Raw genomic sequence first — 1,013,442 nt, 5'->3', positions numbered from 1 at the left:
TAGGCTAGATGAAGGCTACATGTTTGAGCTAGAGTGGAGATACATTGAGGTGCTGGGTATCCACCCCTCAGGTGGAGCCTGGAAATTCTTGTGGTAGTGAACACGTTGTTCAAGAGGTCGGAGGGCAGTGACAGAGACCAGGAAGGGCAGGTACAGTTTCGTGGATGGTCAGGGCCGGGGGCATCTGCAAGGGAAGGAGGCCACCTGGGTTCAATAACGCCCGGGCAGGGAGTGGGGCAGGCTGCCCATCAGGATGCAGCGGAGAGGAAGAACAGAACGGCAGTCAGAGGCGCAGTGATAGACAGACTGGGTATTCTAGATCCTGGACCACCGGTGGGTTAGCGCCCAGGGCTAGCCAGGATGTAGCTCTTCTGTGGCGCAGGATTGCAGAGGCAAAGACAAGGTGGAACCAATTCCCAGGTTCCTTGGCTCATGTCCAGGGCAGGATCTGCTCATGGGTCAGCAATAGATGTGACAGGAAAAGGGTCAGGTGTCCTCCTGTCATGTCTCTCTTGTGGATTTTTCCCAAGGAGGAACAACAGGGAAGGTGAGTGTCTGGAGAGACAGAAGGTTGGGGTTTTCAGCTATGAGAAGAGAGGATGAGGTCATAGAAGGTCAACAGGAGAGCTGGAGCCAGGCCAGAGCCAGGCCAGAGCCAGGCTGCTCTGCCTGGGGCTGAGGAGAAGCGTGTGTAACCCATAGGAAGGTGCAAACCACTGGGACACATGAGGTGTTTGTCCTGTTGCTGGTAACCCCAGGGGGGTGTCTGGTTGGAGGGGGCAATGGTCCCAGCACCCCGAATCAGCTAAGCCTGGGGTAGAATAAATGCCACATACCCCCCCAAACAAACTAACCTTTTCACTCTCTTTTCTATTTGTGGCCAATAATAAGTACCTTCCTCCTGCTTCACCAATGACCACCCAGCTGGAATGGTGGTGGTATTGTGTAGTCATGGCAACAGCAGGCAGCCTGTGTCAGCAAGGGGTGGGTGGACCAAGCATTCGCCTTTAGTTCCCATAATCCTGCACGGCAGGCATCTCAGCTGCCTCCTCCCCAGGCTCTGAACTCTGAGGTCAGAAAGGCCATTCCTGCCCTGGACAACCAACCCGCTCCTCCACCCTCACACCCCTTCTGCCATCTCCCTCCCCATTCCCCTGTCCTCCATGTGGCCTTCAGCGAATAAGGTAGCAGCAGAACCAGAAAGTTCTAGCTCTCTGCAACTGACCAGAGGAGGTCTGGCTTTTCCACTCCGGGTGGAAGGCCCAGGGGTAGCTAGCGGTCTAGCTGACTGTCTAGCTGACTCCATAATAAGCCTAGCGGAATGAATGTCGTGGGCTGTGCTCATCCAGGCCTCAGACCATCTCTGCGCGTTCTGGCATCACTCCTGGCGAAGCCGCTCAGTGGCTGGCCACCACGAGTGGGCAGCTTGCTCCCCTGGCTTTGGCCCCCCACAAAGAGGTTGAGGGGCATTTCTTCCTGTCAGTGTGTGTCACTGAAGAACAACCTCTTCTGGGGAGCTCACTGGCTCTGTGTTGACCCCCACCTGGAGAAGGTGGCCTAAGTGGCTTGTTCCCAGGCTGCTTGGCTCCTGAGGCAGTTCTCCCCAAGGGCCTGGGGCCTGCCAGTGTGGCTCCTTATTTACGAGGGAGGGAGGCCTGCTCTGACTCCTTCCGGCCTTCCTTCCTTTCGCATTCTTCTGCTTAGGTGATGGCACTGGATGCACAACTCATTGACATTTGCACGTGGGTGCTTCCCTGCAGATGCCAGCCTGGGGAACGCACAAAGGCTGCAGCCAGATCTCTCTGAGTTCCACTGTCCCTTTTCTGGAAGGTTCTCAGCATAGACTATGAAGAATGTTTATTGAATCCCTACTATGTGCTGACTGTGGGACTCTACTGTTTTCTGCAGTACAGAGGGGAAGAAACCTGCCAGACCCTGGGGTCAGACCCTGGGGTCAACAGCCTGGGGTCAGACCCTGGGGTCAACAGCCTGGGGTCAACAGCCTGGGGTTAGACTCTGGGGTCACAGCCTGGGGTCACTATGTGATTCCTGAGGCTCCCATAGTCAACTTTCTTCATCAGAGCCATCCAGGAAGACAGGTCACTCTGAGGGACAGGGTGGGGTCTGCTGTACCCTTTCCCACCCTATTTCCAGTGGCTGCTTCTATTCCCAAGGGGCCACCTCTCCTTCCCTGTGTTTAGGTCTGGCATCCCGGTAGGAGCCAGGGGCTAAAAATACTCTCCCATGTGTTTAGATGATTCTTGGAGAATAAACTTCCCCATCTTGGCACACTTGCTGATCCTGCTTCCTGTGGTTCTGATCTGACAGTGTGGGAAGGGAGAGGAAGGTGGGAGTGGAGGGAGGGTCATCGCGGGTGGAAGAGCTCCCTGTGAATGTAGACTGGGGAGGCTGCTTGGTCACCTGGATGGAGACCATCATTGTGAACGGTTCTCCAGTGTGAGGCAACTTATATGTGCCAAACTTATATGTGCACTTGTTGGGAAGAGGCAGAGAAGTTCATGACCAGCTGGCAAGGTTCCAGGCTTCCTTTGCAGCCTTGAGACCATTCGCAGATGGGTCTGAGCTTGGCCCTCTTGTCTAAGTGACCTCACTGTCCCAGACTTCTGCTGCAGACCCCGGGAGGAAGGCCACGCCTATCTCTGTGTGTGGAGCACAGGTCCCTAGACCTTCTGCCCCACACACGTCTCAACTGCTTTGTTTGTTTATCTGAGTAGGGACAAAGACTTGACCTCCTATGATGAAGGAGAGGCTGAGGTGGCGCCTAGTCAGGCCCTGGGAGGGGCTTCCTTTGGAAGGGAGCTGAAGGTCAGATAAGTTCCAAGCTGGTTCCTTCCCCTGATGTTGTTTGGGGACCCAGCACACAGGAAGGGTTGTTGAGTATATATCAGAACAGTTTACTTTCAACAAGATTTAATCTCCCAACAAACACTACTGTATCTTTCAGGCTAGAGTCGGAGGAACCAGGATGAAGGAACCCCGTCCAGGCCATTCCTTTACCATTCCCAGTCATAGGCCAGATACAGTGAAGACAGTAAGGGAACAGGCTGGGAGACACACAGGCCCAGGGTAGAATCTTTTTCTACTGAGAACTGACCAGGCGCTTTGGTAATTTAAGTCACCGGAACCTCGGTTTCCTTGGTTATAAAATGGGGGTGAAGGGAACTGTGGAGAGGGTTCTGACAGCATTTACCTTAGAGTTTGCTGCAAAGATAAAGTATAACACCTGAGCGAGACAGTATGTTCAGTGCTGCAATTGTTACCGTTGTTTTTAGGGAGAGTGCTGGAGGACAGGCAGCCTCCCAGCCCTGACTTCTTCTGGGGAGCTGGACTTCTGGGGAGCGACAGGAAGCAGCAGGGGATTGCTGTCTGGTGTTCCTCTCCCTTCATGGAAGACACATCAAAGGCCTTGTGAAGCCACCCTCCCCTGAAGACAGGGACACGCGTGTCTGCTGAGGCCAGTTGTCTTCGTCCAACCTTGAACAGGGTTCACCCTGTGCCTCAGGGGATAGGAAGGGCCCCAGGGAGGACCCCACTTTGTTGGGTGTCAAGGATGGCGTCAGGCTAAGCCTACATCTCTGACAGGAAAGTGTTTGTTCCCTGGGGCCCCACCTGCTTTCTCACTGTGGGATTGGCCAGACTGGGGCCCCACTGCTGTCTTCCTTTCTGCTTTCTTGAGGAGGCACGGGGACCTTCTGTACAGCCTCCTCTCCACCCTGATGGGGTCTCACACACAGTCTGCCTCTCAGACTGGCAGCCCAAGGCCTGGGCCCATCTATGGAAACAAAGGAAGCCCAATTGCCTTTGAATTTCAGAGAAACAACTAAGAACCGTTTCAGTGTGTCCCGCACAGGGCAAAGGAAATGCTTAAATCAAAACATTGTTTCTTGTTTATCTGAAATTTAATTTTAATTAGGAACCTGGTGATTTTTTTAATTTATTTTTTGTATGTGTATGTATGTTTTCTGTATGTGTATGTATGTTCTGTATGTGTCTGCATGAGAGCTTGCCCTCTGCATATGGATGACCTTGGAGCCAGAAGAGAGAGTTGAATCTCCCAGAACTGGAGTTAGCAGGGGCTGTGAGCTGCCTGATGTAGGTGCTCTGGTTCTTTGGAAGAGCGAGCAGTACGTCCTCTCCAGAAGCCTCCTCCTGGTGCCTGGATGGATAGCATCCTTCCTGAACTTCAGGCTGTGTGATATGAACACACAGCTGAGCGTCTGGTTTGTAAATGAACTCTTGGCATCAGGCCTCTCCTCACCCTACCAAGGAGGGTAGCTAGATGCTCCCTGGGGATTCTACTACAAAGGATGGCAACTGTGATAATTTTTATTAGTGATTTTTCTAGTCAATTTTTTTTTTTGTTTTTGTTTGTTTCGTTGTTGTTGTTGTTGTTGTTGTTTTAGTTTGGTTTGGTTTTTCGAGACAGGGTTTCTCTGTAGCTTTGGAGCCTGTCCTGGAACTAGCTCTTGTAGACCAGGCTGGTCTCAAACTCACAAAGATCCATCTGCCGCTGCCTCCTGAATGCTGGGATTAAAGGCATGTGCCACCACTGCCAGGCTATTATTTATAATTTTATTAGTTAATTTTTTAGTCATTTTTATAATTTAGATGTGGTGGTCCTACCTCCATTTCTTTTTTTCTTTTTTCTTTTTAAAAATTTATTATAAAAAATATCTTTTTCTCATTTTACATGCCAAATCCATTTCACACTTCCTCCCCTCTTCCTGCTGACTCCATCTTCTCCCTACCCCCCATCTCACCCCTTATCTACTCCTCAAAGAGGGTTAGGCTTCCCATGGGGAGTCAACAAAGTCTTGAACATTCCTCTGAGGCAAGACCAAGTCCCTCCCCACTATATCTAGGCTGAGCAAGGTATCCCTCCAGAGAGAATGGGTTCCAAAAAGCCAGAACAAGCAGTAGGGGTAAATCCTGGTCTCGCTGCCAGTGGCCCAGCAGTCTGCCACAGCCATACAATTGTCACTCACATTCAGAGGGTCTAGTTTGGTCCTATGCTGGTTTCCTTGCTGTCAGGCCCAGAATTGGACGGTTTCCATTAGCTCAGGTCAACTGGTACAATGCCTACCCCATTTCTTCCCACTCCAAGTAAGCTGAGATATAGAGAAGAGGGCTGGGGGGGGAGGGGTGCACGAAATACCCGCTGGGACTCCTTCCAGTGCTCCCTGTCCCCTCTTCCGCTGGCCATGCCTTCAGGGGCAGAGTTAGGGCAGCCAGACCCAAGGGTTTTCCCTCCCGAGCAGTTCTAGAAGGAGAGGGCTGTGGGGAGGGCAGCTGGCTGTGTTGCTCCAGCGGACTGGAGCACATCTACCTGCCTGTGGGCTTCCTCCTGTAGAGTCCCGGGAACTGGGGAGAGGCCAGAACCTGGGGAATCTCTTTCTTATCCTTTGGTCTTGACCTGACTTCAGGCTAGCTGACCTGGAGGCTGCAAGGCTGCCTTCTGGCGACCCAGCATCCATCATCACTGCCACCCTCTTGTGTAATAGAACTTCTAGGCGGCACCAAGCTGCCCTCCTGGGAAGGGTGGGGAGGGACTTGGTACCAAGGGTCATTTACAAACCAAAGGGACACTCAGCTGTGTGTGTGTGTTCACACCACAGCCTGGAGTCCAGGAAGGATGCCCTCCAGGCACCAGGAGGGAGCTGAGCACCTCTGGTCCAAATTCAAAGTTCTCCTTCCAACTCCTTTCAGCTTGTAATCTTGATCGAGTTTACTGTCTCTAACTATCACTATTTATAAAGCTGCTATCTTACGCTGGGCCCTTTAGAGCTCTTATCTGACTGATGGTGACAGCAACCTTTAGAGCGGAAACCCCTGGAACAGCCTCTTCCCAGTAGCAGCTGACACCCTGTGCTTGCTACTGTTTGTGTGGTAGGCACGGTGACGTGATAGATGCGTGGCTTGATTCGAGATGATTCCAAAGGTCCTTCGCAGTCCTGGAGCTCCCCATGGGGCAGTCATTGTCACGTCAGCCCTGTGTGTCAACTCCTTCCTAGTTCCACTTCCTTCCCTTCCCTTTCACAGATGTGAGTCCAAGTGGCATTCCTTAATAAATGCCCCAGCAGCTATGGCCCAGCCGTCCCAGAACAACACAAAACACAAGTCAGGTTCGAAACGTACAGTGGCCCCGAAGAAAGTTGGGAGGACAGTAACAACAGTTAGTAAGTGCTCCAGCCAAAAGTGGAGCGCCTCAACCTAAGCACAGCAATGGGGAGCTGAGCACTTGCTTGTCTCCTTTTCAGTGAAGGTAATAAGATGCACAGGACACACAGCAAACAAGTAGCGGAGGAAGGTCTGTGCTCAAGTGTGCTTTCTAGAATACTAGGTATGTCAGTTTTCTCTGCGTCACCATGGCCACAATACTGGACAGAAGCAACTTCCGGGAGAAAGATTTGGCTTGCAGTTTTAGTCCATCATAACTTCAGAGATGTGGCCAAGATGTTCTGTCTGCAACTGCCTCTCTGTGCGGTGGGATCGGCTGGGAAACAAGAGCTACTCAGAACCAGGGCTGGTAAAACCTTCAAAGGCTGGGCTCCCAGGGGCCAGCTTCCACCAGCCGGGCCCCACCTCTGAAAGGTTTCCAGAGTCCTGAACACTGCAGCAAGCTGGGGACTGATCACTCACAAAGTGAGCCTGTGGGAGACGCTGCAGACCTGAGCTATGGCGTATGCTTCGCTACTGTCCAGAGGAAACAGACTCTTGGAGAAGCAGAGGACGCCCCCTTAGCTGGATCGGCACATGCAACGCCCACAGTCTCTGCTGCTCCCCGCAAACTGCTCCTGAAAGTCCCTCCTGGGAGCCCTCCCTTCGAGAGAAGCTGGAAAGTAGGAAGTACCCCACGTGAGATGCTCTACCCTGTCCATCCCCCCCCCCCCGTCCTCCCCCACCACCATGCTGTGATTCTAATAGTGGGGGCTGCACACCAGTCCCAACCCAGCATAAGCTCCACTTCATGATGGTTTCTGTTCTCTGCTCCTCCCACCCCGAGGACCGCGCTCAACCAACGTCATTGCCCAGGCCAACACCAGCACACAGAGCAGGGCAGGCACGGCAGAGGTTTGTGGATGAACAAGAGGGGAAAATGATAGCAGGGAATGGGATTACCGGTTGCTCGTCTTTGCTGGACTAGGACCAAATATTTACCTTGCTCATTATAAAGCCAGGGGTAAGCCTGGCTTTCTCAACTCTGTTTATTCCGCCTTGCCTTCAGTGGCAAACACAATCGGCCTGGTCGCGCTGCCGTTTGAACACCTGTTTCCACATGCGGGGCCTGGGCAAAGGAGGTGTTTGCTCTCCGGTGCCTCCCCTCTGTGTGTCCTCAGGGAATCTGCTGTGTGATCCTTGTGCCCCAGGGGACTTTGGTACTGTGTTCTGCATTCCTTGTCTGGCTACAGGTTCAACTGGAGTTTCAGTGTAGCCTAAGCCGACCATCCTCATTTGGCATGAATTAAGTTATGTGTGGGATAGGATGGACTTGCCTCAGGTTGCCTCTGATCTCCTGGGACACTCTCACGAAAGTGTAGGTTTAGATGAGTCTGTGTCACACTTCAGAATGCCGAAGAGAGGTGTGGAGTCGTGTTGTCTCTTGGATTCACCTCGGAGGTCTAAGGCAAATGGAAATCCCGTGGGTTGCTGGGGTTTGGATAGTGTGTTCTGTAAGGGTTCCTGTGTGGACCTTTAACCCCCACTGTGGGGCAGTAGGAGAGCAGGAACCTGCTGGGTTTGGTGATGCAAGCCTTTAATCCCAGCACTCAGGAGGCAGAGATAGGTAGATCTCTGTGAGTTCTAGTACATCCAGAGCAGTCACACAGAGAGACTCTGTGTCTTAGCTAGGGTTTCTATCACTGTGAAGAGACACCATGACCACAGCAACACTTATAAAGGAAAATATTTCACTGGGTATCTTATAGTTCAGAAGCTCAGGCCATTATCATCATGGCAGGACATGGCAGCCTCCAGGCAGACATGGTGTTGGAGAGGAGCCGAGAGTGCTACATCTCGCACAGGAAGTGGTCTGGCTCACTGGGTGTGGCTTGAGCGTATATGAGACCTCAAAGCCTGCCTCCACACTGACACACTTCCTCAAAAAAGGTCACACCTACTCCAATAAGGCCCCACCTCCTAATTGTGCTACTCCCTTTGGGAGCCATTTTCTTTCAAATTACCACATCCTACTCCCTGGTTCCTAAAGGCTTGTAGCCACACCATAATGCAAAAACGCATTTAGTCCAACTTCAAAGTCCCATAGTCTATAACAGTCTCAAACTTACTTAAAAGTTGAAAGTCTCTTCTGAGATTCATGCAATCTCTTAACGGTAATCCCCTATAAAATCAAAATCAAAAAGAAGGTGAGATACTACCAACATCTCATGGCACAGGATTATGCATTATTATTTCAAAACATAGGGAAGGGAGCATAGTGAGGAAACGCTGAACCAAAGCAAGACTGAAAATCAGCGGGGCAAACTCCAAACTTCACATCCGTGTCTGATGTCAAAAATGCTCTTCAGATCTCCAACTACTTGCAGCTTTGTTGACTGCAACACACTTCTCTCTCTTGGGCTGGTTCTGCTCCCTGTTAGCAGCTCTCCTAGGCAGGTACCCCACGGCTCTGGTATCTCCAGCATCTTGGGGTCTCCAAGGCAATCCAGGCTTCACCTTCACAGCTTCATGCAGTGGCCTCTTTAGGCCTCCATTCATGGACACCCCTGACACATGCCTGACCTCAGTGGCTTTCCTGAGTCATGGAGGCAAATTCCATAGCCCTTTCTTCTGTCCTTAACTCTAAAGCCAGAACCACGTGGCCAAAGCTGCCAAGTTCTGCTGCTCACTGGAAATGGAACTCGATCTCCTTATTTAATGACATCTTTACCAACTTTCTGTTTGCGATGGCTGCCTTCCCTGCCTAAACTTGGCTGTCCCTGAACTTGCTCTGTAGACCAGGCTGGCCTCAGACTCAGAGCCACCAGCCTCTGCCATCAGAGCGCTGGGGTTAAAGGAGGGCACCACCACACCTGGCTCTGAGCTGTCCTTTAATTCCTTTTCACAAACTGGGACGTTAGCTGGGTGCCCGGATGCCATCATCACTCCCTTTAGCCCATTTCTTAATCTCTTTAACTCTCTGAATACAGGATTGAGCTCCATTCCACTTCCTGGTGCCTCTTTTCTCCCCAGCTCACTCCTTTTCAAAATAAATCTTTATAAGCATGAACACTAGTAACCACCGACAGAGTTCGTACTAGGCTGCTTTGAGATTTCCTTTGCCAATGGACTTAATCCGTATCTCTTCACTTTAGTCTCAGGCAGACTATTCAGACAAGGACAAAAAGCAACCACCTTCTTCTCCATAATATCATAAGATATACCTCTAGAAAACATACTAAAATTTTTCTCCTCTGAAACCTCTTGAACCAAGCCCACAGTTTAAGTCATTCTCAGCACCAATGTCTTCCATGCTCCTACTAGCATTGCTCATTAAGTCGTGCTTAGAACAGTCCACTGCTTTCCTAACCCAAAGCACCAAAGTCCAAATTACTCCAAATATAAAGGCATGGTCAGGCCTTTCACAAAACCCCACTCCTAGTACCAATTTATGTCTTAGTTTCTATTGCTGTGAAGAGACACCATGACCACAGCAACTCTTCTAAAGGAAAACATTAAGCTGGGAGGTTTATAGTTCAGAGGTTCAGTTCATTATCATCACAGCGGGACATGGTGGCCTGCAGGCAGACATGGTGCTGGAGAGATAGTTGAGTGTATAGGCAAGTGAGTTGTCTCACTGAGCGTGGTTTGAGCATATCTGAGAGAGAGGATGAGAGAGAGCACAGGAACTTAGTCTGGTTCTGTGTTTAGAAGTGGGGCTTTTGGGGTTGCGGAGGAATAGGGTTCTGTGCTAGCTTGCCAGCCTGAGTCTCTAGATGCACTGGCATGCATCTCTAGCCCCACTGCTCCTGTGTGAGATTAGAATAGAGACAGAATGGTGTTCTGAGAAGCCGCACACCCTCCCAGAGAACCCTGCTCCACAGACAGAAGTGAGAACCGACCCTGGAAAGCTGTTCCCTGCCTTCTACACTTGTGTCATGGGGTGTGTGCTCTCTCTCACCTGTGAAATGATTAAATAAGAAATAGGATTTCGGGGGACTGAAAAGGTAGTTCAGATGGTAAAGGGATCACCATGCAAGCATGAGGACCTGAGTTCAATCCCCAGAACCCACAGAAAACATGCCAGCCTTGGTGTTGTGTTCTTGTAATCTTAGTGCTGGGAGGCAGAGACAGGAGGATCTCTGTGAGTTCAAGGTCAGCCTGGTCTACAAGAGCTAGTTCCAGGACAGGTACCAAAAGCTACAGAGAAACCTTGTCTTGAAAAAAACCAAAAAAAAAAAAAAAAGGTGGGGGGGGACTAAGACCAGAACACACACACACACACACACACACACACACACACACGTGCACGTACACTTTAGAGTTCTTCCATCACCAGGTACATCCTTTAACCTTGTCTCTCCAGAACCACTAGCTTAAATAAATTTCTTTTTAATGTAGTTTAACTCAAGCATTTCACTACCGTAGGAAGAATGAGATGTTCATGACAGTGATTTCACTATGACGGTATCGTGTGGAAACAGCAGGTTTGCTTTGTGAACACTGAAGTGGAGCAGGAGGTTCCAAGTCTCTGAGCTGTTGGGTCGGGAGCACCCCGAAGATCGTCAGGTCGTCTTGTGCAGTGGATACCACATAGCAGCTGATAGAATTACCTTTAGAGTCTGTGTGCGGGCTGAACAGTTGCTTCGGTGGTTAAGAATCCTTCTTGTGCTGGCCAGGGACCCAGGTTTGATTCCAAGCACCCTTCTGGAGGCTCACCACTTCCTTGGGCACCAGGCACATATGGGGTACAAGGTATACATGCAGGCAAAACACTCATACCCATAAAATAATAAAAGTAACTATTTCAAAAAAGAGTGTGTTTGAAATACTCTCAGGGCTGCATTCAGTTATTAGAGGGGTGTTTGCAGGATGTTTGAACACACTGTGAAGATGTGCTTCTCTGCTCCCTTGCCTGCCTAAGGCACCTTCTGATGGGTTTAATAAGCAGCTGAATGGCCAACAGCTAGGCAGGAGAGGACAGGAGGGACTTCCAGGCAGAGGTAGGGACTTTGGCAAGAAACAGAGGCACAGGGTATTTGCCAGTGAGACAAGGAGAAAGTCAGACAGACATACAGTACTGGCACAAAAAAATCCAGTTAGGTCGAATCAAACCAAATCAAAATGCCCATTGTTTTATTAATGGGCATTAATTTATTAATAAAAATTAATAAAATAATAAAATAATTAATAAAATAATAAAATAAAATGGGGAGACAGGACAGCAGGGAGCCCAAGCAGACCCAAAAACCACGTGTTTCTCCTCTAGGAGGCCATTTAAATACCCTGTGGACCCCCTCCCAGGGAGGGGTCAGGATCTGGCATGCTGGGATTTGGAGTCCAGACCAATACAACTCCCAGGCCAGGGGCTGGGACTACACTCCCGACTTAACATTCCAGACTCTTAGGAATGACAGGAAATTGAAGTAATAATTATGACAAACATTTAGGCTCTCTTTGGAAAAAGGGCATAGACTCAAGTCTGGCTACTTCCTGCTGGCACGGGGCAATGTGGGGAGGGGAGAGCTGGCTGTTGGTGGATCCACTTTAGCGGGTGGTGTGGCTGGAAAGGCATCCTGTTGGCTGTCAATCCGGAGACGCCGGGCATTTGTTTTTTGAGGGAGGCAAGAAGGCAGATGTCTAGGAGAAAAAATATTGTTATTACTGAGGCTCTATGAAGTGGGGCTAGTCTTGGAATAAGACACAATAGCAGATGAAACCAGATTTAGTTGGCAGGTGTCCATGATCCAGAAGAGTTGGTACCAATGGAACCCCAGGAGCTGGTACAGGCTCTTTTGGTGTTGTCCTGGGAGCATTTTGTAGGTTGATCTTGACTAGACAGCAGGAGTAACCTGAAAAATATGCTTAGAACTGGAAAATTAAAAACCTTGGATTTTACCAGACCTGATTTTGGTTAGCAATTGAGCTTTTTCAGGAACCTGTCAGAGAACTGGCAGAAGGCTATTAGAGGAAATTGAGAACTTAGGACCTCTGAAGGTGGAAACCTGTTAATCCTGGACTATGAAGCCTGTTAAAGAACAGTTACTTTGAATTGTTAAATGCCTTTAGACAGATCTGGGAGGAATAGATGAGCAAAAAACAAGACAGCTTTTGGCCAGCAGGCAATTCCAAGTACTCTCCTGGTCCTTGGAGAACATCAGGCTTAGAAGCAGGTTTTGCCATTAGCTGTTGAGTGCGAGAGGCCCAAAGATTTTTCCTGTGAGGGGAAGAATGTCTTGAATGTCTTACCTGGCTTGACAGATAAGCTGATCAATTCCCTGAGAAAAAAAGGCCTTTTTTTTTTTCTTTTGTGTTGTTGCTTTCCAAACCAGAGCAAGCCTGGAGATGTAGGTCTTCTGTCTTCTTGGAGGACACACATAGGATGCTGTAGAGGCAGGCTTGTCTCTATAGTAGAAGCTCTATATTTTGAAAATGCCATGGTCTCAGGTCTGTAAAGGCACTTGAGAACAAAAATCATTGTCTGGTATTTTAAACTGGGCATATAAGCTAAACATTTAAAGCTGTTGTAATCTGGAAGGACATACGTACATAACATTTATACACATTTGTATACATTTACATTTGTACACAGTTACACATTTATATAAACACATAGAGAAATAGGATAGCCTTAGAGACCTGTGTCAGCTGCCTAGGTTTTGCGAGAGAGAACAGAAAGATAGAGAAGAAACACTTTTGTAGGGTTTAGAGTGGAAGGATGGGGGGATTTGTCAGTAGGGAAGGTTTGCTGTTTGGAGCAATGCAGAGACCAGGGAAACAGCTGGAGAAAGGCAGGGTGCCCAGCGGGTGCTGGGCCCAGAAGCTGATGAGCAAATGCTGTTTTAGGAACCGGCCACTGTGTCTGTTACTGAGGAAAAGTGCGCTGTGCTTTGGGGCAAGTGCCCCTCCGCAAGCAAACTGGCCGCGTTTGGGCAAGTATATTTCTGGAATAGGCAGCCCTGAGGCTTTGTTATCTCCGAACCCAGGACAGAGGTAGAGCAGCGGCGGCGCAGTGTGCAGCTTTGGAATGGCAGCCGCTTTTTGGGCTCACAGCAGTAGAGCACTTTGGAACGAAGGGTTAGAATTTTAAAATGGCTGCTGAGGAGAGGCAGCGAGTCATGCACCAGAACATAGATTAATATAACTGGATTTATTTAAGTCTTAAGAGTTAGTTGGGAACAAACCTAAGCTAAGGTCAAGCTTTCATAATTAGTAAGAAGTCTCCATGTCATTATTTGGGAGCTGGCGGTCCAAAGGAAGTCTGACTACAGAGAGGAGTGGGCATTTGCAGAGAGCGTGGGTGGGTTCCCGGTGGCGGGACTGAAACCTGTAGCGGGGTGGGAGAGTCACAGCAACGCCCGGTGCTTGGAGTTTGGTGAGACTTCAGGGAACGAGAGCCAAATCTGAGCACATCATCGAGCCTCTGCAGGCACAAAACCCACACTGCCCTCCCTGATGGGTGGTGGGGATGCTGGCCCTGCAGTGTTGCAGCCCTGAACCCTAACATTTCTCCTCAAGTCACATAACAAATTCAAATTAACATTGGCTACTTCCCAAGAGACCAAATTAGATATGATTGGTTATTTTCGTCTTTAAATAGTAAAAATTTAAAAAGATTCTATTTTGTGTGTGTGTGTGTGTGTGTGTGTGTGTGTGTGAGTGAGGCTGTTTCACTGACAAGTATGAACACTACGTGTGCCAATCATAGTGGAGCACGCACTTGGGAGGTAGCAGCAGGCAGACTTCTGTGAGTTCCAGGACAGCTAGAGCTATCTAGTGAAACCCTGAGGGGTGGGAGTGGGGTGTACCACATACATGCTGTGCCCAAAGAGGACAGAAGAGGGTAACTGAAACCCCTGGAACAAGGCCGGCAGTGGTGGTGCATTCTTTTAATCCCAGCACTCTGGAGGCAGAGGTAGACAGATCTCTGTGAGTTCAAGGCCAGCCTGGCCTACAAATTGAGTTCCAGGACAGACAGGGCTATTACACAGAGAAACCCTGTCTCAAAAAAAAAAAAAAAAACCAAAACAAAACCACCACCACAACAAAGCAGGAAAGAGGAGAAAACCACAGTTGGACTCAATAACCTTGTGGCAGTGCTGGCTAACCCTCTGGAACTCGGCAGTTAGCCCTGAATGCATGCGGAGAGCTCGGGAATCAGCCTGATGTATGTTGGCCATGAGAGCCGGATGGACATGTGGTATTTGTGTTAAAGCCCGGCTGCTGGTGATCAAACATCTGGGGACAAGGGCTCCAACTCAATTGTTCTCCCTCCCTCCTCAGGAAGGACCAGGAAGGAAAGGGCCACAGGTGGAGAAGACTATTGTCTTCAGTGGGTATCACCAGGTAGCCTGGCTGGCAGGGGGCCAGTGAGAAGGCTCTGACAGGCACTCTAAGGTCCCACAAAGTTCACTCAAACCTCTATCTTTCCGAGCTACCTCTGAAGCTGCAGTCAATCTTTGTTAAGATACTATCAGGTGCTCCAGAGTGCAGCTGGGAACAGGTGACCTTTACTCCAGTCACAAGTCCTCCAGGCCCGCTGCCAGCCAGGCTACCTGGTGATGCTTGACCTACTGAAGACAATAGTTTCTCCTCCACCTGAGCCCTTTCCTTCCTAGCCCTTCCTGAGACTGAGACGTGGGGGAGAACAATCAAGTTGAACCCCTTTGACCCTTTTGCTCCCCACTTTCTTCTGTCTACCTCCAGAGGTCCCTGGGCCACCACAGCAAGCTACAAACCTAGGATGTCCATGCCCCTCGGGAGTCACTGCAGATTCCTGGGTCTGAGGCCTTGCTATCTTTCAGGAGTGGTGGGAGGCACTGCCATTAAGATACCCACTTCTTGCTGGGCAGTGGTGGCGCACACCTTTAATCCCAGCACTTGGGAGGCTGAGGCAGGTGGATCTCTGTGAGTTCGAGGCCAGCCTGGTCTAAAGAGCAAGTTCCAGGACAGCCAGGATTGTTAGAGAAAGCCTGTCTCAAAAAAAGAAAAAAAAAAAAAAAGGAAAGAAAGAAAAAAACCCCACTTCCTCCAGATGTCGCAATGCTGCATTTGCACAAGTGTCATTGATGGTAAAGGTGGCTCCTGGTCAGTGTTATCAGTACAGCGTGACGTGGCCAAGGTCATCATAACCTTGCCAAAGAGGAAGCCACCAAGACTCGGGTGGGCTGACCGTTCTTCCAGGAATGGGGTGGTAAAGCGACAACTGGGTTCTCCCCCTCCTCCAATCTTAGTTTGAAGTGGGCTCCAAAACATTCTGTCCCTGGGAGACCAGCATCCTGGGCAGGTGATTTAATCTTCAAATTCATCCATCAGAGGGGATGAAGTTCGTCGCTCACAAAGCTATGCGAGGTGAGTGGGGTTCAGTAATGAACACAGATCATAGGCAAAACAGAATTTCTAAATAGGACCTGGGGATGTCGCTTAGGGATGGGCACTCACCTAGGCTGCTGGAAATCCTGGGTAGACCTTCAGCACTGCATGTGCCAGACTTGGTGACCAACTTGTAATCACAACACTCCGAAGGTAGAGACAGAAAGATCAGGAGTTCAAGGCTATCCTTGGCTACCTAGCTAGTTTGAAGCTGCCTTGGGAGACAGGAGACTTGATCTCAAAACAAACTAACAACAACAACAACAACAACAAACAGAAAAAAACATCATTTGAGTCTAGGTGCCCTTCCATCTTTTGTTCCTGTCTTAGTTGATTCCTTGCTGTGATAAAAATGCTAATTAAAACCAATTTGGGGGGAGGGAAGGGATTATTTCAGCCTACCCTTTCCAGCCCATCACCAGAGGAAGCCAGGAACTCAAGCACAGACCAACGAGGATTGCTTATTGGCTTGCTTTTCAAGGCTCACACATTTGGCTTTTGTCGTAACCAAGGACCATCTGCCCAGGAGCTGGCACAGCTCACAGTTGCCTGGCCCTTCTACATCAACATTAGACTGGTGCACAGGCTAGTCTGATGAAGGCACATTCTCAACTGAACCCTCCTCTTCCCAGAGGACTCTAGCTAGTGTCAAACTGACAAAAACCTGACACTTCCTCCCAGTTCTAGGCTCAGGACTACCTCAGAGCCCAAAGTAGGTACTCAATAAACGCTTGCTGAATGGGCGATAAACTCCTCTATAGCCTTTTCCCTATCCCGTAAGGAAAACGAGATGGTGTTTATTTGCACTTCCTGGCTACAGAGAACTCTGCAAACAAGGAGTGGCAGCAGGGCCTTTCTCCAGCTGGCACAGTTGAAGGCCACAGGCCGTGGATTGGTTATTTACAGGTGCCCAGTCTCCAGGACAGCTGCCAGTTTGAATTCGCCTGGCCTTGAGCACAAAACCCCTGTGCACTTGCACAACGGTAGCTGGTTGCAAAGGATCTTACATGCTCACACTCAACCATGGTTTCACCCTGGTTGCTCAGCTTCCTTCCCTTCTCGCCCACAACTAATTGGAGTAGCAAAATGGCCTTTGCAAAACCCATTACATTGCCGAGGTGTTTGCCAGAACTCTCTTGAGAGCTTCGTGAGTTGTGTTCCTGGGAGTCATTCTAGTTCTGGGAGCTAGCTCCTTGGGGACTTCTGAAGTCCTGTACCCTTGGCTTCTTGCACGCTTAGTAGGTGGAAGGTGCTTTAAAGACATTTGGTCTTGTGCTCAGGCAGGGCCTACCTCCCAATTGAACATCAGCCTGAGCATTTCCATCCTGATCTGTCTTAGCTGTCATGATATGGAAGAAAAGGATCCAGACCTGACACTGTTTCAAAATAAAAGATAGAAGACCAATGATCCAGCACAACACCATTGTTATTTACAAGGGGACAGAAGACTCACAGGTTAGTGACCTGTCCCCTCATACAGCTCCACAAAGTACAGAGCATGGTCTGGTTTTCACAGCAAACTAGAGCTGAACCTTCAGCAGCCTCTGAAGACAAGTGTATTTCCTACTCCATTCCAGAAGGGTCCTGCTGCTCTTCAATGTGGAAGCTCTTCTCTCCTTGTCTAATCTGCAGTTTTAGTGGACACGGCAGTTTAGCAATCCAGAGAGACACTGCTGTGGAGTCGGAATGACTGGCACTGAGTGAGTCACCACAGAAGCTGAGAAGCATGGACACTCGCACCAGCCAGGCACCCTTCTTCTGGGCCACACTTGGCTGTGGCGAGACTCCTCTCCTTGGCATGCCTTCACCCTTTCTAGCTCTTCCTTCCTCTTGTCTGACCCATTTTCTCTTTGCCTCTACTTACTCAAGACTTCCTTGGAGTACTGCAAACCTAATGTTCAACCATGAGTTCCCCTTGGCCTTGTAGGAAGAGGAATTTCTAAGGCTGGATGTGTGGCTCAGTGGTGAGAGTGCTTGTGTAGCACGTGCAAAGCCATGGGCTCCATCTCCAGTACAGGAGGGAGGGGAATGGGGGGACAGAGACAGAGGCAGAGACTGACAGACAGAGAGAAACCAGCAAAAGCAGACTGTACACGAGAAAGGAAATTACAGTAAGCAGAATTTCTAATCAAGTACTCTGACCTTATGCAAATCATATGAAATATGAAACTATATCCTAGCCATTCCAAAATACTCAGCAATGTGAATCAGCTTTATTTGAACTGTCCTGTGTAGTCCGAATTTTCTTTTGGCCAACTTATTATAACTGGTATAGGGTTGGGGGTTGGGGTGGAAATTTTGTAGGCTCAGGGATCTCCTTTAATTAAAAAAAAAGGGGGAAATTGGATGGAATAATAGGTAGATTATTAGTGTGGACTTACACTAATAATAATGCAAATAATAGAGTAAATACTTGTGAGCTATTATTTATAGACAATTTACATTTGTATAGATTCATGTATACTGATACAAATTCAATTTGTTATATTGAATATGCTCCTATTTCTGTTCACAATATTTGTACACCTATGCAAAGTTATTTTGTCCTATTGTATGCATGCATGCATGCATGCATGCTTCTACCTCTGCTAAGACATTTTGTATATTGATACAGTTTTAGGATATATTTATCATATTGTACTACACATTTCTACCTCTGATCAAGATACTTATACATTGTTTACATTTCAAGGTCATTGTCCTCATTTGCTGCACAGTTGTTTAAAGACTCTTTAATATTCTAATATGAAGTCTTAGTCTTTAAGCTATATGGGTATTAAGTATTATAGGTCAACAGTCATCCATGTTTGTCATACTTACTGTTAGATTAATCAGGTTCTTTGGATACATAGAGATTGTATTCTGCATAAATAGGTAATCTTCAACCACTTCAAAGAACTGTAGAACATGTGCTTTAAATAACTTAGGGTTCTGTTGACGTGAGACATGATTGCTCCTGGTAGCACCCATCTATTCCTGAGAGAATGTTGAGCACTCCAGTTGGTGTTTGTTTTCTTCTTGGCAAATCTGGCCTTTGGGCAAGGAACTGCCCATGCCTCAATCACTGACAAAATGCACAGTGGCTGGACTGGACAAGCAGGAAACAAGAAACGACTGCCAAACCTTGTCAAGACAGGTAAGACGGTTTTAAAATTTTTTCCTGCCTCTGAAAATGGTCTGTCAGTTATTCTAGGCCTTAGCCCAAAGTTGGTTGCTCCAATGTTGCAAATGAGACTTTGACTACCCAGGCAGCCAGTTGTTTCTGTCATTTGTTGCACATTTTGGAAGTTGCTTGATTGTACTTCATGTCTACTCAAGATTGTTTTCCTTTTCAGGTCTTTGATGGAATTGAAAACTAGATAATCGTAGTTACTTTCCTCTCATGACTTAGTCAAGCCATTTCTAATACAAGATTTAGACTCCTTAAGATAAAATAATTATAAAAACATTTAGCATATGTTTCTTGCTTGATATTGTTTATGTTGGTTGTATTCCAATTTTTATACTTGATATCTGTTCTTTACGTATTTTTTAAAGATTTATTTATTAATTATGTATACAGCATCTGCCTGCATGTATCCCTGCAGGCCAGAATTGGGTACCAGATCTCATCATATAGATGGTTGTGAGCCACCATGTGGTTGCTGGGACTTGAACTCAGGACCTCTGGAAGAACAGTCAGTGCTCTTAACCTCTGAGCCATCTCTCAGCCCCTTAATGTATTTCTTGTGTGTTCTCTCTCTCTCTCTCTCTCTCTCTCTCTCTCTCTCTCTGCTGCTGGATTCAGTTCCTGTTCCCTGGCTTGTGCAGTGGACTGTGATCTGTGATGAACCCCTAAATAAAGAGACTTTTATGATACTCAGTTCTGAGCTAGTGTGGGACTACTCTATCCATGTTTCACCTACACTAACTCACAAATAATGACATGGAGACTTATTAATTATGAAAGCTTGACCTTAGCTTAGGCTTGTCTTACTAGCTCTAATAACTTAAATCAACCTGCTTCTACTAATCTATGTTTTAGCATGTGGCTTTTTATCTTTATTTCATTTTGCATGTCTGACTTCTCCATGTCTCATGGGCATCTCCCTTGCATAATTCATGAGCTTAGATTCCTCTTCCTCTCTCCTCAGAAATCCTGCCTAGCTATTGGTCATTCAGCTCTTTATTAAACCAATCTTCCCACATCTTCACACAGTGAAGATCCCACAACAGGTCTGATGTTTGAAGGCCTTCAGATCAGGGCTCCTGCTTACTGATTTACCCTCAGGTACCTTTATCTCAGTTCAAGCAGCCTATTACGTTGCCTGTACGAGTGTCTCACCGTACCAGACGTGCTCTCTGTCATTCCGATGATGTAATCCCGATCTTCCCTCACAGAAAGCTTGCTTTTCTTTTCCATTTAGTTCTCCTCTAAGTACACTGCCGACAGTCGGGTGTTCTGAGTCAACGCGTCATAGGAACCGCACCTCACCGCAGCTATTTTGTCTTGGTTAGTTACTGTCATCCCTTCTTGTAATGCACCTGTAGCGCCTCTGTCATCCTTCCCAGGGCAGAGTGGAAGTAACAACTCATTTCCTGGTTGATTTCCAAAAATGACCGATTTGCAGACTGTTGCAAACTGATTGCAAAAGATGCCCCCCTGCAGGGTGTATTTAATGTACTCTACCTTGTAAGGCTGTGAACACAGAAGGGATAGGATAGTGGTGGATGGGTCCGCGGATTTCACAGCTCCCAGTTGACTATCATGGTGCTGACGCATTGGCAGGCTGGGAACCTCTGTACCTTGTGAAGCCAGCACCAAGCTTTATAAATAGGTACTCACATGGTGTTTAACACGTTCCTCCCAACTGGTGATAAACCTGACAATCACCACGCGACTCCAGTGTTGTTCCTCTAAGAGGTGAAGGACACTTTTCATTCCACTCTATTTATACACGATTTATTCTTTTCAATAATATTTGGGGATGAAGTGATAATTAAAAAATATTTTTTTCCAAGTCTGTATGAGTGAGATATAATGAAGTGGGAATACTAAATTGATATTGTAAGGATCCGTTAAACTTGCTTAGAAAATAGTTACACAAAGCAGAATTTAGTTAAAGGAGCTCTCCAGGATGAATTAGTATACTAGCCAAACCTGTTAGAAACCCTAGGCAAGGAAAAATCTCTGTCTCTAACTTAGTTAAGTTTGTTGAGACTGTATTTCTGTTAAGATTGGTTCACTGGATGCTGGGGCTGGGCGTGGTGGTGCAAAGGCACTCCTAGCCCTGGGAGGCAAAGGCAAAAGGACAGTGAGTTCTAAGACAGCCAGGACTACATAGAGACCCTGTCTTCAAAAAACAACAACAACAAAAAACAACAACAACAAAACACAGCACAACAAAAGCGATCTGTTCACTAAGATTGCCACCAATTAGGCTCCATGCCCACAATAAAAGGAAACCACCCCTTGCTCAAGGCAGGCCATTAGGCACAGAACAGTCTTTAGAGTGCTGCACTTAACAGGCAACAGGGGGTCGTGGCCACCCTCTAAGTCCCAACGTCAGGAAGAGGACACCCAGGTAGGCAGGGTGACCTTGGACCCTGGCTGACAGCTGCCTGGCAAACGCTGTCCTAGCCTCTACTATGACAACATTCTTATGTTGTAAATCTCCCCATTTGTCCAAACAACTAAAACTTGGACTTTTTGTCTCTGTAAAACATATTTAGGGGGCTGGAGAGATGGCTCAGTGGTTAAGAGCATTGCCTGCTCTTCCAAAGGTCCTGAGTTCAATTCCCGGCAACACATGGTGGCTCACAACCATCTGTAATGAGGTCTGGTGCCCTCTTCTGGCCTGCAAACATACACACAGACAGAATATTATATACATAATAAAAAAAGATTATTTTTTAAAAAAATAAAACATTTAATTGCTTTAAGTGGAAGCTGGGTCTGTGAAAATGTAAGTTGATAGGGATTTCTGTTTAGTCTTTCACCTGTTAGTAAGGAGCACACTTTTTCCACTTTCTTCTTTTCTTTTTCTTATTGTTTTTTTTAGACAGGGTTTCTCTGTGTAGCCTGACTGTCCTGGAACTTTGTAGACCAGGCTGGCCTTGAACTCACTGAGAACCACCTGCCTCTGCCTCCCAAGTGCAGGGGTTAAAGGTGTGCGCCCACTACTGAAAGATTTACAGCTTCTCCAGGGACCTTGGTGGATCCCATGATGGGTGGGGGACCATGCAGATGGAGACTGAGTGTGAAGTTTTATTAAAGGAGGGTGTAGGGGGAGGAAGGGAAGGGAAGAGAGAAAGAGAGAGAGGAGGGAAGGGGGAGACAGAAAGTTGGGGGGGGGAGAGAGAGAGACAGAGAGAGATAGAGAGAGAGGAAAGGAGGAAGGGAGGGAGGGAGAGACTGGAAGTGGGTGGAGCTTGTCTTAAAGGGGCAGGAATCCCAGGATTCATCTGGCCAGGTGACAGGGGAGGCCAGCATAAAAATCATAACAACTACACCTCACCCAGTCAATAATACTATTATTAAAGGATTTTCCCTTTATTAACCTCTAAGTGTGTAGTAATTTCTCACTGCAAAGACATATTAATTCTGCAATAAATGTATGTCTTAGTGTACATGCAGAGGCCAGAAGAGGGAGGGTGTTGGCTCTTAGAGCTTGAAGTACAGGCATCTGTGGTTCCAGTGCAGGTACAGGTGTCATGTGGGTGCTGGGATCTAAACTCTGTCTTCATGATTTCATAGCACACTTAATCACTGAGCCACCTCTCTAGCCCCTAAAGTAAAATTCTCATGGCACTTGACCCGGAGCCTAGAGGGGACTTGTTTTAGTTTACAAGTATTCTAACAGCACAGCTAGAATTGGTACTCTTTCCTGATTGGATTAAAGTTGATAAACTGTCAAGGCAGTGGTGGTGAACACCTTTATCCCAGCACTCGGGAGGCAGAGGCAGGTGAATCTCTGTGTGAATTTGAGGCCAGCCTGGTCTACACAGCAAATTCCAGGGCAGCCAGGGCTATGTAAAGAGACCCTGTCTCACTAAACTCCCATTAGAAAAAAAAGTTGATACCCTTTCTTGATGGAGGAGGGTTATCTGTCTATTGTGTTATTTTCATTGGTCAATAAAGAGACTGCCTTGGCCCCTTGATAGGACAGAAAATTAGGTAGGCGGAGTAAACAGAACAAAATGCTGGGAAGAGGGCTATGAGCCAGAAGCCATGGAGCCAGCCACCAGGTCAGACATACTGAATCTTTCCCGGTAAGCCACACCTCATGGTGTGATACAGATTATTAGAAATGGGTTAATATCAAGATATGAGAGTTAGTCAGTAACTAACTCTCTAGAGATAATGGGCCAGGCAGTGCTTAAATGAATACAATTTGTGTGTTGTTATTTCTGGGACTAAGCTAGCCATGCAGGAGCCGGGCGGGATGAAAAGCAGGCCTGCCCGTAGCTCCTTTCTACAGATGGCGCCAACGTGGATAACTGAATCCACAGAAAGCTTGAGAAAGCTTGGGAACGAATAGAGTAAAGCATGGTTTCTTGGTAGCAGCAATTTCTCAGGTCTGCTCTGCTTGCTAGAGCAAGCAAGCACTCTTATCTAAGGGAGGCTTCCTGACTCAGCTTTAGCTGCAAAACTTTGTAGCTCATTAAGAGGTCCTGCCACGAAACACTTAAACGGTGTTGGTGAAAAACTGAACGCATGCTTTTTGGTTTTCAGCCGTAGCAGGAAAAAAAGCTGCGCTGTTTTAAAATGCTGGCTTTCTGGGCCGTCCTGCCAGGGCAATCTGTGACTCTTTCAGGCAGGCAGTCCGACTGAGTGTGGTCTGTGAGCAGAATGCTTCAGCTTGCTTGCTAGCAAGGACCTTGAAACGCCATAGAGTTGTGGCAGTGAACACAGCTCTGGCTGGTATCTCAGCCGTGAGGCTGGAAAGCTAAAAAATGAGCTGGATCTAGCCGTCAAAGCCACGGCTCTCCATATTGCTCAGTAAATTAAAGGCTTATGAAGTCAGAAAAAGAGAGATACAGTAAAGAGAGATTCAAAGATAAAAAAACCTCTAAATGGTTTACTATGTGTTAAAAATATATGCAGGCTAAAGGTTAAAGGCATTAAAAATAAAAAATAAAGAAAGGGAGAAATAGAGTGTGGTGGTACACACCTTTAATCCCAATGCCTGGGAGGCAGAGGCATATTGACCTCTGTGACTTCAAGGGACAGAGGTAGAGATTGACCTCTGTGACTTCAAGGTGTGGTAGTACACGCCTTTAATCCCAATACCTGGGAGGCAGAGACAGACAGATCTCTGTGAGTTCAAGGTGTGGTAGCACACACCTTTAATCCCAGCACTGGGGAGGTAGAGACAGGCAGACCTCTGTGAGTTCAAGGACAGCCTGGTCTACAGAGTTATTCCAGGACAAAGATATACAGAGAACCTGTCTCAAAAAGTAAAAGTAAAAATAAAAGAAATAGAGGTTAAAATAAAGATGGAAAATAAACAGAGAATTTTGATACTGTATGCTATTATGCTCTCTTTGAATTGTTTAAATGCTGAGGAAGGAGCAACAGCTGCTAAAAGACTTTTGTTTATAAATGCTGCTGAACTAATCCAAGATAGATATTTTAAAAATACCTTGATTTCAGAATTTGGGTCTAAGAATATGATGCTTTGGAAAGGAGGTTCTTCTTTTGTTTTCACAGAGGATGAGACCCTGTGGATTGCTTCTATCCCAATATGGTATGATAGACCACGCCCTCCTGAAAGGTTTCTGTGAACACCCTCAAAAAATTTCTTCACTCAACTGCTGACTGAGATGAACTTGGCAGACAGGTTATACCATGAAAGACCTGATTAACAGCGCCCCTATACAGCAGGAAGAAGTTTGGAGAGAAATAACTACGTCCATATTCCCAAATATTGTTTATAAATGTTCTTTTACATTTAAAGGGGGATATGATATAGATATGAATAATTTTATTTGTTATGGATTTTAAGGTCAATTTTGTTATATGTATATATGTTTCTGATCTTGATTGAGGTATTGTGATTGTGTAGTTTATTTAAAAATGCAATGTATAATTAAAAATATAGGTTGTTAATGGTAATACTAGCTTGTAGTAATGTTAGTCTGATTTTCTAGAAGTGCATAGATATATTTCAGATAGACATTCATATCTTTCAAAGACTACAGAACATGGCATTTAATGTTTTAATAACGTAGGACTTTTCATGACAATGAGGCACGTCTGCTCCTGGCAGCACCAATCTACTTCAAGAGGAAGAAGGGCATCGAAGAGGCTCCTTATGGAGTTGGTTAGCCATTTGGGCAAGAAACTGTTCTTGCCTGGACTGTTGTATAAACTGGACACAGAGAACCCACAGAGAGAGGACTGCTGAACTTGCCTAAAGGTGAGATGATCTTTCGGGGTTCCTGATTCATGAAGGAGTCTGCGAGACATTCTGCAGGACACAGCAGATAGTGACTGAACTGTCTTTAAAAGTTCCTGCTTCATGGAAATGTCTGCTGGATATTATGGGCCTGAAGGCCGAAAATGGATGCCCCAACGATACAGAGGAACTTTGGTCACTGTCCAGGCAGCGAGATGTCTCTGTCATTTCTAGAGTTTTGGAAGTTGCTTACTTCTTGTTTACTTAGGTAATATTATATCCTTCTGGAGTCTTTGATGGAGTTAAAGAATGGATAGTCATAGTTATAGTTTTCCATTATTATGATAAAGATAGTTATAAATATTGTGACTGTAATTCTTGCTTGATAACTGTTTTGTTATGTGTAATTTTACTATGTTAAAATGAAAGCCTTTCTTTTTTGTTTAAACAGAAAAAGGGGAAATGATGGAGGAGGGTTATCTGTCTATTGTGTTATTTTCATTGGTCAATAAAGAGACTGCCTTGGCCCCTTGATAGGACAGAAAATTAGGTAGGCGGAGTAAACAGAACAAAATGCTGGGAAGAGGGCTATGAGCCAGAAGCCATGGAGCCAGCCACCAGGTCAGACATACTGAATCTTTCCCGGTAAGCCACACCTCATGGTGTGATACAGATTATTAGAAATGGGTTAATATCAAGATATGAGAGTTAGTCAGTAACTAACTCTCTAGAGATAATGGGCCAGGCAGTGCTTAAATGAATACAATTTGTGTGTTGTTATTTCTGGGACTAAGCTAGCCATGCAGGAGCCGGGCGGGATGAAAAGCAGGCCTGCCCGTAGCTCCTTTCTACACTTTCTAATTACAAGAAGGCTTGTACCTGGCTTTTACATAAATTGCCTTTGAGATTAGGGTCTCGAACTCCAGAGCTCAAAAGATTCTCTCCATTTCAACTTTCCAAGTACTGAGCCTAGAGTTTCAGTCACCACACTGTTTTCAAGGAAGTTCTATTCATTTATTTTTGTTTTCTTCGAGGGTTTCTCTGTGTAGCCCTGGAACTCACTTTGTAGACTAAGCTGGCTTTAAACTCAGAGATCCACCTGCCTCTGCCTCCCGAGTGCTGGAATTAAGTGCATGTGCCACCACTACCCAGCTGAAAGTTTTACTTTTGTTTTTAATATTAAGTTTTGAAGATAGGATCTCACTTTGTAGTCCTGCCTGGCTGGCACTTGTGTAAACCAGACTTGTCTTAAACTCACAGGTATCTGCTTACTGTGGCCTCCTAAGTGCTGGTCAAGTACTTGGTTCTCTCCCTGTATCTTAGGCTGTCATGGAACTTGCTGTATGTAGCCTCAAACCTGTGATCCTCCTGCATCTGCCTCCTAAGTACTGGCTAGCCACCACACCTAACCTTGCACTTTAAATGGAGTATCTTGTATTGGTGTCTGAATTTCTGATTTTTTTTAAGGGAAAGATTTAACACAGGACTGTGTTCTTCAACAACAGATGGAATTTTTATACACACATATATATACAGAATTTTAAATTCCACTGCTTCTCTGGAGGCATCACAATCCCTGACTTCAAACTCTACTACAGAGCTACAGTACTGAAAACAGCCTGGTATTGGCATAAGAACAGACAGGAGGACCAATGGAACCAAATAGAAGACCCAGAGATCAACCCACACATCTTCAAACACCTGATATCTGACAAAGAAGCAAAAAATATCAAATGGAAAAAAGAAAGACAAAGAAGCAAAAAATATCAAATGGAAAAAAGAAAGCATATTTAACAAATGGAGCTGGCATAACTGGATATCAACATGTAGAAGAATGAAAATAGACCCATATCTATCACCATGCACAAAACCCAAGTCCAAATGGATCAAAGACCTCAACATAAAGCCAACCACACTGAACCTTATAGAAGAGAAAGTGGGAAATATACTATCATACTGAGTACTTACCAGGAAATTTAGGTAGTTCAGGTCATGTAAGCTTCAGTATTTATTAGATTTGAATTTTATAGGTAAACAAAATTACTGCAGCAGCAAAATAGGGTGAATGACAGTTCTAGACCTTCATTCTTTTTTTTTTTTTTTTTTTTGAGACAGGGTTTCTCTTTGGTGCCTGTCCTGGAACTAGCTCTTGTAGAGCCAGGCTGGCCTTGAACTCACAGAATGCTGGGATTAAAGGCGTGCGCCATCACCACCCAGCATTTGTTTTTGTTTTTTGTTTTTAATATTTATTTATTTATTATGTATACAATATTCTGTCTGTGTGTATGTCTGCAGGCCAGAAGAGGGCACCAGACCTTATTACAGATGGTTGTGAGCCACCTTGTGGTTGCTGGGAATTGAACTCAGGACCTTTGGAAGAGCAGGCAATACTCTTAACCACTGAGCCATCTCTCCAGCCCCGTTCTTTTTTTTTTTTTAAAAGATTTATTTACTTATTATGTTATTTATTTATTATGTGTATATCACTCCTTCCATGTGTGCCCACATGCCAGAAGGGGGCGCCAGGTCTACATTATAGATGGCTGTGAGCCACCATGTGGTTGCTGGGAATTGAACTCAGGGACTCTTGAAGAGCAGTCAGTGCTCTTAACCACTAAGCCATCTCTCCAGCCCCACTTCATTTGTTCTCAACAGTGCCTTGGAGAGCTCTCAGAAAGAAAAGAGGCACAGCTGCAGAGATAGCTCAGTGGTTAAGCATCCTAGATAGTCTTGCAGAGGACTGGTATTTGGTTCTCAGTACCAACATCAGGCAATTCCAGCTTCAGAGAATCTAATGCCCTCTTCTAGACAATATAGGCACCTGCACTCAAACATGTGCATACTCATATACACACATATAATTAAAAATAAAATAAATCTTATGGGGCTGGCATGAAGACTCAGTGGTTACAAGCACTCGCTCTTCTTTCAGGGGATTTGGGGCTTGATTTCCAGCATTTCTGCCACGGGCTCTTAAACTCCAGCTCTAGGGAAGTCAACAACCTTTTCTGACTCCTTGGACAACTAGTCATTACAGACAGACACACAGACAAAAGCAAAAACAAAATGACTTTTTTTTTCTTTTTAAGCTTTTTGGGATAGGATTTCTTTGTATAACAGTCCTGGCTGTCTTGGGACTCCTTCTGTAGAGCAGGCTGGCCTCAAATTCACAGAGATCCACCTGACTCTGCCTCCCGAGTGCTGGGATTAAAGGTGTGTCAGGTGAGAAAAAAAGACAGCCCAGGATATCCCTAGTAGCCCCCACACTTTGTCCCTACAACTAGACCCATTTCAAGGTGCTATATAAATGGAAAGTCCATCATCTTATGTTAACCAGTATCACAGGTTATCACAGGGCTCCTCTCACGAACTTTCAGTTCATACCAGCTCTCTACCCTGTGAATGTAAGCTATGTCTAAGTAAAATTCACCTAGTCAGTGCAAGTGCCTCCTTCTACCTCATCAGTTTCCACCCCTTCTAAGTTGGAACATGTTCATAAGTGGAATTGATATTATGCACCCAGAAGAATTAAAGAGGATCACAGACAGAAAGGTTGAAGAAACAGGCTCTTTGTGTTTACTTGTACAAGGAAAAACGACATGTGGACATCTGCAGTATTTAATTTGTTTGGGTAATAGTTACAGATAAACAGGTACACGCCATATACAATGACCAATACTTTTTTATACAGTTCATATTCAGTACATCAACACTATCTTATTTACACTCTATGTACAGCAATGTCTTCCTAAAGTCAGTGCATTGTCAACAAGTTTTATACAGAAATTTACAAGGTAAATGTAGTTAATAGTTAATTTAATAAATTTTCTGCTAGTTCTCGAGTTTAAAAAATTAATTACAACCAATATAACAAACACAGATCAAACAACATTAGTAGATTGTGCTACCTGCTCAACTAAAACATCTGTAAAGAAATTATTGGAAATCTTCCACTTTTTCATGGGACTTGTCCAGGTAAGAGTGGACAATCTCATATATGAAAACTTTAAATCTATGAAGTATGTACTTTGTGTGACTTCATTACATTACTCCTTTAGGCCATTCCTTCCTCTTCTGCACATCCTTCTGAAAGGACGTCAGCCTCGGCAGCTGCTTGTGACAGCTTTCCCAGTGCACTGAAACCAGTCTCAGCGCTGGGTTCAGCTGTCAGGACACTAACTGCACCATGAAGAAGAGAGGGGAATAGGATCTGACAACAATGAGAATCAGCTTCCAGGGTCTCAAATTTTTTAAAAGACGAAAAATAAGGTGAGAATTTCCTTGGACTACAAACTAAAACACAATACAGGAAAAATGATGCCAGAAAAATGATATTTACACTTTTGTTCCAGTTTTGAATAATTAGGAAAAAAGTGAGTAAAGAAAAAAAAAGCTGAAGGGCAGAAATGAAAACAACTACAGTTTGCCTCCTACACCCAGCAGTTTCTTTGCACAATACTTACAAACTATCAATGCTGGATATATTTTTGTTTTTAAATTTTACACACTGATGGAGTTAACTAATAGCCCTTAGAGCCATTAAAGTACAAGCACAACTTGTTTGCATGTGTTCTCTCTTATAAAGTGCAAAATGAGAAACAAAGAAAAAAACCCACCACTAACAGTCTGGCTTTTGCATACCTTCCTAGAAACACTTTGTGCAACATATGCATGGGACTATGGTGCAAACCCTGGCAGCAGCCACACCCAGCAGTGAGCTTGTGGGGACTCCTCTAGTATCCTAAAGAAGCCTTGGCAGAAGGGCCACCTGGGCTGGACCTCTCCTGGGTCTCTGCACTGAGACTGGGTGGAAGGCACATGGTCTCAGACCAACCACCACAACTTCTGCCACTGTCACTGTTTCAAACATAAACTTGACAACAACAAAAAGCAAAGAAAAAGGACACAGAAAGAACAGGGAAATGCTTCAAAATAGGAAGAACCTGTGTCTGCACTCTGAGAGTCATCTGCACTCCTGCATGACCTGGCTTTCTCCATTTGTCAATACAATGGAATGAAACTTCAGGAAAAAGGAGGTAGCATATCATGTCGTCCCCAGACAACATTTCAACTTTTGTTGTTTTTTTTTTACTTTGATTTCAAGGAAATCCTTAGTATATTGTTATGATTATTGGAAAACTCTATACTCATTACAAGTTTGTTCATTATCTGGACAAGCACATTAAATTCTTAATTGGTCCCAGGTGATTGGTGCCAAACCTTCTTTTTACAGGCTAATGGTGGGATCTGCCTCAAAGTCCTCCACTGGACAGCTTGCGAGAGACTTCAAACAAAATTAGTGCTATTCTTAAAGTTGACTGTTATTTTAATTAGGACTTTTTATTTTGTGCTTCAGGTCACAGGATAAAATAACTACACTTAGCCTGCTTTTCAGCGACGATTCTGCCAAATGTCACCTACAAGGAGTCACCTCCCTTGAAGCAGCCCACCTAGCGGCCAGAGCAGCAGCTTTACTGTAACACACAGTACTTCTTGTAATCGGATTCAAAGTCTTCATCCATGCTGCTTGTATCTGCCATCTTTTTGCCATCGATCTTTGGCAGAAATTGTGTACAGTCTATCCCCTGCTGCTCATAGAAAAGGATGTAGGCAGAGTCGGTGTCAATTTCATCAGGGTGAAGTTCCTAAAAGGGTAAGAAAAGCCTTTATAATTAATATATATAAGCCACTGCTGTGTTGGCTCTTAATTCTTTACCAGGAAAAACAACTCTCACTAACTCTTGAATCAACTATTTCACACCTGCACTGAAAGCGAGTCTCATATTTTCAGTCTTTGTTTTGGAGAATATTCTAACCATAGGCAAATGAATGCCCTAACCCATAATAATAATAATAATAATAATAATAATAATAATAATAATAATAAATAACAACAACAACAACAACAACAAACAATTTATTAGGTGGGTGAGAGAGAGTTTTCTTTTGGGACACAGTTTCATACAGCCCAGACTGACCTTAAACTCATTTCAGTGAGGAACATGACTTTAATCTGCTGATCCTCCTGCCACTACCTCCATCAAAGGTGTGGCCACCATATTTAACAAACGCCATCAAATTTAGCTCAAAAAAAAAATCAGCATTGGAGAGTTCAGGTCTTTAGTATAAGCCTTTCCCAACATGTGTGAGTGGGGCATGGGGAGACACACACACAGAAGACGGGACATGATCAACTCAAACCCAAAAGATTGAATTTCTCATTAACCAGCACCTTTGCTTTGTTCACTATTCATATTTTCAGTTCTTACCCAGTTTTCCCATCATACCTTTGCTTCCTTAAAACTGAACATTACTTCATACAAACACATTATTTCCTGCTCAGCAGAAAGGTTATTATTTCAATAACATTCCCCAAATTTGTTGGCATTCTGCTTCTGTCATTTAAAGATTGAGAATATTTACCTTACAGCTGCTGTCATTGTAACAGTACCACTTGCAGTTTGGGTTTTTGGCATAAGTGACATAATGGCCCCCACCCAGAATTCCTGAATGGCACTAGAGAGAGAAGAGAGTGGTGGTATGTTAGTAATTAATAGTACTTAGCCAGGGCACAGTGCTAAGATCTGAGCAGGAGAATACTGCTCTGGTAAGAATACTGGTAAGGAAAATATGTGTACAATTATCTAACTTTATCAAAAGACAAAATCTTAACACACACACACACACACACACACATGAAGTATGTGTCAGCGGGTAGTGGTGGCACACAGCTTTAATCCCAGCAGAGGCAGCTGGATCTCTGTGAATTCAAGGCCAGTTCGAGTTTCATAACAGTCACAAAGAAACCCTGTCTCGAAAAAAAAAAAAAAAAACCAAAAAAAGAATAAAGACAGTGTCTTGCTATATATCCTAGGTTGGCTTTAAACTTGAAATCGTCTTGCTTCAGGGTCTCAAATGCTAAGATTAGAGGCACTTGTCACCAAGTTTGGCCCTGTAACAGTTATTTAGAAAGCAAAATTCCCTTAGAAATACTTATTATAGCATTAATTGAACCTCTGAATCAAATTATACTTATTAAATGGCCATCTTCTAAATCATACTGTGAGCTTGGCCAGGAGGCCAAGCTTTCTTTGTTAACTGGACAACTAACAAACCACTAAAAAGTTAGACTTTTTTTTTTTTTTTTTCTGAGACAAGGTTGCTCTGTGTAGCCCCAGCTATGTCCCAGAACTTGCTCTGTAGACCAGGATAGCCTTGAACTCAGAAATCTGCCTGCCTCTGCATCTCAAGTGCTGGATTAAAAGCATGCACCACCAGGCCCAGCTTAGACTGGTTTTTAAGACCCACATAATATGTCACTTACTGAAATTGCATATAGATTATAAATAGGTTTATTATGAGTATCTTCTCTTTGGTCATCAGTACTGTCTTCTTCACTATGGTTTCCAAGCTGACCATTACTATAGCCATTGCCACATGCCTCATGCTCATAAAAGAATCCATTAGCCAAAGTGCTCTCATGATCCAGAGGAGTGACCAGCTCAGGTTGGCTGCCTCCCAACATATGTCCTCGGCTCAAGGTATCAGCCAGTTCACATGTCTGCCCAGTCCCATTCTCTTTGCTGGTATCTAAATTCTCCTTACTACTGGACAACTTATTTTTGCTGCCAATTTGAGGCAAACGGAGCCTCCCTTTGCTCCTCCCCAAAGTCCGTGGGCTGCTGTTAGGGCTGCTGTTTTTGCTGGAGGGACAGCTGGCTCCACTTTTTCTTGAAGAAGAAGGTGAACCTGTGAAAGAGACAGATGGAAAGATATTTAGGTCCAAATGCCACAAGTAAGTTCGATACCAAATATTAACTGACTTTAGCTTCCCAAATAAAGATAGGATTGCTGCTGGGTGGTGGTGGCACACACCTTTAATCCCAGCACTTGGAAGGCAGAGGCAGGTGGATCTCTGTTTTCGAGGCTAGCCTGCTCGACAGAGTGAGTTCCAGGATAGCCAAGGCTACACAAGAAAGAAAGAAAAGAAAGAAAGGAAGGAAGGAAGGAAGGAAGGAAGGAAGAAAGGAAGGAATGGAGGGAGGGAGGGACAAAAAGAAATGCTGACTGCGTACTCTCACTCCTTATTACTTCATTTTTTAATATTTATTTATTTATTTATCTACTTATCTATTTATTTATTTATCTATCTATCTATTTATTTATTAGGTATACAATGTTCTGTCTGTGTGTATGCCTGAAGGCCAGAAGAGGGCACCAGACCTCTTTACAAATGGTTGTGAGCCTCCATGTGGTTGCTGGGAATTGAACTCAGGACCTCTGGAAGAGCAGGCAATGCTCTTAACCACTGAGCCATCTCTCCAGCTCCTTCTTATTACTTTATTAAATAGCTTACGATTGCTATTCTTGGCTGTCAACGTGATTACATCTGGAATTATCTAAAATCCAAGTGGCTGAGTATACCTGGGAGGATTTTCTTAATTAAATCATTAGAAGTTATTTCTTTTTTCTTTCTTTTTTTTTTTCTTTTTTTCTTTTTTTTTTTGGTTTTTCGAGACAGGGTTTCCCTGTGGTTTTGGAGCCTGTCATGGAACTAGCTCTTGTAGACCAGGCTGGCCTCGAACTCACCTAGATCTGCCTGCCTCTGCCTCCCGAGTGCTGGGATTAAAGGCGTGGGCCACCACCGCCCGGCTTTGAAGTTATTTCTAAATCAGATCTTTTGAGAGGTGGAAAGATAAACTCTTTTAATCCATATTTTCAAGGTTTTGTTGCCATGTTTTGGTGGCACATGCCTTTAATCCCAGCACTCGGGAGGCAGAGGCAGGAGGATCTCTGTGAGTTCCAGGACAGCCTGCTCTACAAGAGCTAGTTCCAGGACAGGCTCTAAAGTTACAAAGAAACCCTGCCTCAAAACAAACAAACAAACAAACAAGCAAACAAACAAAAAACCATCAAGGTTTTTTTTTTTTTTTAAACAGCCTTGACTCTCCTGGAACTTGCTTTGTAGAGCAGGCTGGCCTCAAACTCAAAGATCCACCTGTCTCTGCTTCCTGAGGGCTGGGATTAAAGGCATGCACCACCATCACTACCTGGCATTTATTTGGGTTTTTTTTTTGGAGACAGGGTTTCTCTGTGTAGTCTTGGCTGTCCTGGAACTTGCTGTAGACCAGGCTCACCTAGAACTCTGAGATCTACCTGTCTCTGCTCCAGAGTGCTAGGATTAAAGGCATGCCCCATTACCACTGCCTCAAAATCCTGATTGTTTGAGGTAGTAAAATCCACCTAATCTGGGCCTCACCTTCTGATGGCAGCCTACACAAAGGACACAGAAAAAGAAAGTTTTCACTCTTTGCCTGCTAACTCTCGCTCTTGATGGCAAATCCACTCTTTCACTGGAATTAGAGCCTACATCTTTGGGATGCTGGTGTATACTGAAGACCAGCTGAGACGTCCAGACTTGTGAACTGAGCAACTACTGATTCTTAGACCTTTCATTGGTAGATAGCCATTATTAGACTAGTTGGATCACAGCCTGTAAGTCATTCTAATAAATACCACATATATATGTATTCATTCTATCAGTTCTGTTCCTAAAAAAAATAGGGAGCAATGAAAATGTATATATCATAGGAATCACAAAATCATAGAAAAGTGATTTATGTCATATTCAATTCAAAACAATGAATTTTATAAATATATTCTTAGACCAAGAGTGGTCTTGATACTCTGGAAACTAAAATAGAAGGATTCTGTTGAGGAAAAAAATCCTCTTGTATACTGTAAAGATTTGTCACTCAAATTGGTTTAATAAAACATTGACGGGCCAGTATCCAGGAAGGAAGTATAGGCAGGGACACCAAACTAAGGATGATGGGAAGGAGGAGAGCGGAGTCAGGAGTCAACAGACAGACATAGAGGGAGCAGGAGATGAACATGCTATGCTAATAAAGGTACTATCACATGGCAAAATATAAATAAGGAATATAGGTTAACTTAAAATGTATGAGCTAGTTAGTAATAAGCCTGAGCTATTTATAATTCATATTCAACCTCTGATTTGGTTATCTGAGAACTGGCAGGCAGGATAGTAACATCTGATTACAGGATCCTGAGTTCAAAGCCAGCCTGGACTACACAGTGAGTTCATAGCAAGATCCTGTTTCAAAAATCCAAAAACAAAACAAAGAAGAACAAATTACCAAGGACCTCTAGAACCTCTGTTTAGATGCATTTTACCTGTATGTATTTCTCATGTTAGAAATGAAAACTGAGGGTTAGGCTTGGTGGAACATGCCTATAACTCCAACTGCTCAAGAGACACAAGGAGGACTGAAAGGAGGCCAGTCTGGGCAACAGTAAACTTAAGTTCAATACAGGAAACTTAGTAAGATGCTACTTCAAAATAAGCGGTAAAGCACTGCCTCGCATGTGTGAAATCCTGGGTTATCTAGTGAAAGGAAGGGGGAAAACATAAAAATCCTGAGAAATTAAAGCCACACAATACTCAACCATCTATTTCTTTTTCTCTTCTTTCTTTCTTCCTTTTCTTTTTCTCCCAAGACAGGTTTTCTCTGTCTTGAAACCTAGCTCTTGTAGAGCAGGCTGTCCTGTAACTCACAGAGATCCTCCTGCCTCCGCCTCCCGAGTACTGAGATTAAAGGCATGCGCCACCACCACCTGGCCTCAAGCATCTATTTCATTGGTAAAAGGTTAATCTAACTTCATGAAATTTCTCTGACTGCTCTGTATATTTTTCAGAGAACAAAAGTAAAGCTCATATACAGGGCTGGCTCTATAGTTGGTGGGAACACGGTAAAAAGAATCATATATATGTAGTGTTCTTCACCTGTGGGTCCCACAAGATCCAAATAATTACAGATCAGACTTACTAAAAAATTACATTTGTACTGAAACATACAGATTTCTTTTGTATGATTTCATAAATACTATAATAACAGCTATTTACTTATTCATATACATATATATTTACATTTATATGTGTGCATCTGTGTGGGCATGCATACCACGGTGTTTATGTGTAGTCAGAGGACAACCTGTAGGAGGTCAGTTCCTTCCTACCATGTGAGATTAGGGACTGAATTTAAGCATCTTTATCCACTGAGCCATTTTGCTGGCTTTTATTTATATTTTTGAAGATAGAATGTATGTAACCTAGGCTGGCTTAAATTGTAGATGCAACCCCTAACAATATATTACTACTGCTGGTATTTCAAATCCTCTTGCCCTAATTTGGTATTCTCGCCATTTTACAAATGACAAAAGAGAATCTAGATTTAAGGAGGCTATTTTGTGCTAAAAGTCACAAAGCTAAAATACAAATTACTGGTCCAGAATAGAGGCTGCTGAAGTTACAAAGCAAGACTATGACAAGGAAGAAAGAAAGAGGGAGAAAGAGAGGTAGGGGAGGGATGGAGGGAGGGAAGAGAAAAGGAGAGAGAGGGAAGGCCCCTCCCCTTACCTTTAGGGCTACTGGTGATATTTGCACTGAGTGAAGATGGGCTCTTGCTCAGGAGCACATCCTCCTCCCCTGCTGAGTTCTGGACATCCATTTTCTTCACATCTCCTCCTGAAATCCTTAGCTCAGAGATGTCATCCCCCTGGGGTGTGAGTGGTTTATGTTGGCAAAAAGCTGGGTCTCTTGGTACTAAAAAAGCACTAGGGTCAAAACTTTCACGAGGAAATTTAACAATTTTCTGTGATTTTATCCACCGTCCATTTACAAACTGAAATCGTTTAAGGTGAATAATCTGAAGAAGAAAAGGTAGGAACAATTGCATTCAAAGGTTCTGAAGAATATGTAACATTTGCACATTGTTATAAAATCTCAAATGTAAATTTGATATTTTTTTTCCTTTTCTCTTATTTTCTTTCTTTTCTTTTCCTTTCTTTTTTCCAAGACAGGTTTCTCTGCATAGTGCTGGCTGTCCTGGAACTCACTCTGTAGACTGGACTGGCTTTGAATTCAGAGATCTACCTGCTTATGCCTGCCAAGTACTGGGACTTATGGTGAGTACCACTATGCCTGGCCAAATTTAAGTTTTAAATAAATGCTTTTATTCCTTGTTTTATAGGATGGTTATATGCATATATGCAATTGACAAAGTCATCAAACCTGACATTAAAAAAACTATGCATTTAAATGCATGTTAATCATACCTTATATTTAAAAAATTCCCTCTTTAATTCCAGCACTCAGGAGGCAGAGGCAGGTGGATCTCTGTGAGTTCGAGGCCAGCCAGCCTGGTCTACAAGAGCTAGTTCCAGGACAGGCTACAGTGAAACCCTGTCTCGAAAAACAAAAAACAAAACACAAAACAAAACAAAAATCCCTCTTCCTCACCTACCAGGTTCCCAAGCCTGCCCCTGCCCGCTTCTTCTTTTCCTTCAGTTTCATTTCTGGAGTTAGCTTCACAAATGCTATCAATTTCTTGTGTACTACTATGAGCAAGGGAAGAAAAAATCTACATTTCTTTTCTCAGAGTAGTAGGATGATGACACAAATCAAAGTTTTGCTAAAATATCCTAGTCCCGGGGCTGGAGAAATCTTGAAGAAGATCCAGATTGGTTCCCAGCGCCTACATGGTAGTTGACCTCCATAAACCATTTTCAGAGGATACAATGCCTGCTTCTGGCTTCGGGGCACTGCATGCATATGATGCAGACACACATGCAACAGGCAACAACCCCCATACATAGAAAAAAATATCCTAGTACTGGAACCAGCTGTTGTGGTGCACACTTTTGAACTTTTGATCCCAGCACTACAGAGGCCGAGAAGATAGATCTCTGTGAATTTGAGGTCAGCCTGGTCTATAATAGCAAGTTTCAGGCTAGTCAGAGTTACACAGTAAGACCCTGTATCAAAAGAAAAAAAATCCCAGCACTTAATTTAGAGATGGCTTAGTCACTAAAATGTGTGTTATGCAGGAATGAGGGTCTAGGTACAGCTCCCCAGGCTCACTGACCCAAGTCAGCCTAGCCAAATGGTTCATGTTTGATGAGAAGCTATGTTTTCAAAAAATAAAGAGGCATGTTGGTGGGTAAAAGGACTTACTATAAGGCCTGACAATCTCAGTTTAATTCCTAGAAAAGAGACCCAACTTCACAGTTCCCTTCTGACCTCCACACTGTAACGCATATGCTATGCTAGCTAGTTTTATGAAAGCTTGACTCAAGATTAGAGTCATTTGGGAAGATACATTCTCAATTGAGAAAATTGCCAGAAAATCTGGCTATAGGCAAGCTAGTAAGCAGTATTCTTCCCGTCTCAGAGCTCCTGCCCTGACTTCCCTGGATGATGGACTGTGATATGAAAGTACAAGCAAAATAAAATAAACTCTTTCATCCCCAAGTTGCTTCTGGTCATGGTATTTCATCACAGCAATAGAAACCTTATGATGTAATTTGGTACTAAGACTGGAGTATTGCTGTGACCATGTGTTCAGTCCAGCCTGGAACAAATGGTAACCGTCCTATCTCAGTCTCCCAAGCACTGATATTACAGACATGGGTCTATGTCTGGTGAGAAAATGCTTTCGTAATTAATGTCTTTATAAACTCTGCTGATAGGCAACCAGAGGCAGGAGAGACAACCAAATCTGAGAGCACAGCTCTGTGCCCTGGTATACTTGCACACACAACACACAGTAGTGTGCACAGCCATTCAACTCTTCACTGGGCGTGGAAGCTCCTGTGGTGGCTGCTTTCCTACAGCCTAAATACGGGCTAGCCTAAAACTTCCTCTTTTATGGGACTAGAAGGACTTTCATTCTCTTCTGGAATTCCAATTCACCTGGTTACAACCCATGTACAGTATTTCTCAAGTTGCACCAGTCCTCATTTACTGGCCTACATCACTTTCTCTCCTTCAAGGCTCTAAGTTCAGTTATGGGATCTAGCATATATTTTTAGAACAATTAATTTCTCTGCTCAACATACAAACCTTACACAGAAAAGCTCATCCATCCATCCATCCATCCATCCATTCTTTTTGTTTTGTTTTTTGAGATAGGGTTTCCCTGTGTAACAGTCCTAGCTGTCCTGGAACTAGCTCTTGTAGACCAGGCTGGCCTCGAACTCACAGGGATTCACCTGACTCTGCCTCCGGAGTGCTGAGAGCGCAACACCACCACGGCCTGGTCTTCATCCATTCTTTTTTAAAGAAGAGATTGCTGTTTTTGATTACAAGCAAGTGTTTGAGGGCTAGAGAGATGGCTCAGTGGTTAAGAGCACTGACTGCTCTTCCAGAGGTCTTGAGTTCAATTCCGAACAACCACATGGTGGCTCACAACCATCTACAATGAGATGTGGTGCCCCTTCTGGTGTGCAGGCACACATGGAAGGAAGGCTGTATACATAATAAATAAATAAATCTTAAAAATTTTTTTAAAAAAGCAAGTGTTTGTGCAGGTATCTGAGGAGGCTAGAGGTGTTAGATCTCCCTGGGGCTGAACACCAACTCAAGTCCACTGAACCATCTTTTCAGCTCCCAATCTCCTTTCCTCTTTTGGTTTTCCAAGACAGGGAGCAGTTCTCTGTAACAGTCCTCGCTGTCCTGGAACTTGCTCTATAGACCAGGCTGGCCTCGAATTCACAGAGATCCACCTGCCTCTGCCTTCTGAGTATTGGGATTAAAGGCATACACCACCACTGCCTGGCTCTTTTATTTTTTGAGTCAAGGTCTTATTTTGTAGTCTAGGTTGGCTTGGAACTCACTATGCTGCCTAAGCTTGCCTTAAGTTTTTGGTGACCATTCTGTCTCAGCCTCCTAAATTCTGGAACTACAGGTGTGTGTCACCACATTCAAGTACAAAAAGGTTTTAAACAAAGTTACAGAAGTATATTATACTCAAAACCAGCCCAAAAATCCCCTTAATGACTTCTCTCATTTACACTAGACTCCTCTCTAAGAGGCAAGTCTATTAACATACCAGAATTGGAGGAAGCCTCCAGAGGTCCAGCTTCTTAGTTGCCAAACAGTGAGTTTTACATTTGGAGCAATAGTACATCTCATTTTCCCCCAGCTCCTCCTCACTGGTGAAGGCACGGAGACAGCTGTCCAGGTTGATGGGCTCAGCCTGTGCTCGCCGACTCTGCTCCACACTTTCGTGCTCCTCTACAACCTACAAGAGGAGGAAACAGAATGAACCAGAATTGTGCAGTAGGCATTTAAAATAAACACTAGGTATGTACCATCTTCGCAGTCACTCACTTGCTCTTATATAGTCTGTATGAGTGGGTGGGAATACAACCCAAACTAAGAGTCTTTGAGGAGTACAACACATATACACACATACACTAACAATACCATCCTAGTTTAAATGCCTATTTATACAACTAGATTTTTCCTTTAGAAAGAGAGGTCTCAGGTAGTTCAGGCTGGCCTTGAGCACTGTGTAACTGAGAATAACCTTTAACTTCTGAGTCCTCCTTTTTTTTTTTTTTTTTTTTTTTAGACAAGGTTTCTCTGTAGCTTTGGTGCCTGTCCTGGAACTAGCTCTTGTAGACCAGGCTGGCCTCGAACTCATAGAGATCCGCCTGCCTCTACCTCCTGAGTGCTGGGATTAAAGGCGTGCACCACCACCACCCAGTCTGATCCTCCTTTTTAACCGAACAGAAATCTCCCCAGAACTGAAACATTCTCTCCATGGAGCTGAAGAGATAGCTCAGCCATTAAGAGCACTAGCTCCTCTTCCAGAAGAACTGGGTTCAATTTTCAGTATCCACATGATGTATAACAACTATCTGTTATCCAGGGGGATCTCATGCCCTCTACTGGCCTCTGCAGGCATTGTACATGTGCACACATGTGCAGACAAAACATCCTCACACATATTCCCTCTAGGAGGTGGGCAACAGGCTCATGAGATTCAGGAGGTAAACTTCACATAAAACTGAAACCTGCAAGATCATCAACTCCAAAATCTGTAGACAACCAATAAAAATTTGTCTGAGAAGACTCTGGCCACCCAAAAGTGGATAGTCAGTAGCCAGAAGATCCTCTGGAGCGGTCATGTGGGGGTACTGGGTAACTGAACCAGGGTCCTCTGGAAAAGAGCAGCACTCTTTTTTTTTTAAGACTTTTTTTTTTAGATTTATTTATTTTTATTATGTATACAACATTCTGCCTCCATGGATGACCGCGTGCCAGAAGGCGGAGTCAGATCTCATTAAAGATGATTGTGAGCCACCATGTGGTTGCTGGGAATTGAACTCAGGACCTCTGGAAGAGCAGCCTGTGCTCTTAACCACTGAGCCATCTCTCCAGCCCCCAAGAGCAGCACTCTTGAATAATAGCTCTGATACAGCTGTATAATTCAATACGTTTCTTTCTTTCTTTTTTTTTTTTTAGTTTTATAATAGATTTATTTTTAAAGGGTAAAACACTCAAACAATTTAAATACAAGTCTAACAGAACCACTGTCAGTCAGCCATGATGCAATCGGGCATTCTCAGAGTCCTCCCGATGAGGAAGAAGGCTCTGAAACTTTATTCATATACATCCTTCTTATCTGCAATGTAATCTACAATTTCTTGTGGCCATATTAACTTCTCTGCATCTATATCAAGAATTTCAAATCCAAATTTGTCTTCCATGGCCATAATAATCTCCACTTGGTTCAAACTGTCTAAGCCCAGGTCCTTCATAAAATGAAAATTTACTGAGAGCTTTTCTGGGTCAATCTTGTCATAGAGTTTCAAGACATACAGCACTTGGTCCTTAATTCCCTCTAACGTCAAAGGGGGTGCGCCACTGTACTGGCTGCACAAGTGTGTGACCCTTCCAGGTCCTGGACCTCCTCCGGGTTTCCTCAGGGAAGACAGTGGTGCTGAGTGGCCAGGCCAAGGCCCGTGTGGGAAGCCGGGGTAGTGGCGTGAAGGCTGAGGGCAGGCGCAGACACAGACAGAAAGAACATGAGCCACCAAGGTTGTGCCAACCCAGAATGCACTGCCATTCATTACCTGTTTCTATAAGTAATCTCTCACCCACACCTCTGCTAGCAACCCCAGTAAGAACTCAGGGGTTCACTAAGTTGGACTTTGGTTAACTGTTACTTTGGTCTGCAGCAGCTTCTTTTCCTGAGGTGAACAGGTGTGGGTGCATGCTGGAGAAAACAAGTGTGTGCCACCACACATGATTTTTTTTTTTTTTTTTTTGAGACGGGGTTTCTCTGTGTTACAGTCTTGGCTGTTCTGGAACTCACTTTGTAGACCAGGCCGGCCTCAAACTAACAGAAACCCACCTGCCTCTACCTCCTAGATGCTGGGATTAAAGGTGTGTGCCACCACTGCCCAGTTATAATATGTGATTTTACACTGTGCTGTGGAGGGAACCCAGGGGTAAGCACTCTGTCAACTGAATTACATGTCCAGTCCCTGACCATAGTTTCTTTGGAAAATTCTTTCTGAATCCTTCGAAATGATAAAACAAAACAAAAAATCCAAGAATTAAATTGCTTTTCTATTTCATAATTTTGAAATCCTCAAGACAGCTTAAATGTGAACTAGCTTTCAAGAAAAGAGTAAGTCAGTTCTTTAGGCAGAAAGACAGCATTAGAATGCTGCACGTGGGACAGAGGAGAAATAATATGAAAATATCTGGATGGGAAAAAAAAGGACCCAGAAAAGCTCATCCTAAGAAAACAATACAGTTGGGGGTTGGTGACGCACACCTTTAATTTCAGCACTTGAGAGTCAAAGGTAGGCAGATTTTTGTAAGTTCCTGCCTGGCCAGTCTGGTCTACAGAGTTGAGATCCCAGGACAGCCAAGGCCACATGGAGAACCCTGTCTCATCCCCACCCCAAAGAGTACAATAAACTAGGCATTAAACCCTAATATGGAACTCATTTGCATATCAACAGACTTATCAGAGCACTAGCTGTCTTTATGTTTCATGACTGTGATTTGGAGGATGGTGTAAGAGGGGAAAATGGATTAAGCCCTCATGCAAGCTGGGCGTGGTGGCGCATGCCTTTAATTCCAGCACTTGGGGGGTAGAGGCAGGTGGATCTCTGTGAGTTAGAGGCCAACCTGGTCTGCAAGAGCTAGTTCCAGGACAGACTCTAAAGCTACTGAGAAACCCTGTCTTGAAAAACCAAAAAAAAAAAAAATCCTCATGCAGACTAGGCAGGCACTTTACCACTTAGTTGCCTCAGTTACATGGAAGTACTATCTGTGATGGTAACAAAATGAAGAGTAGGCTTTGAAAGAGCATACATTTGTTGACAGAACCTCTAATTTCTGGCCAAAACTTTGGGATCCAGGTAAACAGTATGATAAGCTTTGGGACAAGAAAGAGTTAAGTCTGAGAATAGAGAGCAAAGGCTGGGAGTGTAAACCAGCAGTAGTGTTTGCCTAGGGTGTTTTGAGGCTCCAGCTTCAATCTCTAGCATCATAAAGAAAAAGACCAAGCACAAACAAAAGAGAGAACATAAAGGGAGTAGGAAGGTGTGTAGGACAGAGAAGAAGGGGAGAGGGAAGGGCCAAGAGAGCAATAGTGAAAGATTTTCTCCCCCAATCTCACTCATGTCTATAACCCAACAAGCAATCAATACAGCAGAGTTGAGATTTGTCTTTACTGTGTATGAGAAAGTAGGAAAGGCATGTCATCAGTGATATGAAGGCTATCTGAGACTTCACATATGAATAGTGATATTTTTCTTCCCAGATATAGCCTGGACTAAAATCGCAACAATTCTTGCTTCTTGCCAAAGATCCCAGTGTTTACTACCTCATTAACTACCCCTCCTCTACAGGTGAACAGCTTATTGTCACTTGAGGCAATTTCCTGCTAGCTTTTTTTGAAACTCTTGGGAACACTGGACTGCTTGGATTATGAATTGGCACATTTTAGCCCATTTCATTTACTGCAGGTTTTCAAGTGAGACCTTTTCCCTACAGAGAAGGTAGCTCAGGCATAGGTCGTCAAATAAACTATCAAAATTGGAGTTCATTAGGTTATGAAGTTTTTTGTTTGTTTGTTTGTTTTTCGAGACAGGGTTTCTCTGTAGCTTTGGAGCCTGTCCTGGAACTAGCTCTTGTAGACCAGGCCGGCCTCGAAACTCACAAATATCCGCCTGCCTCTGCCTCCAGAGTGCTGGGATTAAAGGCGTGCACCACCACCGCCCGGCTGAAGTTGGTTTTTTGTTTTGTTTTGTTTAAAAAGACAGGGTTTCTCTGTATAGTCTTGAACTAAGAGATCAGCCTGCCTCTGCCTCCTGAGTGAGCTAGGATTAAAGGTGTTCACTGCACAATTCAGCTAAAAGGGAGCTTTGTTTGGGTCACTGACTCTGAAAACAAAATCGGTAATAATAATGCATTAACAGTCTCTCTCAGTGTACCTGTTTCTTTGTGACAGGGCCTTGCTATGTAGTTCAGGTGGGCACTGACCACTCTAGGTAGTCAGGTGATCTCACACTCATGAGGCTCCTGTTTTAACTTCCTGAGTGCTGGTATTGTGGGCATGTGCCACTGACCAGCTATCTCAGAATCCTTTGAGCTGGTCACCTTAAGGAAACATGGATATACTGAGAAAACATGCTGGCTAGATGTACATACCTATAACCCTAGCACTCAGGAGATTGAGGTAGGAGGATCACTACATTAAGACCAAAATTGGCTACACAGTGAGATCAGGTCTCAACAAAACAAAAACTCTATCAGGTTGGGGAGATGGTTCAGTTAGTAAAGTGATGGCCATGTATTCACATGAGAACTTGAGTTCAATTTCTAAAAAACAAAAACCAAAACCTGAGTGTGGTGACATGTGCCTATAAGTTCAGGTGCCAGGAAGGCAGGACAGAGCTCCACAGCCAATCAGCCTAGTCTAATTGGTGAATTTCAAATCAATATATGAGACCCTGTCTCAAAGCAAACAGACAAGATAAAACCAAGGTAGACAGCTACCGAGGAATCATATGCTTGGTCTTTCATATTAATTGAAAACAAATTTCCTTGCTTTATTTGTTTATGTTTTGGTAGTAAGTGTATGTATGTGCATGTGCCACAATATGTGTGGCAGTCAGACTCGGCTGCTAAGGGTCCTTATCTGCTGAGCCGTTTCAGGGCCCTGCATCCTCAACAAAAGGAAACTATTAAGATATTGACACAGGCCTTCAATCTCAACACTTGGCAGAGGCAGATAAATCTGTGAGTTCAAGGCCAGCCTGATATACATACATAATGAGTTCCAAGACAGCTGGGACTTCAGAAAGACAGCCTGTCAAAAAAAAAAAAAAAAAAAAAAGAAAAGAAAAGAAAAGAAAACAGACAAGACACTGAAAGATTTTCTTTTCTCCCTGGCACCCTTTTAGTTTTCCAAGACATGGTTTCTTTATGTAGCCCTGGTTGTCCTGCAACTAGCTCTGTAGACCAGGATGGCCTTGAACTCAGAGAGACTCACCTGCCTCAGCATCCTTTCCTTTTTTTGAGACATGATTGTGGTGGTTTTTTTTTTCTTTTTTTTTCTTTTTGTTGTTGTTTTTCTGCCTTAGCCTCCACAGTGCTGGAATTATAGGCACTTGCCACCATGTCTGAATGTCTGATTTACATAGTGTTTGGGATCAAATCTAGGACTTAAAACATACTACACATTCTACAAATTGAGTTACATCCTCAGCCCCTATTTTGGGTATTAAAAAAAAGCCTGGATGATCCTTTGGGTTTTGGGTGTAGGTTTCAAACCCATAGCTGTTTGTCAATTGTGGTCATGCACATATTTAATTCCAGCACCTGTGAGACAGACGCAGGAAGATTTCTGAGTCTGAGGCTGGTCTAGTCTTTAGGGCAGATTTCAGAACATCCAGGGCTATACAGAGAAACCAATCAAACAAACAAAAATCACTTGATGTTAACAACAAAAATACCCAAAACTCCACCAATAAAACTTTGTGTCTTGAGTTAGTGAGATGGCTCAGTAGGTAAAAGCATTGCGCCAAATCTGATGATTTGAGTTCAATTCCCAAGAGTCACATGGTAGAAGGAGAGAACAATTCCTGAGGTTTGTCCTCTGATTTTCATATGTGTGTCATGGAATGTACACAAGCATGTACACTCGAGGGTGAATAAACATGCACACACAATAAAAATGTAAAAAGCAGGACTGAAACAGGTGTAGTGATGTATGCTTTTAACCCCAGCACTTGGGAGGTAGAGGCAGGCAAGATTTCTGTGAATTTGAGGCCAGCCTGGTCTACAAAGCAAGTTCCAGGAGAGCCAGGGCTGTCACACAGAGAAACCCTGTCTTGAAAAACCAAAACCAAAACCAAAACCAAAACCAAAACCAAACCAAATAAACAAAAGAAGGGCTGGAGAAATGGCTCAATAGCTTAGCACTGACTGCTCTTTCTAGAGGACCAGGGTTCAATTCCCAGGACCCACACAGCAGCTCACAATCGTCTGTAACTCCAATTCTAAGGAACTTCTTTTGGACGCCACGAGTACTAGGAACACAAGTGATGCACATACATACATGTAGGCAAAACATCCATACACATACCAAAATTTTAAAAAAGGAAACAGAAAGTTGAGAGAAAGATTTCTTGTAGGTCTTGAGAAGCTTGAAAGAGGGTGGATATGATAACAATAGTTGAGGGTAAATACGATAAAAATACACTGCATACATGTATGAAATTACCTGGGGTGGCATGGTCTTTCTGTATGCTATGAATGTGTTGCTTTCATTGGCTGATTAAAAAAAAAAAGCTGCTTTTGCCTAAGGCAAGGCATGATAGAGCCAGGCAAGAAAGCCAAAAGGAGATACAGGGAGGAGGGTGGAGTTAAGAGTTGCCAGGAGTCACCCAAGAAACAATATGCCAGTAGACTGGTAAAAGCCACAGCCACATGACAAAACATACAGTAATAGAAATGGGTTAATTTAAATACAAGAGCTAGTTAGTAATAATCCTGAGCCATTGGCCAAACACTTACTGGTAATATTAAGCCTCTGGGTGGTTATTCGGGAGAAAAAAAATCCTCTGATTACAATTACCAATAATAAAAAATACTAATTTTTTTAACAAAATTAAAATCTTGCTATGTAGTAAAAATCAGTAATCATTATTTTCAATGACTATGTAATATTTATGTAATAAATATACCACACTTTATTTAATCATACTTCTAATATGAGATAAACACATTTCTAATTATTTACTTTTTAAAAAAACGATATATGATGAACAGAATATTATTTCCCAAAGAAATATTCCAAGATGGGAACTCACCAAAATAAAAATTACAAAGCAAATGAGTAATAACCTCATCTGTATACACCAAGCTCCTTTTGTGACTCTCTAAGCAGGAACCACATTTATTTATTTATTTATTTATTTATTTATTTATTTATCTATCTATCTATCTATCTATCTATTTATTCCTTTTCTTTTCTTTTTTTTTAGGAACCACATTTATTAAGAGCCCAGGTTAGTCATGTTTTTTTTAAATATATTTTTATTTATTATGTATACAATATTCTGTCTGCAGGCCAGAAGAGGGCATCAGATATCAGTTCAGATGGTTGTGAGCCACCATGTGGTTGCTGGGAATTGAACTCAGGACCTTTGGAAGAGCAGGCAATGCTCTTTACTGTTGAGCCATCTCTCCAGCCCCTTAGTCATGTTTTCATTCCCCAGCATGACAATGCATCTCAACAGTTCCAGAGTTCTCACTGTGTAATGTTCAGAGAATGACTGGTTATGTGCAGGCTCTTCCTGTAAGTGAATGTCCTTCTCAGATTGCACAACAGGCTTGTTAAAAAGGGAAGAGGAACAGAAAGCTAAATAATTTCCTATCTTTGATAGGGCTGCCTTGTCAGAATAATGTTCTGTTATAATTCGTGCTGACAAAGACTTAGAAGTCTATCAATTGCTAAAATGTTCCTTCTTCAAAGAAACCATAACTGAATTTCTGAAATACTTTGCTACAGTGAGCATGACCTAGAACATCTTTTCAAATTTTCCTTAGCTTTTAGTCTAATGGCATTTTTCTTTTCTCTCTTTCTCTCTTTCTCTCTTTCTCTCTTTCTCCCTTTCTCTCCCTCCCTCCCTCCCTCCCTCCCTCCCTCCCTCCCTCCCTCCCTCCCTCCCTCCTTTCAATTTTTCAAGACAGGGTTTCTCTGTAGCTTTGGAGCCTGTCCTGGAACTAGCTCTTGTATACCTGGCTGACCTCAAACTCACAGAGATCCACCTGCCTCTGCCTCCTGAGTGCTGGGATTAAAGGTGTGCGCCACCACCGTCCAGCACCACCGTCCAGCACCACCGTCCAGCTTAATGGTATTTTTCTTTCTTTGCCTCCGTTTTGTGACAAGGTCTCATATAACCCTAGCTGACCTTGAACTTGCTGTGTATTCAATCCAGGCTTTGCACTCCTCATGCTCTTGAGTGCTAGGATTATAGGCATCTATACCATGCCCAGCCAAGCCCAGGGATCTTTTGTTTGGCAAAACACTATAGTACACTGGGTGGTGGTGGCACACACTTTTTTAGGAAAAAAAAAGATTTATTTATTTATTATATGTACAGTATTCTGTCTCCATGTATGCCTGTAGACCAGAAGAGGGTACCAGATCTCATTACAGATGGTTGTGAGCCATCATGTGGTTGCTGGGAACTGAACTCAGGACCTTTGGAAAAGCAGCCAGTGCTCTTAACCTCTGAGCCACCTCTCCAGCCCCTTTATACCTTTTCTTTAAAGGCACATACTCTTAATTCCAGAACTGGGAACTCTATGAGTTCAAGGCTAACCTGGTCTATAGAAACTAGTTCCAGGACAGGACAGCCAGGGTTACATAAAGAAACCCTGTCTCAAAAAAAGAAAGAAAGAAAGAAAGAAAGAAAGAAAGAAAGAAAGAAAGAAAGAAAGAAAGAAAGAAAACCAAAATAAAATATAAAAACAAAAAAGAGTCCCCAGTATATCCATCCATTCCTAGCTACAAACTGCTGGGTTTATAGTGGTATATTTGGGGATCCAAACAGGGAAGTAAGCCTGAAATTGGTAGTCATCCCATTTTCCAGCAGCATAAAAAGTCAGAAAAGTAAAATTGGTTCATAAAATAAGGGGGATTGCTGCCAAGGCAAAGAAACTGAGTTTGAGTCCTGAGTCTCAAATGGCCAGAGGGAGCCGCTCTCTCCAGCTGTTCTCTGAAATCTATCTCCATGTGCTCTGCCAAGAAATAAATAAATGTAATAAAAACAAAAAGCCAGCTTTGCGCAGTGGCAGTATCGTAGCCAATGAGGTTTATCCGAGGCGCGATTATTGCTAATTGAAAACTTTTCCCAATACCCCACCGTGACGACTTGCAACATAGTCAGCATTGGCAATTTTTGACAGTCTCTACGGAGACTGAATTTAAAACAAAACAAAACAAAACCAAACAAAACAACAAACAAACAAAAAGCCAGAAAAGCCAGTCACAATTATGAACTTACCTAAATGAAATGTCTGACAAATGAAGAGGCATATAACACACCTACTACAACCTGTTAGAAACTCCTTTGATTCTGTTTACTCCTCTACTAAACTCTTTCTGGGTTTTCCTTTTTCTTTCAGGTGCTGGGGATTTAATCTAGGGCCCTGAACATGCTAAGAAGTGTCTGTTATTGAAAGTTATCATAAGCCTACCAGAGTCTTTAAAAAAAAGTTTTTTGAAAAATAAAAAACCAAACCAAACCAAACCAACAACAACACAACAAAAAAGTTTTTGAGCCAGGCATGGTGGTGTATAACTTTAATTCAGCAGAGGCAGGCGGATCTATCTCTGTGACTATGAGGCCAGGTAGCTTATGAAGTGAGAACACAAACAAACACAAATCACAAAGGTTTTTCTTTGAGAGAAGGGTCATTACTATGTGGTCCCAGGCTGGCCTGGAACTTACAATAATCCTCCTTTCTTATCCTGAGTTGTGGGATTACAGATGTGCACTACCTAACAGATTCTAACAACAATAATAATAATTTAAAAAATTATCTCTTTATGGGTTAAGTGTTTCTCTGTGTGAGTTTCTGCAGAGGCCATAAAAGGGCACCAGATCCCCTGGAGTTGGAGTCACAAGAGGTTGTGAACCACCTGATGTGGGTGCTGGGAATTGAACTCAGGTTCTCTGTGAGAACTACAAATACTCTTAACTGCTGAGTCATCTCTATAACTTCCTTTTAAAATCTTAACTTTTAAAAAAAGATTGTTTATTTTTACTTTATGTATATTGATTGGTTTTTTGGATTGCACATAGGCCTCGGACTATGTGCATGCAGTGACCTTGAAGGCCAACAGAGGGCACTGGATCCTCTGAAACAGGAGCTGCAGACTGAATTAACAACCCAATACAACTGATTCTAGAAGTTGGGGGGAGGAGTCAAGCACACATGCCAATATATCAATTACCACAGGGAGTGCCACTAGTTGTTTTTAAAGAGAGTCTCACTGTGCTGCTCAGGCTGATCTCAAACTCCAGGACTCATGTGACCCTCTTCAGCCCCCTGAGTACTGTGACTACAGTCATGCACACATGGCTATTATTAGTCCTTAGAAACGTTCTTTCTAAAGTAGGAGAACAAATCTGTTACTAACCTTGCTGGTAATCTAATAATCTTTCCTGAGGTTTTTCAGATTTTAGCTTAACTGTTATGATACAGTTAAGGTGGGAAACATTTACCATATAAAAATCACATCTTTATGTCCACCCCCCATTCCCAGCACTCACTCTTTCCTGTGATGTTTGATAGCGGAGATGAAGGGCTGTAGGGTCCCAATCCACAGCAATACAGGCATTTCCAATGAAAGCTCTGTCTTCTCCACAATCAATTTTACAGCCTCTACAAAATCTAAAAGGGGAAAGCATTCACAGAGAAAAACAGTAAGGAATCAAAATTTTCTCAATTAGAAATACTCTAATATTTCTCCTGGCCTCATAATTTGTCAAATTCTAACTTTAGAACCTGATAAATGCAGTAACAAAAGTTAATAATCTCAGGAATCATGTTTATAATTTCAAGTTTTTGATCTTAAAAATGACTTAACAGTTGCTAATATACGAAAGATACAAATTTCATGGCAAATGACAGATTTGTTCTCCTACCTCAGAAAGAATGTTTGGACTAATAGCCATGTGTGCATGACTGTAGTCACAGTACTCAGGGGGCTGAAGAGGGTTACGTGAGAATGGAGTTTGAGATCAGCCTGAGCAACACAGTGAGACTCCATTTTAAAAGGACCAAAGAGGGGCTGGAGAGATGGCTGAACAGATGAGAGCACTGGCTGTTCTCCCAGAAGACCCAGGGACAATCCTGAGAACCTACATGGCAGCTCACAACTGTCTATGATTCCAGTTCCAGGGGATCTGACACCCTCACACCATTGTACATGAAATAAAAACTAAAACAAGGATTAAAAAGAAAAGAAAAGAAATTTGGAGGGGCTGGAGAGATGGCTCAGCGGTTAAGAGCATTGCCTGCTCTTCCAAAGGTCCTGAGTTCAATTCCCGGCAACCACATGGTGGCTCACGGCCATCTGTAATGAGGTCTGGTGCCCTCTTTTGGCCTGCAGACATACACACAGACAGAATATTGTATACATAAATAAATAAATAATTATTTTAAAAAAAAGAAATCTAGAATAAAAATGTTTAACACTGGTTATTAATTTGGGATAGGGTGAAATCTATAAAATCACACATTTGGAAAGCAAATTTATAGTCTGGAGTTTTTATAAAAAAGAGAGGGACAATTAACAAGTTTATTTCAATCTTCTCATTGTTCACAATTACATTCTAAATAGAAAAATCTTATACAAAAGTACTATGCTTGAAACTGAGCCTACTGAGACTGGTTTTATAAAAGGCAATTTTACCTATACCATGGGCACCAGGCACAGGAATTTCCATCTTTCTGAACAACTCGGAGGGTGAATGGATACTGATAGCCCATGCTGTCATCACTGGAAGAAGAAAACACACAAAGTCTCAGAAGCATGTCTGGTTTGAGAGCTCTTAAGGTTCACTTTCCACAGCAGTGTGCCCATGTTACAGTTCCATGCTGCTCATCCTAACTCCTCAAACACAGCCTTGAACCAGACAGGCTGGACCACGTGAATCTGGTCACAAGATGGAGTATAAACTAGACTGCCACAGGTCTTCTTTTTACTTCATTTTTTTTTCTTTTTTCTGAAACAGAGTCACATGTAGCCCAGGCTGGTCTCACACTCACAATGTGGCTGAGCATGACCCTGAACTTGTGGTCCTCCTGCAGACACCTCGCCAGTGCTGAAGTTACAGGTGTGTACCACCACACCTGGTTTAGGTAATACTGTGGCATCAATCCTGGGTCTTTTGTAGGCTAGGCAAGCCCTCTCCCAGCTGAGTTACAACCTCAACCCACACATTTATAATCAACATCGGGTTTTTTTGCTTTCGAAATAGATTTTCTCTGTGTAGCTCAGCTGTCCTGGAACTTATTGCCTGCTTAGATTTCCAGGTGTAGTACTCCTTTTTGTATCTTGACTTCTTAGAACTATACATTATCTTTAAAATTAACTTTATAAAGCTGAGAACAATTGTGCCTGTTTTTTTTTAAAAAGATTATTATGTATACAATGTTCTGCCTGTGTGTAGACCTACACTCCAGAAGAGGGCACCAGATCTCATTATAGATGGTTGTTAGTCACCATGTGGTTGTTGGGAAATGAACTCAGGACCTCAGGAAGAGCAGCCAGTGCTCTTAACCTCTGAGCCATCTCTCCAGTCCCCAATTGTTCTTTTTGAGTTCTCCAAAGTTTAACAAAATCTATTAATCATTGCCTAAACAAAAAACAAGGTAACAACTCATATCCATCAAGATATCAAAATGTATACCTTAAATATACACAAATCCTGGGCTATAGGTACAGCTCTGAAGTAGAGGTATTTAAGAAATACAAGACCCTCTAAAAAGTTCCAACAAAACAATTCCACCAGATTTTTGTTAATTATAATCATATGAAGCTGGAGGGGGGCGGAAGCAATGCAAGGGGTACATACTTAAAAGCATATTGGCAACTGGGAATGATTGCCACATCGCTGGTAAAGTTCTGGTTTCTCAGTCCTGGAACTCACTCTGTAGAGCAGGCTGGCTTTGAACTCACAAAGATCTGCCTGCCTCAACTGGGATTAAAGATGTGTGCCACCACCGCCCAACATGGCTGCTAAAGATAATTAAGCCATGCAAAGCCAAACTACAAAGACAAAAGTAAGCATTTGTCTGGCATAGGAGCTCTCCATCTATCTGTATAACCCAAATGATTACTGATGGACCTTATTGTCCACTGGCATGTTCCATAGCAAGTGAACAGCAACCAAGGCATCCAAAGAAAGGGACAGATAATAACCAATCAGTACCTAACAGAATGGAGCTAAACATAACCCTATCCTTCCTTGTTACAGTTGGATACACAGTCTTCAGTACTTTGGGATTAAACCTAGGGTGCTCTGCATGCTAGGCTGGTACTAGATCACTGAGCTGTATTCTTAGGCCTTCTTCCATTTTTCACTTGGAGGTAAGGTATCACATTAAGTTGTCTAGGCTAGCTGCAAATTCACTTTAGTAGAGGAATGTCTTAAAATTGCTATCCTATTACCTCAGCCTGGGGAGCAAGTGGGATTATGGGAATGAGTCACTAGGCTTAGTTTTAGCTGGGATGTTCAAAGCCCCCTAATGGATCACATAATGATGGCCTGGTTCCCAGGCTGTGGTACTACTGAGTGGTAGAGGAGCCTTTAGGAGTATGGGTCTAGCAGAATAAGTTAGGTCACTGGGAATATGTAGCAGAATAAGTTAGGTCACTGGGAATATGTCCCTGGAATAGATATTGGGGTCTTGGTCCTTTCTTTCCTTCTGTTTCATGGCCACCTTGAAGTAAGCAGGTTGTTCAACTGAACACTCCCAAGTAAGATACACCTTGCTGTCAGGCAGTGGTGGTGCATGCTTTTAATCCCAGTACTCAGGAGGCAGAGGCAGGTAATTCTCAGTGAATAAAAGGCCAGCCTTGTCTACAAAGCAAGTTCCAGGACTTCCAGGACTTTTACAGAGAAACTTTGTCTCAAAAAACAAACAAAAAAGATATATCTTGCCACAGGTGGTACAAAGTAGTAGGCCAATGATCATGAACTAAGACCAACCCAGAAATATGAGGCAAAATAAATGTTTCCTTTAAAATCTGGTTATCACAAGTATTTGTAGCTAAACCTCTTCAGCTCCCCTAGAACATAGTTCCATATTTTCTGTTTTTATGTATTTTCTTACATATACTTCTGAAGCACAAAACCACTCAGTCATAGCAGCACATGCCTTTAATCCCAGCACTTGGGAAGCAGAAGCAACAGATCTCTGAGTTTGAGGCCAGTTTGGTCTATATAGCTAGTTTGAGAACAATCATAGCTACATGATGAGACCCTGTCTCAATAAGGAAAAGGAAAAAAAAGTCAAAATTATACAGTATTTAACCTTCAATTTTTATTACATCTTATTAATGAGTATGTGTGTATGCATGCCATAGCATACATATGGAGGACAACTTGAGGAAGGCAGTTCTATTTTTCTACAATGTGTGTCCTGAGGATCAAACTTGTCAGTCAGGCTTTGTAGCAAGCATCAATACTGCTGAGCCATCTTATCAGTTCTGCTTACACTGTTGTGTCTGGTTTATTTTATTTAGTATATTGTTTTCAAGCTTCATCCATCATAGCACGTATCAAAGGTTGCTTACTCTTGAAGTGAGTAATATTGTACTGTATATAGTACATTTTGTTCATACATTATTTGTTGATGGACATTTGAGTTGTTTCAACCTTTTGGCCACTATGAGCCATTAAATTATTTGATGAACACCAGAGGCATTTAGTAATTTTAATTGTAAATAGTTCATTTCTAAAAGACCACCTTGGTATCTAAATTTTAACATCTGGAATATTTTTTATTTAACCTACTCTTACCTCCATGTCAATATTTATATTAACACAGACTTCACAAGGTCAACAGACTGTTTTATGAAGTGCAGGCGTGATGTAGGTGGGCCTTCTGTTATGTGTTATTTTCACTGGTTAATAAAGAGACTGCCTTGGCCCTCTGATAGGACAGAAAATTAGGTAGGCGGAGTAAACAGAACAGAATGCTGGGAAGAGGGCAATGAGGCAGACGCCATGAAGCCAGCCACCAGGTCAGACATGCTGAATCTTTCCCAGTAAGCCACCACCTCGTGGTGCTACACAGATTATTAGAAATGGGTTAATCAAGATGTTACAGTTAGCCAGTAACTAACTCTCTAGAGACAACGGGCCAGGCAGTGTTTAAATGAATACAGTTTCTGTGTTATTATTTCTGGGGCTAAGCTAGCTGTGCAGGAGCCGGGCGGGATGAAAAGCAGGCCTGCCTGCAGCACCTCACTACACAGCCGATGGACCAGCCTGACTTCATCTTAAGATCAGAAGCTATTTTATTACAAGATCAAGATAAGTTCATTCCTATTTTATGTAAAACTCAAATTTGACCAGGTTTTGATCCATTTTCTGGAGTTTGATATGTTCTACACCTTATACCTTGGACCTCTGCCCTGATAAGATGTTCTGCAAAATAATTTTGAAATGTTCATCCAAATTTCTATATAACCAAAATTCCTCTGGAAATCCCCCAACCCTTAAAAACTCCCTAGCCTTGCATTTTTGGGGTTAAAATAAACCCCATCTTCTCCTGTGTTAGAGGCTATTTTTTCTAGCCACACTTTAGGGAGATAGCTCTGTCAGGCAGAAAATAAAGCTTGCATAATTTAACTAAAAAAATTTGGGTCAGTGGTTCTTACTCTCATTCAGTGGGATTAATACATTGGGCAGTGTTAACACCTCTTCTTATTTAGTCTCTCTGATTTTAAACAATCATTTCCTTTTGCTTTTTATAATTTATAATAATAAAATATAATTTTAAAAATTCTATTTATTTTTTACAATTTCATTTTACATTCCAACCACAGTTTTCCTTACTCTTCCTTCCAAACCCCTTGGTTATTTTCTTTTGATTAACCATTCATTCCTTCTGTTTGTTTGTGACAGGGTTTCTCTGTGTAGTCTTGGTTTTCCTGAAACTCATTCTGTAGACCAGGGAAATCACAGAGATCATTTTGCCTCTGCTTCCCAAGTGCTGGCATTAAAGGTGTGTGATCATTCAGTCTTAATTGGTCAGACATTACTGGCTGCTTCTTTTCCTTCCTTTCTGAACCTCTGATGTTGAAATGCATTAGGAATTATGTCTTGGACATTTTTCTATCTAACATTTACTCTCTTAAGTAATAGTCTCTCACCTTAGGACTTTAAATATCTATTTGTTGGTGACACCTGTATCTCCAGCAAAGGACATTCAAATTCAAATTCACGTCCCACATGCACAACAGGTGTCTTGAATTTAACTTGATTCCTGTAATTCTTACCAAAACCTGTTCCTTCTCGAGTTTCTCATTTCACAAAAGAATATGATCATTCACAAACACTGCTCATATTGGAAACCTATTCTTTTTTTTCTCAAAATCCATACCTAGTTCAGTAGCAAATCCAGGGGAAAGTTCTTACTCAGTAGTCTTTTAATTTAAATTTAATACTACCCAAATATCACTTCTACTAAAACTACACATCCATTAGCTAATTTGCTTATGAATTATTTACAGGTTGAAGACTTACCTCTTATCTTAATCACCAAAAGACCCTCTAACATAAGGAACATAACTTTTTTTTACTGTTATCACAAGTTACTTTTCATTGCCACAATTGCAAGAAAACAAGCTGCAAGTCAACTTTCATAGATGACAGAAAATCTCAATAATCATAGAACAGTAGAAGGCACGCAAAGAAAACAGAAAAAAATGTTTGTTATCTCTACCTAGGTTTTTGAAATTACTTCCCTTTGAGAAAGCACAGTATGCACACAATCCAACTGAACCCTGTTATGCATGAGTCTTTTTCAGAGTTCATATCTAGATATGTACACTTACACTTCCATTCTAAATTTCAGAGGACTGAGATGATACAAATTTCCTGGTGAAGTCATACTTTTGATTTTTGCAACAAGAGAAGACAAAGACATTACTTAAAGCATTTTTAGGTGGGATTTAGGCAAGAGTAATGAATGAAAAAAAAAGGTGGCAGTGGCAGGTGGATCTCTGTGAATTTGAGGCCAGCCTGGGCTAGAGTGAGTTTCAGGACAGCCAGGACTAACCAGAGAAACTCTGTCTCGAAAAACAAACAAACATTAAAAAAAATCATTAGATACCAGGATAGTTCGTTGATATATAAAATAGATCTTCTATATCTCAATACATTCACAGAAGTTATTAGCAGAACTTGGCTTATCCTCAGAACCTACCAATCTTGTGCATGGTTACTAGCTTCTTGAGGTGGGAGAGGGCTGGCCAATCGAGATACTTGAATCCAAACTGCATCATAGAGATCTTTTTTCCGGGTATGCACAGTACAAGGAACAATCAGTGGCATTCCAAAGAGACTGGGGCGATTCTTCTGAGATGACAGGAAATACAGTTCTGTCCTCATCTACGTGTACAAACAAGAGAAGAGAGCTGACAAGAAAGGCTGCCAATTAACATGTATTAATATTCATTTTCAAATTAGTTACTACCATCTATTGAGCTCCTCTTTGGGCTAATTATTTTCCAAATGCCAGAATTGGTTTATAAAGTCATATACACACAAGAATGCACACACATTGGGGTGACGACATCCTTTTTGAGTACTCCATGCACACAGTGTAAAGAATATATACAGGCAAAATACCATACATAAAATAAAATGGAAAGAGTTAGAAAAAGAATGCATACACATATTTAGCTTTTGGGGGGGGGGTTGAGACAGGGTTTCTCTGTAGCTTTGGGGCCTGTCCCAGAACTTGCTCTATAGATCAGGCTATCCTCAAACTCACAGAGATCCTTATGTCTCTGTCTACCAAGCGCTGGGATTAAAAGTTTGCACCACCAATGCCTGACAGATTTAGCATTTTTATTGGGATTGTGCATCAAATATCTGAGTAAGTTTGCAGAGAACTGATATCTTTAAATATTCTCATTTAATCCAAGAACTTGATCTATTATTTCATCTTTTTATTTATTTATTTACTTAAATTTATTTTTTATTTTATGTTCATTGGTGTATTGCCTGCATACATGCCTGTGAGGATGTCAGATTCCCTGCAACTGGAGTTATAGACAGTTGTGAACTGCCGTGTGGGTGCTGGGAATTGAACCTGGATCCTCTGGAAAAGCAGCTAGTGTTCTTAACCTCTGAGCCATCTCTCCAGCCCCTATCTTTTTAATTACTATTGTATGTGTACATACTTGTGTGGGGGTGTGCCATGGTATGTGCATAGAGTTTAGGACAACTTTGTAGAGCTGCATCTGTCCTTTTACTTTTATTACTTAACATCTGAGTTGTTTGTGTGTGTTTGTGTGCATGCACACAGCACATATGTGTAGGTGACCAGAGGCCAAAGGTGTCAGATCTCCTAGAGTAGGAGCTATAAGCAGTTGCACACTGTCTGGCATAGGTATTGGAAATTGAACTCAGGTCCTCTGGAAGAGCAATATACACTCTTAACCACTAATCATCTCTTCAGCTCCCCACTTTCATGACTTCAAAATTTTTTTTAATGTATATTTATCTATGTGTGTTTCTGCACCTGAGAACAGGTGCCTCTTGGAGTCCCAAGAGGGCATGGGATACCTTGAAGCTTAAGTTACAGGTGCTTGTTAGCCACCTTGTATGCTAGGAAATAAACTCAGGTCCTCTGCAGGAACAAAATGTACCCCTTTTCTCTTCCCTTCTACTTCTTGAACCTCACAGAGTGATGAAAAGCCTTGCCTCTGGGCTGTCTGCCCTCTTCCTGGCAATTGAACATACATTCTAGCAATCAATGGGAGTTGAGACTAAGTTCTTCCAATAGGGAAATATCTACCATTGTTGGTGGGGGAATGTAGTCCCACTGGTCACCTAGAGGACTGGGCCCCACTAGGATATATCCTAGCAGTCCCAGGAAGCTTGGTCTGTCCCAACCCACTCTCCAGGGATAACAGGACCTCACTTCACCTCAGAATCTCTGGAAGAGCAGCAGTGCTCTTAAACTCTGAGTCACCTCTCTAGCCCCCAAAATATGCTCTTAACAGCCATGTCAATTAACAAATGTGCTCTTAACAGCCATGTCAAAAGTGGAAAGGTCCGTCCTTCCCACATTTCTGTGGTTTTGAGATGAACTAGGTCACTTGGCTTGCATGGCAAGCATCTTCATTCATGGAACCATCTGACTGATCTTATTATTTTAAGTTGTTTAACATTTCATTTATCCATTAATTAATTAATTAGTATGGGTATTTTGTCTGCATGTATGTGTGTGCACCACATGTGGGCCTGGTGACTGTAGAGGTCAGACAGGGTATCAGATCCTTTGGGATTAGAATTGCAGGCAGTGTGACCTATCATGGGGATGGTATGAATCAAACTCAGGTCCTCTGGAAGAGCAGTCAGTTCTTTTAACCATTGAGTCACCTCTCTACCCAGCCCCCCCCCCCTTTTTTTTTGTTTTGTTTTCTTTTTCAAGACAGAGTTTCTCTATATAGCTCTAGTTGGTTCTTGAAATTGCTCTGTAGTTTAAGCAGGCCTCCAGTTTTGTATGCTCCTGCCTCCCAAGTGTCAGGATTAAAGGTGTGTGCCACTACCATCTAACTTCAGCCCCTTTGTTCTTAAAAATTCCAAAATACTATGTTATGGGTATTTTGCCTACAAGTATGTCTGGGCACCACATTTGTGCCTGGTACCAGAAGATGGGGTTGCATATCCTAGATCTGGATAGTTATGAATTGTCAATTGGGTGCTGGGAATTAAACTTGGGTCTTCTGGAAGAGTGGCAGGTAGTCTTAATCACTGAGCAATTTCTCCAGTGCTAATATTTTTGTTTTAAAAAAAACAAACTCCCAACAGTATTGTTTTCTATATAGATGCCTCCTCTATGATTTCTAAAGCTTATTTGTATTGAAAAGAGTTTTTGAATACACAATTTTAAAAATGAGATAGATTAAAATATTTATAGAGGTGACTAGGGCATTATCTGCCACCAAGATCTGTTTATGTCTAAATTCTGTAACTGGTAAATTCAATCTTACAGGGCAAAGAGCTTTGGCAAATGTAATTAAGAGTCTTCCTGCCTCCCTAAATTCTTTCACTCATTTTAAAGAAAGAGTTCATATGATTTTTACTTGTGTGTATAAGCATGCCACCTATATTCAGTTACCAGTAGAGGCCAGGTACTGAATACCCTGCAGTTACATTTGCAAGAGCTTGTGAGCCACTGACATGGGTGCTAGCACCAAACTCTGGTCTTTTGGAAGAACAGCAAACACGGTTTAACTGCTGATTAAATCATCTCTCCAGCCCCAAGATGGAGGTCTTTAATATGAAATCACATGACATAAGAAACCAAGTGGAAAGAATATTTGCAAGAGAAAGGCAGAGACAGAAGGGAAAGTTTAGATGAACAGGCAGGAAATGCAGTTATGTAGCCACAAGCTAAGGGATGCTCAGACCAGAAGGGAAAGGAGCTGAGAGAGAATCCCCTAGAATCCCCCTTTGGAGGGACAACTCTGTTGGTATCTTGAGTTCAGACTTTTGGTTTCTAGACTGTAAAGGAATTTCTATTAAGTCACAGTTAATCTGTTACAGAAGTCCTTGGAAATTAACATAGTACCTTACCTATAATTACATTTTCTCTTGTTATAGAATTAATCAATGTACTTATTTTGTTAAGCACACTAATTTGTTTCTTCACAAAGCTCATTTCTTTTTACTTTCTCTTCCTTTCTGATTTTCTTTCAAACATCGTTTACAATATATAATTTATTTTTATTTTATGTTTATTAGTGTTTTGTCTGCATATAGGTCTATATGAGGGTACTGAGTTCCCTGGAACAGAAGTTACAGACAGTTATTGCTGTGGGAGCAGGGAATAGAACCTTGGTTCTCTGGAAGATCAGCCAGTGCTTTTAACTGCTGAGCCATTCTCTCCAGCTCCTGTCATTTTAAAAAAATATTTATTTATTTATTATGTATACAATATTCTGTCTGTGTGTCAGATCTCATTTCAGATGGTTGTGAGCCACCATGTGGTTGCTGGGAATTGAACTCAGGACCTTTGGAAGAGCAGGCAATGCTCTTAACTGCTGAGCCATCTCTCCAGCCCTTTTTTTTTTTTTTTTTTTTTTTTTAACAGAGTCTTACTACACTACGGTAGACCTGGAACTCAAGGTCATCCTGTTTCGGCAACTTAAGTGCTAAGATTACAGCTATGTACCGATGACTTTTATTTTCTTCTTATATGAGCAGGGCAGTACTTTTTAGCCAATAAACATAATGAGAATTTGAGATCCTGGGTTGATTATTTCTCTTCTTCTTTCTCCTCCACCCAACTTGGTGCTAGAGATTAAACCCGGACTAGTTCTTTTTCACTCTAGGCAAATACTCTACGACTAAATAATACCCTAGCCCAGAGTGAACTATGAACAGTGGCAGGGATAACTAGTGGCTCTAAGGAATTCCCTATCAAGCCAGGCAGTGGTGGCGCACGCCTTTAATCCTAGCACCTGGGAGGCAGAGACAGGTGGATCTCTGTGAGTCTGAAGCCAGCCTGGGCTACAGAGCTAGTTCTAGGACAGGTCCCAAAGCTACAGAGAAACCCTGCCTCAAAAAACCAAATGAATAAAATGCAAAAAGAAAGAAAGAAAGAAAGAAAGAAAGGAAGGAAGGAAGGAAGGAAGGAAGGAAGGAAGGAAGGAAGGAAGGAAGGAAGGAAGAGAAATTACCTATCACCCAGTGGAGGTGGTACATGCCTTTAATCCCAGCACTAAGATTTCAGCGAGTTTGAGACCAGCCTAGTCTACAAAGTGAGTTCCAGAACAGCCAGGGCTGTTATACAGAGAAACCATCTCAAAAAACCAAAGCCAATAAAAAAAGGAAAGAAAAAAAAAAGAAGAAGAAACGCCAAAAACCAAGAAAAGAAATTATCTATCAACCCAACTCTTGTATTTATTTTATTTTTATTTTTTTGAGACAAGGTCTCTAGTCACGGCTGATCTGAAATGTGCCATGTAGACCAGGCTGGTCTCAAACTCAGTAACAGATATCTATGTGCATCTGCCTCCTGAGTGCTGAATTTAAATGCATGCACCAGTCCAATTATTTTATTTTATAAAATGATGATAACAAAGCTCAAAGGGCTCAAATGGCTATTTAGTAGCAGGATTAGAACCACAATACAGGCTCTTCAGTTGCTAGCCTACTGTTCATTCTCTTTTTCTGAGTCCCCACTATGACCCAATCACTTACGGATCAGTTTTCAATTTTTTTTTCATATGTATGTGAGTGCATGTGCAGGCCCAAGGTTGATGCTGGAAAGTCATCCTTGATCACTCTCTTTTTGTTTGTGTTTTTTGAGACAGGGTTTCTCTATGTAGCTTTGGCTATCCTCTAACTAGCCCTGTAGACCTGCCTGTCTCTGTCTCTCAAATGCTGGGATTAAAGGCATGCACCACCATAGCCCAATATTCTCAATCATTCTTAAACCTGTTCACTGAGGCAGGTTCTCTTAATTAAACCTGGAATTTGCAATACAGTTAGTCTTGCTAGCCAGTTTGCCCTGGGGATTTCCTGTCTGTCTTTTGAGCTGAAATGTTTAGCTTGACCAGTGGCCAAGACCCCCATCTGCATTTACACAGGTTCTGGGAATCCAAAGTCCAACTTGTCCTGTAACCTGTAACCTGCAAGTTCTGTAACCTCCAAGCCATCTCCTTAACCTCCTCCTTTCACACCTTTTTTTATTTTATTTTATGTGTATGTATGTTTTTCCTGCATGTCTATGTGTACCACATGCATGCAGTACCCATGGAGGCCCAAAGAGGACACTGGGTCTCCTGAAACTAGAGTTAAAATAGGTCATGAACTGCCAGTGCTTTTAACCAATGAATCATCTCTCCAGTCCCACCCCCATTTATTATTATTATTTATTTATTCATTTATCTATAAAAAATTTCCACTTCCTCCCCTCCTCCCAATACCCTCCCATTCCCCCCACTCCCTCTCCTCCTCCCTCTCCAGTCCTAAGAGCAGTCAGGGCTTCCTGCCCCGTGGGAAGTCCAAGTTCCTTCCCTCCTCCCAATACCCTCCCACTCCCCCCACTCTCTCCCCTCCTCCCTCTCCAGTCCCAAGAGCAGTCAGGGCCTCCTGCCCTGCAGGAAGTCCAAGTTCCTCCCCCCTCTTTTTTTTTAATTAGGAAAAAAATAAAAAGCTTTCAATGGAAGGAGCTAGTTTAGCAAGGGAGGAATTACAAAAAAACTTGTCAAAGAACATTCTTGTGTCCTCCAAAAAAACATACAATGATAATATTTCAGTCTCTCCAGTGCTGGGATTACAGGTGTGCAAAACCTGCCTATCATTCTGCTCCTCTTAACATTCAGTAAGGAATATTATTTTATATAATGGCAGACATATATGACATGGAATCCTGGTTCTAACATATAAGCATATATGATATAATGAGAGTACATTTAAGAAGGATGTGGAAAAGACAAAATGGCTGCATTTTACCAAAGATAGCTGGCAGGACCAATAGTAATTTGCCCAACATTTAACTAACCATTTTTCGATGGACTGCAATGATGTAGCCTGTAACAGGATCATCAGAAAGAGGGGGCATATGACCATTCACCATTCCATTTGTGACGTTCTTCTCAGTTCCACATGGCACAACTGTATTTGGCATTCCATTGGGGATGAATATAGGTCGAGGCAGATCCCCATTGGTAGTCAGGGTGAACAGTCCATTTGTAGATGGAGAAGAGGAGCAATCTATAAATTCAGAGATGTGCACATATCATAACCTTGTGTCACCATCATCTTTGTTCTTTTCTCAAGTTTTATGAGTGTTTTGAACACTTGACAGTGCAGACTTTCCTAATTCAGGACAGGGACAACTCATAGACCAAGAAACAATTCTAAATTTAATGGTAAATTTAAAGCCTAGAATTTAGTTTTGTAACTCACGACTAAAGGACAAGGGAGAGAAACGTGGTAACTATTACGTAGTGCTTCTGCAGCAGTTCCATGAGTATCACGTGGCACACAAACGTTTCTATCACTCATTTTCTCTTTCCTCTTCTCTAAAATTATTCTCAAAATAGTCTATTATTCAATGTGACCTTAAGTCAATTGTTAATTTTTAAAAGAAAACAAAGATAAAAATGCACCCTTAGTGACTAAGGCTTAGTCTAAATAGCTACATTTCAAGAGCTCAATAGCCCATGCCAGTGATGGATACTATACTGGAGTACAGAGATGCTAGTTTCCATCAATGCAAAGTCCCACCAAATAGTGACATTCTAAATAAAGAACATGAGATCATCTATTAACTCACCATCAGCATAACTATTAAATACAGTTAGGAGCTTCACTTCCTATGAAATCCGTTATAGTAGGAGAATTAACCTAATAGTAATTTGTCAAGGAAGAATCCCTGGGAATAATTGCTTACACTTGTACTTGCAGCACTTGGAAGTCAGAGGTAGGAGGATCGTGAGTTCGAGGATGTCTAGGATTAAACAGTGAGATCAGGTCAAATCTGAGATACACAGTGCAAAACTGTGTCAAAAACCAAGGGCTATTTTGTATATCATTTTTCCTCCCAACTGAAATATTTTCCCAAGAGGAAAGGGGGAGGCTCAAGAGATCAGGCAATCAACAAAAAGTCACACATCTGACAAAGTGGAAAATTGCAAGATTCTTGAAGGCCTCTGTCTTATAGATAAAGTAAATAAGTGTGAGGAAGGAGACTGAGAACAGCTAGTTAAACTGCTAGGTAGAGATTTCTCAGACTGTGGGAGCTGCCTCAAGCTGTGCAGAGTGCTCCAGGGATACAGATTTCTTGAGTCTTCACTAGAGTTAGGGAGGGTTCCTTGGTGATGCAACAGCTTTTTTGAGTCATCTCTGTTCCTGTTAGTAATCTCTCTCCTATACCCCTGTAAGTAATCTCTCTCTCTATACTCCTATAAGTAATCCCTCATCTATACCCGTTAGTAATCCCTCACCTATAGTCCTGTTAGTAATCCCTCTCCTATACTCCTGTTAGTAATCTTCACCTATACTCCTGTTAGTAATCCCTCTCCTATACTCTTGTTAGTAACCTTCACCTATACTCCTGTTAATAATCCCTCTCCTATACTCCTGTTAATAATCCCTCTCCTATACTCCTGTTAGTAATCCCTCTCCTATACTCCTATTAGTAACCCCTCATCTATACTCCTGTTAGTAATCCCTCACCTACCCCTGTTAGTAGCTCCAATCCAAGCCCATTGGTTCACCAAATTGGACTTTGGTGCAGTCATTACTTTTGATCTCATGGTTTTACTTTTTGGAGTTAGTAGACATGTGTATGTAGCAACTCCTCAGAAAAATACTCTTACACAACATGCTACCAAGAAGTATAGCACTGTCCTACCATGTCTAAGATCTTAGATTAAATACTTTGTGCCTCACTAAAAGGACAAAGTATATGAAGCCCAAAAGACTAAGTGTCCAACCATATTAAAGTCTGTGTAATAACCAGACAAATTCCTATTTACTAAAATTATTGTGTCTATTTTCTGGTAGTTGAAAAGGCCTAACTTAACATCAGTGCAGTCATGACAGGTTGCAAGCTAACAATACTGACACTAGGCTTCAGCAATACAATAACCAGGAAAAGCCACAGAGCAGAACTGAGACAAGTATTAAATGCTCCAGAACATTAGGAATAGCTCCTAACTTGTACATAGGTAAGCTATTCCTTGCAGCAACACAGGTACCAATCCCTGTTTGATAAGACTTTTGTCACCTCACTCAGGAGTTCAACCCCCAGCTGAATCCTTTACTCCCCATCCTTTACTCCTTAAAAATCCTGCCATAGCTGAGCTCAGTGGTCTCCCTGATCCAGCCACTGTGTTGGAGAGGATGGAGAGCACAGGCTCAAGCTTGGAATTAATGGCTCTTTCCTTTTGCATATGAACTCAGACTCTTGGTGGTTTCTGGGGAATTCATGACACAGGCATGTAGTATGTATGTTCTTTGCATACCATCTTACCATTATGAAAAGATAACAGGTTATGCATGTTAATGGTATGCTTATGAACTAAGAATTACTTAGCTTGTTTATTTACTGGTTCTGAATTTTAGATACCTCATCAAGAAAAATCTGAGTTAAATGATTATTAGAATTCTTACAAAAATCTCCAGTCAAAGTTTTCTGCTGGGCCCAAAGAATTTTTTAGGGGACAGGAGAGGAAGGGAGGGGAGAGGAAAAAAATGTATAGCGTAATAAAAACAGTAAATTCTTTTTGGTATAACAAAAAGCTCCAGTCAAAGGTTTCTGTTGTGATTTTAATCCCAGCACTCAGATCTCTGTGATTCAAGTTCAGCCTGGTCTACAAAGAGAATTCCAGGACAGTCAGGGCTTCTTTGTGTAGCCTTGACTGTCTCAGAAAACAAAACAAACTATATATATAAAAAACTCTTAGACCAAATCTTATTACATTTATGTGTGTGTACACATATGTGTGTGCAAGCACATGTTTCAGCATGCATGTGGAAGTCAGAGAACAATTTGCAGGAGTAAGTTCTCTTCTTCCACCATGTCAGATCATCAGGCTTAGAACAATGCAAGTCCCTTTATCAAGCTGAGCTATTCTGATGGCCCTACACCAAAGTTTAACACTGAGATCCTGAAAAGGAGGTCTAGGTTACCTGTTTGTATTGGACTACATGCTGAGACTGGAGATGCAAGAACAGGAATTTCAAATGCACACAAAAATCCACTCACTGACAGTCGAACTTTTTGGTTGTCCTGAGGGAAGTTCTACAAAAAGAAAAAAGAAAAAACAGGTTTTAAATAAAATAGAAAAATTATCTGCGATGTAGAGCCATTTTATTTTTTTTAAGACAGGGTTTCACTACGTAGTTTTGTCTGGCTGTCCGGGAACTCATCTTGTAAGACAAAGATGACCTTGAGCTCACAGAGATCTGCCTGCTTCTACCTCTTCTGGGATTAAAGGTTCATTTGTGTGTTTTTCTTGTTTTGTATGTCCCTTGATTATTTAAGTGTGGTGGTTTAAATAAGAATGGTCCCCTTAGGCTTATATATTTAAATGTTTAGTTGATGTGAGATTCCCCTCTGTATGCTGCGAATACCATTAATGAATAAAGAAACTGCTTCGGACCTATAGCAAGGTAGAACTTAGTTAGGCAGGGAAAACTAAACTGAATGCTGGGAGGAAGAAGGTGAAGTCAGGGAGAAGTCATGGAGCCTCCGCGGAGACAAACAGGCTGAAACTTTGCTGATAAGCCACGACCTCGTGGTGATGCACAGATTAATGGAAATGGGTTAAATTAAGATGTAAGAGTTAGCCAGAAATATGCTTAAGCTATTGGCCAAACAGTATTGCAAATAATATAGTTTCTGTGTGATTATTTCCGGAGTCTGGGTGGTCAGAAAACAAACACGCGGCCCCACTTTCAACAAACTGGCATGTCAACGTGGCCAACTAAATCCACTTAAAAACCTGAGACAGCTTAAAAAAGGATCCGAGACACAAAAGAACAGAGTTAAGTATGGTTTGGTAGTGGCATTTTCTTGGGTGGGCTCTGTTTGCTAGAAGCAAGCAGAGGCATGGCTCCTTTAAGAGAGGTTTTCCTGATTCAGTGGTAGCAGAAAAAAAGCCACGGTTTTAAAATGTCATCTTTCTGGACCATGCTACCAGTGTAAACTATGACTCTGGAGGTCCAGCTATGGAGCATTTAAATGGGGTTTTGTGAGCAGAGTGCTACAACCTGCTTAATGGCGCAACATAGATCCGCTGTATACCTGGAAATGGGGCAATGTGGATGGTATGCAGAGGTGGTAAATAGACCTCCTCCGCCATGTTGGATTGGGTGGGGCAAGCAGTCAGTGCCGTATTTGACCTAGCAATGCAGCTGCTTAACTTTTTAAGAAGTGCTTAGCATTTTAAGAAGCGCTCCTGGCCAGGTGGTGGTGGTGCACGCCTTTAATCCCAGCACTCAGGAGGCAGAGGCAGAGGCAGGCAGATCTCTGTGAGTTCAAGTCCAGCCTGGTCTACAAGAGCTAGTTCCAGGACAGGTTCCAAAAGCTACAGAGAAACCCTGTCTCGAAAAGCAAAAACAAAAACAAAAACAAAAACAAAAAGAAGAAAAGAAGAAGAAGAAGAAGAAGAAGAAGAAGAAGAAGAAAGAAGAAGAAGAAGAAGAAGAAGAAGAAGAAGAAGAAGAAGAAGAAGAAGAAGAAGAAGAAGAAGAAGAAAGAAGAAGAAGAAGAAGAAAGAGGAGGAGAAGGAAGAGGAGGAGGAGGAGGAGGAAGAGGAGGAGGGGGAGGAGGAGAAGGAGAAGAAGAAGAAGAAGAAGAAGAAGAAGAAGAAGAAGAAGAAGAAGAAGAAGAAGAAGAAGAAGAAGAAGAAGAAGAAGACAGATTCAGACATAACAGACCTCTAAATGAGACAAGATCTCCTGAGTAAATTGGGAGCATGGGGACTTTGGAGGAGGATCGAAGGGGGGAGGGGAGAGGCAGGGAGGAGAGCAGAGAAAAATGCAGAGCTCAATAAATATCAATAAAAAATATAAACAAATTTTAAAAAATGCCAAGCCCCCCCCCATCCTCTAAATGGGTCACAGTGTTGGATAAATCTATGTAGGCTTGGGAGAGGGAGAAAAAATAATATAAACAGTTGTCTGGATTATATATATTATTGTGTTTTCTTTAATTTTTTTTCAAGACAGGGCTTCTCTGTAGCTTTGGAACCTGTACTGGAATTAGCTCTTGTAGACCAGGCTGGCCTCGAACTCTGATTCGTCTGCTTCTGCTTCCCAAGTGCTGGGATTAAAGGCGTGTACTATCACTGCCCGACCCCTTCTTTAAATTTTTTGACTGTGAAGGATCTAAGTACAGAGAGATATTTCACTGTATGTGCTGCTAAGCTAAATCAGTTTGTATATTATAAATCTTGACTTCAGAATTTGCGTCTAAGGATATGTTGCTTTGGAAAAGAGGTTCTTTTGTTTCCACAGAGGATGAGAACCTGTGGATTATTTTCAGAATAATATGGTTTGATGGACCAAGACCCCCTGAAAGGTCACCTTGAACACCCCTCAAAAAAATTACTTCACCCAATAAACAGCAAGAAGCAGTTTGGAGAAAACTATGTCCATATTCCCAAATATAGTTTATAAATGTTTGTTTACATTTAAAGGGGGATATGATATAGATATGAATAATTTGCATTGGTATGGATCTTGGTTTATTGGTACAAATTTAAGGTCAATTTTGCTATACTGTATATATATATATATTTCTGCTCTTAATTAAAGTATTGTGATTGTGCAGCTCATTAATGTAATATATAATTAAGTATAGGTTAATAGAGAGTCATCTATAATAGTCAAGCTTGTAGTCATATTAGATTTTCTAGATGGACAGATATATATTTCAGATGGATAGGCATTCTTAAAACCTTTCAAAGACTACAGAATATGGCATTTAAAACATTTAAACTTAGGACTTTTCATGACATGAGACACATCTCCTGGCAGCACCAATTACTTCAAGAGGAAGATGGGCATTGAAGAGGCTCCTTATGGAGTTTGCTAGCCACTTGGGCAAGAAACTCTTCTTGCCTAGACTGCTTGATAGTATGCTGTGTGAACTGGATATGCAGGACCCACAGAGAAATGACTGCTGAACTTGCCCTAAAGGTGAGACTGTCCTTTCAGGTTCCTGCTTCATGAACGAGACTGTCATACATTCTGCAGGATACAGAAGAAAGTGACTTTCTTGGGCAGACCTGTACTATTGGTTAATAAAGAAACTGGCTTGGTCTGACAGGGTAGAACAGAACTAGGTGGGGAAAACTAAACTGAATGCCGAGAGAAGGAAGGTGGAGTCAAAGAGAAGCCATGTAGCCCTGCCAGAGACAGATGCCAGAACTTTACTCAGTAAGCCACAGACTTGTAGGGATATACAGAATAATAGAAATGGGTTAATTTAATATGTAAGACTTAGCCAATAAGAAGCTAGAGCTAAAGGGTTAAGCAGTGATTTAATTAATATAGTTTCTGTGTGATTATTTCAGGGGCTGAGCAGCTAGGAACCAACGAGCAGTCTCCCTGCAACATTTAGTCATTAAGGAGTGGTATTACTTGGTAAGAATTAGGAGGTGTGGCCTTGGAAGAAGTGTGTCACTGGGGGTGAGTTTTTTGTTTTAATAGCCCAAGTCAGGCCCACTGTCATTCTTTCTTCCTGCTGCCTGCTGATCAAGATGTAGAACTTCTCCAGCAACATATCTGCTTGTGTGCCACCCTGCTTCCTGCTATGATGATCGTGGACTAACCCTCTAAAACTGCAAATAAGCTTCAATTCAACGCTTTCTTTATAAGAGATGCCTTGGCTATGGTGTTGCTTCACAGCAACACACTTACTAAGACAGAAGCTGGTACCAGGAGTGGGGTATTGCTGTGATGGGCCTACCACGCTGTTTGTTGGCAGAATGTGAACTTTGGATTAGGAAAGCAGTTGAATGCTTTAAGCAGGATTTAATGGGTCATTCAAGTAGGAGCTTAGAAGATAGTGGTGCTGAGGGTGATGTAGACTATGGTAGCTCAGCAATATAACAGTAAGACATTAATATAATAACTGAAATCACTGAGAAACCTATCTTTGAAGAATAGAGTCATATTTCCTAGAAAGAACAACTAATATTACCTTTATGTTGGAACTATTTACTTCTGCAAGAAGGATTTGTTCTGATTTAAGTCCACAGAGATCACTCAGCTGCTTTTTCAAACCTGTGTACTTTTCATCCATATTCAGTCTTAGTCCATATCGTATTGGGGTAGTACCATCTAATTTAATTACTAGTAAATAAAACAAAAACTTTTTATTAGTAAAATCCAGGTTACAATAAAAGTCTTACAAACCACAACAGATATATCTGACTTGCAAATAGCAAATATTTTAGCCTAGAATTTTTTTTTTGTAAATGCTAAAGTAAAACTTAGGAATAATACTGACTAAAATCAAGAATTTTTTAATATTCATCCTATAAAGAAGTCTGATTGGTTTTACAAGCTTTTCAGAGTTTCTGCTATGACTGGAATTAAGAAAAGAATCAATGAGCTCAAAAACAGGCCCATGCTCTATACCTCTGGAACATGAAATTGTGTTTTAATGTGGAGTGTTTGATTATAATGTTGACTACTCATATTTATGAGAACTCATTGCAAACAAATGACCATAAATTCAGGATGGAAAATAAAGAAAATGAACTGGTTTTTCAGAACTCTGTGACCTACCTGTTATTTCTAAATGCATATAACTGTCCATTGGAAGTGGTAAAGACAAAAAATTGAAAGGGTCAAATCGGACACTTATATGTCCACATGTCTTGCATTTGACTTGGGATCTTAGTTGACCATGAAACAAATCCACAACGATTGATCTATTTCTCCTTAGATGGTTGTCCCAGGCCTATTAAGGAAAAACAAATTTTAATTTTCAAATTTAAAAGATAAACCTTTCAACACAATCTAAAATTACTGGTTAAGTATATTGGATTTAAATAACCACAGAATATACTCTTATTCAAATTTAAATGGTGCCACATATAACTGTGGTCAGAACATCCTATTTACTGCTTTATAAGAAACTTAAAACCAAGGAAGGCATGGCTGGTGTACATCTTTAATTCTGGCACTCTGGAGGCAGAGCAAGCAGATCTCTGTAAGTTTGAGACCAGTCTGGTCAACACAGCAAGTTCTAGGACATTCAGGGCTACATAAAGAGACCCACTACACACCATATACTACCAAATAAAACCTGTAGATCCAGGAATGGGTTACATCATTTTGAATTGTTGGCCAAAGAGATCCTATAGACTTTCCCAAACAGAGCCACTGCTCTTTGTTACTCTATACAACCTGACCATAAGATTTTATTGCTGAATATACCACATACTTTTGTCATTGAACATGGAGAAATTGAGCTGGTTCTTAACTATAAGCTTCACTTTTACTGACCGAAAAGCACTAAACACACTACAGGAAGAGAAAAGGAATCATCAATCTTACTCAGCTATGAACCCTGCGAACTATAATAGTGACTTGCCTGCAAGATATACCCATTCAGGGGCTGGAGAGATGGCTCAGTGGTTAAGAGCACTGTCTGCTCTTCCAGAGGTCCTGAGTTCAATTCCCAGCAACCACATGGTGGCTCACAACCATCTGTAATGAGATCTGGAGCCCTCTTCTGGTGTGTGGGGATAAATGGAGGCAGAATGTTGTTTACATAATAAATAAATCTTAAAAAAAACATATACCCATTCATGCAATAGTGGCACAAATATTTTCAGAATAACCAACCACCTTTTGATTGGATATAAGGCCTGCTTCATGAGATTGAACCTGTATTTGATAGTTAATGAGGCCAAGAATCTGAGACTAGATAGATGATAGGCCCTATGGGAAAACCTACAGTTTTCTGCTAAAAGAATATTGCAATAAAATGACTCCTAACAACATACTACTATATCCATAGATCAGTGACTTCCTGAACTCTCATCAGAGAAGCCTCTTCTTGAAGTAGATGGGAATTAAGACAGAGATCCACAACAGAACAACATGCATAGAGTGATAACCTCTTGAGCACTCATCCCTAAATAGGATGTCTTTATCATACCCCAAGCCTCCAGGCTCAGGGATCTATGAGAAGATGGGGTAGAAAAATGAGATCTAGAGGTGGAAGATAAACTAAGGAAACAATGTTTCCCAGATGCAACAGGGCTGGATGTACATATGAACTCACAGAAACTGTGACAGCATGCATAAGACCTGCCTAAGTTCAAACCAGACAACATCTTAGACCAGACAAGGGGAAGAGAGCACAAAATCCAAGGCCAAATTAAGAAGCTATGTGCAACTGATAGCTGCTACAAGTGTCAAAACTAGTTTTCTTAAATGGAGTGACACTGGGTATGTTAACCAGGGCATGCACATGCCCAGGAATTGCTGGTCAACAAAAAAAGACTCCATGTTAACCTAGGGTCTTGGGGAATGCCTGTAAACTCAGCCCTGGGGAGATAGAGACAGGAGGATCCCTGCAGCTGCTGGCTAGCCAATCTGTCAAATCAGTGAACTACATGTTCTCAAAAATAAGATAGGACATAGATTAAGAAGACAGCCAACATAAACCTCTAACCTCTATTACTACCTGTACAAACATACTCTGGCCAGCTTATTCACCAAAAGGCATAAAAAGAAAAAAAAGTGGTGGGAGTGATGGCTCAGCGGTTAAGAGCACTGCCTGCTCTTCCAAAGGTCTTGAGTTCAATTCCCAGCAACCACACGGTGGCTCACAACCATCTGTAATGAGATCTGGTGCCCTCTTCTGGCTTGCAAGCATGCATACAGGCAGAACACTGTATACTTAATAAATAAATAAATCTTAAAAAAAAAAAAAGAAAAAAAAGTGTCCAGCTAAGTCAATAGAACACGAGACTCGTTAAAAACAACAAAAGACTTTCAAAACTAACAAACCTCTGCAGCTACTTCCCAGTCAGGTCGTCCATCACTGTCTTTTAGTTCTACATATGGCTTCTCGTGGACTCGGTTGAGATCTTCATGAAGACCATCCAAAAGGAAAGCCAGAAGCTCTTGGGAGTCTTGTTGCTGGAACCCATTAAACCTGGGAGCATATTTTGCTATTGTCCACTGTAAAAATGAGGAGGAGCAGTCATTATTTCCTATCTTATAAAATATGGAACAAGAATGTTCCATAATTCAATCATTGATAAACATCAGAAAGAAAGTAAACGGCATAATATTTGATCTTCCTCTACTTCAGCAAACACATTCTGGATAAGAATTTACTCTTTCTTTTTTTTTTTTTTTTTTTTTTAAGAATTTACTCTTTCTAACTTTAATCTCAGGTGACAAATAAATGAGAGGCATTTTGACAAGGACATTTCCTAGTTTACCATCTGTGTGGTAGTTTGAATGAAAATGGCCCCCAAGGGCCCACAGAGAGTGGCACTATTGGGGGTGTGGCCTTGTTGTTGGAAATGTGTCACTGGTAGTGGGATGTGAAGTTTCCAAAGGTCAAGCCAGGCCCAGTGTCCCTCTCTTTTCCTGCTATCTGCCTATTCAGCAGTAGAACTCTCAGCCACCTCTACAATATCACGGTATGCCACCATGTCCCACCATGATAATAATGGATAAACCTCTGAACAGTAAGCCAGCCCCAATTAAATGTTTTCTTTGTAAGTTGCCATAATCATGATGGCTCATCACAGCAACAGAACTCTAAGATACCATCAAAGCAAACAATTTTTTATTCATAGAGATGGTTAATTTATATTTATGAAAATTTTATTTATAGAAATAATAAAATGGCAACTGATCATCATGAAAAACCTAATGTATAAAAAGGTTTTCTTCTAGTTACCTATTCTGGTCTTGTTCTATCTTAGGTTTTACTGTTAGAGGCCAAAAAGCATAGTGTTTAACTATCAGGATTTACAACTGAATTATCTTATCAATGCTAAAAATTTATCAGGTATAATTAGGTGGCCTATGCTAGCAGTCAAAGAGTACTAAAAATGTTTGCTCTTCACATAAGCAAAGAAGTTGGTAAATCTGTAAAGTGAACAATGTCTCAAAGAGGTACTGTTTCTTTAGTGTTTTTTCTCTATTCACTACACATACAGCAGTATTTTGCACTTACCTGATTTTATACAAATTTGGAATTTAGGATACTTAGTAAAATAATTTAAAAATTGATTAAGAAAGCTAAATAGAGAAAATGTGCAATAAAAGTGATAAAAGAACCATTAGGGAATAATAATATTTTCATATTATTTTAGTCTGCTTACCCGAAGCTTTAATGGGGCAACATTCTTCTGAGTTCCACTCCAAAGTTCCTGCACCAAATCGCCATAGCATTTAGCCATATGGCCTTTCATACCAATGGGATTTGTCCTAGAAGTTTGAGAGGGAAATTTGTTGCCATGGATTCTCCATAATTTACAATCATGTGGGCATAAAACTATCTATCAAAAGACATATCCCTTGGCCCTTATTCATATTTGATAAGGCAACGAAATAACATTTTTTTCCTTCACATTAAAGGGAGAGGAGATTTAAGTAATATTGGATTCAGATCAAAGCCACAGAAAATAAACTGCCAATGGATCAAAAAATATTACCTGTTGAGTTCATAAAGATGTCTCCCTGAGATAAAATACTGTGTCAGTGGTTGTGTGTTACTAACACACTGGATGCTCGAGTTCATGAAGCATGTGTTTCCCAGGTTACTCAGACCTGTGGCTCCTTTTTCTGTGGGAACTGCAACAAATAATGAGACAAGAGCCTAGCTATAGCAACATGCTGTGAAATGGTCATTTGTACTCAACTTCAACTGAGTTACTCTTTTTTTTTTTTTTTAAACCTCTCTTTTTGACAGAAACTTACTTAGCATCAGAGGTTGGTCTCAAACTAAGAATCCTCCTGCATTAACCTTCCATGTACTGGCATTATAGGCATGAGTCATAGCACTGGCTTCCCAACATGATAATTTAATTTTTTTTTTTTTTTGAGACAGGGTTTCTCTGTGTAGCCCTGGCTGTGCTAGAACTCACTCTGTAGACCAGTCTGGCCTTAAACTCACAGATATTCACTTGCCTCTGCATCCTGACAGCTGAAATTAAAGGCATGTGCCATTATCGTCCTGTCAGATAAATGGAGAGTAATGGTGAGAGTTTTTTCTTTAATCTTACTTTCAATTTTTTTCTCTTTCTTTTTTTGGTGTTTTGAGACAGAGCTTCTCTACGTAGCCTTGGCTGCTGTGGAATTTGCTCTGCAGATCAGGATGGTCTCAAGTGTTGGGATTAAAGGTATGTGTCGCCAATGACCAGTTTAAAAACTTTTTTTTAATGATTTATTTATTTATTATGCATACAATATTCTGCCAGAAGAGGGCACCAATATCATTAAACCACCATGTGGCTGCTGAGAATTGAACTCAGGATCTCTTAGTCATTTCTCCAGCCCCTTACATTTTTTTAATCACGTCATTCACATCAGTTTTTCAAGGAGTTTCTTGGGCAAGCATGATGATCCTTGCTTATTTGTAACTTAGAAATAGCCAAGTGTTATTTTTAATTGTGGCTGTTGTTATCTCGTGGTAGGCATGCTTATAACCCCAATACTTGGGAGATAGAAGCAGGAGGATTAGGAACTCAATATGAGACTCTGTTTAAGACAACAAGAAAACACCACAGAATTAAATTCTCCAAAGATGACTTTATCCTGGGCATGGTTGTACACACCCATGATTCTGGCACTAGGAAGGCGGTACTGGAAAAATCATATAGTCCGGGTGACATAGTAAGATCTTAGATTTAAAGAAAAGGAAATCTAAAACAATTTATTCTTTGAGGGGTATCCAGATGGCTTAGTAGTTAAAAGCACTTGCTGCTCTTCCAGAGGACCTGGGTTTGATTCTCAGCACATGTAGAGATTCATAGTTGTCCCAAGCCCAGGGATCTAATATGCTGAACCCTAAGGGTTCCAGGCACACCTGTGGTGTACAGACATTCAAAACACCCATAAACATAAAGTAAAATATAAATTTCAAAAATTAAAAAGAATTATTTTTGAGAATTTTATATATGTATACAATGTATTTTGGTCATACCCATCCCACCACTTCCCATAAGACACTGTCTTTTAAAACAAACAAATTAACAAAAATATATTTGTGAATAATTATTTGTATGTGTATATGTGGGCATTTGAAGATCGGAAGATTATGTGGGTTTCTTCCTCTATTTTACTTTCTATGACATGGTCTCCCACTGAACCTGGAGCTCACTAATTGGCTGAGCCGCCTGGCCAGGAATCCTTCTATTTTTGTCTCCTCAGTGTGGAGATTATAGGTATGTACTGCAGTGCCTTAATTTTTACATGGGTAAAAATTAAGGGGCCCTGAACTTGGAACCTCACAGTCCTATGCTATGCACTCTACCATCTGAGTTTTTTACTTTGAGACCAGACTACTCTGGATCTCTGCTTTATCTCAAGAGTTGGGGTGACAAAAGTATATCACCATATCCAGTATATAAATTATTTAATTGCAGAGTTAGAAAGAAATCTGAAAAAAAAAACTTGAAAGAGTTTACCCAACAAGAACAAAAAATAGTTTAAAAAACTGTCTAAGTCAGGTGTGGTGGCCTCTCTTCAGAGGGGGATCAAGTTCAAGTATTCAAGTTCAGTCTAGATGACATAGTGAAAGTACCTCCAACTACAACAAAATAAGTCTGTAAAAATAACATACTGACTTACCTTTATGTCTGTCTATTTTGCTACTATTTGCTATAAAAGACATTTCCTCAGGCCAGCTCATATCTTTGTTGCGAACTGGAAAGACAGATTGGAATGTATTAACTTCTTACCCATATGATTCTATCACTCAAAAAACTATGTTAAAAAATTATTTCTATTACCAGAACTTAAAAAACAACTCAAGTAAATTTTAGTAAGTCTAAAATCATTCCAATTCTTTATATTTTGAGTGTTTCATGTAGTCCTGGCTAGCCATAGACTTGCTATATCTATATGTAGCCAACAATAATCAGACTCCACTTCCTGAGTGCTGGTATTACAACTATAGTTGGTTTTATGTGGAATAGGAATCAAATTCATACATGCTAGTCTGGGTAGTGGTGTCATACCTTAAATCTGAGCACTTGGGGGTGGTGGTGGCAGATGCAGGCAGATCTCTGTGAGTTTGAGGCCAGCCTGATCTACAGAGTTCCAGGACAGCCAGGGTCACACTGAGAAAAGCCCTGTCTTTAACAACTAAAACAAACAAAAATCAAAACAAAACAAAAAATTCTCATGTATGCCAGGCAATGAGTCTACTAACTGAATTACATCCCTACATCCTTAGCCCCTTACTGTTTTTTTGGTTCATTGATCTCTCTCTCTCTCTCTCTCTCTCTCTTTGGTTAATATACAAAACAATGGAGTTCATCGCAGAATCTTTATACATCATCATCATTATCATCATTATAGTTTGTTCAATTCTACTCTTTCTACTAGGGATTTTAAAAGTCATTTCAAATAAGATACTACTTCAAGTACTAACTTGAAGTAAAATTATATTTAAACATCTACAGAAGTAATTAAAGTTTATATAAAGTAAAATTTCCCAAACTTAAAACATCAGAAATATGCTGGGTGGTGATGGTGTACGCCTTTAACCCCAGCACTCGGGAGGTAGAGGCAGGTAAATCTCTATGAGTTCAAAGCCAGCCTGGTCTACAAAGCGAGTCCCAGGACAGCCAGGGCTGTCACAGAGAAACACTATCTTGAAAAAAACAAAAAAAATCAGAAATATGAAAATCTTTTCATCGAATTAACAATTGTTGATGTAATCCACTAATTTCATTACATGCAGTGTTTTCATGAGGCATTATGGGGAAAAACACCACAACTTCAACATGAATGCGCTATGTGTAAATCATCGGTGAGTACAAAAGTAGCACTGTTGGTGAGGGGCCAGTGCTAAATGAATACTAGAGTCTAAGAGGAGATGGGAACAAAACTTAGTGGGTAGGATGCCTCACATGCATGAGATCCTAGGTTCATTCTCCAGTATTGGGGGAGAAATGTTGGTATCTTTACTCAAACTCAAAATGGAAGTCTGAAAATTTTATAAAACTTGGTAACTTAGAACTGAATTTACCTGTTGCCACCCACATTTTCCTTCCTTGGTCAGCCTAAGGCTACATATAAACAGGCCTTTTTTTTTTTTTTGAAACAATCTAGTAGGTAAGAAACACACTAGGAGTTCAGTGGGTCTGCTTTAACATAAGGAATATAATGCTAACTATCTTGAGAAAAATTATAAAATGGGATTCCTTAGTGAGTAATTCTGTAGAGTCCTACCCTAAGCTAAAACTTAATCTATGGGAGGCAGAGGCAGCAGGATCAGAAGTCAAAAGTCTTCCTCATCTATTCAGTGAAGTTCAAGGCCAGTCTGAGCTATAAGAGATTGTCTCAAAAATACAAAACAACAATTTCCCCAAATTAACCAACACACACCAAAAACCCATTAATAAAACTAAACACGTCCCCACATACATCACCACTACCACAAATGCCCCCCAATCTAATATAGATGTGTATTTCTATTCTGTACCTTCAATTACCAGGTGCTGCTCATCCTGGATTTTCAAATATTCCAATCTATGATCCTCATCATCCAAAAGAGTCAGGTAGTTCTGTAGAGAAGAAAATGCTTCTGTTAATTTGGCTAGTAAACTAGAAACAAATGCAAAAATAAAAATAAATAACAACTACTATTCCTTTGCACTTACACGATTCATTTTACAGGTATTTAGTTGTTCAAATCTATATAGTTTAGGGGACAAAGTGAAGGAATGATGGTGTGTTCTAAAATTTTACATGTTGCTAAAACAAAATTAATATAATTTGTGGAAAGAGTAGATAAGTCACTACAGACCAAACCAAAGTTCACCAAAACAATAGAACTTGCAGAAAATAAAACTTCATTCCCCTTTACTGTGAAAACTGGGATATAGAATGTTAAGTGACTTGCCTCAGCTATACAACTAACAAATGACAGAGTAATGTAACTTTGTAACTTGTAACTGAATTTACCTACTTCCCTATTGCTACCCATATTTTCCTTCCTTGTGCACACAAACTGTGCCCTTAATTCCTATATGATTACGCCTCTTAACGGTGACTAAAGCAGGACACAAGAAAGAATGTACTAGAGAACAGAGAACTAGGAAAACTATATTTATGACCCAGCTTCAGAATATAAGCAATACTGAATATACTGGGAAAAACATACAAGCATTTAATATACTATTGCCTCCAAGGATGGTGGAAGATAAAGGTCAGGAATGGAAATAAAGAATTTTTACTATGTACTTTGCATTGTCTGTATTTTTAACGTACATAAGCAACTATAAAAGAAATCTAACAAGAAATCTATTTAGTTTTGCTTTTTTTTTTTTTTTTTAAAAAAAAAAAGACTGGGGTAGAGACAGAGCTCAGTGGTTAAGACCACCTGTTTTTCCTTACAAAGGTTCAGGGCTTCATTCCCTGTACCCTTTGTTCACAACCTTTTGTATCTCCAGTTCCAGGGAATCTGACCACTCTTCTGGTTTTCACGGGCACCAGGTATGCGTGTGGTACAGACATTACATGCAGATAAAACATAACAAAATAAAAGAAAAAAATAAGACTATTTTCTGTAACTTTATAATGCCACAGCCTATAAAAAATGGTACTGTTTTGCTCATGTTGATCAACTGTCATTATGATCTCAGGTGACAAATGTTCACGTTTGTATACAGAACTTAAAAGTCTAAAGTTTTCATTGAGAACCCAGAAATGGCTTTTAGCATAACTTCTACAGACAATTCTCATATTTACGAAACACAATTAAACTCTTTTTTTTTAAACCCAGAGTCTGGTATATATTGAACAAGTGCTTTACTATCGGACTATATCCCCAGCATGATTTAACATCAGACTTTTCATGAATCTGAGATGTTTCTTACCTCATTATTGTATAGCCATAATCGCATATCTTCCTCTTTGATGCGAAGTCTTTGAGACAGATATTCATGAATTTCCTTGATGGTTTGCATTCTACTAAAACAGCCTGTATAGGCTAATACCCGCTTTAGAGGCGCATTTGGAGAAGGTACATTTCCTATAGTTATAGTAGGTATGATAAGGAAAAAAGGAGACATTAAAAAAATAGACAAATAAAAAACACCCGTCTCAGCAATGGTGACCATGTTAATTTAGAAAACAATGATGAGAAGTAGAAGTAAATGTTTAATAATTTTATAAATGAAGAATATTATGAAAAACTTGAATATGGATGGGCAAAAAGACCAAGAGTTCATCAGAGTCATCCTCAGCTACATAAAGGTCAGTTTGAGCTACACAGGACCCTGTCTCAAAGAAACCAAAGTAGGGGGCTGCTTGAGAAAACTGGAGACCCAAGTATCTTAAAGCCTCAATTCTGGAAGAAGAAAAATAAAAGCACAGTGATCCAAATAATTGACATATTTTAATCCCAAGAATGGGAACATGATGATAAAAAACAAACTGATATCAGTATATGGTTGTTCTCAGTTCGGTCATAATACCAAGATGAAATAAAATTCTCCTTAAGAATGGCGAGAGGCTGGGTGGTGGTGGTGCACGCCTTTAATCCCAGCACTCGGGATGCAGAGGCAGGCAGATCTCTGTGAGTTCGAGGCCAGGCTGGTCTACAAGACCTAGTTCCAGGACAGGGATGTTACACAGAGAAACCATGTCTTGAAAAAAACCAAACCAAATCAAACCAAAAACAAACAGAAAGGAAGGAAAAGAGGGAGGGAGAGAAGGAGGAAAGGGAGGAGGAGAGGGAGAGAGGGAGGGAGGGATGGTGGGGGGGGGGGTTAGATATCATCTAGTGTGCCTACCCAACATGCTGGCAACACAATGACCTTGAATTCCTGAAGTGCTCAGAGTAGAAACAAAAAGACTGGTGATACAATTGTCTTTCAGGCTATTAGAGCGGTTGATCTAAGAACTTTATTATATATACATATATACTAAATATACTAAGTCTACTTACACTTAAAACATGAAGGAATAAAATGACAAGCCCCATGAAAATCAAAGACAGGTTATAAATGTGTTAAATATTGGTCAACTACTTAGTCAACAACTTAGACAAAAGCTGTAGCTTACAATAGTTATACATACCTACGAGAGGCTAGATTTTTGTTAAGATTATTGAAGGGAATAATATTTTGTTTGTTTTTCGAGACAGGGTTTCTCTATAACTTTGAAACCTGTCCTGGAACTAGCTACTGGTTGGTCTCGAACTCACAGAGATCCATCCACCTGCCTCTGCCTCCAGAGTGCTGGGAGTAAAGGCGTGTACCATTACCGCCCGGCTAAAAAAAGTAAGTTTTAGAAAAGGCTAGTGACTATTGGTAATAACTGGGTATTTGACCAAGAAGCACACCATGTATAGCATAACAAAACTCAACCATGATTTTTTTAACGTGTAGCAAAGCAAATATTTATCTATTAGCAAGCAAAAAAATAACCCTTAAAACAACAGATTTCTTCAATTATACATCAGAGGATTAGTTTTAAGATTACAGCAAGAAAGCAATTTTATAAAATTTGAAATAATTAATGATTCAATTAATTGAAATAATTAATTGAAATAATTAATGAAATAATTAATGATTTCAAACTAAGAAACAAATTTGGAGAATCAGCACTATCCCATTCTAGAATTCAGAAGCACCGGCAAGTATAATGCCCCAGCCAATCTTCACTTTCCTAGGCCACAAAAAAGAAAAATGAATTCCAGAGCCTATACAGTTTAGCTCATTAAGCAGGCAGCCACTTATATGCATAATTTTGTGCTTTTGAAGAGAACCAGCAAATCAGAAATTTACAGAAGCAGCAAAAATCTGGGATCAGCACAAGAGTTACAAATACTTACTAAAAATGCAACAACGTATCTTGCCTCTCATGTTATCTTTCAAAGAGAATCAAAAAAGACATGCTATGGGTGCCATGGAAGGTATGCTAACATTTCTATTTACCAGAAAGTTAAATAAAGAATGTTTCATAAAGATTCTATTTATTGGTCCATGATTCTAACATAAAAGCGTGAACATTGTTTTGTTCTAATTGTCATGAAACAATATGTGAAATCATCTTCATACATTATCTGAAGGTAGCCTTTTAAAAAAGATTTATATTTTCTTGAAGATTTATTTTTTAAAATAATATGCTTATTTTTATTTTATGAGCAAATGGTGTTCTTGCCTTCATGTATGCCTGTGTGAGGGTGTAGGATCCTTTGGAATTAGAATCACAGACAGTTGTAGGCTGTCATGGGAGGATGGGAATTTGAAGCTGGGTCCTCTGGAATAGCAATAAGTGTTCTTAATTATTAAGGCATTTCTCCAGCCCAGATTTATTTATTTTTATTTTATGTGTACAAGTATGCATGTACATGTGTGTCTGGTGCCTGCGGAGGTTAAAAGATGTGTCAGATCCCCGAGCACTACTGGCATTAAGGATAGTTGTGAGAAACCATGTGGGTGCTGAGAACTAAATCTGGAGCCTGTCCTGTCCCTTTAAAAGACAAGCCCCACTCCCTCCCTCCCCCATCCACTGCTGAGGCAGGCAGATCTTCCTGCCTGCCTGAAGCCTGAGTCCTTTCTTTCCATCTCAATCTCTCAATCTCTCTCCTCTTACCCCTTCTCCCCTTCCCTACTATAACCCACTAAATAAATATTCAACTTCCAACTGCACTCTGCATGGCATGCGTATCCATCAAGGTCTCTCACCCACTATGCAGCTTCCTGCCTGGGACCCTCGTGGCCCGCCGTGGTTTTAGGACCTGCAGCATTTTACTTAAACTATTACAGCCTGGGCAGGACCAACAATTGATTTTAACCACGGAATCATTTCTCCAGCCCCCCTTTAAGGAAAATTCAAGAGAGAGCTAGCATTTACACAGGGGTAGCAGTGTAGGTTTGCAGATAGTCGTAACATTCCAACAACTTAAACACAGTCCAAGACTTTGAATTGATGAATTAATTTTAAAATTTTACTTTACATTACTTAGTATCTGTGTGTGCGTGCAGGTATAGCAAGTGTGCATGAAAAGGTCAGAGAATAGGAGTCAGTTCTTTCCTTTCACCATGTGAGTCTGGGGATCAAACTCAGGATTATCAGGCTTTGTGACAAGTAACTCACTGAGTCATCTAGCCAGCTCAAATCTATTTTAAAAAGATTTATTTATTTGTTTGTTTGTTTATTAGGTCTGGGGATCAAACTCAGGATTGTCAGGCTTGGTGACAAGTAACTCACTGAGCCATCTAGCCAGCTCAAATCTATTTTAAAAAGATTTATTTATTTATTTGTTTGTTTGTTTATTTATTACGCCTGGGGATCAAACTCAGGATTGTCAGGCTTGATGACAAGTAACTCACAGAGCCATCTAGCCAGCTCAAATCTATCCCTTAAAAAGATTTATTTATTTATTTATTACGTATACAATGTTCTGCTTGCATGTATGTCTGCACGCCAGAAGAGGGCATCAGTTCTCATTACAGAGAGTTGTGAGCCACCATGTGGGTGCTGGGAATTGAACTCAGTACCTCTGGAAGAGCAGCCAGTGCTCTAAACCTCTGAGCTACCTCTCCAGCCCCTCTATTTTTTTTAAACTGAAGAGTAATTTCAAATATTTGCAAGGGAAAAATAATAAATATTCTCCATTAATAAAATTTAACTTAGTTTTGAATCAAAGGCGATAACTTTTGGAGCCATCTAGCCAGCTCAAATCTATTCCTTTTTTTTTTAAAACTGAAGAATAATTTCAAATATTTGCAACAGAAAATAGATAATATTCTCCATCAATAAAATTTAACTTAGTTTGGAATTAAAGGAGAACCTTATTCACGTTATATATTAAGATGATCATTTTGCCAGGTGGTGGCAGTGCATGCCTTTAATCCCAGGCTTAGGAATCAGAGGCAGGGAGATCTCTGTGAGTTCAAAACCAGCGTGGTCTACAGAGCAAGTTCCAGAACAGGCTCCAAAGGGATGAGAAACCTTGTCTCAACATTCTATTCACCCATCCATCCATCTACCCACCCACCTTGAGATAGGGACTCACTACCTGGCGTTGGTTGGCCTAGAAATTGCTATGCAACCAGGTTGGCCTTGAACTCAGAGAGCGCCACCTGCCTCTGATTCTAGAACACTGGGATTAAAGGTGTGTGTCATCAGAAACAGGCTGAGGACGCGTGTAAGACTGATAGATTTGTTTTTGTTTCTTTTTCCGCCCTTTGTTGAGAGATAGCTTGGCATTTCTCAAAGCCACAATATTGGGCTAGAGATGTGACTAAGTGATAGAACATCTATCTAGCACACACAGGGGCACAGGCCGAACATTTATCAACACTACCAAAAAGAAAACAACAACAAAACAAACAAAAAACCCAACCAGAATGCAACCACAAAAAAACTTTCTCAAAATCAAAGCCAATGTATTAAGTGTATTATGTCTCTTACAAAATGTTCTTAGTTAATACAATAAATGTTTTTAATTTTGTTAAAACAAAAGTAGCTCATAAGGAATTAATTATGTCAATAAATTTGAGTAAGGTTGAAAAGATTAGTCAATGACTGGTGAACTGCATCTTAGGGATAACAACAATTTACAATAACTTAACTAAAGAAATTTAAGTAAAATCTATTCTATTTGCTATTTTCATAAGCTTACAAACTATAAAAGAAAATAAACCTTAGTTTGCACCTAAGAGCTTGCTTCTGTCCCATCCAATCTTGTGCATGACCACAGATCTAAGCTCACAAGTGATTTACTGATTCTGTATGAAAGCAAAGGGCATATATTAGCACAGTGGCACCAGACTTTGAGCAATGTGATTTTTCATTTATTTTTAAGGAAATGCATGGCATTCTTGCTGCATTCTTAAGTTACCTCTAGGTAAGTGCTGAGGAAACATTCTCAGGCTCATCATACCCATATTCACCCAGATGTTAGACTGCTGTGTCCGTGTAGCGGGCTGTTGTCGAAGAAAGAGAAGATACCGAGGAAATAATTCTAGTTCGGGGATGTCCGTCTTGCTATTCTTGATTACCTATATTTTTAAAAAATAAAAAAGTAGTGATAACTCTAAAAAACAAAACCCTTTTAATCACACTTAAGGTTCTATTAAAAAGTTTTATAGATTTATTGATCTTATGAGTATGAGTGTTTTGCTTGTTTATATGTATGTGCGTCACATGTGTGCCTATTGTCTGTAGAGGACATAAGAGGGTGATGTAGGAGGGTCATCTGTCTATGTGTTATTTTCATTGGTTAATAAAGAAACTGCCTTGGCTTTTGATAGGACAGCAGCTTAGATAGGCAGAGTAGACAGAACAGAATGCTGGGAGAAAGAAGCAGAGTCAGGCAGGTGCCAAAAGCCAGCCACCAGGTCAGACATGCTGAATCTTTCCCGGTAAGCCACCACCTCGTGGTGCTACACTGATTATTAAAAATGGGTAATCAAGATGTGAGAATTAGCTAATAAGAGGCTAGAACTAATGGGCAGGCAGTGTTTAAATGAATACAGTTTCTGTGTAATTCTTTAGGATGTAAATTAGCTGGGAACGCAGCCCGCCTCTCCTTTTGCAACAAGAGGGCATTAGATCCCCTGGACCTGGAGATATAGATGACTGTTACCTGCCATGTTGGTACACAAAACCAAACCTAGGTCTTCTGAAAGAACAGTAAGTGTTCTTATAAACTCTGAACCATTTCTTTAGCCCCTCTTGGTGCATTTTTGAAAATTATTTTTACTTTATGAGAATGTTTTTTAAAAGAAATTAACATATGTACATTCCTTAAAAAAATTTTTTTAAGCTGGGCAATGGTGGCGCATGCCTTTAACACTAGCACTCAGAATGCAGAGGCAGTAGGTAGAGGATCTCTCTGAGTTAGAGGACAACCTGATCTACAAAGCCAGTTCCAGGACAGCCAGGGACACACAGAGAAACCCTGTCTAAAAAACAAAACAATTTTTTTTAAGTTGGGTGTGGTGGTACACACTTTAACCTCAGCATTCAAGAGGTCGAGGCAGGTGTATCTCTGTGAGTGAGAGGTCAATATGGTCTACAAAGTGAGTTCCAGACTAGCCAGGGCTATGTAAAAAGACTATGTCTCAGCTGGGTGGTGGTGGCGCAGTCTTTATTCCCAGGACTTGGGAGGTGGCAGGAGGCAAATCTCTTTGAGTTAGAGGCCAACTTGGTCTACAAGAACTTGTTCCAGGACAGGATCCAAAGCTACAGAGAAACCCTGTCTTGAAAAACAAGTGTATACACACCACATGTGTACCTGGTATCCACAGAGGTCAGAAGAAATTGTCAGGTCCCCTGGAACTGAAGTGTCAGATAGATGTCAGCCACCATGTGGGTGCTAGGAATCAAACCCAAGTTCTTTTGCAAGACCAGCCAGTTCTCTAACCACTAAGCAATTCTCTCTAGCCCTTAACCTAAGGTCCTCTTAAAGACAGTGTTGCTCTACATGGTAGGCTGCCCTGAACCTATGACCCTTGAGTATTGGTATACTAGTCATGTGTCACACGCCTTTAATCCCAGCACTCAGGAGGCAGAAACAGGTAAATCTCTGTGAGTTCGAGGCCAGTTTGATCTATAAGAGCTAGTTCCAGGAAAGGCTCCAAAGCTACAGAGAAACGCTGTCTCAAAAAACAAAAAACAAAACAAAACAACAACAACAAAAGGTATGTGTCACCATTCCAAGCTCTGACACTAATTTTAAAATATTCAATAAGTTCACTACCTGTATTTTCGTAGCTTACTCCTACATTCAAATTACATAGATTTGAATATGCTCAGGTTTCTGCTCCCAAATTAATCTTTCAAGATTAGATTTTATGGACATTTCTATTCCACCTTTCATTTAAAAACAAAATTAAGTAACAAAAACCAAAATAAAACCCTCCAAATCTCAGATGTAAGTTTAGTTTTAGTTTTCAACACTCAAAGCTTCTCTTCAAAACAGACAAAGAAATCACAACTGCCCAAGGAAACATCATCCATGGACTCTCAGCAGTTCAGCTGCCTGAACAAGACCTAACTAAGGACAACACCAAGGCATACTAACAGGGAAGAGGAAATACTCAAGCAGCTCCACCCCTAGGCAAAAAACTATAGGCAACAAAGAAATGCTAAGTAAGAGAGGGAGAAGTAGTCTTTCCCCATGGAAGAGGCCTCTAATTGGTTATTTAACACCCAGGTCGGTCAGCCTTGAAACCTTGCACATGCAACACTGAATGGACTTAGCAGGTAGTATATATTTGTGTGTGTGTGTGTGTGTGTGTGTGTGTGAGAGAGAGAGAGAGAGAGAGAGAGAGAGAGAGAGAGAGAGAGAACACACCTGTGCACATATACGTGTCTGTAAATAACAATTGGGGAGGAAGAGGCCAAGAGTTTGGGGTTGAGTGGAAGGTGGTGGGAGGAGTTAGAGGAAGGGAAGAAAATGGAGGGAAATAATATAATTGCATTTTAACACCTTTCCAAAACCTTAAATATTACCTAAATACTAATTGAATACATAAAATGTAAAGAAACCTAAAGTTATTTTTCAATTAATTTGGACAGGTTTCAAGTACTATGTTACCATAAGGTAAGAATTAAATTGTGACTAGGGAAATTCACACAAAAAAGTGAATATCAACCTCTGGCCTTCATATACCACGCACGCACACACAACATTCTTCTATGACTACTTCTTACATAAGGCACTATTAGCTATACTTACTGGTCGAGGGAGGGCCAGGTTTGCTCCATACCAATGATAAAGTGCTCTCCATACAGGTTCTGGGACCATTTCATAATCTCTTCCATGGATTAGCTGTGGAGTTCGTTTTAATCGTCCTCCTTCTAGTGTTAATGAAGTAGCCTTAGAATGAAATTTAAGTATTGTTTTTAATTTTATAGTCTCTTGTACATCAAAAAATGTAGACATAGAACAAATTAATATTATTTCCTAGTTTCATACAGTTGGAAATAAATTTTTTCTTCTGTGATCTTTGGTGGATCCTATCCTGTAAACAAGTTAACTGTCACTGAGTTACATCGCCAACCCAGAAAATGGGATTTGGGCAGAGATTTGTAGGTTTTAGTTTTCAGTGAACTATTTAAGAAAGGGAACTCTGGGTGGGTAGGGTGGTATAAGCATTTAGCACCAGCATTTAGGAGGCAGAGGCAGGTGAATCCTCTTGAGTTCCAGGTCAGCCTGGGCTATATAGCATATCCTCTCTCATAGAGAAGCACTATGAGATGACATTATGCCTACAACAGGCTAATTTAGATGAACTACAATGCTTTTCTTTATGCTAAAACCTTTGAAATTTAATGGCTACTTGAAAGAGAACAATTTGAAAGTCTGATGTCAAACACCTACCTTTACTGGTTCTTGAGTTACTAGTGGCTGGTTATCAATAGCTCCTGGCTTCTGAGGATTAAGGTGCAAAAGGATATTCCCATTGGCTCCTAGTAAACACTGGTTGTTATTGTCAGAAGTATTATGTTGCCTTGCAAAGCACATATCTGCCCCTGGTGTGCCAGAATACAGAAAGCCTATCAAGAAACAAAACAAAACAATAATGATAGAGTTTCTTAATTTTAGTGTGTTTAGTTTTTTGTTTTTTTGAGACAGTGTTTCTCTGTGTAACAGCTTTGGCTGTCCTGGAACTCATTCCATAGACCAGGTTGGCCTCGAACTCACAGAGATCCACCTGTCTTTGCCTCCCAAGTGCTGGGATTAAAGGCGTAAGCCACCACAGCCCAGTGAAGCTATTTTTAGTTATTTCTTCAGAAAATGACTGTACCTTTTTAAAAATTTATTTCTATTTAACTTTATTTTATGTGCATTAGTGTGAGGGTGTCAGATCCCCTGGAATTGAGGTTACAGATAGTTGTGAGTTGCCATGTGGGTGTTGGGATTTGAACCTCAGTTCTCTAAAAGAGCAGCCAGTATGCTTAACTCTCCAGACCTTATTTTTGTTTTTTTCTATATACACAGGCTTAAATATATAAACCCAAATGTCAATGTATTTTGTTAATGCTCTTATCCTGGTATGTTACTCAAGTTTTACATTTTGATACATATAGAAGATAAGAAGGACAGATGTATTCCTTTTAGATAAAAGACAATAATAGAATTAGAATATTAAGTTTTTACCAACTGAACATTTAAACATCTTCCTAAACTATACAATAATTTATAATGAGAATTAGAGGTCAAGTAGTTGTGTTTTCACACTCCCTAAAATTCTCATATTGCAAGCATTATTACAAATATTCTTGGCAAAAACAGCAATAGGAAGCCTCTAAACCTCTGTCCCTTTCCTTCTCCCTGTCTCTGAGTCAAGGTGTATATAACTCTGGCTAGCTTGGCACTCACATTATATAGATCAGGCTGGCCTTGAACTCAGATATTCACCTGCCTTCTATTCCCTTTAAAAGGGTTTGAGTGTTACCACACTCAGTGCCTGTTTTCTTAATATAGCTATTTAAAAAGAAATAGCTTTATAATAGAAAAACAGAGAAAAATGCCTAATAATAGCAGAGAGTTTGAACCTGATAGTATTTTAAGATCTTTCAACTCTCAACTACATGTCAATCTTTTGTAAACATTCTAATTATCAACTGCTTTGTAAACTTCTATTTGTGGTACTACTCATCCTATGAGTAATAACGTTATATAGTAAATTACACATCAGACCCTGGACTCAAATGGAAAAAGAAAGGGTGATGGAGAAAAATATGAGAATGAAATGTGTTGTTAAAGCAGATCACAATACTTCTAGAACCACCAAATGATTTCTGTCATGTCAGATAGAGAGGGAACTAGAAGAATGAAGGAAAAATGCTAGTTCTGCCAGTTTGCTTACTACTCCCACAGAAAAAGGGGAGAAAATGTCAGAAGAGAAAATAATGGCAGAGAAAATGTTTGAGGGTTTTACTATTTTATCACCAATTAAGAGGTGATAAATTCTCAAGTTGAATTATAGTAGTACTAAAGTATCTTCCTTGTAAGTATAGAACCATTAAGTTTCAGATAAGTATAAAGGACAGAAGGAAATTATGGTATTACTAATATATAATATTTTAACAAAATAAATCTCAAAGTTCTGGGCTGAAGTGTTAAACAATCTAATATCAAGATTCTAATCCAATGAAGGCACATTTATGATTAAGGAGTTTAGGATACGGATAATTTTATTTTCTTAAAAATTTGTATTCACTAGACTGAATTTATTGGCAAAACATATTAAATAGCAATATGGCTTAGCTAATGAAAAATGAAAGAACTTTCATAGTGAGAGATTATGTTTACTTAAAAACCAATAATACACTCAAAAATTTTATAACTATTTCATTCAAAATACATTTCTTTGAATGGAAGCCTGATACTGATACTGTACCGGTGTAGGAGTTCCTTCTGTTTGTGTGTTGCTTTCAATGGTTAGTGAATAAAGAAACTGCCTTGGCCTAGTTGATAGGGTGGAACTAAGGTAGGCGGAGAAAACAAGCAGTGAATGCTGAGAGGAAGAAGGACAGAGTTAGAGAAGCCATGGTTTCTCCGCCTGAGATGGACACCGGTTAGAATCTCTGGGAAGCCGCTGCCATGTGGCGATACACAGATTAATGGAAATGGAAATGGGTTAAACTAATATGTAAGAGTTAGCCAATAAGAAGATAGAGCTAATAGCCAAGCAGTGTTTTAATTAATAGAGTTTCTGTGTGGTTATTTCGGGTGTAAGCTAGCTGGGTGGCCAGGACAAACAAGGAACCCTCTCCTTACAACACTGAACCCACAAAAGCAGACTCAGAGAGAATGATCATGAGTGTGGTGTGGTGGTGCATGCCTGTAATCCCAGTACTTAGGAAGTAAAGGCAGGAGAAGTTCCAGGTCCTCCTTAGCTACAAAGCAAGGTCAAGGCTAGTCTGAGTTACTTGAGTACCTGTGTCAAAAACATTACTAAGTCCCATGGGAGACAAATTATATTTACCACTGCCAGTAGACTCTGAGGCTTCAGATGCAGAAGAAATGTTGTCTGAGTATTTCTCTTCTGTGGTATTCATATAACTGAGGTTGTTACTGATTCTATCTTCTCCCTGCTCCATAGGATGTGCTGCTGTTCCAAATGAAAATTTTCCCCCATTAACTGATGATGGCTCAATCACAACAGGGTTGGCATCCTAAAATCATAAAAAATAAGTCAAATATAACAGTCTACACATAACTGTAGCTTTTAAGGAATTATTCTTTTAACGTATTCTATTGCATTTTATGTACATATGATGTGGGATTCCCCTCTGTATGCTATGATTACCATTAATGAGTAAAGAAACTGCTTTGGACCTATAGCAGGGCAGAACTTGGCTAGGCAGGGAAAACTAAACTGAATGCTGGGAGGAAGAAGGGCAGAGTCACAGAGAATTCATGAAGCTGCTGCTGAAGACAGACGTGCTGAAGACAGACATGCTAAAACTTTGCTGGTAAGCCACGACCTCGTGGTGATGCACAGATTAATAGAGATGGGTTAAATTAAGATGTAAGAGTTAGCCAATAAGAAACTAGAGCTAATGGGCCAAGCAGTGACTTAATTAATACAGTTTCTGTGTGATTATTTTGGGGCTGAGTAGCTGAAATGAAACAAGTAGCCTTCTTACAACATACGTGGGTGTTTTGCCTCCATGTGTCTGTATACCAGGTGTGTGCCTGGTGCCCTCAGAGGCCAGAAGAGGGTGCTGAAACCCCTGAAACTGGAGTCACAGAAGGTTGTAAACTGCTACATGGGTCCTGGAAATTGAACCTGGGTTCTCTGGTAGAGCAATTAGAGCTCTTAACCACTGAACCATCTTTCTAGTCCTTATAAACAATTAATTCTTATCATTGTGAGCTGCTAAAACCATTTACTATATAATTAAATTTTACTTCCTTAAGGGAAGAATGAATATGTATATACATACATATATACAATGCCCATAATATATTCATATAATACATACAATATACTCAACAGTACACTGAGAAAAACTGTACTACATAAACAAGGTCTGAAAGGCACTGATTACTACATATAGCAAAACATTCAAAATTAAAGGAGAAGAACAGTTCATGCTAAAAACAAATTTAAAAAATTTATGTTCACCAAGTTAGATCTACAGAGGACACCAGAAGGAATACTTCAATCTGAAGAGAAAGTTAACCACACCAAGAGGACAGAAAGAATAATAACAGAACAGTTAATCAGAAGAGGTGGGGGAAAAAAACACCACTATTACAACAAAATGTCAGGAATTAAAAAATAATGTTCAACAATAACTCTCAATATCAACAGTCTCAATTCCCCCCCCCCAAAAAAAAGGGCCTGGAGAGATGGCTCAGTGGTTAAGAGCACTGGCTGCTCTTCCAGAGGTCCTGAGTTCAATTCCCAGCAACCACACGGTGACTCACAACCATCTGTAATGAGATCTGGTACCCTCCTCTGGCGTGCGGGCGTACATGGAGGCAGAATGTTGTATACATTATAAATAAATAAATCTTAAAAAAAAAAGGCAAAGTCTCACAGATTGGCTTAGAAAACAGGATTCATCTTTCTTCTGCCTCCAAGAAACATACCTCACCATTGAGGACAAATACTATCTTAGGGTAAAAAGGATAGAAAAGAGTATTTCAGGCAAATGAAACTAAGGAACAAGCAGGTGCTGGGCACTGGTGGTGCATGCCTTTAATCCTAGCACTTGGGAGAGATCAAGGCCAGTCTTGACTACAGAGTTGAGTTCCAGGATAGCCAAGGCTATAAAAGAGAAACCTGTCTGGAAAAAAACAAACAAAAACCAAACAAAAAGAGATTCCCATTTGTCTACTACATTCAACATTATTTGCCAATGGGTCCCTGAAGTCTATATACATTTATTCATTGAGAAACACTACACTCCATGTTTGCTGTTTATGTTTTATATTGGAAAACACATGGGCTGGGAATGTAGCCAAAAGGCAGTGTGCTTGTCTACTGTGTGTGAGGCCCTAAAGCTCAACCTTCAGAACAGCAAACTGAACTTAAATAACATCAATTTCCTGAGTGCAGACTTACAAGTGTGGATAACTATGCCCAGCTGAAATGAAGTTTCTTGAATAAGAAATTAACACTTACTAATTTCCTCAAATTTTTCTTTTCTTTTTATGAGACAAGGTTTCTCTGTGGTCGTGGAACTCCCTATGTAGACTAGACTCACAGAGATACACCTACCTCTAGCTCTCAAGCACTGGGATTAAAGGTGTGGGATATCACCACCCAGCCTCTCTCCCAAATTTTTAATGTAAAAGGTGAAGGATAATGCAAATAACATAACTGACAACACATTATTTTAGAAACCAGTTATTACACTGAATCCCAGGTCTACATTGAACAAGATAACCAGGTTTTTCTCTCAGCAACAAATTCCTCACAAGTAAAATAAATATAACACCTTCCCTCATAGAGAGAGGAGAATTAAATGGCATATAGAGTGAGTAAACAGGTACCTCCTTTTTCATTGGGTTGATGACAAGGAAGAAATTTGTGTACAAATGCATATACTGAGCCTGCCCCATATCAATTTTTACAAATACTCATTTCCTTTCCCTTTAAGTCTTGGTCCAAGTTGGCATGTTTTATTACTAGGTAATACTTCTACAGTCTGATAAGAGTTGAAAATGTTACTATAAAATGTATATAGATAGGAATTTAACTCACGTATTTGACATATTCTTTCCACTGTTGCCACCACTGCATGGAGATGATAAACCAATTGTGTCCTGGCTGCAGACCATACCTGCTTTCTCGTTCTAACCATCCTCTGTATATACAAAAGAAATTCAATGCATAAAAAAAAACTGCGTGAAATTAAAGGCAAGACTGTAATTTGTCACTAGAATTACTTTCTCTTTCATTAGAAATTTCAAAACAGAAAAACACGAAACAGAAAGATGTACTCAGCAGAGACTGCCACTACTGCAATTAGTGTAATGGAACACTGTTCTACCAGAAAGTCAATTTCAATAGTCACAGGCCACAGTGAAGCATCATTCACAAACACTGCTGGGGCTGGAAAGATGGCTAAGTGGGAAAGTGTTTAATGAACAAGTACAAGGGCCTGACTTCAGATCCAGCATTATGTAAAAGTCAGGTGTAGTACTGCATGCTTAAAATCCAAGCACAAAGGTTGTATGTAAACAGGTAGTTTCCTGGAGTTTGTTGGCCAGCAGTCTAGTCAATGGGTAACTGTGATGGTTTGAATGAGAATGGCTCTCACAGCTCATGTTTGAATGTTTGGTCTCTGGTTAATGGAATTATTTGCAAAGGATTAGGAGATGCATCTTTGTTGGTGGTGCATCACTGGGAATCAGCTTTGAGATCTGAAAAGCCTATACCAGACTCAGTCTTTTTCCTTTTCTTTACTTGCTGCCTTGGATCAGGATGTAAGGTGTCAGTTATAGCTGCTGCCAAAGCTTACTGACAAGGTGATCGTGAACTAACCCTCTGAAACTGAAAGGAAGCCCCCAGTTAACTGCTTCCACAGTTGCCTTAGTCATGGTATTTCTCCTGGTAACAGACCAGTGACTTGCAGGATAGGAAGGAAGACTCCCATAAGTAGTCCTGTGACTGCCATACATGCCCCATCACATTCCCCTCCTCACAAAAAAATAAGATGCAGTAAAAATTGTTTGAAAAAATACCATAATAAAAATTCTTTGTATGCTAGTAAAAATAAATTTAAAATAACAATTTAAAACTATCCTAGTGTTAAGAATCAGAATTTCATTGTGGCTTTGATTTTATTCCCTTAATAACTAATTATACTGTTCATCTTTACATGTGTCTGGAGACTGTCTGAATATCTCTAATTGGATGCATGTCCACTGATGTAATGAAAACATTATATAATCACTTGTAGTTCTCTATATTTTAAGTTATATCTCACACAGACATGTGTTATAAGAATAACTAACAAAACAAAAATAAATATCAAGCTCATTAACTGAAGACACACCTAAAAGTTTTATTATGATCCATTAGGTAATCTGAAAAATATAAAGATTATATTGATCAAAGTCATAAAAACCACTTGTTACATACAATTTGTTTGTTTTGTGTTATCAAAATAGAGTTTCTCTGTGTAACCCTGGCTGTGCTGGAACTTGCTTTGTAGACCAGGGTGCTCTTGAACTCAGTGTTCTCTGTCCTCTGCATGCAGGTGCTGGGATTAAAGACATGCACTAGTACTGCCCGACTACATACAGCTCTTTAAATAAAACTCCAAATTGATACCAGATAATAAAATCCAGCTACAAGGATCCTTGCTATAATTGATAATGACATGGATTCTCTTGCATTTTAAAAAATATACTCGAGAACATTCAACTACTCTAAGACAACTGAGACAAATCACCACTCTCATTTTTCTCTCCAAGGAAACTTAAAAACATCTATTATTGTGCGTGCGTGCAAGCAAGCATGAGTGTGTATGTGTGTATCCTTGCATGCACGCACGTCATTACATGCGTACAGAAACCATAGGACAAACCCAGGGCTTTAGAAATCCAGTCAGGTGATAGTGGCCAAGGGCACAGCTGTACACAGATGTCATTGCCTCATACAGTATTCCCTAGGTATTTTTTGATTGTCCCCTCTGCTGGCAACTGCTAAAGGAGATGCCTATTCTCTATATTTTAAACAGTTATCTTTTTGTTGTTGAACTGTAGCATCTCCTTATACATTCTTGCTATTGAAGGCTTATGGAAGATACAGTTTGTTAATATTGCCTTTCACTCTGCAGGTTGTTTTTCATATAAAGAAGTTTTAGATTGTGAGGAAGTCTAAGTTACTTTTTAAGAGAATGCTTTTGGAGTTACATCTAAAAATCAAATGCAAATCCAAATAATTTATTTTTCCTTTCTAATTTCAATTTATCTCCTCCCCTACCATTATCCAAATCATTTTAAAGAGAGTGTTTTATTGGATATAAATTTTTAGTTGGTTTTTTCCACCCTTCTTAATCCTGAATTCTATATTTTTTGATGGAAAAGTTGGCTGTTCTTAGTAAAATTCTCCCATTATGATTTTATCTTGCTGCTCTGAAAATTCTTTTAGTAATTACATTAGACTGTAAGTTTTCTACCACTGACTGACATCCCTGCCCCAGTACAACTTTAAAGTTAAGAGAATTTGACTTTTAAATTAATCTAGTTCCTTAGCTATGAAGAATGTCTTGGGATTAAAGATGTGGGCCACCATGTAGGCCTCTACATGTAATTTTTAAAAATAGCTTTACTTTAATAATCAATGTAACACAAATTGTTCCTTATAACTAATGTATTTCAGGCGTAGAAATTTCAACTATGTAATAAAAAACCCCACGAAACATATAAAGTTACCTAATAATTTGTCCTTCTTCTTCTGGAGTAGCTGGTCTTAACCCCAGAACTATGTGGCATACCTAGGGAAAAAGGATATTCAAATTTTACTAGTAGAACCAATGATTAGTCTGAGTAATATTTGATGTGACTTACATAAAATCTTCTTTTTAAATGGGAACTGAATTAACATTGGTTTAACTGGTGAATTATCAATTGTTACCTGAGGAACAATTGAATTTTTTTTTTAAATGGAGGCTAACTTCCAAATCTCCAGTAACAGAGTAGTGTATGTTTTAGATCTGTAACAACCAGGCATCAGCTGTCAAGAGACCAATTTCCATTTCTTCACTAATACAGGCACATGACGGAAGGCACCCTCCCAAATCTGTCATTTGCCTTAAACATACCTGGAAGAGGAGATTCAAAAACTCATTGGCAAGAACATTTTTCACACTCCAGATCTGATAGTCTTCCAGAGTAAGATGGCCCATCTGAAAGAGAGACATTTAAGCTGATCCTGTCAATAAATGTCATTTATTACAGCACTAGAAAAAAAATCATATTTTTGAAAGCAAACCAATAATATACATATGATATGGGTTCACATAAGAAGTATGACAATTAGTATCAATTTACAAGTGATTACAAGCGACAATTTTTTTTTTTAAAAAAAGCTGAAAAACTTTAATAGCATGAATTAAAAAGCATTACAGAAGATACTGGACCCATACATAAATCTATAAACATAACATGTTCACGGAAGAATATAAAATATTTAATATAAAATATAAAAAAATCTATAAATTCAATTCTCAATTTCATTAAAACACAATAAATATCCAAACAGAATTTTTTTACTGGATCTTGGCTGGTTTATTCTAAAACTTATAAAAATGAATAAAGACCCAATCTTAGCTAACATAATTCAAATAACATCAATAAGGAAAATGAGGTTGCAAAAATTTATAGGAACATAAAGCTTAGCGTTGATTAGGTATTGTCTATATTCCTCATGTTCAGTTATTTGTGTCTAATATATCTCATAACTAAACTTAAACATAACTAAAGTTCTAGAAGGAAGACAAAATTTTTAAAAATGTATAATTTTATTCAAGTAGTCAGTGGGAAAAAAGCATTTATTAACAATTTCCTTTCTCAAATATGACTTTGGAAATAACCTGCACATAGTGACATGGATCTGTAATTTCAGCACTTGGGAAGTACAAGCAGAAGGATCAGGAGTTTGAGGCCATTCTTAGATACTCAGAGAGTTTGAGACCAGCTTGGGATACAAATAGCGAAATCCTTTCTCAAAAAATAAAGAACAACAACAATAATAGATGTCTTAGAAAAACAGTGACATATCATATATACACAGTATATAGTACCAGTGAGTCAGCAAAATACCCAAGTCCTATCCTAAACTGTCACTATTTTATTATCATGGTTACATGGAGACTTGAGCAGCTAAACAATCTGCTCAATGGTCACTGAAGCCAGAAATATTAAACTTCATTTAACATAAAAATACACTACTTATGCAGGGCAGTGGCAGCATAGGCTTTTAATCCTAGCACTGGGAGGCAGAGGCAGGCAGATCACCAAATTTGAGGCCAGCTTGGTCTACAGAGAGAACTTCAGACCAGCCAGGGCTACACAGAGAAGCCTTGTCTCAAAACAACCAAAAGAAATAAAAGGTACTTATTATTATTATTATTTTTAATGTGTATGAGTGTTTTGTCTGTATGTCTGTCTGTGCACCACATGGGTGTGTAATGAAGTTGCAAGCATCATCCCTTGGTACTGGATTTGCAGTTAGTTGTGGGTCACTGGAAATCAAGTATCTTGGGAAGAGCAGCCATTGCTCTTAATTACTGAGTCATCTCTCCAACCTGCTCTTTTTAAAATTTTATTTTTAATTATATAATTTGTTTTCACCCCCCCCCGTGTGTGTGTGTACAAAGTACAGAAGAGGGGAGTAAGTAACTGAAGTATACAGGTAGTTATGAGCTAAATATGGATCCTTTGCAAGAGCAGTATATACTCTTAATTGTTGAGCCATCTTTCTGGCCATAGATAGCAATACTTGTGTGTCTGTAAGACACTAAAGGCAAGTGTTTAAACTGCATCTCTATATAAAGCAATTTCTTTTTTTCTTTTGTTTTTTCAAGAGCTGACTGTCCTAGAACTCTCATTGTAGACCAGGCTGGCCTCAACTCAGAAATCTGTCTGCCTCTGCCTCCTGAGTGCTGGGATTAAAGGTGTGTTCCACACCATTCTATCATCTTTTAATTAATGAGGTTTTACTATGTAGCCTAGAACTCTTAATCCTGCTCTTCTATGTCAGACTTCTAAGTAATGGGATCACAGGTGTGAGTCATCATAACCAAACTACAAAGCAATTTCTAATAGTTCCTTCTCTAGGTTTTTATTCTTACACATACGAAACAGAAGTGGACACCTTAGTTTAACAGAAAAGGTGAATAAACAGGGAAGATTAAATTGATAAGTAGACTTTCAGTCCTGGAAAAACAAATCATCATTTGTTTCTACAGCTAATGGGAGTATCATTTCTTCTGTGACTGAATCAAGAAAATAACTGACTTAATTATTTTTTCTAAACCTCAATTTTATAACACCATTATGGTTGATAATTTACCAGTCTGTTACTAAGTACATGTCAGTATTTGAAAAGATTCAAATCACTTCAAATGTACTTCACATATATAAATTATTTTTAATGTCACAGAAACAAATAGTTAAAATTTTAAAACAAGCTACAGAAGTAAATAAATCTGTTATGATACTACCAATAAATCTTACCAAACTAAATAATTTGAGTTATTATTTGTAAATTCATAGCCTCAGCTATCTTCATGGTTCTTCTCAGTTAATCTAATCACCCCAGAAATCAAATCTCTATGTCTATCACTGTTAGCTTTTCTTCTGTTCTTAAGTCTGACACACTAGAGCCATGCTAGATACATTGTTTAGTTTCCTTTATTCACTATAAAGCTGGCCTCTTCATAACTTATTAAATGGAAGAAATAAAAACTATAAAAAGCTATCAAGGGAAGTCTCTACTTAACACATGCATTAGCCTTCACTGAGCTGTTGTTTGAAGATGGAATGGGCTATCTTTAGCGATGATGTGAAGCTATTTTAACCACAGGGCCAGATAAGTGAGTATCTGGAATGCAGAAGAGTCATTTGACCATACATATAAATGACACATTTTGATTTAGAGCATATAGTATTTTTAGAAAAAAATGAATTACTCATAGCTAGTCTCACCTTTGTGGTATCATGTGCATTCAATATGTCTTCTACAATGTCCGACAGAGCCATATGTAATTCCTTTAAAAAGAAATCAAAGAGAGTAGTGTGTATAATTTTTAATCCCCCATATATAAAAAATGATGCTTTTTAAAAATTTCTTCTCAAACATTCACTCCATCTTCCTTGTAAACAATCAGAACTTAGCAGGACATGGAACACACTGCCTTAGTAACATTAAAACCCCGTCTCAAAAATCAATCAAACTACAAAGAGAACTTACAGGAATTTCATCAGTGCGATTATCTTTCCAGACCTCCAAAAGTGCAACCACCATGTCTTTCAGTTCAACCCTGGAGAGAACTCCATCACGGTCAACATCAAACACCTTGAAGCAAACTAATGACAAAAAACTCTTAGGAAAGGAAATAACTTTTAGATTCTGAAACATGATACATTTCATTAGAAACTACCCTCTACAATTACTTAATTTCCCAAGCCAGTATGTTCTACAGCAGTTCTCATTGGGAGTAGACTATTCTATAGCATTATTATTATTTGTTTGTTTATTTTTGTTTTGTTTTTTTGAGACAGGGTTTCTCTGTTGCTCTGGAGCCTGTCCTGGAACACACTCTGTAGACCAGGCTGGCCTCGAACTCAGAGATCCGCCTGCCTCTGCCTCCCAAGTGCTGGTATTAAAGGCGTCTGCCACCATCATCTAGCTAGCATTATTATTATGATTATTACCATTATTGTAACATACAGAATTTTGTGACTAGATCTCATGACTGTCTCTAAATCACTACACAGGTTGAAGAGACCCATCCATCAGTCAAATTGAGAGGAGCTACCATTCTTATACATCGGAAAGAAAGGGCTAAGTCATTCTGTAAGGAGCATAACCTTATAGGTTTTCAAGAGGCAAGGCAAATTTTTGAATCTTTCTTCAGCCTGGAGCTGCTCAATCAAACATGAGCCCTGGTAATTCTATGCATATGCTTTTGTTTGCACTCAGCTACACCCTCTCCCTTAGGTTAGTATTTACATTCAGTCAGTTATATCCCCTCCCTTTAGTTAGTTTCTCATATTCAAGACTGATCACTGAAGGGCTATTTCTCCTACGCTTCAACTTCCCATCTACACTGAGAATTAGACTCCTAACTTCTACTTAAGCTGTCAAAAAAATCTAATTTACATTTAATACTTTGTCAAGTATAATTTTAACTCTTTAGTAAAGTTTATATACAACAATGTAGAAGTTAGACAATTACCACATTAATTCTAAGTGAATAATTCTGGCTTGTTAACTTCTGGTTGATCGATATCAAAAAAAGAAAGAAAAAAGAAAAAGAAAATGTAAAATAAAAAATTATTTATTTATTTAACTACTAAAAGGTTTTATTTATTTAGTATACAGTGTTCTGCCAGGATGTTTGCCTTCATGCCAGAAGAGGTTGTCTTTATAGATGGTTGTCATCCACCATGTAGATGCTGGGATTTGAACTCAGGATCTCTGGAAGTGCTCTTAATCTCTGCGCCACCTCTCCAGCCCCATAAATTAGTTGTTGGGTTTTTTTTTTGTTTTTTTGTTTTTTTTTTTGAGACAGGATTTCCCTGTAGCTATCAAGCTAGCTCTTGTAGACCAGACTGGCCTCAAACTCACAGAGATTTGCTTGCCTCTGCCTCCTGAGTGCTGGGATTAAAGGTGTGTGCCACCACTGCCTGGCTCATAAAAATTATTTAAAATTGTATTTATTTACCTAGTGTGTGTATTTAAGTGCATATGTAGACGTCTGAGGACAACTTGTGGGAGACAATTTTCTCCTTTTACCAACTAGAAGGCCCCTCAGATCTAATGCTAGTTGTTTGACTTAGTGGCAAGCTTTCTTGTCCATCAAGCCACATCACTGAGTCAAAACTTAAACTCTCCTTAAAAACATTAAATTAAAATGAAAAATAACTGTTGTGTGTATTGGTACATGCCTTTAATCCTAGCATATAAGAGGCAGCAGGCAGACCTCTGTAAGTTCAAGGCTATCCTGAGCTACACATTAGAATCTTGTCTCAACATACCAACCAACAAACCAACCAACCAACCAACCAACCAACCAGATTTTAATAAGAAACAATTTGTCATAAAACCAATTTGGAATAATGAATAACAAAGAAACCTGAATTTGTAAATTTAAAAATATCCTTTTATAAACTGAGCACAGTGGCACAAACCTTTAATCCCAGCACTCAGAAGGAAGAGCAGGAAGATGTCTTTGAGGCCAGCCTGTCTACAGAGCTCCAGAACAGTCAGAGCTACACAGAAAAACCCTGTCTCAAAAAACCAAAACCAAAAACCAACCAACTAAAACAAAAATCTTTTTATAAACACTTCTAATATGTTAATAACAGTAATAAATCAATTCAGTGTATATTACTAAATAAGATTAAAAACTCAAACACAATACCAAAACAGACATTTGTAAAAAGCTCTATTTTAAGAAATCAAAAAGATAATGAACCTTCATAAATATATTCTGTGCTAAATCCCAAGTAAACTGTCACACTTCCTCAACTATGGCTAAAATTTATTAATGTAATATATTTATGCTTATAAATTATGTTTTAAGACCATTTTATATGAAAAATATTTTAGTATTTACTAAAATATGTCCAATTACAAATCTCATCTTGCAAACAGAATACTAATGTATATAAATGACAGAATGAGCTATGCTTCAAATTAAAATGCAAAATATTTTACAGAATATTTCCTAATATTTAAAACTTTCAGTTACATATGGCAGCTCACATCTGTAATTCTGCATTCAAGATGCTAAGAAAGGAAGGTCAAGCGTGCCAGGTCAGTCCAAGTTAATACCCTGTTTCAAATATTTTTTTTTACATTTATTATTGATTAATTATGAATCTCAGATTTTCTAGGAAAACTAATTCTATTAATAACAGAAAATATCCCAAACTATATCCTAGTAAGTACTAAAGAATAGGTTATTGTTGCATCCTTAGACAGAACTCACTAAATCACCAATTATGAGATTACTATTTGCCAGCATGATAGGTAAGAAACTCAATCCTTAATCCAAAAATGATGATGCATGGATGAAGGCTAATTCTGTCTTTACATAATCTGACAGTTTGCAGATACTATTTATCACACTTACACTTTTGTCTTTCAGCAAGGGGGCCCCTGCAGCAGGCTGATAATCCACAGGATATCTCTTTGAAATCTATGTGATTGTCACGATTTTCATCAAAAGCATTAAATAAACCTACAAAATAAAAAAGACACCATAAACCTCAGTCAACAAACTTCCTAATGCAACACTGATAAATTTATAAAGTTAGGAATGTTTTTTACATAAAGTGACTATATTAAAAAAAAAAGCTTCCAAGAAAATATTTTCAAAGGAAATAATTCTTTTTTTCTTTAGGAGGCACAGGCAGGTAGATCTCTTAGTTCCAGAACAGCCAGGAAAAAACCTGAGAAACTTTGTCTCCAGAAGATAGATAGATAGATAGATAGATAGATAGATAGATAGATAGATAGATAGATAGATAGATAGATACCCATACAAACAAAACAAAAACAAACAAGAAAGAATCAAGAAATGTCAAAAATTGTAATAATATCCCTTAGAAAGATAGGACAGCTGCTGGTAGTGGTGCACGCCTTTAATCCCAGCACTCAGGAGGCAGAGGCAGGTGGATCTCTGTGAGTTTGAGGCCAGCCTGGTCTACAAGAGGTCTCCAGGACAGCCTCAAAAGCTACAGCAAAACCCTGTCTTATAAATAAATATATAAAATAAAGACAGGAGAAAAGTTGAATCGCTAATAAAATGAATATTCAAATATATACCACTGCATCATCAACACACTTTCATAAACCTTTCCTGGAAAATGGAATATATTACTGTAAGAAATGACTACAGTACCTTCTTGGGAAAAATCTTTCATATGTGCGTATTTTAAATATCAAAAGAGGGCAGAAACTTAAAATTTCATCCTGTGATTTTCATTTCTTAATCAACTATGAACAATTTTAAATAAATTATGTGTGACCCTCCCAATTCTCTTTTTCTAATAGAATTTAATTTTAGTTTATTTTCGACAATTTCGTATACATGAACAATGCATCTCAATCATCTCCACTCTCAACCTTCCCCAAGAACTTCCTTCCAACAATCCTCCATACCAGTCACCTAATTCCTGAAAGGTAAAAACAGAATCACACTAGTGAACAAGAAGTCCAGGTACAGGGGGTGAGGGTGTTTGTGGCATGATGACTGAAATAGATTCCTGAAAAACGCATGGTGGAAAGAAAGAACCAGCTCTTGAAAGCTGTCCTTTAAGCTCCATGTGTGCCATGGCATGTGTACACACATGCTCAATGCAAACACAATACCTCCCTCTTCTCTCTCTCTCTCTCTCTCACACACACACACACACACACACACTAAAAAGAAAGAAAAAAAGAAATTCAGAGTGCCATGTACTCTAGCTCTACTAAGGAGTACTTCTGAAAAAAATGTAGATAATATGCTTCAAGAATTTAGCTAACTCTTTGTTTCAGTTTGAACAATAGAATACTAGACACGGTGGTACAAGCCTATAATCCCAGTACATGGGAGATAGAGACAGGGGATTGAAGAGTTGAAGATCATTCTTAGATAGATGTTGAGTTTGAAATGATCTTGGGTCACATGAGAATGGGCTGGAGAAATGGCTCAGCAGTTAAGAGCACTGACTGCACTTCCAGAAGAGTTGGGCTTGAGTTCTAGCACCCACATGGTAGCTCCAGTCCTAGGGAATTTAATGCCCTTCTTTGGCCTCTGTGGGCACCAGGTACATAAATGGTGCAAATACATGCAGACAAAATACCCTTACATTGAAAACAAAAACAAAATATTAAAATTAGAAAGTTAAGTAACTTCAAGAAAAGTTCAAAAACTGGAGCTGGAGAGATAGCTTAGCTGTTTAGGACACTTGTTGCTCTTACAGAAGACCCAGATTTGCTTCCTAGCATTCACATGGTGGGTTACAACCATCTGTAACTTCAGTTTCAGGGGATCCCATGTCTTCCTCTGACTTCTGAGGGCCTCAGGCATGCACTTGGTGCACATGCATATATTCAGGCAAAATTTATATAACACAAACAACAGAATCTAAAAAAATAAAAAACTAAAAATATTTTATAATCAGAAACAGAACCCAAATATTCAGATTCCAAATACAATGCTTATGTTGTCATCCAAAACTATATACACATTTATATATGTATATATAAATGTGTGTGTGTGTGTATGTGTGCATACAGTATATATAGATGTATATAGTTTTGTTTTGTTTTTTGAGACAGGGTTTTTCTACGTAACAGCTCTGATTCTCCTGGAACTCACTTTGTAGACCAGGCTGGCCTTGAATTCACAGAGATCCTCTCTAGCCTCCCGAGTGCTGGGATTAAAGGTATGTACCACCATTGTCCAACTTTCAGAGATGTTCTTATCTAGAAGCTTATATTCTCTTTTTCAGGAGAGGAAACAGCAGTGAAATCTATGTGAATGAAAAATAAATGGTCAAGGAAGGGATAGATCACATGAGGAAACAGTGGCCAACACCCTCAGCATGTCCTACTTGCGACACTCCTTAGCAGAGCACTGTCATATCACTGACACTTGGTAAGGACATTCAGGTACAGAGAGCTAACTGACTCGTGTAAGATCACACAAGTAAAATATGAAGCTGAAGATCACAGTCTTAATAACCTTTTCTCTTCACTATACAACTAAGCAAGGAACTATTAAATCTACAGGAATATAGTTTGTCAGAGTTAAATTTTGGTTTGGTTTGAAATAAGATGGATTCAGTCTATTTACTTACCAAATGAGCACTTGTCATGTTTTTATTTTATTTTTTATTTATTTTTATTCTTTTGAGACAGGGTTTCTTTGTGTAACAGTTCTGGGAGTTCTGGAACTTCATTTGTAGATTAGCAGGTCTGGAACTCACAGAGATCCACCTGTCTCTGCCTCCCAATTGCTGGGATTAAAGGTGTGCGCCACCACTGCCAAGCTGTTTTTTGTTTGCTTGTTTTGTTTTTTAAGAAACATTTCCTACCTTCACTCAGAGAAGGGCGAATAGGTGGTGAAACCAAAGGACCAAAGGTCTCTAAGTCAAAACGTCCAGTACGGGATTGAGCCTTCAGTAGCCAATAGCGTTTCTCCAGATCAATGATGTCTGACTCCTCCACTAAGAATCAAATTAAACAAGATTATAAACTCAGAATGTCCTTCTGAGCCATTAGTTTATCCTGATAATATGTCTTTTAAGGGCATATTTTCTCAATTCAACTACTAAAACCAATTATGCCAAAAACACAAAGTGAAAGATAAAGTTATCATATTTAAAAACTAAGAAAATAAAGTCAAAATAACAAAAGTATGAGACTGTAAAACTCATAGAAAAACAAACTCTTAATTTCCCATTAAGCAGACTTCTAAAATCTAACATATAAAATCATATATTACTAAACCATTCTAGTCATTTTCAACCTCCACTTTAGATGTAAATTTTTTTGTGCATATCTTCTCTCGTGCTTAGAAAGTAACCACCATAATGGCAGGGCCCACATTTAACTCACACAGTCAACACAATGCTCTAGGTAACAAACAGCAAAATACTGACAGGATAAATATGAACGCAGACAAACTCTAAACACGGCTACATTTTAAGTGCTTCTGCTTCCCTCCTAAGCAATTAAAATTTAGGAAGCATGTAGGTATTTTAGTCTCAGCTAAACACAGTACTCAAGAGCTATCTTACTAAAATGTAATTCTGGGCTTGTCCCTTTTGTATAATAATGAAGTATCAACTAGCGTCAGACTTACCTTCTGGTCATAAATGGTTACAAACTATTTACATAACTACACAAATCAAGCATTTCTAGAAACTAGAGAACAGATAGTGCAGGGCTTCAATCCTGAGGTCACTATCAGGTGAGTACTTCTACTGCTCAGTTATTGCCTGTGACTATTATCATCAAAGAGACAAAGGATAAGGAGTCTCATTAGAGAGATTTCACTGTGTTAACAACAGAGGGCACTGCAGGGAGGCTGAGGTAGCTGAAAATTGGAGAAAAAAGTATTAGAAACAAGTTACACAGAGAAAGAATTCCAGAAATCTGCACAGTTACATTGTTTTGGGAGCTAATTTGTGTTATACAGAGTGAAACCCACTGAAGCTTGCCTAGGAACTGAAAGCAGGAAAGTTCTCAGAGTATAGGCAAGCTGGGAGATACCACAGAACATTTACAAAGTCTAGCACTGGGGAAAAAGCAGGAAAGAGGCCAGCAGATGGCTCAGCAGGCAAAGGAGCTTATCACCAAGTTTGACAACCTGAATCTGATTCCAGAATCCACATGGTGGAAAGAGAATAAGTCCTCTGACCTTCACACACACACACACACACAACATGGCATGTACACACCATGCACACATAAAAATGTAAAGAAACATAAAAAAGTAGGAGGATGTGATACAAAACTAAGGTAAAAATTAACAAAAAGACCTAGAAATAAGAGACAATGGAATTAGACAAGGCTCGAAAACTATGAGTTATAAATATCTAAAATTAATGGTTATGGTGCACACCTTTAATTTCAGCACTAGGGAAAAAGAGACAGAGACATGTAGATCTCTGAGTTCGAAGTCAGCCAGCCTGGTCTACAATTCCAGGAGAGCCAAGCCAAGGCTACACAGAGAAACCCTGTCTTAAGAAACAAAACAAAACAAAGCAATTCAGAAATAAAGAAATATACCAAGGTAAGAAACAGCAACTATAAAACATAAACTAACTGGAACCATCTAAGATGAAAATAACATTTAAGTTCAAAAACTACCCATTAGAGAACTTAGTAACAGCTTAGGAAGGAGATAAGAGGAGAAATGAGCAAACCTGAACACAGGATAACAGAAACTATTCAAATGCCAGCACAATGAGAAAACAGAATGAACAACTCATTAGGACCAAAGTGATTATAAGATAATATAAACATAAAACTGTGAAGGAACTAAAAACAACAAAAGAAAATATTTGAGGGCTGGAGAGATGGCTCAGAGGTTAAGAGCACTGGCTGCTCTTCCAGAGATCCTGAGTTCAATTCCCAGCAACCACATGGTGGCTCACAACCATCTGTAATGAGATATGGCGCTCTCTTCTGGCATGCAAACATACATGCAGGCAGAATTTTGCATACATAATAAATAAATAAATCTTAAAAAAGAAAATATTTCAATTATTTGCGATTAAAAAATTTTCTTGGAGACAGAATTTTGGTATGTAGCTCAGGCTGGCCTCAAACTAACAATGATCCTCCTTACTCAGTCTCTCAAGTGTTTTTGTTTTGTCTTTCAGACAAGGATCTCACTAAACAGCCCAGGCTGGCCTGAAATTTATTATACAAATGAGCCTGGTCTCAAATTCATAGAGGTCTACCTGCTTCAGTCTGCCAAATGTGGGCATTACAGGTCCTATGTGGCTCTGAAAATTTTTTAAATTTGGTGAGAATTAATCCCATACCTAACCACACTAATGCAAGATATAATAAATTACTGATAATGAAAAAAAATATCATAGCTGGGATGCAGTACACATGCCTAGCAGATGTGAGGTCCCAAGTCAGATCCCTAGCACAGGAAGAGAGAGAAGGAAGAAGGAAAAGGATCTTTAAGATCAGGTAGGATGGGGTGGCGCATACTGCCAATCCCAATACTCGGGAAGCAGTTGCAGGCAGATCTATGAGTTCCAGGACAGCTGGGGCTAGAGAGAAACTCTTGGGGTTAGGGAAATAGGGGATAACAACAAGAACAGGACAAACATTATAAACAAAGGAAATAAGTATATTCAGATAAAAGGGAGCAAGAAATAAAAAAGGCAAACTACTAAAAACAAAACTGCCAATCTCAGTAATATATATACTGCCAAAACTGTACTAAAAATACAGGAAATACAAGGACTTTGTGAAGCAACACAGTATTCAACAATAACAGAATTGCATAAAAAGGAATAATGAAGACATCCTCCAAACAGAAGAAAAACAAACTAGTTGGAATCCACATCTATAGAAAATATGTAACAACAACCAAAAACAACAACAACAACAACAACAAAAACAACAACAAAAAAACCAGACAAACAAAGAACTCAGGAAACATTCAGGCTCTTACTGCCACAAAGATCTTATCAACAACCTTAAGAGATTATTTTCAGTACGAATTTGGTTGCAGCTTTCTGTTGAGAATGTCACCGAAACTGCTAGATTCTGAAACTAAGATAACTACTATGTCTTGCAATGGTGGTATTAATTTCTAGGAAATGTTCACAGGCCTCAAATTATTTACTATTGGCCTCTTCAGAAAACGCTTGGTAAATCTTTTTATTAAGTCTTTGAAACATCAAACGTTAAAAAAAAACAAAACAAAACTGTGGTTTACAAAAACAAAACAAAACAAAACACTGGGACTTTGGAATCATGAGGTAAGAGACTGTTGGACCCTAGCGTCCAAACACAGAGGAGGAGTCACACCCAGAGACCATCCCTCACACCACAGCCAATGCAAAAGCATGAGGATTTTATTAATTCTGTCACGACAGGGTCCCTCAGCATTCAGGAAGCCGAGAGACCTCGAATAGCTGGTAGAGACTACTTTTAAAGGAGAAGGCCACAGAAGCAAGGGGGGGGGGGGTTGTTCTTTGACTATTATGATTGGCTTATTCGAACGGGCTAGTACCAATAATTGGCTAAAGAGCTGTTGCCACATCAGAAGAGGTAAGAGGTCATTTTGACCCCGTTTCCCAGGGGACTGAATCAAAACATACATGTATGGGTAATTTTTCAGGAACTGAGTCAACAACTTAAAGGTTATTTTGCCCCAATTTCTGGAGAACACACGTGCATGTGTAGCTGTTAGGTCCTTGGTTCCCAGGGGAGGAGGGGAAGCACTGAGGCACAGAGGCTGAGAGGGTTCAGAATTGTCAGAAATGGCTTCAGAATTGTCTTAAAGTTTTACAAGACAGAGTTTAAGATTTGAGATTTCACAATTCTGATGTCCTGAAATGATAAGATTGCAAGGTCTTTTTCTGCTTTATAGACATTTTTTAAAAGTAGAGTAAAGGCAGCAATTTGCCACATACCCTTATCCTCATAAACTTTATGACACCTTGCACCAGAGTGGTACAGCTTATAATTGCTGAACATACACTGACACGACTTCAAATAAAGTCCATAATTACATGATTTATATTAGAGGTCATTCTTTTTTTAAAAAAAATATTTATTTATTTATTTATTTATTATGTATATAATATTCTGTCTGTGTGTCTGCCTGCAGGCCAGAAGAGGGCACCAGACCTCATTACAGATGGTTGTGAGCCACCATGTGGTTGCTGGGAATTGAACTCAGGACCTTTGGAAGAGCAGGCAATGCTCTTAACCTCTGAGCCATCTCTCCAGCCCTTAGAGGTCATTCTTGATGTTGTGTATTACTGGTCTGGGCAAATGACTTATTGTCTACTATTGTATTGTAGTATCACAAAGTAACTTCATACGCCCCTAAAAACACTTCTGTGTTCTTCCTTCCTATTCACCTTTCCTCCCCATTAGTTCCTAGCTAACTGCTGATATTTTGTTGTTCTTGTTTTTTCAAGACAGGGTGTAGCCCTAGCTATCCTGAAACTCAGAGATCTGCCTACCTCTTGAGTGCTAGAATTAAAGGTGTGTACCACCACCACCTGCTTACTGTTGATCTTTTTTACTCCCATAAGATTTTTTTTAAAGTTTTTAGAGCATTTTTAATTGAGAGACTAACTGGATAGATAAATCTTTTCATTTGGGGTTTCTTCAAATTCAAATCTGAAAAGTATTCTCTCAGCTTTATCTGATTTCTCTACTTCTACTAGCCTTACCTGAAAGCTCAGCATCTGTTATCAAGATTGAAGACATCCTATATTCCTTCACATCACCTAGGAAGAAGGGTCACTCACTCATATGGAACTCAGCTTTGCTTTCTTTTAAAGATTCTTTCATCTACATGTTGTTAGTGGTCTTAAAAGAAGAGCACAATTATTTGGTTTATGTGATTATTTTATTTTATTATACTTGACAGTAAAGGTCTTAGTTTTCTATTTCTGAGCATAAGCAGAACCTTCTCCCTTCGATTATCATTACGCATGATTTGGAAATTTTCACTAGTTCAAGAAAACAAAAATCATGGAATATAATATAGAGAAAGAAAACCAATGTTATTTGCATGTAAGTAGAACTCATAAATGAACAAACAAATATACAAAAACCCACACACCTCAACAATAGAGGCGGCAAATGTAGCTCAGTGACAGTTCGCCTAGTAAGTGAGATGCTCTGGGTTCAATCCTCACCACTGAGGAACAAGAAAGAAACAAACAAAAGCCTCAGAAGAATCTATTTACAAATTAACAGCTAAGAACCTGTGGGTTAGTGTAGCAGGTAAACGACCTCACTGACAAGCCCGATGACCCAAGTTTGATGACATAAAATCAGAAGCAGAAGGAAAAGAACTCACCCCTGCAAATTGTTCTATGACTTGTACACAACCAAATGTGCCCCACCCACCACAAATAAATAAATAAAAAATTTTAAAAAAGAAAAGAAGCCAGGCAGTGGTGGCTCACGCCTTTAATCCCAGCACTCGGGAGGCAGAGGCAGAGAGATCTCAGTGAGTTTTGAGGCCAGCCTGGTCTACAGAGCAAAGTCCAGGAGAGCCAGAGGTACATAGTGTCAACTCCCACCCCTAAACAAAACCCTGTGTCAACTCCCACCCCTAAACAAAATAAAATAAACAACAACAGCAACAACAACAAAACCTGAAATACCTGCTTCAAATAGCCAGATAATTAGACTTATTTAAAAGACAGTAGTAGTACTTTTACATTTGCCATGACAGCAGAAAGTGAGCTATCTGAACTGGGAAAGTACACAGAGACAGGGGTGGTGGTGAAGGTAGACGATAAAAAAAAATAAATGTATGAATATGCCACAATGAAACATGTTATTTCATATTCTAATTTGAAAAATTCATAGAGAAAACAATTCTAAGCCATGAACAAAAACAAATAATCTAAAATATTAGCAAATAGAAGAATTGCATCCTGATATCTAAATGAGATGTCATTTCTCTCCTCTAATCCTAAATAAGATGTCTGTTTATGATGAAATATGGTGACTATAGAAAAAAACTTTTTCTCTAGAGAAACACTAAAGTTCTAAGCTTTCTTTAAAGTAATAAAACAGCAATATAAAGTATCTCATCCTAAAAGAAGACAACAAAAGCAGAGCACCAATACACATTAAAAATAAATACATAAGCCGGGTGATGGTGACACAGGCCTTTAATCCGAGCACTTGGGAGGCAGAGGCAGGCAGGAGTTTGAGGCCAGCCTGGTCTACAAGAACTAGGTTCAGGACAAGCTCGATAGCAACAGCAAAACCTTGTCTAGGAGCGGGGGACAGGACCCAGGTTCAATTCCAAGCACCCACATGGCAGCTCACACCTATCTTTAACTTCAGTTTCAAGGGATCTGACACCCTTACACAGACATATATGCAGGCAAAACATCAATGCACACAAAATAATAAATAAGACATTTTTTAAAAAAGAAAAAAGCAACAAATTTAACATTCCTTTTATTTGTAAATGTTAAGTAAATATATAACAAAACTTGCACTCCACTGGCTAAAGAAGAATGAATCTACATCTACCTGTAAGTATAATTTTTCCTGGGACTACCAAGAATACTATATTCCCAGTATTCTCAATTATTTGGACCGACTTTGGGCCATTCTAATCAATCTCACCTTACAGAAGGCTCCATCTCTAGAAGTTCTTTAATGTCAGAATGATCCCCATGGAAAAGACCAGGCTCCATATTCAAGTATTTTATATAGTAACACAGTCCTCTAGTGTTTTGAGGAGACCACCTGCTCTCAGAAGCAATGGCTTCTGACATTTACTTAGAATGGCTATAAGTCTTATGTCATTACGGACAAGTAAAAGGATGGTGAGGAGACATGGATTTAGTTGGGGGGTCTATGGTTTTACAGTCACTGAAATATATTTCCCCTACTTAAAGAAGGCTCTAATACGAGATGTCACAAGGGACTAGAAGACACTGATGTTTAGAATCTTAAGGAGATGGATGTAGCTCAGGGGTAGAGGACTTTTCTAGCACAGTACCCTAGGCTTAGTCTCTACGTAGCAAAAAGAAGAAAAAAAAGCAAAACACAAAGGTAAGATACACAGCAATTAAAAAAGAAGTATGAGGCTTTAATTAAAAACCAAGGAAAAGGTTAACGTCTATTATTTTGTTTTGTGTGACAAGTTCTGCTATATATCCCAAGGCCGTATGCCATTGAAATAAGATAAATGACAATAATGACAAATGACCAGCGGTTTTTTGTTTGTTTGTTTGTTTTTTTAAAAAAAGACAATATAATTTTGCACTAGGGGTGGTGGTGCCACATAGCTTCAATCCCAGCACTCAGGAGGCTGAATTTGAGCCAGCCTGGTCTACAGAGTGAGTTCCAGGATAGCCAGGGCTACACTGAGTAACCCATGTCTCAAAATAAAAACAAAAACAAAACACTACAAAAAACAAAACAAAACAAAACAGAACAAATCCCAACCAACCAAACAAACAGAAACTTTAAAAAAAAGAGGAGGGTCTTGGGCATATATTTCAGTGATAAAAATGTGTGTTCTCAGCAGACAGGAAAATTTAGGTTCATACCATAGCGTTTGGCTAGGGCTATCTTTTAGCACAGAACGAGGTAAAAACAGATTGTGTGGAAAAACTTATCTTTCCACAATTTTGAATTTTAGTCAGTTTCTGCAAACTCCAAAGATATGTGTGCTAAGTAAGTATGAACAAGAGCCGGGCAGCGGTGGCAAAGGCCTTTAATCCCGGCATTCAGGAGGCAGAGGCAGGCGGATCTCTGTGAATTCGAGGCCAGCCTGGTCTACAAGAGCTAGTTCCAGGACAGGCTCTAAAAGCTACAGAGAAACCCTGTCTCGAAACTCCTCCCCCCCAAAAAAAAGTATGAACAAGAAAAGGTTACTATAAGAAATGCAAAAATGTCCAAGGTTTGGCCTTTAAGGTAGAATCATCTCCTCAGTCTTTGTTGTTTGTTATGTTTGAGATAAGATCTTAATTTATATCCCTGGTTAGCCTGGTACTCTCTATATAGACCAGGCCTGTCTCAAACTTACCACAATCTACCAGCCTCAGAGTTCTGAGTGTGGGGGTTACAGGTATGTGCCACCAATCATGGCACTCAAATTTTTTTTAAAGATTTATTTATTTACTTATTATGCATAGAACATTCTGTCTCTATGTCTACCTGCAGTTCAGAAGAGTGTACAAAATCCCATTACAGATGGATGTAAGCCATCATGTGGTTGCTGGAAATTGAACTCAGAACATCTGGAAGGGCAACCAGGGCTCTTAACCTCTGAGCCATCTCTCCAGCTTCCCAAAGTATTTTCAATGGTAAAAATTAATAATATATTTACTATTCTATTTCAAACTGTGTCTATTATCAGAATATTGACTCTATTATCAGTACACTGGCCTGGAAGAGTAAATGGCTTTAAAGATGAACTTATCCTTAGGAATCCTGTACTCATTTCGCAGATTTGTTTTTAATTTTAAACTTTAATTTATTTTAATTACACATGTGTCTGTTTAGGAGTGTGTGCACATTGAATATAGGTGCCACTGGAATCCAGAACAGGGCATCCAATCCCTGGAGCTGAAGACACAGGTGGCTGTGAGCTTCTCAACATGGGTGCTGAGAACTAAACTCAGGTCCGCCACAACTAAACTTCAGCCCCTATAATAAAGTATTTATTGTTGTTGTTGTTGTTGTTATTATTATTATTATTATTGTGTGTTTTCCATATGTGTAGGCATGTATACTACCACAAGCATGTGGAGGTCACAGGTCAGCTCTACCGGGTCACATAGGTTCTGGGTATTGAACTTAGGTCACCAGGTTTGTAGGCAAGAGCTTTAGACATCTCACTTGTCACCATTTTGATTCTGTTGTTTTGTTTTTGAAACAGGATCTCACTATATGGTTTAGGCTGACAGTGAGTTCATAATCCTCCTGTCTCAGTTTCCTAAATGCTGGGATTATAGATTTGTACCACCATGCCTGACCAACTTCCTTGCAGTCCAAAAGATAGAATCCAGGTCTTGTGCAGGGGAGGCAAGATGTCTACCATGAATTCCATCTTTAGTCCCAATCCTTCCATCCTTACGCAAATTGGCCATACTCAGTCATTTAATTAATTAGTAAGTTATCATAGAAAAATGTAACAATCTCTTCTCTTAAAAATTAATTTCTACTACCATAAAAGTACAACTTTGAATGGGTCCTAATTTCTAATTATTAACTATGTGTATCTTAACCAGGTAGTGGTGGCACACAGCTTTAGTCCCAGTACTCAGGAGGCAGAGGCAGGGTAACTCTGAGTTCAAGGCCAGTCTGGTCTCTACAGGACATCCAAGGCTACACAGAGAAACCCTGTCTAAATAAAACAAAAACAAAACAAAATTGTATCTAGTGAGAAGCAACATGGGTAGAAGTCAAAGAGAAAGAAACACATGAGCAGGTGGGAGGAAGACACTTCAAAGGAGGGAGACAGGAAAGACCACAGAGCACATTATTGTGTTAGAAAGGAGGAGGAATCAGAGAAACCCTGCCTCGACGAAATAAATAAATAAATAAATAAATAAATAAATAAATAAATAAATAAATAAATGAAATTTTTAAAAAAGGGAGGAGAAGGAACGCGAAAAGATACTCTGAGAAGTTGAGAGGCAGGTATATGAAGCAGAGGAGCAGGGGAGAGAAAAAAATTAACCAAAATAAAGTGTCTGTAAATGCAATAAGGAAACCTTTTACTTTGTAAGGCAATTAAAGTGGGGAAAAAAAAACCAAAATGCCTATAACTTTGAGTTTGAGTTCTAATTCAGTTTCTTAATTTAAGTAAAAGCAAGATAACAGTAGCTTGAAATTTACAAGTCTGAAAAATGTGCTTACCATGACAAAAATCTATTGCGCTTTTTCTTATATTTATTTACTTTGTGTATGCTTATTTCACTCACACTTCCATACAGACAGCATTCACTATTGAAGGCATACAGGGCAGGAACCTGGAAGCAGGAGCTGATGCAGAGGCTTGCTCTCTTCATGGCTTTCTCAATCTTATATCTTTATAAACTTTAGAACCATCATCCCAGGAGTATCCCCACCCACAATGAGTTTGCCCCACCCCCATCAATCATTAATTAAGAAAATGCCCTACATTCAGGTTTACCTAAAGCCCAATCGTATGAAGGTATTTTTCTCTCAGATGACTTTGGTTTTTGTCAAGCTGTCATAAAACTAGTCAGGATAGGGTCCTATGATTGAGAAGAGATGGCACAGACAACAAATAAGTTGCTTCAAATAATTATAACATAGGGTAAAATGTAAGTTCAAAAAAGAGGGACACAAAAAGTTGTTTAAAAAAACTCAGAGATGGGCTAGAGAGATAGCCCAATGGCTAAGAGCACTTACTGCTCTTGCAGAGAACCCTGGTTCAGTTCTCAGCACCCACATAGTGGCTCACATCTATCTCTAACTCCAATGCCTCTTCTGACTCTGTACATATGTGTACACATATATACACTCATACATACACACACACAAAATAAAATTGAAAATTAAGAAACTCAGAGAAAGTAGCTTTCTGATAGGACTGCAATAAAAAGTTTCATTTAAAGAAGCGGCACAGGCTAGAGATAGCTAAGTTGGTGCAAGCATGAGGACCAGAGTTCAAACCCCTGAAACCCTATTTTAAAAAGCCAGGTGGATGGTGGTGGTACACACCTTTAACCTCAGCACTTGGAAAGCAAAGGCAGGCGAGTTCAAGGTGAGCCTGGTCGACACAGAAAAAATGCTGTTCATATTAAAAAAAAAAAAAAGTAGGTGGGGAGATGTCATTTAAGTTTTCAAGATTTGATAGGCAAGAAAAAAGGGAATCTTAGTGTCAGGAAAGAGCAAGAGCAGAATGGTTTTTTCTTATTTTTGTTTCCTTTTTTGTTTTGCTTTTGGTAACTACTAAAAAGAACATATTAGAATTTAACAGTTATTGTATAACTGAATTGTGTCTCTCAAAAATTTGTGATCTCCTGGAACTTTGAATGTGGTTCTTTTTTTTTTTTTTTGGCAAAAAGGGTGCTTGAAGAAATAATGAATTTATTATCAGCTTGAAATGAAGTTATGGATTTAGCCTGGGCCTTAAATCCAATGACAGAAAGTTGGAAGTAGTGAAACATGCCTATAATTCCAACACTTGGGAAGTAGAGCTGGGAGAATAAAAAATTCAGTGTTACCCTTGGCTACATAGTAAATTTGAGGTCAGCTTATTTAGAGTATGTGAAAAAAGAAAAGAACTTAGAGACAGAGAAGGCAGATGAAAACCAAAGCAGATGTGATGCGCCTACAAGGAATACTTAGGATTACCGAAGGCAGAAAAAAGAACGAGTTCTTCCTCTAGCAGGGACAGAGCTGTATCGGAACCTTCGTTTCAGCCACTGGAGCTCCCGGAGACTAGGTTTCTCTTATTTTAGGTTATGAATTGTGGTAATCTATGACAAATAGTTAAGGAAACTAATACAGCTGTATTAAGAACAATAAGTAAAGGGCTGTATTTTCTACGTTCCACCATCTCATTCCATTATAACTGGAAGAAGAAAGCAGTGACAAAAACCTTTCCATCTTTATGAGCATATTCTGCCAGTATCAGTCAATTATATTAAAGGAGAAAGCAAACAATATAGTGTCACTACTTACAATGTGTGACTCCAGCCAGAGTTTGGTAGAAAGTAGGCGTGTCACTGTCATCAGTGAGGGTCACATATACACCCCCAGATAGCAGCCAGCGAGAAAAGGTAAAAGCATCTTTGTTTAGAAGAAGCCAATTTCTAAATTTTTCATAGTTCACCTTTTCACCCTGAAATTGAAATAAGAAAACAGGTTTAGTACAATTTTAGGTATAGTATTTAGAGCCTGAACAGCCTGGAACTTATCAGTGGCTGACATTTTCCCATCTACATCTAAACTCAGGGCTAAATATCATCAGATACAGGTATTCGTGAAGCAAACTGCTTTTTGAAAAACAAAACAGCTGCGCTTGAATTAAAATCTATGTGCTAACTGTAAATTATTATCAATTTATTAATGCAGTCAACTTACAATACTAAACATTAAAGCCGGGCATGGTGGCACTCAGGAGGCAGGCAGATATCTGAATTCAAGGCCAGCCTCGTCTACAAAGTAAGTTCCTGGAAAGTCAGGGCTACCCAGAGAAACCCTGTCTTGAGAAACCAAAACAAGAACAAAAAACAAAATAATAATAATAATAAACCCTACACTTTATTTGTTAAGGTATATCCTAAAACCAATAGGCTATATTTATATCTGTTTTGATATTTAATAAATCTAGTGCGGGAGAAATGGCACAGGCTGCTCATGCAAAGAACCCAGGATCAGTTCCAAGCACCTACATGATGGCTCACAAAATTCTTAACTCCAGTTTCAGGAAGACCAACACCTTCTAGTTCTTCAGGAACCAGGCACATATGTGGAGCACATACATGTATGGAGGCAAAGAAAGCATACACATAAAATAAAAAACATAAAAAGTTTGTTTCTTGGGCTAGAGAGATGGCTTAGTGATTAAGAGCACTGGCTGCCCTTCCTGAGGTCAATTCCCAGCAACCACATTGTGGCTCACAACTGTCTGTAGTAAGATCTGGTTTCTTCTGGCCTGCAGGCATACATGCAGACAGAACATTATACATATTAAATAAATGTCTTTTAAAAAAATTAGTTTCCCTTACTCTTAAAAATTATAATTACTCCACATTTTCACTTATCCCTTATCTTTTGCATTTTGAAATCTAAATTAGTATATATTTAACTAAAGTTGCCTAAATTAAAACACTTAAAACAATTATCTAGAAGTCATTTTTAGACTAGACAACCAGGATCTCAAAAGTCATTTAGAGTTCAAAAACAAACAAGGTAGACACACTTAATAGTGTAGGCATTTAATCCCAGCACTCAAGAGACAGAGGGAAGAGGATCTCTGTGAATTTGAGGTCAGCCTGGTCTACATAGCAAGGACGAGTCCTTGGACAGTCAAAGTTACATAATGAGACCCTATCTCAACAACGCCACCAAAAGGAACAAGTTCATTTCCACTTTTTGCTTTCCTTTTTAAAAGAACTTTTGAAAATTTCATACAAGTTATACAATGAAATATTCATCTCTACCTCCCCATCTCACCCCTCTAAGTTCCTCTAAACCCCCTCCACAATACTACTCTCAACTTCATGTCTTTTATAAGTATTTGTCTTACTAAATCTCTAAAGAAAAAAAAGTATCTAGGTTGAACAAGGCTGTGCTGAAACTGCTCTCTAGGTCAAGCCTTGCTTGGACAATAGCTCTTAAGTTTAGTAAAGACTAGATATTTCTCTGAGAAAAAGAAAAAACCTCACTGGAAATACAACAAAGACTGACATTCAGGGGCTTAGCAACTCCAATTCTAATAGAAATGCTGACGGATACAAAACAACTCCTGCACTGTTGAGTAGGATCCTCCTAAGCACAACAATATGCTTGGCCTACTAGCTTGAAAACACTTAGCATCAATGCAATGCAAACTATGGAGACAACACTGACAGTCTTGTTTCAAATTTGAGACATGGACACAAGAAGACACTGCAAACATGTTGGGGATTAAGGATTTTATCATCCTATTCTTACTCTAACCATGTGTGTCTAAAAACAAAGGAGTATAAATTCTATACTTTTTACACCATTAACTCTTAAGATACTGGGATAAATCTTAAAAGTTGTAGAATCATTTATTACAACTAGCTTTTTAAAAATGGTTATGATTTTATGAATTTATGAATTCTGTACTTATTTTTCTTTCCTTTTTCCAAACATATACCTAAAAACTCCTGAACTCTATAAAATATGTTTGTTACTAGGTTGTATGACAGCTTACAGCCACTAGGTATCTTCACTAAATAACCATTACAAGTTTGATAGTAATGATTAATTTCAAGCCCATCTGCCAAATACTGGGGAAGAAAGGAGGCTGAAGGCTGAGTTTATCACCAATGCTCATCTAGTCAATCATGGCTATATAACTAAATTTTTACAAAAACCAAAAGGGGGTGCTTGAGAGATGCTCAGAGGTTAAGAGCACACATCACTCTTCCAAAGGACCAGAGTTCAATTCCTAGCACCCACATCAGGTGGCTCACAAGTGCCTGTAACAGATCCAATGACTACAGCCTCTGAGAGCACATATGAGAGCTCTTTTCCCTCCCCTCCCCCACAAATATACACGATTAAGAATAAATCAGCTGGGCAATGGTGCTGTACGCCTTTAATCGTGGCAAACAAACAAAGTCAAGTTCAAATTCTTTGTACCTATGCCTGCTTGTTTACTGTCAATTTGACACAAGTTAGTCATTTGTGAAAAAAAACTCAATTGCAAAAATGCCTCTATAAGATTTGCCTAAGGCGAGTCCATAGTGCATTTTTTTAAATGACAACTGATACAGGTGGGTCCAGTCATTGTGGGTGGTGCAATCCTTGGGTTTGTGGTCCTGGATTCTATAAGGAAGCAGGCTAAGCAGCCAGGAGGGAGGCAGCAAGCCAGTATAAGCAGTACCCCTCCATAGCCTCTGTATCAAATCTTGCCTCCAGGTTCCTACTCTTACTTCCCTCAGTGATGAACTGTAATGTGGAACCTTAAACTGAAGTAAACCTTTCCAAGTTGCTTTTGGTCATGTTGTTTTATCACAGCAATAAAAACCCTAAGACAACAGCCAAGTAAAAAGCTGATCATGGCTGCAACTGCCTCTAACTCCAGCACTAGGGACAAAAATAGGCAGATCCCTTGAGCTCAATAAATCCCTTAAAGCTCACCTAAAAGGCAAGCTTCAGGTTCAGTGAGAGACACTGTCTTAAGACTTCCTGCTCTGCCACATGCATGTGTACAGGTATATGTGATCACATACTCACATGCACATATTATACACAACAAGAATAAAAACGATGGAACATACTTGCAGCCCCAGATATTTGAAAAACTAAAGCAGATTTAATATCGAAGATGAGATGAGAACCAACCTAGGCAACATAGGAGACCCCGTTACAAAACAAATAAAGGGCTGCAGATTGCAGCAAATTAAATCATAGCCAATTCCTCAAACTGCCTTCTCTAGCTCATAGCCATCTCCATTAACAGAAACTCTAAACATTCAAATCACGATTTTCTATTCTATGCTAGCTTCTAACCTAAACAAGAAAACATTCTGTAAGTCTACCTTCAAAACAGACTCTCAGGAGGGTTGGCAAGATGGTCAGAAAGTAAAAGCGCTGACTAAGCAAACCTGGTGGCCTGAGCTCCATTTCCAGAACCCAAGTAATGATGGAAGGAGAGAAGCAACATCATATACACACACAATAATAACTGAAATTTAAAAACATTTAAAAATAGTTAAGTATAGAACCTAATAACCTCTCCCTATCTCACTGCTATATGCCATGATCTAAATAATCACTGCCTCTTACCAGGACTCCCACCTAGGGTACATTAGATCCTGTCTCAAAAAAACGAATGCTGCCATCTTGCCAGTGTAGTAGGCATTTCTATAATCCCAGCCACTTAAAAGTTAAAGAAAAATGAAAGGGGATAGCAAGTTTGAGGCTATCCTCAATGTAAAGAAAGTTCAAAGTTAGCTTAAGTAATTTATGAAGACCCTATCTAACATAAAAATGAAAAGGGCTGTAGATGTGGCTCAATGGTAAAATGCTTGCCTAGCATATACAAGGCTCTGTGTTCAACTGCTAGCACTGTAAATCTTAAAATGAGGGGGGAAAAGGAGAAGGACCTTATGCATTACTCATCTGCCCAAAACCTCCAAGGGTCTCTATCTTACTTAAGGTAAAATCAAAGACTCACACTCTAACCTCCGATGATGGTTTGAATGAAGATAGCCTCCGTAACATATACAAGTATGAATACTTGAATACTTTGAATACTTAGTCACCAGTTGATGGAACTGTTTGGGAAAGATTAGGAGGTGTGACCTTGTAAGAAAGGGGTATCATATGGGGGTGGGCTCTGAGGCTTCAAAAGCCTCCCACCATTCTCATTCTCTCATCTAGTGTTTTGTGGATCAAGATATGAGCCTTAAACTGTTCCTGCCTCTAGCTTTTGCTACACCACCATGAACTCCAACCTCCAAAACTAAGCTCAACTAAACACTTTTTCAACAAGTTGCCTTGGTCATAATTTCTTGCTACAGCAATAAAAAAGTAACTAATAGACATCCTCAATGCCCCAATAATCCCACTTTGATTCTTACTATTCCACTGCTAATTCTATTCCAAGTAAATGGGCCTTATTGCTTCTTTGACAGAGAAAAACAACACTTCCACCTTAGAGTCTTTACTGTACTCTCTTTAGGGATAGGTATCATCATGAATATAAATCCTTGCTTGAGTTTCACTTTATCTGACAGAATTTCATAGTTATCCCATACAGAAGAGAACACTTAGCTGCTTTCTCCCCACCAGCACCTACCTCTTATTCTACTTAATTTCCTTAGAGCACTAATTACTACCTAAAGCATATGCTACTGTCAGTAATTTTAAGGGACAGGTGGCCAATCATTTTTAGTTCCCATCAGCAAAATAAGAATGTCTGAATAAGCCTTATTTAAATACAAAACTATTATCATTTTCTCTGAAAAAATGAAAAGAATATTAATACATTTGCTATCTTTGTGAAATCCATTAATTCAATTTGCAAAGACTTTTTTTCTGACCAGCAATTTTTGTTACTAGAAAGAAACAGTACAGCCTAATTTGTACTGAAGTACTAAAATACTATTACAGTAATTTCAAGTAAGTATGGCAGAACCAAAATACAGAAGTTTATTCTATAGTACTGAACACATGAAAATGTTAAACAGATCTAGTGTACACCTATAATCTCTGCAGGAGCCTGCACGTGCAACGGTGTCAGTGTACCTATGTGGGAGTGTGTAGTATTATAGTGTACGTATAAACAAGTAATTGTCTTTATAGTAGAATTGAGGATTTTTCTCTTTTTTAAAGTTTTAGTTTATTATTATTAAATTAAGATTATGCATATGAGTATGTACATATAAGGGCAGGTGCAAAGTGCCTGATTCTTTGGAGCTGTGAAGTTGTGAACCACTCAAATTGGGAATCAGGACTCAAACTAGGGTCCCTTGGAAGAGTAGCATGTATTCTTAACCACTGAGCTATCTCTTCAGTCCCAGAATCAAGGATTTTCTAGTTCACAAACACAGCAGCAATGAGAGACATAAACTTTTAGTTAGTTTGTTTATTTGGTTTGTTTTGGTCCTTCTGAGACAGGGTTTCTCTGTTTTCTCTGTTTAACAGTCCTAGCTGTCCTGGAATTCACGTTGTAGATCAGACTGGCCTCAAACTCACAGAGATCTACCTGCCTCTGCCTCCCAAGTACAGAGATTAAAGGTATGCACCATCACACCCATCTGAGACATAAACTCTTGAATTTCACTTTATCTCACAGATTTTTCTAGCTATCTTAAAAAGAGCAACACTTACTTCCACCCTATCAACATTTCTTCTCTTATTCCACTTTATTTTCCTGTAGAATTATTAGATAATACAAAAACACTCTTTATTGAGCACAGCACATAAAGGAGTTGAAACATTAATAATTGAATATAAAATTACCAAGAATCCTCTGTGCGCAAGCATCCATCATAGCCATATCTACCACAAACTAAGAGTTAACACTTCATCAACAAGAAGAAATGAAATATAAATCTTTAAGTATACCTCCGAGAAACACTTCCTAATTGTATCTGGGACTTTACCATCCACCACATGGAGCATTCTTTCCATTTCTTCCCGTACGACATAGCTCCCAGATTCACTTGAAAAAAGACTAAAAATATCTAAGAGAAAGAAAAATAAGTTAATCTTAGTATATATCAAGTACAGTTAGTAGAAGTAGGAAAAGAAGAGAAAGACACAATTAACTGCATTTTATGAGTACAACTTATTATTATTGTTGTCATCTTCGTTATCTTCTTCCTGCTCTTCTTTTTTATTTTTTAAAGATTTATTTATTTATATTGTTTACAGTGTTCTGTCTGCATGTGTGCCTGCAGGCCAGAAGAGGGCACCAGATTTCATTACAGATGGTTGTGAGCCACCATGTGGTTGCTGGGAATTGAACTCAGGACCTCTGGAAGAACAATCAGTGCTCTTAACCTCTGAGCCATCTCTCCAGCCCCCTGCTCTTCTTTTTGAGAGAGTCTTGCTCAGCAGTCTTGGCTGGGTTAGTACTATGTAGCCCAGGCTGGTCTTGAATTTATTAATACTCCTGCCTCAGCCTCTTGAGAGCTATAACTACAAGTGTGTGCCACCATGTCTGTCTGTATAAATTACTCTTCAAAATAATTGTGGTGTTTTTTTCATATATGTGATTAATGCCAAGTGCTAGCAAAGACTGGAAGAAACAGGATCGAACCACCACTCAGCCTCATTCACATATTATAAGAGATCCTGGCCTGGGGGTAGTGGTGGCACATGCCTTTAATCCCAGCACTGTGGAGGCAAAGACAAAAAAAATCAAACAACACGCAAAAAGGAAAGGAAAGGAAAGGAAAGGAAAGGAAAGGAAAGGAAAGGAAAGGAAAGGAAAGGAAAGGAAAGGAAGGAAAGAAGGAAAGAAGGAAGGAAGAAAATGGGGCCTGGTGTTGGTTCCAGGACAATCAGGACTGTTACACAAAGAAACCCTGTCCCCCAAAAATGTTAATGAGTATACAAACAAATGTAACCAATCCGGATTTGCCAAAATCTAGAAAAAGTAAAGATATAGGTCAGAAACTCTAATTCTAAACAATCCCATTTTAATTTTTAGAAATGTTGATACTTGTACACAAAATGCAGCATGTTCACTCAACTACTGCTTGTAAGAGCAAAAATTAGAAACAAACATTTATTGAGAAAACAAACTGAAATGTATGAGTACAGATAATGCAATACCATACAGCAGTTAAACAGAATAGGTACTTCAAGATGAATAAGCATGAAGTAAAATGATATTCAGAAAAAAGGCCAAACTCTTGAAGATATGTTTACAGATATAAATAAAAGACATAAAAATGTTCAAAAGGTGAAAGAGGTCATTACATTTTTTGAGAGCACTCATCTCTAAGAAAGGCAGAAATACTGGGATTTTGAAAAGATGTAAGAATTATTCATCTCATTTTCTTTTTGTTTTTAGAGAGAGGGTGTCATGCCAGCAGGGGTGCCACACACCTTTAGTCAGCACTTGGGAGGGAGGTAGATCTCTGAATTTGAGGTCAGCCTAGCCTACAGAGTTGAGTTCCAGGACAGTTAGGGATTCACAGAGAAACCTATCTCAAAAAAAAACAAAAAACAAAAAAAAACCCCAACAAAACAAAACAAAAAAGTCAGGGTGTCATATAGCCTTCCAACTTGTTATGTATCTGAGGATAACCCCGGAGTACTACTGATCCTCTTGCCTCTATCTCCCAAGTGCTGGGATTATAGGAATGTGCTGTCAAACAGAGCAAACTGTTTCCTTTCTTAAAAAAGACATCAAGATATATAACGCAGATGACAGAATCCCCTCCCCCCCAAGACAGGGTTTCTGTAACAGCTCTGACTGTCCTGGGACTAGCTCTTGTAGATTTGCCTGTCTCTGACTCCTGGAAGCTTGGATTAAAGGCATAAGCCACCACTGCCTGGCTCAAATACGTTTTAAATATATGAATATATGTTTTAAAGATATTTACGTGTGTGTGTGTGTGTGTGTGTGTGTGTGTGTGTGCATGCACACATGGCACGCATATGGGATATACCTACAAGAGGACAGAAGAGGATGTCAGATTCTCTAGGACAGAAGTTACAGGTGGTCATGAGACTCATGACATGGGTGCTGGAACCAAATTAAGGTCCTTTGGAAGAGTAATACAAGCTCTTAACTGCTGAACCAACTCTCTAACCCCTCAGTAAAATAATTTTAAGCCTTATCTATGTTTTTAGCATGGATCAATCAGCACTTGACTTCCTTTCCTTGTTAAGTAAGGCTAGATTGTACAGAAATTTACATTTTGTTTATCCATCCAGATAGGCTCTGAGTTTAATTCCCAGCACCAAAAATAAGTTAATAAAAACAAAAGCGAAAGTGGCTGCACTATCATTTTACACTCCCCAAAGCAAAGGACAGCTGTTGTGGAATATATTTTAAGATGTGTTACACTCGTTTATCCTGTGGAACATTTGTTTTAACGATGTAAAGATGTGTTGCATTCTTTTATGTTGCATCTGTTTACCTCTATGAAGCTGTGATACTATGCCTGTCTAAAAAACCTGATTGGTCTAATAAAAAACTGAACAGCTAATAGCAAGGCAGGAGAAAGGATAGGCAGGGCTGGCAGGCAAAGAGAATAATAAGTAAGAAGAGAAATCTGGAAAGAAAGGACGAAGGAGCGAGAGAACAAGGAGAGGAGGGCAACAGGGGCCAGACACCCAACCACAGAACCAGCCACACCGCAAAAGTGGAAGTGAAATATACAGAAGTAAGAAAAGGAAAAGTCTAGAAGCAAAAGGTAGATGGGATAATTTAAGTAAAGGAAAGCTAGCTAGAAATAAGCCAAGCTAAGCCCGTGGGAGTTGGGTGGTGGGCCCCATAAAAAGAGCAAAGAGTAAAAACAACCAACAACAGACTGCAATTTTTATAAATGTTGGCTCAGTAGTTTTAGTTGACTTTGATGACACTGAACAGTTTTGAAGTGCTTATTTACTGGTCAGCTGTGTGTCTTTGGAGAAATAGCCATTACAATCTTTGCCTTTCAGATTTTTCAGTAAATTATTTTGCACATGCGATACATTATCACCTAAGATAAAAGAACTTACATTTTGCTTTCTCTTCATCTTTGCCTCTTGTAAGGAGAACAAGTCCAACTATTAAGTTATTGAAGTGTAGCCCTTTGGATGTTCCACCAAAAGAACAGTAAATCACCTGAAGAAAAAAGTGATAAAGCCAACCTTAGAGATGCGTCAGTTATCAAGGACAGGAGGTATCATCATCCTTAACCTTGTCTCCATCTTCAGACAAGGCTCTGATTAGTTTTAGTGAAATGATAATGATTCTCTCTTCTTTTGTACCTTATTACAACACTCAGCTGATATGCCCACCTACTCTAACACACGCACACATTACAGGATGACACAACTGACCACTTATTTTGTTTTGGATCCTTATCAAGGTCCAAAAGGTGGAAGTGAGGGGAGGGAGATGACTTCCTTTAATAGCTGCAATAATTTGATAAAGAATTTATGCAGTTATAGAGTATCCTTTAACTTCGACTGCACTTACACATTTATTATTGTGATTACAAAGAACAATATTCCCTAATTTTCAGAATTCTAAAGAAATCACAAAAAATTAACAGAAATTTATTACATTATAATAGAATAAAATCTAGACATAAAAGGGACTTATTCAAAATTATTACAAATTACTTATTCATTATTTAAAATTTTTACTCAAAAATTATGTATTGGGGTTGGAGAGATGGCTCAGAGATTAAGAGCACTAGCTGTTCTTCCAGAGGTCCTGAGCTCAATTCCCAGCACCCACATGGTGGCTCACAATCAATTATAATGAGATCTAGTGCCCTATTCTTGGTTGAAATTATACAGAACACTGCATACTAGATAGATAGATAGATAGATAGATAGATAGATAGATAGATAGATAGATAGATAGAATACACGAGAGAGAGAGAGAGAGAGAGAGAGAAAGAGACAGAGAGACAGACAGACAGACAGAAAGACAGACAGACAGACAGACAGAGAAATAGATATTTTTAAAAAATTATGGCTGGGCAGTGATGGTGCACACCTTTAATTCCAGTACTTGAGAGGCAGAGGCAGAGGCAGGCAGATCTCTGTGAGTTTGAGGCCAGCCTGGTCTACAAGAGCTAGTTCCAGGACAGCTAGACCTGTTACTCAGAGAAACCCTGTCTCGCAAAACCAAAATACATAGACGCATACAGACAGACAGACAGACACATACACACAGTATGGGCTAGTGAGACAACTCAGTGGTTAAGGGAGCTCAGCCCTAAGTCTGACAATCTGAATTCAATCCCTTAAACCCACAAGATAAAATGAAAGAAACAATTTTTGGACTTTTGGAAGCTTTCTTGATCTTCACCATATACATCATGGCATGGACACACATGTAAAATAAACAAGGGCTAGGCATAGTGTTGCATGTCTATAATCCAAATGTACAGCAAACAGAGGCAGGTACATCTTTATGAGTTTCAAGGCTAGCCTGGTCTATAAAGTGAGTTCCAGGCCAACCAGAGCTACACAGTGAGACACTGTCTCAAAACAAAACCAAAGGAGCAAGACATGGCTTGGTGGTACAGGCCTACAATCTCAGCTATTTGGGATATAAATCCATGGCTATTGCTTCAGAAAATCCTTTTCCTGAGTAAACCTTAATATACCTTTTAAAGCACCTGACTAAAAGTCAGCAGGACTTGGTTGGGAGATATATTTTAGTTGATAAAGCACTGTTCTGGCATGTGCAAGGCTCTGAGCTCAATCCCTAATCTTGAAGAAAAAAAAAGTAAATAGTCAGTGCCATCAAGTTAATGTCTTCAAAACTTAAACTTTATGTAATATTCATAAGAACAAATATTTTCCATTTAAATTTTGGGTGAGCATGTGATCCATCAATTCATTTGTATCTACAAAAACATTTTCCAGGTAAACAATCTTTTGCAAATTTTTTTCTTTTGCAAATATTATTCTATTAAACTCAGTTTCTCAGGCAAATTTGGCAGATCTGAATTTCTTAATGAAGAAATGATTTTTCCAGGAAATATCTAATCAATAGTAAGCTTTGGGTGGACATAGTTGTATGAGGTAACCTAGGGGGAAAAAAAACACTGTTGATCCACTAAAGGAATAAACAATAATGCCTAATGACATTCTGCTACACCTATATAACAGTGTCCTCACTCAGCCATCATTAGAGAAGCCTTTTCCTACAAAAGATAAGAACTACAAAGACACACAACTGAAAAATGAGCAGAGATTGAGAGATCTTGTAACATTCAATCCTAAATGGAATGTATTCATCAAATCCCTCCCCTCATGGCTCAGGGAATTATGCAAAAGAGGAGGCTGGAAAGAATGTAAGAGCCAGAGGGGATGGATGATAAGAAGAAAACAGTATCTTCCAGACAAAACAGGACTTGTAGTAGCTTGAATATAATTGGCCCCTATAATTTCATTGGGAGTGGCACTATTAGAAGGTATAGCTCCGTTGGTATGGCCTTGTTGGACAATATGTGTCACTGTGGGGGCAGGCTTTGAGGTTTCCTATACTCAAGAGACTGCCGTGCCAAGTGTCTCAGTCAACTTCCTGTTGCCTTCAAGCCCAGATCTAGCCAGCACCATGTCTGCACACATGCCTCCACCATGCTCCCCACAATGATAATGGACTGAACCTCTAAATCTGTAAGTGAGTCATGACAATTAAAAGGATTTTTTTATTATTATTATAAGTCTTGCTGTGGTCATGATGTCTCTTCACAGCAGTAAAAAATAATAAACCCTAAGACGGGACCAAAGCACGTATGAACTCATAGATGTGGTAGCACGCCATATGGCCTGTACAGATCCTAAACAAGATGGGGGTCCCAGCACTGAAATGAGGAAGTAGACACAAGCTCCCATTCCCAACCAAGAAGCTACCTCCAATTAATGATGGCTTGCAAAGGAAAACTTTCCCAAGGTAATTTCACTGGGTATAAAAAAAAACAAAAAAACCATACTTCAGGGCAAACTCCAGGACCAGTAGTAGATGGCCAACACAAAATGAACTTAAAAGGTATTTTTGATCTCATATTTTTATTTTGTTTTGTTTTGTTTTTTGAGTCAGGGTTCCTCTGTGTAACAGTTCTGGCTGCTATGGAATGCTTTGTAGACTAGACTGGCCTTGAAGCTACAGGGATCTGCCTGCCTCTGTCCCTCTTTTGCTGGAATTAAAGGTATGAGCCGCCACCACCCAGCTTTATTTAACTTTACTGATTCTATGCTTGTATATTATGGTTTTAGATTTTATGTTTTTATAGGTTTTGTGTGTTTATGTGTGTCTGTATGCATATGCATTTCTTGTGGTCTCTGGTTTTTGTTGTTAATGTGTTCATTTCGTTTTATTCTTGCTTGTCTTTTTCATTTGCTTTCTTGTTTTCTCCAGAGAGACAAGAAAAAAGAGTGGAATTTTAAGGCTGGGAGGGATTAAGGTAAAGGGATTTAGGAGGCGATGAGGAGAGGAAACCATGATCAGAATATATTATATAAAAAAATAGCTCTATTTTCAACTAAAATAAAAGAAAGAAAACATTATCTCTTATTTTAAACTCTCTCCCCTCCCGTTTTTTTGCTTTGTTTTGTTTTGGTTTGGTTTTTGTTTTTCAAGACAGGGTTTCTCTGTGTAATACTAGAACTGGCTATACTAGAACTCGCTCTGTAGACCAGGTTGGCCTCAAAATCACAGAGACCCACCTGCCTCTACCTCTCAAGTACTGGGATTAAAGGCATGTACCACCACCAACTGGCAGCAATGACCTTTTACAAAAGAGTATTTTTCATAGTGTCTGGTTGTTTTAAAGATTTGTTTAGGTATATGTATGAGTCTATGTGTGTGTGCCATGTATATATGGGTGCCCAGAGGCCACAAAAGAAGCTGGAGTCTCTGGAGTTAAAAATAAAGGCAGTAGTGATGTGGGTGTTGGGAACTGAACTCAGGCCTTCTGGAAGAGCAGGAACACTCTTAACCACTGAGCCATTTCTCCAGTGTCTGATTTTGATAGTCACATTTCAAGAGAAAGAAGTATGCAAATAGAAAAAAAATGGTTACATAGGTATGGTTGAATTACTTTTAGGAATTTAATGGGGCAAGGAAAATAATTTCCAAGTCTATTAAATACTATCATACTATAAACAACAGATAGTTTTAATGTACACTTTACTTAGGAAGGAAAAATGTATTTTCTTATTTTTTAAATACAGACATAGAACACTCTGCAAGGTACACTTCTCTGTCCTCTTGAAGGTCAGTAGTCCTCTTTAAAGAGAAGTGACTCGCTTGAGGTCTGACTTAGCATGTGAGTCCTTCATCCTGTCCAAATGTATAGCCTCACAGAACTAACTAGATAATTCAGATTGAAATTATCTAGAAAATTCAGATTGACTGAAAATTAAGCAAGCTCTAACCTTAAGGATATTTTTAAAAATAATTCACAAATCCTTCTAGTGATTAAGAAACAAATACAGAAACTATTCCCAACTTACAAGTATATTAATCAGTCATTTATTAAAATGGCTAAAATACAGGAAACATTTTCAGTCATCTATAATCAGATTTTTCTTGGCTAACTCCAGAATTCTACTTGAATTATAATGTGACAAAAATACTGAGTAATTAACAATAATAACTATAAGATGATTTAAAAGCATACTACTAGAAAATTTTTGTATTTTCACCTATATTATGAACTAATTAAGTTTGAGGGTAAGTATAGGAATGCAATAATAAACCTGAATCAGGCATGGTGGCACACAACAGTTATCCCAACATTCAGGAGTCAGAGATGATGACATCATTCGATTTCCCTCTTGCCTCCCCAATGCTACAAGCCTATACCATCACACCAGGTCCAAAGCTCATTTTCAAGTAAACTGTTTTTGTTTGGGCTTCCTGTACCATTTGCTAACTATGCTATTTTAAGATTTGGGTTTAAGTGTTATTATCTGTTAGAAGAGAAAACTAACCACATTGGCTATTGTAACATGATGTTCTCTGAAGGCCTAAGGAGATGGTACTATAAACTTAATGAAAAGTACAGGGCTAAGAAGAGGATAGGCCCCAGTGGGGATGCTACTGCTCCTGTTTTGCTAAGTTGACATGATATGTGTATCAAACTGACTTCAAAATATTTATGTTTATGTTCACAAGTCAATACTGCCATTAGCTTTGGTCAAAAAAGCTTCTTGCTGCAGTGGGTGGCAATTACTGCAAAGTGTGTAACCCTGAGAATAAGAGACTAGTAAAATGCACAGCCATAGCAGGATATCACTACCATCCTTTCCAAGGTTCAGGGAACACTGTAAAGAAGCAAAAAGAACACATGATCCAAAGGGAGGGATAGAATGTATACATATTTTCTGGTCATGACATAGCCTAAAACTCTCTTAGAACTGCCTGTCAACATTCCATCATTGGAGATGACAAGGGATACAGAGGTCCTGCCTAACACCTCCTTGAGGATTAATATGCAATTAATCTTAATATTAATTAATAAGCAATTAATCTTGCTTAGGAGAGGAATAGTAATTTTCTTCAGCGATACAGCATCTGTTAAGTTGCCAATGCTTTTATAGGTAACCCTAATTAAACTCATTGGCTCACCAAAACCAAAAAACATTAAGATAGGAAGCTGGAGAGAGACAATTCTAAGGTTAAGAAACTTTGCTGCACTTACAGAGAATCCAAGTTCTGATGGCTCACACTGGCTGGCTCACAACTGCTTATCACTCCAGATCCGGAGCATCTGACACCCGATCCTGGCCTTTACAGGCACTAAAACGCAGACAGGTGTATATACTAACAAGCATACATATGCACATACACATAAATAAAAGATAAGTCTTTTTAAAAAAATTAAAGAATAAGAGCACAAGCTGGGCGGTAGTGGTGTACATTTTTAATCTCAGCACTTGGGAAGTGGATCTCTGTGAGTTTGAGGCTAGCCTGGTCTACAAAGTAAGTTCCAGGACAGCCAGAGCTGTCACACAGAAAAACCCATTCTCAAAAGAAAAAAACAAAAACAACAAACAACAAACAAACAAACAAAAAAAAAAACAAAGACAAAGAGGACTAGCTGGGATGCGGAAAGGGATCAGTAAGAACAGCAGGGGAATAAGAGAGGATAATGGGGAATGAATGATCAAAATACATACATTATATATGTATATGAAAATTAAGAACAAAATCTATTATTGCATATAGTTAATATATGCTGATAAAACTATTAAAAATAAACATACAGACCTAATGAGAAAATGCACCATGCTAACTTGATGAATTAGCCAGTTGGTCAGGGAAAACATCTTTAATCCCAGCACTTGGGAGGCACAGGCAGGTGGATCTCTGAGTTCGAGGCCAGCCTGGTCTACAGAGCGAGTTCCAGGATGGCGAGAACACAGAGAAACTATGCCCACACCAAAAAAAAAAAAAAAAAAAAAAAAAAGCTAACTTGATAAATTTAGTGTCACCTACGAGATACTTCTGGGCTTGTCTGTGAGAATATTTCCAAAGCGGTCTAACTGAACAGGGAAGAGCCACCCTGAAGGTGGTCTGTACATACTACAAACTAGAGACTGGTAATTATAGAAAGAAAAAGGAAAACTGAGCACCAGTATCCACGTCTCTCTGCCTACTGACTGGAGACACATGTGAATGGCACTCTCACATTCCTGCTACCATGTTTTCGCCACCCTAATGACCAGGACTTCCTCCAATTATAAACCAAGATAAAACCTGTCCTTAAGTTGCTTCTTATCAGGTACTTGGTCACATCAGCATAAAAGTAACTAATACTGTCACTAATGGCAAAGAGTTCAAGGATATTAAATGAATACCTTACTGTCCTTAAATTATATGGCTTCGTAAGAGCTTAGTATTGTTTCAAGGAATTATTACAAAAACAGTCTTGACCCTCAGAAAGTAGATGGCAAGGGGGAAATGCAATGAAAATTAGTACTAGGAATTTTACTTCAGCTAAACCAACAAAAGCCTTTCTTTCTTTTTTTACTTCTTTCCTTACTTCTTTCTTTCCACGGCCCCGCCAAACCCTTTTTAATAGAAAGCATCAGTAAAAAGAAGTTGCTACTGGTTACTCTGAGATATGAAACAAAAGGATCCTCAAACACATTTAAATGAGGGATTCAATATCCAAAACGATGTCATAAGTATTCCAATCCCAACCCAATGAGAACCAGGAACCAAAGGAACTTTGGCTGGACAGCAACAAACTATACTGCATATGATTTCAACTGTCTTATTATACCAAAAGGCATACACCTTACAGAAAACACAGGTTATCAAACCATGAAGTTCAGATGTGGACTAAGTTATAAAAACTTAATACATGCATAAAACCTAATACATGCAGACCCAGCACATGCATATGCGCACACACATGTGCACATACACACGCGCACAAGTAAAATAAAAATAGTAGTAGCTGTAGTAATAAAAGACCTCTGAAAATTTGGCATGGTAGTGTTATGCCTGAATCCCAGCACTCTGAAAATAAAGGATCAGAAGTAGTTCAAGATCACTCCTTGTTATATAGTAAGTCTGAGGCCTTGTTTCAAACAACTAAAAGCTAGCCAACCGCCACCATCAAACAAACTCCCACAGATACATATTATCTTCTTCATCCCATTAATAATGCTCCCAGTTCCAAAGGAAAATTAGGTTACTTTCTTAAGTTTCCACAAGCCCAAGACAGAAAAATACCTAACCTAATAGCATACTGTTCCCCTACCTTCTCTCTCAGTGCCAGGATGAGAAACTGGGAGGTTTTGCCAATAAGACAACCTGCTCTAATTACTAAGCCACACCCTTAGTACTCCTATTTTCTTAAATGTAAAATTCGTTGTAAGCAAGAGCCATATAGACAAAGACTGTCCCATTTAAGCAAGTATTAAGGAAACTACAGTGCACTATAATTATTACCTTGACCTGTCCTTGTAAAGCAAAAGGCAGGCAAGTTCAGACCAAGTTTTTTTTAATCCATACCAGCTCATACTGTATGTAACTTAGAATCTTCAGTACTTTGTACTGACCTACACACTGTTATCACTTAACTATTAAATAAATATGGGAAAGAGGAAAAGCAAAACTTGATAAACTCTATGACAGTACTAAACATTGTTATCAACAGTTTCACTTTGCTAACTCAAGGGCAATGATAATGCTTCACTCATCACAAAACAAAAGATAGTAAATATCTTCAGTATTAGTATTGGGATAACTTTTTCACAATAAATTTTCAAAATCATCTGAAGACTATCTCAAACTGACATTTAAGCAAATGACTAAGAACACAAATCTACCAATAGTGCTAACTTAAGAGTTTCTCTAGGGGGCTGGAGAGATGGCTCAGAGGGTAAGAGCATTGCCTGCTCTTCCAAAGGTCCTGAGTTCAATTCCCAGCAACCACATGGTGGCTCACAACCATCTGTAATGAGGTCTGGAGCCCTCTTCTGGCCTGCAGGCATACACACAGACAGAATATTGTATACATAATAAATAAATAAATAAATATTTAAAAAAAGAGTTTCTCTAATTCTATAAGAAGTAATTTCACATAGAGTAAGAAGTGATAAACTTGAATCCCTTAAACATCCCAGATTTCTAGAATTCCAGACACATTCTATATGTAACCTCCAGGAAATAGGATCTAGGAATCTTTAGAAGATATTATGTAGTTTATCACAGATACTACAGTCCCAAGAGAATGGGACAAATTTCCATTTCTTTTTTTTTAAAAATCTATTTATTTATTATGTTTACAGTATTCTCAGTATCCTGTATGCATGGATGCCTGCAGGTCAGCAGAGGGTACCAGATCTCATTACAGATGGTTGTGAGCCACCATGTAGTTGCTGGGAACTGAACTCAGGACCTTTGGAAGGGCAGACAGCGCTCTTAACGTTAACACTGAGCCATCTCTCCAGCCCTCCAAATTTCCATTTCTTCCTGACCTCTTCTGTCTTCCTTCCCCCTATATCTCCTCCTTGGATACAGACAAATTCAAGAAGTGTGTGGCACAGCAGGCATCTCTGAAAGGACTGAAAATAGGAGCTCCAGAGAAAAGGAAATTCATGTGAACACTAAGGGAAGGAAGGAGCAGGAAAACTGTTCTTTGTAACTTCTGGGTCTGCCTAACCCTAAAAGATAAACCAGTCTGAACTAAAATTGAGTCTAAGACTAGTCACTGTAGGATAAATCCAAACAGGGTTGTACAGGCTTTAAGAAGGTAACTGATATTGTAAAATAAGCAAGAGAAGACAAGTACAAAGCTATATCCGAAGTCCACTCTCATCATGATCTGATAAAATATAGTTACATCTCAAGACTCAGAGTCTCTGAACATTACAAATGTCTAGACTATAATCCAAAATTCTTCAATATAGAAGACCAAGAAAATATTTACTCAATTAGAAAATAACAACCAGTAAGTACCAAACTGTGACAAAAATATTATAGGTATTAGACAAGAACTTTAAAGACGAGCATATCATAAAATTTAATTTTATGTTATTTTATCATAAAATCATATCATACAACCATAATTTTATGATATTTTTATTATAAAATGCACAAAGAAATAAATTACTCTCAAAATAAAAAAGATGGAAAGTATCATAAAAGATATACAGGGTCATACAGAAATCCCTACAATATAAATACAGTATCTACCACCAATTTAATCTAGTAATTTAGATTTCCCAATCACCTAATTTGAAACATGCCAGGGGTTGAGGGCACTTCTCTTTTTAATGGTGGCCAGGCCTTGTAATAGCCAATTATTTATTTGTTTGTTTGTTTGTTTTTGTGTGCGTTGGTGTTTTGCCATGGGTGTCAGATTCCCCTGGAACTGGAATTACAGACAGTTGTTAGCTACCATGTGGGCGCTGGCAACTGAATGCTGGTCAGTGCTCTTAAACACTGAGCCATCTCTCCAGCCCCATTTAGTTTTTAAATTTTATTTATTTTTATTTTTTATAGTTATAGCCAATTATTAACACAGTGTTAACTATTTTAACCAGATGGCTTTTTTTCATAGCTCTACTTGATAATCACTAGAAAAGAAATGATGCTTCAACTTTGCCAAAACTTTAAAAAATGATTTATTTCTATGTGCATGGGTGTTTTGCCAGTATATATTCTGTGCAATAAGACACCGTGGAGATCAGAAAAGTGCCCTCATATCAGATAGCTGAGTTGAGTTCCAGACACTTAAGAACTCTCATATTAGTGCTGGAAATCAAGCCTGGATTCCCTGGAAAGGCAGTCAATGCTCTCAACCAATGAGCCACCATTTTAGCCCCATAGTTTTTTTTTTTTCCTTTTCCTGGCCTAGAACTAAGGATGGTGTCGAACTAAGAAAAATCTGTCTCCCTCTGCCTTCCAAGTGCTGGGATTAAAGGCTGTGCTGACTAATTTTTACATCAACTTGACACAAGCTAGAGTTATTTGAGAGGAGGGAACCTCAATTGAGAAAAATGTTTCCATAAAATCTCAGGCTGCACCAGGGAGTGGTGGCACCTGTCTTTAATCCCCAACACACGGGAGGCAGAGGCAGGCGGAGCTCCATGAGAGTTCAAGGCCAGCCTGGTCTAGATCCAGGGCAGGCTCCAAAGTTACAAAGAAACTGTAGTTTTGGAGTCTGTCCTGGAACTCGCGCTGTAGACCAGGCTGGACTTGAACTTATAGAGACCCGGCTGTCTCAGTCTCCCAAGTACTGACTATTTTCTTAATTAGTGATTGAAGCAGAAGGGCCCAGCCATTGTTGGTGGTGCCATCCCTGAGCTGGTAGTTGTGGATTCTCTAAGAAAGCAGGCTGCAAAAAAAGAAAAACAAGAAAAAAACCCAAAAAAACAAAAACAAACAAACAAAAAAAAACAACAAAAACAAAAACAAAAAAACCGGCTGCGCAGGCCACGATGAACAAGCCAGTAAGCAGCACTCCCACCATGGCCTCTGCATCTGCTCCTGCCTCTAGGTTTCTGACCTACTTGACTTCCTGTCCTGACTTCCTCTGATGTCACATAAATCCTTTCCTTCCCATCTTGCTTTTGGTCATGGTGTTTCTTCACAGAACCTAAGACAAGGTGAGTACCACCACACCAGGCTCTTTGCTATACAGCTTTAGTCACCAGTTTTCAGAACCATGCCCATAGGGGGCACTCTAAAGCTATGGGAAATAGTTAACAAAAGGGCTATAAACCAGATCTAATATTTTATAAGATGAGCTTAATGTATCTTAATACTCAAATATCCTGTTTCTTTAAAGTGAGAAGGCCTAATGTCTACATGCCCAAGTAACATTTAACTGCTTAAAACACTCTTATTAGCAGGGCCAGCAGCTGACATTTATAATCCCAGCACTGGGGAGCCTGAAGCAGGCGGACTCCTGCTTTGAGGAACAATCTGAAGAACAATCTGAGCTACAAGCAAGTTCCAGGCAACTACATGAGAAGGGGAATGGAAGGGAAAGGAGGAAAAGGAGAAAAATTAAGACATTATTCTTCACATATATATTTTTCAAAATTGGAATTACTATTTAGAATTAAAATAGAAGCTTTCCATCTATTCATAAAATAATTTAAGCAAATGCTGCCCACTAATCCTTTCAGTATTGCCAACTACAAAATAATGTTAAAATGGGATGGTTTAGCAGATAAAGGCACCTGCTGCCAAGAATGACAAATTGAGTTCCTTTCCTGAGAAACCACATGGTGTAAGTAAAGAACCAACTTCTGAAAGTTGTGCTTTGACCTCTATCACGCACAGGTATACCCTATTTAAAAACAACAACAACAACAACAAATAAATAAACTTAAAAAACCCCTTCAGGGGCTGGAAAAATGGCTCAGTAGTCAAGAGCACTTGCGCAGTTCAGTTCCCAGCCCAACATCAAGTGGTTCACAACTGCCTGTGCGTACAATTTGAGGTGATCAAACACCCTTCTGGCCTCTGCAAGCACCTGTACACATCATGTGTATATACACATAAACAAACACACAATTTTTTAAAAGTTCAGAAGACAAATTTTTAAAAAACAATCACGTAAACATTATGAGCTGTTTGATTGGTAAGTATTTGTTATATTGAAAATTATAAAACTCATCAAAGAGACATTCTAATTTCATGTTCAAAAGACATAATTGTTAAATGATAATTCTCCCAAATGAACCTACAGATTCAATATAATCCCTACCCAAGTTAACAGCCATTTTTTTCTTTCCAGAAACTGTAATCTGATCCTAAAATTCTTATGGGTATGCAAGGAATGCAGAATAGGCAAAACCATCTTGAACTAAATTACTATTGTTGAAAGAATGGTACTTTCTTCTGATTCTAAAACCTATTAAAATTACAGTTACCAAGATAATTGGGGGTGGACATGGTACAAAAATCAATGAACTATAATTCATAAATAAAAGTTTTTTATTTAGTTTTGTTTTCTGAATGTAGGTAGCCCTACCTGTCCTGGAACTCGCTTTGTAGACTAGGCTAGCCTTGAATTCAGAGCAATCCACCTGCCTTTGCCTCCTGAGTGCTCGAATTAAAGGACTGCACCACCCCACCCACTCATAAATAAAGATTTCAGTTTACACTTATTGTCAACTGATAGCAAGCGTATCAGGACAATTCAAGTGCTTTTCACCGGCCCTACGAGACAATTCAATGAAGAAAGAATAGTCTATTCAACAAGGAGGCCTGAGACTAGATATCCACATGTGTAAGAATGAACTTGGATCTAACACAATAAAAAAAAAATAATACTAGATGAATGAAAGCTAAAATTACAAAACCCTTAGGGAATACATGAGTAAATCTTTGCAATAAAAAGGAACAGCACAAGTGATAAATGGACTTTGCCAAATTTAAGTTTGTGATTTAAAAGGCACCATGAAGTAATGAGAAACCATATAAAGAGTGGGAGAAACTGTCTGCAAGTCATGTATCTTATAAAAGGGCCTATATCTAATCTTAAAAGTCAATAAAAAGACAACTCAATTTAAAAGAGAGAAATCTGCTTTTAGGTAAATAAGAATGTATACAGATAGATGTTTATATACAATTCAAGGAGATAAAATACTGTGACTTAAATTATTCCTAGCAACATGGAACAGTTCTGACTTTAAGTACAGGAGCAGAGAGGGGGAAAAAAGGCTGAACTATCTTTGAATTTGAAAGGATTTTCTATTAATCACTATGACGACCTTCATTATTTTATTTTTTGAGACAGGGCCTCACTGTGTAGGCCTGGTTGGCCTTGTCACAGTGATTCACCTGCCTCTGCCTGTCTAGTGCTAGGATTAAAGGCGTGCACCACCATACCTGGGCTATGTCCCTTTTTCTAATTGGTAGATAATATCATAGTATTAAATTGCTTGTTATACCTTGAAACAAAAAATAAATTCAACATTTTCTGTACTATAACAGCACTCAAGATAAACTTATTAAGGGAAAACAAGAATATGAGAAATAGCCAGACAGCAGTGGTGAACACCTTTAATCCCAGTACTTGGGAGGCAGAAGCAGGTGGATCTCTGTGAGTTCAAGGCCAGCTTGGTCTACAGAATGAGTTCCAGGACAGGCTCCAAAGCTACACAGAGAAACCCTGTTGGGGGGGGGGGGGAGGAATATAAATAAATACCTGCTAAAAACAATAAAAAAATAAAGTAGAGAATTAGGGCTCCATATGTAATATTAAGCTTAAAATTCCTATCATAATCTTGTTTTATAAATTTTACTTTTAGTCATACTCAGAATAACAATACATCTGTGCAGGTTACTACAAAAAATAAACATTATTTTTAGAAAGCGAATGCTTTCAAACTCAGCATATTTTATTTAAAGATTTTGGTACAATTTAAATAAGAATTTAAATTCATATAAGCTTCTATTTCATTTACAAGTTTAATTTTACAGACTCAACTCCATTCAATAAAAATTTGTAAAACATACAACATAAAAACTTAATGTCAGATGATATTTAAAATGAGGAAATCATATTAACAGTCTATAATTACATATCAGTTGCAAAAGCATTAAAAATGCAAACCTGTGGGTCTTCAGTGTTCCCATTCAAACTTTAAGAATACAGCACATCTAAACTAGAACCTGTTTCCTACTCAGCAAGAAAAACAACTGTGAGGAAGATGAAATCTTGTTTTAAATTTTTAAACTTTATTTTATGTGAATTGGTGTAAAGGTATCAGATCCCCTGGAATTGGGGTTACAGAGAGTTGTAAGCTGCCTTCTAAGTGCTAGGAATTGAACCTGGATGGATCCTCTGGAAGAATAGATAATGTCATTACCCACTGAGCCATCTCTCCAGTCCCAAGATGAAATCTTTTAAGAAGAGACTAATGCAAAATTTTAAAAGCAAATAGACAAGAACACAGGGAGGTAATCTGAAGTTTATAAACCAAGCCTTTAGGTAATGAAGACATGAGGATAAGGAGTTCAAGTCTCAGCTATACCATGAGTTGGAAGCCAGTCTGAGCTATATGACAGACCCTGTCTCAAAACAAAACATATAATAACAGAAAAAGAATTAAAACAGGGTGCTGGAGAGATGGCTCAGCAGTTAAGAGCACTGATATTCTTCCAAAGGAGCTGGGTTCAATTCTCAGCATCCACATGGTGGCTCACAACCATCTGTAATTCCAGACCTAGAGGATCCAAAACTCTTCTCTGTGTAATGCACATACATGGCGCATAGTGAACAGAAAGACAAAACATCCATACACATTAAAATAAATAAATACTAAAAAATTGAAAAAAGTACTTTGAAAAAGAAATTTAAACTGGTACAGAACTATGAGAGGAACCAAGCACCATAAAGATTACCTCAGCAACTTTAGGAGGCACTCCATCCCCAAGCACTTCCCTGATGAAGCAGTGCTGACTCATGTAATATGAGAGTCCACAGGTCCTCTTGAAGGCATCTTTGAGTCGTTTCAGCTCTACATCTGTGACTAGAATTCAGAGACAAAAGATAGGTAAGAAACCAGGAAGGAAAAGACTTTCAAAACATAGCTCCTCATAGCCAGATGAAGGCATATACTTATAACCCCAGTATTTGGAGGCTCAGAGAAGAACAGAGTCTGAAGACAACTTGAGCTACATGGCAAATTCTAGGCCATGTCTTTAAAAATAAACAAACAAAACAAAACAACGGAACAGGCATGGTGGCACATGCTTTTAATCCCAGAGGCAAAGGAATCACTGAGTTCAAAGACAGCCTGGACTACATGGTGAGTTTCAGGACAGCTACAGCTACCCAGAGAAACCAACCCTGTCTCAAAAACCAATAAATTAATAAATATAAAAATAAAGAGAGGGGCTGGGCGGTGGTAGTGTATGCCTTTCATCCCAGCATTTGGGAGGCAGACGCAGGTGGATATCTTTGAGTTCGAGGCCAGCCTGGTTCTATAAGAGCAAGTTCCAGGGCAGGCTCCAAAGCTACAGAGAAACCCTTTCACAAAAACACAAGATAGATAGATAGATAGATAGGTAGGTAGGTAGGTAGGTAGGTAGACAGACAGACAGACAGATAGATAGACAGACAGACAGACAGACAGACAGATGACCTTCTAGTTCCTAAGAACAAGCAAATAATTCTTTCAGCTAAGTAAAGGAACATAATGACATTTAGTCATAATTCTAACATTCTCAAATCTAATCTGTAAAATAAGAAATCAAAATTCCTGACCCAATGTTTTCAGAAGACAAACTCTGGGGTTGGCCTGATGGAAGTGGTGCACTGCTTTAATCCCAGGACAGAAAAAGGCAAATCCCTGAATTCGAGACCAGCCTGGTCTACAGAACAAGTTTCAGATTAGCCAGGTTACACAGAGAAATCCTGTCTTGAAAATCAAACAAAAATAAAAACCCTGGAGCTGGAGAGATGGCTTAGCAGTTAATAGTACTTGGTGCTCTTTAAGAAGACTCCAGTTCTATTCCTAGCACCTGTACTGTGTCTCACAACCATCTATAACTCCCGTCTCAGCGGATCTGACACCTTTTCTGGCCTTCTCAAGCACTGAACAAAATTGACACACAATCATACCTGCGGGCAAAACACCCATACACTTAAATTTTTATTTTAAATAAAAAGGCAAAGCGTTAATATATGTACACAAATTTCCGGTCAGGGGAAGCAAAAAGTAGCATACAGGTAAGCCAAATGGCATTAAATTCTGGCATCAATGCTTTTGGCATTAACATATTCATTTTCTTTGTATCAAAAGTACATTATTTGTACCATGAGTACAAATGTATCTTGTAGAGAACAATTTCCAAGTTTAGATTCTTGCCTGTCAGGTGACTCACAATCTTATCTGTAATTTTTGTTCCAGGGAGAGCCAATGCCTTTGGTCTCCTTGGGCAGCTGTACTCACATGCACAAACCTACACGCAATATTTTTAATCTAATTATGAGTATATATTATATCAACATATACTAATAAATATATAATGAATATATATTCAGAACCAGGCTGGAGAATTAAAAGCATTGTTACACAATTAAGAGGAAGTTCTGATCTCAGCAAACGTACAGTAAGCTAGGTGTGGTCCCATACCCTTTGTAACACTCCAGTTAGTACTGGAGTGTACAGAAAAAGAGAATCATTGGGGCTTGGGGCCAGAAAAAAATGTTGAGGTCCTGATTCAGTGAGACCCCATCGCAAAAGAATAAGGAAGGAAGTGATACAAAAAGGTATGTGACACTATTCTCTGGTCTTTGCACACACAGAGTACCCCTAAACACAAGTAGGTGTATACTACATACCCCTCTCTGTCTCTGTCTCTGTCTCTGTCTCTCTCTCTCTCTCTCTCTCTCTCTCTCTCTCTCACACACACACACACACACACACACACCAAAAGAAAATATTTTTTAAAATTACACATCCCATTACTTTAGGCATTTAAGACTTCTTTCACTTTGTACAACAACCTGTCTAAAGAGACAAAAGGGCAGGTGAGATGGCTCAGTGGGCAAAGGCACTTGCTGCAAAAGTCTGGTAACCTTAGTTTGATCTCTGTAATAATGCAAATAAAGGTAGAAGTAGAGAACTTTCCATAAAGTTGTTCTCTGACCTTGACACAAGATTTAGAACATGCCAACACATACACTGTCTTTGTTTGGTTTCTATTATTGTGATAAAAATACCCCGACCAAAAGGAACTTGAAGAAAAGGGTTCCTCTGGCTTACACTGCATCATCAAAGGAGGCCAGGACAGGAACTCAGGGCAGGAACCTGGAGACAAGACCTGACTGAGGCAGAAATCATGGGGGAGCTCAACTTACTGGCTTGTACCCATGGGTTACTCCGCCTTAATTTTTTTATATAACTCAGGACCACATGACCAGGATAACATCGTGCACACAGTCCCTCCACATCAATCATTAATCAAGAAAATCCCCTCATGCTTGCCCACAGATCAATCTAATGGGAGCATTTTCTCAACTGAATTTCTCTCTTCCCAGACGACCTTAGCATGTGTCAAGTTGACAAGAAATTAAGGCACACACAAACAGTAGTAATAAACAAATAAATAAAAGAGAAATGAATAGTCTTCAATATTAAGTGTTCAATATACAATCCCAATGGAAGCACAAGATGGTTGCTTTGGCTCATGCTAGAAGAAACAAAGAGGGTTTCTGGATTCAGAGGAGGATTACATTAATTTTTAAAGGGGAAGCCATGTAAAAGAGTCAAGAGCAAGCCAAACAGAACACTTTACTTCAAAGTGTGGGCTTCTATCATACGCTACTACAGCAAAATATGGTAGGTTTAAACAAGATGATAATAATAATGATAAAAAGAAGGATGATAGGGCTGGAGAGATGGTTCAGTGGTTAAGAACATTGCCTGCTCTTTCAAAGGTCCTGAGTTCAATTCCCAGCAACCACATGGTGGCTCACAACCATCTGTAATGAGGTCTGGTGCTCTCTTGTGGCCTGCAGGCATACACATAGACAGAATTATGTATACATAATAAATAAATAAATATTTAAAAACAAAAGGATGATAAACCTACAACTGTGAAGATTGAATTATAGTTACTCTACTCTGCCACCCAAAAGGAAAGGTACAATCAGCTACAATTTAGACAAACTCTGGGCCAATTAGAAAGAAAGCACCAAGTGCAGAACACACTCTGAAACAGAACAAAAAGGGAGTAAAAAGTGGACCACTAATACAAGAGAAAGTCCAACTAAATTTGGGATATACACAGACAGAAAAATTGGTAGACTTGGAGAATAGAAACAATCTAAAAATCACAAGGCTTCCACAATTGGAAACTTGTAGGAAGGCAAAAGTATTAAGTCAAAATAAAAGTCAACTCTATTAAAAGACCTGTGGACACTTCAGGAAATTATATTTGCTTTTTAATTTCTTGAATTAAAACTTAGAAAGGTTTGCTAGGAGTCCTAGATATAATCAAAACATTGAATAAAATAAAAATAAAACTGAAGCCGGGCAGTGGTGGCTCACGCCTTTAATCCTAGCACTTGGGAGGCAGAGGCAGGCAGATCTCTGTGAGTTCGAGGCCAGCCTGATCTACAAGAGCTAGTTCCAGGACAGGCTCCAAAGAGACAGAGAAGCCCTGTCTCAAACAAACAAAAAGCATGAAACTGAAAGAAACCAAAGTTTACAAAGTTACAATGTCTAAAACGGAAGAAAATAGAGAGAGGAAAAGAATAGTGAAGAAAATTGGTAATGAAAATACAGTAAACTGAAAATATGGTCTCCAAAGGCCAGAAAGAAGTTCCTGATAAGTAGTCACAAGTTAGAAAGGGTCAACAAGATAAAGATGGAAAGGGCTTGGCACACAGCTAATCACTCAATAAATGTTTGTCATATGTAGGGAGGGCTCCAGATTCAACAATATGTAGGACAATGATTAAAAAAGAAAAAAACCAATAAAATAATCCAAATAGTTACCAAAACATAGCTCATTAGAAACTGGACTAATAACACCTACAATATACCAACTAAGTACTTTGTTTCTAAATATGAAAACAAAAAATAGAACAAAGCTCATGTCATTAATTAAAGTAATTAGAGAGAACACTTTTCTACGAGAACTATTAATATTCCTTGAAAATCACAACTCATTAGTGGCTTTATCAAATTAAGTTGCTTCTGATCTAGTGAAGACAAAGGCAAATTGACTATTAGAATATAATATGGCAAGCTCCACTGTTGGTTATAAATTACTTGAAAACTATTCTTTTTTGTTCAGCATGTTTGGAGTGGAACTATATCTCACTAGTAGAGTTCTTGTCTATCATTCTCAAGGCCCTGGGTTAAATTCCCTATGGGCTCAATCACTATGGAATGATGACATCAAACTATGATGACATGATCAATCAATTTATTCACTAATAATGGAGGTTAAAATGCACAAGGAAACCTCTTAAAGTGTCTATAATAAGTAAAAAATGTCCATCAATAAAAAGATCAGTTACTCAACAGACTAAAAATATTTTAGACATTAAAATGTTGCCATAGGTCAAAACTTATTAAAACTTTATTTACAAAAAAAAACTTTATTTACTTAAAATATTATACAAACATTTAATCAATTAGCAGACAGAAAATGCGTAAAATGTTCATTGGTTTGCCAGGTACTGGTGGCACCAACCTTTAATCCTAGCACTCAGAAGGCAGAGGCAGGTAGATTTCTGTGAGTTTGAGAGCAGCCTGGTCTACACATTCACTTTAAGCCAGACAGGAATACAAAGCAAGATCCTGTCTCAAACAAATATTCCCTGCAGGGCTGGGAAGGTAATTTTAAGGTCTGGAATTTAGAACGACAGATCCTGTCTCTAGAGAACAAGGTGTGAAATGACACAAAAAGAAACCTGATGTCTTCCTCTGTCCTCCTTGCAGGTATACACACACGAAGAGACTGTTGTTACGTTGCAAAAAATGTATTCATCACTGCTTTAGATTTGAACATGAATGTTGTCTAAAAGCACTCACGACACTAAATGCATTCTAGCAGTCCATAAAATAATAAATTAAATTCCCCCTCAAAAAAAATAAATTTCAGCCAGGTGGTGGTGGCACTCACCTTTAATCCCAGCACTCGGAAGGCAGAGGCAGGCAGATCTCTGTGAGTTCGAAGCCAGCCTGGGCTACAAGAGCTAGTTCCAGGACAGGCTCCAAAACTACAGAAAAACCCTGCCTCGAAAAATCAAATAAATAAATAAATAAATTTATATCACAAGCAAATACGGCTCAATGTTAGAGTACCTATCTAAGACTCACAAAGGCACTGGGTTCAGTTCCCAGCACCATTAAAAAACAACAAAAAATAAAACAAAAAAATGCCACAAGCAATTAAATTAGAAGCAAGTCAGGGGCCACTGGTTTTAAAAAGATTAAAGGCCCAATCTACTGTGGCAGTTTACACTTTTATTCCCAGCACCCTGGAAGTAGAAGCAGGCACACCTACAGAGTGAGTTAGATAGTCCTGACTGTCTACACAGAGAAACCCTGTCTCAAACAAACAAACAAGATGAAACAAGCAAACAAAAAAGATTAAAGAATCAAACTAGATATGGCAGCAAATGTTTTTAATCCCAGTATTTTGGGAGGCCAAGGCAAGAGGATCTGGAGTTAGAAACCAGCTTGGGCTATATAGCAAAATTGCACATACAGATCAAAAGTTCTGGTTGGAGGAGTAGCTCAGGGGTAGAACACATACTTAGTATATATTGGGCCTCCACCCTCTCTTTAAAAAGAAAAGGGGGGAATAACACCAAAGATCAAAGGTTAATCTTGTAATTCTACCACATTTACTAAATGTTATAGGTTAATCTATACCTAGCGTTGTTTCCTATGTTAGACATATTTCCTATGTTTATAGGAATAGACTTATTTCCTATGTTTATTATAGCTATCTACAAATGAGACTTATGAATCATGGTTAGACTAAAGTCATTTAGAAGTCAATATACACAGATCTTATGAGGACTACCTTATAATAGAAGCATGAAGAATAGGGCTTCTTATATTTAATTCATTAATCAAGCACAGGACTGGTGAAGACTCCTCTTAATCCAAGACTTCTTTAGAGAGTACTTTATATTTCTTTTAAAAATACTTAGCTGGGGGAGGGAGGCTGGAAAGATGGTTCAGGGGTTAAGAGCACATGCTGTTCTTCCAGAGGACCAGGGCTCAATTCACAGACCCCACATGGCAGCTTACTACTGCATATAACTCCAAGATCTGACACCCTCACACAAACATACATGCAGGCAAAATACCAAAGCACATAAAATAAAAATAAATTTAAAAAATATATAATAGGATGTGGTGGTGTACACTATAGTCCCAGTACGCAAATGCTTACAAGTCTGAGGCCAGCCTGGTCTTCATAATGAGTTCCAGGACAGCCAGGAGCTACATAGTAAGGCCTTGTTGGATTTTTTTTTTTAAGGGACACTTGACAATTTTGTTGTCTAGTAATTTCTGCTACAAAAGTTGTCCAAGCCAGGGATGGTGGTGCATTACCTGTCATCCCAGCACTGGGGAGATAAAGGAATAGGGATTAGGAATTCAAGGTCACCCTGAGCTAGAGTGAAACCCTAAGACAAAAATAAAATAAAAATAAAGCAAAGTAGATACATTCAGAGTAACCTACACAGCTACATAAAATACCACAAAAATGAGTAGACAAAAGTATTTGTTGAATCATAATGACAACAGTATATTGAATGCTATGGGAGCTAAAAGACAAAAAAATGATTCTAGCTTTTAAAATGTCAATAATCTGAGTCTTATTTCAAGTCAGCCGCTGTTATACCTTTATTCTAGTAGTTCCCCTTTTTTAAGTATGCACACATTGTGAAATGATCACTACTATTTCACACAGCTAAAATCACCTGTTGAGTATTTAGAGAACTGATGCCCAACACCCCTCCTCCCAACCAAAGCATCAAACTCTTCAGCAGGGTGTCCACCTTTTGACATTGCAACACAATGAGGTCATCTACTCAAGAATTGCATAAGAGTTACCAAAAGCATTTTGCCCCCAAAAGAACACATAATTTTACAGTAAATTTACAAATTTATGACAGGCTTCACTCACAGCTATCCTGGGCAAAGGGCTGGACATACTTGATAGAGGAAGGATAGGGAGTTCAAATGCATGATAACACAAGTTTCTACAAAGTAGTAACAAAGGAACTTAACAGAAATAAAAAAAAAGTGCAAAGGAAATACAGATACAAAACTATTATGAAGAAATCTTAGAAAATGACAATTCACAAAAATAAAACAACAAAAACAAACAAAAAAACAGAAAAAAGCCTGGCATGGTGGTGTGCACATCTATAATCTCAGCTGTTGCTAGGGAACAAAAGGCAGGAGGATAAAAGCAAGTCTGAGACCAACAAGGACTAAGTAGCAAGATCCTGTCAAAAAACAAACAAACAAACAAACAAACAAACAGAAAGAGGCCTGAAGAACATGTCCAAAGGCAGAAAGAGAATAATCAACAGCATAGAAGATGAAGGACATTAGAAATGCTTGAATTGTGGATCAAGAAGATGAGAGGTAAAATGTGGGACTTCAAGAAAGAAAATCTAAGAGTGATAAAAAAAATATATATGCTTGTTTGGGCTCTTAAGCTATTCTTTGAATTACTCTAAGAGAAAGAATGAATGTGTAATGCAAGTAAAATTTTTTCAATGATTCAAATCAAGAAGCTACTGAAAAACTAAATCTGATTTTAAAGCTCTATTAAAATGTTTTATGTTCATAGAGACACAACATATTCCATAATGAAAAAAAAATGACATTTTGAAAAAGAAAATCTACAGAGGTAAGCAACTCATTTCTTCTCATCCTTTTCATTTCCTGGTAACAGAAGAGAAGAAAGAAAATTCAATGGGGTTTCTATTTGAGACTATGTTCCACCAAAAGAAAATAGGATTGAGGAAATCTGAGTAAGAAATTTAACAGATTCTTTAAAGGTAAACAATGCACAGAAAATATTAAGCAGAAGAAATGAAGGAAGTTAGGTCAACACACCCATAATCTCAGCACTCTGGAGCTAATGCAGACGATTCTGTTTACATAGGCCTCATTTCAAGAAAGGCATTGGGGGACCTTAGGCGAAGTAGGTAAAGTGCTTGCTGCATAAGTATAAGGGCCTAAATAAGATTCCCCAGTTCCCACTTTAAAAAGCTGAATATCACAGCACACACCTATAATGCCAGCACCAAGACAGGAGTAAGGTATGGAGACAGAGGAACCCTGAGGCGTGTTCTCAAAACCCTCTCTCAAAAACGGTGGAGGAAGGCACACACAAATAAGCACATCTGTACTCAGATGTACACAAGCCATACATAAACAAATAATAAAAGTAATATTATTTTTAAAATAAGAAAGGAGCATGAAAATGACATCAGTATACATTTCACAGTTCTCTCCAATTTAAAAAAAAAAGTCACCACTGCTAAGTCACAAAACTGTTCAAATTTTGAAATTCAAGGACCATGAGAGAAATGTCAAAGTCATGTTATAAGAAGCCTGTAGGATGAGAAATACTGTCATAGCCATCTTTTAAAAATATAATCTGGGAGCTGGAGAGATGGCTTAAGAGCATTGGCTGCTCTTCCAAAGGTCCTGGGTTCAATTCCAAGCACCCACATGGCAGCTCACAACTATCAGTAACTCTATATCCAATGGAACCAACTCCCTCACAGATATATACGCAGGCCAAAACCAACATACATAAAAATTAAATGAATAAAAATGCATAATCTGTCATATACATGAACTGTAAATATTCATATTAATAAACTATTATCATTTAATTAGGTTTTCTTTTTTCATAGGTACCTGAACAATTCATAAATTTCCTTTTACAAACCTATCATGACACCTTAGATATTTAAGTACTAAAGACAATGGTACCCTACAAAACAGGAGTGCTACTGAAGAGGTCAGCCTTTAATCCCAGCACTCAGGAAGCAGAGGCAAATGGATCTCTGTGAGTTTGAGATCAGCCTGGTCTACAGAGTGAGTCCCAGGACAGACTGTAAAGCTACACAGAGATTCCCTGTCTTGAAAAACAAATAAACAAAACACCAAAAAAAAAAAAAGTTAAATCATGCCACTATCCTTCAAGGAAGACTATTATACAGGATTAAATCTAGGCAGAGTTAGAACTAAACTAAGTACTTAAATTTCCAGTCTAACACTTTTGGAAAGTATGATACCAACTAGCAGGAAAAGACAGTGAACAAAACTATGTAAACTGTAGCCTCATCAGGAGAAATCAAATTTCTATCTGACCACACCTAAATGGCACTATTTCAGGTATAGTACCTAACCTAGACTTAAAAGGGGGTGGGGGGAATGAGCAGGGACTGTAACCTATTTCTTCAGCAAAACAAAGAAATAAAATCTTCAATATTGAAGATTTATCCAAGATCAAGAAGAGAAAACAATCAGGGAAAACATACCCAACCACAAGAATGAAAAGTGCTTAGACCAACCAGCTTTAAATGACTCCGTGATCTACAGTTCTAGGTATATTCTAAGGGATTAATGAAAAAGGAATCTTTTCCCATAGTTAATTATGGGGGACACTCAATCACACTGAGAATCCCAAGTTTGCATTTGCAATGATTAAATAAAATTAACCTTGGGTCAGGAGGCTAAGTTAGCAACTAGCTGACAGAAACTAATTATAGAGCATCAGAAGGCATCTGGGAGAAATGAAGAGACACAAAAGTAGTAGGGAAGAGTTTGGAGTGGCCGCGATGTTTTCTGGTTTGGCAGAACCCAAGCATGGGTCTTTCAGGGGCGCTAGCAAGGATAGGGTTAGTTAGCTGCTACTCAGCCTCTCTGAGCTCACAGATTTTCACCCCAGCCTTTGAACCTCAAGTCTTATTTAAAGTAGAATGATATTTAGTTAGAGTTACCTTTAGCAGCAGCCAGGGCTGGTGCCTTTGGGAATGGAATTCCCTCCAGGCTGCTGCTAAAGAAGCAGCCGGTAACTGCAGAGTCACAACTGCTGGCTGAAATAGTAGATTAAGGCATAGCCACTGTGCTGAAGATAAAACAACAGTTAACGACTTCCATAATGAAGTATACTTCTTAACAAACAAGGGAACAGACATGCTATTTGTGGGAAAGGAAAGACTAAAAAAAGAAAAAGAAAAAGTTAAAGAGTTTTCTCATATCTATTTTTCATTTTATATGTATGGGTGTTTTGCCTGCATGTATGTCTTTAATATCTATGTGCCATGTGTGTGCCTGGTACCTATGGAGGCCAGAAGGTGTCAGATCCTTGGAACATTTGTAAACCACCACACAGGTTCTAGGAGTTGAGCACGGGTCCTCTGGAAAGGCAACAAATGCTCTGAACCAACGAGTTGTCTCTAGTCCCTTGTCACAGGTTTTTATAGAAAGAGCAAAACCAAGGCCTCAAAATTAAAAATAAAATTTAAAAAATCCATTTATAAAGAAAGCTATTAGGGCTGGGAGGTGGTGGCACATACCTTTAATTCCAGCACTTGGGGGACAGAGGCAGGTGAATCTCAGTGAGTTCAAGGTCAGTCGGGACTATTACACAGAAAAACCCTGTCGTGACAAACCAAACAACAACGATGAACAAAAAAAATCCTGAAAGAAAGCAGAAAGCTATTAGGTCTATGGAGATGACTTAGTTGGTATGCAAGCATGAGGAACTGAGAACCCACTTTAAATGGGTGGGGGATGGGAAGTGAGAAATGGCTCAGGATTTAAGAGCACCCACTGGCTGTTCTTCCAGAGGATCCACGTTCAATTTAAGCCTTCATAGTTGCTCACAGTTGTCTTTAACTCCAGTCTCAGGAGATCCAACACATTTTTAAAGCCTGTATGCACCGAAAGATAGATGCAGGCAAAACACCTAAGCAAAAATAAAATAGAGCTGGGGATGTAGCTCAGTTGGTAGAGTACTTGCCTAGCATTCAATCTTCTGCACTCACATGGTGATTCATAACCATCTGTCAACTCAGTTCCAGGGGATCCAAGGCCTTCTTTGGCCTCCAAGAGCACCAGACATGCAGCTGGTACACAAACACACAAGCAAAATACCCATGCACATTGAAACTAAAAACAAATCTTAAAAGTAAATAAATAAATCTCCCATTTTTGTTTTTGAAAAGTGTACAATTGATGCACTACTATTACACTCTAGCTTACATTTCCGAGCAACTCATCTGTAACTCAAAGCAGGAATCGAAGCATAGCAGTTTCTATGGCATTTGGCCTCAATGTTCAAAGACAGTGATGACAGGATTGGGGGGGGGGGGGGGCCTCTGTGCTGGAAAACTAAAAGTAGCTCTCTTCTACGCTATATTATGAAGTTGTTCTTGGCTTTACCACAGCACCCATGGTTAGTGCAGACTGTAAATGGATTGTGGCTCCATATCTTCACCTCGCAGACCGCCAGTATCTGTAATCAAAAGGAGCCATGCCATCCTTACAAAGCATCAATATCCATCTGCCTCTGTTTCTGTTCCCAAGCAGACCGAGTTTCCCTGAATTATATAAAACATTGAACTAACCTAAAAATTGGCTTCCTTATTCCTACCACAAATTCTCTTTAATGTATAAAAATGTGAAAGAAAAAACATAGAATAGGATCTTTGTGTAGGAAAACAAAGCTACTTAGTCAATAATATAGTAATAACAACAAACTTCAGGGCACAGATGGAGAAACATTCAAGTTGTACAAGTTTTTTTTCTACAGGAGTGACAGCTCCCATTTTGAAACATGTCAAATATGCCACTATCAAGTTAACTTAAAATAATTTCTGGGGAAGATTATGTCTTTGAAAACTGTAAGAACAGAACATAAATCAAAAAAAGGCATGACTTAGTTTACAGTCAAAGGAAATTTACTATATGCTTAAATGCTACAGTAGAATTTTAAAAATATGGCTGAGAAAATGCCCTTAAGTCTTCATTAGCTCCTCCGATTGTCTTACAATATAACAAAATGACTATTTAACATACACTGATAAGCTTTCTAGTTTATTCACTTGCTTCCAGCAGTTTCTCGAACCAAACACACAATTTATCATTTTCCTGATCCATAAACCTCTGAAGCATAACTATATATATCCGCAGCATAACTATATTGATATAGATAATGTCAGCTCAGCGACATTACATGTTTCCAAGCATCCTCATCCACTCCAGCAGACAGTGAGGGAACCTTTAGTCAAAAGGCATCTAGTAGCCCAAATTCCTTTATAAACTGAACCAAAATATGAAAATAGAATGTTCTCAGTGTCTTTAACCTATTGAGCAAAGTTAATAATAATGTTTACACCTTAGCATTTTACTCTTTAAAAAGCATTTGAAAGGCAGGTTTAGGGGCCCACACCTATAAACCAGCTCTTGGAAGATGTAGGCAAGAGGATCAGAAGTTCAAAATGTACCAGTTTTGTTTGTGACACCCGTCTCCATGATCTGATCCACAGACTATGCTATGCCCCTTAATGCAATCACTCAGAGGTTTAGGTTTTAACAAATTAATTTTAGAGCAGATACCAGCATTCAGACCACAGTACTTACTAAAGCAATCATACTTAATATTCAAGAATTTATACACATTTATTTCCTCCATTCTATTCCCTTTTCTTTCTTTCTTTTCTTTTCTTTTCTTTTTTTTTTTTTTTTTTTTTTTTTTTTTTTTTTTTTGGTTTTTCAAGACAGGGTTTCCTAGTAGCTATGGAGCCAGTCCTGGAACTCACTCTGTAGACCAGGCTGGCCTCAAACTCAGAGATTTGTCTCCCTTTACCTCCCAAGTGCTGGGATTGAAGACATGTGCCACTACCCCCTGGCCTATTTCACAACATGATTAAACAAACAAACAAACAAAAAAATTCCAATATTTACCCTAAACTTCCCATTCTCATTAACTTCACTGTCAACTATGATCTTTGACAAGAAAGTACAATGGTTATAAGATCTATCATCTATATACACTCAAAATTACATAGTTTTGTAAGAAAAGCTACAAAGGACAATATAGACAAATAGTCTTGGGGAACAGGGAGACAGTATTTCACTATGTAGTTCCAGCTATCTATGACTTCCTAGTGGTGAAATTAAAGGTGTGAATCACCACATCCAGCCAGATACATATCTCCATCAATAACTATGCACAGAGGTTCTAGTCGTTTACAGTGTTCTAGCTGAACCAACAATTTTCAAACTGAAAGCTAATACCTTGTACCTAATTTTAGTTTGGCAATCATAAAATGTTTCCTATAATTCTCAGAATTCACCCAAGATCCTTCTTGAAAGCATAAGGTTCATAACTTTAGATGAGAACAAATTTATAAAATTTAAATGTAACATAATAGTATATATTAGTCATTAATATATTAATGTATTGAATTAATATATTGAAATTTTGAAGTATTCTTTCTGTGCAAAAATGGAAATAACTAGAATTTATAAGCACCCTCCTTGGCAAAATTGATAAAAAGAAAGCATAGACTGTGGTAGTGGTGCAGGCCTTTAATCCCAGCACTGTGGAGGCAGAGACTATCAAATATCAGTGAGTTTGAGGCCGCCTGCTTTATAGAGTGAGTTCCAGGACAGTCAACGCTATACAGAGAAACCCTGCCTCAAAAAATAATAGATAGATAGGTAGACAGACAGACAGATAAAAAAGAGAAAGAAGGTATATTCTGTCTCACTTAACACTACAGTATTTCAGAAGAAATAACATAGGAAAACTGATGTGTCTGCAACCACTACATCTAATATTTGACAGAAAAAAGTGGCTTATAACTATTAATGGTACTAACGTAAAACTTATAAAAACTACGCAATAACCAATATACTACTCCTTTTGATACCAAAAGCAATTTTGAAAGAATTATTTACAAGGATAGGAGTCAAGTATCAGAAAGTCTGAATGCTTTAATGAATTCACATTGACATGTCAAACTGAGCTCTTCTTGCTTAGAATGTGCTCATGTGGTAACCAAGCTTACAAATATCAAATCCACACCAGAACTTGGTGATAAATAATAACTAATCCAACCATGATTTTTAAAATATATTGCTTCCTAGCTCTAAATCTGAGTATCTAATAGCAATGCCCGCAAAATCTGGGTAGTCTATATGAGGATTCAAACAAAAGTTATGTTGAAAATAAAAATAATAAAATAAAATTCTACCTAATATAAACATGTACAAACTTTTAACTTGTCATAGAATTGTAACTATATAGCATGCATATTGTATTAGGTATTAAAAAAACCTAGAAATTATAAGTAATCAACAATTTACAGTTTACCGGAAGACCTGAGGATATGCCACAACTATGTCATCTAATATGGGGGATTTCAGTACATTTTAAGGACTGGAACATTTAGGTATTAAACAGGTGCTGTAGACCTAATATCCTACAGATCCACTGCCGTTCTATCCTAAACTCTCAAATACAGATTTCAGAAAGTTGACTCTAAAATTACTGGCAACAATCAAGCAACGGCAACATATTAACCATTCAATTACACACGTGAAAAAAGACATTATTGAACTATTCAAAGACGCAAGTAGACAAACAATAGTACTACGTTTATTTATTTATTTATTTATGGTTTGAGGAAAATAAAAAGCTATTTCAACAGTGAACGTTGGGTTTGATTTTTTTTCTTGGATATGTGAGCATGTGTCTAGTGTGCATGCATATGTGCCTATTGTCACCACAGGCATGTTGGGTGTCTTCCAATATTACTCTTTACCTGATATACTGAGGCAAGGTCACTTGCTCTGCCTATAGCTTTCCAGTTTCAGTAGTCCAGCTAGCCAGATTGCTTAGGATAAGAATCTTCTCCCCAGTGGGTGCTAGGAATTGGAACTACGATCTTCATGATTGGGCAACAAATAATTTCCCCCTGAACCATTTCTCCAGTCTTGAAAACATTTCTTTCTTTCCTTGTTTTTCATTTTTAAAAAAAAAAAAGCTGGAGAGATGGCTCAGCACTTATGATCACTTGTAATTCTTGCACAATAACTGTAAGATTCTGATATGTAAAACTAGAATGAATATTTTCTGTGTTGTTAGGAAGAGGAAATTTAATATTGTTAAGATCTGTTAACAGTCTTCTATGCGTCCTAGTTATCTACAATTCTGAAAATATAGATGTATCGGCTAGTTTTATGTCAATTTGACATAAGCATATGCATACATGCATGCATGCATATATACATGCATACATATTTAACAATAATAATGAAAAAGCTATTAACTTGAGGGAAGTGAGGAGGGGTCAGAGGAAGGGTATCTAGGAGAAACTGATGGGAAGGAAGAGAGGGAAGTGATGTAACTCTGTTTCAATTAAAAATATATTATTGCCTGGCGGTGGTGGCGCACGCCTTTAATCCCAGCACTTGGGAGGCAGAGGCAGGCGGATCTCTGTGAGTTCGAGGCCAACCTGGTCTACAAGAGCTAGTTCCAGGACAGGCTCCAAAAGCTACAGAGATACCCTATCTCGAAAAATGAATATATATATATTATATATATATTATACATATATATTATATATATATAAAATAAAAGGAAAAATGGGGGCTGGACAGATGGCTCAGAAGAGCACTTACTATACAAGCTTAAGGAACTGAGTTAGAATTTCTCAGCACCAGGGCTGGAGAGATGATGGTTCAGTAATTAAACACACTGACTGTTCTTCCAGATGACCGGGGATCAATTCCCCAGCACCCACATGGAAGCTCACACCTGTCTGTAACTTCAGTTCCAGGGTTCTGACACTCCCATGCAGGCAAAACAACAATGACCATAATATATAAATAAATAAACAAATAAACACATAATGTTAAACAGGGGGGGCTAGAGAGACTGGTTGGTCACTCATTAGGTAAGAACACTTTTATAGATAAGAGAGATAGACAGATAGACAGACAGACAGACAGGCAGGCAGGCAGGCAGGCAGGCAGACAAATGTGTGTTAAAAAGGAGAGCTGAGCCGGTCGGGGGTGGTACATGCCTTTAATCCCAGCACTGGAAGACAGAGGCAGGAGGATCTCTGTGAGTTCAAATTCAGCCTGGTTTACAAGAGCTAGTTTCAGGACAGGCTTCAAAGCTACTTGAAAGGCAGAGAATTTGCGTTCATTCTGGTCTACATGGTGAATTTGAAGCCTTCCAAGGCTACACAGTTGAGCCTCTCAAAAAAAAAAAAAAGAGCTGGGCTTGGTCACATATAGGTCTGTAACCCTAGTGCCGTGGTGGGTATAGACAAGAGGGAAGAGGGTCACATCCCCAATCTAGTCCCAGGTTCAACAGAAGGGCCATCTCAAAGGAAGAAGGCTAAGAGTGATATAAAGCAGAACACTAAACATCCTCCTGCCCGCAGTGAACACAACACAGGTGTGTGCATTTCCAAACAAGCAGATCAAAACAAGAAAGAACAAAACCACACATGGCTTAAAAAAAGAAAAAAATCAAGAACGAAATCTTGGCAACAATAAATCTAGTGATTAGCAGTCTTTGCTGCATAAGCAATTTTGTTCTTGTCAACAATTTCCTCATACCTACACACAACCTCAGGATGGCAACATTCTGAAGTTCTATTACACAAAAGCAAAAGTGTATAAACAACCTGAGAGTGATGGCACAAGTCTTTAATCCCAGCACTCAAGAGGCAGAGGCAGAAGGAGCTCTTTGAGGCTGACAAGCTCTACATAGCAAGCTCCAAGACAGTCAGTGCTACAGTTATACCATGCCTCAGAAAAAAAAAAAAAAACAATTAATTTAAATAAAGTAAAAGAGCATAATCACTTCACAAACAACCAAAGCAGAACAAAATTAAAATAAGGAAGTATGGACCTCAGGTTATGCAATGTCAAGTTTCTCTGAGAAAAACAAGCTTCTGATGCAAAACTATATATAGATAAAAACAATTTATATCTAGATCTGTGATGCCCCTCACAACAGATCTGGTGACAGACACCTATTTCACTCAATATTTTAGAGGTGGAGCAGAAAGATTAGAAATTCATAGCCTTTCTAAACCACATAAGTTCCAGGCTAGCCTGAACTATATAAGATCCTATCTCAAATAAAGAAACTAATGTCACAGAATATATGTTGGATAATGAGAACTAGTATGTAGGGGCTGGAGAGATGGCTCAGCAGTTAAAAGCACTGGCTGCTGTTCCAGAGGACCCAGGTTCAATTTCTAGCATCCACATGGCAGCTCACAACTGTAATTCCAGTTCCAAGGGATCAAACACCCTTACACAGACATACATGCAGGCTAACCACCAATACACATAAAAGTAAAAAAAGCTTTTATGGGCAGGTGTTTATTAGAGGGTTTTGGGGAGCTTTTTAGTCTTTGCTTTTGTTTTTTGAGACAAAGTCTTCTTATACAGCTTTGACTGGCCTGGAATTGGCTATGTAAACCAAGACAGCAAGAAGGTCTCAAAGTCATAGAGATCTGCCTGCCTCTAACTTCTGAAAAATGCTGGGATTCTAAATCTTAAGTAACCCACTGGGCCTGGGAACATCTGGCAGCCTCGAATCAAGGAGTCATGAGCAAGTTAACAAATTTTAAGTTTGAAAGAATGCCAAACCAAAGCAAATAAAATCACAACAAATATTAGTTCCAGGGAAAAGATGAGCTAAAAAGTAATCATTGTTTGCTACTTAACTTTGGAGTGAATCACATATACATATACCGTACACATAGTCATAAGGTAAACACTGAGACTATTTAACTACCATACCACTATTGTTAGAATGAAGTAGCAGGGAAAAGGAGAAGGGAAGAAGGACAGAGTAAAGAGAAATGAAAGCTATATTTGCATGCTTCTAAGTGATAAGTCAACAGAAAATACCTAAACCCGAAAAGAAGCAATATCAAATATCAAAGCTCAACTATGAAAATACGTAATAGTCTCCTCAGAAGGGACTGGAAAATGTCAAGGAAGATTAGAAACTGATTTTCATTTTCAAAAAAAATTAGTATTACTTTATGTGTCTGTATATGATAGAAAGGGGGCACATCCCAGGGAGCCCAAGAAGATCAAGTGACAACTTTGTGAAGTTGGTTTTCTCTTCCACTTTACATGGATTCTAGAGCTAGAACTCAGGTCACCCAGCATGCACTGCTATACTTTTAACCATAGAGCCATCTTACTAGCCCTCATTTAACAAATCTTTTGACGGGCAGTAGTGGCGCACACCTTTAATCCCAGGACTTGGGAGGCAGAGGCAGGCAGATCTCTGTGAGTTTGAGGCCAGCCTGGTCAACAAGAGCTAGTTCCAGGACACGCTCCAAAAGCTAGAGAAACCCTGTCTCGAAAAATAAAAAATAAATATAAAATCTTTTGTAATACTGAATGAAAGTACTTAGAGCCATCAAGACAGCCCTGTGGGTAAAAACATCTATGTCCAGAACCCACATGGTATAAAGCAGAGAACTGAATCCCAAACAAGTTGTCCTCTGACAGTTAAACATGTGCTATCCACAGATACACACATCCATCCACATACATGAAAGAAACAAAATGCATTTTTAAAAACAGTATTTTAGAGCATATGCTTTTAATCGCAGCATTCAGGAGACAGAGAAAGGTAAACTGAGTTCATGGCCAGACTGGTCTACAGAGCTGGTTCCAGGACTGCCAGAGCTACATTAGAGACTTTATTACAAAAAAAACTAAAACGTTTAAAAATAAACTCTCAAAAAATAAAAAAAAACTCTCTCTGACTTCTCTGAAGAATGAAGATTAGCATAGCATTTTCCAGATCTTTATGAGAATATTTAGAATTCCTTAAGGATAAGTTTAAAATACCTTACATCCTTCAGATAAATCCTTAATACACTAATGAAAGAGCTATCAAATAGTTCTACAAACTCAGATTGAAAAGAATGTTTTAAACTTTTTGAAGTTTTTGATTTATATTTAAAAATATAATTAATAAATTCACATATAAAGCATTCAATTATTAACCAGAGAAAAAGATAGCCTTAAAAATTATAAAGTTTTTTTTTTTTAAGCCTTAAAAATTCTAAGCCCGGAACTGGAGAGATGGCTCAGTGGTTAAGAGCACCGGCTGTTCTTCCTGAGGACCTGAGTTCAAATCCCAGCACCCACACGGCAGCTCACAATTGTCTGTAACTCCAAAATCTGACACCCTCACACAGACATACATGTAGGCAAAACACCAATACATATAAAATAAAATTAAACTATCTTAAAAAAAAATCTAAATCCAAGCCGGGTGGTGGTGGCGCACATCTTTAAGCCCAGCAATTGGGAGGCAGAGACAGGTGGATCTCTATGAGTTCGAGGCCAGCTGGTCTACAGAACTATAGATAAACCATATCTTGAAAAAGAAAACCAAAACCAAAAACAAAAACAAAAAACAAACAAAAATCTAAATCTAGCAGAGGTGGTGGCACACAACTTCAATCCCAGCACTCAGGAGGCAGGAGCAGGAAGATCTCTGTGAGTTAGAAGCCAGCCCAGTCTATACAGTGAGTTCCAAAACAGTCAAGGATACATAGGAGACACCGAAACAAACAAAAAAAACTAAGTCTCCATAATTTTACAAAGGTGATATAATCCCACTGAAATAACAACAAAAAACCCAAACAAATAAACCTACCAAATACACAAGTGAAAAAAATTTTTTATTTAATTTAAAAAAAAAAAAAAGGTGAGGGGAGCGGAATTCAGTCAGGAATATGATTGTCAGCAAGTATGAGGACCTGAGTTCAATTTCCAGAGCCCATGATAAAAAGCCCAGTACATGGGATGGCATAGGCTTATAAACTCACCACTGGGGAGATAAAGGCAATTCGTCAGTAAGAAACTCTACCTAAAAAATCAAAGTGGAGGGCAAGCATTAATCAGTGGGAAGTGGAAGAAAAGAACTGATTCCTGCAAGCTGTCTTCTGTATCCCATAGATGTACAGGTAGCATACACACAAATAAATATAATTTTAAAATTAAAAATAAAGAGAATAGTCCAACAAACATAAAAATGCAGCCAAGAAACTGACAGTAATCAGCTTGGATTGATTATAAAGTAGAGAGATTTGGAAAAAAAATTACTGAGCTTAAGAATGCTAAATTGCTGCCTTACAAGAGGCTGTTAGTACACAGCCAGAGGAACTTAGTGAAAGGTAATCTTGAACTAAGTGACATCTGTGGTTAGAGACGGAAGGTGAGAAAGAGAATGAAGGTGACAGAGGTGGCAATGCTGGCACAAACGACATTAAAGGAACTCTCACAAGTATTTTGCAACACTGAAAGTAAAAATAAGACAATCTAAGGAGCTTGGAACCAGAGAGATGGCTCAGTGATTAAGAGTACTGGCTGCTCTTCCAGAGGAACCGGTTTGGTTCCCAGCACACAAAACAATCTGTAACTCCAGTTCTAGGTAGGGTGTTGTTGACACCTTCTTCTAGCCTCCTCAGGTATCAGGCACACACGTGGTGCACATACACACATGCAAACAAAGCATCCATACACATAAAAACAGAAAAATTAATCTTAGAAGCTAATCCAAATACAGGAAGGTGCATGGTAATTCATTAAGACAAAAGAAAAAAAACAATACATATTATTTTAGGTTTCAAGACAAACACAAGCCAGGTATAGTAGCTCACAGTTTCAGTACTAGGGAAACTGAAAGATACTATTATGTGTTCCAGGACAGCCTAGAATATACAGTCAATTCCAGGCATGCCTAGACTACACAATGAAAACTTGCCTTTAAAAAAAAAAAAAAAAAAAAACCTAAGTACAATTTAAACTATTCAACAGATGTTTTTTAATTTTTTTAAAGATTTATTATGTACACAGTGTTCCACTTGCATGTATGCCTGCAGGCAAGAAGAGGGCGTCAGATTTCATTACAGATGGTTATGAGCTACCATGTAGTTGCTGGGAATTGAACTCAGGACCTCTGGTAGAGCAGACAGTGCTCTTAACCACTGAGCCATCTCTCCAGCCCCTCAAAAGATTTTTTTTAAGTAATAAAACATTTTTCTTATTATTTTCAAGTACAGTATACACTAAAAATTATTTTTTAAAATTAATTTTCCTATACATTTGCAACCACTCTTAATGCTTTTAAAAACTTTTAGAAGTCAATATAGGATAATAGCATTTTTCTCATTATTATAGCTTTATAATAATCACTATAATATAATCAATAAACATTATAATTATAACTATAATAACTTTATAGAAAGGCCTTATACAATACCATACTAGTATGCAAATCAATAACTGCCTATAAATATAAATAATTTTAATTACTACATTTTACTTGTTTTGTGTATTGTGTGCTATAGCAAATATGTAGAAATCAGAGGACAATTTTAGAGAGTCAGTTTTAGTTCTCTCACTCCACTGTGTGGGTCCTTGTAGTGATATTTCATTTGTATTTGAATAAATAAAGCTTGCCTGAAGACCAGAGAGTAAAACAGTCCCACTGATCGGCCTTACAGACCAGGCAGTGGCGACACACACCTTTAATCCCAGTATCCTCACTAGTTTGCCAGAGAAACCGGGCGGTAGTGGTGCATGTCTTTAATCCTAGCCCTAGAGAGGAATATAAAAAAGGAGACAGCTCTCACACACAGTCTCATTCTGAGGTTTCCTGGAGGCAGGATTGCTATTTCAGACTGAGGAAGAGGTAAGAGCCAGTGGCTGGCTGCTTCACTTTTCTGACCTTCAAGTTGAACTCCAATATCTGTCTCTGAGTTTTTAATAATCATGCTTCAGAACCAATGAACAAACTCAGATCTTCAGGCTTGGCAGTAGGTGCTTTTCCCAAAGAAGTATTTCATGGCCCCATTTTGTTGGTGGTGGTTGAGATAAGAGTCTAACTATGTGGCCCAGGCTGCCCTCAAACACTAGATCTTCCTATCTCAGCTTCCCAATACTGTAATTTCAAATACTTACCACCAAACCTGGAGAACTTCTTTTAGCCAGGCGTAGTGGTACACAGTTTTAATCCCAGCACTCAGGAGGCAGAGGCAGGCAGGTCTCTGCAAATTCAAGGCCAGCCTGGCCTAAAGAGTGAATTCCAGGACATCCAGGACTGTTACACAGAGAAACCCTATTTCAAAAAGCAAACCAAAACCAAAACCAAATTCTTTTAACTTCATATAATCTCTACAATAGTAACATATAGATCCTTACAACAAATGAATTAACAATGGCTAAATCTCAGAATTCATGAAAAATTAAAGATAAAGACTAGATGTTATCATGTGTGTGCATTCACAAAAATAAATGCAAGTCTTTTGGTTTGTTTGTTTTTCAAGACAGGGTTTCTCTATAGTTTTGGAACCTGTCCTTGAATTAGCTTTTGTAGACCAGGCTGGCCTTGAACTCACAGAGATTCACCTGCCTCTGCCTCTCAAAGCAAGGCTGTCTTCTTGGGAGAAGGGGGAGTTTTGTTTTGTTTTTTATTGGGACAGGGAATATGGTCCCAGGCAGGTCACAAAACAACAACAAAACAGCACAAAACCTTGCCTCCTGGGGTTGGAAAAATGGTTCAGAGATTAGGAACACTGGCTGCTCTTGCAGAGGACCAGGGTTCAATTCCCAGCACCCACATGGTGGCTCACAACTGTCTGTAATTCCAGTCACAGGGGATCAAACATCCTCTTTGGTTTTAATGTACACCAGGTACACACATAGCTCACAGACATACATGTAGGCAAAACATCCATACACATTAAAAACAAAAAAAGCTTTATCTTCTACACATCTTTTTTAGAAAGCTGTGAAGCTCTAGCCAGGCAGTGGTAGTGGCAAGCCTTTAATCTTAGAATTAGGGAGGCAGAAGCAGGCGAATCTCTGTAAATTCAAGGCCAGACTGGTCTAGAGTTCCAGGACTGTCAGGGCTACACAGAGAAACCATGCCTCGAAGGAAAACAAAACAAAACAAAAACTCTACCATTGAATGCATCAAGAAAGAATTAACAAATGATACACAAAACAAGAGCTCCAACTATAAAGACAGTAAAGAGAAGCTCTAGGAATTTGGTGAAGGAAGGTCCCCAGGATGGCACAGCAGCTACACTCCAAAAATAAAGATATTTGGAATACGGAATACTTGGGAGCACGCCACTGGTTACAAGAAAGGTTATTTGTCAATTTGTCACTGATGATGAACCCAGTGAACACGTGGAAAGAATGGGAATTTGGGAAGGATTGAATTATAGAAAAGAGAAACTTCAAAGGAAAAAAAAGGTTGGGCTGGAGAGATGGCTCAGCTGTTAAAGGCTAGGCTCACAACCAAAAATATAAGAGTTTGGTTCCCAGCACCCACAGCTGTCTCTCCAGCCACAAAGTTAAAAAAGTTAAAAGAAAAAGAAAAAGAAAAAACAAGGCAATTACTTAAGGAAGTATTTAAAAGGAAATTATTAGCAGCATTATTTGTAATAATCAGAACCTGGAAACAACCTAGATGCCCCTCATAAAGAAAGTGTGATACATTTACACAAGGAATACTACACAGCAGTAAAAAAAAAAGTAATAATAACATCATAAAATTTGTAGGCAAATGGATGGATCTAGAAAAAACTACGTTGAGTGAGATAACTCAAACACAGAAAGACAAATATAATATGTACTCACTCATAAATGGCTTTTAGTCATAAAGCAAATAAAAAACAGCCTACAGGCCATAATCCCAGAGAACCTAGATAACAAAGAAGGAGCCTAAGAGAGACATAGCTGGATCTACATAGGAAGGAGAAAAATACAACATCTCCTGAGTAAATTGGGAGCTTGGGAGTCACAGGGGAGGGTAGAGGGGAAGAGCAGAGGAAAGGAGGGGAGCAGAGAAAAATGTATAGCTCAATAAAAATAAAAAGGAAATTAAGTATGAAGAAAAAGTAATAATGCGTGCTAAACTGTTTAACTCTGAAGAACATTTATAAAGGACCACTTACGTAAATGAGAACACTGATCTAACAAAACTTACAATATAAAGATGACAAAAATGGGAGAATAGGAAGAATCTGAGAGAGTGATACAGTACAATGGCTGATCTTTACAATAGTTAGATACCAATAAATAAACCTTAAATAGGGAAAGGGGACAGCAGCACAATAAATATATCATTTTGAATTTCAAGGGTGGGCTAGAGAGATGGTTCAGTGGTTAAAAGCACTGACTGTTCTTTCAGAGGACCCATGTTCAATAATTCCCAACACCCATATGGCAGTTTACAACTGTCTGTAACTCCAAGATCTAACCTTCACAGACTTACATGCAGACAAAACACCAATGCACATAATAGAAAAATAAATTTTAAAAAATAAATTACAAAGGCAAAGACCAAATTAAGAAATAAAGTTGTTAAAAATATTGGTGATTCTGAGCATGGTAATGCATGCCTATAATCCTAGCACTCAGACAGCTGAGGCAGTCAGACAGCATGAGCTACACATAGCAAGAACTTGTGTCAAAAGAAGAAATGCCTGTGCTGGAAAGATGGCTCATTGATTAAGAGTACTGACTACTCATTTTCATAGGTCCTAAGTTCAATTCCCAGCACCCATATGGTGGCTGACAATCATCTATAACTGCAGTTTCATGGAATTAGATAACCGCTTCTGGTGTGCTGATGCATGTACATGCAGACATAACATTTTTATACATAAACTAAATGACCCTTTTTAATCCCAGCAGAAACAGATATATCTGAGTTCAAGCCTCAGCCTGGTCTACATAGAGAATTCCAGAACAGCTAGGGCTATATAGAAAAAAAAAATGACTGTCTCAAAGAAACAAAAATAAACAACCCAGAAGAATTCTCATTTTTTTTTTCAAAACGGGAGAGGGTGCATCAGGAGTCCAAAGGAGGCCATCTTGACTGACGTGAGGCCCTGTTTCAAAACAAACAAATAACAAATACAAAAGTAAACAGCCTTCCCTATCGGACAGTGACAAATGCAAAGGCAGCAAGCCAGAAATGTGCTCTAGGAACAAAAAGAAAGCTGAGTGATAGTGCTTATAGATGAAAGGGAAAGTAGTAGGACCAAGAGTGGCAGTGCACACCTTTACTCCCAGCACTCAGGAGGCTGAGGCAAGCAGATCTCCATGAGTTCAAGGTCAGCCTACTACAAGAGTTCCAGACCAGCCATGGCTACAAAGTGAGACTGTGGCCCAATAGATAGACAGACAGACAGACAGATAAATGGGGAAGGATATGAGTAGGTTGGAGTTTCAAGCAGAATAATTTAGGGCCTTGAAGATTATAAGGGATACAATCTTCCCCTAAAGAGGCTTTAATAAAGGGTTTATGACCTGGCATTGTGGTGCAAGACTACAATCCCAGTACTGAAGCAGAATTCAAAATGGGGATATATAGTAGGACCTATCTTAAAAAATAAAATAAAATGGCAGAATGGAAGGAATTACAAGACTTGGATTTTAAGATCACAATGGCTAGTGTGCAACTTTAGCAAGAGATAATGGCAGCTGGGACTAGAGCAGAGGTAAGAGTAGGAGAGCTGGGCAAAAATTAAACAGGACATCAAATGAGCAAGATGAGCAGGAAGTAACTAAAGATGAATGCGTCTATATTTGGCCATAAACAACAGGGTGGGGACAGTGGTGTCATTTATTGTCATGGGTTGAACTAAAAGAGGCCTATTTTAATAAAAGAATCCTTCCCAGAAAGGAAATTTCTCCAGAACCTTTCAAACTTCATTATCAAAAGTCAACCACAGTGAATATTAAAAGGCTTACTGTCAGACATCATGACACATGGTAGTAATATGATACCTAAGAAGGTTCATGCAAGAGGACAGCAATTTCAAAAGCAGCCCTAGCAACTTAGTGATAATCTGTCTCAAAAAGCAAGTGCTGGGATATAATTCAGTGGTAGAGCACTTGCCCAGATGCAAAAGGTCAAGCACAACCCTTAACACACCACAAAAAATAGAATTAAAAAGCTTTTTCACAAATATAATTGGATAACAACCTTCTTTATAGAAATGGAAAAGAAGCTATAAAGCCTCCACTGTAAAACCTCCTTTTAGTTTGTGTTTAAAAGCAATTTAGTATCCAGGATCCCAAGAAACATATTACACAAAACCACTGGTGAATTTAGAAGTTTCATGTTAGTGATTATTAAATCCTAATTTTTTTTTAAAAAAAAAAAAGGTGTTACGAGCATGGTTTGAATGTTAGTTATTTTGAATACACCAATCTTAGGACATTTATGCCTCTAACTATAATTCATACTAAAGAGCCCAGTTTTACCAGGCTTCTGCGTCAATAATTAACTACCTATCACTAACCGAAAATGCCCACACTGATTGGCACTCAGGAAAGGAATGCAATACCTCAATCTACACACAAATACCAGAGGCCTAAATGTCAAAAAGCAGAAGTATAAAGAAGTTATGCTTCTTAGATACAATATGAAAAAAAATGTTAGTCCCATTTGATCTTTTAAATACCACCATAAATCACTAAACTATTGTTGTTTGAAACAGAATCTTGCTTGTATGAGCCAAGCTTACCTTGAACTTGGTACTACCTTCTGCCCTAGCCTCCTGAGTGTTACGATTATAGGCCTGTACCACCACACCTGGTGTTCAAATGACCAACTTCTAATCTACAAGGAAAATCCCTTGACCATTGCAGCTACTTAATATTACAACTTCCAAACTGTCAGCCCTTATCTCTATTTCTAAAGTGATAGCAGATTTTTTATGGTTTCCTCAAAATAATAGTAATAAATTCTCTAACTTCTCTTGATCTTGTATATAATCAAGTGCCAAATATCTTCCTTTCTCACTGAGCAGTGGTGCACATCTTTAATTCCAGCATTCAGGAGGCAGAGGCAGGGGGATGTCTTTGAGTTCGAGGTCAGCCTGATCTACAAGAGAACTGACTCCAAAGATACAGAGAAACCCATGGCGGGGGGGGGGGGGGAGGCCTCCCCTTCTCCTTAGATACTGTCTAGCTATTGGTCAGGCATCATAGTCCAACTCTAAATTGCCCATCACTGAAAAGCAAGCCTGACTGCTTTCACTGCAAAGCTCACTAAACTCAAAGACAGACAATGAATAACAGAAAACAAACAACTGTCCAGTTTGGTAAATGGGACGTCACATTACTCTGTTCATGCTCTAAACTCCAGGATTCATCAGTGACTTTATCTCCTCTTTGTCACTCACACACCCCAAAGGTAAAGAAACTGTAAAGAGAGAAGAGTTGCCTCTGTAAGTACTTAGATAATGCATATAAGCACACAAATTTAAAATTACACTACTTTTTCTTTTACAGGTCACACAAGCACCAAAGAGTTTACTAATGAATTTAACAAGTTCAGGTGATGAAAGTTCAGTGCTCTTTTGTTTTTGTTTTTTGTCTTGGATTGTTTTTGCTTGTTTGTTTTATTTTGTTTTTGAGATAGGATTTCTCTGTAGCCCTGGCTGTCCTGGAGCTCACTCTGTAGACCAGGCTAGCCTCAAACTTACAGAGATTCACCTGCTTCTGCCTCCTCAGTGCTGGGATTAAAGGAGTGCACCATCATGCCCAACAAAGTTCTGACATTTTATTTCCACTCCTTATGGATATTTTACATATCCATTTTAGTGAAAATGACTGACCTAGGCTATTTGATCCATCAGAGAGTGACTTAGTTAGTTGCTTTCTCTATGCTTTATTTTTAGTCAGAGCTTAAGAAAAAATAAAATTGAATGAATGAGCAAAGGAACACTAAAATGTGTCCGTATTGAGCCACCTTTTTTAGATAGGTGTAGCTAACATACCTCCATCAAAGAAGCAAATGGAGACTATCACAGTAACCACAAATGAACACAATACAGGGATCAACAGATCATGGGGAGTCCAGCCCCAATACAAGCATCACAGCTCACAGCTTCTGCATCCATGGCTCAGGGACCAACAAGGAAGAGGGATGGAAAGACTGTGAGCATAAAAATACCAGCAAGTCAGCTGTGAAACAGTCTTTCCTAGAAACTAATAATTGCTGGGACAAGAATTAGCTTCTGCCAGGGATAAACCCCTTTTACTGCTTCAAAGAAGAGTGGTCAGCTCTGAAACCATACACATACAAACAACAAAAACAGATCCAGCAGGATATGCATTTATTCGTATCCATGCATATACACACCACATATACATAACAATAGTAATCAGAGACTATCAAGTTAAAAGTGAGGAGGACATGGGAGTGGCTGTAGGGAGAAAAGGGAAGGAGGAAAATGATTTAATTCTATTTCAACTAAAAACATTTAAACCAGGCAGTGGTGGTGCACACCTTTAAGTCCAGCACTTGGGAGGCAAAGGAAGGAAGATCTCTGTGAGTTCGAGGCCAACCTGGTCTACAGATAGAGTTCCAGGATAGCCAAGCAAGGCTACACAGAGAAACCTGGCAACGAAAACCCAAAAAAATAAACAATAACACCCCCCCAAAAAAATAGTCAAGTCAGGCAGTGTTGCTCATGCTTTTAATCTCAACACATCGGAAAGCAGAACCCTGAGTTCAAGGGGAGCCTGGTCTAGTGTGAGTTCTAGGACAGTCAGGGTTACAAAAAGAAACCCTGTTTCAAAAGTATTTAAAAATTAAATGACCTGGGGACTGGAGAGATGGAGAGAGGTTAAGAGCAGTGGCTGCTCTTCCAGAGGTCCTGAGTTCAATTCCCGGCAACTACATGGTGGCTCACAGCCATCTATAATGAGATCTTGTGCCCTCATACAGGTCAGAACACTGTATACTTAATAAATAAACAAATATTTAAAATGCATAAATAAATAACATTCATAAGTTGCTATTAAAAAAAAACCCTCAGCTGTGTGTTGCTGAGGGACAATGATCTTGTACCCTGTAATGATTTGTTACTTGTATTTTAGTAAAATGTTGATTGGTCAGTAGCCAGACAGAGAGTAGAGGCTGGGAAGAGGAAGGAGTTAGTCTGCAGTTGTGATCCAGATGCAGAGGAAGCAAAATGAGAAAACCTTGCTAATAAAAGGTACCGAGTCACATGGCTAACACAGACAAGAATTATTGGCTAATGTAAGTTATAAGAATTAATAAGGCCGAGCAGTGGTGGTGCACACCTTTAATCCCAGCACTCGGGAGGCAGAAGCAGGCGCATCTCTGTGAGTTCAAGGCCTAGTCTACAAGAGCTAGTTCCAGGATAGGCTGCAAAGCTACAGAGAAACCCTGTCTTCAGAAACAAACAAAAAACAAAGAGTTAATAAGAAGTCTGAGCTAATAGGTCAACCAATTTATGATAATGTAGACTTCTGTGCTTCTTTGGGACTGAAAGGCGGCAGGAACGGGAAGGACAGAAACCTCTGTCAACATGTAATGGTTCTTACCTGTAATCCCAGCACTTTAGGAGGTTGAGGCAGGAATACCAAAAGCTAAAGGCCATTGTTGGTTACATGACAAATTCAAGTCCAGCCTGCACTACATCAACTCTGTATCAAAAGAAATCCTCTTTCTACAAAGATGAAAGAAAGGAGGTACAGAGAAGAAATAATTAGTGAAAATGTTTAATTTTTCTTTGAATACTGAAATATTTGACACTCAACTTTTCTTTGAGATAGAGACTCACTTGAAGAAGCACTGGCTGGCCTAGAACGCACTATATAGATCAGTTGGCCTCAAACTCACAGAGATCTGCCTGTTTCTGCCTCCTGAGTTGAGATTAGCCATGTGCCACTATGCCAATCCTCATTCAATGAATTTTAAATGTGTTCTGAGAACTTAGAACACATTTCACCGAATATACAAGCTTCATCTTTAATCTCAGAACTTAGAAGAGGCAAGTGATTATCTGTGAGTTTGAGGCTAGCTTGGTCTATATATTAAGTTCCAGGACAGCCAGAGTTACATAGACTGTCTTTAAAAATATATGTGTGTATGTGTGTATGTGTATATACATATACATATATATGTGTATGCGCTTATATTATTATACTATTATACAAACAAAATATTAAAATGTATACATATATTTTGTGTATATACACACACACACACGTTTCAAGGGTTAGGAAGATAGCCCAGGTGGTAAAGTGCTATAGTTTTGAAGTCTGTCTTGAAACTCACTTTGTAGACCAGGCTGGCCTTGAACTCACAGAGATCTGCCTGTCTCTGCTTTCCAAGTGCTGGGATTGATTAAAAGCGTGAACCACCACCACCTGGCTCTGTTGGGACTTTTGATAACTGACCTAATCATTGAGCCCCAAACTAGTGAAAGACAGAAAAAAGTCAATGGCATCCGAGGAAGATTCACACCTGAGATTGTCCTCTACTTAGTCCATGCAAGTACAAAGATGTGCATGTTATATGTGTGCTCATGTGAGAGCAGGTGTGCATGTGCACAAAAACACACAGAATATATACAAGCTATAACCAGGCCTGTTGGTAGACACCTATAATCCCAGCACTCAGAGGCAGAAGCAGGCAATCTATGAGTTCAAGGCCAGCATGGTCTGTATAGTTCTAGGAGAACAAGGGCTACAAAATGAGATCCTGTCTAAAAAAATACACACACACACACACACACACACACACACACACACACACATACACAACACATAAAAGTTACAAACTGATAAAACATGGTAAAATAAAGAGATGTCAAACAAAGCTATTAAAATTCTCAGTATCCATGAAAACAGGCATAGTTCCCTAGACAAACATATGCATTCTTTAAGTTTAATAATAATAATTTTTCAAAAAGTCAGGTTAGGCCTGTGAAATGGATCAGAGAGTAAAGATGCTCACTGCCAACTTGATAACCTGAGTTCAATCCAGCGGATCCATAGGGTTGAATGAGAACTGACTTCTGAGTCAAAAACTTACCTGTGGCTGGGTGGTGGTGGTGGTGCACGCCTTTAACCTCAGCACTTGGGAGGCAGAGACAGGTGGATCTCTGTGAGTTCAAAGCCAGGCTGGTCTACAGGGAGACAGAGCCAGGACTGCTATATAGAGAAACCTCATCCAGGAAAAAAAAAAACAACAACAACAACAACAAAACTGTCCTATGACCTCCACATATACACTACGGCTAGCAAACACAGAAAAATAAATATAACACAAATATCTTAATAAAAAGTCAAGTCCCTTGTATATTACTCAAGGTATTCAAAATGTTTAAAGCTATATACATTCAGAAAAGTAAAAGTTAAAATAACGGTCAGTCTAACCAAAATAGGACATAAGCCCAAAAATCATCCTAATTTCTAGCGCCTCAGACATAAACTAGACCACCCTTTCACTCAGGTCCAGTGTTATCTGTCACTAACATAACATTGCTTCTTTTTTTTTTTTTTTTTTTTTTTTTTTTGAGAAAAGGTTTCTCTTTGTGGCTCTGGCTGTCCTGGATCTTGTTTTGTAGACCAGGCTGGCTTTGAACTCATAGAGATCCACCTGCCTCTGCCTGCCAAGTGCTGGGATTAAAGGTGTACGTCACCATTTCTTATCATTGTCTTTATATCACTTTTTAAATTTTAATTTTTTAGTATTTCTTCTGTATTTATATCATTTCAGCCCCTCCCTCTCTCCCTGTAACATTACATTTCAAGATCCCACTTTGCTACGTAAACTACAATTTCTTATTTGTAGTAATACATCAGACATTTTTTTTAATGCTGTGTAATTATGGATAAGCAATAGATAGTGTTCAATCATTTAAATTAAAGTCAAAGGGTCAAATAATTCTCTCAAGTTTGTTTTTTTCTTTTCTTTTTTCTGACTTTTTTGTATTGTTTCTTGTTTTTTTCCAGTTTTTCAAGACAGGGTTTCTCTTTGGAACTTGATTTGTAAAGGAGGCTGGTCTTGAATTCACAAAGATTCACTGCCTCTGCCTCTGGAGTGGTGGGATTAAAGGCTTGCACCACTACCGCCTGGCTCAAGATGGTTTTTTTTTTTAATTGTCAAATCCTATCTGATCCATCCCACCTTATACAAAGTAAACAGATAAATAAAACTAATTCAGGTATTAGCACCTATTTATTTAGGTGTCCCCCAAAAGGTTCTCAACCCATTCTGTAGTTAACTTGAAGCATAACATCGAATTTGAGTGAACAGTATCATGTTTAAAAGTTGCCTATTTTAAACATTCCCTGATTACACATAGAAACCACTTTATCAACTCGCTGCTCTTTTGGTTTAATACCAGTGTAGCAAAACTGACAAAAACAAACACATTCAAATAACCTTTACCAAGACTTTAATACCTGTTACTTTAAATATGCATTTTAAACTTTGAGACATGCTTCATAACAAATTAAATGAAAACCTTTCACCAGATCATTTTAAAATGTATCAATTTCATTTATAATTACATAGCTATATTATGTATTATTTATATTATAAAATGCACACTCTTGCTGGGTATGGAGGCCCATGCCTTCAATCCGAGCAAGTAGGAGGCAGAGGCAGGTGAATATCTGAGTTCAAGGCCAGCTTGGTCTACAAAGTGAATTCCAAGACAGTCAGGGCTACACATAGAAACAAACCCTATGTCAAAAAACAAAAAAAACAAAAAAAAGTATAATCTTAATTTGATATAAAATAAAACAGCAAGAGCTGGAATAAAATTTAATTTTAGAATTTCTTAACGCCAGGTATATCACTGGTATTCACACCCTTAAACTTAGAAACACTTCTGAACCTGTAAATCAATTCGACTGTGCCCTATTTCATGCCGTGTAAGCCACTGACTAATTGCCCCCAGACCTGTCAAGCTCAACAGCATTCAGGAAATGACTAGTCTATTAGGGTTGAAAATACATCAAGAATTTGGAATATTTCTCATATTGAAACAGGGAGAAAAAGTTCAACTAAGATTGTGCTTAAGAACAACCATCACGCTGTTGAGAGAAGAAGGCACCACTAAAAGGCACATTTTTACTATTCTGCTCAGTCCAAAATTGATGCAACTACAACTCTGTATCTTACCATCTACTTATTAGGTAGTGGGTCCAGTGAACTCATAATTTTCTTTATATATGAACTAGATCTCACTTTAAAATGTCTTTTTCGTCCTATTTTCATTTTCTATCTGAAGCTACAAAACCACCTAGCACAAGGCTGAATTTTTTTTTGAAATCTGTTAACAATATTATCTGGCCTCTAATCTGTTTAACGTTTTTCACTTCTTACCAAGAAAATCCATTAAAGGTCGAGAATAAATTACAAGCACCACACAACCACACATTCAAATCTCAGCCATGAAAAATTAAGTCACATTCCGGCCATAAACTGTGCAAGATACTTCCAGTTAGCGTATGCTTTCGTGATCAGGGACAACAGTATCAACAGTAAGTGGTAGGGGGTTGGGGCTGGTAACAACACAGTGCAAATCAGAGGCAATGGCAGCAGCAGCCTAGGACTGACAGCAAGGCCAGTGTCTGAAGGGAGATGTAACACAGTATCACAATGCTGGATTTCCGAATGCCATTTCAGGGGAGCGCCAGGGTGAGAACTGGGAAGCAAGAGCACTCAACCCGATCAATGTCCGGGGCGAGAAAACCTACGACAAGGTCTGGCAACATCAGCTGTCTAATCTCTTGTCACCTTTAAACACAACTTCATTTCAGGTCTTTCTTAAGAGGCGGCGGGAGTACACGCAAGGATGGTCATCGCCCTCGGCGGAGAGGCAAGGACCCTGGGAAAAAGCAGAGGTTTCCTAATACGAAAGGACTTCCAGGAGCAAAATGCAGCCACCTTCTCTTCTCCAGCCAACGCTGTTAGGAACCAGATCAGGACGTTGTCGGAGGCTTGGTGTTTTTTGTTTTTTTGTTTTTTAAAATGCAAGAGTGATATAAGAAAATGGCACTGAAGGATAAGGGGGCCTGGAAGGAAAGGCTGAACCATCCCAGGAGCGATGGACAGGGTTTCCCTGGACCGAGTCAAGAGAACAACGCCACCAGAGTGCATCGAATGGCCAGCCAGCGCCCGGTACCCCGTCACTGAGAAAGCTTCGCCCCCTCCCCAAGAGCCCCAATTCCCAAACACCGCTCCCCACTCCACCTCCCGGCCCTCAGTATTCCCACGCCTGCCCCCACTCCCGGTCCCTCGCCAGACACCCCACGCCCCAGCCGACCCTGCCGCCCCTCCCTCGGGCCACCCACCCTCGGGCGCCCGGCGCTGGCCTCCCCGCAGCTCGCTCGCCCGACCCCTCCCCCTCACCTCTCCTCAGCGCCTCCTCGTAGCTGAGGAATCCGATCCGTGACTCCTTGGCGCCCATGCTCCCCTCATCCCCTCGGCCGGGGGGTCGGAGCCTGGTTTCGCCCCTACCCCCTCCCGCCTTCTTAGCGGCGTCGCCGGCTGACGGTGTCGGCGTCGCCGGCCCCCTCCTCCCCCAACACTAACAAGTGCGGCTTCTGCCCCGGCGACTCCTCCCGACCGCCGCCGCCGCCTCCATGCCGAGTCACGTGACCCGCTCCCACCCCGCCCCCTTCCCCTCCCTCCTACTCCGCCCTTCTCTCCTCTCTCCTCCCTCGGCTTCTAGCCTCACTCCTCGTCTCCACCCCTCGGCCCTCCCTCCCGCCAGCCCCGCCGTGGGTCACCTGACCCGAGGCCCGAGATTGTTCCGGGTAATGGCCGCCCGGGGCCACGCTCCGCCCCACCCGACGCTAACAGCGCGCCGGAGCGCAGGGGCGGGGCGGCGCCGCCGCACGTAGCGCGTCATCCTCGCCTCCCTGCCAATCGTAGGCCTCGTATCCCGCCGAGGCGCTCGACTGGAGAGCAGGGCAGGGACTTCCGGGGCGCCCGAGGACGGTTCTGCCCGCCCCCACGTCCTGGCGTTCGACGGGCGGTACCGGAGCGCCGACGGTTGGTCCTTCGGTGGCCGAGACCCACCTTGGAAGACTCGGAATGTTAGGGAGCAGGGCTCTGAGGAAAGCGGTGCGGGAGACAAAAGAGCGGGCGGGCGGAGAATCAGGGCCCTAATGGCAGGGAACCTTCTCACAAAATTGATTATTTTCCTTTCTGCCTGTTAAGTTGGAAACTTAGGCCCCAGCCCCATGCATCTATCCTAGGCCCCTGACCCTGAGCGTTAGCACTCTGGACTCCAAAGCCCAGCCAGCCAGGTCCTGACCCCTCCGTGAGGGTGTGTGTGCTCAGGACCACTCCCGTTCCCCGGTCCCGGCCGCCTTAGTTTTCCTTTCACGGTCTTCGGCCCAGTCTCCTTCCCCCAGGACCTGCACACACAAACACACACACACCAATTTTTTAAACGCCGTTGGATATATTGCTTGGGTTGGGTTGGATTTGTTTCTGGTGCTGGGTTCTTTGTAGCCCAGGCTGGCCTCGAACTTGGCGATACGCGTGCCTCAGCCTCCCGTGTACTTACTGGTTCTACAAAGAGCGCCACCGCACCCGGCCCTGCCTCCTTCATGTACAAGTTCCTTATGTGGCTTCAGCCCAACAGTTGCCCTCCTCTAGAAATGAGACAGTTCAAGACAGAGTAGCTTGCTTAAAACAAATATATATTAATGTATCTTTTTAAGGCGTGAATTCAGTAGCATTGAGTACATTTACATGGTTCTGCAGCCTTAGCAGTTTCTTGAGGACTACATCTAGTTGAGAACTGAAACTTACTCACTCAACAGTAATACTAGTCTTTCCTCACACCAGTTCATGGCAACCTCTGTAAATCCAACCACATTTCTCCTATGACTCGCTTATTTCACTTAACGTCTCATTATGTTGTAGCATGTTAGATTTTCCCAGAAGGTCTGGCAATTCCACTTCCGAATGTGTACTCCCAAAGAATGTCTTCAAAGGGGTTTGTGAACTACTTTGTGCTCTCAAGTTTGTAACAATAGTATATACAATAGTCAAAATGTTAAAACAGCCAGGAGGTGTTGGCGCAGACCTTTAATCCCAGCACTCGGGAGGAAGAGGCAGGTGGATTTCTATGAGTTCGAAGCCAGCCTGGTCTACAGCGCAAGTTCCAGGACAATGCTACCCAGAGAAACCCTGTCCCAAAAAGACAAAAACAAAAACCAAAATGTCATGTTAGTAAACCAAAAAGAGGTGTATAAATACAATAGATTTTTTTTTTCATTTCCTTTTTGGGGAGGTGAGATATGTTCTTATGTAACTAACATAGCTGGCTGGGCTGGGACTTGGTAGCAATCCTCCTGCTTTTGCCTACAGATATGAAAAACATGTGCCAGGCATCTGATTCCCACTTCCTTTCTATTCTAGTTTGTACCTGTCTTCACCATGAAAGTCGTAATATGAAGCTTCTCCATAAGGAAACATTGAAAAATAGCTATTTGGATTAGGGAAGACTCAAGGTGCCAATTAGATAATTTAGGACCAGCAAAAGGATTTCAGTTCCTGAAGCCAGCTGATTGTCACATGCCCTGCCAGAGAAAGCTGTTTCTCTAGTTACCTTTCCTGGTGGACCAGATCAACAGCGTGGACGCTTTAATCACGGCACTGCCCTTTCCAGTTCTCTGAGGCAGTTAATTTGAGACCTCAGATTAGCTGTCTTACTAAAAGTCCATGAATCAGGAGGTTGGGGATATAGCCAAACCCTTTAATTTCCACGTCATCAGTTCAGTGTCTTCAGACACAACAATTCAGTCATCCTACAAAGTATGAGTTATGAATAATTCTAAAGGAAAAAATCTAAACCAAGATTTCAACTGTGAGAAACAGATAATTCAGATTTCAGATAATGGGGCTAGAGCAATGGCTCTGTGGTTAAGAGTATACACTGCTTCCAGAGGCCTTGAGTTCGATTCCCTGCACCCACGTCAGGTGGCTCACAACTCCATGTAACTCTGGGAGTCTGATGCCTCTGACCTCCTTAAACATCTGCACCCATGTGCATATCCCCCAACACACATAATTTAAAAGTAAATATTTTTAAAGTAGAGTTTAGATGCAAGATATAGTATGCATAGCTACTTTTCCAAATAGTGGGTAAAAATGTCACAGTATGAGTGATGGACCTGGGTATTAACTGCTCAGTTGATTTACAGTGGATTTTGAATAAATTATTTTCTCCACTTGTCGCACTGCCCCGCTTGAAACCTGGGACTGCTGTTGGAATTTGTCTCATGAGATGATTATCACAAAAGTATCAGGTGTTAAATATCAGGTGTTGGGGTTCCAACATAACACTGACCCACCCGAGTCACGACACAGACGTAATGATATGTGGCATGAGGTCACATCGGATCCTATGGTGAGGGACAAACATGCCATCATACAGAGCTTATATGGGAAGGAAGTTTATTGGGAAGGGAAAAGAGAAAGAGAGACAGCGACATGGTGACCTGCTTCAGAGAAGCGGCAGGAAGAGAGAGCGTGATTAGGCGGGGCTTGTCTATTAAAGGAAACTTTGCACCTGTGTACAGACTACATAGTAACATAGCAGCCATAGGACCCTAGGCTGGCTAGGGTGCTGCCGAAGTGCATCCTGCCAGGAGACGGGATGCCTGAATCCTAATATCAGGGAAGACTAGATTTAAAACCTATTAAAGTATTGCTGTCACAAAGGAACTTTCAAGACTGTCATTTCCTGGGAGTGGTGGCTCGCACCTATAATCTACTCAGTACCTTGGCCACAAAGCCAAGAGAATCACAAAGTTCCAGGCCAATTTGGCTTACTTAGCAATGCCCTGTCTCAAAGCAGTAATATATAAAAGAGGGTTTATTCTTATGTTTCAGGCCTGGCTTCCCCCTAGGATCATAAAAATGTTTCATTATGTCACATGGTTTCATGGATTAAATCCTCCTAAAAATTAGGAATTGAGATAGCAAAGTATCAAGTTCTATTTCTGCTTTGTCTGAGTTAAATTGTGCATATTATTGAAGAAAGCAATAAGAAGGAGAGCTGTGTGTGATGAGAATTTTAAATGATAAGCTGAGGTAAGAACCGGCCTCCGGTTTGTATCACAAGTCATGCAGTCAAATGTTAAACATCTCCCTATAACTTTAAATTGATACAATACTTATGTTTGATGATGCAGAAAATGTAAAGTCTACTTGTCATGATGCTGAAAGAATTCTATTAATCATTTAGCTTCTTCAGTTTCACTTAATCCACTGAAGAATTGGCCAGCTACCTCACTTTACACATTAGGTTGTACTTGGGAAACCATTCCTTTAGCTGTAATTACATGCCTGTGAAAAGGTTATCCATACAAAGATTTAAAGCTTGAGAGATTTTTGCTTCTCAGTGGGCAATCTAAATGACAATGTTCCTTAGTTTGTATTCCTGGAGAAATGACATAAGAAGAGGTCAGAGTCGTTTTACACTTGCCAAAGAAGCATACCTACACTAGAGATAAATTAATATAATAACAAGGGATAGACCAACACCTAATCTAGAGTAATTTGACTGCCTTAAGAAGAGGCCAGTGTTCTATGAAGTATGATTATCCAGTAAGTGAATTGATTTCAGTATTATGAACTTGTTACCTTATAATTTACACAACTTGAAGATGAAGACACTTGTATTATAATTGTATTTGCATTACATCACTTTAAGCTATTTTATGCAAATAATACATCTCTAAAAATATTTTCCACCCAGTGTAGTAGCACACACCTTTAACTCCAACACTCAAGAGGCAAAGGCATGCAGAACTCCAAGTTCCAGAACAGCCATGGCTAAATGGTGAAAACTTGTCTCCAAAAATTTTTTCAGTTGGTAGTCAAGTGTCTACAATGTAAGTTCATTGCTTCACCCAGTCTCACTCCCTAAAGGAAGGTGTTTTCCATGATTGCATACCTTCTTTTCCACATTTGTAGTATTGTACTTTTACATACTTCTTTTTTAGTCTTAAACGGAACTTCTAGAGATTTTGTTGGTTGGTTCATTGTTTTTTTAGTTTTTTGAGACAGGGCTTCTCCTGTCTGTCCTACAAAACTTGCTTTGTAGTCTAGGTTGGCCTCAAACTCACAGAGATCTGCCTGCCTCTGCCTCCTGAGGGCTGGGATCAAAGGTGTATGCCACCACTGCCCAGTGAACTTCGAGGTTTTTTTTTATTTCATCCATTCCTGCATCTCAGATTTATCTACAAAACCATCCTAATTTATTTTAAACATGCATATAATGCCAATATTTTTTGATTTTTCAAAACTGGGTTTCTCTGTGTATCTTTTTTTTTTCAAGTTTTCGAGGCAGGGTTTCTCTGTAGCTTTGGGGCCTGTCCTGGAACTAGCTCTTGTAGACTAGGCTGGCCTCAAACTCATAGAGATCTGCTTGCCTCTTCCTCCCGAGTGCTGGGATTAAAGGCATGTACCACCACCCGGCTTCTCTGTGTATCTTTTGCAGTCCTGGAACTCACTTTGTAGACTCACAGAGATCTGCCTGCCTCTGCTTCCTGAATGCTGGGATTAAAGACGTGTACCACTACCACCTGACATATTTTGTTTTTTCTAGTTATCTTTCCTTTCTAGACTCTGAATCTTGATCAGTAACTATTTTGCTGTGGCATATGCCCCACCTATAAAATTGCAGCACATGATGGGTCAAAATGTATCTACCATGAATAATAAAAACCCAGAGACAGATATTGGGAGGCCTTGATTTACTGGTTTTCGGGTTGAACCCCAATATCTGGGTTTTTATTATTCATGATGCATCAAGGTAGGAAGATCAGGAGTTCAAGGTCCATAGAACATATCCAGTTCTAGGCCTTCCTGTGGTATATGAGAATTTGTCTCAAAAAACAAACAGCAAAAAACAATTAACTATTCTGATACTCAAAACAAACCTAACAAACATTCTGGAACCTAGAGAGACGGTTCCATGGTTAAAAGCACTTCCCGCTCTTTCAGAGGATGTGAGTTCAGTTTCTATCATCCATGTTGATAGCTCGCAGCTGCCTATCACTTCAGCTCCAGGGGATTTGATCTAATCTCCACTAGCACCTATACACATATGGTGTGATTGTATACATGTATATACACATATAAAAATTCAGAGACTTATGTTCCTGCCTACAAATAGCCAGTGGTTGTGTTATAATTTGCAAACTGCCAGCTAATTCCAGTGAAAGTAGAGACAGAGAAAAATCACTGGAATCTTTAAATCTAAAAAGCTAAAAATTAGAGCATTTGGACAAAAAATAGTTTGGCAATTCTGTTTAAGTTCTAGTACTTTGGCAGAGGTAAAGGAGAGAATCAAATATGGGTTTCCCAGAAAAGGGAAGGAAGTAAATATACAAAAAGAGGATGTTGGCCGGCCCTTCTCTTGTACCTACTCAACATTTCCCCACTGCTCTAACATTTAGTGTAAGTGTTGGAAATAACACAATTTCATGTTTATAAATAAAGAAGTTTTTGAATGATAAATCAGTGAATACAAAGGACGTTTTGTGGGTTTTGTGTCTGTGTGTATGTGTAAATGTGCATGCACACATGCATTCATGTGTGCATGCTTGTGCCATGGTGCTCCCGTTGAGCTTGTTGGAGTCAGAGAACAACTTTGAGAGTCGTCAGGTCTTTCCTTCTACCATATGGATTCCTGGGATCAAATAAGTTGTCTCACTTGTTAGTAAGACCTTCCCCGATGAACCATCTCAGCAGCCCCAGAAGAAGTTTCTGTGTGTTATTGTTTTGTTTATCCTTGGGATTACTGTAACCAAGAGAAAAAATAGGGCAGTGTGGGAACCTACAGTAGTGAATGGTATTAGTTCAAACCAGAGGACTGGGGTAAGGGAGAAAAGCCTTCAGGATGCCAAAGGAGTAGGTAGGAAAGCCTAAGGGATGTGACTCTTAAGGGACAAATAAAAAAATCAGCCTTTAGCTGGGCGGTGGTAGAGTATGCTTTAATCCCGGCACTCAGGAGGCAGAGCTCAGTGAGTTTGAGAGTGGTTTACAGACCTAGTTCCAGGACAGCTGGCTGTTGCACAAAGAAACCCTGATCTGAAAACTGAACTCAAGACCTTAGGAAGAACTGCCAGTGCTCTTAGCCTCTGGACCATCTCTCCAGCCTCTTGTTTGTTGTTTGTGAGTTTGTTTTTTGAGACAGGGTTTTTCAGTAGCTAAGGAGCCAGTCTTAGGAGTGGGTGGGGCCTGTCTCTTAAAGGGACAGGGCACACCATTACATTCCCATTTCTTTTTTATAATAAAAAGGCTGGAGGTTAGGCACAACAGATGGATTTCTGTGAGTTCATAGGCCAGCCTGGTGCACATAGCTCCAGGACAACCATAGCTACATAGAGAAAGGTTTGGGGTGTTTGTTTTTGTCTGTGCAGCCTTGGCTGTCCTGGAACTCTGTGGAACAGGCTGGTGTTGTCGTCCTACTTCTTTGTCTGCCTTTTAACCCACAGCTGTCCTAGCCAGCAACTGCAGCTCAGCCGCTACCAGCAGCCGCTAGGATGCAAGAGCCTCGGCCTGAAGAAATTCTGTTCCCTCAAACTCCTACTCTTTCAAAACTACTAACAAAACTAGTCTAAATCTGTCCCACTAAAGAATTCAAGATTCAAGGATTGAGGTAGAATTCCATTTCCCAGCGAGGCTGAATAGCAAGCAGCTCACCTAGCTAGCTGACCTTCTCACCTCTCCCAAGAAAGCTTGTTCCTTTTCTTGCTCCTCTTTATAAACCCTTCTCCACCTGGCTCCTCCCTACTTCCTGTCAGCTAGTTGCTGATGCAGCCTCCAGATCACAGGTGAATTTTATTTAGTCAAACACAGCTTTGCATCATTTAACAAATATTCCAGAGCATAAACAAAAGTAACACACCTTAAAATAATATTCTACAACAGACTGGCCTCGAACTCACAGAAATCTGCCAGCCTTTGCCCCCAACAAGTTTTGGGATTTATCAGTTGGTGCCACCACCTTTTAAGATTTAGTTTCAGATGTTAGTCCAGCATCATTTCAGCTGGACATTAAAGCAGTCAAAACGTTTGCTGAGGCTCAAGGAGAGGAGAACTCATCTCCACAAATACTGTTATTAATAGTCTACCTTCTGGGCACAGCAATTTAGAACCCTCCCCCAAGCAAGAAATGTTTACCCTCTCCCAAACCTCACTAGTGCATCAAGTTTGGACTTGGGGCTTAGGAGCTATAAGCATCTAGGTTAGATCCAGGAGTGACTGAGGTGTGTCAGGTATTCTTCCTGAATGTTTTAACCAAGCACCTATTATTAGTAAATATATACTGAGTTTATTTAGGGGAAAGAGACATTGTGCAATATACCTTAAAGTAGTTCAGAAAACCCTGGCAGTGGTGGTGCACACCTCTCATCCCAGCACTCAGAAGTCAGAGGCAGGTGAATCTCTGAGAGTTCGAGGCTAGCCTGGTCTACAGAGCGAGTTCCAGGACAAGCCACAGAAAAACCTTGTCTTGGAAAATCAAGTAATAAGTAAATAAATAGTTCAGAAAAACGTTTTATACAAATATTTATACATTTCTGTGAGGATAGATTTGTAGAGATTATCTTTCACCTGGAGCATGGGTAGAATTTTGTGACTGCCTTAATCAACAGAAATCAGAAGACATATTGTGTTAGATCTTTGATTGATCATATATGTATATATATATATTCATGCATATATACATACATATAAATTATACTAAGGGAGAGCTCAAATGGTGAAATGAAGCGAAGAAAATGGCAATGGGTAAGGAATTTGGACTTGTATTCTTTGGATTTTTCTCTTCCATCCTTCCTGTAAGTCAAAATTCTTTCCAAATAAAAAATTCTTTTTAATGTGATACATATGGAAGAAGTCCTGAACATCAGTATTTCCATAGTTTTAAACCAGTGTCAAATTGTGGCTTGACTTTCAGATTATCACCAGGGACACTAGGGAAGACACTACCCTAATGTATATAAAATGTGTACAAAAAGACAGATCCCATTTTGGAGACAGTCCTTTGAGAGGAGAAATTTGACCAAATTGAAACTTAGTTTTTCAATTTTTTTTAATTACCTACAATACTAAAGACAAATTGAATCTTCCTTTACCTTATAGTGAAACTGTAGAATCAGAAGAGAAAGAAGCTTGTCATCATCCTTGTAAAGACTGGGACTAGTTTCCCAGGAACACCATGCTGATGCTCACAGAGCCAAGTTCTAAGAACAGCAGCTGCTGAGATTCAACCTCCTCAGGTTTCCAGTTTGCAAAGGTTGCTTAAATAAGTCTTTTGTTTTGTTTGTTTTTGCTTTTTTATTTTCAAGACAGGGTTTCTCTGTATAATCCTGGCTGTCCTGGAACTCATTCTGTAGACCAGGCAGGCTGGTCTCTAATTTAGAAATCTGCCTGCCTCTGCCTTCCAAGTGATGGGATTATAAGGCATACACCACCACCAACCCAATCATAAAATGAGTTTTTTAGTGGTGTTTATTCCTTGTTTGGGGATTGTAGCACTAATTAAAAAAGACTCTTGATGGGTGGTGGTGGTGCACACCTTTGATCTTAGCATTTAGGAGGGAAAGGCAGGCAGATCTCTGTGAGTTTGAGGCCAGCCTGGTCTACAGAGCTAGTTCCAGGATAGTCAGGGCTACACAGAAAAACCCTGTCTTGCAATCCAACAACAATAACCCACCTCATTTTATGAATGTTTAGTATCCTTAAAAGTCACTTGATGGCTGCTTAATGAATTTATATAATTTGTTTCTTTCAAAGCTGATTATTCTAAATGGGCATAGTAGCCCATTCCTGTAATCCTAGATCTCAGAAGACAAAGACAAGAGTATCAAAAGTTCGAGGCACCAGTTGAACTGGAGAGGCAGGGGGAGACGGGACTGATTATTCTGACATCATTACCCTTACAGCAAAGGTATTAGCACCTAAAAAAGAAAAACAATGGGAGATTTCAGGTAAAACAGCAAATCAGAAGCCAACTCTATGTGCTACCGGGAATGAGAAAACAAGATAACGAAGAACAGGCTATTCCAAAGAGAAACGAAACTCGTTGAAAACTCACAAAGGTATAGGACAGCTAAAAAGTACCAGGAAAACTGGGCGGTGGTGGCGCACACCTTTAATCCGAGCACTCTGGAGGCAGAGGCAGAAGGATCTCCATGAGTTCGAGACCAGCCTGGTCTACAGAGCTAGTTGCAGGACATTCTCCAAAGCTGCAGAGAAACCCTGTCTCAAAAAAAAAAAAAGTACCAGGAAATAACCGGGCTACTCAGCATAAAAGCATAAAGTTCCAGCTATGCAGTTCCCTGTCTAGGAAAAGAGAAACAGACCCTCACCTAAGAGGTAAGCCCAACAGCCTAGGTGAATGAATGGCAGGCCTACCCATAGGCACATCGAGCTAACCTGGGGGAGAGGAATAAGGAGCCTTCCCAAATCAAGGAACTTGAGTCAACCTTCCAAAGCCCCAGGGTAAGAAGGTAGTGTGGCTAGTGGGAGAACCACATATCGAGTTGAAAAGTTCAGGAGGCCAAAGGGTTGACTCAGAAGGTGAAGTATACAGGGAGAAGTAGCCCACCCTGGGGATAACTGGAGAGCCTAAGCTTCTGCAAAGTTCACTGTAGACAGAAGTTTCTGTCCAGCCAGTCCTGCAGTCGTTCAGTCAGACAAGGACTTGGTCAACAGTTCACTGTTGTAGAGACTGGGGACTCTGAAGCGAGCGCCAGTGGGCTCCTTTACGTCTACAGCCTTACTCGTCTGATGGAGTAGCTACAGCTTTCCAAAGTTCAGGACAGAGCTTCCTCTTCAGAATTCAGTGCTACGTTTGTTTCCTGTACTCCCAGACCCTGGCTAGATCCGAAAGTTATCCAAGGTGTACATACCGGCCAGTCTTGGGGGAGTTAGAGAATCCAGTCAGCCAGCATACAAAGCTAAGTATGATCAGCAGAGTCCCCTAGTGAAAAGGAAACTACTAAAGGGGAGACCGTCCCAGCAGAATCCGAGACTTCCCAGTATAAGCTGAGCACAAACAGCGCCGGCAAAGACTGCGAGTCCCAATCACACACACGAAGCTCCACCGCTTTCCAAGGGCCCAGAAAGCCGAAGCTTTACAATCGCGCTGTTCCTGGTGTCCTCTCACACTTTCTACGCCGTACTAGTAGCATTGTGACCTTTTTAAAGTTTACTTTTATGTCTGTGTGTGTAAATGACAGGTGCACACACGCCACAGCACGCTTGTAGAGGTCACAAGGCAACTTGCAGGAACTGGTTTTCACCTCCCTCCCCACTGAGGCAGGATCTCTTGTTTCTGCTGCTGGGCTGTGTATTCCAGGCATTCTCCTGTCTCTGACTCCCAGCTCAATATAGAACTGCTAAGATTACAGATTCGCAGCATTTACTGTGACTTTTTACTTGGGTTTTGGGGAACACATGCCAGTTGTCAGGATTGTATGACTTGTGCATTCTCCTGCACATCCCTCTGTGAAGGTCCGAGGACAGCTCACAGGAGTTTGTTCTTCCTTTCACCAGGTGGGCCCCAGGGATTAGCTCAGGCGGCTTTATCTGCTGAGCCATCTCACTGGCACTAAGATTATTTTCATAGTATTTTTGTTTATTCTTTAACAATTTTGTACATGAATACAATTTATTTTGATCATATCTATCCTCTAGGTCCCCTATTCTCCTCCTGGATCTCCCTAATACATTTCTGTTTTGCCCAAATCACAAAACAGCTAGGAGACCGAGTCCTGATATACAAGCAAAGAGCCTTTATTTCTACACAAGTCTGCAAACTCGGACTCTCCGTGTCATATTGGAGTGGTCAGAGAGCCCCGAGCTCAGTTAGGGTTGGGTTTTTATAGTAGCAAAGTTGGGGGTAAGGGATTTCTATGGTTCAGGACCCCTTATTGGCTGACATTTGTCTAGGGGTATCCTGCTGAAAAGCCATGGGTGTGTGCTAGCAGGTGATCCTATCTACAACGGTTGGAATATTAGGAATTTCCTTTGGATGGTCTGTTCCTGGGTGGTGCTTGGGTAGTGTTGTAAAAGGAGCTGTGGGCCGCTTCCTGCCACCCGACTCCCGGCTAGCTTTACCCAAAATAATTACACGGAAACTGTATTCATTTAAACACTGCCTAGCCCATTAGTTCCAACCTCTGATTGGCTAACTCTTACATATTCGTTCAACCCATTTCTAATAATCTGTACTGCCACTTGATTGTGGCTTACTGCCATGAGTCCAACCAGCATCCATCTCAGAGAGGAGAGCCATGGCATCTGCCTTACTCTGCTTTCTTTCTCCCAGCATTCTGTTCGGTCTACTCCACCTATCTAAATTCTGTCATATTAAAAAGCCAAGGCAGTTTCTTTATTTGACCAATAAAAGCAACACATAGAAAGAAGACCCTCCTACACCAGGGTAGTCTCAGTTTGTGGTCTTTCTTGAAACCAGGTATTATCTTAGGGAAAACTACTGAGACCTAGGCCTCTATTGAGCTTGTCATGGCTGGATCCTATAATTTCCCTCCCAAATTTTCATGTCCTCCTTTTTTTTATTTTATTTTTGTGTGTATGGGTGTTTGTCTACATATATGTCTGTTACTAAGTGCATACAGTGCCTAAGGAAGCCAAAAAAAAAAAAAAAAAAAAGAAAGAGGGAGTAGAATTACAGACTGTGGTGAGCCACCGTGAAGGCACTGGGAATAAAACCCAGGTCTTCTGGGACAGCAGCCAGTGCTACTCCAGTCCACACTTTGAAAAAAAATATTGTTGTCTGAGTTTTCTGCCATGCCTGGTTCCCACAGTCGTTAAGTCACAAAGAAATCACACAGAGTTCTACATTAGTTATAAACTGATTGGCCTAGTATCTCAGGCTTCTTATTAACTCTTACAACTTATATTAACCCATTGTTCTTATCTGTGTTGGCCACATGGCTCAGTACCTTATTCAGCGGGTCAGTCACATCTTGCCTTTTCTGTGGCTGGGACAGGACTACAGAGGAATGGGCTTCTTTCTTCCCAGAATTCTCCTGTTCTCCTTGACCTGCCTCTATTTCCTGTCTGGTTGTCCCACCTATACTTTCTGCCTGGCTACTGGCCAATCAGCATTTATTTAAAATATAATTGACAGAATACAGACCATTGTCCCACACCAAAATATTCCTTTGAGGCCAGTTCGTGCTACTGGAATGCAGTGGGTGTGACACCATCCACTGGAGTATAAGCAACACAGCGGAAGCCACACCCTTGAAGCCATCAACCGAAGAGCTCCTAGTTAGGAGTGGGGTCTTCTGAGCATCTACCAAATTGTAGGTGTATTTATACAGCTTGTTCAGTTTGGTGATGCTGTTGTTAGAGCAATTTGTTGTTTCCTCTGAAGGCTATTGGGGATTGAGTCCTCAAGAACATCTCTCAAATAAATCCAGAAAAGATAGCTAAGCCAATAGAAAGGCAAACCATAACACAGAAGCGTGACAATACAGGGCAATAAAACTACTGCAAAAGACCATTATTCCTCAATTACTACATTTAAAGATTCTGAGCTAGTTAAAAAGTAGTATTAAGAATTCAGATTTTAGCTGGGCGGTGGTGATGCATGCCTTTAATCCCAGCACTTGGGAGGCAGAGGCAGGCAGATCTCTGTGAGTTTATGGCCAGCCTGGCCTACAAGAGGTAGTTCCAGGACAGGCTCCAAAGCCACAGAGAAACCCTGTCTTGAAAATCCAAAAAAAAAAATGAAAGAAAGAAAGAAAAGAATTCAGATTTTTACTTGGAAAAATAGTTACTTCAAGGAAATATAAACAAGCTCATTAATGAAATAATGAGGCCAATTCAGAGTCTGGAGAAGAAAGTCAAGAGTGTAGATGGAGAAGTTAGTAATATGACTTAGAAATGTAAGTCAAAAAATGTGGATAGGAAATTCAACAATGAAACTGAGATTTGAAGAAAAGAAAAAAAAGCAACAACAATCAAAAAATGGAGAAAAAAAGCACAGGGAACTCAGGAGACAAAGGCAGGCAGATCTTTATTGAGTTCAAGGCCAGTCTAGTCTACAGGTTGTGATCCAGAACTGTTGTGAGGAGGCCACTTGTTCATTGTCCGGCTGCCCAGACTCCCAAAATAATCACACAGAAACCATATTATTTAAATCACTGCTTGGCACATAAACTCTAGCTTCTTATTTGCTAAGTTTTAAATCTTAGTTTAACCAATCTTCATCAATCTGTGTATCACCACAAGGTCATGGCTTACCAGCAAAGTTTCAGCATATCTGTCTCCAGCAGCAGCTCCATGGCTTCTCTCTAACTCCTCCTCCTTTCTCACAGCATTCAGTTTAGTTCTCCCTGCCTACCTGTATTCCCTGCACAGGTCGAAGACAGTTTCATTATTAACCAATGGTATTCACAGCATACAGAGGGGAATCCCACATCCCAGGATAGCCAGGGATACACAGAGAAACCTGTATCAAAGAAAAAACAAAACCAAAATCAAACAAATAAAAAAAACCAGGGTTGAGCCAGGTGCCCTTAAATCCCAGCATTTCAGAGGCAGAGGCAGAAGGGTCCCAGTGAGTATGAGGTCAGGCTAGTCTACAAGCTGATCTACAAAATGAGTTCCAGTACAGCCAGGACTGTTAAATGGAGAAACCCTGTCTCAAAAACAAACAAAAAAAAAACAGGATGGGAATGAAAAACTCATGAATGAGCTAATAAACCAGGCATTGTGGTAAGTACCTATAATCCTAACACCCAGGAAGTATAGATAGGATAATCAGAAATTCAAGGTAACCTTCAACTACATAGCAAGACTGAGTGCCTGGGCTATATGAGACTCTTTTACAAATACGAATACTACTAATAATGAAAGCACAACCAATAAGACCAAGCGGGACAAAGATTATCAAGGATGGAAGAAAAGATCAAGAAAATACAACAAGCAGACATCAATGAACAGCAAAAAGTGAGCATGACCACAGCTTCCAGAACTCTGAAATATAATCAAGAAACCAAACCTAAAGTCAGGCTAAGGAAGGGGGTTGCCACTGTTGGAGGCCAATCTGGGCTACAAGGTAACTTCAAGGTCAACCAGAGGTATATAGCAAGGCCCTATCTCAAAAACAACAACCAAATGATAATGTAACATTTAAATAAAAAAAAGACAAAAACCTAAAACACATAGAGTAGTAGAAGAAGCTGAAATTAAAAACTAAAGACACAGAAAAATCAATGATATTACACCAGAAAATTTTCCCAAATGTAGGGAAATAAATGGATATCTAAGTACGAGAGATACTTAGAAACCAAAAAAAGGACTTCTCCATAGTAAATAATAGTCAGGATACCCAAGAACACAATTTTTAAAGTTGTAAATATCAAAATAACATTAAACCTTTCAACTGAAATCCTAAAAACCAGGAAATCATGGAATGATGTTGCATTTCAAGTCAAAAAGTAAATGGCTGCCAACCAAGATGCTATAGCCAGCAGTTAGAATTGCATGCCCACACACACATTTTTTTTTTAATTTAAAATTTGGCCGGGCGGTGGTTGCACACGCCTATAATTCAAGCACTCAGGAGGCAGAGGCAGGGGGATCTCTGTGAGTTCGAGGCCAGCCTGATCTACAAGAGATAGTTCCAGGACAGGAACTAAAGCTACAGAGAAACCCTGTCTCGAAAAACAGAAACAAAAATTTAAAATTTGCTGTGTTGTGACACTAAAGAAACTGAATGCTGATAATCAAACCAGCATTGCAGAAAATACACAAAGAAGTCATAAACAGGAGGAAGAAAGACGGTCTTAACCATAGAGCACACAAAAGAATACATTTCATGAAAAGAATAATTGAGCTGGGTGGTAGTGGCACACACCTTTAATCCCAGCACTTGGGAGACAGAGACAGGAAAATTTCTGTGAATTCGAGGCCAGCCTGGTCCACAAAGTGAGTTCCAGAACAGCCAGGGCTGTTATACAGAGAAATTCTGTTTCAAAACAAAACAAAAGAATAAGTGAACGAAGGAGAATTAGGGAAGACTTCATCATGTCCAACATAGTAAATCATCTAACCCCTAATCCCAATAGGGTCATGTATTCTTTAGATGTTAGATGGAAATTGTTTAATTGGTACAGTTTAACTCTGAAATTCTTTTGTTGAGTTTTAGCCAATGCCTGTCTACAGATGAAACCGCTCCCTATTATTGAATTAGGAACAATATGCTCTCTTATGTCCATTGGTGTCAATTTTATCAAGTTGAAAGTTTCAATGTTTGATATACATGTATTTACAAAGTTACATTTTTAATTTTATTCTCTCCATCTCTCCTTCCCATACTCTCTTTTGACAAGATCTTACTTTGCAGTCCAGGTTGGCTGGGAACTTGGTTTCTATCCTAGGGTGGCCTTGAACTCATGGTAATCTTTCGGTCCTCAGTCTTCCAAGTGCTAGGATTATGGTTTGAGCTATTATTAAAACTTTCTAGTATCATCAGCCCATGCAACTTCCTCTAAAATAGACCATATATTAGGTCTAACAAATACAAAATTAAAATAACTTTTTATCTTCTTCAGATCACAGTGGAATAAAACTAGAAACCAATAACCAGAAAAACCACAAATACTGTGCAAGTCCTTGGATAGTGAGCTATAGTTCCTGTAAGATCATTGAAAGAAACCAAGTGGGAAGTTTTAAGAATTCCCAGAATCAGTGCAGGAGTCAGATGGCTTAGCAGATAAGACACTGTTCTTGCAGGGTACGCAAGATCAGTTCCCAGACTCCAGCTGCCTGGAAACCCAGCCCCTGGGGGATCTGATGCCTCTGGTCTCTGTTGAATACATACAGAGGCACAATTAAAATAATTTTTTTTGGTTTTTTGAGATAGGGTTTCCTCTATGTATCAGTTCTGTTTGTCCTGGAACTCACTTTGTAGACTAAGCTGACCTTGAACTCACAGAGATCATCTTGCCTCTGCCTCCCAAGTGCTGGGGTCAAAGGTATGTGCCACCACCATCCAGCATAAAATAAATATTTTTTTTAAAAAAATTTCTATAATCAAATGAAAATGAAAGCACAATTTATCAGAGCCTTTCAGGCACACACACAGTAGTTTAATCTATGCATGCTTATATTAAAAAGTTAAAAGCATGGTGGTGGATGTCTGTAATCTCAGCACTTTGGAATAGAGTTCAAGGCCAACTTCCACTACAATAAAGAGTTTGAGGCCAGCCAGCCTAGGCAGCGTGAAAGCCTGTCTCATAAGAAAAAAAAAGAAAAGAAAAAGTTAAGAGCTCAAATAAATAACTTGGTGATATAGCTTAAGATCTTAGAAAAATAAAAACAAGCCAAACCCAAAAGTACTAAACAGAAATAATAAGTTCAAGGCAAGACCTGAGCACAGTGGTTCATGTCTGTTATCTCAGCACTCAAGAGGCTGAGGCAGGCAGGTTAGCATGAGTTTGAGACCAGCCTAGCCTACATAGTTGTAAGTCAAACAGACAACAGACAGACAACAGTATAAACCCTGTCTCAATCAAACAACCAAACAAAAATAGCAAAACCTATACTCTAAGACAAGGCTATAAAGTATAGACATTCAATTGGTGTGGGAAGTCATTCTGTATATGTATTGCTTTTAATGGTTAATGAAGAATCTCCTTTCAGGGCTGGAGAGATGGCTCAGTGGTTAAGAGCACTGCCTCCTCTTCCAAAGGTTCTGAGTTCAATTTCCAGCATCCACGTGGTGGCTCACAACCATCTGTAATGAGATCTGGTGCCCTCTTCTGGCCTGCAGGCATACAAGGAGGCTGAACACTGTGTATACAATAAATAAATAAATCTTTAAAATAAATAAACAAACAAATGAAATAAAAAGAATCTGCTTTCAGACAATGGCTTAACAGAATATAGCCAGGATGGAAGATATATCTAGATAGATAGATAGAGAGAGAGAGAGAGAGTAGACATAGACAGAGTCAGAGAGAAGCCATGTAGCTGCCCGCAGATGGCCTGCTAAACACTCAATAGTGTCACAATCTACCAGATATTTAAAATAAAGCAAGAATAAAAAACTATATATGGCAAGAGTAAGACATCAACAAAACCTAAAAAGAGAGAAGTCAGTCAAAGACACAGAATTGATGGACAATATTGATAAAACTATTATAATTATATTCAGGTATATTCAGTAAGAAAAGGAAGACATAAAAAAGAAAAAAAAACTTTTAGAGTCGAAAAAATACAACATAGGACCAAGAAAATAGCTCAGTAGGTAAAGGTGCTTGCTACCAAGCCTGACAACCTGAGTTCAGTCCCCAGGTAAAAAGAAGAAGCAGGTTTTGAAGTTCTCCATTGACTGCACCGCCCTGTAGAGGATGGGATCATGTAGGTGCCGCCAGCTTCGAGCAGGTCCCCCAGGAGAGAACCAAGGTGAAGGGGAAAGCTGGGTATCTTGGCAGAGGGCTTGTGACCACCAAAAGGAGCAAAAGTCTAGTGCCTTCAGAGATGCCTGTATCCAAAAGGTATTTGAAATATCTCACCAAAAAATATGTGAAGAGCAATCTCCGAGACTGGCTGCGTGTTGTCGCCAACAGCAAAGAGAGCTATGAACTGCGTTACTTCCAGATTAACCAGGACGAAGAGGAGGAGAAGGATTAGGATATATTGCTCTGGAATGTTTTGTATTAATTCATAAATAAAATTTAGGAACAAAATAGCTTTTAGAACTAAAACCACAACACATGAAATGAAAAGTTTAGTATTGCAGTTACCCTCAACCAAAACAAGTGCCCGCAAAGAAAAAAAGATGATAAAATGTCTTATATGACATTGGTTTGTTACATTTTATTGTTTGTTTTAGTGCTGGGGATGAAACCCAGAGCCTTGGGCATGCTATTCAAACACTACCACTGAGCTACATCCCCATCCAATGCATTAGTTGTCTATTGTATGATAAATAACCACAAACTCAGTGGCTTACATCCAACAAATTTCTTATTTCCTGTAGAAGTCTGGCATGACTGTACCACTGAACAAAACAATAAATTCTATGGACAGATCAAGGTGGTGAAGACCTAAAGCCTCCAGCCAACATCTGGTACTAACTTTGCCAGGCGTATGGAAGTATCGCGTTGAAAGTGGGTACTTAGACTTTCTCCACCCTTCAGATGACTCCTCTCCTGCCCTGACTATCATCTTGATTGCAATGTCTGATAGACATTGGGTTCATTCACAAAGCAAAGTCACTGCTGGATTCTTGGCTACAGAAACTGTGAGAAAATGTTACTGTTTTAAGCTATAGAATTTTAAGTGATTTGTCTCCTAGTAGTAGATACTAATACAAGATTATCATCAACAAATGGCTCTGGGACAGATGGATAGTCATATATATGGATATGATGTATATGTGTGTATGTATTTATAAGTGAGTCCAGGCATGGTAATTCATCCGAGCCCTCAGGAGGCTGAGGCCAGACTGAGTTGTACAGAATGAGCTCCAGACCAACACAGAGCAAGGCTTGTCTCAAAATAATGATAATGTTAATAATGAAAGACAGGGGCTTGGGATCTAGCTCAGTTTTAGAAGACTGTGTACCTAGTATGCATGAGACCTCGGGTTTCATCCCCAGCACTGCGTCAAGCTGGATATTGCGGTACATTCCTATAAGCACAGCACTGGGAAGGTGGAGACAAGAATCAGGAGTTTAAGGTCATCCTTGACTACAAAGTTAGAGGCCAGCTTGGGCTACAAGAGAGCCTGAATTGAAACAAAAGCAAGCGCAGCTAAATGAACTTGCAGCAACATGGATGAATCTGAAAAACACTATGCTTAAGCCAGGTTTAGTGGGTTTTGCTTGTGATCCTCAGTGGGTTTTGCTTGAGGAGACAAAAGGATTAGAAGTTCTAAGTCAGTCTTGACTATATGGTAAGACTGAGGCCTGTCTGTACTACACGTGACCCTGTTTCAAAAGAAAAACAAAACAAAACAAATCAATCAAACAAACAACATCAACAACAACAACAAAAATAAGCAAAATGAGTTGGGGAGGGACAAGTACATTGTGTATGGTTTATCCAGCTGACATTTTATGAAAGATTAACCCAGAGTAATGAAAAGCTAAGCAAAGATTACTCAGGGCTGTGAACAGAAAGGCAGAAAGATTCAAAAACAGCAAAAGAAAACTTTGGGGAATGATGAAACTATTCTGTACTTTGATTGTGGCTTTTCAAATTATAAATATGTATTTGTTGAGACTTACTAAGCTCGATACTCAGAATCCCGAGCCAGGTGTGTCTGTAGGCATTAGTAATCTCAGTCGCTCTAGAAACAGCCTACACAACAGAAAGAAACCTTATTTCAAAAATAGAATAGATAGGATCTATGGATGTAGCTTAAACAATAGAATAGTCGGCACTGTAGAGATGGCTCAGGAGTTAAGAACACTGCTCCTCCAGAGGACCTGGATTTGGTTCCTCAGCGCCCACATGACAGCTGACAAGAGTCTGTATCTCCAGTTCAACAGGATCCATCACCCGGGGGCTCTACAAACATGTAGTACACAGAACATGCAGGCAAAACACCCATATACACACACAAAAAAGTGAATCTTAAAAAAAAAAATAAAAACCAGCAACAACACTTGGTCCAGTGTGCATGAAGCCCTGGGTTTGATTCACTGACTCAGGTAAGTTAGTTATGTCTGATGCCTGTAAAACTCCAACACTGACAGGTAGAGGGAGGAGGAGCAGAATTTCAAGGACATTCTCACTTACTTGGGTACGTGAGATCAAGACCAGCTTGTGAAATATGAAATGTGTGTATGCGTCCCCCACTGATTTCCACACTTAAAATTTTTTTAAATCTTATTTATTCTGGACATAGAATATTGCTATTGTTTGTTGTTCAGTCTAGTCTTGAACTCCTGAATGGGCTTAAGTTATCAACCTACCTCAACCTATGCAAAAGATTTTATAAAATCTGGAAAGAAAAAAAAACCAGCTAAACTCTTTTTTTAAAAATATTTATTTATTATGTATACAATATTCTGTGTGTGCCTGAAGGCCAGAAGAGGGCACCAGACCTCATTACAGATGGTTGTGAGCCACCATGTGGTTGCCGGGAATTGAACTCAGGACCCTTGGAAGAGCAGGCAATGCTCTTAACCTCTGAGCCATCTCTCCAGCCCCCCAGCTAAACTCTTAATAGGCTGAGGCAGGAAGATTATATAGCTATACAGTGAGACCCTGTTTCCAAAAAACAAAAAATAAATATTGAAAACTATCCCATGAAACAAATGTACCTATCTAGTAGTTTGCTTTAATTTTATTTTTTTTTAATTTTTTATGGTTTTTCAAGACAAGATTTCTCTGTGTAACAGTCCTCACTGTCCCAGAACTAGCTCTTACAAGACCAGACTAACCTCAAACTCACAGAGCTCCACCTGCCTTGCCTCCCGAGTCCTGGGATTAAAAGCGTGCGCCACCACTGCTCACTTTATTTTTCTAGACACGACCTTGAATTTCTATGTAGCCGAGGATGGCAAAGATGCTCTTAAGCCTCTGATCCTCCTGCTCATAAAGCCTGAATCTTTTGTTGTTTTGGAGCTGGGTTTATAGGAGTAATACTCATATTCCTTAGTTTACGTGGTATTAGGGATCACTCTACCAACTGAGCTACATCCCTTCTCATCCCTTATCTCAAATTTTGGAGCTACTTAGTCATGTCTCTCCTCCCCTCCCCCTCCAGTTTGACAGACAGCTCCCGAAGGACAAAGACTGGGTTTGTGTGCCTGTGACTGCTACTGAGATGTGAACAAACATCTATTCATTCTGGCTAAGGCACCCGTGTCAAATCAAAGAAGTGATGCTACCCAAGCCTAACTTGGTGAACCAATGACTTTATTGGGGTTACTTGTAGGAGCATGGCCAACTCAGAGGTAGATCCATTACCAGAAAGCCCACCACATCATGTGTGGTGATTGACAAGAACTGGTCCTCTCTACCCATCCTGAAGACAACTTCTCCCAGAGACTTTCCTTCCCCACAGCAGTGGCTACCTCTTATGTAACAGGGTCTCTCTGTGTAGCCCTGGCTGTCCTGGAACTGGCTCTGTAGACCAGGCTGGCCTTGAACTCAGAGATCTGCCTGCCTCTGCCTCCTGAGTGCTAAGATTAAAAGTGTGCACCACCACCACGCCTGGTCCACTTGTGAGTCTTGAAAGCTTCTTGAGCCTGTTAAGCTTCCTTATTTTCGAGTCTTGTGAGCTCCCTCCTTCCTACAAAAGGGAGAGTTGTTCTCTTTGTTCTTTTTCTTCTTTCACTTCCCTTCCTTTTCCTATATTCATTCTCTCTCTCTCTCTCTCTCTCTCTCCCTCCCTCCCTCCCTCCCTCTCTCAGCTTTCTCTCTGTGATAAGATCTCATCTAACACAGATTGGTCTTAGCCTCACTGTGCAGTTGGGGATGACCTTGAATTCCTGACCACTGTACTTCTTCCTTCCCAGTGCTAAGATTGTAGTGATGTGCCCCCCACCTGGTTTAGAGAGGAATGTTTCAGTCTGTAGGAAATAGCTCTCCAAAAGTCTACCCCCTTCCTCCAGCTCTGTCATCCTTTCTACGACCGCTGTTATGATGTTCCCTGAGCCTGGAGCAGGCGATGCAGATGTCTGAGAATTTTCCTTCATGTATGGCTTTGCATTGGGCCCTCGTGTCATAGCAACAGTCTCTTATTCACAGTAGCTTGCCTGGTTATAAGTCTCTGTAGTAACCAACTACTATGAGAATGTTTTCCTCTATGAACAACCTGATGGCGGCAGTTTTCTATGGGCATAAATGTATTTAGGCTTACCATATATGTTGAGCAAAACAACAGTAACTTCCCAACCAGGACCTATGACTTTCCTTCCCAGTTACAAGTTTTATCCTGGCTCACAGTACCTGGCTAGTTTTATGTCAGCTTGACACAAGTTAGAATCACTAGGGACAAGAGAACTTCAATTAAGAAAATTGCGCCCACCAGATTGGCCTGTCGGACAAACTTATAGTGCATTTTCTTGACTGATGATTGGTGTGGAAGGGACCAGCTCACTGTGGGCAGTGCCACCCCTGGGCTGCTGGTCCTGGGAGCTACAAGAAAGCAGGTTGAACAAACCATGGAGAACAGGCCAGTAAATAGCACCCCTCCATGGTCTCTGTATCAGCTCCTGCCTTGAGTTCCTTCCCTGACTTCCCTTCATGATGGACTGTGTTTGAGACCCAAGTAGTTTTTGGTTATGGTGTTTTATCATAGCAATAGAAACACTAATACCAAGTATGACTGTCCTCCTATGACGTGAATGAACCTTAGGCCCAGTTGGAAAAGCAGTCGGTTACACCCATAGTAGCTGTGTTACTACTCAGCCAGTAAGCACATCTTGCCTAGAAGTTTGGGAGGCTGACAGTGAAGGTCCAAAACTGAGGAGATCTATTGGTGACAAATATTCCCCAGCAGGCTGCAAAACACCTTCCAGCCTGGGAAAGCCAGCCAACAAGAAAGAGAGCTTCCCAGCTCAGTCCCAGTTTCTTTTCTGTTTTCTATAAGCAAAGGTGTCTTCAGTGATTGGGTCTAACCATCTAGGTCTGGTGTGCAGCAGCAGTGGCAATAGGTTGTACTATTTTGGGGACCTCAGGAAACTTCTTGGCAAATAGCTCACAGGAAGTTCCTCCTTTCTGGATTTTATACAATAACCTATGACTCCCTGAAGTATTTTCCCACCCAAATATGATGTCTTCTTTTAAAATCTTTGACATTTTCACAGTTTTTTTTTTAGATGTTTTTCCAAATCTGTAAGACATTCAAGGGTTAGCATTGAAGCCTTCTTATAGAGAGGAGTGTGGTCTCCCTTCAAGCTCCAAGTAAAGGGGCTGTAAGATGACTCAGCAGGCAGAGGTCTTGCCCCAAGCCCCAAGCCTGATGACCTACATTCAATTGCCAGAACGCACATGGTAGAGGGAGAGAAGCAACTAGCACAAGCTGTCCTCTGGCCACAGGCTGGCACTCTGTGACACTTGGGTGCCCATAATGCACACACAATACACAAATCTTTTAAAGCTCCGAGTAACTGCCATTGATATTGGGATTCTTCGGGAAGGGGAATTTATTTGACGCTCACAAGGCCCTCCACGAGTCACAGGCATTTTCTATTAGTCATCAGCTTCCTCACCCCGGAGCACTGCCGTGGAGCTCTTACACAGGCCCCAGACCGAATGACGTCATTAGGGCCTGCTCACGCTGCTTGGACTGGCCCAAGGCCAAAAGGGAGCAGGTCTTTATAGTTGAGGACTGTGCTTGCTAGAGCCTGCTCCGGGGTCTAACAGACTGTCTGCTTGGCGGGCTGTCGAAACGGCGCTCAGCTGGGTGAACAGTATCCGGCCCAGTACACTTTCTTGCTGGGGAGCATACAACATAGAATATTGAACTACACTGAATGGATAACTACAACATAGAATAACCTGAAATCCTTCTTTATACACCTCGGTCATTTCCTCCTTTCAGTCCTTCGGTGAACTGTTCCAACTTTAAAGCTTTCCAAGGACCTATAAGCACAGCATTTGGCTGACTGTCAGCTTTTTCTCTAGAAGCTCTGGCTCAACAGAACTCTTACCGCATTTGCCTTTGAAAGACCCAGACGTCCGTCTGTTCAGTCTTTTCCACCACTCCCTAGAACCTCTTGAATGCTTTAGCGCTCGGTGAACCCTTTTGATTCGCCCAATAAAGCACTGAGATCCATTAGAGCCTCTCATACCTCGTAAAGATCACGTCCCACCTTGGGACTCAGCAAAGCCACTGAAGCCCTATACCAGTCCCAGGGTTCACACTGGATTAAATCTCCTTAATTATCCTGTGAACACAGTCCTGCCAAGTCTGGTGGAGATCTCAAAGATTCCTACTCCTGTGTCCAGTTCTCTCACACTGCCTGCCTTTCATTGTCTTCCAGTCACACTGATAACCCCACTGACTCACTTGAGCTGGCTCATCAAAGGCTGATTTTCCTCACGCTACCTCAGATGACGTAACCTTTGTCTCCAGAAGACACTCACTCCCTGTCCTGTGTCCTACAGTCTCCCAGACCAGACAGGGATGGCCCTTTGATCTCTTGTTCCCCATTTCCTCAGAGGTAGAGCATCCCGTGATTGCTATGGTTTCTGGCGCTGGGTCATTATCCCAGGCTCCGTTTGTATGCTGAGTCACACTCTTTCCTTCCTCTGCTCTGCCTGGATCTCTCCCTCCTCACTCTCTGGTCCTTCCCATGGGTTCTAAGTCTTGGATCTCAGGAAGGACTTTGCAGCAAAGATCTAATTTGTATATTCTTTCCCTTGCTTCTGCCAGCTATGAGAAATTTCAAGCCAACATCTCCTTCCCACCCTCCCCTTTTCCCACATTTCCTGCCAAATCAGAGGCTAATGCAGATGTTAGCGTCTGTCATTTTTCCTTGCGATTCCTCCCTTACGGAGAAAAGTGCCTTCTGGGCAGTTGGGTCTCAGTTTCAGGCCTTATCACCCACAGCAAAGGCCACACAACTGCTGCCACAGTCTGCTTATGTCACTACAACAAGGACACACAAGAACATATACCATCCCACAACACACGAGGAAAGATGGCTATGGTGAAATTGCCGCACCAATCCCCTACCCCAGACGGATGTCATAGCCTCGGTTGCATGTCTTATCACCATCCTAGGGACCACGCACACGCTCCTCCACAACCCATCTTCTGTCACTCTCTGTTCAGGTGCCAGGTGTGCTGAGTGACACTTCCTGAGGAGACCTGAAAATCTTTTCCCTCTAGGAAGGACAGCAGTGTCAGACCAAAGAAACCGTTTCATTGAAATCTACCTTGACAAGCCAACACATTTACTAAGGTTTCTTACATAAACATAAACGAGGCAGTGGGTTATTTTAACATGTGTGACTCAAGGGCAGCTCTGTCACAAAAAAGTGTCACCCAGCATGGATAATAATCTGCACATGTACCATCCTGGAGCTCCCTGCTCAACTTGACCAGAGTCTCCTTTCTCCCAGCGACTGCTGAGTAGTCTATGTGGCTTTTGAGATGGTCCTGGTTGCTCTTACAACTACCCAGTCCTGTAAGGTTCATGAGCTCTCTGAGCCTGGTAGGTTCCCATTATATTTTGGAGTCTGAGAAACTAGGAGGAAAGGGTGTTGTTTCCTTGCCAATTAAGATTTCTTCAAACACTTGGCAGTGGTGGTGCACACCTTTAGTCCCAGCACTTAGGAGGTAGAAGCTGATGAAACTCTGTGAGTTCAAGGCCATCTTCACATATGATTTCCAGTTCCATCCATTTTTCTCTACATGATTTTGGCTGGGATATACTCCAGTGTGTATATTTACCCTGTCATTATCAATTCATTTGTGAGAGGTATCTAGGCTGATTTCATCATGTAGCCGTTGTGACTAGTGCTGCCGTTCACAGGAGTGTGCAGGCGTCTCTGTAAGAAGCTGGCTTTGCTTCCTTCGGCTGTTTCCCAGGATTGCTACAGCTAGATTACGTAGCATAGCTAGTTCTCATGTCCAGTTTCTTAAATTTCAAAATAACTCTAGAGTTACAAAAAGATTGATAGAGTGTCCCTATAATATACCTTAATTATTTAGTCCACTGTTAGCATATTATGTGATATAGGTGTAAAGCTGGAAATCCACACTGGCATATTATTAAGTAGCTCGGGACCGTCTCCAGATTCACAGCGTTTTCTACTGCTACCCACGTTCTGTTCCACTTGAGAGCTGCCTTAAAGCTTCAGCACACGTTTCCCTGTCTTTTCTCAGTAACAGTTCCTTCTCTTTTCCTATTTCTACAGCCTTTATTATTTCAAGTAGTGTGCTGGTCAGACCGTCTCCTAATCTGTTTTATCTGTCATTTCTCTCATAACTGCACTGGGACAGTTTCTTTTGTTTCCACTTAGTTTTTAGGGGTCTGGGGTAGAGGTTCCACCAGACAATTAGGAGAGAAGTGTCCTCCTCTCTTTTTGAATGTTATGTGAGTACAGAGTGTTCAAAAGATATGCTTGGTAACGCTGTCCGTCCTCCCTCCCTCACGCTGTCCGTCCTCCCTCCCTCACGCTGTCCGTCCTCCCTCACTCACGCTGTCCGTCCTCCCTCACTCACGCTGTCCGTCCTCCATCATGTATACTGTGTATCCTCCATCACTTGTATAATGTAGTGTTTTCCATTCCTCCATTGAAGTTTGCTGTCTTTCCCTTTTCCTGCTCTGTTCTTTGGATAGTTTTGTTGATGTTGTTTGTCTGTTTCTTTTCTTCTGCACACTCAGATCCTGTATATGCTGGACAAGTGCTCTGCCACTGAGCTGTACCTGCAGGTGTTACAGCGCACACTTTGATTGCTGTTGTTTGTTTTGCTTTGTTTTTTGTTTGTTTGTTTGTTTTTGTTTTTTTGGGTTTTTTTTGTTTTTTGGGTTTTTTTTTTTTTTTTTTTTTTTTGAGAAAGGATCTCACTACGTAGCTCTAGCTGTCCGCTGTCCTGGAACTCACTATGTAGACCAGGCTGACCTTGAACTCACAACCACCTTCCTACCTCTGGTTCTGAGTGCTGGGGTTAAATGTATGTGCCCTTATACCCAACCATAGCTCAGATTTTTGTGAGTATCAAAGGCCATTTCAAAGAAGAGAATGGTGGTTTGATACTCTGACCTTAAATTCTATGGATGGACTTAGGATACTCCTAATTTATACATGGGGTCCAGAAAGACAAAGAATTCTCTCACAGCCTGAAATTGGACATAACAGAATGAGTGAGAGTGTATTAATTAACACACACTGGTCAAGTAATGGGCCGTCACATAGCTCTGAAAATTTCAAGATAATTGAATGTAACCTTTAATTGAATGAATCCTGGGATTTCTCCAGTGCTTAAACTCTAGAGAAGTCGAGTTGGGTCTCCAATCCATAGACCACAGAAGTTTAAAATGCTTCTCAAGGCTTCCCTAAATTCTCAGGAATCTATCTCATTATTGTAGTGTCTTCCAATCACTTTCTGCCCCTCCCTGAGCTTTTTTTTTTGTTGCTGTTGTTTTGTTTTACTCTGTAGCACCACTATTTTTTGGCTGTTTTTTTGAGACAGGGTTTCTCTGTGTAGCTCTGACTATCCTAGAACTCACTCCTTAGATCAGGCTGGGCTCGAACTCACAGAGATCCTCTTGCTCTGCCTCCTGAGTGCTGGGATTAAAGGCATACGCCACCACCACCTGGCATTTGTATATCTTATATTACAACTGTATTTATAACATTCCCACCCCTCCCTCACTCCCTGTAACTTCTTTTGTATCTACCCTTACGCCCTCTCAAATTTACAACCTCCTCTTCTAAATACAGATGGATGGATGGATGGATGGATGGATGGATAGATATGGAGATGTAGATCGATATGGTCCTGCTGAGTTCATTTAGGATTGCTCATATGGACATGTCAGGGCTTTGGATTCATCTCTCAAGAAGACTGATATTTCCTCCCAGCAGCACTGACCTCATACAGCCCTTCATCTAGACATGGGGGCATATGAAATTTCCCCATTAGCATTGGCATGTCACTGTGCAGGTCTTGTTCAGACAGCCATACTGCTGAGATTTCGTGGGTACAGGTTCCCTATCATGTGTAAGAGACTATTTAATAGCGGGGGTCCTGGTCCTCTAGCTCCTACAATCATAGCTTTTCCAAACATCCCTAGTGTTGTTTATTGCTCCTTTCTCCCTTTCTCCATATTGCCCTCATTCCCTAGTTAACCCCCCAATTTTCCCATTTACCCCTTGTAGCATCTGTACCCTGCTGTGCCCTTGATAACCCCCCCTCACCTACCCACTGCCACCGCCGTTACCCTTTATCTCTTGGCTGGAAGTTAATCCATTCCATTCCAATCCAAACACATATTCAAGGCTCTCCAGTAGACTGGGGAGTAACTGACAGTTTGTGCATTGTGGTGGATGATTGTATCATGTACCACACGGCAAATACACACAACCCAAATCAGTAATGTGTTCCGCCACCTTGTCCCCAGGAATTCTTTATCCAAGCTGTCGTCTCTGTTCTAGACTTGTTCCCAGCACCCCACATCGAATTTGAAAGCTTCTATCTCTACAGAGTCCATCTAACTTCCTTTTTTGTTGGCAACTTTCCAGATTAAAAAAAAAAAAAAACCAAACCTCAGTCCAGATTCTCATTTCCCACTTGAGATTAGCCCAGTTGCCTCTCGTTGGTGATAAGCTCAGGAATCTTCTGCCTCAGCAGCTTTTGACCTTCTGTCCTTTCCTACAGGGCATTCTAGTTCTGGTGGTAATGATATTTTCTTCATAAGTGCCAGGAGAATCTATCCATCCATTCAATCATTTATTCAATTCAACAAATATTAGTTGAGCCCTGGACTAGAAACTGGGATTATGAATTGCTGATTTAAACAAGACTCTACCCTCAATGGTCTCTGGTGAAGAGGAACAAATGCTATTCAAACACTTACCATGTGTCAAACACCTTGATGGCCCTTTTCTCTGCCTGAGCTTTATTACTCCTCAGAGACACTCTGTGAGACAGGTTTTATTGTTTCATTTTTCCAATTGAGGAAACTGTGGTTCAGCGTCAGTGTCGTCCTGGAAGATGCTTAAATTTGATGGAGAGGGGAGGTCCCTGCTACAAAGCAGTGTTTGGGAATTCTGTTGGGTAAATATTGTTACCATATTTATCTAACTGGGTTATAGTTTAATTGGTAGAGTCCTTGCTTAGCTTGCACACAGCCCTGGGTTCAGTTCCCAGCCCTGTATAAAGCTGTGGTCATGTATGTCTGTAATCCTAGCTCTCAGAAGGTAGGGGCAGAAAAATCAGAGGTTTGAGATTAAGGGCTAGCCTGGGATACCTGAGGCTGTTTGGTTTGTTTGTTGAGACAGGGTTTCACTATGTAGCTAACTTCGACTGGCCTGGAACTTGCTGTGTAGACCAGACTGCCTTTGAACTCATAAAAATCCAAATGTCCCTGTTTCCAGAGTGCTAGAATTAAAGGTATGAACTACCACAATTGCCTCTCTCTCTCTCTCTCTCTTTTTTTTAAAGTGACTGACAAGATGACTCATTGGGTAAAGGTGCTTGCCACTAACTTGTCACACACACACACACACACACACACACACACACACACACACTAAGGTGTGGGATTTTCCTTTGTATGCTGTGATTACCATTAATGAATAAAGGAACTGCTTTGGACCTATAGCAGAGCTATAGAGGAACAGAGCTAGGTAGAGATAACTAAACGGAATGCTAGGAAAAAGGAGGAGGGGTCAGAGAGAAGCCATGTAGTCCCACTGGAGACAGACACCAGAACTTTACCTGGTAAGCCACAGCCACGTGGTGATACACAAATTAATAGAAATGGGTTAAATTAATATGTAAGAGTTAGCCAATAAGGAGCTAGAGCTAATGGACCAAGCAGTGATTTAATTAATACAGTATTTGTGTGTTGTTTCAGTTCTGGGCGGCCGGAACAAACAAGCGGCCCCTTACTACTGTAATACAAAAGTTAAATCAATATCCAGCTATCAAAGGTGGCATGAATGAAGGTAGAGCTGGGAGTAGGCCCAGCAGGATGTCATTAAATATTTTACCACAGAGACACAATAGACACAATTTGAAAAGCTAATGATCAGGTTGAGTGATCCAACTCTAGAAAAACACTAGAGTCTGAATTTACTCAACTGAATCCATACAAGGGATTACTGAGGACTTCAGCTCACCACACCGGTCTTTCCCAAACTTGTCGGATGACAAGAAGCATCTGTTAAAATATCTGCCATCTCTGGGGATTCCGAGGGCTACACAGAGACTGTCTTTAGCGCAGGTGGTAAAGTGCTGGCCGTGCATGGACCCATGCCCAATGCTCAGGTAACAAAGCTATACCCAGTAACCTGTGCCGGTTATTCCCCTGCGGGGGAGGTGGATCAGGCAATATTGTTGAAACTTTTTTGTTTTGTTTTGTTTTGCTTTTCAAGACAGGGTTTCTCTGTAACTTTGGAGCCTGTCCTGGAAGCTCTTGTAGACCAGGCTGGCCTCTGCCTCCCAAGTGTGTGCACCACCACCGCCTGGGGGGATTCTGACTCTAAAGGTCTGAAGCAAGGTGATTTCCCCCCCCCCCTCACAGTCTAGAAGACTGATAAAGCACTGCTCCCAGAACCACCAGCCTGGGCTTGACGGGAGGTAGACAAAGTCCAGTACCGGGGAAGACAGGAGGCAGAAGTGAGTTCCGGGGAGAAACTGTTGCAAAACTTGTAGATGAGTTTTTGCCTCTAATGTTATTCTCGGCTCACGTGTTTGCTCGCTGCATTAATTCAGACTCATCTAAAACTCATCTCAAGAAAGAAAACCTCCTGCAAGGGCAGAGTAGAAATCCCTCGGCCCCGCAGCCTGACAGTATCAGACACTCGCATATTATTAGACTGTTTAGAAATATGCTCAGAGGCTCTGAGGCTGTCATTCTGCAGGGTTATTTTGATACCTTGACGAGATATTTTTAGAGCAAGAAGCCCAAATTAAAACATTGTGACAAGAAAAGTGAGATTAAGTAAAAACTCTGTCAACTGGAAAACTGCAGCAGATATCCAGTCAAGAACAGGGGAAGTAGCTACAAAATATATCTGAGAGCTGTTTGGAGAGGAACAGGAGATAAAGAGATAGTCACAGCCTGCGTACTCGGGGGATCAGCTTCCAGTTAGGCAGGGAGGTAAGGCCTTACTTAGCCTTACAGCCTGTTTTGACAGGCCCAGAAGCCTTGGATTGGCCCAGGCAGAACTAATCCTCTGTCCACACCTCAGGGTAAGCCTGTGGCACTTGACCTTCACTGTAAGCGATCTTGAAAGCTCTGGACTTACTTTAATCCCCAGGCGCTTGATTGGGGCCTGGAATGTGGTTAGCTAGACCGCCTTATCTTTCTGTCCTTTCCTGTACCTGTACCTGTCCTCTCAAGATCAGACCTGTCTCTGACGTTTCTCCGTGCCTCTATATGAGAGCTTCCACGACTTAGATTTAAAGACCTATCTAATCCTCCAAACCACCGCTGAAGAGGTGCTCATCCCTCCATTATACCCGCTAGAGTCTGGGTCCTAAAGTCTTTAATGAGTTCTTAGGGACAGTTTGCTGCACCTTCAGAGCCTGGTTGGTTCCCTCAAGCCCTATCTTTAGTAATGATTCAGACCCTGATGACGTCGGCGCAGGCTGCCTTGGCCCCACCTGGGCGCTGTGTGCTGATAAAGCATCACAGCTGCGGTAAGAATTTGACTGTCCTTCCTTTTCTGGGGGCTTTGATATAGTTTCTGTTGCATAACTGAATAATTTGCCTTAAGATCAAAACACCTTCTTTAGCAATTCTAAGGACGCCCCTAAGTTTCTCCTCAAGGAAAGGGGTAGAGGGGAGAGGGGAGTTCTTTGGAGGAACAGAAAGTTTCTGTACAGCTCAGAGGGGGGTGGGGGAGAGAAGCAGATCTTCAGATCTGTGAGGCAAAGTTCAAGGAGATGCTGAGAACTGTTTTCCGTGCTTACTTAAGTCAGAGTACAGAACAAGAAAGTTGGGAGCTCGGTCTTGTGGACCTATGGTAGGGAGTTGACACATGATCACTAGGAGACCAGTCTGTGCGGTAACAGAGAATGCCAGGCTGCCTAAAACGGAGTGTGGGCAAACCAGGAGGCCTCCCTCCCACACCCCCTCATAGAAAACTAATAAATATGGTGAGGAGCTTTTTAAAGAAATCTTTATCTATTTGTTTATTTGTGTGTGTGTGTGTGTGTGTGTGTGTGTGCGTAGGCCAGAGGACAGGTTTTTGTTGTCTTTTTTTTGAGACAGGATTTTTCTGTGTATAACTTTGGAGTCGGTCCTGGAACTCCCTCTGTAGACTAGGCTGGCCTCGAACTCAAGAGATCCTCCTGCCTCTGCCTCCCAAGTGCTGTGATTAAAGACATGGGCCACCACTGCTTTTTTTTTTTTTTGAAGATGTCTAGCTTGGGTGTTGCCCCCCCCACTTTTTGGTGGCCCCATTCAGATCCCTTTCATACATGTGTGCTGGTTTTACAAGGGCAGGTTTCCGTAGGCCTTGAACTAACAACAGTCCTGCGGCTTCGGTCTTCCTGGACACTAGTATTACAAGGTCACTCTGCCCTGCCAGCTCACGAGTACAAAAACTAAGCAGGCTGGGAAGAAATCCCCTTTGGTATCTTGAAGTATGCATTCCACACTCTTTTCAGCGTATATCCAAAGATGGGTTTGTGATTCCCTTCCCATCTCACATCTCAGCAGGCATAGGGTGTAGAAGAACACTTGGACATGTGTGACAGATATGTGACAGAACAGTTTATTTTTCCTATTGATGATGTTTCCAGAATGGTTTCCAGAAGGTCCCTCTTGTCAAATCCCTCCTTAGGACTATCCTTAGAATGGACAGAAATAATGCATGTTTTACGTCTTCAGACACATTGACTCCCTATAGAGTGTCTAGGAGGCCTTCTTTTGCCTTCCTCTAACTAACATAATTGTCCTTAGCTGCAAAATAATCCTCAGGAAACAGACCTTCCAAAGCGAAGGCAGAGAAATAGGGACTTTGATTGTCCCGTCTCCTCCCCTATTTGCTAAACAAAATGATACAGGGAATAGTAATAGGGAATAGCCAAGGGTTTCTGGACAGAAAGGGAACTTCCCCAAACCTCAGGGCCTCCCAGCCTCCAGCTTGAAGCTGTCAGGATCTACTATGCCCTGCTTGTACGGCTAGATGGACCGAGGGAAGACTCTATTGGCCGACAGCAGCCAACAAGTTGACCCAGTGGCCAACAACGAAGAGGGAGAACGTGATCAGACTGGGTGGGGGAGAAAGTGCTCTCCAGTCGCTGAAGACACCTAAGAGGTCCTGGCGATAGAATGAATCCAGCGTTCCAGGGAAGATGTGGTTTAAGTGAGGAAACTGCAGCAGCAACGGTCTTTGCACCAGGCAGCAAGCTACACTAGCTGCCGGAGGACGCGAGGGGGCGCTGGTGCCCTGGAGCGCCTACCAACCAGGCCCATCCTTGCAGCTCCAGACTGGCCCCGGAGGCCCGCGGGCCTGCGTGAGGGAAAACACAGAGCGCTCGGGAATCCGATCAAAAGCCTTGCACCTTTTTCAGTGGCCACTGTCTTAAGGCAAGTGATAGGACCGCGGCTATACCAGGCTCAATAGGAAACACGGTTGGTACTGCCCCTCGCCCCAGGAAGGTTTAGGTGAGGATTAATGAAATATGCGTTGGCTGTACTTTTGTAAACACCCTTAAAGCAATTCAATTATCCCTCGGCACCACCAGTTTATTAACTTGGTGGCTACAGGGGCTAGCAGTGTATTTCAGTAGAGATTTATTATATTCTGTTCTCTCTTTGGTCTGAAAAAGACTGTTACAATCACCATCCCACCCTACCTCGGCCAACACACACACTCTCAAGAAGTTCCCGGTGTAGCTACGGAGGCAAGAGTGGTTTCCGTCCAGGAAAATTACTTCAAAAACTTTACCAGGGTTTAAAATCAATAAGTAGTGTCTGGCTGGAAGTGTGCCATCCGGTCCTGGTCACTGACAAAAAACCAAGTGTTAGATGTGGAGCGGGGCTGGGTACCCAGCACATCCAGTTTGCTTACTCGCTTGCTGAGTTCAGTTCCCAGCTGGAGGAGATGGTTGGTGGCTACCCTGAGGCATAGGTGGACAGGATAGAGAGAGGCCTGAGCTCTGTGTTGGCAGTTGCCATGGTTTTGCTCCGAGTTCTGGAGCCAACCTGCCCGCTACCTGGGCAGTCAGGTCCCAGCAGCAGTAAGTTAGAAGCCTGTGGGGGGCCTAGGAGTGCTGTCCTGGAGCCTGCCAGCCCAGCTGTTGAGATGGAAGCCTCCGATGGGCAAGCGAGTGAAGGAGATAAGCCACAAGAGGAGGTGAAGCGAGACTCTGATGCGAGGGAGCCAGGGAAGGGGCTGGTTTTAGGAAGCCATGAACATAAAATTCAAAGAAGACAAGATGAAAAAAAAAATGGTGCTTTATGTGAGTTAGCAAGAGCCCCCAAAAACAAGAGAACATAATTTCTCCAAACAGTTGGGCTAGAGTGTAGCTCAGTAGTAGAGAGCTTGCCCTAGTCCTGGCTTAGATTTCCCAGAACCACAAAGTGAAGGATAAGCAACATGTTTATCAGAGATGTGTTTCTGGCAAGATGACTGGATGTACCATTTTACTGTTCGTTCGAAAGGCTCACTCGTGCCTATGTGAGCACACATATGTGTGATGGTCTGTACAGTTATGTGGTTGTGTTTATGGAGTGAGCCAGAGTTCCCATTCTACAGTTGGTAGGAACCTGTCCTGCCCCTTCTCTACCTTTCCCCTAGCTTCCCTTCAGAGTGCCCTGAGTGTGGCTCTTCCCACAGACAGCAGGTGATCTGACTGTCCTGAGAGGCTGTGAAAATGGGAAGCGCAAGCAGACTTGGGTGGCGCGTGCCTTTAATCCCAGCCCTCGGGAGGCAGAGGCACCTGGTTCTCTGTGAGTTCCAGGACGGCTAGGGCTACACAGAGAAACTCTGTCTCAAATAAACAAGAAAGGAAGGAAGGAAGGAAGGAAGGAAGGAAGGAAGGAAGGAAGGAAGGAAGGAAGGAAGGAAGGAAGGAAGGAAGGGGCTGAAGAGATGGCTCAGCGGTTAAGAGCATTGCCTGCTCTTCCAAAGGTTCTGAGTTCAGTTCCCGGCAACCACATGGTGGCTCACAACCATCTGTAATGAGATCTGGTGCCCTCTTCTGGCCTGCAGGCATACACACAGACAGAATATTGCATACATAATAAATAAATATTTAAAAAGAAAGAAAGAGGAAGGAAGGAAGGAAGGAAGGAAGGAAGGAAGGAAGGAAGGAAGGAAAGAAATGTGTGGCAAGGTTCTAGTACTAATCCATGGCCACTTTGTCACCACTAATTTAATTTTTGGTTCCCTTTGCTCTACTTGTGTCACAAGACCCCTGTTATTGTCACCTTATCTATGGGGTGCCCTTCAGATGCATGCCATAATGCTAAGATTCAGAGATGAACAGATATTGAGGGCCTGGGACCTCAATAAAGTGCCAAATGAAATGAAGAGCAATTGCTGCCCATGCCCTTCAGGAGTCCCAGAATTCTTTAAATGCCCCCCTAGTCTCAGCTGTAAGCAGATAGATGAGAGCTAACCTCAAAGAATTTGTGGAAAAGAAAATGAGTTCATGGTTATCAGGAGTTTGTAAAGTTTCTTAGGATAGCCAGGAACTATTGGAAAAGAAATGGGTAAAATATTCTGGGTTTTCTAAGCAGAGGTTTTCAGAGATGGGTTTCTTTGCCCAGGCTCACTAATCTAATGATGCTTTAAGAAAGAGATCATAGGGAGAATGGAGAAGGGTTTGGCTGTCAAAGATACTTGCCAATATCTGCTCGGCATTGGGTCTGAGGCCCAAGCCCCTCACTGACTGTGCCACCTCCTTCCAGGTGGGGAGTGTTCCCTGCTTAGAGAGGAGATCCAACACCGTCCCTTCCAGAGATGCTCTGGTCCGTCATGCCAAGGGCCTGAAACAGGATACCTTCAAAATTGTAAGGGGCTATCCTGGAACCCTGTCCCCACTAGCCTGGGAGGAATCAGGAGGCTTCCGTTCCGAGTCCATCACCCGATCCGTCACACTCAGGATGGAGGTGGGGTGGGAGAGTCCATGGAGCCTTGCCACCACACAGAGCCACGACAGACTGCCAGACCTTTCCCCCCACCTCTCAGTCCCTCCCCTTACCTGTGACCTCCTCAGTGTAAAGAATACCTGAGGCCGCTGAAGAAGTTCCTGCGAAATTTGAACCTACCCAAGGACCTTCCCCAGAAGAAGCGGATGAAATACACAAAGCAGAGCCTTGAGGCCTTGGGGGACCACATCAACACCTTCCTGCAGCATTACTGCCGAGCCTGGGAGACCAAGCACTGGAAAAAGTAGGCAACCTCCTGGCCTTATCCCACTTCCAGTCACCATGACGCTATGGTCAAGATCCTCCAGTCATGGAGAGGGTCAAGATCCTGGGGGACAGCGATGTTAGAGAGCAGGTCCCTCTAGCTTTCAGGGCGGCACTGATTGTTCCTTAGTTGTGCACATAGTAGACACAGCTTGGCCAAGAGCCTCCAGGTACCTCAGTAAGTAAGGTATTTGTTACTAATCCCCCGATGACCTGCATTCTATCCCTCAGACCCGTGAGGTGGAAGAAGAGATCCACTCCTATTGCTTGTCCCCAGACCTCCACACACGCACGCACGCGCGCGCGCACACACACACACACACACACACACACACACACACGTTTCTCTCCTGAGACGAATCCTCTAGCCTACCTTGAGGTGAAGAGCTGCTGTGTGCTGGTGCTTGTTACCAGCCCGTGGCGTTTCTGTCCTGGTCTCCACCTCCATCCCCTAACCTGAACAGGAGGAAGCAACTTGCAGCCCATTTTCTCCTGGGTTCTGGTCACAAGACAGTGCGAGGGAGAGTGGGCTCCGGCAGCCGCTCTCAGCCTGGTTTCTCTCTGCAGGATGCTCTGGCGGTTTGTCTCCCTCTTCTCAGAACTGGAGTCCAAGCAGCTTCGCCGGCTTTATAAGTACACCAAAACCAACCAGACAGCCAAGTTCCTGGTGAGGCTTTCCAGAAAGCTCCTCTGAGGTCCAGCAGGAGTTTGGTCGATGTGTTCTTAGATCGGACTGAGTGGCCCTCTGATACCTGTCCCTTCTTGTCCCTCCCAGTGCTCACTGCTGAGGAAGCACCACCAGACATACCTTCCTCTACACTGGGCCCTGGGGGAGCTGACCAGGGCCACCAAGTCAAGACATTTATTCCTCCTCCATACTCGGACCATGGTTTTAGAGAACAGTTGAGCCAGCCTGGGGACATCTCCAGGGCCTGAAAGCAGAACTTGGCCTAGCTCTATCCTCACACAGGTGGCTCTCAGCTGCCCTGATCTCAGGACGTTTATTTCTTGAGATCAGTGATAGCTCCAAAGATGTGCTTATGTGGTTATAGTTGTTCATACTTACCCTATTGGAGCTCATGGATAAGAAAATTTTTTAAGTGTATTTACTAAACTATTTGAAAATTAAAGCAGGAGATATACGTAAATATCCTATGAAAATACTTATGAGAAAGTCACTTTGCTTTCACGGCAATTCAGAAGGGCGGTGGGGTTTGATCTTTTCAGCTGTCTTCAGCGTCTGGCTCAAGGGAAGCAGCTGCAATTTCAGGTTTTATTCAACTGTCTCATGATACATTGTCGGCTGAGCACACGGAAGTGCGGCCTCACACAAATAGAGATTTAGGAAAGAGCAGATATTTTTCTTGGTTGTCAAACAAAAACTGAAACAAGTAGTAATTTCTCAATTGTGTGAAGTCTGAACATATCGGCAGACTTTTAAGTTTAATAGGCAGCCATGGGGCAGTGGTGGCGCATACACGCCTTTAGTCCCAGCCCTCTGGAGGCAGGGGCAGGCGGATCTCTGTGAGTTCGAGGCCAGCCTGTTCTACAAGAGCTAGTTCCAGGACAGTCAGGACTACACAGAGAAACCTTTGTCTTGAAAAACAAAGAAACAAAACAAAAATCCACAGACTTTATTTGTTTTGAAACAAGCTCTCGGGTTTTGTTTTTGAAACAAGCTCAGTGGTTAAGAGCACCGACTGCTCTTCCAGAGGACCTGGGTTCAATTCCCAGCCCCCACATGGCAGCTCACAGCTGTCTGAAGATCCAGTTGCAGGGGATCTGACACCTTCACACCAATGCACATAAAATAAATAGACCATAAAAAATATTAAAAAAAAAAACTCTCGCTTGAACTCACTATGTAACCTAGTCTGCTCCCAGATTACAGTCTGCCTGCTTTAGCCTCCTAAGTGCTGGGATTCAGAGGGTGTGCCATTATGGTCAGCTACAAAATGAAAAGACTTTTAGCCAGGTATAGTGGTCCATGCCTTTAATTTTAGCACTGGGAGGCAGAAGCCAGCAGATCTCTGTTATCTGTGAGTTCAAGGACACCCTGGTCTACCTAGTGAGGGCCAGGGTAGACCTTGTCTCAAAAAGTAAAAATAACAATACGTTTAAAACCATTTAAATATCAGTGGAAAATTTGGGTCTAGCTGCTGCCACCCACACTTCCATGCTTCTGCAGCCATTGAAAGCGCCTTCAGGCACATTCGTCAAGACTAGTGAGACAGCACTGACTGGAGAACACCCGTGGGTCACATCCGGGGTTAGGTTTGTGGTTGCATATATTCTATTGTTTCTAATGTATTTCTAAAACTTTTTAAAGTAACATATTAATACATAAATGAGTTTTTAAATTTTCATACATGTATAAAATACGTTTTAATCATATTCATTTTCCATACACTTCTCTTACCACCCCCCCACACACACACACACTCTTACTGATCGTTTTTGGTGTGTGACCCAATAAATTTAATTAGAGTTGCTTATAGCAACATGGGGATTATTTGCAGATCATGGGCAACTGAACAGTGACACACGGGTGGAAAAAAGCATCCTCCTTCTCTGGGCATCCGTTGGCAGTCTATAGATCTGGAGCCTTGTGGCTCCTCCCCCTGATTTTTCTTTTATACTGGGTCTTGCTGCTGAGTCTCAGTTGGCCTCAAATGTCTAATCCCCTTGCCTCAACCTCACAAGTGGTGGGATTACAGGAATGCGCCACTACGTCCACTAGAGGTTTTGGTAAGTGTGTGGTGACCATCCCTACCCTTCCAGTGTCTCTCAGGATAGGTCACTCCCCCACCCCCACCCCAGGCTTCTGTGATCCACCACCCATCCTCTCCCTCTTTCCTGAGAGCGCGTGGCACACTGCTTTTCTCACTGCACTGACAGTTTTGTTTGGTTATGTCCGAGACAGCGTCTCTCTGTGAAACCCTGTCTGTCCTGGAAACTTGCTCTGTAGACCAGGCAGGCCTCGAACCCAGAGATCCACCTGCCTCTGCCTCTGGAGTACTGGGATTAAAGGCGTACACCACCACCACCACCTGGCTGCACCCAGAGTTTCACCTTCCCAGAACGACTGCTGGCTGCAGTCATATAATACACACCTTCTCAGGAATCTCTCAGTGGACTCTCCATAGTATTTTCCTTTAGAAGCCATTGGTCTGTCGTTCGCATGTTAAACAGATCTCACCTTCTGAGGATTCTCTCAAGGCTTCTAAACACATTGGAGAGCCTCTGGTTCAAAAGAACAGTCCTAGGGAACAGCAGTGGACGTTGCCTTTGTGCCAAGCACTTTCTGTTCCTGCCTGTGATCTTCACAAGTAACTCTGAGTAGCAATTAGAGTGATTACCCACAATTTGCAAATGAGGCATCCAAACGCAGGGAGGTGGACAACTGTGCCAGGCTGCACAAGGGCGAAGACAGCCAGAATGCGGTCTCCGTCTGTTTCTATGACTGCCTGCCTTAGCCTGCTCAGCGGTCCCTCCCTTCTCCGCATCTCAGCTGCTGCCCTCCAACACGAATGCTTGGATCATTTTGTTAATTCTTTTTCTTTTCCTTCTATTTATTTTGGTTTTGCAATGCTGGGGTTGAATTCGGGGCCTCACACAAGTAGGTAAATGCTCTATTGCAGATTTGTTTGTTTGCTTTCTTTTTACTACCTGGAGGGACAACCGTGGGTGCCGGGAACCAAACTCTTATATTTTTGGTTATAAGCCTAGCCTTTAACAGCTGAGCCATCCCGTTTGTGTGTTTTTTAGAGACAGGGTCTGTCTGTGTTATAGTTCTGACTGTCCTAGAATTTGCTTTGTAGACCAGGCTGGCCTCAAACTCAGAGATCCTCCTGCCTCTGTTGGGATTAAAGGCATGACACCACCAGGCTTCTACTACAGATTTATCTACACAGTCCTGTCTTATCTTTTCTTGAAGAGTAGAGGCAGGGGTCCTGTTGTATTGCCCAGATTGACTCTGACTCCTGGGTTGAGCGATCCTCCGGCCTCAGGATCCAGCCAGCTGGTGCTATCAGCTTTTGACTAGGTGTCTAACTCTAGTACTTCCTTTTCTAACTAGAAGACGTTGCCAGAAGGAGTTATAGTGACTCCTGGATTTCACTGGCTGGAAAAACTACAAAATATAACTTCAGGCTTTCAATTCAATTTTTTTTAAAGTTAAGGTTAGAAAAAGAAAATAAGCACCATTCCTCTGCTTCATTACAAAGAAGACACCATCACTCTCAAAAACTTGGAAGGTTTAACTTTGCAATTAAAGGTCACCTGGCTGGGGTCTGAGGGCAGCAGAACACTTGCTTGGCATGCGTGAGGCCCTGGTTTCCATCCTAGGCACTGCTGTAAATGAATGAAAGGAAATGCCTGGGTGCAGTAGTGCAGGCATAATCATAGCCTTCTGTAGCTGAGACAGGAGGGGACACAGTTGTCTGCCTAGCCCACCTTGGGTTTCCAGTTTTTCTGAGACTCTCACCTCATCCTTTTGACTAGGCGAATGTGAGATCCCATGGTTTCTCAGCAGCTGGGGGTGGGGCTGGGTAAGGCTGGTACTGTAGAATTTAGGCCACTCTCTTCTCCAGCCTCTCCTCAACATTGGACCCAATTTCAGGTCGCGTTCTGTCCCTTGGATGCACCAGAGAGATCCTTGCTGGCCAGCCAGGAGGATAGTCTTCCCAGGCTCTGCAGCGCCTGGGGGTTGCATGGAAATCTCAGCGGCATGAAGGAGAGGTTGTCCAAGATGCAGGCCCCTGGCCAAGTGTCTGGCCTCCTGGATGATTCAAGATCCTCAAACTGCTCAAGAGGAGGTGAGACCACGTCAGGGGATTTCTTGGCGACAGGCTGGAGCCTCCTCTCTGGGCCTGACACGCCCTCTTCCACCCTTTCTACCATCTCTTTCTTCTGTGCTGTTCCTTCTGTCCTCTCTTCCCAAGTCTTCGGTCTCTTTTCTATTTTTAGCTGCTTCCCAGATGTACCCATTATAGAATCTTTAAAGTATGTGGATAAATGCGGGAAATAGAAAACAAAGAAAATTGCCTGATACCCAGAGGCTGGTACTGTTGGCATTTAGTGTGGTTCCTTCGGTGTTCTGTGTAACACCCACTGCAGAGATCATAGTGCATATGTTTTGAATCCTGCATGTTTTAGTTAACATTGTGTGATGGCCTTTCTCATCTGACTAGAAGCAGGGTGGAAACAGTTCTAAGTGCTGAGAGCATGGGCCCTCAGGAGGTGTTGGGTAGCACGGGCAGGATGCCCACTGTGATGGCGTGGAATAAAGGGACAATTGGGAGGGATCCTTACAGTGAGCTAGATAGTATGGGAATGGCCTTCCCAGTTGCTTGGCCTCGGTGGTGACCAAAATGTCTGGTTCTCTACATGGGGTTATGGGCTTAGGAGATGACAACCTTTAAACAAAAAGAGGCCAGGTAAAGGTCGGAACCTGTGAGGGTTCCTGCTGTACACTAAGGCACAGAGAGACTTGCCATGCATCTACCTCCACACTTCTAGAACTGGCTTCTTGCCGCAGTTAGCTGTCCTTACTTGGCTCCTGTTGAGGGAGGGAAAGGCAAGCATGGTGGCCTGGAGAACCCAGAGTGTAGTCCTAACATGGACTTGAGGCTCTTCTGAAGGCACGGTTGGCTGGAGCTCGAGCAAGGGGACCTTGGGCATCTCCCCAGTAATCCCACTGGCCACGGGAGCCGCAGCAGTGAGAACAGACAGTGGTGCAAGTCTAAGCCAAACCTAGTGAGTCTCAGAACGGCCCCGAGGGCCCATGTGGCCTTGGTGCCTATTTTTATTTTATGTGCATTGGTGTTTTGCCTGCATATAGGTCTGTGTGAGGGTGTCAGATTTTGGAGTTACAGTTGTGAACTGTCTTGTGGGTGCTGGGAATTGAACCCTGGTCCTCTGGAAGAGCAGTCAGTGCTCTCAACCACTGAGTGATCTCTCCAGCTCAAACACACAATGGGACTTCAAAAAGTAAAGGCCAGGGCACCGCCATGGTGCTCAGAGACGAGCATTGGATGAGGAGAGTGAGCTCCATGTTCTTGCCACCCTGTGTCTGTGTCAGGTGCTTTGTGTCTTCCTGTTGTCCCCTGCAGCGTCCTGATGAGTAGGTGGAGTAATGGTCCCCCTTTAGAGATGAGCTCTTCAAAGACATGAAGCAAAGGGAACGTTAATCAGGATAAGTTGCATGCAGGAGGTAGGTCTGGCACAGGCTTTAAAGAAAGAAACAAGACCAGGGACTGGAGAGATGGCTCAGAGGTTAAGAGCACTGGTTGCTCTTCCAGTGGTCCTGAGTTCAGTTCCCCACAACCACATGGTGGTTCACAACCATCTGTGATGAGAACTAGTGCCCTCTTCTTGCCTGCAGGTATACATGCTGACAGAACACTGTACATATAATAAATAAATAAATCTTAAAGAAAATAATGTCTGGAGAATGAGCAGACAGGCCAGGCCCAACAGTGAGCGAAACAGACAGAGTGGAGTGGAGAGGTATAAGGCAGGCTATACTCCGGGAGAGGCCTTGGATGGAGTGAGAGGTTGGAGAGCAAACCAAGGGTGCCGTGGGTACTGAATAAGGACTATATCCCTGAACTACATCCACAGCACCTTCAAGAAAGTAATTAGAATAAGTATGTCACACATGGTGGCTTGTACTTGTAATCCCAGCTCATGGGAGGCTGAGTCAGGAGAATTGCCATGAATTTAAGATCAGCCTGCACTACACACTTTGCAGACCAGCCTGGGCTCTGGCGTGTGACACCTTGTTAGGAATCAAAAGTGGGCTGGCAAAATGACTCAGTGGATAAAGACACTTGCCACTAAGCCTGGTTGCCTGAGTTTTATTCCTGGGATGCACAGAATAGGAGAGATCCAATTTCCACAAATTGTCCTATGACCTCACATACATGTACTTTGGGCCATGTGCCTCCCCTCATAAATAAACGTAACTTTAAGAATTTAAAACAAAGCCAGGTGGTGGTGGCACACGCCTTTAATCCCAGCACTCACAGAGATCTGCCTGCCTCTGCCTCCCAAGTGCTGGGACTAAGGCATGCGCCTAGTCTATTACTCGATTCTTTATACCCCTGCATATATTACTGGGATTTCTTTCTAGTTGTTGTATCATTGGGACCCTCTACAACTTCTGTTCTTTCAGATTCTTTAAGGAGACTTTCTCAAAAATCAAAACTGAAGAAAAGGCAGATTAAAGAGAGCCCAGAATTTCCCAAGAGCTACCCATGAGAAGACCCGCAAAGATGAAGGCCAGCTCTCCCTGGCTCTCTGAGCACTTAAATGTACACTCTGGGGGGTGAGGAGGCTGAATGGGGTAAAGGAAATTTTATTTTATTAAAGGGATACTTAATTTTTAATAATGAATAAATGGGTTGGAGAAAATTCTGTTTTGCTTGACTGAAGTTTATTTATCTTTTATTTGCTTAAAAATATTTAGAGCCCCCCCCAAAAAAATATTTAGAGCCAGGCTTGGTGGTCACACCTTGAATCCCAGTACTTGCAAGGCAGAAGCAATTGGGCCTCTATGTGTTTAAGGCCAGCCAGCTCTACATAGGGAGTTTCCAGCACAGACAAAGCTACACAGTAAGACCCCCTGAGGAAAAAATGTTTGGAGACACATCCTAAGTGGCAGATAACCCACCTGTGCACAGACAGTGTGGCCACCTGTGCGGAGGGGCATCCAGGTCCAGTGGGGGAGAAAGAACAAAGAGGCTCATGCGTGTTGGCCACAGGCAAGCACAGGATGGGAGAACTGATTGAACTGGGCCACTCAATGAGAACTCTGGCAGCCTCTGAATCATCTGGACTCCATCATATGAGTAGCCTGGGGCAGGGGGTGGCAAGGGGAGAGATGCAGTGGAACAGACTGATGCTGCTTGGGGTACTGGGGAGATTTCCAGGGATAGGGGTGGAGCATAAGGAGGTGAGAGAGGCTGGAAACAGAAAACCAAAGAAGCAGCATTCAGAGTCACTCTGTTGGAATGGCGATCTAGTCCCCAGTGATGAGTTCCACTTGCCAGCATCATTTGAAAAATGCTGCTTGCCGCTATTACAGCTATATTGTTTCCCATCAAATGCAAAAATCAAAATTTTGGCTCCTCATACAGTTCACCCCATTTGGATACGCTTTTCTATGTAACAGCTAAGGAGCAGTTACAGCAGCCTCACCGATAGGCCTCCTAGTTCACAGTCTCCTCCCACCCCTAGTTCACAGTCTCCTCCCACCCCTAGTTCACAGTCTCCTCCCACCCCTAGTGGTCTTAATAATAAAATCCCAGAGTCAGATATAGGGCTTAATCCTGAAGATCAGAGAGACAGAGAGGCCAGACACTAGAGGTCTTTTACCTCTACCAATGCTGAGACCGAAGGGACGATCCTGTTCTAACACCAATTGTCTCCACTAAACCTCAGACTGGCCTGCTCCTGGCTCCTTCCACCTTCTGCTCCTCTCTCCGCCCAGCCATATCTCTCCTGTCTCGATTTCCCTCAGTCTCTGTGAGTTGGAGGCCAGCCTGGTCTGCAGAGCGGAGTTCTAGGACAAGCACCAAAAAGTTACAGAGAAACCCTGTCTTGAAAAGCAAACAAACTAACTAAAAACAAAAACAAAAAAAGCCAAAAAACAAAAACTAAAAAACAAACTAAAACCCCAAAAACCCCAACAACTTTGATATTGACAGACTGATTGGTGCATATGGTGTAGGTGTGTGTGTGTGTGTGTGTGTGTGTGTGTGTGTGTGATGTATGTGTGTGTGTGTGTGTGTGTGTGTGTGCATGCCGTGCCACAGCTTGCTTGTGGAGGTCAGAGGTTGTTGGGAATCTCTCCTCCTGCCATATAGACCCAGGACAGAACCCAGGTTGAAGATCAAAATGGATTTTATCCACTCGAGCCAACCATATCCCACTGAACCCCATCCTCAGCAGTCAGTCAGAGGGTTCAGGTGATCCCTGTGAGAGGCAGCAAAGGAAAGGAGGAAGCTAGAGGGGTGAAAAGGGCGGGCTGTCTCGAGCTCCAGAAACCTGCTGGATGATGATTCCACAAAGGGAAGCAGGCTCAGTAGGTTCTTTTCAAATGCATTTGTGTCTGTGGGACTGTATGGCGCCTGTGGGATCCTCTGGAGCTAGAGCTATGTAAATGGTTCTGAGCCAACTGGTGTGCATGCTGGGACACCCACATCTTCCTCTGGAAGGGCAAGAAGCGCACTTAACTCTGATAGCCTTCTCTCCAGCCCCCAAGGTTCAGTGAGTTTGTTTTATGAGACAGCATCTCTCTGTGTAGCCCTGGCTGTCCTCGAACTTGCTCTGAAGACCAGGCTGTCCTCGAACTCGGACCTACCTGCCTCTGCTAGGATTAAAGGCATGTGCCACCATCGCCCGACTCTTTCTTTTTCTTTCTTTCTTTTTTCTTTTTCTTTTTCTTTTTCTTTTTTTTCAAATATATATTTACTTATTTATTTATTATGCATACAATATTCTTTCTGCGTGTGTGCCTGAAGGCCAGAAGAGGGCACCAGACCTCACTGCAGATGGTTGTGAGCCACCCTGTGGTTGCTGGGAATTGAACTCAGGACCTTTGGAAGAGCAGGCAATGCTCTTAACGGCTGAGCCACCTCCCCAGTCCCCTCTTTTTTCTTTTTCTTTTCCTTTTTTTTTTTTTTTTTTTTAAAATAAGCGACAAGTTAACGAGGACCCTGCGAAAGGCAGCAGCGTAAGGAAACCAGGTAGCTTAGGCCACGGTAAATGTCTGAACCTTTTCTCTCTTCTCTCTCAATTTGTATCCAGAAGAAAATTTCAGCACAGAACTAAATGTGAAAAATGAGCATCTGCTAGATGAAATCCAAAGAGGAGGGAGACATGGTACGAGCTCAGCTCCCTCTCTTCCCTTTACCCAGTGCTTCCGGGGTGCTCAAGAAGAGACTCTGGGAGCTCCTGGCTGGCTGGTCCATGACAATTTTGACGGAACAGGAGGATTTCGGGGAGAGGGCCCGGCAAGTGAGAAGGTGCGTGATGTTGAGGGGCTCTTGGCAAAATAGAGCGCTGATCACTGTCTGTGGGGCAGCATCGCCACCTACAGGAGCTGTGGGCAGAGCCTTGCCTTCCAACCAGGCTGCGGTGCACCCAAAGAGGCCCGGGAGGAGCAGGTGGAAAACTCTCCCTAAGGCAACAAGGGCTGGCTGGGTTTGGTGTCCTCTAACTTTTGCCTCAAACCCAGGAAGCCCTTAGAATTCTAAAACAGCAGATTACAGGTTTCTCTGCTTAAAACTCCAAAGTTCCTCATTTCATCCAAAGTCAGGGTCGGCTGGACCTGGAGGTGCACACCTACAATCTGAGCGATGGGGAGATGAGGCGGGAGGTGAGGCAGGAAGATCCAGATTTCCAGGACAGCTTGGGCAGCATGATTCAAACAGTCTCAAAATAAACAAAATAAATAATAAAAATAAAGTCCAAGTCGTTGTCAGGTTCTGCTAGATCTATGATCTCACTGCTGCAATTGTTTACCTCTCTGCCCTAACCCTTGCTTTCCTCAAACTTGCCAAGCGCGTCGCTATTTCAGTTTTCTGTCATTGACAAAATACGCGATAATGAATTTACAAAGCGGATTTTAAAAATGTTTATATTTTTAGCACACACAAAAGTGTGTGGGCACACTTGTGCCATGGCCCATCACATGCGGAAACCAGAAGACAATTCTTGTTTATTGGTATATCTTAAGCAATTACAATAGTAGTCACTTAAAATTCTACTGAATTAAGTTAAAGAACATACCCGAACAGCATCTTTTCAACCACTGTCTAGAGGAGAAAAGAAAACCTCAAGAAGAAAGGTGATTGATGACCTGAAGTCTGTGTAGGAACTAGGACTCGGAGCTGATGAGCATGGGCCGCGCTGCCGCACACAGCGACCCTGCGCCTCCTGCTCTTGGGCAGCCTTCAGTTTTCATAGCGCGCAAATAACTCGCAGACTGATGTATGTTTTTTGAACATTTATTTACGTGCTTGCCTGTGTGAAAGTACGCCCACTGCATGTGTACCTGGCGCCCTCTGAGGCCAGAAGATGGCGCCAAATGCCCTGGAACTAGAATTAGGTGGCGGTGTGCGCTGCTCCATGGGAGCTGGGAACTGAACGCAGGACCTCTGCAAGAGCAACACATGCTCTTGACTGCTGAGTGCCTTCTTCAGCCCTCTAATGCGTTTGTTATTTCTAAGGTTCGCTGTTCGTTCTCAGCAAAGTCTGATGCGGTAGTGATGGGGTGGAGACAACAGTGAGCAGCTGGGGAGGCTGTGCCGAGGGGGAACTCGCTGTTACATCATACACGGATCTGTGCTCTTACGGTAAAGCTAATCCTGGGGCGAGGGGGGGGGGACAAAACCAAACAAAACCCAGGGGTCCTCCACCATCTCTCCACAGTAGCACCTCTATGCATGTCTGTGGTTCAGGTGATGAGTGAGCGCTTTATCCTTCTCATTAGATTTGTGTGTCAGACTTGTGATTCAGACTTCCCTAAGGGAAGACTTCCCCTGAGGGAAGCAGGGGTTGGCACAGCTGAGCCAGGACCCCACTGTCAAGGCCTCCTCTTGTGGATGTAGACATTTTCCATTTTTTATATAACTAAAACGTAAGGCTTTTATTTCATGGGTTTTAATGACTTTGAAAGGACTTCTGCACTTTAAAATTCTACCACGTTTTCTCCCTGCAATCCATTTCCAGCACCCACTTTAAACCACTGGGCTATCTAAGCTTATTTTGGTTGATGTCGTGTGGTAGGAAGGCAGTGTGTGTGCTTTCCAATTGGCTGAACACTTGTTTGTGGGCGTGAGAGTATGTTTATAGCCTGAAGCATTTAAGGGAAAGCCATTTTTAATATGGCCATTCTAAAATATAGGGTTTCTTTCTTTTTCTTTTTCTTTTTTTTTTCCGAGACAGGGTTTCTCTGTCTAACAGCCTTGGATGTCCTGGAACTTGCTCTGTAGACCAGGCTAACTTCAAACTCACAGAGACCCTCCTGCTTCTGCCTCCTGAGTGCTGGAATTAAAGGCGTGTGCCACCACCACCTGGTCTAGATATAGCTTTTCTATATCAAATTCCTGGTTTACTTGGGTCTATTTCCTAAACTTTATGTTGTTTTGCGGGTTAGCTCTGTTATTTCAGGCTGAAATCTAATGAAAAAGAGCAGAAACCATAACAATAAAATTGGACATAACAGGCACGGATTGGGAAAGGAACTGTTTCTTGTTATTGTGGTTGTTTTATATTTATTTTATGTATCTGTGGCTCTGACCTGAACTGATGCTCCCTATGTAGACTGAAGTGCGCAGGCACCCCTCCCTGCCCCTGCCTCTCATGTACTGGGAGTGAAGTGTGTCCCTGTACTTGGCCCTCATGGTTTTTCTTCCAAATGGATCATGGTTGGCTTAACTGCCAGGCATTTCTAAGAACAATGTTTACTGTGAGTACTAGGGATTGTACTACGGTCATCAGGTTTGGTGGCAAGTGTCTAGACCCACTGAGACATCGCTGCCAGTCCTGCCTACACAGGTTGACAACATTTCCTAAATAATTCTAACTGTACATATTATCCCCAGCCTTTCACGTGCTGCATCTTAACCATTTTTATTGTAGTTATGTTTGCACTTTCTGTGTGACCAATCTCCAGAACTTCCTTATTATGTAAAATAGAAACCATACCCACTAAGGAACCATTTCCCCTTCCCCCAAATTTCTGACAAATTCTTTCATTGTGAACATTACACTAAAATCATATAGGAATTGTATTTGGCTTTGCTTGTTTTGAGACAAGGTCTCATGTAGCCTAGGCTGGCTCCAAACCTGATATGCAGCCCAAAAGATCATGAACTGATTCTCATGCTTCTGGATCTCAAGTGCTGGGAATGCAGGTATGTGCAACCGCACTCCCATTATATGTCTACTTCCTGAGGAGTGGGAAAGGGAGGTGTGCCAATGCGCACGCTGGGGGTCAACTTGACAGTCAGTTCTTTCTCACCAGATGGGCTCCAGAGTTGAGACCTGAGCTGCCAGGTGTGGTCGCAAACACCCTTACCTGCTGAGCCATTCCTCCAGTACATACTTTCCTCTTTAAAGACTGGGTTTCATTTTGGGATGCCACATTTTATCTGTTCAACCATCAATAGATATAGATGGTTTAAGATCCTTGCAGAACTGCTGGATGACATGATAAACTTATTTAAACTTTTTTTTGAGCATCCTCCATATTGCTTTCCACAGCATCTACCACTTCATGTTTCCTGTCTGTCCTCCACATCCTCACCAATACCGCAGCACACCTATCCTTAACCGGTGTTTATATTCTCTTTGGCGGGATGTGGAGAGCAGTGCTGGGGACTGAATTCAGAGCTTTAGGCATTCCAAGTTCATGGTCTACCATTGAGCTAAGTCCCAGACCATCTTGATCTATAGTAGTGTTTGAGGTATCTGGGGTTTGCTAACATACTTAGATGTATCTGTCACAGGGTAGGTTATATATTATGCTAAACAATGTAGAAACCAGTAAAGTTTACAAGTCGGAAGCAGCCCGAATATCGCCAGCTAGGAGAATATAGGAAGTGATTTAACCAAGTTTGGAATAAAATACCCTGCTCAGAATTATAAGTGATTATTTCAAACTTTATGCAGAAAGACAAACATAGATGTAATATTGCTGAGGAAGCAAGCAGAGAAAGCAAGTTTTTGTTCAAGGTACTTGGTTTTACGTTATTCAAAATGAGGTCTGTGGCTGGCGAGATGGCTCAGTAGTGAAGCAGCTGCTCTTCCAGAGGACCTGGGTTTGACTTCCAGCATCCTCACTATCATCTGCATGGCCCAGTGTCAGGGTACCGACACCCACTCTGGCCCCTGCAGGCACCTGCACACAGGCGGCACACACTCACACACACTTTGAAATGTTTAAAATGTGCCTCATTTCCTGAAGTCCTTTAGATTGTCTCATGGTAGAGTCCTTTTTAGAGGAGCAATCTTCTTCATGTGGGGAAAAGGAGTTAGAATGATACGCTCAAATTCTTAGAGGGGCAGTTGGAACTGAATCGCACACAACGAGGGACTAGAGAACTCTCTTTCACCAAACTCCACTAGGTCTCAAGCACCCAGTAACCAGAAGCTACTGACAGCGACGGCTGCTCCCCTTTGCACCGTCATTCCTAGGGGCTCCCAGTGCTGTCCCCAGTGCCGTCTCCATGAGCCTCCCACCTTTTCTTCAACAAGAGCACTTTCGTCCTAGTGCCAAGCTCCTCCACTCGGCTCTCCAGTAAGAACAGTCTACAAAATTAGAAAGCCCCAAATTCCAACCCAAGGCAATCACAACTCAATTGGAAACATACACCATGAATGCAGGAACACTATTTATTAGGTCAATAATTCATTTAGCAATACAAGTACAGAATATATCACAATGCTGGTTACAAACATACTTAGTGTGGTTTTATAGTTACAAATAACAGTGGGTGCTACAAGTAGGTGAGAATGATATGAGAGGTTGTTCTGATTCAATGAACTGTCTTCTCCATCTATAATGACCTTAGATATCTATAGAAATCCCTGTGGCACTAGCAGTGGGGATTTTCCTGTAAAGAATGTTAGTGATTCATTTGTAATTATTCTGTTAAAGTTTTTCTTTGCGCCTATTAAACTAAAACCCCTGTTGCTTAATAAGATATAAAAATAGTACTGACCTGGTAATATTTAATAAAATGTAGCATTCATTCACATAATAAAAGTAAAACTAAATTGAAAGGTTTTTAGTCACCATGGCAACATATTTTCCCATAAAAGGAATATACAGAAATGAGTGCTGTTATACAAATGGTACCTGCGATCCAGTGATCCAACACTTTGTGCACCACAACCAAGTTTTCCAGATACCTATACACAGCATGAATTTCTAATCTCAAATTGTACTTTGTGCACTCCAGCAAACACATTAAGGCCACTCATGCTATAGATACCCAGCACCGCAGTTAACACCAGTGCTACTGAAGAGACCCTAAAACACACGCCTTCAGTCACCACCAGGGAGAAGCCTACTCTGCCTAAAACATTCCTGAGATCTGGGGACAAAGGAACGACTAATGATAAAATCTGTAGACTAATTCAAATGTTCTACACAAAATAAATCTTCCTGTCCAGGTAATCTGAAGTCCTCTAAAGCCAAGAGGTGAAAGAAGTGTTAATCTTTAAAACAAAAATAAAACTCTTAAAAAAAACCCAGTAATTATAAATAAGATTTTTTTCCAGTAGTAACTCTGCCATCCAGAAAAAGATTGGAAGCAGTAAGGCTAAAAACCCTAGGGGAAAACATATTTTAAAAAGTGGCAGTTAACACCCGTTACTTAGCAAAGCATCCTTAGGATTTGCAGTCTTGGCCAAAGCTTGCATCATCCTTAGGCTCAGCTGTCTGCATCATAAAGCTACGATCAATGGTAGGGTCAAGACATCCACGCTTGCAGCTGCTGCACTTCCATTTGCTTTCTTGAGATAGGGCCTCACTAGGTTGTCCTGGCTGATCTTAGCTTCCCGAGCAGCTGGGATAAAAGCTTGTGCCACCATATACAGCCTCCTGTACTTAATGTTCACAAGACTATGAAGTCTTTCCACGGTACAGTACAAAGGTCTTTATTTATCGTTTATTCTGACAATGCAGGAATACCTGGGCAGGGTACTGGTGAGCTGCTTTTTGAAAAAGAATGTACACTTGATGGAGAAAGGGTCCAAATCCTCAGGGCAATGTCTAGCTGGAGGACCCATAAATATTATGAACTAAAAACCCAGTTGGCGCTAATAAACTGAATGCAAGTGACCCACCTGTGGCATGAGCTCCCAATGCCCCCAATGGAGTAGCACCAAGCTTTAGGAGTAAAAAGATTCAGGGGCAGGTGAGATTATAGGCCCTTATTGAAAATTACATGCAAGTCATTGATTATTGTGAGGTAAACTTTATTTTTTCCTTGGAGATTTTTGTTTGAGGCAGAATCTGTCTGCCTCGCTCAGTGTCCTGAATACTGAGATTATAGATGTGCTAAAACACCCCACTCTATTTTTAAAAGTCAAATCATGGTGGCCTTCCTCTCCCTCATTCTAAACATTCTTGATAGAAGGCTAAGTCTTCCGCTTGACATTATTAGGGCATTGCTTTTTCAGCAGAATAAGAACATATCAAATCATATCACTTAAGATGCCAGATTATGCCACGTGGCAGCAGCCATGCCTTTAATCCCAGCACTTGGGAGGCAGGCAGGCAGACCTATGAGTTTGAGGCCAGTCTGGTCTACAGAGTGAGTTCCAGGACAGCCAGGGCTACACAGAAAAACCCTGTCTTGGAAAACAAACAAACAAACAAAAAACAAAACAACAACAAAAAAACCCAAAAAAACCAAACAAACCAAATTTAAAAAACTCAAAAAACAAAACAGATGCTAGAATGTAGCATTAGATTTTTATGAACTTACAGATAACAATATTAAAGGAATTAAGAAGGAGAACGGTGGGGGCTGGTTGTCACCTGACATTATTACCTGTGACCACAGGCTTCTAACTAGCATGTTACTTTGTCACCAAGTATGAACTAAGTTTAAACTGTGTTAAGGGGTATGAGTCTTTAAGTTATCTGATTATACAAAATGTTGTATATGCTTAACATCAAAAATTCAGATTAAATAAAAATAATGCATGTGGAAACTTAAGTTTCAAAATATTTATTGAAAAACAATTTAGCACAACATTCCTCTACCACACACATACCACAGGGCTCTAAATAGTCAATAAAAGCACACAAAGCCTATCCTGAAAATGTCTTTGGAGGTACTGAACACACAGGCCCGTGTGGTTGGAGCTGAGAAACTTAGAAATGCTGTAGTTACCAGGGAGGGACAAGCTGCATCAACTACAGGGTGCTGGTTTTATTTTTTGAAGAATTTATAAAGAAATTTAGTCAGAGGAATACATAAATTCAAATCTCTGAACCCACAGCTGTTATCTTAGGGTTTGAGCTTGCCTTACCTACTCAGGTACATCCTAGGTAGGTTCCTTCCTAAGGACTAAACGCACTGGCTTATCATTAAGACTGCAAAGAGCAGCTTCAAGCAAAGTTAAAACTGGAAAGTTAAAAAAAAAAGGTTTAAGAAAATCCTGATGTCTCTAATGTTTCTGTACTCTACATGATAACTTTGTTTCCCCCTTACCCAACAAGCATGCTAAAAGAACAGAATTTGACACACATCCACTCAACCTACACGCTACTCCAAGCATTGCCAGGAGTAGTGCATCTAATGGCCAAGTCAGGACCCCCTGAAAATAGGGGAGAAACCCAGACTCTTAACGACAGAGGCACCAGAGGGGCCACTGTGCTAAGAATTGAGGTAACAGCAAGAGACCTTTTTGTTTCTTTTTATTATATGTCACAACTTAGGAATTGAGTATTAGCTCCATGTTAAACAATCTGGCTAGCTTTAACAAATTAGAAAATCAGACATTGTAGTTGGAGGATCTTTCCACGTGACTCTGGGTTTCAGTTAAAATGACTAGCTGTACTATTATTTCCCATAAAAATGAAAGACTTTCTAAGACTTATGCATTTCTTGTGCATTCAATCTTCTTAATTCCCACAAACATAGAGTGAACCTAAAATTCTCATCTGAGCATGAGTTATTTCATGACTCTTAGCCAGTATGCAACATGGAGTTAGTTAGCAACATGGAGCATTGGACAAAGATGAAAATGGGGGTGGCCACAGCACAGTTATAGACTTGCTTATGACACTGCATCTATGTACCTTGACTAAAGATTTGCCGCTGACATTGCCTAAATCCCAGTTTGGTATCTATGATACAAACAAAACTCTTGCATTAATACTTTGCATTCTATCTAAATGAAATTATTCTATTGGAAAAGGCAAGTGCAGTGACTAAAATAATAATCTAAAGCCCCTGGTCCAAATAACCACCTTCCACAGGTGCCTGGTCCTCTTAGAGCCTCCTGGTCCTGTTAGCAAACACTGCTAGAGCATCCCACGGCTGGACCAGAAACAAAGTAAGAGCTGAGCTGCTGGTCCACCTGGTGTTGTGACTGACACAGCAGCACTGGTCCAGTCAGGTGAATCTGACGTCTTCCCTCAAACAGTTCTGGAATGGTCGTACGCACTGATCTGGGGAAGATGGCCAAACCACCTCCATCAGGATGCTCCCCTTTATAAGTACCTGTGTTACTTTTTCTATACTTCATATAAAGAGTCTTCCATAAAATTTCTTTACAATACAGTATCGAATACCTCCACATGGAAGAATTATGTTAAAAAGTTGTTAAAACCATCCTTACATAATAAGAATGCAACTCTTTTAAACTCTTAAATAGTTTTATTTAGGGGTTCTTTTTTTCTTTCAGGCTTTCTGAAAAACGAATTATTTTTTAAAAAGGGGAAAAAGGTTTCCTGTTGTTCTAATGGGGTGAGAATGTGGGACTACTTATACACGCGGCACATGCTGATATAACTCAATATATGCTTATTCTACAGGAACTGCAATACAGGACTACCCTAAATAGGGTCTTCAATGGACTGGACCAGTGTTTCAATGCAAATACCAGCCCCAAAACAACATGGTTTTGATTTCACAGTATGAATTCCCCGGAATCTGGGAAAAGGTAATTGTTAGCTGAGGCTGTCCCTCAGCAGCTTGGTCCCTCAACATTCTGAGACATTAGGAAGGACTGCACCACTTCTTCGGTGGACTGGGGGCTGCTGTTGACGTCTTCAAGGGCATCGGTCACTGAATACTGTCGATCTCGTAACCGATTCCAGTTAGACAGAACATTGTGATACTCAAATACTTTCTCGTAATTTCCAATGGAGTTGTAAAGTTTAATGAGGCCTCGGTAATCATATTCTAGTCCACTGTAGCCTTCACCAAACAGTTTCTTCCCTAAAGTAATATAAGAAAGAAACAGATCAAATAATGTACAATATTTTTTGTTTTGTTTCAATACAAGTTTAGTTCTTTAAATGAGTTGGCTTGGTTTTAGTCCTACAGAAGGAAAAAACACAGTCCTTCCATCACTGCCTCTTAAATCACTCTTTTCTAGGCAGTATCTCGAAGGAGCTACCTTCACTAGAATGCTAAAAGAAATTTCACAGGTTTAAAAAAAAGCTTGTAATTAATTCAAATGTATGGCTACTTCTGTTTTTAAATAAAATGTGCTAGCTTTTTGCTTTTGTTTTGTCAAGTTGATACAACCTAGAGTCACCTGGGAAGAAGCAACTTCAACTGAGGAATGGCCTGTGGTCACTGTGTGAAAGACGTCATGACTGATGATGTGTGGAAGACCCTGGCTACTGTGGGCAGCACCACCCTCAGGCAGGTGGTATCCTGGCCTAGGGAAGTCAGCTAAGCATGAGTCAGTGAGACAGCAAGCAGCTTTCTCCATGGTTCCTGACTTGCTCCAATGATGAGCTATGACCTGGAAGTGTAAGATGAAATGAACCATTTCCTCTCTAAGCTCCTTTTGATTATGGTTCTGGTGTCATAGCAACAGAAAAAGCAAACTAGAACATGAAGTATACAGAATATCTATAATATGCTTACTTTGTATAAGAAAGGGAAGATAAGAACATATTTATTCATTTGCCTCTGTGTAAAACAATACATAGAAGAATAAGTAAGAAATAAATGAGACTGGTCACCCAAAGCAGCTGTGTGGTAACCATGTAGAAAAAAGTGAAGGAAACTACACACCCGTGGGAAAGACTTGCCTGTGACTTTTCAGAACATTAGTATTTCACACACTCAGGGAAGATCAAGGAAGTCAATACACAAGGGCCAACACACATATATATAGATCACCATCTGTGACAGACAGACAGTAATGGGGAAAGGACAATCTGCTGAAGAACTATATGTGTGCACGGAAAAAGTGAAATTTGATTTCTCTCTTGTACCATGAACAAGTTAATTTTAGGACTCCTGTCTAAAAGTGAAGTATCCAGAGGCGATCTTCTTAGAAGAGTATTTTCATAACTGGTAGGAAAAACTCCTTCAAACTAAATACAAAAACTACTAACAATAAAAGAAAACACCAAGGAGTTCTTTGGCTGGGTATGCTAGCACATGCCTGTGATTCCAGCAGTAGGAAGAAACAAAACTGTCAGGAGTTCAATACCAGCCTGAGCTACATGAATCCCTGTATCAACAAACAAACAGAAATAAAATGAAATGAAATAAACTGTCTTTTCCAAGGTGCTCTCAGAAAAAGCACAGGATGAGAGGAGACCCTTGCATCACAGCTGACCAACATGGTTCGTAGTTACAGTACATGAAGAACTTCCTAAGTCAAAAATGCCAGACAATTCTGTATGAAAACGGGCAAGAACCATAAAACCAATTTCATACAATGAGGTAATATATTCAAATGGAAACAATTCAAATGCTAGGTGTGTTCATTAAATGTAGACTACACATAGAATGACACATAAATCCAATAAAATGTAACAGTTATAGAAATTACCAAGGGATTACTATGCAGCAACACATTACAATTAACCTACTAAGAAGGATACTTTCCACTTAATGTCGAGGTCAAAAACAGGCAAACCTAATTATGTTAAAGATGTGAGACCTCCAGATGGCAAGAGGAGCAGGGGCAGCAGCTGGACTAACACCTCAAAGTCGCGACTTTTACCTACAGCCACACGTCTCGTTAATGACGTCAATCCTGAGGAAGAGCCTTGACAGGAGTAGTCTAAATGGCTCTGTGGTCAGTTCTGTCCTCTGCAGCGCTGACTTTTTGTATTAACATTTTCCTCATGTAGCACAGAAGAATATGGAACTGTTCTCTAGACACTGAGAAAAATTTAAAGGTAACATACCAATTGCTATAGATCGCAAATATAATTTCTCAGCATTTTCATATTGATTCATGTCGTAATTATATAAAGATGCCAGATGTCCCACTGAAAGGGCTACTTCATAATCTTCTTGACCAAGAAGCTGCTCTTTAATCTGAATTGCTTTTATGTGCATTTCTTCAGCTTCCTGAAAAACAGAACAAAAGGAACATTAGATTATACTTCTTCTTAGGACAACAATTCACTGAGAAAGTTTGTTCTAAATGTCAGCCACAGCTTATGAATACCACTAGGCAGTAAGATCAAAGAATATCCTATTCCTTTTCCAAAAGCTGCACTACACAAGCTGATGACAATAACAGCCCTGAAGCCTGAAGTGATAAAGGTAAACACTAAACAAACATCCTAAGCTAGGTATGGCAACAACGGCAACACAAGTTTGTATTTCCAACAACAGGCAGGAGGAGTGTTAGTTCAAAGTCAACCTGCACTAGAAAAACCAAACCATAAAAATAAAAAAAGAGCAGTAAAGGGCCTTTTAAAACAAACACGAAGACCGTTGTGATACCACACACCTTTAAATCTAGCAGAGACAGATGGATCTCTGAGTTAGAGGCCAGCCTGATCTACATAGTGAGACCCTGTCTCAAAAAAAGAAAAAAATTTGAATAACCACATCCCCAAAATTAATTTAAACTTGTTAAGACAGTATTAAATTATGCAGACATGTGCCTGAACACGAGCATGCGTGTGCCTAGTCTTCCAAGTGTTACTCCTGGAAGGAATGTACCGCGAGTACTGACTAGAATCAAAAATTGTAAGAGAAAATTAGTGTGTATTGCTAGATTTTGTAGCTCCTAATTCTTAGTAACCATATAATTAACTCTAATGTCACTATTAGAATAATCTGATGTCTCTGAATGCTTATTACAGGCAGACATTCTGTTAAGAACTATGACTGAAGCCTAACCACAACAACAATACCAGCTTTTTGGATCTGAAATCTTGCTTTTCTTTCATGGTCTTGAATCTGAAATGTCATTTTTAATTACACTATAAGGTTTTTACACAAGTTATCATCTTAGTTCCTTTGTGGAATTAGGCAAAACTAATACAAATGTATACTTTACTATTTAAGATTACTGAAGATTTATTTTATATATGTGTATGTGTTTCTTTTTTTCCATAACAGTACCCCTGGCTGTTCTGGAACTCGCTTTGTAGACCAGGCTGGTCTCCAACTCAGAGACCCACCTACTTCTGCCTCCCAAGTTCTGAGATTAAAGGTGTGTGCCACCACCACCCCGCTATATTTATTATTTTCTATTTACTAATTACTTAGAGATAAAAGAATAGAAAACCCTCTTCACCTTAAATTTTCTCATAGACTGGTAAAGTCTTCCGAGGTTACCATAGTGTTTTGCAGTCTGTACGTTAAATTCCCCGAAAGCCTTCTTAGCCAGCTGGAGTGAAGACAAGTGCAAGTCGTGTGCTTCCTGGAGCAGCCTCTGTTCCGTCTCCTTGTTATGACAGTCAATTGCAATCTCCTCTAGGATAAGTGCTGAACAGAGAAAGCGATAAATTAGGAAACTCAAAATCCGTTTTCTAAAGGCCCAACACTGAACTGAAAACTAAAGACTGTAGTATTTACCGGTATTGACTACATAACTGACTGTGGTTCAGAACGGGCCAAGAGCAAAGTGTTCTACATTTAAGGTTTTTTATTTTTTCCTTCTGAGCTGGGCTGAGCTCTCAATATATAGCCCAAGCTATATATTTGAATTTATGGCAATCCTCCTGCTTCAACTTCTTTCTATGCTGGGATTCCAAGTGTGTGCCACTGTCCTAAGCCAAATTACGTCAACAGTACACTTTTGGAAAAGTCATTCTATTTACACAGTATATTTATTCAAATGAGGGGGAAAATGGTGATTCTTAAATTATTTTTCAGAATCAGCTTCTATTGCAATCTCCTGCTACATTTTATAAATGCCCCCCCGGGAATGGTTGTGGGTGCCTATGTGAGCAACTGGGAGGCCGAGGCAGTAGGACTGGAGTTTAAGGGCAGCCTTGGCTGCAAGACAAGTTTAAGGGCAGCCTGAAAAACATGAGACCTCACCTCAAAAACCAAACCAAAAAAAAAACAAGAAGAAAAAGAAAAGAAAAAAGTGAATGCTAGAAGTGAAAGTGAAGTTGTGCAACTAGCGAACAGTGCTAATTTAAGCACTCTGACAATTCTGAAAGCACCCTTTAGGAAACATAACCTTTAACCAAACACAACCAAAACAGCACTTGCTCCTCTTACTCCACCAACTCAACTGGGTCAAAAGACATTTCAACTTCAAAGTTCCACCCAAGGTTTCCAAATCCATATAAAACCGAGAACACAGTCACTGCCCGCTCATTTTACACGCCGGCATTGTCGGGTACAGAGGCAGTGAAAAGATAGCCACCGTAAGAAAAAGAAGCTCTAAAGCAGTTTACAGTCCAGGGGGAGAGTAAGGCACATGTGTACTGAGATGAAAACATGCTCAGGATACAGCAGGAGAAAACATAAAGATAGAAGTTATTTTCTCCGGTATTTATTTACTGTGTGGGTGGGGTGGAGGTATGTGTGGGCTGTGCCACAGCATTCAAACAGAGGGGAGAGAACAATCTGGTGGCAGTCAGTTCTCTCCTCCTGCCTCTACGGACACTAAGCTCCGAGCGTAGGCTATGGAGCTTGGCAGCAAGTCCACTCACTCCCTCAGCCACCTCACTCCTCCTTTACTATCTCACTTGAAGAAAGGAATAAAATAACCAACACAATGGTGACTCAGTATTAGTGAGGCTTTGTGTAACTGATTTTTTCTTCTTACTATCTAACTCACTGCTGGTATTAAGGAGGGTTAAGATAACCTAGGATTAGGGGAAGTCTCACCCAGGGACATATTTACCACAAGGGTGGTCCAGTCGCAATACAATCAAAGCACCAGGTGAAAGAGCACTGGTGAGGATGAGCAGAAAAGGTAAAATAAGCAAACCAAGAATTTGGCAAGAACACTTAAAAGTTGGGATAAAGCTGTAAGCTAGCCTGAACTATGTTACTGTGGACTCCTCTGCATGACTCCTGCATCTTACTCAAAGGAAAGGGGTGGAGGGAGAAGTAAAATAAACAATCAACAATGTTATTATATCAAAGAGATGACCCACAGGAGTTGAGGAACAATTTTAGACATATATCCACACAATCTAACTTTATGCCATATATCAATTTACAACCATCTGAGAATGGTGTAGGAGGGTCTTCTTTCTATGTGTTGCTTTCATTGGTTGAATAAAGAAAACTGCCTTGGCCTTTTGATAGGGCAAAATTTAAATAGGCGGGAAAAAGAGAACTGGATGCTGGGAGGAAGGAGGCAGGCAGAGAGCCACCCGCCATGAAGCTGCCAGGTCACACATGCTGAATCTTTCCGGGTAAGCCACGAGCTCATGGTGATACACAGATTTAGTAGAAATGGGTTGAATCAAGATCTGAGAGTTAGCCAATAAGAGGCTAGAACTAATGGGCCAGGCAGTGTTTAAATGAATACAGTTTCTGTGTAATTATTTCAGATGCTGGACATGCCGCGCTACTACAAATTGGCGTGAGGCCCAAACCCACAACCCTGAGATTAAGAGTCTCATGCTAAATTACAAAGGGTACCTTTCACCCTCTTTGAAGAAGCCAAAAGAAGATGATCTTCAGGTAGGATGTGGGTAATGATACCAATGGCTCTTTCTGCATGAAATCTGCAATAGACATAGATAAGAGTCTAGTGTTTCTTTTTAGTTAGAAGTGATTTAAAAACCGTAACAACATGTATTACAATAATGACAGAAAGTACTAGGAAAACTACAAAGAATAGAGTTCTGGGGCTGAGGAGATGGCTCAGCGGTTAAGAGCACTGACTGTTCTTCCACAGGACCCAAGTTCAGGTTCAAGTACTCACATCAGGTGGCTCACAAACTCTGGTTAACTCAGAGGATCTGACACCCACTTCTGGCCTGAATGGGTATCCGCATTCATGTTTTGTGTGTGTGTATGTGTACATGTATGCACATACGCGCTCTCTCTCTCTCTCTCTCTCTCTCTGATACATACACATAAATCTTTAAAAAATGAGGTCTTAAGGATCAGAGTTTCCTGTCTGATGAACTGGGAATCAAATCCAGGATCTCTTTACATGCTAGGCAAGCGCTCCGAACTTCATTTCCGGCCCTAAATTTTCAGTCTACTGTGAATAAAACTTTTAACACCCATTGTATTTTCATCTCTCTCAAAATAAAAGTCCTAATTATCATTACAAGACTGATCTCTCCCACTTCTCTCTCTGACATCATTTCCTGCCATTCTCATACCAACCCTCTTAGCCTCCAGTCACACACCTAGCAATTTTTGGTAAAAACCATGCTCTCACCCCAGCAGTGCTTTCCTTCCATGCGCGCATGGCTCACTTTCACCGAACAGAGTACATAAAGTCCCTTAAAAAAAAAAAAAAATCACTCACCTCCCTGATTTTTCCCTGTTATCCGTCCATGGTAACATCTGGTGTGTGTTCACAGCCCGGCCCACTAAACACAAGACAAACTACTTGCCTCTTAGATCTGCTACTCCCTTAAAAATCAAACTTTTTTTAAAAAAAAAAAAAAAAAAAAGATTTATTTTTATCATTTTAAATTATGTATCTGAGTGTGGGTATGTGTATGAGAAGTCCACAAAGGGAAGGTGTTACATTTCCCTTGTGCTGAAATTACAGGTTGTTCTAAAACACCAGACATGAGTACTGCAAACCAAACTCAGGTCCTCTGAAAGAACAGTGTTCATTCTTAACCACAGAGCCATCTCTTTAGCTCCCCACTCAAAATTCTTATCTCTGTGTATCTTCAAATTCACTAGTTCTCTTTAGTTTTTAACTAACATGCTGTTTGATTTCTCCACAGAGTTTTGACATCAGTAACTATACAGGTGCCTTTTCCTCAGCTCTGTTGCTTTCTTTCTTTGAGACACGGTTTCATTTGGTGGCCCAGGCTGGCCTCAAACTCCTGACAATTCGTCCGTCACACCTGAGTGATAGTGTGCCACCATGTTTTTTAGTATATTCAGAGTACATCCACCACTGCAGCCAATTTTAGGATATTTTTTAAATCACCTTAAAACAATTCCTAGAAACATCTAGCAATCCCCACGTTCCTCCAACACCCCAGGTCTAAGAACCATTCACTTTCTATCTCTAGTTGCCTATGTAATATATAAATAAAGTCACACAAATTGTGATCCCTTGTGACTAGCTTCTGTAAGTTAGTATGTTTACAAGGCTCAACCATGTTGGAGGACGTATTTTATTTAAAATTCCCAGCCTTCAAGAGGAAGCAGGTGGTGCCGGGCAGTGGTGGTGTACACCTTTAATCCTAGCACTTGGGAGGCAGAGGCAGGCGGATCTCTGTATGATTTTGAGGCCAGCATGGTCTACAGAGTGAGTTCCATGACATCCAGGGTTGCACAGAGAAATTCTGCCTTGAAAAGCCAAAAAGAAAAAGTCTCTGGGGCTGTTTTGTTTGTTTGTTTTCTGAAGAAAGGGGGTCTTGTGGGCTGGAGAGATGGCTCAGAGGTTAAGAGCACTGACTGCTCTTCCTGAGGTCCTGAGTTCAATTCCCAGCAACCATATGGTGGTTCACAACCATCTATAATAAGATCTGGTACCCTCTTTGGACCAACAGACAGACAGAACACTGTATACATAATAAATAAATAAATCTTGAAAAAAAAAAGAAAAGAAACAAAGGGGGGTCTTGCTGTGTAATGTTGGTTGGCCTGGAACTCATGGGATAGCCCAGAGATGCTCTAAAAAAATTTTGGAGGAAAAGTGATCTAGAGTCAAGTTTCTCCTTCTACCACACTGGTCTCAGGGATGAACTCAGCTTGTCACACTAGCCAGCAAGTGCCTTGAATCCTTCATCTTCGAGAACCAGCATTAGTGCTGGGATTACAGGTATGTCCTACCTGGCCTTCTTTTTGCCTTCATTGTTCTTCCAAAATATTACTGGTTTCCTCTTCTATATCAGATCTAGAGAACTTTCTTTGTAAGGAGTATACACAGTAAATACTTCGTTATGGTAGCAACAATTTTTTTTCTTTCTTTTTTTTCTTTCTTTCTTTTTGGTTTTTCGAGACAGGGTTTCTCTGTAGCTTTTGTAGCCTGTTCTGAAACTTGCTCTGTAGACCAGACTGGCCTTGAACTCACAGAGATCTACCTGCCTCTGCCTCCTAAGTGCTGGGGATTAAAGGTGTGCGTCACCAGTGCCCAGCTGGTAACAAGTTCTTTCGCAACTACTTAACTCTAGTATCATGAAATAGTCATAGGAAATAGATGAACAAATGAGCATGCCTATGACCCATGAAAATAGTTTTGCATGTAGGGCATAGTCCATGGTTGAGGATTTTAGAGACCATTCTTTGTTGATGGGAATTTTCCTCACTCTTGCAGTCTTAGATATACATTTAAAAGAAGAGCTATAGTTTACCCAGTTTATCTGTTTTCAGAAACAAGTTTGGAGGTTGTTAAATTTGTTATCAAGCCAGAGACTATTAATTACTCAAAGAAAAATCACTGAAGGAAATACTGAAAAGAGCTCATTCCATACAGAAATACACAAATTTTAATTTGAAACCAAAGGAAGCCTAAATGGATGCCTTAAAAATTGAAATGATTTTTAAATGACTTCAAACATTTTACCACCAGGAAGACAAATTTATCCACACAATACTTAAGAACTAGTACACTACAGGAGAACAGTATTATCCTTGTCGGAAAAGGGGGAACTTACAGGGCATTGTCAAACTTCCCAGAGCTGTACTGGTGAACGTAGGAAGAGTAAGCCAAATCTTCATGAGCAGTTGCTACATGAATGTTTTTGCCTCCAAACACTGACTGTCGAATGTCAAGGGCTGCCTGAAAGAACCATAGACATTTAGTAATAGTGTATACCACTTAAGTTAAATGAACTATCCTTACACTCTCTGTACCTAATCCCTTAAATTTCAAATGGGAAGTCGTGCTGGATTTAAACAAGAGCAGAACCTGCAAGTCACTCCACAACAACCTGGTTCTGTGAAGACAACACTTGCTTTGGGAATTCCATCAGTTGGTTTTCTGTAGTAAGGAAACAAAGAGTATGAACAAGGCAACGCTTCACCACAGAGCCGCAGCCTTGGCCCTAATAGCTTCTTTTACACCTTTCTTTAAAAGAGAACTGTAAAATAAGAATTATCTTTAATTCCAGCCCTGAAGAGGCAGAGGCAGGTGGATCTCTGAGTGTGAGACCAGTCTAGTCTACAGAGTGAGCTCCAGGACAGTTGTATAGAGAAACTCTGTCTCAAGGGGGAAAAAAAAAATCTGTGATAGCTTGTCTAGAGCCATTGCACAGGATATCATTTATCTGAAATAATGATTGTAAGGCCTAAAATTATAGCTATCAACCCTTGCTGGCAAAAAGGCAGGTAGACTGACCCTTGATAAATATGCCACAAAGTAAAGTCATCACCTAGGCAATAGAAAGTACTGTGGAATATGGACCCACAGTCTAATGATAATAGTCCTGGATGATTCTCTTCAATTCTTAAAACATTTGACTTTTATGTCTTTTACATAACACTTAGTAAAGCAATGGTGAGGCCTACAAGAGTAAGGAAGGGCTACACAAAGCTTTTTATTTTTAAATTATTTTTACTTTATTGGTATTTTGCCTGCATATATGCATGTATGTCTGTGTGAAGGTGTCAGATCCCCTAGGTCAGCAAATCTTTAGATTAGAAGTAAAGGGAAATAACCACCAACATACCTGATAAATTGCAACAGACTGGCAGATATTGTCTACATTGAGTAAGTAGAACCCATAATCTAGCAGCGTATCAGAGTATTTTGGGTGTTTGGATCCAAAATGATCTCTATAAAAAGATACAGAACTATTAGGATATAAAGTTGAGAAACATATTAAAACAGTATCTTTAGTAACAATCACCTACCGTGCCAAATACACTGCATGTTTAATTAATTGTTCTGCCTTCTTAAATTCACGCTTTACTACACAAGCCTAAAGACAAAAAGGGAAATTATTAAACAACTTTCAAACAGTTGATTAGTGCACTACCGTAAGTATAGCTTCAGACCACACTATAATAGCCAATTAAAAAAAATAAATCGATGATTCTGCTGGGCAATAGTGGTGCATGTCTTTAATTCCAGCACTCAGGAGACATAGGCAGGCATATCTCTGAGTTCGAGGCCAACATGTTCTGCAGAGTGAAATTCCAGGACAGTCGAAGATACAAAAAGAAATCCTGTAGCAGCAGGTGGGGTGGGGGTGTCTTTCAATTTGTAATTTCTTTCCAAGTCTCGAATACATTTTTAAAGAAATAGATCTGTAAACAACAGGGACTTCTAGTTTTTGAACTCTAAAACCATGTGCATATACAAATTTTGCATGTTGTATTACTTCCTACAAGCATATATTTAATGTTTAAATTAAGCATGCTAATATCTTTTTCTCATACGGATGCCATCTGAGTATTTATGTTGCTATCCACATTCTCTAAAGTGAATAATGGAGACTCAGGCACATTGGAACATGCCTGCAGCCCAAGTAAAATCACAATTTGAGGGTAGTCTTGACTACATAGCAAGTATAGAGCTAGCTGAAGTTACATACCAAGATCACATCTCAATAAATAACTTTTTACTATTTCACAGAAACAGTGATGTCTTCTAAACCAAAAATTTGCAGTCTTTTTTCCGATTGAAATGACTCAGATAAAAGCAACCAAAATGGAATACTCATGTTTGAGTAACTTCGATACAAGGAACATTTATTAAAGTTCATCAGTGCTTTATTTCAAGGCTTTTGTATACTAAAGCTAAGTTTGAGGTACTAATAAATAGCCTCAAAGAATTCTTATAGTTATTTACAAAAAAAGAAACTAGAGCAAAATCAAAGACAGTCTATCAGGTCCAGTATAACAAGCTTTCTCACTGAGAAACGCAATGCAGAAGGAAGGTAAATACTACAGAAGACAGCCTAGCTCTAGGTCTATGGGTCCACACGATTTCTAATGAGAAACTAAGGTTACTACACATCCTTAAGGAAGACAAAAATTCAAGCATCAAATATTACTGTGATGTGTACTTCAGTAAGCTCAAACAATTATTTTTACAGGTTTCTTTGATGATGAAAAACTTATGAGACAGTTTTTTGAGACAGGGTCTTTCTATGTAGCCCTGGTTGTCCTGGAGCTCGCTATGTAATCCAGGTTAACCTCAGACACTCACCTGCCTCTGCTTCCCAAGTGCTAGGATTAAGCTATGGGACAGTTTTGATAAGAAACTAAGCAGATAAACTCAGAACACAGATCTAGTCAGTTATCAAAGACTGTTAAAAACATTTTATTTTTAGACATCATATTCACCTTAGAAGCTTGTCTTAAAACATCCACCACAACTTTGACTGGTAAGCCTGCTGTAATTTCCTTCATCGCCTCAACGCACCACTTATACGCCTTTGAAAAAATTGAGAAGAGAAAGAACTGAAACAAAGTGACAAACTAAATGACATTATTTAATGAAATTATTGTAAATTTTTCCTACAAGATTTAAAATACTTAAACACACACAAAAAATATTTATAATTAAAATTTTCTGAGGTGATATTTTCAAAGTGCTGAGTTGATCACACTATTTCTACTCTTTTATCTATATCTTCCTCAAGTAAAGTGTGGTGGCGCACACCTGTCATTCCAGAGTTAGCAAGGCCACGGCAGCAGGAGTTTCCTGAGCTCAGTGAGCTGGAGGTGAACCTATATATGAATCCTATATCAAAACACTCCTATAGTTTTTATAAATTAAAGTATTATAGATGGGATACATGTTCAGGAAATGAGGCCTGCTCTATATTCTATGTTCCAGAAGCCATTACTGCATACAGCAGCTCCCTGACCCTGCCGTAGCAAACATTCCCCTTCTTCTAGCCCCTCAGTGAACTAAGTATATCTTTAAGGCTTTAGTCTTAGACTAGCTTTCACATAGTTTCCTTTCCCTCTGTAACATTTCATCTCCTCCCTCCACCCACTTTGTCTATCTGAGACAAGGTTCACTATATAACCTATGTAGACCAGGCTGGCCTCAAACTCAGAGAGAGTCAACCGCCTCTGTCTCAGTTGCTAGGATTAAAGGTGCACGCCATTATACCCAGCTATAATTTTCCCTATTAATTATTTGTTTAGTTGAGTGCCTACTTTATACTGGATATTATAAGCACTTCATGTTCATTGATACATTTAACTGATAACACAGCACATGGTATGTCTATTATTATGGAAAAGAAAGTTATAGAGGTCAAGTGGCAGGCAATGAGCTAGCAACTATGTAAGATGAGGCAAAACAAACAAAAAATGACCTTTTCCTAGTGATTAGCTGAAGGCAAAAAAAAGCAAAGTAAGTTACCCTGGATAGTGACAATTGCTACTATATAAAGAAAGAAGACAGCAAGATAACCCATTTTGGTAAGTTCTGAGCTTAACTGAGAGGTCTTGTCTCAAGCTGAAACAGTGATTGAGATTCCCAGTATCATTCTTCTGCACACATGCATACAAATGTATACATGCACCTATCAACATACACGCTCTCACAAGCATGTGAATAGATACATGCATACTTACACATCTACACATGCATACATATGAAAAATGGCTGGAATGATGGCTCAGTGGTTAAGAGTAGCTGCTGGCCTTACAAAGGACCCACATTCTGTTTCCAGTGTCCACATCAGATTGCTTACAACTACCCATAGTAACTGGAGTCCACCACCCTCTTCTAGCCTCCTCTGTACTCATGTACACACAGCAACACACAGACATACATGAAAACACAATCAAAAACAAATCTATTTTTACATTTAACAAATCTATTTAATAAATCTACTTTTAGATTAAAGGCACATGCCTTTAATCCCAGCACTCAGAAGGCAGACACAGATGGTCTCTGTGAGTTTGAGGCCAGCTTGGTCTACAAAGAGTTTCAGGACAGACAGGGCTACAGAGAGAAACTCCGTCTCAAACAAACAAACAAACAAACCCAAAAAGCAAATGAAGTATTTTTCCATTCTGCAATGAAACCACGACAGGAACCTAGCACGTGAAAGCTGTGAGTGGTGGTGCACACCTGTGATCTGAGCAGCACTGATCTCAGCACTCAGGAGCCTGAGCCTCAGGCTACCAAGTCTTGTTTTATCCAAAAAAACAAAACAACAACCCTAAGGATCACCCAATACCTGAAATGTAACTCAGAAGACAGGTAAGAGAAGACTGGCTTATCCTGTTCCAAAGGGAGCTACCTTGAAATGCTTACCCCACCACAGTGTGGCACAGGTCGGCAATCCCAGCACTTGATAGGGTGATAGAGGAAGACCACAAATTTAAGGGCAGCTTGGGCTACAAAGACCTTGTCTCAAAACAAGCCAACTTACCTCATCATAGTGGCTTTTTGCAAATAGAAGTGCACATAGTTCTCCATAGAGAGCAGCTCTGTTTGCTTGCTGGCCATGCTTTGATAACTTATCCATGTATGTCTGAGCTAATTTAAATGTTTCTTCACCTAAATGATATTTGCAATTTCCATTTCGCACATGAAGCAACCTGAAAAGACAAAAAAGCTTTTACTTTTGGTACTTCCAGCATAGTGACCCTGATAACTTTTTGCTGTTGTTGTTTTTCAGGACAGAGTTTCTCTGTGTAACTTTGGACCCTGTCCTAGAACTTGCTCTGTAGACCAGGCTGGCCCTGAACTCACAGCCTCCCACCATGAGCCACCACCACCTGGTCCCTGACAACCTCTTAAAATAATGGTGCAGAACCTAAATGACAAGACAGTGGACACAAGAAATGAGGCTGCACTAGAAAGAACTGTTCTATCTACAGCACTGCTGATAATGCTGAGAACTTCTTGTGATGAATCTCATTGATTCATTCTGTTCTCTAAATATTAATGTATTTTGTGTATTCAGCATGTAAAAAAAAGGAATTCTTCTTGTTCCAAATTCAAATACAATGCAGAAAATAGTGAAGAAAATAAAAAACAAATCTGACATATTACCACCTGCCATTACCGTTCTTTCTCAGTTTTTGGATGTCTGTGGATCACTTCATCAGCTGCCACTGCTCTCATCCATGCTGCTTCCTAAGTGTTCATTTTAGCTTACTGTATCACAATGATACAATGGTGATACCTATCTGTCCTATACCCTCTGTGGCAGAAAATCCTGAGTATACCATACAAAATAATGTTTAACCTGCTAACAACCTAATGAGTATGCAAGTCTATCAACATGCTTTAGAGGAGACTAAACTCTAGGCTGCAGTAGACTATACATCTACAGACTATAGGACAAGAATAGTTCTTAAGACAAATACTTATCTATTATAGTGCTGGCTGAATGCAATGTCTATTTACAAGGCCACTACATTCTAAAAATGCCTAGAACCCAGAGGCAATAAAGACATAAAAGACATTTAAAAGAAAACCAATCAGGGCATTAATATCAGTACTCTAGAGGCAGAGCTAGGCCTAAATAATAAAACTGTCAAAACCATGTGAGAAGCAGGCACAGCTAGGCAGTAGAGGCCCTCCCTACCTAATGTGTGAGGCCCTAAATTCAGTCCCTAGCACTGGAGAAGAGAAAGGGAGGGAGGGAGGGAGGGAAGGAGAATTAATCTAGATACTCTAGATGGTAGGTGAAATGACTGTATTTCTGAACAGGGCAGTCAAGGTTGAGCAGAATATGAACTTAAGAGTAAAGCATCTACAGATAAAAATATTTAAAAAGAAAAAGAAAAACAAAACCCAATCAACAGATACTTGAGTAAGGCTGGTGGCACAAGTCGTGCATATTTACAACCTGCTTGGGCTACAGAATGAGTCTGAGGCCATCTTGGGTACTGTAGAAAGACCTTGTATACAAATACAAAATAACAACAGGGCTGAGGATTGTAGTGATATTTTGTTTGTAATCTAACAAATAAAACCTGCCTGAAGATCAGAGTACAGATAAACTACTAGGAAATAGAGGTCAGGCAGCAGGGTGGCACACACCTTTAATCCCAGCACTCCCAGAGGCAGAAAGATCTCTAGGTTCAAGGTCACCTACCTTACACTTCTACTCAAGATTGATCCAGTCTCAGAGAGAAAGAAAGCCAGGTAGTGGTGGCTCACACTTTTAATCCCAGTATGAGGGCGTCATACATCTTTAATCCCAGCACTAGGGAGGTGGAGACAAGGAGGAATACGACTGGGCAGAGAGAGGAATATAAGGTAGGAGGAAACAGGAGCTGGAGGAATTCAGTTTGAGGATTCAGCCAGAGAGGCAGTCTGAGGTTCACAGTGAGAGCATTCAGTTTGGGGATTCGTGGAGACAGGATCACCCCTTCGGTCTGAGCATTGGTAGAGCTAAGAACTCTCTAGTGGCTGACTGCTCTGCTTCTCCGATCCTTCAGCTTTCACCCCTGATAGCTGACTCCTGGTTTTTATTATTAAGAACAATTAGAATTCATGCTACAGAGGATGTGGCTCAGCTGGGTAGTATGCCTATTTAGCATGCATGATACTGATGTGGGATGTCTCTCCATATGCTGTGGATATGTGTTATTACCATTGGTTAATAAAGAAGTTGTTTTGGTCAAAAGCAAGGCAGAATAGAGTCTGGTGGGAAATTCAAAGAGATTTGGAGAGAAAAAGGGAAGTCAGGGAGACACCAGCAGCTGCTGGAGAAGCAAGACATGATGTAACAAGCCACAAGCATCATGGTAAAATACAGAATAGTAGAAATGGATTGATTTAAGTTGTAACAGATAGTTAAAAATAAGCCTGAGCTAATAGGTGAAACAGTTTGTAATTAATATTAAGCCTCAGAGTGACTATTCAGGAACTGGCGGGCTGGAGAGAAACCTCCAATTACACAACACCCTAGGTTCAAACCTCAGCACCACATAAACTAGACACGGTGGTATGATCTGCCATCCCAGCATTTGGACAGTGGAGTCATGAGGATCAGACGTTAAAGGTAATTCTCAGCTGCTCAGGCAGTTCAAAGATCGCCTGGTATACATGAGACACTCTCTCTCTCTCTCTCTCTCTCTCTCTCTCTCTCTCTCTCTCTCAAGGAAATCAGGAGTTGTTAATGCCCTTTATTTACCATGAGTACTCCAGGAGGAAGATCATTTCTGGCCATTACTGAGTAACTGGCACATGAAGAGATAAGACTATTTAATGCCAGAAAGGCACTGCCTGGTGCTTCCTCCAGTCCCATTGGTGGTCTGTTCAAACATACACTAAACATACAGAGACCCATTAGGCTCTGTATATCCATCTGGGCTGAGAGCAAGCAGGATGGAAGAGCCAAGAAACTTCTGGTGCATTTCATAGGTCTGAGCAAAGGGTGTGTTGCCAAGGTTCCCATTTGCACTTTCACAATTAACAATGTGAAATCACACCTCCCTTATCAACCACTACTGCAAAAAGTAACTGATTTTATTTTTGTTGTTGTTGTTTGTTTGTTTTGAGACAGGTCTCTACATAGTCCCGGCAGTTCTAAAATTCACAGAGATCCTCCTGTCTCTGCATCTCAGGTGCTGAGATTAAAGGCATATGCCATCATGCCGGGTTAAAAAGCAACTATTGTTTACCATGTCAAACTATGTAAGTTTCAAATGAGAAAAAAGCAAACATGGTAGTCATTCAGTTTATAAATATATTTACTGCAAGACAGAAGAGCTGGACTGGCAAGATGGCTCAAAGGGCAAAGGCAGTGATTCATGTAAAACCCGATGACCTGAGTTTGGTCCCCAGGTTTTAGTGGAACAAGAAAACAGAATCCTAAAAAGTTGTCCTCTGACTCCCACACAAGAGGCAGGGCATATGTGAGCCTATGTGCACATTCACGTGCACCTGCATACCACAGAGTCAAAATAAAATGAAAACTTGCTAGAAAGATGTCTCAGTGGAGAAGGTGTTTGCCATGAAACCCAAGGGTCAGAGTTTGGATTCCCCAGAACCTACCTATATAATAAGGGGGTAGGCCTGGTGGCAATCTGTAATTTCAGTTCTTCAGAGGGAGAGACAAGAGATTCCTGGAGCAAACTCAATAGCTAGATGGGACCTTACCTCAGCAAATAAAGTGGAAAGCAGTGAAGGAAGACTTGATGACTCTACATGGATTCACATATGTATTCACACATGCGCGCAAACACATGAATATATACACAAACACTCCACAAACAAATACAAACAATTTTTTAAAAGATTTATTTATTTATTACGTATACAGTGTTCTGCCTGCATTTGCATCTGCAGGCCAGAAGAGGGCACCAGATCTCATTACAGGTGATTGTGAGCCACCATGTGGGTGCTGGGAATTGATCTTAACCTCTGAGACATCACTCCAGCCCCACAAACAATTTGTAAAAAGACTAAGGGGGGAGGGGTGCACGCCTGTAATCCTAGCACTCGGGAGGCAGAGGCAGGCGGTTCTCTGTGAGTCTGAGGTCAGTTTGGTCTACAAGAGCTAGTTCAAAGACAGGCTCTAAAACTGCAGAGAAACCCTGTCTCGAAAAAAATCAAAAATAAAATAAAATAAACAAAAAAGAGTAAGCAAATTACTAGATCCATACCAGACAGATGGGACGAAAACAAATTACATAATACCAGCTGTTGAGAAGGTTCAGAGGGTAAAAGTGGCCTAACAACCGAGTTCAATACCTACAGCCCAAATGCCGGAGGGAGAAAACTGAGTCCTGCAAGCGTCCTCTCCTCCACATGAACACTGCTGCATGTACCTCAACTCCCTGCCCCCACTTCACCAAATACAAAAGTAAATGTAATTTTTTAAAAAATTAAGGGACTAAACTGGATATGGTGGCACACACCTTTAACCCTAGCATTTGAGAGGCAGAGGCAAGCAGATCTCTGTGAGTTTGTGACCAGTTTGGTCTCATAGTGACTTCTAGGACAACCAGGATTATGTAGAAAGACTAGCTCAAAACAAGCAAGCAAGCAAACAAACAAACAAACAAAACTAAGGGACTGGAGAGATGGCTCAGCAATTAAAGAGTGCTTACTCTTCCAGGACAGGCTCCAAAGTTACACAGAGAAACCAAACCCTAACTCAAAAAACAAAACAAGAGTGATTACTAGTCTTGAAGAAGACCTGGGTTCAATTCTTAGCACCCACATGGTGGCTCACAACCACCTGTAAGTATAGTTCCAGGGGACCCCAGGCCCACTTCTCACCTTTGCAATCAATGTTCCTACATGCTACACATATATATACACACAGGCAAAAACACTCATACACATAAAATTTAAACAAATCTAAAATTTAAAAATAAATTATTTATAACTATAAATATATCATTTATAATTAGTTATAAAAATAAATTATTAAAAGAATAAATACTGCCAGGTGGCAGTTGTGCACACGTTTTATCTCAGCACTCAGAAGGCAGAGGCAGTTGGATCTCTGTGAATTCAAGGTCAGCCAGAGCTACACTCAGAGAAACCCTGTCTGGATAAACTAATCAAACAAAGACAGACAGATAAAATGAATATGGAATGATATGAATGTGATGGCACACACCTTCAATCCCAGTACCCCAGTGACAAAAGACAAGCAGATCTCTGTGAGTTCCAGGTCAATCAGGTTACATAGTGAGACAATGTCTTAAAACAGACATGGAGACAGACAGACACACGCGCGCGCGCGCACACACACACACATAAATACACAATGTGAACATCTTAACTGTCAACTTAATTGGCTTAATAAATGCCTAGGTTACTTAATAAAGCATAACCTCTGGGTTTCTAGAGACAGACCATAAGAATTGGGAACTAATCAATGGATTAATGAATGACATGATAGTGTTACGGGGACACTGTGAAAAGCAGGTAGGACCTAGGTGAAAAAGGTAGGTAGGTCACTAGGAGCACATCCTTGGGGGCTACAACTTGTCCTGATTCTTTGCACTCCTGTTCCAACCTGCTTCTGTTACCACGTTTATCTGTGAGTACAGAATGGGGTCAAGTTACCATGAACAGCATGAACCCCTGAAACGTAAGCCAGAAGAAATCTTTTCTCCTTTAAGCTGTTTCTGTCAGGTATTGAGTCAAAGTGAAAAGAACAGCACAGGCTGAAAGCAAACTGAGGAAATGAGTCTCTCTCCTTCCTATGTTTTCTAAGATCATATACCATTTTTTCTAAGATCTAATATATTTTTATAGAAATAAAAGGTTGAAGTGCTTAAGATTCATGAAGCCCTGGGTTTGATTTCTAGCACCAAAAAAAAAAAATATTTTTTTAAAATAAATGACAGATTGATTAGGGGACAAGTTAGACAGTGACACTAAGGGTTTAATTCTAGTTTTTGGATTTTAATGAAATATATAAGATGAAATTCAGTTTTCTTTTGAAACCAGTTCTCATTGTATAGTCTAGGCTGGCTTCTAATTTGGGACCTTTCTGCTTGCACTTTTCAAGTGTTGGGATTACAAGCATGTGCCATTACATCCTACCTGAACCATGCTTAAGTATATAATTAATTCAGTTCTACTAATTACATTTATCAAGCCATGCAATCATTACTCCCAACTATTGACATCCCATTCTTTCTTAACCTAGTCCTCAGTAACTTTTTACTGTTTATAAACTTACTTCTGTACTATATACTTTTATATAGTAAATAAGTATAAAATATATTATGAAATATAAAATACAAATTTACTTCTGCACTATATACTTTACTTCTATACTATATACTTTTACATGGTAAACATAAACATAAAAATCATGACGTATAAAATATAAATTTACTTCTATACTATATACTTCTGCTATAAATTTGTTTTATATACATGCATGTATATATCTACCATTTTTTTCTCACAGGGTAAAATTCTCAGGGTTCTTCCACACTGCAGCACACAGAATTGAGTATCTTTTCATCTGCAGACAGATACTTGAATTCTTTTTAGCTTCTGGCTCTGTGACATAGCATTCAAGTCTCAAGTCTCTGCTTTCTTTCATTTTTTATTACATATTTACTTGTACATGTGTATGTCTATGTATGAGGTCAGACGGGTATCAGATGTCCTGAAGCTGAAGTTACAGGCAGTTGTGAGCTACCTGATGTGGGTACTGGGAATGAAATTCATGCCCTATGTAAGAATAGTATGTATTGCAGGGAGGTGGTGGAGTATGCCTTTACTCCCAGCACTTGGGAGGCAGATAGATCTCTGAGTTCAAGGCCAACATGGTCTATAAGAGCGAGTTCCAGCACAGCCAGGGGTACACAGACCCTGTCTCAGGAAGAAAAAAAAAAGAAAAAGAAAAAGAAAATTGTGCTCTTAAACACTGAGCAGTCTCTCTGGCCCGAGTCTATGCTTTCAATGCTCTTGGATATGTACCTTAGAATGCAGCTGCTGGGCCATATGGTAATTCTATGTTTAGATTCTGAGAAACTGCTAAACTGTATACTGCACAGCTGTATCATTTTACACTCAGCACCAGTGTGCAAAGCTTGCAATTGTTCTTCATCTTCGCTACCACTTAACTTTCTGCTTGCTTTAGCATTGCTGGAAATCCATCCTAGGATATGGATGGGCAAGAGCTCATCTCTACTTCATTAGGACAAAATTTTATATGCCCTTGGTACATGTGAGGAGGTACCTTATCTGACTTGATATAGAGTTCCCTGATGATTCATACTATTAGTAATATTTTTCATATGCTCATTGGCAATTTACACCGTTTCTTTGCAAAGTGTCCACTTAAATCTCTTTCCTATTTAAAAATGTGTCATTTGGGAAGGGACCCCTCCCCTCCCCCCACTGCTGCGGGCCCTTTGTCTCCTGAGTCCTGGGAAGACCAGCTAGCCCTGTTGCCCTGCTGAGCAGTTCTTCCCAGAGAGATCCCTCATCTGGCGTTGGATGACGATACAGATGGAGGCCCGCGTTGGAGCACGGAACTGAGCCCCCCAAGATCCAAATGGAAGGAAGAAAATGACGAAGGACTGCGAGGGATACTATCACCCACTGATACAAGGGGTCGGATCTAATGAGAGTTTACCAAGGCCAGATGGACCGTGACTGAACGAGCATGTGATCCAACCAGATTCTCTGAATGTGGCCGGATTTTCTGAATGTGGCTGGCCTGCAGTCTTACTGAGAAGCCATTGACAATGACACTGGGACTGGTTTCCTCTGCATATACTGGATTTTTGGGATCCAGTCTGTTTGGATGCTCATCTTCCTGGACCTGGAGGGAGGGGGGAGGAACTTGGACTTCCCACAGGGCAGGAGACCCTGACTGCCCTTGGGGACAAAGAGGGAGGAGAAGAGGGAGGGGGGGAGTGGGAGGGCGTTGGGAGGAGGGGCGTAAATGGAAACTCTTTATAATTTAATAAAATTACTTTCAAAAAAAAAAAAAGTGTCATTTGGGCAGGGGTAAAGTGGAGTGATGCATACCTTTAATCCCAGCACTTGGGAGGTAAAGGCAGGCAGATGGATCTCTGTGAGTTTGAGGCCAGCCTGGTCTTCAAAAAGAGCTCCAGGACAGACAGGGTTACACTTAGAAACCCTGTCTCAAAGAAACAAACAAAAACAAAACAAAACAAAAAAACATTGGGTCATTTGTTGTTGAGTTGTACTCCTTGATACACTCTAAATACTAGACCCTTGCCCAATACATGATCTGTAATACTGCAGGTTGTCTTTAAGATGGGTCAATGGGAATGGTGGTGTATCCCTGTACTCCCAACACTCAGGAGGCGCAGGTAGGAGAACTCAGTTTCTGGCCAGTCTCAGGTATATAGTGAGACCCTGACTGAAAGGAAATAAATAAGGATAATATGGGTGAGGGGTAGAAAGAAAAGAGGGAGACTGATAGGATCTTGCTATGTCCCCCGAGCATTGAGAAGTAAACCATCAGAACCAGCTTCACTGTGTTGATACTGTCCTCTGATTGACAAAAGTTTCTAGGAGTTCTGGTTATTGCTCCTTTTTAAAACTTGTATGTGTGTACATGTGTATATGAGTACTAAAGTACACGTGGAGGTCAGAGGTCAAGACTGGGTGCTTTTCTCAATTGCTATCCACTTTGCATTTTGAGAATCTCTCACTAAATCTAGAGCTTATCAATTCAGACATGTGCCACCATGCCTATAACACCTACTGTAACCTAAGTGCTGGAGACTGAACTCCAGTCTCTGTGTTTGCAGGGCTAGCGCTCCCTTAACTCACTGGGTTATCTCCTCAGCGGTTTCTTTTTTTGAGACAAATCTCAATTCTGATTTCTAACTGTATTATCTGCAGCTTCCCTCTTTTTTTTTTTTTTTAATTAGTTTGCTTTAAGCTAAGGAAGAAATCACTGTGAGGGCAGTCAACACAGCTCTTTCTGTGAGCATTCTTCCTCCTCTTGCTCGATGACAAAGCCTAAGCTTATCAATAAGTTTGATCTCCAGCACAGAAAGAGGAAAGAATATTTTGAAGAAATATTGACCTGAAACATACTTTTAATTCTGAAGTACTGACAACTTTCGCACAGGAGTGAGAGGTCAGCTGTTGCTAATTTAAAGCAGTATTAAGAGAGGGGATGCCGTTCCCCTTGCCAGTGACTGACTCGGGTTATCCAAAGTCCTAGCTCTGATCTGTAGACTGACAGGAAGATCTGCTAGTATATTAGGACCCTGGGTCTTCTTGGACTTGAAAATGTTTTCCTTTGTCCTGGAAATCAGTGAGGTACACTATTTTTTTCCCCAAACACTGAGATACCACTATTTTCTTTCTTTGTTTTTCTTATTTTATTTTTTAAATTTCCGACTATCTTCCTTTAGTGTCTTTTTACTTATCTTTGGACTTCAAGGAATTAAACTACATGAGATTCATGTTCTCTTTAATCTGGGTTCAAGTTATTTCCTACCCAACAGTTCAAGAAGGTTTTTACTGTATTAAAAAACAAAATAGGTTGGGCATGGTGTTGTTCCCTTTAATTCTAGCACTTGGGAGGCAAGGCAGGAAGATCTCTGTGAGTCTGAGGGCAGCCTGGTCTACACAGAAAGACCCTATCTCCACACACACACAGTCTGTAGCAGGTTAATAACATTTTGGAGATGGAGACTGGACTACTGAAAACATGGCATAATTACCATCTAAGAGATTTAGTCAATTGTTGGGAGTATACCCAGAATTCTGAGCCCAAATCACTAACACCAAGTATCCCTATAGCTAAGTATCACCTAATCATAGGATCTACTCTAAGCTTACCTCACACAACACTCCACTGCTCGAAACCAGTGAAGCATCTCGTCATGTAGAGTACATAACTGAAGACAAGACAGAAAAACCTTCTCAGCATCGCTGTACCAGCCTGCATCGGAAAGAAATCCACCTGAAGAGCAAGAAAATCAGTAACATTAAGTGACTCAGTAAACTGTAAGCTACTAATGACATGTTTATAACAAAACACCTAACTCAAACACTCAATATTAATATGAAATAATTAATTAATAATATTAACATCTTACTTTTAACTTTGGAAAAGTTTGATCTCCAGCACAGAAAGTGGGAATAATAATTTGAAGAAATATTTGCCTAAAATGTACTTTTAATTCTGTATAATTGTGAAAACTACCTAAATTATAAAATTATCACAATATTTATATATGTAAGTAGGTATATATATAAATAAATATAAAGGGATATATGTCTATATCCCTTCCCAGAATATTTTAAAGTGATTTCTGCTTATAAAGTATTTCTACAAAAAAATAAAAATACCTAATTTTGGAAAACAAAAACAAGGCCCTAAAAAGATTTCAGCCTCATGTCACAGCATACAGTAAGCAGTTAAAGAATTTGGTGACAGCATGACACAGCAGAAAGGCGTGCTTTGGGATCACAGAGACGGGGATTCTAAACATAGCTCACTAAAAGTTATGAGCTGATCCACTTACTCAACTTCATTAAGTCTACTTCTGCATATGCAAATACTATTACTGTACTGGGCTGGAATGCCATGAGAGTTCAGGAAGACACCACTTACATGCTCAAGTTGAATAGGCGATACCTAGGTATGACAGTTGCTCACAATCTGCCTGTGCAGACTGTGGGAACTCTTGCAGGGAACCCTCGTTAGAAGGTTTAACTCAAGGTCATTATAGAATGAACACTCCTCTACTTTCCCATTACTTACCTAACACAAAGCCAACCTGGATGGCCTTCTCCTTTACTGCAGCATCTGATTCTGCTATGTAAGAGCACCGTCTACTGAATGAGTAGGCCAGAACAGAAGCAACTTTAACACCATGATCCATCAGAGCCTGAAAACAATGATGAAGCAAATGTCTGAAAGAGAAGAGAAAGGTGATTCTGGAGAGGCAAATGATTTTGCCTCTTTAGAGATAGCAGCTCCTCTATTAAATATGATACCATTGTTTTCTAAAACAAAACAAGGTAAGTGAGGCTAAGTCTGTAACCTGATGGTACCTAAGGATAGGGCTAGCTTTAAAAATCACGTATACTGGAGCTGGAGAGATGGTTCAGTGGTTAAGAGCACTGGCTGTTCTTCCAGAGGTCCAGGCATCAATTCCCAGCAACCACATGGCAGCTCACAACTGTCTGTGACTCCAGTTCCAGAGGATCCAACAACCTCACACAGAGATACATGCAAATAAAATACCAATGCATATAAAATAATTTTTTAAAAATCAAATATACTCCAAAAATAAGACAATGGGGCTGGGGTGAAGGCTCAGCACTTGCCACACAAACCTGACAACGAGTCTGCATCTTAGCATACACATAAAAGCTGGACACAGTAGTACAAGGACTAGAAATCCAGTGCAGCCCTACAGGAAGATGGGAGGCACAAATAAGAAACTTGCTAGAATCTCACAGGTCAGCTAGCCTGGCATATGTGGCAGTGAACACTAAGAAAGACACTGGCAGCCAGGTGTAGTGGCACATGCCTTTAATCCTAGCACTTGGGAGCAGAGGCAGCCAGCCTGGTCTACAGAGTGAGTGCCAGGACAGGTTCCAAAGCTACAAAAGAAACCCTATCTCAAAAAAAAAAAAGAGAGAGAGAGAGAAAGAGAGAGAATATCTCTCAGTAAGGTGTAAGGTAAAGAAAGACCAACATCTAAAGCCAGACTGGGCTACATGACACCCTGCCTTAAAAGTATCAAACCCCTTACTAAGAGCTTTATGTGTATTTATAACGTAAAAATATGTTCTTTGACCTTTTCTCAAATAAAGTATAACTCTTATTTTTGCTTTCAAAGCTTTTCACTGAGTTATCGTCCCACTCCATGGAACTTGCCACCATAGTATTCAGTAGTCTTTTGTCTACTTATAAATTTTAATGGTGAAAACATTCTGCAAATGTCTATTACTGATGTGATGCGGGAGAATTGTCTGTATTCTGTCAATCATATTTTAATAAAACGCTGATTGACCAGGCAGGCAGTATAGGCGGGAAAACCAGACAGGAAGTAGAGGTGATGCAATGAGAACAGGAGAATTCTGGGAATCAGGGAGGTTCCTCAGCGACTCCTGCGCGCAGACCACCAAAGAGGCAGCATGTAACCTGCCCAGCTGAAAAAGGTACGGAGCCATTATGGCTAACATAAGTTATAAGAGTTAACAAGAAGCCTGACCTAATGAGCCAATCAGTTTATAATCTTATGGAGTCTTGTGTGTGACTTTCCTTGGGACTTGCTGGCTTATTGGGGTACTGGGCCGGACAGAAACCCCAACAAGCCGGCCCCTCATGTTACACTGATGGCTGAACAAGGCAAGTATACTTAATATCACTGAATTATATTCTATTTTTATCATTTTATGTGTATGATGATTGTTTTGCCCGCATGTATGCCTATTGTCCTTGAAGTCCAGAAGAGGATACTGTACCCGCGAAACTAGAGTTTCATATAGGCACTGTCCTATAGGTGCTAGGAATTGTATCTGAGTCCTCTGGGAGAGCAATCAGTCTTCTTAACCACTGAACCATCTCTCCAGCCCCTGAATCATACATTTTGAAATGGTATATAAGTAACAAATTTTATGGTATATATGTTTTAGTAGTCTTTTTATTGGGGGGGGCTGTCTCCTCCAATCTGTAATTCAAGCCTCATGAAGGAGATAAAGGAGGATCAGAAGTTTAGCAAATTCAAAACTCAAGCCCATCTTGGGCCACGTAAGACTCAGAAGGAAGGAGAGACGAACGCGTGAAAGCCAGTACACATGCACACAAATTTACCTTTTATCCAAAGCTCTCAAAACTTTAGCAAAAACTTCCAATTCACAGAATTCACTGCCCAGTTGACATAAGCGGCCCTGTTGGTAAAGCTGTAATAATAATAAGAAAAATAATTATTTTTAACTTTTTAATTTAACTTTCTACTCTGTGATTTAAAAAAAGGATTTAGCCATCCTCCACCCTCCCACGCCTCTCTGCTAGGTGATTGTATCTCAAGATGTGAACTCGCAGCTACTGTTCCAGGACCATGCTGCCTGCCATGATGGTCATGAACTTTAACCCTCTAAAACGGTAAGCCCCAAATAAACTCTTCTCTAATTTAAAAAAACAAAAAACAAAAACCAGGATTCAACAGAGGATTTTAACGACTGATTTTAAGTATAAATACACAGCAATATCAGAAAAGAGGCTTGCATGAAGAAGAATGCAATGAATAAATTTCTACAACTCATAAAAATTTTAACATTGCACATCATTGTTCAGAATTAGTATTGTGAAATAGAATAGCACCTGGAACATTATAAATTACCAAGAAGTGGTATTTAACTATATGTATCATACAAAAGTCCATTACTTAAGAAACTTAAACGTTTGTTTTTTTCTTTAAACAAAACTGGATAATTTTAAGTTATCAAAATAATAGCAAAACCAGTATCTAGAAACCAGCATGTTAATCTGCTCCACTGGGGCACTTCAGCCAATCTCAAATACTCAACTTAGTTCTGCATATATTTCACAAACATTATATAGTACATCTATCTAAAGATCCAGGATGACAGGATTCATATATTTCTGACTTGTTAGAACTGTGTTGTTGTTGTTTGATTTCGGTTTTTCCAGACAAGGTGTCTTCTCCGTGTGTGTGTGTGTGTGTGTGTGTGTGTGTGTGTGTGTGTGTGTGTGCGCGTGCGCACGTGCCTGGTTATCCTAGAACTTGCTCTGTAGACTATGCTGGCCTCAAACTCAGAGATCTGCCTACCTCTGCTTCCTGAATGCTGGGATTAAAGGTGTGTACCACCACTACCCAGCAGAAACCGGTACTTTTTAAAAGAACAATTTAGGAGCTGAGTGGTGGTGGCACACACCTAAACCCTGGCACTCAAGAGGCAGAGGCAGTTGGATCTGAGTTTGAGACCAGCCTGCTGGTCCACAGGGCGAGTTCCAGGATAGCTAGGGTTACACAGAGAAACTTTGTCAAAAAAAAAAAAAAATCAAAAAAGAACAATTTAGGGACTGCCAAAATGGCTTTGTGGATAAAGGAGCTTTGCAGCTTAGCCTGCAGACTGGAGCCCAATCACAGGGATCCAAAGGGTGTAAGGACAGAACTGATTTCTCCAACTGTCTTCTGAGGTCCACATACGTACACAAATATAAAGTTTAATTAATTAATAACATGTTTTTAAAAAACAAATATGGCCAGGCAGTAGTGGCACACGTCTTTAATCTCAGCACTCAGGAGGCAAAACCAGGAGGATCTCTGTTAGTTCAGGGCCAGCCTGGTCTACAGAACTAGTTCCAGGACAGCTAGGGCTGTTACAAAGAGAAGAAACTCTGACTCGAAAAACCAAAAACAAATACAGAGAGGGGCTAGAGAGATGGCTCATCAGTTAAGAGACTGACAGCTCTTTAGGGGACCCAGGCTCAATTCCCAGCAATCACAGGGTGGCTCACAACTCCCTGTAACTTCAACTCCAGAGGATACCACACATTCTTCTGGCTTCCTTGAGCATCAGACAAACACATGATACTCAGATACACAAGCAGTCAAGGCACTCATACACAAAATAAATGAATGAAAATTTAAAAAAGAAACAAATCCAGTTTTATCATTTTTCCTGACCTCAATTTCACCAAATGCTTTTGAATGTATGTAAGCTGTAACAGAAATTTTGCTATCTTAGTTCACTTTATATTACAGCTCCTTAACACTAACTCAACTGATGACAACATTGGTTGCAAAAAAAGAGGAAAGCAGGTCACTCTGTGCAGGAAAACAAATTACAAACTCAGCATACTGTTGGGCATAAGATCATTAGTCACACAAAGATCAGATTAAATTAGGTACATACACAGCTCAGTTATAGAACGCTTACAGCATACACCCTGGGTTCCATCTCTAACATGGGAGAGAAAAAAGTATAAATACCAATGGTTTCTGCAAAGTCAACAACTGCTGCCGAGAAGAGGGACTATAAGCTCAGGAAGGTGAATAGAACTGTGATGTTCATAGAATGAAAATATTCAAATTAACATTAAAACATAGTTCATAAGGAAAGAGTCGCTAATTTTGGAAATGGCTTTCTTTTTAATTAATTAATTAATTTATAAACTTTTATGTATATGGGTATTTTGCCTATATATACATTTGCACACCAGAAGAGGACATTGGATCCCATGGGGACTACAGATATAGATGGTTGTGAGCCACCATGTGAGTGCTGGGAATTGAACACAGGACCTCTGGAAGAACTCTTAACCACTGAGCTATTCCTACAGCCCCCAGAAATGCCCTTTCTGCTACAGAAAAATAAGGAGTTTTTGAGAATGTATGCAGTAAAATACACTAGCACCGATCAGTTATACTTATTTGACAACTGGCCATTATAGAATAATAAAGGAGAAACATAGCTGAGAATTCATAACTAAATTCCGATTTGGGGACAAAATAATGCAAAGCAGAACCAAAAATGTACTAACCAAGATATTTAGATATTTCTCCAAAGCACTAAGAAAAAAATCTTAACTTCCAGAGGCTCAGTGGGTAAAACCACACCCATGCAAGCACGAGGACTTGAGTTTGAATCCCCACTTTGCAATCGCAATACTCCTATGGGGAAGAGGGAGGTGGAGACCGAAAAGCATATACAGTAGAAAAACAAAAGGGGAAGAACTGACATTCAAGGTTATCCTCAGACCTTCACACACACACACACACACACACACACACACGCGCGCGCGCGCGCGCGCGCAAGCACACACAGTGATAAGTGTGCAATGGCACATGTGCATGCACTGACAGATGTGCATGCATGTGCACACACACATACACACACACTTTGTATACACACGCATTATACATAAGCATGCCTTCCCAAACCCTTGCCAAAATGATCGATTATCATTATCAACCTTAAGGCTTAGAATTTCTTTTATAAAATAGATAAAAATGAAACAAATTATATAACCATTTTGCCTTTTCTTGCCAGTCAAATAAAGACAAATTCAGTTGCATGTGTCGTGCAGTTCATAATATCCCTTAACTAAAAACTGATATAACCTACTAAATGTAATTTGAAATACAATTTAGAGGAGCTGCTTCCTTAAGTGTAGTTAGGAAATTCCTCATTAGTTTCCCAGCCGCCCAGACCTGAATAATCACACAGAAACTATATTAATTACAACACTGCTTGGCCAATAGCTTAGACATATTCCTTGCTAACTATTATATCTTAAATTAACCCATTTCTATTCATCTTGTGTATCGGCACGAGGCTGTGGATTACTAGTAAGGTTCCAGCATCTGTCTCCTTCAGCAGCTACATGGTGTCTCTCTGATTCTGCCTACTCTCTCTATACATATCTGTTTGGATTCCAGCCTAAGCCATTGGCCGAAACAGCTTTATGCATTATTCAATAAAACCAACACATATACAGAAAGACGTCCCACATCACTTAAGATACAGTTTGAGCTGTGCAATGGTGGCGCATGCCTTTAATCCCAGTATTGAGGAGGCAGAGGCAAGCAGATCTCTGAGTTCCAAGTCAACCTGGCTTACAGAGAGAGACCAGGACAGCCCAGTCTACACAGAAAAACCCTGTCTCAAAAACAAAACAAAACAGTTTGTTAACCTGCCCTGTCACAAACAACAGTTGTTTACTATACGGAGACATTTAACTTATCTAGATAAAATGGATTCATATTTAAATTACCAGACAAGGGTAATGATTTAACAGCCCCACTCATGTTTGTTTCACCCTTAAGTATATCCCAAAATAAAGATTAATATTGTTGAAAGGACAAAGAGGGGTTAGAGATACCAACTAGAGATAAAGATAGTATATCTAATTCCTAAATATTTAAAACCTTTGTATTTTATTCAAATTACTTTGAGTTTGTGAATGCAAGCGCATGTGTGGATGAGCACAACTTTCGGGAACCAGTCTCTCCTGCAGGTTCTGGAGACTGAACTCCAGGCTTGCATAGAAAGCTTTTTGCCCACCAAGCTACCTCAACAATCCCCAATTTTTAAATGTTAAAAATTAAATCAGGGCTGGGGAGTCCCTCGGCAGTAAAGTGCTGGCTAGTGTGCATGAGGCCCTGAGTTCTAACTCCAGACCCCGTGGAAAAGAAAGGCATAGCGTTAAGGGTTTGTAACCCAGTGCTGAAGGTCAGGACAAAAAGACCCCTTCAGTCTCACAGGCTAGCTCAGTCCATCTGGCCTGCTTAGGGAACTCCAGCCTAGTGAAGAGACTCTGTCTCAACAAACAACAAAAATCCAAAGTTAAGAGTTTCTTAGCAAATGACACTCAAGACAGACCTTTGGCCTCCACACTCTGTGCACAGACATGCAACCTGCACACAAGAACACACACTCAAATCAGAATACTGAAAGTGACCTGGTAACAATGACTTTGTAACCATTATATCACAGGCAAAAGCAACAAAGAGATAAATGGTCACATAAAACTCTACAATGTAAAAGGCTTGTTGCCTTTTTAAGTGTAATCTCAGCACTAAAAAGGTTGAGGCAGGAGAATTGCTGAGTTCAAGGCTAGTCAAAACTATTCAGCGGTTCTGGGTCAAGCTGGGCTACAGTGTAAAACCCTATCTCAAGAAACAAAAATAAAACAAAAATCTAAATATTCATGAATATAAAATACTACAAAAATAAGTAAATGAGAACCTGTATCACTAATTAATAACTTTGTCCCATTTTTCTTTTGTTTTGAGAGACAGTTTATCTGTGTGTCGCCTTGGCCATCCTCAAACTAACTCTGTAGACCAGGCCGGCCTCAAACTCATAGAAATGTACCTGCCTCTGCCTCCTGAATGCTGGGATTAAAGGCGCATGCCACCACCACCCAGCTATACACGTGTAATAGTATATACACAAGAGTTAGTTTCAAGATTGTCTAATAAGCCTGACACATGTAGCCTGGAAGAAGCAGGAGTCCAGCAGCTGAGCCCTACAGCCATGGTGATGGTGAGCCATAGGTGTTGGGGTGGGGGTTTCAGCCAATAGCAGAGTTAGATGGCAGAGGCAGGCATTAGTTAGGGGACATGGGTAGAGGCATGGGAGGCATGAACATACTAGTTTCCTGACACTCAGAGTGAGACAGGGCTGACAGGGGGTAACTACAGTAGCAGCTGCCTTAAGCAATGCTCCCGCTCAGCTCAGAAATCAAAGTGAGTGACAATGGCTCATTTGGAACCATGTACCAGGCACAACTGGCAGGCACAACGGAACTCATCAACAAGGGTCCTTGGAACAAAAGGTTCAAGAACCAGTGATTAATGATTATGTTCAAGATGCACCACTGCCATAGTATGAGGCCATGGCACTTTTTCTACCTCAGTGGGGAGAAGGTAGGATCTCAGGGTATCCAGGGATGTGTGTGCTGCTCCACTCTGATTCCATGTGTTTTCCTGCCCGCCTTTCACATAAGGTCTAGTACTTCTCTCACTGTTCTCTGCAAGCCTCTGGCTCCTTTTTTCCCCCACATCTCTCCTGTGGTCTCCAGAAAGATGAGCTGTACTTAAATTTGGTGCTGGAACACATGGCTGAGACAGTGTAGTAGCCCACCATTTCATCAAAGCTGAGCAGACCATATCTAGCACTGAGGTTAAGGAGCACACACCAGTTCTAAAGCTTGGCTATATCAACTTCACTGGGTGCATCACCGTATCAGCCCCAGAAAATACTGATGGATTCCGACACTATCTCTTTAGGAAACCCAGTGTTTCCTGCATTTGTTTTTGGTACTGCTATTCTCTAGAGCTCATCTCTGGAGTCACTGATGAAACTTTGTCTATAGCATGTGGTCAATAGGTTGAATACTGGGTGAACACTGCCCTCCCTCTCCTTGGACAGCTCATCTTCCCCAGGGACAGTGGATGAATTAGTTCTTAAGAAGATGGTATTAGAAATACCCAGCAATAAATCTGTAGGATGAACCCCAATGACACAGATTCAAGTTCTCCCACATCAAGCTCCTGTTTGCACAAAGGCGTCCAAATCTCAGATGCCACCTCTGGAGCTGGAACCCCTAGAGCCCACACGTGACTCAAGGCTTTCCTTGTTAGAGACCAAGGTCCACAACTTCTTAGATGAACTGGAGTGTCTCAGAACCTAGTCCCTCAGCAAATGCTTGTTCCTCCAACCCCTTTCCAATTCCGGTTCTGGTGACTTACCATCCAACACTCAAAGCAATGCAATGTTCATCCTTCCTCACTTGAGGTATTGGGGGAATATGGACAGAATGACACACAACATGACTGCTAGCCTCATTATCTCATTTTACAAACCCAGACCAGCACAAACTGGCAGATGCCCGATGTCACTCCTACCCACACTTTTTCTCAGGGCCCCACTGGACTACCTTCCATATACATCTAGAAGTCCCAAATGGGGCTGGAAGTGGGGAGTGTATCCCATCAAGCTCCTGCCTCAGCTAGGCCCCTAGAACAAAGGGCAGAGGTAAATAAATTCTTTTTTTAAAAAAAGATTTATTTATTACGTGTACAGTGTTGTATCTGCAGGCATCCCTGCCTGCCAAAAGAGGGCACTAGATCTCATTAAAGATGGTTATGAGCCATCATGTGGTTGCTAGGAACCTACTCAGGACCTCTAGAAGAGCAGCCAGTGCTCTTAACTTCTGAGCCATCTCTCCAGCCCCGAGGTAAATGAATTTTTACCAGCCTCTAGGTCCTCTCTTAAGAGTTTCAACTCTGCAGTGGACTTTTAAAGAGAATCTAACTAGATGTGGAGAGGAAAGAAATTAAGGGCAGAGGGATGGAAACACACCTTCTATCTACTTGGTTCCTCCTTTTCTTCCAAGGCCTCAATCTCTCCAGCCACCTTGCAGCCCTTGCAAATAGATTAAAAAAAAAAAAATAGAAGCTTACACTATCTAATCTGCCCCTTCACCAGATGTGCCCTGTTTCTGGCCTTTTCTTTCAAGGCTTCTTGACTTTCTTCTCACTCTGGAGGATCCAGGAGTAGGCAGCATCCCTGGTGTTTTAGTTTGCCTATGTACAGTTACCTATTGGATAAATTATTATTCTAAAAAAATGAACTGCTCAATAAAGAGCGGATTTTTAGGACAAGGGGTGGTGAACACACCTCTGATCCCAATACTCAGGAGGTAGAGGCCAGACTGGGATAAAGAGTGAATTCCTGACAGTCAGGGCTACACAGAGAAACCCTATCTCAACCCCCACTCCCACAAAAAGAGGGAATTTTTGTTTCCTGTTGGTTTTTGAGACAAGGTTTCATGTAGCCCAGGTTGGCCTTGAACTCACTGTCTAGCTATTTGTGATCCTCTAGCCTCTTATACTGTGGCTGAGATTCAGAGTCCTAGGGATTACAAGTATGCACCACTATAGCCAGTCTAATGATCAAGGTTTTTTGTTATTTGTCCCCCACCCTCACCCCGAGACAGGGTTTCTCTGTGTAGCCCTGGCTATCCTGTTCTGGTGACCAAGCTGGTCTCAAACATGGAGATCCACCTGCCTGACTCCCAAGTGCTGGGATTAAAGGCGTGTGTCCCTACTTTCCAGTCCTCTTTGAGAATGTCACACAATGTATTTTGGTCATAGTCAATCTTGCCTTCCCCAATTCCTTCCAGGTCCAGCTCCCTTCACCACAACACAACTTTGTGCCTTTTTTAAAGTGTGTGTGTATAAAATTCAGCTTGTGTTACACATATTCTCTTGATTGTAGGGCCATCCACTGGTGCTTGGATTGGTTTCCAAGCACCACATCCTTAAAGAAAATCAACTCTTCCTCTCCCAGTGGAGACAGATGTGGGACTTCACGTCTACCTCCTCACCCCCATGCTGGTGTTTTGTTTAGCTTGAAGCAGGACTTGTGCATGCTGTCACAACTGCTCTGTTTCATTGTGATTACCTACAATCTCGGACTCTTACAGCCTTTTCAGTCCCTTACTCTACAATGAGCCATGAACCTTGTGGGGGGTGGGGTGGTATGAGCTGTGCAGTGCAGTCACCCTGTCCCTGTCCAGTTGTAGGGTCTCTTTCTTAACTGCCATATATATGTGATTTAAGTAACTTTTTTTTTTTTAAGGCAAAGTGCTAGTAGCTGATAGAGCAGCAAATTCACTTTTCTACTTAGGAGACTAGGACAAAAATGGAAAAACTGAGAACAAATTTTGAATATGGTTGCTTTAATTGATAGATAAAAATAGGTGTTTCCTATTTTAACATCAGATCAAGGAAGATTCATTTCATAAAACCCAGAGCTCTCTGTACCTGTTGTATCTTCATGGTTTTGATAGCAAATACCAAAATGCTACAACAAGGAGCATTCCAGTTATTTTTCCTTATTTTTGGTGCTGGGGATCAAACCCTTGGTTTTACACATGCTAACCAAGTACTTTACCCCAGCCCCACTTTTATTAACTCAATACGTCTCTGAATATTTTAATAAGGCACCATGCTAGTTTGAAGAACATCCCAGAGCAATACAAAAAAACAAAAAACAAAAAACCCACCATTCTCTGATCTACAAAATTAATCATCATCTATCAGAGAAAAAAAAACAATCCTAACTGATTTAGGAAGGTAGCTAAAGAAGTTTAAGAAGATAAACTAAATACTCTCCCCAAGAAATAATATGAGTTGACTTCTGCAAAAGAACGGGAATAAATAAACCTTGTGGAATTATGACAAACAGCAGTGATAGCAGTGCAGACATCCAACCCTTTTTAAACAGAGAAACTCAAGGTGAAAATATTACAACTCTTATGCAAACATCTGGGTTTGAAGCTATACAAAAGAGAAAATCTACATGGCTAAGAGAGAGTATTCTCCAAAAACAAGGTGAAGCAGGACATGGTGGCATATTCCTTTACTCAGGAGGCAGAGCAGGCACATCTCTCTCTCTTGAGTCCCTGTCTGAAACAAACAACAAAAGGACTAAGGTACACAGCTCCTGAGAAATACCCAAGGTTAACCTCTGGCTTCCACATACACACTTGACCTGCACTGCACACAGTACAACCATACTCACAAAACCAAGCAAATCGGGTATGAACCAAAAAATTTACAAAGTTCCCACAGAGACAAATGTAAGAGCATCCAGGTGGGGGGATAGTAACATTTCATATAGCAACCACTGAAATTCCAAACTAGGAAATTCTGTTTACAGGACAACACAACCCATTTCTCTAAAAAACAAAAAAGCAAGAAATGAAAAGGAGGAGAATGAGAAGGAGAAGGAGGAGGAGGAAGAGGAGGAAGAAGAGCAAGAGAAGAGAAGAGGAGGAGGAGGAGGAGGAAGAGAAGAGAAGAGGAGGAGGAGGAAGAAGAGGAGGAGGAGGAGGAAGAGGAGGAGGAGAAGGAGGAGGAGGAGAAGGAGGAAGAGGAGAAGGAGGAAGAGGAGAAGGAGGAGGAGGAGGAGGAGGAGGAGAAGAAGAAGAAGAAGAAGAAGAAGAAGAAGAAGAAGAAGAAGAAGAAGAAGAAGAAGAAGAAGAAAGTGAATTTACGGCTAAAATAAGACTTAACAGAGATATCTGGCCTGAAGAGATTGCTCAGTGGATAAGAGTACTTGCTCCCAAGCAAGAGGACCTAAATTGGGCTGGAGAGATGGCTCAGCGATTAAGAACACTGGCTGTTCTTCCAGAGGACTTGAGTTCAATTACCAGCAACCACATAGTGGCTCACAACCATCTGTAATGAGATCTGGCACCCTCTTCTAGCCTGCAGGCATACATGGAGGCAGAATGTTGTTTACATAATAAATAAATAAAATCTAAAAAAAAAAGAGGACCTAAATTCAAATATGCATCACCAATGTGATGTGAGAATAATTCCAGCACTAAGGGAGATTGACAAGAGTACCACTAGAACTTGCTGGCTAACAGAAACTCTCTCTCAAGATAAGGCAGAGTGATAAAGTAGGGCCTACAATGTCTTCTCTGATCGTGGTAGACACAGATGCAAGTGTACATACATTACACATCATTATACACTGTATACTTTCAACATTGGCACATGAAAGGTATTTTCCAGGACCACTGAAAAGAGTTGGGGCTGTAGCTCAGTTAATATTGCACTTGGCAGCACTGTATGGGGTGGTGCAGAAGAATCAGATCAGGGTTATTCTTAACCACCCTGGGCTATATGAGATTCTGTCTCCAAAAAAGAGAACCATTAAGTAGTGGGACGCAGGGTCTTGACTAAAACAAATAAACTGAAATTAGACATGCATTATATTAGAATATTAGTTACTAAAACATCACAGGTGAAGCCTAATCCTAGCACTCAGGAGACAGAGGCAGGTGGATCTCTGGGTTTGAGGCCAGTCTGGTCTACATAATGAGTTCCAGGACAGCCAGTGATACACAGACAAACCCTGTCTCAAAAATCAAAACCAAAGCCAGGCAGTGGTGGCGCATGCCTTTAATCCCAGCACTTGGAGGGCAGAGGCAGGTGGATCTCTGTGAGTTCAAGGCCAGCCTGGTCTACGAAAGCTAGTTCCAGCACAGGCTCCAAAGCTACAGTGAAACCCTGTCTGAAAAACAAAAAACAAACAAACAAAAACAACAGAAAATAAATGAAAAAAGAAAATAAAAAAAGAAAACCAAAACCAACAAAAAAGGATATGTTGATTTGTACTCCCACAAACATTGCAGTAGTTTCTATCACTTAAAATTCTTTTTTTTTCTTTAAGGGTTTTATTTTTACTGGGTGTGTACAGGTGCACAAGCTTCGGCTGTAGATACACAGTACACACAGAGGACAGTCTTGAATGCTGTTCTTCAGGAACACTGACCACCTCAGCTATTTTTTGAGGCAGGGTCTTAGACTGGCCTGAAGCTCACCCTAGGCTTGGCTGACTGGCCAGTGGGTCCCAGGGAGCCTGCCTGTCTGTTCTGACAACTAAATCCAGGTTCTCATGCTTTTTATTTAAGGCTTTTGGTTTTGAACTTAGAAAAGTCTTCTCTGTGCCAAGATGGCAGGCACTACAGTGTTGGAAAGAAGAGCAACCTTCACCTTTTGTATATATTTTTTCAAAGCAATACAAATGTTTTATTTAATAGTTGCAGGTCATCATGGGCCAAGTGGTGGACACTCAGGACTCAGCAGGAAGGTCAGTACAACCTCTGAGCCTTCCTTTATGACTCCATTAGGGAGAGCATATCTCCCTCTTGAACGGGACCTTTGACATTTAGGATGATAAAGTGGCTGGTGTCATCCATAAAATCCACACGTGCCTGCATGCACTGTCCCTGTGAACCGGTTCTGCCCAGCATCTTGGTTACCGTAGCGAGCTTGATGGGCTGCACGTGACTTGTGTCCATGATGACGGCGATCAGGCAGAGAGAGTCCTTTGTATATTTTTGTGATGCTTTTGTAATTTTTAAATTATCTTTAAAATTTCTTTAAACGATACATTTCAGTCATTTCTCCATGTAAGATGCAGACCCAATAATTTATTCTGTTAATTTCAATAGGTACACTTAAAAATTTAATGCACGGAGTTAATTTTGACACATAATCTGATATAGTGGTCTAGCTTACATACCAAACAGCCACTTATTTAAACAAAGCATTCCAAAAATCTTTTCCCATTTGATTTGAAATACAGTACTTTCATTATGGAATGAAACTTCAAATTGTTTTAGTTTCTTTCTGGGCTTCTATTTTACTTAATAACCAATCTCTCACTCTACTGTCATTGTGCCAATGTCATGGTATACTAAAATATGTAGCATTTTAATAAACCCAGCTATCTTAAAATGCACCTCTCCCAACCACTGCGCTTCAGATTTTTCTTGGTTCAGTTGAGAGAGAGAGGGAGAGAGGGAGGGAGAGAGAGAGAGAGAGAGAGAGAGAGAGAAAGGCAATTTGAGCTGGGCAGTGGTGGCATACACCTGTAATCCCAGTAATCCCAGCACTCAGGAGGAAGATGCAGGTAGAGCTGGTCTACAAAGTGAGTTCCAGGACACCCAGGGTTTTTACAGAGAAACCCTATCTCAAAAAACCAAAAATAAAAGAAAGATAATTTTATTGAAAAGAAAAGCAACAGAGCCTGGCGGTGGTGGCGCACACCTTTAATCTCAGCACTCGGGAGGCAGAAACAGGCAGATCTCTGTGAGTTCAAGGCCAGCCTGGTCTATAGAATCCAAATCTAGAAAAACCCTCTCTCTCGAAAAAAATCTAAAAACCAAACAAACAAAAGGAAAGTGGGACCAGGAACAAGATTAGTCCTTCTGGGCATTCAGTGTCTTGGTGGAGATCTTGTCATTTTCAATGAGCACAATGATACCCACGTTTGATGTGGCATCCTGGAGGTCCACAGCATTCAGCATGGCTTAGGAAATAGTTTCAAACAGATGTACTGGATCCATGTTGGGGTCCCAGAGAGAATCAAACATCCCATACATTTGTTCAGAGCAGGTACCACTAACCACAAAGTCATCACCATGGGCAGCCAATGAGGTCTAGAGAGCAAATGATGGGCTTAAAGGTATTCAGATCCAACCCAATGGCAGGCTCTGTGTAGTAGGGACCAAACTGTTTGTCACAAATAGGTTGGCCACCATGTTCATGAGGATATAAGACTCGATATGACCTTCCTTCAAGTCATACAGGTTCAGTTGGAACTTGAGGCTCTGGGCAACTGTCTTGATGTCAGTGGCCAACCACATCAGACCTATATAGAACCTGTGACCCACTGGAAAAATCTTTTGGAAATCTGTGGTCACCATCTGAGCATTCCCACCATTCCCACCATTCCCAAAAAGCCTGTCTGTACTAAAATGGCCACACAGTTCTTCTATTATATGACAAGATAGACACGACTGTGCTGTAGTAGAACTCCAACTGCCACTCCCTCAGATAATTTAGTCCTATACTAAGTAAAAAAATTAAGGAGTTGGAGAGAGATGGCTCAGCAGTTAATAGTACTGCCTGCTCTTTCTTCCAAAGGTCCTGAGTTCAAGTCCCAGCAACCACATGGTGGCTCACAACCATCTCTTCTGACCTGCAGAGATAGGTGTTGGCAGAACACTGTGCAAATAAATCTTTAAGAATCTTAATAAATTAGTTAATTAATTTTGAGAAAGAGCTTACCACTGTTGTCCTGGCTAGCCTTAAACTCTGCAATGATCCTCCTGTCTCTTCCACCTCCCTATTCCTGGAATCACAGAATGAGTCACCAAATTCAGCTCCAATTTACTTTCTAAGTTTTTGCTTTTTTGCTGTTGAGACACAGTCTCCATATGCAGGCTAGGGAGGCCCTGGATTTGTGATCTTCCTGTCTCAGGTCCTCAAATGCTAGGATTCTGACACCTAGCCTTATTAATCAATCTGTACACTGTTTTATAATTTTTCAGTATGCTCTATCCATTTCTATGCCAAAATGATTCCACCCTTGGAGAAAAACATTAGGAATAAAAGCCATTTATTTTTTAGGATATCAACTTTTATATAGCCACCTACTTACGACTGGCTGTAAATTCATTCATGTATTTAGTCAGTTTTTCCTACCACAGAATTCAGTAGCTATCTCCACCTTCTGTTTAGCTTTCCTACAAAAATCTCAGACTACTACTCCTTACCCTGAGCAAGTTTCTTAGCTCCTAATCCATGACAGTCATTCCTTGCAAACTTACCTATACAAGTACCTCAGATCACCACAACCTGTCTCATTTGTAGTTCCGGCTGTTCTGGAACTCATATAGATCCACCTGCTTCTGCCTCCCCAGTGCTGGGATTAAAATGGCTTGTGCTACACACCTGGCTAAAAATTTTATTTATTTTACCTTATATGTATGAGTGCTTTCCTTGTAAATACGTCTGTATATCATATTGCTAAGGATGGTTGTAAACTACCATGTGGGCACTGCGAAGTGAACCCCAGTCCTCTCCAAGAACAAGTGTTCTTAACCACTGAGCCATTTCTATAGCCAAATATATGCTATTTTAAAAAGCAACTTAAGCAATGTGATGGTGGCACATGTCTTTAATCCCAGCAATCAGGAGGTAGAGGCAAGTGGATGTCTAAGTCAAGGCCAGACTGAGAACAGCCAGGGCTAGGCAGAGAAAAACCCTGTCTTCAAACAAGAAAGGGGGGGGGGGGTGGGAGTGGGGGAGAAAGTTAATTCAAGGCCATACCAGGCAATTTAGTGAAACATTGTATCAAAATGAAAATTTTGTAGCCAGGGTGGTGACGTAGGCCTTTATTTCTATTTTCTTTATTTTTGAGACAGGATCCCTCAATGTAGTTCTGGCTAATTTGGAACTCCACATACATACATACATACATACATACATACATACATATATATATGTATATATATGACCTGTGCCTCAGGCTTAAATCCCAGCGAAGCAGAGCAGGTTTATCTCTGTGAGTCAGAGGCTAATCTGAGCTGGGCAGTGGTGGAGCCTTTAATCCCAGCACTTGGGAGGCAGAGGCAGGAGGATCTATGTGAGTTCGAGGCCAGCTTGGGCTACAAGAGCTAGTTCCAGGATGCTACAGAGAAACCCTGTCTCAAAAAACCAAAAAGAGGCTAATCTGGTCTACAGATACCAGAACAGACAGGGCTACAACAGTTGAAACCTTTTCTCAATACTCGACCTCCCATTTGGATGGCAAGGCTTAAACACGATAATGTTGAGAGAGGAAAGTACTTAACACTGCTCCCAGCTCAGCACCAGGGTTCACATCAAGTATCTAACATAAAATAGTACAGTGTACCCAAAAGAAGAAAACTGAACCCCATGAAGACCGGACACATGCCAAGAACGCTAACTCCTCACATTAATAATCTTCAAAGGAAAAGCTTTCCTTTTAGCGAAAATAAAAGAGACTAAAGTATTTCGACAGAATTCAAGTAGCAAAAGTATCCTTTCCTGGTTAGATTCCCAGTGATTGGCTCCAAAAGGTGTACACATCTGCATACGATTTAATAAAACCGATAGAAATAGCACACGCTGCAGCAATTTTCCAGGTTTGAGACTAGCAGACTAATTTGTCCTTGGGATAAATATGGCTTAAATGCATAAAATTAACATTAGTTACAGACGAAAGTAAATCAGTGTATCAAAACCATTTGGAAAGGAGGGAGGTTTTCTTCTAAATCCAAAATATAATACACGTTGTCAAAATGAATCTTCTCCAAATACTTAGGAGGGAAATGATTTTAAATGTTAGGAGCTGGTGCAAAGCAGCAGGATTTTATAGACTGCAGTATGTCAGTTGCTAATTCTAAAAAAATGTTCTCACGCTGGAAAAAGCAGACAATCTCTCTAATAAAGCAAACGCCCTAAAACACTACACATACATAAATGAACGTACACATCTGCTAAGTATCAAATTACACTACTGGAGACAACTTACTAATCAAGTAGTATTTAAAAATCTAAAAATAAAAATAAAACCTCTGCCGGTCATATTTTGCAAAGGTGGCTACTGCAAACTGGAGTTCTCGCTGACTCAAAGCAAGAGTCAGTGAATGAATCCAGTGTTCACACTCAAATGTGGGGAGAGGAAAAGGGAGGCTCCGAGTTCCCAAAGTTCTCCTCCCTCTCAGAACACTGCAAAAATTGTCCACGTCTAAAGACACCTACCCTTGAAACTCCTTGAAGAGCAACTTGGAAGAATTTCAGTTCAGATTTTTGAGGGGGAGCGATTTAGAAATGCTGCAAAATTGCAATTTTTACATACGTGGGCATAATTTCTACTTCTTTCCTTCGGTAATTTTCACTGCGTCCTTTCTAAAGAGTCTGTCCACACTCCCCTATTAATAAAATCCCTAACTCAATACCTAGTCTAAGCCGAAAAATCCAAACAAAACCTGAAACCACACAAAAAGCTTTCAAGAACATGCAAATGTAGCCCACAGACCGTTTCCAATAATCCCTAAGTAAATCACTTCGTTCTGAGGGAAGAAAGGAAAAAATAGACAGAACTCCGATTAGCGGAGGGAGGAAAAAATGAAAAGCAGTACGGGGGGGGGGGGGGGGGGAACGAGTGCCGGGGAGAACTGGGGGAGGATCACACACACACAAAAAAAAAAAAGTCCAGCTCAGGCTGACACTAAAGAGGACAGGGCGGAAGATACCCCAGGGACAGGAGGACCGAATGGGACCGGGCTGAGCCGGGCATTCGCCGTGGGCCTACCCGGGGCCTCTGAGAGGATGGCGGGCAGCACTCGCACAAAAACCCCCCAGGATCGCACAGCTTGGGAGGCAGACGCGGGGATGGCGGGGTATCGGAAAGCCGCCACCGCAATCGGTCTCCGAGGGGACCCTGCCTCGAGGGCTGCGGGCCCGGCCGCGGACGTGGAAGGGGGTGCGGCCCGGGGGCGGCGGCGGGGTCCGAGCGAGCAGGTCGGTCGTACCTTGTAGTAAACGTCGAACTGGATATTCTCCGGTAAGGAGCGGATGTCGCGACGCGAGCGGATGTAGTTGTCCACGACAGCGGAGATGGCGGTGTTGTAGAGCGTCTCGGGGATCCACTCGAGCTCCACGGCCGCCATCTTCCCTCGCTCCTCCTCCGCCTCCTCCCGCAGGCCCCCGCCTCCCTCCGTAGCGAACCCGTGTGCGGCCCCGGAGGCTTCCGAGGGGCGGCGACCACGCGAGCGCGCGCCTCACGGCCCCGGCCGCCCGGCCTCCGCGTGCGCGCGCGAACCGAGCACCGGCAACGACGGCAGCCGCGGGATACCGGGAAGACCGGGGCGAACGCAGTGCACCGCTGAGCCCAGAACCTCACATTCCGGGAAGGAGAGCAAGCCCGGCTCCGTCCCGGCCCCGAGCTCTGCAGGGGCGGGGCTGCGTGTGTGGCGTCATGACGTCAGCGCGCGCCGACGCGCCCGGGAAGGAATGCGGCAGGCGGAAAACTTGGGAGAAAGAGCGGGGACCGCCTGAGGGGCGGCGGGTGCGAGTTCCCGAAGGGCGGATCCCCGGAGTGGCGGGGGCCGGAGTTGTGACAGCCTTTTCCTCGGAGGCGTGCTGCGGCTCTCCAGCACAGCCTTGTCTCAGTGAGCTTTAGACGAAAGCCCTCCTGAACTTCTGGGAAAAGTATAGAATTGATTTTTTTTCTTCACAGAAGTGCACAGTTGGGCCGGGCGTGGTGCACGCCTTTTCTCTCAGCACTTAGGAGGCAGAGACAGGCAGCTCTGCTGAGTTCGAAGCCAACCTGGTCTACAAAGCGAGTTTCAGGACAGCCAGGTCTGTTACACTGAGAGACCCTGTATCAAAAAATCAAAAGAAAAAAGAAAATGACATATTCAAAGAAATCACTTCACCCTAGAAATCCTTTATTAGATCCCGGCTTTAAATTTTCTCAAACACCCTCTGTCCAGTGACTAGGAGTCACGAAGAAAGCTCGTATTTCATAGTAAAACCGTTTGTATTGTAACTTTTTAGTATGTTTATCCATTTTTTTAAGAAGCAAAAATTCTTTTACAGTAAATCAACGTTTGTCTGACATACATTCTCAGACTACTGGAAGAATTTGGTAAAAAAAAAAAAAAGTAAACCTAACAGTAAGTGAAAACCTACAATGAGTGAGTTTGTTTTTTTAAAGCTAAGCAGAGCTGGAGAGCGCTCAGTGGGTAAGAGTGCTTGCAGCTCATGAAGTGGACCCTGCTTCAGTTCCCTCCTCCCACACCACAAGTCTCCAATTCTAGGGGACTTGATGCCCTTTTTGGATTTCTTCAGGTACCTGCTCCCACGTGGTACACATACATATAAGCACAGACACACTGTGCTGGTGAGTTTTTTGTTGTCAACTTAACATAAGCTAGGGTCTTCTGAAGAGGGGGACTGCAACCGAGAAAATGCCTCCGTCGGATTGGTAGGCAGGCAAGTCTGGGGGACACTTTCTTAATTAATAATTGGTGTGTAAGGACCCAGTGCGCTCTGGCTGTGCTGTTGTAAGCAGATCCTGGAGATATAAGAAAGAAGGCTGAGCAAGCCAAGGGTCCTCAGCAATCAGCAACACTTCTCTATGGCCTCCAATTCAGTTCCAGCCTCCAAGTTCCTACCTTGAGTTCTGCTCTGACTTCCTGTCCTGCTGGCTATAAGTTGCAAGCTGAAATAAAAACTTTATTTCCTCCCCAAGTTGTTTTTGGTCATGGTGTTTTTATCACAGCAATAGAAAGCAGCCTAGTGCACATAAGTGCACATAAATCTGTCTCAAGCTTAATAGGTGGTGGCTGTGATAGGACTCAACAGAAATGGAAATTAAGTTTTCCCCTAGTTAGTCAAAGAGATGTTAGTAAATACTTCAGCGCTCTCTCTCTCTCTCTCTCTCTCTGTTTTTCAAGACAGGGTTTCTTTTTGTATCTTTGGCTGTCCTGGAACTTGCTTTATAGACCAGGTTAGCCTCGAACTCACAGAGATTCTTCTACCTCTGCCTCCCAAGTGCTGGGATTAAAGGTGTGTGCCACCATGCCTGGCGTTTTGTTGTTGTTGTTGTTTGTTTGTCTGTTTGTTTTATGGGTTTTTTGGTTTTTGTTTTGTTTTGTTTTGTTTTGAGACAGGGTTTCTCTATGTAACAGCCCTAGCTGTCCTGGAACTAGCTCCGTAGACCAGGCTGGCCTCGAACTCACAGAGATCCTCCTGCCTCTGCCGAGTACTGGGGTTGAAGGCGTGCACCACCACCGTCCAGCTCCTTTTTTATTCTAATAAACACCTGCTATTTATGTAATTTAATTGTCTCAGTCTGATTTCAAGAATTCAGTGTAGCATCTTTCTGCTCTAGGAATTTAACAACAGAGGAAGTTACCTCTATATTTGTTGATAACAGTCTCAGTTCTTTCTTGTGTTTTTGATACAAGGTCTTACTATTTACACAAGGCTGGCCTCAAACTCAGAGATCCACCTGCCTCAACCTTTGCCTCTGCCTTCAGAGTGCTGGGATTAAAGTCATGCCTCACTAGGCCAGTTTCTTCTCAATTTCTTAGGCATTCTGTAGCAACATAAATCACAAAGGCAACAATAATGTCCACTCCTGATATTCGGCACTACAGGAATTGAAACGAGCTCTTTCAATGTGTTTCACTCTGGTATTTTCACTGTGAAATGGTCAAATAATTCAGTGAGAGAAAGAAGGAAGGAAGGGAGGGAGGGAGGAAAGAAAGAAAGACAGACTGTATTTGTTAATTTTCTTATTGCTGTGATGAAATCGTTGGCAGAAACAGATGGAGGACTTATTTGGGCTCCAGTGTGAGGGTCCACTCCAGTGTTCCTACTCACACCCCCATCTCATTGCCCTTTCTTACCCCCTCCTGTTCTCTCAGCTCCCTTTTCTCCCCCCAACTGGTTCCTGTTTAGTATCATGTCCTGTCTTCTTTCTTTTTCTTTTGTGTGTGTGTATGTGTGTGTGTGTCCAGGTGATTTACACAGGTAAGAGATTCTTGACTATATATAGCAGTGTGGGCACCTGACCCGTGGCTGTCCTACTGACGAAAATGTTTCTCTCCTCCCCCACTACACATTAACTATCTATTAATCCCCAGGGTGGGGTGGGGTCAGCTAAGTCCTGCCCTTTCCATAACAGGATGTTATTGGACCCAGTCTTGTGTAGGTAATTACAGCGTTGGGATTTCAGGAATGCAATGGCCATTTCATGCCTGGAAGACAGCAGTCTATCACAACCCACGCCACTCTCTGGCTCCCACATCCCTTCTATTCTCTCCTTTGTCATGGTCTCTAAACCTTGGAGGAGGTGATAAAAATCTCCCATTTATCCCTGAGCATTCAACAGTCACTTACCCTTAGCGCTGTGACCAGTTACCACTGCACAGGACAAAAAGAATCTTCTCTGACCGAAGCTGACAGCACCAGTAATCTGTGGGGATAAACGTAATTATTTAGAAGGCAATTTTACAGGCACATCCTGTACATTTAGCAAAACAGCAGTAGCAGCATCCTCACTAAGGTTGTCCCAGTTACAGGCGTTTGAACAGGTTTACAGGAGCAGCCATGAATTCCTTCCTGTGGAGCAGGCCTCAGTTCCACTCAGGAAGTGGTTGCTCATTACGTCAATAGATGTGCTACTCCCGTCGCACCAATGGACACACCTCTCCTGGGTGGTCACCTCTCCTGGGTGGTCAGCAGTGTTGCACACAGGGTCCTCGACAACCTGCATGGCACATGCCTACGCTAGAACGCTCCAGCAGGGAGGAGTCTCCATCCCAGGTCCAACTTGATCTCGCTATGTCCTGTGACCAAACATGGTGTCTTCAGTATTAGTTCTCAAAACACCAAACCAAACTACCAGATGATGGTGGAGCATGCCTTTTGCCCCAACATTTGGGAGGTGAAGGAGCAGAACAAACTCAATTTTGAGAATGAACTTCATTTTAACTAAGGGGGGTGAATACAGTCCAGCAAAAGTCATAAAATCCCCAAGAAACTGTGCCGGCCCTGGTCAAAATGACCCACCAGGGTGTCCAAACAACATCTGCTTGCTTCAGATGTCCTCGTAGGTGTCTGACTACTGCTTAGAAATTCCTGTCTGCTGACAGTCACTGTTTTAAACTCCCCTAGACCTCAACCAACAAATCAAACGTTCTATACTTTTACCTAGTCCCAAAACACCAAGGGGACCCACCCAGCTTGCAGTTTTCCCATTTAAAATCCCTCACCCTGAAGCCTGGGGCTATTCTCCCCCACCCCCCACCCCACCCCGCTCTCTGTGTTGGAGTGTCAGAGTATGATCTGAGTTAGCTAAATCGTAATCAATAAACCCCAGTGTGTTTGCATCGGACACTGGCTCTGTGGTGGTCTTCTTTGGGGGTTCTGTGACACAGCCATAACAGGAGGCAGAGGCAGGTAGACCTCGGTGAGTTCATGGCCAGCCTGGTCTACAAATCGAGTTCCAGGACAGCCAGGGCTGTTACACACAGAAACCCTGTCTCAAAAAAGAAAAAGAGAAAAGAAAAAAGAAAAGAAAAAAAAGGAAAGGAAAGAAAACCAACCACATAGACACCTCTGCTACATTGTGAATTTGAGGCTGGCCTGGGATACTTGAGATCCCTTTTCAATGCAATACAACAATAAAAATAGCTGATGGACTAGCGTGACTCTGGGACCATTGACCACTAGGTTCACATATAGCCATCTATGTGGCTTGAGGGTTCTTAGTGTATGCAGGCCTAACCATGGTTGATCTTTTTCACTTGGTGTCAGGGAGTTGAGCAAGTCTTCCAAAGGACAAGGTGAAGGCTATATGGCTTTTTCTGATCGAAAATCAAGTGGATCAAGGAGCCTCACTTCTTTTCTGCTCCCTGAACAGCTCAGAAAGAGCCCACCCATTTTTTTCTTTTTATTGTTTTTTTGTGTATAGGTGTTTTGCCTGCATTTATGTCTATGCACCATATGCATGGTTGGTGCCTGCAGAGTTCAGAAGAGGGCACTGTATTAATTGTGAGCCAACATGTAGGTGCTGGGACTCAAACTTTGGTCCTCTGAAAGAACAACCAGTGCCCTTACAGTCATCTCTCTAGCCCCCAACCAACCCAGTTTGTTTTTTGTTTTGTTTGTTACCAGAACCTGGCTGTCCTGAAACTAGCTTTGTAGACAAGGCTGGCTATGAAATCACATCCTAGTGCTGAGATTAAAAGCGTGTGCCACCACCATCCAGTCTAACCCACCAAGTTTTAAGGCAAAGTATTTAGATGATTTCTCTCTCTCTCTCTCTCTCTCTCTCTCTCTCTCTCTCTGTGTGTGTGTGTGTGTGTGTGTGTGTGTGTGTGTGTGTCTTGGTGGCGAGAGCTCCAAATGAACCATAATTAAAAAACTCCCAGGCCAGGTGTGATAGTGCACCTTTACTCCTTTAATCCCATCACTCCACAAAGGGCAGGCAGATCTCTATGAGTTCCGAGCCAACCTGGTCTACGTAGGGAAAGTAAAAGTGATGCAGTTCATTTATAGCCTGGTAGCCTGAGCTAGACAACATTCTGTTGTTGACTCTTGCTTTTTTGAGGGGGACAGGATGCTGCTTTTCAGCAGATTCTGACCTTGAAAGCATATCCTGCTGCCCTAGCCTCACAGTTACTGAGATTCCAGGCCTGCATCAACATTCTTGATTTTGTTACACTGTTCGTAAGACTAAACTGTCTAGATATAAGAGGATGAAGCACTGCCTGCTATGTAGTAGAGGATGACTTTGAACTCCTGGCCTTAACCCTCCTTTACCTCCCCAGTGTTGAGACTAAAGTCGTGAACCACCACAGCATGCTACATTAGGGATTTGGAATAGGCAGTCAGAGATAGAAAAGCAGAACAGGGGATCACTGCTTAGTTCAGAATTTTTGAATAGTGTGATGGTAAAATCCTGGTTCAAGACTAGTCTGAGCAACAGAAGACTCTGTCTCAAACAAACAGAGCAAAGCAAACTAGATATTTAATAAAATGGAATTAATTAACATTAGTGCTTCTGTGTCTGGCTTATTAAGGTATTTTCCAGTGGAGCTGGAGAGATGGCTCAGCAGTTAAGAGCACTGCCTGATCTTCCAGAGGTCCTGAGTTCAAGTCCCAGCAACCACACGGTGGCTCAAACTACCAATAATGGGATCTGATGCCCTTTTCTGTTTGATGCCCTCTTCTGTCATGCGGTCACACATGCAAATAAAGTACTCATATACATACATAAACAAATCTCTTTTTAATGGAAGATTTTTTTCAAGTTTTGTCCATGTTATTTCATCAGACCTGCATTTTGTATGCTCATGTGCAAATGCATATGTGTACCTGTGTTGTGGACTATTATTTTAAGATGTTATATTTGTTTATACTGTGGAACATGTGTTTAATGATGCAACAATATGTTGCATCCTTTAATGTTGCTTTTGTTAACTCTGTGAAGCTGTGTTACTTTGCCTGCCTAAAACACCTGATTGGTCTAATAAAATGCTGAATAGCTAACAGCAAGGCAAGGAGAAAGGGTAGATGGGGCTGGCGGACAAAGAGGATAAATAGGAGAAAAAGAGGGAAGCAAGAGATATCAAGGAACAAGAAAAGAAGGGGCCAGCCACCCATCCACACAGTCAGACACAGAATAAGAAGGAAAGAAAAGATATACAGAAATAAAGAAAGGTAAAAGCCCAGAGGCAAAAGATAAACAGAATAATTTAAGTTTAGAAAAGCTAGCTGGAAATAAGCCAAGTTAAGGCCGGGCATTCATAAGTAATAATAAGTCCCCATGTGGATTTGTTTGGGAACTGGGTGGTAGGCCCCCCAAAGAGCAAGGAGTCCAAAGAGTGAAAAAGAGTAAAACAACCAGCTACACTCCCGTACGTGTGGAGGCCCGAAAACAACTTCCAGCGTCATTCTCAGGAACACATAGGCCTTATTTTCTGAGCCAGAGTATCTCACTGCCTGCAGCTTGCCAAGTAATTGAGACCTGCCGGCTAGTGAGCCTCAGAGGTCGGCCTCCCCAGTGCTGGGATTGAAAGCATGCGCTACCACACCTAGTCATTTTTTTGTTATTTGTTTTTCAAGACAGGTTTTCTCTGTAACTTTGGAGCCTGTCCTAGAACTTGCTCTGTAGCCCAAGCTGGCCTCCAACTCACAGAGATCCACCTACCTCTGCCTCCCAAGTGCTGGGATTAAAGGTGTGCACCACTACTGCCTGGCGTTAGTTTTGGTTTAATGTGTGTTATGGGGAATAAACTCAGGTACTTATGTTTTCAAAGTAAGCATATCTCAAATGTAGCTTTGCATTCTTTTTTAAGGCTTACTAATACTCCACTGTGTATACATACCACACTCTGTTTAGCTGTTCATTTGTTGGTAGATATTTGGGTTTATTCTTACCCTTTGGCAAATGTGAATACCGCTGCTATGAGCATTAAAGTACAAAGATCTGTTTGTACCTGTACTTTCAGTTGTTTGGGGAATACACTTAGAAGTAGAACTGCAGGACCATATGGTAATTCTATGTTTAACTTTTTGAGGAACTGCCAACCTATTTCCCACAGCATCCCTACAGGTAGTGCAGAAAGGCTCCAGTCTCTCTACATTCTGACCAGTGCTTGTTATTTTTCACATTAAAAAACAAGAATAGTATAGCCACCCTAATGTGTGTGAAGGGATATGGAAATATTTTTGTACATCACAAGAATTTACCATAGAGGAGCTGGGCATGGTGATGTATACCTTAAAACCCAGCACACAAGAGGCAGAGGCACGCAGATCTCTGAGTTCCAGGCCAGTCTTGTGTACACAGTAAGTTCCAGGTCAGCCAAGGTTATACACTGAGACCCTGTCTCAAAATTAATTAAATAAATAAAAATAAATAAATTTACCACAATTTACTAAATATAAATAAGAACAATATACTAAATATAGTGAGAGTGGAATGCACTGAGGTAAACATTTTAGGGTGCAAACTGTGCAAATTCCAGTTTGATTGATCTGTTTTTCTTTCTCTGTTCAGCTAAGTGTCCAGATAAGGACATTTACACAGTGTGTGCGTGTGTGAAGACACCAGTTTGGGTTTCAGCCTGGGACAGTGCCTGTTCAGCAGCCCCGCCACACCTACAGAGGCAGCGGCTCATGGGTTCTTCTTGTTTTGTTTATTCAAAGATTTATTCTATTATTGTTTGAATGTTTTCCTTTGCTTTTATGCATAGATGCTTTGCTTGTATGTTTGTGTGTGTATTGTGTGTGTGCATTGCCCAAGGAGATCGGAAGGTCTCAGATCCCTGGGACAAGCCGGTTGCGAGCCACTTGACCTGAGTGCTAGGGGAGCGTACGTGTTATTAACCACCCAGTCATCTCTCCAGCCCCTAACTAGTGTGGCTCTACGGTTCTCTGTTTTAAGTGAGAGAAACAAGTCGACTTTCCTTTGTTTTTTTGTGGTGGTTTGAATAGGTATGGCCTGCTTGAATACCTAGCCCATAGGGAATGGCACTATTAGGAGGTGTAATCTTGTTGGAATAGGTGTGGCCTTGTTGGAGGAAGGAGGGGGGGGCTTTGAGGTCTCACATATGCTCAAGCCACACCCAGTGTGACAGTTCACTTTTGGTGCCTGCAGATTCAGATGTAGAACTCTCAGCTTCTTCTCCAGCACCATGTCTGCCTGCACTCCACCATGTCCCACTGTGATGATAATGGACTAAACCTCTAACACCGTTAGCCAGACCCAATTAAATGTTTTCCTTTATAAGACTTGCCATGGGCACGGTGTCTCTTCACAGCAATAGAAAACCTAACTAAGACACTTTTAGTGTCTTAAAAGTGAGTGGGAACAGACAACACAGTAGACCTGGGACAGACCGGAATAGAGTTTCCCAAATCTTTTTTTCAAAGCAGCCAGTTTTCCTGCAGAGGAGAAGGGAAAAGGAGGCAAAGCCCAGCTTAGAAAATATAGAAGCTTGACTATAGAAGAAGAACGTGCATTCATCTTGTTCCCTTCTCACCACTGCTGTCTCCGTCCCAGGTGTGTGGGGGGGAGGGGGGAGTAAAAACGGGGAAAATAGAGATCTGAGAGAAGCCTGTACACACAGGGTCCACTTTCATAGTCCAGACAGTATGGTATGAAATCAGACCATAGAGCAGAGGTAGTGAGCTAGGAGGGCTTCTAGCCTTAGACAACATCCCAGAACACACTGGTTGATCCTACAGTGGAACATAGACCGTTGAAGGCAGGCAGGTAACCAGCCTCTGTGAGGTTTCTGTGACCACCTAAGAACAATAGAATGATTGTTATGATTCCTATGTCTAAGGATTTTTAGATTGGCATTCTGCTGGGCGGTGGTAGCACACACGTTTAATCCCAGCACTCGGGAGGCAAAGACAGACAGATTTCTGACGCTCGGTCAATTTTAGAGAGTCAAAGAAGCCATGAGAGAGTAGGAGGAAATCTCTTTCAGAAGTTCAGTGAGGTCTGGGGATGTGGGTCAGCTGGTACAGTGCTTGTCTAGCATCTAAGAAACACTAGTGTGGTGTTTCACACCTGTAACCAACAGGGGATTGGAGTAGCAGAAGATCACCATCATTTCTAGTTACATAATTGCTGTGGGACAATAGTCTGTACCTTTTCAATTATATTTTAAACAAATACTGATCAGTCAGTAGCCAGGCAGGAAGTATAGGCAGGGTGACCAGGCAGGAAGTAGAGAACAGGAGAATCCTGGGAAGAGGATGCAGTCTGCAGTCTGTGACCCAGTCACGGAAGAAGCAAGATGTGATTGCCTCCCCTCAAAAGGTACCAAGCCACATGGCTAACATACACAAGAATAATGGGCTAACATAAGTTATAAGAATTAATTAATAAGAGCAGCCTGAGATACTGGGCCAATCAGTTTATAATTGATGTAGACCTCTGTGTGATTCTTTGGGACTGAATGACTGCAGGATCCAGCAGGACAGAAACCTCAGTCAACAGAATGGCGCCCAATGTGGGGCCCTTTGTATGTCCCAGTTTTTATCCAAATACTTGAAAGAGATAGCAGTTTATCACTTTCAATTGCAAAAAGGTTTCATTATTCAAATTGTCCTGTGTTCCTCTGTCCTCTAGCCTATATAAACATGAAAACATGTTTGCAATCTGAAATCTTTTTACTGACTTTATCTTTTTACTGACTTAATGTTTCAACTTACCAGGGTGATGGCCCAGTGAGAAATACGTATGATGTGCAAGGCTGGTAACCTATGAACACCATATGAAGAGAGCCAAAAGTCGACACCACAATGTTGTCTTATGGTCTCCACATATCTGTCAGGCCTAGAACCTCATAATCATATCACACACACATACAACAGAAGCTTTTTTCAAATATATCTCATTGATATTACATTATCAGGCATCTATGGATAATTCCCTTAGGTAAAAATACTTCACCATAAAGTGACAAATGGATAACTAATGTGGACAGGAAGATGCATAGAACTTCAAATAATATATACATATTATTAGGACATCAAGCTATAATACCGTGAAATATGCAATTGAAGAATGATTATCCTACATTATTACATTTCTACCAGTTCGATAAAAAGGTTGCTTTAGATACACATATGAGGTACTTACTCTTTCTTATATTCTCTTCTATTAAGCATTTTAACACTAACTTTGTTAAAAGGTGTTGACAAAACAGCAAATGTTGGGGTACATCATCTACCCTTGGACTTATACTCAAGAGACCTCAACATGAGGATTATTAGTTCAAACATATTCATAAATAATTATTAACATACAAACTAGGCTAGATAGCAAACATCTCAAGGGAATTTGCAAAGATATGAAAAACGAAACCAGGAACAATAATCCTCTACCCTTTCACAGACACCCTTACTGGAAAAGCATAAGCACACACTGCCTGATATTTAAATAAACAATGTAACACTTAGAAGATGGGCATCTCATTCTAGATATTTCAGCAGAAAAGTACAAATCACTAAGTGAAAGCACAGTAGGATGCTGCAGGAGCTCCTTGGGCTAACAGCCTCCAAGATACCAGCCCACCCAGGCCCTGCCTCTCATATTATAAATGTAGCTGTAAAGCGAGCACTCACACTCCTGCTTCTGGCTGCCAGACTCGGACTCAGTTCCCGCTCCCCGCTCACGCAGAGGACTGCAGTCCAGGACAGCGGTCTGCGAGTTTCCTCCAAACAACCATTTTTTATATATAATTCTGTACAAGTGTGGGATTATTTTGTGACTGCCATCATCACACAATGAGTTTGAGGCCAGCCTGGTCTATATAGCATTTCCAGGCCAGCCAGTGATCCATAGTGAGACCCTGTCTGTGCCGGATAATTTTCTGTCGACTTGACACAAGCTAATGTCCTTTATGAGGAGGGGCACTTAAGAAAATGCCTCCAGCTCTCTCCTCCAACTGACCAGGAAGCCCAGGGGAAAGAAGGCCAAGGGGAAAAGGTGGCCATGCTGAGAAGAAAGCTGCAGGCAAAGGGGATGTCCCAGCTGGGAGACCACCTGCCCTTCGAGCAGGGGTGAGGGCTTAGGGGGTGTCAGTACAGTCAGTACCTTGATGGAGAAGAAGGCTCAGCTGGTGGCAATTGCCCACGATTGACCCCGCCTGAGTTGGTGGTCTTCCCACCTGCCCTGTGTGGGAAGATGGGGGTGCCCTACTACATCATCAAGGGAAAGGCCTGGCTGGGGCGTCTGGTCCACAGGAAGACATGCTCCACTGCTTCCTTTCCAGAGGCTAACTCGGAAGACAAGGGTGCTCTGGCTATGCTGGTGAAAGCTATTGGGACCAATTACAACAACAGATATGATGAGATCTGCCACCGTTGGGGAGGCAGCGTCCTGGGTCCTAACTCTGTGGCTTGAATTGCCAAGCTGGAAAAGACAAAGGCCAAAGAACTTGCCACTAAATGGGGTTAAATGTACTACAAAGTTTTCTGTACATAAATATAATTACAAACGCATCTTCAAAACTGCCTCCATAATATCAAGCTGAAGGCAAGCCTGTCGGCTATTTTCTTAGTGATTGATGTGGGAGGGCCCTGTCATTGTGGGTGATACCATTCCTGGACTGATGGTCCTGGGGTCTGTAAGAAAGCAGGCTGAGGGCCAGAGAGATGGCTCAGTGGCTAAGAGCACTGGCTGCTCTTCCAGAGGTCCTGAGTTCAATTCCCAGCAACCACATGGTGGCTCACAACCACCATGTAATGAGATCTGGCACCCTCTTCTGGCCATCAGGCATACATGCAGGCAGAACACTATACATAATAAAAAAAAAAATCTCTAAAAAAGTTTTAAAAAAGCAGGCTGAGCTAGCAATGAGGGTCAAGCCAGTGAACAGCACTCCCTGATCTCTGCAGCAGCTTCTGCTGCCAGGTCCCTGCCCTGTTTGAGTTTCCTACCTTGTTTTCCTTTGAAGAGTTGTGATGTGAAAGCATAAGCAAAATAAACCCTTTTCTGTAAAAGGAGCAGCGGGCTGCGTTCCCGTCCGGATCCCGGCTAGCCTACCCCGAAATAATTACATGGAAATTGTATTCTTTTAAACATTGCCTGGCCCCTTATTTGTAGCCTCTTATTGGCTAACTCTTACATATTGCTTTAACCCATATTTAGTAATCTGTGTAGCACCACTTACCGCGAGGATTCTAACCCACGTCTATCTTGGGCAGGAGAAGCATGGCGACTGACTCACTTCCCTTCTTCCCAGCATTCTGTTCTGTTTACTCCGCCTATCTAAATTCTGACCTATCAAGCCAAGGCAGTTTCTTTATTAACCAATGAAAGTAACACAATAGACGACCTTCCTCCTCCATCACTTTTCTCCCCTAGTTTCTTTGGTTATATGGTGCTTCCTCACAGCAATGGTAACTCTAAGACAAGTGGGTACCAGGATCATGGGGTATTGCTGTAACAGACCTGACCATGCTGGTTTTTGGGGAGGATTAGGGGAGGACTTTGGAACTTTGGGCTAGAAAAGGCCTTGAGTATTACAAGCTGGGTAAGCTGTTTTGTAAGCGTGTGGGAGATAAGAATGTTGAGAGTGGGGCAGACAATGGCCGCCTGGCTTCTGGGGTTTCAGAGGGAAGATTAAAGGCTATCAGGACCATCTGTTACTCTGACTTAGGAGTCTCTGGTTCTGATTAGTCAGGGCTGGGCAATCAGCTGTGGTAAACAAGATAGCAGAACTGCTAACGCGACACCTTCGCATTGCTGGGAGACTGGATGCTGGTCAGCTGGAGCTGAGCAATTAGTGGTGATGAAGAAGCAAGAGCCTGGTAGTGGTGGCACACCTCTTTAATCCCAGCACTTGGGAGGCAGAGGCAGAGGCAGAGGCAGAGGCAGAGGCAGAGGCAGAGGCAGAGGCAGAGGCAGAGGCAGAGGCAGATTGATCTCAGTGAGTTCACCTGAGTTTCAGAGTAGCCAGAGAGCCAGGGCTACAGAGAGAACTCTTGTCTTGAAAAATCAGAGAAAAGAAAGTTATATTGCAGAAGTGAGAAATGAAGGAAAAGTGAGAGAAATTCCTTAGAGTTGGGAAGGGTTTTCTGAGAGAGGGGAGGACACTATGGTGTCGAGAAGTTTTTAGAGCAATGGCAGACACTGGGCAAAGGCTGAAGTGATTTCTATGAAGATTAGTTAATTCTCTGGGCTGCCATGGGTGGACCCGGTGGAAAAGCCATATGCTCTATGCCTGTCCCCTCCTACGGAGAGATGACCAGGTGCTGCGTCTCTGTCCATCCCCACTCTAGCTTTGACCTTGACCATCTGTGAGCTGTTTCTCACTGCCCAGGGTCCCCTCCAACCTTGCAGATGTCCCATGTGCTGGTGATTACACTAACTTCTCTATCCTCACGTCTGTATGATCGGTTTGTAGCTGACAGTCAGCTCTGTCCTGGGCACCAAGAAGTGGCAGCAGTGTTTTTCAGTTCCTTCCCTTCTGGCTCCATGTCTCCAGGGTGGTCTCTTAAGTCGAAGTGTCCTATTGCAAGCCACTTTTACTTATACTTTAGTCTGTCATGGTTTCCTGAATTAGAGTCAGTACTACATCAACGGTCAGCAGTGCCGTAGGTATATTCCTCAAGGGCTTCAGCAGGCCAGCCAGGCTGCCGTCGCTGTCCCAGAGCCCTGACCCTCTTCCTGTCTAGCTCGATTATCTCATACCCAGCTGCAAGCCCTCTTACTCAGTTTCCTCAGCGTTTCAAACTCTGCAGTTTTAACCCTTAATCCTCTGTTCTCTTTACAACATATGTGGGCAGCTTCCAGTTTTTACTCTGGGCCCACCCCCTTACCAAGCAGAGAACTAACTCCCAGCTCTCTACCTCCATTCTGTTCCCACCACAATGGTCACCTGCTTGTCTGTTCTTTCTTTTTGGTGTGCTCACCCCCAGTTTCCTTAAGTGTTAGCCTTCTCTGCTTTACATCTTGCTTAAGAGGTGCGTTCTCCCCAGGCCTCCTCTGCTCATGCTAAATACCACTGCAAATGGCCACTCACTCTGAATCTTCTTTCTCTGCCTTATTTTTTCCCATTGCACACACCACGTTCTAACACTTCCCATAAACTAATCTTTGTTGTTATTATTGTAGTGCTGGGAATTGAACCCAGAATTTCATACCTAGTAGGCAAGCACTCTCTCCTATTGAGCTACAACTCCAGTTCTTATGTTTATTTTTTATCGCCTTTCCACTACTCTTACGAAGTTCCCCCCACAGTAGGAAGTTTTTGTCTGTTTTAATTTACATCTCAGAATGCAGTGAGGAGAACAGTCCTCAGTGTGGAGAGGCTCCCAGTAAATGTGTTCTGAATGGAGCGAAAGGCTGTCTGGGTACTGATACTACTGTCAAAACTACCGGTGCTATGTAAGTTCCTGGCTTCTCTGTTTGGGTACCTGAAAATGTGGGCAAGATCGGGCTTTTGTTTTTCCCAAGTAGAGGTCAACTGTGGAAAAAAAATCTCAATGCACAGCCTCCCATTTTCTCATCCCCAAATACAATGATCTCGAATGAAAAAATAAATAAAAATAAAACGACATGGCGGTGCTCACCTCTAATGCCTTTGATACTTGGGAGGCAGAAGCAGGCAGAGTTCTGTAATCAAGGTGAGCGTAGTCTACACAGTAAGTTTCAGGACGGCTAGGGCTAGGTAGAGAGACCTGTTCTCAAAAAAACAAAACAAAAACAAAAAAATCTGATTTCAACAACTGTATTTTTCCTTTGCCAAACTATACTATAGCAACAGTTGAGATTTTTGTGGTCTATTTTGTTTGTTTGTATAAATATAAATGAACAAGATTAGGGAGAGAAAAGAATGGAGCTAGGGGGGCTGGAGAGATGGCTCAGTGGTTAAGAGCATTGCCTGTTCTTCCAAAGGTCCTGAGTTCAATTCTCAGCAACCACATGGTGGCTCACAACCATCTGTAATCAGGTCTGGTGCCCTCTTCTGGTCTGCAGACATACACACAGACAGAATATTGTATACTAAATAAATAAATAAGTAAATATATAAAAAAAAAGAAAAAAAAAGAATGGAGCTAGGTGGTGGTGCACGCCTTTAATCCTAGCATTTGGGAGGCAGAGGCAGGTGGATCTCTAAGTTCGATGAGGCCAGCTTGGTCTACAGAGTGAGTTCCAGGACAGTTGGGGCTACACAGAGAAACCCTGTTTCATAAAACCAAAAATCTTTAATTTTTTAAAATGTATTTGAGTGTTTTAGCTGTGTGTATTCCTGTGTGTGGTGCTGTATGGGTGCTGGGAAACACACCTAGGTCCTCTATAAGAGCCACAGACTCACTTAACCACTGATTCAGCTCCAGCCCCATTAACTCTTCCTTTACAGTGAGTTATTTATTTATATTCTATGTGTATTTGTATGCCTGCTGTCTATAGGTTAGGAGTCAGATCCCCTGGAACTGGAGCTGCCAGAGGTGACTGAGTTGCCCCGTGGAGGAGCAAGTGAAGAACAGCGGTGTTCCTGACTGCTGAGCCATCTCTCCGGCCCTACTACTAACTGTCTTTTTGTTTTGTTTTTTTTGAGACAGAGTTTCTCTGTGTAAGAGCCTTGACTGTCCTGGAACCTGCTCTGTAGACCAGGCTGGCCTCAGACTCACAGAGATCCACCTGCCTCTGCCTCCCGAGTGCTGGGATTAAAGGCATGCACCACCACTGCCCAGCACACCAGAACTCTTCGGTTTATTTATAATTGTCTTAATAGAAAAGCACAGGCTTGGCCCTGGGGAGACGACTCAGTTGGTGAAGCTCTTGAAGACCTTGAACTCAATTCCCCCACCCACTTAAAAAGCTGGGCACAGAAACAGGCACCTGTGATCCCCAGCACTGGGGAGATGGAGGCAGAGGATCCCTGAGCCTAGCTAGCCAGCTGTTCTACCAAATCAGTGAACTCTACGTCCAGTGAGAGACCCTGTCTTCATCAGTTGAAGAAGAAACCCAGTGTTGATGTCTGACTTTTGCGCGCACATGTGCACGCACAAGCATACATACACACACACACACACACACACACACACTTAAACCAGCAATGGAAAAATAATGTTGACATGATGTGTATCACTAACCACATAAAGACCTCACTAAGCTCATTAAAAATCCTCAGGGACTGGTGACAATATGTATCTTGGGATTGGGGAAAGGAGAAACTGAAAACAGAAGGGTGGGCAGGAAAAAATAGTAGGCAGTCTGATGCCCACCCACTCACATCCTGCCAGGCAGTTATTGTTCAGATATGTGAAACACAGGGTCTCAGAGAACCAGGCTAAGTGATGAGGATTCTAGAACAAAGAGAAGAATACTCAGTGAAGCAAATTGAGATAGTCTTCTCCTGAAACCTTCTTTCTGTCTCAGTTCCTAATACGCCGACAAACAGACCTACATATTGAAAGTAACATCAAGGCTTCCTATATCCATCAACATGTAGACTCTAAAGACATCTCAGTATTAGATGGGAGTGCGCGGCCAGGCATCATCTCACATGAGATGAAGGCTTCCAGGACATAAGGAGCAAAACAAACACAGAAAGCAGTGTTTAGAAACCTGTATACCAAGAGAGAAGATTGCAAGCAAAAAGTTCCGCCTACTTTCCGTGCTGGTTCATTGTGGTAGTCTGAAAGTATTGATCCCCATAATCTCATAGGGAATGGCAAGGGAATGGCACTATTAGGAGCTGTGGCTTTGTTGAAGTGGATATGGCCTTGTTGGAGGAAGTGTGTCACTGTGGGGATGGGCTTAGGGGTTTCCTATGCTCAGGATACCACCCAGTGTCTCAGTTGAATTCCTGTTGCTTGCAAGATGTAGGATTCTCAACTCCTTCTCCAGCACCATGTTTGCCTGCACACCACCATACTCCCCACCATCATGTAACGGTCTGAACCTCTGTAACTAAGTAAGCCACCCGAATTAAAAGTTTTCATTTATCAGAGTTACTGTGGTCATGGTGCCTCTTCACAACAATAGAAACCCTAAGTCACTAGTTTTATGTCAACTTGAAACACAATCTAGAGTCATTATAGATGAGAGAGACTTGTTGAGAAAATGCCTCCGTTAAGATGGGGCTGTAGGCAAGGCTGTAGGCCCTGGCTATTCTGGAACTCACAGAGATCCACCTGCCTTCATGTACCACCACACCCAGCATTTCCTACGTTAGTGATTGATGGGGGAGGGCCAGTCTATTCTGAGTGGTGCCACCTGTAGTTTGGTTGTCCTGGATTCTATAAAAATGCAGATTGGAGCCAGGCAGTTGTGGTGCAGGCCCTTAATCCCAGCACCCAGGCGGCAGAAGCAGGTGGATCTCCGTGAGTTCGAGGCCAGCCTGGTCTACAGGAGTTAGTTCCAAGATAGGCTCCAAAGCTACAGAAAAACCCGGTCTCAGGGCGGGGAAACAAAAGAATGCAGGTTGGGCAAGCCATGACCTCTGCATCAGCTGCTGCCTCCTAGTTCTGGCCCTGTTTTAGTTCCTGTCCTGACTTACTTCATTGATGGACTGTCATGCGGAAGCGGAAGCTAAATAAACCTCCCCGACTTGTTTTTAGTCATGGTATTTCATCACAGCAATAATAACCCTAACTAAGACACTTTCAGCTATTTCTTCAACTAAATAAGAACAAGATGCAATTTCATAAGGAAACACTTAAACTTTAGAGAGCAAAGGAGCTCTTGGGATTTAAAATATGATTGATAGAGAACTGGAGATGTCACTCAGTTGTTGGAACTAGGTTTCTGGGCTTGTTAGACACGCGCTCTGCCAACTGCGCTTCATCCCCAATTCACAAAAGTTGGAAACGTTTCTTTCAAAATTATTTATAGAGTCTATACATTAGCAGTTCCACTAAGAGATGTCTTCCCAGACATTTGATGTCTTTATAACATATTCTTTGTGGTTTCTTGGGTTTGTTTTGTTTTGTACAGGGCCTCTCTATATAGACTTCACTGGTTTGGAACTTGCTGTGTAGACCAGGCTGGCTTTGAACTCACAGAGATCTTCCACCTGTTGTCTCATGTGTGCTGGAATTAAAAGCATGCTCTACCGTGCTGGGCCTCTTTGGAATCATAATTGAAAATGTCATTCCTCCCAGCCTGGTCCTTTATTTTTCCCCCCATATTTGAGACTTTGGTTCTTTTCACCTTTCTGGGAAATGTCTTAAACTTTGAAGTCTGCAAACACTACTGACGGACTGGGACTATAGTTCAGTGGGTAGAGTGCTTGCCTCTCATGTGTGAAACCTTAGGTTCAGTTCCCAGGACCCTGCCAACCAAGTGTGGTGGCGTAGATCTGAAAGACTGGAGAAAAGGAAGCAGGAAAATCAGAACTTCAAGGTCATCTTCCCTTCCGCAGGGGTCAAGGCCATCATGGCTGGGAAGCTGTATTTCTAAACCAAAATGTGTCTGGTTTACTTCCCTGCTTCAAGACTTCTGCTGATTCATTGCTGCCCCAATGGCAACGTTTGCACCTCCCAAGAGTGGCTTTTTACAGCCTTTCACAGTCAAATCATAGCCTTCTTCTCTACTTCTCCTTGTTCCCAGCCCCCTTCCTAATTTCCTTGCTTTTTTTTTGTAACCTGATCCAATTATATTAAACACAGACGTGCACCTTGTCACCGCCTAGTCTCACAGCACATGATGAATCACCTCCTATGCTTCACACACTTCCTGTCAATACTACAGTCCTTTGTACCCCGAGTTACTACTCAGGGTGTGCCCTGCCTGGGTTACTAGGTAACTCAAGGTCAGATTTGCTGTCAACTCATTCATTCTTTTTTTTTTTTTTTGTGTGTGTGTGTGTGTGTGTGTGTGTGTGTGTGTGTGTGTGTGTGTGGTTTTCTAGACAGGGTTTCTCTGTAGCTTTGGAGCGTGTCCTGAAACTCATTCTGTAGACCAGGCTGGCCTCAAACTCAGAGGTCCACCTGTCTCTGCCTCCTGAGTGCTGGGATTAAAGTCATGAGCCACCACCACCTGGCTCCCTTTGTTGTTTTTTATGACCTTCTTATTTATGTTTTTCTCCCCCACTCCCTAGTTTTCTTCCAAAATATGTAAATACTCATCTTTATCTAGGCATGGTGGTGCACACCGGAAGCAGAGGCGGACAGATCTCTGTGAGTTCAGCCTGTTCTACATAGTGAGTTCCAGGAAAGCCGGGGCTACATGGAGACACCTTGTCTCAAAACAAAACTAGATTCTTATCTTTTATCAAGTGGTCCCATGTATTTCCCCTGGGTTGTCCTTTGGAACGTGTCTCCATTTTGTGACTATTTGGGGCCTTAAAGATAGTCTTTAACTTTATATGTACAGTCTTGTTTTCAGTGTTTTCTGATATCCTTTTATATTTGAAATCAGTGGACAATTTTTTTTTTCAGAATTTGTCATATCCTGACCACTGTGTATTAGTTCTTCCAATAACCCTGTGTACCCAGTGATGATCCAGGGGAGGAAACCATGGTCCAGGACAATGAGACAAGCACGACAGCTTGTCAAGGCCATTGTGAGTGTCTCTTTGATACCAGCCTGCAAAAAGTCAAGGAGAACCCTCACGCTTTATCCATCGGCCACATTCTGTGTAAAATGGGAACTTACAGCTTCTTTGCTCAGCCACATTCTCACATTTAACTTATTAAATGCCTTGGGACAATGCCACGTCAGTTTTGTGAAAACTTAATATCTGAAATTCAGTAGTATGTTTTTCTCTTTATTCTTAAAGAGCATTCCATATTTCCTAAATGAGTCTCCACTTCTTTTTCTTCTCAAAAAAACATTATAATCCCCTCAACCTCTTCATTTCTGATTCTTCTTTCATGGGAGTGGAGCTAGAGATATTTCATTGTTCCTTCCTAGACAGTAATGACTTTGTCTTTCTCCTGATATATCTGCATTGGTTCTTCCATCTTTCCTCAGGATATTTCACCAAATTCTGCAGTTTTCCAAATTCTGAAAGGACTTAGGATACCGTGCCAGCAAAATATCTTTGCCTGAAAAGCTTCATTTCCCAAGCCGTCGTGATTTTCTGTAACGAAATGGGACAATGGAGTCCACAGGCAAGGTGCCAGTCATTGTCCGACAGTAGAAGCTGGTTGTTAGGGGAGAAGACAAAGACAGAGGCAAGTCTTTGTTCTGGGTTTGCTGGGGGTGGTACTGTTCATTCCAGCTACTGAGAGCATGTCACACAAGAAGTTAAAATTCAACTGAGACCAATGCCTGCCTGTTATCCCAGCACTTCAGTGGTGGAGGTCGGAGTATCAGGAGTTGAAAGTCAGCCTGGCCTATGCAGCAAGTTTCGGGCCTGCAGGAGCTACCACAGACTGTTCCAAAACAACTCAACTGAGAGGGAGTAAGACTATCTATTGCTTAGTTGTAGCTCTCTGGCCTGGCATGGGCAAAGTCATAGGTTCGATCGCAGCACCACAAACCTAATGGACAAATCAATTAACCATGAGAAAGTCCACGATAACCAGTGCCTCGTGATGAGAAGAGGAGACCAGACTGATAGCAAACCCCTGCTTCTTCCCCACAGCAGCACCAGGAGATTCGATGCTCCTCATGATGAGAAGAAAAAGCCTAGACTGATAGCAAACCTCCGCTTCTTCCCGACAGAAGCGCTAGGAGATTTCTCTTTCAGTGATGGAGTTCGAACACCCGACCTTGTGTGTGCTAGGCAACTTGACTACCATTAAGCTACATTCCCAGCCAGACTCAACTTTTGTGTCTTTGAAAAAATAAATTATAAATAAATTAAGAAAACTGAAAGTCGGGCAGTGGTGGCTCACAACTTAATCCTAGCACTGGGGGGAGGCAGAGGCAGGTGGATCTCTGAGTCTGAGGACCGTCTGGTCTACAGAGGATGGTCAGAGCTACACAGAGAATCCTGTCTTGAAAGGAAGGAAGGAAGGAAGGAAGGAAGGAAGGAGGGAGGGAGGGAGGGAGGGAGGGAGGGAAGGAAGGAAGGAAGGAAGGAAGGAAGGAAGGAAGAAAGAAAGAAAGAAAAAAAGAAAGAAAGAAAGAAAGAAAGAAAGAAAGAAAGAAAGAAAGAAAGAAAGAAAGAAAGAAAATTGAAAATAGTTATTCCTAAAACTCTCACACATGGGCTGTTGTTTGTTTAATGGATAAAGGCAAAAGAGAAAAGTCTTTGTTCTAGATTTGCTGGGGGTGTTATCTGTTCATTCCAACTACTGAGAGCATGCCACACAAGAAGTTAAAATTCAACTGAGACCAGTTATCCTAACACTTCAGAGCTGGAGGCTGGAAACTCGGGAGTCGACAGTCAGCCTAGGCTATGCAGTCTGACTGACAACCAGATTCAATCTGCAGGACCCACATGGTAGAACGAGAGAATCGACTCCTGAAGCTTGTTCTCTGATCTCTGATCTCTGATCTCTGTGTGTGCACGCACACACACACACACACACACACACACACACACGCACGCACTGTGCCACTTATGCACACACACATAAGTAATATAATTTAACTTTTCCTTTTTCCTTTAATTGCTTATCATTCAACCTTTTCCATGGTGAACATTCAGCACAAGTCACAGAAACCAAAACAACCAAGCTTTCTGTTCCCCCGTGCTTTCTCAGCAGCCAGAACACAGACAAACACATGGACCTCCACTGGAACCTTGGTACTGCAAAGTGTTGAAGAACGAACTACAGGTCAGAATCCATTCCCAAGAGGGGCTGCTGGGGTAAACACTTCTTGATAAAAGATAGCTGTGGAATGTGCCAGAGTGGTTGCTTGTCCTCAGAACCACCAGACCTTTAGGACCAGAGGAAGCCGCAGAGAGTACAGGGGTCCCAGGGAACTACCAAAGAGGACTGCAATCTCTCCTTCCTCATATCCAGAACCCCAAGAACACTGAGGCTACTGAGGTCACTGGCTCCCCTTCTCCCTTTCCCTACACAGCACCACATGGAACCTCCTGGAGTCAGAGGCATCAGAATTTAATCTTCTAACTCAGAGCAACAGGTCAATCCCTAAGTATCTGTTTATCTCTCATTTCGGATTATTTAAATTTTAACCTTGCATGTTTCCGATTGTTTGGCTTTTGTTTGTTTGTACATTGCTCAGTTAGATTCATGTGTTTCTGATTGTTTGGTTTTTGTTAGTTTGAACACTGCTCAGTTAGATTTTAGGATTGTTTATTTCCCCCTCAAGTTCACCAACGACATTCTTTGCTCTCGGACCACATCTCATACGCTCCCCTTACTATTCTTAGTCTCTTCTTCTTTCCCTCATCCTTATCCTTATTTTATTTCTTAATTAAACCTTCCATAGAGTTAACAATCTTCAAACTCTGCGGACCCTAGCAATATCCCAGCTCCCCTTATAGGCTCCTTTACCCACTTTGATTTTTTTCTTTTCAAAGTTGACTAATATTTAATCCTTAGCCTTACTCGCCCTACTTCCTTCCCACTCCAATCTCATTAGCTAAAATCCACATAAACCCCATAGTCTCCTTGGTTATTTATCCTCCAACAGTTGCTGAAGTCAAAGGAGCCATTGTTATTAGTTGGTTAGTATATTTGCATATACTACATGTTATACTATGATATATTTGCATAGAACTGATACCAAGCAGCTGTGGTTGCTCTTCCGGTTAATAGCTCACTTGGGGAATAACATAAAATGAACCCAGGCACTCTATGTCCCTGGGTTAAGGGATTGTTCTCCGAATTCAATGCTGCAAATACTCCAACAACTGAAAGAATATGACTGATTAAAAGAGAAAATAAGCCGGGCGGTGGTGGAGCACACCTTTAATCCCAAGATGGCACTTGGGAGGCAGAGACAGGTAGATCTTTGTGAGTTCAAACCCAGCTTGGTCTACAAAGTGAGTTCTATGACAGACTCCAAAGCTACAGAGAAACCCTGTTTCGAAAAACCAAAAATAAAAAAAAAGCAACTAAATAACATGTTTAAATCCCAATGCAGTGACATAAAAACATAAAAAAAAAGACACTAAAATTCCTCAAAAAAAAAATGAATGGGCCTACAGTAATGGAACCTAGGGAAGGTGAACTAGATAAAATCTCACAGAGAGAGCTCACGATTGGAAGTGTGCCAAAGCCACAGCTGGCTGAAATAAGGGAAGTGATGCATGAGATGGGAGAGGAATCCAACAAAGACTTGAAATAATTCCCTCTCTTCCTGCTAATCGCAGTGGAATAAGCCTGCACATCAGTGGCAAAAGAAACTCTAGAGCATACACAGACTAGTGGAAACAAGCTTTATCAAGACCCAGCAATACCACTTTTGGGTATATATCCAAAGGATGCTCAACCGTGCCACAAGATGAATGCAAAGTAGGGGGAGCTATTATATGTCCATATCTGAAAGGCATTGCATCTAGAGTATAGAAAGGCATCTGACTACTCACTAGGAAGAATCCAAAATATTTTATTTTAATCCTTTATTTTTATTACATTTTACTTATTTTGTATCTGTGCCATTCTCTCTCCTCTCCTCTCCTCTCCTCTCCTCTCCTCTCCTCTCCACTTCTCTCTCTCTCTCTCTCTCTCTCTCTCTCTCTCTCTGTGAGGGGGGGGCGGGGGGAGGTCAGAAGACAATTTGCAAAATTTGTTCTCTTCTACCATATGGGTTCTAGGAATTGAACTCAGTTTGTCAGGCTTGGTAGCAAGCCACCCCTCCAACTCAACAACCAGATTTTTGTTGTTGCTGATTGTAATACTTGTTTTGTGTGTAGGCGTGCTTTCCTTGCATGTATGTATTTGTATGCACCAAGTGTGTGCAGTACCTGTTGGGGCCAGAAGAGAAAGTCAGATCCCCTGGGACTGGAGAGACAGAGGGTTGTTAGCTAGCTGTCATGTGGGTGCTGGGAATTGCACCCGGGTCCTCTGGAAGAACAAGCTGAGCTGTCTCTCCAGCCCTGTAATTTGCATTTTTGAGATAGGGTTTCCCTTTATGTCTCAAGTTGGCCTGGAACTTACTGTGTAGACTAGGGTGGCCTTAAATTCATGGCAATTTTTTAAAAATATTTATTTATTTATTATGTATACAATATTCTGTCTACGTGTATGCCTAAAGAGGGCACAAGGCCTCATTACAGATGGTTGTGAGCCACCATGTGGTTGCTGGGAATTGAACTCAGGACCTTTGGAAGAGCAGGCAATGCTCTTAACCTCTGAGCCATCTCTCCAGCCCCCATCATGGCAATTTTTTTGCCTCGAGCTCGCAAAGTGCTAGGAGCCAAGGCGCAAGCCGCCAGAGCCCACGCGTGAGCTCTTATTTTATAAAGCTTGAAGTTTATGGTGCCCAGAAGGAAACTAGAATTCAAGAAGACCTCTGTGTTTGTGTCTGACCAATCCTTGTCCTTAGAAATGTGAAGGGCTCTGAGGTAGCTCTGGGAAGCAGTGAGCTTGCCCAGGTCTTCCTTAGGGTCTCTTGTGGGAGCAAAGGGTTTATTTAGCTTACAGTTCCTGTCATACTCCATCACTGAGGGAAGTTGGGGCAGGAACCTGGAGGCAGTAACTGAAGCAGAGGCTGTGGAGGAGGGCTGCTTACTAAGGCTTGCTTAGCCTGCTTTCTTGTACAACTCAGGACCACCCAGAACTGGCAGGACTCACAGGCTGCTGGGCCCTCCCACATCAGTTAGTAATCAAGAAAATGTCCCACAGGCCAAATGGTGGAGTGTTCTTAGCTGAGGTTCCCTTTTCTCAAATGGTTCTATCTTGTATCAGGTTGACCAAAAACCTAGCCAGCGCAGCCAGCAAGGATGACAACCTGAGGTGGATCCCTACAACCTACAGTGGAGAGACAGAACTAACTCTGGTCTCCACATGTGTGTAGCAGCATTTGTGTGTCTTGTCCCTAGTAATAAATAGCATTTAAAAATCAGAAAGTCTGAAGGTCTTGGAAGTCACTGTGAGACCTTGCAAAGGATGCCTCTGTTTTGCTGAAACTAAACAGCCACGTAACTCAGTGTACAGAATGCCAAAGGGCAACCGGTCACAAAATCATGCTTCTCTGGCTGGAAGTCTTTTCCCTCCACAGCCCCTCACTTAGGTGTAATCCTCTCCACCAAGGTTTCAGAATGTGACCTAGCTTAGGAACAGAAGTAACCAAGCCATGATAAGGTCACACAAGATTAGTGTAGGAGACCCTCCTCTAGTGACTGATCATTTGTAACTGAAAGAGAGTTATGGGGTCAGCCTGACGAGGAGAACACTGTGTGCTGACAGAGGCCAAGGCTGGGCTTTTACATCTAAACAAGGCCAGCCAAGAACTTCGGTTGTCAGCTCGGGCCAAATGGGACTGCACAGCCAGAACAGCGCCCTCAGCAGACACCGGCCTTTCGGGTGCTTGGGGGCGGGGTGGGAATTCAATTTTGGACAGGAATGTGTATTTGCTCTCCTTTGCCGTACGTGCTAGTCCGTCTCTTGCAGAGTTTTCTCACAACCTAGAATTAGTTCTGAATTTTCCATTGTTTGGGGGAACTGGGTGAAGACCGGGGCAAGCACTGTGGAATGTCTGGCATGAAAGTGGGTAAATTCTGGTTCTCACCTTCAAAAGTTGATTTATCTCAATGCCAAACATCAGTCAGCAGAAGACCAGAAAGAAAGGCCAAGACTGAGAATTTGATTTCTCTCTCTATCCCCATCCCCCCACACCAGTGGAAAAACACCAGACCCAAACACGATGCATTTTTTTTTCTTTTTCTTTTTTGTCGTTGTTTTTTATTTTTTGAGGCAGGGTTTCTTCCCAGAACTCACTCTGTAGATCAGGCTGCCCTTGAACTCACAGAGGTCCGCCTGCCTCTGCCTTCTAGAGTGCTGGGATTAAAGGTGTGTCACCACCACCCGGCTATATTTGCATTTTCAACCTGAGTTGAAATTGAATTGAATTTGTCATAAATTAGCAATACTGTTTTCCGTATCAGCATAGGAACTCAAGGCCAGACATTCAAGATTAAATTATAGAAAAGTTATATTGTGTATATATTTTCACAGGACTCCGAGAGTGAGCCCCATCACCCTTTTAAAAATACATTAAACTTCCATTTATTTATTTAAGACACACGCTTGTGCATACCATGGCACACCTGTGGAGGACAGAGGCTCACGGGTCAGAGTTGGTTCTCTTCTTCCCTCACATGATCCCGGGGATTGAACTCTGGTCCCCAGGCTTGGCAGCAGAGGCTCCATTGCCTGCTGTGCTTTCTGGCTTTCTTCCATTTAAAACATTTTTTGTTACCTTTTATCTGCTTTCTTATTGGGAGTGGGAACACTCAATGTGCCTCTGTGCCCATGTCAAGGTCAGAGGACAATTTCCAGGAGTCTGTTCTCTCCTTCCACCGTGTGGGGCCTGGCGACTGAACTCAGGTCACTAGACTTGGAGGGAAGTGCTCTTACCCTCTGAGCCATCCTGCTGGCCCCTCTCTCTGTCACTGCTCCCACCAGGTCTTCCACCCTTGCTCCTTATTTGCTGGTTACGCTGCACCTTTCCCTTGGGGGCATCCGGCTACGTCAGAAACCCTTCCAGCTACTTGACCTACTTTGTGAATTCCTGCCTAGGTCCCAGGCAGCCTCTCTGTTTTCTAAGACTATTTTTGTGGCTGTCAGATCCGTGGTTTCTGTTTATGTCCATTTCATTTCTAGGATCGCAGCCTTTCTTCCTGATAAGCCCTTTTCTCCTTCATGCTCTGAGAACTCCTAGTCTGTCCTCTGTCAATTCTGTAAAAAAAGTCCGCCATGAGCCCAGGCGACATTTTAAGCTCTTTGAGGGCTGACAATAAAAACCTCTTTTATCCAAACAACATGTGTATATGTGCATACATGCAGGTTGTATGTGTGCATACATGCAGGTTGTATGTGTACACACAACCTTGGCTGTGATCTTCAGAAACACTATCTATTTCCTTTGAAACAAGGTCTCTCATTGGCCTGGAGGTCACTAATCAGGTTAGCACTGCCTGGCTAGTGAGTTCCAGGAATCTCTTGTCTCCGTTTCCCCAGCATGAGGATCATAAGCATGTGCCACCATGCTGCTGGATTCACTACTTGTCTCATGGCTGTGACACTTCCTTAAACACAGCTTAACAAAGGCTCACACTGGCTCACAGTCCACCATGGCAGGAAAGGTACGGCGGCCGGAGTATACCTGCAGGAGCTATACGGAGCTGCCTGCTCACGTTATAGCGTGTGATGGATGCCGATCTCATCTTGCCTTCTCCTTTTGTATGTATCCCAGGACCCCAGCCCAAGGAATGGCACCACCCACATTTAGGATGGGTCTTCCCACCTCAGTTAACCTACTCTCGAAATACCATCCCTGACATGTCCATGGACCTGTCACCATGGCAACTCTAAATCCCATCTAGTTAACAGTCAAGATAAACTGTCATACCCAGGATTTTATGTGGGTTTTGGGACCTGAAGTAAGCACATTGCTGACTGAGCTATCGTTCCACTCCCTAACAAGTGTTATTAAAAGGGATGGTTTATTCATGAAGGATATACCTTGCCAAAAAACTAGACATCAATCTTGTAACTTTGGATCGTTCTCCATAGAATCTATCTTGTTTCATAATTTTATGCATTGCACTTTGGAAACGCCCCCTGGTGACCACATACAGTATTGCTTTTAATGATAACTATCAGCCACAGGACCCTCCAGCAGGGTCCGTTTTGTTAAGCAAACAAGCCATAATGTTTGCCATGATGCCACCATGTCTTTTCTGCTTCCCTACCTACAAGTTTTAATCACTATATAAAGTGTTTATCTATTTATTCTTTATCAATAAAGACTCAGGAGTCAGTTATCAAGGTAAGAACCTGAGTGATCAGAGAAACCATGGAGAAGCCACCAGTGACCTCCTCTCTCTCTTTCTCGTTCCTGTATCCTAAAGGGCTGAGACCCTCTCTCTTTGTCCTACCCTCCTACTTCTTGTCTCTCGATCTGATCTCAGTCCTCCAAAACCTCTCTGGTTAATTTTGGTCCACTAGTAACTAGTTTCACTTTCTGATTCAAAGCAAATTTTATTGTCAGTTTTGGGAGTGTCAAACTGTGATCAAAATATCACACATTTCCCTCTTTTTGTCTAAATAAAAAGAGACAGTTTTAACTCTGACACAGAAAAAACTATATACAATAAGAACAATTACCGGGTGGGAATTACATTACAATGTCCAGTCCATTTGTATTCGGCATATTTGGAGAAAGCACTCCATTATTTATTCCCTCTTGATGAGTCCAAAACTCCGGACCTAATCTACCTTCTTTCATAACTAAGGAAAACTATGATTATTTGGTCTTCAACTCCATCCAAGACCCCAGAAGGATATAGTATTACCTTAGTAAACAGGAAGCGCAGAGCAAACAACTTCCAAAACTAAAAGAAATGACAGAAACAGCTGACTGTGAATCACCCAAGGTTCCTCTGCCACGTTGGGGAATCCATCTTTAGCCTACATGTCTAGAATATCTGACAGACTTTTGTGGTGATATTGTTATGCCCAAATCCGCGAAGTCCCCCAAAAGCCAACAAGGAGACTGAGTCCCGTACGTAAAAGCAAAGAGGCTTTATTTTATACAAATTTGCAAACTTGGTTTCTTCACATGTCCAACGTATTGGAATAAATAGAGAGCCCCGAGCTCAGTTAGAATTGGGTTTTTATAGTAATAAAGGTGGGGGTGTGGGGTTTCTGAGGTTCAGGATCCCTGATTGGGATGTCCTGGTGAGTGTGCTGGCGGGTGATCCTATCTACAGTGGTTGGAATGTTAGGCATTTCCTTTGGATGGTCTGTTTTTGGGTGGTGCTCAGGTAATCTCAGCTTGTGGTTCTTCCTGCAACCAGATATTGCTTTAGGGTAAACTACTGAGACTCAGGCCTCTATTAAATTTATCAACTTGGCTGAGTCCTACTCTGGCAGGTGATAATGGTTGAAGCAAAGAATTTCCTTTGGATGATCTGTTCATATTTAGCTCATCATGACTAGCTCCTATAATATTTTGTTTGCAATCTAACAAATAAAGCTTCCCTGAAGATCCTAGTACAGAGCTAGCCACTAGTTAGCCATGGAAGCCAGGCAGTGGTGGCACACACCTTTAATCCCTGCACCTGGGAGCCAGAGGCAGATGGATTTCTTGAAATTATTCTGAGCAGTTTGTGGTCCAAAGCTGATCTCTGGCTGATGTTTGTCAGCATAATGGCATATTAACACAGTCCAAGTGGAATTGTTATTGTGGTACCCCATCATCCTTTTGGAGACTTTAAAGGTTACTGTTAAGAATGGTCAGGGTTCACTGTAGAAAACTGAAACGTTTTAAAATGTCATATACAGCAGATCTCAGAGAGGTTCAAGGACCACAATTTGTTAAGTACATTTGGAGTACACAAACTTAATTCCTAGTTGTTGCACGAGCTCTGGTTGGTATTAATCATAAAAACTTGGAGACAGATATTAGGGGTTAAAGCTGAAAGAGCAGAGAAGCAGAGCAGCCAGCCAATAGAGATCTTACCTCTATGACTCCCAGCCCCAAAAGAGACCAAGTGTCTTTTTCCACCCTGCCTCTATTACTTCCTCTCTGCCCAGCCATGATACTTCCTGTCTGTCTGTACAGACCTCCAGACATCTATGGTTAACTAATGGCTAGCCCTTCCCTCTGATCTTTATTTAGACAAGCTTTGTTTGTAGAGTACAAATAAAATATCATCACACCTAGTTACCAGATAGACACTCAAGTCTGAAATCATGTGCATGAAGCTAGATGAAGCCTTTTTCTAGAATTGGTTAATACTCTACATGACCATTAATATCAAAACAGAAAATTTAAATATAAATATATATATATATATTAATTTTATAAATTTTGAGATATTTATACCTTAAGAAAATTTTTGCCTGTAGGCACACATGCAGGCAAAACACTGTATACATATAATAAATAAATCTTTAAAAAAAGAAAAGTTTTAAAGAGTCAAAATAAAACCAAAGGATTATGAGATTAGTGACAATGGAATAGTCCCTTAATTTTGTTTTTTCTTTTGTCCCATTCCAGGTGGCTTTTCTGAATTTTCCTTTAACAAGTGTGTTTGGGTTTAGAGGAGAGAGCCACGCACCAACTCCAAAGCCAGCTTTAATTTTTATTTGAAGAGAGACTACTAAAAGATCATTTTCCTTGTATTTCTGTAGAGGACGGCAGAAACAAACATTTGGAAAGATTTATAAAATTTTATCTTGTTGGAAATGTGCTATACCGTTAGGCAAATTTACTTTTTGGGGGGGGGGGGGCGTTTTCTATGGATGATTCATCCTTTTTCTTAGATGTCCTATTCAGTAGTCTTCAGATTCCTTAGCTGGATGCCTTCATTCTCCCAGAAAGACAGAAACAAAACCCTGCCTCAAACCTAACTACGGAAAGTTTGCCTTTTTGGCAAATTATATATTATCAAATGAAAGGCATTTGTTAGTCTTATAAGTTAGTTTAGATTGCTGGGCTATGGTGGCGCTCACCTTTAACCCAGCATTCAGGAGCAGAGGTAGGCAGATCTCTGTGAGTTCAAGGACAGCCTGGTCTACAAGAGCTAGTTTCAGGATAGGCTCCAAAGCTACAGAGAAACCCTGTCTCAAAAAATGAAAACAAAACAAAAAACAAACAAACAAACAAACAAAGCCAGCCTGGTCTACAGAGCAAGTTCCAGGACAGCCCCAAAACTACAGAGAAACCCTGTCTCAAAAAACCCAAAATAATAATATAAAGCATCATGCAATCTATCTCTGGCGGTCTTTATTACCCCTTTCTGTTTATTAAGCATATCTATTAAAGTGCGATTAGATCTTTATGTTTGTCACGTAAGATTGTGTGGTATACCTGTAATATGCATTATGTTGTAGTATGCAAAAAACTATTTCACTTTACTAGAGACATATGCTGGAGCATTGTCAGTCTTAATTTGTACAGGTAACCCCAGGATGGCCATAGCTTCTAATAAATACGTAATTACAGAATCAGCTCAGTCTTCTAAAACCTCTATGCTTAATTGTGGTTAGCTAGTAGCCAGCTCATAGCCCTCTTATTCAAAGAAGAATGCTATCAAAACATCACACAACAACTATGGAGTCATTAAAAAGAGCTCATTCCTCCGATTCTTAGTTTGCTATTTGTGGTGTTTGCTGCTACTTGCAGGTTTTCTCGGGGATTAGCTGGTAGTGGTGGCACATACCTGTAATCCCAACACTTGCAGGTAGGGGCAGGAGAAGCAGAAGATCAACATTACCTTCAGTTATATAGTGAGTAGCCAGCCTGGGCATTATGAGACTCCATCTCTGATGTGGGATGCCCTGTATATGTGTTGCTTTATTGGTTGATGAATAAAGCTGTTTCAGTCAATGGTTCAGCAGGGTAAAGTCAGGCAGAAAATCTGAACAGAGATATATAGAGAGAGAGTAGGCGGAGTCAGGGAGACGCCATGTAGCTGCCAAAGGGGTAACATGCTGGCACCGGTAAAGCCACAACCTAGTGGAAATACGCAGATAATAGAAATGTGTGAATTTAAGATGTAAGAGTTAGCTAGAAATAGGCTTAAGCGATTGGCCAAATAGTATTGTAATTAATATAGTTTCTGTGTGATTATTTGGGCAGCTGGGAACAAATGAGCAGCCTCCGACTACACACCCCAAACAAATCAAAACAAGTTTTGGAAAGTATATAGAGCAAAGCAAAGTACATAGGTGCTAAACCAAGAGGGAAGACAGCGATCGATATAGCCGTTCTCTATTAACACAGAATAATTTGTCCCAACAGGAAACGTTCTAAACCAAAACCCTACAGATCACGCATGACTTTGACAGATGTTTCTATACTTGAATATGTATGTGTGTATACATAAAGCACAAACTTTATTCTCAACAAAAAAAAAGAGAATTGCTGACAGGCTTCCTCTTGTAGCAGCCTACTCAGGCACAGACACAGCCTGTTTCTTGCAGGAGTTGCCCTCAGGGACCTTGGAGACCATCTATTCCTGCAGCCACTCATGCCTCTGATTTAATGCTTTTCCTAGTCCAGGCTCCAGGCAGGTATGCAACGTGCCTCTGGGAAGTCCCAGGGCTTGGTGGCTATGGTTCACATTGGCCACGTCATCAGAGCCATCTGCACCGAGCTGTAGAAGGAGAAGCATGTGACTCACCCTGCAGAGGGCTGAATGCATCCTCCCTGGCCGCACGCGAAGTGAGGCTTGGTGGAAGTTCATTCAGACAAATCAGAAGACATGGTGGCTGATTAATTGTCTCCTTTTTGGTGGCGGTGGAGTTAAATCCTTCTGAAGTTGTGGTCCCCTAATAAAGCGGTAAGCCCCACACTCCTAAGGGCTTCATAAAGATGCTTCCTCCTTAATCATATGCACCAGGGAACTTTACTTTATCTGCAAAGGAAAAAATAGCAGTTCAGTCGTGGGACCTGAGAATGACTCAGCAGTTAGAGCACTTGCTTACCGCGCCAGCACGGTCTGGAACCACGAGTCTCGGCGGAGGGTGTCCAGGTTGAATGAAATCCACAGAGCACAAGGTTGAGGTGAAGCAGCAGCTCGTTTATTGTTCTGCTGGGGCTAGCTTTTATATTATGGCACCAAATGGGGAGGGGGCTGCGAAGGGACTGTCACCTGACCCAAGGAGGAACTCTCACCTGACCCCAGTAGGGGTCAAGGACTAATCAACTCAAACTTCCTCATCCAACTCCAGGAGCAGAGGGAAGTTAAGATTCTTTGCAGATAAGCACCTCAAATGGGGGCAGGGAAATATAACTCGGGGTAGCAATTCCCACACTTGCTGTTCTTGCATAAGACTGAATTTTGGGCCGGGTGGTGGTGGCACACGTCTTTAATCCCAGCACTTGGGAGGCAGAGGCAGACGGATCTCTATGAGTTCGAGGCCAGCCTGGTTTACAAGAGTTCGTTCCAGGACAGGCTCCAAAAAAGCTACAGAGAAACCCTGTCTTGAAAAAAAAAATACTGAACTTTGGTTCCCAGCACCCACATGGTGGTTCACAACTGTCCATAACTCCAATCCCAGGAAAGCTGATACCCTCTTCTGGAATTTCAAACATGATACACAGATATAAATAAATCTTTACAAGGTATCTGGAAATCTTGTTGTTGTTGTTGTTGTTGTTGTTTTGAGAGAGGATTTCTGTGTCTCACCACCTCCCTGTAGATTTATTTTTTATTTTAGTTTATAAGCATGTTTTTGTACTTGAGGGTATGTGTGCTACTGCATGCAGTTACCAGCACAGGCCAGAAGAGGGGATCAGGTCCCCTGGCACCGGAGTTGCAGGCATTGTGAGCAACCTTGTGGGTTCAGGGAAGTCAACGTGGAGCTGGAAGAGCAGCTCCCAGTCGCTGAACTATCCTTCCATCCCCACAGATGAAATCCTCTCATGGGAAACAGAAGAGCCAAACTGAAATCCCCATTTCCAAGCGGAGACAGAAAAGAATGATCAAATACTTGAGATTTTGAATTATCTGTGTGATTGCAGCTGTGGGATCACAAGTACAGCCTTCGCCATTGCTCCCCTTGTTCTGTCTCCAGGAACTGCACATTTGAATTTCAGCTTACAGAAGGAACACAAATAGACTGCTCTCTGACCTTATGTGGTGGGCCTGTGGTAGCTCAATGATAGAGCCCATGCTGACTATTCCTGAAGTCCTAGGTTCGAATCCCAGCAAGAAGATGAAAGTGGTGAAAAATAAAAGGCTAATTCGTAGATAATGATGCGCAATGAAAAAGTTGTTTCCATTTTGCTTCTGGGGAGCAGCTCCAGAACCCTGTGCCTCTTAGGCAAGCACACTGCCACTGGGCTACTCGTGGGGTGTGTCTTAGTCAGGGTTGCTGTTGCTGTGATAAAACACCATGGCCAAAAGCAAGCTGGGGAGGAAAGGGTTGATTTGGCTGACATTTCTACATTGTAGTCCACCATTGAAGGAAGTCAGGGCAGGAACTCAAGCAGGTCAGGAGCATGGAGGCAGGAGCTGATGTAGAAGTTGTGTGTGTGTGTGTGTGTGTGTGTGTGTGTGTGTGGTGTTACTTACTGGCTTGCTTCCCATGGCTTGCTCAGCCTGCTTTCTTATAGAACCCAGGGCCATCAGCCCAGGGATGGTACCACCCACAATGGTCCGACACTCCCACATCAATCACAAATTAGGAAACTACCCTACAGCAAGTGGTTCTCAACCTTCCTAATGCTGCGGCTCTTTAATACAGGTCCTCATGTTGTGGTGACCCCCAACCATAAAATTATTTTGTTGCTATTTCATAACTGTAATGTTGTTACTGTTATTAATCCTAATGCAAATATCTGATCTGCAGGAGATCTGGTCTGCAACCCCCAAAGGGTTGAGACCCACAGGTTGAGAACTGCTGTCTTATAGGCCAGATCTTATGGAGGCATTTTCCCCACTGAGGTTCCTTCCATCCTCTCAGATGACTGTAGCTTGTGTCAAGTTGACATGAAACTACCCAGCACAGGGGAGATTCTGGCAACATTAGAGATTGGATACAGGCTCTCAAACATGGTAGGGAAGCAGCCTAGCAACTGTGCCCTTTCTGCATTTTTAAAGTTTGTTTATTTACTTAAAATTCATTGGAGTAATGTCTCCATGAGGGTCAGAGATCAGCTTTGGGGAGTTGTTTGTCTCCTTCTACTCTGTGTCCTTCTGCTTGTGAGGGATGATACCCAGGCAGCTGGGTAGCAGGCATCTTTAGCTGATGAGTCATCCTTCCCGGGTACCGTTTTTCATTTCTCTGCTTGCCTGTTTAGCTTTCTGTTTGTGGCAGGGTCTTTTGTAGCCCAGACTGGCCTATGACTTCTTACGTCACCAATGATGACACTAAACTCTGAATTGTTCTGCTTCTATTTCCCATGTGCCAGAGTTACAAGTATGGGCTCCCACACCTCGACGAATTTTGTTTTGAGACAGGGTCTCACCAAGTTGCTTGGCCAGGCCTTGAATTTATGATCCTCCTGCCTCAGAATCCTAAGTAACTGGGATTATAGGTTTGCAACACCAGACCCAGGAAAATGTTTCAACGGTGATGAGGCAATTTAAAAAATCACGAGAAATGGATAAAGTGTGATGTACTTGGGAGACAGAAATAGGCAGCTCTGGAGTTCAAGGTCATCCCCATCTAGCTGGCAAATCTGAGGCCAGCCTGGACTCAATGAAACACTAATTCAGAAATCAGCAACAAAAAAAGTCAAGTCAGGCAGCTCATGCATACAACCAGCCTGAGGAGGCTGAGGCTGGAGGATTGCCACAATTAAGGCCAAACTGGACTGTGCAGAGACAGCTGGTACCCACAGCGGCCACAGGTGCACCCTGTATCTAGTGCATTCTGTCCAAGGACAATCTGCATGGGAACCTTTGAGATCATAGGCAGGTGCAGGTCAGGGCCACCCTCACTCAAGGAGAAGGGAGCAAGTGAGAACGTGGCTTCCTGTCCTTCGGAGGGGCCGTTCTGACGTCTCTGTTTCAGTGCTTTCTCAGGAGGCATCTGCTACTAACAGCACCAAGGTAATAACGAAACTTAAGTGATCCTTCACGCTGCGATCACCTTCCCGGTAAACCCCTTCCCCTGCTCCCCTGGTGCCAGACTCTCAGTGAACCCGATGTGTTCCTGAGAGACAAGGAAGCACGCGCTGACTGGGGCTGACTTAGTCATCTAAGAAGAATCTATTTACTTCTGTGTTCCCTGTTGTTTGATTAGCTAGAATGACATCTGTTCCCATTCTCTTCTCTTCGGTGTTCAGGAAACCGTGGACACACTGACATCGCTGTTTGTCTAACACACCGGCCAATCTGAGTAACTTCCCTCTGCCCAGAGCACATCCCTCCTCCGGTGGCTCTGTGTGACTGGCTGTGGTGATGACTGCCCTTGTGCCTTTAAAATTAAATGTGTTTGCTGGACAGTGGTGGCGCATACTTTTAATCCCAGCACTCAGGAGGCAGAGGCAGGCAGATCTTTGTGTGTTTGAGGCCAGCCAGGTCTACAGATATATAGGATCACTCAGAGAAATCCTGTCTCAAAACATCCCTCACCCCCATCTCACCCCACCCCACCCCCAAAAAAAGAAAAAGAAAAAAATTACATTTATTTTCTGTTTGTTTATTATGTGTGTGTGTAATGGCATACATACCACGCGAGGTCTGGCTCACTGGTGAAACAGTTTTAGTTTCCTTGTGGGACTGCTCTGGTTGGGGATAGGAATGGAAAAACAACCTTTGGGAGAAGAGTTACAAATCGTGTCCTTTAGCCAGGCAGTGGTGGCGCATGCCTTTAATCCCAGCACCTGGGAAGCAGAGGTAGGCGGATTTCTGCTACTTCCAGGCCAGCTTGGTCTACACAGCAAGTTTCAGGACAGCCATGGCTACACAGAGAAACCTTATCTTAAAAAAACAAAAAGAATTGTGTCCTTAGGTGCTCATTGCTTAAGAATGCTTGCTGCTCTCCCAGGGGACTTGAGCTCAGTTCCCAACACTCATGTGGGACCACTCACAGCCACGCAAACTCTGGCTCCAGGGTATCTCCCTCCAAGGGCGCCAGCACTTGAGTGCACAGTCCCCACACATAATTAAAAATGAAGCAAGTCTTTGAAAGAGAAGAGAAAAGAGCTTTGGCTTTTCTAAGATGGGCATGGTAGCTCTAAGATGGGGATGGTGGCGCATGCCCATCTAAAACAGGCACTAAAACCCCAGTACTAAAGCAGGTATCCCAGGTTGGAAACCAATCTAGGCTATGTAGAGGGATCCTGTGTGAAACACACACACACACACACACACACACACACACACACACACACGGCGGGGGGGGGGGGGGGAGAGAGAGAGAAGGTGGGGAAGACCATGGTCTGATGGGGAGATCCAGCTGCCCCTCACGCAGAAGGGTGCAGTCCCTGCATCTGATTGTCAGAGGGCTCATTTTGTGAATCGTGACAATGGTATTTTTTAAAACGTTCCTTCCTCGTGGCTAGAGGAGCTTTCCCTATGCAATTGGTGGACAGGTTGTCCTTGGAGACTTCACGGCACCCTCCTGCACCTGGTGGATAATTTTCCTCTGGCGATAAGGGACAGGTGCATTCCATACATTGTGGAGGGTGGAGTTCCCAGGCTATTGGGGAACAGGTTGTGGATTCAGGGCTTGAGAACTTGCCAGGTTTGGTTTGGATGTTTTGCTGATTGGGGGTTTTGAGTTGGTCCCTGTTTCTATTTCAGTCTGAGCTGAGTTGGTCATTCACATTTTCACAACTTCGTGTACCTGTGATCCCAGTAACCACGTCTTCTTAGGGTCATTTTTGTTTATTTTTTCCTTTCTTTCTTTTCTTCTTTTTGAGACAGTTTCTCTGTGTAGCCTAGGCTATTCTGGAATTCTTTATGTAGATCAGGCTGGCCTTGAACTCCCAGAGATCCACCAGCCTCTGCCTCCCAAGTGCTGGGATTAAAGGTGTGTGCCACTATCACCCAGTGGGGTAATTCTCATAACTAAAATCATGGCCTCTGGAGCCATGGCGGTGATGTGGCTTTATGACCAAACTTTTCCTCAGTAAGGGCCAACAGTGATGCCAGGAGCGGGTTAGATGGACCAGAGTTCCACAGTCTCTGCAACACAACCTCCTCAAAAGCTCACAACTAGATGTAGTGTATGTGTTTGTGGTGTATGTGTGTGTGTGTGTGTGAGATGTGTCTGCATGTGTGGTGTGTGTATCGTGTGTGTGTGTGGTGTGTGAGTATGTGTGTGATATGGGGGGTGTCGTGTGGTGTGCGAGCATGTATGTGTGGTGTGTGTGTGTGTAGTGTGTGTGTGTGGGGGTGTAGGGTGATGTGTGAGTGTGGTGTGTGTGTGTGGTGTGTGAACATGTGTCTGGTGTGTATGTGGTGTGTGTGTGGTGTGTGAGCATGTGTGTGTGGTGTGTGTGGGGGTGTAGGGTGGTGTGTGAGCATGTGTGTGTGTGTGTGTGTGGTGTGGTGTGTGAGCATTGTCTGGTGTGTGTGGGGTGAATATGTGTGTGTGGTATGTGTGTACCACTTGCGTGCAGGAGCCCACAGAGACCAGAAGATGGAGCTACTGAAGGTTGTGAGTCACCATATGTGACTCTCTCTAGAGAGAGTCTGCCATGTGCTCCCCCATGTCTTTCACCATGGCTTCATATTCTCTACATGTCTTTGGATTTTAAGTTTGTAGGACCCAAATCTGGGATCCTCTTGGGCATGTTCCCTCCACTGATCTTGGCCCTGTGCATGTGACAATACTTTCCAAGATATGTTTTTATTTCTTGGCACTCATTTGTTTGATGATTTCCTTCAACTAATTCTGTAGCAACCCAGTTGCTCTCTGCTTGTTATTAGTTTGTATTTGAAAGCGTGGTTATTAGCGGCCAGCCAATAGCCCTATAAAGGAGTTCCTTAATGACATGTGCTTTTCTTGTCTCTTCTTTTGTAAGAGAGCAGGCCTTCACACCTGAGACAGTTTATGAGAGCATCAGCTCACAGTTAGCAAGAAGGAAGTGTCTGGGACCTTCTCTGTTACCTAATATTTTCTGGGTATGTGCATAGCTTTGGACATTCACAAAACCATTTAGACTCTCTGGAATGTGCCAAGACTTTTACTTTTTCTTATAAACTGTCTCACTAAACATTCTCCAGTCCCAGTCTATAAGGTCTTTAGTAAGTTTCGTTATCTTCTAAGGATTGAGTAGAGATGAGGAAAAAGGCTCTCCCTCTATGAAATGGATTGAAATGATCAAAGGAAAATTGATATCAACACAAATAAAGTCTGAGATGGAGAAGAGGAGACATAGATGTATCCCAGTCAGATTTTTTGCTTGATAATTGTCACCTAGTAGCAAATGCTAAAGCAAAACACATATACAGACCTGTACTATCTACTATTTTATACAAGGACAGATCCGTGTACAGTAGTGGTTCTGTAAGATTGTGATCGAGCTGAAAAATTCTCAATGACTAAATGCTGTACCTGTCCTAATGTCAAATTATGCCTGTATCGTATGCATTGCTCATCCAAGCACAATGCTGACGTGAACAAACCTGCTGGACTGCCAGTCATATAAAAGTATAAAATGCGCAGGTATGTGCCCTCGTAATCCCTGATAATGACAATACGTGACTGTTACTAGTTTATGTAGTTTGTATGCTTTAAAATCTGTTTCCCAGGTTGGAAATTGAACCCAGAGCCCCACACAGACTAGGCAAGGTTACTTTGGTGATTTCCATCATCATTATTTTATTGTGTACTCCTCCTTGTAGAAAAATGTTTATTACAGACTAGTGCGCCACATGAAACCCACAGCCGCCTCATCCTTCAGTTTGTGCCTCATGCGTGGATTGCATCAGAAGGCTGAATCACACAGTGACAGACACGTACCTTCTAAGTGTGTGCAAACATGCTCCACGATGGTCACATGACAGAGTCACCTAACAATGCAGTTCTCACAGCCTGTCATTATGCATCATGTGATTTTATACCCGTTTCTAAGAGTGGAGTGTGGTATCTTGAAAACTAAGTGCAGGAAACCCAGGCAGAGACTCCCCAACTCCCCTCCACCCTCACCCCCTCTCCCTCGGCAATAAGCATCGATCACAGAAGCGAGCTTTCCCAGAGAAAGTTGTTATTTGGAGGGATGCAGGGCCATTTTATCTGGAATCTCTCTTAAATTAAAACTTTCAGATTCACTCATTTTATATGCATGAGTGCTTTACCTGCATGTATGTGCATGTACCTTGTGCATGCCTGGTGCCCCCAAAAGGCAGAAGACGGCATCAGGTCCACTGGAACTGGAGTTAGCATGTTTGTGAGCTACCACGTGGGACTAAGAATCAAACAGGAATCTTCTAGAAGAGCATCCGGTGCTCTTAATCTCTGAGACATTTCTCCCCGTGATCTCTCTTGATGCTGCAACAAGTCAATAGCTCCTGAAAGTTAGTAGCCACAGAGATCCAGACATGGAGGCCACAAAAGCAGAAATATGCACGGCAAAGTTCTTCCCTGACTCAACATCTCATTAGAGCAGTTAGCTTGCTAACCCTTGCAGAAGCCTCCTTATCTTAGGAATGGCTTCCATCAACTCAGTTCCAAAACACCGGGAATGACGCATAATGTTCACAATGTCTTGTACCGACATGAAGCAGAGAACACAACAAACAGAGAATCGGACTGAGAGGATGCATAAGCAGCATCACTCTAACAGCAGCAATTTAGTCTTTTTTTCCTTCCATTTTTCGAGGCGGGGTTTCTCTGTGTAACCCTAGCTGTCCTGGAACTCACTCTGTAGACCAGGCTAGCCTCACAGAGATCCGCCTATCTCTGCCTCCCTAGTGCTGGGATTAAAAGTGTGTGCCACTACTGCCCGGCTTAGTCTTATTTTTAACTATGCATATGTTCGTATGTAAATACAAAGTGGCATGTGGATATCCCAGGATCTTAGGTGTTGGTCCTTACCTCCCAGGCTAGCTGGCCCACAAGCCTCCAGAGATTCCCCAGTCTCAGTCTCCTATCTTGTTATAAAAATGCCAGGCTTATAAATGCACGTGACTGGCTTGGCTGTTTGTGGGCACTAGAGATCCGAATGCGCATCCTCACGCTTACACGACTAGAACTGTACCCAGTGAGCCATCTCCACGGCTCAATTTTTGTTGTTTATTTATTTCATTCTTTTATTGAGACTGAGTCTCCCTCTGTAGCCTAGGCAGTCCTAGAAATACATAGCCAGGCTGGCCTTGAACTCAGGGCACCCGTCTCCACCTTCTAAGTGCTGGAGCTACAGGCCTGTGAGTGTTGTTCCACCCCCACTCCCATCCGAACAAACACTGGGAAGAAGTTCACAGAGGAAGCCTTCTGGAGGAGATGCCCTATGCCTCTGGTTTCCTGGGAACTCTGTGCAGGATGCTGAATGGCTGAGCTGGTTATTACAGTTCACATAATGAAAGACTCCGGCCGCACTCAGGTACTACGGAGAGGCCTGCGGAAAACAAGCTCAGGGTATTTTTAGCTATCACACCAATCTAATCAGGAAATGGAAAAGTTTTTTTGGTTTTTTGTTTTTTTTTTTTACAAGGAAAATGGGCAGTGAGTTAAGATTTTTGTGGGTCAACAGGCACAATCAGGGTTATTACCTAGCTATCCACATGACTTCAAATGTGTTAAATTAGAAATAAATAAAAACCATCCTTAACTTGTAGGCACAAAAACTAAAGTTAAACAAACAAAAAAAGCAACAGATGCTTGGCCGGATTTGGCTTATGGGATGCTGTTTGCTGACCCACGATTTCAGCTCCATCCAATTAGGCACAAATAATGAGGATCAACTTGGGTCTGTGATTCTAAGACACAAAGGAGAAATACAGGGCCGGAGATCTAGCTGAATGGTTGAGAGCCTGCCTAACAGGCAGAAAGCCCTCTGCATGTAGTTCAGTTCCTACACCCAGAGAAGAGGGAGGAGGAGGGAGAGAGCGACAATATAAACATAGCACAGGCATTGCTGGCCTGGTGGCTCATTCCCGTAATCCCAGCACTTGGAAGGAAAACCACCACGCTTTCAAATCTGTAGTGAGTTTAAAGATACTTTGAAACCAGCCTGGGTTACATGAAACCCTGCCTGGAAAACAAAATTTAAAAGACCGTGAGCCAGACCTTATGCTGCATGCCTGCAGTCTCAGCTCTCGGGAGGCTGAGACAGGGGGATTGCGAGTGTAAGGCCTCGGCCACGGAGCAAACTCCTGTATCAAACAACATACAAAGAGACATAAACGTAGTTGTGGGAGTGGATGTGGTGGTGCATTCCTGAGGGCCCAGACTGGGAGGTAAATTGAGGTAAAATGATACGTGGAACCCGAGTTTAAGATCGGGCTGAGCAATACCACAAGATTCCATTTCCAATAGAAAAACACAGTAGCTCCTGGGTTCTCTTTCTCCAGACCCGGTGAGTCAGGATCAATGCTCAGCAGGAATCCTGAATGGGTTCAAGACCCCCAGATGATGTATAGGCACATAAAGGCTCTTCTCAGGGCCCGTCTCCTCTTATCCTTCTCTGTATTTCCTCTTCTCCCTCTTTTGGATCTTGATGAGTTCTGGGCTGGAGAGATGGCTCAGGGTGAAGGGGGCTTGCAGGCCTGAGATGGGCTCTCTCTCATCACACATGGGAGCTTACAAACAGCTGTAACTGCAACTCCAGGACGGCCTGAGGCCTTGGGGGCTCCGAGAGCACTCATGCTCACCCCCCCACATACCCACACACAAAAACACACATCTACACATTATTAAAGCCAATCTTCATTCTGTTCGCCATCAGCTGCCTTCCTCCTTTTCTCAGACAAGGGTCCGGAGCGGCCTGCCTGTGCTGGAGTCAGAGCCTCTGCGGTCACTTCCTGCAGTCCTCACTCCCTCGTGCGTGATTCATCTACACTACTGTTCCTGGAACGTCTTGGACAAAGGTAAGATACAGCCCTTTGGATACATCCAATGGATGGTATTTCTCCCTCTGCAGTGCTGGGAGCTGAAGCCAGCTTTTGTTTGGTTTTGCTTTGCTTTTTGAGAGGAGTTTTCTCTGTGTAGCCCTGGTTGTCCTGGAACTTGCTCTGTAGATCTGGCTGGCCTCAAACTCACAGAGATCTGCCTGCCTCTGCCTCTGCCTCCTGAGTACTGGGCTTAAAGGCATGCGCCACTACAACCCAACTTCCCCTGGCTTTTGAGAAGGACACTTTCCCATATTCTTTTCTGCCCCTCTAGCCACTCATAAGCAGCTTCTTCTGGCCTCACCCCTTCCATCAGGGAAGAAGGTCTGCGTTAAAAACCATTCTCTAGTCTCAGTGTTCTCTCCCTTCTGGGGGAGATTGCGCCCGCATTCAAACGTGTTCAGCAGTTATTCCAGCATCTACCCACTAGATGCCAGTAACACTTTCTCCCAACTGGGACGGCTAACACTGTTTCTAGATGTTGCTAATTGTCCCTCTGGGGAAAACACTGCCTGTGCTTGAGAACCGTGGGCTTTAAGATGTTGGTTAAGGAGGTAGCTTAGTGGTAGAGCCCTTGGCTGGCATGTGTGAGGTCCTGGATTCTATTCCCAGCACTACAGAAAAAAAGGAAGAGAAAATCCCGTGTGACTAGCTTAGTAAACACACAGGCTTGGTAAAGGTTTCTAAAAAGGTCCTTGTCTTTAGATGGAGCAGGGGGCGTCTGCTTCGGTTGTGTCACTTGACAAGCATGCAGGATTGGCATTGCTGGTGACACAGGATGAAGAAATGGATTCTGATGATGTCACTGGATCAGTGGATCTTCCAGGCCCACCCACCGTCTGTGCTTTCTCTGGATTTCATCTTCACTAATACACCTTCCTGACTTGCTTCCTTGGCGCGGCTTCTGGCTTCCTTTTCCCTATTTTGGCTGTGCCTCTTGTTCTGCTCTCTTCAGATGGACTTTGCTCACACACCGCTTCGTTTTCTGCTTCAGTTTCCCCAGAGGAGACTGACTTTAAATCTTGCCTTCTGTCACCACTGTGATGTGGGAGTCCCCTCTGCATGTTGTGACTATCATTGGTTAATAAAGGAACTGCTTTGGGCCTATAGGGAATAGAGCTGGATGTGGGGGACTAAACTGAATGCTGGGAGAAAGGAGGTGGAGTCAGGGAGAAGCCATGAAGCCCCGGCCAGAGACAGATGGAACATTACCTAGTAAGCCACAGCAATGTGGCGATACACAGATTCGTAGAGATGGATTAGTTTTGGATATGAGTTAGCCAGAAGTACGCTTAAGCTGTTGGCCAAACAGTATTGCAAATAATATGGTTTCTGTGATTATTTCAGGGCTGAGCAGCCAGAACTAACTAGTGGCCTTATTAACAACACCACTGTCAGGATGACTGAGCTCTCTGGATCCACCTGGAATCTCACAAATATCTCTGCACAGCTGAGGGCTGCCTGGAGCACAGATGTAGAGACACTGTCCTACTGGAATGTGGCAACGTTTCCCTCACCTGCACCTGGGGCTGATTATTTCTTGAAACTTGCAGCTGGTTGTAGCACTGGGCCCTCTCATTGAGAAACAGAAACAGGACACTCAGACAGGACAAGTTTTGTGATTGAAAGGTCTGGTGGAGTCAAGAGAACCAGGCGTATAATTTTTGTCCCATTCCCCCCATCTCTAATCTAAGTGCCTGGGAAAGTCCTAGCCCATGGGGAGTGCTCAGTAAATTCTTGCCAGGTGACTCAACAAGCAAGCAAAAACCTGGTCTGCTGAGAACAGCATAGTTGAGATTCTTTAGGGTCCTAGAAAAATAAAGAGAGCGACTTCCTTGGTCCCTGCACAGGAAGGGGAAGCTAGCTGAACACAAGCGCTCCTCACTCCCTGCTTCTTGCCATCAGATGCAATGTGACCAGCTGCCTCACGCTCCTGCCACCGTCCCTTTACCACAGTGATAGACTATAGCCTCGAACTGTGGGCCAGCGTAAACCCTCCATTCCTAGACTGCTTCTGTCGGGGAGTCTTACCGGAGCAACAAAAACGTAACTACCACCTGTCTTTATCTCCTGAGTGCTGGGATTAAAGGAGTGCGCCACCACCACTCGGCTCCTTTCTGTCCTAGGAATTTCTGGTCCCTGAAGAAGGAAGAAATTGGGAGCCAAACATCCTTCTACAGTTCTGTGTAGCCCTGGCTAACTCACTCTGTAGACCAGGCTGGCTTCGAATTCACAAAGATCCACCTGTCTTTATCTCCTGAGTGCTGGGACTAAAGGCATGCGCCACCACCACCCAGCTCCTTTCTGCGGTTCTAACGGTGTCTTTGCAGTGCACATTTTAATTCCTGAGCTGGTTTGTGCCTCACCAATCACTACCCAACCACTTTTAGTAGCATCAGTTGCTGTGTGTGGCTCATTGTTTTCTGATCATTGTGTCCATTTAAATTCCACATTTAGAAATGAGGCGAGGACAGCCTGTGGGAGACAGAGGCAGGCAGATTTCTGTGAGTCTGAGGCCAGCCCGATCTTCAGAGTGACAGAGTGAGTTCCAGGACAGGCTCCAAAGCTACAGAGAAACCCTGCCTTGAAAAATTAAAAAAAAAGAAAAAGAAAAGAAAGGAAAGGAAAGGAAAGAAAGAAAGAAAGAAAGAAAGAAAGAAAGAAAGAAAGAAAGAAAGAGGAGAGGAAGCCAGGTAGAGTGGCAGAGTGGCTCATGCTTGTAATCCCAGTATCTGGGAAGCTGAAGCAGGATGATCTGGGATCTGAGACTTGCCTAGGAAGGAAGGATGGAAGGAAGGAAGGCAGGAAGGGAGGGAAGCCTGGTGTGGTACAATGCTTGGAAAGTTGAAGCAGGGGGATTGCTGTGAGTCCAAAGTCAGATTGAGTTCTTTATCAAGGCCCTGTCTCAAAAAGAGAAAACAGTAGCCAGGCGTGGGGGTGCACGCCTTTAATACCAGTGCTTGGCAGGCAGAGGCAGATGGATCTCTGAGTTCTAGACCAGCAAACTGAGTTAAAGGCTAACATGGAGACTAGTCTGGGCTGCCTCATGAGATGCTATCTCAGTTAAACAAACAAATAAGTAAGCAAATTAAAGAGAAGAAATGAGAAGAGGAAAAGGGGCTGGGGTTGGTGTATCTCAGTGGCAAAATGAAAGAGACTTGACCCTCAGTACCAAAGAAAAATAAAGGCATGCCCATGGAGTGGGGCAGACAGACCCTTTACGTGTTAGGTTGCTAAGGCAGTTTTCTCTGTCTCTGAGTAACTTAGCAAAGAACTAGCGCAGCAAGAAGGAGTGATGACGTCACTAGCTGATAACACCCTAGTATTTAAATCCCGTTGTCCCCACACATCCCTCTTACATCCATGGCAACCCTTAGATCACAACCCTGCTGATGAGCGTTCCACATTCCTTCTTGTGTCCCTATACCTATGCACAGGGAAGCCTGGGGACAGAGTCTTTTCCTGCAGCATTATCCATCAAATTCCTGATGTGCCTGGCCCAGGCTTGCCTCTTCCCTGGCCCAGACTTGCCTCTTCCCTGATCCAGGCTTGCCTCTTTCTAGGGTTAGGAGCTTGGGGGGCCGCATGCATTCCTTCTCTAATGCTGTGTGAGGCTTTCTCAATAGGCTTTGCCTTGGGTTTCATGTCCTTAGCAGTTCTTCCAGCCTGTGTGTGTCAGAGAGTACAGGCTATATGTACTCTCGGAAGCTCTCCAAGGCCACTTCTCTGCAATCACAGAATTACAGGTGTGCACACCCACCGTGGGACATGGACACCCAGAGATGCCCAAGCCTGAATGCCTCCTGCTGACACTATGGCAGACTCACCTGTGAGGTCCACAGAGAATTCATGGTCACTAAATTACTACACTTCTTGAAGAATAATATCTTGTTCAGGGCTCTTAGTTTTCAGTCTTGCTACTTTTTTGTACTCTCAGGATCATTTAAATTCTCTCTAGAAAACTTACTTAGAATCCGGATAAACTACAGACACCCATGACAACCAAGGCTCTCCAGACCGATAAAGGACATTGGCTGTAAACACAGAACTGGAGAGGCTGAGACAGGAGGATTGCTGTGAGTTTGAGGCCAGCCTGGGCTGAAGCTGTCCATGAACGTTTGAATCTGCTTCCTAAGTACTGAGATTACAGGCATGAATCAATAGACAGAGCTGCCTCTGGTTTTCAGTTAGTAATTCAGAAAAAAAAGTTTATAAGGTCTTCTTCAAATCATAAAAAGTCTAAAGAAAAATACTTTTTTTTTTTTTTAATCGCAGAAGGTTGGGGAAGTGCGTAGATAGGGCTTCAGAGAGTGAGTGAGGAAGTCCTGGTCATCAGGGACCCAGGCCCAGACTCTGGTCAGTATCTGAAGGAAAAAGAGACTCAGAAGAGACCAGAGACCCTGAAGTAATGCCTGATGGGAGCTCTGCAAGTGGAAAGGCACCTTTAAAAATCAACTCAAGCCTGGTCCTGGTGCCTTTAATCCCAGCACTTTGGAGGCAGAGTAGGCGGATCTTCGTGAGTTCAAGGGCCTGCCTGGTCTACAGAGTGAGTTCCAGGATAGCCAGGACTGTTTTTACAGAGAAACCCACCTCAAAAACAAAATCAAACCAAAACTAATCAACCCCCCCAAACAAAAAATCATGGGACATGGGGGGCATGTACCTGAAATCCCAGTACTTGGGAGGAGAAGCAAGGAAGATCAGAAGTTCAAGGACCAGACCAGCCTCTGCTGAACAGCAAGGACAGCCAGAGCTATATGAGGTCCTCTAGGGTAAAGGGAGAAGGCGGGGGGGTGGGGGTGGGGGTGGGGGAGGAGAGACAGAGGCACAGAGGCACAGAGATTCACTCACCACCACGCCCAGCATCGATTCACCCAATCTGAGGAAAATGCCTGAGAGAGAATCAAGGCTTCCTAGAGCGCTGAGTTTGCAAAATCAGACCTGAAGGGATTTTTAATTTAAAGTTTGTATGTAATACCTCTGCTTTACCAAACAATGAAAAATTAATCTCAGGAAATGGGTTATTCTTTTAAATTGTTGAGATTAAGTTAATTCCTCACATGAGCTGCACAGTGACCGGGCCAGCTGTTGAGTCACCAGCCCGCTCTGGCATCCTCTGCGGTCGCCTTCTCTATCACTTCCCAGGACATGCTGTTCCCTGCAGGACCAGGACGCTGTTCAGGTTCATCCTTCAAATCCCAGAAGCACCACGTCTGTTCTGAGGCCTATGACACTGGGGAAATTAGACGGGAGGCCTAAGGACAGGCTTGCAGAACAAAATGACGTTTGCCCTTGCTGCATGGGAGCCCCACACCCTCTGGGTGAGTCCAGCCAACTCCCAGGGCCTGTTTTGTAGTCAAAGCCAAACAGAGGAGAAAACCCTTGGAAACACCATGTCTGCCTGTTTTCCAGCTCATCTGCCACACAGTCTGCATATCGTTAGGCTGTTGTTGTTTTAAATATCATTCAGAAGCTATCTTTCTGATTTTTTAAAATTTATTTACTTTTTTATTTTATGTGCATTAGTGTTTTGTCATGGGTGTCGGGTTCCCCAAAACTGGAGTCGCAGACAGTTGTGAGCTGCCATGTAGGTGTTGGGAATTGAACCTGGGTCCTCTGGAAGAGCAATCGGTGCTTTTAACCGACGAGTCATTTCTCTAGCCCCCAGAAACTATCTTCAAAATACAAATATTATTATGAAAATCATAATTCGTGTATAGTGGGATATGCCTATAACCCCTTCACTGAGAGTGTTAATCTCTTGGCCTTCGCAGGAGGGTCAAGAATAACTCAGCAGTAACCAGACTCTCCCTTACTTTTCCTGGCATTTTTGTCTGTTGTCGGCAGGGAGATTGGCTATGCCAATGCATGTGTAAAGCGAGAGGCAATGTGAGAGTTACAAATTGTCTTTATTATGGGGATCCAAAGGGAAACACAGACTCACAGAATACAGAACACGGTGGAGCCGCCCTGTCCCGCCGCTCTGCCCCAGGGAGATGTGAGCAATCACACACGCTTGCTTCTGCTCTGACCACCCAAGGGAGCCAGAGGGACCTTTCCTCTCCCATATAAGAGATCACATCCTTCCGCACACAGAAGTCACACCCTATGGCTTGTACCCCAAAAGATATTGGTGGAATGAATTCCCACAACACATGCACCTTTAGAACCTTCTGTAAACTTCTCACAGATATCACAGATCATAATTTTCCAGTGGAGTTTAAGGAAGGGGGTAGGTAGGTGGTTTCACTCAGTAGAGAAGGTCGTGAGACAGGAGTGAAGGATGCTTGATGGGTCAGCTGATGTATGTCTGCTAAACCTCCTAAAAGAACACTTCCTCTTACTCCTCTTAAGAGATGTGAATGGTTAGCCAGTTTTGGTGGCACAGACCAGTAGGATTTGCTGAAGGAGGCTAGAGGCAGGAGCATTTGGAGTTCGAGGTCAGCCTGGACGACACAATTTTTTCCTTTTTTTTTTTAATCTTGTGGTGAAGGCACACGCCTTTAATCCCAGCACCTGGGAGGCAGAGGCAGGCAGATCTCTGTGAGTTCGAGGCCAGCGTGGTTTATAAAACCTAGTTCCAGGACAGGTTCCAAAGCTACAGAGAAACCCTGTCTCAAAAAAAAAAAAAAAAGTTGTGAATGAGCACCTTTAATCTCAGAATTTGGGAAGCAGAGGCAGAACTCTGAGTTTGAGGCCAACCTGGTCTAAAGAGAGTGTTCCAGGACAGCCAGAGCTGAGAAATTCTGTTTCAAGAAACAAAGAGTTGTGAATGTACCACACTTCCCTATTGATGTTGTTGTTGTTATTACTATTGTTGTTGTTGTTGTTATTGTTATTGTTATCAGAGTCCGGAACTCATCCTGTAGACCAGGCTGACCTCGAACTCACAGAGATCTGCCTGCCTCTGCCTCCTGAGTGCTGAGATTAAAGGCATGTGCCACCACTGCCTGACTCAATTTGACTATTTTTGAAGGTTTTACTTTTATTATTTATATGGGGTCCTGTGGAGTACAGAAGGTGTTACTGGGTCTCATGAAGCTTAAATTATGTAGGTGGTTGTGATCTACCTGATGCTAGTGCTGGGAACTGAATTTAGATCCCCTGAAAGAGAAGTATGTGCTCTTAACCACTGAGCCATTCTTCTACACCTCTTTTAAGTTTTGAAGTTCAATGTGTGTGTGTGTGTGTGTTTATGTGCATGTATGAATGGAAGTCAGAATAGCGTTTCATTTTTTTTCTCCAGACAGGGTTTCTCTATATACTCTTGACTGTCCTAGAATGCACTCTAAAGACCAGGCTGGCCTTGAACACACAGAGATTCACCTGCCTCTGCCTCCCCTGTGCTGGGATTCTAGGTGTGTGCCGTGGGGCCTGGGTTTCGTCTGTCTTTTCTGGGGCGTTGGACTCAGATCCTCAGGCTTGCATGTCAGGCATGTTACCATCTGAGCCATCTCACGGGTTTATTTTTTTAAGTTTCTACTTTAAATCTTTATTTATTTATCGTGTCTGTGTGTGTGTGCACATGCTTGCGCAGGTGTGTTTGTGATTATATGAGTTTATATGCCCCACATGCTTGCGGGATCCTGTGGAGCCAAAGACGAAGGTCATCGAATTTCCTGGACCTGGAGTTACAGACAGCTGTGAGCCGCCATGTGAATGCTGGAATTGAACCTGGGTCCTCTGGAAGAGCAGCTGGTACTTTTGACCCCTGAGCCACCTCTCCAGTCACATTAATTGCTATTTTTCAAAATTTTGTTCTTTAAATTAACCCGTATCAGTTGTGCAGAATAACGGCTTCCTTGGTACTCATTCTGCAGATCACACTTTCTTTCTCTTCTCCTCTTCCCTCCACTCCCAGCCCCTTCCCTTCCGTCAGCTCATCCGCCTTCAGTTCATTGTCCTTTCCCCCAGATCACATGTGCTGAGAGAAAACATGGTAATTGTCTGCTTTTTGATTAGCATGCTAATTTACATAACAATGAGTTTCATGAAGACATTTCCATACGTGTATATAATGTGTTTACACTATATTCAACCCCCCACCCCGTTCCCTCTTCTTGCCTCCTCCCACTGTTAATCCCCTTCCTTTTCCCAGCTACTAGCTCCCTTCTACTTTTATGTTCCCCCACTTCTTGCGACTGAACGTTTTCATTAGAGTTGGATTTTTTAAACTTATTTAATTTTATTTTGTGTGCATTGATGTTTTGCCATGGGTGTCCAGTCCCCTGAAACTGGAGTTACAGACAGTTGTGAGCTGCCATGTGGGTGCCAGGAATTGAACCTCTTGGGTCCTCTAATAGTGCAGTCAGTGCCCTAAGCCACTGAGCCATTTCTTCAGCTCTCATTAGAGCTGTTTCCATATGCTCCTTACTGGTGTCTACACCATGGAAGAAAATGTCCTTCCCTTGACCAACCATTATTTTTATATAAATCTTAAGGAAAGTATGGGGTCCCACAAGCCCCTCCCCACTCTGTGGCATGATATTGACAGGCAAGATTTTATACAGACAGTCACAGCTTCTATGAGTTCAACACTTTAGTGTCAGGGTTGGAGAGATGGCCTAGCAGTTAAGAGCACTGACTGCTTGTTCAGAGGCCCTGGGTTCAGTTCCTGGCAACCACATGGTGGCTTACAACCATCTAGAATGAGATCTGGTGCCTCTTCTGGCCTGCAGGCAGAAAACTGTATACATTATAAATAATAAATCTTAAAAAAAAAAAAAAGAGTTAAATGGCCAGGCCATGCTGACAGTCAGTAAAACTGCTTTTAAGGTTCACATCTTGCTTTCCTGGTTGGCATTGCTGCAGAGTCCAGAGCAGAGTAAGCCTTGAGGAAAGTCTCTCCTCTGTAGCTGTCATGGGCCCCTGCAGCACTGTTAGGGGAAGCAGAGAGAAAGCTTTTGGCTGTCGCAGCCTGGTTTCCTATGTCTTCGTCTTAGACACTGTTCTGTTTCTGTGAAGAGACACCATAACCAAAGCAACTCTTTTATTTATTTTTTTTATTTTCTTGTTTTGACATCCTAACCAAAGCTCCCCTTCCTCCCCTCTTCTCAAAACCCCCGTCCCCACCCCATTCACTCCTCTTCCACTATTTCTGCTCAGATACAGGCAGATATCCCATGGATATCAACCAGTCATGGTATATGAAGCTGCAGTGAGACAAGGAACCCTCTTTTCCCCCAAGGTTGGATGAAGCAATCCAGCAGGAGGAATGGGTCCTTAAATCAGGCAACAGTCAGAGACATCTCCTGCTCTCACTGCTAGAAGTCCCACATTATAACTAAGTCACACAACTGTAACACATACACAGAGGTCCTAGGTCAGTCCCATGTAGGCTCCCTGGTTGTCAATTAGTCTCTGTGAGCCCCTATGAGCCCAGGTTAGGTGGTTCTGTGAGTTGTCTTGTGGTGACCCTTAATACCACTGGGTCCTACAATCCTTCCTGCTCCTCTTCTTCAGGATTTCCTGAGCTCAGCCTGATGTTGGGCTGTGGGTCTCTGCACCTGTATCCATCAGTTGCTGGGTGAAGCCTCTCTGATGACAGTTGGGCTAGGTACCCATCTATGGGTACAGCAAAATAGCCTTGGAAGCCATTTCATTGACTTTTCTTTTTGCCATTCATGTTTAGTTCTATCCCAAGACTCTGGGGTATCCTGCTTCTGGGTCCTGGCCCTCCGTGAGCTCCCTCTCAGGGGCATGGATCTCCTGCTCTGCCAGTCATCAGCTGGTCACTCCCACAATTTCTGTGCCATCTTTGCCTCAGGACATGGTGTAGGCAGGTCAAATTGTAGGGTTAAGAGTTTGTGGTTGGGTTGATATCCCAGATACTCCATTGGAAGCAACTTTTTTTGGGGGGGGGTTTGAGACATGGTTTTTTTATGTAACAGCCCTAGCTGCCCTGTACTGGAACTCACTCTGTATACCAGACTGGTCTCAAACTCAGAGATCTACCTGCCAGAACTCAAGAAATTAGACATCAAAATTCTAAATAACCCAGTTGAAAAATGGGGTACAGAACTAAACAGAGAATTCAACAGAAGAATGTCAAATGGCCAAAAGATACTTAAGGAAATGTTCAACGTCCTTAGCCATCATGCAATTGCAAATCAAAACAACTCTGAGATACCATCTTACACCTGTCAGAATGGCTAAGATCAAAAACAACAATGATAACCTATGCTGGAGAGGATGTGAAGTAAGGGGAACACTCGTCCATTGCCGATGGGAATGCAAACTTGTACAACCACTTTGGCAATCAGTATGGAAGTTTCTCAGAAAATTGGGAATCAACCTACCTCAGGATTCAGCAATACCACTCTCGGGCATATACTCAAAAGAAGCTCGATCATACTACAAAGGCATTTGTTCAACTATGTTCATAGCAGCATTATTTGTAATAGCCAGAACCTGGAAACAACCTAGATGCCCCTCAACTGAAGAATGGATAAAGAAACTGTGGCACATTTACACATTAGAGTACTACTTAGCAGAAAAAAAAAGGCATTTTGAATTTTTCAATGGATGGAATTAGTAAACACTATACTGAGTGAGGTAACCCAGACCCAAAAAGATGAATATGGTATGTACTCACTCATAAGTGGATACTAGTAATAAACAAAGGATATTGAGCCTATAGTTCATGATCCTAGAGAAGCTAAGTAGTAAGGTGAACCCTAAGAAAAACATATATAGATCCACCTAGAAAGTGGAAACAGACAAGAGATTGCCTGACAAAATTGGGAGCATGGGCGTGGGGGGAGAAGGGAGGGTTGAAGGGGAAGAGGAGGGCTGAGAAGTACTTGAGGGAACAGGATAGTCGAGAACGAGGAAAGACAGAGATGAGAGCAAGGAAAGCGATATCTTGATTGAGGGAGCCATTATAGGATTAGCAAGAAACCTGGCTCTGGAGAAATTCCCAGGAATCCACAAGGATGACTCCAGCTAAGACCCTAAGCAATAGAGGAGAGGAGGCCTGATTTTGACTTGCCCTGTAGTCAGACTGATGATTATCTTAAATATCACCATAGAACCTTCATCCAGCAACTGATGGAGACAGGCAGAGACCCACATCAGAGCACTGGACTGAGCTCCCAAAGTCCAGTTGAGGAGTGGAAGGAATGAGAATATGAACAAAGGGATCAAGACCATAATGGGTTCACCCACTGAAACAGTTTACCTGAGCTAATGGGAGCTCACCAACTCCAGCCAGACTGGGAAGGAAGAAGCATAGGACCAAACTAGTCCCTTTGAATGTGGTTGACAGTTACATGGTTGCACAGACTAGGGGACCACCGGCAATGGCACCAGGATTTATCCCTGCTGCATGTAATGACTTTTTGGTAACCTATTCTCTTTGGAGGATACCTTGCTCAGCCTATATCCAGTAGGGAGGGCCTTGGACCTTCCCCAAAGCAATGTGTGTTACCCTCTCTGAGGACTGGATGGGGGTGGGGTAGGAGGGTATGTAGAGGGAATGGAGTGGAAACTTGGATTGATATGTATAATGAAAAAAAAAACCCTTGATGTCGTTTAGGTGGGAAAAAATACTTCCAAATTAAATCTAATGAAATAAATAACTTAAACTAAAAGAGAGGGGCTGGAGAGATGACTCTTCCAAAGGACCTGAGTTCAGTTCCCAACAATCACATGGTTGCTCACAACCATCTGTAATGAGGTCTGTTACCCTCTTCTGGCCTGCAGGCAGACACAATACTGTATACATAATAAATAAATAAATCTAAAAAAAGGAGAGAGATATACCTGCCTTTGTCTCCCAAGTGCTGAAAATAAAGGTGTGCACCACCACCACCCTGAATGAGAAATTCTTATAAAAGAAAGTAATTGTGTGCTTGCTTACAGTTTCAGAAATTTAGTTCATTATCATTATGCCAGGGAGCATGGTAGCTGGCAAGCCTAGTGCTGAAGAAATAGCTGAGAACTACATCCTGATCCATAAGTAGAAAGGGAGAGAGAAAGAGAGAGAGAGAGAGAGAGAGAGAGAGAGAGAGAGAGAGAGAGAGGAAGAAGAAGAAGAAGGAAGGGAGATGGGGAGACACAAACTGGACCTGCCATGGACTTTAGAAACCTCAAAGTCACCTCCAGTGACACACTTTCTCTAACAAGGCCATACCTCCTAATCCTTCTAATCATTTTAAAGAGTTTCATCCCTGGTGAATCCACATTCAAATCTATGAGCCACCCTCATTCACACTACCACATCCTGCAAACAAGGCATAAGATCATACTAACTGATTCTGGTGGGCGGCCCAAAGCAGTACCAATTGCCGGTATTGTTTCGGAGGTTTTGGGGCCTCCTTGGCCAATCTCTTGTACTAGGAGTTTTGTTTAATAATCTACAATTTAACAGGGCAGTGGGGATGCATGCCTTCAATCCCAGCACTCAGGAGGCAGAGGCAGGTGAATCTCTGTGAGTTTGAGGCCAGCCTCCTCTACAGAGTGAGTTCTAGAACAGGCTCCAACGCTACACTGAGCTCTGTCTCGAAAACCAACCAACCAACCAACCAAAGACCAGCTTATTGATTGCCTTTAAAAAAATGGCTCTAGGGATTGAACCCAGAGCCTTGCATATTTGAGGTAAACTCTCTACCCCTGCACTATATCCCTAGCCCATCTTTCTGTGTTTGGCTTGTTTCACTTGAACAGTCCATTATTTTCTTCTTCTTTATGGCTAGATACACACCATTATGTATACACACCATGTTTTCTGAATCTGTTCATCTGAGGATGGTTCCATTGCTTGGCTATAGTGGATATTGTTGCAATGAGCATTTGCATACGTCAATGTATTCTGATTTCCTTTCTTTTGGATATTCGTGTAGGACTGGTACAGCTGAATCATATGGTGATTGTTTATTAAAATGAAGCTTCTATCCTGCTTTGCATAATGGATGCCCTGTCTTAGGTTCCCGTCAACAGCGTATAAGGGTTCCCTTTCCCCCACATCCTCTGAAGCGTTTGTCATTTGTTTATAAAAACTATTCTGACAGCTGTGAGATAGGATCACACTGTAGCTTTGATTTGCATTTCTCTGGTGGGTTAAAGGTGAGATCAAGAGTTTTGAAACAAAAAGCTGAACATTTGACATACTTTTCTTCTCACATCATTTTCCTGAGGCCTAAACACAACCAAGGAAGGGAAGGGTCATGGGGTGATAGACGTGTCTGAGTGCGTAAAACTGGTAGACACAAGAAAGAAATCAATAAAGCTGCTGGGCATGGTTTTTTATGCCTGTAATCCTAACACCTGGAAGGTTGAGGCAGGAGGATCGTCATCAGTTTGAGGTCAGCCTGACTTACATGAGTTCCAGACCAGTGTGTGAGAGAGAACGAGACCTTGTTTCAGAAAAAAACAAAAGCAACAGTAAGCAGACAAGTAGAACTTTATGCTGATGTCCATAACTCAAACTAGAATAGATCCAAACCGCCGCCTGGACTGAAAGCAGCGCTAGAGCAGGCAAACTTCTGTAATCCCAGCACTAGGGAGACAGACAGTGGTGACTGCTGCAAGTCTGAGCTAGCCTGGGCTATAGGGCGGCTACATGGCCTCCTCTTGACAGCATTTCACCTCTACTAGCTGAATGGCGGCAGGGGTGACAGTTTTCCATTGCAGGAACGCAGGGTCCTGTGAAGACTTTGCTTTGCTGTCAGTAGCTCTGCTGCTGGGATAAGTCCCCTTTCTCCATGAGCCCAGAACATGCTCGTATGCCTCTTTGGCTTCAGGTTAGGAATTCATTAATGGACCCTTTTTTTTTTTTTTTTTTTTTTTTTTTTTGAAACAGGGTTTCTCTGTAGCTTTGGAGCCTGTCCTGAAACTCACTTTGTAGACCAGGCTGGCCTTGAACTCACAGAGATCCGCCTGCCTCTGGCTCCCAAGTGCTGGGATTAAGGGTGTGCTCCACTCCTGTCTGGCCAATGGACCCATCCTTAAAGCCATGGATTGGCCTAGTGCTGTCTGAGCTGTTTTCCAAAGCTGACTCTGGGCCATTACTACTCCACCACTTGACTTCAGAGTGGGACAAGGAGTGCTCGCCCAGAAGAAAATTATTGTGTTGTTTTACTAAGGGAAAGATGAGTGGGTGTGGGACGGGAAAATAGAAGCATCCATCAGAGTAGCAGAACATACTGTGTGTAATTTTTAGTTAATTTCTGTAAGTAGGCGGAGTGAAGCATATTATTTACATCACAAATGCACTGCTGGTCATTGCCTGGGAACCATCCGATTTGTGCTGGTGTTTGTGCTGGATTTGTTGTTTGACAGCCTGTTTAGAGGTCCGAGGGGAAGCACAGATAATGGTATGCCCTCGAATGAAGACTGACCCTCCACCGTCAGGGAAGGTGGCTGTCTTGGACCCAGCACAGCTTTCAGAAGGATGAGATAGCAGTAAGGGAGGAAGGGGCCTCCGGCCTTGGGAGCCAGACCAGCTGGCTCAGCCCTGGCAATTAGTGGGGTGGCAGCCGGAGCACCTTCACCCTCTTAAAAAAAAAAAAGTCTTATGTGTCACAGGCTGGTTTTGAACCAGCTGTGTAGCTAACTAAGGATCTACTTGATCCAGCTTCTGAATGCTGGGGATTCCATGTTTAGGCCTATTTCTGGCTCTTTTTTGTTATTTAAAAAAAAACACAAGTTGTTTTTAATCAGAATATTTATTTGGGGTGTACGTGTTGGAGGGAGAGAGAGAGAGAGAGAGAGAGAGAGAAAGAAAGAGGTGCCAAGGGTATGGTTCTGCCCTTCCTCTATGTGGGTTCCGGGGATTGAATGTGGGTTGTCAGACTTGGCAGAAAATGCCATCTCATTAGCCCTCTTATCTGTTTATCTATCTATCTATCTATCTATCTATCTATCTATCTATCTATCTATCTATCTATCTATCTATCTATCCATCCATCCATCCATCTATCGATCTATCTATCTATGATTTTTCGAGACAGGGTTTCTCTGTAGCTTCGGAGTCTGTCCTGGAACTAGCTCTTGTCGACCAGGCTGACCTTGAGCTCACAGAGATCCGCCTGCCTCTGCCTCCCAAGTGCTGGGATCAAAGGCATGCACCACCACAGCCTAGCTTCACTGGCCCTCTTTTGCTTTCCTCCGTGGAAGGGCATTTGATCAGGGCTCCAGGGTCATGGGCCTGCAGGCTTCTCTCCGCTTTGACCTTACTCTTGGTTCTGAGGTTGTGTGTGCCCGTGTTTCTCGTGCCTTTTAACAGCACGGGAATGCAGCAGGCAGGCTTACAGCTGGTCAGTTTGTCCTAGTCATTCCGCAGGAGCTGGGAGAGGTGGCCCGGCGATGCCATCATGCAGGCATAGCACCAGCTGCAGTGTGGACTCTTGCTGGGGGTTGTAGTAGGACAGAGTGCAGGCGCTCTGCAGCTGCTTGCCTTGACAGTCAGCGGCTGCTGATTGGATGGGATGTTTTCCTTGTCTTGGATCTCAATCTTGACCTGCCTCGCTCCAGGGTGAAAGTCTTGCTCAGTAGGGCAAAGATAGGCTTCTTGGTGTCCCCTGGGACACCTCATTGAACCTGTGCTTTTTTTTTTTTTTTTGACACATTATCTTCTATTGTCTGGAATTCTTTGTGTTTTTGGGGGGGTAAGGTGGGGCTCTCAGGGTTGTTAAGACAGAGTCTTTCTCTGTAACCCTGGCCGTACTGGAATTTCTTGCTGTGTAGACCAGGATGGCTTAGAACTCAGTGATGTCTGCCTCTGCCTCCTGAGTACTGGGATTAAGTATCTCCAGGTTGGAGAGATGGCTCAATGGTTAAGAGGATCTAGGTTTGATCCCCAGCACTCACATGGTGACTCGCAAAGTCCTTGTAACTCTGGTTCCAGGTGATCTGATGCCCTCTTCTAACCTCCCTGGCACCAAGCACACAGGCAAAACACTCATGCACATTAAAAATAAATGAGCAAAAGGCATATGCGATCTCACCATGCTGACCTGGAATTCTTTATACAGCTCAGGCTGTCCCCGAACTCCTGTCACAGTCTGTTGAGTGTTGGGATTTCAGGTATCAATCACCATACCCAGCCTGAATCTTTTGACTTCTTCACCTCATTAGTATGTGAAGCCTGTCTGGAAGTAGTTCAATAATCCTTTCAGCCAGTCACCGCTGGGGTGATTCACCTGTTTCAACAATGCTCTCCACTGCCTCAAAAGCAGTGAAACCCAGAAAATGCTGAACCTCTGGGAGGAACTAGCTTCAGCAGAGCTATAGCCACATACTAAAGTTCCCATGTACTTGGTTAGTGTTTGTGCACAAACCAGTTTATTCTAGTTCTTCTTGTTTTAAGTGCATATTTAATTAAATGTTACATAACATGTACAATATGAGCGCAGGAAAATAAGCTGAATACTTTGAGAGACTCCAGAAAGGCATAACAATATTTTGTGTGTTTTTTGTTTTTTGAAACAGGGTTTCTCTGTGTAGCCCTGGCTCTCCTGGAACTCACTCTGTAGACCAGGCTGGCCTTGCACTCACAGAGATCTGCCTGCCTCTGCCTCCTGTGTGTTGGGATTAGAGGCATGTGCCACAATGCCTGACAGCAGAGCAATCTATTTATTCAAAAACTTTTTAGACTTTCTATCTCTCTATCTGCATTTTTGCCTGCATATGACCCCATGGAAATGGAGTTATGGGTGGTTGTGAGCCAACATGTAGGTGCTTGAACTGGGGTGCTCTATAAGAGTAACAAGTCTTCTTAACTGATAGGCCACCTCTATGGCCCCAAGGCAAATCAATTTTTAAAAATTGCAATTGAGAGCCAAGGTTGGTGGTCCAAGCCTACAATCCCACCTATTCAGGAGGCTGGGGCAGGAGAATTGCAAGTTCAAGGCCTGTCTGGGGTACAGAGTGAATCCAAGGCCAATACAGAAATCTCAGCAAGACTCCATCTTATTTTTCTTTTAAATCAAGTCTAGATTGACCTTGAACGTGTTATGGAACTGAGAAAAACTGAATTCCTGACTCTCATGCCATCTTTTCAAAAAAGGTGCCAAGCAGATAGCTCAGAAGGGAAGATTGTTTGCTTTGAAAGCATGAAGACCTGAATCCAAATTCTCAGACTTGAAAAGTAGCCATGCATGGCCACCAACATCTGTAACTTCAGAATGATAGAAAAGGCAGAGATAAAGCAGGGTGATGGTGGCACATGCTTTTAATTCCAGCACTTGGGAGGCAGAGGCAGAGGCAGGCAGATCTCTGTGAGTTCGAGGCCAGCCTGCTCTACAGAGCGAGGCCAGCCTGCTCTACAGAGCTAGTCCAGGAGGACTGGTGGAGATTGTTGGCCACCAGTCTAGTTCCAGGCCCAGTGAGAGGCACTGCCACAAGGGAGTGATGTGGAGAGTGACAGAATAGGACATGCAGCACCCTCCTCTGTACCCCCACTACACCTGCGAGTATACCGTATACATGTAACACTCGCACAGAGACATACACCACAGTGCAGTTGATTTGGCATGGGTGAGGCTACCTATAAACAATGTTGGTAAAATAGGGAAATCATAAAATCCAAAGGCTTTTGTGTTGGAAGGACTGTATATGTTTTAAAGTTCTTGTTCCAAATAAAGAAATCAAAGCTGTAACATGTAAGTAACTGTCTATAGATGTGTTTTACTGCAGGAAGAGAGTCGCTGAACACTGTTGTTTGTAACGAAGTCTCCATCCTTCTATTTTATCAATAAGGACTCGGAGCCAGAAGCTGGGGTGAAAACCTGCTGGGTTTCACCAGCAGGCAGAGAGAGTACCCACCTGCTTCCTTCTTTGCTGTCATCCCAGAAGGAGAGTTTTCTCCTACTCGGTCTCAAACAAAAACTCCTCCAACCTGATTTCACTCCCTTCTACTTCCTCTGCTTCTATCTCTGTCTTCCTGACTCCCTCTTACTCTCTGTTTTTTTTTTTCCTATCAGCTGGTATCTTGCTCCTCCTCTTGACCTATGGTTGATTTCATTTAATCCTGTTTACAATATTTAAGAAGGAAAATCTTGTATTAAAGGTGTGTGCTAGGGCTGAGCCATACCACAACTAGAAACAGTTTTTTTTTACAGTAAACAACAAAATATTGGGGTTCATAGTGTGACCAAATATCCTGCAACAAAATACCAAACATCAAACATAAGATGTATCTCAAGTAAAGATTGGCACAAGTAAATGTGTTGGTACTACAAATTAAAATACAATGAGACACCTAAAAATATGTTTGGTGAAAGTTGTCAATTGAAAAAGAGAAGGCAAAGAGTAAGAAAATTCAAACCAAGTTTGGTGAATTAGGATATAAGATCTGGTTTTTAGAACATAGGGAGTAGGAGATCTTATAGGAGAATTAAAAAACTCTTGAGAAAAATTGATTAAAAACGTTAGTAGGAAAAAATGATTACTAATGACAAAGACTGGGGCTGGAGAGACGGTTCAGTGGTTAAGAGCACTGACTGTTCTTCTGGAGAACCTGTGTTTCGCTCCCAGCACCCACATGGTGCTCACAAGTGCCTGTAACTCCAGTCTCAGGGGATCTGATAGAATTTTCTGATCTCTGTAGGCACCAGGCATACACACAGTACACAGAAATACAGGTAGATAAAACACTCATGCACATTAAAACAAACAAACAAAAAACCCGAGAAGAGTTGACACAGCTTAATGTATACAGGCACTATGGTAGGTTTGTTTATTTTTAGCCAAGGTCTCACTATGTGCCCTGGCTGGTCTATGTGGACCACACTAGCCTCCAACTCACAGACTTTGGCCTGCCTCTGCTTCCTGAGCACCTCACATGTCTCTACTGTAGGTATTCTCCCTGCATTACCTTCTCTCCTTATTGTAGCAGGATATTTGATTGCACTGCGAGACTCTGAGACTGTATTAATACAATTAACCTGGGATTGGAGGGGTGGGGAAGGTCATTGACTAGTTGACAAGAATTAGCCAGAGCAAGGATGGAGGATGGAGGACTCAGGTGTTGTTTCCATCTCGGTAGTTGAAGATGCATTTCATATGTTTATGCTGTGGAATATTTGCTTAATGACGCAAAGCTGTATGCATTATTTTATGTTGCATTTGTTTAACTTTGTGAAGCTGTGTTACTTTGCCTTTCTAAAACACCTGATTGGTCTAATAAAGAGCTGAACAGCCAATAGCTAGGCATGAGGGAGAAATAGGCGGGACAGGCAAGCAGTGTGAATAAATAGGAGAACAGAGGATTGAACGAGAAGAGGAGACAAGATGGGGTTAGTCACCAGTCACGCAGCCAGACACGGAGAAAGAAGTAAAGAAAAGATATACAGAAATTGAAAAAGGTAAAAGTCTAGAGGCAAAAGGTAGATGGGTTAATTTAAGAAAAGTTGGCTGGAAAGAAGCCAAGCTAAGGGTAGGCATTTATAAGAAAGAATAAGAAAGACAATGTGTGTTTATTTGGGAGATGGGTGCCTCCCACAAAGAACAGAGAGTAAAGAGTAAAAAATATGCAAGTTTTCTATACGTATAACATGTAAAAAAAAAAAAAAGGAAAAGAAAAAAGAGTAATGGAAAGAAAAAAATATACAAGTGCGCCCAGGGGAAGGAAGGATAGAGAGATGTATAGGGAGGAGTAGGGTGGATCTTTTTTGGTTTGGGATGATTGGAGAGGTGTTCTCTTGCTGGGTCTCTGGCCAAAAACGAAGGTCAGCTGGTTGGCTTCTCTGATCTAGCAGAGAATCTAGGTTTTCACCCCAATATCTGACTACCACGTCTTTGTTGATAAATAGAATGATACTTAGTTAAAATCTACATTTTGTGGCGTGGTTGACCATAAATCCCACCAGACTATGGTCTGAGTGGCAGGGCTGCTGATTGCAGGGCCGCTGATTGCAGGGCCATGGGATGCTAACTGTAGTCAAAGCATCAGTAGCTTCAGGTGCAGCTGCTAAGCCGGCAGAAAAACACCACCTTGTGGTCTAGGAAGTAGATACTTGGACCAGGCCACGGAGTAAGAAAGTGAAGTACCGACGGGCATAGTGGCGTGTGTCCGCAGTCTTAGCATTTGGGAGGCTGAGGCAGGAAGATGTTTAAGGCCAGCCTGGACTAAATAATAAGGCCTTGGAGAACAGAAGGAGAGGAGAGAGAGAGAGAGTGTGTGTGAATGAGCACCTGAGCCATGGTGTGTATGTAGAGATCAGAGGACGGTGTTTTGGAATTGGTTCTCTTCTTCGGCCTTTAGGTATTAACCTCAAGACTCAGGTGTATCACTCCTTTATCTGCTGAGCCATCTCACCGGTGGGTAAGTCCTTTCTTAAGTTCACTCAAGTCTCACAAATTGGATGGAAGCAGAAGAAGAAGAAAATGTGTCTCAACACAGAAGAGGCAGTGGGTATTGTAAAGTGACCTGTTTCTATAGTAGCTCAGAAACCAAAACTGCCATGTCCACACCTTAAAGTAAATGTGGTGTTTAAAATTTTACGGAAGCTAGGTGTGGTAGCGTACACCTGCAGTCGCATAGGGAGGGGGACATCAGTTTGCTAGCTTCTATTCTGAAGGTGTGTTGCTAATTTTGTAGCAAAGTTTGAAGGGCACATTACTCGGGGCTTAAAGCTTTCTCTAACAAAGGTAGAGGCAGGAGAGATGACACAACAGTCAAGAGCATTTGAGAGCGTTTGCTACTCTGGTAGGAGACCCTAGTTTGGTTCCCAGCACCCATAACAGGAAGTTTACAACATTTTGGAAATTTAGCTCCAGGGATCTGCCTCACTTTTCTGAACTTGTCAGGTGCCTACATTCACATGTAAGCTATCATATATATATATATATATATACACATATATATACATATATGTATACACACATATAATATATACAAACACATACACATTTTTCTTATTTTTCTTTTGTTTGTTTGTTTATAAGACAGGGTTTCTGTGTCTAACAGTCCTGGCTGTCCTGAAACTCACTTTGTAAACCAGGCTGGCCTTGAACTTAGAAATCTGTCTGCCTTTGCCTCCTGAGTGCTGGGATTAAAGATGTGTACTGCCACGTCCAATATATATATATATATATATATATATATATATATTGTATGTATGTATTTAAATCTATTATTATGTATACAGTGTTCTGTCCGCATGTATGCCTGAACACCAGACAAGGGCATCAGATCTCATTACAGATGGTTGTGAGCTACCATGTGGGTGCTGGGAATTGAACTCAGGACCTCTGGAAGAGGAGCTAATGTTCTTAATATCTGAACTCTCTCTCCAGCCCCTCCAAAATTTTTCAAAAGTAAAAATAATCATGTTTTTAAGAAAAAGAAATATAGTAATTACTTTAAGAAAAAAAGTACGTCTTCCTATCTACTTTTTCTGGTTTTTTTGTTTGTTTTAAAGAAATCTTTTAATTATTTTTATTTCATGTTCATTCGTGTTTTTGCCTGCATGTATGTCTGTATGAGGGTGTCAAATTCCCTGGAACTGGAGTTACAGACAGTTGTAAGCTGCCATGTGGTGCTGGGAATTGAACCCAAGTCCTCTGGAATAACAACCAGTGCTCTTAACCATTGAACCATCTCCCAAGCCCGTTTTTTTCTTTTTGAGATGGTCTTAGATAACCTAAGCAAGCTCAGGATGACCTTGAGCTCCATGGGCTCCTCTTCCCACTGTTTGAGTTATTGGCACGTACCACCAACCTTCTAACAAAATATTCAAACAAAGCTTCTTTATTTCAGTGCTGGGACCTGAATTTAGAACCCAGCACGTGCTAGTTAAGTGTGCTGCCCCTGAGGGTCACATGTGGCCCATGCTGCCTGAGAAACCCCAATCCTCAGGGTTTCACCTGCCAGGTGCTGGGATTACAGGCCTGCACCCCTATACCTGGCACTAAGATGGGGGCCCTCACTGTGTTGACTGGGCCATTTTCAGACCTTGGGCTCCTCTGATCCCCTTATCTCAGCTGCCCAGTTAGAACATAGAACAGGAGCAAAGGAGAAACTTTTCACCAAGGAAAATCAATAAATTTAGCCAGGTCTGTAATTCTAGCCCTTTGAAGGATGATGCAGGAGGACTGCTGTGAGTTGAAGGCCAGCCTGAGCTATTTATTGAGTTCCATAATAGCCTATACTACAGTGAGGTGGTGACTCAGGCCTTTAATTCTAGCCCTGGGAGCAGGAGAGCACAGTTAAAAGATCTCTGTGAGTTAGAGGCCAGACTGGTCTACAGAGGAAGTTCCAGGACAGCGAGGGCTGCACAGAGAAACCCTGTCTTAAAGACACCATTAAAGAAAAGAAAAAAGAAAAAAAGAAAGAAAGAAAAAGCCCAAAACAAATAAGGCATAATGGATGAGCCTTTAATACCAGTCTTTGGGCAACAGAGGCAGGTAGATCTTTCTGAGTTTAAAGCTAGCCAGGTCTGGTTTACATAGCACCACCCAGGCCAGCCAGTACTGCATAGTGCACCCTGTTTCAGTGAAGAAAAACCTAGACAAACCATAATGATTTCAAGAGTAGGCCACCGAGACGGGGCGGGGGTGGGGGGTGGGGGAGGAGGCAGGATATGTGTGTAAGTCAAGCTATCTGAAGAGAGAAGGCATGACTATTCTTTCCAGATTCACTAACCCAGCGATCTGTGAGAACATGACAGATTGATCTTCCCTGGCTAATTAGGAATACACACAGTGAGACAGCAGTCCTCAGATTAGGTTGATGATTTTGTTAAACATTCAGTTGCAAACCGAGCAGGGTAAAGGCAGATAGATTGACAGATTAGCCTCTTGAGACACGTTTATCTCATTTATTTTGCCGTTGTTAATATTCAAGTGGCTCTAATATATATGACTTATAGACTTATGGGAAGAAACAATAGCAAACTGGTTAGTCATTTGGTTTTTTTTTTTTTTTTTTTTGACAGGGTTTCTCTCTTATGTTGGCCTGGCTGTCCTGAAACTCAATATGTAGAATATACTGGTCTTGAACTCATAGAGAGTCACTTCTACTTCCCAAGTGCTGGGATTAAAGTTGTTCAACACCACACTCAGCTCTGGTTAGATTTTTTAAAAGATCATTTATTTATTAATTATGTGGAGCTGTGGTGGAGTATGCCTTTAATCCCAACATTCGGGAGGCAGAGGTAGGCGGATCTCTGTTAGTTCGAGGCTAGGCTGTTCCAGGACAATCAGAGCTGTTGTACAGAAAAACCCTATCTCAAAAAACAAAACAAAACAAACAAACAAACAAAACAAAACAAAACCAGAAAACAAAACGACAATAAAAGCTGAGCAAGCCGGGGGAGCAAGCCAGTAAGCAGTGCAGTCTCTGAGTTCAGCCTTTCAGGTTCAGGCCTTGAGTTCCTGCCTGGCCCTTTCCTCCCCAGATTGGTTGCTGTCAATGTCTTATCAGAGCAACAGAGAGAGACGACTGGGACTGGGCCAGATAGTAAGCCATGAATAAAGGAAGAGCTGGGAGGGGCAAGCTGGAGTTGCAGTCAGTGATTCAGAGAGGAAGTGGGGTCTCTGGAGGTGATAAGAGGTGCAGGGGATTGGTAAGAATACTGTGATCACAGTGTCTGGGACAGGAAGTTGATTCAAACATTTCCAGATGAGGCTGAGATAAAGTGGAAATGGTTGGTAGTAGAAGCTGAAACACAGGGTGACTGGGGACAGGATGTGGAAGGAAAGCCGTAGAGGTGGACTTTAGTATCCTCTAAGCTAACAGATGGCCTGGAGGCTGTGGTCTGAGACTGGGAGGAAAACTGTTGAGAGCTTTGGTGGAATTGTCTTTGGTAGTCTCTTGGGGCCAGGGCAGACACACTAAGGTGGAAATTATAAGGAGGGAATGAGCCATTCCTCTTGCAGGTCTCGTGGGATGGAAGCTGCAAGGGTGTCTCTGTTGGTATCTCACTTAGGATTTTAAAACTCAGCTAGTTTTAAATGAAATGTGGCCTATCCATTTCTGTTTATTGTTATAATTATTATTAGGTTTTGAGACTGTTATGCTCACCTGTTAAGATGAGACCTGGCTGTGGTAATAGAGCACTTAGGAAGCAGAGGTAGGAGGATCTCAGTGAGTTTGCAGCCATCTTGGTCTGCAAACTGAGTTCCAAGACAGCCATGGCTGTTATACAGAGACAAAGTGTCTCACCCCTCCCCCCCAAAAGGGGGCCAGTTGGTGTTTGCACAAGCCTTTATTAACGCCCAGAAGAGGCAGGTGTGGATCTCTGTGAGCTGGAAGACAGCCTGGCCTACAGAGCCAGTTCTAGGGCAGCTGAGGCTACACAGAGAAACCCTGTCTCAAAACACCACCAAAAAAAAAAAAAAAAAAAGTTAAGGTAAAGTTATTTCAGATTGCTGCTTCAGGGAACTGGAAAGATGGCTCATCAGTTAAGAACATCTCTACTGCTTTTAGCAAAGGACTGGAGTTTGGTTTGGAACACCAACACAGGTGGCTCACAACCACCTTTAACTGGCCTTCGCATTCACATGCACATAGCGATACACATATAATAAAAATGAAATAAATCTTTAAAAAGAATTGTTTTGGAGCCGGGCCGTGGTGGCACACGCCTTTAATCCCAGCACTTGGGAGGCAGAGGCAGATCAATCTCTGAGTTTGAGGCCGGCATGATCAACAAGAGCTAGTTCCTGGTCAGCTAGGGCTACACAGAGAAACCCTGTTTCAAAAAACAAAAACAAAACAGAACAAATCAAAACAAAACACACACACAAAAAGAAAAAGAGATTGTTTTAGTAGGTATAGGGATTGTTGCAAGGAAGGACATTGTAAAGATTTTTTTCTTCGTGTCTGCATTTCTTATTCAGCTTTGTATAAATTTCCACTACTTCTTTGTTACTACTCAATGTGAAATCTCAAAGGCACTACACAGAAAAGTGCATATAGGAACTAGTGAACTTTAAATCGATCCTTAAAAAAAAAAAAAAAAGACGACACTGAGAAAATACAAAAATGCTCATTCGGGGGCTTAATTCCGTGGAAATAAAGTGCAAGCATTTTGTTGCCCGGACTGCGCACTACCGGGCGAACCGTGTCCTTAGGGCATGGAGACTATTTGACGTAGGCTCCTTTTTCCAAATGTTAAGTTACATAGCACAGTAGTAGTTGTATTCAGGACTAGTCCGAAAAAGTATTAACAAGACTGAAAAGTGGAAAAATACGCAAAAAGAATTTTTAAAAAGTGCTGAAAAGAATCGTTAGGAATTAAATTCGCCGCTAGGTCTCTGACACAATCGTACAGTGGAAAACCGTACTGCGCAACTGGCAATGGAAAATTCCAAGTTTTCTTAATTAACCGGGGCAGCCCTCCTTAACTCCCAGTCGGACACGTCCCACCCAAGCCAGTACACGCGTACTACCCTCGTCCAGCGCGCCGATCAACGGTCTTTGAAGGGCATTTTCGCGCCATTTCGCTCGAAGGAGTAGAAGGGTAAGTCCACCCTAGTTCTCAGCAGATTTTCCACAATCGCGGGAGGCCGGAGCCTGCAAAGCTCGCTCTGGGAGGACCAAAAGGGGTAAAAGCCAGAAGTCTCACCCACAGGATCGAAGTGAGGGGAAAAAAGGTGACAGGTTAAGGCGCCTGCGGCTTAGAAACTGCGGAAACGCCCCCAGGGCGCAGAAGCTCCAGGTTAGGGGGGGGAAAACAGACCCGACCGATCCACTGAGCGCGGGCTAGCGCAGGCGGGCGGAGCGACAGCAGCAGTTGCAAAGAGACGCGGGGGTGGGCAGGAGGGCGGGGGCGAGCTCGCTCCCCTCGACTCCTGATTGGTCCGTTCCAGCGAACTGTGTGACGTCACAAGGGTTTAGAGAACGCCTGATTTGTGCGGTGGGCGCGGGCGGGCAGGGAGCGAGCGCAGTGCGCAGGCGCAGCTGCTCGGCTCCTTTCGCCGGCGACTCGACCGGCCCAGCTCTCGCGGACAAGTCCCGACATCGCGCGCCCCCCCCCCACCTCGGGGACCGCCCCCTCCTCGCTCTCCGCGTCGTCGAAGATAAACAATAGTTGGCCGGCGAGTGGCGAGTGTGTCTCCCGCCTCAGAATTCGGCGGACTGCGTGGGAACGGCGGGATCCCGGGCAGCCGGCCATGGCGGGGCTGTACTCGCTGGGAGTGAGCGTCTTCTCTGACCAGGGCGGGAGGAAGTACATGGAGGACGTAACTCAGATTGTGGTGGAGCCCGAGCCACCAGCGGAGGACAAGCCGGCGCCGGTTTCGCGGCGGGCGCTCGGGCAGCCGGCGAGCCCCGCTCTTGCCGGCATCGGGCCATCGGGAAAAGGCCCGGCGGCGGCCCGCGACCCTGCCCTGGACGCCTCGGCCTCGTCACCCGCTGGCCGCTGCTGTCGCCGCCGCTCCTCGGTGGCCTTCTTCGCCGTGTGTGACGGGCACGGCGGGCGGGAGGCGGCACAGTTTGCCCGGGAGCACTTGTGGGGTTTTATCAAGAAGCAGAAGGGCTTCACCTCGTCCGAGCCCGCTAAGGTGTGCACTGCCATTCGCAAAGGCTTCCTCGCCTGTCACCTCGCCATGTGGAAGAAACTAGGTAAGTTCCCGGGTTTGTGTGGCGCCCGCCTCATTTTTCTTTTCTTCTCTTTTGCGGGGCTTTTTATAGCATCAGTACCGCGTGGGCCTCCCCCGGTACTAAGAACGCTATCCATCAAGTGACGCCGTCCACTAAGGGATGCGAGTGAAAACTGTCAGGGTTGGAGTTCGGGGAACACCGACTGGCCTCGGAAAAGCCAGGATGGCTTGTTTCCCAGCAACCGCTCTTTGCTTTATCTCCTCCCTCCCACGATCGGGCAACAGTCTCCTTCGCCCTTCGCTAATTCACTTTGGTAGCAGCAAGCTCAGAAGTATTTGAAAGCCAGCGCCAGCTTCTAACCAAAATATAAATTTGAGAACCGTTTCTGCATGAGCCAGGTGAAGGAAGCCGGAGGTGGCAAGAACTGGAGCGTTCCCTTAGCATCTGTCATAATTTTGTTCTTGATGGGCTTGTCCCTCTTGGTTGCCTCCTACCGGTGGTGTCACTTCTTCATATTGACCCGGATGGCGCCGTGTAAGCCAATTTAGAAGGGCTGAGGTGTAACATAAGTAACTTACTTTTGGAAGCAGTTTTGTTGTGATCGAGTTTTAGGGTCGTCCCTTGAATTGCTTATGAATAAGGCGTGCAGCGTGTTAAACATTAAATTGGCCACAATATGTGTTAACTTCTGGTGTGTGTGTGTGTGTGTGTGTGTGTGTGTGTGAGAGAGAGAGAGAGAGAGAGAGAGAGATATGATAGCTAATTGCATCCAAACAATTTTCAAAAGTTCATAGTAAAAAGCACTCATATAAATTCCCATCGAAGTAACTTTTGGTAACAGATACCTTAAGTCCTAAAAGCTCGGTGTAATTGTAGTTTCAACCAAATTTTGAATGTTTGTAAGTCAGACAACACGTACGTATGCACCGTAAATGACACAGGATCGTGGTTATTTATTGCTGTGGATATGGCGCATATCTTTGTTACAAAAGAATTAACGTTCCTGCCATTAAAAACCCTTTGTTTATAGTGGTGTAAGCAAATCCGCTCTATTTTCGTTAAGGAAACAGAGACATAGAGAAAGCTGTTACAGATTTGTAAAATACACAGTATTTTTAGAAAGGCATTGTCACAGAGTGTAGACTAGATCGTTTCAAAGTCTGTTTTCCATCTGTTGGGCTTTTTGCCAAGTATTTGATTGACTCAAAGATCAGCCACTAAGCTTTTTTGGGAGGTGGTTCCCAGCCAATCCCTGGGGGCCCCTTTGATGGATTTATTTTGTTTTCTGTGGGGGCAGAGTAGAGCTGAAAGCACTGTAGTTTATTCTAGAAATACATTATATTATTGGCTGGAGAGGATACAAAAGTGGATAGCGAGACAGACACCATGAAGAGTAGACACAAAGAATTATTATAGAGTCCATTTATTTCGCAGTACACTTGGGGCACATGAATTTGCCATATGCTTTAACTTTAAAAATCAAAAGCTTTTAATATTTGAACTTTAGCCAGGTGTGGTGGTGCATGCCTTTAGTCCTAGTTCTTGAATGGCAGAGGTATACTGTTTTCATTTAGTTTGAGGCCAGCCTGGTCTACTCTACATAGTTTCAGGACAGCCGTGTAGAGAGACCCTCTCTTTAAAAAAAAAAAAAAAAAAAAAAAAGAAAGAAAGAAAAGAAAAAAAAGATTCCTATTGGAGTGTGGTGGCTGACGATGGTCATCCCAGCACCTGGGTGGCAGATCAGGGCAGATCAGCGTAAGCTCAGGACCAGGACAACAAAGTAGATTAGCTCAAAGAAAAAAAAATGGAAAAGTTTGAGCTCTAAATTTGGCTTTATTTTAATCGTTCTGTGTGCTGGTGTTGAATTGAACGTAAAACACTGAGCGCAAGCTCTGTCCTTTGTGATCCCTGAGTGTCGTTTTACTAAAGCAGAGGCCATGCTGATAATTGTGAATGCGTGCTTTTGTATGCACATACTTCAAAACATTTCATATATTAAAATTATGTGTATGTGTGTGGATGTATGTGTGGATGCCTGAAAAAAAAATCCAAGATGTCAGCTCTCGTTGGAGCTAAGGTTACAGGTGGTTATGAGATGCCTGAGGTGGGTTCTGGGAACTGAACTCAGGAATGTGGGCCCTGAAATAACAGTAACTGCTCTTCCCCTGTTTGCCAGCTCTCCAGCTCTGCATCCACATACTCTTTTTGAAATCATATTTTTATTTTTATCGAATGAAACCTTGAAGGAACTCTTTTAAACTTAAATTTAAAAAAGAATATTAAAAAGTATTTTGAGTAGATTAGAACCTTGACATTAGAAATACAAGTTAATGCCCTGTGGTGTGGCACATCCCTTTAACCTCTGCTCTCTGGAGGCAGAGCATGTGAATCTCTTGAGTTCGAGGCCAGCCTCATTTACAAAGTGAGTCCTGTGGCAGCCAAAGCTGTTACACAGAGAAGCCCTGTCTCAAAAAACAAAACAACAACAAAAAAGCATTGTTTTATGTTTTTGCAAATCTCTTTTAATGTCTGTCTTAGTACCTCAGTTTTCATGTGTTCTGCACTCAGTATTCTGTGCTATTGGTTGATGTAGTAGTGGATTATTGAATAGTCTGTGTCAAGTGGTTGTGTTTTAAGATTAGCTGAATTGTGATCTGAAATCTCACTAATGAAAATTTTATAGTCTCACGTTGAGATCCTTACTCCATGAATTTGAATGAGGGTGTGTGTGTGCACATGGGAGGGTTTGGAGGAAGGAATGGGAAGGCTGAAGAGGATGTAATTATACTGTGATCTAAAAAAAATAAAAATAAAAACGTTACTGAAAGAATGACCTCCCCTCCCAGCGTCTGCCTCTCTTCTATAGCTGCTCAGTGTGGAGTGACCCCTGGAGGTCTACTCTATTCCCCTCGTCAGACTTGGTAACTTGCATTTGGTAGGCAAGTCTGCTACTGGGTTCTCAGCCTCAGCTTCCTCTCTCCGGGCTTTGAATCAGCCTTGTGCACATGTGTGAGTTTTGACATGGTGTATCATTCATTTGGAAAATATGGCACAGTGAATTAATATCTTCTGAATATTGATGAATTTCATCTTTTAATAAAAAATAAGTTGGCTATTCTCATTGATGCTACCAGAAAAGATTTTATTGTGAAGATGTCCACTCTGCTGGATATGCATGTTCCCAAACTGAGTCTTCCAAATAACAATTAGAAGTTTATCATTCACTAACCTGCTCTTGAAAGGAAACTCACTTTGTTTTGAAGACAATATATACCAAGTGATTGAGCTTTCTGTTTTCTGATAGGATCTTACCTGTCACACAACCCTGGGGCCTTGGTTGTCCTTTCTTAGTCTTTGGAGTGCTGGGACTTGAGACACGAACCACAAACCACCTATTTTAGCCTATTCAACTTTCCTTTTTTCTCCTGAGCCATGGTTTATGCTACCACATAAGGCTATGGTATGTAGCCCAGGCTGCCTTTAAAGCGCATGTATGGGTAGGACAACCTTTGGTGTCATTTCCTCAGGTGTACTTACTGTCATCTTTTTTTTTTTTTTTTTTTTTTTTTTTTTTTTTTTTTTAAAGACTGGGTTTCTTACTGAGGTAGCACTCATCAAGTAGGCTAAACTAACTGACTAGTGACCCTAGGTATCTTTTTCTGTCTCCCTAGGGCTGGGATCACAAGGTCTTAGCACACCTGGCTTTTTATGTGGGTTCTGCAAACACTTTACCAACTGTGCTGTTTTTCCCTTGGTTGTGAAATTTTAATTCTGTTACTTCAGGCTCTTGAGAGCTAGGTTTAGAGGTATGCCTTATCAAGCCTTCCCCCAACCCAACTATGATGAATGCAGTGACAGCTAGCTCACTTGGAGGCGTCTGTCGTGACCACTGCCAAGGCACTCAGAGTTTTAGCAAGTATTGCTTTTGCATCACCCAGTGCATGAGTAACCACAACTCAAAGGACAAATGAACTCTTCGAATGATTGAGGGATTGCTCTAAAGATCCCATGAACCAGGGAATGACCAGCATGTCCGAATGTCTGCCTCTTGCTTGATCTTGAGGTTTTTGTCTGCAAAGTTACTCGCAACTAAGACTTGTAGGGTTGCCCATATAGCACATGAAGTAAAGTAGCTGCTCAGCAGTCAGTTGAAGTTAGCTGAATTTCTGTCCAGTAACAAGATGAAATAAAGGGGAACACTCCTCCATTGCTGGAGAGAGTGCAACCTTGTACAGCTTCTTTGGAAATTAGTTTGGTGGTTTCTCAGAAAATTAGGAAGCAATCTACCTCAAGACCTGGCTTTACTACTTTTGGGTATATATCCAAAGGATGCTCAATTATACCACAAGGACATGTGCTTAACTATGTTCATAGCAGCGTTATTTGTAATAGTCAGAACCTGGAAACAACCTAGATGCCCCTCAGCCGAAGAATGGATAAAGAAAATGTGATACATTTACACAATGGAGTACTACGTAGTGGTAGAAAATAATGACATCTTGAAATTCGCAGCAAATGGATGGATCTGAAAAAACCATATTGAGTGAGGTAACCCAGACCCAGAAAGACAAATATAATATGTACTCACTCATAAGTGACTTTTAGACATAAAACAAAGGAAAACCAACCTACAGTACACAACCCCAGAGAACCTAGACAACAGAGGACCCTAAGAGAAATATATATGAAACTACATGGGAAGGATAAAAAGACAAGATCTCCTGAGTAAATTGGGAGCATGGGGGCAATGGGGGAGGGTTTCTAAATTTGAACTTTGCCCGTAAGTGTGAATAGTACCTACTCTTTTTTCTCCCTTTCTCCTCTCCTTTCTTTGGCGTGGACACATATTTTTTATTTGTAAATTTCTGTATTTTAAGGAGATTATGTTTATATGTTCAATGTTAAAAAGATAGAAATGGTTAGCAAACTGTTTACAGATTACTATGGGGACTCTCAATCTGCAGTAGTCTAGTCTACCCACCTGCCTACCTGTGAATGAATGGTCCTTTAGACCTTCTAAGACACTGTGTTTGGGTTTGTGGTTTTCAAATTTCCATCCTTTTTTTTTTAACTAAAATAAAATTAGAACTAAAATAGTCTGCCTGTAAACAATGAAATAAATTGACTTTATATTTTTAAATAAATACTTTGATCAACTTGTTACTTTAATTATTATGTATGGGGTGTGGGTGTAGGTCAGAAGATAGACAATTTGTAGGAACAGATTTTTGTTTCACTGTATGAGTCCCGAAGATAAAGTTTAGGTTGCCAGGGTTGGAAGAAAGCCACCTTTACCTGTGTAACAGGCTCATCCTGCTGGGAAGTAAAGTCCAGGAGGTGTTAGAAGCAGTCTCCTAGGCTGTTCAGGACCTGTCTTGGCCTCCACATGCATATATACGTCTATTTATATGCCTGTGCACTGCCCGTGTGTGTGTATATATGCACTTAGACATATAAAACTGTGTATTGGGACAGCGAGATGACTCTAAATAGAGTCATTTGCTGCAAAACTCAGTTACCTGAGTTTGATCCCTAGAAACACATTTGGTGGAATGAGAGAACTCTCTTCAGTTGTCTGTCTTCTGATCTCCTTTATGTTATGGTTTGCATCTCCTTCTGCCCACAAAATAAATAAATATAAAAACTAAAACTGATCAGTGAAAATTTATGGAACAGACTTATGTTAACCTCCTAGGAATGCTGTATCAAATAACCAATGACTGGCTGGCTTGAAACAGTAGAAACTTATGGCTTCATGGCTTTGGATACCAAAAGTTGGAAATCAAAGAGTCACCAGAGTAGGTTCCTTCTGGAGAATCTATTCTATGCCCACTTCTGGTGGCTGCCGGCTGTCCTTGCCTTTGACTTGAAAGTGGACGCATCTCTGTATCTCAGCCTCTAATTTTGTATTTTCCTTCTCTGCATTGTCACCCCTTCTCTCTTCTAAGGGCACTGGTCTTTGAATTAGTGCTCAATCTAATCCAGGATGATCTCTTCTTAGGATTCTTAACCTGCTTACATTTGCAAAGACCCCTTTCCAAAGACTGCCAAATTTACAGGGAGATAACGAACACTAAAAACATATTTTCATCATCTCATATACCTTCTCTCCAAAATACTTAAGTCTAAAGGAAAAAGATTACAATGGAAAACATCTCTTAAATTATCAAACACAGCAGTAGTTTAATTTTTTTTTTCAAGACAGGGTTTCTCTGTGTAACAGGCCTAACTGTCCTGGAACTAGTTCTTGTAGACCAGGCTGGCCTCAAACTCACAGAGGTCCACCTGCTTCGGCCTCCTGAGTGCTGAGATTAAAGGCATGCACCACTACCTCCCATCTTAAATTTTTTTAATGGATTAATTTTTTTAGATAGGGTCTTGGTGTAGAAGGTCCTTTTGTCTGTGTGTTGCTTTCATTGGTTAATAAAAAAAAACTGCTTTGGCTTGTTGATAGGGCAGAACTTAGGTAGGCAGGGAAGATGGAACTAAATTCTGGGAGAAAGGAGGCAGAGTCAGAGAGATGCCATGGATCCATCTGCCATAGTCAGATGCAGAATCTTACCATTAAGCCATTGCCGGCCGCATGATTAATAAAATCACACATTAATAAAAATGGGTTAAATTAAGATGCAAAAATTAGCTACATGTAAAAAACTAGAGCTAAGCAATGATTTAATTAGTACAGTTTTTGTGTGGTTATTTCAGGGCTAAGCTGGGCGGCCAGGACAAACAAGCGGGCCCTCCTCCAACAGGGTCTCTCAGTATGTGGGTGGGTGTAGTGGTGCATGCCTGTAATCTCAGCACTAGGGTCACTGTAGGTTTGAGCCAGCTTGGGGTACAGTGTGATAGCCTGTCTCAAAATGAAGTGAAGTAATTAATTACCCAGTCTTAAGTATTTTGTTATGGCAACAGAAACCAGTTTTACCATTGATGGGTTGTGGTGGCACAAGTCTTTAATCTCAGCACTTGGGAGGCAGAGGCAGAGGCAGGCAGATCTCAGAGTTTGAGGCCAGTCTAGTCTACTGAGTGAGTTTGAGGACAGCCAGGGCTGTTACACAGAGAAACCCTGTCTCCCAAATAAATAAATAAATAAATAAATAAATAAAAATAAAAAATAAAAAAAATTTGATGATTAAGAATGAGAATTCTGTTTGTAGGAATTAGGTACTGTAAGTATTTACTTCCTCTTATGGTGCAGGAGAATTGTCTGTATTCTATCAATCATGATTTAAATAAACGCTGATTGGCCGGGCAGGAGGTCTAAGGGGGGGGGAACGACACGACCAGACAGGAAGTGGAGATGATGCAAGGAGAGCAGGAGAATTCTGGGGAGGAGGAAGCTGATTCCTCCCACTCCTGCCCAGATCACCGAAGCAGCAGGATGTGAGCTGCCCCACTGAAAAAGGTACTGAGCCACATGGCTAACATAGATCAGAAAAATGGGTTAATCAAGATGTGAGAGTTAGCCAGTAAGAAGCCTGACCTAACGGACCAATCAGCTTTATAACTTACAGAGATTTCAGTGTGATTTTACTTTGGAATCAAACAGCTGGGGGGCCGGGCAGGACAGAAACACAAACAAGCAGGCCAGGCCTACTCATGTTACACTCTTAGTTCAAGAAAATAAGTGGACCTTTTTCCAGATCAGAAAGGAATATACAAAACTGAAGAAACAGATCTCAGAAAGGTCAAAAGCCTGGGGAGTTGCCCAGATTCTAGGCCAGTTTTGTTAAAGTCCTTTTGATGTAATATGTAATAGGCTATACTTAATTCAATAAAGAACATGAATCAAAAGTTGCAGCTTCATTTCATTTTTTAATCATTTGATTTACAATTGTGTCATTTCATTTTCTAAGGGTGCTCAAACTTTTTTTTTATTTTTTATTTTTTTTGGGTTACCCCCTAAAAAAGACAAGCATTTGGGCTGTTCTGGAACTCACTGTGTATCTCAGGCTACCCTCAAGCTCACACAAAAATCTTTCTGCTTCAGATTCCCAGGTGCTGGGGTTACAGACTTGGGCTGCCATGCTTGACTATCTCAGGTTATTGTACAAATAAACTTTATATATGAATATATATGATTGTCAGCTCTACTCCATTTGTGTTTTACTATCTGTACTGGTTTCTGATTTTTAGAGACTTGTGATAATTGCTTTCAGTGTGTTATTGTCATCATGTCCCAAAGGCCTATGTATGGTCTGTTCTCCCCATAATAGGCTTCCTAATGTGGCAAGAGCTAGGAGGATATTCTAGACTTGTTTTGAATCTGAGCTTCTCTTATTTGTGCTGTGACCTTGCATAAGACTATTGTGCCAGTGTTTCCTTATCTTTAAGGTGGAACTTATGACAGTCCTGTTCACCTCCTAAAAATTAAAATGAGTATATTGTTAGTTGGTATATAATACATACCCTATGTTTCAAATTTGGGACAAAGTACACATACTGTTTTTGCTTATTTGTAATTTTTTAAAAATCTTTCCATTTCCTTCCTCTGTTTCATCCATCTTATGTTGCACAGACTCTTTGAACCTCTGATTATCCTGTCTCCACCCACTAAGAGCTGGGATGACAAGCATATGCCACCAATCCAAGCTTAAAAACTTTATTAATTTTTTTTTTTTGGAAGACTGAGTCTTAGCTGAGCAAGGTGATTTGGTAATAAAATCCCACCTTTCCAGACACTGAGACGGTAGGATTGTTAGGAGTTCATGGCCAGTCTGAGCTGTATAGTCAACCAGTGCTATATATAATGAAATCTTATCTCAAAACCCTAAAAACATGAGACTAGAAAGATGGTTCAGCAGTTAAGAGCTCTGGCGGCTCTTGCAGAGGACCCGGGTGTGGCTCACAACAGCTTGTAACTCCAGTTCCAGGGCATCCAGTGCTCTCTTCTGGTTGGCTCAGGTACCAACACACACGGTTCACAAACATGCAGGCAGGTATTCTCACATACACATAAAATTTTAAAAAAATTAGAAAACAAAAAAGGAGACTAGAGGTTGCTCAGTTGCCTAGGATGCACAAGACCTTGGTTTCACTCTCTAGCACCACCAAAACAAAATTTAAAAAAATAAGTAAAAGGAGAGCCATTGAGTCTTATCTGATATAGGGTAAGGTTGATATCCCAGTTCCTAGGGAGGTTGAGGCAAGATTGATGGTTGCTCCCAGTCTGGATAATAACGAAACAACAGCAACAACAGTAGTGACAAAGTGGCCTGTTGTGATGTGCAAACTGAAGGGCAGTGTTCTTCGGAGGAGCACACACTTGATCAGCACAGCATAGCACAGCCTTGAACTCACGGACTTCAGTGATTCTCCTGCCTTCGCCACTCAGTAGGTGTGAAGCTAGAAATGTTATGTGTTTATCCTGGGTCTGGTGCAGTAGTGCATAACCTATAATTCTATTGTATATGGGAGGATGAGGCAGAGGAATTGTGGTTCCCCTGTCCTGGAAAACACAGTGAGATACCCCACCTTAAAAACAACAAAACTGCTACAAAACTCCACTAAAAAACAAGTTTATAGGCTTATTTGGGAAACAGGTAATATAAAAGAATATAAAAGAAAGTGTTGGAATGCTTAAATTTGAATTATTAAATGCTATAAATAGATTAGTAGTTTAAAGTCAGAACTACAACTGAGACAAATTGTAACATGATAAAGGTGGCATTTCAAGTGAATTTCATTACTTTTAGCACACTGTAGAGTACCTATTTGTACAGTTTTCTTTTGACTAAAATCGTGGGGTACTTTTTCATTCATCTGTGTATTTATTTTGTATATGTGTGTGAATCCATGTGAAGTTCAGAGGGCAATTTGTGGGAGTTGGTTTTCTCTTCCACATGGATTCCAGGGATTTGGGGCAAGGTGCCTTTGCTCACTGAGCTTCTTTGATAATTTTTTCCTCCCTCCCTCCCTCCCTCCTTCCCTCTCTCCTTCCCTCCCTCATTTTTGGAGACATGATCTCTCTAACTAGCCCTACTGTCCTGGTAGTCTCTATGTAGACCAGAAACACACCTGTCTGTGTCTTCTAGATGAAAGGCACACACCACCATACCTGACTGTAATTTTTTTTTAAATTTTTTTATGATTTATTTATCTTTTAATTTTTTTTTTATGTGCATTGGTGTGAAGGTGTCAGATCCCCTGGAACTGTATTTTCAGACAGTTGTGAGCTGCCATGTGGGTGCTGGGGATTGAATCCGGTTCCTCTGGAAGAGCAGTCAGTGCTCTTAACCTCTGAGCCATTTCTCCAGCCCCCTGACTGTACATTTTATTTTTTAAATTGGCCTGGGATGCCGTGGAATTCTTTGTGTTGCTGAGGATGACTTTGAACTCTTGGTCCTCTCTCCTCTGCCTCCTCAGTGCTGATATTACAGGTGGATACCATCATGTCAGCTTCAGAAATGTGATTTAAATAATATTGTGGTTTCAAATGTTCTCTTATTTGCCTTCCACACCAATACCATTTTATTTTAGGTGAGTTTTGTACATGACTCAGTTACTTAAATGTCTTTATTAAATTTTTGTTTTTCTGATCTTGTCTTTTGTTTGCTTGCTTGCTTGCTTTATTTGTGTGTGTATGTATGTATGTATGTATGTATGTATTCATTCATTCCTTTTTTCTGGGCAGGGTTTCTCTGTGTAACAGTCACATCTGTCCTGGAACTCACTTGGTCAACCAGACCTGCCTTGAATTCACAGAAATTTACCTGCCTCTGCCTTCCAAGTGCTGGGTTAAAAGCGTGCGCCACCACCACCCTGCAGCTTGGTATATTTTGAGACATAGGGTCTTACTGTGAATCCCTGGCTAGCTTAGAACATGATCTGTAGACTATGCTGATCTTGAACTCAACTGTGCTGCCTCTTCCTTTAGTGTTGGGGCTACATGTGTGCCACTAAGTGTTGTCTGGATGTCAGTAGTGAATAAATAAATATATTGTCCAGTTAGGAAGAGAACATTGCTTGCATTGTATATGTGCTTGTATGTCTTCTGTGTTTGTGTGTGCTGCTGGGCATTGAATATAGAAGTTAGTTTATGTTAGCCGGGCGGTGGTGGCACACGCCTTTAATCCCAGCACTCGGGAGGCAGAGGCAGGTGGATCTCTGTGAGTTCGAGGCCAGCCTGGTCTACAAGAGCTAGTTCCAGGACAGGCTCCAAAGCTACAGAGAAACCCTGTGTAGAAAAACCAACCAACCAACCAACCAACCAAACAAAAAAGAAGTTAGTGCATGTTAAGTAAGCTCTCCTTTTTACTTTCTTGAGGATGGTCTCATGAAGTTGTCCAAGCTTGCCTTGAAGTGAACTGCATCTGTTGCACAAGCAAGCCTTGAACTGTTGATCTTTCTGCTCCAGCCTCCCGAGTAGTTGGGATTAGTTTTCTGCCACTGAGGCTTCATTTCTATCTACTTCCAAAGAGTAGCCATCACTTCAATCTTAGTTCTGTGCTGCTTGTTTATTTTTCTTAGTAGTTTCACCAAGTCTGTTGAATGCAATATATTTGCGGAAATTCACATATATACCTTCTTTTACCTCCTGCTTTTATGAGATTCTTATGCATTGCGTATAGTCAGGAGGGCGTTAGGGTTGGTGTTCATTTTTAGCCTTCATAAACAGTGTTGCTAAGCCATTTGTTTCTGTTTGTATTTCTGCAGTAACGTGGTGTATTCCTAGGGGTGGTTGGAGAGTATGCCTTTCTTCACCTCCCGCACATGATGCCCACATGTTCCTGCAGTGTGCCTGTTTGCCTTCACACTCGGCAGCAGTTGACAGGGGTCTGTGCTGCTCAGCCTGTCCAACCGTTACCTTTGCTAATCTCTATTTTAAGCAGTTTGGTACTTATGCAGAGGTATCTTGTGGTTTTTAATTATTGTTTACTAGATGACTGAAAAAAATTAAATACCTTTGCATGTTTTTTGTCTGAGTTTTCTCTGGTTCAAGGCCTATTTAGGCATAGTGTACTTTTTTCCTTTAGGTGGCCTGTCTGACTGGCTTGAGTTTAGGAACATTTTATATTGCTTTTTCCATTCTGTGAAGTATCTTTTCATTCTGTTCCTGGTAACTACTAAGTAAACTACCTAGTAGTTTACCGTCCTTGTGGGTACACAGGAGGCCAGAAGGGTATTGGAGTCCTTAGGGCTGGAGTTAAAGTGTGGGTGCTGGGATCCAGTTCTAGTCCTCATGATTGAGCAGCAAGTGCTCTTTGCTGCTGAACCATCGCTCCAGCCTTGGTTTATCACCTGTTGACTCTTGAATTTTTCAGGATGCAATAAAGAAGGAAACCAATTTATTCTTTTTCTTTCTAGCTGTTCTTTCTTAAATGAGTACTCTACAACCATTCTTTGTGTAGTTATGTTTGCCCAGACTTACAGGCATCCCTCATATTTGCTTGTGACCTTTTTCTGTGCTTCATGTCTGCTATGGGGTTATTTTTATATTCTGTCCTTTTAGTTGAGTTTTGGTGGGCAGAATATGTAAGTGAGTGATTCAGTCTACCACCATGAATTTGCAGTTATGACTTAGTATTACAGAATTGTTGACTTGTCACTAAATTTAATTAGACACTGTATAGTTTGGAATTGATCTGAGAGTTGCTACTTAATATTTTAGTTATCTTAAACATGCTTCTTGGGTCTGGAGAGATGGCTCAGAGGTTAAGAGTCCTGGTTGCTCTTCCAGAGGTCCTGAGTTCAGTTCCCAGCAACTAGATGATGGCTCACAACCATCTGTAATGAGATCTGGTGCCCTCTTTTGGCCTGCAGGCATACATGGAGTCTGAACACTGTGTACATAATAAATAAATAAATCTTAATTAAAAAAGAGTTTAAAAAATGCTTCTTAACTATTCATTCAAAGTATTGATTTTTTTCATTTATAAGATGGAATAATGGGAGTAATTTTATGTCTCAAAAGTTTATTGTTAAGTATTACCTAAAGTAATTCATGCAAGCTTCTTAGTATAGAGCCTTGTTCATGTGTTCAGTAAATGCTGATAGATGAGACATGGTTCAGCAGTTGAGAGCATGTGCTGCTCTTGCAGAGGACTTGACTTCAGTTCTCAGCACCGATGCCAAGAGATGAACAATTGCCTATAACTCTAGCTCCAGGGAATCTGATGGCCTCTTCTGGCCTGTTTTGTGCTCATAAAGGAACATGGTATATAATAGTCAATGACATACACACAAGTGAGAGAATATGGAAGGCAGCAGCAGGCAGGTCTCTTGAGTTCGCGATTAGGTTAGCTTGGTCTGTGTAGCAAGTTCCAAGCGAGCCAGGGCTGCATAGTGAGACCCTTTTCAAATATCTATCTAACTAAAAAAAAACAAAAAAAACCAAAAATTGTTAAAATTTGAGTATTTAAAAGTTGTTAAAAAAACAAGTAGCAATTTCTGGAAAGATTTAATGTGTGCTAGCTTCTGATGAAATGGTAATCATAATTGTAACATAGAGCTGGGCTAGAGTACTTGCGTGGCATGTAGGAGGCCTTGGGTTTATTTCCTAGCTAAGACAAACAAGACCAGTGTACCTTGCTTCTCCATGTAACCATGTCTGAGAGTTATCTGGAAGTAGAAAATCTGTCCTGTGATTTGTTTCAGTATTGGTTTATGGGTTATTATAGTTATTTATAGATTTTTTTTGTTTAGAGGATTAATTTAAATTCTCAAATAGTATGCTGGTTGGTTTTATGTCAACTTGACACAAGCTAGAATCATTTTGGAAGAGGGAACCTCAGCTGAGAAAATGCCCTCACCAGATTGACCTGTGGATAAGCCTGTGGTGCAGTTTCTTGATTGATGTGGGAGGACCCAGCTCACTGTATGCAGTGCCACCCCTTGGCTGATGGTCCTGTTCTGTAAGAAAGCAGGCTGAAAAGCCGCAAGGAGCAAGTCAGTAAGCATTCCTTTGTGCTCTCCGCCATCAGGCTCCTGCCCTGATTTTGATAATGAAATATGATATGGAAGTGTTAAGATGAAATAAACCCTTTTTTTTCCTGCCAAAATTGGTCATGGTCATGGTATTTTAGCAAAGCAATAGAAACCCTTACCTCAGACAAGCAGAATCTGAATGTATCGTCTCTTTCCTTCCTGTTCATTCATTCATTCTGGACTAGGAGTTGAATTTAGGACCTTGAGAATACTAGGCAGGTGCTTTGCTTCTGACTACATCTCCAGCTCAAGATGTTTTCCTTAAACTTTTTTTGTTGTACAAATTCAAGTGTTAACATGCTAATTTAAGAGGTGTTGCTTATTATATCCTAATAAGTGTGCTTATATATGTACCTGGAGAAGTAAAATATAAAATATTTTCTTTCTTATTACAGCAGAATGGCCAAAGACTATGACAGGTCTTCCCAGCACATCCGGGACAACTGCCAGTGTGGTTATCATACGGGGCATGAAGATGTATGTAGCTCATGTAGGTGACTCTGGGGTTGTCCTTGGAATTCAGGATGACCCAAAGGATGATTTTGTCAGAGCTGTGGAGGTGACACAAGACCATAAGCCAGAACTTCCCAAGGAAAGAGAAAGAATCGAAGGACTTGGTGGGAGGTAATTGTTTGTTTTGTCTGTCTTATTTTGGTTTTGTTTAGCCAGCTGTCTACATTGTCTTTTGTCTTTCTACATTTCCTCCACCACTCCCTATGTGGGCCAGCCTGCAAGTAACCCATTGTGTAACCCAGGCTGGTCTACAACTGGTGACCCTCTGCTTTAGTCTCCTCACTGCTGGGATTATACACATACCTTCCTCCCTTTCCCTCTCTTCTTTTGAGACAGACTCTTTTATAGCTGAACCTGACCTGGAACTCCTAATCTTCCTGACTCAATACTGACATATGGTTGAGAATCTGGGTAGAGCGAAACAGCTAGTCTGTGCCATGTACCTTACAGTTTATCCTTTCATAATCCTGGATTTTTACAAAAGTGCTCTCCTGTTTTAGTCTTCTGGGACCTGTGCCATAAGTACAGTGACATAAAGCACTGAGTGACAGGAATGACATTGTTTTCCATTTTTTCAGGTCTCTGTAGTATTTAGAAGGTGACAGTCTCATATCTTCGTCTTTACTTTGCCATGGAATCTTAGCTTGGTTGCAGTAGCTGGACACACACACACACACACACACACACACATTCTCTCTCTCACACATTTTTTTTTTAACCTGGAAAGTAGTTTTATTATCTATCACCAGCCACAAGGGTGTGTGACTGTGAGTTTGAGGCTGTCTTGAGCCACATAGCAAGTTACAGGTTAGCTGTGCTACATAGTAGAGATACTTTATCAAAAAAAACAAAACAAATATTGTCTATGCTCTCTCTGCCTATTCAGTCTCCATTCCCTTATCCTTGGCAACCACTGACCTGTTCACTGTTATAGTTTTGCTTATCCCAGACTATTATATGGTTAGAACTTATAGAAGCCCCCATACAAGGTTTTGTAGTAAATGAACTCATCATTTAGCTACTTATTCTCTGGGTTCTATATCATAGCCAATCATTCCTCTGCTGAAAAACTACTTGGAGACGCATGGCCTTCTCATCATGGTGAAAACACTTGCTTTGAAAGCTTTGGCACTTCCTGAGGAGTCGACAGACCATATTTTGAGAGACATTTTGCTAATGTGTACATGGCTTCACCTTTTAGATTTTAATTTTAAACTGGTATTTAAAAAGCTAAGCAATGTAGTTGAGACACAGGTTAATTTTTTCATATGGCAGCCAATAACTAGTTGGACAATTATACACCTCTTATTGAATTCTTACACTTTTATTTCATGGAAAGATTATGTTGAGTTTATCATTTCCTCCTACTTTTTCTGGTTAAGATAAACAACTGTCAGCTCTGTGGTAGGGCGGCATTTTTTATTGTGAAATGAAGCCCCTTCTGACTAGAGACTACATAGACCAGGTAGTTACAGTCCTTATTTGTGTGTATGTGTCTGAATGTATGCCACATGCATGCATGTGACCATGGAGTCCAGAAGAGGGCATTGGATCCCCTAGACCTGGAGTTAGAGGTGATGTGAGCCGCCAGTTAGGCTGCTGGAGCTGAGCTTGGGTCCTCTGTAAGAGCAGTAAGTGCTCTTTAATGCTGAACCAGCACTCTAGCACTGTAGGTAAAATCTTGTTAGAGGCTGCTGATTGTTGGGATATCTGAAACTCTCCTGACTGTGTTGAGTATTGGGGCTTATGCCTGTTATCCCAGCATTCTAGAGGATAAAGCAGAATTACCAGAAGTTGGTGGCCAGCCCAAGTTACATACTAAATTTTAGGTGGGCATGAATTACAAAGTGAGGCCCTGTCTCAAACAAATAAACAAAACCCCATCTCTCTAAAGTAAACTGTGTGGCCTTATTTATTTAAAACTTAGCTGTTAAGCCAGGCATGGTGATACATGCCTATAACCCCAGCATTTGGAGCAGAGGCAGGGAGACTGCTGCAGGTTAGAGGCCAGCCTTGTCTACAAAGCAAGTTCCTGACCAGCCAAGACCACCTAGCAACACCCTGTGTCAAAAAAGCTCTTGAGTTGTAATTTTCATGACTAGATTCCTGGGAATTCTAAGGATTGCTTTCAAGGTCCTTTGTCCTTGAAATTGCTGTCTTAAATACTTTTATTATTTTTTTTCTGTTACCTGTAGTCTTAAGTGAATCTACTTTTAGGCTATAAGGTATTTAATCTTATCAGAGATAGTGTACATATACTTGGGTCTTTTTCCATGTTTTTGTCTTTCATGTACTTATAATCTCTTGTCTCCTCTGAGTGTGAGAGAGGGAGACACACAGATGCAGAGAGATCTCATGCACTCTACTGTTTTTTTCTCTAGTCCCCACAGTATTCATTCTTTCATCTATTCATTCATTTATTTTTGAGGCAAGGTCTCACCCTAGTCCCCCACAATAGCTGTCTGTCTGCCTGCCTGCCTGCCTGCCTGCCTGTTTGTCTGTCTGTCTGTCTGTCTGTCTGTCTGTCTATCTATCTATCTATCTATCTATCTATCTATCTATCTATCTATCTATCTATCTATCTGTTTTTGAGACAGGGTCTCACTATGTAGCTCTGGCTGTCCTGGAACTTACTATGTAGACCAGGTTGGCTTGGATCTCTCAGAACTCTGCCTACTTCTGCTTACTGATTGCTGGGATCAAGCGCATGTGCCACCATACCTGGCCCCTATAATCTTTTAAATTGAATCATTATTTGATTTTTTTTTTGTCATTTCTGGAGATCAGACCCAGGTTTTCCACCTACTATGCAAATGCTCTGCCGCTGAGTTGTTACTAGTCTCTCTTGCTTTTTGTTTGTTTTGTTTTTTTGAGACAGGGTTTCTCTGTGTAGCTCTGGCTGCCCTGGAACTCAGAGATCTGCCTGCCTCCCTCCCAGGTGCTGGGACTAAAGGCTTGTGCCACCATGCCCAGCATGTCACTAGTCAGTCAGTCTCTCTCTCTTTTAAAGATTCATTTATTTATTATGTATACAGTGTTCTGCTTGCATATATGCCTGCATGTCAGATGAGGCACCAGATATCATTACAGATGGTTGTGAGCCACTATTGCTGGGAATTGAATCCAGGACCTCTGGAAGAGCAGCCAATGCTCTTAACCTCTGAGCCATCTCTCCAGGCCCATTAATTTCTTACTATACATTTTTAATATTGGTAGGCCTGATCCCTTCTAAACTCCCTGCTTAGTTTTTTTAGGAAAATATTTTTCTAGATTATATTTATTTTTAATAATTTATTTAGCTTTATTTTATGTATATTGGTGTAAAGGTGTCAGATCCCCTGGAACTGGAATTACAGACAGTTGTGAGCTGCCATGTGGGTGCTGGGGATTGAACCTGGGTCCTCTGGAAGAGCAGCCAGTGCTCTCTCTAACCTGCTGAACCATCTTCCAGCCCCTATTTTATTTTTTTTAACTTGAATTTTTAAAGTTATATTTTCTTTCGTTTTTTTTTTTTAACAGCCTTTAAAAAGAGTTTATGGTTTTTGCCTTTTCCCTTAAAAATACCATCTGGACAGTTGGACACATGCTTTTTGCCATTTGGGAACAGGTGTCTTTTTGCAAAAATTGAGCCATTTTATGATCAGTTATTTCCTGTCTTCCCTCTGTCCTGACCTAGGCAGTTGGCCAGAGCTCTTGTTTTTGCAGCCTTCTGTTGATGCACAGTCAGCTCTCTGCATGTCAGGCTGTTCTCTCCATTTGCCTCTTAATATATAACAGCAGCAGGGTATGCAGTAAAAGCAGTAGCTTGCAACATTGCTTTGGTTTTAGACTTTTTTTCTCCTTAAACAGCACATTATCTGTTGTATTTCTCAGACACCCGAAGACCATAATATCCTTGCTAATATAATTTCTAGAGAGTTCCTAATTTGTATTGAAGACAGCTGCTAAAATTGCTTTCAACTGGAGGCTCACCTTGTCAGTTGTAGTCTTTGAGAAAGAACACTGACTTTAAGATGACTTGAAGACAGAATATTGACGTCTGTTCTCATTGTATTTCTCCTGTTTCGTGTGCTTGTGAATGTCCAGTGTACCTTATTCTACCTCCAGTTGAGCCTCAGCATTGAACAAGCATAAGAAATGACTGTAAATTGAGTAAATTGGGAGCGTGGGGACTATGGAAGAGGGTAGAAGGAGAGGGGAGAGAAAGAGGAGAGTGGAGAAAAATATATAGCTCAATAAGAACAATAAAAAATTAAAAAAAATGACTGCCCTTGGTCTTCTAACTCTCCCTGTCTATAGAAATGAAAGTTGAACTTATTCTCCAAAGTGATGGTGAATGAAGGACTTTCTGGAGTTCTGCTCTGAACTGACATTTACTGCTGTGTTGATTTCTGCTTACTCTATACTTGTTTCAGTCTTTAGCTGTACTGTTGTCATACCACTGGTGACCACTGGCCACTGCTTAAGTTTAATAAAAATTATAGACTCAGTTCCTCATTTCCTACTTAGTGTTTGCTATCATTGTGGTTAGAATGAACATTTCCCACTGTTGCTCAGATCTCTTGGCTTGGTCCTATTTTTTTGTTGCTTGTTTTCTACTTTTTTCGTTTAGTCTTATATGTGATTGTATGTGTCATGGAAAGTGTGTGGAGGTCAGAGGATAATTAGGGAGTTTGTCTCTGCCTTTCACTTTATTTGAGACAGGGTTTCTTTATTCTTTTTTTTTTTTTTCCTGTCAAATACACCATGCCGGTGACCAGAAAGTTTCCTAGAATTCTCCTATCTTTCTGTGGAAATGCTGGGATTGCAGACATCCCTGCATCTGTGCCTGGCTTTTACATGAGTCCTGGAGACCTGGGTTTAGGTTTGAGACAGGGTTTTTCTGGAATAGTCCTGGCTGTCCTGGAATGTTGCAGGGAGTGGGGGCCCCTTTGTTTGTCCTGGCAGCCTGACTAGCTTACACCCGAAATAACCACACAGAAACTATATTAATTAAAACATTGCTTGGCCATTAGCTCTAACTTCTTATTGGCTAACTCTTACATATTAGTTTAACCCATCTCCATTAATCTGTGCATCACCACATACCTGTGGCTTACCAGCAAGATTCTAACCAGGGTCTTTCTGAGGCGGAGGATCCATAGCTTCTCTCACTCTGCCCTTCTTCCCAGCATTCAGTTCTGTCTTCTCCGCCTACCTAAATTCTGCCCTATCAGGCCCAAAGCAGTTTCTTTATTCATTAACCAATGAAAGCAACACATGATCAGAAGAACCTCCTACACCACTGGAACTCCCTTTGTAGACCAGGCTAGTCTCGAACTCACAGAGATCCTACCTCTGCCTCTTGAGTGCTGGAATTAAAGGTGTGCGTCTTGTGGATAGAACTGAGGTTGTCAGGCTTGGTGGCAGGCACTTTTTACCCCCAGAGCCATTTTGCTGGCCTTTCTCCTCAATTTTATTTGGAGATGAATTCTCATGTTGTCCATGTACACGTACATTTGATGATCCTCCTGCTCAGTCTCTTTAGTAGGTGAGATTACAGGCATCCACACCACCACACTTCAGGAACTGCTTTGTCTACTTGGTTTTTGAAACTGTCTCTCACTTTGGCCTGACCTTGCTGATTTGTGTAGGCTGAATGGCCAGCGAGTACCAGGTATCCTCATTTCTGCCTCCCCAGTGCTGCCTTCATCCAGTGTGTGCTACCAGCACTACCTGTCTTGATTTTATTTGGTTCCTGATGATAGAACTCAAGTTTTTCCTGTTTTTGCAGACTCTTTATTGACTCAGCTATCTTTGTAGTTCCTCTATTGTTGTTTTTTTAAAAAAAATCAGAGGGTGCTAGAGAGATGGGTTAGCAGTTGAGAGCACTGGCTGCTCTTCCAGGAATCCTAAATTCAATTCCCAACAACCACATGGTGGCTCACAACCATCTATAGCAGCAGTTCCATGGGATCAGATGCCCTCTTCTGGCACGCAGGTGTACGTGCAGCTAATAAATCTTTAAAAGATTTAGAGAATTTTTGTGTATGTGTATGTCATAGAGTATGACGCAGAGAAACCATGATTAATTTGAAATAAGTGTTAATTTTCTTTTAAGTAAATCCCATTCAGTCATACCAAGCACAGGATGAGCAACCATCTCAATAATACTTTTGGTTTTTTCCCCAAATAATTAACTATACTTATGAAAGTTTTAGGTACCCTGTGGTAACTAACTTCTTTGTATACTAATTAACAGTTTTATTGTTTTTATGGCAAAGTTGTAGGAGGATTTTCCTATTCTGTAACCCCATATGTGTATCTATAAAGCTCTTCTGTTCTCCAGGGCTAGTTTCATACTTTGAAATGTATAGGAATCATTGAATCAAGCAGACATTGAACCTTCTGCCACCACCTTCCAAGGGATTAGTCTAAGTCACTATGCCCAGCTCCTGTTAATCTGCAAGTCAGAAACATTGCAGCTGACATTCTTTTGTTTCTCTCATCCCTAAGAAACTGGAAAACCCTTTTAAGTTTATCTTATGTAAATGCTTTCCATCTATTGACTCTTTTTCACCTTCCCTGTTAAATTTGAGTCCTGTCGTCCTGGGCTTTTCTTTGTCCTGGCTCTTCATTTTCATACTATTTGCAGTTGGTTCTGTTTGGCCTGCTCTAGTCAATTTTTTTTCATGTAAATCCTACACTGTTTTGTTTGTCTTTTTATAGCCAAAACCTTGGCTTATTATATCTTTGTACTTGAAACATGTCATTTTGTGATAATGTAATCTCATTTTATTCCTTACATATCAGGCTTGGTTATATTTTAATAATTTAGACTACTTATGAACTTTATTCACTTTTTAGTGTGATGAACAAGTCTGGAGTGAATCGTGTAGTTTGGAAAAGACCTCGGCTCTCTCACAGTGGACCTGTTAGGAGGAGTACAGTCATTGATCAGATTCCTTTCCTGGCTGTAGCAAGAGCACTTGGTAAGATGGATTTATAATTGGTAAAATAATTTTCTATTTTCTGCATTATACAGGGGTAGAAGATGATATGGAGAGCTGAGGTCATCTGTGGTAAGGTTAGAGATGATGAAACTATGAAAATACTTTAAATGTGAAGATATATACTTCAGCACCAGTTGTTCTTTGCTTACAATTTATGTTTGTGGTTTTCTTAATTTTCATCTATACTTAGCGATATTTAGAGATCTGTGTGTCTGTCACTTAGATACATATATACCCGCATGCCTGTCCAGGCTTAATGGTGTAATTAAAACTATTTTTCAATATTATTGCTTACTTTGACCTTTAGTATCCTTAAGCTGCAGCAATTTGTTTTGTTTTTTAGCTAAATAAATTGTCTGTGCCAAAATAAAAATAATTTTTGTAGATATTCTGGTTTTAGAATAAAAACTAGAATTTTTTGTTTTGCTTTGTTTTTATATTATTTAGTTTTGAATATAATGAACAGATTTATTAAGGAAAATTTAGAGAACTCCCAATAGTAGGAGGGGATCAATGGAAAGAATATCCTTGTCTTATTTTTGAGACGGTCTTGCCAGGAGGTGGTGGTGCACACCTTTAATCCCAGCACTCAGGAGGCAGAGACAAGTGGATCTCTGTGGGTTCAATGTCAGCCTGGTCTTCAGCGCTAAGGTTGATCTGCTATCACTGTATGGCCCTGTGTGACCTTGTCCTCACAGTGATTCTCCTACTTCAGCCTCTCAAGTGGCTGGGCTTATAGGCGTGAGTCAAGATGCGTTGCTGAGACTAGAGAATTACAGCTAATGAAATACCTGTATTGGCTATCCTAAGATAGTTTTTCTAAAGAAAATTCTTGGGGCTGGAGAGATGGCTCAGCAATTAAGAGCAATGATTACTCTTCCAAAGAACCTGGGCTCAATGGTTCAATTCCAAGCACCAACATAGCAGCTCATAATGTTCTGTAACTAGTTCCAGAGGATCTTACACCCTCACACAGGTATATATGCAGGCAAACACCAATGCATGTAAAGTTAAAGATGAGAGAATAGCAATTTATTTCTGAAGTAGATACCTGAATACCCCAGTGTCAGGTGTTTTGGTAGGCTTTGGAGGTGTAATGCAGATAGACAGGCTGTTGTCACAGAATAACGCCATGTAGTTAGAGAGTTACAGTAGGCAGTGAAGTAGTAGATGGAGTAACTTTAGAGTAGGAAGGTGCCTTGAATGAAACAAATGGTGCTGCAATAAAGAAGAATTTAGAAAGGGAAAAGTTCTTTACACAGTGTGACTGAAATGCCACTTTTAGGGACTATTATTTTAGCTGTATCTTGAAAGTAGGGAAAGGGCTGGTTATGTGAAAAATGTTTCAGGCATGGATCCTGACCTGGGGAAGATTGTATAGTCTGTCAGGAGTTGTCAAAGTGCTGGGCTGAAATGTGGTTCAGTTGCTAGAGTGTCTGCCTAGCACATTCAAAACCCAGAGTTTACTCCCAGTACTGAGTAAACTAGGTGTTATGGTGCATACACCTCCCAGTATTTGGGAGATGGAGACAAAAGGATCAGAAGTTCAAAGTCATCTTTAATTACATAATGAGCTTGATTCAAGTCTGTTGGCATACAAGACAGACAGTCTCAAAAGTGAACAAAAAGGCTTCAGTTGGTGAGGTAGACATAAGTTGCAGTCAAAACACAGGCACACTGAAAGTATTGTGATTTTGAGACTAGATAATATAAACTATAAGAGATAGTTGACTGTTCCATGTCTCCCATGATGAGAAGGACATGGAATCCTTTATGTACTATTCTGCCCAAGAATGGGTAAGCTCAGTCTAGGTTAAAAGAGTCTAGAGAAATGATAGTCTGGTTGAAGTGGCTTGTGCCTTTAATTCCAGGAGGCAAAGTTAGGTAGAGCTCGGTGAGTTCAGGTCAGCCTGGTCTACTTGGAGTTCCATGTTGGCTGGGACCCTGCCTCACTAATAAGCAATTATGTTACAGGTAAATACTATCATGAGTATAATGTGGCTCATGCCTGTAATCCCAGTGGTCAGAAAGCAGAGGGAGGAGCATTCTTTAAGTTTGAGACTAGCCTGGTCAGTGAGCTCCTGGTTAGCTAGAACTACATAGTGAGATTCTGTCTCTAAAACCCAGAAATACCAACTAAAGGTTAAAGATGCTTTTCATTATGCCTGACAACCTGACTTTGATCTCTGGGTCCCATGTGGTTGTAGAGAGCGCCCCCTCCCTCAAGTTGTCCTCAGATCTCCATGTGCATCTCATGGCACATGTATATTCCCAACTAAATCAAATGGAGAACATGTTTATAAACAACTGACATAGTGAATATACATATGGAAAAACGTTCAACTTCACTAGTATAAGAGAAATGTGAAAAAAAACTGCATTGAGATCTCATCTTACTCTAGTCAGAATGATGGCCCTGTAGAAAATACCAAATACAGGTGAGGATGTGGACTAAATAAGCAGGGAAAAGTGTCAATATAATTGAATCTAGGCGATAGGTCTTCTTTGTCTTTTGTTTTTTTCGAGGCAGGATTTCTCTGTGTAACAGCTCTGATTGTCCTGAAACTTGCTTTATAGACCAGGCTGGTCTTACATGCACAGAGATCCGCCTGTCTCTGCCCCCTGAGTGCTGGCATTAAGGATATACGCCATCACCATCACCCACCTTTGTCTTATTTTTTAACCTTATTTTTGACAATTTTATCACTGTGTATAGTGTATTTTGTTTGTACTCATCCTCATTGTCTCCTTTTGTTCTCATCCCCCTGCTGAAGTTCTTCCTTCACATCTGTGTGTATGAGCACTGGTGCAGGTGTGTGGTACCCTGAGTTTAATTGGCATTGCTTGCATGAGCTGGGTAATTGTTACTTACTGGAGCACGCACAACTTCCCAGTAGCTGTGTCACTGAAGAAAACATTCCCCCTTTCCGGCAGCCTTTATCCGCCAGTAGAGCCTCAGAAAGGGGGGGGTTGTATTTGTGTAATTGTGTGTTTTGAGGTAGGGTCTCACTGTGTAGCCTAGTTTAGCCTCCACTTCTTGATCATTTAGCTTCTGATTTCTGAGAATTGAGATTAGGTGTGTGCTTTCAAGCCTAGACACATCTGCAACTTTTGTTTGTGTGTTGAGACAGTGTCTTTCTATGAAGCCCTAGAAAGCTGTAGAGCAGTGGTTCTCAACTTCTCTAATCTTGCAACCCATTAATACAGTTCTTCATGTTGTGGTGACCCCACCGTAAAATTATTTTCATTGTTACTTCATAATTAATTTTGCTACTGTTCTGAATCCTAATCAAACATCTGATAATCAGGATATCTGATATGCAACTGCTGTGAAAGGGTCGTGCGGGTCTAATGAGGTCAGGACTCACAAGATGAAAACCTCTGGCCTTGAATTTGCAATGTCGCCTGAACCTACATTGACTTGACTTTATTTATATTCTAGTCTTGACTTGACTCTTCCTGCCTCTTTCTTTGGGTTATACCCAACTAATTTTTGCCATTTTAGTTGATAAGTCTTGAGTTATCATATAATTAAACTGTTACGTTTGCCTTGATCATAATAATTTCAAAGTCAGGAGGTAGGTGCAATCCTTCTAGTTTCAGCATTTATGGAGGCTGAGACCAGGAGATATGTTTGAGGCCATCCCAGTGGGACTTGCTTCAAACCTTCCCCACCTTGAAAATAAGTAATGCATTGGAAACTGGAACTATATACTAGTTGTAGATTGCTCTCCTAACATGTTCCAGGCCCGAATTTGATCCCCCACACATCATCCCACCACATAGGAGGTACATCAGTTATTCCTGAGTAGTTTGTTGTTCTTTTCAGTGCTATATTAAACTTGGGGCCTTACACATACCAGACAAGTGTTCTTAACCACTGAACTATACCAATGGTTCGGAACAGGTAACTATTTAGTGCTGTGTGTGTGAAGTACAATAAGGATAAGATCTTTATCCTCATGCGCTAAGGAAGGAGAAGGACATTCATCAAGTGATTGTTTGTATGAAAAACTGGGCTGTTAACTACTTATATCTCAACTGTCCTTTTCACTAGGGAAGTATTGGCAGGAGGCTGTGAGTTCAAGACCAGTCTGGGTCTTGAACTTAGATATTATCTCAAAACCAATAAGAAACAAACCAGCAAACAAACAAACAAACAAAAAAAACTGAGGGAACACTTCCCTGACCTGACCTAGGTCTTGGGTTCAACACCTAGCACAACAAGAGACAGAAGGATATGTTGTGTACATTTACAGAGTTGTGTATCTAACACCATCCCTCAACTGTGTGCTCATGATATGTAGGGGCTGAGGGGTGAAGAGTAGGTGCACACGTGCCATAATGCTCTCAAACAGGTTAGAGAACATCTCCCAAAAGTTTCCTCCATCATGTGTGTGCTGGGAATTTAGTTCAGGAAGTCAGGCTTGGTGGCAAGTGCTTTTACCCACCAAATCATCTCATTGACTCATTTTTCTGTTTTTACCCCCCCTTTTGTTTTTAAGATTGGGTTTCATATAGTACATAAATTGGAGAACTTGCTGTGTGGCTGAGCTAGCCTAAACTCTTGATTTTCCTGCCTCCACTTCGCAAGTGCTGGTAGTATAATCATTGATTCTTCACCATGATGGGCTTCAAGATTTATGTCCTAACAAGTTACGTTGATTGTAGTTTTGAGAATAGATCACTGAAGAAGGTATTGGGAACCTCATGATAGGTCAGCCACAGGGTGGAGGACAGTTTGTGGGAAGTTGGTTGAAGGTCTAACATTTGCTGTTTCCTGTGTTCTTGCTAGCTTAGCTGGCAGGTGCCACACACAGGATCAAGCAAAGAAGCTCTCTGTAACGAGAGACTGCTCCTGGTGCCCTTTCAGCACCCTCTGCTGAGGGAAAAGGGGAAATGACCACCCAGCCAGCAATCAGCACCAATGCAGGAGGCTCCTCCTCTGAACTACAGAAATGATATTCTGTGATTCAATTAGGGAACTGGCTGGGTGACTTGTAATGAGCTTAAATTCAGACTCTAGGGGTTTTTACTAATGAATTTTAAGTAATCTGAAACCTTGTCTTCTTCATAAGAAGCCTGTCTTCTGTGTGTTGGGTGCATACTGCGCTTTTTCGTTCTTTTTTCCTTTTTTTTTTTTTTTTTCCCTGTGTAACAACCCTACCTGATCTGGAACTAGCTCTTGTAGACCAGGCTGGCCTCAAACTCAAAATCCACTTGCTTTGCCTCCCGATTGCTGGGATTAAAGGCGTGAGCCACCACAGCTTGGCTTTTTTTTTAATTTTAATTTTTATTTTTTTAATTTTTCAAGATAGAGTTTCTCAGTGTAGCCCTGGCTGTCCTGGGCCTCACTCTGTAGACCAGGCTGTCCTTGAACTCACGAGATCTGCCTGATTCTGCCTCCTGAGTGCTGGTATTAAAGGCGTGTGCCATCATGCCTGGCATGATATAGCCCAGAACAAGCCTGTTCTGTAGTCTGCTTTAAAATTTTTTTTCGTTTTAAAAATTTTGTGTGTAGGTGTTTTCCTTGCAAGTATGTCTGTGTACCATGTATACGTGCAGTGCCCTCAGAGGCCAGCTGAGGGTTCCAGATCCCATGAGACGGGAGTTACTGAAGGGTGTGACCTGCCATGTGGATACTGGGAATTGAACTATAATCCTCTGTAAGAGCAGCCAGTGTGCTCTTAACTACTGAGACAGCTCTCCAACCCCTGCTTTCTGTCTTTTAATGCTCATTCTTTTTTTAAAAAAAAAAAATTTAGCCAGGTGGTGGTAGCGCACGCCTTTAATCCCAGCACTCGAGAGGAGAGGCAGTCGGATCTCGGTGAGTTTGAGGCTAGTGTGGTCTACAGAGTGAGTTCCAGGACTGGCTCCATAGCTACTGAGAAACCCTGTCTTGAAAAACTTAGAAAAAGATTATATATGTATTTGTATATGTGCAATGCATGCCACAGCACATATGTGGAGGTCAAAGGACAACTTTTGAGAGTCAATTCTATCCTTCTACTGTGTGGGTCCTAGGGATAAAACTCAGGTTGTCATGCGTGGCAGCAGTCACCCTTAGTGATTGAACCATCTCACTGGCCTAGTGCCTATTAAATCTGTATTATCCGTTCTAAATTTCTTTTAATTAGAAAGGGAGGAAGTGGGCTGAGAAAAGATAGCCATTCATAAATAATTTATTTGGTGTTCTCAGTATAAGTGAAATTACCCATGAATAATTTTTTTCTATTCAATTCATCTGTATTTTTTATTATCCTGCTGGGCTGAGAAGGAATTCCAACATAATATTAGAAGTGACAATCAAGGCATAGTTTACTTTTTTGTTGTACTTAAAAGAGTATATACTTAATTATTTACCTCTGATTCTGGGGATCACACCTAGGTCTTTGCAAATGTGCAACAAGCTCTCTGGTTTCTGATGTATATCTTTACCCCATGGCATAGTTTTTATTTTTAAAATTTTTTCACTGGTATAGAAATTGTACCTACTGCTGGGTTACAGAAAGTCATATTTATTTGTTTGTTTGTCTGTCTGGTTTGTTTTGTTTTGTTTTGTTTTTTTGACAGGGTTTCTCAGCATAGCCCAGGTTGGTTTGGAATTTATTCTGTTTATCAGGGTGGCCTTGAACTCACAGAGATCAACCTACCTCTGCCTCCCAAATGCTGTGATATGACCACCACCACCACCACCAGGCTAAGGTTGTTTTTATTTAAGTATGCCTGTACTTTGAGCTAATTGTTTCCCATACCTTCTTATTAGCATTCTTCATGCTCCCTTTCTCTTTAGTCCCCATTGTTTTCTTCCCTAGACAGTTTCATTTCTAATTTTCTTCCATAAATACATGATCTTATGTACCTGCTTAAAACCTGGGAACCACAAAAGAAAGAAAACATGGGATATTCTGATACTGCTTAGTTCATCTTGCATTTTTCCTTAGCACTACTTTAAGGTTAAGGAAGATGTTTGCTGCAAATCCCCCTGCTAGTTCTTCAGCATGATGAGGGAATTCTCTTGTACCTAGTATGTTTACATGGGTTTTGAATATTGTCAGTGCTGTTCTGCTCCTAATGGAATAGACCTGTGGATTCTGCCGATGTGACACTCTTATCTTGAAAGTAATAATAACTACCGTCTGCTCCCTTCATCCAGGTGACTTGTGGAGCTATGATTTCTTCAGTGGTAAGTTTGTGGTGTCACCTGAACCAGACACAAGTGTTCACACTCTTGATCCCCAGAAGCACAAGTATATTATCCTGGGAAGTGATGGACTTTGGAATATGATTCCACCTCAAGATGCCATTTCCATGTGCCAAGACCAAGAGGAGAAAAAATACTTAATGGTGAGAAGTGACTCAGTGGTTTGATGCTGTCTGAAGTGTTTGGGTTATGTTGTCCATGGTGGTGAGTCTAGCTTAGGATGTTTGTCTTGTGTCTCATCATTTTTTCCTGAACAAACCTCATAACCATTTCCAGTGACTGTCCTTTTCCCATATATCTTTCAACCACTGGGCTTTTTTGTTTCTTTGTACTTGTCTACTTTGGATATTTTCTACAAGTATGGTCATATACCACAGCGCCTTTTTAATCTAGCATTTGTTTAGTATAATGTGTAGAGTGGTGTTTTGTTATGCGCACGTCATGAGCTCCCCCAGAGACCACCAGGGGTCCAAGTTTGTATGCAAAAATCAAAGAGCCTTTATTGCAAGCTTGAGCCTGGGCTCACTGTCCTCTCTGACACAGCTGGATCAGGGAGAGCACTGAGCTCAGCTATGGCAGGATTTTTAAGGAGTAAAGAATGGGGAGGGGGAAGGGATTCTGGATTCAGATGGGGTTGAACTCCTGAGTGAGGTGATAAAAGTCTTATCAAGGGGTTGGAGAGATGGCTCAGCAGTTAAGAGCATTGCCTGCTCTTCCAAAAGTCCTGAGTTCAACTCCCAGCAACCACATGATGGCTCACAATCATTGTAATGAGGTTTGGTGCCCTCTTCTGGCCTTCAGGCATACACCCAGACAGAATATTGTATACATAATAAGTAAGTAAATAAATAAGGAGAAAGAAAAAAAGAAAGAAAAAGAAAACAAGAACAAAAAAACCCAAAAGTCTTCAAAAGTCTTATCAAACAGGGATTGGTACTGATGTTGCTGCAAGGAAATTGGTAACCTCTGTACAAGTTAGGTAAGGTATTCTTAATGTTTTGGAGCATCTAGTACTTGTTTGTCTCAGTTCTGATTGGTCACCCGTAGGGTACAGTTTGTGGCTGTTCCTGGTTATTGTAACAGAGAGGTCTAGTCCCAGTATTGTTAGTTTGCAGCCTGTTATGGCTGCACTGATGTTATGTTAGGCCTCTTCAGTTTGTTCTCTGGCACTAAGGATTGAATTCAGAATGTAACAGATGCTAGGCAAATGCATTAGCCCTCCAGCGTTTTTTTTTTTTTTCCTTTTACTTTGCTGAGATAGGGTCTTTCCTAAATTGATTAGGTTGACCTAAAATTTGGCTCTAATTTTGGAATTAATCCTTCTGCCTTACCCTCCTGATAGTTAGGATTACATGCATGCACTACCATGCTTTGTGTTCAATCCTCAGCACCTAATAAGGAAATCAAAGAGACTGTATAAATCTTAATCTCATCAAATTGTGAGTTAGTTAAAGCTAAGTGTTGTTGAAATCCATTTTTATTACTCAGAGACTTAGTGTTTTGCAGTTAGTGGTTATTGGATAACAAAGATGAGATAACTTGTGGGGCAGTGCTGGTGCATGACTTTATCCCAGCAATTGGGAGACAGGCAGCCTGGTAGACATAGTGAGTTCCAGAGCTATAGAAGAGACCCTGTCTCAGAAAAGAAAAAAGCTCGTATGGAATGTTTTTCTCCATGGAGCTTTGCTGGGAAGTAGAGCAGATCTTCTGAAAAAGTGAAAGGCAAAGGAATACATCACAGTGAGTCCTTCTGATCGCTGGTGGTGCAGTGGTGAACCCTGTGTCCTGCAGAGTTTGGGAACTCAGGAGTTATTGGTGAACACTGGCACAGCCCTTAGTCAGTTTAGATGTGCACTTTCTACCTTTTGTAGACCAGGCTAGCCTTGAACTCAAACTGTGATCTGCCTCTTGATTTGCTGGAATTAAAGACATGTGCTACCACGCCCGGCCTGGTTTGGGTTTTTTGAGATAGCCTCCATTGTAGCTCAGTCTGGTTTCAGACTCAGAGCTGAGGCTGGCCTTGCACTCCTGACCCTCCTCCCTTTGTTCACAAGTGGTAGTGTTACAGGTGTGCCCTATCATGCATGTTTCTCCTTTTCACATCACTGAAATTAGAATCCTTTTCCCAAACGGTATACAGTAATTTCATAGGAGTGGTGTTTTTTATGGTTCATAAAATGTTTCTGTAACTCAAAACTCATAATAATTCCACATTAAATCCACTTCTGAGTGTAGTATTGAACATCTATAATCGTAATACCTGGGACATGAGGCAGGAAGACTGCCAGTTCCAGGCCAGCCTTGGCTACACAGTGAGATCTAGGATGTTCCGGGCTGTGAGTTATCAGTGTGGGTGCCTGTTCTTGGGCACCAGTGATCTCCCTACTGTTTTCTGAGTCTGGCACTGCTGGAATATGTCTCCATGGTGGGCTCAGAAGCTCCTTTTTTAGAAAATTGGCTCCTGTAGCATTTTTTCTACCATGCTTAATTGCCCTTTTTTTGTTTTGTTTTGATTTTCCGAGACAGGGTTTCTCTGTAGCTTTGGAGCCTATCCTGGAACTAGCTCTTGTAGACCAGGCTGTTCTCGAACTCACAGAGATCCGCCTGCCTCTGCCTCCTGAATGCTGCGATTAAAGGCATGTGCCACCATTGCCCGGTGCCTAATTATCTTATTTGTTAATTGTATTTATAATAATTTACTTGCTTTTAAGCTTTTAAAGATGACTTCTCTGTTGGAATGCTCAGTCCTTTTTTTTTTTTAAATAAAAAAAGACTTCTCTGTAACTTTCCTAAAGTTAGACAAGACCAAATTTCTTGATTAAAGAGATAAAACTACAAGAATCAACACTTGTTGCTGTTTATTTTCAGGTTGGTCTCTCTTTATATTCCAGCCTGGTAGAAATCCTCTTCTTTGGCCTCTCCAGGGCTGAGATTAGAGGCTTATACCATCACTCTGGCACATGTGTGTCAAATTTAACCACAAGAAAAGATCTTACTTTATATTATTATTATTATTATTTTAAATTTTTTAGGCTGGGTCTCTATAGCACTGGCTGTCCTGGGACCCATCAGGCTGGCTTCAAACTCAGAGATCTGCCTGTCTCTGTCTTGGAGTGCTGGAATTAAAAGTGTGCCCTGTCAACCTTATTTTATTTTTTAAATTTACAGATGCATTATTTTAACATGATTATAGAACCTTTGAATAGTGTTTGAGAATTGAATTTTATTTACTTATTTGGTCATACTTAACATTGTTTTTAGTAAAAGCATTTTTTATATTTTTTGTTGTGTTTATGCATGTTGTTATGCATGTGTATTTGTCAGAGAGCAGCTTGAAGGGGAGCCGGTCCCTCCTACCTTTGGGTCTAGGGGACTGAACTGGAGGAGTTGAGTCATTAGACTTGGTGACAGACACCTTTACCCATTGAGGCATCTCACCAGATCCACCTAGGTTTTTCATTTGATATGTATGTATTAGTAAGTTAATGAGAGTTAATGTTCTTCCTTCTTGTTCTTTTAAATATAGGGTGAGCAAGGCCAATCCTGTGCCAAAATGCTAGTGAATCGAGCGCTTGGCCGCTGGAGGCAGCGTATGCTCCGTGCAGATAACACGAGTGCCATCGTAATCTGCATCTCTCCAGGAGTAGATAATCAGGGGAACTTCACCAATGAAGATGAGCTCTTCCTGAACCTGACTGATAGCCCTACTTATAACAGCCAAGAAACCTGTGTGATGACTCCCTCCCCAAGTTCTACACCACCAGTCAAGGTATTTAGTGCTACCAGGGTATGTGTATGTTTAAATGTGTAGGCCAGAGGGCAACCTTTTGTCTTTCTTTAGATGCCATCTAGTTTTCTGAATTGAGGTCTTCCTGGGACCTTGAGTCAACCAAAAAGTTTAGACTGGCTGGTCAGCAAGTTCCAGGGTGTCTGTACCTTCTCAGCCTGGGATTACAGCCATGTGCCACCATGTCTAGCTTTTTACATGGATTCTGGGGATCAAACTCATGTCCCAATACCTAACACAAGGAACACTTTGCTGTCTGAGATTTCCCCAGTCAATTTCTACAGTTTGAAAGTTATATTAGTATTGCCTAAAATTCATGCTTAGAGTGTTTGTGTGTGTGTTACTTACTTTTCTATTGCTGATAAAACACCGTGACCAAGACAACTTATAAAAGAAGTTTATAAAGAACTTAAAAAGTATTTAATTTGACTAAGAGTTTCAGAGGGTTAGAGTCTATGTGTATGAGTGTTTTGCTTGAATGTATGTCTGTTCACCCTGTGCATGCCTGGTGCCCTCAAAGGTTAGAAGAGAGCATTGGATAGTTGTGAGCTGCTGTGTGGGTATTAAGAATTGAACCTGGGTCCTCTGGAAACACAAGTACTCTTTAAGATTTATTTATTTATTATGCATACAATGTTCTGTCTACATGTATACCTAAATGCCAGAAGAGGGCACCAGATCTCATTATAGATGTTTGCGAGTGGTTACTGGGAATTGAATTCAGGAATTCTCTGGAAAGAATAGACAGTGCTCTTAACTGCTGAGCCATTTGTCAGCCCTGAGAGCTACATCTTGATTCATAACCAAGGGAGTACTGGGAGTCTCTCAAGTCTTTTGAAACTTCAAAATCTGTCTTTGGTGACACACATCTCCTGACAAGAACATACTTCCTAATTCTTCCCAAACAGTTCTTCCAGTTGGAGACCAAGTATTCATTTTATATATTTATTTATTTGAGACAGTTTTTTTTGTGTAGCCCTAGCTGTTCTGGAACTTACTCTGTAGATCAGGCTGACCTTGAACTCGTAGAGATCTGCCTGTCTCTACTTCCTGAATGCTGGGATTAAAGGCATGCACCACCATCACCCCTTTATTTTTGGGACAAGGTCCTCTGTAGTCCTTGGTGACCTCAGACTGGTTGTATAGCTGAGGATGACCTTGAATTCTTGGTCCTCTTTCTTTTGTCTCCCAAGTGCTGGGATTACAGTTATCTACAATCATATCTGGTTAATTAAAATAGAATTTTGGATTTGAATTAAGTTCAAGAAAATGATGGATCTTTGCTATATAATTTATTTCTTGAAAGAATTCCCTTCCCTCTGCCCAGATAGACAGCCAGGGTTTGTGACTGCTGGGCACACCGCCACTAAGCGTATCTTCCGTTTTCAGAGAGCTGTCTTCTCACAGGACTAACTTGAAGCCTATTGTATGTATGTAACCTAATAGAAAAATGACTGTGGTTACTAATAAATGTTAACATGTAGAATTTATTGATCCTGTTTTGTGAATCTATGAATATTTGTAAAACTTTATAAATTTGTGAAACACTTGTATACCTAATAGTTCATTTAATCTATAATCCAGAGATATCATAATATGATCCACATTATCAATAATAACACTGAGAGATTATTTTGAGCAAAGTTGTATAAAATCAAGATTGAACTGGCCCTTAGGATATTGGACCTTAAACCTGGCTTTTTTAATTACCATGGGTAAAAAACAGAATTATCTTCTCATTTTAATTGTTTGACACATGATTTCAGGCCTCCATCGTGATCTTCCTACCTGAGTGCTGGGGTTACAGAAATATGCCACCATGCCTGACTATTCCTATTTCCTAGTGCAGATTAAAATGGAATGAGTTTAAGATGTGCTGAGATGGGGCTAGAGAAATGGCTCAGTGGTCTAGAGTGCTTAACCACTGCTCGCTCAGGGGACTTGAGTTTGGTTTCCAACAGGCAGCTCAGAACCACACCTGATCTAGCTCCAGTGGATCTGACACCCTCTTCTGAACTCCTACGGCACCCACACACATAAATAAAACTAATCGAGTATTTTAATAAAAACATATGCTGAGAAGCAAAGTTAAGTGAACACAACGTTTCTGTTTCCTGGCTTATTTAGAAGTCAGTTAACCTGGCTCTGTGAGAGTTTAGTTTTTAGGAGAATCAACCATTAACATGAGAAATAAAGCAGCATGCTGCTTTATCTATCAAGCATATTGAAAAAGTGTCAGTGAATTGGGTGTTTTTGTTTTGTTTTGTTTTGTTTTGTTTTGTTTTGTTTTCTACTCGATAGACTCTCTGTAGCCTCGGCTGGTCTGGAACTCCTGCTTCTCCTGACTCCCCCTTCCCCATGTTATTATTACAGGCCTGCTCTAGCACACAGGCTTTGGAAACACTTTTAATTTGGGTATTGTGCTCCTGCAGGTCAGTGTCTGGAGTTTATTATTACTATTTTGCTAAATTTTCACACATACGGCAAAAATATACATACAATAAGGTGAAGTGTAGTCTATCATTTGTAATGGACAATTACAAGATTTTTTTGGGGGGGGGTGGGTCTTGTTTGCTTGTGTTTTGCACTAGGGTAGATCTGAAGGCTAGTGGATGCTACATTCTGAACCATCTCACCAGCTCATAATACTTCAAAATCAAAATCTTTGTTTGTTTGATGTTAGTGTTTTGAAATAGGATCTTTTGCATCACAGGCTGCCTTCAAACTCTATATACCTGATGCTGGCTGTGAACTGATTGTCTTACCTTCATCTCCTAAGTGCTGGCATTGCAGGTGTGCACTTGTACACTTGGCTTGCTTAAAAGAAATTTCATGTTAGAGGTTTCTTTCCAAGGCAGGTACAGTTATGTGTACCTCTCAGAGAGTTGGGGTAGAAGGACCATGGGTTGAAGGAAAACTACATTACTTTCTTGATCCTTAACAGCTCATGTTGTGATGCCTCCTGTAATTCTAGAACCTAGAGGGCTTAGACAGGAGAATCACTGAGCTACAGAGTGAGATGCTGTCACAACAAACATTTCTTAGCATATGTCTTGGGTAATATTAGCAAGATCCTATCTTGGAATGGAAAAGGAGGGGCCAGAGAGATGTCTCAGTGGGTAAAATGTGTGATGTGCAAGCAGGATGCCTTGTGTCTGAATCCCCGGAATCTATGTGAAAGTTGGACATATAGTGGGAACATTTGTAATCCTAGCACCACTGTGGGGAGATGGAGTGCAGAGGACGGGGATCCCTGGAAACTCACGGGCCACGGGCCAGCTAGCCTGGTACACACAACAGGAAACAAAAACAAAGTGACCTGTCTCAAATGAAGTGGAAGTCAAGACCAACTTGCAAGGTTACTCTTTGATCTTCACACAAGCACCCACACTCACACACAGAGATGTACACACACATATACTGCATATACACATGCATATACACTTATATCTGGCATGGTGACACGCATGTGAAATTCTAGTGTTTGGGAAGCTGAGATGGGGGATTCTCAGTTTCAAGGGCCATGTAGAGAGTTTGAGATGACTCTAGGCTACATAGTGAGACTATCTCCACAAAAGGAAAAAAAAAAGTTTATTGCCATTCTTGTTAAGGTCCTTTTGTGACCCGTTTTCTCAGTTGATGGGCAAATTACTATCTATCTGAGTTTCCATTATAACATAATTGCTTTAATTTTGTACTTCACATTTTCTACACGGATTATAGTCACAAATTAAAATTTAGGAAGTTGATGTTGTTGGCTTTTTTTTTGAGACAAACTCACAGAGATCTGCCTGCCTTTGCCTCCCGAGTGCTGAGTTCGAGGCTAGCCTGATCTACAAGAGCTAGTTCCAGGACAGACTCCAAAGCTACAGAGAAACCCTGTTTTGAAAGACAAAACAAAACAAAACAAAAAACAAAAAAAGAGAAAAGTGTGTGGCATAGGTGGCACACACTTAATCTCAGCACCAGGAAGATAAAAGCAGGCAGATCTTTGAGTTTGTTCAAGGCCAACCTGGTCTACATAGTGAGATCTAGGACAGCAAGAGAGTTACAAAGAAAAACTCATTAAATAAAGTAAGCAAGTAAAGAAAGAAAATATGGAGTTTGGGTAAAGAAATTAAAATATAAATAGCAGTAATTTTGCTCTTTTCTGCATCTAGCACAGTGTGAATGGCTTGGCAAAGTGTGTGCGTTTGGCTATTTTAAGGAGTCTTGTTTTGTAGCCGTGAAGTATCTTACTTGGTCCAAAATGCATTTGAGATATACCAGTGAGCACATGAGTCTTTTCCATGTGAAGGTGGGGCTCCTCTGTTGCTACCTTTGTATTGATTACTTTCTTTGCAACACATGCCCCCTCTCCCAACTTGATGCAATAAATATATTGTGAAGGAAGTGAGTGCATTCTATGGTTTTGTTTTCTTAACAACATCATAGGAACTTAGTGTGTCATTTTATTGAACTTAAGGATAATTATTTTTCCTTTTCTTTTTCTAGTCATTGGAAGAAGATCCATGGCCAAGGCTGAACTCTAAGGACCACATACCTGCCCTTGTTCGTAGTAATGCCTTCTCAGAGAAATTTTTAGAGGTCCCAGCTGAGACAGCTCGAGGGAGTATCCAGACTGTAGTGATGACCTCAAAAGATTCAGAGGCACTTGAAGAAAACTGTCCAAAAGCCCTGACTTTAAGGATTCATGATTCTTTGACTAATGCCCTGTCAGTTGGCCTGGTGCCGACCAATTCGACAAATAACATCATGGACCAAAAAAATTTAAAGATGTCAACTCCAGGTCAGATGAAGGCTCAAGAAGTTGAAAGAACCCCTCCAGCCAATTTTAAAAGGACATTAGAAGAATCCAACTCTGGCCCCCTTATGAAGAAGCACCGACGAAATGGCTTAAGTCGAAGTACTGGGGCCCAAGCTTCGAGTCTCCCTGCAGCATCTCAGCGCAGGCACTCGGTCAAACTGACCATGCGGCGCAGACTCAGGGGTCAGAAGAAGATGGGAAATCCTCTCCTCCAGCAGCACCGGAAAACTGTGTGTGTGTGCTGAGATGGACCTGGAAAGTGGGTACTTCTACCTAGGATGTGAGGGCTTTTTAATCTTGGTGCCGAAGTTGAACTTTTTTTTAAGGGGATAAAATAAAGAGTATACCGTTTGACTTTTTGGAATTTAACAGTTTTATCCTGGCCTTGTACTTGCCTGTATTATAAATGTGAATTTTGTAGATGTAGGGAATAAGTTGCTGTAAAATGTGTGTAAATTTGTATCCTTTACACAAGTTCAGTCTCTTACTCTGACACAGAAATGTGACAACAGGGCTAATGTTGAAGAAAAATCAGAAGAATCTCTAAGATTTAAACATGGTTAAACTTTTTAAAATGCTTATTACATACTTGTATACACCATTTGTGAAGAACACATGACTTTTTAAAGACAATTAGTAAGCAAACTGGAAAAGTGATGTATTTTCATAGTGATCTGTGCTCCACTTAATGTTTCCTAGGGACCATTAGTGTCTTTTAAAAATAATATTATTTCTCATTTCATAATCCATAACTAAACATTTCATAGGAAAAGCATTGAGCCATGCCAATGTAGCTGATTTTAGTCTTCTTGTCTACTTATACTATGCAGTATCTCTTAACTTCAGTAACATTTTTCTAGAACAGTACATCTGATGTGCTTACTGAAATCTCTGGCATAGAAGGAGGTGTGTGTGCCTAAAACACCATCATTTCCCAGATCAGTGGCATTAGGACATATAGTTACCCTCTTCTAGTGTTTGCTTAAAACACGTGACTTTTTCTTTATATTTCAGTAACAGATGGTGCTGCTAATTCCCAACATTTCCTAAATTATTTTATATCCTACAGTTTTCATTGGTTATGAGTGTGTCCATCTAATAAATCAGTGAACTGTTGGTCTTTATGTTGCTGGCGTTTTGTTGGTGACTCTTCATGGTAGGTACTAACATCAGTTGTGTAAGATATCTGTGCTTTCTTGACTTAAAATACATATAATACTCATTTTTTTGCACTGAGTTCTTATTTTAATATAGAACACATAGGAACAAACTAAATATCTAACAGTTATCTATTCAGTTATAGCTTGTGAGTGTTCAGTAAAACTCTGGCCCTTTCTTTGGTAATACAATAAAACCTAAAGGGAAATACTGAAGTACCAAGAGTATACAAATGTGTGTGTGTGTAATTGTACTCTTCAACTTTGAATCTGGAATAAGAAGCCTCATTGAGGGCTGGGGATGTGGCTGAGTTGATAGAGTGCCTGCCTCACACATGAAGTCTGCTCCAGCAATGCATAAACCAGGTATGTTGGAATAGGTCTGTAATCCTTGTACTCAGGAGGTAGAAGCAGGAGGATCAGGGATTCAAAGTCATCCTCAGCTTCAAAGTTTTAGGCCAACCTGAGATATATGAGACTGTCTCAAAACAATAATGGATAAAACAAAACCAGAGAGAGAAATGTGGGTCAGGCATTGTGACCAGGAAAGGTAAAAGGATTAGGGGTTTAGTGTAATTGAGTGTTTGCCTTGTAGTTTCAAAAACATGTATATGATTATTTTGCCTGCATGTAAGTATATATACCATGTGCATGTTTAGATAGAGGCCAGAAAAGGGTGTCAGATCCCTTGGAACTGTAGTTACAGATAAGTTGTGAGCCACCAAGTGGGTGCTGGGAACCAAATCAAAGTTCTCAGGAAGAAAAGCCAGTACTCTTAACTGCTGAGCCATCTCTTCAGACACAGGGCCCTGCATTTGATACCTAACTCTAGCAAAACGAAGATTGACTTCGCTGTGCTATGCTATTTACTACATGAGGTAGGATACTGTCTCGTGGGGTGGCATTGTTGAAATACTGAAAACGCTGAGGAGGTGGGGCCAGTGGGATGTCTTTGGAAATGCTACTAAATGGAGTTGTAGGACTCTCCTGATGACTGATTGTATAGTCATTTATACACATTTATAAACTAGTAATTTATACTAGTTGTATAAATTAGCTGGCTTCACTGACATGTCTACTCACTCATGGACCCAGCACTGTTTAGGTCTACTTTTCACCTGTCCTCTTATCTGCCACTAACCACTCTTGAAGAGTCCCTGAGTGATTTATTTTGGTTGTCTGAAGCTGGATCTCTAGATTGGTATCCTTTACCAAATTTAGGAATCTTTTAGCTATTACCAACTTTTTCTAGCAACACATTGTTTTAATTTCACCTTAGTTTTCTTTGATATATCACGATAGTCTTTCAGTTCTGAAATTTTCTTTTGTTTTTTTATTCATTTGCTCATTTTGTTCTTTGAGGCAGTTTTGGTATGTAGGCCAGACTCCAACTTGCCTCCAACTGGTCTCAGCCTCTGGAATCCTGGATTATAGGCAGGCACCCTCACAGTGTGGCCTTTAGGTTTTATCTGTAGTCATTTGAAAGATAGTCTAATCTTACTCATGCCCAGCCAGTAATTTGTTAAAGTAACACTTGGTAGTAATCAGAACAAAGAGGCAATTCTCGTGCACTGAAAATGAACTTCATAGTCATTTTAAAATAATGGTTAAAAAATAATGTCTGGATGTAGTGTAATGCTTGTCTTAGCATCTGGACGTGAGAAAAGAGGATTGGGAGTTCAAGTTCATCCTCAGCTATTTAGTGAAGTCGTCACTCCCACTGGGACTAACCAAAGTCAGGTGCTACATCAGAGTATACTGCTTATCGACATTATCTCAAGCTGGTGATAAAGCAAATACCAAAAGTGGGTTGGGAGTGTCCAGTGTGGGTTTTTCCTCTCTTTTTTCCGCTTGTATTTTGAGGCAGTGGCTCACTAGATAGCACAGCTGGCTGTAAATTCATTATGTAGCCTAATGTGGCATCAGATCCAGTCAGGCCTCCGCCTCCTGAGCACAGTCATTACAGGTGTGAGCCATCAAGGCTAATCTATGATGTTTAATGAGGTTGAGTCTCACGACCAAAGGTTCAACCCCTAGCCTCTCCACCAGGAGCGCTTACCCTGTAACTCTGCTCCCAGCTCTGGCTATTCATCCCCCTCCCCCAACACCCAGGGTTCAAACCCTAGCATCTACACCACTAGCTGTCTACCCTGTAACTCTGCTCCCAGCTCTGGCTATTCCCCTCCCCCAACCCTCCACTTGTAGAACTTTGCACCCACTCTTCTCTGCCAGTTCATACCTACACATTCTCACATTAAGAATTACAGGGCAGACCTGGGAACAACTAAAAGTGATAGAGCCTTCATCTGGAAAACATTTTTTTTCAAAGTGGCCATCGGGGACCTTGGCACCATCTGGGTTCATGTCCCTTCATGTCTGCTGGGAGCACATGCTTATCTATGTCCTTTCTTCATGTCTGCTGGGAGCACATGCTTACAAATCTCATATACACACACACACGTATACGTACTTAATATTAAGGCCTTGTGTAGAATATGCTGCCTCGAATTTTCTAGTAGCAAAGGATGGCTGTCGGATTCCCTTACCTTTTCCCTGTAAGTATGATAAAGAGGAGATCCTTAAAATTTATTTTAAATCACTATTGTGTTTTTTGGGTGTGGGGGTCAGAGGACAGCTTGTTCTCATCTTCCATGTTGAGTCCTGGGGATTGAATTCAGGGAGGCTTGGCAGCAGGGGCCTTTAGCTTTCCAATCATCTTGCAGGTCCTGAGAGGAGGTCTTTGACGATGAAGGGTAAGATGAACGGAACCAGTTCATCCCATGGCTACAGCAACTGCCTATTCCTTGCCTATCTCAGGACACCCTAGAGTCCCATCCAGAGACTACTTGCTTAGTCTGAGAATTCCCAACAGGAAAAAAAAAAATCATTTCCTGCTACCACTGTGGTCAACTAAGGCTGTATGCTTCCTCTGGGTTCACGTCAAAGCTGCAAGTTGGAGGCAGACAAGCAGCATTTTCATTTATTCTCGTTCATTCCCCACTTCTTTTTGTTTCTACGTTATGAAGAGCCCACTGAGGAAAGAAGTCCCATATTTGGGGGGAATGACAAGTCATTTGACAGGAGGTCTCAGGTGATGGCACTGGACTGGCTTGGAACTTGTTATGTAGACCAAGTTGTTCTTTGCTTCTCAAGTACTGGGATTACAGGCATGTACTACCCCAATCCCTTAAAAAGAGGCTTTAAGCATGGTTTAAGCACTGGGTTAATACGTGGTCAGGGGAAAGATATGAGTGTGACTGGGGGGGTTTCTCAAGTAAGAGTTTCCGGCCCATGACTTGATGAGACTCCAGGAACCCTTACGATCTTCCCATTGCCCACCCTGCAAAGCCCCAGACATCCTCCTTAGACTCTCCATAGATCCCCTGTATTGCCTAGGGTCCCTCCAAAGTCTGGGGAGATCTCCATTTCCAGGTGTTCACTAACATCTATTTCTATGACAGTTACCGTTAAAGACCCCAACAAAATTTCTTACAGGCCCCTTATTCCAACCTTATTCAGACTCGTTCTCGGCAGTGGCTGACCAGAGACACGCTAGCCTAGACTCCCGGAAGGTAAACACATTTTCGCAGGCGGGGCGGAGGGCGGGCTGGGGCAGTCTGAGTGGCCAGGTGAAAGGGATTGGCAGCTGCCACGTCCACGTGCTTTTTGCTTCGAATCAGCTGTCGCGAGAATTCCATGTAAACACACCAGTGTCCCTGGCCTCGGGCTTCGCGCCGGAGGCACCTGGCTGAGGTGGGCAGGTATCTGCAGCACGTTGCGTTTTCTTAAAACAGAAAAGCCATCGAGGCACCTTTTCCAGGCCCGCAGACACGCCTGCCTTTTCTCCCCTACCGCCTGCATTCACAACCGAACCTGACCCGCCCGCTTCACCCGAACTTCCATACTGTTGTGTTTTCCCTCCAGCCCCAGCGGATTGGATGATTCCGGAGGCGGGTCCGCCTCTTTCCTACTTGCTGGTTGGCGAGACTGACCTCCAAGGGCGGTGCCGCGCCGAGGCCAGTTTGCTCTTGGGATTGGCTGGAGCTGTGGTTCCGTCGAGGCGTGGTAGGAAGTGGTAGCCGTCAATCACGAGGGAGACTCCAAACAGTGAGCCTGGAGCTGTAGAACAGCGTTTACCGGCGGAGCGGCCGGTGAGAAGGCTGGCTGGTCTTTGGTGTGGGGGAGGCTTGGAGAGGAAAAGGGACAGGCAGCATGAGGGGACAGGGCTGGGCTAGCCCCAGTTGACGGGATGTTGGGGAAAGATATTGAAACTGGAGGAGAGCCGGGCAAGAGGCCAGAGGGCGGCCGGGGGCAGTCGTGGCTGGGCTGGAGGTGAAGTGGGGAGTGCTGTTCCCTTGGCTTTGCGGGAGAGTGGAGCCTGAGGGGCTTGCAAGAAGCTGTCCTCAGGTGACAAGGCCCTTAGAGGACATGGACGGGGAGACTGGTTTGGATGGAAAAGGGTGGAATGGCAATCAGAGTGCTGAGGGGATCTGGTGAGGGGTACTGCCTGAGAAAGGGATACCTGGACTAGTTGGGACAAGGGTGTTTGGGTTGTATAGGAATATGGGGATCAGCAGTTTGTGAGTTTTCATAGGAAGTGGTAGAGTACAGCCTACTTCAAAGTGATGTTTTTAGGTATTTCCAGCTTATCTCCAGGCTGTGGGCTTCCTTGAACCTTGTAAGAGACCATTAGACCTGTTGTCAGTCCCCTTTTAACCTTAATCAGGTAGACTCTATGCTCTTAAAGCCACCTCAGTGATTGGGAAGCTCATTAGATAGTCAAGGACCAGGGCTTACTTAGACTGTGGGAAAGGCCAAGGGGCTCCTTACATCATATGGGTCTATATTATGAGTTTGTTTACACGCTGGTGATTCTGTTAAAACAGTTGGAGGTTGAAAAGTCCTATTTAAATGTGGCTACACAGCTTTACACTGGTCCTCAACAGACTTATTTGAAGGCAGAGTGATATCACGTCACTCTTCCATTTGGTCTTTGCCTCAAATGGGCCATCTCTCCTTCATGCCATTGGCTGTGTACTGTGTACCTGACTTTGAATTTCTGATCTTCCTGCCTGCCTTCACCTCTGGGATGATAGGCATGGATCACCACCCCCAGCCAGTTTTTTTTTCTTTAAAGCAGACTCTTAAGTACCTTGGGCTTGCGTTGCCTGCAAACTCATGGCCATTACCTTGCTTGGGCTTCCTGGGTGCTGGCCATATTGGTTTGTTCTGCCACACTAGATTCTGTATTTGATTTTGTAAGTAATTCTGTGTTAGAATTCCTGTTTATTTATTTATTTTCCTTTTTTTTTTTTTTTTTGAGAACAGGGTTTCTTTGTAGCTTGGAGCCTGTCCTGGAACTCGCTCTGTAGACCAGGCTGGCCTTGTGCTGGGACTAAAGGTGTGCACCAACACTGCCCAGCCCCATTTAGTTCTTATTCTCTTTCTAATTTTGTGCTTGTAGAAGAAATTTCCAGCAAAAGAGTAAACTGTTTTGACTTCCAGGCAGTTCAAGGCCAACTTCCTTTGCAGACTTTACCCTAGGTTAGAAAAAGAACAGAATCTTCTTGGGTGTGGTGGCACACCTTTAATCCCAGTGCTCTGGCGCGCAGGTTTCTGGGAGTTCTCTTCTCCGCCAGCTAGAGTTAAATAGTGAGTTCCTGGGAGAATTCATAGTTTGTCACAGTTTGGAAAAGGGATCTTTGGTGAATAATCATAGTGAATAATCATACAACTCCCCCTCCCAATACTGAGGATATGTCTTCTCTTTTCTTCTGGAAACAGGTCCTGTGAGCGACGCGATGGCTACGGACTCCCCTCGAAGGCCCAGCCGCTGTACCGCTGGAGTCGTGGTTCGCCCTCAGGCTGTCACGTAAGCACCTCTCAGAAAAGAACGCCCTGGACCTAAAGGAAACATTATTATATTTGGATTTTTAAGACAGGGTTTCTCTGTGTAGTTCTGGCTGTCATGGATGGCCTTGAACTCACAGAGGTTTGCCTTCCAGAGGGCATTCTAAAAAACAGCTTCCACTCAGAATATCTGTTTGGGTAGTGCTTGCTTTTACAGACAGTTTTTACTTTTTGGTTGTGCAGGTGAAGTGAATGTCATTTTCAAGGCCAATTAAAAGAACGGTTGGAGGGTGTAGCTGACTTGACACATTCAACACATTTGTATAGTATAGTACATACCAGTGACTGTGCTAACCCTGAGGAGCAGTGGGAGTGCTTGGCATGACCTTAGGGCCAGAGCCCTTGCCTGGCTTGTGGGAGGTACCGAATGTGATTCCCAGTGTCACCAAAAAGGTAAAATCAAAAAAAAAAAAAAAATCAATGTTCTTAAACTCCAGGTTCCACAAGTTAGTGCATTATTAGATTAGTTCGAGGGTCATGATCAGTATTTGAAAAAGAGAAAAATAGGAATTGGGGATGTAAGACACAGTTAAGTGTTCCAGCATTCTTAAATTCTGGGCTCCATCTTCAGCACCACAGACATACACAAACACATGCAAATGTTAATATATACATATGAAACAAAAGAAAGTTGTTTTTTGTTATTTGCAGAGGTATTTTCATTCATACCTCTATATATGATCATTAAATTGTGATATAAAATATATCTCTTGTAGGTCTCAGTATAAATGTTACAGAGGGCATTTCTATATTTTAGTTGTTCTTTGATAGGGCAGCAATGCTTTCTGGGAGTTTATGAACCAATGTGGTTTAAAGAAATAATGTAGTCGGGCAGTGGTGGTGCACCGCTTTAATCCCAGTACTAGGGAGACAGTGGCAAGTGGATCTCTGTAAGTTCGAGGCCAGCCTGGTCTACAGCGCGAGTTCCAGGACAAGCTCCAAAGCTACAGAGAAAACCTATCTTTAACCCTCCCATAGAAATATATAGTTGCAATTATTGTAATTACTACAAAGGAAAAGATGCCAGCAAAACATCATACGAGTATTTAGAGGGGATATTTTAATAGTGACGGGTTCATGAGAAGGAAACATTTTCGGGGTTGTCAGGGTGGCTCAGTGGGTAAGAGGGCTTGCCACCAATCCTGAGGATCCAAGTTTGATCCCTGTGACCCATGTGATAGAAGGAGAGAACCAACTCCTCTAAGTTGTTCTCTGACTTCCATGTGCACATGCCCCCCCATATATATATATATATATATATATATATATATATATATGTGCATACGTATATGTATGCACCTATATATACATGTGCATATATGAATTAGAATAGAATTAAAACAATTTTGGAAGAAGATAACATTTTGGAAGAGTTTATCTTTAAAGGCTAGAATTTGGACTCAGACTCAAGAGTACCTTTTTGGCAAAGAGAATAGACTAAACAGAAGGACTAGGAAAACGACTTTTTCTTTTTTGGGTTTCTGAGACAGGCTCGCGCTTGTCTCACCTTGCTGTATAGTGGAGCCGTCTGTCTTTGAACTCCTGGTTCTCTCAGCCAGTGCCGTCACTCCCCAGTTTTTTTGACTGTTTCTTTCTCTGAAACGCTGACTGGCCTGGATCATGCTGTGTAAATCATGCTGGCCTCACAGAGGTCCACCTACTTCTCCCTCTGGATTGCTGGAGTTAATGGTGTGCACCACCATATCCTGCCCTTGTTTTAGTTTTTAAAAGAAAGGGTTCTTCTATGTAGTCCTGGCTGGCTCGGCACTAACTCTGAGGCTACTTGTCCTTGGACTAGCAGCAGTCCATCCTGAGTTGTCCACGTGCTTGGATTACAGGCAGGTGTGATGACACCTGAATTTTGTTTATATTGTTTTGTGTTTTTTCAAGACCGGGTCTCACTATGTCCTTCTGACAGTCCCGGGCCTCAGTCTGCAGACCTCTGCCTCCCAGATGCTGGAACTAAGAGGATGTGCCATTGTGCTCCTCTGGCTTTTGTTTTGTAAGTGTTTCACTCTGTCGTTCACACCGTTCAGACTCACAGTACTCTCCTTTCCTCTGCATTCCTAGTACTGGGACTGCAGATGCGGACCATGTCTTATATGTGTTTTAAAATTCTCTTAGCAAGCTTGGGACAGTGGCTCAGACTTGCAATCCTAGGACCTGCGAGGCTGAGGCAGTATAGTGAATTTGAGAGCAGCTTGGACTATATAGTGTTCCAGACCAGTCTGGGCTATGTAGTAAGATGATGGCCAAGAAGATGCTTAGAGGCAGTAATCGTCTCCTTTGGGTGGTTTAGTGTATTACAAAAGACAGTCTGCTTAGACTAATAAAGGTGTGTGTATGCAGTGATATCATAATACTGCCTTTCCACCCTCTGTCTTCTCTAGAGCTGAATTTGTGATATTTGCTGTGCCATGAAGCTAAACATGTTATTAGCACTGAGTTAGGTTGCTATTTTAATCTTCCTTTATAGGTGAGGAAAACAAAGCCGAGGCAAAGCTCGTCATAGGGAATAGCCCTAGTGGGGAGCTGGCTGGAGCCCAGTTACTGGGTCTTTAGGTTATGTGTTCTCCTTTAGTATTTCCTGCTACCCCACCATGTGGTATTCAAACCACAGTAATGATTTTAGAGTTAGGGAAAATGATCTTGACAGATAATGCTTGGGTACCAACTTTGCCCTTGTACTGGTAACAGGCTCTGGATGTAGAAGGTGACTATGAGAGTTGTGGTTCTTCCTTTAAGGGCGCTTATAATCTATTGGGGAAACAGACACGGATGCCCTCTAAGCCTGGTCAGAGGACAGAAGCGAGTCTGTGTGTAAAGATGACCCGAGGAAGGTGACCACACTGACACTGAAAATGTAGGAAGGCAGGGATAGTGGAAGAAATAGAGCAGACCAGAGGACTTTGTAAGATCCTGAGTCCGGGCAGTGTGCTGTGTCCTAGGAATCGAAGCCACCTGCCAAAGAAGAGTAAGACGGTGATGAAAATGAGTCTGGCAAAGTTGGCTCAGTGATATTGTTTTTTCTTTTTTCTTGGCCTGCTTTTGTGGGTCTCTAAGGTATTTCGTTTGGTTCTGAAGGGTTAGGAAAACTCTTACTCTTTTCTTTTGAGGTGCCATCATATCCCTTCCTAGCCTTCTAGAACTTCTGACATGCACTCGGTGTGCACCATCATGCCTAGTTTGCGCAGTGTTGGGATGGAACTTAGGACCTGGTACATGCCAGCCAGGCACTCTGCCAGCTAAGCTACATGCCCAGCATTAGTTTTTTCAGATTAGTTCTTTGAAACCTGATCTCACTGTGTAGCTGAGACTGGTCTCAAACTCACATCGCTCCTTCTTTAGTGCTGGGATTATAGGTGTGAGCCACTGCAGTCAGTAGCCCCATTTTCTTCCCTGGCAATTGCTCACATCTTTCAGACATTTTTAGTATTTGGAGAAATTGTTTTTATCCACTTACTGACATCCATATCACAACTATTTCAACTATCTTCAGGCCTGGGGCTATCATTTAGTGATAGGCCATTTTCCTAGCCGGGTAATGCCTTGGTTCCATCCCTAGAACTGATAAAACAAAAACAAAATGTCATTGGATAGTGTCTTTAACAGTATTTTTCTTTTTTGGGGTGCTGGAAATTGAACCTAAGACTTCATACATGCTAAGGAAGAGCTGCGCCGTTGAGCTCTTTCCCTAACCCCTTCCCTCACTTTTATAACAGATCTCATGCTTGCTTTTGTTGTTGCTGTTGTTATTGATTTTGTTTTTGTTTTTTGAGACAGGTTTTCTCTGTGTAGTCCTGGCTGCTCTGGAACTTACTCTGTAGACAAGGCTGTCCTCGAATTCACAGAGATCCGCCTGCCTCTGTCTTTAATTGGGATTAAAGGCGTGCACCACCACTGCTGGCTTGTTTTAGTTTTTTGATGCAAGGTCCTGTTACATAGGCCAGGCTAACTCGGAACTTGTGATCGTCTTGTTTCATTTTTCCAAGTGCTAGGGCTCCAGTGTGTGTCATCACACTCACCCTTTCATACTGTCCTCCTTTTTTTGTGACACGGTTGCACTCTGCCGAAGCTCGCCAAGTAGGCTACGGTGACTGATAAGTGAGCTCCAGGGAGCCTCTGTGTCTTCCTCCCTAGTCTGGGATCATATACATGCACCTGTCCTGCCTTTTTTTTCTTTAAATATGTGTTTTGGGGATTGAAGAGGCCCAAGCACAACCTACTGAGCCATCTCCTCAGCACTGAACACTTGTTCTAATGCCTGCCTTTGTGGGAAAATGCATTCACTTTGGCCCACAAAGGTAAGTGGCAAGGTTCATAACCTATTTAAAGAGATGGTCAGGAAGTTCTGAGTCGCCAGCAACAGTTCCCTCTCTGTAGCATTATCATCCATCCTACCCTGCTGCTGCCGTCAGTAGTTAGAGTTCCCTTTATTTAGTGAGGAGATGGAGACTTTAGGGAGAGATGCTTCACAGCGATAGAAACTGCACCAGAGAGAGTGGTGCATGCAGATTCATGAACAGAGAGTATGGGAAGAAGAATCCTGAGAGGATGAGAGCCAGCCTGCTTTTCTTCCTCCTGTTTTCCTCTGCCGTGGCTGTCTGACAGTTTTATCCCTCTGTCTTTCCCAGGGAGCAGTCCTACATGGAGAGCGTCGTGACTTTTCTGCAGGATGTTGTGCCACAGGTGAGTGCGTGTTGAGTACAGAAACGGTCACTTTGCATTGGGCAGGAAGCTCCAGAGTCTTGTTCCTAAACTTGTCTAAATGAGTAGCGTAGAGTCTTGTTTTGGCGTGCTGCGGGTCAGTAGGGAAGAGCTGTGCTTGTGGTCGTGAGATGTGGCTCGCATTTGTGATGGCAGGGACCTGTTATTCCTGGGACTTCCTTTCCTGAATGGAATCCAGGGGGATTTGGACAGGGGTCAGGATTCTTTGGGGTCTTCCCAGTGGTAGGCATCAAACCCAGGCCTGGTCCAATGCGTTACCAGTGGGTTCCCTCCCTAACCCTTTCCTGAGGGCTTCAATTCCTAACTACTTTTCTTGTCTAAGGTAAGAGGTCTGGGCTTGGACTTGGGATGTTGCTGAGCCATAGACTGTTTTCTTTTTCTTTCTTTCTTTTTTTAAAGTTTTATTTATTTATTATGTATACAGTGTTCTGTCTGTATGCCTGCAGGCCAGAAGAGGGCACCAGATCTCATTTCATTTGGTTGTGAGTTGCTGGAAATTGAACTCAGGACCTCTGGAAGAGCAGTCAGTGTTCTTAACTGCTGAACCATCTCTCCAGCCCCAATAGACTATTTTCCAAGCATGTATGAGGCCCAGAGTTTGATTGCCCAACCCCACATACTTAAATACCCATATACTGTTCCTGCAGAGGTGCCTGAGTGAAGTGGGAAGGGCACTATAAATTATGTATTAACTAGATGGTAATTTTATTTATATGTTTATGTATATGTTTAGTACACATTGTCATTTCTTTCCATTTGAAAAATGTTTTATTTTTTGCAATGTGGGTACGCCCTTTTGCCCTGATTTGTCAGAGATGAAAGCCCTTATTGCTTCTTTAAATGTGATAATTTTTTTTTGAGAGCAAGCAGCTTTGCAAGAATTAGATAGTATATTACTGCTCGCATTATTTTAGTTCAATATTATTTGGCTTCTTGCTAAACATGATAGTAATTTCCAGGCCTGTCTCTCAGAGAGTAGATCTGTTAAGAGTCCTGCACCCGTACCTGTAGCAAGGCTCTCATGTTAAGAGTCCTGCACCCATGTCTGGTGTTTGCTGTGGGCTTGGATGGGATAGTTCTGTTCTGGTGGACGCACTGAAGGCAGGCTTACTTATTTTCTCATGTGGATGCCAGTCATCCCTGACTGCCGTGGTCCTTCACCTGAGCGGCTTGGAGAGGACTGCTCATGGATCCATATGCCAGTTTTACAAGCATATCCCAGAAAGGTCCAAGGTCTAGATTTTTAGTTGTGTTTAGCAAAATGTATTCAAGTAAGGAATGGTGATACTGCTTTATTATATTTAGTCAGTGTGAATGAAAACAGACCACAGCATTGAAGTCTGTGGTACACATGAGGAAAAATGCTTCCCTTTCCTGAGGCATTTGCTTAATAAGTCAAATTGGTTGAAACAAGCAAAGATTATTAATAGCAACAAATCAGCACTGTTGCCATGTAGCACACTGAATAATTGATCTGTGAGGGGATGCAGAGAGGAGGGAGAGACTTTGGAAGCATTGCTAGTTGAAATGGAGGGAACAGGGCGGCTGGCAACAAGACTCTGTTGGTAGTGGAGGATTTGATGTCTATGTTGACCAGGCGGAGGGAGCAGTGGGCACCTGAAAGCCAACTTGTTTTTCCTGTAAGCCCCGAACCTTGGCATGAAGCTGCAATTCCATGGAAAAGTGATTTTAAAAGATTTTACTTTAGTATTTTGTTTGCTGCTTACAGGGCATCTTTATCAAATGTTATATAGGCATCTCTTGTGTAGCTAGGAACCCTGTGTAGCAATGTGGTAGGATTATTATCATCATCATCATCATCATCATCATCATCATCATCATTATTATTTTGGATGGAAAAGGCTGTGGTCAGAAACTTTGAGGACTCTTCTCTCATGTGAGGTGTTGGCGTGAGACAGGAACAGGGAAAATAGCGAACTAAAACTGAACATAGCGGGGAAATGCCAGGAGTTCTAGTTTTTCTGAACATGTGTTTCAGGGAGGGGTAGCAGGTCCTGACCCACGAAACCAGCTGTGACGATGGCACAGAACAAGGACATGGAAGTAAACTTGGAGGCACTGATCTAAGAGTTAGAATACCCAGCCAGAAATTCCTGTGTTGTTTGTTCTCTGCCCAAATTGAAGGTGAAACTTGAATAAATAGCATTTACCTGGGGTCCCTGCAGGTGCCAGGCCCTGAGCTGGGCTGAAGGAACTCTCAGTCTGTGCCTCAGGCCTCTGGTCTGCTGTGCTGCTTGGCAGACCTCTTCTGTAGAGCCCTGGTTTTCTTTCCAGCTACTCAGCACTCTATATAAAGGAATGGTCATGGTTGTTGCTTCAGTAAAACTTGATTCATCAACACAGGTCTCCGTATAATTAAAACCCAGCTAAATAAAATACATGGCCAAATATAAACATCATAGTAAAAGTATAAAGTACCTTGCTGTACCGTTGGCATAGGAGGAAGAGACTCAGTTTACCCGAGACTGGAGCTGGGTGTGATCTATCACCTGCCTTTAGTCTTGTCCTTGGGGAGGCTGAGGCTTGATGCTTGCAGGTTTCAGACTAGCCTGGACTGCATAGGGAGAGAAACAACTAACAAATGGATGGAGATCTAATGAGTCAGATGCCATTTGAACTGAGGAATAAAAGAGAATGTAATGCAGCCTTAGGAAACAGGGATAGTGGGGTTGTATCAGGCTGAGAGTGTCTTAGTGGTTTAAGAGTACAGCCCTCAAGCAGCGATAGTAGCACATGCCTTTAATCCCAGCCCTTGGTAGGATGAGACAGGAGGTGCTCTGTGAGTTCGGGGACAGCCTGATCTACAAAGTGAGTTCCAGGAAAACCAGAGCTGTTAAACAGAGAAATCCTGCCTCGAAAAACCAGTGAAAAAAACAAACGGACTTGATTTTACACTTCAGCTGGACATGTCACTAGCTGTGGCAAGTCCCTGCATGACCCTGCACATCAGTGTCCTTATTTGTAACAGCTCATTGTTCTCACTGTGGGTTTTGTGTCAAGGTTTAAAGGAAGCTATGTACATAGAGCATAAAATAAAACAAATACTAAGTCGCTTCTCAGGAGACCAAAGATCCAAAGGCCGAGATAGACTTACGGCTTTCTAAGCGGCAGCAACTGAATGAGCCGATTATAGTTTCTCTTCCCTCTCCTGTCTCTCCCAGCTCTTTTTCTCCTCCCTCTCCCTTTCTGCTTCATTTCCCCTCCCCCTTTCTGACATAGTGTTTGTATTCCAGGATGGCTGCAGACTTTTAGCATCTCCCCAAACCCCCTGCAAGACTCCCAAAGGCTTGATTACAGGATCTGAGCACCGAACATCACATGTTTTTAACATTTATTCATTGCATGTATATGTTTGGGTATGCAGGGAGGACAGAGGGCAACTTTTGGGAGGTGCTTTTTTCCTTCCACCATGGTGTCCAAGGATCCTGGTGAACAATCTTACTGTCCTTTGAATATTTAATTCCTTTTCTTTTTTTTGGGGGGGGGAAAGGGTGGGTGGGTTTCAAGATGGGATTTCTTTGTAGTTGTGGAACCTGTCTTGGAGCTCGCTCTGTAGACCAGGCTGTCCTCGAACTCACAGAGATCCACCTGCCTCTGCCTCCAAAGTGCATGCAGTGCTGTGTTGCCGTTACCCGGCTCCTTTTTCTTTTTTAAGAGTAAAACTTACTTTTTTTTTTTGAGACAGGGTCTCATTATGTAAACTAGGTTGGCCTTAAATTGACAGAGATTCACCTGTCTTTGCCTCCTGAATGTTGGGATTAAAGACATGAGCTGACATTGATCTTTTAAGATTTATTATTTGTTTATGTGTATGTGTGGGGTGATATAGGTCCCTACAGAGACCTTACGATCCCCTAGTTTTGGCATTACTGGAAATCGTGAGCTGACCTGAGTGGATGCTGGGATCCAAACTTGGGTCCTCTGGAAGTGTTCTTAACTGATAAGCCATGTCTTCAGTGACAGAAATAATTAAAAAGGACATTTTCGTCAGTGCTGGCGGTGCATGCCTTTAATCCCAGCACCTGGGAGGCAGAGGCAGGCAGACCTGTGTGAGTTTGAGGCTATCTTGGTCTACAAAGTGAGTTTCAGGACAGCCAGGACTAAGTAGAGAGACCTTGTCTGTCTTGAAAAAGTTATTTATTTTATGTGTATGAGTTTTTCAGTATGTGTGCCAGCCAGGTCCTCAGAGGGATTTCCTGGGACTGGAGTTGTCTTTGTGAGCCATTTTGTGGGTGCTGGATATTGAACCCTGCTTCTCTGGAAGAGCAACCAGCACTCTTAACCACGGAGCCATCTCTCCAGCCCTGAAAGTTGTATGTTTTATATTTCTCTCCTGTTCTGGGAATCAAATTCACAGAGTCTATAAAGTTTTCTGTGGTCTGCAGATAAATGGTCCTGCACAGAGGGAGAGTGTTGCTGCCCTCGATAGTGGCTCAGAGCTGTGCTGGCTGATACCACTGCTCACTAGGAACCCGCAGATGTGCCCTTTGATCTGCTAATTTCAGTTAGGAAAACTTATTTTAAATGTAGTACAGAGAAGCACTAACTCTATTGCTGTGTGTATAAAGATGTTCAGATTTTCAGTGTAAAAATTGTAACCAGGAAAATGTCGGGCAGTTAACAGTGGTTGTACATGGGTTCTTGGCATTAAGTTTAGGCTGTCAAGATTTTGCTGCAGGCTTCCTTATCTGCTGATCCATGTCCCTGACCCTCTGTTTTACTTTTTTTTGGAGATAGTTGTCCATGTTGAAAGTGAATTCACTCTGTAGCCCAGGGAGACCTTTAACTTGGGATCTGTTTGCTTCAGCCTTGTAAGAGCTGAGTTTACAGGCCTACACCACCAGACCCGGCTTTCCCTGTGTCCTAGAGTGGTCCTGAACTCTCAGTTCTCCTTTCTCTACCTCTGGAGAAATCCTTAGCTCTAGGTTGTTTTAGTGTTTTGGTGCTAAGGGTTAATCTGGGCCTTGCACACAGTGCCCGTTCTCCTCTGAGCTAGACCCCTCCCTGTAGGTGAAAGCTGGTGTCATAGTTTTTCTTTAGCTGTGGAACAACACTGACCAAAAGCAACTTGGGAGCTGGGCTTTGGTGGCACACACCTTTGATACTGGAACTTAGGAGGCAGAGGCAGGGCGATCTCTGTGAGTTCGAGGCCAGCCTGGTCTACAGAGTGAGTGACAGGATAGCCAGGGTTACACAGGGAAACCTTTTCTCAAAAAAATAAAAAAAAAGAAAAAGAAAAAGAAAAAGCACCTTGCGGAGGAAAGGGTTTACTTAACTTACTGCTTGAAGTCTTTCACTGAGGGAAGCCAAGGCAGGAAACTGGAGGCAGAAACAGAAGCAGGAGCCGTGGAGGAAGGCTGCTTACTGGGTTGTTTCCAGGCCTACATTCAACTACCTTTCTTATATAGTGCAAGGCCACCTGCTCACAGTAGGCTGTACCCTCTTACGTCAATTAGCAATCAAGAAAATGCTTCACAGACATGCTCACAGGGCAATCTAATGGGGCAGTTGCTCAATTGAAATTTCCTCTTCCCTGATGTGTTAAGTGGATAACCGTAGCTGGGTAGCTTGTGCCAGAATCCCATCATTGGGAAACTGAGGCAGGAGGGTCTCAAGTTTGAACCAGCCTGGGCTATATAGGGAGCTCTCGCCTCCAAATCTAATTAAACTCACCATTTGAAGTTAGGGGTGTATAAAGCAATATATATTATCTTAAAATTAAAAACCAAGTCCTGGGGAAATGGCTCATTTGGTTAAAGTGCTTCTCGTGTAAGCATGAGAACCTGGGTTTGACCCCCAGACACATGATAGACAGGTAGGCACTTATAATTCCAGCACTGGGAAAGTGGAGACCTGAGGATCCAAGGGTTTGCTGGCCCAGCCTTTCCTAATTGGTGAGCTCCATGTTAATGAGAGACTGTCTCAAAAAAAAAAAGGCAAGAAAACCATTAAAAAAAAAAAAAACCAAGACCAAGGTTTCCTCTACAAATGTCTACTCACATGAACACACACACATACACGCACACAAAACTTTTTTTCTTATACTGGGGATTGAACCTAGGGTCTTGTTCTCTGGCAAGTGTTCTACCAAGTCCCATACCTAGCCATTCCCCACCTCCAATATTTTAGGCTGACTTTCTAGTTGCCTGGGTTGGCATTGCACTCCTGGCCCCAAGCCTCCTTCCTTCTCAGCCTCAGTTTTAGCTTTGGATTTAGTGACTTGGACCACACTTTATGATCTTACCAATTGTGTGTGAGAGACCAAGTTCCTATGCAGCCTGAATGACCTTGAAGATCTTCTGAATCTAACTCCAAACCCTTGGTTTATGCAGCACTGGGAATCAAGCCCAGGGCTTCCTGCTTGCTAGACAAGCGCTTCGTCTCCCGCCCTCTTGAAAATTTTAAATGAAGAGGTGTTTTACATGGAGAGCTGACCTGTTTGATGGGCACTACCAATGGTTTTTAGCCGTGCGTGTGTATCTTTTTGATTGTTGCAGGCTTGCAAGCATTAACTGATACTTTGTGTCTGTAAGCCAGATAACCCTGGAGTTTTGTTCTTCTGTAACCTTTATTGAGGTGTGAAGATGGTTGATGGAGGGTTTATTATGATCACTGTATTTAGGTTTCTGCAATTCTGTGATGAGTTAAAACCTCATCTTTGACTGATACTATCAGAGTCCCTGACAAACATTCTTTGGGAGTAATGACATTCCAAAATGTACTGGTTGCTTTATTGAGGCCGGAGAAGTTGGAGGGGTGAAATGGTTAGAATCCCCTGTTGCTTTGAACTTGTGTGGCATTGGAACCCTACAGCGTCTTAGTGAGAACACTGTGTTTGCTGTGCAGGCTTACAGCGGGACCCCCCTGACAGAAGAAAAGGAGAAAATCGTCTGGGTCAGATTCGAGAACGCAGATCTGAACGGTATGACTAACTTCTGGGGCGTGTGTATTAAGTGTGTATTAAGTGCTTTTTTGGAGTTGACCTGATTTTAGAAAGTTCACTCAGGCCATTTTGCTTCTACTAACTTTTCAGTTTTGAAAAATAATTTCATTTTTAGCTGGGAATGGTAGTGCATGCTGATAATCCCAGTGCCTATGAGGCTGAGACAGGAGGATTCTGAGTTGGAGGTGAGACTGGGGTACCTGTCCAGAAACTAAACCCTCTACAGTGTGTAACCATTATGATCTTTGATTATCGATCTATATAGCATTTTCATATTGGAAAATAAACTAGATTCGTTAAAAGTTGTCCATGTCTTCATTCCCAGTCCTTCTAACCACCATCTATCCTATCTTCTGTTGAGACAAAGTTTCTCTGTGTAGTCCTGACTGTCTTGGAACTCGCTCTGTAGACCAGGCTGATCTCGAACTCAGAGCCCCTCTTTTCTCTACCTCCTGAGTTCTGGGATTAAAGGTGTGCACTACACCATCAAACTTCTTTTTACTAAAAAGTGATTTATTTTTGTGTGTCTGCATGTTATGCCTACATGTGTGTCTATGCAGCTTGGGAGCTAGGAGAGGGAGTCCGATTCCCTGGGAGCAAAGTGACAGGTCTTGTCAGCCACCAGTGGATGCTGGGAATAAAATCACCCTTCCCTGGAAGAGTAGCCAGTACTATTAAACCCGGAGCCATCGATCCAGCCCCTTTACTTTCTTTATGGCTCTGCCTGATACAGACACCTTACAGAAATGGGTTCTTATTCAGAATTCATCTGTGTTGGAACGTGTCAGAATTTTTTTCTTTCTAAGGCTGACTAGTATCTCACTGTGTGTATGCCACCACCCATTTATTTTATTTTATTTTAAGCCAGGGTTGCTCAGGATAACCTTGAACTCTCAAACAAACCATTCTCTTTTCCCAATTCCTCAGCAACCTTAGTTACATGAGTAATACCATTTTCTTTAATGTTGGGCATTATACCGAGAGCAGTATTTATGCTGTGTAGTGCACGACACTGGACTATACTCTCGGCTCTCTTTTCAGTTATTTATTTATTTGTTATCAGTCAGTTATTTAGTGACAGGATCTCGGGTAGTTCAGGGTGACCTTGAATTCCTGAACCTCACGCCTGAACTTCACAAGTACTGGACTTTTCTTATGGCCTGGAACTCAGTATGTAGACCACGCTGGCGAGTAAAACACAGAGTCTCTTTATTGTGCCTCTGTAGTGCTGGAATTAAATGTGTGTTCCGACTGGATAAGTGCTTGTTTTTGAGGCAGGTGTGGCCCATGCTAGCCTTAAATTAGAAGATGACCTTGAACTTTTGATTCTTCTGTCACCATGGCAACTTTCTGGGGCGCTGTGGATTGAGCGTTAGGCCTCTTGTATGCCAGCCGAGTATTTTGCCCACCGAGCTACATCCTTAGCCCTGGACTGACTTTTTAATTACTAAATTGCCCTTGACCCTGAATTTACACTGTAGTCCTGGCTGGCTTATCTTGTGACAGTCATCCTTCCTCAGCTTCCTGAGAAGGTGGTAGTATAGGCCTGTCCCTCAAGGTCCCATACAGCCCAAATTCTGTGAACAACCATCACTGTCACCCTTGGTGTCTGTCTCAAGACTCTGCTTCTGTTCTTTCTGACCTATACTCAGAAGGGAAATAGCTGGGTCCCGTATGGTATCCTAGTCTAGTTTTCTGAGGACCTAAGTCTTTGCTATGTAGAGAGCTTGTACTATTCCAGGTTCCCAACCACAATGCACAAGGACGTTTTCCTGGTCCTGGGGATTGAACCCCTGGGCATAAGGCCCAGTCTGTCACTTAGCTAACTACCCCGTATCCCCAGCTCCTCAGAGTTCAGTACATTCCACATATAGTATTTTTTAATGTCAGAGTCCTCTGCACGCTGCAGTCTGTAGTAATTCATTCTTCCTTGCTGATGATATTTCATCCTCTTTGTACCATAATAGGGCTATTGTCCAGTTGGTGAACATTTGTATTGTTTCCATCTTTTGGCTGTTTACAAATGTTACTATGAATCAATCTATGCCCACCCCCAAAGCTAGCCTGGGCAATTTAGACCTTGCCTTTCTCACACCCACAAAGGAAAAGCAGGCTGGGGATATAGCTCAGCATTAACACACTTACAGAGCATGTGTGAGGGTTCAATCGCCAGTATAACAGAAAAAACAAACCTTTTATTTCTTTGAAATAAGGTGTCACTGTGTAGCTAGATTGGCTTAGAAGTTACTGTGTTACAGTTACTTAGAAGTTATTGTTGGCTTTGGTGATCTTTCCTGCTTCAGCCTCCTACCTGCTGGGGTTACTGGCCAGAGATACTGTGTGGGCCTCTGACCTTTTTCTTTTTAATAAAAAAAGATTTGTTTTTATTAATTTTGTGTTTATGTCTGTGTATAGCTAAGTGCAAATGCCCTCATTTCAGAGGTCTTGGACACTCTGGAGGTGGAATTCCAGATGCTTGTCAGCCACCTGATGTGGGTGCTCTTCCGAACTCTGGAACTTAGCCTTCCTTCCAGATCCCTGCCTTTATTGTTGTAACTGAATCTTTGCATTGATGGGGTAAATGAGTAGTTTTCTTGGTTCATGCTTTTTATTTGCTTTTTTGTTAATTCTAATACAGATACATCACGGAATTTAGAATTTCATGAACTGCATAGCACTGGAAATGAGCCCCCTCTGCTGGTTATGATCGGCTACAGTGACGGCATGCAAGTCTGGGGCATCCCTGTGAGTATGCACAAGGCATTCCTTGCTGCTCAGCATAAGCTATGCAGTTGTGTTTATACATTACTAACGCCTTGTGGAGAGCCAGTGGGAATGAGAGGCAAATAGCAAGCAGGTCCGCTAAAGGACGAGTGAGTTGAGCAGTTGTGGGACTCATGGTTTATGCAAGGTGTCAGTTTTATTTAGGGTAATACTATATTAAATGGGGGGTGTTTCTGTGTTTTCTAATTTACAGAAGAATAAACTGAGACTTGGAAAAGATTTGTAATTAGAAAATGTTAACAGTATTGTAGGTGGACTTTTCTTTCTTGCCTGCTAGTTTCTGAACAACCGAGATGGAGACTTACCATTAGTTACAAGTGCTCAGCCGATAGCTCAGGCTTGTTACTAGTTCACTCTTACATTTTAAGTTAACCCATACTTCTTATCTACCCTCTGCTATGTTGCTGTACCTTCTTTTAACACCGCACATTCATCTTGCTTCCCCCGTGTCTCTCGAGATTCTTCAGACTCTGCCCATTTTCTTTCCAGTGTCCTTAGTCTGGTTTCCCTACCTAACCTTATCCTGTCCAGCTCTTGGCCAGTCAACTTCTTTATTAAACCAGTCAGCGTAATTTACAGTGTGCAGATGGATTATTCTACAGCATAATATATCAGTTGTGTGTGTGTTAAAACATTGACATGAACCAACAAGATGGCTCAATAGCTGTTTGTTGCTAAGCCTCACAACTTGAGTTCAGAGCCCCCACTCCACTTCAGTCCCAATAGAAGCTGAGAACTAATTCTTGCAAATTGTCCCCTTTTGACAGTTACTTGATGTCACATGCACAGGCTAGCACACGTGCAGTCTTGCCTATATATATACACAAATAAAAATAGTAAATACAAGTGAACAAAGAGCCCAGCATAGTGGTCTGTGCCTTTAATCACAGATAAAGGCAGGAGGATCTCCGGGTTAAGGCTAGCCATGGCTGCATAGAGAGATGATGTCTCAAAACAATTTAAAAAATGAATAAAAATACCTCAGAAAGTAGAAATCTGATTGCCTGATGGTAAGAGAACTAGAAGACAGTTTTTACCTTTAGTATCCTCCTTTGAATTTTGTATGAGCTGAATTAAAATAAAACTTTGAGGGGCTGGAGAAATGACTCAGTGGTTAAGAGAACTGGCTGCTCTTCCAGAGGTCCTGGATTCAATTCCCAGCATCCACGACAGCTCACAACTGTCTGGAACTCTGAGAGCACCAGGCATGTATGTGGTGCACAGACATGCATGCATAAAATAATTATTAATACATGTAAAAAAAGTCATTAAAATTTTAAGTTAAGCCAGGTTGTGGTGGCACATACCTTTTATCCTAATCCTCTGGAGGCATTTCTGTGAGTTTGAGGCCAGCCTAGTCTACAGAATTATTTCTAGGACAGCCATGGCTATAACAGGGAAATTCTGTCTAGAAAAAAAAAACAACCCCCCCCAAAAAAACCCACTTTCATTTATTTTGTGAGTTATTCTTGGAGCTAGATTTGTTGCCATGAAGTTTGCTGTTTTTTTAATAGGAGAAATATACATATAGTTCAGATACATACATTTGCATACATATTTCTTACATATGTAATATATACACACTACTTGTTTCTTACCATATGCTTTTAATTGGCTGTTCAATAAATCACCTTTTTAAAAAATTGTTTTTATTGAGCTATATATTTTTCTCTGCTCCCCTTCCTTCCTCCCCACTCCCTTTCTGTCCTCTCTTATGGTCCCCAGGCTCCCAATTTACTCAGGGGATCTTGTCTTTTTCTACTTCCTGTGTTTGTCTCTCTTAGGGTCTTCTTTGTTGTCTTGGTTCTCTGGGATTGTGATTTGTAGGCTGTTTTTACTTTGCTTTATGTCTAAAAGCCCCTTGTGAGTGAGTACATATGATATTTGTCTTTCTGGGTCTGGGTTACCTCACTCAGTATGATGTTTTCTAGATCCACTCATTTGTCTGCAAATTTCAATATGTCATTTTTTTCCCACTGTTTCTTTTGTAAAGTCACTGCTCAGGGGGTCTTTTATGGACTTGAGTAGCTACATCATCTATTATTCTGATTTTTAAAATGACTACTGTTTCCTAATAGAAATACTTTAAATGTCCATAATTTTTTACAGTGTTATACTATTGGGTCACATGTTACGGGGTTGTAATCACAGTCATTTACCAGGCTGAGGCAGGAGGATGGCAAGTTCATGACCTGTCTAGGCAACGTAATATTTCAAAAAAACAATATAATGATGTAATGAACTTGAACATAGGTATACATATGTATGTATGCATGTCTATGGCATTGGTGTTTTGAGGCAGCCTTTGCCATCTGTGGCAGTCTTGGCAGTCTCTTTGGGGCTCGCCTGGCCTCAGGTTTGTGAGTTGTCCTTCTGTCCTTGTTTCAAGTTCTGGGATCACAAATGTGGGCCACTGAACCTGCCTTCAAAGGTATATTTTCTGCCTGAGTATTTGTGTAGAGACACTCTCTCCCACCTTTAAATAGGATTTTACTGTATACTTTAGGTTGGCCTTGAACTCCCTGCAATCCTGTTCCTCTGCCTGAGTGCTCTGAGCATAGATATGGGACACACTGACTTGCTTCCTGAGTGCAGGCCTGGAGGTGGTGGCGCACGCCTTTAATCCCAGCACTCCGGAGGCAGAGGCAGGTGGATCTCTTTGAGTTCAAGGCCAGCCTGGTCTACAAGAGCTAGTTCCAGGACAGGCTCCAAAGCTATAGAGAAACCCTATCTCGAAAAAGAAAAAAAAAAAAAACAGTAAAAAAAAAAGATGCTGAGTGCATTTATAGTTTCAGATTTTGTTTTTTGTTCTTGTTTTTTACTTATGTGTATGGGTGTCTGTGTGTGGGTGGGTGTTTTAGGAGGCCAGAGGAGACTTTTGGCGGTTGTAAACTGCCCAGGTGGGTGCTGGTGCTCAAACTTGTCCTAGCAGAGCAGCAAGTAGCAAGTGCTGTTAACCTCCGAGGCAAATCTCCTGCCGCGTCAATGATGGAATATGTGTGTGTGTGTGTTTCCTGTTGTTAGGTGATGCTGAGGGCTGTATCTAGATGTGTGGTAGGCAACAACGCTCCCTCTAGCCCCTTTCATATATCACAGTGATGATTGCTGTGATGTAGTAGGTGGGAAAATAGACCCGTAAGGTGAGATGAGAAGTGGCTTGGTACTACAGAGCAAGACTTGACCCTCAGCCTCCGAGCGGCTTTGTGTCACCTACACATGGAGTTTAGAAGAGTTCTGGGACTAAAGAGCCAGGCATTTTAATTTTATTTTTGTTATCGTTCCCTTGGGTAACATGATTTTTCATGAAAATATTCATTAGCAATATCTTACTTCAGATTTAATGGAAGTTGTGATCTTCTAGAGCATGATTCTCAACTGTGGGTTATGACCCATTTGGGGATTGCATAGCAGATGGCTGGGTGTCATATATTTACCCTACTGTTCTTGACAGTAGCAAAATTAGTTATGAAGTAGCAAGAAAAATAATTTTATGGTTGCGGTGTTACCATGGTGTGAGGAATGGTATCAGAGGATCGCAGCATTGGGAAGGTTGAGAACCACTCCTCTACAGAATAGAATTTGGCCTAAATGACATTATAACAAAAGCTTTACACTTGTATTTAATATTTTGACTTGAAAAATTTGTTTATGGGCCAGCAAGATGGCTCATCAGGTAAAAGCGGTTGCTGCTAAGCCTGCCAACCTGAGTTCATGGTGGAAGACGAGAACCAACTCCCACAAGTTGGCCTTTGATCTTCACACACATGCCCAACACATAAATCAAGAAATGTTATAAAAGCTTCACAGTTTTTTTTCCACAAATTGTTTATGTACTGTGGGCTGTTTTGGTCCTGTGACTGTCACAGCACACGTGTAGGGTTGAAGCTTTATTTTGCGGTTGGAGAACGCTGCTGGCTCCAGGAACAAGTAGTTTTTCTTTCACTCACCCCACCTCCTAAGTAATGAGACTAAATCCCAGAGCCTTACTCATGTGGGCCAGGTGTTCCGTGTGCAGGCGGCTCTGCTGTTGCCTTTAGTTCATGCTTCCAGGCTTTGCCCTGATATGTAGACTTGTAACCTATCAAGAGGAAGCACACAGGTTGACTTGAGGGAGCAGTTTCTTTAGCGTAACTTTTCTATACTAATGGGGCTGTGTAATATTTTCTAAACTAATGGTACTGATGTACCAGTCATACATTCTGCTCCACATGCTGTCTGTTTTCAGGCAGGTTGTGAGAGGTGGCTTTTCCGAGGTGGTTGGAAGGCTTAGGGGCGTTGGCTGGATGGAGCACATTCTTTTGATGAGACTCAGGTGGCTCTGACCGCCCACTTGTTTTGGTTATAATTAGAGGTATTACTTTGAATAGTTTCAAAGGTAGCTTGTATCTTCTTGGAATTTCTTAAAAGTATCTAATCCTTTTTTTTTCCCAGCTGTATTTGGGCAGGCAGGGGTAATCATTTCTTGCTGAACTGCCTCATGACGAGTTGCATGCTGGTGAGGTCGGTCCCTGTAGGCAGAGGGAGAAGCATATTAGCTGTGTTCTTTGGTCTGCTTTTGGAATTGTTGGGGTCCTTCTAGGATGTTGTCCTAGGTAGCACTTTCTGTGAGGCCACGGTTGCTCTCATTTAGGTGAGAAGGCTGCTGCGCTGTGAGTGTGGCTTTTTCAGTCTACCTTGTCCTGATTGCAGATCCACAGCCCAGGCTAACAGCTGTGCTTCCCAAGAAGGACAGCAGCAAATGACCATGACAGGAATTTGGTTCTTCTTTTCTTTTTTCTTTTTCTTTCTTTGTTTCTTTGTTTCTTTGTTTCTTTATTCCCTCCCTCCCTCCCTCCCTCCCTCCCTCCCTCCCTCCCTTCCTTTCTCCCCAAGACAGGGTTTCTCTGTAGTTTTGGAGCCTGTCCTGGACCTAGCTCTTGTAGACCAGGCTAGCCTTGAACTCACAGATATCCACCTGCCTCTGCCTCCCTAGTGCTAAGATTAAAGGCGTGTGCCACCATCCTAGTTCTTGTTTACATTTGTGAACTTTTTTTGACAGTCTGGAGATTGATGAGGGCCATGTCTCTGAGGCCGACACTCTAATGCTGAGCTATTTCCCCTTGTGAAAGGCTGGGGTGGACTTGCACACAGTTTCAGTGGTTACTATACCATCTCAGCTTGTACCCAGAAGGCATTTGTTCTGTCTCCCCTAGCGTAGACAGTGGGGATATGCTGCTCAAGAAACTGACTTTCACAGATCTTAGCTGATGACAGGTCACAGTGCTTTTCAATCCATATCCGGGCAGTGGACACTGCACTGCTTCTTCCATTTATTTATTTATTTGTTTTTTGTTTTGTTTTTTTTTTTTGAGGCAGGGTTTCTCTGTGTTGTTCTGGAACTTGCTTTGTAGAGCAGACTGGTTTCAAACTCACAGAGCACCACCTGCCTCTGCCTCCCATGTGCCAGAATTAAAGGCTTGGGCTACCACGCATGGCTTCCATGTGTTGTGTTTATGTTACCATCCCAAATGTGAGTCTCCGAATAAAAGTATAAATAGGCCCGAGGATTGCCTGGTGGTCGTGTGTACCTGCATAGCAAGCACAGGGCCACAGTTAACCCTTGACCCCCACCGAAAACCAGATAAATCAGGTTAAACTTCAGTTTTAAAGTGAATTTTGTGTGTAGAGGGGTTTTGTCTGCATGTATGAGTGCACCACACACAGGCTTGCTGCTGGCGGAGCCCGAAACAAAGGCTTCTGAAACTCTGGCTCTGGAGTTACAGATGGCTGTGTGCTGTGTCATGTTGGTGCTGGGAATTAAGTCCTCAGAGAGCAGCATCTCCCTAGCCCCCTAAACTGTGTGCTGGTGAGGGGATGTCTAGGGTCTAGTTGGTGAGAATCACACCATGGCAGAGCTAAGCAGTTCTGTCTCTGTGCCTGGTTTCCATTGTTTTTGTGAGTTTTATGGATCACGGTCTTACCATTTAACTCTGGCTGGTCTGGATGCCCACTTGCCTTTGCTTTCCCATGCCTCCAACCGTTTGCCATTTTGTGTGTCTCTTCAGTCCGCGTGTCTGCTGTATCATACAAAGAAATGACTGGGTATTGTGGCCCCAACTTGTAATCTAGCACTTGGGAGGTAGAGGCAGAACTCTCAGGAAGGAGTTCAAGACCAACATTGGCTAGTTGAGTACTGCCCGAGACTTCGTTTGAAAACAAAAGAAACACAGAAGAAAGAACATTTGTTTGTTGTGTTTATGATGTTGGTGTATGTGTCCTCCCTTCCTGTCTCCTCCCTGCCTTGGTTTTGAGACCGAGTCTTACTATTTAGCCCAGGCTGGCCTAGAACTATGGCAATACTCCTGCCTCTATGATATGTCACTATTCCTTGCTCCCTATCGGCTTTTTTGATATTTTTCTCCTCCTCCTAGACATTGATTGAGTTAGTGCTGTGAGCTATGAGGGCTTAAATGGTTTTACTTATGAAGTTCATGTTTGGGATACACAACACTGGGCATAACAGCTACGGTGAGTGCTTGTGGAGCTCGTAGGAGAGAGCCTTCAGTAAACACAAACCAACACGTAAAGTGTAAATCAAAGAAAAGCAGGATATATGAGTAGGAAGAGGCATGAATTCAGGAACAGGATTTTGTCAGTTAAACTGGGTAGGATGGTTCGGCCCCTGCAGGAGGATTATGAGATCTAGGTTCTCCTGGGCAATATAAAGAGGCCCTGTATCTAAATTAAATGTTATGTAAAGGCTGAGGGCCCAGATCCATTGTGTAGCATTTGCATAGCGCCCCCCCCCCCCCAACCCAAAGTTAGAGCCAGTTGAGATCAAATGATAAACTGGATCAGGGAACTCATGCCCGCAATCTTAGTGCTTGGGAGGTAGAGTCCATACCAGGACTTTCAAGTCATCCTTGATGATTTTTTGAGTTCTGTGAGTCAGCTCATGTAAGAAGCCACATGTCCCAAAATCCAGGCTTGATGGGGCACGTCTGAGATCTCAACACTCAGCAGGAGGCGGGAGAAACAGGAGTTCAAGGTCAACACAGCGAGTGTGGGGCCAGTCTCCAGAAAGTCTTTTCTTTATAGTGAAACAGCGTTTAGATTTCCAATTTTGTTGTTTTAATTTCAGGAATATTGAGATAAATATCTCTATGGTTATGTAATTTTTGGAGATCAATACAAGTAAGGCCCTTGTTAGTTTTGCCAGATTGCATTCTTGTAAAGCTGTGCCATTTATATTTCCCTACTCATTCATTAACTCATTCACTTAGCAATGATTTATTGATTGTCCATTACGCCCCAGACTGCCTTGAAAGTTCTGGGAAAACAAGACGGAGCGAAACAAAACCATTCTGATTTTGGAATTTCTATTCTTGGTAATTGGAAGATGGGGAATAGGGTTAGTGAATGTGTGTTCTGTGTTATATGGTGATCAGTGGCCGGGCAGTGGTAACGCACGCCTTTAATCCCAACACTTGGGAGACAGAGGCAGGCAGATCACTGTGTTCCAGGCCAGCCTGGTCTACACAGAGCGACCGTGCCTAAATGGTGAGTAGTGTGATGGTAGGTGGGGTGTTATAGGTGCTGTCTGACAGGCTCTCAGAGACTCATACAAGCAGACGTGTAGAGCAGTCAGACAGGTAGGTATTGAAGGAGGTGCATTCAAGGGCAGTGCAAACATGGTTGGGAATATGCTTCAGATCATGAGGAGCAGTGAGGGGTGGGGTCTTAGCTGAAGTTTTGTGGCAACGCGAGGAATGAGGAGGCTGTGAGCAGGGAGTGGTGGCACACACTTTGGATCCCACCACTCCAGAGACAGGCAGGTTGGTGAGCTCCAGGACAGCCTGTACTGTTGATGGCAGCGCCCTGTCTCAGAAGGGAGAGTGTGTTACACTTACATGGTTCGAGTGGGTTAAAGCTTTACTTCTAAAAATTTGCATATAGAGTAAAGTTGAAACGTTTTTATAGAGGAAACATGTACACCAAACATGTGTGTCAAACACCTAGATTGGCCAATTAAAAGTTACTATGCTGGGGCTCCAGAGATGGTTCATTCGTCAAAGTGCTTACTGTTCTTGACCAAGGTTTGGTCCTCAGCACCCATGTATTTTCACAACTGCTTATAACTCCAGTTCCTGGGGTTCAGAATCCAGCTTCTGGCTTCACCTGACACATGACATTATTCACGAAATTCCTTGTCCCAGATTAACTCAGGCTTCGGTCCCAGCCTGACCTGAGTTAACTCTGTCTGCCCTGCACCAGTACCCTCATGCATCCTACTGTAGCTTACATCTGCCTGCTCAAGTTTCCTGTGCCCTGATGCGTTATCTCCTGTGTGGCATTTGTTTTCCTACAGTGTTTCTGAGAAATAGTCATATTGTCCATTTCTTTTAATTCCATCAAAGTTTCTCGTTCGCTTACTAAAAAGAAAATAAACGAGGTGTTGGGGATTGAACCTAGAATCGCAGACATATCAAGCAGGTGTCCCCATTGGGCAGAACTCCCAGCTCCCTCCCTACTGGGTGTTAACTTCTGGTTTTATGAATATGTGAAGATCCTTGACTAAATCTTTTTTGTTGTTGTTGTTTTTCAAGACAAGGTTTCTCTGTAGCTTTGGAGCTTGGCCTGGAACTAGCTTTTTTTTTGTAGACCAGGCTTGGCCTCCAACTCACAGAGATCCGCCTGCCTCTGCCTCTCGAGTGCTAGGATTAAAGTCATGTGCCACCATCACCCGGCTCTAAATCTTTTTGTAAACCTATGCATCCGCCTCTCTTAGATAGCTACCTATGTGTGGGTTTGCTGATTCATTCACTTAGAATGTGGTCTGTGTAGCAAACTTGTAGGGTGACTGTACCATTTTATATTGCTTGTAACCATGTATGAATTGTTCTGCATCCTTGCCAATATTTTATGTCATCCATCTTCAAAATTTTGATATTCTGGTGGATGATAACTTGAGAATTTAATTAACTTTAATGTTTCCTTGGTGACTTACAATATTGAGCACTTTTTTGTTTGTCTTTCTTTATATGTCTTTTAGTAATGTTCTGTACAAAAGTTTTCCCTATCAAGAAATGTGTTTTTCACCTGGCAAGTGGTGATGCACGCCTTTAATCCCAGCACTCTGGAGGCAGAGACAGGCGGATCTCTGAATTAAGTTTGAGGTCAACCTACCTGGTCTACAGAGTGAGTGTCAGGACAGCCAGGGCTATGTAGAGGAACCCTGTTTTACAAAAAGTTTGAAAAACAAATAAGAAATATGTTTTTCCTCTACCACTGAGTTACATACCCAGAGGTGCCCACCTACACTGAGTCTCAGAGGATATTGCAGGATTTTGAACAGAGATAGACAATGATAATTCTAGAAGTGAAAGCTGTGTGCAGAGCAGATTTCAGTGACAGGATAGCGAGTTTGATCTTCACTCACAACAAAGTTAGATGCAGACTACAGTACCTGTACTATTTGTGAGCCTATAGCTCTTTGCCACTGTACAGCATTTAGTTATGTTTGGTTTATAGACGTTTCTTTGTTAGATAGAATAGAAAGCGTTCACATATTTGTGCTAACGTTAAATGTGTGAAAAGCATTGTAAAGAGTTTTCCAGTTAGATGGGGGCATATTTAGGACAGTAAATGTGTTTAGGCATTTTGTAATGCTTATAATGATATTTATGATTACTATTTGTGTAACCTTATTATCCTTTTAAGACATTTTTCTTTTTTTAAAGATTATATTTATTTATTTGTTTATTTATTTATTATGCGTACAGTGGTCTTCTGGCATGTATACCTACAGGGCAGAAGAGGACACCAGATCTCATTATAGATGGTTGTGAGCCACCATGTAGTTGGCTGGGAATTGAACTTAGTATTTCTGGAAGAGCAGCCAGTGCTCTTAACCTCTGAGCCATCTCTCCAGCGCCTGATTTTCTTTTCTTATTGGAAACCATTTTAGACAGGACCACATGTAGCTCAGGCTGGTTTTGTTTCTGCCGATGACCCTGGACGTCTGCCTCTCCTGCTGAGATTGTAGGCCTGCACTACTATACAGTGTCAGGGCTTTGTGCCCGCCGGGCCAGCATTCTGCTAACTAAACTATACCCCCCTCACCGTTTGTGTACTTGTGTTTGAATCCAGGACCTGGTGGATGCCTTCCATATCCTGTATTACTGAGCACATTCCTAGACACTGTCTCATTTGGTATAACACGAAGAACTCCCTTATGATTATTGAAACATATTTGCAGTTAAAAGGTAATTGTGGGCATGAGAGTAGGATGTTGAATTTTGAGTTTGGAAATGTTAATTTTGGGACTATGGACTTTATTATTAGGAACAGATTTCATGGATGTTGTGGTGCTTAGATAGAGAATGGTCCCCATAGGTTCATATTTGAGTACTTGGTCCCTAATTGGTGGAGCTATTTGGGAAGGATTAGAGGTGTGGCGTTTTGGAGGAGGTATGTCACTGACTGTGGACTCTGAGGTTCAGAAGCCCACACCATTCCCAGTTAGTTCTCTTTTCCCTGTGTGTGTGGATCACATGTAAGTTCTCAGCTATTGCTCCAGCATCATGCCTGCCTGTCGGCCTGCTTCCTGCCATGGTTTTCAAGGTCTCACCATTTGAGCTATAAGCCCTCAATTAAGTTTTCTTTTATAAGTTGTCCTGGTCATGGTGTTTTGCTATTTTTTTTCTATTGCCATAGCAATAGAAAAGTAACTAAGACATTGCCTTTAATAGAGGCTGATCTTGTAGTGTCAAGGATAACAAGTAAGGAAAAATTAAATTATTATAAGACCCGAGTTTTATGTCTCATGCATATAATCAGCACATGTGGGAGGCTGAGGAAGGAGGATTGCTGCAAGTCCAGGGCCAGCGTAGGTTACAGATGAGACTATGGCTCAGCAAACCGGAACAAACTGAACACTCCCTCACACCCCATCGGATTCTTAGCCAGTCAATAGTCTTCATTGTCCAAGCATTAGATGGGAGTTTTGTTGTCAGAGGATCTTGAAAAACCTGAGTGACAAGAGATTTAGAAGAGAAGTCAGTTGTCCACAGCGTCTTGGCTAGGGTTGGTGCTGTGTAATAGGAGACGGAATGGTGATGATGATGATGATAGTAGTAGTAATACATTTGCATATGTGTGTTGTTTGTGTGTGTGTCTGTGTGCATTAGTGTGCAGGTTCTCATGCCCGTGTCTGCATTTGGAGGCCAGAGCAGGACTTTGGGTGTCTACAGGACATCTCACTAACTGGAGCTGCCTTTTTGGGGTAGGCTGGCCAGCGAGCGTCAGATCCTCCTGTGTCTGCCCTGCTCTGCAGTCACACGCAGAATGCCTGCCTTTTTATGCCAGTGCTGGGGATAGAGCTCAGGTGCCTGTGCTTGCAGAGCGAGTCCTGCTGTCCTCCGGTCCAGCTCTCTAACTCGGGAGTGGCATTCACTTTTGAAGAAATAAAATTTAGTCCATTCACATTTATATGTAAAAAAATTGAGGGACAATTCTGTATGGTGTATTTTAACATGGTTATGAGGGGTTCTCCTTTAAAAGTTTGCTCACATGAAGTGGGTGTGAGAGTTTTGCCTGTGATCCCACTTGCCCAGGAGTCTGGGACTGGAGGGTCCAGGATTTTTTCCCCCTCCCAATGTCTTAAGACACAAGTAGGGTTGGTTGTGGAATATACCTTTAATCCAACGTATGGGTAATGTGGCAGAGGATTGCTGAGTTTGAGATCAGCATCCAGTAGTTGGCAAGAGCCTGTCTCAACAGAAACAAACAAAAACAAAAGAACAAAAAATAAAATCTCCTGAGCTTGCTGATCTAGGTCTGTTATCACAGTTCAGGACCAGCCGGGTAATTTTACCAAGTCCTGTCTGAAAACAAAGACTGCTCAAGTGTCTGGGGACACTGGCTTTGTACTTTGGCTTTTGTACCTGACCTACCCTGGTCTCAATGTCCAGAACCACACAAAACCCAAAAATCCCCAAAATACCTTTTTAAAACTCTGGATTTTTTTCTGTACCTTTTGCTCTCTGTTTAAATGGCTACTGAGATTTCTTAATGTGTTTACAAATATCTATTTTAATATAATCATGAAATAATATTCTTTATAGTACTTGGAGGTTCTGGTTGTGGGAAAATTATTTGCCATGTGCTCTGGAGCTTTGCATGTGCTTCTGATATTGGACACTAGGTGTCACTGGTACATCGAAATATGAGAAACTGGACATGTCAGCCCTAAAGCAGTTGTAGCTTTACATACCAAAATCCTGAGAGCAAACACGTGAGGGCATATTTGAGGTAAAGACCAATTAGTTCATTATTTATTAGAAGCTATATGCCAATAGACATTGCCACGTTGAGATTGTTAGCCAGGAAACATTTTTATAGGTTTCATTTGGGAATAATATTAAGTTGGTGATTTGAGTACGCTGGTAAGCAGAGAAGGTTTGGAGCCCATTCAGGATCCAGTGCCTTTGTTGAGAACAGGGCTTTTTTTGTTTCTTCTGTTCTTTTCCTTCTGGAAGGAGGAGTGATGGATGGGTCTTCATTGGGTGTCACATTGAATACAAAGCAGAAATGAAGGACCCTGTTGAAATAATTTGTTTAGTCCACCCGTATTCCTGAACTGAAACTTTCCCCCTATATTCTCAGTCACAATTTCTCAAGACTGGTCTCAAACTCTTAGCCCATGCCTCCTCGAAGCTGGCCTTATAGGCAGTTGTCACTGTGTCTGGCTCTATAATATAGTTAATTTTTATTAGTTTATTTATTTTATTGAAATTTAGGTTAGCATACAAAGTAATGGGTTTCATTTATGACACCTTCATACATTGTCCTTTTCCTTGTTCTCATTCCTTTCTTCCCCTGTAGTATGTTTCTTAGAGCAGTCTTTTAGAGAAATCCATGTGAAATCTAACTTTTCTGTGTGTTTTAGTAGCATCATGCAAATTTGGCTGGTTTGATGTAGACTGGTCAACATTTCACAAGTGAAATATACCCTACATTGGAATATTTCTTGCATGAGAACTTTTTTGCTCTCCAGGAATATGTATGTATAATTAATTTTTACATATTTATTTATTTAGTGGTGCACACCTTTATTTATTTATTTTTCATTTTTAAATTGATTTTATTGAGCTATACATTTTTCTCTTCTCCCCTCCCTTCCTCTCCCCTCCCCTTCAACCCTCTCCCAAGGTCCCCATGCTCCCAATTTACTCAGGACACCTTGTCTCTTTCTACTTCCCATGTAGATTAGATCCAGGTATGTCTCTTTTAGTGTCCTCATTGTTGTCTAGGTTCTCTGGGATTGTGATTTGTAAGCTGGTTTTCTTTGCTTTATGTTTAAAAACCACTTATGAGTGAGTACATGTGATATTTGTCTTTCTGGGTCACTCAATATGATGTTTTCTAGATCCATCTATTTGTCTGCAAATTTCGAGATGCCATTATGTTTTTATGCTGTGTAGTACTCCATTGTGTAAATGTACCACATCTTCTTTATCCATTCTTTGGTCGAGGGGCATTTATGTTGTTATCCAGGTTCTGGCTATGACAAACAATGCTGCTATGAACATAGTTGAGCACATGTCCTCTGGTACAATTGAGCATATATGTTTATTTGTATGTGGATGTGTGGTGCATGCTCTTGAGTGTGTGTGTCTCCCTGCGGGTACATGCAGAGGCCTGAGGAGAACATGGGATGTCTTTCTCAGTTGCTTCTCCACTTTATTACCTTGAGGCAGAGTCTAACTTTGAACTAGAAGCTTGATGTTTTAGCTCCACTGTCTGTCCAGGGAGGTCTACAAATCTGCATGGCTCTGCCTTTCAGTGTTGGGAGTTACATGCATGCCCAGCCATGTCTAGCTATATTTATTTACTTTTTGAGTAAGTGGAACTGAGTCGAAGTGTAGAGTTGCTATATGCTCCATGCATACACAGTGACCTGAGTTCACTTGTTATTGCTGCCCATAGCCAGGGTTCACTTCCCATGTCTACCCTGGGCATTGCTCACTCATCCTCTCACACCGTGGAAAGGGGCAGCACAGCATCTTGGGTTGGTAGTATATAACTGCATGAGGCAAATGTTGGAATCTTGAAGGAGCCATTTCAGATTGGTTTCTGTTGTGTTGTAATATGCATGTATGCGTGTAAAAGCTTCCTCTATGTCTTTTTTTCAAGGGTTGATAGTTTATAGACTTTGCTATTTGGAGTATCAGTTTCTTTTTGACATATCAATGTAAATATAGTTTGTATACTACAAGATATACAAATCTTAAGTTTATAGGAATTTTTTTTTTTGAGACAGGGTTTCTCCTTGTAGCCCTGACTTTCTGGAACTCACAGCTCACTCTGTAGACCAGGCTAGCCTTGAACTCACAGAGATACATCTGTCTCTGCCTCCCCAGTGCTGGGATCAAAGACGTGCATCTCACCGCCTGGCTCAAGTTTATAGTTTGATTCCTTTTTCCTTGTGCATGTATACACACAGGCAAGTGAAGCTTAACTGGAAGAAATTTTAAGGACTTTTTTTTTCTTTTTATGAAGTTCCCTAGTGAGTGTTCCGCCTCCCCAGCAGACAAGACAATCACTGTCCTGACCACAGATTAGCTTTGCAGTTTTTAAACATAACTTAAATTGATGTAGTATGGAATCTCTCTTGTCTGTCGTCTTCTGCTTAGTGTGTATTTTAGATTCATCCCAGTCAAGATGTAGTAAAAGAATGAATTAAAGGCCATCGCGTTTGTGTGCCTGAGTGATGGCGAAGTGTTTATGACAGCTGCTAGGCCGACACTCTCTGTAATGGTGCTACATTGACTTTTTGAGCACCTTGCAGTCCGCCTCCAGGCGCGAGTGTCGGCTTGTCTGAGTGGTTTTGCATTAACGTCTACCCCAAGGAAGATCTTTTGGCTACGGAAGTGTTAGCTGCAAATGGAAGATACCATTAGAGCAGCTTCAAAGGCCCAAGTGGTGCTTACATTGGGTGCTGCAGTCCTAGCTGGGGTTGAAGTGCCCTGTCGGGTCAGCTGCGCGTAGCCAAGGGCTGCCTCGTGCTGCTCTCCTCTCGTCTGCTCTGGAAAATCAGGCTGAAGGGGAAAGGTTGACGTTGCCACAGTGCTTCTTCGATGTGTGTGAAAATTTGGAAGTATGAAAATATAATTACAAGTTCCTTTCATTATTTATATTCTGTGGTTTTCTTACTGTTCCTGAGACTCGCTTCCTTCTTGCTTCAAGTTTTGTGTTTTGTATTTAGTATCAAGACGAAAATACAGACTGGCTTGCTGTCTCCTTCATGTGGTCAGCAAATATCTGTTCTTTAAGTTGTAAGTTCTCACAAATCCACATTTTAGGTGGTTTCTGCGGTTTGTGTTTTCTTCCTTGCTGGCAAACATTGTCTGTTATGGAGACACTGACACTTGGCATCAGCTGAATCATTTGTGGTTGCCGGCAAAAATACAACAGAAGACTTCTTCCCCTCTTGCTCCTAATTGTAGGAGCTTGCAGAAGAACTGCCCATGGCTGTTAGGAATGCATTCTTCAAACTCTTCTGTCTAAGGCTCTGAAACCATCGAGCCAGAACTGTTGTAACATGAAACACTGGCAGGGCCTGGTTAAAGCAAAATGCCTCCCAAGTTAAAGATGCTAGCTTGGTGCTCAAGGTGGCTTCTCACTGTGATGCTTTTTTGTTTGTTTTTGTTTTTTGAGACAGAGTTTCTCTGTAACTTTGGAGCCTGTCCTGGAACTAATTCTGTAGACCAGGCTGGCCTCAAACTCACAGCGAACCGCCTTCCTCTGTCTCCTGAGTGCTGGCATTAAAGGCGTGCACCTCTACTGCCTGGCTTATGCCCAGGTATCTTAAATTACTGAGCTATATGATCCTCCTGCCTCAGCATCCCTAGCTGAGTAGTACAGTTATGTACCACTATGCCTGGCTGAGGACTGTAGGAAAGGCCTGTGTCTTTTGAGGTGGGATACTTGACATCAGTCTTTCTCCTTTTTTTTTTTTAATCTTTAAAGTGGAATTATAATCCTATGATTCGTGGAAAGATTAGTTCTAAGATACCACCCTCTTCCCCAGTATATATAAAACTTGTAGATACTTTTGTCTGTCTGTCTCGCTCTCTTTTATTTTTTTGAGACAGGGTTTCACTGTAACTTTGGAGCTTGCCCTGGTACTCTCTCTGTGGACCAGGCTGGCCCCTCGAACTCACAGAGATCCACCTGCCTCTGCCTCCCGAGTGCTGGGATTAAAAGTGTGCGCCATCACAGCCAGCCCAGTTTTGTTTCTTTTTTAAAAAACTGTATAGTATTTGCATATAACCAACTATATAAGCCTGAGTACTTTTTAGTTATTTTAGGTTATGATTCATAGTACAATATCAGTCCAATATTAATAGCTGTTAGGCACAGTGTCATAGCAACAACAAAGAAGTAAAAAGCCTCTATGGTCAGTACAGATGTCCCCACACCTGCTTTGAGATGTTGTTGGAATGCAGATGACCCTGTGGACACAAAGGACTGACTGTACAGCATCAAGGTGGCTGAATTAGCCCAGGCAGAAGCTGTGGGCACCTGTTATTTTCTTTGTGGTTGCTCTGGCTGCTTAATAGCTAATTAAAATCTCCCTTCTGTCACCTCAAAAGCCTGGTCTTTCTGCCTCACACTCCTTAGAGTTGGCGTTATAGCTAAATGCCTGCTCATGGCTGGCCATGTTGGCCTTTTAACTGAGTTATTAAGCTAATATGATGCCTGCCATTGCCTTTCCCTGTAGTAATATATATCCATTTCTCCCTAATGAAAAGGGGTTTTGTTACTTTTCAAGGTAAGCACAATGTTACAGTTTTCCTTTTAAGTAGTTTTATTCAGTTCAATTAGTATATAATTAATTATTACCATTTTATATTTATATTGATACAATTGTATATTTAGATGGAGTTTCTGAGTATTTATGTTGTTTTAGGAATTGAATTAAAATATTTTTTAAGATTTATTCATTTTATGTTTATGAATGTTTTACCTGTACGTTTGTGTGTGCACTGTGTACATGCTTGGTGCCCACATAGTTGAGGAGATGTCATCCAATCCTTTGGAGCCAGAGTTGTGAGTCACCATGTGGGTGCTGGGAATGAAACCGTGTCCTCTGGAAGAACAAGCACTCTTCATCTCTGCAGCTCCAGAACTGAAGTTCTTAAATAGAAAGTGTTTCTTTACATTCCTTCAGTTTCTCTCAATTTTTTGCTTTTTCATTTCTCTGTTTCCCTTTTTGCTATTAGGAAAAACATTAATTTTGGGAATTATAATGATTTCCCATATATTCTGTATAAATTTAAATTATAGTTTTTTTCAAGTCGTTTTAGGTTTACACAGGAATTAAGGTGAAAGTAGTTTTCCCCACCCTTCCTTCCGGTTAGTAACGCCTCCAGGGGTTGTGCTGTGACTGCTACAGTGGATGAGCAGTGTTTGCTTCGTTTCCTTAGTTTTTAAAATTTTTACATTTTCGTTTTATGTGTTGACTGTTGCACCTGCATGCGTGTCTGTGCACCACTTGAGTTCCTGGTGCCAGAAGAGGCCAAAAAAGGGTGTTGGATCCAGCTTGAACTGTTGTTAACTAAAATGCTATGAGCCACCATGTAGGTGCTGGGAATTGAATCCAGGTCCCCTCAAAGAACAAACAGCCAGACACTCTTAACCACTGAGCCATCTCTCCAGCAGCAATCTTGTTCTTTGAGACAGGTCTCATTGTGTAGCCCTGATTGATAGTATACCATGCTGGACTAGAACTGATAGATCCTCCTGCCTCTGCTCCATAGTGTTGAGATAGCAGTGTGTACCAACACACCTGGCTTAGTAGTGGTCTTTTATTTTTTAAAACCAGATCTATAAAGCAAAGGTAATAACATTCTTATAGATCCTTGAATTAAGTTGTTCCATAATGTGTTCTATCATATATTTGAGCACGTCTGTAGATACTAAATATTCACAACAGGATTTAAAGAACAGCGGGCTAAAGGTGTAGCCTGCTAAACACTGAAGTAGGTGGTGCAGTCTGTTGTCAGTTATTCCCTCAACAAACACATCTCCGTATTGGTTATGTGCTCCCTGCTTTTAAACGTACACTCTTACAATAGTCACTTTGCTATCTAAGTTATTTTGCTTATTTCTAGGCGATTCTAAGGTAGCAGATTTATATATCATATAAACATAACATAATCCAGTTTATTTTCTACTAAAGTAAACTGTTAGGGTGTCGATCTTTTAGGTATGTGTTGTAGATACTCTGCTTTGTTAGTTCCCACAGTGTGTGATTTGGTCAGGAAGAATACAACTTGAAGGAACACAGATGTTAGCTGGCTTGGTGTCCAAGACTTCCCAGGTGGAGTTAGAACTGTTCACTGAAGTAGATGACTCTGAGATGAATAGAGTTTTTGATGTAAGGCAAAATGTACTTGAGAGAAACCTGAGAAATTCTTCTTGTTTTCCAAGTATCATGGCTCACTTAACAATTCAGGTTTATGGATGCCAGGGAAATAGCTCACACTACTTTCCACGCAAGCCTGAGGCCCCAAGTTAAATCCCAGACTTGATGGAAAAACTGGGTTCCTGTGCTGCGGAGACAGAGAGAGGCTCGAGGGCCAGCCTAGTACCCTCGCACCCCACCTCGGCCTCACACACTAGAGAGTCGGGCTGGGAGCTAGCTCAGTTGAGGATTTATCTAAACCCTTATCTTGTTGGAATAGAAGCTGCATTCCGTTCACTTTGAGCTCACTGTGCATTTCAGCCTGGTTTTGAGGTCAGTCCTCCTACCTCAGCTTCCAGAATACTAGGATTATAATTTATGCCACCGGTGACACCAGGAAGCCATCAGAGTTTTGAGGCTGGATCTCATTCCGTAGCCTGGGATGGCCCTGAACTCTACAACCTCCTCCATCTGCCCCTCAAGTGCTAGGTTGTAGGTAGTGACACGTCCTCCTCTCTTTCTTGAACTGGTTAGAACCTTTACAATTTTTATTGATATTTTCCCAGAACCAGCTTTTGGTTTCATTGATTCTTTCCTCCATTGATTTCCTTTTTTTCAATTTTATTGAGTTCCCCTCTAATTGATGTTTATTTGTGCCTGCTTGCTTTGATTTAGTTCTTTCTTTTATTTCATAGGTAGTTTGAGATTTTTCAATGAAAGACTCGCTTGTCAACTCTATGCATTTAGTTTGTGGTGTGATTTCACTCTGTGACTGCATACTGCAAGTTACAATGGGTTTTTGTTTTCATTTAGTTAAAAACGTCTTAAAGTTCAGCATGGTGATACACACTTGTAATCCCAACATTTTCGAGGGTCAGGAGTTCAAGGACAGTGTGGGCTACATGAGACCCTGGCTCAAATAAAAACAAAACAAACCATAAACAAAATAGTTTTTAAAAATTTTGAAACTTTCTTCTTTGAACTGTGTGTTGTTTACAATTTGGTTGCTTAATCTCGCTAGTGTTTTGTTATTTTCCAGATGTCTTGCTGTTACTAATTTCTGCTGTAGTTCCATTGTGGTGAGAGGGTAGTGTGTGGTTTCTGTTCCTTTAAGTGTGTTAGGTGTGTTTATCGTCTACAAGATGGGTTCCTCGAGTTTTCCAGTGTATCAGCACAGTGTTACTGTAATTGCTGTGTATCAGGATGGAATTAAGTTATGGATTTACCTTCTTCAGAGGTGTTGAGAGTCCGAGAGTCTCATTCGTATTCTGCACTGTGATATCTGCATCTGCATAAGAGGCGTCCTTCGGGATGGCAGTTGGCGATCCCCTGGCTCCACGGGTGCTCGGCGTATGACTGGCATATCCAGAGGTTGGCTTATGCTATCAGAGTGGCCAACATTAATGGCTGCCTAGAGTTCAACAGAAAGAACGCTTATACATTCTGGTGGAAGTGTGAATTGATATGAAGTCTTTGGAATCTTGTTAATCAGTGAAAGCTGCATGTATACCTACCTCTAATATCTTAAAAACTCTTTATTTTAATTTTTTTGTGTGTGTATGTGTTCTGCCTGCATGTGTATCTATGAACCACTTGTACAACTGGTGCCACAGGGCATTATAGACCCTGGAAATGTGGTTACATACAGTTGGTAGCCACTATATGGGTGCTGGGAATCAAACCTGGTTCCTCTGTAACAGCAGCCAGTGATCTTAACTGGAGCCTTTGTCTCCTGCTCTGTTTTTAACATGGAACTCAGTGATCCATCTACGCCTGCCCCTTGAGTGCTGGCAGTAAAGACATATGTCACCACACTCAACCTATTTTTATATTTATTCTTTTTTTATTTAAGCATCTCTCTGTTTTTATGTGCATTCTGAATGCCCACTATAGCCAGAAGAAGGGACCAGATACCCTGTTACAGGAGCTACGATATGAGTGCTGCCAATGGAACTCTGGTCCTGGGAGAGCAACAAGTGCTCTCAATTACCTTGAAGATAGAGCAAGTATGCTAATAGGTCTCCGCAAAACCAAACCAAAACAAAACGTCATACACGTATTCACTGAAGCCATCTACAGTAGGAGTCACAGCTGTATGGGCTGTGATGCTAGATATAACTGTGAAGTGGACAGGTGACCTAGATCATATTTAGTTAAGGAAAGGACAACATGAAGAACAGCTGAAGGCAGGCAGGGATGCTGGTGTGCACTCTAATAAATGCAAACCACATCAACATCCTCTTTGCAATAACAAGCGTTTGGGCTGGAAGGTAGCTTTGCTGTCCAGGACCTGACCAGAAGGGGTAGTGGGTTTGCTTTCCTACCCAGGATCGTCTCCAGTGCCCTGCCCCCTTCAAAGGTTAAGAGCATAATATAAAGTACTAAAGAGAGTTTGCTTTTGTACCTGTATCTTCCTGTGTGCACAAGATGGTTAGCTTGTGTGTAAGTGATTCTGCTCCAGCTTCCCAATTTCTGGGACTCCAGGTGTGGTCCTGTACTACTGCCTCTGGCTGGAATTATCTTTTCAAAAAGTAGATTCAGTTGTCTCTTTACCAAACTTCATTTGCTGGGCAGCAAGAAGCTGCAGAACTAGAGAGGTAGCTTGAGATAGAGTCCTTCCTGGTGTGTACAGGGCCCTAGGTTAAATTTCTACCAACTCAAAAAAAATGATTACTGTCAGTTTTGATACTTTAGAGTATTGTAAAATAGCTCAAAGAAAGTAGTGTAGACATCTGTGAAATTGATGACCATATGGTGGCATCTGGAGAGTACCTGCTAGGTAGTCTATTGAAAGAATAGTGAATTCTTTTTTTGATTTATATTTGTGTAGTGTGTATTTTGGTGAAATTGGATACTGAACCTAGTGTGGTGCCTGCACCACATGGAAATGTGGTCTGGCAAGGGTCTGGGGAGTAAAGAACACACAGAGACACAGGTCACACTTGAAGCGAGAATGCCAATTTTATTTGTTCCAGGGCAGCTTATATAGTGCTCTCCTTGACTAGTGGCCACGCCCTAGCTCTCAGGATTTCCTACTGTAAGCCCATCAGAAACCACTTCCTTGTTATCAGGAACTCATGAGGGTTTCATGCACAGAGCAGCTGTAAGCATAGAAAAACAAGTTTTTTACTCCAGCAGACAAAAGGTCATAGAAAGTTCATGGTCTGAGGGTCTGTGGCTCCCAGCAGCCTAGGGCCAGCACTGAGCTACATCCCAGCACTGCTTATTCTTAATTTTTTTTTTTTTTTGAGGTAGGGACTCCCTCAGTTGGTCTTGAACTCACTCTGTGCATCCCAGCATGCAGAGCTTGTATCTCTGATCAAGGAACTTTAGACCTGGTCCATACTAGAAATGCAGTAGAGGCCCAAGGTAGTGTGCTATGTAAAATCCTAGTGTTGTCATCCAATGGGAGTCTTTATAGCAGTAGAAAAAGAAAACCTTGCAGTCACGTGCATCAACAGGAATTAATTCTTAGCCAGTAATGTGGAAGAAATTATAGAAGAGTATACTCTATATGACCCCAATTATTCTGTGTTCAGTAATTAAAACCTTTCTGCAGACCTAGAAAGTTGTGATTATGACTAGGGAGGAATGTCGCAAGCCTTCTAAATTTCCATAATTGTTTGTCATGTATTTATTTACTAATTTTTGTGGAGACAGAGTGTCACTTTGTAGTCCTAGCCAGTGTTGAATTCCTCGTACAGGCCAGGTCGGCCTCGGAAGTTAGTGCAGACCCTCCTGCCTCTGCCTTCTGAGCACTTGCTACCAGCTTAACTGTCATTTTCTTGAGGTGTAAGTCAGTAACATAGATGCTTTATGGAACACTCATTAATCTCTACATGTAGGTAATGGTCTGTGCATTTTAAATAGATTGTTGCCTGTCAGTAAAGTTGTTCAAAGAAAAAAGGCCATTTATAAGCTATAGTGTTCTGTTTCTGCAGGCAGGGTGGTGCAGTGCGGAGGTCCACCTTCATTGTCCTTAGTGCTGGGTTGAGGTTTTCTGCTCTGTCGCTCTGTCGTCAGTGGGACACGGGTTTCAGAGCAGGCTGGTTTCTGGGGGCTGGGTTACCTTCATTTTGTTTTACAGTTCTCTGAAAGTTTTCTCCAAGCTCCAGATCTCTGTGTGTGTATTGTTGTCTCCTGAGTAGTCATTTCTCTTTCCTTAGATTGAGCTGTGAGAGTCTAAACTTGGATTCCCCCACCCCCTTCCAGTTTGGTATGTAATTTGCATATTTTCACCATGCGAAAGCTATTTTCTATGGTTGGAAAGACTTTTTTTTCCTACAGTGTGAACAAATCATTCTTTGTTCTCCTTATTGTGCCTTCAAACTGGTACGTCCGGTTTATGCCCCAAACAACAAAAGTCTGTCATCAGAAATTAAAATGCCAGCAAGAACAAAGGCAGGGAGACCGGGAGGAGCTGGGACGAGGCACCCAATGCCCTCTCCTCTTGCCTGCAGCAGCTGGGGTTCTTGGTCCACTCTCCCTGCTGTTGTCCTTGGGCTGTCAGTTAGAAGTGAGCTTGCAGCTTCTTTGAGGCCACAGGGTCCTCCTCGCTGAGGTTCCTTGTCATTTCCAGAGATCTTTTCTCTAGGAAACCCCAAATTTTCAACACTGTTTTGGTATTTATATGAAAGCAAAGTTATCCACGAACACACTGAATGACAGCGTTAGGGGCAGCGGGGAAGCATCCCTGTATGTCTCTCTATTTAGAAGGCTCTCTATCTGGATATGCCTTGCTAACACTCTCAGCCAGCGTTGTTCATGTGTCAGCTGCAAGATTCTTTCCCGGGAGGCTGATTTTTGTGACTTACATTCTGCAGTTAGAATTAAGCTTCTGGTCTCAGCAAGGCGTAATCCGGAGTCATGTAGATTCACAGCTCTCTGTACAGGTGACACGGCACTCCCTCCTTCTCTAGAACCCTAACTCAGGTCGTGAGGTGTGAACAGTGCATTTTAAATCTTTCCTCGTGGTTTGTCGTTCTCACCTGTCGCTGGACATGTGAAAACGTTTAGTTTGGAACAGGGAGTTTGGTTTATTTTGAAAGTTGTTTTATCGTAAAGCTTCATGTGTTTGGATTTTGAATTGTTTTTCTGTGTTTTTTGCTCTTGTGTATTAAATTTAGTGATACCAAACGTTTTCATTATGGCAAGACAGATTTTTAAAACAGTATTTAGTATATCTGAGTACAGAGACGCAGGGAAACGACGTTATATCTTTTAACATTCAAGTTTTGTTTGGTAGAACCAAAACTGAATCCCGGTTCTGGAACATGGAAACAATAGTACAAATGGGAGATTTTGTGTTTACTCTGTAATTTGTTATGGGTGTAAATTTCACAAGCGGAATTTTGCATTACTTTGTATTATACAGCCTTAAGTTTTATACTATTTTTATTAAAATTTTTTCTTAATTGTATGAAAGAGTAGATGTACTTATCTCTTGTCCAGCAAATACTATAATGTAATAACTTACATTAGCATTCTCTGCTTGTCTTTTTCTGTTCCAGTTTTCAAGTGGCAGTGACTTGGAACTTGTCAATAACAATCTTTAATAGAAGTAAACCCTATCAATACTCACCTGTTAGCAAAACCAAAGATGTAGTACATTTTAGATTTCAGAAAAGTGTATGATTGCTGCATTAGATGGAAAGTTTCACAAAATAATCATTCTAGTTTATTCCTGTAAACTTAATTCTGTCCTATTTCCGTAAGATGGAGACTTTGGGGCTACAGTGCTTTGCTCATGGGTTTTGTTATTGAAATGAAAGCCATGAAGGCTGTGGCACACAGGAGCACAGGAGCCTTTGCTCTGTGGGCTTCTCTGAGCCTGTGGGCAGGTGGTGCTGTTGTTGCACTGTAATTGCTGGGATGCTCATGGGACTCTGCACACCGAGTGGAGAGACAGCCGCTGCAGCCAGCCACTAGTCTGAATCACAATGGACTTCATAGGGTAGAAAAGCTCACGGCTCACAGCTCTAAAAGGTACACAGGAACGAGGCTGAAGGCACCTCTGCGTGCACAGAGTTTACTGGAAGATTTGCCAGTTTTCATGATGGATATATTCTTGCTACTTTAAATCACTCGTTGTGCCTATTAAAACATCAATATTATGTGTCTTCTATGAGTCTTTATCTTTGCTACGTCTATTAGAAGTTCTTGAATCTTTAGGGCCAATTTTATAAGGCGAACCGTTTTCTTTGCTATTAGCACAGTAAGCTGGGGACCGTATTAGTGTCACCTCCCACAGTCAGTCTAGAATGTTGTTATTCTCCAGTTCTGTTTTAATTTGCTCATCAGATCAACCAGGATTTGAAAGACTTTTTTTTTTAATTTGATATATACTAGCATACCTCCTTTTGCTTTTTGGAGAAATAGAATACTGTAGTCTTTATATCTAAGTACAGATTCTGACTTTCTTCAAGGGGGAGTGGGCATTGTTACAGTGTTTGATCTTTGTTTATAGTAAAAGTAATGACTTCCAAAGTTGCTTGCTTACAACTTTATTAACACAGAAAATTGCAGTTAGGGGTATCTCGGAGGCCTTTTTTAGCAGCCTTGTCCTATAATTGCAAAATAATGTAGTTGATAGATTTGAATGATTTTAGAAAGACAACTGACGAGTAACTGAGCTGGGATATTGCAAAGCAGTCTCATAGCTGCTTTGCTCCAGCATGGAGCGTGAGCACAGGGGCTGCACAGACTTCTCATGGGTTAATAGAAATCACAGACTTCCAGAACAGACGTTTTTAAAGATCATACCAATAATGAATTGTAATGTTTTTCTGAAAATGCTTACAAAATTTAAGATAGGGCTGTATTTGATGTGTATAACCTACCTAAAATTCTAATGTATTGTGTGGAGTCATGTATGTATGTATGCATGCATGTATGTATGTATATAAGCGTGCATGCATACATGTATGTATGTATGCTTATTTCCCAAAAATCTTGATAGAATTTAGATGTTTTCATCTGCTAGCATTGTGCCGCATATTTTAATCTACTGAGATGGTTTTTGCTTTCTCTCATGCAGATCAGCGGGGAGGCCCAGGAGCTCTTCTCTGTCCGACACGGCCCCGTCCGAGCAGCTCGAATCTTACCTGCTCCACAGTTGGGTGAGTGTCGCCCTTACGGGAAAACAAACCGTGTAGTTTCTCTTCTGTTGGTTTGGACTACAGACAGCAAGAGTGATAACCCAGGTCTGCTTTGCTGCAAAGGTCCATTCTACCTCCCTCCTCCCCCAAGACAAACCTTTAGTCCTCTCAGTTGCAATAGAAATAGGTAATCTTAACCATTTCAATATGGCTATTCACTTTCTGCTGTGGTTTTGATTTATCTCCCTCCTCTTTGATCTCGATTTGGCCTCAGCCTTTGCTTGCTCTTTCTCCAAGCTGTCTTCTCTCTTGGCTTTCTGGGCTTCCTTCTGGGCTGCCTTTGTTCTGCTGCTGGCCTGCTTTCTTCTGTGGGTATTCCCCAGGTCTCCCCTTGCCTGCCTCTCCCTTCTCAGACTTGCTGGCTCAGAGAGCTTGGTTTTCAGTATTGTGTCTGTTGTAGGTGACTCTGCACTCAGACTTCACTATGGCAGAAAGGTGTTGTGGGCTTTTAATGGAAACTGCACTTTTTTTCAGTTTTTATATTAGTGTTTGTTCATTGTGGAAGACAATGAATCATTTTGATGTCTTCATGTATACAGTGTCCTTTGAACCTTTTTGCCCTCCATTGCCTTCTCATTCATCCATGTTTCTTGCAAGTACTTCTTAGTATTGCATTTAAGTATTGTATGTTCTGTGTTTATGTATAAATGTCCAAATGTGTGTTCATATTAAGTTTTCTGATTCCTTCATATTATGGAATCAGAAATTTTTTTCCTTATTGCCTTTGTTTACTAAAATACATTTTTATGTATGCAGAAAACAATCATATTAATCACTTGAGAAACTTTAAAGTTTCTTTAAATAAAATAAGGATATCATTTGAAAGATTATCCTGAAATGAAAACTCTCGATAAGACTTCATGTAGTTGTTAATGATCTAAGTTAGTGAGAGTGGTGCTTACTAAAACTTAGGGCTTGGTTGTGCGTAAGTAATTTTAGGGATCAATGTAACAATTTTTTTAATAAAATGGAAAGGATAGCTGGGCAACAATGCCGTAAGATCATATGATTTCTCCTTGCAGTTCAGCTACGTGGCCTTCATAGCCTTCATCTGTCCTCCTCCTTCCCCCCTCCCTTCTCTCTCTCTCCCTTTCTCCCTTATTCTCTCCCCGCCCCCCATTCTGCCCTGGGGTGAGTTTGCTTGCTTTCCCTCTAGTTTCTCTCTCTCTTTTTTGTCCTGCTACATTTTTATTCTTGTGGACAGTTTTGAAGAAGAAGGCTCTAGACAGTCCTTCCCTGCTTTGGAATCGTCAGGGCTGTCCACAAGAACTTTAACAGTAACAGACTGTTTTTTCTTTCCCGTGTGATTAACAGAAGCAGAATTTTGACTTTTTCATTTTATTTATAAAACTTTTGTTTAGTCAGTTACTAACCAACATTTCTCAGCTTTTACTTGTCTCAAAGTAACTTTTAAGTTTCTTTGTTAGTCAGTAAATTATTTCTGCCACCAGTAGACTTTCGATTTAAAGTACAGTTTTACAGGATAAATGCTCCAATTGAATAATTCTAAATGTATTTGGTTAAATTTTAATATTTGTTTTTATTAAGTGTAATTCATGGGACAGAACTCATAAAATTCGTATTAGGAAATCCAGTCCTCCCTGGGGTTGTCCCCTTGCGCATTATTCCTTCATTTTGGTGGCAGGGCTCTGAAGCTTCCTGAGAACACACGGGAGAGCTCAGCCCATCCTGTGAAATGTCTTTATTCTCCTTGAACTCTTGGTTGGCCAATGACTGCTCACTTAGAACCACATTGTTTCAGAGTTTTGTAGGCATTCGGTTTGAGTTAAGTGGAAGAGTCTGAGTCCATTTTGACATCTTTTTCCTTTTATGTTTCCTGTTACTCTGTTGGGAATGTTGACTTGTTTTTTTGTGTTCTTTCTGGTTTTTCGAGACAGGGTTTCTCTGTGTCACTCTGACTGTCCTGGAACTCACTCCGTAGACCAGGCTGGTTTCGAACTCAGAGATCTTCCTGCCTCTGCCTCCCGAACTGGGATTAAAGGCCTGAGCCTTTGTTTTGTTACAAGTTATAACTATATAACTCTGGTTGGCCTACAACTTGCTATGTAGACCAGAATGTCCTCTAAGTCAGAGAATTGCCTGCTTCTGCCTCCTACGTGAAGGGATAAAAGGCATGCTCAACTATACCCAACAAGTTTTAGTTTTTAAAAACTGATGTTGTTATTGTGTGTAGTGTATGATGTCTGGGTGTGCATGCCCTAGCATGTGTGTGGAGGTTAGAGGACAATTTGTAGAGTCAGATTGAACTCCTGTTGCCGATCTTGAATTGCCCCTTTACCAGTTGAACCTTCTTGCTTGCCCCTCATTTGATCTTCTGTGAGCTGGTCCCTATACTGTGTGTGTGTATGCAACCTGCCTTCCATTTTTACCCTGTCTGTCCTACGAGTTGCCCCAGCAGTGTTCCCTTTTTTGATGGTTTGAGTTTCTTTAATTTCCTTATGATCTATTCTTTTTTTATTAGCCTTTTATACTTTTGCCTCCCCCCTCCCTCCCTTTTTCCCTTCCTCCCTTCTTCCCTCCCTCCCCCCTTCCCTCGCTTCCTTCATTTTTTCCATTCTTATTCATTCATTTGTTTGTTTGTTTGAGACAGGGTTTCATCTCTGTGTCCAGGTTGGCCTAGAACTCATTTTCTACCCCAGGCTGTCTCTTCTTGCCTTGACCTCACAAGCACTGAGTTTCCAGGTATAGTCACCATCCCCAGTGGATTTTCTTTTAGAATATTACGTCTCACTTGCCCTTCCTGTTCCTCCTCACATTGGGTGTGTGTCCTCATAGTACTTGCTGCTCTTTATTGCTGATTTGTAGTCTCTTATATTTTTAAACAACTTGTTATGTGTGTAGGTACACACATGTGATGTGTGTGCCAGAGCATGGATGTGGAGGCCAGTACTGGCTCTCTCCTTTTATCTTTTCACAGGTTCCAGGTTCTCTGGCTGTTAGGCTGTGTGGTCAGTGGCCAGTGGGTCATCTTGCCAGTACATGATACATTCAGTGCCTCATGAGAGTGTTTGCTGTCAAGTCTGATAAATATCTGTTGAATATTGTTGTATGATGTCTGCTCACAGAAGTTAAGGCCAAATTTCTGTGAAAAATCTGTCCCGTTTAAAAAAAAAAACAGAAAGATTGGCATTGTAGTGGTATAATAGTGAAAGAGTGCAATAATCGGCACCATAGTGGTGTAATGGTGTAACTGTAATGATCAGCAGTGTAGTGGTGTAACAGTGTAATGATCAGCAGTGTAGTGGTGTCATGGTGTAACAGTGTAATGATCAGCAGTGTAGTGGTGTAATGGTGTTCCCAATAAAGCATGCTTCTTTGCTTCTTCGCCACTATCAAGTACTCAGCATATTCTTCTAATGAGTTATTTACTTATTTATTTATTTGTGTGTGTGTGTGTGTGTGTGTATCCTTGTTTGTGTGAGTGTCTACAGATGCTAGAAGATAATGTCAGATTCTTGGAGCTATGAGCAGTCTGATGTAGACGCTTGGAACTGAACTCTGGCTTTGCAAGAGCAGCAAGCACTTTTAATTTAATTGAGCATCTCTCCTGCCTCCTGTGATTCAATACATTCTTAATGAATCTAAATCTTTAGAATTTGGTTTTTAAAAAATCACAAAAAGTATGATGACTGGTGATGTAGTTCAGTTGGTAGAGCACTTGCCTCTGATGGATGTGTGAGGCCCTGGCACCTGCAAAACCAGATGTGTTTTTCATGCTTCTAATCCAGCACTAGAAAATATCGTGATCATTTGTATGGGAGCCTGGAATGCATGAGATCATGTGTCTCCCGAAACGTAGAAGGCTACGACCAATCATTTGGCATGTTTATATCAATTAAAACTTGAAGTACATGGGGGAAATAAGGGAGAAAAAAATCATATTACTAAAATACAATGTGTTTGAAAAATGCTTTAATGAGGCTAGGTGGTGATGGCACATGCCTTTAAACCTCAGCATTCTGGAGGCAGAGGAAGGCGGATCTCAGTTCTGAGGCTGTCCTGGCTTACAGAATAGTTCCAGGACAACCATGGCCACACAGAGAAACTCTGTTATAAAAAAGAAAAATGCTTTAATGATTTAAGAGCTTAAGATGCTAATTTAAAACATTAAAAAGACTCTTTAAGAGTCACATAAAGGTAAATTAAAAAAAAAACTTGATGCTGATCCTCCTTGAAAATTAGTCTTGAAATCTTATTTCAAGTAAAGTCAAATTTTCTTGTAACCTAAGTAACAAGTTTAGATTTGGAAACTCACTGGTATAATACAGTGTATTCATGTGTATATTTTAACATATAAATCAGGTTTTTATATAGTTATTGTGTTTCTTCTAGTGCTCTTGGTGGCTAATACCTGTTATTCCAGCACTTTGGAGGCTGAGGCAGGAGAATTGCTAGTTTTATGGTAGTATTGGCTAAAGGGGTTGAAGCTGGCCTGGACTATATACTGAGCCCTTGTCGGAAAACAAAAGCAGCCATCAGTGGTGCTTATATTGTTTCCCAGCGGTGGGTAGGTGGAGGCCGGAGAATCGGGGCTGGAGGCAGTTTTCCTCATCACTGTGATAAAATACTGGACAAAAGCTGCTTAAGGAAGAGAAGGTTCCTCTTGGACCTTGGCTCAAGGGTTTCATCCTCAGAGTAAAGTGATGGAGGGAGGAGCTTGAAGCAGTTGGTACATTGCATCTCCAGGAGCAGAGAACACAATGTTAGTGCTCAGCTCGCCTTTTCCTTTCTGGACTGTCTGGGATCCAAGAGTAGGCCTTCTTATCTCAGTAATCTACTCTATATATTCCTTAGCAGATGTATCTCTAGGCTAGCTTGTACAGCCCTTCACGGGGATACCCACAGATGTGCCCCAAGGTAGCCTGTACAGTCCCTCACGGGCATACCTACAGATATTTCGTTAGCCTGTACAGTCCTTTACTGGCACACACATAGGACTGTTTCTTAGGCGATGCTAAACCTTGTCAGGTGACAATTGGTATTAAACATTTGGTGGCTATATGGTGAATATGAGGCCACCTTGGGTCACTTGGAGCCCCGTCTCAGAAGACAAACATGGGGGGGCAGGAAAAATGACTTCGTGATTGACGGCATCTGCTGCTCTTACATACGGACTACATGAGTTCCCAGTATTCTTTTTGGGTAGCTTATAATTCCTGTCTTTAGAAAGGAAGGGTGAGAAAGGAAGTGATTGGGTTGGAGAAATAATTCAGTGGTTAAGAACTTGTGCTGTTGTAGATGTTCCAATACTCTGAAGTGGATTCCAAATGTCTGGGATTCCAACTCTAGGGATCCAGTGTCCTTCTGGACTCCTCAGGTACTTTTAAGTAAGTACATGTGCATGTATCTATATACATATATGTTTATATGTGTGTGTATATATGTACCATATGTATATATGTATATCTAAACATGCACATTTATGTATATACGTGTACACACACACACACACACACACACACAAGCACATCCGCACATGCTTGCATGCACAAATGCTTGCACAAACACATCTTGCAAACTTAAAAAAAAAAAGCCAGAGCCATTACCAAAACCAAACAACCAGCTGCATGGATTTCATCAAGGGCAGCACAGTTATTTCTGGGGACCAGGGCATGAGGAGACAGGTGTTCAGAGCATGAGCAGATCGTGTGCGAATTCCTCAGTGTCACCTCGGGCTCACAGCTAAAGGTCATGAAAACTTAACTCCCGTAATAGAGAAATTGATGGTTCTTGTAATTCCCTCTCTCCTCCCTCAGTTACTGAGTACGTGTGTGTAAGAGCTTAGTTCTTTATATATATTGGCTGGTGTGTGTTTCTGTGTTTTTCAAAATACTTCATTTTGTGAACACTGTTCTCTCTCAAAACTCAGAATTTTTTCATTGTTTCTAAAGACTCTTATGTTTCATCTTTTGCATTACTTACTGTTTTTAACTTTTTTCTTACTGCAGTGCTCTGATCTCACAAACTTCCATATACAGCTATGTTAGCTCTGAGTTAAATCTGGTTTCTGTCATGTTCAAAGGAGAATCATTTGATTTGTTCAGCTGTATGAAGTCAGAATTTATGACTAAGTTCTTGAGAAATGTTGGTGTGATATTTTTGATGTAACATTTTGATGGCTGTGGTTAAAGAAATGAACTCTGTTACACATGAGTGCATGTGAACGCGCGCACACACACATGCACCCAGAAGTAGGCCAACTGACATTTGTTTACAGTTATCAGAAGTATGTTGCAAAGAAGAGGGAACAGGCGTACTGACATTTTAAATGGTTGAACTCTGAGATTTGGGCCTTTCTTTATGTTTTTCTGCTCTAATTACTTTTCAACATCCATCGGTATTGTGTCTTCATTCCTTACACCTCGTCCCTAGTGTGGTAGCCATGCTGATTGGGTCATTTAGGAATGATTTGTTTTCCAAGCCTATGTTTGAGGTGGCTTTGTTTTCCTGATCCTGTCCAGAGGACATAGAAAAACTATTGTCCTCCATCCAGTACTGCACTTAAACTTTAAGCTTTTGTCACAAATGTCAGGCGGCAGTGGTGAACACTATTTTCCCTTTTAAGTTCGAGGCCAGCCTGGTCAGTGCTACACTGAGAAACTCTGCCAGGAACAGCCCTTCCACCCTCAGAAAAGATAACTGTCACAAATGCAGTAGTGAATTTTGTTTTTTTTTAAATTAATAAATCTTTAAAAGAAATGTTGACTGCTTTTTTTGCAACTCGAAATAAACTCCCAGTAGTGCATTGGCCATGTGGATCGGGGTTAGGCAGACAGGTGTAAAAGGCGGCTGCTAAATCCCAGTGACCCACATAGAGATGACTATCACAGCACGCGCAATGCTTTCACTGGAGATTGGGTCTTGGCGAATGGATGAATCTTTGGTCTTAAAATCCATGTTTGTTTATTGTGACATAGGCATGAAGCCAAGAACTCAGCATTTGCTAAGTCATGGCAAACGTAAAATGAAATTTATCCTTTTTGAAGATTTTTGTCGGAAAATCAGTTAATTTTGGGGATATTGTTGACTAGGTGGCAAACAAGCCGGTGCAGTTGTGTCACCGCTGCTGCTGTCAGCGCACAGGCCGCTCCGCGTCTGCAGAAAGCCCCACTGTCAACTCTGAACGCCCGGGACACCGACAACACACAGCAGAATAGGACGAATGTGGGAAGGATGTGGAAAAATTGGAACCTTCAATCATGGTGCCTGGGAATGTATCATTAGTGTAGTTATGTTGAAAACTAGTTTGGAGTTCCTTCAATGTTATATATAGAGTTACCACATGAACCCATCAATTCTGTCCCTAGGTATACAACCAAGGAATGAAATACAATGTCCATATAAAAATAAAAATATGTCCATACAACAGTGGACATGATCTTCATAGCAGTATTATAAAAATATTGAATTAGGCCAAATATTTACCAGCTGTTAGACTGTGGTATATCCATACAGTTGACCACTATTTGGTCATTAACAGGAGCAGGTTTCTACTTTTAAAAAAATTATTTCCTTTTAATAGTGTTGAGCAGTGTCTAGATAAGCTCTCTACCAGATTCTCATTTCAGGAATAGAGTTCTCATGTGTGTTACATCCCAGTGAGTCATTTCTCCTGCTCCATCTTTCTCTTCCTTCCCTCTCCTCCACCTTCACTCCTTTCTCTTCTTTCTTTTCTCTTTCCTCTTCCTCTCCAATCCTTTAGCCTCAGTTTTTCAAGTTCTAGGATTGCGGGCATAAATGTGTGTGTGGGTGTGCTTGCACATTGGTGTGTTGATGTGCACTTCTGTGTGATGCACAGTGGCCGGAGAAGGTCGTTGGGTGTCTTTCTCTTTCATGCTCCAGCTTGCTCGTTTAAAAGAGGATTCCTTATTGAACCACAAGCTTGATATATTTTCTAGACTAACTGGTTAGTGAATTCCCAGGATTCACTTGTCCTGGCTGTTCTATTCCTTGCAAATGCTGGTATTATCTCCAGACATAGTCATGACTTTTTTTTTTTACATTTAAAAGTATTTTTAATGAGCCAATAGTAATTGTAAATAGTACATTTTAATATAGTGAGATAAATATTTTAATTTGTATACACTGTAAAATGGTAAGCTTTGGCTAATTAACATTTCGACTGTATCAGACACTACTTTTCTGTAGTGCTGCTAACTGAAATTCATTCTCTTTACTAGTTGATATAGTCAGTACATTGCCACTAAGTGCATTTCCTGTGCAGGGACCAGAGGTCACCAGCTGCATACCCCTGTGAATCTGAAGTAGGCAAGAGGAGATTTGAACTCTGGTCCTTCTGCTTTTACAAGCAAACACTCTTACTGGCTGAGCCATCTCCTCCTCCCCATGTTTCAATCCCTTTTCATTTTTGGACAGTGTTCCACTATTTGGACATGCTTTGCTTTCAACAAGGGTATTTTGTTTATTTCCAGCTTTGCTGGTATGTTTAAACTGCTCTTTCTGCTGTTAGAGGCATGTATTGATTTCTCATAAATCTTTATTTAGAAGTGGGGTTGCTGTGACATATATGTTTAATTTTATTAGGTATTGCCAAATATCTAAATTATAAATATTGCAAATTTCTACCATCAATGTTCGTTTTCTGGATGATGTTGTTTTTGGCTTTGTGATTCCAGGTAAATGCTCTGCATGTGAGCTTTACGCCCAGGCCTTACTTGGCCCTTTACCTTGTTGCTTTGAGGCAGAGTCCCCAAAAGTTGTTCACTGAGGAGCTGAGCTGGCTCTGTAGTCCACTAATCTTGTGATACTTCTGGCCAAGCCTTGGAAGCAGTTGGGATCATGGGAGGGATATGGCATTCCCATAGTTGGGGATCTTTCTTACATACATATGGGCTACATTTACACAAGTGCACCAGTAAACACGTACACTCAAAAGAAAATCAATGCTCAAAAAGTTCTAAGTCCTTGACTAATCTTTTTTTTTTTTTAAACTGTTTTCACAGTTTTGCCTTTTCTGAATGTCACATGATAGGACTCATTCAGTACACAGCATTTACACATTGGCTTCTTTTATTGACTTTGCTTAAAGTCTTCATTCCTTGATAACTTGCTAATTTCCTTCAAGTCGTGAACAGTATTTCACCGCAGTCAGGGGTGGTTTATCTGTTCATCTGCAGGAGGAGATGCTGGTTGCATCCATGCTTAGCACAGCCTGACTGTTAGAGGTAAATAAAACCACTGTTAGCAGTCACATGTGTGGATATGTGTTTGCATCGTTTAGGTAAATATATCTGGGGATCTGAGGCCATTGTATGGTGAGAGCATGTTTAGTTTCTGTGGAACTGTCAACTCTCCTCCATAGAGATGACACAATCTTTTTCGTTGGACCTGTGAGGAATGACAGTTCTGTTGTTGCCTGCCCTGCCTACCTTCTGGTGTCAGTGTTTCATAATTGGCCACTGCAGGAGCTGTTCTGTGGCATCTTACTGTTGTAATTGTCAATTCCACAGTGACCCATGCCACCAAACAGGGTCTTGCGAGGTAGCCTTGACTGGCCTAGAGTTCCCTCTTGCCTCTGTCTCCTATGTGCTAGGGTCTAGGCGTGGCCTTTCTGGGCCTTGCGCCAATTTTTAAATAGCTCTTTTTTTGTTGTTTAAAGTGTTGATTCTAGGGGCCTAGCTTTGCCATAGAAAGTGTGGTCAGTATGTGCAAAGTTCCAAACCCCAGAAAACTCAAAAACAAACTAAAGACCAAGCCAGCCGACTAAACAATAAGCCCCAGACCTCAGTTCTTGTCTGTTTTAAGCCACAGTTCTGTGGAAGCTATGTTCTCTGCATGTATTTTCTCACAGTATGGTGCTTTTACTAGTGTCCTGAACAGAACACGTTAAATCGTGGTTTCCTCACCCACATGTGACTGCTCATGTTTTGTGACTCACTAATGCTCTGCCCACTTCACACACTGCCTGTGCCGCTTTTTTCTTGCTAGGACTCCAGGCATTTAGCCTTTGTTCTTCCATGTCTGTTGTTAGCAGTCTGTACCCCCTGTGCTAGCACCCAGTCAATTGCTGTCAGTGTCCCCGTTTCTACCCTGAGTGCTGGTGCAATTTCTTACTTACATTTTTTTAATGCAGCAATAATCTTTAGCAAGTATAGCTCTCCTTGTGTGTGGTGGTTTGAAGCTTAGTTTGAGTGTTGGGCTTAAGCTATTTCTACTTCACTGTAGGTGTGAACCACCATGTCTAGCTTTAGTCTAAATTTTGACAGATGTGCACTTTATATTCCATATTTCTGTGAAGGTAGAATTCCCAGCAATCCGGAACGGTCTCGTTGTGTGCTGTTTCCCACTCACTCATATTCAGTGCCTGCTTGCTTGCTTGCTTGCTTGCTTCCTTCCTTCCTTTCTTCCTTCCTTCCTTTCTTTCCTTTCTTTTCTGATTTCTTTCACACCAGAGAAAACAGTTTTCCCTACTTTCTGGGTGGATTTAAACTCTAGGTATCTTTCTTTTCTATTGCCATGTAGTATTCCATTGAATGAATACCTTAAATATTACTTGTATTCTTTTGATATTTTTCTTTTTAATATTTTTTGATGCAACTAACTTGTAGCATGCAAATTCAGAGCTTTGTGTGTGTGGTAGTTTGAAGCTTAAATTCAAGGATGGTCTTGATAAGTTTTTATTTTAAAATTTATTTAAATTTATTTTAGGTGCATTGGTGTTTTGTCTGTGTTAAGGTGTCAGACCCCCTGGAACTGTAGTTGCAGACATTGCGAGCTGCCACGTGGGTGCTGGTCCTTGAATCTGGTCCTCTGTAAGAGCAGCCACTGAGTCATCTCTCCAGCCTCTCAACATGGTTTTAAGCTGTGAATATAGTGATTATGATTGCTGACTTACAGGTCTTAGTGCATAGGAATTAAGGTCAACAATGTAATGTGTATGGTATGTACAGGGAGGTACTGTGAAGAAATAAATCTGGGTGTGGAATAGAATGTGATGTAGGATGATGGAGAGAGGGACCTTTCTGACTACGAGATATTTTGGCCAAGTTGTAAAAGACATAAGAGCGTATTCAGCAGAGAGTAGAAAGTGCTGTGCTGTGAGCTGGAAAGCCTGGGGAAGCCCGTGTGTGCAGACGGAGTCGCGTGGATAGGGTCAAAGGGACTTTGGCACTGTGGTCAGAGCAGGAGCCAGGGCTGGCATGACACATGAGTAGATGTCCTTTGCCTGTGTCCCCCTTTCACAAGCCATAGCTGCCCTCTTTGATATATTGGTGCTTGCCCATTTCCACAATAGCAATAAGCAATTAACTAATTAGCCTTTGACAGCCGCTCTGCTGTTGGTTCCAGCAGAGTAGTCGGACAGACGCTTTTCTCCATCCTTCCCGTTTGTCCCACAGCAGCCTTTGCAGTGAGTCAGGTGTGACATGTACGTGTGCAGCAGTGTGCAGAAGCGGTCCGCCTGTCCATGACCGGTTCAGTCCCCTGCTGGTCAGCAGTGTGCAGAAGCTGTCCGCCTGTCCATGACCGGTTCAGTCCTCTGCTGGTCAGCAGTGTGCAGACGCTGTCAGTTAAGTCCTCTGCAGAACAGTGGGAGATTTTGGTGGCCTTGACCGTCTAACAGGTCTAATCTGTGAAAGAAGGCCTGGATGTCAGAGTGAATTCTCAAAAAATGTCTAGGGCCAGCATACGACCCATGATCCTGGCTTCAGCTCCTGGACATAGAAAAAAAGAAATCTCTAATTGTCTTCTGTGCTGTACTCAGTACAGTTTATGAGTTCACTGGGAACTACAGTGTATGCCTGTATTTTGAATATCAAGGGCAAATGCCAAGGTGTGCTTTGTGACCACATTTAGATTAAATAGTTGAAGGCGGTGAGATTTTTGTCCTGACTCTCTTGTGCTTGATCCAGGTTCATGAAACCTCTGTCTGGCTTCTTCCGTGTTTCAACCCCTGTCGTCTCTGTTTAAAAAAAAAAAAAAAGAGGCACTTGCTCACATTTTTCTGTTTAGATAAGAAAAAGATATTAGAAGATTATCCAATTTATGACAGGGATTATTTATGAAAAATCTGATAAAATAGAAATTGTCCCTTGTAAAAAAAATTCTGACAGCCTAAAAACTGACACAAAAATTCATTGATCATACAATCATCCGAAATTTCACCTTTGCCTGTATCTTGAGTGCTCACAATGAGGGAATCTGTAAGTAAAACACCTCAAGGTCAACTTATGACGTCTGTTTTACAGGAAATGATTTCAATTAAATCAGTTTGTGGGAGGTAGGGCATGAGGGTCCGTATTCCGGCGGCATTATCCGCTCGCTGTGCTGAGAGGACAGCCTGGGCAACATGAGACCTCGTCTCCACGAGACGAGGCAGGGAGGTTTTGGGATAGATTAGCTGAGTGGTTTAAATGAGTTTAGTTGTTCAAAGAAATCCTTCTGGAAAAGATTTTCTCAGTAAAAATTTATTAGTGAGGACATACTGTTGTGTAAAGTCTTTATATGCAGGACACTGTCTTCAACATCAAAAGGGAGAGGCGCAATATTTCATCACCAGTTGGCATTTTATTTGCCGCTGGATCTGCTTTTGGACTCAGGTAGAAACTGTTTTTAAGTTGATGTCTTGGAATCTCAAGGCTGATTTATGAGATTAAGCTCTTTGGTTCAAATGCGTTCACAATGGCGTGTGTGATGGGGATATTAGTTAGCGTTTTCTGACAGGCGAACTGTTTTGAATTTTGTTGAGTGGTGGAGGAGCTGGTGACTTGGTGAGCCGGCCCGCTTTCATTACTTTAATTGTGTGATTTATTAGGATTTTAAGCTTTTTGTAAATGTTTTAGTGTTATAGGACAGAATTAAAAGGATTTAGAATAAAAGGAGTTTAACAAAAGGACTTTGCAACAGGATTGCAGTAGTTTTTGTATTTGATGGATTTGGTTAGCTGCATTTCATTTCAATCTTCATGGTGCCTTCTGTCCAGTGCTGTGGAGCAGGTGTGTGTAACGTCATTCTCTCTATTGTACATGCGCACACACACACACACACACACACACACACACAATTTATATATAAAAAGTTAATCTGCTCCAATTTGGAGGATTACATTACCGGAGGGCGATGACTCCATTAGGCCTCAGGAAGAGTACAGGCTGCTGTTTATGTGCATAAAAAACCCAAATGAGTACTGCACTGTTTATTAGTGTGTAGAAATTATACTTTAAGAATTGTATTTATTCAGACCATCCAGAATAAAGATATTTAAATGAGTATTAAAATTTACTGGCATTGTTTTCAAACTATGAAATTGTAGTTCTTTTTTTCCAGTTTGTAGAAGGGTCTACCTCAAATGTATTTAGGGATTTTGGGGATCCTTGTTCCTTGTGGTTCAGCCATTACAATTGTCTTTTGTAGTGGGTACCCGGTGGGTGGCCCTGTGCTCGAGTTAGGGCTTCTCTTTTGCATCTTACAAACTTGGCTTTGAATATCCATAAAGAGCCTAAATCTTAGTACCCGTGTTGTGGCTAAGTCAGCTCACTGGTAGATTCTGAGAGGCCAGGGGGCACCAGTGGAATTCTTCAGCTGCAGTTCGAGAAGCGTGAAATAATCAAGCCAGTCTTGCCAGAACTGCACTTCCAAAACCCGATGTTTCTTTCATCGAATTAACGGATTGGTCTGCACAGAGCAGGTGCAAACTGCAAAGACCAGGAGCAGACTGTGTGAAGGATTGGCTCTGTGTAGATGAAGTCCAATTGTAATTAATTTTTGTACAGAAATAGTATAGGCTTTGGATCAGTTAAATTTTAACTCATGCTTGGAATTAAAAGTCAGATTATTAATTGTTAAATCGGATTTGTAGCAGAAGCAGAAATAATCCATTGTAAATTATGTCTGAACAGACATGTAATTTTTATTTCATTTAAAATTTTATATAATATCATAAAACAAAATTTGTGTATTTTTGGAGTACTGTGTAATGTTTTGATCTTGGGCAAATATTCTTTTTTGTTTATTCATTTTTTTTAAATATGGAGATGGAGTCAGGCCTTAGACTTGCTGTCATTCTCCTGCCTCAACCTCCCTAGTGCTGAAATGAGGGTACTCCTTATGCCTGGCTTTGGTTCCTTCTTGTCTCTTTCACACTGAATGTTTAAATGCAGACTTTAAAGATTTCTTGTGAATATTTAAAGTGTTTTGTAAATTTTTCTTCAGTTTATCTCTGGTACTTTTCAAGTTTTAAAATCATATCTACCATTTGAGACATTTCAGCTTTTTTTTCTCCTCACTCTTCTCCATTCTCTTCTTCCCTTCCCTTCTCTGTTTCTCTCTGATTTTGTTAAGTAGCTGAGGATGACCTTAAACTTCTGACCCTATCCCTCCTGCCTCCACTTCCTAACTGCTAAGACAGCAGCCAGGAGCTACCAAGCCTGGTTTATGCAGCGCGAGGAATAGACTCCAGGGCCTTGAGCGCTCTGGGCCAGTACTCTGCTTTCTGAGCTGCATCCAGGCCCCAGAGCTTTCCTTAATTTCATCATCCATTTCACACTGTGTTTTGTTTTATTCCATGTCTCAGTATCTTCACATTTCCTGGAAGTTAGTAAAAGTGACGTCATGATTCTTGACGTTTCCTCCTATAGAGACACTTTTCTAAACTACTGTAGATCCTTTCCTGTCCCTGTCCAATTGTCTGAACTCCCAGCTTTGCAGCTTCACCTTCACTGAGGGAGGCATTTCCCTGGTGCAGTTGGTTTGCTGAAGGCTTCTTCCAGCACTTTTCAGTCCTTCCCCAGAGGAGCCGTGGGTGATAAGGATCTGACACTAGTGTTTGGGAGGAGTCCTGGGCCTGGGAAAGGCGGCTTCGGTGTTAAGCATTAATGCTGTTATTTAATCCTCGTGTCACCTGGAGCTGCTTACTGTCCGAGGCTCTCTAGAGAGCGGCCTTTCAGGCTGTTAGGAATGGGGAGGCTGAGCTAAGTTGTCTAGAAGTAAAGTTTTTGCATCTGAGAGTTTCTCAAGTAGCCAGTGACAAGCCAGTCCCCTTTATTTGAGACCAGTTCTTTCACATCCAGTCCCAAGTGTACCTGGTGTAATCACTTACTGTGCCTTTTATAACCTTTATATAAAGTCCTTTAATCTCGGGGTGCTTTTCTACCACCGAAGCCTTTAGCTTTTACTTTGAACTGCTAAAATGGTTGATACTTATCTCTTTGTAAATTTGGTTGGGGTCATTACATATTTTAAAACTTGAATAATTGCTCTCATAGAATTTTTAGAGAGAATGAAATTAAACGCATGTTTTCATGCTCTCAGTTCGTATTCGAATTTAAAATATGCCCTGGCTCATCTCTTGGCATTTGGCTTCTTGTTTAAAGTGAACACAGACATTTTACAGTAAATTTATGTATCACATGGACTGAAAACCAGAAACAATTTCAACATTGAAAAGTTTCTTTCCACTTCTCCAGTCTTCTGACTTCCTTTGCCTCTCCTGTCAACAGTGATTAGGACTCCTATGTATCCTTGGGGAGGGTGTACAGTGGAAGAGATGCTGTGTGGGTCTGTGTCTTCCCACTCGTGTGTGTATTCCGCTTTCCCCATTATATTTGCCGCCCCTTCGTGTTTACATTCAGTGCGTTTTTTTTTGCAGCTGTGGGACACACTTGGCCCTTTCTTCCTTCACTATTTAAACAGTGCTGCAGTGAGCAATCAGGCATGTAAATTGTTTCTCATCCTTGAGTGTATGTGGAGGATAAAAATCTCAGCCATCTTATGTGTAGATTCAGGGGTTTTAAATTTATAATTTTGATTAATTTGATGAAAGTTTTATCAAAATTTGAATCCTGCGTTTGATAAATGTCAATTTATATGAACACAATTTAGATTTTAAGTGGAATGTCTCAAGAAATTAATTTTTTACTGAGAAGTTCTGAAAAGCAAAAGGCACGGTCAACAAGACATGCTTGTCCCATGGAGTTATTAGGGATCAGAGAAAACCTATTGGGAATTTGTTTTTTCCTTTTGTGGGTCCTAGAGATCTCACTCAGGTTATCAGGCTGGCCTAGCAAGCATGTGTATCTGATGAGCCATCTCACCCACCCCAGCTGAAAAGTTTCTGATTTATCTAAAGTATTTGGAATAATATATGAGATACTGCCTATCATTTGATGATCCATCTGATTTTATTACATTTTATTTCTCTTCTACCAAACCATCCTATATAAGATATTAGTTTTTTTATTTTTAATTTATTTTTGATCTAAAGAATCTTTACTAGGTGTGGTGGAACTTAGGAGACAAAGGCAGGCGTGTCTCTTTGAGTTCAAGTTTAGCCTGACCGGCCAGCCAAGGTAGATTATTCAGTCAGGGTCTTTGTCTCCAAAAGAAAAAAAGAACCACAACCAACAGCCACAAACAATCAAACAAAAGCAAATTTTAAAAGCAAAAGTTTAGCAAGCAATTGTATTGTGGAAGGGTAAGAGCTTCTCCTCTAACCTCCCAACCTCCCATAGTTGGTGACTGATCCTAAGCATTAGGATGGCATCAGAGGAGGAATGGCAGAATCATGTACGTGCTATACAATGGGGTTTTTACACGCATGGGAGTCTCTACAGGAAATCTGATGGGAAGCAGGGACTAGAGTGATAGTCATGGAAGGCTGGCGTTTGTAGAAAGCCAGAGTGAGAGAAGGATTATCTCCAGTGTGTTCACTAAGTTTGCACATTTTTAAAATTAATTTATTGTTGCATCGCTTTGGCCAGCAAAGAAAACGCAACACCGGACTCTTCTCAATTGCAATTTAATCAGGAAACCTTGAATAATCTTCTGACTCTGGGGAAAGCCTGCCCAAATCTAAAATAGAGGGAAAGCCAGCCCAAATCTAAAATAGTCCCTGGGTAGCCAACTCCAGCAAGCCACGTGGGAAATTCGGATAGGCCCAGGTACACAGAAACAAGCCAGATCCTTAGCTTTAGCCACGTATGGAGTTATTTACAACTGAAAGCACATTCCACGGGGGGTGGGGGAGGTGGGGAGTGGTGGTGGAGTGTAGAGGTCAGCACCATCTTTAAGGTGCTGCACAAAACAGCTCACTACAATTTATTTTTTTTAAGAAACAATCTTTTCTCATTTTGCATACCAATACCAGTTCCTACTCTCTCTCTCCTCCTCCTGCTCCCTCCAACTTCCCCACCCCCATCTAGAAGTCAACAAAGTCCAGCATATCATACCAAATCTTCCCCCGCCCCCAATCTAGGCTGAGCAAGGTATCCCTCCAAAGAGAATGGGTTCCAAAAAGCCAGTTAAAGCAGGAGGGATAAATCCTGGCCCCACAGACAGTGGCCCCACAGTCTGCCCCAGCCGTACAACTGTCACCCCTATTCAGAAGGCCTAGTTTGGTCCTATGCTGGTTCCCCCACTGTCAGGCTGGAGTTAGTGAGCTCCGATTAGCTCAGGTAAGCTGCCTCTGTGGGTGTCCCCTCATGGTCTTGACCACTTTGTTTGTATTACTGCTCTTTCCTCTCTTCGATTGGATTTTGGGAGCTCAGACCACTGCTTAGCTGTGGATCTCTGCATCTGCTTCCATCAATTGCTGGATGAAATTTTTGTAATAATTAAGGTAGTCATCAATTTGATTACAGGGGAAGGCCAGTTTAGGCACCCTTTCCACTATTGCTTAGGGTCTTAGCTGGGGTCATCCTTGTTGATTCCTGGGAATTTCCCTATTGCGAGGTTTCTCACTAGCCCCAAATGGCTCCCTTGATCAAGATATCTCTTTCCTTGCTCTCTCTCTCTGTCCTTCCCCCATCTCGACCATTCCATTCCTTCATGTTCTCCTTCCCCTTCCTTTCTTCCCTTCTTCCACCCCTTTCTGCCTTCCATCACCCCTCACCCCCATGCTCCCAATTTTCTCAGGAGATCTTGTCTATTTCCTCTTCCCAGGGGATCCATGGATGTTTCTCGTAGTGTTCTTGTTATCTAGCTTCTCTGGTATTGTGGACTGTAGGCTGGTTGCCCTTTGTTTTACATTTAATATCCACTGATTACTGAGTACATACTGTGTTTGTCTTTCTGGGTCTGGGTTTTCTCACTCAGGATGGTTACAATAGTCAGCTTGGCTAAGATGAAAAACATCCATGATTGCATAGGCTGGAGAGGATGCGGAGTAAGGGTAACACTCCTCCATTGCTGGTGGGAGTGCAAACTTGTACAACCACATTGAAAATCAGTATAGCATTTTCTCAGAAAATTGGGAATCAACCTACCTCAGGACTCATCAGTACCACTCTTAAGGGTACTGAATCCTACTACAAGGACATTTGTTCAACTATCTTCCTAGCAGCATTGTTTGTAATAGCCAAAACCTGGAAACAACCTAAGATGTGGGATTCCCCTCTGTATGATGTGAATATGTTTTATTACTCTTGGTTAATAAAGAAACTCCTTTGGCCTATGGCAGGACAGAGTATAGCCAGGCTGGAAGAGATTTATAGAGAGCATAGGCAGAGTCAGGGAGATGCCATGTAGCTGAGACAGACGCCGGGCCCTTACCAGTAAGCCACAGCCTCACGCCGATACACAGATTAATAGAAATGGATAATTTAAGATGTGAGAGTTAGTTAATAAGAAGCCTGAGCTAATAGGCCAAACAGCGTTGCAATTAATATAGTTTCTGTGTAATTATTCGGGTTCGGGCAGCTGGGAACGAACGAGCAGTCTCCACCTACAAACCTAGATGCCCCTCACTGGAAGAATGGGTAAAGAAAATGTGGGACATTTACATAATGGAGTACTACTCAGTGAAAAGCAATGACATCTTGAAATTTGCACGTAAATGGATGGAAATAGTTTTTTGTTTCTTGGTTTTTTTTTTTTTTTAATTCTTTGGTCCTGGCAGTGGAGGAAGTCTGTCATGTGGGAGTTTCTTCACCCCTTGAGCAGGCATGACGAGGGTCAGACTGCTTACCCTCCTCCTGTGCTGTAGACCAGGAACAGCACAAGCTCTCCTAGTACCATTAACATGGTTTTCGTGACTTTCTCTTAAATGTGTGGTTGAACATCTTTTTATGTCATTTGGGCCCAAAGTGTATTTATTATTTTAATTTTATTTTTTTAAAGGTTTGTTTTCAGTTATGTGTATGTGAATCACATGCATGTGTATTTACTGAGGAGGCCAGAGGGGGAAGGCACATCCCTTGGAACTGGGGTTACAGAGGATTGTGAATTGCTCTCGGGTGCTGGAAACCAAAGCCAGGTCTTCTACAAGAGCAAAACTACTAAGTACTACTATTTTTAATATGAGTTCTGAGGATCAAACTCAGCTCTGTGTATTCAAGACACACACCTGACTTACTGAAGTGTCTCTTCAACCCTGCACTTGGTTTATCTTAAGGAATATTGCAGAGTCCATTTATTATTATGTTGGCTAGTATTCTGGCATAGCCTTGAATGAGAACGTTGATGTTGAGCACACTTGTGTCCTTACTGACTTGAGTGGGAATACTCTGAACTGTTAACTTTTATTTTAGTCTCTGTTTCTGTAAATAGTCAGTACTGTGTTAAAACAACTATTTTTGAGCACTCTAGGGAGGTAGAAGCACTCTAGGAGGTAGAAGCAAGTTTAAAGCCAATTTTGGCTGCATGGTAAGTTAAAGGCTAACCTTCGATACATGAGACCTTCTCAAAGAGAGAGGGAGAAATAAAAAAGAAAATTGGGGCTGGAAAGATGGGTCAGTGGTTAAGATTACTGGCTGCTTTTCCAGAGGACTCATGTACCGGAATTCGCATGGTGGCTTACAATAAACCATCTGTAACTTCGTTCCAGGGCAGCTGACACCCTGTTTTTGGTCTTAGAGCATTGCAGGCAGATTTTGCACAGACATAGATGCGCAGAAGATCCATATACATAAAAATAAAGCAATGAATGAAAAAAAACCTAGGTGTTATGGTAGTACTTGCTGAGGCTGTAGGATCTGGAGTTCAGGGCCTGCCCAGGCTGCAGAGGTAAAACAAAATAAGACGTTTTAACTTTGTTGTTTTCTTTTGTTGCTAGCAGGAGTAGGTATAGAGTTGAGTCAAATCTTTATTCCGTATGTGCTACATTGGCAGTTATTAATGGTTAGTCTAGTTTCCAGCATTTGTATATCGCAACAACTAGCAAGGATTCGTCTTATTTCTTAGGTGACTTTCATGAAACTGTTTCATTAAAAAGTTTGCATCCATGCATAAATTACTATGATATATTTTTATAATTTTTTTATCATAATAGTTGGGTGTTATGCACATGCTAATCTTTTTTTTGGGCGGGGAGAGATTTCAAGATAGGATTTCTCTGCGTAGCCATGGCCATGCTGGAATTCTAGATCAGGCTGGCCTTGAACTCTGCTAAGATTAAAAGTTGTGCACCGTCACAGGCTGGCAAACATGCCAGTCATAATGAGCTAGTCAGCACTATAAGATGGGGTTTTTGATCCCATAGAGAATGTTGGTAAGACTGAAACATTTGCCAATCAAACAAATCTTTAATAAAATGTCAGTATCTTTAATATTTAAAATATTTTTCCTTCAGTTTTTATTTTGTGCGTTCAAGTGGACTGAGTGCATTGTACTGAACACATTTCTGTTGTGTATATGTATGAATGTAAACACACACATTCACAAACTTGTGTAGATGTAGACATTGTTCTGTACATGGCAAACTAGTGATTTCCCATTGCTCTATCCCATCCTCTGTTGTAAATATTTTGAAATAATGGCAAATATACAATATACTCAATCATACTTTTTTTGTCTTTTGCTTTCTAACAGGTGCTCAAAAATGTGATAACTTTGCTGAGAAAAGACCTCTTCTTGGTGTTTGTAAGAGTATTGGATCTTCGGGGTAAGGACGTTTAAATTGAAGCCTTGTTATCTGTAACCTTTGCTGTGACGTTTTTGCTCACTCTTTTTTTCTGTGCTGTGGTGCTGAATCAGATGAAGGCAGCGATAAAAGGTCACACTGTCAGCATTGAGGAAAGTGTTATTGAGTTCATGCGTTTGTAGTGTAGTATTAATACCAATGCCTCTGCTGCATAAGTTGCTATCGGGTGGTCATAATTGATGCTGTGGCTTGTGTCTGCAACTCTAAAGGTTTTGCTTAGTTTTCTCACTAATTCCTTATAATACCATGAAAAGATACTGTTTTCTTGCTTGATTGACACATTCAAAGAACAGATTTGCTGACCTCACACGGGTTGATAGTGTCAGGAACATCAGCTGCTGTCATGTTCACACTAGCTTCTATGAATGAGGGCTGCAATTTTCTGGTTTTTACATGTGCTTCTTCCATGTATTAAATGTTAATCATACTCTTCCTGGTGAATTATAATTTACCAGTTATCCTTTGTGTTCCCTGTATTTTAACTGTCTGCATAATTCCAGTTTGGAGTATGTTTAGTAAGCTGCAGTGTTGTACACAGTCACGTCTGTCTAGATAGGCACCCCGGGGTAGTGGAATGTTTCTATGATGCCCTAGTGACCTATATTCTTTCTAGTTTTGACATTCTTTCAAAGTATCTCTTTAAATATTGATCACAGGTGGCCACTATGTCCACTTGAACTCTTCGTTGCAAGCAAAAGTTGAGAAGTGATTGTTCCTGTATTCCTTTGTTGATAGGGAAGATAATCGATGGGTATGTGCTTTCAACCATGGTGTACACTTTAGGTATGGGACTTTGGAAAAGGAAGGTCTTTTAATGACATATATATTTAGGTCATGGAACTATATCCACCCAGAATAAAATAATTCTATGTGTAGGTTTTGCTTGCATGCATATATATCTGTGGACCACTTGTGTGCCTGGTCCCTGAGGAGAAAGTATCAGAGCTCCTGGACTTGAGCTACAGTTATAGATGGTTGTGAGCTTTCATATGGGTCCTGGGGAATTGAATCTGGGTCCTCTGTTAGGGCAACCAGTGCTTTTAAAGAACCATAGAGCCATCTCTCTAGCCCCTAATCCCTTTTGAGACATGTTTTTACTTTGTAGTTTAGTCTGGCCCATAAAGGCTTCATGCCATAATCTTCTGGGTGTTGGGATTACAGACTTGAGCCATCATACTTAGCCAAATCATGTTGTCTTGAATATTATGAATTTATGAATATTGTGAAATTATGAATATAGTTTGACTTCATGAAATGTGTGTTAGGGTTTGCTGTAAGAACAGTACTGATAATAAATACATGTGTATCAAAAGGACATTCATTACACTGGCTTGCGCAATCCAAACTGGACAGTGTGGCTATGTCATACTGGGAAGGCTGAGAAGTCAGTAGGTGGGTGTACCAGCATCTCAGTTTGGTGCTGAGGGCTTCAAGGATTTCTGGAGAACAAGGGTCTTCAGTCCAGGTGGAAGGCCCAAGAAGCTGCCATCTTGTGTCAGTTAAAGATACTTGCTGCAATAGCAGAAGCAGGACAGATGAGTTCCCCAGGGAGAGCAAAGGCAATCACAGAACAAAGCTGCTTTCTTTCTTTGCCTCCATCGTTGCTGGGCCACCCCTAGAAGGTACTGCACACAGAGTGGGCCTTCTAATTTCAAATAACCTGACTGAGAAAATTCTTCACAGGAGTACTTAGTGGCCTCACTTTAGTTGATTCCAGTTCTAGTCAAGTTGCTAGGTACGATCAGCCTTACAAGTCAGTCCCCTCTTGTCAGTTGTAAGAGTCTGCACTTTCCAATGGATACCCACACCCGGTTCAGGCTGTGCGCTTTCCCGAACTCGGGCCCACGAGAATGGACGATTGTCCTGAGGGTTGAAAAAGAGACACACACAAAAGAGACCTTTGCTCATTTACCAGAGTAAATGGCAACTTTATTAAACTCAAGTCGGGTATTTATACCAGTGGGCTAGAAGGATCGAAAATGCAAGGCCTCCTCCCATCCAGGAGCAGGAGGAGAAGATTAAAGTCTTCCCGGCACCTGGAGCAGGATCAGCTGGGGAGCCAGGCTATGGGCCCATTGCTAAAACCTTGAATACAAGTGGAATCACCATAACAAAGAGAACCAGGTTCTTGCTAAATTATCCCCTCAAGCCAGAGCTAGTGCAGAGTCTCCAGGAAGCCGGAGGTCACACAGTCCTGCAATCGCCAGGAGAGAAGGGAAGAAACCTTGGTAGCTACAGTCAGTCTGACACACAATCACCATTCCTTGTGTCATGCTTAATTTCCAGCTGACAGCAATAAAAATATCATAACTTTCTAACGTGATATATCTATCCCAGGTACAACTGCAAATGCATAATTTTCCCTCACAATAGACATGGTATCATGAAGAATTCTTAGTCTTTTAGTATTGAAAGCTCAGTGTGGAGAGATAAACTTAGAATCCTTTGTCACTGCTGCTGTCACAGTCAGTGTTACATTACATGATAAAGAGAGGGAGGAAATAAAACACATCTGTTGAACATTCTTAACAAACCAGGGAAAAATCGTTCCTGGAAATTACAATCTTCATTTCTGTAACTGGTCACATGGCTGGTCCTTACATCTGACATCCTCCATTACCCATTCTGTGTTTCCTTCACCTCCAGCCAGCACCTCACAGGGTTTGGTTCTTTGCCTGGAGGTGTGACTATGCTTTCACTCCTGACGTGTCGGGGCCACTTTTCTTGCCTGACATGTGTAGTTCTAGTTTACCACTGACCTAAACCACAGGCCGTGGTAACACCAAGAGATGTTCTAAAGGACCCCCCAGGTTCTAGACATAGTCTTCCTTATCTCCAGTGTGGAGACGCGGTCCATTTTCCCCCTGGGGTTTTGAATCCATCACCCTCCAAACATCAGGAACCCAAAGTGCACCGGGAAAAATTTTAGCTTTCTTTAGAGTAGAATGTTTTCTGTCTCCTGGCAGGAGTACTCCCCCATAACCAAAACTTACATTTCAGCAAAGCATACAGTAGAGGGAACTGGAAATAAACATTTTCTTTGTGGGTCTTTGGGGTGATGTTGAATGATACCATTTCCATTTGTCGCCTGTCCTAGATCTGTGCATCCTGGCTGTCGGAGAAACAATGATATCTACTGCTTGTTGATTCAAAGTATGTAGCGACCTCTAGAGAACCCTACTTTGGTTCTCTAGGCTATTGCTACCTAATTTATTTTTAAAGACAATACTTTCCATGTACTTCTTACTGGTCTGGAACTTGATGGGTAGACCACGCTGGTCTCATAGAGATCTGCCTGCCTCTGCCTACTGAGTGCCATCATATTTAGCCCCTGATTAGTTTTGTAACTGTGTCTTCAAAAGGCCATTCTGTGGTTCCGTCTAGTTACTTCGTCGTGTTTGGGAACATGGTAAGATCAATGAATTCTAAGACCATGACCACACTGTCACACTTCTTTGGGTTGGCTGTGAAATAGTGCTGTGTAGAATGTGATGGTGGATAAGTCATCCTGTAAGTCCATGGAAGACAGTATTGGAGGAAGTGTTATGTATAGGTATTGCTAAAATTCCTTCTCTGGGGAATACATAAAGCAACGTCTTCCTTCCAGGGTCTCAATGATAAACTGAGGGATAATTCTGTCAAAATTTATGCCTGGGAACCTTATAGCCAGGGGTTGCTTACAGGGGTGTAGGCACTATTTGCCCAACTGGCCACACCTTGAAAGCCTTACTCAACAGGGATGAGGGAGGCATTCCCCCATAGTCCCTTAGGCTGAGCCCCAGCTCTGTCTTTTCTGTCCTCTATTATGGCTCATTCCCCTGGCCAAGATAACTGTTGCCAGATGGTAGGAGCTGCTGGTTACTAAGGTGTGGCCTCATGTGCTACCCTGTGCCTGCTATTCAGAGGATGTTGTGAGGAGTCTTTCTCTGTCCCTCCAAACACTCCCAAATAATGACACAAGAGATTTAATTATGAAAGTTTATCTTTAGCTCAGGTCTGTTTTAACTAGCTCTTATAACTTAAATTACCCCATTTCTATTAATCTACTCTGTCGCATACCACACATCCTGCTTCCTCTGTGTCTCCTTGTGTCTCTCTCAAGTCCTCTTCCTTTCTCTCTTTTTCCCAGAAGCTCCTCTTATGTCTCCCGCCAGCTGTTGGCTGCTCACTTTTTATTACACCTGTCGCAGCAGTATACCTTCACACAGTGTACAGATGTCCCACAACCGGGCATAAAGTGTTAACTAGTCCAGCCGGCATGACTTTTTTTTTTTTTTTTTTTTGCACGGGGGAACAGATGAACCCACCAACATGGAGGCTGCTTCTCTTGGAGGATAGTCACTCATGACAGCTCTTAAGGCAGATCCATAACTGATACAAGTGTCTGTTCTAGTAAAGGGTGCTGCCTTTTTCATCACAGAAATGGCCCTGTGTAGGCACCTGCCTCCATGTTGCTGGCTGCCATTCTGGGAATGGTGCGGTATCAAGCTCACTGTTAGTCTCTGCTGCTGAAAGATTTGACCCTGAGCAGCAGCCACAGTTGGTTCAGCCTAGGTGAGTGGTTATCCATGTTGTCTAGCCCATGCATAGCCTTCACCCCAGCACCCAGGATTCACTTTGTTTGTGGGCCTTTGGGCTGTGGCAAAGATGGCTGGGGAAAGAGTCTAACTGCACACTGAAAGGGTTATCCCGTCTCCTTGATTGATGATCTCCTTCTCTGCTAACATCTTTTGATGAGAATTTACATGGGATACAAATCCCTTTTCTCCCATTTTGTAGAGATCTATCTGCACACCCCTACCCGAAACATTGTTCTCACCAGCTTCTATGCATGGGTCTTCCGTGTCCCTGACCATCCAGCAAAACCAAGCACATGTACTACCATGTGCACAGTTCAGTGTTCTCCCCTGTGAATTAAGCCTTTCAGGGCTGTCCCAGAAAATGGATGTCAGTGCTTCCGTTGTCTACATTTGGGTGATGCCTGCTTACCATTTAAGGTGGTCCAAAACCCAGGCTTTGGTCTTCTTCAAGCTCATGAGCCATCCATAGGGCACAGCCCATGAAGCCAGAGGTGAACGCTTGGAGACAATAGCCAGACGTGGCAGCGGCAGCGACAAAGTGCTCTCTTTCTCTCTCTCTCTCTCTCTCTCTCTCTCTCTCTCTCTCTCTCTCTCTCTGTGACCTTCTGTATTTGTGCTGCCATTGGAAGGGGAGCCCACATTTTGGGTGGGTCTTCTCCCTTCAAATAACCTGATTTATTAAATTCCTCACAGGTACGCCCAGCAGTTTGCCTTTTAGTTGATTCCAGATCCAGTTAAGTTGAGGATCATTACATTTCTTGAAGTATTAACTTCTTTTTGTTGTTGCTGTTAAAGAAAAAAAGGGCTTTGGGGAGTTTACTTAGTATGGAGCATTATGTCAGGTCCAGAAGGATTCAAAAGCTAAAAAACCCAACCCCTTTTCCAAAGATGTAAGGATGTTCTGTCAAATCCAAAGCAGAACATGTGCGTAGAACAGTGATTTCGACATGTGGAGGAGCTGAGAGAAGGGAGAGGTGGGTGAAGGTGGTGTACTGATGGAGGCCTCCAGAAAGGAGCAGCCGAGGCCGGGCCTTCTGAGTAGGAGTCTGGGGTAGATGCAGAACACCTCCGCAGAGGGTCACAGCATTGCAGGTAGAGAAAAGCAGAGTAAACGGTTTAAAATGACTGGAGTGTCGGAGCACAGCCATCTGCAGAGCGGGTGGAAACAGCCTTGGGGGAAGTCAACAGAAGCTTCAGAGTCTGAGCTGTGTTTAGGCTTGAGCAGCTGCCAAACTTTGTACAACAGTGGGGTTGGGAGGGATTCATGCCTGCAGCTCCTCCTATCCCTGTGGCTAGCGAACTGGTTCTTCCAGGCACCTTCTCAGCCTGAAGTGTCAGGTGAAAGTTTCTGACTTCTGGGCCTGTGCGTGTGCAGAGCCCAAGGCTTATGCAGTTTAAGGCTGTCACTCATGGAGGCATCGTGAATGTGTAGAAGAGGCATGCAAGAGTTTAGGGCTAAGAACAACATAGGAGAACAGAAAAAGCATGAGTGTGGAGATGCTTTGGCAAGGTACAATGTCGACTCATGAGTTTTTGAGCAAACCCTTCATTGGCTCTTTAGTTAGTTACATACGAGGCAATTTCCTGAAAGCCAGGCCTTAATATAAAGCAAGAATAACATCCCTGAGTGTTTCAAGTTGTTAAATCTTGCAAAGACTTCAAAGTAAGTTAATCTAAATTTATTCTAAAAATTAAATGAATTGCATTAAACATTTAAAAGTAGCAGTCACTCAACATATCTCAAAAAGAAGTTATAAATTATAAAATAAACTCACGAGAGTAACTCAGCACCATCTTCAAAGTAGCTGAGAAAAGCAGAGAGGCTTGATAACTTACGAGGGAGCTGAGAGTGAGTGCGGGCTCCAGGGAACAGGGGGACATACTGTAATGAGTTCAGAATTGGAAAGCTTTGCTTTACAGATGTTTATAGGCACATAAGTGTGAGTGCGTGCGTGCGTGCGTGTGTGTGTGTGTGTGTGTGTGATTCAGCTCCAATGAATCTTTGTCTTCCTTTCCAATTTTAATAATTTATTTTTATTTTTATATACATTGGTGTTTTTCTAGCATGTATGCCTGTGTGAGGGTTTTGAATCTCCTGGAACTGGAGTTGCAGGCAGTTAGGAGTTTCCATATGGGTGCTGGGATTTCATCTTGGTTCCTCTGGAAGAGCAGCCACTGATCCTAACCACTAAGCCACCTCTCCAGCTCCTTCCTTTCTAGTTCAAAAAGTATTTCCCTTTTCTTACGAACCCTGCCAACTCTGTGAATAAAGGATTTGGTTTTACAAAATTTATTTATGAAAGGATCACTTTGTCATAAGATAATATCATACAGGAAGAGTCGTGGATTACTTTTCATGATAATTTACTGAGGAGTGAATTTGATGATAAACAACTTATTTCTCAGAAACCTTCAGAGAAATAGAATCAGTAATGTAAGCCTTTTGATTTGAGGAGTATTGAGTGCTGTTATCTTTAAAGATAGCAGGGCACACACTTGCAGGGTGTATCCCTGTATTGGTCTCTATAGGGTGTGATGACTGTCTCCCTTTGGAGGTGTTGGGTTCCCTGTAATTAGAGGAACAAGTGATTGGGAGCTGCCTCATGCCCATGGTGGGAACTAAACTCAGGTCCTCTGGAAGAACACCACGTACTTTAATGAATGACTGAAGATCTGTAGCTCATGTTGGCCTTGAATTCAGGTTGATCCTTCTGTTTAGCCTCCTGAGCTCCTTAATAAAGGTCATGTTAATTAGAAGTTGGAAGAGTTTGCTTGGGATAATAGGAATGTGGCTTTTCTTTTTTGCAATGAAATGCCCTTTACAAACAATTCCTGCCACTTTTAATGCTTGAATTGTGTTTGTGAGGTCTGATGGAATCACAGATTAGATTGTATTACTTCTGCGGGCAACAAAACAAGACATTCCCACCAGTTTTTGCAGCTTATAGATGAGAGCTTTTGTGCAGGGCTCCAGACCTTCCACTTGCCCTTTTCTTCAGTCATTCAGGCCTCTTGTGGGTACCCTAACTTTTTTCTCAGCTCTTTCCCCTTGGTTTACATAGTTTTTGGTATAGCATAGATGCCAACCACTAGCATGTAGGTCCTGAATGGTACTGGTCAGCAGATTCTCATGGGTGGTTTGAGACCTGGATTCGAGTATGGGGCTGCAGAGCTAGGGATTTAGCTCAGTTCAGGACTCTGCATTCTGTCCTTAGTTTTGGTGAGGAGATGTCTGTCTGGATAAGAGGAAGAGACGAGGTCACAACGTGACAGAACAAGAGTCCTTCAAAAACAAACCTCGAGGAAACTGGGCTTTGTTATAACAGAACCAGTATTAAATGTTTGGAATTTTCTTTGGGACTTTTGCTATGCTGTGGAATGTTTGTCTATTGGATGCAAAGCCCTAGATTTGATCCCTGGCACCTCAAACAGCAACAAACAAGACTTCTATAGTAGTAAATTACTAAATAATCAAATAAATCTTTCTTATTTTAGATTAAAGATGATTAAATGCTAAAATCTTTGCCAATATTAAACAGTGTCTTGCATAGTAAATGTGAAACACTTCTCGGGTTGTAACTTTTGACCCTCAAGTCATCTTACAAGAGATATGACCCTGTTAATGTAACAATGGATGTCAGAAGATCTTGGGAAAATAAAGTGACATTGTTATTTCTTTTTCTCATGTGAATATGGATTGTATTAAACAAGAGACATTAGCATAAATGTATATGTACAGCATTAATCATGAACACAGTTCCCTTAATCGTTCAGGGTAAGGCAGAGAGCCTGGCTCCTATACACTTGACTTATTGTTAATGTAGTTCTAAAACACCCAGTGGGCAGTCTGATGTATGAGTGGTGTGTAAACGTATAGTGCATTGTTATGCTACATTGCAGCTAAATTAATGCATTTATTTATTTAAAATTTACATTATATACACACCTAAGTAATTTGCTCAAATGTCCTACCAAAATACTTGCTAGTGATCAAACAATAAGAATATTTTTGTTGCTTTTTATCTTTAAATTTTTTAAGATATATTTATCTTATTTTAGTTTGAGTGTTCTGTCTGTGTGTATATATGTGTATCACAAATCATCTCTCCTAACTGTGAAGGTCAGAAGAGGATCCCCTGGAACTGGATTATGATCTCTTAACTGCTGAGGCGTCTCTTCAGCATTGGCTTTGTGTTTTAAAGGTCTCTTTCACTTGCTTTAGTATGATAATATAGCCGGGCAGTGGTGTCGGATGCTTTTAATCTCAGCTCCTAGGAGGCAGAGGCAGGTGGATATCTGTGAGTTCGAGGCCAGCCTGGTCTACAAGAGCTAGTGCTGGAATAGGCTCAAAACTACAGCAAAATATTGTCTCAAAAAAAAAAATTCCTGAGAATCTGTGCTTTCTGAGACTCAGCTAGATCAGATAGTACACTCACATCGCATATTTTCAGGGGAGTTTAATTGAAATCAAATCTATAGAGCTGAACTCTGTCATTTTCTCAGTGAAGGAGAACTGTTGACAGAGGTTTCTGTTCCGCCCAGTCCCCCAGCCGTTCGGTTCTAAATAAACACACAGAGGCCTACATAAATTATAAACTGGTTGGCCTATTAGCTCAGGCTTCTTATTAATTGACTCATATCTTACATCTTGTCTTCGTTAGCCACATGTCTTGGCAACTTTTATCAGTGGGGCATTCTCATCTTGCTTCCTCTGTGTCTGGGTGATGACTGCAGACTGAACCTTTTTTCTTCCCAGAATTCTCCTGTTCTTGTTGCCTCACCTACTCTCTGCCTGTCTACTGGCCAATCAGTGTTTTATTAAACCAACACCAGTGACAAATCTTTACAGAGTACAAGACCATTGTCCCACAGTAGCAAACCATTACCAGAATGGCCAGGAAGAGTGCCCTGTGGCCTCAGGAGGACTCTGCTTACCTGTAGTCACCCAGTGGCGAGGCAGTGTAGCGTTCCTCACATTCCCATTTCTCCTCCAGTCACAAGCCAGTCCTGCATTGCGAAGTTTGAGAGTTTGAGAAACCAGTGATGCAGTGAACCTGCTGATCTCCCAGAGAGCAAGATGTATAGATAAATGCAAAGTAGTGAGACCCTGCTTCAAAACATTTCAGAAGAATGAAAAATGAGCAGGATGGAGCTAGAGGTCTCCCTGGGAGAGCCAAAGAAAATTCATTGGCTTAATGCATACATTATGCACAGTTTCACAGTGAAACTGACATAGCTTTTTTTTTTTTTTAACTATTCTTTTTTTGGGGGAGGGGGGAAATGACTGTGGCTTTCTCTTTATTGGATACTTTGTAGATGACACACAGATCTACAGTTAAATAATTATTAATATATTAACCAGGACTACGGCCATGGCCCAGGGCCCCAAACCAGAAGCAATAAGGAATGGGGGTGATTGGCTAGCAGTATTTCTCTAATATCATCAAAACCCATAAAACGAGGCTTGAATCCTTCCAGGGCTAGTCAGGGCTTGGGTCCTTGGGTTAACCCAGGGACCCCTGGCTGCATCTCTCAAGACAAGGTAAGCAGCGAGGGTCTGGAGGGAATAGCAAGAGCAACTCTCACCCGCCAGCCACCACTGAAGTCTTTCCACTTCTTGCGCTGCATGGCAGGTGTGAAGCCCAATCCATGTAAGATCCTGGAGGCCCTCATCTCGGCTTTACCGCTCATAGATTTCCATGAACTTCTCACACCCCGCATCCTCATGAGCTAACCGCTCAGCTTCCTCGCCAGCATGGCCCACGCTGTGTCCACCTCCATCACACAGGCAGGGTTTCGCTAGGAGGCATCTCGCCATTCAGATGGTAGATGACCATGTGCCCGGGGGTGCACTTCATGTTTCCCAATAGCAGAGGGCAGCATGGACTTTCCAGTTCCATTTGAGCTAATGAGGCCATAGCAGCAGCCCGAGTTTAGTTCCTTTTGGGGTCACTGAGCAGCTCTTGACCGTGGAAAGTGAATGAGAGGTTGATGATGTGACGTCAGTACTGTTGGGGTGAGCGGCCAGGACACCGGTGACAGCGCAAGCATCTGCCTTCTTCCTCTCAAGTCCTCTATCTCCTTAGTCAGCAAATCCACTTCTGTTGCCTCTCTGCCACTGGACTCCCTATTTTTCTTCTTTGCCACCTGAGGTTCTGTGACAGCATCTCCATTTTCTTCATGTCCCTTTCTGGGCCGCTGTCGATCTTTGGCAGCTTCCTTCTTTTTGACTGCCTTCTTCTTGGCCAGGTCGAAGTGCATGGTGACAAGGCACAGGGTAGTTACTGTTCTTTTAGGAGTGGGCCCTCACCACTCGGCCTTTGTCGCAACAGAGCTGCTCCTTCGAAACTGACATAGCTTTAATAAAAGTGTATGTTCCCTTGTTCTTAGAACAGTAACGTGTGTGTGTGTGTGTGTGTGTGTGTGTGTGTGTGTACATGCATGTACGTGTGACACTCTGGTGTCAGTCATTGTGTCTGGCCTTGCTTAAGACAGGGTCTCTTGTTTGCTGCTGTGCACGTGAGCAGTTTTCAGGGGTTCTTCTATCTCTATCTCCCACCATGACATAGGGACCCTGGGATTTATTGACGGCCCATGCAGCATACCTGTGGTTCCTGTGAGTCAGTCTCTGTTCCTTGTGCTTGTGTGGCAGATACTTACTGAACCATCTCCCTAGACCCAATTAGAGGTGTTTTAATCAAAATGTTATTTTCTTGCTAGAGAGTATCTTCCCATCGGGTTTTGAAATATGTTCTATTTCCTTTATTGCTGATAATCCCATTCCTATGCCTTTGAGCTTGCTAGTGAGGCTTACTCGATACATTTTAGTAAACACACCATAAATAGATGCTTGATCCATGTCTCACACAATCTGTATGTGTTGTATGTATGTCAGTGTAGGGATGTGTGAAGGGACGGGGACATTTCTTTCTTTGTGTGTTTATAGGTCATAATTGATGTTGGGTCCCTTCCTTTGGCCTGAATCTTGAGCTCATTGATTGGCTCATTGAATGGTCTAGCCAGTGAGCTTCCAGCACCTGTCTGTTTTCATACCCCATGCTAGAATTATAGGTATTTTTCCCAATTTTTAAATTGTTTGCTCACATGTGTGTGTGAGTGCAAGTACTTGTGGAGTCCAGAAGAGGGTACTGGATCTCCTGCAGATGGAGTCATAGGCTTTTATGAACTGTAGGCATGGGTACTGGGAACCAAACGCTCATCTTAACCTCAGAGTCCTCTCTTGAGCCGTTTGCTTAGACTTGAACTCAGGTCCTCACAGTTTTGTAGCAAGCCCTTTAGTGAGCCATCTCCCCAGTGCTTTGACCAGCATTTTAGTAAAATTTATTCTTTCTGTTTTTTACATCATGCCTCCTGATTCCACCCATCTTCCCTCTCCACCCCAAAATAAAATAAAATTTAAGTGTAAAATATAAAAAAGAAGGGAAGAAGGGGGAAAATCTGGTTATGAAAACTGCAGTGTGACCCAGTGATGCATACATCTTTACGTGGGCCTGGGTAGTTGCAGGGTTGGATGTTCACCAGTGTTCTTAAGCTGGGACTTACTCTGTTAAACCATTTCTGTCATTGTCATGTAAGGGTGAAAGGTCACTTATGAAGAGATCCAAATAGCCTTACTTACCCAGACCTGGAATATAGGGGATGCTCACAAGAATTACCTCCCTTGTCCATCAAACAGGAGATGTGCTGTTGTCACCGTTCGTACTGAAACTTCAGACATCTGCCTGCCCCGCATGTGCACAAAGGGTTGATGTGGTGCCATTGCTGTCATTGAAGTCCTGATTGCATGTGTCAGAGTCCTCTTGAGTTTTGCATGAAATAATGCAGAAATAATGGTGCAGATAAAAGGAATGAAGGCTTTAATCATTGAGTAAAAGTGACCTTTTATGCAGGATTGACAGCGGACATAGACTAGAAAGTAGATGAACTGTAGATTCAAGTGACTTTATAGAACTCTGTCTGTGATCTAGAAAATTGTCTTGAGGTAGCCATGTATTTGAGAAAACACAATGTATTTGCACCTCACTAAGTGAATAATGAAGCCAGTAGCACTTGGCATTATCATCTGAGAGACTTTTTGTTTTTATGTTGTGCTGGCATTGGTATATACCAGTACGTGCCTGCGTGCCTACGTGCATGCGTAAGTGTGTGGCTGGGTGTGTGTATATGATAAATTTGGAATCAGAGGACAATCAAAATCTTACAGACTCGAAAGTCTACTAAACAGTGGATCACATGGCTCACTGTGATCACACAGTGGATCACACATACCTCACAAAATGATTCCAGGGCAATCTGTTTTCAGCTAACAACAATACTGTTGTGTATTCCAAGTGGGAAGTACTGACTCTCTCTGTGTCTGGCAGTCTGTCTCTCTCACACTGTTTCTCAGTCCCCCTTCACCCCCGCCGACTCAGACACCACTCCCCCATCTTGGAGACAGGCTTCTCACTGTGTATTCATAGCTTGCCTGGACTCTCTGTGTAGTCCAGGCCGGACTCAGTGTGAAGTAGAGCCAATAATTATTGTTGTTGTCGTTGTTTTGTGTTTTGAGGCATGTTGTTCTGGCCATCTTGAAGCTTGTTTTGTAGCCCAGGCTGGCTTTGAACTCACTGAAGTCCTCTTAACTTAGTCTTCTGAATTTTCTGGGATTACAAGTGTGTGTCACCATGCCTGACTTTAAGTATAGTTTATATTTCCTTTTTGATTTATATTTAGTATAAAAAGTCACTTTTGGAGTGCAGATAATAAATATATTTTTCTCTTTGAGAAAATATGAGTTGGAATACAATCAAGTTAAAATTCTCATGGCAAGTGATTTGATTTTCTATTTAATGTCTCCTCACTTGGAGACATTTTTAGGGAAAGGATTCTTGTCTCTGTGTTTCTATTTGTAATTATGCTGTTGCTGCTGTGTTTCAGTCTCTCTTTTCCTCCCTCCCTCCCTCTCTCCCTCCCTTCACCACCCAGTTTGTGGCTTAGTTTTTTATTTTGTGGTATTTAAGCGGAATGTCTTTCTTCTCCTTCTCCTTCTCTTTCTTCTTTAAAGACAGGATCTCATGTGTGTGCTTGCTTGTCCTGGAACTTGCAATGTAGCTTAGACTTGCCTTGAATTTAGATATTCTCCTGCCTCTGCCTCCTGAACGTTGGGATCAAAAGTGTGTCCCTGTAAATAATGAATCTATCAATTAAAAAGTTGATTAATTGTTAGTGTGTGTATGCACATATATTTGATAGCTCTTGGTCTTAGGACCCATGGAAAAGTGGTACTGATCCAGGAAAATCATGATGATTTCCTGTGAAGATTAAGTGAGGCAATGTTTTCAAGTTTTCACTACAGTCTGGTACGTATTAGGTGCGACTTATAGTAATTTATTTGAATTTGGTAGATAGGAAGAGCAGACAGCGAACACTAGCAATTCTCTTCCTGTGTATCAATGTAGTTATCTGATTTTGGGCTTGGGATAAAAGCTTGTATTTTTTGGGGGGGAGCGTGACTTGCTCACCTTCTCTCCTGCCTGTGCTCTAGCTTTGCCAGTCCTCAGGGACTAAGCTAGACTGCACTTAGGGGTCCTTCCTTCCACCGAAAAAGTGTAATTTGTTTATATTCTCTACAGAAGCTGGTGTATAATGCTCTCTCTCTTTATACACACACACACACACACACACACACACACACACACACACACACATACATATATGTCTTTATTGAGGCATAATTGAAACATGATTAACTGCACATACATACTGTGTGCAGTTTGATACATTTTGACATCTGTATATACCCGTGAAACCATCCCTCCAATCAAGATAATGAGCATAGCCGTCCCCCAGTAGTGTTCTCGTGCCCAGCTGTAATGTATCCTTGCACATCCCTTCGTAGAAGAGGCTCATTTTGAGGTAGTAAGGCTCAGAATAGCACTGGAGTCTTAACTTAGTAATAAACTTTAATAAAAAAAAGGATACTTTGCTGTTGTCTAGTTTAAGGTAACTTCAATGAGTAGTTAAAAATATAAAAGTAAGCATCCTGAGTTCCATGTTCCCTTCCGCTCCATAACCTAAAGGCCTTTTAAAAGAAAAGCTTTCCTTTTAGATGCAGTTCATAAAACTACTAAAGGGCTTGCAGTTCCACTGTGTAATCATTTCAAAACAACAGCTTTTTCAGCCACCAAAAAGGATGCAGTCTTGACATTTAAATAGAAAACAGATTGAGTTTTTGGCTGATATTGCAATGCTGGTTTAAATGTTGGTTCAGTCAACTTCAGGCTTAGATTACAAGATTTGCAAATTAAAGGAAACCAAAAGGGAAGGAACATCTGCATAGATTCTGACTTTGTGGAATTCCACCCAGGCACGCTTACTCTCAGAACAGAGAGAGCATGTGTGCAGCGAATCACCACGCAGAGATCCCTGCTGTGCTGCGATTATCTTAAAGATGCAGTCGGCAGAGACCTGCAGTTAGCATGATGACCAGGAGATTTTCACAGGGCTGTTTTAAAACCATATTCTAGGAAAATTAGGGGTGTGTGTGTGTGTTGAGGTGAAGTCTCTCTGTGGTGTCCTGCTTGTCTTGAACTCCCAGACTCTAGTCTTCCCTTGCCTCAACCTCTTGAATAGCCGGAACAACGGGAGCACCCGCAGCATCACTCCCAGCAAGATCTTGTGTTGATATAGTGAATGGTGTTTAACCAGAATAAAAGCTTTCCAAATGCCACTAATTGTGTTACTTGATGATTTTATTGTATTAGAGAACTGGGGTTTTGAGGAAGGTAATTTGCTTTAACTAAGGTTGAAATCTGTTATAATCAAAGACTACATGGATGTAATTTACTGAGTAAATTATAACACAGACAGTAAAATTTAAGGAATCTTTGTTTGCTACTGAGTTAATCATACATTATGTATATGATTTTAAGATGTTTGTTATAGTTCACCTAGCATGCCATTTAGTAAGCAGTCTGATCCAAACGTTCCCCACGTTTATTCTAAGGGGTTTTTGATGTTACTTCATGGCACAGTGGGTACTCTATCATCTATTCCTCCACCAGTAAGGCAAGGCATTGTTTCCAAATGGGAAGAAGCAAAGGCTGTCCCCACAGTCACTTGGCAGTGTCTTTTGATAGTTCTGCGGTAGGGTCGGTGGAGGCTGTGGCTTCTATAATGGATAGCATCAAGGTGTTGATAGACATTCTGCAAAGTGCAGATCAGCCTTTGACAACAGAGAGTTAAAGTGGAGACACCCTCATTTTTGCAGGCAACAAGCTTGTAGGAATAAAAATAGTGGCATGAACCACTCTTCCTAGCTCTCAGGTACCATTTTCATTTTGTTTCCTCTGGTGACTCTGAGTACCACATGCCAAGCAAGTGTAAGTGTCCTACCAGTAAGTTGCGTCCCCAGCGTGTGCGCGTTGGTAGCCAGGAGCGGAATTGCTGCGCTGTGCCTCTGTAGATATGTGCTCGTCTGCTGATGGGTGCGGGCTTCTCATAGGCGGGCAGTGTGGTGCAGGTGCGTCCTTACCGCTTTTCCGGATGTTGCCCACGGAATGCCATTTTCCCGTCTGTAGTCACTCAGAGTCGTCAGACCTTTGCTCGCGCCCCGTTTTTCCAGCTGCTCAACAATGTCAATTAGTGTCTCTTTCAGTTTGAGCAATGTCAGCGAAACTGTAATAGCACAGAACAAGATTTTGTGGCAGAAGTCTGGTTGGAACAGATCCTAGAGGGCGGCAGAAGTCCTTGATGTCGTCGAGCTCATGCGTAGGGAGAAAGGTCATGGAGGAAGGCCCTGAATAGTCATTTTGTTGGGAGGGTAGGGTCGTCTGGTTGGTGTGGAGTGGAGGAGCTGTGTTCTGCCTTGAGCGCAGCAGGGACCCCACCGTGTGCCCCCTATGCCTGCTAGTTACCTCAAGTACTTGGGCTTTTAAAAAAGATTTCTTTTGTATTTTGTGTTTATTTTCTTGGAAAACAGTAATAACAGCCGTAATTCCATTCGCGATATTGTTTTGTGTTCATAAAAAGGGTATTATTTTACACACACACACACACACACACACACACACACACACACACATTGGATTCAAAGGTTATCACTGTTACTATATCATTTAGGCAAATTTTAGGTTTCTTTAAATTCACTGTTTCAGAAGGTATGAGATTAAGCTTTTGTCACTGATTTTTTTAGACTGTCACAAAAAGTAAGGCCGTGAGGACTTCTGACTTAGATCGTATTAACACTTGTTTTCCAAACACCAAGTACAATGGGGGCTGAAGCAGTGAGCTGTACTGTTAGGGCATCCTAATGCGGGATGGGAGGAGGCCCTCGTGGGGAGCGATTCACTGAATCTGAATAGGGGCTGGGATTGTCCTGCAGGTTCTTAGGACTGAAAGTGTCTAGTATATTTCATTTTTCACTCACTTGACTATAACAGCTCATATTTCTCTCTGTGAAAAATATGAAACACTGTAACAAACTGATGGTTTGAAATATCCTTTCTTCTTTGACTGTAAAATCAAATTACTTCTGAATCTTTTTCATGAGAATTCGGGAGGACACTTGCTGAACAGATTGTCTATTTTGTTTCTTTCTTTGATAAGCGAATAGTAAAACTGGGTAGTCAGGACCAGAGAGCGGGAGGAACAGCTGCAACACAGGTCTGTGAGTCACTCGTCAAACAGCAATTGCGGAAAAATGATAACACACCCATCTACCATGAAAGATAAAACTGCTGTGATTGCAGCCATTTTAAATTATTAAATGCTGTAAACGCCATAAAGTTAATTAGAAGAGGAACAAACTCTACAAAGATAAATGTGTTTTCAATATGATCTGTAGGGAGGGGTACAGTGACTAGAGAGGAAATTTATTTCTGGCAGGACTCTAGCCGTGGAACTGTGGCTGAACTTTTTACCCTAATTACCTCCTGCTAATGCCCGCAGCGGTCTGGAATCAAAGTGGCGCTTCAGGCCCTGGAAATTCTCTGATGTGGCGAACGTTTGTTGTGTGAGGAGGGTTTCTTAAGAAAAAGCAGAATATTGTGACAGAATTAAAAAAAAAATTCTCAGTTACCACCCACCTCACTTGTTGCCTACAAAAATAGAGTAATTGTTTGCATCTGTGTCTTCCTTTCCCCCTAAGAAATAACTGTTATAAATCAATGTGACAGAGAGCCAGGGAGCTGAGGCTTACCCGAGGTAGGTTTTTTATTTTTTAATTTTTTTTCTTTTCAAAGTTTCTCTTTTAATTTAAAGTTTAGGTTCAAAAATATGAAGAAGGTGTGTGTGTGTGTGTGTGTGTGTGTGTGTGTGTGTGTGTGAAAACAAAAGAGTCTGTCACCTTTAGAAGGAGAGTTTGATCTTAAACCGTGCTTTACCTAGTGATTTCTGAGGACACTGTTTGTGTCAGACTGATAACAGCTCAGTTACTGAATCCTCCATTTTCGTCCTCTGGTGACAGAGATGGAGCCGAGAAGTTGCTTATGAGGGTCTTTCCCGAGTTGGAGAACGCTCAGTTAGTCTTGCGGAGGATTTCTGGCCTTCTGTCTACTGTGTGGAAGAAACATCTCCTCACTGAGAGCCTCTCTGTGCTGTGTGCCACACGCACGGTCCTCTCATCTGTGTTTTGTGAGGCGTCAAGATTTTGTATCGTCAACCCTAGTGTCTGGGCGTCACTGTGAAGGGGGCTCCAGCTTGAGCCCTCAGCAATCTTCTTGAAGGAAGACCAAAGGCATCGCGGCTTGTTTATGCCAAGCCATCAGCTCACGGTGTTAGAAAATTGCTTTGGCAGCCCTTTTTCTTTAGGCATCCTGAAAGGATAGCTTTTATTTTTATTGCTGGGATGCTGTGAATTTGAATGCTGTGAATGTGATCCTGGTCAGTAAAGTGCATTTTTATTCCTTATAACAGAATACCAAATTTCTTTTAAGGCTGTGCTGAGATCACATCCTCCTGTGATTAGGTTATGGTCACTAATTGCTGCAGTGTTACAGCGCTGTTTTGCCCTGTGTATCCTTACACATTTGTGTTGCACCTGTGGCCACACATCTGCATTGTTTTATTTGTGAATGAGGGGTGTTTTTTTGAACTGCCAAGTTTCTAATCACGTTACAAATAATTACTGCTTTTTTCCGTACCTATGCTAATAAACACATGTCTTTGGTCCTGAGACAACGATACGTGTTCGCTGCTGCTGAATCGCTCCAGAAGCAGCTGCTCATACTGAAGGCAGCACACGGTTCCCGTTCCCTCGACGGTCGTCTCTCCTCGCCTGTTCTCTTGTACCTGTCCCTGCCAGGAAGGTCACATTCTTCGTGTCTGTCTGTCCTGTGAAAACACCACAGCTGCTCTTTAATTTCTAAAAATTTTTAAATAATTATAAAATTACTTCTTTGAGACAATAATGCTACATAGCCCTGGTTGTTTTGGAACTCACTGTGTAGACCATGCTTGTTCATAGAGATCTGCCATTTCTGCCTGGGGTGCTGGGATTAAATTAGAAAACTGGGAGATATAATGAGTTCCTGTTTATCCTTCATCAGGGCTCCCCAGTTGTGTGGGTGGGGCATTCCTCAGCAGCAAAGAGCTATGTCTGTGTACTCAGTACTGTTCGGTAATACTGGTTCAAGTTCCAGAAGCATTGAAAACAGTGTTATCATGGCATTGTGGCATAGACATTAAGAATAATCTCAGTATTCGGAAGGCTGAGGTTGGAGAATTAGGGAGTTCAAACCCAATGGTGGACTCCGGGAAGAAGAATAAGTCAGTCAGTCCACCCGGCCCGTGTGCTGCTGCTTTACTGATAGTAAGAGGTCTTGAATCATGTCTAAAACAGAAGAAAGACATCAGTGGGCGAGACACAGTCAGGTCCTGGCCCATGTATTTGTTTAAACAGTTGAGAGTTTTCTTATTTTTATGATTGTTTTGCCTGCATGTGTGTCTGTGCTCCACTTTGTTCATGGTGCTAGATGGGACCTGAAGAAGGTGTTGGATCCCCACACAGAGTACAGATGCCTGTGGGCCACCATGTGGGTGATGGGAATAGAAACTGGGTCTGTCCCAAGTTGTGTATTAATTTTGTTTATATTCAAATGTCACAATAGATGCTGGATTTTGCAGTGACATGGAGTAAGAAATGCATGCTGATTGTTCTGTAATGGGCTATATTTTGTGGTCTCTGAGCTTGCTTTGCAGAACTTGGTATAATTAATGGCTTTTGTTAGTTGAGCCATTTCAGATTTAGTTAGTTCTCATTTCAGATTTACCATGTTTTTCATTTAACTATGGAAATACAAGTCTGTCGATGAACAAAATGATGTCTCATTTTTATTTATAATAATAGTGAAGCTTTTACAAATCTTCTTGCTCTTAGGGAAATAAATCTGAGCAAGATTCTGTGTATGTGTATGAAATTTATTTCACTATAACCAATTCATATATTTTTATATGAATATATAGATGTGTATATATGACATACATATCTCCATTAGTTTTCAGTGTTTCTTTATAATACTGTAACTCCAGGTTTGTCTACTGGTATCCTCCTCCCTGGTTGTGGTTCACACCTGTGATTTCAGCACTCAGAAGAGAGCTACATAGTGAGATCCTCGGTTCATAAACCGTAAGCTGAGAGGCAATCATGTCTTAGTGCAGTGATTCTCAGCCTGTGGGTTGCAGTTCTTTTGGGGGTCACATATCAGACATCATCAATATCAGATATTCATATTATGATTCATAGCAGTATCAAAATTAACAGTTATGAAGAAGCAATGAAATAATTTTATGAGTTGGGTCACCAGGACACGAGGAATTGTATTAGGGATGCTGAGAAGCATGTTAGACAAGCGCTGCCTGCTGGGCTTACATCCCTGGTCTATAGTGTATTTCTTAGTTGTGAAGACATGTGGGGGTGTGTAGAAGAGGACTGCTTGTTCTTCCCAGCCTCCCGGCTAGCTTAGATCTGAAATAATCACCTAGAAACTGTATTAATTAAATCACTGCTTGACCCATTAGCTCTAGCTTCTCATCAGCTAACTCTTACATCTTAATTTAACCCATTTCTATTAATTTGCATATTTCCACATGGCAGTGGCTTACCGGCACAGTTTCAGCATGTCTGACTCTGGCCGGGGCTCCTCAGTGTCTCTCCGACTCTGCCCTCCTCTCTCCAGCATTTGTTCTGTCTTCCCCTCCTACCTAAGTTCGCCTTGCTATAGGTCCAAAGCAGTTTCTTTATTCATTCACACAGAGGGTACTCCCACATCAGAGGTGGGTTCTCACAGTCTATCTGTAGGTACTGGGGCTTGAACCTAGGCAGTCAGTCTTTATGACAAATACCTTCACAGATTGAGACATTTTAGTAGCTCTTACCACATCTCTCTATGTAGCCTAGGCTACTTCAAACTTGTCATGATTCTTCTGTTTTAGCTTTCTAAGTGTTGAGAATTCATATCCAGATTATTTTTATTTTATTATATGTATTGCTATTTTGCCCACATGTATGTCTGTGGACCACATGTATGCCTCACACCCAAGAGGCCAGAAGAGAGTACTGGCTCCCCGGAACTGAATTTACAGATGGTGTGTACCTCCAGGTGGGTGCTGGGAATTGAACTCTCACCCCGTATGTGCTTTTAGTGGCTAAGCCATATCCAGCCTTTTTCTCTAGCCTATGTGTCTCTGCTATTGGTTTTCCACATTCTGTTGTCCATCAGAATTAACTATTAAAATAGGAAAATGGAATAGAATTTCCTTGTTTTTCTAACTTTTTAAAAAGTATATATGGAAAAAATTAAAAAATCAACAAGTCTATGTGCTGCTGAAGTGAGCATTGTAATAGAACTTTCTAATTGATACATTGTTTTGGTTCATTTTATTTAGGAAGAAGCAGCCTCAATTGAATTTTCTTGATCAGTTTTTCCTGTGGGCATGTCTGTAGGACAGTTTGCTAATTAATAATCTGATTACTAGTGTAAACTTACTTTGCTTAATGAAGGAATTTAGCATGTCAGATTTTAGTATCCCACATTTAAATTACAATACACTATCAAGTGTTGGTCGTTATAATATTTTGCTACCTGACTCTGGCACATGTGTGAATTTCCTCTAGTTATTTGGAAACCTGATGAAGTCAAGGTTTCAGTTTCCTCCTTCTGTAAATCTGTAGTAGTGCTTGTTATGTAGCCCAGGGTAGCCCCAAACTAGAGTAAGCCTCCTGACTCAGCCTGTCGATTTCTAGGATAACAGGTATGCACCATCGTGCGTGGTCTGCAACTTCAGCAGCTGCAAACTTGGTGTTTGTTTGTTTGTTTGTTTGTTTGTTGCTTTTCAAGATAGAGTTTCTCGGTGCAGCCTTGACTGTCCCGGAAGTTGCTTTGTAGGCCAGACTGGCCTCCAACTCAGAGATCCACCTGCCTCTGCCTTCTGAGTGCTGGAATTAAAGTAGTATGGCATCTATACTGCATCTTCATTCTTTTTTTATGAATGAATTAGTTCTTTGCTGTATCTGTCACCAGAAAATGAATGTCCATGTTGAGGAACCGAAATCCTTGCTCGTTTCAGAAGTGGTTTCCTGGAGAGTTGATGTGGAGTATTATAGATCACAGTCTATTGTTGAAGAATGAATCGGACATTTAAAGAGAACCTTTTTTTCTATAAAATTTTACTATATTTTAAATTATAATAAGGATTAAATGAGATGATACCTGTAAGTGCTTTGTAGTGCTATCGGGCCCTTCAAATGCATGGTTGTCATGAGCAACTCAAAGGGCTACAGAGTCGAAGACTTACTAGAGGAGCCAGAACCACCAAGCAGGAGTTCAAACATCAGGGTGTTTGTTTCAGAAATGGAAATTTACAGAGTAGCCATCTAGGTTTCATTTATTCATCAGTTCTTTCTACTGTTGCTTTGAGAGATTGTCTTGTTATTTAGTTCAGGATGGCCTTTTCTTGGGATTACCCAGCCTCCGCTTCATTGCAACTATTTCAGTTACCACCATGCCCAGCACAAAGAGATTTATTTAAAAGACAGTTTCAAAATATCAGAAAATGTGAATTTAAGGTTGTGCTGGTCAGTTTTTTGCCAGCTTAACATAAGCTAGAGTCATCTGAGAAGAGGGAACCTCAACTGAGGAACCACCTCCTCCAGACAAGTGTGGAGGTGAGCCCGTGTGGGAGGTGAGCCCGTGTGGGAGGCGAGCCCGTGTGGCTTCTTCTTGGTTAATGATTGATGTGGTAGGCTCTAGTCCTTTGCAGATCATCTCCGCAGCCTTCATTGATATGTCTTTATTACCCAAGGTCTGTAATTCACAGCAGGGACCCTCTTGCTGGTGCACATTCTGTGAGTTAGGATGAAGATGTAGTGGCTGGTCACTGCCAGAAATGTGTCAGATGGAGCAGCTTGTCTTCTAAGAAATGCTTAACAATAATCCTTTCAACTTACATAAAACACTCCTCATTCTTTCAGTGAGAAAGACTATGTCCAACAAAGAACATTGAACCTTTGCCTTCTGGAAGTTTGTAATTTAGTGTATAAGGACCTATAAATCTGAGAAATGGTCAAATAGTACTAACTGGATTTGTTTAATCTACCTAATTACATTCTGTCCCTAAGAATGTTTTAATAACTTCTGCACGAGAATAACACACATCCATTTTAGTAGCAGTAATTTGGTGGAGCAGCCCAGTTTCTGCTCAGGGCTCTTGAATGCTGGGAGTTGTCATCAGTAGGCATCCTCAGCACCCTTCGCAGGATCTCCCTTGATACTGAGTTGTGGTTTATTATGTGATGCTTTTAGATGCAGGCATAGATTTGGAAAAACTAAAATGTTATTATTTATTCATGTGCACATATGTGTTTATGTGCCTATGAGTGCAGCGTTCGAGAATGCCAGAAGAGAGTGTTGAAATCCCATAGAGCTGGAGTTGCAGGTGCTTGTGAGCCACAGTGTGGTTGCTGGCAACTGAATTCAGGTCCTCTGGAAGAGGAGCAAGCTCTTTTAGCCACGGAGCCATCTTTAGCCCCCAATTTTAATACTTTGAAAATAATTATGTATGTTTGATGGTAACCATGGTATGGTTTTTTCCATCTTTGGCTCTTTTTGGTTCTAGGAAAGTTTCAGAATTCAGGTGTGGTGGCCCAGGCCTTTAATCCCAGCACTTGGTGAACTTCTAAAAACAAAATAAAACAAATACCATCTTGACTCTAACTTCCTTTATAAGGGCCCTTCTCCCGTTTGTGTGTGGAGATTATGCTGTTTGTCGAGATTGTCACTCCAAAGCTGGACCCCTCTTTGTGACAACATCCTCATTAACACGTTTTCAAGATGAGGAAATGGCAGAAAGTTTAGTCATTGGGGTTTATTCAGAGAGAATAAAGAGTTGCTTTAGCTCTTAATATTGCTAAGTTTCCATTTTCTTTTTTTTCTTAAATGCTAGTTAATAAAGAACAAAACCAACAGGCGTTTGTTCTTCAAGCTCTGAATAAGAATGCAATACTATAATGCTATCAAAATTTCCCTCTTACATTTAAGGGATTAGATTTTGTAACACATGTCGAAGATTGTGCAGCTTTTTCCTATTTAAAAATAAGTGTTTCCATGCTTCTTACAATTCTTGGATAGATTGTAAATGTCTTTGCTATTTTGTGTTTTCCTTAAACATTGCACATTCTTGGAAAATGTCACTTTCTCAGATACGTTGTTGCACTTTTCCTAATTTTGCTTCAATCTGTTAAATATCATAAATGGAAATAATAATGGTCTTTGTAAAGGAAATGGTATTAATGTTTAGTATTTTGAAATCATAAAAGCCAGATTTCACTTGGCATTAACACGACAGTCACTGTCGTCGTCGTCGACTCCTCCTCCTGCTCCTCCTGCTCCTCCTCCTCTTTTTCTTTTTCTCTTTCTTTTTCTTTTTTAAACAAAGCTCTTTTTAAAACCTGGCAAGGTTACCATATGTTTGTGACTTTCAGGATTCTTGCATATAAGCATCCTAGACTTGAGATAAAATTTAAGTATATTAAGTTTAGTATCCAATGACAACTGTCATTCCAATTTCCTGTCAAGTTTTAAATTTTTTACTTTTATCTCTTAATCACATGTACACACATGTGGGTGCACATGTGCCTTAGGACATCAGTCGGGGGCAGAAGACAGCTTTTGGGTGTTGGTTTTCAGCTTCCATCACGTGAGTCACAGGCATTGCTATGAATTATCTGGCTTGGTGGCAGGTGCCTTTGCTTACTGAGCTGTGTTGCCTGTACTCTTCAGGCTTTAAATATTGTTTACAAAAAGCTACTGCTCCATCTTTGGGTGGTATTTAAATTCAGAATATACAGTGTTAGTTACCATGGCTAACCTCATTACTATTAAAAATGCTGAGATACTCAGCACCATACATAACATTCACAGAGCCCTAGGGAATCCTTGTTCCAGGGATTCTCAAAGCCTAGCTCATGACCTGGGGAATAGTCTTTCAAGCCTTCCACGGAAGATTATTGTAAAAGAATAATGAGATATGTAGTGTGCATAACTTAAACTCCTATTTAATTTCTTGCTTTGGGTATTTTCCCATTTTGGCTTCTTTGACATAAAACTCATTGCAATCCTGATTTTTTTTTTATAAAAAAACAAACAAACCTGAAAACAGTCAGTATATAATAGTGTATAAAACTTACCTCAATGTTATCTGCATATTTGTTTGATAAAAATCTTCAAATCACTTAACTCCAATTCATAAATAACCAATTACTGATGAGATTTTCCAAAAGTAAAATAGCTTTGAGCTAAAATTGTTTGCTGTGGTATGAGTCTGGCTTAGCTGCAGAGCTTCTCTCTGGTGTTCTCGAGGCTCCAGGCTCAGCTCCTGGCCCCGCAGGATAAATGACAAATAAGGAGAAGTTGCTTAGTACCCCCTTTATTTGGAAACTGTTCCTTATTGCCATAGTAAATGTGAATGATGCCAGTCTGCTTAGGCACATTTGTCTCAGAATAAATTTTATGTCTAAAATAAAGTTTATTAGTTTTAAATGCATTGTTAAGTATTTGTGCAAGGTAAAACTACATTACAACCTTAGTTGATGCTCAGATTTCATCTTCTGGTCAAATATGATCAACTGAACAAGCATTCTATGTGAAGGAGCTTAATAACAAGGATTCAATGTCACAAAATATTGCTAGAAGGTCTCTGGCTCCTGACTAGAGATTGTAATGAATTTAAAGATTATTTTGTTCTGAAGAGGGAACATTGCTTGGTTCCCTAGTTCTGGGCAATGTGTTAGTTCAGATTTAGCATGTGTCATAACTTCTGTGTGAGAATTCGTGCTGGATCATGGTTTCTTCAGGGTCTCATAGTCCCGAATTCATCTGGTGAAGAATCTGTAGCTTAGATTATTTCCCTCTCCTTTATCTAGAGACTACTTGTTTCTTTCGTGCCATCATGTGGGACTTTCCCATTCATCCTTAGCCCTCAGTGAGTCTGGTGGTAGCCGTTCGTGGCTTTTGGACTTGTGCTTAGATGGTGGTACGTGAAGGTTTCCAAGATACTGCAGACACATTATCTCTGCGTAGTTTATGTTCACTTCATGAAAACACCCAGGTGTACACCTCATTCTTAATGTATTTTAAATATGTCTGTCAGCAGCTGCCAGTGCCCCTTAAGTTTTTCTCTGTGCGTACATTTCTAATGAGAAAGTCTTCAATGAGTCTGATTTAGCAGCTGTAGTGTATCACAGACAAGTTATTACCGACAGTTAAACACAGTTCTTTGATTAGAACCTTTTAAAGTAGAAGATTTTGGGTTCGGTGCTGGAATCCTTGCCTCATGTGTGTTAGGCTTGGCTTTGTTGCTCAGCACTGCAGGGAATAGAATAATGCAGGTCATTGCTGTGTGTGTGTGTGTGTGTGTGTGTGTGTGCGCTTACAGTGGACAACAATCCTGGAGAAAGCTCATCATCATTGGTAGAGCAAGGGTATTGCTTTACAACCTATCCTCTGTAGCCGTGTGGGCCCCAGTACTCTAGAGTAATAGAAAATTGAGTGTTTTGGAATAATTTTTGTTCAGTCTTGTTTTTGCAATCTGACTTCCATTCTTACTCTTTAACTTTGCCATGGTGTTCTGTGAACTCTGTTATGTTTGATCCAGTGGCTCCACAGACTCTCTGTGTGATCATCTAAGTAATGCTCCAGCTTTCTCGAGTATCTGACTCCCCCCATCTGTTTTCTTATGTTTGGTTCCTAAGGGTTTTTTTTTTTGTTGTTGTTTTTTTTTTTTTTTAAATTGAGCTCTACATTTTTCTCTTCTTCCCTCCCTGCCTCTCCCTTCCCTTCAACCCTCTCCCAAGGTCCCCATGCTCCCAATTTACTCAGGAGATCTTGTTTTTTTTTTTCTACTTCCCATGTAGATTAGATCCATGTATGTCTCTTTTAGGGTCCTCATTGTTGTCTAGGTTCTCTGGGGTTGTGATTTCCTAAGGTTTTTTAAAAAAATGTATTTGAATACTACCTTGTGAATGTTCTCTCTTTGTGTCCGTCCGTCCCTCCCTCCGTTTCTCCCTTTCTCTTTTTCTCTCAAACACACACACACACACACACACACACACACAGTCACTTATACACACATTTGTATGGATTTGTACCATACAAATTGTACCAATGTACAATCATTGTACCAATGATTGATGGGCATTGGCTGGCTTCCTCTGTAACTCTTATACCTCATTTTAAGACAAGGTCTCATTAGTTCGACCAGACTGCTGGCTAGCCAGACCTTGAGATCTACTTGTCTACACCTTTCCTCCAATGCTGGAATTACAGGTATGTCCCACCACACCAGACATTTTATGTGGTTGTCAGGATTCGAACTCAGGTCTTGTTTCTTCCCAGCCTGATAAGACTCTTTTATTAAGAAACTCCTCCAAGTCAAGTGGTGGTGGTGCACGCTTTTAATCCCAGCACTCGCGAGGCAGTGGCAGGTGGATCTCTGTGTTAGAGGCCTAAGCCACAGAGAAACCCTGTCCCAAACAAACAAACAAGCAAATAAATAATAAAAAAGAAACTCCTCCATAGTTTCTACTTTGCTTTATTTAATCCATAGTTTGGTGTTTGCTGAATTTTCCTCTTCTTCTACATTGTACTTTAAATTGTCCTATTTTACACAGTATCGACAGTTTCTTTCCCCCTGTGATGGGGCTTGAACTTGTGACTTTGTGCAAGGTAAGTACTTGCCCTATGACTGAGCCAATTCCAGCCTAGTTTATTTAAAGCAATATACACCTGCCACTTCCTTTTTCTATCACCATTACTGATGTGCACTGCCCATTTCTCTACTTTTGGCTCCTCTCCCACCATCAGACACACTGTCTTATATACACAACTATGATGGTCTTGACAGTCTGTGATAGTTTTGTCTTGGAAAGACGCCAATCTTGTTAGGTCATTTCTAATCCCGTGGCTCCCTCTGCCACCCTCTTCTGCTTTCCTTCTTCCTCCTCTGCTGCTTGTGCATGTTAGAGAGTGTACTAACACCGAGCCACAGTCGTAGTTTGTATGTATATTATTTATCGACCTTACTATTCAATTTACAATTTTATTTTTGTATTTACATTTGTCTTGAAGCAAAAGATTATTGCTCAGGGAGGGAAAGTATTTGGCCTGCTTTGCTCATTGCACAGGGCACAAAGTGCACATCTTAAGTGACCAGTGCTAAGAAGGATTTGGGTAAATGGAAGCCATATATATTCTTGGGTATACAATGTTAGCTTAGACACAATGACAATCAATCCCTTAAAAATCCACAAAACCTTCATACAAAACACTTGCATTCTAAGGTAACATGCTACAGAGATGCTGGCTCATCCATGTTCACAATAGCTGAGTTATAGAACCAGCCGGGTGGCCATCAACAGGTGAGTGAGTAAAGAAAATGGAGCTTTGTGTAGCCATGAAATGAAAAAAATTGTCGGGAATTAGGTACAACTGGAGAATTCATCATACAAAGTAGAACAAGCCATTATCAAAGCAAAGTCATGTTTACTCTCCCTTGTGGGCACATGACATCATACATATCCATGTGAATACATGTGATGTGAGAGGTGAAGGGAGGCTAGGTTAAGGATGAAGAGTATGAGGGATAATATGATAGAGAGTCAAGGTTGGGGGGGTCCCCACTCTTTACTTGCAGCATGCAGGATGCAGAAGCTGAAGGATATTTGTGAATTCTAAACTGGCCAATGCTACATGAGTCCCTGTAGATGTAAGTTTCTGTCCTACCTGATCCCACAGCCATTCAGTCCCAAATAAACACACGAAGGGTTATATATAAATTATAAACTGTTTGGGCTATTGTTCAGGTTTATTACTTAAAGTTAACCCATAATTCTTACCTATGTAACCAGTAAGGCATTCTCATCTTGCTTCCTCTGCTCTGGTCAGTGACTGCACCTCTGTGTTTCCTCTTTCCAGAACTCTCCTATCTCGTTGTCCTGCCTATATTTCCTGTCTAGATACTGGCCAATCATCATTTTATTAAACCATTATGAGTGGCAAATGTGTACATGAGCGTTATCCCACAACAAGATCCTGTTGCATAGAAAAAGAAGCTGTATTTTCCCTGCTTCTGCTCTTGAACTGATTTTGACTCCTCAGTGCTGGGGTTAAAGGCATGCACCATCACACCTTGTTCCCTCCACACTTTTTAAAAAGAGGATTATAATATAGAATGAAGGTATAGCATTCTGGGAAACTAATGTAGAAGGGGAGAATTTTAACAATTGGTAAAAACAACAAATTGTACTTCGTATAAAAAACTGGAGGCCTTCATTTGCTTATTGAAAAGTTTGGACTTTATTTGTAGTGCTGTGTAAGGTATCATGACCTGAAACAGATGAGTACAGGTCCCATGAAGGCCAGTGGTGTCAACTACCTGTAGTTACAGTGAGTTAGATGTCAACATCCAAAACAGCTTCAAGGCTACTGGCTGATAGTCCAGCCTCATGGACTACTCCAGCGGGGACTTCATTATTATCCCAATTTTCTCAAGGTTTCCCCTAAGATAAGTGTCCACAAACAGCAGAAAGTAGTCTCGAGAGCGACATTCACATTTCCAAAAGATTGGCTATGAATGTTTTTCATCATTTAAGGAGGGTTGGTTGCAAATTGCTACTGGTCATAGTAAAGTTAAAGACTAAACAAAGGAATTATTTTCAAAGATCTCTTCCTATAGGACAAAAAGGGCAGGTTTTTAAATCTACTTTAATCCATAAAGGCAGCTGTTAATCCCAAATAGTTTACATTGGTATGTATTTTAGTTTATTGATACAAATTTAAACTTATTTCTGTTATACTTTATACATGTTTCTACTCTTTTTTGGGGTATTGTGCTTATGTAGCTCATTTAAAAGTGTAATGTATAATTAAAAATATAGATTAATAGTTATCTGTAATAGTCAAACTTATAGTTATCTTAGGTATATTTTCGGGGTCATAAACATAGGTAGGTAGGTAGATAGATAGATAGTCAGTCTTCAAATACCTCGGAGCTCTACAGAACATGCCACTTAACTGCTTTGATAACTTTTCATGATGAGACATGTCTGCTCCTGGCAGCACCAATCTACTTCAGAGAAGATGGTGGGCATTGAGGAAACACCATGTGGAGATTACTTTCTTTGTGGCAGAAGTTAGCCACGGGTCAAGAAACTGCCATTGCCTTGACTGCTGATGGTATGCTGTCCAAGTTGGACAAGCAGGACGCAAAGTCTTGCCAAACTTTGTCAAGACAAGGTGGGGAAGTACTTCAAATATCCTACTTCACAGAAAAGTCTGTCAAATATTGTAGAACTGCAGGCCAAAGATGGATGCCCCAAATTTACAGAGGAACATTTGGTGACTATCCAGGCAGCTAGCTATTTCTGTCATTTCTTAGTTTTAAAAGTTGTTCTTCTGCACTTCCTGTTTACTCAGGTAATATTATATCCTTCTTAGGTCTATAATGGAGTTCAAAACTAATCATATGTAACGTTTTTTTTAGTTATGATTAAAGGTAAATTAAGTATAAAACTTTAGACTCACAAACATAAGATAAATAATAAAATATTTTGTCAAATATAATGAACAGGATATTGTAAATGTAATTCTTCCTTAGTAACCATAGTTTTTTTAAGTTGAAACTTTCCTTTTTAATTATACAATAAAGAGGAAATGCTTTGGAATAATTCTCTTGCTGTGAAGATTTGTCAGTTGGATTTGTTGATTGTCCAGTTGCCAGACAGGAAATATAGACAGGACAGCCAAAATAGTAGAAATCTGTAAAGTGGAAGGGTAGAGTCAGAGAGATGCCAGCATATGCAGAGGAAGCAGGATGTAACAAGTCATGCATCATTGGGTAGAACTTAGATAAGAAATATGGGTTAATTTAAATAGGCAGAGCTAGTTAATAATTAGCCAAAGCTATCAGCTGAGCGTTTACAGTTAATATTCAGTCTCTGAGTGGTTATTCAAGGGTAGTTGTGGCCCAGGAAAACTCTGCCTCCAGGTGTCTTTGGTATTAAGGTCACTTAACATCCATTTATTGTGGGTAACCATGAGCGATGACAGGAGCCCATTGTTCTTCCCTGCTTGGGGAGGTTTCCATGACAGGTCTTGTGATATCCATTTAATAACCCTTGTTTTATTGGAGCAATATTGTCCACTCATGCGGGCAGGGTTCCACTTCTTGTGGATCACTCTTCTCACTCTTAGCTCTCTGGTCCTTTTATATCACATATATTCTAACCTTTCTCTTTCATTCATTCATTCATTCATTCATTCATTATTCATTCATATATATATTGCTCTTGATCCCACTTAAACTCTTACAGATCTGTCTACCTGACTCCCAAGTGCTGGGATTAAAGGTATATGCTACCTACCATGTTCCACCCTTTAAATTTTAAGGTTTCCATATGGCCTTTTATGAATCCTTCTGCTGCCTTCCATTTCCTCCATACTCCTGCGCCTTCTTTTTCTATCTTCTTTTGATTGGTATGTTAATGCTTTTCTCACGTTCCAGCTTTTACCTCACATGTCCTACAGCTCTGTTGTTTGGTCTGGCTGCATTTAGGTTGTCTGTGTCCTCATAGTATCAAACCACTTGCCATTATGTCCCCACCCCCTGTCTCTGCTGCTTTTATTAGTTCCGTGCCTTATTTACTTTTTATTAACCTATTGGGCATGCATATTGCCTGCTTTGCTAAAATTGAAGTGAATTCATAAAACATACCATCGCCTGCTAAATTGTAGTTTGTTGGGAACGTTGCAGAAAAATAACCTGTTATCTGGTTCTAGCCCATTTTCCTCACACCGAAGGAAAACTGTCACTCCCTGTTTCCTCCTCTCTCTAGCCACGGCAGTCAGAAATCTGTGTTTTGTCTCTATAGATTTACCAGTTCAGGAAATCTTAGACAAATGGATTTCTATATGATGAGACTTTGTGTCTCAGCTTCTTCTACTTAGCATGTGTTTTTGAGGTTCCTCCACATGGCAGAACATGTCAGTTCTGCATAGCAGGATAGTCTTTTCCTATGCTTATTCCACTGTTTATCTGTATTGTGGGCGGCATATGTGTGACTCCACTTCCGGTTATTACACAGTTCTGTTGTGAGCTTTGATGTACCAGCTCTTGCACAGACATATGCTTCCACTTCTCTTGGGCGTGTACCGGCTCTGGGTCACAGGTAGTACTGTTTTACTTTTTGAGTAGCTGCCAGCCTCGTTCCCAAAGGCAGAACACCATTTCCAGTTCCCACCTGTTGGCAGCTGCTTAAAGGCTCATGTCATCTGATGGATTTCAGCCCCTCTGGCAGGGGATGCCTGGTGTAATGGTGCATCTGGTGTGGCGGGAGTGTCTGTGATGGGATTCTGTGGGTCTTCACGTGGCAGCCGACCACCAGGAAGCCACGGCCACAGGCCAGAATCTGTGTGAGGAATAACCTTCAAAGGCATACCCGCTCGTGACTTGATTCCAAGCAGGCCCCACAGTTTCCCTACAACAGGGCTGTGGAGATGGCTTGGTACACAAACTGAAGACTTGAGTTTGGGCCCATGGCACCCATGAAACAGGTGGGTGAAGTGTTGTGGGTGAGATGCAGAGGCAGGCATGCCCTTGATCCTCACTGACCGTGTTGGCTGGTCAAATTGATGAGCTGTAGGTTTGCTGAAAGGTCTTTTCCAAGAAATAATGGGAAAGATGGGCGAGGTAGCTGGCCAACATCGACCTTTGCTTTCCGCAGGCAAGTGTATGCACGTGCACACACACAGGTGGTATATGTACATAAGTGGTATATTGCCATGAATTAGAACCAGGCACTCTTTACAGAATCATGTGGATGCCATTTGACACCACTCATAGACTGTTTCTCTTACTCAGTCTTATTTTCACTTTAATATTTTGCCCAATCCAGTGAGAGTAACATTGTGTTATTTTATTGTTTTGAGACAGGTTCTTTGGTGAATTAATTTAAAATATTGAAAATTAATATATAATTAATTGATATTAAATATTAAACTATTTTCTGTATTTATTCATATATAGTTATTTTGAGGTAGGATCTCACTTAAGTCTAGCTGATCTGGAGCTCACAGTCTTGCCTAGGCTGACACCGAATCCCAGGTCATCCTCCCATTTTAACCTCCCAATTTCTGGGAATACAAGTGTTGTTGCCCTGTGGTGTGGAAACCCTGCTGCAGCTGCAGGTCTGGTCCATTCACATGCTTCGGCAGATCCTAGATGAGGTGGATGTTGGGGTGGGCCAACTCATAACCCTGGTTTTGGGTCTGTGCTCCTGGCCCTCACACCAAGGTCAGCTCTCTTGCACTGCCCTGGCTCCTTCATCCCTTGCAGTGATGAGAAAGGGGCAGGGCTGGTTCTCCTGCTTCTGTGTCCGCAGGTTCCATTCTCCCAGTTCTCCCATACATCCAGCTTTAGGGCCAGCTCTGTTGTGTTTCCCAGGCATGGTGTGGGTGCCTCTCTCCAAGTGCTACCTCGTGCAGTGATGGGTGCCTGGGGTGCGGGAGGGGGAGTTCTCCCCACCATGCCACCATATGACAGATGAGTAATGGGATCTCTCTCTCTTTCTCACATCTTCCGGGCTGGCTGCCATGCGAGGTGCAGGGCTGCTGTCCTGAGTGTTGCCGCTTGCAGGGACCAGGGACAGGGACAGCTCTCTAATGATCTCAGGATTTCTACTGCTGTGATGAAAACATCACAGTTGAAGCTGCAATGGTGGCACACGCCTTTTATCGCTGCTGGGGAGGCAGAGGCAGGCAAATCTCTGTGGGTTTCAGTCCAGTCTCATCTACAGGTCAAGTTCCTAGACAGCCAGGGCAACACAGAGAAATCTTGTTTTGTCAAATGCAGAGAAAAAAAGACAAGACAATTGATACCTTGTCAATTTGAAACACAACACTTTTTAAGACATAACCTTTTCTTTTTTAGTTCACTCTCAAGATGTCAGATTAATATCACAAATATAAAGCATATTACAAACTTAAAACTCCCATGGTCTCTACCAGTTCAAATAGTTCAAATGTTCAGTCTCTCAACTGTGAGCTCCTATAAAATAACAACAAAAAATAATCCCTACACTTTCTTCCTTCAAGAGGGAGGAACCTGGGTACAGTCACAATCTGAACAAAGCAAAACCAAAACGGAACAGTGTAAGTCACTCAGTGTCTCATTTCATGGAAGTTACGGTCTAGAGTCCTCCAAAAGGGCTGGGCCATGTCTCTGGATACGTCTTCTGCAGCACACAGCTTGCCTTCTAGTCTCAGGCATGATGCTCACTGGACTGTCATCTCTAAAGTGCTAGGAGCTCCCGCTGTAACCCTGCTTTGCCTTCATCAGTTGCCTTTCCTGGACTTTGTTCAGGGACTCCAGTCCTCCCACACAGGGCCAAGCCTCAGCCGCTCAGCGCGCCGACTCACTGCAGTGATGCTGGCTGCTTTTCAGTCACCGCTGGTCTCTGCTCCACCCCACCTGCACCCACTATCCCAGTAAAGCATAGTTTGACTTTAGGGACTCTGGTCTCCTATTAATCACAGCTGCTTGTTCAGCCTGACCTGACCAGAGCCAGAGATTCTGCGCACAAATGGTCCACTGGAGTCTTTGCTTGCCTCTGAAACTTCCCAAGTCAGACCTCGATCATCCACTCTCAACACACTCATTCTCTGAGCTCCTACAGAGCAGCCCACTGAGTTAATTCATTCAGTGTCAAAGCCCATCCACAATCCTCCCCAAAACACATGGTCCGGTCTGTTATAGCAATGCCCCACTATCCTGGCAACAATTTCTGTCTTAGGTCAACACCGTGATCTAAAGCAACCTGGGGTGAAAAGGGTTGATTTGGCTTACACTTCTCCATGGTAGTCACTGAGTAAGGAAGGAACCTAGAGACAGGAACTGTTGTAGAAGCTATGGAGGATTGCTGCTTGCTGCCCTACTCCTCATGGCTTGCTCAATCTGCTCTCCTAGAATGGAGGGCTACCAACCCAGGGGTGACGGCACCTACAGTGGGCTGGGCCCTTCTCCGTCAATCATTGATTTAGAAAATGCTGTGAAGGCTTGCCTACAGCCCAGGCTTGAAGAGGCATTTTCTCAGTTGGTGGTCCCGCCTCTCAGATGACTCTAAATTGACATAAAATTAGCCAGCACACAGAGGTTGTAGTGGAAATGCCTAGATATAGTGAGTATGTGAAGGGGAGTGAGCTGATAGGGTTTTGTAATTGGTTCTGGATTTGAGAATTAGGCCTAGTTTATATTTGCTTATTCAGAGTTTAAAGAGATTTGGGTTCTTTTTGCTTGACTAGTGTAATTTTTGACTATAGATTCATCTAAATGATAATGGTGGTTTCCTGGTCGTGCCTATCTTCTGTGTTCATTAAATTTCCATGTTCTCTCATCCCAGAATCCATGTTATTTTGTGGTTTAGAATTGCTTTTAAAGAAAGCTTTTTCATTAAAAGGGGAAAAAAAGCCTTGATCTTTAAATAGTTGTAATCAACATTTCTCACTGACGTGAGCTGACTATATAAATTCCATTCCTTCGGCTATTGTAATACATGAAAATTAGGAATTTCCCCATAAAATATTAATAACTTCCTTTGTGGATATGAGTCAGGTGTACAGCTAACAGATTTTTTAGATAAAAGTTTTCAACACACTTGCTTTGTAACTTATTATAAAATACCTCACTTATTTGAGTGCTAGGTCAGTTGAGCTGAATTACACTCATTTCTGTATTGAAGACAGAAATGACAAGCTTCACTTACTGTTTATTTTGATGCAGGTGTGTAAAAGGGACGCCGTTGCTTCGGCCGTAATCCGAGTTTTCTTACCTCGTCTACTCTTGATCCTTTTTCTTTTTTCTGCGTCAGTCTTTCACTCGCAGTGAACTCAGTTAAATCCTTGGGTTTCAAAATTTCTAGTAGGAATTTTTTGTTTTAAAGAATCAGGTTCATCTTGATGTGAGGTCACAGCTCTGTTTGAGTGGCAAATGCATAAGTCTGTATGCCAGTCTGTCTGAGCTTTGGAGAACCCAAACAACTGTATGACTTTCTTATGGCATTGTGTTCTGTGGAGCGCAGTACAAAGCAAAGCTTGGCTTGCAGTTTGGCGCTTGTGGGACATGCAGACCCTGTGGTGTATGGGAAGCTTTCTCTTTGCTGCTTAAGAGCAAAATCAAGACTGTCTTCGTGTGTTCTACACAGATAGAGGAGGCTTTTCAAAGGAGAGACTGCTGAGCATGCCCAGCAAGCACATGGTCACATTATAAATGTGTGAATCAGTGAAAACTCTTATTTTAAAGGACTACTACTTTGGAGTAATGGTTGGGTGTTTTCCTCAATCTGTATATTGTTTATAGTGCTGACCTGTTAGTTCAGTTCACACTGAAGAGTCTTCATGGCATTTCCCTCCTGTGTGAGGATTTTGGAAGTGCTGACGCTGCCAGGAGCACGTCACTGGAAATGACACTCTGTCCCCTTCTGTTAAATTTCATTGGCTGCTAAATTGTCCTCTGATCAGCAGTAGGTCAGATATATTTCCGGTGTAATATTTGCATTTGTTAACTTTAGAGATTAAATTTCAAAACTTTAGAAAATTTTCTCCCATCTTCAGTTGCTCTGTGTACAGCAGAGTAGTACACAGTGTCATGATAGGACAGCCATCCCCAGTACTCGGTGTGCCCAGTCCGCTCTGTGCGCCACGTCCTGGTGGTGCAGTCCCCGGCCCTTGCTCTGCAGTTGATTTTTACACAGAGAGGGGGCCATTACGTTGTGAGATCTTTACTTTTTTTTTAACTTTAAAAACTAGCATGTTTGTTTTAAAATTTTAATTATATCTGTGTATTTGTGTGTGCATAATTAGTATTTGGGTTTCTTGGGGCATAGGGTATATGTAGGTGGAAGTCAGAGCCAACTTGAGAGGTGGTTTTCTTCTTTCACTTTCTGAATCCCAGGGACTGAGCTCAGGCGCCCTTTGTTGCCAGGCCTGTGCTTTACTCTGAATGTTTGTGTTGGGGTGATGGATGCTGTGGAATGCTTGTGAAGGTGAGAGGACAACTTGGGATGCAGGTATTTCCCAGTTTTCCCTGCTTCAGAACAGGCTGCAGACAGTGTAGACAGAATAGCTGGCTGGTACCTTTTTAGACATATGGCACTTTTCCAGTTAATTTTAAAATACAGTAAAGACTATCAAAATTTAATTGCATTATACTTTCGATAACAATAAACTGGCCAAAAATTATATGTTCATGTGCATTAAGCGTCTTTTTATTTTTGATACGGCTGGCCTGGAATTCCTTATATATGTTAAGAGTGAGCTTGGGGCTGGAGAGATGACTCAGTGGTTAAGAGCATTACCTGCTCTTCCAATGGTCCTGAGTTCAATTCCCAGCAACCACATGTTGGCTCACAACCATCTGTAGTGAGATCTGGTGCCCTCTCTGGCCTGCAGGCACACATGTAGGCAGATATTGTATGCATAATAAATGAATAAACATTAAAAAAAAGTGAGCTTGGGCTACAGGTGTGCACTGCCACACCTGACTTCTGCTGGGCAGGTTTCATCTATTATTATTATTATTATTGCATTGTGAAATGAATCTTTGAAGACTTCTGTGTGTGTGTTTGATCTTATTTTTTCATTTTCCTTCATATACAAAGGTCTGATGATAAATATATGTATCCCTGTGTCTAGTGACCTTAATAATTCTTGTATCAGCCACAGCAGTATCTATTGCCCAGGGACATTATATGTGTTTCCTCTTCACACTGTTGAGCTTTATATGCACACAACCAGGTTTTAAATAATGGAAGCTTTCTTTCCCATAACTGTTTTCATTTATGCATAGACCTAGCCTGCCTTGGAAAACTGAAGTTTTCACTTTCTGCTTAATGTTACCATCACATTAACAGTATATCTGACATTTATATGCATTATCTACTAATTTTATTTGTTTATTTGGAAGTCACTTTAATCTTTTTTAAAAATGTATTTATTTTTCTTTTTTGGTGTTCTGCCTGTTGGTATGTCTGTGTGAGGGTGTTGGATTCTGGAGTTTCAGACAGTTGTGAGCTGCCATGTGGGTGCTGGGAATTGAACTCAGGACCTCTGAAAGGGCAGTTGATGTTCTTAACTGCTGAGCCATCTCTTCAGGCCCTCATTTCAGTCCTTTAATCAGATTAAAGAAATATTTCTTACAAAGAACATGTTACTAATCTGTTCACAAAATCACAATCTTCTCCTTACTATTGATTCTACCCTATTCCCTGGCCTTGAACTCACAGAGATCTGCCCACCTCTACCTCTTGAGTGCCAGGATTAAAGGAGTGCGCCATCTGTCCGGGCCTAATCCTATATTTAAAAAAATGAGTAACCTTGGGTGGATTATTTTTATTTTGTGTGGTAAATTTTGAATGTCTTTTTTTCTCTCCCCCTCCCTCTTTACCCTCCCTTCCCCCTCCCCCTCCCCTCCTCCTCCCCTCCCCCTTCCCCTCCTCCTTCTCTTCCCTCTTCTCCCCTCCCCCTCCCCCTCCTCCTCCTCCTCTCCTCCTTCTCCTCCCCTCCCTCCTCCTCCTCCTCCCCCTCCTCCCCCTACTCCCCCTCCTCCTCCTTCTCCTTCTTCTTCTCTCAAGACAGGGTTTCTCTGCGAAACTTTGGAGCTTTTCCTGAAACTCGTTCTGTAGACCAGGCTGCCCTCCATCCTACTCACTGAGACTCCTCTGCCTCCCAGTGCTGGGATTAAAGGCAATTGCCATCACTGCCCGACTTGAATGAATTTCTTAATGCTATGTGCTAAGAAAATGTTTGGTGTGCTGTCTTGTATCCTTTCTCAAAGTAATGTTTGTCTTTTAGTACAACACCACCGTACTGCTGTGTGGACCTGTATTCACTTCGTACTGGGGAAATGGTGAAGTCCATTCAGTTCAAAACACCCATTTATGATCTTCATTGCAATAAGCGGTAAGTATTTTTCATTATTTATTTTTAAATTGTAATGTGCCTCCTTGCCATGCAGAATTCTACCAATTTTGTAATTTCAAGTCATTGAAAAAAGTTTGAATTTCTTTCTAATGCAACAGTTAAGATTTCACATTGAATATTTCCCAACCTACCGACCTAACCATGAGTTTTCAGTGTGATGAAATATGAATGGAATTTGCATAAGAAAATGGAGGAGCACAGGCAGTATCTATGGGAATACAGGAAAGTCAAGTATAGGGGCAGTGTTTGTCTCTTCATATTCATTGCTGAGCGTCAGACCTGGCTTGTTGCATATGTTGCTTGGTAAGCATGTGACCATTAAATTTAAGCCAGAGCCCTTGAGTATTATTCTAGAATAATAATCCCATCCTCTAATTTTACATTGTTTCGATGCAAAGTCTTGACTTTTCACAACAGAATTAAAAATGGATTTATTAGATCCATTTTCCTTCTTTAAAATTTCTGGAAGATATTTAAATGTAGATTAAGCTACCTGAAATCTAGTGAATACTGACATATTAAGCACAGTCTCTTAGAGAAAAAAGAATCTTGGGAATTTAGTCTGTGCATCACTTTGCTTTTATAGGAGAGAAATCTGAATTTTTAGAATGAGAAAATATCCTGATGGAGTCTTAGGTACAAGGTTTAAATCTGCTTCCAAGAGCAAATGCACGAGGCAGGCAAGTGGCTCTATGAGCAGAAGAAGCTTCTGCTGTGGAAGCGTCGGGACTTAATTCAAACCCCAGAACCACAGGAAGTGCTGCGGGTGTCTGTTACGTGTATGGTTTCTTGGAGATCTGAAACTTCTCTTACCCTGAGCTATTTTTTTTGTTTTGTTTTGTTTTGTTTTTCGAGACAGGGTTTCTCTGTAGTTTTGAAGCCTGTCCTGGAACTAGCTCTTGTAGACCAGGTTGGCCTCTAACTCACAGAGATCTGCTTGGTTCTGCCTCCTGAGTGCTGGGATTAAAGGCGTGCGCCACCACCGCCCAGCCTCCATTCTTCACATTAATAGTTGATCATTGTTTTTACTTGAAATTAGTAACATTTACATAAGTAAATATTAGTGAGTACAATGGAAAAGATTTCACAATATACTAGTTAGTATCAGAAGCTATTAAAATCTTAGCAGAGATGCATAGAAACTGTATTCATTGATGTTTTTTTTTTAGATACATGGGTACCCAGCACTTGGGAGGCTGAGGCAGGGCCCCGAATGTTAAAGGCAGTATAGGCTACATAAGGAGCATCCCCTTTCATCCTAAGAGGCTCTGGATTCGATAGTGGGTGTGGACAGAGCAAAGATAAAATTAAGAAAAAATCAAGAACTTTTTAATAGGTTTGGCAGCTTTCATGATTTCAGTGTTATTATTTAGTCTCTATTTGATTAAAATCATCTGTAATTTCTAGTAACAGGGGAAGAAGGCAAGTTGAGCAACTTGATAGAGAGCCGAACTTGGACCAGATACCTAAGCCATTTAGGCTTCAAAATTCTTCCTGGTACAAATTATATAGCCATATATCACTGGATATTAATCATTTTACTGGTATGATGTTTTTGTTTTGTTTCTTTTTCTTTTCTTCTTCTTCTTCTTTTTTTTTTTTTTTTTTGGTTTTGTTTTGTTTTGTTTTTTTGAGTCAGAGTTTCTCTGTGTTCCTTTGGAGCCTGTCCTGGAACTTGCTTTGTAGACCAAGCTGGCCTTGATCTCATGAATATCTAGTTGCCTCTGCTTCCAGAGTCCTGGGATTAAAGGGTGCACCACCACTGCCCGGCGGTGCTGGTATGAGTTTAGATAGTCTTTCGTTGAGACTTGCCCACTAGGTTGTTCTATTGGTTGCAGTCGTCTGGAGCATTAGTGTTTGGTCTGTGTGATGACTGTGGGTGTCTAGTGACTGATGAGGTGAGAAAGGTGTGAATTACCTTCCTTTTCTATCATCATTCTTGCACTTTTATTTTTACCTGTAGATTTTCTTTTATTGTTTCTGTTGGTAGAATGCGTGACTAAGTTGGTGTATCATTTGTGGTTTTAGACAGGGTACAGGCCGTGTTCATGCTCCCATGATACCCTTCAAACTGTTGGAATTACAGGTTTTCCTTCCCCTACTTCTGCTTCTCATATGTGTATGGTGTGTGCATGTGTGTGCTTGCGTGTGTGTGTTCTCGTGCCCATGAACATATGCACTCAAGGAGGCCTACAGTTGATGTTAGGAATCATCCACCAGCATTTTTGCACACTATTAGTTGAGGCAGGGTCAAGCTAGTCCTGGCTAGTCCAGACTAGCCAGACTAGCCAGACTAGTTCAAGCTAGTCCGTTCTGGCTAGTCTCAGTAGCAAGCTCCCTCTAGTGAGCTTCTTCCCCTCTGAAGCTGGAACTACGGAAAGGCTTCGATATGCATGTAGGTTTTGGGGATCCAAACTCAGGCCCTTGTGCTTCTGCAGCAAGTTTTTTAAATGCCAAGCTAAAAGCCTCCCATCTTCGCCTTTTATTTATTTATTTTTTAAATTTCAGTGCCCATTTGCTTATTTTGAGTTTCTGTTATTGGTTGTTTATGTTTTCTTACTCTGTGGTTATTTTATGCTGTGTTTTTTTTTTTTTTTTTTTTTGGTGACTAGTATTCTGTTGGTGTTTATTTTTTCTTTGGTTACTATATGTATTCTGTGTATTTTTTTCATTTTTCTGCTTTAATTAAGGTACATTAAAAAGAATTCTTATAATTTTTTCTGTTTTTATATATGTTGACTTATTTATAATTTAACTTGATCATATTGTAGTTTCACTTTTGGTTTTATAGTTTTTATTTAAAATATTATGGACCATTGTGCAGCTCACCAGCCGTGTATCTGCTAGACATGGGCGGGCTTTGCATTGCATCAAACACAGAAATGATTTTCAGAGGTGAATTTCAGAGAGGGAAGTGGACACTCAAGTCATGAACATCCCTTTGCTCACAGAATTCAGAACTCTTTATTTGGTTCTGCTAATCATGTATGTGTCTGTCTGTCTTCGTGTGTATTTTGTTGCTGATTTTCTTCATATAGAATGTTACTGTATTTATAGTTTGTTATTGTCTCAAGCTGTTGATCCTCCTGCTGGGATCACAGGCATGCTTCTCCATACCTGTGTATGGAGAACAACAACAGGCTGTATTTCCTTTTAGTGTGCTTTGTTATTTGATTTTTTTAAATGGTGGATATTATGTGTACAGGAGCAATAGAGATGTTGGTACTTTCTTTGCTGGGAGTGTGAGGAATTGAAGAAAGGGAGACGGTTTGGGGCATCCTTTAGTGCTAGGATACAAATTAAATTTTCTGTTGAGTGTAAAGTTTTGTGTTGTGTCCTTGTGGGGAGACTGTCTCTGCCTCTAATGTGCACAGTGCACACAGAGCAATCAACACATTATTTACTTGGTAATAGAAGAAAATGTATCCAAGGATTGACATTCTCAACAGGCAGACTGAATAATAATAGCAGTAGCATAATAGGAGTAGTAATAGTATTTAGAATCCTTCTACTTCAGCAAATGAAAGTTTTCTACATTTCAGGACTCGTTTGCTGTGAGATGTTACACAAATAAATCTTACTATTTCTCCACCAGTTTTTTGCATGTGTTAGATTTTCCTGTTAAAATTTCCAAAAAAATTACGTGAATTACCTAGTAATAAGAATGATGTTTTATTGAAATAGTCACTAAGTGTGGAATTTGTTATTCTAGAAGAAATAGTCAGTATTTGGATTGTGTTATAGGAATTTTACTTTAGAACAGTAAAATCATAGCTTAATTATACAATCTGTAAATTCTTAATTATTCCCCTGGTTATTTGTAAATTTTGTTTTCTAAATTGTTTATAGAGATTGTTATTAATATTAATTTGTCAACTCTTTAGAAATGGCATATGCTGCGTGTCAGACTTCAGATTTTTTTCGGTGTGCTGAGAAATTCTGCAATCTTTTTAAGTGATAGATTACATAAAACCATTCATATTTAATTGTGACTTTAACTAGCATTGAACACCACATTTAGTAAGTAGCCTACTGGTTAATATTATCCATTCTTAGTGTTGTTTGTTTAATCAGAATTTGAAAGTGAAACTGTTCAGAGTTCAGTTATAGCTCTAGAATTTGTCACTTGGTTTGTATGAAAGATTTTATTGTTTTTATTCTCAGATTTTTGGAATCAGATATTTCTACCCTATGTATTAGAAATGTTTTATTTTAAAAGTATGATTTTAATTATTTATGATTCAATTCACAGAATTTTCATTCACTCATGTTTCCATTCTGGTTTTTCCCCTCTAATTTTAGGATCCTCGTCGTAGTCTTGCAGGAGAAAATTGCTGCCTTTGATAGCTGTACTTTCACAAAAAAATTTTTTGTCACAAGTATGTACCAAATCATTTTACTTCCTGTCTGTACGTTTGTGTTTCTGTTGCTGACTGGATGCTGTCAGCAGTGTGTTTCAGCCATGGTCTCTGCCCGTGATTCTCATGGGCGCCATTACTTCGTAACTTCTAATCTTAGAAGGAATTTTACCATGCCAAAGCACTTTCCTCTTATTTCTGTATAGAGTGTAAGATTTCTTTATATCCTCATTTCGGGTGCCCCTCCCTGTTTCCTGCAGCTGTGTTTGAGGCAGATCATTTAGCATGTCATCTGTAGTACAGAGGTGATTGCATTGTGCTCTATGAAGGAATTTAAACTTGGAAGGCTGTTTACCCTTCCTTTGCCTTTACCCCCTGATTTTCACTGCTGTCAGGAGCTCAGCAATCAGCCCGGAATCTAGCTAGAGCCGGTGTTCAAACACAAATTCAGCACTAGGTTTTGTAGAGAGGCAGAGGGTTGGGGTAGGAGGAGAAGTGAACGGGGAGCTAATTAACTTTAAGGAACTGGAATGTGAGACCTGGCATGCCGAGTTGTGAAGGACAGAGACGATCTGGAAATGCCAGCAGGGATCAGTTAGCTGTTCAAAATGCCCGTCGTTCTGGAATACAGAATGTCTTTTGAATTTTATTTTTCCTGCAACCCAGTAAAATAATAGTTCCCCCCATTTGTTCTCTCTCTCTTTTTTCCACCAAAGAGTCTGATATATATATATATATATATATATATATATATATATATATATATATATATTTCTCACAGAAATAGCTTAGTGGGTTTCCATTTTGAAATGAAATACGATATGGAGTACACAGACTTTTACTGAGTAGCTACTTCATATTATTGAGCCTCAGGTAGTAATTCATATAGATATTATCCCTTTCCTATAAGGTCAAGTTCTCTGTTATATCTGCATTAGGTATTAGAGATAATTATCTGCACCCTATACTACACATCATACTATATAATATGGTTATATAATATTCAATATGGTTCTTGTTTCACCTTTTGTGGAGCATGAAGAATTGTAAATCTAGGCCATCCCTCCAAGACCTTAATCCTTTTTTCTGAGTTGTTCCCCTTATGCTCAGTCCATCACCTTGTTCATGCCTCTGCTTTGGGAACAGGCAGGCAGTGAAGCGCCTGGAGTCCTGCATGGTGCAGATGAGTTAGACAGAGCACAGTTGGACACCTCAGTCACATCCGGGCTTTTCCTGTGGATTTGTCATTCCATTTCAGCAGTGGTTTTTAGTTTGTGTTTTTAAATTTTTTTGTTATTTGATATTGATTACAAATAAGGTGTGAAGGCTTCTTCAGTACTAAGTATCTCTGTTGGTGACCCCATTTTTGTTTGTTTGTTTGTTTGTTTTGATTTTTGAGACAGGGTTTCTCTGTGTAACTTTGGAGCCTTTTTTGGAACTAGCTCTGTAGACCAAACTGGCCTCGAACTTAGAGAGATCCTTTTGCCTCTTGCTCCAGAGTGCTGGGGTTAAAGGTGTATGCCACCACAGCCAGGCAGGGTTTTTTCTTTTCTTTTCTTTTCTTTTCTTTTCTCTTCTCTTCTCTTCTCTTCTCTTCTCTTCTCTTCTCTTCTTTTCTTTTTTTAGGTCTTTATTTATTATGTATACAGTGTTCTGCCTGAATGTATGCTTGCACACCAGAAGAGAGCACCAGGTCTCATTACAGATGGTTGTGAGCTACCATGTGGTTGCTGGGAATTGAACCTAGGACCTCTGGAAGAAAAGCCAGCCCTGTTGTAACCCCATTTAACTTTATTCTGGAAATACATTCCTTGGTAGTTACTTCTGTATCAATTTAATTGCTCAGAACATTGAAATGGGGTGGTGGAGACAAACATCATTGGTTTTCTTTTAAAGTCTCATTTATTTTAAAAATTTATTTGTATGTGTGAATGCGCACTCCGATGCTAGAAGAAGTCTTGTGTCCTGGAACTGGACACTTACAGGCACTTACCTGGCATGAGTGCTACCTTATAAGGAACATTATTAATTAGTGAATCATCTGTCCTACCCCTCTTTTTTTTTTTTTCATGACAAGGTTTCTCTGTGTAGCCCTGGTTGTCTCTATGTAGATCAGGCTGGCCTCAAACTCACAACTGGCTTTATCTCCTGAGTGCTGGGATTAAAGGTGTTTGCTACCACGCCCTGCTCCCCCCATTGTTTTTAAAAATTATTTTTTACTTTTGTTTGTATCTTGTGGATACATAGGGCATGGCGCATGCATGCTGTTAAGAGAACAGCTCTCAGCAGATGCTTCTCTTCCTCCAGCTTTCCATGGCCTTTAGGGCTTACATTAGTGTCTGCAGGCTTATACGGCATGCACTTTATTATGGGCCATCTTAATGATCCATTAATTAATGGGTGGAGTGTATGTAAATGGAAATTAAGTTTGGAAATTTGCATATTAAAGGATTTTATCAGTAGTTAATTTTTTTCTCATAATTAGTAAATGGCATTAAAGTCCATAGAGGCTTCCAATTATTTGATAACATTGTTATTACAATTGAAAATTCACAATTTTCATTATTTATGAAAAATACTAATTTTTATCCCTTGCTAGTTAGTAACAGTTTTGATGTTCTGATGAAGCTAGAGTTGGTGACTTGCACTTTAGGCTTCAGAGAAATTTCTTTTTCCTCGCTCTATCCCCTTCCCTCTTGGCCCTTCCCCTCCCTTTTCCCGCTGTCTTGCCCTGACTATTCATTTTCAGCAGTCCTTCTCACTTTAACCCACAATGGTGTTACAGCTGTCGTCCTTCTGCCTCAGCCTCTGAGTACTAGGGTAATATTACAGGGGGTGAGGGGTGTCTCTCTGTCATCCCCCATTCTCCCCCCATCCCGTGATCATGTCTCTCTATCGAGCATCGTTACTGTATATTCCTAAATACTTAACCTTGAGTTTCTGGACCCACTGAATAGTTAAAGCCATTGTCCTCCAGTATTAGTGTCTCTTGTCCTTTGTGAATTGTTCACGAGAGGAGGAACAGTTCAAGTGTCCCCAGTGTTTCTGCCTTTTTAAGTGGCATCCAAACTGCTCGCTAAGCCATCATTGTCTTGTAGTCTGTCACAAGGAGAGATTCTCACATACTCTCTCAGACTGGGGATACCTCAAAGCCTCTATTAGTAGAGATTGCATAATACACAAAATATAATGGTGTGATTTATTCATGCTTGACACCTATGTAGAAGGATAAGACCGGAGGATTGCAAGTTCAATTCATATGTGGGCAACTGAGTGAGAAACTTTTACAATAAAAACTGAAAAGAGGCTGTTGACACACACACACACACACACACACACACACACACACCACATTGAAAAACAAGTAAAAAATCCGAACCCTCAATTAACCAACCAACCAAAAAGCCAGCAAGTGTTTAGAAAGCAACAACAAAAACCTGTGATTTCTTGCTTCCTACTGTGATTAACAACTTTTGTAGTTTTTGCTCCAGTGTTGCTGAACTTCATTAATAAATGCTTCCTTGTCCTAGTGACAGGTCTCACTTCATACTCCACTCGGAAGTATCGTTCTCAGGAGTGGGTACTCGATTTCTAAACTCTAGGGATTGAGTTTGTGCAGGTGATTTGAAGTTGGTTAGATTGATGTTCATCAAGAATCAGAATCGCAGATTTAAGGCTTTACTCAAGGGATTGAAGTCATAATCCAGGCCTAGTGGCTTCCACCTGAAATCCTGGCACTTTGAATGCTGGAACAAGATGGTTGCTGTGAATTTGAAGCCTGGTTTGCATACTGTGTTCCAGGACAGCCATAGCTCTACAGTGAGAGACTATCTCAAACAAAGCAGACATAACAAAACTTAAAACAGCACCAGGTAAAAACATTTCAAACCAAATTCGGTGTCAGGTGTCAAATTCTGCCACAGTATTTGACATACTGTGTCAGTGTGTTAATGGCAGATATTTTTCTTTAGTTTTGCACCACCCAAATCCTTCAACTAATTTTTTTAACTGTATTCAAAGTTGATACAAATCTCATTTATTTTTCTGTATTTGAATTTTTTACAGAGGTTGACTGAGGAGTTGGGAGACTGACACTATGATGTCTTTTGTGGCAACTCACTTACCTGTAGCATGTGCCTTGTCTCTGTTTAGTCACACCCAGTGGGGTTATTTGTTTGTTAGACAGTTTCATGTAGCCCAGGCTAGCCTCATCCTGTAGCTAATGATGTCATTGAACTTCCTATCCACATGCTTCCATCTCTGGAGTGCTTCTAATGCCTGGTTTCTGTAGTATTGATTGAGTCTATAGTTGGCATGGGTTAAGCAAGCTCTTTACCAACACAGCTGCATCCAGCCTGGTACCCAGTCCTGAAAGAAATAGGATCATGCCCTGTGTAGATCACCACTTAATGAGGATGTCGTTTTGATCATGCAGACATTTAACTTCTGAGGTAGAATGGGAAGCTCTTGCATAATGCATTCCTAGCTGAATGCCTCCTTATATATGAATACAATGAAAGTATTGTAAAATGAGTAGAGTCTGCTGTGCCCATCAGAGCAGGCATCATGGGGATTTGTGCCAAAGAGTGGATGGAGCAGGTAAAGGGAGCTGATGGAGGACTGTTAACAGAGCGTACCCAATAGGACCAGAAAGGAGACACCCTTGTGTTTGGATGTACAGAAAAGTTGGTCTTGAGCAGCTGTCCGATGTGGAAATTCAAAACCCAGGTATGAGTAGGAAAACAAAAGACAAAGACTGATAGATGTCATTAGCAGTCATTTTAAGGATCCTTTGAAGTTGAAAGGCAGATACAGAATCTCCAGAGAGACCCGAGTTCTGATAAACAGGCTCTGTGCATCTGCCTGTGTTTCAGTTTGAGAAGGAAAGTTATTTGGTGCAATCCTAATGTTATTAGTGCTAGAATGTCTGTTCTTTGTTTATGTTAATGATGAACAACACATGGAACACATGGAAATGAGTTTAAAGTAGCTTTAAAATGCAAAGTTAAAATTTTGGGTAAGAACTGCTTTGCTTGCTTGCTGCTTTTTTTTTTTTTTTTCATATTTTGGGAAAGCGATGCCTTGGTGTCTCTCCAGGCAATGACCACTCCCGCATGTTTGTAATGTGCAGCAGAAGGGATTGGAGTCGTGTCATCTAGGTCAGTGTGGATGTTAAATTTACTGCCGTGACTTTGGTAAAGGTAAAGAGGGCTGCTCTGGTGTCTCTGGCGCTGGTCAGAAAATCTGCATGTCTGTACATGTGCAGTGAGCTAAACCGTGACACCTGTTTCCTGCATATGATTCCCACACTTGAAATTTTAGATCCATTGTGCTGAAATTTGTTTGTTTCATATACATGCAAAATGAACAAAATCTAATGTGCAGATTTCCTCATCGCTTTTTGAACTTTCAAATTGATATTTAAAATAAGTGTACATACTTCTGGGTTGTGTTCTGATTTTTTTGCTCTCATCTAATATGTGATCTTTGTGACTGGTGTCTAACAGAACATAGGGTGGCATTCCACTTGGTTTGTAGCCTTCATTATTGCTCCACCTCTTAACCTCTCTATGCCTTCCTGCCTAATGCTTTCCCTCGTTTCCTCTGTCTATACTTCCTTCCATCCCTTCTTCTTCTTTGTTTTTTTTGTTTGTTTTTGTTTTGTCTGGACTTTATATAGCCCAGGCTGACTTTGAAGTACTTACCGTCCTGCCTCAGTGTCCCAAGAATGGTTTATAGATACGCATCACCACACATAGTTCTCAGGTCTTATTTATTTCTTTTGTAATATTCCTAAATTTTATGGTCATTAGACATGTGTCTGTTAATTGGTTAACAGATAATACTTTATGTATCCTTCTAGAATGTGTGGTTGATGCTTTGATGAAACTGAGTATATGTTTTTATGTGTATGAGTGTTTTTGCTCAATGCCCTTGAGGTTCAGAAGAGGGCTTTAGATCCTCTGTAACTGGAGTTGCAGAGTTTTGAGGTCCGCCATGTGGAAACATGGAATTGAGCCTTCATCCTCTGCAAGTCAACAAATCCTCTTACTACCGTGCTGGGTCTCCAGCCCTGAAGCCTCACATACTCAAGGTAGCATCTTTCACTGTGGGCTCGCCTGGGCACCTTTGTTAAAGGTCAGCTGACTGAGGCAGGGCGACAGTATAATTAGTGGTGTTGCTCACCTCTAGCCTCTGGCCCAGCACATGGGAGGAAGAGGCCTGTCTGATCTTCATAGCCACAGGACTGAGAGTGGTGAAGTCGTAGTAACCTAAATGTGCTCAAGTTTGTCTCTGGTAGGAACAACCTTCTGGCCTGCCGTCAGGCTTTCTGCAGAACTTTCAGTTGTTTACTCAGACAAGGAACTAGGCCAGGCTGGCCTCACACTCACTGCAGCCCTGCCCTCAGCCTGCTGAGTACTCAGATTACCTGTGTTAGCCACCACACCAAATGCAATGTTATAGGAGTTGCTGGGGGCTCTTAATTCTATCTTCATTGCCTTCAGTTGCCTCTGCTCACTTTGTTAAGTGGCTCGTAAACATCCCCTACACCCTTCACTTGTTTTCAGAGTTTACCTGGAGATCAGTTAATTGTTAGTTAGTCATACTTATACAGTTGTGATGGTGCTGGGTGGCTGACACCATCTTGGTCTACTTGAGTTCCTAAGAACCTAGAACCAGTAAGTAATTTGTCTTCCTGAGGTTGCAATCCCACATGGGAAGAAGATAGGGGCTACTATCTAGTGTCATTTGAACTAGTTATGGGAGCTGATTTGAATTTAGGATGTTTAGACTTTTGATTTTTTTTTTTTGAGATAGTAGTTCTGACTGGTCTCGAGACCACTTTTGGCATGTCCTGTAAGTCTTGATGTTCCTGCCTCCACCTCCCTTTTTGATCTTTAATGACAATTCTGGAGATTAGCTACCTCAAATGTGATGTTAAGCATTCAAATGTCTCATTTTAGTAGGAGCAATTTCAAATATACAAGTGCTGCATAGTGCACGGAGAGAATTGATGTGTTGTCTCTGTACATCTTCAGGATGCCCTTGTTCATATATGCCAGCATACATATGCCTTGAGCAATGACAGCAACACCACCGTTCCCTAGAGATTCCACAGTAAAGAGAAGGGAACTGTCTTTAACCCTGTGTAACCCTAATCAAGTGTATATAAAGTGATAAACAATAAATACATCATAGAACCATTTATTGCTAGTCCTAGCTGGCACTGGGCCCAAGATGAATGAAATGGAGTGCTAATTCAAGCATATAGTGTTATCTAGTTTTCCAGAATCTCTCTGCCAAGGTATCCTTGAAGTTCCTTTTTTTTTCCTTTGAAGGTTATTTATGTTTATTGGCCACATTACTTTGCATTTTTCCCATCATTGGCATTGCATCATTTTCTTACTGATATGTTTCTGTGTGGTTTTAATTGATCTCTTAACCTTAACTTCTTGCATTTACTATATGCTTTCTATCCTCGCCAAAAATTCTTTTTAAATTTATGAACTTCAACCTTAAAGTCATTTCCTTCTAACTTCATATTGTTCTTCAGGGATAACAGTGTAAATGCTTTTTAGTAAAAAGTGGTTACAGATTTTTCTGTGTCAGTGGAGCAGAGCTCATCCATCAGGAAGGTAAACAAGTGAAAAAAATAGGTCATTTAAGTATTAAAATAATGAATACTGGACCGGATATGGTAGCACACACCTTTGATCCCAGCACTCAGTGGATAGAGGCAGGCAGATCTCTATGAGTTTGAGGCCAGCCTGGTTTACATAGTGAGTTCCAATACAGCCAGGAGTATATAAAAAGACCTTAACACTGAACACTATTATTTGGATTTTATGAGGTTTTGAAAAAAAATTAAACATTTGATTTTTTCTTTTATTAAGAAATAATGCATTAAAGTTATTAAATTTCTTAATAATGCTCTTTGGAACTTGCAGGCTGTTATCCTTGTCCTGGGCCAAACATGAATCCCATTGCTCTTGGGAGCCGCTGGCTTGCTTATGCAGAAAACAAGGTAAGGCACAGCCCAGACTTGGGTTAGTTATAATGGAGCAGGTGTGGAAGGACTGTCTCTACTCTGTATTGATGCTCTGTTGTGAATACCACTAGTGAATGTTTTGCAAGGTTTTACCTGTACATCCACTAATCTGACCCTTAAGGATTCGTAGCTCAGTCTGGCGGGTCATACCTCTGATTCTATTACTTGGGAGGCAGTGTTTGGAGGATAACCTCAAGGTCTAGGCTAACTTGTGGTGCCTAGTCCAGCCATACATAGTGAGCCCTTACCTCAGAGAGAAAACTCACACTTTTTCTTTGTTTTATTGTGACAGAGTGTCTTCAGCTCAGGCTGGATTTGTGTCCCTGTCCTCTTGCATCCACCCAGGTGCTAGGACTAGCAGCATATGTTACTATCTGATAGCTGTCCTTAAACAACGGCTTTGTAGATTCTTGGTGTTCTAGTCTGGCTTCTGCCTAGAGCTGCTCCCCTAGAGATTGTTTAATATTGATATGAAGCACTGCAGCTCACGGTCACACTGATACTTTCTTTTTTTTTTTAAAGATTTATTTATTTATTATGTATACAGTGCTCTGTCTGCACATGTGTGCTTGTTGGCCAGGAGAGGGTACCAGGTCTCATTATGGATGGTTGCTGGGAATTGAACTCAGGACCTCTGGAAGAACAACCAGTGCTCTTAACCTCTGAGCCATCTCTCCAGCCCACACTGATACTTTCTAAAAGACAACAATTTGCAGGAATAATCTTGAAACCCGTCTCTTGCATAGATTGGAGTCACGGGGCATGGGACAATTTTACTGGCCTTATATGGTCAGCAACTAAACCCTATCGTGCAGCTGTTTGCTGTAATGATTGTAGCACACACGCCCTTGTTGGATATGGATATGTATCAGTTAGTAACTTGGCTTACCAAGATTGCCATCGTATGTAAAAGTTGCTATATATGCCTTTATATCTAAGCATTTTATTTATATACAATTCAATGTAAAACATAAATTTTGATTTTATGCAAGAAGTTATAATTTTTTTATGTCATTTAGGACTGTAAATATAGAATAAGATATAAAAAGTATTGTTGGCTTTGAGGATTAGCATTTTTGGTTTCGTTTTTCTTGGTTACATGATTATTATATCTTGAGAATATTATGAACTAGTGCAAAGTCGTTCTTGACAAAATCAGGATGTGGTACTTCAAATACTTGATGAACCCACAGAACTCGTAAATCAACTGGCCTCTGGAATGTGCAGAATCAAGACTGGGCTGATGAAAATAATTTTTCTAGATGAAGTTCTTAATTCCTTTTCCAAAAGCCTGTCTACAAAAATTAAGATATTGTGCATGTTACTGAGTGCTCTATTTACACTTCTTCTTGTCTGGCCTCTTCATTTTCCCATAAAAATTGCTCTTTTCAAACAATACAAGAGCCACACAGTTAAATGGAGTGACATAATGGTGTCTCCTAATGTTTATATCTGTAATGCATTTCCCGTGAGTGCTGGAGACATCCGCGGAGAAAGTGTATAAACCATCCCTTGGCGCTGGTCATTATATTCCCACATGTGGAAAGCTGCACATTTGGAGTTGGAGGTTTAATTAGCTACCTGTTTTTGAGAGGAAGCAACTCCCTTGAAAGTTCGATTTTGTTATCTGTCAATAGTATTTCCTGTCATATGCAAGTGTGTGTACGTGTGTACGTGAGTGCCGGTGCCAGTGTGTGTGTGTGTGTGTGTGTGTGTGTGTGTACACGTGAGTGCCGGTGCCTGAGGAAGCCAGAGCTGTTGGAACCCCTGGAGCTGTGAGTTCCAGGAGGTTGTGAGTCACTGAGGTGGCTGCTGAGAACAGAACTTGGGTCTTTTGCAAGAGCAATGTGCACCATATCTCCAGTCTCCTTCCTATCCTTTCTAAGGGACAGAATCATTAGAAAGTCAGCTTTGGCCTGTCGTGTGATCTTCATACTCAGGTGTGTTTCTTTATAGAACTTCTCAATGGATCATGTCACTTACAGAAATGCATGCATATTTGTACACCTACCTGTGTATGCATATTTGCATGGTGTAGAAATGAGGCGTTCACATTGGTACTTGCACCAAATTCTCTCCTGTTTCCATTCATAGTCATATGCCCCTCTCTTTGCGTGCTATCCTGGAACGTCAGCATCTATTCGTGTGTTCAGTTCCTGTAATTCACAAGTAGCCCTAGAATTGCTCGCCTGTACTGCCTAACAGGCACACGAGACATGTGCCTGCTGCCACCGCTGCCTAAAACTGCAGGTGTACTGTTCAACTCTCTTCTTGGGGGTGTTTCTTAGGTTCCTTTTAAATAATATTTCTTGTGTGTGTATGTGTGTGTGTGTAGAAATGTACACAAGCACGTATGGAGGCTGGAGAACAACTTGGAGGAGTTATTTCTCCCCCTTTACCATGTAGGTTCTGGATATTGAACTGACGCTTAGCAGTAAATCCCTTCATCTACTAAACTGTTTTGTATTTATTTTTATTTATTGACCATCTTTCCCTATTGTCCTTCATCCATTTTGATTAGACTTTCATTTAATGTGTAATTGTAAACATTTTTGTACACATTTGTGTATATATTGTATTCATATTTTATGTCCCAATGTACCTAGTACATGCATGTAGTTATTATGAAAGATAACATAATATATTTCTTCCTTAATGATCATTTTTCTTAAGAGTATTTCCTGGAATTTAGTTCATTTGTATACTGATTTTGTTTAAAAATGATATTTTTTTATGATAAATATGGAATTTTTTTCAATGCTGTGCTTTGACCATATTTTCATGTAAAAACTCTGACTCAATAGTAGTTAAATGGAAATGGTTAAGAATAATGTTTGTTTTTCCATTTGTCTTTGAATATTTAGACTTAATTTAATACGAAAACCTTTACTTTCTCTTTACATAACTTTAACAATTTTATATCTGTATAGGGTCTGCTCTTGTCCTGATGGTGAGATGGCGTGGTGGGGAAGGGTGTTTGCTGTCTGCAGTGCTGTCTTTCTCTGCTTGAGCAGCAGGAGGCAGCAGAGGAATGATTTTCATAGTTCTTTGACTTTGTGGTTGAATGAACAAGCCATTCTTTCCATTAGCTAAAATAGTTACTTTCCACATCTTATTCTGAGACAAACAAGTTTGCTGATCAGAAAAGTTGAACTCTATTCGTTGTGGCTTTATAGATATTGTCTAAAAAATAGCTTGGCTTCATGGATCAGACTTAAGGTGTTCTAGCCTGCTACATTCATGTTACTTTGAGGGATTTAAACATGTGAGTTAGAAATAAAAGGACCTCATGGTAGTTTGTGCTGCAGAGCACGGTTTTCGGTCATCTGAGGGTGTTTCAAAATTTGTTTATTAATTTCACAGACTTTGAAAACACCTGTTACAATATCATGCTGTTCACAGGCCCTGCTGCTGTCATTTAACTTTCAAAATGTTTCATGAGAATCTTAATTATGATTTTATTATGTAAATACAAGAGTGTTGTTGCCAGTGAAGAGTTTGGTCCTGAGTTTTTGCCGAGCGAATGAGAATCAGAATTGTGATTCATAGTGACAGTTCCAAGCTGCAAGTACAGTGGTCCTTCTGAGGTGGACAGTTAGTGTATGTGCATACGTGGTGTGTGCACACTCTGTCCACTTTCCTACAGACACAGTGGACATGCAGATAGGCTAAAATGTTTTGCCTGTTCTTTTAGGTTTCCTTTTATAATCCTTGTAGACAAATTAAGAGGAACAAACATCCAATTTGCTAGTATGTCAAATATTTAATGTTAGGAAGTTATGTGTAAGTCCTTTGATTATGTTTTTTAAATTTATTTGTGGAAAGGTTGCCAGAACCGGAATCCTACCATTTCAGAGTTTATGAATTCTTAAAGCCCGTTCTTCGTGTAATTAAAACCATAGTTGAGCATGAAACTGCCTGAGTGGCACCAGAAGATTATAAAACGGGGTAAACGTGTCTCAGCAGGGCTTTTAGCTGTTTGGTCTGCAGTTCACTCATGCAAACATTCCCACCCACCATCATTAGCATGCATGGTAAATAGCCGCCATCTAATAGCATGTAGAGTTAAACAGCTTAATAGAAAATGACTCTGCCGTTCTCTTCTCCCCTTCCCTAGTTGATTCGATGTCATCAGTCGCGCGGTGGAGCCTGTGGAGACAACATTCAGTCTTACACTGCCACAGTCATTAGTGCTGCTAAAGTGAGTACCTCAGAAGTTGCGGTTATGCCGGTAATGACCAGCCTTAACTGCTGAATCGTGATGCGATGGTCCATTCCACTTCCATTCACAAGTGTAGAGTAAATGTAAGAAGTCAGAATGTTTTGCCATTCTGTGATTTGGAAGTTAATCTTTCAAGGTTAATAGTTCTTTTATTGTGAAGATTGTATGGTTTGCACTTCTCCATTAAAAACCTGGATGTATTTCAACTCGCTTCAGGTCTGCTAACTAATTAATACCATATTGCAAAGAACTGTACATGTTTTAAGTTGCGACTTGGGTTCTTTTTTTCTGGATTTGCATCTTCCTACCTACACGAACAGGCTTGTGAACATCCTTTTGCAGCTTTGAACATTCGTGAGTCTTCTTGACTTCAAAAATTCCCCTGGCACATTCCAAGATTCTTTCATAGTTAGAGGCCGGCCCCTTGCTGTTTGTCAAGTGACTTCTTCTGTGTGTGCGGGTTAGTTTTGATGATGTCTGGTAAACTTTGTTGATTATAAGGTATTCTTACCACCACCATCCGTTTGAATTGTGAAGGCTACAACAGAGCAATTCTAATAATAGGGATGACAGTGAATCTGAATGACAGCATGCAATAGACAGCTCACTGCTCAGAGGACAACAGTCTAAAGTCAACCACAGAGAGGGAATCAAAGGTCACACTGTTTTATGTTAAATGCAAAAATACTTTAAGACTGTCACAAATGCTTGCATGATGTGTGTTAGGATGTGTCCCTGGGCCCACTGAGAGAAGTGTAACACATGGTTCACCCTTGCAGAGCAAGGAAAAGTCTTTACAGCTCAAAGTACTATGTGTTCATGTTTCTCTGTTTCTTGCATATAAAGACAGTGCTTAGGCAAACTCTTGAGTGTCCTCTTGTGAGTTCATCTTACTAATTTAACAAAGAGATGCAGCTTTGACTGTGAGACGCCTGAACTTAACTGTCATTCATACATGTGAGTCTGGACAGCACGTCACTTTCTGCTTTCGTTTGTTGTTAGCTTTCTTCTCCAGGGGCCCGGATTCATTTTCAAAGTGTTTTGTTGTGGGTATATGGAAGCAAGGCTAGAGTTAAGGACTTCAGAATTATAAGTCTGAACCCCTAACCTTCCCCCACTTCTTATGGGGATATGGGTGGATATTCAGGTCTTTCATGTTTAGGCTCTAAGAAATTATGTTTAACAAGCTATGTTGCCTTACAACTGTAATCCTAACACTTGGGAGGCTGAGGCAGGAGGGTCACTGTAAGTTCAGGCTAATCTTGGGTCCAGCCTGAACCACAGAGGATGACACCGAGTACTCCTGTTTGTCTCCCCAGAGAAATTAACTTTATTTTGACTGATTAATTTTCTAAAGGGCACTTATCACTAGTTAGATGATTAGAACTTATATGTATTAGGCATGTAGTATATTCCTGTTCTGTTACCACAGCTCTTGAAGTTAAATTTTCAGGTACATTTTCAGTTTAAGGATGCATTAAATCATGAGTTGATAAATTATATTTATAACTAACTCAAATGGTGTCATTAAATAATTTTGAAAACAAACAACAAAAAGGAAAATTTATATAGTACTCATTTGTTTATTTGGGTTTGTGTTTGAAGGCATGAGTATTTTAAATATTGCCAAATTGTTTAAACATTTCATTTATGTTAATTTTGTTGTTTTTGAGACAGGCTTTCATGTAGTCCCTGCTTGTCTCAAACTCACTAGGGCTGAAGGTGATCGTGAAATTCTAATTCTCCTGCCTCCATCTCCCTGACACAAAGTGATCCTTAATTTATAACCGCTATGTGGATTTTTTTTTACCTATAAAGTATTTGAAAGTTGCAGCCATTTCTACTTCTATTGATAATTTACCCCAATAAGTTACTAGGTAGTATTTGTTGTTAAGTTGACCTCACAAGGAATGCAGTAGTTGGAAAATGCATGGTAACCATGTGGATTGCTGTAACTCAAGCCTCTTCCTTTGTCCTGCCACTGCTACATTGTACTATGGTCACCGAACTTTTTTGACCAGAGTGTATTAATTTTTTTTTTCAAGACAGGGTTTCTCTGTATAGCTTTAGCTGTTCTAGAACTCACTCAGTAGACTGAACTGGCCTAAAGCTCACAGAGCTCCTTCTGCCTCTGCCTCCCTCATGCTGGCATAAAGGCACGCACCACTACTGCCCAGCCAGTGAATTAAATTGACTTGAAAAAAATTCTCCTTAAAGGGGCTGAGGAGATGGCTTAGTGGAGAAGGTGCTTCCCGTGCGAGCCCAAGGGCTTCTCCTCACACCCCATGCCTCCTCTTAAGAACTGTTGTAACCTTGAGGGCCCTGTGTGTAACTCCAACCTGGGGAGTGTGAAGAGAGGAGGGCGCCCTGGGGCCTTGCTGGTCAGGCATTCCAGCCTAAACAGCTAGCTCTACGTTCAAGTGAGAGAGCCCGTTTCAATCAAAAAGTAAGGTGGCGCACATTAGAGCAAGGCTCCCGCTTCTGTCTCTGGCTTCCACGTGGGTATTCTTAGCCCTGCACTCTCACTTGAATGTAATGACTCATCACTAAAACTGTCTTTGGACATTGGGTTTCTTTGTGTTTTAGTGTTCTATCTATAATGAGCCAGTGGTGGTGGTATACGCTTGTTTTCTCGGTTATTTGGGAGGCTGAAATAGGAGGTTCACTTGAACTGAGAAGTTGGAGACTTGCCTGTGCAACATGGTGGTACTACAGCCAGTCTGTTTCTATCTCTATGTCTCTGAATTGCACAGACACAAATACAAACGTAAATAAAAGAGGATAGAGAATTAACAATGCAGTAGTAAATGCAATAAGAGCAGTAAGATTGTGTCCAATTTTGTTTAAATGATGAAGCGTTACTTTAATAAAAATTGATAAGACCATGAAAAAATGAAACCCGTGTTAGATCTGGCAACTGATAGGTAAATATAGTAGGAAACACTAACACTATATAGAATAGGGTACAGCACACTATATAGAATAGGATACAGAAAACTATATAGAATAGGATACAGCATACTATATAGAGTAGGATACAGCACACTATATAGAATAGGATAAAGCACACTATATAGAGTAGGATACAGCACACTATATAGAATAGGGTACAGCACACTATATAGGATACAGCACACTGTATAGGATACAGCACACTATATAGGATACAGCACACTGTATAGAATAGGATACAGCACACTATATAGAGTAGGATACAGCACACTATATAGAGTAGGATACAGCACACTATATAGGATACAGCACACTATATAAAGTAGGATACAGCACACTATATAGGATACCTCACACTATATAGAATAGGATACAGCACACTGTAAAGAATAGGATACAGCACATTCCCTTTGTAATGTTTCTACAGTGTGCCCATGATTGGCACTCAAAAACAGGTGAGCTTTGCCACACTTAAACTCTTATAATAAACATGAACTCTTATAGTAATGGTGGCTAGTCCTAGTTTGGGTTCTATTCTTGTCAGTGCTGCTTCTCATTTCTTCTGTTTGGTTCCTTATTTATCAGAATTTACCCTAGGATATTTTCAAAGTTCTATTGGACCCAAGAAGAGGTCAGCTCTTCTATTGTAACCCCTTCCCCCCACACACACCAAGAGGCAGGGCCACAGACAATGACATAGAATCACAACCACACAGGGTACTTTGAAATCCACCAGGCTAACCTGGTGCCTTCCTGCCTCAGCCTCCCAGGTTGTTAGGATTACATGTGTCACTATGCCCAGCTATATTGTGCATTCCTTTTATGTTTCAACCCAAAGAATGGAACGGTATAAACAGGTAGCCCCTGGCAAGGTTAATTCTAATACATGACTTCCTTTACAGTTTAACATTCTTAAAAGTGTTTTACTTTTGAGACCACTACTCTTTAGCCGTGGATGGGCCAGAACTGAGGCCATACTGGCCTCAACCTTGGAACAGTCCTGAGTCTTAATTTTTGCTACATCTTCACCCTATCGGGTATCTGTTTTGTGTTCCTGCCCTATGAGATCATAAACTACAGTAGGAACAAATTAGAACCAGAATAGGCCAGGACAGTGGTTAAAGATCAGATCTAGACAGAGAGCAGTATAGATTTGAATTTTAGCTATATCATTATTTGTTAACTGTTTAAGCTATGTTTTATTTAAATTTTAGCTTCAATTTTCTCTTCTGGAAGATTGAGAAAGCCTAGACATAGCTAATGTTACGAGCTTTGATAGTCAGGTTTCCTGAAACTGTCAGAGTAAGAGTCTATGTATCATTAGGTTGTTTTTGTTGCTTGATAAGGGGTTTCAAGTTGTTCTTTCCAGCGCTGGGATTATAGGTGTGCACCACCACACTGGAGATCAAACCTAGGGCTTCATGCTTACTAGGCAAGAAATCTACCTACTGAGATAGATCTACTGCGTTGGTACTAGGTGCCTTACCCCAGTAAGTGGAAGATGAATGTATGTTCCAGGTGGTTTCTTTATTTGCTCTTAATTTACCAGGCAGCTTTAACTTTGGGCTCAACTTTCCCCACCGACCACAGAGGCTGCCCCAGTGGCCGATGGAGCACTGACATCACTGGCATCACTGGCTTATCGCTACTCTGACTTGGCCTCCACGACCTTCTGGGGATCTAGACTCAGGTCTGAGCCCCTGTGCAGCAAGCACTTACCAAATTCCGTAGTCCTATTACCAGTTTTTAATTGAAAACTTTCCTTAGGATTTTCCCCCTTTTCTTTCAATTCTCGAGTAAATTGCTAACTAGATGATGAGCAAACTTGTTTACCATTTACTCATTAAAATTTAAGGCTGGTGAGATGACTTTGTAGAGCTGATCCCTAGAACTCCCCGTGGAAGTGGAAAATAGATTCCTTATTATTCCTCTGGCTGCCTCACACAGGCCTCGGAACATGGGCATGTATACACTCACATATACACTAAAAGGAATAAATTAAAAAATTGAAAGGGTGTGTATCCATTTATATAAAGTGTACATTGAACCTTTCCAGCTGAGGAGATGGCAGAGCAGGTGAGGGCACCGCAGTGACAGGAGCTCAGATTGCAGCCCTATGTCCGGCAGCTCATGACATCCTGTCACTCCAGCTCCAGTGAATCCTCCGCCCGTTTCTGGGGACCCAAAGCACCTGCTCTGAGGTGAAACTACCCACCAGAGATTAACAAAGAGATCAGTTAAAGAGAGTATAGAAGACTATACTCTTTTCCATCATAATGGGATAGTTACACAAATCTACCAATTAACTCTCACGTTTTTGTGAAATATTTGCTAAATGTTGTGCGATCAAAACCCAAATCCAAGGTAATACAGGCATTCTGGTGAGATATGCCCGGACCCATCCATGGCTAAAGAGTAGTGGTCTCAAAAGTAAAACACTTTTAAGAATGTTAAACTGTAAAGTATACTTAAATAAGATAACCAGCAAAGTTCTGCCTGCTGAATTCAAGCAGAAAGATAAAACTTAGAGATGACTGAAACCAAGGGGGTGGGGGTGGGGCAAAAACTCACCAATCAATTGTAACTGTTTTGTTTTGTGCTAAAATCTCAAACTGCAGTGATTATAAAACACATTAGTGTTTCTCAATTAGCAGCTGAACGTTTGTTTCAATAATTCACAAGAAACGATTTACACCGAATCTGTTAGTGTTGTCGAGTAAGCCTCTGAAGGACCAAGAGAACCAGGCGCCACGGTGTATTGATGTGAGCAAACAGGAAGCCTGATTAACCTCCCAGATGCCTCAGCTGCGGCACTCTCGCCGTCAGTGCTAATGGAGCTGTTCCCACGCAGAGGTGGCCAGACCTTTATCAGCAAGACCTTTCAGCATGAAAGTGTCTGGTTGTGTATCCTCCGTGTTTGCCCCTGAGCATATCAGCTCATGCTTTTATGCCAACGAGTATGAATAAAAGTGGGGCACATAAATAGTGGAAAAAATGCAGAAGAGCAAGCCATGAGGCAATGGGAAAAGTCACCAGGGAAACAAGAAAAAGGCAGTCTATTTCAGTCATCTTGGCATGAAGACTTGATGTGATTTGGAAAGAACAATGACTATTGGCAAAACCATCTCTTCTTCTTTTTTAATACAACCCCTAAACTTCATAATCACCAAATCTACAATTTGTGTTGTAAGTTATGAGAATGTAAGATTCATTGCAGCCATCTAATTAGGGCTGTTTGTGAGTGCTCTCTGCATCAGTGAAGACTTTGATTTAGAATGAACATAAGTAAACTGGGTGTGTTGGCACACTCTGTTAATCCCAGCTCTTGGGAGACAGAGGTAGGAGGATCTCTGTGAGTTCAAGATCAGCCAGGTCTGGTTACACAGAGAAACAACATCTCAAAAGAATGTACATAAGTAAAAATTTTACAGTCTTTTTTTTTTTTTCTCATGAGATAGGGCAGGGTTTCGCTCTGTAACAGTCTTGGTTGTCCCAGAACTCTCTTTGTAGACCAGGCTGGCCTTGAATTCACAGAGATCCGCCTGCCTCTGCCTCCCTAGTGCTGGGATTAAAGGTGTGCGCCACCACCACGTGACTCACCAAAGTTGTTCTTAAGGACTGTCTGGTGTTGGAATGAAGCACACTTTAAGCACTTCCTGCGAGTGGCAGATGTGATGCTGTGGCAGTCACACTCCTTCCCACATTATCTGAGTAACTAATGCGTACATAGACTTGATGCAAACCTAGGATGCGGGCAAGGCACCAACTGAGAACAGAGAAACTTTCTGTGGAGCTGATAAGTTGGATGTGTCTTTGCACAATCTGAAATGTTTAGATTCTTTAAAGGTTCTTCAATCCTGATTGTTTTGCAAGAGTACTCTCACAGAACAGTACTGTGTCATTAAGGCAGCCGACTATGTGACTATAGCAAAGTGTGAGAGAAATTCATTACAGCCTTTAATCCTATAGACATGGTTCTCTTCCCATGCAGGAAATCGGCCACAGGGTCTCTCGTCATTTTGAACCTTTCTCTGCCCTATCAGTTGTCCCTTATCCATTAGCGCTAATGGCGTTGCGCTCTCAAAACTGTTGTCGTTATCAGGTAACAAGAAAAAACATGGGCATTTTTATTAAATCAATTGACCACTGTGGGGTGAAAACACATTAATATATGACTGTTAGGAGAGAGCGAGTAAACATAAGTCAAGATTTTATAATTGTAATCAAATAATCTCATTTAAACAATTTCTTAGCACCAGAATAGAAAATTAACCTCTTTTACAGTCTACATAAGGAAATTCAGATTGACTGTTAAGAAAAGCAGTGAGAAAAAGCTGTTCTGAAGTGCTACTCTGAGGTGACAAAAATTTATAAAAGATGATTTGCTTTCAAGGGCTTCAAGTATCTGTGCAATAATAGGTTTTCTCTACAGTGATGTAGTAACAAAAGACAAATATAGCTAGACCTAAGTAAGACACACATATGCACGCGTGCACACACACGTTAGATCATAGGTCCTATTACAGATAATGTGAGACAAACTCTCCCTGAGCTGCAGCCCCTGCCCTAATTTCTATTAACATATATCAGGACAGTCAGATTTATCAATGAGGAAAAATACACGCAGTAGCCTTACTCTCTTGCTTTGAGTGGACTAGTGTTCGCTGGATTACTTCTTCTCACAGATGGGAAAGAGACTTGTCAGCTGCGTCTCCTGTTGGATGTCATTTGTCTTGTACTTACTATGGAGTTAGACAGTACTTCCCATCGTTATTCTTAGTGTGTAGTCTTTTATAATAGCATAGGTATATTTTAGAATTATAATCTTTTCTCACTTAGATATTCTATCAATGTCTCAATCTTTATCTAGATGAAATGAATATAAACTTTGATATATAATATTTAAAAACATTGTCACATGACCAGCTCCTTTCATATTATGTCATATGCTAAAATATGTAAACTAAGGCGCTGCTGTAAAGAAATGTTATAGTAAATATATAATTGTGCCCCTATTAAATTTAGCAGCTCTGTGCTTGTAATTAGTATCACTGATGTGGTGCATCATCCATGACATTTCCTGGAACTCATGCTGATTTTTCTATATGAGTTTTAAGATCATGTTGAACAGCAGATTGAAAATCTGTGGAGTTTATTGCTATATACATATATCAGATATTGTAAGAGAATAATTGCTTGGGCCTAGGAAATGGATTTGAGTGCACGTTCAGACTTCCCATTTTTTTCTCTTGCCGTGTAGACACTGAAGAGCGGCCTGACGATGGTTGGGAAGGTGGTGACGCAGCTGACAGGCACACTGCCCTCGGGGGTGACAGAAGATGACGCTGCCATCCACAGCAACTCCAGGCGGAGCCCCCTCGTGCCGGGCATCATCACAGTCATAGACACCGAGACAGTTGGAGAGGGCCAGGTAATAGCCCGCGTGAATGACATTGTGTGCACTGCAGGACGTGGGCCCAAGCTAGAGTCACCCCAAAGAGATGAATCCTTTGTAGTCTTAGAAACAGGTCAGATTTTGTCATCCATTCTAGGAAGCAAGGGACATTTTCACCTTGTTAGTTCAATCATCATCAGTACTTAAAACCTAAAGACATGCTCTCTTCTCTCTCAGAGCACGTGTTTTGTACACACCTTTTTGTGCTCTTGTGTTCACACTGTTTCCTGGTATAATGCCATGTTATAATCTACTCCCCAAGATTAATTCATTTCTCCTAAGGACATGAAAAGACAGGAAAGCAGTTTGAGGAACTGGCATATGTGGGGGAGATAAAATAATTAGCAGTGGTTATGTATGACATAATTTAGTGTATTATATGAAATTCTGTAACTTTTTTTTATTTTAGCTTTTGGAAGATAACGTTTCACTGTTGCCCAGTTGTCAGTGGTAATCCTCCTTCCTTAGTGTTCTGAGTGCTGGGGTTATAGCAGGAGCACCATGCCCAGCTAACACATTCCCTTTTAAACAGTGAAAAACAGGAACAAAAACAAAAAGCAAAACACATGAAAATTTGAAATTACAAACCAGAAATTATACATGACAATAGTATGGGGACTATCTTGTATCTCCAGAGAGTAAGGTATGTCTAGTTAAAAACCATTAGGAAGGGTGGGTCAACAAAGCACTCAGGAGAATTGGCCTTTGTATCTTATGTTCTTGGTAAAGTGCTTTTAGTAAAACTTCATCTACCTCTACACTCTTCAGTCAGGTATGAAATTTTTTTCATGTTATAGTCTCTAAAATATATTTCTAAAAGGACATAATTTCCAAATCTTGTTACCTAAGATTGTCATTATAACATATATAATCTAAAATGTTTCTAGATTGAAAAGTAGTAGGTTTGTGAAGCTTATTGTTAATATAGAATATGTATTCATTTTTTATTCAGAAAAAAATGCTTAGAAAATTTGTTAAGTTTCTGAAGTACTGACCTGTTGTATTGAGGAATCGGTGTCCACTATATATGGGTCAGCATCTTGATTAAAATGTCCATTTGACAGCTAATGTGTGCTATTTCCGGTAGAAGGATCTAAAGGCACTTTGAGAAAGAGTAGACTTCAGTGCAATTTAAACTAACTTTCTTTGAAATTCTGTGCTGTTAAATTTGGTTGTGTTTTACTTAAAATTTAAATAATGACAATTTTATATGCTTGTATTGATTTTGCTTTTAAAGTATGTGCTAGCAAGGTTTTCTCTTGACTGTTAGGATGGTGGTGGAGAGCATACATTACTTGATGTGGGTAACCACATACATGTGTCCTGGATGTGTTACCTCTAGTTGCAGCTACCCAGGATTTAAGCCCTGGATTTCAGAGGCCAACCTGCAAAAGTTAAGGGATGTGGGAATTATGGAAGGAGGTAAGGGATTTTTGGTTTTGTAATGTGGAAATTAGTGCAGTATAGTTTGTGGATTTACAAAAGTTTATCTTTCCTTGGTGAGCAAATCAAAGAAGCCTATCAAGACTTACCCTATGAAAAATTGTTTTTTCCCACTGTTTGGGAAACATCACAATTTTGCCATTTATATATTTTTAATTTCTAAAGGTAGGAAAGAGATAGGTGTTCAGAAAATAAGTAAGTACTAAGCTAGTATATAAGTGTATTTTTCAAAGGAACCAAAGTTCTGTAGTACAGTGCTGCCTTTTTCATTTTCACGGGTCTGTTTTCTGTAAGACACCTCTGCCTCGGACAGTTTGGAGAACCAGGCTGTGTTGCATTGTACTGCAGAGCATTAAAGGGAGTGTCTGTCACCTCAGAAACTCACCAGCCCTAGCTTGTCCCTTGTCCCTGCCATGCTCCTCCTTCCCGTGTACGTCTAGGGATTATACGTTGTCTTCTGTGATTTAAATCCACCGAGACTCTAATATAGTTTCACATTCACTCTGGCAGCATATAAAATCTGATTCACCATCTTTCTGTTGCTGTATTGATTAATTTGATTTTATGGTGATGGGATCATTGCATGGTAACTGCATTAAGGAGGAATGGATTTAATTGACTTTGTGTCCATTTTCATCTTTGTTACTTTCATGTTTTATTTAAAAGCATTTCTTGACTGGAGAAGTTAAGTGGTATGATTTGCTTTTTACACATTTATGTAATCGAAGTTAGCAATGTGGCAAAACCAATAAGTGAAATAAAATACTTCAGAGTGGTGGCCTAAATGTTAGCCAAGTTTTGCTGCGGACCAGGTATTCTTATATACCTTGTCTTAATTAAAGGTTGTTGTATTGTTTAGTATAGTTAGTGATGCAAATTATGGCTTCACCAGCTTAGATAAGTGTCCAGCTCCTACCTTAGGAGAATCATCATGGCTCGTGATGGTTTTAGGGGTCTGAAGCTTTAGGCACACGATGGAGCAGCACAGAGAACCCTTCCCTGCATGTGTAGTTGTTTGACTTTGTTCATTCTGAAGGAGAACAGTCATGGTACTTCACGTCATCCTTTGACGTGAAGTACCTTTTTAAACATAAAAGATGATCATTCAGGTAGCAAATAGTTCTGATTTATTGAAATACATAGCATTCTTAAGGCCAACAATATTAATGATCTCTGTATTACTTTTATAAATAGAATCAAATTCAAAGGCATCTAGGATTAGATTGAAAGCCAACATTTTTACGGAAATACTTTATGTAAACAGTGGCATTAGAATACTTATATTCAGCCATTATATGGAGAGCTGTGTGTCTTTCTATCTGTCCTTCCTGTGCCTGCACCTTCATGCACATCCATGCATGCTTGTTGTGTCGTTCATGTGTGGTCAGAAGACAGGCTGTCAACGTCAGTTCTTTTCTTCTGTTTGCCGTAAAGTAGTCAGGTTTGTGGGACAAGGATTTTTAACTGCCAAGCCTTCTTAATGGCCCAGTACATGTTTGCTTTGCACAGCCAGAATATACAAACGTAGGAGATTCCTAAATATTTGTCAGTAAATAGTGGATTTGTAAATAAGTCACAGGCAATCAAATAAAAAATAAAAAGTATTTCAAACTTGATCAAGATAAAATGTACTTAAATTTATGGTATAATGTGGAACAAAATGTAGAGATTTCAGTGCTTATTTGGAGAAGTTCTAAACTTGGAAAGTAACACAAAGCAGTGGTGGTACACACTTTTAATCCCAGCATTTGGGAAGCAAAGATGGGGATCTCTGTGAGTTTGAGGCCAGCCTGGTCTACAGAATGAGTTCCAGGACAGGCTTTAAAGATATAGAGGAACCCTGTCCAAAAAGTCAAAATAGATAGATAGATAGATAGATAGATAGATAGATAGAGAGATAGAGAGATAGATGGATGGATGGATGGATGGATGGATAGATAGATGATAGATAGATGATAGATAGATGAATGTAACACAAAGAAGAGTACTTCTTAAAAAATGAAGGGATGCTGGGTAGTGTGGTCACATGCCTTAAATCCCAGCACTTGTGAGACAGAGACGGACACATCTCTGTGAGTTCAAGGCCCATTTGATCTACAAAGCAACTTCAGAACAACTAGAATTGTTACACCAAGAAACCCTGTCTCAAAACTCCAAAAACAAACAAAGCAAACAAACAAAAACAAAGCAAACAAAAATGTCCCCACCCAGAAATGAAGGAGGAAATAATTATCTGAACATAAATGAGAAAAAATAATTTTACAAAATCACAGAAAATAAGTAAATAAGATAAAACAATTATGCTTAGGCTGAATTAGAGGTCTGCCCAGAGAAGTATGACAAGAAGACATTTCATAAAATAGTTTATTAGGACATTTTATTTATTATGTAAAATTATCGAACTGTGAAGATGAAACCAGTGGCCTTTGTGACACATGAATTGAGTCCAATTCCTTTTTGTTACTTGTTGGCTTAGAACTGACACTATCTCTCAGGGCGGGAGTTACTTTGGTGACTACTTTGAGCATCTGTAGGACATGACCAGCGTTCTTATAGACTAGACTCTTGCTTTGCCCCCAGGCTGGCCAGGAATCTTGTCCTCATCTTCCCATGTTTCTGTAACATGCTAGAACAGTATTTTCAAAGTTTCCCCTTTCCTTTCTATAAAATTATATCACAACTCAAAATCCAAGGTTGCTAAGCTGGTAAAGGTGTCTGCTGCCGAGCCTGATGATCCGAGTTTGATCCCTGAGATCAGCTGATAGAAAAGAACTGCTTTCGGCAAGCTGTCTTCCGGCCTATGCTTGTGTGAACACAGAATAATATAATAACATGAAAAATGTCAAACAGAAAACAAATTGCTATGTGTTATTCTCCATTATTATTTGGTTTATTTGTTGTATTTTTCAATCATAGATCTCTTTTTAATAATTGGGGAAACATTGATTTTTTTTTTAGCAAAGTCTCTCTGTAATTATGTTAAGTGGCTATTTTTAGAGATTATGCGTCCATTGTGAGGTGTGTATCCAGATTGCTGAAGTTTTGTTCACTTAGATCAGAATAACTTCATTGTAGTGCAAGCATCTCCTTGAGGAAGACTGAGGAGTGTGTGTGTGGCCTCTAAGCCATTAGTGACTAAAGTTAACCTTCTTCCTTTCTTTTTCAAAGGTGCTTGTGAGTGAAGATTCAGACAGCGATGGCATTGTGGCCCACTTCCCTGCCCACGAGAAGCCAGTGTGCTGTATGGCTTTTAATACTAGTGGTAAGTTTTTTTTTAAATCCATTTGTTTTATGAGTTTTCTAGCTAATATAATTAGAAATAGAAAATCTGTGATTGGACTGGGTTTGGAGAGATAGCCCACCACTTAAAATCCCTTGCTATACTTTTAGAGGCCTGATCAAATTCTGCTGCCAGCACCCATGTAGTGGCTCACCAGCTGCCTGGAGCTTGAGCCTCAGGGGATCGGACACCCTCTTCAGTCCTCTGTATGGATATATACAAACCACACAAAGAGACACATGGAGCTTGTATATCATAAGTAATAATAGGACCAGTGATCTCTGAATGACTAAGTTTACAGTTCACCCCACTGTAACCACTCAGAACTATTTTAATTGTCTGTAAGCTGGTGTTTAAGCGCTGCAGTGAGGTAGGCATTACTCCTGAAGTCACGTTCATTTTTGCCTTATAGTCATGCCCCAGTATCAGTATTGCAGACTGGAAGCACCAGAGACACATGTCCTTTATAACACGTTTTATTTTTCCACAGGAAATTGTGAAAACTTTTAGTTTTTTCTTTTTCTACTTCTCTTCTGTTCTTCCTTCTGGTCGCTCTGCTAAGTCGTGTAATTATGACTAAAAATGTGGAACGCCCTGTTACCCACTTTTCCTCTAAACTTTTTTATTAAGAAAATATTGACCTCCGAGCTAGAACAGCAGCTTTATAGTCACCCGGTGTTAGGAGCAGTTCTCCTCGGACAGGAACCAGCCAGCTCTTACTATAACGATGAACAGAATGGTTGTCGGTTTCCTGGCTTGCATTCCGTGCTGGGCTTTGTGCTAGGTATTATTGATACTGGTGGAAATAAGTGAAATCTAAAATACATGATCTCTAAATAAAAGATGAAACTGGTGCTTGTTTCAGCGCTCATTTGGTCCTTGTAAATTTATAGGTTCAGGTCCTGCTCATTTGGGTGATGCATCTGAAAGTCTTAGCATTTTTATCTTATTTTTCAGAAATGACCATATCAGTTGGATTGATGAGAAAATCTGGTTTTTTCCCATTTTAAAATAAAGAATGATAACTAGGCAGTCATATTGAGCACTTGTTTAATCTCTTTTCTGATATTCTAATTAATCATTTTTCATGAAGAGAGATTTTTATTATAGTGGTTTATCAGTAAGATTGATTTAATTAAGACAGACAGATACCTATTGAAATTCTCTGTGTGTCGGGGGAATTAAGTTAAAATTGGAGACATGCTTTGAAAATTTGTTCGCTTGTGTTCCTCTGTTTTGGGTAACCAGCATGACTCACTGTAATTCTGTCGGTTATGTCCACTTTCCATGGATTATTGTGTATTTCACATCACCCCTGAGCCGTTCAGATGGGGGAAGCTACCTGTTCTGTCTGTGAAGTTGCTTTATACAAAGAATATACTACATGGTGTAAAGATAACTAGTCATCTTTGTCTGCAATGGGCTTTCTGTGGTTTCTTTTTGAAGCCTTCATCTTTCCCTTTGCTGTTTGACTTGCATATATGATAATCTTAAAACAGAAGTATTATGTTTACTTCTCTGTGTTCCTAGAGCATTGTGTTTATAAGAATGATATAATTTATTTGGAGACGATCACTTGTTTAGATATTTCTTTCCTTTGTGTACTTGTAGTTTCCTTCCAACTCTGGATGTGCTGGCATCCAATCCATCTTTATGTCTGGTGCCTAGCAAGTATCTCAGTGTATTGGCATGCTCACGGAATAAATTATTTTAACTTGTCCCCGTTTTAGATTCATGGCACTATAATTTATTCTCTGCTCTGGAAATAAAAGAGACTGGTCAATATAAAATTTAGGGATTTTTTTTTTTTTGAGGTCTTCGACTAGACAGTGCAGGCACCGCTAGGCAATGCTGTCACTGAGCTGTGTGCTCAGCCGTTTTTTTTTCTTTTTTCTTTCCTCATTTTTCTTTTGATATTTGACCAAAGCTCCCTTGAGCTGCTTTGTAATTTATTCACTTTGATACGGTTCATGTGCCTAGAGCTTCCTTACACTGGTTGCCTATAATTTCATAATAGCCATCTGTGAGGCTTGTTAGTATCATTGAAAATGCTTCAGAAAGTAGCTGCTGGCCCAGATGGGCTGATTGTTCTGAGTCGATGCTCCACTTAAGTATTTGTTCAGATGTGCATTTTCTTACACGTTTGCTTTTATTACATAATTATTTGAATACTGAATATTGTTGGGAATTACTACATAGTACACACACACACACACACACACACACATACACAACCTCACGATCAGAGTTTGTTCTTGTCTTTGTGGTGCTGAGGATTGCAACGAGGACCTCCCAAGTGCTAGGCAAGTGACCTGCCATTAATATCAACTCTAACTGTTTACTTTTAAAAAATCTTTTTAAAAAGTTATTTTGCCTTTTTTTTAAATGAAGCATTATTCTAATTAATTGATCCCTAAGCTTTTCTATTTTTTTGAGAAGGGTTTTGGTACTAAGCTATTTAAAGCTGTCTGTCAAAATACTGAATTCTTATTATAATGCTCTCCTTGGCTAATGCCTCCTTACACTGACCTGTCAGGACCTGGTGAAGCAACAATTTCTGTAAGCACAGTCTCCAGTTAAAGTGGGTTCTTCACAAGGAAGGGAAAGTCGGAAGGACGGGATGCTGGTATTCTAGCTGGGTGTTGGAGGCACATGCCTTTCATCCCAGCATTCCAGAGAAAGGCGCATCTCTGTGTGTTCAGTGCTGGCCTGGTGTGCAGAGCTAGTTCTAGGACGGGCTCCGGAGCTACACAGAGAAACCCCATCACGAAAAACAGGGTTTTCATAGTTCTGGGGAAGTCAATTCTTAAAAAGGAAATCAGTTGTTAGTGTTGATTACAAAGGTGATTAGCTAGGAAATAACATCTCTATTGGTTATATAGAAAATGCTAGCTGATGAGTGAGCGGAGGAGTGCAGGGCACATTTAGTAAGCATCTCAGAACATTGGACAACAAAGTTATTAGCCCATGTGTGAGAACTTTGTTTTTGTCTGTGTGTTATTTTGGTAGAGTTTTAGATGTTTTCTGTGTGTATAATGTTGATTTAGGTCGTGGTTTTATAATGAAGCCTTGTTCCTTTTGAACAGTGTTATGTTGTAGTTGGTAGGCAGAGAAAAAAAAATGTATGTGTGTGATTGTCTTTCCTGCATGTATGTCACGTGCATACAGTGCTCATGGTGTCCAGACGAAGGCATCAGGTCCTCTAGAACTGGAGTTGCAGACAAATGTGAGCTGCATTTTGGTCCTGGAACATGACCCTGAGTCCTCTATGAGACCTGCAAGTGCTGCATCTCCCTAGCCCTGACAGAGGTGGATGCAGTTGCTGACATTTGATCTGAGACCATTTCTGTTGGTTCTGGAACCTTACCCTGTTGTGAATGCTACTGTTGCTTAATGAGGAGCAAGAGGATAGAAAACAACACTCAGTGGTCTGTGATGTGGAGAACATCCAAATGTTGATGATTTGGAAATCTTGCCTGTTTTTTTTTTTCAATTTTAAAGCAAGTCTTAATTAGCAGCTAATCAGTTTCTTTGAAAAGTGTCATTGAACTAGCCATAGCTTTCTCTAGTCAGCGCCTGTCATCAGGTGACCTCCTTCCTTCTCTGTCATATGTAGCCCAGGCTGGCTTCTATCCTTACCCTGGGGTGGTGGAACATAGGCTTAGTTTACCATTCCTAGATTTCATTAGTGTTTTCTCTGACTTCTCTGTGCTGCCTGTTACCTCTGGACGTAAGTGTGCGTGTCCGCACGTTGTGCGTTCTTGTCACTTAAGTGCGCAGATATATAAGTAGGTAGTTCCTTCTCCTCCATATAGTGGAAGTGTTTAGAGAAGATGAAATGCTTTTTGCCTCTTTCCATTTGAATTCTCTCCTACTAATATACTACTGAGCTGCCTATGATAATATAGAATGAGATTTTTTTTTCTCTACTGGCAGAATTATATTGTTAGGTACTGAGTTGTATAATTTGAGTGAATTTTAACACAATATGTATTTTCTGTTTTTAAATTGACTTATTTGGTATATTTATTTTTTATTTCAATTTATTGGCTTTTATTTGAACTGTAGATTATGGATCCTTTATTAAATAAATATCAAGGTTTTCCATTATCCAAACATGTTTACACATTTATTTATTTGTTTATTTGTTTGTTTATTTATTTATTTATTGGGGTTTTTGAGACAGGATTTCTCTGTATCTTTGGAGCCTGTCCTCGAACTAGCTCTTGTAGACCAGGCTGGTCTCGAACTCACAGAGATCTGCCTGCCTCTGCCTCCCAAGTGCTGGGATTAAAGGCGTGTGCTACCACCACCCGGCTTCTACATTTATTTTTATGAAGGAATTTTACCTATATCAGCCCTCTAATGCCCTGACATTTCCAGGGGCTATGTAATAGATGACAAATAGCCATAATGCTTGCAATATTGTTTTGAAGGTTATGGAGGTTCTTAAACAATCAGGACATAAAAAGAAGTTGTTGTTGTTTTGTTTCTAAAGCTGGCCCTTCGCTTGACAGCTTGCTTGTCTGAATTGATATCATACTCAAGGATATTGTATTAAGAATTTGTTCTAGTCTTTTTCTTTTAAAAGAGACATAGTCTTAGATGGCAATTGTATAAAAATGTCTGGACAACGAGAGTAAGAACAAGCCATACCTTGGGCCATCTCCTGGGCAGTGCTAAAAATACTGTGAACTGCGCATGGTGTAGTGCCACCACCGTATGGATTAGCGAGGAAAGTAGGCCGGCTGGCGGGGGTGACTGGTGACTCTGTGTTCTGTGGGACCTTTCGGATTCGAAATTAAGGGATGCCAGTAAACAGACTTGTGAAACTTGTTGAGCAGCTGTGTTCAGTTTGTTTTTTAATTTCACATTCCCACACTTGTTTATTAGCTGTGACTCTGAGTCCTGAATCAAAACAAATATTTTAATGGTAGCATTTATGATTTGTTTAGAAATGCCTTGCTGAGACCTTTGTAGATTCAATATGGGTGGTATATGTCTGTTGCTTTCAATTATTTAGGTACAAAATGAGTAACTTTTTTTTAGAGAAGTTTCGTGTGAAAGCAATACTTTTCAGACCAGTTCTTGATTTGTAACACAATTGAGCACGGAATTGAGCCCTCCCATTGCCGTTTTCTCCGTAGCTCACACTTTCCTGCTGTCGCTCTGTATCCCAGGGAGCATTTCTAGGACCGAGCTTGGCCCTTCTTCACTTCAGCACTCACCCTCCAGTTTAGATTATGCTCCACTTGTTTGTAGCACAAATTCTAATTGGGCTTAATAATAAAAACCCAGAGTCAGATATCGGGGTAAATGCAGAAAGATGAGAGAGTAAAAGTCAGCCACTAGAGAGCCTTCTTATCTCCACCAAATCCTCAGACCCGAGGGAGCCGAGCTCTTGTTTATGTTTCTCCCGTGTGACACTCTTCTCTCTGCTCACCATATCACTTCCTGCTTTCTCCTCCCTCACCTCCATTAAAGGTGTGTGTTTCCCAATGCTGGGATTAAAGGTGTGTGCCACCGCTGCCTGGCTTCTATGGTTAACTAGTGCCTAGCTCCGTAATCTGATCTCCAGGCAAGGTTTATTTGTTAGAGCAAAACAAAATATTAACACACTCATTTTCACTAAATTTGGAACTTTTAAGACATTGCTTTTTTTTTAAATGTGTTTATTTTATTTTATATATATGGGTATTTTGTCTCTCTGTGTGTATATATGTATTTATACACACATCATGTATTACTGATACTCACCAAGGCCAGATTAGGGCATCAGGCCCCCTAGAACTGTATTTAGGGACAGGTGTAGGCCATACTGTGGCTTCTGGAACCCTCACTCTGTTCCTCTTAAAGACTAGCAAGTACCCGTAACCGTTGAGCCTCTACATGAGCAGTTACTTCTTGTTGGCCCCGCATAAGTCTTCTCTTCTCTTTCAGTCAGTAAACAAAGGGATAAAATTGCAATCAAAAATAGTATCTTTTCACACAGTGTCTTTACACAAATGTCTTTACATATAGTATCTGTACTCATAGCGTCTTTATACATAGTGTCTATACTCATAGTGTATACATAGTGTCTATACTCATAGCGTCTTTACACATAGTGTCTTTACACATAGTGTCTTTGCATGTAGTATCTTTACACACAAATATTTTGTCTTTAGGCATTAGCTCAGTTCTAGATGAATTTATACTAAACCATTGCATTTATTAATTCCATTAGGTTCTTTTTCATGATTATGAAAAACTCTTGCAGTGGCAAGGTAGAATATTTTTCAATGTGATTATTCATGTGTTGAATCAAATTACTTGAATAGTAATTATTTCTCTTTTTAAATTGGGTGGTGCATGCTGTCATGTACATATTATAAAGATAATTAAAATTGAAGTTTATAATAAATATGAATTATAAGTATCTTATGGAAACTACCTTTTATTTGATAAATAAAAATAGTAGGTGAATATGTTCCGTGTCATATTGCCTTCGATATCAAAGGAGATGTATTCTTTATTACATTGGGAATTAGAAATGAAAGAAAGAATTCCTCAGCTCAGTGCAGTAACTCAGACACTTGTGGAACAGACATCCTGTTTTGTATTCAGTAAATAATTGATTGGCTTTGTAGAGGCGTCACTTCTGCCAGCTGAGCTGCTGGGAGCTATGGAGTGCAGCACATCTACATTTTAAATAATTTCCCCTCCTTGGCAGGGAAATTGCTTTTCCACCCATTAATAAGAGGAAAATGAATGTCGAGGCTCTAGTAAAGCAGATTAAATGTGCAGTCTTTGGATGGTTGGCTGCATCTCTAACAGCATAGAAAGTCTCCTGGTTGCTCAAGTGCTGTATATTGAGAGGAGATGGCCGTTTGGGGTTAATCGTTAAAGAGGGTTAAATTGAATTTTTTTTTCCACAGTAGCTATTCCCATTGATCATTGCAAGGTGCCAGGAAACACCCTGCCTTCATTTTTCCTGATATCTGTAAAGACTCACAGGTTGTTTTTGTTTTTTAAGACATTGTTTCACTCTATAGCTCATACTGCTGTGGAACTTAATTTGTAGCCTAAGTCGACCTCAAAGTCATGATTGAAAAGATGGTTCTTTTACATTATTCGTTCCTTGGTGATTTCATATATGCATATATTATGTCTTCTTGCTCCAGTCTCCCAGCTGCTAGGATTATAGTCACAAGTCTCCAGGCTGGCTGCATCATAGTTTCTAGAGATTGATAATGGATGGGATTTTCATCTGACATTCTGGACGCAGCACTGCTAGCCATCAGTGTGTTACCATTGCACGGGCAGCCTGGAGAGTCTTTACGCGCACTGCCTCTGCAACCCTGTGTGGGCTTGTTACCCATCATCGTCTGTCTCTACTGTCTGCTTTCATCATCTTGCAGAGTGATGTGCCGCACTCACGGCTAAGGTTGCTCTCTGACTTTTCTCGTCCTTTTCCAGCTGTCACACTGTCATCTTGTGGGGGTCGGGAAACTTAGCAGGGATTAGACTTAGTGAGTACTTTGAGAAGAAAAAAATAGTATTTTTGTGCTAATGACATTAAGTAATAAGATTAAACTCACATATATACTGTAATGTCAACTATCTTTTCATAAGTGAGAGTTTCCAAAAAACATAAGAGAATATTGGCCCTATGCAAGATATATTGCAACCCCGGATTTTTAATCATCAGTGGTATTCCTGTCCATCCATACTGATTGGGCTGATATGGGACAACATTGAATTAGTAGGCAGAGTCAATGCATGCAGTGAGATAGTGTATAGAATTTGAAGGTGCAGGTTAATGGCTCAGTCAATGAAATGTTTGCCACACAAATATGAAGAACTGAGTTTGGATCTCCAGAACCCACCTGGATAAAGCCAAGTGTGGCAATGTGTATCTGTTGTCCAACCACTGGGAAGGCAGACACAAGAGAATCCCTGGGGATTGTTGGGTAGCTAGTCTGGCTGAACTGATTAACTCCAGATTCAGTGAGAGACCTTGTCTCAAAAAATAAAAAGAGGAACTGAGTGAGACATCCAATCCCCCCCTCTCCCTCTCCCTCCCCCTCTCCATCTATCTCTCTCTCCCTCCCCCTCTCCCTCTATCTCTCTCTCCTCTCTCTCTCTTTCTCTCCCTCTCTCTCTCTTCTTCCTCCACCCCCCCACAGAGTGATCAATATCTAAACCTGTAATAATGAATTCCTTGCAACTTAAGTTATTGAACTTGAATAGGAGGTATAATGAGCACCCAAATATATGCATTCAGAAAAAGCCACGTTTGTTTGAAGGTTCGCTTACGAGTACAGCCTGCTGGTGTTAGCACTGCAAGGCCTTAAGTGTCTGGTCCTCTGCTCTTCACTGAGGATCTCATCCTGGGGCTTGTCTCATTCAGACTGCTCCCTTTCCTTGCCATATATTAACTATTAGCTGGGTTATTAATTTAGCTATAGTTGAGTGTATGTCTGTGTATAATTTTCCTTTGGATCAATGTTGTTACTTATTCATCATCGTGTTCCGGGGTCACGTGAGTGTACCACCCAGGCTGGCCGCTTGTAGAGCTTGAGGACCTAGTATTAGATGCTCCTCAGCGACAGATGACAGAAACACTTTTGTCCTTAGACTTCATCTATTCTATTGTTTGGATTTCCATGCTTGTGTCTGTTGGTCGTAGTTAAGCGTGTTGTTCCTAGACTTTTCGGATATAGAACTTCCAGATATTGTTCCACTTGTTTTCCAGCAAGATTCTTCTTTTTCTCCATCTCCAGTCCCATACTTCACCCCTGCCTCCCCCTCTCTCATCACACTTCTGTGTTGTTGTTGTAGTTTATGAACATTTTTATCCATTTTATTCCTTGATAGGCTACTGGTATTTTTTCTGTCAGTTTTTTTTTTTTTTGCTAAATGTTTTGAGAGTGGATGTTTATGCTAAAAGTTATCAACTCAAGCTGATTCTAATTTTAATGGTCTTTGTCTCAAGGGTCGTAGTGTCTCTCTCCCCTCCTCTATCTGTCTCTCCCCATTTCTCTTTTCTCCTCCCTTTTCCACCCCTCCCTTCTTCTCTCTATCTCCTTTCTCTCTGACAGGGTCTCACTAGGCAGCTCTGACTAGCCTGGTAGTTGCTATGTAGACCATGTTATCCTTGAATTCACAGAGATCTATGCCTCTGCCTCTCAGATACTGGGATGGCCAGCATCATGTCTGCTGGTAATAATTTTATATGGCGTTTCAAAGAATATGAAATTAGTCAGTCATGTAAAAGACAAATATAGACCCGAACTACATAAATTTACAATACACATGAAAGGACTGTGTGATTAAACATAGGCATATTGGAATGGAATAGATACTATTGAATTTTAGAAAAAATAGAAATTAATTCATTATGGCAAGTATAATGTTCTTAGTGAATGTGAATGGTAAAACAAAATATTCCTTCAACTAAAATATATATAATTAACATAAAATGGATCATAGACTTTAAAATCTAAAACTGTGAAACTTCATACACCTTGACTTTGAGATATGGTAAAAATGCCCCTCACCATTGGAAAGTTGACTCCATCAAAATTAAATGTCTTTTGGAAAATGTTTGCGACAAAGAAAGGAATCCTGGCACCTGGAGAAAATTGTCAGCAGCTCACTGTTGCCTCTGGCCGGCTCTGGTCCAGAGGGTTCAGTCCCTCATGTGGACTCTAGAGCAACCACACTCGCGTGCCTTTCCCTAGATATGTAGTTGAAATCATAAAATGTTGTAAACAAATAAAGACAGAGATTCAAAAGAAAACTCTATTAAAAATTTGTGATGTAAATATCTGTGGAATGGATCAACATGCAAATTAAAGCTGGGAACCATCCAAAATACCCACCTAAATGATTACAGTTGAGATTGGTAAGCAGGTGGGCAATGTAAGATAATTATCATTTTTAAAATGAATTTCCAAATTCACCTTGTTTTTACATTATCATCTCAGAGAAATAAAACAGCCACACAGAAAGCAGTGCTGAATACTGAAGAAATAGCAGTTTAGGTGGCTGTGTTCAGAAAATGGGAACCCCGAAGAATGGCATCTCGTATTCTGTAATATAAACAACTGAACAAATGCCTTTCTTCCTGGTGAATAGGCCCAGAAGACCCCGTGTGAGCCCCTGTGAACCCCATTACAGAAAGGCAATCTGTGGGTAACGCTGGATGAGGGGCAGGGATGGGTGACAGTTGTACACATAGGGGTATATCTCTGAGGCTTCTATCTTTTTTTTATAATAACTGCGTTGATGTATTAGACTCATCAAAATGAGCACATAAAATAAATACAATCATTGTATGTAAACTGTACATTAATAAAGCTTAAGAAATTAGAATTTTTTCTGACATATAATAAAAATATACTTGAACATTTGGAAAAATAAGAACATTTATAAACATATACCTAAATATGATAAAGCATATTAAATTTCCTAAATGGTAACATAAGCCTATTGAAGATTATTACAGTAATTATTTCTGGTGCTGAGATAGGCTCTTGCTTTGTATCTGAAGCTGGCCTTGATCTCTTGATACTGCTCCCTCAGCCTAAGTTTTGAGATTAGGTTTGCGCAAGTATGCCCAGGTTCACAGTGCTTATTGGTAAAATCTTTTTTTAAAATCTTTTTTTATGATTTATTTCTCTTTATTTTATGTGCATTGGTGTGAAGGTATCAGATCCCCTGGAACTGGATCTTCAGACAGTTGTGAGCTGCCATATGGGTGCTGGGAATTGAACCCAGGTCCTCTGGCAGAGCAGTCAGTGCTCTTAACTGCTGAGCCATTTTTCCAGCCCCATTATTGGTAAAATCTTTTGGAGAATACCAGCACTTGGGAGCCAGAGATAGGAGAATCTCTGTGAGTTCAAGGCTAGTCCTGTCTACAGAGTGAGTTCCAGGACAGCTAGGGCCACACAGAGAAACCCTGTATTAGAAAACAAAACAAAGAAACAAAAATCATGGGAGAGAGCCAGAGGAACTAGTGTCATCATAAAAACTGTAGGATTCACGGTCAAAGAAGAGAATGAAATAAAAACTATTACATTTTATTCTCTAACTGCTAAATAGGCAGAATCCTGGATCTAACTTAAAGAAAACTGAGTCCGACTTTTCTGTGTGAAATGCATGTGTGTAATATCATCTATTTAATTGAACTATGTTGGTTACAGATATAGACAACTCTAGGAAGGCATCAAATCAATCATCTCTGTTTTACTTAGCTCTCTTTACTTCATTGTTTCTTACAGGATGTTTTGTAGTGTGTCTTATAAAGATTTATATTCTGGACTCCTAAATCGGAAGAATACATTGAGTTTGATTATCTGTTTCTTTAAAAAGCCTACGAAACATGCTTCTATACTTACTGAAGAAACTGATGCTTCAGGCCCATTGCAAAGAGCTTGCACCTTATGTGGAAACCCCTACACACAAATGAATGAATGAGTGAATGAATGAATGAATGAATGAATGAAGCAAGCCTCCAAACTAACCAGGAAAAAAAAATATGACTCAGGGAGAGAAATCGCGAGTACAGGTTAGTTAAGAAATGGATGCGGTCTGCGGGTAGTGACTGGTAGTTGTGCACGCCTTTAATTCCAGCACTGGGGAGGCAGAGGCAGGTGGATCTCTGTGAGTTGGAGGCCAGCCTGGTCTACAGAGCTAGTTTCACAACAGCCAAGGCTACATAGAGAGAGCAGGTTGAGAAATGGCTGCTGTGTACATGGGCCCTTGAGCTGAGAGCGTTGTTGTTATGTGCCTGTATTCAATTAGTTGACTTTAATACCCACAGTGTTAGTAAAAGTTTTATGGAGTCTGAGCTGGTTAAAGATTTCTATCAATACTGAGATTATATTTCTTTGCTTTTGTTTTTTCAAAATTTGACTGTATACCATTGTAAGTTTGTAATTATGCAATTATTGATCAGAAATAATATCTTGTAAGAATTAGTGGTAAATCGAGACTTATTTTAATGAGCGCTGCAGTATGACTTCCGCACAGACTTCTTTCTGACCCTGCTGTCTGTGCTCTGGCTCTTTGTGGAAGAGAGTGTGAGTAACTCGTAATTTGTCTTTTGATTTCCGTGCATGTACATGATAAAGAACCACACAATTAGATAGGCGTTATAAATAGAATATGTGAAAAAAGAAAAATTGTGTTTCCAAGATTTTATAGCCTCTTCTCAGTGCTGTTTTGCTAGTCTTTAATTTCACTCTTTGGTCTAACCAGCTGACGCCCAGTTGAAAAGACTTATGTTCTGATGAAGCCACAACAGCCTTAGTGTTCTTTCTGCAGCTACCTCAGATTCTGGAGAACACCGTGTACCATCAGCTCTGTCCCCACCTCCAACACTAACGCTCATCTATCAAACTTGAAGCTGAGAGTGAGGGAGAGGAAGCTTCCAGATAAACACACAGCAGCGCCTAAACAGCTAATCACTCTGGGCTTCCGCTTCCAGGCCCTATAATTAGAAGCCCGTCTTTTCCTTGTATTCCCAGATGACGCAAATGCTTTTTGTGGCTTGGCACCTCGTTTGGGGCGTGGGTTTAGTTTATGGCCAGGCCAGCGTCTGGTTTAGTCTTCTGATGCTGCATAAATAGTTCCGAAGCCACAGTCTACTCTGCATGACTTTTCCTTTTATGTATATGTGCTTTTAAACTTGTTTTCTAGAAGAGAGGAGCTTGCTGTTTTCTTTGCGGAATGGTAAATTAAAGAAAGCACCTGACTCTGCAGACCTACACTAGCTCGCTCTTCCTTTCCTCGCTGCCTTTTTACATTTTTATATTTGAAAAGTTTTGTGATTCATGTAAACTCATTTATGGGTTATGAAGCCAAATTTGCTTGAAGAAATGGAAGAGGATAGCATCTGAGATAGGCACATATATGTATGTACAGGTCTTGACACACATGTTAAGACCTTTGCCTTACAGGTTGGAGTGGTTGACATAGGAACAACTAGACAGATTATTGTTGAGAAATGCTCATGTGTGATTGCCATTCACGTGTAGAACAGTAGTGGCCTTGATTTGGTCAGCTTTTCATTTAAATGCTCCTCTTGAGTAGAATGCTGTTTGGAAGAAAGTGTATTGATGCTCATCTGTGGTGTGTGAGTGTATATTTAGGATAAATAATAAGGTCTTCCTTTTTTTTTTCTTCCATTACCGTGATGTTTCTTTGTTTTTCAAGTGCCCAAAACGGAGTTTTGTGGAAAGATAGGATTGGACGATAGCCATTGACTTATGCTTACTAAAACTTACTGTAGCTGAGCCAAAAGCAGGAGTGGAAAAAGCATGCCTTCAATATAACACATGGCTGTGACTAAGCTTGGACACACATAGCTTGAGTCACAGTAAGGAAGGAGTGGGGAGTGTGTCAGTGACCTCCTGCCATCACTGGGTGCTTGGTGGGAGAGAAGCTAATATGTGTATTAACCGATTATTACCCCTTATTAAATTACTTAACAATAATTTGTACATTTCATCATCTAAAGTGTATGTAGCCCAGAAAAATGGCATTTGAGACTCAGGGCGTCACCGGGAGCTACATTTAACCAAGGAAACTGCACATTCAGATGGACAGTATCCTCTGGTGTTAGTGAGGCTGTGACCTCCTGTGCTGCCCATTCATGCCCTTTCATTACTATAAGACAGTAAAACACTTGACACAGAAATGCAAAGGAACAGACGCCAGAAGCTTGGTGCATGCAGGACATGCACCGGGACAGTCAGTTTATATCCCAAGGGCCCTCAGAACCATAACTTAAAGTCAGAGACTAAATAATTAAAAAGAAAGCTTTCTAACTTCCCTGGTAGGGAGATACCATGATCACGAGGGTGTTTTTCTTCTATTGGCCCATAGGTCTGCCGACCTCTGCAGTTTCCTCAAATATGGGAAACTCGGCTGCACAGTTTGTGGGAGCTGGGAACTGTGTTCGCCATCGTTTCTAGCAATTTACAAAATCATTCTAAAGAACTCAGCTATGGTGGTGTTCGCCTTTAATCCCAGCACTCCCGTGCTCTTATTATGAAATAATATGTGCTGTGGATAGGCAGAGGCAGATTAGTCTCTGAGTTTGTGGACTGCCTGGTCTACAGAGTGAGCTCTAGGATAGCCAAGACTACAGAGAAACCTTGTATCAAAAAACTAATGATAATAAGTAGAAATAGTAGTAAGGAATACAAAGTACAGAAAAAAAGAAGTATACATGTATTCATACATAAAGCCAGACATAGGGAAAAAAGCGAAGAGACAGGCAGATTAATTCATTAACCCCACTGATAAATGTACTAAGTTAGAATGGAATAAATGAAATAATTAAAGTCATTGGATTGTAATCTGAAAAAGCAGTGTGCAATAGGTTTGTCTTTACTCCCAGGCAGGAAGATCAGATTTCAGGTTCAAGTATCAATTAATATAGGACCTCTATACATGAAGGGATATTATTCAGAAAGAAGAACAACATCTTGATATTTGAAGTAGCTAGGCACAGAATCTGCACACAGATGACACGTATGGAACCTACAGAGCCCTGTGCAGTGATTGTCAGCACAGGGAGGTCTGGTGTGCTGTGACCGTAGTGTAACTGCAGATGACAGTACCATGCTGCATGTTCAGGAAGTACATGTGAATCTTCACCACGAGGAAAGGCCGAAAGATCAAAAGTGGAACCTGGTTTAATCATACAATATGCCCGTGTCTAACCGCTCGGCCTTTCTCTGCCATATGTTCTGTGTTCACTTAAAGTATGTTTAATTTTAGATAGTCATTCACCTCTGTGGGGACAGTAGCTGTGATTATTAATCCATTTTTTTTCATGTTGGAGATTTAACCCAAAGCCTTGTATGTGCGAAGCAGTAACTCTGTTAGATATAGTTGAAATCCCCAAGCTATTACACAGGAAACGTGTTTACTAAACAATAACCTTTGGTGTGGGAACTGGATAAATGTGTTAGTTCAACAAATATCATGCCAGGGTAGAAATCATTTTTACCTTATTAATTTTTAGAATTACTTACTTGTGTGTGTGTGTACGAATGCATGTGAGTGTGTCTGCATGTGTTTGTAGAGATCAGAGAACAATTTGTGAGAGTTGTGTCTCTCCTTCTACCTTGTGGGTCCCTGGTTCAAATTGGAGTTACCAGGTTTAGCAGCAAGAGCTTTGACTTTATAATCCTTTCTGCCTACCCTAATGTTTAGTTAGTTGGTTTGTTTAGTTTGGATACAGGATCTCAGTTGTTGTCCAGGCTGATCTTGGTCTCTTGGGCGCAAATGATCCCCTGCCCCCGTCTCTCGCCTACATTCCATGGGGGGTCTTAGTAATTTGATCAGTGTATGTTGGAACTTAATGGAGGGGGTAAGTAAGCTCTGTGGTGGCACCTTGTTTCACATCAATTGTTCCTTTTATAAATTGTGTGTTTGGGTGCATGCATACATGCTTATAGAAGACAGGAAGACAACATCAGCTACTATACTTGGGGGTATTGTCCACCTCCTTTGAGACAGGGTCTCTTGTTGGCCTGAAGCTCCTCACTTAGGCTAGACTGACCAGTTCCAGGAATTCTCCTGTTTCCCTGTTTTCAGTGCTGTGCCACCAGACCAGGCATTTTTACTTGAATTCTAGGGATTGAACTCAAATCTTTATTCAGGCAAAACAGCTTTCTTCCCAACCCTCATACATGATCTGACAATTGCTGAGAACGCTATATGTTCTGTGTGTAAAATTTTTTCCTCTGCTCACATAAAGACATCCTATTCCTTCTGCTTAGTGGTTGCACTCTGTTGGTATTGGTGTGACGTTCATAGGAACAATGTGCTTTATTTTAAGTCTTTTATTTCATAACCTTATTTCCTTTTCTCCTTTCCTAATACTTAATACAGAACGTGTTGTTCTGTAAGTATCTTAACCACATACATAATCATTTTTTATTTTATCTTCCAGGAATGCTTTTAGTCACAACAGACACTCTTGGCCATGACTTCCATGTCTTCCAAATTCTGACTCACCCCTGGTCATCATCACAAAGTGCTGTCCATCATCTGTACACTCTTCACAGGGGAGAAACCGAAGCCAAAGTAAGTTGTGTCTTCTTCCCGAAGTGATTTCTCTGTGTAATATCGCAGTCAAGATAATTGGAGATTCATATCAATTTGGAGATTAGTATTTATGAGAAAACAATATTCTCTGTGCCAGAGTGAGTTCTAATAAATTAAGATACCTCATTTTGTCCTAATGCATACCTAAGAAAGTACCCATCTTGTTAAGAATGTTGGTGAATACTGGAGAAATGGCTTAGCAGTTGAGGTCACTTGTTGTTCTTCCAGAGGACCCAAGATCAGATCCTAGAACCTGCATCATGCAACTCACACCTCCTGCATCATCAGGCAGCTCTCAGCCTGCTGCATCAGGCCTCATTCAGCAACAAGTCCGGAAAATCCAGGAGAACCATTGTTCTCTTCAAGTTTCTATGGACGTGCACACATGTGATACTCAGACACATACATGCTAATAAATACAAAGCTGTCTTTTAAAAAATATTGACTGGGCTGGAGTGATGACTCAGTAGTTAAGAGCACTGACTCTTCTTCTAGAGGTCCTGAGTTCAATTCCCAGCAACCAGATCACCGGTGGCTCACAATCGTCTATAATGGGATCTAATGCCTTTTCTGGCCTACAGGCATACATGCAGACAGAGCACTCATAATTAAAAAGTATACACAAATAATTTTTTTTAAAAGAAAAGCCTAGATTAAAAAAAGCAACCATTGACAATTGAGTAGACATTTTGTCCTTCTTGCATTTTAACCCCACTTTGTTGCTCCAAATGAAACCCTGATTTCAGTTGATCTCTGTTTCTGAGGACCTTCTGCTGGACTTTGTGTTGTGTTGTTCTGTTTATGTCAGTTGACCAGTACTGTAAATAGGAACTTTTTTTGCTTGGTTTTTCTTCTCCCTGCCTCCCTCCCTCCTTCCTTTTCTTTCTTTTTCTTTCTCCCTTCGACCCCTCCCCTTCAATCCCTTCCTTCCATTGTTCTTCTTTTCTTTTCTAGACAAGATTTATTTGTTTGTTTGTTTGTTTATTTTAAGCTTTGAAACCTGTCCTGGAACTTGTTCTGTAGTCCAGGCTGGCCTCACACTCACAGAGATCCGCCTACTTCTGCCTCCCAAGTGCTGGGATTAAGGGTGTGCGCCACCATTGGTTTTTTTGTTTGTTTGTTTTAAATATATTTTGAGACATTGTCTCTTGTGGCCCAGATTGGTTTTGAGTTCACTGTGTAGCCAACGCTAGCCTTTATCTCCTGGCCCTCTTACTTCCAGCTCCCGAGTGCTTGGATTCCACTTGTCTGCCAGCACAGTAGACAGAAGCCTAAACGTAAACATTTATGCATGCAGCTATGCAAGTGTGGATTTTTACAATACTTTCCTTTATAGGATTTATTGATTATTTTATTATGTACTAGATATGGATCCTTACATTTATTTAGTTTTCATCGGTGTCGTCATCATCATGGTCTTCATTTGTTCTTTTTCTCCTCCTTCTTCTTCCCTCCTCGTCCCTTCTCCCTTTTTGTTCCTTCTTCTCCTGCTCAGCATTCTATTCTAACATCACAGTGCACACAGTGTCTATTTTATTTTTCTTACTAGCCTAAAATCAGCGTTGGTGATTTGTTTTCACAGAGCTGGTGGCTCTGTTCCTCCCAGCACACCACCACACATTGCTACATTGCGGAATTTGTAATTGGATTTGTTACTAGATATGGTAACTGTATCTGTGTTCTCACGCTGGAGAGGTGAAGGCGAAAGGAACCAGCTGGGGTTACATAATGATGTTTGAGACCAGCCTGTGAGACTCTGTATGGGGAATTTGGGAGATACAACTAAGCTTATTATTTTTATTATGGCAAACTATTCTAACTTTATAGTACTTGTCTGTCTCAATAAATAGTACGATTTTATTTTTAAAATATGTTGTACCTTATTGATTTTTGTATATTTTAGGCCCTTCACAAAGCCAGACGCATTTTTCTCAGGTTTTTAATTAATTTTTTATTTTTAACTGGCCCAGTGGTCAAACTCAGGACCTCTTTGCCTGTCCAGCACTCTGCCTCAGAACTGCAGCCCAGCCCAGCCCAGTCGTGCAAGACAGCATGGCCTGGTACCCATAGTGAACACATATTCACTCAAATGAGAACATTTTCTTGCATAGTCATAAGAAGCTCTTAAAATACCAAGTAAAAATAATTCTGCCTTTTTAACTGTCAACCCCTAGCTTAGTGTCATTAGTTGTTTCAACAACTGCAAAAAGGCTTTACCCCAGGAAAAGGAATGGCCATATTTTTAGTCTGCTTCCTTCTGGAACAGTTCATTATTATTATTTTTTTGACTGTTTATGATTTAAGCACATTAAATGCTGCATCTCATTTCTTCTCTAGAATCTTCCTCAGCTGTTGTAGAGGTGTTGGTGTTCTCATTTTATTCTATGAGGTAGAGTGTAGCTTTCACTGGTAACTTGGGTTGTGCTTTTGAGGTACGCTCACCACATTCTTTGGAAGCCTCTTTCCACCTGCTTCTGCCTCATGGGAATACAAACATGGAACTTTGCTAATAATTTGATCAGGATACCAGTCTATCTTTATGGTTTTGTATTTGTTCACTAATTATTTTAGCATTCAGAGTGGTCCAGATTTGCCAAGCTGGCACCACTAACATGGCCTCAGATGTAGCTCAGAAATGTTTTGAAATATCTCGGTCATGTTTTGAGCATTCTTTGATGCAGAACTGACTGCTTTTTGCCCGGCTTAGTTGCCTTTGCGTTGTGTTTATGCAGCAGTATTATGTTAGATAGTTTTCTTATGTGTAGATTTCATATCTCTAGACACAGTTCATTTCCTCATTCTCTTTTAAAAATGTATTTGCCTTATAGGCATCCTCAAGCCTCAGCAGAACCATTAAGAGTTTGAATGTTTTAAGCACTTGGCCCCTGTTTGATGCCCGGTTTTTATCAGTGTTATTTGTTATTTAGCTTCCCTGGAAATTCGATGGGGAATAGCAGTCTTGAGTAAGGTTCCTGGTGACACTGAATCGCAGGACAGTGCCAGCATGGTTTTGTTGTGAAGGTTCGGTGTCACCAACTGTATACCCATTTTTCAGGCAGGCAAATGAAATAGAACCATCTACAACAATGTTGTTCCAGTACCTATCCTGTAATTTGGAATTTCTAAAAACAAGTATAAAGATAGAAGGACTTAAGTTGGTAACCATAAAATTAATCGTTATAAGGTCCTGCCGAAAATTATTTTAAACTGATAAAATTTAATACCAATCATGAAATCTGTCTGGCACATGATTTATCTGGACATCTTTGAATACTTGAAAAATCATATTATTCTAAATTCTTCCAAGAACTCCAAGGGCACTTTAATCAGGCAAGAGAAGAAAATAAAGTATATGGATCTAATTACGTTGAATTAAGTTGTTTTGTGGTCTTTGACTGGGGATATCCTCTGCATCTGACAGTAATTTTCCTCCTGAAGCACACATGCCGTGAGAAGAATGTCCTTGCTCCAGCAACAGTATGAATCTCACTGCTAGATCCCGCGCTGATAGACTCCAGCGTGGCTACTCAAGCCGTCTGCGCACAGATCCCTTGTTAGCAGACTCTGCTGTGACTTACGGTGCCCACTGCAGTCCTTTTTGTAGTCCATTGGATAAATAGCAATTTCATTTTTGAAACATGTAAATATTAATGTTTCCACAGGCTTGCAAAGTAGTATGATTAATACCTGTTTTAGTTCTGAAGTGGAAATGAATCCAATTATTTATATTATTAGTTAAGACTATTTGTCATTTGTGATAAAAATTAATTTTTTAGTGTCTATATTCCAAATACTATGTACTTTTGCTTATGCTGATACAGACATGCCACTTTTTTCCATGATTTTTGGAACACATGGTAATTTATGCATGGTTGGTTATGCCATTTTCTTCAACCTATCCCTCAATACTCAATTTTAATAAGATATAGCTCACAAACTATCAAAGTGTGGAGTTCCCAGGGTCTCTTATATTCTCAGTGGTCTAGACCATCACCTGTGCTTGGCTTCTGTGCCTTGCTTGTCTCTGAAAAAACACATACTTTGTCATAGCCATCTTTTTGCGTTCCTGCTTCTCCACCTTCTGTTGTAATTGAATGAGATGAACAGATTACTTTCCTTAAACTTCAGGTTCATTATTTAGAAAAATAGGGGTCTTTTCTTATTTCCTTAGGTCTTACTAAGGACAAGGTGAGGGACTCCCGTTGTGCTTGGTGTCTCCCTGGGTTAATGAGATAGTTTCAGCTCTGGGAGACTGAGGTCATAGAGTCTGAGGACGGAGAACAAGAAGGAATGAAAACGGTAGAGGTCAGCGAGGACCAGGACCGTTGAGAATGTGGAAGGAGCGTCCATTAGTGGGGAAGGATAAAGCCTTATTAAAGGAAGACAGGAATGGTCTTTGCATAAAATACAAATTACTCTTTTAAAAAATGCACATAGTAAATTGTTTTAACAACCTTGAAAGGTAAAGATTAGTTCATAAAAAGCAGGTCTAGTGACATAAGTCTTGAATTCCATTGACTCAGGAGGGCAAAACAGGAAGGTCCTAAGATCAAGGCCATCCTAGGCAAATTATCGAGGCTCTGTCTTAAAAACTACAAAATGGCCAGCACTTGGGAGGCAGAGGAAGGCAGATCTCAAGGCCAGCCTGGTCTACAGAGCAAGTTCTAGGACAGTCAGGACTGTTTCACAGAGAAAGCCTGTTTCGAAAAATCATCATCATAAAAACCAATAATAACACAAAGCAAACACCAATTTTAAAAATTATAGGAAGGTAACAGATGTAACATTTGCTTAGCACATGCAAGACCTGGAGTTCAGACACTGTGAGGGATGGCAAACACAAGTGTATGCACCTTCATGGATAGACGCGCACACGTGCGCGCGTGCACACACACTCCCTCTCTCTTTCTCTCCCTCTCTCTCTCTCTCTTTCTCTCTCTCACACACACAGAGTATTTTCAAATCTTAAGAGTAAGTTGCTAATTTAAGTATATCTTAGTCTCCAAAATGCTACATTATCCATGCTCTGGATGCTAGAAAGCATTGCTGACTATGGAAAGTTTAACTGTTTTCTCTTCCTGGAGTATAAGTTAGCTTTGCAATGTCAATTTCTCACAAGTTTGTTTGTAACTTCTATCAAAATGTTAGTGAAATTCTTTTCCTCTAGCATTTATCAGCTAGTTTTAAGACTTTATATACTTTACAATGTAGAAATATTTGCCGTCTACCCAATAGCAAGATTTACTGAATCTATGTGAATCAAGTGCCGTATAATGGCAGACTAAAATCTCAACACTCCGGAGGGAGAGGCAGGAGGATTACTGCAAGTTCAAGGCCTGCCTGCTCTTTATAGTGAATTCTGGGTCCACCGGTGATACACAGTGAGACCCTGTCTCAATACTAAACAAAATCATCTAGCCAAATAATTACTGATTTTTGAGAGTTATAAGCTTTATACTCAGGTGCTTTTTGACTAAGTAAACTTACTCAGAGGAATGATGGGCAAGCATGAACCAATAACCATAAAGTTTTTAAAATGATACTAAAGAAACTAATGTTCCTTAGGTTTGGCACAGATTTTTCAAAATAAGACACTAATAGCAAAATCCATTAAAGTATGCAATTTATAAACTTTGGCTCATCAAAGTGAAACATTTTCGCTCTTTGAAAGAAACCATTAAGAGAAAAAAGAAAAAGACAGAATCTGTCTTGCATCCACAACTCAATTTAAGAACAATCATCTAGTCTAGGTGACCAGTGTAGTGGTTACTCTGCGTGTAGCCCTGGCAAAACTTGACAAAAGCAACCTGAGGAAGGGAGGCTATGTTTTGACTTCCAGCTCTGGGGTGTGCAGTCCATCGGGGTGGGAAAGGTGTGGGCTCGGGAGATGGAGGAGGCCTGTCCTTGTCCGCAGAAAGAAAGCAGGGAGTAATGAATGCTTGTGCTCAACTTAACATTCCTCACTAAATCATTGTGTGTGTGGGCGCGCTTGCGTGTGGGTGCATGTGTGTGTGTGTTTTCTTGTGGCAATCAGAATGAGTTTTCTCCTTCAATTTGTGCTTCTCCATCAGGGTTGTGCCTTGACCTGCTAACCCTCAGTCCTTGAAACCATATTAATGTTTGTGAGGTGACCACAAGCTCTAGATCCCCTTGCCCTCACCTCTGGTGTTTTGTGACTACAAGATGTTTGCTACCCTGTTCATCCCTTTCAAATTGCCTTTCTCAAGAATTCAAATTTGAAGTATGATCAAGGTGGCACACTGTACATTTGGGTAGAGCTTCTGGTGCCTGCCAGCATCCCTTGACCTGCAGGCACATCTAACCATTTCTGTCTCTGTTGTCACTGTGGGTCTTCATCTGTGTCGTCCCCCCCCTTAAATTTTGTATATAGATTCAATTACTGAACATAATGGACATTTCTGCTTTTATTTTTGCAGACTCACTCATCCATTGTGTTAATCAAGAATATTTGTAGACAATACATAAATGAATGGGCATGCTTAGCCCACAGACACTTTTTGTCTCTCAGATTAAAATAGGTGAAATGGGTTTCCTTTATTCCTCTGTTCTGGTTGCTGTTTACATCAATCTTCCTGAGTTCCTGGGGTTAAACAACTCTCCTGACCAAGGGGACACAAGCATGCATATCTTAACAAAGCCATCTATGAGCATTGGAGAGGAGTTCAGTGTGTCAAGAGGCTACTGAACCCAAGGCAGGGTTTTATATAGCAGAAGGATCATGTAGGATGCTAGGACCTTGAGATCACCCATTCCCCTTTGAACCTTAGATCCCATTTGGGTTTCTTCTTCAAGTTCACCCATCCAGAAGTAGAACTGGATGGTCTCTGGCCTCCTTGGGTACTTTAAAAGCTGACTTCTAAAAAGCGAGTGTACTTGGCCGCTATTTCAGGCAGGTGGCGATGTTGCGCTGAGATAGCACATCGTGTTTCAGCAGCCTTAACCTCAACCACACACTCCTTTTAGAGTTGCTGTTGGTCCTGATGGACAGCACAGGAAAGAACCGTGTCAAACTTGTGGATTGGTGAGTACTTTGGCCTCCGATCCACATCTCCAAGATGCTGTGGTAGGGTTCAGGGAACGTGTATGCCCAGCCGGATTCTCCTTCTCTCTGTCCAGCCCGCTCCGCCGACACAGTCATGTCTCACCCTCAGTCTTCGGCGTTTCTGTCTGTACCTCCATCACCTCCACCAAGGATGGGGAGTTGGCCACAGGAACCTGGTATATGCTAACAGATTCAGTTTCCACCAGTCTCTTTTAGATAAATCAGATTTAGGTGCATTCATTTTTGTGAATGTGTGTGCGCTAAATTTTGTGGGTTTTTAGTATGTGTAGTTAATGTGTACTACCAGTTTCAAAATACTGATCTAGTTCCTTTTTATCACTTTTATTTGCAGTCTTCCCTGCCATAGTTTGTGGGAACACTCACTTTTAAAGTACATTTGGGATCTTTTGTAGAACTTGTTGTGTTTAAGACAGGGTCTCCTGTAGCCCAGGCTAGCCCTGAGCTCTCAATTGTCTTGCCTCTACCTTCCAAAGGCTCAGATGATGTTTTGTGCCACCACACCTGTCTTACTTTAACTTCTCTCTCCCTCTCTCTCCCCTAGTTGTCCTAGAACTTACTATGTAGGCCTGACTTGCCTTTGCCTCTGCTGGAATTAAAGGCATGGGCCTCAGTACCCAGCTCTTATTCTAAACTTTTTAATTCTAGTTATATATTACATTTGTTGAATGCGCACATACGTTTGTGCATGCATGTGTATGTTTCTGTTTGTGTTCACATGTGTGTAGGACTAATCTCACAGCCCTTGTTTCTGCTTCTGATGAAAACAGATTCATTATATTTTTCTTCAACAATGTAGGCATTCTTATTAGATGATCTGGAAGGCAAGTTTTCGGGAATTTTTTCTCATTAGCCTGTCTGTCTCTTACTCTTTTCACAGTTAGGTCACGGAAGAGAACTTAGTGACACACCACAGATTACTGACAGCCTGTTCTCATGTTGTTGGCCTGACCGAGACCGTGCCCTGTCACAGTGTGGTAGCTTCAGAACAGTCACTGTGGGGTCTCTTGACTGTTCTTTTTTCTTAAACAAAAGGTCATAAGCTCTCAGATGTCTGCTCTCCTTGGCTGTATCTGATTGTTTGTGAATTTTGAAGAATTGCTGGATTTTTCTCAGTTTATCAATTTACTTAAATACAAATGCTCACACTATTGCCATTTTTCCCGCATGACGTTTGCTGCGCCTCTGCCGCTCACTCCCCGTGTTGTTCCTGCCTCAGTTTGTTGTGGTGACTGTCACAAAATGAAAGGCACCCCCCCCCCCCCGCCCCGTCTGTCTCAGAGAAACCACAGGGTTTCTCTGTGGTGCCCTGGCTGTCCTGGAACTCACTCTGTAGATCAGGCTGGCCTTGAACTCAGAGATCTGTACATCTCTGACTCCTGAGTGCTGGGATTAAATGTGTGCGCCACCACTGCCTGGTTTAAAATAACTTTTTAAAGCTGAAGTTTGAGATGGGATAATGGCGTCAGTTTTGAAGAGTCTGAAATGCTCTCTTCTACATTTTAGATGCCAGAGTGTAACAGCAGGACTTAAATTCATTTGTTTCACGTTCTTTGAATTTTGCTTTTCTGTGTGTGAGTTAAATGGAATTTTTAGGTTTGTATAAAATGTTGAATAGTCATTTATAAACACTTTAGACATTTTACGTTCCACAAATACAGGTATTTTTGGCTGCATTGAATATTGATTGGCTAAAATTGGATTCTTAAGTCAGTGTAATGTATACCATAAATTACTCATTTCGAGAAGAATTTGTGTAAATTCGAATTAACGTAGTACCACTGCTGCATGTATTAAGGAGTAAATCCTCTTTGCTCCTTGACAGGCAGTGTTCTTTCTGTTACTGTGAGAGACAAGTGTGAGATGTAAATACTCAAACACAATTTATCGGGAAAAGGAGCACACTGAACAAAGTTTCCCAGACTAAGTCAGTGCTGCTGCATTTTCCCTTCTCTGATTCTGAGACAGGGTCCCACTTTGTACCTTTGGCTGGCCTGGAACTCTCAGTGTATCCCCGGCCGGCCTCAAATTAACAGAGATCCACCTGCCCCAGCCACACAACCGCTAGGTTTTTATGAATAGGGACTCGCTAGCCAGACCTTCCCTTATGTTTTATTCAAGTCTTGTTTAATTTAATGCCAGTCGTGAGCTGAGTTGAAAAGGAGCCTAGGCTTCCCTTCCAGCCCTTGCCTTTCTTTGATACAAGCTATGTCTAAAAGTTAGGGGGGAAAGGGCCATACATATTTTCTTGCAAAGTGGTTATTTTGTTTTATTATTTTTTTAGTCTTGTATGTTTTTATGTGATATATTATATTATTGTGCATTGAGAAATGCTTAGATGTATTCCTAGGTGATAAAGAGTCATCTCTGGGTGTTTGATTTATGTGTGTCTCTACTACAATTTCTGAAACAGTCATGTGTTCTCATCAAGTCTTAGTTACTTTTCTCATTGTGATGAAATGCCTGACAAGAAGCAGCATCAGGCAGGGTTTGTTTTGGCTGGCATTTGAGGCTGGGTGCAGTCCATCGTGTAGAAGACAAGGTAGTGGAAGTGGGATGTGGCTGTGTGTGACCTCACAGGAAGCAGCTGTGAATGGAAATGCTGCATTTCCTCTGCTTCTGTCCGTTCGCTCAAGACTGGTGCCTCTCACATCCCCGATAGGGCTCCTGCCTCAGTTTACCTCCCCGACACAGCCTGAGCACCATTCTGCACCTTCAGCACAAGCATCTCTTTGCTGTTGAGTTTCAGATGAACTTTTATGTCGCCGGTCTCATGAGCTCATGGGCATGTCTTCCTTAGCTTTCTGGGAATTGCGGTAGCAGCGCTAGCTCCTGACCTGAGCGACCTTACCCCTTTATCGTAGAGTTCTGAGGCCTCTTCTGCTTTCACTTACTCCATAAGTTCCTTGAAGATGGTGTGGCAGTCCAAAGAGTCAGTTATCAGCCAGACCTTACTGTTTTCAGTATAAGCAGTTCCATAATGTCCTCCTTTTTTTTTTTTTTTTTGTCCCTTTCTGTGGAGCCAAAATGTTCCTGTTTGGCCTGGTACAAGGTGTGCTGCGTCCCAGCGAGTGACCTCAGGTGTAGAGGACCTGTGCTCGTGGGCACAGCCACTGCCTGTTGTGTTTTCTCTCTGGGGGGTGGGGCTTATTTTGTTGTTCTGAGAAGGGGTCTCACTGTGCCTGTGAGACTTTGAATTTGTGACTCTCATGCTGCACCCTGTCCCCAGTATTGGGGTCTCAGGCATGTGTCCCCATGCCTGCTTCCAATAGCATTTAGAGATGTGGCATCTAGAGCACATTTCTGAGTATGCTTAGTCCCATCCCTGAGTTCAGAACAGGGCACGGTGACCGCAGAAAGTTCCATTAATTTTGCCACTGTGAAATTGGGGTTCTCTAAGGAACTCTTTACTCTTTAAATTCATTTGTTGGATTTAACATTTTATTTTTAAGGAGCTGTACTGTGTAGCCCCAGGTAGTCTTGGAACCACACAGTCCTCCTGCCTCAGTTCCTGAGCGCCACCCATACCAAACTGTGTTGGAGTATCTCGTCTTGACACCTAAGACACCCAGCCTTGCCCTTTTTTGTTATTTGTTGAGACAAGGACTGATGTCTCCTGAAAACCATTACACAAACACCGTTCTCCCCATTCCTGGGGTGTAGTGAGATAGACTATGAGTATTTGAGCAAGTGAATGAATTAGTAACTTTCTACATTTTTAAAGGTAGTACGCATTGCTTTGTGTACTGGGCTGGTACTGCAGTTCAGTAGGAAATGCTGTTATTACAATAGTATTGTCTTGAGCTGTGTTCTTGTACTTTTAAGTAATGCTCTGAAGTATTTACTGTTTTATAATTAATAGAATTCTCTCAGAATGAACCATATAGTCTCTCACCCGTGTGTGTGTGTGTGTGTGTGTGTGTGTGTGTGTAGGCAAGAAGTACATGCCAGATGTCTTCTTCATTTCTCCCCCTTAACATTTAAGACGTGGAGGTCACTGATTGGGTAGACCAGCTGACTAGCGCACTCCCTGGATCCACCAAGCTCGCAATTGGGTTAGACCCTTACACCCCCTTGTTGAACTAAGGCCCTAAGCTTTTGTGGCAGACCCTCTATCACGGAGCCACCTCCAGCCTGTGGAACACAGTATCTATTTCACAGAGCTCTGTAAGTCAGTTGCAGGAGGACCACAGAGGTCCTAATTCTTGCCTTTTCACTTGAAGCAGCAGAGATTGGATCCCTCCACTCCAAGTTTTAAAAGTCAGATCCCCATATGGAGTCCTGGTGACCTGTAAAACACTGTTTAAGATCTGTCATCCATTCTTTTTTTTTTTTTAATGTGATGATGATTTTATTTATTTATTTATTTTTGGAGTCAATAGGGTGCTTTACTTTGTATATCCCGAATAAAGAGACAGAATGTGTAATATCTTTAGTTTTTTTTTTATACAAATGTGTGAACTAGGCAAACATTTCTATTCATTTTTTCATTCTGTACCTGTCCTTAGGTAAACCCGAGTGACCTCAGATGTTTTTTGTCTCTTTCCTCCTTCCTAGGTTCAGGACATCTGTTTCAGCCATGATTGTCGCTGGGTGGTGGTCAGTACCCTCCGGGGTACTTCCCACGTTTTCCCCATCAACCCTTACGGTGGCCAGCCTTGTGTCCGCACACACATGTCACCACGAGTAGTGAATCGCATGAGCCGTTTCCAGAAAAGTGCTGGGCTGGAAGAAATTGAGCAAGAACTGACATCTAAGCAAGGCGGTCGCTGTAGTCCCGTTCCAGGCTTATCCAGCAGCCCTTCCGGCTCCCCGCTGCATGGTAAACCCACTCTCCTCTCTCTGCGCTGCTGGCTCTATGACATCAATTGTATTGACTTGGGATCAGATGCAGATTTTTATAATCTGCTTGTGCTCTGGTTAAGTCCTAAGCACATTTAAGAAGTTCATATTTGTTAAATCAAAAGTGTGAACCAAAATGATAATGATGATCTTTTCATGGTGTTCTAACTGCTTTGCATTTCAGTATATAAAGAGTATTCTATTTGAGATTAAGTCTGCTTTCATAATATTTGAGTATGCATTGCTTTGTGTACTGGGCTGATACTGCAGTCCACTAGGAAATACTGTTATCACAATGGTATTGTCTTGAGCTGTGTTCTTTTACTTTTAAGTAATGCTCTCTCCCAGTACGTTATAGCAGAACAAAGTCACATTCCAGTACCGTCATCCTGATCAATAAATGGAGCATCACCAAAATCCTTTCTTGTCCACCTCTTTATAGTATTAATCCACAATTCTGAACTTTATGGTGTCCACCTGCGTTTAAAAATGCATTTGCTCTAGCATTCCCTTATAGGTGTTTCATTTGAAGTTCATGGACTTATACAGTGGATGTGTTTTTATAAGATCTATTAATGCTGTGGGATGGTTTATTTGGTTTTGTTTTTGATAGAGTCAATTTCAAACTCTATCCAAGGCGTAGTTTGACTCCTCAGTGCTGGGCTTGCTGCCCACACCCTTCTTCTTTTCTTGTTTTGAGAGTTGTTGTATGTGGCTGCTGCTCCTTCGTTCAGTTTTGAGGTGTTTGAAATGTTGTATTTCATCTGCTCCCCCAATCCCTTATGCAGGCAGACTTGCCGATATTTGGTTATTGTGCCCGACCATTCTGAAGTAAACCTGTGTGGTTTCTGGTTGGGAGCTTACTAATTCTAATGATGCAATGAAGTTTTCCCAGTGTTTCTTCTTAAATGTATATATTCATTTTTGAGTGGAAATTCTGAGTCATTCCATAAGGTGCATTTTTTATGATTTTTTTTATTTTTCTAAAGTTGTATGTTTGTTTCAGATGAAGTCTCACAAATATAACCCACAGTAGTGTTTGAACTCATAATCCTCCTGCCTCGGCCTCTGAAGAGCTGTATTACAGATGCACTCTACCATACCTGACTGCTGCTGTTTTCACTTGGTCACTGACCCCAGAGTGGTTGTCCCATTCCGTTCCCTTCAGAAAGACTTAGCATGCTGGTGCTTGTTTTCTGGAGCGTTGCACAGCCTAATAATAATGACCACTTTATGATTTCAAGTTTGAGGTATTTTATATGGAGAGATTATGACTCCTACCATCAAGAGTTCGTGATTTTGATCCATCTGACGTTCATGCAAAATAAAGTGCCGTTTAAACAGGAACACAGCCACACCACTGTCTGTCACTGCCCGTCTCGAAAACATTCCCCTCTGAAGCAGGGAGTCCTTGTGCTGCAAGCCGTTTCTTACCATTTAGTCTTCACCCTGTGTCTGTGCCTTCTAGCTGCTTCAGCTGCCTTGCTTCCTGCTGACACCTCGTGCGGCCCTTCCTTCTTGGGCTTGCTCATGCTGGAGGCATAGCCCTCACAGCGTGGTTGTTTCTCTTCATTTTCACTTTGTGTCTTCTCTGTCAAAACAAAATGGGCATTGTTGTTGGTTAGTTCTAAAAATGATATATTTACAGTTTGTGCGGGTAAACAGTCTGATGCTGGTTAAAAACAATGTAAACCTTGGAGCAGGGAGGGATTCATCTTGAAAATGAATCATGTCTTGGCTGCATTGCGTTGTTTGTCTGCGCTCTTTTTAGCGAAGGAAAGGAAACTGTTAAATAACCATTGATATAGGGTGTTTCCTTTTAGTGTTTTGGAGCCAATCCAGTTTAGGTTAGGATTCTTGTAATTTTTTTTGTAAGTTTTCCAGAGGATGTTTATTTATTTGAAATTTATTCTTTGTAAATATCCTTTCTTTTCCTATCTCGTTGCCTTGGGCTTTAGAAAAAAATGAGTCTTTCTTATGTTTAGATTCTTGTGCATTCTTTAATAGAAATGCACACTAACCCTCATTATGAATATGAAAAACACACAACAGTGTCATGAGCAGCTGCTGGTGGCAAGTGTAGATTGTTCCTTATCGCATTATGTGGGAAATAACATCTTGTTATATCTGAAATAATAGCATATTTTATGTGAAATAATATCTTGAATTATCTTCAATTATTGTTTCTCCAGAGATTGTCTGTGCTTACCACAGTGTTGAAATTACATTTGACTGAAGTATTACTTTAATATGACTTCATGTATCACAATGCCACCACTTTAAAAAATATATAACTGCACCATAGCATCATTTTTCCTTAGTATATGTGTTTATTTATAACTAATATGTATTATTCTCGGAGTACTTAACCTTTTCTCGATTTGCAAATAGTCTGTCATGCAGAAATAAGCCTCATCCCTTTCAGTTACCCCCACCCTTTGTTTGAAAACAGCTAATGAAACCATTTCTTTCATTAACTATACATGATCTCCTAACTTCCTGGTGAGCTGTCAGCGGGTAAAGGTGGAGAATGTCCCATCCCAGCTCCATCCTCCCAAGGTTTTCTGCCCCTTCCGTGATTTCCCTTTTGGGAAATGACATCTTGTTTTGCGTTTCTTTAACTGGAGTTGTCACTGCAGCTGCTCTGCTTCTTAGTTAAACTAGCCGCCTAAAGCTTCTTGAACATGGTCCAATGTTGTTTGAGTTTAAGCATCAGTATTGCTCTTATTTGAGTATAATAATTACTTATTGACACATCGGTATCTCTTATTGACCACAAAAATGGGAAAATCTTTTTTTGTTTTCACTTTTTATCTTGGTTCCTCATGTACCAGTTGGTAAAATATCAAAGACATTAAACATGTTTAGAAGTTATTCCAAGAAAAATAGTACACTTTGTTCTTTTTCTAAATTAGCTTTTACGTTAGCATGAACAATTGCATTATGGCATTTTCATACACACATAAAAAACAATTTAGATTTAAATCATAACTTGTCAGAACGGGAGATTTTTATTCATGGTAACATTGCTTTTCAATTTGACTCATGTAAGATGATCACTTACTCCGCCACTGTGAATTAATTTTTTTTTTAAAAAAATATGTGTGGTGAGGCACTTGTGAGAGCCAGTGAACCAACGGCGAGCAAAGCAGAATCCGCCTGCCTTCTGCAGCTGCGGACAGATTGAGAGGACGGAGGGAACACGAGGAGTGTAGTGCACACCTTTAACCCCAGTTCTCTGGAGGCAGAGGCAGGGCTATACAGTGAGACGCTGTCTTAAAAAGAGTAGAAGAAATTAGGAAATGCCTGGAAAGGATTTCAACTGGAAATTACCATTCTGTTTGTGGAGATCTCTGTAGTGATATGTGGACACATACCTGATGGATATGAGGGGAAACTCAGGCAGAGAAGAACAGACCACACAGCTGGTGTGCTCAGGGGACGGCAGTGTCCCCGTATGATAGTGATGTGCTCAGTTAAGGCAGACTTGGACTTTGACTCAGAGTGACGTGGGGACACTGCGGTAGACTTTGAAGATAGGAGTGATGTAACACTGTTTCGGTTGCTCTGAGTGGCAAAGCTAGAAACCTACAGAGACCAGTGAAGGGGTATGGACAGGTTCCAGCAGGAGAGCTGGAGTCTGAACTAGGTTGGTTTGCTTAGAGCTATGTAGACATTTCCTGTGTGTACATGTTTATGTTTGCTCATACTTGTGTGTACACGTGTTATGTGGGTCACAGGGTCTCTCCTTTAGCCCAGGCCAACCTAGAGTTCACTTTTATTCACCTAATGTTCTCCCATTTTCACAACACTCTTGCTACGTCAGCCTCCCCAGTGCTGGACTGTGATGTAAGCCACCACAGCTTCAACGTTGTTATGGTAGAACCATCAGAATTTTTTTTGGTTACATTTTATGTCCAGTAGGAAAGAATGGTTGAGTCATGGTGACTAATATGGTTTGGGTTCAAAAAGCTAAAAATTTGGGGTTGTTATCAGTTGAAGTAATAACACTGCTTCATCAGGTTTGGGCCTAAAAACAGGACTGAAAGACTAGGATGTGTTAAGATCTCTCAGTTTCCCACTCATTTTTTCCCCATTTTCCCTTTTTCTCCCTTCTCTGTCTGGTCACTTATCCTGTTTTTCTTTACCTCTTCATAGACCGGGTGTCATCACTATATAGCTACATCTAGCATGCTGGGGATTACATGTGTGTGTTTGGGCACTAATATGATGTCCCATGTTCTTAGCATGATTCAGTGTGGTCCTGGAATTGGTACATTTGTGTGGGGATAATGATGGTAAGGCATCGATGCAGGTGAAAACACGTGTTCCTCGTGAGAGTGATTATGTGTAAGAGATGCCATCCAGAAAGTCACTAGCAAGTGATAGGAAATAGAAAACCACATACAGGAAGTGGCCAGGAGGAGGTAGTGATTGTGTTAAGTTCTAGCAACTGGGTAGTGAAGGTAGGAACTGAAGCTTAGAGAAGATTGGTAATAACGGGGGCTGGAGAGATGGCTCAGCGGTTAAGAGCATTGCTTGCTCTTCCAGAAGTCCTGAGTTCATTTCCCAGCAACCACATGGTGGCTCACAACCATTTGTAATGAGGTCTGGTGCCCTCTTCTGGTCTGCAGAATGAATACTGTATACATAATAAACAAATAAATAAATATTAAGAAAAAGATTGGTAATAACGGGCTTGGAGGGGATTTAGTAAGAAGAGAAAACTGGCACCATCAAATATTGATGGGTGGTGTTTGGTCTGTTTGTTTCGGGAATGTAAGTTAGTGGGAAGGAGTTAGGGGACAGAGGAGATTGCATTTAGTATGTGGGTATTGAGGATGGGTGAAAGGCAGTGGGACTGAATAAGAAGACTAAGGAGAGATTTATATGGCTGTGCCTTCAGGCCTCACTGTCTGTCTGTCCTTCTGCAGCTTTAGTTGCACTCCTCTTCCTTCCTGGATTTACACAACCCTGTCCTTCAACCTCACTTCACATTGTTTTCTGTTCTTAGCTGCATTGACTGCTCACCGCTTGCCCCAGATTTAGTCATTTCTTGGATGCTGAGATCAAACCCAGGATCTTGCTGATGGTTTTCGTGGTCTCCATCACTAAGCTGTATGCTGGGGAGCTAATAGAAGACCTGGGGTCAGGCTCTGCAGGATAGCCTCTTCCCATGATTCCCAGCTGTAATCTTAGACAAACTGCTTGCTCTGACTACTGAGACCAAATTTTTTTATCTATAAAACAGGGATGATATTTCCAACCTTGCAGGGTCCTGAAAGTCATAGCACAGTAAATGGTGTTTGGTGTGCTTTACCACTCAGTGTGTAGAATTGATTCATTTCTCATTCTTTTTTTAAAAAAAGTATAAGTAAATTCAATGAATATTATTAATTGAATATTAATTAATATTAATTGAAATAAAAATTTGAACTTCTTTTGTACAGGCTTTTAATTGTTTTCAGTATGGACATTACCTTGTGACTATTTCTGAAATGTGAAATGACACCAATCCACAATTGAATGTGACAAACAAGTCACAGTTTGGTGTGTGCGTGTTCCTGACAGCCTTTGGGTTGGCTCTTCCTTCACCATGTGGGCCCTAGGGATTGAGCTCAGGAGAAGTCAGACTTGGCTGCACCTGTCCCACCTGCTCCATTTACTTTTGCCATTTCTTTAATTTGAAATAGGTTTTCCTTTTATGTTTAAGAATATGGTATCCACCCTGTCATGAGACTTTTAACAACTGACTGATTGCCTGTCCTCCCCCCCAGGGGGGTGGTCCTCATCTCAAATCACCCAGGCTGGCTTCACTAGGTAGCTATGTGTAGCTATGTGGCTCACTATGCAGCTAAGGCTAGCCTCAGTGCCTCGGATCACTGATCCCCATTCCTGCCTCCACCTCCCATGTTCTGAAAATGCCCCGTGTTCCTTAACCCAGCGTCTTTCTCTCTATCTCACTTGGTCTTGGGAAGGAGCTGTGGTAGAGCTACGGCTTTTGGCAACTGAGTTCCAGAATCTCCCTCCTAACCCCAGATTTGAGGGCTTTCAAGGTGGCCTCTCACATCTTGGACCCAGAGCCGCTACGTTTCAGCAAAAGGCTTCCAAATCCAGCAGCTTCTCTTTCCTTTTAGCATCTGTGTATGGCGTTCCTGTCTTACCGCTCCAAGACTGTTTATAGCCTCCATTTGATGGCTTATTGTAATTATTTACTTTGGTTGATAGGGAGTTTTCTTGATACAGACCGCATCCCATTGTAAATACAAAGCAGCCACACAGCTTCGTCTGCTTGAGAGAGTCCGCACCCGCATGCTGTGTCTTGCTGCTCTTTCCATGTCACTGTTTACTTGTGGACTGAAGTTTCCATGAGTGTTTTAATTTTTGCCAAGAAAAATCAATCATGTGCACTGTAGTTCTGCTTTAAATTTCATGCCTCATCTGACACAGTATATAAATGATAGACGCGTTACATGGGAGAGTCCTCCACGGGGTCGCCTAGCACCTGGGCCTGTGCTCATTCCATGGAGTCTGTTGCCTGAGGTCGGTGCAGCCTTGTTTCTAATCTGTTGTTTTAAAGACTGAATGTTTTCCTGGCTCCGGGTCATCCACTGGAAATGTTGGCATAACATTATGCTCATCTTGACATTCACTATACACCAACATCATCCACACTTTAAATATTTTCATGTCATTTTCTGTCATGGTGCAGAGAGGGCGGATGAGCGCTGTGCAAATGTTTGGGAAAGCGCAGTCTCACAGCCCTTCCCGACAGCAAGATGTCTAGCCTAGCAGCCACTTAGGAAGCAAGGCGTGATGACTCAAGCCTATGAACTCCAGAGGCTGAGGCAGGAGGATTGTCATGCATTTGAGACCATTCTAAGCTACAGCATGAGGTCCTGTCTAAAATATGAATAAATAAAAATCATTACTTGAAAAGAAGTATCGAAGAGAGCAGCTGTGTTTTGTACCACATATTCTTTACAGCAGTCAGAGGTTCGCCAAAGCCTCAAGAGGGGCTTTTAGTGCCTGGGAAGAAGGCTCAATGTATAAAGTGTTTTCTGCATAAACACAGGGGCCTGAGTTAGCCCCCCAGTGCCCACCTGTAATCCCAGCTCTTGGGAGGCAGAGTCCAAAGGATCTGTGTAATAGGCTGGCTGGCTAGCCAGTCCTGACTCTGCGAGAGACCAGAACAATAGAGCAAGAAAAATGGGGTGGAACTTTGCTTCCATGTACAGGAGTGTGTGGATAGATTGGCATGCGCGCTCTCTCTCTCTCTCTCTCTCTCTCTCTCTCTCTCTCTCACACACACACACACACACACACACACACACAAGCTCATAGGCATGCACACACTAGCAAAAAAGGCGGTGTTTATTGGAAATGCCATGTATGATAAAAATAAGGTAAGCTGTGAGAACCCTCCGAAGTTCTAGATAGTGCACTGTTGTTAGTACTGTGTCAAAGTACTGTGCTTTGCACACTAAAATGTTTTCAAAAATAAAATTAAACTCAATTTAAATACTGTAATCTTTTATATTTTTAAATAAATTTTTAAATACCATAAGGAAACATAAAGTAAGTGCAAAAATTAATAATAATAAGCACTTGAGGAAATTACAGGTTTTGTTTTGCCTTTTTCTACTTATGAATGCAATATTCTTTTTTTGGCTAATCATAAACAGTTTATAGTTTTATCATTAAATGATTAACGAGAAATGCCTCTAGAGGGCAATATTTTCTCAGCTTTTCCGTTTTGTAATCAATGCTTGAAGTTGGGTACTCTGGGAGCAGATGCCCTGTCGGGTTTTACATAACCCCCTCTTGGTTTATTGTGTTTTCTGTGGCTGATCCCCCACAGTATTCATAGGGAGTCGGACGAGGGAATGTTTTACTGTCGGCCTGCATTCCTCTGAGTCCTGGGTGTAGATCTTCAGTCTTGTGCGTGAATCCCTACAGTTCTATAGAGAACAATTTTTTGTTGTTCTATCAGAAGTGGGATCAGCGTGTTCCTGGCCCTCCTGTTCTGGAATAATCTTAGCTTGCTCTTTGATGACATTTTACCAGTGACTGGCTGGATCTCATGGTTCAGGCTCCCTTACAGCTGTTAATGGGTCACATTTCTCTTGCATTGCTTGGTCCTGTCCTTCCCTCACCACACCACGTCATTCCCCAGTGGCCTCTTCTTTTCAACGCCTCATAATTTTTCTCTGCTGTTTTGTTTTACATCCTTTTCCGAAATTCTTGTTGATGAATCTTGGATCTGCTACCTTCAGCCCAAAACTCTTGTCTGTGTTTTGTCTTTCTCTTTTGTTATTGTGAGGGATTCCCCAGGGACACCTTCCAGTGTCTGTCCTATTGCATTCTTGTTTCCACGGGTGTCCTTAAGAGAATTTTTCTTTGGACATTTCGTTTATTATCAATTCTTTTTTTCTTATTTTGTATATAGTCTATTGTTTATCTTTTTATTTTTGTATTGGTATTATCTCCATTATTTTATTCTTCCTTTTTTTTAAATCTTTCCCAGTCCTGATTGTACATTATCCTTAAATTGGGTAGATTTGAAGTGCTACCCTGTACCTCATCATTAAACCAAAATACTGACCTCAGTGTCCTGGAACCCTGGACTGACCATGGCTTGATAATGACTGTTTCAGTCTTTAGTTATATACTAACTAATTTGCTTTTATTTTATTGTCTAATTTTTTTTGACCACTGAGCCATCTTTGCAAGCCCTAACTTAATGGTCAGAGCACTGTCTGATCTTCCACAGGACCAGTACCTACACGTGGACTCACAATTATCTAAAACTCCAATTCTAAGGAATTTGATGCTCTCTTATGTGCAGGTGGTGTGCATACATACATGCAGTCAAACTCTAATACATATGAAGGGAAAGTCAATACAATAAGATTAATAATTTTTCCATTAAAGGTATCATTCTATATTCAGTTCTGGGTACATTGAGGAGGTGAAGACCTGCAAACTCTGAAGTTGGTTTTGATTATTACAGGAGGTAAAATATTTCAATCAATCGGTCAGAATAAGAAAAGGTTTGGAGAAACTATTTAAGTCTTATTATTTCTTTTTCTGTGAAGGACGGGAGTAAGAATTCTCTTCTACTTCTGTTGCTGTAAGGATATTTCTGGGAATCACAGAGATGGAAGTTTTATATCTCAATGTGAAAAAATGTTACATCAATAACTCATGTTTTAGGAGACTTGAGTGTTTGTTTCTTTTTGTACTTCTGAGAAGGAACTTTTGGAAAACATTCTCCAGTATTTGGTCTTGAGGGAAGTAGAAAGGGAGACGCGAGTGGGCAGGCTTCTCAGGATAGACACTCCTTAGGGCCGTTCTTACCAGGAACCCAAGTGAAGGACGCAGAATAATTTTGAGGTCTAATTATCTGATCAGGAATTGGAAATCTGTTGTTGATAATTTTTGTTTACAAAACAGTTAAAAATGAAATACAAGAAAAAAAGAGTAAGGTCACCCTGTGCCAGGGTTATGTATACTGAGAAGTGGAAACTAGGGTGGTTCCCTGAATTCCCCCGGGGTGGAGGGCATGTGAACCGGAAGGGGACAGGGAAGGAAAGGGATTTCGGGTTCAATGAAAAAGATACTCACTTTGGTTCGAGTGTTTGTGCAGGTGAGAATTTTCAAGCCATAATGAGGCACCAGAGAGAAGTATTTCAAGTGGGCAGAGGAATTCTGTGGCATGGCCATTCCTGGTGACTGCAGAAGAGACAGACTCTCATGTTCAGTGTCTAGATCTATCGTGACTAGCAAATGATGTGCAAATATTCACTCTTGTGTAGATATGGCCTGGATTGAAACATTCACCTTTTATAAAACACAATAAATATGACCTGGCTGGCCTGGAACTCATTCTGTAGATCAGGCTGGCCTCAAACTCACAGAGATCCACCAGCTTCTTCCTCTCAAGTGCTGGGGATTAAAGGCATACACCATCACCACCTACCTGGTCACCTCTTGTGATTTTTTTGTTTTGGGGAGTTGTTTTGTTTTTGGTTTTTCGAGACAGGGTTTTTTAGTAGCTTTGAAGCCCATTCTGAAACTCACTCTGTAGACCAGGCTGGCCTTGGACTCACAGAGATCTGCTTGTATCTGCCTCGTGAGTGCTGGGATTAAAGGCGTGCGCCACTACCACCCAGTACCTCTTGTGCTTTTAATACTCAGATGTTTTTTATATAAAGGGTTTTGATGTACAGAGGTAAATTTATGAATATGCTTTTGCAAAACTGGATCCAGATACCTAGATCTTTCTAACAATGTACTAGATTTAATTTTTTTTTTGTTAGTTTGATTTTAGGAATTGTTAGTTTTTAGGGAGCAAAATCGAGCATTAGCTTCCTGGTTTTTTTTCTTGGCCTGTGTATGTAAACACCTGTTTTCTGCTGGGAATGAAAGTGTTTGTGAGCATAAGTGAGGTTATCTTCCTTTTGTCAAGAACCGCTGATGCGGCCCTTCATGCCATACCCCAATCTTCGCTGCTGCTGAGATCTGGTGCTCTTTCCCATCTGAAGGAAATGCATCTTTGACACTTCTCATGACCTGAGTCATGATGCTGAAATAGAGCCAGAAAATATTCTTAACAGTCATGGGTAATAAGAAGGAAGGCTTCCGTTAGCACTGGAGGAGGGCGCAGGGCCAGAGACTAGTGAGAACTGGGGGCTGTGAGGAGAAGAGAGCCGCTATTTTAGTTTTTAATCTTTTTTTATAATAGGAATGTTACTTACATTTTGTAGCTATATTTGTTATTCAGCATAACATGCTTTGATTTTAATAGTTATTTACTATTTGGTTATTTTTCTTTTTAAAGAGCCTTGTAGCTCATGCTGGCTTTGAACTTTCTATGTTTCCAAGGAGGACCTTGATTTATCGATCCTCCTGCTTCTGCCTTCTGAGTGACAGCATTGTGCAAAGCTTTTGATTTGAATATTTAATTGTTCTTCAAAATGAATGGATTGAAAAGTTCTGCACATATTTTAATTTAGTTAGTTAGTTAGTTGGTTAGTTTTTCCATGTGTTAAGTTAGTGTTCTTTTTTAAAAGTTATCTGTGTAGTGGCACATCCCTGTGGTCTCTGAAGTTAGGTAATTGAGAAAGGAGGATTTCCATACGTTCAAGGCCATACTTGGAAAATGCTCAAACTAGCTAACTTCGTAAAGAAAAAGAAAGCATACCTTATTGATTGCAGTTAATTTAGTATTTTCTCCTATTTCGAGTATGGTTTTGTTTCTGAATGAACTCTTGATACTTTTACATTATGTGTGTACCGGTGTAAGAACGTAGTGCTTGATAAATCTGCTTATTATGTCACTATGATGCAGACTGCTTGTCAGATAAAGATGGGGAATAGGAGTGTGGTGTCGTTGGGACAGTTAGCTGAGGTGTTGTGTTTGGGTTGCGAGGATGGAGGATCCGGTGATTTGATTTTGGAAGTTTTCACTCTGGTCAAATATGCTCATCTCTGTATACTTTGTTCTAGGACCGATCTGAGCTTGCTTCAGAGGAGTGCTGAGTTCTCTTTTGCTTTGAGTAAATGTGTAAGGACCTTGTTTCATTGTTTTGAGATGGGTCATTGCTGTGTAGCCCTGACTGGCCTGGTTCGGGCTCTGTAGCCCTTGTTTGCTTCAAGTTCAAGGCAGTCCTGCCTCGGCCTCTCACGTGCTGGGATTATAAATTTGAGCTGCTACTTAGGGCCAGAAATTTGAATCTTAGGATAAAAGGCACAGAATCTTTTCTCATTGTTTTCTGTTTATATGAAGAATATACATAGTGTATAGAGGTTGTATTGTCAATAGTATATATATAGGATGTATCTGTCTACCTCACTATCTATATCTATCTATATCTCTCTATATATATCCATATAGACATAGGTCATTTTTGAGGTTTTCAGCTTCTGTTGAATGAGTGCCATAGTCTAATCTTAATATTAAAAATGAATTAGAATAAGTAAAACTTATCCAGCATTAAGAACACCAGCTCCTAATAAATTTCTTTGCCTCTAAAATCTTGGAGTGCTCTGAGATAATAAACTGAGGTAATGAACTTCCCACAGCTTTTATTCTTTGGGTTATAAATTGGTTTGATTGTGTGATCGTGAATAAATCACTTACTTTTTAGGCAGTGAAAGTTTCAATAGAATTTCTCACATTTCCTCCTGTGCTCTTTGTCCCCTTTGTGTTCTTGCGCCCTGTCCCCATCCTAGCTCTTGTTCACGGCTCCTTTGCAGCTGTATTTCTACCCACGGGGCTGGGTTTTGTTGTTGTTTGTTTTTTGTTTGTTATTTGTCACTCCTTCTAGCCCACATTCTGCCCTCTTGGAGTACATTATACTTACCGTACTTCCAATCATCGTAATAATGACTGTTTATTTTTCAGTTTTACATATATAAATATCATGCTTCTGAATCCACCTAGTTTGTTTTAGCTTTAAAGAAGTGCTTGCATTTACACATTACAGTAGCATGCAGTACTTTAAGAATAAGAAACACATGAGAATATAAAGAGAATTAGGAAGGAACATCCAGAGAATTACTTGTTGAATTGTTTACATGATGTAAACATATTATGACTAAATATATGTTAAAACAATCACATAATGACATAATACCAGTTTTCTAGTAGTATACTTTTAATTTTTTTTTTTTTTTTTGATACTGGAGATAACCAGTGGGTGAGTTCTGGGGCCATTTTGTGTGTAGCAGCAGGATATCACCAACTACCTCTATCTCCACTTTGAGAAGCATGGGCTGTTTCCCAGTTTGTACCTGTGGCCATGACTGGAGCTATCAAGAAAAAGCAGCAAATGTTTCTGCTAGATTTCATAAGATTTTGCAATGTTTTGTCATCTCTTGCCTCCACAAGAACTAGAAGGCAATAACACATGCTGTCAGAATGGTCCTTTGATGTTTTTTTCTCTGTTTAAGTTGGCTCAACTGTTTGATAATCTGTGTCCATGTCTCCATGTCCAGAGCTCTGTCTCTCCATCTTGGCTAGGCTCCTCGGCCCCGCCCCGCCCCGCCTGGTATGTGGGTCAGAAGGCGCTGTTTCTCACCAGGGCGCTGCTGTTTCCTTTTCCTACTGTGTAGATTGCAGATTATCCTGGAACACGCCTGAGAAAGGGTCACAAAGGAGGCTGAGAGTCCTCCACTGCAGCTGGGAAGCTTGTCATTCTCACTAGCACAGGGGAAGGAGGAGGAGGGATGGGGCCGGAGCAAGGGAAGAAGGGAGCGATGGACACTCCCATTCCGACCAGAAGCAACCCACATGCTAGAAATTACTGTTTGCACCGGATACTTTAAAAAAAAAATAAGTCTTTAACGGATTTTATTTGGTTTTGATTAAATAATGGTTGTGAGTTAGTTGAGGAAGCTTTCATGTTAAATAGACCGCAAGAAAGAGCCGAGCAGGGCTTTCAGTTTTGCAGAGCCCGAATGTCCACTGATTGTTTGAGAACAAACTACCATTGTACTCTTTTAGATAGAGTCAAGAAGCCAACTTTTCAACTCCAAAATTAACTTAAAACTCCTTGGTAAAATTTGCTGTTTTATACCCATCAAATCCATGGCAGGATACTAAAAGCAGCCTGAAAGTTTTGATTTTCTGTGGAATGAAAAATGCGCACAAAGGCCCCCAGAGCTCTTTATCCAGCTTTCCTTTTGAAATGGGCAGACCAGAGGAAGGCTCAATGATGTCTCAGAGTAGGGAAGTGTCGTGGAAATATTTGGGGAAAGGGCATTTTCTATGAATGTGTCTTATGTGGAACATCAGGAACCCACATTGAGTTTGAATTTGATGGTTACCTTGTTATTTTAATTTCCAAATACATACAATTGTTCATTTATAACAGACCTAGGAGCTAAGGCAGGGGGTGGGGGTGGGGGAAACAGAGCCCCTGAACTCTAGGAGATTCCTGTAGTGTGTGGAGACTGTTAAAAACAGACTGGTGTGGCTGAGAGGAGTCTGTCTGGTGTTCTGAGTCACACTCTGTGTCTGTAGCGAGCCCTGTGAAGCAGCCTGCCTAACGCCTGAAGTGAGCAGGGGCTGTGTCTGAAGAACACAGGGCAACCCAGATGACTGCAGACCTCCTAACTGTGCCGTCCCAGGGTCTCTACTACTTTGTTCTTGTAAATGAATCTTAACATTGATGTGCCAGTTTGTCCCCTGATCCCTAGTGACAACCCCAGCATCTGCTCCAGACACCCCCTTGTCCTGTTGTCTGGTTTCTCTCTCCCAGTTTTCCTTCTTAAGGAATCCTGCCCTGACTCCCACTCATAACCCCTGTAGCCGGTGCTTCCCAGTGGTTGCACACCGGGCATCCTTCATATCAGGTATTTACTGTATGATTCCTCACAGTACCAGAATCTTGTGGTGAGGGTGCACATCACTTGGGTCCCAGCGTAGGAAGGTTGAGAGCTCTGTGTGAATCAGTAGCAGCACATTTTCTGTCTCCCACTCTGAAGCTCCCTTGAAGGTAATTTCTGAGTTGTCACTACTGAATGTTATTTTTGTGGTTTTCTTTTCCTTCCTTCACAGTGTGATAGAGCAGTAGAGAGAATCGTGGGAGGGGGGATGTTCATTCATTCGTTCGTTTGTTCGTTCATTCATTTCTTCTCACGTGCCCTGAAGAAGCCCATGTACAGTGTGTTGGTAGTAGCTCTAGCCTCGGCAAAATGTGACGTGCTCTGCAGTTTCAGGGTCCTGCCTCCCTTAGAAATGTCTTGTGCTTGGCAGTTGGCCAGGTTCACATGTTCTCACATCCCTGCATCCAGAAGCCAGGAATCCAGTCCTGGCAGCTTCTGCACAGAGGGTAAAGATAAACCAGAAAGGAGCCCGGCTTCCTCCACATTACCTGGGAGCTGCTGATGGCTTTTCCACAAATGTCCTGCTTTGTCAAAGCCCAGTAAATCTTGGAAAGTTTATTTTCCTTGTAGCATCTGTGTTTTATAATGGGTCTTTTAATTTGTTTTTACTTTGTCTGTGGGGATTTCTTTTGTCCGGAGTTTTCAGACTCTTGACTTTTTTTTTCTTTCCTGTGGAAGTGAGGCCGTTAATGATGACTGGTTTGGGAATATGACTCTCTGCAAACCTGACCTGGAAGCCGCTCCTCCAGAGCGGTCACAAAGCCCACGGTTTTTCCTCTGTCCATTTTCATCTTCAACTTAATCTGTTTGCCTCCGAGTTTTTGTAGTATAAAATGTTTGGGGAAATGATATTTGGGACAATGATAATTCAGGGTGCGTTTTGAAGAATGGATGGTGCCTAGCTCGCATAGAGCACCGTGTCCTGCTCATTGTGTGCAGGTGGCAGGAGCCGTGAAGGACCATGGGAGGTTATTCCCTTGTCAGATGGAAATTTGTTTCTGATAAGCACAGAAAGTCCAAGGGCTACCCCTGAAGCCAGCTCTTCTGTTTCAGTTCACACAGTAACGGTAAAATTAGTGACAGTAAACATAACTGAAACGAGACCAAACCAAAGAACCAGAACTTTCTACATGAATAGAATATTTTTATAATTCGTATTTTAAAATGATATTCTGTTCTGAAATAGAACTTCTGCTTTAATTTATTGAGAAACCATCTTTCTGCAATTTGGAATTCTCCCCCCCCCATGAGAAGCTCATCTAGATGGAGACGGGTTACCCTCTAAGGGATCAAAGCTCTGGTGGATTTGGACAAAGACCCAAAAGCCTGCAGGCTTATGCATGTTTATCTATATAGACTAAGCCCGAAAAACTGGGGTGAGAGTCTTAGAAGAGCTCATTTTCTCATGAGATCTTGGGACTTCCTCATTCTGATGGGGCCAGGAATACTGTGAGAACATTTATTCTCATGGCATTTGTCGCTTGCGGGTCTTCTCTCAGCTGAAATTCAAAAGCACAGTCGTGTGTGAATCGTCCTATAGGTCTCAAGGCTCCAGAAGGCCCCACTAAAGCTGCAGTTAGCCGGTGTCTGTCCTGTCCACTCTACTCCAGTGATAGTCAAAGGCAGAAAGGAGCTGTGTTGCTTGACCCATTGACACAGGAGCCATCTTCTATTTCTCTGTTTCCATTTTCTAGACTGTTCCTAAGAGTTGAAAGGTGAAGGTAGATCCAAGTCCACAGAGAGTACACATAGAGCACCTTCGTGTTCAGCCTTGCTGTGCCACAGTGAGACCCTGCTGTGCAGGAAACTAGCCTTGCTGAACTACAGAGAAGCATCCAGATCTATGTTCCTAAAGATACTAAGTTGAGGCTCCTTGTCCAGATCAGCATGAGTCTGAGCATGGTGGAAATCCATGGCCTCTATCACTTGCTTCTTTATCCTTTCCCCTTTTGAGGTCTCATTACATGGCCCATGTTGGCTTTAAGCTCCTTCCTGCCTCATACTTTCAGCTTCTGAAATTTTGCCTTGCACTACTACCATATTGGAAATATTTTTCTGAACTGTTTGGAGATCCCTCCAAAATATTTTCCCCTACTGCTGTGGGAATCCACCCGCTGCTTCTTGAAAATAGATTTAGTTATTTTTGGCACGTGCTTTTTGAACTGTAGATCACTGTGTCTGCTACTGAAATTTCTTGTCTGTGCTGTCCCTTGTTTTGCTAACCCAATATCATCATTCATGCATCTTTCTTTTTATCTTTTGCTTTCTGTTAGCAGCAAACTCCTGTATGTGTAAACTTTGTGTGATTCATCTTTCTTCCTACCCATCACACTGGTTCGTTCTCTCTGTTTCTGCACGGTTTCTCAGATGGCACCTGTAACATGTTTTTCCCATCATTTGTTCATCTTCCTCCTCTCTCCATGCAGTGTTATGAATGCCCTGAAAGACTTTTGGACTTGCTCTCAGGACTGAGCACCCCGTCAGACTCTAAAGAAGAAGGGACGCCGAGACACACTGGCTCCCCTGGTTGTGTGGTCCCTGCAGCCACAGTCATTTAATCTCATTTCCATACCTGTTACCCGTGCCATTTCCTGTGTGGGCTTCTTTATGGGCTTCTCCATGGTGCAGTGGGCTTTCCTGATGAAGACCCCCGAGTCCCTGACTCACCTCATCCTCAGCATTCATTTGTTAGCATATTTGTTCCTTTTACTCATTTGAAGCTATATACTTATTATGGGGCATAGGTTATCCGAAGGAACACAGTAGACCTCCTTTGAGACCGTGTCTCTCATTGGCCTGGAACTCACAATAATTATTGTGCTGTAGGAATCTTATTGTCTCTGCTTCCCCCATGTTGAGATAGATTGTAAGCCCCTGCCATTACACTCACCATTTTTTTTTTCATGGTTTCTGGGATTGAACTGTGGGATTCATGCTTCGAAGGCAAGCACTTTCCGCACAGAACTACCTCCCTAGTCCCTGAAAACACAAAATTTATCCATGGGAGGGACAAGCAGAGTTTTCCTTTTTTTAATTATTCTAGGCGTATAAGTCTGTGTACCACGTGTGTGCCTGGTGCCCATGGATGCCAGGAGAAGGCGTCAGGTCATCTGACTGGAGTTGCAGGTTGTTGTGAGCCGCCTTGTGGCCCTGCTGATACCCAGAGCTGTGCAAGACCTCGTCTTCTCCACACCCTTGCTTGTGCATTGCTTTCTACTTGGTTGTTTTTGCTTAAGGAACTCTGGGGTATTCATTAACTTTTGAGATCTAATTCTTGGATTTGAATTCTCATTCCCAGCTCTGAGAAGGCAATGGGCATTTGATAGGGGTGGCATCCACCTCAATTTGGGAAGCAGGGCATTCTTATGACACTGACTTTTTAAAACCATAAGCATCAGATGCCTTTTTATTTCCATTCCAAATTTATTTTTTTACTTTTCTGTTTTCTGTGTTAGGAATTAAACCCAGCTTATTGTATACCCTAGCAAACAATCTCCTGCTGAGCTGAGGTGCTGGGATCAAACTTAGGGATTTGTGTCCTGCTAGACAACCACTCTATCAGTTGATCTCTCTCCCCAGCCCTGAGTTATTTTTTTTTTAACAGCTATTATAAATAGGATTTCTAGTTAATGTGCTGATTTCTAATTTAGGCAATCTGCTTATTATATAAAACAGAATATTATATGAAACAATATAAAACAGCCATTGTCGAACATGTTTATTCTTTCATTTCAGCTATGCTTGGCTCGGGTATAGCTCTATGATGGAGCCTAGTGGACATGTATGTGATCTCTAGGACTGCCCTCTACAGAGAGAGAGAGAGAGAGAGAGAGAGAGAGAGAGAGAACACTAAAAGGGGGCTATGTCTATAAACTTCTTGCCAGATCTAGTACTGTGTAACACAGACACAACCACCCTGCCTGCCCTGTTAACACAAACACAGACGTAAAGTCTACATAACCTACTTTGCACACTCCTGTACACTGTGTCACAGACAGAGAATGCAGCTTAAACACAGAAGAGAGGAGAGGACACCACAAACAATCGGTTAGTGCTTGAGAATGCAGGAGCAGGCTCTGCAGGCTCCAGTTCCTTGCACGCTGTGCTGTGGCCGTCCTGTGTCCTAGGGAAAAGTCCTGGCCAGCTGAAGCGCTGCAGTGGGAACATCTCAGCGAATCACCTTATGCTTTTTGTTCACTGTTTGTTTCTGTTTATTTGCTGTGCTAGGTAAGTGCTCTACCACGAAGGCACAGTCACAGCTCAGTTATCTTTTATCAGTAGTGTTCCATGAGCTCGGCATCTGGATTTGGTGTGTGCTGTTCTGCCTAGGCCTGGTAGCGTAGAACACACTTGTGACTGCAGTGCTAGAGAGACTGAAGCAGGATCCTTGAGTTAAAGGTCAGCTCCGGGTTTGGTTATGTAAGGTGTTGTAAGGAGGCGGCTTGTTTGTTTCTGGCTGCGCAGCCCCGAAATAATCACACAGAAACTGTATTTATTAAATCACTGCTTGGTCCATTAACTCTAGCTTCTTATTAGTTAACTCTTGTGACTTTATTTAACCCATTTCTATTAATCTGTATATCGCCAGGAGGCTGTGGCTTACCAGGTAAAATTCCAGAGTCTATGTCTGGCGGGACTGCAGGGCTTCTCTCTGACTCCGCCTTATTTCTCCCAGGATTCAGTTTAGTTTTCTCCGCCTAGCTCTGCTCTACCCTGTCACAGTCCCCAAACAGCTTCTTTATTAACCAATGGTATTCACAGCATACAGAGGGGAATCCCATATCTGTAATGAGGGAGGTGAAGGGAAAGGAGGAAGGAAGGAAGGTTGGTGATAGGAGATCTTAAAGGGGAAATAAGTTTGTCAGCCCCCTCTGTCACACCCCGTGAGTGGTGTTTAGAGACTTCTGCTCCTGCAATGGCATCCCTGTGCACACCTTTCCTTTGTGCTGTCCTCCAGGCCTTGAGTGTCTCTGCTCCCCTACTCTTTATCTAACTAGGTTACCTCCCCTGTGCTCTATTTCCAAATAATTGTTCCCACATGTACTTATCTTCAGTTCTAGGCAGTGAGCATTGAATCATTCTGTGTCCCGTCAGCTTTGTGGTACAGAGGGCTCCTGCCCCCACAGCATGTTATCTTAAGCTGACACACTCATCAGATCTTTGCTCACGAGCTGACAAATGTATGACATACACAGCACAGATCCTGGATTGTGACAAATTAATGTTGGAGTCTCATTTCAATACAAGCATAGTCATCTCCATATTGACCTTGAGACTCTATGTCACTATGAGCAACTCAAGAATTAAAAGTTTTTTTTTAATTCTATTGCATTCATTTTTTCTAAAAGGGTCTCTGTTTTGTATGTATAAAATTGTCCGATTAATTTTGTGTGTATTCTAACTGCTGCCTGTTGTATTTCAGCTACAGGGGTGAATAGCTTCTACTGACTTTAAAGAAATTAATGAGAAAATTTGTTAGTATGGGGTGGGGAGTTAGAAGTGCCGGTGTTTCTTATCCTCCGTACTATAGCTTAATTTGCTCATTCCAAACAGTGACTTAAACAGGTAGACCTTTGTCCTTGAGGAGCAGCATTTCTCAGCCACACCCTGCTTTGGAAGTCACCATCTTCCTGATAGGCTTTAGAGGAGAATACATAGCAAGTCTGAGGATTGATAGAGGCATCGTAGGCCTCTTGGTCTAACTGCACAACACACAAGGCCATGCCTAATGGTTCCTGAGAGAAACCCTAGAACTGTAGGAGCCTGTCACAGTGTGTGTCCCACTCCACTGACATGTCCTCGCAGTGATCAGATTTGGGGTTCAGAGCTTTCTGCAGTTCTCCGACACGATTGTTTTATTTTACAATTCATCGAATCTGTAGATGTGGATTCCCTAGGTAGGGAGAACTAGCCACACTTTTTATGTTGATCAAAAGAGTTGATTCAGTAGCAATCAAAAGGCCAAGCAACTCTTTGAGAAGTTCTTAGAGTACAGGTGAAATAGTGATTTTTGTTTTGTTTTGTAGAAAGTCACACTATTTTAGAAACATAAGATTTCTTATGTAGATAACCACACTATGTTAGGCTTCTGGGTGCTGTGAGATCCCATCAATTGCTGATATGCAAGTGTGAAAACCTGAGTTGGTATCTCTAGCACTTATGTGAAAAGCTGCATCCAGCACCCCCTTGCTGGAGCTGAGAAGAGCCCTCAAGCTCCCTGGCCTGTCGTAGTTGATTCAATAGGGTGGGTTCAATCCCAGACCCCATCTTAGATTTAAACGAAGAGCAATGAGGAAGATGTCTGGCATTGACATTTATGCGTATACATCTGTGCACATACCTGTGTGCACATGCACACATACAAATTGAAAACCAAAATGTCCATGTGCTATTGTCGTTTCTATGACCTGATAATGTTGGTTTCTTCCAGTGCTTTGGACTTTAATTAATTATACTTGCATTGATTTTCTTTCAAATTCAACTCACTTATTTGCATATGTGTGGAGTTCAGATGACAGGTTATAGGAAATTGGTTTGTTTCACCTTGTGGGTTTTGGTGACTACTCAGGTAGTTGGGCTCTGGAGCAAGTCCCTTTCCACACTGAGTCATTCCCCCGCCCATGATTTCTTAAATGAAAATCTTTTCATAGAGAGGGATGTTTCCATCAGTGATATTTTGGTTTTCTTTTCTCTCGTAGGGAAGCTGAACAGCCAAGACTCTTACAATAACTTCACCAACAATAATCCTGGCAACCCCCGACTATCTCCCTTCCCCAGCCTGATGGTAGTGACCCCTCTAGCACAAATCAAACAGCCAATGACGTTGGGGACCATCACCAAACGTACTGGGTAAGCTTCCACAGCCCTCTTAGAGTGTGGAGTGGATAAAAACGGGACGTGCTTTCTTCATTGTGTGTTTTTGATTATGTCCTTCATTTCCAGCCCACATGAGACTCAGTGGCAGTCAAGTTTGCACACAATCATGCTTACACCCAGTCATGCACACGCATCCATAGTAAGAAGCAAAGCAGTGACAAGTTGTGAAAACTAGGACTGACTAATGAAAACCAGACTTCTCCACTCGCTCACACTTCCTGCCTCGTGGCGTTGTCTGATTGTACAGTTGGATTTTCTTGGCTCTTGCCAACATGATTGGCATTTTAACATAACACAATGCCTACATTTTGACAAATGCAAATATTAGCAAAAGTTTTCTAAATGAGATTGCATTTAAGTAAGTGTATGGAATTTACCCACTTATTTGTGTGGATGCATTACACCATCATGTTTACATTACTAATCTACTGTTACTGTCTGAATAATGAACTATGACTTGGACTTTTTACCAAGATTGATTCCTAACATTTTAGAGATTTCATAACGTTCTTGAATTCTCTTCAGTGCTCATCTTAGACGTTAAAAAGTTCTCTACTTGTTCGGAATATGAACTAATGGATTTTGCGCCTGAAAATGAACTACTACGTGTCTGACATCATTAGATACTCAATTATATGATGATAATGACCATCCATTTTGGACTATTAAATTTGTACTTCTGTAGTCATTTCTCTAGCCAAGTTATTTGTTTTCCTCGATGTATATTCCCAGGATTTAATTGAATTAGAAATGGAACAAACTGTATATTAAAATTCCACATTAAAATAGTCTGGAGAAAGCCTTACCTTTGTCTCAAATAGTCCTGAGGGTCCCCCCCATGGAAAAAAATAGATTAAATTATCTGGCCATGGTGTTGCCACTGCACTAATATAAAAGTATGCAGAGAAGTGACTTCCGTTAGACTCAGGGCTCTACGAAGTTCTGATGATTTTAGCTGTCACATACTAGGGGGACATGTGTGAAGTTGGCCTGCTGACCTCACCCTAGGTGACATGGTGACATGTGTAAGGTTGGCCTACTGACAGAAGTAGGCTGAGGTTTGAATATATTAAAGGGACTAAAAACAAAAGCAAAAATAAAAAAAAAAATCCTGAAAACCTACTTCCCAAATCACAGTTTATTGTGCCATTCTGTGACGTGTCTGTCATTTAATACAGTATTCAGTAGAGGCGCAATTTTAAGTGGTATCCTTTCTTTCTTTCTTTCTTTCTTTCTTTCTTTCTTTCTTTCTTTCTTTCTTTCTTTCTTTCTTTTTTTGTTTAAAACATGTTGACCAAAAGACCATGAATTTTTAATGCTGTGTGTCCTTGCTTTATTGTTTTATTGCTAGTTGAGTTTTTCCCCTTTGTAAGTACACTTTGTATTTTCTGAATTCAAAATGGTTCTTAATCTTGAAGCAAAATTTTAAAGTTTGTTTGTTTTTTGAACTCTTTTAAGTTTGCCTGGATGTAATTGCATGTCATTCACTCCAATACTGTATAATTCTATAAAATACTGAAAATTTGTATCTTTCCTGAATCTAAGTGAAAGCAAGTTTAAAATGTCGCTCTGATTCAGATGTCCGTTCAGAGCGCGGGGCATATGAGAAGGTGGCACAGGTGTTCCCGGGCGTGAGGACAGCTGTGAGAGGGGCTTGTTTCTGGGCTGCCTGCTTCTCGATTTGAGCACAGGGCGCACTGTGCCCAGGACAGAGACTTGGCATTCCTCATAGACTTCTTTTGTTTTGTTTTCTGAGAAAGGGTTCTCTGTGTAGCCCTGGCTGTCCTGGAACTCACTCTACAGACCAGGCTGGCACAGAGATCCTCCAGCCTCTGCCTCCCTGAGTGCTTGGATTAAAGTGTGCACCACCACCACCCAGCTCTTATAAACTTCTTAAAACAACTTTGAGATTGGTGTAGATGTGTTAGATACACAAGGATAGGATGTTAGGATTTATTATACTCATTTATGCTTCTAATTGGAATGTATATTTCCTTTTCTCTGTATTTGAAAGCTCACTAATGAAACTTTTGTGCTTTCCCATTGTCTGTTAATACAGTGACAAGTGTGTAAGGTGTTCACATCTGGAGATCTCTGTGGACTTTTGATAAATTTTCTGTTTCCTTGTCTTTTTAAAAATTTGAGGGGCTCGTTAAGAACCGGCTGCTTTTCCAGAGGACATGTGATCAGTTTCTAGTACCCACATTCCCAGATTTGTAAGCCATTTGTAACTCCAGTCCTGGAGTGCCCAGAAACCTCTTCTGACCTCCATGGGCACTTCCCTCACGTGTAACACACGTGTGGGCAAAACACCCACACATATAAAATGAAATAAAAACTTAAAGAGCTGGATGTGGTAGTGCATGCCTTTAAGCAGAGGATCCCTGTGATTTCCTCGTCAACCTGATGTCCATAGTGAGTTCAAGGACAGCCAGGACTGAGAGACCCTGTCTCAAAAAAACAAACAAAGGAAAATAAATAAAAAAGTTACTTAAAATTCTTTGATTTATAGAGTATAAGTGCTATGTCCCGCATTGTGATTGTTTTGTTACCACTGCCGCTAGAGCAGACACAGGGCTCCATGCAAGCAAGCACACTGTCACTCAGCTACGGCTCTGTCCCTGAGCACCCTCTTAGATGTGATTTAATATTTATTGATGAATGCATTGGGAATTTGAAATTTTATGTGCCTTGAAACTCACATTAGTAAATGTCACAGTCACTCTTCTATTGCTGTGAAGTGAAAACCGTGACTAAGGCAACTCTTATAAAAGATAGCATTTAATTAGGGTTTGTTTACAGTTTGATTTGAGAGTTTGTTCTTGATCAGTCATGGTCAGGAGGGTGGCCACAAACAGGCCTGTAGCTAAAGGTTTATCTCCCACCTGCTAGTCTCTGAATAACCATTCAGAGGCTAATATTAATTACAACCTGTTTTTAATAAGCTCAGGCTTATTATTAACTAGCTCTTACAATTCAAGTTAACCCATTTCTATTATTCTGTATTTTACTACGAGGCTTGTGACCTCACTCTTGCTTCTCCGTCAGCTGCTGGTATCTCCCTACCTCTGCCTTCTTTCACCCTGTGTCTGTTTGGATTTCCTGCCTAGCTGTATTCTGCCCTGCCATAGGCCAAAGCAGTTGCTTTATTAACCAAGGGTAATTAAACATATTCACAGCATATCGAAGGGCATCCCACATTACAGGCCAACATGGTGCTGGAGAAGTAGCTAAGAGCTTTACATCCTGATACGCAAGGAAAGAGCCTCTAAGTCCACCTCCAGTGAAAAACCTGCTCCAACAATGACACACCTTATAATCCTTTCAAAGCAGCTCGTGCAAACACATGAGGGAGGGGATTGTAATTTAGACATCCAGTACTTCATCAATTTTCAGGTCCCTTCATATGTTTTATGTTTTTTTTAAATTTATTTATTTATTATGTATATAGTGTTCTGTCTGCATGTGTGCCTGCACACCATAAGAAGGCACCAGATCTCATTATAGATGGCTGCGAGCCACCATATCATTGCTGGGAATTGAACTCAGATCCCCTGGAAGAGCACCCTGTACGCTTAATCTCTGAACCATCTTTCCAGCCCCTATATATTTTATGTTTTTTTGACTATTAACCAGTATTTTTATTCATTTTAATAGTTTGTAATAGTATTTTTTTCCCTCCTACTCCCCCACACACCCTCCCCAACCCCTCTATTTTATGGTTTTAAAGTCCTTTAAGAATGTGCTGTTTCCAGGTGTTGTGACAAAATAATTCGTTTCTTTTTGGTTCTAATAATTTTGACATAGTTTGAATATCAGCAAAGTAGTGGAGTCTGGTGACAATTCTTCAATTCTTCCATACCCAAGCCTCCCAAATGTTAAAATGCTAACTTTGTCATTGCCATTCTTTCACGCGTCAAGACATGACACTTTTCTAATTGTTTCAGAATAAATTTCATGACCCCTTCCTCCTTTGTCTTCCTTCTTTACCCTAGAGGGAACAGTCAAAAGAAGACTTTTATTTATTGTTTTCAATAAGTACAAATATTTGTTTTCTGTATAGAGTTTTCTGCTTCAGTGTAGAGCTCTGGGGTAATACAGGTTGTCCTTTAATTTCCTGGTAGTGATGCCTGGCATAGTGACTGATAAACATTTGATTGTAGTTTATATCTGACCATTTCTGTATTGCAAGTTTGTTCAATTGTTTTTTTCTTCTTTTTTTCTATTTTAAAAATGTTGTTTATTTAATTTGATAGTTTCTTGTTAATTGTTCCAGGCTGGCCTGAGTTTTGGAAACTGTGATTCAGTAATGAGTTCTGAGCTTACAAATTTCCATCATCTTCACAACTACTCCTTAACAAAAATTATGTGAAGCTGGGTAGTAGTGGCTCATGCCTTTCATTGCAACACTCAAGGGAAGGCAGTGGCAGGTGGATCTAGCTCGAGGCCAGCTTGGTCTACAGAGAGAGCTCCAGGACAGCCAGGGTCACACAGAGAAACCCTGCCTACATGAGAAAGCAAACAAACCTACAAATCATTATTTGTATCTGCGTTTGGATACGTGTGCGTTTGTGTGGGTTGTGGGTGCTAGGGAAAGGTGCTCTAGACCGGTGCTGGGTACCGACCTAGTCGTGGCATGCTCTCTTACCCGCGGAGCCATCTCTCCAGCCTCCACCGCTACCTTACCTGTTTGTTTGTTTAGACAGGGTTTCTCTGTGTTACAGACCTGGCTGTGCTGGAACTTGCTCCGTAGAACAAGATGGCCTGGTACTCACAGAGATCCGCCTGCCTCTGCCTCTGTAGTCCTGGGATTAAAGACATGTGCCACCACTGCCTGATCATCATAACTGCTCTTAATCCCACTCTCTGACATGTTTATCGACTGTACTCAGCCATTGCAATTGTCATTTTTCTTTTCTTTCATTGCAATCCAGCTAAGGATTTGTTTTAGTTTTCTGAATGTGATTTTTAAATTTTTGTCTCAAAATTTTAAAAAATTCATTAAAATGTATATTTTGCCTTGTCAGGAATAATATTTGGTTTGTAAGAGTATTATATTTTCTGGCTCGGTTTGGTGGTGTACGCTTTTAATCTTAATTCTGTATGGAGGATCTCAAGTTCAAAGCTAGTCTAGGCAGGTTGGTTATGGATGACCAGTTAAGAGGAGAGGTTTATGATGTTGAAGGCCCTCAGTCCCAGCTCCCCCAATGAACAGAAAAGCCTGAAAATACGTTCTCTCCGTTTGTCACAGGCTCTTCGAAAGTAAGCGCCAGATCCAGTTTCAGCCCTTAGATTTTATGCCATTATCCTACACAGACCACATTTATTTATTCTATTGAAGCATTTTTAAAACTGCAACCAGTCCAACACTACCGTTAGCCATTTAATCTTTCTATTCCATTTTGCTTTATGTACTGGGAAATTGGTTTTCCAATGTAACAAACCAGCAGAGTTTTCTTTTTCCATATACGCTCATTCCTAAAATGCTGTGTTACCCACACATTTCCTAGTGCTTTTAGAATGTAGTTATTTAACAAGGAGTGCTTCCCTTGGATGATTTAGAAAGTCGACACAGAACTCAGTCGTTTCAGACATGTAAATGCCGTGGCTGTTCAGATACACCTGGTAATATATCTAGTTGTTAGGTAGCGCATCTTCCATTTGTCTCATGTTGTTGGTATTCTGTGTAAAGGCATAACATACCCACAAAGTGTTAGAATTCTGTTGCAGAATTATGAAGATTGCCTAGGACTCAGGAGTTCAGACATCCTGTTTGAGATACAAACCTCAACTTCATTCTGCAGGATACAAAATTTGTCTTTTTACAAACCTCAGCTTCACTCTGCAGGACACAAAATGTGTCGTTACCATGCCTAACATCTGCCCTCTTATTTTTACAAATATATGTTCGCAAAAGCCTGTGCAGTGTTGAGACCATCTGTCTCTCTCCTCTGCACACACGAGGCCAGTACAGCTACAAATGGCAGAAGACAGCTGTGTTTACAGCTTCCTGTTGAATACCTTGGAGCACCCCTTGGAGGAAAGAAGGCCTCTGATGGCAGCAGCTGCTGCTTAGCTCACACGCTGGGTTTGGGTGAGGCAAAGGAAGTTCTAGGAATTATTTGACTTTAGCCATCACTCATGTAAACAGCGTCCATTTTCTGCTGGTCTAGTACAGGAGGATTGGAAAGCCCCTCATGACATCATCATGTCTTTAACTAGAGAAGGACGAAAAGGACCTTTAGGGCAGTGGAAGAGCACTTGCTTTGCATGTGTGAGGCTAGGGGTTCAGTTCTCAGTACCACAGGCAGGAAGGTTGAGAGGAAAGAGGGATCCAGGGAGGGAGGGAAGAAAGATTCCCCGTTACAAGGGAGAGAGAAGTAGGGATTGTTCTGTCTTTTGGAGATGAGGTTTCTGTAGTACAGTTTATTAAAAGCATTTGATTCAATTGAATCAAAAGCGATTAATTTCAAGTGCTAAGTACTAACTAATTTTCTGTTGTATTTTATGTGTTTTAAATCTAAGATGATGTATGTAGATTTTGTGGACACAAAAGGGAACAGTTTATGCTAGAATGAGGTTGAACCAGTTTCATTGGAACAAAGACTATAAAATTTGAGAATGAAGTTACTTCCTTGCTCTTAGCTGGTGAGAGCCCCCTGCAAGTGAACCCACAATCTTCCAATGTGTTTATAGTCTCTTCTTTCCCCACCTTCTCATGTCCTCATTTCTTCATGAATATCTTGAAACCGTGGGCCCCAGCCTTTAAGACAGAGTGAGTGCTGTGTAGTTCTGGCTTCTCATGCGGGCACTTGTACTTATTGTCAGTGCCCTATGGGAGTTCCTCAGAAGAGAAGAATTCACATGTGATGTGTGCATTCCCAGCACATCTTTGATCTCATTGTCCCATTTAAGCCCTTCTGAACCACACTTATTAAACAGGTGTGTTTCTCACATAATAGCATTTATTTGAATATCTGCAGCTGGTATTTTTAAAATAAGTTTGTCATCAGTTTTTGTTTGAGAGTAAATGACATTTTCATATAGTAAATGTAAAGTCCATTCCTTATTTTAGTTCAGTTCAACCCCGTTCACCTTGGTTTATTTAAACTTTCATCTGAGCCTCAAACCTTATAGAGTAAGTTCAGATGGAAAGATTTGGTAACAGACCCCCGTATGCCATAGCCCATGGTAATTTGCCGCTTTCTGTCTCTGTCTTTTGTAACCAGAAATTTGTATAGTATTGCTCTGAGGGTTTGGTTCCAGATACAGCATGATCACAAGAGCGTTTTCATTTGAGTGTGCGCGCTTTTGTCTACATGTGCAATATATTTACCATAGTTTGAGTTTCTAGCTTTTGCGCCAAATAAGTAGAGTACTTAAACCATACCATAGTTTATTGCATTTTGCTCTAAATCTGCAGATTTTTTATTTGAAAGAAGTCTACTGTATACCATATTGAAAGTCAGCGGGCATAGCAGTCGACAGAAGTTTGACATTATTTATGCTATGCTAGTCGCTCCTCTGTCGCATATGGAAGAACCTCAGCATTATCTATGTTTTTCTAATGAAAAATTTTTACGTCTTGAGTTTGTAATTTAAAATGGCATGCCAAATATGTCTCAAATTAGTCAGCTGTCTGTTTCAGCTTCATTTTGTCCTGCAGATCAGCAGATCGAAAACCACCAGTGCCGTTAACCTGTCTGTTAGGGAACAGTTAAAATTCGGTTAATGAACAAATTAAAAGTTTGAAATGACATGAGGACTCATTTGCAGCAATGGGGAAGGAAATAGGAATTCCCATCATTTGCTTAAGAGAAGGTATACACAGTGGCAGCAGAGCCTTTAGAATGAATTTTAAATTGAACTTAAAATGTCTCACCTCCCTTGAGCATTGTATGTACCATGTGCTGTGGTCTTTTCTCTTCTCGCAGTTCCTGGCATCTTGGAGCCCTTCTGACCCCATGTTTTAGTTGGTCACAGAACTTGATCAGCTGAAGGATAGGGTTGATGGAGTATCTTTATGGAATTTATCTTTAAAATTCCAGATGCTGCTTTAACTCTGGAGGGAGACGAGGGTTGTTCTGTCTGATAGACTGTGTACTCTCAGCGCTCACAGGAGGCTGAGGCGGAAGGTTCACAAGCTTGACGTCTGCCTGGGCGGCAAAGAAAGCCACTCACTCAGGAACTCCCAGAACCTATTGATTGGACAAATCAATTTTGTGTGGGGGGGGTGTGTGGGTGTGTGTTTTGAGACACGGTTTCTCTATAGCTTTGGCGCCTGTCCTTGAACTCTCAGCTTGCCTCTGCCTCCTGAGTGCTAAGATTAAAGGTGTGCACCACCTTTAATTGGACAAGTCTTAAGAGTAACCTTTTACCACTAGAATCAGGTTACAGAGGTTTATAAGTGTTCACAACAGATGCCTTGGAACTGCAGTACAGAGCCACAGGCACTCTGAGAGCTGGGAACTGAACTCTGGTCCCCAGGAAGTATAGTAAATGCTCTAACCCCTGAACCACCTGTTTACTGTTTAAAGTACTGTTCAATACTGTTTTGAGTATTCCTTTGAGACTTAATAACCAGATAATTTCATATTAGCTTATAAATAAATAAATCTCTAAAAATCTAGAATTTGATTTCTATTATTTTACTTAGCTATTGTCCTGCAGATTGAACCAACCAAATTGCTGCAACTTAGTTTTTATTATTATTATTATTATTTTTAATTTTGTGTAGGGGTGTGTGCGTGCATGTGTGGAAGACACTATTTTGGTTTTTTGAGACAGGGTTTTTCAATGTAGCCCTGACTGTCCTGGAACCAGACTGGTCTCGTACTCACAGAGATCCACCTGCCTCTGCCTCTCCAGTGATGGGATTAATGGCACGCGCCACCTCCGCCCATCTACATTGCTGGATGTGTGAATTCTTCAGACCCATCTCTAGTAATCTGAATTCACTACTTAATACAGCCAGCATTCAAATTCATACACTCCCTACCTTTACCCCACACACAGCTGTGTGCCTTCAGTGTCGGGGTGTGTGAGGACAGTCATAGGTGAAGACAGCTGGATCAGGGGCCTGGACTTTGTGACTTCATATTTTCATTCTTTTGCTACTGAAGAAAGATTAAGCAGGAGCCTTTCAAAAGAGCAGCTGACGCTACCCCCAGCCAGCAGTGGCGTGACTCAGTGTGCTCCTTTGGAGTCGGTAGATCTTTCACATGTTCGTGGCAGAGGTCCAATCTGCCAGACCAGGCAAGAAGTGGGCAAATGCGAGCTGGATGCTTGCCAAGTCTACATACCAAACTGGGTTCTCACTCCGCGCCTTCGGCCGCCCTCCCACTATGGAGCTGTTGGCCCGTGGATCACTTCTGGCTGGAGGTAGAGCAGCTTTTAACCAAAGCAGCCGGCTACACTGTGAGTTGTGACCCTGTTCTCTACAGAGATGACTGTGGCGCTGCTAAGGGCCGCCTCACTTGGTGTCACCATGGTACAGTGGGGCAAGTATCTGACTGGTGACATTTGCAACATGCTGTAATTTCCTGGAAAGAAATCAGGGGGTTTGTTTGTCTGTTTAGGTTTATTTTTCATTTGTTGGGGTGAAGCTTGTTTCTGTTTTATAAATCAGAAAGCTTGCTCTGTAGGTAGGGAGTGTCAGGGTCTTTAGTGGGCTTTTGTTGTTAGTTTGTTAATCTAGAAACGGATAAATTTTGTTCCATTTTTGTTTGTTGTTTTTTGAAGCCAGTGGAGAAGTCTTTCAAGTTATAGATGACTGAGTAGACAATTTCGGTACAAACTTCCAAGTTCTTTACCCTGCAAGTAACTGTGTATCTGTGACTATTCATGTGTTTGGTGTCCCTGTCAATTATCAGAATTCTGTTGTATGTTACAACTTGAGCGTAGTTAGAGGACTGTCCATAGGCCCTGCAGATTACACACAGGCACCATGGGACTATTTTAAATGACAGTGTTTCTAACAGAATTATTCTGAGTATTGGAATATTTGGGGTGGTTCTGCTTATAATAATTGAAACAACAGGTGAGTATTGTCTACCAACACAATTCCCTTCATATCCTCGTTTTATTTTTTTTTATTATTGCACAGGATCCCTTTGTTGTGAAGACATTGTTCAGTTCAGGAGTTTTTCAAAGTACAGAGCGAGCTCTTGTGACATAAGAGTTCTGATAGAATTAAGTAAATCTTGACGTCAAGTAGATGTGACCAGAGCTTTTTCTTCAGTGTCCTATAACGGAGTAAACAGTTGGGCTACATTGGCCTAACTTGTAACATTTTGTAAGTTCAGCAACTTAGACTCCCTAGCAAGGTTTATGTTTTTAAAAAATACATTTTTTGTTTTGTGCTGTAGCAATACCCAAGCATTATGGTTATGAAATGTCGAGAAAATAGTAAAATGTCTTACAAACAAAAACTGCCTTCATCCACTTGGTCTTTCAATGTTGTTTTTATGCATTGTTTTCTGCAGCTTAATGTTAATATTCTGTGGGTCACAGAGGAAAATGATGGAAGGCCACTGTTGATTTTACTGGTTCTGTCCTTACCAGTAACTAAACCTTTAAAGCTTGCAAGAGTGCTTTTCAGCCACACCCCCTCTCTGAAGTCGCTCTTCTCTTAATGCCTGTGTCTCTCAGTCTGCCTTTGTATTTATTGCATTCTGAACCCCAGAATCATGCTCACTCTTGTGAGGACATTTTTCTCGACCTTTAATTTGTTCTGGAATGTACTCTGTTTGTTTGGAAATTAATACTAATTAGCTGGATTATCTTTCCCCTTAATATCCCAGCCTCCAATTTTGACAAAGGAAATAACTGCAGCTTAGTAATGTGTGTCCCCTTCAAGTTCTTATGTCATCCAAATGTCAGATGCCATATTAAATTTTTTTGAATATAGTTATATTTCTAAGTCTTATTTTTGCATCGCATGCCTTAAAAACTGGGACTGAATTTAAAGCAGAAATAACTTGTACCATTGAATTCTCAGTTTGTACCCCCTGTGGTATTTCACACATGCAGCTGTAGCCACAGTTGAGTGTGGTCCCCCTTTGCCAGCCGCAGCGGGTGAGGAGGCTGTGTTTTTATGCTAACGTTCTGGGCTATAACCAGAACTAGAACTCATTCCATCGTTTTTGCCAGTGACCCACAGAACAACATGCATTCCAGCTTACTGCAGATAAACGCTTGAGAAGTGTGTGGTTAGAAGCAGCAGCTGGGGAGCACAAACGCTCTGATGTCAGAGTCCGGCCATCTCTAGTTAGCACTGAGTTCTTTGTGTCACACATAGTAATCGTTCTTCTCCATCTGACTTTCCCGTTTGATTTGCTGTCTGTGTTTAAGGGCTCAGCCGTGAATTTTATGTTAAAGCAGGAGTGCTGCTGGGGTGCTCCAGAAAAGGGGGAGAAATAGAGAAAATTCAAACCTACGTTTCTATGAAAACTGAGGCCCTTGTTTCCGTACCTCACATACTTGTTGGTTCTACCACAGCATATAGGCAGAATTGCTATTGATTATTAATTTTGAGTTATTTTTATCATACTCTGTAACAGTACAGTATACATGTATTTACTAATGTTGAATGAGTTTTCCTCTAATTTTTTGTACATTTTCCCCCCTTTTCCACCAAGGCCTTATCTCTTTGGAGCGGGGTGTTTTTCCATAAAAGCTCCATGGTGAGTTCCCATTTGGTCCCGCATGCCTAATTCATTTGCTGTACTCCCGAAAAGTAACTGTTTGATAGTTTGTTTTCATGCATGGCCTGATCACAGATAGATGCACCAAGTTACTGGCTGAGTAGATCTGAATGTTGGCATTTAAACCTTTAAAAAGCAGTTTCTTTGGTTTTACCTGAGTCTTTCAAAACACTTTTTTTTTCTATAAAAACCAGATTTGTTTTGTTTTTATTTGTTTTTTGTTTTTCTGTCACCGTGCTGGTGAATAATACAAGAAAGGTCTAGCCACAAGTAGAGAGAGCCTTTGAATATGAAGTTCCTCACTTACCATACTTCATACTAGAGAACGGAGTTTGTTTTTAAGTACAAATATATGGAGGGCTAAGTTGCACTGTATTTTATTTGGTCCCAAAAGGACTGTGTTGAACTCTGTTTTGAATGGATTAGGTATTTAATAAGCTGAATAAAAGGTAAAGGAATGCATATTTCTGAGGAAAACACCCATGACATTCTGTTGAGCTATGTTAGAAAGTTGGGGCATGATAACCACAGAAAAGGAAGAGTGTGTTCCATATTTACATTTGAAGATAGCAGTTAGAATATGTTGAGGATCTGCTAGAAAATGTGTAAGTAATTAGGAATTGGGGTTCTAGAATAAAGCTGCCTTGCTCTTACATACCAGGTCCTATGTTACATACCAGCTCCTATGTGCTCTTACATACCAGCTCCTATGTGCTCTTACATACCAGCTTCTATGTTACATACCAACTCCTATGTGCTCTTACATACCAGCTCCTATGTTTACTGGCACTGTGATCTCAGACACCCTAGAGCCTTGCATTTCCTCTTTTCCTTATATATGTAATGAAAGCAGCGTTAGCGTCTGTTTTGCGGGTTTGTTGTGAGGATGAAATGAGCCTATAATGGATAAACACACTGCAGTACTCAACGGCACTGGTGCATAGTAGCGGCTCATTAAATAGTAACCGCTGCGGACCGCGGTGCTGGGTGGACACCCTGTCTTAAAACTAGGTCATGTGCTTTGCCTCGAGAGGGTCTCCTGGCTAGTGTAGAACTCTGTGTGGACCAGACTTGTCTCCTCCTTGCAGAGTCCTCAGGCTTTGGCTCCCTGAGTGCTGTGATTTCAGGCGTGTGCCAACACACCATACTATCTCTAGTTCTTAAAAACTTAAAAAGGAAGTTTTGAGCTGTGGAAGGTATTTCAGTTTTTCACATCTTTCTGGTCCTCATAACTGCTGCTAAGAATTGTTTGTTGTGCTCTGTTAGAACCTGACCAGTGTTTTATCTGGGCACGAGTGCATGCATGGAATTGTAGCACCCAGGAGGCCGAGGCAGTAGACAGCAAGTTGAAGTCCAGCTTGGGACATGTAATAAGATTGTCTCTCCAAAATGAACCAGTCTTTTTATGGTTGTATTGTTTCCTGAAACATTTTCAGGGTTCTTGTGCCCTGGGAATGGAAGTTTTCATTCTCCTATAGGGCTAGGTGATAGAGTCTCCACCAAATATCCACCTCTCTACTATAGGACAGGACAGAGATTGCAAAGCTGTCTTGATAATACACAGAGGCAAATCCTCTCAAAGTTGATCTTTCTTTTTTTAAAATCAGATTTCTTCTCAAAACCAGTAAAATATAAGGATTTTTGCTGGCTTAGGGTGACTAGGGAATTTTAAATGCCACATCCAAAATATGATTAAATGTCTTTGTGCACTAAATGTGGAATTAAATTCCATTTGAGGATAAATTCCTCATTCTAAGTACAAAGCAAAGAGTTTCAGCATGTTAATACAGACTGAAGTTTTGACATGCAGCTGAAGATGGACTAACAAATGTTGTGTGTTAAATAAGGAAAGTCCGCTCCCCAACAGCTTATGTGTTCCTCGCAGCTAAGCAAAGGCACTTGTCAACTAGAAATGATTTGAGGTTGAAACAAGATTAAAAGAGCCAGATTAAAGAAAGGGATCTATGAAATATAGTCGACTTCTAAATCACTGCCTGTCTTCCAGAGACCGCTTTGTGGTTTGTTTGATGCCATCGTTAGGTCCTAGGAAACTCGCTTTTAGTCACTTACACTAGACTCAAAGGTCCTCCTTTTAAATGCGCCACATTACCAGGGTGCATGTTTTTTCCATTAAGATCTTAATGAAACCTCAAATTAAGGCAACAAAATGAATATAGATTTGACAACTTCTTCCATGTTGTTTATGAGAGCCGCTTTGTTTCCGCAGCATTTGCTGTTTTTCCATGATACTTAGCGTTCAACTCGAGAATGTTCTTATTTACGGCTCTAAAATGAAACATCATGCTAACTAACGATGTTTATAGTTCTTTCAGTCAGGACAATACATGTATGTTGGATGAACACGAAATCTTTATAGCTTCTTTTAAAATGTTAATTTTTTATAATTCTCAGAAATTAGTTTTGGGTTACAACATTTGTAGTTAGTTAAGGTTTTTTTGCTTTTGGTATGTCACAGTTTGCACTAATTATTCTTCAGTAAAGGACTTTAAGTCTTTAATTCAGTTTCAGATGAGACCATTTAAAAGCAGTGTTTTTCCCTTTGATATCACAGCAGGCTGGGAATGAAATGGTGCAGTCTATCTTTGACAGTAGTTGTCAGCCTAGGAATTTCCAGCACTTTCCATGTTATATGTTTATGTAGGATATTTATTGTTTTGAGAGACCATGCCAATTTTTGTTGTTGATTTGTTGAGACAATCCATCCAAACTGTAGCCTATGCTGGCCTGGAAATTACTGTGTAGTTCAGGCTGGCCTTAAAGTTTGTAAAGTTCTCCTGCCTCAGCCTAAGGGCCACTTACTAAGGGATTTTGATTTCTGCATTAACAGTGTTGTGCTGGAGTGCATGCGGTCCTGGGTTTTACCTTCTGTTTCTCAAGTGCTTTCCCAGAGTTGTCTGTGTGTAGAGCACACAGTTATGCTTATGTTCCCTGGGAAAATAGCCCTTATTCATAATAATTGCCCCTGTGTTACGTACAGTCACCTTTAAGAAAGGAGTAAAGTTTATGTGTGGAATTGGAGTACATGGTTTTTCCTAAGCGTTCTTCTGAGCATATTTGAAAGCTTCACAGTTTCACCCTTGCAAGGTGATGTGTGCAGATGAGATCTCTTTCATCTGTTTGTTTTCTTCTCTTTTAAACTAGTAAGCATACTTTATAATATCATAGTCTAAGTAAATTTATAATAAATATTATATAAATAATTATTCATGTTTTTGATTGTTTAAAATAAAGTAATTCTAGTTGCCTTTCCAGTCTAGTTTTAGGGAAAAAATTAGAGAAAGAGAAGATTTCTAAATTCTTTTGAAAGCTTTGTCACACGGAAACTAATAAAACTCATAACAAACAAGAATTTTCAGGTACTTTCTCTCCGTTGGAATTCTTAGTGCTCGTTCCCACTCAAACTCTAACGTTTGACAGTTGGCTTCTGTCTCAGCTCCTGCCATGCTGTGCCCCTCTCTCAGCATCCTGGGCGAGTGTGCCCCCCCATTGCTGCAGCTTCAGTTCCTCTCTGTGGTGCATGGCACAGTTATTTGGGGGCGGGGGGGGCGTGAATACCGTCCTTTATTTCTAAAATGCAGGTGTCTCTAGAGAGAAGGGTTTTGTTTCTGTTTCTTTTTCTTTCTCTGGTTTGCATTCGAATGCAAAACAGGCAAGAGAAATCCAGTGTTAATCTAGATAGTGATGGGGGGCTCTTAAGACTTTCCAGACGTTTGAGAAGCGCTGGGATACAGGTGAGCTGCAGTGAGAATGATTCAGATTCTTCAAGCGCTTTCTTAGGCGAAGAGAGAATTAAACTGCTGCTGTGTTTATTTCGCTCTGTGTTTGTGTGTTCTGTTTTTCTCCCGGTTCCTTAGGAAGGGTTTAGTGCGTGTGGTATTTTATGATTATTATTTTGCCACGATTGGCAAATGTTGTATTTATTTCATTTTTCTTTCATGTTTTGCTAAAAAGTTAATCCAAGCGCTCGATGTAGTAAAGAGGCATCTGCGGGACTGCTGTGTTCTGCTCTGTGTCTCTTAAACTGTCAGTGTGCATGCTGTGTTCTCCTGTGTGCTCCTTTAAACTCACGGCTGAGTCCATATAATCAATGCAGTTAAACTTCTGTGCAGCAATTAAAATGGAAGTACTGTTTTAATCATTGTACTATCAATAGCATAAGTGTGTAAGGTTAAGTCGGTAAAGAGCAGTTCATTGCCTATGCACAGGAAACCTTCTTAAACTGGCCTGTGCTGGGGCTTGTTGTTGTTGAGACCCCTTCTGAGGAGAATGGTGTTGAGCACAAACAAGAAACGAGGTTAACATTACAGTCTTCCCCGTGCAGGTCAGGTGAGCAGTCTGAACGTCCACATGATTTACAGGGCTGCCCCTCTCTTCTCTTACTTATGTATCCTCTTTCTCTGCCTTTTTTTTCTTCTTTTTTTCTGTCAACAGCAGGGTGTTTTGCAGTAGAAATACTCTGGCTCATTGTGGAAAGGTTCGTGTGTAGCCTGTTGCATACATGCATGAGAAGAAAGATCGTTTTGGTTCTACAAGGCTTATTCTACATTTTTTTTTAAAATTAAGATTAGGAGCAAATGGAGCCAGAGTTAAAATGTCTAGCTTTAAGGAGAACACATAAAAAATGTTTTCTAAGTAGCGGTTTTTTTTTATTACATTATCTCTTTTTATTTCTCTGTAAGATTTATACATGCGTGCACATATTTTTATGTTTCTATTTTGCTTAAATGACAAAATCATGCCAGATGGAGACTGATGATGGAAATAACTCGATATGAACTAGCTCCCCCAAATATGCTCTCTCCCCTCTTCAGCACTGTGGTATGTGAGGGGCATTAAAAAATATCTTTTCAAATTGACTTCTTAACTTATGAGGTTTACTGGTCTCCTATCACTGGATAAAGGATAGCTGATGAAATATAAGACTAAAGTAATAGTTTTTTCATAAATGCAACACAATTTTACCATAGGATGTTGTTGCTCATAACACATTTGAGTTTGTATAAAATGGTGCTGTGTTGGTGGTGGCTTTCAGAATGGACCCATGTGAAGCCTATGGAAGTATAATGAAGTTTAGCTGTTGCTGATTCCAGGCTTGCTAAAATGTAAGATGATAAACGCGTAGAATGTTCTCAAAGGATACACTGATGCCCTATAATTTTTTGGCGTTTCTTGATTCTTTAAGAAAGCTAGTCTTTTGTCCTGGTGTTATTTTTGAGTGTGCCCAAATCTTTCAGAGGAACCATATATTCTCTCTTGAAATGGCACAAGCGCTCGCTGTTACATGATTAAGTAACGCCAACCGCAACAAAGTCTCATCCAGTCATTTGCCAATTCGAACTTGTTTCTGTGAAGCTTACTTGTACATTATAGCGTGACTGGCTCCTGATAGTGTAGACCCACAGTTGCAAACAATTCTCAAAGAAACTCTTTAGTGAACACTACAGAGATCATGCAAGCAAGAGGACCAGAATTTAGATCCCCAGCACCCATATAAAAAGCATGGTATCAAATGTCTATAACTCCAGCCCGGGGAGGGGAACGAGTGGGAGGTGAGGAGAATAGATGGATCCCCAGGTCTTGCTGGCTAGCTTATCAGTTGACAGTGGGAAAACTGTCAGTAAAATAGCAATAGCAATGGTGACAACGACATCATCAACAACTACAATGTAGAGAGCAATAGAGGACGTCACCGGCCTTGCTGGTGTCCACACACGAACATACAATCACACACACAAATAGTGGTTTCTCTCGCTCCTCTTCCCCCAGGGCCATAGTGGCCAGGGGCACATCACAGATGACCGCCACAGGAGCTTGTCTGCCATGTGTTAGTCATTCAGCGATGGACTGGGAGGCGTTGAAGAGCAGCACACACTCTGAGGAAATACACAAGGAGATTCACTTCCAGACGATTAGTTGTGACTTTCAGTGACCTAGATATTGGGAGGGCGCACATGCTGAAGTGTCAGAGGAAGGGTGATGCTATTGCCTTTCTGGTGGGTCACTGGCAGAACAGCTGTGCAGCAAGGGAAGTGGGGGACCACATCCACGGCATCACATAAACCATTCTTCAAAGACCGATGCAATATTGTTTTCTTCTGTGAGAGACTGACCACACTTGATTTCGTATATTTTCTATGTGGATGTATTTAGTGGGAACAATGTGTTCAGTGAGTATTAATGAGTGAAAGAAATGGTCCTTTTGTGCACTATTGTGTATACTACCATAGATTTTTTTCAAAGTGGAAGTTCAGCTGGACCAATCAGGGCAGCATCTGTTCCAGCCTTCCTCCCTCCCTCCCTGTCTCTGTCTCTGTCTCTCTCTCTGAAAAGTGCCCACACAGAAATCTCAGGAAATTAGATCTTGAAGAGTTTCAGGTGTCACAGGGACAGGTAAAGTGAGGTCACTAAAGCGTTATCTGAAAAATAGGCGAGGTCTGTGAGCTTTAGATGGAATGTGTGTTGTGTTAGGAAATGTGCAGGCCCTGCCCCCGAGAGCCTGGCTTGCTTTCTCTAATGCAGTAGGAGAACACACTGCATAATCTGCCGGGTCAGGGAGGGGGCTCCAAAAATTATATTTGCACAGATTGTGGCAAACTTTTGCTTTATGACATCTGGGATAGGGCCTCATTAGTACTTGCTCAGTTGTCTGAGTAGTGCTCAGTGGTCTTACTATCTGGAGACCATGCTGTGAGAGCAAATACAGTCCCCAGCCCCACACAGTAGGCATTGCCATCTATGTCATGCATTCTGGTAGTCAGAGCTCTGAGTGGGAAGTTAGTCACTCAAGGAAAAGTGTTGGGTCATTCCAGTTCAGGTTTCTTCTGGACCCCAGAAACCAATCTTCCCATGGCAACACAGCTGGTAGGAGGTAATGAGATAAAGTGAGGCAAGGGCAGAAGGTGGTGGTCACGTTGGTTCCCAGTAGGACTCAGTGCAAAGCTGAGCCTCAGGGCCCCAGCTTCACGGCGTTGACATTTTTGCCCGTGTGTCATATTCTGGGCTGGGAATTAGAGAGGTAATCTATGGGCCATAGTTGTATAATGGATAGTTAGCTTTGAGAAATTTGCTAATTAAGAAGAGAACAGAAATTTAGGAATTCAAAGACAATGAAAGCTTGAAAGTAGAAGGCAAGGACGTGAATTGTATTGTGCACAGCAGAGGAAAGCAGGTTCTTAGTGGAAGTCTCTGAAGTGACAGTGGCTAGCACATACATCCTCAGTCACAGCGAAGAGAGAACAGATTGTGTTTGGTAAGCTTTCAGTATTTAGCTCATCCTGGTCTTTCCACTGAGAAAAATAGATAAGTCATTTTCACAAATCCAACCGCCAGGAAGACGTCTGACTCTACTTGCAATAGGACATGGCATTAGATTCTCCAGAGTGTGGTTCTGCAGAGAGCGGGGCTTCAGGCAGCACCAAGGCTTCATTTTGAGTCATCCTTAATCCACGCATGCTGTCTCCATGTACTGTATGGTAGTCTCTTGTCCTGACTTCAGAATGAACTGTTAATGTTGGAAATGTGTCTGTTCCTCCACTGGAAAGTTTCCACTGAAATGTTAGCCATCTGAAAGGAGTGACTGTAATTCCGAAGCCAGCACCTAGTTCAAAAGCAATTTGTTTTATTTTATTTAGTTACCAAGGCTAGCCAAGGAACCCAGACACACAAAAAAAGTATCCCTCTGGCCTTGGGTGGTATCACAGGTGTGTGCCACCACACTCAGCTCTCTCACCGAGACCCTTTAACTTTGGAATCTTTTCGGTCTCATCTCCTGCACCGTCTCATTCCATTGATCAGTGGTTCTCTGAGGGAATGCATGACTGGGTTGTAGCACCTCAATACTTAGGGGTAGGGCTTACTTTGGGAAAAAAATCTTTCCTAATATACAAGACTGTGGTTCATCATGGTAATTTTTAAATGTTCTTTTACTTTTTAAGCAAAGTCAAACCACCTCCACAAATTTCACCGAGCAAATCGATGGGTGGCGAGTTTTGCGTTGCTGCAGTGTTTGGGACCTCCAGGTCGTGGTTTGCAAACAACGCAGGTCTGAAACGGGAAAAAGGTACGTGATTTGCTAATGTTCAGCTGCCCTGTTGCATCGCCTCTGAGGATACGGGGTGAGCAACTCTTCTAGATGACTTTATGACTAATAGCCTAATAGTTTTTACTAAAATAAAATTAAGTCCACTTCTTTCTTTTTATCTATCAAGTCTCGCTCTAACTAATTATAACTATTTTCTCACACAAATGGAAAATAAATTTACTATTGATTTTTTATTTATTTTCAAGAGCAAGTCCCTATTTATAAACCTGGCTGTATTTAACTTGTAGACCAGGCTGGCCTCGAACTCATAGAGAACCTCCCTGCCTCTCTCTGCTGGTATTATATATGTCATACCTAACCTGGCCCGGTTGACTGTATTTTGTCTTTTTTGATGACATTTTACATTTGATCTCAGGGCTATCTATTTTTATCCCTATCCTATTACAGGTTTTGCACAAGATAATTTCACAGTATTGTCTCTGAAGTAGGAAGGAGAAAATTTTGTAACCTTGGGGTCAACGAAGCTCACTAACGTCAGTTTTTGTTAGCTAAGGGGGCCTGTGTGCATGTGAATGCATTTTTTTCTGAAGAGGATGGTCAGTCCCCTGGAGCTGAAGTTACAGGTGATTGTGAGCTGCAGGGTTTGTAGTGAGCACTGAATTCAGTCCTCTGCAAAAGCAGCAAGTGCTTTCAACTGCTGAGTCATCTCTCTGGTTCCTGCTACATAAAAAAAGATAAAACTAACAAAATCCTCAAGCCCCAAAATAAAACAAAAATGCTAAACTGTTATTGAGAAATAAGTGTCACGTTTTGTGGTTATTATTGTTCCTGTGAGTTGGTAGGAATTACTATGTTTTTTAAAGTTTTGTTAAGTGTATAAATATTTTTGCCTACATGTGTGTATGTACACCAAGTATATGGTGGTATCCATGTGGATCCTCTGGAACTGGAGTTATATGTAGGAATCCTCATGTGGGTGCTCAATTGCTCTTAATCACTGTAGCCATCTCTGCAGCCCATTTCCTATGTTTTTAACCTCTTTTTTGATCACCGGGATCAATACCTAGAATGTTTGCATAAATATTGTTTTAGTATGTGATTCGTTATCATGTATATAGTTTTTTATAGGGCTTGAACCTAGGATCTTTCCTGTGGTCTTTACATAGAAGAGAATGTTTATATATGTTTCACACACCAAGTAAACAATTTAGAGTGTTATGATTTTTCCCATGATTACTTTATTGTGATCAGTTGGGTCACACGCTGGCGTGCCCCTGACTTGTTCCACAGTCACTTTTGTTCCTGGCAAAAATGGCTCTTCTCCCTGCTCACTGTTGGCAGTCAGACACCAGTCATTTCCCCTGCGATCACCTTTCAGTGAACACTGCCTTGTAATCGGATCTTAGCGCAGCAGGTGCCTTCCCAGTTCGGAAAGCTACTGTAGAGGAGGCAAGGGAGGCACTCCCATTTTCTTATCCCATCTTTATTTTTTTGTTACTGCCTTTGGTTTAATGATGCTATCGAAAGGACTTTTTGTTACTCATTAAAACCTTCTGCAAAGCTCGATTTCAAATGCTTCTCCTTCTGTCCTAATTACCCCTTTTGCTTGCTACTCCTTTATGTCCCCCTGGCTGGTCATTGGCCATTTTCTCAAATCAGCTGTAATTGATTCGTCTGACACAGAGATAAGATGACCCACACAGCGCTCATAAGCAATCCTCAGTCCTCCTCTGCTTACTGTAAAACACAAGCTTCAGCACTGAGCCTACTCAGACAATGTGTCCATGTGTCTGCCCTATAAAGTCATGCCCAGCACTGATTTCTCTATGGCTCCGCTGGCATTCCTTTACTTCAGGAGCCAGGAATCTCATTGAGAGGTGAACTAAACTAGTTTGAGGAGGGTCTTTACTTTTATTTTTTGTTTTGTTTTGTTTTGTTTTTGAGACAAGATTTCTCTGTAGCTTTGGTGTCTGTTCTGGAACTAGCTCTTGTAGACCAGACTGGCCTCGAACTCACAGAGATCTGCTTGTCTCTCCCTCCCGAGTGCTGGGATTAAAGGCATGCACCACCACCGCCCGCTGGGTCTTTACTTTTTTCTGTATTATTTCTGGTTCACAGACAAATTGAGAGAAAGCTATGAAGAATGTCTGTCTGTTCTTAGCCCACTTGTGCTTAGCCCATGTCACGAGAGTGCTGTATGTATTTCAGCTGGTGGTCTTATAGAGACAAATGATGCTGTTTTTTTTTGTTTTGTTTTGATCCAGATGTTAATATTTAAGTTTTCTGCATGCATGCACATGTATGTATGTATGTGTGTGTATGTATGCGTGTGTGTGTGTGTCTAGTGACCAGAGGTGGATGTTGGTGTCCTGCTCTATTATTTTTGCCTTGTTTTTTTGAGTCAGGGCCTTCCTGAACCTAGAGCTCATTTGGTGGCCAATGAGCCCAGTGACCTCCCTCTCTACCCCTTTTCCTCACAGACGTTACAGGCTGGTGTTTGACTATGCCTGTTCTTGATTTTTGTTTTCTTTTCGTTGGTGTTGGGTTTCTTTGTTTTGTTTTTCAGAGAGTTTTGGGGTTTGAACTCATATTCTTGTGTTTGCCCAGCAAATGCTCATCTCTGTTGAGCCCTCTCCCCAGCTGATGAAATTAAGTCTGCCAAGAAAACATTGAATTGTTAGGCTGACTTAGTTCCACACCTAGCTCCTCGTGTAGGTCTGTTGTTCAAGCCAGTGTCATTAAATTTTATTGCGTAGATTATTCATTTTCAGATAATTCTTCCATGTCCTCCTTATGTCGTTTATTTTCCATAATATGTGGAATAATAAATAATATAGAAATTCAAATTTTTATATCAAAGTGTTTGGCTATATTACAGTTTTGAACATATTGGTATCATTCGTGAAACAAAAGAAATGCTGTGACCTGTTCAGTGGCGTCTGCGTATGCAAGGCTCCTGCGGAGGGTGTGCAGACGCCATGGCACAGAGCTCCTCTTACTTTCTTTTGTAGCCCAAGGTGCAGACAGCAGGGTCGATAATGTAAATCTCCTGCTGTGATCTTTCTCTGCCATCATCATGTCTCTTCTGACTCTCTGTTTGCAGATCAGTCCAAACAAGTTGTAGTTGAATCTCTGTACATCATCAGTTGCTACGGAACCTTAGTAGAGCACATGATTGAGCCCCGACCGCTCAGTACTGCTCCCAAGATCAGTGACGACACACCCCTGGAGATGATGACGTCACCCCGTGCCAGCTGGACACTCGTTAGGTAGTTCTTCCTTCCTCCTACCCCACCCCATGAAAGATGTAAGCTTTGTGAAATCTTGATGTATATGCCTGTGAAATTTATTCACACACAGCGGTGTGTTCACTTGTTATAATTTCCCTTCTTGCCCTTGTCACTAGAAACTTGTTCAAATAGATTATACACTATTGTCTGGCTTCTTCAATCTGGGAAGACTTTAGTCCATTTCTTTTATTATTGGCCATGGTCTACATGCAGTGAAGTTTAAGCACTGCTAGTCATGTGTGTACCCTTCTGCAATCACTTACCTTTATCAGGTGAAGAAATCCTGCATCATTTCCCCTCTAGCTCTACACCACCACCAGAATCTTACCTTGTATTGCCTGTCTTTCCCTGCTCTGGTCACTGCAAAGGAAGCAGTCATGAGATATGTCACCTTTTGTGTCTGATTTCTTTCAGTTAGCGATGTATAAGACTTTAATATCTATTTTATATTCTACTATATAGGAATATCACATTTTGTTTATCAACTTATTGGCTGGAGGCACTTTTTACCCTAAAGCTATCACTAATTGATGCTGTAAATATTCAAATGCAGGATTGTGCATGGTGATGTTTTGTACTGTCTCAGGTGATATAATCAGAGAGTATCTATGTTTGAACTTTTTATATTTTTATTTTGAGCCTAGCCTTTAATATTTGAGGCATCTTTCCAGTTGATTTGAACTCTTTGTTCTCTGTTTCTCTGTGTGTGCGTTTCTTGGTCTTGTGTTTCCCTTATTCCAGTCTCAGATGTTCCTTGCAAATAACGGCATTAAGGGAAATAGAAGCGAATACAAAGAGATGCTAAGGTCTCCTTTAAAGTCGTCATCCAGGATACAATGGTTGGGCACTCTAGAAATGTTTGAGAATCATCTCAACTCATGTAATGAGTAGAATTTTTATAAGATAGCACAAAGAGGAGGAAATGAAACCTGGAATAAATCCTACTTAATATGGTGAATTGTGCATGGGAGAGAAACAGTCACTCAACATGTAAGAAAGGAAGCAGATAAAAATGGATATGAAGATGACCCCTCTCCTTTGACATTTTAAAATATTCTATTGATTTTTTTTTCTTGTGGCTCCAGCATTCTTTACTAGTACTCACTGTGCTGGATTAGCCTGATCAATATCTGATTTATCAAGCTTATTTAAAATTCAGCAGATCTAATTAAACTTCCTGCAGTCTCACTGTTAAAATAGCTAATTCAATCCAAAGTAAGTTGTCCTTTTACACAGCTGCTTTTTAAAAACGACTTTTACTTTGTTTAAGATGTCGAACACTGGTCAAAAACGGGATAAATGTCATCTCTATAGTTGCCATGTAAATAACGTTCCTCTCTTCTCTGTCTTTCTTATGTAGCTGATTACAGACTAGTTCTGATAAGTTAACATCAGCTCCTGTTATCTGGGTGGCACATTGCCGCCGTTTTAGTTTAAGTTCATGGTCTTGTATGTCAAGTTAAAGAGCATCGATCGTAATGATTACACATTCATTTTAATGTTGAGAAGCCGTGAGAGACTCTATCAGGGTCTGTGGGTGATTTACATCCCATCTCTGAAGCTTAAATATTAATATTCTTCTGCTGTTTTCTTAGGACGCCTCAGTGGAACGAGCTACAGCCACCGTTTAACGCCAACCACCCCCTGCTCCTCGCGGCAGAAGCCGTGCACTACTACCAGCTCCTGCTGGCTGGCTGTAAGTACTTCTCCTTGCCTTGCTTTCTGTTTTGTTGTGGTTTTTCTTCCACATGATCTTTTCTGAATTTGCTGACTTTCAAAGCCTGTTTGCATATTATCAGTCCGTGGGCCATAGTTCTTAAACAAACAAAGGGGTGTGTGTCTTCAGCTGCCGTGTTCCTTCCCAATAACTATAGCTTTGAAAACGTTTGGGAAAAGAACTAAAAAAAAAACAACCCACAAAACAAAGCAAACTATCTATAACATGTGACCTGGCAGGATGTGGAGGACAGGTTATCTGAGCCTGGGACCTGTTCCTAAGGGAATAAAAGCAAGCACTCCATCACAAGATGCCACGAGAGCAGCCTCTGCCTGTAGTTTAGCTTTACGTGGACTCCTTGACGGTCTCCACTTCATTAGGTTTCTGTTTGTGTTGGATGCTGGGGTTCAGACCATGGCCTTGCATGTCCTAACCGAATGCTCTTCAACTAAGCTAGTTTTTTTCTTGAGTACCTTTGGCCATTTGTAGATACTGATGTTCATTCAGCCAGTTACTTTCATTTTTAATATGGGAGGCATGAAGAGACATTTTAATATTTATTATCCAGTTTGTCTTCATTGAATTAAAAATGCTTTACAATTATAATTCGGTTTTGTAGAATATACTGAGTCCTAATTGAACCTGATGGCTCTGAGTGCTGTATGCTTTTAGAAACTTCCTGAAAATCAACAGTGACATGTTTTTTTAATGGTAGTTGTCCTCCGTGTAGTGTCTTGCTTAGCAATTATGGAGCTTGAGCTAAAATAATTGCAGACCTCCTTATTTCATTTTATAGTGTGTTACATATTCTGCTCGAATCAGGAAAACTTGACAGGCTTTGCTCTGCAGTTACGAAACGTCACAAGTAATAAAGAGGGTTTTTTTGGCAGTCTTATTATTACATGTTTAAACTCGGCTTTTTCTGGCACGTTTGTGAAGTGCCTACTATGTGTCAGCATGGACTGAGTGCTTCTGGCCCCAGGCTGGTCACAGTCCAGCTGCAGAGACAATGAAAGTCAAAACCAATGGGATGAGTGTCTCAGTGGAGAATCCTGCCTTCAGGTTGTGCTCCGCACTGAAAGCAATGTCCGAACTGGTGATGGGCAGCAGGTTGGGGTGGGGAGATGTGGACAGAGATACACGGAGTTGTCATTTTCTGGTTTTTTCAGTCATTGTTAGATGATCTAGTACAAACGTGGCACATGATTACAAAGAAAAACTACAAGCATTTTTTTTTTACTCCTTTTTGTTGTTATTGTTGTTTTATTTTTGAGACAGGATTTCTCAGCATAGCCCTGGCTGTTCTAGAGCTCACTCTGTAGACCAGGCTGGCTTTGAACTGACAGAGATCCAGCTGCCTCTGCCTCCCAAGTGCTGGGATTAAAGGTATGCGCCACCCCTACTCTCTATTACTTCTCAATACAAGGGAAAAGCCCTAATTATTGGAATAAGTGTTGTTGGCACAGCTAATGCGGGCTTCGTTTTGTTGTTTTGATACCTGTTCAGATTAGCTGACAGACAGTGGTAAGTCTGAAGTGTCTAAGAAGATAAAGGAGAGTTAAAAACCACACTGCAGCTCTTCATGGTTCCTACCAGTCACGAGCTGGTTGATGGCATTCGACTTAGGTGCCCGAACACTTTTGTCCACTAGTGCCCATTCCTCACTACTGCTGCAGAATCTCGCTGTCCGCCAAGGGCTTTCATGCACGGTGGGAACACCATCAGAGTTGCTGTGCATGTTGGGGGTTCAACCCAGGGCCTGCACACAGTAGGTAAGCGCCCTACTTAGTAGGACGGAGACCGCGTATCTTCTGCCAAGCCTCCCTGCAGCACCATTGGATGGCAGCTCTAGAAAGCTCACTCCTCTGGCAGTTTTGCAGCAGGAAACTTCGAAGAAAGGGATTGGGCAAAGAGTCTTGAAGCAAGGAGAGATCTCATCCACACAGGCCTGTGAGATGCTGCAGGCAGGTTTGGCCCAGGTACATTTACCAGCTGGACCATCTCTCTGGCTTCTGTTGCCTTTTTATATGGATTAGAATGGTACAGCCTGGCTTTTAAAGTTTCACACACAAACTCGCTGACCTGCGGGCATCTGGGAATACATTGCGTGGGGCAGTAGTGCTCTCAGTCTGAGCGGTGCCTTTACTCCCCTCTGGAACACTCTTTGTAAGCCCCTCACAGAAGCCCTCCTACCAAAGACATTCACCATTTCTGGTGCTGTGGGTGCGTTTGTTTGTTTCACTTACTGAAGTTTACAATCATCTTTGAGCCTATGGGCTTTCGAGATGTGTGGTGGAACAGGATCATATTCCAGTAGTTCATTCAGAAGTCACGGTGCAGGTTGAGATGAACCATCGAAGACTGCCATTTTTAACAATTTTTAAAAACTATAATATATGAAGAAATAATATATGTTGAAATTAAATGTGCAGATGGTAATCTTGGTATTTAGGTCAGAGGTGTAAACATCAAGAATATATATCCTTTTGGACATAAAATTATTAGTAGAACTGTAGAGATGACTCAGTGGTTAAAAGCCCTTAGTGCTCTTCTTGAGGACCTGAGTTCAATTCCCAATACCCACATCAGGCAGTTCATAAATGCCTGTAATTTCAGCTCCAGGGAATTTGACTCCCTTTTCTGACTTTCAAAAGTACACACACACACACACACAGCCTTCTCCTTAAATAAAATATAAAATAAATTTTTTGTTGAGATTAAGGGTTTATTGTTGCTATTATGTTGTTCTTTCAAAGTCACACTCGTTTCGTTGTAGAATATTCCTTTGCCAAAATGAACACTAACCTTACAATAAACAGGTCAATCAGCTTTGAGTACCATCCCAAAGGTCCCAGGAACTTTTCCTTTAATCTGCCCTGGACCTTCCAAACTGTGAATTTAAACCATGCGATTGGGAAAGCGTCTTTGGAGGATAAATAGTCCCTAGAAACCTCACTCAGCCGCAGCTGTGCTTCCCAGTTGGGCCCAGCCATGCGGGGAGCGGGCGTCAGACTTCAGACTGCTTTCTTAATAATCCACAGTCACGTGATCCCATGTGAACCCATACACCAGTGAAAAAACCATAACGATTATAAGGTATTTGAACCGAGTGAAATTGAAAGCAGAGCTTGTCCATATGTTAGAATTTTCTCTCTCTTTTAAGCAAAAGACTTAGTTGTGAGTAGATGACTCAGTTTGATAACTCTCAAGGAAACTGTGCCAAGGGAGAAGAAATGCAATCTCGAAATTTTGCATAGTTGATGGTTCCATTAGTGTGTCATTTCTAAATCTAAATTAATGTGTCATATAAATGGCAGTTCTGTGCTGGGCTTTGCTTGTGCTTTTGTTGTTTCATTTTTGTTTTTTGGGGAATTTTTGTTTTGTTTTGTTTTTGTGGCAGGGTTTCTCAGTGTATCCCTACCTATCCTGGAATGCAGTTCATGAAACAGTCTGGCCTTGAACTCACAGAGATCCCCCTGCTGCTGCCTCCTGTGTGCTGAGAGCATGCTGAGATTAAAGGTGTGTGCCACTACTTTCTGGCTCTAGCTGTAGCTTTGCATGGGGAAGAAGAAAGATGGTTATCTTTGAAAGCTTGGTGCAAGATAAGTGTACATTTTGATGGAACAGTTTTATATCTTTTTTAAAGAGTGTGTGTTAAGCTGGGTGGTGGTGGCACACACCCTTAATCCCAGCACTCCAGAAGCAGAGGCAGGCAGATATCTGTGAATTCGAGGCCAGCCTGGTCTATAAGAAAACCTGTCTCGAAAAACAAAACAAACAAACAAAAAAGTTTGTGTCCATGTATATGTGTTCATGTATACTCCTGGACATGCCAGAAGAAGGTGTTGAATGTCCTGACATTGATGTTGCAGGTATGTGAGACTCTAGATGTGGTCTCTAGGCACAAAACTCAGGGCTTCTGAAAAGAAGTACAAACTTTCTTAACCACTGAGCCATTCCTCTAGTCCTCAAATGGGCCGCATATCGAAAGACCCTTTGTGCACGTCGACATGTGTTGCTGTGATAAGTATCATAATCGACTTAGAGAAGGTGGTTTCCTATCCTCTCAAGGGTTCCAGCCCACTGTTGAGAGAAACTGGGCCAGGAAAACTGCTTACTGGCTTGCTCAGATATTCTTTTTGTATACAGCCTGAGCCCCCACATCAGATTTCTGTTGAGAAAATGTCATGTCTACAGGCCAGTCTGAAGGTGGCAGTTCCTCCACTGTGGTGCCCACTTATAGCTGTGTCCATATGATGACCAAGTTTAGACATAACAAGTAACCTTTGTCACTTAGATGAATCTGATACACAGATACATCCCTATCAAACTGTAACCTTTCCTTTCTTGTTGATCCTTAAGGTTTCACAGTTGTAGCATATTATAAAGTGCAGTGCAATTTTAAAAGTACTCCCATAGTCTTTAAGAATTTCAGTGCTTTAAAAGTTGAGTTCTTCTTATAATATCCAAAGTCTCTTATGAACTCCTGTAAAATAAAAAAAAGTTACATAGTTTAAACAGCAAAAGATAGAGACATAGTCATAATCAGATCAAAGCAAAACCAGAATCCAGTATTGTAAATGGCACCATGTCAAGTATCTGTACTCCCTCACAATCTTCCAGCCTTCACGGGCCTTGGGTAGCTCCTATTTCCTTTCTCTGCCTCATGCAAAACACCCCCCCACACACACGCCCCATTTGTCTTGTCAGATATATTCCATGCCTGCCAACTATCCCTAGTGTAGATATCCCAGGGTCTTGGCAGTGCCAATACCTTAAAATATCCATTGCAACTTTGGCTACAACTTCACTAATGATCTTACACAGCTTTTTGAATACGTATTAATGCATAGGAGTATATTATGGCTAATCTTGACGGCTAATGTACAATACCTAGGACCAGGGTATCTCTATTGAGCAATTGCCTCCAAAATATTAGTCCTACTGTGCCTGCTTCATTTTCTTTCCCCCACAGTGGTGCTAGAGAGAGAACTCAGGTCTTCATGCTTACAACACAAGCACCGGATCCACCAAGGCTTTCTGTCCTTTATGCTTGCAAAAATATGTTTTCCTTTAGATCTAGAATTGAGCTTCATTTCATTTTACATGTAGCTTATTTTCTTTTTTTTTTTTTTTTTTGTTTTTCGAGACAGGGTTTCTCTGTAGCTTTGGAGTCTATCCTGGAACTAGCTCTTGTAGACCGGCTGGCCTCGAACTCACAGCGATCCGCCTGCTTCTGCCTCCCGAGTGCTGGGATTAAAGGCGTGCGCCACCACCGCCCGGCCATGTAGCTTATTTTCTGTTTCTCTATCATTTTTAAATTTTCAAAGGAAAAGGGATGGTTACCAGATAAGTGGTTGCTTGGACCTAGGATGGGGTATGTACAGGATGAAGAATGTACAAAATCAAAAGTCAAAATTAGAGACCTCAAACCTGACTCGTGGCAAAGAAGATTTGTCAAGAAAGATGAGTGGACTAACGAGTAAACTCATCAGTGGGACACACTAAAGCTCTCTCTGTCATTTTTGTTTCTTTTTTTTTTTTCTTTGAATTTTTGCTTTTTTTTTACATTTTAAATTCTATTTTGTTTTGGGGGTGGTTTCCAAGGGCTGAAGGCAGATTCAGGGGGCATGGAGATATGTGGGATAGGAATGCGTGATAGGAAATCCACGAAGAATCAATACAAGTTTTAAAAAAAGTCAGGAATCACTAGAGTCTAAGCATCTTTATTCCCCCAATAAATTGTGCCTGCTGGCCCAGCACATGAAATCCTTAGCGTATAAAGCATCCCAGCTTCTTATTCTGGGTATAACTCATGTGCTTGGGTGAATTATAATTCCACTGTTTTTGCAGCTCAGTAGAGATATCCCTTGTGAACATGTGTACTCCAGACACAGAATGGTTAGTCCTGCCTTACACTTACACACACACACACACACACACACACACACACACACACACACAGAGAGAGAGAGGGGGGGGCGCCATCACGTCACTCTTGTCTGTGATTGACATTGTCAGTGCTGGGGGAAAACAGCTAAATATGCAACAGTTCCCTCTGAGCCGCTCTCTCTGTGTCATGTTCTATTAGTCTGACATCCCGGGTTGCATTTCTGTTGCCGTATGTCCCAGGGATGGTGCAGGCACTCAGCAATGTTTCCTTGCATTGTCCATTATAAATATTTGCCCAGTGCTGGGGAGAGGTGGAAAAGGAAGAGTGAAATGTTTTTCTCTTGTAGCGGAAACTTGTAATGTAGGACTTATTTAAAGAGTATTTATAGTCCATTGTTGGCCACAGGGTGTGTCATGCTGCCCTGTCCAGATAGATTCTTAGAAGGGTATTACAGTTGGGTATTTCCCTTATTTAAACTTTTTCAGTTGGCATGTGCCTTTCCATGTGCCTTTCAATGTTCAGAAAATTGTACTTTTCTGTGAGAAACTAAAGTTGAGCTCTATCGGGTCTTATTTGGACCACATGAGTGTTCTGTAGGTTGGGTGAACATTGTTGATTCTCATTCTAAAAATGGTATGAAATAGTTGACTGTGAACTATATAAATTTGAAAGTTTACATTGTATCAACCTCTGCATTTAGCATCTGTGCGTATATTTATTTCCAGGTCTTTACCTAGATTGTCAAAATAATTTTTGTGCATTCAGTCACATTGCTGTCATTGCTGTTTTTAGAACGGCAGTGAAACAAAGGGCAAGTGTCTACAGAAGGCCTCTACTAACCTATTAGCATCTGTTAAAATGTTATGGAATTCCACTTTGGGTTCTTACAGAATCTCCCAGTTCTATCAGAGTATTTTACGGCCTGCCATTTTTCCAAATATAGTTCAGAGTAAACTTTTTTCCATTGATGATATTAATATTTATTACAGTGAATTGGCAGATTTAACTGGTACAGGACATTGATTGTGATACAAAAAAATATTGGTCAGAAGTCTGTAGTCCATTAAGATCTATGCATCTGATGTCATTTACTCTGTTTCAGTTACGTTTATGGTTTGAAAATAGATCCTGCTGCCATGAATTGTGCTTTATCATTGTCGGGTAGGAGATAGAAATAGAGGGTACCGGCAGTAGCTGTTCGCCATTTTCTCCAAAATTTGGGGCTAGAATCTAATGGCAGGGTTTGGTTTACCTGCAGCACCGTAATGGGTTGATATTGGCAGAAGCTCCTGGTTTGATATGTCATTGCTTCCATCAGTGAGGCTAATTGCTAATAAAACACTAAGTGGGAATTTAAGGGGAATGCTGCAGCCGTCTGCTCTGTCCCGGGTAGCAGGAGCTCTGGCGCCATTTCGGGATCACTATTTGTACGCGTCTGTCGGAGTTAGAATGCATCCATTTCTCTCAGTTTCAGCCTTCTCTATAGAATTCCTGTCAATTGTTTGACTCCATTAAGTGTACAGAGGAAATAAAAGCCTGAACAACCAATCCACCAGGGGCTATGGATAGACCGTTTCTTTGTCCATCCTCAGAGCACTGCATTAGGTCTCATTATCCATTTATAATAAGTGACCTCTGCCCTCTGGGTCACAGAAAAATATTCAGTGTGCTTTTCTGTCATATAGGGCACCTTTCTCAGGGGCCATAAAACAGTGTGATGTCTGATAGTTCAGAGGACTAGTTTACACTGCAGGTTTTTAAGTAAATTCACAACCTTGTGACAGTTTAATCTGGCCGGCTTCCCCCTTCCCCCTCCCTGTTTCTGAAATGGGGTGGTGAGCGCCTGATGCGCAGAACGCGAACTTAGGGTTCTCTGTGTATCCTTTCTCATTCCAATTCAAAATTCTGTTTTCTAGAGTGTTTGTTTCCAACTCTGATTTTACAGCTACCCGTAGAGAAATACATACTGTCTTAGATACAGTGAGTGGGCTGAGCCCTCATCCATCACAGACTCAGGATTGCTCCTCAGATTATTGGTGACTCTTAAAATCCAGCCTTTTTGCCCAACTGCCAGTGATCCACTCTCCCATCGAGGAGTTTGGAAAACTCCAGGTTCCTTTTCTGCTATGAATTTGGAGCAGCTTCCAGGAAGCACTGCATAGCTAATGGTTTTGTTTCCAGTTCACAGTTCACAGACAGACATGGGTCAAGAAGGAGACAGACTGATTATGGCTTAAGCGTGAGCAGGAGTTCAGGCATAGGTTTTTCTCTCCAAACCAGTCACAGAAAACCTAACAGTAGTTAGCATTCGCTCCATGACAAGAATTAATATATTAACTGGATTATAGCACTGTTTGATAAACTGCTTACTAATACATCAAAATTGATTGGGCATTCTGTTTTTGAATGACAAATGGCTGCATTAAGAGGGGGAGGGAAATCCATTAATTATAACTGCTCTCAGCTATGGGAAATGTAATCATATAAATATGGATCTTGCTACAGCAGAGATCTCTCCTCCCAGTATTGTGTCTTCTGTGTGCATCTACACCTCTTTGCTATTAACGGAGCAGCTTCTCCCAGCTGCTCTCCTGTGAACGATTTAACTTTTTCCCACTGTGTAAAAACTATCCTGACTCATGGCCCAGGAATTTTTCTCTGATACTCCAGAAAATACCAAGAGAACCTCATAGCTCCGCCCTTGGGCTGCATTCTCAATTGTGCTTGCTTTAAATTTGTGTCTGTTCTTATTTCACTTTGCGCAGAAGGTAGGGCTTTTAGTTTGGGGATGGGAAATTAGGAAAGAGGTGGTTTGCTTTCCTACAGAGATCTTTATAATTAAGCAATGAAAACCCCTTCGCACCTGGAAGAACTGGGATGCTCTCTGACCAAGATTCTTGTAACTTCCTGAAGCCAAATTTCAGAACCGAGGAGGGTGCAGCACTGGCTCGATGTTAAGAGCATTTAGCATTCCTCGAGAGGGCCTGTGTTTGGTTCTCAGCACCCATGTGGCAGCTTACAACATCCTGTAGGCACTCACGTGGGCACGTACATGTGTAGAGGCAGATCAGCCATACACATGAAATTAAATAACCCTTTATAAGTAATTCAGGCGTTTACTCAGTGAAAAGGACATAGCACCCCAGACACTGGAGGGGGTGCCAGTCAGCCTTCACAGCTGAGCCTAGTCATCTCCCTATTCTCCACCTTTTATGTTCTATCAGGAAATGTTAATATTTAATAATGATGGATTCAAAGGTATCTGCTATTCTTTACAGAAAACTGTGTTTCTCTACATATATTTGAAACAGTATATCCATACTTTGCTTTATCCCTGGAATGCTAGTGTCATGAGTCAGCAGAGGAGAAACTCGGGGTCCACCCCTAATAATGCCAAAATAATGGTAACAATTGCAATAATTTGCTGTATTCTTGCCTTCTTTTAAAAATGGAAGTCAGTGAGCGCTACAATCTGTTGTAGGATTGTCAAGTGCGATTGCTCCTTGGAGACACCTCTCGTAGCTTGGATAGGACAAGAGGTGGAATTGTTGCTTCCTTAGAAGCCGTTGTGCACCCTGCTTCCTGACGTTCCCAGGACTTCATAAAGGCACAGCCAAGTGTTGCGGCCAGCAGTGCTTTGTGGTAAAGCAGCAGCAGTGCAGAGAATGCATCTGTGTCAGCTTCTCAGATCTGAACGGGCCACTTAGCAAGTGTGTCTCTCTATTAGTGTGTGACTTTTCCCTAGTATTCAAAAATTATTTTATTTATCAATTCTTATCAAAAATGCAAATTCATTGCTACTCTTCTGTCTTTGGAGTTTGATCATCTTCATTCTCCTAGTAACTTATCAGGAGTTTTGCTGTTCATTTGTGCTGAAAGGCTAATTTCTGGAATGTTCTGTGATTATTTGCCTTAAGGCTCAGAAGCTTTATCTTAAGACGAATAGACTCTTAGCATTAAACTTCTGAAGTGTCAGAAGAATATTTGATTCTGAGATTATTATTTTCAATCTCTATTTCGTTGAATGAAAGAGAGTGAAATGACTTTAATTTTTAACTCTGTTTTATTTTTTGAGTTACAGTTTTAAGAAAATCATATTATACCGATATCTTAATATTCAGAGAAAATTAAAGTGCCATGAATGAAAAAGGAAAGTCGGAGAGACAGAAAACAAGAAGGATAGAACAGGAAAGGGGGGATAGAGGAGGAAGGAAAAAGAAGGTTGTTAGAGGTCAGAAACCAAACGTCAGCCGTGGGCATGAGAATCAGAGCTCACGGGGTCTTCACATAGAGGCACAGAAAGCACATGAAGAAGTGTTTTAAAAGATGTCATTCTGATCTATTTAATCTGTGGCTCCCTGAATAATCGAGGCTAGTCTATATAGCTCGTTCTGTAGCCAAGAACAGCATCAAGGTTATAGTCGACCCGTCTCCACGTGAGCAGTGATTGATCAGGTTCTTTTCAGATGTCTTAAACACTTTTGAAAAGTTTTAGGAATGTGGCTACATTTCAGTTTCTGGCATGCAAAAATTCCTGGGTTTGATTCTCAGCATCCCATAAAAAATAAAGGTAGGAAAAGTAGTTATAAAAATGGTCAAACATAAACTAATTAGAGCAGATTGTTTTGTGGATCTCCCTGTAACCTGCCCTTGCTTCTGTTTCCTGGGGAAAGCTTTGTGTGTGACACAAAGGACACAAAGGACATCTCCGAGAGGGGACATCTTGGAGAGAGAGGGAAGTCTCTCTTGGTGCTTTTCCCCGTTACTGTTTCACTCTTCAGCTGCAGGGGAGGTGGATGCTGAGGTCTTCTCCAGACCTTCAAGTGGCTTGCGCTGTGTGCCAGAAGAGGATCGAGCCTTGGGAAATGTTCTCTTGCTTTCAGAGAAAGCCCGTAGGTGGTTGTTAGTCGGCCCGAGGCTCTTGCTTCTGTGTTTAACGGATCTATTTGGACTTAAAGGAACACATAGTGTAGCCATAATGATGATTTGCATTCTGAAATACATTCCTGTGAATGTGTTGAAAATATTGGTGTCTTCAAGGTCTAAAAGTGTTTCTTTCTTCATGCCAAGACAGCTTTGCCTCTTTTGCTTAGGCAAGAGAAGATGCCTGTCCAGTTCTTCCTTCCTAGAAGAGTTTTAGGCAATAAACAAGTAAAGCATTAATTCTACGCAGAATGATTGCTTTTCTAAATGCTTCCCACCCCTTTTCAACTTGTTGCCCTGCTCTGTTTCCTATTGGCTTGTTTTTGTGGGTGTGTTTTGTGGTGCTGGTGATCAGTTCCAGACCACTCAGATCCAGGCAAGTGCTCTGATATACCAGAGTTTGCCTTTTGTAGCAAAATCTTAATGTCTGCTTGTTAGAGAGCCAAGGGGACGGTTCTTTTTCTTTCCATTAATTCAAAGGAACCCTTTCTAATCTTATTCTCTTATAAAGTATGGCACTTTTATAACTTCTGAATGTAGAATAAAGAATTGATTATTGCTGAAAGAAGTTTATCTAAAATGCAGGTGTGTGAGTTAAACTACTTAGTTGTGAGGCTGTTGCTGCTGTTAAGGATTTTACTCACGGCCAGCCTGTTTCTATCTCTACCCACCACTCCCTCCCTTCCTCTCCCCCTGCACCAGGGATTGGATGCAGATCTTTGTACATGCTAGACCAAAGCTTTACTGCTGAGGTACGTCCCTAGGCCCCTTTTTACTACTACTCCTCTCCCCACCCCCCGACCCATGCCTCGCCCAAACCCCGTGGTGGTGCTATGCCTGTACCCATGCTGGCCTGTTCCTGGAGGTCTGAGGAGAACTGGCTCTCTCTCCACCGTAGGTTCCCTGGTGGAGCTCTGATCATCAGACTTGGCCGCGAATGCCGTGACCCACTGGGCCATCTGACTCACGCCCCTTTTTTCACGTTTTATAAAGTTGAGTCACATTGTGTTGCTCAGGCAACTCATTCTGTAGACCATGATGACTTTGAGCTTGCAATCCTCCTGCCTCAGCCTCCCATGTAGCTGAGATTACAGGTCAATGACTCCAGGTCCGAGTGCAGCTCATGATTCTTCATAAAATTTAGACTTGAATACTTCTGCCTCCAGCAGGTAACCATTCCTCTCAGCTGAGACACGTGACTGAACACACCATGAGTCGCTTGGTTTTCCACACTGTGGCAGTCATCCCTCACGGTGCATTTGATTGCTTTCCAGTCCCTTTCCTTGGCTGGACTCGCTCTGCTGACCCTATTGTAGTTCTCGTATTGCACAGCTTTCTACTAAATACCCACTTTTATATAGGTACACGGTCTACATCACTTCTAGTGTACCAGCATACATGTACTGGAAAGTCCTCCCTGTCCCCTAACCATCCTCACTGCCTCCCAGAAGGTAAGTCGTGTGTGCTTGCCGATGAGCAGGAGGATGCAGTCTCGTGCTGCTGCTTAGACTCCAGAGCTGTGGTGCCAGTCCACAAGCAAGACTGTCTCATTACTGCAGGCAGGGTGGACTTATTTCCCACTTATCTTGCTGTTGTTGAGTTAATGTGCCTGTGATGAGGTTCGCTGCTGACTGCGTTGCAGACGCACATGTTAAGTTGGCATTGTGGGTATCTTTCCAGTTGGGACTTTAGTTGCAGATGTCCTAAAGACATTGCCACACTCTTGTTTATTCCGTTCCAAGTTGCACATTGGGATGGTTTGGAAATTTTGCTCAGCAGAGTTGCTGATCTGGCCAAGAAAACCAGTCCATTAGGCTCTATTGTTTTCTTCATTTTATGAGATCTTTACGGTCATGCTGAGTAGTAAAACAAAATTGTGAGCCCTGCCAGGCTGCCTCCAGATATCATTTGTCCAGACACACAATGTAAAATGACCTCTAGGGCAACAGGAATAACAAATGAGAGGTCCTTTAGTCATGCAGTGAAAGGAGACTTTGGGAATCTGGAAAAGGAAACTGGAGAGAGAGGGATAAGATGTACCGGGAGGTGAAGGCTATTCGGGGAAATGGATTCTCTTATAGACAATAAGAATATGTCATTTTTCTAATTATATATTGCTGGTGACTGTTCTTCTGGGAATGTGGAGAAAAAGGAAAGTGAAACCAGAGATGTGCAATGACTGAATGCAAAAAAACTTTAATAATTAATTAGCGAACATCTATGGTACCCCTGGGCCAGGGTGCAGGGAAGATCATTGATCCATTTAATATAAACGTGGGAGATGCTTGTTCCTGTATGTACTGTTACACTGCTGTTGGCTGTTGTGAAGCGTGCTTGATAATAAGCAGGGCCACAGTGAGGGAGCGCCTCTGTAAAATTTGGTGTGCTCCCACTTAAAGCGCCTGTAACAGCGTAAGTGGGTTCTAATAGGAACCATTTCTTTGGATATTTTTGGTGTATGACTTTGTAGCTGGTGCTACTTCATTCCCCTAGTCATTGAAAAGTAACCAATGTCTCACCCTGATAAGTATGTGATGGAAGGAGACTTTCGGAATCTGGACAGGGGAAGTGTGGAGAGAGGGATGAGATGTAAAACGACAGTCTCTTTAAGTGAATAGATGTGTGGTTACTGCTGCTGTCACAGATTGCTTGGCTCTTGTGTTTTTCCTTTGGGCATGGTTGGATCACTGGGAACTGCTCTGTTCATTTTGCTGTTTGGTTGTTTGTGCTGGAGACTTAGCTTTTAAGGCAGATTTCCATTTCAACAGTAAGAAACTGCATTTGCCCTCTGGTTCTGTTTGGAGCACTGTCATATTGTATGGTCGCTACAGAAATGCTGCTTTTAATAAAAAACAAGTATGTGTGAAAATTTGTCCTTGAAAGGGAGTTTATCACTGTTGGCCTTTGGGTGAACCTGGAGCAGGAGCTAGTTCATTCAGGGCAGCATGATGTCATTGAAGTCCAAAAGTTCTCTGTAGCTAGAAAAAGATGCATTGTTCCCTGAAATAACTTAAAGACTGAAACCTGTTGGCACAGAGTACAGAAAACGCTCTGCTCCTGAATCTCAAGAGTATTTGGTGATGTTCAGCCACCAGCCTTCCTGATGATCCTCCGAAGAGAGAATCATGTATATATAGTACAGATTTCAAATTTTTCATTCTTAAGTGGGTTTAAATTTCACTTAGCTTTTCACATAGCTCTACAGTAGATAGGACTCTCTCACTTGGAATGTGAGGCCGTGTGTGGGTGAGCATAGTTGTGTTTGATCAGCACCCTCATATCGACCTCATTGCAGTTACTTGTAGGACCCTGAATGGCCTCGTAGTGCCTGAGAAAGTCGGGAGGCCAGACTTGGCCATCTGCCATCACTGTTGTTGAATGGCTGTGTTTTCTGAGCTTCTGGAGCCACACTTGAGATGTTTTCTTATTGTTAACCAAAAACAAAAGACCAGAAAGAAGAACCCAGAAACCCAGAAAGAACTGAAGGAAACAGAGTTCCTTCCACTGGTGTCACGAACTAGAGCCGCACATTGCGTTCATGCTGCTGTTTGGTTACCCATTGCTTTATGTGCATTCTATGCAAGGGGCTCGTGACCCATGTGTTCTTGACCTTTTTAACTTTTTACACAATGCAAATCTTTAATTTATCTAATTGTAGTAGTACTACATAGAACCACACATTTTTTTTTTCAATCTTGAAGCAATGCTGATGTCCCTTTAATTACATTGATGTCTGACTTTGTCCTGAATGCTTGCGAAGCACACCAACCACTGAGAGGACTATTTCTCCTCTGCTCGCTTACAGAGACCATCATGACAGTGCTGAACCCTGCATCGTCCTTGGCATAGAGTAGGTTGATGGTACTGAAGTTATTGAAATTTAACTGTTTCTTTGGGTGGAATTTTAGAAACCATTTAATTCTGTGAAAGTGCAGCAAGTTTGTGGCAGGAAATTTGCATTCCCCCTGAAGTAGTACTGACTTGCTTCTAGAACCTGGGACTTCATCACACATGCTAAGATGTGAAGGAGGTTTAGTAGAGCTCAGAGGTGGAGGTTGAAATGTCACAAGGATGTTTGTTGGTTCATAATTATGGCTAGCAGAGTGTGATACTTCAAAACACAAGGAGTTAGCAGCATGGGAGGTGGTGTTTTCAATTTTATTTTCTTTACATAATTAAAAAAAAAACTTCTATGCACACTGATCTTTGTAATCAGCTACAGAAAACACCTCAGAAGTCAAAACCAAGATTCTTCCAAGTTTTCATAGAATTCAGGACATATTCTTTGATTACTGAGAAATTTTTATGTGTGTGTTGGGCCTAGGGATATAGTCTTCAAACCATTTCATCTTTCTCTTCATGATTTTACTTACTTTGTTTTATCCAAGTGGAAGCAGTTTGGGCTGAGACTGAAAGGGGTGTTTTGCAGAGATCAGCACTTGACAAACTTGTTTTGCTTTATTGGCCCCCGTGACACGTGAAACATGTATACATACAAGCATGTATTTCTATGTTCACCCATATATCACTCTCTGACAGCAGAATATACCAGGTGGGGTTTTGTTGTTGTTGTTAAGCTGCTGTTTACTCTTTCCCAGCATTCCCAGCGTGCCTGCTTCCCTGAGAACACTGGCTGGAAACATTCGGGGTCACAGTTACCATACAACTGCCCAGTGTTCTCTGTTTATCCAATGTCTGTGTGTGGAGACAGTCTCTTTAAAGTGCTATTTCTAAAGTAAATTGCCAGTGCTTCCTTTGCATGCACGTAAGGTGCACTATAAATTCCTGTAACAGAAGTAGGGGAAAAGATGATAACTTTACATCTTGACGCTCCTTCGCCTTTACTCTGGCAAGTCTGTCAATTACCTAAAAAAAAAAGCTGGTAACGAACTAGCAAAGGTCGGGGAGATGCCTTAGTGTGAACAGCACTCGCTGCTGTGCTAGAGGCCCCAGCATTACATGGTCGGTCCCAACCATAACTCTGATTCCAAGGAATCTGACTCATCTGACCTCCATTGTTACCAGGCACACGCATGGTTCGCATACATACATATATACATACACACATGTGCACACTCAGATACACAACTACATATAAAATTAGTTTATAAAACTCCCCTTTTAAAATTAAGATGATTCTTCACAGGGCAGTGGTAGAACACATCTTTAATCCCAGATCTCAGGAGACAGAGGCAGATGGATCTCTGTGTTAGAGGTCTTTTATACAGAGTGAGTTTCAGGGCAGTGAGGGATACACTGAGAAACCCTGTCTTGAGAAACCAAGACCAATAAACAAACAAACAAATAAATAAACAAATAGTTGAATTATAGTTTAGCTTATGTTATTAGAAGTATGAAAAATGCATCATTGATATCCTTTCTAGTGTTGCATCTAAATTTTGTGTAAAATATTTTGACATAATGTCTTTGAGAACATTTTATTCTTGTTGGTACCAAGTGCATGGCCTCGATCCTGATGGGATTATTGGTTATTGATGGACACGGGCTGCCCCAGCATCCATTCTTGTTTCTACTTCCTGCCTTGTGGTCCTTTGAACTTTTCCTGTTCCTGTTGCACATGTGCCAAATGCTCTGCCCTTTCTGAGCTCTATCTGAGAGTGATACAGTTTTAACAGAGTAAGATTCTATGCTCTCACAGCCACAGTCACTACCTGTCTTTCAGCAGGATTGCTTTCCTTTCCAATTCTAAGGAGCGGTTGGAAACTGTGCAGACTCTGCTCCAGTCAGATGTCTTTTTTTTCCCCCCATCCTACTAGGTTCAGAGTTTCCATTTCCTCTTCCCTTTGACCTGGTAGTTGTTTTCCTCCTTAGGCAGTGAGTGTTGACTACTCTTGCCTACTAGGATTGGAGGAAGTTTAAAACATCCATAAGTATAAGGGAGAAAAAAGGGATATTCAATTAACACGGATGATATTTCTCCTACACTTTAATTTTTCCATCTTCTGGTACTGCTAGAGCATCTTAATTAGGAAACCAGTGAACAGAAGGCCTTTCTAAAATCTCCATGTAGAAGTTTGAGGTTCAAATTCCTGATTTCTTTTCCTTGCCTTTTTTTCCTTCTGGCAGTTTAAAGGAGATTTATTTATTGTCACTATTTCACATATACAAAGAATTTATTTCTGTGTTGTATATTTGGAATATTTACTACTTCCTTTGTAAAGCAGATGAGGACAGAGGGGCTCCTCCTCTTCCTCCTCCTCCTCCTCCTCCCTACTTCCTCATCCTCCTCCCACCCCCATGGGAAATTCCAAGCATACCCACAACCAGATAACAATAGTGCCGCAAACCAATAAACCGCCAGCTCAAGACCAGTGTTGTTCCGGCAATAGTCCACTCCATCCTTGCCCTACGCCCATCCCTGCCACCATAATGTCCACAGTTTCATAACGTCCTAGTGTCAAACCATTCTGTCGCTGTCACTTATGCTAGAAGACAAAGCTTCAGCCTTACACTCAGTATTTTTTGAGTGTTTATTCTGAGAAAGCTATGACTTTAGGTCCAGGGCATGTGGTATGCACACAGTCTCTTTGAAGATCCACATTAGGTTTTCCTTTCTTGTGGAAAGGTGGTTTGCTGCCTGCTCACAGCTCTGTAGTCGTCTGTCACGTGGCTCCCGCTTCACCACCCAGATCGCTGCTCTCCCTGTACTCCCCTGTCCCCTGGTCTCCTCGCGACTTCAGTACACGTCACTAACATCTTTTCTCGTCTGTCCCACGCAACATGTGCTACCTACCACCTCGTCAAGCTTTTGTTATTTTTTTATGGTATCTTCTGATTTTGGGGGGCATTGAACATGAAATCCTCTGCCTTCTGCATGCTGAGATTAGACTCATAGCCCTAGGCATGACTACCCCATTGTTTTTTTTTTGAAAACTAATTTAAGGGAGGAGAGAGAACTGATAGTTCCTCTTGGTTTTGTCAGTGGCAATAATTTTAAATCAAACAAAGGTGATGAATGATTTGGTGGCAGCTGCCTCTTGAAAACATCAGTTGACTTACCATCTTTACGGTATATACCAGAATTAGTCCCCAAAGATTGTTGGAATAATAATGGGTAATTGTTAGGATACTCTTTTATTCATGATGCCATTTGCCATCATAAAAAATGTAGTTGTGATCATTTGGGTTTCATGCTAAATATCAACATGTTGGAGCTAGAGAACCATGATTTTGAAGAAACAACAGTTAATGATTTGGATATTGAACATCTTACATTTTGACACTATCTATGTCTGTCCATAATGACTGAATTAGGTCTCATTTCTTTTTTTGACACAAGTTCAAATAACTAGTTTAAAATCTTTTAAAATCTTGCCTTGCGTCATACTTCATCTCCTTTGTTGGATCTATTTCCGCATAATTTTGTTCTTCTCTCCATGCGTTGCCTTGACGCCATCAAATAAGGTTGACATCGCCTTTGCTGTTCATGGAGGAATAGATTAAGCATTTCATTGAATCTGTATTAAGGATATTTAAAATGCTTGTTTCCTTTTTAATAGCCTATACTAAGGAAATTTTGCGTCTAGATGGATTTACAAATCTCTCTGGTCGTGGAAATGATGAGATTGTTCCCTGTTACAGCCGTGGCCCTTCACTGCTCCTCGCCTGCTTCACCCCTTCACCCCGTGCCTTCTCTTTGGTTCTGTTTCCCAGTTAGCTTCAGTGCTTGATTTCTCTGAAGGCAGGGGGGACCTGGGGAGTTGTGCATTCAGTCCAGTTTTACTGTGAATCTAAAAGTGCTTTTAAAAATGAAGTTTTTTTTTTTTAAAGTAGGGATGGAGAAAATTCACAGCCATAAGGAATGATGTACTTTCAAAGCAACACTGGTGTGTGGAGACACAAAATTTGAGTAACTGTTGGAACTCAGTGAATGTTAGAAATATTTCGTTGTTTAGACAGGAGCTCCTGAGCTGGTTGAGTGCTTGCCTAGCACGTGGGAAGCACTAGGTTAGATTCCTAGCACTACAGAAAGCTACCATGGGTACAGATGCTTTAATCCTAGCAGAGTGACCATACGTTCAAAGTCAGGACTAGGCCTGAAAGTGTGTGCACCTAACCCTAGGACTTGGAAGGCAGAGACAGGGGGATCTTTATGAGTTCCAGGCCAGCCAGGACTACATAGTGAGATTGTCTCAAAAAGAGTCCGAAGTTCCTTGGCTGCATTGTGACTTTGAGACACCCTAGCCTGCGTGGAATCCTGTTTGCAACAAAACTACAGACACCAATAAATGAGCAAAGACCAGTAAGGTCTTTCTAACTAAAGGTTCTCTTTATATAGACTAGTTTCACCTATATTGTAGTACTGAAGAATTATGGAAATTACTCGAAATAGTCAGGAAAGACAACATTTTAATTAATACATAATTTTTTTTCAGCGATTGAAAATGTTTCTCAGACATGCATTTTTATGCCTTCACTCTAGATAAAAGTAATGGATGGGTTCTCGGAATCCGTCACAGGTCATCTAGAGAGTAGGCCTGCCGGCTTCTCAGTGAACCTGGCTGTTCAGATGGATTCAGTTATTTCCAAGGATCTCACCACTAAATGTCCACAGTTGTTTTCTGTGGGTTTTGATTTTTTTTTTAATGACGCCTCTTACTGTTACCCATGCTGACCCTGACAAGATCCCTTCCTGTAGCTTCTGAGTAACTGGGTACAGCATTTGCCAACAGCCTGGCCAGCGTTTACTGTTAATTGGAGATCTTTCTAAGAACTTATTTGATCATTAGTTCATAAATTGCACCTATGTTTCATGTGTCATATCACCTATTTGAGCTGATTATGTTCTCATCTGATTTTCCAATGCACAATTTAGAGAGGTTTAAATTCTTTTTTTTTTCCTTCTATAGCGCTTCCCCCTGGAAGTCCCGGCCCCATTACTCGACATGGGTCCTATGACAGCTTGGCTTCCGACCATAGTGGACAGGAAGATGAAGAATGGCTTTCCCAGGTAAAACTCTGACATATTGGGTTTATTGCAATGAAAATGAAATGAAATTTATGCCCTGGCAAAGCATGCATGGGTAGCCCGTCTATGGTGGTTCTGTTGAACTTGTCCATATTGAGTTTCATGGTCTAAGTTGATGAGGACGACTGACCAGGTCTCTCTCTCTCTCTCTCTCTCTCTCTCTCTCTCTCTCTCTCTCTTTCTCTCTCTCTTTCTCTCTCTCTTCAATTTATTATGTATACAGTATTCTGCCTGCATGTATTTCTGCACACCAGAAAAGTGCACCAGACCTCATTACAGATGGTTGTGAGCTACCATGTGGTTGCTGGGAATTGAACTCAGGACCTTTGGAAGAGCAGGCTGTGCTCATAACTGCTGAGCCATAAGGGAGAATGGAAATCTGTGTTTATTCTGTTCTTTTCCTTACAGGAAAGTGGAGATAATTGGTACACTTTGTGAGTCACCAGATCTATGAGTATTTTCTTATTAAGAATGTCTTAGAAATACTGTTATAGGAGTGCACACATATATTTTACTTGTACATATTACGTCTATACCTCACTGACATTTATCTGTGCTCATGCAAATGTTTGCTTGGATGCAGAGCATACAAAACGCCCAAATGCTTTTGTTGGTTTTCTGCTAGTTCCGGCTGGAATTCCTTTCCTGGCTGTTACCGATGGCCTCCCACCATGCCTAAAACAGCGTCACTCAGCTACTCTCAGCCCACTAGTGGCTCCGTCTTCAAGTGAAGCGCTTTGATTTCAAAGCGACTTGGGCAGATTTCACAGTGGAGCGATTACAGTGACTTCATTACAGATGCTGTTGTGTCTGCCTCCAGCCTGACATCATTTGGGGAGGTTAATGACCTGTCTCGCATTACCCATTTGGCAGCTTTTATCAGACAGGTGCCTCAGAGAAGTCGGACCCTTTGTGGTGTTTTCAGGGAGGGTAGCCTGAAAAGCAGAAGTGGCCCTTGAAACTGGAGGATCAAGCCATTTCTACTTGATGTATGTTTATTCCAGTACCCCAACAATGCTCGCGGGGTGCCCTGTGAATGGCGGCCCATCTTCTGGCATGCGGAGATTCTTCCTCTCCTGGTGCTATCAAGATAAAATAACCCATTGTGCACAGGATTTGTCCAAGAGTGCTGGCACAGAAACCATTGTCCTTCATTCAGCTTTTCTTTGAGAAGAAGGGGTAATGTGTGCTGTCAGTGTGAAAGTGCATACAGTATGTTTGCCCTGCACACAGCAGGCGTGTGAATACTGCAGCATCTGGCTATCGCCTCAGTGAAATTGCACAGGCATATGTTTACCTCTCGGCTCTGTGACACTCATGGCTTTGAGCTTAAAATATACACAATTCTTTATCTGTGGCCTAATTTACATTGCCGAGTGCAACTCTGAGAATCAGAAATCACTGTCCTTGCTCTGAGTGGTTTCTCCTGTCATCAGTGGGTATGCGAATATCCTTCCAAGACCAGGATGCCTGTGGCCTCTCGAAGTCGCATGCCTTTGCACTCCGTGAACCTTGTCAGTTGTGTTTTGTTAAAACTTAATCACTGCAATCTGAGAAACGTAATTAAATATAAAAGAATCAGGGCAAGGACTCCAGGCACGTGGGAGCCAGTTTGATTAGGCCTTTGCGCAGATGTGGGTACGGCAATGGCAAGGCTGGGAGAAGAATAGTTGGATTTTGCCGAGGATCCTCAGAAGCTGTTGTTCCCAGGGTCGTCTGCAGAGCCATTTTCAGGATCCCCCATTTTCTGTTCCTTTTTCTTACAATATTGAGTATAATCCTAGCAATGTTCCACCCCTTCCGTAGAGTTTGATAACTATAAAACTTTTGAATTACTGTTTTACTGTGTGTAGAATCCTTTGTCAACGTTTATGACACGGAGAAAACATTTTGATCAAGTATCACTTACATGAGAGAAACATAATAGCTGCTTTGTTTAAAATAGATGTGAGGGCTGGAGAGACAGCGCAGGAGTTAAGTGCACTGAGTCCCCAGCTCCGCATGGGGTGGCTCACAGCTGCCTATAATTCGGCTCCTAGGGATCCCATGCCATCATCTGGACTCCCTAGGCACCTGCACACAAGTGACGTATCCTCACACAGATACATACACATAAATAGAAATTAATCTTAAAAATGTATTTAAAAAGTAGACATGAGAAAACTTGGAAGCAATGTAAATATACTATTGTATTGTACAAGGATCCAGCTTCATCTGTGAGATGATTTGGGCCTTATCTTGGTTTTCTAGAGCCAAGAACAACTGCACAGTTTTCAAGAGCTTGAGAGAATTACTTAGTCGCCTCCATTGCATGCCCACACTGGGCATGCTGGCTTTGCTGAATTTACAAAGGCGGTCAGTCCCCAGGAAGCTGATCTAGTCACATGTGGTTCACAACTCAGGTTTCCAACTCTACAATTCCTTTTGCTTTCATGGGATTTTTGTGTTTTAGATGTACAATATGGTGCATACATTATGGATAGGTTGATGTATGTACATTTCCACAGTTTTAGGTGAAATTTCTCTTCAGATTATGATATAATTATATAATTTCCCCTTTGCCTTTCCTCCCTCCAAGCCCTCCTATGTACAAACCTCCCACCCCCATTTTCTTTAAAATTCATGCTCTTTTTCTCTTTAATTGTCAGTGGTGGTGGTGGTGTGTGTGTGGTGTATGTGTTTATTCTTAAATATGATTACAGCCTGCTTATTCAATATAATATATATAAGTTTTCAAGGCTGACCATTTAGTATTGAATAACCAATGTGTGCGCCCTTTCCTGGGAGAGACTGTCTCTGCCCCTTGGCATTCCTTAGTTGCCTGCAGTTCTTGGTCTTGGTTGAGGCTTGTGAGACCGCCCCTTCCACACTAGCATGTCTGTCGGTGTCGTTGTTGTTCATGTCATGTTCAGGCAGCCGTGTTGGTTAGACTTCTTTGGTGTACCTTCTTCGGAGACTCCATCTCACAGCAAACTTGCTGTCTCCACCATCCCTGAGACTTAGATGTGGGAATAGGCTCCACAACTCTACATTTTGGTAGGTATAGTTTTCTGTAATGTTCTCTATCTGTCTGAAAGAGTCGTCTCCTTGATGAGGGGTGAGAACTAGTCTGTGGGCATAAGGATCGATGTTGAGAATATAGTTTAATAAAGTGGAGGCCCTAGAATCTCCTGCAAGATCCATGACCCCAGGATTCTAGTCCAGGGTTTAAACAGGTCTAGTCTTAAGAGAGTTGTTGCTAACCACCCAGGCATATGTGCCACGACTGTGGCCTTAATGTTTTTGTGCCTTGCTGGTCATAGATATCATAGCTGGTTTGCTTTCCTCCTTTAGTAGCTTGAATGGCAAACTGTGGTATCATGAAAGCTAGTTCCCAGGTAGGAGACTTTCAGGTCAGATCCATTCACACCCTCTGGGTGTTCTGTCTGAAGTATATGGTCAGCAATAGGGACTTTCATTCTGCTTCTGGGCCATAACCAAGGGCAGCAGCAGCAACCTATGTTTTGAGAGTCTTTGACAACTCTGACCATCAGTTCATAAGAGGGCTTTGAAAGGGTTTCCGCACCCTGATATTGAGTCTCTCTGCCAGTGGAATAAATCAGATCAGGCTGCATTAATAAAACCAGGTTTAATCTGAGCATAGCAACTCCTGGGTGATTTGCAGGGGCTTGGGGGTGGGGTTGGTGCAGAGAATTCACATGGCCTGTTTATGGGCTGGGTCTTAAATACCATGTCTGCATGGTCTTGAGCATCTGGGTGGTGGTGGGGAGCTGCCACTTGGTGGGCTTCCTCAGGGGCGGGGTCTCGAGAAAGAGAGAGAGAGAAAGTGAGTGAGTGGAGCTTCGACCTAAACAGGCTTCTCATCCCTGGTATTGGGCTTTTTGTTACACTATGGCTCTTGCAGGAAACAATTTGGTTTTTTTAAGATTTTATATTAAATGATGTACATATGTTTGTGTGTGTTTGTCGGGGTTTCAGTACTTGAATATATCTTCTCTGAGAGATCAGATAGGAGTGCTGCATCCCCTAGAACTGGGTGTCTAAGCATTAGAAGTCACCAATTGTATGTGGCGGAGGAACAGGAATGTCCATGTAAGTTAGGATTGTGCTTGTATTTTGGCTTGGGTACTCCGAGTGTCTTTACTTCACTAAACTGGAAAGTGAATATTCAAAGAACAAGAGGTTACCGCTGCAGGCCATAATATATTGAACCACGACCCTGTCTCTTTTTCAGGTTGAAATTGTAACACATACTGGACCCCACAGACGCCTGTGGATGGGTCCCCAGTTCCAGTTTAAAACCATCCACCCCTCAGGCCAGACCACGGTCATATCATCTAGTTCGTCTGTGTTGCAGTCTCACGGGCCGAGCGACACACCACAGCCGCTCTTGGATTTCGATACAGATGATTTAGATCTCAACAGTCTCAGGTAAGAGAGAGGAAACCAGGAGGTTAGTTGCATGACAAGATGAAAGCCTTCCTTTGAAACAAGTGTCCTGTGCGGTGTTCACGGCTCCTTCTGACACAGTGTCCTATTGTTGACTACATCTGTAACTGTCATTTACTGTCATCTCTCGGGCTGACCACATGCTGCAGACAGTTTCGTTCTGAAATATCTTTTTGCTAATGCCAGAGCACTTTATAAAACTGTCCAGTTTGTGCTTCTTCTGAAGCCGGCACTGCTGCCTTTAGTTCCGCACCTGCGCCTGTCTCCTTCCCTTACTTCACACGAGATGAAGGGTCAGTGTGCTTCGTTTGTGATTGGTGGCTTGGGTTTTCCTGACCCGTACTCTACTTCCTACTTGTCAGGATCATATACATGTCTCAAGAGAACACTTTTCATTTCTATTTTTTTATGATTCACGTTAGTTATTTTTAAATTTTGTAGTCTCACATTAGCATAGCATTTAATTTACAATTTTCATTTTACTTGTCTTCTCTTTCAAAAGAATTCGAGGACTGGGATATGGCTGAGTGCTAAAGGGGTGCCTCATATACCTGAGGCTGAGTCCAGTCAGCCCCATCAGGAGAAAATCAGTCTGCTAGTAAACTCTGACTGGGTATAATTGCACACATCTTTAATCCCAGCATCCAGGAGGCTTAGATGGGTGGTTGGTGAGTCCAAGGCCATAAGAATACCTTTGCAAAATTTTAAATATTTATTATGCATTGTTTGTTTTTTAAAATAAAATTATGGGAAATTATATTCTAATCTCTGGATGAAATATGCCTTTATTCTTTGTCAACAGCAATAATTTAAAAAAAAAGTAACAAAACCAGAGCTGGAGAGCAGAATACTGCTGCTCATCCCAGGGACCCGGGTTCAATTCCCAGCACCATGTGGCAGCTCACAGCTGTCTGTAACTCCCATACCAAGGGATCTGTTAACTTCATACAGATATACATGCAGGCAAATCATCAATATACATAAAGTAAAAATAAAGTATAAGAATTTCTTAAAAAAAATAATAAAATAACAAAACCAAGCTGGATATGATGGCGCATGCCTGCCCATCATACACAGAGATGGCTGGATCTCTGTGAGTTCAAGACCAGCCAGGACCACGTAAGAGAGCCCCTGTCTCAAAACAAAACAAAGACAAAATTGTTGCCAGGCTAGATGAGGCTTTTAGAATTTTTTTTTTACATTCTTTAAATGCAGGACATAGTTGTTGTGTGCACGCCAGGCACTTGTTTTGAACCTGGGAACTCTGCAAGGAGGGGCTGGGATATAAATGATTCCACCCACCTGCCTAACTTTTATTGTGATGGTCCCCAAATCACTGACCATTTAACTGTCTGGACAGAAGCTCTTCCTCTCATTCACAATCTTGCATGACTCCTTAGATCTACTGCTAAAGCCAGAATCCAGGGTTTTTTTGTTTTTAATTTTTATTTTGTTTAGTGACTGGTTCTGATTCTGTAGCCCAGGTTGTTCTGCAATTCACTGTGTAGTCAGGATGGTTCTGAACTCTTCCTGCCTCTGCCCCCTGCTGAGTGCCGGGATTATAGGTGTGATGTAGCACAGCTGGGCTGTGTGCACTCTTCACGTCTCTTTTCTCCTGTCACGTGTGTTCATTGCGTTATGCTAGTTCTATCCCAGAATGTGTCTGGAAATTTGACTCTGTTCCCTTATGGACAGCATAGAAACTTCTTTGCTTCAGTGAGGTCCTTAGTCCTTTTTCTTTCCTTTTCTTTTTTTTTCTTTTTTCTTTTCTAAATGATTTTGCTTTTACTCCACCAATGCTTCATTTTTCCTTTCTTTTTTAATTTATTTATTTATTATGTATACAATGTTCTGCGTGCATGTCTACCTGCAGGCCAGAAGAGGGCACCAGATCTCATAACAGATGGTTGAGCCATCTATCTTATGGTTGCTGGGAATTGAACTCAGGACCCCCGGGAGAGCAGAGCCATCTCTCCAGCCCCCTCATTTTTCTGTTTATAGACTTGTTCTAACTATATAGCTGAGGCTGGCTTTGAGCTTGCGATCCCTCCTCTCCTTCCTTACTAATGCTTGGATCGTAAGCCTAACCTGGTGTTTTCATTTCTTCCCGTTTTTGTTTTGTTCCTCCCTTCCATAGTGCTAAGGATGGAACTTGGGGCCTTGCTCATGATGGGCAGGTGGCTCTGCCACAGTGCTACATCCCTAAGCCTTGATGCACTTTAAACATGCTTCCTAGGATGAGGTCATCTCCTAGCGCTAGCTTAAGCCCGTGTTCAGTGCTCATCTTTCAGTGACTTCCCTCTTGAACTTCATTTTGTTCCAACTTTTAAACATTACCCCAAGATGTCAGACAGTGAACATAGACAGTTGGACCACATTCTGTGTTGCTAGTTATTAAACACGGGCCATCATTCAGCGATTTGTGTTGACAGCACCACACGATTATGTAAGTATTAGTAAAACTTTTAAAGCAGGAGACCTTTATTTCTAAACTATTTTTTCTCTTCTGTGAAACACACAAGATCCTACCACTGTTTTCCTAGTCACCATCACCTGGTGCTGTTGAAGGCCCCACCCACTTTTGTCACATGAAAGCATCCTTATTGCCCATGTGTATAATCTACCCTCTTGTTTCCTGCAGTTTCTGCTGGGCATCTTTTCTTAGATATAGTCCTCCTAATATTTTATTACTTATTTTTTAAATAACAGTACATTTTCAAAATCTTTCCATTTTTCTTCGAGACCCTCTTTCCTTTTTAAATATGAAAGAGCTTCTAGTATTTTAAATCTAACTTTAAATTGTTTGTGCTTGATTTAACTAGAGTGTTAACATTGTTTGTTGATTATTAAATATATTTAAATATATTAAATAACAATTGTAGTTATTATCATTATAGTATTTGTTCTGAAGCATCTAGAGATTCAGCATTTATACCTTATCCGTCTTGAGCTTCATATTGTATATAATAAACCAGTTTTGCTGAGGTCCAAATTGATTATTACATGTTAATTGATAATCTTATGGAAGTTACTTAGTTGCTGCCCTGGCTGACCTCTGCAGCACAACCTTGTTATCCTGTCTTATTCTTGTTAATAAAATAACAGTGAGTAATAATGACGTGGGAATGTTAAATCTAGTGTGCACACCTTTAATCCCAACTCTGGGGGGCAGAGGCAGGAGGATCTCTGCGTTTAAGACAGAGACTGTCTGTCTGTCTGTCTTTCTATATTTATATATATCTATACAGAGAGATAGACAGAAAGATTGGCGGTATCTCTGCTGTCTTCTGTGGCACTGTGCTCAAAAGACTCTCGTGAAATATTCATATGTATACTTTTAAAAGCCAAAAGTTTTCACTGTTTTTTTCTTTTCCAATTCTATTCATTTTTCACTTCAGTTTTTCAACTCATTCTTAGTCTACTGAACAACACAGGTTAATGAGAAGAAGTTAGAGTGTGCCTGTCACGGTGGGAACGTCATGTCTCTAGAGCTCTGGCTTTGTGTCGGAGTTCGGGGCTGTAGCTCCTTCTTGGTCTGGTTGTAGAATGTATGGTTCTTTAATGGATTAAGCCATTCCAGCACTCCTGATTTAAGATCTGTTGTAGGAAGTGACAGTTTCCATGCCAGTAACATATGTGAACTAAATGAAATTGCATTGCAGGATCCAGCCAGTCCGCTCTGACCCAGTCAGCATGCCAGGGTCATCCCGTCCAGTCTCTGATCGCAGGGGAGTTTCCACAGTGATTGATGCTGCCTCTGGTAGGATGCTTGCAGAGCATTTCTCTGCTTTTAAGTTTTATTTTTTTACACATTATAGAGGATGACGCTCATTTGCTTTCGCCTTTCGTTTTGTTGGTTGGGGTTTTCTATGTCTCTTTACAGAGGTGTGCCTCTGTTTGCTACTGAAAGCTGCTGTGTATTCAGACTTTCTTAGTGTTGGTGAGTGGGGAGGTGGAGCCGGTCCTTGATTAAATGTAACAAACATGGTATTGAAGACTACAGGGTTGATGACTGCTTGCCTTTGATCACTTGAAATGTCAAGCAGCAGCCTTGACAGAGAGCGTAAATACAATATATGGATTCAATTTACTCAACCTGTGGAGTATCAAAGTGCCTGATCTGTGGCAGCAGAGGCAATCTGAATGCTGTATCTTAGATAGTTTCACTGTAGAAAGCATGAAGCTTAGAAATTCATCAGTTTAACCCTGGCATGTCTAGTATAGTTATTAATTTCCTAACCTTGCCATCAGCCTGTGAATGTGTAGCGTTACTATCTGGAACGGGCCTCCTTAGTGACTCTGGGCTGTTCCAGCTTCGTTTGTATTGTAGAGCTGTTCTCAGCCAGGCCTGGCGAATCATTGAGCCGAGTGTGATAATGCGCTCATGTAAGAAAGTGAGGGACGGGAGGATGGTGCTGCACACAGCGTTGCTGCACATGGGGAATGTCTGATGATCTCACCGGAGGGCTGTGTCCCCAACAATGTCATCGGGGATTTATCCACCATTCCACAGTAGTTGAACAGTTGAATTAGAACAGATTGTAATCTATGTTAGTTTCAAAATCCTCACAAACAGTTGATTTGATTGCGGCTTAAACTGTGAAAGAGAGCGGGACCCATTACAAAACTGCCGTCGCATTCTGTCTCAAAGTGTGTAGTCTTCATCTGTTTTCTTAGTTTTTTGAGTTATGTGCTTGTTTTGGTCAATTCAGATCTTATCAAGCGCCTACACCTCCACTTTAATGAGGGATCTTTGATGAGCATACATATCCTTGTTTTTCTGCTCTAAGTTGATAAATATGGTTGCTGCCTGCAACAGGCAGGGGCTTGGGGAAGCTATGTCCTGACTTCCCTGCATCAAATGGGGCTACTGAGACCTGTAAGCAACCGGCACTTGGGCAGTCTCAATAGGCCAGTGCTAACAGGGAACTGGCCTGAAATTACTGCTTACTGTGTTGACGTATTTGTTCAGTATTTAATCGAGGCCTTATTAGGCTTTTAATATGTTCTTAAAAATTAATAATATCTACAATATTATTAATTTTTCTGTCAAATAGACACTAGTAATGCGTGCTGCCAAGTGTCAGATGTATTTCATATAGTATTCTGAGGCAATAATGCATATTATATTGATCATAGAACAATTTTAGCTCTAGGTTAAGTTGTTTCAAGATTAGGAGAAAGTTTAGTGAGCCATTTAATCTATTTTTTTTTTTTTTGGAGAAACCTAATTTGATTTTTGACTAATAGAGTAGATGATCACACTTGATCTGCTTGTATCGCTACCAAAGGTGCAGCCTAAGGTTGGTTGTGAGTTGTTGCTTTGTGGCCTTCAACCTTTGAAATTGTCAGCAGTTTGGGTAGAGAAGGGACTTTTTTTTTTTTCTGGTGGCCAAGCTCTATTATTATCTCTTTATTTTAGGCCCATTTTTCCTTCCTGAAATCCTTGTTTCCTCTGTGAACCAATGAAGGCAGTGAACGTGAGTGCTCTCTCACCTGAGCAGAGACGCTTGAGCCACGAGGAGTTGGACTCTTGTGGATAATTCTCTCACGTGGTGTGGATCTCTTGATGAAGAGTCTGTGTTGTTTGGTTGAATGGATAATATTCTATTATCCACCCAGCATCTACTGTAATCAGGTCACTGCTGTTACAGAACCACTATTCTCCCAGTGTTTAACAAAATGAGCCTAAGTGATTGTGGTTCTTTGTGGAAAGAAATTAATGGGGCAGTTCTAACAGAGTCTATTTTTAAAAGTAAGACATTCATTGAAATTGTCCCTGAATCAGGAAGTGCTACTTTCATTGTGACCCTTGCGTTTGAGTAGTCTTTATTGGGAACCTGTTGCTTAGAGAAAATTCCCAATGTGGGATCTCCTTTTTTAGGTTTCATTGTTCTGCACTTCCTTGTTCCATTTTGTACTGCTTCATGTATTGTCTTCCCGTTTTCCCTTTGACATATTTTATAGCTGTCCTTCAGTTTTGGTGACAGAACCTCCTCCGTCTAACCATGTGGTGGTAGTCTTTTTTTTTTTTTTTTTTTTTTGAAACAGGGTTTTTCTGTAGCTTTGGAGCCTGTCCTGGAACTAGCCACTGTAGACCAGGCTGGCCTTGAACTCACAGAGATCCACCTGCCTCTGCCTCCTGAGTGCTGGGATTAAAAGGCGTGTGCCACCACCGCCCTCTAATAGTGAAAAAAATTGTGTCTGTGTAAAAATATAACTTATCTGTTGCAGAATTTATGTTTATAATACACACACACATACTCTCTGACACATAATAAATTTCAAAGTGAAAGTATTTTGTTTAGACCTTGTTTCTGGACTCAGCTGTCAGGAGCACTTGCTCTTCCTGAGGACCTGGGCTCAGTTCCCAGCACACAGATGGCATCTCACAGCCATCTAGGGGATCTAGTGTTCTGTGCTGGCTCTTCAGACATTGCACACTCATGGTGCATAGACATGCATGCATGCATTATTTTAGCTATCTATGTATGTTTTCGTGTGACCTTATTCTATTGAACCAAAAGAGAAAAGCGGGGTTTTACTTCATTTTCTAGTTGTTTTCTTTCTTAATTTATCATGTAGAGATGCATGTAGAATACACACACAGTCAACTTTACTGAAGCACAGAACATTTTAGTTTCTCCTCTGATCATAGGTGTTTGATAAGTGGACATTATTTTCATCTTAACTGTGGTGCAGAATGAAAACACTGGGTAGCCTGAATTTGGGGATTCAGTGGTTGCGAGATATTTTAGACTCGAGATAAAGGGGACACTATTCTTGGAATTTCTCCCTGAGGCACAGCTTACCCAAAACAAAAAGGACCTGTGCTGGTTGCTCACTTTTCTATACATCCAAAGAATTACAAACTCTGTCTTTGAATCATAAATAATACTTTAATAGATTAATTTCTATATATTTACTCTATGAATTCTCTTCACTTTAAATACCTAAGATTTCTCATTGTTTATACCTAATATGATATGCCTGTATTTTAACTAAAGTAGAGGACTTCTAAGGAGGAAGCAGCTGCTGTCTCATTTGAACTTAGTTTCCCCAGTTCCATTTTTCTTTGGTCCCAGAGTTAGCCTCCCCACTCTAGCCTTCCTAGTGCTGGGACACAGATGCCCGCCACCTCACCCACTTTCCTCCCACACGCTTGCTTGTTTGTTCCTGGGTTTGTCCACCGTACCTTTAAGATAGCATAGTGTCATCTTTCCTTGTTTTTGCATAATAAATTGAAGATTTGCTGGAGATCCAGGTCAGTTTCAGTGTGAGACCAGTGCTTATCAACAGAGATTAGAGCACAGACATTCTGGGTCCGCACTTGGAGGAGACAGAATTTGTAACTTGATCTGCTCTTGTCATTTAAATGAGAGGTAGATTTTTTCAGCCATCATAATCTCAGGCTATCAAAGGTGCTGATGGGAAGGTGTATTCAGTTGGCCATGGTCCAGCTTTGTGGGGCAGTGGTCATAAAACTAAATCTGACTGGGATTAGCTGTGATGTCATAGTCATGGTCTGTAAGTTTTGCTGAAGCCTTCAGTAAGTCGTTTTCCTGCCCTGCTGTTGTTCTCTGCAGCCTTAAGTGGGAAATGAGAATTTCTGTGCAGAGTTTGGGTTCTCCTTCCTTGGAAGGGATGTATTAGAGTTATTTCCTAAGATAATTCCCAGATATAAAATGTGTAATGTTCTTTAGAAATATGAAGGTAATCCTTTGAATGAACGCTAAGTCTTTCCAGTCACACAGTTCCAGATACTGTTTGTGATTATAAAGTGACGAAAGCTCTAGGCTTGTCGCTTGTGTTGGAACAATAAGAGGATTAGGGAGAGGGGCAAAATTAAAAGAAGGCTCAGCACTGATTTGTGAACAGTCCCTCTGAAGAAGAAATATCCAAACTCAGTTATTAAGATTAGTATTTTTAATTTGAGATGATAAGGTATGGGTATTAAATCGGCATTCATCCTTTGGACACCTACCCTTCATATAAAATTTAAAAGTAAGTTTTAGAGAATACCTCAAAACAGAACAAAACAAAGCATGAACTCCCCTTTGGCCACGAGGAAAACGCAAGGCTGGAGTTTTCATGTAGCTGGATGCCTCAGCCAACAGTGGCACAGGGCGATGCGTGGGGCAGTCTTAGAAACGGTTTAAGTCTGAAGCAGCAATTCCATTTGTCTTAGCGACATGAGTGTCAAATTGTTAGTGTCACACTGTTGTAAATTGTGTCCTGAGCCTGAGAGGCTCCTGCTTGCAGGTGTCCTCTGTACACTGGAAACAAGCGGAAACCTCTCTGAAGCACAGCAAGCCCCCAGGCTATTAAAGAGCAGGCTGAGACCTCACCAGACAGCGCGCTGGAGCCGGGCCCTGACACTCCACTGCGTATGCTCGAGAACTACCACAGAAAAAGCTAAAATAAATAATCCAAATGAAAATGTTTGTTCCTGAGAAAGGTCAAGTTCTGGAAGCTTGTGCCAGCAAGAGCAAGGGAGGCTAACCCGAGTCTGTGGCTGCTGTCATAGCTCTGTCTGTAACTAGTGATTGCAGAATGACCATTTCCTAAGTGTCCTGTCCTCCCAGAAGCAGGAGGATTGCTTGAACAATAGAGCTAGACTGAGTATCTAACAAAACAAAAAACTTTATTCTTTTACTAAAAGAAGAATTTTGCTGTTATTACCAGTTTGCTTCAGCTGTGAAATTTGTGCTGCGAGCCACCTTTGAAGACACTTTTAAAATTATGGTATTTATGTGTCGCTACATTGCACATATGCCAGTAATAACCTAGTGAAATGAATTCTTACAATCATCTAATGACCACTAAAACCAACATATAGAATATTTCCATTAATGCCAGGCAGTGGTGACGGATGCCTTTAATCCCAACACTCAGGAGGCAGAGGGAGGCAGATCTCTGTGAATTCAAGGCCAGCCTGGTCTACAGAGTGAGTTCCAGGACAGGCTTCACAGCTACTGAGAATACGGAGAAGCCCTGTCTCGAAATACAACAACAACAACAAAGAATATTTCCATTAACAAAGGAAGTTGCCCATGGTCTACCTTAGTCTGTATGAACTCTGTCCGGGAAACCTCAGTCAGAACTGACTCTCATGCGGTGTCACCATTATTAGCTGCATATTTAACACTTCTTGGTTTGTGATTGGAGATTCTTGGAGGTGTTCACTAGGATTGAATGCCCTTGGCAGGATTGAATGCCCTTGGCGACTGCACTGGCAGAAGGCAGCTCCAGCAGTGATGTGATTGTTAGCGTATTCTGACCTGGCCAGTGTTTCTGAGGAATGCCATTCCAGCTGAAAAGCCAGGTGGCAGTGTGTGGATATTATGTGATATATATAAAATCAATGTTTCGGTCACTTTGAGAAAAACAAAAGATACTTTTTTCCTATAATAAAATTAGATCGTTCCACTGAAAATTTGAAATTTGAGAACCTTGTATCTCACTGTTCTTTCTACAGGACCCCAATACTTAAGGAGATTTCTGGTTAAATGTATGATAATATTAACTAATGTAGTTTTTTTCATATCTTGCAGTAAAGAATGTCATTGTTCAGGAAAGATGCATTGCTTTCCAAATGGCCAGATTGGTGCTAGTCTAAACTACGCCTTTATTGACTTGTTCCTGGTGCAGAATGGGACAAAAGAAGTTAGTGTCACCAGGAAGAAATATTGATTGGTAGGTTGTCAGCATCAGTTCAGCAGAGAATCTTCCAATTCTGAGTGTGGTATCAGTGCGCTCTCTCTCCCACCATAGCCAGGAATGTGGCCAACTTTACTTGGTTCAACCGAAGGCCATTCACTTTAATCAGTAAGGATTTTGGCCAGGTGTGATGGCATGTGTCTGTGGTCCTAGCTACCAGGAGGCAGAGGACTATGAGTTCAAGGTCAGCCAAGGCTACTTAAAAATAACTGTTATAAAAGATTTTAGTAAGCCCAAGACTAATAATTATGTAAATAGTTTAAATGCTGACCCGCACGAGGTGAATAAATGAGGCTTGTCCGGGGAGTGTGTGGATTAGCAGAAAGGGATTATGACAGAAATGGTTGAAAATTACTACTGTGTGCATGCTTGCACAAATACATTCAGTAATCAACTTGTCATTTCTGTCATGAGATTCAGCTGTCATGTGATTGAGGTTTCTTCTTCTCTGTACCTGAAGTTTTGGAGAACTGACACCCTTAAATTAGCAGATGTCACCAGGTATGCTGTAGTCACAGCTACTCAGGAGGCCAAGAGAGCAGGGGTCATAGACTCTCGTAGATTCCTCTTATTTGGACCTCTCAGAACTTTATTGATTTATCATTCATTAAATTTATTTATGTTAGTTGATGTTAACATATTAGCACATTTTATTTTTCAGTTTTCATTATGTATAAGATAAAATTCTTTTTTATATTTAACTTGTATCCCACGAGAATTTTGTAGTGTTCCTGTGTGTAGTCAGCAAAGTTGATTTTGATCTCTCCCATTCTTTCTCCCAAACCCTTCTCACACTTACTTAGATTTCTGAACACTGTTCAACAGAAATAGTGATGTTGAGCATGGTTGTCTCAGGCCTATGCTGTGAAGGGTTAGCATTTCACTACAGAATATAGTCTTGTTAGAGGGTATTTGTATCATTTTTATCAATTTTCTATTTGAATAAAATGGATGAAATCTGAAAAAGAACCGAAGTGGTATTTTGTGACTCCTATGTACATTACCAGAGATAATGAGTTGAGCCATGCAGGCAATAGGTGGCACATGCCTGTGACTTGGGAGGCCTAGTCAGGGTATCAGAAGTTCAAGGTCAGCCTTGTCTACATAAGACCCAGAGTTGTCCCCATAGCCTCATATATTTGAATATATAGCCTCTACCTGGTAGAACTTTTGGGGGAAGATTAGGAGGTATGGCCTTGTTAGAGGGGTTGTCACTGGGGGTGGTCTTTGTGGTTTCCAAAGCCCAGGACCGCACCAGTCTCACTGCTCTCCAGCTCCAGCTTATGAAGGAGATGGAAGCTCTCAGCCAGGCAGTGGTGGCGCATGCGTTTCATCCCAGCATTCAGGAGGCAGAGGCAGGCGGATCTCTGTGATTTCGAGACCAATCTCATCTATAAGAGCTGGTTCTAGGACAGGCACCAAAGCTACACAGAGAAACCCAGTCTGAAAAACAAAACAAAAAGATGTAAGCTCTCAACTACTACACCAGCTCCATGTCTTCCTGTCTGCTGCATGCTTCCCACCATGGTGGTCATGGACTCACCACAGAGACTGTAAGCAGACCCCAGTTAAATGCTTTATTTTCTTGATCATGGTGTCTCCTCACAGGAATAGAACAGCAACTAAGAAGCTCTGTCTCAGAAATCAAAATAAATAGTCGTTGAAGGGAACAGACTAAGGGAGTTGAAAGAACTTAGAAAATTGACAGAGAGTGAAAGAGAAACAGAGGAGCTGCGTCTGAGAGGTTGGTGGCTGTCGGTGGCTAAGCCATGTACTCCACACAAATAATGGGAGCAAAGGATTTTTACAAAGGAAACGGAAATATGTGAAGGGCTGTGAATTCCCTGACCTCTTGGAAATTGTCGATGCACGATTCCAGGCACTGTTGCCAGGAAGAAGCAGTCTGAAGACACCAACTCTCTCTCTCCTCCCTGTGTTTGGGTGATGGCTTTTAGTTTTGATAAAACTAGACTTTGGAAAGGGGAGGGGATTTTTTAGGTTTTCCTGTCAGCATGAGACCCTCGTCTCACAGTGGCTCAGGCTCTGTGAGGCGTTTGTAGGATCCTTGCCAACAGACAGAAGGAAATGCTATCAGGAAGCACTATTTCTTTATAAGCGGCAAGATGCTCAACACTGTGCTAAGTGTCTCTGAGTGTCTTATCCCATTTAATCTTCCTTAATTAGGATCACAGGTCCATCTCTCAATATCCCAAGAATAAATCCTAAGACACCTCGTTCCTGATGCTAGGAATTATTAAAAGTGCATTATGGTGACACCTCAGATGAGTCCAAATCTCTTTCTGCCCTACCTGATCAAATATTCATTTCGAAACCATGTGTGCTGAAATGAGCCATGTGGGAGTCGAGAGAATCAGCTATTCAGGTGGTGCAAATGTGTGACTGCAGCTGGCAGATGACATTCCAGGACGATGAGTTCCCCTCTTGTCCTTGTTGCTTCGGGCAACAACTGACAGGCCTGACTGGTCATTGGCTTTCTAGTCCTGGCACTGATAGGAATGAAATTCTTAGTGTCACATATACTTAAAAGCCGTCGCTGTCAGGGTGAGTACAAACGATGCTGGAGGGTCCTTCCTCCATGGAGATGCAATCAATACGGTCTGGAATTCTTGACCTGCACTATAGTTATGTGGGCATTCTAAAAATGACTTCCTGTTGCACAAAAGATTATAGTCAGAGTACTGGGACAAAGTTGTGCATAGAGACCCCCCAATAAATAAATAAATAAAAATAGACAATTAATAAAGTAAGCAAATCAATCAGTAAATCCGTAAATGTTATCTGTGTTACTCTTCACTGTATAAAGACTGATGGTGTCTTTGGGACTTTGGTTGGGAAGTTTCTGTATCAACTCTGAAACCTTCCTGATGTCTTGCAGAAGTTGTGACTTTAATGAACAGCTTGTTGATGTGAATTTTTCCAGTTTCTTTGACTCAAATACCTAGATTTGTATCGGGGCTTTAAATAACACTTCTGATTTGGTGCTTTCCATACAGTCAAGAGCCACACTGAAGAACTGAGTCCAGTTAGTGGATTGTGTGGTGTGATTCAAGGACAGCCACAAGGACGGGGTTCATTGTTCTGTGGGCCAAATTCCATCCGACCACTGTGCCACATTTAAATAGTAAAGTGGCCTTGCAGTGGTAGTGCATGCCTTTAATTCTAGCACTTGGGAGGCAGAGGCAGGTGGATCTCTGTGAGTTCAAGGCCAGCCTGGTATACAAGAGCTAGTTCCAGGAGAGACTTCAAAGCTATGGAGAAACCCTGTCTCAAAAATTAAAAAAAGAAAAAAAGACAGAAAGAATTAAAATAGTAAAGTATAAGCAAGGAGAAGGGGAGGAGCTGGAGGTGTGTCTCTGACAGGTCTCCCATTGCTTACCTTAGGATTCAGCCTCTGCCTTCCCCTTGGGGGAGGAGCAAGTGACCCCTTGTAACCTCTTTGGGCTAGCACGATGACTCAGTGGGTAAAGGCCTGAGTTTGCTCACCAGGCCCCACATGATGGAAGGAGGAAGTCATCTCCCACCTCCGTATACCCCCACAATTAATGCAAAAATAAATGTAATTTTGTAAACAAAAGGGTCTTTGAGACTCCGAGTCATCCCTTCACACTGTGGTTTATATGACACAGAGCACAGGTGGTCTGAACTGGATCACTTACTCCCCATCACACACAAGGCTTTTATCATTGAGTGATTGGAAGTTTGACTGAGTCCTCGCTCCATTACTCCACTCAGGCCTGGGGTGCCCTTGGCCTAGGGTGCCGTTGGCCTGTCTTCCTTTATTAGGTTGGTCTTTTTACTGTGGTCATTGTTCCTGTGTGAGTGACAGATATTCTATGGAAAGTTCTGTTTGCTATCATTCTATGAAAACTGCGTGAGTTGGGCCTGGGGAGATGGACTGGCTGTTAAAGGCTCTTGCTATCTCTAGAAAGGGCCTGCCTCCATTTCCAGCTCCACCTCGTGACTCACAGCTATCCATACTTCCGGTTCCGGGGATCTCTCGCCCTCTTTTGACTCCAAGGACACCAGGCACTCACCAGGTACGCAGGCAGGCAGGCAAAACACTCATAAACATAAAGTAAACCTTTGCAAATTAGAAAAAAGCCTGCATGTGTTTTCACAAAATGTTTCCTATTGAAAGACAAGGTGTTCCACCCCCACCCCCCAGTGGTCCTTTGGAGTATGTCTAGAGCATTGGCGCCACCACAGGACTGGTGAACATGCCATAGAGGAGGGTGGATCTTTTCTTCTGGCCATGCTGGCTTGCCTTTCAGCTTTCTTTGAGGGACTCTGAGAATGTATCATTTCAGCTAACCCAGTATGGCATAGGATGTTGACATATAGGAATCTGAGCCAAGTTCTATTTAGCCCAACCGGTTTTGGTTTGTTTTTTTTTTATTAGAATTGTCAGAATTAGTAAGTCATTAAAAATTACCTTATTTTGGCTTATACTTTTGTTATAGGCAACACCAAGAGAGGGTACAGTCAGGTTTTGTCATGTTAAATGGAATCTTGAGTGTTCAACTTGGTTTAATTTGGAAAGTACCTCTTACTCTGTACATGCTCAGTGTGAAGACTGCCCAGAAAAGCATGATGGAGCCTCCATGGCTCCAGCTACTCTGGCAGCCCAAGAGAAGAATTTTCCTGAGCTCAGATGAACTACGTGGGGACACTCTGCTTCCAAAGGAAACTTACATACATATGAATAGATATGAACACATAACACCCAAAGTTAAGCTTGATCTAGCAGCCGAGCCCCTGGTTAGTACTATCTCCTCTTCATGGTTCATATTATTTCAGATACATTTAGTTAGAGCTTTTTTAACCACAGGAAGGGCATGAACCTGTGACCTGAGCCATAGAGAATATCCTGTGCTGTCTGAAGCCATCTGCTTGCCTCAGCCGTGGTCTCCATCTCTCTTTTTACTCTGTTCCACTTTCTGTCTTCTTAAACATTTACTTCTGGAATGGGACCCGAGGGACCACAGAGAAGTGAGAAGCAGAAATCATCTCCTGAAATCTTTAGACTACATACATATATTGTATGTGTAAAACAAAACTGATTTTTAAGTGCTTATAGGTTTTTTAAATTTTTATCTATCTATCTATCAATCATCTATCTATCTATCTATCTATTTATTTATTTTTTGCAAAAACACCGCTGAGATCAAGGGATATGAAATGACTGTTGCCTGTTGTTGCAGAGTGAGTGGTCATTCACTAGTGTGTGTCTGGAACTTCTTTGCCAGAATCTTAACTAGAACCTCAATCAAGATGACCTGTTTGTATTCATGAAGTCATCGGTGTGTGTGTGTGTGTGTGTGTGTGTGTGTGTGAGAGAGAGAGAGAGAGAGAGAGAGAGAGAGAGAGAGAGAGAGAGAGACCTAGAAATTGTCTTTTAATATGCACACAGATTCTTTTATTTTTATCTTAATTTCATGTGTTTTCACATGAAAAGAATGCTTTTCTTGAGTCTATGTCCTGAAGATGCCAGAAGAGGACATCAGGTGCCGTGGAACTGGAGTTAAACCATGTGGGTGCTGGGAATGAAACCTGGGTCCTCGGGAAAAGGAGCCAGAGCTCTTAACTACCTTGCCACCTCTGCAGTCCCATACAGCCTTTTACTTAACCAGTTTCTGTGGTGTATTAAGTATGTGTGTATACACACACACACACACACACACACACACACACACTATTTACTGCGTACACCATAGAAGGAAAAGCTCGTATCATTTCCACTCTCCGACAGCCGCTGGCAAAGCTCTCTGATGAAGCTTTGGTGATGTAAGACTCTTGTCTCAGTGGCTCACTTGGGTTCACAAGCAGGTCACAAGAAGGCCTTTAAGTTGTGATCAGTTGTTTCCAAGTAGGAAATGCACTTTTGCAGCTAAGGGCTCTTCTCTTCCTAGGAAAATAGTGATTACTCAAGGTCATGCTTCTTTTCTGTCACCCAGTGGGAGAATGCAAACTGAGGAAATCGTGTTTGCAGCTCACAGTTCCTCGTTTTTAGCAAGAGCTCAGAGCAAGGGAGGCAAAGTGACTCTGCTTCCCTGAGAAATATTAATTGCTTTTTCAAAATATGTGTTAACGCTTTTAAAAAGCCCAACACACACTGATTCTAAATGGAGCTGACACCTTGCTCCTCAGTTGTGGAATAGCATATGAGTGGGGCGTCCCGGGGGATTGCGTGCCCTACAATATTTATTACCATAAAGATCGCAGAGCTCTCAGCCACTTGGAGACGCGAGAAGGCCCTCCAGATCGCGTCCTCGCCGCTTGTGTCTTCACATGTTAAAGTTGTGTTGCTTTTTGTCTCATCATAGTGCCTATTAAAAAACTATTCTGTCTCATCCTCAGACTATGTAATAGTGCTTGGCTTTTGAATCAGTTTAAGGAGGAATCTAGATATGGAAGTATGCCTGAGTTGTATGTGGGGCATGAATCTAATCTTAGCTTTCAGGAGCAGAGGTAGATATATCTCTCTGAATTCAAGGCCAGCCTGGTCTGTCTAGCAGCAGCAGGCTCACAGAAATACCTGTCAAAACAAACAACAAACCAGAAATAGACCTTAGACATAAACACATTCATTTTATTTCATCCCCTGGCCATTGATCTTTGGCAACTCCTAGCCAGTTTTTATTTGTACATTTTTTTCCATTTGCACAATGATAACTGTGGCTGATGTATTCAGAACACTAGGAGCTGAAGGACTCTGTCGTACTCCACCATCCGTTATTACTACTGCTGGGACCCCACTGTAGTTCGCTTTAACACATACATTTTTAAGAATAATTGTGTTCAAGAACCTCCTGAGGCCTCAGATGTAGCTGAGTTGCTAGAGTGGTTCCCTAGCATGCAAAAAGCCATGGGCTTGATTCCCAGAACCAAAGAAACCATGCATGGTGGAAGTAGATGGTTCAGAAGTTCAAGGTCATTTTTGTCTACATAGTGAATTCCAGGCCAGCCCAGGATATAGAAGGCACTATTGCAAAACAAAAGACAAAAAAACCTATTGACATATGTAAATTAGTAGATGCCCCTTTAAAAATTATAGTTCTGGTTGTTATCATGAAAAGTACTTTATAGTTTTTATTAATGTTTTTATTACATCTTCCCTTATTCATGAAAAACAATTTGGGCTGGCTTATTCAATAAGATATTAGTAACTTGTGTATAAGTCTTGAGTTCTGTGTTCCATATTAAATTATGCATGATAATTATGCAAATGGAACATAATAGCAGACACTATTGTTTGACTGCCTGATGGTAGGCGTTGCTGAACATCTCCCATCCTTTGTGAAATCTTATGAGATAATAGCAATATTATCATTTCTGTTTTTCAGGGGAAGCAGCAGTTCAGAAATACTGAGTCCACAGTACCATTTCCTTTGAAAGGAGAATTCAAAAGAAATTATGATGCTATGAGCATATCTTATATGGCTTTTCATTGAAAATGTAATTAGTAAATGCACTTTTAGAATGGACAGATCTGGTCTGTGAATAAATGGCTTTTGGAATAGGTGTAGGTTTGGTTCCCATCCTAAGAAGAAAGCGAAAGCACAGCAGTTCACAGCAGCTGAACAGCTCTGGCTTCAGAGGACCCCGCCTCTCTTTTAGCCTCAGAGCCACCAGGCATGCACATGGAAAATAAATTCATGTGTTCTCACGTACATGTAAAATAAAGTAAATATTTTTTTTAAAAAATACTAAATGCCTGTCTCCTGTGTTTTGAGGACTATTATGTGGCATTTAAAAACTAAGGATCTCAGTTTAGGCACCACAGGGGCTCATTAAGTCTCTTTCTTGCATTCTCACAATGATGATAAAATACTAAAACCTTTAATTTCTTATGCATTGTGTACATATACTACAGGCTATACTGTTGTCCCAGCCAATCCTTGAGAAAACACAGAGGTGGCAGCTGTTCGGATGGTCCCTGGGGAATTCTGTCCCAGAGCCTATGTTAATCCCTATGTGATCTGAAGATGTGTTCCAACAGGAAGATACTGGATTCAAGACAAACATGTTTTTAAACATCAACACAGTTTTTCTCATCCTAAAACAAGGAAATCCATGAAGCCACTAAAATGGCCAGAACTGTGACCACTCTCCAGATTCAGACTGCTCACACTTCTGTATCTTTGACCCCCACCTGTGTATCCCTTTCTCTACTTCTGCCTCTCCATTTCTCCTTCTCAGCGCCTGCCTTCTGGTTCTGATACTCTTGGTCCATGTCTGTATGTGGGAGTCTCCTGAGGCTGCTGGGTTTTCATTGTGGTCCCTAAATGGACTGATTTTTCCTGGACTGGAAAACTCGGTTCCTGGCATGTATTTGGCATTTGGTTTTTCTACTGGGTGGGACTGTTTGGGCATCCCAGTGGTGCTGAGGCGTCAGTGCCCTTGGTCCTTCTTTGTGAGGGGATGGCATTAGCGGTTTCAGCTCTTGTTGACCCTGCCTAAGCCAATGCTTTACAGCATTTAAAGTACAGCGCGGAGTTTTCTTATGATACATTGGAATGAAGGGAAAAAACTTCTCCCAAGTTACAAATGGTTTCATTTACCAAAATGACTGTTTCACTTGGAAAGTTTTGTCTTTTCTGTAGAAATTCCAGGAGTTGGGTGGGCTTGGTGTCCTGTCTCACACTCCACCCCTACCCACACATTTGTGTTAGCAGATGCTAAGAGCTTTATTCCAGTTTAGGGGGAGGCAAAACCTTGAGCAGGGAATAATCAAGTCATACATTTCTGCATTTATTTAAAGAAACCAAATCTCTCGAACTTTTCCCACTGAATAAAGGAGAAAAAAGTTCAATTGAAATGAAAGTGAAAAGTAACCATAGGATTGGTATAGGATGGCGGCGTCGGCATAGCTATTTGAGGAAACCGTGTTGCTCCTGAGGTCTGTGCCTTCCGCATCTGCTTTCATCTCATGCTTGTGTTACTGAACTTACAGTCTTGGTTAGCAGGACTCTTGTGAGCACCATGACCTTCAACTGAGATAATACTTGTTCAAGAGTTCCCAACGCACTCCAGCCTGCTCCTTCAAGGCATCGGAGACTAAAGAGATGAAATGTCTCTTCTCTTCATAAAGAAGAACACTACTTTAACCTTTTCTCCTAGGTCTGGGGAGAAGGTTCAGCAGTTCAGAGTGCTCGCTCTCTCTTGATTCCCAGAGCCCCTGTGGCATGGCTCCAGAGACTCAGACTCCCTCTTGTGGCCTCCACAGCACCTGCACTCACACATGCACAGAACTGCATAGGCGTACACAAGCTTCTGAGGAGTTCATTGTTCCATTTTTAGGTAGTGTAGGTCCTGTTTGGGTTGTGTCATAAAGCCAGAAGTAGCTAAGAAATGGAAGCTTTGTGGAGATTTTGTTAGCCTGTGTTCTATAACGTGTAATTCCAGAACCCGCTATGGGTTTGCTCCCACTGCTGGCTCAGCTATGGCTTTTTTCGTGCAGCCACCCCCCTCCCCTGATCTTTTCCTTGCTTCCCTTCTCATGGAAAGAAAACAATGAGTTGTGTGCTGTTTAAATGTTCCCTACTAATATTTATTAAAAGCTGCCCTGCCACGGGGTACAGCTTCTTGGAACACTGCCTTGTACCAGCCCACTTTTCCAACCAGGTGGTTTAACCCAAACCTGAACTTGGCTTTCTTTAGGTCTGTAATTCTTTTAAACCAAATGGTCACAGCAGAGCTTGGGAGGAGCCTAGTTTCATGTGTGAGGTTTTCAATAAAACCTAAGTGGAGTGTGGGTAGAAAACCAAAGCCATGAAAAGCTGTAGCTGTGCTGACACCAAAGGAAAAATCTACAGAACTATTACACCTCCTGGGTTCAGTGTTGGGGCAAAATGGAGCTGAGGAAATGAGGAAATACTGGTACTCTTAGGGCGAAGGCGAGCTAGGCCCGCCTGGTTGAATTAATCTGTTATATACCTGTGAGAGTTTAGATTTATTTTTTAGTGGAAGGTGCGTGCATTTTGGTCCTCATTTAAAAGTTTGGGAAGATACATTATAAAATTTGAGGCAAGGGATGCATCTCAGTCGGTATGAGTGCTTTCCTAGAGTGCAGAAAGCCCGGGTTCAGTCCCCAGCACTGCCTGTATGATGGTACAGAATGTGGAGGCCCAAGGGTCAGGAGTTCAAAGCCACCCTAGAACCATAGATGGTGCCAACCCAGCCTGGGCTCTGTGATATTCTTTCTTTAAAAATGAGTTTAGCATTAGATGTTTGTTTTCTGTTATGTTTACCCCAAACAAAGAAAATGGATATACTAGTTTCCTTTGGAGAAAAAGTCATTTTAGTTTAGATAGTATTTAATTTCCATTGAATTTGAACATTGAAATATATGCCAATTATCCAAGCATGGTGGTCCACACCTTTTATCTTTAATCCCAGCACTGAGGCTGGCCTGGCCTACAAAGTGAGTTCCAAGACAGCTAGGGTTTTATAGAGAAACCCTATTTTGAAAACTCAAATAAATAAATAATAGTAATAGAAAGAAAAGAAACAAAAAACATAGGCCAGTTCACCATTGGCCATCACATTTTGCTGTTTTCTTTCCCTGCTGATTTAAGATATATATATATATGTGATGTATTCTATAGCACACTTAGATATGATGTCGTGATATGTGCTGCATAGAAAGAGAAATGAAGAGGGTGTTAGAATCGAACGTGTGAAAAGAAGTCAGGAAAATGACCCTTCCAGATGTTACTACTCCAGATACATCACAGGCCTCCTACTACCCCAGCTCTTTGATGGCTCTGCTGTTTTCTGGATGAATGCTCAACACATCGTGTACCCTGCCCTCAATTTTAATTACCCCACCCGTAAGAAGTTTGAGACAGTAGTCGTTGGTGCTGTGGAAGTCATTGAGCACTTGTCGAGGGCGTAATGCCCAGCCCATACTGGAAGAAGTGTAGGAGGTGAGGCTTCCTTTCCTCCCCTGACACAGATCCTCTTAAATACAGGGAACTGACATTGGGAGATAATCCCACCTTGCCACCTCTACAAGGTGTCACATTTAGTAACAGAACTGAGATCCAGAGGCTTCTGCTTTTCAGCACCAGCTACAGAGCTCTCTCTGGGACACCACTTCTTACACTGAAAAACTAATGTCTGTAGGTGAAAGAGACAATCTTTCGTGGACCCATAGTGTCTAACTTACATAGGCAGGAAGTATGCAGGAGACAGGTGTGCTGTGGATCCCAATAGAAATAAAGCCCACCCTCCCACCAGTGCCACAGCTGCTCTAGGTCGAGTGAGGTGTCACACAGGTGACATTGACACTGTCTGCAGAGCACACAGCGGCATCAGATAATCAACTAAAATGGATATCATGTCACTACAAATATTCATATATATATATATATATATATATATATATATATATATATATATACTTATAACACTACTGTTCCCTCCCCAGCGTCACTTCTAATTCCTAGCAACCACTTACCCGTCCTCTATCTTTATAATTTTATCGTTTTGAGAGTGTTAAATAAATTAAATCATACCATATGTGACCTTTGATACTTCCATTTTCCCCTTTTCTCCAGCTGAACATAATGCCCTTGAGGTAAATCTGAGTTGTTCCACATATTAATAGCTTCCTTTTGGTTGGGTGGAGGACAGCATGTGTTAAGCATGTGTGGGGCCATAGGCTCCATCTTGGACCCTGTGCCCCCCATTTTCCTCTTCACGGTTGACTAGTATTCTGTAACATTGGTGTACCACACTTGCTTCTCCTATTTCAGGGCGTTCTTGTTGCGTAGTTTATGGTAATTTGAAGTAACAGTGGCCTAAACAAACAGTCACCTAAAGGTTTTCATTTGCCTGACATTGCATTGTAAATGAAATTAAACATTTCACAAAGCTGCCAAGCTTTCATATTGGCGATATTGTTTTCTGTCCCCAGAAGAGAGCTTCCCCTGTTGAGTGAGGCTTACTGAAATAAGGTCTCCAGCCACAACTGTGGGCACACCTTTCTCCTTCTAGCCCTGTGCACTTTTTCTCTATGATTTTGCAGCTTTGTTATTTAATACATCCTGATACAGTGTTTAATTTGCCTATAGTGGACATATCCACAGTGTTTTTATTGAATTTCTTTTTACAACTCTATTGTAGTTAAGTTTGTCATATTATAAATACCCATTTTCCCCACGGGCTTCCCGTTTATTGCCCGCCAGTTTGAGGGACACTTCCCCTTTACGGCTCTTTCCTCGGCTGTTTCTAATGTAGTGATCTTTGAAATTACCCTGTAGCAACTTGCAGTGGCATCAGGGAGTGATGTCACATATGATTTAGAAATTGGAACATAGGAGGGAAGCCCACTTTTATTAACCCTGATCTCTCTGCCTTCTTCAGGGAGGAAACTCACGTGTGCTCGTTCTGAAGGATGGGTGTGAGTTCACAGCCCACAGCTCTTTCCTTCCAGCACTGCAAAGGTTGTGTGCAGTATCAAAACACCACACATACAAATACGTGCAAGTGCATGTGGGTGGAGAAACAGCACTGAAACATCCTTTTCTCTGTCCTCTCTGGTGAGAAATCTGATTGCACTCAGTGTGCCTGTGTTCATCAGCACGCTGCCGGCTGCCCCTCTGCTCCCGGGTTCTGTTCCTGTCCTTGCCCTTCAGATGTTCACAACTGGGCTGAGGATGTGGCTCAGTGGTAAGCACTTGCCTAACTTCCACAGTGCCCTGGGTTCAGTACCCAGCACAGCCACAAGCAAAAACTCCAGTTCCTCCATATCTTCTAATGGGCTTCTTGTGGGGGGTCTGTTCAGCTTCTTCAGTATGTAGCGTTGGAAAATCGCCTGTCGTTTCTCTAGAATCTTCACTTCCACTCTCCACCCTTCCTAACTCCTGCCATGTCTAAGGTGATGGATGGATTAGGACTGTTTCCTCTCTGCTGTTTTGATTGTTTTCTTTCCTGCTGCTCTGTGTGTGTTTCTGTTTACCAATTCTTTCCAGTCTCTCTTTTCCACTGGCCTGTGATTCCTGTGCTCAGTGAGTCTCCTGCCTCAGCCTTCCAAGTTGTTGCTAATATGGTTGAGTGCACTATGCTCAACTCAATTTTTTTTTGTTTTATGGGGATTTTGATACTGATGTTGTTGCATTTTTTTCAACCTAAGATGTCTGATGTTTAACGTATGTTTCTTCTTCTCTACCTTTAGTCTCTGTGGAGAAATAGTCTTGACTGACATATAGTCACAGTTGGCTTGGAATTTGCTATTCTCCTGCCTCAGCTTTCTGAGTGAAGAGTTTGTAGTATGTGCCATCACACATGACTGGGTGAACTTTTACTGATGGCAACAAAACCATAGGTGAGCTTGGAACTAGAATGTTCATCCATTCTAGGGATTAACATCTCAGGCCTCTGGTACTGCATTTTGAGATAGATATTTACTGATCTCTCTTACCTGTTTTTTTTTTATTCTATTTTAACCCTACCAAAGTTGTGCTTTGCTGTGACATTACCTCCTGAGTTGGTGGCAGTCTGTCAGTGACTTCAGTACTGTCTACGCTTAAATGAGGCTTGGTTGGGAGTCTCCAGACGCAGCGCTTCACACTAACTGAGACGGACAGTGAAGTGGGGCGGAAGCCATTCTCTCACCTTTGTGCACACAGCCTGTGGCCTTTTCCTGTCTCGTGATAAACAGCATCAGCGCTGAGGAGCTTTTCAACACCTATTGACAACAGCGTCTCCCCAGCTCACCCTAGGCCAGGCTTTTACAAACTGATGGCTTTCTGTGGGCGTTCATGGCATACAAAAAAGAGAACTATGCCCCAGTCACATATGAATCTCTGTTCTGAATCCCCAACCACAGTACTAACTAAATTCAACATTGCAATAAAAGTCTTATCTACCATGATCAAATATGATTTTCTTCAAATTTCCTGTGACTGTAATATATTGCTGTTAGTTGATACAATAAGAAAAATGTACTCAATACTAAAAAGTCGTTTGATGAGATTAGCACTTCTTCCTGGAAGTCACTCTGAGATAACTAGGAATAGAACCGTGTATTCCTGATGACAACTTGCTATATTAAATCTCAAACTGACATTAGAGTTAATGGGAAATTTGTTTGTAATTCTTCTTTAAAAATCATAAGAAAGCAAATCATACACTGACTGTTATTATATAAATACTGTGGGTTTTCCAGATGATGTATTAATATATAAAACGAAGGGTCCTGGAGAGATGACTCAGTGGTTAAAGGCATTCACTGCTCTTATGGAGGACCTGGGTGGGGGTTCTAATACCCACATGGCATCCCATAACCATTTATAATCCCAGTTCTGGGGATCTCTGTCCTCTGTTCTCTGTAGGCATCTACACACACAGTGTACATAAACTCATAGAGTCACACACACACAAACACAAGTAATAAGTTTTTAAAAAAACAAAAACTACAACTACAAAACCCATCGTTTATAGACAATACTTTTTTATTTTAAACATTCAAGACCATCAACTTTCAAAAACTTATTGACTAGTCTTATTCATATTATCACATTTTCCACTTAAGACTAGATAGTCTAATCTTTATTATTTTACTTATGATAGTATTGGAAGACCGTTATTCTTAGGAATGATCCTAAGAAAGACAATGGGGACTATATAATGAACATATATAGATTATAATTATATGTTCCTCTTAGCACTTGAGGTTGAAATAGGATGGTCATGAATTCAAGGTCAGCCTGGACTCCACGATGAGTTCCAACAGGCCGAACACCATGAATGCCTCAGGGCTACTATTGCTGTGATGAAACACCATGACCTAAAGAAAGTTGGGGAAGGAAAGGGTCTATTTAGTGTACATTAACCGAATTATTGTCCACTGCAGGACTCCTAGGCAGGAACTCAAACCCCACAGGAACTTGGAGGAGGATGCTGACGTATAGGCCATGGCTGCTTACTGACTTGTCAGCTGCTTTCTTACAGAACCCAGGACCACCAGCCCAGGGATGGCACTTAATGATCTGTCTGGGCCCTTCTGCATCAGTCACTAATTAAGAAAATGCTGCCGGGCAGTGCTGGTGCAGAGTCAGGTGAATCTCTGTGAGTCTGAGGCCAGTCTGGTTCACAGGATGAGTTCCAGGACAACCTTTTACACAGAGAAACCCTGTCTTAACCACGCACACACACCCAAAAAAAGGAAAAAGAAAGTGCCCTACAGGCTTGCCTAAAGCCTCTTATGGAGGCATTTTTCTCAGTTGAGGTTCCCTCCCCTCAGATGACTATTGCTTGTGCCAAGTTGATATAAAACTAGTGAACACAATATAGGACACCGTGTCTCAAGTAAATATAAGTAAGTACTAACATATCCCAATATCTCTCTGAATATGCAGATTGTGTATTTTTTATGCAGGTTTTTCTAAATTTAGAACTTTAATGCAGTCCCTATGAAAATACCAAATTTAGGATTCTGTCAGTGCATCTGAAGATATAAATAGCCAACAATTGCTAGCTTGACAATGACGAGGACATTTACTTCCCAGCCTTTAAGGTCAAATAACTTCATTTACTTTAAGAAAAAAAAAAAAAGCAAAGCCTTGTGTGTTACAGTCCAGAAGCTCACAAGACTCAAGTCTGTAGCTTTCTGTGAACTCTCCTCAGGATGGAAACTTGAACCTAAGTATGAATGAGTTGTCAGGTCTGTTTCCAACGTGCTGTTGCTCATGGACCATTTCTTCCTTTTCCTTGAATTGAAATCAACCCCTGGTGCCTACTGTTTCGGTGTGCACACACGCCCACACACTCACTCACATGCGCATACACATGCACGCATCCCCCCCCCCCCATACACACAGCTCATCCCGTGCTAGTGTGAGCTGGGTGGGACTGTCCACCTGAGCTCCCAGTCCTGCCCACACCTGGAAGGTTGAAGTAGAAGGATCACAGGTCCAGGCTACCCTGAGCTGGGTATAACAAGGCGCCAATCAGATTTTAACAGTGAAGTAAAACTTCTGGCTACTGATAAGTTTTTGTTTGTTCCTTTATACATCTCTCGAGTTTTTTTTCCCTACATGGTATTCAAAATATTATTTTATGTGAATTCTCATCGCTATTATTAAAACACTTTATCTTTATTTGTATGGGGGTGGCCTTTGCACATGAGTGCTGTGTCTGCAGAGTCCAGAAGAGGGCACCAGATCCCCTGGAGCTGGACTTACAGGCTGCTGTGAGCTGCCTTATTGATATGGGTGCTGGAACCATACTCCTGACCACTAAGTTCTAGGTGTCTTTCCCCAACACCCACACATTCAATGTTGTCATGATTTTAAATAGCCAAAAGTCATGCATGTGATTCTGTCAGTGACTTAGTAAGAATGAACAAATTCTGGTTCTTGAAATGGCTCGGTGAGTAAGGAAAGAGTTAGCAGAGTCTGATGTGGCTTAAGAATTGCAAGTTGAGCCAGGAGGCTCCTTTTGGCTTTGAGCCAGGTAACAAAACCTTCACTTGATTCCTGTGTCCAGACACTAGCTTAAAGGAAAATACGGTGGACTTGGAACCGTCCTTTGCTGTTGGCTGGAGGAGCCATGTGCAGAGCTTGCGAAGATGTGAGACCCGGAGGGAGTTCTCTGAGTACAAGCATTTTCACACATCTGCACCCGGCCAGGCCCCAGTGTGAGCATTACTCCTCAGGAATGCAGTGTGGACCGGGATGAGCGCCACAGAATCTTGGCAGGTCAGGACAAACATTATCTTGCTCCCATATGTTTTTTTAGGGTCTTATAAGGGAAACCATACCCATTTTCTTAAACTGATATGCTGAATTTTCCCACATACTCCCCAAACCACTCCCAGTGAAAATAAATTTCAGAACACATATATGACACTCATGTACAGCATCTTTCATCAATACTACGGTGGCAGTTGGAGATCACAAGCCGTTTGTATTTATCTTTAAATGACTTATCTTTGAAAACCTGACCTGACAGGTGAAGACTATGAAAGATGGCGTGTTCTGAGTCAGTCCTTTCTGCTTTTTCTCCTCAACATCTCCTCAAGTGCCGTAGGTACACGCAGCTTCCCCGATGATGGTGTCCCCAGGTGGACACACCTCTCCGCATGTTTGTCGTATCTGGTATCGATCCCACATGTGTGATATGAAAACTGCTAGGATACCCGGTGAGGCAGGAAAGCTCCCACTTCCATAAGTAATGATGACGTAGGGCATATGAAGAGTGAATCTGGTTTTTATCACTCTTGAGCAAACCCAGTACTTTTCACAGGGGGCTTGACATACAGTAGGCACTCATTAAATGTCGACTTCCCTTCTGCTCGGTCGTCTTGTTCCTTAGTTCCTAGTCTCTCCAGAGAACGATGCATAACCTACCCAGTAGTTTGGCTTCTTCCTTTCCGCATTTATTATTAGAAGCTAAATAAAGAAACAGCACCTGTGTCAGCAACTTAAGGGGCCATGTGTCAAGGGCAGCATTTTGGTTGCTTGTCACCGACATCCAGGTTTACAGAGCTGCTCTTATTTCAGTCGGCTTCACACCCTGGCCTCCTGAAGAACTGAGTCCCAGGAATCATCTCCTGTCACTGTTCGCAGGTTTATGAATGAACATGGCTGTGTCATGTGTGAGCGTACATCTGTATAAGAGGTTTCCGTAGTTTTGCTGAAAACTTGTATCTGTGATTGTGTCCCCGCTCGCACATCTGCACACTCAGTCTGGAGCAAAGTCACATGTCTCTGACCTCATTTCGTTCACATTGTTTCATGTTTATTTAACACCAGGAGTTTATTTAGATAACAAAATCATTTCTCAGACCTGGGATTTTATTCCATAAGTTGAAACAGTTGTTATTTATTATTAATATTAATTCATTGTTAATTTAATTACTATTAATATTAATTGTTACTAATTTAATAATTCAACATAGGTTGGTCTTGGGTTCTTTGTCCTGCCATGTTTAACCACCAAGGACATGTAGCTTTCCTTGGTCTGAATTTATCAGTCTAGAAAAGGTGTGCTTACACCTTTCTTAGTTTCTTGATGTCGTACTGTTTAGAATGTTACTCTCAAGTTCTTGACCATCCTCGGAGGTCTTCACCTTTGTTTCTCAGTTCTTTATGCTGCACAGTGTGTTAATGTTGGGTTATTGGCCCTGGTTTACTTTGGGTTGGGGGTGAAATGGAGTGGGAAATTACCTTGATTCTACTTAATTTTTTTTCTTTTGATCTCATTTTCCTTAGTGAAAACGTACATGAAAATGTTCTTTATTTTTAAAACGTAAAAATAATAATTTTTAATAATAATTAAAAAGGATTTTTTTAATCCTTTGAAGAACATGGTTATAGTCCATTTTCTATATGTTGCTCAGCTTCACTGATCTGCCTGCCAACTTATCCCGGGTGTGGGGTTGCAGCAGGTAATTTCCTCAACAGTGAGGTACAGATGCTTTTCTGTGTTGGAAGATGCTATCAGCTCACCTGGGCTCTGAGTGACAGAGAATCCTTTGTTTATTCATTTAGTAGGCAGATTAACCCTAATGAATATTGGCTTCCTGGAAATAGATACAGGTGACAATAGCAGATCCTGGAGTGGAGAAAAGGAAGACAAATTCCCTTTTCTTTCTTCACTTACAAATAATGGTGCCTTTCATGGGAGTGTCTTAAATGAGAAAGGAATGCAAAATATTTGAACTGAAAATGTAGATTTAAAGAATCATCCTTGAATGTCTTCCTATGTAGAGGTATGTTCTTTTCATAGTTGAAGATCTTCTGATTTTTGGGAAACAACTTGAAAGTTTTATATTTTCAGTACTTTTTCTCCCTAAGATACTTCAACCTGTTTTCCCAGGTTGACCTCAAATGTTTTACATTTAAATGAAAATACTCAAATATACCCTTTCTGCCCATTTGCACAGAACTAGTCAGTTGATGGGGAAAGCTCATCCCAAAGGTGTTCCTGTATTCAGGTCGTTCTGTGAGTTAGAGATGAGTAGCCCCAGCAGCCGCTCTGCACAGGAAAGAGAACTCTCTACTGTGCATTCTTTTCCGACGTGCATACTGACTCGGTTACGTTTCTGTTTGCTCATAAGCAAGGATGAAGCTAATATAGACATCAGAAGATTTTAGGGACACCCTGCGTCCCCAAAAGTTTATTCACCCAGCTGTTTGACCACTCTGCTTTGTTACAGCCCTTTGTGGTTTTTGCAAAGTCATTTTTACCCTAGTTCCATGGATGTTTGATGTAGCTCTCGGTAACGTCTGATGAAATGCCGTGTTCACAAATGCAGCTCTGAAGTTTTGGTGGTGAAGGATGGCGCTTGCAGCATTTTTCTGTGACTGGTCTGGGAGATCCATTATTCCCACGGCAGGGATGGACAGGCACAGATGTGAAAATCTCTTTACGCTCAACCAAACCTTCCCAGGTCTTACAGCTATGATTTATTCTGTGCTCTCCAAAGACTTCCAAAATGTCTTCTTTTTACATAACTTTATCCATTGGAGGAAAAGTTAAAATTCTTGTCTGCCTCATGCTTCATGCTGAAGATGTACTTTTTCAGGATGCCTGCTATAGCTGGCTGTAAAATCTCTTAGAATATCAAGGAAGAAGTGGAAAAACAGAGTTCACCTTTGTGTGAAGGTTTAAAATGTATGATTTCTCCTAGTTATAAAGGTTGGGATTCTGCTTGACTGGTGTTAGGGAGAATCCTGTATATTGTGAGAAATGTATGGAGTGGGGGCAGTAATAAATTCTGAATGAATCTTTTGGTTTTTACTTAAGATTACTTTATCCTTAAAACTAATGTTTCCATAACCTCTGACCAAATACAGAAGATCCAACATACTTCCAAGGGTAAAATTTTTCTTGCCTGTTGCGAGCAGCTTAACTCATTCCAGTTGTGTAGGTGACTGCCTTGCATGCGGGTTCCTCAAAACTGCACTCACAGACTGCAGATTTTCACGGGGCTGAAAACACAGTTCTTTAGTGACTCCTTGGTGTTATTTCCCTTCTGAGGGACCGACAGGGAGAGAAAAAAAGGAGAGTGATCGTGCCCCATCATCTTTGTGTAAACCACTGCCTTATTTTAAATGGCTCCCCCCCTTCTTTTTAGTGAAAAACTCAAGGACAGCAGTCATTATACGATTTTGTATTTTAAGTATTTTCATAATCCAACATAAATTGGCCCACCCAAGGATTATGTCTGTCTTGTAAGATGTGTTTATATAGTCATTGGGTGAAAGATTGCAGAAGTTGAACCACTAGTTTTGAAAGTTGAGCCAGACCAGGGAAAATCAGGATACAATTTGGCACTTACGGAGACGAAATGATTTCCTTTTTAGCTGTTGATTTCTACTGGGAAATGTATCCTTGGACTGAAAATTGCATCCGGAAAAATGTTTATGTAGTGTTTTTCAAGTGACTGATTATTCTTCTAACCTTTAACATGAACTGTGTCTAATTTTGGTCTCTTAACTCTTTCAGGACTAGGGGCTTTTCCTTTGTGGGAAGCATTGCAAAGTCATTTTACCAGTTTTGGACATAGAAGCGTGTTACTACGTGGTACCGAGATCATCAAATGTGTTAAGATTTCTGGGCTGTTTTACCAAGCAGACAAAGAAACCCCCAGTGTTGTCCTCCCCTATCACAGGCACGCAGGTTTTCTATCATGGCAGACCTTAAGAGAATGGGGCCATCGGCTTGAACGGCCACATATTCTGCATGTCCTTATCTAACCACCTCACAGAAGGCGGGAGTTTCTTGACAGTTTCATGGCTGATATTTGATCCACATTGTTTTGACAAATTCAGTACTTGCTACATTTAGTGACCTTTCTGGCTAAGCTTTTGTTAAATATTGTCTGCTTCTGGTTTTATCTCTGTGCAAGGACCTGGGTTGATGGAAGATTTAGCATTGAATTATCTCAGACAACCCTGACCTTGGTGATCATCTCTGTCCATAGCTCCTGCTTCGGTGGTGTATACAATGAATACCAGCCACATTTTTTACTTGTAATTATTTCATCAATCGTACTAACTCTATTTTCTTATCATGATATGATATGATATCATATCATACCGCTACTGTGAGTAGCATATAGAAATTTCTGTGTGACGTTCCCGAGATGGAAGTGAACAAGTGTTACCACAGTTAGAGTAGGCTGCTCCCTACTCTGAAATTTACCAATCTACCAGTGTACTGCTCAAAAAAAATGTGGGATATTGGAGCATTTGGGGGTTTTGATTAGGGATATTTAATCAGGTAAGCCTATATATACATTCCAGAAAGTAAGATACTTCAGGACTCAAGTATTTCAATAAGGACTCTTTTAGCTTGTGTGTCCACCATGATCCAATACTAATGCTTAGTACTTGTTTAGGTGTCCCTCCCTCCCTTCCTCCCTCCCTCCCTCCCTCCCTCCCTCCCTCCCTCCCTCCCTTCCTCCTTCCCTCCCTCCCTCCCTTTCTCTTTCACCCACCATCTCCATTCCTTTCTCTTTTTACTTTATTGTTAAAGAGACTAAAAATGAGAAGAATTGTATGGGAAATTACGCATTCTGTCTGGAAAGGATGACTTAGGAAGCACACTCCTGAAAGTCTGGCTGTGCCCAGAGGAAGTCCTTCTGGTAGATGGCCCTTTGAAGGGAAAGTCTGCAGTGCATTTGTGTGGCTTTGGAGAAGACATCCCACAGAGAAACACCACAATTCCCACTGAGCTCGGAAAATATGATTAAGGAATTTGAATGTAATTACCCCAAGTTTGGCTTTTCTTTTAAAGAACTCATTCATTTTAGAGATTCCTTGATAGTGTAAATCTGACAACTAAATGGGTTTTTCTTTTGGAAGACTTCCACCAGTAGAAGCATGAGTCAAGGGTGAGTACATAGAAGTCGCCCTAGGAAGGTGGCCTAAGCAGGGCCTGCTTTACCCATGGCTCAGAATGGGGACATGGAGGCAGTGGTGCTCAGAGCCTTGTTCACGTCCCTGACTCGACTTGGTTGCTGCACAGATAATGAAGTGCAGAGGGTGTGAGGGCACCAGTCGATATTCGGCCAAATCACGCCACAGCCATTGCCGAATGCAGCCGTACAGTTGGAAAGGTGTCTGTATTTCAGAGACAGAATTTGGTAAGTGATCGACAAACCCTTCACTTTTCACTTGTCCTGAGTCACGTTACAACGATAGAAAGTCCTCAGCACCTGAGGAAATGATGTAGAAGAGGAGCAAGTCCGCGAGCCCGTGGCGTCTGCGGCAGCCCTGGCAGCCCCTTGGCTCCCTTGTGCTGCCTCTGCACCGTCCTGTCACACATCTGGAAAGCAGTGGTCTGCAGGCTCCTCCCCGCAGGACTGTGCATTTCCATCATTGTGCTAGCTGCTGCATTTCTTTTCTTCTTGTTTTCCCCAAGGGGGGAAAGGGCAACTTTTGGTCTGTCACAAGGTCAAGTGATGATTAGTGATCCCATCTCCCCTAAACACATGGCTTGCCCGGGAAAACTAAGTCAGTTTCCAAAAATTTGGTAACCATTAGAGTGCTTCCTAAGTCACTTCCGGATGTCAGGCCCGGGGTGGAGAGGGGATGGGGCTGTATTGAGTGCTTGCCAGTTCTTCACCGAATGGATTCGAGTTGGCAGCTGATTGAGCCAAGGAAACACTCACGCAAGTGCACAGCTAGACAGGAAGCGCCTTTGAAAGTGCTGTCTGGTAGAGGATCATGAGATCAGGCAGTTAGCTGTGAACGTTCTGTGCTGCCTAGGCACTGTGTTGGGCACAGTGCTGGGGGTGGAGAAGAAGGAAGGAGCTGCAATGAGCTAGAAGGCCCAGGCCATTTTCTGGGGAGTGTTAAAAATTATGAATTTCTTTGAAGTAGAGGACCTTAACAAATGACTCATTTGTTGCTTGCTGTCACACATTCCGAGGCCACCATTCACTCACCTTTACATTCTTAACGTGGTTACTAACTTAGAAACCCAAGAGCAAACCTCACCCGTTCTAACCATCCTTTTCTAGCTCTCAGAAGAGTGCTCTTCCAAGGAAAACATTGAATTGAGCAAAGGTTGTAGTTTTAGAAGATGGACGTTTTATAATGATCAATTTTGACAACTTGGCCTGGCTGCCATGTGTCTCCCAGTCCTGCCGGTGGGTGGGTATTTGTCAAGACTGAGAGTATGTCTGAGTCAGGCTGCTTTATAGCAGCCAGATTGGATTTTCAACTTCTAGGGATTTCGACATCTCTGAAGCCCTCTGGAAGCATAGAAGGGCTGTGCTTTTCGTGGGGGTCCTGCTGAAGGAGAGGTTCCTGCCCACCTCTTACTCACCCGTGAACTTTTTAAAAATATCTTTCCTTGTCTATATAGGAAATAACTATTTATCTCATCCTCGCAGGGGTCTGCAGGAGCCAGACTTAACCACTGCACACAGCCGATGACTCAGTTGTATGAGGCCGAATTGCAGACTTGACATGAGAAAGAAATTCCCCATATGCTTGCAGGAGGCTGTGTGACTTTGATTTTGACCAGCAGTGCCTCTTGTCTTGTTGGTTTTGATCATAGAGGTGATGCCATATTCCACAGTCTCCCACCCACACTGATTGCTGCCATGCCAACAGCTGGCATTTCAAAGGTGGAGCATATGAGGTGCTGTCCCATGGCATCTGCCCGGTTGTAGCCATACACTTGGGACACAGCTGAAAGACCGCATTCACCGTTACCAAGTGTTTGTGACCGGCTTTTACTAAGTGTAACCCTTATGTAAAGCTCATTCAAATGCTTATCAATACTTAATCATCATCACTCAAGTATTTGGATTCTGACTCCCTGGGCTCCGTCAAAAAGCAACCAACAAAATACCTTCCCAGTTAATTATAAGAAACTATTCACTACAATTTCCTTGTCATCTTTAACTCTCTTATATCCAAAAGTTGGTCAGTACATCCCTTAGACCCCATTCATCAGAATAACGACACAACTGCTTCTTAATTACTTCCTGCCCGGAGCCCTACAGAAGCATCCAGATTGGTCCTACAGCCAATAGTCTCTATAACACTGCCGCTTCTACCAGTTTATCACGTACAACCCAAAGAAACTTCTAGCCACAGCATGGTTTTTACTGCACCACTCCTGCTCTCAAGGACCTTTGCCTGCTGCCTGTTTTAAAGGCTGGCATTCAGATGTTTTGAGTGGAGATGGAAATGGTACTTGCCTTATACCCCTCCTTGAGCATCCCAGTGTCATCGGGAAATGCTTCTCCTAAGATCTTCTGAATCATGGCCGATGTTGAGTTACAGTTCCAAAGGGGAACTGATGTAGGTTAGGAGGTGAGCCTCGCTTTCATGCCTCCCAGGTCCTTATCTGTGTATTGTAGCATCTTTGGTAAAATTGGAATAAAACAAATATCCATGCCTCTGAACCACACATGACGACCTTAGAATGTTGATTCTCGGTGTAAAGGACAAGGTCCATGCGGACCGAGCCACGTGGGCGATGGCATCACCAAGAAACAGACTTAAAGTGGTAGGATGCAGTGTAGTCAGAACAACGGTGACTCTTGGCTCCTGGGCAGGTGGCTCATAAGCAGTGGGTATTTGGCTGAGGGCTACTTGTCATGTCTTTCAATAGCCCAAGCCACAGTTAGATGATTAAAAATGTTTTAATTTCACATTTGACATCTATTTTGGAAGTCATGGACTCAACTTTTAGCTTGCTTATTTGCATAATCCCCATAATCATCTGCTGTGATTCCATAGCGGAACTTTTCTCCTAGTGTCGCAGAAGGACTTGCTACTGTACTAGTCTATATGCCTTTAAAAAAGTAAAGGAACGTAGTTTTCTGTATTTACTTAAACCTGTTTAGTGCGCTAGCCATTCAGCTTTTGAGCCCTGCCTGAGGTCCGAGGTTCGAGGTTGTGTGTGGTGCATAGACTCTGAGGGCCCAGAGCAACAGCTCTCTAAATTTATGGGGGGGTCACCACAACACGAGGGACTGTATTAAAGGGTCCAAGCATTCGGAAGGTTGAGAACCACTGATACAGAGGAAACTCTGCCACTAGCCAGTTCAGTTGACTTGTTTAAAGATATAATCAATAATCTTTAACCAATTATATTTAACTCAGGTCATTTCTGAGATATTTTCAAATGAAAAAAATACTATGTGTTTCTAACTTTTTGATGCTGATTTCACTGATGCACATACTAAAAGCCTCTTGACCCTAATGGTTTGTTTGTTTCTTTCTTTCTTTCTTTCTTTCTTTCTTTCTTTCTTTCTTTCTTTCTTTCTTTTATAAAATATTTATTTATTTATATTTTATGAGCATTGGTGTTTTGCCTCTATGTATGTCTGTGTGAGGATACCAGATCCCCTGGAGCTGGAGTTACAGACCATTGTGAGCTGCCATGTGGGTGCTGGGAATTGAACCCAGGTCCTCTGGAAGAGCAGCCAGTATTCCTAACCGCTAAGACCAAGTACTGAAATGGTTTATTTCTTAATGACATCACTGAATGCAGGTGAGGAGTAGACTTTGTCGCTATTAATTTATCTGAGGTTTTCCTTTCTTAGTGTTACCAAGTTTTAAGTGTGAAATTATTGAGGCTACAAATTACAATTCATTAAACAAATTTGTGGTCGTTTTGTAGTTAAATGAAATGATATTCCAAACTTTTGTAATTAAGTCTGACCAATTTGTTTTCACCATTTCAGAATAAGTCTTTTGCCTTGGCATCCCATTGGGCCCACACTGACTTCCTTCTGCACAGAGGCCCTTCTTTCTTGAGGCCTGTGGGCCTTGGGGCCTTTTCCACCCTGGTGGTGGTGGTGGGCGCTTGTCTGTTTTCTTTCCCTCAGAGCGCTGACTAGCGACTTTGCGGTGTGGATTCTGATTTATCGCAAACCAGAGCTGCCCCTCAGGGGCTGAGCAGAAACACTCAGTGAGGAACCCTGATTAAAAAGAGTGGTAATGAAGACTAATGTTTCAGGGAGCTGAGAGAGAACCAGTCCTGGGCATTCTCTGCAGCTCCTGGGAGCTCTAGGAAGGGAGGTGGTGGAAGCCAAAGGAAACACTTCTCCTTTGTTGTTTATTTCTCATGGCGTGGAGAGACTTTCCTCCCCTCCCGGGTGTTCCAATTCTCACTTGTTAACTGTTTTCCATGCAGCGCTGCAATTAACCCCAGGCAGATGCCTTGCCATGCTCCCCGAGAACCACTTCATCTCCAAAGAAGTTTTTAATGCTTTGACCTATAACCATTTTTAACTTCTTTAGACTTGACACTTTCACCTACTTTCTCAGATCATTAAATCACACTTCTGTTTTTTTCTAGTCATTTTTACTAAATCTGATGGTTGATGCCCATAGTCACCTCCCCTTCTTAGTATTTTTACAAGACGGAATGCTGCCAGAAAACAACAAAACAAAATAAAAACAAAAGAAAGAAATCAATTCTGGTCCACTTGGCAGTTTTCATCATGGCAAGGTCAGCGTTCGTCAGTGCTAGTATGCCCTTAACTAATGACGCCATTCCACAATTCCTTGAGAATGCAAGTGGGAACTTTGCAGATAAGTGTCATTTCTTGAACTTGGCCTTTGGGCATCTCATAAATCAGTAATGTCATATCTGTGGGTGAATGACCCCTACCTACTGCTCTCACTGAATATACCCCAAATTCTGTTTTCTTTTAGAACGTTCTCTAATACTAGGATAGATGACCAGGTTAATGCTAATATAGATTAATGTGCTAAGTTTAAACAGTGAATCTGAAAGTGTCATTGAATGGTCAAAATATTACCTCCACTACACTCAGGGAAAAGAGGGTGTGCCTTGGGAGCCTGGCAGTACTCTCGAGAGGAAGATGAAAGCCCAGGTATGCGCCTTTGCATTCTCTGTTACAGACATGGTGGAGACAGAAAGGGGCCTATAAATAGAACCCAGTGGCCATCCCTCCCATCCCCTGTGAGGAGAAGCTGTCTACCTCGTACAGGAAAATGCCCACCACTGGTCTAGGACCCTGCATTCGAGTATTTGAGTTCCAGAGCAGGCTATGATTCTGATCTGTGTAGGGGGTTCTTTTTCATAGAGAAAGTATCCTTGTACTTGGAGAACTCTGTCAGATGTCCAAGGCTCAGATAAACTAAATCTAATACAACCAGATGAGCACACGAAGACTCATCAGCGTGAAAGATGGAAGTAGGCCTGAGGTCCTCTGTCTAAAACAAAACCAGCACACAAATGCCCAGAACAACAATAAACATTTGTCCTACGTAAGAAAGGGTTTGACTTTTCCTCCATTGTCACAACCAGCTGAGATTAAAAGTTGAAGAGGACACACTGAGAGGGGTCAGAACAGACCTTTCAGGTTCATATGGGTTCCTGCTGAGATCGGGACTGTCTTCGGGATTAAAGTCTCCCCAAGTACAAAGGCGAGGTCAGCTAGGGTCTGAGTGTAGGCTAAATGATGTCAGGTACGAGGTCTGTAGGAAAAGGCAGAACTGTGACTTTCTCTTCGCCAGCGGATGGAGATTCAGACTGCCGGATTTACATTACAGCCAGGTTTCCAGAATGACTTCAGGAGAGGGCTCCAGGGTAGCAGAGTGTCATGCAAATCTGAGCCTTTTCACTTAGTTCTCTGCTATAGGGAAGAACGGCTCAGCCGTTTCAGACTAAGCTGAATTTCCCCTCAAGTACTTCCAGTCTGAAATCCTAGCATACTGTTGTTTGTTTTTCCTGGCTTCAGACAGGCATATTGAGATTTCATGGATATCCGAATCTGTCTTTGAGGGTCTGGGAACTCATATGAAATCCAAGTAGAAAAGAAGGAAAAGGAAATAGTTTATTTCCCAGCCTCTTGAGCAAACGGACTGGAAGGGTGCCTTCTGTAATCTCCTTTACCCTGAAAATGGCTCAGAACCTCCAGAAATTATTCTCTTTATTCCTTGCTATGCCTCTTTTAGCACTGTGTGTTTTAGGCTCAGCATAGGATTTTCACAATTGATGGAGTAGTGTTGGAGAGAGGAACGTATTTAAAGGCCACAGGACATTTGAAATTGAGGGATACTACAAAAAGGGGGATCATCCTCAGAAAGGAGCAGACAGAACTTGCCTGAATGGGAAAATAAGTATCTTAAGTAGTATCTTCAGTCACGGAGTATAGGTAAGTTAGACTCATGTTCAGAATGAACATAGATGCTGTATACACATACGCCTTCTAGTGAGTTAGATCAGTGATAACAGGGAAGTTGTATTGTTTATTTTCAAAACATGTATTAGACTGTGTTCTGTGGGCATTACCTATTTACTCTCCATTTTGCAAGTGAAGAATTTGAAGCTCCAAGACACTAAGCAATGTGCTTCAATGACTACCATTAAGGCTGGTAGAGACAGGACCCAGAACAACAAAGGCCTGCTTCTGGTGCCCTTGTTTAACAGAAAATTTTTATTTTAGTTGTCACATAGTAATAAACATGTTGGGGAGATAGCAGGTTGAGTCAACTGTCATGCCTGTCAGTGTACGACAGTTGATCATCTCTTTGTATAGGCACCATTCAAAATCCTGTTTTCTAGTTTGAAATACTCCATCAGTCACTGTCAACCACAGTTATCCTACTGTCCTACAGAACACCAGAAGCTTGCTCTGCTATCCAGCCAAGCCATGTACCCATTCACCGCTCTCTCCATCCACCTCCCCTACACTTTCCCAGCCACGCCTTTATCCTTTATACCAACCTGTGTTACCTCCTCTGTGAATCTGTCACTCATTTAGATGGCTCAGTACTTAAGAGCATGTGCCGCTATTGCCAAGGACCTGAGTTTAGTTGCCAGCATGCAACAGCTCAGCCACTTGCAACCCTAGCTCCAAGTGATCTGGCACCCTCTTCTAGCTTCCAAGGGTAACTGCACTCAGAGGCAATTAAAAAGAAAACGAATCTTTAAAATGAGACTATCAGACTATACAATTTCTGAATTTTTTGGTTCTAGAACTATAGAGAAATATTGCAAAGTTGGGAAAACTGTTGTAGGTGGCATATTTTAGAGAAACTGAAATAGTGTAATGACATTACAAGTAAATGATAGCTAGCACTATACTAAATATATATAATTAATATTTATAATTAAATTTCTAAACATCTCAGCTAATCCTGTTTTGTTTTTTTAAACATCATTGTGCCCCTAAGAAAGGTTGTATCACTAAGATTACAGGACTCATGACAAACCCAATCAAGGATTCCAAAGACTGTTGTTGTTGTAGATTTCAAATGACTTTTGTGATAATGACATACAAGGTCTTTTTGAGTGATTAAAAAAAAATTGAATCATGAAAAAGTAGGCTTTGAAAGGTCTGTTGTACTGGTAAGTTGTCTGCTTTTCTCTGAAACAGCTTCTTTGATACAACTTTTAAGAAGTTAGTGAAATGAGGCCAGGCATGGTCTCTCACATCTGGAGTCTGAGTACTGAGGCTGAGAAAGGAGTATTGTGAGTTCAGGGCCAGCCTGGGCTGCATAACAAGAGCCTGTCTCAAAAACAAAAAATAAAAGCGTATACATTTTCCTCATAATTTGAATTCATGTCATCAAACTTTTCCCTTGGAGTAGCTTGACATCTCTTGAACCTGACTGGAGATGAGCCTGGACTGCGTGGTCCAGGGAGAGCTCGGGGTTGCTAAACAACATCCCAGGTGCTCTGTGCCTTGATTCTCGTGACACTAGGTGGTAGCTGCACTCTGTTATAGCTGATGATTCTGAATGGTTTCTTACTAGCTGGTGCCTCTTGTCACTTCCCTAATTCTCTTAATTCAAGGACATACTTTGTTAGTGCTGGGCAGCTAGTTTAAGGCTCACTCTGCTCCACCAGTCAGATCACATCGATGTCAAGTACCCACTAATTAACACAAAATGTGTATCTGCATTAGGTAAATGTCATTTCACCACAGTAGCCTGAAATAAGTTATTTTATTCCCTGAGTAGCATATCATCTCTGTATAAGTTTTCCACTGAAGATCAGGACAGGCTCTACACCCGTGTTCATTTGGTCTTCAGCATGGAACAGCCAGGAGACAGCAGTGCTGCCGGAGTCCTGGGGGCAGATCCACTGCCGTGTTTATTATCTGACCATTGATGTTGTCACCTTGAAATCCTCTGTGTACACTGTAGCAGGGGCTGGCAAGCTACTGCCACCACCAGTTCATAGACAGCCTACGGGCTAAGAACAGTTTCATGTTTTTACAGGGTGGAAAAAAAATGAAATGAAGAAGAGTTTCATAGAACCTGACAATTCCATAAGATCAGATTTTAGTGCTGGTCGCTGAGGACAGTCACACAGTTGGCATCTGTGTGCTGTCCGTAGCTGCTGTTGCCCTTCACTTGCAGAGTTGAGCAGTTGTAACAGATACCATATGGCCCAGCCAGCTGACTATCTGCCTCATGATAGCCCTAAGGTCAGCTCCAAACTCACATACAAAGCCTTTTACTTTCCCTCTCCCTTCCTCCCTCTGTTGCCATTTTCAAATTCCTTGTATATCGTAGACCCTGACAGGCTGTCTGTATGTCTGTCCATGTTGTCCCTTCCTGTATGACTTTCAATGTTTTTTGCATAAACATCACTTACCCTTCTCTGCATCCTCATTATAGCTTGGTTTGGTTGTGTACTTCCTCAGTAGATAGTAAGAATTTCAAGATTGAGAGAGTGTTTTGTTCATCTCTTTCTCTTTAGAACAGGATTTCTCAGCCTCAGCATGATTGTAGGGTGTTCAGTATCCCTTAGCTTCTGATGCTTGGGTCAGAGTACCAGATCTTATGTCCCCAGACATCATAGAGGACGGTTTCCGAAACAGAGGATATCGTAAACGTAAAGGGGTCTTTTACTTTCACATCCCCCGAGTTCTCCCTTCTTTGATGTACTATTGGGACGTCAAAGATGTCTACAGTTTGGCTGAGAAGTTCCCAGTTACCACCTCCATATTTGTGGGGTTTGCACTCACACATGTGCCTTTCCGCTTCTGTTTCTCAAGTAAGGGTGTGAATGGGGGTGAATGGGAGTGAACTGGGAGGAGCTGGGGGAGGGGAAATGTCATAAAAATATATTATATGAAAAAACTATTCTTAATAAAAAAGTAATTAATTATAAAGAGAGAGGGGGTTTGGCTGCCCCTTTCTATTCTGGACCCATGTCAGCTGTGTAGCAGGAACCATACCGACCACTGCCCTTGAAGGAGTCCCCGTGTGGACTCAGCATAAAGAGGTAGGAACGCCCTTCCTCATGAGTTTTCCCGGTGTCATATGAGGAGCAGAGCGTAGTTCAGTGAGTCACAGAGCCACGCTCCTGGCCCTGGGAGGCAAGAAAATGTAAGATGGCAGAGCGGATAGTAACAAAGTCCTAGCGACCATAGAATAGGCTGGCGGTGTTCTCTCGGCGAGACAGGGGAAGGTTGGTGTCAGCCCATGATCAGAGAGTTTCCTCCATGGGAAAGGGAAGGCCTGAGAGCTAGAGAGTGAGGCAGAGGGGCTGATGACAGGTCAAATGAAGATTGAGACGACTCCTGCTGGCCAGAGCTGCGCATACTGGACTGATTTGGGGCGGGGCAAGGACCTGCTTTGGATACACAGCAGAGAATCTGTGGGGGTGGTAGGGGTGGGAGAGGAAGGTTAGGACCAGACTGAAAGTGCCAGAAGAGTGGGAACCAGGGGCAAGCAAGGTTTTGAGGTGGGGAGGCATATTCTAACAGCAGGGTGGCATAAATGTGGGAAACACTTAAAAAAAAAAAAACTTATGAGCTCAGTGTTCTCCGACCTTTATCAGATAAGCAGAGCAACCAAGTTACAACCTGTAAAGCCAATGGGGAGTTCTCTTTCCAATTCCTTAGTTTTCTGGTCTTTGGCCATCTCTAAGTTAGAAATATTTTAAAAATAATAATAATCAGAGTTCAGTCAGTGACAAGCTTCTACTTTGTGATTTTACAATTAATAGCCAGGCGGCTAATTCTTGGGCAAAAATATGTATCCATTCTTCTCCTGTGGAACATCTGTGTAACACTGTGCCCGCCGCAGGCTTCACAGCGGGGACTTGATGGCATGTGATTGTGTTGTAGCCTTCAGCGGTCCTGGCAGGTGTTAAAGAAGCCCTAAAGCATGCGTCCCCATTCTTCCTTCTTTTGAGGAGGAATGGTGTGCCACACAAAGCTGGTAGAGAGCCATTATTAGAGCCGCTTTTCCTAGTCAGGGCTATCAGGTTCACCTGTGCTAATTGACAGGACTGATCTCTTTAGAATTCAAGCATGCCCAACTTGCCTGTGCACCCATGCTTTCCAGGAGAGGTATGGGAATGGCCCAGTGCACTTATAGATGACTGGACTGGCTAATTTTATGTCAACTTGACACAAGCTAGAGTCATTAGAGAGGTGGTAGCCTCACTTGAGAAAATCTTTGCATAAGATGAGGCTGTGGTCAATCCTACAGAGCAGTGGTTCTAAACCTTCCTAAAGCTGCAATCCTTTAATATATATAGTTACTCATGTTGTGGTGACCCCCAACATGTTGCTACTTCCTAACTGTAATTTTGCTTTCTGTTATGAATTGTAATGTCAATATCTTATATGTAGAGTATTTGATATGTGACCCCCCCAAAGGGTTTGTGACCTACATGTTGAGAATGCTCTAGAGCATTTTCTTTGTGATTGATGGGGGAGGGCCCAGCCATTGTGGGTGATGCCACCCCTGTGCTAGTGTTCCTACAAGAAAGCAGACTGAGAAAGCCATGTGGAGCAAGGCAGACAGCAGCACCCTTCTGTGGCCTCTCTATCAGTTCCTTCCTCCAGCTTCCTGCCCTTCTTGAGATCCTGTTCTGACTTCCTTTGATGATTAACAGTAAGTGTAAGCCAAGTAAACCCCTTCTTTCCCAACTTGGCCTTTGGTCATATGGTTTTTATCACAGCAGTTAGAGACCCTACGACAGTGACAACGTCATGTTTTAACGTCAGAAGTCTGGGCATCCTTGAAAATAAGTGAGCACTTATCCTCCATACTTTGAGCACTCCTATTGTCTCTTTGGGGCAGTTGGATACCTTAATGTTTTAAACAGTTAAAAAGTAGTTGGCTCCATGTTCCTGACTTTATTGAACACTCCCTTAAACAGTAATATGGGTATTTCTTGAACACGGTTAGTCAGGACTGAGTCTTACTAAAATGGAGTATTTTTACCTTATTTTCTCTCTCATTTACTGTTTGCATACTTTACTGCATATTAAATGCAAGACTCACTTGTGCAAATGAAAAAAAAACGCATGCATTTCTGTGATTCTTGGCTTTGTGTATATTTTCTCATTTAATCCTTTTGACCATTTTTTGAGGCAGAGGATTAGTTTCATTATAGGAAAAAGGCTCTGGAAGGCTATGTAGTTTGATTAAGAACACCGAGTTAGTCATTGGCAGGACCAAATGTGACCTCAGACATGCAGGATTGAAGGTGATGTCTTGCCATCATTGGCACTAGGCAACAAAGCCCTAGTTTTGGTAAGGGAGGAGCGGGCACCTGTCAGAGTGGATGTTGGTACAAGAATGGAAGAGCATGTGCATTATCAGCCCCTGTAAACTAAAAGTCCAGCACATCCATCAAGTGAACTCTATTTTAGTAGGGTTGTGTTCCCAGAAGTGCAAGTTGGTACCAGTCAAAGAGTCTTGAGTTGAAGGGTAGATAGAGGCTTGTCATCGGGGGGAGGGAAGAAAGGCATTTTGGAATGCAGGTGAAGACAGGAAGGGTGTCAGTACGGAATAATGTACTTGGGTGATCTCTGGTCTGTATCTGACAATACTGTACTGTATTTTATTGTACTGTATCTGACAATAAAAATGGCTCTGACGACATGTGGGATTTGGAGGCTGGGAACTGGGGGGTATGAGGATGGAGCAGGCTTGGCCCAGTGTGACAGCTATTGGGGTTCTGCGATGGAGTATAGCTTTATCTTGTTTTATTTCTAACAATGTATTTATGAGCCCCGTTTGGACGCTGTGGGAGTGTCTGTGCTGTGTGTGCATTCTCACAGATTCTTTGAGAGTGCTGTCAGAAGCATCTTCGCCGCCATTTGCTCTTAGCTGATTACTGTCAGGGAACTCGGCTTTGTCAGTGGTGAAAGTCAGGTAACTGTGTCTGGCCAGGGTGGCTACAGCACTGTGATACTTGATCCAATTTGTCATATTATAAGTTCTCTCTTTATTTTTGACTCAAAGGCCTTTCTTGTATTGTTCTCCCCAACAGAAAACATGGCTAAGATGTGCTTAGTAATTGGAGGCAGCTGCGCTTAAGCCCCTCAGCCAGACTGTTACCTCAGCCTTCCCGAGCAGGGTTCTGCACACCAGTTTGACCTTGCTTTGAAACATTCTCAAAATACCATACTTTAATATCAATTTATATACTTTCATATTAAGGCAGATCAGGCTCCCGGAGGGGGGAAAAATGAAGTTCTGACTTCCCACGAATACAGAGCAGAAATGGACCCCTGATTTTTGTTCTTTAAAGGTATTTAGTGGAAAGAATTTGGATAAAGTTTTCCTCTGGTCAAGGTGTGGTGTTTGCAGATGCCACAAAGAGATACAAAATGTCCCCGGATTGCTCGAGCAGAGACAGAATCTCTGATGTGAAACATTCAGTCAGACTTCCATGGAGTTTTCTGTACATTAAATAATGAATTCCTTTAATTATGCCAATTCCATTTTAGACAGTTAATAATCAAATCTTGTTTAAAAAATAAAAATTCTGGCGTTTTTTTAGTGTTCCATGGATAGTCTCTACTCTAACTCTGCGTTTTTGGCATTGCCCTCCTCCCCCCGTCTTGTGTCTTGGCTACTGGCCATCTCGTCTAGTGGAATGTAAGAGGTAGAGAAAATTCAGGAGAGTCGATATTCCTGTTTCAGTAGATTGAGGGGCCTGGGGGTGTTCTCAGGACTCCACTTCTCTCTCTGAAGACCTGACAGCCAGCAAATCCATATAAGGCAAGGGTCTCCCCGTGTCCTGTGAGCTTCCTGGGGTGTCTGGATCTGTGACTGACCCTGTGCTGTGAAGACTGGGTTGAGACAGTAAGGCAGACTTGTTTTCTTGTGCTATATATAGGATCAGAGCAAGGGTTAAAAACCAGTCAGCCCTCCAGGGATTCTACATCTTGGGATTGTGGAATTGTCAGTCACCCAGTAAACAGTTGGGGTTTTTTGTTTTGGTTTGTTTTGGTTTTTTGGTTTTAAAATGTTGGCTCTTATTTTTCTGAGGTGTTTGGCTTAATTCTTTTATTAAAAAAAAGTAAAATGAAATCTCTGAGTTTGAAATCTGATGATTGTCAGTCCTCTACAGCTTACAAAGCTCATTTAACACAGGGTTTTCTGCCTCTTTATTAAACTATCACCTGTGACTGTTTTAAATAGCTTTTTTTCCTTGACATTTTAATGTCAGCGCGGCAGTATTTTTGTCAGTTGTTGAGGCAGCAAACTTATTTTCCTAGTAAGTTGATTTATCAAAGAATTGCTTTGTATGGACTAATTGAAAACCTGATAGTGGTCAAACTGCAGCCCAGAGTCACTATAACCCCAACAGTAGCCCCAGTGACAAGGAGCACCAAACCTGTGTGACTCGGCACTGTACTTTTTAGAAACATAAAAATATGAAACTGTTTAAATTTTTTCTTCTCTTCCCTTATCAGAAATATTTATTTAGACCATAACAACTGTTAGAACAAGATGACAGCTCAGGCCAGCTGTCAAGTGTTTACCATTATCAGAGCCCTCCCTGGAGGAAGATGCAACTTTGGCTCGCCTCACCGGCAGTAATTTAATTTTTCCTTCGTTCTGACTCGGAAATGGCAGCATTTTTCAAAGCTTCCTCCCACTGATGGCTGAAACTTTCCTTGTGAAATGATTTCCACCAGCCTTGCATCTTTCTTGTTTCTGCCGTCCTCACCTTTGCTGATGGCTCTGCAAGTCATCACCAGCTATGCAAACTGACAGTTCACATCCTGGGGCAGCGGCAGGGTCTGGCCTGCAGGAGGGAGCAGCCTGACCAAATTTACGCTCGCGAGATCTCTTAATTCACAAAAGCATTTGCTCTAGTTCCTGCTCTCCGCTTCAGGGGCTCGGGGTGGGGGTGGAGGGCTGGGGAGAACCGTGGGGGGACCTTTGGGAGGGGAAGAGACTCTCTCTTCACACTCTGCTGAGTACACAGACTTTGGAGATGAAAAACAGACGGGGAGAGGCATCTCCAGCCGTCTCGCTGATCTGTGCAGGAGTTCACTGAACTGTGCAGCGGAGCGCCAGGCCCTTGTGTCATGATGGTACTTTTTAAAACAGTGCTTAAATGTTCAACACATTTTAAAAATAGTGCTTAAATGTTCAACACAGATATCCCTTCCCTGTGACTGAAGGTTGACGAAGAATGTGAAAATTAAAAAGAAACCATGGCTTTACGTGCTGGCGGTGAGAGTGACCAGAATGGTGCTCTCTACAGAGTCGTGTTGGTTTTTAACAAGAGTGGACAGGGGAAGTTTTAAGTCTGGCTGAACTTATGATTCATAGCTTTTTTTCTTTCCCCCTCTTGTCTCACTTATTTGATCCTGGGCCACTTGTTTACACAAACTACCCACTTGCCTGTCTTCTTCCAGGAGACAGACAGGGTCTCTGTGGGTAGCTCCTGCTGTCCTGAAACTTCCTGTGTAGACCAGGCCGTCTTCAAACTCGGAGCTCCACCTGCCTCTGCCTCCTGAGTGCCCGGAACCTTATGATGGAGCTGGTTTTTGTCTGTTTCCCAGGAGCAGACTTTTCCTCCAGGATAGGCTGACCCCTGTGTGACCCACACATAGCTGACACAGTTTGGCTCGAGTCTCTGGCTCACTTACTGATACCAGTTTGGACTTCACAGAACGTTTCTTTTGAATGCTATTGTTTAATGTAACAGCTCACTGACCTGCACAGCATAACACCAGGCGCTCCCAGCACTTCCGGTGCCCTCTCAGGAGCATTGCCCTCTGCCCCAGGGTGGCTAAGATGGGCTCCTGGATGGGTAGGCTGTCTCTGGACTTTGATATGGAACTAAAGTTAAGGAAAGAATGAAAGAATCCCAAGGCTGGGGACAGACTGGGTTCTAGACGACCCTACACTGCGATTCTGCTATCTCCATCCTTAGCTGCAATAAAAAGATGCCACTGTAAGTAACAGACAGCCAGGTCCCCAGTTTGGACCCTGTGTAATTGAGACTGTGTGCGCTGTGACTGAGAAAGACTGTTTCTGAAGGAACGAAGCTGCTTGGTTGGGCTCCTATGACTGGATTTTTTTCCCCAAAGATGTAGGGCAGGAGACTATGGAGTGGTTTCCCGAGAGGGCATTGGAACTCCCAGAGCTGGAGTTAGAGGCAGCTCTGAGCCACCCAGCATGGACCCTGGGAAGTAAACGTGTCCTCCTGAAGAGCAGCAAGCTCTCTTAGCTCCCGAGCCTCCACGTTTCTGACCACACCTTTATCTCTGCAGTGCTTTGGCCCTCCGTGTTTCACACCAGCTTCCTTGTTTCACACTGGCCGTTTGCTAGTATGAAACATTTTTTAAAATATTTATCTATTTATTATGTATACAATAGTCTATCTGTGTGTATGCCTGCAGGCCAGAAGAGGGCACCAGACCTCACTACAGATGGTTGTGAACCACCATGTGGTTGCTGGGAATTGAACTCAGGACCTTTGGAAGATGAGGCAATGCTCTTAACCACTGAGCCATCTCTCCAGCCCCAGTGTGAAACATTTTTACATTCCCAACACAGTTGAGGCCTTGTTCGTTGGCCGGGAATGCTTATACCAACAAATACAGTTATGTATGAAATTCCACAAGAAAAGCTATAGAAGCCTTAGTGCTGTGGGCAACTCTTGAGTATAGAGCTGGGCATGGTGGCTCATGTATTTACACCCAGGACTCAGGAAGCTGGAGGACTCAGGAAGCTGGAGCAGGAGGATTGTTCAGGACCTTGTCCTAGTTTGGGTTACTGCTGGTCCAATAAAATACCGTGACCCACAGTGAGTTGGAAGGAGAGTTTGATTAACATGTCTCTGGTGTAGCCCATCGTGAAGGAAGTCAGGGCAGGAACCTGGAGGCAGGGCTTGATAAGGAGCCTTAGACACATGCTACTGGCTTGGTCCTCATGGCTTGCTCAGCCTGCCTTCTTCTAGAATTCAGAACTACCAGCCCAGGGATGGCACCTCCCATAACAGACTGCCCCCCACATCAATCACTAATTAAGAAAATAGCCTACAGGCTTGCCTTCAGTCTGATCATATGGAGGCGTTGTCTCAAGTGAGGCTCCCTCTTCTCTGATGACTCTAACTTGTGTCAAGTTGACCTAAAACTAGCCAGCACAGACCCTGTCTCAAAAAATAGTATCACATGTGCCTCGCACATTCTGCTGTTTCCAGAATGTGATACATCCTCTGCCTGATCAAAATTTTAAACATCTCTGTGCTTTTCTCGATCATGGATTTGACACTACAGTTCTTGAACCCCCTTTTATTGAGCACTTACTGCGTACTGCATGTTATGTGCTCAATGCTGCCTCGAACGTGTGCTGACGAGTTTGAGCAGGTTAGGTCCGGCCTAGTGGCAGGGTCTTCAGCGTGCTGCCTGTCCATCCCACAGTGCTGTTGTAGATTTGTAGGCCCATTTTTGCCAGATCTTCCATTTAATCAAGGGAGATGGGAAATTTATATTTTTATGGATATTGCCTGATTTTTAAAACAGTTCTGTGGGTTTTTGTGTGTGTGTGTGTGTGTGTGTGTGTGTGTGTGTGTGTGTTTGTTTGTTTTGTTTTTAGTGTTTCCAGACAGGGTTTCTCTGTAGCTTTTCGAGCCTGCCCTGGCACTAGTTCTTGTAGACCAGGCTGGCCTTGAACTCACAGAGATTCACCTGCTTCTGCCTCCCGGGTGCTGGGATTAAAGGCGTGTGCCACCAGGGCCCGGCTAAATTCAGTGGTTTTTGTGTTATATATGCACCTCCAACTATTTTTCCGGCCTCCCTGCAGGATCAGTAGTACTATGCTCTGAGTAGTAGTAGTAGTACTACTCACAGAATAAATAGTAAATAAGGAAGGTCGGGGGAACCCACACTGTTCTGACTCCCTTCAGACTACTGTGCCTCCGTCTCTGCTCATGAAGGCTTGCTGAGTTGATGCTCATGTCGTACCTGTTGTCTGGCCCTGGGGAAGCCTGTAACCAAATTGCCAGATCATATAGTATTGGACCATAGAGTGTCCTCTTTCCAGAAAGCAGTTAGGCATAACTTTGGTGGAACTGATTATAAACAGAAAGGTATTGGCGACTGTAAATATCAAACGAAAGCTCTGTCACTTGTTTCAGATTTATTCCTTCAACCCCATGGTCCTCGTAGACACGCGACACAAATACTTTAAATCATTTGCAGGGTTCTTCAGATTTCATAAGGAGTGGCAATTTGCCAGAAGTTCACCTCGCCAGGGAGAGAGGAGGCTTCGGTAGTTCTCAGGCTCTACTAAATATTTAATCACTTTTATTAAAATTCTAAATGCACTCTGTGGCCTGAAGGAGTTAGCACACTTCCACAAGTCTGCCTTCAGCTGGTCAGATCAGGCCCGTGCTGCTGTTGCCTGCAGCTGCACAGGACAGGTTACACAGCATAGCTTGCGTAGACACACTCGGGCCGCAGGATTGCTGGAGAGCTGTGTTGCTTGCCCAGTCATATATTTTGATCTTTATTGCAAGTAGGTTTTTTTCTCCTGAGAGTTGGGAGCTTAGCCCTGCTTTCAAGGTAAAAAGTGTATCTGCGAGGGTAAAAATATAAAATGAAAATAGATTTTTAATGGCAACTTTGGTTCTTAGCATTCATTTCACATGCATTTTTCATCCTGAACTTTTGAACAGTTTTGGGAAACACATGAGAGATTTGTGAACAAGGGCAAGAGAGGGTCAAATGTATCAAATCCTTGGATTCCAGCAAGTGTAGGATTTGTGCAAGAGCAAAGAGAGGCGCACACATGCTTTGGGAATGTAAATTAAAGTAAGCCCCGTTCTGTGGTGGCGAGGAGAAGCGGGTGAACCCTGCGATGGCCCAACGTTTGCAGCATTTGTCTTCGTAATAAATTAAGCAAATATTAAAATAAACATTCATTTTATCAATCTATATTTTTCCTCTGTGGATGAAAGTGTCTCAGGAAAAATCATAAAAGAATCTCTGGTAGCTCAGAGAGGTTAAATTCAACAGTTGTTTTCTTTGAAGTCTCTGGCCATGAGGTTAATTGCCAAAACTGCTTGTGGAAAAGGTGGTAACAATTTAACAAGACTGTACAACTGCAAGGACTTAGATGAGTATCAGGTGTTTGCAGATGTTTTTTCTAACAGGAAAGGGGGTGGGGAGGAGAGGCGGAACAGAATGAGAAACAGGGGAAGAGAGGGACCTGAATAAAGTCCCAACTAAACAGCCAATAATTCTTTGTTTGCTTAGGCAATCATCCTGTAATTGGCCAGGAGGTTAATAGGAGTCTATTGATTGGCCAGGAGGATTGCTTACCGTGGCTATTTTTACAGTATGCTCCCAGACAGGAGGCTGCAATTACTGGCGCGCTCATTGCCACTCTTTAGGGCCATTGCTGCTCTGATTTATGAAACCCGATCAGGTTACTGTTGGCAGTTTATGTTTTAAGTGTTGCCTTCTGGGTCTTTGCTGCTTATGGGCCAGTGTGCTACTTCGCATCATTTATTGTGGCCATTTGAATAGGTAAGCTTATTTATGACTTACTGCAGTAGGAATACATTAAAAATAATAACCACCACCCAAGTGGACTGGAAATGGGAGCCGTCGTAGATGTGGAGGAGTCCTACTTGCTCTAGGTCACCAGTGCCATCTCCAAAGATGGAGAAAGTCCTCAGTGTGTCCTGTACCCGCCTCCAGCAGACACACCCCAGTTCTCTAATGGATAATTAGACTTCGATTTCCCTTTGTGTAATTAATAATCATTAGCGGTGGGTATGTTTAGAGTTAAGGAAACTGAGGCCAAGTTCAAAATGGCTTCGACTCACCAGGCTGCCTGGGATCTCATGACAGGCCTCCTCTGTCGTGACCCATCCTGACCTGCTCTTGACCTTAGCATTACTAATAAGGTTCTTAGCTCATGATTTCATTTCTCACTCAGTGACCGTGACTATAAATCCTCGTGAGCTCACGATCTTGGTTCTCCGCCGCTGTTGCGCAAACCTTCTTTTGTAGTTGAGTTCCCCGGGAGCCTGGTGGAAGGGAAGTCTACCTCAGCCGGCCCTTGAGTGAGAGTGCTGTGGGTCACTTCCAGACCGTCAGCCTTCACCTGCACTTCTAATGTGTCACTGAAAATGACAGTGGCTACAAAGGCTGCTGCTCCCGCTGTTGCTAGTTTCTCCTGCTGTTTAAATCTTGCACTGCCATTTTTTAAAGAGTAGCCTGGTGGTGATGCACCCCTTTAATCCCAGTGCTCGGGAGGCGGAGGCAGGCGGGTCTCTGAGTCCATCCTGTTTTACAGGGCAAGTTCTAACTTGTGCACACCTTCTTATGGCCTCTCCAGACCCACCCCAGCACCTGTGGATGTAGAGCTCATGGTCTGGACCACAGGATTCATGCTCTTTTTTTCCCCTTCAAGACAAGAAATTCTTTCTGAACAAAATGTGGTGAGTAGCTGCCTCACAAGAGACATACTACAGCAAGGTCAGAGGTTCTAAAACTGAGAAGAGGATGTAGCAGACATCTGCATGTCAACGAGAATGCTGCCACGACATCAAACAGGCATCAGATGATGGAGAGGAGACTGGCAGACCATCCCTCTTAGCTCTGCTAGCCTTGTCCTGGCCTTGGCAGGATCACAGCCTGAGAGGGAGGGAGCACTCTTCTGGTGCACTGCATCCTCAGCCTTCGCTGTGCTCCCTGAGAGGGAGGGAGCACATTCTGCTACATTGCATCCTCGGCCTCTCCTGTGCTCTGTTTTAAATTCATGAAGACAATAAAGACAGAAGTTGCCTTTCAGAAAGAAGGCAGGAAGCTGGTTTCTCCTCAGCACTGCGGGTCCTTCCACATTATCCTGATTCCCTCCAAAGCAGTGACACATTTAGCCCAACTGAGGCAAAGACCTACAGCCTCACAAGATGGAGACTCCTCCTCCTCCTCCTCCTCCTCCTCCTCCTTCTCTTCCAGTTTCCAGGTGGACATAGATTCTAGACATTGCCTGTATTTCACATTAAAGCCCTAGGCGTGGTCAGCGGTGTCTTGGTTAGTGTCACTATCACACAGCAGCACGTGCTTACCATTCTAGGCTCCTTCACCCTGAGAAACATTAGCAGTTAGATGTCCACGGAGAAGAGCTCAAACAGAAGCACACTACCTACAAAGAGACCACAACAGTTTTATCGCTTCACAAGCCAGCAGCGAACACAACTAATTCTCAACACTGTGCTTCTAAACTCTCCAGTTGAATTACGACACCAGAAGGTACCCTTTGCTCTAAGTGCCATTTCACTGTGCTTATTAGAACTCAAGTTCAAGAGTTAGGGAGGTGCAGCGGCCCTGGCTAGAGTCCCAGCTGCTTGGTAGGCTGAGGCAGGAGGAGGGCTTGAGCCCAGGAGCTTGAGACCAGTCTAGACAACACTACAGGTGGGACATCACACCCTCTGTCTCTAAATAGGGAAATCTAGACCGTTTGGCAAGAGCTTTAATGTGCCCAGCAGAACCCACACTTGAGCAACAAAGCAAGAACCTGTGGATCCTCCTGTCTCTAACTGAACGTGCAGCTGAAAAACCTACTCAGCCCAGCCTGTGCTAACACTGATCATTTTAAACATCCTTTCTGGACATGTTCAAGAGCCTAAACAAAGCACCTCCTGTACTCAGGAGGTGGAAACAGGCATGAGTCCCAGGCCAGCCTGGACTCCTTTCTTCTTAAGGGAAACAGGTGCTGCTGAACTGGTTTTGTTGTTGTCGCTTGCTTGTTAATACCACCTGGGCTTCATAGCAGATAATATCTTTCCTGATTCATTTTTTTAAAGTTTTTTTTTTTTTTTTGGGTAGGGCATGGTGTGTACTCCAAACTCCCAATAGTTGGGAAGTTGAAGCAAGAAAATTACAAGTTCCCGGCTAGCTTAGGCTGCATAGAATAAATAAAATACTTCTGTATCTCTGTGCTGGGGCACAATTTTCCTGAGCTCGTGGCTTCCCAGCCCTGAAAGAACTGCCAGTGTTTGCTCTGTGGCATGGTGTATCTTTTCCTTACCTTGTGTCTCTGAAACAGGAGGCCTTTCCTTCCTGCCACCATGGCCTTCCAGTAGAAGCCCCTCTCTGATCAAGGGAAGAAGGCTTCTCTGCTAAGCAGACCCAGCTCCAGCCCCACCAGTCTTGGGGGACATCACCACTGCCTCTCTGTGTTCCTGGAGCATAGGATAGGCAAGACTGCTTTTCTCTGGTTTCTTCCTTTAAGCTTGTTTTTCTTTTCTTTCCTCCTCCTTCCTCTTCCTCTTCCTCTTCCTCTTCCTCTTCCTCTTCCTCTTCCTCTTCCTCTTCTTCTTCTTCTTCTTCTTCTTCTTCTTCTTCTTCTTCTTCAAGCTAAGGGTGGTGGTACATACCTTTAATTAATTAATCCCAGTACTCGGAAGCAGAGGCAGATGGATCTCTGTGAGTTTGAGGCCAACTTGATCTACAGAGAGAGTTCCAGGGCACACAAGGATACACAGAGAAATCCTGTCTAGAAAAACAAAAAAGAAGAAAAATTTTTTTCTTTTAACATTTATTTATTTATTTATTTATTTATTTATTATTTATTTGTCTCGGGATGGGGGAATACTTGGGTTGTGGTGCTCTTGAGTTGAGGTACATGTGTGGAGATCAGAGAACAACTTGCAAAAATTGGTTCTCTCCTTCCACCCTGTGGGCTCTGGGGATTGAACTTAGGTCATCAGGTTGTAAGACTTGGCCACAAGCCCTTTTACCTGCTAAGCCATCTTGCCCGTCCTTCATGCTGCTTTAATTATTGCTTTTCTTCTGGCCTCAGAGATGGGGAGGTGACTCAGTGTACTTGAACCATACTATACCCCCACCCCCAATCTTGCCAGCTTCACCAAACCCCAGTGTTAGTAACAACTCTTGTTTACTACATTTAGAGATGGCAGCTTGCTCCTTCTAAACAGTGTAACCTTTGGTTACCATAATCAAAACTGCAGCCCCAGAAGATCCCTGATGTATTCTCTCCACCATGTACCCTCTGTGTGCACTTCCTCTCCCCTCCCCCCATTTTGCAATGACATTGTTGCCCCTGGCTAGGCGCTCCCGCCCCCCCAGCTCAGCCTCCCCAGTGCTGGGCTCCCTGGCATCTTGGACCCTTACAGTCTTTATTCTGCTATCTTTACTTTCTTTTTTTCTTGCTTGATTCATTCTCCTGAACATCATGTTCAGCTTTATATCAGCTCATCAGCTTTCATAATAAGTTGTTGCTGATGTGGGGGATGTCAGCTGTTCTTTTCCTCATTGGAGCAGAATTGGCTACTATTTTCAAGGGAAGTGAGCAACCAGCAACAAAACTGGGTAACCCCTGTCTCAAATTCGCCACTTTCCAGGCCTCCTTAGTCTCCTGTCAGCTGTTGATGAGCCCTTTCATTCGCAGAGGAAGCTGAGCCCCCTCCCGGCCACCCTGGTCTCCTCACATACTTGTCACACCACCCTCTTGCAGTCCTTCTGTCTTTTGTTTAGTTCTGAGACAACTTGACCTTAGCTGGAAAGCGGAAGGAAGCTCAGAAGGAAGGGAGGAGAAGAGAAGAGAAAATGCAGAGGTTATGAGCTGAGATTCGAACGAACTTAGTATTTGGAAAGCTAGCTGATTTTAAAGCTTTGCGTGCTGGCTGAAGCACAACATATTCATCTCTGGGAAAGCCCAGGGAGGTTTTTTTAAACCCTTGTCTGCAATTTGATTTACATAGTTGTAGAATAAGCTGCCACCGTGGGCTTTCATTCACTTCTGTTATCTTTTTCCCCCACCTTTGAGAAGGAGTCACTATGTAGCCCAGTTTGTTCTTGAACCCCTGACAAGTGCTAGGATTATAGACAGGAGGCAGGATGCCTACCTGGCTTTCTGTTCCCTGCCTCCCAGTGGGTGTCCTGGGACTTGCTTTGTAGTTCAGGCTGGTCTCAAACTCAAACCGATCTGACTGCCCCTTTGTCCCAAGTGCTGGGATTAAAAGAATATGCCACCCCTGCTCATCTTATTCTTAAATTACTGAAGCACGCTACGTTCATTATTTAACGTGTTCAGGATTTTAAAAAAGTGAATTGTTTCATAAATGCAGGCACTGGCACTAAATACATTTTCATCCTGGGAGTGCTGATGTTGAGCCATCATTTTAACGTGGTGCACTGGGGTTCTTGCTTATTAGTTTCTTTTGCTTTGGGTATTAGCTTGAAAAGACAAAATAATCCATTTCAGAAGAACACCCTTTGCGTTGTCTTTCCAGCCTCAAAGTGGTCTATAAACAATGCAGAGGATTTTTTAAATGCAGTTTTTTTTTCAGGTATTTTTTTTCCCCCTGAGGCAGACTTTCTCTGTAGCTTTGGAGCCTGTCCTGGAACTCACTTTGTAGACCAGGCTGGCCTCGAACTCACGGAGATCTGCCTGTCGAGTGCTGGAATTAAAGGCGTGTGCCACTACCTCTTGACTGATAACAGAAGATTTTTAATAGGACATTAAAGAACAGACAAGTCTTTACTTGTTTATATTCCTGTATATGCACTACATTACCGTATGATGACGGCACGGGAGGTTTACGGGGGGGGGGGGGGTGGGGGACATGTGTGTCCATGCCAAAGCTTGCATTCAACTTTAGCAAAGAATAAAAAATTGATAACCGTCTCAACTTAAAGTTTAGCAAAGGTGCTCTGAGCCCACTTGGTCTCAGTGCTGTCTCTTGAAGAACTTGACCTGGAGCAATAAATATCCCCGGGGCTTTGGTGCCACTGTGAAGTATTCTTCCTTTTGATTTATTGTTTGATCAAGATAGCGTTCGTATTCAGAAATGAATAGTTCACACTTAAATCTGTTTTTCCTCATTAAACCAAGCTTAAGCCACAGGTTAAAGAAGTGGGGGGGGGGGCTACTGAGGAAGGGTGGTGTTTACTTTGAATCTCAACCTAGATTTGCCACTCAAGGCTGGATTTTCACATCCACCCTGAAGCAAACCTCCCTGGTATTCGTCAGCAAGCAGGAGGTGGACACCGGCTCTCGGATAACAGGCATTTGGTGAGCTGGCGACAGTCGTGCAAGCGAGAACGTTCAAATGGCTTCAGCTCTTTCCAGCTTCATTATGTCAGGCTGGCAGATCACATACGGCATTATGGAAATCAGCAAATGAAAACCATATTGATCTGCATTGAGAACAAATGTAAAAAAGGTGGTCTCGGGGAGTCGCAGGGAGGGGAATGCTTTCCTGGTCAACCTGATAGGCCCTTGTTAAGGCCTTTTAATCATTTATTAACTTAACCCTCCTCCTTCCCCTCCGCTCGGATTACCTCAGCCACAGAGCATCCTGCACCATTTATCTTTTAATGTTGCCTTTATTTAATTTATTTTTATGCTCTAACTTATACTCTTACTTCACAATCGAGTTTTACTTTTCATGGGGTTGTTTTAAGTGACTTAAATGACTTTTCCCAACAAGCTCACCAGGCATTCAAAGGAGGAAAAACGTTTGCTGAGCCTCACCTATCAGCAAATCATTGACATGGTGTGCACCACAGCCAAAAACGGGGCTAGAGACAGTCAGCCAGGCGCATTCAAAATAGAAAAGAAGAAGAAGGAAGAAAGCTGGAGTTGTTAGTAAGGCGAATTCTCTGTTTAAAGTTTGGTCAGTCTTATTAATTTTAAAGTCTTCTATCCAGGGATCGGAAATTAAGCTGGAGGCAGTCACCTGTCTTTTGTTGGTTTGTTTTCATTTTCATTCTGTGGCTCAGGAAAAGGGAGACATCTTCTATCATGTTTCTTTGGGGTTAAACTTAGAGAGCAGTGTTTGGTCTGCAGACACCAAGTAGAGAAATGGAAGCCATGACTCATGGAGGCCTCCTTCCTGGACCTCCCACCTGTGGTGGCATCTCTGTTGCTGCTCCTTTCCAAGCCCCTCCCACAACCTCCCTCTCTCTTGCTCCCACCTCCCATTTATTTAATGTCCTGATTCAGCGTTTGGGAAGAAATTGCAGGGGCTGGCTGTGTTTTTCTGAAACTGTGTCTTTTGTAATTGATGAGGGATCTGAGGGTGTGAAGCCTTGGGGTATTGGTAGGCAGATAGTGGGTTGCTTCTTCCCTTCATTGGGGCATATATAATTTTTATAGGCTCATGTGCATTGAAAAATCTGGATTGTCTCAGGACAAATCAGGTTAGTCTCAGGACCTGGTACCATACAAACAGATCTGTGATAGGTCACTTCACAGAGTATTTAATTGACTATTTGTGGAATCCCCCATTTGAAACCACTTGAAGAAATAGTTTCTGCAGCATCCATCCAACTGTAGCAGCATGTACAAATTTAGCATTGAGTTCTGAAGTAGATATTCATAACGGGACAGCAAACATGTCCGTGTCTGGCTGCTGTGGCCATCGGATCATTGACCGTTGCTCTGGACTCATCTGAGGCCATTTGGGATTGATTATTTCTAGCTCTGCTTTCCTCTTTCTTTGCTTTTCTGGTGCATCTTGTTGGGAGGGGACATCTATGATTGATTTGGGTATGAAAAGATGCCCAATGTGGAGGTCTGATTGAATTCTAAATAGAATTCAAGATTTTATTTTAAATTCATTTTGGCTCTCCCTGGAGACTCCAAAGATCTATTCAATAATATATTTGAAAAAAAATCCATATATGAAACCTGCTCTCCCTTGTTCTTGCATACTCCTCGGCTTCTAAGTGGTTTCCTCTAGACTGGCGTTACTATCCCATGTTCCTTCTGGGCGCCACATCAAACAGTGTATGAATTACAGCAAGAGTGCTGTGGGGGGGGCCTGCTGTCCTCGTGCGTTGCTGAAGAGCAGGACATGAAACAGTGAGTGGACCGTGCCGGAAAAAAAGCAAATCTTTCTCTCCCTCCTCCCTTTTTTCACTTGTCTCTCTCCTTCTCTTTCTCCCTCTCTCCCTCCCCTCTCTGTCCCTCCCTCCATCCATCCCCCATTCCCAATGGGAGTGTTGTTTATAGAGCATTATAATTTATAACTGAAGAGAGTGGATTTAATTTCAGTGGAGAGGCTCGCCAGCAGGGCGCCAGCCTGCAATCATATGAATCAGCAAGCTGCAAACTCTATTGAATGGAAAGTATTATCGCTGGCCACAAACGGACACTGTTTCTCCTAAACAACTCCCTTGGTGCAGGAAGACCTTGTCTTCATTCATCTATTTTACATATCTACTTCTGTTTTAATTTTGCCATTTCCTAAAAGTGTTTTCTCTTTCGATTGCAACTTTTCTCCAACTACCTTATTTCCTGACCCAGCAGTAGAGACTGCTCTTGTCTATTTCTGACTGATTTGATATCTCTCCTGTTCTGACTCCTTACTGTGTGTGACTTGACTTTTCCATTTTCTTCTTCTTCCTGCATGCAGCTCCTTTTTTTCTTTTTTAATGGGAGCTGTTAAACATGCAAATGAGACTATGATATTCCATTAGCATTAATATTGTAAAATGCTAGTCAGTTTCAATCACCTAAAACTTTATTTAATCATGGATATTTTGCTTATACGCTTGACTTATTTCTTTTTTTTCACATCTATGAGAAGATTTGTTTCCTTGTCTCACAGACGTCTGGGAGGTGAATTTGCAGCACACCCCCCCCCCCCCGAATGTCTCGTTGTGTTAGTGCATTTACCTTTGTGCCACGTTCTGCCCAAGGGGTTCAGTCAGGTCTCAGAGAGTGATAGGGTACTGCACGCCTTTCTGTGGTCGATGTTTGTTTTTGGATTTAGCCACCATCGACCGCTATAATGTAGTTAAACCAAACCTCTGAGTCATTTTTAAATCAAATTAGACTTAGGAGGGCTGCTACCCTTTCCAAAGTGTTTTTCTGAATTTGTGGAACTGATAAAGTTGTTGGGAATTTAGGAAGTGCATCTTTGAGATTAGACAGATCACATTAATATTATATCAAATATCAGGTTATCTGCAACCAGACTTCCAAATAAATTTCAACACTCGTGTCTTCACAAGGAAATTCAAGTTACACAAAGAGGCAGTGACCTGACACTGGCATTTGTTTGAAGAGGGGAAACAGTACTTGAAGCAGGAAAGGCTTTTTAAGAAGGGGATCCTGTGTAGAGGGCAGAGCCAGCCTCAGACTGCTTAAAGCGAGGGTCTTATGCTTTTAGAAAACATAAACTAAAATAAAAACTCCAGGAAATGACCAAATTCTCAGCTCAGCTATTTTATAGTTTATTGTCAGAACTGTATTTATCTTGTGAGCCTAGGAGAAATTCATACATCAGCCTGTGTATTTTCTTGAAACAATTAAACAAAAAATATGATGTCGTAATCTTTCCATTTCAAGTACAAATCAATGAATTAATATATATTCATAATTTTTGCCCTTTAAAGCCTAAGAATAGTGTTGAAGTCTTCTGTAGTGTTACAACTAGGAATAGTTTTTTTTTTCCTTTACCCTTTGATTATTCAGTAAGAATTTCACATAGGAACAAAAAATCAATATGTTTCCTCTACTCATTTTCAAAATTAAATGTTGCTCTGGCTTCATATCAGAGGGGCTGTACCTGCTGTCAGCTCTGAGAGGTTGTGTTTGGTTTATTTTTAAATTCCTTATACGGGTGGGAGTTACTCTTAGCAAAAATTAATCATCAACATAAGTAAAATTCACACACACACGCGCGTACACACACACACACACACACACACACACGTAAGAAATAATGCATGAAATGAGAAGTCAGTCTCTGGGGTGACTTCAGGGACATCTGCCTAAGTGCTTTTCTCTGACTTTCAAGGCAGTGGTGAGTAAACCCACACATTGTGAATACCTGTCCAGTGAATTGTTAAAATTACAGAAACTACGGGCCAGTCTGATGGGAAGATAACAATCTGGAGACTAGAAGGCGAAGTCCCGTGCTTTCTGACACCCCTGGCTTGCTGGGGTGGTGTGTAGATTCCAGCACTCTCTGATGCTCATGGAAAGTCATCTGTCCACCCTGTCGCTTTTCACAGGTTTCTGAGGGAGGCCCTTCGTGTTTTCACTTGAGTCATGTGTTCCTATTTTGCTTATTTTATTTTGTCCTAAAACATGTCCCTTTTTACCTGAAAAGCATCGTACTGTTCTAGACCAATGTGGTTCATTTGTGCCTCATTCTGAATAATTCCTATTTTCAAAATAAAAGCTGCCTTAGAAGTCTCCAAACTCAATCCTAGAACAGATCAGTTCTGCTGACATGTATGTTAGTTTTTGTAAATGAGTGCCCTTGATTTAAATTAGCCCAATTGAGAAGTTTTATGCAATAGAAGTGAAAGGAAGTATGCGGTTGTTATCTTTAATTAAAAATTAAAAAAAGCTAAAACGAAAACACTATAGATTCATTTATGCAAAGTCTTTCTCAGTAGAATCAGATTTTAATTAAGTGCAGGAAAATGACTATTCCCTGAGAAATTGCTTTTTATTATCTGGTTTTTTTTGCATCTTAGCATATTTTCTTATTCCATATTCAGAAAACTATAAGAAATATTCTGAGTAGATTTTTTAAAAAGAAATTTTAGGTAACCTTGTAAAAGCCCCTACCTCCTCACAACATGACTGTCCTGCTTAAGCTCCTGCCTTGGGCTTGTTGTGTATAGTGTGGTGTCTGTGAGCACTGCTTTGGGAAAAACCCGCTGCAGCAGCATGGCAGCCACTCGTGTGTCCCTCCCTGCTGCTGTACCCACACAGCCCGCCTGGCACTTCAAAACCCTTAGATATCAGCTCCCCTGTGTGATGGATGGGCTTGACGTCGACGAGAGCAGCCCAGTGCAGCCTTTGCTTTCATTTCTAAATAACAGGAAAGTTTTAGTGCTCCTTCACTAGAGCCTCTCTCTCTCTCTCTCTCTCTCTCTCTCTCTCTCTATCTCTCTCTCTCTCTCTTTCTCTCTTTTTTAATTTGCCTTAGGCTAAGGGTTTACCAGTGTTTCAGACATCTAAGCATCCAAAATACAGACATTAAAACGGGCCTTACTACTGACTCTCTAAGATAACACTGTGCTCAGACTGGTTAAAAGTGTGACCCTGAAGGGGGCTTCTGGTTGGGAAGGACCTTCCCGCTGTCGGCTTCTCTCACTCTTTGAGCTTTCTGCTGCTCTCCTGCAGCTGATCTAAATGGAGGGTGGGGTGTCAGAGAGGTGGCTGACTGGCAGCCACAGATTAAAATACTTCTGACCCACAAAAGTAACCAAGTGCCCATATTTCTTCATTTAGCATAATTAATACCTTGTATTTCCACTGACTTTGATAAAGTGACCTTCCTCTCCCTGCCCTCCCCCTCTCCTCTGTCTGCTTGGGGGAAGAATTTAGAGAGCTAGAGTTGGCCGCTGCAGCTCTGGGGAGCAGCGAGATGCTTTCGGAAGAGTTAACATCAGAAGTCCCAATCAGGAGGCCGCCTGGCAGGAAACTTAGGACCACATTCAGATGGATGTTGTTTCACATTTGGAATCTATACGTCTGTAGCCAGGCTACGGACTCAGCCCTGGGAAACACTGGGGCTTGGCTGCCATGTCAGTCCTCAGCTTGTTATAAATGTATAATTACAGGAAATACATGAAAAGTGTTAAACATTTCTTATCAAATATTGTTTCAAGAGAGGTTATAGTTGCATTTGGAGTTTAGAAAAAGTCTTGGGGTGTCTTTGGATCGTGTTACAAGGTCCACTTGTTGCATTTAATTTAAAACAGTTGTCCTTCTTTCATTACCACAGACCATAGTATTTTCCAGTTTATTCTTTAAAAGGCAGAGGCGGCAGCACAGAGTGAGCCTACGAGTTTAAACAACAGTTGCCTGATCATTTGATACGATTTTTTTTTTTTTTTAGTTTTCATTTTGCTCCAGTATATGTAGTTCTAAATGGGAAGGTAGATGATGTCCTCAGTAGTAGTGAAGGTAGATGATATCCTCAGTAGTAGTGAAGGTAGATGATGTCCTCAGTAGTAGTAATGGCTTAGAGGGCCACCTGGGAAGGTGATGTCAGCAAAGGGCAAGGGTGTGGCAGGTCGGTGGCCAGCCACCTCCACCACTCCTGCAAATCCAGTTTCACGGTGCTTGAGTTGCTCTCTGGCTGGTTGAACTCATCCTCCCCAGCTGATATTTAACCAGTCAGCTTGTGCTGGGAACCATCAGTTCTGCCTTCCCTGGCTAGACAAAGATGAGCAGCGTGGTGCTGTGACAGGCAGAATTCAATTACATTCCTCTCCCAGAAGGGCAAAGGCACACATTTGATGCCGTAACTGAATTTATCCTCACTACTAAGAAACCCTAAATTTGAGTTCAGTAGCCAGCTTAATGCAGCGCTATTTGCATTTATAGACTAGCTGTAAGTTGATAAAGAGTGTGAGGTTGGATCTATATGTAGACAGATTAACCATCCTAAATGAAACTTACATCTTGCTTCTGTACCATTTTCACCCTGCTTAGGTAAAACCGGAAGCTCCTGTTAGAAACTGTCCAGGTCATGTGACTGAAAGGCATACAAAACCATGCCTGGTGCCAGGGGCATGTATACTTCTTTTGGGATGGGAAGTCCTTCCAAGAGGGTAGAAACCCTGTCAGGAGAGGCAGCTCAGAAATGGCACTGCCAGGAAGATTTCTTCTTAACCCCAACAAAAGAAAGTCTGAGATGCTTTCACCTTCTCAGAAGACAGAAAAGACAGGCAGGCAATCTATCTTCTTTCGAGACGTCGTGACAGTCTGTTTATGATTTTTCCCGTGCTGCAGGTGACCGGGGTCATCCCAGTAATAGACCTTATTGTTGCGGTTCAGTGGGTTTTTTGGACTCTGCATTTATTTTAGCAGACTTCTGATAGCATTTTGCAGCTTTCAGCTTTTTGTGTTGGAAAGACAAATAATAAGTAAACCAGTGCAGGGCTCTGTTTCCTTGTGCAACTGACTCTGTGTCCTAGGGCCCTCCCTGGGGGGAAGCAGAGAAGCTGTTCCTGGTGGGATGCCAGAGAAGAGGTGCTCTGCACATTCATGATGTCTCCCCTTCCTTGTTATTTAGGACATCCGTAGAATTAAGGAACATTAAGATTGTTCTTTAAAACATTGTGTAGACAGGAGCCTGGCTTCAGGTGTTGTGCGTTCTGAGTTTAGTCTCATCCAGGACCTTGCCTACCCTCCCTCCCTCCCTCCCTCCCTCCCTCCCTCCCTCCCTTCCTGTCTTTATTTAGTTAGTTAGTTTTGTTTTTTGAGATAGGGGTTCTCTGTACCATTGGAGCCTATTTTGGAACTTGCCTGTAGACCAGGCTAGCCTCCACCTCAGAGAGCTCCCTGCCTGTCTCTGCCTCCTGAGTGCTGGGTGGTGCGCCACCACCGCCTGGCCCAAGACATCATTCTACCTTCATTGGTTAAGAAAGTTTTGTTGAGCACCTAGAGACATGGCAGTGCCTAGAATGGTTTTGCCACAGTCAGTGTTTCCATTGTGTGAGTGAATCACTGTAGCACACATGGCAAACAGTATTCAATAAAAAATTTCCCAGTAGTCTGAGACATCGGTATGCTGAAGTGTCATATATATCCCTGAAGAGGTGTTAGATGATACTCAGTATGGCTTTTGTGTTAAGGATGGTCCATAATTTTCTTGGTCCTTGTGAATTAGTATCCACATGTAATAGGTGAGATACGCCTTTATTAATAAGAACGTCTGTTAGGCTCGCTGTGATGGTATGCTCCTTTAATCCCAAGAGGATCTTTGTGAGTTCAAGACCAGCCTGGTCTGCATAAGGAGTTCCTGGCCAGCCAGAGCTACACGATAAGACCCTATTTGGAAGGAAGGAGGGAAGGAAGGAAGAAAGGAAGGAAGGAAAGAGTGAGTCATGGTTAGATTAGTTTCATGGTCCATTGTGAGAACTGAATCTAAAGCCCTGGGTGTTTGGATCTAAAGGTCATAGAGACCCTGCTTGGTTCTCTAAGGTGGCGTCTGAACTGGGCTACCTTGGCAAACGCATGCAGTAATTGTTTCCCTCCTTAGGGTCTTACTGCTCCATAGGCTGGTTTCTACGTGCACCTGGTGTGTTTCAAAGTATGTCCTGTTAGAAACAAATGTGCTTAAGTTAGAATCTCCTCTCCCAGAGAAAAGTTAGCCTCTGAGATCCAAAGGAATTAGACAAATTCACCCAACAAGCCAGGATTTAGTGCCCACCACTATTGGGCACAGCCACTCAGAACATTTGCATGAAGAAACTCAAAAAGGTAGAAAACGCATTTGACAGACGAGTACTGAGGCTTAGAGATGTGAAACAGCTCTAGCCCAGGCACGAAGTGCCAACGTGCTGGGAGTCCAACCTGAAGTCTGTGGAAACCTGCACCTCATCATCCTTAGGATGGCTTCCGGATGAAGCCTAGTGATACGTGCTCTCCAGTATGGCTGCTTCTTTGCAAAAATAAAATGCCTCTTCTCCAGCTCCCTCCAGCAGAATAGCGACAGCAAAGGCCTTGCATCGCCCATGTCGTACTTTACACCATAAAGGAGCCCGTGGGACTGGTCGCATTCACAGAGTTTACCCTCCCAAAGTAAGAGGGTGCTTGCGTCAGGGTCTGGTATGCTAGCTTCCTGTCCTGTGAACATATGTTCATCTTGTGAAACAGGAGGTGTTTGTTGAGTGCTTACTGTGTTCTTGCCCTCGTGGGAAGTGAGGGCAGTGTACCTTTATCAATTACAGGAGTCATAGTGGGCAAAGATGGGGCATGAGGGTGTTTGCATTACTTAAATGATGAAGAAATAGCCCAGCATTCTGCACAATTAATGGTCTGCTAGTAACTAATTTACAGCCAAGGTAGAGGGGCTTATTCCATATACTGCATGCTACTCCCCCTTTAAGAGAAGTGAAAGGCAGCATTACCCTCCACAGACAAGCTGCAAGTTACACAGCGGCATGTTGCGCGATCTGGGAGTAGAATTTAGATGTTTCTCGTTCTCAGCCCCTAGCCTGAGCTACCTCTACTCCCTGTAGCCCCTTTCATTTTTGAGACTTGAAGACCACTATGACTAGTTGTATCTTTTAATGTGACACCTGGCTCACTGGGGGTCCCCTGCAGTGCCCTGGCACCAAAGGGCGCTCCCCATTGTAAATATTCTATATTCCAGTGGGCTGCTGGGGAAGGGGAAACTAAATGGCAAAAATAAGAAAACTCCAAAGAGGAGTAAGACTTAGAGGTGAAGTTAACCCTGGGGCTGGGGGAAAAGCCCTGTTTCTAGGACTTCTCCCGGGGACACCCCTGAGCACAGGCACCCAGGCAGGCAAAAGTGCTGGGGCTCATCTGTCAGTGGCTTTGCTCCTCTTCTCCTTGCACTCACGGCAGCACTCATGTTCCTTTCTTCTCTATTCTACAGTTCTCTCTCTCTCTCTCTCTCTCTCTCTCTCTCTCTCTCTCTCTCTCTCTCTCTCTCTCTCAAACCGTCTTAGACACACACATGCTTACCTTGCTGCCAAAGCCTACTTTTGAAATCTTGCGTTAACTCTTGGTTAGTTGGTGCTCCTTCTTTGTTGGTTTACTGTGACGCTATCTGCCTTTTATGAAGGAAGAATTTCCCTTCTTTGTTGACTTTTCCCATTTCTTGGGGGTGGGGGACGAGATGAGTGCTCACACACCCTTAGCTTATTTCATTTGCTGGGGTTGACCTTTCATGCTCCCCACGTTGCCCCCCACCCTGGGTTGTCTGTTTTTCATTTCTCTGACTTGAGTCTTTATTCTGCCCTCCCAGTTTCTTGTCTGTGGCCCTCCCCCCTGGAAGGTCCTTTGGGTGACTCTGCCGCCGCCGGCTTTCCATCTGTTGGCCTCTTCCCTGCGCACCACACTTCTCCTACAGCCTTCCCTCTCTCCCTTCCCACACATTCTTGCATCTGGCCTCAAACCACCATGCTTCTAGATGAGTTTGTATCATTTTCTACTAGAAAGCGATCAAATGGAAGTTAATTTCTTTTTAACAGCAGCTTTGAACGTACAGAGATTAGATCTTAATATTCTCACTCTTTCAAATATTTATGTTCAGTTTTTCCTCCTGCCAAAGTCTAGAATTCCAGAGTGTTTTTTTCCTCAGTAATTTAATTAGGCCACAAGTTTGAGGCCTAATGGTAGATCAAAAAATGCCTGCTATGCTTGAGAGATCAAGGCAGCAAATTGATTACTGTTGTAGCAAAGGTTGGCAAATGTGGGTGAGGGAGCAGGTACTGCCCTGTGCTGTAGGACCTGAGTCAGTGATCAAGGTCGGTCTCAGTTCATTAACTTCTAGAGGCTCATGGTCGTTGTGAATATAACCACCCATACCTTAGATTGCAATTATAATACGATATGGTTATGGAAGGACTTAGGCTCGCTCTGGAAGTGTTGTCAGATGCTGTGCAACCTAGAATAACCTTAGCTGACTTCTGGCCATTTTGCCTATTTCTTATTGTTCAGAAATGGATATAAAAATCATAATTCTGAAGGTATATGTGTGGGAAAACACACTCCTTCACACTAAAACTAGATAGGGTCCAGTTCTGACCCAGTACATTCATTTAGCTTAAATGATAACTTAAAAGTAAATTCATTTAACTTCAGAAGACTATAGAGAGGTCCCCATTGCTCTTCCTGGTAACTCATCACTTAAAATGGAATGCATTTCATAGTGAATGTTATCACTGGACCACTAAAATAAATGTTTTCAATAATTCTGGTACTTTTGTTCAAATAGTATTGTAAACTATATTGACATTATTTGCTAGTGAGTTTACTTTAAAAGTCTTTGAAGCATTTCACTTGAAGCATCATGACACATAATTTTAATCTTAGTTTTTCTTATTTTTTGTTTATATTTTATTTTATTTTGAATTTTCAAGACAGGATTTCTCTGTGTAACAACCTTAGCTGTCCTCAAACTCACAGAGATCCACCTGCCTCTGCCTCCCAAGTGCTGGGATTAAATGTGTGCACCACCACTGCTTAATCATAGTTTTTTTAAACCTAGAATGAGAATAATTAATATATATGTGCTCAGCCCTTTACACAGAGGCATGGCTTCCGTTGGGTTTTTGTGTATGAGTAAGCTCATGTGCTATGTGACAGGACTTTGCTTAAGCATCCTTCACTGTAGAAGACTGTCCATGGCAGCCTTCCTAAGTAAATCCAAAATCAGAAAAATCATTTTAGTTTATTTTTCCTTTTGTTAAACATAACATTAAATGTCGTTTGAGTAGCAGGTAATAGTGTTGGTGCTAAGGTAATGTATTTATTTTTGTGTTGGACTATTTTCCTTGTCTTGCTTGTAGTGGCATTTGCTCCTTCTAATTTACATGCTTTTCTAAAAGTGATGTTATTAGTACTCATTTTCTAACCATTTATTGCTCCATACTCAGAAATGTATAGACCTCCAATAAGTGCAGGTGTCGGGCTTGCATTTTTACCTGGTTAAAAAAAAAAAAACTGAATCATTGTATTATATAATGATTTGCAAAGTATTGGGTGTCAAGCAATTAATGACCCCTGAAAGATGGGAATCAGACTAAGTGAACCCGGAAACTGTCCCTGCTGTGGCCAGAGCATAAAGAAGAAAAGTCCCAGTGGCTGTTGTAGTCTCCTTGGATAGGAAAAGTGAAGCTGGTGGTCTGGGAAGAACACAGGTGGGGCGGGGGGAGAGAGAGAGACTCGGTACATGCTCTAGAGCAGTAGTTCTCAGCCTGTGGCTTGCGATTTCTGTCACTTTTGAGCAACCCTTTCACAGAAGACACCTAAGACCATCAGAAAACACACTTATTTACATTATGATTCATAACAGCAAAATTACAGTTAGGAGGTCGCCACAACACGAGGAACTGTACTAAAGACCACTGCACTGGGAAGGTTGAGAAGCACTGCTCTAGAGAGTCGCGAACACGATGAGAAGAGAAGAAGATAGAGAATGGCGGGAGTGGTGTATGCTAACACCAGTGTCAAGAAAGCAAGACTAGTATTAAAGACCTAATTAGTCTTCAGAACCAAGACCGGTATCAAGGACTAGCAGGCACTTTATAATGACAAAGAGGTCAACCCATGAACGAGCGTGTCCTTACTGTATGTATATGCCATGCTTACAGAACTGCAAGATGGATGAGGAAAACTGATAGCATTGTACACCAAATGAGGTAAATGCTCAGTTATCATCAGATTTCAATGTTCTGTTCTCAATACTTGATAGGGCAGACAAAGTATTAATAAGGAGAAAAGATGTCTTAGTAGCTCCAATAATAAACCCAATGGATAAGCAGTTATTAAAAACAAACAACCCACTACCATTAGCAGGGTCTCCTCCTCAGGGACACAGTCTCTTCTACAGTGATTCCTATTTTGAACCAAGTAACCATGATACTCTTAAAGGATTGGAATCAAAAAATTCTAAGACCGCAGTGAAATGAAAATAAAATCAGGAGCAGAGAAGGCTTGTTCCCCTGAGTGTAAATGGAAACAAACTGTCAAACTTGAAGAAAATGTACGCACTAAACACCGCTGTGACACAAGATGGCAGGTCTCACGCGCGGTCTCTGCTCATGTCCTAGGCCACAGGTAGGCTTGGTGATGAGCTCACTGGCACAGCGTGTGCTTGCTGTGTGAGACCCTGGGTTCAGTCTCTAGGACCACATTTAAAAAAGGTAGAATGAAGATCCAGATCTATATTTTTGTACACACACACAGACACACATGCCTGTCATTGTACACACATGTGCGTGTGTAATTGAATTTCATCAATTTTAAAAGCATCAACTTCTGTTGATTCAACACTACTAATGGAATATCTCTTAGATCTGCATGACCACCATGTTACTTGTTTCTGTGACGTTGACAGCTTGGATTTCATGTGTTAGATCAGGTCACATTTGTACTTAGTTTGTTTCAGTGAGTGTAATGTCTTCCCAGTTCATCCATGCTGTTGTAAATGACATTACATTTTTTTTTATCCATTTGCACATTGATGGAATTTAGCTCGCCCTAAATAAGGGAGTACACATATCTCTTCAACACACTAATTTCATTTTCTCTGCATATTTACACACACACACACATGTATATATATGCAGTTGTGGCATTGTTTTTATATGTCTAAAATAAAGAGATGATCAGAGTAAGACATAATGATCCTTTAGCTTATTGCCATAAAAATAGATTTTTTTCTTTCTGTGTTCAAAAGGAGGAAAAATAATGAGAACAATTCTTACGAGGGACACAGTTGATAGATGAGCGTATTAAGCTCATACAGTGAATCCTAATTTCATTTACCTCCAATTTTTAAAGTTCAGTTGCTCAGTTTGGATGGTAGCAGGTCTCCGGGACATAAGTCTGCAGGAAGTCTTTTGCATAGATGACTTGATAAACACAGTGTGGAACCCCAACATGCCAGATCTCTTGTTAGATGGCTCTGAGACCCATGGGGTTGCCCTCTGTGGCCTAGGCTGTCAGCGTGTGTTATGTCAGAATCTTAGGTTTATAGTCACCTTGGAAGCAAGCAGTTAAGGTGAGTAACTCACTTGAGTGGAATTCTGGAGAGGAGCATAGCTCCCCAATTTCTTATCGCAGAAAAGCCCAGGCCATTCAGGTGACAGAGTTTGTGTTTGGGATCATCTCACAGCAAAGGATGCAGTGGTTCTCCTTTGCACGGTGCTGCTGTGCTGGTTTTCCTGCGAGGGTGTGCGTGCATCTCCACCAGCAGTGTTTCTGGGCCCCCTGGGAGGAGTCATGAGTGCAGAGCAAACATTGGGAGAAAATACTTTCATACATACATAGCATTTATGTTCACACTGTATTGCTTTTCTCATCCCTGTGACTGAATACCTAGAAGAAGTTTGAGAAGAATTCTTTGTTTTAGCTCACAGCTCTAGGTGTTCAGTCCATCGTACGGCAGAATGGGCACGTCACCTCATGGCAGACATAAAGCAGGGGTCATGAGACGGGGTGGGGGCGGAGCTGAGGAGACTGGATGTAACCTTCAAGGGGATATCCCAGGTGACCTGTGTCTTTCAGCGAGGACCCCAGCTCCTAAAGTTTCAACAGTCTCCCAAAATAATTCCAAGCTTTCAAAACATGGGCTAGTGAGGAGCATTTCGTAGCCAAAATGCAGAATAGTTGCGCACATACATAAAGGCTCCACCATAGGCAAACGGCCGCCGCCGCATTTATAACAACCGAACCCTCCAGGCAGCTATGTACTGAAAGCCGAGTATGCAACAGCTTAAGGGAATATGACAAGGGCAGCAACGCTGCACACGCTACCTTTTCCCTGTTTTACTCAGTTGCAGCTTTCACTTTTATTTCCTGATAGCAAAACTTTACAAGCAAAAAACTAAAAGAGAAAGAAAATGTAACCCTTGAGTAGCTAAGTCTGCTTCTCTCTGTGTGGCAATTTTATTTTTTATGATAGATTGATGACAGTTGTGTGATGAACTTGATAGCATTTTTTAACTTGGTATTTACCCACTCATTTACCCATTCATTCATTCTTTTATTCACTTGTGCTGAGGATCTCATGAGGGAACATGTCCTCTACCCATGTGCTCTTCAGCCATCCCTGTAAGTGTCTCCAAACATTAGACATGTACCTGACATGGGCCCTGGCCATTTTATTTCTAAGTCTGTACCCAAAGAACGATAGGGGTCTGAGAAAGGTCAGTATCAGCTCTATCTGTAGCAACCAAGACCTGGAGCAACTCAGTTCTCCATGAGCCAGCAAATGGACAGAGAAATTAGCATTTGTCCATAAACTAGAATACTACTCAGCATTGAAAATGACCGGAGAATTTTTCTTTTTCTTTCTCCTTTCTTTTGAGACAGGTCTTTTTTGTGTAGCTCTGGCTCTCCAGAACTCTCTTTGTAGACCAGGCTGGCCTTGAACTCACAGAGATAGATGAAAAATAATAAAAGTCATCCTTATTATTTTAAAATTTGAAAGCATGCACCCTAATCCCTTGATTCAAGAGGCCCAGGCAGGAGAAACATTGAAGCCATCCTGGGATGTATAGCATGTAACAAAGATCAAACAAGAACAACAACAAGAAAAGAAAAGAAAAAGAAAGAAAGAAAAGACAGACAAACACAAAAAATTCTCCACATTTTACAGTTAGTAAATTGGTGACCTTTTGCCCTCTATCGATACATCCTATGGAGATAGGCATTTAGAAACTGTATCTTTGAACGTTTGGGTTGGTTTTGCTTTGTATTCTTCAAATGCAGATATAAATCCCAGTAATATTTTTCAGTTACTCTCCCAATAGTACAGACTCTGCTATTGCATTCTGTGTATTCTGCTCAGACATTGTGTTTTGAAATCTGTAATTGCAAGGTCTTTTATCCTTTTATTGGTTTAGTACTTTAAGCCTGAGACATAAAAAAGAAGACTATCAGTGAAAATCAATTGAAATGTAGTTAGATGAATATCTGAGGTCCAAGGCAGAAGGCTTAGTTGCCACACAATGTAATCAATTAGGACCCTCCAGCTGCATGCTGCCTTCTACCCATCCAATCACTTTTCACACGTTTCCTCCATTAGCTTGACTTGAGTTCTCCTTCTTCTTTTTTTATGTGAATTATGATGAATGAGATTGTTGTTATGAATGTAGAGATGGGTCATTATCCTGCAGAAGCCAGACTGTGCCAGCGGTCAGCTGTTAGAGCTCTGTGTGCTGGCTGTCAGTACAGCACACATTTATCTGTCTCAAACTATGATTGGGAAGCTGTAGCCATTGTTAGCTAACTCGCTTAACAATGTTACAAGACAAATTTGTTACAATACAAATTTACCATACAGAATTGTTTTGTCCATCTGGGTAATTTACATGAATCTTAAGTTAGTTTTAAAATGAAAGAATATAATTTATTAAAGAGATGCGAAATATTTTTTTCATGACTTGCTGACAACTATCCCCCAGCACTTAAGTATACCCAAACTTACTGACCTCGGTCTGGCTTTTTAAGATGTCAAAAAAGTAAAAGTAATAGATGAAGTTTACTTTCCCTACAGGAAGAGGCTGGGGCTTCACATAGGAATAAGCACAGCTCCTTTTGGGCCCCACAGTGGTTGCTTGTTTTGAAAAATACTGTCTGTCTGGGCTTGGGGAATTCAAGTGCTGGGAAGAAATTATTCAGTTTGGTTTAATATGTCATATGGCTAAGATGACACCACTGGAATTATTGGGCCAATCAATCAAACATTAGCATCTTTTATTTTTAAAGCATGTATGTGTATTTTATGTATGTGTAAATCAACCCTTCCAAAACCTTCTCCCTGGTAAACTACGAGTTCTTGCCATGGGCAGCTGTTGAATGTTAACCAAACTTAATTTTCTTTGCTCTTTAGTTTTATTTTGTTGTTCATGTTCTACCTTCTATTAGCACAGGAAAAACCATGTTATTTAGTTCATTAATATGGAAGATGTTGTCTGTGCTACCCCACCCTCACATACGTCAGCACGTGGGGAGAGTATTTGTGTTGTCTGCCCACGCATGTAATGTGAAGTGGCAGAGCAGGATCTTCTCCTGGACTGTGCTGGCCAGACCGTAGGCTGAGGGTGGCAAAGATGTGCCTGGGGAAGCTGAAGGTTGTAGTGGGCTGGCTGTGAGGCCCATTGAGTTTGAGGGAGGAGGGCCCAGGGACAGAAGAGTTAATAAACGCCGAGAGCTGGGCTCATCTTATAGCTTTGCAGAGGCTTAGTCTGTAAGCTTGATTACCCCCCAGCCCTCTCCTGCCTCTCCCTCCCAGCTCTGTGGGACTTTATGGCAGCATTAGTGGCATCTTGCCCATCACTGGCTTTAGGGAAATCATCCTACATGAGAGAAAAGCAGAAAGGCTGCTGTGTGTGTTCATTACCATCAGAACATCCTTAGCGGCCTCCACAGGACAGGGCTAGATCTGTTCTTAGTAGAAAACTACTTATCAAATATGTCATTGCGTATTTTTCTCTCAGCCTACCTTTTCCCTCCCCTGTTGGTGGCATCATGAGGAACAACTCACTTTAAACACTTCCAAGAAAATATTCACTCACACAACTTGGAAAGCACCCTGTGTAGTCTGTATCATATTGTATAAAAATGCATCTATAAGTTATGGCTGGATGGAATTCCATGCAATTAATTCTCAGTACTGCGATAAGCGTCGGAGACCAGATTGAGTGTTCTCCATTTTGCCAAGCATCGTTAAGTCATTAGTGTAAAGGACTTGTTGGGAAAGACCGATTAAGAGCTCAGAAAAGCCCTTGAACATTTTTATATTAATCCCACAAGCTTTCCAATATTCTCATTTCTCTTTCTAATGAGGAGTCTGAGAAGATGATGTGCTATTTCATTTTTTCAAAAATGCTGGAAGACGAACAATGACAGAAAACGAGTATGGCTACAGATGAGATTAAATGTTCAGCCAACACGCTGTAATAGATAAACACACACAAGAGCCAATTTCTGTTAAGCTGGGAGCCAGTAGGTAGAGGCAACACAGCTTAGCTTACACTTGGATGTTGCAGTCAGGGGAACAGAAACAACCAGGCTGTTGGCTGGAGAACGGTGCAGATGAGGAACATGGGTGGCGGTGGCAGCTAATGTTCGCGGGCTTCGTGGAACACCACTTCCAGGGTACACGGCTGTCGGGCCACGTGCCGCCATGGCACGGTCACTGTCTGCAGTAGACTTCGTGCTTTAGGCGCAGAGGGGAGTGAGTCTAGCCACGCAGCGCTGGAGACAATGGGAAATTTTCAGATGACTGGATGGAGCCCACAGACTGGTTAGAAGGTCCATGCAGCCGAGATCTCACCTTATGTCTTAATGTCAACAACAGTGGGGAGTGTACCCTATCAATTATGATGATTTGGTTTAAATTTTCTTAATTTTATTATTATGTTGAAAGTGGGAGTGAGGCTTTTGGGGGGAGGGGGGAGACCATTTCTTGTTTGTTTTTGAGACAGGCTCTGACTGACCTGGAACTCTGCTGGGATTAAAGCTGTGTGTCACCAAAGCATTTGTGTGGATGTCAGAGGGTGACTTTCAGGAGTCAGTTCTCTCCGTCCTTCCTGTGGGTTCTGAATTTGAGAGCATTCCAAAATTTCTGAGAAACAGCTAAGTTTTTATTACAATTTTTACCTAGTTTACCTATTAGGGGAGAAAGTTTGGGCTATAAATTTGGGATACTGTTTTTTTTTTCTTTTGTCTGACTTTTATTTTGAAACAGATTTTACATCCAGAAAAAAGGGGAGTTAAAGCCTGTAATCCCACTACTTTGGAGGCTTTATCATGAGTTCTCAGCCAGCCAGAGGTTACACAGAAAGTTCTAGACAAACCTGGAATACAGAGTGAGACACTGGTTGTTAAAAAAAAAAATTACACAGTAACTTCATAATCCCTTGTCAACAGTTCTCAGATATTGTGGAGTTTATTTTATTATTGTCTTCCTGACCCTTCCCCTCATTGATTATTTTCCTCAATTTTTAATTCTCCTTTATTTTTACCATTTCATTTTAATAACCTTGTATAGATACACATATTGTAAGCACTCACACTGTACAGTTTATTTATACATGAACTTAACAGACTCATGTAACCACACAACAAAGTTTGAGAACATTCCCTTTCACGCCATATTCCCCTGTGCCCTTCACAGGGAAACCCTGCTCCCGCCCCTCCCTGGACAGACACTGAGTGCATTTCCGGCTGTTTGTCACTCTGGTCATTTCCCAGACACTTTATGTCTGTGTACCCACACCTTTTTAGTCTTCTTCTTCTGCCTTGTCTCCACGCTGTAGAGCACCAAGTGCTGTATAGCATTTCGATACTTTGTGCTTTGAGCTGCGGACCCATCAGATTGGCTTCCTTGACCTTCAGTTTTGGCTTGATTTTGTAGACTGTCCTGAATATCTGCCCTGCTACTTTCAGTGTCAGTTTAGTGGGAAAGGAGGTTATTATTCTCATGACCTGCTATTTCCTGTGAGTTCCACCGAAAGTTAAATTATTAAAGGGAACATCTCCCTTGTAGAGGATGTGCTGGTTTCTTTGGTCATTGTTGTGGCCAGATATATGAGAGAAGCATTTCCAGGAAAGCACATTTTGTCTGGGCTTCTATTTGAGGGGAGCAGAAAGCATGGCAGGGCTTACAGCCCCAGGACTCCTCTACCTGGGACACTGAAGTGTAGGATGGTGCTGCCTACATTTCCTTGACAAGGCATGACGTCCTCGAACCTATGAAGAAGTGCCTTCACAGACACCCCATGGTTGTTCTAGGGGGTTCTGAATCCAGCCATGTTGTCAGTGAAGTGAAAATCATCTCAGAAGAGGTTTTTCTCCCACTGACATTTTCTTTGTGATCCTGAACTTGAGCACTCTCCTGTGCTAGGGACTTTAGATAAAATACTTCTTAAATTGTCATTAAACTTTTACAAGAAGAGATTTTTCTCTTCCATGTGTCATTTGTCATGCCATCTAACTTCATGATCAAGAGTCATAATGGCCAGGCCTAATGGCGTACCTTTGCAATGCTCCACTTAGGAGCTGGAGCGAGGAGGATAGTGAGTTGAGGCTAGCCTGGTCTGTGTTCAACAAGCAAAAGTTGAACCATGGGCAACTGTGTTTTCAAGTGCACAGATGTATTTTGTTCATTTTAACTTTTATAATTTTAAGTCAGTTACAAGGACTAAGGCTGTCACTTCGCTTGTGGAGTGCTTAGCCAGTTTGCATGATGCCTTGAACTCAGTCATAGTACCACATAAGCCAAGTGTGTTCGTTCTCAACCTGTAGTTCCATTACTTAGGATTTGGAGGCAAAAGGATTAGGAGTTCAAGGTCATGCTTATCTACTTGGCAAGTTCAAGGTCAGCCTGGGCTACCTGAGACCCTTTCTAAAAAAAAAAAAAAAGTCAAGTACATTAGTTTAATTAATATGATGCTTCAAAGTAAACTATTTACAAGGTAAAGTTGTTCTATTTCTCCCCATGAAGTTTGTTAGAATATCAGTTATGGTCCTTGTGTGTGGCAATGGGTACTGTCTCGTGTTCCCACATGAAAGAAGTGTGTGTTGCTAAAACTACGAGGGCACCACGTGTTGATATCTGCCTTGTGTAGACAAGAATCCTAGTCCTGTTGACTGTGAGTTAAATCTTAGCTGTTTGACAGTATCCAGTGTGCACAGTAGACTACTTGGGGAAATGTTAGGGCAACCTGTATAGAATTTGATGAAGCTGGAGAAAAGCAACTAAATATATAAATTCATGAGATAGCAGCTGATTTCAGAAAAGCATAATGGGTAGCCTTGTTGGGAGGCTAGAGACCACGTCATTGGCAGTCACATTGCCCAGGTCAGGAAAACACTACGCCTTTCTCAGCCAGGGCTGGCTGCTTCCCAGGTGTCCATTGGGAGTCTGGTAAGAAATCCCAAGGTTATAGGCAAGGCACATTCTGCAAATGTGAGGCTTCCCGAAATCTCGGCGAGAGTTACCCAAGAGGAGTCTATATGGAAGAGAGGCTCCTTATTTAGTGCTCCTGGGTCTGGTAGTGTTCGTTGCTCATCAGACATCGGCAAATGAACCAATATTATGTACATACTTAACAAAGTGTCTGGCCAGAGTCTTGAAGGAAGCAAGCCCAGTCTTTCCCAGGGAAAACATGAGAATACACATCCCCTTTCACTGATTTTATATGACACAACTGCCTCAGATAACAAGAACTGACTATATTTCATAAACCAATTGTTTGCATATTATAAAAAGAGCTATTATAACTGGGTAATGAGATGATAATGACCACAGGAGATTGTAAGATCGCAAAAAAAATGATGGTCTGACATTAGTTGTTAGGAAAAATGGCCCCAAATGCCCCTGGAATGATTAAAATCAAAGACACTATCAATACCACAAGTTGGTAAGGTGAGGGGAATCTTTGGAGTTTAAAATGACATTTTGTGATGTTTCCTTGTGCCATAAGGACCTCCATGAGTGTCCCTGTTAGCCCCGAACTGAAGATCGCCCAGCATTTCCCTCAGTTGTTCAGAGAGATGAGCAAACACTGAGACTCATGCATAGCAGGAAAAAAGGAAGAAATGCTAACATGCACATAAATGTGGATAACTCTCAAACATTGTGGAAAAGTGAAAAAATGCACCTAAAAGATTGTAAAATGTGTGACTTCATTCCTGTGAAATTCTATAAAAAGCAGTGCTGTAGAAGCAAAGATGTTGCCAGAGGTTCACTGGGGAAGGAAGAGTTGGCTTTAAAGGAGCATGGGGGACTTTCTGGAGTGATGCAAATGTCCTGCGTCTTGATTTTGGTGGCAGTCACTGGCCCAAGGCATTAAACGCTCATCCTTCTCAGCACCTAGAATGGGAGAATTCCCTGGCTGTCAGCTCGAACCTCCGTGAGGACAGCGATGAAGCGTGTAGTTCAGCATCGAGCTTCCCAGAAAGACAGGGAAAGAGCTGTTCTCTCGAGCTACTCGGCATTCTGCTGAGCAGAAGGTGTCGTCAGGACTGAGCAATCACTAAAGTTTTCTCTCCTCAAATGGGAAATGGGCTGATGGTTGGATCCATATTCTACCATGTTCTCCTCTTCCGTGACCACGCTGTGACCTTGCAAAACAAAAGGAAGAGAAGGGAAGTAACTAACTGACAATTACAGTGGTTGATACTCTCCAGTTTAAATAGACGTGTCCTCGCTTAAAATATGGTTCATTCATCGGTCAAACTGTCCTTATTCCCTTTAATTGAGTTAAGATGGACAAATGAGAGATGTGTGCAAGGCAAGGAAAAAAGTCCTTTCACAAGTCACTGTTAGCCTCCCTGAGTGTAAAACAAATCAATTAAAAGCATGGCACAGCATCTTTAACCCTTGAAGTTTTAGCACAGAAATATTTGTAAAAAAAATAAACCCAGAGTGAAAAGTTGGCTTCCTTTTACAGTTAAACACAATTTAGTATTATCTGTTTGAATCATGGTTGCATTATATTCTGTGTTTCCATTTACCTACAAATATTAGTCTCCTACCAAATGGATTCACCCCCCCCCCTTTTTTTTCCACTTCATCTTTAAGTTGAAAATCTCAGATAAGAAAATAGCCAAGTTCACAGTTTTCTGTGCATGGTTTGACTTGATGTTGTCATTTCCTAAATAGATTCCTTGAGAAGAGACTTGCTAGGAAGACTCTGTGTGTGTGTGTGTGTGTGTGTGTGTGTGTGTGTGTGTGTCTGACTCTTGACTTGAATAGCCAGCTACCCTGAGGGATAGTCTTTTTTCTTTCTAATATGCAATGTAGTATAAATTTTTTATGAAGTCATTCACAGTCTATAAGTGAGTTTTGTTTTAATTTTAAGGCTTATGTTATTCACAATCATTGCCTCTCCTTGTCTTCCCTTTGTTTTCATACACACACATGGATGCACCCTGCTCTGCCCAGAGCTAGCTCGCTTTCTGTTTATAATTCATACCTTTTCCTACTCAACTGTGGTTTTTCCTGCTTTCCAAATTTGGTCATAGATATGCTCATAATTCGTTCTATTTGTTCATCTGAATTTTTTCCAGAAGTATTTTATACAGTGTATATTTTTGGTTGGATTCAGGGTCAGGGTCAGTGAAACAAGCCTCAGTTGTTCAAACTTTGAAACTTTCTAAGTGCTTTTGCTTTCTCTATGTGGAGTTTTTCTAGACAACTTGCCAACCAGCTCTTCAGATTTTAAGTGTCATCAGGGACACTGGGATATGTTAAGAATACCCTGAATAACAAGAAGCCTCTCAGGACCTCCCGCCTCAGGACTCTGCCTGTGATGTGTTTGTTCTCAGGTGTGTTTCTGGACAGTCTGTGGAAGTCTCTTACCCTTGTTCTTTAGAAAGGATCAAACCTATAAAAAGGGAGCATGGATGTGAATTATTGAGAAGCACTGGTTGCCAGCACAGTCACCCTGAATATTTCCCCTTTTATGTCTGTAAATTTTTCTTCTTTCAGTGCTTACAGCTGAGAGGAATGCTTTTCCCTCTTTCATAATAATAAGTGAATAGGGTTTTAAACCCCACGACAGGAAGCCATAGCACTGGCTGACATGTTCGGGGTTATTTATTGATGATTTTGCTGTTGGCAGTATGAAGTATGTGTCACTTGTCATTAGCAGTAACAATTTCAGCACATTATGTTCTTTTTTTATTTACTCTGGTGGCAACGTGTTTCTGAACAGGGCCACTGACTGTGGGTCACCAGGTCAGACTTTGAGGTTAAGCGTAGATGGGTCAATCGCTATTAACCTGAGGTTAGCAGTTTGTGGGGGTTTCTTGCTGGTTCTGTTGTTTTTCTTTTTAATAATTTCTTCCTACTTTTGTAAAGTGCCATATTAATCTTGCCCAGACTGTTTCTCCTTTCTGACCTGAGTTTTTATTCATTTTATCATCAAGGTATTTTTCTTTCCCATCAGGTCTTTTCGGGCCTTTGTCCTAGGCATTGAAGCAGTGCTAATTCTAAGATTTAAAACTTTATTCTCTTTGTCATTCTGATGCCAGTGTTCAAATGCAGGGTATTGTTCTGCACTGTTGAGTGTCGAAGGATTTTCTTCCTGCACTTCCCATCAAATAGCCAGTGTAGAGTAGAATGTTAGGATAATGTTTATGTGTCTTCCCTTAAGATAGGCCATCTCTCTATCCCTGCTGTTTAGTCTCCAGCTCTTAGACTGGCAGGCTTTGTTGCCGTTGAACTTTGATGATTTATTTACTGGAGTCCTGACATCAGGAAACCCCTCCAATTCTTCAGTCTGCAGCCAAAGGCGTCATCTCTTAGAAGATACATTTGTCTTTGAAAGCTGTCTGATGTAAAGAGACATCTTGTAGTGTGTGTGTTCTCTGTCATTTCCTTACAGGAAAATTTGCATACGATGCCTACTTTGTGTCGAGGCCACCCTGCTAAGAACTAAGTAGGTTTTATGTCTTTTATCAACATTTTCCCTTTTAGATCTCAGCTTATTGTTTCTTTTACTGTTAGTTCATTTTTTTAATATAATTTATTGATTTTGGTTGAACTGTACATTTTTCTCCACTCTCCTTCCTTATATCTTTTACACCAACATTTTTCCTCTTATATCTTGGCTTATTTGATACTTGCATTTTTATATTTCTTTAAAAATTGTTATTGATGATTTTCTTTTTCTTTATAATCTCAGCAGAAAGTGCGTCTTAACTTGTCAGTAAACTCCTAATGAGTGCATCATGGGTACAAGCAAGAAAAGACGCTTAATGCACCCTTGTCAGAGGGTAACCCCAAGTTTAATGTGCTCAAAGAAGGACAGTGTGTGCATGTTTGTGTGTGTGCATGTGTGTACATGCGTGAGTGTGTATGTGTTTGTATGTGTGCATGCATGTATGTGTGTGTGTTTGCGCACACGAATGTGACACACATACAGATTGAACCTAGGGTTTTGTGAATACTAAGAACCCTAGTCTTTATTAAGATAAGATATTAATATGCCAGTGGTGGTGCATGCCTTTAGTCCCAGCAGTTCAAGGCCAGCCTGGTCTACAGAGCTAGTTACAGGACAGCCAGGACTGTTACACAGAGAGACCTTATCTTGGAAAACATATATATTTATATTAGACTTATTGATGAACTGTAAGTCTAAAATCACTTGATTTCAGATCATCGTATATTATGTAAAATGACATTCTGGGGCCAGCAAGATGGCTCAGCGCAAAAAAATTGCTCTCATGCCTAACCTGATGATCTGAGTTTAATTCCTGGGAACCACATGATGGAAGGAGAACACTCTCTCCTATGGGTGTCTTCTGACCTCTCGGCATACCTACACACGTGTGCATACACATATAAACAAACAAGCAAGCTTTTTTATTTATAAGGCAGATGACACTGTCACAGCATGAAGCATGAAGTCATGCTGTTGACCCACTTGCATGCATGTAATCATGTGTATTACAGGTTTGCACTTTGTCCTGTAAGCAGCAGAGAGGAGGACTAGGCATGAAGGCCTGTGCTGTAAATGCAGCTGGGAAGCTGCGCAGAGCGCGGGTCTGAGGGGAGGTTAAGAGACAAGCTAAGAAGACCACTTAGCGTGCTAACCTGACCTAGGAGGGTTATGGAATCAAAAAGAGTGGTAAGGTCAGGAGTCAAAAGCTGGAAAGTCCCTTAAGTGAACGCGGTCAGGTGTGGGGGGCACTGGTAGGCATAGGGAACAGGTCGAGTTTGATGTGAGCCCAAACCCCTTTGTTTGCTAATCTAATAGCAGAGAGACTGGAAGAACAGCAGTTTCCTTTGGAACGCAGTTCTAATTGTGTTGATTCTGATGCACCTAAGATCGACTATGGGACGACTGTCTTGCCCTGAGTAAAACAGGGAGGCAAGGGCCACACACCAGGCATTCTGGACCCACAAAGCCTAATTTGATCATCAGGGGCTGCCTGACATACAAGGACCACTACCACTCTCCAAAAGGCACTGCCACGCGCAGTCATTAAATGCAGTGTAGCATGTGGGTGTGAGACATGTACCTCCAGCCTGGCTGATTGGGAAACTGAGGCAGGAGGATCAGCTCCACTGAGAATCCTAAGGCCATCCTGTACGTGGAAGACCTCTTCTCATGTAAAAAAAAATGCTAATGTATATCAAATTGTAGTCTGTAAATAATTTTTTTAATTTTATGAGATGGGTTCTTATTATATATTTATGGACCTGTAAGGTGTGTATAAATGTAGCCACTGGATTTAATAAGTAGCAAATTCTTAGAGGAATATACAAGAAGAGGTATCATGTTATCTTAAATTAGGAGTTGAATAGAAACCTGGCAGATGACCAGAGACACGAAGTATCTCTGTCATTTTACATTTTTATATTCATTTATTTTATGCTCATGTGTGTGCATATGTACAAGCCGTGATGTATGTGTGTGTAGAAGCCCAAGAACAACTTGCAAGAGGGTCTCTCCTCTCCTTCTACCATGTAGGTCCTGGGGATCAGCCTTAGGTCCTGACACTTGTCAGCAAGTTCCTTTACTCACTGAGCCATTTTCCACCCCCCGCTGTCATTTTTAAAAGATTCTTTTAAATTTTCATTTAACACACTGGCTGTATTTACCAAAATGAGAGGTTCACACACACACATGTCCTGAGGGACTGGCTCCCTATACCCTAACGTGAGTGTCATTCCTTTGCATTTCTGTATACTTCCCAAAGTGGAAATGTGATACCTTTTGCTGTAAGTTGGTGTTTTTATGTCAAATATTTTCATTTCTTTTAGCATTTGGTAAAGTGTATTTTTGATGTCTTTTCCTCATTTTATAAGTAACAAATAGTATAAAAAATTAATACTTCTCCATACAAGCATTTTTGTCTATACTAAGGCCCCTTTGGCTTAGCAGAAAACCGTAAGGTGAGTGATTTACAGTATGACAAAAGTCTGCAGCAGGGGCCTTGGAGGAGATGGCTCAGGTAGCAAGTCAGTTGCTGTGAAAGCCTGTGGGCCTGGTTCAGAGCCCCTGGGGCGTGTATCTGGAACCTTAGGGCTGGGGGAACAGAGTCTAGCATATTCCTAGGGCTCCAGACATCCTGGCTGGAAGGGTGAGTTCCAAGCTCACTAAGAGAGTTTTTATGGAACCAATAAGCTGTAGAACAATAGATCAACACAGCCAGCACCAGCCTCTTGGCTCTACAAGGTCTTACACAGACAGGCACATCTCCGCATACATGTGCACATATGTGCTGTAAGTTCATCCTTTGTGGAGGTCTTCTCCAGGCGCCGCCCCCAGTGAAGGAACTGTTGCCAGGTGATGGCTCCTGGAGGAGGGAGAATTGTTCTTTAGAGACTCAAGTTTTCCTTGCTCTAGTGGATGACCCCATACCCGTACACATATGGACAATAGTAATGGAACTTAGTGGGTTTTCAATAAAAATGGGACATGAAGTTGTGAGGGGAACGCGTTGGGAAGGAGGAGTAGATGAGGGAAAACAAGGGGTGGCAGTAGTCATATTTCATTGCCTGCACGTACTTCTCAATAATAGAAAATTTTATCTAAAAGATAAATCAATCCTTAGGCAACCTCAAATGCATAATTATTGGAAAAAGAAAAGACACAAATAAAGTTTAGACAAGATAGAAAAACTCGAAGATAGAAATAAATATCTCCATTAAAAACAATTGGTACAGAATTGCCAGGAGTCAAGAGGTAGGGACCATAGGTGTTGGTCCCTGCAGAAGGAGGAGGACAAGGCTCTCCCAACTGAAGTCAGTAATGTCTTATTGGTTGGGCCAGATGGCTCATTGCATCATGGCAGCCCACCAGATCCCACAAGATAAGTACGTGTTAAAAAGCAATTGCTGACCATTACCAAGAGGCGTGGTCTTTGGGAAGCTGCATACATTCAGGAGTGAAAAGAGAAGGTGCCCCGAGACAAGGGAAGGTGTCCTTTGGTGTGTCTTCTCATTGCACCTTAACAGTATTATAGAGGGAAAATGCCCCAACTGCCAGAGACCGGGCTCTGGACTGGAGGTCAGGGCTTCCACGCTGCAAGATGGAGCGGTTCCCTCACACAGGGAGCAGAGCTCCTTACGATGAGCTGCCAATCTCACGTCGAAATCCCTAAGATAAAGTGACAAAGTGATACCAAGAAAGCGACTTCAAAGGGAGCCAATAGGAAAATGGACTCACTTAGACAGAAGGAAGATGATAAAGCAATCTGAAGATATTATGGTTAATATCTTCTAAAGCTCTGAGGAATCATGGTGTTAAAACAAGAAATTACATACAGAAGTTGTCTGAAGTGAGACAAGATGAAGAAAAGTAGATATAAAGGAGAGCCAGATACTAGCAGTGAGAAGATACGGACGTTAAATATCTATATTTTAGACTGTTTGTACTATACTTCAATAAGATAAAACTATAATGTATAAAATATAAATAGTTCAGAAGCATGTACTTTAGAAGTATAAATGTGTATCTTAAAAGAATTATATAATTAAATATAAATAAATTATAAATATAATTATAATTATACAATTAAAAGAAGTAATGTTCATATAATAATTATGAATCTTCTAAAATTGAAGAGATTTAGTCCCTCAAAATGAAACAACTTGAGTGGGTAGGTGGAAGAAATACATTTATATCTTTATTTGTCATAACAGATCAAAATTGGATTTTTTTTTTAAAAAAGGTGGCAATGAGTATAAAGACATTAAACCTATGTTGGGATGAAATTTTGGTTTATGATAGACTTTTTGTTTTTGAGACTGATCCCAGTTATAATGCCAAGGCTATTCTTGAACTTGTGAACTCAGACAAACTTTCCTTCACTTAGCTTCCAGAGAACTAGAGTTGCTGCTAGGTGCCTCAGACCGTTCCACTCATCACTGATGCAAGTAGATGAAATGTAGTAGAATAGTGGATCAAAATTGTTGCAGCTCTGTACCCAGCTAAAATAATCTTTCCGTTCTTTTACACAATGGCAAGATCTGGCCACTGTTCTGTTCTTTCTCAAAAAAAAAAAAATCTATGTGTATGCTGTTTGTTTCTGAGACTGTGTATCTGTTGCCCAGACCAGTCTGCAAGTCTGGAGTCAAGTGATCCTCTTGTCTCAGCCTTCCAAGTGGCTAGGACTCCAGTACCCACTGAAGATCTTCTAAAGGTATATTTCACTATGAAAATGTAAAAGTATAAAAAGAAAGAATTATAAGCTGGGCGGTGGTAGCACACACCGTAATCGCAGCAGTCAGGAAATAGAGGCAGGTGGATCTCTGAGTTCAAGGCCAGCGTCTGCAGAGCAAGTTCCAGGATAGCCAGAATTACACCAAAAACACTTTGCAAGACTGGAGAAATGGCTCAGCAGTCAAGAGCGCTATCTGCTCTTCCAGCGCACCTGGGTTCAATTCCCAGCACCTACACGACAGTTCACAATTGTCTGTAACTCAAGTTCCCATGGATCTGACGCCTTTCTACAGACATACATACAGACAAAAGACCATTGCCCATAAATAACAAATTTAAAAGTACATACATTGTGTGTATGCAATTAAAAGAATGATAAATAAATTACAGAATTATATTAATGATTAACTTTAAATGTTATGATGATAGTAGTATCCTCAATATTAAAATTTATTCAGTCAAGACATTAATGATGAGGAAGATGTGGGGCTGCTTGGAACAAACAGATACTCAGTAGCCTGGGGAGCTTGGGGAGGGTGGTAGTTAAAGCATATTGTGATAATTATTAAGGGAAACACTTACTAGATCTTTAAAGCACACAGAGAAACAATTTTTCAGAGACAACTGGTAGAATGAAAAACAGGAAATGCCATAAAATCAAACAGTAGACATAGGCCCCAGTTTATAAGAACCAAACCAAGGCACCATTGCCGTTTTAGCTTCTGCCTGTAGGAAAAGTTATCTGGCGACGACGCATGCGCTCGAGCTGTGGTGGGAACTTTTGAGTCACGTTCTGCTGCAAATAGATTCATTTTCTTTTCTTCACTGTTACGAACACATTGAATTAGATTAAGAAAACACAGCCTTGGAGTTTCACCAACTTCATCGTTAGCTAATCAGAGTTCATAGAGGCTTCAAAGATCCCATCGCTAACTTCCTCAGCAGATGAAATTCCCGTCTCATGTGAAAAGGGCCTGAACTTCTGAGCTGCCTTTCAAGCCCTTCCAGACCTCAAACTTCCGAGGGGTTTTAACGCTATACTAAGTATGCGCCTCTTAACTCATAGGCTGAATTTCCTTTTGGATTGCTTTCAAAGACTGGAAATGCCTGTGTCAGGAAATACCTTCACTTTGCATCTAGCAGCCCCCACCTCCACCCCGTTTCTAGGTTCTCCTGACCTCCAAGATGGGGTTCACGTTTTTAAGTACAGTTGGGGATGACAGTTTCCCTCAGCCATGCGCAGTCAGCCTGCAGGCTAGGAGAGGAGGAAAGGGCTGAAGGCTGGCCTTCTGTTCCCAAGCTAAGTTACTGCTCTCTCTGTTCCTGTTAGCCTCTCATACTCCGCGACAGAGTGGTCCCAAGAATAACCAAGTCCTGTGTGCCTTCGGTGTAGGTGGACCTCACTGTAAGCACTAGCAAATTTACTTTTAATTACATTTCTTCCTTCTTCGTAAGTACCATTTGCACTTTGGGTCAAAAGGACAATATATGAAAGTTGTGAAGATTTGCTGTTTATATATTCTCATTCCCACTTAACTGCAGTTAAAATATAAGCCATCAGGGTAAGTCATCACTAATGGAATATTTATTATACCCTCCCCTCCCAGTCCTGGGGCCCTCCTTTCCCCAACTGTGTTCGGGAGCTGTTTCCGAGGGCTCTGGTTCACAGCGACTGCAGCTATCTGCGGCTTGCACGCGGACTTGCCCTCACTGCCTTGAGCAGAAGGAGTGATCTACCTGACTTTCTGTAGCAGTGAGCATTTACAGCCTGCAGTAATGATCAAAAGCCTAGACTGATTTTATCTTTGTGTCCTGTTAAGGAACGAGGATGTAATTTTTTCTTCCTGCACTGTGGTATCAAATCCTAGTTTCAACTCCTTCCCCCTTCTCCTCATTACAGAAACAGGCTGCGACCACACGTCCATGTAAAGAGCCTCTCAGGTTCTCACGTGGACAAGACTCATCTGTCGCTTTCTGACACCTTCCGGCTCCAACCCTCCCTGAAATCAGTGGAGTCTGAAGAGAAGCCAGTCCGAAGCAGTGAATCTTAGAATTTATTTTTTCAACTGATACTTGCAGTTCTGGACTCAGTGACATTTGCCCAAAGGGAAACACCGGCCCCATGGATCGCACTGTGCAGCCATTGTCTGAGCGGCCACAGGAATAGCGCGTGAAGCTGTTTGCATAGCGTGCTAACTCTATCAGGGTCAGTTCCAGTCTGTGGCCGCTAAAAATGAAAACCATGCCCCAACCGGGACAAGAGCAGGGTCACCAGCTGGCAAAGGATATGGCAATCATTTATATAAATATGCTTTCTCAAGCCCACAAAAACAAAAAACCCCAACCCAACAGCTGGGAAGGGTTGGAAGTAGCCCCGAGGCTGCTTAGTCCCCTTCCAGATGGGGAGGTTAGACTGGGGCTAGCCAGGCTGCTCCACATAGACTTCCGATTCGCATTAGAAATGAAAAGAGGAGAGGAAAGGGAAGAGGAAGAAAGGCTACAAGCATGACTGCTCTGTTTTTCACCTAACTTAATCAAATAAGCGGAGACTTTCCGAGACGGAAGGCTTGCATTTATTGGTATTCACGCTCTGTTTTTTCTGTTTATCATAGCGTCTGATACACTTCTTAACTGCTTAAACAGAAAGCATATATGATGTAAAGTATAGTTTATATATAATGTCATGGTTATTTGTAGACAGATTGAAGAACCAATCTCAGATTTATGTCCTGTTTACATCTCCCAAACACTTATGTAGAACATTCAATGCTGGAGAAGATAATAATTGCGGCGCTGGCTCACTCCCAGAATTTTAGCCAAGGGATAGGGTTCGTTTTTGTAATTTGATTTGCTTTTTAATGCATCATTATAGTACATCTAATATATCCAGCAGAATAACGAGGGCCACTTTCCTGGGTTCACCTTAAGGTTGCGCACCACAAGGCCAAGTATTATCTTTGTAACCTGTTGATGCTGAGTGGCAAAGGTAGAGCGCCTCTGGCTCCCCGACTCTTCCAAAGCCACACCATGAAGTAAAAGGCACCGCGGTGGTGCTGAAAAGTTATCATTCTAGAAAAACAGCCTCTTCCTCGCGGTGGAGTTCTGTGTGGGAAGCCAAGTGGAGCGACAAGGAGCACTTTCCTCCTCCTTGACCTACGTTTGCTTAAGGGAAAGCTTCCATAATGACAGCATTTGTAAGTGTAGGATGAGCTCACCGTGTCAGACTCCATAAGGAGACGTTACATGGGGTCTTGTGACAAAACTGAGGCATGGTCTTAGAGACTGCTAATCTGATGCAGGAGTTAAATAATGAATTGTCCTTCTGCCTGAAGCAAACATTGCAGCTTTACCCACAGATATCAAAACCAAAAGGAGCCATGATGATCCAGAGCACCCCCCACCCCACCTTCACCCCCACCCCTTCCAGAGTAGTGAAGATGGGATAGGTAATTAATAAGTGGGACTGGAGGAGAAATGGACTCCTATATCAGATAGGCTGAGAGAATGGTGTCGAGCCAGACCATACAGACCCTGTGGTCCTGGGCTGACAGTCTACACTCTGCTTCCTGGCTGACTCGGGTTTACTGCACAGTTGTATCTAGTTTTCATGTTTCTTTGATCTTTTCCCCTTCTTGTACCAAATGAAGTATTGCTCAAGCGCCAGTGTTTTAGTAGAAATCCTGGTGGCTTCTAGATAGCAGTTTGCTCAGGCACCTTCACGGGTGAGTTCTAGATTAGTGTGCTAGGCATTGGTCGGAGAGTCCGTCTTATAATTGATCTGATCTTGGGCTTTAGCCTTCTGTAGACAAGATAGGTAGCTATTACTGATCTTTGTAGCTGCTAACTCTGGTCAGTAAGAATGCCCAGCAGTGGTTGGTGTGACTCGAGTGTAAGGCGCTCATCTAAGTGATGTCTTCTGTTGTCACACTCATCCTGTACCGGCCCCCTCTGCAGACTCCTGTCACCTCTGCTTGCTGTTTCCCAGGAGTGTCAGGGTGGACGAATATGGTCCCTGGTAACATTTTTTCCTGGGCTCTCCTGTCAGCAGGCCATCTCTCTGAGTTTCTATGCCTTTACTCCTGTTAACCTGTTTGACTTTAAAATTGAGTTTACCGCAAGCTCTTCATAATGGGTCTACATGCTTTGAGTGTGAAAACAGGGCTGGTTCGGGGAGCTTAGAACTTGAGAATGGTTCATCCTTGGCCCTGTGTCTGTGAATTTTCAGAGCTTCTGGTCAGAGTTTACATCATTAGAAATTGAAAGACACATAATTTTAAGATGGTGAAGCCTAGTATTCACTGATGCTTCCCTAAGGACTGATACTTTTATATAAACCTATACACTCCACTACCTTTAATGTAGCTTACTCTGACTACCAGAAATAGTCTAACTGAAGCAAGCGTGTACTCTGTTTTGTAATCCATAGTGAAGAACGTCTTCAAAACTGCCTGTCCTGCCGGGCGGTGGTGGCACTCGCCTTTAACCCCATCACTCGGGAGGCAGAGGCAGGTGGATCTCTGTGAGTTCGAGGCTAGCCTGGTCTAGAAGAGCTAGTTCCAGGACACTCTCCAAAACTACAGAGAAACCCTGTCCTGAAAAACCTATATATAAAAAACAGCCTTCCTTAAGTGGATCTTTATGAGTTTGAGGCCAGCCTGGTCTACAAGAGCTAGTTCCAGGACAACCAGGACTATTACACAGAAAAACCCTGACTCAAAAAGCAATAACAAAACAAACAAACCAAAAAAAAAATATGCCTGTCCTTCCTCCACTTAAAGTAGACCTCACCTTCCTTGCTTTCCTAACTTTCCCTTTCCTAAGGTCACATATACACTCTTTACTTTACACCCTTCTACTTTTCCCTCTCCTTGTAGATGTCCATGCGCCATATACAGACACAAAATGCAGATATTGGGATTCTGTGTGTAGGTTAAGCACGTGGCCCGTCTGCTGTGTGCCTTCCTTCCCACACTGCCCAGCTCTAGCTGCATCCCTGGCAGACACTGGACACACAGGGAAGATCCCAGCATGTGACTTGACGTTAATGACAACGTGCCCCAGTTCTAACTGCAGCTTCCCTCTGGTCTAACAGTCCCTCTTAGCTATCATGGCCAAACCAGGGCTGCGATTGACACGAGTCTTTAAGTGTATGTGATTCATTGCAATTATCCACTCAGATTTTTTGCCTTCTAATTTATGGCCTGACTGCACCTCGTCAAAGGTTTAGGTCTGGGATAATTATCACTATGATGAACAAGTCAAAGGGAATAGTTTTGGTGTAGACAGATGTTAATTTTCCACAGTGAACTCAGAGGCAATGACTTCCTCCCGCTATAGTTTGCCCTCCAGCAGCGGTGGTGGCTCGGTTTCCCCAGGACCCTGCAATCCTTGTGTGCTCCTGCCGGTTATGCGCTCAGCATTAGATCCTATCTCCAGCTCCTTTCAGAAGCCCTGGAAAGTCGGTTTGCTAAAACCTACCTGAGAATGCCCTTTCAGACATCCACAGTCCTGGAGGGCACTGGGGGTATGGCCTCCTGACCTTACAGGTTAGAGGTCCCTTGCCTTTTGATCTTTCTTGGTTCCTTAGTTTTTACCTACTTCCTCCTCAACATTCAAGCCTTGTTATATAAGGAAATTGGAAACACCATTTTGGATGAGATAAGTTAGCTTGCCTCCCAGAATAATGCGAGAAGATGAGTTTAAATAGAAACACACTTGACAAAAAAAAAAAAATGCGCAAAACTGACTTCAGCTTCCTCGAGAGCCAGTTTGAAACCGAGCCCCTTAATGTCTCATCTTCACTTTAAAAAAAGCAAGCAAGGGAAAAAAAAAAAAAAAAAACCAAATAACCCTGAGACCCTGAGATCAGGCTGTTGACTTAGGGATAATAGTTTTCCCTCGATTCCAGCGTGACCTCCCCAGGATATGAGAGGAAGTCAGTGCCCAAGGAAATAAAAGATAGCCTCATAAACTGAACAACTTGTTCTGTCCGTATTTCCTTAGCAGCCCAAATAATACACTGCTCATGACAGTAATGACTAAGGTCATGTGACGCTCAGCGTGGGTGAAACTTCATCACATTCATGATCTCGTAGACACGGTAACACAGTGAGAGATTTTTGTCTTCATTTCATAATGCCGAGCCTGAGTTTCACACAAGTTCTAGGCTTGGCAAGACCATGTGGTGAATTAGTAGCCAAGCTGGTGAGGAATGCTGGCCTCCTACATCCTGGTCCTTGTTGGAGGGGCTGTAGTCAGACTAGAGCAGATTCCTTTTAATTCACGGGACCTGTCCAGCTAGCCTGGCCACCGGGCGAGACTGTCTCCTCAGTGCTGGGATTGCAAGTGTTTCTACATGGATTCTGGGGCCAGAACTTGGGTCTTTGTGCTTGCCAAGCTGGTGCTTTACCAAATGACGTATTTCCCATGCCTTCTTCCGATTCTTAACCTAGTGAAGTTATCTTCAGTTCAGCTGGCCTTGCCTTACCACCGTCTCCTGTGGCTGCTGTTCTGTGTCACTGGTGATGAGGACCATATCCAGCACCTCACGCATTTAGGCAAGTGCTCTGCCTTTGAGCTACAGCACCCCTGGTTGTTGGTTGCTCTGTTGCCATCTTACTATTGCATTGATTTTATTTCAGAAGTTACTTGCTGTTTGTTTCTTTGCCATATACACACAGAAAGGTACAGCTCATTACTCCACCTTAATAATGACATATGGATACTTCAAGTAGAAGTGGAAAAGGCATAGTGGTGCATAGCTGCAGTCTTTTTAAAAATTATTTATCTAGTTTATGTGCATTGGTGTTTGGCTAGCACGTATGTCTGTGTGAGAGTGTCAGATCTTGGAGTTACAGACAGTTGTTAGCTGCCGTGAGGGTGCCGGGAATTGAACCCAAGTCCTCTGGTAGATCAGTCAATGCTCTTAACCACTGAGCCAGCCACCCCACTAGCACTTTCTTCAGAGGCAGAAGAAAAATGCTTTTGAACCCAATGCCAGTCTGGGCTATAGGGTGAAACCTCTTTAAGAAGAAAAGGAAAAACAAAACAAGCCAACAAAATGTTGGGAGCTGGGGGTGTAGGTTAATTGGTTTAGAGCTTTCCTACATTGGTAAAGACTTGGCTTTAACCTCCAGCACAACATAAAACTAGGTGAGAGCGGGGTGTGGTGTTGCACACCTTTATTTTTAGCAGTGGGGAGGCAGAAGCAGGTGGATCTCTGAGTTCAAGGACAGCCTGGGTTAAGTGAGAGACTGTGTTTAAAAAAAAATAAAGCAAATAACAACAAAACAAAACTAGGCATTTTGACACACTGTAATCCCACTAGTGAGGAAGTAGAGGCAAGAGGATTATAAATTCTAGGTCATCCTTCACTGCATAGCAAATTGATACCACCCTGGGTTATATGGGGCCCTGTTTCAAGAACATAGAGCCCTCATATAGGATTGTGAGACACTCTGCGAACTCTGAGTCATTTTTAGCAGTATATATACTTAAAATTCTTACTCATAACTTTTTATCCATCTAGCAGACTGAGCAAAAGAGAGCAAATAACTTTTTAAATTAAATATCATTACTTTATTGTCTTTATTTCTGGTAAAATTATAGGCTCTTCTTTAAAAAAAACTTTTTAATGTATAAATACGTACATTTAAATCTATGACAGAAATCAGTGGCGGCAGTAAATTGTTCATTGTAAGTTTCTAGCACTGACAGTCAGTCTCGGGAGTAAGTCAGTTCCACCCAGTTTTAATCACCTGCTTTGACTTACAAGCCCACCGAAATGTGTGTGTGCTCTGAACTTCTTTTGGCTGCCAGTGGAATAAGGGGTGGGTGACCAGTGTAGTGTGGAAGCCGTCATTTGCCCCTGCAGAGGATCCCAGAGGACTCCTTGAAGCTGAGAACACGAGCTGTGAGTAACATGTTTAAATTGCTAAATATCCAAACTTGTGAGTCTCATCCATCTATTCCGTGTCGGCCTACGCCCTCCTCCTACTTGGGATGCAGTTCATAGAGGGGGCGGGTAGGTACTTCTTCTGTTCAACTGAAATCCATAGAAATGAACCATTTCATGCTCCTCCGCAGGGGAGGGAGGGGCTAGGCACGAAAACGAAGGTCTCTGTGTGCTTCACGTGCAGGCGCACTGCTGTGCAAAGCCAGGCCATCTCAGGGTTAGAACTGTCAGTAGTTCCTGAGCCGGTGATTTTACTCCATTCTACACAAGCTTAGAATATGGAGAATGTTGACCCGGCCTAACGTGAGCAAGAAGGTCGGGTCAGGATTTGATCCTAGATCTGTCTCCATACCCAGTACCCTTCCTCGGCTGCCCTGAAGGCGTTACTCAAAGCATTTACTAGAATTCTCATTAATACTAGTCTTTTAATACTTTTAATACTTTTCCTTCCTATTTAAAAAGTTGACTTCCCTTCATGATTTCCTTGTTTGTCTCAAACAGGAACTGCCTAGATTCGCATACGATCCTATTGGGCCCCAAATCTTGTTTGCCCTCTGTTTGGGCCAAATTAGCTTTTACAGGTGCTGCCTGAGAATGCTCCCGTTACAAGAGAAGCTGAGAGCCAGACTGGCTCTGGGCTAACTAGACACCAAAGCATATCCTACTGCCCTTGTTGTCTGTCGCTTTTGAAGAGAAATAATGCAGCCCACCAGCGGTAGCAGGGGTAGACCAGTAGCTCCTGAGTGGTGGAGGGTGCCTTGTTGTGTCTATAACGTTACAGTTTGGGAAAATCAAGGGATTGAATGTTCTCTGGCCAGGATCAGCATCGGTGGCCTTGTGGTGCTAGGAATGTGGTAGTACACTCTGTGATTGTGGAGCTCCCTAATGCCTGTGCCTGCTGTCAACGTGTTCTCCAAAAACAAAACTCGTTTTGGGGGCAGCTCTTAGAATGTTTTTCTTCACAATTTTGCGATGACTTCCTTCCTTTTTCCCCTCCCTCCATTCTTTCCCTCCCCGTCTCTTCTTTCCCTGCTTGCCCTTCTTACTTTCTCCTCCCACTCCCCCTCCTTTTTTTTTTTTTTTTTTTTTTTTTTGGTAAGGGCCTACATGCTTCTGTCTGTCCCACATTCCTTTCATCTGAAGATTTAAATACATATTTCACCCATGTGATCCTTCTCCTTTAAAAACTGCTAATTATCCTGCATTCATAGCCTGGCTTTGGTACATAGAAGCCGTTAGTACATGGCTAGGCTGAATCTGTCACCGAGAACGAATACGCAGTTTTTGGCAGGTATTTTGAAGTGTAAACACTAAGGATGAATGAATGTCAGTCCCATCATAACGTTCTGCAGCCGGACTTCACAGTGATGCATTCCTTCAGCTAGGCATGGGGGCAAGAAGGCCCAACAACTTGTGAAGAGCATTTCCACGTTCCTAGAAAATCTGGAAAAGAAGCACGGGAAACTTCAGACTTGGTGGGGAGGTGGTGATGGTAAACACTTGGAAAGGTGTTATGCAGTTCCCAGGATCTCTGGCTTCGTCTGTGCCCACTGCTCCTCTTTTTTGTGATTGTTGGTTTGGTTTGGTTTGGTTTGGTTTGGTTTTGGTTTTCAAACAGGGTCTCTTTGTGTAGCCTTGGTTCTCCTGGAACTCTGTAGACCAGGCTGGCCTGGAACTCAGCGCTCTGCTTGCCTCTGCCTCCTGGTTGCTAGGATTAAATTTCTGTATGACCACCATCTCTTATGAATGGTTCTTGCTTCCCAGCCAGAACACTTAACCTTGTCCCTAGTCCCAAAGGCAAGGTCGGTATTCTGGAGCAGCCCAGCCCCATCTTTGCTCTCCATAGGGTGTATCGGTGATTAGCCATGGCCGCCAGAGCTCCAATGAGGCAGAGGCCAAAGCGCAGGGAATGGAACCAGGAGACCATTTAGAGTTGGGGTTCAGTCCATGCAGCCATGTCTGGCCCCTTCTTCCACAGCTGGGCTTTTGGCAGGCTGTCCGATGCTGTTCAGCATGGCGACCCAAGCAGCCTGTGATTTACTAACTGTTTTACAAACACTTCCTCACCCTGGGAGGTTTGATGTATTCCTAGCTTGTCTCAGCTCAACTGAGCCACTGAGCCAAACCTGCCTTTGTTTACAACTGTAACGGAAATTTTCACAGAGGGGGAAGAGCCCTCCCCGCTCTCCCAGTGTTTTATTTTTAAGTCAACACTTTCCTCAAGTTTATTTGCACTAAACCATGTTCTCCTACAAGGTATCTCTCCATATTCAAATGGGAATTGCTGTTGCCCTATAAATAGAAGGAAGGTCATGTGAACGGCTCAGAGGACTCTAGCTAGCCCATCTTACGGGACCTTTACATTTAGTGCACTATTTTTCGAAAAATATTCCTTGTTTGGATTTGTTCTTTTTTTCCCACACATATTAGACATTATGTGAAAAACTTGAATTTGAGAAACATGGAGTGGAATCTTTCAAAACTAAAATACCCATGTTAAAAATAACAAGATCCGTTGCTGTGACTTTCTTAACAGCAGGATTTATGGCCCGTTCATTAAATATTTCTAGAATATAATTGCCTTTGAAAACGCAGTGACATGCTTCCTCCCTTCAGGTCTAATTCCCATCACATCACTTAGTCTTCCCATCAGCTGAGAAGGAAAACTGCCGTGAATACTAGTAAATCTTCAGTCAGATTTGGGAAATAAGTCAGGATGATGGAGAGCACTGGGAATGTTGGTTCCATCTGAAATCAAGGCTCACACCAAAAACGACACGACAGGCACTGTGCTGTGGACCGCCATCCGTCAGTCCGCCAGTCACCTCTGCTCAGCACACATGCCTGCCTGGCTTTCCCTTCCACTTGCACGTCTAGGAAGTGCAGAGGATGTGTGACTTTTCTCCTTTCTACCCCACAGAGGGGGCGAGCGCAGAGCAAACAGCAAAGCAATATGTGTGGCAGGTGTCTTTCCTGCCTTCCAAGGCCTGAGCAGAGAGCATTGCCTCAGCGCTGCAGCCAGGACCAGCTTCCTGATTAATAAAAAGAATAATGTGTTTTAGGTAGGAAAATTTGTTTTATTTCAACAAATCCAGCTGGTCTTCCTGGTGGGCCCCACACATAGTCATCCCCCATCAAACTGTCTTTTGGGGAGGGAGGGAGGGAGGGAGGGAGGGAGAGAGAGAGAGAGAGAGAGAGAGAGCGCCAGCATGAGGGACATGGCAGAAAACACCATAGGTGATCCTGTGTGACACCCAGGAACTGTGTGGACTTGCAGTGGCCACAACAGACTCCCCAGCCAGAATGTCACTGACCTTGACATACAGAGAACAAATTGCTCACAGTGATTACTCCCACATGCCGTCGGCCTGCCCTGCCTTTTCGGAGGCCTCTTTCCTGTTTGTAAGCGAGTGTGTCCCCCTCTGCCTGGCATTAAATGGGAAATGGACAGTTACAGTGGCTCTGAGCACTGCTCTCCCAGGCCAGGGGCTGAAAGGTACCACGGTCCCTCTGCCTGCAGGGTACGCTCTGATTGGGTCTGCTTTCTCCTTTCCCCCAAAGCTCAGCAAACCAGCAGATCAAAATTAAAATTCTTACCTTGCTGAAGAGTCACTGGAGTTGAGCAACTAGTACAATCCTAACTTTAGCTCTCGTTCACTTTGTAGGGTTTTTACCTTTTCCTGGAGGAGCATCTGTGTGCTTCCCTCTTTCTAGCTCTCCTAATTGTGGGCAGTTATTCAATATCCGTGGACAAAATGACCAAACAGGTGAATGGCGCACCATCTCGGCCAAACCCCAATAATTACGAGAAAATCACTGCTTCTAAAACAGGACCCTAGACTGATTTTTAACCAAAACTCAGACTATTAAAGCCCAGTCTGTCCCCGCAATTGAACTGTGAAACATAAGCTGTGGTGGATTTACACTTATTGCTTCAAAACAAAACTGCAGTGAGCGTCCTCGGACCGATTTCCTCTGTGCTGGCTTCTTTTGCACTGGTTAGTGTCTTAGCAGACATATGGGTGAGCAGGCAACTCAGTGGTTAAAAACAATGATTGCTTGTCCAGAGGATCCAGGTTCAATTGTCAGCACCCGCATGGCTGCTAACTGTCTGTAACTCAAGTTTCAGGGGATCCAATGCCCTCTTCTGGCCTCCACTGGCAGCTGGCATACATGTGGTGCACAGACACACATGCAGGCAAAACACCCATACACATAAACTTAATAAATAAAATGATTTAACAACTAATTAAAAGAAATTATTGACTTGAACTTTCTTCTTTTGGAAGGGGTGTTTCTGAGACAGGGTTTCTTTGTAGACCAGGCTAACCTTGAACTCAGAGATCCACCTGCCTCTGCCTTCCAATTGCTGGGATTACAGACGAGCATCACCCCTGCCTGAGGGCTTGAATGTACTTTTAAAATACTAATTTAGCATGGGAGGTTTCGTGGCCTTTCCTGGGGCTGATGGCTTCCGATCTATATTCCCATGCCTGGTGTTCCATGTATTAGACCAGTGGTTCTCAACCTGTGGCTACTTTCCCTTCTACTCCACGCTTTCTAAAGCTGGGCTCATTCAGGGATGAGACTTTTCCTTCTGTGTTCTGCTGTGGCCTCGCTGATTCTCTTGACTCACCCTATGTTGTATCCAGAGTTTCATCTTCTGACATTAGAAGTGAATAATAGTGACTCATCCAATGAATGATGGTGAATGTCTTCAGAGAGCCTGGGTTTCCTTCTGTTCTGGACTCTTCATTGCTTTGCTTGGATCTGCTCAGCTTCAACTGAGGAAGAAGAGAACAGTACACAGCAGCCTAAATGCAAGAGTCGGATGGTTTGGTTTTTATGTTCTGTTTTAGTGTGTGTGTGTGTGTGTGTGTGTGTGTGTGTGCGCGCGCACGCTTGCGTGTGCAGGTTTAGGCATACTCATGGAGCTCAGAAGAGTCAGATTCTCTTCCTCCATGGTAAAATTCAGGAATTGACCATGCCCTTTGACCCCTGAGCCATGTCGAGCTAGCCCTTCCAAGGCTCGTGGGCCCATGTTCCTGTGGGGAAAGCAGGTATCATGTTGGTGTTCCCCAGAGCAAGTACATTTTGTTTCCAAAGAGATTACACAGAAAAAGTGCACGTAGCTCTCTTTTCCTGTTTAAAATGTAGCTGTTGCTGCAGCGCAACCTCATGAGCTCCTCAGTGCTCGCCGCAGACCTGTGGCACACGTCTAATGGATGGGCTGGAAGAGTGGCGTCATTGCCAAGGACAGAGTGCTAAAAGAAAGAAAGAAACGGGAGAGAAAGCCGGCGCAGCAGTTCTTGGATACCCTAGGTCCTCTGGATGTTTAATGTAGAGTTTCAACAAGGGACACCCCAAGTAATTCCTCACCTTCAGGGCCACTGCAGTTCTAAACATGCGGGCTCCGGTTGCATCCCTTGGAAAGCAGCAGCTGTTCTCAGCTTGCCGACCCCATGTAAACATCCCCTGTGCAGCATCGGGACTCTGGAGTGCTTGAGTGAGAGCCTATAAGCTGTTTGGGAAAGAAGGAGGAGGAAAAAACCAGTTTTTTAAAACAGCAACAACAAAAGGCCACCCTGAAACAGCAGCTAGTGCAGAAAAAGAAAGTTCCATTTTGATAGCATGTTTTCCTGCCTCCTTAGAGTGGGCCATGGGGTCCAGATGACCCTGGACTCCAATTTTTAAAGGTTTGGAGATGACCTTGTCTCCTGGGTGAAAACCATGTGATTGTCTCGGCTACAGTGATTATTTAGTAAAATGTAATTATCTGAATAATTATTTTATTTGACTACTTGTCTGTGTTCTCTAGTCACAGAGGCCAGAATGTCAAAGATCAAGTAGATTGGAAAAATAGGAAAATTCTCATTATAAAGGCAAAGAGTGGAAAGAAAGGATGAAATATTTGGAATTTCAATGCAGTGGTTTCTATTTATCTGAAATGTCAAGGGCAGTGTAAAATGTATTTTTAAAATGTGTTGCTGTATGGTTTGTGCCCATTCTTGGCGTGGCTATGACTCTGCAGAGGCCATTGTCCTTTGAGGAGTATGAGGGGGTGTCTTTGTCCAAAGTGACAGAAAGAGGACTTGGATACTGGGCTCCTTTGTTCCCGTGCGGTGCTGTAAAATTTGGTTTGAAATTAGGACCTCAGGGAAGGGCCTTCAATAGAAAGCTTTCATTTCCTGCCAGCATTTTAATCACTGTGGGGTTTAAAGTAGATGGCCAGCCAGCATAATGGCCCTATGTTTAATAGAACAGCTTGTATTTTGAAGGCCACTGAAGGGGTCTGTCATCCGCCCAATATTCATCTTCTGTTTCCTGTCCATTTACGAAGATCGCCCACCCTTTTAGGTGGCTTCCTTGCACCATTTTGCAGTGGAACTACTGCTGTTCCTCCCTACAGAGACTGAAAAGTGCGCGGCCTTCTGCCCTTGCGGGACAGGTCCTAATGAGACCCAGGCTTGGGAGCCGGCCCCACCAGTTTCAAGAAAGTGTCAGATTTTGCTTAAGTATTCATTAATAGAAAGGCTAAAATGTATCCATATCTTAGAATTATCTTGACTCAGTAGGTGTTAAATCACTGCGGTGGCGGAAAGGCAATATCTTTCTGTCAAGCAGAGGATGCGCTACCCCGGGAGGTACCTGTTGTTCAAGGGCATGTGCCGCGTCTCCCTCGGGAAGCCATTTAGAAAACTACCTTTACAGTTAATTAAATTATATTCAAAACTTCTAACAGAGTGAATGCCGGGGACAAGTTTTGAAAGAAAACAATCTAGCATTAAAAGTGCTCGTTATAAATATGTGTAGTATCTTGGACCTATAGCCCCTGCTACTGGAGAGGGGAAGGTAGAAGCATCACAAGTTCAAAGCCAGCCAGAGCCACAAAAGTAAAAAAGAGAGCAAAATGGTTCAGTGGGTAAGGGCACATGCCACCAAGCCTGGTGACCTCAGTTTGATCCCTAGAACTTGTGCAGATTGTCCTCTGACCTCCACGGGCACTCGGCCATGTTGCGCTTACGTTGGTACCTGCATCCATACATATAGACACACAGTGTAATAGGAAAGGCGGGAAAGAATCTGAATGTCTTCGTGCCTAGTAGCCAAGAGTCAGATAGTGTCAGCATAAGCCTCAGTGCCACTAAATCGGCACATTGAGCACCAATCACCAGCCTTCTCCATGACCAGGGGTCACTGTTAAGGAGGATCCTAAGGTGTTTCTCTAGCTGAGTAATTGCATACTGAATGCCTGGAGCCAAAGAACCTTTTCTGCTCCCAACAGTGTCTCTCAGCCGAGGGTGCTGAGGGAAATGAAGAAGCCCCTTTTGCAGGTTTTCCTTCCTTGCTGGTAAGGATAGGTTCACCTTGGAGAGATGAAAGGGTATGTAGCCCTTAGTCCTCAGAACGAAAAGAGTTTTCTCACTGTCCATCTTCTACCTGCTTTCAGACCTCCTCGCTCTGAAGGAGGATGGGGAAGTCTGCCGAGGAGACCTCATGTCCTCTGAGACAAGGCAGTGACTCTAACATCCCCTAGGCTCCTTTACTTTCTCTTCTCTGTAATCAGAAAGCCAGTGCCTGCATTCGCCAGGCAGTGATCCAGCTGGTCACAAAGGGTCATCTTCCCCACTCACTGTATCTGTGATTGAAGGCTGTTAAAATAAGAGTTTTAGTTAATGACGAGATGGCTGCACAAACATAGAACCTGATTCCAGTTCCCTAGCACGGGCAAAGCTTGTCATGGTCACGTGGCCCTCCAACCCCAGCCACCAGCCTTGCCATATCTGGCAAGCTCCACTGCAGTGACAGACTGTAGAGAATAAGGCAGAGAGCAATCAATGTCTCCCTCTGCCCGTGTGGGTGCTGTGTGCATGTGTGCAACCACACACACAACCCATGCATGGTAAGTATACTTGTTAGATGTACATGTACGTATGCATTCTTAAGGTGTCACAGAGCTCGCCCAGTGATAAGCTACTTTCCTTATTGTAAGCATGAGGACCTGTGTTTAATCCCCAGAACCCATATTTAAAAAGCCGAGCATTGTATTAATCCCAGCACAGGGAAACAGAAACAGACAGGTCTCTGGGACTTGCTAGCCAGCCAGCTTAGCCTACTCAATGAGTTCCCGACCAGTGAAAGATCTTGCCCCAAACACAGAAACAAAACAGCTGGACTGCTGAACCCCTGAGGAGCAATATACAAGGTTGTCATCTGCCCTGTTCACACACAGATGTGCACGCATGCACACACAAAGTAGTCTATTTTATAAAGAAGCTAAAATATGGTTTTCAGTTTTGAGAGCCTAGTCTGCTGCTGGGACGGTCACTCTCCTCTGCTCCCTTTGACTTCATTCCTTTATCTCCAGCTTCGGGCGTCCTGGTGTCCAATTTGACCCTTTTGCGCCGACCTCCCTTGGATGAGTAGCTTCCGGAAAGCTAATGTGAAGTGAGTGTTGCTCCCAGTAAGAGCAGTGGGCCGAATAGAGTGCTGCACGGGAGCAGAGGTGCCTGCGGAGGGCAGGCTGGCTCTCCTGAGGTCAGCGTGCAGAAGTGCCTTGGTCTGCTAGGAATCTGCAGCATTAGACCATGGATGTTCTCTCTGCGTCCAGGCCTTTTCTCCCCCAGGGAACTGTAATTGTATTCACAGCAGTCTGTTCCCACACACAGAGCACTCTGACACAACTCCTCAACAGTTCCTGTCAGGTTCAGAGTGTGTTGCTGGGTTAAATGTCCGGGCATAGGTTTAGAGAGAAAGCTGCCCACCAGAGCTGGGCCTTAGCGTGAGGACTGCTGCCAAAGGCTGGACTATAATCCGTTTCATTCACTGTTACAGTTCCCTGTGTGGGTGTTTCCACAATGTGGGAAACTCGCTTCATTGAGGACTCCGAATATTTGGTAAGGACGGGAAGACTGCAAGCACTCTCTGAGGCCACAAGAGGAACAAAGCAGCTAATGTTAGAAAGAACTGGAATGCTCTTGTTTTCTGCCATTTGTAGAACTCAATAGGAATATTCTAGACATGACAGATTTCTATCCTCAACTTGCTCCTTAAAGATTACACGTATGGTCACCTGCGAAGATATCTGCTATATTGGAAAGGCATTCTTTTTGGCAGTCAACGAGTTCTAAAGTAAGAAGGCACATCAATGAAACCCACACTGTTTGTAGAAAAGGAAGTTCTTGGTCTTGAAAGAACTACCTGGAGCTGTCTATGTTAGCGAGAACAACGCTGTGGAGTAGGCAGGTGAGCTCGTGTGTGATAGCAACACCAAGGCTGTGGAGTAGGCAGATGAGCTCATGTGAGGCTGCCATGATACTTCCTGTCTAGACCGTGCCAGCCTTGCCTGCAGTTCCTAGTGCATTTCTTCAGTCCATCTCTGTGCCTCTTGTAAAACACGGTAGGTTTGTTGATGCCCCTTCCCTAGCCAGTAACATCTGGCTCACTTGGTTTCTATGGGTTCCCTCCATGAAGTTTGCCTGTCTGTGTTCTTCACATCCTTCACCAGCCTTGCCCCATGGAATCTGCCAGCTTTATTATATTCATACAGTGCTCTTATAGCTCAGAACCGAATTCCTACTCACTAGGAACTTTTTGAGGAGGGACCCAGGTCACAGCTCTTCTGTTTTCCTCAGACACCAGCTCACTAGTTATCCTGTGACTACTAATTTCCTTCCTTAGCCGACTTCTCCATGTGGTAAAGTGGGGGCATGAAGGTAAGTTTATTATCCGTTTAATCACTAGGAAATTTAATACAGACTCATGCCGTAACCGTCCTCCCTCGTGTTCCTGATGGGACTGACTCTCTTTGTTGTTGTTTTTATTTTTGTTTATTTGGGGTAGGGTTTCACTCTGTTATCCCCTAAGTGGTCTCAAATTCACGTGGCCCAAGGTGCTCTGAAACTCGTGGCTCAACCTCCAAAATGTTTCAGTTATTTTTGTTTGTTTATTTGGTTTTGTTTTTTAAAGTAATGAACTTTGGGAGATCAGTATTATAGACAGAGGGACAGATAGGCATTTGTGGAAGAGTTGAGATTAAGCTTCACACTTCTACATCACGAACAGCAAATCTCAACTCCCAGCAGGCAAGAAAGAGGCAGCCAGGAAAGAATTGAATGAGATGCTCAGCTCTGCCTCTGCCCCTCTGTCACCGTCCCAGAGTTGCAGAGAAAAGTCTGTAGTTACGTGGTATTCAGTGAAGACCAGTGAGGCATGTGGGCAGCTAGACTCTCCCAGTCTGGAAGGCAAGGAAAGCCAGGGTTGGCAGCGCTTACCGGAGTTGGAGGGCGCAGGGGGAGGTAAGAAAATGGCTAACTTCTCATGGCTCCTTCTATGACTGGTTCCAAAGCTCAATCCAACTCTAGGAACATTTTGCTAGATTCTGTCTTCGGAATTAACACCCATTGAGTTAGTGATTTTTCTGGAAAAGGCTGCATGTTAACTGTGAAGAATGTGCCCTGCTAACTATGTACTCTTCATAGTGGCCCAGAGTGTCTAGCAGTCGCCAACTTGTTGGCTTCATCTCCACATACACTCCACTTGTGTGTACTTGAGACACAGACTACCCTCAAGAAACACGGCCTGAACGGAGCATCTTCACCCAGCAGACAGATGGAAATTAAGGGACTAATCGGGATCTCTTGAGAACTGGAGCAGATAAGCAGGAAATATAACTAACCAGGATTAATTTCACATATTGTCTATTATTGTGGTTCCCTTAATCAGTCCTTGAGTTGATCTAATTCTTTTCAGATTAGGGAGCTGACTGAGCTCCCTGAGAATCGGGGACAGGGATGCAGTTCACCTGTGCCCAGTGCTTTAACTCTCGAGGGAGAGAGGTGGACCTCGTTTGGAACCTGTTGATGGCAGAGGCTATGTCAGGCCTCACCAGCATCACAGGGACAAATACAGTAACTTAATTGTTGGCTTGTGTTCTGGGTGGGGAATCTAGTTATGTGCCTATCTTATCTGGCACCCACCACTTGTCCATTTGACACTTCTCATCTCTGTTCTTTTTATTTTTAATTGTATTTGCTTTTCTGCTTACTTTGTTTTTGAGGAGTCTTGCTCCATTGTCCAAGTTAGCCTTGAACCTCTAGGTTCAGGTGGTCCTCCCTCTCAGCCTCCTGAGCACATTAGAATACTGTGCCCATGTAATTGTTTTCAGGCTCGTGTGTTATGAAACATCGAAACCAGGTGACACCGAGTTCTCTTCCAGGTGTGTATTTTATTGACGTATCCCTTGGAAGTGTAGGCAGCGTCTAACTGTGTCAGACACCTGCGTGAGTGGGAGTCGGCATTCATTGTACTGGTGACGCTGCGGTGCAGAGGGGCCCCCTTTATGTGAAAGTGAACACGGAAGTTTAACGTCCCTATCTCCATCTCTTCAAAAAAAGCTTTGTTTGTTTGTTTATATCCAGGCTCCATTCATTGTGACCCCCACCTCTAAGAACAATAGTTTTCCTGCCAGACCCCACCCTGGAATTCCGTAAAGATCCCAAGAATCCCCCATTCCTAGTCTCCACTCAGGACATTGACATTAAACCTGATATCAGCATCTTACAAACTCCTCCAGAGTATGGCCAGATTCAGTTTTATATTTTTAGATTTGTTTATTTTGTGTGTTTTGCCTGCATATGTGAATATGCACCACACGTGTATAGTGTAAAGTTACCATTAGCTTTTAGCATTGTCCTCCTCCTTGATGATAGGAAAAATCTAGATTCCTAAAAAGAATCTCGACCTGGTCAGCTTCCAGTCTCTGTGATGGTTTGGAAGCATTGGCAGGAATATTGTGGCCCAGAAGTCACTGTGGCTCAGTCAGTTTGGCTCACCCATATAATGTAGATTATAGGAAACCTTTCCTGAAAAAGATAAACAGGAAGTAAGAGCGGAAATACACTTCACCACATCGTGGTTATTTGAGCCACAACGATAGAGCAATAAATGCACAGCATATTCCCAGGACCTGGGCACACTGCAGAACTCCACTTTGTTATTCCATCAGGGTTTGTGTTGCTGTTGTTTGCAGACTTAGTGTCATTAACCAGATTCCTTAGACATATTATCCATTTGCTGAGAAAGGTTTTCCTTCTCAGTGGGCCATCCCAGGCTGCTTTGCCTTTGTTCACTTAAGCCTTTCTTCCCTTCTCTTCGTCAGTGCGGCAATGGAAATCCTAGTCCCTAGTGCCATGCTTCTCTGGACGTGTGGTGGCGAACCTTGTGACATCCCTGAGAGACTTCCATGGTTTTGAATGAGGAGTGCTGTAAGAAGTCTCTGATGATTTAAGTAGACTGACTTCCTCCAGAATTTGTGGGCAATCTGATCTTGTTCAAGTAGCTCGCCTTTTAATATTGTGGTTTCGGCCCATTTTGGCTGAAATTATGATATTTTGAGCCACCCAGGACAAGGAGACCCAGGCAATTAAAGGAGAAAATGTTCAGTGTTAACTTGTGAGAGGTTAAAACTGGGCCCTAGGTGGTTCATGAAGCCTTTCTCTGTTTCCGTTCTTCCTGTTCCCTATGGCTGGGCCGCTGTGAGTCCATTACTACACTGTGATCCATCACTACACTGTGAGTCCATTACTATAGTGGCCACAGTAGCATGCAGCAGACCACTGTGCTTGCTGAATACTAAACCTACGGGTTCTCCTCCGATCGTTGGGATTTAATTCAAATTCTTTTAACAAAGTAGAAAACAGACCTTTTGCAATGCTGGTCATTCAACTCAGGTTCCCTCACATGCTGTGGATGTGTTCTACCATCATATTCTTTTGGGTTTTTTGTTGGTTGGTTTTGGTTTTTTTGAGACAGGGTTTCTCTGTTGTAACCCTGACTGTCCTGTAACTAACTGTATAGAGCCGGCTGGCCTGCTCTGCCTCTCAAGCACCTGAATTAAACATGTGCACCACCACCACCCGGCTGAGACCTTCGTATTTTTGATGTCTGGTACAGTTTATGTAAGACCCTGTACTAAAGCTACTCTGAGAAATTGTATTGCATTGTCATTAGTTTGGTCTGCTTTGCTTCTCACAAAGAGTGCGTTGGATCCTCACAGTGTTTCAGGTAGCCTAGTATTTGTGAGCAACCAAGATGTTGAGCTGATGACCTGAATGTTCATTCCCTTTTTCTGATTCATTTGTAATAAAATAACTAATTCTTGGGGACTGGCGAGATGGTTCCACAATGAAGAGCACACGTTACTCTCGCGGAGAACCCAGGTTTGGTTTCCTGCACCCACTTCAGGTGGTTCACAACTGCCTGTACAACCACCACCCCTAATACACAGAAGTACACGTAATTTTTATAATTTTTTTAAAAGTCACTGCTTATATTGCCTGATAACATCTCAGGGATGTTTCCATCCTCCTACTTACCACCTCCTGATAGGCACAGGGGTGTTAAAATAAGTTACCACTGTGTGTTGGTAGCTTGTCTGTGGCTGTGATAGAACACTCGGGACAAACCAGCTTGAGGAAGAGGGTTTATCCAGAGGGATAGTGGCCTGCATGTTAATGGCAGGGAAGGCACAGAAGTCGGAGCAGGAAATGGACCGGTCACATTCCATCAGCACACAGGATGCAGAGAACAGGTAGTGACATCAAAGCTTGCCCTCAGTGATGTACTTCTTCCAGCAAGGCTCTGCCTCCTAAAAATTCCATAACTTTCCCCCACAGTGACACCCACTGGTGAGCAGGAGTTTAAAGACGTGCATCTGTGGAGATGGTTGCAAATGTCAGAGTCCTTGCTTGCATATCCTGTCGTTTTCGGTCTAGTGTATCACTTGACTACAATATAAGACATCTCCCTCATTCTGTTACTGACAACAGGTCTCTAAAATTACATTTCTGAGCTCTGTAACTGAAATTCTGATAGTTAGTCTGAAACTTTGAAAGTCCAAAATCAGGCATAGGTGGACTGATCTATGTGAGTTCAAGTCCAGCCTGGTCTACAAAGTGAGTTCCAGGACACCCAGGGCACAGAGAAATCCCTGTGGGGTGGGGAGAGGACAGCAACAAAACCAAACCAAAACCCTACTCAAAAATCACATCTTTTATCACACTTTAGTATCCTGAAGTAGAACATTCCTGTAATTCTTCACCAAGCGTGTTTCACCAGGAGTTTTGGGAGTCACTCAGAGTATAAGTTCAAGACTTGGGGGAGGCGGGAAACTCTCGACCTAGATCTTTCTCTCCCAGAGGAAACCCCTGACTTGGTCTCTGTATATCCACACGAGCTGGGCTGCCAGCTCAGGGAATCTATGAAAATTTGATGTAGAAATTAGCTTGTTGCTTATCTTGTACCTTCCTGCTCATAGTATTGACAGTACCACTGAATCGCTGGAGGCAGATAGCATCTCAGCGATGGCTGGGCTATTTCAGCTTTCTGCTGCTGACAACATCAGAAGTGTTTTAACAGGGTTTTAATGGGCAGCCTCTGTAGATCCTTGGAGGGTTGTGAAGAACTGCCGTGAGAAAGCCTTTCTGCTGCTCTGGGCTGACGTGCCCTCTTTTCTCATCCACCCAGCTGCTGCTGCTTTAGATGGCCGCCTTCCTGGTGACAGGCGCTTCTTATTTGGGCCTGAAGGACGAGGACTTGAATTCCAGAGATGAGATTGTGAAATATAAAAAAGGAAAGGTCTTCTAAGGACGATTTCTTCCCATCCTGACAGAGGCAGGAAAAGGGGTGGGGGGAAGTCACGTGGGGCACACATTGGGCAAGGAAGAGGGTCTAGTTAGAAATGCATCTGCCATTCCCAGGACTTTGAGAGAACATTCTTGGTGTGCCATTACAGCTGAAGTTTCCATATTTAATGGAGTCACAGGAACCCATAGACTGTCAATCAAAGCCCATTTTCTAGCTCACTCACAGTTCTGACATTTGTTTAATGACTGATAGGCATGCAAAAGAGGAAAGCTACCATTCTACACATGAAGAATTTTATTATATTTTATTTTTTACTATTTTATAGGCCTTTGGAATTTTTCTGGTCTTAGGTAAAACAGCGAGAGCGAAGGACAGTGAATCCATACAGCCGTGGCTCCTTGGATTCTGTTATCAGGGTCAACAACCTGAGTTCCCAGTCACACAGATCCTGGGATGGAAAGGATGGGTAGCCCCTCTCCCTAGAATCCTCTTCTCAAACAATGGCGCAGTGAAGTGAGGTGACAGAAGAATGCTTTGTCCCTGCCAGCTCGCCCATGGTTCTCGCCCTGCACTCCGGAACAGGAGAGTGACCACAATGGAACCAGGGTGGGAATATCAGAGTCACTGGTGTAATAAATCTAGTCTAATCAGGAGGATTATTCACTGCATCTAGGAGGTACACTCACTGTGGAATCCAGAGTCTGTCGAGGGAGGAATCGGGGCTGTCAAGCAGACACACACACACACACACACACACACACACACACACACCACTACCTTTGTTCTATGTTGCCTTCCTTCCCAGATGCTCGTCTGGCTGTTTTTCAAGAGAGCCAAGAATATTCCCTTCAGTGTCAGAGACAGTTTCTTCACTTCAAGCTCTGCCTGCTTAGAATTGGTTGTTATCGTTATCACTCTCGGCAGCGTTTCCAAGCTGTCTGAGAAATGTCTCCTATCAGACACGTAAGGCCACTTCACGGCCTCCTCTTTCCAAAACTCAGTGATAGTCTTGGGTTATCGTCTGTCCTTCAGAGAGTTAAGATTCTTAACTTGTTGTCACCAGCAGAGGCCTGACTTTAGCTTTTAAGAGATAAATCTGATTATCAAGAATGGAAGGAAAAGGAAGCCATTATCCCTCTGGGACATGTTCTCAGGTTCTTAGGAAGCCTGAGCCTGTCTGCACTTCACTTCCTTAGACTGAGCACCCCTCCCAAAGCAGCTGATTCTGGGGTACTTCTAGATGTTACCCTAACTACGGTCATGGAAAAGGCCCTCTGAGATGTGCCCAGGTTTGGGGTCCTTCAAGACTAAAACAAAGAAAACAAGCGAGGAGTTGTGGTGCATACTTTTAATCTCAACAGTCAGAAGGCAGAGGCAGGCCAGTCTCTGGAAGTTCAAGGCTAGACTGGTCTATGTAGTGAGTGAGTTTCAGACCAGCTAGGACTACACAGTGAGAACCTAATTTGGGGGGTGAGGCTACCATGTGTATGCAACTGGTATTCACTAACTGTGTGCGTTTTGGTCTTCCATATTCGGGGAGCATTGCTAGTAGTCAGACTCTTTTTGGCTCTCTTATCTAGCTTCTTCCACTGAAGTGACCAGTGTAATTAAAGGACCTGAAATCCCTCGCAGGGCTCCTCCATGCTGAACTTGGTTAAAAAATTATTAAACAAGAACCACGTTATTAAAATTAAAATATGTACCTACTCACCCATCCCGAAACAAGATCTTGACAAGTCGTTTATACCTCCTAACATTTCCCCTAGCTCATCCTGAATCTCAGAGAGCTCACCAGGTGAGCACAGCTGTGTTGATGCTCGCAGTGGCCACGTGTGTTCAGAAAGTAGTGTTGTGTCGCTGTCCTCCCCGTCCGCCAGCTCTTGCAGCCTTTCCGCCCTCTCTTCTGCACTGCTCTCTAATGCTTGGCGGGGATTTCAAAGGTTGCAATGCTGCTTTGAAATGACTGTTGAGTTGACACATGATGGGGTTGGGGAGAGCAGGTTTAGGAAGTAATGAGGAAATGGGGGGGACAGTGACCCCAGTAGACCTAGGCGAGAAACCCAAGGGTGGCGAGCTGGAGTGAAGCAATTAAAACTGAGATCTTGGTGTGAGTCTTTGAATAAGCGCGTGCCGAGGCGAGCCAAACCACAAATTTCAGTGTTGGAAAACTGTATCCTCATTTTCTAACATCAAGAAAACCCAGGCTTGACCTTGATCTGAACTGGCCCCTCTTTCTCTAGGTCTCAAGTTTCTCTGTAAAAATGAGAGAGTAGTCTCCGTATTAAAGGAAAATAAATTAATCAACTGTATTTGCCTGAGGTAGAGATGACTTCCTTTGACTTCGCAGCCTCCTGCCTCGTGTAAGTCCACAGGGTAACTGCATTTTTATCCAGAGATCCAGTGTTCCTGGACAAGGGGAAGCAGGGCATTCCAAGACTCCGGGCGACTGGCTTCCTCTGCTTGGTGGACATTTGGTTTTATTTGGCATTGTTTATTTGGGTTTTGGTCTTAGTGCTGGCCTTGAATTTGCATCAGTCCTCTTGTTTGGCCTCCCAATTGCTGGGATTACAGGTGTAACTGGCTGGGTTTGTTGAGGGCTCCTTTGGTCACAGTGCCCCAGACCCCACCCCTCGGTAGATTTCCATTGCTTTCCTGTTGGCTCCCTTTCCAAGGCACTGTAGGCCTCATGGTTCTCTAGATTTCCCTCAGTGATAGTGTCCCACCGCACGGCTATTCCCTGCCGCCAGTTCGGTGGCTCCCACATTTGATCGTTAACATTTCCAAATCATAAGAATACCAAATCCGTATATGCCATCCTTCCTCTGACAGCTGTATCAGGAACTGTGGGTCACTCTCCTGCTAAGATTAGTTTTCCTTCCAATATGCAACAGGGTGCAGAACTTTTTAAGTATACATACTTAAAACATTACAAAGTCAGAGGCATTTTCCATCACGTTCTGGACAGTTTGCTGTCCGACCTGGTCACTCTGCAGGGCTGTAACCCTCATGCTAAGTGTTTTCCTGTTTCAGCTACTGCTTGTGGGTGTCCAGGTGAAAGCTGTCTTTAACCATGATCAGTATAAAGGGCTGTGGGGACATCAGCCTTTCTTTCTGCTTTGAACTTTAAGTGCCGACGTTCTGACAGGCAGAACTTGAACACTGAGGTAGTGAAGAAAAGTGCATGGTTGGTTTTGCATGTTGTGCAGGGTGTGGCACAGGCTGGAGAATATATAGCTCGGACACCTTTGCATAGCTTCTTTCTTTTTGGGGCAGGGAGGGGATCAAGGCAGGGCTTCTCTGTAGCTTTTTATTCTGGAACTAGCACTTGTAGACCAGGCTGGCCTTGAACTCACAGAGATCCGCCTGTCTCTGCCTCCCAAATGCTGGGATTAAAAGTGTGTGCCATCACAACCTGGCTTAATTTCTCTGTACAAATTTAACCTGCGAAATTAACTTTCAGGTTTTGGATTGGGCGGTATTTGGGTGGAGGTGGAGAGTTTTGTTCTTCACTTTTTGTTGTGTCTTAAGTGAGTGAAAGTGAGACAGGGTCTCTCTATGCATCTTGAGCACTGGGCTCACAGACATGTACCCAGCTTAAGTGAAGTGAATTTTAAGAATTTAACACAGCTTGTCTAAAAGATTGCCGTGTCGAGATTTAATCAATATAAAAGCTATTCATGATTATGTTGCATTTTTTAAATGCTCAGATTTCTAGCCCCACTGTATATTTATACTTACAGTACATTTCGCTCGGACTGACCCGTTTCAAAGCTATGTGGCCACTGTGTTGATTAGCACCGAGCTAGCTAGAGCACAGGTCTTGCCAGTGGCCACAGCATTTATTGATTAGCATGGAGTTAGAGCACAGACCTCACATGCTAGCCTCCTACCTTTACTTTTATCAACACAAAGGGAAACGTTGGCTTGAACTCAGTCCTGGCTTTGCTGGGAGCTGTGTATTGACCAGCCTTCCTCCCATTTCATAGATAATCCAGGGTGCTCTCGCCTTTCTCCTTTGCTGGCCTCGGCTGCTGTGGGACTTGGGTCTAATGACCTTGGAAGAACACTTGCTAACTTTGTTACCTCTTTGCACTTAGCAAGTGACCTTCTCAATTGCCAGCACTGATTTAATTTCAGTTGCTTCTAAAGTTTACCTTTTACTCTTGTGTTGGTTTTAGCTAGTGACTGTTGTGTCAAAGGTCATGAACTTGTACACTTCCTTACAGAGATTCTCAGTGTGGTGTCCAGGTTCCCAAGATCTTTCTCTATCCACTTGTTGGATTCTGCTGCCACTGATTTGTTCCAAAAATCAGAAGGTCCCTTATTATTTCAAATAACAGCAAATGAAAACAAAGGGACCAAGAGGGGCACAGAATGCGTCGGCTTCTTTGGCATCCTGATCACCCTCAATCTTTCAGTAACCATGTCTTCATGGATGCCATCTTGCCAGCTTAGCATCTAACTGCAAACAGATTCTTAAGTCTGTTTGGATCAAGAGGCAGCAGTAAGTTCGGCCTCAGCCCAGTACTTCAGAAGCCTCAGGCGTCCTTGTGTGTGATGCTGTGCGGTGCCATCCGTATACTCTCCCAGCATCAGTTGTCAGCCTGAGAGTTCCCTTTGGTCTAGTGCTGTGGTGCTGAAGAGGGTGTTTCTTTTTATTTTAAGAGTGTAACCAAGGTAGAAAAGATGAGATTAGTTATTAACAATAGCTCAAAGGATTTATTACCTTTATTATTTTTTAGGGTATTTTTGTTTGTTGTTTCTTGAGAAAGGGTTTCTCTGTGTAACTGCCCTACCTGTCCTGGAACTAGCTCTTGTAGGCCAGGCTGGCCTCGAACTCACAGAGAGCCACCTGCCTCTCCCTCCCGAGTGCTGGGATTAGAGGTGATCTCTACCACAGCCCCGCTTATTATTATTTTTAAGACTTCCTCACTATGCAGCTCTGGTTAGCCTGGGACTTGCTTTGTAGCTAAGGCAGGCCTTGAACTCAAGTTCAAGATGTGCTTGCCTCTACCTCCCCAATTCTGGGTTTAAAGATGCATGTACCACACTCAACTATTTTCCTTATACGTGGAATTATGCAAAGAAAGCATCTTGCTTTTAGCTATCAGATGTGTTAGGTTACACGTTGGACACTGAGTTTCACTTTTTTTATATCACATGCAACTACTCCTTTGATTCAGATATGATGAACACCATAGCCGTTTCTGTACACATATTCTCAGTTTCTTTGTCCTTCCTTCCTTCCTTTCTTTCTTCCTTCCTTCCTTCCTTCCTTCCTTCCTTCCTTCCTTCCTTTCTTTGGTTGTTGTTGTTGTTTGCGGTTTTTGTTGTTTTGTTTTGAAGACAGGGTTTCTCTGTGTACCTTGACTACAACTTGACTAGAACTCACTCTGTAGACCAGGCCGGCCTCAAACTCATAGAGATCTGCCTGCCTCTGCCTTCCAAGGGCTGAGATTAAAGGCGTGCACCACCACCACCTGTCTTATTTCCTGAATTCTCTATAGAATATTTTGACAGGACAATAAAGTAAAATCAGTGGTTGAGGTGCATGTTACACCTGTAAGAGCTAGTTACAGGACAGCTAGGACTGTTACACAGTGAAACCCTGACTCGAAAAACTAAAAGAGAGAGAGACAGAAGAAGAAGAAGAAGAAGAAGAGGAAGAGGAAGAGGAGGAGGAGGAAGAGGAAGAGGAAGAGGAAGAGGAAGAAGAAGAAGAAGAAGAAGAAGAAGAAGAAGAAGAAGAAGAAGAAGAAGAAGAAGAATTCAGGAAATTGTAGTTCTGTTACCTTCTTTTCAAGTGACTTCAGCTTACTCTACTACCAAAAGGAGCAATATTAGCAGAATTTAAGCTCTGCCAGTACTTTGAGGGCTTTTTTCATAGTTGAATGAGGAATGCTCATGTAGTTTCATAAAGTATTTTAACCCGGAGCAGGAGAGATGGGCCATCAGTTAAGAGCACTTGTTGCTTTTAAAGAGGACTGGGATTTAGTTCTCGGCACCTGTAAGGTGGTTCACAACCATCTATAACTCCAGTTCCAGGGATCTGACTCCTTCAGACCTCCTAGGAACCAGACATGTCTGTGGTACACGTACATGCATCTGTTAGAACACCAGTACACATAACATGAAATACTAACAATAATTTAAAATCCTAATAACTAAAAAAATATCTTTTATTCCTTTGTACAGAGATCTTTCTCCAGTTCATGCTTTGTTTCTTCCCTTTTTATTAATCGTGCACCCCCATCCCCCTCCCTCTACCTGTTTGGAGGCCTGGCCTTTAATTGAACTGGTTTAGTAATAGGTAAATCCTTTATTCTTTTGCTTTGAGATTCTTTTAAGCCCAGTTTTACTGAAAATCTATGAGACTATAGGCATGCTGAAATCTTTAACCAGAAAAACTGCATGCACAGGAAACCATAATTTATCATGTTTTTGAGGCAGCCCCTCTCCAAATTCATTTTTGATTCATTTTCTTATGCTTCTAGGTTCTTCATTTAAGTAGTTCTCATGGTAGAGGAGAGCTGCTGTGTCCTTTTTGACTAGCCCTGGCTCTGGAACCATAACCTATCAGAGTTTTCTTCTAAAAACTAATGCTGGTACTATATTCTCCTCCAGGTTTATAAAGAATTTGAGAACTGCCTCAGTGCCACACATGTGACAAAGTTGTTTCAGCCTGGTTTCTCCTCAATGTTCAGATCTGAAATACAGAACCATGCTAGGTATTTGGGAATCTCACCTTCAAAAGAGGAGAGAAGGCTGTAATGGCTGCAGGTTATCTGAGAAGCTAGGTGTTTTCTGTACCGGCCGGAGGCTCTTCAACGTACTCTCTGTAACTGTGAGAACTGGAGGTAGTGTTTTAGAATTAGACACACTGTAACAAAAGGGTAATTTTCTTGAAGATCTGACGGAGTGGGGATTATTTTTCTTTTAGTTCTGGCACTTCTTGGAATATTATATTTTTCACAGTCCTTGGTCCACACCCCGAACTTCTGACATCCCGGGACCAGTGCTTTCTTAAGCGGAGAAGGCCAGTTGGTAGAGCACATGCCTAGCATTCGAGAAGCCCTGGCTTCTGTCCCTAACACTGCATAAGCCAGGCCTGGTTCACATACCCGTAACTTCAACGCATTGGAAAATGGAAGCAGAATAGGCAGTTTGACTACAAAGCAAATTTGAAGCCAACCTAGGGTACATGACACTTTGTCTTAAGAGGGGGAGGCCATAAGAATGAGGGACAGTTCCTTCAAGATCTCTTTCAGTCTGGGTTGAGTGCCTCTCTTCCTGCTTTATGTACATTTTGAACCCCTGCGGTGCCTTCCTTCAGAAATGACCATTATTATCTTTATTACAGAACCCTCCTTATCATTATTTGAGAACCAGGTATCTGCTTAACCTATTACTACTGCAAGATTCGAGCTAGTATCATGAGATACGAAATTACTTTGCCTGCCTCAGTTGGGAATTGCATGGAATTTCCTTCAGACTGACTGTGTTTCCAGATGGAGCCATGTGCCTCTGTGTCTGTGTCAGGCCTCAGAGAAGTCACCGCTTTCAACGACCTGCAGCCTAGTGGCCCTCCCTGGGGACAAAAGGGGTGACTAATTGGAGTAGGAGTGTGATAAACTTTGTTACTGCTGGAGAAGGCTCTTAAAAATACCTCTTCCGCTACCCCTTGGTTTTGTCTGGAAGCATCTTAAGGGGACAGTGGAAGGGGATAGTGACCATCAGAGATGGTGGCAGGTCCCAATGCCCAAGTCTCCTTTCGGAAGCTTCACACCTTTGAGCCCCAGGGAAGAGTTTTGACCCCAAACTTTACAGGCTTCCTGGCGAAATCTGCCTTTCCCAGATACTTGTGTGGCTAATGGCTTTTGCAGAAGAGAATTTATACTGAGGCCGGCCATCAGCCCACCTCCTCTTAGCACGTCATCCAGGTTTCAGATTAGATATTAACGGAGCCTTTTGTGCTGCATAACTCTTTCTATGACATTTTACTATTTAAACAGCATCTTCCCAGTTCTAAGAGGGCAAAGAGGAAACCAGAAGGAGGAACAAACCCACCTGATGCAGATCTGAAGTCTGGATGGGGCTAGACGATTGGAGACTGGTTCTAGTAACCCTCCCCCAGTTCACAGGGAACCCTGGGCAAGCCACAGCCTCTGTTCCTCAGGTTTTTGTCATGTCATTGTTGTGTAACTTTAAAATGAAAAGAGTGGGCAAATTCTTTCATTTTAAGACCTGCCTTCTCGTGCTGTCTCCCCCAATAGCAGAGCATGTTTACTAAGGAAGTTTTACACTGGACCCCTAAGACAGACAGGGGAGGAAGTACCTTGGTTAATAGAGGGGGCTGTGAGAATCCCTCTCGGGCTCTGCTGCTGGCTCCAGGGCTTCCTTGCTCCGGTTTGGGTGAGCTTTCTTCCAGCCGTGGCATCCATAGTTCCAGCTAATGTAGAATGAGTCTTATTAGCAGCAGGCAAAGATTTTAGTTTTTACTTTTCATTCTCTACCCACATTGGGGATAGGAAGAAAAGATCTTGAATTGTCATGTGACTTAAGGTAATAATAACTGTAATTCGTCTACACAAAGGACTGGCACAGATCTAAGCATTGGAAGTCCTTGGAATTTGCCGTACGTGAAGGAAAAGAAGAGATGGGTTCCCTGGAGCTTCCTCAGCTTGCCCCCTGGTCTTTAGTGCTCGACTCCCTCCTTTGTCCTCTTGCATTCCTGACACTGAAGCTCTGTGGAGACTTTGGAATTTTGACCGAGAATGGATCTCCTTGCTCCCCCGTGTCCCTCTGTGAGCAAGGCCCTGTGTTCTGATTCCTCTGCGGTCTCTCAGCACAGACTTGGTGCAAAGACTAAACTCTGAGCCTTCCAGGGGGGACGCAGAATGTGCCCCGTTTCTGTTGTCAGCCCAACCCCACCGCTTCCCTCCGTGAAGGGGAGGGCTTTCCTTCTGTGGGGTGTCCTATGGCTGCCAGGCAGGAGCTGCTGAGATCTGCTCGTCACTGCCAGGTCCAGACCAGCCTTGCACTCTCACCACGGTTTCCTGCTTGTGTCGTTTTTATCCACCACCTTCCCATGGCTGGGGACCCCTGCACTGATTGTGAGTGCCACACATCTGTCTGGGGGTTCTTCCCCACCAAAAAGTAATACTAAATACTGTATTTGCTGTCAGCTGCACTCCGACCTCGGCACTTCCCATGTGCTGACTTGTCCTGGCTCTGGGGATGACCAGGTGGAGGCTGAAGGCAGGGTGGGTGAAGAACTTCCGCAACCTTTCTTTTTATAGCCAATGGCTTGCTTACAGGCAGGCTGGGCTGATCCCAAATGAGTGTCTTTTGTCTAAAACGTACAATTTTGAGAATTTGGCATTTTTGACAAATGACTTAGCCACTTCAGTTGCTCATGCATGGATGTGATGGTTTGGCAGGTGGAGTTATTCTATTATGCTAAAATTTATTAACAAGGGCTTAATTTCATTCCAAACAGATTGTGTCAAGGCGCCCATGCTCTGCGGAATACAGTGAAATATGAGAGTCTTGAGCTTTCGGTGGATGTGGAGTCGAGACCCTGGCTCGGCCTACCTCTCTCTCTAAGCAGCCACAGCCACGAAACTTTCTTGACCTTTTCACCCTTCAACTTTGTTTGAACTTGGAGGACTTTTGAAGAAGGAGAGAGAGAGAGAGAGAGAGAGAGAGAGAGAGAGAGAGAGAGAGAGAGAAAGTAGAGGGAGGAGAGGTTGGTTGGTGGGTTGGGGGAGGCTGTCGAAGAGATACGCAGACTGTGTGGGGGGCTGCTGATTATATGTTAGCTAACAGTAATACCAAGAAAATAATCCTCCTCTGTGTATGAGTTTCTGCTACTGGGAGCCTGGGGTAATCAGCTCACATGACATCCTCAGAGGCTAATGCTAGCCTGTGCTGTTTGTGAGCATATTCAAACAAAGGCTGATTATCCAAACAAGAATTTGGACTGCAGCAGTTGGACCCGTTAAATTATAGTTAGTAAAACTTGGCGCCTTGTAAGCTTGGAATGTCCCAATTGCAGCTGGATCTTCGTTTGTCAGGCAACCTCACTAAACAATAAAACCAGAGATTTTTATCTTGCCGTGACTCCATTTAACTCCTTTGGGTTCAAAGAACAATGTGCCAACTATCGTAGTTTGGACTTCTGGCCACTTCTGCATCCTGCAGTGCCTAAGGTAATGAGCCCTCAGTATTTGCTGATGCTCACTGAGAAGGCGGGGATGTGTGAGAGCAAGTGGTGATTCTTTTTCCTAGGTCTTATATAAGAGCAAGAATAGTTGTCACTCATGTATCCCACTGGTTACTCTTATTAAGAGCTAAGATTGAGAAAGCCCCACGATGGATGCTGTTGTATGTAAATCATCACCATAGGTGGCATAACATAGCCAATTGTTAGCTTATAAAGACTGGACAATAGTGGAGGACCTCTTAGCTCTTGGAAGGCAGAGCATGCAGATATCTGAGTTTGAAACCAGTGAGGGTGACATAGTGAGACCTTACCTTATTTTTAAAAAAAAAAATTGCTTAAAACGGAGTAAGAGTCATTTAGTGATAGGTGATGGAGGGAATAAACACTTGCATGGTACGGGGCAGCAGGATCCTCCAAGGTGGGATCAGAGGTGATTTTATGCAGAGAGAGCTTTTAAGGCAGGGAAACTGAGGCAGAAAGTACAGACAAATGATGTGAGCAAGCAGTGAGTAGAGTAGAGATTAGCAGGCACGAGAGAGCTGCCGCTTGCTACAGGAGGAACCTACCACTAAAAGTTGCCTTTCTTTTCTGACATAGCTGTCTTTAATAAATTAGCATATATTGTAAGTATACCTTGTGCCAGGATGTTAAATTCTCAGTTCTCCAAGAGACTCAAAGAAGCTTGGTCACTTTCCCAGTTCCACACAGCCCACGAGTGGTCTTTTCAACCTGGATTAACTTCAGGTCCCAACTTTTCTGCCCCAGTCTCTACTGCTTCAATCCTCTGGCCTTCTGATCGGAGTGCAGAAGGGACTAGGTGTGCTTTTGCACAAAGGTAGGAGGCCTCCGTGGAGAATGACTTGCCGCTGTCTCTGAGTTGGATGGGGAGGGGGAGAGAATTCCAGTATGTGGATGACTTCCATACTGGAGAAGATGCGGGCACAATCGCCACTCTGCATGAGTTTAAACATGTGGGTGCGGTGAGACTCTAAAAGGTTCTTCTTTTTGACTGTCCTTGGAAGACAGTTTATTCTTACAGTAGGAAGTCACAGCCTTGATGGCCTCACCTTTCCTGGGAAATATGGCTGATGCCGTTAGCGTCCGACTCTCTGCTTCCCAGTTTCCATGGGGCACGGCACCATATTCTTGTCCTCTGCTAACCTTGCCACTGTCTTGTTTTCTTTCCTGTCGTCTTTGATATACTCTGTTATTGTAAGCCAGGCTGTGGCTTTTGGGAGGGGTGATTGGCAGGGTCAGTGAGACTTAAGCACTGAAACGTGGGTCCCAGAGGTGGAAGCCAGATTTCCTCTCCGGCCCTGAGGCCAGCCTCCTGTGATGACTTTATGAGCTAGAAATCGCAGAAATCAAAGTGGGTATTGCAGAGTGTCCAGACAATCAAATAAATCCAAATGCTTGGAAACCAAAGGTTTGAAATTTTTATCCGTAGATACTGTTCACAACTGAAGCATTATAATATACCTCTCAGCCAGTTTCTCCTCTGAGTGGTAGACAGGTTAGAGGTACAGTTCTTCCAAGCTGATGTAGTCCGCTCAGTTTTGATCAATAGATGTGATTAATCAGCAGCACTAGTTTTGTTTAGTTTAGGTTAGGGCAGCTCACTATGTGTGGAGTCTGGAGCGCCCATCAAAGGTGCTTACTTACCCTAGAGGAACAACTTGTCCAGGAACTGACCGTAGCGTCACAAGATTTCTGGGTTTGTGATTTTGGTTTTATGCAGTCCGAAAAGCTATTAAAATGGCAGGAAGCAGCTTTCCGTGTCCTCCTTGCTGATAGAATGTGGTGGTCTAAGGATGAGTCTGACGTTAATCATCTCTGTGTGTCAGTGGCTTGGAGAGTAACACAGAAAGGACTGGGCGATCACGTTTCAGCGCGTCACTCAGGAGTAGCAGAGGATAGCATGCAACCGTTTAGATCTAGATCATGCTAAAAGTATTAAACTTGGCTTTCAGAGATTAGCTTTTTCCTACTTAAAATTAAGAACTCAAAGATTTTAATCAAGATAATCCTAAAATGTCTTAAGGTGCAACTTACTCTGGGGGTGATACACTTGGAATAATAAAGACCAAAGGAGAAATTGTGGGTTAATGTTTACTCTTTTATTACTATTTTAATCAAATGCCTTTACAACTTGACCTTTTAAGTGTCAATATGTTTCTTTAAGAGAACACTCAAGTATGGGATACCATCACTGTTGTGTTGAAAGTTCACAGCCTAAAAGCCTTTTTCCTTGCACCTTAAATATGTGTAGAAAATATGTTTCACTTGAGGTTCAGTTTGAAGATCACATTCTCCTGATATTTCGGGGTAGGTAGTGCCTCTGGCTGTCTGGGACCTCTTACCATGCCACCAAAGCCATGCACACAGCAGGAGCCACACATACACCCTCACCCCCAGGAGGCACTTTTGTGTGTAGTTTCTTACTTTTGCAATAATCCTGCAAGGTAAAATAATGTTTTTGCTTCACAGATAAGAAGGATAAGGTAAGAAGCCTATGGAGGATATACGGTGGGGACAAACTTAGGCTGGGCTCTAGAAACTCAGCTCCGTAGACTCCTCACTACATTATGGCATTGAACATTTGTGCTGCTGTTTATTTAAGGTTCAGGTGGTGCCACACATCTGTTTTCTCAGAACTCGGGAGACTAGGACTGGAGAGTTGGCCTGAGGCCAGCCTGAACCTCATGAAGACCCTGTCTATAAGAAAGTGAGTTGCACAGGGTTGTATGAGCTGCTTAGGAAATCAAGGCCCAGGTCAGGAGCCCAGGACCAGCCTCAGTATGAATGATGTATTTAGCAGCTCTTATTATCCATCCCCTAAGAGGTTGAGAAAAGTTTCATCTCATTCACTACAATGTATTTGTTTACCTCTGTCACAGAACCTTTTACGTAATGGACCCATTTCTTTTAAACTGGAAAGATTTATTTATTTGGGTTTTTCCAGACAGGGTTTCTCTGTGTTAACAGCCCTGGCTATCTTGGAACTCACTCTGTAGACCATGCTGGTCTCAAACTGACAGAGATCTACTCACCTCTGCCTCCATGGTGCTGGGATTAAAGGTGGGCACAGCCACACCCAGCTCAAATTTGTTTTAATTACCTTAAAGAATATTTTAACTAAAATCTTCACCCCAAGAAAAGAAGCGTCTTTAAAAAGTACCAAGTTCTGTTTCTCTTAAAGTGATTTTGATGAAGTCAAAGGCAAACACTTTAGGCATTTGGCTAGATTTCAGTGTGCCGTCCTACTTGGGAAGTTTCCATGGTTGCATCATGAAAAGTTTCTATGAGATATCATCTCCTTCCACTTCGGTTGACTCCTCCATCCCTTATGCTTCAAAAGAGCTAACTCACAATTACAATTCAGTCAATACAGTTACCTCCCACAGTGAATGGGAGGTTTAGTAGTGGATGTTTAACTGGCTGTGAGTCCATTAGTCAAGGAGGGGTTTGTTGTTACCACTGACATGTGTATGTACCTCAGCAGGTGAAAGAACCAGTGTAGGACCCTGTTTGACCACCAGACCCCTACATCTGTCTTTGGCTCTGTGGCTCTCTACTTCTTGTTTCATATTACAGCTCTTTGTTAATGCCGGAGGAAAAGTAACAGTCAATAAAGCAAATAAGACAATAGCTGTGGGCAAAGCCAGTTTCAAGTCTGAACTAACTCCTTTCTCCTGCAGAGTCTCGCTTTCTCCCTTTCTCCGCTGTCTTCTCCGGTTGGCCTGGGTTTCTTCTGTGGTGGTTTGAATGAGAATGTCCCCCATAGGCTCAGACATTTGAATACTTAGTCCCCAGTTGGTTTGGAGAGGTGCAGCCTAGCTGGAGGGACGATGTCACTGTGGGTGGGCTTTGCTCTCTGTGCTGTGGTTAAGCATGTTATCGCTCCAGTTCCTTCTCCTGCCATCATGTCTCCCTGCCATGATAAACTCGTCCCTCTGGAATCATAAGCCAAAATAATAAACTCTTTTTCTGTAAGTTGCTTGTGGATGTGGTGTTTCGTCACAGAAACAAGAAAGTAGCTAATATATCTTCTAAAGAGAGTCTTAAGACCAATTATTTCTTTAAACTCTGCACTGCTATATTGAGACTTTTTTTGGCAGATTGTGTGTGTGTGTGTGTGTGTGTGTGTGTGTGTGTGTGTGTGTGTGTGTGTGGTTTAGACAGGATCTCAATATGAAGCTCTGACTGGCTTACAGCTTGTTATGTAAAACAGGAAGGCCTGAACCTCGCAGAGATTTGCATCCCTGTTCCTGCTGAGTGCTGGATTAAAGACATGCTTGACCTTAGCTGGCGAGTTGTACATTTTTAATGTATATAACTTGATGAGTTTAGCAATGTGTGTACTCCCAATGATTCTTTGGTATGCATAAGTTTTATAATTTGTTAAAGATGAAAACAGCCTGAAGTAGTTCAATTGGTATTTACTTTGTGTGCACAGCAGAACCATGTTAAAGCCTGGTGCATACCTATAAATCCAACTCTGGGGATGTGTAAATAGGAGAATAAGTTCAAGGTCATTTTGGGCTACATAGTTTGAGGCCAGCCTGGAATATAGGAGACTCCATCTCAGATATGTTAATCATATTTTCATATGAATTTGAACAATGTGCTTTTTGTAAAAGAACTGAATCATGGCTGAGTATATGATACTGAAGAACATAGAGTATATTCAACATTTTTGAGAGTTGATTAGTATTTTGATTTTTGACTAATCAATGTTGAGAATGCTGTTCCACGCACAAACATGGTACGGAATGACAGGACTATTTAGGGCCTGGTGATCCACTTGATTACCTCTAAAAAATTCACTAAAATCATATGACTGGGCACACCTGGGAAGCATTTTTTTTCTTAATTAAACCATTTGAAGTAAGAAGAACCACTTTTGAATGGATCTATGAGGTGGGGAAGAATCACCTTTAATCTTGGCCATACAAAGGACACGGAAGAAAGAAGCCAGCTGTCTCTTTACCTGCTTGCTCCCACTCTCACTGACAAGTCCATTCCTTCACTGCACTAGAGCCTGCTTCTTCAGGCTTCCAGAAAATACTGAAGATCAACTGAGACATCAGTCTTGTGGCCCGAGAAATTACTGGATTCTTGGACCTTCTTTTGGTATGCAGCCATCATTGGGCTAGCTTGACCACAACCTGTAAGCCATTCTAGTAAATCATATGTATATTCCATTCTATAAGTTCTGTTTCCATATAACTCTGATTATAATACAGGGCCATTTTGAAGTTGGTGGGAAAATATGTTCTAATGCTAAAACAAAAAATTCATCTCAAACTTTTTTAATTCAACTCTCCAGCAACTTAATTTTTAAAATGAAACATTCTAACATAATACAATCCAAAGACAGACTAATTCATACTTGATGTGAAAGAATGATGGTAGAAAAATAGTACAAGTTTTTTCTGTTACTAAACCATGTGTTTCTGTAAGAGCAGAGCACTTCAGGTGCACATTAAAGTTTGCAGTCTGAGCTGAGGTTTTCAGGCGGTGTTCCTTGTGCTCTGTTGTATGTTCAGAAGTAAATTCACAGCGAATTCTCAACATGCAATACAGGTGAGTGCAGACAGAAAACACTTCAGACCATTGTATGTTTGATGTTAAATTAAATTTTAGTTTCTACACATTCAGAAGTCTTTTATTGCAAAAAAGTTTTTGCAACCCCAATGCTCATTTACATGATTCCCATATGGAGTTGTGAACCACAAGAATCAAGGCTCTATATCATAAATCTGCCCATCACATTCAAGCATTCAAGTGTGCGTGCGTGTGTGTGTGTGTGTGTGTGTGTGTGTGTGTGTGTGTGTGTGTATGAGAGAGAGAGAGAAAGAGAGAGAGAATATTATATAGAGGTATTTTCTCAACTGAAGTTCTCTCAAGACCATCCTTGGTTACTTAGTAAATTCAAAACTAGACTAGAATACATAAGACCTTGCCTCAAAATAAACAAACAAACAATAAATAAATAGAACAAAAAGTAACTTAAAGCATTTTTAAGCCACATTTCCCCTGAAGTAATATTTATCATAGGAAAAATATAGCGGCAAACAGAAAGAAATTGACATTCCTTATGATTTCATTGCCAGGGTTGTGAGGTGTCATTGTTAACAAGTGCGTACCCCATCTTTTGATTCACGGCCACTCTTTTAAAAGGTACTAACTAAAAGACAAAGGAACTGGGTTTCAATAGGTTAAGATAAAAATTAATAGCAAAATCCATTTGGTTTAAAGAAATCCCATGAGAAAATGGATGAGTTTAGAAGCAGAATGACTAGAAGTTGTTTAAAAATAATAATAAAAATGTCGTTTGGGGCTTTAGAGATGGCTCAGTGGTTAAGAGCACTGATCACTCTTTCAGAGGTCCTGAGTTCAATTCCCAACACTCACATAGTAGCTCACAATCACTTGTCATGAGATCTAATGCTCTTTTTAGGTGTGCAGACAAACATGCAGACATAACACTTTATATTTAATAAATTAATAAATATTTTAAAAATATGTCTTCAAAGAACAACATTAGATAAATTCAGAGGATTGTTCTATTTTGTGTTAAAATTGCCTCATTCTCATATTCTTTATTCTACCACTTTAGAAAAATGATTTTAGTTTGTATATGGGTGCCTGAGTGCATGAATATACAGCATCACATGGATGCAGTGCCCGTGGAGGTCAGAAAAGGGTGTCAGATCGCCAGAAACTGGAGTTGTGAGCCACCATGTGGGTGCTGGGAGTTGAACTCTGGTTCTCTGCAAGAGCAACAAGTGCTCTTAGCCACTGAGCAATCCTTCCAGCCTCTATTCCACACGTAGGAGAAAAAGATAAGTTAGTTTTGGTGGTACATGTTTGTAATTCCAGTTCTTCAGTGGAAGAGTTTTGGGGTAGCCTGGTTTTATGAGACTCCATTTTGAAGAGCAGATAGTAGGGTGTACAGAGAAGCAATGGAGTGTTAGATCTACTTTCCTCTGGTGTTGTTTCTGGTTTGTTATTCATCTTTCTCGTTGGAGCATAACAGACTGTCATTTTAGGAAGTATTTAATCAAATATTATTGATCTATATAACATTTCTTATTTTAAAAAGTTGTCCCCAAACCTATCTGGAGTCAATCAGTTTTTCTCTCTAGTAGAAAATTTTGTGTGCCCAAACCAGTCACAGGGTCTTCTGTGCTTGCAGTCAGTGGTTTCAAGTGAAGGGCTTTAACCCAGCAACTGTAAGATGCTGAGCTTGTAAAACCCCAGCTCCTAAGGGAATCCCAAAGCTCCTTCTTCTGTTCCCTGGTCTCAAGGTGTCAAAGGAAACAAAGCAAGAACACACTCCACCTGCTCTTCCTGCCTTCTGCAAGGTCATGGGGGCTGGTGGGAAGCTCTTTCGGGTCTGGGGCATGTTTGGGGGCTCAAGTCCAAGGTCATATGTTGATATGATAAAGGAAAGGAAGCATAGGTGGGTGGGTGTCGAGTAACCTGTCCCAGGTGCCAGTGTGTGGGGTTGAGGCTTCCTTTCTGGTCTGCGTGAACCCTGTGGGTAGTGTGGCCCCAAACTGATCTGAGTCCATGCTGGTGTTCTCAAGGTGGAGTCAGAGCTGGTTGCAGATGTTCTCAGGACCTCTTCTTTCTTCTTCTACTTCCAAGACTACTCAAATGTGTTCTAGGAAGTTCAGTGCTCCAGGGTGAGCTAGGAGTAGGTCCTAGAACATTCTGGACATGGCTCACCTGCCAGGGCGTCATTGGAGTCTAGCTGAATTAGACCAGTTAGTATTCTAAATTTCTGAATTTCTGAACCCAGTGCAGTGGTACAGACTGGTGCTGTGCAGGAGGCTGAGACAGGAGACTTGTTTGAACCTAAGAAATTGGCCAACCCAGCTTGGGAAACACAGCAGGATCCTTTGTTCAGGGAAAAAAAATCTTAAAATCCTTTTTTTTTAATTGCAAGTCATGTCTCATTTTGATATAACATCAACCATTCAGCTTTGACATGATTTAAAATGAAGGAAATGTGTGTGTGTAATAACCTAATTGACAAGCAATCATGCCTGCTCCCTCACCCAATGTTATCATAGCATTTGGAGACCCATTTTGTTTAATTTGTTTTTTCATATAGTTTCTGGTGGGAAAATGCATTGCTGTGATACCCAAATTAACTTGATTGAAATGTCTTAGACTTCGTCATTTTCCAGTGGCTAAAAAGGTTCTTTCTGAAGTGTTTAATTTTTTAAGTACAGTATATATTAATTTAACTGCTCTGTCCTGACAGTCGTCATTCTGTGAGAAATGACCAGGACTCAGGCTCTTAGGCAGATGTTTGTTTCCACTTCACTTCCCCCCACCCCAGCGCAAAATTATTTCACTTTGAAAATATACAAACTTTAAATTAAGGTTTTCAAAAACTTGAACAACTTCTTCATTTACTATGATTTTCACATTTTCTTTACAATTTTCTATAATGTACATCAGAAAGGAAACACCTAAAAACCGACATAGTCCACAGGAGCCGTTCAGTCAAAACTGTTGAGAGGGCGTGCCATTCGTCAAGCATGTACCTTTTAAATACTTGCCTGTAGCGAGTTTTAATTGTTTACCATGAGAAGTTCAGCCATGGAGAATGTAGACCACATTGAGCTTCTGATTCCTGTATAACATGTCACCATTTTCTTGTATGGGGGCGAAAGATAGAGGGTAAAATAAAAATATTCTTTGTCCATTTAGTTATCCTCGACTCCATGAAATCCTCCAAAGTAATTACTGGTGACCACAGTACCACCTAGCAAGGGCGGCGGCGGCCTTGGCCCCGGACCAGCCGTCTTATTGCTGACCACAGCTGCTCCCGAGCAGAGCAGATGTTTCTCCTTTTGCTTTGGCAGTAAAATTTTATTGGGCAGTTTTGCAAATACAAGGCAGCATATTCTACCTGAGGATGGCTGAAAATCGCAGCCACTTTGGGCAACGAGGCTGGATCTGCCTAGCCTGCCCGCAGGCCGCACTCCCTCGGTCACGTGCATCCCACTAGGCAGGCATAAGGACTTGGGGACTAGAGTCCTCTCAGGTTTGCTCCCCTAACCACCTATGTGTTGGAAGAGGAGCCACACTTGCAGTTGTGACTGGCTGCTTTAAAATGCTGTCACGTTGGCACTGTGCTCTCCCGTTCAGTCCTACAGAAGAGAACGAGGGCATTTTCTTGGGCTGTTTTTTTAGGATGCCCTCCTGCGTTCCACATCTCTTCTGGTTTGGAGGTGGACTTGGAAATTTCTTTTGAATTAACGTCTTTTGGAGAACTCTCTGCCTCTCTGGGCCCTGAAGGAAAATGACAACGTCTAAGACACTGTCTGTGGGTGGGACCTTTTCGGGTCCTTTGAATATGGGCAATTCAAAGGCCTGCAGAGTGCTCTACCATGCTTATTCTCTGAGTTCCTTGTCCTTGTTCATGGATTTGTGAACTGTAGCTGATACTTACAACAGCAGAAGAAAGACAGAAAAGTCTGGCAGATTCCAGCTCCTAGGAGAACCTTGAGTTCGATGTTCAAAGCCAACCTAGGCTATGTAACAGCTCCAGGGCAGTGGGGGGATTAGTAAGACCCCATCTAGGAGGAGTTGGTGTTGGAGGAGGAGGAGGATGAAAACCCGTGGTGATTACAGGCTGTTTCCCAGGAACTTTCAAAGAAAACAACATACAAAGATACTAGCAGTTGAGGGTATCAGCATGGCATGAATTCCCACAGAGCCTCAAGCCTTAGGAGGAAGGGTTAGATAGAAGGTCAGAGGGCAGAGGTCATGTGGTGAGAATGTGCCTGGCCTGTGCTCCCTCAGCAGAGAGGAAGTGGCAATGACCTCAGTCCTGAATGGTGGTCCCAGGAGTGTGTCACTGTGGGAACTGATCTAGCCAGCTTTGTGGCAGGCAGATGACCAATCCTGATAGCCCGATTAGAAGACCTCTAAACCCTCTGACACCAGAACGTCATTGAATATTCTATGTGGTCCATATGTAGTCCCTGCGATAGGGTAAGTGACTGCTTTAGATGCATGGGCCCAGAAGTTCAAAGTAGTATGTTCGCTTTTACAAGTGTTCTTACGAGGGCTGGGAGCCTGGGCCCCTGCCTCAGTTCTATCTCCAGCACGGACCTTCTTTTAGATTACTCTTTTCCACTACGTCTCTAAAGCTTTGGTGTCGGCGTTCACCACAGCAGCCTTGCTTCTTGACTTGGGCTTGCCCTCCTCCACGTCATTTTGTTCCCAGAACAGAGTACTCCTTACACTGGGATGAGAAAAGTTAATTTTAATCCTCCAAGGGCTTATTTGCTAGCACAAAAGGTCATGAAACACCCAAAACTGAGCTGTTAGCAGTGCCCTAACCGGATGGTGCTGCTGAAGTCAGCCTTCGAAGCCCCCACTAATTCAGAGGTCATGTGTGGGGTGGGATGGAAGCATTTGTTCCTTCCTGGTGTAAGGAGATGCCCCCTCCCTAAAACCTGTGTAGCCCAGGCTGGCCTTGAATTCACAGTAGTTCTTGCCTCAGCTCCCCCCACCCCAGTACTGAGATGCATCTTACCTAGCTCCCAGTACTTCTAGAACTGACCTGTTAGCTGTACAATAGGAAAGGCCTTTTGGCATCTAGCTGAGAGATACACTCCAAAGCTGTAGGTCCAAACACACTGGAAGCTCTTAAAGCCTCTTTTTAGGATGTCCCAAGGTATTAAGATATCACCCACCACAAAGATCATGTCAGCTGAAATCAAATGAGGGAAGTTTGAAAAGGCGTTCTCTTTCTCTCTCTCTCTCTCTCTCTCTCACACACACACACACACACACACACACACACACGCACACACACGCACACACACATGCACATCAAGGTTGTTAATATGAACAGTAGCAGCAGCCACTGTAGAAGGAAAGAAGGTTGTGAAAGGGGCAGATATTTTCCCTGGGGTTTTTGAACGGGCTTTCTGGAGCATTCAGAGCCTGGGCCTTGGAGAGATGTCTTCATGGATGGATGTGTTTCTGGTCTATTTGTCTTCCTCAGCACACACATAAAGGAAAGGGTTATTAAAAGAAGGGCAAGGAAGAAAATGGAGCTTACAACCCAAGTGCTGTAGGCCCGTGATCCCAGCATTTGGAAGGTAGAGGGAAGATCAGTCCCCTTGGACTTAGGGGAAGTTTGGTGCAGGCCTAGGCTGTGTGAGACTCCGCCTCAAAACAGCAGTAAAACTAATATAAATAAAAACAAGTCATTTCAGACCTAAGATTTATAAACGAGAGCTCCTTCCCACACTGCGTAGGTGTAGGCATCGGGTCTGCTGAGCCATTGGGCAATGCTAGCGCATAGTGTGACATGAGATGGGAGATTTGTTCGTTTGTTTTGCTTCCCCCCCCCCAAAATTCTGCTTTGGACATGTAGGCCATAACTGAGCCTAGTCTGCATCAGGAAGGCAGTCAGGAAGTGCTAGAGACCTCAGAAGAAGGAGAAAGTTGACTAAACACATCAAGAAAGAGAAGAAAAACAGCCTCCCCTTTAAGACACTGAGGGCACTCCCGTCAGAGAGTTCATAGATTTGCTAAAGAGCTGGTGGGGAGGACCTGGAAGCCAGTCTCCTGAACTGAGCTCCGGATAGTAAGAAACACTTAGGCTCTGGGTGAGTTCCTGTCCATCTCAGATTCTGCTCTCCCACCCAGGGATGAGATCACGAGAGATGTCTTTCTGGTTCAATCTGGCTTTTAAACATCAGTCTGATATTGGATGATCTCAGAAAGCATTTTACGACCAGTGGCTACCTCGAGATGTTTCAGAGCAGTGGGTACTAATCATACTGGGGACAACTCGGGAACACAACCCACAATTCCATTACTGCTTCCAAGCCCTGGCCCTGCCCCAGTAAACCCTTAACCCAGAACAGCCATGTCATTTCCTATAAGCCAGTCTCAGATCAGTAGTACAAGTTCTAGGTACTGAAAGCCCAACTGGAAGGCAGAGCAACAGAACTCTCAGCTCCCAGACGCTGGCATGTGACCTGGCTTTCCAAGGATCTGTCAGCCTACTGGCTGCCTAGATGCTGCCAGACCTGGTTGTAAGGAATGTGCGATTCACCGCTGGAAAGAGGCTGGATCCAGCTGCTTCCAAGACCCTGCCTGCCTGGGAGACCTCCCTGCTGACTGACTGATGTGTTAGTCTCCTGGGACAGAGCTGCACAGTCGAGAAAAGTAGCAGGAGCATCTGATCTGGGCAGGTCATCTGGCCCCCATAAAAAAGCCATCGCAACTGGGATGGCTAGACTGCTGGGTTCCCGGCAGGCCTGGATTACTGGACAAAGCCACCCAGTCCATCTTTGTTTATGGAACTCGTTTGCAGGCACACGTGTTTTATAGCGAGGTGGGGGCTGTGAAGAAGCTATTTATAATGGAGAGCCCACGCACCTGAGGTTCACAGCAACCGATCTAAAGGAACTTCCCATGGGTGGCAGTTTAGGAGAAGAGGGGAGAAAAGGATGAGGAAGGGGGGGGGCTAATAAAAATAGCTGAGATCACTCAACAGTTATCAAGAAACAGATACTACAGTTTTATAACACGCAGTACTAAAAGTATATGCACTCTTAAAAGGCAATTAAAACGTATGCTCCAAAACTATAAAACATTTTCTTTTCATCTGCAACATAGAGGGCAGATTAGAACACATTAATAACGTTTTGTTTAGAGTTCAGTTTCTGATGGTTTCCAAATGTAGTCTGTGTAGATTAACCAGAAGGAGCCCAGCTCCCTTTTTAACAGAGCTCGTAAAGGAAAGCAATGTGGTAAGATTGTTATGAAAAGAGAGTGTATTTAGGAAATAGCACTTAGCAGGGTCTCTCTGAATGGCTGCCAGGTCAGGAAGCTGAAGTGCAAGGCTTGGCCCTTGTTCAGCCCCCCCAGTTCCAACTCCTTGACCACACAGTACGTCAGGAACATGTCACAAGCCAGCCAGGAAGGCTCAGCCCCGCCCCTGGACCAGCTTGGCACAGCCGCTTTCACATAACCCAGGGCTCCAGAGGGGCCGGAGGCAGGCATTCCAGGGCCACGGGAACATGCAGTTTTTTAAAATAGAAATCAAGAACTTTTTTTTTTTAAGCCTGGGAATTAAACAGTTCCTGGATCCTTATGGAACAGGGCCCCTCGCATAGAGTGTCAGAGGTAAAAAGGGCCCTAAAGGTTATCTCGCCTCTGTCCCTGACAGTTCTGGAGTCCCTATCTCTGAGCTCTCTGGCTGCTAGGTCCACCGCTTCCCCATCACTGGGTTCAGCCGGGCATCCTGGGCGCTCCTGTCCTGTCCTGGGAGCCAGCTTCGTTGCTCCCAGGTCCTCTCTTGGTTTTGGCTCTAGGGGACCACCCCATGTTTTATCTATGACCGTCCCTAACTGCTCTGTGTCTGCTTCTTCATCTGCAAAACATATCATGTCAGCATTTGCTCCACTGAGTTCTCAGACCTGGTCAAGTCATGTACAGGCTGTAGCGCCTGGCTGAAATGGGGCGCAGCAGTAACAGTATCTGCGGTTGGACATGGTTTGTGTAATTTTCACTACCTTCACTTGTGCTGTTGCTGTATTCAGAGCCCCCTTCAGGAAGGTGGTCTTGGGTACGTGGCAGAACAGGGGTTTCCTGAGGCAAAGTAAAGGGGTAGTAAGTCACCAGAACTCTGGGCCAAGACTGCCAGGACTCCTGGGATCAGACGCCCTCTGAGGAGGACTCCCCTCGTTGCTGTTCTGTTTGTTTCCTTTGTTAACTTCATTTTATACTTTTAACTTAAGGAGACCTTGTAGCCATTCTCTCTGTGGCTTCCTTGGGCAAACTGAGGCTCAGACAGATTGAGACTGGCCTTCCTTTGCCAGTCTAGCTAAATCATTGAATGGAGTCTTGTGTAATTTACATATAAAAGGAACTCTGTTGGAGAAAGAGCCTTCGGCTAATACCCTTAAGACCTAAATCCTTTCGGCTTTCTTTTCTGTTTAGCCCCCGGGAACCCTAGTTAAAATCGCAGTTGTACCCTTATTCCTCAGTCAACACAGAGACAACCCTGCTGCAAAACTCAGGAGAGCCAGCCGCCTTCCTTGTGTGCTATTAGGGAACAATCCCCTATAAAAGTTAAGTGGATGTTTTTTATTTAAAGCCTTGAAGAGGCTTAGCCCTGCTGGGCTGCTGCCGGCCTCCCTCAGCAGGACCCGCTAGGCCTGCGGTAATACCTCCACTCTGAAGATGACTTACTTCCTCGCTGCCGACACAACTATGGCCAGCATATTTCTTTTCTAATACAAGACTCTGGGTTTAGAAAGTGGAACTGTTGCCCCCGTTGCTGCCTCGGTGATCTTCCCCTAGGCTCTCCCCCCTCCTCTGCCTCCAGTGCGGTAACAAAGACCTAAAACACCTACACATTCCTGGACTAAAGTGAGAGCATTTTTGTGATTTCATCTTAAATTGTTCAGTTCCTATAGTGCCTGGTCACACTGCAGTGACCCTATTTTGTCACCTCACTTTTTCCCCCTTGATCCCTTTCTCTGTGGGGGCCTCGTGTTTCGTTAACCTCCGTGTGTTCTGAAGGCACTAGTGAACATTTTTTCAAAGAGCTGTAACTGTCTTCGGAAGAGCGCATTGACTTACTGAAGTTCCGTGTGCTGCTTGCTCTCTTCCGAGCTACCAGAGATCAGCACAGGCCTTCATCTTCCTCCCCACCCCAGAAGTGGATGGAAATGTCAGCGTTTCCCTTTACATCACTTGTCAAAACACTTTCCCAAGCTAATCTCACTTAGGATTTGCCCGGGAAGAGAACCAAAGCACAGGGTGGTCACCACTCACCTCAGGGTTCCGTTGGGCATGATAAGAGAGCTCCAGAGTAGGCAAGCTGCAAAGAACCTAAGGCAGGGTGCTGTGTTGGCCTGGAGACTGAAGCAGGTGGATCGCGGGTTACAGGCCTGCCCCAGGTGTGTTCCAGGATATTGTCTCATGGGGGGAGGGGAGTGACAGTTGGGTGATCATGCCTAAACTTCTTTCCCCAGCTAAGCTCTGTGACATCTCCAGAATATACTGTGTTTGGTGTCTACGTCTGCTTTCCTGAACTTCTGCTCCATGTCACCGTCTCCAGAGCATCACGAGCAGCTGCCAAGGAGGCAGAGACCGCTGTCCCCATACTTCTGGGCCTGCGGTGGGCATCTCCCCATGTGGGAGGAGTCAGTGTGAACCCTGAAGTCAAAGGAGATTTGACTTTGGTGCCTCTGCCTGTGTCTATAGAGGGTGAAGCTTCTCCAACAGAATGTTCATTCTTTGGAGTTCTTTTAGGCTGTTTTAGCCATACTGTGCATAGGGTTTGGAGACTCCACGGTTTCTGCTGTAGCTGTTTATGTGGGAAGCTCACCACAGTGTTTTTTTTCCCTGAGCTGCTTGTGGTAATGTCCTAGCAATTTGTTTAGATGTTCAGTGAATGATACCTTATTATTTTATTAAGTGATGGGGTTTGACTTGAAGGAAGCTTGAGTTCTTGATGGTTTTCTTGGCAAGCTACTGTATGCATATTTTCTCTTAGACTTTAAGGCCCGGGAAGGCATGCCACCCCCTTTCCCTTAAAAATGGATCCTGGCTAAACAGATTTCTGAACCTCCAAATTGTAACTATATCATATATTTTATTTTTCTGACCTCTTTTTGAAAAAAAGCCTTTCATAGTGAGTATATGTTACCCACCACACTCTCACCTCTGCTGGTAGGCAGATCCAATGGCTTTACGTAGCTAAGGCTTTTTCTAACAGAAAAGTTAGATTTACCTTCCAAGTGGCCTTGACCTGGACCATCCTACAGAGGTCATTGAGACACCTGTCTTACAGCCAAAAGCAGTTTCTTCTCTGGTTTGCTCTGTTTGGCTGTCTTTGTCTATGGAGTTCAGTGTGTTGGTGGTCTGTGTTTACCGCTTGCCTTTGAAGACACTTAGTCATGAGCACACAGTGGAGCGAGACCGTGATGCCAACTGGAGACAGGGTCACACAAAACAGTCATTTCCAAAGGAACCTGAGGGGCTTAGGGCTATTTTCATCCCAAGGCCCAAGAACCACAAGTAACCCCAGGCCTCAAGCCCCCAAGGAAAGGGACGAACTCAGTGCTTCACTTAAGCACTTTAAGTTCCATGAAAGTCTAGGTTGTCTCCAAAGTTCTGAGGTTGATTTAAGGCTTGGGAAGCAGGACTAAAAATGATAAAGAGGAGAATTCCGGCTTTTAACCCATGTCCTTAATCATTTCTTCACAGATACACTCAACTTCTCCTACCTAGACTGCTTGAGCAGTCATAGGAGAACCTTACCCAAAATAACAGAAGTTTTTCTCATGTCAAAGTGTTTTTCTCCTCAGAACCGTTAAGAAAGCCGGACTCAGCTGCGCACACCCATAAATAAGCCTAGCACTCTGGAGGCAGAGGCGGGTGATCGTGAGCTCGAGGCCATTCAAGGCTTTGTAGCAAGTTCAAGTCTAACTTGAGCTAGGTACTCTTTGTCTTTAAAAGACAAGGGTCTGGGATATAATTCAGTGGGGAAAGATTTACCTAATATGTGCAAGATGCTGCCTTCCACCCTAGAGCTGAAAACAGAAGAGAAATAACGCTTTTCTTATACGTCGCCACCTTGAAATAATGTGTTAGTTAAGGTCTGATGGAAGAAATGGGTCTGGGTTCAATCAAATAATCCAAGGTATGGCAGCCTTGCAACAAATATGGCCTTCACTTAGCCCCTGACTTAATCTGTGCAACTGTGAGCAACGAACTGCTCAGAGGGGTCTCATGATTATTAAATGAAAGTCACATGAACTGTATATTCTTAATAGGGATCCAGGAGTCAGAAGTCTCTCAAAGCCCCGCTTTCACCTTGGTTCTAACCAAAGTTTTTTGTGTCTTGCCTCCCACTTCTAGCTTAGATGAACTCTGCCTGAGACGGAGTTAGTTACTTAGTCTCTCTCGCTTGCCTTTTACCTTCCTCTGAAGGGCTCTCCTCCAGCTGCACCCTTCCCCTCTACTCTCTTGGTCATGTCCCAACATGGATTGAGTAGTATAGCAGAATGATACTCATTCCTTATGCCGTGGTTTTCTAACAAGGGGAGTTTGCGATAAAAAATGTTATCAACTCACCCAATATGACAGAGCTGAGATATGCCCTCTGTCGTATGTTTAGGAAGCCATGTCTTACTGGGGAAGAAGCAGAGGAGAACACTCGCCAAGTGTTGACCACTGACCGTCTCGTCCTTGTGTAGCATATGGATTCGTATTTGTAATTCCTCCTAGATAAGATTTTAACCATCCCTTGTAATTTTATTAATCCAGTCTAAACTGACAGATGTTGCAGCGAGCCCTGAGCTCTTGGGGATTCTTGTTTCATTTCTGATTAAAAGATGAGTTTTCTTCTTAAACTCAAGGGTCTCCGTGTGCACAGCTTCTTCTCTCTTAAACATCTTGAGTGCCTGTAGCAACCTTGTTTATTCTCTGGTGGGTACCGGGTGGCACTTTTCTATGTCTGAGCCCTTTCTAACTGTTTCCTTCGTGCGCACAGGTAGTGTGGGTCACGGCAGCACCCGCTGAGCTGTCAGCACTGAGATAATAGCAGCTGGTATATGAGTTCTGCTCTAGAGAATCAGCAGCGCTCAGGACTAATCTGTGTGGATCTCCGCTCTTCTCTAGGGCCACAGAGTTTGAGAGCACTGAAACTCAGCCAGATAATGACCCAGAGGTCTGCTGAGTGTTCCAGGGTGATTGGTGCTTTGTTCTCCCTTATTAAAGGCCAGCTCCGCCCTTCATAGCACAGTAATTGCTGCCGGGGTTGAGCCCAGGTGACCGGTCTCACACTCAAAGCCGAGGTTGTCTGTTACATCCTTTTATGGGTCTCTGGCAACAATGTGAAGTGCTACCCCAGAAATCAGGTTGCTTAGTATCCGGATCTTAATGAACCCATTGAACTTTTCCAGCCATTTTTTTTTCCTTTCCATCAACCTACTTCTAAGAAGAGGCTCATGTTCTATTCCAAGGGCACCAGCCTTCGAACGGGCGCTTGTCCATTCCTGGCCTAGGACAATCTTGTTGGAGATCTCCCGTAGACACCAGACACTCGCTATCACTCCCGCTCCTGTTGGCTGATCCCCTCAGTGCTTTCAGGAGCACCTGAGGTCATCTTCTGTCCTGAGGAGCGCCACTGTGTGGCATCTCACTCACTCACCAACGGGATTGTGGATGCTCTTCTCATCGCTTTTGGACAGACCTGGTCATAGCTGTCTCTGTGTGTTAAGCAGGTCCCTCAGAATAGATTGTCATTAATCCTCACAGCAGCCCCTGATGGGGAGGGGGTGCTGCACCCATTTCACAGATGACTGTAACTCACTGAAGGATTAAACAGTTTCTGTCTGCCCAAACTGTGAAAGAACTGGAAACTCTCATCCTCTCCATGTGTACAGAAAGCCCGAGAAATCCCTGTGCTTCTTCATTTACCCCAGTGTTATCAGAGACTCCCAGGTCGTTACTTCAGTGAGCTGAGCTGAGTGAGTACAAGAATTGGTCAATGTGAAAACAGATTGCCACAGTTTTACAAGAAAGCCAGAGAAACCCAAAGACATTTGACAAATGGGAAGTGAAAAGCTGAAGTAAAAATATTCAGCCTAAGATCATGTGCTGGTACCGACGTGAGGTCTATGGAAAACAAGGGAGCTGGCATCAAGTTTCTGGAATATGCAATTTTACAATGGGAACGTGTTATAAAACGCTCTGCCGCTGTTGTTTGCCTTGGAATTTAGGGTGAGAGACATGAAGGCTGACAACTCGCTTCCTGTTGTAGGTCAGGGCTTCAAGGAACTCTGTAATCTTCCCACCAGCTTTACTCTCTCCTGGAACTCACGGGTAAAATTAGATGCTGGCTGGACTTCAGTGGTTGAGTTTGAAGACTTTCAGAGGCCAAGTCAGACAACTGCAGTGGGCGGCTTTCTCACAGTCGCACGTCAGGAGATGCTCTGTAGAGACTAACACTGTTTTCGGGAGATACTCTGTAGAGACTAACACGGTTTTTGGGAGGTACCCTGTATAGACTAACACGGTTTTCTGGAAATACTCTGTATAGCCTAACACAGTTTGGTGATCAAACTGGTGAGTGTCTTGTCAGTTGCTCCGTAAAGAACATTGTTCCTAACAATGCCCATCCAAGCAGAAGGAAGTTATGTTCCTGTGGGTAACCTCAGAAATAGGATCGACCTCACATTCTCTACCACATCTGCACTCACATCTCTGTTGCTCCCCCAAATGTGACCTATATGGTGAGAGTTAAAAAAACAGCCACCCCACGTGAGGATTTAGTTGGAATTGTTTTTATGCACAGTTGAATAGACTCTGAGAGGCAGACACGGTTAAAGGGGTGTGGGAAGAAACCGTTTAAAGAGTGAGTGTGCTCCCAACCCAGCATGGAACACATTTATCTAATTTGACACATTTTGCCTGGAAGTCACAGAAATAGACTGAGGTCCCCACCCCCACCTCCCGTCGGAATATAAAGAGTCAGAGACTAAAACCAGACTAAAAAGAGCCAACCCATTAGGGAAGTACCTCCCTGGGGAGCGGGTGGGCAGGGGAAAGAAGGTTAGATGGCAATTATTAAACTCTGAATCAAGAATCTGCTCTGAGAAGCTGCTGCCCGGGAAGCCCTTTCTTCCCAGACTGCGGGCCGGGGCCGGAGCAGGCGCAGGGCTCTGCTTTTTCTCCGCTGCAGGATGCCACCCCTGACCCTTTGTAAGGCGGCCTTGCTTGATTACTTCTTCCAATTCCAGGCTCAAAACAGCTTGTAAAGCTGTGTTGTTTTTCTTTTTATCATTCCTCCCCAGATTGTGTGGGCCACACTGTAGCAAGATTTCCCCTCCGTCCACATCTGTTTTCCAACCTCATTATTCTTCTGTTATTACATTCATTAAAAAGGAGCTGTTTATCTCTTCTCTGCATTTTTTCCCCTGGTTTCAAAACCTAAAACGGTGAATCATGTGCTGTTTGATGTGACCTGCACGATCCTTCCACACTGATCATAGCACACACATGTAGGGATTAATTGAACCTCATTGTTTAAATTAGTTTTACCCAGGTCAGAGCTTACAGCCCACTGATGCTGGAGATTGCCAAGGCTTCTCATTCTAACAGCTGGGCACAGAGGCTCTTGCTTATAATCCTAGCACTTGGGAGGCTGTGGAGGAGGATCAGAAGTCAAGACCAGCTTGGGCAACATAGAGAGTTCTTAGGCTAGCCTGGACTACAAGAGAGTTTGTCTCAAAACAAAACAACCAACTTCTTATTATGTATTCAGACGTGGTCATTCTCTCTGGGGCATCTGAAGGTCACATGGCTAATCAGAGTGCTTAGCTCCTTAGCACTCTGATTTGGCTACAATGACTTAAAAACAGAAGGAAACAGGGAGGCCGAGCACTAGTGTTTAGCGTTGGCTTTTTTGTTTCTTTTTTTATGAAACATGGGGGGGCATTATGAAGAGCAATGAGATGAGGGAGCCCACTCACACCATTTCTATACAGACAGTACAGTATGTTGAGAATAAGAGGTAAGAGAAGCCAGGCGGTAGTGGTGCACGCCTTTAATCCCAGCACAGGAGGCAGAGGTCAAGAACTGGCTCCATAGCTACTAGGAACCCTGTCTGGAGTGGGGGAGGCAGGCCAGCAGATCTCTGTGCATTCAAGACCACATAGTGATGAGAGTGAGGATGGAACCTAGGGCCTTGGGCTTGCTAGACAAAGGCCACAACAAGGCTTTGAGTTAGTCCTGGCTAGAAACCAGTAGCAAGCACTAAGGAATAGGAGAAAAAAGCAGAAGGTGGGCCTGGCCTGGAGAGCACCAAAAGTAGCTCCATCCATGCTCTCCTTGAATCTTTTCCAAAGCTGTGTGGTGGTGTTGTTGTAAAGAAATGGTCATTGCGGATACACAGAAGCTTGACAAGGAGCGGTTCACAGGTCAGTGCTGAAAGATACCCTCTCCATCCGACATGGTGTACCGGGCAAGGGCTTATCTCTCTATTAGGATATTAGGGCACTGGGTCCTTAGAACTGACCCCCGGGGATTGGCAAGGATGTGGGAAGCAGACCCCACTGGTGTAAAGAGGAACAGATGCAGAGGGTGACTTATAGTGTCAACTAAAACTGCATGGATTCGAACCGTATAATTCCCTATCCATAACGTGGAGATAAGGACAGAATATGCGTAAGGTGTATAAAGAAGATCCATCCAAAACTGTTCATTACAGAGGGACAAAGGGGTATACTAGAAATCATGGTATATGTTTTGTATAGCAGAAAAATAAGTAACTGAACCAAGGACTGGGGATGTATCTCAATTGGTATAATATTTGTCTAGCATACACATGGCCAGAGTTTGATCCTCAGCATGACATAAAATTTGGCACAGTGGTACATGCCTGTAATCCCAATCCAGAAGTAGAATAGGCTCAGAAGTTCAAGGACATGGTGAGTTCTAGGCCATGACTCCAAGAAAGAACTAGACTTGTATGTAATAGAATAAGCAAACCTTTAAAATATATTAAGAATATCAAAACATTGCAGAAGAATAAGAATAGTCCAATAGGAAGGCAGGAAAAGGGACACACAGTTTTCTACCCTGTCTGTAATACTTCATAATGTTTTTTAAAATGTGAGCCACAAATAGAGAAAACTTAGCAATTATTTATAGTCAGACTTTTAAATTATAAAAAGTATTTTAATATTTTTGTTTTTTTTATTATATGTGTTTTGCCTGTATGAATGTCTGTGTTCTACATGTGTGCCGTATCCACGGAGACCAAAAGGGGGTTCAGCTCCTCTAAGACTGTACTTACAGTGCACTGGAGGCTGTCATGTGTGTGCTGGGAATTGAATGTGAGTCCTCTGGAAAAATAACCAGTGTTCCTAACCACTGAGCCATCTTCCAACCCATGAGAGAGAGATTAAGAGTAATAGATAGAAACTGCTAACTAGAAAAAGAGTGTGGGCTGGGTGGCAGTGGTGGCGCAGGCCTTTAACCCCAGCCCTTGGAAGACAGAGGCAGAAAGATCTCTGAGTTTGAGGCCAACCCGGTCTACAGAGCAAGTCTGGGACAGCCAGGGTACACGAATAAAACCCTGTCTCAAAAAAAAAAAAATAATGAAAAAGAAGAAGATGGCCTTTGAAGGTGTAGACAGTCCTTGATTGAATTCCGTTGTTTATTGATATTATTTTTATTTGCTCTGTAGACTTTTATGGTTTTTAATTATAAGTTTTCTTTATTTTGTGTCTGTACATGTGGGTCTGCATTTGTGCATACCGTGGCAGCTGTGAAGGTCAGAGACCTCCATAGGTATGGATTCTCGGATTCTCCTCTTCCCCTGAATGTGCTCTGTCAACCCAGGTGTCAGGCTTGGCCGTAAGCTTCATTACCCACTGAACTACTTCACTGAGCCACTTCTAAGTTTTGCTTGTTTGTTTGTTTGTCGAGACAGGGTTTCTCTGTGTAACAGCCCTGGCTGTCCTGGAACTTGCTTTATATAATATGCTGGCCTCAAACTCATAGAGATCCACCTGCCTCTGCCTCCTGAGGGTTGGGACTAAAGATGTGCACCATCATGCCCAATTTAATTTTGAAGATTAGCTGAGGTAGTGTGTGTCCCTAAATGTAACAAAACTGGGCAACATTTCCTCTGAGCCTGGTTTCTCCAGTCTTATATGACTGGGATTGCTGATCCATGCCTACATTTAATTCAAGTTCACTTGTTAAAGAATTGCACTTCAGGGGCCTGAGAAAGTGGTCCCATGGATAAAAGTGCTTGCTATGCAAACATGAGAACCCGAGTTCAATTCCCCAGCACCCATGTAGGCAGGCAGATGTGGCCATTTGTGGGTAACACCAGCGAGACAGAAAGAGATCTAGGGCTTGCCGACACCATCTTAGTTCCAGGTTCAGTGAGACACTCTGTCTCAAGGAAGTAAGGTGGTGAGAACATCCAGTCTGTCCTCTATACAGACACGCACACCACACACATACACATGCACACACACACACACAATCACAAACGAGAAAATGAACTTGAGAATCAGACTGTATAAAACCTTCATTTTGTTTTGTTTTGTTTTTTTCCCTACCAAGTTGTATATTTCCGAGTGTTTGGTGTACGGTGTTGCTAGGGCCTCTGCATAAAAAAGATTCAGTCTCCATGGTCTGTACCTGACCCTCACCAATTCTCACAATAAGCACTGTGAACGTAACTAACTACTGAGCACATACTCTGGGAAGGACAAGTGACTGCATCAAAAGTTCACTAAGGACTTGGTGTTTGGTTATTATTTGTCCATTAATGAACAAAGACATGGCCTGCGGGTGGGTATTTGAAGAAAGCGTCGTCTTCCGTGCTGGCTTCACACAGGGAAGTTCACCCGAGCAACTTCATTTGTGAAAAAAGGGTTAGAGAATTAGTTTCCAGAGGAAAGTGTGAGAAGCACCCGGGCCTGAATGATTTAACATCCAGCTAAGAAGAGTATCCGAGAAGCCATATCTAAGAGTGGATGGATGAAACCGGAGGCCTAGGAAAATGTTCCCGTCCCGACTCACACGTGCCTGCGGCTGCTGTCTCGGAACACTCCGCAGCTAGAGCTCCTGCGGGGAGCTGACGCGGTGCCCTTTGCACCTTCTGTTGGGCCATCCATCTGTGCCGTGTTAGAAATTTTCGGTAATCTAAGCCTATTTAGTCTGTTTTCTCCCGCTCTGTAAACAGCCTTTTTCCATAGTTGCAAATGTCTCCACTATTATTTGTTTCAATTTGTAAATTGCAAGAAGGGCCAGAATAAACAGTGTTCTCACACACGCACACTTCTGCGCCACCAAAGATGACCTGCCAGAGAGGTTCCGAAGGGCCCCCAGCCCTCCATTCCTTCTCTGTGAAGCCAGAAATACAAAAGCAGGGTCCTTGTCTGCTTGTCCCCTTTCTACTGAGGCAGGAAACGGATTTTTCCATTGCCACAGTGGTTGGTGATGCCAAGGCTTTCATTTCTTTGGAAATAAACAATGATTGTGTGGCCACAGACATGTCCAGGCCCCACCAACAGCTGCAGCGACCATGTCTCATTTATCCCTGAATTCCTAACTATTGGCTGCAGTTGATGGGGGTTGAGTGAGTGTCTGACTGAATGTCGTGTTGCTGAAAGGTGTGATCATTGGCAGGAAGCACGCGATGATCATAGACTTACAGTTGGATTCAGAATTCAAGGGACGGTGACAAGGAAGCGGTACGTGGAATTTTCCAGAACAGAGTCAGGAAGGATTATGCAAGAAAGAGCCATCTGACCTGAAACCTGACCGCAGGGTGAAAGACTGGGCTCTCTCCTGGGTATCCTCCCCTTTGTGGGAGACCCTGTCCTACATAGGTGTGTCTGTGCTTAAAGCTAGCCGGAAGTCCACACCCTACCCCCACCAAAACCAAAATCTAGGCCGTGTAGGTCTTGAATACTTAATGTCATGGCCTACATTTTGTGCCTGTGGATGTCACTCAGGCCCCGGATATGTTGTCATTGGCTACAGACTCAGCGTCCTTAGTCATAGTTAACCTTGTTCTTTTTCTACCTCTACTGCTTCCATCCGTGGCTGCTTTGTATTTGTTGTTAATTCATTATTAATCAGTTAATCCGTCGTTCTCTGTAAACTGAGGATTCTCTTAACTAGTCAGACTTGGAAAAGACTAAGTTCTTGTCTGAGTAGTGACAATTTTTACCTGTCTGTTCCTCTCTGCATCACACACACACCCTGCATCCACCATTACCACAGTTTTTAGTTTTCTTTTAGTTTTCCTTGAGCAGATTCAATGGAATTTTACTGTGGTATTGAAAACACAGTATGAAATCTACTGTCTTAGCGAGTTTAAATGTGAGACCAGTGGGGCATGTGCATATTGTTAAGCAGCAGATCTCTAGAACTTTCTCATCCAGAAAAAACTGAAACTGTAGGGCTGCTGAGATGGGTGAGCGATGTAGTGCCTGCTGCCCAGGATGGCGCTGGAGCTCGGCCCCAGCTCTGAAGCTGCATGTGGCAGTGGTACCCAGAGTCCCAGTGCTGCAGTACAGACAGGAGGTCCATCCAGCCCATCAGTGAGCCCCACTAACAGACCCTATCTCAAAAGATAAGGTGGAGAGTGGCCAAAGAAGACACTCATCATATCCGCCACATACAGAGGAACTCTGAATCTACTACGCAACAACCCCTCCAACCCCTGCAGCAATCACGTTCACCTTCAGAGTTCTGTGGAAGTAACTGTGGGTCCCGTGTGGAGTCACAGTCCTTGCTTCTGTGGCTGGGTCGGGTAATATTCCACGGTGTGTACGCACTCGGGCATAGGTGGTGCTGAGTCATGCTGCGGTGTGTGCTGTGTATCTGCTGGGTAGCCTTGCTGGATTATATGATGTTCTATATTTTTTGATGCTGTTTTCCATAGGATCTGTGCTGAATGTGTTTTAAATTTTTACCAACAGTACATAAGGGTTTCACTTTCTCTAGTCTGCACGAGTCCTTTCTGTTTCCTGGGTTTGCTTGTTTGTTTTTTCGATACTTGTGGGAGATGATATATCTTTGTGGTTTTGATTTGTATTTCCCTAACAATTAGTTTCTTTTCATATTCCCGTTGATCATTTATTTATATTCTTTGTGTAAATATCTAGTTGAGTCTTTTTTTTTTTTTTTTTTTTTTTTTTTTGAGAGAGAGAGTGTCCCATGTAGTCCAGTAGTCCAGGTTGGCTTCAAACTTGCCATGTAGTTTTGAGGCTTCTAGCCTTAGGTTCTGGACCCTCCTGCCACCGCTTCCCTCATGCTGGGACTGTAGGAGTACACCCCACACTCAATTCCGTTGGCATAGTTGTTGCGTTTTAATCGTCATTTGCGGGAGTGGGTTGTGTTGGTAGGCCTTTATAAATCTATATCCTTTACTCCCCGACAGCTCCAGGGAGCTCACCGCACTGTTTTCTCTTTGCTGCACAGCTTTCGAATGTCATGTGATCCCATTTGTCTGTTTTGCTTTTGTCACCCATGCCTCTGATGGCATAGCTCAGAAAACATCGCAATTCCAAAGATAAAAGCTTCTCTTCTTGGGGTTCTAGTTGCTCTGTTGTTTTAGATTTACTGTAGAAATTTCATCCATTTTAAGATGGTTCTTGTCAGGCTGGAGAGATTGTTCAGAGGTTAAGAGCACTGACTGCTCTTCTGGGGTCCTGAGTTCAGTTCCCAGCAACCACATGGTGGCTCACACCCATCTGTAATGAGATCTGGTGCCCAGAACACAGTATACATAATAAATAAATGAATCTTAAAAAAATGGTTTTTGTTTTTGATGGGGGTAAGCACCAAATATAAGATTTATGTGTTGGTAGCCAGTTTTACCCTCATTGGTGGGAGAGATCTTCAGGTTAATTTTTAAAGAATACTAAGATATCTCTGTTTTCTTTAGAAAATTACTATAATTTTATTATTCTGGTGTATAAAGAGACAATTGATGAATGTATGACCAAAATCATAGGGAATCAAAATAGAGTCCTTTTTGGACAATTGGGAGCAAAACACTAGGCCATTGTTCAGCATTGTAAGTTGTTCGTTGCATCGTTACTGTTTACGCCCCCAGTACTGCACTTCCAGCACTCGGGAAGCCCCTGGTCGTATGAGAACGTCTGTTTTTACAGACGTAACCTGCCCCAATGGACCTGACAGAGTCCTGAGCTGTGTCTATTACCTTTGCTCTCTGTGGCTTCTCTTAAGGCTGGTCTATCTGTTGTGTAGCATGCTGACAACTTGGCCTGGTGGTGCTTTGTTTTGTATGTATCCCACCCTTTGTGAGCATCTTCAGTGTTTGAGTTTATAAGTTTCATTAAGGCTTACATTTTTATAGCCATTTTTCAGATATTTTTATATCTAACACTTTTCCAAAGAGTCTGCTTTCATGCTTTAGTCTACTGGTACCATCTCCAGGTCTATTGTTCCTAACGTTCGTATTTATTTCTGAGCTGGTTCTATGTCTCTGTTCTTGCCTTTACATGAGTCTGTTCTGGTATCTTTATGTCTGTATGTCTCCTCAACGCTTAACTGATTTTTGACTCTACAGTGAACTTTTCACTTTTGTAAGATTATATATTTCCTACCTTCGTTGTGTTCTGTAATATATGAAAATCATGTAGCAGACATTATAATGAAAATACTCTAACATACATTTTATATATAATGGTGAAAATTTGAATGTTTCCTCTATAATCAGGAATGATGCAAGCATGTCCATTATCACCACTTTCTTTTTAAAGTTTTTTAAAAGGTATTTTATTTATTTTTATGGATTTGAGAATTTTACCATCATGTACATCTATACCCCATATAAGTGCCTGGTGCCCACAGAGGCCATAAGAGGCTATCGGATCCCCTGGAATTAGAGTTACAGACCACTGTGAGCTGTCATATGGGTGCCAGGGGACCAATCCCTGGTCGCCTGGAAGAGCAGCAAGTGCTCTTAGCCACTGAGCCATTTCTGCCCCCATCCTCACCACTTCTAATTAGTCATGTGCTGGAGGTTCTAGCCAGTTCAGTAAGGGGAGAGAAAGACATCACAGTTCCCAGAGAGGAGGTGAAACTTTCTGTACACAGGTAACAGTTTATCTACATAGAAGATCTTATGGAATATATACTTTGTAACTAATAGGACTTAGCAAAGATGTTTATATGATATCAATCATCTAAAATAGAAATTTAGAATCAGTTCCATAATAGCATACATAATATTGTAATAGCATATATAACATTGGTCTTGAAGTATATAGAATAAATAATTCACTACAGATATTAGACCTCTACATAATATATACATGCCAGCAAAATATTCATACACATAAATTAAAAATAAATCTTTAAAAACAATCTGTGACGTTCTCAAAATTAAATTACAAAAGAAAAAATAACACCACCATTAACTAGTGGTACTATTCAACTCAAGACTCCCTTGAGTTATAGCTTGGCGCCCCAGGTGTCTGTGATCAAAAGATAGACAGATGGTGACAGATGTTGATAAGGACTCAGAGAAATTGGGACCCTCACGCTTTACTGGCAGAGATATGAGATGGTGCTGCCCCTTGAGCAAACTCTCTGGCAATTCTTAAAATGGATAAGGAGAGTTACCAAATTATACAACAATCCTAAACGTGCCATATATCTGGATAGCACTAATCATAGTGCCTCAGAACTGACACATACCTATCGTTGAGAAGTGGATATGCCTGATGGAATTGAAAGTAGATGGTGTGTGTGTGTGTGTGTGTGTGTGTGAAGGAGGGTTGATCTCAGTGCCCGGCACATTCAAAGCGAACACTTAGCACCCAGTTACATTCCTGCCCTTAGTCTTTCTTTGACTCATAGTTTTTAGACTGGTTTCAAACTGATGGACCTCTCCTCAGCTTCTTCTGTGGCTGGGATTATGCTAAGAATGAAGTTTTCACACAAACCACAGCATAGACAAGAAGCTGATCACAAAGGGCCCCATGCTATATAGTTCCACCTTATTGAAATGTATCAAATATGAAGTCTGTAGAGATAGAAAAAGCAATAGATTATTGCCTACAGCTAGGAGTATAGGGAGGTGCCAAGGTGCCTGCCCACTGTTAGGTCCAGAGTTCTCTAGTACTCAGGTTGCTCAGAGCCACACTGTAGCAATGCTTGCTCACCATTCAATTATGCCTTTTACATTAGGGGTTCTCAACCTTCCTAATGCTGTGACCTTTGATACAGTTCCTCACATTGTGGTGACCCCCAGCCATAAACTAATTTTGTTGATACTTCATAACTGTAATATTTTGCTACTGTTATGAATCATAATGCAAATATCTGATATGCAGGATATCTAATATAGAACCCCAAGGAGATTGTGACCCACAGGATGAGAACCACTGTGATTAATGGCTAAAGTCTGTGGTAGGTAAGTTATATCTCAGTGAGTCTGGGATTTCCTAAGGTGATGCATCTAGCGAAGTAGAAGCTCTTGCTAACTTCCTCTCCGTCCCTCTGTCAGGGCTCTCTTTCCTGAGCATGGACGATTGGATAAGGAGTTCCACCCCCTTTCAGTTGGCTTTTTTTTTTTTTTGCAGACTTATTCTGCATAGCCTGTAGCAACTAATACATCCACGAACAGCTTGATGTTTCTGCAGCGTCTTCCCTGAGCCTCAGCAGAGGTTATTCTTAGACGAAGACTGTGGTTCTGCTTTCCACGTGGCCAGTGTCTGTTTATTAGTTTCCGTCACTGCCATTAGGATAAGCATATGTTACATTCAGGCCTGAGCCTGAAGCACACAGAGTTGTCCCGTCCATCCTGGTATAGACCACAAACCATGCTTAAAGTGGTGGTCCAGGCAACAGGCCTCCATGATGAGGTGGCATTGGTGCCTTCTGCCTGGGTTCTGAAGGAGAAAAAAGAACTGGGCTGATCACCACAAGCCTAGTTGGGTTTGGCTGTTCCAGCTTCCTGGATAGCGATGGCAGGGCAAGCACCACTAATCCTCCTTTGGCTCTCAATCTCTCTCTCTCTCTCTCTCTCTCTCTCTCTCTCTCTCTCTCTCTCTCCCCATATTAACTCTTTATTTAGCTTGGCTCCAGAGCTGAGTACTTTCCTTTACTGAAATGTTCATCTCTCTGTTAACTCTCTCTCTGCTGTCAGCAGAACTCAGGAACACTGTGGTTTAACAAGGAGTACTTTGTGAGAGACCTCAGAACCAACTTAGCACATCGGACTTACCCGTCAAATTAAGGTAAAGCCGAGGCTGATGCCATTACTTCTGGCTCTGTCCTCTGCTTCTTTACCTCTCCACTGCAAAGTGAGTCTTGCCCGTGCGTTTTATTTTAATCCACTGCTGAGAATCAGACCCTGGACCTTGTGCATGCTAACATACCCACTATGCCTCTAAACAAACAAACAAACAAAAAACGCTGCACACTGTATTAAGCAGAATTTGGGAAGTGGTGGTACTTGCTTAGTTCACGCGAAGCACTAAATTGAATGCCCAGCACCACATAAAAGCAAGTGTGGTGGCGGCACAACCTGTAATTCTAGCACTTGGGAGGTGGAGACGAGAGGGTCAGAAAGTCAAGGTTGTCAGCCGCACATAGAAAGTTCAAGGCCTGTCTTAGACGGGGGGGGGCCGGGGGATGTGGTTAACTTGGTATTGTCTGTGCTGCAGTCACAGCTCTGCCACTTAGGGGTTTTGTGTCCTCGGTGAGTAACTCCCCAGATCTTTGTGACAGGAAGGACTGCCGCTATTTTGGAAAGTCGTTGTATGGATTTCATGAAATGGTGGATGGAAAAGCTTTTTGTTACTTAAAATGAAAGACTCGTTCACATGGACAAGTGAGACTGTTGTGTATATATGTGCCCAGAAAAAGGGGACACACATACCCCTCAAAGTATATTCTTACAGCAGACATGGGCAGCACCAGAGTGAAGGGGTCTGCCATATTCATTCATGTGGGCATCAAAGATGAAGCTAGAACCGCAGTTTTTCTCAGGACACTCCCAACTCATTTGCTTATTTGATTTCTATGCTATCTCTGGTTTTTAAGTAAGTGTTGAAGACCAAGTAGTCAAAAACAGAAAAACATTAGACACATAATAGTGTAGGGTGAAAACCATCAGTTCGCCTCCCCAGCCCCCAGCCCATATTTTACCCCAGTGGCTTTTCCTTTACATTAAAGGACATCCTAGCATAGCCACTTTCCCCTTTGTTGTTGTTGAGCAGAGTCTCACACTAGCTCGGGCTGATGTGGCACCCACTCTGTAGCCCGGGCGAGCTTCAGATCCCTGGTGATCCTCTTACGTTGGCGCCCTCAGTGTCGCGAAAATGGGCATGAAGTGCCGCACCTGGGAGCCCCCTTCACGTGTGTACTTCCTGGAAGTTTTCCCGTTCTTGATATTTACCGGTGTTCTTATTTTCAGAGGTTTGGTGGTTTTCTAGGGAGCACCTCTTGTTGCTACAGATAGTGCTGAGTCTTTTGTCCTCATAAAAAGTGCTAGATGACTGTCACTAGACCAATATTTCATCAAGTACATTGTTATCCAAGTTTGAGTACTTGTGTGTTATAACCACACACTTGTACACATCTAAACAGCTATATAATTACTTCCTAGAAGTAGAATTCACAACTCAGAAGATATGTGACCACAGAATAATTTTTAAAATTTCGCATGATGTCAGTTTTCCATCAGGTACAATATATTAGCTACACTAATTTATACTCTGCCGGACAGGAAACGGTGATGTTTTAACCACTGAGCCATCCTCCAGCTCCTGCCCATTTTCCTAAGGGTTATATTAGTCTTTTGTTGATTTGAAGTTGTTTTCTTTAATTGAGCAAATTGGCTCTTAATTTGCTCTACTTAATTACATTTATTCAGGTTGTCGGTATCATAGAGCTTTTTAAGATTTTTTTTGCCACACAACATTTTAAAACTTTGTCTTTAAAATTTCAGTAACTTTACTGATTTCTGAAATGGCTCTCTCCATTTCCGTCTTGTTGATTGTGTTCATGGCGCACCTTCGCTTCTGTCCCCCAGCTCCTCCTTTGGACAAGAACGTCACACGCGTAATGGCTACTCAAGGACTTTATCCCGCAACAACTATTTCAACTCAGGCTGTTCATGTCATGAAAGAGACATTGGGTTTGAATTCTGAAAAGTTCATTGTCTTTGTACACACACACACACACACACCCCGTGTTCTGCCTCTTCAGTTTCTGTGCATTGCTTATAAGGTCTCACATGTCAGTATATCAGAAACCACTTTTCACATCTAAAATATTACTTGGGGCCATTTTTAGTGAACACATTTCACACTTGATTTTCTTGCCATTATTGATCTCAGGTTTGTAGTAAATTTGTCTCTAGATAAAAGCAAATCTCACAAATGTGAAATCTCTTAGGATTTTCCTAGGACCGCCTTGCCAATAAAAGGGTTTTTCCTGAGCCTTGGGTGGGAGCTGGAAGATGAGGAGCCTCTAGAGGCTTTCCCTGAGAGCTGAACTTTCTTCAGAGTTGGATGAGGTCACGAAAAGTAGGTGGGGCATTTGGAAACTATTCAGGATCAGAGAGCCCAGTTTGTTTGTATTTTGCTGACAGAGTTCAAAGGCAGAATCTTGGGAAGTTGCCTGCTGGGACTTCCTGTGTCAACGAGGGAACACTCTCCAGCACAGCCTGCGGAGACTCCAAAGCCGGCTTGAACACCCACACTAAAGAAGTTGCCTTTGGGCCGGGCAGTGAGAGCGCACGCCTTTAATCCCAGCACTTGGGAGGCAGAGGTTGGTGGATCTCTGAGTTTTAGGTCAACCTGGTCTACAGAGTGAGTTCCAGGACAGCCAAGGTCACACAGAGAAGCCCTGTCTCAAAAAAACAAAAGTTGTCTTTTGATTGGTCCTATAAGCAACTAACATAAGGGAAGGATGACCATGATGGGATGTGCCCATCCATCATCCCAGCACTTACAAGGCTGAAGCAGAAAGATCCCAAGCCAACCTGAGCTACATAAGAAGATGCTGTCTCGGGAAACAAAAGCACAAAATAACTAAGTAGAGAAGGATATTGTGGACCAGGCCCTCTTTACAAGTCTCTCAGGTCACTGTTTGGGAGTATCATCATATCTATCACAGATGAATGAATTATTCAAATTGTATCATGTCTTTATCTACCAAAAATGTGCATTTTAAGCATGTTAGCTGAATTAAAAATTTTCCTTAACTTTATAATTGAATGCATTCTAACAAGAGCAAATGTATGTGAATTTTGTCTCCTGCACTCCCTGAGGATGACCTTGAATTTCTGACCCACCTGCGTCCAGCTGGAATTACAGACCACTGTCATGAGACCCCATTGTACGTAGTGGGGATGATTGGACCGGGTGCCTCGTGCATACTCGGTGAATACTCTACCACTGAGCTACACCCGCCTGTCTTGTCCGTATAAAAAAGTGTCAAAAGAGTCTGTTGTACCATGTATCTCAATAATACCATAGTGCCAGGGTTATTCTGCTGTGCTCTGCTCCTTTGTTTGTGGATTAGAACCTGCTGGGCCGCCAGGACATTTGATAGCACTACCTAGTTCCTCCAGAATCTTAGTATTTCACTTACGTTTTCATATGGCTATGATCATTTGTGCAGGAAACGTCCCATTGAATCCACATAGTCTCGGTTCCCAATAATTGATCGCTAGACGCTTTGTGATGCTTTGCTTTCCCACTCCCACGGCTCCTCTTAGGAGGAGACAGGTGACAAAGGAAAGGCCAAAGGAACTTAGAGGACACTTGTGTTCAGATGTGGTCACAGAAGTAAGAAGTCAGTGCAAGTCCCTGGCAACTTTAGTTGTACCTATGTTGGAAAGATCTGGAGACCCAGTGGCTGTTGCAGGCACTCAATATTTAGGCACTTCACAGTTAGCAGCACAAGCCATGACTGCATTCCTTCCTCGTTCAGGCTTCATGTTCACAGGCTTTCAGCCAGTCTGGCATGTTCATTTGTTCCCAAGGTCTTGTTGAGTGTTGCAAGTTGCAGAAGAACCATCAGAAGAGTAGGCCATCTGTCTGGGACTCTGAGGAAATGTGCCTAGCCAGGTCTCATAGGAACCTAGAGCCTCCTCTGAGGGTCTGTTTGGTAAATGGACATGTCAGAGGGGGTTTGAAGCACTTGTCACCAAGACCCCCTCCAGGCTATGGGACTTTGCTTTCCCAAAGTGTTGTTGTCCTAGATTCCTGTCCCCTCTATTGATATGATGTGACCTGAGGCCTACTGACTGGCACTGACCTCAGGGCGCCTCCTGCCACCTAGTGATCCAAACTGGCTACCCTTGAAGTGTTGACCAGGGGCCTCTTGACCCAGGGAAATGGCCTGTTAGCACTGAAAGTTGAGATCTTTGATCTTCTTAACTCTCTGGGTTGAGTTTTCTTCCTAAAATGCAGGAAAAAAAAAGAAGCAGAAGCAAAAGTTACTATTTAGTGCGTGCCAGAGGTGCACATGGCTGCAAAAGAGACCGGATCTTTGTTTTCTGCAGGTGTTTTCAACAGGTATCAATTAAACTTTCTTGGCCCTGCAAACTCAGTTGCTTTTACCCGCGGACTCTAGATCAGACTGAAGGATTGGCTCAGTGAAAATGTTTACTTCTCTAATTAAGCAGAATTAAGGTCTGAACTCAGAACTGTCTTGGTCTGTGCTAGGCATAATTGAGATGCATGGGCTTTGTGTAAATAATGTACCTCTAATTGGCTTTGATTAAGTGCAAATTAGGATCACACTTCACTCCCGTGTGATTTACATTCCTAAGCCCTTTTACAAACTGAAGTACCCTGGGTGGCCGCTAAGGTTTGTTTATCCGGGAGTTGAGTTGAGGCTGGAGCTGGGATCTGCTCTTTCCCAAAGGTAGAGTCTGCTGCTGACACTCTTGACATCTCCCTTCCCACTCTGGTCTCACCTCTGCGTGAGCTCAGTTGGGGCAATGCTTGCCTAGCAATGCGCAAAGCCCTGGGTTCCATCCTCAGCACCGCGCAAATTAAAACCCAATGTGGTGAGCCGAGCCTATAAGGCAGGAGGATCAGGAAGTTCATGGTCATCCTCAGCTACGCAGTGAGTCCAAGGCCAGCCTGTACTACTCGAGACCCTGTCCACAAAAAGTTAAAATGAGTAAGTAAATAATTGGAGCTTTTGTGCATTGGAGTCTGCCTGTGAGACCTTGGAGACTAAGCCAGTTCCAGGCACTGGCTGTCAGATTATCATGACACCCTTTTTTCACAAGGAACCAGAAATATTTCATAAAAGGAAACAGTGGATGGGAAGATCTCCCCAGGAAAGTTCCCAGTGGGTGGTGTGTGTGCGTCAACAGATTGCTCCAGAACAGCTTCCTCCTGGATTGCTCTGCTCAGATTCAAGGGTGGGTCTTTGCCTTGGTGAGCCTGGAGTATAGTGCATTTCCTCTCTCCGCCGAAGTTTCTGAACTGCATTTGTGGCCGTGGCCGGGGGAAGCCGCAGTGGGTTCGGCATTGCTGCGGGCTCTTTCTATGCTGGGGAAGACTTGTCCTGCCGAAGGCCTGGGACATGGGCAACAGGGTTGGGAAGTGATTTGGTGTTTATGACCCTGGAGGCCATCCACAATCAACTCTATGTGGGGTTTCTCCAGGTTTTCACACAGCTCAAAAAACCCAGCACGGCACAAGGATCTTCACACCAGGCAAGAGTGCTAACAGTTGCCAGCGTGGGTGGGAATGCAGTTAGCAGGGTGAGTTAACTACTCACTTCACACCCCGTGAAAGTGGCTCCCAGAGCAGCCAGAGGGTTTCTTGAGTGTGTCACCTTCAGAGAAGGTTGAACCGTAAATATGTCTGGTCACTAAACTCTGCCCTGGGCTTTGAGTGAGAAGGCAGAGCCTATTTAGACAGATTACACAGCGGAGCTCCTGGCCAGAGCTGGCGAAGACAGGGAATGTTTTCTAGCTCTCTAGACACCACTGACTTCTCTCTCATGCAGTGGCTTCTTCTGGGCCGCCTACTTAGTCAGACCCCAGAGATACAGCTCAGAATATGCACTGGTCTGAAGCCCTCAAGACCGTCACAGAGAAGCCGATGGGGCCAGCAGAGAGAAATAACAGCCGAATGTGGTGTGTGCTGCCCAGAAGTCAGAGTGGCTGGTGAGCCGCCCTCATAGCTGTTTGGAGTCACAAAGGCCGTGTGCTATTCCAAAGAGCGCGCTTGCTAGTCCTTGGGTCCATCTTGTCTCTGGAAATAGTCACCAAACACCGTGTTAACATCTGGCCGGGGTGCAGATGTGTCTGCTGATGTTTCTAGCGCTGTCTTTCATTCTCATGACCTCAGGCATTCGATAATGCAATTATTATTCCTTTTTTAGAGAGAGTCAGATAATGTCAGAACGAATGAGTAACGCACGGGTGATCCCACAGATGTGGAGGAGTCAGGGCCCAAGCTCAGCTCTTACAGCTGCCCAGTCTCACCTGGTAATGGCTGTCCTTCATCAAGGAGTGGTGGGCTGCAGGTTACAAGTCCCAGGCGCTGGGGATGACTGGCTCACAATTTGGCCATAGCCTCTCAAGCAAGTCACCTCCAGTCTCTGCAGCAGTCAGATGAGGCATGGGCTGGACTCTGAGGGCCTTCTACCGCTTGCTGCTGCTGCTGCAGTTTTGAGACGTGGCCTAAAGTGTGCAACATTGATCTTTGCTCGTCTTTTTGACCTATGTACTTGGTTCCAGAAGGCCTCTATAAAGGGCCTCAGTGTCTTTTCTTGTCAGCAGCAGTGTCTTTTTCTTGACTAAGCAGCAAGGCCTTAAATGACCAAGTTCAAGAGCTTTGTCTCAGGGCTATCTCTGCCACAGACTGTCCTAGCCTCGGGCCAGCGTGCACCTCCTCCTCCATACACCAGACTTATCTTTTTTAATTTTATTTATTTTTTTGGTTTTTTGAGACAGGGTTTCTCTGTGGCTTAGGAGCCTGTTCTCTTGTAGACCAGGCAGGCCTCAAACTCACAGAGATCCGCCTGCCTCTGCCTCCTGAGTGCTGGGATTAAAGGGTGCGCCACCACCGCATCTTTTAAAAGATGCAGTTCCCCTCAGGACCTTTCTTCCCTGGTGGATTAGGAGCTGCGGTCCTTTGTCTGACTGACGACAACCCATGTACATCTGCAATCCCTTTACCCAGAGGCTGAGGACGGAGGATTATAAATTCAAGGCTAGCCCGTGTCATATAGCAAGACCTGAGTGGAGCCGGGGCGGGGGCGGGGAGACAGGGTGCCAAGTTCACAGCAACCATATCTTATGACCAACCCAAGCATCAAGATGCTTCCCTGATGGTTTGAATGCAGAGTCTTAGATGGGGCTATGAATGCCAATCCTTACAGCAGGTTCTGTGCTGTGCTGGGAACCACCTGATCCTGGTGAGGCGCTTGTGGGTTTGGCGGTACATTCATATTAAAGACCTTGGCCCCAAAGATTCGGGTTCTGAAGGAAATGGGGCGGGGTGGAGAGAGAAGCATGCTCACGGTGTGTGTCTGTTTAAAATCAGTGTCCACTTCCTAGCATCTCCTGCTAGAAGGACCACACAGGCCCATCTGCCTGGACTTTGCACGTTCCCTCTTGGTCAATGCCCCGTACAGGCTTGCCTTCTATCCCACCTCTTAGTCCACTTGGTAGAACAACTTATTTCTGACTGTCCATGTTGTCTGGCCCTTTTAATAATCATTCTGGAACTTTAACTTTGGCCTGCAGTTTTATTTCTACATGTTACAGAGGAGAGACCGTGTCACCAGGCCTCCGCTGGCTCCCAAAGAGATGGTGGCTGTGCGGTGGGCATGCAGAGCCAGTACGTCTCATTCTGGCCAGGGCCTCCTGACCATCTCCAGCCCCATTTGATTCCCAACATCCCTTCTGCTCTTTATTTGTACCTTCTCAACCTCCAGCGTAGATGTTTACATCCGTGTGCATTACTGCAACATGAAACCGCTCTGTCTTCTGAAAGCAAATAAACTGACTTTAATGGTGTTCGGCTACAGCGGCAGCTCCAGGGTTAAAAGTTTTAGCAGGCAGACTGGCCAGCAGGAGTTAGTGGTGTGGCGTACAAGGGACGCCAGGCTGTCTCTAAACTTTTTGGCCCTCCCCAAGTACAGAGATGAAGGAAGAGCTTCTATAAATCACTGGAGATTAGAGGCCCTGTTCTTGCCGGCTCCGCAGGGTTGCACTGCTTAATGTCAAAGCCTCACGTATTACTTTAACAGCACTCCTTTCTTTATTAAATCCACTTTGAAATATATATATATATAAAAGATGATCTTTCCAGTAAGGGGGAGAAGGCTAAAAGGATTTAGAAAGTATCTGTTATGTTACATTACAGAGACTAATAACTGTTTAGGGAGTAAGTAACATTTTTGCACCATCTTAAGCCATAAGAGAGAGAGAAAGAGAGAGAGAGAGAGAGAGAGAGAGAGAGAGAGAGAGAGAGAGAGAGAGGTATAGAGGTTCGTTCCTAAGAATCACTTGTTTGAGAGTTTATGTCACCCTGTGTCCTTGCTCCTTCAAAGAGTGAGCTGAGGTGCTGGGAAAATGGCGTGAACATTAATGAGAGCAAAAGAGCGTCTGGGAACACAGTCATGGCTAAATGTTTCAGAAAGTAGGAAGGACCCAGAGAGAAGGAGAGGGAGAGAGAGAGGAGAAAAGAGGAGGGGACTCAGGAGGGAGTACAGGCATGGAAAGAGTTCTACTTTCATACTTAAAAGAAAAAACACACACTTTGTGTTGGTTTGGAGGCTTATCTCCTTCATCTGACTTTAATGAAGACATATTTCAAGCAGCTGCAGCCATGTCAAATGTCATATTTTGGCTCCAAACGTCCACCTTCCAAGTGGGAGGTTTCTCAAGACCTAGAAGTCCGTAGTAATTATAAACTAATTGGCTAGAGCTGGCAGCAGTCTGGCTGTCACGAAGCTGAAGTCGGAACTAGTTTCTGTAGGTGGCATCAGAGTGGCGAGGGCTACTGATTTGTACAGCTAATGATGAGTGCATGGCCTTCAGTATGCCGTTCTCTTGGCTTCCAGGTTTTTAAAAAATGTCATAACAGAAAAATAAATCAGTTTGAATAAAATGCTTAGCACTAAATATAAAAATAAACTTACCATGAGCTAACCTCTTAAATCACCAATTATAGCATTTTAATTTATACTTTCAGAGAGGTCTCAGGATGAAGGAAAGCCACACAAAGGATTTGGTTGCCTCTAATTTTCTACTACTCGTTAGAGTCTGAAGGTTCTTTGTGTTTTTTCCTTTTTAGTCAAATGGCAATTACTTAAGCAGAATTATTTCAAGAGGGTAGGATTCCTCATTAAAAGCCTTCAGAATCCGAGCAACAGAAACGGGTTCAAGGGACTTTGTTAGCTGCCTGCTTAGCCGAGGCCCCACAGGCCAAATCCATTTTGTTTTCAGAGTTTCATTTGTTTTGTCAACAAGCTTTGACTAACAGCTGCTATGCCACTGAACACTTCGCTGGCTGCCAGCAATAAGACGGCTAGTGGCCCGCGCACCCACTCCGGAGAGGCAAGCTTCTGCAGACAGGTAAAAGTGTATACCAAACTGGCTGTGGCTGAGGCAGGAGGATTGCCCCAAGTTCAAGACCAGCCTGGGCTACATAGCAAAATTCTATTTCAGAGGAGAAATTCTACTTCATCAGATGTAGATGAAGTGTACAGTCATGGTGAAGCTTTAAAAGGTGTAGGTTCTCAGTGTCGCTGCCCTTTATTCGGGGAGGACAAGTGACTGAGTGTGTAGCTCCCACAGTGGGAGGCAGGGAAGAATGTGAGGTTTGAGAGGAGCTAGGAATCTTTGCTATTCTGTTTTTATTTAGGCTTTTTTTTTTGGTAATTTTATACATGAATGCGGTGTATTTAGATCTAGCAGCCCTTTTTGAACTGATTCTTGCATTGTTCTGGTATGATATGATTTCCATCTGCATTTTCAAGTGTAGAGAGAGTTCACACCTTACAAATGTGGTTCACATTTGCCAAGAAAGAAAAAAAACAACCAACTTGTTTTGCAGCATTTCCCATCCAAATGCTGACAGGTTGAAGCTCCGTCTTCTGACAGACAGCTTGGAGGTGTTATTTCTGCAGCCTCTGCCACAGTGAATGGCAGTTCTTCATTCATGGCGGCTTGTACTTCGTGCCTGCTTCCATGGGTCTAGGATGGCTGCCCAGTTCAAAAGTAACAGCTCTTAAAATAGCTGGAAATGGATGTGGGATTCAGGTTTTGTTCAAGGGATTTAGAGGCGCTTGCATGAACATTTGTGTGCTCACTTGCATGCTTGTGTGAGTGCCCACGTGACTGTGTATGTGTGTGTGTGTGTGTGTGTGAGAGAGAGAGAGAGAGAGAGAGAGAGAGAGAGAGAGATAAAGCCGTTTACACAGGGAGTCCATTGTGAGAGCAGATACTGGGTGTGGAGTGTCTGGAGGCAGAGGGGAAGGCTTACGGCTTACCGTCCTGGACCAGTTGCTCAGAGCAGCATTCAGTGTTTTATTAGGAGAGAACAAGTCTATAAAAGGAACAAGAGGCTCAATCATTGCAGAGTTGGGCGACAGGAGGCAGCTGCCAGGATGGCTTTGAAACCCTTTGAGATTCTAGAAGAGTTGCCACAGTACGCACTGCAGCTGCTGGGATCCTTCAGTGGAGATGCAGAACGTGGCACCCCTTACCCTGCAGAGATGGGAATCTGGGGTCACCCAGTATTTGCTTCAGATAAGTTTCTCCCCACTCTCACCGCAGTTCCTGTATTCTCTTTTGTTTTCAGGTAGGTTTGAGGGAATTAAGAGCGGACAGGCCTCTAGTTTGATTTAAAGAGAAAAGAATGCTCGTATATTCTTGGGGGCTAGGCAGGTAAGATCGAATTGAGAGGACGGAAGGGCCCTGCTCTTGCCCACGGTGCTTATGCTTAATGAGCAAGTTGCTGCAGTTTACAAACCATCACTTGCATGACGTCATGAAAGTAACAGAGTATGTGAGTTTCATTTTTGTGAAATCTACCTGGGATGTCTGTTTTTCATCAGCACATGGAGAGAACTTGCAAAGTTGAACCCCTCAACTTTAAAATTTTCCAGCTAAATCCTAGAAAGTCAAGCACTGGCCATTGTTCATCTAAGCCAGGAGAAAGGTTATTTATGAAGGTTATTTTTGACGAACACATTATTTGATATATGTGTAAAATTTTTTGATAATGCTTTCTGAAAGAACAAATGCCGAAGAATGCTGAAGGTTGTTGGAGAACCCATGAACTGAGTCTGTAATCAAGGTCAGCGATCAGCAACATGCCAGGATGGCTGCTGGAAGAGATGTGCCCCCCCCCGTGGACAGGGAACAAATGATGAGTGTGTGTGCGCGGGTGTGCACGCGGGTGTCAGCAGTCACAATGCGTGTTTAGAAAGGACTCATCTCGCAGCCTAAGAAACCCTCTCTGTCCTTCCAGCCCTTTCCCCTCCTTTCCTCGTCTACTCCAGTGTAAAACCTATCTCCACTGCAGCTCCTTGGAGGGCTGTCTGTGCCTCAGATGTGCTAGATCAGAGAGACAAAGAAAGCAGCAGCTGTCATTAACATTCTCCCCTGTGCCATGGCAGTTTCAAGCTTACCTAATGAATTTTAGTCATGTTTACCCGGTCACCCTCTCTTGTCACTCCCCATTTTCTCACTGAAACCCTTCTTCCAGCAGGCCCTTCCTCCACCATTTTCAAGTGTGACTCACGGAGTTTAACAACTACTGCTTATTTGAACATGAGCGCAAGATTATTTACTGGAGCCTAGGCAACTTATCCGTGGCCACTGTGTTCCATATTGTTTATTTATTTGTTTGTTGGTTGGTTGGTGGCAGGGTCTCATATAAATCAGTCTGCCTTCCAACTTCTTACATAATCAAAGGTGATCTTGACCTGCTTTTGTTTGTGTGGGGGGAGGGTTTGATACTGTGTCTGTCCACATGAATAGTCAGGTGTGCATAGCCATGCCGTGCAGGCAGAGGTCACAGAAGGATGCCTGGCATCTTTTATTACTGCTTTCCACCCTATTTATTTTGAGTCAGGGTTTTCGCCATTATGGATAGGCTGCCTGACCTATGAACTTCCAGGATCTACCTGTCTTTGTCACCTAGCACTAGGGTTACAAGTGTACACTGGCCTCGTTCCATGGGTGCTAGAAATTGAGCTATGGTCCCCTTGCTTTCCCAGCAAGTGCTCTCATCAGGAGTCATACTCCAAACTTGACCTTGAACCTCTACTGCCCTTCCTCTAACTGCTGAGTGCTAGGAACGCCGCATAGAGGAGAACAGAGCAAGGTCTCCCTGTTCTGTCACTTGGAACCAGGCGTTCTCGATAATAACTCCCATACCCTCACATCGTCATGTGTGATCAAGGATCAACAGTGGTCATCAAGTCCACCAGAGAGAAGATGGCGCTGTGAGATAGCATGCAGAACTGCAAATGGCCGTGTGCTTCCTCCCCGTCGTGTGCAGGAGGATTCTGGAGAGCAATAGAAACTGCACTTTAGTAGGTCACAGTGCCTGCAGTGAAGTTGCAGTGGTGCACTGCAGACTTCCGGCCACAGTTCAGGCCTGTTTGAAAGCAAAAATAAATGAAGCATGGGGGTGCATGCTTTTAATTCAGCTACTTAAGAGGCGATGTTGGGAGGATTGCAAGTTTGCATGTACTGCATAAAATTAAATAAACAAGGGCTGGAGAGCTAGCTTGGGGGTTAAGAGCACTTGCTATTCTTGCAGAGGACCTAGGTTTGACTTCCAGCACCCACCTGACAACTCACAAATGCCAGTAGCTGCAGTTCCAGGGGATCCAACACCCTCTTCTGGCCTCCACAGGCACATACATATAAGGAAAACAGGCAAACATACATATAAGTCTGTTTTAATTAAATGTATTTCCTAAGGTAGAAAGCTTTGTGTGTGTCTTCTTGCCCCCAGACTGCAGTAGTACTACAGCAGGTGCCGTACCTGTGTGAAAGACAAAGAACATCCTCCCAGGCCGGGAAGGAAGAGCATCCCAAGTCTCTTTAAACATCAACTTAAGCCCCATGAGGAACAAGCAGAGTTATGCTAGCCACACCACGGTATTCAGAATTCCTTTTGTTATTAAAAAATTCCACACTGGTCGTTTGGGTTCAGGAAGCCTGAGCAGGGATAAGAAGCCGAGCTTTTGTCTGGTGCGGTTTTAATGAACTGCTTCAGGTGTTGGTGGGCAGGCTGATTCTGAGCGGCCTCGAGAAGCACAGACAGCTCCGGAGAGCCAGGTTGGGTGGCAGCTTGGCTGGTCCCATTGGGTACTCCTGTGGTTCACCTCTCCTGCCCCTCAGTGTGCCAGGATTCTTGAGTGAGAGTCGCAGAATAGAGTGGGGGCAGCCCAGCCCCACTCATTCAGATTCAGCCTGCATTTGGTGGCTGAAATGGGACGAGACTTTCCCAAATACAAAAGTGTTTCTTTTGAGTCGGGGTTTCTTGCTTTTGAGGCCTTTGCCCCAGGGCTAGTCCATTGTGTCCCTCCGGAGTTGGCAGAGCAGTTAAGCATTCAGCCCTCCTGGTAATGTAGAAAGTAAAGAACACTTGTAGTCATGTGGCCAAAGTCATGGATAACATCACTGCTACCAGCTATGGCTGATGCTTTGGGAAGGAGATCAGCTGAAAGCTCTGCCTTTTAAGTACTCCCTGCTGCCTGACCAAACCTTGTTTGAGGAACACAGTTCCCCTTAGATGTGTGTCTAACCTGCAGGGGTATGTGTCATGGTGAACTGCTGGAAGTGGGCAGTCTGGGCAGGGAACACCCTTGAAGTGGCTCACAACATCTGGAGTGGTGTGGCAACCGGGTTAGCATCCATCCTTCCTGAAACCTAATTCTCAAGGGAAGGGCTGTCTGATCAGAGCTGGAGGTTTTCATGAGAGGAACTTCCGCCAGAAAGCAGTCCGCCTCCTGGAAGGAGGGTGGGAATGGAGAGTTGTCTTCCCAAGACTGCCATTGCCTCCCACTATCCCCAAGGCGAAGGCCAGGGAGAACTCCACTGGAGGGGTAACTGTGTCTCTCTGGGCGAAGCTACTGTCAGCTCTCTGCCACTCTAGAGCCTAAGAGGCCCCTTCCAAATGGGAATTCTTCAGTCTGTTCCTTCCTCTGTGGGTGTAGGGGTGTGTGTGCACATGTGGAGGCCCGAGGTCAATTTTGGTGGCTTTCTCGGCCACTCCCCCACCTTAGCTTTTGAGACAAAATTTCTCAGTAAACCTGGAGCCCACAGATTCTGGTAAACTTATCTATCCAGTGAGCCCCAGTGATGCATGCCTGTCTCCACCCCAACCCTGGGGTTCCAGGCACCTTCCACCCTACCCAGCTCCTTCCTTTTATGTATATGCCAGGGATCTAACTCAGGTCCTCATGTTTGTGCAACAGGCATATCTTCCTACCCTCCACTTCTCCATCCTTTATTGTAGAACCTCTTTCTGCTGCCACCCAAATCAAAAGATTGGTCTTGTTGAGACTTTTATCATTGTTTGAAATTTCTGTTCCAAACTTCAGGTCTTCTGTGGAAAGATTTTCCTTTGAAGGGAAAAGAAAAGAAAGACTGTGGCATAGATGTATGCACCCATGTCGCCTGGGCATCATCTCCAGCTCTTCCCTAGTTCGGCTGCTTTCTCCTCCCTCTGCAGCTACCCTATCTCTGTAAGCATGAGTCACATTTACTACAGTGTGTATTCCAGTTCACTTGGTTCATTCATTTATTCAGCAATTTGCTGAGTACCAGTCATGTACCCAGAGGGACTTCCTTTTGAAACTGTGCCTTGAAACAAACCTTGAAGAACCAGTTAGGGTGATCCAGATAGCAGTTAAATGGACCCAGCATGGCATGCACTATGTCTATAGGAGAGGGAGGGCAGAGTCCATACGGCTTCCAGTTAGCCAAGTACAGCCGAGTGGCAGGATGTGTGTCCTTGCAGTTGGAAGAGCAGTAAGACAGCAACAAACTGATCACGAGGAGCTCAGGTGTCACGGCAGTGAGACTTTGGGCAGCCCTCGTAGGATTTTAAACAAGACAATGCCATATATGTGTTCTAGAAAACCTACTTTGACTAGAGTTTGGGAAATGCATTGAAAATCCATCCGGTACAAGTCACATTGATCTTGGTGAAGAGTAACAACTGCCTGAAGTCAAGAGGTTGTCATTGGAATGGAGAGGGAATGCCAAAATGTGTACAAATTCCAGTGCAGTCTGGCATGCCGGGGCCTGTAGATAGGAGGTGAGAGTCCAGGAGAGTAAAGTTGTGTCTTGGAGTAGAGAGTCAAGGTGTGCATAAAGAAGGAGGGCAGGGGAGATGTTTGCTCTGAAACCCTGGTCCTAAAGAGCTTGAAGAGCTAAGAGAGCTGGGGTTGCAGCCTAGTGGCGGAAACTTATTTAGTATGTATGAGATTCGCGGGACTGTAAGTTCCTCACTCAGCACTGAAAAAAAAGCGGGGGAGGCATCCACCACCAGCACTACTAAGAGAAATAGGGGCCAAAGTCACACACCTTTTTTGACTTTTCTTTATTGATGTAGACTATGTAATGCTTTGTTGGGGGTGGGGACACAGAAAAGGGCATGTGGGAACTCTCAGCATCTAAGAGAAGCCAGCATAAACCCTCTTGCTGAGATTACTTTCCAAAATTTGGCCAGATGTTTAAGCAAATTAGCAAATGATTAAAGCTACAGTCGGCAAAGACCTAGACCCCAGTGGGATCAGCCGAGAAGCAAGACGAAGGGAAAGCCTTGCCCAGGTGTTCTCACTGGTGAGAGGTTAGTCTGCTGTGGGGCCCTGAGGATGGATGGGCAGAACCAAATACAAGCAAGCTGAATCAGGAGACGGTGGAATAGGGGGTAGAGAAAAAAGTACAGACATGGTGTTCGCTCTGAACATCTGTCCAGTGGCTAGTTATCCATCCATAGTTAGTAACACATTTTAAGGAACTTCAACACTAAAAACGAAGGTATTAGGGCTAGGGAGATGATGGTTCAGAGACAAAGTGTTTGCCACAGATGTGTGCAGAACCCTCATAGACCTGGTGTGGTGACTGTTGTCTTTAACTCAGCATTCATTCCTACCTTCAGATAGGATGTAGAGGCGGGAAACTTTCTGAAGGCTTGTCTGGCATACAAGGTGGCAAGCCACAGGACGAAAGACAATAAGCAACAGCCGATGTCCTGTGATCTCTACACTCATGAACACACACATATATGCCACACACATACCACATGCACAACAACTGAAAACAAATATCTCCAAAGTGTTCAGAAGAGGTGTGGTGGTGCCCTTCTGTAACCTTAACATTTCGGAGGCCAGACAAAAGGACCAAGTGTTCAAGACAGCTTGGGCTACGATGCAAAACCCCCAGAAAAGGTGATCTCCAAGTGCTGCAGAGAAACCATTGGTGCTGCAGAGAAACCATTGATCGGATTTTGTCAAAGCAAAATGGACTCATAATTCCAGACAGGGTCTTACGCAAGTCAGTTATTTCCTGAAGATTTAGCTTTGTCCCTTAAAGTTCAGCGCCCATCCCACCAGATGTCTAGGGTCACATTTAGCACTTTCATTCCTATCTCTGTCCGATTCTGGTTTGAAAAGCTCATGAATCTTACTTAGAATGGCAGATTCTCCTTTCTCAGCAAAGACGCAGGCTCGGACATCTGCAGAGCCTGTTGGTTATGTGCACACGCCGTGCTGCGGTATGTAGGCTGGGCAGTCTCCGGAGACAGGGCAGCTCTGGGCCCTCTGGGTTAAAATCAACTGTACCCCCCAAAGACAACAAACATCTAGTCAGATTTCCAGCCAGTCTCATCTAGGGACTGTGTTCCTTTGTAATCTTAAATCTTAAATAAAAAGAAATAAACAGGATTTGGGAACCGGCATAGGGGAACAATCCCCAACACCCTCGCCTCTGTGAACTTGAGTTTTCTGTCTCTCCCTTGTGCGTGGTTATGGGGAAGATCTTGGGTGACTAGTTACAACTTTTTCATGTTCTTCCAATGTTTGGGAGATTTGGCACCCAGGCCTCCCCGGAGAGAGACCCGAGAGATGGCTGCCCTGTCAGGTTCTGCGTCTCAGGCTGCCTCCTCCACAGCCGTTCTTATCGCTCTCTGCTTCTGTGGCAGCAGGCTGTTCAGTGCCCTCAGGTGCAGGCCATCTACCAGTTCAGAGTCACGTGATTTAAACAGGGCATCGTGGTACAAACCTGTAATCCCAGTCCTCGGGACAGGAGGATCAGGAGTCATTGAGGCCAGTCTAGCGTCTGTGAGACCCTGTCTACAAAAGAAAGTGGGGGCGGGGGTATGTAGAAAACATCTTACATTGCAAATGGAATTCTGCGTAAAGCTGGGATAGTGTTTGAATTCACTAATGTAACACGGCATTTCCATAACATTCTTTGGAAGGGTTGGGATTCTTTTCCAAAAAAGCCGTTAGTGGTCACTTTCTGGTGGAACTGCCTGGTATCAAAATGTTTCTCTCACATGTATGGGGGATCCAGAGAGGTTGAGTTACATGCCTGTGGTCACACAGCCAGTGGTCTGAAGGCTCAGGCATGACCCAGGTGGTAGCAAAATGAAAGATCTGGGCTCTGACAGCTAGCCCAGTAAAGGATGTCGGTCCTAGACTGGGGAGTGCCGCATAGCCTTCCCGTCCCCTTCCTCTCCCAGGGCAACTGCAGTTTCTACTCTCCTGAGTTCTATTATGGCAGGCTTTTTTTTAATGGTGTAAAATTTATGTGTATGTACGTGCATGGAAATATGTGGCCGCTCACAGATACATATATAGAAGATGAAAGAGAAAAATGGACAACTTATAATTACAGATATTTTCGTTCATCTGGTATCCAGATGATCTCCCCTGATTCTGACAGTTTTGACAAATCAGTTTATTAAAATTGTAAATGTAACCCAGAGCTATTTAGTTCAGCTTCAGGCAGAAGGTTCTTTTCTCCTCCCATTATATTTTGCCGTCGTGTTATTAGGAGTAAATACAACTGTGCCTAAAGACAAAAGAGCCAGGCTTCAGGGAGGAAGGTGGGACTTGCTGGCTGTAGACCCACATGGTTTTTCTGTCCAAAACCCTAAGGATATTTTCGTATGGCTTAAAGCTTGCTCAGGCAGAGACAGGGTCTGGTCCCCATGCCCGCCCTCCTCCTCTGCAATTCCTTCCTGACCCCTTCAAAGAGTAGGCTCACTCCATCGGCTCCCACAGGGCTACAGGAGACATTATTCAGGTGACTCTCGAGGCAGGAAATCATCAGCATGGAGGATTCTGATTTGGGATCTATAGGACACAGCAAGGACGAACCCACTGGGAGATTGCATGACCGCAGTGTGGCACAGAGAGGCCGGGTGGGAGAGGAAAGGTGGGGAAGGGGCAGGGGACTCTTCCTCTCCTCTTCTCGTTTTTTATTTCATTCTGTCAACTGCGGTAGAGAGTCTGGACTTATGTCCAGTCTCATTAGCTTCAGCTGTCTTTTCTTGTACCACTCTGACTTTGCTGTGCCATCTTTACCCGTAACTTCTCTGCCCAGCAGTCATTTGTAAATATGCGCTTTCTTCTGTGACAAGCAAGGCATCATCATCATGCCGTGGGCGACCGGCAACCTCGTAAAACCTATGGAACCTGTCTTGGAATATTATGCATTATTGATAGGGTTTCGCTGTATAGACCAGGCTGGCCTCAAACTCACAGAGCTCCACCTGCTTCTGCTTCCCAGTGCTGGCCAGATTAAAAGCATGTGCCACCATGCATAGCAATAAATTTTTAAAATTTGATTTTTAAGTTGTGTGCACATTTGGGAGGGGCATGAAAGCATGTGTACGGGTACCCACGGGGGCAGAGGTGTCAGATTTCTTTCTAGGACCTGGTGTGGGCAATGGGAATACTTTGGTACCCTTCAAGAGCGATTTTTGAGGCAGTAGCTCATTTCTCCCAGGCTATCCTCAAACTAGCTTTTTAGCCAAGGATAACCATGAACTTACACTCCTCTTTTCTCTGCCTCTCAAGTCCTGGAATAAAAAGTATGTTCCTGGTTTTATGTAATGCTAGATCATACCCAGGGCTTTGTTCATGCTGGGCAAGCAAGCAGTCTTCCAACTGAGCTGTGTCCCTAACTTCTCAGATTATTTTTAACTGAATAGAATAAAATCTGTAGGAACATAATTACTAAAATATTTTTAAATAACCATATATTTATAGCATTATAATATATACAATTGTTTTTAACTTAGTAAATGATCAGAATTAATTGCAACCATACTTTCAAAGTTGTAATATGTGAACACCAAAAATGAGCAATCAATAATCCACAGACTGCTTTTATAAATAAAGTTTTATTGGAACACAACCACATTCATGTCTATGTATATATTAAGTCTGCTTTGATTCTACAAGAGCAGAGTCCAGTTTGGTCCTCAAACCCTAAAATATTTGCCATCTGGACCCTTATAGAAAAAAAAACTTCACAATCCTTGTTTTAAATTACAACAATAATAGTGTGCAATAAACATACCAATTTTTATTGCTGACAGTCACAGAGCCTGCTAGCTACTGGGTTTTCCCCACATTAACCAGTGATATAAATGCTCAGCTCCAGTGAGAAGCTGGTGAAAATGGAGGTGTGATTTGTTTTCCATCTAAAGTCACCTGAATTCCATTCAGGGAGCCCTTAGAGGCCTGTGCTCCTGGGTTCTGAATGGAATTACAGTTGAGTGGATGTTTTAGCAAAAGGAAGTCGGTCATTCCTTTGCCATGTAAAACATCTGCACCTTTTCACTCCACTCCCAGATTTCAGCAGAGATTTTCCTATCAAGGAACTGTAGGTAGGGGTTAAAGAAGTCAGGTCTTTTCTAGAATCAGGTTAGCGGAGCCACTTTGGATGTGTGCTCAGTGCCACAGACTCTGTATCTTGCTTGGAGAAGTCGAGTTCTATCAGTCAACACAGAAAATTGGGGTTTTGGGACCGGGCAGCTGGCTCAGTCATTAAGGTATTTGCCACACAGTCCTGAGAATCTGATCTTGCTCCTAGAATCCCAGCACTATGGAAGCAAAGCCAGGCATCCCCAGCCAGTGAATCAGAGTCAGTGAGAGACCCAGTCTCAAAAATTAAGAAGGTTGAGGAAGATATCCAACATGGCCCCTGGCTTCCACACCCAGATACACATACAGCAACACACATGTACACCCACAAATAAAAGCCTGGAGATTCTCTTCACACATAGTTGTCAATGATGCCCATCCCATTCCTCCCCTACCAGGAGAGAAGGCCTGAATTTTCCCAGGTTGTTCCTGTCCTCTCTGATACAAAACTTGATTTTTCTTATCTTGTCTCTTAATGTCATATGTAGACGTACAACAGAACGTGACTTTGCTGTTTATGTGGCTATGCTGTCTTTTCCCTCCAGGATCAGTTTCCAGTATTCAACAGTGACTCATGTCCACTTAATGTGAAAACTGGTACCACCTGATAATCAGGGGTGTGTGTGTGTGTGTTTGTGTCTGTGCACTTGAGCACAGGTACCCACGGAGGCCGGAAGAGAATGTCGGATCTCCTGGAACTATGTACTGAACTCAGGTCCTCTGAAAAAAACGGTACATGCTCTTAACTTCTGAGCCATTTTCCTGCCTCTTCTTTTGTATAAAATATTGTGTAGACTAGCCTGGCCCAACCCAAAGTCTTTCCTCCTACGCTAGCCTCTCAAGTTCAGGTATGTGCCACGCTAGCTGTCCACTAACTTTTTTTTATAATGATCAGCTTTAAAACAGTATAGCACATTGTCTGAGATAATGAACTTATAAAGCAAAGGGGTACAGTGTGATCCAGTTTGGGGGTTCCAGTGATGATCACCCAGCCCCACTGCTGGGGGGGGGCATAGTCAGACATAACCATTCACCATAGGAGTTGCAAAAAAATAGAGGAGATCAGGGTCTTGACTACAGTGACCTAAGGACCTCCTGGTATGGCCACCCTCCTGTGTTGAAACCATTAGGGGGCATCCCACATCCTAACTACAACAGATACCCCCTTCCCTAGAGCCCAGTCCCTGGTCTAATCTACAAGGTCCCTGCCATCAGCGCTCCCGTTGCGTTGCTCGGGAGAGTGAGGCGCTAGGAGCTCAGATGAGTAACTGGGGTTCTAGGATTCATTTTCCCCGTCCTTACTTTTATAAAACCTCCCCTTATTTCCAGGATCAGCTGTCGCCCCCAGGTGTGCTCCCTAGAGGATCCTGTAGGTTAGACTCTGTGGAGAAGGGCAGCGAGATGGACAGGCTCTGACCATTGACCCTAAGTGATCTAGGGTCTTCATCACTTCCTTCCTCTCTTTTCTACCAATTAAGGACTTGTAGAGTGACAACCATGCACAAGGTCCCTCCCGTGGGATAGATAACCTGTGGTCCTCGGATGCTTGAGATAGCCCAACAACACCTTTCATATTGTCCAGCAAAGGCAAATGTTTGCCAGAGAGTGGGCCTCTGAGATGGGTCAGTTGTGGCCATCCTCCCAGACTCTGAGTGGCTGTGCTGACGCAGCAAGGCTCAGAGAGCATTGATTTTCCTGCCTAGTATTTGAACGTCCTCTTACTGAGATAAAGAGGATTGATGGGAAGCTAGAACAGCAGGCTGCTGAGCTGAGGGGAAAGAATGTAAGCCTGGCCCTGTGCTTGCGGATGCAGCGATAGCCTGGGACTGCTGAACTGCCGTGGAAATACATTTGCACTGGGAAGCAGAAGGCCACAATCCTCTGAGCAGTGAGTGGCACGGATCCATTTGTATCTGAGACCCATCTAGCCGCAGCCCCAGCCTGTGCAGCTTTGGGATGCTGATTTCAGCTGACAGCCTTACCACCTGTTGTTCATTGGAGGCTGGTGTTTTCCCCTCCTGCTGTCATTTCTCATTACCGCCCCTGACTTCGGCTTAGGAGAGTGGGATAGTGGGACCTGGCCAGCCCCGAGACAGAGGGCACAGGTACGAGTGAGTGTTTTCTCTTTGAGTTGCCAGTTTCTGGCTGGGCACAGCCTGAAGCAGCAGTAGTATCTCCCATTCATTCTGGCTCTCACTGTGTGTTGGGCCCATAGTACCCTGTGCTGTGGTTTTCTGTGGATATCTCTGACCTCCTGGAAAGCTGAGCTCCTAGAAAGCTGAGGCTAAGCAGTGCCTTATTCAATAGATGGATGACGGGAAGTGTCATGCCCCTGCCTTCCCCATTCTGATTGTTACCCCACCCTCATCAGTGCCCTTTGTCTTTGGTCTGAATCCCAGTCTCGGTGAAGGACACTGCAGTTCAGCTAGCAGACCCAGAGAGTTGGGCACCATCTTCATCGCTGCTTCCTCCTTCACTTCCCCATACAACAACCCCCACCGCCCTCCTCCATCCTCTTCCCACTCCAGCGTGCCCAACCTTCAGCCTCTGGGCTGTGTGGTCCAAGGGTAGCAGTGAACACAGCCTAACACAGTTATACACTTAATTAAAACATTGTGAGGTTTGTTTCGTTTTTGTAGTTTCGTATGTGTGTGTGAGAGAGTGAGACTTCGGCAGTTCTTCGTGGCTAACAACAGCAGTGACATTTCTCATACTTCTTACATCACCCTTTTCTCCGGTCCTTTGCTCCCATCCCCATTCCCAGATCTTTCTTTACATTTTTAAATTTAATTTCCTATTATTTTGTGTGTAGGGGTGTATGTCAACCTGTGTGTGCGCACCATGTACATACAGTGCCCTCAGAGGCCAGAAGATGCTGTCAGATCCCCTGGGACCAGAGTTAGGGGCCTTCTTGTGGTTAATGGGAGTTGAACCCAGGTCCTAAAAGAGCAGCCAGTGCTCTTATCTGCTGAGCCGTCCCCCAGCCCTCTCCCAGATCCCTGACCTTCACTTTGGCTTCTACTTAGCTGTCCCATGACACCAACTCTGAAAGACAGACCTGGGTTCCTGGGTTCAAAGCCATAATTTCTCACTTTGCCGTGTAAACCTGAATTAATGCCTCCTTAAGGCATTCCCCTGTGTGTTAATGTGCATACCATCCAACACACCGAACTGCTACTGGGTTGGGGTGGCTGCAGTTTTCCCTGTCTTGAAACCCTTGATACTGGAGGTCATTGTACAGTGAATGAAATAAGAATGAGTTCAAGGCCAGCCTGGTCTACAGAACTGGTTCCAGGACCAGCAGGGCTACACAAAGAAACCTTGTTCCAAAAACAAAACAAAAAACATAAACGATAATGTTCCTGGGGTCTGTCTGTGGGCTCCTCTGAATTTGGCCCTGGATCTTATCCCTCAGGTATCCTTTTGGACACTTTACTTAAAATTGGAGCTACAGCTCTTTGTTGGTCAGAATACAGTCTAATATCTGGCTATTGGAGAATAGCAGCCTTTTTGGCTTTTATTCATTTATTTTTTATTTTATATGTAGAGGTGTTTTGTCTGAATGTCAGTGTACGGTGTGCGTGCATGGTACCTACAGAGGCCAGAAGAGGGGACGGTCATCTATTGTTGTTTTTAACAAGATCTCAGTTGTTCAGTTTTACCAATAAAGGTTCAGGAGCCAGATGCTGGGGTGAAGGAAGGCCTTGCTCAGAGAGCCAGAGAAAGCACCCAGCTGACCTTCCTCCTTCGCAGCATCCCAGAAAGAGAGCTTTCCCCTACGTTGTCTCAAACAAAACTCTTCAAACTCAATGTTCCTCCATTCTCCTTCTGTGTGTCTCTCTATCCATCCTCCTGACTCCCTCTTACTCTCTATGGTTTTTTTCTTAACAATCCCATGTCCATTTCCTATCAACTGGTTGCTTGCTTCATCTCTTGGCCTGTGGTTGATTTTATTTAATCCTGTTCACAATATTTAAGCAGAAAGCTCTTGGACTAAAGGTGTGTGCTAGGGCTGAGCTAGAAACAGGTTTTTCCAGTAAATAGCACAATCTCCAGGGTTCACAGTGTGATCAAATACCCTGCAACAATCTTGCATTCCAGACATCTTTGCGCTCCCATGTAGGTGCTGGGAACCAAACCCAGGTCCTCTGAAAGAGCAACAGACAATTAACCGTTGACCCATCCCTCGCTATCATTAGCTTCAGTATTAACCCCGTGCAGCTTTAAAATGCAAACTGAGAAGCCTGCTCTCTAAAACACTGCCTCGCAGGTAAGTACTTATGCTAGTCGCTCTTTAATGGAATTCTGGGCTTTTCTTCGGGCTTAAATTAGATGATTATTTCCAACTCTGTCATTTTTCTGCCTTCAGATCTTCCTAGGAACAGCTCTGAGCCTGAGAGCCCGGGGCCAGTTTCACCAGCTTCTGCGATTTCTCAAAGACCCGCAGGGGAGAGCCTGCCCCACAAAGCCCTCTCAGAACCCCCTCTCTTTCTCTGTATGCTGTCCTGTTGAAAAGGAGAGACCAAGTCCAGGCCTAACTCCAGCTCACACCCACTCCCCATGCCTCCCAGCTTCTATTGCTCTTTGCCTCAATCCTGGGGTTCCCTTAGAGCTGTCCCCCAAAAGGGAGTTTTTCTGACTGTTGTCAGGTTTTCTTTTGAGGAACAAAGAAGCCTTCCCATTTCTTTACTTCTCGTATGAAAGATAGTAGGGTTCGCTTGAGTACTTGGGGCTTAGAGTAGAGAGGAGTCTAGCCTTTGCTTCCCGCAGGGCTCCCAGCAGCTGAGGATGTAATCCGAGAGCCTCTGTCTAGCCTCCAGCTAAGATGCAGCCTGTCCCTTTGAAATGCATCTTCTTGTGTTTGATGTCCGTCTACTTGTCTAAGACAGAGATAATCCTGCTCTTCCTCAGTGGGAGTGTGCCAGACTACATTAGTGCAGTATTCCCAAAGAAAAGGCTCTCATTCCAAGAAACCATGGCGGGGGTGCTGGTTAATTTCATGTCTAAGTGTTCTACATTTCCCCCAAACATTCCAGGGTAAGGACTAAATAGCTAATTCAGGAAGTAACTAGATAAAGTATTTAATTCAAGCTTTTGATTAATTCTATATTAACTTCTTTTACAGAGTTTTAAGACGTTTTTTTAAGTGTGTGTATATGTGTATAGCTATGTATGCATTTGCGCACAGGAGTGCAGTGCCTATGGAGGCCAGAAGGGGGCATTGGAGCCCCTGGAGCTGGAGTTACAGGCTGTTGGGGGCTACCAAATGTGGGAACTGAACTTGGGCTCTTGGCAAAGCAGTATGCACTCTCAACTGCTGTACCATCCATCTTTCCAGCACTCCTCTTCCTTTTTAAGATGAGATCTCATGTAACCCAGTCTGGGCTCTAATTTGCTACATAGCTGGCCTTGAACTCCTGATCCTCTTACCTTTACCTCCCAAGTGCTGGCATCAGGGGCTTGAGCAACCACACCAGTTGTTAGTTAATACCTTCTGTTAGAGACCTCTCTGCTATCTAAATAAGGTGCCTTGTGAAACATCAACTATTTACATACAGCCGTGATACAAATGTTAAATAATGTATGTTAAAATGTTGCCACTTACCGCTTCCAAACAGGGATAAAATTGAGCAAATAAAAGTAAGCTGTTTTGCCTGGCTGCTTCTTGTTTTACCTCTTTAACAAACACTTGGAAGAGTGTGGTATGGGCCTCCTAAATAGGGACCGGGGAATTTGGGTCAAAGACTAGCCTGGCCAGGCAACAGTTTATGTATCCCAGTGCTACAGACAGCAGTGGGCACAGTTGGCCAAGCCCTGCAAGTGTGGCTGAGTGTGTGGGGACTCCTGGTGTTGTTGCTTATGCCATTTGGCAAATATTTCTACTCAGGCCTTCGGTTGGTTTATACCATTTCACTTTACAGTCCATCATAATGATAGTAACCAACCCCAGCAAACATCAACACGCCGTTAGAAACCATGGTGTCGGAAGACGAATGTGACCCCAGAGTCCCCCATCCCATCCCCTCATCCCATCACACCCCCTCAGGCATTCAGTGAATTTTTCTAGCCAAAGTGGTTGCCATGGGTCTTGGGTCAAAGGAGGCTATTTGGAGGGACTTCTCTAAACACATACTATTAAGTGTTGAGAAATCGCACTCTGAAAACCAGGAGGCATGCACAGACCCCCAGCCCCTCTCGGTGAGTAAGACAAAAGGCAGCAGGATCTATAAATACAGTAGAGTGCTTTAGAAGGATGTGGCTGCAGATGGCGGGGGGAGGGGGAGGCAGGAGGGGGTGCACAGTGACACCGAGCATGCTTTCTCCCTTCAAGCACAGCCTCCCAAGACATTTTCCATTTCTGAACAAGGAAACAACAATTACATTTTAAGTTGCATTGGTTAAGAACAGAAAAGTATAACTTGGCATGAGTTCCCCGCGCTAGCCTTCTAGAACAGATTGGTCTGTAACACCACACTAAGTCTGTTTTCTATCAGAGATTCCAAGCCAGCTTATTAAATAGATTTATACAATAAAAGAATCTAATAACAGAAACATTCACCTCCTTTATTACTTGGCATTATTTATGGTTTGAGTTTTTTTGCTACTTTTTTATGCACTAGAATCTGCCAACATTATACTTATAAAGTTTATGCACCAAAGCATAAGTAGGCTGGGGAAGTACTGTGCCTGACTCCCTTCTCCATGTGGCTTCAGGCAGACACGGGGGACTTTGTCCATCGCATCTTCTGAGTGCTTTCAGCATGGAATCCCGTTTCCTTTGTGTTCGTGACTCAAACAGGGTTAATGTTCCCACCCTCATCCTCATCCCCACCTTGAGGACTTGCCTTGGGTGTGAGGGGGGGGAAGAACCTTACTCTGTGTGGGGATGCACAGAACAGGCTTGACTGAATCACCACTGACTTGTTAGCATCTCTCAGAATCTTCAAGATACAAAGATATCCAGCCTCCTGCTTCCTCCCTGCTGAGTGTAGGTAATGAGTGGGGCTAGACAGCAGTGGAGATGTTTAGAGGAACATCTAAACATGTACGGGTGGATAGGACATCTGAATGCTAACCTTTCCTCAGAGAGGTATCAGGGACCGTTCAGAGTCAGACTATGGGTCCAACATGGGTGTCAGGAAGGATGTGACATGGAACTATGTCCTTGGCTTTCCCCTCCTCTCCTTACTCCTGCTTGCCAGCTTCATCACAGCATAAGAGAATATTGCAATTCCTTTGTTTCCCCTGAGGAACAGCCAGGTGCTACCTCCTTCCCTGATGTATACCCACCTTCCCTAGGTACACTTTGAGAAGGGGCTGTGACCCCAAGTGCTTAGGGAGTTTGATGAAAACATTGCCCACTGGCTTGAAGTGGAAGGTCAGGGCAAGAAGGAGACCAGGACCCTCCTGTCTAACAGCTCCATGAGAAGAACTCTGTGACCAAATGGCCACTTCCTTAGAGAAACTATGAAAGTCAGCAAAGGACCTCCAAATGGTTAAAGGCCAGGGTGTAAGATCAAGGGCAGGAATTTGATTAAGGCATTTGGGTACCACCTTGTGTTTCCTTGAAACTATACTTCAGTGATGTGTAGGATTTCATCACTGCCTTCATAAGGGATGGACCCGTTGTGACATCTCTGCTTTGGGAAAGTAGTATTAGATGTTAGTTATCCTATCATATTATAGAATGCTGAAACTAGTTCCTCCTATCTAACTGTATTTTGGTGTCCATTGTAATCCCCTCCGTATCCTCCCTTACTCTCTCCTTCTTAGACTCTGGTGACCTTTAGTCTACTCTTATGAGATCAGTTTTTATTTTTCTGCAACACAGAGTGTTTGTCTTTATGTACCTGGCTTGTTTCACTTAGCATGTTCTTCAGTTTCATCCATGTTGCCACCATGACATGACTATTCTTTTTATGGCTGAATAATATTTCCTTGCTTGTATTTACTATATCTTCATCCATTCATCCATCAGTGGATACGCTGGTTGATTCTCTGTCGTGTCTTCAGTAAAGATGAGAGTCTAGGTAGCTCTTTGAAGTGATAATTTCATTTCCTTGGACTACAAATCCAGTAGTAGAATCATCAAATCATACGGTTTTTCTGGTTTGGTTTTTGTGTTTTGTTTTGTTTCATATTATGTTCCATAGTGGCTGTACTAAATTATCTCCCCACCATGTGTAGGGTCTTTCACTTCTTGTTGCCTTCACCAATATTTTTCTGTTGTCTTTTTAATAGTAGCCGTTTACACTAGGGTGAGATACTGATACTGTTGTGTTTTTTTTTAATTATTGATTTTATTGAGTTCTACTTTTTTCTCTGCCCACCCCTTTTTCTTCCTCCCCTTCAATCCTCTCCCATGGCCCTCATGCTCCCAATTTACTCAGGAGATCTTGTCTTTTTCTACTTCCCATGTAGAGTAGATCCATGTATGTCTATCTTAGGGTCTTCATTGTTGTCTGGGTTATCTGGGATTGTTAATTGTAGGCTGGTTTTCTTTGCTTTATGTGTAAAAACCACTTATGAGTGAGTACATGTGATTATTGTCTTTCTTGGTCTGGGTTACCTCACTCATTGATGTTTTCTAGAACCATCCATTTGCCTGCAAATTTCAAGATGTCATTTTTTTCTGCTGTGTAGTAACTCCATTGTGTAAATGTACCACATTTTCCTTATCCATTCTTCAGTTGAGAGGCATTTAGGTTGTTTCCAGGTTCTGGCTATGACGAACAATGCTGCTATGAACATAGTTGAGCACATGTCCTTGTGGTACGATTGAGCATCCTTTGGGTTTATACCCAAAAGTGGTATTGCTGGGTCTTGAGGAAGGTTGTTTCCTAATTTTCTGAGAAATCACCATACTGATATTCAAAGCGGCTGTACCAGCTTGCATTCCCACCAGCAATGCAGAAGTGTTCCCTTTACCTGACAACCTCTCCAGGATAAGTTGTCATCAGTGTTTTTGATCTTGGCCATTCTTACAGGTGTCAGATGGAATCTCAGAGTTGTTTTGATTTGCATTTCTCTGCTGACTAAGGATGTTGAACATTTTCTTAAGTGTCTTTCAGACATTTTAGATTTCTCTGTTGAGAGTTCTCTATTTACGTCTGTATCCTATTTTTTATTATATTATTTGCTCTTTTGATGACTAATTTTTTGAGTTCTTTGTATATTTTTGAAATCAGACCTCTGTCTGATATGGGATTGGTGAAGAGATTTTCCCATTCTGTAGGCTGCCATTTTGTCTTGTTGACTGTGTCATTTGCTTTACAGAAGCTTTTCAGTTTCAGGAGGTCCCATTTGTTAATTGTTTCTCTCAGTGTCTGTGCTGATGGGGTTATATTTAGGAAGTGGTCTCCTGTGCCAGTGCATTCAAGTGTACTTCCCACTTTCTCTTCTATGAGGTTCAGTGTGGCTGACTTTATGTTCAGGTCTTTGATCCATTTGGACTTAAGTTTTGTGCATGGTAATAGATATGGATCTATTTTCATTCTTCTACATGTTGATATCCAGTTATACCAGCACCATTAGTTAAATATGCTTTCTTTTTTCCATTTTTATTTTTTGCTTCTTTGTCAAAAATCAGGTGTTCATAGGTGTGTGGATTAATAGCCGGGTCTTCGATTCAGTTCCATTGGTCCTCCTATTTGTTTTTATGTCAGTACCAGGCTGTTTTCAGTATTGTAGCTCTGTAGTAGAGTTTTGAAGTTAGGGATTGTGATGCCTTTAGAAGTTCTTTTATTGTACAGGATTGTTCTAGCTATCCTGGTTTTTTTGCTTTTCCATATGAAGTTGAGTACCATTCTTTCGAGTTCTGTGAAGAATTTTGCTGAGCATTGTATTGAGTTGGTAGATTGCTTTTGGTAAGTTTGCCATTTTTACTATGTTAATTCTACCTACCCAAGAGCATGGGAGATCTTTTCACTTTCTAGTGTCTTTTTCAATTTCTTTCTTCAAAGATTTAAAGTTCTTGTCATACATGTCTTTCACTTGTTTGGTTAGAGTTACTCTGAGATATTTTATGATATTTTCGGCTACTGTGAAGGGTGTTGTTTCTCTGATTTCTTTCTTGGCCCATTTATCATCTGTGTAAAGGAGGGATACTGATTTTTTTAATTAATCTTGTATCCTGCTACATTCCTGATTTATGAGTTGTAGAAGTTCCTTGATAGAATTTTTGGGATCGCTTATGTAAACTATCATATCAACAGCAAACAGTGAGAGTTTGATTTCTTCTTTCCCAGTTTGTAGTCCCTTGATCTCTTTTTGTTACTCTAGCTAGGACCTCAGAACTATATTGAATGGATATGGGGAAAGCGGACAACCTTGTCTTGTTCCTGAGCTCAGTGGGATCGCTGGAAGATTCTCTCCATTTAGTTTGATGTTGGCTGTTGGCTTGCTGTATATTGCCTTAATTGTGTTTAGGTATGTTCCTTGTATCCCTGCTCTCTTCAAGACCTTTATCATGAAGGGATGTTGTATTTTGTTGAAAGCTTTTTCAGCGTCTAATGAGATGATCATGTGGTTTTTATTTTTCAGTTTGTTTATATGGTAGATTATATTGACAGATTTTTATATGTTGAACCATCCCTGCATCTCTGGGATGAAGCCGACTTGATCATGGTGGATGATGGTTCTGATGTGTTCTTGGATTCGATTTCCCAGTATTTTATTTAGTATTTTTTTGCATCAATGTTCGTGAGATTGGTCTGTAATTCTCTTTCTTAGTAATGTCTTTCTGTGGTTTGAGTATCAGGGTAATTGTAGCCTCATAAAAAGAGTTTGGCAATGTTCCTTCTGTTTCTATTGTGTGAAACAATTTGAGGAGTATTGGTATTAGTTTTTCTTTGAAAATCTTGTAGAATTCTGAGCCAAAACCATCTGATCCACCATTGTGGTTTTGATTGCATTTCTTGATGACTAGAGAGATTGAGCATTGTTTTTGTTTTTGTGTACCATTGTTCATTTGCATATTTTCTTTAAAGAAATATCTATTTGAATCTGAGTCATTTGCCCATCTTAGTTAGTTTGTTCTTTCCATTTGAATTGTTTGGTCTCCTTGTGTATTCTAGACATTACCAGCTAGTCCTACATCTGCTGGTTGTGTCTTAGACAAGTTACTTCCATCTCTTTGCTTCCGTGTCTACATCTATGATATAGCATGCCTTCATTCTAGCATGGTGATGAGGATTCAGTGAGTTCCTGTGTACAGAACACTTCAGTACTGCCAGTACCCACCCATAAAAACTCAATTGGCAGGGAACATTTATTTTCTTGCAGAAACCCCAGTTCAGTTCCCAGTGCTCATGTGGTGACTCCTCACCGTATGTAACTGGAGGTTTCTCTTCCACCTCAATAAACACTTGGAGGTTTAATATTTATTAGAAACTGTTTGGCCTATTGGCTCAGGCTTATCATTAGCTAGCTCTTACAACTTAAATTTACTCATTTCTATTATTTTGTATTTTACCACAAGTCTCATGGCTTGTTACCTTACATCTTGCTTTTCTGGTAGCTGCTGGCATCTCCCTGACTCTGCCTCCTTCCCCCCTGTCTGCTCTGCCATAAGCCAAAGCAGTTTTATTCATCAACCAATAAAAGCAGCACATATACGCAGCGTACTGAAGGGCATCCACATCAGCCATATGTGACTCCAGTCTCAGTTCTGACTCCCTCTTCTGGCCTCTGAGACAGGGTAACTTAACTCATAGTAAGTAGTGTTAAATATTTTATTCTTATTTTATGAATATATAAATTGTCATGTATCCTTTTTCTCATATTTGATATATTATACAAAGAGACTAAAATTGATTTCTGTATTAGCACATAGAAATTTAGGTGCTGATTAAAATACTGACTTTTTCTTGAAGGATTTAACAACTAATTCCAGCAGAGAAGAGAGCTTCTATATGGTAGTACATCTCAAAGATTCAACCTTGCTGTGGTAGGTGGTGTGGTTTAGACCCTTCCCTGTATAAATTTTAGGATCTCTGTTGAAGCTGTCTGGTTTGAGAAAAGATTGCATATTCATTTTGAAGTTCATATTAGCACACACTGTTCACTGTTTGGAGGAATTTGATGTACAATAATTTCTGGGTTGCTTAAAGAAATGCTTAAACCTTAAACCTAAACCTAACCCTAACCCTAACCCTTGGGGTTAAGTCTGCTCCTAAAATGAGGCTGAGGACTTGGCTCAGTCATCAGAGCACTTGCCTTGCAAACACAGATACCCGACTCTAATCTCTAGGTCCCACATTAGAAAAGCCAGGCCTGGTGGCATGCAGCTGTCATCCCAGCTCCCAGGAGACCTGCAGATCTCTAGGGCTTCCTGGTGCCATTTCCAGTCAAGTATAAAGTATAGTGGTCATTTCACATTTCATCTGCTAATGGCTATGTCTTGAGGGGGAGGGGTATGCCACCAAAATAAAACAGGGCAAATCTTTGCTCTCTTGCTCCTGAAGCTCCCACCTCTTCATTGTTACGGCCCTTTCGAAGGTCTGCCATTCTCTGACATTCACTTCCCACTCAGCAACAGTGGATCCAGTGCAATAAAATGAGTCCCAGATCTGCATGTTGTAGATACTCTTTTTACAGATCTATCCAGGACAAGGAGAATGGTGGAACCCACACAGACGGGGTAGCAAGGCTAGTGGACACCAGCTCTCCCAGCAGGCAGACACCCTGCGTAGTCTACATCTGTGCTGAAGTGGTTGGCACTCTGCGATTGACACTGACCTTGGTCATGCTTTGGGGGTGCTTGGACTTTCAGGATGAACTCTCTGAACAATCTGTCACTGTAACTGGCACAAACAGGCTTTTCTTTAGCAGCAGACATTCATGCCTTCTTGCTCCAACTTTTTTTTCTTGAACAAACATATGTATTGTAGCCAATGCAAGGAAAATCCCACTCACCGTTTTGATCCGAGTTGCTTCTGTCCAGGAACAATGGCCTAGTGTGTCAGCAGCCTTCGAGAATCTGGCTTTCATGCCCGAGTCTAGTTGTGTGAGTCTCTTTGGAAGACCCTAAGGCCAGGAAGCTACTGGCCTTAATGAAGGCCCCCTGCCAGCCTGGGTAACATCAGTTACCTGATGTCTTTTCCACTGCCAGCCTGGGCTCCAGCAATAGCTTCAGTGTCAACACTGACTTTGGCAGGTAATACTGCTAGACCAAAGGGCTTTCTGGAGCTGGACACAACAGTGTAGGCCCATAACCCCAGATACTCAGGAGGACGAGGCAGGATTGTTGCAAGTTCAAAGCCAGCCCAGGCTACAAAGCAAGTTCAAGGCCAACTGAGCAACTTTTTAAGACCCTGTCTCCAAACAGGGAGTGAAGGATGTACTCAGTGGTAGAGAACTTGACTGTATGTGGGGCCCTGGGCTCTGTCCTTAACACCATGGAAGAAAGAGGAAAGAAAGGGAGGGAGGGGGCTGGAGAGATGGCTCAGAGGTTAAGAGCACTGGCTGCTCTTCCAGAGGTCCTGAGTTCAATTCCCAGCACCCATGTGGTGGCTCACAGTCATCTATAATGAGATCTGGTGTTCTCTTCTGGCCTGCAGGCATATATGCAGGCAGAATACTGTATACATAATAAATAAATAAATCTTTTTTAAAAAGAAAGAAAAGGAGGGAGGAAGATATTAATTATCTTTTTTCCCATCAGTGACCCTTCCATAACGTCTGTGGTCACTGAGCACACCAGCAGTCAGGTGACAGAGATGGAGTTCTGAATGTATCTCTAGTGCCTGTGTGATGTTAGGCCCTCGGCATCTCTGATTTTTTGATTTCGCTGGCTCAGTAGCTGAGACATCTATTCTATGTTTGACTGCACAAATGTTGATACTAAACAGTCCCTGGGCTCGCGGTGGTCACTGCGAGAACAAGGAATGCTGTTATTCTGCTAGAAGAAGAAATGGGGGTTGGAAGAACCCGCAGCACCTTCTGAAGGCGAAGCAGCTGTCAAAGGGTGGAGCAGCTCAAAGACCCAGCCGCGAGCGCTGTCCTCGCCGCCTGTGCCAGACCGTCTTCCTATAGGAAGCTTAATCTGTGGTTCCACTTAAAATCTGAGGAAACATCTGGAATATTAGTTTTCAACCACATTTCAGACACAGAAAGTGGGGCCTAAGGAATAGCCCAGTTGGCTCCTCTCTGGGAGTGGGTAAGAGTAGAAAAGAATTGCTGATCGCAAGAATTTTGTTACCAGAATAACCCCACAGGAGAGGCCTGGCTGAACTGGGATTTGTGTGGGCCAGACAGTGTGGGGGATTTATTTCCGAGGCTGGAGGACAGCTCTTGGATTCCAGTGCCTCTCAGTCCGCATCCTCCCTGGAGGCCCGCTTGCTGGAGAGGCCCCTCATCCTGCAGAGCACCCCAGTGCTGAGGCGGTTAACGAGAAAACAAGCGGCAGCCGCTGGCTACAGACCTCATGGTTTAGGTTCCGGGGCCCAGGATAAAAATACATAACTGGGAAGGCAAGCTCCCAATTAAGTGGAAGAGCTCAGGCAGGAGAGGTTCCAAGGCAGGGGAGCCTGTGACCACACTCGGCCCTCTGGCTCCGTGTACAGGCTCACTCTCCCTGTCCCAAGTCAGCTCCAGAGTCCTGTGGGAGAGTCAACTGGCAGCACAAAGCCTGTTCCCCCTTTTCCATTCAAAGAAAAGCCTGCTCGCCTTCAGCCCACTGATTTATTATCTTGGCATCTCAGGATAGGAGAATGTCAGAACCCGAAGTTTCATTAAGAATCGTTTGTTGGTCAGGCCCCTCTCTTTGATGTTGTGGAAACTGAGACTCACGCAGGGCAAGTGGCTAGAACAGCATAGCCTTGCCCAGTAGTGGCCGAGAGGGCATCAAAGTTCTATCACACTCTACCTTCTCAGGCTAAACTTGCAACAGTTGGCACCCTGCCCGTCACCCCTGGTTTCCTCTGATACCCCCAACCCCACCCTAGGCAGAAGAGTTCTCCTCAGCCCCATTCTGAAAGAAAAGGGAGGGAGAGGAATCAGGGCCCCCAAAATTGCCGAGAGCACATGCCAGGCAGGCAGCCACAGAATCCCTGTGAGCAGGCTGTACCTCACATCTCACCACACTCCCTCTCTAAGAACATGTGGGAGGACCAAGTTTGGCCTCCTCTGAGCCCTGGGCCTGCAGCAGCCACCCTAATAGCTCTATGGCCCCTGGCTTCCTCCTGCTCTTCTGCCACTGCCTAGGACACTCACACAGCTACAGTGGCTTTGAGTCTTGCCAAGAGAAGCCCAATAGTTACTTTCAGACTCCAGTTCTTGCCAAGCCTGAAATAGTAATTGCCTGCAGGGTTCCAAAAAGCTGGGCTTTATCTGCAGCAGAGACTTAGCAAATCAAAACACAGGTCTTATCTCTCTAGTCTCTCTTCTCTGTTGTGTGGTCTTCTAAATGAAAAATGTTACCTAATTGCCTGAAACAGCTGGCCTGGTGTTTAATTGCTTCAGCTTGCTAACCTGATATTCAGAACCAATAAATTGTAGGCAGGGAGGAGATAATCCTCTTCACACACCGTCCTCATCCAGGTTTCCTTTCGAAGACGTTGCTGATTTGAGCCACCACGGGGTTTCCAGATGTGAAGGCTGTTAGAAGCCTCAGTGTCTGTATGCTGTCAGAATCCGCCTTCCCTCTGCTAGGATGGGCCTCTCCCAGGCATTCCAGTAGAGCCCTTCTGCACTTCTGCCCGGCTTAGCACACACTCCCTGTTCACAGGGCAACTGCCCCAGCCTTGCAGCCTCTGCTCTCACCCCACTCAGTGGGCTCCCCAAAAAGCAAAGAAGCCCACAGGAAAGGTGGCCCATTGCCACCCACTAATGGCGAAGCAGGATTCCAGGCCCCCAACTTCTGAAATCCTGTGCAACCTCCGCCTTAAGAGCTCCACAGCTTCCGTCCTTAGCCCTCCTCAACATGGAGCCCGTTGTCTCTCCCCGACCCTGCTTGGTACTCCAGGCCTTTGCTTGTCCCAGTTCCTAGCCTGTCCCCTGCCATGTCCTGGACCTTCTCCTCTCTTCCATTGCCACATGCCACCTGCTCTTCATGTGTCACCCCAAGCGGCATCACGTTGGCACCATCTTCTTGGTATTCTCAGAGGGTCCCGCAGAACCTCTCATCTACCTCCGTGGTCGTCTCTCCTTCTCTGGACTACTTCACAAGACTGCTTTTAGAGCTGTATGTCGTTTGTTTCTGGGAAGAAGGCAGAGGGGAGGAGGAAAGACAGAAAAGCGTATTCCTCCAGCAACTGCTGGATGCCGTGGGCCCTCTCTCCTTAGGCATCCATCTGCTCAGACCGACATGCAGGGCTGCGTGTTGGGCTGGGCTCCTTTGGTAATGTACAACAGTTCTGCCATTTAAGATTATTACATTAACAGTTTCAACTTAAATTATGTTTCGCTGTTTCCCCCATAAGGAATTTCTCATGTGTTCTATCGATTTGTGCACGAAGCCAACTCCAGCTACTGCTGGTCCTTTTGTGAAACTATTATGACATGATCAGAATTCCTTTTCCCGCACAAGGCTCTGGTGATACTGCTATAGTTTGGGAACTCTTTCTTCAGTTCTGAGGTGGGTATAACATGTATCAAATTTGTTTTCATTGCTCTGTGTTCTTAAATATTCTCAGTTCCTTTTTCTTGGCTTGAGACGAAGTCTTGCCATGTAGCTGAGGTAGTACTTCTGCCCAAGCCTTCCAGAGCTTTAGACTAATGGGAATGCCGGGCCACGCTCCACTTGTTTGGTTTTGACACAGAGCTACATAGATCAGTCTGGCTTTGAGTTTTTGGCAATTTTCCTGCCTCAACCTCCTGAATGCTAGAATTATAGACATATATACTGCCATGCCTTGGAGAATTCTAAGTATCTAAATCTAATTTATCAAAAACTGGGCATGTTAGTACATGTCTGCAATCCAGCTCTTGGGAGACCAAAGCAAGAGGACTGTCCTGAGTTCAAGGCCAGCCTGGGAGCCAGTATAAAGTCCTGTCTCAAACGTAAATTACCTAGTCTGCATAGGGAGTTCAGGGATAGCCAGGGTACATAAAGAGATCCTGTCTGGATGGATGGATGGATGGATGGATGGATGGATGAAAGTATTCAGGAAAAATTCCCTAAGCTATACAATTTAACAACTATTTATGTGCCGTTCACATTGTATTAGATATTAGAGGCCATAGAGATGTGTGTATACAAGAGGGTATGCATAGATTACTTGCATATCCTATACCATGTCATATACATGTCTGCATGTCATTGATTTTGATATCTACAGTGGGGCCTGAAAACAATACCCTGCAGACATAGGGCAGCTGTATATCCTATTATTATATTCAATTTCCCTGTCCCATGTCCCCACTCCTACTTACTGGTGCATTTTATTGCCAGGCTTTTAAGAGAAAGGCCTCTGATCCATGTCTTCCTGTCATCCTTGGCCTTTCCAGAAGCCTACCCAGGCAGCACAATCTACCTCTCGCATTGTCTTCTGCAAGCACACTCTCCCAAGATGTGTGATTGACATTCATTCTAGACATCCAGCAGTGTCCTAAGAGAACACTGAACCACAGACTTTGGGCTGGTTCCCATCCCCTGCCCCTGTGGTAAGGGCCACTTTGGGCTTCTGAGTCCTCCTGCTCTGAGGACATATGCTATTTCCGACCCGCGCTGTCCACCTGCAGCTTTCTGCTAACCTCAGCATCGTCATCCCCATTATTAGAGTCCAGCTGGGCCATCTTTGATGCTGTTTCCATGGTGTTAAACGTTAGCCATCATTCCTCTTGGCCCAGGCTGGAGGGTGCATTCCTTGCTCTTGGCACGGTAGTAGCCACGACTATCTTGGCAGTGTTCTAACGAACCACCTCGGCACAGTAAGAGCTCTTTGCCACGTGTCCTGAAACCTGCATCTTGACCTGCTTGCACCAGGAAGTCATGTGACCTTGTGCATGTCCTCTCTCTCCTCTGAGCCTCATTGTCCTGCACTGTGAAGAGCTGTGCATGGGCTTGAAGAGCTCTGAAGCTTTTCCATATACAAGTCTGTCATCACAAACTCCATATCTCCCTAAGCCCCAGTAGCTTGACAGGATCTGGGCATGAAAGTAAAGCATTGGGATTTGGGTGCTGGGGCTGAGAGTATAACTCAATTGGTAGAGTACACTCCTAGCATGTACAGAGCCTGGGGCATGGTCCTTAGCAACTGTGTTGACACTTGATCATAATCCCAGCCCTTGGTTGGCAGGAGGGGGAAGAATCAGAACTTGAAGGTTATCCTGGTCACATAGCTAGGTCAAGGTCATCCTGGGCTATGGAGACTTTGGAGAGACAGTGACAGAAATAAGGACCTTCTGAACATTTGAACTTGAAGTCCTCAATTTCTTGTTCCTCTCATTGGGTGTGGCGCTGGTGCTGTGACAGTTACATCAAACTCTTAGTATATTAATGTAACCTTGGTACTCATAGCTGAGGTCTGATTGATAACTTATAACTCTCCTGGATTCGTAAGGAGAATAATTATATCTATTTATTCTACTGTCAGAATGTTGATGCTAGGTTTTCATACTGTCTCTGTCACTGAAGATTCTAATTAAATAATATGTCAAATATATTGATCATATCCTTATAAATTTGCTTGATATGCTACAGTAGCCTTTTGTTGTTACAATGTATCACAAAATTAAAATCAAAAGTTTGCCAAGCCATCTAAGTTTGTTTAAGAGGTTTTTCTTTTCTGAATAAAGCACACTTTTTTTTTTTTGATGGTTTGTCATTTTGACATTGACTAAAGTAATTTCTTTTTCCTCCCTAGTACAATACTGTATTTAGGTTTTGGTCAGACTAAGTAGCTGTAATGCCATTAGAAGGAGACGCTGGACGACTCTCTAAAGGCAAATTTTAAAGTTTCTTTTCTATGTAAAACCTCACAATTTTTCAGAGAGCACTCAGGGCTTCTTTTTGAACATGGCTCTTTCACTGCCAAGCCCATCTTTCTTCTTCATCAGATAGACTTTTCCTAGAAAGACTTGGGTCCCCCCACTCAGCCCCCAGGCTTCTAGCAGGGAGTTTTGGTGAAAGAATATATCTAATGATAAATTTTTCCAGTCCGTTTCTCTTCAGTTTTCTTAAGTCACAAAACATTTACTGACTTTAATGACAAGACCCAGAGGGTACAATTAGACCTTTTGGAGTATTTGTTTTGGATGTTTCTTATGTTTTCTTAATTGGCAAAGAGGGTTTCCTCAATCTGCTTAAAACATGTGTAATCAGCTCTGCAGCCATAATAACCATACATCACATGTTTAAATGGTTCAGCCTTCACACGGGCTCCCACATAGATTATTTTGGATGATCTTAACACACGCTGTGATTTAGGCAGAGGTTGTGGCTATTTGTCAGAGCTCCAGAGGATTTAAGATATTTTTCTTAGTATCATACAGTTAGTAAATAGTAAATCTGAGACTAGAACTCATGCCTTCTAAATATTTAACTGGATTCCTTTTAGTCTCCTACCTTTTCCCTGATGATTCTTACAAACAATTACAGGCGTCTCTCTGACTTCCCTTCTCTCTTCTGTCTTTTAAAATTACGTTTGTGTGTGCGTGTGTGTGTGTGTGTGTGTGTGTGTGTGTGTGTGTGTAGGTCAGAGGACACCTTACGGGAGTTGGTTCTCTCCTTCCACCATGTGGGGGGGTCCCTGAACTCAGGCTTGGTGGCAGGTGCCTTTACCCACTGAGTCATCCTGCCAAACTTTCTTCATTAAAAAAAAAAGGATGTATTTTGATTATTTTAAATTGTGCATATATGTCATGGTGTTGTGTGTGCCCCACCTGATTTCTTACTCATCCTCCCCACCCCCACCCCCACCCTCTGGCTTCTTGTGGGAAAGCTCCTGACCTCTGTCTTTGGAGCTCAGTTAAGGATCTGGACCAGGCGGAAATGCATGAGCAAAACCAGGCCTGGTGAGTGTGAGGGCCCCTGAGAAGAGGCCACTGGTTAAGGTAGGTCAGGAGCTGGGACCAGGAAATGCTCTTCTTCTCTGGGCTGTCTGAATAGCCCCGCAAGTCACAGGGCTCCTGGTGTCCTTATTCCTTTGCCTTCAGGGAGCCTGGCTCTGTTGACTGTCACTTAAGTTGATATTTGGTCCCTGTCATCAGGAATTCTTCACACTGGGGCAACCCCTAGGAGGCTGAGCGACAAATGCATGGCTGCCTTGGACTCTGAGATTAGAGTCTTCCCACACATAGGCCCGTGCTTTAGCTGTGAGACGAGAGAAAAGCTTTTGGAAAGACCCTGGAGGCCCCGAGTCCAGTGCTTCAGACTCTGTGACCTTGGGCAAGAGCTGCAGTGTGGAGGGCGGCACCAGTCACATCGCCAGTTCCTTCGGACTGTCATTTTGCAGCAAGAGTGAGGCACTGTGTTGCTGGCAGCCCTGCACCTCTGTGCTGAGGCTGGGCTCTAGGCCTCTATTCCAGGCTCCTCCCTCCGGTTCCTGGTGTGGGGATCTTACCCAAGGCTTCACCGCTCTAGGCCAGGGCTCCACCATTGGGCTACTCCCTCAGCCTGAGGCTGTTTCAGACACAGCGGCCAAACTGAGCTGTGCTTAAGATCAGAAAGAATTCCTTGTCTCCTGCTCCTGTGGGGAGCTGTGTTGCCGATTGTGGTCCCCACCCATCCGGCCAAATCTTCCACCGGCTTCTTAGAGTGAGATTGTTACTTGGCCACTGTTCGGCTGTGACAGTTCTTCAGAACTGAGGCTCGGCCAAGAGCATGGGCTCACTCTCTCTCCCACCCTTCCCTCCTCCGGCCTCCACTTTATTTCAAACAAATGAGTTGTGTTTGTGGGTTTTTTAATGAGGTTTTTCCAGCCTCTTGGGTTTTTTTTTTTTTTTTTTGTCCTTGACCATAAAGAACACCCAGTTACTTGAAGCTGGAAATAAATTTGGCTAGAAGTGAGCATTGATGCTGATATTTTTAAATCTCTTTTTTAAAAGGGGAGGGGGGACGTGAAAGTAATGGGGGGTTGTCACAGAATGAATATCTATACTGATCCTGGGGTGACAACTTCGTGTCTTTTCTTGAAAACAAGACGCCTGCCTTCTTTTTTGGTAGAATTGTATTTTGGTGCTTTTGAAAGTGCCACAGTTAATTTGATTGAGCTGCTAAGCACTTGGCTTGGAAGAGAGAGACAGGGAGAGGGAGAAGAAAAGGGGGGCATAATGGTCACATGGACTTAGCATCACAGGAGAGATTTTCTATGACCCAGCAGCCTTTCAGACAGCTGATGACTGCAGGCCAGATTGTTCATTTCACAAAAGGGAGTCTTTTAAAGATAAGAAGACTTTTGTCTAGATCCCAAACTTCCCGGGGTGGGGGAGAGGGGGAGGACTCATTTATAACCCATTCTGGTGATTCTTTTCCTCCCAATTCTCACCAGTTCGCTATGCAGCCTTGGGCTATACCATGAAAAGGTATGGAGCCTTAAGGGACCTAGCCCTGGGCCCTGGTCAGGGTTTGACACTACCCAGTCAGCTGCCCTGTTCCAGGAGTGAGCCTGATCTTTCTTTTCTCCCCTGAGAGCTGAGACAGGGGAAGATTGGTTTCAAAGAAAAATCCAGTTGATAATGTCCAAGTGCCTTGAGAATTGTCTTAAATAGTCTTGGTTGCCATCTTACAGATGTTACAGGGTTGATGAGCATGAAATTGGTGAGAGGGAATTGGTGACCAAGTCTTCCCCACAACCCCAGCTCGTTCCTCTGTGTGACATCTCAGTCTAGAAGTGGGTCTCTGTTTCCTTAACAGCCCTCTTTCCTTTATCCCTGGTCCTAAGGCAGCACACAGCCTGGCCAGCCACCTAACTGTAATGTCACCCGTTCAAGAGCCATCCAGCTGGTAAGGCTGCCCCTCCCTCATCCTTGCAGCTCCCAGGTGGGTTTCTTGGCTGTCCAGGGCACCCTTCCCTTCTGGTTTGTTTCTTATTTCTGGAGGAATACCATGGTTCGTTGTAAAAAGCTGAGGGAGGAAAGATGAGACCCTTAGAGTCTGCAAGCTAAGAGGCATTCCTCCACCCTGGCTTCCAGCATTCAGCCCATGGGCCACTGTCGATGCCCGCCACCACACTAAGAGCTCTTCAGAGGGGTCAGGCTCTGCTTGCCTTTCCCTCTCCCAGTGCTGGGCACAGATTAAGTACTCAGAGTGCTCAGAACAGTGGGCACAGGCTAAGTACCCGGGAGTGGTCAGAGCAGTGGGCACAGGCTAAGTACCCGGGAGTGGTCAGAGCAGTGGACACAGGCTAAGTACCCGAGAATGATCAGAACAGTGGGCACAGGCTAAGTACCCGGGAATAGTCAGAGCAGTGGGCACAGGCTAAGTACCCGGGAATGATCAGAGCAGTGAGCACAGGCTAAGTACCTGGGAATGATCAGAGCAGTGAGCACAGGCTAAGTACCCGGGAATGATCAGAGCAGTGAGCACAGGCTAAGTACCTGGGAGTGGTCAGAGCAGTGGGCACGGGCTAAGTACCTGGGAATGATCAGAGCAGTGGGCACAGACTAAGTACTCCATAATGCTCAGGACAGTGGATAAATGGAGATAAGGACCCAACCTCCTTCGCTGTACAAGTCGACAAAACTGAAGCCCACCGCTGACATGTGAACTGATCACAAAGAAAATCAGAACAGAGAAATAACACTCAATTCCAGATTTTTCTCCCTCTAATATATCTCCTGCCGTCAAAAAATCAAAGTGGGGGGCTGGAGACAATAGTTGATACAGTTTTAAATCCCTGTGTTGTATGGCAGTTCACAAGAGCTCCTGACCCCAGCTCCAGGGGATCTGGTGCCCCCTTCTGGCCTCCACAGGCACCAGACACCCACATGGTGCACATACATAGGTTCAGGCAAAACACTCATACATAAAATAAAATAAACAAATGGTTTATAAGACTAAAAGTGAGTGGCTAGTGGTGGTGGTGGTGGTAGTGCAGACCTTTAATCCCAGCACTCAGGAGGCAGAGGCAGAAGCAAGTGGATCTCTGTGAGTTGGAGGCCAGCCTGTTCTACAGAACGAGTTTCAGGACAGACCAGGCTACATAGAGAAGCCCTGTCTCAGAAAACTAAACAAACAAACAAATAGAAGTGAGAAAGGCAGAGTGGTTCATCCTTGTAATGACAGTACTTGGGAACCCGAGACAGGAGAATTGATAAGAGTTCAAAGCTAGCCTGGGCTACAGAATGAAATTGTTTCAATTACAACCTAAGTGGACTATCTCCCAAAGGAAGGCAGCCTTTATTTAATTTATTTGTATTTTATGTACAGTGGTGCTGTGCTTGCATGTATGTCTGTGCGAGGGTGCCACATCCCATGAACAGGAGTTACAGACAGTTGTGAGCTGCCATGTGGGTGCTGGGAAATGAGCCTGGGTCCTCTGGAAGAGCAGCCAGTGCTCTTAACCACTGAGCCGTCTCTCCAGCCCCAAGGAAGGCAACCTTTAAACAGTAAAGCAAGAACTAGGCTTGAAGTCCAGCCCTACTGCTGACAGGCGTTGTGACCTTCATTAAACCATGGTCTCTTCTTCTCATTAGCCTCATTTGTGAAATTAGAGTGACGACAGTATGTTCTCTAAAGTTTCTCCCCGTCTTCAAAAGTCTAAGAATTTCAAAGCTGAGGTTCTTGAGGAGAAATAGAACAGCATCTAAAATAATAATAATAATAATAATAAAGGGTAGAGCCATGAAGCCCTGGACTTGACCTCGAGTGCTGCGTGAACATGACCAGGAGGCACGTGCCTGTAATCTGAGCACTCAGGAGGTGGAAACAGGAGGCTATGAAGTTCAAGGTCTTTCTCACTAACTTCAGTGAGTTCTAAGCCAGTTCAATGTACACAATACTTCCCCACACCCCCCAAAAGAGTTATTGCAAAGAACAGTTTGGGAGATGTGAAAATTTCGTATCTTCAACCCCAGTCTAGGTGGTACACACCTGTAATCTCAGCCCTTAGGAGGCTGAGGCAGGAGAATCACCACAAGTTTGAGGCCAGCTAGAGCTATATATGAAGTTCACAAGCAGCCTGAGATACAGAGTAAAGACTTGTGATGTGGGATTCCCCTCTGTATGCTGTGAATACCATTGGTTAATAAAGAACCTGCTTTGGTCCTATTGCAACACAGAGTAGGGCAAGGTGGGAATTCTAAGTAGATAAAGGAGGACAGAGTAGGCAGAGTCAGGAAGAAGCCACATAGCCATAGATGCTGGATGCCAGATGCCAGACGCTGAATAGAACCTTACTGGTAGGCCACAACCACATGGTGATACACAGATTAATAGAAATGGGTTAATTTAAGATAGAAGCGCTAGCCAATAAGAAGTATGAGCTAATAGGCCAAGCAGCATATTATAATATAGTTTCTGTGTGTGACTATTTCGGGTCTGGGCAGCTGGGAAATGAATGAGCCGCCTCCGCCAATAGCCTTGTCTAACTAAATCCTCCTTGGGCATACCTATGCAGTGTGCTGGGTTTCTATTGGTCGCTTCTGACCTCATGACTGTCTCTGATTCACAGCACTAGCCACAGGCCATATCACTGTCACATTTAGAGAGGGCTTCTGTGGTCCAACTCTGTGTGTAGCACGTGACCCTTGCACGCCTGTGAGAGCTGATGCTCATGTTCCACCCCATCCCACATAGGCTTGGGGCAGCCGTCTGTGTCCTGTGCTGAACAGTCATCAAGCCTGAGGGCGCACCGCCCCAAGCCGTGCCCAGCAGCCCTTTGCTGGCTCTCCCTGAGGGATTTCCACGCCAGTCATTCTTGCTCAGTGGCAGGCACATTCCTCACTGAATCCCACCCCACGGGGCTGTGTCTAATTGGACAAATTTGAACAGCAGGCCGCATAGCCATGACAGCAGGGAGCATTGATAGATGGCCCAAGCAAGGGACTTGTATCTTAAAGTGACAAGGGTTTCATTTTCAGAGAAGGGCTGGATAAATTCCAGAAGTACCAGCTTGACTGTGATGATGGGCTGTCTCCATAGAGGAGAATCTCCTAAGGAGGGGTCTTTAAAGGGTGTCTTCGTTTCTTCTCTCACAGAACAAACAAAATAGGGTGGGCCCTAGAGACTGTCACCTGGACCTGTTACTATGAATGCCTCTCTCCCCAAAAGCTCCCAGTGCCTGGAAATACCACAGTGGCCTGCTTTTGTGACTCTCCATCCGGAAGGTCAGCATCCATCAGGTGTCTGTTAGGCACTGCAGTGTGGTACGACTGCCCTCACTCAGCCACAGTGGTGAATGTGCAGTGTGTGGTTAAGGGGAGGGGAAAATAGGCTATTCATGTGAGCTTCTAAATAAGCATAACTACAAATTGTGTGAAGTTTTGTAAAGAAAAGAGTCTCCATGCAGTCTGAAAAGCATGCTCAGGGAATTTCCCTGAAGAGCTAACGTGCAAGCTGAAGGGGCAAGGGTGAAAAGCTAACAGAAATAAAATGGTCCCAAAGTGTCTGTGTTGTTGGAACTGGATATCTAAGGGACAATGACAAGGGGCTGGACAGTCGGGGCTCCCTGCTTACCTGGATCTTACTGTTTCGCTTGGCTTTGTTGAGATAGAGTCTCACACAGTTACCCAGGCTAGCCTTGAACTCTGTATATAGCCCAGGCTGGCCTCAGACTTGCAACAGTCATTCTGCCTTTGCCTCCCAAATGTGTAAGCCTCCTGAGCTAAGTCTAAGCTAGAAATGCGGAGAAGCTCGCTCCCATCTGAAGATGATGTGGCGGTCCTACTGAGTTCCGGAAAGATCGCGTTAGAGGCAACATGACAGAGCACTCCTGTAGATATCTGCAGGAAAGATGGTGGGGAGGATTAGGCGGATGTCCCCAGCCAATGGAAACGATGGCGTGAAGACGGCTTGGCAGGAGGGGAAGGGTGTGAAGGGTACTCCTCTTGGTTCTGTGACATTTGTCAGTGCAGATGAAATGGTGAGGCCGCAGCTGGGTCTACGGGTGTGCAGCATAGCAGAAGTGTTTGGACTGATGTTTCCTGGGATTGGGGGTGTGGTGGGGAAAGAGGATTTTAAAAAAAAATGGTTAGTTCTAGCACTCAGGAAGATTGGGGTACAGGGGAGACCTTGTCTCGAAAAAAAAAAACCACTAAAAAACAAACAAGCAAAAGCCTATTGGAAAAGGTAGTGAGACTACAGCGTCAAGGAGACATTTACCAATTAATGTATTACAAGTCCGTCATGTTTTGCAAGCGTGATGAGGGAAGGTCTCAGGGAGGAGGCCCATGGGATCTGCGGCCAATTGGCTATGCTGATAATTAAGCCACAATCAGCTTTCCTTCCCCCACAGGCCTCCACAGCCTCATCCTGAAGAGTTCCCCAGCTTTCCCAGTTACCCCAGTAACACATGCCAAGGAGCACATAGGGGAGAAACCCAGTGCTAATACCAGTATTGCCACTGTGCTCATAGCCTGACCTGGACAAACTATACTCATACAGTCTCCCCCTCCCCCAATCCTGGCTCCTGCACCTGGAAGGTGATGTTTGTTCTCTGCCAGCTCTGACACCCTATAACCATGGAGAGATGATTCTGCCAATTCCATAGGCCCCTCTTGGTTCAAAGTGCACACTGAGTCCCAGGCGTGGGCAGAGTGTCTACAGAGTGGGCACTGTGCTGGGCACATAACAAATGTTCAGCTCCTGTGGTAAGCTTATTGCATGCACTGAGTGTCAAGTCAGGACAAGTCTTGGGAAGATGGGAGGAGAACTCATAAATAGTAGCTGTCTTAGGTTTGGGGTGGAGAGTGGGGATGGGGAGTGAGAGATGGTCTCCTGAGATTCCTAAGGGGCTGCTGACCTGGGAGATGCACTTTCATGAGGTGTGTGGCAGGCAGGACATCCCATTCTCCGTTACAGTGTTTGCAAGGTGTAAATATTGCTGCTTCTGAAATTCCCTGGGAAGGGTGGGGAAGTTTGGAAAGTAGCCAGAAGCCCCCATCCCTTTATTCCAGAGAACCCTAGCTGCCCAACTGGGCAGAGAAGATCACCTGGTTTGTAAGCCCATGTTGTCTGAAGACAATTGTCTTCTCAAGGGAAGAGCCGAATGTTGCAGCCCTTCTTTACGTCCCGCTTTAGGGATGAGGGCAAGAGAAAGAAATTCCTGTGAAGAAAGCCAGTGATCAAAGAGCATATTTTAGCATCATTTCAGCCTGCTGTGGCCTTTCCCTCTGTGGACATGGCCATGTGGCAGGTATGCAACTTGTACTTGTAGGCTCAAGTTAATATATATGTGGGCCCTTCCACACCCTCAGCCCCTCACTAGGGCTGACAGAAGCATTGTCTGCCTATAATTGAGCACATGGTTTTGGGTTGTGTGCTTTTTTGGTTTGTCCCAAACCAACCTTTTCCATGTATCATCATGTCTGCCTATTCGCATGTTTGGGCTAATCTTTTCCATATGTTCGTCTGGCTTGGCATGTGAGTCCTGACCTCCCATGAGCAAGGCAAGGCTGCCCCAGACAAGTGTGGAGTTGGAGTAGCCACCCATCCCAATGATGCTTGAGCCAAGCCTCTGGCCACTCCACGAAGGAGAAATCTGCCTCTTTCCCCTTCTGTTGCCAAAAGGCTCTGTGGAGAAATACCCAGTCTCTCTTTGAGACTTTGTGGGCTTGAGAAAGTGCTGTTTGAGTAGATCGTTCCTGCGAAGCAACCTCCAGGACAGTGGGACTGAGGTCGCCCCAGCTCTCAAATCGGGTGACCCTTAGACGAAGGACTTCCTGCTCAGATCGCAGGTCTCTCACTCTCCCCCTTTCCTATGCTGCATTGACCTTCCCTCCTGGGAGTCCCTGCGCACCGCCATGTTTATGAGGGGCAGCGAGGCCATGGCAGCTCCTATGGCAACATATTGAAGTGGAGTTGTGACAGAAATCTCTGTTTGTAGCTGATTTCCACCTACAGTCTTTTTGTTTGTTTGTTTTTGAGCTAGTGCCTCTTACACCATATCCCAGGCTGCCTTGGAATTCACTGTGTAGTTCAAGTTAACCTCAAGCTTGGGGAAATTCTCCTGCCTCAGCCTTCCAGGTACTAGGATTATCTCCCACTATAATCGTAACAGGGCACCATCTGTCACTGGGATGAAGCTGTCTATGACCTCAGTCAGACCAAAGACAAAACGGAGATATTTCTAAGACAGGTGGGTCTTACCCATCATCACCAAAAGATATACCCCTTCTCACCTCGCGCTCTGCACACCTAACCTTTGCCACCATGTGCATCTCACATAGTGCCCTGGTGCTCATTGCCTCCCGAGCCCAAGAGCCCAGGTTTTGACTGCTCTGCTAGCTATAAAGTTTAACAAGTCCTTGCCCCTTTCTGGTGCTTTGTTTCCTGGTGGAGAGATGATCCAGCATGCATGCATTCATCAAATCATTCATTCATTTCCATTCTTTTGACATATAATGTGGCAAACCTCCAATAGAAGCCTCAGAGATTCAGAAAGGTAATCAAACATAATCCCCAGGTGTCCATGGTCTTGCAAGGAAAACAGGCGCATCAGCAGTGTCCTCCTGGAAAGCCGTTGATAGGAAGAGGATGTGGGGATCAATATTTCATTCTTCAGGCTTCAAATAAAATCATGTAGGAGATATGGTTGAGCTGGATAACATGGGTCAAATTGCAGAACTTCTGTGAGCCTCAGTTTCTGTACCTATAAAATGGGATGATATAAGCCTTGCATAGTTAAAATGTAAGGGGAAGAGCAAATTCAGTGAGCCTTGCACATAACAGGAGCCTAACACATAAAAAAAAAGACAAAGAGCCACAAAATACTGTTTTACAAATATGTATGTATATGTACATATTTTGAAAAAAGACTAAATGCCACCAAGACAGCTAATTACAACAGCAATTAGTATTAATTAGTGCCCAGCAGATGCCTGACTTAGTCACAGCCTGTGGCTCGGGGCTCTGAGCCTGGGGCTTTTTTTTTTTTTTTTTTGCACACCAAGCTTTCTAAACAGAGTCAGCCTCTAGGCAGAGAGAGTGAGGCTGTTTCTGGCCCAGAAGCTCAGGCACAATTATTACCCTAGGGCACCTAGAGCAAGCCAGAGGGTTCTTCTTCCATCAACCCTGCATCATTTCTACCATCCCGTTTCTCACCTACTTGACACAGGCAAACTGCCCTTGCGGGAGCCCCACTCTATGGCCATGATGCCTTAAAGCACTAAAGCCTGGTACAAAATGAAAGCTTCCAGTTGGCTCACACCTGCTTTCTACCAGGGTTCCCGTGTTCTCAGAACCTTTTCTCCCTGTCACATCCCAAAACGCTGTGGTTTGACAGCTGGTTCTGACTCTTGACAGTGAGCTTGTCATGCCCCTTAGCCATTGCTCCTTCTGGGAAGCCCCAGACTCAGAGGCAGCCAGGGTGTCTATCCCAAGGCATTTGGATTTACTGAAGCAAGCAGCCATCCTTTGGCCTGCACCTTCTCCTCTGGACTCTGACTGGCTTTTCAGAAAAATGTCTTTCTGGCCAGGAGATTTAATTACTTTATAAAACCTGGCAGCAAGCAAGGAAACACAGCCTTGGGCTGTGCTCTCTTCTCCAAAGTCCACAAACCACCAAGCCCCTAAATCTGGACTGGGTTGAAGGTGCCCACCTCACCTGGCAGCTTTGGATACCTGCTGGACTGATGGCTGCCCAGACCCACCCAAAGCTCCCTACCTCAGGGAGCTCGGCTGCAGGGCTTCTTGGCCTTCTTTTGTGCCTGGAGCTCCAGGGGCCGGCCCCAGTGGTGCAGCTGTGGATCAGGGCCCTGCTCAACTCCCAGCTCCCCGGTTTGCAAAGCAAACTTCAGCCTTTTACTATTTACCTTGGCAAGTCCGGGATCGGATTGATGATCTGTAAAGTGGATTTGTTATTTGGCTGTTTGCTTTGGCAGCTCTTGAAAGCGCTTCGCTGATTACAGCCCCAGATGTCATTGCATACATTACCCCGCTCTATAACGGGGCTTTGAACACTTTAATTTAAACTACAAATACTCTTAAGCTTTTTGCACCTCTTCCTCCTTTAGTACCCGAATGTTGAATATCGGAACAGACAGCCTGCGTGCTCTCAAGCTTCCTGCTCGTCGTGTTTGTTAGATTTTCTCCCACAGAGCACTTCAGGCTTTCTCCTAATTCTCTGGGCATCTTCCCAGAAGTTTTTCCCTTCTGGTCCATCCCCAGCCCAGCTCTCCTGGTATCAGCTAACAGGTGGTCTTTGCCTAGTTTGGAAAGTGCACATCATCCCAGCCCTGTGCACATTGTATTTTGTGCTGTTCTGTCCATCCACGGGACTTTTCCTCAGCCGTTGTTCCTTTGAACATCCCTGATCATTCTTTTCAAGCAGGAATATACTATACCTCATTGCCCAGCCGAAAGGGCCTCGGCAGATAAAGACAGCTTCATGCCTGCCACTCTCAAAACTGGCTCCGATACCATTCTTTTTCTTTATTTAGATGTCTCACCTGAGTGGGAGAAAGAGGGAGCCATGGTCAGGTCTTTAAGTGAGGCTATTACTGGTTCATATATCTTGGGGGTTATTGGTAGAGAGTGCCGGTGTCCTGGCTAATGGTGGGGCATATGACTCAGTGTTCTCCAAGGTAATTGCTTCTTCCTGTTGTAAATAAACCATTAGCCAGGGTCCTCGCCTCAGGAAGCAATTTAAGGCCCAAGGGAGGTGGCCAGAGAAGTCAGCCTTCAGCCTCCAGGCTGGGAAGCTTACCTCTGCCCACAGCACACCACTACCCCGGGATTTCCCCCTGGAGCAGCAGAATGCTCCTAGCCATCTCTCTGCCAGTTCTTGACAAGCTTCTCTGGGCCTTTGCTTTGCCAGGCTCCATGTGAACCGCTTCCTTTATGTTCCTCTCCAAAGAAGACCACCATTACTTCTAGGGCAACCAAACTGAAGACCAGTGGGATTTGGGGGAGGTGTGGTCTTTTTTTCTCTTACTCTTCATTATTTATTCTCTCTCTCTCTCCCTCCCTCCCTCCCTCTCTCTCTCTCTCTCTCTCTGTCTCAAACTGTCCATAGTGTTCTCGGATGAAGCTCACTGCATATGCCATACAACTTTTAAAGACAAAAAAGAAAAAGAAATTAAAAATTAAAACCCAAACTCATCCTGGTATGAACAGCTGACAGAATGCCGGTGAATTATATCCTTGCTTCATAGTTGAGGAAACAGAGATGAGGTGGAAGGCCGTCTTCAGTACAGAGCCTCTTCATAACTAAGATGTGGTTAGCCTGGCTGTGTGGACAGCTGTCCCCCTGCCCTCCACTCAAGCCCTCCCTTGTATGTTTGGTCTGAGTTTTGACCTAGGAACCACAGTGTCTTCCTCAGGTCTGAGCCTCTCAGAGCGAGGCTGAGAGTCCCCCTTGATGTGGTACTGCTGCGGCTAGCCCTGGATCCTGCTTAGTACAGGAGCCCGGCCTGTGGACGGTGGATGAACACCCAGCAGTTCACTAAGTGCTTCCCAGTTTTAAAGGACTCCGGCTCTCCTAGGGCAGGGTCTGTCAGGGGCAGGCTCGGGAGGGGGTTATGAGCACGCTCAACTTTGAACTATTCCAGCCGAACACGTTAATTCACTTTGTAAGTTTACTTTAGGAGTAGAGGTTATTGCGGCACTTTTGGCCACTGCTCTCATTCTTCTAAGCCTTGACTGTAATAAGCAAATTGGGCAGATTAAGGACATACTTAACTGCCAAATGGTGTTCTGACTGTGTAAAGTTACCCAGGGCTTTTCTTCTTCTTCTTCTTCTTCTTACATGAAAGATTGTGTGGTTCTATGAACTTCTCTGCTTTTTTTAGCTCTTCCTGTTTTATTGTGTTTGAAGTATCTTGTGGTGACCTGTTGGGATTGGAGTCTTCCATATGGAAGTGTTTCTTTAACTTTTTAATCATTTCTTTGGGGAAGGAGAAGATTAGGAGGGGTAGCAGATGTTTCTCTAGCATTGCTGGCTGAGTGGAGGTAGGGCTTGTGGAGTTAACTCCACACAGGCTGAAGAAGGCTCTTCCCATCACCATAGACCTGGCGAAGGGGGTCCCGTGTGGGAGCTTAGCACCCCACCCTGACTCTGGCTTTTTTTTCCCCCAGAAAGGGTACATTTTTTTTCTCTGGGACATTGACAAGTTGTGTACTTGGTCAGTATTTGCAATGGGGAGCCTGCCTGGGGAATCTCAGCATAAAGAACCTCCTTCCCTCTCCTCCGGGGTGTTCACATTCCTCTTCACACCCCATTTCTCAACCAGAGTCTAACATCTCCAAACAGAAGATCACCAAACCTGGAAAACTGGTCTGATTCTCCCATTTCCTCGCGTTCTTTTGGGCTGTCTCCTGGTGTGGTTGCTCTGAGGAGCTCCCAAAGGCAATCATCCATAGTGCGTGGCTGAGCCCAGACTCCCAGCAGTGACAGTTCCCCTCTGTCCTTGGTCTAGCTTCCCGCTACACTCCTGGTGTCCACCTGTCCTCCGTTTCTAGAGTACCGTAGAGTACTAGTAGGGGAAGGGCTTGGGCTCAGTGAGTAAGAAGCAGGCCCAACTCACCTCACATGGAGCAGTAAAGATGTGAGGCGGGGAGAGGCGAGCCTAAAGAATTTCAGAGGCCCAGGCATCCTAATTCTTTCTCCTTTGTAATATTTTTAGTTATTAGAAAATACTTGGTTTTTCTATATTTTCATGTGTGCCTGTATATCATTGTACTCTGCTCCTGTAACTCCATTGCCCTTGACTTTCTAATACTATCTTGACCAGTCTAAAACCTGACAAGGAAATTTGGAAATCTCAATGCTTAGAGGCTGGCGTCTCTGACCATAATACCTCTGTGCACATACCTGGTTTTGGATGATCTTAGAAGCAAAGCAGATCGGTCCTCTTCAGCAGTTGAATGAAAGGTCACCTGAAAATAACAGGTGCTACTGAGAGGAGGGGATGGCAGATGATGAAGGGGGCCATACTGAAGGGACAGGCAGAGGATGCTAAACCCACCCGCAAGAGGGGAGGAGCGGCAGGTAACTGCGGAATCCTGGAAGCCTAGTGAGAAGAGGAGCCTCTTATAGGTGTGCACTTGACCTGCCGATAGACCAATCAGGTGCAACTGCAGGGGAATTTAGTAGCATAGCAACCACTAACCTTGGAGGAGCAGATTCAAGAGAGGTGGAGGCAAAAACCTGCTTGAAATGGATTCAGAGAGAGAAAGATGGGGAAGAATCCGCAAACAGCAAGGCCAGATTTCTCTTTCAGAGTTTTCATTAAAGGCAGAAGAGACATGGGACTATAGCTAGAGGAGGGAGAAATGGGGGTCAGGAGAGTCTCGTTCTTTTTCTGAATGGAAAATTATACTGGTGTGTTGATGGCCTAGTGCATAGTGACTGGGGCGTAGTGCATCAAGACAGTAGGAAGTAAGTGTTTGGGAAAGATCCAGTGAGTGGGCGGCCCAAAGGTCACGGTAAGTTGGTGATCATTCCTCTAAGACCAGCCAGTCTGGTGGCTTTCTCAGAGCTGTGAGTGGCTGTCCAGGGACAAGGGAGTAGGTGGCAAGTTGAATGTGAACAAGCTGTGCTTTCGCTGGGCACATATAGGGGTTCACTTAGGGGTTCAGAACTGAGGGGACTGTAAGGGACTAGTCGGAACAACTGAATATGGTGGCATGGCTCGGGGACAAGGAAGAACAGGCAGGATCGACGGATTGTAGACCACAGTGGGGCTCGAGACTGGTTAGGATCAGCGCGGAAGGCCGAGAACCAGAAGGGAAGGAGGTGGTGGGAGTGGGGTCTGAGAATTGGCAGCGCTCCAGGTTGCTCTTAATCCCAGGCCTGGTGTGACAGAGCGGAGAGGTAAAGGACACAGGGAGTGAGGAGGTTGGGGAGCTGAGGGCAGGATTGGCTGTGTGACTGACAGGATGAGTTGGCATTGTGGCACAATTAAGAGGGACAGGGAACCAAGGGCTCAAGTCCTTAAACGGTGTCGAGAGTAAGTGGGAAAGCCCAGGAACTGGACTCTACCAAGGAGTGGTAGGAGATGGTATAATCTTCCGGGCGGTGATGGCGCACGCCTTTAATCCCAGCACTCGGGAGGCAGAGGCAGGCGGATCTCTGTGAGTTTGAAACCAGCCTGGGCTACAAGAGCTAGTTCCAAGACAGGCTCTAAAACTACAGCGAAACCCTGTTTTGAAAAACAAACAAATGAAAAAAAGGAGATTGTATAATCTTATACACAAAGTTGGGTGCATCCTCACCGGTGAGCAATCAGAGCTTTGAGCCACACTGCAGGGCCTGAGGGATGGGGCAAAATCAGCCACCTCATGAAGGGACCAGCATGCAGGTGGTATCTTCTGAGGAGTTACATAGACTGGGCCCACATACACCTTCTGTCTCACCTGACTCTTGGCTCTTGGAGTGGGAGGCAAAGGTTATTTCCCCACTGGACACAGAGGCCTGGGCGGGTCAGTTATTCACACAGTAACACTTAGCTACTTGGTGATGAATCCAGGTCTTCTGTCTCCACCTCCAGTGTTTCCAACAGCCTCTTAGCTGCCTTCCCTTAGGAGGCAAGATTTTTCACCCCAGTCAGTTAGAAAGCACACTGACCCAAAGTTACAATTAGAAATCCTTGTTGGTACCAGGACTGTAGCATAGTGACAAAGCACTTGCCTGGTGTGTATGAGGCCCTAAATTGAAGACCCAGCACTGGGGCAGGAACACAGAGAGAGCAGTTCTTAAGGCTGGGGATATAGTGCCCTCAGTAGAGTGCTTGCTTGCTTGGCACATATGAAACCCTGGGATCATCCCCAGCACTGCATAAACCAGATGTGGGGCATGATGGTGCATCTGTACTTGGGAGGTGTAGACAGGAGGATCAGAAGTTCAAGGTTACCATTAGGAGCCTAGCCTGGGGTATCTTCTTTTCTTTTCTTTTATATTGCTTCTCTGAGATAGACTCAGAAAAGTAGTGGTCATCTGACCTATTCTATGTCATCTCGAACCACCTAGACTTTCATGGCCATTCCTGAAGTTCCTAAAATATCTTAAACAAAGTCCTTAAACAGACATTTTCAAAGATGACTTTTTTTTTCACTTTCAAAGAGGATCATGCTAACATGTGTTATATAGTCCTGTAGCCCCTATACTACATGTACTATGGTACTACGCCTATAGGTATCACCTGCACTATGGGACAGTTCATGAGCTGGGCAAGGGCCTGGAGAATCTCACACTCACACTCACACTCACACTCACACACACAGAGAGAGAGAGAGAGAGAGAGAGAGAGAGAGAGAGAGAGAGAGAGACATGGGTCATCCTTGAAGCAAGAACGCCTACTTTATTGTGTTCCAGAGAAGCTTATATAGGATCTCCCTGACCAGTGGCCATGCCCCAACTCTCAGCTACAAGCCCACCAGAGACCACTCCCCTGTCTCGTGTTCAGAGCAGCTGCAAGCATAGCAAAACAAACTGTTTACACAAAATTCAGGGTCTGGGGGTCCACAGTCCCCAACAGGACCAGACAACCATTTAAAAAAAGTTCTTAATTATTGTTTGTTTGTTTATTTTGCTTATTTGATTGATTTGAGACAGAATCTCTCTGTGAAGCTCTGGCTGTCCTGGCACTCATTGTGTGAAGCCCGATGGCCTCTGATTCTTCCTGGGCACACTGGTCAGGGCCAGTACTCTACAGTGAAGGGTTGGTAATGTTTCTAGAAAATGCAGAATGTACCCTTCTGTTGAACCCCCAATTGTATATGGTGCCATGATGGCCTCAAGTAGACTTTCGCAGGATTGCCCCGGATCTCTGTGTACTTGCGAACCAAAGCAGAGACACCTAACTTGACAGGAATGAGATCTAGGCATGGTTTCAGGTGACAGAAAGAAGCACCCATTGAGCCTTTTACTGACTCGGGTGTCTGAGCTCCAATCTTAAACCTAAGAAATTCTGATTATGGTCCAGACCATATATATTAAAAGTTCCCTGGATGTGGACACTCATACCTGTAATCCCAACTCTTAAAAGGCTGAGACAAAGGGATTACAAATTCAAGGCAAGCCTGAGTTACATAGCAACCTTCTGTCTCAAAACACAAAACAAAATAAAAAATTAGAAAATCTCATCGTTGATAAGCAACCCCATTTGAGAAGCACGGGTTGAGGGGCCTTGAGGTGTGTCTCGGTGGTAGAACGCTGGGCAAGGCCCTGTCTCAAGCCATAGTACTGGTAGTATAGTAATAGTTAATAATAGTAATTATTGCCAGCACTTTAGAGCCAAGGCAGGGGGATCACCGGGAATTTAAGGCTAGCCTGGGCTACAAAATAAAAACAAAATAGAGAGTACTAGCGGTACAAGTGCCCACGGCGTTGTCAATCAGCATTCCACTCCTGGTCCCCTGGGCCCGGAGTGTGGTCAGATGTCTCTCCTGACAGCTCCCTTCTCGACATTATCCTCCAGAACTTGTGATCATCCCTTGTCTAAGTCAGAAGCTGCTCACTTCCTCTAAAGGCAGCGCCAGTTGGGTGTTCTGCCAAGGACAAGAAGTGAATCTGTGTCGTGTTCTGTGCTCCACGCAGCCTCCATGTACACCTCTCCAGGCCGCCCCACCCCCACCCTTCTCCCTCCACGGGGCCTGGGGCTCTGTGGGGTACCTGGGTGCTGAGGTTAGACTAGATACAGACTCAGGAGCATTTGTCCAGTTGAAATGTGTGTGTCAAGAAGATCCGGGTGACCTGAGCTAGCAGCCTGGGGGGCAGGTAGAGGGAACTGGGGATTGGCCCGAATTCCAATCCAAATGAGTTCTTCAGTGAAGGCTAGGGGGCCCTTGCCAGGAGCCCGTCTTGTAAGGCAGCCTAGTGGTGCTCATATGGAGACAGACCTACCCCGTGCATCCTCTGATGGTCCCAAAGCCAACCTCTTTCCGGTTGCTTATTCCTTAAAGTCCCTGCAGCTGTGCACGTGACCCCTGTAGAGGGTGACTTTGGGACTCTCTCAGGCTCAGCTGTGTCTTCACTGAGACTTTCTTCCCTCTGTGCCTGGATGTGACTGTTATGTTATGTTGACATGCGGAAACTGTAATTCTCTGAGACCAATAACCAGATATTAAAGGCAAAAGGTGCTAAGTTTTGGGGATACTTTGCTCTTGTGGGGTTGATGTTCTAGAAGAGACAGTAAGCCAGTGGGACCAGTAGAATGTGTTGTGTACTGACACACAACTAACCTAAGCCAGGGGAGGTCAGAGATGGCCTTCCAGAAGAAACCATTTACCTGTGATCAAAAGACGAGCTGGGAGGAGCTGTAGTTCCCAAGGTGGAAGGAAGCAGTGTTCTGGAAGCTTTACCAGAAGGCAAGGAGTGAGACAGGGGAGCCTAGCAGCTTCAGGGCCCGTGTCACCAGCGAAGCTGATAGCTGTGGCAAAGATGAACTGTCGCTCCAGTCCCTTGTTTGCGACCCAGGTGTATTTTCTGATGATTAGCTGAAGGCGCACATCCTTACACCCCTTACAGAAGCGGTGGCGACTCTATCCCTACTCCACCCTGAGGGGACACAGAGTAAACTGGATTGTAAACCTTGTGCCTGGGGTGGGGACTGGCCTGCTGTCATTGTTGTAACCATTTTAGGATGACACCACTTGGCCTCACACAGCACCGGCTATTTGATGTAGAACAGAAGTGACAGGGGCAAAACCCAAACCTCTGCAGAATGTGTTCGGTGGGAAGAAGGGGCAGGCAGAGAAGCCCTCTGGTGCCCAGCCTCCTTCCACCACCTCCTTTTCCTCATCAGAGGTGACTCTACCGTGCCCAGTTGGTTGCTGGGAGATTCTTCGGGGGCTGTGTTCTGAGTTTGTCACTCCTACACGGAGTCGCTTTAAGATGCACAGACTTTTGAATCTTTAAAAGAAAGAGCTAGAAAAGAAATCCCACAGGCAGGCAGTTGGTAGGTCATCTGCCAAGAATGAGGAGAGAGTAGTGACAGGTTTGGGGGGCTTGAGAAGAGGGGGACAATACAGGAGGGAGCTGACTAGAAACAAATGGAATGACTAAATAAAGGTTGGGAGCAAACAGGGTCCAGCTGATGAATTTCTCATGGTGCTAGCTGACCTGAGGGTGTGCTTTTCTCCCCACCACAGCCGCACACCCACTGAGCCTCTCACCAGTTGAGCCAAGTTTATCCTGCATCACTGTCTTGGCAATTGTCAGGGGTGGTTGGAGAGGTGACATCCTCATTGAAGTCAGAGGCTGACTTAGAAGCTCTACAAAGGCCAGTGGCAAGGACAAGAAGCGCTGGTCCCTTGCAGATGTTGTGAGCTCTGAGCTTCTCTCCCAACTGGCAGATTGTCCCTCAGGAAGAGGTGATGTAATTCAGAGTGCATTTGTGTTTCCTTGGAGAAGCAAGTACTTTGACTGACAGGTCATTATATAGTGTAATTGAGAAACCAGGGAGAAAAATTCTTTTTAATGCCTGTGGAGAATACTGTCTGAAGTGCCCCAAGCCTTGGCCTCTGAGTCCAGCTCTGTCTCCTAATCCAGTCTCTACAGACCTGAAAGGCAGGAGTGTCACACACAGGTCACTGTGGAAACCCATGGGGGGGGGGTGACTCAATGAAACATTTCCTGGATTCCAGATACTTTTCCGAGCCCATGCATTCAAGCTCTGGCACATTCTGTTCTTTCCATTTCATAGCTGACAAAAGTGAGTCCAGAAAGGTAAGGAGCTTGTCCAGATTGTGGGTTTGAAGTGAGAGAGCAAGGCCCGCAAAGCTCACCATTTCCTGAGATACAGCTGCACCGCTCTGCAGAGCTCAGGTCACGTGGATCACTTACCTGAAACCCACACATGCCATGTGGAGGGCAGTGGGTAGGGGCAGGCTGCAGGCTTGTGTGGAGGGCAGTGGGTAGGGGCAGGATGCAGGCTTGTGTGGCACCCCTCTCACACTGACCTGAGATACCAGCTCAGAGTCTCCTCGCTCTGTGTGCTGTTTCTTTCTCCGTAAGACTGTTCTTCAGATGCTGAATATTTGGGTCCTGGCATCAAGCGTTCTTACTGCTCTTCCTCAGGCTAACAGCCTGATTTCTTCCTTGCCTTTTTTCTACCATTGGTATACATTGGTATACCAGGAACTTAGGCTGTGCATGGGCTACAGAGTCCTAAAAAGAGAGAAAGAGCAGATGATGCCCTCAGGGACTCCTCATCTCCTGGGAAGGGTGGAACAGAGACTATTTTATGGCTCTCATTCTTATTCTTAATCTGTGACTTTTATCAAAATCCTCCTGAGTGTCCCCGTAGGCACCTGAGGTGGTTAAACTGATTCAGTCATGGAGCACAGTGGGAAGTGAGGCTGGTATAGAAGGCTGTTGGAGGCCTTTGTCAGACCTGGAAGAGGGAGGCTTCCTGGGTTCATCCTCATTATCAAGAATGAATAGGACTTGGTAAGGGAAAAACATTCCAGATGTGGGGTGCAGGGAGTTGTGGGGGGATAGAGTCTGGAGAGCTGGTAGGGTCAGGTGGTGGTTGTTCTGGGAAGTGTTCAGATTTGCATCACAGAGAAGATCAAAGGGCAGGGGCTGAAGGTCAAGATTGAAGGGAAATCAGATTAATGCAGCAGAAAGGCTAGCTGGCATGTTCCCAGTGAGGACCAGCGTCTACAGGGCTCCTGAGAGCTAGAGACAGACTCAAGAGGGTCTGAAAGATAAGAGCCAAAGCCTTACTGACCACACAGATGGCAGAAAGGGACAAGGCCAATAGGGACCATGAGGAGAACGCTGTCTGCCACCTAAGGGAGGATACAATCATTGCTTTGGGGCTGCTGGGTTGGTACTGCCATGGCCATTCATGAGAAGACATTTGCTCCTACAGGGACAGTTTGGGATGTTTCTTACATGTAGGTGGTCGCTATCGTAATATTGGGGTTGGGGAGCTCACCCAGGGAAAATATGCATAGGGAAAAAAGAGGTTTTTACTTCTCTTACAGCTGTGGCAAAATGCCTGGCAGAATCACCTGAAGAAAGAAAGGGTATTTTGACTTGCAGTTCCAGGGTCCGTCATAGCAGGAAACCGTGGAGGCAGGAGCAGGAAGCAGCTGGTCACATCGTGTCCGCAGTCAGGAAGCAGAGAGGTGAAGACTGGCCTTCCATTCTCTTCTAATTCTAGGGTTCCAGCCCATGAAATGACGCCACCCACAGTTAAGGCAGGTCTTCACTTCAGCGATCAAACCTAGAAACTCCTTCACAGATGTGCCCAGAAGTTTCTCTTCTAGGATGCCAGGTGTTTCCTAGTTGGCAGTATTAACCGCTCAAGTGCGTTAGAAGCACAAGCCTTCTGTTGCAGATGGACTAAGGCAAAGTCTGAGAAAGGCTGAGGGTGGTGAGACTGGAGAGGCGAGCCCAAGGGCACAGAAGAAAAGTGGGGTGTCCATGGTTCCCCAGAGAAGCCTGCTTCTCTTTAGAGTATGCATCTACCCTAGAGACCCCTTGTCGTATCTTCTAAGCTGCCATGACAGCAAAAGGACACTGACTCTTGCAGACTTTTCTAGCCTCAGAGAAATTTTCTCTTTTGTTTCTGTTTGTACAAACTCTCATGTGGCCCAGGATGGCCTCAAGTTCACTGCGTAGCTGAGAATCACCTTGTAGTCCTGATCCTCCTGCCTCAGCCTCCCAAGTGCTGTGATAACGGACACACACCACCATGTCTGGCCTGGCTTTTTTCTTGAGGGAGGCCTAGGAAAGATGCCCTAAGCCAGAGGCCATTTTACAGCAACCTGGGGGTCCCTGCCAACACTGAGGTCACCTCTGCATTCCATCCTGCCCGGGCATCGCCTGACCTTTGCAGTGTTGGATACCTTCCATGTTTTGGAGAATCCTCATGGCTTGAGCTGCTGTACCCGTTGGGACTAGTGTCTCGAGTCCCTCAGACACCTAAGGACATGCTAAGACATGCTAAGCTGCTGACCTGCAGGAGAATTTCGGACGAGATACTCAGGGGTGCAGCAGAAGTCCTGCACTTTATGTCCCGCCCAGCTCTACCTCTGAGGAAGTGTTTAGGCTGGTGCCCCTCACTGCCCTCTGCTGTAGACGGTCTGCTTGCCCACTCTGAACATAATCCAGCCTTTCGGAAACAAGGCCCCACATGTTTAAAAGCTAACTATTAAAGAATTACGGGAGAAGTACCGTATGTAGACAAAGGCCATTTGGGGGTTGTTGCCATGGAAAGCCCAGGCTCAGTTTGTTTACATGTTTGTGGCCTGATTTGCTCACTGTCCCCAGTGGTGAAGTTCACGAAGTATGCTTTATGCATACACTCTCAGGACTCATGTGTAAATGAAGCCTTTGTCTTTACTAGGTGTAGAGATGTTTCCAAGCGCCAGCTCACATCTGTGATCTTAGTGTTCCAGAGGCAAAGATGGGAGGATCTTTGTAGATCTTTGTAGACAGTCTGGGCTACAAGGTGGGTTCCAGAGCAGCCTGGACTGCAGTGTGACGTGCTACCTTCAAAATAGATAAAACCAGTATAGTTTGGAAGGCCCGAGCCCTGTGTGTGAAACTGCAATCCGTGAAATTCATATAGTGCTATGTTTTTAATAGTTGGGGTAAATAATTATTTCCAAATAACTGGCATTGGAATCTTGTCCTTCCAAGATGCATAGAGAATTTTACTTAGTCTCATTTATCAGGGAAACTGGGCCTACTAAATAGAAAACTCAAGAAGGGGCAGCTGGGCATATTTGTTGTGTATCAGAGTGTCTGGAGTAGAGGGACAGAAGTACAACTTCTGGGAGCAAAACCAGCCTGTTACATTGCAGTGATACATGATAGTCTCAAAGGTTCTGCAGTGTACACTTACATTTGAATCTTAGCATGATTTAGATTTAGGAACAACTAGCAGTATCGCAGTATCGGTCTCCTTACACAGCGGAGAAAATAAAGGTCCCGAGAGGCTTGTCTGCAGGAAGCTAGGGCACGGCAGAGCAGGACTTGGCACTCTGCTTTTCACTCCTGGCCCAGCTGAGAACTCTGCACAGCAGCAAGCCTGTGGCCTCATCACCAGTGCATCTCCCCAAGGTCCTCCTCCATACACAGCAGCTTCAAAAGCAAGGTCCAAGAAGATGCCTAGTGAGGAGAAGCGGTCCAACCAGATTCAAAGAGTCCAAGCAGTTGCTATAAACCCCAAGAGCAGGCTCCACAGGCAGTGCTGGGTGGAAAGAAATGTTCCCCCCATTCTGCACCCTGACAACAGGGACACCCCCTGTGTCAGAGGATCCTAGTGTCAGTGCCAGCCAGGCCTTCTGAAGTGCTGCCTAGAAGGACTTAATGGCTGGCCAAGGAAGGTTGGGGCGAGGTTGCAAGTTCACTGAGCCATCGGGTGGTATTTCTACAAGACATTACTTTACATACTTTTCCCCCAGCAGGCTGAGGGATAGCAGGAAGCTGCTTGAGTAGCTTTTCAACCCCAAAGGCCTTTCTAAAACAAACAGAGTTCATGGAGAAGTTAGTCCTTTGCCCAGCTGTTCCCCCTAATTCACGGGTAGATGGCAGCTCTGTGTCTGATAGAGTAACATGAGGCTCCAGGCCCCTCCTGAGACGCCTCGGTGCCCCTCTCCTTACGAATGAGTCTGTTCTTCCTCTAAACCATGGCATACCTCAGATCCAGAGATAAAACGATAGCTAGGTAGCTACATGCACCAACAGTCCTTCTGGGCTGACTATAAATCTGATCTTTGCCTAGATGTAGCAGAAACAAAATATGTTGCTTCCTCCTCATGGGAGGAACTGGATTTTTTTTTTTTTAACAAGGAAGGAGGAAGAGGGGAGTTCTTCTGGCCTTTTTGAACTGGCCTCTTAGAGAGGGAAATGAATGACATCCTGATTGGCCTCCACGGAGTAGAGATGAGGGGAAGCGGTGGGGCTGGGGGTGGGGGTGGACCAGACTGTGGCCTAGGAATGTCTTCACCCACAGATGTCAAACTTGGCACACAGTAAGGCCAAGAGGAAGTCATAACCAGGTTCACACAGTGGATTGGGCATTTTTCATACTTACTAATGAAGTGAACTTTTTATAGGGCCCCCTCAACAGGCTTGTGCAGTCTTAAAGCTGGCCTTACCAAGCTCTTCCCTTTAAGCAAAACGACCTGGGATGGAAGAATAGAGACGGCAGGAGCCTTGGCTTGCCTGGTATCGGAGCACAGACAGCCCAGGTGCCCGATCCTCCTATCCAAGGTCTCTACAGGAGCACAGGGCTGGAAGTTCCCAGGTTACCTAGAGAGTGTTAATTCAGATCCCTGGAACTTGGGTTAAGACTCTCAACACTGAGGCTGTATGGAACCAAGGGGACAGCTGCAGGGGAGCCTGAAGCCTGAGCTCCGAACATACAGAGTGGGGAGGAAGGAAACAGAGACCCACGGAGTGTCAACTGGGTGAAAAAGTCAGTGTGATAAACCCAGGACTGCTTTCAAGACAAACGTGCCTGTCCTGCTTCTGTCACAGGCCGTGTCCCATCCCCAACCTGAGCCCCAACTGCCTTGCTTTAAGGGCGCTGAGAACCAGTTAGACTCTAAGAGACCGACAGCTAGTAACTGCTTTAGGAGAAAGACAGGCTATGGTGGGAAAAGTCAGGACTTTTCAACTTTAGTATGTGCTGGGTGCCCTGGAGGTGGTGTGTGTGTGTGGGTTTTTTTTTTTTTTTTTTGCTGTTGTTGTTTGTTTGTTTTGTTTGTTTTTGAATGCAAGGTCTCAGGTAGCCCAGGCTGGCCTCTAAGTCACTCTTAGTCAACGATGACCTTGGACTTCTGATATCTCCCCCCCCCCCAGCTCCCAAGCACTAGAATTACAAGTTTCTGCCACCCCACCCAGTTTACGTGGTACTGAGCCTCAAACCAGGACTCTGTGCTTGCTAGGCAAGCTCCCACTAAGCTACATGGTCCAGCTCTTATGAGATGTAGTAAACCTGGGTGGGATCCAGTGTAGGTCTCCCCTCCCCACCCCTAGATGTTTTTGATATAGGATCTCACATTGTAGCCCAGGCTGGCCTCAAACACATGATCCTCCCCGTGTCTGCTTCTTACTGCTAGAATTGCCAATAACCACCTCTATGTCTGCCTTGAATTTTGTCTAACTAACCTCCAAGTACCACAGCTCCCTCCGCAGGGGTGGACCACATTCTGAGGAGGAAAGATGTGCTCACAAGACTGGGCTTCTCCGTGTTAACCCCGCCCCTCCCTGAGCTTCCCAGGCACCTTGTCACTCTCCCAGGTGCTGTGAGAACTAAGGGCATGCAGACCTGGAAAGGTACGCTGTGAAGGGCACCGCACGGAGGGTGCTGCGGAGTATTGTTGCCATTGTTACAGTTTCTATGCCTCGCTGCTCACCCTGTGTGTTCCTGAGCTTCTCAACTTTTCCCCACCCCCACCCCCCCCCCACCCCCGGTTTCCATGCCCGGGTAGCTGAGTCAGTGTGACCAGCCATAAAGCTTTGACATGTCAAGACAGGAAATGACAGTTCCCAGGTACTGGCTGTTTCAGGGATGGAAGAGCCTGGGACACAGCTTATGTGATCAATTCAAGAAAGCCCAGGCTGAGCCCCCATACCACGCCCATATGTAACAAGATCAAGAGAGGCATAGCTGTCGGAGAAGTCCCTGGAAGACAAGGGGCCCAACCTGTCAATCATCAGTCTACCTAGTGAGCCCATTTCTGCCTATCTCCAAGTGGCCACTGGGAGCCTCAAAGGTGGTTGCAGAGCCTTGGTAGGCTTGTCTGTGAAATGGAGTCCACAGCAGGATCTGTCTGGGGAGGAAGTTGCTATGATATCACAGTCTGGGTGAAGTCATTATGTGAAAGTGTGAGAGGTGTTCCAAACAGCTTTGGCTCCAGGGGCCTCTCACCCACTCTGTCCCCACTTTTTGCCCTAGTCACCCTAGCCCCAGGAAACTCCCCTCTGTGCAAACAGCGCTGCCTGTGGCTGGCTATGCACAGGCCCCGGCACCACCCTCCCACAGTCTGGGAACCGAGGAGCTGCCCTTCTCTCTGTACTGGACTTGATATGTGAATAGCAGACCTGGTCAGATCGTCCTCCAAAGCCCTCTATGGCTCAGAATCTGCTTCCCTTGTTCTCTTGCTTGTTTGTTTTGAAATAGGATCTTGAGCCAAGGTTAGCCCAAATTCCAGAAGTAGCCAAGGCTGGCCTTGAATGCTTGCTCCTCCCGCTCTGCATCCTAGGTGCTAGGAAGACAGGCCTGTGCCACTCAGCCCTGTTTATGCAGGACTGGGAGCAATCTCAAGACTTCACGCCTGCTAAGCAAGCACTCTACCAGAGACTGAGGCAGAATCACTTGAGCCCAGGAGTCCCAAGGCCAGCCTGGGCAAAAGACCAGTTTTATTTGTGAGACATGGTCTTTCTACATAGTCCTGGATGTTCTGGAACTCACTCTGTAGACCATACTGGCATCGAACTCATAGAGATCTGTCTGCTGGGATCAGAGGCATGTGCCACCACACCTAACTGAGAGCACCATTTCTCTAAAGTCTATTTTCTACTTAGTTAACTCTTCAGATTAGTGTAATTACTAGTCCACTATAGTACCTTCCCCCTTCCTACAGGACCGGTTCCTTTCTTCCTTGTACAAGTTTTGTCACAAGTTTACCTGGACAAATGACCTTCACTCTGTTTTGAGAGCCAGTTTGCCCACTGTCCCTCCCAGGCCTATGAAAGCCATTCAGGTCAGGCCGCATCCAGGCCCTGCAAAGCCAGGCCTGCTGAGGAAACAGAAGCCTCTCCTGAGGAATTGAGGGTTCTCAGAGAGGAGAGTCAGGCATCAAACATACTCCTGAAGGACAAGCCACTTGTGTCTATGGATATTGATTTCACTCCTGAAGAAGTTAGAAACACTGGTTGGTTGGTTGGTTTACATTTGATTTGGGGGCGGTGGATGCCACAGTATGCTTATGTCAGAGATTAACTAACGGATGTCGATTCTCTCCTCCTACCCATTGGGCCCCAGGCATTAAACTCAGGTTGCCAGACTCAGCAGCAAGCAACTTAACCTGCTGCACCATCTTGCACTCATCCTTCTTGAGTAATTGATACAAGGCTTCCTGGCCCCAAGTTTGACCTCAGGGTTCTCAGCTGAGCTCTTGACATCGGCTTTGCTGTGGAGGACAGAACTCACACTTCCGCCTTCTAACTCAGGGATAGAGGCTCAGGGTTTGGTTCAGTGGGGACACTTGCTGAAAAAGAGGAAACAAACTCCCTCGCGGACGCTGAGGCTGTGTTTCAAAAATTTTGTGTTTTCAGTGGGAATGCTCCGGTCTGACTCAATGAATCTAATCACAGGTGTCATTGGGGCAAAGTACAGGCCTTGGCTCTGGAAGACCCCGGCGTCAGAACCCTGGCCACCCCTCGTGTTACCGTCGGCTACCTCTCTCTGCCTCTGTTCTCTGGTCTATAAATTGGAAGTTATAGCATCAGCCTGAGTCGTAGGTGTCCTTTGAATGAGGTAGTAAAGCAGCTGCCTATGTCTGTCCACACAGGTTCATCAAATAAATGTTCTCTCTTTTCCTTTCTTGGTATCCCTCTGATCCCAGACCTCATTCTTTGCTATATGGGCTGTCCTAGAAAAGTCAGCTTGGGCGCTTGCTATCCTGAGAGTATAGTTCTCCCAGGGTCAGAGTGAAGTTTTTCCATCCATGGTGTTGCTAGATTCCTGAATCTGTGCGGTAGAGCACTGTGAGCCTCGCTGTGGGACCTGTGACCCGGGGTGGTGAACACTGGCCCTCCGTCTCAGCAGCACACCAGAGCGTACCCCAGGAAACGGTACCTTTGCAGTCTAGCTACAGTGATCCATCATTGCTTCCAACTTGAGTGGCAGGGTAGGGAAGGCTCTCCTATTCACCACAGCCCTTTCTTGTCCGAGTGTAGAACCAGTGGGAGCTGCCTCTGTTGGGGCTCTAGTGATGACTGCTCTCAGACCCACAGGCAGACCACAGGGGCTCTGCCTGGTGACCTAGCAATGTGTCAAGGGCCCAGACATCCCTGGCCGGTCATGGAAGAATGTTTCCTTGGTAGCTCTACCCTGTTTATCCAGAGGATTGGGCCAGGGGGAACACAAGTAAAGGCCTTCTCAAATAGACTCCTTCCAGAGTTGTTCTTCTGGCCTTCTCTGACCCGGCATATGAGTTTGTACAGAGGTAGAACAGCTTCTGCTATTTTTCAGTGCAAGTTGGTTCACATTCCTGACACACTTTAAAGAGCAATAATGTGTGTACACAGGGTGAGTCAACATTGCGTGCAGCCAGACGTGGCCACTGGGAGAAGAGTCAGCGAGGAGCTTCAAGCTCACCTGCCTCCCACCGAGTCAAGCCCTGTGCAGGAACTGCCAGGGAGGCAGCTCAGCAGGTCCAGGCTCTCCCTCACATACTTCCGCAGCCTCCTGACCCAGCCTGTGTGCTGTCTTCAAGCCATTTTCTCTTTGACCATTTTCTCCCTGGTTACAAAAGCTACAGGAAACACATGTAAGATGGTAGGAAATAAATAGCAGGCTTGTCTCCAGCTTACCCAGAGGCAGTCATGGTTAACACTTTAATCGTGTGTGTGTGTGTGTGTGTGTGTGTGTGTGTGTGTGTGTGTGCATGCACACACTTTAAGGTGCTCTCAGAAGGCAGAAGAGGGTGTTGGATCCCCTAGAACTGGAGTTACAGACAGCTATGAACCTCATGTAGGGACTGGGAGTTGAACCTGTGTTCTCTACAAGAATAGCCAATGCTCATAATCCCTGAGCCACCTCTGCAGCCCTGGCACTAAATTCTGTGGAATGTTTTTCCACAACTATGTACTTTTGTCTTAACATAATATAAAAGAATTCCCAGGGCACAGGAAATAGCATAACTCAGTGGTAAGGTGCCCGGACAAGGCCCTGTGTGCAAATCCCAGCACCTCAAAAATAAAATCTTCACTTTTAATATCATTTCTTTGTGATGATCTAATAACCACTGCAATATGATAACCTATCAAAGACTTCACACACACCTTCTTGAAAGGCCATGTTGGAATGGCAATGAGAATCTTGATCCGAGAAGGGATTTTGGCTTCCTAATCAGTTCCTTGAGCACATTCCCAGAAGGGGCATCCTTAGCTCCAAGGTTGGGCATAGCTTTGGTCTTAATATATATTGCCAATTTGCCCTTTAAGTAATCTTGCCAGTGATAGTCTGTCTTGTCGGCTGTGTTCTGCCTCAGCCAGTCCTTGCTGTGTTAAAATCCTATTTATTTATTTATTTATTTATTTATTTATTTACAAATGTAGAGAGCTGTTGGTGTGGTGGTGCAGACTCAATCCCAGCACTCAGGAGACAGAGACAGGTGGGTCTCTGTGAGTTTGAGGCCAGTGTGGCCTGAGTGGTGAGTTCCAGGCCATCTAGGGCTGCATAGTGAGACCCTGTCTCAAAAAGGGGGAGGGCTGGAAATTCCTGTCCCCACCCTCAGGGGTGGGAGACCATTAGATGTAAAAGAAGTAGCATTCATTAGAGCCACTTGAGCCCCAGAAGATAACCTCAGTGAAGTGGGGTACACATACCCACCCATGTGCGCTGACTCCCCATCCAAAGCTTTTGCTGTGCAAGCCATCCTCAGTGATTGATTTCCCAGGCCAGAGGCTGATGTGGCCACTCCCTGCCTCAGGTTCCTCAGACTATTCTCATTTGAGAATTCCCATACTCCCTCTGCTTTCTACAGAATGACCCCCCAACACAGCTGCTCTCGAGGCCATGACGTCATTTTCTGTGTGGACCCTGTACCGTTTTACAAGGTGCTTACCCAAAGACAGCATCGTAACAACCTTAGTCACAAGTATAATTGGTGTTCCAGGACAGCCAGGGCTCTACAGAGAAACCCTGTCTCGAAAAACAACAACAAAACCAAGTTTAATTGATTTTTGCTTGGCTTTGTGGATGGGGGCATCTCCTTCTTACAGATGGGGACAGTAGCTCACAGGTGTTGTCACACAGAGGATCTGTAGGATGGAGCCAGGAAACTGCAGTGGGGAAGCCGGTTGGTGACCTTCGGGTTACTAAAGCTTTCTTACTTTCTTTTAAGGATTAAAAGATTGTTTTCTCAAAGTCATATGGATTATTACACTGACTCAAGTAGACTGGAGTGTCCTGTTTTCAGAAAAAACTCGTCTGTTCTGAGGTCTGTCCGCTTCCTTGCAGCCAGTTTAATCATGTGACATTTATCATGAGCGACTCCATTTGATGTGCTCCGGTCTTCAGAGGGCCTGGCGTGACAGCTCCGTCCACAACAATGGCCTCCCAACACTTTTGCTTCCTTCATTCTTTTGCTCTCTGATCTGTCATTCATATCAGCCCTTTAGTTCCAGAAGCAGGTAGGTGTCTGAGTTCGAGACCAGCCTGGTTTACATACTCAGTTCCAAACTGAGCCGGGCTGCATAATGAGATCCTGTCTCAGAACAGAAGAGAACAAACTGTGAGAGAAATGTATCTCCTGCTGTTTCTAGAAGCCAGAAGTTTAAATCAGTGCATCTGCAGGGTCATGTTCCTTCCCAAATCCCAGAGGAGAACTCTCCCTTGCCTCTTTCAGCTCCTGGTGTGTCTGTGTGTGTGTCAGAGCGTGTGTGTAAGTATGAGCAATTACAAGCTAGAACACACTGTAGCCGTCACATACGGCTGTGTTTCACACTGGGTCTTCTTCCGGTTTGCTGCATAGGCCAGACTACTGAGACCTTATGTATGTGTGGCAGGTGTTTTGCCCACTGAACTGTCTCCCCAGCACAAAGACTATTTCTAAATAAGGTCACATTTGGAGTCGCAACTGGACGCAACTGGACGTGTGTTTGGGAAGGTGAATGTGGGACATTGTAGTTGGCAAGGTTACCAAGGTCACCACTGGGGAAATGACTTCCCCAGGTCACAAAATGAAAAAATAACAAGAATTGTCATTTGAACCCATGTGCCTTTGATTTGTTTTTTGTTTTTTTTTTTTAATCAAAACAAAACAAGACCGCTGTCCTGCTGTTCTGTTATCTGCTTTGTAGGAAATGAGGTTTGGTCGCTATTACCCTAAGTTACTCAGACATCATCTCACCATTGCTCTGTTAATATGTTATTGACAGCAACACTGAAGCCATTAGTGCCCATGGGAATCCTTAGATGGGAGTCACTCCCTTGTCTTTGATATGGTGACATCCACAGGTAGGTAAATTTGCTTAGAGTAACAAGAAAAGCTGTAGGGAGAGTTCTGGTTGTAATGTCTTGATTCGTAGTCTCTGCTCTAACTCCTGACATGTGCATTGTCCTCAGTGTCCTGGTGACTGCTTTGCGTCAGACCACCATGAAATGCTTAGTGCCCCCGTCACTGTTGAACAGTTCCGCCATTAATTTCCCATTGTTTAATTCAGCCCCACCCCTACCCCGTATACTAACCAACTAGCCATCCATGGCAGGCTGCTCCATGAGTCTCTGACCAGCAACTTGTCCTTTCTCGCCATGGCTCTAAGGGCCTTTAGTAAGCAGGAAGATTGTCACCATCGCTGAGCCTGGCAGTCAGTGTCTCCTGACATTCATTGTTAGCTCAGGTGTTTCTTTACCCTGCTGGTTTTCTTTCTTTCTTTCTTTCTTTCTTTCTTTCTTTCTTTCTTTCTTTCTTTCTTTCTTTCTTTCTTTCTTTCTTTCTTTCTTTTTTCTTAATTCACTTCCAAAGCTGGAAGAGTAGATCTTTTCAAAATAACCTCATGGCCATAACCCAAACTCCACAACCAAGTGTCTGCATATGGGATTAACATGGATTACTCATTGTCATAAATCATGAAATAATCTGAGTGAAAATGTATGTTATGCATACATGCATGTGAGTCATTAACAGATAGCTGGAGTGGAGACCCCCGCTACGGAGCACATCTGTCTGTGTATAGACCGTCCAACCATCTGTCATGTGCTGAATGGGTGGGTTCTAAGAAATGTGTCTGTCATCTGGCCATTTGTTGTATGACCATTCTGAGCCTACTTATACAAATCAAAATAGCACATACAAGTCACTCGTTGATGTTGTCTTTCCCCACCCCTTTTTGTTTTTTGATTTTTTTTTTTTTTTGGTCTGGCAGGATTTTGCTATATAATCCAGACAGGGAACTCACTGTTATCCTCTGGTTTCAACTTCTCAAGTAGGAGGATTACAGGCATACAGCTCTGGTACACACAGTCTATGGGAGTCTGCTGCATGCAGAACCCCTCACAGTTTTATAGTCAACTTTTTTAATAAGTAAAAGAAATATGCTCTCTAAAGTAGCAATGATGTATAAAGTAAGAACAGCTGTTTATTATCACTACCAAGTATTATAATGCACATAATTATGAGTACTGTTTTTACCCCCCCCCGCGCGTTCATAGTACTGGGTTACATAGGACATTTTTATACATGTATATAACAGTTCCACTCACCCCCTTTTCCTTTGAGACAGGGTCTATTCTGTAGCACTAATTGGCCAAGAAGTCATAGCAATCCTCCTGCTTCAACCTCCTGAGTGCTGATACTACAGGCATGAGCTTCCAGGCCTTGCTTGCACCATGCATCTTTGTAACTGAAGGCATAATGAATGTGTTTTTACTGACATCCCCGTAGACCTGTATGTGGTGCATTGCCCTGAGAGGATGGTTGTGATGTCACTTGGTGGTGAACGATACAGTTCCATTAACTCTTGGACTGCCATCTTCTTTGTAGACCAAAACATTGTTGTGCAGCATACAAATGGAGTTATTTTGGGAATCAACCTAAAGCATCAAGAGGAAAAGATGAAATCATCATATCCTCTCACCCTGCCTACCCTTCTAACATGAGTCAATCTGTTATAAGTTATATCATAGGCGGAGTTTTTCATCAGGACCACTGGTCAGCTCTGTCCTGCCAGCTGCTCCCAAATAACCACACAGAGACTTACTATTATAAATGCTCACCAATGGCTTAGGCTTGTTACTAACTAGCTCTTACAACTTGAATTAACCCATGTGGTGGTACCTTTTTTCAGCATGGCATGTTCACCTTGCTTCTCTCTGCATCTCCTGGTAACTCCACCTTCTACTCTGTGTCCTCTTTTTGTCTGCAAGCCCCCCATAACCTCTGCCTGTCCTATAGGCCAGTCAGCTCTCTAATAAACAATGAGAGTAGTACGTATTTACAGTGTACAAAGATTGTTCCACACCATAACATACTACTGACATGTTAAAGATATGCTTGGGAACACAACACAGCTAGTAATCAACACAGTCAGTAGTCAAGGTTCTCTGGAGAAATAGAACCAATGGGAGTTATACAGGTAGGCAGGTAGGCAAACAGAGACTTATTATAGGGATTTATTTACGATTATGGAATCTGGGGTGTCACATTGTTACCTAGGAAGTCTGCAAGTCCGAAGGCCTGAGGACCAGTCAGAGCCCAGAGGCCTGAAGACCAGAAACACCGAGCTCTAGGGGCAAGAGTAGACACTATCTCAGCTCAGAAAGAGCAAATGTTCTCTTCTTCCACTTTGTATTAGATTCGGGTCCTTGGTGGGACTGTGCCCACACACATTGGTGAGGGAGGGACATGGTGCTCCTGTCCCTTGCAGGTATCGGGCATCCTGGTCAGGCTAACACACAAAACCGACCAGTATGCCAGGCTAAGCTAACGTCCTCAACCATGCTCACAATAACCAGCCTGCAGAATGGAGAAAGACATGCTCCCCACAGCGCAGTGCTTCAGCTCAACTCTGAGATATTTGTCTGATGAGTGAGGCAAGGAGGCTCCCAGGGCTCCCTGCATGTGGCTAGGCCCTTGGTCATCATGGCATCTTTATTAGTGTGAACTCACCTGGAGGGGTTTATTCCAGATTCTGCATTTGGTGTGTGGCCTTTATCTCTGCTGGCTAGACTCTTTCCCTAGGGGGTTTTCAACAACCTTCAACCCTGGATGAATCTAACTGAAGCAAATAACAAGAGTGTGGTTAGATCCAATTGGCAGAAGGGAGCATCTCACCCATCCACCCACTTCTGCCCAGGACCTCCTGGCCCCTTTGGCACGTGCTCCACACCCGTTCCCCAAGCTGCCAGCATTCCGGATGCCACAGCATACCTTTAGTGGGTTTGTGAAACCCAGGAACCTGGGAAGAGTGACCTGCAGGGGTGCCAAGTGAGGAATCAGGATTCCAGACACTTCCAGGGCCACCTCGGGGCCCCACAGGCTTGGCTCTGTCCAGATCCCAGAACCTTCACCTTATAACTGCACTGAAAGCAATAGAGGGACACCGCGGCCGCTTTCTGCTGCACCTGCCATCTTACTCCTTCCTCCTCCTTTTTAATCTCAGTTCTATTTTCTGCCTATCCTGTCCCTAGATGTTCAGGCTCTGACACTCAGTCCAGACACTGTTGACTGAAGTAACTGTCACCTTTCTCAGGTGACCGTGATCAGTCGGTTCACAAGTCTGTTGGCGTGAGCGTGACTGGTGGAGTCTTGGGCTCCTTCATCTCCAGGCATATCCAAATCCTCAGGATCCCCACACCTCCTGGAAGGGCAAGGCCTGTGCACAGGATGGGGTGTGGATGGGGTGATCTACAGGGCCCCCAGAGTAACCTGAGTCCATGTGCTTCAGTCCATCCCTAAACACACTGAAGTTACTTGTATAATTTTCTATACGTAAACATACTATTTTTTTTCCCAGTGCTGGAGACTAAACCCTTATGTAGAGTCTTATAGTTCATATCTGTTAGACAGACCTTTACCACTGAGCCACCGCCACATCCCAGCCCTAGAAGTACATAGCTTTTCCTCTCCCTCTCTCTCTCTCTCTCTCTCTCTCTCTGTGTGTGTGTGTGTGTGTGTGTGTGTGTGTGTGTGTGTGTGTATGTAGAATTGAATGTAAAGCTTCAAGCAAGCTGGGAAGACACCCTGCTGCTGAGTAGGCCCCTCAGACCCAATCACACATTTTTCTTGGTAAGCTTTCCCCTCCTGCGCTGCAAAGGGTAAAGTCACCGTCTACACTGTCAGAGCCTGGGGGTTTGTGTTTATTGCCCCTGGGGTAGTTTCCTCAGCAGATCAGACTTGGAGACTACCAGGGTAGGGGGCAACCCTAGAGGGAAGAGTTCCCAAAGGAAGATCAGTTAAAACCAGTCACCTCTTGTCCCTCTAGCTCAGGGGCCATCAGTAGCTGCTGCTCGCGTAGTTTTGTAGACTCAGCACCTTTCCCCTCACACGCCTTCGTCATCCCTTAGAAGAAGGCTTGACTCATATCAGAGTGGACGCTAATCAATATTTGATGAATGCGTGAGTCAGATGGAACAGCTGGCATGAGACGGCCTCGTAAACATCTTCAGCAGCAGGCCCTGGTTGCCAAGTGCATGTACCCTGAGCTCTGCAAATAGCCTGCTCTAGGTGAGCATTTTCTGGCCTCCTGAAACAGTCCTGTCTCAATAATGGGACGCAAACATCCCCTGTCCAAAGGAGTGTCTCTGGGCCAGTCAAATGAAGGAAAGCTATTCCGTCAACACTGACAAGATAGGCAGTTTCCTAAGTGCCAGAAGTGACCTCATCCTCCAAGGGCTTAGCCTCTTCACCCAGCACCTGCTGATCCCTGCGTTCCAGCCGCCCTGCTCTCACTCCAGCATGGGAGGCTCCTCAGACAATGGCTGCCCAGGACAGGGTATCAGAGCCTCCTCGGGGCCTCTGCTTAGCAGGGTGAGGGAGGCGGTTATCTCTCTGCATCTCAGGACAACAGAGAGGAGCGAGGGCCCTTTGGTGGGCACTGGGGTTCTCCCATGGACTGCTTCTTAGCTGTGCCCATGCCAAGCGATTAGAGCTGCTGGTCTGTGCTCTCCTGAGTTCATCAGGCAGGCAGGGTGAGTCATGCATATGATACTGCAAGGATCGTGGGCTGGTCTAGGGTGGGCAGCCTTTTGAAAAGCATTGGTTGAAGACGACAGGCATTCTCAACACACATTAGGGACGGTAGAGGTGATCTTTACCTATACCTGCTTTCCACAGCAGGTGCCACTAAAGGAAGCATCATGGGCACTAACAGGGTGATGGGGAAGCTAACACTAATAATTAAGAGACATGTCCCACACCTGTCATTCACAGACTCTAGGTGTGTCACTTAAACATTGTGTGCTTCGCCCCCACCCCCTCCCCGTGAAGGCCGTACCCATACTACCATTTAGGGTCATTGTGATGGCTGAAATGTGCAGTGCCACCTCCAGTGGCGTTATGGTCGTCTCCAAGATAGTTACTGTCATTATTATTACTTGCAGCGCTGGGACTCAAACCCAGGGCCTCCCACATGCTGTGCAAAGACTCTCACTGAGCCATACCCCATAGTATTACCATGTCCACAAACACCTATTATGTGCAGAGCACTAATGTGTCACATGCGTTCCTTTATCTAGCTCAGTCCCCACAGTGGCTCTTGTGGGTGCGGGATCTGAGGCGCCTGCCTGGAACTAGGCAGCTTGTAGAGGTCAGAGACGGTGTGTTCTAGCCGAGGTCGGTTTCCAGCCCCAACTCCTAACACCCACACATGATTCTTTTCCCCTGCTACTTTGTCCCTTCATATATTATGTACTAGCTGGCTGTGGTAACACATATCTATAATCCTAAGCTGTAGGAGGCTGAGTCAGGATTGTTGCCATCACAAGATCAGCCTGGGTTACATAGTAAGAGCCTACCCCAAAAACAAGACTGAAAACGTACAGTCTTGGCTTTTACCGTCTGTGGACTGGGCCCTCTTTCCCAAACCCTTCTTGTTGTCTGTTCCATTTCTTCACCAAACTCCTCTTGCTACAACTTTGTTCTGATTCTTTTTCTGTCTCCCTGACTTGGCTTCAGTCCTCATGTTCCTGCTTCCAATTCCCTGCCCTGACCTCTAAACACTGTATACCAACACCCTTCTAGTGACAGGTACCTTGCTCTTGTGACGTGAGAGTGGCCACTCCATTCCCAGGCTTCCAGACTCTCTAAGATGAAGCTAAGTAAACAGAGAAAAGGTGGCACCTTCTCTTCTGCTGTCACTGAGCACAGGTGCCCCAGGCTGGCTCTTTGGAGCAGTGGAGATGTGGCTCTGGATCCTTGTTCTGAGCTTAGGGGAGCTCGGCCTCCACAGAAGCAGAGACTTCTCGCCTGTCAGTCCCAACGCTGCTTCCCAACATGACTAAGGAGGAAGAGATCTGCACGCTTAGCTTCTGTCCTTAGCGGATGTCCTTGGGGACACACTCCTGGGAGCTGTTGCCAACATTGGAGTGTCAACTGTGGCCCTGGCTTCTGCTAGTGCATGGCTATAGTTCAGTTTAGGCCCTTTAAGGATCAGGGGCACTCTACCCCACCCCTGAGTTCCAGTGCCTGGCTCCCCAAACCCCCATCCGAATCCTGCCCAATGGAAGGCCGCTCCCCACGCTGAGGTCCCACCTGATAAGCTGATGGCAAGGACCACACTCTCAAGGCAGGCCCCTTCCTGGGGAGATGCTGCCCGCTCTCCCTGTGCCGGAGTCTACCTCACAATTAGGTGGGACATAAATCAAAGCCAAAGTTGCCTGATGAAATTCGGGAGCCGGCGGTGACCCTTGCCACACATATAAATCCCAGCCGGCCAGCCCGAGGCCTTTGTCTGGTCAGAGAGTTCAGGATTATCGGGCCCACTTTGCTGATGTATGAAGGCACCGGCTGTCGGAGTGTTTACTAAAGGTTATCACCTCCGTGCTGGGGCCGTTATCACAGGCAGGGCCGCCCGCCGGGGCTGGGGCTCGCACCCTCTCTATTACCACCTGTCAGTGGCAGCGAGTGTGCACTGACGCTGCCCAGTCCTGCCCACCGAGGAAAGATAGTTTCTGACGGCTGATCAAAGAGGAGAAACAAGACCTGATAAAGAGTGTGTGTTTCATGTACTTTTAACTTTGGGGAAACGTCAGCATTTGCATTTTTTTTCCTGGTCCTCCTGGAGCTGGCAGGAACCAAGCCCCAATAAATGTAGTGGATTCAGTTACCTAATCGAGGGGGAAATGGTATGTGCTTAAAGCAACAGACCGTGACCATAATCTCTTTCCGAGAGAGGCTGGATGAAATAAGCTTTCTCAGTGAACTTGCCGTAGAGTAAAATCGAGTCGCCTGAATTCAGACTTTGAAGTGGGCTTGCACATAACATCTAATCTTGGCGTTCAGCGGAACGCAGTGTACCTTTTGGAACTCGGAGCAGGTTTGGATTAAGAAAGGATCCTTGCTGAAGATGCTATCGCCCAGCTGTATCGCTCACATCCCGAAACGGTACCCCACACTTGCCCACGTCCCTGACGGCTGGGAGCCGATCTGCAGTGAGGTAGAACGAGTTCCAGACCGAGGCATCAGCACATCTGAGTCCTGGCACCAAGTCTGTCCCAGCCTGCTTTTAGTCTAAGCTCTTGACCTCGCTAAGCCGCAACTGTAAATGAGGCTGGGAATAAGTTCTAGGATACAGTGGCTTAGGAAGCTTTTTTGTTTTTAAGCTTAGACAGCGTAACCCCCTCTTACTAATCTTTGTGGTGGTGGTGTGTGTGGGCACACTTACATATGTGCCATGGTATGTAAAAGAAAGTCAGACCACAATCATGCGTGTCAGTCTTCACCTTCCGCCTTTCTTGAGATAGGGTCTCTTTATTGTTCATCACTGTGTGGACCAGGCTAGCCCACCCATGAGCTTCTAGGGATTCTCCTGTCTCTGTCTCTCATCTCCTATGTCACCATCATCCTATGGCGATAGGAAACTGGGATTATAGGTGTTTCTGCTGCTGCCCCCAGCTGTCCCTGGGTTCTGGAGATCCAAACTTCGGTCATCATGCACACGGTCAAGGACTTTGGTCATTGATCCATCTCCCCGGGCCGCCTTTTATTTTAGACAGTGCTTCATGTAGCCCAGGCTAGCCTCAAAGTCACTGCTGTAACTGAGGATGACCTTGGACTTGTGATTCTCCTGCCTCTACCTCCCAAGTGTTAGGCTCACAGGCGTGTGCCACCGGGTTTCTTAATTTGGTGCTGGGGATTGTACCCAGTCTCATGTGTACCAGGAAAGTGTCCATCAGCTGAGCTACATCCCTCACCTGTAGCTATTCCTGAGGTCCTAGGTGGAGAGTGATTATGTCAGGGAGCAGTAGGGTTGTTTGGGATGAACCTGGGAAGGGGTTCCTTCCCTCTGTGCTAGCTCTCAGAAGTCTCTGGAGACCCCTAAGAGACCGTTTTAACTCGGCCATGCAGCCGTCATTCCTGGAAGTGTGCTCTCTGACCCAGCGGCATGAGCTATGTTCTCGGCCTCACGCACTCCTGTTGCTGAGCGACCCCATCCTTCATTCTGGTTGAAAGACTAAGCTGGCTCTGGGCGTGACAGGCCGTGGTTGGCAGGTAGACAGAGAATAGTGCCCTCTGAAGGCCTGGTCTCAACGTCTTATGTATAGCACAACTAATAAAAACCCAGAGACAGATATTGGGGTTCAACTTGAAGATCAGAAAAGCAAAGCAGCCGGCCATTGGCTCTTACCTCTACCTCATACTGAAATGGTGATCCTGCCTCCAGGAATTCTCAGGAGGAGACTGAGCTGAGACCTGTCTCCTCCCCTTTTATATTTCTCTCTAGTGCTGGGATCAAAGGTGTGCACCACCACTGCCCAGCCTCTATGACCTACTAGAGTGACTGCTGGCCTTAAAGGTGTGTGCCACCACTGCCTGGCCTGTATGGCTGACTAGTGTGGCTGCTTTGCACTGACCTTCAGGCAAGCTTTATTCATTAAAACACAAGTAATATACATGTACTTACATCCCGCGTGTGTCCCAGGTACCTTCGACCGGAGCGTGACCCTGCTGGAGGTGTGTGGGAGCTGGCCTGAGGGCTTTGGGCTGCGACACATGTCCTCCATGGAGCACACAGAGGAGGGCCTCCGGGAGCGGCTCGCAGATGCCATGGCCGAGTCACCAAGCCGAGATGCTGTAGGATCTGGAACAGGTAAAGCTGTCAGCGGACTTCTAGCCTGACTTGGTTGTGACGGGCACTTCTGGGGTTGAGCTGGAGGGGAGAGGGCATGTTTTTAACCATTTGTTTCTGTAGTTTAGCACTCTGGTGCTACTCATTCCAGAAGGCTCTGATACTGGAAAATCCTGTGGGAACGAGGGTTCCCAGCAGAGCCGCCTCTCCCCCTGGAGCAACACCCAAAAATACCCTGAAAAATACAGCTGTAGGCCTGGGGCTGTAGCTCAGCATCGGGGTCCTTGCCTGGCCTGCATGATCCCTAACTTTACAAGAGAGACAGAAAGACAGAGAAAGATAAACAGACAGACAGTTATACCCAACAAAACACCTCAGGAGAAGGAAGACATAAGTAGTAGCATACCTTTCCCTTCGGGTTCCAGGCTCTGGGGCCTGGGACCTGCCAGCAAGCAGGCAGAGCTAGCTCAGGCATACACCACACAGCTTTTCTTTCACGTGCCTTTCACCCCAGACTAGTACCCTAGTACCTCTGAGAGTCCGGTAAGTCCAAAGTGACTTCCTACATCCATATACTAATCTTAAGACATCCTTTAGCTAGAAGTGAACCCTACCCCCATATAAGTGCATGTGTGCATGCACACACACACACACACACACACACACACACACACACACCACACACAGTCATCCCATCTCCATTCTGCTATTACACAGGCTTCCTGTGCCTCTCCTATTTCTAAAACACTTCTCTCTCTCTCTCTCTCTCTCTCTCTCTCTCTCTCTCTCTCTCTCTCTGCTGTTACTAATGTTGCAGCCCTGTGTTAACACCCACCTAACAGGCCCTGTCCCTAGTTTGCTGAGGTCAATGAGATCAACAGATCCTGATCCCCAAGCTTCAGGCCTGCCTTTTCTTTCTCTCCTGAGTCCTCAAGGAGTGTCACCTTCCATGTGGCCTGTCCCATCCCTGCCTCACTCTACTGTAGAAAAGGAACCCATTAAGGAGAAGCTTAGAATCCCCTTGGGTGGCTGGGTCTGACATTGGCAATCCATCCCGCTGTTCTGTGGGTTTGGGGGCCTTCAGGTATTAGATTCATCAGTGAGGTTCCCCACCCCTGCGTCTCTGAGCTAGTTCTTCTGCTCCTTCACTAAGAGCTCCTTCACAGCTTAGTGCCTCCTGCCTAGACAGTCATTGGCACCTGCAGAGTGCAGTGGATGGCTGGGAGGAGTTAAATTAGGGATAGGGAGACCCTGTCAGGCCCTAGATGGCAGCTGTCTCAGAGGCCTGGCCTAGTCTGACCCCCTTTTCCCCTACAAGGAAAGGAGATGTGACCTTCAAAGCTGTAGCAGACTGTACCCCTCCATCAGGCATACACATGTATAGACCGTTTGCATCCTCACATCCCAGAAGTATAGAGAATTCATCCCAAAGCCTCTGCTCTTCCTCTACCTCCAGATAGCGGCTCTTCCCCTTGCCAGATGCCAGTACAGTTTCCATGGGAGCTAACTGAACCATGGCTGTAGCACAGCTTTGCCCTATATGTCAGGACCCTGGCAGCTGTGGCTCCTATGAACCAGAGTGTGTGTCCCTGAGCTCATCTCCGGGAGCCTCCCTTTTCTGAGGGCTGAGAGTCCCTGGAATGGCCTCATCGGGCCCACCTCAGCCTCGCCTGGTGGGCAGTTGGGCAGGGATATTTAGCCACTGGACCTCAGCTTCTCCGGGAGTAACCTGAGCATAGCTGGCAGTGATTCATCTGCCAAACAGCTGAGGGACTCGGGAGAGTTTGTGATCTTAATAAGCAGGCTTGTGAAATTAAAAAGAATTTAAAGAAAAAGAAAGAGGAAATTAAAATGGCATACCCACAGGTCAAACGCATAGATCCACCCATACCCTTTTTTTTCTCCAGCAGTAGGATTCCACTCTCTTCCTCAAATGGTCACCAAAAGAGATTCCATTGTTTTTCTTTCGACTATATTAGATGAATGGTTGTTCTTTTGTTTTGTTTTAATTTGCCTCCAATTTTTTAGGTCAGAAAGCAGATCAAATAAAAATGAACCAGTCCCCTTCCTTCTCTGTGGCTGAGATACTCTATCCTTTATTTTTCTAGTGAATATGTCCACCTGCCACTACAACAAAGACAGGCCTGGCTAGGGGAAGCCAGGAAGGGGCAGTGCCTATAGATGAGGATTTCCAGCAAGTCACTCTGCCCTAACACCTCCCTCTTCTCTTTCCAACTCTCTTGGTGACTCAGGGACACACAGATAGGGTAGTGCTCTACTCTGCGGTTGCCTCTGTTGGGCACTCTGGTGCTAGATAAGTCAGGGCCTCAGGGCCTCCCCGCAGGCACCTTCATGTTGACATCTCCTTATCAGCTTGCTGCTGTGGCCATCACAGGACTTGCTCTCCAGACCCCTGACACAGAGGCCCTTGGATCGTGTTAACACTGTTAATGGTGGGTTGGCTAGCGCTGGGTGTATAAATTGTTTAACAACCAGCTCTCCAGCAGAAAGCCAAAAACAGCCCTCCCCCACACAAACAGTCCCCTGCCTTGTGGCTGTGGTGGTGTAAAAACTGCTATTATCACTGTTTATTGCAAACCATCAGCCTGTCAGATAGGTCTTTGGGTGCCTAAAAGCTTACCAGACTGGCTCCAGTGCCTCAGAGGAGGCATAGGACCGCAGGGCAAATGAGCTGTCACACAAGTAAGGAAAAAGCTGACTGCCCAAAACGGGGAGGTGGAGAGCGTTGGATAGGCTGCCTAGTTAGCGCTGTCACACCATAGACTGGCTCTGGTAAATAGTAACGTGCTGTAGTCTTGAAAACGGCTAGCCAGATAGATATTAAATGTCCTCACCACCAAAAAACAAGGTAAGTATGTGGGGTAATATGTGTTAATTAGCTCTGTTTAGCCATTCTTGTGTTAATTAGCCATTCTGCAATGAATATATGTTGCCAGACATCATGCTATATGTAATGGGAATATACATTTTGTAAGTAAAAAAGAAAAAAGTTTTGTTTTTTTTTTTTCTGGTTTTTTGAAACAGGGTTTCTCTATGTAGTCTTGACTGTCCTAGAACTCACTCTGTAGACCAGGCTGGCCTCATACTCACAGAGATCCACCTGCCTCTGCCTCCTGAGTGTTGGGATTAAAGGTGTGCACCCACCACCACCCAGCCAAGAACATTTTTAAAGGTACTCTAGTGACCTGCAGCACTGTTCTCGCCGAGGCGCTGATGAGCTCTGATGAGCTATGCAAAGCTGGTGGAGGAGGTAGCCTGTGTGAGTCTCCGGGTTGGGTCCTCAGAGCCAAGCAAAGGAGAAAGAAATGCAGAGTCCATCCCTGCTCTGTCAGCATCAGAACTTGACTTTCTTCTTCCAGTGCCGGGGATTGAACCCAGAGCCTCACATGTTAGGCAAGCTCTCTACCACTAAACTCCACCTCTTGCCCAGCACCCCAGTTTTCACATGCATATATTAACGTTTGAGAAGATCCGTTTAGAATGTGGTGAGCCTGCAGTGCAGATGTCAGTTCAGCCCTCTGTGGTGGTGCTGACCCGTCTGTCTGATTAGCTGACACGGGGTTTGCAGGTCCAGCCTAGATGTGACTGGCCAAACCGCCTTCTTTCTGATTGCCAAGAACCCCCTCCACCCGTTACCTCTCCATCATCCCTTGCCTCGGGCTCCAGCCTGAGGTTCATCCAGCCCTGCTCTGGTGTTTTTGAAGTGAGCAACTTGCTGTTCCTTGAGCCTCCGCGGATATGGGGTCCCCTGCCGCTGGGCTGTGCTGTGCAGTGCCTAGTGCCCCCTCTTTCGGTCTCACTTGGCACCTACCTGTCTCTGCAGCAAATGCCAGCGCCTGGGACAGAGCCCAGCTTGTGGCAGATAGGCAGCACCTGTCTGCTGACTGAGGCCTGCACCCACCTGGGCACCGTTTACCGTGGTCTGTGTCTCCCTAGGTGCCTACCTACTGTTTACTGAGGTCTGCCTGAAGCTCTCCATAGCCCCTGTGTGTCGATGGGGTTTCTGGCCTTTCCCTTCTTTCAGAGACGCCCAGTTCTCTGATCCTGTCGCTGCTGTCTATTAGTCCAGGTGTTCAGTCCCCATCTTGCCGTCAGCCACTTCCCTCCTGCAGCCGTTCTGTTTCACCCCCCACCCCATTCCCCTGAAACCTCCCACCATACCCGAGTCTCAGCCAAAGAATGGTTGTCATTTGAAATCCTGTCAGCTCCCTACCACCCAGATCCTAAGCATCCTCTAGCCAAAGAGGAGCGTCTCATGTCCCCATCCCCCACTCTCCTCTGAAGTCATCACTAGACACCAGGAACCTCCACCTGGGCCTGTGAACCCTCTCCAGTTCCTGGTTCTGCTGTCTCTGACTGTCCCTTGGTCCCTTTTCTGGCTTTTTCTTCTCAAGGCTGTTCCCTTCTCCCTCAGCACAAGGCAATCTCTACTTCTGTAGCCTCAGTCAGTATGGGTAAACTGATAACCTCCAAACCAACCTCACTCTTGATTTCCAGAACCATCTGCCCAGTCACCTACTGATAAATCCACACCTCTAAGAACCCAACCTTGTCCTTAGCAGTTCCTTCTCTAGGCACATCCCACTTGGGGTATGCAAAGCCACCCTGGCTAGGTCACCCTCTCCAGACCCGTCCCCACTGATCTCCAGCTCATCAGGCTGGCCCCTGGGACCCTAAACACGTGTCAGGCTCTCTGTGGATCCTTTTCCTGCCGCCTGGAATGTTCCTCCCTGAGCTTCCTCCCCTCTCACCATCTCCCCCAGAAGAACCCAACTGATTCCTGTCTAGCAGACATTCCTTTCTGTATTGTCTTTTCTTAAAAAAAAAAAAAAAAAGCTTTTTAAAAAAACCCGACTTATCCCAATTGTTTTGTGTCTAGGTAAACATATAATTTAATACTCCCCCTAAAGAGAGGATTTAAATAAAAACTCGGGTACACATGGAGTCCGTTTTAAACTTTCTAACTCTTCCAGTCACTGATTCAGACTTCTCATTCTTTCTTGCCTTCTCCGACACTTCACACCCAAAGCCCCAAGCCTTGTATGTAGCCAAGTATTGTGGACTCCCAAGCAGCTCTCAAGGCCAAGAAGGACTGTCTTTGCTGGTGGCATTCTAGTCTCCTCTCCAGTCCCTACTAAACTAACAGTCAAGGAGCGGCTCCACCCATCAGGGCCTTAACTCTGCCCAGAAATGCTTAATCTGTGCCTCACACTCTCTGCTGTAAAGACGTACTGCGTCCTGACCCGGTTTCCCAGATACTTGGGCTATCACGGCACAGTGCATGCTAGCACTCCTAGGCACACTGCTTTGATTTCATGATTCTTCAGTGAACTATGGTTGGCAATTTGAAAACCAAGGCTGTAGTTGATTCTGCTAGATCTTCTGCTAGTGCCTGTCTATATGTTAGTGACCCTGCATTCAAAGCTTTAAGATTATCTTCAGTTAACTTCATTTATCAAAAGGGCTGTGCTGCTTTTCCTCCTTCCTAACATGAGAAGCATATTTTGAACATCACATAGTTTGTAGGTGGTCAGTTCATTAACAGAGGTCTGTGATTTCATATGCTTTTCAAAAGACAACTTTATTAAGGTCTGTGTGCATGTGGGGAGCCCATGCATTGCTGCCAACCCTCACTGTAGATGTGTAGAAAGTGAAGTCTCAAGAAACGGCAGCTGAGGCTGGAGAGACGACTCAGTGCTTCAGAGTGCTGGATGCCCTTCCAAAGGACCCAGGTTCAATTCCCAGCACTCATACATGGCTCACAACCATCTGTGATGCTAGTTCCAGAAGATCCGATGCACTCTTCTCATCTCTGAAGGTACCACACACACACACACACACACACACACACACACACACACGGTGCACAGACAGATACACATTCAGGGAAAACCCCCATACATACAAAAAGCAATGTTTTTAATTAGTAAATAAAAATAAATATTAGCTTTTATAAGGAGTTGATTAAATGTGTTCACTAATCCTAGAAATTCAGTGCGTTGGAGCCTAAACCTGCCATGAAGATTGGCAATTTCTAGCAAGATGTTGTTATGCACGTCAATACATTCCAGAACTCAGAAGGTATGGGCAGGAAAATTAGAAGTTCAAGGTCACATCTTCTGCAACGTAGTGAGTTCAAGACCAACCTGGGCTACAGGAGATCTTGTCTCAAAAAAAGAGGTTGTGGTGTAGAGGTGGCTCAGGTGGTTAACAGTGTTTGCTGTTCTTGTATAGGATGCAGGTTTAGTTCCCTGCACACACATGGTGAATCATAACCATATGTAAATCCCAGTTCCTGGGGATCAAGTACCCTCCTCTTCCTGGCCTCTGCATACATGCATGCAGGCACCACTCATACACATGAGATAAAAATAAATAAAATATCTTTTTTTAAAAGTGGAACTATTAGAATCCACCCCCCTTCTGCCCCATACCTCAAATGAAAACAGTTGCCACTCAGAAGAACGTTGTGCCCTGGAGAACTCTTTCCTTGCCAGACATGTAGGAGCCAGCAGCGTGTTGTATGGGCCCATCATGTTCCTTTGCCAGGTCTGTGGTTTTCTCGTCTCTCTCTCTCTCTTCTTCTCTTCTTTTTCCCCCCTTTTAAAGGAAGAAGCAAATACTGGAACTCAAAGTTCAGAAGTTTCAGTGCATGGTCTCATGGCTCTGTCATTTCTAGTACGTGATGAAGCGGAGCAGGGAACAAGGGTGCTCTCCTTGTGGTAGGTGGGCAGAAGAGCCAGTGCTGGGTTTGGGGATCAGGCTCAGTGGACCAAGTGTTTGTCGTGCAAACACAAGGAACAGAAAGCAGGATCCCCAGAACCCATGTAAATGCTAGGTGGTCATGGTAGGCTACCCATAATTCCAGCACCGGGAAGGAGCATAGACAAGGGAACCCAGAAGCAAGCTTGCTAGCAAGACTAGTCATATTGAGACCCTGCTTCAAAGAATAAATAGTAATTTAGGGAAGACGCCTGACATCTATCTTGGGCCTCCATGGGCATGTGTCGCATGTGCCTACACACATACAGCCGTGCACGCATGCATACCACACACACATAAGCATGTAAGAAAAATAAGAGAGACACTGAGATGTGTCTGAGTGAAGGCTGTGCCCTTTCCAAGGCTAGGACGGCTCATCACCCCACAGGCCACGTGCACTACCATGCCGGCCAGCTGCTCTGAGGTCTGACATGACCTTCCTGGCTCCTCCATCTTCCACCCCTCTGAATTTTAGTGCTATTGGCCTTTCCCAAGGTTCCCATCATCATCTTCTTCGTTAAAAACTTCTTACGTTAATTTATTTTCTTTATTTAATGAGTGGTGTGCATGTAGAGGGCAGTAGACAACTTGCAGAAGTTGGTTCTCTCTTTCCACCATCCGGGTTCCAGGGATTGAACCCAGATCTCAGGTTGTCCAATCCTTGTCGGCAGGTGCCTTCAGCCACTGAGTCTCTCCAGCCTTCTTTTTGGTCTCTTGAGAATGATAATATCCCACCTCCCAATGACACCCAGTGTAGCAGATTCCCAAAGTCCTCACAGTCTTTCCTTACTTTCCTTGTCCATCTCTTCATCCTTCTGGCCTTCCTTCTCCACATGGACAAGTGTGATCCATCCAAACCAGTTCTCTAGGCTGGGTCTCGCTCTTTCTCCAAAGACTCTGAGCATCTCCATCTCAGAGATGCTTGTTTCCCCTCACTAACAGGTTCCCTGGAAAATGCCACCATCATCAAGGTAATTTAGCCAGGTGTCTGGACCTTCTCTGCTTTGTCTGTAGGGACCCTGGGTTTTTCCTTCTATAGCATTCACAAAACAAGAATTCTTTCAGTGTCTTCTCTCAATGACCTCTTTGATGGCCCCACATACCCTCTCTATGGTCACAATGGCAGGCTGGCTCTCAGGCTGGCTCTCTCCCATCTATCACATCCCTCACCAGACTAGGGGGAAAGAGGTAAGCCACTATTCCGATCTTGGAATTGAGAGAAGCCCTGGGGGAGGTGGTGGCATTGAGCTGTGGTCTGTTTCTCTCTGGCTCCTGTCCCCAGCTCCCACCAGGACCTATTAGTGATTAAAGCAAACAGAACTCAGGCTTCTTGCCCCAGCCCAGGGCATGGTCTTCTAGAATGTCGCCTGCATTAGTCACTCTTCTCATTGCTGACAGAATAGCTGACAGAAGCAGCTCATGGCAAGGAGCTCCTAGTTAAGGCAGGAATGCCATCTGTCATGGTGGCAAGGCGCAGTGGCGTGAACATTGGGCAGCTGGTCACACTACATCCATAATCAGGAAGCAGAGAGAGAGGTAGAGGCTGATGCTCAGCTTGCTTCCCCTTTTTATTCAGTCTGGAACCCCAGACCATGAGAAACTTCCCTTCTCCATTCAGCCTACCTGAAAATGCCCTGATAGACATGCCAGAGGGAATCTAGGCGGCTTTAAAACTGTCCGTTTATAAAATTAGCCATCACACTGTGTTAGTGTTCTGAGAGATACAGGAGAACTTTAAAAAGGGGGGGAGGGATTAATTTTGGCTCATGATTTCGGAGGGGTCAATCCATGGTTGCTTGGGCAGAACATATTGGTGGCCAGAGTGTATGGTTGAAAAGCTTCTTGACCTCATAGAGGGCAGAAAAGCAGAATGAACTACTTTCTGCAGCCAGGACCCACCTCCCAAAATAGCACCACCAGCTGGGGACCAGCTATGCAAATGTAAGCCTTCATGGGACACTTAGCAGAGCAGTGCTTTCCAGCCCCAGGTGTCCAGACTGCTAAGGGTGAGAGACAGGCACAGCTCCCAGAGACCAGAGCCTCCATACAGACCTAAACTGCCCTGCACGCTGAGGAAGGACAGCTGTGGGATTGTGGGTGGCTGCTATTTGTGTCTTAGCCCAGCCTCCTAGCGCCTGTTTCTAGCTATTTTCCGCCAGGAGCAAAGGCCAAGTCTTGAGAGTCCCTTCAGTGCCTAAGCCTGCTGCTGCTACTAGGAAAAACACTATTTCTCTTCTGGTGAGATTTAGATTCAAGACATGGAAGAAAGCATTTGGCCCTGGGCCTTTTTCTCCCTCTGGGTTTAATTTTCTCATCTCTTAGGAGTGAAACAGGAAATACTGGGAGCACTTGCTTCCCATCCTCATGGTGAACAGACCCTGGACACTATACTCTGTGGTCTGTATCATCCCCATCACTCAGAGCAGGGTGGGCGGGCTTAAGTATCCGCTATGCAAATGTCCTGTCATCACAATTATGCTAAGCTATTAGATATTCCTCTCTTCAGCTTCCAAAGCCCAGCACTCAGGAGGCAGAGGCAGGTGGATCTCTGTGAGTTCAAGGCCAGACTGGTCTATAAATCAAGTTCCAGGACAACCTGGACAAAGAAATCCTGTCGAGAAAGAGACAGAGACAGAGACAGAGAGAGAGAGAGAGAGAGAGAGAGAGAGAGAGAGAGAGAGAGAGAGAAAGTATTTTAAATAACTGGGTACATGGCTCACTGGTAGAGTGCTGATCTACCATGCACAGGGTTCTGAGTTCAATCTCCAACATCACCAAGGAAAATGTTATTTCTAAAATAAGAGTGTCTAGTTCTGACAATCTTACCAGTCTCACCTATTTGGAATGTGACCCATTTTTTTATTCAAAAAGAGGACCCCAGTAAAGGATGGGAACCCTATTCTCAGGGAGGCTGAGGTCACTTCCCTCCTTAGAACATGCCAACTATCTCCATAGCCCAACCCAGGCTCTTGCCATGGAGTTTAAATGTCTTACAGGCCTTCCCTGCCTCCTCCTCCTGCCTGACCCACCGTCCCATTCCACTTCAGTCTCCCCCAGCATCCCTGTAAACATATGATTGCAGCTCCCCAGCACATTGGTCCACGCTGAAGTAGATCACACCTTCTGTACAGTCATTTCTTCAGACAAAACCTATAGTCTCCTCCTCCAGCTCACCCCCTTGCCCATGTGTGCTCCCTGAAAGCCTCTCCGTACAAGCTGCATTCAGGGTACTTGGCCCTGGGAAAGGGTGTTTATTGACTTTTCATTAACGAGCTCTGACTGATGTCCTTCTCCATGCCACCTGGGGAAAGACCAGCTCTTTGGGGCCTCCTACTCCTCCCTTATCCATAGTGCCATGAGTGCATCTTGACCCAGTTCTTGTTCCTTGGACCCAATCTGATTCACCTTTGTTACCTTTAACCGCCAGTTCTCCTTGCCCAGCATGCAGCCTTGGAATGAACGCCAGGCTGAGCTTCAGTTAATGTTTGTTGAATGACTGATTGGGTTTTTGTGGCCTCTGAGAGGTAAATGAAAGGCAGCCAAAGCCATGGGAATAATTATCTTGCTTAAAAGACATACTTGTTAGTTCCAGGCCAAGTCTTAGAAATGATTCCAGTGAGGTTGCTTTTTCTGCCCCTCTCTTCTGTCCCCTCTGGAACTGCAGCCAGAGGAACCCCAGCGAGAGTCCAAGCTAATAAGTTTTCTCTGCACATGTCCTGTTTGCCCATGGCATGGCATGCTGATTCTTGTCAACAAAGAGGAAGTGCCAGTGTGGCCTCTTTGGCGTACCCTTTCCACATGTCGCCCCAAGGAAAGGGACTGCGGAGCATGTGCAGGCTTGGGCACAGGGTGGAGGGCTGCAGGACCATTGCCAGCCCCCCCCCCCGTATCATTACAGCGGGTAAATGGTTAACCCAAGGGAGGATTCTTCTTGGTCCCTCCTCATCTGCAGGGCCTTCACCTTTAATCACTGTGAGGTCCCAGTAAGGTAGAGCGCCACCATAGGGGATAAGTGCTCCCCTTCCCTTCTGCTGCAGCTTCTCAGATGGCAAGGGACCATAGGCTAGGAAACAGGTACATCCGCGGAAAAGGAAGGGCAGAGATGACCATTGATTGCATTAAGTATGAGACATTTTGGATTGCCCAGAGTAAATCCAGCAGACAGGGCTCCAGCTTCTTGCTGCCTGTTCTTCCTGCACTCCCTCTGGCCTGGGGAACCTGAAGGCCCCACTACCTGAGACAACTTTAGGTCTGCTGGCTGAATCCTCTAGTTTTCATAGCTCTCCCTGTCCCCATCCCCCACACGCGTCTTGTTCCTGTAGCTCAGGAGCTTGCAGTTCACCCCTCTGCACTTAATCAAGTCTGGGGAGACTCTCCTTCTAGGCACTTCATTTACTCGGGATGCCTCTCTCCATTCCTTACCCTCACCTCCTCCGTGCCCATCATACTGGCACATTCCCTGTGTCTCCAGGTGCCAGCTGGCCATGAGCAGCATGGCATCGCCAGTCATGTGTGCGAGTGTGTGGTGCTGGCTTTAGGGTGCTTGGGGGAATGTGAATCAAGGCTGTGCGACCACACCTCCATGGAGCTTGGACCAGTCCTTGGAAGACTTAGAGCTTCTTTGGTTTCATACTTCATACTTCCCCAAGCCCACAAGAGCTGACTATGGGGATCCAGGGTTACCTCTGAGCATGAGACCACAAGCCCTCCCAAAGAAGCACAGCACAGTGTCAAGCAGCTTTGAACATGGATGAATATATAAGGAGTTACCCAAAAGCCTGGGCCTACATCCTCAGCCTTCCCTCCCTACCACCTGAAGCAAGCAGGAATAGAGGAACTCAGTCCGTGGGAGACTGAGGAGGAAGAAGGAAGGGATGGCGATCGCTAGCTTTGGCTAATGAGAAAGCGAGATGTGCTGGACCTTGGAACAGACCATGGAATTCTGCCCTGCAAAGCCATCAGTGGTCAGACCAGATCTTGCTATCTCCTCAGTTTGATCTCGGCTCTTGTTGACTCTTAGGAGGTCCATTCATTGTGTGATCGACTTTAAAGAACTATTTTATTTCCAATGCAGACACAGCCCTTGACGTAGCAGTCAAAAACAGCACCCCCGGGAGACACATGACTATGAAGTGTTTGGGTATGTAACCTCCTGTCTGCCGTACTGTCCGGAAGGCTTGGTCCTACCGCTCTTTATGCCCCTCACATGGGTGTCTCCCCTCCCCTGGAGCTCAGGCTTCAGGAAACACTGGAGGTCAGCCAGGACAGGAGGTCTCTTCTGCAGGGGACTGCTTTGGGATAGGGAGCAGTGGCCATGTTTCACCCAACAAGAGTTTCTTTGAGAGCGCCACTCCCTGCCCCCCACTCTGAAGATGGAAGTCAAATTTTGGGACTCTGTGTGCAGAGCAGAGAGGTCACTGGGCTCTAATGCATTTACCATTGACTGCCCCTCTTGTAGTGCGTCTATTAGTGAGTAATTTGATTTGTACCTATTCATTTGCAGTCCCTGCAGGAGCCTGGAGCTGGCCCCTAGTATAATTGGTGCTGTCTCTATTTTTACATCATTAGATTAGCCCCGACTCCTGGCCACTTGTTGTCTGCGCTTGTCTGTCCATTTATACAACCTAATGTAACACAAAATTCATTACTGATCACATTACTTTCAACTCTGAAGCCAGCCTTGTGATAAACATTTGGTTAACCCCTTCCTACCCACGGGAAGGCTGGCAGAACAGACGCACTTCTGCTCGACGGGCAAATCAATATCTTAATACACCGAAGTGGACTGGCATTTCTAGATTTGTCATCCTCCTGGAGGAGCAAATGGCATGGCGAGGCTCATCCGAGCCAGCAGAATTGAATAATGAATAGGGCCCGGCACCAGCAGCCTGTCTGAGACCAGCACAAAGGCAGAGCACATCAGCCCAGCCTGGGCCACAGTCAGTGAAGGGTGGCACCCCTGTAGTTAAGTAAGACGACCCCACACACACACACACCCGCCATGGCGCAGACGCACAGGCTTTGCAGTGCAGGTTGAGACCATGAGGGGGGCCACAGAGGCCTCATCCTGATGAATCTCTTTTGTCAGACTTAGCGTGGGACCACTGGACAGGGAGTTGGGTCAGTTTCCTTAAAACTTTACTCATCAGTGGAGAGGCTACCAAGCACGGGGTCCTATCCTCAATGCCACCAAAGAATTAAATTGCCTATCAAGGTCTAGCTTACGTTTGGCAACACATACAAAAAGACCAGGACTGGTAAGTTCCTTCCCATCCTCCGGGTGAGCGCTGACCAGCCCCCAGATGCCACACGTGTCTGTGCACGGTTGAAGTTGCCTGTGAGCAGTTAGTGAGCCTTTAATATGGGCGCGAACCAAGAGTCTTAAAGGGACCTCAGCACAGCTTTGTTTAAATCTAAAAGATTCTGTACAGCCCCAACCCTTGTCATCCCGTCCCCAACTTCCACTTGTCTCTGGGTCACACCCACACCCACAACAAGTCATTAACTCACAGGGCAGTTTGTTTCAAAGGGAAAAAAAATACCTCCACTTATTAAGAAATGCTCATAAAGCCACACCATAATGATTAGAAATATCGGCACAGAGGAAATAGAATGGAACCCATTACCATGAAAGTCATAAATCTCTGAGTAAAAAGACGCCATAAACTGAAGATGCTTGGGTGGGAAGGGAAGCTGGGGGAGCAGCTATCCCGGGAGCCCTCTGCTTGGCTGTGGGGAGGTCCCAAGCGGGAGCCTGGGAAGGAAGATGCCCTGGGGGTGTGGTATTGAACAGGGCAATCTTCCTCAGATCCTGCTGTCCCTGCTGTTCCGAGCTCTTAGATGAAGGCCCGAGGCATTCCTTTCATGGCCCAGACCTCGCTCTTGCTCTCATCTGGTAGACTGATGCCTCCTTTGTGTATGAGCCGGGAAGAGCTGGGTAGGGGCACCCCCATGCAGTGGTGCTGACTGAGATCACCCAGTGAGGAGTAGGAAGTGCCTGCAAGGACCTGCCTCACCCTGCCCTGGGCCTTAGGGCCACTGTACAGGGTGGCAGGACCTCTTGTCACAGCACCTCCAGAGTCAGCGCTCCCAAGCACTGCCTGTCATACGGGGCTACAAAGAAGGGATTCCCTTGGTGCAGTATGAGAGGACACCCCGTATCTCCCAGTGGAAGGAGACAGGCGTCACTGAAGTAAGCCAGTCTTCCTCCTCAGGGCTGGGGAAGAGCCTCACAGGACGAATGGTGACAGTCACCTCCCCTGCCCACCAGCCCCCAGTGTGGACTTGTGTAGTCACAGGCCTTCAGTGTAGTCCTCTCTAGTGGGTAGACAGCATAGGGGGAGGAGGAGAGTACCCTGTGTATCACATACCCAGTGCTGGCCCCAGCCCGTGTGTTCTAGAAAGTAGACAAGAGGAGCACATACCTGTAGCTCAACCTGTGGTTCATAAGGGCACACACCTGTAGTTCAACCTGTAGTTCAAGCTACTCAAGAGGCTGAGGTGGAAAGAGCTCTCAAACAGGCGTTCAAGACTAGCCTGGAGAACACAATGAGAACCTGTGGCAACAGGAGGAAAGGAGGGAGTGAAGGAAGGAAACAGAGAGGGAAAGAAGGAAGAATAAAGGCAAACAGATGGGGGTTGGGTAGGTCTTTGCCCTCTCAGACTAGGGCAGGCCAGCCACAGGAAAGAGGGCTGGTCCGCTGGTGGAACAAGAAACTGATTTCTTAGCCCTGCTGGAAAGGGGTAAACACCTCTTACCGAACCCTTCCGCCGCGTTGTAGAGCATTTAATTACACTTGGACATTTCAATGAGAACCAGATGTGGCTCCAGTCCCCACCGGTCAGCAGTGTTCAGAACATAGCATCTCTCCCGTGGTCTGCGGCTCTGTGCTATCTCATAAGGCTGGAGGCTGGCTCAGAAAGTACCCCGTCTGCCAGGGGCCTCCAGGCCTGGTAGCTGGACTTGAAGAGGCTGGAGGGTCGGCACCAGCTGCTGAGCGCCTGGTTCCCACGGAGTGTCTCCTCTTCAGGACTGTGTGGGCCGGGACACACATGTCCAGTTTATGAGAGTCCTTCTAGCCTGCCTCCTCCAGTTAAGACCCACACCACAAAGTCATGCACAGGGCCCGGGCTTCTTCATCCCCAAAGATATGTCTCTATGCTGCCCAACTCTTGAGTCAGCCTTAAATGGCATCTGCCAAGGCTCAGAACCTGGTGCTAGAAATCACTTCTGCTTCTCTCTGGGCGAGACATCTGCTCAGGTCCCTAGCCTGCCGAAGGTGCCAGGTGTGTCAGGTGCTCTCCTGAGAGCCTTACACACCCCATGACACCACTAGAGCACGCTGTCCCCTCGTGGTCTGCAAATGCAAGTGACTTTCTCAGGTTATTCAGCTCTCTGTGACAGTGCTAGGGTCAGAGCAATGTCCCTCCTACAACCCTCTTTGTCCTTATGACTCTGTGGGGAACTGAAGCTTTAGCCAGCCATCAACGCTTCAGCGGGAAGTGTGAGCCGGTTCCCTACTGCCTTTTCTGTTCCCTCATAGTCTCCTGTGACTGAAGAGTTCCTTTAATATGCTGGGTGCTGGGAAGGCCACTAAGGATTGAGGGGTGTGGCATGGGTCCTTCTCTCTCTCTTATCCTTGGAGGCTGAGACTTAGGGAGATTCAGATGGTGTGAGTTTCCTGGCAGTGGGGTACTGCAACCCTGACGGTACAAGACTCCCTGTGTGGGAGGGTAGGCTCCAGCCCCTACACAGATCAGTGTTTCTCCTGACCAGACCCTACCCACCAACTGGATGTTGCTCTTCAGCACTTCGAACACGCTATAGGAGATGTGGGGCTCTGCTCTGAACCCCAGTGCCCCACCCCCACCACACACATGCACACATGCCTACACAGACACATTTGGTCAACTCTAGCAGAGAGGCTAGAGACCATGTGGCCACGAGACAAGACAGGCCTCCTTCTGAGAGCTCCTCCCCTCCCCAGCTTCTCTCCCTCCCTGTCACACCCCTGCTTTTATTCTCCTTCCTCTGCATTTCCGATGTACCCCTCTCCCGTCACCACACACCCCTCTCCCATGGGCCCGCCAGGGCTTCAGCTGTCTGGTCTGCCTCCAGGTCCCTATGTAGTGGGGTTGGTACCACACTGGCCTGCTGTTGAGAACCGAATTCCCAGGGGCTCTTTGCCAGGTTTTTGAGTGGACGCTTAAAGCAGAACTCTGACGGTCCATCTGTCTCCCTAAATAGTGCCCCTTCCTAGTACTGGCCCCCACTATCACTGTATAAAGGCTATGGGTACCCAGAAGCATCTGAGTTCTCTTGGGCCTCAGGTCTCTCCGCAGTAGTAGCTGAGGCTCTTAGTCACCAGGCGTGGCCCTGTGGCCAAGGCTCCCTGAGCTGAAAACACCTGAGATATGCCTTCATCACTGGTGGCTGATGGCTGGGGACAGGCTAGACCATAGAGTCTTAGCCCCAGTCTCTCTTGATGGTCTGTGTATCAGTGTGCATCTGAGTCGGGGCAAAGCTGAGCAAAGAGAAAGGCAGGTATGTTCATGGGAGGCCTGAGGGTTGACCTGGCCAGGAAAGAGACTAATGTTGCCCCAGGCGGCTGCACTCTGAAAGCACTCAGGGCGCCAGGCTGTGTGTGTAGTAAGACACCAGAAGACTGGCGTCAGCCAGCCAGGGATCTGGGTTCAGACATAGGTGTTAAGCCCCAGAGATAAGAGCAGGCCAGAGCTAGCCCTGCTTTTCATCTCCAAACCAGGATTCTTGTGATCTGAATAAGCAGAGCCTTTTCAGCCTTAGCCCTGCAGCTTCGCCAAGGCGAGCCGGGCAAGGTCCCAAAGACCCTGCTGGAGGAGAAAGGTGACCCCTGTCTCAGTCTCCACTAACCTCAGCTCCCAGCCTTTCCAAACCTCACCGGGATGGAAAGCCCTTTGACTGTTGGCATCTTTGTAAGCGTAGAGGCGTGCTGGGAAGGAAGGCTGGAGAGGGCACAGAGGAAAGGTCTGGAGGAGCCAGGCAGCCTCCAGCTAAGTGGAAAGGAAAGAAAGCTGTGTCCTCCATCTAGGCTGCTTCCTTCAGCTGCTCTACTTTAACCTCCTAAAACACAGGCCCTGGGGGCTGAGGCTGGCTCCAGACGAGAGCGTGGCCTCTGATGGTGCTGTTGCAGTTAGCAACAGTCTCAGCCAACACCATCTATGTCCCCTCTGAACAAGCCTCTATCTCCTCAGCCATCCTCCAAGACAACAGCAATTGTTGAGCTTGATAAGACAAACAACCCCTCACCACATCTGTCAGGTCCAGTCCCTTCCCAGATGACATCAAAGCCATCTGTCCAGATCTCAGTCCCAGGAAGCATTCAGGCTTCCCATCTTCCCTTGTGTGTGTCTGTCTCTATCACTCTGTCTCTGTCGCTCTGTCTCTCTCTCTCACTCAGTCACACCCTCTTCTCTCTCTCTCTCTCTCTCTCTCTCTCTCTCTCTCTCTCTCTCTCTCTCTCTCTGTGCTGTCTTGCCTAGCTAGTTCTAGCCCCTGTGAGCAAGCTTCTTGATAACAAAATGGCTGGCTTGAGAGAGACCCCATCTGAACTTGTACCTATCCTGTAGTCATCTGGTCTCCTCATTTTTACCCCTTCAAGGGGAAATGCTGGTCAGTCTGACTTCTTAATGAGGGGACACCCATTCCCCCCACCCAACACACACCTGCCTCTCCACCCAAGAACCCTCAAGCAAAAGGAACTGAGAACTGTTTGTTTTTTTACAAATCTTTTCTTGCACTGGGCAAGACAGGGGCACTTGGCTGGCTTCTCTCTATCCAGTCGCTGCCCTGAACTCCCACCAAGCCCAGCCCAGGCAGGGGGTCTTAACCACAGCCCCCACTAATGTGGAGAGCTGGGAGGTAGCTGTAGGAGGGAAGGAAAATCAATGCATGTCAACAGGGCTGGGGATTTATTCTCCATCTTGGGAGAGGGTGTTTGGAAGGGGGCAAGGAAGGAAATGAAAAGCTGTAAACACGAATCCACCGTCTTCCTCCCTGCACCATTTCTTGATTAAAAAGAATCTCTGCCCAGACTCCAGTGGAGGCAGAACTGGTGGGGGCTTGGGTGGCAGGGCACCTGCAGGGGGAGGAGGCTGGAGAGGGCCCTCGTGTCCTGGGGATAATCGCAGTGACTGATTCGATTGCAGCAATAATAGTAACTCACATTTGCTGACTGGAGGCTCTAAGCACTTTGTGATGTGCTCTACATACATTATTTAATTTCATTCCTATGGCCAGGCTCTGAAACAGACATTGCTGTCCTTGTGCTCAGGAACCCAGGGCACCTGCCCAAAGTCGCCAGGAAGCAAGTGACCAGAGCCTCTGCTCTTAACAGTCTCCTGGACTGCTTCCTCCATCCCAGGTAGAAGAACGGCCCACCTGCCTTTCTTCTCAGACTGAAGTTCTGAGTCAGCCGCTTAGGGAAGGCTTACCCCTCTTCACCACAGGAGTGGCTATAGTCTCAGCAGGGGCAGACTCCTCCTACCAGGTCTAATCCCACTCCTACTGGGCAGCTTGGGTGGTTAGTTTAGGACCTAGGGTAGTGGCTACAGCCAGGACCCAATAAAAGTGCTCTGCTAATCCCTTTAATGAGCAGCATCTTGGCACTCATGCACGCACAGAGCACAGAGGCTGACTCCTGGGCAAGCAGTAGCCGGTGACGGAAGTTCCAGGACTGCCCCAAGGCTGAGCCTGGGACCCGGGGTACCCTCTTCCAAACACACACAGCACTGCCTTTGCAGGTCCAAGGGGGTTCTTCTGGATCCTGGAGACTTAGGCTCCCTACAACGCTGCACCAGCGACCCTCCGAGGGTCAGACCCTAAGAATGCCCAACCCGAAACAGAATTCACTTTGGGCCTACTGCCAGAGCCCTCCTCCCACTAAGGCTGCCACAGCTGTGCCAAGTCTCACTAAGACCTAGTGTCCTCTGTGCCCTCCTCCCTCTCCAGAGAATGGGGAGCCAGACCTCACGTTGCTCAGTACAAGTAGCTGATGTGCGAAAAGTCATGCCATCACCCCTAAACCCCTGTCACCCGTCTGCTCCCACACAGAGCCGTGGCACAGCACCTCATGCTTGGTCAAGAAGCCGTGCCCACTGTGTAGGAGGAGGAACATGGGCAGCTGTGCCTGTCTCCTCGCGGAGATTGAGTACGGCCCCTCTTTGTGTGTACCTCTTCAGGTCCTTCTGAGAGGCTAGCCACCTCTCTTTGCCCTGAGATGCCTTAGGAGTTTGACAAGCACCATGTGGAATGGCGGCAGTTGGGGGGGGGGGGTAAAATGCAGACAAGGCCTCCTCCTCTTTAGGCTTATTTATTTTGTATGAGCAGAGGCCTCTCCCTTCTCATTGTTGCCTCTGCTGTCCTCTCCTGTCCCCTGTGGCCTGCCCATCCCAGCCTGTGCCATGGGGAACCAGCTACAGCAACAAGCTTGTTTTCTGGCAAGACCAGTAGAGAATGGGGAACATAGGCAGTAATGGGCATTGGAGTCTGGCATCCTGTGGCCTGCCCCAGTGCCAGTTCTCCCTCTAGGGTGAACCCAGGGTCCATGGCTTCCCTTTTGTCCTTGGTGTTGCTGTATGCAAGACAAGGCTGTCACTCCTACCTTCCAGAGTCACCAAGTCCCTGGAGAATATGAGGGCACAATCTGAGTCCAAACATGGGGCGACAGGAGAGGAGGGGTGGTCAAGCTTTCTTATAGCCAACCTTCCCATGGGCCAGACTCTATGCTGCTGGGGGAACCTCTCTAGTTGCCTGGCCATGGCTGGTTTCTGCTAGGCTTCACTGGGGGTCTACATATACTGTAGGAAAGATGCTGAGAGCTGGGGAGGATGGGGTAGGGGTAGGGGTTGAGCCAAAACCAGGCCACTAAGTCAAAATGTCCAGGGTTCCCCCAGAAAACTCTTCAGCCTGCCTCCTTCCTCTTCCTCTCCCAGCAACCCACCTGCATGGGGCCCCATCTGGCACTGCATGGGCCATAGGTCCCTGTGTATCCCCCTTGTAGAAGCTATTGTGTTATGCTTACTGTGTGACTCCTCTTCCCTCACCCGGTACTGAAAGATTCACAACACCTCTACCTCTGGGCCCATCCCCCCATGACTGGTCAGTCTCCCGCCGCCTCACGTGCATGTCAGTGTCCTGGACAGCAGAACCCCTCTGCGAGACCGCCCTCCTCCCGTGTGCCACCCCCGCACCTCCCTCCACCCTCTCCTTCTGCTTGTGGAGATCACTGTTCTTCTGGATCATTGTCCATATCTCTCAAAGGAAAAAAAGAAAAAGATTCCTCAATGCTTTTCTTTTCAAAAGGGAAAAAAAAAGGAAAAAAAAAACAATGCCAACAGCCCAGCGTCCGTGAACAACCCAACAGTAACAAAGCATGCGTTCGGGATGGAGGAAGGTAAGGCCACACGTTTCCACTCGCCGCTTGCTCCTAGGGCAGGGTGGGGTGCTTCAAAGCAGGGGATCCAGCATACATCCACCCCTCCTCCACGTTCACTTCCCACATACTGTCACTCTTGCGTCTTTGGAGGGACAAAGAGAGATCTGGTTTGATGGCAGATACGTAGGAGACTGTCCCAGAACCAGCCAAGCCCCCAGTTTTGCCATTAATGAGTCCATGCTGGAGAAAGGCCCCATCTCTCCTTACCACATCATTCATTCCAGAAGTTACTTTTCTGCACAAGCTACTTTTCAGTCCTGGGAGTTGTGACTGGGGAAGCAGAGATGAGGCACATACTCCCTGCCAGGGCCTGTCCTCCGTGGGCGGGGGTGGGGGGGTAATGCACTTGGATGCATTCAGGGGGCCTAGCTGGAGTTCAGTAGGCCTAGGGGCTCTGCAGGGCACATCTCAGTTCACAAAGGAGCGGACCCCCATAGACAGCTTAGAGAGATGAGCAGGCACTGGGTCCCAGTGGCCTCAGGTTGTCCATACACGCTCCTCATCCAAACAGAAAACACCAGTGAGACCTCACTGGAGCATCAGGCTGCAAACAGCCATTTGCTAGTGTCAGGGAGTTTATGCCTATGGACCCTGAAGAGTCAGTGGCAGTCTTTAAGTGGAGGAATAACAAGATGTAGAGTGTCTTGGCTTTTGGTGGATACATATGGAGATCTGGGAACCCAGTGACCAGTTCAAACTAGCCTGGGCAATATTGAAAGGAGACAAAGTCAGCAAAATCTTATGTGCCCCGGATGTGGAGGCAGGAGGAAGCTGGCCAGGCCCTCTCTCTCCCAGGCCTAAATAACAAAGAGAAAGTTTGGCCCAGACAGTTCAGCCATGCCTGGCCTCCAGGAGAGCAAATCCATCTTGTAACCCTCTGGCAATTGTCCCTACACTGTCATTTGACGGATGGGGTGCCTTCATGCAGACTCCTGTGGTGGGATCACCAAGATGGCTTCGGGGTGTTGCCAGGGCCTACACCGAGGGTCAGTGGGTTGCCGGGCTTGGACCTGCGCTGTGGATTCCTCAGCTTCTTTTTGACAGTGTGGATATGTTGCACTTTGTGTCAAGACTATTGGGGCTCTCCCTCTGCTCGGCAAAGGAGCTACCCTTCCCTTCCTGATGGTCTCTCCTGCTCCTTTATCTGGGACCGGCTTCCTTGGGCCTGCCTGTATCCTGAGGAGGCCCCTGCCTTTCTGGCTACTGCCTGCTTCTCTCTGCCCTTCTGGCCCTGCTGTCAGCGCCCCCTAGTGCCAGGATGGCTGCTCAGGAGAGCATGGGCCTCTGAAAGCCACCTGGGTCCTTAGGTTTCTCTGGGAAACTTCTGGGCTTGCTTGTGGGGAAAACAGAGAGGAGAAGGAGCTCTCCTGGAGTCTGCTGCTTGCTCACTAATGCTCAGGGCCTTCCCTTTGCTCTCCAGCGCTGCCCCTCTAGTGGCGCAATGGCTGTATCCCGTATGAAGGCTAACCTGAAAGCCAATCAGAAGGGAAAGATCTGAGGAGCTCCCCCTGCCTCATCTTTCTGTGCATACAGAGCTATTTCATGGCTTTTCCAGGACCAAGGTCTCATAGGAAGCCAGCATTCAGCTCCTAGCCTGTGTCCCCGCCACCCCCCCCCCCCTTACTTACAATGCTCACAACCTGATGGGAATCTCTAATATCCTGGTGTGCTCATCTAGCCTGGGCTCAGATCCAGACATGACTGGCATAGTTACCATTTCCCTGTCCCATTTTGTGGCTGCTGCTGCCGCTGCTGCTGCTGGGCAGCCCAGCTTGGACTGTAGTGTATCTTCAGAGTGTGTGAGGAGCTGGCTGGTGATGGCCAACCCAGTGGAGGCCATGACCCCTCACTCCCTAACCAAAGCCAGCTGCGCTGCATGTGTATGGCGGCAGGGGCCTGGGGCAGCTGCAGCCTGGATCCTGGGCTCTGAAACCATATCAGATGAGGGTATTGCTGGGTGTACCTCGATGTTTCAAGTAACTGCTTTGAGATCCTACACTTGTGAGGCAGACAAGCAAAACTCCATAATCGCATTCTTCAGGGGAAGAAGTTGAGCTGTAGGGTACATCTGAGCTTGGAAAAGACTCCAGAAACTGTCCGTGCACGTGCTTGCCACCAGTGAAGAGGAACTGACCACCCTGAGAAAAACCAATGAATAAATCCAGCGAGCAGGGAGCCCTATTCCCAGCTCTCTGCCTGTCCCAGTTACTGTCTTGGATGAAGAGGTGGTGAGGCAGTTAAAGTTACCATAGCTAAGCAAGATAGAACTGTGTGCTGTTTCCAGGAGAGCAGTGTGGAGGTTCAGGGACCACTCTACAGATCAACTCAGCACATCCATTCTATGGGTTGCCAGGAGACTTTGGGAGTGCTAAGAGGAAATATTCATGCAAGGAAAGAACCCTCTCTCCAGTGGAATAGGCTCCCCCCAAGGGAAGGCATATACTTTGTAGAAGCTCAGGCCTGGCTAGCAGGTAGCTTTTGTAGGTGAGAATAGGGAACAATGGATGGCCGAGCAGGGACGGAGCTCTGGGGACAGGTCAGCAAGAAGAGCAACAGACCAGGTGGGCACAGATCGGGTAGGCAGGCATCTCTTCTCCTGTCCTAGCTTCTGCCCACCTGCTGATCCTGGATAGCATGCACTGAGGAGGAGAATGCTGGCCAAGCAAGAGTGCGCATGCTGGTGCTAGCTAACCACAAGTAACAGGACGGCAGGAGATTATACTTCTGCCCTCAAGGCTTCCCCACAGTGATTGACACACCCAAGTCAGAAGCTGGAGTCTGCTAGCCAAGGGGGCTTCTCCCCTGACTGAGCCTCCCTGTGAGCTGAGCTGCTACTTGGTCCATATGGCGGGCAGGCGGGCATAAGCCTCCCTGCAAAAGAGTATGAATGGACCCACAGTGGGGCTTCCTGGTGAGCAGCCAGGCCCAGGGTGTGCCCCCACCTCCAGCCCACTCTTATCAAGCCTGCGCCTCTCCTCTGTTTTGCAGAACTTCAGCGAGAGGGAAGCATCGAGACTCTGAGTAACAGCTCAGGCTCCACCAGTGGCAGCATCCCCAGGAACTTTGATGGCTACCGATCTCCGCTCCCTACCAACGAGAGCCAGCCGCTCAGCCTCTTCCCCACTGGCTTCCCGTAGGCACCAGCCACCTGCTTCTGACTGGCTGAGGGACAGGGAGAAGCACCCCACCCCACCCCACCCCCTATTCCACCCCACCCCCGCACGCCTCTGGTCCTACCCTTCTAAGTCTCTGCTCCTCGTTCACCAACCCCACCTTCCCTAAGCTTAGTGACAACGACTGCTAATCCTCTCTGGACGAAGAGAGACTTCCAGAACTGCTCGGCACACCCTGACCTCGGTCACTCCTGTCACTGGGGGCTGTGGCCAAAAGAGACTGCAGAAACTCGGTCCCTTCTCTCTTTGCACATAATGTCCCGCATCGGATCCGCTTTTGTATTTTTTAACTGTACCCACAGAGGGACTGGCACAGTGGCCAGATCGTAGGGCCCGGGTGAGGAGAAGTTGAGTGGTCCAGCCAGGCATTTGGGTGGACGATGTCAGTCCTAGCCCACTTCAGGCTGTGATGCACACTGCCCCCAGGTATCCCTGCTCAGTTCCCTCCCAAGACAGGAGAGAACTGAAGCCCCGAGTGATAGCGAAGGAAGAAGGAAAGAGGCTGCCTTTGCCCCTTGCTTCCTTTTGGCTCATGGGGAGAATCTGTCTGTCTTATCTTTGAGTCCTTGTACCCTGGTCCTGTACTGTTGAGTGAAGGAAACCGTGGTTACTGAGGCCGTATCAAAAGTGCACGTCTTGTCCAATAAATCACGCTGCAATTGGTGTCCATTCCTGAGTTGCTGGGGTCAGAGTCCTCTCCAAACACTGAGGAGAGCCCTATGGGTCAGACATGCTCCCAACACCCACACCCACACTATATGTACAAGGGAGCCCATGTTAGGAAGGAAAGGGGAGGAGAACCTTCCCACTGGAAGTTAGGTGGGGTTTAACTGAAGTTCAGTCTCAAGACTCTTGCCTGTTACCAGAGCCTAGGATTTGTGGAGGCGCCAAGCTTGGGCCTCCCCACAAGTGGACGTAGAGGGCAGTGTAGCCCCTAGTGTGTCCTGGGTTGCTCTGGAATAAGAGCTTGCCTTTGCCTGTGACCTTGTCTGAGGGCACTTGGGAATCACCTCTCTCTCGAGCTCAGAAGATAGAGAGCTTGTGAACTAGAGTGGGGTATGTTGTGGAAGTTGGCTAAGATCTCAGACAGCAAGCTTTTGGGTTTTGTTGTTTTGTTTTGGAGATCAGGTTTCGGGTAGTTCACTATATAGTCAGCTATAACCCTGACCTTCCTGCCTCCGCTTCTCAAGAGCTGCGATCGCATTTGCCACCATACCCGGCCTGAATTCTTGCTTTCTATTCCCTCCTCCTCCTGTTCTGGACCAGCACAATGCCAGGGAGCAGCAGAGAAGTGCGGTGAATGGGAAAGAGGCTAATACAGTTCTAGCCCCTCTGCCTTCTCCCATACCTCTGAGGCCCAGGGCAGGCCTTGAAGGACTGAAGGAAACCCGCTGAGCCAGGTGTGCTTTAGATGAAGGTTTTTAATGGAAGAATTGGATTCACAGACGAGCAGCCTTCCCATTCAACCATCTGGTCAGAGCTGGGGCAGCTCCTGGGCCCCTGGCCTCTCCATAGTTCCCATCCCACCCCTAGGTGCCTGAAGAGAAATTTAGTATTCAGTCACCCCACCAGATCAAAGGGGAGAAGATACAAATCACACTGTGCCTTCTGTCTGGGCTCCTGAGGGCTGAAAAGCCCCATGAGGGAGCTTGCTGGGAACACAAGGCCTAGGCCCAGCAAGCTGGAGCTCCACAGAAGAGCAGCTTTTCCCCGTTTGGACAGCTTTCGACATGGATGTGCCTGGCACAGCCCCCATCCCCAGCTGGAGCACCCTTTTAGTCGGCAGAGGACAGAAGGAGGGTGCCACAGGCTGCTCGCGCATACAGCTGGTGACTTGACTGCCCGGGGTTGGGCACTGACGCTCTAGAAAGCATGACCCCTCTGCACCCACACTTGGGCACGTGGATGGGACATTGTTGCCAGGAACTCTCAGCCATGCAGGGGACCTGCCCACCCTGGTCCGGCCCTTCCCTTTACAGTGTGTGGGGGGGGGAAACGATGTGGCCTCCTCCAGTCAGGGAAAGCAGTGGGTGTAGTGCGGGACTGGGACCTGCGGCCGAGCTTGTAGGACAATCTGGTTATTCATCTGCTTGCAGTCAGGGCAACTAGAAGTAAGTGGGGGAGGGGGAGGATCAGAGAGCCCAGATAAGCTGGCCCCGTAGTGGCTGCCTTTGGAGTTCAGGTTATCTGAAAGGCCCTGGGCCTGACCTCCAGCTAATTGGGAAGGTTAGGGACGCAGCCACAGCCTGTAATCAGCTGAAGTGAGAGCCGGACAGGCAGGGGACCTTACTGCCACTAACCCTAGAGCAGCCAGCTTCTTATCCTGGACAGATAACATCCAAAACAACCTCCCCCTCCCCACTGCAACCCCCCCCCACTTCACGATAGCATCACTCAGAAGGTCATCAGAACAGGAATCTAATTGTGGCTGAGCCAGGTGACCTTGAGGAAGGCAAGTGACCTCCCCATTCTCACAGCACTGCCTACCCATTGGGCTCCCTCTCTCCATCTGACGGAAGAAAAATATCTTCGTGGTCTTCAAAGAGGCTGCTGGGAACTGGAATGGCAACTCACAAGGCAGGGCACTGTCTGCCTGGGATTCAGTAAAAAAGGCCCAGTGGTCCAAGGGCAAAATCACACACAAGCACAGATGTCAGGGGCGTGCAGAAGCCAGGCTAGACAGCCACAAGACTGCAACTGAGGATAATTTCTCAATGCTCGCTTCTGGTTTTTACAGATCACAAGCTGTAAACCCGAAGATGTCACCCACCCTCCTTTTGTGATGACAAGCTTGAGCCCCAAGAAGGGCAGGGCCTCTTGCAAGGTCATGGATTCACACAGCTAGTCAGCTGACCCCTGTCTGCACCTTGGTGTTCCATGTGCCCTGGCCAGTTCCCATACTGCCACCTGGATCCTAGCTGACCTCTCTGCCCAGTGCCCCTCAGACAATCCCAGACCGATTTCACTGACTCCTGCCTGGGTCCTCTCAAGTTTTCAGCGGGAGCTCCTGGCTTTCTTTGAAGCTGCTTCTGGGGTACCCATCTTTCCCCCATCCCCACCCCACGTCCTGCAGATCTGCTCCTAAAATCCAGAGCCCAGTGGAAGTCTTGGAATGCCAATGTGGCTTTCCTCTCGGTGCACGACAGCAATGCCTTTCCAAGGAATGGATTTAGGGTCTGAGCGCATGCTTTTTTGAGGTTTCAGGGTTCCATTCTAGCTTTTCCACCGGGAGCTGTGACCTTAGGAAGGCTACCTGCAGCTCTGGGCTTCAGGGTTCTCATCTGTCGGAGAGGGACTAGGAAGAACTCAGCAGAGGCAGCATGACTCACATAAAGGGGACACTGCCCGTCAGAAAGGTAAAAGGGTGTTCAGAGGCTACAATCCAGGGAGCTCACTGGTGGGAACAGGACTGCAGGGGCAGAACAGAGAGTAGCCGCACTGTGCCTCAGGTGCCCCCAGGGAACCCTCCTCCCCTCCTGGTGTAGGTCTAAGCTGAGTGCCCACCGGCCAACCACACGCCCAGCTGCTGCAGGTGGGCCGGTTCTAGGAGCCCTTCTCAAGCCGGTTCACTCTCCTGAGGTCCCAAACACCCACCCCACGTCTAGGCTCAAATTCAAGACTCGCACCTCAATCTTGCAGCCCTGTGTGTGCCAAGAGCCACAGATGCACTCCGTCGAATCAAGGCTCGGAGTATTTAGCAGCTTAGAGGAGTTATAGGATTCCTAAAACTCTGGGGAAAGTTGTTCAAAATCGACGAGGACACAACCTAGGTTCCTAACCACGTGATCTCTCAAAAGGCAGGGAGATGTCCACCACACCCTAACTCACGGTGCAAAGTGTACCCCGGGCATAGGCAGCCTAGCCGGGCCTTGTCTTCTCATCAACCTGACAGAGACTGGGCCACACAGTCGGTAACTGTTTACAGTGCTTCCTAGAGCCTGGTGAGGAAGTGGCCCCGCGACTAGTCCTGGCACCAGACTAGGGCCATACCGTGACCACGAAGAGGGTCGGGCAGCCCACTCTTCCCGCGTCGCCTGCCGCACCCCAGCCTGTTGGCCAGACCCTGCGCTGGGTAATTGGGATGAGAGAGGCGACCGACGAGCTGCGGCTCCAGGGAGACTGCGCGCCTGTCAGCCGCAATTTGTTTAAGTGGACGGGACAGGCTGGGCCGCCGCGGGCTGGGGTCACCGAGGCCGCAGCCCCCAGCCTGGCCAGACCCGGGACCGCGGGGGAGCCCAGTCCCACTGCTTAACCGGGCTAGCTGGCGCCAAGGCTCCGGGAGGCGCTGGTCCGGTGGAGAAGCTGTGGATGGGAGCGACGGGTGCGCCTTACTGTCTCCCCCGACCACTTTTCCTAAGCGTAGGGCCACACTTGTCACCCCAGCTTTGCCCAGGCACATTCATTTGCCACGACGCGCTTAGCGCCCAATTACTGGTGCTCACGTTCCCCTCGCCCAACTCTGCCACAGGACCACATCCTCCATCAGTCCCGCATTCACTCCGTGCGGGCTCAGACAAATCCATTCCGGGTCGTGCATGCAGATACCCACAGGTGTTGTGGACTAATCTTTTTCCGCCTACACACAGGAACCTATGCGATTTTTAGGATCAACTCAGGAGAGAGGTCTTTTCCTTGTCTCTTGATCATGCTCAATTATTACCGGGCCAACGGAACCAACAAAAAAAAAGGGGGGGGGCAGCTCTGCCAGACTTGAGACTGCAGCCCCATCCGGGCCAGGCTACCAGTGCTCGATTTGGTTGTTGCGGGAAGCTAAGAGTACGGGCCACGTGGAAGAAGCCTGGGACCCCGAAGCCAGCGCCCGCCCGACGCCCCCGCCTAGGACCGCCTGAGAGAGGGAGGGGCGACTGAGCGCGCGTCCCCCACCCGTCTGCGGGTCCCGGCCGATGCGAAGTGACAGGGGCCGGAGCTTTGTTGTGGAGCCTCGGCCGCCTGGCGCCAGCCGCCCTCGCCTGTGCCCTCCCCCTCCAGCCCCGGGCGGCCCGCGAGGCGCCCCCCGGGGCCTCTTAAAGAGACACGCACACTCTGCCCGGGGGACTCCCCCGGGGGCGCCTGTTCCTGGGAAGGGGGAGGTAGAACCAGGCGGGGGTAGGGCGGAGCTGGAGCTGCGAGCCGCAAGGCGCCGCTCGAGAGGCTGCTTGGGCCGCCCCAGCGGCCAGTTTTCGATGCTCCAAGGGTATTCTAAGCAGAAGTTTGATTGGGGAGGGTCGATAAAGAATCTTAAGAGTGGTTATGGCAGGTCCTCCGGTTAACTGCCGATGGTGAGCTGGAGCAGTTGATGGAATCCCAGCCTGCCAGGAAAGCCTGTGGCCAGCCGCAGGGCAGGTTCTTAACTCCTTAGGTGGGATTCAGGTCTCCTGTGCTGCAACCATCGCGCCATAGCTGCCGGGTTTCTTGGAGTTCGTGGACAAATAATTTAACCTTCATGTTTTCAAATCTCGAGTTCAGACGGGTAGAACAGCTGCCCTATGCTACCCAGGAAAATATCCAAAATACATACTTCGATGCATACACAATTCTTACAAGTACTGAAGTGCCTGTCCGCATACGCACAATTTAGCAATTGTATTGCTGATTCGAAAAACTGACCTGGCTATTTTTTGTTCACCTCAGTAACTACCCAAGTGTGTTCAAATACATCTCTCCCGGAGGGGACACATCCTGTTTAAGCTGAAATTTATGCAGTGGATCTCACCCCAGCAGAGAAGCCCTGCGAAGCTAGAGCTTAAGAGGCAGAGAAGAGAATGAGAAGAGCCACCTAGACAAGAGTAAGGAAGGTCCTGAAGAAAAGAAAAACCCTGTGGGGCAGGCGCGCACACGGCTATGAAGAATTACAAGCGCCTGGTGTTGGCTCAGAAACATAGGAAAAAAGGTCGTGGAGGCCAAACGACTCCTGCTGGTCTCAACCCCGCACTGCCGGGGGGCGACTGGCCTTTAAACGCCTTTCTGGGAGGTCAGCTACCGAGTGCCTAGAGTCCCGCTGTACGCAGCTGAGGGACAAGCTGCCTGGGCTTTGCCACTGATAGATTTAGGTGCCCACCATGCGGACACAGGGCCGGTGACGGTGGAATTCACTTGTAGTGGTTATTTGGGTGAGAGTGTCGATTGTGGCTACTTCATACCCTGCCTTGCCCCCCCCCCCCCCGCAACAAGCATAAAGGGCCGCGCCGCAACCCTATTTGAGGCAAGTGTATGATCTGTTTGCTCTGGGCACACCTGATTATGGCTCTTGTGTACCGAGAGCATCACACTGGGCGCGAAGTACAACACACATACACATACACACACACCACACCGACACCACACCACACCACACCACGCACACGGATGCACTGAGGCTGTCTCCAGAGAGAAAACGAAGACTGATCATCGAAGGGGGTGTTTACAAATGTTGGCAGACACCTCGATTCCCACCCGCACTTCTCAGCATTCCTGAACTAGGGCTCTTTGAGCTTCCAAAAAAAGGAAACAAATTCTAGAGAAGAAAGGTTGCCGGTGCCTAGGAAGAGATGGGCTTGCATCTCCAGTACCGGATGCGACGAAAATTCGTTCTGGAGCATGTGGAGAATCTGAGGTCTAGGATCAACCAGCGCGGTACCTCCTTGTGCTCAGCAGAAGGTGCGCTCACCTACCTGGCCCCAAGGATCCATTTTCCCACTCGCCAGAAAGCTTTAGGTTGGGAACCTGACACAGACCTACTTTGGGCTAAGTGCAGGGCCAGCCTGGAACCCCAGGTTCCTGAGTCCGTGAGGGGAGACGCAGGTGGGGGGGGGGTCCCCGCATTTCCCCCAGAGCAAGGCCGCGTCCCGCTCCCGCCCGTGCAGGCCCCTTCAGGGTTCTACCGTGGCTCCCCACTCACCGGCTCCGGCTACCTGAGTTCGGCTCCGGGCCCTCGGCCGCCCGAGCCTCCTGACTTGCCCGCCCACCGGCCTGGCTTTCCAGTGCCCGCAGCCTCCCTCCGAAGTGCATGGACCCGGGGCGGTGACCGCGAGTGGGGTGGGAGGCCAGGCTGGGGCGCAGGCCAGAGCCGCCGGGCCTCCCGGCGCGGGAGAGAAAGGGCGCCCCCTCTCCTCTCCGGAACGTGTCAATGCTTTGCACTTGGGGCCGGCACGCGGCTAGGGGTCCTTCCCCTAAGGCCCTGGGACCCGGGCGCCCCCTGCCTCAGGCGGTTTCGGCGGGTCAGGTCGGCCCTCCGCGCTTCCCAGTCCTCGCCCAGGCAGCGGCCCGCGCGGGCGGCGGGGTGGGGGCCAGGCCAGGGGGAGGGGTCTCGGGGCCCGCTGGCCCGTCATTGGTTAATATTTTATTCTGTTGACATGTTTTCTTACTGCTGAGGCTTCCGACACCTTCTCCCTGGGCCCCCCTCCCGTCCAGAGCTTGGCCTGAGCTGTCAAAACCCCGCCCCCGGAGACCCACAATTGGTCCAAAAAGCGTAAAATCAGCAATCAAGGGGGGCCTGGCTCGTTAGCGCAGGGGATCCGAGCAGGGCAGGACATGTGAGATAGTCACAGTTTTCCAGAGATCAGGACAAGATCTAACCAGTCGCGCGTGGTCTCCGGCGCCGGAGCCGGCCAGGCCAGCCCAGCCCAGCCCAGCCCAGCCCGCGCAGAGCCCCCTCCGCCCCCGCGCCCAGAGCCCCGAGCCCCTTGAGGTGCGCGGGACGGGGAGCCGGGAGAAGCAGCTGCCGCGCTTGTCGCCGGTGCCGTCAGTCCTCCGCTCGCGCCGCCGCCCGGGCCGGGGGTCCGAGCCGCGCGCCCCCGGCCCCGGCCCCGGCTCCCGGGTGCCTGGGCCGGATGTCCCGATGAGAGAGCCGGCGCTGGCAGCCAGCGCCATGGCTTACCACCCATTCCACGCGCCACGGCCCGCCGACTTCCCCATGTCCGCCTTCCTGGCGGCAGCGCAGCCCTCCTTCTTCCCGGCGCTAGCGCTGCCGCCCGGCGCGCTGGCCAAGCCTCTGCCCGACCCGGGCCTGGCGGGGGCGGCGGCAGCGGCTGCAGCGGCCGCAGCGGCAGCCGAGGCGGGGCTGCACGTCTCGGCACTCGGCCCGCACCCGCCCGCCGCGCATCTACGCTCGCTCAAGAGCCTGGAACCCGAGGACGAGGTGGAGGACGACCCCAAGGTGACGCTGGAGGCCAAGGAGTTGTGGGACCAGTTCCATAAGCTGGGCACCGAGATGGTCATCACCAAGTCCGGGAGGTAGGGTGGCCGGCAGGCAGGCGGGCGGGCGGTCTGGGGGACCGGACAGCACCCATCAGCACCCGGAGCCGGTGCTCTCGGCTCCCCCGCTCTGGCTCTGGCGCCACGCTCCTCTTCACAGATAAGCAAGCTGACGTTTTTTTCGTTTGGCACCGGAGCGAAATAAAAAGAAAAAGAAAACCAAGCATCCCTCGATTGAAATAAAACGAAAACACGCTCCTAAAGAATAGTCCCAATCCTTCTTAATCTCAAAACCCCAATGACTCGGCCCTAGCGGGTCTTCTTCGCCCCTTCAGGTCTAGCTTTTCTGCTTCCGGGCCGATCTAGGAGTTCCTAGGAGAAGGAACCTTCCCCGGATTCTCCGCTCCGTTTCCCGGAGTCCATAGTGGGACTAGCACCCCGTCTCATGCTTGCTCCAGACCGACTGCTGGGTTCCCGGCAGCGGGTCTTGAGTTGTTGAGCCTGCAGCTAGGCCCTGGAGAGAGTCTTGCTTATACATGGAGCTCAAGACCAGCTACCTCCTGAGGCCTTAAAGCCAGAAGAATAAACACAATCCCCAATCCTCCCAACACTTCAGGCTCTGAGAGTCCAGGCCTCAGGTTCACCCTGTTCCCCCGAACTCTAGACTCAGGAGCCCTGATCAAGGTTAAGCATATCATTTCCCCCCAGACAAAGGTCTTGCTAATTTATTTCTATGAGCCCTGCGTGTAGAGTGTGTTTCTCCTGAACGAATTTCATGGCAATTCAGAAAAACCCAGCGTATTTCTAAAGGGCCTAGTTTCCTTTCCTAGACACCAACCTTAATCCCACATCAGAGTGGAAGGAAGGTCCACAGACCTGAGTGCAAAGCTCATTCAAGACTTTACAAAACAGGGTCTGGCCAGCAGAAATGAAATGTCTAGGGAGTAACAACCGCAGGTTGGGTCTTCCCAGTAGCAGTAAGAGCACAGCACAAGCAGAGGTGGTATTGCAAACATAGATGGGGCAATCAGGCAGGGGTATTCTGTCATCAGGACGGTAAAGGAGTAAAGAAGAGCCGGGTCCCAATAGCATGTTCCCCTTCCCTCCCTCCGAGGCGGATGTTCCCCCCCTTCAAGGTGCGAGTCAGCGGTCTGGACAAGAAGGCCAAGTACATCCTGCTGATGGACATTGTGGCTGCTGATGACTGCCGCTATAAGTTTCACAACTCCCGGTGGATGGTGGCGGGCAAGGCCGACCCGGAGATGCCCAAGCGCATGTACATTCATCCGGACAGTCCGGCCACGGGGGAGCAGTGGATGGCCAAGCCTGTGGCTTTCCACAAGCTGAAGCTCACCAACAACATTTCCGACAAGCATGGCTTTGTGAGTTCGAGGAGAGTGGGAAGGCGTTGAGAACCTGGGTTTGCTCACTGCAGTTGCGTGGGTAGAGGGAGGCTACAGAATGTCTAGGACCCCTAGAGTGACCTTGTCTGCAGCACTGGGCCACTGGGGAAGAGCATGTGGACAGTTGATGGGGAACTCCAGGCTGTTCTCAATCGCAGTTCCTTCTGTCAGGGTTTTGAGAGCCCCTCAAGACCGAGGCAGGTGCTACAGGCAATAGGTCAAGCAGCAGCACAGGCCCTGTGGAGGTCACTCTGCTGTGGGGTGGGAGATGCTGGGCTTGGAGAATGCCAAGACTTACTCCTGCAGCTAACCCTCACCTAAGGCTAGAGAATGCAGACATTAAACTCGCTCTCTTCAGGCCTTTTTGGAGACCTTTCCCTCCAGCAAGGCAGATGATGTCCAGCCAAGAGACAGTCTGAGGAACTCTCCCTTTCTGCTTGATCCTAGTCAATGGTGGGAGTTCACTGGGCGAGGGGGAGTTCTATTGCACTGTAGACAGTTCATGAGCCTTCACACACACACACACACACACACACACACACACACTTCTCTTTCCTTAGTATTTCAGGAGTTTACCAAGGTCAGGGAAAGTGCAGTCAAAGCGCCGACCTGGGTTTTGTTTGTTTCTGTTTTGTTTCATTTCTATTTTCAACTGAGAGGTGTAATAGAGAGAGAAAATAACTTTGAAAAGAAAAGCATAAGAAAAGTAGAAAAAGAAGTGCAGGTGAAAAAAACGAGAGAGAGAGAGAGAGAGAGAGAGAGAGAGAGAGAGAGAGAATGAAAACTTTAGGACAGGGGCAGGGAGTCACTGGCTGAACCTCACGCTCTTCACAGACCATCCTGAACTCCATGCACAAATACCAGCCGCGCTTCCACATCGTCCGAGCCAATGACATCTTGAAGCTCCCCTACAGCACCTTCCGCACCTACGTCTTCCCAGAGACCGACTTCATCGCTGTCACTGCCTACCAGAATGACAAGGTGTGCTGGGCGGGAAGTGAACTTGGCCCCTACATCCATCTACATCCCCAAACATGTACAGGCTTCAAACCTCCATTCAAACACACCCAATAGCAGGGGCATTGCAAAGAGCTTGAAGAACCCGCCACCCACTCAGATTTGCAAGAGCAGCACCCACATAAATCCCCTGGGCTCCCTCTCATACCCACACAGACACACATACTCCCCTGAGGCACTCAAACAGCTGGGCCGTAGCTGGAGTGGAGATGTTTACTTAGCAATTAGTAGAGACTCAGGCTCCCGCTGACATTTTTACATTTTATTCCTTCATTTCTTGGCTCATGACTGGGAATCTAAATGAAAAGAGGGCGCCTGGGGCAATCTGCCCAAGTTCTACAGATGCTAGGAATGCAGGGTCCAATTTTTACTCTCCAAGAGAGCCAAACAGTGGGACAGGTGGCACAGCTCTGGTGAGCCCCTCTAAGCCACTTGTCTGGGTCTATCCAGGCCCCAGGCCCTGTGGGAAAAACTAAGACAATTCTCCTTCAGGTGAAAAGGCTTTTTTTCTATGTGCCTTCATAGATCACAGTGGAGTAAATGAGAGGGTCCCAGTGTCTTTGCTTGTGTCTTTGTAAACCAGGGGTCTGCCTGATCTCGTATTCTATCTGGAGTGCCTTAGCTATATATGGAAACTAGTGAATTCGTTGGATTCTATAGGCACTTGTTTATTTATTTTTATCTTTTTGTAAACTTGCCCTTCTGGGCCTGTGAGTGCAATGATTTGCCTTTGCCTGGACCTGCGGGCTTGGGTGTGCGGGCACTGTATTCAGGTACCGAATAGTTTAACCTGAGTGACTACAGGAGCCTGTTTGTTTGCTTGGGCCTGTGTGTGCGTGTTGAGGGATTATTTTTGAATAAGAGAGAGACCCTGTCACCTTCCTAGATGCTTGCCTGCCGGCCTTACCTCCCTGCTTCCTATCCCCGGTGGGTGGCATGACCCCACCCCCTACCTCCGGCTTTCTATTCCGTGGCCCGTAGTCGCTGACCTCAGGGTGCCCCCGGCCAGGCTAGAAGAGCCAGGTCTTGACTTTGTGCCGCTTCCCCGGTCCCGCAGATTACACAGCTGAAGATCGACAACAACCCGTTTGCCAAGGGCTTCCGGGACACCGGGAACGGCCGTCGAGAGAAAAGGTGAGGGATCAGCGGGTGGCCTGTGACGCGTTCCGCCGGGCACAGGAAGCCTTAAGGGGTGCGTTGGCGGCTGACATCTCCCTCTGCTCTCTCCCAGGAAGCAGCTAACGCTGCCGACTCTCCGCTTGTATGAGGAACACTGCAAGCCGGAGCGTGACGGCGCAGAGTCCGATGCCTCCTCCTGTGACCCTCCGCCTGCGCGTGAACCACCGCCCTCCCCCAGCGCAGCACCCAGTCCCTTGCGCCTGCACCGGACTCGAAGTAAGTGACTCGGTTGGTCTGGAAAGTAGGAGTCGGAAGTGTCCCCTTAGGGTGCCCCTTAAAGTCGACCTTTTGTTCAGCTCTCTTAAAGACCTGGATAAAAGTGACCGGGATGTGGCTAGAATTTCCAGTCTGGTACTCCCATTTAAGGACTGTCCCTGCCAGCCAAGACATTTGGTAGGCTTTGGAGTTGGACTCCCCGTGGGATGTGTGGTTAGAAATGAGGTTTTCAACTCAGGGCTGGTTTTCTTCCAGTGTAAGAATGGGGTCTTGGATTTATGTGACCTGCAGCTGCCCCTAGAAGCTCTCCCAAATTGACCTTCCCAATAGCTGGTCTGTCTAAAGTGTCGACGACCCGGCCCAGGTTCCCCGGGTCAGGGCGCCGCGTCCGTCTCCGCCTGCGCCCTGTAACCCGTGTTCCATCTCTCCCCGCAGTCGAGGAAAAGCCATGCTCAGCCGACAGCGACGCTGAGCTGGAGCGACCAGGCGAGGAGCGCGCAGCAGCGCCCCTGGGCCGCAGCCCTATGCGGGACGCCAGCCCCGCTGCTCGCTTGACCGAACCCGAACGCGCCCGGGAGCGGCGCAGCCCGGAGAGAGGCAGCAAGGAAACAACGGAGGGCAGTGGGGACGGCCCGTTTGGTCTGCGGAGCCTGGAGAAGGAACGCACCGAGGCCCGGAGAAAGGACGAGGGGCGAAAGGACGCGGGCGAGGGCAAGGAGCCTAGCCTGGCACCGCTGGTGGTGCAGACAGACAGTGCATCCCCACTGGGTGCGGGCCACCTGCCCGGCCTGGCTTTCTCCAGCCACCTGCACGGGCAGCAGTTCTTTGGGCCGCTGGGAGCTGGCCAGCCTCTTTTCCTGCACCCAGGACAATTCGCTATGGGCCCCGGAGCCTTCTCCGCTATGGGCATGGGTCATCTGCTAGCCTCGGTGGCAGGAGGCGGCGGCAATAGCGGAGGCGCGGGACCCGGAACCGCGACGGGGCTGGACGCAGGCGGGCTGGGTCCCGCAGCCAGCGCAGCAAGCACCGCGGCGCCCTTCCCGTTCCACCTCTCCCAGCACATGCTGGCATCTCAGGTAAGGCCTGTGATCTGCCGGCAGCAGAAGGAGGGAGGCGCAGCTTGGTGGTGACTGAGACCGGCAGAGAGCTTGAGAGACTTAATCCGGTCTACAGGAAAGCCATCTAGGTTCTGAGAGGTTAAAACGGAACGCTTGCCTATGATCTAGCCAGGACTTTACTTCCGTACTCTGTGTGACCTTAGGAAAGTCCCTGGACCTCTCTGGGCCTGTTTCCTTCTCTAACCCCAGCAAAGGGTGAGAGAACACCCCACAACACTTTTTCTAACTGACCAGTTAGGATTGCTCTTGGGTTTTATGGGGTTCGCTTTTCTGGCCCTAGGAAACTTTTGAGAAGGAAATCCTTGACCTCATAACTGGCTCTAAAAGGCTCTGTAGGCTGGGAATTTTGCATTATTTTCTGGACAGTTGGCTGCCAAAGGGACTCACATCACAGGTCCCTGGCCCCTTTGAGGTCCTCTAGGAAGCTGTCTCTCCTGACCAGTAACTGACTTGGTCTTTGCCCTATTCTGAGTCCCCTAACTCTCCAGCCACAGCCAGAGAAGGGGGCTTAGTTCCCCCACTGCCTCCTACTGAAATTCTGAGTTCCCAGGGGAGAGTTGACGAAAATGTGGCCAGCGGCACAATAAGGAGATCGGATGCAGAGGCCTCTTTCCTTACTCGGGTGGAATATTCCCTGTGGAAAGATTTGGAATCTCTTCATTCAGTTTCTTCCCTCTGAGGTTTCTGGCAAATTGAACCCTTGAGATCTTATCTCCGGGGAAGGAAAATAGGAGTTTAGATTTTTGAGAGTGTGGCTTTTGGTTCAGAAGCGAGTATGTGTAAAGTCGGGGGTGGGGCTCTGAAATGAGTTTTGAACAGAGCTTATCACCATTAGGGTGTATGCAGTGTCTGGGGCACCCGAACCACTGTGACTCGGTTGATCTGTACCCCCTGGTTTTCTGTGGATGTGAATGTCCCCTCCCCAGATAAACTTTGATGATTATGGGAATTACGACACAGGAAAGTCAGGGTATCTGGACACAGCCTGGTCAGGAGGTGCAAATCCAGGGAGGGCATACTCCTGAGCTATGAGAAATCAATTGATATATTAGGGGATAAGGCCGTAGCTGTATGTCAGGTGAAACCAAATCTTGGGAAATTCGAAGCTTCCTCACCTCCTCCCAACCCGCAGTGCCAGGTCTGAAGTGTACAGTGGGGAGTGCTCTTGCATTCCTCCAGGCCAAACTGCTTCTTGGCTTCTTCCTGTTTGAACCAGGACTGGAGCTTTCTCTGACTCTAGTACTGTCAGCCCCCAATCACCTGCTCCATAGGCACACACTCTGGGGCAGAAGCCATTATCTCAAAGGTCAGATAATCTCAAATCGGGGCCTCGTGAGCTGAGTGCCCTGGTTGTCCAGGACTTCCTGGTTGCTGGGCTATCCACCAGCAAAGACTGCAGAAGTGCCGCCGGTTCTTTGTCAAACATTCAGGCCAGTTTATAAACTGATTAGCCCTTGCATACAGATCCTAGCTGAGGCAGGAGATGTGCGCATCCTGCTTCCCAAGCCTGTGTTCCTGCAGCAACTTGGACCGTGCAGACAGAAGCCATGGAGGAACCACTGTTCTAGATGAGCGGAACCTTATATGACAGTACCAGCTGCCTGCTTGCCATCTGATCTCGTGCCTTTCCTATGTTTTCCCTCTAGGCCTTTTCCCATACTAGTTCAGCCAGCTTATTCTCTTACCCCTACCAGACCAGCCAGCTCAGACAGAACAGGGCAACTCCAAGCCTTTGCATCTCACCCTAGGCGATGAACACACTGGGTTTGGCCCTGGTACACGGGCTCTACCTGTGAGCCCGTGGTTTTATAGTTATGTGACTTCTGGTTCGAGTAAGGCAAGGTGTATCAAATTGTAGATTTAGGGCTACCACCCTTCCGACAGATGTCTAACCCTTGTTTCCTTCTGTTTCTTCCAGGGAATCCCAATGCCCACTTTCGGAGGCCTCTTCCCCTACCCCTACACTTACATGGCAGCAGCGGCCGCCGCAGCCTCGGCTTTACCCGCCACCAGCGCTGCAGCTGCTGCCGCGGCCGCCGCTGGTTCCCTATCACGCAGCCCATTCCTGGGCAGTGCCCGGCCTCGCCTGCGCTTCAGCCCTTACCAGATCCCGGTCACCATCCCACCTAGCACTAGTCTCCTTACCACCGGGCTGGGTGCGGAGGGCTCCAAGGCTGCGGGCGGAAGTAGCCGTGAGCCTAGCCCACTGCCTGAGCTGGCTCTCCGAAAAGTGGGGGGCCCATCCCGTGGGGCCCTATCGCCCAGCGGCTCAGCCAAAGAGGCGGCCAGTGAACTGCAGAGCATCCAGAGACTGGTGAGTGGGTTGGAGAGCCAGCGAGCCCTCTCCCCAGGCCGGGAGTCGCCCAAGTGAGGGGGCTCCTTGGCTGCTGCGCTGCCACACGGGCCTCCCAGGCTGGGCTGCCTGCCTCGGCTGCCTGGGACGTGTACGGCACAGAATGGGTATTTATTTAAATAAAGAAGCAAAATCGGGCTTCAGCAGTCAGAATAGAGCCTCGTGTGGCAGGTCGGGGATCTGGGCCGCTTCCCTGGGACCTCAAGGAGGAAATCAGTCTACCTGCAACACGGTCGCACTTGGAGCCACTGGATTTGATTCAGATCTGCTCGAGAGTCAACTACGGGGGGGGGTACCTCCTTCTTTCAACATATGGGGGTGGAGATGGTCTCCTTTAGAGTCCAGCGTCCCTTCAGAAGCCAGAATGTGCATAGGGCAGAGGTGTTCGCTTTAGACAGTATCCCACTGTCCCTGGCCTTGGGCCCGGACGTCTTGAGAAATTGGAGTGGAGGATGTGGAGCCAGAGAAGCCTGAAGTCAGTGTAGACTTGAGCTAGGAGTCTGCCCGTTTGGTCTTCCCACCTCCACCTAACCAGAGACAGGCGCCACTGCTACTACTCCTACTCCTGGGTCAGTGGAGGAAGTTGCACTTCGGCTTTGAGTCCCCAGGGGGCAAAAGATATTTATGAAATAAATGGTAATTTGTGTAAATAAGCTTTAAGGTTCACAGAAGATGCAAATTCGTTATTAATTTATTCAAAGGTGTACATTACTGTGTACATATATTTAGAGATTAACTCATAGCATTTAATTTTTTTTTCATTTTACATGAGCATCTATATTGTACAGGGCCCCAGGATCCTTGGCTGATGGGAAGGGGGAGGTACCGAACCCCAGGGAAGGCCCACCCCACGGGCCTCTCAGCCTCTGCGCCCCGGCTTTGCCCGCCCGGCCCACGGGCCCCACCTCAGGTTTTCACTTTTTGCTCCAGAGAGAGAGAATGAAGCGAGTAAATAATAAAACGCTACGATGCGAAGTGAACCGCGCTGTGCGCTCTGTGGGCCGAGCGGGGCTGGGGCTCTGTGGGCGCAGAAGAAGGGACTAAGGCGGGTAAAAAAGGCTGGGTGTCCCTATCTGCTGGGCAGTTGCACCTCGGCCACGGTGGCGGCACCCGGGAGGCATGCAGGCCTGCGAGGCTTCGAGGCGCCGGTGCCGGGCACAGGCTGGGCCTGGAGGCGCCGCTCAGCCTCGCAGTCCCCCGCGACCCAGGCCCGCAGCTCGGGCTCCCTCTGCTGGCCACTAGCTGTGTGTCGGCAGCTCCTGCTGCTCCCGGAACCTGGACGCTAGAGCCAAGCCAAGCGCAGAAGAGCGGCCTGGTCTCTGACATCTAGGACACTATGAACCAATTCATCATCACCTCTTTTCAACGTTTTCTGGGTGCATGGTCTGGGAAGTGGGTGCTTCCCTTTTCACTTTCTCCTTTCAAGTGTATGTGTTGGGGTGACCGCGTTCCTTTAATACCACGGCCCCCAGAATTCCGTCCCATCACTCTGCCTTCTGGAATTATTCCGTGTTTGGGCTGCTGAATAGAGTGCAAAATCTGGCCTAAAAATTCCTCCTTAGACCTCGACTAACTCCCAGGATGTGAGTGTGGTGGGTCAATAAGCTGTTCCCCTCCCTGCCTCAGGCTGGTTGGTGACTTTCAGGGGGTCGCATTGTGTCTCACAATTGGGCTAGTACTTCCCAAGACCCACTCCATCAAGGACAGCTAGCTACTCCCATCCATTTCCCTCCAGAGGGTCGCAGCCTTCCCTGCTCAATATCACCAAACTGGCAGGTGCTTTCAGTCCTTAACTGAGGTGGTCAGGGTGACTCCCAAGCAGTTACTCCTTCAACATGTCCCTGGGGTTGTGGTCGTTGAACACCCCACTTACTTCCTTTAAATCCAGGGGCACTGATCAAGGAGATTGCCTCTTTAGGCGCTGTGCACCCCTGGGGCTTGTATGGCCTCCAACTAGCCCAGGGACATCAGGGACAGGGGTTTGACAGGCAGGGTAAAAATGCAGGTGGAACTGAAAATTCCGGGGCATCAGATGTTCAGGACTCCTTCCTGGGATGACACACTTATCTAACTCTTCCTGGAAGAAGGCTGCTCCAAACTACACTGAATTTCATGGGCTGAGGGAAAGAGAGCTGGGCGTGGTGGGGGTTGAGAGGTAGAAGATCATCCCAACCCTAGGTGGGTTATGGCTTCTCTGTCTCTAATCTACTTGGACTGACACCCCCCCCCCCCCCGCGTGCGCTCGCAATGTGCTCCACGAACCAAGCAGGAACAGGAAAACTCCCTCCCCTAGTTCAAGTAGCATCTCTCCCTAGCTCTGCTTTTATTCGAGGTCGCTTTGGGTTGAAATGTCTGGAAAATTTACAGAGCAAGGCGTGCACTGGCTTCTTGCTGCCTCTCTCTTGTAACTCGGAAAGAAGCCTGGGAGTTAGCCGTGGGTCCCCCGCGGCCTGCGGACACCAGGGGGCATCACCTGAGGTGGTGGACATGATCACAGCAGAACAGCCACCGGAGAGGGTCTGCTTTGGAAGGCCGGCTGCAGCAGCCTGGTCGCTGTTGTATTCTGGCGGCTGCTGCAGCAGTTCGGGTCATCCTGGAGCGCAGTTTGGAGAGTCCTCCCGCCCCCTTGCTTTCGCCCTTACACGCCCCCCTCCGGAGTTGCCCACCCAGTGCTCCGCTGGGTCCCAGCTGCTGCAAGGCCAAGTGCGGCATGGGGATCCTGCAGCCGACGAGCTGGGCCTTGTCCTAGACAAAGGCCAGGCCCCTCCCAGGCCCAATTAAGCTACCAGCCTTCCAGCCTTCATTGTCTCTGGGGTCGCCAATTAGCTCAGGCGCCCGTGTACCCGCTGCTCCGGTGCCCCACGGCCTTCTTAACCCTTCAGGACCTGCTACCAGAGGCCTTGGACGGCAAGCCCGTCTGCAGAGGGGCGTGTGTGAGTGCAGCGGGTCGAGGGGCCGTTGAGGCCTATTGGTTGGTGACCTACCGTGTCGCCTAGACTCTCTATGGGGAGTGTGGGGTCTGTCAGAATTGTGTGTGCTGGTTTAGGATTGACTGTGATTCACGGGAGAACTGGGAGTTTCAGAATTCGGGGTCTCGATGGGACCCCTAGCGGCTCAACTGCATGGATCCCGAGACCTAGAACACCGCATTTCCCTCTCGGTTAATCCGAGGCTTCCAGACCATCGAGCTATTCCTTCCCTCCCAACTTCCCGGCTCCGACCGACCGCGTCTGAATCCTCGGTAGAAGGCCCTGCCCTCCGGGGGGCGTGGAACTGGGTTCCACCTTCCCAAGCCGCCACCCGACTCTCAGGCTGGGGGAGGAGCGCGCCGCGCTGAGTTCTCCGGGACACCCGCTCTCGGCTGCCCGGGCTCAGACCCTGCCCTGCCTCCTGCTTCTCTAGGAGACGACTGTGGAGGGACAGGTCTGGGAGAGATCGGAGTTGCAACTCTGAGCTCTTCTTCTTTCTAGTTAGGGAGAGACCCTAAATCCAATCTCGCTTCCTCTTCCCGTACCCCCTCCGCTTCTCCGCCCTTGACCCCGAAGTTTGGAGCACTATCCCGGTAGACAGGGTCCAGCCAACGGTCCAGAGTCCCGGGCTCTAAGGACTAGGCGGCTGCGGGGAGGACGACCCCGAGCATTGGAGGAGGTCGGACGCTCCAGGTGGTCTCTGGGCGTTGTGTCACAGACGCCAGAGTGCAGGCAGGTGGCCCCGCGGGGAAAGCGTTAGTGTCCGGAGGACTGTTTGCCTCCCGGAGTTTCTTTTGGGCCCTCTAGGGGAGCGGATCTGTCCATCGGGTTTGTTGGTGCATAGAATCCCAAACTCACTTCCTTTTGAGGCTGCTCGGGACGCGGATGCCTGTCCAGTTTCCAGGAGGCAGGAACTCCCATCGTACCCACGAGATGGCGCTCCAGGCCAGGGACCAATCCGCAACCACCGGCACTCTGCGGGCCAGAGCCTGAGAAGCTCCGGCGTCAGGGAAATGGGCAGTGTGAAACAGAACCTCACTGTAGGTCCAAGCCCAGAAACTTGCGAGAGACTACTGAAGACGGCTGTGGCCATCAACTACAGAGCTCAAAGCGTGGTGTGGGGGATTTCTCTTTGGAACTGTCCTGCAGCGCCAGCTCCCAGTCCTTCCAGGCTGGGGCCTGGACAGGGAAGGAGCTCGCCTCTGGCCTTCCTGGTCCCTCTGAAGCACAGTCAGGGCTGGAATCCGTGAGCACTGGAAGACACGCCTCTGGCGTTTTAGAGTGTGGGGCTCCACTGGACCATGCAAGGTTGAGTTCAAGGTCAAGGACTGTGGGGCAAACACTCGGGAATGGTGTACTTGAGAACCAAGGGTCGTGTTTTACAAGACTATCAAAGGCCCAGGAGAGACTTTGGATCTTCAGTTTTTCCATCTGGAGGAGGTGCCGAATAAGAAGGGCACAGGGGAAGCTGGGTCATGGTGACACAGGCCTTTAATCCCAGCACCCCGGAGGCAGGAGCAGATGAATCTCTGTGAGGTCAAGGCCAGCCTTGTCTACAGAGTGAGTTCCAGGACAGCCACCACTACAAAAAGAAACCCTGTCTCCAAAAATTAACAACAAAAAGTGTTTCAAGAAGGGTGCTAGGGTGAGCAACCAGAGGTTCTGGGTCAGGTTTGAGTTGGAAACTCAACATAGGGGGAGGGCAGGTAGCTAAGAAATGGCACGTTTAGAGTGAGGGTGATTCTTGAATGCTAAGCACCAAAGATCCCAGCAGCTCTCGCCTTTTAAGGGCACACAGCTGGAAACCTGTCCAGCTACCACCGGTCTTTCATGGCTTCCACTGTCGGCCACTTGTCGCGCAGCCCTAGTCAGGTTCAGCATCTTCCCCATCAGGGTACACCAGAAGAGAGGCTCAAACCTTCGGGAGTGTAATAGCCACCATGTACGTCTATGGCAGAGCAGGGGCTCCACAGGAAAACGGAACAGGAGATAATAAATTCAAGCTCAAACTTTGCCTCTAGCTGTGAGTCTTTGAACACCAGGATTCTCTTTTCTGGGCTCCAGAATCCTCGCTGGCAAAGTAAATGGTGTGGACTAAAACCAAAGTGATATGTGAACAGTAAGTTGGAGTGTTCCCCTCCCCAGTCACAACTGATCCTGACAACCTGGGAGGGAGGGAGGGAGAGAGGAAGGGAGGGAGGGAGGGAGGGAGGGAGGGAGGGAGGGAGGGAAGACAGAGACATTCACAGACCTTGGGGACTTTGGCTGTTGCTAAGATTCTTGGGGTGGGGGAAGGATCGGTGGCCTGGATGAATTCCCAATTAGGAAATTGCATTCCAGGTTCTGAAACCCTCAGGGAACCAGCTGGCTCCAGCTGCCTCTGGTCCCTGTGGGATGTGGCTGTCACCGGTCAGCCTTCCCACCGAGCTGAGTTTGGAGAGGGCATATATAATGGCTTGCGAGGAGGTGATTGTGGCCTCCAGCCCCACGGTTTGCTGACAGATTGCATGTAGCTTCTCCCTAAAGAGAGAAAGCGATACCGGTGGAAGGCTTTCTGGGGACCCCCCCCCCAAATATAGGGTATCTCCTAGCTCTGGGCTACTTAAATAAATTCATTCCTTCCCTGAATGAAAAGCTTGGTATTCGGAGCGCTTGCCCACGAGGGCTCTCGCTGAAGGTCAGTTCGGGGGCAGTAAGATGATCATGACCCATACAGGATGACACAGGGGCGCAGGGAATGAAGGACTTCAGGATGACCAGTAAATGAAGGACAGGGCTCTTTCACAATCCCTTGGGCAGGGCCCTTGGCAAAGGCAGCTAATGAGGTGATGACGGGTACAAGTCAGCCTCGCTGCTGGGAAAGGGACAAAAGGGCCTGGTGCATGACCTCTGCTGCCGGATGCTGAGCCCTGATGTCCTGGCCAGAAGCTGTGTCTGTGGGAGAAGCAGCCTGAGTTGGAGCCCAGACTCAGTAGACCTAGACCAAGATGGCTGTTGGCGTCACATTGGTCTAGCAGGGGAGCTTAGACATGGCCCATCTTCACTCTTCTTTTTATTTCTTGAAGAGAACAGGATGTTTTCTGGTTCCGTGGCAACTGCTTCTCAGCTTGACAGGAGGAGCTGGGGACCACCCACCCACTACATGCCAAACTCGTTTCTTCTTATTCTCAGAATGGGAACTTCCTTTTCGGAGAGAAAAATCAAGGCCTATACCTGTCCAAGGTCAAGGGAGTTAAACAAATCATGGAGTCTTCCCCATCCAGTGCTCTTTCCCAGAATCCCCAGGATTTCTGCTCTGTGCTCTCTGGGCATCAGAGTTCCCCATGTCATTTGGCCCAGCCCTCATGGGATGTTATAGGAGTAATTTTTATTAGTTCTGGAGTAAATGCTTAGTTCCTTAGTTCTCTTTGCCCCAGCCTGGGATAGTACTCCCTTCTCAGATCAGTTATCTTTGCTTCTAGTCTTTCCTGCTTTGCCTGTAAGGTTTCTGGTCTCAACACTAGCATCCTTCCCAATAGAAACCTGTGCAAGTCACCCCTACCCCTTCTCCACAGTCACCTATGCTTATGGGAACATGGAGACCACATGCACTCCATACCCACACATAGACATTTGTAGGTGACCCCACACTTGGCTGACCACATGCAAACAGTCCTGTAATCACAGAGGTTCATCTATGTACAGATACACTCAGGCATAGGGGAAGCTGAGGCAGGAAGAACAAGAGTTTGAGGCTAGAGGCCAGGTGGTGGTGCCACACGCCTTTAATCCCAGCACATGGGTGGCAGAGGCAGGTGGATCTCTGTGAGTTTGAGGCCAGCTTGGTCTACAGAGTGAGTTCCAGGACAGGCTCCAAGACTACAGAGAAACCCTGTCTCAAAAAACAAAAACAAAAACAAAAAAAGGAGTTTGAGGTTAGTTGGGTGTGATGGCTCATGCCTGTAATTCTGGCATTTAAGAGGCTGAGACAGGAGTATTGTCACTAAATGAAGGCAAACCTGGACTACACAGAGGGAGTCCTGTCTCAAACAAACAAGCTCTCTCTCCAAACCAAAAAAAGAAAAAGAAAAAAGAAAGAAAGAAAAAAGGAGGGGGAAGAAAAAAAAGATAAGACTATGAGCCAGCCTGTACAATATAGTGAGATCCTGTCTTAAAGACAGTCAGGGGGCTCTCCCCTGTCCCTGCTTTCTGGCATCAGATCGAATGCACTGCCATGTCTCTTCTGGAGAAAGAAAGGATTTCATCAAACCTCTGTGTCCTAAAGTCTCATCAAGTTTCCCTAAGGGGTAGCTGGTGTCTCATTTGCTCATTGCTGGGACCCCAGACCTAAAACCCCTCAAACAAACAAGAGGGGTCCCAAAAGCATTTAAGAAGAAATGAATGAATAAATGAAGCAGTGAGTGAATTTCACCCTCTGGAAGCAGGGCCCGTAGGAGAATCACTCCCGGACAGTCCCGCTTCAGCCCTACCTAGACCAAAGACCTTCCTCCAAGACTGCTGGGAGTCTGTGGTCGAAAGCTTCCAAGGGCATTCAGCTTCAGTCCCAGACAGGCAAGACTTCCTCAGAACCAAGGCCCAGGTGGCTGAAGTGTGTGTGTGTGTGTGTGTGTGTGTGTGTGTGTGTGTCTTCGCAGAGGACTTCCCTCTGCTGTAGACGGTTCCAGGCTAGCTACATAAAGGTACTGCTAGCCTTTCCACTCTGTCCTCAGCATAATCTGCTCAGTGTAATTATCTGCTCTACAGATAATCCTCTGTGCCCTGGAGGTTAGGCACTCTCTGGGTTCTGGAGGAAAAAGCTTGCTCCTCCCACTCCAGAACATACCTGCAACCACTGTGCAGCATCCTAGCATGGTGGGTGTTCCCTGCCTATCCTGATGATGAGGTGGCAATCCTGCAAACCTCCCAAAGTTTGCAGAACTCCTAGGGTGACCCAGGCTCTATAGCTTGGTCATAGGGTTTGTGGGTCCTGTCTACTCCTGTACCCTATTCTAGGCCCTGCTCTAGGCCACTCTTGGGGACCTTCTGCAATACACCATGCTGCCTTCCTTCAAAACTGGGCCCACCGGGGTTCCTCCAGGATTCTTCTGGCCTTTGTTCTCAGTTGGGCACCTAGCACAGTGTTTTGTAGTTAGCGATCGGTGACTGTGTCATTTTCCCTCCCCAGTTGCTTCAGCCGAGATCACAGTGCCTAACTTTTGGAGGGTTGGGCCATACTGTGTAAAACTGCCTGGCAGAAGCTGTCAGGGGCGCACTGCCTCTCCTGAAGGGCAAGCCTGAAAAGGCAGCCTGGGGCCCATAATCTAGAAGTGTATAAATTCCCGCCCTCTCCCCAAAAGAGGGCTATGAATGTTAGTGCGCGTGCACTGGCTGGTTGGACCCTTCCCCTGCTCTCTCTCCGGAACTCAGGCTCAACAGGGAGGTATTCCTTACTGGAAGGTGAGACGACCTGATTGGAACAGTATCTCCAGATGTTAAAAAAAAAAAAAAAAAAAAAAAAAAAAAAAAAAAAAGCAACGACTCTTTCTGACCACTAGGTGGGGATCTAGTGTCGTCCAGACAGCTTGCGGCTGCCTCTCCAGCTACAGGCTCTCTGAAAACACGTTTCCTTGCCGATCTGGCTGCCGTCTCCCTGAAGGGGTTCTGGCCCTCTCTTGGTGCCTCCGCTCCAGTTCTGTTCAGCACCGCTGCCAGGCTCAAACACTGCAGGATGTGACTAAGAGCACGGACCTTGTGCAGCCGGCGAGGCTCCGATTCAAATCCCAGCTACATGTCTAGATCTGTGGTTTAACTACCTCCTCCTCTTGAGACAGGGTCTCACTCTGTAGCTCTGGCTGTCCTGGAACTCACTATGTAGACCAGACTGATCTCAGACTCAAAGAGCTCCTCCTACCTCAGTCTCCCAGGTGCTGGGATTAACTCCACGCTCGGTTTGCGGTTTGTGATTTAACTGTCTTGAGCCTCAAGTTTCCGATTGGGAATAGACTGGATCGTCTTAGTTTGAAGAGGACAACGGGAGATGCGTCTGCTAGGGTGCAGAGACTGCGAAGCAGTTATCTTGCTTCATCACGAGCAGCCTTGTCGTTCCTCCACCATGGACCAGACAGACGGTGTGTGAGATATCTCTGCGCTCGCTGTGCACTGCACAGTTTCCCGTAGTGTCTCCCAGTCCACCACCGTCACCTTCACAGTGCAGCTAGGGTCAACCTCTGGCTGGCCTGTGTCCTTACCTCTCCTCTGCCCTGAGCTCCCCAGAGAATCTTTTTGGAACCCCACCCACCCACCCTTTCCTTCACTTGGGGGACACTGACCTGCTCAGTACTCCCCTTTTCCAGATCTTGCTGGGGAAGGGGTTGGTCAACTTCATTGAGTCATTATCCTCTTACCAGGTGCCAGGCTTCTGGCTTCCATCAGTGCTGTGGAGGTGACACTCTGGTCTGGGTTCCTGACAACATTCCAAAAGCTCAAAAGATTCTCTCCTACCGCCAGGGTAAGGGTTCTCAGCCTCTCTCCTACCCCGGTCCAGTGCTGGGGTTTCTCCTTCTCCCCATTCCAGGCAGGGAAAACCCAGGAGCAGGGCAGGTTCTGTAAGGGGTGACTCAGGAAAGGGTCACACAGGGAAGGGGAATGCAGCACTTGTGACTGCTCCTTCACGTCAGGTGTTCTTGATTCCTACTTAGGCTCATGTCTAAGCGGAAGGATTCCTGTGCCTGCCTCACCCAGAGGGAGGTCTTCCTCATGGTTCTCTATCCCCTTGGTGAGCAGAGGTTGCTATGTATGACCTTGCCACATGCCTGGAGCTCGGCTACACAAAGGGTGCCAGACACACCTCCTCTCGCCGAGGCTCTGTTTTCCCAGGGGTTCTTCTTGCTTGTAAAAAGATTTTTGCTTTGTTTCTGATGTGTACGTGCATGAGACTTCCTGCTTTAGTTTGTGTGTGCCACAGACGTGCAGGAGCCTGAGGAGGCCAGAAGAGGGCACGGGATCCCCTGGGCCTGGAGTTATAGGTGGTTGTGAGTCACATGTCTGAGGATACTGGGAACAGAACCCTGGGTCCTGTGAGAGAGAGAGAGAGAGAGAGAGAGAGAGAGAGAGAGAGGAGAGATGCAAAGCTGAGGAAATGGCTCAGTGAGTAAAGTACTTGCTTTCCATGTGGGAGGGACTGAGTTCCGATCCCCTGAATCCATTCAAAAATAATTTTTTGTTTTTTTGAGACAGGGTTTCTCTGCGTAGCAGCCCTGGCTGCCCTGGAACTTCCTTTTAGACTAGGCTGACCTCGAACTCACAGAGATCCACCTGCCTCTGCCTCCCAATCCTGGGACATCCACTTATTTTCTTTACATTTATTTATGTATACCTGTGCATGTGTATATGCCACCACACACATGTGCAGGTCACAGGACAACCTTTGGAAATCGTTTCTCTCCTTTGGCCATGCAGGTCTCTGGAATAGAATCCAGGTCTTTGGTGCTTTTGCATTTTGCTAGCTCCAAAAGTCACCATTCTAAAGCGCACACTTCGGTGAGGTTGATTTGTGGTGCCGTTTTGGTTTTGGAAGGGGTAACAGTGTCTCACTATGTTGCTCAGGGTGGCCTCAAACTCCTGTGCTCAGGCACTTCTCCTGCCTCAGCCTCCTGAGCAGCTGGGCTACAGGTGTACAACCTGAACAGCTGGGTTACAGGTGTACCACCTGAGCAGCTGGGCTACAGGTGTACAACCTGAACAGTTGGGTTACAGGTGTACCACCTGAGCAGCTGGGCTACAGGTGTACAGCCTGAGCAGCTGGGCTACAGGTGTACAGCCTGAGCAGCTGAGCTATGGTGTATGCTCTGAGCAGCTAGGCTACAGGTGTACGACCTGAGCAGCTGGATTTTTCAGTACTTTACTACTGTGCTATACCCCGACCTTAAAGATTTTATTTATTCTATTTCATGTGGATGGGTGTTCTACCTGCAAGTATGGCTGCGCCCTATGTGTTTAGTACCAGTGGAGGCCAGAAGGGGGCACCAAGTTTCTGAAGCTTGAGTTAGAGATAGTTGTGAGTCATGTAGGTACTGGGAATTGAACCTGGGTCCTCTGCAAGAGGAGCCATCCACCCTGCACTTTCTGATCATGCCTTCAGTGCTCCTCCTTGCTCCCCAACTCCTCTCTTGGAGATGTTGTCCTTGGTCATCACTTCACCTGCCCCATGCCCACCCTTCCTTCCAGTGTAGTTGTTGATGTCCGTCATGCTGTGCTCTCTCTATTTGCTTGTTTGTAGCCCTCCCCACCACAATGCTAGCTTTATTCTGTTCATTGTTCTGTTGTGACTTATGAGACAGAACTTAGTATACAGCATGTGTTCAGTAAATACTCAATGCCACAGTTAAAGAAACTTAGGCTGCTATGTGGGGCACATAAAGTAGAACAGAGATTGGAGCACAGGCAGGTGATCTGAGTTCTCATTTAGGCCCACTACAAGGTATTTTCTACCTCTCAAATAGGCTAGAAGGGGCTAGAGGTGTGGTTCATTGCTTACCTATTGTGTGTGAGGCTATGGATTTGGGCAAAGGATTTTAAGGTGGCAGAGAAGGGTACAAGTGCATATCGGCTTTACCTGTTTCTAAGACTGCTTCGGACAGTTGGCAGGAGCCTGGCAGAAAAAGCCACGTAACCAGAAGGGTTGCTGGCCTTTCCTATGCCACGAACAAGGACAGAATGTCCCAGCTATCCAGCTGTGCCAGTGTCTGGCTTATAACCCTGGACACCAGTCAGGAGCACTCCAGCCGCAAGGACAGAAGGAAATGGACAGTTGGTCTTGCAGGCTACCTGGGAAGAGCAGCTGGGGAGACTGACCTGCAGAGCCTGAGGCCCCAGCCACATGTGAGCTGGGCTCTGGCACTCATGCCTTCTCCTTCATTCTTTCGCCTGTGTTGGTATCACTCTCTCTGACCACAGATGAGCTTCTCAAGACAGGGGGTCTGGCTGTAGGCAGCTGGGGTTATGGGATTCAGCAGAGCGGCTGAGAAGGAAGGAGATAGCTCTCCCCCACCCCCAATTCCAGGGCAATGCAGCAATGGTCCTTGTTGTGAAATATTAGTTTAGATGTGTTACATTTGTTTATGCTGGGAAGCATTTGTTTAATGATGCAAAGATGTGTTGCATTCTTATATGGTTTTTTTTATGTTGCATTTGTTTAACTCTGTGAAACTGTGTTACTTTGCCTGCCTAAAACAACTAATTGGTCTAGTAAAGAGCTGAATGGCCAATAACTAGACAGGAGAAAGGATAAGTGGGGCCAGCAGGCAGAGAGAATAAATAGAAGAAGAAGAGAAGAGGGAGGAGTGAGAAAAGGAGAAGAGGACACTGGGGGCCAGCCACAGAGTAAGAAGTAAAAAAAGACGTACAGAATAGAGAAAGGTAAAAGCCCAGAGGTGAAAGGTAGATGGGATAATTTAAGTTACAAAAAGCTGGCTAGAAGCAAGCCAAGTTAAGGCTGGGTACTCATATGTAAGAATAAGACTTTGTGTGTAGTAAGGAGTCTGCTTGTTAATTTCCCGGCTACCCAGCAACTCAGACCGAAATAATCACACAGAAACCATATTATTTAAATCACTGCTTGGCCCACTAGCTCTAGCTTCTTATTTGCTAGCTCTTACATCTTAATTTAACCCATCTTCATTAATCTGTGTATCACCACGAGGTCGTGACCTACCAGCAAAGTTTCAGCACACCTGTCTCTGGCAGAGGCTCCATGGCTTCTCCTTGACTCCGCCTCCTTTCTTCTCCCACCGTTCCATTTAGTTTTTCCTGCCTACCTCTATTCTTTTGCCCTATCACAGGTCAAGATAGTTTCTTTATTAACCAATAGTATTCACAGCATAAAGAGGCGAATTCCACATCATCTGTGTATTTATTTGGGAGCTGTGTGGCAAACCCCTAAAGAGTTTAAAAAAAAACTCAGAAAAAAAAACAAACCTCAGGGCTGGAGAGATGGCTCAGAGGTTAAGAGCACTGACTGCTCTTCTGGAGGTCCTGAGTTCAGTTCCCAGCAACCACATGGTGGCTCACAACCATCTGTAATGAGATCTGGCGCCCTCTTCTGGCCTGCAGGCATGGAGGCTGAACACTGTGTACATAATAAATAATAATTAAAAAAAACCTCTGTAATCACATGACTGTATCCCTCCTCCTATACCCTCACAAGCATCCCCTTCCATTACTGCTGTCAAAGTTGGTTACAGTACAAAGCCAGGTTTGCCAAGCTTCCCAAAGGCCTCCTAAGAGTCAGATGCTCCACAGTATCACTGGCCTTAATGCAGAAAGATGTGCTGGTCAGAGGTGCATGGATTCCTACCCACTGAAGCCCAACTCAGATTAACCTAAGTCAAAAATGGAATGTATCTTTCTACATGAGTGAGAAAACCAAGAGTAGACTTCAGGCTTAGTGGGCTTATGTCTAGACGGCCTGTCATTCATTCTAGCACATAACCAGACATCTATTTCTATTGGCTCAGCTTTCAGGCACAGTCTCTCCATGCTGAAAGAAAGAGAAAATCAAGTCAGCTTAGGTCCAGACAACCTCTAGAGCCTGCAGTTTCATGGGAAGAAAACGTCCCCTGTTCTTTGCTTATAGAAGAAGCCATGTGAGAATTGCCTGGCCCCTATGGGTTAGGCCAGGTCATCTATCCACCCTTGGGGCAAGAGGCTGGAAAACAGGGTGTGGCAGGACGGCCACCAGAGCAGGGAAGGAACAGACAGATGGCATGTGGCATCTTTAGCTGGCATGACTGTTCTTCTGTAGGCTTGGAGAGTTGCGGAGTGGAGACCTAGGTCACTTGCTAGGGTCATGGAGTTGGAGACACACCTGGGCCTTAAATGAAGCTCCTTCCAGATCCTCACTTGGTCTGCTTTGACTTCTAGTCCTTTATTATGTTTTATTTTAAGGTGATATTTAAGTTTATGTAAATTTAAACTATTATCCTCTAAGGAGAGAAGGGCTTGTTTGGACTCTTGCTTTAAGAAGGAACAGCCACCGGCGGTGGGGGAGGCACTGCAGCAGGGAGGCACTGCAGCAGGGAGGCACTGCAGCAGGGAGGCACACCAGACTGCTCACACTACACCTGCACTCAGCGATCTGCAGAAGCAGAGCGTGGGCAGACCATGAGGTTGGGTCACTTCTTCCAACAAGGCCCTGCTTTCTAAAGGTTCCACAATCCTTAAAACAGCCATCATCAAAACAGTGAGCCTCTGGGGGGCTCTTCATAGTCAGGTCACACTCTTCTGTCCCTGCCTTTTTCTTAAGTGACAAGCCTCACCGTTCTTGGCACCTCTTGTCAGAGGCAGGATGGCAGGAAGGAGGGCAAGGCCTCGCACTCGATTCTCTGTCAGCTCCTCTCTGTGCCTGGAAGGGTTCTTAGAGCTTCCAACTCTACTGCCCATCTTGAAGTGACAGTCTGTACAACGTTTGGTGTGTGTGTGTGTCTGTCTGTCTGTCTGTCTGTCTGTCTGTCAGTAAAGGGAGGGTTACTGGCCTAAGTTTCCCTTGGGATGATCTAGGCAAAGAGGCTGATTCAGAATTGCTTCTTTGAAAGAGCAGATGGATAGACAGGGGTTGAGTCTGGAGAGGTGACAGAATCTGTCAGGTGAGGGTGAGAACAGTAAGTTCTGGGACAGGACCCTCTGCCACTGCCCATTTGTCCTCCTGGGCACGTGCTGCATAGTGCAGTGGTTTCCACAGCCCAGCCTTGGCAGCTAGGTGGGGCAAACATTTGGCCCAGATGTATGGAGGGACAGGGGATACCAAAGCAGCTCTCGCTTTCGGGCTGGCTCGTCCCTGAGTGCCCTCACTCCTCAGCTCCTCAGAGGCCAGGCTCTCAGTCCTGCCTTGAAGTTCCAATTTCACCGAATGTTGAAATTTTCATTTTCACCAAAATGCTGCCTCAGCTTCTTGTCTCAAGGTTGGGAACCTTGCTTGGTATCTCAGAACTTCTGCCTCAGTGGATATCTTCAGAACTAAGCTCCTCAAGATCCTGAAGGAGAACGAGGTTCAAAGCTTCCCAGAACTTCAGAGGTAGTGCCTGCACCAGGATACACCCCTCTCTTTGCCCTCCACTATGAAAGGATGGATGATTCCACGATGGGCCCACCTCTCTGATGGCTGTGGCTTAGTCCAGCTTTAACGACTATAATGAAACAGCCAGGCAGACCAACTTTGTAAAGAGAAAAGGTTTCAGAGCTGGATGGATGGCTCAGCAGTTAAGAGCACTGATTGCTCTTCCAGAGGCCCTGGGTTCAATTCCCAGTACCCACATGGCAGTTCACACCTGTCTGTAGCTCCAGTTTCAGGGAACCCAATACCCTTACACAGACACACTAATGCAGGCAAAACACTGGTGTAAATAAAATAAAAATAAATCATTAAAACTTAAAAAAAAGAGGTTTGCTGAGTTCACAGATATGGAAGCTCAGGGCATGGCACTGGTATTGGCTCACCTCTGACGAGGACTTCATGTCTAACAGCAGCCTGACATCAGGAACACATACAAGAGGGGGAATCCTCAGTAGGACGTCAGAGAGGATCTGGATGGAGCCAGATTCCAGGTTTTGAAACAAGCTGGTAAGCTGTGGTCGGTATTGTAATGGTGAAAGTAAAATGCTGCAGATCCCCAAGTGGCTGCAGTGGGCAGTGGGTACCGAGAGCAGCCAGTCCCAGGCTGGGATGGTGCAGTTCCCCAAGTGGCTGCAGCAGGCCTCGAGTCCCAGGCAGGGAGCCACATGGTGGGTGAGAGACCTCGATGGGGCAGCCAGTCCAACAAGGAGAGAAAGATAGATGGGCACACCACGAGACCACACCGCAGGTCTCCAAAGGCAGCTGGTCCTTGGCAGGGAGCCACGCGGTGGGTGAGAGAGAGAGACATGAATAAGACACATCATGCAGAGTGAGGTTGGATATTTATTTAATGGGTTATTGAGGGGAAAGAGGAGAAGGGGAGAAGAGCAGAGCAGAGAGAGAGAGAGAAACAGAGAGAGAAAAAGAGAGGGAGAAGGGGAGAAGTGGGGAGAAGGGAGAGAGAGAAGCTGTCTCAGAGAGAGAGAGAGAGAAAGAGAGAGAGGTTGGAAGCTGAAGATCAGCTTGCTTGGGGGCAGGGAATGGGCTTGTCTCTTACAGGGACAGGACAGACCATTACAGGTATCCCAGCCTGTGCCCGGCACTGGCGTCTCGAAGCCTTGCAGGCCAGCATGCCTCCCAGTTGTGCAGCCTGTATGCCTTAGTCCCTTCTGGGGCCTGTTCCCAATGACCCAAGGCTTACCCTTCATGCCACATCTGGTGAAGATTCACATCATGACTCCATGTCACCTCTGTGAGGACCAAGTTTCCAACACGTAAAACCTGAAGGGACAGCCAGATGCAACTTCCAAGCCAGAACAGCAACACAGGACACTGAACAGAGCTAAGGACTGACACTTCCTCGTCAGATGGACTCAGGCCTGCTTTTGAACTGCTGAAACTCGTGTGTATGTGTGTGTGTGTGAGTGTGTGTACACACGTGTGTGCGTGTGTGCACACACTCACAGGTCACTGAGAATTGGACACACACACAGCCTCATATATACTCTCCCGCCAATCTGCACCTGCAGCCTCAATATCAGTTTTTTATTGACATCTGGCCCAGAATCTTTTTCACATTCTTAGTAATTGTCCTGGTGGAGTTGGTTGAATTGTGTCCTTTCAAAAGATATATCCAACTGGGCGGTGATGGCACACGCCTTTAATCCCAGCCCTCCCTTGGCAGAGGCAGGCAGATCCCTGTGACTTGGCGGCCTGATCTACAAAAGCTAGTTCCAGGACAGGCTCCAAAGCAACATAGAGAAATCCTGTCCCAAATATATATACATCCATGTCTCAAATTCTGGGACCTCTGAATATGATTTCATTTTCAACTAGGGACTTTTATAGATATACTCATAACTAAAGCCATCAAGATGACATTATCCTGGAATTAAAGTGGGCCTCAGAATTAATACTGTGTCCTTTGAAGGCCACAAAGGCAGACCCACAAAGAGTAGGGTACGGGGTACACACAGGCAGAACTGATTTTTTTTAAATTAACTTTTGTTTCATTTTATTTTATTTTTTATGTGCATTGGGGTTTTTTTTGCCTGCATGTATGTCTGTGTGAGGATCTAGGATCCCTGGAACTGGAGTTACAGATAGTTGTGAGCTGCCATGTGGATGCTAGGAATTGAACCTGGGTCCTTTGGAAGAGCAGTCAGTGCTCTTAACCACTGAATCATCTCTCCAGCCCTGAAGTGATGGTTCTGTAGCCAAATGACTGATGGAGTTCTCAGAAGTTGCATGGGATGGAAGGAGTCTCCCTTGGTCTTTAGAGGTGTGTGGCTCTGCTGGATCCCCCTCCACAGCTTCAGAACTGGGAGTCACCGCCTGCTCTGTGACCCTGTCCTGTTTGGATGGCGTGCTCTGGGTGCCTGAGGAGAGAGGCGCACCTGTCTTTGTGTCTGAGGGGAGGCGGGTCAGCCTCAGTCAATCTCCAGTCACAGCCCTGCCCGTAGGCCCACATAGCTGCCTTCCCCACAATGGGGTGGCCCATGCTCAGAGATACTCATGGTGGCCTTAGAGAGGGAAATGACAAATTAGGTAAAAGTCGCTCCTTTGGAGTCACTTAACCATTTCCCTCACACACCTGTAAGCAGAATGTGGCACTGGCGGGGTGTAAGAAGACATCTGACGCCCTGGTGGTGTCCCTGGCTAGGCAGACTCCACCACAGAGGGCAAGTCCTCAGCCAGGCTCATCCCACAGCTGGTCATGACGAGAGCTGGCTTTGCTCCAGCTTTCTTAGCCTAGATGGCAAGGCTCACACACAGCAGTCCGAATGAATGTTTACTGACTTAATGGATGATGGAAGATTGTTTCGTTTTTTTCCTGATGTGCCCAGTCCTGACCCTCTCTACCTTAGGTCTAGAAAATTCTGTGAGAAAAGAAAATGTAGGTCCAAAGACTTGGACACAGATGTTTACAAGGGAACGAACAAATTATCCATGGTCTACCGGCATAGTGGAACACTACACATCAGCAAGAAGGACTGGTTTGCCTGGCAGTAGGAAGGAAGGCTGAAGCCTTGCAGAACTGAACAGGAGCCAGACACAAAAGAATGTTCACCACGTGGGACTGTTTGCCTAGAGTCCTCCAGCGTGCAAATTAGGCTCCAAAGACAGGAAGATCAGAGGCAGTCTCGGGATTTGGGGAGCAGGGCTGACCACAAAGGGACGTGAGGGGACTCTTGAGGATGATGGAAATACTCTGCTGTCAATGTGGTCATACCTACGAGGAAAGACTTTTTTTGTTTCGTTTTGCTTTGTTTTTGTTTTTCGAGACAGGGTTTCCCTGTGTATCTTTGGTTGTCCTGGAACTCTGTAAAACCAGGCTGGCCTTGAACTCACAGAGAGTCTCCTGCCTCTGCCTGCTGGGATTAAAGGTGTGTGACAACACGCCTGGCTGAGGCAATACTTTTGTCAAAACTCATTCAATCGATACTGCGATGAATGTGGTTCATTGAATGTGAAGTTTGTTTTTAAAAGGAAGAAGGAGCAAGGGAGATGGATCAGTCAGTCAGGACCCAAGTTATGATCCCCAGCACCCAAGAAAAAGTGGGCATGGCAGCATACATCAGCAGCTCTACCCCAAAGGGTGGAGGGCAGAGACAGGAAGATCTCTGGAGTTCATTAGCTAATATAGCTAATCTGTGAACTCCAAGTTCATTGAGAGACCCTACCTCAAAAAATGAACAGCGATTGAGGAAGCCACATATGCACACATGTATGCACACATGTGTGTACACATAAACATATGTACATATATCACAGACATAATTTTTTATTAAAAGGGAAAAAACTTCTGCTAAAGCACAGCCTACATACCCAGTGCAAACAGGGTGTGGCGGTGGAGATCGGCACGGATGATGGGGAGCGCAGGTGTGTGGGCAGGGGCCTTATGACTGCATTTCTCCTTCATTTTGTTGTCAGCTTGAAGCTGGAGATGGGGCTCAGTTGGTAGAGTGCTCGCTTAGCACATACAACCCCCCGTCTACGTCTCCAACACCTCCCCCCAGAAAACATAAGCTGGGCTCACTGGTACATGCCTATGATCCTGTGGTTGGAATGGGAAGCAAGAGAATCAGAAGTTCAAGATCATTGACCACACAGTGAGTTGAGGGCCAGTGTAGGATACAATGAGACTTTGTCTCAAAAACAAACATATATGTGTGTGTTTATATATACACTTGTATATGTATATATACATATACATACACACACACACACACACACACACACACACATATATATATATATACACCAGGATTTTTCTTTTGAGCCACCAACCAGCTCCCAAATCGGGACACAGAGACATGTTACTCCTGAATGCTCAGCCCAGCTTAGGCTCATTTCTGGCTGGCTCTTTAAACTTAAATTAACCTGTTTCTCTTTATCTACCTTTTGCCTGGGGCTTTTTACTTTTCTTTCCTTCTGTATATCTGACTTTCACTTCTTCTTGTGTCTGGCTGGAGGCTGCCCGGCTTATGGCCCTGGATGCGTTCCCTGTCTCCGCATTCTTTTCTTCCTCTTCCGTCTCTCCAGCCTAGGTTTCTTCTCCTATTAGCTCTGCCCACCAGCCCTGCCCATCCTTCCTCCTGCGTAGCTATTGGCTGTTCAGCTTTTTATTAGACCCATCAGGTACCTTAGGCAGGCAAGGGAAAACAGCAGCACATATTTATGTAATTAAACAAACGCAGCATAAAGAAAAGTAACAGACCTTTACACAGTTAGAGTACTGTTGCGCAGCGTAAACAAATGTTACACGTCTTTGCCTAGTTAAAATAATATTCCACAACACACACATACATACATACACACACACATATTATTTTTCAAAAGGATGGATATTTTGAAAGTTACTTGACAACTTATTTTGCCAACAACTATGTATTAAGCTCCATTTCAAGGCAAGCTCTGGTTGGCACGGGGGTGGTGATAATGCAGGTGGCCTCAGAAAGGACCAATGTTGCGTCAGAACTTGTCAAGTTCTCAAAGAGTTGGGGAGCTGCTAAAGCCAAAGAATATGAACTTGGCTCCACCGTGTTTCCAACCATGTGCAAGATATTTATTAAAAGTATTAAAAATTGTCAGGCAGCGGTGGCGCACACCTTTAATCCCAGCACCCAGGAGGCAGAGGGAGGCGGATCTCTGTGAGTTTGAGGTCAGCCTGGTCTACAGAGTGAGTTCCAGGAGAGCTGGGACTAGGCTGTTACGCGGAGAAGCCCTGTCTCTAAAAACAAAGCAAACAAATAAATAAATAAGGATTAGAAACACTGGTGGTGGTGCCTGCCTTTAACTCAGCACTCTGTAAATTTGAGGCCAGTTTGGTCTACAAAGTGAGTTCTAAGACAGCCAAGGCTGTTACACAGGCTGTTACCCCCATCTCTAAATAAATAAATAAATAAATAAAATAAGAATAAAAAATAAAAAAATAAAAATAAAGTATTCAAACCATATGGACGAGTCCTGGGATTACTGAATCAGGAAGTGCCTCGCTGGGTCTCCAACTCAGGCCTAGGTCACAGTCACTGTCCAAAGCCAAAGACCTTTGAACCAGGAAGGAGTGTGAAAGGTCATGCATCTGTCCTCTGCCCTCCTCCCTCCTGTGTCCTCCCTCCAACTAGAACATCTCTCCATTATCACAGCCTCATACCCTGCTGCCAGGAGTTGCCCAGGCTCACACCCTTGAGCCCGTGCTCAGCCAGAATAGAGCCCTCCCTCTTCAACCCACCATCCCTTCCGAGGGCAAAGGTTGAGGAAATGGCTCTGTAGAATTGGCTGCTGTGTGGCTCCTTGGAGTGGACCAAGCTTCTGCTCCTTTGGCCTGAGGACTCCGGGCTCATCTGGAAAACCCACAGGCTGGGCATGGTAAGTAGAAAGGTAGGCGGAGAAGCTGGCTTTGTTTACTAGGGACAGAGAGAGCTATGGCCTCCCTTAGACTGCAGCAGCCATTTTGTTCTCATGGGTAACGCCCATCCACAAAGACATGTGTTGATGGTGGAGAGACAGGGAGGGAAAGAGTGAGTCATAGCCAGAAGTCACCTGTCACTGCAGAGTCAGCCGCTAAATCCTCTGTGAAGGCTGGGTGAGGGCGCCCCAGATGACGGGCTTTGGCCGGGGGACAAGTATTTAGATTTTTCCACTAACTACCACCACCCCTGAGTCCTGGGGATTGACTTTGGGACCGTGTGTATGCTAGCCAAGCATTCTAGCAGGGAGCTGCCCTTAGCCCAGGGTTTCATGTCGTTGATGTCCTCCTGTCCCACAGAAGAGAACAACTGTCCTTTATGTATACGTCAGAGACCAGATTTTAAAATCACAAGTTAGAACATCACCCAGTGAAGAATTCCTGAGTGGATGTGACATCTTTTAAAGCCTTCTGTCTGTGCTTCCCTCAGTTACGACTTCAACCAAACGGGAAATATTTGGGAGAAAAATGTATCTATGCTGAACATATTCTAACTTTCCCCATTACTCCCTATATGGTCCAGGATAAAGCGAGACTTGGTGCTGCATGTTTGCAGCACCAGTGATGGGAAAGCCTTGTTAACCAGTTATCTTTAAGAGGTGGGACCAAGAAGTTACGGCCATCATGGGTATTTCTGCACAAATAAAGACAGACAATGGTCAGGCATATAGATCTAAGAAAATGAAATAGTTTTTGCTTATTATAATATAAAGCATATTACAGGCATACCAAATAATCCTACAGGTCAGGCAGTTATAGAAAGGTCAAATTGAGCTATAAAGGAAATGCCAAACAAACAGAAAGGGATGGAAAATACCCCCAGAAATAGATTGCGTAATGCTTTATTAACCTTGAATTTTCTTAATGCTAATGAGAAAGGAAGAACAGCAGCAGAGAGACATTGGATAATGGAAAAAAACTTCAGAATAGAATCACCCAGTGTATTTCAAGGATGTGTTGACCTCACAATAGAAACCAGGAGATGTGCTACATTGGGGAAGGGGTTTCACTCTTGTTTCCACTGGAGAAGAAAAACTATGGATACTATCAAAATTAATAAAAATTCACTTTGAAAAAGAGAAACCTCTTGAGAAAGAGAAATGACAGCTCATCCACAATGGTGACAACCATACAGGTGGTAAGGAAACCATATAGGTTGGGACAGGGTTCTGCTCTTGTCTTTACAGGAAAATTCACATCTTCAAAAATTCAAGAGACCCTGGATATTTGGATGCTGACAGAAGGAAAGATAACTATTCAATAAGGATCATTGAGAAAAAGGAATATGATTTATGAGGACAGGTGATCAAAACATATGCATTTAAATATATATTTATGAATATATAGAGCTGGATTTGGAGTTGGACAATGCCTCTGTACTTCTCTAAACCCAAGTGTGTTGTTAAAAGGAATATTCAGAGTTTTGTCTCATGTCAGGAGCCATCTGGTATGGGACAGAAGGAAGACTTTAAGAAAAATTTTACTTTCTCCATGCCTATTTTGTCTATATCATATTCTTCATTGAATGTATATCTATATGAATAATGTTTAAGTTTTCCATGGTGAACAATAGAATTTCCTATAGATCCTTTTCCTGCAATAATCTTTGAAGTCTCCAGGAAGAAGATGGACCCCCACAACAACAACTCCACCTGGTTGAGATGACATCATGATGCTGACAGTGCTGCTATAAGACCAGTTTTTGGGTACCAGCTGCTGACATGGGGCACCTTCTCATGACGTTCTGGCCAGAACTCCAAATAATAACTTTGGAAAAAACTCTATCGACTGCTCGGAAATCATTTGCAACTTTACTAGATAGTAATCTTGAAACTTAACCATCACTTTACTTTTGCAGGATCCCATAAAGAGAACATTGCCACCATGACAGCAGGAAGCAATTCTAGAGGATGACATCCCCTCTCCCCAAAAAAGTTTGTCCTCAGGGTTGGGAACAACATTTAGGGGTTGTTGATTATTATTTGTATAAGGTAGATGGTTAGAGTGAAAATTATGTAGGTTCAGGGGAAAAAAGTGGGTCATAATAGTGGGTAATAGAGTGAATACTTGTGAGCTATTATTTATGATAATTTACATTGGTATAGTTTTTATATATTAATACAAGTTCAAATTGTGTTTGTTATTTTTGTTTACAATATTTGTACACTTATGCAAAGTTATTCTGTCAGATTGTATACATGCATGATTCTACCTCTGTTTAGTACATTTTGCATATTGACACAACTTTTATGATATATTTTCACATTGCATTATATATTAGTCTTACCTCTGATCAAGATACTTATACATTGTTTACATTTTGAGATCATTGTCCTCATTTGCTGCACATTTGTTTACAGATTATTTGATATTCTAACATGAAGTCTTAGTCTTTAAGTTATACAGGTATTAAATATTATAGGTCAATATTTGTTCATGTGTGTTATACCTATAGTCAGATTAATTAGATTCTTTAGATACATAGAGAATTGTATTCTGCATAGATAGGTAATTTTCAACCACTTCAAGGATCTGTAAAACATGGCGTTTAAATAACTTAAAGTTCTGTTGAAGTGAGACACAATTGCTCCTGGCAGCACCGATCTATTCCTGAGAGAACGTTGAGCACCAAAGACATGCCACTTGGAGTTTGTTTTCTTCTTGGTACAATTGGCCTTTGAGTAAGGAACTGCTTATGCCTCAACCACTGACAATGTACATGGTATCCAGACTGGATAAGCAGGACACAAGGAAAAGGACTGCCAAACCTTGCCAAGATAGGGTAAGATGGTTCTGAAAAATTCTCTGCCTCTGAAAATGGTCTGTCAGTTATGCTAGGCCTTAGGCAAAGTTGGTTGCTTCAACATTGCAAATGAGACTTTGGGTGATTGCTCAGGTAGCCAGTTATATCCGTAATATACTGCTCACTTTGGAAGCAGCTTGATTGCACTTCCTGCCTACTCAAGTAATGTCATCTCCTTTCTCAGGTCTTCGATGGGGTTAAAGATTAGATAGTCATAGTTACCTTCCTCTTATGATTTAGTCAAGCTTACTTCCAATACAAGGCTTAGACTTTTTGGAATAGAATGTTTATTAAAACATTTGTCATGTGTTTCTTGCTTAGTATTATTTATGTTGTTTGTAATTTTATACTTGATATCTGTTCCCATTGTATATATACTTTTGTATTGGGTTTGGATCACTCTTGTTTAGACAAAAGGGGGAGGTGATGGGGAGGCCTTGTTAACCAATTATCTTTGAGAGGTGGGACCAAGTTAGGGTGTGGCTTTCTGGGACCCAGAGAAAAACTCATGGCCCAGGTGGTCTTTCTCTGTGGCTTCCTCGTGGCACAGCTGAGCTTGGACTTCTCATTCCTGTTTCGTGAGTTTTTTCCCTTATTTTATTTTATTATTATTATTTCTTTTTGAGACAGGGTTTTGCTGTAGTTTTAGAGCCTGTCCTGGAACTAGCTCTTGTAGACCAGGCTGGCCTTGAACTCACAGAGATCCACCTGCCTCTGCCTCCCGAGTGCTGGATTAAAGGCATGTGCCACCACCGTCCGACTAGTTTTTCTCCTTATAACAAATAAAAATGTAATTGTTTATCTTTTAACTAGCCTGGTTATGTCTCAAATCGGTTCCATTGGTCCTCCTGTCTGTTCTTGTGCCAGTACCAGGCTGTTTTCAGTACTGTAGCTCTGTAGTAGAGTTTGAAGTCAGAGATTGTGATGCCTCCAGATCTCTCCTTGTTCTTATGTTGGGACTCAAACCTCAATCCTTGTACATACTATACAAACCCACAAGGTGCATGTCCCAGGTCTGCTACTTCCTTCTTTATAGGCAGATGCAAAGAGACAACTTCCTCAGAAGAGCTTCTGGGTCTTTCCTCGGCCTGGAAAGAGGTCTTGAGAGAGCATCTTTCACTGAAGAGGAGGCGTCAGCCTGGTGTAGGGGAGGGATGCCTGTCCAGAGGAAAGGTTGCCTGTTTCTAACTCGTCCCTTGATGTTTACCTCCCTTGTATTTAGCTCATAGGTTCCCCACCTGTCTCAGAGGCCTGTTGGGAGCCTCAGGGGAGATGAGGGTTGTCATGGTGAGGAAGATAGAAAGCCCAAAGATTGGGAGACAACAGCTGCCAAGCACAGTTGTGAGTGCAGGCCTAAGTTTCCCAGGTGTGGTGGAAGGTGGAAGGTCATTTTGAACCAAGAGAACAGACACTATAAGCCATTCTGTGTTCCTCATTCCCAGAGTTACAGAGACCTATCAACAGTCCAGTATGACCAGTACAGAGAGGAGCGGCTGGCTGGTCGCTGCTGGGCAGCAGGTGGAGCCTTATGCCTGAGGATGCTGCTTTACTTTCCTGCCCTGGGCACAGGGAGCTGAGGTTCAAGGTCAGGATACCTCCTGTGGAGGTGATAGCTGCAGAACCGCCATTCACGGCCACGTGCTGACTGACCTAAAGTGGAGGTCTGGGAAGCCATGAAGACACGTTCAACTGTGATTTTGGAAGTATTAGTATTTATAGTTTCCTGTGAAGTGGTTCTGGAACCTTCATGTGCCTCGAAACATTTCTTTTTACCTTTTTCAAAGTGTTTTAAACATTTCTATTTGTATATGTACATGTCTGTGTAAATGAATGTTATGTGTGCGTGAGTTCCAGCAGAGGCCAGAAGAGGGCATCGGACACCGTTGGACAGGAACCACAGGCAGTTTGGAGCTGCTTGACCTGGGTCCTGGGAACCAAACTTGGGTTCCCTAGAAGAGCAGGGAATGCTCTTAAACATGGAGACCCTCTAAAACACCCCCGGCCCCAGATTGTTGTTATTGTTGGTGGTTGTTTTTGAGTCAGGGTCTTACTATGTAGCCTTGGTTGGCCTGGAACTCTCTGTGTACCCTTAACAACTTATAAACACCTTTAGTAATGTAGCAGGATACAAAATTAACTCAAAAAAAATCAGTAGCCCTCTTTTACACAGATGATAAATGGGCTGAGAAGAAATCAGAGAAACATCACCCTTCAATAGCCACGAATAGCACAAAATGTCTCGGAGTAACTCTAACAAAGCAAGTGGAAGACTTGTAAAACAAAAACTTTAAATCGTTGAAGAGAGAAATTGAAAAATACACCAGAAAATGGGAAAAAATCTCCCATGTTCTTGGGTAGGTAGAACTAACATAGTAAAAATGGCAATCTTACCAAAAGCAATCTACAGATTCAATGCAATGTCCACCAAAATCCCAGCAAAATTCTTCACAGGCTTTCAAAGAACAATATTCAACTTCATATAAAAAAAGCAAAAGACCCAGGATAGCCAAAATAGTCCTGTACAACAGAGGAACTTCTGGAGGCATCACAATCCCTGGTTTCAAACTCTACTACAGAGCTACAGTACTGAAAACAGCTGGGTATCAGCATAAAAACAAACAGGAGGACCAATGGAACAGAATGGAAGACACAGATATCAATCCACACATCTTTGAACACCTGATTTTTGACAAAAAAGCAAAAAAATATCAAATGGAAAAAAGAAAGCATATTTAACAAATGATGCTGGCATAACTGGGTATCAACATGTACAAGAATGAAAATAGATCCATATCTATCGCCATGCATAAAACTCAAGTCCAAATGGATCAAAGACCTCAACATAAAGCCAGACACATTGAACCTTATAGAAGAGAAAATGGGGAGTACACTTGAACACATTGGCACAGGGAACCACTTCCTAAATAGAACCCCAACAGCACAGACACTGAGAGAAACAATTACTAAATGGGACCTCCTGAAACTGAAAAGCTTCTGTAAAGCAAAGGACATGGTCAACAAGACAAAACGACAGCCTACAGAATGGGAAAAGATCTTCACTAACCCCACATCAGGCAGAGGTCTGATCTCCAAAATATACAAAGAACTCAAGAAATTAGTCATCAAAAAGAACAAATAATCCAATTAAAAAAAATGGTGTACAGACCTAAACAGGGAACTCTCAACAGAGGAATCTAAAATGGTTGAAAGACACTTAAGGAAATGCTCAACATCCTTAGTCATCAGAGAAATGCAAATCAAAACAACTCTGAGATTCCATCTTATACCTGAAAGAATGGCCAAGATCAAAAACACTGATGATGACTTATTCTGGAGAGGTTGTGGGAAAAAAGGGAACACTTCTGCATTGCTGATGGGAATGCAAGCTGGTACAACTCCTTTGGATATCAACCCCTGGTGATTTCTCAGAAAATTAGGAAACAACCTTCCTCAAAACCCAGTAATACCACTTTTGGATATATATCCAAAGGATGCTCAATTGTGCCATAAGGACATGTGCTCAACTATGTTCATAGCAGCTTTGTTTGTCATAGCCAGAACTTGGAAACAATCTAAATGCCCCTTGATTGAAGAATGGATGAGGAAAATGTGGTACATTTACACAATGGAATACTACACAGCAGAAAAAATAGTGATATCTTGAAATCTGCAGGCAAATGGATGCATCTAGAAAACATCATACTGAGTGAGGTAACTCAGACCCAGAAAGACAAATATCATATGGATTCACTCATAAGTGGCTTTTAGACGTAAAGTAAAAAAAAAAAAAAGCCTACAACTCACAATCCCAGAGAACCTACACAACAAAGAGGACCCTAAGAGAGACATACATGGATCTAATCTACATGGGAAGTAGAAAAAGACAAGATCTCCTGAGTAAATTTGGAGTATGGGGACCATGGGAGAAGGTAGAAGGAGAAGGGAGAGAAAGAGACGGGAGCAGAGAAAAATTTATAGTTCAATAAAAACAATAAAAAATAGTGAAAAAAGTGTCCCTTATTTTTTAATCTTATAATGTTTATGTGTTATTTAGCAAAAAACTTGGACTGACTAATAATAAAGCATGTGTTGTAGCAAAATAAAACACCCAACAGAGAAGATTTACAGAAACACAACACGCACACTTACACACACTCCACGGTTTTAATACCTTAGGCATTTGAAACTTTCTAATTATTTATTTATTCAATGATTTGCTTCGTGATTCTATGGAGAGACAGAGTCTAGGACCTAGTGAATATTAGGCAAGTGTTCTGTCTCTGGGCTCTATACCCCTTGGCCTTGTTTCCTTTCTTTCTTTCTGTCTGTCTGTCTTTCTGTCTCTCTGTCTGTCTGTACCAAGCGGCCTTATGCATGCTCAACAAGCATTCTACCGACTGAGCCCCATCAGGTCATTGTAGCTTATTTTAATCCTTGATCTGACTATGACTTCCTTTTCACGCCCATGTGTGTTAGGAGTAGCGGCAACAGCGTCACATCAGCTTCCAGACGTCAGCAGTGTGGTCGGGGCTCTTTTCAAACGACTTTAGATAGTCATCTGTTAAAGAAGAATAACATTTTATACAAGGGACACAGATGCCAGCCAGAAGAGCACTTAATGGCCAAAGGCGGGAAAAAAAAGCCTCAGGTAACAAAATAAATCCCAGTGTGCTGAACTCTAAGTCAAAGGATAAACTATTATCCAAGACTACACTGGTGTAAGAAAGAGACAGCAAAGACATCCACAGCAGAACGAGAACCGCAGATGTCCGCACAGACTTCCTTCTCACAAGGCAGAAAATAGCGCTCGCTCCTTATCTGTGGGCTGTACACAGTGACGACTCTTGTTGACAGCAGCGTTGAAGCAGGTGCAAGCCAGGCAGATGGCGGCACAATTGGGCTATCAGACTTTTGCAAGGAGGGAGAAATGATACATTACTTCCGGGGTCATCCTTCCTCAAACCGCAACACCAATCTAATCATGAAAACAACAGAAATCAAACAAAACCCCCAACCAAGGGACATTCTCCAAACTTTGTGGCCAGCACTCCTTAAAATTGTCAAGGTCATCAAAATCTGCCCTTGGGAGGTGGAGGCAGGAGGGGCAGAAGTTCAAGATCATCTTCAGCAATATGGGGAGTCGGAGGTCATCCTGGGCCACACAAGATTCTGCCTCAAAAGAATCGAAAAGACAAAATTGATCTAAGAAAAACAAGACAGTCTAAGAGACCGGTACAGGAGCCTAAAGAGACTCAGTGACTGAATGCGTGGTATCTTGGGTAGGATGTTTTGAAATATTTGTTTACACTGTGTGCAAATGTGTCACTGATTGGTTTAATAAAGAGCTGAATGACCAATAGCTAGGCAGGAGAGAGCAGACATGTGTGCACACGTGCCCTGTCACTCATAGAGGTCAGAGGACCACTTTGTAAATCGGTTCTCTTTTCCCATCTGTGTGAGTTCCAGGAGTCAAACTCAGGTGGCCAAGCTTGTGTGGCAAGCATCTTTACCTACCCTACAATCTTGCTAGCTGCTGCTAGCTGGGTTGCCCCCTCTCTAGACCTTCCAGCCCTTGAGTGAGTGTAGGGTTTGGCATGGATGTGCCAAATGCCAGGCCTTGTTGAAACCAAGGACCAGTTCTTAGTTCTTCCAAGACCCAGAGAGCAGGATGGTGCCACAGGCCTTGGGCAATTCCAGGAGCAGTGGGAGGAAGGGTAATTGTCCAGGCTTTGAAGACGCTGGATGCAGGTCCTCTCCGCCACCTGGGCTCCTCCTGAGCTGTACACTGTCCCTGATCCACAGTTGTTTTAATTTGGGGACACAGAGTCTCTCTTTGGGGTTGTCTGGGACAGAACTGCAGGTGGGTGGTGGGTTGATGTGACACACAGACAATCTCTTCTGAACATCCTGGTAGAAGGTGGGGCTGGTTTCATTTGGCCGGAAACCTGTGCAGATCGACCAGAGAGGGATTCATGCTTAGCACTCCATCTCTGTCCTCGCCAATGAGACCCTCACAATGGCACCAGGTTCAGAAATAGGAAACGTTTATTCTTTTTTAAAAAAATATTTATTTATTTATTTATTATGTATACAATATTCTGTCTGTGTGTATGCCTGCAGGCCAGAAGAGGGCACCAGACCTCATTACAGATGGTTGTGAGCCACCATGTGGTTGCTGGGAATTGAACTCAGGACCTTTGGAAGAGCAGGCAATGCTCTTAACCTCTGAGCCATCTCTCCAGCCCAGAAACGTTTATTCTTAAGACAGATGGCGCTGAGAAAGCAGAGGCAGGAGGCTCACAAGGTGAAGGCTAGCCTGAACTACCCAGCTAGACCCTCGCTCAGAAAACTCACAGTGGCTTTCCCAACAAGATTCCGGGTTCAGTTCCAAATTCCTCCCAAAAATGCTTGCATTGCTGCATTGGGCAAGGAGAACTGGACCTAGCATGCCATTCCCTAGAGAAGATTAATGTTAGCTACTGTTTGTCGAGGTGCTTCCTGATTCTGTTTTTCCTATGCAAATAGTACAGAAATTTTACACACTAGTCAAAGAAAAACAAAAGAAAAATCTTCAAGCCTCCCATGGAGAGACACATACCAGTCACACCTCAGTATGGATCCCCGTAGAGGTAAAACTAATTTCTCATAAAACTCAGATCATCCTGTATGTTAGCTTGGTAAATGGCCACAATGTAAGCTGTTCATACGTTATTCGGCTTTCAGATTGTTTCTTCCTTTTGCTCTTACAAAGAGCAACATTTTGTCCAACCTTTTGACGTTGTGACATGATCTTGTCATCTACAAAATTTAAGCTTGAGAACCCAGCCAACAAGTTACCAAAACAAAATAAAAAACAACCCCCCATATATGTGTGTGTGTGTGTACATATATGTAGACATCCATACACACGTATACATATGAATAGCTTTTCTTCCTATGTATATGTAAATTTATCATGTGTTACCTGGCACACTAACAAGGAAGAAATAGGAAACAACTCTGAAGAAGCTGGGCAATAGTGCTTAATATACACATGGACTAGAGTTGGTGCTCAGTCAGATCACTTTTGAAAATTTGACAGTGGGATGCAGGGAATGGAAAAGCCCTGAGTGAGTGGGGACGCAAGTAAATGTGTGTTGTTGACATGAGCCAGCCATGTCAAAGACCCCTTTGGTCCAAGTGTTGACGGTATGTGCAGAAAATGTCCACCATAGCTTTCTCTCCCCAGATACCTATGGCTTGAAAACCGTTCCCCTGTAGAGACAGCTTCTTCCTATTAGCTCCTCCCCAAACCTGTCTTCTTGCTCCCGCAGTGTACCATAAACCCTGTGTAACAGCCCCGCCTCCTTGTTCAGCTGTATGCATTAGTCCCGCCTCCTTGTTCAGCTGTATGCATTAGCCCTGCCTCCTTGTTCAGCTGTATGCATTAGTCCCGCCTCCTTGTTCAGCTGTATGCATTAGCCCCCCCTCCTTGTTCAGCTGTATGCATTAGCCCTGCCTCCTTGTTCAGCTGTATGCATTAGCCCTGCCTCCTTGTTCAGCTGTATGCATTAGCTCCGCCTCATTGTTCAGCTGTATATAATAGCTCCGCCTCCTTACTCTGCTCTTTGCAATAGCCCACCTCTCCATTTAACTCTATATAATAAACATACCGAACTTCTGGGATGATGTGTCTTCTCCAACAGAAAACGCAGTCTATCTGACTCCTAGCTTCTGTCTATGTGTCCATCCGCTGTCTTTTCTTCATTCCCTCACCACACTTGTCAGGGAAGGTTTGTCCCTGAACAACATGCAAGGACGAGACAGTTGGATTTTTACTAATTCTGTTTTGTTTTATAACTTAAAAAATATTTTTAAAAGTAAAGAATAGTAATTAGGATCTGTAAATTTCCCTTAAAAGTATACTTATTTTGAAAAAAAATAGAAAAAGAAAAAATGTTTATTTTACCGTGTGTGCATGTGCATGTATGTGTGCATGTGCATGTATGTGTGCATGTGCATGTAGGTGTGCACACCACTAGCTGTCAGAGGACAACTTGTAGGAGTTGGTTCTTTCCTTCACCATGTGGGTCCTGGGGAACAAATTCAGGTCATCAGGCTTGGTGGCAAGTGCCTTTACCTGCTGAGTCTTTCTCCTAGCCCTGTAAATTTCAGAGTATAAGCGTTCCTTTTATCTCTGATGATGAGAATGGCAGAAACAACATAAGACTGAGCAGTGGAGCTGATGTGGGCTTTTCTTCCTGCTGTGCATTCTTTTTTAATTAATTATTTTCTTTTCTGCATTCCAAACAAGTGCACTAACACTTGTCACATCCATAGCTATACTTTATTTATTTCTAAAGTGTCATTTATTTTATATTTCTAGGCATTTCATCATTTTGTTTATCTGTCTTTAAAGAGAGATAAGGTCTGTAGCCTAGGCTGGCCTCGATTTCTCTGTACAGTTCAGGCTGGCCTTGAGCTCACTATGTAGCCCAGGCTAGCCTTGACACTGTGTAGTTCGGGCTGAACTTGCAGGGATTTTCTTTCTTGAGCCTCCTGAGTCCCGAGACTGTGTAGGTGTGTGCCATCATGGCCAGCAAATTTTTCTTTCTAGTGTTTTTTAGAGGTTTACTTATCTATTTAATGTAGATGAGTGTTTGGTCTGCATGTATGTATGTGACACGTTTATACCTTGTGCCTGCAGAGGCCAGAAGATGCTATCAGATCCCCTGAATTTGGAGTCACATCATCACCATCTTCTTCCTCCTTCTCCTCTTCTTCTTCCTCTTTTCTTTTAGTTTTTCAAGATAGTATTTCTCTGGGTAGCCCTGACTGCCCAGGAATTCCTCTATAGACGAGGATGACCTTGAACCCACAGAGATCCCTGCCAAGTGCTGGGATTAAAAGTGTGTACCATGTCTGGCTTTCATTCCACCTTTTTAAATGGCATGTACGGAAGGCATACAATATATATAATGAAACATGTATGTACATATAATGAAATAATCACTGCAGTGAAGCTATTAGCATATCCATCACCTTACATTGCCGTTACCTGTGTATGTGTGAGAACACACAAGACCTACTACTTCCTTTGGGGCTGGAGAGATGCACCCCCATGGCAGCTCACAACTGTCTGTAACGCCAGTTCCAGGGGAACTGATTCCTTCTTCTGTGTTCAGCACGCACTACACACATGCTGCACAGACTCTCATACAGGCAAAACACTCATATACATTTAAAAAAATCTATCTTCTTTGCAAATATCAAGCATACAATACAGTATTGTTTTGCAAATCATAATACACCAGAGCTCCAAAATATGTTTATCTGTCATAGCTAAATTTTGAGCCACTTGATCAAAATCTCCCATTTTCCTTCCTCTAGAGCCTGTTAGCCACCATTCTCTGCTTCTGTAAGTCTGACTAGTTTAGACTGCACTCATTAGGTGACATGATACCTCTCCTGTCTCTCTGTGTCTGGTTTGTCTCGCTTAGCACAGTGCCCTCAGGTCTATTCATTCTGTTGCAACTGACACAGTTTCAGTCCTTTTAAAGCTAAGTACTGTTTCGTTGTGTTTACGCATTCACTTGTACATAATCACATATGATTTATCCGTCAGTCTTGGTAAACACACGGCTGCTTGTGAGCACAGGGTGCAGGTGTTTTAGTATGTCTGTGCGTCTACAGCAAAATACTTGAGACTGGGTGACAAAGAACAAAAAAAAAATTTTTTTTTCACAGTTCTGGAGGTTGGAAGGCTGAGTTCAAGGTGCCAGCAGATTTCGGTCAGGCCTGTGACCGGTACAAGGAGCAGAAGGTGGAGGTGGGCATAGGCAAACACGACTCACACAACAGAAAAGCCGGGGAGTGCCAGCCCCTTGATAGGAGCCATCTGCTGAAACCTTGTGATTTAATCACTTCCCCCAAGTTTCTGCTTCTTTTTCTCCTGCCTCAGTCACCGGAGGATTGGGATTTCACTTGGGGACCACCGTGTGGAGACCCACTTCTTAGAACTACCACAGTGGCCTCACAGGGAGATCTGACTTCAGTTCCTTCAGGAGAGTACTCAGAAGTGGGATTACTGAATCGCACAATAGTCCTAGTTTTACTTTCTGAAGAGCCTCCTTACTATTTTGCATAATAGCTGTACCAGTTCACATTCCCACGCAGTATAAAATTTCCCTTTCTCTGTATCCTCACAATACTTGATATATTTACAGATTTATTTATACAGTATCCTTCCTGTAGACCAGAAGAGGGCACCAGATCTCATTATAGGTGGTTATGAGCTATCATGTGGTTGCTGGGAATTGAACTCAGGACCTCTGGAAGAGTAGTCAGTGCTCTTAACCACTGAGCCATCTCTCCAGCCCGATATATATTTTTAAAATGTCACAAACTGGGTGTGGTGGCCCATGCCTGTAATCCCAGCCCTTGGGAGGCAGAAGAGGGAGGACAGCAGTTCAAGGTTGCCAGGCTACGGGGCTTGCGGGCTTGCGGTGGAATTCTGAGTTTGAGGCCAGCCTGGTCTACAGATCCAGATCCAGCACAGCCAGGACTACACAGAGAAACCCTGACTCAAAACAAAACAAAAATAAGCAAACAAACGAAGAAGTTCACGGTCATTAATAGTTCAAGGCCAGCCTGGGCCACAGAAGGCACCTTCTCAAAACAAACAAGAAACCCTAAGTAAATAAGTAAAACCATTCTCGTGGGTGGGAGGGATACCTCATTGTGACTTTGATTTACATTTCTGATTATTATTCTTGCTAAGCAATGTAGTTGGTATCCATTCGTTTATATTTTTTTATTTTTATTTTTTAAAGTCACAGCACCTCGATGATCCTGTGGAGGCCAGGGAACTCCTGGAGTTCTCTCCTTTTGCCTTGTTTCTAAGGAAGGGTCTCTCTTCTTGTTTCTGCCAACTTGAGCTTCTGGATGATTTGCCTCTCATCTGGCTGAGATTTCAGATGTGAGCCACTTCATTTGGACTTTTATATGGGTTCTAGTGATCAAAGAGAGGCTCAGGGCAAGTGCTTTTACCTGCTTGACCATCTTACTGGTCCCTTGTATATCTTCTTTGTAAAAATGTCTGTCCAGCTCTTTTTTGGCTAAGTTTAAAACCACATTTTCAAAAGTTTGCAATTGAGTTGATATATATATATATATATATATATATATATATATATATATATATATACTCTTTATCATATACATGGTTCACAGATATTTCCCCCATTCTTCAGGCTGCCTTTTTCATTCTTACTGTTTCCTTTGTTGTGCAGAAGACTCTAACTCCGATAGCGTTCCACTTGTCTCTTTCAGTGTTGGTTGCCTCTGAATTTGGTGGTGCCTCCAAAGAAATTTTTGCCAATATTAACAATTTCCCCTGGGCTAAGTTAACTTCTAGGTTATCTTTGGTTTCATATCTTACACTTATGAATTTAATCCTCTAAAGGTTTTTTTATTATATTTATTGTGGGGGTACACACACTATGGTGTGCATGTGGAGGTCAAAGGGTCATTTCTGGGAGTCAGTAAGCTCTCTCCCTCTACCCTATGGGTCCCAGGATTGAACTCAGATCACCAGTCTTGGTAGCAAGCACTTTTACCTGTTAAAGTCATCTCACTAGCCCCTTGAATTAGGTTTTGTTGTTGTTGTTTGTTTTGTTTTTTGTTTTGTGTTTTTCAAGACAGGGTTTCTCTGTAGCTTTGGAGCTTTGGAGTCCTAGAACTCACTCTGTAGACCAGGCTGGCCTCAAACTCACAGGGATCCACCTGTCTCTGCTTCCTGAGTACTGGAATTAAAGGCATGCACCACCACCACTGCCCATCTGAATTAGGTGGTTTTTTATCTTTTTTTATTGATATTTATTGACCTCTACATTTTTCTCTGCTCCCCTCCCTGCCTCTCCCCTCTCCTCTTTAACCCTCCCCCAAGGTCCCCATGCTCCCAATTTACTCAGGAGATTTTATCTTTTTCTACTTCTTACTAAGAGAGACTTACATAGATTAGATGTATGTAAGTCTCTCTTAGTGTTCGCATTGTTGTCTAAGTTCTCTGGGATTGTGATTTGTAGGCTGGTTTTCTTTGCTTTATGCTTAAAAACCACCTATGAGTGAGTACATGTGATAATTGTCTTTCTGGGTCTGGGTTACCTGACTCAAAATAATGTTTTCTAGCTCCATCCATTTTTCTGCAAAATTCAAGCTGTTGTTAGTTTTTTTCTGCTATGTAGTACTCCATTGTGTAAAGGTACCACATTTTCCTTATCCATTCTTTGGTCGAGGGGCATTTAGGTTGTTTTCAGGTTCTGGCTACGACAAACAAAGCTGTTATGAACATAGTTGAGTATATGTCCTTGTGGCACGATTGAGCATCCTTTGGATATATATCCAAAAGTGGTATTACTGGGTCTGGAGGAAGGTTGTTTCTTAATTTTTTGAGAAATCGCCACACTGACATCCAAAGGGATAATACCAGCTTGCATTCCCATCAGCAATGCAGAAGTGTTCCCTTTTCCCCACAACCTCTCCAGCATAAGTCATCATCAGTGTTTTTGATTTTGGCCATTCTTTCAGGTGTAAGATGGAATCTCAGAGTTGTTTTGATTTGTATTTCTCTGATGACTAAGGATGTTGAGCATTTCCTTAAGTGTCTTTCAACCATTTTAGATTCCTCTGTTGAGAGTTCTCTGTTTAGGTCTGTACTCCATTTTTTAAAATTGGATTATTTGTTCTTTTTGATGACTAATTTCTTGTGTTCTTTGTATATTTTGGAGATCAGACCTCTGCCTGATGTGGGGTTAGTGAAGATCTTTTCCCATTCTGTAGGCTGTCGTTTTGTCTTGTTGACCGTGTCCTTTGCTTTACAGAAGCTTTTCAGTTTCAGGAGGTCCCATTTAGTAATTGTTTCTCTCAGTGTCTGTGCTGCTGGGGTTCTATTTAGGAAGTGGTTCCCTGTGCCAATGTGTTCAAGTGTACTTCCCACTTTCTCTTCTATAAGGTTCAGTGTGGCTGGCTTTATGTTGAGGTCTTTGATCCATTTGGACTTGAGTTTTGTGCATGGTGATAGATATGAGTCTATTTTCATTCTTGTACATGTTGATATCCAGTTATGCCAGCACCACTTGTTAAATATGCTTTCCTTTTTTCATTTGATATTTTTTTTCTTCTTTCTCAACGATCAGGTGTTGGAAGATGTGTGGATTGCTATCCGGGTCTTCTGTTCGGCTCCACCAGCTGAATTAGTTTGTAGGCAGACGGAGTACAGCATCAGGTTTCTTTTGTGTGGATGTCCAGTTTCTGCAGTAGTTTGATCTTAGCTTCTCTATTGGGTCCAAGTTCATGACAAAACCCCTCTGGGGCAGGTGAAAACTCCAGAGACCTTCAGGGGTCTGCTGCTAAGTCTTCAGCACTGCCTATGAGGGGAGGGGAACAGTATTATGAAAGAGCTATAGCACTTTCCAGAAGTCCAAGGGAACCAAGCGTGCAAACCTCTGTGAAGGTGGCTAATCCTAAGAGAGGTAGCGTGCGCATTTGCCCAGCAGTACTCGAGGGAGATTAACTACTTGCCTCCTCCCTGCAGTCTGCTGGTCACTATGATCTAATGGTCCCCTTGTCCCCTCCCCCTGGTCGGACACACTGCACTCCCTCATACACTAGCCAGTACTTTACAGCCGACTTTTTCCCTCCGCAGAACTGCATTCTCTCTTGACCCATTTTAGCAGATTCTTCTGGTTTCCTTTTCTCCTCCACAACTCCAAAGATCTATTCTTGGCGTTCTTTTCCTCCTTCTCCGAATTCTCCCTTAGTGGCCCCTCTATGACCAGTATAAACTCCTACCATGTACTTAAGTGTTTTAAATCAGCATCCACAGCCCCAAGAGTTCTAACTTTAGTCTCATCATGACCAAGACGAAACGTATCTCTGCCCACGCTCACTGTTCCTCACTTAATGGTATCATGACCAGGTAGGGTTCCCTTGTCAAAGCTCTACAAATGTCCCTGGTTGACCTTAACAGGCAGGGATTATGGGAAGTGTGAGGATTCAGGCCTGGAAATGGAGCAGCAGACGCAGGTACAGTTTCTTTAGGACACACACAGAGAGGAATACAGTAGAAGAATGCTTCTGACCACATAGTATTTGCCAAGTCTAAAATAAACTGATGGGTTTAGCCAAAGGAGGAGGATGGCACAATTGCTGTCCTTCACTCTTTCTGTCATGGTGAACGAGATCAGAATTCTAAGAAGGGGAGCACATGAGTCACAGGTCTTGGCTGGGGGCCTGGGCAGAGCTCCTGCATTGATGCTCTCACCAATTATACTCAGTGGGAGCACTTTTCTCCCTTAAAGTTATACAAGGTGTGTGAGCGGCCTTTCTATTGTTGTGACAAAATGTCGTGACCAAGGTGACTTCTGACACTGGCATTTTGCTTTTAGGAAGCATTACATTGGGCTTCTGGTTTTAGATGGTTCTAGACCATGTTGGCTGAGCAAAGACCCGGCAGCAAGAACACATGGGAACTTACATCTGGCGGGTGAGAGGCAGAGACAGAACACTAGGAATCACAAGAGTCTTTTGAAATCTCAAAGTCTACCCCTCCCCCGCTCCCGTGGCAGCCTCCTCCAACAAGGCCACCCCGCCTAACCCTTCTCAAAGAGTCCCACCCATTGGGGACCTAGTATTCAAACACATGAGCCTACAGGGGTATCCTAGTTAGGGTTACTATTGCTGTGATCAAACCCCTTGACCAAAAAGCAAGTTGGGGAAGAAAGGGTTTACTTGGCTTCCACATTACTGTTCATCATGGAAGAAAGTCAGAATAGGAACTCAAGCCAAGCAGGAACCTGGAGACAGGAGCTGATGCAGAGGTCATGGAGGGGTGCTGCTTACTGGCTTGCTCCACATGACTTGTTTAGCTTGGTTTCTTCCTGCCTTCCTTCCTTCCTTTACATGTATGTATGTATGTATTTATTTATTTATTTATTTTACATCCCAATTTCAGTTCCCCTTCCCTCCTCTCCCCACCCCCAATTTCCTCTCACCCCCTCACCTGCTCCTCAGAGAGAGTAAGTAAGGCCTTCCCTAGAAGGAAAGTCAACTAAACATGTCTCATCACCTTCAGGCTGCTTTCTTATAAAATCCAGGACCAGGTTGGAGAGATGACTCAGCCATTAAAGGCTGGGCTCACAACTAAAAATATAAACCCCAGGCCCACCAGCCCAGGGCTGGCACCATCCACAATGGTTTGGGCCCTTCTCATGTATCACTAATTAAGAAAAGGCCCTCCAGGCTTGCCTGTAGTCTCCATAAGAGGCATTTTTCTCAGTTGAGGTTCCCTCCTCTCAGATGATTCTAGCTTGTGTCAAGTTGATGTAAAACTAGCCAGCACAGGGGCCCAGTCTCATTCAAATTGCACCAGGATTTTGAATGTGGAAAAAAGGAAATAGATCCTGAATGTGCACAATCCATTACACCCTACTTGAAAACATGTTTCTGGCTGGGTAGTGGTGGCGCACGCCATTAATCCCAGCGATTAGGAGACAGAGGCCGGCATATTTCTGTGAGTTCAAGGCCAACCTGGTCTAGAAGAGCAAGTTCCAGGACAGCTGGCGCTATACAGAGAAACTCTGTCTAGAAAAACCAAAACCAACAGCAACAAAACAGAAAACAAAATTTAACTTGGCAGTGGTGGCGCACACCTTTAATCCCAGCACTTGGAAGGTAGAGGCAAGCGGATCTCTGTGAGTTCGAGGCCAGCCTGGTCTACAGAGGGACAGCCAGGGCTATACAGAGAAACTCTGTCTTGAAAAGCCAAAAGCAACAACAATAAACCCAACAACAACAAAACAGAAAACAAACAAAATTTAGCTGGGCAGTGGTGGGGAATGCCTTTAATCCCAGCACTGAGGGTGAGGTGCAGGGGAGCAGAGAGAGGCGGATCTCTGTGAGTTCCAGGACAGTCTCCAAAGCTACAGAGAAACCCTGTCTTGAAAACTCAAAACAAATAAACAAAAAACAAAAACAAAAAAATCTCTTTCTGATAATTCCCCTCCTCTCACAACTCCTTGAGGTCAGTCCCCACGATGCACCCTACCTTACCAACAGAGGTCTTCTAAAATACAAATCTAATTTTCTCAAAGTTTTGCCTCTTCCTGGATAAAAATTCTTCACGGCTCCCTCCTGCTCCTTAAGCATGGCCCTCCCTGCCTGCGGGCACTCTTCCTTTCTCCTGCTGTCCTGCGTTTTCTCTGCCTTGCAGGCTCCCGGTCAGGACTATCTCTCTAGAAGCCTTCCTCACCCAGTCTTAAGGAGCAGGTCCGTCCTTCTCCTGGACTCTCATCACTATGGACTCGACTTTTGCCTGGAGCTGCATAAGCTTGTGAGTCTGTCTCCTCCTTGAGACTTGGGACACCCCTAACTGTAGAGCCTGCCTGTTTTCCCCCAGCCTCTAGTGCTTAGCACTGTGAGAAGCATGTAGCGTTTGGTGACTCTCCAGGAAACTGAAGCTCTCAGAGGCCAAGTCACACACTTAGGCACCAGCAACTTCTCACGTGGAAATGGATTCTGAGTTAGGTAGTGCCAAACCAGATTGTGGATGTGATAACCTGGGCAGCTGGTAGAGACTGGCGGGGAAGGGCGCTCGCCAGCCACCTTTAGAGGGAAAATCAGGTTAAGGGGACTCCTGCTCCGATGGGAGGAGGGATTCCGGTTGAATAAGGGGAAAGAGCTTCTGCTCCTGGGTCTGGTGGACAAAAGTGGCATGACTCGGAGTACTTGGCCTCTGGAGGCTTTACAACACAAGATGGTGGTGTCTATCAGCGAGACTTCTAAGTTCTATTAGAGGTAGGCAAATGGATGAGCCGACCTGGAGAACCGCTGGCCTTTTGAGGTAGCCCACCAGAAGCAGAGGAACTGGCTGAAGACTCCAGGTCTCTAGCCATGTTCCCATGGAGCTCCAGGCTGCTTGGGGGAGGAGGCCCAAACGAGGGAACCCGGCTAATTAAGCCTATACCTACAAGCGAATGTGCGGCTAATAAGGCGGCCCCATTGCAGGGTCCCCTCCTCACCAACCAGCCGGGTTGCCTGTTTATTGCCCTTATGGAGATCATTAATGCCTCCTGACACTGGGGTCGCTCTCAGGGTCAATCCCAGAGCCTGTGCTGCAAGACAAGGGGAAATGAACTTCCCAGCACATGTGGCCCAGGCGTGACAGGGAGGGGGGAGTTTCCAGTAACCCCCACTCTAGGACAGACCGGCACCCCCAGTCAGTGAGACCCTCCCCACCCCACCAAAAGCAACCCCTTTGCCCCACACTGGTCTGAGAGTGGGGAATCTAAGTAAGGGAGAAATGGCGACCCTTGTCTGGCCAGGACAACCCCCACTGAGGCTGTCCCCACCAACAGACGGACACTAATCCCCTGGCGACGGGCTGGGGTGGCGTCTGGGAGCTGCAGCTGCAGCTCGACAGGGGCCAGACTTCCAGCCGCAGGTGGCGGGAAGGCGCAGGTCTGAGGCCACGTGGTGGCGCACTCCTGGGCCCCGGTCCCGCCCTCTCTGCGTTTTTTTCTCAGCGATTGGGTCTCTCACCCTTCCCGAAGGATCAGTGTTGTGATTGGTGAATCTTGCTCCCTTTGAACTGAAGGACAGACCCAGCAGCCACTGAGCGGACTCCCGCTAGTGGAGGTGGAGGGCGTTGGCTGCAAACTCCCTCATCTTCTCTTGGATTTAAGCAACTGATAAGGCCTCCTTAGTCCGCCTTCTGAGAGCTGGGAAGGGCAAAAGAGAAAAAAAGGACTTCCAAATAGCCCTCTGGGCAAACACCTTCCTTAATCTAGGATGTCTTCCGCGGTAGTGATCAGGACTGGATTTCAGTCTCTAACCAGGCCAGGGAGAAAATGGGAAAACCTCCAACTATCTTGGAGGAAATCAATAGGATTATGAGGTTAATGCCCGAGCAGACTGAGTGACAGTTACCAGATAAATGATCCCAGAAGGACATGGTTGAGGTTAAATGAAGCCCAATAAATAAAGGATGTGTTCAAAGAACGAACTTCAGAAAACTCAAAGAGGCAGTGTCCAGCCTGGACCTATTGGCTCTCTTGGAGAAGTCACAGTTCCCAGCTGCGACCCAGGATCTGTGTCCTTGGCAGTGCCAGCATTGCCTTAGCTTCACGGCATGGCATTCCTCGGACAGCTCTATCCCCCCAGCTTTGGGGGTGGCATGAGGGAATGGAAACTCTTACTGTGAAAGTCTAACTAGTTAACAGAACTCCAGCTTGCCTCTGATTCCTTGGAGCAAAGACCAACTGAACTCCAAAGAGGAGTTGGGGCTGGATGTTAGAAGGCGTTTCCCGAACATTAGATGGGCAAAGCTTATGGGTCCTGGAGGCAAGGACCAGTTTCTCCTCGGCCTCCAGTTCAACGTCTCCCCATCCTGAGATCTGCTAGAGAAAGGGGTCCTTCGCTGAACAGCGAGAAAGAGCCCTTTTTGATTTCTCCCAAACTTTCCCAACAATGATCTTGGCAAGCATCCTAAGGGTACCCTTTTCTAGAATGAGGCTCACACACGTCCTGTAGGTGAATAGGTCTTTGTCCCAGCCAATCAGGTTGGAGGAGGGGGAGGAAGGTCAGAGTCCTGTGCAAACCTGAGTCCCTCCAGGTCTAGAGGTGGCCTTCCACTGGAGCAGTGTGCCTGGGCCCAGAGAGATAGAGTGTGGCCTTCAGCTGCATGTCGTGAAGGATTCATTCTTCCCTTGCTTGTGTTTAGTACATTAAAAATCTAAATTTCTGGGTCAAGGCTGATGTCCCTTCACACCCCCTCTCCGCCTAAAAGCTTGCTGTAGAGCATGTGTGTGGTAAACTCTCCTCTGTCAACAACAGGGCCAGGGGAAGGAACAGCATGTGCTCTTGAACAGCTGACTTGGTGGCTTCAGCAGGATACAGAACATGACACTTCCCGGGCTGTGGGGGCACATGCCTTTAATCCCAGCAGTCAGGAGGCAGAGCAGGTGAAGACCAGCCTGGTCTACAGACTGAGTTCCAGGATGGCCAGGGCTACACAGAGAAACCCTGTCTCAAAAAACCAAAGCCCAAACCAGAACATGACAGTCTTGGGATCATGAAAGATCTCTCTCCTTTATTTTATTATTATTTTATTGCTCATGTGGAGGTCAGAGAGCAACTTTGTGAACTTGGTTCTCTCCTTCCACATTTACATGGGTTCTGGGGATTGTGCTGCAAGCATCTTTACCTGCTGAACCAACCACCTTGAGACCCAAGAGGAGGCTCTCTTTTGTCTGAAAGAAGAGGGAATTAACTTTTTGGTCTCTGAGTAGATTTTTTTTTATTAGAGAATTTATCATATCCAGTTATGAGGCGTATACCTGTAATAATAATAACAATGCAAGACTAAGGTAGACGATTGCTAAGTGCTTGGCGATAGCCTGGACTACGTAGTGAGTGCTAGGCCAGCCTGGTTTATAAAGGGGGACCTTGCCTCAAGCTTCAAAAGGAAAAGGAAGAAAAGAAAGAAAGTTTAGTATCTACAAAGGCCTGGGTTTTCTCTCCAACACTTTTTAACAAAACAAGACATGAAGTAGTTAAGTTAGCAAGCAGGTCAAGCTGCTATCACTCCAGAGGCTTCTTCCCGTGAGACTTTGGGTAATAACGTAGTACTTGTATAATGGCACAGGTGCCAGCGTGCTCCTGTGTAGCAGGCACTCTTACCTTCTTTTGGTTTTAAGAGGTAAAGCCTCCCTGTGCTGTCCAGATAGGCTGTGAACTCCAGGGTCCAGATGATTCTCCTGCCTTGGCCTCCTGAGCAATCAGGCCTCCTGTTACCCTGACAGAAGCGGTGTGAGGAAGGCACTGTTGCTCCTGTTAGTAAGGAAAACTACTGCGGTAAGTCACTGCGCTCCTGTCCTGCTGCTATGACAAATTCCCCGGGAGAAATGGGTTGAAAAGAGGACAGTTGTTTTGGCTCATAGTCTCAGGGATTTTAGACCATGGTCACCTGTGCCATTGTTTTTAGAGCTTGTTGAGAAGGACATTATAGACGAGAGAGTTTAGTGGAGCAGAGCTGGTCACCTGATGGGAGACAGAGAGGTGCCGAGACCCAAGGATAGGCCCTAGTGATAGTCTCTCTCTGCTTCCTCCGCCTAGACTCACTGCTGGAAGTTTCCATCACTTCCCAGTGATTCCACCAAATCATGGACTCATCGGTGATCCATCCATTGATTAGGTCAGAGCCACCCTGATCCATTCACCTTGTGGTGATTGGCTTACCTGCTGGGGACGAGCCTTCAACATGTGGGCCATTCAGGGAGACTCTTCCTGTGCACATCCTTGTGGTGGGCACAGGGCAGTGCATCTGAAAGCGTGGTGCTAAAGATTCAGACCACTGGATTCCTTTGCTGCCTGGCTGACCTTCACAAGTGGTCTGACCTCAGTTTCTTTATCTGTAAAGTTGGGTTAATGATAGCGTCCACCCGATAGGATGGTGGGGGGGCCTGAGACGGGGCATCCTCAGTTCTGTCTGCCATGCTGTAGGTGCCCAGAACTTGTGAGCTGTTCGATGAGCCAGCCCTCGAGGCACCTTTGCTGTGAGATTAGCATCTCTTCTGCTCCTGCATCAGAGTCATCCAATGGATGAGGAGAGGCCTTAAAGCTCTTCTGGCTCCAGGTCTCTCTTCAAATAGCTTGCTGAGGGCATCAAATCGGGTGTGTTTTCTTTGGTTTGAGACTGCACCTTACCCTGTGGCCCGGGCTGGCTTTGAACCTCTCAGGTCAAGTGATCTGTCCGCCTCTGTCTTTCCTAGGCTAGGGTTAAAGGCATGCCACCATGCCCAGCTCTAAATTCTGTTTTTTATTTATTACTTATTTTTGTAAATTTTTTATTGCGTTGTTAGGAATTGAGCTCAGGGCCTTTTACTTATTGGGCACACTTTCTACTTTTGACCTATACCCTCAGCTCTACATCCAGGTTTTATATTCTTGAGCCCAAGGGCTTTTTTTAATTTTTTAATTTAATTTTTTTTTGTTATTCATGCTTAGAAAAATGGAAGGATGAAAAGGAAAAACTAAAAAGGAGTTATGTAGTCAGCTGGTCTTGGTGGTGCACGCCTTCAATCACAGCACTTGGGAGGCAGAGGCAGGCGGATCTCTATAAGCTGGAGGCCAGCCTGGTCTACATAGTGAGTTCTAGGACCTCCAGAGCGACATAGTGAGACCCTGTCTTGAAAAAACAAACAAAGATTATGTAATTTATTTCTCTCAGAATTTTTTAAAGCTCACCAAGCCTAGCACTCAGACTCATGTGTTTCAGAGATGTCTCTCGGGTGTAAACGGCAGGAAGTGGCACCGTAGGAGAGCGCGGTAATATGGATGGGAAGGCTGAGGCCCACAGAGCTCAGGCTACCCATACCCACATTGAGCTTAGTCTCTGCGGTGTGTCTGGGGAACCGCCTCCCTCTAGAGAGGACTGCCTAGCCCGCCATCCCCAGCTCAGGGATCCAGCAGTCCAGACCTCCATTTCTTCTAACTGGAAGTTTCCTAATTCTCTCTAGTAGAAGGCCCTGGGGAGACTGGGGTGAGAGGTCAGGTGAACAGCCCTCATCTACGGAGCAAGGGGAAGCACCTGCAGCGCCAGCTGCTGCCACCTTCCCCCACTCCCACCCCCTAGAGTGGGCTTAAATCCCTGCCCCCACACAGCTGTGGGAGTTTGCTAATCCCAATGGGATGCGGGCTGGGGAACCTGGAAGGGAGACCCAAGGCTACCGGGTGATAATAAAGCCGCAGCGGCGCGGCCTCACCCATCCTTTCCCTTTGGGAGGCTTAATAAGGATCTCAGGCCTTAGCTCTCAGCACACACAACGTGAAATAGCTGGAAGTGGGGTGGGAGGGTTTTGTTTTCCTGGACTTGGGTGGGAAGGCATCCTACACATGCAAGAGCCGCTCAGACCCTTAGCTGGGTCTTTCCCTGTGCTGCCGCCTAACAGACTCACCAGGGGACTGGTACCTAGGCAGTGGTCTTACACGTCTCTCTGGCCAAAAGAAACAGATCCCGGTGAACAATGATGGGAAGAATCATGCTTCTTTCTCTCTCATCCCGAGTGGCAAGGGGAATCTGGCTGGCCTGATGCCACAAGTGCCCCACCCCAGCGCGGTGATCTTCGCCCTTCATTCAGGCTCTGAAGTGTGGGGACGGGAGAATCTCACCCACGAGGAACGGGGCAGGAGGTGTGGAGGGTTGAAGGACGGCTGTCTTCGCTGTGTTCCCTTCTGGAAAGAAAACAAGATAGTTTTTATAATATTCATTCCTCCAGTCTCCCGCTTAGGTGTCGGTGGGTGCAGACCCTTTTGCCTGTGCGGGGGGTCCTGTGTGTTTCCAGCTGCAGAGCGAAGGTCAGGGCTTCCATGTCTGGCTGTGAGAGACGGTTCTCACGGGCTTGGCTCACAGATTATGACTCAGTGGGTCTGAGTTGAGGTTGGCGTTACTAAATGTTCCCCCAAACCTTCTTTCTTTTAAAGAGGGAATCTCATGTAGCCCAGGTTGCCTTTAAATTCTCTGTGTGGCAAGCCGCATTTCTTGTGTAGCAGAGAATGACCTGGAACTCCTGGTCTTCCTGTCTTTACTGACTTCTGAGAGTGTGGAACCTAGGGCTTTCTGCGTGCTACACAAGCACTTTACTAACTGAGCTGCAACCCAGAACAGATTTATTATGTGTATATATGTGTGTGTGTGTGTGTGTGTGTATGTATATATAAAATGTCTGGCTAGGTGTAGTAGCACATATAATCTGAGCACTTGGGAGGTGGGGCAGGAGGATTAGTTTCTTTGGTTTTTTTTTCCTTTGTTTTAAAAAGGCAAAATAAGGAGCTGGAGAAATGGCTCAGTGCGTACACATGGTTGTTCCCAATCATCTGTAACTCCAGTTCTAGGGGATCCAATGCCCTCTTCTGGGTTCCCTGGGCACTTGCATGGTTCACAGACAATACATGCAGGCAAAACACCCAGACATGGAAAATAAATAAAACGGAAAATTGTAATTGCTTCTTATACACTACACTGCTAGCTCAAGCACCCTGCCTTGACCACATCTGCCCTAGGTTTGGGCAGGCAATGACTGTATGCTGGCTGGCGCTCCCCTGTCTATTCAGAAACCCTGCGTGCTCCACAAGTCATAGGAATTAGTGAGCTTATAGGGTATTTGTTAATGGTTTGCAGATAATTAGTTGGTTAACTAATAGGATCGCTGATTGGCCTTTCTTCTTATTTATGAATCTGGCATACACACACAGTAAGCACATATTTCTTTGGATGAATAAATGCATAGAATAAAGATTAAATTGGAGTTCTAAAACAATATCAAACAAGAGTGAAGCCACTAACCACTTTTTACCAAACTCTGTGCAAACAGAAGAATAAACATTTACATGGGAAACAAATACTTTCAAAATTTAGGGCTGGGAAAATTTGTTCCTACATCTTTCACCAAACACTGAAGCTTGTGGGCTAGGGAGAGAGCTGTGTTGGTAATGGGCTTGCCTTGCAAGCCTGGGGAACTGAATTTCAACTTCAGGAGCCATGTGAAAAAGCCAGGCATACTGGCACAGACTTGTGATTCCAGTGCTGGAGACAGGTGGATGCCTAGAGTTAGGGGCCAAGGCCAATGAGAGATCCTGTCTCAAAGCAAAAATCAGTAGAGGACATTTGAGAAAAGACACCCAAGGTCGCTGTTCGCTCTCTGTGCATAATCCCCCTGTACACATACACAATAAAAACAAAGAAAGTGTTGCTTGTACATTTCTTAAGTGGAGCAACACCATTCTTTCCCAATCTTCCCTGGTGCCGGTAAACCAGATTTGGTGTCGATTACAGTCCTCAGTAAGTGAACATTCACTTTCTCCTTTGCCTTGGCCTTAATTTGTCTTCCTATTTGTGCTTTCACTAGCTTATGTTTGTTACAGAACACCTTGGGCTTTGGAGGAAGAGGAGAATAGAGTCATATTTAGAACTGCCAGGAGCTTTGTTAAGCACCTATCACATGTCAAGCATTTACATGTAGTAGCTCAGTCGGTCCTTACAGCTGGTAGGCTCTGATCACCCCGTTTGGTGTGAGTGGTAACAGACTTGCCTACGGTCGCACAGCTGCTAATTGGTGATTCAAGACTCAGAACCTGGCTGCAAAACCAAGGCCAGCCTAACACCAAACCTGAGGACTTTCCCCTAAGCCAGTCCAAACCAGCTTGCTAATGTTCGTTGGATAGGTGATACTGTTTAGCTAGCTGAGGTGTGTGTGTGTGTGTGTGTGTGTGTGTGTGTGTGTGTGCTCGTGTCCATGTATTTGGAACTTCTAAAGGCCGTTTTAGAGGAAAAGGGAAGGTAAAGATATTTCTTGTACATTCTTCACAGAATGCTATACTATATCTATGTACTCACTCTGTTCTCTAAACTACAGCATTGACCATAAGGCACATCCCAGTTTCAGAGCAATATAAAAAAATATGTGTGTTAGAATTATATTCCATTCCTGTAATAGTGTGTGTGTGTGTGTGTCCTCTTTCTCTCTCTCTCTCTCTCACTTGCTGGCTGGTTTGCTGCTTTAATTTCACTGCCAAAACCTTGCCTGTCTCTTCCATATCTCATGTCTCCACATCCTCATGAACCAATTGATACTGATTTAGACCATCTCCCGTGAGCCTCCAGAAAGACGCGCACTTACCAGAAGACTGCGGTCTAATTTTTTTAAGAGCTGCACTACATGGCGTCATTTCGAGCTTCCTCCAGCGACTGTCAACAAGTTCTTTCCAGGGTCTGGCCTAACTCTAACCTTCAGATGTACCTGCTAACTCACTACCAGTTCTGTCTGCCCATTCCACACAGCCGCTTGGTCAGCCTGCCCACTGTAGGGAACAATTTCCCTCCAGGCTGTTGAAGAAGACGAGGGAGGGGCCTGGGGGCAGGAGCTGAGGCTTGTCATCCAGTTTTCTCTAGCACAGAAACATGGCTCCCCAGACATTGTCTGAAGCACCAGGGTCTTCCCTTTCTTCATTCCAGAAGGAGACAGGGTGGGGAAAACTAAGCCTTCCTACCCCTTTTAGATCATGCTTCCTCTCCTGAGTTTGGGACTCTGTGGGAGGAATCTTTAAGGCATGACAGGAACTCTGGGTGGCAGGACACGGCTGAGCTGGATGGCTAGTTCCTAACAGCAGCTTTTTCTTCTTCTAAGACACTTATTTTGCTTCCTTCTTGAGTATGTGGGGTCAGGAGACAAGGATGCTGGCTCTCAGCTTTGAAAGGGAGGCAGATCCCTTCAGAAAAGGATTTGGTGGTATGCCTTCAGTCTGAGGATAAAACCTGTAGAGGAACTAGGGCTGGCTGGGAAACTGATGACGCCAGTGTAGGGGTTACAGCCCAGGCTGAGAACTGAGGACTATTGCTGGGATCCTGTTAACAAGGGATTTGGGGGCACTGGAGATGGATGGGTATATTCTTGACCAAGTTTCCTGGACTTACTGCTGGCTGTGAAGCCCAGGCATTCATGGCGTGGAGTTGCCTCAGAAGCTGTGAGAGGAAGTAGATGTAAGAAAAGAAAGGTAAGGGAACCCAGTGGGAGGCCCGTCTTGAGGTCTAGGCCGCTAAACAGGCCTCACTTTCTCCGGTTCAGAGTGGAGGGTACAGCCATCTCAGCTTTGCAGGCTGGAGTTGGGTTGAATCTTGGGAATCTGCTGGCCCAAGCTTGTCCCTTGGCTGCAGTTTCAAAGGGTTCAGCCGCTCCTGGTACCCCCCCAAGTTCAGCTAAGGCGAAGTTAAGGCCCAAGCTCCAATTCAGCATCTCCCTGCAGCCACCAGGCCCGGCCCGGCTCAGCCCGGTCACCCAGCCTCCTTCCTGCCCTCCTTGGTGATTTCTAGGCACCCTAGGGCGGTGGCGAGGAGTCCGCGGTCCTCAGGACCAGATACAGGGCCCACGGCTGTAGGTGTGAGCATGGGGTGGTCAGGATCCATACAGGTGTGCCCTCAGCACCCGAGGACACCGGCTCCCAAGTCCATCGCATGCAGGCGGGGCTGTAGGAGATGCTGGTGCGAGGAGGTTACCCGGCCACTGGCCAGGCCCAGCCACGGGGCGCCAGGGAGCGGGCCTAGCTGTCCAGTCTCAGTGGGAACAGGGCACGGCGACCCGACCGCCCGTCCCCTCTTCCCGCCTCACTAATCTAAACCATGCGGGGCTCCAGGCCCCTGCCTAGCTCAAGGACTGCGGGAAAGCCACCCAGTTACACTGCCGAGCCTGCGGCCCGATCGAGGCTTGGGGTCGGGGAGGACAGAGGAGTCCCAGGACCCTAGAATCCCCCTCTCCGGGGGGCGGTGGGCGAGAACTGATTGACAGCTGCGACGTCAGCACTGGGGGGGGGCGGCCCCGGAGGGAGGGAGGACCAGAAGGAGGGAGTAGAGGCCCCAAAGTGCAGCCTCGGAGATCAAGGGCCCGCTCCACACCCGGGATGTGCCGGGTCCCGAGGACGCAGCGGGCATCGGGACTGTAACCCAAAGCCCAGGCAGAACCTTCACGGTCCCACGCTTCTCCGACCTGAACTGGTTGTGGACCTGGGGCCGCAGACGCCTCCGCATGCAGCTGTGCAGTTAGGGTGAGTGTGGGCTCCAGCCCGTCGCGGGTGAGCTGGGCGCGGGGCTGGGGTCACCCAGCTCAAGGTTAAAAAGCAGCGTGGGGCGGGGGTGGAGGTGAGCTGAACAGGGGCAATTGGTGTAAGGACCACGGGTGGTCAAAGCCCCAGTAGGACCGCGACTGTGCCTCAGTAGTCAGATCAATGTTTCTGCTGGATACCCAGTGGCAGGGGCACAAACCCTTAGTCAGGAGTATGGGACTAAATGGGTCTAGGGACCAAAGAGTATTGTTGCTTAAGAGGCAGCTTTGTCAGGACAGGAGCGGTGGCCTTGAAATTTGAATCAGCAGAATAAGAAAGGCCAAAGGAGAGGGCTCAGGACTGACGGGGAAAACTGAAAATTCATGATGAAATGTAGGTGATCAGAACCTGGATGCCACGGACTCATCAGATTTAAATCAGTGACCGTTACATAAGTAACAATAGCTCAAAACTACCAGAATGTGAGAAATTATCAAAGAAACAGAGCGAATCGGTTAACTGATAGAATACTTAGGATTTTTTTGTTAGCACAACAGTCCTTTTCAAGATCGAACGAAAATAGTAATAACCACTTGAAAAGGACTGAGGACAAAGTAGCTTCAAAGACAGAGACAAAGGAGCCACCATTCTATTAGCATCCCTATCCATTGTCTATAAGAAATAATACTGATTTAGTAAATTGCTAAACTGAGGTACTGTAGGAAACACGCGAGGAAAAAGATGAACAACGCAAATATTAAGGAAAATTTCTTCAGTGTCAATGCGAGACTATCATACGATGCATTGTTAATATCATATCAATATTAAATATTAACCAGACTATTAACAAGTAATTGTAATACATGTAGGGACACAGTGATGAGGATTACTGGAGTAATGAGAATTTATGATATTATAATTTATTAATAGTCATAGCAATATAAATAATGTCTGAGTAGTAAGTATTATACTAACGTGATGAAAAATAATCAGGGCTACAGCAATATTACAAATGATGATAAAGTAGCAAGAAGCGGTGAAGTGATGAAAAATAATAGGCAAATTAAGATCCATACCGTTGCAAATAATGGCAGAGTCGTGAGCGAGATGTTACAGGGAGGTGATGAATAATAATGCCTAGAGTAACATGCACAATCCTAACAAAACAAATCATGGCAAGGTAACAAGAACTACTATAACAATGTAAAGAAAATTAACCTGAATACCGGGGACAATAATATTACAATTATGCCAAATCTTAGCCTGTGAAAATTTAAATAGAATGAAGAGCTAGAAGTGGGAACATGAATGGGATACCCAGCCCAAGTAAAATAATGATAGGTTAAAAGGATCAATTGCACATGTATCTAATGACCTGGATATTGGTAACAGTATTACTAATGTGCTTGGGGAGCGCTGAAGGGCCAAACAGTAACACCAAAGCAACAACGTCTTCGATGAGAATACAAAACTCCCACTTCACTCTTACAGCGTTAAAATCACGAATAATTCCAGAGCTAGGGATAAATATTCTTAATGTTGCTGAACTGATCAGAATTTCACCTCAATAACAACAAAACATTGAAAATTGTAAATTTTTTAAAAAAAATTCCCCCTAGTAAAAGGAAAAAAATTCACTAGTAAAAAATATGAAAAGAAAATGCTACCCCTGTCCCCCTAAAAATGAGGTAGCCCAAAGTAACCATTCCAGACGCAGAGGCAGTGCAACCCGCGGGTCAGCCCGCGGAGGGTCGACGTGAAGGGCCTTGGCGCCGAGCACGGGGAGAGAGCGGGACCCAGGATGCCAGCGCTGGGACCGAAAGGAGCGCCCAAAGGGGAAGGAAAAAGGGAATCTTGAGGTGGGGCGGCTCGAGCGGGGACTTAGCGGCGAAGGAAAACGATCCGCGACCCGATGGAGGAGAAGGGGAACGCCGCGGAACTCTGGCGGCGGGTGTAGAAGGGCACCCGGCAGCAGCGCAGGCAGGGAGAAGAGCCGCCGCAAGGCCGCTGCTTGGTTCTGGGTGACGAGGGACCTCCGTGGCGCCGCAGGCAGCCGCTGCTCTTGGCCCTGCGAGCCTCCGCACCTGGGGCGGGCGGGGCGGCTCATAGGTACCCATATTGGTTGGAACCCAAATAGAGTGGAAGGCAGCGCAGTAGCCAAGACCCTCCCGGAATCCTGGATTTTCGAAGTCCTACGGGGGAACCAGCACGTGGTTCAAGGCAGGGTGCAGGGGCAGGCCACGTCCAGGGAGCCTTGCTAGTTCTAGGCGGGCTGTGGCTGGGCTGTCAGCCTTATCTTTATGGGCTTTTCCCAGCCCTGGCTGGCCCTGGCCCCCTTTTATCTCCTCGGTTGCACTTGGCTTGTTTACTTTGGAGGCCCTGGGAGCCGAAGTCTCAGTCCCGGCGCAGAGGCTGGTGAGCTGGGTAGGTGAGGGCCTGTGCCTGCGGACGCATCGCCAGAGAGCTGGGCTAGAACTGAAAGGGTCTGAGAGGACAAAAGGGAGAGATTTCGCCAAGACACACAGCAAGCCCACTAAAGCTTGGCCAGATTCTGAGGGAAGAGTAGGGTGGTGGGAAGGGAAGCGTAGAACAGTATATGGCGGCACCCGGAAGGATGCAGGACAGGCTGGTCTTTGCAAGCAAGCTAGATTTTTCCTTTTGGCGTCTCCGAGACCACAACGTGCACTTGAGCAGACAGGTGAAGAGGCCCAGAGACTTCGGGGAAATTTAGCTGTGCCCCAAGGCAAGGTCAGACTGTGATTGTGAAATGGACCCGCCCTATTGGCCTAGTATTTAGCTAAGAGGTCTTTGAATCCTTTGGCCCAACCCAGATTACTTTTTGGAACCGAAGAGCGAGGGTGTGAGCCAGCTTGTGCGAATGTGAGGACAGTTTGAGGAGGCCGCTGGCAGAGTTCAGGGTCTGGCTCAGAGGGACCCCAAGACAGAGCGTGCTCCTTGGGTGAGGAGGATGCGGTGTGGGGTTTGGAAGCGGTGGGTTCAGGATGTCTTCACTTGGCGTGCCTGGACTGAGGTGCTGGATGAGGGCAGAAAGCTGAGCACTGGCCTCAAGCGCCCCAGCTCTGGGCCCTTCTCAGGTGTGGGGCTGCAGGAACCGAGGCCCTTACTTCAGGCCTAGCTCTCCTCTCCCACAAGTCCAGGTAGTGTCTTGAGTATCCTGGGCCAAAAGTGAGACCCTAGTTATTTCCGAGAGGTCAAGAAGACCCAGGCCTTGGGCTCCAGTTGAGCAAAAGGAAGGGACACGGGGTGTAGCTGAGACTGTGCGGGAAGGCGGTCCTTCCTCAAAACCTACTCATCACACAACCTCAAGTCTTGGGGGCAGGCAGACCTTCAACTGCACGTAGACCCTCCCAGGTCCAGAACCTGAAGGGAGGAGGCTAGGGTCCTGCCCTTCCGCATGCTCCCTCCCCCAGCTCAGAAGGGGGCGGGGTCCACGTGTGCCGGGGCACCCACCAGAAGCCCCAGGGGCTCAGCTCCACAGGGCCGCGGGGCCTCTGGCCAGTGTGGATCTGGCTGAGTAACTCGGCGTGTGCTGTGCCCGCAGGAGATGCTGCAGGATAAGGGCCTGTCGGAGAGCGAGGAGGCCTTCCGGGCCCCGGGCACAGCGCTCGGGGAGGCCAGCACCACCAACGCCACCAACGTCCCCGAGCCCGCGCTGGCCGCGCCGGGTCTTAGCGGAGCAACTCTTGGCAGCCCCCCGGGCCAGGGCGCCGACGTCGCCGCTGCCGCCGCGGAGCAGGTAGGGGCGTCGAGTTGTTTGTGCGGGTCCTTCGTGGGTCGGAGCTAGGATTCCTCGGGTCCGAGACTGTCAGCCCTTTGGTTCTCCGCTGGCCATGGCTCGTGTTCTCTGCTTTCGAGGGAGGGTTCTTCTCCACCCCGAACCCTCGGGGGCTGACTCTGATCTCCTAGAAGGGAGATCCCTGATTCAGGGAACGAACCCAAACCAATGTCCAGTTTCAAAAACCCCAAAAGGGTGAAAGCCAGGGAGCGGGACAGACAGGAAGGCCACAGAACTGTCACTGAGAAGGCTTAGAGCCGCTACCGTGCACATCACCACAACTCGCATCCTCCCGAGCCTTTCTCCGTGTCCCTCGGTTCGCCCACAAGCGGTGGCTAAAGCCAGCTATGGAGTGTCGTCTACATGGCATAGTCACCATGTGTCCTCTATACGGTCATCAGCAGGTGAAGCCCCAAGGGAGGGAGTTTGAATCTCTGATTCAAAGCTTCAAATTCTCCAGTGGTTCAAAATAATATTGTGAGAAACGAAATCTCGAGGAGTAGGCTCAAGGGCTGGCTGTTCTGCACGCTTCGTCGGTCTGCGCTCTACTCTATGCAGGCTCCGCGTGGAGCCCAGCTGTGGGCCAGCCAGGCAGACCAGTTCTCCTCCCTCCCATCCCCAGACCATCGAGAACATCAAGGTGGGGCTGCACGAGAAGGAGCTGTGGAAGAAGTTCCACGAAGCGGGCACCGAGATGATCATCACCAAGGCCGGCAGGTCAGTCGGGGAGAGTGACGTGGGGAGAGCGGCAGGTGGGAGCCAGGAAAATGTGTCTGCCAGGAAGGCCCGTAGGGAGAGGACTCTGCAGTCCTCGGGGTTCCTGGTCTTGGGCCAGTGGGAAATTTATCAGCCACTGAGGTCCCAGCTCCACGTTCTACAGCAGCCGGCCGGACCAGCAGCTTTTGCACCTTCCTAGAACCTGAGGGGGTCGGGAGGGACAGCAGTATGCTGATGACGTGCAAACAAGCGCAGCCACACCCGAAGGCCACCTGCAGGGATGCTTGGCCCTCGGGGGAATTGCTCTGCCTACTAACCTCCCGGTGAGGGTCGGGCTGAGGTTGTGTTTCTTAATCGCCCAAACTTTTTGGGAGCAGCATGAACCCCAAGTTACTTATCCTAGGGCAACACCCTCCTCAGCCTAGGAGAAGGCACCACTGGGTCCTTGCGCTGTCGGGGTGCCTCCCTAGGTCTCGGTGGCTGCCAGCGAAGGGTGATTTATAAAGTGGAAACATCTTTAAAATGCACTGGTGTCTGTGGGAGATGAGGGAGGAGAGGGTGAGAAGAGAAAGACACGGAGCAGCGTGTGTGTGTGTGTGTGTGTGTGTGTGTGTGTGTGTGTGTGTTCTTGAGAGATCACAAGCCTGTGAATGTGTGTGAATCAGACAACGGCTGTGGTGGGCTAGCAGGCACAGGACAGGAGTGGTCCAACGGAGCAGTTAGCAAGTGAAGGGGACCGCGCGATAGTTTAGGAAGCTCTTGTGGAGACTCTGCCCTTCTGCATCCATACCCTTGGTTTTGGTCCATGGGAGCAAATTAGGGGAGAAAATATCCATTTTTCTGGTGATGAGCCTGGGACTTGTTTGGAGAAATGAGATGGTAAGCCATCAAGGGCCAGGGATGTGGAGTCAGACTATAGTGGGAGGAGTGTTCTCTTGCCAGCTCAACTGTTTCCATCTGTGCAACCTTCAGACAAGGGCCACACCATTCGGGTCTCTCTCTACCTGCTTCCCCTTTACCCACAAGAGAAAAAAAAGGTCCTGCTTCATTCATTCAGCTGTCCATAAAGCCCATGACAGAGTTTCGTTTCAAAAGAAATAAAAATCAGTGGGGTCTGTATGCAGTGCATTGATACTGGGGTCCTTCCTTCGGCTCCCAAACGCAGGCATTGTGAAGCTTTTTTTTTTTTTAATTTTGTGATGATAGAAACATGAACACTTGGTCACCCTCTTGCCTCAGAAAGATGGCATAGTCACTCAGGGCTTCTTAGGGAAGGAGGAAGGTTGGTTTTAGGGCCCTGGGTTTTCTGCATTTGGGAGATGGAAAAAGAGGACACTTCAATCTTCTTGGCAGAGGGTGGCCTGGCCGAATGGTTATGGAGAATAGAGACACAGGCTTTACCTCTTCCCAGCTGGGTGAACTTGGGCTAGAAACTATTGTCCTGTGGCCCCCTGGTGCCAGGTGTTTGAAAGTGATAAATGTAAGTATAGCTGCTGTCCTTCCTAACTGTGGGACCCAAACCAGGGGCTTCTGTAAAAGGTAAAGCAAACTGTCAGGTGCCTTACAGGTGTGGAGGAAGGGGGATTGTTCTCTTGTGCCTGCTAACATGGAGGACGGAAAACAGAAAGAACTCTCCAGACTTTATATTTGCAGATTTTAGCCTCTTGGAAATAGATGATGGGTATGTTATCTGGATAGATGAGTTTCTGGTTTCCAGTGAGCTTTTCTACCTGTGTGGGTCCTCACCCCTCCACCCTCCCAACAGAAGTCCTCAAATCCACACTGCAGAGCCTACCCTCGGAGTCAGAAGCCTGTGCCCTGTCCTAGTGATCCTACCTAGGGGTGGGCCTCGGGGATGGCATTGATAGTTTTAAAATGACCGTGAGGATTCTGGTCACTTACGTGGTCCTCACGTTCTTTTCTCTGGTGGAAAGTTACACCAAATCTAATCGGAAAAACTTATTAGCCTCATCCACTTCCGCTTCAGATCTCAGAGCCCCATTTCTTCCTGCAAACCTTCCTACTATCTTTTTAGGGGTGTGTGTGTGTGTGCTAGGATCCACCCCATCTTGCACATGCTGAGTGTGCTGCTCAGGCACTGAACTACACCTCCAGAACTCCACTGTCTCCAGAGACCTCCTTCATTGGCTTGCTCGCTGTGTCCAGGCAGTCTCTGGGTGCAGCCTGTGTTTGGGCTTGTGGCTCTTCCACACTCCACCCAGTGTTTTCCCAGACTACCAGCACCCTTCATGGGGCTTGTTCATTTCTCAGCAGATGGCCGGTTTGTAGATTCTAAGATGGAAAAACCTCCTCCATGTCTCTTTCCTTTTTTTCACTGATGCTCTGTAAAGTGTGGGATTGTTTGCTCCTGGAGACAGACTCTGGCTGCTTAGGGGCATGATATCTGCTGTCTGGCCGGGGAAGGATGGGGCCCTGGAGAAGGGAGCCAGAGTCTTCCTTCTCAAGACCATTTGAGTTCACGGTTTCACAAGTCTCCCACCCATTGGGTCCTTGAAAATCTGAAGGCCAAAGGAAAAAAAGAGAGAGAGAGAGAACCAGCCTCATTGGATAGTGCCTTTGACTAAAATGCTCAAGAACCCCGGGGTGCCAGGTGTCACGTGAGAGTCAGACCCTTTCTAGTCTGTCTCAATTCCTCTCAAAGCAGAGCGCTCACGTTGGTAATGGCAGAGATTTCTCTCTTGGCTTCAGATCCCTTCCAAGCTTGATACATGTGAGAAACTGCATTTTTTCCCCTCCCAAACACAGATAAAAGTGAACTCCACAAAAAATTAAACATAACCCTTCCAAAAATGAACATTTCCTACCCATCTGACTGCCCTTCTCCTAGGTCATGGTTTTGCCACCAGATAAATCTCCACTATCAGTCTTCCCAGCCTGTTGAGTTCAATGTTGCTTGTGTTAGTGACAGTGAATTTGCGTTTGAAAAATGAACTACCGATGAGAACTCCTGTTGAACCTGTATTGTTTGTTATTCTGAGGCAAAGATTTGGCCTGGCTTAATCCTGGGCTTCAAAGCCAATTGCCCTTGCTCTGTATACAGAGCGTCAGAACCCAGTGGCGTGGGTGATAAGAGAAGTAAGGGTTGAAGACACTGGGAAAGTGGGTTGGGGAGAGAGCGCTTTGATCTCGTCTTAAAGTATTTTCTGAAAGCAAAAGTCTATCAGAAGGAAGTGCCTTCCAAAAAAAAAAAAAAATTCCGAGCAAAGCAACTGACCTTCCCAAACAGCACCCATTCCACACACCCTCCTTAGACCCTCCCCTCAGGGAAATTATGTCTTTAAAAATGCTTTGGGTATTTTAGAAAGTCTCTCTCTCTCTCTCTCTCTCTCTCTCTCTCTCTCTCTCTCTCTCTCAGAAATCATTTGGTTCCAAAAGCTCTGGCCAGAATATAGACTGCTCTCACCCCCCCCCACACACACACCTTTGGTTGTTGCCCTGCCCACCCCTTCTCAACAAGACCCCACGATTTTAAGGATAAAATGATGGGCGGGCTTTCCGGTGATCCCCGCCTTTCCCCTGCAGCTCGTTTTGCATTTTTGCTTCCCTTCAAGGTTCTAAGATGAGAACCCTGTGTGTGTGTGTGTGTGTGTGTGTGTGTGTGTGTGTGTGTGTGTGTGTGTAAGCACATGCCATTTAAATGTAGGTTTCTTTGAGTTGAATATTTCTGCAAGAGAATGCCGGCCCATCTGAAGTTTATAGCCCTATAGAATTCAAAACAAAACAACAATGAACCCAGGGTGTAACCACCATCCAGATAAGGAGAACCTCCCCAGTCCCCTAGCCTTCTTCATGAGTGCCCTCCGGGTCACCACCGCTGCCACCCTGAAAACCACTTTCCACACTTCTCGCCCGCTCTGGCGGTTTTAATGCCTGCATTTAAGGGAAGGCACGTGCAACTGCTTCAGGCCTCCACCCACAAGGAAGTCGGGGAGCGTTCAGCTAGGTAGGGAGAGTCTGGTGAGGTTCCAGTATCTTGATTTCCACTCTGTCCCGGGATGTGGGACTGAACACTAATTTGGCGCCTTGCGTTTGACAACCTGAAGATCCAGGAGCCAGCCATCCCTGCGGCGTCCTCTCCCGGCGGGGAGTTTGCATTTATAGATCTGTGGCCAAAAGCACAACGCCCCCCAGCCTCGGGCCTGCAACAGAGGAAGCTTATCCTAGCAGCTCATTCTAAAGCCATTTCCGAGTAAGAAGCAGATAAAGGCTCGAGTCCGGTACCCTTTCAGAGCCGGCTGCTGATCAGAGGGGAGGTCCCGGCTTTCATCTGCTCCCGGCGGGCGGCCAGGCGGCCAGCGTGTTTATTCCCCTGGCGGAGCCGCTTCCGCGCGTGCTGGCCGCCGCAGCTGTCTGGGGACAGCGCGGGAGCGGGGAGAGAGAAGGCGCGGGGGCACGCGCGCGAAGGGTACAGAAGGGTGCCGTGTGGGGCTCAGCAACAGCTAAACCTAGTGACATCCTCTTTTCCTGCACCTCTCTTCCCAGCCCTGAGCGACCCTCCTCCCACACACACTGTAGGGTGTTATTTTCAGGTACGTTTAATGTCGTCAATCAGAAATAACTTATAGCTCACAGGATCATTTCGTGTGTTTCGTTAGCGAGGAGGAATTTTGTCAGTAGAGCCCTAAGGAAGTCACAGCTTCCAAATTCAGTCTAGCCTCTTTGTGGAGGCCTGCTCACCTGATGAACGGCCCTGCAATTTGGGCTTTTGGGTTCCAGCAATAACCTTTATCCAAATCAGGGGCAGATGTGAGGTTGGGGGTGATACTCCTCGCCTTTCCATGCAGCTGCCCTTCCACCCTGGGCAGACAACTGGATACTGGGCATGGTGTGGCTGGCAGCACTTGGGGCCCCCACAATGTGGTCTGCAGGCCCTTGAAGCATGCCCTCAGCAAGCTTGGCTTAGACCTGGCCATCTGTTTCTAAGAGGACAGCCCATCCTGCTTCAGCCGACCCACACCAGATATCCTGGCTGCCCTCTCAGCTTGTGAAGGCTGATGCTCTCAGAAGAGGGGACTTGGTGATACAAGAGGCAGGGGCCAGGAGGTACTCTCTTTCCCCATGCCATTACCCTAAGACCTCCCCCAAAGTGGTCTCTGAGAGGGCGCAGACCCTGTAAGCCTTGGGAGCAGAGTACAGAAGTCTATGAGTGTCTGCCTGGCCCTCTGAGCTGCTGAGGCAGGGTGCAACATGGGAAGGTCACGGTCCCTCAGTTCCCTTTCGTTCCAGTCTACACACACTGCTGTAGTGGCAGCCAGGCATTTCTTCCTGGCCCTTGTATGTGGGTCCTGGCCCTCGAAGGGGGCTATGGCTGTCCTCTGCTGTTGCTACCTGCAGCGATTGACTACCTGGGCCCAACAGCCACGGCTGCCCCATTTTGTCGCTCTTTCTGTAGCAGTTATGAAACGGTGGCCTAGAGGGGACAGGGTTCTTGGCCTTCCCCCAGGAAAGGCGAGGCAAGGCAGCGGCTGCCCTCCTCTTTCAGCTCTAGACCCACCAAGAGTGGGGCAGGGCCAGGAAACAGAGTGGTACCGACTCCAGCTGTGCCCCTATGCCTGGCTGAGGGCTGGTTTGAAGGAGGAGACTGGATTGGGTTCCTGAGTTTTCTGGCTCCCCCACCCCACATCCTTGGAGAGGGGGTGGATTTGAAAATGCTTTCAATTGACATCTGAGACAAATTCTTCCACACGGTTTATAAGTCCCTAGACTTGCAGTAAGAACTGCCACCCCCCCCTTTCCAGGCACGCATACATGCACACATGCGCACTTGACCCACAAGCTCATGCACATGCGCCTGGGCCGCCATAGCCGCCCATTCTCTCTGCAGTGTGTGTCCTAGTCTTTCCTGTGACAGGAGAGGTGCATGGGCTGGGCTAGGCAGGTCCTGCTGGAGAACCAACTCTTCCAGAACCTTTCTGCTCAGGGTTCCAGTTTGCTGTGGGGTCTGCCAGCTGTGGAGACCTTTATTCTTTCCGGAAGTCCTACCCTATCAAGGAAAGCTAGTACTGATGACAAAATGGAGGTGGGTGTGTCCAATCTGTTTGAGGTTTTCAGGGCAGCGACTTGTGAGGTTCTCTGGCCTAGTGAATGGCTTGCTGGTGTTGTTTGGATTCTCAGCACCACGGTGGGTTGAGGCTCCCACATCTGTGTCTTCTGTCAGGTTTGGATCCTGCTTTTCTCCTGGGGAACCCCTTCGGGATTTGGTTTTTGGTTTGTTTTTGTTTTTCCGAGACAGGGTTTCTCTGTGTAGCCCTGGCTGTCCTGGTACTGTAGACCAGGCTGGCCTCAGAGATTCACCTGCCTCTGCCTTGGGAGTGCTGGGGTTAAAGGTGTGCACCACCACCGCCCTGCCCTGCGGATTTTTCCTTTTCTTTTCTCTTTCTTTCTCTCTCTTTTATTTTATTTTTTGAGAAGGTTTTTTGGTATACAGTTCAGATTGGGCTCTAACCAGAAGTCCTCCTGCCTCAGCCTCCCTGAGCACTGGTTTGAAATAGAGTATGTGACCTGTATATAGTGACAGTTGTCTGTCTGACCCAGTGTGTGCTAGGCAAATGGTCTATACCTGAGTTCCATCTCCAGCCCTCTTTGTGGGGAGTCAGCTGGGGAGGGACTGAAGGCTCCTGTGCCGGGGAGGGGTGGGGAGGGGTTCTGTCTGCCCTGCTCTGGTTCAACAGGAGCAGAGGGCTCTGTGCTCCTGCAGGTTTGCCCGTGCTGAGTGCCTTAGGGAGCTCTTTTCAGTTAGCATCCTGGACAGCTTCATCATGGGCTACAGGAACTGACTCACTTTTGTTGGGTCCATTTTCAGAGACCTAGGCCATACCCCTGGCTTGTGAGAGGTGGAACAGAGCAGGGGCTCGAGGAGAAGGTAGTAATGTTATCCTCATTTGAGAAGTAGAGAAACTGAGGCACAGGAGATCTGGGCAGGTGGCCTGAGGCTTAGCTGGTTAGAAGTGGGCCCGACTGTGATCAATGACAGGCTGATTTCTGCTTCCATGTTTTGGTCCATGAGGCTTCTCCACTGACTTCTTGGATTCCTGGTCAGGGTGCTTGCTATGTATGGCCTCAGTGAAGCACGTGCCACGAGAAAGACCCCTGCAGCTCACACAGGAAGAACCAGGCTTAGCAGGGTTTTCCCCAAGTTCTCTTTCCTATGAGAAAGGCATCATTGCCTATGGGAGCCGCTGACAGTGGCGTCCAGGGCAGCTGCACTAGCGCCCTATGAACTTCAGCTGATTGTAAGCTGGCTAAGGACTGGGGACAACTTAAGGCAGCCAGAATGCTACTTAAGTGCCCCTCACTGTCCCAAACAGGGTCTCTATGCTGCCTGCTGCGATTCATAGCTACCGGGTCCCAATCATGGGGGATTCCCGCGGAGGGAGATTTGAACAAGGTGTACGCTGCCTTTCTGGGTGTAGATTGACAGCTGGTGGGGGGTCTGGTGTAGTTTGGACAGTTCTGTCCTGTGGGACAGTAAGGACAAGGGAGAAGTAGGTCATGACCTTTGGCTAAAAGGGCTCTGCACCCGCTCTTACCTCTACTCTGCTGTTTCTCCCACTGTGCCGCCTCAACCTTGACCCCCTCAGGAGGATGTTCCCCAGCTACAAGGTGAAAGTCACGGGCATGAACCCCAAGACCAAGTACATCCTGCTCATCGACATCGTCCCGGCAGATGACCATCGCTATAAGTTCTGTGACAACAAGTGGTAAGAGGCCCAGGGCCTGTCTCTCCTGGCGCGGGCGCTCCTTCTTCCAGCCGGTCTTTACTGCCCAGAGTCATTTTGCTGGACCGCTACCTGCACCCTGGCAGGGACTGAGGCAGGTGTGTAGGCTTTGCTGGCCCTTAACGGGCCCTAGAACATCTGACTGGGACTCTCTGGGGTCCATGGTGGTGAAAGTCATAGAAACAAAAGCTAGATTAGAACTCAGAACAGGCTCTGGATGTGAAAGTTGTTTAGGTCCTTTGAGATGTTCCAGCTGACACATTTACAACATTGGAAAAGTAAAAAAAAACATAGAAGGGGGTGCAGGGATTGGAGGGGGGTTGGTAGCTCAGGGGTTAAAGCACTGCCAGTAAATAAATAAAACTTATAAATAAAACACAGGGAAGTGCCCGACTCTTCCTGAAGTGTCTTTATAAATAGCCCTAGTCTTTGAAATCAATGCTACCACCTTCCTTCATCTCCAAGTGAAGGGAGGAGCTGGGAAGCACTGACTCCTCCTCTCTGCTCCCCTCCCCTCCCCCTTGCCTCTGCACTGGGCCTTGGTTTGCTCTCAGGGGGAATGGGGAGTTTGGCTTCACCAGACCCCAGGGAACTCAACTGCCTGCCGCTGTCTGCTTTGTCTGCAGGATGGTCGCTGGGAAGGCTGAGCCAGCCATGCCGGGGAGGCTTTATGTCCACCCAGACTCTCCTGCCACAGGGGCCCACTGGATGCGGCAGCTGGTCTCTTTCCAGAAGCTGAAGCTGACCAACAACCACCTGGACCCCTTTGGCCATGTAAGGACCGGAGTGGTCTGGTCTTGGGGGAGAGCAGCCGTGGTGGTGGTGGTGGTGGTCGTGGTCGTGGTGGTCGTAGTCTTAAAGGTTTGAGAGCAGGAGAGACTCCGCTTTTTATCAGGCCTCTGACCCTGCAGATCAGCTGTGCATCCCCTTCCTCCTCACCAGCCGGTGACTCTGGGCAAGGCTCTCTTTTTGAGTCTCTGTTTCCGTGTATAGAGAATGGGGCTGACCGTATGTGCCTTCCATGGTAGTGAGGCCTAGGTGAGGGAATATGCAGGAAGTTCCTTAACAGAGAAGAGCCAAGTGAACGGTGAGTATGGCAGTGGAGATGATGAGGAAGGTGGTAGTGATGGAAGATGGTGCTGATGCTGGCAGCTGTGATGATTGACAGTGATGATGGCCACACTGGTGATGCTGACCATGGTGGGGGTGGTGATGACCGTGACGGGGGGGCCCAAAACCTATTCCTGCTAGACTCTACAGCTGTGTCCCTCTGAAGGTTCCGTCCTTCTTACCTCTGGTAAGGGAGAGTTATCTCTGGCTCCTTGCTCAGCCGCTGCCTGGGGTCTGGTTCATAGGTCAGGACCGTGGTGATGGTAGTAGGAGCGGCTGTGGTGACTGCCTGCACACATCCTAATCCCAGTTTCTTAGGCTCGTTCTTTCCCCATCTGGCCCTGGCAGGCCCACAGAAGGGAAGTCTTTATGAGAAAATCTTTAGCTCAAATGTGTTGCAAACAGAAGCCTGGCAGCCAGTATCAGGGCATCAGATCCTGTCTCCGTGAATGCCTGTGATTCTCTGGTAGTGTGGTGCAGGGGTGTGGGGGAACCTCAGGCGGTGGAGGCCGCTAGGTGCTGCACAGCTGAACACAAAGGTCATGTGGGACAAGGGCTCAGGTCTCTTGCACAGCTCAGTCTCTGGGGAGACTGAGTCAGGGTCAGCACAAATCAGGGTCCTGAGAAGAAAAGTTCTTCCTGGAGAATGCCGGAAGTGCTTCATCCTGATTGACAGGAAGCTCCTGGTTTCAGTTTCAGAATCTGATTCAGCTTTCATTTTGGTCATTGGTGATGTAAGTACACATTTAGAGTACAGGATGCAGCAAACTAGCCTTCTCTGTTTTACAAGTCTCTATCCTGGGTTTCCAGTGCAGATCCCAGTGGGGAGGGCCAGCCAAGCCCCAACTCCCAGAGCAAATCCTGACCAGGTCTCTGCCCATGTGACTGCTGCTGAACTTTGTCTGCTTGCTTGGACTGTGGTATCACAAGATGAGGGAGGGCCTCTGATGTCAGTGGGGACCGTAGAGACAGGACCCTCTAACTAACCCTGCAGGCTCATGGCAGCACTAGCAGGTTGAGTGAGTCGGGAGCTTGACAGGTGAAAGCATCCTGAGATTAAGGGTTTGGATGGGATCTTGGGTACACCTGCTTGTTACCATGGCTCCCAGCTCCCAGCTTCAGGGTGCTTCCTAAGACACCCCTACTTCCCTGGCCCTGCAGAAGGTGAGAGGGGAAGGTACTCAGGCTTGGAAAGCCGGCTCTTTAGAAGGAGAAAATACTGTGCTTTCTTAGCTCATCCCCCATCCTTGGTGGCTCCTCATGGTTTTTTGTTTTGTTTTGTTTTTTTGAGACAGGATTTCTCTGTGTTGCCCTGGCTGTCCTAGTACTTGCTGTGTAGACCAGTTTGGCCTTGAGCTCACAGAGATCTGGCTGCTTCTACCTCCCAAGTGCTGGGATTAACGGCATGTGCCACCAGAGACAGGTGGAGCTCTGTGAGTTTGAGGCCAGCCTGGTCTACAGAGCAAGTTCCAAAGCTACAGAGAAACCCTGTCTCATCTCGCCCCCCCCCCCCAAAAAAAAAACAGGACACCTACAAGGTCATTTGCTGCTATTTGGGGCTGGAGAGATGGTTCAGCGGTTAAGTGCACTGGCTGTTTGTTCTTCCCGAGGACCTGGGTTCAATTCCCAGCACCCACATGGCAGTTTACAACTGCCTGTAACTCTACCTCCATGGGATTTGACACCCTCACACAGACATACATACAGACAAAATACCAGTGCACATAAAGTAGAAATAAATAAATCATTTAAGGGGGGGGGGCGTGTGCTACCACTGTTCCATCTGATGCTTTTCTTAATTTTTTGAGGACCAGGAAAGGGGTTTGGGCTCAGCAGCTCGTCTTTCAGGGCAGATGGACTCTAGAACAGGAACTTCTCTAGTCCACTTGGCTAGATGCTCCCAAAGAGTCAGGGTTGATTTCTAAGTGGGAAACCTATGGGATTTAAAAGCTTCTTTTATATATATATATATATATATGTATATGTATATGTATATATATATAAATATAAATATAAAATGTTTGTGGGTGTTTTGTGTGCATGCCTGGTTCCAGAGGAGGTCAGAAAAGAGCATTAGATCATCTGGATTTTAGATTCTTGTAAGCTGCTATGTGGGTGCTGGGATTGAACCCAGGTTTTCTGGAAGAACATCAACTGCTGCAGCTGAGCCATGTCCAGCCTCACCATGTGGGGCTTTGCAGCAAACACTCACAAGGAAATTTCTAGTAAAAACAGTTGGAGAAGGAGGCTCAGGAGGGCAGGCAGGTACAGCGTATGACCTGGATTTTGTTAAGAGAGTGGCTGGCAGCAGGAGCAGAAAGGATCATGGGAGTAAAGTAGGCCAGCCACTGCTGCAGCATGGCGCACCTTCAGCTCCACTTCTGTCATTGTGCTGCTACAGATCTGACTGTCCATCTCTTGCTGCTTCCCTCCTCCCCCACCCTTCCAGGAGGCCCTGGCTAGGTGGCCCCGTGATGGGAATAAGGTGCGTCCCCTCTTTCCCTCTTCATCTTTTAAGAGTCTAGCAATACTTCTTGGGCTTCAGGAAGCCAAGTAGGATTGAAGTAGATCCGTCGGGACTGACACACAGGTCTTGCTTTTCTGCAAATCTTTAGGCGGGAAGGCGATGTGTGCAGTGGGTTGTGTACAGTTCTGTCTGGGTGCAGGGACATCATCTGTGCCAGGCCTTTCTGCTTTCAGCTGGCGGAGGAGAACGGGCCATCTCACAGGGTGACTCTGATTGGGAAGGACTGAGATAACCCTCATCAAAGTTTCTTTCTTCTCTTTGTCTGTCTTCCTTCCTTTCCTCCCTCCCTCCCTAGACAGGGTTTCTCTGTGTAGACTAGGTGGACCCCAAACTCAGGGATTTGTCTGAATTTCTTAACAAGACATAGATACACTGGAAGTGGAGGGGAGCATCCATAATGTCTTTTCCCCCTTCCCAACACCCAGTGACATACTGAGGTGTGATTCTATCAAAGTTCACTCTGAGGAACAGTGGGTTTATTGGTTTACTCACAGAGCGTAGATATGGGGTTACTCACAAGAGTGTGGGTGCTTCCCCCCACAAAAGGCTACACTGGAAAATCTTTACCCAATATGAATAATGGTTTCCCCATTCACTGCATAGATGGAGCCTCTTCCCCCTGACCTCCCCCTTGAGGCCACATGCAGTTAGGGCAGAGGTGAATACAGCTCTGGCTGGGGGATTAGCTGCACACTCTGGTGAGGGTCCCATGACCCAGCAGTCAACAAGTTCAACTGGGATCTTCTGCAAGTGGGCATGGCCGAGCTCATGAAGATGGTGGCAGATTGGCTCAGAGGACAGTCCTGTACCACACCATGCCTGCCTGACGTCCTGCTGCTCTCTGGGCATGGGTGATTTTCCCATCCCATTTACCTTCCTCCATTCCTTAGCCTTGGTTCTGAGTTCAAATAACCATTCCTCTGGGGAGGAGGCACAGGCTGTGTTCTCAGAGCATGCGCACCTTCTCATCCCTGTAATTACAAAGCTGTGTCTGAGCACTTGTTGGTCTCTCAACAGTTGATTTTTGAATCAGAAACACAGTCACATGGATTTAAAAATAAGTCACCAAGGAGACTGGGGAGATGGCTTAGTTGGTCCCCATAAGCCTAAGATAGATCCGCAGCATTGATGTCAAAAAGCCCGCACAGTGGCATGTGTCTGTCAACCCCAGTGCTGTGGGTGTGGACAGGTGGACCCCACTGCCTAGTTATCAGAATTAATGAACTCTGGATTCTGTCAGAGAGCCTAAGAAAGTAGGGGTGGAGAGCAACCCAGGATCATCCAGCTGGATGCTGACCTCTGGCCTCCACATGCACACATGTGCATAAACACAGCACAACACATACAAAATTCATCATGGAGTAAATACAAGTGTTTTTGCAGTGATATGATTAACTGTTGTTACTACTTTCGGCATTGTTTGGCACATACAGGCAGAATAGGCTAAGATACAATGCCTTGTGCACCTTGCTCTGTGAACAATGTATTCTGGAGATGCTTCCATTCACAGAGAGCTTCCTCTGCCTCTGGTGCATCTGCATTCTACTTTCCTGTTGTTCCGCTAACTACTGTGCTTTGTTGCCAGATGCTTCAGTTTTTTGTTTTTTGTTTGTTTTTGAGGTGTGGTAGCCCAGGCTAGCCTTGAACTTGTGATCTGTCTGCCTTCATTTCCTGAGTACTAGGATTATAGGTGTTAACACCATCCTAGGCTATTTTTCACTTCTTTGTTTTCTGAGACAGGGTCTCCCAGTGTAGCCTTGACTGGCTTAGAACTTGCTAAGTAAACCAGGCTGGCCTCACACTCAAAGAGATCTGCTTGCCTCTGCCTCTCAAGGATGAGATTAAAGGCATGTACTGCCACACCTGGCTACTTTTCATTCTTTTGATTATGCTTGAGTGGGTGTCAGATATGTGTGTGTAATAAATGCCCTGTTCACAGTTGGGAGTAAGAGTTTTTAAGATAGTCATCTCCTTGTTGTCAGGGGAATCCACAAATGTGTGTGCCCATTGTGGCCTTCCTGCAGGGTGGGAGGGCAGACTTTCTTGATTATTTTTTTCCTTTTTTGTGTACATGAATGTGGTACATGCCTACACATTCATGGGAATGTGGTATATTTGTACCTGTGTGCACACGCATGTGGAGATCAGAGGTCAGCCTTGGATGCTGTTCCCCAGAACTCCACCTGCCTTCTCTTCTGAGAAAGGGTCTCACTGGACCTGGAGCTCACTGATCTAGATATGCTGGGCATCCAACCTCAGGGACTGTCCTGTCGCTCACTGCCTCACCTTGCAGGTTACAAGCATGTGCCACGTGCCTGGTTTTTGACATGTGTACTGTGATCGAACTTGGGTTCTCATGGTTGTACTGACAAAGCCATTCCCAGCCCCAGCTCTTTAGATCCCTGACAGTTTGAGGGGCAAACGGTAGGAACAAATTATAGTTTTAATTCACGTCTCCTTCCCTTCTCCCTGGGCATCTCCTTTTCTGTGAGCCATGTGGTTCTTGCTCCACTTTCCTCTCAGATTTTCGAGCTCATCCACTTTTAACTTTTATAAATGTGGAAGGTTTAGGTTCCATCTAATGCGTTGGCCAGTTTGTCCCTTGATCTGGCTCATGGTGGTCGTGGTTTTCCCTGGCAGAAGTTTTTGATTGAATTTATCCTTTCTTCCTTTATAGGTTCTGGGAAGACCTCAGTCATTTCTTTATGAGGGAATTTTCCTTCAGTACTTTTTAGAATCTTTCTGTGCAGCCCAGGTTGGCCTCAAACTTATGATCCTTCTACCTTAGCTTCCTGAGTGCTTTGGGGAGCCTGTTCTAGCCACCGTGTGAGCTCTAATGATCAGACTCAAGAGGTCAGGCTTGGAAGCAGATGCCTTTAACCACTGAGCCATCTTGCCAGCCCTGGATTTATGTTTAAGTACAAAATAGAAACCCTTTTAGAACTATGCTAGCATCTGATGGAGGTGTCAATCCTGATGTTTATGTCTTTCTGTCTTTTGAGAAGCTACCTGACTGTTCCACCGTCAGTAAGCGAGGGTCCTCTTTCCCTTCTTCTGCACTCTGGGTCCCCATGTGAATTTGTTCATTCATGTGCCAGTCGCTTTAACTGCTGAGACTTCTTGATACATTTAGAGTTTGGCAGGGCTTGTCTCCTTGGCTCTGCTTTTTTTTTCCTTCTTGGCGAGTTGTGTGTGTGTTTTTTGTATGCACTGTAGGATCAGCATGCGGAGCTGAAAAGGAAACTTGCGTTTCTACAGTAATTCCTTTAGATTGTAAACTGGCTTTGGGAGGATTGCGAGGAATGCCCTCTTCTTGACTGGAGTTATCTCCCTGTCCTTCGGAGTGCATTCAGGCGCCCTCCCTAAGGTTCTACACATTCCTGCGGGGTCTCGTCTCGGGTGTCACCGCCATAAATGCACCGTATTTTCTCACCACTGGATTCTTAGTGATGGTATGTCTCTCATTGTGTCTGGATGCCCGGAAAGCCCGTGGGTGCTGGCAAACAGCATATGAGTCATGAGCCCACACAATGGAGTGCTGTCCAGACAGGTGGCCTTTCCTGGGCCAGGGGCTGTTGTCCCCTCATAGATCTATGTCTCCTTTCCCTCTTTGTCACCCCATTTCCTGATTGATAGTGTGCCAAGACCCCACCAGTGCCTTAGGAGCCACAGAGACCTGAGGACCTGTCAGGCCATCCTTACATAGTAGATAAATGGAAGTGCAGCTCAGGAGTTAGTCCTGCTTCTGCCTCTGCCTCGGATTGCTGACTGATGTCCAGATGTCTTCTGACGCTCTCTCCATGGTCTGTTAAAATGAGGGTGGCAATGTTGACTTTGTAATAAGATGTTGTTAAGATTTATTACAAGGTATGTAAGGTACCTAGCCAGGGTTTGGCGTGAAGGCTGCGTTCTCCTGTCCCCTTCTGATGGCTGTGGCTGTGGGAAGAGGTAAAAAGGTTCCTGGCTGTGTGTGGGAACCCAGGTTGCTGTCCTGGGAGCGAGGTCCAGGCTTCTCACATGAGCTGAGGATCTTTTCCCACTTTCACCTTAATATTTCTCTTCCCTTTCTTTTTTTTTTTTTTGACAAATACCTCATTCCACAGCCGAGGTTGGTATGGATCTCTTGGGGTCCCTCTTACCTCAAGCCTCCCAAGTCCTGGCATCACAGGTACAAGCCACTACATCCACCCTCCTGTAGATCCTATCCGCGTCCTAACCTGGGCAGGGCGGAGGAAGTGATCTTAGCAAGTGCACGATGCTGGGTAAATCTGGTTTTAAATGTTTAAGTGTTCGTCAGCCTACTGTTGTGTGGCTGGTATCTGAGCAGATGCTTTGGGGTCCATGGTCCTTACAGTGTCTAGCAGACACCTTCTTATTAGTCACGAGGTTTATCGGGAGCAGGGTGTACTTTTTCCAAGGCCATCTGGAATCTGCTGGGTCGCCTGTCTTCACCCAGCTGTGTGTCCTTGGGCGAGTCACGTTCCCACTCCAGGCCTTCTGTTCCTCATTGCAAACCCAGGGGGTTGGGTCAGAGCCCCCTCTGCACTCTGCTCTCTATGCACTCAAGTTCTTGGATTCCATCGGGGCTAAATCTAGACCTCAGTGGCAAAGCACGCATGGGAAGCCCTTGAGATGGATGTCTGGCGCTATTGTAATTGTTAAAATAGAGCAGGCTTCGGAATTGTGGCCAGAACATAATGAATCCCATTTCTGTAGAACAATCATGATGATGGGGGACCAGTCGTGCACTCGGGTGGTTGATGTGGCTAGCCCGTTTGGCCCGGCACCACCCTACGACAGATAGGCAAGGGAACACGGTACCTGAGGAGCTCCCGTGCGAGTCGCTCAGTTGCCTTCAGAGTCTCTCAGGCTCACAGTCCTGGGGTTCAAATCTCCATGTGCACTGGTTTGATGGACGGGTTCTTCCAGACAGGTTCCAGACTATTAAGAGCTTTAAGGGTGTTTGAGACGACCTGGTTGAGAGCTGTACTTCAACAGATGGGGACCCTAGTGTCTGGGGAAGAGCTTACTCAGGACTTGGAGCTGGTGGAGCGATATCAGGGAGGCTTCTCTGCGGCCAAGACTGTACCCTCTAATGCAGTGGTTGTCAATCTTCTTAACGCTGTGACCCTTTCATACATCTCCTCGTATTGTGGTGACCCTCCCCCGAACCATCACATTACTTTTATTGCTACTTCATGATTGCTACTGTTAGGAGTCATAACGTAAATCTGTATTTTCTGGTGCTCTTAGGTGACCCCCAGGAAAGGGTTGTTTGAGAACGGATGCTCTAGTTTCTCTGTCTCCGCAGGCCCATCAGTTGTCTGTCCCCTGGAAGGTGACTTCGGCAGTCTCTTAACCCAAGTCATCAGGAACAGGGTCATGGGCTAAAGTGGTGGTCTTCTGAACATAGGACCTTTGTGGAACTGGTGGGAGTGGCCGTGGAAGGAGGGAAAAGGAGGAGCCTGTGGGAGGAGCCTGGGCTCCTGGATACATTGTGGCTGCTGCAGAGCTAGGCACAATGGCTGTGGTTTGTGGTTCTGTCTGGTCTGCCTTGGTGATGCCAGCCTAGGAGAACCAGAAAGATTGGGGCCCATCCAGCATTTGGGGGAGCTGCAGCGTGTGAATGGCCGTAGAAAGTTTGTATTGGATACATGCTCATTTTCAGATTCTGACTGGAAAAAAAAAATGCCAAGATTAACTTGTCTCTGGTGAGCAAAGTAAAATCTAGAGGTTTGGAGGCCTGGCACAGCTCTGTGCTTACTCAGCCAAGAATCCTGACATTCAAAAGAACAACAGATAGGACCCCTTTTTTCGGGGAAGTGTGTTTATTTTAGTGGTATTGGGAACTGAGCCCCCATTTCCAGCCCTGGGTGAGTTTGTAGTTTTGAAGAGTTAAGAAGAATTAGAAAGCCACATGGCCCAGGCAAGACAGAGTGAGAAGCTTCAGCAGATATGGGAGGTCCAGTATAGGGCCTGCCTTCTTGCAGAAGGGAGAGAAGACAGGCCTAGATGCACGAGAACACCAGTGCCGCAGGAAGGACCATGCTGAGGTGGGGACACACCCAGGCTGCCTCCCAGGAACAGAGGCCCTCCCTGAGAACCCAACGTGTCTTGGTGACTTGTCCAGGGTGACAAATCTTGAGGTGCTCCCTAAGGCCCAGCTCCACCGGCCATATCAGGACATTCCTGGCTGCAGGAAAGGATGTCTTTTTCTGCCTCATTTTGAATTGGGCAGTGTCCTGCGCTACCAGAGAGCTCTGCCCTTACCCCCAAGAGGGTAATGGCTGCTGTACAAGACAGAAAGGCTAGCCAGAGCACCTAGGTGAACTTCAGAGCCTAGGGCAGGCAGAAGCCCACAACTAGCCTGCACCAGCCTTCCAGATGCAGGACCAGCATGGAACCTTCTGGGCCTCAGAACTAAGCCAGGCTTTCCAGAAAAGAACAAATACTGGGCCTTTTATCTTGGCACTGTGGCCACCCAAGGGTTAAATATTTCATTCCACAGAGGCTGCCACAAGCCTAGCCTGGAAGGGGCACCCCAGGCAGAGGAAAGCATTTTGAGGGGAAGAGGAGCCGAGGGCCAGCAGCTGAGATAGAAAGCAAAGGGTTAACAGATGCAGCAGAGCTGATAAAATGCCCCAAATTCCTGGTCTTGCCTTCAGTGGGAGGGCATCTGGCAAATGTCAACGATAAAAAATGCATTTTAATGGCACCTGATGTAGCCGCTACCGTGAGGGCACAGCCATATGAAGCACATTGGGGCAGTTAACTACTGTGTGTTTCTGCCTGGGCTCTGGTGACCAAGCATCTTGGGCTCTTCCCTAAGCTTCATTCAGCTAGGCTGACCTCTGTCCCCACGCCCGCTGCTCTTGGGTGCTCGAGGTCTCCTGCAGGCCCAGGCATCAGTTCAGGAACTTGGCTTGTCACTGGGTGAGTGTTCCTCAGGCTGGGAACTGCCGTGAGCAGTTCGGAGGCCAGCAAGCCACCAGTCTTGCATTGTGCCCCAAGAGCAGGACATTTCCCTCCCCTTCTCCCCTCTCTCCTGTCCTGCAAACCCTTACCGTAGTTGTTGACAGATGTGAGAGGTGGTGGCTGAGCCCTTACAGTGGGCAGTTCCAGGAAAGGCAGGACACCTGTAGGTTGAGGGGAGGGGGCAGGCTGTGTACTAGGATCTCACAGTTGAGCTCCAGAGAAGGTGAGAGACATAGGGTCAGTGAGTCATCAGGGCCCTGGCCTTCTGCCTATAGCTCAGCTAACTTAGCTGTACGGGACTTCCCCTTTCTCTAGGCTCTTGATGGTCACGGTGAAACAGGCCCACCACAAAAGCTGGGATAAGGTGCCCCTAGAACAGAGAGGCTAAGTGAGGTTGTGGGGATGGAGTTGGGACCCCAGTTCCTTTATTTGGGAGCTTTGAGACATTTTTGGGTTCAGGCCTGGGTCCTAGGCTCTCAGGAAGAGGCCAGCCAGTGCCGAGGGGGGTGGGGTCTGGGGCTCAAGTCAAGACCTTCTCTCGCAGATCATCCTCAACTCCATGCATAAGTACCAGCCACGGCTGCACATCGTTAAGGCCGATGAGAACAATGCTTTTGGCTCCAAAAACACAGCCTTTTGCACCCACGTGTTCCCAGAGACATCCTTCATCTCCGTGACCTCCTATCAGAACCACAAGGTATGGTGACCCCAACCCACACTGAAACCCCATCCAACCTGCCTTCTTCCTTGAGGTGAAGTGAGGCTGGTGCCAACCCCAGGGCACATCAAGTAACCAACAGAAAAGCAGAATAGCACAGATGATAGTGAGGTCACCATACTGGGAAACAGCCAGAGTTAAACCAAGAAGCCCTGGAGAAGGCAGAGCCGTGACCAGCAGCTGAAAACCAGAGGCCCGGAGTCAGCCTTGGGGTGTGAGGGTCGGGTTCTTTTCTTTTAGAATCTTCTTGTAGGTTTAGTTCTGGGCTGGCAGGGAGAGGAACCTGGGTCCTGTCAGCTAGATGGCTGGCATGTGCCAATCACCACCTCCTCCCTGACTCTTGGTCATATAGGCTGCAGTGGGTTTTAGAAGTGTGGCCAAGTCAGATTTTCAGTCACTCAGAATCGGTAAGGAGGTTGACATACACAGGGATCAGAAGAAAGTACCAGAAGGGCTGAAGCAAATAGAGCAGAGAACTTGGGACAAGCTCTTATAAGCAGCCAGGTCAAGGAAGATCCAGTTGGTCCTGGACGGCATGCTGGCTCAGGGCTGGGGTTCAGCTTCTCCAGGCTATACCTAGGTTCTCATTAGGCCTGGGCTAAGGGAGGAGGGCTACTAAGCCAACCTGTCCTTTCTCCTCCCAGCCACTCTGTGTGTCCTTTTCCGACAGATCACACAGCTGAAAATTGAGAACAACCCTTTTGCCAAGGGATTCCGGGGCAGTGACGACAGCGACCTGCGTGTGGCCCGGTTGCAGAGGTGGGGCTGCCCTGGCCAGGGGTGGGACGGGAAGACCCAGGAACCCTAAAGCATCTTCACTCTCTCCCTGCTCCTCCAGCAAGGAGTATCCGGTGATCTCCAAAAGCATCATGAGGCAGAGGCTCGTCTCCAGTCAGCTCTCAGCTAAGCCCGACGTCAGTCCCCTGCACAGCGCGCACCAGGCGCTGCAGCACTACCAGTTTGAGAACGGGGCCCACATGCAGTTCGCTGCTGCAGAGCCCCAGGACCTGCCCCTCAACACCTTCCCAACGCAGAGGGACTCCAGCCTCTTCTACCACTGCCTGAAGCGCAGAGGTAGGGATCTGAGAAGTGCCTGAGGGCCGAGCATGCAGGCCTGTTGGTTTCCTCTTTTATGTGACCTTGGGAATCCTCAGAATCTTTTTCTGTTTATTTGTTTTTTGGAGACAAGGGTTTCTTCTCTGTAGCTTTGGAGCCTGTCCTGGAACTAACTCTCGTAGACCAGGCTGGTCTCGAACTCACAGAGATCCACCTGCCTCTGCCTCCCGAGTGCTCAGCACTGCCTGTAGGGAAGTGGGAAGCTAGATTGTTGGTGGTCTCAGCCGCAAAGCAGGGAGGACCCACAGTGCTGGGTATGGTGCTCTCCACTGAGCCCTTAAGGATGCCCACTGGTTTCTTGGGAGCTGAAATGAGTCACTGGGCACTTGGCTTCTTTCTAACACTGGCCTGGAAACCAGCATGCCCAGGCTTTTCTGCCTACCCTGTTTTCCACAGACATATCCAAGCGTGACTACTGTTAACCTTGCCAAGGGATCTTCCTAGGTCTCCAGAATTCTGTTGGGAGCAAGTCTGGGGACTTTTGCTTTAATCCAGAACATTCTGTCAGCCCACTCCTAGAGATGAGCCTGGCAGAGTGCCAAGTGCCCTAGATGCAAGTCCCATTATAACCCAGTCCCCTGGAGGTCAGAAGAATGGTCATTAGACCTGATGCTGCCTCTTTATTTTAAAAAGGTGGGCTTTTCATATTATCCTATGGTAGTCAAATTTCAGTACCCATAAATAAAGCTTTGCTAGAGCTCGTGTATCTCATATGTGGTCTATAGCTGCTTTCCTAGGTCAGCAACCAAACTGAGTAGCTATGGCACATACTGATGGCCTTCAAGCCTATACTACCTGTCTGGCCCTTTGCTCCTTCCAGAGTAACTGGGCCACCTGCCAATCACGGGAAGAGGTGGGGAAAGAGGCCTAAGTATCCCTGGGCAGCCAGGAATCAGTCAGTCTACAGAGGGACTAGGAGGTCCACCCCTCTTCCTCCAGGCTGCTCAGCTCTGTAAATGTGGATCCCTAGAGAAGAAAGCGCAGGAGGGAAGCCAAGATCAGCCATGGGGAAGTGTTCTTGAATTTGTTGAGAGGGGGCTGCCCTAGCCCTCAGGCCTCAGTTACCCCTGGGTCCCTGGGGCAGACATGTTACTCCAGAGGGTTGATCCCACACAGTCAGGGCAGGGGCGGGAGGGAGGGAGTGGCGGGGTTGGAAGATGCAGCGATGTGGTTTGCGGTGGCTGCTGGCATCCTTCCAGAGGGTCTCAAAGTAGCCTGAACAGTCAGTCAGTCTTTTTCCTTGTCGCTAGTGCAGCTGCTTTGTAGAGGCTGTTGGGCTGGGATGGGCAGGACGACCGCAGATATGCCTTCCTTTTGAACACAGTAGGGTTAAACTGCTCGTCTCTAACAGCAAAAGCTTGCCTATAAGCCTTTTTGGCCCACCACCTCCTTCCCGAGGCTCTCCGCAGTAACATCATGGCCTTAATTTGCTGGCTAGTTCTGACAGATGTGGTCTCTGGGCCTGCTTCGTCCTGGCAATTGCCTTCACTCTCCTGGGCCAAGGCTGGGCTAGCCCGAGAATGCCAGTGTGCAGAAGGGCCTCTGAGCATCCCGAGAGTCAGGCTGGCAAAGCGTTGTGTTGCCTGATGCAGTGCGTTCCTCAGTGTCCAGTGATGTGGTGTCCCCCGTGGCCTTTGACAAGGGTCCATAATCTGACCACTTCTTGGCCATTGCCACCTTATAAAAGCTGCGGCTGATTCAAACGGTTCTGGGAGTACCAGGCAGCATGGGGCCATGGCAGGTGCTGAGTGAAAAGCGCAGGCTGTCCTGGCGCGTGGGGGTGGGCGGGTGCACCAGGCCCTGGGCTGCTGGGAACACCCCTTCCTGAACACTTCTTTGTCTTCCAGCAGACAGTGCCCGCCACCTGGACTTACCCTGCAAGCGATCCTATCTGGAAACCCCCTCTTCGGTGGGGGATGATCACTACTTCCGCTCTCCCCCTCCCTACGACCAGCAGATGCTGAGCCCTTCCTACTGCAGCGAGGTAACCCCCAGAGAGGCCTGTATGTACTCGAGTTCAGGGCCCGAGATTGCGGGGGTGTCTGCTGTGGACGACTTGCCCCCGCCCCCACTGAGCTGTAACATGTGGACGTCGGTCTCGCCGTACACCAGCTACAGCGTGCAGACCATGGAGACTGTGCCTTACCAACCCTTTCCCGCACACTTCGCCACCACCACGATGATGCCACGACTGCCCACCATCTCAGCCCAGAGCCCCCAGCCACCAGGAAATGCCCACTTCAGTGTATACAATCAGCTGCCCCAGTCTCAGGCCCGAGAGCGGGGGCCCTCCACTTCCTTCCCTAGAGAGCGTGGCCTCCCCACAGTGTGCGAGAGGAAGCCGCCCTCCCCACACCTGAACGCTGCCAATGAGTTCCTCTACTCCCAGAGCTTCTCCTTGACCCGAGAATCATCCTTGCAGTACCATTCAGGAGTGGGGACTGTGGAGAACTGGACTGATGGATGACGTGACCGCTGTATCCTTGACAACCCCAGGACCATGTCAATCCAGTATTAACCTCTGTGGGTGGCTGGCACTACCAAGAAACATGGGAAGGTATTCCAGAAGGGGTGTGTGTGTGTGTGTGTGTGTGTGTGTGCGTGCGTGTGCGTGCTTGTGTTTCTACATGTGTGTGTGTGGCTGGAGAGCATCTGTCTTCTGACATGCAGCTAAGGCCAAGACAAGAAAAAAGATACAACTGTCTAGGAAGTAATTTTGACTTCAGGAGCCAAGTCCTTTGTTACCTGGCATCTCTTGACATGCCCTGGGTGGATCGAAGTGGAGGGCTCACGAGTTATCTAGATAGAGGTTTTTGAAATATACTCTGATTTACTCAGGGGCCAGCTGAGGTCTCTGGCACAAGGAGGGCCTTTCTTGGCTGGAATTGGGGGTATCTGTGCTTGCTTAGGGTTCTTGGCCCTCTACCTGTAAGGGGAGCCGCCCACCACTCTTAGGAACAGGAGTACCCCACTCCTTTGGCTTCTGGAGATGTATGAGACTACCTGAGCCTTAGAGTACTGTGAGGGTGGAGCTGGCCATCCATCAACCTGGGCTTGGATTCTTGAAGCTCCAGGGTCTGAGGCTGACTTGCAGAAAGAATTCCGGTGCTTGCTTCCTTCAAGAGGGGGGAAATGCCACCATTTTATCTCTGTCCATCATCATGAAGGTCAGAGCCCCTCCCCCCAGCCCCAGCATGTGACCTCTCAGCCTGTCAGATACCATCTGCAGCCTGTGATGGGCAGTCAAACACACCTTACCTGGCAACATCCCAAACTGATGTTTCACGTCTGCTGGACCCATTCAGCGCCTAGGAAAATCCACATCCCCAGAGCAAGGAAGCTGGCAGAAGGAAGCAGATAACTGAGAAAGAGCACTTCAGTGGTCCAGCTCAGAGGAGCAGATGATTCTTCCAGAGTGGGGAATGAGGAGAGCAGGCACTCAGTCCATCAGCTTCCAATGTCACCAGAGTGTCAGGTGTGGTCGGAGTGAACTCGAAAGCAGAACCTGGAAATCACTAAACTCTTTGCATGCTGAATAGCTATTTATATATTATATAAATAAATATATAAATAAATATATCTATATCTCACAAATGCGGGCCACATGTCAAATTCAGCTTTGCTTTTTACAAATAAACTTACTGAAAATGAATGCTGGAGGGAGTATTTGGAAAGACATCTATTTAAATTTTTATTGCATTTGATGTTATCTAAGAATGGTTTAGATATAACATATTATATATATATATTATAAATGCACACACTACAGATAAAGCTTTATTAGAAAACACATTAGCTGACAGGTGGTATGAAACTTCCAAGTGTTTTGGTATATAGCATGGACATTTTATTTTGCATATTGAGACATAAAGCCATCTTACAACTGTGAAGTGTGTGTGTCCTTTATTAATGTCTTGCCGTTGCTTGGCGGTGGTGTCTGCCTCTCCTTTTTTTCTTCAAGTGTCTGGTGGGGTCCTCAGTGCCTCTAATCTAAACATTTGTATGTAGCATGAACCCTCAGGGTGAAGTAAGTTCCAAGTCCCTTCTATCTTACATTACTCCCTAGATTATGGGCTATGTCCCAGGGCTCACAAAGACCCAACGAGGGTAGAGCAGGCAGTTAGCACAACCCTACAAACTGGGGGAAGTAGTCTCAAGAGTAGAGAATCCTTGGCATTTGTGCAGTTACTTCGGAATATAGCTACAGAGCAGGTTGGAGCCAGAGTCTGGGCTTTCTGGAGCAGCTGGCTGTGTGAGTTGTCAGCCACCTTTACCCTAGTGGGCATGAAGTGAGACCCTGACCTCAAGCTGGACAGTTTGGGGCAGATGAAATCCAACCTGGGATTCCCTCGTTAGCTGAGGAAAAGCGGTTCCAGGAAGGTGCTGCTGGGAATGGACCAGTCCCCTGCACCCTTGCACCCTCATGCCTCATCCATCCCCTAAAGGTGTTTCTCCGTCTCCATGGTCTCCACTTAAGATGGTCTTGAAACCCAGGAGAAAGGCAAGAATTGGGATGCTTTTAAAGCCTTTTCATTAGGACTAAGATTCCTGTGTCTGTACACGGGCCCTCTGGCTGGGCAGCTTCCTACTCCATACCTGCCGGTGCCCACCAGGACTTAGTCACAGAGAAAACCTTGATTTAGCTTAGGGACAGGGAAGGCGGCTCTTAACTCCCAAGTGTCCTGCTCATTCCTTTCCAAAGATGGTACCCAGTCCAGGACACTCCGTCTGGAAATGAGAGGGCTGGGAGTATGTCCCTGGGTTCTCTCAAGTACCTATTTAGCTAAGAGAAAGTTGTTTCTAAAGAGGTATTCGACCTTGAGGCAGCCCACAGAGTCCTGACTTTCTGGGAAGCCTGAGTTTCCCTGGCTGCCCCACCTGGGCATAGCAAGAGCAGGGCCTGCAGTGGGATTTGTGGAACTTTTCCTGCCCCTCTGAATCAACAACTCAATAAAAAGGGGGCACATGGGATCTTGTAGAACAAAGGGCACCATTCAGTAGCGCCAGCAGGTCATACATCATCGGCCCAGAAGCCTGCCACATGACACTGCCTGCTTCTACTGTGCCCTGCTCGGGAAGGAAAAATAGCTGATTATCACTCAGCTACGAGGGCCATGATTGGGTGGCCCCCTGGGTTCCCCTCCAGCCAGGGGCTAGAGGTCTCTCAGCCTGGAAGATCAGCCACTGACTACCCTCAGGGACAGCAGGTCCTGGAATCACAAAAGAGAAGCTGGGCCAGACTGACAAATTGTTAAAAAACCAAAGCGATTTCTAGCTTTGGCAGGGCCTCGGGGGTCAAGAGGCCTCTGCTGGCCCCTCTAATGGAGCCTGCAAGAAGAGAAACAGCCTGGCCTTGCAGTGCCTTATCTTACAACATAAAATTAAAACCCACTTAAAAGGCCGGAGGGCACGTTAACATTCTGCCTGCTGTCTAATTGAAGTAGTTCCCAGTGCAAAGGATTTTACTTGAAAGACGGCTCCCTCCAAGTCAGGCTCTCCTGCCTGCTGGGGCAGGGGCGGCAGGGAGGGAGAGACTGTCATTTCAGAGACCTGCACAGAGCTCAGGCCAGAAAAGCACACAGTGTCTGCTTTGCGGTCCCCAGTGGTGGAGGGAGGGGGTGGGCAGGTGGTGACAGCCAAGGTTCGAACAGGCTGAGTTTTCTAGTTTTGCAAAATTTACAAATTCATTAGCAGTTATGTCAGCAGAGGCCAGACTCGTTCAGGTAATGATTCAAATATGGTGAGCCCCACAGCAAAAACCTGGCAGCCTCTGTGGCCCAGAGGTTTCGATTCCACCCCCCAGCAACCCCTATGCAAATCTCTCCCAGGTCTCCAAGGCATACGGAATCAATCAGAGGCATCCTGGAAAGGGTGGTGAACTTGCACTGGCCATCCTGAGTAATGGGAACCAGTCAGCCCCAAGCCGGCTGGGACTGAAAGCCAAGGTGACAGCTATTAAGCTCTCGTGCGCAGAACAAAATGGCAGAGGGGCCGGGTAATCAATTCAATTTCAATGGGCAGCCCACGCAACTGCAGCGTCTGTCGCAGCCGATTAGAGAGGGCCAGCCTGGAACTTTCAATGCGAGGCCATCGCAGATCAGAAACAGGCCCCGGGATGAAAAGGGAATGCGCGTCTCCTGAGGAGCGGGCGATGAAGGACTCTGTTTTATGTGACCGTGTTCTTCTTCCTCTCCTTGAAGAAAGAGAAGGGGAGAAAAGCCAGCAGTTTGGAGATTAGATAGTTTTCTTTTCAGCCATTCATCATTATGAAAGAAAGAAGACAGGGCAAGAGCAGAGAAAGCTCCAGCGGGATTTCTGCGAAGTCTCACGACGACGGACTGGCTTTAGGCCGCAGCCCACTAGCCCTGCCTATTACCACAGTCAGATGGGGCCTGCAGAGCGTCCAGGGTCCCTCTTCTCCAACAATGGCAAACAGGCCCCAGGGCTTGCAGGATCACAGGCATTCTCCTGCAGAAATTCCAAGCGCCCAAATTGTATCATTTGTGAAAATTAAAACCTGGGCTAGAATAACGAGAAGAGGAGGAAAATGGAAGAGGCAAAAAAGAGAGGGGTTGTGGGAAGACCAGCAGGTAGGGCACAGGAGGCCCTGGCTGCTCTCTTCCTGGACCAAGGTCAGAGCAACGAGGCCCCTTTGGCATCTGCTGCCCGACAACACTAATCCCAGCCCGATGGCAGCTCCCAACAAAATTCTAGGCTCAGACTTGGTTGCTCTATTCTCTGGTACGGAACAAGGGAAGCCCCCTGAGCACAGAAGCCAGGAGAGCTCAGCTAGTGTAGGGCTATAGAGAGATGAGGGATGCTATAATGCTAATAAGGGATGCTAATAAGGGATGCAGGAAATGGGGGGGGCATTCTGGAGCCAACGCTGGAGTAGGAGAGTTCAGAGCTGGGCTGGGAATAAGGGAGAAAGGGTTGATTAGAAACCAAGAGTGAGGGGTGCATGTGCTTGGATGGCTCTTACAACAAGAATTACAAAGATAATTAAACCAACCTCATAATAACATAAAATGCAAGCTGAGTGGCAGGGTGCCACTCCTGTCTAACCGTTAGCAGGAAAAGAAAAGGGAGCCGTTAACGTTTATGGCTGGTGGGAACAGACTGCTGGCTTTTCTGGAAAAAGCAATTTGGTAGCCTGGACAATGATTCTAAAAGTATTCACATCCTTAAGAGAAAGAATAGCCAGAGATGAAGACACAGCTGGATGCTGTGCAATGCTCATTGTACTATTATTTTTAAAGTTCCCACTGGCAGAAAGCAAATTGGTAAATGATGATTTCCCTCACATTCTGGGATATGATGCAGCCAATGGAATTATGATTACAAAGAGCCTTTAGTGGCATGGGAACCGATTGAAAATTAAGTAAAAAGGAAAGACATAATAGAACACGATCTTGAGAACATTTAGGTAAAAAAAATGGAGTAACCAAACTAAGTATCATTAAATAACAATTAATGAGTGAATAAAATACATACTCATAACTTCTTATGTGGAAAAAATGAGTAATAGGGTAGTCTCCCAGTTTTGTACAATTCAAAACCAAACTCGAACCTGTGTGTGTGTATGCAAGCCCTCATACATGCATGGTATGTACATGGTAGGGGTAGATGATTCAGAAGGACTGGTCTGAGGGTTCTCACATCTCTGTATTGTTCAGCTTGTTACAATAAGCATGTGATCACTTCTACAGTTAAAAGATATAGTTTAAAAAAAGGAAAATAAAATGTAATTATAGAATTCCTTGAGCCAGAAGAAACTACCCAAGTGTTAAGAGCAGTAGCTACAAAAAGAGGCTGAAGTCACTGCTAGGGACACAACAGGACAACACAACAGACAAGCTGCTGCACCTTGTCTGGTTCCTTTGGACTCTCCCAGGTCTTCAGTGCTACTGCTGGGTGGCTCAGAGTATTCTGAAGTCCAGTCTCACACTCCTCTCCTGACACCACCTCCTGGGTTATTTCTACTAAAGGTTGGCAGGGCACCCCACCCTGCCCTGTTCTGACCCATGCCAACACTGCCTCCCTGCCTACAGCCTGGGGTGGCAAAGAAGGAAGGCAGGTCAGCTCCCAGGTCCCAGGCCACTCATAGGGTAATGGGCAATCTGAGTACCCTTCTGCCCGACAGGCCTGCAACTGGAGTATAATACTTCACAATGACAGCTGTCTATCTTTTCTTCCTTGTTTCCTGGAGGGCATGTAGGCACAGGAAGACTAGGTCAGGGGATATTTCCAGCACCCAGCCTTGACACCTGTCATCTCTCTGACATTTCAAATTGTCTGTTCTCTTAAGGAGGCAATTCCATGGGAATCACACTCAATCCATGCCAACAGTCAATTGATTTTGTCTCAAGAAAACAAGACCAAAGACAAGACATGTTCAAATCTGGCTCCCTACATAAGGGAGTCTAGTGCAAGATCCTGAGGGAGGGAGCATGCTCAGTAAACTCCCTCCTTCATCCCTTCACAGCCTGGTACCTGTGTGAGTAGAGGAAGTAGCTGCCGGAGCATCACGACCATTCTCCCTGCAGACAAGTTGGCTAGATGTATGACCTTAACTCAGTCTAGACTTTAGGATTTAAGGAATTAGAAGACTTTTTCCAACAACATCTCACGACACTGAGTGTTGCTGCCATTTGCCAAGGTAGAAAGTGTGGTTCTGACTTTTGACCGGACAAAGAATGGCTGCAGAAACACAGCCGTAGAGACAGTCTTGTCCCTGGGACTGAGATCTCCTGGGTCTGAGGTTCCAAATCGGGCCACATCTGGGTGGAGCTTGTTGGAACTGAGCTGGTCAGAAATTAGAAGGCCAATAGCCAAAGGCTCTGGTTTTGTTTTGCTGCTAAAATGGGGGTCTCAGTAGCCTTGGGGAGGGTTTTACTAACTCGTCAAGGCTGATCTCAAACTCAAAGTAGTCCTTTGCCTCAGCCTCCCGAGTATCAGGATTACAGGCCAGAGCCACCAGAGCTCAGTGTTCATTGGCTCCGCTGGTGAATCTGTGGAAGGTCCTCTCCAGCGAGCGTCCCATTATGGACCACTGAGCCAGGTGGTCTTCGAGCCTTTCTCCCTTACCAGGGAAGGAGGAAGGAGGACTCTGTTCTCTTGTGTTTCTATTCGAAAGATACCACAACCTTCCAAACAGTGCTGCCTCTCTCTCTCTCTCTCTCTCTCTCTCTCTCTCTCTCTCTTTCTCTCTCTCTCTCTCTCTCTCTTTCTGTGTGTGTGTGTGTGTGTGTGTGTGTGTGTGAGAGAGAGAGAGAGAGAGAGAGAGAGAGAGAGAGAGAGAGAGAGAGAGAGAGAGAGATCTGGTCTTGTCACCTTCTGGCTTGTGTTTTTTTTTCTTGTTTTTTTTTTTTTTTTTTTTTTTTTTTGTGTACCCCTCCACTCCCAGACAGGGTTTCTCTGTGTAGCTTTGGTGCCTGTCCTGGAACTAGCTCTTGTAGACCAGGCTGGCCTTGAACTCACAGAGCTCAGCCTGCCTCTGCCTCCCAAGTGCTGGAATTAAAGGCGTGTGCCACTATTGCCTGACTCTTTTTAAACAACGAGGTCATTTCTTTGTTTCTTTTGGAGACCTGGAGACAATGTCTAAGCGCCTCTTAGGGTTGTGGAGGGTTTCTTCCCTTCCTCTCCCCTTCCCTCTTCCTTTATCTTTTGGAAAGTGACTCACGTAGCTCAGATAAACCCTGAAGTCACGATCCTCCTGCTGGGCGTCCTGTGTGCTGCAGTCACAGATGGCTTGACTGTGTGTGGAAGCACCTTGCACAATCGCTGATGTTCATGGTGTAAGGAGGTCAAACACCCGTATCCCACTTCACCGCTTCCCTTAAGGGTCGGCCATTGCTTTTGCCTTGCAGAGCCCGACAATGAAGAGCAAGTCTGAACTCTGGAGCTTTTACCATTCTCATCTGTATCCTAAGAAGAGGAAACTCAAATTTCCACCCAGTTTAATTACCAGCCCCCAGGCGCTGGGCTTGACGCCCCACACAGCCACCTCCCAGGAGAGCAACCCCAGGTCAGGGAGTTGAAGAAATGACTCCAGGCCATGCTCTAAACCCACGACTGATTTCAAACTCAGGTCTCTCTTGAAGGGAGCTTTTGCTGCTTTCTCTAAGCGGTTACTTCTGCCACCTTCACCAGCAGGACTGCCACTGTCTGACCCTGCCCTCTTTCCTCTGAGGCTTCTGGAGACAGAAGATAAATACTTCCATGGCTTTGGGGTAAGCTAACAGGGAGATAGACGTGCTTAACTAATTTTATAATTTGAAGTGTCCAAAATGGCAGACTTACCCTTTCAAAGACTGAGCCAACCCCAACTATCCGCAATACCTGGGTTGTGGGGTTACCTTATTTCCGCAGCCCCCCAACTTCACATACAGGTAGCTGGTGCGTTACTCCCCTTTCCACAGAGATGTCACTGGCAGACTTGACAAATTATTGAGACACCTCCAGAACAACTAGGTATTCTTTGTGGGAAGGCTTGAAAGCCTTGGGGCAGCCCTTGCTCGGCTACCTTCTCCTGCCTTTCTAACGCCTGGGCACAGCCTGCTTCCTTGGAATGACATGGAAGAGACTTGTTTGGAAATTACTTCTCTTAAATACCCATGATTCCTAGCCGGATGCCTGAAGCAAGGGCTGGGTCTGTAAAATGACATGGCTCCATTAGGGATGGTGGAAAGTATGCGCGTTGCTTTTAATAGCATTAAATGCAGCCTGGCAGAGCCTCCCTTCTCCCTAGGCTCCACCGCTCAGCTGCCTGGACTGAGAGCGATGGTGTCTCCTCGGGGCGATGGATGGACCTCGATCCACTCCAGACTCAGGATGTCCGTCGCAGGCAGTGAGCTCTGGCCTGTTACACTGGAGACCCGGACATAATTTTCTGGCCCGAGAAAATGAACTTTTGGCATCTTTTTATGTCACAGCATAAGGCAGTAAAAAGACTTTAGGACTGGGTGTGAGTCAACGCTGGCCTGGTCCCAGGGCTGTCGTGTGTCAGCTGTGGGCTGTCCTTTCCCCGGCCGTCCTCCCTTCTTCTATGCCACTGCTTACCTCCCTTGCAGCAACCCAGGGTTCGATCCCGTGAAGAATATCTGCAGGGGTCTATTTCTTTGTCATAGCAGGGCTCTGTCTGCATCTACAGCAGGGCTTTCTAAAGTAAAGGGAATGGACTACCGAACTTGCTTCTTAAATTTTATTTCATTCTTTTCAGATAGCTAATGTCTGTTAGTACGGCTGCCTATCTTATACATTTATTATGTTTTGTTTTGGAAACTTATGTTGCCCGGGCTCTCCTGAAACTCCAGTTCCTTTTGCTTTGCCTCCCGAGCGCTGGGCTTACAGGTGTTCACCACCACATCTGTGTTGTAAATTAATTTGTAAATAATGCATTGATAGGAGGGCATTTTTCCCTCTTAAGGGGGCTGAGATGAAAAGTGGAGACTCTGTCGGGACACGCATGGAAAGCTGGGGCTCTCTGCCCCTCCTGCGATGTTCTGGGCACTCCGCCATCCCCCCTGGGGTAGTTGATCAGAGCTCTGGATGGAGAGGCCTAGACAAACAGTGGACAGAGAACGGTCTGGAATCTACCACTTGTTCGACACGTGCCTAATCTCTGTGAGCTTCTTGCCAGGCATGTTAATTAGGGGTAACAAAGGACAGCCCATCTCTTAAGTGTATAGCGAAATAATACAGATAAAACCCATGCATCACCGGGCAGTGGTGGCGCACGCCTTTAATCCCAGCACTCGGGAGGCAGAGGCAGGCGGATCTCTGTGAGTTCGAGGCCAGCCTGGTCTACAAGAGCTAGTTCCAGGACAGGCTCCAAAGCTACAGAGAAACCCTGTCTCGAAACTCCCCCCTCCAAAAAAAAAAAGAAAAAAAAGGAGTTTGAAGAAAAAAAAAACCCATGCATCATCCAAGTCACTATTCCTCCTGCCAGTCTGGGATGCCAGCCTGCATAGGTTTCATTTTAGATGCTTAAAAGATGTGAGATATTTTTTATTCAAGGAAATTCTATTTATTGCTTTTGGGGGACTTTATTGCGCTTCCTGTCTCATGGTTAAGCCTCCTCTACCAGATGCCAAAGCCTGGACCCATGTGTAGTTAGGTGTACGGTGCCAACCACAGGCAACAGGAGAGTCAGTCTGGGAAGCATCACACCTGGTCCTTTCAGAACCCTGATACTTGGCACTGCCAGGGTCTCGGAGTTCAGTGCCGCGGGGTCTTGAGGGGCAGGTCTACTTCCTTTTCTCTGTTTGTGTATATGTCACCCCATCCCGTGTCCCACCCCCATCCATTCTTTCTCCTCTGTTCCTCTTCAAAGAAGGGCAGGCCTCCCATGGATATTGAGGATCAGCTGTGGTATATCAAGTTGCAATGAGAGTAGGCACCTCTTTGTCTATTAAGGCTGGATGGGGCAAATCCATAGGAGGAAAGAAAGGGTCTCCAGGCAACAGAGTCAGAGACAGTCCCTGTTCCCACTGTTAGGAGTCCCACAAGAAGACCTAGTTACACAACATATATGCAAACGTATATGCAGAGGGCCTAGGTCAGTCCCATGCAGGCTACCCTGGATGTTGGTCCAGTCTCTGTGAGCTCCTATGTGCCCAGGTTAGTTGGTTTTGTGGATTTTCTTGTGGTGGCCTTTGACACCACTGGATCCTATTATCCTTCCTCCCCCTCTTCCACAGGATTCCCTGAGCACTGCTTAAATGTTTGTCTCCGATGACAGTTGGGCTAGGCTCCAATCTGTTCCGGCTTGGGGGCGGGGTATACTTCTGACCAATCATCTTCACCACCGCTGTGAGGAAGGGACAGCTCGAGAGAGTTTGCCTCTTATTCAAAGTCCACCACAAACTCCATGACATCGGGAATGAGTCAGCTGTCGAAAGAAGGCTGGCTGTGGGGGCACACAACTGTAATCCCAGAATTCTGGAGCCAGAGGGAAGAGGATCGGCAAGTTCAGGGCTAGTCTTGACCACATATCAAGTTGGAGATCAGCCTACTACGCGAGATCCTTGATCAAAATACAACCCTCCCCCCCTTCAAACAGTGCCTCCCACTTTGCCACGATGTGATCAGCGACCCTAGGCAAGTCTTTCTTGTATTCAGTTTCTACCATTTAAAAAAAAAAATCAACGTTCTAGATTTAAGGACCAAATGAGATGCTTCCAAATAAAACAACAATAAACAAAAGAACTGTAACACGGAGCTTCCTGGTCCGTTAGTCCATGCTTATTCCTGCATTTCCAAGCGAAAAAAAAAAAAACCTAGCCAAAACCAAAAATGTGGCTTTTTATATGCTTCGGGCAGGGGGAATGATTACCAAAGTGCAGGCCAATGTCAATGGCTCTGAGAAGTGGATGATTTAGCAGCATCACCTGCCTTATCATTATCCTTGTGCCGCCTGCATCCTTGGCTTCGGAGGAGGCCAATTTCCGGCACCCACAGGAAAGCCCATGGCTGTGACTGGGAACAATCGGCCACAGTGCTCCCTGCCTGCTGTTGATCCTTTCATTTCCTCCCGCGGGCTCCTGCCGGGGCCCTTGGTTCTGAGTTCTCCGCTGCTCTTTTCGACCAATCCCTCACCGCAGCCCTGAGCACCCAGCCGCTCTGGCAAGTTTGCTGTCCAGCTACTGCTCCGCATGGCAAGATGGCTAATTGGGACGTGAGCCCAGCCAAGTGGCAAGAAAGATTTCAAGGAGCCTGTTCAGTGGACCTTAAATATCCTGACCACAACTTTACAGCCCAGGCCGCCACGGAGGAAGCGTGAGTCAGTCAGAGGCGGAGGCGAGGCTGCTGCTGAGGGAAGGCCTCTGCAATGACATTTTTCACGCTTTTAATAAACCACCGTATTATTAGAACTCACTAAAGCTGAATTTAATGAAAGTCTTGGGCCCTAAGGCCTGAATTTTTCTTTTGTTTTGCAAAATGAAACCAACTGGTCCAATTCGAATTAACCCCAAGGAAAAAAAAACATAGATTTTTTAATTATGTTTCTTTCTTTTCTTTCTTTCTCTCTCCCCTTTTCCTTGTTCTCATTTTCAAATTTCACTGGATTACAATCTCTCTCAGAAGAAAAGGAGAGGTACAAGATGAAGGAAAGTCCAGACAACGTCCTCTGGGCGTCAGAAATTTCTCCGTGGGAATCTTAAGGAAAGTGGCTGACCACTGATACAAATTGTAGGGGACTTTTAAGAGAGACACCACCAACCGCGCGGCTCTCTCTTTGCACCTGAGACTTAATGTGATTTAAAAGTCAAATTTATGGCGGCGCTTTTCAATCAGGCCTGTGGACCAGCCACGCCCACACAGCACTGGTGATCCTAAACAGAAATGATGAGGACAAACTCTTAATTTTTCAAACTTCTGGGATTGAGTCCTTTGGAAACTTCCCTGGGGGGTGGTTAGGGGAGGGAATGGAACCGGGCTGCCATGCACCTGGCCTCCAAGGGCTCAACAGCCCGGCAGGAAATCGCTCCTCGGCAGCTTCTGGACCTGTAGGAGCTCGTGAAAAGACACCTTTCCCGGCTTACAGCTCTGTTCATAAACAAAACAAATGCGCACGGTCCAACCCGTGACCCGTTTGGGCATCTATTTGCCCAATCTAGAGTCGGCTTTCAAATGCCTCCTTGGCCTTGTGGAGCAGAAGCAACGCCCGCCCGCCCGCCTGCCCTTGAGTTCTGTTCCCTCCCTGCTTGTCCCTCTGTAGGGCCATCCATCTCTGGGCGCTGGAACTTCCACCTGAGCCCCCAGGCTGCCCAGCAACCAAAGGTGGGCAAGAGGGGCTATTTCAAACACAGCTTACAGCACCCAGGGGCAGGCAGAGAGGGGGCTGGGAAGAGCCTGCCTGGGCCGCCTTTGTCTTAGCCCATTTCTCCTTTTGGGATCAGGCTGGGCTCTGATTCCTGCAGGGAAGTCCCTGCTTGGCATCGAGGCTGGCCTCAGGCATAAGATCCTAATTATTTGAATGGTATTTGTTTTCATAGCTCTCTCTCTCTCTCTCTCTTTTTTAATGTGTCCAGGTCGATGGCATTTTAATGCCTTATTAAACAGGGGTTTACTGCAGTCTGTCTGTGGAGTCTCTGGGACCATGCCTGTACTTTGTGTGCAGGGATTTTATCTTTCCTGCTGGCCAAAAATATTTTCCGAATTCCCTATAAAAGTTTTTGAGATTTCCTAAGACAAATAGAGCCCCACCAGCTCCGAAATGACCCCTATGCTGTTGAAATTACAGACACAGGCCCTCGCTCTTGTTTACACTAAGAACTGAACTGAACTTGTATTCATTCACTGCCCTTCTCAGTGCAACGAATTTGCTCCACCAACGTGCCGGCACATAAAAGCGTAGCCTACCTGGGATGTCTCCCCAGAACCCATCTTATAATGGTTTCTTCCAGCCTCTCGGGTGATCACCTGGGCTTTGAAGACAACATCCATGAGCTACATCCTGGCTGTGAGGTTTACAGAAAAGCCCCGTGGAGGCAGCAACTGGACCTGCTATAGAAAGGTGGCGGTCAGAAGAGCGTGGAAACTTCGAGAAGGAAATCAGCTGAGTTCTTATGTTTATGCAACGGTGTTTAAGAGTTGGTGAAAAGGGATGGTTGTTTCGTACATGGAAGCTTAATTTAGACAGCGCATTAATTTAGACGTTACAGGAAGTCACAGGTCAGGCTGCTCAGTGTAGAAGAGAATACATGCATGCATACAGGTGCATGAGGGTGTGTGCCTGTGGGTGCACGTGCGTACACACATAGACACGTGCACACACACACACACACATTTGCATATGTATAAACCTCAAGACAGACAACAGCAACGAAATCCAATCTCAGTTTCTTCACTCAAAAATGGAAATAAAATTGCAGTGTCGGGAACGTAGCAGCTCAGTTGATGGAGTGTTGGCCTAGGGTGTGCAAGGGGACGTAGCAGCTCAGTTGATGGAGTATTGGCCTGGGATGTACAAAGCTCTGGGCCTCATCCCCGGCATCACACCAATCAGATGTGACAGCACATGCCTGTAATCCTAGTACTCAGGCGGTGTGGCAGGAGGATCAGAAGTTCAAGGTCATTCTGTGCTGCACAGGGAAGTCAAGGCCAGCCTGGGCTATGTGAGACCCCGTCTTCGTAACAAATACCTAAGGAGAAAACTGCAGTGGGGGCAAATATGAACAGAGTAAAATGGTTATACATAGATGAAAATGTTGAAATGGAATCCTTTGTCTTGTATAGTTAACAGAAAAACACTAAAAAATAAAATAAGATGAAACACAAAGAAAACCACACATGTACATATTGCAGTGTTGTTGTTGAGATCTTCCAGGCATATTTGATGTATATAAACATCGGCCCAGAAGCCCAATGGTCGAGTGCTTGCCTAGCATGACCAGCACCCTGGCTTTGATCTACTGACTGAAAAACAACAAGCAAACCTTAGTAACGGGCACGAGGGTTTAGACATCATAGCGACCTCACTATTTCAGGAGGTCCTTCGAGACTCTGATGGGCAGAAGTACAGCCATCCTGTGACGTGGTTTCTGGATAGGGGCTGGGGAATGGGAGACCCGAGCACTGAGTCAGGATGGGGGTCCTCTACAACTGTAAGCTTTAGGACTAGCAAGTGGATTTAGATCTGCTCTAAACCCAGGTAGGCTCTGCTATCCATAGCGAGGACACGCTGCAATGACCTCAGCTTCTGCGCTGCCGCTTCACGATGAACTCAACCGCACGGACTCTACTGAGGTGGCATTGTGAAGCCTTCCCTTGCCAGCTCCTTAACCACCAGAAAGCGCCTTTCACTTTTGTCTTCACCGGATCATTTTTGGGATTATCGTCTTGTCGACGCTTCACTAAAAATAGCACTTTTAACATTCAAGACAAATATCCCGGGAAAAGACCAGTAAAGGGGCGTAGTTCAGGAGAAGCCTCCCTTCTTTCCATGTCTGCTGGGACTGGGCAGGTCACAGCCAAAGATGGGAGCCGCTTGAAGGCTGCAGTAGGCAAGGATCATTAATGAGGGCTTGTGTTCATGCTTCTATGGTAGAAGCCAGCATTTATTTAACCAGGGCTTTCCATTTTCACAGAAAAAAAATGGTTACTTTCACCTGCCTGGCTAACTCAGCTGGTAGAGCATGGGACTCTTAATCCCAGGGTCGTGGGTTTGAGCCCACGTTGGGTGGTGTTCATTTTAGCCAGGCAGTGATGGCACATGCCTTTAATCCCAGTACTCGGAGACAGAGGCCAACATGGTCTACAAGAGCTAGTTCTAGGACAGGCTCCAAAGCTACAGAGAAACCCTGTCTCAAACAAACAAACAAACAAACAGAAATAGAAAAAAGAAAAAATGGTTACTTTCATTTCAAGGAATACTGTTTTGATCCCTGAAACTCAGTTTGATTCCTTTTAAAGTCAGTTCAGTCTTTTAAAAAATAATGCTTTCTCTGATGTTCACAAACTCTTCTTTTTATGTATTTAATTATTCTTAAATACACTTTAAAATAATCTGCAGATGATAATAATTTTATGTGAGGTTCGGGGGTGGGGTGAGGCTAAGTTTGCCATTTCCTGGATCAGCTGACACCACACCACATAATATTTTCTTCTCTTATTTCATAATTCTGTAGCGGCTCATCATCCTAAGATGGACTGTACTTTCAGCTAGTTTCCTTCAGAACAATTTCATGCGCAGAGAAAGTTAACAGTTTAGTTGCGTGTAGTGGCACCTGCCTGTAACCCCAGCCCTTGGGAGGCAGAGGAAAGATTGATCAAAGTTGGTAGCCAGCCTGGGCTACATTAGTGAGACAGCTTTAACAGTAATAATAACACAGGCAATACGAAGACCTTTTCTGTTGGTTTTTCAGCGTGGAGATTATTGGACTGTTCGGGCTGTAGAGAGCATAAATATAATGGAGGACGACTCTTCTTCATTCTGAGGAGACAATACGGCTCAGGAGACGCTCGTGTCCAAGCCTGATGACCCGAGCACACTCCTCAGACCGCATGGTGGTAGGAGAGAACCAGGCTGCTCGTTGGCCTCTAGCCTGTCACCTGCCCGCTGACATGACCCAAACATATGAATCTAATAAAATTTCAAAAATTTTTTTTCCTTGCTTTGGGTCGGAGTTGTTTGTTTCTGCTTTAGCCATTTATGACGAAGCTCAGTATCAACTCCTCTGCTAGGCTTACCTTTCAGTTAAAAGTCAAACTTCTGGCAGCCCTGGAGAATAACAGTGGAGGGACTTCCACAAATAATTAGAGAACCTATCATAAGTCTGCAGGGACAGGCGGCACAGCACTGGGACAACGTGATGCGTGGAGCAGACTCCACACACAGATCCATACGCGTGATGCCTGGGTTATGGGCAGACAGAGACACGGTGGGAAAGATGCTGCTAGGCCCGCTGATATTCACACGAAACAAAATGAAGTGCGATGCCTGACTCATACCACATGTCTTCATTTCAGATGGATGTGGTCCCAATATGAACAACAATCTGTTTAAAGACTTGGAAGACAGCACTGTGACCTTGAGCTTAGACACACAAAATCCACCAACCACAATAAAAGGCTGACATGTAGTCAGCTAAAATCCTGTGTGTTTTGAAAGATGCGATTAACACAACAAGGCGCTCAGTGCAGAAAGGAGACGATTGAGATTTTATGTTTATGCACATACACATACATGTTTATTCATATACACATATACATATACGTTTATTCTTATATATACATATTTAGGGTCAAATCTAGACTAAATGGAGACAGAAAGCCCTATAGAAGAATGTAAAAAGAGTTGTACGGGCTGTTTGCAACAGAGCATAGACTTAGGGATGTCTTCTTCGATGGCTTTTCTACTTTGTTATGCATTTATTGGTATGTATGTGTGTGAGGATGCATGGACACACATGCATGTGGAAGTGAGGAAAAACTCAGGTGTCCTTCCCTCTGCTGTGTTTGAGGCAGAGTCTCTTGCTGTTTGCCACTGTGTACTCCAGGCTGGCCCGTGAGCATCAGTTTGTTGAAGGACTGGATTACTATGGTTACAAAAATGTATTGTCAGACTCAGCTTTTACATGGGTTTCAGGGATCGGAACTCGTACAGCCAGAAGCCAGAGTTCTTACCCACTGAACCCTCTCCGAGTCCCTTTGGTCAGATCCATTTAACCCTTGCCTTCCTTGATTTTGTGCACAGTGCCTCGGTGTTTCCAGAGCTCCAGGCAACTCTGCCGATCTCACATATCCAGTTCCCGTGCCCCAGGGGTCGGCACCGTGCTTGTGGCCATGATGCGCAATCTGAATCTTTCTTTCTCGATGGTAGCTTCGGACTACCTGCGCATCTTCAAACCTTTGAGTGTGTTTAAAGAGCTATCTCTCAGTTCTGGGATCGGACAAATGTGCTGTCTTTTGTTATTAATAAAAATTTACACACATCACCAGGCGGTGATGGCACACGCCTTTAATCCCAGCACTCGGGAGGCAGAGGCAGGCAGATCTTTGTGAGTTTGAGACCAGCCTGGTCTACAAGAGCTAGTTCCAGGACAGACTCCAAAAGCTACAGAGAAACCCTGTCTCAAAAAAAAAAATTACACACACCTTTTAAGTCTGTAACTGCATTCTCAAGGCCATCTCTTGGGAACACTGCCTAGTTGTCCCCTTCTTTCCAGTCTCTCTATTCTGTTTTTTTTTAATCTTTTTTAAAGTTTATTTTTTAAATTTTTATGATTTATTTATCTTTTATTTTATGTGCATTGGTGTGAAAGTGTCAGATCCCCTGGAACTGGATTTTCAGACAGTTGTGAGCTGCCATATGGGTGCTGAGAATTGAACCCAGGTCCTCTGGAAGAGCAGTCAGTGTTCTTAATCGCTGAGCCATTTCTCCAGCCCCTATTCTCTCTATTTTACAGTGCTCCAGTTGGCAGGCCTTTCTCCTTTCACAGTCTTTTCGGGATCCCTGCCACACCTATTCCTGTAACCTCATGACTACACATTCCCCATTCAGATGAGGGGCTGACACCATCCTGATAAAGCGTTGAGGACCTTTGGTATTGGCTTAAAATTGTCGCACTCAACTAACCCAACCAATCACGATGTCTACTCCTTAAACCACGAATGGTGAGACCCCACCCTCTCTGTCGCCTCTTGAGATAAGGAAGATGAAGTTCAGGTACCACAGGGGTCCTTTAGGGATGTGGACACTGGCCATGTTTTCTTGTAAATTTCCTCAACATCCTGGGTAGTAGTGATTGATGGTTTTTGTCGATCTTAGATATTTTCACATTCAGGCTTTTCCACGATAAATATTTTTTCCATTTGAGAAATATATTCTATGATTTGAGAAGTGATTCATACATTTCTTAACACTTCAGTGGAAAGAACACCATTTAAAATGGTAGAATTTCCCAGGTGTAGGTTGAATTCCGATTGATTACCTTTTTCATCGCTGTGGCAAAATACTTGAGTTTTGCAACCTAAGGAAATGAGAATTTATTTGGGTTCACAGTTTGAGGGTGCAGTCCACCATAGTGGGACATGGCAGCAGAGTTTGGGGAAGCTGGTCCCATAGTCTGTCAGTAAAGGAGAGAGGTTAAGTACTGGTAACTCAGCTTAATTTTTCCTTTTATAGAGTCCAGGGTCCCCACTGTCTGGAAAGGTGGGGCTCACACTCAGGGTGGCTCTTTATCACCTCAATTAACTCACTCTAGAAAAGTCCTCACAGACATCCCCGGAGGCTTGTTTCCATGGTGATTCTAGGTCCTATCAAGTAGACAGTTGAGATCAACCATCACAAAGTGCCACTTTGTCTGCACGGTACACAAATCATTTCTGCATTTTTTTTGAGAACAACATATACGAATAATTCAGATATGACTAGATCAACTCGTTCTGACCCCCACATCAGTGTCTCAGTGGTTGCTGGGGTAGAGTTTAGACCACAAGGAGGGGCCTGATGCCTCCAAGGGCAGAAGCAGAGCACAGACAGTGCTAGGGAGGAGGGTCTTGGTCCTGCCTCAAATGTTGTGACAGACTTTGCTGACTCCCCACAGAAGGCCTCACTCTCTCTGAGGAATGGATAGGGAGTGGGGTGGAGGGAAGGTGAGGGGAGCTGGAGGAGGGGAGGGAGAGAGAACTGGGATTGATATTTTAAAAAAAAAGAAAAAAACCTGTGAAAACTTAAACTCCACATTTATTTCTGAAGAGCTTTTCTATCTTTTTTTTTTTTTTTTTTAATGCACTTAGTTGAAGCAGAGAAATTTCACAGGAAATCAGACCCCAAGCCTCCTCTTGCGGGAAGCATTAGGTCTCTGCCTGGGGTGGGGAGTCAGCTAGCACTGTTAATAGTATCTTCTCATTATTTTACAGATGACTGCTCTCTACCTGTCATCTCTAGCTTCAACAACCCCAGAGAGAAAGTGCACAAACTGGGACAGACCTAGCAATTGCAGCATCCTCCTCGGGGATCCGAGAAGCAGGGAAGACACAGATCTGTCTAGGAGTTTTGTCATGGGTACCACTGAAGCCAAAGCCTTGCGGTAATCACTCCTTAAGCTCTTTCCCATGCATCTCCAAACTTACCGCTTTCCTTATTTGTGCTTACACTGTGTGTGGCATTTGTTTGAATACTTTCCCGTTATGTTTTTCTCTTTAAGTGGGCATTTCTGAGATGGATTAGGAGCACACTTTCTATTTTTACATGGCTACTCTTTTGTTTGTTTGATTTTTGAGACAGGGTTTCTTTGTGTGGCTGTGTAGCCTGTCCTGGAACTCACTCTGTAGACCAGGCTGGCCTCGAACTCACAGAGATCCTCTTGCCTCTGCCTCCTGAGTGCTGAGATTAAAGGCACGCGCCACCACCACCCAGTTTAACACGGCTACTTATTCATCACTTAGGTCCAGTAGTTTTTATTTGGTGGTCATCTTTGTCTTCTTCTTTCTTCTTGGTATGGAGCTGACTATGTAGCCCTAGCTGGTCTTGAATTCACAGTCCCACCTGCCTCAGCCTTCCTGGTGTTCGTATTAAAGACACGTGTCACCACACCTGGCTTATTTGGTCTTCTTGAACTTTTTTAGTTGGACAATAAAATACTGGTCATGTTTCAGCCCTTTCTTCTCTCCGTTCTCTTCCCTTTGTCTTTTTTTTTTCTTCTAATTTTTGTTGTTAGAAAAAAATAGCCTTGACCACAGTGGTAACTAAGAGTAATAATAGACTTGGTGTCCTGATTTTTTTTTATTAAAAAATTTTGTGTGTGGGGGGGACTGGAGTGAAGGCTCAGTGGTTAAAAGCACCGACTGCTCTACCAGAACACCCAGGGTCAATTTCTAGCACCCACATGGCAGCTAACAACTGTCTGTAACTCTGAGATCTGACACTCTCACATAGACATACATGCATGCAAACACCAGTGAAAATCAAATAAAGAAGAATACGTTATTTTAAAAAATTATTTGCACTGCATGCATGCATGCATAAATATCATGTGCTTGCTGTCTCCCCATGGAGGACAGAAGACAGCATCAGATCTCTTGGAACTGGAATTACAGACAGTTGTGAGTTGCTTTGTGGAACTGAACTTGGGTCTTCTGGAAGAGCAGCCAGTGCTCTTAACCACTGAGCAATCAATCTCTCCCTGTCCTGACTTTTTTCCTTTCTTTTTTGAGACAGGATTTGTCTGTGTAGCCCTGGCTGTCCTGGAACTCGCTGCCTGCCCCTGCCTCCAGAGTGCTGGGATTAAGGGCGTGCACCACCACTGCTTGGCTTGACTTTTTATTTGAGGTCCTTCTAGTGCTTTATTCTTTGGACGTATGTGTGGTATATACGGATGTGTTCTGATTGGTATGTGGAGGCAAAAGGTCAACATCACGTGTCATCCTTGATCACTCTCCATCTTATTTTGGGGGACAGGGTCTCTCACTGAACTTGGAGTTCATTGATTCAGCTAGGTTGGCTGGACCATACGATCTCAAAGGACATCCCTGTCTATCTGCACCCAGCATTGGGGACTACAGATGAATGCCACCATTCCTGACTCTTCTATATGCTAGAGATCTGAACTCAGGTCCTCATTTCCCCAGCCTCCTGCACCTACAGCGTTATTTTTAGCTTTCATTTATTATGCATTTGATTGTTACACCTGTTTCTGTTTGTCTATCTTCTATCTCTCATCATTATTTTTTTTCTTTTCCTTGCCATCTGAATGGTCTCTTTTATAGTCAGCCCAACACTCTGTACTCGCATGATGCCTGTATCCAATAAAGAGATGGTGTTTCTCTCGAGTGCAGATGTCTGCATTCCTGTTACCCTCTGCAGGTTGCTATCTGAGATCCTGTAGAGACCCACATTGGATGGCTTCACAGCTGAACTCAATCCCTGACAAAGAAAACCCCTCCCCCGTGGGCTCTAGGCAGACTCTGCTGATGTGCCCAGCACCTGGGCAGCCTGAGTTAGAAACCTTGTCTCTCTCTGCTCGTCCCTCACCTCACACAGACATGAAAGTGCTTTTCTGAAGCCATATATGTAAAAGGGGTGGGGAGGACGTGAGTCAAATAATCCCAAGCTAACTCCAAAAGATTTCAATTATTCTTTAACTAACGGAACAGAAACGGGAGGTGCGACCTCAAGGTATGGAGCTTGGGGACAAGAGAGAGAGAGAGAGAGAGAGAGAGGTGGGCAGGCCAGTGTTTTTCTCTGGGTACCCAAAAGATCACGTCCCAACCTGGTCCAGCCTCTTAAAGGTCATTGGCTGAAGGAGGTTCCCCATCACTTTTCCACAAGACCAAAGTCGGAAAAGTGCAGAACCAGAGTCTCTCATGCGCAAGTCACTGAATGGTGTGAACGTGACGTGGTCCCAATATGTGTAGTAGCAAAAACGAAAACAACAACAAAGTCCAAACAGTTCAAAGCTGAAACTAGGGCTGGAATGTAGTCATTTGGTGGAGTGCATCCCTAGCATGCCTGAGACCCTGGGTTCGGTCCCCAGCTCCCCATAAACTGATACAGTGATGCAAGCTTGCTATCCCGGCACTAAGATGCAGAGATGGGGAACTAGAAATTTGGGGTCATCTGTTGCTCCAGAGTGAATTCAAAGTTACCCTAGCTGTGTGAGACTGTCTCAAAAACAAAACAAACAACCTCACACACACACACAAAAAATACCCCAAACTAAAACAAAGCAAACAACCCCAAACTAAAACAAACAAAACAAGAAAACTAGCAACAGATATTATACTACAAGAAAGTTTCAACACAGATTTTCAGAGATGACGCTAGCATGGCTTGTGAAAACCCTGTGGCAGAATGTTTTCTTCCCTGTGAAAAGTTTAGCAGAGCTGAATTCCCCTGGAATTAAGTTGGAGGGCCTGAAGTTCGGCAGAGAATCAGCAAGCATGAAGGACAGGGTGACCTGGAACATGGAGAAGAAATGAGAGAGAGAGGAGAGAGAGAGAGAGAGAGAGAGAGAGAGAGAGAGAGAGAGAGAGAGGAGGAAGCCAGACCAAAACAGAGAAAGCCCCTTTCCCCCTGGAAAACATCCTCTGCAATGGGGACATTAGGGACATTAGGACAGAGACACCCCATGCTCACTTCCCCCTCTGCTGCTGCGCAGTGCAGGTCGCTCCCCTGGGACCCTCATAAAAGTAGACTATGCAGAACCACCTGGTGTGAGTGGTGTTGAAGGAAACTGAGGGTGACAGCAATAAAGGAAGAGCGGCCCCTCACATCACCTCCCTCACCTCCCTTGAGGCTGCAGGGCTGGCAGCAACCCAGATCCCAAGGACTGCTCAGGACTGTGCCCTTTCCTCAAGGAAGTAGGGGGTGGGGGTGGCACGGGAGGGGAGGGCTTTGTGAGGAGAGGACAGAGGCTTGGCCAGGGCACAGAGGGGCTAACACAAGGAAACTATAGCCATGTCACATGGATGGGGGTGGCTTGTGCAAAGGACAGAGGTTCACCAAGTCACTGTGCCAGGACAGAGGATTGACGGTGGTGAAAATCAAATGAGATGGGAGTACCTAAGAACCCCCACACATGATGACGTCATGTGTACACCGCCTACAGCACCAGTGCAGGTTGATGTGAACTAACCAAAATTGGAACGGCGCCTCTGGCCATAATCAAGATATTTCATGTTAGGTAAGCAGTTTTTTGTTTGCTTGTTTGTTTGTTTTTGCATATGTCTGTTGGTGTGGTGTGCATTTGTATACATGTTAGTATGTCTGTGTTTGAGTGGGGGGGAGGTGCATATGCCTCTGTGTGTGTGTGTGTGTGGTGGCATTCCAATTGTATTTTAATAAATAAAGACTGCCTGAAGATCTGAGAGTAAAACAGTCCCACTGGTCAGCCTTACAGACCAAATTGTGGTAACACACACCTTTAATGCCAGTAGCCATAATGACACATACCTTTTTTAAAATTAATTAATTAACTAATTAATTAAAAATTTCCACCTCTTCCCCATCTCCCTTTTCCCACCCCTCCCCCTTCCCACCTCCCCCTCCCTCTCTAGTCTTAAGAGCAGTCAGGGTTCCTTGCCCTGTGGGAAGTCCAAGGTCCTCCCGCATCCATACAGGTCTTTAAAGGTGAACATCCAAACAAACCAGGCTCCCACAAAGTTAGTCCATGCAGTAGAATTAAATCCCAATGCCGCTGTCCTTGGCTTCTCAGTCAGCCTTCGTTGTCAGCCACGTTCAGAGTGTCCATTTTGATCACATGCTCCATCGCTCCCAGTCCAGCTGGCCTTGGCGAGCTCCCATTAGATCAGAATGACACACACCTTTAATCTCAGTAGTTATGATGACACCTTTAATTCCAGTAGTCATACTAGTTGCCATAGAAACTGGGCGGTGCATGCCTTTAATAACTGTGGTCCATGCCTTTAATCCCAGTCCTAGGGAGGATTATAAAATGGGAGGAAACAGCTTTAACAGTCTCATTGGTAGTCTGGGGGTAGGAGCATCATTTCAGACTGAGATCAAGGTAAGAGCCAGTGGCTGGCTGCTTTGCTTTTCGGATGTTCAGGATGACCCCCAATTTCTGACCCTGAGTTTTTGAGTTTTTATTAATTGTGCTTCGTGTGTGTGTGTGTGTGTGTGTGTGTGTGTGTGTGTGTGTGTGTATGGTGCGGGAGAATTATCTGTATTCTGTCAATCATATTTTAATAAAACGCTGATTGGCCAGGCAGGCAGTATAGGCGGGAAAGCCAGACAGGAAGTAGGGGTGGAGCAAAGAGACTGGGAGTATTCTGGAAGCAGAAGCTCTCTCTCAGCCACTCCTGCACAGACCACCGAAGAGGCAACATGTAAGCTGTCACACTGAGAAAGGTACTGAGCCCATGTGGCTAAAATAGATAAGGATAATGGGGTAATATATGTTATAAGAGCTAATAAGTAGCCTGACCAAATGGGCCAATCAGTTTATAACCTTATGGAGTCCTGTGTGTAATTTCTCTTTGGGATTTGCCGGCTGTTGGGGTACCGGGCGGGATGGAAACCCCAACAAGCCGGCCCTCATGCTACATGTGTATACATACAGATATGTGTGCATGCTTGTAGAGGCCAGAGGCAGACAGGGATCTTCCTCATTGCTCTTTTCATTTTGTTCATTGAGGTAGAGTCTCAGCTGAATAGAACTTGTGTCAGGTAGTTAAGGAAGTGAGCTCGCTCTGGGGAATTCCTCTCCATCCTCTGAATGTAGAATCCTATGCGGGTCTACCTGCTACTTAAGTGTGTGCTGAGGATTCGAACTCACATCTTCATGTTTTTGCGGCAAGCACTTTACCCACCGAGCCATCTCCCTGGTCCCATAAATCCTGCATGTTTAAAGGAAGAGTTAGCCAGTTGTGATGGTGCCCACCTGTAATCTTGGCATTTGGAGGCAGAAGGACCAAGAGTATGAGAGACCGAGCAGCAGTAAGACTTTGTCTCAATAAAACTTAAGCTCAGTATTTGCTGACCAATGAATGAAGAGTTTGTTAAAATGACTTGTAATGGGAAATAGGGGAAACTGATAAACGAACAGATGTCACAGACCAAGCAGGAGAGAGTGAAATAATAAAGGAACGAATGACTTGAAGAGAGTATTGGAGACCTCCAATTGATGTTTATTACTGAAAAAGAAAATTTGCTGACTAAAGAACATGAAAGAACCCAAGGGATCTAAATGCTGTGTTAAGAGCAGAAATCTGGAGAATGTGGTAGTACATAGTACAAGTCGTCATCCCAGCACCTGGGGAGCTAAGGCAGGAGGATCATGACTCTGAACCCTACACACAAAGAACACAATTAGGTCCCAGCTCAGCTGAGGTGAGCTGAGGAAAGACGTTGTAAGGAGGGTGCTTGTTCATTTCCCGGCCACCCAGACTCCAGAAGTAACCACACAGAAACTGTATTAATTAAATCATTGTCTGGCCCATTAGCTCTAGCTTCTTATTGGCTAACTCTTATATATTAATTTAACCCATTTCTATTCATCTGTGCATTGCAACAAGGCTGTGGTTTACCGGGTAAAGTTTAGGCGTCCATCTCTGGAGGATACATTGTTTCTTCTGACTCCACCCTACTTTCTCCCAGCATTCAACTTAGTTTTTCCCCCGCCTAACTAGATTTTGCCCTGCTATAGGTCCAAAGCAGTTTCTTTCTTCATTAATGGTATTCACAGCATACAGAGCGGAATCCCACATCAGAAAGACAAATGGTGAAGGATCTTCAGGGTTTGCAATAAAGTGCATGGAAGACAGAGCTGAGGCTTTGAACTAAAAACTCTGAACATATTCTAGTTCATTCTCAGCTGCCATTTAGAGCAGACTGTGGTATCCAAGATCCATGCAAAGAACTGAGTGCATGTATCTATTTGGTAGTATGTTACATACGATGGGGAGAGAGTACCTACAAGGTCTTTGTGAGTGAAAATTGACAGAATCAGAACACCCAACTGTACTTTGTTCTAAGAGATCTTCCCTAAGCCTTGACTGAAAGGAGAAAAAAAAAAGACTTTTCGTAGGCCAAGCATGTGGAATGTGGCGTGTTGAGTTAGAAAGGCTGTGTATAGTGTTAACATGCTTAAAGAAAAATAACCGTGAGCTGCAGCCACAACTCTCTCCTGCTACATAACAGCCTCCTCAGAGGCAGAGTGTGCGGGTGAAAGTCTGAGACCACAGTGGAGGAAAGGCTTGTGGCTGAGCACACAGACGAGCTGAGGGCCGACTGCAGCTCAGGGCTCACCTTCGCTAGCCATCAGGACAGACTTGTGGAGAGCTGCGACCGTGCTGGGACTAGATCACTTTCTGCACCATCCGCATGGATTTCACAAGAGAGGAAGACAGAGTGCTGGCTACCCCCTCCCGCCTGCCATCCCAGCTCCCATCCAGATCCTTCATCTGGCGAAGGACGGCGATACAGACGGAGACCCACATTGGAGCACCGGACTGAGCCCCCCAAGGTCCAAATGAGGAGCAGAAGGAGGAAGAACATGAAAAAGGAAATCAGGACTGCGAGGGATGCGATCACCCACTGATACAAGGGGACGGATCTAATGAGAGTTTACCAAGGCCAGTTGGACTGGGACTGAACGAGGACATGATCCAACCAGATTCTCGGAATTTGACCGGATTCTCTGAATGTGGCTGGCCCGAAGTCTTTCTGAAAAGCCATTGACTATGACACTGGGACTTGTTTCCTCTGCATATACTGGATTTTTGGGATCCAGTCTGTTTGGATACTCACCTTCCTGGACCTGGAGGGAGGGGGGAGGAACTTGAACTTCCCACAGGGCAGGAAACCCTGACTGCCCTAAGGGACGAAGAGGGAGGAGGAGAGGGAGTGGGGGGAGTGGGAGGGTGTTGGGAAGAGGGGCAGAAATGGAAACTTTTATAATTTAATAAAATTACTTTCAAAAAAAAAAAAAAGAGAGGAAGACGGGCCCAGCCATGAGCCCAATAGCTTGTACATCACAGCTGAGGCATGGGTTACATGCTAGATACATGGATTACATACTAGATACATGGGTTACATACTAGATACATGGGTTACATACTAGATACATGGGTTACATACTAGATACATGGGACTGGGAAGATGGCTCAGCTGTTAAGTGTTTTTTTTCTTTTTTTTTCTGGGCAAGCATGATGGGCATGGCTGCTCGTGCTGTGATCCCAGCGCTGCGGAGGAGGGGCAGAGACAGGAAGCTCCAGGTATAGTGACAGATAATGGGATTAGGCAAAAGTGATGCAGGAGGACTCCCACGTCCTCCTCTGGCGTCTGTGTACACATGCATGGCGCATACACTCACAAATGCACAAAAGAAGACAGACACCAGCTTCACACAACTCTGGTTTTCACACACCCCTCACCCTGAGGAAGGCAAGGCATTCCTTTTTACAGTTTCCTCCTGGCTCTTAGGAACGAAAAAATTTGGGGGCTCTGATGGTTATCTGACACTAAGCAGAATTTCTTTTAGAACAGGTGAAAGTTATCAACCAAAATCTGTACTTTTTTGGGGGGCCTCTAGAGACAGACTCCAGCTTTGGGGGGAAAAATGCGTAAAATAAACAGAATCAGCTCCAGATTCCTCCCAGTTGACTCTATCTAAGAGGAAACAGGGGAGTCACTTATTCAGAGTGAACTAAATCCCAGCCTCTTTTTCCTCCTTGAGAAGCAGGTATGTAAGAATACAAGCCGGCTAACAACCATACTCAAACTTCTACTTAGCAGAAGTCAGCACAAATAAGGAAGATGCAAGTCAGCACCATTAAGTGGGAAGCACTAAGATGCAGCCTATGCAACAAAGTCTACAAATCAATCAATAAAATCACATTGGAAGAAAAGCCCGGAAGACTTGAAAACACACTCTGAAGAAGAGCAAGTAGGACTGACTGGGAGATGTGACAGGAAGGGCCAGCTCACTGAAAATCATGGACATTCAACTCAGAACCATGGCTACCATTTTACATACGTTAGAGCGCCAGACTCTGAAATGCCAAGTAAAACCCAGAATCAAAGCAGCTGTGGCTCAAATTAGTGACTGCGGACGACCGGCTACGAACCAGTGTGGGGCTATCTGAGAAGTTCATGAGCCGACTCTGTGACCCAATGTGGTGCTATCTGGGAAGCTCATGAGCCGACTCTATGACCCAATGTGATACCATCTGGGAAGCTCATGAGTCGACTCTATTACCCAATGTGGTGCTGTCTGGGAAGTTCATGAGCCAACTCTATGACCCAGTGTGGGGCTATGGGGAAGCTCATGAGCCGACTCTGACTCAATAGAGTACCATCTGGGAAGCTGATGAGCCGACTCTATGACCCAATGTGGTACCGTCTGGGAAGCTCATGAGCCGACTCTATGATCCAATGTGGTGCTATCTGGGAAACTCAGGAGCGGACTCTATGATCCATCAGGATGAATTCTCTAAGAGATGGTCTTAGTTTGCCAGAGGCAGGTAGGCAGCTGCTCAAAGCAGTATTATTTGCAATGGCAAAAAACTGGAATTAATTCAAAAATAGATGTGGGGTTGGGCAGACTGTGATTAAATAAATGTTAACAAATAATGCAACACTATACAGCGGCAAAAGTGAATGGACTCTAACTGTTCATGCCGTCTTGGACGACTACTGCAAGTATCCAGAACGATAGAAGTTTCAGGACAATATATTTAGCATGATGTCATTTTATGAAGCACAAAACAAAACTCAGAGAAGTACAGGTTTAGGAATATGTATCTCTATAGATGGGATACACGCTGATTGAATAAACAGCATTCAGGTTGGTGACCTCTGCCCCCAGGGAAGAGGGGAGAGAGTTTGAAACAGAGGAGGGAGCTCAGGACTCTTCCATGGTGTGGATAAGAATATTTTTAGCCTATGTTTTGGCTAATATGTGTTTCTCTTCTTAGCCTTTAACCTTATAGAGACATTATATGTGTGTACTTTGGTTATTTGTTTATTTATTTAGAGATAGGATCTCACTGTGTAACCCCAGCTTTGCTGGAACTCGAGATACTCCTGCCTCAGCCACCCAACTGTTAGGATTACAGGCATGTGTCACCTATGTGCATCCCTTTGAATATATAATTTAAAAGCTCAATAAAAAAACATACCCAGGGTTTTATAATGACTAACTTTAATAGAAGCTTCACTCATTTCCTCCCTAATCAGTTTGCGTTCATTCAGTACTCTGTCTTGACTCTTTTTGAATGGAATTTAGGTCGGGCACTTGGTCAGCAGCAGCTGGTAGGTTTTCATTTTTCCTGGTGAAGTATTCAAAGTGGAATCTGAGGTTGGACTGTCCGCTGTATGGTCTGCAGTCCAAGAATTGATGGCATTGTTGCTGAGGCTCTCGCTGGCTGGAATGTTCTCCCCAGAGACAGATCATGCTGGTGACCCTGGAATGGGCTTAGTGCCAATGACGTGGGGCTAGCTGTTGCTGCTTCCCAAATCCAGCCTGGACATTCCCTCCTTCTTTTTCCTGTGACAAGTACCTGAACCTGCTTCTCTTTCTTAAAATGCCGACCTCACCCTCGAGGAGACCGTATTCTTCCAACTGCCTTGAGCTAAGGTGGCTGACAGCATGCCTGGGTCATCTGAGTGTGGCTTAACTGAACAGAGTCCTCCCCGCCACACATAAAAATACCAGCTCTCAAGCCGGGCGGTGGTGGCGCACGCCTTTAATTTCAGCACTTGGGAGGCAGAGACAGGCGGATCTCTGTGAGTTTGAGGCCAGCCTGGTCTACAAGAGCTAGTTCCAGGACAGGCTCCAAAGCCACAAAAAAACCCTGTCTCGGAAAAAAAAGAAAGAAAGAAGAAGAAAAAAAAAAACACCCCATTTCTCATGCCTTTAGGCTCCCCCACTAGCTACACACTGACTAGCTCCTTATTGATTTACAAAGTCACTTGGAGGAAAGGGTTCAGCTGTATGCTACTGCATTTGTCTAGCACGCTGAAGGCCTCAAGTTGCACTCTCAGCACAAAGGAAGGAGGAAGGAAAGACTTTTTTTAAACTAGGAATGCTGGCACAGCAGGCCTGTAATCCCAGCACTTAAGAAGTCAAGGCAGAAGGGTTGTGAGTTCAAGGTCGACCCCAACTACTACTGAGTTCCAGGACAGTTTGAGGGACATAGAGATAAACTAAACTGAAACAAAAAAGCAATTTGTTTTCAAGTAAGCTAATACCTTGAAAGTCTTTACTGGTCCCAGTGGTCGGAGTTGCTGGAGGGAATATGGAAGAAGTGATTTTGTTGTTGTTTTGATTTTTTTTAAAATTTGGACAGGATCTCTCTCCATATATTTCCAGCTTGCTTAACTTGCTATGTACACCAGGCTGGCCTCAGACTCACAGAGATCTGTAGTGAAAACCTTTACTGAAGTATTACATGATCCTTCCCCAAATGTCCACTGCAGAAATGTCTTCATTTTCCCCAATGCCTACACATTGGCACCAAAAACGCTGGCTATGTAGGTGGATAGGAACCTTTTGTTTATATTGAAATTTCTGCCCTATCAACAGGCCAAGGCAGTTTCTTTATTCATTAATGGTAATCACAGCACACAGAGGGAATCCCACATCACCTCCCATTTTCTGTTTAAATAAAAAGAGAGGTTTTAACTTTAATATAGTAAAATTACATAAAACAGTTAGCAAGCAAGACTTGCAGTTACAATATGTATATCTACTTTATCTTTTGTCATATCTATGGAAAACTATAACTATAAATTCTTCAACTCCATCAAAGACTCCAGAAGGATATAATATTACCTAAGTAAGCAATAAGTTCATTGTAAGCAACTTCCAAAACTCTAGTATTGACAGAGACATCTCATTGCCTGGACAGTCACCCAAAGTTCTTCTGTACAGTTGAGATATCCATCTTCAGCCTACAGGCCCTAGTATCCACGAAGCATGAAATTTGAAGATCTGTTCTGCCTTGTAATGACAAAGTCCATCAGTTGCTTTCTTCTGTGTCTGGCAAACTCTTTCATGAAGCAGGAACCCCAAAGGACTGTCTCACCTTCTTTAGGCAACTTTAGCAGTCATTTCTCTGTGGGTCCTGCATGTTCAGTTTATTAAGCAGTTCAGGCAAGAGCAGTTTTTGCCCAAATGGCTAGCAAACTCCAGAAGGAGCCTCTCTGATGCCCATCATCCTCTTGAAGTAGATCGGTGCAGCCAGGAGCAGATGTGCCTCACTGTCATGAAAAGTCCTAAGTTCTTAAACATTTTAAATGCCATATTCTGTAGTCTTTGAGAGATTTGAAGACTACCTATCTAACTGAAATATATCTCTATATATCTAGAAAACATAACATGGCTACAAGCTTGACTATTATAGACGATTATCTATTAACCTATATTTCTTAATTATACATTACATTTTCAAATGAGCTGCACAAACACAATACTTTAATCAAGAGCAGAAATATGCATATAACAAAATTGACCTTAAACTTGTATCAATAAACCAAGATCCATACCAATGTGAATCTCTATAGCAGATAACTATCCCTACTTTGTAAGAAAAGGAAATGGAGGTTCAAATCTGTATTGGTCCAGGCAACATAACCTGTAACACCTGATTTAGGGGTCCCAACTTGATGTCCCATGCCTGTCATCCAAGTACTCTGGAGGCTGAAGCAGAAGGATCACAAAGTGGAACTCAGCCCAAGCTACAAAGTGAGACTTTGTCTCAAAACAGATGAAAACTAAGTAACAATAAAGCCCTGGAATCCATTGCCCATTCCAGTCCTCTGTCAGGGTGCCTAAGTTGGAAATCCAGATGTGGTTCAGAGATGAGCAACTGGAGGCCCTCAGGTGGTACAGGCAAGTCACACTGTGCCCTGCTCTGCAGTTACACCCATCCTATCCTGCCGGCCTGTGCTGCCCTGGCTCTGTGTGGAGGAGACCCACCCGTCCTTCTGGTGAGCTGAAGCTGCTCCTTCAAAGCACATTGACTGAGTTGTCTCTTTGTTACATCCTCCACCAACGATTTAGAAACCTATTTTGACACAACAAAGCTTTAGGATGTTTATAGAGAAGTCCCCAAAATGTCTGGAAACTAAAAATGTATCTATTTTTGAGTGCCGGACATAGAAACAACTAAGAGATTGGATGCCAAGCTTAAGCTCAGAGTGAGTTTTTACGACTTGAGCTGTAAACCTATGAAATTAGGGGTTTAAAATGGAAATGCTGACACACTCTGCCCTTCGTAGAATGTCAAGGGTTGGTAGGGGCAGGGCTTTCTGCTCATTGCTGCAGGGAAGTGGGGGTGGGGGGACGGAACAGGAGAGGAGGTCTCCTGCAGCTTGAGGAAACTTCCTGTCCAGCTTTGGACCCTCTGGTTCTCTTCTCAGACCGTCCCAGCCCCACTGTGGCCTGGCTGGAAAAGGCAGCTCAGATCCAGGCCCATCTGGAGATGTTCAGTGTGAGGCCCAGCCAGGCTACAGAGCCCAGCCTGCAGGGGCCTCTCTGGTTTCCAGGCTCCCTGGTGCAGCCCTGGCTGGCTGTGCCCCAGACCCTTTGAACTTAGCGCCTTCCAAGGCAGAGTGTGGATCTGTGCTCCTTCTAGGACCAGTCGCCCACTTTCTTCTGTGACGGAGGAAGGAGCCATTTCTAAAGTGTCCTGGGCTCTCTGATGGCTCCTGGCTAAGACTGAGTTAGCGTCGTCCTTCTAGAAGGCAAGTTTCTATTAAAAGCTTTCCCTCGCATGGCAACAAAGCGATCGGTCTGAATGTTACTCAGAATTAGCCAGGATTTAAATATGAAGACTGAGTCAGATTGCCCAGATTCAAAACCTCGCTACCTAACCTCATGAGACTACTGCTGGATTTAAACGCACTGCTTGGCATCGCCTAGGAAGAACTGGATGAGGAAGGCCATTTTCTCTTTGGAACTAGAGGCAGGATTGGCAGGAGCTGAAGGGATGGGAGGTGAGGAGGCAGGAGCTGAGGGGTCAGGTTGGGAGGGCTGCCCTTGAGGGAGGTCATGAGAGAGAGAAGGAATGCACACTCACGGAATGACTGCTGATAGCATTTTTTTTTTTTTTGCACGGTTCTTTTACAGTGTAGCCATTGGGTCACAGCATCCCTGGGAGGTGGGCTTGATCTCTGCTTTAAGACTGTGGCTCTAAGGACTTCAGTGGCTTGGCCAAGGACAAGGGAGGAAATGAAAAGCCCGGGCTTGAATTGAGCATATTGGTGCTGAGTCTGGTGCTCCCTTCGCCACGTCAGGGATCCCACAGGGCACCAAGCAGTGGCTGTTGTGGGCGCTGAGTTCTTATTACCCGATGGCCCTTAATTTAACAACTCGTTTTAGAAATGTAGTCATTAATTACAGATAAGGTCTTTTGCAGCCTGGTTGGTCTGGAGCTTGCTGTTTAGCCGGGAATGAAGTAGAAGTGCTACTCTTCCCGCCTTTACCTCCCAAGTGCTGGGTTTATAGATGTGCACCACCTTCTGCCACCATGTCTATGTTAATGCAGTACTGAGAATCACATGATGGCTTTTGTGCACGTTAGGCAAGCACTCTACCAAAGGAGCCACAGCCCTAGCGCCCACACACTGACTTGTATGCCTTTAAAAACTGGCACACAATCTAAAGAAAGTGTCACATTTGCTTTATCACTGAGAATTCAGAAAACTGTGTGGCATTTGTTTGACCAGACTAAAATGGGCGCCTGCTCTCTTGTAGGATCTAATGCAGGACCTTCCACAGGTTCAGCAAGCAGTCTGTCACCAAGCTACACACCAGGACAGCCCACTAGTTTGAAAATGGAATTATGTTAAATTTTTCTAGCTTCTCTTTCTTTTATACTATCTCTATTTTTTTTAGGGGGGAGCACTTTCTCTGATTTTTTAAAAGTGATTTTCTTTCCCCCTGAGGTTCTCTTAGAACATAATTGGAGAACAATAGTGTTAGCTTGTAGAATCTCAAAGGAAGGCATGTGGTCACATAGGGACCACCATGTGTGCTGTACCACAGAGATGTTTGTACATTGCCCCACCTTGGAAATTGTCTTTGTTTTCTCTTTAGACCAGGCTGGCCTCGAACTCACAGAGATCCACCTGTCTCTGCCTCCTGAGTTCTGGGATTAAAGGTGTGTGTCACCACTGCCTCATCTTTGTTTTGCCCTGCATAGTCTTTCTGATTCTCTTTTTCTCTCCCTCCATCTCCTAACTCCCTTGACATGAGACAAGAGTCTCACTATGCAGCCCACACTAGCATCAATGAAATCCTCCTTCTTGTCCCCAGTGCTGGGATTACAGGCATGCACCACCATTGGACCCAAAGGAATATTCTTTTCTTAAAAAAAAAAAAGATAAGGGGGGCTGGGGCGATGGCTCAGCAGTTAAGAGCACTGACTGCCTTCCAGAGGTCCTGAGTTCAATTTCCAGCAACCACATGGTGACTCACAACTGTCTGTAATGAGATCTGGTGCCCTCTTCTGGCCTATAAGCAGGATACTGTATAAATAAATAAATCTTTAATAGATAGATAGATATATAGATAAGATCTAGAAATAAGAGCATTAAGAGTAGATGATCAAGGTCATGCAAGGTTGGAAGTCGGGGACACACCACACATTTTGAAGGGTACAAGGTGGAGAGCTTCATTTGCCTATCCTCCCGCTAGGAGTTCTGCTCATTAGCGGGTGTGTGTGTGGGGGGGGTGTGTGTGGGGGGGTGGTGGCGTTGCTGGTTTTGCGGAAATACAGCTCAAGAGGACTGTGATGAAATATTAACTCTGAGCAACAGTAAGATGAGAAGCTAACGTACTGCAAACACAGAAACACATTTGGACCAGTGAGGAGTGTGAGGCACAGGACTCAGACGGTCAGCAGAGCCCAGCTCACAGGGAGAGAAGGGAACCTGAGGCACCAGAAGAGACACAAGCACAGGGCCTCGCAGTGAGGGCACCAGTAGGAGCTCCAGAAGTGTGCTTTTCTTATTGTCATTACTGTGCTTATAGACTTGCTTAAATTAGCCATTTGATAAAGTTTAGTTTATTTTGTGATCTACATTCAGTTGTCACACATCTAGTCCATCCATTAAGAGGATTAATCAGATTCTGTAAGAGTCTTTATTAGGGGGCTGGAGAGATGGCTCAGTGGTTAAGAGCACTGGCTGCTCTTTGAGAGGCCCGGGGTTTAATTCCTAGCACCCACATGGCAGTTCACAACTGTCTGTAACTCCAGTTCTAGGGAATCTGACACCCTCACACAGATATATATAGGCAAAACACTAGTGCACACTAAATAAATAAATAAACAAATAAATCTTTTAAAAAATGTCAGCAAATGAGATAAACTGCTCAGTTGAATGTGGTGGCATATCCAGCACCTGGAAGCTGAGGCAGGAGGATTACTGCAAGTTCAAGGCCAGGATGGTCTACACAGTGAGTTCTAGGTCAGTCAAGGCTACATAATGAGACCCTGTCATTAAAAAAAAAAAAAGGCAAGATTAACCATAATAACCATGAGCGGGATTGCAGCCCACCCCTCCCCTTTGGTACACCGAGGTCAGTCTGCTAGGGTCTCGCTACTCCATGATTCGTCCCATTTGGCCACGCATCTCACCAGAGCTGGCAAGCGTATTACTCTGTCCAGAAACAGACTCAAAATCAGGACGAAAGGAGAACATAAAGCCTGACTGGAAAGCATGAAGGGCCCCGCCACCCGCTGCGACTCTACACTTTATTACTTCATCACACTGATTCGTTCATTTAACAATTGCGACTCTGAGGCAGAGATTAAATTTTTTTTTGTTTTTTTTTTGTTTTTCTTTTGCAAGACTGAGTTTCTCTGTAGCTTTGGAGCCTGTCCTGGAACTCACTCTGTAGACCAGGCTGGCCTCGAACTCACAGAGATCCGCCTGTCTCTGCCTCCCAGGTGCTGGAATTACAGGCATGAACCACCAATGCCCAGCCTTATTTTTGTTCTGCTTTACAGATAATGAATTTGTGGCTCAGGGTGGTCCAGCCCCATGTCTCACAGTGAACATGTGCTGAAGTGAAGGCGCAGACTTGTCCCTGACTGCAAAACTCAGGGTCACCCCATCATGCTGCACCATCTTCAATAAGGTCTCTGAACAGCCAAGATTCACATGACAAACATGATCCAAAATGGCAGGATCAGCAGAGACACATTCCTTGATTCATTATGGGACTATGTCCCAATAAACTCATTGTGGGTTGAAAGATCTCAGTCAAAACTATGTTTACTATGCCAAACTACCAACAGCCCAGCTCAGCCCAGCTAGCTGCAAAGGTGCTGAGAACACTTGAGCAAACACATTTAATGAAGCCAGCAAACAATGAGGCATTAGCTATCCCAAGTAATTTTAGTGAATATCTGTTCAGTAAATACCAGCTACCTGGTCCACTCTACAATATTGTTTTCCCTGGCAACCAGGTGACAGCATCACCAGATTATTATACTGAACTGCATAAAAGATCAAAATCGAAAACTTTGAAGTTTCTAATGGGTGCCGGGGCTCTCATATCATTGTGAAGTTGGAAGACAGTTCAACTGGGCACTGTGGGAACACTAGTCACATGCCAAGTGGAACTCAGATAGAACATGGCTGCCCTTGCTTTACACTTAATTCTGAGCTGTGGTTGTCTCTTTCTAAGTAGTGGTCAATTAAAAGATGGGCTTGACTAGGGATGTGGTTTAGTGGAAGAGCACTTGCCTAGCACAATCAAGGCCCTGGTTCAATCCTAAGAACTGCCAGGGTGGGGGTGGGGGGGGCACAAACTCCAAACCAGAACAAAACCGGGAAAATAAAAAGCAATAGCAAAAACCCAAAGCAGGGAGAAGTGTCTTGTGAGTAAGGATACTGATCATAGAGAAAAGACAGAGGCCAGCTTGGGAGTGTGGCTGAGAACCACATTAAAAAACAGATGCCAGACCAAAGTCACGGAATGAATAACCGCGTCTCACAGAGTTAAGCTAAAGTCAGCAGCCGCTATCACCGAGATACCAATCTATTGTGTTCTGCTCTATAGCTGTACAGGACAGAAAAACCCAGGGATCCCACTGGTTCACAAGGAGGCTTTGCAGCAGGCTTCATCGATCAGGAAGTTTGGGAGGAAAAGCCCTTTAAAAAAACAACAGGATTATAAATGACATCACCCTGGAGCCAGCACAGTGAGTGTGAGCTGCCATCCCCATTTTATAGATGAGAAACGGGAGCGTTAAGCTGTTTGCCTAAGGTCACACAGCTCTTAACAGTGGGAACCAGGACTGAAGGGCAGGCTCGCTGACTCCAGAGCCAGCGTGTTCCCACGAGGGTAGTGGAGTCCCCGCATCTACAGAGATGACTCTGGTCATTAAAGGAAGATAACCGAGGGCTGTGTGGGGAACCAGGGCAATTGAAGGGAAGTGGGCTCCAGTCGCAAGCTCCCAGAGACGCCATGGCTGCCCACAACAACCAGATGTTCAGCAAGAGAGGGCCTGGCCAATAAACCCGAGTCCCGACACCTTTTCCTTCTCATTGATATAATTATATAAATTCCCGTGTCTTTCTTAAAAGCACTCTTACATGTCGTCCGGGAGCAAACTGGCAGAAAATCCAGTTTGGGAGGGGTTTTCTCACAGTCGTGGAACAGCACGGGTGGTGTGCTGCCTGATTTCCTTAGCAGAATCTGCACAAATGCCCGCACTGTGCTCCCAAGACCATCCTTGTCGTGGAGAAGATGCTGCGGGCTGCAGAACTGGTTCACTTTCCAGAGCCCTTTCTAATGATGCTGCAGGAGGGGAAGGCTAGTTATAAATTGTCCCTCAAATCCCTGCAAGGTTGAAAGGTAAGCAATGGCTTGTCATCTTCAGGACTCATCGGATTTACAAGTTTATCCCTGAATAGGTTCAGGGCGGAGAGCGGACCTCATTAAACTTAATCATATCAATCTGAGGCCCCAGTAAAGTTGGGTCAGCCGTGGCTGCTATCAGAGAGTCGGGACATGTCTCAGACAAGAATGTAGCCTCCTGGTAGACACCAATACCCGGGTCAGATAACAGCCGGGGATTTAGGAGACATCCACTGGAGACACTAGTCATCTTAATAACGACAATAGCTAGGGAGAGAATATCCCAGAACCAAACACACAGCTAATAAAACTACTGAGGTTCAGGGGGCAGGCCAGAGCTAACCGCAGAATCACCAGGGCATTACAAGCCCTGTTAACTAGAGGAGAAAAAAAAGTCAGCAACAGGAACCTTGAGTGTAACAAGTCAACAAAACCTTGAAGGTAATAAGTTGCTGGTTTGAGGTTCCCAGGGGTTGCTCAGAGCCATGAACACAGACAGACCTCCATTGCATCTAGAGCTCAGAGCCCCAGGACATTTAGATGTACAAGATGGAGAAAAGGGTTAGTGCTGGGGAGAATCCACACAGTGAATTTTTGCTTTTGCTTTGCTTTTTTTTTTTTTTTTTTTTTTAAAAAAAAAAAAAACTAAACTGAAAGTTTAGATTGTCCTAACCAGAGAGTGAAGACTCCATACAGTGACTTCTCCCTCCTAAATCTTGGGAAATACAAACATTTTCCAGGAAAGATCATAGTCAATATTTTTCTCTCCAGCCAGACTCCACTTCACTTTCTTAAGTGGAACCTCGAGTCTACACCTCCCTAATGAGCAAAAGCATTAGATTACTCACCTGCGTGTCACTACAGAATCAAGCACAAAACCTGTTATACAGAAGCCCCTCTGCAGGCTTAGCAGAGGTCCCCACAACAGAGGTCTCCCTCTTCTCTCATGGGCGCCATCATGGAACTTCAGCCACTGTTACCTCACATGCGCTACTCCCAGGTCTGGCCTCAAACCAGCCCCCCTCCTTCCTCAGCCTCCCGGGGGCCGGGATTACAGCTGTGTCCCACCACACCTGTCTTCAACCCAAGACTCTGGAGCACAAGGAAGCACAGGACTCCACAAGACAGACAGCGTCTGCTGGAAGAAGTGTCCCATTTCCTCCCTCCAGTCCCCTCCCCTCGCTCCCTCTTGCTCCCTCCTTCAAAGAGCTTCTGCTTGACACTTCCCTATTTGGAATAATTGAGATTAATTAGAACACCAGCTGTCACACGCACAGCGCTCACACATGTGTGCGTGTGCATGTGGAAGCCAGAGGTGGATGCTGGCTGTCTTCTTTTCTCACTGTCTGCCTTAGTTTTTGAGACAGGGTCTCACTGAATCTGGTGCTCACTGATGATTTGGCCAACAAGTCCTGGGGATCTCCATGCGTGTTTCCGGCCTACCCCTCTCAGAGATATACGTGGGTGCTGGGGATCCAAACTTGGGTCTTCATGTTTGTGTAGCAGGCACTTACTCCACTGAGCCACCTACCTATCCCTGTCCCATACATTTTCACCATCCCTAGGTAAACCCTATGTTTTTAGCAAAGTCTCCATAACCAGCCCTAGGCAAGCACTCATATGCTCCCTTATTGCTGTAAATCTGTCTCTATTGCTGTAAATCTGTCTCTATTGGCCATTATATAAATACAATACAGGCTCTCTTGTGTTTCTCCTTTTTTCACCGAGAATGTTATATATGTTTTTCCATAATATGCCATGTAGCAGTCCTTTCACCCTTTTTACAACTAAATAATCTTCCACTACATTCACATATTACAATTGTCCGAACACCGCCCGTTAATGGGTCTTATATTGCGTTCACCTTTGATCTTTCATGAATGAAACAGTTTTACATATTCAAGTACAGGTTTTTAAACTCAGTTGTGTGTTTGCCCAAGTGCATGTACATGTACGCTAGGAACCAAACTCAGGGGCCTTGCTGTGCCAGCCATGCGCTCTCCTCCTGAGCCACTTCTTCCGCCAAGTACAGCATTTTGTGTGGACATGTTTTTGTTGCTGTTGGGTCTATATCTAAGAGTGGAATTGCCCGGCCGTATGTTAGCTATGGCAATGGCCTGCGGAACTTCCAGAATATCTGCCAAAAGCGACTACACGTTTTCCATTCCCCCAGCAGCACGTGGCAGACCTGATTTGCCACAACCTCTGTAACCCCAGACTTAATAGTATCTGGCTGTTTTGATTTTAGTCTCCTGGTGTGTGTGTGTGTGTGTGTGTGTGTGTGTGTGTGTGTGTGTGAGGCAAGGAGTAGAATCGTGTTGTGGTTTTGATTGATGTTTCCCTGATGATTAAGGATGCTGAGCATCTCTCTGTCATTGTCAGGCATTTGTCTTTGTAGGAATCTCTGGATCATTTACCCACTTAAAAACTGGGCTAGTTCTTCATTTTATTACTAAGATATTAGAATTCTTTGCTTATTTAAAGTACAAATTCTACATCAGAAATACAATTACAAGTAGGTTGTCTTTGACAGTGTCCTTTGAGGCACATGGGATTTTATAATTTTTCTGAGACAGGGTCTCAGCCACCCTGTAGCCAGGCTGGCTTCTTCAGTCACCCTGCTTTGGTTCTGAGTGCTGAGATTGCAGGCATATGCCACTCCCCTTCTCCCCGGGCTGGAGGTCAAAGCCGTGGTGACAAACACACAGGGGTGCTCAACCCTATATCTCCTTAGAGTTAGCTCTAAACCAAGCGGCTCTGGCTGGTGGCAGCACACGCCTTTAATCCCAGCACTCAGGAGGCAGAAGCAGGCGGATCTCTGTGAGTTCGAGGCCAGCCTGGTCTACTACATAGTGAGTTCCAGGACCTCCAGGACTACACAGCGAGATCCTGTCTTGAAAAACAAAACAAACCCAAAATAAACAAACAGAAATGGTCAATGTTAAAACTCTTTCTCTGTGAAATGGATTTGGGGTTCCTGTTGAAAATTAGTGGAGGTGGGTTCCTGTCTGGACTTCTTTAACACTATGTTGGTTACTTTAAGGTCTGTCAGGATTCTCTGTGGATTTCAGGATCAGTTTGTGGATTTCATCAGTAATCAAGAAAAGAGTCTGGTCAGGACGGCAGTGCACTACAGATCCATTCAGGGGACACTGCCACTGCAGTGGTCGGTGTGACTTCTCAGCCACTTTGCAGTGCTTTTGAATTGCTAGTTTTTTTTTAATGGCTCTATTTTTATTTCTTTGGTAGTGGTGGTACATGGAGCTCAAGCCTGAGCCCTGCAGTCCAAACACTGATACGTGCTAGAAATGCCATCTACTTTGTAAGCCAATATGGTTTAAAGACAGCGTAGACAACATAACAAGATCCTGTGGACAAGTATTGAACTGGGAAGCTAGCCTTCTAGCCCCTTGGCTTTGTTTTGTTTTGTTTTGTTTTTTCAAGACAGGGTTTCTCTGTAGCTTTGGAGCCTGTCCTGGAACTAGCCCTTGTAGACCAGGCTGGCCTCAAACGCACAGTGATCCACCTGCCTCTGCCTCCCGAGTGCTGGGATTACAGGCGTGCACCTCCACTGCCCAGCTTGTTTTTTGTTTTAAAGACAGGGTCTCACATAGTCCATACTGACCTTGAACTCACGATGTAGGTTAGTTTTAAATGCCCGCTCCTCCTTCGTCTTTCCAGTTGCTGGGATTGTACGTGAACACTACCATGCCCAGTGTGGAATTGCTACCTTAGAAGATACTTGAAAATTTCTCATTTTCAAATTCTTCACCAACTGTCATAGAAGTTAATTCACTTTCTTTTATGCTCCAATTTTTGAGATTATAGTATAATTACATCATGTCTTTATTTACCTTTCCCCTCCAAACTCACCACCAACTTCCCCTTTCCTCCTCTCAAATTCATGAAATCTTTTTCATATATATTTTCACATACACACACATATTTTTGGATACACACATATATATTGACACACACATCACTTGCGTAGTCCATAATATAACTTGGATGAACATGTTTCCAAGACTGGTATCGGTGTCATCGCCCCTGAGGAAGACAACTTCTCCCATTCTCCGCATTCATCAGCAGCTGGTAGCTTTGTGGAGGGCTGAGGCCCAGCGAGCTCTCCGATCATGTTAGCGTGTCTGTTAGAGTCATCCTTGTTCATGTCTTGCTTGGGCAGCCATACTGGTGAGACTTCCGTGAGTGTAGCTTCCGATATTCCTAAATGGCACGCTATCGCAGCGAACTTCCTGCTCTTACCATTTCCCCCATTCGTAGGTGCAAGGACTGTACTATAGATGCATTAGCTGGGGCTGGGCTCCATAACTCCGCAATTTAACCAATTCTATAATATCCTATAATGGTCTCCATCTGTTGCAAAAAGAAATTTCCTTGATGAAGTCAGAAGTATACTTATCTGTGGATGTAATGATAAATGTTTAGAATGTAGTTAGGAATTGTGCTGGTTTAGCAAAGTGACGGTTTTAAGTTCTCCTCCAAGATCCATGACTTCGTTAGCCTTGGGGAACCGGCTAGGTTTCCGGTTCTAGGCTTTATTTCCTCCTTACTGAGCAGGCCTCACTTCCAGTCAGAGAGCTGCTGGTTGCCCCCAGGGGATGCTGCCACTGCTGCGGTCTCAGGGTAAGAGTGCCATGTGGGTCTTCGTGTGGTCGTAGGTGTCACAGCTGGGTAGAACTGTTGGCGGCCTCCCGCCTTTGCAAGCTTGCATGGTGCCTTCTGATGGAGTTAAAACTTGGAGCTCACCTCTCAGTTCTAATGCTATCTTAAGGAATTCCTTAGAATGTTCTACTCAGACCAGCAGCAAATACTGATCTATTTCTTCTGTTCGGTTTGTTTGTTTGCTTTTTGGAGAGCTGACAAGGAATTGGTGTTAGCGCTTTATGTGTTTGACGGGATTCTCCGGTATAGGCAACTGGTTCTGGGTAATTTGTGAGTGGTTAAAAAAATTTATTCTGTATTCATCGTGTTTTTTTTTTCCTCCCCCAGGTTGTTGATTTCATCTTGACTCAGTGTTAATGATCTTGGTGTCTTCTGGGATTATTCTATTTTATTTAGGTTATCTAATTTCATGGAATACAATTATTAATAGTATTCCTTTATAACCCCCTTTTCATTTGTGATTCTCCTAATTTGTATCTTTTTTCCCTTAGCCAGTCAAGCTGAAGATTTTCTCACTTTTAATTTTATAAATCTTAAAAAACTTTATCCATTTGTGCATATGTGTGTGCATGCATGAGTGTGTGTGTGTGTAAGCACATGTACCGAGGCACACACGTAACAGTCACACAGGCCAACTTTCAGGACTTTGCTTCCTGCTTTCATCTGGTATCTTTAGATAGTGTTTATAAGATAGTATCTTTAGATAGAGTGTTTACGATACATTGTATCTTTAAATAGAGTGTTTATGGCTTTGTGATCTTTTACAAATATAGGCTAAAAACTTCCTCAAGAACATTTCTTTATTTCTTTGCGTCTCACAGGTTCAGTAGGCTGTGCCTTTGTTTTCCTTCATTCCAAGGTATATTCTAATCTCTCTTGGTCCCGTTGATTTTTAAAAGCACATCAATTTTTTTCCTATTTTCTAATTTCATTTAATTATGGTAGAATATCCTGAATATCCTGGGTGTTATCTTTATCCTTTAACATGTACTGCTTCATGGTCTGGTGAATGGTCTATCCCAGCAAACTACAGATCATGGAGACTCTAATAGCATGGATGAATCACCACTGAGGCACCCCAACATGACCTGGGGAAGTCCACGTCCTTTTCTGAGACTCACTGTATCTGTCTGCAGAAAATGGACTAGTTTAGATTAGCGGACTTTGAGGGGTCCAGAGATGGCTTTATTCTCCCATTTTTCCCACTAGCTGGAATAACTCCCTTAAGCTCTCTGAAGCAGAGTTTATCTTTAAAACAAGAACAGACACTGTGGTTTGCAGGAGACGGAATAGCCTCGGAGTCTGGAGAGACAGCTCAGCCGTTAAGAGCAGTGACTGTCCCTTCAGAGGATCCAAGTCTGACTCCCAGCACCTATATGGCAGCTAACAAACCATTTGTAACTCCGGTTCTAGGGGATGCAATGCTCTTTTCTGTCCTTCTCGGGCACCAGGCACACTACACAAGCTACATATGCATACATGCAGGCAAAATACTCATGCGTCTAATAACATTTAAATCTCTAAAAAAAAATAGAATGGCATATGCTAATTAATGTCATTAGAGTCTCTCCAGACATGGGCTCTTTTTCATTTGTTCTCAGACGATGATGGCTGCCAGTTTTAACAGGTGGATGGAAACACTGGTGTATTTGCCCTGACAACAAAGGTAAGCTTTCTCAAGCTGTTTAATTAAACACATGGTGTCTAAGTAATTGAGGATCAACTAAGCCAGGAGGCCAAGTTTATCAAACACAGACTTCTCTTGTCTGATTTCACCTCTAAGGCCCCAGCTGCTCTTAGAATCCAAAGGTACAAGACACTAGAAGTGGGGCACCTTGAGGTAGCCTCAATCTGAGACTTTTTAAGATAAGAACTCAAGTAATCCACCTTGAACTCCCTGTACAGTTGAAGATGGTTTTGAACTCCTGATCGGCAGTCTCTGCCTCTGAGTAAGGGGATCATTGGCATCCCCCCATTACCCATCGCATCGGGATTGTTTGTTTTGCTTGGAGACAGGGTTTCTCTTTGTAACCTTGGCTGTTCTGGAATATGCTCTATAGAGCAGGCTGGTCTTTAACTCAAAGATCCGCTGCCTCTGCCTCCTGAGTGCTAGGATTAAAGGCTTGCACCACCTTGCCAGGCTCACACTGGGGTTTTTAACCACGGGATAGTCTCTATTTTGTATTAATTAACTTTTCCCCCTTAGGGCCCTATGTTCCATAATTGCTTTACAGTTCCTTAGTAGCTAGAACCTCTTCTCCTATGGTGTATGACCTGCTCTCCAAAACCCTGGAGAAGCAGTCAAAGAAACATAAAGAAGCATGGGCACATGTTAGACCCCCAAAGCCAGTCTTCCCAAACCCTCTCAGTCTTCAGTTGACACCAACAGCATCTGGCTGTGTCGCCAGGGAACACAGTTGAAGAAGAGCAAAGTAAAGTGGATTGTGCCATCCTCCTACCTCAGCTTCATGAATGCTAAGTTGATGAATATCCCTCCCCTACAAGGGATTGGAATCTAGGAGAAAGAAGAAAGTACCAATCAGATCATACGATGTATACATGAATGTTCTTATAAAGTTTACTATAAAACTTACATAGGGATGAGGAGCTAAGTTCCTCAGCAGAGGAGGGTGGTGAGTGAGTTCAGGCCTAGAGCGCTGGCCCAGCAGGCACGAGGCTCTGGGTTCAATCCCCTGTACCCCATAACACAGAACTGATGCAGAACATAAGTACCACAGAGCGTATGAGGATGGAAGAATGGGTCACAGGGTGTATGTGTAGGGGAGGGCACAATCTTAAGAGAAAGAAGTTCACCAGGTGGTTGCTGAGGTTATCCAGATACCAGAAGGACCATTTTAGGACTGAATAGGGGTTACAGGTTGTACCTCTTAGTAAAACACCCCAAACTATGGAATACCATGGTAGAGGACGAATATCGGGAGGGCAGGCCTGACTCCAAGCTAGAGAAGGGGTCGAGGGTCATTTGCTCCTGGTTGAGAATCACCTAGGGTATCCTTGCCCACGTCCCAGGGAGAGCAAACTCACTAGAGGAGCCGGCAGCAACTCCAAACCTCTGCCCTGGACCAGGCCTCCAAAAATGCAGCAACCACCACGCTTTCCTTGGAACAGCCTCTAAGCTTTTATTAGCTTTTTGCTGTTTTTCTAGGTTAAACCCATTGGAAATTGGATTCTCTTTAAAAAGAGGTCTATTTTGCTTGAGAATACAGCATTTGTAGAGCAATCGGTAGGGTTTTGGACCAAAGGTTTTCTGTCCGTGGTGTATCACACAGGGAGGGTTTAACCCAAATGAAAGGCTAGCTTGAGAAACTGTATGAAAAAAAAATAGACAATTACACCATTTGGAAGGACAGAAATGATGTGTGCCTTAGCTCTTCAGTGAACCTTGGGGAGTCTGGCTTTGTCTTCCTTAAACTCGGCGAGCTGACAGGTGTTTCCAGAACGAGCAGTGGTGTTTATTTAAGGCCAGCGTTGAAAGCCAGCGAACAGACTGAGGCTCCCTGGCTCTGAGTTTGCAGTGTGATTTTGGAGTTTTCTCCCTACAACATTAACCACACATTCCTGAAAGAGTACTGAGTGTGCTGGGAAGGATGTAAAATGTCAACACTGAACCAAGATCACAAAATTCCTGCAAGCCAAGCAAACATGTTGTTAGGGATCAAACTGAAGACGTGCAAATCAAAACCAATCCTTTATCCAGCCCCTCAGTCTTGGGCTCATCTCAGAGCCACCAAGTATTCCTGAAAGATCTGGGCAGCAGCACCTCCCTCGGCTTCTAGGTCCTTCTCTGAAGAGCTCAGTCCTGTTTTCCAGACGTGACTTCACTCGATCTCCAATAACAGAGCCAGAGCGAGGAGCAGGGCTTGAGCTCTGTGGAGGAAGCGTGCCCAGAGGAGAAATTCTGTTCATGTCACACAGGATGTTAGGTCAGAGAGTCTTTTTGTGTCTCTTCTGTCCTTCGACTCACAAAGGTCATGGCGTATAGAAACTGGGAGACAATTTAGACACCACCTTAGTGCCCCCCCCCGTCTCTGACTTTATTTGCAAGTCAAAATTCCAAACAATTTTTAAGAATTATAAATGCCACCCAAAAAGGGACATTAGAAAAAGCCACTGCCATCTCACAAAAGAAGAGGTGTTTTAGTGCCCGAGGTAGGAAAAGAGGCACCGAGGTCGAGGCTCGCCCCGCCCAGCACGAACCAGCTGCAGCTTGACGTTAGGTGTGCGCATGAGCATACCATGCTCTCCTAGTTTTTCTGTTTGGCACCACCGGCCAGCACCGGAACAAGGGTAAACATATAGGAATTTGCCTACGCCTTTACTTAGGAGGATTAAGACCTGCAAGAGGAAGTGGGGCTGCCAGACAAAATAAAGGACACCAGTTAAAGCCGAATCCCATGCAATGTCTGAGACAGACTGACTAGTACTTCCTTGTTTATCTGAAATGCAAACTTAACGGGTGCCCTCCACTTTTATTTGCTGAACCTGGCAGTTCTGAAAGGCAGGGCCTTCTGGTTACTTGAAGCAGCCACCACTGAACCAAAGAACAGGGAGCCGTCAGCTCTGAGTCCGGAAACACCTTTACTACGCACGTAACCTTTTAAATACACCACTATCCTGATGTAATTGCCACAGTCACCGGCCACACTCCGCACAGCCCTAGCGCTCGGCACCATCCATCTGCCTCTAGGTCTAATCCCATTATTCGTAATTTTATCACCGTCTTTTTTAGATCTCAGTTTTTTTTTCTCCCTCTGTCATGGCAATATCAACTTTTTCCGTCTCAGGAAACATAGTCTTAAATATGAAGAGGTGGAGCCTGGCGGTGGTAGCCCACGCCTTGATCCCAGCAGTCCGGAAGCAGAGGCAGGTGAATCTCTGGGTTCAAGTCCAGCCCGGTCTATAGAGCGAGTGCCAGGACAGCCAGGGCTCCACAGAGAAACCCTGCCTTGGAAAGCTAAAATATATAAATAAATGATAAATAAAATGAAAAGGTGGAGCTTTTGTTTGTTTTTTAAACTTCATTTTTTGTGTTGCTAGGGCCTGGGTCTAGGACAGTGGTTCTCAACCTTCCTAATGCTGTGACCCTTTAATACAGTTCCTCATGTTGTGGTGACCCCCAACCAATTATTCTCATTACTATCTCATAACTGTAATTTTGTTGTTATAATGAATTATAATAATGTGAATATCTGTGTTTTCTGATGGTCTTAGGTGACTCTTGTGAAAAGACCTACAGGTTGAGGGCCACTGGTCTAAAACTTTCTATGTATCAGAGGGGAATTCTATCAGAGAGGAATGACATCTTTAACCACTCCCCTCCAAAGAATTCTTTTATATGGACTTATAGGTACTGGATTTTTTTTTATATAAACTAGAAGAAACTGCAACTAAAGAAAAATAATTAAAGATTCTGCTATCCACTTCTGCAATTCTTCTCTTTTGAAATGTGGTTTGAGCTGAAGTGTGCAGAGAGAAAACAGGCTCCCACAGAGGTAAGGTTCAAAGGCAGTGTTTTCAAAGCAGCTGTGGATGGCTGTCCCTACTGAGAACCTAGCAAGTACTGTCTAAAAGGTTAATTACAGCGTAGACGCTAGAATCTCGCTAAAGGATGCCTTGTACTGTATCCCTTAAAATGATTGCTCTCTCGAGCATCTGAGTGGAGTGTTTCCTCGTGAATGATTTCGCAACATCACTGTTAGTAATCTGGAAAATATTGGTATGCTAAGGATGCAGCTGGGGGGATTGTTAGCCTAGCATGCATGAGGTCTCAAGTTCGATGCCCAGCACTAGAAAAAACATCGCAGAAAACTTCTGTTTTAACAAAAAACATGCAGTAGAATGGGACACGGTTTAAAGTTTGTTTCACTAATTATCATTAGTGTGTGTGCATGCACACACAGTATGGACAACCTGTATGGTGTCCTTTTCATATGTATGTCCTGAGGACTAAACTCTGGGTGTCAGGTTTGTGTGGTACATGCTTCTACCTGCTGAACCATCTCACTGGCCCAGAAAGGGGAATGTTGGAGACAGGGGAGGAAGTTCAAGCAGGAATGGAGGTAGGGATATGGAGGTGGGAGCAGCTAAGGAGACTCAACCCAAACCAAAATAAAAGAAAAGAAAAAAAATAAAAAGAAAAAAAGGCAACCTGTTGCTGGGAATGCTGGTTACAAACCCCAAACTGAATCCTTTTGTAAACCCAAACCCTGGCTCACGCAGTGAAGCAGCCTGTCACACTTCATTTCACATTAAAATTCAAATTTGGAAATACGACCACTGAGGCAATTAAAAAAAAAGCCTTATAAAGTTTTTCAAAATCCTATTGTTCTTGGAGGCAGGACCTTTGTCATCGTACCAAATACTACATTGGCTAAAGAGACGAGCTTCCATCCCTGAGGAACTGTGGAACAAACCTGAGCAAATGCAACCTGTGTGTCAATCATTTCTCAGGTTAAAATGTTTTTTTTTAAATGTGTACACGTGGTCTGCCTGCGTGTATGTATGTACACCATGTATGTGCTTAGCGTCTGTGGAGGCCAGGAGAAGGGGTCCGATTCCCGATTCCCTGGAATAGAATTATAGATAGCTGTGGGCTGCTAGGAACCGAACCTGCACCCTCTTCAAGAGCAGCAAGGGTTCCTAACGTCTGAGCTGTCTTCCCCAGCCCCTTTCTGTGAAGAAAACCTTGATGAGCTGATAAACTCCAAGAGTTACACAAACATTTTCCTCGAGATGGCTGTGCACATCGGTGTGTGGCTGAAGTAGCATGTGTTACCTCCCATTCTGTCATATCAACAATTATGATGCCCGGTTCCTGCTGGGGTGTGGCTCCGACAGGGTGCTTGCTTAGCACACATGAAGCCCTGGCTAGGCCTTAGCACCAAAAAAGAAAATCTTGTAGCAAGAGTTGAGATTTAATAAAGTAATTATTCCTTCTTTGTCACAGATGCTTTGCGGCGAAATGGCCTCCATTTCCTTTGCTCTTTTGTTGCTGTGTTTCCTCTGCGACCCGGCGGGAAAGAGTGCAGCGTTTGGTGGTGACAGTGGCCTTAGCAGCTTTTGTTTTTCCACCATGAATGCAAAGGTCAAGGGCTGAAAAGGCCAATGATGTCCTAGTATCACTAAGAAGATAATTTTGCCCTTGGGGATCCCCAAGAGGGTCTTGGGGCACCCGGGGGTGGGAGGAATACAGCTTGCAATCCACTGCCTTAAGCCACCTTTGCTCATAACAAGAAATTCAAGCCCAAAGCTTGTTAAGAAGGACGGCCCCAGCTGGGCTTGCTGGCCCACATCTGTATTCTCAGCTCTGGGGAGGCTGAGGCAGGAGGATCCAAAGTCCCAGGCTAGTCTGGGACTCCTTGCAAGATTCTGCTGTAAAACAAAACAAATACCAAGGCAGACTCAACATCCTGCTATAGCAGGAGATCTTTTCTAACCTAAGGGAGATCTTTTCCTAATTATCAAGCCACCCCCAACTCTTGTTCCTTAGTCTTCCCCCAATCCACTTAACTGGATGTGATCTTGAGGTCTCAGCCAAGGCCTAAAGCTTTTCCTGTTCCTCAACATCGCACTTATTGCTTTACTCCAGATCTTTACCATATAATCCTTATAAAAACCCTGCGACCTTTATCATATAATCCTTACAAAAACCTCGGGAGGCGATGCTACAGGTGGGGAGACAGCAAGCCACACAGCTGGTGAGAGCTGCCTGCCTTTAAGGACACTCTCTCTGTCCTTGACTGAGGCTAGTTTTCCACTGAGTCAGCAATGCTTTGGTCACATTAAAAGTTTAGGAGTTTGGGGCCCGGTGCAGTTGGGTTGGTAGAGTACGCATGTGCGTAATGTTCAAGGTTCTAGGTTCGATGCCTAGCACGGAAAATCAACAACAACAGTTTAAGATCTTTGGCCTTTTTTTTTTTTTCTCCCACTGACCATTGATTCAGCAATTTATGTAGAGGTGCACATGATTTTACATTTTGAAAGTCAGAAAGTGGTAAAAAAAAAAAAAAAAAAAAAAAAAAGAGGCTGAACTAGACCCAGGGGGAAGAGGGCAGAATCCGGGGAGAGGCGTTTGCTGCAACCCGAACTGCAAAGAATTCTTCAGTCTTCTGCGGAAGTCATCACATGTCCAGAAACTGATATTGAAAGCAAAGGCATCCGACCAGCAAAACCAGGGACAAGAATAAGAAAATATCTCATAAAACTGAAGGGAACCATTTAGAAACAAACAAGGAACGATGTCTGTTCCTTCCAAAATGAAGATGGTGTGTTATAAAGCTATAGTAATTAGGACACAAACACATACATATAAAAGGAAAAGATCACTTGACTATTTCAAAAGGCTTTAGTTTATCAATGACACATCCCAGACAAGAAAGACACCTAGAGAAAGATATGAGAAACACAGAGACCCAAGCAAGGGCAAGGGCTCGGGTTTTACGAAGAATCACTGCAGACGTCGCTGAAAAGGCTGTGCCACCAAGACACAAGACATGCAAACATAAACATCACAGAAGATGAAACAACAGTGGCCGATAAAGAAATAGACACCAAGCCTCACTAAGTAAACAGGGAAATGAGGTACTCGCCATGCGTCAGATTAGTTAACATAAAAAGGCCTCGTAACCCTGAGCATTGGTAAGACAGTGAAACGGGACCTGAGGATGGATAGCGACTTTGTTCCCCCATGTTGGAGCCTCAGCCGATAAGAGAAACAGCGAGCGTTCAGTCTCTGCTCAGGACACAGACTAGAGAAACGCTTCACATGTGCATAAATGACGGACACAGGAATTTTCACAGTGGCAAGGAGGCTAAAGGCTCATGAGCAGGAAGCTCTCACGCTGGTTGTGGCGGGACGGTGTAACATCAGAATACTATCCTACAGTGGAAGCGAGTGAGTCAAGTCTGCATGTACTAGGATGTGGAGAGAAACGTAGCAAGTTTCATGAGACTATGTACAGCCTCGTGCCATTTGTATAGCAATGTATATTTAAGCTTCATATTGCCGTACACACACACACTCACACACACACACACACACACACACACACACACATGCAATACACGGAAGTGCCTGGGTTCCCTGGGCAGTAGGATGAAGCCCTGGGTCCATTACTTTTCGCACAATTTTCTGCGTGTGACGATATATTTTATTTTTAACTTCGAGGGCAAATGTCTAAAAAAGAAAGCCCTCATTCTTTAGGTTTATCAAAGCTGTATTTATTGGGAGGGCTCTAGGAGTATCCCCCATCCATCCCTGTATTTAGAATATTGGATTTAACAGATGGACCACTCCGAGGCATAGTTTCAAGACAAAAGCTCGCTCTTGCCAGCAAAGCTTTCCATGACGGGCCTTCTGGATTAAAACAATGCAGCCCAGAATCCAGTTTCTGTCACATGTGAGGTCAGGGGAAGAAAAACAGCGGTGCCTGGAAAGCAGGCTGGGGAAACAGACCCCGTACACACACGGTTTGTTTGTTCAGGGACCAAAGCAGGAGGACGGGAAACACGCAAATACCCTGGCTGTAAATTGCCATGTAAAAGACAAAGAGAAAGTCTGGAATATTAAGAAACTATAAATTACATCTGCCGAGAGGGCAGCGTCTGCAGTCTCCCTGTCAGCAAGCTTCACCTCCCCACTTTCGACAGAGTAACTCCTGTTCTTTGGAGAAGAAGACATGAAATAAAGGCAAAACCTGACTGGGAAATGGTCTGCCGTGTATGCCACCTGCCTGATAAAATGAGGACAGATTTGCGTTTTGGGTTGTGTAGATTGGCTTGTGTTTTAACTCAGAGGCACACACGTCTCAAGGCCACATACATAGTTTTTTTTTTTCGTAAGTACAACGTGGAGGGAATGACACATAATTTTGTGCCGTCTGAGGGGTTTTTGCTTTCGAAGCTGACATGGTACAATAGCATTCCCTTTTGTAAACTAAGACGTGATGAGCTCTTGGGTTAGTGGGACCAAGGGCATTTATGAACAGCTAATGGGGTTCTGCAGCAGCAGCCAGGCACTGGGCAGCCAGGCCGTGGTGCCGGGTTTACAGGACTGCCCAGACAGACGCTTATTCCAGACGTTGCCAGCAGTTTAGATACCGGGCTAATGGCCGCAGGTACCAAACAACGACTCTCCCAGAATAAACATACCAACTCGTTTAAAACTCTCTCTCCCAATCCCAGAAAGCAGTGGGGCCACATGAACTACCTGCAAAACCTTTTCTTTGAAGAAATACACAAATGAGTCACTCCCCCGTTAAGGGATTTGCTAAAAACAAAGATGCAGGAAGCCACGTAAAAATGATTTGTGAGGCTGCTTGATGCCTGACAGCTTTTTCCCCCCTTTAAACCCTTTCTATGCCCATTTCAAGGAAAAAGCATCTGTAGGCAGCTTCACTGCTAGTCAGGGCTCAAGGCTGGTCGCAGACGTGTCAGAGGCTTCGCCTTAATCTGGAGGTTACTAAAACCAGGAGGGAACCCTACAAAAACAAAAGAGCAGGTTGGGGAAACCACAGAGAACGCTAGCTAGGCCTGGGCCAGCTGCTCCTGCTCAGGTCTCCTCCAGGCCTTTGTCACCCCAGCCCCAGCTCCAGGAAGCTGACTCCCTTCTCTCACAGGGGACGCTGCTGCATCTTAGAGATGTCAACTGATGTAGTGGGACACGGGCATATGAGGGTGGGGAGCAGGGATCCTATGTGGGGGACGTGCTAGCTTCCAGTTCTGTTTGTTCTCATCAATGGGAGCAGAAGATTTTAGCTCCCAACACTGTCTCATACCAGAAAATGAACCAAGACTCAGTGTTCCAAAGGAGGGAACCGAGGTCTCCAGAGATTTAGCGACCTGCTTCAGGTCCACACATGCATAAATAAAGCAGACTTGGGATTAGAGGCGACATCTGGCCAGACATTAAAACCCTTTTTACTACACTATAATACTTCATCAGAGTGGCTCGCCATGCGAACATCTAAAGATCCTGGGAGGGCATAGCGCTCGGATATGGTAAAGCAAGCTGTGTTTCCCCCACATCGTCACTATAGTGACAGGAATCAGAAATCCTACTCTGCAGGGAGAAGAGGAGAGAGGGCTGTTCAGTATAATGTGTACTGTAAGGAAGAGCTGCGGCCTTGCCTTGACCCTGTGACCCCACCACTGTAACAAGGTTAAAAAATATTCTGTATATGCCTCCCCTTATTCTGCCCCTGTGTTTGATCTGACAGCCAGCATTTACAAAACCCCTTTTGTTCCCAAACGGTGTTAAAATAATAGGAGGAGGGGGAAAATGACATTCCCCCCAAGTCACACACAAATTATTTGGTTCAAGATGCATATCTGTATGTATGCATGCATGCATGCATGTTTGTATGTATGTATGTATGTATACATATATGAGGTATGAGCTCTTTTTGGAATTAATTTGTTGAAAAGAGCCATCACCGTATCCATATCCCTTCTCATCAACTCCCCCATCTGGAATTTATTTTTTAAGACGCTCATTGCTTCTCACAGGTTCAATGTTACCCATTTCACACCAGTTAACTATTGAAAGCACTTCAAATTCCCGGCCAGAGAAGCCAGGCCATGTCTTTCCCCTGGATGCGGCTAATGTGTCAGGCTTGTAAAATAGCTCTTAGTGGCGGTCTCCGTTTAGAGAGGGACGGAAACTCACTTTAAATACTCAGAGCTTTAATATCTAGTCCATTATGCTAAAGCGGGGTCTTGTAAAGAGTCAATTATGGGATACTTCTGATTCGATCCACATGCAAGGGAAATCCGTTTCCCTGCCTTTAAATCCCT

The 1,013,442-nt window shown here is 43.5% G+C and overlaps 7 protein-coding genes, 3 long non-coding RNA genes, 1 other non-coding gene and 3 pseudogenes across 33 annotated transcripts; 6 read left to right on the top strand and 8 right to left on the bottom strand.

Moving 5' to 3' along the window:
* Nucleotides 1–28,482: 28,482 nt before the first annotated feature.
* On the bottom strand, nt 28,483–176,936 carry Usp32 (ubiquitin specific peptidase 32). Of its 4 annotated transcripts, XM_085695605.2 has the most exons (35): nt 176,778–176,935; nt 142,386–142,513; nt 127,553–127,658; nt 124,439–124,557; nt 118,349–118,508; nt 106,531–106,662; nt 103,578–103,685; nt 100,688–100,803; nt 100,423–100,485; nt 97,536–97,619; nt 97,147–97,208; nt 94,466–94,568; nt 91,733–91,922; nt 89,119–89,294; nt 88,474–88,614; nt 85,630–85,789; nt 82,612–82,647; nt 80,651–80,805; nt 79,255–79,336; nt 77,394–77,468; nt 75,257–75,395; nt 74,924–75,029; nt 73,590–73,763; nt 71,352–71,526; nt 70,762–70,913; nt 66,741–66,852; nt 63,604–63,815; nt 57,283–57,467; nt 51,755–51,841; nt 50,610–50,730; nt 39,842–40,033; nt 36,370–36,658; nt 32,254–32,678; nt 31,353–31,445; nt 28,483–30,574 (listed from the first exon to the last, which is right to left on the bottom strand). In XM_085695605.2, exons 1-35 carry the CDS (start codon nt 176,833–176,835, stop codon nt 30,401–30,403), a joined length of 4,890 nt encoding a protein of 1,629 aa, XP_085551731.2. In that variant the 5' UTR covers nt 176,836–176,935; the 3' UTR covers nt 28,483–30,400. The 4 variants fall into 4 exon arrangements, with proteins under 4 accessions (XP_085551731.2, XP_048302695.2, XP_048302696.2 ...); XM_048446738.3 differs by lacking the exon at nt 82,612–82,647 and having other exon boundaries at nt 176,778–176,936; XM_048446739.3 differs by lacking the exon at nt 82,612–82,647 and having other exon boundaries at nt 85,672–85,789; nt 176,778–176,936.
* LOC148120825 (acyl carrier protein, mitochondrial pseudogene) lies at nt 40,050–42,160 on the bottom strand (annotated as a pseudogene).
* On the top strand, nt 49,111–49,251 carry LOC125408590 (U4 spliceosomal RNA). Its single transcript, XR_007234503.2, has one exon. It is a non-coding gene; the product is annotated as a U4 spliceosomal RNA (small nuclear RNA).
* Nucleotides 176,937–211,232: 34,296 nt separating the features above from the next.
* On the top strand, nt 211,233–220,882 carry Chct1 (CHD1 helical C-terminal domain containing 1). The gene is made up of 6 exons (XM_048446650.3): nt 211,233–211,400; nt 212,960–213,061; nt 213,268–213,443; nt 214,031–214,130; nt 218,085–218,280; nt 220,641–220,882. The coding sequence occupies exons 1-6, from the start codon at nt 211,350–211,352 to the stop codon at nt 220,724–220,726; spliced, it is 711 nt and encodes a 236-aa protein (XP_048302607.3). The 5' UTR covers nt 211,233–211,349; the 3' UTR covers nt 220,727–220,882.
* A 6,973-nt stretch (nt 220,883–227,855) lies between these two features.
* Appbp2 (amyloid beta precursor protein binding protein 2) lies at nt 227,856–275,722 on the bottom strand. Its single transcript, XM_048446741.3, has 13 exons — nt 275,319–275,722; nt 258,726–258,814; nt 256,662–256,813; nt 255,734–255,857; nt 245,892–246,060; nt 243,838–243,927; nt 242,401–242,468; nt 242,217–242,322; nt 241,203–241,327; nt 238,042–238,127; nt 235,727–235,917; nt 234,378–234,543; nt 227,856–232,437 (listed from the first exon to the last, which is right to left on the bottom strand). The coding sequence occupies exons 1-13, from the start codon at nt 275,454–275,456 to the stop codon at nt 232,184–232,186; spliced, it is 1,758 nt and encodes a 585-aa protein (XP_048302698.1). The 5' UTR covers nt 275,457–275,722; the 3' UTR covers nt 227,856–232,183.
* Nucleotides 270,060–270,269, bottom strand: LOC125408450 (small ribosomal subunit protein eS28 pseudogene; annotated as a pseudogene).
* Nucleotides 271,173–272,438, bottom strand: LOC125408402 (proteasome subunit beta type-3 pseudogene; annotated as a pseudogene).
* A 68,465-nt stretch (nt 275,723–344,187) lies between the features above and the next one.
* Nucleotides 344,188–383,179, top strand: Ppm1d (protein phosphatase, Mg2+/Mn2+ dependent 1D). Of its 2 annotated transcripts, none has more exons than XM_085695607.2 (6): nt 344,188–344,847; nt 359,151–359,376; nt 366,112–366,236; nt 373,414–373,604; nt 376,988–377,230; nt 381,743–383,179. In XM_085695607.2, exons 1-6 carry the CDS (start codon nt 344,397–344,399, stop codon nt 382,298–382,300), a joined length of 1,794 nt encoding a protein of 597 aa, XP_085551733.1. In that variant the 5' UTR covers nt 344,188–344,396; the 3' UTR covers nt 382,301–383,179. The 2 variants fall into 2 exon arrangements, with proteins under 2 accessions (XP_085551733.1, XP_048302700.1); XM_048446743.3 differs by having other exon boundaries at nt 344,190–344,847; nt 359,148–359,376.
* Nucleotides 383,180–387,216: 4,037 nt separating this feature from the next.
* Nucleotides 387,217–867,211, top strand: Bcas3 (BCAS3 microtubule associated cell migration factor). 14 transcript variants are annotated; one of them, XM_087910147.1, is made up of 27 exons: nt 387,217–387,363; nt 388,997–389,084; nt 393,757–393,811; nt 400,718–400,793; nt 403,453–403,559; nt 429,086–429,167; nt 449,988–450,060; nt 489,077–489,184; nt 493,508–493,584; nt 501,513–501,589; nt 505,731–505,814; nt 514,048–514,218; nt 518,854–518,947; nt 534,921–535,054; nt 546,714–546,978; nt 568,091–568,241; nt 579,908–579,952; nt 587,929–588,053; nt 591,139–591,304; nt 592,921–593,021; nt 612,729–612,829; nt 617,082–617,278; nt 620,959–621,056; nt 842,965–843,132; nt 854,969–855,034; nt 863,237–863,327; nt 866,358–867,211. In XM_087910147.1, exons 2-27 carry the CDS (start codon nt 389,014–389,016, stop codon nt 866,392–866,394), a joined length of 2,820 nt encoding a protein of 939 aa, XP_087766273.1. In that variant the 5' UTR covers nt 387,217–387,363; nt 388,997–389,013; the 3' UTR covers nt 866,395–867,211. The 14 variants fall into 14 exon arrangements, with proteins under 14 accessions (XP_087766273.1, XP_087766275.1, XP_087766272.1 ...); XM_087910154.1 differs by lacking the exon at nt 387,217–387,363 and adding an exon at nt 387,605–387,619; XM_087910149.1 differs by lacking the exon at nt 854,969–855,034.
* On the bottom strand, nt 546,860–550,472 carry LOC148120824 (uncharacterized). Its single transcript, XR_015738785.1, has 2 exons — nt 550,376–550,472; nt 546,860–548,589 (listed from the first exon to the last, which is right to left on the bottom strand). It is a non-coding gene; the product is annotated as an uncharacterized LOC148120824 (long non-coding RNA).
* LOC146893234 (uncharacterized) lies at nt 812,546–814,273 on the bottom strand. Its single transcript, XR_015003732.2, has 2 exons — nt 813,853–814,273; nt 812,546–812,838 (listed from the first exon to the last, which is right to left on the bottom strand). It is a non-coding gene; the product is annotated as an uncharacterized LOC146893234 (long non-coding RNA).
* Nucleotides 833,038–849,706, bottom strand: LOC125408454 (uncharacterized). 3 transcript variants are annotated; one of them, XR_015738782.1, is made up of 6 exons: nt 849,567–849,706; nt 842,947–843,192; nt 836,994–837,102; nt 835,589–835,918; nt 834,575–834,914; nt 833,038–833,591 (listed from the first exon to the last, which is right to left on the bottom strand). It is a non-coding gene; the product is annotated as an uncharacterized LOC125408454 (long non-coding RNA). The 3 variants fall into 3 exon arrangements; XR_015738783.1 differs by lacking the exon at nt 834,575–834,914; XR_015738784.1 differs by lacking the exons at nt 833,038–833,591; nt 834,575–834,914 and having other exon boundaries at nt 834,931–835,918; nt 836,994–837,098.
* Nucleotides 867,212–873,881: 6,670 nt separating the features above from the next.
* Tbx2 (T-box transcription factor 2) lies at nt 873,882–882,653 on the top strand. The gene is made up of 7 exons (XM_048446662.3): nt 873,882–874,753; nt 875,829–876,096; nt 876,952–877,098; nt 878,192–878,268; nt 878,366–878,529; nt 878,965–879,605; nt 881,566–882,653. Exons 1-7 carry the CDS (start codon nt 874,359–874,361, stop codon nt 882,016–882,018), a joined length of 2,145 nt encoding a protein of 714 aa, XP_048302619.3. The 5' UTR covers nt 873,882–874,358; the 3' UTR covers nt 882,019–882,653.
* Nucleotides 882,654–931,051: 48,398 nt separating this feature from the next.
* Nucleotides 931,052–961,047, top strand: Tbx4 (T-box transcription factor 4). 4 transcript variants are annotated; one of them, XM_085695612.2, is made up of 9 exons: nt 931,052–931,418; nt 936,022–936,216; nt 936,878–936,972; nt 944,574–944,693; nt 945,338–945,485; nt 955,868–956,020; nt 956,712–956,800; nt 956,880–957,115; nt 959,005–961,047. In XM_085695612.2, exons 2-9 carry the CDS (start codon nt 936,025–936,027, stop codon nt 959,622–959,624), a joined length of 1,653 nt encoding a protein of 550 aa, XP_085551738.1. In that variant the 5' UTR covers nt 931,052–931,418; nt 936,022–936,024; the 3' UTR covers nt 959,625–961,047. The 4 variants fall into 4 exon arrangements, with proteins under 4 accessions (XP_085551738.1, XP_048302712.1, XP_048302710.1 ...); XM_048446755.3 differs by lacking the exon at nt 931,052–931,418 and adding an exon at nt 932,262–932,462; XM_048446753.3 differs by lacking the exon at nt 931,052–931,418 and adding an exon at nt 932,263–932,462 and having other exon boundaries at nt 959,008–961,047.
* Nucleotides 961,048–1,013,442: the final 52,395 nt, after the last annotated feature.

This window comes from Myodes glareolus, chromosome 9 (assembly GCF_982192425.1).
Source record: "Myodes glareolus chromosome 9, mMyoGla1.1, whole genome shotgun sequence".
NCBI classification, from domain to species: domain Eukaryota; kingdom Metazoa; phylum Chordata; class Mammalia; order Rodentia; family Cricetidae; genus Myodes; species Myodes glareolus.
The sequence above is the reverse complement of the archived record's forward strand: the minus strand, read 5'-3'. Positions and strand labels throughout refer to the sequence as shown.

What these genes read in the sequence shown, in the direction of transcription:
- Usp32 (XM_085695605.2), bottom strand. Translation starts at nt 176,835, where the DNA reads ATGGGCGCCAAGGAGTCACGGATCGGATTCCTCAGCTACGAGGAGGCG. An exon ending in TTGCCCCATTAAAGCTTCGG is followed by an intron (nt 73,764 to 74,923) that starts GTAAGCAGACTA and finishes TCATTTTTACAG; the next exon opens with TGGACAATAGCAAAATATGC. An exon ending in AGTAACCATGCACAAGATTG is followed by an intron (nt 51,842 to 57,282) that starts GTAGGTTCTGAG and finishes TTCTTCTTCCAG; the next exon opens with TGATGACAGCATGGGCTATC.
- Chct1 (XM_048446650.3), top strand. Translation starts at nt 211,350, where the DNA reads ATGGAAGCCTCCGATGGGCAAGCGAGTGAAGGAGATAAGCCACAAGAG. An exon ending in ACCAGACAGCCAAGTTCCTG is followed by an intron (nt 214,131 to 218,084) that starts GTGAGGCTTTCC and finishes ACCCAATTTCAG; the next exon opens with GTCGCGTTCTGTCCCTTGGA. An exon ending in CTCAAACTGCTCAAGAGGAG is followed by an intron (nt 218,281 to 220,640) that starts GTGAGACCACGT and finishes CTGTTCTTTCAG; the next exon opens with ATTCTTTAAGGAGACTTTCT.
- Appbp2 (XM_048446741.3), bottom strand. Translation starts at nt 275,456, where the DNA reads ATGGCGGCCGTGGAGCTCGAGTGGATCCCCGAGACGCTCTACAACACC. An exon ending in TTTTAAGACAAGCTTCTAAG is followed by an intron (nt 242,469 to 243,837) that starts GTGAATATGATG and finishes TTTTGTCTTTAG; the next exon opens with GCTTGTGTAGTAAAGCGTGA. An exon ending in CATGCAGTGTATTTGGCACG is followed by an intron (nt 242,323 to 242,400) that starts GTAGGTGATTGT and finishes ATCTTTTTATAG; the next exon opens with AGATCATTTTGGATCCAAAC.
- Ppm1d (XM_048446743.3), top strand. Translation starts at nt 344,397, where the DNA reads ATGGCGGGGCTGTACTCGCTGGGAGTGAGCGTCTTCTCTGACCAGGGC. An exon ending in AGGAGAAAAAATACTTAATG is followed by an intron (nt 373,605 to 376,987) that starts GTGAGAAGTGAC and finishes TTTTAAATATAG; the next exon opens with GGTGAGCAAGGCCAATCCTG. An exon ending in GTTCTACACCACCAGTCAAG is followed by an intron (nt 377,231 to 381,742) that starts GTATTTAGTGCT and finishes TTCTTTTTCTAG; the next exon opens with TCATTGGAAGAAGATCCATG.
- Bcas3 (XM_087910152.1), top strand. Translation starts at nt 389,014, where the DNA reads ATGGCTACGGACTCCCCTCGAAGGCCCAGCCGCTGTACCGCTGGAGTC. An exon ending in TGCAAGTCTGGGGCATCCCT is followed by an intron (nt 403,560 to 429,085) that starts GTGAGTATGCAC and finishes TCTCTCATGCAG; the next exon opens with ATCAGCGGGGAGGCCCAGGA. An exon ending in AAAAAAATTTTTTGTCACAA is followed by an intron (nt 493,585 to 501,512) that starts GTATGTACCAAA and finishes TGGAACTTGCAG; the next exon opens with GCTGTTATCCTTGTCCTGGG.
- Tbx2 (XM_048446662.3), top strand. Translation starts at nt 874,359, where the DNA reads ATGAGAGAGCCGGCGCTGGCAGCCAGCGCCATGGCTTACCACCCATTC. An exon ending in GTCATCACCAAGTCCGGGAG is followed by an intron (nt 874,754 to 875,828) that starts GTAGGGTGGCCG and finishes CCTCCCTCCGAG; the next exon opens with GCGGATGTTCCCCCCCTTCA. An exon ending in GCGCCTGCACCGGACTCGAA is followed by an intron (nt 878,530 to 878,964) that starts GTAAGTGACTCG and finishes CTCTCCCCGCAG; the next exon opens with TCGAGGAAAAGCCATGCTCA.
- Tbx4 (XM_085695612.2), top strand. Translation starts at nt 936,025, where the DNA reads ATGCTGCAGGATAAGGGCCTGTCGGAGAGCGAGGAGGCCTTCCGGGCC. An exon ending in ACCTGGACCCCTTTGGCCAT is followed by an intron (nt 945,486 to 955,867) that starts GTAAGGACCGGA and finishes CTTCTCTCGCAG; the next exon opens with ATCATCCTCAACTCCATGCA. An exon ending in CCTCCTATCAGAACCACAAG is followed by an intron (nt 956,021 to 956,711) that starts GTATGGTGACCC and finishes CTTTTCCGACAG; the next exon opens with ATCACACAGCTGAAAATTGA.